Source organism: Tursiops truncatus, chromosome 8, assembly GCF_011762595.2.
Source record: "Tursiops truncatus isolate mTurTru1 chromosome 8, mTurTru1.mat.Y, whole genome shotgun sequence".
NCBI classification, from domain to species: Eukaryota; Metazoa; Chordata; class Mammalia; order Artiodactyla; family Delphinidae; genus Tursiops; species Tursiops truncatus.
Window position 1 is genome coordinate 90,729,888 of NC_047041.1, and position 1,005,152 is coordinate 91,735,039.

Sequence of the window (1,005,152 nt, forward strand, 5' to 3'; positions counted from 1 at the left end):
CATACAGTCTCAGGCTCCTAAGTCAACCTTTTCTATCTTCTAGTTCATAAGGTACATCACACCCCAGAAATAAGTAACTATACCAGCACACTGAAGGACGTTAATCTTGATTCATTTCACCAAACTTTGATTCCTGAGAGATAAACTAAAAGTGAAGAGATGGTCAACTGAACAGTCTTCTATATTGATTATTGTTAGCAACTGTTTTTCGCTATGTGACAAAGAACCACAAAATCTCAATAATATAGAAGAATAAGCACTCATTTCTTGCTCATATGCCTATGGGTCTTGTTGGTGACACTGTTTTTAGGGTGAAGGTTTAATGCAGGCTTGGTTTAGGGCTAAAGATTGGTTTGTTTTGCTTGTGTTCTTTCTGGACCCAGGTTCAAGGAGTAGTGGCTACCCCATGGGGGAGAGGAGGTGGATTTCTTCTCATAAAGGATCACTGAAGCCCCAAAATAATACATGCAACTCCACAAGCTTTTGGCATGCCTGCTCATATTCCATTGGTCAAAGAAATTCCCATGGCTAAGCCCAAGATCAATGGATTGATGGAACAGGGAAGTGTGCTCCTGTCATAAAGATGAGAGAGAGAGCGAGAGAGCGAGAGAGCGAGCGAGAGAGAGAGAGAGAGCGAGAGAGAGAGAGAGAGAAAGAGAGAGAGAGAGAGCGAGACGGAGGAGAAATTGCTTACTGGCTGAAGATGATTAGATTCACCCTAGTCGTATCTTATTTCTGGAATCTTCATTCCTTTTGTTCAACGATTAGGCTGAAAATTATGTAAGAAGTGAATTCAAATCTTTCTTTTATCTTCATTAAATCTATAGTCGAACTTCTCTAGAATTTAACCATGCTTCTGCCCCCTCTAGCAGGCCACTTTGAAGTTTTTTAGGACAGTTACCTCTATCTTACTGAGTATCCCTCAGGTTCACCTGATAACTTCTCAGATATTTAGCAGATACAATCAGGACAACTATGATGGTGAAGATGGTACTTTCCTGTCTTTAAAGAATTAGCCAAGAAAGAACATCACTAGGCCAGGGCAGGTGGTAAATATTGTCACTATAAGGGCACATGGCATCAGTATCACATCGGGTGAATTACCAAGCCTTAGATTTCTCCTTCATAAAATGGGGTTAAGAAAAGCATCTATTCCATAGACGTGGGAGTTAAATGAGGGAATGTTTTTAAAGTACTTAATACAGGGTGCAGAGGTAGTTCTGCATTTTTAAGTGATCAGAAGGTTATTGTATGAGTACTACTGTTTTTAAGCAAGTATGAGTCAGTCTACACAGATGTATAGGACATATAAAATGCCATTTTCCTTTTCTTTTTTACCCCAAAGTACAATACAATAGAATTTTATTTTCTAGACCTCACCTGTCGAGCCAAGGCTGACTCCAGGCTTGTGCCATGGCTTCAAACCTTAGTTGCTATCAAGTAGTTGGGGCAGGTCTCCCATCTGGTCCCAGGTCACTGATGATTCATTTGTTACTAAGACATGTACTCTTCCATTTATATGCCTCTTCCGTCTACTCTCTGCAGTGTCAATGTTACTCTTAAGTATATGTCCATATATCTTAAGTATATGGAACTCTTTTCAAGGCTGCCTATCTTCCCACCACCTAACCTTCCCAAGTGGTCATTTTCTCTCTGGGGTCTCACTGCCGCACCCCACATCTACCCCCTCACCATCACACCATCCCCCAAGCAGTGACTGCTCTCTCTCTTCTCTCCCTTCCTTATGTCAGTGGGTGTAATTTCTAAGACATTTTATCTATATCTTAAATCCTCTCCCTTCTCTGGTTCTTGGGTTTTAAAATCAAAAGTGCAAGATTTCTGCTTTTCGCACCGCAGCCTCTCTTGATTGAGGAAAAAGCACAGGAGGTAATCTCTGCTGGAATACAGGTACAGGACAGAGAAATTCAGGAAGAGTACAACAAACAAACAGGAGTTGCCAATTCAAAATATTGCGCTACTGTCATCGTCGTCACCCTCATGCTCACCATCATGCTTACAGTTATTAATATTGACATAATCGCTGGATCTCTGAGTCTTCATTAACACTTTTTCTCAGAATCCTCGGGCCAGAGCAAATACTTCATAAATGTTGTCAGTTTGTTATAGAAAAAAATTGCACAGCTTTGGAACTCAAACAGATAAGGGTTCGAGTCCCCAGTCCACCGTTCACTGTCCTTGGGTAAATATCCTTGGGTATCTACTCTGTGTCTGAGTTTCTTCATCTCTAAAATGAGGATGAGGATGATTGAGTTCCATGTCTGTGGAGAGTAAAGATCACTTATTTAAAGCACCTGATGCAATTCCAGCAATTATTTAATAAATGCCGGGTAGATATTATTGGAGAGAAAAGGATTAGCCCAGATCTTCCCGTAGGCCTCTAATTTCCCAGAGCTCCCTCTGAAGGAAGGCTCAGGTTCAGGAAGCTAGAATGCCTCGTGGATCAGGGTTATTCTGTGTGAAGTCTCTTAAAGCAGCTACAGTCGATGCCCCTGGCCTTACTGCCTTATTTAACAGAATCTGCCTCTCGCAGAGAGCCTTGGAAAGTAAATGCCAGAGGCTCTAGGATCGGCAATTAATTACAGGAACCGCAAAACCCAGGAAACTGGTTGGCAGGAGGTACCCCTGTAAAATGGCGATTTGTCGGCCACTGCTGGAGAAATGAAGAGAGTAAGCTCAACAGCCACTTCCTTCCCCCATGGCTTGGAGCACGTGGCTTTCATTTATAAGGCCATTGGGTTCAATTAAGCCTCTGCATAACAAGTTGTCAGTCACCTTCAAGGCACCTCCTGGATACACGTCAGAGCAGCCTCTCCCTTGTCACTTCAATGTCATTCTAGAAGCCTGTGAGCAGGATTTCAAGGAGCTGAGTTGGTGCATATTGTATAACACTCTGTTTTCCTCCCTTTCTAACCCCGCTCTTTTTCCAGAGACTTCTGCCATCGCAGGTCAGGCGTGCAGGGAGCCCAGGGGTGCCACAGGCTCATGAGTCCTCCGGGAGTGCCCATCTTGCTGAGCTTTGATAAGGACATCCTTCTGGGAGACTGCAGCAGCAGGTCGATTAGAATAAGCAGCTCGGGCCTTGGCTTTTCTGAGGGTTCACGTGAACCCAGCAAAGATGAAAAGCAGGGCACTAATCCCAAAGAGCAAACAAAAGTACTGAAAAATACTTTCTGGGTGGTAGGCTGAGCTGCTAAGAGGTTGGCTCCACTCTTTCCACCTTTGAAAGCAGCTGTCTTTAATTTTTTTTCTGTATCAGAGGCACCTGACAGCTGACATCTGTATATGTGGCACTCATTTGCAATTTCCCAAATTACCTCAACATCGCTCTTTTTCCAACCATTCAAGAAAGTATATCTGAATACAAATGAGGGAGAGAACTGTTATATGGATGACCTTGAATCTGCTTCCTTTAAAAAAAAAAAGCATGATATTCACAAACTTTACTGCTCTATTATCAGTGACAAATTATTTGGACACACCTTATAGTAGATCAAGGGATACTACTGTACGATGATGCTGTGGATAAACACTTTTGGTTTTTAATGTTTCAAGATACAAAAACAGATTCTTCTTGTTTCCATCCATTTCACTAAAGCACTACAGAGTGAGGATCATGCAGCAAGAAGCACGCGACGGTTGCTCCTTCATGCCCCGTCTTGCCAGATGCCATGAGAATTCCATGACAGGCAGACCTGCTCTTCTAAGAAAGGAGCAGGACACTGGACTCAAAGGACCTGATTTGTGCATCCCTCTTCCCGTACTCTGTGACCTCGGAAAAAATTCTGAGCTTGAATAACTTATGACTTTCAGTTTCTTCATCTGTAAAGAGGTATGTGTAGCTCAGAGTTGGTATGGGGATTGCATAATAATTGCTAACTGCATGCTAGGCTCTGCACAGATTCTTTTACTGTTCACTCTATGTTTGGTCCTTTGTACAGATGAGGAAACTGAGGCTTAGAGACCTTGTAATAATGTGTCTGTCTGAGCCTGGATTCAAACCCATGCAGTCTGATTCTAGAGAAATTCATCTGCTGAATTATCCTGCTATATTGTCTCCATCAGTTTAAATGTATAGTTGTTGGTCATTCCCTGAAACTGAGCAGGAATTTGTACGTGTAATGGAGAGAGGATGTCAAGAAATAATTGAGTAAAAAGAATAGAGATATTTCCTATAAAATGATATGTAAATTGCACATACACGGTTTTTGCTTTTCATGTACTAAATAAGGAACTGTAATTTTTAGTGTTGGAAGAAGCTTTAGAGACTTCTTATTCCAGCAATTTACAATCAGCACATCAGTTAAGGTCCATTTTTAGATTTTAGTTCTCCATGGATGCAGCACTTCTAGAGCTTTCCCCACCAAAATTAGATTTACCAAGTGGAGTTCACTCCTCAATTTAAAAAATGTAGGTGTATATACACCTACACAACACTCACATGCACATACATAATGCCTAAGTTATGACTGAGTATACAGAAATGTCATCCAAGCTGATCAATAGGACCAAGGTATTCTTTAAATTTCTCTCTATTCAAGCCTCTATTTAAATGGATTATTTCAGAAAGGCTTTGCCTGAGTTATAGGCTAGGTTTAGTTAATTATATTTTCTTTTTCTTAACAACCATCACTCATAATAGTTCTTACTTCTTTGTCTATATTCAGTGTTAGACTGTAAGTGCCTTGAGAGTGGGGCTGTGTAAAATTGTTTCCCAAGGCACCCATATAATCCAATGGTATCTGCATAATCCAATGATATCCATATAATCCAATGATATCTGTATGATCTAGTGGGACTTCCTTCCTGGAACATCTGTCTGTGTCCTTTCTGGAACATCTGTCTGACCTTCCTTCCCACTTCATTTAAAAATACAATAACAGTAAGTTCTCCAAGAACAAGATGGAATAAAGGCATCATTGTACTCTTCATGCTTTGATGAATAGGTTGTTCTCACTGCTAAACATTTATTCCCTCCCACTTCTCTGAACTTGGATTTATTTAAGACCAATTCAAACATCACATCTTTTCTGACTCTTCCAGGTGAACTTAGTTGGAATCTCTTCCTCATCTCCACAGCTATTTGGTGTCTCCTTTGGAACTAATCCTGAGGGCCGGAGAAGTCATCATGTTTTTTGGATTATTGCAAACAGAGAGGGATACATCACCTTTTCTTGCTTTGCCCTCCAATCTGCTTTTCCAGTTCATCAGCAACTCTTTTGAGGGGCAAACGGGAGTTGCACTGTAGACTCTGAGTTATAGCTACTCAGAGGAGGAACTCTGAGTTCAAATATTCCCTCTCTTCAACCTCAACTTTAAATGTAGACATATATTTCATAGTATATAATCTTAGGGCTTTAGGCATTTTGAGGTGACTCCAAATCACTGCTTCAATTGACTTTTCTGAAAAGCTTATTTCGAAAATACTCTTTCAGGAAAGGGGGAGTGAACTACAAAAGCAGTACATATACTTCTGGCCATAGAATGATTTATACTTTCTCTAAAAATTGACTTCTTTCTCTAAAAATTGACTTCTTTGATGGCTGAGTCAGGAGAAAATGCATACAAGGAGAGGGACAATGAACCCATTTGTCAGTGACTATAGTATATACCATGAGTTAAGCCCTTACTCTATGATAGATATTCTGATCAATATTTCAGATATGTCACAATTCAAAGACGTACTATTTTTCCCTCTTTGACAGATGAGGAACTAATAATAATAATAAGAAGAATAACAACAACAGCTAACATTTATTAAGCACTTTCATTGAAATTCTTTTCTAACTTGATCACATGTATTAACTTTTTACATGTTAACTAATTTACTCTTCACAGTAACTTGTAAGATAGGTACTCTTGTTATCTACATTTTGTAAATGAGGAAACTACAAGGTTGAACAATTTATCTGAGGTCACACAGTTGGTATGAGGCAGAGCTGGGAACTTGAACTTCTTCAGCTCTAGAATCCACACTTGGGAAACTGGGGCTCAGAGAGGTTGTGCAAAATGAACAAAATCACCTTTCTTGGTCTAGGATGCTGTGTCTAGAATCCAGATATGTTTAACGATTGCCTTATAAATTGTGTCATTAATGTCATTTGTTTTTCTGCTTACCATAGTAGATACTATTATTTTCTGCTTGCCACACTAGATAGTATTTAAAATGTGTGGTCAGAGATAAAAATAAAATAGCTTTAACTTATATTATTCAAGAGGAAAATTGGCCTGCATTGCCTGGATAGTGACCATAAGTTCACATTTTCCTTAGAACCGCCTGTGACCTTAATAATACATTCCTTCTTGTCCCTTTGATCAAAGGCAATAGTTGGGAACTAGCTCAAAGATGGCTGCCCCATCCTTCTCAGAGTTCTGTAGCAGCAAACCCGAAGCCTCCACTTCTTCTCTGTTCAATGAAACTGCCTTGGGCTAAAGTTGGTTTTTCACGTTGCCCATCCTCACTGCCTACTGCTCCCAAGTAAGTCCCTTATATTGGAAATAAGTCCACTGGATTAACAAGAGAGCAGCTTCAGAGCCCCTGACATTTCATCAAGAAACAAGAGTTCTTCAGTTTCTCTTTTTACAGTTCTATCTCCCCACAGACAAAAATAAATAGGAGAAGGAGGTGCTTACTTAAAAGATGCCTGATTAGCACTTTCATTTTAAGCCCTATGTATAGGCAGACAAATCCAATTCAGCTTAGTCTTGTTGAGTGACATTTAGCTGCCTTTCAGAGACTTTTCCAGGCTTAATTGTACGCCATCAAGTGATGCCAGCTTCCCAGAAATTCTGGCTGGAAGACCCGCAAACCTGTGGTCAACTTTCATATTGGGACGCATCAGATTTCTATGTAGGAGCTCCTTGCCACCATTCTATAAGAGGAAAACGCTTCAGCATTCTGAATAAAAAGATAGTTCAGAGTTCGCCATATTTTTTATAATGCTGATCTGATTACATTCTGCTTCTATGTTGTGTTTACCCAAGGTTAAAATAGTGCTAAATTAATTGAATCCAGCTGAGACACCTGCCACCTAAATGACCTGGAGTCCTATGAGTCAAATCCAATATGATTAATCAATTAAATATTAGTAAAGATGCTTTGGATTAGGTGAGATTTTGTATTTTGCTTTAGCTTTCAAGGACATTAGGTAACCTACATCAGGTTCTAATTGAAATGTTACCTGGTTTATCATACAGGTTAATTATCAGGTGGTAGCTGAATAATTACCTAGCAATTGGCATCTTAGATTAGTGTTATAATTATTTTGGCCCTCTTCACCAAAACACAGATTGTCCTTGCTAATTGCTTATGGATTCACTGAGCATTATTGAGAGGAGCCCTGTTAAACCCCTAAAATCAAAAGAAATAAAAGAAGTTTCACATAACAACCCAAAATGTGGTGAGTGCTTTGTCTTGGATCTATTGCATATTGTTTTATTTTACACAGCATGTGGGAAAGTACTGACAGCCAATAGGGCCTTAAGTTGATTATTTAAATTTCAGTGGTTCCTGTAGGAAGAAAGAAAAACAATGAAGAAGAAAGGAAGAACGCAAAAGAAGAGGAAAGGAAGGACAAAGGGAAGACAAAGGAGGCGAGGGAAAAAGAAAGATGATAGAGACAGATAAATAGCAGGAAAGTCAGAAGGTAAGGGTTGAAAGGCTAAAAGGGTAGGTTGCTAAAAATTAATGAAAAACAGAGTCATTGTGGTAAACTGAATATACCCCTCCCCTAAAAGATATTTACATCCTAATCTCTGGAACAGTTGCCTTATTTAGCTAAAAAGGACTTTGAGAAATGATTATGTTAAGGACCTTGAGTTGGGGGGAGTATGCTGGAGTCCCCAGGTGGGCCCTGAATGCAATCACGTGTATCTTTTTTTTTTTTTTTTTTTGCGGTACGCGGGCCTCTCACTGTTGTGGCCTCTCCCGTCGCGGAGCACAGGCTCCGGACGCGCAGGCCCAGCGCCACGGCTCATGGCCCAGTTGCTCTGCGGCACGTGGGATCTTCCCGGACCAGGGCACAAACCCGTGTCCCCTGCATCGGCAGGCGGACTCTCAACCACTGCGCCACCAGGGAAGCCCAATCACGTGTATCTTTATAAAACGGAAGTAGAGGGAGATTTGAAACAGACAGAAGAGGAGTAGGCAATGTGACCATGAAGGCCGAGATTGGAATGATGTGGCTACAAGCAAAGGAAGGCCGGCAGCCACAAGAAGCTCAAAAAGACAAAGAATAAAGTTTCACCTGAAAGCTCAGATTAAGCGTGACCCTGCCTATACCTTGATTTTGGTTCAGTGATACTGACGTTGGTCATCCGGTCTGCAGAACTCTAACAGAATAAATCTACGTTGTTATAAGCTATCAGGTTTGTGGTAGTTTGTTACAACAACCATGAGAAATTTATACAGTCACTTAACCATTCACAGTTTTTATTTATTGCTTCTCAGTACCAGGTGCTGCTCTGAACACCGGGACAAAAAGAAATGCCCAAGAGGAGAAAAACACAAGCAAGCTTAAGCAATCACATAAGTAAAACAAGATTCTTTCAGGTGGTGATAGGCTTAATAAAATACACACATAGTGGGGCTTCCCTGGTGGCGCAGTGGTTGAGAGTCCGCCTGCCGATGCAGGAGCCGCGGGTTCATGCCCCGGTCCGGGAAGATCCCACGTGCCGCGGAGCGGCTGGGCCCGTGAGCCGTGGCCGCTGAGCCTGCGCATCCGGAGCCTGTGCTCCGCAACGGGAGAGGCCGCAACAGTGAGAGGCCCGCGTACCGCAAAATATATATATATATATATATATATATATATATATATATATATATATATATATACACACACAGTGAAATCAGAAAGGATGTGATAGAAAAGAAGAGGTGAAATGAGGTGGGATCGGGGGGAATATTTGAGCCAATCACGTGAGGAGAACATAGTCTAACTTCTTTGAACTCACCATCACTTTTCATTCTCAAAACAATCTTTGGAGATGATAAGAGTTACCCACATTTTACAGAAGCTTAAAGGACTAAAATATCTGACCCAAGGTTACAGTGTTATGACTGGTAGAAATGGGATTCAAACTCGGGTTGGTCTCTGCTAAACCTTACACCTTTTCCATGTGATGTGTGGGTAGAAAGAATAAGTGCATGGCATCGATTAAAATGTCACAGAAGGTTTTCCAACTATCTTGAGTGAAGATATTAGATTTTCTATTTAGACCTACATAATTTGACACTTCATGTTTTCTTATGTCGTCACGCACCAAGTTCTAAATGGCATGGACAATTACCCATGCAGACAGGATTCTCTGTGGTTTTAAGAGCAAAACCTGCTCCCTCCCTGGGAAAATGAGAATCCATCTCGAGTATCACAACCCCAAAGACTCATCCTCTTTCCCCTCAGTTTGACTCAGCTCTCCCTGAAGAATCTTCCTGACGCTTAAGTGCACATATCATATGCAGATGAATGTGACAGGCAGGTTAAGGCCCTGGAGTCAGCAGGGAAAAATAAGTTCTACAGCTGAAGGCCTAAAGAATCCTAATTTGATAGGGACTTGGGCTTGATTAGGCCTTTCAAGAGAGGTATTCTGTTCTGTTGTGTCAGTTTGCAGACTCCAGGGAACAGCTGGCTGTGAGGCAAGGGCCTGTCTGACTTGTAACCAGAGGACAAGAGCCAGCGGACAGCACTCACACCATGATTATTAATGGTGGGGCTCGTCTGGCTACAGAGACTCCCAGGGGGAGACCACAAGCCTGTCAATGCTTGTCAGGGTCACTGTGACAACTGGACACTCCAGAAGGAGCTGTGGGAAAGCGGAGCAGCAGATAACGAGGCCACCTTGTGAAGTCCTATGCTTTGAGCACCTGGGGAATACCAGGAAGGAAAGTCGAAATATGTGGCTCACGTTCCTAGCATTTGACTGTGGGAATGTCATGAGTGTTGATACCACAGAGGATGCATGTCTACCAAAAGCAGTTCTTGCCAGAGTCAAGAAAGAGTTTTAGATAATGAGACTCTGATCACAGCCTGTGTTGCCTTAGAGAGAAGTAAACACAACGACCACAAAAGCAACGACTAAAACGATAGCTAGCGTTCATTCTGTCATCTTACCTGCCAGGTTCTGTTAAGTGATTTAGGCATAGTAATTCATTTCATCCTTACAATAGCCCTATGCAGTAGACATTATTATTATATCCCTTCTGTACTTCAGGAGAATCAGAAAGAGGCAGAGCACTAAAATGAAAGCGTCATTAACTTCAAAAGGATTAAGTCACAGGTGAAGTCAAGGAGTGCACCATTACCTACACTGTGGTCCCAAGTATTTTTAGAGGAAGATCGTAGGCATCAAGTCCAGCTAACCCGAATGGAATCCTGAGTCCCCCACTAATTAGTGAGATAACCTTGAGCAAACTAACCTCCCTAAGACTCAGTTTTCTTAACTGTGAAATGGAGATAATAATATCTGCATTTCATGATTGCTTGGTCAATAGAATAAGTAACTTAGAACAATTTGTTATAAATAACAGTTTCTCATCAAGTGGTCATTAAAACTATTGCATCAGAGATGCCTAAATACAGAGTCTTGCTATCCAAACTTCTTTTACTTTGTTTGCTCATTTGTAAACTGAGGCTATTTAAGCCTGTAATATAGACTATGCAATAGAATCATAGCTGATCATTTGTTTTAAAGCACTTCGTAAAATACCAGACCCTATTGAAATATTGGATAACCTCTCTGATATAATTCCATCGTCTTTAAAAGAGAAATAAAAAGTGCTTGGTTGTGAGGTCAGAGTTGTGAAGATCAGACAAGTAATATGAACCATACCTAACACCTAGCATGGTGCCAGGCACATCACCTCCACTGAATTAATGACAGTTCTCATTTTTAACTGACTGTGATTACCGAAGAACCAGTGCTTTGGAATGCACACCACACCTTAATCTCCATTGGGTGTTTCTTTTCTTTTTTGTTTTTTTTGGCTCCGAAAAATGAAAATGATGTCATTGCACTGGCCATCAAACTACTGCCTTGTTAAAGATCTTACCACTACAAGCCAATGGAACAATATTCGGCCAAGCTTTAGCTGTCTGGTCAATTTCCTCAGGGGAAAAAAAGGAAAAAAAAAAAAGCCATCTGTGGAGGACATCATTATACAAAATTGTTAAACCTGTTCATCCTCTGACTTCTAGAAGGAGCATGACAAGTCACAGCTGAAAAAAATGAGTCGGGAGCATGAGATTTCTGGTAAGCGTTAATAATTCATGGACCATTCTCCTGTGCTGCAGCTAATTTGAGATGGTCGGGAGGAGGTTGCTTTGGGTTGTTAAAAGATACAAAAAACACCCTCTTTGAGCTGACTGAGTGTGCCACAAGCTAGGTCATCTTGATGTTCAACTGAAGAAAGACATCCAGCGTTGTCTGCTTGCTACTTACTGGGTGGACAATCCCCAGATGAAGCTTTTAGAAAAATCAATAATCGCACACAGTGGTTGGTCTTTGGAATCCCAACCTGCTCTTCAAAACCAGGTAATGGGATGAGTGCCTGTGATGTGGATAAAGTTAGAAACAACTCATTACTGCAAGAGATCCTGTTGAGAAGTCTTGGTCACTGGCTTTTTATGACAGCAGCCAAGGGAATCTCTTTCCAAGCTTGCTGAAATGCTGCATAATATATAATTTCATCCATTCTGATCAAGGACTGATTAAACCAGGGAAGAGCAGAATACTTGTGAAAACAAGGATGCCTTTTCATAAAACCAGGACCTCAGTTATTCTAGATGAGGTGGAGGCTCCGACTTTCAAACTGCCATAGTTGAGTAAGGGATATGGATTGTGAAATAACATTATTGAAAAGAGACATTTTCTATTTGATACAGTCTTAAGCACCATAAAATTCCAGTTACTTTCTCATCACCTTCCCTTATTCACATATCCATTTTATTTATTTATTTTTAATTTTTAAATTCTTTTTCAAATTCTTTTCCCATTTAGGTTATTACAGAATATTGAGCAGAGTTCCCTGTGCTATACACTATGTCCTTGTTGGTTACCTATTTTAAATATAGCAGTGTGTACATGTTAATCCCAAATATCCATTTTAAAGAGGAAGAAACGGAGGCCCGCTATATGAGTCACCAGCCCAAATTCACACAGCAACTGAATAATAGAGCTAAGACATGGATGGATCAGGTCCTCAGAATCAAAGTCCTCTTGCTCTTTCCGCTACAGCAAGTTTGCTAACTCCTTAGTGATCACTTAAGTCATCTGGCTTATTTTACACATGTTCAAACACAGGCCCAAAGGGTTTAAATGACTTCCCTAGAGTCTGGAGTTGTTGGGAAAGGATTTCTGATGTGCCTGAAGCAGCTGGTATTTTACAGTACAGACTGACTATCTTCTTTCAGAGACAGTTCTCCAAGCACTGTGTTTACCAAACTACTTCCAACATAGCAAGATTCCTTCCAAGACTTTATGAGTCAACGCAGACTCAGATTTTTCACTATTCATGAAAATGAATGTGACAAATTCTAAGCTGGTGAGAGTACAACAGGAATGTCATGTACACGTCTAGCTATTACTCAAAAAAATCAACTAGAGTATGCCCAGAAGACTGACAACAACAGGAAGGGTGACAAAATGAGAGCCAAGTTGTAGGAATTCGGAAAATTCTCATCCTGCAGAAGACTTATCAGAAACGCTAAGCAAAGTTAATAATAGTGATCTTCCCAAAGGAAGATTAACCTCATTCTTTATGACTCTACATTTTTGGGAATCAATGGACCAAGAAGATTTCAGAGAGATAAATTTGGGCTCGTTATAAGGAAAAATGTTCTAATAGTCAGGGTCAGCTATGAATGCTTCAAGAGTGAGCACAGAGATACAGAGAAGAAACCACTGAACCCAGAGACAGGGATCAACCACTAATGAATGTGCGGCCATGGGCTGGTCATTCATCCTCTCTTGGCTTTAGTTTTCTTCTTCCTAAAAATGTGGTGTCAGAAGAGCTTTTGGGGCTTACTTTATGATCTAAAATTTTAATTTTAATTGTAGTTATAATAATTGATGTGTTTGTGCAGAGGGCAGACCACTATGACTTGGAAGTATGATAAGAGACTCAAACATCAAACGTAAGATGGAATTTACTTTGAGATTTTTTTCTAACTCTAGGATTCAACTGATTTAACCCAGACTTGCCTCTTAACCCTTTTTTAAATGAGATTTTAACTAAGGCATAACATCATTTCACAGTTACCATCTAAATCTTAATAAAAATAGAGTAGAAATGTGTAATGAGAGAGAAAGAAAAGGAGAGAAGAAGAGGAGAGAAAGAAGGAGAAATTTTATTCTTTTGTATAGATTTTTAGATGCAATTATTTTAATATGTTATAATACATTGGCGTTCTTGACCTAGAGTTGTTTAAGATAACGTGTGTGAGGCATGCATGTAACTTGGTAAGGACAGCCATGAAGAACACTAAAAATTATACCAAACTTGTAGTGATGACAGGATGAAAATCCTGCTGAGCATAGGCACTACGGCTTGCACGACCAAGATCTCACCACAGGGCACTGGATTCCACCATCAGAAGTTCTGCAATTACCGCATCTAGAACTTACATAGAGAGGCAACCTCTGTCATCCTTTGTCATCTGGACCAAATCTGTGTATATTTGGCTAGTTTGCATCACTGATTCTGATTCAAACTCTAGGGCTGATACATATGAGTGTGGGAATTAGACATGCTCTTGTTTCCTAGCTGCCAAAGAGGTTGATGAAATGAGTGTCTGGCATTTCAGTTTCCCAAATGGTGTAAGGACACTACCTCAAAAAACAGGCTTCTCCAAACAGAGGAAGGGGATCAACTGCTAAGCAACCAAAAAGAATGATGACTATCATTGCAGCCATGGAAGCCAGAGAAAGCAAATGTTTTAGGAAAAACGAAATGGTCAGTGGTTTCAAACACTGCCGAGAGGTCAAAGGAAAGGAGAACTGAGATGACGCTTTTGAGTTTTGCAAATAGAAAGTCATTGAAACACTTTATGAAGCTGTTTCAGCAGAGTGTTGGGATCCAAAGCTAGATGTTGTGGGTTTAGAAGTGAGTTTGACCAGAGGAAGTATCATAAATAGTGAATACATATCCTCCCTGAATACTGATTAAATTCTAGAGTGAGCAGGTACCATATTTCATTTTCATCAACTCACAGGCAATTGGCCCTACTGCCTAGAGGTAGGTGATTGCTGTGCTCAGCCTCTTTCGTGGAAAGAATCATTGATGGGAATGGACCTCAAGTGCTTCAAATATGAGTGATGCTACCACCGTATTGTACACTAATCAACCATGCTTTGTGAGCTTTTATTTGATTCTAGTTACATTTTTAACTCTATAGCTTCAGCCACCTTAGTAATGGCTCATTCTCTCTGTAATAATACAAAGGAAAGAAAGTGGGTGATATGCCATAGAAGGATGCTGAGCAACAACAGGTCTATGGAATTTGGCTGCTTTTGTCTAAACTCATTTCACATTCTTGTTACTGTTCTTCCACCAGCTCTGCCACTAACATCCTCTCTGCACACCTTAGCATCACGAGATAGTTTCAGGCTTTTTCTATTTTTTCTGTTCCATTTTGGTGATTCTTCAAGTAAATCATTTCCTTATTCTCTTTTCACCTCTTCAGTCTTAGACGTTGACGTTCATTTTCAACAGGGACTCAGGGGACTTCCCTGTTTGTCCAGTGGTTAAGACTCCACACTCCCTATGCAGGGGGCCTAGGTTCCATCCCTAGCTGGGGAGCCAAAAAAAAAAAAAAAGGGGGCTCAGATATAATCCCCTTTGCTTCTTAATCTAGAACCAGAGGTAAGTCTTGCCCATTCTCTTATCAGTGCCAGTAACCAATGCCCTTGAGCTGATGGGTTTCTGGATTTCTCCCATGAGAAGGTCAAGCAAACTCTTGATAAGATATGCAATTATTCAATATCTCTGTCATAATAGCATTCATTCATTCATGTACTTATTCATTCAATAAATGTTTTTAGAGGACCTACTGTGCGTCAAGCAATAATCCTGTTGATTATTCCAGTTTTGTACTTTTCATGGTATATCACAAGGAGAGTGTATTCAATAATATTATAGTATTATATATATATCTATATAAAATAGTTGGCCATAAATTGAGGGATCATATTCAATACAGAGATTGTATATAGACAGATATTTTGGAAAAATAATCTAATTTTGCACATTTAGTAGCATCAGTTAATTATGTGAAATAAATTGTGTTCACATCACCCCAAAATGTATTTAACAGACAGATTAATACATTAATGATACAGAGAGAAACATTCTTGCATGCTTCATATTGATGCTATCTGTGGGGACGAAATGCAGGCATGAGGCAGCCACTGAAATTCTCACAAAATTGTAGATGTCAGAAAGTGAAATGTCTGATGTCAAGCAGAAAAGGAAGTGTCTGTCAGAGCGTTCTGATGAGGGTTGGTTGTCTGCTACTGGCAATAATAATGAGCTCAATGGGGTCTCAAAGGTCAGAGTGCCAGAAGGAGAAACACCACTTAGGAAATAAAATATATTTAATGAAAAAGAACGAAGGTCAGCAAGTTATTAGAATGCCAGGGATTTAGTCCATGAGAAAAAGAGCAAGGAAGCAGTTATTTAACAAAACCAATAGAACAGGAGATAGAAAACAATCAAATCTAGCTGTGCATATTAACATCTTTGTAACTAAAGCATGAAGTGAATTCTCAGTAACTGGTGAATCTGAATTGGCAATGATTTCATGAATACGATACCAAAAGCACAAACAACAAAAGCAAAAATGCAGAGATGGGACCACATAAAACTAAAAATCTTCTGTACAGCGAAGAAAACAATCAATAGAGTAAAAAAGCAACCTATGGAATGCAAGGAAATATTTGCGAACCATGTATCTGTTAAGGGATTAACCTTCAATGTATATACTGGACACCTAAAATCCAACAGTTAAAAAACAAAAACAAAAAGAATAACTCAGTTTAAAAAATAGGCTAAGGACTCGAATAGACATTTCTCCAAAGAAGACATAAAAATGGTCAACAGCTATATGAAAAGAAATGTTTAACATCACCTGTTACAAGGAAAATGCAAATCAAAACTATACAAAGAGATGTCACCTCACATATGAAGAAATGACTATTATTAAAAAAAGAAATTGGACCACAAATGTTGGTGAGGGTATGGAGAAATTGGAAATCTTGCACACTTTTGCACCATTGTTGGGAGTAGAAGTGCTATGGAAAACAGTATGGAAGCTCTTCAAAAAATCAAAAAAAGAACTACCATTTGATCAATTTATCCCACTTCTGGGTTTTTACCCAAAAGAATTGAAATCAGTACCTTCAAGAGATATAAGCACTCCTATGTTCATGACATCAATATTCACAATAGCCAAGATGTGGAAAAAACCTACATGTCCATCTACAGATAAATGGATACAGAAACTGCGGTTTATGCATACAGTGGAATGCTAGTTAGTCTTAAAAATAAAGAAATTCTGCAATATGCCATAATGTAGATGGACCCTGAGGACATGCTAAGTGAAATAAGTCAGTCACAGAAAGACAAATACTGTATGATTCCATTCATATGAAGTATCTAAAATAGTCTAATTCTTAAAATTAAAGAGAAGAATGGTGGTTGCCAAGGGCTGGGGGAGAGGGAGAAATATGGAGTTAGTAATCTTTGGGCATAACGTTTCAGTCAAGCTTGCTGAATAAACTCTGGACAGCTGCTGTAGAACATTGTACCTATGGTCAACAATAGTAATTGGTCGCTTAAAAATTTGTTAAGAGGGTAGATCACATTCTAAGTGTTCTTTCAACAATAAAATAAACAGAGAGAGAGAAAGAGAATTGGCACAAAGGAAGATATTCAAAAGGCCAGTAAGCAAATATAAAAATACTAAACATAATTAGTCATGACAGTAATGCATATTAAAACCATAATTAAATACATTCCACACCCACAAAAATGTCTAAAATTTAAAAGACCAACAATACCAAGTGTTTGAGAGAATGCTGAAAAGTTGATACCCTCACACATAGCTATTTGGAATTAAAAAGGTTCAAGAATATGAAAACAGTTTGGCTATTTCTTAAAAGTTAAACATACACTAACCCATGACCTAGTAATTCCACTTCCAGCTATTTATTTAAGAGGAATGAAACCATATATCCACAAAATGACATGTATCAAAATGTTCATAGGGGCTATATTCATAATAGATCTAAACTGGAAACAAGACTAACATCCCCCAACAGGTGAATGAATAAACAAAGCAGGTATATTGATAACTCTCAATAATATTTAGAGACAAACAAACAAAAACCTGTGGATACACGCAAACAACATGAATGTTACTCAGAAAAGTTTTTCTGACCAGAGGAAAATACAAATGACTACACACAGTGTAATTTCACATATGAAATTCTAGAATAGACAAAACTAGTCTTTAGTGGCAGAAAGCAGATGATTGGCTGCCTCAGGCCAGAGTGTGGAGGACTGACAACAAAGATCATAAGATAGTTTTTGGAGTGATGGAAGTGTTCTATATATTGATTACAGTAGTGACTACATTGTCACAGTATTCAAAATGGGTGTGTTTTAGTTTCTGTAACTTATATCTCAAAATTATTAATTTTTTCAGTTCTTTTCCTCAGCATGATTGGTATGTTTTACCTCTTTGCAGTTACCATAGGTGTACCTGCCATCCATTTGTTATTGAGCTCCTTTAATCCATTCTCGGCACTTAACTAGAGTGGTAATTTTGAAATGTAAATTAGACCTTGTCCCGTCCACACTTAAAACATTTCAAAGGCTTTTCACTGAATTTAGGATTAAGCGTTAAGTCCTTTACCTGGTCCACAGGCCCTGTGTTCAGGCTCCAACCTACCTGTCCTGCTTCACATGCACAGCTCTTTACAATAGCCATTCCGTGTTTTGGAATCTCTCATCATGGGGCCCTTCTGTTCATCTGCCCAGAATTCTTTTCCTCACCACCATCCTTCCTTTGGTTGGGTACCTCTACTATTCTTATGAATGTCAGCTCAATTACACCTCCTCTGGAAACTCTTTCATGACCTCTTAGATTATTAGACCCATTCCCCTTATGTGCACTTTCATAGGACAGCACCTAAAAGAACAACTCTTATTAAGTTGGTGAATTGACATAAAATAAAATCATCAGGGCTTCCCTGGTCAGGCAGTGGTTGAGAATCCGCCTGCCGATGCAGGGGAGACGGGTTCGTGCCCCAGTCCAGGAAGATCTCACATGCCGCGGAGCGGCTGGGCCCGTTAGCCATGGCCGCTGAGCCTGCGCGTCCAGAGCCTGTGCTCCGCAACGGGACAGGCCACAACAGTGAGAGGCCCGTGTACCGGAAAAAAAAAAAAAAAAAAAAAAAATCATACTCTACTAGGTTTTGAACCACTGAGCTAGAGTCTCCCCAAAGTCCTGTTAGTTCTAAAATGCTATGATTTTATAAGCTGAATTACTTTTACTTGAATTCTGTGAGAATCTTGCAAGACAAGATACCGTATTCCAAAAAGATTACTGTAATTCCTTAAATTGTCTTAAGGAATTATTATTGCAATAATATTGCAAGTATTATTTGCAATATTTATTTGCTTCTTATTGTCATCACTATTATACTTCTGAGCAATAATGTCATCTGTCTATACTACCTACTCTGTGTCATATGAAACAACACAGTTGAATTAGAATTAAAAGTCCCCATTGTCTCAAGGCTTTCTCTTGAGGGAGTCAGGCAATCTTGGACTGGAGCTTGCTCTTGTATATTCGCTATCCTGAAGTACTGAGGGAGTTCATTCATTGATTACTCCTTCCATTTCTACTATTTGTAAAATTAGAATAATATTATCTATATTATTAGCAATATATTTCCTCTATTATTACTAAAATATTGCCTCTTATTTTTACAATGGATGTGAAGTTGAAGTACCTGAACATAATAGGCATTCATTCAATGAACAGTAATTATTAAAGAATCCAGCAGTGGCGAAAAAAGGTAGATTATTTTTTTCCCATTTACTGGAGCCTAAAGTGTCAGTTTGGAAAATCAATACAAGCCACTTCCTTAGGTCTTGAGGCATAATTGAGTTAAAACACTTCTCTCCCCATCTGCAATTCTACTAATAGATGCCAGGCGCTTAAATCAATGTGTCCCAGGCCTGCCTGTTTGCACAGGCACACACCTCTTTAAAGAAGAGGCACCTACATTTGTATGAGTCAGAGGGTATCACAACTGGGGGACTGAGAGTCAGCATAGACAGAACCAGAGTTACTATTCTAGGCCTAGAATCCAGCCAAGTTAATACTACATTAATGTTCTTCCAGAGTGATTAAAGGAATTCCATTTCTATTTCTGCCTCCCATTTCCCATACAGACTTAACACCATCCCAAGTTTATCACATAACCTTTTGTGAATTTCCACAAATCCATTTCTCAGGAGGAATTTGCAGGTAACCTCTCCAGGTGTGTTATAAGATCAGGCTACCCAGAAAAAACAAATGCCTTAACAAGTGATCTTAGCTTCCCTACCAATTTTGTTTCTTTGTACACAAATACCCAAAGTAAAATAAATGAAATTGCCAGATTTGGATGCAATTTTGGCACTTGAAGAAAGCAGACAAGCATTTCACGCTTCAAGACCAGATGGACACTGATTATTACTACAACCAGTACATCAAGATGACTGTGAAGCATTAAAAACAACCAGTACGGATCTGCAAGAGTTAGATGAAATAAATTTCAAGTCTGTGAATGGATCCAACAGAATAAGTTACATATAAGAAGGAATTAGGGGCTTACCCTGGTGGCGCAGTGGTTGAGAGTCCGCCTGCCGATGCAGGGGACACGGGTTCATGCCCTGGTCGGGGAAGATCCCACATGCCACGGAGCGGCTGGGCCCATGAGCCATGGCTGCTGAGCCTGCGCGTCCAGAGCCTGTGCTCCACAACGAGAGAGGCCACAACAGTGAGAGGCCTGCGTACCGCAAAAAAAAAAAAAAGAAGGAATTAGTTCAAACTTCTAGCCAAACTGGACTTCTTTTTTATTTATTTATTTTTACTTTTTATAGATTTTTACAGTTTCATTGAATGCTTATAGTTAACAGTAGAGTGTTCTGCCAAACTAGACTTCTGACATCATGCTTAAACACCAACAATTCATGTGGTTTCCCCAAATTGTTTTGTTTTAAACATCTTTGTTTTAAACGTTTCTGACACACAGAAAAGTTAACAGTATAGCACAAAATGTACTCATATACTCTCCATCTACATTCAATGATTGCTAACATTCTCTCTCTCTCTCTTATCCCACACATACACATAAACGCATTTTGATGACCTTGTGAAAAAAATTCAATCATCCTGACACTTCATGCCTACTAACTTCCAGTTTCTAAGACAAGATGGGATATTATAATTATGATAAGATGGGATATTATGATTTATAATAAGAAATGCATATTTGGTCTTCATCTGCTTTCCTGGCACATAGCTCCTTTTAACCCTTATAATATGCCAAGGTGAGAATCTTTGATCATAATATTTGGTCTTTTGTCCTCAAACAGTTCCAGCTCCTCAAATAGTTTCAGAGTGATAAAGGTGAAAAGAGTGTCTTGTTATCCACAACAAACCTTTTCAACTGTCAACCTGAATTTGTTAATGAGGTGACTTTTGGAAAGCCCCTCAGGATGGGGGCTGGTTGCCAGGGGAGCCATCCATGAGATCAGAAGGTTGGAACTTTCCAGCTGTCTTTCCAACCTCCCAGGAGGGGAGAGGGACTGGAGGTTGAATTAATCACCAAGAGCCAATGATTTAATCAATAATGTCTATGTAATGGAGCTGCCATGAAAACCCTAAATGAAGGGGTTCTGAGAGCTTCTGGGGTTGGCAAACATGTAGAGATGCTGAAAGCGGTGTACCCAGAGAGGACCTGGGAGCTCCACCCCCTTCCCACATACCTGCCCTATTCATCTCTTCCATCCGTCTGTTCCTGAGTTATATCCTTTTACAATAAACTGTTAAAAGTATGCTCTTTTCCTGAGTTCTGTGAGCTGCTCTAGCAAATTAATCAAACCTGAAGAGGGGTGGGAGCTTATGATTAATAGCCCGTCAGTAGGAAGCACAAGGAACAACCAGAACTTGCAGTTGGTATCCGAAATGGGGGTGAGGTGGGAGTGGTGGTGGAGGAAGAAGCAGTTTTGTGGAACTGAGCCCTTAACCTGTGGGAGCTGACTCTATTTTCAGGTAGACAGTGTCAGAATTGAGTTAGATTGTAGGATGCCCCGCTGGTATGGCAGAATTGTTTGGTGTGGGGAAAACCCACACATTTGGTTATCAGAATCAAGTGTTGGGAGTAAAGGAGACACACAGGAGGTGTTTTTTTTTTTTTTTTTTTTTTTTTTTCCCCTTTACATAAGGACATTTCATTACATAATTACAATAATGTTATCAAAACTAAGGAAATTGTCAAGCATTTTCTAATATCATCTGATCTCTAGTTGATGTCCCTATTTCTCTAATTTTCAACAAGTATTTCATGGTTTACATTTCCATGGTTTATTTTTATTGTATTGATTCAGGAATAAAACAAAGCTTGCATACTATATTTTGACTCTTTTGCCCTTAAATAGACTAGCTTTCTGCCATTTCCCTACATCCCTTTTACAAGAGTTCAGGCCAGTTGTCATAAAGAATGTACAACATTCTGGATTATGGCATAATTTACCTTGTCTTTCAATCTTCTGTATTTCCTACAATTTGGAAGCTAGATCTAAGGATTTGATGAGTTTTAAGTTAAATATATTTGGCAAGATAACTTATTTTGTAGGTGATATCAGAAACCTCACATGGAATCAAAACAAGGGACAGCTATTGTTACAATGTGCCAATATTAGTGATGTTGATTTTTATCTCTTGGTCAAGGGGTATATTGATTAGTTATGGAATGCTGCTTAACAATGTTACCACAAACACAGTGAATTAAACCACCACATATTTATTACTTCACATTTTCTCTGGGTCAGGAGTACGGTCATGGCTTAGCTTGAACCTCTCTTTCAGAGTCTCACATGGGGCAGTCAGGACACAGGTCAGGGGTGTGGTCTCATCTGAGGCTCAAATGGGGAAGGAGTCACTTCCAAGCTCATGTGGTTCTTGGCAGCATTTAGCTTCCTACAGGCTGCCAAATTGAGGGCCTCAGTGTCTTGGGGGCTGTTGGCTAGAAGCAGCACTTAGTCTTTTGCCATGTGGCTTTGTCCCACAGCACAGTTCACAAATGGCAACTTGCTGCTTCTAACCCAGCAAGGGGAAGAGGTTTTCAGTGAAACAGATATTACAGTACAGTAAGTCCCCTACATATGAACGAGTTCCCTTCTGAGAGCATGTTCATAAGTCCAATTTGTTCATTAAGTCCAACAAAATTAGCCTAGGTACCCCAATAACACAATCAGCTGTATAGTACTGTACTGTAATAGGTTTATAATATTTTACACACGAATAATACATTGAAAAACAGAAAAAATAAAGAAAACATTTTTAATCTTACAGCAGAGTACCTTGAAAAGTACAGTAGTCCAGTACAACAGCTGGCATATAGGGCCTGGCACTGAGTGAACAGAGAAGAAGAGTTACTGACTGGAGGAGGGAGAGGAGGTGGGAGATGGTAGAGCTGAAGGATCGTCAGCAATAGGAGGCAGAGGGCAGGCTGCAATTTCACTCACGCCTGATGTGAAATTGAGTTTATTTTTGTGTATGGTGTCAGGGAGTGTTCTAATTTCATTCTTTTACATGTAGCTCTCCAGTTTTCCCAGCACCGCTTATTGAAGAGGCTGTCTTTTCTCCATTGTATATCCTTGCCTCCTTTTTCATAGATTAGTTGACCATAGGTGCGTGGGTTTATCTCTGGGCTTTCTATCCTGTTCCTTTGATCTATATTTCTGTTTTTCTGCCAGTACCATATTGTCTTGATTACTGTAACTTTGTAATATAGTCTGAAGTCAGGGAGTCTGATTCCTCCAACTCCGTTTTTTACCCTCAAGATTGCTTTGGCTATTTGGAGTGTTTTGTGTCTCCAGACAAATTTTAAGGTTTTTTGTTCTAGTTCTGTAAAAAATGCCATTGGTAATTTGGTAGGGATTGCCTTGAATCTGTAGATTGCTTTCGGTAGTTTAGTCATTTTCACAATACTGATACTTCCAATACAAGAACATGGTAAATCTCTCCATCTGATTGTATTGTCTTTAATTTATTTCATCAGTGTCTTATAGTTCTCTGAGTACAGGTCTTTTACCTGCTTAGGTAGGTTTATTCCTAGGTATTTTATTCTTTTTGTTGCAATAGTGAGTGGGATTGTTTCCTTACTTTCTCTTTCTGATCTTTCATTGTTAGTGTATAGGAAGGCAAGAGACTTCTGTGCATTAATTTTGTATCCTGCAACTTTACCAAATTCATTGATTAGCTCTAGTAGTTTTCTGGTGGCATCTTTAGGATTATATATAGTATCATGTCATCTGCAAACAGTGACAGTTTTACAACTTCTTTTCAATTTGTATTCCTTTTATTTTTTTCTTCTTCTCTGATTGCCATGGCTAGGACTTCCAAAACTATGTTGAATAATAGTGGTGAGAGTGGACATCCTTGTCTTGTTCCTGATCTTAGAGGAAATGCTTTCAGTTTTTCACCATTGAGAGTGATGTTTGCTGTGGGTTTGCCTTATATGGCCTTTATTATGTTGAGGTAGGTTCCCTCAATGCCCACTTTCTGGATAGTTTTTCTTATAAATGGGTGTTGAATTTTGTCAAAAGCTTTTTCTGCATCTACTGAGATGATCATATGGTTTTTATTCTTCAATTTATTAATATGGTGTATCACATTGATTGATTTGCATATATTGAAGAGTCCTTGCATCCCTGGGATAAATCCCACTTGATCATGATGTATGATTCTTTTAATGTGTTATTGGATTCTGTTTTCTATTTTTTGGTTGAGGATTTTTGCATCTGTATTCATCATTGATATTGGTCTGTAATTTTCTTTCTTTATAGTATCTTTGTCTGGTTTTGGTATCAGGGTGATGGTGGCCTCATAGAATGAGTTTGGGGGTGTTCCTTCCACTGCAAATTTTTGGAAAAGTTTGAGAAGGATGGGTGTCAGCTCTTCTCTAAAGGTTTGATAGAATTCACCTCTGAAGCCATCTGGTCCTGGACTTTTGTTTGTTGAAAGATTTTTCATCACAGTTTCAATTTCATTACTTGTGATTGCTCTGTTCATATTTTCGATTTCTTCTTGGTTCAGTCTTGGAAGGTTATACCTTTCTAAGAATTTGTCCATTTCTTCCAGGTTGTCCATTTTACTGGCATAGAGTTGCTTGTAGTAGTCTCTTAGGATGCTTTTTATTTCTTCAGTGTACATTGTAACTTCTCCTTTTTCAGTTCTAATTTCATTGATTTGAGTCCTCTTCCTCTTTTTATTGATGAGTCTGGCTAAAGGTTTATGAATTTTGTTTATCTTCTCAAAGAAACAGACTTTAGTTTTTTTGATTTTTGCTATTGTTTTCTTTGTTTCTATTTCGTTTATTTCTGCTCTGATCTTTATGATTCCTTTCCTTCTACTAACTTTGGGTTTTGTTTGTTCTTCTTTCTCTAGTTCCTTTAGGTGTAAGGTTAGATTATTTGAGATTTTTCTTGTTTCTTGAGGTAGGATTGTATTACTCTAAACTTCCCTCTTAGAACTGCTTTTGCTGCATCCCATATGCTTTGGATCATCATGTTTTCATTGTCATTTGCCTGTAGGTATTTTTTGATTTCCTCTGACTTCTTCAGAGATCTCTTGATTATTTAGTAGCATGTTGTTTAGCCTTCATGTGTTTGTGTTTTTTATGCTTTTTTCCCTGTAATTTATTTCTAATGTCATAGTGTTGTGGTCAGAAAAGATGCTTCATATGATTTCAATTTTCTTAAATTCACCGCAGCTTGATTTGTGACCCAAGATATGATCTATCCTGGAGAATGGGCAATGAGCATTTGAGAAGAAAGCGTAATCTGATATTTCCGGATGGAATGTCCTATAAATACCAATTAAATGTACCTGGTCTATTGTGTCATTTAAAGTTTCTGTTTCCTTACTAATCTTCTGTCTGGATGATCTGTCCATTGGTGTAAGTGAGGTGTTAAATTCCCCCACTATTATTGTGTCACCGTTGATTTCCTCTTTTATAGCTGTTAGCATTTGCCTCATGTACTGAGGTGCTCCTATGTTACTTGCATATATATTTATAATTGTTATATCGTTTTGTATTGATCCCTTTATCATTATGTAGTGTCCTTCCTTGTCTCCTGTAACATTCTTTATTTTGAAGTCTATTTTATCTGACATTAGTATTCCTACTCCAGCTTTCTTTTGATTTCCATTTGCATGGGATATCTTTTTCCATCCCTTCACTTTCAGTCTGTATGTGTCCCTATGTCTGAAGTGGGTCTCTTGTAGACAACATATATACGGGTTTTGTTTTTGTAACCATTCAGTGAGCCTGTGTTATTTGGTTGGAGCATTTAATCCATTCACATTTAACGTAATTATTTATATGTATGTTTCTATTACCATTTTTTTAATTGTTTTAGGTTTGTTTTTGTAGGTTCCTTATTTTGTGTTTCCCACGTAGAGAAGTTCCTTTAGTATTTGTTGTAACGATGGTTTAGTGGTGGTGAATTCTCTTAGCTTTTGCTTGTCTATAAAGCTTTTGATTTCTCCATTGAATCTGAATGAGATCTTTGACATTGAGAGTAATCTTGCTTTTAGGTTCTTCCCTTTCATCACTTTAAATATATCATGCCACTCCCTTCTGGCTTGTAGAATTTCTGCTGAGAAATCAGCTGTTAACCTTATGGGAATTCCTTTGTATGTTATTTGTTATTTTTCCCTTGTTTTCAATAATTTTTCTTTGTCTTTAATTTTTGTCAATTTGATTACTATGTGTCTTGGTGTGTTTCTCCTTGGGTTTATCCTGCCTGGGACCTCTCTGTGATTCCTGGACTTGGGTGGCTATTTCTTTTCCCATGTTAGGGAAGTCTTCAACTATAATCTCTTCAAATATTTTCTCGGGTCCTTTCTCTCTCTCTTCTCCTTCTGGGACCCCTATAATGTAAATGTTGGTGCATTTAATGTTGTCCCAGCGGTCTCTTTGGTTGTCTTCATTTCTTTTCATTCTTTTTCTCTATTCTGTTACATGGCAGTGAATTCCACCATTCTGTCTTCCAGGTCACTTAACCGTTCTTGTGCCTCAGTTATTCTGCTATTGATTCCTTCTAGTGTATTTTTCATTTCAGTTATTGTATTGTTCATGTCTGTTTTTTTGTTTTTTAATTCTTCTAGGTGTTTGTTCTTTAATTCTTCTATCTCTTTGTTAAACATTTCTTGCATCTTCTAGATCTTTGCCTCCATTCTTTTTTTGTGGTCCTGGATCATCTTCACTATCGTTATTCTGAATTCTTTTTCTGGAAGGTTGCCTATCATCTCCACTTCATTTAGTGGTTTTTCTGGGGTTTTATCTTGTTCCTTCACCTGGTACATAGTCCTCTGCCTTTTCATTTTCTCTATCTTTCTGTGAATATGGTTTTCATTCCACAGGCTGCAGGACTGTAGTTCTTCTTGCTTCTGCTGTCTGCCCTCTGGTGGATGAGGCTATATAAGAGGCTTGTGCAAGTTTTCTGATGGGAGGGACTGGTGGTGGGTAGAGCTGGGTGCTGCTCTGGTGGGCAGAGCTCAGTAAAACTTTAATCTGCTTGTGTGCTGATGGGTGGGGCTGAATTACCTCCCTGTTGGTTGTTTGGCTTGAGGCACCCAGCCCTGGAGCCTACAGGCCCTTTGGTGAGGCTAATGTCGGACTCTGGGAGGGCTCACACCAAGGAGTACTTCCCACAACTTCTGCTGCCAGTGCCCTTGTCCTCACAGTGAGCCACAGCCACTCCCCGCCTCTGCAAGAGACACTCCAACACTAGCAGGTAGGTCTGGTTCAGTCTCCTATGGTGTCACTCTCCTTCCCTCTGTGTCCTGATGCACACACAATCTTGTGTGTGCCCTCTGTTTCCCCCAGACCTGTCAGAGTTGTGCAATCAAATCCCGCTAGCCTGCGAAGTCTGATTCTCTGAGAATTCCAACTCCCTTTGCCAGACCCCAAGGCTGGGAAGCCTGACGTGGGGCTCAGAACCTTCACTCCAGTGGGTGGACTTCTGTGATATAATTGTTCTCCAGTTTGTGACTCACCCACTCAGTGGTTATGGGATTTGATTTTATTGTGATTGTGCCCCGCCTACCACCTCATTGCAGGTTCTCCTTTGTCTTTGGATGTGGGGTATCTTTTTTGGTGAGTTCCAGGTTCTTCCTGTCAATGATTGTTCAGCAGTTAATTGTGATTCTGATGCTCTGGCAAGAGTGAGTGAGCACACATCCTTCTACTCCACCATCTTCAACTAATCTCCCAAACTTACTATTAACAATAATCCCACTAAGCCATATCTAATTTTTTTCTTTTTCCCTTTAAATATATCATATTAGGGATAGAGTATTGTGTTCCACAGTTTCTTGAAATAATCACTGCCTTTAATGTGTTTATGTTGTTAATTTAAAGTGCAATTATGTTTATATGTTGATATCTGAATTCAATTTTAAGGTTTATTGTATTTCCAGATAATTCTAGTCATTATATCTTTTCATTTTATTCACACTCATCCTCAGTGTGTAGCCATTTTCATTTATTACTTCATTATCTAGTACATCAAAATTGGCCGATAATTATTTTTTATATTTATTTCCTTTTCTTTTATACAAAAGTTTGCATATTATGTACACTGTTCTGAACCTTTCTTTATTTCCTTTTTCACTTTAAAATATGGACTGTCTCCATATACTTCATAGAGATCTTCTTTATTCTTTTTGATTGTTTTGTGGTACTGCCTTTTAAGGGTACCATAGGTTATTCAATGAGCAGACCAGCCTTGCTAATGGCATTTTTTTCTTACAATCACTGCTGAAATGAATGTTTTGTGCCTATCTTGTTTCCTACTTATTTGGGTGTATATTCAGGTAGCATCATCAGTAGAAGTCCCCAGGAACCCTGAGATAAAGAATAGCATGCAGAAAGTTTAATAGGGACTATTCTTAGTATTAATATCTGGAGGGAAAAGAAAAAGAAAGCAGGATTGAATGCAGGGAGAAGTCAGGCTGCAATGCAGTATCAATTAAGGCCTCAGACAACCCTACAGGGAGCTCTGAACCTAGGGTAGTCCTTCAGGGTCGTCACAAGTTAAGGTGAGGGGTCCAGCTTTATACCACTGAGACCATCAGTAATCGGAAATAGGATACCCCGCAAAACGGGGTTAGTCAACCTTCCTAACCTGATAACTGAAAGTTGTCAGCCCACAGCCTGATCAGTAGTTGGGTAACTATATCAGTCCTAAAAGAGAGATCCATGCAGCACAACACAGAGTCTATCAAAGCCGATGCCTGAAGACATTTGAATTCACTTACATTATATCACTTCAAGGCTCTGGGTGGGCCTCTTCTGCTGGAAGAAACTCAGAAGTGGGAGATTAGTAGGATGAACTGCAGCCCCTGCTGCTATAACTGGGTCTTGAACCTACAACTGATTATCATTATCTTCATCCAATACTATCCATTCTAGATTCCCTTCACTGTCAGCTAGCATCACTGTGGGTCTTGGTGGTTCACCATGTGGAATGAACAAGACCCTCATCCCTGAGAAGTCTGTATTTCTGCTTTCCATGTCAGTCGAAAGCACTGACCACTAAACTTATCCATGTATCATCAAAATTGTACAAGGGAGAACTAAGAGATATCCAAGTGGATAATTTGGATGTCTAACATATTTCTTCCTGCTCCCATTGTGTGACAGCAGCCCTACCTCCTCTTCATGATCCAGGTCAATTACGCCTACCAAGATTGTGAATTTTATTCCTCCCTGTTGGTCCCTTGGCAGGAGGAGCCCACAATGCGGTCTTAGCTCAAAGTTAAATGGATCTCTTGCTGATTGCCTGGGGGAAGCATTTCTCTTTCTGGAGACCATAACTTCTAATCTAGAAGAGCACAGAATTAAGGGGATTTGAGTGACCACAAATTCCCCAAGTAGAACATTGGAAATAATGAAAAGTGCAGTCTTCTTGCCCATATCTATTATTTCTCAGACCAATATTTTCTATCTATTGGAGGCAGCATCATATGATGGATGTTGATATAAGGTACATGTAATGTCCTAGAGCAGGGGTCCCCAACCCCTGGGCCGCAGTACCAGTCACGCAGCAGGAAGTAAGCGGTGGGCAAGCCATCGAAGCTTCATCTGCTGCTCCCCTTCTGTCCCCTTTGCTCGCATTACTGCCTGAACTGTTCTCCTCTCCCTCTCCATCTGTGAAAAAATTATCTTCCACAAAACTGGTTCCTGGTACCAAAAAGGTTGGGGACTGCTGTCTTAGAGGATGACACCCCATCTTCACAGCATATTGTCTCCAAGTTGGTGCCTTAGCTGTGCCTTTAACAACTCAGTATATTGCTGTATTAGGCCAACAGCTTCTGGGTGGTGTGGTATATGAGAGGACAAGTGGATTCTATAGACATATATAAACTTTCACACTGCCTTTGCCATAAAGTGGGTCTCTTAAGCCTCTATGACATTACATTTTTGATACGTAAAATATTCTATAAGGCCTTAGATAGCAGTTCCGGCAAACAAATGGACTAACTCCAGTCATTCCAAAACGGCAGTCTGACTGACACCTAAACCCATGCTCTTAGATAGATACCACTCTATGTTTATTCCCTCATGATTCAGATAAAAGCAGAGGGCCTAAGATTATACCCAAGCAAAGGAAATAAAGTTGAAACCTTGAGAAATATACAGCAAAACAAAGAGCTCACTTTAATTCTAAACACAAAGATAGAGAGGGGAAGACAGTAGTTTTCATCCCATTCCCATATACACCTATGAATAAACACAGGTAATATTTACTGAGAGCTTACTCTGTGCTAGTCATTGTTCTAAGTACTTGGCTTTAATTAACTCTTTTAAACTTCTCAACAAACATATGGCTATCCCATTTTAGTGCTGAGAACACTGGGGCACAGACAGATTAACACACTCCTTTCTTTCGCTAGTAAGTGATGAATCCTGCGTTCTAAACTGTGCGGTCTGGCTTCAGGGTTTTTACACTTAAATGCTACACTATATCACTACAATACACTATATCACTTCTAAAAACAGGAAAGAGGGAAAGAAAGACCCAGGGTGCAGTTTTTTTGTTTCTTTGTTTTTTGACTGGGAAAATAAATTATTTTGCTTGGGGCAGTGGGCAGTGGTCCGGTCTTAGAACTGCTGGAATGCTTCTTGGTGCCGTCATCCTCGTTGACCTTGAGCATGTTGAAGTGCACCATCTTGCTCAGGGGCCGGCACTCGCCCACTGTGACACTGTCGCAGATTCGGACATCCCTGAAGCAGGGGGAAAGGTGCACAGACATGTTTTTGTGGTGCTTCTAGAAGCAGTTGTACTTTCGGATGTAGTGGAGGTAGTCTCGGTGGATGACAACGGTCTTCTGCATCTTCATCTTGGTCACCACGCCAGACCGGATCCGCCCTCGGATGGAGACATTACCAGTAAAAGGGCATTTCTTGTCAATGTAGGTGCCCTCCATGGCCTCCTTTGGTGTCTTGAAGCCCAGACCAATGTTCTTGTAGTATAATGGGAGCTTCTCCTTGCCAGTTTCGCCAAGCAGGACCCTCTTCTTATTTTGAAAGATGGTCAGTTGCTTTTGGTAGGCACACTCAGTCTGAATGTCTGCCATCTTCCCAGCTGCCTGAAAAAAGCCAGGGTGCCCTTTTTTTTTTAACAAACTTCCCTAACCATTCAATATCCTTACTGCCCACCAGGTAGTCATATAAACCTCCAGTACCAGCCTATAAGGGAGAATAAGAAGAAAGGGTGTGTTTCTAGTAAAGTGACAAGGATATCATACTTCGATTTGAGCATTGTGTCAGCCAGTTCTGGCTGGGAAACCACAGAAACTCTTAGCCCTTTGGGCTTCAGTTTCCTCTGAAGTAGGATTAGATGCTTTCTCAGGTTCTTGGCTATTTCATAACCAAGAAATAATTATCATACTGGATTATGTTGAACTACCTGGAATTTGGGAGAATGGGTTCACTTTTCCAAATGGAAAAGTGATAAATGGAACCTCAGCTGCTTACATGAGAATGTCTTTACCATCACAGCTTATCTGGAGAAAACATCAAGGTGAATCTTTTAACCTTGAGCTCTAACAGTACTTGTTTGAGTGAAAGGTACAACCTTATCCTAGAAGCTAAAACCTGGTGACAAAGGGGCAATCAGCTTGAATCACAGTGAAGGGACATTCCTCATTTCAAAGCTGAACCAAAGTGCTATGCTCTGTGACAAGCAGGTGAACTCTCAGAGGCCCTGAAAAGTTGGTGAATCCATCAGCATGGGGAATCGGCTATCTTGACTGCAAATGACTCATTCTGGCACCCCCTTGACAGCTGCTGATTTGTTTCCTTAAGACAACTCTTTTATTAGAGAAAGATGTGTAGGTATGAGCTGCATGGTTTCACATGAAGAGAGCAAACAGAATGAAATCTAGGTTAAGAGAGCTCCACCAATACACTGAAGCAAACAAGCCATCTCTGCAAAAATAACCACCTCTCTCTTTCTTCTTTCACAACACAGACACTTTGTTAGCGGTAAGATTATCTAAAGTTAAGTCCCATCCTTTCAACAAGCACTCCACTTCTCAAACTGATGCACCACATATGTCTATTGTCTATTAAAATATCACACACACACATAGGCAAGGAGAAGTCTAAAAAGAAGGTAGCATATGTATTCATTTAATCAGTTATTCTACTGAAAAAGAGTTGTTAGTACTTCTCTATATATCACGTTATGCACTGGAAACACAGATGTGAAAGAGGACAGATCTCCTTCCAATGAGAGAGGTTATAACCTAGCAGAGGAAATAGAAAATCACATCCACAATTACAATAGCAAGTGAAAAATATACTGATCCTTGCAAACACGGGTTGCTCTTCGAGCACCAGAGGGACATCTTAATGCCTTGGGGCAATCAGAGAAAGCTTCTTGGAGTTGATGTCATAAGTTGAGCTTAAATGGTAGAGAGATTTTAGTTGAAGGAACCAAAGTTCATTTTCAGGCAGAGAAAGAAGCTTATGAGAAGGTATAAAGGTCTACAAAGAAGGATTTGCATGAAGTGGGAAGTCAGACTATAAAATTTCAGAGTTTCCCAAGTTTAACATTTTATTGTTCAATTTTTTGAAATGGGCTTTATCAATGTAAAATCAAACCAGTAAATATATAAGCGATAGCTTAAAACAAACAAGCAAACTTGCTCTCAGGTCAAACATACATTTACCATGGTGACTACTTTCCTTTTTGAACATTTAATCCTCCATCTCAGGACAAGAAGATACAAGGCACAACTAAGAAATGTGTGTGAAGGAGACTTTCATGGGAAAACAATAAGAAGAGGGAAACACAGAGTGTACAGTTAACAAATATTTAGGTGATAGTTGTACATTATACGCAGCGAGAAAAACACACACTAATGAAATAAAGTAGCCTGATTAAATTAATTACAATACATTCATACTATTTAATAAGATATAGCTTTTTAAAAAAGTGTAATTTGTACATATTCTCATGGGAGAAGATTGATTTGAGTGAATAAAACAGTTTATGAAAATTTATGTATACTAGGATAACATTTTTGTTAAACAAAACAACAATAACACTCTGTTTGTATGTATTTGAGTGGGTTTAGAATATGTGTGTAAAAACATAACAATTGGGGACTTCCCTGGTGGTCCAGTGGTAAAGAATCCACCTTCCAATGCAGGGGGCATGGGTTCAATCCCTAGTCGGGGAACTAAGATCCCATGTGCCACGGGGCAACTAAGCCCACGCACCGCAACTATTGAGCTCACGTGCTCTGGAGCCTGCACTCCACAACTAGAGAAGAGAAAACCCGCATGCCCCAACTAAAGAGAAGCCTGAGCACCGCAACAAAGAGACTGCGCACCGTAATGAAAGACCCCGTGTGCCTCAAGGAAGATCCTGTGTGCTGCAACTAAGACCTGACACAGCCAAAAAAAATAAAGAAAATAAATAAATTAAATAAATAAATATTAAAAAAAAATAACGATTGTTAACTGTTATATTTACTGATGGAGAAATGGGGGGATGGAAAAGATTGTAGGAATGATACTATTTAAAAAATATTATATGAATCCTTTTTTTACAAAATCCTTTTTTGAAATGTTTAAGTATAAAAATTATTTTGTTATATATACTTTATATAACATAACATAGATTCATGTATATTTGTTTTAAATAAATTTATATGTGAACATATGTTATCTATTCATCTATTTATTTTTTAAGTCTTTTAATTTCCCAGCTGCTTCCAACATATTTCACATGGACGTCCCTTGGCTTTATTTTTCCCTTGGCCCATGTGATGACTTTTATGGCCACCATATCTCATCCATTCTCTGGCCAGTTTTATGTGACATGCTAAGCACAAGGGTCAACACTTTTATAACAACTGACCACAGTCAACCATGTCCCTGAATCCATCAGTATCTGTCCACCTTGTCAGACTGGCCCAGTTAATTCAATGCAGCTATCAGTTCAACACAATCTGCTCACTTTACTTCTTGTCCACAGGAATTTGCAACATTTTCTAATATAGGAAAGAAAAGATTGACTCTGAATCCTTGTTTGACCATAGCCATGGCTCGGATAAGGCACTTTCCTTCTCTACACCATGTTATCCATAGGGGTAAGCAAAAGAGACAACATATGTTGAGTTACTTTGAGAAAATCAAAAATTATGTAATATTACATTAATTATTTTATCATTTAAATGATACAGGGAACTTTTAGAAGGCAAGTTTATTACTAATGACCCTGGGAATCTCCAGCATTCATTTTTTCAACCAGTATTTATTATTAACTGTGTTCCAAGCACTGATTGAGACACTGGGGGAAATAGTATAAAACCATAAAGAAATCTGTACCCCACTGGAGTTTACCTCATAGTGGAAGGAGACACACCACAAGCCAAATAAATAGAGATATTAAAAGAGCAAAACAATGTGCATTTTAGGGTTAACAAAATGTAATTCTACATATTTTAAATATCTCTGAAATCAGGATGAATTTTACAGTCAAGGACATGTCGTAGTTTAATTTTTTTTTCTTTTCTTCTAGCACATATACGATGTTGCTTCTCATAACGTTGATGTCTAAGAGTTGATAATACATAGTGTAGTGTGCGGGTAAAAAGCAGGAAAGAGTTACCATTCTGGAAAAGATAAATTTAAGTAAGGTAAGAGCTCCCTAGAAATGTTATATTTGAGCAATAACCAGAAGGAGGTGAAAGACCTGGCCATGCATATATATGGAGAAAATCATTGTAGGTAGATGGAGAAGCAAATGCAAAGGCCCTGAGGCATTATGGCCTGTGTATTTGAGGAGCAACAAGAAGATAAGTATGGCTGGAGCAGAGGGAGGGAGTGGAAAGAGTATTGGCTGAGGTTCAAGAGCTGTAGCCTGGGGCCATATCCTGTGGAAACTTACATATTACAGTAGGAACTTTGGCTAGTCTTCCAAGTCAAATGGACTTTGTGGAAGGATGGAGATCAAGGGAGTGGCATGGTTATAAAAGAGGTTGGATTCTGATATGTTTTGAAGGTAGAATTTTCAGGATTTGCCTATAGAGTGGAGGGAAGAATGAGATAAGGTTGATGGTGGGAGTTGCCCAAGGATGATGCCAAAGGTTTTGGTATGAGCCAGTATACCATCCCTACAGATAGACTTCAGTTCCCAAAGGTATTCATTCCTGAAAGACTACTTCCTGAGCTTAGAGATGATGGTGAAGAGTTGATTTGGTGAAAGGTTTTGCCAGTACTATATGGTGTTTCCTTGCTTGAAGAGAGAGATCCAAGGAGTTGTCAGACTTAAGTAGGAAACAGACATCTTACAGGGTGTTTGAACTTCTAGCAAAAAATTGGCAGGGACCTGCCCACAGGTGTCTTGAAATACTGGTCTCAGTCATTCTCACGAAACCTTGGAGAAGAAAGCTCTGCCATGGTTTGCCTGAATCCCTCTTCAGGATCTTCTGAATGGTAATTATTCAGAAAGAATTTAACCAAAACTTGATTAACTCAGTCTTTCCAAACACTTGGATTTTTAAAAAATTATTACACTATTAGGAGACATACCTAATCACAAGACACTAAGACACCAGATACATACTTTTAAAAATTGTGCTAATGTTACCATTTATTAAGAGTCAACTCTTCATCTGGCAGTTTTCTTTAAAGGCATCATCTATAATTCTCACAACCCTTCAAGATAGATGTTATCATACCTATTTTACAGATGGGGAGACACAAAACATGCAAAAGATACACGAGGACAAGCATAGCATAATATATTCGACTCTTCAGAGCTATGTCCACAAGCTATTTCCACATTGGTGTCTATGATCCTTATGGACCTTGACAGCGGTGCTGACACCATGGTATAGTTTCCTGTGTTATCAGGGGGAAAATCCAATCTTATCTAAGGTCTTTTATATGCTTGGCATTGCACTAGAGTATTTCATAGCAATTTCAGCCAACTATGTTTACCAAAGCAAGGAATAGGCCCTTGCATTTTAGAAAGAGTGGGAACAATTATACTTTTTAAGAGGGAAGGGTGGGGTTGATTGATCATCCAATAAATTTATTATCTAAAAATCCTAATACAAGGACAGACATGTTAGTCAAAATTACACAGTATAGGAGAGAACAAGAGCTTTGGAGTGGATAGATCCAGATTCAGACTCTAAATCACATCTCGTATTTACTATACACAAAGGATTCAACTCCCTGACCCCTTGTTTTTATCTGTTAATAACAGAGAAGGCTGTCTACTTTCAGTGAATACCAAGTGTAACATATGTAATAGACACTAACCTGGTCTATAAAAGGTAGCTAATATTATTAAGGCAGTGTGGTATAATGGTAAAAACTATATGTCTTTGTCCATTCTGGCTGCTATAACAGAATGCCATAGAATGGGTGGTTTATAAACAGCAAACATTTGTCACAGTTCTGGAGGCTAAGTCCCAGGTCAAGGTGCCAGCAGATTCAGGGTCTGATGAGGACCCTCTTCCTGATTTATAGACAGCCCTCTTTTCATTGTGTCTTCACATGGCAGAAGGGGCAAGGGAATGCTCTGAGATCTCTTTTATATGGGCACCAATCCAGAGCCCTCAGGACGTTATCACCTCCTAAAGGTACCACCTCCAAATACTTTCACACGTGGGTGTTGGTTTCAATGTATGAATTTTGAGGGGACACAAATCTTCAGTCCATAGCACTGTTGTAGGCAAAATAATGGCACCCCCAAAGATGACCACATCCTAATCTCTGGAACCTGTGAATATATTATGTTATATCAAAAAAGGGGAACTAAGGTTGAAGATGGAATTAATGTTCTAATGAGCTGGCTTTAAGATAGCAGACTATCCTAAATTATATGTGTGAACCTAATATAATCACAAGGATCCTTAAAAGTGGAAGAGAGAATAAGAAGAGAAAACCAGAGAGATGGCAATATAGGAAGAACTCAGCATGGCATTGCTGTTGCTGGCTGGGAAGGAGGGAGAGGACCAGAAATCAGGGAAAGCAAATGGCTTCCAGAAGCTGGAAAGAGAATGGATTACCTATTAGAGACTTGAGAAGAAGTTTCAGCCTTGATAAACCATAACGCCTTAATCTTAGCCCAGTGAGACTCAGAGTGAGACTCCTTTTGGATTTCTGACATCCAGAAATGTAAGATAATATATTAGTATTGTTCAACCTACTAAGTTATAATTTGTTACAGTAGCAACTGGAAACCAATACAAAAACTAAGAGCCAGGAGGCTTGAGTTCCCGTTCCTGCCCTGCTGCTGACGAGTTCTAATATATCAGCTTTCTTAACCACTCCATGTCTCATTCTCCTCTTCTGTGAAATGCAACTTATAATACTAGCTACCTCATCATCTTAGGGGACTAGAAGAGTTGATACCAGTTTAATCATTCAGAGTAGTGTTTGGCTCATGGCAATTACTTAGTGTATATTAACTATAAGCACTTTCTTAGGGGCCAGGAATAATGGTCTCAGAGATATGGTTTCTATTCTTTTAATGTTGTAAATATGCAATATATAATTTGCAATTACATGCAATATATAAATACGCAAACATTTACGTACTTACATATTGCATGTTATTCGCAAAAGATGTAATATGTAAATGTGTAAACATAAAATGCTGGACACGTCTACATTTCTAAACTATTTGTTGTATAACCCTGGAGAACAGTTAATGGAGTGTAGAACCCACATCCAAGGATGAAAATTGAGGCCGTGCTGGTAGCGAGGGGCAGAGGCAAGGAAAAAGAGTCTTCAGCTGTGATAATGAAAAGAAAGTCACGTATGTAAAGAGCTCACAGCAATAGCAGATCGGCTGCCATTTTTAACCTAACATTTTATCACTTTTTCCTTTAAAGAACAACCCCGTTGCTTTCAATCATGGGTGTAGAGAACGCACATAATTATTTGGCATTTCAAAGAAATAAAATTTAAAAAGAGCCACTAAAGTTATCCATCCATCTTTTCTAAACTCGAAACATCAAAAATAGATGTCCCTGGCATGATAACACACTGAAGTCATTCTGAAAGAAAGTTAGAATTTCCATTCCTCATTTTCCTTTCTCCCCAGTAAGGTTTTCAGCAGATGGGAATATCAATTTAGTTACTTGACATTTAGAAGGATAAATGACTTAAGAGCTTTATGATCCCCTCTCATTGAAGCATATTTGATAACATCTGCCCAACATCTTACACTCACATCAGAGCCAACATGATTTAACAAGAAGAGAATGGCTAGAATCCAGGACCCCAGCGTTCTATCCCTGGTCCTGATATAAACATGAGCATTGGGTACATAGACCTGATGATAAATAAAGCTTTTTGTTCTGTGGTCAACTTGTGTATTAACACCTTAGCTAAGATGTAATTATTAAGACTAACAAAGACGTTAGAAATGGGATTTGTAATAATATTTTCAGGGAGAAAATAATACTGTATATGGGGACAGGGTTTCATCCTAAACTCTAGGGGAAAGAAAATCTGTCTTACTTTAGATTTTATTAAAGGTCTTATTCTCACAGAAGAAAAGTTTCTCTACTCTCATTATTCTTTTTTAAAGACGAGTTGCCATCTTTATTAGAAATTCTGATTTTTCTTTGATGTAATAAATTATAGTATTTCATTTATGTTCTTACCTCACTAGTTATCAGTCTTAAGTCAAGAACATAAAAAAATATATAGTCTGATCTTTCTATTTTATAGTGTCCTTTTAAAGAAAAGAAGGGGAATGTCATCCCTAAGGCATTTATAAGGACTTATTGGGCAACCTGCAACAGCTAAGAGCCGTAAAACAATTAGCAACACGCATCTAAATCACTTGAACAAATAGACAGCAAGCACCTCCGGACTTGGTATTCACATCTAAGGGAAATACAAATCTTTCCTGATACCTGGTATTTGGATATTGACTAATGAATAGTTTTCATTCCCTCAAAATTATCCTCTCTTGCTATTATGGGTAAGTCCATTCAGGCTCTGTATCCTGAGAAACTATGCAAACAGTCAGGACTTAAGAAATAATCGCTAAATGAACAAATGGATTAATTTATTTATTTACAGGGCTCTTCCATTCTATGGGCTCGGCTTATAAAACTAAGGAGTTTTCTGGTACTGTATATTTGATCTCAGTGGAATTTAGTTTGCTAAGTCCCTCTATTACATAAATAATGATAATGAAAGATAGAATTCTGAAACTTGAAGGGATAGTAAAGGTCAACTGATTCAATATCCTCATTTTCCAATTTGTAGAATGATTTTAGCATTTCAGGGGCCCTCAACAGGTCATCTAGTCAAGAGTTTGACAAAACACTTCATGAAAGAAGGAAATACATTTTATGCGTTGGACTTGAATTAAATGCCAATGGTTTAGTTTAGGAAACAATTTAATGTTACATTTCACTTGCTTAAATATATGTATATTTATAAACTATGACTCTGGAGGAACCTACAGCTAGTTAATTGTCTTTACTATCTAAAGTTCTTTATCTAGATGTGTGATACATTTATATAATCTGCTCCAGAGGTTAAAATTAAGGTCAGTGGACTATTAAAGAAATGGAAAATTTTGATTCAAGGGAAGAAAAAATAATTCTAATAATCAAACTACATGATGATAGAATGATATGCCCTTATGATATTGATTTAGCTGTGACCTGGTATATTCAATTGAATAATTAAATTTAAAATGATATATTTACTTGGGGTTTTCTTAGTCAATGTCTGTAGAATACAAACTTTAGAAGCATGGGAATTAAATGTATTCAACAATAAAGTACACTACTTAGCAACTAGTAGATCATCAATAATTAACTAGTAAAACAACGAATTAAAACAATAACTAAAGAACGACTTGGATATTTTATTACGACACTCATCCCTGCTGTGAGATCCAAACACAAAAAAGAAGACAGACCGAGAGCATTAAAGGAGCGGAAAGAAAGTCCAAACTGTGGCAGGAAGGCCGGCCTTGTGATGTGTTTTTAAGTCGACATGGTACAAAGACTTATGAACAAAATATACCTTTTTTGTTCTAATTTAAATCTGTATCCTCTTACCCTGACAAAATGTAATTTTGTTATCTTTAAAAGAGATCCTTTCCACAAAGTTTTTATTTTTAATTAAGCATAGTTGCTGTACAATATTATGTAAGTTATAGGTGTATAATACAGTGATTCACAGTTTTTAAAGATTACACTCCATTTATAGTTATTATAAAATATTGGCTATATTCCCTGTGTTGTACAATATATCTTTGTATCTTATTTTATACCTAATAGTTTGTACATCTTACTCCCCTCCCCCTTTATCCCCTCCCCCTTCCCTCTCCCCTCTGGTAACCACTAGCTTGCTCTCTATAACTGTGAGTCTGCTTCTTTTTTCCAACAAAAAAATTTTAATTGCCATTTGATGTTTACTAGACAGTAAAACCACCCATTCTCTTTTCTTGTAGTAACAGCATACTGTTTGCTTTGGGTACCACTTGTATCCCACCATCGGATTCAGTTTGGAAGTCCCATCATGTATGGCACACTGCCCATCAATAACTAAGATGTGGGAAGGTGGCCCAAGCTTGGAGAATTGTCAGCTCTTTCTCTGGAACTTGTCAGCAGCAACCAAAAAACTGAAAATGTTTGGAGTAGATTCATAGCAATGATAGAAACCAAACACACTGCCCAACAATTTCTGCAACTTGGCTGCCCAGGGCTCCTCTGGTTCTCAAGCTTTCCTTTATAGTAATTTCCATATCAACCAGAAATTAATTTTCTGCTTATATTAGTCATAGGCAGTTTCTGTTGCTTGCAAGCAAGAAATTTTAACTGATGCAGAGTTCAAGTGAGGACTTTAGAATTCCCATATCTAGATTTACATATTTGATCTGTCACTTACCGACTGTATGATATTCAGCACATTCCTTGCTCTGCCTAAGCCCCAGTTTCCCTACCTGCAAAATGGAGATAAAAGAATTTGCCAAATAGAGTTGGTATAGGAATTAAATTAAATGGTGTTTGTGCAGTATCAGACATTTAGTAAATACTCAGTAAATGTTTGCAGGCTAATACGAGTATTTTAAAAAGTAAAATGACTCTTCATAGACATATTGCAATTCAGGAATAATAAAAGATAAAATTGCTCTTTCTCCAAGAGTTTCTACTAAGGACCTTTGTAAGAAGCGTTAGTCAGGCATTGATACAACATTTCCTAGATTTTAAGATCCACAGATTTTTAAAAAAACATTTCCTAAACTGGGCATCTGATGGTCCATGTCTTCATTTAGTGAGTCAGTGTTCCTCTACCCCTTTTTCTTTTCTCCGCTCCAAGTTCTTATTAACTGGTGATGCAGCTTACAATCAATAGGGTCCTAAACCAGGAAGTATGGTGACTAACACGATGGGTCCTGAATCACCCATGCACAACCCACAGTGCAAAGGACCGCATCCCTTGCACATTTTCTCAGCTCTTATTCTCTAACCTACACTTCGTGGAGAAAGCAGACATCGTAATCTTACTAATTACTTGTGCTGACCTCCACTTGTCTTAAATAGAAACAAAATTCTGGTTGGCGTTCCAGGAAGCTCTGTGTTCAGCCTTCTGTAGTTGTGACTGTCGTAGCTGAAGCATGTTTTCTATTGGGATAGCAGAGGGCTGTTAATTAAAGCACATGCTTACTGACCTATGGTCTTTCTTCGTGTTTACTGCTGCTACGATCATGATCTTAAAGGGAAGAAGAGAAAAGGGCTCTCCTGTTCGAGCTGACTTCTGCTCCCTATATGAGCAATGTTAGCAGTCACTGAGAGGGACCGATTTTCCTTTGCGGGTAGAGGTGCATGGGTGAATCTTTTCACTTGCCAAGTCACCTCAGTTTACCAACTTATTAAAGGAACTAAATACTTGCTACTGTGTAGAAGGGATAAGTCTGATTGATTAATTGTTATAAAAGGCCTGGAGATCCAGGGACAGCAAGGAGTAAAATGACGCAGTGCATTGTTTCGTTGGTGTTTTTTTATTAATGTTGACTGAGGAGTATTGAGCCAGCCAAGCACACAGTGTTGTATTAATTTTCAAAGTGAGCACTTAACTGATGCATCAACATTAAATCTAAACATAATCCTATCGTGGGAAATAAAGCATGAGCTCCCTCTTCTAGCCAGGTTTCTTTGATGTAGGGTTATTTGAAGCATGATGGCCTCGGTCCCATTAATGTCCAGAATTGCTCAAGTCCAGTGTTTAAATAGGGGATGCTAGAGTGCCCGCAAGAGGCTTAGCAATCGTAATAATTTATTTGAGGGATGCCAGAACTATGTGATGATTTTGAAGCATGGAGAAAGGAGAAAATGAATGGATTAATTTTAAAAGTAGTGGTTTTGGAGTCACACAGAGGTGGATTCTAAGCCTTGACCGTTGGGTCATTTGTACATTTGTACAAGTAACTGGATATCTTCAAATCTCCATTTCCTTATCTGTAAAACTGAGATAACCTTACGAATAACCTTGGACTACTGCAAATTTTAAAAATGTATGTAAGTTAGGTACCTAACTGCAAGTTGGAATGTAATAAATATTTGTTCTTTTCCTTCCCTGTTTTAAAAACAGACTAAAAGCTCTTGGCTACAGAAAGAAATACTTTCTATAGATTACAAGGGGGGAAATGACATTGAAATAAAGGCTGTTTGGGTTCCATGAGCACAAAAGTCCTTAAAGCATCTAGAAAACTACAAAGCCCATTCAAATCCACTTTCCTTTTCTCTGTCAAATTACAAAATTATAACCAATAGAAGGAGGTTAGATTATTTCTTCAGAGATAATTTCCCAGTACTACTTATGCAGAGATGATAGATAATTGACTTCTATGAGCTTTATTCCCCAAATGCAGCGTGAGTGGCAGTAGTAAGTTACAGGTGGAGGGCACTGCACGAAGCAGGGAACATTCAAAAATGATAATGGAATAAAATATCAGTAACTGATATAAATAAGAAGAGAAAATAGTTCAAAGGGGAGAAAGTATTGTGCTATTTTAGATAGGGAACAGGGAGGACCTCTCTAGGGATCTGCCTTTTGAAGATACCTGGGGCAAGTGAAGAAGAGAGCCTTGGAGATGCTTAGGGGATGGCATTCCTGACAGGGAGAGGAGCAGAGCAGGCTTGTGTAAGATGGGGGTGAGGGGCGGTGTGTCTGGGGCGTGGTGCACAGGGTGGCGAGGTTGGAGCTGAGACCTGAGATGGGGTCACAGTAAATCCACTGGCTTTTGTTCCAAACACAAGGGGCAGTCACTGGAGGTCTGAGCAGAGGAGAGATGTATCTGACAACTCTAGGGGTTAGTCATGGTTGGTGCTTCAGAAGAAGACAGGGAGCAATGTCTTTTTGGCCTCATCTCACTTCACAGCAATGACGGGGAACACTGTCCATACTGACGAGGTCTGCACATAGCAACGAAAAGGATGAGGGAAACCAACACCTTAGGAAGAAGTAGTCACTCCTTTGGAGCACTTACTCTATCCAAAATAGAAATAGCTTAAAGGAGTGATTAAACATATTGTGTCACTCTTCTCACTATTTATGATACCTTGAAGTGAAGTTTCTAGGACTAGCTTTGAATTTTGGAGTATTTTACTAATAATTTTGTGTTTATCCTTGAGGGCAGACACGGAGTCTTAGCTTTGTATTTCCAGCGCTTATTACAAAACATGACACTTTGAACAAATTCAATAAATGTTCACTAAATTAATGCCTCATAAAACTAATATTTGTCCATACACTACTTCCAGTTGCCAATTCAATTGTCTCCACATTTATTATCATCTTATCTGACCCTGATGGTAATCCTGAGAGGGGGGCTATGACATCTTATGACACCCAGAGATGTGCCACAAGATGAGTTGAGATCACCGATGCTCAGGGAAGTTAAGCAGCAGCTGAAGCCACATAATTAAAAGTGACAAACGTTGGATATAAACACTAAATCACATTATCTCTTGCCAAGATCCTATGCCACATTTGCTGCAAGTGTCCTTCTAATACCCACCTTCTGAGCTAATCCTTTACTCCGTCAGTCTATATCCCAGTTAAAAAATAACTACCATATCTCATATGTATGTAAGGGATGAAAGTCAATGCATATTAGAAACATTATCCCGGGATCCGAAAACAACTGTATGCAATAAGAGACTGGGTGAATTTTCAGACATTAGCAATGCACATTTTTCACCTTTAATGTATTGGAACAAGGATTCTTCAGAATTAACTGAGCATAGGAGGCACTGAATGAAGACTCTAATTTGACAGACTGATAGCCATCCAGGGTATTTATCCATTTATGCCACGGCCTAGAGTTTTGACAAGGCTTCTTATTTTTAGTGGCAGGTAAGAGATCGAATTACATATCAATATCTTGACTTTATGCTATTCTGGCAAAACTGCATGCTTCTTTCACTAAGGTTTTTGTCATTTTACCAGACCCCCATTGTTGGTCAGTTTCCATTTACAGCGATCAAGTTAGTTTCTCCCACTGGAAACGTATCCCTGCCTTTTAATAAACCTTACAAAATGCCAAACTAGCTCTTGGTTCATAATTTAAACCCAGGGAAATCAGACTTATTATGGAATGGACATTTAAGCAGGTTTTTAACTACCAGGAATCTCTGGAGACAAAGCCATCACCCCATCTGATCTACTCTCCTCTCCATCAGTGACTCTTGGGGTCTCATTATCTTATTTGGTATTTCAAAACTGAAACAATTGTACTAACACCAAGGGCACCACTCATTGCTACCAAGTAAAAAAGGCAGCAAAAAATGTACCAGTGTCAGCATGCAATGAGTGTCCAAAAAGGAAACAAATGCACAAATGATTCATCATCATCAATAGGACCTGTCAAGGTGAAGTGAAAAGGGAAAAAAGTTAGAAACTCCTTCCAGTGTGCTAATGATACCACTGTAGGTCACTGAAGGGGAGCACATTGCTCCCAATATCAATTAGATTTTGCTATTTGATTTAATTTTGTTAACTGCTCAGTTCAGAGGTAAATAGGAGGAGAGTTGTTACATATCTGTTTAGCACACACTTAAAGATCATTTACTCTGTGCCCTATTCTGTATTATGAGCTTTATGAATATTTATTTAAATATCAGAAATTCTTGGTCAGTTTCCTTTCTGTACAGTTTCTTCCCCTTCTCTTTCTTTCTCCTTTCTCTTCTTTATCATTAGTATATAATATTTCTACGAGTTTCCTAATTTCAACCTTTACTTTAAATAATAGTTGACCTCCTGCCCTTACTCTAAGGGACATTAAGGAAAAAAGAATCCAAAATAAAATATTTATTTTATGATAGATTTCTAAAATTTAATTTTAACTATGTCACTATAAAATCTTATGCACAGAAACCTAATGATTTCTGCAGAGAAGAAATTTTTTCAAAGTTGGGGAAATTGTGCAGTTCTTCCTCTATAAATGCCAAATCCTTATTAGCATATTTCCTGCACTACCAATGAGGGGGAAAATAGTTACCCAAACAACTAGTATAGCAATAGTTAGAGTCTTTTTTATTAGAAAACTTCTGTTTACCAGAAGAAGAAGGTAATAAATGCACCTCTCGCCCAATGAATAAGTGATTTTTCTAGGCATCTGCTGGAGAAAATAATAATTCATGTTTTTCCTCTTTATTTATTGAAATCACCATTTGTTCTGAGTAGTAAATATAAACAAATTAAAGAGAAAGAGTGAGTTAGAAGAAAGCTAGTCCAACTTTTTCCCCCAACCTGCAGAAAAAGAGCTTGATACTGAAATACAACTGTAAATCAATTAATGACGGTGTTGGATTTTGTGAGAGATTTAGCTTCTCAGCTAATGTGTCTCCTGTTGTAGTGAAATTTCAATATGACCAAGTGACTATTGTTCCTCTTATTTCTCTGGCAAGATGAGGGGAGGGGTGTGAAGGGTGAGAGTTGGTATAACTGCACCCGCTGTAGCAGACACCACAGTTTTCTTGTACGTGAATGTATTGAATTGTAGTGACACAGCTGACAAAGAGTTGTCTTTTCATGAGCTTGTGCTCTTTATTGCTCCCATTAGCTCTTGGAGAAGGAAAAAAAAACAACAACAGGTGAATTCAACAGGCTATAAATCTTCCCTGAAGTACAGTATGATACTGTCTCCTGGTGGAAGAGGAGGTTCAAGGAATACAGAGCACCTCCCTACCATGGATGGAACATGTGTTGGAGAGAGAGGGAATGGCACAATACCTGCAATACCAGAGCTCCCATCTGGCCTCCCCAGATGAGTCTTTCCCTTTGCAGTCCCAAATCATGCCAACAATTAAGAGAGATGATTACAGCCACCAACAGTCTCACTGAACTAATACCTCCTTATTTTCAAGAGGTTAATTCTATTTCTAAGTAAGCAAACCACATTAGGAAAAATATGCAATGCCTTACTTACACCATTTTTTAAAAGGGAAAAACACCAGCCTCCAAAATACTGGAAAATAAATTTAGCTTAATATTGAAGAACACTAGTAATTCTCAATATGCCCTCTAATAAATTTCCTTTAAAATACCCACAAAGATATAAAAAAAAGGGCAAAAGTTAACAACCAGGATATAAATAAAAAACAACAACTAAAGCAAGGTGTGAGGGAAATATCTAATAACATCATCAGTGAAGATGGATTGAGAAGAATATTTTTAAAGTATGTATATACATTTTTCTGAGCCAGAATAGCCCAGATGGCCAAAAGAAACAAAAAAAAAAAAAAAGAATTTGATTCCCCAACATCCCCCCACCAGTCGGCTCCTCTAAGCCTTGGGGGAAGAGGGCTTCCCTAAAAATCTTCTTTTTGCTTTCTCTTTTCTCTTTTCTTTTCTTTCCCTTCCTTTCTCCCTCTCTCCTTTCCTCCCTCTCTCTCTCCCCTCCTTCTTTCCTTCCTTCCTTCCTTTTTCCCATCCACCCATCTTTCTGTCTACACACACACATATACCTATATGCATATATACAGGCAAACACACATAAACCCATATATGTTTGTTTTTTACTGCATGGAAACTAACTTCTGAACAGCTTTTCTGCCATTCATCCCAGACTACCATCCCCGCAGGCTTTTTTCTTACCATGTCCATCTATTAAGAGACCACATATTTGTAAGCTTTGCTATAGTAACAAATGGCCACAAAATCCCAGTGCTTTATAACAAAAGATTTACTTCTCACACATGTTACATGCCAGCTGCACGTTGATGACCGCTCAGCTACAGCTTTGTATTAAGTTCTTGCCAGAGAAGCAGCAACAATGTGGAGGATGATATTCTTTCAGAAGAGGAAAAGTCAAGAGTTGAGTAGGAGCCGTTCAGCACTGACCCTCCATCGACATATTATAATATGAGGATTACACATTTTTCTTCTTTTAAGCTCCTGACATTTAGAGGTCATTTATGCAAAAGTGACTAAATAGAAGTTTGTGCCTAGATATGGGGGACTGTCAGAAAAAATAACACCCAAAACATGTGACATTGGCTTCAGGGTTAGGAACAGACCAGTGAGAGAACTGTTCACGGAGATTGGAAACATGACTTCTGTTGGCCTGCATTTCCTTTCTCTTTCCAACTAAGAGTGTTATTCAGTGGCAAAATATTGATACTACTATTGTTTGAGATAATTTGGAAGACAAATATCGTATCTTATGGCTTTAGGCAAAGGAATAGCAAAACTGAATTTTACCAGCTTGCCTTAATTGTTATTGAGTGAATTTGACACGGTGCTAAGACAGAGATGACTCAGAAAAGAACTGGCAGGTTTGCAAATAAGTATTATTGGTAAGAGAGGTAATACAGAAATTCTTGCACTCGAGGGGTAGAAAGATGCAACAATTTCTCGTCACCAATAAATAAAAGTTACAGCTGGAAAAATGGAGTAACAATAAGTCACAACCTCAGGGTAAAGACCAAATCAATAGCCTATCCATAAAGCACATGGTTAAATTTTCTAAAGAGATGAAGGTGGGCCCTAGAAAATTCTTTCATTTGGACAAAATGTCTCAGGAGAAAAAAAAGACTAAAGAGATAGTCTCACAAAAGTCTAATAAGTTCATGGTACTTACAATTAAGTCTAAAGATCAGACACATCAGAACCTAGGTGGCAGTCCCCATGATTCCAAATCCCTGTTATTCACACCCTTTTATAATCACCTCCTCTTCATTATGGGCAGGACTGTAATTTGTTTCTAAAAGGTAGAATACGAAAAATTATTTAATATTTGGCCCTTTAAGAGAAAAGTTTGTGGACCCTTGAATAGAACAAAAGCAAACAAATAACAGTCCTACCTCATCTAATCATAAAATACGTTATTTTATCTTAACACTTGCTTTTCCAAGAAATACATTATTTAAAAATACTTTTCTACAGAGTTTTGAGGGAAGAAAAGTTGGGATTTCAGATATATAATGTAAAAATAAAATTCTCTCATAAGTTTTGTCGATAACCCCAGTTTAAATTTATTGAATTTGATATGATGTGATAATAGAAAATAGAGATAGAAAAAACATACTGGAACCATGTGTAAAATTTCATACAACAAAAAATATATATTTTTGTCTAAGTAAACAAATATTTTTCCTAAAACAATACTCACTGTGGCAAAGGCATGTTGATAAAGATATAATTATATATTGATATGAGTAATTTGATGAAATCTTTCAGGAAAGCAATTAAGTAACATGAATAAAATAGCTTTTATTTTCATTTTGCAATCCTTAATGAAATAATTGATGTAAGCAATGTCCATCAATGACTGCTAAAGCCTCTAGAGGAAAAGTAAACAGAGAACTTATTCCAGAAAATAAAATATTACTCCATGAATGACTTGCTGATCATATAAGGAAACATGCAACTTTACAATAAAAGAGCAAGACTGACACTGGGAAATCATCATCTTACCATAAAAGCAGGATGCTGTGTGATCCTGATGAGATGTAATCTGAAAGACAAAACAGCACCTAGAAAGTAGCCTTGCCGAGACTTTAGACTTTACAAGAAGAACAGAAGATATAGAGATAAGCTGAATTACACCATGAAAAAGTAATCAAATGAATCCTGAATGTGTAAGTTCTACTGAGAAACTGACCTGTTTCCTGAAACCAGTTAATGAGACAGGAAAATAAGATGGAAATGTGGACACATAAATTAAAAGTGATTTAAGAAACACAATAGAGGAAAACCAAATGCAGTGAGTGAAACTTGGTGGATTCTGATTCCAACTGACCAGCTGGATAGCAAGACCATTTTTATTTTTAGTTTGAATATGGGCTGAGTACTTGATGACAGAAAGCAACTATTGTTAATTTTTAGAATTTAGGTGTTAATTTTTAGGTGCAATAATGATTTAGGCTTATGTAAAGTGTTCATATATTTTTTTTAAAGAAATGCATACTGAAAAATTTAGTAGTGAAAAATAATATTTTGAATAAAATGCTCTGCAAAACTGATTAAAAAAAATAACAAAAAAGGGTGAGGAGAGAAATATATCAAATCTAAGGGGGCAAATTATTGATAACTTTGATGTATAAATGAGAGGTTGATGAAGGTTAATAGACTATTCTCTTTAATCTTATACATATTTGAAAATTTTCAGAATGAAAGGCTGTTTTTTTTTAAAATCTCATAGCCTTTTGTTTAACTAGCTCCTTTCTGGGATGAAATGTTATGGCAATCTAAGAAATGTGGACACGTAATTTTGCAAAAAGATATTGATTAAAGCATTAACTATTTTGGGCAGAAAAAGCACCTGACTTTTTGGGTGATTTAGAATTAAACATTAATGAACCCTGGATTATTATGCTTACAAAAAGTTTATAGTAACATTGGAAAAATTCCTACAACATTTAAGGAAAATGAAATTTATAGAAGCGGTCAGATCATGATTACATTGAGAAAAATACAGTGGAGCCAATCTTGGTGTAATCAGTAGAAAATGCCCAGTCTTTTCTGAGATTAGAATTCTAAGACTAAAAAACAAAACAAAACCAAAAAACAGCAAACAAACAAAAAACAGAGTCTCTAAACTTTACTGACTCTTATTTTTATCTTTAACTCTACCTGCTTCCAGTGATGGAGTTGATAGGACAGACAAGAAGATATGATGTCCTAGTAAGAGATCTCTTGGAAAAAGATCCTGAAAACTCCAGCTTATTATTATTTTATTTTTATATCTTCCTATCTGAAATCTAAAATATATTATTTATTTTGGCACTTAATCTTGTATTGTCTCAATTTTTTTTACAGATGCAACATCATGTAAGGAACAGAACATGGATCCTTGATTGAAATCTAGATTTGAATCTGAGGGCTGAAATTTTCTGCCTGTATAAGCCTCAACTGCCTCATTTAAAAAGTGATGATAATATTACTTACTTCAAATTCCTCCTGATGATTAAAAAATATGTCACGCAAAACACTATGATAGTATCTGATAGATATCTGGTCAATATTCATATTTCAATTTTCCTTTCCACATATATTTGTATTTTCTGGTGATCTGAAGAAATTCTTTTTGAATTACCATGCCAATGACTAGTTAACTTCATAACTAGTTAAGTTCTCTTTGAGAACGGTTGGGGTAGTATTTATCCAGCCAAGTAATTGCAATATAGGGTTTGGAGGAGTTCAAATTAGCTGACTACACACTCTCTTCTTGGTCTTTACCAAATGTCTTAGGTTTTTCAAATTATTATTTTTTAAATCAAGTTATTTCAAAAAATGTCTAGCACCTCTGTTCTCCCATCTGGAATCCAGAGACACTCAAAAGTTAAGATGTAACGGTATTTCAACAAAAGATAGCTTTGCCATTCTGGTTCCTTCAGTCTTTCTGGACAGTGAGAACGTAAGATATTAACAGATATCAGCCAGGTATTTTTTTCTCCTTTGCTACTTCAAGTTTCATATCAGAAAAGACCAGGTTTGGACCTGACATAATTTGGGTTGTTTTTCTAATTCCGTGACCATTTTTGATTCCTTTGATTTAATTTTTTGTACAAGAAACTGTACTCCATACTATAACAATTATTATTATTTTTTCCTTAATTCTAATTGCAGTGTGTGTGTGGGGGTGAACATTCAATATAAGGGAATCCCTGCCTGTAGAAATAAGCATTGCAAGCTTTATGTCTAGGCTGAGAATTGGAAGTACTGGGAAACATATTCCAGACACACTTTCATGGACTCTTCAGCCTCCACACTATGCAGCTACTTCATTTATATTTTATTCATATAGATATATATTGTTTAATAATTTATAGAGCTGGATACACTTGCTACAAGGTGATATGATGTTCTCCTTTGATCTACTTTGGTAGAATCACTTTCCGTCAGAGAATTTACTGCAGTGATGTGCACAGTAAATATTTAATAACATTAGAGGCATCAGAGTCTATTTTTCTTTGAAGGGTGCTTAATTATGTCAATTTCCCATGGTGAGTTGCTAAAGCCAGTGTTATTTGAATTTGTAGTAACTGGGTGGAGGTGGAGAAGTCCTTGCACGAGGCTCCCCTCCCACAAGAAGTCAATGTGTGTGAATTTAACAAGGCAGTAGAGCAGAACCTCAACCTCATTAATTTGGGCCACACAAATTAAATACTTGTGATACTTCAATTGTGCTCGAGCTAAAGTTTACCTAACCCTACCAGAAAAGATTGGCTAAGCTGCATGGGCATATAAATAACAAAGGGGAAAAAGTTAAAACTATTTTTACTGTGTCATCACTATTCATGTACTTGGTGTTTGCCTACGTATTAGATAGAATCATGTTAATATTTGATGGTTGATATAAAAAAGGACAGTTTCATATGGGTCAACTTATAAGCTTTAATCTTTTCAGTACAAAAGCTCTGATGAGAGAGGAAACATCATTTCTGTCAACTCTTTCCAGCTGGTGACGAACCATGCTACCTTCTTGATACATTTTTCATGAATTATCGCTAAAACATCGTAAGCCAAGACCTTAGCTGATGGAAAAGTTGATAGGATAAGCAACCGAGTTCCACTTGGCTTTCCAAATAACTGCATGCATCTGGCCTCAAGAATGAGGCTTATGACTTGTAACTCTTAGTGAAGTCAGAACATATGGCTTCACCATGAAGAATAAACTATAACGTGGCTCTCTGTGCATGATCGCAGCTTTGACTCAAATATCTCATTGCAGTCATTTTTATATCCTCCTAAGAGCAGACTTTTTAAAATGTGTATTTTCTTCTGGACACAAAAAACAATATTAGACTTTTAGGATAATTTCCTTTGGAGAAGTTTATTTATAGAAATATAGTTATGATTAATCTAGAAAACATAAACTTTGTATAAAAAGCACTTTTGTATTATTGAGTACTAAATATTTTGTATTTAATAATAATAATTGAACACAGTATTTTGAAAGAGAGTTATAGAGTTTCATTTGCAAATTATATGGGTACTAACTTGAAGGTTCTTGAAATCCCAGAAGTAAGAGAGTAGATAATATCAAATTTAACAGTCCATACTCGAATTGGTAATTTCTTTACCAGGTGGTGAATTCATTTAAGACAGAGAAGGTATTGTACATGTTTTCAGATCTTTCAAATACCTATCAGGCACAAAATCTGTGCTTTACCATACAAATTTATTCCATCAAGTTGTATCCTTTTATGTCATATCTCAGGGACTCATACCTGGCCCATCTGTGCATTTTATACCCTTGACCACAAAGTTGGTGCAACAAGAAACAAGTGACCCACACTGGGTCAGTGGGGCTTAATTATAGGATTTTTGCTAGAACTGTTGGCAAAAAGAATCATCTTCCTTATTTCTTAGTAGGTTGTAGCTCACCATTACTCTTTCAAAGAATATTTGCAAAGCATCTATTATGTGCCAGGCCTTACCTACCACAAAAGGAAAGTCTCCCTGAGAAGAAAAATGAGAGAAAGTCAAAGGCTGATAACATTACTTGAACATCAGAATTTAGCTGTCACTGAATGCCATCTCTGAAGTTTATATTTATAGTTTAAGATAATTTGTTGAGTTGTCAATGGCAACAAAAAAAGTATCTGAAAAATATGTTTTCCAAACTTACATTTATTGAGTTTAGTTGTTGTTCACACAACTTTACTGTATCTTACACCCAACTCATCGTTCTGGGGAGATAAGTCTTAGAAATCCCATCACACATGCATCTATGCCTTTGACTTATGCAAATCTAATTACTGGTACATAGACACACAGACACACTCTCACATATACACATTTTACGTATACATGCATTCATCTATATATATACACACGTTTTAAATTGTTCAGGTAATTCTGTCTGTCCCAGCGTGAATGTGAGGTGGCAGTCATAACTCTGTATTCCCACAGATGATCCTAGTATGTGTAGTCCTTTCATACTATGTGTTTATGTTGATGATGGTAGTAAGTGTTTTCCATATAATATGCTTCATTTCTTGAGGAATTAGAATTTTAAAACTTTCCCTTGCATCACTGAAACTTTATCACAGTGAAAGAATTGGAGAGTTACATAAACTGCCACTACTTTTGTAAACTACAATACCCCTATTGTCTTTATATATCTATATAGCCTTTAAAAATGAGAAATATACTGAAATAAATTGGTGAATGTTGACTGAAGCCCACACGTTAGTATAAGTATGTATAATCCAGTTTTTTAAAGAAAAATAGGTATATATTCAAACTCATAATATTCACATATAAATTCACCACTACAAACACACACACACACACACACACACACACACACAAAGGTCCAAAAGGTACTATGCAAATATGTTTACAGTCATTAGCCCTGGAACACTAATTAGGACAAGATCCAGGAGACCTGACCCCATGATTCAAGATCAGAACGAATTGGCTTTTCATTTTGTATAGTATTATTTTTTCCTATTTACAATTCTTTCCAATTTTATTCCATCAACATTAATCAAAATCCATGCCATAGCAGGCCATCTGCAAAATGTGGGCAGTAAAGAGGGGAACAGGACACTTGATTAAGTTCAAGGCTTATCCCTTTTCTCTCATTGTTTAGATACAACTCATGTTTCTCCTCACCCTAAATCTTTATCATGACCCCAGTTCAATTCAGACCCTTCATAATTCTGTCCTATCCTTAGCCCTTTGTTGCAGTCTTGCAATTACATTTGACCCTGTTTTGATCTCTGCAGCCGTCCTAATGGTTAAGCCAGTCTTGTGCATTCTGTTAAATGTGCGTACTCCAAGATTCTTACCTTTGGGACTGCAAATGTAGGCCTATGCAGCAAATAATTTGTTTCAGGAAGAATTTTCTAGCACTAAGAAACAATACCATGGAAACAACTATTTATTCCATCCATGAACAAGGTTTTAAGTACTTCCAAGAAATCTAAAATTGGCCTTCTCACTTAAAAGATAAAAAAACTCTACTACCATCTATGTTTAAAAACACTCATAAATCTGGTCAATGTCTAGTTCCTCTTCAGAAAAAGACTTAAATATTCAACTGCTACCTGAACATCTCTACCTAGAAAGATGTCCTACACACATATCCAACTCAAATGGTAAACTGAACTCATGCTTTCCCTTATTTCAAATCAGCCCCAGTTCTTTCTTGTATTAAAGATCTCAGTTAATGATGTATCATTTATTCTATCACGAAACCTACAATCTGGGAGGTAGAATCTTTCTAGGTACCCTTTTCCCTCACGCCTAACATTATGTTACGTTCTATTTATTCGTCCTCCCTAATACACTTCAAATCAGTCTTCTACTCATTTCCACTTCGCTTACTTTAGCTCAGAGATGCATCATCTTTCACTTACATCTTTGTCAGTTTTCACTCCCTTTCATTTACCCTCCACATTGTCACCAAGTAATCTTACTAAAATCTAAACCAGGCTATGTCCTTGCCATCTTAAAGTCATCTGGTAGCTTGACAATGCTAAGATAAGCAGCCTACAGTTTTTATACTGTGTACACTGTAAGTCAAAAATAAAAAGAACAAGCACTCTCAGAATATGTCTATTATTTACTTATAAGTTGTATATCTCTGTATTACATATAAGGCATACATTAGAAACCACACACACAGAATAAATAAGATAAAAATAAACATAAATAAGTGGTCCCAATATTCCTCCATTATGCCAGTGGCTTGTCTTGAGCATCTGTGAGGCTGGCTCACTCCACTTTGGAGTCCACTGTTTTAGTGGATAAAATAGAAACTCTTTCCTATTCATTCTTTTGTGTCATTTTGTACTTGTTCTTCATTCCAGCTTATCACGGTGACTTGTGATTTATAGTTTATGTGTGATAAGATGTGTGTAGAAGAAGGATTAGGTTTAAGGTTGGAGTTAGACTGAGCCTCTGTGCAGGACAGAGTGCTTTTTTTTCTTTTGTCAAGAGCATCCATTGCTTAGAGTAAATAAATTAATAAATTAATGTAATTAAATACATAAGTTAATATATGAACTTAGATTAAGCTATAAATGTTAAATGTATTTGATTGAATTGGTTGTGGTCTGACTGTTTTTCTACTTTAAGTACAACATACTCTATAATAATATTGCTTTAAAAAATGGGGAGGGGGGCTTCCCTGGTGGCACAGTGGTTGGCAGTCCGCCTGCCGATGCAGGGGACACGGGTTCGTGCCCCGGTCCGGGAAGATCCCACATGCCACAGAGCGGCTGGGCCCGTGAGCCATGGCCGCTGAGCCTGCGCATCCGGAGCCTGTGCTCTGCAACGGGAGAGGCCACAACAGTGAGAGGCCCGCGTACTGCAAAAAAAAAAAAAAAAATTGGGGAGGGGAACTATGCTCACAAGGATAAACAATTGCCTAGTGTTTTCAAGATATTTACTATATAAAAAAAGTCCTAATTATAAATGAAACCTCTCTATTTAGTTGTCAAGCACTGTTTAATCTGGAATCCGAAATATTTTGTATACAGGCAATTCATACAACCGTGTGTACTCAGAAAAAAATAAAACTGAGTTTCTTAATAATTCTTCTGTGGTCTGGATTCTGGTTGTCCCCAGAGTATTGTGTTTTCACTTGTTTATGCTCTTAAGTTTCTACAAAATAGAGGCTGACAGGAATTATCATATTTTGAGAAAGATTATTGTTATGTTTTCAACTGTCTAAATCTCTTCAGTTAGAGAGATTGAAGGAACTGAAAGCACGTTTTCATGGTTTACTTCAGTCAAATTTCCGTCATCTCAATGCCTACTGTTTAACTGTCTTTGTGGAGGATGCATAAGAGCCTTCAACCCTGTTTCAGCACTGACTCCCTAGGAAGGACGCGGGAAGCTATGCGGTTTGCAAACTGACACTTGCTCCACAGTTTCAGAAAGTGACCTCCTGAGGCGAGTTACAAAAAGTTCTCAAGATGGAGGTGGACTTTAGCATCCTGCATTTATCACCACGCATTTTAAAAAACTGGCTTTAGAAAGAAAAAACGTGTTCATCGAGCACCAAAAGGGGGTAAACTTAGAAAAAGAAAACCCACTTACATAAAACTTAATGAATTGCTTTAATTTTTGTGAAAGCAAGCAAAAATTGAGGCCAGATAATGAACTAGTGATACAATTTTTCTTCTTGCTGAAAGCAGCTACCACTGTCTTTCTGGCCAGATTTCTACAACGAAAACTCATTAGCCTTAGGTTTAGTCTCAGAATCCAAGGAGACTTTGCCCTTGAAAATCACATCACCAGTCTCCACCAGCTAACTTTCTGAGTGTACCATCCTGACTCTTTTGTCAGTGTTAGTTAATACTCTGAGACTTCCTACAGGAATGGAAATCACTACTCACTATAGCAGGGAGATTTTTTTTTCCTTCCGAAGTGCTTTAAAAGCATTCTCTAATCCTCGCAGCTAAAAACAAACTTTATTCCCCTGAAGTGTGTAGTAGAGTTTGACATTTGTTTAAACATCATCTTTCTCACTGGACCTAGAGTGGATTTGATAGTCAGCATATGAAAGAGACAAAAAAGACAAAAAGGGGGTTTAGGGTCACAAAAAGAGAGAAGAAATAGAGCATATCCAATGAAATGGGAAGTGTATTATTGAGAAGCTACTGTGCATAACGCATTGATCCAGACATAGATGCCCGATGCAACCGTGAATGTGACCAGGACCAAGACGGAAGACTTTTTGAACCACCATTTATATACTTAGATATTGGAAGTAAAGGATATTATGAGAATTTGTATGTTGTAGGTAGTCTTGTTCATATTCAAGTATGGAAGGACATAATGGAGGAGGTGGTATTTGAAAAGGTCTGAAGGCTGGGTAAACAGAATTGGAAGCACAGAAGGCAGTCTTGAGAGAAAGGCAGACTTGAGTCCGGGCATGGAGGAGGATTTGGGAAAGCACGTCCTGGCAATCGGTGCATGGAGCCGGTTGCCTGGAGGTGTAAAAGTGCCTGGGGTGTGAAGTGGAGGTGAGGCAGCAAAGGAGTGTCTGACTAAATTAGAGGAGACTCTGTATTCTAGCAAGAGGAGGGAGGACACAATTCAGTAGGTGGTGAGAGTCCTTGAAAGTGTTTTAGCAGAGGAGTGGCATGATGAGACGTCTGCATTGCTAACAGCATCCTGCTAAAAGCGGAATTTTACAGCTGTGTTGAGAAATGTTGAGGCTTCATGTTAATGTAAAATGTATCCTTCCTCAGGGTTGTAAAAAAATTCTGACTGAGGTGTAATACAAATGAATCCCACTCTGCCCCAGAGCCATGAAGAAGATCCATTAAGGGGCTCCATTCAAGACCCTCTGTTTATGATGAGGGAGATGGTGTGGCTTTTGCTCTACCTGAAAGTTTTTTACAAGGACTGATATTGCTGAGCCATCTAATTTAAACTTAACTTGGATTAATCTGGCCTAAGGGAGTTGCTGAAATATTTTAACTGACAAGGTGGGGATTAGAGAGTGATAGAAAAATCAGTCAGGTGTCTTGCCCGAGAGGCAGCCAAGGCTTCAAGCTGGTGAAAAAAGAAGCATCAGTGACGGCTCTCAGAGTACCTTCCGGAGGGCTTCTTTTCCTTCCCATGGCCTCAACAGGAGGGTCACAGACCATCTAGCCTAGAGGATCTGATAGAGTCACTGCAGTAGGCAATGCATTGGTGCTCTGTGCTCTGACCATTTTGACCTCAAGTCAGCTTCCTAATGCCCTCCTCTTAGGATGTAGGCACCAGATAATTGGAATAAAATTTCCAAGCCTCTGCAACGCCTGCTCCGCCTTGAGATCAGGGTAGATCTCAGATACGGCTATTGTCATATTTTTGAACTGCCCCCCATTTATTTACTTCCTGTGGCTGACATTCTTGACTGATCGAAATCACCTCTTCCGGCAACGCATTTCTGTGTTTACTCTTACGTTCTTGGCTTTTCTGGCCAAGAATTCTATAACTATTGATAAATGGAATATCGCCTGCCATGTCAGTAAACAAAGGATGCCACAGTCATCGGCAATTTCAGCCCTCCAACGTGAGCCAGTGAGCCCTGAGGAAACTCAAGAAGGAAAGAATACCTGCCATCTAGCCACCATCAGACTGCAGCCACTCCCTACGGTGTGGGGATACTGAAAAAACTCAGAATGGGGATACTGGCCCCAGACAGCTGAGGTGCATCTCGAAAGAATGATTTCAGTGAGCCCAGACTCCTGCATCTTCCCATACACAGAAAAGGGCTAAATTCCTTAACTTGGGATATCTGGTTTTCTTTAACAATAACCTTTTGACTTTCAGACTACCTGCCCATTGTTGCAAAACTTCTGTATAACTTGGTTCCCCACCTTGCCTCCACAGAGCAGTTCTCTCAGGATTACTTGAAATGCTGCCTCCCAGGCATGAAGTCCTAAAAATTTCCGCTGAATAAAACATAACTCCCAACTTTTAGGCTGTGAATATTTTTTAAGTCGACACTATTCTAATTCTAGTACTTTCCAATTAACCTTCTCTCTTCAGTAAGGGAATCCAACTTCCCAGATCATGTCCTTCCCCAGTCAGAGAGATTTTGATTCGGTAAGTCGGGTGTGGGTCCAAGATTCTATATTTTTGAGAAATGTTTTACCTGGTCCTGATGCAGCCATTCACAGAATCACCAACTTAGATTCTAAATTGCATAAAGGAAGTATCAAGTATATTTTATTTATCACGATGTTCCAGTGCCTAACAAAGTGCTTCTTACAAAGAAGGGGCTTAATATATATTTACTTATAGGATGAATGGATGGATGAATGGGTGAATGAATGAGTGGATGAATATTTGAATGAACACATGGGCTGCAGAGCTCTCTGCCTACCCCTGCTGCCTGATCTTATATATTAAGGATCTTGACCTGAGATTAATTAGAATTTCAGCCATATATGTGTATATCTAGTAAAGAGAATGGATAAACATTTAGCATGTGGTTTGCTTAGGATACTTTTTTCAATATGAGAAGAAAGTGACTGTCAGTTCTTTCCTAGAAAGAAGAAACAGTGAAGGGCAGGGCATGACGATGCCAGGGCCTGTAGTCAGAAGGATCTCAAAGAGAAGCTGAAGATGTTGTTTGCAATGATGGGCATAAGCAGAAACTGAGGATGAGGAAAAAAATCCTGTTTTTTCTGCAGAAGTTAGAACCACCTCACCAGAGGAAGACTGCAGTGAATGTAGGGCTATTTCAGCATCGTACGACTAAGGGTTGGAAATATCAGAGTTAAAAGCCTTGAAATGTACGAGAATGAGGTAAAAGAAGACAGAAATAGCAGTGGCAGTAATAAGATATTAAATGGCCAAGGAAAGCCATGAAAGGATACCAGAGAAGAATAAAATCATGTAAAATAACCCCCGAGAACCCTTATGTCACCTCACTGGGAATTTTGTAGACTTGAGTTAATCAAAAGTGGGCCATGTTAGTGTAATGTGATTTACACATGTTGTTATGTGACTTCATTAAGCAGCCATAGCTGATGTAGCCTGGGAACACTTGAGTTGCGTATACAGTCACTGGAGACGCAAAGCTCTCTCCCACCTCTGCAAACTTCTCTGGCTATTATCATTTCAATCTCCATTCTGTTTAGTTTAGGTAGTGGATGTGCAAAAATCGTTAGGTAGGTTATATAGACTTACCAAAATCTTCATACATATTCCCTAAGTCCTCAAGATTTAGGGAGGGGCTGCCGTGCTATGTCAGGCTCCCCCCAGCCAGTCTTTGGGGATGACTAACAAGTCCTGCAATGAATCTGCTAATTTGTTCCTATGCTATCGACAGTTCTATGTAAACCACATGTTCTGTTCATCTCTTGGGTGGAAATCAGAATCCTGGCATCGTGAAGTTCTGAAGCATAAGTCCTGGGAACTTATGCTAGCAAGTCTCATGCTGCAGTCTGTGTGGTTACGCCTCTGTCTCCATTCAGGATTTAGAGTATTCACATTGAGAGTGGTCATAGTATTACCTAGTACTGCTAGTGTTACATTAGTAATTAGCAACAGCTTGTTTGATTGCCTCTTCTTCACCCTCTTCTAGGGAAGCACACACCCAACATCTGAAGCTGAAAAGATGAAATGAGATGGACAGCAGTGTAATAGTCACGTATACTCACAGCCCAGGACACAAGGCCACGTGGGGCCACATACAGGGAGCTGCATCTGGGGACAAAGTGAACCAGCAGAAGCTGAGGAGGCAGGCTTTTTAGCAACAAGTGGGTGACGTGGTCCCTGGTTCTCACAAGAGTATGTGATCGGTTGGCTTAGATAATTCTACAGGGTAGCAGAGAGCTAAAGCGTACTACTCAGGGGTAAGCGGCGCTCTGCCTGGTCCTCTTGATAGGGAGAGTGGTTTGCTGGGGGATCTTTCTGTGGGAGTAGTATTGGGGTTGGGGAGAGCAGGTGGTGAGGTCGTTTGAAGCCCTCCTGGTTCCAGATGGCAAGGCAGAATATAATATTGAATCTTTATTACAGTTGACACCAATTGAATGCTTACTGGGTACTTAATGCTGGTCTAAGTGCTTAGAATGGATTTCTAGTTTTCTCTCTACATTTTATTTCTATAATATCCCTATACCTATAAGAAAGTCCTGTGAATTTCCTGTTTCTTTAGCACCTGTGGAAATGGTTCTAAAGTTCCCATTGTGAGGGGTAGGGCTAGAATCTGAATACTATGTGTATGGCCTTCCAATAACATCATTAATGGCAGCAAGTTGGCTTGGCCTTTTAAATATAAATTTAACTGTAGAATCCTTGCATTTTAGAGCTGTAAGGGCCTTAGAGATTTCAGGGTATCCTGTGAAAATGAATGACATAGTTCTTTTGAAGTGGAAAAATAGGACAAGATATAAGATAAAATCACTGTGGGCCACGATTGAACTAATGCTAATTAAAGACAAGCATTTTTTTAAGGATCTGGGGAGCTTATTGATATTGAAATTGAATAGTAACGATATCACCAATATGAAAATGATATGAGTCATTAGAAAGATGTCCTACAATTGAGACGCTCCTACCTAATGTGCTTTAAGTCTAGATAACTCAAGCTTTGCTGACCTCACCAACCTGTGGATATGGATGCAGTAATGTTAATAGGAAGAGCCCATATTTAACCACCTCTTCCTACTCAGTCATGTGTGAAAACAACCCCTACCCCCAAATATTCATGCTGTTACTCAGGAGATGTCTCAGATATTCTCAGGAACAGCACTGCACTGTCAGGGTAGTTCACTGAGCATTCCTCCCAAATAGTTATTCAGCGGTTCTACCATATCCACTTGCCAGGGTCCACCACCTCTGTCAGATACCACAGTCATACCTTGTCAGCACTCGCCTTCTGCCTTCCACCAAGCAGTGCAATGATAATTCTGCAGTACCTAGTGTCCCCGAGCTGCCACACGGTGTGTGGCAATAGGGGAAGGAAACTCTTCTGCTCTCTAAAGGAGATTCTACTCCTTTCGAATGATTTCAGGGTGGTGTTGATTCTTTAACTTTGTCACAAAGGGGCTCTACTCTTTTGTTTTGTTTTGTTTCTTGTTTCTTCCCGAGAGGGTGTCTCCTCCTTTTATCAGATTTCTGACATTCTTGTTATAGGACCTCTTAACCATGCTATTTTTTAAAGAAAATTAAGCTACAATTTACACAGAGTAAAGCTGATGTTTTTGGTGCACAGTTCTATGAGTTCTGACAAATGCACACAGTTATGAAGCCATCACCATAATCAAGGTATAGAACTATGCCATCATCTTCAAAAATCCCCTTTTGCTCCTTTATTGTCAACCCTTCACCTCACCTTCAGCCTCTGGCAGCTACTAATCTGTGTCTGGCCCCATATCTTGCCTTTTTGGGTGTGTTATATAAATACGTGTCCTGGTCCACTTGTTTTTATTTATGACTAGGGTGAACATGGATCCATTTTCCTGGGACTGTTTCAGTTTATGCATAACTATAAATGGCATCCTGTCTCATCCTCAAAAGTGTCTAAGTTTAGATAATAAATTAGAGAATTATGCTACTTGTAGTAAGACACACACACACTAGGTAGGACTAGTGTGGACTAGGTAGGACTTGATTGAGGCCACAGGTAGGACTTGATTGAGGTGAGAAAAAAATCTCCATGTTCTGCTCAAGTGTCTCCCTAATCCCTCTATTTGGATAACAAAAAGAAAAACAAGGCCTTCCCTGGTGGCGCAGTGGTTGAGAGTCCGCCTGCCGACACAGGGGACCCGGGTTCGTGCCCCGGTCCGGAAACATCCCACATGCTGCGGAGCGGCTGGGCCCGTGAGCCATGGCTGCTGAGCCTGCGCGTCCGGAGCCTGTGCTCCGCAATGGAAAAGGCCATCACAGTGAGAGGCCCGCGTACCACACACACACAAAAAAAAGAAAAACAAAATAAAGACAACTCAACTAATTGGGGTCTCTAAATTTTAATTAAAGTTATTTTTCCCAAAGTAAGATTTATGTGCATGACACACTAACATTGGAATATTCAAGTTTTTAGTGTATAATACAAATAAGATGGACAGTGATTTCTAAACAAGTCCTAGTCCCTTGGCTGCAATGTCCCCATTTTTTCCTTACACATAAATGCAGCACAATTCGTCAGTCTAAAATTGCTGCCTTAGTATGCTAATGTTCTTAGTTTATTAATACATAAGGAGCTTGTCACTGGAGAGTGCCTATATGAAGACAGATCAACTACCTGGCTGGTCTGTGAAAGAGATTATTCAGGAATGAAAAGGGGAAAAAGGCACTTGACTTTCTGATATCTAAGATCCATTCTAGTCTAAGACAATGGTGTACTATTACTGGAAAGAATGCGTAAAGTTAAACTTTGATAAAGTTAAACTTGCAGTTGAATTCTCAATCTGCTACTTCCTACCTCAGCTTGTTTCCTGACTGTCACAAGGATAAAACTTAATTAACACAGTTGTTAGAATTAAATGGGATAATGCATGTCATTTGTTAGCATGGTGTCCTGCACATATAAGGGTTTTTTTTTAAGTAGCTATTATTAAATGGAACCAGAATATTTATTAGTTGCTTTTTAGAGTTTATTAGTGCTTAGAGTAATAGAAGCAGAAATGGTCCATTGAATAATGCTTGGTGAAATGCAGCAATTCGATTTTGACTCTTGTCTAAGAGAAGTGAGCTATTTTAAGTTTTCCTTTCCTTTTAGAAGCATATAAGGTAGAGCATAAAATTCCACTGGTTGTGCTTTGTGTCAGAGACTGCAGGAGCTCACACAAGTAACATCCCTAATATTTTCAGGGCCCCAGGTAGGAGTACGGGTGGAGGCCCACGTACAACCCATCTCAATGTTTAACAATTATAAACTAACAACCTGCTAAATCCTAGCTACATTATCAAATACATGCGTAACCATATGAACTGCTAGGTTTGAGTTTGAATTTAGGATCCTTGAACTCCTTGGAGTTCCATGCTAGAACATAGCAGCATGAGAAAACCTGTGCCCAGGCCCCCATTCCTCTACCATGGCCTCCCTGTTTCCGGCCCACCTGAACTCCATCCTGTACCATGTGGGGCATCATACACACCTGGTTTGACTATGTAAGTTTTGTCAGAAAGGGCCAGCCCTTGGCTACCCCTGAGACCTAAGGATATGCACATAGGAGGCACCATCGACCTTTGAAAAGATGAACCAAGGGAACAGCACCAAGCTGCCCCTGGAAATATATAATTACAAGGACATTTTATTTCAGAGAATTCTAGCATCCCAGGTGCCCTTGGACCTTGGCCTTGTACTCTCATTTCCTGCAGGGAGTGGTGCAGCCGGAAGAAATACTGAGAGTATGTCTAAAACGCCCAGCCCAGAGCAGATGCCTCTCTTGCTCAGGGTCTAAGAGCGAAACTAGTCTTTAATCTTCCTGAGTGCGTGGGGAGATCACATATCCTAGCCTCCCAGTACTTAGGTACAGCTGTATAAGGGCATTCTGAGCGAAGGAATGTGGGAGGAGGTGAAGCAGGCCATTTCTAGGTCTGGTCTTTAAAACTTTTCATGAGATCTTCCCATTTTCTCTCTTCATTCACCAGCTGGCCAGAGGCAGAGGATCCAGCAGAACATTCTGGGGGTGTAGGGAATGGCAGGGTCATTAAAGAGCCTGAGTCTCTAAATCTCAGCATAAAGCAGAACTCCTTCCCATCTCAGATAGAGTTTTTGTGCTAAGCCATTGTAACTCTGTGTGTGTGTGTGTGTGTGTGTGTGTGTGTGTGTGTGTGTGTGTTAGTAGTTATCACACCCTGCCCAACACATCCACTATCCTTGAGATTTCTTCTGGATGCATCTCTTGCTTAAATGCTCCTATCTGCTTCTAATCCTGCATCTCTTCAATAAACAAACAAAAGGACTTTCATTGTGAATGAATGGATGGATGAATGAATGAACAGGGAGGATTGTGGAATGAATTAATTAACAATTGAATAAGTATCCAGATGCTTCCCATGATAGGCTAATGCCAGATTCAAGCATATATTGCTCAAAATTTTTAAAAATGGAACCATTTAGCCTTATGCCTAAAATATACCTGCCTGTGGTTTTCTTATTTTCAGATTAATAATTGCCAATCATAACACAAGTAGTAATATGGATACTTACAGTTTTGTCTCTGCCTCCCTTCCTTCCCAGCCCCTAGTTTTCAGGTAACCATCCTGATTATTTTTCTTCACATTTCCCCTTCTCCTTATCCATATAATTAAAAAGGGAACAGCCATGATTTTCCTGGCTGGACTCTGATTCTTGGATACAATTTAGTGACAACAGACAGACAATAGACACTCCATCCTGGATACAATTTATAGACAACATACAGACAATGGACACTTGAGACTGGACTAATTGAAAGTCATCCCTGGAAATTTTAAATTGAGGGAATATTAGAGTCTCAGTCTGGCTGAGTGGTGAAGTCATAAACTGAGCTATGTTTGATGGTGGTCATATCCCACCAAATGCATTGGGAAACCTGGAAGGAGAGAGAAAACCTAAAACAATAACAACAGATATGCAGAAAGAAGCAGAGATGAAAGATGAAAAAGTGAATTTCCTCAGATCCCTCTCATTTTACAGTCAATGGCTTCAGTCTATTCCTGATGTCCATTTTCATCCCTATCCTTGAGGTTTGTGAAAACAACTTCTATAAAAAAGAGCTCTCTTTTGAATAACCTAGATGCATACAGCTTGTGTTACCACCAATCAAAACAGATCTAAAGACAGAGGCAAAAAGTATGAGACATCTGAAGGGGCAATACCCCAATTTCCATATTCCAGCCCTTTTCCATACCCATCTTGACCATAAACATTTATGTCACCTTGAAATTATTCAAAGCACTCAGCCCCTTTTGTCAAAGACAAAAAAGGCAGAGCATTCCATCTTTGAAGTTATATTGCCTTTACCATTAGGAACACAGAATACAACTACTAAAACATTTTTTCAACAGAGCAACACAATAAAAGAGTAAGTGTCTGTCGGGAAAAATAATGCACGGAGATAATTAAATCTCAGGGGCATTTCTTTTGGTCTAATGCAGTTTTTCTCAGAAAGAAAAACAAGCATCAGGCTGCCCCCAAAGACACTTTCCAACCTGCCATTGCCACTAACATGAAGTTGAGAGATGAGAATTCTGTGCCTAATTTGTTCCTTCTTTTCAAGAAAAAGAGGCTTAATATTCACTGGGGAGACAGAGCAGAAGAAAAACACCTCTGCTGTTACTTTCATGGGATTGAAATGCTTGTTCTCACCACCTAAGGTGTTCGTCTTTACCAAGATGGTCGCTAGGGAGCTAGCCAATTTGAGTGAATATTTTTGAATGTTTATAAAACTAAAGAGGGGCACCATCGGCAAATGCACTTATTGGCAGAACTGAGCCAATTAGTTGGTGCTGCTAAAGTGCGCACAGTCGATTTCACTGAAGGGACAAATGTATAATGATGTTTCCTTCTGGAGTGTCTAAAACTCCAGATATTTAAGTGTCAGATAAATGTGATGATGTACTCTTCCTATTTCAGGACATTTTTTATTATTATTATTTTTTTTTTTTTTGCGGTACGCGGGCATCTCACTGTTGTGACCTCTCCCGTTGCGGAGCACGGGGTCCGGACGCGCAGGCTCAGCGGCCATGGCTCACGGGCCCAGCCGCTCTGCGGCATGTGGGATCTTCCCGGACCGGGGCACGAACCCGTGTCCCCTGCATCGGCAGGTGGACTCAACCACTGCGCCACCAGGGAAGCCCTATTTCAGGACATTTTGAATGTTTACTTTTGGGGTTATAAAAACACATAAGAGAGCATCTTTAGGTGATTCTGATACGTTCCCTACTTTTTCTTGTTTAAAGTAAATGACAGGCTCTGCTTTCTTAGAGGCTGGAGATGGGTTTTATAATAAGAAAAGGCCTAGTGATGTGCCCTTTACTTCATTCACTGAGATTGTGCAATTCATCAGTCATTCTCATTTTAATTTTCTTCCACACACATATCCCTATCATTTTTAAAGACAATTCTGAGACTGCCCTGGAGGTCCAGTAGTTAAGACTCCGCGCTCCTAATGCAGGGGGTGCGGGTTCCATCCCTGGTCAGGGACCTAAGATCCCACATGCCATGTAGTGCAACCAAAATAAACAAACAAACAACCATTAAATAAATAACTAAAGACAATGATGACCACTGTCTACATTTATAGGGATAATAATAACTCTTTTAAAAAGCAGAGCAAAATTGTCTATGCGGATAATTCAACAAATAAGCAAAGCAAAACAAGCAAACATTTCCCATGATATGCAAAGATATGGTTCACTGATTCCCCCTGATTGCCCCCCTTCTTATCACATGTCCTCCATATCCCGTTTCCCTCATGATTGGGAAAAAACGTATGTTATCATGAAATGTATGATTAGTGAGTGCCACCAGTTGGGTTCTCTGGGACGTAGACTCTCAGGAATTTAGAGTCTTTAGGGAGATTGTTTAGGGACCAGGTTGAGGGACAATCTGCAGAGAAGGGAAGGAAGCCGGACGCTGCGGAGGATAGCTAGGGCTGCCATGCAATCTCAGTGGAGGCTGCAGGTAACTCTGTGGGGAGTGTTGACTGTAAAAAATGCACAACCTAAAAGTTGAGAGTTACATTTTATTTGGCAGACCTTCTGAGGACGTCACGTCTGGGAGACAGCCTCTCAGATTGCTCTGAGGGACTGCTTCTAAGAAGTAAGGGAGGAGCCAGGATATATAGGGGTTGTGTAAAATAACTTTTCCAAAAGTTTTCCAACAGGTAATCAGAACATCAGAAGATTACTGTTAATTAAAGAAGAACAGACATCTCAAGTTAATAAATTTAGTGCCTTTCTATGTATGGAAAGATACAAAAGTCTGAGCTCATTGAAATCATCCCTTTCGTATGTACCTCAGCTATTTGGGGCCAATATCTTATGTTTTCCCACCCTGTGTCCCCTCAAGATGCACAGCTGGGGGTGACTGACGTGGCTGAGGGCTTGATGGTGCATCCTGTTTCCATCCTGAGTTCCCGCAGGGCTCCTGGTCAGGGCAGCTGTAATATGATGGTTTGATGGCTGTAACATCCTTTGCTTACTGAAGTGGCAGGCAACATTTTTCATTCACAGGAGATCTGAAGCGTGGATGACCCTTCAGAGTTGTTCTGAGTGGATCAATGGTATTGGGCTTTTAAACTCCCATGTAAACCAGTCATGGATGCTGGTAGCCCAGGGAGGGAGGGGCATGTTGCCTTGGCCGAAGTGGTTCTCTTCAGTGGAGGCAATGTCTGAAATGGGCCAATAGTCCCACCTCTCTGCCCCTGCACTTTCAGCAGCTGGGAGAATAATTGCGCGAAGCAGTATAGGTAGCTAGACGTCTCTTGTTTACTAATAACATACTCTGTGCCCAACCCTGCAAGAAGTACAGCGGAAAGAAAATCCAACCAGTACAGGACATTTTGTTTGAAGCACAAATTTACTCATGGGGCAATACCAGGGCAGTACATTACAGGGCAGGACCGGGCAGGGCAGGACATTACAGGGCAGGATATTACAAAGTTATAGCTGAAGGAAAGAAACTTGGGGAAGATGGTGACAAATATTACTGAAATCAGTAAGGATGAGGGCCAGGATATGGGGTGCATCTTTAAAAACAGAGTTATGGTAAAAGAGACAGGTGGGAATAGGACTTTGTGCAGAAAAAAGATGGTTGTGCACCCCGTGGACAATGCAAGTAGGCAATAATCTGTAAGGGAAATAGTTACACTTGTCTTGAGGCAGAGGAAGACAAATTTGAATAGATAAAAGGGGTATCAGATGACAGAATGACTTGAATGCCAGGTTAAGGAGACTGGATTCTATTCAATATAAAATGCAAAATAAAATAAAATTCAAAATAAATTTAGTCAAAATAAAATAAGTAATTCAGTATGGATGTCATATGATAAAAGTGGGGCTTTTAAAAAATTAACCTGGTGGAAGGATAGACAATAAATTGTAGACGATGAGAATGTGAATCACTGTCTTCTTGGCTAAGTTGGCAAGATAGGAAAGGTGGAGTTTCTGAAATTTCAGGCCACATAAAAAGACACTAGGACTTAACAAAGTAACATAATGTAATTTTTCCAAAGTTACAGAACAAAGAAGTAATGGAGCTGGGAATCAAACCCACATCTGCCTCTAAAGTGTCTTTTTTAATACCAGGCCCTGTTGTCAGGATGTTAGAAAATCTATGTGTAAGGTGATTTTCCCCCGAGTGCTCAGAAAGTAAGAAAACTAAAATGTTGGCACTGATTTGGAACACAAGGTAGTTTTCAAATTTTGACACTATTTGGGGAATTCAATTTTGTGTCTGTGTCACTCTTTTATATTTAGGAGAAGATAGAGCACTTATCTTGCCTCTAAGAACACTTTCTGAAACTTTTATGTCATCAATCAATGGACTTAATAAATATTTACTGACTGTCTAATCTTTTTCGGAAAGTATTCCTTGTGTTAATGGAGAAAGCAGAAAATAAGACAAGTTCATATTGTCTTGAAACGTACATTCTACTGGACAGAGACAAATAATAAACATTAATATAAAACAAATAAAAATCATAAATACAAAAATACAATAATTTCAGAAATTGTGTATTTTAGGAAGAAAATGTACAGGGTAATTTTATGACTAGATACTGGGTCAGAGAAGTGAGATAGGGTAATTTGGGGCCGGAACATACAGTATGTTGGTAAATTATAGGACGTGTATGGAGTGTTTTATTTTTTTAATGTGCCATCACTTACTAGCTGTGTCCTCTTGGTTAATCTATCTGTGACTCAGTTTTCTCATCTTCGTTATATGTCTGTTGCCATAATTGGGTGAGTAAGTGCAAAAAAAATTTCTTTAACTAGTGAACAGAGTAAGAGCTCAATAAACACTAGTTCCTTATTAAATATTATTCTTTTTCCTGAGAATGAGGGTTTCATTTTCCCATCTCCTCTCTCCTAAACAGAAGAAGCATTAAGTCATATCTGCCCAGAACAGTTCCTAATGGCAAAATTTTCCTCCTGAGATTATGCTCCGTAAACTTGATGTGAGTTGCCCTCCCCTTCACTCAGTAGCTACTTATTAAATGGCCACTATCTGCTAGATACTGGCTTCCATAAGGTGAAATTAATTCAGAAATTACTAAATGGAATTCCCTGAGTTTACTTTGTTTCTCTGTAAACAGCCCCCCCCCCCCCCCCACCGCTGGTTTATCAGCCTGCAGGAGAAGCAGAAAGATGGCCTCGGGGGATCTGTCAGTTGGGTCCAGTCCAGACATCAAAGAATATTATGAATGTGTGAAATTGCCTTTGGCAAATACTATTTACAGACCCTCTGGCACAGTTATGCTGAAATGATAAGAAATGTCACTGCAGCGTACTGCATTGAATAATAAACATTTCCAGCCTTCAATATCAACTATCCACTTACCCAGAACTAGAATGGTTTGCAATCACAATAAAGGGAAGAAGGCAATGGTTTCTATTTTCTTCTCATTAATATGCTGCAACTCTTCCTATTAATTAAATCAGGAGGCTAGCCAGGAGTAGAACTTAGTGAGATTATCTATATTATGCACTTGAAATATAGTTTATCAATTTTAATTAAGTTCTAAATATAATCACCTTTAATTCTTCTACACCCTGACACTAATTAAAAATGAAATTAGTTAACATTTCTCTGTGACATCATTAAAAAACTGTTCATATAAAAATGCAAATACCCCTACAGTATGCTGCATGTTTACTTGGATGTCTCTGGGATGTTGATGACCAGAGCATTAAAATTTTGCATGAATACAAACTTCTGGGCAATAATTTTTTTTTCTCAAACTTCTCTCCATGTCTAGTCATTTCTTTCCCTTTGTCTCAACTTGGCGTGTTCCGGACACTGGCTATAGCTTCGGAAGCCTATTAAATGTCATCTTCCCAGTTATACTGTTTCAGAGACTTCATGTTAGGTTGATATGAATATGCCAATCTGTATTCTTTACTTCCTTACATAGCATATATTTAAGACCCTCTCTGTGTGCTGAAGTGGCTAGAGAATACTACCTCAAGAGATGTCTAGAGCAACATTTAGGTCAATATATGCCCGCTAGTGGAGAAAACAGAAGATGAAAGAGAAAGGTAAACACAAAAAATAATAGTAGTTGACATCTATCAAGCTCTCTATAGAGATTATCTTACTTTTTCCTCAAGATAGCACTATTTTATCATCCATACATAACAGGAGAAGAAACTGAGATTTAGATCTTATGCCCTGGACACCATGCTCTGCAGATCAGCTGGGTGATTCCTTCCATGTCGAACTGATCACAACATGGTCGGGTCTAGAGATGGAGCCTTCTAAACCCCACTTCTGAGATCTTTGGTGTTCTTTTCCAAGTCTCTGTTTTTAACCCAGCAGAATTCTTCACAATGACAAAAGAGTCATCATTTCAAACTATGAAGTTATTATTCTAATCAAGAGGAGCTTCATAAAAACATGAAGATGATGACCAATCAAATATACTATAAATGAGTGCCCACTATTTGTCAGGTCATGTGCTAGATGCCAAGGCATGAACAAAAGAACTGGGCAAAGCGCATCCATTCAAGGAATTTATAGCTCAGGAGGAGAAACAAAGCATATAGACATGCAAGATGGCATAATTTTTAAAAGATTCAGTTAAGAACAATATTTCTTTGCCCCAATGCCTTTTATGACCTAGCCTCAGTAGATATGTGCTGTCATTTCTACTTTATTCTATTCATTAAGAGCAAGTCACCAGATCCAGGAGAGGGGAATTAGGCTCTGTTTCTTGAAGTGGGAAGTATCGCAGAACTTGTGTACATATTTTAAAGCCACCACACTCTTATATGCTAAATTATAGGTAAGTAGATTTGAGAGACTATCCTCAGATGAGTTTTGACGATCTATATCTGTCTCATTATGGTATGTTATAACATCACTTTTAATGAATCCTCAAAAGCTAAGATTAAAAAAAAAAAAACAAGCTAAGATTTGCCCTACCTTCTCATACCTCTTCTTCTCTACTCTATCATATTTTAAGTTTCTTGAGTGCTGGTGACATTTCTTAGTCTTTTGTGTCTCTGCTGCTTACGTTCTCACATATACACATATTCATTCACTCATTTTATATATATATATATATATGTTTTATGTATATATATAGAGAGAGAACCATATTCTAGGGATACAATAATGAGCAAGAAATAGTTACAGCCCTTGTTTTCCTGGAGCTAGTAGTCTAATGAAGGAAAAAAAGATAAAATTTGTAATAGCTAACCTGTTGAGCACATATTGTGAGCCAGGTGCTTTTTCTAAATCCTTTACACATGTTAACTACTTTAATCCCTCACAATGACTCTATGAGGTAGGTACTGCTATTATCCGTATTTACAGAAGAAGAACCTACGGTTTGCTAACTTGTCCAAGTTTAGAGTTAAGAAAATGGAGGTGCCAAGATTTGGATTCAGTGTAATTAACTTCATTTGAGTTCCGAGCTCAAGTTCTTAAATTCATACTATTTACTTGTACATGACACAAACAGAAATAGAAAAAAAATGGCCATAAGTCATTACAGTGTTGTTTTTTAAGTGTATTCACAGAAATGTTGTGGGATTTCAAAGAGTAAATACATCACTGGATGTCTAATTCCTTTTCCTTTGAAATTCACTGTCATTTATCTATCACGGTACAAAAATCAAAAAAAAAAATTCTTCTCTGCTGCCTTCCCACTGCCATCTAAAAACCTAAACTATCTTAATAGCATACCTCTGCTTATAGTAATACTTCAGCCTTCCATCCAATCCCTTGAAGTGTTCAGTTGAACACATTCCATAGTGATCTTTACTTTCTTCGATTTTTCTATCAAAAGTATTCATTTTGGAATCATTCATTCATTCAACAAATATTTTTTGAGCATTTACTATACCAGTACCAGATACTGTCCTAGATACTGAGAATAAACCAATGAACAAAACAAACAAATATTCCTGCCCTCATGTAGTTTATGTTCCAGTGGGTGGGGAAGACATATGAAAACCAAAACACAAAAATTACACATAGATATTGTATATTAAGGAGAATTCAAGCCCAGAAGGCATTCAGGTAAAGTGAGGTGTATGTATGTGCAATTTTAAATAGGATGATCAGAAAAACCTCCACTGAGAAGGTGATGTTTGAGCGAAGAGTTGAAGATGAGGGAGCAAGTTAAGTGGATGTCTAGGGAAGATCATTCCAAGCAGAGGGAACAGCCAGGGCAAAGACCCCAAGAGCGGAGTGTGCCTGATATGATAAAAGAATAGTAAAGGGACCAGCAGAGCTGAAGTTGTTTGTTGGGGTCAATGAAGTGATTCGTAGTCAACCCCAAGGGCATATATTGGTACTTGGTGATGTATAAAAGAGAAAAACTATGGAATTGCTTGCTTATTGCTCTATGGATAAAAACAGAAATGGAGAATAGGGGAGAATAATATTGATTAAGCAAATATATGACACACTGTGTGAGGCATCACATATGTATGACTGCATTTGGTGCTTACTGTCTATCTATCTATGTATCTATGTATGTATCTATCATCTATTTATCTAGTTAATTATTATTATTATTTCCACCTATAGAGGTAGGAAATGAAATTCAAAGAGTTTAAGTAGATGCCCAGTGTAATCAAATTTATAGAAACACAGCATTCAAAATCAGTACCCTGTGATTCCAAAGTTATGTTCTTTTGAACATAACATATTCCAAGTTTCTCTTTAGCCTTGAACATTGCAACACTTTCTATTCTTAAATGTTTAATCCCTAAAAAACAAAATCATTTTTTAAAAAATCCCTGGTACTTATAAGCAAGAAAAAGATTAGAATAATAGGTGTGTTTTTCTTTTCCTACTTTTATGATGGATTAAGGTTTCCTTTAACTTGACAGAAAGCATAGCAGAGTGGTTAAAAGCATGGGCTGTGGAGTCAGAAGAGTCCTCCTTTCTTATCATTTCTTGACTATGCATGTCTTTGGATGCAATACTGAGATTCTCTGGCCTTCTGTTTCCATGTGTGTCCAATGGGCACATTAATAACACACGCTTCAGAGAGTTGTTGTGAGAATTAAATGAAAGAATGAACATAAAGCACCTAACCAAGTCTTTGCATGCAGTAGGTGTCCAATACATGTTACCTACCATCATTTTTACCTGCTAGCTTACTACAGTTGGCCATCAACTCCTACCTCAAAGAAATGTAACTTTTCTAGTATCAATAAGGCCTTACCCACCTACCCCTGCCAAAGTGCAAATGGAAGGAATTTTACATGAATGCGATTTTAAAAATTATTTTCACCTGTAATATATTGCAGTGAAAACTTCAGCCCACTCCCAGAAGTGCTGATTAGAATGAGGCATAATTAAAATAAGAGAACAATCAACAGCAGGAATGTTAGCATAGAACCAAGGAAATTATTAAGAAACTAAACTGAACAACGTCACTAAGAAACACCAGAGGCGAGAGGGCAGGCAGCAGAAGCAAGAAGAACTACAATCCTGCAGCCTGTGGAACAAAAACCACATTCACAGAAAGAGAGACAACATGAAAAGGCAGAGGTCTATGTACCAGATGAAGGAACAAGATAAAACCCCAGAAAAACAACTAAATGAAGTGGAGATAGGCAACCTTCCAGAAAAAGAATTCAGAATAATGATAGTGAAGATGATCCGGGACCTCGGAAAAAGAATGGAGGCAAAGATTGAGAAGATGCAAGAAACGTTTAACAAAGACCTAGAAGAATTAAAGAACAAACAAACAGAGATAAACAATACAATAACTGAAATGAAAGCTACACTAGAAGGAATCAATAGCAGAATAACTGAGGCAGAAGAATGGATAAGTGACCTGGAAGACAGAATGGTGGAATTCACAGCTGCGGAACAGAATAAAGAAAAAAGAATGAAAAGAAATGAACACAGCCTAAGAGACCTCTGGGACAACATTAAACACAAGAACATTCTCATTATAGGGGTCCCAGAAGGAGAAGAGAGAGAGAAAGGACCTGAGAAAATATTTGAAGAGATTATAGTCGAAAACTTCCCTAACATGGGAAAGGAAATAGCCACCCGAGTCCAGGAAGTGCAGAGAGTCCCATAGAGGATAAACCCAAGGAGAAACACACGAAGACACATAGTAATCTAATTCACAAAAATTAAAGACAAAGAAAAATTATTAAAAGCAGCAAAGGAAAAATGACAAATAACATACAAGGGGACTCCCATAAGGTTAACAGCTGATTTCTCAGCAGAAACTCTACAAGCCAGAAGAGAGTGGCATGATATACTTAAAATGAAGAAAGGGAAGAACCTGCAACAAAGATTACTCTACCCAGCGAGGATCTCATTCAGATTCAATGGAGAAATCAAAAGCTTTACAAACAAGCAAAAGCTAAGAGAATTCAGCACCACCAAATTAGCTCTACAACAAATGCTAAAGGAACTTCTCTAAGTGGGAAACACAAGAGAAAAAAAGGACCTACAAAAACAAACCCCCCAAATTTAAGAAAATGGTCATAGGAACATACACATCAATAATTACCTTAAACGCGAATGTATTAAATGCTCCAACCAAAAGACACAGACTTGCTGAATGGATACAAAAACAAGACCCATATATATGCTGTCTAGACCCACTTCAGACCTAGGGACACATTCAGACTGAAAGTGAGGGGATGGATAAAGATATTCCACGCGAATGGAAATCAAAAGAAAGCTGGAGTAGCAATATTCATATCAGATAAAATAGACTTTAAAAGAAAGATGTTACAAGAGACAAGGAAGGACACTACATAATGATCAAGGGATCAATCCAAGAAGATATAACAATTATAAATATATATGCACCCAACAGAGGAGCACCTCAATACATAAGGCAACTGCTAACAGCTATAAAAGAGGAAATCGACAGTAATACAATAATAGTGGGGGACTTTAACACCTCACTTACACCAATGGACAGATCATCCAAAATGAAAATAAATAAGGACACAGAAGCTTTAAATGACACAACAGACCAGAAACGTTTAATTGATATTTATAGAACATTCCATCCAAAAAGAGCAGATCACACTTTCTTCTCAAGTGCACATAGAACATTCTCCAGGATATATCACATCTTGGGTCACAAATCAAGCCTCAGTAAATTTAACAAAATTGAAATCATATCAAGCGTCATTTCTGACCACAACGCTATGAGATTAGAAATGAATTACGGGGGAAAAAAACGTAAAAAACACAAACACATGGAGGCTAAACGATACGTCACTAAATAACCAAGAGATCACTGCAGAAATCAAAGAGGAAATCAAAAAATACCTAGAGACAAATGACAATGAAAACACGACGATCCAAAACCTATGGGATTCCACAAAAGCAGTTCTAAGAGGGAAGTTTATAGCTATACAATCCTACCTCAAGAAACAAGAAAAACCTCAAATAAACAATCTAACCTTACACCAAAAGGAACTAAAGAAAGAAGAACAAACAAAACCCAGAGTTAGCAGAAGGAAAGAAATCACAAAAATCAGAGCAGAAATAAATGAAATAGAAACAAAGAAAATAGCAAAAATCAATAAAATAATAGCTCATTCTTTGAGAATATAAACAAAATTGATAAACCATCAGCCAGACTCATCAGGAAAAAAGGGAGGACTCAAATCAATAGAATTAGAAATGAAAAAGGAGAAGTAACAACTGACACTGCAGAAATACAAAGGATCATGAGAGATTACTACAAGCAACTCTATGCCAATAAAATGGACAACCTGGAAGAAATGGACAAATTCTTAGAAATGCACAACCTGCCGAGACCGAACCAGGAAGAAATAGAAAATATAAACAGACCAATCACAAGCACTGAAATTGAAACTGTGATTAAAAATCTTCCAACAAACAAAAGCCCAGGACCAGATGGCTTCACAGGTGAATTCTATCAAACATTTAGAGAAGAGCGAACACCCATCCTTCTCAAACTCTTCCAAAAAATTGCAGACGAAGGAACACTCCCAAACTCATTCTATGAGGCCACCATCACCCTGATACCAAATCCAGGCAAAGATACTACAAAAAAAAACAAAATTGCAGACCAATATCACTGATGAATATAGATGGAAAAATCCTCAACAAAATACTAGCAAACAGAATCCAACAACACATTAAAAGGAACATACACTATGATCAAGGGGGATTTATCCCAGGAATGCAAGGATTCTTCCATATACGCAAATCAATCAATGTGATACACCATAATAACAAGTTGAAGAATAAAAACCATATGATAATCTCAATAGATGCAGAAAAACCTTTTGACAAAATTCAACACCCACTTATGATAAAATCTCTCCAGAAAGTGGGCATAGTGGGAACCTACCTCAACATAATAAAGGCCATATATGACAAACTCACAGCAAACATCATTCTCAATGGTGAAAAACTGAAAGCATTTCCTCTAAGATCAGGAACAAGACAAGGATGTCTATTCAACATAGTTTTGGAAGTCCTAGCCATGGCAACCAGAGAAGAAAAAGAAATAAAAGGAATAAAAGTTGGAAAAGAAGAAGTAAAACTGTAACTGTTTGCAGATGACATGATACTATACATAGAGAATCCTAAAGATGCCACCAAAAATACTAGAGCTAATCAATGAATTTGGTAAAGTAGCAGGATACAAAATTAATGCACAGAAATCTCTTGCATTCCTACACACTAATGATGAAAAATCTGAAAGAAAATTAAGGAAACACTCCCATTTACCATTGCAACAAAAAGAATAAACTACCTAGGAATAAACCTACCTAAGGAGACAAAAGACCTGTATGCAGAAAACTATAAGACACTGATGAAAGAAATTAAAGATGATACCAACAGATGGAGAGCTATACCATGTTCTTGGATTGCAAGAATCAGTTGGAAGAATTATACCATGTTCTTGGATTGGAAGAATCAATATTGTGAAAATGACTATACTACCCAAAGCAATCTACAGGTACAATGCAATTCCTGTCAAATTACCAATGGCATTTTTTAAGGAAAAATGAACAAAAAATCTTAAAATTTGTATAGAGACACAAAAGACTGCAAATAGCCAAAGCAGTCTTGAGGGGAAAAAACGGAGCTGGAGCAATCAGACTCCCTGACTTCAAACTATACTACAAAGCTACAGTAATCAAGACAATATAGTACTGGCACAAAAACAGAAATGTAGATCAATGGAACAAGATAGAAAGCCCAGAGGTAAACCCACTCACCTATGGTCAACTAATCTATGACAAAGGAGGCAGCGATATACAATGGAGAAAAGACAGTCTCTTCAATAAGTAGTGCTGGGAAAACTGGACAGCTACATGTAAAAGAATGAAATTAGGACACTCCCTAACACCATACACAAAAATAAACTCAAAATGGATTAGAGACCTAAATGTAAGACCAGACACTATAAAACTCTTAGAGGAAAACATAGGAAGAACACTCTTTTACATAAATCACAGCAAGATGTTTTTTGATCCTCCTCCTAGAGTAATGGAAATAAAAACAGAAATAAACAAATGGGACCTAATGAAACTTCAAAGCTTTTGCACAGTGAAGGAAATCATCAACAAGACGAAAAGACAACCCTCAGAATGGGAGAAGATACTTGCAAACAAATGAACGGACAAAGGATTAATCTCCAAAATATATAAACAGCTCATGCAGCTCCATATTTAAGAAACAAACAACCCAATCCAAAAATGGGCAGAAGACCTAAATAGACATTTCTCCAAAGAAGACATACAGATGGCCAAGAAGCACTTGAAAAGCTGCTCAACATCACTAATAATTAGAGAAATGCAAATCAAAACTACAATGAGGTATCACCTCACACCAGTTAGAATGGGCATCATCAGTAAATCTACAAACAACAAAGCTGGAAAGGGTGTGGAGAAAAGGGAACCCTCTTTGCACTGTTGGTGGGAATGTAATTTGATACAGCCACTATGGAGAACAGTATGGAGGTTCCTTAAAAAACTAAAAATAGAATTATCATATGATCCAGCAATCCCATTACTGGGCATATACCCAGTGAAAACCATAATTCAAAAAGACACATGCACCCCAATGTTCATTGCAGCTCTATTTACAATAGCCAGGTCATGGAAGCAACCTAAATGCCCATCGATAGATGAATGGCTAAAGAAGATGTGGTACATATATACAATGGAATATTTCTCAGCCATAAAAAGGAACAAAATTGGGTCATTTGTTGAGACGTGGATGGATCTAGAGACTGTCATACAGAGTGAAGTAAGTCAGAAAGAGAAAAACAAATATTGTATATTAACGTATATATGTGGAACCTAGAAAAATGGTACAGATGAACTGGTTTGCAGGGCAGAAATTGAGACACAGATGTAGAGAACAAACGTATGGACACCAAGTGAGGAAAGCGGCAGAGGATGGGGTGGGGTGTGGGTGGGTGTGGGTGTGGGTGGGATGAATTGGGCGATTGGGATTGACATGTATACACTGATATATAAAACTGATGACTAATAAGAACCTGCTGTATAAAAAAAATAAAATTAAATTTAGAATTTTTTTTAAAAAAAGCAACACCAGAGGCTTCTATAAATATGCAAGTAGTGTAGGAGTTGAAATAATACAGAAGGGAAACACACTATAAATATTTGTGTCTATAGGCATTGCCTGCCTGAGTCTCCGCTGGTTGTATAACTCAAAGGAGCTCCTTGGATGAGGGTGACTTATGACAGTGAATCAAATATTAGATAACATCAAGCCTGGATTTCAGCAGGTGCTAAAGCACAATCTATATTCCTGTGCTTAAATGTAGTAGCTGAGCCGTTAAAACAACACTCGCTACCCATCCATTTTACATTTTGTAATGTATATATGTCAATGCTACTCTCTTACTTCGTCCCAGCTTCCCTTCCCCCGCTGTGTCTTCAAGTCCGTTCTCTACATCTACGTCTTTATTCCTGCCCTGCCACTGGGCTCATCGGTACCGTTTTTTTGATTCCATATATGTGCTTTAGCATACGGTATTTGTTTTTCTCTTTCTGACTGACTTCACGCTGTATGACAGACTCTAGGTTAGTGGGAAGCTGGTGCATAGCAGAGGGAGATCAGCTTAATGCTTTGTGATGACCTAGAGGGGTGGGGTAGGGAGGGTGGGAGGGAGGCTCAAGAGGAAGGGGATATGGGGATATATGTATACATATAGCTGATTCAGTTTGTTGTACAGCAGAATCTAACACAACATTGTAAAGCAATTATACTCCAATAAAGATAAAAAAAACATTCACCCCACTTTTGAAAAAATAAGAACATTATAAAAATAACCCATGCTTTGTATCCAAAATTTATACTCTTCTTAAGCCACCAAATTTGATTTATGGCATAAAAAGAATTACAAATTATTATGATCACCAAGATGAGTCACATTTGAACTTCCCTGGTAGGATAATGAGTCCAAGAACTTATCAAAGCCATACCTCTGGTGTTGGAGTATTGGAAACCGGGTTAGCTAATGCAGGAACTCCAGGGAGGCTTCGTGTCTGTTTCAGCTCCTGATTTTGCTCATGCAAATCTAAAAGGAACCTCCTCTACAGCTCCATGCTAAGTTTGCCCTCCAATCTGCAACTTGGAAAAGTATTTACTTAGTAGAGACTGTGTCTAGAAAGTAAAATTTTGGCTGTGATGTCAAGAAAAGGAAAATGTTTAGCCAAGAAAAATTTAGTGGCATAAACTTACGTGGAAAAGAGCTTTAATGCTGGAAAAACATTGCTGTGTCTGTAGGTGACTGGAAAGTGGAATGTAGAGGGGAGAGTGGCAATGGGGAAATTTTAAAGTGGAGTAAAGATCAAGACACAATGGGCCATGTAGTAAAGAATCTGGGTTTTAATCTACATGCAGTGAGGAGACGTTGTTGCCAAGGGAATGGTTGAATCTGTACCATGATTTATAAGAAGCACTTTGGCTGCTGCATGGGAACAGTCAGAATGGAGAGAGAATGTATGTCCAACTATACAGAGGCTACTAAGGTGGAATGAACCAAGAGGATGAAAGTGGAGATGGAGAAAAATAGAAAGCCATTAGATCTGTTTTGGAGGTAGAGTCAAAAAGCCTTGCTGATAAATGAAATGTAGGTGTTTACAAAAGGGAAGTTGTCAAGAATTTCAAAGTCTCTTGCTTGTGTGATAATAAAGAACTTTCACCGGGATGGGTAAAATACCAGAATAGGAGATCAAGAGTTCACTGCGGGGGGCTTCCCTGGTGGCGCAGTGGTTAAGAATCCGCCTGCCAATGCAGGGGGCACGGGTTCAAGCCCTGGTACAGGAACATCCCACATGCTGCGGAGCAACTAAGCCCGTGTGCCACAATTACTGAGCCTGTGCTCTAGACCCCGCAAACCACAACAACTGAGCCCATGTGCCACAACTACTGAAGCCCGAGCACCTAGAGCCCATGCTCCACAACAAGAGAAGCCACCACAATGAGAAGCCCACGCACCACAACGAAGAGTAGCCCCCACTCGCCACAACTAGAGAAAGCCCGCACAGCAACGAAGACCAAATGCAGCCAAAAATAAATAAATAAAATAAATAAATTTATTTAAAAAAAAGAGTCACTGGGGAATTGCTAATCAATGGGCATAAAGGTTCAGTTATATAACATGAGTAAGTTCTAGAGATCTGCACAACACTGTGTCTGAAATTAACAATACTGTATTGTGCGCTTAAAATTTTGTGGAGAGTAGATCTCATGTGAAGTGTTCTTACCACAATAAAATGAAAACAAAAAAAGGAAAAAGAAAAAAAAGATTTCAGTGTTTAGCATGTTAATTTAACTTGTGTATGAAGCATGCAAGTGGAGATTTCTAGCAGGCCCTAAGGCCTAAGAGTTTGTCTACACGGTTGTCTTAGTCACCTATGGAGGTTGGGTCATTATAAGCAGTTCTTTGTAGGCTTTATATGCTTAACTGTTTCCCTAGGTCCAAAGAAAGACAGTTACTATTAGAAGGGACATTTCTCAAGATTCAAATAAACAGATGACTTCTGCAGTGAAGGGATTTTGATAAGAACTTGATGACAAGCTGTGTATGCTGCTTTGCAATAGCAATGCAAATAAAGTTTAGCAAAAGTAAAACACCAGATATGGTCCTGTCTGTGGATCCTGAGCATTAGAAAGTTGTGCTAGTGACTTGACTCTTTGGGAGATATCATGATCTTGGCCAAATTCCTACCCACTGAGCTTTCTGAGTCAAAAATAAATTCCCGTTAGTAACAGGGTATATAGCACAGGACTAGAGAAACTAACAGAATGCTGACAGTAGAGAAAAACACGCCTTCCTTTCCTATAGGCCCAATGAGGACTGAGCTGAGCTGAGTTTTTTGAGAGCCAAGCTAATTAGACCGCAGGGTCCCAAGAGACAGCTAAATCATGACAGTGCCTAAACTGCTTATCTTCAAGCACAGGGTAATAGCATAATGATGCATGAAATGAAGTCATTTCTGATCAAATGGGTCTTTTTATCTGAGCCCCTCTGCCCAGTGCAAGTGACTTGTTCCCAAGCCCCAATTCCAGAGGTTGAGACTGTCCCAACATTACAATATGAAAGTCTACAGTAATTGATTCCAACTCTTGCAGCAGCAAAAGTTGCTTTGCCAAGCAAAGGGATTTATGGATTTGGTGACATTTCATTATTTGCTGCCTTCATTTATTACAGATGCATTTTCCTCCCTGTTTTCCAAGATAGAGTGGATGGAACTGATATGGAAATGCTTTTAGCAGTGCATTAGATAAAGAAAAAGAAAAATTTCTCTATAGGACCCTTTTAAAACTAGCATTCATTTTTTGCTCCCTTACTTAACAGTAAAGTCATTTCACTGCAGAAAAAGTTTGGAAATACAGAAATAAAGAAAAAGTGAAAATTATTCATAATCATACAAATAACCATAAAGTTACTATTTTGGAGTTTTTATAAAAGTTCTCTTTCTAAAAATACAAATATTTGTTTATTTCTAATAAAATTATAATCAGATAATTTTTATGCTGCTTTTTTCCATGTTCTTTAAAATACTTCAAAAAACATGATTTTTTAATGTCTGCAAAATAATCAATTAAATGTATAATGGCTTACTAAACATTCCATTACAGTCTAACTAATATTTAATTTGTTTATGGAGGGCTTTTCAAAAATAGGTTTCTGCACTTATATACTCACAATTCAATAATCCATAATTTATTCTAGAATTCTTGATTTCAAAATTTCTATTAAGAATAATAAGAGAAAAAAAGAGAAGCCCTGACATCTAGAATTATAATCAGCATATTATAAATGTATACTTTGGAATCTTTGATATATCAAAAGGTTAGCAAGTTTAAAAGCAGTGAACTCATTGATATCCTTCTCCCTGCTTCATTTTACTGAATGAACCAAGCTTTCTATGGTACTTTTCCCATGGAATATTAAAATAGCCAGATGAAATGCTCAACTGTTGGTAGGCCCATATGATTCATAAATACTTTCAGATCTTTGTTTCATAGGTTTTTGTATTGCAGCTGATAACAGCAAAGAACCCATGCCTATCTTCTTGAAATAAAGTCTAATTTCTCCCTTCAATTATCCATTTGCATCAATTTATAAAATTTCCTTCTTTATCTATTTTCATGTTACATGATAATATAGGATCAAGGAGTTTATAATTCCTAATGATGATAACTTGTGATCCTAATCCACGTGGGGCTGGGATTGGAGCTAGCTCAGTGAAAGGTTACCTTAGGAACCAGTGTCCCCACCGTTCAGTCTTGGACATCTCATCCTTACATCTAGTCTTAAATGCCCGTGTAGATCCTGCCTGCACTCACTTGCTTTCTTTTCACATTCTGGTTTCTGTGACATACACAAGGAAAGCTCCTTTCTTCTATAAACTGGGAAATTCTGGGATGAGTGTGCAATTTCCTCGCCATATTCAGGAGTTGAGATATGAAAACATGGAGATTCCTCATTTTAGTCTGGTCTTTTAAGACGTGTATGATGTGTGTAAACTTGCAGACATAATAAAGTGATAAATGTGTAAATGTCCACAACTTTCTCTCCCCCCACTTTTGTCTTCTGAAGATAATTTCACCTTTGTCCTTCTAAGAGGATTTTGGTTTTGGTACTATTTTTTAGGGAATTTGATAATGTGCAAGGAAGAAAAAACAGAAATGGAATATGAAGATAAAGATTCAAATCAAAATACATAGAAAGCTGAAAGAAAGAGGAATAAGAGAAAAGAGTCCTTTTTAGCATTAAGAGAATCGGTGATGGGAATTGAAAGTAAAGGGAAGAAAAGTTGTGGAAGCCCAAGGGTGGATATGCAGAGAAATGGGGAGAGAGCATTTTTAAAAATATACTTAGGAACAGGGTTTCTCAAATTTGGCATTATTAACATTTCGGACTAGATCATCCTTTGTTGTGGGAAGGGGGCTGTTATGTGCATTGTAAGGATGCTCAGAAGCATCCCGGGCCTCTCCCTACCAGATGCCAGTAGCAGCCCTCCGGTCGTAACAATAAAAGTGTCTACGGTCATTGCCAAATACTTGCTGAGGGGATAAACTTTCCACAACTGAGAACCACGGCTTAAAAATGTCTTCTCTCCTTCTTTTCGCCCATAACCGCCAACGACCTACATCGCCCCAGCCAACCACCTTTTGCCATATTCTCCAAAGACCAGGTAAACATTAGAATCATTCAGCTATAATTATCTACAGGATTGTTCTTCCTTCAAATTGACTCTACACAAAGACTACACTTTATTGGGTGCCAGTTGTATTTGGTTAAGATTTCCAAATTGATAAGCTATTATATAACATGTATCATTACATTGACTATTAACATGTTATGTATCAACTGAACAAGAAGGAGGCAAAAAGAGGTGGTGGGGTTGAGATCAGGAGATGTTGGTTTTAATCCTGAATTTATCAAAGATTGGGAGAAATACTTGTATTTATAGGATTTGACATCTCTAAAATGGGGTAAACACCAAACTTCCTTTCAGATTTGATATTCAGTGGTTTGATTATGCTCTAGCTCTATTACAAATACCTTGATGCAATGAAACAGTATTCCTAGTGCTGCATATGTGAGGTCAGGAAATTTCTAGATAGTAAAGAAATGTCTATGGTAAGCAATTCAAGAGTTGAGAGGAACTTTGGCGGACAGGAAATCACAAAGCGGAGAGAGTGCTTACAAACCCTTCAGGTTTGAAAGTTGTAATCTACTGACCCTAACCTCATTCTTACTTCCATCTTATCAGAAGCTGTCGACTCAGTCTGTTGTACATTCCTTTTCTTACATCAATATATCTCAAATTTGACCACAAATCTCAAAATAAATCTCAAAAACCACAAGTCTCAAAAACCACAAATCTGTTGGTTTTCTGGTGGAGCACTTATATTTCTGTAAGAGAAAAGACATGTATTATGTACATTGGTATTGGGGAATTGCACTGGTGTCAAAGAAAAAGCAGAGGGGATTTTTCAGCCCCTTTATAAATATAACTAGAATTTGAGCTTTAAGAGCTATGAATGCCTTTGTTCTCTTCTTCACTTGTCACCAAATGATGGCAGCAGATTTAACAACTAGGCCAACTTCAAGAGCATTTTAAAAGCTACTTTGTTATTCAAGGATTTGGGGCAAGAATCCCTGTGGATTTGCAATATCGGGAAGGAGAAAAATGGACTGAAGTCATGGAGGATGGGTGTTGTGGAGTGTCACTGTAAAATCCAAGACCTATACTTCATTTAGACATCTTGTTTGAAATCTTTCTTATATCATGAAAAAAACATGTTTTCTATCTATTAGTTGTCTGTCAATGGAAAGTGTTACGTTTGGATTACGTTCTGACCCTTGTGTGGTCTTCCTAGTACTACTGCAGTTAGAAGAAGGAGGTTGGAAACAACTCAGAACTTCTCTTTATAATTTCATAAACAGAAAAGACAGAAAACTCTTCAAAATTGTCTCATAATTTAGTAAATAATCCAACTAAAACCATTTTTAAATTTTTAAATAATTTTAAAGTCTTCCCTCCATTTTTAAAATGCAGAGGAATATTTTATAATTTTTCAAAAGTACTCTCGTTGAAAGGGATAATTATTATTATTTTTTTGTATTGGAGCATTAGTGAGTCAGAGCTTTGTAATCATTCACGGAACAGCACAGGATTAGCAAGATATGAATTCAGCAGGAGATTAAGCAGAAAGGCTAATAATTTGCCAGAGTCGAATGAATCCTGAATGTTTCTGGAGGTTGAAAAATGTTTGATTAACTCATTTTTGGAAAATTATTTTTAGCTCTTGCTGATGTTTCCCAAGTAGAAGCATTAAGATTCAGTTATAAGCTGGAATCTTCCGCTTTAGGAATTCTATTTTGTTATCCTGTTAACTAGGTACCTAGGATTCTACATACAGAATCTTTCCTGTTGGTAAGGTTTGGATACAAATAGCAAATGCTCTAAATCCCGATGACTAGAGTATCTGATAAAATGAATTATCAAGGTAGACGGAATGAGTTGAAAAATGATGGACAGAACACTTATTTCTTTTCCTTTCCAAAATGGAAATAAATGATTTATTCTTATTATTAAGAAAGTATTTCATGCTTATGGTAAATAATTATTTCATTACAGAAAAATAAAATCAGGAATGTAAAAATGTCCTGTACTCATTACATAAAGATAGTAATGCTTAACAATTTAGTGTATACAAATTCATAAAAATAAACATTAATTAAAAAAGAAAATGAGGGTCTGAATATGCATTCTCAGTACTTTCATTTTTAACCTAACAACTTTCACAAATACCTTTCAGTGTTTATATGAATCTATATTTTTTCTTTTTTTTTAATCAGAATATTTTTCCATTGAATAAATACATAAGAACACTGCATAGTGGTTAAGAGCATGAGTTTTAGATTCAGAACAACCTGGATATGAGTCTAGGCTCTGCTAATGAGGAGCTGCAAATCATAGTTTGCTGGTTCTTCTTTTCTCTTTTTTTTTTTGCTCGACAGGAAGATAATGATAATATCTAATTTGTAGGTTGTTGATTGTGAGAATGAAATGAGATTAAAAAGTGCCTTGAATAGTATGTACAATATTTAGCACACTGCTTGGGTTCAACAAACGTTAGGTATTACCATTGTCATAATTTATTGAGCCAGTCCTCTAAAATTTAATGTTTGGAACATTTTCTATGCCCTCTACTATCTCTAACACTTTGAAGAATCCTTGTGAAACCAAATTTATGTACCTGTCTGATTATAAAATATTTTTTTAGGATTTTGATTCCTCTGGCTAACTTTCTCCATGCTGAAAAGGTGGACCAATCTGAAATCCTATTAGCATTGTATAGAAAGGAAAGATTTGTCTTACCCCATCTGAACAGTTAAGATAGTAATTTTTTGATGATGAGCTATGTAGGTGAGAAAAATCTTCAAACTATTTTTTGAAAACTGAAAAACCATTTTCAGCCACTAAAATACTCCTCTAATGGCCTTAAAAGATTACGATGTCCCTTGTAAAATATTTTAAAATACGATGAAAGCCATGCTCCTTGCTGAACAATTTCCAGAGAAGCAGACACTTTATATTCCCCAAATAATCATCTCTACAACTCCATAGTGCAACTTTTAGTTCTGTTATAAAATTAAGTATACTAATTCTAATGTTTAAGAAAAGCTATCCCTTTCAAGGGTCTATGAGTACTGTAGTGGCCCAGGTCCTGCACTAGAAAGAGTAGGGGTTTTAGAATCATCTAAAACTGGGCTCTGATTCTCATCTATCACATATGTATTAACTGTACAAGCTATAAAAGTATAATTAAACCTCTCAGATACTTCATTTACTCGCTTCTACATGGGGAAAATTACACTCTAATAATCATTTCTTCACATTGACTGGATCAGTAGTCCTCTTCTCTCTTCTGTTTAACAGAATTCCTCTTTCTTTGGGGAACTGCTCCTCCCCCACTTAACATGACCTCCATGGGCCTGTCCATTCCAGTCCTCTTCCAGCCCTTTGTTATAAGATTGCTCACGTGATGTAGATTTGACCAATCTTAGTATCCACCTCCCCGGCCACAAAGATTGGTTCAAGGATGCTCACGTGACCTAAGCCAGGGTAGCCAGCATCCTCTGAGCTTCTCCAATGGTTTAAGCCCAGAAGCCCAAGTTGCCAATTCTATCCCCACTGCAGTGCAACATGGGGTAATGCTACCACATTAAGAGAAAGAGAGGGGAAGGAGAGGTAGAGAGAGTCAGAAAGGAAAGCATTTAAGATACATTTCCTAAGGCCTGTTAACATTCCCAGAATTCTCAGCTGCATGAGACCCTCAATTCCTGTATATGCTTAACATGGTTTGCATTATGATTCTGTCACTTGCAACAGAAAGAATACAAAAATCTATGCCTTAGGGTGTTGTGTGTGTTGACTGAGATGTAAAGTACACAGCACAAGACCTTCCGAATGTCAGTCTCTTTCTTTTTCTTATTTGAAGCACTCATTCCTTTTGAGTACTGATCAAGTTCACTGAGAAAATGGATGACCTATCTTGTAGGATGGAGATCAAAGAGTCCAGATCCCCTTCCTCAAGGGGAAGACTGTCGGCATATCTGGGAAAGTTCAAGATGAAAAGCCTGCTCAGTGTGTGGAAGTTGCTTCCTCCACTGTGGCTCCTCTTACGTAAAGAAGTAGCCGTCTCAATTTTTATCTCCAGCCACAACCATACCCAAATAAGTACTTTGATCAGACACACAGCATATATGACATCTCTCTCCTGGAATCCTGAATAGTACAGCTCTCACTTCCCTAGGAAGTGAACTAAACTTGGTGCTGTTTCTATTCGGAGAAATGTCTGTACTAAGTCAAAGCAGCTTTGGGACTAGACTGGTTCTTTCTGAAATCGTCAGATGTCTTTGTGGACTCTTGCGGATTGACTTGATTTGGTAAGTAAATTTAGCCCTTACTTTTTCCCTTCTATAAGTTCTTAATTATTTAGCAATTAAAGCTTTACTACTTGAATACTGTATCCTGTCAATATTTATTGCAGTTATTGTCCAAAGAAAAGGCTGGACTTGAATAATCGTACAAGAACAAAAACAACAACTGGCACCAAAGGGAAGGACTGTGGTATAATGGAATTCCCTTGGAATTCCAGGATTGATGTTGCCATTAATTAGTTGAGTGACCTCAGAAAGTCTCACTTAACCTCCATGGATTCTAATTATAAAATGAGAGCTGGAAAATGATCCCCTCTGGTTCTAACATTTAATGATATTATGATTTCATAAAATAATAAACATTGTGGAACTTCCAACCTTCTGGATCATTAGGTGGTTGGTATCTGTTTTACTATTCAGACCTCAGACAAGATAGTCTTTCCATGTATTCCTAAGGCAATTCTAGGTGTGCATAGAAAGGAAACTGGGTCTGGCCAAGAGCCTTAGGTTGTAACTTGCTGTGTGACTTTGGACAAAACTTTTCTCTCTCTGGTACTGTTTCCTCACTTGTAACAATGGGTTTGGATAAAAACAGTGGTCTCTATTATATTTCAAGCAAAGAAGCCTTTTGCAAATGTGAAAGAAGCACTGTAGATTGCTCCTGTCCAAGTGGGAGTGGAGGGTGAAGACCTCACCCAGCCCCCCTCCTGCTTCTGAATACGGCCTCAGGCATCTCACAAGCACTAAGTCCTCTCAGAAATGCATTTTGACAAATCTAGAGTCCTTTCAGTTATATAATTCTATGGCTTCAGGATTTAAAAAAGCTGATTTGGCTCATTTCTTTCTTGTGTCCTCTGTTAGATTAAGGCAATCCACAAAAAATTTAAAGGTGACATTATTTCTCAAGTTTGAGCTTATGTAGCTTCTGTCTTTATGGGAAGACCTAAGAGTATCACATTATATCCTTTAATATCATGAACCAAAGTTTTCAAACTTTAATAATTTAATACTGTTTTTCTTCTTTTCTACTTTTTTTTATTCCTTTTTATGCTAAACAGTCTTACTTAAAGCTCTTTTTTGGAGTAAATGAAATATGATGCCATATGTAATGTGAGCAAAGATTCCAGTTTCCCTGGGACTGTCCTGATTTTAGACCTGAAAATCCCTCACCCAAGGGAACCCCTTAGTCCTCAGCAGACAACGAGAGTTGGTCACCATTATAGCCAGTCATCTCACTGAGAAAAGAAATAGTAGTTTTAAAAAAATTGACAGTGTTTGAATGCTAAAATGATGGAGTAGACAAGGAAAAGATGCATCTACCCTCTGACTGGTGAACCTGGCCCATTGACCCCATCTGTGTGCGCCTTCTTGCTGTGGCCTGCAGCTCCGTCACCCGCTGGGCTCCAGGTTCCCCTGAGGGCATCCAGGGCAGTCACAAGTCCACTACTCAACACAGGCTGGTTCCTTTCCCTAGGACTACTGCACTTCTGCTCCCCTGCACTCCAGTCCAGGCAGAATTGTAAGTTTGTACCAATTTTCTATTGCTGCTGTAACAAAGTATGACAAATTTTGTGGCTTAAAACAGCACTAATGTATTATCTTTCAATTCCAGAGGTCAGAAGTTTACTGTAGATATCACTGAGCTAAAAGCAAAGTGCTGGCAGAGCTGCATTTCCTCCAGAGGCTCCAGGGAGAATCTAGTCCCTTGCCTTCTCCACTTCTAGAGGCCACCTGTATTCCTTGGGTCTTGGAGACCTTCCTTCATCTTCAAAGCCAGTGATGTTGCATCTCTCTGTGTCTCTCTTCCATAGTCATATGTCCCTCTTATTCTTTTCTACCTCTCTTCCCCATTGAAGGACCCTTGTGATTAGATCGAACACACCCAGATCATCTGCCATAATCCTCTTATTCTAAGGTCAACTGACTAGCAACCTAATCCCATCTGCAACATTAATTCCTCTATGCTACATAGTGTAACATATTCACAGGTTCACGGGATTAAGATGTGGGCACTGCGGGGGTGGGGAACCATTATTCTGCCTGCCACACTGTCTCAAACTTTCTAGTGCTCTAGGAACCATGGTTTACTGTTATTTCCAAGACTAATCCATGACACTTGCTACGTATTTAGGGCAACTACATAATTTATCATTCAGATCAGGATACTTGTGTGAAAGAAGCACTCTTAGTAATTCCCACAGAAAGACAGACATAAATTGTTCTAGTCCAAGCAAAGAAAGACACCTGGTGACACTGCATAGTACACATTCCATGAAATTTGTTGAATTTGATGTAATTTATAGACCTTTTGTTGAATGTTCAGTTATATGCTAAGTGGTTTGGGAATCCAAAACATACATTCAAGTTGGGTAGAAATGATTCCTGCATGCAATACTGTAGGTGAGCTAAATTTTCGGATATACTTTATAAAGCATAATTTAGAAAAGACAGAATATCGGTGGAAGCTGATGTTTAGTGGAAGTCACATGGAGGAGATGGGAACCTGAAAATAAGATAAAAATACTGCAGAAAGTTAAATAAAAGGGCACATAATTTCTTGTAAATTAAATTCACATTCCTATATTTTCTTCTAGACTTATTCAAATGCATAAATATTACAAGGCTGGCGCTATTGTATATTCTGCTTCTTTTACTTAAAATGTAAGCAAATCTTCATCTTCCATCATTACTTTCATATATTTCAAGAACTCCATAGTCTCTAATTAAATGATATTGATGTGATTTCCAAAATTTGTCAAGCATAAACAACGCTGTCATGAAAAACATCTGAACTATGGTTCTTTTTCTTTTATAGAATATGAGTAAATTATTAATCCAATCCCAGGAGTGGGAAGATGGGTGTGCTTTAGGTAAATTGAAGGGAAAGAACCAGGGAAGAGCAAAGACATTCCAGATGAGACCATACACAGCTCTGTAGTAGCTGAATAATGGCTCCCCAAAGATGTCTATGTTCAAATTCCCAGATCTTATAACGTCACACTGTACATGGCAAAAAAGACTTTGCAGATGTGATTAAATTAAGGATCTTCTGATGGGAAAGATTACCCTGGATTATCCGGGTGAGCTCCATGTAATCACAAGCCTCCTTATAAAAGGAGGCAGGAGAGTCACAGTCAGAGGAGGTGATGTGAAGACAGCAGCAGTCAGTGAAGAAGATGTGACAACATGATGCTGCTGCCTTTGAAGATGGAGTAAATGGCCACAAGCCAAGGAATGCACATGGCCTCTAGAAGCTGGCCAAGTGAGGGAAACAGATTCTCCTGCAGCCCTGTTGACATCTTTGTGTTAGATGAATGAGACTGATCTTGAACTTAAAACCTCTAGAACGGTAAGATGATAAATTTGTCTTGTTTCAAGTCACTAAGTTTGTGGTATTTTGTCACAGTAGTGATAGGAAACTAATACAAGTCCATATACCAGCCACAGAGTTAGGAATGAGGGTGGCCTCATGCAAAGCTGGAAAAAGTTCAGCCCCTGTGAGCACAGTGTGCACTTTGGGGAAGTGAATACATGGAGAGTAAAGATGGGGTGAAGGAAAGGGCTTCAGCAACAGACTGATGGGTTCAAGTCCAAATTCTGCTATAAACTCTGGTAACTTTGTTGTTTTGTAAATACAGAAAATACCATTAGCCTTCTGGATTTTTTCTGAAAATCAAGCAGAATATCCTAATAGTCAAAGCAAGAGCTTTGGAGCTTAGCATAAGCCATTTGTTCAACTGTCAATGATTAATTAGTGGATTTAAGTCTATAACTTACATTTATTTCTAATGTGAAGTTTCCACATTTCTAAATAAGTGTTAGTAATAGTGCCTCCCTCACAGGGCTGTTAGGAGGGTTAAATCTATATTATGCAATATAATGTTAAGCAATGCAATATATAAATGTGTATATATTTTTAATACACGCCAAGTCTCAGTGCTTGGGGGTGTGTACAAGTGTTCATTCATTCATTCATTCGTTATTTATTGGATCTCCACCCTGGTGTAGGTACTTTAAAAGTACTCAGTCTGCAGCAGAGCATAAAACACAGGTACTCTGCCCTTGTGGTGCGTATGTTATGGTTCTTTCCTTATTCACTGAAAATGAGTCTGGTTTTCAGTATCTTCTGATAAGCTCACCTTCCTGAAATCACTGCTTTACCCTGAAGTATGAGGCTCTTCGAAGAAGAGCTCTATTTGTGGTTTGGGGAGCCCTCATGGGAACAAGTCACCCTGTTAGGCCACAGAAGTGCCACTGCTCCCTGTTACTATGGCTGTGCACCTCCATCTGACACCAGGTTAATGACATATTAGAGAAAATGACTTTGAAGGCTTTCTCATTTACGATGTAGACCCAGGAATATTTCCTCTGCTTGTGACCTTGGGTTCATGGTACTCACCTAAGAACTAAACAATGTTATGTGACACTTGGAAAAACACAGAGATATTTATTTTCACTGTCCATAGAACTGAAAAAAGTAGTGATTGGGCTGGGCTAAAGAGATCATACTGTTAGAATGAAAGGCGGCTCAACTAGTAGGGGGTGTAATGGATGTATGCCTGAAGTAAATGAATCATTATAAAATGTACACTCCATCTCCACAATGAGTCTATTTTATTAAAATCATCTCTGATATGATGTTGTCCTCTCTTGGCTTTCCCCTACTGTGAATCTATCCATGATTCCACCATCACAAATCCTGTCCCCTGAGGACAGATCCATAATGAGAGTGAAAGGTTTGATTAGTTGCTTTTAATGACTCTGCTTCCCAAATGCTACTTAATGCAGCTGAGATTCTATATTGAAGAACATGCCAGAATTATTGGAAGATCAATCAAAATTGGCAATTAATCATAATCACAGCCGGTAATCATAGCTGCAATTACCAATTGATTAATTAGGACAGCTCTTGAAATGCCAGTAGAGATTTAATATCATATTAGATTCAGCCCAATAACCATAAACTTCTACAATTACTTTCCAGCTTACCATTATGTATGTCATATTTCTTCCTATTATTAGTTGCTATATTTATCATTTTATTTGAGCAGGCCAAACTTTTTCACTGTCTTTTTTATGTTGGGAATCTATTAAAAATATGTTTAAGTCATGGCATTAAATAAATCTAGTGTTAGTACCAAGCCAGTATTTGCAAATTTAAGATATCTATTTGCATTGCTTTTTAGGCCAAGAATGAGTTTTTCCAAAAAATGGGATGTAAGGAACATATTCTGCATATTGAAAATTGCATAATTCTGGTATGTTGGATTTATGTGTGCAAAGCTTCATGTGTTTTATTAACTAACTTTTGCATGCTTGGCACAGGAAATTTTATGCAACCTTCTTTGAATGATAAGCATAAGGTGAAGAGTAACCGGGCCACTTAATATGGGCAATAATCCTAACACTGGTGAAAATACACCTTAAGAAAGTTAGGAGAGGCCTAATATAAATAGAGTAGGGGATCTGTTTAAGAAATTCAGCATATATTCACTTCTTTGTTTTAAGGCTGTGAAATATATTGAATCAATACAAATCACCACTGCTTAAATCATATTTCCATTCAATAAAGAGTTTTTAAACACTCTGTACAAAATAGCATGTTAGGTATTGGGGGGCATATAGAGGTGAATGACACAACTTTCTTACCTCAGATTCATAGTCCAATAAGGGAGATAAGACGTGGACTCCTACATAAGAACAAATGTTAACTGTGCAGCTGAATTTGAAGAATGAGATTTGAACAAGTAAAAAATGGGAAAAAGCCATTTGCCCAGATTTACTGCCTTTTTCGTGGGTCTCAGCTTTTTCAAATCTATTTGCAAAATCAAAGATAAAATTTCAAGTATCTGCATTTTGAAACTGTTTTTATTCCAGGATTAAATCTTCTCTTCCAAACCCCTATGTTAACATCCTTAAATTTGTTTAAATTTGTCATTAACTTGATCTTGCATCTCAAACACAGAAAATTTCTTAAATCCTGATTATAACTCCTGATTATAACTGATGGGACAAAATGACTCTACTTTTATCAGAGGCATAAAAACCAGGAACATCTAACCAGATTTACTTAGCATATTAGTGACAGCAGTAAACTGAAGTAAACAGTGAGCAAGTTTTTAGAGGCATATGTGTTTTGTTTTTGTTTTTTAGCCTGAACAGTATTTTTATTTTTTAAATTTATTGTATTTAAGTACAGTTGATTTACAATGTTGTGTTAATTTCTGTTAAGTCAGAAAGAGAAAGACAAATACCATATGATTTTAGGTGGAATCTAAAATATGACACAGAAGCATTGTTTTATTCTGCCATTGAGTTTCTGATAATTAAGAGACATACTTTGTGAGTCTCATACTGTCTGGGCATGGACCATAGGCCCATGTGATGAAGGCATGGTCTATGTGAGTAACTAATGTTCCCTCAGCTCCCTCTCCATTTGCAGCTATACACTGCTATGTTGTGCAGAATAATGTTCGCTCATCTTCAAAGAGGTTAATTCAAACTATGGAATCAGGAGCTGTTGAAAAGGTAATAGACATTTATGATGCCTACATTACAGTGGAAATTTTGATAGCATTGTGTATTACACCCATATTTACGGCAAATTACTTTAGCATGGGTAACGGCATTTCACAATGAACACCCAAGGAATTAGGGACTATTAGCCTCATCCTCAAAAGCACTATCTGCCTCTTAAGAGGTGAATTCTGAAAAATGGAGACTATGAGCATAGTACATCCTTAGACGTTCCAGGGCCGTCAACCCACCCATACTGAGTTCTATCATCGCAGCCTTCAGTCTGCTAAGCCATGCAAATTCCAGCGCTCCCGGGAGCAGAGTAATAGGAGTTACGCATTGTACCGGTGCTGCTGATTCAACTTCCATTTCCCTCGATACAACTCAAGGCAATGTCCATTCAGTGAAACAATCTTTCAAAAAGAAAAGGAGAGAGGTGGTTTTTAAACATCATTCCTTTAACGGATGAGATGTCACGGTCTCCCGGCAAGTGAATACTTCAGTGGCATAGTACTTGGATTTGCAACAGTTATAAAACAGCTATTCCTAGAGCAGAGTTAATTACAGAGAGTAAGCGGTTTGGAGGAATTAATTTGTATTGCAATGATTTGGTTGGCAGGAAAGAGAAGAAGGTTATTGTAAGTAACCCTTTTCCCCAACTCCCCCAATGGGTTGTTGCAAATTCCACAGCAAGTGTTCCATTAGGATACTAACTTAAAGTCAAGCAATGATCTGAACAGGTCCACGCTTTTGACCATGGCTTAGGTATCTAAGACGGCTAGATGGCAGCTGGGGTATGTTGAAGTTTGAGTTGCCATGCAATGTTATATATATCCAAAGAGTCATGGATAACCACTGTGAATATCACCTATATGTTGAGGCTTCAGATTTACAAATTTTCATGGTTCAATAAACTCAAACAATTCACAACATCATTTTATATAGCACAACACTTATCAACGGCATTGATGATGATAGTGATGGTGAGAGTACAGCAAGGATGTAGGGGACAATCTTGCCCAAAGGAACTGGGAATAGAGATTTTATCATCTAAGCCCTCATAAAATACTTGCTTAGGTGTCTTTCATTTCCAGTAAAGAATGCATAATCCCGGGCTTCCCTGGTGGCGCAGTGGTTGAGAATCTGCCTGCCAATGCGGGGGACACGGGTTCGAGCCCTGATCTGGGAAGATCCCACATGCCGCGGAGCAACTAGGCCCGTGAGCCACAACTACTGAGCCTGCGCGTCTGGAGCTTGTGCTCCGCAACGATAGGCCGCGACGGTGAGACGCCTGCGCACCGCGATGAAGAGTGGCCCCCGCTCGCCGCAACTAGAGAAAGCCCACGCACAAAAACGATGACCCAACACAGCCATAAATAAATAAGTAAGTAAATAAATAAATAAAATTAAAAAAAAAAAAAAGAATGCATAATCCCTAAAAAGCAAAGGCAGAAGAATCCTTCTTATCTATTTATTCCAATAGTTATTTCCCTATTTGGCCGAAGGAGGAGGTTGGATTATAGCTCCTCTTTTCGAGGCAGTCACTTTCATATACAGAAAAGTACTATGCCCACTTGTTATGATGCCCTTAGTATTAAAAAAAAAATTCCTTGATAAAGATCAAACTTCTTTCCATGATCATGTGACCTCCCTCTCTTTCTGCCCTCCTAGTTACTGTCCCTTCTCAGCCAAACCCAACTACAAATCAGAGACCATGGAGTCCAAGTCTTTAATGATCAGCCTCACTCACCCTATGCAGCACACAAAACAGGACATAGAAAGGGGAAGAAATGGTGGTGTAGGAGAACAAAATGAGAATAACCAGTAACCCTACCACATGCATTGATTTGAGAACAAAATTGAAGTATACCAAGAGTGTTTATAAATAGTAAGATACTACATCAGTGTTAGTTACTTTATTGTTGTTAATAGTATTATTATCATCATAGCATTAAGACAAAGTAAAAAGTCTTGGTAACACATAATGTTCTAGATGCCAACTGTAAATTGAAAAAAGGTCGTATCAACTGCTGGAGCTGAGTGAAAGTCCTTCATGATTCAAGGACTTGACAGGGCTGATATAGCCACCAGGAAAGATCATGCCGGACTCCTTTCATTTCTGTACCTTTTCAATAACCATTCACCCCCCTTAGTTCTCACCTCGCTGTTTCCTTTGTTTGGCTTTATTCACTCACAAATAATTTACAAATGTACCAATACGCTGCTACTCATTCTGCTGTCATTCCAACTTCTAATAGGTTCCCGGAGAGCAAAGGAGCAGGGGTTCATAACTGACAGGTAGACATCATTATACTGAGGACAGAGCCTACTTTTTAATAAAAGTTGAATCAAGAGTCACTTTTTCTTCCCACCCTTTCTTTGTAAGAGATGACTCTGGGCTTGAAGAATTTTTCCCTGCTGCCATAAGATTTATTGGACCTCCACTTGGAGGAATATACATTCTCCCACCCTACTGATGTTGGCTTTGATCTATGTGACTTACTTTGGCAATGGGATGTGATTGGATGTGACAGAGGCATGACTGAGAACAAGCTTTAAGACCTATTGAACATTTAAAGGCCAACCATCCTGCTCTTTCCCTCTGCCACAAGAATTCATGTCTCAAATAGGGGTTGCTTCTTCAGCCTGGATCTTGGAAAAAAGACAGTGCATTCAATAGAGAAGAGCAACAGCTGACCTGGAGCCACCAACATGTAACAAGAATGAGAAATAGACTGCTGTTTTCGTAAATCACTGAGATTTTAAAATTATTACTGCTGCATAATTTAGAAAAACCTAATATAATCACAAATCACACTTAAAATATTTAATATTTTTAAAAATAAATTTTCTGAAAGATATTTCAACCTGTTTCATTGGAAGCATTACCAAATCCTTATATCATTTCTTTCCCTCCTATAACTCAACAACTTTTAATCTACTGTTTGCAATACTAGTTTTCCTTCTCACCCATGACTTACACATTTAGAACCAAGAAAATGTTACCTTCTGAGTATTTCATAAATCTTATCTATGTCTCTGAATTATTTCACCTACCTGCTTTTTCTGTTCCTGTCATGGGGCTGTAGAGTCGTAACAGAGAAAGTCACAAAATCATATATATATATCTAACTAATTACACATTCTTTATGTTCTAATAAACTATAGTGTTGGATGTATTTTGGATTCATTTATCATCTTTCTATTCTAAAAACCCCAGTTCTTCCCTGTTTACCAAACTTTACTCTCAGAAGCAAATCTAAGGCAAAACTTCAACTTCAAATAATGTGTACTTTCCCAGATATCTGCCTTTTTACCTCCTTAATTCATCATTCCTTTATCTAATCTTCAAATTTTTCATTTGTCTCAGAAAGCAAATTTAACTCTTCTAAAATTAATTTTTAGCCTAAATTTTATTTTTTGAAATTCTTAGACCTAAGATTTAGCTGAAATAATTATGTTGATCTGTTTGTGGCAAACCATCATCATTGCTCCTTGTAAAGTTGCCTTCCTTGTTCTGTTCTATTTTTTCTTTTCTTTTTTTTTTAATATTTTATTCCTCTCCCTACCCACAAGCATTCATTATAATGTGTTTAACAAGTGTCTTTAAAAATTTTAAGTTATTGTTTCATTTATGTACAAGTTTTTGATTTATATAAAAAAGTGTTATATATCTCATCTTTTAAAGATATATCCAGTTTGGTCAGTGCACATCTAATCTGTTGCTCATGACCATGATATAGTACCTTATGGCTTGTATCCATAACATTTAACTTATCTATTCCCTTTATGAAGGATACCTAAGGTTCCTAATGTGCTGCCGCTAAGAAAACAAAACAAAACACATCAAGATGCACTAGCTTCTACATTTTATTTGAAATCTGTAAGACAGGAGTGGCTATATATTCAAAGGTGGCAATTTCTATGTCATTGAATATTAAGTTTCACCCATCTGATCTACAGAATTTTTGTACCAATTTATACTCTTTCATTTACCTATATTATTGCTAACACAATTTTCTGTTTGACTTGTTATATAAGCATAAAGTTATAACACTGTTATGTTTTTATATTTCTGTTTACTAATTAAGTTGAATATTGTTGATTACTATTTTAAATTACTTTCTGTTCTAAATATCTTTTTTTTATGATTTCTTCCTTAATCCACAAGTTACTTAATCTTAGATTTTTAGCATTTCAAGATATATAGATTTTTATCTATTTTATTTTCTCTTAATTTCAAATTTTATTTCATTGTAGTCATGGGTTGTAGTGTTATTGTATTGATTCTGTTCCATGTTTTAAGAGAGCACTTTTGCACTATTTGGTAAAAAGAAAGGGAAATTTTATTAATCACGTTATTCAAATAGTCTGGCCTTTATTTTCTCTCTGCTTTATCAGTTTCTGAAAGAACTCTGCTAAAACAGCTTAATAAAAAGTTGATTTTTCCACTTCTTACCTCTAACCCAGTTTTATTGGTTATTGTCATATACATTAGAAGGTTATATTGTTATTACAATATATGGTAATAATTATCTTCTTGAACTTTTTTATCACAAATGTATAACATCAGGGCACTTCTTCATCTTATTTCATATTTTTACCACATTTTCTCTTTTATCTTTTCGTACCTTTCTTTATAAAGATGTACCTTTTAACTTAATGATTCAAAAGTTATATATTCAATTTTTTATTGTTCTGGTGATGTGGGATAGCCTATTAACTTCATCCATTTATCCATGTGTGTCTTTTCATTATTATAATTTTTAACATGTGCCATAATGTGAACAAGTTTGGGTCACTTTAATTCTGGTTCTAAATTTTTATGGCAAATTTTTATTAAGTTATTTGATCTTCTTTACTTTTCATATTTCCTAGATTTTTTTTTTCTCTTTTTATTCAATACCTTCAAGGATCTTCAGACTATGCCCTCTGTTCTATGGGCCAAACTTGTTTGCAGGCTGTTTTGGTATACCTCCAAACTAAGAATTTTTTTTTTTAAGTGTTGTAAAAAGCAAACAAATGAAGAAGAATGTGCAACAGAAACTTTATGTGACCTGAAAAGTCTAAAATATCTAATATCTAATATCTTGGACTTCACAGAAAATATTTTCAAGTGCCTGGATTACTTCATCTGAGAATAATTTCAAAGAACATTTCAGTGTGGTGAAATTTTGAAGGTCTTATATTTTTGACAATATATTTTACTTTCACATTCAAATGATAATTTAGGTTGATATATAATTCTACGATCAAATTTCTTAGTTCTTTTCCTTTAACAGTTTAAAAAGTATACTTCGTTGTCTTCTTACAACTGTATAGTTGATGGTAAATGCTGACATTAACCTGATTCTTGTTTCTGGGTATGTCATCTACTTCTTTTTTCTTGAGTTTTTTCAAGTCTTCACTTATTTTTCATGCTTTTACTTTTCATTTTATCTCTTTGTATTCTTATTTGATGGTGTATTTTTCTTTTTTTTTTTTGGCAGTACGCGGGCCTCTCACTGTTGTGGCCTCTCCCATTGCGGAGCACAGGCTCCAGATGTGCAGGCTCAGCAGCTCCGTGGCATGTGGGATCTTCCCGGACCGGGGCACGAACCCGTATCCCCTGCATCGGCAGGCGGACTCGCAACCACTGCGCCACCAGGGAAGCCCTGATGGTGTATTTTTAATCTACTCTGAATGGCATTCTTTGATACTGTTCAAATTTGAGGTTCTACATTTTTAAAAAAATTCAGGGATATTCTCAGACATTATTCAAAAAGTACCTCCCGCTGATTTTCATTTTTATTTCTCTATTTTTGGAGGAACAAAAATTTGACACATTTACTATTCTCTATACCTTTGAAAGTTTTTGTACAGTTTCTGTCTCTTTAGCTCTCTCTTCTTTCTTTTGGGTTTATTTGCTTAAAAGTAGTGTTATGGACTGAATGTTTGTGGCCCCCACAAAACTCATACTTTGAAGCTCTAAATCACAGAGTGGCTATATTTGGAGGTGAGACCTCTCAGAAAGTAATTAAGGTTCAGTGAGGTCATAAGGGTGAAGACCTGATCTGCTATGATTAGTGTCCTTATAAGAAGAGACACCAAAGCTCTCCCTCTCTAAGAAGAAGTGAGCACACAGCATGCTGGTGGCAGTCTACAACCCAAGTGGAGGGTCCTCACCCAAACCAACTCTGCTGACACTTTGGTCTTGGACTTTCAGTCTCCAGATCTGTGAGAAAATAAATTTCTCTTCTTTAAGCCACCCAGTCTCTGGTACTTTATTACAGTGCTAGTAGACTAAAACAAGTAGATAATTGTTTTTAGTCAAGATTTTGTTGTGAATGAAAATATTCAGGTGAGCAAGTTACATGTTATAAAAAAAAAACTACCTTATAATCTAAGGTATATTAGATAGGATGCAAATGTGACAGCAGGAGCCAGGGGTGTAGACATGGTAGTTTTGAAGGATTAACACATTTAATTAATACTCTTATCTGTTTCAGTGAGATATTGCTACAATCCAGACTAGAAAATGCTTCCTTTTTCTCTCTACCATCCAAATTTAATCTATACCAAAAACTCTATCTGTGAGTTTCCTTTTGAAAAAGATTTTTTTAACTACTGTACAATATGATATACATAATTATTCCCTAATTGGTTCATGTGTTGATTTTGTCTTAATTGTAATGCAAAGAACAGAGCGTAGCTCACCACCCAGTTCTACAAGAATTAAGTCATGACCTGCTGCAGTTGCTGACCTACAGTGCACCCTGAGAGGAATTCAGGATGAAAAACAGTATGGAACACTCCATGCATTGAAAAAACAGGATCCATAGATAGTTAGATGTACACCTCAGGAGGAATTTTAATGAACCCAGATTCTTGCATCTTTTCATATATAGAAAAGCGTTAAAATCATTAACTTGAGATATCTGTTCTTTGTGACTAGCAGTAATCTTTTACAAAGATGTATGCTTACTGCATGTATTCCATAGCCAAGTATCCTACATGAAGTAGCTCCCTCTCCTCCCTCTCTGGAGCAGTTTCCTCAGAACTACTGAGAGGCTGTCTACTGAACTATCGTCCTCAGTAAGACCCTGAATAAAACTCAAACTCGCAACTCTTATGTGAGTTTTCTCTTTGACATCCATAAATCCTTAGTTCATGTCAAATACATATTTACTTTCCCCAGTTACTGAATTAGTCTTTGGCATAAAATAGCATTTGATGTATGGCAGTATAAAATCGTCTGGTTACTATGAATGCCATATCATAAAGCATATCTACCTATGGATCACAATTTACCTGAATATAAAAATCTAAGTGGGAAGTTATAAACTTTTATTCTGAAGTGCATACTGACGGTATTCAGTTTTTCACATCATTATTTTTACAGTAAATATCCTTGATTACACTAGACTTTACGATCTGCATCTAGGGCTGTTTTTGGGGGTGGGGGGGGTGCCACACCGAGTGGCTTGTGTGACCAGGGATTGAACTCAGGCCCTCAGAAGTGAAAGCGTGGAGTCCTAACCACTGGACCGCCAGGGAATTCGCTACGGCTTTTAGATCAATGATTTAAAATGAAAATACTTTGTACTAGACTAAAACATAGATTCGTTTGTCTATTCTTATAAGTATAATTACTTTTTAACAAAAACTAAGCAGAAATGTTGTTCTCCCAGCGTTACACAAACCAAGCCTAAGAAGTCATTCCAGGAAATTCTTAGGTCCAAATTCATTTATTACGATGCAATTTTTTTTAAAAAAACTTGAGATCAGAGAAAGAGAATCCGACAATCATAACTTTGAACTTGTGTGCAAAAGTATGCATGTAAGTCCCCATGTGCATTTGCCTAGAGAGGAATTTCATAGCGTCTTAGGTTCTCCAAATTGTTTCTCAATTAAGAGTAAGAAATTCCAATTTCAGTGTGTTTCGACAATTGCACTGTATCACAATTCAAGAAGTTAATGGAAGACACGGTCTTGAAACGTCAGTGTGGAAGGACATCAGACCCAAATTAGGGGCCAAATAGTTTAGAGTTCAAGCTGTATTCAAACTTGGTAACGTTAGGACACCTCTGATGAAGTGAAAACATTTTTTAAAAATCTTCTTTGAATTTCATCAAAATCTATTAATAAAACTCTGATAAGTGCTCTATAAATCTACTACTGTTACATACATCCAGATGGCATCTAAAGATGGTCAGCAGCTATCATAAAAGGCTGTCACAAGTAAACTGACTGTAACTGAAAAAGAAGGTAATCTGTGTACAGTGGTATGGATGAGTTCCCTCTCTCTCTTTCTCTCTCTCCTGTGACTGCTGATAGTTCTAGTTATTCTGGGGAATTTAGAAAAGGAATTTCAAGTACAACTCTCACAAGGATCTTATTCACTGGGATGAAAAATATGTTTGAACATTTCAGAAGTGAACAAGTCTTTTATTTTCATTTGCTAAAATCTCAAATCACCAGTAGTTGAACTTCTGTCACTGAGATCCTTATAACATTGTAAGGGAGGAAAAAAAAAATATTTTTCCTCTCCTCATCTTAGGTCTCCAGCTGGAGTACTATGAATTAGATTGGCAGAAGACAGATTAACGAGAGAAAAACAAACATAAGTTTATTAACATGTGTATTGAGTATGTACACCCAGAAATGAGTAACTCAAAGGGGTGCTTTGATTTGGGCTTATAAACCTACTGCCTTAAGTTAAACAAAGGAAAGAAGGTTTCCAGCTTCTGGGAAGGGGAGACAGATTGTGGGAAAGTGACCAGGAAAAGTATAGTAAAAAAAGGTTGTTTAGTAAGATTTGTTTTGCAGATTTAAGCTGGTGCCTTCTCCACTGATAAGAGTTGTTAAGAGCCTTCTTCTTCCAGGTATGAGAGAAGGACACATCTTTACAAATGTAAATTTCCTTTTAAAATGTAAATTTCCTTTATGTGCCCTGTTTTTAGAGCTTCTCCTGCATCTGCTGGTTCTCAATGGCCTTTAGCTCGAAATAAGCCATATGCCAAAGAGGCATATTTTGGGGTGGCATATTCTGGTAGCCTTCAAAATGTTAGTCAATACTTTCACTGGTAACTGACCAGGACCCTATGGGACTTTCCTGGGATAGACCCCTCCCCACATGTCCTCTGCCTGCCTCTTCTTTGTAGAAAAGCTACAATCTCCCAAGCCTCCGCAGAGTCACAAAAGCCTGGCTCAAGAATTAATGATGGGGAGGATGTGAATGTGTAGTAACGAAAGTAGCAGTAGGACCAGGAGAACTGGTAACAATTTAAGCAGTAAATCAGCTATACGGCAGTCACAGAATCTTTAGTTCCTCTCTGAAATACCTAGATAACAGTATTTCTTGCACATTTCCTGAGTTGTTTCACAGATGCTAAAACCCCCAGCAAATGGAAGAAGTTAACTACCTGATGACCATGAGCACACAGCCCCCAGACCTACTGGAGCCTGAGGATTGATAATGGTAACCCCTATGACACCACCCTGTTACTTCACCATCAACTAATCAGAGAATTGAGCCAGTCACATACCTCATGAATCACCTCCCTCACGTTGCCTTTAAAAAATGCTTCCCTGAAACCCACTGGGTTTTTTTTGAGCATTAGCTGCCCCAGACTCCTTTTCTGTTGCCTTATGATAAATACTGCACTTTCCTTCACCACAACCCAGGGTTGGTAGATTGGCTTTACTACATACAGGCTAGCAGACCTGAGTTTTGTTCGGTAACACGCTTATTAAAAACTCCATAAAATAATGTGTCTATACTAATATTGTGTGTCTCTCTAAAAATAAAATTTTATAGTATCATTATTAATTCTAATTAGTTCTTTGCCATATACTTTTAACAAATTTCTGTGTGAGCAGAGCTCTAAACACAAAGATAAAGCAGCTCCTTATATAAAAAAGTTCAGCTTGTAATCGAATTTAGCTTTCAAACCCATAAATCTCAAGCTCACCAGTATATGTATTGCATCAAAAGAAACTGACCACAGACAAGTGGTTATTCTTTCATTTCTCTGGTCTTCACTGATTAAACATGGTAATTTTCTGTGGTGATTCAGGGAGTTGTGTGAAATGCAATTCCAAAGAAGAGACATAAAGGTCTGTCAGCTGGAAACACAGTCCACTCTCACGGTGAAATAAATAAATAAAAATAAAGAGGATTAAAGGTACCCAAACTTCAACTGTTAGGGGAACCACTGACCAAAACCGCCTGCCCTGGCCAGGCCTGATAGTAGCCACCTGCACGAGTTATCTCACAACAGGAGATCCTGGTAAGGAACGCGGAACTAATGAGCTACCACCAACCAGAAGAATTCAGGTAAGGTCAAAGGGAGAGAGGAAATGTCACTTCATATGTCCTACCAACCTCCCAGAATCCTCCTCCCTGGAATCCATCATGGCTGAGCAATGAGCATACCACCAGAATGACTGGCCAGAGACAACCCAGAAACTAACCCCATTACCATAAAACCCAAGACTGCGAGCCACGTGGCAGGGCAGCTCTCATGGGTTCCCTTACCCTGCTGCTCTCCACCTGGGTGCCCCTTCCCAATGCAGTCTCTTGCTTTGTCAGCACGTGTGTCTCCTCGGACAATTCATTTCCGAGTGTTAGACAAAAGACCACTCTCGGGCCCTGGAAAGGATCCCCCTTCCTGCAACACAGCTACCAGTTGAGACTTTTCTCCTTGGAGAAAAGCAGAATTTCTTGACATAAATTTCAAGTTCAAATGCATAACATCCTGAGGTTTTTAAATATCCCCTATAGAATACTGTTTTTATAGTACCTTCAGTGCAAATTCCCTTCCTAAGTCATGTATGTAGCTTGTCAGAAGTCTGAAGGAATACACTAGTGACTTGAAGCACAACAGTCTTGTATACTTTCCTCACTTTTCCATTTGGAATATCACATGTCCTTAGGTGCTTAGGTGTCTGTCTGAAACATGCTCATCCACACAGACACACAGATAAGAATGCACAAAGAGTTACTCTTTCAAGTCTCTACAGTTAATTAACAAGTTTATTGAGGACAAAGAGGGAAAGGGCAGTGTTCTGGGTTGATGTGTGTCCCCCGCCCCATTCACATGTTCAATTCCTAACCCCCACTACCTTAGACTGTAACTATATTTGGAGAAAAAGCCTTTTAAAAAGTGTTTAAACCTAAGTGTCCATCATCGGATGAATGGATAAAGAAGATGTGGCACATATATACAATGGAATATTACTCAGCCATAAAAAGAGACGAAATTGAGCTATTTGTAATGAGGTGGATAGACCTAGAGTCTGTCATACAGAGTGAAGTAAGTCAGAAAGAGAGAGACAAATACCGTATGCTAACACATATATATGGAATTTAAGGAAAAAAAAAAAGTCATGAAAAATCTAGGGGTGAAACAGGAATAAAGACACAGACTTACTAGAGAATGGACTTGAGGCTATGGGGAGGGGGAAGGGTAAACGGTGACAAAGCGATAAAGAGGCATGGACACTACCAAACGTAAGGTAGATAGCTAGTGGGAAGCAGCCGCATAGCACAGGGAGATCAGCTCGGTGCTTTGTGACCGCCTGGAGGGGTGGGATAGGGAGGGTGGGAGGGAGGGAGACGCAAGCGGGAAGAGATATGGGAACATATGTATATATATAACTGATTCATTTTGTTGTGAAGCTGAAACTAAAATACCATTGTAAAGCAATTACACTCCAATAAAGATGTTTAAAAAAAAAAAAGTGTTTAAGTTAAAACAAGGCTGTTAGAGTGGTCCCTAATCTAATCTGAGGAAATTGTTGACATGCAGAGAGACACCAAGGTCTCAGGCACAGAGGAAAGACCACTTGAGGACACAGGGAAAAAGCAGCCATCTTGCAAGATAAAAGACAGGCTTCAGAAGAAACCAAATCTGCCTTGATCTTAGACTTCTAGCCTCCAGAACTGCGAGAAAATACATTTCTCTTGTTTAGGCCACCCAGTTTGTATGAAGATAGCCCTAGAAAACTGATATAAGCAAAAAAAAATTAAAGAAAAATACTGAGGTTTTTGTATCAAGCATTCAAATTATTCTCCAAGGCACCATGCTGTGCTTAGGTGATAATTACCTTTGAAAGTGACATTATTGTGTAACTCAGCAAAACTTAGTATTTGGTGTAAATTTAAGCTGTTAATTAATTTATCTGTTTATTCAGTCATAATGATTGTACATGAATTATTTGCATATTTTTTCCTAAGCCATACTATCTTCTCTGAAGGAGTTTATAGCGTAATTATGGGGATAAACTAACCAAATACACTATATATAAAGTGAGGCTATATGAGCAATATAAGACAAGTAAAGTAAAAGGGCTATGTGACTTCAGAAGAATACACATGCAGATATTTTATTTAATAATATCATTTGTTAAGCAGTTACACTATAACAGGTACTGAGCTAATCCTTATAAATTCATGGACTCATTTAACAGTCACAAAAATTCTGTGCCCTGGGCATTAATACCTCCATTTCTCAAATAATTTAACCTGAAACTCAGCATTTAAAGAAACTGCTCAAGACCACACAGATAGTAAATGGCAAAGAGAACGTTAACTGAGGTTAAGCTGGCAACAGAGCTTGTGTTTAGATACCACGCTGTCTAGAGCTTCAGCTTTCCAATACTTCAACTACCCATAGAAATATTTTAATATTTTTTCAGATACTTCTCAGTGCCTTCATGTGAAAAATGAAGGCCTTTGCTATTATACTTACTTCATTCTGTCACTGTTATGTATGTTTATTTGTAAATAATTTATCATCATTAAATGATGTTAAGAGCAGGAAAAGATGTTCAAGTTATTTTTGTTCAGATCTCTTTATTTTTGAGGTCCAGAAAAATTACACAAGTCATTCATGTTATGAAAACAGCGGGTGTAAGACAGTGCTACTCCAAGTGCCGAGCTCTCTGTTAATAATTGATGATGAAATAAGCAGCTTGCAACAGAATGTTAAAGAAAATGTAGCTCACTGCTTCCCTCATCGAAAAAGTTTTGCTATGAAAATAGTCAGCAGAACTTTAACACTCTGCTTAGTGTCTCAACTACATTTGAAGCAGTATTCTTATCTCATTGTGGACAATTAGTCTCCAACAAGAAGTACTTTGCAGCCCACACTTCTAGTATGTATCGCTAGAAGACATGTGACTATAACCTTTTGTTTCTAACTTGGCTTCTCTTCTTTTTCCTGTACTTAATAAAGAGGCAGAAAGACTTGAGTTCAAATTATAGCCCTTTACCTTATTAGCTATGTAAGTTAATTAAATGTTTGAAATAAAAAATTTTCATCTCTACAGTGAAAAAATAATAACTACTTCATATACAGTCTATCAGGTAAATAAGAGATCATTTACATAAAATATGACACATGGTAGGCACTCGATAAAGTAACTAAAATTAATATGTAAAACCTATGGACGGAAGTTTATTTAGAGCACATATATCTCTGATTTAGTCTATGACAAAACTAGTTTACTAAGGAACACTATTTTTGCCCAGAAAAGATGATGGCATTACTAAAATACTTAAGTCTTCCAAGAGCAGTAGCAGCAGCAGGAGAATATCAGAAACAATATTGATGGGGTTAACTAGTAAAGTTATGGGAACAAAATGCATTCCCACTCTTGTAATTTCTAAAAGCAGCAATAATAATGATGGAAATTCCATCCCCAGCAGTGATGGAATAAGTTGGATCGACTTACCCTTCTTCTCTTAAGAAATTTTTCAAACAAAAAATACTACGTATTTTTAAAAAGCTATTTTTTCAGACAGTGGATGACAGCACAAGATTGTGATACTTGAGAATAGGAAAGCAAATAAGATGATCTTTAAATTTGCCACAGATTTTTGGCTGGAAGCAACTTCTAAACAGTGATACATTAAGAGAGATCATAAGTAGAAAAAATGGCAGTCCCACTGAGTTGAGGAAACAGAGATAAGAGTTTAGACAAAATAAGGTAGCTGGAATTTATAAAAAGGATTTCAGGAAAGGAGGAGCTATGCAGAAAACAACCCTTGAGCTTTGACTATGAAGCTCCATGAGGCTGGGCAAAGAACAGAGAATGGTAAACCAAACAATTCTGAGAGCTCACACAGAGCTTGAAAATATTTGACTTCCAACATCTCAAAATTGCCAGTCCTTGTTGAATACCAAGAGCATCCAGGAGACAGCCCAGAAGGGTCACGCCTTAGGGCTATGGCTGAACTATCTCTAAAGTAAAGACTTCACTAGAATGACTTTAAAAACTTAAAAACAAGTCTGGGAAGGATTAATCCAATAGCGAGTAACTTAACTACCTGGATAGAACAAAACTCAACATTCTCTAGAACGATACAAAGAAATTGGACCTCCAACAACATAATATATGACGATTTCAGCATTTAATAAAAAATTCACTAATCATTCCAAGAAGCAGGAAAATGTGACCCAATCCAGAAGAAAAATTAGTAAATAAAAGCAGATCCAGAAATGTTAAAGATGATGAAATTAGCAGACTAGGATATCAAAACAATTCCAACAATACGTTCAATAATTTACAGGACATCATGAATATAAAGGTGAAAGAATCAAAGGGAAATTCTAGAAAGAAAAATGCAATATATGAAATGAAAAATTTATTGAATAAGATTAACCTCAAATTAGAGACTGCAGAATAAAAGATTAATGAACCTGAAAGTATAGAAATAGAAACTGTCAAAACTAAACACAAAGAGAAAAAAAAATTGAAAAATATAAAAATAACTTCAGTATCTGTGGGAAAATATCAAGTAGTTTAGCATACCTGTAATGAACATCTCAGAAGAAAAAGTGTAGAGTGAGTAGATGGTATATTTGAAGTTATAATGGCTCAAATTTCCCAAATTTGTTGAAAATTTTAAACTCATGGAATGAAATACCTCAATAAACCCTAAGACAGATAATACCTAATTATGCACTCATATATGTATGTATACACACACACACACACACACAGAAAAAACAGCAAGCCATATCATAATACAATTGCCTAAAAGTATTGATAAAGGTAAAATTTTAGTAGCTTCCAGAGCATAAAACAAAAGCTATTCCAGAGCTTTCTATATACATAAATAATACACATACTGAACATTTATGCCTGGTATCTATCTAAGTACTTTACATGTATCAATTCATTTAATCCTCAGTATAATTTTGTGATGCAGGTACTAACCTCAACAATTCTCCTTTATAGAACCCAAAAGTGTAAGGCCATCTGAAACTTAGCTCTTCCTGGGACATCTGCTCCCATCTCCTCTGTCTCTGTAGACTTCACTTTCCTTGTTTTTGTTTTTGTTTTTCATTCATAGAGAAGAACATGCTCATGCTTATCTTCTAAGTGTGTATGCTACATTTCTAATATATTCAGAAGCAGCTTCTTAACTCCAATCACAATTTCCAAGGAAATATAAACTGGCCTAAAGATTTTAGAGAATTGGTTGGTGTGTAATGGACTCATATTCTAAAAGGTGTCTGCTAAGTATAGTAATAAAGTTATGCGATTAGAATGCACGAATTCTTGAAGACACCAGGTTCTTCAAGTGGATATAAGAGTAAGGTAGATGAGGTACTCTTCTGGAGCTGAGGTCTATATACTCAGCTTTTTGGTCACTAATCTCATATGTACCTATAAAAATTTCTTCCATGATTTCTCCAGAAAACAATGATAAAGAATAGTTTGTCCCTAGGGGGTAAATTATGTCCCCATGAATTCACTAATAGTGGTCAGAACACACATCTCTGTTTAGTATTTTGAATTATTAACACAACATTTATTTGGGTTACAGGGAGCTGGACTTCCACGCTCCGTGATGTAAGACATTCAGAAGCCACGAGTTACTTATAGAGCAGAGTTTTCCAAGATAAGTTCTACAAATCATTAATCTCTGGAGATTGATTCTGTCATAAAAACAAATCAGGGGATAGCTATGTATGACATACCTCCCTCCAAAGAAACACAGGACATATTAGTAGATAAAAACGGGCTCTAGGCGCGCGGGCTTCAGTAGCTGTGGCTTGAAGGCTCCAGGGCACAGGCTCAGCAGCTGTGACGCACGGGCTTAGTTGCTCCGCGGCATGTGGGATCTTCCCAGACCAGGGATCGAACCCGTGTCCCTGCATCGGCAGGTGGATTCTTAACCACTGCGCCACCAGGGAAGCCCAACATTTTCTAATCTACAACGTGTGGTGCATCAACTCACTGTTACAATTTAACAATAGGAGATAACTAAGCACTGGCACCATAAAACTGTTAAGATTTGGTTCTTAAAATTCAAGGAGATAGTTCTAAAGCACTGAAAATTCTGTTTTAACACCAACCTGCAGCATCAATAGTTTTAAAAGCTATCACCAAGTGATTGGTTCTCATAGTAGCCAATGATTGTATTCCTGGCAACTGTAAGACTTCCATTACTAAAATGGGATGAAATATTTATTGCCTTGAAACCAACTCTTCAAATTAGAATCTGGGAAGAGAATGTTAATTAGCCTGATTTAACCTATGAGCCTATTCCTGAACCATTCACAATATCTCCGGGGGATGGGATAATTAATTAGTATATCCTGGGCTTCCTAATCTATCAATATTAGTTCAGCTAGGCTAGGTTTGGAGGTAACAAACAACTCCAAAATGTCAGTGGCTTAAAATAATGATGATTATTTCTCACTCATACCATACTCTGTCATTAGATCAACTGCAGCACGTCTTTATGTCATCTTTAATCCAGGATCCAAACTGACTGAACAGTATATCTACATGGAATATTCACAATGTCGTGAATAGGGAACACCATGCTTCGGCTCACGAGACAGGAGACACATTATTTCTGCTCACCTGTCACTGGCCAAGTGAGTCCCATGCACAAGCCTGATATTGGGACAGAAAAGTGTAATCCTTTTACAGGGAAAAGTAGAAGATACTTTTAGGCAATAATACTGTCTACCACAGTTGACTTCCTGATCACAAATATTCACACTTCTTCTCCCATGTTCAGAACACTTCTATCACTAATACGGCTGATAGAGCAGCTTCTACATAGAACATTTCTCTTCTCACGGAAGAGGGAAGAATACCACACACTGGCTCCTAAAAGTTCTCAGGAAATTCCGTTCACATGTTATTGGCCAAAGAAAGTCACATGAGCAAGCCTGACATCCATAGAGTAAGGAAGAGAAATCCTCATTCAGGGAGGAATATAAACATTTTTTTTTATCAAAAATACAATTTATCCCCCCTGGCCTCCCATTTGGTGAGAAAGCAGATACTATGTGTGGCAGTTTCAACAACACTGCAGTCTGGGATAAGTATTTGTCTTACTGATGATGTGAGTAAATAAATTCTACGGTAAATTGAGTTTGGAAACTGCTGACGACAGGATCTTTTTCTTGGTAATTTGCTATGTGCACTAACGTACTAAATGATGTCAGTGGTACTGCAATAAAGATGCCTATATAATCTAACTCCAAATTATCCAAATTATTGATTTTGAGGCCTCTTCTCATGCTGGATGATACCATTATGCAGATTTTAGTGCAACTCTGGAAATTTCTGTGGCACAGTGTAACCACAGCATTCACCAGAAGTGTCTCCTGAGAAGTCTGCAAATTTTTAAATTTGGTCATAAGACATTTCTCACCAAGCTTCCTCTTTTATCATACTACTGTGGATAGCCATGTTTTTCCTTTACCACAGTTCAACACTCCTTCAAGTTCATCCAGAGTTCCATTTTTCAAGAAATACCCTTTTCTTTTTTACCAAAAAACCCTTCTATTGCATTATGAGAGTTAACTACATTTGGCATGAGAAGACAATGAGAAGTCACACTACTATATACTTTTTAAAAATTGTAGTAATGGTATATATATGTATATGTATATATACATATACATATATATATATATATAATTTGCCACTTCAACCATTTTTAAATGAAAAATTCAGTGACGTTAATTACATTCACAGTATTGTGCAACATCATCATTACTCGCAAAATTCTTTCATCACCCCAAACAGAAACTCAGTAACCATTAACCAATAACTCCCCACCCCTCTCTTCCCCCAGTCGCTGGTAAACTCTGATCAACTTTGTCTCCCTGATTCTGCTAATTCTATATATTTCATATAAGTGGAATTATACAATATTTGTTCTTTTGTGCCTGTTTTATTTCATTTAGCATAATTTTTTAAGGTTCATCCTTGTTGTAGCATGTGTCAGAACTTTATTCCTCTTTATGGATAAATAATATTCCATTGTATGTATATATTGTTTATCACTTCATCTGCTGATGAATATTTGGATTATTTCCAGCTTTTGGCTGCTATGAATAACTCTTCAGTGAACATTGGCATACAATTATCTGTTTGAGTCTCTGTTTTCAATTATTTTGGTTATATATCTAGGAGTAGAATTGTTGTGTCACATGGTAACTTTGTGTTTAGCTTTTTGAGGCAGTTTCCAAAGCAGCTTCCTTATTTTATAGTCCTACCAGCAAAGTACAAAAGTTCCAATTTTTCCATATCCTCAAGTTGCTCACTTTTTAATATCTATAATTTTTACCATGAATACCAGTCTCCTGTCATGCAAGGTTCAAATTCACACTTCGGAAACATTACAAATTTTACCTTGTTACTCATTTGTGCATCTTTGAAGGTGCTAATGTTATTTTCTTAAATAATAATCATAACAATTACTGTGATTATAACAATAGTGACTGTACATCAAAAGTCTACTCTAATCAGGAACATTAAAAAAGTAGCTTAGACTGTTGAAAAAGACTGAGTCTGATGAAGTAATTTCTTTATGGATTTTTCCTGGATCAGGTCCCATAAATGCATAAAGTAACTGATCTTAATTTGTTTTCTTTAAGTAGATCTCCTGCCAAGGAAAGAGATATTCATCCATTGTAAATCATTAAATGAGCTCTCCAGTATGAATGCGTCCCTTGAGAGTTGGGCAAGGCAATGTTTCTTTATTTTCTAGCGTATGAATCCCCAGTAATCCAAGAGACACAGATCTGAGAGGAAGAAAGGGGAGTGAATACATATCCACTGAGCTCATATTTAGGAAGTTTCTCATTTAATTTTCACAGTGGCACCTCAAGCTAAGAAGACAATATAAAGGAGTAGTGAAGCACTGTGGGTTCAGATTACTGGGGTTCAACTCCTAATTCAAATCCTGAATAGATGTATCACTTTTAGCAACTTCCTTTCTTTCTTCCTTCCTTTCTTTTTTTCCTTCTTTCTTCCTTTCTTTCACGTGTATTTATTGAGCATCAATTTCTGTGTCTGCAGTGATCAAAAATGGCAAAATTTCTGTCCCTTGGAAAGTACACACTAGTTGGAAATATAAATATGTAAATGAGGGCTTCCCTGGTGGCGCAGTGGTTGAGAGTCTGCCTGCCGATGCAGGGGACACGGGTTCGTGCCCCGGTCCGGGAGGATCCCGCGTGCTGCCAAGCGGCTGGACCCGTGAGCCGTGGCCGCTCAGCTTGCGCGTCCGGAGCCTGTGCTCCGCAACAGGAGAGGCCACAACAGTGAGAGGCCCGCATACCGGAAAAAAAAAACAAAAAAAAACCTACCTCAAAGTGTTGTTGTGGCAGTTAAAATGGGATGATTCATGTAAAGTGCTTTTCAGAATGTTTGATTCATAGGGAGTGTTATGAGGTAATGAAGAAACTAAGGTCCAGGTAGGTTAAGCATCTAACCCAGAATCACTCAGCTACGAAGTGCAGAGCTAGCATTGAAATATCGCTTGCCTACCCACAAGGATCTGTCCATTACTCTATGCTTCTTTCCTGAGATTCTAAGTGCTAAGAGAGATAGCAACACTGATGCACCTCCTGGAAAATATCTTTCCTCTACATTATTAAAGACATGTTTCTCATAAATCATGTAGCTACCACGAAAAGGGAGTTGAAATGAGTCAATTCTATATTTAGAGTCAAAATCAACATACTTCTTAAATGAGGTATTCAAGATAGGGAATTTACAAAATTCCTTTTGTATTCCTTAGAGTCTTTCATTATCTGGAACAATATCATATGATCCTTGAGTTTGAGTTCCAAGGAAAAGTTATCTATCCATGAAATTCAAACATCTCCCTAGGCCAGTGTGAGTAATGGCCAGAATGAGAATTTGGGGAGCTCACAAACTCCCCTGCCATCAACAAGCCCTACGAAGCATCTTTTGTCAGAGTGTAGGAAATCAGTAGATGTTAGAAGCAGCACCCACTGCTAAAGTCGACAATGGATCAGGAATATACTCTAGATCTCCTAGCTTCTTTGAAATTCCAATAAATCAGGTGACAGTGTATCTCAGTTAGCCTGGGACAGTTCACATAGATGCTGCTATAACTGTTAATATCTCCTTCTTTTCCTGTCAAAACCATTCCTCTTTGGATAATAAGTTGCATGTTCCTCCTGCATATAAGCGCTCAGGCACAGAGTGGGGAACAGTCTGTGGTGTTAGAACTTCTCAATAAAAGAAATTTACTTATTTATTTAACTGAAGTCCTGGAAGTCAGTCAAAAATCCATCTAGTTTGATATGATGAGATGCAGTTTGAGATTTTACATTTACTGGCTTATAATGAAATTGTTAATAAGTACTTGTCCATTATTTTCTGTGCTCAATTCCACAATCCTACATTGTAAGTGAATAACTGTCTAAATAAACACAGGAAAAAAACCATCGTCTTTGTGGTGGTATTTCAGGTCACTAATGAAAGCTTCATAAATAAGGTTTTTATCCCTCTTCTTGAATAGAGACAAAAACAAATAAGCAGGCTCAATAGAAGCAATGCTGATTTGAGAGGGAGGTGAGGATTACTGTGCTTCCAGACTTACTGCAGCTTTAGCTACTTTGTTTTCTAACTGCAAATTGGTAATCTGATTAAAAAGACATCAAAAAGAAACACAATCTCATGGCAGGTGTTCATTGGTCATAAGAAAATATCTTAGAGGAACTTCAACTAATATTCTCTTCTCTGGTGTCTACTGAAACAGCAAAATAAAGAAACTCCTAAAATATCCCTTTGGTTTCGCATCAAGAGATAGACAATTACCCTGAGTAAAAATACACGTTTAAGCGTTGTCCAAAATCTGATAGTTTTCTCATCCAACTGGGACTTAGAAATTAGAACTTTGAACTTTGAGTGAAAATTAAAGCCTAAACTTCTTAACTTGGCATTTAGAGTAGACAATCTGGCACCGACCTACATACCACTCCCCTAATCTTTTCTTTGCCACAGCCAAATTGAAGTGCTTACCTGGATACCAGAAAAGCTGCTCCTTCCTAACTTATGAAGGTGTTCCTACTGTTCCTTCCACCGATGATGGTTTATCCCTGCATCACAATAAATATGAATCCAATTATCCTTCAAAGTCTATTTTAACTGTCAATATTTTCAAATACAGTTGACCCTTGAACAATGCTTGGGCATTGGCTCCAGGACCCGCCCCATCTACCCAAATCCTCAGATGCTCAAGTCCCATAGTTGTCCCTCCGAATCCACAGTTCTGTGTTGGTGGATTCAACCAACTGTGGATCAGGTAGTACTATAGTGTTTACCAGGAAAAAATCCACTCATAAGCAGACCTGTGCAGTTCAAACCCATGTTGTTCAATGGTCAACTGTAAATTCAATTTCTTCCTTCTTTGAGTATCTATGAAGTAGTCTCTCTGAGCCCCCCTCTTCAGTTTATGCTGTAAGCATTTATGCATTCATCTAAGTTTTTGTAAGGTCCTGAGAGCAGGCTTCATATTTAATTGCTCTTTTGTAACTCATTAATATCATCATGATTTTTGCTGAAATGTGGTGTCCAATACAAGTTAGTTAAAGATTAAATCAAGATACAAAGGAAAAAAAGGGAAAGGAAGGAAAGGAGAATGGGAGGGAGATAAAGAAATTATGAGCACAATGTTTCCAGGATATTAAACATCTCTCATTGTCATGCATTGGCTGACCATAGTAAATAACACACCTCACTCAAAAAAATGATAAAGACATGTACTCTTTCGAAGTGTTAAGACAGTTAATCTACATAAAGTGCTTAGAAGACTCTGGCACATGGTAAACACTTTTTATGGTTATTATCTGAGATAATTTGCCAACATCATACCTTAAACCTACTGAAAATGATAGTGGCTTAATGTAGTGCATGGACACATGATCTGACTCAGATAATTCAAATCTCAGCTCACCCACTTAGAGGGTACATTCACTTGGCCAAGTTATTTTATCTCTTGTAACCAAAATTTCCTGATGTGTAAAATGAGGATTGTAGTAGAACTAATGTCATAAGGTTGTGCTACTTATTAACTGAAATGGTGTCTGGGACATAATAGTCATTTAATGAATGGCAGTTATAGTAGTATTAAAAGGCACATTTTCTTAGTCAATTTACTGTTTTTTTAATTTTTAGAAGCAGGACTCCAGAGTTATTAAGCTGTTAATTGTAATCTTGTCAATGGTACATAATTGTAATAGATATTACTGATACATCACCCAGATTCACTTGAATCCTTTTACAAATTTCTGGTATATTATCATATTCCCCTTGTATTTTTCTTTTCTTTAATAGACTTTATTTTAATAGCAGTTTTAGGCTCATAAAAAATGAAGAGGAAGGTACAGAGATTTCCCATATATACCTGCCCCCACACATTCTATAGATCTGGATAAATGTATGACATATATCTACACTCATGGTATCAGACAGTATTTTCATTGCACTAAAAATCCTCTGTGCTCAGCCTATTCAGCCCTCCCTCCTCCCTAACTCCTGATAAGCACTGAATTTTTTAGTGTCTCCATAGTTGTGCCGTTTCCAGAATGTTATGTAATTGGAGTCATAGAGTATGCACCTTTTTTTAGATTGGCTTATTTCACTTAGTTATATGCATTTGAGTTTTCTCCATGTCTTTTCATGATTTGATAGCCCATTTCTTTTTAGTGCTGAATAATATTCCATTGTCTAGATATGCCAAAATTTCCTTATCCATTCACCAACTGAAGGGTATCTTGGTTACTTCCAAGTTTTGGTGATTATGAATAAAGCTGCTATAAACATTCATGTGCAGGTTTTTGTGTGGACATAAGTGTTCAGCACTTTTGGGTAACTAATTCTCTTCCAAATTGGCTGTACCATTCTGCATTTCCACCAGCAATGAATGAGAGTTTCTGTTGCTTCACAACCTCACCAGCCTTTGGTATTATTAGTGTCCTGGATTTTGGCCATTCTAATAAGGTGTGTAGTTAGGAAGTCATTTAATTTGCCTTTCTCTAATGACATATGATGTGGAACATCTTTTTCTATGCTTATTTTCCATCTGCATATCTTCTTTGTTGAGGTATCTTTAAGGTCTTTGGCATATTTTTTAATTTGCTTGTTTGTTTTTTTATTGTTGAGCTTTAAGCATTCTTTGTCTATTTGGATAACAGTCTTTTATCCAATATTCTTTTTGCAAAATTTTCTCCCAGATTGTGGCTTATCTTTTCATTCTCTTGACATTGTCTATTCAGATTGTCTACTTCTCCCTATGTGAGTTTTGCCATACTGCCTTTCAAGGTGTAGTTTGTTGGTGTGTATCTTACAGGATATTCTCTAAGCTTCCTGGATCTGTGGTTTTGTGTTTGACATTAATTTGGAGAAAGTCCCATTCATTATGTTTTTAAATATATCTTCTGTTCCTTTGCTCTTTCTTATCCATCTGTTATTTCCATCACAAATATGTTATGCCTTTTATCGTTGTCCCAGAGATATTCTGTTATTTGTTTTCAGTTTGCAGGTATCTCTTGAGATATCCTCAAGCTCAGAGATTTTTTCCTCTGTCATGCCCAGTCTACTAAGGAGCCCAGTAAAAGCATTCTTCACTTCTGCTACAGTGCTTTGATCGCTAGCATTTCTTTTTGGTTCCTACTTAGAATTTTTTCTCTGCTTACATGGCTCATTTGTTCTTGCATGCTGTCTAGTTTATCCATTAGATTCTTTAGTATATTAATCATAGTAGTTTTAAATTCCTGCCCTGTTGATTCCAACATCATTGTCATATCTGAGTCTGATTGCTGATGCTTTCTCTGTGTCTTCCAACTGTGTTTTTGGCCTTTTCATGTGTATTGTAAGTTCTTCTGGAAAGTTATGCATGATGTGCTAGGTAAATGGAACTGCCATAAATAGGCCTTTAGTAATGTGATAGTAAGGTTTGGGGGAAGAGGAAGCATTCTGTAGTTCTTTGATTAGGTTTCAGACTTTTAGTGAGCTTGTGCCTCTAGACTGTGAACTTCATACATGCCTCTCAGCTCTCCCCTGCATTTAAGTGGGACAGTATGGTAGAGTGGCCTGGAGTTAGAAATTTTTCTTCCTCTTCCCCCAGGTCAGCTGAGTTCTGATAAAACCCCAATAGTTTAGGCTGTGGTAAAATAGATTCTTCTGAGGGTAGACCTTGTTAAGGAGAACAGAATGTTCTGGCATATTTCAAAATGGTCCCTTTTCTCCTTCCCCTGGCAGAAGTATGAGGGAATTTTTTTCAGCATTCACTATGATAACCTGATTAAAGCTCTGGAAGGTAAAACTCACAAAAGTGTGGGGCTTCCCAATGACTGAGTCCCTCTGTAGTTTTTAACTCTCAGACTTGTACACAATGAGTCTCCAGAAATCCATCAATTATAGTTCAGGGTTTCTTATCCTGTATTAATTCCTCAGAGGTTTCTGCTCTAATATGTTGTTATTCTTTGTATTGGCCTGCCATTCTCTCCAATTTAGGGGGCATTGGCTTTTCCTGTGACCTCACTTCTCGTATGGATCTAAGAAGAGCTGTTGATTTTTTAGTTTGCTCAGATTTTCACTTCTTGTTAGAACAGAATGGTCATTTCCAAGCTTCTTTCATACTGGACTGGAAGCCAGAAGTCCACCTCCTTCTGTTTTTCTTTTAACTGTCTTCTCCTGTGTCTCCCTTCCAAGACCTGCCCCTGAATTACTGGAGCTGCCTTTGATGTTGCTTATATTTGTAGTGAGATGGCAATGGCAGCACCGGGATGTTATTCGCCAGTGACTGACTGCTGCCAAACATGAAACCCCAAACTTCTGGTCCCAAGTAAGGATAAATGTTAGTGTACAATAATACTTTAGACTGCCAATGTGAGATTCAGCTACAGCTGGGGTTTTGCCTGAAATTGTCTCTTTGCTTGGCTTCTTCCCTTTCTCTGCTCAGCTCTCCCTGGGAATATTTTCATTAAGAATCTTGTGCATGTGAATCCTTGTCTTAGGGCCTGCTTCTGGGGAAACCACCCTAAGAAAATGACATATTAAAAAGGAGAGTAGAATGGAAAAGTTTGGTATAGAGCGTCTATCCCCAGTGAGTTGAAGATTCTTCTTCTGCAGCAATATTAACATCCCTCCCAACAAATTGATTTATTTCTACTTTATTGAGCTCATAGTACCTACCATCCATCACTCATTTGACAGTTAACTCAATGTACTGAATATTAGTTTTCTATTACTGAGTAACAAGTTATCTCAAACTTAGCAGCTTAAAAGGATGTCCATGGGAATGGCTTAACTGGGTCTTCTGCTCAGGGTCTCCTCAGGCTGAAATCAGGGTGTCAGCCAGGGCTGTGATCTCACCTAAGGCTCAAGGTCCTCTTCCAAGGTGAGTGGCTGTTGGCAGAATTGAGTTCCTTGCAGTTATTGGAATAAAGTCCTCATTTGCTTGTTGGCTATTGGCCAGGGAATGCCCTCAGCCCCTAGAGGCTGACCTGGTATACTTGCCACATGGCTCTATGTTCAGTTCACAACATGGTTGTTTTCTCCTTTAATGCAAGCAGGAGTAAACTCTCTCACTTTGAATCTATCTGAAGTCTTTTAAGGACTCATCTGATTAGATCAGGTCCACACAGGATAACCTCCTTTTTTAGTAACTCAATGTCAATTGACTGAAGACTTTAGTTACATCTGAAATATCCTTTCTGTTGTATAATGTAACATAATCGCAGGTGTGATGACTCATTATATTCACAAGTCCCACTTACATTCAAGGGGAGGGGTTTATAAAGGGAATATATAATGGGGAAGGGGCAGGAATCTTGGAGATCAATGAAATTTGCCTGCCACACTTATTTTGCCCTCTGTGCTTATTCACTGCATATAGAACTTTTCCCTTGAGAGTGATGCACTGTGATCCACAGATTATCGTGGATTTTAGGTGGTGGTTGTGATGGTGGACGTGCTCATGGCTACTACTGTTGTTTTAAAAAAGGGGGTAATGTGTTGTATGAAAGGAGAGAAGGTTACCACTCCCCTTGACAAGGATGGAAGAGAACTTCGGGTCTAACAACACGCATACGGTTAAGGCATTGCCACTTACTTCGTGGCATCTAACCACTGTTGTTGTTTTTTTTTTTTTAAAAGGGGGGGGTAATATGTCTTCATTATATGATTCCCACAATCCAAATATCAAATCAGAAAACACTGCCCCCAACACTTGATAGTAATACAAATACTTGGATTCAAATTTTATTTATATAGCCAATGATTTGATTTCCACAATTCTTCCTTTTCCTGATGTGTAAAATGTAATATTACCTATTTCACAGGGTTACTAAAAGGATTGGAGGAAATTATTAGAGGGGTGCCTGATAGATAGCAGGTGCCTAACACATGGGAGGGACTTCATTTTCTTATTCCCTGTATTACAGAATGTCTTCAGTGAATTTTCTGGAAAGAAAAGCCATTTTCACAAACACATGGAACATGTTTGCCTGACAAGCAACAGATGCTTTGGAAAGTAATTAACCAGTGCATATAACCAAAGAGATTTAGCAGTCACGGGAAATGTTTTACACTAAAAGGTAGTCTGAAAGAGGTGAGGAGAATTAGAAGAAGACAATTGCCACGTGACTTTTTCCTCCAGAGTAGAACAGAGGGGAAGAGGGGTTTGTGCCATGGAAAGGTGTCAGAAAAGCCCCACATTTTGCAAGTGGTAAAATATAAAAGCCTCAAGGTGTGAAAACTTGATGGATTTTATGGAATGGGGAAAATAAGATGTTTTCTAGTAAAGGATGTCTCATCTTCAGTGTCTGGGGATTCCAGGGCTTCTGTTATAGAAGGACAGAACTAGATGCAGAGTAAGAATTTAACAATATTGGTTAATGAACTATTTAGCTATTTAGAATGTTGGTAAACATACTGCTTCTGTATTCAAACAAAAAGTATTTAAGTTTGATAGATTTCTTTTTGGTTTTGAATTTCAGATAACATTTATTGAGTGCCAGGCAGCTGCATGCTGTGCATTTGCATATATGGCCTAATTCAATCCATGATGAGATGAACACTACCGTTATTATCACTCATTTACAAATGAGGAAACTGAGACTCAAAGAAATTATGTAACTTGCCCAATCAGGCTAACACAAAGGACAGAAAGGGACAGAAGCAGGGTTGGAATCCAGCTCTGTAAAAGGCCCAAGCTGTGCTCTGAACCTCTCAGCCACACATATTTAAAGTCACCTGCCCTTAGCATTCTCTCGCATGAATTCTTGGTTGTCAGTTAGGAACCACCCTGCCAAGATCTCTTCAGGGGACCTTTTCCACAGGGTTTTCTGATTTGCATTCATTGATGTATTTCTATTCTTTCTATTCCATGGGCCTTGTGGGTTGGTTGGGGAATGGAAGTCAGGTCCGGTATGAGAAATTCTAGCAGGAAGAAACCTCTGGTGAATGCTTGATTTATAGAGATAAAGGCATGCTCATGGGTCTCACCCATGCTCTCTACTGCCTTCACACATGCTAGTGTGTTAACAACGAGACCCATCACAAATGACTATTTCTACTTTCAAATCATCTCTTATCATCTCTGCTCAGTGACTGTGAACAGGTTTAATCTATTCCTTGCCATTCAAACCGTTTTATTCTAACTACCTAGTAACATTTCCCATTTCCCATATTCATGGAGAGGCCGAATCATTTAAATAGAGTTTTGCATGACTTACTTAAAGCTGACAGTTTGCACGTGTGGAGTTCAAACTCTCTAGAAACCCAATGAATTCCTCTAGATTTTATTAGTTTGCAATTTCTTGAAAGATGCAATAACACCCTAGCTTGAAGGGATGATGGTGGTATAAAAAAGCTTTCTTAATATCAAGACAAATCTCTCAGTCAGGGTCAGCACTGAATCTAAATGGTAACTCTCCCAAAGCCAGATGTAGAATTATGAATTCTATCCTCCTTTCTTATTCTAAATCACTTTGCCATGAATTTGAATAGATTTCCCCTCGGGAATTTAGGCATCTTTGTATGGGCCATATTTGTATGACAGTAAACAGATGTGACTGGAAAGAGTTTACCAGAATGTACAGATGTGAGCATTGTCACAGAAAACAGTTCAATGTGCTAATACAATTGTAAACTAAACTATATATTTTTAAGAAGGTCATTGACAAAGCCTTTGCTCTGTCTTATTTAAGTAGATGAAAACATGTCATAAGGTTTTGCACAGAGAATAGTCTCATTAAGTGAAAACAAGGAGAACGTTAATTAGCAATAGTTGCCCATATAGAAAAGCCAAACTATCTTACACATAGAAGGCACATACTGCTCCAGAAGGTCAGATGAGCTTGAAAGTCATAAAACCTATGAACAAATTAGAGCAATTCTAATTTTTGCACATTCCAATTGGCTAACTGAGGGAAAGATACTTAACCAACATGGTGTTTTAAGTTTCCTTATCTATACAATGGGGATAATGGCAGGTATTTCACAGTTAGTAAAGATGCAGTGATGGAGAGGTAGGCACATAACCTTGCAGAAAATAACTACTTCCTTCTGTTTCCTTCCTAAATGTGCTCCAATTTAATTAGCAACTTGCTCACAACAAAATCATGCATCTAAAACTGGAAAACAGATCATGAATATACTTAATTGTCTCAAAATATTATCTATTAATTGAACCATGAACAAAACCAGTTTGAATTATAACTTCTCTTTCTGTTTGTATTTAATTGAACTAGGTCAGAGCTAGAGTATCAAAATATTACCCTATTGAGACCTTAACAAAATCACATTTGATTCAGTTTAGTTCCATCATTGACTCACTGTTTCACCTTGTGGAGAGTGCACATTCTTTGACATCTAAGAAATATCTTAAGGAGCATCAAAATGGCGGAAGAGTAAGACGTGGAATGACCTTCCTCCCCACAAATACATCAGAAATACATCTACATGTGGAACAGCTCCTATAGAACACCTACTGAATGCTGGCAGAAGACCTCAGACTTCCCAAAAGACAAGAAACTCGCCACGTACCTGGGTAGGGCAGAAGAAAACAGAATAAACAGAGACAGAAGAATAGGGACAGCTCCCTCCCAGGGACCTCTGGGACGGAGCTGTGAAGGAGGAAATGTTTCCACACACTAGGAGCCCCTTCGCGGGCGGAGACTGCGGGTGGCGGAGGGGGAGCTTCGCTGCCACGGAAGAGAGCACAGCAACAGGGGTGCGGAGGGCAAAGCGGACAGATTCCCGCACAGAGGATCAGGGCCGACCGGCACTCACCAGCCCGAGAGGCTTGTCTGCTCACCCGCCGGGGAGGGCGGCGCTGGGAGCTGAGGCTCGGGCTTCGGTCGGAGCGCAGGGAGAGGACTGGGGTTGCCGGCGTGAACACAGCCTGAAGGGGGTTAGTGCGCCATGGCTGGCTGGGAGGGAGTCTGGGGAAAAGTCTGGACCTGCCGAAGAGGCAAGAGACCATTTTTTCGGGGTGTGCAAGGAGAGGGGATTCAGGGCACCACCTAAACGAGCTCCAGAGACAGGCGCGAGCCGTGACTAACAGCGTGGACCCCAGAGACGGGCATGAGACGCTAAGGCTGCTGCTGCCGCCACCAAGAAGCCTGTGTGCGAGCACAGGTCACTATTCACACCCCCCTTCCGGGGAGCCTGTGCAGCTCGCCACTGCCAGGGTCCCGTGATCCAGGGACAACTTCCCCCGGAGAACAAACGGCGCGCCTCAGGCTGGTGCAATGTCACTCCGGCCTCTACCGACGCAGGCTCGCCCCGCATCCGTACCCCTGCCTCCCCCGGGCATGAGTGAGCCAGAGTCCCCGAATCAGCTGCTCCTTTAACCCCGTCCTGTCTGAGCGAAGAACAGACGCCCTCAGGCGACCTACACGCAGAGGCGGGGCCAAATCCAAAGCTGAGCCCCTGGGAGCTGTGAGAACAAAGAAGAGAAAGGGAAATCTCTCCCAGCAGCCTCAGGAGCAGCGGATTAAATCTCCACAGTCAACCTGATGTAACCTGTATCTGTGGAATACCTGAACAGACAACGAATCATCCCAAATTGAGGAGGTGGACTTTGGGAGCAATGATATATATTTTTTTTCCCATTTTTCTCTTTTTGTGAGTGTGTATGCATATGCTTCTGTGTGACTTTGTCTCTATAGCTTTGCTTTTACCATTTGTCCTAGGGTTCTGTCTGTCTGTTTCTTTTTTAGTATAGTTTTCAGTGCTTGTTATCATTGGTGGGTATGTTTTTTACTTTGGTTGTTCTCTTCTTTCTTTCTTTCTTTACATTACTTAAAATAACTTTTTTTAATAATTATTTTTTATTTTAATAACGTTTATATTTTATTTCATTTTCTTTCCTTCTTCCTTCCTTGCTTCCTTCCTTTCTTTCTTTCTTCTTCCCTTCCTCCCCCCCTCCTTCCCTCCCTCCCTCCCTCCCTCTCTCTCTCTCTCTCTCTTTTTCTTTCTTTCTTTCTTTCTTTCTCCCTTTTATTCTGAGCCCTGTGGATGACAGGCTCTTGGTGCTGCAGCCAGGCATCAAGACTGTGCCACTGAGGTGGGAGAGCCAAGTTCAGGACACTGGTCCACAAGAGACCTCCCAGCTCCACATAATATCAAACGGCGAATTTCTCCCACAGATCTCCATCTCAACCCCAAGACCTAGCTCCACTCAATGACCAGCAAGCTACAGTGCTGGACACCCTATGCCAAACAACTAGCAAGACAGGAACACAACCCCACCCATTAGCAGAGAGCCTGCCTAAAATCATAATAAGATCACAGACACCGCAAAACACACCACCAGACGTGGACCGGCCCACCATAAAGACAAGATTCAGCCACATCCACCAGAACACAGGCACTAGTTCCCTCCATCGGGAAGCCTACACAACCTACTGAACCAACCTTAGCCACTGGGGACAGACACCAATAACAATGGGAACTACGAACCTGCAGCCCGGGAAAAGGAGACCCAAACACAGTAAGTTAAGCAAAATGAGAAGACAGAGAAACACACAGCAGTTGAAGGAGCAAGGCAAAAACACACCAGACCTAACAAATGAAGAGGAAATAGGCAGTCTACCTGAAAAAGAATTCGGAATAATGATAGTAAAGATGATCCAAAATCTTGGGAATAGAATGGAGAAAATACAAGAAACGTTAAACAAGGACCTAGAAGAACTAAAGAGCAAGCAGTGATGAACAACACAATAAATGAAATTAAAAATTCTCTAGAAGGGATCAATAGCAGAATAACTGAGGTAGAAGAACAGATAAGTGACCTGGGTGATAAAATAGTGGAAATAACTACTGCAGAGCAGAAGAAAGAAAACGGAATGAAAAGAATTGAGGACAGTCTCAGAGACCACTGGGACAACATTAGACACACGAACATTTGAATTACAGGGGTCCCAGAAGAAGAAGAGAAAAAGAAGAGACTGAGAAAATATTTGTAGAGATTATAGTTAAAAATTTCCCTAATATGGGAAAGGAAATAGTTAATCAAGTCCAGGAAGCATAGAGAGTCCCATACAGGATAAATCCAAGGAGAAACAAGACACATATTAATCAAACTATCAAAAATTAAATACAAAGAACAAATATTAAAAGCAGCAAGAGAAAAAAACCAAATAACACATAAGGGAATCCCCATAAGGTTAACAGCTGATCTTTCAGCAGAAACTCTGCAGGCCAGAAAGGAGTGGCAGGACATATTTAAAGTGATGAAGGAGAACAACCTACAACCAAGATTACTCTACCCAGCAAGGATCTCATTCAGATTTGAGAGAAATTAAAACCTTTACAGACAAGCAAAAGCTAAGAGAATTCAGCACCACCAAACCAGCTTTAAAACAAATGCTAAAGGAACTTCTCTAGGCAGGAAACACAAGACAAGGAAAAGACCTACAATAACAAACCCAAAACAATTAAGAAAATGGTAATAGGAACAAATATATCAAGAACTACCTTAAATGTAAATGGAGTAAATGCTCCAACCAAAAGACATAGACTGACTGAATGGATACAAAAACAAGACCCATACGTATGCTGTTTACAAGAGACCCACTTCAGACCTAGGGACACATACAGACTGAAAGTGAGGGGATGGAAAAAGATATTCCATGCAAATGTAAATCAAAAGAAAGCTGGAGCAGCAATTCTCATATCAGACAAAATAGACTTTAAAACAAAGACTATTACAAGAGATAAAGAAGGACACTACATAATGATCAAGGGATCAATCCAAGAAGAAGATATAACAATTGTATATATTTATGCACCCAACATAGGAGAAGCTCAATACATAAGGCAAATACTAATAGCCATAAAAGGGAAACTCAACAGTAACACAATCATACTAGGGGACGTTAACACCGCATTTTCACCAATGGAGAGATCATCCAAAATGAAACTAAATAAAGAAACACAAGCTTTAAATGATACATTAAATAAGATAGACTTAATTGATATTTATAGGACATTCCATCCAAAAACAACAGAATACCCATTCTTCTCAAGTGCTCATGGAATATTCTCAAGGATAGATGATATCTTGGGTCACAAATAAAGCCTTGGTAAATTTAAGAAAATTGAAATCATATCAAGTATCTTTTCCAACCACAACGCTATGAGACTAGATATCAATTACAGGAAAAAATCTCTAAGAAATACAAACACATTGAGGCTAAACAATACACTACTTAATAACCAAGAGATCACTGAAGAAATCAAAGAGGAAATCAAAAAATACCTAGAAACAAATGGCAATGAAAACACAACAACCCAAAACCTATGGGATGCAGCAGAAGCACTTCTAAGAGGGAAGATTATAGCAATAAAATCCTACCTTAAGAAACAAGAAACATCTCAAGTAAACAACATAACCTTACACCTAAAGCAATTAGTTAAAGAAGAAGAACAACAACAAAAAACCCCCAAAGTTAGCAGAAGGAAAGAAATCATAAAGATCAGATCAGAAATAAATGAAAAAGAAATGAAGGAAACAATAGCAAAGATCTATAAAACTGAAAGCTGGTTCTCTGAGAAGATAAACAAAATTGATAAGCCATTAGCCAGACTCATCAAGAAAAAAAGGGAGAATACTCAAATCAATATAATTACGAAGAAAAAGCAGAAATAACGACTGACACTACAGAAATACAAAGGATCATGGGAGATTACTACAAGCAACTATATGGCAATAAAATGGACAACCTGGAAGAAATGGACAAATTCTTAGAAATGCACAACTTTCTGAGCTGAACCAGGAAGAAATAGAAAATATGAACAGACCAATCACAAGCACTGAAATTGAAACTGTGATTAAAAATCTTCCAACAAACAAAAGCCCAGGACCAGATGGCTTCACACGTGAATTCTATCAAACATTTAGAGAACAGCTAACACCTATCCTTCTAAAACTCTTCCAAAATATAGCAGAGGAAGGAACACTCCCAAACTCATTCTATGAGGCCACCCACCATCACTCTGAAACCAAAACCAGACAGACGTCACAAAGAAAGAAAACTACAGGCCAAAATCACTGATGAACATAGATGCAAATTTCCTCAACAAAATACTAGCAAACAGAATCCACAATACATTAAAAGGATCATACACCATGATCAAGTGGGGTTTATCCCAGGAATGCAAGGATTCTTCCATATACACAAATCAATCAACGTGATACACCATATTAACAAACTGAAGGAGAAAAACCATATGATCATCTCAGTAGATGCAGAGAAAACTTTTGACAAAATTCAACACCCATTTATGATAAAAACCCTCCAGAAAGTAGGCATAGAGGGAACTTTCCTCAACATAATAAAGGCCATATATGACAAACCCACAGCCAACATCTACCTCAATTGTGAAAAACTGAAAGCATTTCCACTAAGATGAGGAACAAGACAAGGTTGCCCACTCTCACAACTATTATTCAACATAGTTTTGGAAGTTTTAGCCACAGCAATCAGAGAAGAAAAGGAAATAAAAGGAATCCAAATCAGAAAAGAAGAAGTAAAGCTGTCACTCTTTGCAGATGACATGATACTACACATAGAGAATCCTAAAGATGCTACCAGAGAACTACTAGAGCTAATCAATGAATTTGGTAAAGTAGCAGATACAAAATTAATGCACAGAAATGTCTGGCATTCCTATACACTAATGATGAAAAATCTGAAAGAGCAATTAGGAAAACACTCCCATTTACCACTGCAACAAAAAGAATAAAATATCTAGGAATAAACCTACCTAAGGAGGCAGAAGACTTGTATGCAGAAAATTATAAGACACTGATGAAAGAAATTAAAGATGATACAAATAGATGGAGAGATATACCATGTACTTGGATTGGAAGAATCAACACTGTGAAAATAACTATACTACCCAAAGCAATCTACAAATTCAATGCAATCCCTATCAAACTACCACTGGAATTTTTCACAGAAGTAGAACAAAAACTTTCACAATTTGTATGGAAACACAAAAGAACCCGAATAGCCAAAGCAATCTTGAGAAAGAAAAACGGAGCTGGAGGAATCAGGCTTCCTGTCATCAGACTATATTACAAAGCTACAATAATCAAGACAGTATGGTACTGGCCCAGAAACAGAAATATAGATCAATGGAACAGGATAGAAAGCCCAGAAATAAACGCACGCACATATGGTCACCTTATCTTTGATAAAGGAGGCAAGAATATACAATGGAAAAAAGACAGCCTCTTCAATAAGTGGTGCTGGGGAAACTGGACAGCTACATATAAAAGAATGAAATGAGAACACTCCCTAACACCATACACAAAAATAAACTCAAAATGGATTAAAGACCTAAATGTAAGGCCAGACACCATCAAACTCTTCGAGGAAAACATAGGCAGAACACTGTATGACATAAATCACAGCAAGATCCTTTTTGACCCACCTCCTAGAGAAATGGAAATAAAAACAAAAATAAACAAATGGGACCTAATGAAAGTTAAAAGCTTTTGCACAGCAAAGGAAACTATAAACAAGATGAAAAGCCAACCCTCAGAGTGGGAGAAAATATTTGCAAACGAAGCACTGACAAAGGATTAATCTCCAAAATTTGCAAGCAGCTCACGCAGCTTGATATGAGAAAAACAAACAACCCAATCCAAAAATCGGCAGAAGACCTAAATAGACATTTCTCCAAAGAAGATATGCAGATTGCCAACAAACACATGAAAGAATGCTCAACATCATTAATCATTAGAGAAATGCAAATCAAAAGTACAATGAGATATCATCTCACTGCAGTCAGAATGGCCATCATCAAAAAATCTACAAACAATAAATGCTGGAGAACAGGGAACCCTCTTGCACTGTTGGTGGGAATGTAAATTGATACAGCCACTATGGAGAACAGTATGGAGGGTCCTTAAAAAACTAAATATAGAACTACCATATGATCCAGCAATCCCACTACTGGGCATATACCCTGAGAAAACCATAATTCAAAAAGAGTATGGTACCAAAATGTTCATTGCAGCTCTATTTACAATAGCCAGGGCATGGAAGCAACCTAAGTGTCCATCAACAGATGAATGGATGAAGAAGATATGGCACATATATACAATGGAATATTACTCAGCCATAAAAAGGAATGAAACTGATTTATTTGTAGTGAGGTGGATGGACCTAGAGACTTTCATACAGAGTGAAGTCTAAGTCAGAAAGAGAGAAATAAATACCGTATGCTAACACATAGATATGGTATTAAAAAAAAAAAAAGGTCATGAAGAACCTAGGAGCAAGACGGGAATAAAGATGCATTCCTACTAGAGAATGGACTTGAGGATACGGGGAGGGGGAAGGGTAAGCTAGGACAAAGTGAGAGAGTGGGAAGGACATATATACACTACCAAACATAAAATAGGTAGTGGGTAGCAGCCGCATAGCACAGGGAGATCAGCTCAGTGCTTTGTGACCGCCTAGAGGGGTGGGATAGGGAGCGTGGGATAGGGAGGGTGGGAGGGAGGGAGACACAAGAGGGAAAAGATATGGGGACATATGTATATGTGTAACTGATTCACTTTGTTATAAAGCAGAAACTAACATACCATTGTAAAGCAATTATACTCCAATAAAGATGTTAAAAGAAAAAGGGCATTAAACCCTTAAAGAAAAATAAATAAATACATATAATCTTTACCCTTTAAAAAAAAAAAAGAAGAAGAAGAAATATCTTATTTCACTCTGTCACCCAACCTGGCTTCTAGAGCATATGGTTAATTTGTGTTAAAAATAAATAAAGGCATTTAACTTCTGCCACAATTTCTCCATTTCAATTATGGTGATAACAATATATGCTTTACCTCACTAAACCAATGTTTGAAATTCTAAGTAGATAACGGACATAAAATGGCTTTGAATATATATACTATGTGCTATGAAAAAAAACATTGTTTAACGTAGGGCCAATATATTACTATGTATTTTTGATATTAGTAAAATTTAAACATCATTGCCAATATAATTCATCAGTTTCTGAGTATTATCCCAGATATAATCATAACTGCCCCAATTATGTTCTGAGAGAATTGTTTTAAAATATGGATAGGGTCCTGTATACCCTGGAAATAAGGCAAATATCAGTCAGATAATCAAGACCCTAAAGTGTCTCATCAGTCTTCATGATGCAAAATGGAGCAAAAAAGTCTAGCTCAGATTGACTGCAAAGCCTTCAATTCTCTTCACTCTCAGAGTTACCCTCATATTCTAGGTTTTGCTAAACTTAGATGTCTATACACTTGCAACCAGATCATACTCCATTTTTTTTTTAACAATAAGACTGACCTGGTAGGGCTTTAAGAGACATTAACCACTTGGTAATACCTGTCAAATGTATTCTTTAGAAATACGTGGATGTTACAAGGAGGGCACAAGAGGTGGTGAAGGGTCAAAATGCCAGGGTCACGAGTCACTTGATCTCTCCTTAATTACCTACCCTCATTTTTAAAATAAAAATACTAATAAAACTTTACTTGGTTTTTGCGAGACTTAAATAAGATAATGTATATGAACTATACTTAAAACTGTCTCTGAAATATTTATCCAAGTATTTCCAAGGCTGAGAATTGGCAGTATTTGTTAAGTTATCTCACAGAGAAATGTAAGGAGAGTTTCACACAATGCTTGCAGCTCATCCCCTTCAGAAACAACCAGATGGCCATTCTAGCTTTGGGGAAGGTGTTTTTTTGGCCATGTTTGTTTATTTTCCCTGTGCAGACATTAGGAAGCAATAACAACCCAATCATAACTTTTTTTTTTTCTAATGGAATCCAAGGATAATTTTTTTCCTCTTTTTTTTTTTATAGATAATTAGAAAGCACTGTGTTTCTTAAACATATGAAAGATTACACATTCAGTTTCCTTTCCATTTGGTTGGGGTCATATGACTAATTCTGGCCAATGAACTGTGAGTGGAATTAGCATGTGTCACTTTCATGTTGAGGCAGTGAAAAGCCCCTGTGCAATAGTCCAATATCTCTTCCCATTCTGAGGCAAACCTGGATGGCTAAGTTCACTGCATAAGTGGTTCTTCCTCAGGCATTGCCAGCCGAATTTGTGTGAATGAGAAATAGACTTTATTTGTTATGCCACTAAAATTTTGAGGGTTATTTGTAGACTCAGCATAAGCCTACTCCATCCTTACAAATACACGTTTTGTAAACAAAAAAGTTTTAGTAGAGTATTCACAGATATTACAGGCTCTCTAAGGAATCTGTCCCTAGTAAATGACACATGATTTTGACCTAATTTATTTAAGACTAGTAGAAAATAGTCACAATTTGTTAATGCAGTTATTTTCCCAATGAGAAAGAAAAGATGAACTTGGTGATATCAGGATTAGTCAGCCTCCACATTAGAGAGTGAATCTTTTAAGAGCAACTGTTAAATACCACTACAAACACATTAGCTATAACAAAATGCAATAAAATGCAAAGAAAATAACATTTGTTACCATAATTACAAGACCCTGCCCACGTTCTGTTAAAAACGTTGGAGAGGTTGAGGCTTTACCTTGCTTGCAAGCTAAAAAGTTGGCCTGCCACAATTCCATGGAGGGTAGCAGAAGACATGAGCCTTCTGGATCAGAGAGAAAATACTTTATCAGTTGCAGCCACAGCAGTTTCTAGAGTATCAGCAGTATCGTGCTGGTTCTCAGAGTCCCACAACCCACAGAACAGCACAAAAAAGGCTATGTGACATCTACATATGCAGTATGTGTTTACAGGAGAGGAATTCCAGCTTGGAGAATCCGAATCTTTGATTACAGGCAATGAGGCTACTTGATCTTTGCCCAGGATGGAGACGCCATATTAATTATACTGTACAGCAAACAAATCTGCACTTTTCTCTAGAGGAAGCCATTATCATTGTCTTCCAAGGCTTTCACTCTACCAGTATCCTCGAAAAGATAGTATAGGACAAAAGGATTCAGTGTTTCTGCGTGTAAGACATGCAGAAATGCGAAGGACACATGGAGAATTACCTCCCCAGGAGATCTACCCCTCATTACTACAAGGTCAGTAGAGTCTGACCTTGGTTTCTAGAACATGTTCTCATGAATATGATAGTCCATCAGCCACTCTGATTAATCCAACAAGCTAGTCTAGAAATAAATCAGTTCAAATTTTTTTTTTTCATATATAATAGCATTGAATAAAGACCTCTAACAATAGGGCTCCAAGTAGCAGGATGAGGTCCACCTACAATGTTGACCACAACCATGCTTGGGGTCCTGGACTCAACAAGTTGAACAAATCCCAAAGTTATCAGGGTCTAACTTAGAAAGTCAGGTGGCTTTCTCCTTAAAAGTCTCTCTTGATTTTTCCATTTGGTCCATGGGCATTAATCCAGGTACAGAAGAATGTCTTAGTGATTATATTAAACTGGCTTGCAAGGAGGAAATCTAGGATAACTAGATCATCTATAACAATCCTGGCCAGAGAACAGAGTCCGACCTGCATGCATTTCAGGGACAAATTGTGACAGCATGACTCCTATCATCAAGACAACTGCCTGCAGGGTATACAAAAATAAAAAGTTGGTTTTCCTTCTAAGAAGGTCCCCTAGTAAATAGGGAGGGTCTTCCTTTAAAGAGATCTCTGCAGTCATCTGAGGATTCCATGACCTCCTAGTACTGTTTCCTTAAATAGCTGAAGGTTTTTTGACCCCTAAAGTGCAGTCGCCATGTTCTCAGGAAGAAGGCAAGCTAATGTCTGACTTCCACAAAAATTGCATTCTCAAGGGTATACATGGTGCCTCTGGAAAGTGTTTTACACCATTGATTCCCTCTCCCCCGTTGCTATCTATATGAGTTGGAGGGCACAGGTTGACAGTGCCTCCAATGTACACTTCAAGCTGATTGGTGGTCACAGGGTACCTAGTTCAGCTTGAATAATTGAGTCTCATTTTTCTTTTTGAGGGAATTATTTGAAGCAGTTTAACCTGTTCCGTTTGTTCACACCAGCACCTGGTGGCATTCATCTGTGCTCCACATACAGACTAGATGTCAATTACAGGAATGGGTATGGGTAGATAATTGGAAGTTTTGATAGGTATTTTGTATGGGGGAGGTATACATCTTGTGTGAGGGGATTATCTGCACCCAAATATCCAGCTAAAGACATTGTGCCTATAATGTATGTCCTTACAGATTCAAAGTTCATATTGGGTCATTTTAGAATAGAGACTACCATCAAATTTGCTAACTCAGGAACTATTTCATAAAACTACCTAATAGCCTTTCAGATGATTTTGCTGGGGATGCTGCCACTGATAATGAGGATAATCATAACAGTGATGACAACAACAATAACTAAAATTTATTTAATGTTTTTATATGCCTGGCACGTTGTCAGATATTTTTTGTAAAGTTTCAATAACCCTTATTACATGCACTTTGCCCTACTCTTTCGTTTGTCTCCAGAGGGCGGGTTAAGATTAACAAGAGAATATACTGAGGCTAGAACTTTAACATGATGAAGAATTTTCTACCTTGTTATTTGCCCTTCTCCTGGCCTTCCTGATAGCCCAGGTTTCCCATGTTGCCCGAATCTCTATTATAAATGAGGTTCAAGCTTATCTCTCAATTAGGAATTGGATTAGTCTGGGAAGTCTCAGGAGAAAGGGCTAATAATAAAATGTGTGGTTAAGTTTTAGGTCAGAGACATAATATCCATGTTTTGGATTGTGCGTGATTTAGCTACATTCAGCAGGGTGAGGGATTCCTAATAGATTTCAGAATTCTAGCCTAGATTTTTCTGACTGCTGAACAGTCCCTTTACCTTGGTTTTCTATCTCAAAACTATAGAGCTTAAATGATTTAGAATGAGCACACTGATAATTACTGGTAGCATCTAGAACTATATTTTATCTCTATCCCCTATCTCGAGTCCATGGATTATCACATTCTGCCGTTTGGGCTTAAATAAACATCTCACATTATCGGACAGAAATTCAGTTTGTTAGATGTATAGTTCAGACTTCATCCCCCTTCCTTTTTTTCCCAAATTGTTATAGGCTAAGGTCAAAGCGTTTAAATGTTCCCAATGGAGTATAAAATATGCATTAAATTTTTAAGACATTCCAAACATTTGCCTCTATGGTTTGTGACCAATGTATGCATTAATTTGCTCTTCGGTCTTAGCTTTTGCCATGAAAGTCTTAGGTCAGGTAAACACTGATGTGTTCAATTTTTCTTCCATTCACTTAGCAAACAATCACTCCCGAAAGCCCCAGGAAATGAATACCAGGAGAATACACAACAGACAAGGATGATGTCAATAAACAGGCAGAATTGTTCATTTTCAGATGGGATTTGCTTTGCTCAACTTCCTTTTATCGTTGCAGAGCAACCTAGTGTGATGGTAATGGCAGAAGTGTATAGACCTTTAACTGGATTGGGCCATTGTGGATCTTAGAGCTGCCAAAGCAGATTGAAAACGTTGGGTTCTTTGTCTTCACCAAAATAAAAATGTAGTTCAAAAGAAAAATGGAGTTGCTTGAAGTTGGCTATTAGCCCATTTAGATTCCCTTTCAACAGCAGGGCTCAGCTTGTTGCTTGTAACACCATCTCATGGTCTCTTCTCAAAGGTGGTCTTTCCTGGCCATTTAAAAAAGTGGCAAAGCTTCTTAAATGCAAGAAAAGTAACTCAGCCCAAACGCTTCTGATTAACCCTTGCTGTCTCAATTTTCTCATCTACAAATGCAGGAAACAGGTATCCGTTGGAACCATCACATCGTATTGTTGTGAGAATTAAATGAGATAATGTTTGTGAGGGTGCTCTGCAAATTGGAAATCTCTTCATGGAAGTACGATTATTATATTGTTCACTGTCATTCAATCAAACTCTCCAAATATCTTCAAAGTTTGAAGGAAAGTTTGAAACATTTCCCCTATTTTTAAATCCCCTTAGATTTTTTTCTCCTTTTAATTTCACTTGGGGTGTGAAACTGCTCAACTACTGTCCTGGTAGCTATTGAAGTTGAAATTTCAACACAGACATTAGCAAAACTTCATGGACAACATTATGTGAAATTCTATATCCTTGGAATTTTCATTCCATTCCGCATTGAGAAAGACCTGAAAACATGAAATTATTCTCTGAAAATGGAAAAATTAGTGAAGATTCCTCACTCTCTCTCTGTATGCTGCAAACTTTTTAAAATAGTGAATTGAAAAATACAGATGATTGCTCTGTCCAGCTAAGCCACGTTTTGGCAGGTGTTAAATCTTGACATTGTGCTGACTGGAACTAAACCATAGACCATAATCTATATAAGAGTATGTGTGTGTGTGCCAGTGCATGTGTGTATATGCATGTGTGTTTGTGAGAGAGAAAGAGAAGAAGTAAACATCTTGGGTAATTTGATACAGCACATAAAACTGATACATATTTACTGAACCTGAAATGGAATGGGTACAGAGAATGCAGAAGTAAATAAGAAATCATCCTGGCCCATAAACAGCTTTTCACCTAGAGGGCAAATAGAGAATGCCAGTGACATTTTCAGTTATTTTATTTTATTTTATTTTTAAAATTTTTATTGGGGTATAGTTGATTTACAATGTTGTGTTAGTTTCAGGTGTACAGCAAAGTGAATCTGTTATACATATACATATCTCCACTCTTTTTTAGATTCTTTTCCCATATAGGCCATTGCAGAATATTGAGTAGAGTTCCCTGTGCTATACAGTAGGCCCTTATTAGTTATCTACCTTTTAAACAGTAGTGTGTATGTATCAATTCCAATCTTCCAATTTATCTCTCCCCCCCATTACCCCCTGATAACCAGAAGTTTATTTTCTACATCTGTAACTCTATTTCTGTTTTGTAGATACGTTCATTTTTTAGAATCCACATATAAGTGATATCATATCACTTCCTTCTCTGACTTACTTCACTCAGTATGACATTCTCTAGGTCTATCCATGTTGTTGAAAATAGCTTTATTTTGTTCTCTTTTTTTTGGTACTGGCACAAAAACAGAAATATAGATCAATGGAACAGGACAAAAAGTCCAGAGATAAATCCACGCACCTATGGTCACCTAATCTATGACAAAGGAGGCAAGAACATACAATGGAGAAAAGACAGTCTCTTCAATAAGTGGTGCTGGGAAAACTGGACAGCTACATGTAAAAGAATGAAATTAGAACACTCCCTAAACCATACACAAAAATAAACTGAAAATGGATAAAAGATCTACATTTAAGACCAGATATTACAAAACCCTTAGAGGAAAACATAGGCAGACCAATTTTTCAGTTATTTTAAACAAGATAGTTGGATCATGTGATATTTAAAGCTGCCTCAAATACCAAAATGGTGTGATTGTACTTAATTTTTACATTTACATTTTCTTATTAGAAGAAATTTAATACCTTGGCTTTAGCAGGCTTCAACATCAAGGAAGGGAAGGTTTGCATGAAGAAAATGGGGCATCTTTTGCTTCCCTGGAAGGATCAGACTAACCAAAACAAAACTTCAGCTCTTCAGGGCTGGAATCTATCTTTTTATAATCATTAGAAGCAGGGAATATAAAAAGTTTTAGTGGAAAAAAACTGGTGGATATCATTTTTATTCTTTCTTCTTTTGGTCATTTGTTCACTGTTCATTCCCAGGCCCAAAATTAGATCTAAATCCAGGTGGACATCCCAAGACACTGTGGTAGACAGGTGATTCTGTTCAATGGCTGTCCATCAGAAAACATCAGCACTTTAGAAAAAATATAGCTTTCCCTGACCTATCCCAGATCTACTCAAATAGAATCTCAAAAGGCAAGACCCAATCATCTGTAATTTTTGAAGCTCCCAAGTTCTTTCTAATCTATCCAACTTGGACAAAATTTGGAGCATCCCTGAGTTAGAGTATGTTGCTTATGACGTCACTTGTTCTCCTGTTTTCAGACTAATTAGTTTCATTTTATTCCACATCCAAAATTGTTCATTTTTTCCCCCTGCCTCCAATGATATTTATTTATTTATAACATCTTTATTGGAGTATAATTGCTTTACAATGGTGTGTTAGTTTCTGCTGTATAACAAAGTGAATCAGCTATACGTATACATATATCCCCATATCCCCTCCCTCTTGCGTCTCCCTCCCACCCTCCCTATCCCACCCCTCTAGGTGGTCACAAAGCGCCGAGCTGATCTCCCTGTGCTATGTGGCTGCTGCCCACTAGCTATCGGTTTTACATTTGGTGGTGTAATTGAGTTATTTGTAGTGAGGTGGATGGACCTAGAGTCTGCATACAGCGTGAAGTAAGTCAGAAAGAGAAAAACAAATACTGTATGCTAACATATATATATGGAATCTAAGAAAAAAAAAAAAGGTTATGAACATCTTTTAATTTTCCTTCTTTTTCAGCCCTGAAATTACTCACCTAACTCTGAACTGTAATTGTTTAATAACTGACAAATTTAACCTGTTTCCCCCTTCTCCAAAGACTACTTATTTTCCAATATATAACCCATTTTAAAGTAGGTTGACTGTAGTCAAATTAAGGATACAGATGTCTGAGTTCTGCCACCCATTTCTTGGTATCTTGTAGTTACAGTTGGAAAACTAGCAAGCCAGACTATTTTAATATCTTCTTAACTGCTCCCATCTGATCAGTCTTTCCTTTGGATCAAACATTCTTGATGGTTTCTGAGAATTCAGTCATATATTATATCATAAAATTCCACATTTCCAAGCATATTTAACATTAAACCTCAAATCTCTCCAAATCTGATGCTCCAGTCATAAGATGACTCATTCTTCCTGGAACATATCCTGTATGCCCTGAGTACCAAATCACACTCTAGGGCAAAGGTTATGTCTCCCTCGTGCATTTTCATATTTTTATATAGCATGTAAAGCGCTGCATCTAGCCAGATCTTACTAAATGAATGCTGCATTATTGCTTATCATCATCAAGTCTATACTCTTAATCTATACATTCCATTATTAAACACATGCTGATTGAATATCTACTGTATGCTAGAACTATTTCTAGGTACCAGAGACAAAGAAATTGTCCCCTAGAAATGTAAATTATTTGTTACAAGTTGGATCAAGCAAGAAAATGTGGAGTGTGCACTGCTGTCTCAGTTAGTGCAATTCTATCGCCTCTATTGGAAAAACAGTCTGAAGTTCTCCCTAATGATGTCCCTAGTGATGTGTAAATTTTACTTTCTTTATTTAAAAGGGCAGGGTTTTTAAATTTTTAATGGCTGAAATAGTAGCTACAATTTTTGTGCACCTCTTATGTATTAAAAACATTATATTAGATACACTCTGTAGAGGTAAAACTTACCCTCATGAAGGTGAAACAGAAAGACCCAATAACTTAAAATTCTGAATCTAAGATCTGAACCCTGCCCTGACTGCTGCATGTCTGATTCCCTCACACAGGCTGCTTTTCAACAGACGTGCTCAGAAGTGGCCCCACATGAGTTCTGATTCCAGAACGCTCTGCTAGCGTTCCATCTACCTTCCTGTTCCCCTTAGCCTGGCACCACAAGAGACCTTGAAGAAGGTTAGCAGTTTGCAGGGATTCCTCTTTCATAGTGAGAAACTTGCTGTGAAATCTATCACAGCAGCTGAAAGATACAAGTAAATGTTTTCCAAATAAAAATCCCTCAGTGAGTCAAAGAAAGAAAAGGTGTAATTTTCCTTTGGTAAATGCAACATGCGCATGTTATTTGAAAGAGCTGGTTCAAGTGGAAATGAATGACTGCCCCAGGGTCACAATCTGACAGTAAGTGCTTGCTGCATACATGTGTGGAAGAGGGAATGGGGACAGATATTGTAAATGAGCAGAACGATTTCTTTGCCTCATCAGTTCATGAATATTTGAACGGAGAGGGTGTGATTTGGAGAGTTCCTTCATGGCTTTGCTTTTTTATTTTCTCTGCAGTATCCCTCTCATTCAGCGAGGATCTATCATATACCTACTACAGTCCAGACATATTTCTAGGCACTGTGACCATAGAGTTCAATATGACACATTCCTCTGCTTCAAGGAACACTCTTCTCTGTGTTATTCCCCAAATTATCATACAACCTTATTAGACAAAGGAGGGCAGGTGTCCTTGCTTATACAAAGTGAGGGTGAAGAAATAAAGACAGCTCAGCACGTCCCCACCGCCACTCTCTAGGACTATACTCTGTGCTACATGCATAGACAATTGTGAACTTTTGGAGAGAAACGCTGAGCTGGATCTTCATATACTTTTCTAACTTACTTGCTATGTTATCTGATTCAATGAACATTTTTTTTGGCATCTATATGAGATGTAAAATTCTCCATTCTGGTGCTTTTTCAACCAAAGTCTTTTATTCTCCTGCATCACAGGCTGTCTTTTGCTAAATGAGAACACTTATGTACCTCAGCTAAAAAATATTTGCTGAAAAATACATTCAAAAGCTTTACATCGTTAATGATGCTGGTTAGCAAGGACTCTTTACAGATACCAAGTGTGGTTGTTACTGCTCTCCTTAACCTACATTCTACAGTCTTTATTAGAGACAGTGAATTACATGGGGAACAGAAATCTAATCTGTTTATTCAAAGCTGCCAAGAAGTCAATCAAGGTCACGCGTTTCAAGTTCTGTGAGTTGGAGCTGGTGACAAACTGGTTCTATTTAGCTGGAGAAGGCGGGGGTGTCTATTTAAAGGAACTAAGGGAACAGGGGCCAACAACTCATCAACGTCCAAAAAAGAGAGAAGAAGATTAACGCAGGAGTTGAAGAAAGATTGATGTAGGAAAATCCCACTTGTTGAAGCCTGTGTAAAGAGCCAACATCATTTACTGATAGACAGGAGTCTGGAAATTCAGAGCAAAATGAGCTAGAGAAAATAGCATGAAGGGGCAATCATTTCCAGTGAAATGTGTACATGAGAGAGAGGGGACACCTTCTCAGTTCAAAACTCTGGGTGATGGTAAATTCTCAGTGAGGTGGATATGTGATACACAATAGTCTTTAATACATGGAGACTTCTTCATTTTCATCAGAGGGCTGAGAAACTTGTAATTTCTAAGAACACAGTGTGATACCAACAGGCAAACTAGAACCTTGGAAGGAAAAATCCAAATCTACTTTCCTTCACTTGTCTATTTACTAAATATGATGCTGGCTAAAGAGTATGCTTTTTTTCTTCCTTTATTTTAAAGAAAAGTTATAAATTTGGGGGGGTTTTGGAGGAAATATGCTCTTTGTAGCATATTCTACTGTGTAAAAATCAGTTGATGACTAGGAAGAATGGCAATGATGATAAGGTCCCAGACCTCATGTGGAAGAGTAGCAGATTACAGAGCTCCAAATCAGTCTGAAGTCTCAGAGCTGAAGATTACTGTGAGAATAGTTATTCCATTGTATTCCTTGATTTCTGGGATGATACCCATTTATAGCCCAGTTCCAGAAAAGGGAGACTTATGGTAAGAATACAGAAGAGACTCTATAATAATCAAAGTGAAAGAACTGCAGCTCACCTTTGCCTCCTAAGGATGGGAACAGGAGCTATAGCAATTGCAAAGATTCTCTGTATGTGCATTATTACTCTCTTTTTTCCAACTTCCTTGACTAACTCACTGTTTTTTCTCCCTCAAAACCTAAACCTGAGACAACTCCTCCTCCTCAAAAGAGTAGTGGGTAGAGGTAACTTGCAATCCATTCAGTTCCAAACAGTTACTAAAATGTCAGTCATTGCACAACTATTGCAGTAAATCATTGAGTTGAATTTAAATTTTTCTGAAACTGGACATTATGAGTAGAGAATTCCAACAAGGTAGGCAACTGAAGGCAACTGAACAGTAGTAGTGTCAGTAGGCAACTGAAGGCAACTGAACAGTAGTAGTGTCAGTAAGAGATATAGCATTGTACACACTCAGATTTGAATTGATACGGGGTATTTGACAATCTGGAAATGGTGGGTAACAGGTAGGTAAATATGAACTTCAAGTTCTTTGAAACTGTTCTCCAAAATTCAGAAACAAATCAGTGGCTAGGAAGTCCTAAGAGGAAGACAGTGTTGGTCAGTAGCTTGATTGAAACTGGTGCAAAAGGAGGAAATGTAAAATCGTGATGAAGGTGTCCCCACAATCAGAGATATACAGTGAGATGCGTGCTGTAGATGGGTAAGGTACAAAGTAACACTATCCTGGGAATTTCATAATCCCTTGGGCTACCTGAGTCTGTTCGTGGCTCAAGTACAACCACAATAGATAGTGATCTTATACAGAGTTTCATTCTTTATATGGGGACAAAAGAAATCCCTGATCACTCTGGCCAATATCTCAAATGGGTTGTGGAGGCCACAACAGTTTAACTGCAGATCTGGAATCTTATTGGTTTATTCAGCTAGGCCATACAGTCATGTGGACAAGTCATGTGGTACCCAAAACCAGCAGCTTGACCATCACTTTTGGGCTTGTTAGAAATGAAAATTATGAACCCTGCCCCAATTTAGTGAATCAGAATGCCTGGCTAGGGGAGGGGAGAGATATCAGAATTTTTAAATAATCTAAAGTTTGAAATGCATTGGTATGAAGACAGTTTTCCCAGCATGCCTCTCTTCATTCAACAAGTATTTACTTTGTGCTACACACTTTTCTAAATATTGGACCTTCAGTGATGAACAAGGCAGAGCAAATTTTAGCAGTGAAGAAAAATATTAAACAATAATTTCTTCAGTTAATGATTTCAGTACAGTTGTGGTCAATGTGTTAAAAATAGATACAGGAAAATTCTGAGGTATTTTGAAAACATATGATGGAGAAACTAATGATGTCTTTGGTATATATTGGCACTGTGATGATACATATTGAAAACAACAGAATGTCACATCAAAGCCATAAAAAATATTTTATCTGATGCTGGTGTAACCCAGGGGATCGCCTTTCATAGATGACAGACCCAAGAAGAGGAGGCCTGTGTGGAATATGGTACCACTGGCTTCCAGATATTTCTTACATTTAGGCTCCCCTCTCCTTTTAAATAGAATTAAGTGACTCAATAAAACCAATATCAGAATCAATTCTATCTCAGTCTTCAAGGGATGATTTAACTCCTGAAGGTTCAGTGCGATGGTTCTTAAATTGATTTGGCACTTGCTAATCACAGCAGAAATATCAGGATGCTGAGGCTTGAAGGTTAGGGCATATACAAAGGCACAATGGGAATAAAAGATTGAGTCCATCATTGAACAAGATACAGTTCCTGCTTCTGTGGTCCCCACTGAATACTTCACAATTCTATCCTGTTACCGTAAAGGAACTATTTAGATGAGATAGATAAGGGACAATGAACTGAAATAAATTGAAATGTACTTGCCAAGTACATTTTTATAGCTTTCATTCTTTTTTAGTCTATGAACCTTTCAGTTTTTCAATTGAAATTGAGAGAAGAATCATCTATCTTTGCATTCTGATATTAACCCTCTTATTTTGGGGCAGGAAGAGGGGATGTGATTTCCTCAGTGCTGAAACCTCCTATTCCTCTAGTTACCAAGAAGTTTTTTCTCTTCCATCATTCTCTTCTGTTTAAGTCAATACTTCATTCTCTGTCGGTTGTTGTGTTCTATTTGATTCAACACTTCATAGTACCAGTAAGATGTCAACTGTGTCATACAGTGCCCGACCCATATTTGATTCTTGATAAAGTTTTATTTGACAGATAAATGAATGAATAAGTGTGGGTTGCTTTAACCACTATCTACAAGCCTTCTAGAAAAAGCTGGAGCACTGCAGAAGAACAGTTTATAAGGCTGTACTCAAACCTGGATTATGAGATGGGATGGTGATGAATCCAAGGGACTTGATACCTTTCATTAGCATTATATTGTCCCTATGCCATCTCGTTTCTCCTAATAGCAGTTAAACAATTGTAATTTCTTTTTAATATGATGAATCTGTTTCCTCCACCAAAATATCGACTCCATGACAATAGAGATGATTTGTTTTATAATCTTTTTCACAAATGCAGCAACTCCTACAATAATACTCTGAACTTAAAAAATGCTCAAGTAAATATTAGTTGAATGATGTCTCATTTTGAAGGTGACCCTGAGGCAAGGATTTAAGCACAAGTATTTTTTTGGGGGAGCTGAAGGAAACATCTGTGGAGGAGTAAGGAATTGGAAAAGGGAATAAAACACAGTTAATAGAGGGTATCCAGTTAATAGAGGATATCAGGAGTCTCAGCTAGCCCCCACTGGGAATCAACTCACTTTGTTTCATTGAGGCTAGATAGGGGTGGAGGCTCAGCTCCCGACTGCACCCCTCTGACACAGGTGAGGAGCTGTGTATGGCTAGAAGTCGAGTGTTAAGTAGCTCTGCCTCCCACTGTCTTGGTCACTCTCATTGGTGCCAGGTGGGTTTGTGGAGTTTTGGCTCCCCACCAGCTCCCAGTGACACCAGGGGTGGAGCAAAGTAGGATGCTGATTTCCTCTGACTTTCACCACTTAGTGGAGTCTAATTGCTACCAGATGGAGGTGGAGACTCAGCTAGCCACTGGAAGGCCCCTATGGGGCGTTCCCAGGACAGATTCCCCCATGTTCTCAGCCTGCCTCTTGCCTATAGAAAAACTTTAGCCAAAGAATAAATTTAATCAGAGCAGTGAGAAAATGCAGAAGCAAAGGAAAGCAGTCAAACAAGACAAAATTATAGTTTAGCCATTAAACAAAGTCAAGGACCTTTAGTTCCTTCTCAAGGGCTATAGATAATATTCTGAGCCATATCCTTTGAGCTGGTTTGCAGATACTGAAGCCCTCACCAGGTGAAGAAAGTTAACTACATGATGACTAGACTGGAGCCATGATATAAGCTGCTCCAGCTTGAACAATTCCAAGAGCTGGCCTCAAGGAAATGGAACAAACTAACCCTGGAACTGAAGATTTTTTTTAAATTAATTAATTAATTAATTTTTGGATGCGTTGGGCCTTGGTTGCTGCATGCAGGCTTTCTCTAGTTGCAGCGAGCAGGGGCTACTCTTCATTGAAGTGCGTGGGCTTCTCACTGCAGTGGCTTCTCTTGTTGTGGAGCCTAGGCTCAAGGTGTGCGGGCTTCATAGTTGTGGCGCTCGGGCTCAGTAGTTGTGGCTCGTGGGCTCTAGAGCACAGTCTCAGTAGTTGTGGCACACTGGCTTAGTTGCTCCGCGGCATGTGGGACCTTCCCAGACCAGGGCTCAAACCTGTGTCCCCTGAATTGGCAGGCGACTTCTTAACCACTGCACCACCAGGGAAGCCCCTGGAACTGAAGATTAACTACTTCATACAATCAAGATGACACTGATCAGACTGCTATATGACCAATTTCAAGTTGATTTTTGGAGCTGACTGTGCTGTTTTGCATGTAGCCCCCTCCCTTCAGCTATACACCCCTGAAAATCCCCTTTAAAAGCTCTTGCCCTTGATCGGCAGTGGGGAGTTGGTTCTTTAGGACATGAGTCCACCTTCTCCCCAGGTTGCTGGCCTCTGCCATAAAGCAACTTTCCTTTCCTAGAAACACTTGTCTATTGAATATTGGCTTTCAAGTGATGAGCAGCCTAACGTGAGTTCAGTAACAAATCCTGCTGACACTATCCACAGCCTACTTCTGCTGAATGGGGGATGGAAGAGCAACTCCCAGCTCAGACCCACATACACTACCTTAGCTGGCTGGAGAAACTGGGTGCCTCCTGCTTGCATTGAGCTGGGATGAAAGATTAGCAAGTTGCTAGGCACTCTCCTCACAGGGTGGGGTAATCCTAGCACCTTGTCTGCTTCTGTGGGTTGGTGGGGTGGGTAGAACTCAGACAACTCAATCAACCCTCCTGAAACCATGGGGAAGGAGGTAATAGCTTTTCTGTGAGTGTTTGGCTTAAGTAGGATCGGTAGTGCTAAAAAGGTTTTTTGCTCTCTTAGACCATGACTTCCCCAGTCATTTGACTAGGGATAACAGAGTTTCTCATATCTTCTTTTAATCTGTTGAATGTTCAGGATTGAGAGCTTCTGTAATGCCCTTTCTGGAATATATGGGAGCCAATGAGCAAACAGGGAACTCATTTTCATTTCCCTAATTCTCTAGGCAACCCACCTGATTTTCACCTTTTTACATTCCTGTGCTTGCTTGTTGTGATGTATCCAGACTTTTTTAGCTTTAAAGAGGAGAATCCAGAAGGAATGGGCTACTTCATTTTGGCCAGAACCAGAAATCCTCTCAAATTAAAGCCCTAATGCTTCTGGAAATCTTCAAGTGTATGTTCTGATGAGTTTAACACGTATTCTATTTATGTTATTCATTTTCCTCCATAGTTAGGTGAGAAAAAAAGCTTCTATTTCACTTTCAGTGGTGCCACTAGTGGATGTTATTATACATGTTTCACTTACAATCTTCCTACCAGGAAATTTTTTATGAGGGAAGATAAACAAAAGATATTACAGCATGTTTCACATGGTAAGTTTTTTAAACTGTCCTTAGTATTTTTTCTCAGTCGCTAGATTCAGGGTACCCATAAGTGCCATGTACTATATTTTTCTGGCTCGTTTATTGAGAAATTAATTTCACACTCAAAATCCAAAATCATTTTCTATTCCCAGCTGCAGTGACATAAAAAGTTTGCCTTAAATATGACTTCATAGATGTATTTATATTTAATCAAGCCTCTTTACTGACACTCCTGGCTACAGCTGCTGATTCTGCTGCTGACAAGGGCAGGAAGGACTTTGAGTAAAATGTCATGGGATCTAGTTAGTTCAAGGCAGAAGCTTTTCCTTTGAACATCACACAGGGGTCATACAATGTAATCTATTTATACTACCATAGTTTCCAATAATATGGTTTGCAAAACAGAGATCCAACAATGAGGAAGTATTAGAAACAACAAAAACAACCAACAAGATTGAAGAAAATGTATCCAGATTATTCTACTCCTGAACTTCTAAAAATAGTCTTGTGAGTAAATAAAACATTCATTCAGTTCAGTGAGCACTCAGTTTGCCTGGGTTCAAATCCTCACTTTCCGACTTATTGCATATGTGAATTTTGGAAAATTATTAACAAATTAACATCTGTGACTCATCTTCCTTATCTGTAAAATGGTCATAATAATAGTACCAACTTCAGTGATGGATATAAAATTAAAAGAAATAATAAATGTGAAACACAAAGAACAGTGCTTGGCATGACATAAGTGCTCAACAAATGATAGTTATTATTCAGTAATCATTGGGGCAATCGGTTACTAAAGTTTTGTCAACTTAAAAAAAAAAGGTTTAAATCTATCAACATTTATAGATTTATCTGGGACATCAAAGATACATAAACATAGCATCTGACATCAAAGAAATTATCATCTGCTAGAAATAAAGGAGAGAGAAATTATGCTGTTGATTAATAGTGTGGAGTGAACACTATACGCCAGTTAATAACAGTCATTATTGTCCCCAGTTTGCAATGAGGGTCAGAAAAGTGGAGGAATGTGGTCAAGGTGACAGAGTTAAATTTATAGATTCAAGTGCAGGCCTATTTGAAGTCAGAGATTATAGGAAACTCTTATAGCATTAAAGTAATCGATAATCAAAGAAAAATTAAGTGTTACCTTATGGGCTGAAGGTGATCCTGAACACCGTGAGCTAACGTCAGTTATACCTTGTTTATGGCCAGTGACGTGCCTGGAAGATATTCTACGTCCCAGGAAAGGAGGAACCTTATCATCACAGTCTCCTCATCTGTAAAATGAGGTGAAGAGAGAATATATCTCTAACAATCCACAATCTGATGAATGTTTATGCCCTGAAACTTCATTTCTATATTATTAACCACAGTATTGGGCGCTATTTGATAAATTGGAATAAAATGTAGTGGATGGGCTTTGCAGCTGACTGTGAAGGTTGATGTCACAGAGAAATTATTTTCAAAACTTTTATAACATAAAGTAAGAAAGAGCAAGACAGTTATAGATATTAGGGGTTAATTAGGGGAACCAAAAGGGGAGGACAGATATGAAATTCTTGGAGGTGCCACAAGATTCCATGCTCATTTACTGACCGACTAAAACACCGTGACTATACCCAACACTTAATGCACGTTATCTTATTTAATCCTTACCAAAGCCCCATGGAGTCGGAATATTTGATCCCCAATTTTATTGAATGATGGATTCTCAGAGAGGTTAAGTAATCACAGCTACAGGGTCACACAGTTACTTTGCAGGGATGCTGGAATTAAAATTCAAGTCGACGTGCAGCAATGTCCATGGTCTTTCTTCTGTTTTATAAAAACTCTCAAAGTTCTCTATGTACACAAGGCACTGTGACTCTCATCTATTTATGTAAATGACAGTATGGGTCATTAATGATGCAATCGGTATTTTAATGTGTATTGACATTAACCTTTCTGAACACTGAAATGAAAGTGCTATTTTCACTCACGGATGGAGCTGGTCCTATTAAACACTGTAACCTCTCATTGTAATTTTCTTAGGAAGTGTTTTCAGGGGATAGAAAGGCAAAGAGACTGACATTTGTGAGTACTTACTCTGAGCCAAGCACTTAACATTTATTAGCTTATTTAAACATTACAATAACTTTGGGGGATAATATTATTTTCCCTTTCTAGTAAATAAAGAAATTGAGGCTCAGAGAGATTAAGTAAAAAGTCACAGGTTCCTGGGATTCAGAAGTCCCTGTTTTGTGGTACTCCACACTGCTTTCCATGGCCAATTTCCAAATCAGGCTCTAGTTTTTCTGTTTCTTTGAACCTTCAGCTGGAATGTTTTCTTTTTTATTTTAGGGCATCTCCAAAAGTTCATAAATATACATTGACATCAGCGATTAAATTATATGTTGTTCAGACAATGATCAAGTCATTTTCAAGATTCACATCGTGGAAGTCTAACTTACGCTTTTAAAGAACATAAAAATACATAATTTCAGTAATTCCTGTAGGCCTTCAGTATGCATTTGATTATTGAGTGACTCAGTAATTTTTATTAATGAGTAACAACCAACATTTGCTGAGTACTTATGTCTGACCACCATGTTGAATCAGTCTGACAGCAAATAGTGACAGTTCCTTAATTTTTTCCCTTAAATAAGTTTTTCCCCCTAAGGATATCTACCTTCAGCCATTTAAAATTTCCTTGAGTTGAAGAATACATATCCCTTGACACACATAGCTAAATCTCTGTAATTTTTGAGAAAGAATGTGATTTGCTATATGCCATAAGCTAAATGGAGAGTTTGGGGCACACATTTGTCTGGAGACAAACTCTTGCTCTAAACAACAGTTCAAAATGTTGCAGTGAACACCTATGGAAAGTGATATATTATGCAAAAGCAGTTTCTTTGTAGTTGTCTGTAGAAATAGCTCAGCTACTTAGACATAAATGAGTGGTGAAGCCAAGGTGAGGAGTTCCCCAAATTCCCATGCTGAGTTGTTCTGTCCTTTGTGCTCCCATAGTACTTTTTTCTTACTTCTGAAATAGCACTCACCAGCTTGTATTTATTTGTTTACATACAAGCCTTCTGCCACAATTGACCATTGACTTTTCAAGGTCAAGGGCCAAGTCTTATTCCTCATTATATCTCTAGCACCCAGCACAGTGCCATAGACATAATGAGTTCAATAGATATTTCTTGAGTGAGCGATTGAATGAAAGAATAGAGGTCTCCATTTTCTTCTAACATGTTAGGATTTGTGGGAACCTATGTCATGTGCTACCTGGCTTCCCCTTTGACTTTTCACCCTAGCCCGCAGGAATACTGTCAGCAGCTAACCACTGTCTTAGAGTCTATTTCCCAAGGAACTCAATCCGCAACAAGTTTAAAAAAACACATTTAGACAAAAGTTGTGAGCATCTGCTTCAGTGTCTTACCCGTGCCCTTAGTCCTCCAATGGGAATCTATGCTGATTTATAGATCACGTGTAAGGAACTATACTATGTACTTTCACCTACATGATCTTATATCTAATTTTTTAAATAAATCCTCATCCTTTTTTCAGGGATTTTAGGTTGGGTTCCCTAGAAGTAGAACTTGAAATGAGAACTTCTTATTCAAGTGATTTATTAAAAAAGGAAACTGAGGAGAAGGGTAGTGAAGAAACCAGGATGGAGATACGGAAAATACTAATCCAGGTTATGTTTTCAGCTGAAGACTAGCTTCAGTCTGACCTCAGTGTCTGGACAATTAATGCACCATAATTAGTCCTTAGTTGAGTCAAGAGGGCAGCCTTTTGTACCACTCTGTAACCAGACATTAGAGATGGGCTATCTTTCCAAGGTATAACAAAAGAGTTACCAACTGGTAGGCAGAGACGGAAATGCCTGTGTGCCATTAACAGTGAACTCACAGTAGCTGGGGGATGAGTGTACTGGCCCAGAAAAGTGGACCACTGAGAAGTGAAGAGTATCCATTACATCAGATATTTTTAATAGCCCACAATCTATTTTATTCAATTAGCATTTATTGAGTGAGCATCTATCAAGTCTGGGTTTATGAAGAATAGAGAAGGAGAACGGTTGTAATTTTAGATTCCAAGATTATCCTTAGGCAAGGAAAGCTTCATTGAGAAGACGATGTTGGAGCAAGGATCTCGAGGAGATGAGTGCAAAGTCATGCAAATATTCTGAGAAAGAACCTTCCAGCAGAAAGTATTGCAGGTGCAAAGTCCTCGAGGTGGGAGGGCTGGTCATTTGCAGAAATAACAAGGATGCCAGTGTGACTGGAGTAGAAAGGTCAATAGGATGAGGATTTATAAAAATAAAATTAGATACCCCCTTTTCAATCTATTTTTTGAAGAAAAATATCGAAGGCAGTGAAATGGAGGTTACTTCTATAGAACATTTCAATGAGCAACTATTAAAAGTGACATATTAAGCAAGTCCTTGGACTCTTTGCATGTGTGAAGGATAAAATAAAATCTCTCAGTCTTTCAATTTAGCTCTTGCCTTTATCACATAACTTGGGGATAAGGAAAATGTAACTACTAGCTTCAGATGAGCCATAAGATCGTGGACATTTTCGTTAGATTCTTTGAGCCACATAAATATAAAATTTAGAATTAAAAAAAATCTCTAGCTTTCAGGGCTAAAGTAAGAATTATATAAGATCATGTAGGTGAAAGCAAGAGGGAAGAGATACGGGAACATATGTATATGTATAACTGATTCACTTTGTTATAAAGCAGAAACTAACACACCATTGTGGAGCAGTTATACCCCAATAAAGATGTTAAAAAAAAAATTATACCCACTGCACCTCACAAGAAGTCTTTGAATAAATCACTTAGCTGAAGCAAAAAAAAAAAAAAAAAAAAAAGAGTGACATAGTCTGACTCAAGTCTTGCAAGGAACACTTTGCTGCAGTTTTGAGGAGAAGTGGGTGGACGGGGAAAGAACAGAGACAGCAGTTAGAAGGCTGCTCTCTAGAAGGTTACATCATCTAGGAGAGAGTTGACTATGGCTAAGATCAGATTAGGGCAGTTCAGGTGAGTGAGATTTCTCAGATTCTGAATATATTTTGAAAATACAGCCAACATAACTTGTTAATGGACTGAATATGTGGAATGGAGAGAAGAAAATGAGTTGGATGTGATTCCAAACTGCAACACTCACAAGAATTGACCAGCAGCATTGGTCTTGGTTTCAGACTGACGGTCAAGTTCATTAGATACAATATTTCACTAATACTAATATTTCTCCAATATTTCACTAATATTTCACAATATTTCACTTATTTAGCTTTAAGAAAGGATGCAGGATAAGAATCAATGTAGAATTCATGACAATGGCATAGCAGAGATCTGACTCACAATTTCTGAAACCCCCAAACCACTTTGCATTCTGCATGCATTCTGCATGCACAGGTTCGTAAGAGAAGAAGCTGAGTGGGACAGGTTGATGTCAGCTCAGGGAAACCATCATCTCTGTGGTCCCTTCTGCTTTTATATTTTGTGCTCATTTTCTGGTGCAACAGTCTCTCTTAAATATTGGTTAGTCATGACTTGACAAACAAGCTCAACAATGAGGCACAGGTGCTTGGTCCTGTATATAATAACCTTGGCCAGAATCTCACTCAGCTTGGATCTGTTATACTCCTGTAAATCTCATAAGTTACTGTAGTGGGGGAAGATTTGATCAAGGTTTGAATCATCAGTTGTCCCTGAGAAGAAAAGACGGCACTAATCAACCAATGGCAATTTCCTTCCAACAATGGTTGGCCTCAGCACCCAGAAGGATGGTGTTGCCATCCTACAGGAACAGTGGCTTTGGAAAGCATAGGAGGAAGAATATTAGGAATTTAGTTTTGGACACATTAAATTTGAAATGCGTTTTATATGGTACATCCAAGTGGAGAAGATGAGTGGGAAATTTGATATGTGAATCTGAACTTCAGAAGAGAAGGCTGGGATAGACATATATATTTGAGGGTTAATAACAGATAAATGGTATTTAAAGCCCTGAGTCTAGATGAAAACAATGAGATTCAAAGAGAGTGAGTATAGGGAGAGAAGTCTAAGAGTTGAGAATTTTGGTTGTCAAGGCAATAAAAGAGGACTAGCAAAGGACACTGAGATCAAGAGGCCAGTAAAATAAGAGAAAATCAAGAATCTCTCATGCTCTATAGGCCAATGGAAGAAAGATTTAAAAATTAAGGATGTAGCAATCAACTGCATCAAATTCTGATAAGCAGCTGACTAGAATGAAGACTGTTAGGTTTAGTCACAAGAAGGACAATGCTGACATTTACAAAGGCAGTTCCGTGAAATGGTGTGGAAAGATTGATTAGAGATGGTTCAAGAGAGAATGGGGAAAAAAGGAATTAGAGACACAGCAGGTACAGATAATCTCTGCTGTAAGACAAGCAGGATTGGAGAATTGCACCAATAGGTGGAGAGATAGTCATCAAATGAGTTTTTGTCATTGCTGCTGTTGTTTAAGATGAGCGATATTGCAGGCTTGGGAGAATGATCTGGTAGATGAGGAAAATTAATAATGAAGGAGAGGAGAATTACTGAAATGATGTTCTTAAGTGGGTTAGAGAGAATGGAACCAAGGCAGAAGTGGAGATGTTGACCCCAGAGAGGAGTGCACACAGCTCCTCCATTTTAACAAGAGGAAAGGAAGAAATACATGGGCAAAGATGCAGGTTAGTGGGTGGAAATTTGTGGAAGTTATTTCCTCAGTATCTATTTTCTCAGTGAAATAGAACACAAGGCAGATGTCCAAGATGGAGGAGAGAAGAGGAGGTGTTAGATGTTTAAGGAAAGAAGAGAAGAGGTGAACTAGGTTTGTAGGAGAGTGAATGGATAGAGAAATGTAGTTAGGATTGCTTGGCAGAAGTAAGAGTCCACCTGAGAATAGTGGCCAAGGTTTTACAATAGGACAGAGCAGGATGGTTGTGCTTTTCTCCAGCCATGCTCAGTTGTGCGGTTTAGTCAAGCTATGGGAAGGGAGTTAGTGATAATCAGGGTTAGAATTTTGTCAGGTGAGTATATAAAGTGAGAAATGAGCAAGATAATTGAAAACATGTGCAAGGGAGTTAGTGCAATGATGGACCATGAAATCCAAGCTGTTTAAGAATCAAAATGAGGACAGGACACAGAAAGTAGGGGAAATGAGGGCCATTAAAAGTGAGATAAAAATCAAGAGTGAAGGTCCTGGCAAAGTAGAAAATTTGTTAGGTGCTCCAAGGAGGAACTTAGAAAGATAAGAGGTGATGGTCTAAATGCAGGATGCCTAAAATTTAGACTACAGAGAGATTGCATTTACAAGTCATATCTTGACTTAGGATATGACTTTGACAATACGTGGTTAATGTAGTAGAGGACACATTTATTGAATCAGAGAAAGCTAAGACTCGATAGTCCAATAAAATGGAACTTTCATCCTGATGGACATTAAAATCACTAATAGTTATGATGGGGTATTGTTGGAATGAACCAAGAGCTACAATATTCAAAAAATTAAGAAGTGACCCAAGAGTATATAGGTGAGGACAACAAGGCTGGGTAGTGAGAATTTGTGTAAAGGTGGGAAGAATTGTCTGGAAGCAGCAATTGGGAGCAGAGGGTATATACCCTTGTTCCAGCCCAGTGGTGGACTGCAGGGTATGCAGTGTCACACAGGAGCGAGCATATTACAGATTTAATGACACAGAGACTACCTTATTCACGAGCAATTCCAAATTCTGGCAGAAAGAGTCATATTTGTCCAACTTGTGTTTGGTGATCACTCGTGATTCACACAGCTGTCACCAAGGGGTTGGGAGGGGGACAGGCACAGAGGACTAACATGGTTGCCAGGGCCTTCTCCTGTCACCTTATAAACAGAGAGCAAACTCTTAAATATATTTACTAACTTCTTTCCACCAAAGAAGAGTTGCTTCCGAAAAGATCATTAACCTTTCCATTATAGCCCTTTTTTTTGTTTTCCTTTTCAAAATTCAGAACCGGCAGTTATCTATCTAGGAAGAGTTGCGTCAATGGTCAGGCAATGGTCCACACAGTCGAGTTCCAGTTAGACATCCTAACACACTCTTCGTAATTACATTGCTATTCCACAACTAGAAACTTCCCATCTTGAAACGAGCTCAAAAAGAAACTGCAGCAACTTACCTGGCACTGCCACTGTTTATTGTTGGGCAAGCAACCCTGCGTGGCACAGGAGATCTTGATTTGTGTTAATGTCCTAATGCACTATCTCTGTAATACCCCTTATATTTATGCATGACATAAATCAAATCCTGCTCAGAACTAAGTTGTTGCTGCTTTTTTTCTCCTACTCTTCTACTGGGTGTATTTATGTTATGCTGCGTCGTATTATACCCTTGCAGCAAATTTATCTGAGCTTCGACTTCTACTGCTGATTTAGCAAATATTTTATAATCTGCAATGAACTGTAAACACTTTTTTTTTCTGACAGATCCATTATGACAAGTGTTATAAACTCTTCACTGCAGACTATCTCTTCTATTGAGCTGCTCTTTATATCAATTTTACTATGCACAGAAAATGACGCTGGTAGTATTGTACCTGTCTGAGCTCGGCCAGGACAATCAACGAGTCCTGCAACACAGAGCATCTATATACTTAGTCTTATTCCATGTTTCTCATTTATACAGCATGTTAGTGGGAATCAAGTTTTAAGAGTAGTCCAATGAGCTGAAACTAGTCCATGAGCTCCCGTTTCTTTCCATTTAAGAGTTTGTGTATAAACACACACAATATTTTTAAGTAGTTTATAAAGCTTCCCATTTCCTATCAGGTCTAAAATGTCAAAATGTATCTACATTAAACCCATGCTGCATCTGGGAGTAAACATTGATCCCAAAGAAAAACCTTCACTCTGCTAAGCCACGCCCATAGCTTTGCTTACCTTCTGTGATGGTGGTGGGAGGTGTCTTTCATTTACCAGTAGCTTTCAATGAATAAGAGTATCAAAATTCTACCCCAAAAAGTGAGGAGGAGATAAGAAAGGAAACTCATGTGTTGTGGGCTGAATTGTGTCCCTCTCCAATTTCATACGTTGAAGTCCTAATCCCCCAGTTTCTCAGAATGCCACTCTACTTGGAGGTGGGGTGTTTAAGGAGCTAATTAAGTTAAAAGGAGATCATTAGTCAGCCCTAATCCAATCTGGAGAAGAATGGGACACAGATGTAAACACAGAGGGAAGACACAGGGAGAAGACAACCATCTCCAAGCCACAGAGAGAGGCCTCAGAAGAAACCAACCCTACCGACACCTTGATTTCGGACTTTTAGTTTCCAGAATTGTGAGAAGATAAATTTCTGCTGTTTAATTCACCCAATGTGTGGTACGTTGCTATGGTAGCCCTAGAAAATTAATACACCATATTTATTAGCTCTAATTTTCATGGAAATTTTCACACATAATTTTATTTAACTTCCACAATAATCCTGAGATGTATCTAACCATTCATTTTTAAGGATGAAGAAACAAGCTCAGAGAGATTAATCAATTTACTCTACGTCCCAAGCTAGATATTAAAAAGCTATGGGTAAAATCCACGTTGTTCAGGCTCAAAATCCAATCTCTTTTCCCTTTACATATTGTCTATATGTTTAGCTTTCCAGTTAATTTCCATTACTAAGATGGAAAGGAAGGCCATGTCTGGGCTATATGCAAATCTTTGAAGAAGTTTTCCACCTGCAGTTAAGGCTCCCATCCTTGCTAAATAAGGCATGCATTTCGTGAAATTTTCAAATCTAAGAACAACTCATTTACATCAGACCTAGTTATTAACATTCATGGAACCACCTCTAAGGAAGAACAGAAACCAATATTTTATTTGAAGAAGGAATTCTGGTTAACAATACCACATACCTTGAGAGTTTCACTTTTCATTCATTAAATTAAATTTGAACAAATAGCTGTTGATGGCCTTCTGCATTTGGGGCACTATGTTTGGCACAAAGAATGAAAAGTGGATAAGACAGACTTTGTCCCTGCCCTCACGCAGATTTCATTAGAAACATTACACTGAATTAGGTGGGTTTTGCTTGCCAGCCTGTTTGCCTTGCCTTTGTTTTGAAACATGTCTCTCTTCTGTCTGAATGGAAAGCCACGAGGTCACGAACTGTGCGTTGTTTACCTTTGTGGTTCCTGTGCCAGGCACTCTGCCAGGCACATATTAAGAGCTCAATAAATAGCTTTAAATTGAATTGGGATTCCAAATTTATAGCTGAGGAAGATGAATGAATAATATCCTGTCACTTGACAGGTGTTCAAGCGACATTCTGACAACTGATGACAGCTCAGCCTTTGGGTACCACACATAAATACCAACCATTCAAATGGTTCATACAGCTGCACTAATGTAAAAAGGTCATCTTAAACCCCAGATCACTAATGGTTGCCTTCTCTTTCCTATTTCTTCCACTCCTATTTTTGTACCATAATGTGATTTTTATAATATTTTTACTTTGATTTAAGAACAAGAATTATAGAAATTATGAAATAAACAAAATATGACTCATCTTTGTGTCATAACCTAGATATAACCACTGTTAACGTTTTTTAAAAAGAGTTATCCTAAATATATTCTTTTACATATGAGAATCATACTATACAGAAAGTTCTACAACATGCCTCTGTCGCAAAATATTTATTGAAAATATTGACCCATGTCATTAAATATTCAAGCATGACTTGACAGACTTGAATGGACTTAATGGATTTAATGAGTAGTACTTAGTTTTCATTCATTTATTCAGTGCATATCTACAGTTTACCAGACACTATGGTAGACACCAGATCTACAAAAATTATAAGGTATAAGACCTACTCTTAAAGGTTTGTACTATGATCTTTGGATATTCTCTCTCCACTGTATGAAATTATCAAGTATTAATTTATTTCTTTACCTTGTATTAATTTTTTCAGTAAGTATTATTTGTTGAGCATAACTTATGTGCTAGCTTCCACTCATTCAATCCATTCTTTCATTCAAAAATAGTTATTGTATCTGATATATGAAAGTCTCTGTTCTAAGCAATGGGAAGATATTAGTGAACAATGCTGTTAATATTTCTGTCCTCATGGAGCTCATTTTTTATTGGGGGTATTGAAAAAGTAAACAGGATAGAGAATGTAGCCTGTGATTAGGGGTAAGAAGTACAGAGAAAAATAAAGCAGGTTTGGGGGAATATAAAACTGTGGATAGAAGATGCAATTTATATAGGACAGCCAGGGTAGATTTTTAGACATAAGGCAGCATTTCAGCTGTGACATTAATGATGCGAGAGAACAAGTTCTTCAGATGTCTGGAGAAAGAGTTTGAGGCAGAGGAAACAGCAAGTGCAAAAGTTCTGAGGCAGGAATATAGGCCTTGTTGGTTGGAGGAATACTGAGGAGGCCTGTAGGCTGAGCATGGAGTGAGCATGGTAGAGGATGGTAGAAGGGAATGCGATCAGATGGGGATCACAGAGCGTTGGAGCAGTAGGTAGATAAAATGACATTGGGAACTTCTGGAAGTTCTTTTCTAAATACTTTCATTTTCTCAGTGAAATAGGAATTAAAGCCATCATGTGAAAGTAGGGAGAAAAAGAGGCAGAGGAAACTAGTCTTTGAGGGAAGAAGGAGCCTGATTGGATGACTGGGGCGTGGTATAGGACTGCAGAAAAGCACCAAGATCTCCCTTTTGGAGCCGTGACTCTGTATCACTTCTTCAGTGGAGCTTTCCTTCTTGTTCCTGTCACTATTAAGTGATTTTTCCTATTTTGTCCCATAGGACTTTGTGCATTACTCATTTACAGGCCTTACCACGTGTTACTGTAATTAGTCTCTTACATGACTTTCTGGCTGGATGGACTGTAAGCTCTTCAAAGGTGAGGATAATGCTTGATTCACCATAGTAACCACAGCACAGTTTTAAACACCCAGTAAATAACTAATAAATCTCTGCAGCATGAATGTGTGTAATGAATGAATGTTGTTAATGACCTGTTTTATTCCATTTTTTTGTCAAGGGTCTCAGCAACCAACACCAAGCATAAATACTAAGATTTACCATCCAGTCTTATTGGAAAAAATCTTGGCCTTTCTTAGAATCTAAAATTACACACTTTTATCAGCAGCAGCTTTTTTATTCTTCCAAAAAATGTAGTATCAATGTGTCAACACAGCACACAAAAAAAACCCAAGAACCTAGGAGAGGCTTAAGAACATTAAGTCACCAGTTTAGATTTAGTCTGTAGAGTCTAGGACATGGGAGAAAAATAATTTTATCCCACATGGAAAATGCTGGTGGTTGGAAGTGGATGCATGTTTAGAGGAATTATAATGCCCTACTTAAGATTGAGAATGGGAGAGTGGCATCATTGGTTAGGGACATCTACATTGGCTGTGGCACTGATGGATGACGGCAGGCCTGCTGTGAAATACTAAATATGGATTAAGGTATTGTTAGACTTTTGTTAAACCCAAGACAATGTTTGTTATCTTTTAGTTGCTTAGTAATTCAATACTATTTATTGAGAACTTCTCTGCTTATTGTGCTCTATACTGAGACTACATTGATGAATGAGTCTAGATTCTTCATGTCTGTGGAAGAGAAGCAGGTAAGTCTAATTTATATTACGATCTGAGTGGGACTTCTTAGAGGAAGTTTAGGGTGCAGTAGGAATGCATATGATGAGGTAACTATATCAAAATTGGGGGAAACAAAAAATATTTGTCTGAATAGGTAACTTCTTGGTTCTGGTACTGTATATAAAAAGCTTGGAAGTCAACACTCCATCCTAACAACAAGTGAAAAGCTGAACAGACTTAAAAATTGACAACTGTTTTTGGATCTTTAAGAGAGGGAAGGACACAGGGCAAATCTCTGCCCCCTGAGATTGGAGAGACAGACAGGTGAATACAGGAAGTCGTGGCTTACTGGAGCACAGACTCAGGAGCAGTAACTGCCATGGGAACCATGGGAGCCTGGCCAGGAACCTGGAACTGAAACTGATGAACTGCCGGATGATGATGAGACATTGTTTCAGTCATCTGCCTGATTCTCCAAGTTCCACTGATGGTTTTTGATTCTGAAAAAAGCTCTACTCTGAACTGCCATTATATTCCAAGCCTGTCGCTCCTCCTGGGCCCATGGTCTCTGGATTCCTTCTCATATTTAGTCTCGTTCTTAGATCTACTCACTATCAACGGACTTCAGCATTTTTTTGCTTCCTATGCAATCCCCTTACTCCTAAGGCAAACTATAACATCTGTGCTGGCATCCAGTATCTTCAATAAACCCTTATATTAGGGTGACTAGCCATGGAAAATGGGTAGACACCTGCAGAGAAAGATTTGACTCTCAAGTTTCCTGCAATTCTTAGGACCAGAGCCCTAAAGGAACTAGTTGTACCAAGGGCAGCAAGAGCCTCTTCATTACTGAATTTTTTAAACAGTCTTAAAAATTGCATTTCTTGACCTTTTATCCACATGTATTAGTGTAGAGAATTCTCATCAACCTAAAACAATCTCTTCCTTTAATTCTGTGCCAACACATCCTTTACAATTCATTGTGGCCTCTCTAGATATTAATACCGATATGGTTTCATCCTCCTCTACTTAAACATAAATTAGAGTCATTCAAGGTTATTTTTATTTTTCTCTTTTCCCATTTTATTTCCTTAAGTCAACTTATCAATTTGTATGATTTCCTTCTCTGCCATTGCCAACCTTTGGTCATGTACCAAGTCCTGTTATTTTTCCTACTAAAATACTATTCATCTCCATTCCTTTATCTTCATATTCCTTGATATTATCTCACTGTAACCACCATCCCATCTTGTCTTATCATTGCAATACCTGCTATGTATGTCAGTGAGGCATAGAGAACAGAAGCTCCCACCAACTCCATGTACAGTCAATTAAAACAGCTACATTTTAGTCCTTTCTTTTCTTTTTTTTTTTTTTGCAGTTCTTAGGCCTCTTACTGTTGTGGCCTCTCCCGTTGTGGAGCACAGGCTCCGGACGCGCAGGCTCAGCGGCCATGGCTCACGGGCCCAGCCGCTCTGTGGCATGTAGGATCTTCCCGGACTGGGGCACGAACCCGTGGTTCCCAGCATCGGCAGTCGGACTCTCAACCACCCGTGCCACCCGGGAAGCCCTAGTCCTTTCTTTTTAAAATACATTACTTAGGGCATCCCTGGTGGCGCCCCTAGGCCCTTCTGACCATTTTCATTTTATTTTTTGTGTTTTTTTTTAGATACCATATATATGTGTTAGCATACGGTATTTGTTTTTCTCTTTTTGACTTATTTCACTCTGTATGACAGTCTCTAGGTCCATCCATCTCACTACAAATAACTCAGTTTCATTCCTTTTTATCGCTGAGTAATATTCCATTGTATATATATGCCACATCTTCTTTATCCATTCATCTGTTGATGGACACTGGTTGCTTCCATATCTTGGCTATTGTAAATAGAGCTGCAATGAACATTTTGGTGCATGACTCTTTTTGAATTATGGTTTTCTCAGGGTATATAAACTCAAAATGGATTAAAGACCTAAACGTAAGGCCAGACACCATCAAACTCTTAGAGTAAAACATAGGCAGAACACTCTATGACATAAATCACAGCAAGATCCTTTTTGACCCACCTCCTAGAGAAATGGAAATAGAAACAAAAATAAACAAATGGGACCTAACGAAACTTCAAAGCTTTTGCACAGCAAAGGAAACCATAAACAAAGCGAAAAGACAACCCTCAGAATGGGAGAAAATATTTGCAAATGACGCAACTGACAAAGAATTAATCTCCAAAACATACAAGCAACTCATGCAGCTCAATATGAAAAAAACAAACAACCCAATCCAAAAATGGGCAGAAGACCTAAATAGACATTTCTCCAAAGAAGATATACAGATGGCCAACAAACACATGAAAGAATGCTCAACATCATTAATCACTAGAGAAATGCAAATCAAAACTACAATGAGATATCATCTCACACTGGTCAGAATGGCTATCAACAAAAAATCTACAAACAGGGCTTCCCTGGTGGCGCAGTGGTTGAGATGCAGGGGGGGGGACACGGGTTCGTGCCCCTGTCCGGGAAGATCCCACATGCAGCGGAGCGGCTGGGCCCGTGAGCCATGGCCGCTGAGCCTGCGCGTCCGGAGCCTGTGCTCCGCAGCGGGAGAGGCCACAACAATGAGAGGCCCGCGTACCGCAAAAAAAAAAAAAAAAAAAAAAAAAAAAAAAAATCTACAAACAATAAATGCTGGAGGGGGTGTGGAGAAAAGGGAACCCTCTTGCACTGTTGGTGGGAATGTAAATTGATACAGTCAGTTCTTATCTTTTGATGCAGCAAGAAAGGTCAAATCATCCACCCTGATAATAGCTCCATCAACACAACACCACAATCATTCTATCCATAGCACTCCACCTAACATCCCTCCCTACATCTCCCAGTTATTTAAATCCTGCACATCACTGGCTCAAACTACATATACCCATACTCATACCTCCTCAGAAGCTTTCTTGATTTTTCTAAAATCATAGCACACCCATTTCTCATTTATTTCACATACATATGTAGGTTACATAAATTACATGTGAATTTAATTTAGTTATTATTTACATACGATTTACATATATACCAACATCATGAGATTAATTCAGAACAAGTGATATGGTGTATGACACTGCTTATATCTATACTGTATCACTTCATTGTTTTGAATTGTCTCACATATGTTAGTTCCTCCTCCACATACGGATTATAATTTCAGAAAGAGCAGACACCTTCTCCAAGATTTAGGTGGCCTGGATCTTAACCCTGGTTTTCATACCAACTTGCTTTAAGGCTTGGTCAGGGCTGCCACAAAATTACATGGAAAATGCATATAATTATGTAAAAAAGTTTTGTTTCTATTACTTGGAAACTTCATTTTTCACCTTCACAAAGATAATGTTGGAGTAGATGGATCTTTTTTTTTTTTTTTACAACTCATATTTTAATTTGATTTGTGCTTCATTTTCTCATATTTTCCATAAAAGTTCATATAATGCTGTATGCATTTTAATTAGTCAGTAAATAAATGAATTGCATTGTGGTGGCTGGCTGGCTGGATATATGGCTCACTGAATGGCTATCTGGATGGATGCATAAATAAGTGGAAGATATTTATATGAACTGGCTTTTTGGAAGGATTTTATTTCTTCCTGGCATCCAGTAGAAGGCACAGATTGATTTACAACTGAGTTCTTGCTTTACCCAACATAGAATGTTATGAATAGAACTCTGAGACTCTTCTCTGCTGGAAACATCACAGGACAGAAACTATCTGCCTAAGAATTGAATTTCTCTCTGATCTATTTCCCTGGAGTACTAATCCCCAAGGGTTTCAAAGGTAGTGCCCAATACTTTGAAAGACCCTTGGATCCTTAGCCAGGGAATAGAAAAAGAACTATTCCAAGCCATTTATTTTTTCAAAAGGAAAAGGTGCCCACTTTTCCTCATTCAACTATCACATAATGAAAATGTCTCCCAGACAGCATCAGAGTTGACTGAAACTCATTAACCCCCAAGCTCAGTTTTTTACCTTGTTGCTGTCTGGTTTCACTTTGGCTTAGTCTTTTGACAAGTCATATAAAAGAAAGGGTGAGAAAATGTCTCTGATGTCAAAGGCTGCCTCTCTCTCTCTCTGGAGCCCACCGTGTCATGTAGGCAGGTGAGAAATTACCTTATTATTGCTTCCAAGACCTAAGAATGGCCAAGACTTTCCAACGGAGCAATCTGCCCTGAACAAGTGTATTCCACAAACAGGCAGTGCCCACTTGGCCTGTTGATGTGCAAAGCCATATGTACCATTTAGTTACATCCACCAGTAGAGAAGAAATAGACAGGTAACTTAATGCAGTTGCTAATTTTTAGACAATACAGTCATTTAGATTTTATTAACTGGTTGAAGAACCACAATTTAAATTTTGAAGAATCTAACTAAGCCTATACTGGCACGTCCTATACATACTTGCTGCATTCTTAACTTTTTATACAGAATGGAGTAGTATAAGGTAACACCAATAAGGATCACCTAGATCATTCCTAGATGACTCCATGTCTCTTTGCTTATCAGAAACCTCATTTTCTCTTGATAAGATAAGCCAACCCACCTCTTAACTTCCTGAGCTCCCTGTTTACCCACTGACAAGAGAAGCCTGACATAACCAAGTAGAATACCAAGCTTTCCAATTTAATAGAATCTGTTCTATTCTAGAACAGTGTTGGGTTCTCTGGTGGAAGCATTCTTACTCTGAGCATTAAGATGCCTGCACTTATAGGACTCAGAGTCATAGATTCTAAAAGCTAAAATGTCACTAGTAGGAATTAAGGGTAATGATAAACAGAATGACCTCTAATTATGTCTTTTGGTTCCTAGATTTATGTACACGTACTAGACTGTATACTACACAACTGTATCACAGCATCTCAACATTATAAGGCATTACCTCCAAGCTAGATCTTAAGTGAGTTTCCCTTGCTATTCTATCATCCTGCAAGTCTGTCTCTTTGAGTGATGAGGATATGGTAAGATTAGTGATTCCTATAGATATCATTGCTTCATTATTTCTTTGGAAAGTGAGTTCACTTTGCATGGGATAACATAATAAAGCATTCAGTAAGTTTCAGATGGCATTTCAGGCAAAAAAAAGAACGATGAGCTAGAAGAAGCAAATACCAACTCAGGTGTGTTTCAAGTTAGGCTAAATTAATATTTCCCACCTGATAAGTGGGAATTCATCACAATCAAACTATTGCTGTGTGTGCTTTATTAAGTCATAACTTTTGTGGGCCAAAGTTTGACTGCCATTGCTTACAAGTTGAACAGTAGCAAAAGGGAAATCAACCTAATGAAGGGAAGCCATATTATTGAACCCATGAATACTCTACTTGTTCACAAGCCTATTGAGCAGCCTCTGGATTGCTGAGGAAAGAAACGACTACCTGGCTGACCTCTGCTTAATTACCTTCTTCATAGGAAGGATACTTAATAAAAATTTATTTGGAAAACAAATATTATCAAATTCTGCGCCTATTTCAAAAGATCCATCCATATGTCTTCCACACTTATCTTTGCTATGAACTCTAGCTTCTTCCAAGTCCTTGACCATTTATCCAAATCATTATCTCACCATTTATAAATTACTAGTATTTTCCTTTCCCACTATCTTTCAGTATCTAATTAGGCTTAGAATGGATTAGCAGTCAATTTCCATAGGATGCCAATTTATCATGCAGATCTGTGTCTAAACTACTCGTGATTGTTTTCCTCCTTAGATAACTGGTCACAGGTAACTCCCCATAAGGCTATAATTACATGTTAAAAGAGAGATGACATTGAACCAGGAGTAGTCCATAGAAAATATGTGTAAGTCTGTATTTTTAATACCTTTTTGATTTGGATCCAGCACTTTCACATGATTTTGAAAGTTTAGTACACACAACAAATGTGAAGAATCAGTGGATCAAATAATAAACATTTTATGATTGGCAGTTTGAGCTGCATGGTCATTGGTATTTCATAATTAGGTATTAATTCTGTCTTAGTTTCTTGAAGGAGAGAAAAGCTATTTTGTTAAATGGTGGGAAGTTAAATTTAGAAGATGGTAAAATTTTTCTCCAAAATCATGAAGGTCTCCACTGGGAAGCCACTACTGGAGCATGTCAAAGGTACAATACAACATTTCCATCTTCCCCAGACATTTCAAGCACTCCTGGGCCTGTCCATCCATAAGGGTCAATGAGCAGTGCTGCTTGCTCATTTACCTGCTGGAATATATTTTCACATCCTACTTTCCCATCCCCAAACTAGAAGCATTTCAGTTCATCTGGCAAATACATCAGAGCAGCATATCAAAATGTGGTGCATTTTGCTATTGGAACTCAAAGATGCATACCAATCATTGGGTATATTTCTTAGCATGGGGGCAAAGTGACGTTCTAGACTTTGCAAGCGATATCTCAACATGTCCCAGATTATTGGACCCACAGAAACTTCACTGAGGTGACATGTATCTATAATGAAGTTTATCTCTAACCTTATTATGTGCACATGTCACCCTGAAATATGTAGGATACCAGCTATTTCCTGCTAAGATACTAACAACATGAAGTCATCATTGAAGTCAACCTCTGCAGTGCTGTATGGGTTGATGAGATACTCAAGGAATCAGCAGGCTATATTGTGATACAAAGCCAAAGAATGACATAATCCTGATGTATTTTAGCAAAGGTGTACTGTCTTTTTAGCCAAATAACTGAAGAATAGTGTTTTCCATTTATTAGGATAAAGAAAAAAATATCAGATCAATAGCTGTATCAAGATGCCAAATGCCGTTTTGAATTTCTCAAATGGTAAGATTATATCTGAAACAGTAGCTTTAATCAGTCATCCTTGGAGGAGAGCAGGAGCTATGGAGATGCTCCACTTAGGTCCCCCTTCAAAGAAAGATTTGCTGCCCAGCTACACAAGGTGTGGTTCCAGCTGGTAGCGCCTTCAGGTTTCATTTTCACTGAGCTGAGATTCTATTCTACTCTTCTCAGCATTGCCCCGGTCATCGATTTAGCAAGGTGATGGGTGGCAAAATAGCCTGACCATTTTTGCCCAATGTGGGACTTCTCTAACAGACAGTTTTGCCCTGGAGCTTCCTGTTGGGTTGGCAGAGATTTTATCTGATCTGTATCTGTATCACAGCCTCCCTGCTGTGACCTTACTATGATTTTCAACATCAGTGAGAAATAGATTCCTCTGAATTGTAAGAGAGCTCATGAAACAGTAGGGATATTGAAATAGAGGATCAATTACTTCTTTTGCAGTAATTCTGAACTTGCAATGGCTATAGCGCTGCCTATGTAGACAAGACGACAAACCAGCATATTGAAAAGCTGTATACAAATTAAAAGCATCAGAAAAAGCTGAAAAAAAAAATCTTATGGATTCCCTTGCACAATCCTGCTTCCTCCTCCCTTCTTTTCACAGATGTTACAGATCAGTAAAACTTTAGCACTTACGCACTCTTAACTCCATCTCAACCTCTGCTTCCTAAAGAATCTAACCTGCAACACGAAGTCTGCATTAATTTCCTGTGTTTTTTTTTTTTTTCTTTTCTTTTTCTAGAAACTGTCTATCCTCTGTACCCATGCTGGAGACTTAAAGAGGATTTTTTTTTTTAAATAGAAATCATCCTTTCTTCACCTTTACATTATTTTGGTGGTGGCACAAACTGTCAGGATTTTTAGAGGTGAGATATTGGCTCAAATGTACTATTTTGGTAGGAAGGGTTAGCAGCACTGCTCCTTCCTTGACATTCCTGACATAATAATTGCCATTCCATAGATTACGGCACCTCTCCAGGGAGGCTGGTAGGTTCTGAGCCTGTACCAACTATATATTCAGGAACGTGGAAAGAGACAACAGGGTCATAATGATTTTGCTTTAAGTGTTCCCCTGCCCTGATCTCTGCACTGGCTGTTTCCTTTGAGTTCTTTATTTATTTTTTCTTTCTATTTTCTTCGGTTTTTGTATTTAATATTACAGGACTCTCTCAAATGTTTGGTGACCTTTAGCACTCTGCTCCTATTTAAGATTGAAACAGAAAGAAAGTGGATTAGTAATGTGTTCTGGGTAGCCTGGGCTTCAGGACGATCCTCTCGAGTTGTTTCATAGGAAAGATACCTAATTATCTATTTCTCTAGGTATTTTCTTTTGAACTAGTCGTACCCAGGGAAGAAATATCTGCTCTTCTGCCTGAAAGGTTTAAGTCTGGCTGCCAATATTCTGGAAGCTTAGGAAGATGGGGTGCTAGTTAAGTTTCACTTAACTTCCTTGATTTAATTATGACAGCCCAGCTCACAGTTGTGCCCAGGGTCACCAAGATCAGAGCCTCTATGGCTCACCTGCTCCAAGGAATCATTCTCCAGTTTCCTTCTTGGGTGGGGAAGAAGATACGAGTGTCTAAATGATCTTTCTATAGCCAACCAATCTAACAGTTTTTAGCCACACACCCAGCCTATTTTCAGAGGTATTTTCTATCTTCCATTCTTGATGCATTTTTGTGGTTCCATGGTGGTAACCCTCTGGCTTTGGGACTTCTCCCATACTGGTTTAAGGTTCCTTGTCATCTGGCCTGCTAAGGCAGTTACTAACCACCAGACATTATTTCTGTCATCTCCTCTCCTTTTACTTTTGTCCTTGTAGGTTAGAGCTTTCTGCTTTCCACCAGGGTTCAGTGTAAAACATTAGTATCCAATCCACCGTGTGAAGTAGAAACATCCCCTGCTTATTTCTGTCCTCATTCCAGAAATAAAGTTCTCCTCCCAAGCATCGAACTGGCCAAGCCTAAGTGCATTCTTGAGCCCGAGATGCTGGAATTCCCAGAAAACAAATTAGGGCAGACATGAAACAGGCATCTCTCACCACGGCTGATACAAGAGAAGTTTTAAACATCTACGATTTCAAATGCCAAGTAGTCAGAGGGCGTTGGGTGGGGAGGGGGTGGATCTGTTACACAGTCCCAGTGCTCAGTATTCTTCACCTACTGCCATCCCATGCAAGCCTGTAGTAAGAGAGTAGTTTCTTCCTGAGTGTTCTCTCCATCAAACTGTACCTGCTCAATATTTCAGTCCTCAAGAAGCTGGCCTCAAAAAGTATAATTAATAGTGATGATGATAACGAAAATTACAATGACAACTACAAGTAGGTTTTTATCATCAGATCCTGAACGATTCCTTTTGGTGCTGTTAATAAACAACACCAGAGAAGTGTCTCGTTCTCAAGTTAATTTGATAAAGTCTCAGTAAATAAATGTAAACAGGCTTCTTTCTGGTAAGACTCCTTAAAATTTCTTAATATATTAGTGTATTACAATGGAAATAAAAGGATATTACAAGAAATGATAGAATACCAGTGCTGAAAAGGATATCATGGACTATTTAGCCTAAAACCTTAAATTTCCAGTGATATAACTCAGGTCTACTGTGGAAAATTGACTTGTTCCAGCAAACTCAGTGAATTTTTGAAAATATTAGACCATGCATCAAGGACTGTTGACTTCTACTTAAAGGCTCTTTCAAATTTATGTTTCCTGCCTTCCAGGAGCTAATAAATGGAATATATGCGAATTGCTTAAGGTGGATACATTTTTATAATAATGTGTATAATTTTTCCTAATGTTTAGGAAATTAAGGTGGATGATCAATTAAGACATAGATTATGGTCCTGAAATGAGACAATTCTGGGTTACATTTGGGTTCCACTGTTTAATACCAAATGACCCTGGACAAGTCATTTTCCCTCTTAAATGAAAATTTTCTCCTCTGTAAAATAAAAATAAAACTTATTTTATAAGTTTGTTATTGAGTCTACATGAAGTAAACTTACTTAGGGACAGCACCTAGCACATAATGATCATTTAATAAATTGTATATTTCTCACTAGCATTATTTTGGTTACTAGTATTCATGACACAATTAAAAATAGTTTGAGTCAGATCATAATAAAATATTTTATGTGGAGGTCCAGCAGATTAATCAGGCTCTATTGTCCACACCCATAATAACTTATCAATAAGTCTAAGATTTCTCAATTTATCTTTATAGCTAAGCTTCTTGATAAAGGATGGATAGTTTGTCTACGCTTATATACTTTTATTTACTTTTCAACCAGCCTCAGATAGCTCTTACTGTATCACTCCCACAAAAGAATATTTGCTGTCAAATCATGACCTTTATGTTGGTAAATAGGTAGACATTGTTTTCTCTTGCCATCTCACTTGATCTTTTAGCAGCACTCAACACATCTGGACCCGTTCTGTCTTTGTGTCATGCTGTTGATTTTCTTTTCCTCACCCTGTCCCCAGCCCCAAGCAGTGTCTGTTAGAATGCTGTGCAGTTTAGGAGCAGAATGGGGTTATTGGGCTTAGAATAAAACACACTTAGGTTCATATCTACCTACTTCTTCATTTGACAAAGAGTTACTAATCATCTACCTCATGCCAGACACTGTGGTAAACACCCAGAGGTTTGCCCTCAGCCTCTTTTCTCATTCTATATACATCCCAAGTGGACTCATTCATTCTAATGGCTACACCTCTGAAAGCTACACCTCTAGCACAGACTTTGATTCCTGAGCTTCTAACCTCATATCTAACTGCTTCCTGGACACCCCCATTTGGATATCTCACAGATAACTTTGACATCAAACTGTTCAAAAATAAATTCATTATATGTAAACACTTGTGAATCTGCTCTTCTTCTGGTGTTTCCTGTTTTAGGGAATGGCATCAGTAACCTCCCAGGAACTCAATGTAAACACCTGGGGTTTTTCCGTGTCTCCACCTGCCTTCTCTTCCCCAATATCAATCCAATGCAGCACCAAATTCTATCTATTCTATTATCTTAGAGCCTTTCAAATTTGTCAGCTGCATTCATTTATTGATTTGTCATACATTTATTCAATAGTTCTTTCTGCCAGAACCTGTCCTGGATTCTGAAAAAAATAAAGACAGACTTGTGCTTCTCAAGCTATCTCTAATAAGTGGCCATTTTTTCTTTCTTTTTTAAATTCCAATCAGTCATGGATAGTCTTTTGTAAAATACAATGAAAATCAATCCGTAGATGAATAAAATGAAAAAGGACATACAAAATTCAAGCTCCAGTTTTTCATTATTAGATTCAATAAACATAAAATTGCTCACCAAATTGCTGTAAAATTACTAAATGCTTCTCTCAATTCCTATACCTATCTTTTTACAGACTGGTAAATTTTGCAAACTGGTGTCATCAATGGACCATAACACGGAAGAAACACGGAAGTAAGTAACACGGAAGAAAGAGAGGCTGATTATTTTTTAATTAATAAAACATGTTATGCCATTAATTTGCGCTTACACTGAGGAATCAAACAGTAGAAGAATGTGTAAATAGAAAAAATAGGATCCCCATTTTCCCCATTCCCTAATCTCGGTTTCCCCCATTCCCTAGTCTCATTCTAAAATTTTCCATATATTTACAAGCATATTTATATCTACAGGAAATAAAATGAACAAAATCATACAGTGCATATTCTTTTATAATTTGCTTTTCTATTGAATTAAAATTATTTTTAGGATGTCTTTCTTTATAAACATCTGGACTTCTTTCTTTTAAACTGCTGAATAATAATAGGTGAATCATATGAAACTGCTGATATTTGATTGCTTTTGATTTTCAAAATGCCAACTTTAAATGGTTCAGTGTCATATTTTATTGTATGGCCATACCATAATTGACTTAAGCAATCCTCTATTGATGGACATTATGGTTGACCCCACTATTTTATGTGTAACATCTTTACAAACTTTAATGGGAATGACAAGGGAAACATTATTTCTCCTAAAACTTTACATTTTTTAGAAACTAGAAATATTAATAGAATGGATTTTTTTTTTAAAAAGGCATGTCATGCCAAGGTTGATTATTAGCCTTAAGGAATCTGGATCTTATTACTATTGAAAAGATAGTATTAATGTTATGGAGTTCTAAAGTACATTTTAAGAACAGATTAATAATTGTACATGTATAAATGCAAATGACTTCAAATGGCAGAGGAAAGTATTTGTAAAATTTGTCACTGTCAGCTCATGTAGAGGAAATACTAAAAATATCTCTGCAGGCAGCAAAATAACCGATAAATAACCAGCAATAAAGGTTACCTGTATTATAAGTTTAATATTTATTTTCCATCAGTGAAATTGTCCAAAATTAGTATCTGAAATAATGTCAAAATCTGATATTTCCTGTTTAAAAACAGCAGCTGAAGAATGTGTTTATTATATTAACAAAATGGAATAGAAGAAATCAATAAAGCATATGTCTTCCAGACCACAAAACCTAGATCTCAAAGTACTTTAGAAACACATGGCTAATCAGAACTTAGTTGTTACTATTATAACTTTTTTTAATCCACTTCATAGTGATTGAAAAGTGATATATTGCATTTTCTTCTCCATTGAACAAGGCAAAAATGTGAACTTTTAGTGAAAGCAACTGAAACTAAGCAGACTTCCAGATTGTTTGAGATTTTTTCTTGTTTATTTATTTTTTGAAATTGAATAAGTACTGGAAAAATAAACTCTCTTGTTACGTGAGAGTCTTAAGATGAAAGGATTGTTGTCACCCTTCTGTTAGGTGGATTTTAAGTCAAAATGAAAGACGTTTGAAGACAAACTTCAGTTTTTCCCACTTATCCCATAGATAACTAATAAAGAGAGACCATTTTGAAATTAAGTGTGTGCTAAATGTCTATTGCTTACGATCTGAGCTGAGCTATCTGTGAACTTCAGGGTTAGAGAAGATGCCCTCATAGACTTCCTTGCCCCTGTTACAATGTTCTCATTCAGCTATTTAAGACATTTAAGGCTATATTTTTAAAAAATATTATGGCTAAGATTCTTACTCATGTTTCTAATGATCAGAAGACAGCTGATTCATGAATGACAGCTTGGTTAAATGAAGAAACTTGGTAACTACGTTGTTATCCAGAATGGTCAAAATTATTTTAAGAAGTACAAGAAAATCAATTGATTCAGGCAAATAAAGGAGCTTTTGAAGTTGTTCTGGATTTAGGACATTACTGCTTAATCGTATGTGAGGACTTTTGTGGATAGTGAGAGTCATGGCCTGAGTGAATGGGTCCCTCTTCTCTTAGCTAAATTAAACAGTAAATATCGGGGAAGACTCTCTCCCTTTCGCCCTAGCTGGCTGGGGAGAAACAAACTTCCATATTGTGAGAGGACCCTCAGGGAGGGCCAAGCCATGCAGCAAGGAACTGCAGCATCCTCTAGAGGCTGAAGGTGACCTCTAAAAACTGTGAACAGCCTCTGGCCATTACCCAGAAAGAAGCCAGCGCCCTCAGTCTTACAGTTCCAAGGAAATGAGTTCTGTTAAAAATCTGAGTGAGCTTAGAAGCGTATCCATTGCCAGCTGAACCTCCAGATTAGAACGAAGTCCTAAACAACCTTAATTACAGCCTTGCAAAGGACCCAGAGACAGACCCAGACACCTGACCCACAGAAACCTTGAGATAATAAATGTGTATGTTTTATGCTATAAATTTATATTAATTTATTATAGAGCAATAGAAAACTTCCAAGTTTATTTGAAGAAAAATATTACAGCAAAATAATGTAGGTCGTGCAATTATGGCAAAAATTAAGAAAAAGAGGCATTTAAATTCCAGAAACACTGATTTAATGCAACCCCTAATTTTATATAGTGATAAAATGTCTGAGGCCTATGACAGTAGTTACCTGTCATGAGGTATGAATAGCTGGCAACAGAGTTAGAAATGAAACAAGAAATGTGCCATCTTTGATTATAAGCTTTATGTAGGGAGGATTGTTAACTATCTTTTACAGGAGCCAAAAGCACTATACTTAAACAACCAGCATTTATTGTTTTTTGCAGTGAACAACTGCACTTTTCATACCTGAAGTTTAGATTATTCAAGGAATTCATGAGGCAAGACTTTATCTTATATCTTCAATATATTTCAGGCTTTAGGATTGAGGATTGGGGGAAGGCAGAGCAAAGTTCATTGGTTCCTTTAATTCTAGTTAGAGGCAGAAAGGAAAACAGTTCTAGGCAGACCATAACTGGAATTTCACTTGGGACATAATTCTATGTATGTCTTTACCTCTACATCTTTCCTAGGCCCAGAATAAATACAATGAAGGTAGGAGGGATGGGAGGAAACAAAAGGAATAAATGTCAATTATAATATATTTGACTTATAAAACTGATTCTAATGAGCTGCACAAATTTACTCAGAGTCTCAATTCATTCACTCTTAAATTAGAAGGGAAAGAGGAATGGGAAATAGGAAGCTTCCATACCCCCTTCTAGCCTTAGAACCTTTGCCTATCAGGAAGAAAGAGATACAAGGGAATTTTTTTCTTCCTTATTTTTGAACCCTAAATTATTTTTTAACCCTAAATTATTGAAACAGCACCAAATATACAAACTAGTGTCCTCAAAACCTACAATCCATCAACACATTGCAATAACCACATCAGCTCTAAAAGAATCATGGTGACATTGACATTTTTCTATCATTTTATGGAAGCATCTAGAAGGCTTTGTTTGGTTGGATAAAGAATAAGCCAAGTTGCTGGGAATAAGCTGAGATTAGCCTTCAAAGTAACTTGTGTCTGGTCAAAAGTGTTTTTTTTTGATGAGAATGCTTGATCCTTTTTTTTTTTTTGTCACCATATAAAAGCAGATATCCAAAATTTACATATTATGCAGGATTTTAAGTTTAGACCACATCCCTGAAGTATTTTAGACTCTACCTGAGAAGATTCTGATACTAATGGGTTCTCATGGCATGATTTTTCTTCCTGTTTATGGTTTCACTGGGTTACTTGGGCATAGCATTTCATATCACTTTTCTAGCTAAAACTCTGCTTATTTTCAGGATTATGATTTGAATTATCCCTATGACTATGCATTTGTTTTGTTTAGTTGCATTTTTCCATTTCCCATAAATTCTAAACATGCTAAATGATTTGGTCCATCATCCAAGTCCTGACAGCTCAGTGACACCCACCCTCCCACACATACATATGCTCATATACGCAGCATTCATATCTATAGCATCTGGACAAAGAAATAAAGGGAGATGTAGAGGAAGGAGGAGAGAAAAGGGAAGGGGAGGAGGGAAGGATGGAAAAATAGGAAGAAGGAGTACGGAAAGGAGGCAGGGAAAGAGAAAGGAGAGGAGGGAAAGTGAAGTTAGATATGGCAGACATTGCTGGCGATCACAGTGATCTCATATTCTCCTCTTCCTCAGGGTACACGGAAGGACCTCCTTATCCACTCTCAGGAAGTAATGTGTGCTGTGACTTAATGTGACCAATGAAATGTGAGCCAAGCCATTGACCAATGAAATGTGAACTCAAGCCACTGCTCAGTTCTTCCTAATCTTTTCTCCAGCCATAGTCACTGTAGGAGCCTATGTTCTTGTAGAGGTTCCATAAGATTAAAGCAGCCTGGAATGCTCCTGAGAGCTTCCCAGAGCTACAGTAGACTTCCTTTGAATAAAGAACAAATAAACTGTTATTCTGTTAAACCACTGAGATTTTCAGATTGTTTTCACCAGATTAGAGCCAAGGCCACCATAATTGGTGCATGGATAAAAGAGAACAGAGAAAGAGGGGATAAAAATTAAGAATGACAAAGAAAAATAGTAGGGTAAGAGAATAAAATCATTCTAACTTGGTTAAATGTATCCATTTCTAAGAAGTCTATTTTAATTACTTTTGCGATGTAGCAACAATACTAAATTTGGGGCATAAAACAACAGTCGTATTATATTCATAAATTCTGTTGGTCAGGAGTTTGAAAATAACTCAGAGGATGTGACTTACCAATTGATGTGGACTTACAGATCTCATTTAATCATAAAGAAAATCTTGCATGATAGCTATTTTTCCAAATATTTATATATGAATCTGATTTTGAGAAGTGTTACATAATTTGTAAGTGACAAGATTAGATAGAATTCAGGACCAGCTCTTAGTTAAAATATCCTTCATTATAATATATTAAATGTATAACCCTCAGCAAGTACCTACCTATTAAGCATTTTATTCTAATTTCTACAAAGGTCACCTCTCTAAAGACCAATCCATCATTTTTTTTTAATTTAACAATCCCTATGGTTAAATATCATATAATACTTAGAACATTTTGAAACTCTCTTATGCCACATGACATGCCAATTTGAAATTCTAGTGGAATTCATCTCTATAACCTTCCTGCTTTGTTCTGTTTTGTTTGTGGTTAGCACATTGTTTTAACTAGTAGTAACTCAATAAATGCAGGTTGCTTTCATATTTACATGGTCAGAGGTCTTTAGAAATATTTAAGTTACAGATTCCTAGTCATTGTGAAGAAACATTTTTCTTATAATTGCCCGTAAACTACTTTTTTTTTTTGCTAGGATAGGCATATTCCTATATTTATGTGTTTAAAACAGTGGGTTTTGAGCAAAACTCTATGGAGCCTCAGGAAGTCATCAGAAGTACCACAGGAGCTTTGAAAGGAAATGAGAAGCAGGACAGCGAAGGAGAGCTCCTCAGACCACCTCCTCTCGAAGATTGCTTCAACCTGAGAAGTCGACACTTTTAAATTGAGAGGAAGGTGGGCATCTCTATCAGGGAAGATTCTAAGAAGCCTAACAAGAAGTAAGAAAGCAAATGAAGAGGAACAATATTAAGTGTAAATGACTGATAATATAAAGATGAGTATTTTAATCCTTAAAACAATCACTTAAAAAATAATGCCAAGAATCATGGCTAAAATGTCAATAGAGGAAATGAAATGGGTTCTTAAAAAAGTGTTTGATTACTCCAAAAGAATCCAAGAAAAGAGGAACAGAGTAGGGGAAATGACACAATTAGAAAATAAATAGCAAGGCTTTATACTCAAAACCATTCTACCAAAAATCAGATTGAACACAAATGAATTTTTTAAAATGAATAAAAGGCAGAGATTGTCAAACTGGATTTTAACAAAGGACAATTCTATGCTTTCTAAGAGAGATATTATAAATAAGAATGAGAGATCAGTTGAAAACAATGTTTAAATAAATATATATATTATATATATATATATTTTATACATGTATATATACTATGCCTATAGCAAACATATGAAAAAAGAAAATGGACATGTAAGATGAGAAGCATCACCAGACAATGAATATATTTCATAATGATGAAAGCCCATTCGAAATATAATACTAAAGGTATAGGCAACTGATAATACCATTTTAAAATATATAAAGAAAAAACTGACAGAAAATTAAAGGTAAAAGTAGACAAATCTACAGTCATAATTGAGGATTTTAACATTCCTTTGTAAGTCATTAGTAGCAGAACTACAGAAAAAATCAAGGTCATGAAATATTTGAAAAATACTATCAATCAACTTGATCTAATTAAAATTTATAGAGCATTACAACAAAAAGCTGAAGGGTACATATTTTTTAAGTGCATGTGGAGTGGTAACAAAGATACACTACATGATTGCCAATAAAATGTCTCAATAAATTTCATATAACTAAAATTGTAGAGTATTTCTGAAAACAGTAGAATTTTATTAGAAGTTAAGAGCAATACCCAGAAAATCCCCAAATATTTGAAAAATAAACAAGAAAATTGCACATAATTTTGTGTCAAGAAAAAAACTAAAGGGGAAATCAGAAACCATAATTTCAGCTGAAAGACCAAAAAAAGTACAGCATATCAGAATTTATGGGATGCAACTGAAACAGTGGCTACAGGCAAATGTGTAGCTTTAGATCTTGATATCAGCAAAGAAAGGCTCATAATTAATGCTCCAATTTCCAGATTTTTAGGGATCTAGAAAAATCTGAAAAAGGGCCTACAAATGTCTTCTAGAGCTAATAAGTGAATTTAGCCATGGAAAAGAATACAAGATAAATATACAAAAAAGTTGTATTCTTATAAACTGATAATACCAAATGTGGAAGATGTAGAGTAACTGGAATTCCCAAACATTGCTGGTGAGAGTGTAAATAATGCAAGCATTTTGAAACACTAAAAGTTACTTATAAATTTCATGTACATGTACCCTATATCATGTAACACTTCTACTCCTGAGTATTTACTAGAAGTAAATGAGAAATTGTGCACAAAATTTTTACAGAAGCTTTAGTCATAATAGCCAAAGACATGAAAAAAAAAGAAAAAACACAGTGATAGTTATTATAAGAGTGGATGCCTCTGGGAGTGGGGATTGACTGCAAGTGGGGAAAAACAAAATATCCTGGAATTATGGAAATTCTCTATATCTTGATGGTATATCTTGTTATACAGATGTATATGTATATACTTTTGTCAAAACTCATTTCATTTCACTCAATGTCAGTGAATTTTATTGCATGTACATTTTACTTCAACTGAAAAAAATGAAAGATCCATTTCTCAGTCACGTCCAACACAGGTTGGCTGGAATCTCTACTCCATGTCATTTCACTTTGGAGTTCAAGCTGACAGGATAGACGCCATGTGGAATACTGCTAGTTTCTGAGCAAAAAGATTTACAGCAAATTTTTTGTAACTCTTAAAGGTAACTCCATGAAAATAAAACATATCATTTGGGTTCATACCTTATTAAGCGTGTTAGGTAGAATTTTAAGCCTCTTCCACCAAGATTTTCAAATTTAATCCCTGGGACTATAATTATAATCATACATCACACCCATAATTATATTACATTACATGGAAAAAAGGGATTTTCCATAGAATATACAATCCTACCATATGCTTAGACATAGGAGAAGCAGAATACTTTTCAAACATACTTGTGATATTTAAATCCCTTTCTATAAGATATCTTCCCCAGATGACAATGTCCATATACTTACTCTATTTTGAAGTTCATTTTTCTGGGTTAATCATTACTTTCTCCTTGAAAATCCATTTTATTGTTCTTAACTACAATTTAGCATCACTACCCTCTCTTGGGGGAATTTGGTATTCAGTTGCTTGGAAAGGGCAGTCAGTACTTCTCAGCAGCAAGCAAATTAATGAAGCAGAGCTGAGACTCCCTAGGGCCATGCAAGTAAATGCAGAACTAGGACACTGGGGATAGTTTTCAGAGGTTCACTTTCCATTCAGATAAGCCAAAGAGTTGGTGAACTTTTTCTATAAACCTACAGATAGTAAATATTTTAGGCTTTGAAGGTCATATGGCCTTTGTTGCCACAACACAGCTCTGCCATTGCACCTTGCAAGCAGCCATAGACAATATGTTAATGAATGAGCATGGCTGTGTTCTAATAAAACTTTATCTACAACAGTGGGCAATGGGATGGTTTTGCCCTCAGCCATAGTTTCCTGACCCTTGAATTAAGCATTAATTTCATAGACTCTGAGAGGTATATGAGACCAGAAGATTTACCTCCAAAAACTTCATCTGTAGAAGAAGAAACTGGGACAGAGAAGGAAAAAAATCACCCTAACCTAAGCTCACACAACTAATTAGGGAATAAGTCTGTACTAGAGTCAGATCTTCCAAATCACAGTCCAATGAGTTGCTGCTATACTGTGCTGAATCTATAATTGTCCTGGTTTTTTAAAAAAAAACTGTTGCCTTAAACTTATTTTTCTATTTCTCCTTTATGCCAATTCTGAATGTTCAAATTCCTTTCTTTAACTGTAGGAATAAATATTTTCAAGACTTTTGGTACCTGAATGTAGGAATAAAAACAAACTCAAAACCTCTTTCCTCAAATGGAAACTGAGGTTTTAAGTCTTTCGAGTTGCCTATATCATGGGTGATTGCTTAAAACAGATCCTCATTAGATAAAGTCTTGGGAGATTCATACATACGAAACTGTGAGCAAAACTATTACATACCTGTTTTTAGTCCTTCCTGAATTCCAATTACACATATATTAGACTGCTTGAAATTTTTCCACCGGTTATTTATATTCAATTTTTTAAATTTTCAGTTAATGTTTATTGACCTATTTTCAAGTTCATTGATCCTTTCAAGTGCAGTGTCCATTCATCTACTATGTTGATCTAGTGTTTATTGTTTTCTTTTATGCTTTGTTTTTTTTTTCATTTTAGGTATTGAAATTTTGATTCTAGAATTTTAACTCTATTTTTTATAGATTCCCTTTCTTTGCTGAGAATCCACATCCATTCATCTATTCATTTTATCTTTTCCTCTAAGTCTTTAAACATATTTAAAATTGTTATAAATTCTTGTGTGCTAATTCTAATATTTGTTGCATATTTTGCATTTATTGTAAATGAGATATTTCATATAGAATAATAGTGGACTTCGACATATACTACTGTTTTGTTCAGTTTTTTCCAGAAATAGTGAGTCTTTTCCTATGTCTGGCGACTAAGATGAAGTGTCAAGTTAATCTGCAACTGAGCTTCAGCTTTAAAAAAATCAAATGCCCTTTTGGTTAGTCCAGCCGCCAACCAGTGTGTTATTGTGGTTCCTCTTAGTTACTATGACTAATCTCTTTTATTTTATTAGATTTGGTCCAAGGGCAGTTGGTTCATGCGTTCACCTTCAGAATCAGCAGGAGGGGTCACTTTGTTCCAAGCAAGTGCTCAAGACTGAAAATAATTCTTTGTACTTTTCAGCCCTGTCTTCATTGCCATTTACTCAGATAAATTGGGTGGAATTGTGAATTGCAACTCTAAAATGATTGCTTTTACTTTTGTTGGACTAGCAACTTCAAACCTCCTTACCTTCCCTACCATTGCCAATAGCTTGATCTTGTTAAGGGTCTCTCCTTAACCCGGCAAATCTTCTAGAAAGCATTCTCTTGCCCACACCTAAGCATGAAATTTTCCCCCAGGAAAGAGCCAGGACTCTCTCTTCACTAGTGAAGGAATGCTTTCTTCTGAAATGAATTTTTCCAGACTTTCTTGAAGCCACCATTCTTTAGCAGTCTCATATATAAGTATGATTTTTATTAAAGTGTTTTTTGTATATTAATATCCTTTTACATTGTAACTTTAGATAAAGCTCTCTATCTACTTGTACATTATTCTCTTGACTGCCCCCATTTGCTGCTACTTAATAGTTTAATCTAGTCTCCAGTCTGACGCATTTACTAGTCACTTACAAGCATCTGACCACTCTCACCCTTGTTCGTTTGTTTGTTGCAATCAGTGTGCTACAAAACTAGAGCGCTGGATTTTCTTTGGTTCCTGAATCCTTCAAGTTTTCAGGTGGCATGTCTTTGCTCCTCCATTCCTTCCTGTTTTCTATTTGACATCCATATTAGGGTAGGTTCTTTAAAGCAGAGACTGATGTTGACAGCTGTGTACATGTGATTTATTTTGAGAAATTTCTCAGGAGAAATGAGTACTTTGACTTCAGGTGAGAGGAACAGGATAGTAATGTTGAAGGGGCAAAGCCAGAATGTGGGTCCAGACGAAGTTTAAATACAACATGATCCCTCAGGGATTTGGAATCTAAACTGCATCAGAGGCTATCGTTTCTTGAGGCAAAGGAAGCAGAGGGACACATAACCCCCAAAACGCTCTAGGTAAGGCAGCGTTAGGCTATAAAGGACAATCCTCAAGGAAAGAATGCAGATGGGAACTGTCAGTCAAAGAACTCCCAGCTACTAGGGGATGGATGCCACAACGGAGTTGAAGGAAATATCAGGGAACTGGGTGGGGCAAAAATAGCATTCTGTTGTTTCTAATTCTCCTTAAATTACACATTTCTTCTACACTAAATCCTCCTGGGAATGACCCAGAAACAGAAATGACCCTCACAATAGAGGGGCTATTAAAAGATCTGGCATACTAAAAATTAAATACCTAAGACAAAAGTTGTCTGTCTCTAACTTCCTACAGTAGAAACTTCATGATGAAAAAAAAAAAAAAGAACAGAAACATTATCATTCTATTACAGACAGAAAAGCAAACGGGAAAAATGTCTCCAGGAGGCTTCCGGGAAGATGGCGGAAGAGTAAGACGCGGAGATCACCTTCCTCCCCACAGATAAACCAGAAATACATCTACACGTGGAACAACTCCTACAGAACACCTACTGAACGCCGGCAGAAGACCTCAGACCTCCCAAAAGGCAAGAAACTCCCCACGTACCTGGGTAGGGCAAAAGAAAAAACAGAGACAAAGAATAGGTACGGGACCTGAACCAGTGGGAGGGAGCCGTGAAGGAGGAAAGATTTCCACACACTAGAAGCCCCTTCGCGGGCGGAGACTGCGGGTGGCGGAGTGGGGGAAGCTTCGGAACCGCGGAGGACAGCGCAGCAACACGGGTGCAGAGGGCAAAGCGGAGAGATTCCCGCACAGAGGATCAGGGCCGACCGGCACTCACCAGCCCGAGAGACTTGTCTGCTCACCCGCCGGAATGGGCGGGGCTGGGAGTTGAGGCTTGGGCTTCGGTCGGAGCTCAAGGAGAGGACTGGGGTTGGCGACGTGAACACAGCCTATAAGGGGTTAGTGCGCCACAGCTAGCAGGGAGGAAGTCCGGGGAAAAGCCTGGACCTGCCGAAGAGGCAAGAGACTTTTTCTTACCTCTTTGTTTCCTGGTGCACGAGGAGAGGGGATTAAGAGCGCTGCTTAAAGGAGCTCCAGAGACGGGCGGGAGCCGCGGCTAAGCGCGGACCCCAGAGACGGGAATGGGACGCTAAGGCTGCTGCTGCCGCCAACAAGAAGACTGTGTGCGAGCACAGGTCACTCTCCACACCCCCCTTCCGGGGAGCCTGTGCAGCCCGCCACTATCTGGGTCCCGGGATACAGGGACAAGTTCCCCGGGGGAACGCGCGGCGCGCCTCAGGCTGGTGCAACGTCACGCCAGCCTCTGCCGCCGCAGGCCCGCCCCGCACGCCGTGCCCCTCCCTCCACCCAGCCTAAGTGAGCCAGAGCCTCCAAATCAGCGGCTCCTTTAACCCCGTCCTGTCTGAACAGACGCCCTCCGGCGAACTACACGCAGAGGCGGGGCCAAATCCAAAGCTGAGCTCCTGGGAGCTGTGACAACAAAGAAGAGAAAGGGAAATCTCTCCCAGCAGCTTCAGAAGCAGCGGATTAAAGCTCGACAATCAACTTGATGTACCCTGCATCTGTGGAATACATGAATACACAACCAATCATCCCAAATTAAGGAGGTGGACTTTGAGAGCAAGATTTATTATTTTTTCCCCTTTTCCTCTTTTTGTGAGTGTGTATGTGTATGCTTCTCTGTGAGATTTTGTCTGTATAGCTTTGCTTCCACCATTTGTCCTAGGGTTCTATCCGTCCGTTTTATTTTTGTTTTTTTAATTTTTTTCTCCTAATAATTATTTTATTTTAAAAACTTTATTATATTTTATCTTACTTTATTTTACTTTATCTCCTTTCTTTTTTTTCCTTCCTTCCTTCCTCCCTCCCTCCTTTCTATCTTTCTTTCTTTCTTTCTCTCTTTTTACTTCTACTAATTGTTTCTTTCTACTTTTTCTCCCTTTTATTCTGAGCCATGTGGATGAAAGGCTCTTGGTGCAGCAGCCAGGAGTCAGTGCAGTACCTCTGAGGAGGGAGAGCCAACTTCAGGACACTGATCCACAAGAGACATCCCAGCTCCACATAATATCAAACGGTGAAAATTTCCCAGAGATCTCCATCTCAACACCATCACCCAGCTTCACTCAACGACCAGCAAGCTACAGTGCTGGAAAACTTATGCCAAACAACTAGCAAGACAGGAAAACAACCCCACCCATTAGCAGAGAGGCTGACTAAAATCATAAGTCCACAGACACCCCAAAACACACCACCAGTCGTGGACCTGCCCACCAGAAACACAAGATCCAGCCTCATCCACCAGAACACAGGCACTAGTCCCCACCACCAGAAAGCCTACACAACCCACTGAACCAACCTTAGCCACTGGGGAAAGACACCAAAACAATGGGAACTACGAACCTGCAGCCAGCTAAAAGGAGACCCCAAACACAGTAAGATAAGCAAAATGAGAAGACAGAAAAACACACAGCAGATGAAGGAGCAAGATAAAAACCCACCAGACCTAACAAATTAAGAGGAAATAGTCAGTCTACCTGAAAAAGAATTCAGAATAATGATAGTAAAGATCCAAAATCTTGGAAATAGAATACACAAAATGCAAGAAACATTTAACAAGGAACTAGAAGAACTAAAGATGAAACAAACAATGATGAACAACACAATAAATGAAATTAAAAATACTCTAGATATGATCAATAGCAGAATAACTGAGGCAGAAGAACGGATAAGTGACATGGAAGATAAAATCGTGGAAATAAATACTGCAGAGCAGAATAAAGAAAAAAGAATGAAAAGAACTGAGGACAGTCTCAGAGACCTCTGGGACAACATTAGACACACCAACATTTGAATTATAGCGGACCCAGAAGAAGAAGAGAAAAGGAAAGGGACTGAGAAAATATTTGAAGAGATTATAGTTGGAAACTTCCCTAATATGGGAAAGGAAATAGTTAATCAAGTCCAGGAAGCACAGAGAGTCCCATACAGGATAAATCCAAGGAGAAATATGCCAAGACACATATTAATCAAACTGTCAAAAATTAAATACAAAGAAAACGTATTAAAAGCAGCAAGGGATAAACAACAAATAGCATGCAGGGAATCCCCATAAGGTTAACAGCTGATCTTTCAGCAGAAACTCTGCAAGTCAGAAGGGACTGGCAGGACATATTTAAAGTGATGAAGGAGAAAAACCTGCAACCAAGATTACTCTACCCAGCAAGGATTTCATTCAGATTTGATGGAGAAATTAAAACCTTTACAGACAAGCAAAAGCTGAGAGAGTTCAGCACCACAAATCCAGCTTTACAGCAAGTTCTAAAGGAATTTCTCTAGGCAGGAAACACAAGAGAAGGAAAAGACCTACAATAACAAACCCAAAACAATTAAGAATGTGGGAATAGGAACATACATATCAATAATTACCTTAAATGTAAATAGACTAAATGCTCCAACCAAAAGACACATATTGGCTGAATGGATACAAAAACAAGACTAATATATTTGCTGTCTACAAGAGACCCACTTCAGACCTAGGGACACATACACACTGAAAGTGATGGGATGGAAAAAGAATTTCATGCAAATGTAAACCAAAAGAAGGCTGGAGTAGCAATTCTCATATCAGACAAAATAGACTTTAAAATAAAGACTATCAGAAGAGACAAAGAAGGACACTACATAATGATCAAGGGATCGATCCAAGAAGAAGATATAACAATTGTAAATATTTATGCACCCAACATAGGAGCACCTCAATACATAAGGCAAATACTAACAGCCATAAAAGGGGAAATCAACAGTAACACATTCATAGTAGGGGACTTTAACACCCCACTTTCACCCATGGACAGACCATCCAAAATGAAAATAAATAAGGAGACACAAACTTTAAATGATACATTAAACAAGATGGACTTAATTGATATTTATAGGACATTCCATTCAAAAACAAATGAATACACATTTTTCTCAAGTGCCCATGGAACATTCTCCAGGATAGATCATATCTTGGGTCACAAGTCAAGCCTTGGTAAATTTAAGAAAATTGAAATTGTATCAAGTATCTTTTCCGACCACAACGCTATGAGACTAGATATCAATTACAGGAAAAGATCTGTAAAAACTACAAACACATGGAGGCTAAACAATACACTACTTAATAATGAAGTGATCACTGAAGAAATCAAAGAGGAAATCAAAAAATACCTAGAAACAAATGACAATGGAGACACAACGTCCCAAAATCTATGGGATGCAGCAAAAGCAGTTCTAAGAGGGAAGTTTATAGCAATAAAATCCTACCTTATGAAACAGGAAACAACTTGAATAAACAACCTAACCTTGCACCTAAAGCAATTAGAGAAAGAAGAACAAAACAACCCCAAAGTTAGCAGAAGGAAAGAAATCATAAAAATCAGATCAGAAATAAATGAAAAAGAAATGAAGGAAACAATAGCAAAGATCAATAAAACTAAAAGCTGGTTCTTTGAGAAGGTAAACAAAATTGATAAACCATTAGCCAGACTCATCAAGAAAAAAAGGGAGAAGACTCAAATCAATAGAATTAGAAATGAAAAAGGAGAAGTAACAACAGACATTGCAGAAATACAAAAGATCATGAGAGATTACTACAAGCAACTCGATGCCAATAAGATGGACAACCTGGAAGAAATGGACAAATTCTTAGAAATGCACAACCTGCCAAGACTGAATCAGGAAGAAATAGAAAATATGAACAGACCAATCATAAGCACTGAAATTGTAAGTGTGATTAAAAATCTTCCAACAAACAAAAGCCCAGGACCAGATGGCTTCACAGGCAAATTCTATCAAACATTTAGAGAAGAGCTAACACCTATCCTTCTCAAACTCTTCCAAAATATAGCAGAGGGAGGAACACTCCCAAACTCATTCTACGAGGCCACCATCACCCTGATACCAAAACCAGATAAGAATGTCACAAGGAAAGAAAACTACAGGCCAATATCACTGATGAACATAGATGCAAAAATCCTCAACAAAATACTAGCAAACAGAATCCAACAGCACATTAAACGGATCATACACCATGATCAAGTGGGGTTTATCCCAGGAATGCAAGGATTCTTCAATATACACAAATCAATCAACGTGATACACCATATTAAGAAATTAAAGGAGAAAAACCATATGATCATCTCAATAGATGCAGAGAAAGCTTTCGACAAAATTCAACAACCATTTATGATAAAAATCCTGCAGAAAGTAGGCATAGAGGGAACTTTTCTCAACATAATAAAGGCCATATATGACAAACCCACAGCAAACATCTACCTCAATGGTGAAAAACTGAAACCATTTCTACTAAGATCAGGAACAAGACAAGGTTGCCCACTCTCACCACTCTTATTCAACATAGTTTTGGAAGTTTTAGCCACAGCAATCAGAGAAGAAAAGGAAATAAAAGGAATCCAAATCAGAAAAGAAGAAGTAAAGCTGTCACTGTTTGCAGATGACATGATACTCTACACAGAGAATCCTAAAGATGCTAGCAGAAAACTACTGGAGCTAATCAATGAATTTGGTAAAGTAGCAGGATACAAAATTAATGCACAGAAATGTCTGGCATTCCTATACACTAATGATGAAAAATCTGAAAGTGAAATTAAGAAAATACTCCCATTTACCATTGAAACAAAAAGAATAAAATACCTAGGAATAAACCTACCTAAGGAGACAAAAGACCTGTATGCAGAAAATTATATGACACTGATGAAAGCAATTAAAGATGATACAAATAGATGGAGAGATATACCATGTTCTTGGATTGGAGAATCAACATTGTGAAAATGACTCTACTACCCAAAGCAATCTACAAATTCAATGCAATCCCTATCAAACTACCACTGGCATTTTTCACAGAACTAGAAGTAAAACTTTCACAATTTGTATGGAAACACAAAAGAGCCCGAATAGCCAAAGCAATCTTGAGAACGAAAAACGGAGCTAGAGGAATCAGGCTCCCCAACTTCAGACTATACTACAAAGCTACAGTAATCAAGACAGTATGGTACTGGCACAAAAACAGAAAGATAGATCAATGGAACAGTATAGAAAGCCCAGAGATAAATCCATGCACATATGGTCACCTCTTCTTTGATAAAGGAGGCAGGAATGTACAGTGGAGAAAGGACAGCCTCTTCAATAAGTGGTGCTGGGAAAACTGGACAGGTACATGTAAAAGTATGAGATTAGATCACTCCCTAACACCATACACAAAAATAAGCTCAAAATGGATTAAAGACATAAATGTAAGGCCAGAAACTATCAAACTCTTAGAGGAAAACATAGGCAGAACACTGTATGACATAAATCACAGCAAGATCCTTTTTGACCCACCTCCTAGAGAAATGGAAATAAAAACAAAAATAAACAAATGGAACCTAATGAATCTTCAAAGCCTTTGCACAGCAATGGAAACCATAAACAAGACTGCAAGACAACCCTCAGAATGGGAGAAAATATTTGCAAATGATGCAACTGACAAAGGATTAATTTCCAAAATTTACAAGCAGCTCATGCAGTTCAATAACAAAAAAACAAACAAACCAATCCAAAAATGGGCAGAAGACCTAAATAGATATTTCTCCAAAGAAGGTATACAGACTGCTAACAAACACATGAAAGAATGCTCAACATCATTAATCATTAGAGAAATGCAAATCAAAACTACAATGAGATATCATCTCACACCAGTCAGAATGGCCATCATCAAAAAATCTAGAAACAATAAATCCTGGAGAGGGTGTGGAGAAAAGGGAACCCTCTTGCACTGCTGGTGGGAATGTAAATTGATACAACCACTGTGGAGAACAGTATGGAGGTTCCTTAAAAAACTACAAATAGAACTACCATATGACCCAGCAATCCTACTACTGGGCATATACCCTGAGAAAACCATAATTCAAAAAGAGTCATGTACCAAAATTTTCATTGCAGCTCTATTTACAATAGCCCAGAGATGGAAACAACCTAAGTGTCCATCATCAGATGAATGGATAAAGAAGATGTGGCACATATATACAATGGAATATTACTCAGCCATAAAAAGAAACGAAATTGAGCTATTTGTAATGAGGTGGATAGACCTAGAGTCTGTCATACAGAGTGAAGTAAGTCAGAAAGAGAAAGACAAATACCGTATGCTAACACATATATATGGAATTTAAGAAAAAAAAATGTCATGAAGAACCTAGGGGTAAGACAGGAATAAAGACACAGACCTACTAGAGAATGGACTTGAGGATATGGGGAGGGGGAAGAGTAAGCTGTGACAAAGTGAGAGAGAGGCATGGACATATATACACTACCAAACGTAAGGTAGATAGCTAGTGGGAAGCAGCCGCATAGCACAGGGAGATCAGCTCGGTGCTTTGTGACCGCCTGGAGGGGTGGGATAGGGAGGTCGTGAGGGAGAGAGACACAAGAGGGAAGAGATATGGGAACATATGTATATGTATAACTGATTCACTTTGTTATAAAGCAGAAACTAACACACCATTGTAAAGCAATTATAGTCCAATAAAGTTGTAAAAAAAAAAAAAAAATCCAAACAGTATGCTGTCTTCAAACAATAGTTGGTGAAACAAAGGAGAGGTCAGAGCATAGCTCCCATGTTTTCCTGAGCAACTTTACCTAGTTAATCATCTGGGATCAAAAAGAATATGATTATTGGCCCATTTGGGCTGACTTGGGTTAAACTAAAGTGTCAAGTTTCTTCATGGACCATGACCTCTTTTTCCAGTTTTTAGAACTCTTGCTCCTAAAGGAGAAGACCACATTGAAGGGCTATTCAAAAATAAGTCTTTGTTTTTTGTTTTTGTTTTTTCATAATAGATCTTATTTTACTTTCCTAATCATGTCTGTATGTAGTCTAATAACAATTTCTTGTCGAGCATTAATCACACGGAGACTGAAAGTTCAGGAAACAGCCCATTACGTAGTTCCCTTCTTTAAAATCTGTGGCCCAGTTTTGATGGAGTATAAGGTTATAGAATGGATTTTCTGTCTGTGAATATGGGTACATAGTCCTTATAATTAGAACACTAAGTAATAAACTATTCTGGTCATAGTGTAGAATTCGGTTTGGGATAAAATTACACATGTAGTTTTCTTAATTTTTCCTGTGTATATCTGTGTGTGGGCTGATTTTTGATAATTTCTTAATGCATTTCCTTAGGTGTGTTTTGTGAGACAATAAGAAATGTCTCACAGGAAAAAGCAAAAGGATTCCATGTTCAGCTATCTTCCCTCTACATTACCATATTAAAGGCAAACAAATGTTTGATAGCAAAGAAATCTGCTTAAATTTGATTATTTTAGTGCTGGTCAAATTGTATTTTTGTTAATGCTGTATTTATTTTCTATTTCTATTAATATTTCAGACAACTGAAACACGGTTGGAAAATGTTCCTCTAGAGTCTTACGGGCCACCAGTATAAGTGGAATCTAGGTGAAATTAAAATTTGGAATTTCTTACCTCATTTTTCTTTCCTGTTCCTGTACAGCATTTCTTTCCTGTTCTTTCCTGTACAACATTCCTTGTACTCCTACTTTGTTCCTTGGGTATTGGAATGGACACTCAATTTGACTTTAAATCTCTGAATTCAAATAGCACATCTGCTATTAATTAGCCATGTAACTTTGATAAGTTAACCTTCAGATTTCTGCACTATAAAAAAAGAAACAATAATGTCTCCATTTACCTTACAGAGTTAATATGATGAGAAATGCAAGTTTTAATTAATAAGTGCTCATTTGTTAGTAGTGACCTCTTTGGACATTAAAATGCTATGCAAATTTAGGACGATTGTTAAATGTATATAATTGTTATATATATAGAATTATATATATATACAGATGTCCCTCGCTATGGGGGGTATATGGGGTTTTGCTTCCAGGATGCCCTGATATGGAAATCCATGGATGCTCAATTTCCTTATATAAATGACCTAGTATAGTCATCCACCATATCCATGGGTTCTGCATCTGCAGGTATGAGGGGCTGACTATATATATATATATATATATATATATATATATATATATAAAACATATGTTATGTATGTGTATATATTCATGGTCTTGTTACAAAATATATGCCAGATAGACTTAAAAATAAATTTATTTTCAAATATAAAAAATGAAGCTAAAAATCAGATTCAAGGAAGACTAAGGGCCAGAGAGTAAAATGAAATCATGAAGAGTTAATATATAGATGTGCATGCTGCATGGGGCTACCCACATGATTGAATCCTTACTGCTCTTAAGTGCTCTAGTCAAAAGATTATTTTCGGGCTTCCCTGGTGGCGCAGTGGTTGAGAGTCCGCCTGCCGATGCAGCACACACGGGTTCGTGCCCCGGTCTGGGAGGATCCCGCATACCGCGGAGCGACTGGGCCCGTGGGCCGTGGCCGCTAAGCCTGCGCGTCTGGAGCCTGTGCTCCGCAACGGGAGAGGCCACAGCAGTGAGAGGCCCGCGTACCGCAAAAAAAAAAAAAAAAAAAAAAAAAGATTATTTTCATAGCAAAAACAGGAAAAATATGAATGTGGAGGGAAAGTTTGGAGGAAATTAAAGATAGGAAAGAAATATTTTTGGGGGACAAAAATGTCATGTATCTGATTTCTTAAAATGCCAAATTTATTGGTAACAAAACAAATGTATTGAAATGAAAAGAGGTTATTATGTAATATTCCATCAAACATTTTGTAAATCAGTCAGAAAGCTTGTCAAGTCTTGATCCAATGACTGACACCAAGGACTTTTCTGCTCAGTGTAAGGATGCATGGGGCATCAGTAGCTTTCAGTTTTCTGGTCATTTAAAAAGTAAGTATGGAAAAAATATTTGGCTTCCATTGCTTTAAAGCCTACAGATATTTACCTAAGTATTGCTCATGATAAATGCTTTCAATCTTTAACACAATATTTAAGTAAGGATCTACCTTTTAAAAACATTTTACTCTGTTCCTTTCTTTCATAGCATTCGCATATTTTGAAATTATTTATTAGAGTTTTTAAACTTATTACTAATTCTCCAGCTTGTAGCTTGAAATCTCCCTGAAGGAATGACCATAATTTCTTTCTCTGCTATATTTTGTCCTCTGACCAACCAACTTTGCTCTCAATAACTAAATATCAAATAAATACATGAATAAATGACTGAAAAGTCATTCTCTAACAAATACCTGGTTAGCAAAAATTCCTACAATGAATATCATAAACCAATGAGTATGAATGACCTAAAACATAAAAATGATACTGAGTGAAAAGAATCAGACTAAAACAAAATGCTGCTATATGACTCCATTTATACACAGTTCACAAATAGGCAAACTTGAAAATCAGAAATCAGGATACTGCTAATTCTTGGGGAAAACAGTTACCAGAAGGGAACATTATGGGGCTCCTGGAATGCTAGGAATGTTCTGCTTCTCGAACTGGTGCTGGTTATATGAGTGTCTTCAAGTTTGTATAAAATTCATTGAGGTTTTACATGTGCACTTTTCTATATGTATGCTATACTTTATGAAAATGTGTTCAGAAATAATACATAATCACCTGGATCAAAAACAGATTAGATCATTTGATTGTTCTTTTTTCCTGATGGAAAATATTAAGTGAATATTCTGTCAAACGTCTTAAAGACACTTCATATCCTCTCTTCAGCTTAGCTTTTATGAGACATTTGTAAGAGGAAGAACCACATCATCAATGATCATCAAATCACAGATTCTGCAGAACAGACATGTACTTGAGCATGACAACCTTCACAGCAGACTAATTTTCTATTTCCCCAATACTCACTCTTTCCTCACATTCTTATCGTGCTACCAAATTTAAACTGTATTTCTCTCTGTTCTCTCAGCTAGATGCCATGACATGATATGACATAAATTATGTCATATCTTCCTTTCTACAATATCTCATTCTCAAAAGATATTAAACAGATCCTCAGGTACAGGAGTAATGGAAATATTATCCAGTGGGTGTAATGAACAGACTTATCTATCATTCTTTTTCAAATTTTCCTCTTGTAGCTGAGAAACTTGTTGGCTGATTCAGAGATAGACTGTTGATTTTTTTTTTAATCTCTGATCAAACCACAATCTTGGATCCTCTTCTCCACTGGAAAACATCCATATCATTGGCATTCAAACCAGTGAAAAAAATCTGCCCAGAATCTTTCATAAAGACAGATGTCCTATAAAAGCATTCTGAGATCAATCCCATGATGAAGAGCTTGTTACTTCCACATGGACGGGTTGGAAAATCTATAGTTTGGATGTGTGTGTGCTGAATGGGGAATGCATATTACACAAAATCACAAAATGAGTGCCATGACTCTTCATTTACATGCTAGACAGAAACACTGGCATCAGCAACACAACTGTCAGTGTCTAGTCTCCCTATTTTCGTATGTGTATTTGCAATTCTTTTTGAATTGTTATATCATACTCATCAGATACTGTTTACCAAAGCAAGTTTTATTTGGCATCTGTCCAAACTTCCCCTACCAAACCTTAAAATTGCTAAAGAGAGAGAATTGGTGAGACCTGTATTTTCAAACTATGCCATCCTTTGCAAGACAGAAGAGTAATTTAAGAAGTTTATGGAGATTCAACTATTTCCCTGGAGTTTTAAACCAATAATACAATACATCGTGAAAAGTTAAATTTAAAGACTCAGGTTTCAATCTTCATTCTGATACTTCTTACATGTCACGCACCTTTTGTAAATGTTAGTTTCCTTATCTGTGAACTGAAAATAATAATAACAATTATTATTATTTTCATGCAAAATTTTAAGTGGATTTTTATAGAAACAAATAAATTAGAGTAATTAAGAGCATATTGAAGACACAATACAAATAAATATTGAATGATGTATTTAGCACACTCCAAACTCTAACAAAAGGGAATATGTAGGCCCTCCTCAGACCACTTCTTGAATTTTCTTCCAAAATAATTAATCATCATTTTTCAATTTTTATGAAACAACTTTGCTACATTTTTCCATTTTTTATTTTTCTTTAATTCATTTACATAATTGAAAGCAGGGTTATAAAAATATTGCTAGGACTCAATAAAAAAAAGTATTGAATGACATCATTTTGAACAAACCTTATTCTCATTCCACACACACACACACAAATGACTTGATTCTCTTGAAGTGTAAATTTTATTTGTCCTTATTAACTGACATATATATATATATCACAATATTCAATAAGTATTTTACCAAAGAACTGTGAGTTACTATAATTATTTAGTTTTCTCTGTGAAAACTTAGAAATATGTCTATCTTTAGTGATCTTGTCTTTAAATACATAAAAATTCAAAAAAATTGGCAGAGAGAGGTGTCCAATGGGAAAGTTTCCCGAAAAGTGGGATTTAGAAATAGTCCTCAAAATGTGGATGATAGCTCAGAATATAAAATAAATATTGCCTCTTTATTTCAGATTTTCTGAAACTTTGTTACAAAATATTAGAAAAATGACACGTAAATAATATAATCTTCGCTAAAACAATAAAAATTATAGAAGATAAAAAGCATACACTCATCCTCAGGCAAAAGCAAGTGCTAAAATTAAGGTTTTCTGTTGTCATATTCCCTTTTGGGGTAACCAGGTGCTCTGGTTTAAAAAGTTACACACAGTGGTCAAGAGACGAAATAACAGATTTACAAAAGATGGAGAGTTGCATAAATCTGGGAAGCAATTAAGTCTGCAATCTCATATAAAGTTTAAACAGGAAAGAAATCTCCTGTCCAAAGAGAGATGGGGAAAGAATAATTGACTTAGTTTTGGCTCTGTATAAACAAGGAAGTATATAAATTAAGTTTTCCTTGAGATTTAATATCTACAAGAAAGGCTGGGATTCAGGCCCAAATTGAGGCTACTTTTGTAAATTAAAAATAAGGCAAACAAAAAATTTGATTTTTTCCCCCCAGTGGGTGTCATTTTGAGGTAGATAAAGCTGCTCCATGCTTTATAAATATTTAAGGTTTATTTTGCTTTCTGTCTCTTTCTATCTATGTGTAACACTGACTTGTTTGTTTCATCCTTTTAGTTTAACACATTTATTCTATCTGTGTTTAACATGCCCTAAAGGTTAGTGAAGCACTTACTAACTAGAAACAAATAAAAAACAAACAAAAGCCAGAATCATGTGCATACAGATTTTAAATACTAGAATTACTGGAACATAAATGAAAATAAAAATATTTATTATGTTTAAGGAAATATAATGAGAGAACAAAATCATGAATTAAAAAGCTGGCATCTACTCAAAGTTATCAACTACAAGTTTTTTTGGGTTTTTTTTTTTTTTGCGGTATGCGGGTCTCTCACTGTTGTGGCCTCTCCCGCTGCGGAGCACAGGCTCCGGACGCGCAGGCTCAGCGGCCATGGCTCACGGGCCCAGCCGCTCCGCAGCATGCGGGATCTTCCCAGACCGAGGCACGAACACGCGTCCCCTGCATCATCAGGTGAACTCTCAACCACTGTGCCACCAGGGAATCCCAAGTTTGTTTGTTTGTTTATTTAAATCAAATAAGCTTCTACAAATGAAAGACATAAAAAATGAAATTAAGAACTAAATGGCAATAACAAAAAAAGCAAACAATCTGATTAAAAATTGGGCAGAGGATCCTAATAGACACTTTTCAAAAGAAGACATACAGATGGACAACAGGTGCATAAAAAGATGCTAAACGTCACTAATAGTCAAGATAATGCAAGTCAAAACCACAGTGAGAGGGCTTCCCTGGTGGTGCAGTGGTTGAGAGTCTGCCTGCCGATGCAAGGGACACGGGTTCGTGCCCCGGTCCGGGAAGATCCCACATGCTGCGGAGCGGCTGGGCCCGTGAGCCATGGCCGCTGAGCCTGCGCATCCAGAGCCTGTGCTCCGCAACGGGAGAGGCCACAGCAGTGAGAGGCCCGCGTACCGCAAAAAAACAAAAACAAAAACAAAAAACAAAACCACAATGAGATATTACCTTTCACCAGTCAGAATGGTTATTATCAAAAAAAAACCCAATAACAAGTCTTGGCAAGATGTGGGGAAAAGGGAGCCGTTGTGCACTGTTGGTGAGAATGTAAATTGATGCAGCCACTATGGAGAATAGGAGAGAGGTTCCTCAAAATATTAAAAATAGAACTATCATATAATCCAGAAGTTCCATTTCTGGATATTAATATGATGAAAACAAAAACACGAACTTGGAAAAATAGATGTACCCCTAAGTTCACTGCAGCATTTTATATACTATATATATATATATATATATATATATATACACACACATATATATATATATATGTATATATATATATAGTAGGATTACATATATATGTATGGTAGGAATACATATATATATGTATATATATATAGTAGGATTACATATATATGTATGGTAGGAATACATATATATATAGTAGGATTATATATGTATGGTAGGAATATATATATATAGTAGGATTACATATATATGTATGGTAGGAATATATAGAGAGAGTAGGATTACATATATATGTATGGTAGGAATACATACATACATATATATATATATATATATATATATATATATATATATAAAATTAAGCCATGAAAGAAGAAGGAAATCTTTTCATATGTGATCACATGGATGAACCTCCTTGAGGGCATTATGCTATGTTAAACAATTCAGACAGAGAAAGACAAACACCATGTAACCTTACTTACATGCAAAATCTAAAAACAAAAACAAAAAACTGAGCTCATAGATACAAAGAACAGATTGGAGGTTGCCAGAGGGGTTGAGAAGAGAGGTGGGCAAAATGGGTAAAGGGGATCAAAAGGTACAACTTCCAGCTATAAAGTAAATGTCATGGGATGTAATGTACAGCATGGTGACTCTAGTTAATAATTCTATATTGTATATTTGAAAGTTGCTAAGTAAGTAAATCTTAAACATTCTCAACACAAGAAAAAAAATTGTTTTGTATAGTGATGGATCTTAACTAGACTTATTGTGGTGGTCATTTTGTAATATATACAAATATCAAATTATCATGTGTACACCTGACACTAAATATACCCTTATATATTATACCTCAATAAAAAATAAAATTAAAAAAAGATATACAGAGGGCAAAAAAGACATAAAATGTTCTCAGCATCATTTACATTAGGCAAATGAAAGTTAAAATCACAATGATATATCACTACTTACCAACCAGAACGGCTACAATTAAAAAGACTGACTTTACCAAATCTGGTGAGGATAAGCAACAAATGAATCACTTATACTTGTTGGTATAAAAAATCCTCTATTGGGGGACTTCCTGGTCGGTCCAGTGGTTAAGACTCCATGCTCCGAACTGCTGGGGGCACGGGTTCGATCCCTAGTCGGGCAACGAAGATGCCACATGCCACGCAGTGCGGCCAAAAAGTAAAAATAAATAAATAAACAATAAAAATAAATAAAAAATACTCTGTTGGTAATACAAAATAGGAAACACAATTTAAAACACTTTTGGAGTTTCTTAAACATAAAATACCATATGATGAAGTTATTCAATTCTTTGGCTGCTATCCAAGAAAAATGCAAATATATTTTCACATAAAGTTTTGCACAAAAATGCTCATAGCACTTTTTTTCGATAATATCCAAAAACCAGAAACAACCCAATATCCACCAACAGGGAAATGAATAAATAATATGTGTCAAATCCATACAGCGGATAACTACTCAGCAATAGAAAGGAATAAACTAGTGATACACAAACATGCTGGGAGAAGGAAGCCAGAACAAAAGAGTATAGCCTTTATAAGTCAATTTCCAAATAAATTTCTAGACAATGCAAGCTACTATATGGTGACAGAATGTAGTTTAATTTTATTGCCAGAAATGAAGAGGCGAGAGGAAATTCAAAGAGCCACAAGGGAATTTTGGGAGTACAATTTCTGTGCCCATTTACTTGACTATGGTGTTGGTTTCATGGGTGTATAAGTAGGTCAAACTCAATAAATTATACATATTAAAAGTATACGTGTATCCATATATATTTATATACCCCTCAATAAAGTTGTAAAACATTTTTAAAAATTAAAAATGTAAAAGAAACTATAGCTGACCCTTGGACAACACATGTTTGAACTGTGTGGGTCTACTTATATGTGGAATTTTTTCAATTAATATATTTTTTAAAAATTGGAGACTTGCAACAATTTGAAAAAACTCAACAGATGAACTGCCCAGCCTAGAAATATTGAAAAAATTAAGAAAAATTTAGTTATGTCATAAATGCATAAAACATCAAGTAGATACTAGTCTATTTTATCATTTACTACCATAAGGTATACACAAATCTATTAGAAAAAGTTAAAATTTATCAAAACTTTTGCACAAAAATGCTTAAACACCATACATGGCACCATTCATAGTGAAGAGAAAAGTAAACCAATGTAAAGATGCAGTATTAAATTATCACTGCATAACATTAACTGTAGTACACACTGTATAACTGTAACAATTTGTAGCCACCTCCTGTTGCTACTGCAGTGGGCTCAAGTGTTGTGAGTATTGGTTTAAAATGCCATGTGACACTAATCAACTCTGTATGAGCAATTCATCTCTCCAGTGAATTGTGTATTGCAGTAAAATGTGATCTCTCACAGTTCTCGTGTACTTTTCATTGTGTTTAGTGCAATACCATAAGCCTTGAATAACACCACAGGACCCATGCAAAGTGTCACTAGTGATGTTGGAAGTGCTCCCAAGAAACAGAGAAAAGCCATGACACAACAAGAAAAACTTGAATTGCTTATTATGTACCATTAGACTGAGGTCTGCGGCTGCCTGTGGTTGCCCACCATTTCAAGACAAATTAATCCAGGATAAGGATCATTGGGGAAAAAAGAAAGGAAATTCATGAAGTCTTCACTGCAGCTGCAACAGCAGATGCAAAAACCTTGCACTTTTTACAACATACCTTTTTATCTCATATTGAAAATGCAGCTTTTATGTGGGTGCAGGGTTGCTAGAGACTCTAATATGATTTGAGAAAAAGCAGTCATTATATGACAACATAAAGTAAAAGGAAGGTGAAGAATTTAAAGCTAAAGAATTTAATGACAGCAAAGAATTGTTTGAGAATTTTAGAAAGAGGTCTGGCCTAAAAAAAAAAGTCAAGATACTAAGATTAGCAGCTTCTGCCAACCAAGAGGCATCGGACTAGTTCCCAGATTCCATTAAGAAAATCACTGAGGAGAAAAGATATCTGCTGAAACAGGTTTTTTGTAAATGAAAGTTCCCTCTTCAGGGGGAAAAAAAAATGTCACAAAGGACATTTATTAGTAAGGAAGAGAAGCAAGGACCAGGATTTAAGGCAGGAGGGGTAGGCTAACTCTAATGTTTTATGCAAATGCAGTCAAATTTATGATCATGAATGTTCTTATCGCTAAAGCTGTTAACCCCTGAGCCTTGAAGGAAAAAGATCAAAACCAGCTGCCAGTCTTTTGGTTGTACAACACCAAGGCCTGGACAATGAGAACACTTTCTCTGGTTTGGTTCTATCTATGCTTTGTCCCTGACTTCAAGAAGTACTTTTCCAGTAAGAGACTACCTTTTACAGTTCTTTTTATATTGGACAATGTCCCTGGCCACCCAGAACCCAATGAGTTCAACACTGAATGTGTCAAAGTGGTCTACTTAACCTGAAATATGTCTCTAATTTAGCCTCTGGATCAGGGGGTCATTAGCATCTTTAAGGCTCATTGCACACTGTACTCTATGGAAAGGACTGTCAGTGCTATGGAAGAGAACCCCAAAAGAGAGGACATCCTGAAAGTCTAGAAGGATTACACCATTGCAGATGCCATCACTGTTACAGAAAAAGCTGTGAAAGCCATCAAGCCCAAAACAATAAATTCCTGCTGGAGAAAACTGTGTTCAGAAGTTTTGCATGACTTCACAGAATTTATAACAGAGCCAATCAAGGAAATCAAGAAAGAGGTTGTGGATATGGCAGAAAAGGTGGGGAGGGGGTGAAGGGTTTCAAGAAATGAGTCCTGAGAAATTCAAGAGCTAAAGGACACCACTTTGCTACTCCAGCTTTATTTTGATTTCTATTTACATAGAATATCTTTTTCCATCCCCTCATTTTCAGTCTGTATGTGTCCCTAGGTCTGAAGTGGGTCTCTTGTAGACAGCATATATGCAGGTCTTGTTTTTGTATCCATTCAGCCAGTCTGTCTTTTGGTTGGAGCATTTAATGCATTTACATTTAAGGTAGTTATCGATATATTTGTTCCTATTAGCATTTCTCAATTGTTTTGGGTTTGTTATTGTAGGTCTTTTCCTTGTCTTGTGTTTCCTGCCTAGAAAAGCTCCTTTAGCATTTGTTTTAAAGCTGGTTTGGTGGTGCTGAACTCTCTTAGCTTTTCCCTGTCTGAAAAGGTTTTAATTTCTCCTTCGAAACGGAATGAGATCCTTGCTGGGTAGAGTAATCTTGGTTGTAGGTTTTTCCCTTTCATCACTTTAAATATGTGCTGCCACTTCCTTCTGGCTTGCAGAGTTTCTGCTGAAAGATCAGCTGTTAACCTCATGGGGATTCCCTTGCATGCTATTTGTTGTTTTTCCCTTGCTGCTTTAATATTTTTTCTTTTTATGTAATTTTTCATAGTTTGATTAATATGTGTCTTGGCATGTTTCCCCTTGGATTTATCCTGTATGGGACTCTCTGTGCTTCCTGGACTTGATTAACTATTTCCTTTCCCATATTAGGGAAGTTTTCAACTATAATCTCTTCAAATATTTTCTCAGTCCCTTTCTTTTTCTCTTCTTCTTCTGGGACCCCTACAATTTGAATGTTGGTGTGTTTAATGTTTCCCAGGGGTCTCGGAGACTATCCTCGTTTCTTTTCATTCTTTTATCTTCATTCTGTTCTGCAGTAGTTATTTCCACTATATTATCTTCCAGGTCACTTCTCCATTCTTCTGCCTCAGTTATTCTGCTATTGATTCCTTCTAGAGAATTTTTAATTTAATTTATTGTGTTGCTCATCATTGTTTGTTTGCTCTTTAGTTCTTCTAGGTCCTTGTTAAACGTTTCTTGTATTTTCTCCATTCTATTTCCAAGAGTTTGGATCATCTTTACTATCATTATTCTGAATTCTTTTTCAGGTAGACTGCCTATTTCCTCTTCATTTGTTTGGTCTTGTGGGTTTTTACCTTGCTCCTTCATCTGTTGTGTTTCTGTGTCTTCTCATGTTGCTTAACTTACTGTGTTTGGGGGTCTCCTTTTTTGCAAGCTGCAGGTTCATACTTCCCATTGTTTTTGGCGTCTGCTGCCAGTGGCTAAGGCTGGTTCAGTGGGTTGTGTAGGCTTCCTGGTGGAGGGGACTAGTGCCTGTGTTCTGGTGGATAAGGCTGGATCTTTTGTTTCTGGTGGGCAGAACCGCATCCGGTGGTGTGTTTTGGGGTGTCTGTGACCTTATTATGATTTTAGGCAGGGTCTCTGCTAATGCATGGAGTTGTCTTCCTGTCTTCCTAGCTGTTTGGCAATAGGGTGTCCAGCACTGTAGCTTGCTGGTCATTGAGTGGATCTGGGTCTTAGCGCTGAGATGGAGACCTCTAGTAGAGCTTTCACTGTTTGATATTATGTGGAGCTGGGAGGTCTCTGGCGGATCAGTGTCCTGAACTTGGCTCTCACACCTCAGAGGCACTAGCCTGACACCCAGCCAGATCACCAAGACCCTGTCAGCAACACGGCTCAGAGAAAATGTAGAAAAAAAGAAAGAAAGAAAGAAAAAATAAAATTATTAAAATAAAAAATAATTATTAAAAATAAAAAAAATTAAAAAGTAATAAAAAATTGAAAAAGAAAAAAAATAGAAGGAAAGAAGTAGCACCAAACCAAAAAACAAATCCAACAATGATAACAAGTGCTAAAAAGTATACTTAAAAAAAAAATAACAAAAAAAATGGACAGACAGAACCCTAGGACAAATGGTAAAAGCAAAGCTATAGAGACAAAATCACACATAGAAACATAAACATACACCCTCACAAAAAGAGAAAATGGAAAAAAAAAAATGTATCGTTGCTCCCAAAGTCCACCGCCTCAATTTTGGGATGATTCATTTTCTATTCAGGTATTCCACAGACGCAGGGTACATCAAGTTGATTGGAAGATTTAATCTGCTGTTTCTGAGGCTGGGATAAATTTCCCTTTCTCTTCTTTTTTCGCACAGCTCCTGGGGTTCAGCTTTGGATTTGGCCCCGCCTCTGCCTGTAGGTCACCTAATGACATCTGTTTCCCACCCAGACAGAACGGGGTTAAAAGAGCAGCTGATTCGGGGGCTCTGGCTCACTCAGGCCGCGGGGAGGGAGGGATACGGAATGCAAGGCCAGCCTGCAGCAGCAGAGACCAGCGTGACATTGCACCAGCCTGAGGCACGCTGTGTAATCTCTCAGGGAAGTTGTCCCTGCATCACAGGACCCTGGCACTGGCAGGCTGCACAGGCTCCTGGAAGGGGAGGTATGGATAGTGACCTGTGCTTGCACACCCGCTTCTTGGTGGCTACAGAAGGAGCCTTAGCATTTCGTGCCCATCTCTGTTGTCTGAGCTGATAGCCGCAGCTCGCGCCCATCTCTGGAGCTCGTTTAGGCGGTGCTCTGAATCCCCTCTCCTCACGCACCCTGAAACAATGGTCTCTTGCCTCTTAGGCAGCTCCTGACCTTTTCCCGGACTCCCTCTTGGCTAGCCGTGGCGCACTAGCCCCCTTCAGCCTCTGTTCACGCTGCCAACCCGTCCTCTCCCTGGGATCCGACCTCCGAAGCCTGAGCCTCAGCTCCCAGCCCCCACAGGTCCCGGCGGGTGAGTGCTGGTCGGCACCGATCCTCTGTGTGGGAATCTCTCCACTTTGCCCTCCGCACCTCTGTTGCTGTGCTCTCCTCCACGGCTCCGAAGCTTCCCCCCCTGCCATCCCAATGCCATCTCCGCCCGCCAAGGGGCTTCCTAGTGTGTGGAAACTTTCCCTCCTTCACAGCTCCCTCCCAGTGGTGCAGGTCCCGTCCCTATTCTTTTGTCTCTGTTTATTCTTTTTTCTTTTGCCCTACCCAGGTACGTGGGGAGTTTCTTGCCTTTTGGGAGGTCTGAGGTCTTCTGCCAGCGTTCAGTAGGTGTTCTGTAGGAGCTGTGCCACGTGTAGATGTATTTCTGATGTATTTGTGGGGAGGAAGGTGATCTCCACGTCTTACTCTTCCGCCATCTTGAAGGTCTCACAGGAAGATGATGTTTAAGGTGATGGCTTGGGCCATTTCAGGGAGTTAGTTTTCCTGGGTATCTCCCATGTATACTGGAAGTGTACATGTTATTAAACGTTTGTTTCCTCCTGCTAATCTGTCTTCTGTTACGGGGGCTCTCAGCCAGGAACCTAGATGGGCACAAGGAAAATTATTTTTCCCTCCCCAACACAGTCTTGAAAAAGAAGGAAGAAAGAAAGGGAGTGGGGAGGGGATGTGAGGGAGGTATTAAGAGAGAGAGAGGGAAAGAGAGAGAGAGATAAAGGAAGAAGAGAGGGAGTTGGGAGGGCTAAAACTGGTTAGCAGCAGAGTTCCACCCAGGGAAAAAGTGGCACATATTTAGGAACCCACTTACATGGGTATGTTTACTCATTCAGATAAAGCCCCTTGTGGATATCCTTTGTGAAATAGGACTAGAAAAGATTTAGTTACATTGAAAGAAGTTAAACATTTTTATTATGGAATAGAATCAAATACAAAGCATAGTTAAGACATTGTGAAGAAGGATGAGGGGCTGAGCAGAAACCCCAAGGAGAAATTCCTAGTGGCATCTCTGCCACAAAAAATTTTAAAATTGGACAGTCTTACTTTTAATTTTTAATTGTTTGCTGTGTTATTACACAAGTTTCATGGGTTCTTCACTGAAGTTTTATATACTAACAAATGTTCTTTTCAAGTAATAGTGTTAGTGAACCAAACTTGGATTTGCTTGTCCAATGCGCAGCAAAGTCAATCTACCGGCACCAGACTGTGGTGAAGGAAATAAAGCATTTACTGCAGGGCAAAGCAAGGAGAATGGGCAGCTCGTGTTCAAAAGATCCAAACTCCCTTATGTCCCTCAGGGAAAGGGTTTTTAAAGACAAGGTGAGGGAAAGTGTCTCAGGGTGCCTGATCAGCTCGTGGACATTCTTCTGATTGGTTGGTGATGAGGTAACCAGGTGGTATTTTGGGAGTCAACATCATCAACTTTCTGGTTCCAACTGGTCTGAGGTCCATGGTGGTCAGCATGTGGTTAACTTCTTCCACTTGGTGAGGGTTTTAGTATGCGCAAAACAACTCAAGGATGTGGTCCAGGAGATTGTCTATAGCTCTGGAGGAGGAACTAAACATCCTTCACTTTGTTTTATGGCTAAACTATTATTATTTCATCTTGCTTGACTGTTTTCCTTTGTTTCTGTAATATTTTCACTTATTTGATTAAATTCACTCGGGGAAGGCCTAGGAGTGTAAAGCTTTTCTATAAACAAGAGGTAGGGATTATGGGGGGTTCTGTCCTCAGAAAGGCCCTGTATGGTCCTGCTTAGTTTCAATAGTTGGTAAAATCAAGGGAAACCAGCAGAATACCATGTGTATCTCAGCACATGCCAGAGAGAAGAGAAAAAAGCACTGGAATTAAAATAGGTGGTTCATTGAAAAGAGAGGTGATGACGTGGGAAATTTGCAAAACTCTTTTGGAGAGTGCCTACTTTCTTGGAATGAGGGTTAAGGCAGTTCAAACCAATTTTCTTTCAATATCAAAGTCTTGTGTGACCTTTGATACCCTAGTTGCTGTATAACTAGAGGGTAAAGTAAGAAGTAAGAGCAAACGACCTTTAAGGCCTCCTTCAACTCTGAAATGCTTTGATTCTAAGAGGAGCACATGACTGTTTACCAATATATCAAAGTCTTGTCAGTGTCACTGTGGTTTGGGCCAATTACTACATTTATTTACCATTTGGGACCTTCATTTAGGGCTTGAGGTACAAGAATAAAATAAGTCAAGCTCAAAGAAATAACAGTGACATTGACAGTTCACACGATCAGCAAGTCTTTCAGGGAGTTACAGAATGGTAACATTTATAAGACACCGTTGCTGTTACTAAAGTGGAGTAAGAGATTAGTAGAGAAAACTGTCCCTAAAGCCTCTTTACAGAGTAAATCAAACCTGACCTACTGGCCCAATGTTGCTGTCACATCAGGAGAGACCAAACCACTAAAAATGGCAAATGCAGTCAATCCATTATTGCTTCTTCGGGGGAAACAGAAGAAGAGCCATTCTGCAAGCTCTTCTTAAAAGTGGGAGGCCCTAGATACTGCCAGCCTTTTGACTGGATTACCCAAGACAGTTTGTAGTTAAGTATCAAAGAGAAAAATCAATGTTTGCTTATTAACTCTGAACAAAGAAGTTTTGAGAGTTTGCCATAAAATTCACAGTTTAGTTACCTTAACCACAAAAGTTCAATGATAAGCAAATATGGTCACTGTCATGCTTGTTAACTCTTTATACACTGTTATATTTAGACAGCAGAGAGGTAATAATATTAACCTTGATGGTAATTTGAATACTAGAGGAACTTCTGAGTTCTGATACTTTGACTTATCAATAGTACCCTGATGAGCATCATTCTGTAATTATAAAAAGGACTGACTAGCTTAAACAAGATTGTACAAAGTTTGTGAAAAGGAAAATGTATATGTGTCAATAAAATCATGGCCGAACTCCGGAGAAATGACAATAATTGAAAATCAATAGGTATCATACACTATGCTAGAATATTTCATTGTGGAAAAGGTAAGCCCCTTGTTAATAAATTCAACACAAAAGCTATGGAGCTAGAATTCAAACCCATCTCTTGTTTTTGCACTCTAAACTCTATAATATTACTTGATGGGACAAAATGCATAAGGCCAAGATTTAGAATTCAAGGTCTAAATCTAGCTCTGCCACTAACTAGCTGGGCGACATTCAACAAGCCACTTCAACTGTCTGGATCATGTTTCTCTCATCCGTAAAATGAAGGTGATGGACTTTGTGACCTTCCTTCCAATGGTAAAATTTAGGATTAATTTGCTACCTCTTCATTACCTCTACATTATGGTACAGAATTTCATTCTGAATAATCAGAGGAGGAACTTTCCTTTGTCTATAGATCTAAGGCTTATGCAGTCATTCACCAATATCTTGCAGAAACATTCCTATCTCTCTTTTTCCAACTTTAAATTCCCCACTGGACTCATTTTATTTGAAGGAGTGTTCCCACTGAGCTCTGTGTGAAAAGAAATTGACATCATATGAATATTTACCCATCCACATTAAACTAGACATGAAAATATTCCAACTACTCTCCTCATTCTATTAATATTTTGGTTTAATGGATATGGAAGACTCACTGACTCCTGATCTCTTTCCCAGCTGGTCTCCGCAGAAAGAACTGGACTGATGTGTACATACATTTCACTTACTAATTGCATAGCTGGATGTTTCAAGATCACTCTGACGCTCAGCAGAGCAAGGCACGTTACAACAAAAGATTTCTGTGTGGGAGAAGCTACTGCAATTTTTCAAGATCCAAAGGATTTATTAGTTAGAACCTTTTTAATTGCAAGAGGTGGCATACCAATTTCCGATTGCTTCAAAAAAGAGCGGAGGGCTTCCCTGGTGGTGCAGTGGTCAAGAATCCCCCTGCCAATGCAAGGGACACAGGTTCGAGCCCTGGTCCGGGAAGATCCCACATACCGCAGAGCAACTAAGCCCATGCGCCACAACTACTGAGCCTGCGCTCTAAAGCCCGTGAGCCACAACTACTGAGCCCATGTGCCTAGATCCTGTGCTCTGCAACAAGAGAAGCCACCACAGTGAGAAGCCCACACACCGCAATGAAGAGTAGCTCCCACTCACTGCAACTAGAGAAAGCCTGCATGCAGCAACAAAGACACAACACAGCCAAAAATAAATAAATAAAATAATTTTTTTAAAAAATACTGGTTTTCATTTCATAAAAAAAAAGAGTGGGGATATATGAATGTTTTAGCTCACATATATGAGAAGTTACATGATATTCAATTTGACATTGTGCAAATTATTCTCTTTTTACCCCATTTCCCATATGTTATCCACTTTTCTTCAGCCTTCTCTATGACACTGGAGGCTGATTTCTGTTAATTGCCTCACTAACTTTGCTAGCTCTCTTCCAGTTGGGTGATGACAGGGGAGTTACTAATCAGAATTTAGAAGGCTGGGTGAGAAAAAATCACAATATTCCTTTTCTACTCACTCTATCCTTCAGGGCTGAGTTTCCATCTCTCCACTACTAATATCCCCCATAAGACACTTCTCTACTATTCCAGCTTTTACTGAGCTGGAATAACACTATTTCTTCCCCTTGTTCCTTTACCTACAGAGATGGTAACAACTTTTCATTCTTTCCTAGATTTTGAGTGCCGCAGCCTTCCTTGTTTATTTCCTTAACTTTGCTCAATCCTCTGTAAATAATTGTTTCATTAAAATAGTTTCATATAAACTATCTGGAGTGAATTCTGCTTCCTCCTGGACCTGACTGACACAAGCTAAGAGCTGTTTGATCTGGAACTCAAACTATGCTATTAAATCCTACTCTTTCTCTATTTCTCAGCTTCATGCTCCTCCACCTTGGTTCATTTTTAGGCTCCATGTGGTAGCAAGACAGTTACTAGTAATTCTAGATTTATAGCCTTCCATGCTGGAATCCAGGAAAAAAGTGTTTTTTTCTTCCTCAGGAATTTGAAGAGAAATCTTGAAGTATCAGTTATTAGCCCAAGTTGGAGCACATGCCCAAGGCTGAACCAAACTTTGTGGCCAGAGCAATGAGATGTCATAAGTAGTCAGGCAAAGATCAGAAATGCCATCCACCCCACACCTCCAGGAACATGGCAAGGGGTCAACATCATTTGAGGTCCTTGGACTGAAAGTGGGAGAGAAATGACTCCCAAGTGTGATTTCTGTGTACTATTTGCAAAAGAAAGGAAAGTCACAAACCAGGAATGCTCACAGAAAATGAATTCACTTCATTGACATGAAGGCTGAGCCTTAGAAAAATGTTATATTGTCTTCTATTGTAGCTCACTCTACTCCTTTTTACACAGACCCCAGGCCCATCTTTATTCCCCTTCCTATCTCTGGGGACCCGGTACAACCTGGATACCATAATTGGATCAGTATTTCCACTGATGAAATATTTTGATGACCCCATTCTTATATGAAGTTTGGAAAATTCTGTCAATTTTCACTCATTTTGTATTGAATGTTTATTAAAATTAACACACTCTTAGAATAAAATCCGAAGATCTTAACATAGCTCAGAAAACCCCACTATCTGGTTCCCTCCTCCCTCTATGATCTCATTTCATATCATGACGTCTTCATCTCTCTACACTGCAGCTTCATTGATCTACTTAAGTTTCTGGAACATACTCAGCTTGTTTTCTCCTCAGCGATTTTGCATTTGCTGCCACCTCTACTTGGGATAATCTTTCCTACATTTTCACAAGCTGAGTCCTTCTTATCATTCACATCTTAGGTCAGATGTCACCTCTTAACTGATACCATCTTATGACTCCTCATCTTTTTTTAATACATTACACCATATTGTCCTTTCATAGAATTTATTCTTATTGAAAATTTTTGCATTAATTTGTTATTTTTCTGTCTCCCACCAGATTGTCTACTGCTTATTCTGCTTGTCTACTGCTTATTCCTACTGCTTAGGAATAAGATTTATTCCTAAGTGCATTAGTCCCAACCCCTCAAAAATACATGATCCAAAAAACGGAGATTTAGTAATAAGTACAAATATTGCTAGCATTTATATTTGTATGTGTTATTGAGTTTATCTATTTGAAACTTAGTTTCATTATTTTCAAATTAGAAAAATAAGAAATACCAATTGATTGGATGTAATTAAGATGATTAAATGAAATAATAAACATAAAAGAAACTTAGTAGGGTGAAGATGTAGCAAATACTCAGAAAATCGTCATTATTATTCTATGATTTTATATTAACTTTTATTTTTTATATTAAGATTAACTTTTTAGTAGTTTTGACAAATTTTATTATCCCTATTATATGTATGAGGAAACTGACACTCAGAGAAACTAAAGACTCACTGAGGTAGAAGCTAGAAAATAAGATCTTGACCTCAAGTTTTCTCACGTTGATAGCCTTACTCCTTCCATCACACCATGTCACTTCCGATTTGTGGTTTTTATTTAAAGTCTCTGGCATAGTAAATAAGATGAATCTATTGTCTGCCTAAGACTTTGCTAGAGGATAAAAGTAAAGACGTACCGCTACAAGCAGCATTACTATAACTCAGACATTCCCTGAGCTACAAACTTGATAAGTGTAAATTTACTCAGCAGAGAAAGAAATTCTGCAAAGGCCAAGAGCAAAGGAAACTTCTAAGCAGTAGTTCTTGGTCCACTTCTCACTTCTGAATGCAAGTGTTGCAGGTCTTGAGAGAGATAAAACATGACCTCTCTAGACACAGATGTAGAGAACAAACGTATGGACACCAAGGGGGGAAAGCATGGGGGAGGTAGGATGAATTGGGAGATTGGGATTGACATATATACACTAATATGTACAAAATAGATAACTAATAAGAACCTGCTGTATAAAAAGAAAAGAAAAAATAAAATTTAAAAAAACCTATGTTAACTGACAACTAAAAACACAAAAACAAAAATATGGCCTCTCTGTTATATGAATATGCCAGGTCTCTGGATTCCTAACTCAAAGAGTGGTGGCACAGTTCTGGAAGCCCTTGACATAAAGTCACATATCTTTTTAACCTGAAGGAGCTGTCCTTCTCACTAGTTCTTTGCAATAGGAGTCATTCTTCTTCACTCTGTTTATGGGGCTCCAACCTTTTTAAGTGTAAGTTGCTTTTACATCCTTTTGCTGCAGTTTCTGTAAACCACTTTCTTTTCAGCACCTACCATCCTGTTTTACAATGCCATGCATTTGCACACATTGTTTCCTGTGCCTGGAAAATTCTATTCTCCCAATCCCAGTCCCTGTTATCCATTCCACAACCTTCAACCTGGTATCCAGTCACCCTTCAAAACAGACTTTTCCTGCTTCTATGAAGTCTTCCCCCAGGCCTACCCTCTCTTTCACAAAAGAGTTTATCAGAGTATGGTGCCTTGAACATAATCCTGCTTTTGTATATACCATCCAATATTGTTTTTAATTTGCTTAACAAAATGTGTAGAATCATACTGTCTCAGGAAATAACCCAAGCTCTCACAAATCTAACATAGTCCCTGCCCTAATGGTTCTGCCAAAATAGTATATTTGTTTAACTATTGGTCTCACCTTAACTTATTGGGTCCCATGAAAGCAAAGAATGTGTCTCATTCATCATCAAACCTATAGTGCCCAGCACAATGCCTGACAAATATTAGTTACTGATTAAATATTTGCTGAGTCATAATGTTTAATGAGTTGTATTCTTTGTTATCCTAAGAATTTGAGCTTCAGAGTCAAACAAATCAGTCTAAGATGTGACTTTAGCTTCTTCTCTGCAGATACCCAAAGGACTGGTTTCTTACATTAGAGACAACTGAAGCTGCCCTTTAGCACAATTTGTTGACTTCAACGAGTTATTCCTTCAAGTACTCAACCAAGTTTCACTTAATGAGAAGCCAGAGGTTCTGGGATTATTGTAGACAATATTTAGTTGCATGATCGCTGGAAGGACATATGAGGAACATTACAAATAATGGAAGCTTGTTATTATAAAAGAAGCAGGGATAAAGCCCGTTTTTCAGAAAGTGTTTTGGCACAAGCTTTCCTTTTGCAAAAGGCAATTGAAAATGAGCAGAGAAATTTTTTAATTTTCTGATTGTCTTCAGAATTCCACCAGGGTATCTTCATTTATGGTCATATCTGAATTCCTTTTAATCCTGTCCTTTCTCTCTCTTCCTGTGAACATACCTTTGAACATATATATTGTATAACCTAGATAAATATAAATAGTCCTCATATTTACTCACTCAACCAATATTTACTGAGAACCTACTAGATGCCAGAGCCTATGATAGGCATAGAGGCATAAGGATAAATAAAACATAGTCACAAACTCACTAATATTCTCTGTTCTTTGGGGGAGGCAGACTCCAAAGCAGAAAAATATCGTGTCAATGCAACAGATGCCACATTAAAGGTATAGCCACATGCTGAGACACCTCAGGGGAGGCAGCAATTCAGTTTTGCCCTTGAAGGCAAAGAAACAACCAGAGGTGGTAACATTCAGCTGCGATTTGAAAGATGGTGAGAAGAGTGGCACTATGGACTGAATGTTTGTGTCTCCCCTCCACCCCACCCCAAAATTCATATGTTGAAGCCCTAACTATTAAGAGGTGAGGAATTTGGGAGGTAATTAGGTTTAGATAAGGTCACTAGAGTGGAGTCCCCATGCTAGGATCCATGTCCTATAAAAAGAGACATGGCAGAAATGATCTCTCCTCCATGTGAGAACACAGCAAGAAGGTGGCTGTCTGTAAACTAAGAGGAGAGCCCTCACAGGACACAAAATATGCTGGCACCATGATCTCAGACGTCCAGCCTCCATAACTGAAAAATAAATGTGTGTCGTTTAAGATACCAGTCTATGGTATTTGTTACTAGCCAGACTAAGTCTTAGTCTGAGCAAGCTAAGACAGAAAATGGTGCTAAGAAAGGCATTCTGCTGTTTAACAAATACCTGAATATGTGGAAGCAGCTTTGGAATTGAGCAATACGTAGAGGCTGGAGGAGTTTCGAGATGCGTGTTAAAAACAGCTTAGCTTGCCATGAGTAGAATTTTAAAGATTCTGATGAGAGCTCAGGAAAAAAAAAAAAAAAAAACTGTAGAGAAAGCTTCCATCTTAGAGAATACATACATAATCATGAATAGAATATTGGTAGAAATATGAACTGTAAAGGCCATTTTGGTGAGGTCTCAGATGGAAATGGAGAACATGTCATAGGCTAATGAGAAATATATAATCTCCTTTGTAAGGTAGCAAAGAACTTGGCTAAATTGCGTTCATATTTTAGTGTTTTGTGGAAGAAAGAACTTATGAGCAATGAAACCGGATGTTTAACTGAGATTTCTAAGCCAAGTATTGAAGTCGTGGCTTGGTTCTTCCTGACTTAGAGTAAAACACGAGAGAGAGAAATGGTTGAGGAAGGAATAATTAAGAAAAAAAGAACCAGAAATGAAAGATTTGGGAAATTCTGTCTGTTCATATTGCAAAAAATGAGAAAAGCCTGTTCACGAGAGAACACTAACAGTATGGCAGGACCAACCATTTGATAAGCAGACTGAACCATGGACCAAATCAGCCACTCTAGCAGGAGCAGAGCCAGTTTGAGCTGAAAGGGATGGAGACAGTGGAAGGAAGAAAGGCTGTCAGAGTTCTTGGATTTTATAGGAATGGACCATAGTTGCTATTGTTTCAAACTTCTAAAATTCTTCATGAATTCGTACAGGGAAGAATGACCTGAAATCTATTTGTCTATTCAGAAATCACCAGGGCTACATTCTCAGTTCCCAAAGGGAGGTGGGGGACATTTCCTCAGTTTCAACAGGCCAGTTTTCTACCCAAAGCCTTGGGAGTGGAGCCCCCAGAGCCTGTTCCTTGCACAAGCCAGTCTCAAATATCTTCAGTACCTTTGCATGTGCCATCTTCCTGTCTGAAAGTCTCAATACCCCCAGTCTGCCTGGCTGACTTTTTTATTTTTTGACAAGCATTGAGATTTATTCTTCATAACAATAGGCAAAACTGTTATAAAAATTTAAGTTAGTGCAATAGTATAAAAGCAAGGTCTTTCTTTTGAGTTAGTAATTACTAAGAATCAAAAGCACCAATTATTTTTCTAGCTAAGTAGTTAGCACCATTAAAATCACCTTTATTACTGAAGGTCCTGCAGGAAAATTAGTTATTAAGACACTGGAATTCTCTAGCTACAATCTCTTTTTCCCTCCACTGAACCAACCCCTCCCTACCCCCCACAGGCTGCATTGTCATAGTCAGTAAGTGGTTATGTGTTGTCCAAGCCCCTGCCTTCCTAACTGCCCACTATTGTCTTTTTTTTTCTTTAATACCCTCTTTATCCATTTCTCCCTTCCCCTCACTCCCCACCTCTGGCATCACCAATTGGCCCCACTAATTTGTTTTCTGTGTCTGTGAGCTTGCTTTGGGGGATGGTTTTTGTCTTTGTTTTTTAGATTTCACATGTAAAAGAGTTCATATGGTATTTGTCTTTCTCTAAGTGACTTATTGTTCTTAGCATAAAGCCGTCTAGGTCCATACATGCTGTGGCAAATGGCAAGATTTCATTCTTTTTATTGCTAAATAGTATTCCGTTGTACATATATACCACAATTTCTTTATCGATTCATCCATCAATAGACACTTAGGTTGTTTCCATATATTGGCTATTATAAATAATACTGCAGTAAACATGGGGGCATATATATCTTTTTGACTTAGTGTTTTTATTTTCTTCAGATAAATATTCAGAAGAGGAATTGCTGGATCATATGGTAGCTCTATTTTTAATTTTCTGAGGAATCTCCATACTGTTTTCCATAGTGGCTGCACCAGTTTACATTTCCACTAATTTCTCCACATCCTCACCAACACTTGCTATTTCCTATTTATTTTGATCATAGCCATTCTAATAGGTGTGAGGTGATATCTCACTGTAGTTTTGGTTTGTATTTCTCTGATGATTAATGATGCTGAGCATCTTTTCATGTACCTATCTGTATGTCTTGGCTATCTGTATGTCTTCTTTGGAAAAAATTCTATTCAGATGTACCTATTTTTAATGGGATTGTTTGCTTTTTTGCTATTGAATTGTATGTGTGCTTTATATATTTTGAATATTAAATATACATTATATATTTATAATATTATATATTTTAAAACTTAGTTATATAATTTGCACATATTTTCCCCCATTCAGTACATAGCCTTTTCATTGTGTTGATTGTTGCCTTAGCTGTGCAGAGGTTTTAATTCCATGTAGTCCCACTTGTTTATTTTTGCTTTTGTTGCCTTTGCATTTGGTATCAGATTCAAAAATTCATCACCAAGAACTACATCAAGGAGCTTACTGCCTATGTTTTCTTCCAGTAGTTTTATGGTTTCAGGTCTTATGTTGAAGTTTTTAGTTCAGTTTGAGTTAATTTTTGTATATGGTGTAAGATAATGATCCAGTTTCATTCCTTTGCATGAGGCTGTCCAGTTTTCCCAATACCATTTATTATTGAAGAGACTCTCCTTAACCCATTGTATATTCTTGTCTCCTTTGTCATAAATTATTTGACCATATATGCGTGGGTTTATTTTAGGGCTCTCTATTCTGTTCTGTTGGTGTATGTGTCTGTTTTTAAGCCAATACCATACTATTTTAATTTCTATAGCTTTGCAATTTATTTTGAAATCAGGGAGCTGGATGCCTACAGCTTTGTTCTTTCTCAAGGTTGCTTTGACTATTAAGGGTCTTTTGTGGCTCCATACAAACTTCAGGATTGTTTGTTCTATTTTTGTGACGAATATCATTAGAATTTTTACAGGGATTTCACTGAAACTGTAAGTTTTATTTTTTCCTTTAGGTCTGTTAATATTTGCTTTGTATATTTAGGTGATCCTACATTAGGTGCATAAATACAAATGTGATATCCTCTTGTTGAATTGAGCCCTTAATCATTATGCAATGCCCTTCTTTGCCTCTTCTTGCAGTCTTCGTTTTAAAGTCTTTTTTTTTTAACATCTTTATTGGAGTATAATTGCTTTACATAGGTGTGTTAGTTTCTGCTTTATAACAAAGTGAATCAGTTATACATATACATATATCCCCATATCTCTTCCCTCTTGCATCTCCTTTCCACCCACCCTCCCTATCCCACCCCTCTAGGTGGTCACAAAGCACCGAGCTGATCTCCCTGTGCTATGTGGCTGCTTCCCACTAGCTATATATTTTACATTTGGTAGCGTATATATGTCCATGCCACTCTCTCTCTTTGTCCCAGCTTACCCTTCTCCCTCCCCATATCCTCAAGTCCATTCTCTAGTAGGTCTGCGTCTTTATTCCTGTCTTTCCCCTAGGTTCTTCATGACCATTTTTTCCCCCTTAGATTCCATATATATGTGTTAGCATAGGGTATTTGTTTTTCTCTTTCTGACTTACTTCACTCTGTATGACAGAATCTAGGTCCATCCACCTCACTACAAATAACTCAGTTTCGTTCCTTTTTATGGCTGAGTAATATTCCATTGTATATATGTTCCACATCTTCTTTATCCATTCATCTGTTCATGGACACTTACGTTGCTTCCATGCCCTGGCTATTGTAAATAGAGCTGCAATGAACATTGTGGTACATGACTCTTTTTGAATTATGGTTTTCTCAGGGTATATGCCCAGTAGTGGGATTGCTGGGTCGTACAGTAGTTCTATTTTTAATTTTTTAAGGAACCTCCATACTGTTCTCCATAGTGGCTGTATCAATTTACATTCCCACCAATAGTGCAAGAGGGGTCCCTTTTCTCCACACCCTCTCCACCATTTATTGTTTGTAGATTTTTTGATGATGGCCATTCTGACTGGTGTGAGATGATACTGTAGTTTTGAATTGCATTTCTCTAATGATTAATGATGTTGAGCATTCTTTCATGTGTTTGTTGGCAGTCTGTATATCTTCTTTGGAGAAATGTCTATTTAGGTCTTCTACCCATTTTTGGATTAGGTTGTTTTTCTCATATTGAGCTGCATGAGCTGCTTGTGAATTTGGGAGATTAATCCTTTGTCAGTTGCTTCATTTGAAAATATTTTCTCCCATTCTGAGGGTTCTGTTTTGATCTTGTTTATGGTTTCCTTTGCTGCACAAAAGCTTTTATGTTTCATTAGGTCCCATGTGTTTATTTTTGTTTTTATTTCCATTTCTCTAGTAGTAGGTCAAAAAGGATCTTGCTCTGATTTATGTCATGGAGTGTTCTGCCTATGTTTTCCTCTAAGAGTTTAAAGTCTTTTTTTCTGATATAAGTATAGCTACTCCAGCTTTCTTTTGGTTTCCATTTACATGGAATATCTTTTTCCATCTCTTCACTTTCATTCTGTGTGTGTCCTTATAACTAAAAGTAGTCTCTTGTAGATAGCACATAGATGGCTCTTGTTTTTTTGTTTCTGTTTTGTTTTTGTTTGTTTTTAAATCCATTCAGCCACTGTATGTATTTTGATTAGAGAATTTAGTCCATTTACATTTAAAGTGATTATTGATAGATATGTAATTATTGCCATTTTTTAACTGTTTCCTGGCTGTTTTGGTTGTTCCTCTCTGTTCCTTTCTTCTCTTGCTCTCTTCCTTTTTTGTTTGATGGCTTGCTTTAGTGGTATGCTTATATTTTCTCTTTATCTTTTGTGTATTTAGTATATGTTTTTGCTTTGTAGTTACCATGAAGATTATATATAACAACTCATACATATATAACAGTCATAGACATAAATTGGTTGACTTTTTTGTCATTTAGGTTTCAGCACAAAAACTGGTGCTTAGAGAGAGCCTCCATAAATCCCCAAATGAAGCAGACTACTCTCCCTCAATATATCATTATCTTGATTGTTTTTTTTCGTTAAAATTTTGAGTACCAGGAAGTAATGGATTAATGGATTCAGTCTGTCTTGGGTATTGCTTTATCCTCAACTCATAGAATAATTCCTGATATTTAATAGGTACTCTTTAAATTTCCTTACATGATTGATTTTTCATCTTTTATTTGTTGATTTATCTAATAAAATTCTCATGAGAATACTTTATTGCCTATATTTTGGAGTTCATAAGTGACTCCAAGCTTCTTTTCCCATGTGTGTTAGTCTGCTATGGCTGTCATAACAAAGTACCACAGACTGGGTAACTTTAATCAGTAGAAATGTATTTTCTCATAAGTCTAAAGGATAGAAGTCTGAGATCAAGAAGTTGGTAGGGTTGGTTTCTTCTGAGGCCTCTCTCTCTGACTTGTAGATGACTGTCTTCTCCTCAGGTCTTCACATGGTCTTTCCTCTGTGTTTCTGTGACCTAATCATCTCTTCTTATAAGAACACATCATATTGGATAAGGGTCTTCCCAAATAACTCTATTTAACCTTAATTCTACTTTAAAGATCCTATCTCCATATATACTCATATTCTGGGATTAGGAGTTCAAATATACGAAGTTTAAGTGATACAATTTGACCCATAAACCATGTAATATATCACCATAAATCTGCTAGAAAATATAGAGGTTACCATACAGAATTACAAGTAATTTGTAAAACTTTCTAAGAGTATGGATCTTGATTTTTATTTCAGTAAACACTGATCTAATAAGATATATACTAAGCTCATGTAAAAAAGATACCCCAAAATACAGTAACTTAAGCAGAATAAATATATATTTCTCTCTCAGTCCAGAAGTGGCAGAGTCACAGCAGGTGGGCAGTTCTGCTCCACAAGGTTGTCCAGGAATACAGTTGCCTTTCATTTTGTCATTCCACTGTTCACTACAGTGGTGGTCTTGTGTCTTCATGGTTGAATCTATCTTCCTAACACAACTTTCTCTTTTAGATACAAAGAAGGAATGGAGAACAAGCAGTTTTCATTTAAGGATATGGCACTGAATTAAGCCCTTCACTTCCTCTCAAAGTCCATGTAATTAACTTACGCAATCTTATTATTGCAAGAAGAGGTTGGAAATGTGGTATCTATCTGAGTGATCATGTGAAATGTCATGAGTGGTGGTTGAGGAGTTCTATCACTAAAAAGGAAGGAGAGATTGTATATTGAGGGGAAATTAATCTTTGCCACGGTGGCTTACAGCAGTACTTTACACAGAAAATTGTATAAGGCATGGTCCTTGCCATTTGTGTAATATTCTGATTTAAAAGTTTAAGATTAACTCAATCTGTTGTGATTATCATTGGAACCTAGGATTATTTTTTTCCTAAGCTTGACATAAATTCTATTTACTTTGGCCAAATTTTCTGACCATCCTAGAATTATCTATGATAGAAATTAAAGCCCAAATATTTCATATAATTTCATGCCACTTTATGTAAATTAGAGGCATAAGAGAAATCCAGCAAACAGAGAAAAACTCAGTAAGCAAAATATAGAGACAGCGTGATACACTTTAAACGACACTGTTTTGGAAGTGACACTGAATGTGCAAGCATTAGCCAATTACCAGAAGAATAGCTGTGGGCAAGGTATTTCATGTCTCTGAGTCTCAGTTTCCACATCTCCACACTGATTACAATACTTATCTTGAGGGCTGTCACAAAGACTTAGACTAATATATGAAAATAAACCTGTGGAGACTCAATAAACCCTAATACAGTTTGGTGGTTTCCTTAACTTAAGTATATGATTTCTAAATGAGACTGCCTGATGCTTATTTCACATTTGTGACGTTGGACAAATTCTCTTAATCTCTCTAAGTTCTAGTTTTCTCAACTATAGAATGAAGATGATAGTAGTACAATAGTATTCACTGTGTTGCTATGTTCGTAAACTGCCTATCAAGGTGCATGGTGCATCCTAAGTGTTCAATAAACATTACTGACATGATTTTTCCTCTGCTGGATATTGTAGCTCAGATCATTAGACAGGTTCTTCCTTCAGCCCCATCTGATGCCTTAGCTCTCGAAAAATTGGCTGTATTGCTGGAGAAAAAGTGAAGATGCACAGCACATCTGTTTTCTATTTAGGAGGCCTTCAGGCTGGCCTTAAAAAATAAACTGCATTATTGTCATTATCCATGTGAAGCCTTCTTATCATGGTGAAGATGTTCATACTTAGAGGGGAAAATTACAACTTCCAAAATTGCCTCCCTAGGGGAAATCTAATGGGTATGCTTTTTATTTGGTGTCTCTCGTAAATGATCCCTACCAAATGAAGAAATCTGATTAAAGTCATGGAAACTTTTCAACAGACAGTGACAGAATTGTGGAGCATGCCCCAGCCATGTTTATTGTCTCAACTCCTCTTGACCCATTAATTCAATAAGAATATTTAGCTGCCTTTTTTTGTGGCAATGGAAGCACAAAAAAGTTAGAAAATTTCTGACAGCAATTAATTGCCCATTTGGGGAGAATAAGGTCAGGTCACAAAAATAACCACCCAGAGACACCATTTAGCTTTAGGAACATTCAGAGTTGACATCCTCCATTCTCATGTCTTATCCTTTTCTATAACAGACATGCTCTTGGGATATAACAGAAAAGCACACTTCCATTAAGCCCTGAGAGATATGGAGCTTTCTTGAGTAATTCTACCTGGGCACTGGTGATTACCATGTCAATTCTAGAAGTCATATTGGAACCAGTTAAAATAAATATTTAAGAAAAAATTAAAGGAACTTAATTTGCCACCTTATAGCATCTATGTGCTTCACCGGCTGAATAGATAGACAGATAGGTGAGTTGTATAGCCTAAGGAAGGAAAAAGCATCTAAGAATAAAGCTAATGTTCAAAGTAATAGGAACCCTTGAAGCTTGGTTTAAGACCATTGAATCACAAGCACTTATTGTGGGTGGGATGAAAACATAATAGACAGTGTTCTCCTTAACATAGGGACACATAACTAGGAAATCAGTTCTTTTCACATTCTGAATTTTTGTGTTTCCTCATCACTAGAGTCAAGTTAAACAGTTAAGGTAGGAATACTACATAGAGACATTGCTTACTTCTTTTTGCATCACACAAGGAAGGTTATATGGTAAGGTGTCCTACTGTTAATGATGCCAAGATTGATAAATTGGTTAATGTGCCTAGTGAATAATTTCATAGAAAGGTATATTTATTCTTTAGAAGTATCAGGTTAACTGTGGAGAGATACTTTGAGACCATGTGAATATCCTGCTCCCTGAAAGTATTTTAGTTAATAGGTTTAACAATATTTGATAATGCTTGTCTAAATCAATTATTACATCAGTTATTGGAAATGGTGATTTTGGAATTTTAACACTTCTTGCTTCAGCTGAGCTCTGGTTGTTTTAATCTTACACATATTGGGGATCTTCTTACTTAATTTTGGTTGTTAGCAGCTCACAGCAAAATTTCATCTGAGTTCTAATGATTTTTCAACAACTTATAGCACAGTACTAAAATTCTCAATCCTTCTTGCACCTCACTTTACTATTTCTGCACCCTGATTTCTTCTTATTTTATTTTGATTTATTCCATGTTTTTCCATTCTGCCTCAAAATCTTCTTGAAAGGAGATTGATATAAAGAAACACATGTTTCCAGAATCTGAGTAACACGTTTCTATTCATGAATGGCCAGACAGGGAGAGAAGAGGGGCCCTTTATACGTGTCTTTTGTGCTTTGAGATTTTCTCAAACCATACTGGAACTAGTATCCAACTTTCAAAAATTATTTTCTGCTGATACAAGGAGAAGGGTAAGATTAAAGAAACTAAAAATCCATGCAGTAACATATGTTACACTGATTTCTAGTCAATGAGACTTGGTGCTGAAATTTGTCAATTTTATATATAAACCAAGTCCTGGCTTTATGTTTTGTTTAGAAACAGAACATCTAAAGGATTAGAAATGCTATTTCTTTTCAGTAGATTGTAAGGAAAGGGACAGTGTAACATTTAAAAATGTAATTCAGTAGTTATATTCTTCCTTAATGACTCAATGTATTGTTTGTAAAGAAAAAGAAAATAACAAGTAAGCTCTCATCACGCAGCCATAAGTCTGAATCTTTTCTCAAAATCAGTTTGCCATTTTTTCCTGCAAAGTACATTCAATGCTAGGAAAATGGTTCCATATTAATATGCCACTTCTGTTCAATGTTAAGCCAAATTGTCTCACACTCTAAGAATGATTTTGTGAAGACCTGGAGTGGAGCTTTCCAATAGTTCTGCTTTAAAATAGTGCAACAAGTTCCCTGGGAGATGGTTAAGAGAATCCATTACCAATTGGCCAGCCATAATTATTATTCTCTCTAACCCAGAAGTCTGGTCTATTGACCAAATTGTTCAGTGGTTTACAGGAGAATGTTAATAGGACTAAACATTTTGACCACCCTGACTAGCTTGCATCTTCAGCCTTTAATCAAAGCTTTAACCCATTCAATTTAGAATAGCCTGTCTATAACAGTGAGATACTAAACGCCTGTCAGCTCTCACTATATCACTTCACCCACCTGATAGGTAACCCTGAATGGCTTTTGCAATGCACCCCAAGCCCCTTCACACAGCTTACACAGTCTCTCACCACAGATATTCAGGGCCAATTACTCTATGGAAGACCTGCAAACACTTTCCTCCTATAAAAAGTTAATGGCCCAAAGAGGCTGGTAGATTGAGATAATGAATTGAGTGTCCGTTTCAAATCCAATCATTCAAAAATGATTAACCTAAGACTTGCTCAACAATAGAATGGAGGAAATAAGAATAATATGAACCTACATGTTGGTCATTGTCGACTCTCAGTACAACTCTCTGTGCTCTCACCTTCCTGAGACGTGTACAACCTCCAACAGAGTTGTTATAATGAAGAAAGCTACACTGAATTCTTTTTAAAAAACAAAAACAAAAAACTGCATGCTAACCTGATGTGGTAGAAACAACCAGAAATTAAGATTCAAAAAACTTAGCATCTTGGTTGAGCTAACACCCTCATCTGTAAATAGCTAACAGTTCCCACCTTACATGTTTTTGTGATGATTGAGCAAATAAAACATGTAAGATACATTGCATAGGGTCAAACTGAATCATGACATTGGTAATTTTATATAAAAAAACATGTGAAATATAACCCATCACAGTCTCCTTCAGCAACCACCAGGTCTCTAATTACTACTCATTCCTTCCATATTCGTCCATCGACGTATACTGTGTACCTATTGTGTGTCAGGTGTTGTGCTAAGACAAGATAAATGCAATCCTAGATCTCAAAAATATTCATTCCTTCATTAGTGGCACAGACAAGTTCAAAGATGACCCCCATGTTGCAGAGCTATGGGTAATGGCAGGTTTATTTCAAGAGTTGACGTCAGCTTTCTTTATCAACTTGACAGTTATATTATAATTTCCTTCATAAGAACACCTAAGGAAAAAAGTCTCATATAAGAACTTAGAAGTCATACATCTAATTCCAAGTCTTATTCTTCCACTACTCCTCACTCATTATATTGTATAACCTTGAAATAGTTATCTAACATCTTTTCACATCACTTCTTCATCTGTAGTATGAGGTAATAATAGTGCTTATTTTATTGGTTCATTGTGAGAATTTAAGGTAATAGAATCTAGAACAGTGTGTGACATTTAAATCCTAAAGAAAAATGGTAGCTATTATGATAAAGTTATTGGTACATTTAATAAATATTTATTCAGAGTCTTTTGTATTGGAATTAATTAGGTTATAGGAATATAATGGGACAAATACAGTCTTAGGCCCTGTACTCATGGAATTTTCATTCTTTTTTATTTATTTATTTATGAGTTTTATTTTATTTTTTATACAGCAGGTTCTTATTAGTTATCTATTTTATACAAATCAGTTTATAAAATCCCAATCTCCCAATTCATCCCACCACCACTACCTCCCTCCTCCCGCTTTCCCTCCTTGGTGCCCATATGCTTGTTCTCTACATCTGTGTCTCTGTGTCTGCCCTGCAAACAGGTTCATCTGTCCCATTTTTCTAGGTTCCACATATATGCATTAATATACAATATTTATTTTTCTCTTTCTGACTTACTTCACACTGTATGACAGTCTCTAGGTCCATCCATGTCTCTACAAATGACCCAATTTCATTCTTTTTATGGCTGAGTAATATTCCATTGCATATATCTACAACATCTTCTTTATCCATTCGTCTGTCAATGCGCATGTAGGTTGCTACCATGACCTGGCTATTGTAAATAGAGCTGCAATGAACCTTGGGGTGCATGTGTCTTTTTGAATTATGGTTTTCTCTGGGTATATGCCCAGTAGTGGGATGGGATTGCTGGGTCCTATGGTAGTTCTAATTTTAGTTTTTTAAGGAACCTTCATACTGTTCTCCACAGTGGCTGTATCAATTTACATTCCCAGCAACAATGCAAGAGGGTTCCCTTTTCTCCACACCCTCTCCAGCATTTGTTGTTTGTAGATTTTCTGATGATACCCATTCTAACTGGTGTGAGGTGATACTTCATTGTAGTTTTTTGTTTTGCTTTGTGTTTTTGGCCACATCGTGCAGCCTGTGGGATCTTAGTTCCCTGATCAAGGATTGAACCCGTGCCTCTTGCAGGGGAAGCTCATAGTCTTAACCCCTAGCCTGCCAGGGAAGTCCCCCTCATTGTAGTTTTGATTTGCATTTCTCTAACTATTAGTGATGTTGAGCAGCTTTTCATGTGCCTCTTGGCTATCCGTATATCTTCTTTGGAGAAATGTCTATTTAGGTCTTCTGCCCATTTTCGGATTGGGTTGTTTGTTTTTTTAATATTGAGCTGCATGAGCTTTTTATATATTTTGGAGATTAATTGTTTGTTGATTCATTTGCAAATATTTTCTCCCATTCTGAGGGTTGTCTTTTCGTCTCATTTATAGTATCCTTTGCTGTGCAAAAGCTTTTAAGTTTCATTAGGTCTCATTTATTTTTGTTTTTATTTCCATTACTCTAGGCAGTGGGTCAAAAAATATCTTGTTGTGATTTATATCAAAGAGTGTTCTTCCTATGTTTTCCTCTGAGAGTTTTATAGTGTCTGGTCTTACATTTAGGTCTTTAATCCATTTTGAGTTTATTTGTGTATGGTGTTAGGGAGTGTTCTAATTTCATTCTTTTACATGTAACTGTCCAGTTTTCCCAGCACCACGTACTGAAGAGACTGTCTTTTCTCCACTGTATATCTTTGCCTCCTTTGTCATAGATTACTTGACCATACATGTGTGGGTTTATCTCTGGGCTTTCTATCCTGTTCCATTGATCTATATTTCTGGTTTTTGTGCCAGTACCATAGTGTCTTGATTACTGTAACTATGCAGTATAGTCTGAAGTCAGTGAGTCTGATTCTTCCAGCTCTGTTTTCTTTTCCCTCAAGATTGCTTTGGCTATTCGGAGTCTTTTGTGTCTACATACAAATTTTAAGATTTTTTTGTTCTAGTTCTGTAAAAAATGCCATTGGTAATTTGATTGGGATTGCAATGAATCTATAGATTGCATTGGGTGTTTAGTCATTTTCACAATATTGATTCTTCCAATCCAAGAACATGTTATATCTCTCCATCTGTTTCTGTCATCTTTGATTTCTTTCATCAGTGTCTTACAGTTTTCTGAGTACAGGTCTTTTGCCTCCTTAGGTAGGTTTATTCCTAGATATTTTATTCTTTTTGTTGCAATGGTGAAAGGGAAGGTTTCCTTAATTTCTCTTTCAGATTTTTTGTCCTTAGTGTATAGGAATGCAATAGACTTCTGTGTGTTAATTTTGTATCCTGCAACTTTATCAAGTTCATTGATTAGCTATAGTAGTTTTCTGGTGCCATCTTTAGGATTATCTACGTACAGTATCATGTCATCTGAAAATCATAACAGTTTTACTTCTTCTTTTCCAATTTGGATTCCTTTTATTTCTTTTTCTTCTCTGATTGACATGGCTAGGACTTCTAAAACTATGTTGAAAAATTCCTGATCTTAGTTTTTCACCATTGAGAATGCTGTTTGTTGTGGGTTTGTCATATATGGCCTTTATTATGTTGAGGTAGGTTCCCTCTATGCCCACTTTATGGAGAGTTTTTATTATAAATGGGTGTTGAATTTTGTCAAAAGCGTTTTTCTGCATGTATTGAGGTGATCATATGGTTTTTATTTTTAAGTTTGTTAATATGGTGTATCACATTGATTGATTTGCATATACTGAAGAATCCTTGCATCCCTAGGATAAATCCCACTTGATTATGGTGTGTGATCCTTTTAATGTGTTGTTGGATTCTGTTTGCTAGTATTTTGTTGAGGATTTTTGCATCTATATTCATCAGTGATATTGGTCTGTAATTTTCTTTTTTTGTAGTATCCTTGTCTGGTTTTGGTATCAGGGTGATGGTGACCTTGTAAAATGACTTTGAGAGTGTTCCTTCCTCTGCAAATTTTTGGAAGAGTTTGAGAAGGATGGGTATTAGCTCTTCTCTAAATGTTTGATAGAATTTACCTGTGAAGCCATCTGGTCCTGGACTTTTGTTTGTTGGAAGATTTTTAATCACAGTTCGAATTTCATTACTTGTGATTGGTCTGTTCATAGTTTCTGTTTCTTCCTGGTTCAGTCTTGGAAGGTTATACCTTTCTAAGAATTTGTCCATTTCTTCCAGGTTGTCCATTTTATTGGCATAGAGCTGTTTGTAGTAGTCTCTCATGACCTTTTGTATTTCTTTGGTGTCTATTTTACCTTCTCCTTTTTTGTTTCTAATTTTATTGATTTGAGTCCTCTCCTTCTTTTTCTTGATGAGTCTGGCTAAAGGTTTCTCAATTTTGTTTATCTTCTCAAAGAACCAGCTTTTAGTTATATTGATGGTTGCTATTGTTTTCTTCATTTCTATTTCATTTATTTCTGCTCTGATCTTTATGATTTCTTTCCTTCTACTAACTTTGGATTTTGTTTGTTCTTCCTTCTCTAGTTCCTTTAGGTGTAAGGTTATATTGTTTATTTGACATTTTTCTTGTTTCTTGAGGTAGGATTGTATTGCTCTAAATTTCCCTCTTAGAACTGCTTTTGCTGCATCCCATAGGTTTTGGATCATCGTGTTTTCGTTGTCATTTGTGTCTAGGTATATTTTGGTTTCCTTTTTATTTCTTTAATGATCTCTTCGTTATTTAGTAATGTATTGTTTAGCCTCCACATGTGTGTGTTTTTTTACATTTTTTCCCTGCAATTTATTTCTAATCTCATAGCACTGTGGTCGGAAAAGATATTTGATATGATTTCAATTTTCTTAAATTTACCAAGGCTTGATTTGTGACCCAAGATGTGATCTATCCTGGAGAATGTTCTGTGCGCACTTGAGAAGAAAGTGTAATCTGCTGTTTTTGGATGGAATGTCCTTTAAATATCAATTAAATGTATCTGGTCTATTGTGTCATTTAAAGTTTGTGTTTCCTTATTAATTTTCTGTCTGGGTTATCTGTCCATTGGTGTAAGTGAAGTGCTAAAGTCCCCCACTATTACTGTGTTACTGTTGATTTCCTCTTTTATAGCTGTTAGCATTTTCCTTATGTATTGAGGTGCTCCTATGTTGGGTGCATATATATTTATAATTCTTATATCTTCTTCTTGGATTGATCCCTTGATCATTATGTAGCGTCCTTCCTTGTTTCTTGTAACATTATTTTAAACTCTATTTTATCTGATATGAGTATTGCTACTCCAGCTTTCTTTTGATTTCTATTTGCATGGAATATATTTCTCCATCCCCTCACTTTCGGTCTGTATGTGTCCCAAGGTCTGTAGTGGGTCTCCTGTAGGCAGCATATAGATGGGTCTTGTTTTTGTATCCATTCAGCAAGCCTGTGTCTTTTGGTTGGAGCATTTAATCCATTCTCATTTAAGGTAATTATGGATATATATGCTCCTATTACCATTTTCTTAATTGAAAACAAAAGCATTTGTTTTTGTAGGTCTTTTTCTTTTCTTGTGTTTCCCACTTAAAGAAATTCCTTTAGCATTTGTTGTAGAGCTGGTTTGGTGGTGCTGAATTGTCTTAGCTTTTGCTTGTCTGTAAAGCTTTTGATTTCTCCATCAAATCTGAATGAGATCCTTGATGGGTAGAGTAATCTTGGTTGCAGGTTCTTCCCTTTCATCACTTTAAATATATCATGCTACTCCCCTCTGGCTTGTAGAGTTTCTGCTAAGAAATCAGCTGTTAACCTTATGGGAGTTCCCTTGTATGTTATTTGTCATTTTCCCCTTGTTGCTTTTAATAATTTTTCTTTGCCTTTAATTTTTTGTCAATTTGATTACTATGTGTCTTGGCATGTTCTCCTTGGGTTTATCCTGCCTGGGACTCTCTGTGCTTCCTGGACTTGGGTGGCTATTTCCTTTCCCATGTTAGGGAAGTTTTTGACTCTAATCTCTTTAAATATTTTCTCAGGTCCTTTCTCTCTCTCTTCTCCTTCTGGGACCCCTATAATGAGAATGTTCTTGTGTTTAATGTTGTCCCAGAGGTCTCTTAGGCTCTCTTCATTTCTTTTCATTCTTTTTTCTTTATTCTTTTCCGCAGCTGTGAATTCCACCATTCTGTCTTCCAGGTCACTTATCCGTTCTTCTGCCTCAGTTATTCTGCTATTGATTCCTTCCAGTGTATTTTTCATTTCAGTTATTGTATTGTTCATCTTTGTTTTATTCTTTAGTTCTTCTAGTTGTTTGTTCTTTAATTCTTCTAGGTCTTTGTTAAACATTTCTTGCATCTTCTCAGTCTTTGCCTCTATTCTTTTTCCGAGTTCCTGGGTCATCTTCACTAACATTATTCTGAATTCTTTTTCTGGAAGGTTGCCTATCTCCACTTCATTTAGTTGTTTTTCTGGAGTTTTATCTTGTTCCTTCATCTGGTACATATTCCTCTGCCTTTTCATTTTGTCTGTCTTTCTGTGAATGTGGTTTTTGTTCTACAGGCTGCAGGACTGTATTTCTTCTTGCTTCTGCTGTCTGCCTTTGGTGGATTGGAACTTTCATTCTTATAACACGACTTCAATGGATCATTTACTCTCATCATTTTATTTTATAGATAATAAAACGAAGTCCCAGAGAGACACAGATAAGACAAAAAGGTAATACTTACTGAAATGTTACTATGCACATACCTGGTACTTTTATAAGTGCTTTAGATGTTTTATCAAGTTTAATTAGGACAACTGGTTTACATAATATTTACTATTAGTATCTATGTTTTACCAATAAGAAGACTAAAGAATAGAGATTTTAAGTCAATTCCCTAAGGTCACACAGCTAATAAACTGCAGAGATATCATTCAAATTAGGCAGTTTGGTTCCGAGAATCAGGCTTTTAATCACTAGGCAATAGAGTCTGTTAATTCAATTACTTATCTAAAGACACCCATCAAGAAGATAGTGACAAAAGGGGCACTTTCAGGTGCAGAGCAGTATGAGGTCACCACATCACACCCACCCCACTGTGTATTTAAGTGTCTGTTAAAGAGAAAGTAACTTTTTTTTTTTTTTTTTTTTGCGGTACACGGGCCTCTCACTGCTGTGGCCTCTCCCGCTGCGGAGCACAGGCTCTGGACATGCAGGCTCAGCGGCCATGGCTCACGGGCCCAGCCGCTCCGCGGCATGTGGGATCTTCCCAGACCGGGGCACGAACCCGTGTCCCCTGCATCGGCAGGTGGACTCTCAACCACTGCGCCACCAGGGAAGCCCAAGAGAGAGTAACTTTAATTCCAGTCTACAAGAGGTTGTTAGTTTGGTTTCTTGTGTGTGTCTTTTATTTGTTTGTTTTTAGATCACCATTTGGAATAGCCAACTAAGTCTTTGCATTAATAAACAAGCACCCCCCCCCCCCCCCCCACACACACACACACACACAGGAATTCCTTTAAATCTTAAGTGCCCAGTCTTTTTAAATAAGAGAAGAGGCCATCTGAACTCAATTTTATCAATAATAATCTATTCAAAATTCCTGAACTCTTTATCAGGTCTTACAATTATATCATCTGTGATATGTTTCTAGGGTTCACAGAACAAGAAGTATTTCTTTTTTTGCTATTGAAGTATTATTGCCTTAATTTTACATTAGTCACGAGGAAGTTATTGTCCATAAAGATCTTCTAAGAGAAGAAATGATTAGAATTGTTCTTGCTCTGAAAATCAGCATTAACTATTACTTAAATGTATGTCAGTACAAATTAAGTAATGCTGTAGTGACAAATATCCCCAATTTTCGCTAGCTTATCACATTACAAGTGTATTTATTTCTCATATATTATCCACATAGGTTGTCTAGAGTTCTTTCCACTCAGGATCTAAGCTGGTAGAGATTTCGTTATCTTGTAGTTGATCCATCTGGAGTAGGGTCTCACTAAGGGAAGAGAGAACTGAAGGGTCAATTGCTGGGTCTTTTGTACTTTTGCCTAGATATGAAACACATAGAATCTGTGCATAGTTTATTAGCCAAAACTAGCACTTTGCCCTGCCTGGTCACAAGGGGTTGAGGATGTGTAATACTACTCCAGAAGCACAAGAGGAAAAGGAGCAAGATTTGGGTAAGCACCCTGATGAATCTGTACAGACCTCCTGCTGTACAGATAATGATATTAAATGTTTCAGTGTAATGCAACTACTACTACTACTACTACTACTACTACTACTACTACTGTTACCACTACTGCTGCTATATTACTACTATATCATGTAGTGAGCAAATACTATGCACCAAGCCTATGTAGCAACTTTTATATAACATCTAACTCCACAAAGCAACCCTCTGAAATAGTATTATTCCCAGTTCATGAGTACGAAATCTGAAGCTCAGAAAGCTTAGCACCTTGTTCAAGTTTCCACATTTAAGAAGTGATAGATAATTTTCTCCAATATAGTTTGTTCTTACTTCAAAGCATTTGCTATTTCTACTACAAAATATTACCTTTCTGTAAATCTGGAGAACCAGCTAGAAATCTAAAGCAAAGTAAATGAGATAAAGCTTCCATATGCTAAGCAGAAGCACAAAGAATCTCTCTCCCTTAAGGAACTTATTATTTTATTAGATAATTCAAGCATATGCAAAAGTAACTTAAATATACTTTCTTAGCATTCTACACTTAGAAATTAAGCATGAGTAACACAGACAGTTTTCTGAACATGGTGTGATTTCCTCCCCTCTGCACTTTGCATTGTCTTCCATTTTCATCACATTGTCCCATTGATGGTAACTACAGTCATACTGTATTTAGTGCAATACTTAGGACAAAAGTGTTAGAGGCTGTATATCTATCATAGTAATGCTTACACAAACCCTGAAAAGTATATATTTTTACCCATGTCTTATAGATGAGGAAAGGGAGACTTAAAGAATTCAAGTTACTTGATCTAGACTATAAGTTATAAATGGAAGATCTGGGATTTGAATGTAGACAGTTTTGGTAGAGAACTCACATTTTTTGGAGCTACATTAGACCACTTTAACCTACTAAATGTCTCAACATCATAGGCTCAGCTAAAGGATTACCTGTCTTGTGAAGCATTGTAGATAGCCCCAGTTACAGGTAGGTGTGCTCTCTTTTCTATCCTTAAAGAGTACTGAGTAAAAGCCATAATTTTCGCAATTATCACATTCTATTGTAACTGTGTATTTAACGACTATCTCACAGAAAGACTGCAAATTTTGTCTAGAAAGCCTAGGCAAAAAGGGTGGTCATGATTAGCTTTAAGGAGAACTGAGAGGATTTACACAGAGGTGCCCTGGCTCCAGACCAGCAGCAAAGACACCAGCCTCAGAGTAAATGGACCATCCCAGACTTTGGCAGCAGGTCAGTTTCAGGCTATTCATCCTGTGTCTCCCTTTCTGAATAGGCTCAGGGTATGGGCATAACTGGTAGTGAAGGACTTACAGAGTAAGACCTGAGAAGAACATAAAAATATCTACTTACTGCACATAAATTTGTGCATCTGCTACATGCAGGAGCTGTGTTAGGCAGGTACTGGGGATGCAACAATAAATAAGATAGTAATGGTCTGGGAATTTACAGGGCTTATATCACTGTAAGAGGATAGATAATAAACTAGGAAGCAAAATTTCATGGTAAGTTTGAAGTAATTTTTGAAAAGAAATCAACAACAATTACAAGACTACAACACAATAAAATGACAGATACATAGGTAGACAGATAAATGTAAGCAAGATGACATGAAAGAAAAAGGTGGTCGCATTTGATGGTTTTGTCAGGGAAGACGTCTCTAAGAAGGTGGCATTTAAGCTAAAACCTGAAGGATGAAAAAAAGCCAAATAGATAAGATCCAGAATAAGGACATTCCAGGCAGAGCAAAGAGCCTCAAGGTGGGAAGGTCAGATTCATTTTGACAACTCCCATATATAGCTACAGGCTTCAATTCCCTCATGAATTCCAGATGGCTTATTGACATTAGCTCTTGTATGTCTAACAAAACTTTTGACTTTAACAAATTCTTGGTTTTCACTAAAAATATGTTTCTCCTCCAGTACTGGTGAACAATTCTACAATTCACTCCCTTGCTATAGCCAAAAAGCTTGAATCATTTATTTTTAAGCAGAATAAAAAACAAGTCACATTGGCTGTACCTTCAAAATATTTCCCAAATCCAAATATTTCTCATCCGTACAAAACCACACTTCCATCATCTCCCACCTGGACAAGAGTAAATGTCCTATTTGGTCTTTCTGCGTCTACTCTTGCATTTCTTCATTTTATTCTATGTACAGCAGCCAGTGAGTTTATATCCATTTTCTAGCCAAAATATCCATTGTCTCTATACATCACTTAGAAAAAACTTCAAAATTCTTACCATTGGCAACCTCTTGCTCCCTTTATATCTTATTTCTTACCATGCTTTTTTCTCTCACTTTGGTCCAGTAACTCTGACTCCTTGATGTTCCTTAAACATACTAAAAATATTCTTGTCTATTGTACTAGATTGTAAGATATACAAAGACAGTATTTGCCATTTTGTCCATTCTGCAATCTTTAGCATCTCTATCTGGAACATAAAAGTTCTCAATAAATATTTGTTAAAGGAACATGATCAAGGAAAATAGAAGGAAGGAAGGAGGAGGAAGGTAAGGAAGAAGAGAAGGAAAAAGCAGAAAAGGAAGGAAGAAATACAGGCAAGCAGTCAAGAAGTTTTCTTGTATCTTCTAGAATCCCCCAGAATGTCTTGAGCTTCAAATACAAGAAGAAAGAAGAATAGTATAAGGGGATGAAAATGGGATTGTCTAGTGATGCCAGGCCTCATGGGGTCTAATGGCATCAGTAAGAAGCTCAGATTTTATTCTAAGTACAGTGGGAAGTCCAGAAAGCCTTTTCAAAATAAACATAAGTGAAATACAATGAGGCTGTAGCTACACATACAAATTATTTGCACTTCCCTTCTTTTCTTTTATTTTCTCTACTGACAAAGTCTTGATTATCCTGGCTGTTTGACTGACCCAGTCAATTCCATTCAGTCAAAATGATTAGGTTTAACACCTTCCCCAACAAAAATAACTGATACAAGGACACATACCTGACCCATCTGAACTGCACTAAACTATACATGTGCCAGAAGGATTCAATGAACAGGACCCAATGCAAATATAAGTTTAGTACAGTTGTTTCCTGCATTAGGAAGAGCTATCGACTTAGAAAGACTGGGGCACAAAGTCCAGCCCCATCTCTAGCTGGGTGACATCAGTCAAATAACCTAATCTCTCTGAACTTCGGTGCTCTTATCATTAAAGAGGGAGTAATTAAACCTGCATTTCAACCTTGCTATGACTATTAAGTAAAATAGGATACAAAAGGACTTGGAACCTAGTAGGTTATTTTTCCATAGCCAGTGAAGGACAAGAGAGAGGGCTCTTAATCACTGAGTCCCTGCTTAAAGGATACATTCTACCTATTGACCTGCTTCTGCTTCATGGACTTCCACAATCTCCTACTGACAAGCCATAGAAAGAGAGCGCTCTTCCTTCATTACAATCATTGGAGGGATGTGGTATAAGACAAGAAAAAACTATGAATGTTATGACAACATTTGCTGCTGAGACTAGACTCCCTGCCATCCAGAGAGGTTGTTTAACAGGGGTATGTTACATAAGAAATCAGAATTGTTTGAGGGTTTTTTTTTGGAGAACTAGAGAGTCCAGGCACTAGCCTGCTGGCTTCCTATAATTATGATTTCTGCAGTGTTCAAATAAACACATGAAATCATATTCTCAGTGTCTAAAGGCTCCTATTACACGAAGCCAAGTCGTTAATGTTTTTTATCGGGTACAATAGGGCAGTGTCAAGAGTTTCAGTGGCCACATTTTCAAAGGGAAGCTGCCAAATAGTGTGCTACAGCTTTAAGAAGAGCCTAAAGAAAGCCAATTAGCAGAGTTTTGTGTAACACCTTCAGATCTTTCAAATTCATTTTCTTAACAAGCATTAGATTTACTTACAAGTTCCTGGTGTAATGTGTAATCTGGTCAGGACTACTTCAGAAATAATAAGAAATGGTTCCATTGGACAGATACAAATATTTTTTGGACAGAACTAAATGTCTTTCAAGATTATCAGGTGTTGCCAGTGTTTATGCCCAGAGAGATGTAATCATTCTGTCTTCATCACCTGTTGCTTTTTAATTTCCTCTCTCATTGAGAATCCTATTGCAGCACAGACAATACCATCGCTGTCTATATGTATATATAAACTGCACGGGAGCTTTGGTGCTGGGAGAAGATATGCTAAAACAACAAAGGAAAACAGATTACACCTTCCAAAGAGCTGTTTGGAAATACTGAAGATGTGCTATCAGTGGCCATATTTACACAATGGAAACTGTGAGAAAAAAGAATCATACGTTCCCTGACATTTATTTGAGTCTCTCTTAAGGATAAATTAAAATTGTCTAATAAAATCCTCATTATTGTTTAGCTTTTTACATATTACTCCAAAGAAATATGTGACTGTGGAAGGATACAGACTTTAAGGAATTTGGGTTATAGATTCAAGATGTTAGCCACAAAGTTTCTATGTGGCTGGCACTGAGCTAGTTGATTATTTTACATAAATTCCATTCTCCTCATTTGGAAATAGGGTAGCAAATATTTGCCCCCAGGTTTGCTATGAATAAAACACATGAAAACACTTAGGTGAAAGCTCTGGGTACCTTGTAAATTAGAGTACAAAATATTAGTTATTGTGGTATATTATACAATAATATATGTCTAGTAATAAAAATAACTATAATAATATCTGTGGAGAAAACCTGTGGGTATTTTGAGACCCTCCACTGCTTGAAAAAAATGTTTCCAGCATGTTTGTTTTCTAGAGCTCATACCATTAAGTTTTAGTCCTGTCAGGGACATATGGATCTTCAGCTTACCCTAAAATAGGCTGGCATGAGGCCAGGCCCAAGACTTGAGTAGGAAATTCCACTGCAATTTCCCGTAGAGATAAAAAATCTGGACAGATTTGAAAATAGAAATCAGAACATTTTCACCATCCCCCTTCCCCAGGAAAACTGATGAATAACCACAGGATAATTTAACCTCCCACCCCTTCCAGAGCATTCTGGTGCTGGAAGGGCAATCAATGGGGTAGGGAGATTTGGGGGTTACAGCTATGTCTTTGGGGTCTCCTTTGGAAAAACAGCATTAAGTAGGAAATGATGACCCAACCCTAAATTTAAAAGGGTAATTTCAGTCTAAGGATGAGATTTAGTGAGGGAAAACATATATTATCTGAGCTGATCTTCCAATCCTTTGGTGAAGGCAGGGTAGCAAATACCATGCCCACGGAATGTATTTTGTATGCCTGTCCACCAAGGAACAGGTACCTTTCCTTCAAAAATAAGGCAGCAAATTTTCAAGAAAGCTTTTCCTGACCTCTCCTATCTCCAGCCCATCCTGGTTCAGGTATTTCTTCTCTACTTTACATTTAGAAGTTATTTTCTATTAATCAGTATCTCCTCCCCACTGAACTACTAGCTCACTGAGGGCATAGGGCACAGGAGGGTCTATTCAATTCTTATTATTACCACTAGGCCTATGATCTTGCAAATATAAAGCGTTCAGTAAAAATGTTGGAAGAATCAGTAGCTGATAAGAATCTGATGAAAAGAAGTACCAGACTTGAAGTACTCAGAAGTGTGATTTTACTATGTTATTGATTGGAGCAGAACAGGAAGATGTTAGGTAGATGCTTCCTATAGAAAACACATCACCCAAAACAAAAAAACACCATATATGCACAGATTTCTTATTCTGCTCTAATAGACTACCTGCCTATTACTCTATTAGTATTGACTTAATTTACATATGTTATCATTTTTTTGTTGTTTGGGAGTAGGTTCTACATGTCATATCAAGTTACTATTATGTATTTCAAATCATATATATGTTTAATAATGTTTTCTGTTTGACCAGGTTCCCAAGGAGCGTGTTTAATCCATCACTGTATCTGTACGTTTATCCCCGTATGTCCATTATTTGTTTCTTTATGTTTATTTGATCCTGTATTGTCAAGTGCGTACATGTGCACGATTATCTGATTGTGGATTATGCATTCATTTTATCAGTAGAAAATAGTGTTCCTTGTGCATAATAAATTTCCTGTAAATTTTATTTTATCTGTTATTAATGTTATAACATTAGGTTTGGTTACAATTTTCCTGGCATAGTTTTCTCCAAACCTTTGTTTTCAACATATTTGGGTTATATTGTTTTCACTGTGTCCTACCAAATTACTCTCATATTATTTCATAGAATTTATTCTACACAACCTGTATTATTTCACATTGCCTGGCACATACTGCATTTGTGAACCATGCATGGTAAGAAATGTTCATTATGTGAGTCTTTGTTCAAACACAAGAAGGAATCCAGTTTGGATGTGAGAATACTACACATTTTACCGTGTTGAGTCATTAGGTCACTATCCCTTCCCCTTTCTTCACTTCTCCATGGGATCCCCTCCCAATTCTGAGCTCTCAGCAAAGGAAGATGTGAACTTTCCTAAGCTTGGTATCAGATATATGCATGTCAATGTAATCCCTTTCTGGCTTTGTAATTGTGCATAGGCTATATAACATAACACTCTGAGCCTCAAGTCCCTCACTGCTCCAATGGAATGACTCCTGCTGCTTCATGACATTGCTCTACAGGTTAAATGGAATCCCATGTTTCAAGTACCTCATAAGGCACAAGGCATGGAGCTGATGTTCCCTGTAGCACTTTTTACATAGCGGACACCAATTAAATGCATGTGAAATGATGTTGAGCTACTTGGCTGAAAAACTATTTCCACATTTCTAAAAGCACATAATGTTTATCTAATAGTAATTACATGAATATCTTAGACCTCTTTCTTACTCTGATTTTTATCCCCAGGGACTAGGTTTAGTAAACATAAATCTCTTCAGTCAGATCAAAGATATAGTTTAAAAAAACTCACAACGATTTGTTTTTCTTCTCAAGTGACAGAGCTAACCCCACAAAGGCATCATTTCACAACCGAAAAAAAGATGTTTAGTTAGTTTAGGATAGCTCTGTCCAGCCCATCACCCACAAATCTCACTTAACAGCACAATCCCTTGTTTTTTGTGTCATTCATAGAAGTATCCCACAGGGAAAACAGAGCAATAGAAATACAATATTATTATAGAAGGCAGATCATAGATCTCCTTTCCTTCTCTCCCTCTCTTTCTTTCCTTTCCTTACTTTCCTACTAACAGGCACACATGCCAAGAACCATTGTTAGAATGGGTGTAGGAAAGTTGTTAAGTTTTAGCTCCAACATAGTGGCCTAGAACTTTAAATGTATAGACAATGGGAAGAATGTGATCCTGAAATGTTTCTTAAATTATTTATCAGAGCCAACAATTGGCAAAACCGCATACATACAAAACAGCATGTATTTTCAATGTTCTCACACTTCCCTGCTGGGAACTACCATCTGACACATTCTCAGCCATATCCAAAATTCCCGTACACACAGCACACATTCTGAAGTCAAGAGACTTAGACTTAAAACCTGCCATCACTGTGTACTTGCAAAACCTTGTGCTGGGTTAATTCAACTTCTTAAGCCTTAGTTGCTCATCTATAAAATTAGGAAAGGCACCTCTATTTTGCCCACCTCACATCAAGGACTGTCAAAGTATAATTTTCAGGACATGAAAAATATGCCTCTCATATAAACATATGGTGAGTACATGTCAAAGATTTATTTAACTCATTAACGAGGGAAACAAAACGCTAAAACTAGTTCAAAGTTAGAATGAGAGAAACTGAGTAAGTACAGGCACTGAGAGAAAAAATATTGGAGTAAGATAACCACAGGGCATTAAATTCATAAGCTTTACAGTTATCTTTTCTACCAAACAGAAGTAATTTGCATGTCTACCAGAAAAACCCATCTTGAAACATATAATTTTACAGTCATGGTTCTCATAAATAGTAAATAGTATGTCGATCAAAAGTGAGTTCACCAAGAGACTTCCCTAGTGGCACAGTGGTTAAGAATCTGCCTGCCAATGGAGGGGACATGGGTTCGAGCCCTAGTCCAGGAGGATCCCACATGCCGCAGAGCAACTAAGTCCGTGCACCACGAGTACTGAGCCTGCGCTCTACAGCCTGCAAGCCACAACTACTGAGCCCACGTGCCTCAACTACTGAAGCCCGCACACCTAGAGCTTGTGCTCCGCATCAACAGAAGCCACCGCAGTGAGAAGCCCACCACAATGAAGAGTAGCTCCCCACTCACCACAACTAGAGAAAACCCACACGCAGCAATGAAGACCCAATGCAGCCAAAAATTAATTAATCAATTATTTTTTAAAAAGTGCATTCACCAAGAGGAACTAAATGATTCTTACTTAGGCAGACCTGTTATACAATACTCCAATATTATTTTGAAAAGATACTGTCATCCTTTTCCACATCTTTTCCACATTTTGGATAATATTTCTTAATTATATAAAACATTTGTTAAAGTTATTTAATGTTACGTTTTTCCGATATTCATGATTACTATAATTGCTACGACTACTTTCAACACAACCATTATTTATTTTGAAGGAGCTTATATGCACAGAAGTCTCTGTAAATTTATAATATCTTTCTTCATTTCTTCTCCTATTCATTGTTCTAAGTCATACAGATTCAGAGGTGAGGGAAAATTTTTTCAAGGCTTTAAGAAACTTTAAGCCTAGAATGGGAAGATGCAAGAAAACACAGATAAGAGTATGTTCTGTAGGTTATGTATATTATGAGGGTATAAATGAGCTGACAGATTTGTCTAATTCTGCCTAGGTTAAGCAAGTCTCCATGGATGGACTCTTGCTTCAGATGTGTAGCCAGGCAGCCAATCGGTAGGAGACTGAGACTCTAACTGAAGAATTACACATAGGTAATGAGGAATGAAATAACTCATCCCTCACACTTGGAGAACTGAAAATACTAGTTTACTGTGGCTAAAGCACAGAGGGTGAGGAGAGAAGTGATGAGAGATGACAATGGCGAGGGGAGATACGGTCAACTTGAAAAGCTTTCTCTTCTCAACTCATAGAAGTTGCAAACAAATGGCAACATTTGCATTACAGGGAAAGAGGACTGAACTAGCGGCCAACATACCTGGACTCTAGAACCTATTTAGCCAATGACTAACAGTAACTATTTGAAAAATTACTTTTTTGTGGGTCTGAATTGTCTATTTGTAAACTGAGGCTGCTGGACTGTGATGAGCTAAATCCCATAGATTTGATGATGTCCATAACAGGCTGAAATCCCTGGGAAGTGGATTTTGAGTCAGGATTATTAAGCAGTGCCCTCAAGATCAAAACCTTTGGAAGTGATCTGAAGGGAGCAAGAGTCAGGTCGGGAAGAGGCTGAGCTGTGAGGCGGCGCTAAGAGATGTACCAGCCAAGCTCATGGGAACCTCTGAACCTAAAATGGCCTTTCAAAGTAGTCCCAGGTTGGGTGGACATGGCCAGATTTTTATATTCCTCCACTGCCCAGCTATTTTGTATGGGCTACCCCAGGAAGGGTTGTGACTTTGAGCAAGGTGGTTCTGCAGGTGACACAAAACCTGAATGGCTTTTGTCACTTCCCTGACAGTGAAGGCTATTGGCCAACAGCACTCTCAAATGACAGGAAAAGAAATCTTTGGAGAGAGGTCTGGGGGGACATCACAGTGTCCACCAAAAGGTAGCTCATAATTAGTCGCATTGCCTGTCCAGTTCATTTGTGTATGTACTCCCCTCCCTTCCCTATCCCAACTCTGTTCCACCTAAGTAACATTATTTACAATTTCAAACTGGCCCTGAAAGCACACTCTCTATCCCCAGCACCACTACTCTGACCTACTTACCCCTGTGTTCTCAACTTAGACATCACTTCTTTCTGGATGCCTTCCGTGACATCCTGGGTGTGGGTTAAGTTCCTTACTTGTGCACTATCGTGACATTTAGTCATTCCTTCTTCATGCATCTGACTCCCCTTCCAACTGTAAGTGACTTAAAATTGTTTGATGGGGCTTCCGATACCTCCTAGCACATAGGAGCTACGTAATAATAGATACTGAATGGATCTTTGCTGAAAGAAAAAGATAAAAGAGTGAATACACGAATTTCAGAGATGATAAATTAGAGTCAGAATGTATTTCAACCCAAAGGATTGGAGAAATAGTCTGGGAAAATGAGAAGATAAAAAATACCACGAGAAACTGGGATGAAAAAAATCTGCTTTGACATGGGAGTTTTTCTTTGTTATGAGATGCTCTGCTGTGAAGTGAAGGTGTACAACTACATTCACAGATCCCTGGAGAGAAAGACAGAGAGAGAGAGTTATATCTCGTGTTGGTTTTCATAAACTTTCTTAGTGCAATCTTCTAACCTTAAGGTTTGATTTCTTCTACCCCTTGATTGTTGGTCTTTTTTGGCTTCAGAAGTCAAAGAAAAGGAGAAAAACAAAAGCCTTCCTGCATGTGTGCCCCATTTCCCAAACTATTACCAGCAATTTTTAAATCAATACTCTCTGCAAAGATGTGAAAATGCTTCCTTTCCTGGTCCTTCAGGTATTCTGCCCAAGGCTTACTTGTGGGATAAATGGTATTTTACAGAACTCATCTTTCAGTCAGATGCTTTCACATTTTTAATTCCCTTTATCATTAACAACACAGTGTCGGATCTGTCAGTGCCCATACTTTTCAGAGAGTACAAGAGGCTCAGAGAGGCCAAAAAGTTGCTTAAGGTCACACAGTAGGGTAGAACGTGGTTGCAAACCCAGTTCTTTGAAGTCTTAACAGTGTTCTCCCTAACATGTTGTCTCTAATCCCATCATTAGAGATATATTTATTTGGTATTAAAGGCTTTTGGTGTACCAATAATTAAGAGATAAATATGCCTAAATATGATAAATATGTATCATAAATACATATCTTAGTGCCTTAAATAAAAGTGGAAAAGAAAGCAGCAATTATTGCAGCCTAGTGCTTAATGACTTAAAATTACCATCTCCTCTACTTTAAAAAAAAAAATATGAAATGCCCATCATTATCCCTGTTTTACAGATAAGAAAACCAAAGCTCTGAGGGGCTCAGCTACTTGCTCAAGGTCCACAAGGAATTATGGAAAAACTATAATTTGATCTCAGTTCTTTCTGGCGCCAAACTCTCGCATCTTAATATTATACCGTCCATTACATTCACATAACCTCCAGCTTTCAGACTTTCATCCTCCTTCACCCTTAGAAAAATAGCATCAACAAGTTTAAATCTGTCTAAATTGCTCAGGTCCCTTGTGAGAACCAAAGCGTAAGTCCCCACCTGCCATTCCAAGTGAGATCGCTAGATCCAGAGTTATGCATCATTTGAGATCATTAGTGTAAAATCAATAGCTGCAGGAAATAATTGTAGCTATCCCTGTGACCTTGCCCCCTGTGGTACTTCATCCTTGAAGGCTATTTAATTAAAGTCCAAGCAAGACGGGTTAGCTCTGGAGTTATGCATAAAGTGGAACTGACACAACACCGGAGGGAAACAGCCTTCACGCCCAGCACTGCAATGTGTGGCTGAAGCTGAGACGGTCTCCTGATACTTAGAGGCAGAATACATGGTTCTGAGAAAGGGCTCTGCCTTTCAGGTGATTAGAGCGTCCCTGCCTTGGGGAGAAATGAGCGGTATACCACAAATGGGCAGTTACGATTTAGTAAATATCTATTGGGATATCTATTGGAAAGCTACTGTATGTTAAATAGGAATAACAACACTGAATAAGACATCAACCCTAAACCTTCAGGGGATCATATCTGAATAGAAGCAAATGGCTCAATAACTATATAAGCCAAGTATCTCCCAGTTTGATAGCTCCATAAGCACAATAGCAGGATCTATCTTCTGATTATTTAGATTCTGCAAAATCTGGCAAATTGGGGGAGAGGGGGAAGTTAAATCGGAGTTTTTATCCCATGTCACTTCCCTTATGGACTCAGGTCACAGCACTTCCCCTGCAGCACCACCCGTTCCCAGACTGCCACGGTTCACGCTTCCCCTGACAATGCTTGAATGTTCCCTATATTTCCAAACCATCATCCACCCTCAAATTTATGCTAATTCCTTTAAAAATATTTTATCCCATAACACGTACGGTGCCTCTGTTTCTCTGATAGATACTCATATTGATCCTAGAAGTAGAGCCAGAAGGACAGAATCTTAAGGATGGGAATCCATAATTGGTTTCTGATGGGTTAGATTTAAAGGCACTAATAACACGGGTGCTAGCAGTAAATGGAGTGTTGGTAGTTCACTGCAAGCAAATCGGTCATTTAAATTGTTCACCTGTAGTTACCTGGAATCAAATGTCTATAAAAGACAAAACTTTGAGTGACCTTAAAACAGTTCAGTAGAAATAAAAAGTGTACAATCTATGAAGCTGGCTGGTTACTTGTAAGTATGCCAGAGCAGATTTAAATTCTCAGCCCAAGTTTTTTGTTTGTCTTCAGAAACCAGAAAGCTTTTATAACTGGAGGGAAGGATTTGGGGAATGGCAGAATAAGAACCTCTGGAAATCTGTTTCTCCATAGGAGCAAAAAAAATGCTGGCAAAATTGTCCAAATCAACTTTTGCAGAACTCTGGAAATTAACAAAAGGATTGCAACAATCTAAAGAGCATTTATCCAAGAAAAACCTCTGAACCTCAGTAAGAACAGTGGAGGTTTGGGACATTCTAATTTGGCCTCATCTCATCTCTCTATCCCCAGCTCCATGGCAGTTTCAAAAAAAGGAGTCTTGCAACCACAGAAGGGTGCATACTGGGTTTGGATCGCCTCAAAAAGCTTCAGCTCCAGAGCACTGTTACTATTTTATACATCTCACAGCTTCCTAGTAGACCCCCATTCCCAAGGCATTGTCATTATTTGACCTCACTCAAAGTTCACTCAGTGGGAAAAAAATTCTACCCCTTAGCCATATTGCAGAATGTAGAGAAAAAAAGCAAATCCTAATGCGAAGGAATAAAAACCCATGGCTTGGGGCTTCCCTGGTGGTGCAGTGGTTGAGAGTCCGCCTGCCGATGCAGGGCACACGGGTTCGTGCCCCGGTCCGGGAAGATCCCACATGCCGCAGAGCGGCTGGGCCCGTGAGCCATGGCCGCTGAGCCTGCGTTTCCGGAGCCTGTGTTCCGCAACAGGAGGGGCCACAACAGTGAGAGGCCCGCGTACCGCATAAAACAAACAAACAAACAAAAACCCCCATGGCTTTGTTTTTATTTATTTGATTTGAGCTGGGCAGTTGGCAGCTGGTTTAACACATGGGATGTAAATTTCAGAAGCGCTTACCAAGACGGAAATTCAAGCAAGCGAGAGGTTCCAGAAAAAGAAAGAAGCAACGCATGGAGAACTTCCAGGTAGATAGGAGATAGGAACTCTGCTCTGGCCCCTATTTCTGAGGTATGCATGTTGACGGTTTGGGACTTAAGATTGTAGTCTAAGAATAATAGTGTCTACAGAACTGAGTTTAAGCCTCAGGAAACAGGGTAAGAGAGAGGAAATGCCAGATTCCTGAAATAAAGAAATGATGATGGCAGGAAGGTATTCAGGGAGCCTGCTGATGCTCTGTAATACTTGTCACTATAGCCTGGGAAGTAGAGAAGGGCAATTGTCAAACCTCTGGCAAATAGGGTAAAGACAATGGATATTCTCTAGGACAGAATTTAGTGTTCTTAGGCTTGAGATATTTATGGGAAAGAGGGATGAGCAGGTATAAAAGTAGTTAGGAGGTGCCTGTGCATTCTTTATAATTGACTATGATGGAAATAGAACAGGACTGAGACAGAGATTATGATAGGATAAAAGAGCTGGTGAATGTTATTCACCAAATGATAGAAAAGTATATAGGTTCAGCAGAGCAAATTGGTGAAACTGTATTTTGATGCTGACTGACTGAGAGGTTTTTTTGTTTTGTTTTGTTTTAGGTTTGGCATCATTCAGACAAAATATGTGTCAGTTGGTCAGTTTGGTCTATGTGACTAAACAACTACAACCACTTTGTATTTTTAAGTTTCTATTATGTTTTCAGTAAGAGCTAAGCTATAGATCTGTAATCACCTTGGACCCATTTCAGGTTAGGTCATTGGATGCTGCCAGGGAGTCTCCTCTGGGATTTTAACTGACAACAAAACATACTGTCCCTTCCAAAGCTAGTGGGACTCAGCTGTGTCTACAGAGTGTCATTTAGCCATGCTCAAAATCCAGGTTTAGGAAGATTCATGATACTATGCTAATATTTCTGTTTTTCTGTTTTGACCTTAGGGATTTTTAATTATCAGATAAATTTGCATGTTTTATAGAAAGGATGGCAGATTCAGAGGAAAAAGTATTAAAACCATACATATAGTACAAATCAGAATCAGCTAAGAATATGTTCCATAATTGCAAAGTTTGTCTTATTCCCTTTATTATATTCTCAACATGTATTTGCCATAGCTTTATAAATATCATATGTAAGTGGATAAGTGAATAGCATGATGAATGATTTATAAATGAATGAGTTAATATTTTGGTCTATTTTGTTCCATACTACATTTCTGCATAATATTGGTTTTCCTATAATTTTTCTTTTTCTACATAGTTGCAATTATACTATGTATATATTATTGCTTTATTCCTTTTCCACTTCCCATTAAGAGAAAAAAACTAGTATGTGATTGTATACTCATAAAATATATGAGTTTAAATAGCTGATTGGTTAGTGTAGCTCACCAGTATTCTCTCTTTAGGCCTTGAGGATACTTTCCATTATTTCTTATCATAAATAGCATTACCAAGAATATTTTTACTCATAAACACAAATATCATAGTTAGTATGTGACATAATAATGTTGTGAACATATTTGTCCCTTCAAGCACACTCTTCACACCCCATCTGCAGACACGTTTTCCTAAATCTTTCTAAGTTTTCTTTTGGTGGAAAAAGGGTGAAGGCTTAGCTTTTGCCCCAAGGAGTATTTTATTTTGTTTTGTTTGTTTTCTGTGTGTGTTTGAGGAACCATTTCAACTGTTTTTGCATTATTAACATGTTATACATTGTATGACATAAAAACGCCCAGAGGCCAGTAACACACTCTGGATGCTGCTATAAGGTTGACCTTGAGACAAACAGCTTTTCCAATATGACTGACTGACTTCCAAAGAGAAAATTACTTGATCAGGTGAGAGACAAGGTAAAAGGCAGCTATTATTCCAGTCGGTACATTTCATACGTGCATCAGTATGCTTATTTGCTAAGTAAGGAATAAATTTTGCACACCGCCCCCTCCAACTAATGTTTCAAAAAGTTCACCCTCCCAACAAATATTTGAAAAAGTTATTTTTACTTATTCACATTTTTTATGCCTTATGCAATAAACCACTCTTCATCCTAGAGATCTCCTTACTTTATGAACTGATCTTGTAATACAGCATGATCCTAGGCAGCATCTGTTGCCATGACAACTTAGTCTTCATCCAAACATTGGCTTCACATTTGAACCCCAAAATAGGCACAAAGTAGCTGAGTTTAAATATTTTGGATTAGTTATAAGCCACATACCTTTGTATTTATTTCTATTATTAGGTAAAGTTACATGTATGTAATTGTTAACCAATATTACTTTTTTAATAAAATTGACTGGCTTGTGAAAGCAAAGTTACAAGAGATGGAGTAAAGATTGTGTTATAAATCTAAACCCATGGCCAATAAGTCACATGAAGAGGTGGGATGCAAACTGAGCAAATTTGGTGTAACTTCTCAGATAATTTCTAAATCCAACACTTCTCTGTTTCTCAAGTATATAACTTGTGCTTTTATTGTAATACATTACATGGTTTCTGAAGCCTTATTTTACTTGTCTGTCTGTCCCAATAGACAGTGAGCTCCGTGAGGACAATAATTTTGTATTTTTTACTTCCATGCCTGCATGATTTAGCCCAAAGTTTAAAAAAAAAAACCGATAAATTTAAGCCTATCAAATAAATTCAACATTGACTGATACCACTGGTGCAAAACAGTCAGCTTAGAAAAAGAGCAGATGACATTTCAGGTACAAACATCAATTTGGTAGAAAACTCAGATATGGCCGTTAGATGATCAGGCAGAGTAAGAGTTATGCTAGGTAAATATCCTTTTAAGCAGTGGAACACTTTTTACCGTCTTACTTTCAAAAATTAAACAGAAAATCAAATATAGCAACATGTATTAATTACAATATTAGAAGTACAAAATTAAACAGCAACTAAATCATGAAGTGGAAAAAAAAACACATAAGATTTCCCTATAATTATCAACCCATCCATGCTAAGCAAATGCTGCATTTTAATTAGTAGTCAAGCTCTAGAATGCATTCTTTAATTAAATGAAAAACCTCCTTTAACACAAAATTATATTTCCACATTTAAGGAACTAGAATGAAAGAAAAAAACAACAAAGCTAAGCTTCTTGCAAGAGCATAGAGTACATACTAAACAACTAGAAAGTAGCATCTTATAATAGACGTATATAAAGGGAGCAAATATTGTTGTAAGCAGCTTAGAGTCTGTCTACATTTAACAACTTGCTTTCATTGCAAGATTAACTTCCTTCCAAAGCTAATGCTTTCTTATAGAGGTTATTTTTCTTTTCTTTTCTTTTCTTTGTTTTTTTGAGCAGTGGTGGTGGCTGAGCTGGGGTTTAGGGGTGGTCATGCTTTATTGGAAGTGGAATTTGACAATTTTATTCTTAAACATTTAAAGAATGCCTGCCTCAGTTCTTTACAGCAGTATAGCCAAGTCATCAACCTGTCCCCAACTTTCAAAGAGCGTTTGCAAGTCCTACCTCTGTTCTTGGCAAATATCCTGGGTCCTCATATTTTGAGGCCATCTTTCTTCCTCACTCTCTCTTTCATTACTCTAAGATTAACTTGCCCTTTGAACTTGGGCTCCAAGCCAATCAATCACCAACTCCCAAGGCCTCACTTCAGGCATGAATCTGAATCTCCAGCAACTCCTCTAGGATTTTTTTTGATGCTTCAACAGACGGGGACCAGAGATAAACTAGCAAAATTGTACAAAAATTCAATAGAAGAGGTTGTTTAATCTCACTGAATCTTGCAGCAAGTCCCAAAGTCCCAGAAGTCCAGCATTCAAATCTGTGAATGCTTATCTATTTTTAATTACTTAACAATGATCAGTCACAGAAATTAGGACATCTGAAATCAAAACAAGCCTTGTTAAGACGGACACCACAGATTAGGGGTAGATGCTAGCCCTTATTTGCCTTTTTTTAACAGATGTGTGGATACTCAACAATGAATTTGGCTTTCTCTTGCTAGGATGCTTAATAAATACTGACAGCAATTATATCAAATTAAGATTTTTCTACAGGCTCTTTTCAATCCCAGGAATAGATATAGAAATAAATAAAGGTCTTGCAATTACTCCAGGAAAAGATCCTTTCAGAATACGGTCTTCCGCTAACAAAATCCATCACCTACTCAAGTCCCTTTAAATTGCTTTTGGGGAATACCCTCTATTAGAATTGCCTTCATTCTAAGTATCTCTTCTGGTTAATTAAGGATTCCAGTGGGAGGAGGAGGGGAATCTTACTTTAGCAAAGTTAATTTTAGCTATCGCAAACTATGTTCAGAATGCAAAAAATTTAATGAAGGCTGTTGCTGTGAAAAACATGAGGCGTTTGGCAGGGGAAGTGGAGACATTTGGACTAAATCCTGTCTCACCACTTATAAACTGGTCAATCGTAGGCCAGTGAATTTACCTGTTAAAATCTTAGATTCCTCATCTCCAAAATGGAGAAAATAATGGTTTGTATTTCATATATTAGAATTAAATGTGCAATTTAAATGAATATATATAGTGTGGCTGGCATAGCAGCTGACACATAGTAGCACCTTTAAAATGATAATATAGGAGCTTTATTGTCACTGTTATTACTTACAGTGTTGGCTCTGCAACAGAACTGTTTTGTGGCTAAAGGAAAAAGACAATATTTATGTTTCACATTTGAAAATTAAATAAATGGGTATATTTTTTAAAAAATTAAGCCTTTCACCCTTGAAGATATTTTTTATTTTCCTGAACACTAAGGGCCTGCTACCTTTTTCTGCAAGTGAGTGTTACAATATGATAAAAATACATAAATGAAAAAGGAATCATAACCCAAAAAAGACATCATAACCCAAACAATTTCTCCTCCTAAACACCCACATTAATGGGTTTAATTTTTAATCTTATTAACTAATTTTTTGCTACAGAAAGAAAACAAGAGAGCATAGTGATAAGAAGTATAAAATCTTTAAGCCAGACTGACTGCCTTAACGGCCCACCAGCTTTGTGACCTTAAGTTACCTTAATCTCAGGTTCCTCATAGTAGAAATTATGTTAGTACCTCTTCCTAGGCATTTTGCAATAACTAATTACTTAATATTCTTAAAGAGTTTACAGAGTCTAGTCATAAAATAATCAACCACAACAAATAAACACGAGGGCACTAATATCCTAGAACAGTATTGGGATTTTCTGTGCTGCATTTCCTAAGTAACACTGAGATCTTCCAGTAGGAAATGTTGGGAAGAAAGGAGGAGGAACTAGTCAGAGGCTACAGCCTTCAGACATATAAATCCTATGTAATTTTAACAAGTATGCCAAGTGCTAAAAAGAATAGTATAATCTAGATACGGACATGCAAACTGCATTCAGCCAGGCCCAATGCAGATCCGGAGGCTTGAAGTCACATTAATTTGAAGCACTCTCAAATTACCTGATGGGCTTTATTTCATCTGTCCCAACTAAACTTATCTATCCCAATTAAATTTTCTGTCCAGAACTCTATTACACAAGCAGCTTCTTTGTGGGTTAAGCCTGGGTGTCCACCAGGTTTAGAGGTATTTATGTCTTACACAGACCTACAGAGCAAAGACTGTAGATGTAATTAACTCCAGAGCAGAAACGGAGCACTACTTTGCAGCATTATTGACATCTGGGGCCAGATAATTCTTCGTTGTGGAGGTTTGTCCTGTGCATTGTGAGATATTTCTCAGCATCTCTGGTCTCTACCCACTAGATTCCAGTAGCACCTGTTCCCCCAGTTATGACCACAAAAGATTTCTCCAGATATTGACAAATGTCACCGTGGAGGCACAACCTCACTAACTTGAGAACCACTGCTCTAGTGATATAAGAAATGGCCTCATAAGTAATAAAAATAAACCACAATGGACTATAAATTATTATCTGTCCCCATAGTTTTGCCTTCTCCAGAATGTCATATAGTTGGAATCACGCAGTATGTAGCCTTTCCGCGTTGGCTTCTTGCACTTAGTAATATACATGTAAGCTTCCTCTATGTCTTTTCATGACTTGATAGCTCATTTCCTTTTAGTACTGAATAACATTCCATTGTCTGAAAGGACCACAGTTTATTTATCCTTTCACCTCCAAAGGACATCTTGATTGCTTACAAGTTTGGGCAGTTACAAATAAAGCTGCTATAAACATTCATAGGCAGGTTTTTGTGTGGACATAGGTTGTCAGCTCCTTTGGGTAAATACCAAGGAGTGCTTTGGCTGAAGCCTATATAGTATGTTTGGTTTTATAAGAAACTGTCAAACTGTCTTCCAAAGTGGCTGTACCATTTTGCGTTCCCACCAGCAATGAATGGGGGGAGTTCCTTTTGTTCCACATCATTGTCAGCATCTGGTGTTATCGGTTTTCCAGATTTTGACCATTCTATTGATAATATATGTGTAGTTGTACCCTAAAACAAAAAATCGTTGTTCTAATTTCCATTTTCCTGATGACATAATTTGGAGCATTTTTTCACATGCTTATTTTCCGTCTTTTTGGTGATGTGTCTGTTAAGGTCTTTCGCCCATTTTTTAATTGGGTTGTTTGTGTTCTTACCATTGAGTTTTAAGAGTTCTTTGTACATTTTTTTTTCTTTTTTTTCCTCTTTGTACATTTTGCATAATAGTACTTAATTAGATATGAAAATCATTCTTATTTACAGTATTTCTACTATCTCTTATTCATAGAAGTCTGCTGTTGTTTTATATACCCTTGAATCTCTCTAAGGATGAATAATTTATTTAAATGTAAAGATTTGCATGGTTTATTAACTGTTTCATTGGACATTATTTTTTATCGATGTCTTATTTCTTTTCTTCTTTGATGGTTTTCCTCACACTTAAGGGAGCTTTAGATATCCATTTATTTCTGTTATTGAAATGAAGGAAAATCTTTGTTCACCTGCTGAAAGTATATAATCTAGGTATTAAGAAACTGTCATTAAATTAGGGTGGGCACAGGGAGAAACTCACATCCTGGAGGATCCCTTTATTTCCTGGCTTCAGGGCTCCTGGGGAGCAGATGTATTTGCAACCTTAACCCAAAGCCAAAATCCTGTATCAGCTTCCCCATGGCCTTTTTCTTCCTCTGTTATGCACGTGGTGTTTTGGTGATTCTGATTCTTTCTGCATACCAGCAGTTCTGCTGGGATTCCTCCCCAGGCAGATGCATTACTGTTTTCCAGACCATTTGAATAAACTCACAGAAGGGAGAGAGGAGAAGCAAAGGAAATATAGTAGGGAAGGGAGGTGAGTAACTTTTCTTAATCATTCATTATATTCCATACTTCATAGTACACTCTTTTTATTCACCCAGCTAATCCTCACAGCAGCTCTGCAAGATAATTAAGCCCATTTTGCAGATAAAGAAAATGATGCATACAGGTCAAACAAGTTGATAAATTCAAAGGGAGATCAAAAGTTAGCATTTTATTTTACTTTTATTTTGAACCCACTTTTTGCCTCAGGAAGCAGTAATATGGTTTACCTCAATCAGCTATGCTCAGGGTGTTGATTAGCTAGTAACCATCCTATTTATTCCTCTCTAGGCTTATGCAACCTCTGCTACACTTTCTCAAGGGTTTCCAGCTCAGAAGGCCGTGGTTCAGGCAGATATATCATGATAGGTCACACTTTTAAAAGGATAAGGGAAAGCCATCTATTTTGTACATTGAAAGGTATTTCTCAGCATAGACCCGTACATTTTAATTCTCTTCACCACAAGCAGAATGTAAGTGATAAGATTGTGACATTGGTCATGTCAGCGACTGTCACAGTTTATTCCTCTAGGACACTGGCTAGCCTGCGTCCTTCTTCTCCCCCACCAGCCCTTCTATGTCCCTCTGGACTCATTCTCTGGACACAATGGGGAAGTCATTCTTTACTTTAGAATTCAAACTCAAAGATTTCAGAAGTTACTGAGGAGAGAAGAGGAGTATATAAGAAGGCAAATATAGACATCTAAGATAATAGACAGGGAAGATGGAGTGATTCAGGTAAAAAGGTTCTGAATATTAAAATCACTTGACACGTATGGGACCTGGGTGGATAAAAGGCATCATTGTCTTCAACAACATTTACTGACAAACACCCATAGGATATTATTATGGGGATAAAAGGAAGATATGAGAGAGGAAGCATTAGACGAAGGGAACAAGGACCCAGTTTTGTTTCCACTGTTAACTAACTCCTTGCTCTTCAAGCTGCTTATCCTCCTTTGGGTCAAAAGAGGCAGTTGGACTAATTCCTAAAGCTCCTTCCAACTCTAAGAGACTATGAATCTAAGACACATACTCCACAAGCTAGACTATCAGGTTACATCCCGGAAAAGAGACGTAGGGCAACCAGACAGTCCAGGTGAGTGTCAGGAGTGCGTGATGCTGAAAACAAGTGTTTCAGGAGCCAAACAAAGGAATAAAGCTCACTGAAACCTCTTCTAAGGTTTCACTGAGAAGAGTTTCAGAAGTCCTTTGCAACCTGGGAAGTTCTGTATAAATGTGAGATCTGATTTTTTAGACATTTACAGGTCTCCTAACTGGTTCCAGCCACTATTTTAGGCACCAAGAATGCTAAAGTGCTTTGCTTTAACAATGTAGAAGGCAGGCTTTATCATGGGCAGGAAACATTGCTGTGGATAATATGATTGACCAGAGCTTTTCCCTACTACACGTTGGGGTCAAGCAGAGATTTTCAGGTGTTGTAACCTGGGGTGAGGGTTGAAAGGACAAGCTGTAGGGGCTCCTGTCTTGGGGATCACGAGCTGACTCCTGTAACCAGCAGCAGGCTGAGGGAGGACTGAAGTCCTATAAGGTGAACAAAATCAGAGTCTCTGCCTTCCAAAATATCCTATTCTATTTCCATAAAAAGCTAAATTATAATTGAGTTATTTTGAAAGCTAATAAATGAAAATGTGAAGGCTTATTTCTGTGTATGAAAACCTTTGCCCTCCTTTACACATTTCAAAGCACCAGAGAGTTTCCATCATCAATGACACTCTTATGCACTGGAGAAGGATGGTGTCATAAAACACAGAGCAGCGGGAGCATCAACAGCAAGCAGATGGCCCATCTACAGATGCATAAGGCCCAGCCATTCTACATGTTTTGAAGGAATAAAGCATGGCACAGTGAGAGAGTTGAGTAATGAAGACAAAATTTAAATGGGGTGGCCAATCTGAAGAAGCAAGTTTTAAGCTGGGTCAGGAAGGGTAAGGATTCAGCCTCAGGTTAGGGAGAAGAGACCAGTAACCCTGAAGAGTAACATGGGTGGAAGAAGCCAGGGCACGAAGGGACTTGGCACATTTGAGGCAGATCCATCTTCAGAATCTCATTTACCTGATTTGGGAGATGGCAGGTACCACTAAAGAAGCTTTAATAAAATTACTTGTTTTTCAACTACTTCCTAATTTAAAAAACTTTTGTGTAACTATGAACTCATTACAAAAAAAAAAAAAAGAAAAGAAAATAGCTTCCATAGCAAATCTATAAATGAGACATAATAAATGAATATTAGCCCAAAGTTCCACTATTGCTCAAAATGCTTTATCTGTGAACTCACACAGAAATTCCCCAAATGTTGATACTGAAAACTGTATTTGCCTAACAGAAAGTCCAGGCTTTCCTCAGATTTTCCTGCCCAAATACTCCTAAGAATTAGGAGGTGGTAACCAGTCTGTCCATCAGAGGTGAGGTCCCTTTTTTCCTTAGAGTCCTCTGGGTGGACAGATGGTGCCTCCCCTCTGCTTCAGTGTCAATTATACTTTCGATTCATCTTCCTTGGTCATTCCCCTCTGTTTTAGTTACTTAGGGCTGCTGGAACAAGTTACCACAAATTTGGTGGCTTAAAAAAACAGAAATTTATTCTCTCACTGTTCTGGAGGCCAGAAGTCCAAAATCAGTTTCACTGGACAAATCAAGATGTCAGCAGGGCCGTGAACCCTCAGTCTCTAGAGAAGAGTTGGTTCTTTGCCTCATTCAGCTTCTAGTGGCTGCCGTCATTCCTCAATTGTGGCTGCAACACTCCAATCTCTGCCTTGGAGGTCACGTTGTCTTTTCTGTTCAAATCCCCCTCTCTGCCTCTCACTTATAAATACACTGTGACTCCTTTTAGGGTCACTCAGATAATTCAGGCTAATATCTCCATCTCAAAATCCTTAATTTAGTCATATCTGCAAAGATGCTTTTTATATATTAAGTAGCATTTACAGAGTGTGGTGGCATTTTTCTGCCGCCACACTCTCCTCCCACACCGATCCGTTGCTCTGCTGCCCATGACTATAGAATGCAAACATCTCCAGGTCTCTGACCTTCCCAGACCACTCTTTATCCCTTCCAGGCCTCTAGAGCTCTTCTCCTTCCCCATCTGTAGGAAAATGGTTTGGCTTCTCACCTCCATCTTTCTGACAAGGGGCTCTGCAGCAGAGCTGCTGGACCCCTAAGTAGAGAGCTTCTTTCTTTACAACAGAGTCCTGTCCATGTACTCTGTGAGATGTACTGTAGAGTTAGGGTGGGATTCAAGCTGTTCTAGAATCACTAATCTGCCCACCATTCAGGTCCTAGTTCTAAGTCATGGCTTATGCTGCTGTGATCTTTAGTCATACAAAATTATTTTCTTACAGGTGTGTTGTGATGGTTAATTTTATGTGTCAACTGCACTGGGCTAAAGGATGCCCAGATAGCTGGTTAAACATTATTTCTGGATTACTTCCTTTATACAAAGGAGTTTCTAGAAAAGATTAACGGTTGATTCAGTAGAATGGATAAAGAGATCTACCCTTACCAATGTGGTCTGTCATCATTCAATCCGTTGGGAGCCCAAACAAATCAAAAAGGCAAAGGAAGGGCGGGTTCCCCCTCTCTCTTCTTGAGTTGGATGTCCATCTTTTCCTGCTCCTGGACATTGAAGCACCTGGTCCTCAGGCCTTCAGACTCAGAGTCTTATACTAGCAGCTTCCCTGTTCCTAGGCCTTCAGCCTCTCACTGACTTTTCTGGTTTGCCAGCTTGAAGAGGGTAGACTGTAGGCCTTCCCAGCCTCCATAACTGCTTGAGCCAATTCCTATGATAAATCTCCTCATATACAGTTGGCCCTTCATATTCATGTGTTCTACATATGCAGATTCAGCCAACTGCAAAATGACAATACTCTGAAAAAAAAATTCCAGAGAGTTCCAGAAAACGAAACTTGAATTAGCCACAGACAGGCAACTATTTATATAGAATTTACATTGTACTGTATTATAAGAAATATAGAGGTGACTTAAAGTATACAGGAGGATGTGCCTAGGTTGTATGTAAATATTACGCCACTTTATATAAGGGACTTGAGAATCCACAGGGGTCCTGGAACCAATCCCCTACAGACACCAAGGGATGACTGTACATCTATATCCCGGTTCTGTCTCTCTGGAGAAACCCTAATATATGCCTGTTTGTCTTTCTCAGTATCAGGCTTTGTTCAGTGTGCCAAATCATCAGAAATATGTGAAAGTAGAGAAAGCCCATTTGTCAATAGGGTGATTTACTATCTCATAGTAGAGATAGATTACCCCACTTATCTCCTCCAACAACAACAACAACAACAAAATGATGTTACAAGAAAAAAATGGGTTCTGGGTGACAAAACATCACCTTGAAACTCCATAATAAAGACCCTTTGGAGGAACCACTGTGGTAGATATGTTGTGCTCAGCTGTATCTTCTCACATTTTTTTAGGGGGTTAATTAGATGGTTTTGGTTGCAAAAACCTGAGAGTTACTCAAGCTACTCAAGCAATGGATATTTATCGAACGGCAGCAAATACTCTACAGCAAAATTGTTGCAGGCAGCCAGCAGAAATAATTGATAGAAACTTAGCTGTGCCTCCAAGCCTCATAAAAGCTGAGGATAACCTATTGCTATAAGCTTACATGACCACAAGAAAAGATGCACAATCAGAAGTATAAAAATACAGGAAAAGTCATAGAGTCACACACCTTAAAGAGATAAGAACCCAGCTGAGTAACTAAAAGGATGGTCCATAGTCAATAAATATCTTCTGACCTCATTGACTCCTCCACATCTTCACAGCTAGAGTCTATTAATCCCCAGCTGGTGCTGTCATTATCCTAAGTAAGCTATCCACTGCATAGCTTGTCATATCTACTTTTGGTCCTTCTACTAATCTTCCAACTACCTTTGTAATTCCTCCAGGAAGAGGATCTGATGGAGCCAGTGTGTCTCCATTGGACCTGGTCCGCAGAGTTTTTATTGCAGTTCACTCCACAGACTTGCAAATTGACTTCCTTTGGGGCAAAAATCCACTTATGGACAAATCAGCTATGGATGGTGGGGTCACATAGAACTGGCTAGCCCTCAGATATGGTTGAAAACCACTAGTAAGGAGCTGGAGGTGGGAACTTCAAGGACATGGATTTGGGATAGCATATACATACTTAAGTCTTGGCCTATCCAGGGCACCTACCTGCTCAGAGACCATGAAAATCAGCCCCACATTGCTGTAGTTGGAGCCTAGTACAAAGTTCTCCTTCCCTTTTAGAGTGAAAGCAGCTCAGTTGTGTAACAGGATATATGCAGAGACTGGCGACCAGGTACACACAGTCTTCTCCTGCCCAGAATGTGATACCCAAAAAGAGAGCTAGGCAATGTGTTAAACCTTTAACATAAGCTGAATGCACTATGCTAGCCACTCTCTTTGGTGCTGTTAGATACACATGGCAAGACTTCATTCCCATCATGTTTATCGTTCCAGCATTGCCTAAGGGGGGTATAAAAGCTAGTAGCAGCCTGTGTAATTTTTCCGGCGTGGCTAAGAGAATAGCCTTGCACTTGGAGACTGATCTCTGGGTGTAAAGTGGTAATGGGCTATCATTCATGCCATTCCTTCCCGGTTGCATTAAATAACCCTTTGGTATTTAGCCATAATTCACAATCCGCAGCGGCTGTGTCAGAGGGAAGGAGGAAGTTCACTCAGTTTGACTGCAATTCCAAACACAAATGTGGTGAAGAATAGCCTTGCTGAGCCTACGGAAATTATTACTCTAGGCACAGCATTTACAGTTTGTGTAAATGTTGGATCCTGTACTTACAGAAGAAAAGAAAACACTGACTGTGACTAGGGAGATGGTTATGTCACAGAGTAGTGGGGATAAGACACAATTTTTCCTAATGAGGTGATTTTTTTCTGCTGGAGTCTTGGGCACTGAAAAAGAAAACCATACTTGAATATATAAAAGGAATGAGGATGAAATGTCCCGAGTGAGGTGTTAAAACACAAAGCTATTCCATTTCAGGGAGACATAACTTATGAATTCACAATCCCAAGATGGTGGCAAAGTCTCTGGGGGTGGGAGGGGCTCCTGCCCTGTCCCTGGACACCTGAGTCCAGGAGCACCAGATGTTTTTCTGCACGGCAGAGAACACATCTCTCTCTCTGTGTTTCCGGAGCAGCTCTATTCTCATAAGCAACACAACGTTAAAGGAAGAGAAACCGGATGTCCCATGAGATACGTGAATGGAGAAAGAATTTTCCTTCCTTGGTTCCTGGGAGTTGAAGTTCAGAACAAATAAAAACCATTAATGTCTTATATGCATATAGGGAGTGTAATATAGTTTAATAATAACAGTTTAATAATAAGAAGAAGAAGAAGGATGTGAAATTTGCAATCAGTTAGACTTTGATTAGAATCCCAGTCCCTCAATTCTTAGCTAAAAGACCTCAGACTAGTCACATTAGCTGCCTGAATTTTGGCTCCTTCAAAGAAAACTATTAACGTGTACAAGGTGTTATGACACAGTGGGTAGTATCTATAAAGCACTTAGCACAGTGCCTTAAGAATGGCCCAACATAGGCTGACTCCTGGCTTTCCTGCCAGCCTCATTTTAGACCAGTTTTCTAGTCTGTCTCCACCCTTCCGAAACCCTGGCCTTACTGTAGTTTCTCAAACCCTCTAGGCTTTTTCTCATTACTGGCCATTTATCTATAATGTTTCCACTGTCTAGAAGGCTCTCTTAGTCTCCAGGTCTTCTTTTGCCTGGGTAATGTTTTCCAACATTTAGGTTTCACCTTCTAAATGAGATTCCTCAAATAAGCACATTTGTCGGTCTTTATCCACAGAAATGGTGAGATTTCATGCATGTGTGTGTTTTGTTTCATTTTTCTTAGCACCTTGCAGTTATCTGTGCACTTTTTAAAGCTGTAGTTAAATATATAATTTACAAATTATCTTTTTAACTATTAGTCTCCCATGCTGAACTGAAAGCTTTATGAAGGAAAAACTTATTATCTTGTTCACCAAGTAACTTCAGCCCTGGCCACAGTAACTGTACCCAGCAGTTACTCAATAAACCTATGTGGATTAAATTAGATTTCCATTCCCTGCATGGTGGTCCATGGAAAGAAAAATCAGTGAGCATTTCCCACCTGGAAGGACAATGTCTGTAGAGCAAATAGGAAACATTATCTGGATCCACACAATTGCTCATAGTCTGCCTAAGAAGGTGTTGATTTTTTTGCTGTCTTTTTCCTTTTTTCTGCATTCTTGAAATATATACAGAACACGGGAGAGCCCACAGGGATGCAGAGAGTCTCTCTGGGCCCTTTAAGGATAGGCCAGCTCTCCTGGTAGAGCATCACATGTTTTCTCAGCTCAGTTTTGATTGGGCTCATTGATTTGGCAAGAACATGATCAAAAGGACCCCAGAGAAGATTCAATATGTTTGATAAAGCAGACATGTTCTAGAGCAGATCTTTCGATGTCAAGCCATATTTAATAGTGAAACTTAGCTTCTCCAATGCAAAAAGGCAGTTTGTAGAACTTGACAAAATCAACCATGAAGAGTCATACCCATGCTGCTCTTTCCACGATGATATGAACCCTTGAAAGAAGGGCTGCATTTAATTGTTTCTGTCTCTGGTGACTGAAAAAGTACCTGGTACAGGGTAGCATTTTATACATTTTTTTGAATAATGAATGACTCAAACATAAGCTGGTAACCCACATTGTGAGTATATGTGGGAAAGAGATTTGTTCAGTAGCTGTTTCCAGATATTGTTCATTTAACAGCTTATCTAATTTGTACAGCAATCTTATTGAGAAGCACCCTCTATTTACAGATAATAATACTGATAAAATCTACCTTTTATTAAACACAGCACAGAACTAGTCCTGTACTTTGTGACGCTGACTCTAAAGTATAAGAAAGACAATTACAGGACTGCATGGCAAGTTCTAATGCAGAAGTTTTATCTAGAAATTCTATATATGAGGTGACATGGGAGCACATGAAATGACACTTAAAATCTCCATGGATAAAAAGATACTTTAGAAAATGAGTAACTTTTTCTAATCCTCAAAGACTGAGAAGCAGATACCTAGGCAACGAGAAGTGGATGAAATTTCCAGCAAAAAGAAACAGCTAATGTGAAGGTTTGTTGTAAATGTGTGCTTGGCACACAAAGGAAACCACAAAACATTGGTGTGGCTAGAAGATAGGCTTAGGCACCGAGTTGTGAGAGATGAGATTGGGGAAGAGCAGGGGCTGGCCCAGCAACATTCCCTTAAATCTACGGCTCAGAAGAACGCTTACATGCTTTTAAGTCATTGGAGTGTAAAGATTTTTTTTAAAATTTTCACAGAATTCAGTTAGAGTCTAGAAAATGGATTGGGGCAGAGCACAACTAGAGAGAAGCGGGTGAGAGTACCAGGAAGAATGCATTCCTGAGTAAGGGATGACAGCGGCCTGCACTAAAGAGGATAAGTGATGGTCGGGATGGAAGATGTGGATACATTGTGAGATATTCAGGAGAGAATTAACATCTCGTGTGGTAGGTATCATCATGTCTGATTTATAGGTAAAAGATTCTAAGGTTAATACAGGGAAAGTGACTTGTCCAAGAGCAGAGAAAGAACTCAAAATCAGACAGACCCCCAGCTTTACTCTTCCACCACATGACACCATCTCCCCAAAGCGTGATGTGCTAGGCATTAGAAGCTGTGATCTCTGACAGAGACAAGCATTAACCACGGCGACGCAAGTCCTCTTTCTATGGCATGCACACCACCTTCTGTTTCTTCCCCCAAATACCGGCTGTTGTGCAAAACCCTTTAAATGATCAAGTGCAAATTCTCTTTGAAAATCAATTTCAGAATGCTTAGCCAGAGACTTTGTTAAGCAGTTATTGGTTGAAAGTAGAAAAGTTAACATGCAAATCAAGTCTAGGTTACCTACGTCTCTAACACACATAGCACCATCCTCCACTGACATAGATAGGAGGCTGTTGCTTGAAAAAAAATAAAAAGAGAGAAGAAAAAAGAAATCCTCTTTGTTGACATCCCAGAAGCAAGCACCCCTCTGCTTATTTGCTTCTTTCTTTGACAAGAACAAACAAATCTTTAAAAATATAATGAGTCAGGCCATTCTCTCTGCGGTATATTAAGTGGCTCCTAGGCCCTCCAGAAGGCTCCTGTAGAGGGTCATTACCTCTTTCAGGCCCTCTGGGAAGCATTCCGTAAATAATTGCTTCCCCATATTACATAGATACCCTGGTGTTCCAAGTGTGAGCCTGGGCCAGGGAGTAACTTCCGAACTGGGAGGGTCTGGCTGATTAACTTTCCATTAAATGCTTCCCGACTCCATGCTGAAACTTCAGGGATCAAGCTGAGAGCTGAGAAAAAAGAAACAATCTGAACGCTTGGCTGGTAATTACCATCACCAGGTGACAAATCAATACTACCTGGCTGTTCCCATAAACAATGATAATGGGGAGAACCTAGGCTTCCAGCCCGAAATCTCCTGGTTATTTTTTGGTGGCTCCTATTACTGTAAAGACAGAAAGGTAAAAAGAGAGCTGGATGGTTTTCTTTAGCTATAGGTGGTAGGGAGGCCTGAAGATGCAAACAGATCTTTCAAAAAAAGAGGGTTGGCAAAAAAAAATTATAATCTGAAATGTTGGACAAAAATGTGAATTTGAGTGAGTGATTTTTACACTGCAGCATATAAAAATTAACCAGAGAACTTGTTAGAAATGCAGATTCCAGAAATTCTGTTTCAGGAGTATTCACTGTAAGTTTCCCCAGAACATGCTGGTGCAGGTGGGTCACAAATCATACCTGAAGAATCAATGTTAATTACCTAAGAGTTCCATTTGTTAGACAGTTAGATCCAAACAACTTAAGAAGCATTTAGGTCCTTACAACTTGGTAGCTCTTTGAAAAAGTAATGCATATCAGTTGAAAGAAAAATTAACTTTCTCCGTTATTCAATTACCAGAAGTGGTGGTGGCCAGTGGGGAGTGTGCACCTGTGGGGCACTGCCCAACTTTCCAAAGCTTGGAATCAGATCAGACACTTCCACTCTCATTTCTTGTTCCCATTGATTTTCACACGGGGCTTGCTTTTTAATTCCAGCAACTGCTGAAAACCCAGCTTCCCAAAGATATGACACCATTGAAAGGAATATAGAGATTGTGCAAAATGTGAACTACTTCAAGCTAGTAATCCCTACAGTGTCTGACAAAAATTGAATATCGCTGTTTTGCTAACAATTTAAAGTATCTCACTGCGTCCTTATGAGTTTGGCGTGGCACCCCAGTGTGCCTCGGCACGCACTTTGGGAATCATGGGCATAAGCAGCAGTAAAACAGAAAAGATCAGCTAGACTCAGACCCCCAGAGTCTCTTTATTGGCAGAGAACAGGCAATTAGATGTTTGGGAATAAGGAACTGCCCATCCTTTGGAGATGGAAATGCATTTCTGTTCTGGGGTAGATGGTGTCTAGGAATCTAGCTTTAAGCTTCTCAATAAGCGTAATTGGACAATTTGTTAGTAAATGGTACGGTTTACTTAAGCCTATACTTAAATTTAGAAATGCCTGGGTTTTTTTTGCCTATCTATGTTCCAAGAAAATAGTCAGTAAAATGAGTATATTAATTCATTGAATCTGCCCAACAAACCTGTAAGGTATTGTTATCCCCATTTTTCCAGTTGGGGAAGCTAAGAGTCAAATTGACCAAAATACTGACCCGATACTCTACAGGTAGTAAGTGTTGCAGTCAGGCCTGGAACCCAGGTTTGACTGGCTCTAAAACCCAAGCTCTTTGCTCTGTAAGCCAGGGCTTCATTTCTGAAGGGTGAGCCCCTCAGGGGGCCACCACCTATGTCTACAAGTTCAGTACGAGATGCTCAATTTATTCTTGCTTCACCATTCAGTGCTCATATAACCTTGGTTCGATAACTTAACCCCAATAGCCTCATCACCCAAAGAGAGTGAATAATAGTTACTACCTCATAGTTATTGAGAAGAAAACTAACATAAAGCCTTTTGTACAGTTTCTGGGACAGAAACATTCCATCAGTGATAGCTATTATTACAGCAACGTAAAATGATACCATGAACAGGTACATGTTCCTTTTATGTTAAGAATTTAGAAAAAGAGGTTATATCAGAATATAGGCTGTGTTTATTGTACATTAAGCAGAATACCCTAATTCTTCAGAAAGGTGACAATGCTTTGGAAAATAAGATCTCTTATATAAACCCATTGTAAGCTTTGGGCGTATATATTTTTCACCCCTTAGTACTTCACTAGACTTTTGGTGGCAAATGGAGATTTTCACTAGCCGTTATATTATTATTTAAAAACCAAATGCGATTAAATGAAAGATATCTCAATGAGATTCCCACGTCAGCCTACCATGCAGAGGGCCAGTATATGTCCTTCTCCTTGTGCCTGTACATCTAACTAGACGAAATGTGGGAAGTGGAGAGAGTCTATGTCTGTCTCCTCCCTTCTAATTAATTCCAGGTTAAGGTAGCTCCACCCTAACATCTAAATTTGTCCCCGTCTCATTTGGGGAAATCACTTAACCCCCTAATTTCTTTGGGACACAGTTCTCTTATCTTTTTATAATTTATATGAAATAATGTTCTCTATGTTATTCTAACATAACCTAGTTCACTTAAAATCAACAGATTTTTAATTGATCCTTAAATATGTATTAAGCATCAAGCTATGGGAGATAATGTGAATAAAATATACTCTACACACCAGATGTTTACAATTGTGTGTGTGTGTGTGAGAAGGAGAGACAGACAGAGGACAGACAGAGACACACACAGAGACAGAGACACACACAGAGAGAAAGATACAGTTTCATTATACCAGGAACAAAAAAAAAGGGATCTTTCTACCCCTTCTATTTTGGAACTTATACTAAAACTGACACCCTTCCTCATACCTTCTGTGCGTTTACTGGTCTGGGTTGAACAATTTTCTTGAGACCCATTAAAAACAAAACATAGCAATTAACTTCCCATCCCCCCATATTTTTTTAAATTTTGGTTTCAGAGCATTAATCATATGTCAGTGGCTGAAGGAAAGGTGAAAACTGAACACCCATAAAGCTCTAACTCAGGTAAAGGTTAAGGAATCTTGGAAAACCTTACTTTAAAATATTACTGTTCTGCTTAAACACACACACACACACACAAAACTGATTTGTGTAGATTTTCAGGGCTTACGATTGTTCTTAATGTTATTCAATATTAGGTATGTGTATGAGGTATTATTCTTATTAAGTCTATTATAATCTCTAACTTGAAATACAGACAATGATGTTATAGATACAGATATAAACATAGATATAGTCATAGATATACACACAGATCTAGGTATCCATTTATAAGCTACCTGGTCTCCTCTTCACACGTGGGGATCTCCGGAGTGTTTTAATCATACTAATGTATCAATTTCTAAGGCAAGGAAAACAGTGTTTTTTCATTTTTTTCCTCTAGTTTCCTGATCTCAATCATGAAAGCTCGGGATTACCAGGAAATATTTACTCTTATGTATATATCTTTTTTTAAATTGAGGGTAGTTTATAGGGAGTGGGTAAAGAGAAGAAGTGGAGAGGCATTGATTGTGTTTTGGTGATTTTTCGTTTCAATTCCCTTTTGATTGTTTAAAGGTAAAGGCTCACGTTGAGCTGAGAAAATGAGTGACACGACTCTCATTTGTGTTACGGGGGTTCACGGTTTAACATCTACTTGGCTGTGTTTATAGCTTCATGGATGAATGGGTGAGTGTTTAACAAAGTACATATAGGATTGAAAACACAACCCTATGGCACATTAAAACCAGAGAAGAGGAAAGCACTTAATTACTGGTGCTGCTTTGACACGTGAGTATGATACTGTCTCTAAATACAATGATCACGTTAAGAAAAGTTAGTGCCTTCAGCCCCTACTATGTGTCTGACACGGTATTTGGGGTGGGGTGGGGTAGGGGATGGGAAGGTCAGTGGTAAACAAGAAAGATTCCTTCAATGTCTTGGAATTTACAGCATAATTCGTTCCATGCAGTCGTCACAGTAGTTTCTTTAGGGAGGTCTTACCTGTTCCGTTTTATAAATGTGCAAACCAAGTTTCAGAGATGGAGATGACTTATCTATAGGTAGGACGCACTGGAATCAGAATCTAAAGTCTTTTTGACTCCAGAATCCAGTCCTCTTCCCTACACTGGGCTGCCTCCCACCCCAGGTATATTGATGGTACAGAACTAATTACTTAATATGCTCCTCAAGTTTTTGTTCGGCATAGACTGGTTTCACAGATAGTTTGATACTCTCTGGCTAAGTAATGATTTTAATTTTGAATGCATTGTAACACACACATGGTAAGGATTATCACTCATTAAACCCAAGAGTGAGTGTTTTCACAAACCACAGGACTCCATCTAAATTTTCAGAACAACACTTAGTCATATCACCATAAGCTGACAGTAGTAATGATGAGGCTAGAACATGTTCCATTTACATCCACATTTCTCTTCAAGTCTTTATTGAATTTGTTACAAATACTGCTTCTGTTTTATGTTTGGGTTTTTCAGCTCCGTGGCATGTGGGATCTTAGCTCCCCGACCAGGGATCGAACCCACACCCCCTGCATTGGAAGGTGAAGTCTCAACCACTGGACCACCAGGGAAGTCCCTACATCCCCACTTTGAATGATAAATGGCCCATAGCTGTCCTTTCCAAATTTCAGTACTCTGATCAACTACCTCCCCATCACCTGGGAAGCTTATCACAAAACAGATTCCACACTCTATTGAATCAGCATCTCTAGGGGGGAAAAAAAACCTGGGGAGGGCTTCCCTGGTGGCGCAGTGGTTGAGAGTCCACCTGCGGATGCAGGGGACACGGGTCCGTGCCCCGGTCCGGGAAGATCCCACATGCCGCAGAGCGGCTAGGCCTGTGAGCCATGGCCGCTGAGCCTGCGCGTCCGGAGCCTGTGCTCCGCAACGGGAGAGGCCACAACAGTGAGAGCCCCGCGTACCGCTAAAAAACAAAACAAAACAAAACAAAACAAAAACCTGGGGAATCTAATTTTAAGCCATTTTGTCTAAGTCATTTTAGTCTACAATAAGTATGGGAACTGCTTCACTTCAGATGGAGTAGAAGTAGAGTCTCATCTGTTTTATTGCTAAAAATGGAATTATTAAAAGCTCAAAACCTCATTGAGAATAGCAGCAAGTCCAGTACTTTCCTCTGAGGGGGGAGTGGATTTCCCACCACCACTGTTGAAACAAACAAGAGAACAAACAAAGGCTGATGCAAACAATTGATTCTACTATAGGACAAATCAGGGAGAGTCTGGACTATAATTGGTTCACTAACCCTATTGCTTCTGTTGCTCTCCCTGATATACTGTTGCTATAGAAAGTAGGGTTTATGTAGTTGTTGTTGTTTTAAATTAGGCCTCCTGGACCATTGAGGAAAGGTGGCTTCAATCATTTGATGCTGAGCTCAGGGATGTCTACCTGCTCTGACTCTTTTAATCCTCAACTCAGCCTTCCCCTAAGGCTGATTCCCCAGGAGTTATATCAGATGTAGTTCCTACATTCTTCCCTCAATTCCAAGGCAAAAAAGTGCCTTCTACTCCTTTTCTCAGAGAAGAGCACTTGATTAATTTCCAATCGGGCAAGAAACCCTGGAGGCAAAAAAAATGTATTTGTGAAAGGTTTCCAGCTTCTCCCCTACTCTACTCCCCCGCTGGGCACATTTCATTCTTTATCATTTACCACAGAAGGTTAATTATACTCCCCCTCCTTGCCAATAGAATCTGATTAGCTTGAAAAAAATAAGCCAAGACTTCAAAAACACAAAAGATACTGTTTTCCTGGGAGAGTCAATCATTCAGGGTCTCTGATCCAATTCACTCTTCCTAGGACCACCAAACGAATCTCTGAGTCTTATTAAAAACAGCAAAACTGAAACAGAAATTAATGCTAGAACTTTATAACCTGGTTATAAATACACATATCGCTTATTATCCACATCGTTGCCATTATTTTTTTCAGTTACCATGTTCCTTATCTCACAATGAGATATAGTAGTAAAAGCTGCTTTATAAGAATGTACACCAATTCCTTCCTGAGTCATTGCCCTAGAATATCAAGGGAAATTATAGCTCTCTGCACTACAAGTGCGTGAAGTGATGTGTCCACACCTTTCCAGTTCATATTAGTAATCTAAACCAGTTTCTATAAACCAGTTCCTCTCTACTTCATAGAACACAAATTCTGGACAATGATAAGCTTTATATATACTAAACAGAGATTTTTTTCATCAAGAGTTTTGGGAAATTACCCGTACAATAAAATCTTTTTACTACAAGTTCTACAAAGCACCATGAGTCTGCAGAAGAAGATATAGTATTGGAGTTTTCCTCAAACTAAAATCAAGGAACTATTTTTCCACAGAGTATCTTTTTTTTTTTTTTTTTTTTTGCGGTACGCGGGGCCCCCACCGCTGCGGCCTCTCCCGTTGTGGAGCACAGGCTCCGGACGCGCAGGCCCAGCGGCCATGGCTCACGGGCCCAGCCGCTCCGCGGCATGTGGGATCCTCTCAGACCGGGGCACGAAGCCGCGTCCCCTGCATCGGCAGGCGGACCCTCAACCACTGCGCCACCAGGGAAGCCCCACAGAATATCTTAAATAGTTGACATTCTACAAAATTCACCACAGGAAATGTTGATTACAGCCAACTTCTGCAATTGATCATTCTATCAACGAACAGGGTTGAGAAACTGCAGTGTTCTCAGCACTCCTCAGGGAAAGACCGTGGGAATGCAGAACTGCCTAGGAACTAAAGGGGGAAAAAAAGCAAATAACATTTTCTTACTTGTCAACTTGTCACACACAATAACAACTTTAATAACTACTATAACTACCTTATATGCTTTTTCATTCAATCCTTTCAAATGTTTCCTGAACTCCTGCAACTGTACAGAGCACACTGTAAAGTCCTTCAACAACCCTCTTTCCTTGCATTTAAAAAGAGTTTAAAACTTTTTATCTATGAACACACAAACAAAAGGTTATAGTAACGCAAACGTATAATCACATATATTGTGACTGTTTTTAATTAATTAATTAACATATATTTTTCAGACTACTTTTTCCTCAGAAGTTTTAGGTTCACAGCAAAATTGAGAGGAAGGTACAGAGATTTCCCATGTACATCCCCGAACCCCACATATGTACAGCCTCCACCATTATCCACATTCCCCACCAGAGTGGTACATTTGTTGCAACTGATGAATCTACGTTGATACATCATAATCACCCAGAGTCCTAGTTTACATTAGGGTTCTCTTGGTATTGTGCATTCTATGTGTTTGGAAAATATATAATGACATGTATCCACCAATATAGTACACAGAGTAGTTTCACTGCCCTAAAAATCCTCTGTGCTCTGCCTATTCACCTCTCCCCTCACCTCACCCCAGCTCTGGCAACCACCGATATTTTTACTGTCACCATAGTTTTGCCTTTTCCAGAATGTCATATGGTTGGAATCATACAATATGTAGCCTTTTCAGATTGGCTTCTTTCATTTAGTAATACGTATGTAAAGTTATCCATGTCTCTTCATGGCTTGATAGTAAATTTCTTTTTAACTGAATAATATTCCACTGTCTGGATGTACCACAGTTTATTTATCCACTCAACTACAGAAGGAAATCTTGGTTGCTTCCAAGTTTTGGCAGTTATAAATAAAGCAGCTATAAACATTCATGACCATCTTTTCATTATGTTTATTTGCCACCTGTGTATCTTCCTTGGTGATGTGACTGTTAAGGTTTTTGGCCCATTTTACATGGGCTGTTTGTTTTCTTATTGTTGAGTTTTAACTGTCCTTTGTATGTTTTGGTTAACAGTGATTTATCAGATGTGTCTTTTGCAAATATTCTCTCCCAGTCTGTGGACTGTCTTATCATTCTTTTGATATTATCTTTCACAGAGCATACATTTTTAATTTTAATAAAGTCCTACTTATCAATTATTTATTTCATGGATTGTGCCTTTTGTGCTGTATCTAAAAAAGGGATCACTATACCCAAGGTAATCTAGATTTTCTCCTATGTCAACTTTCAGGATTTTTATAGTTTTGTGTTTTACATTTAGGTTTATGATTCATTTTGAGTTAATTTTTGTGAAGGGTGTAAAACTGGTGTCTAGATTCTTTTAGCTATTTATTTTTTGCATGTGGATGTCCAATGCCTTGTGTTGAGAAGACTGTATTTGCCCTATTGTATTACCTTTGGTCCTTTACCGAAGATCAGTTGCCTATATTTACGTGATTCTATTTTGGGGCTCTCTCGTCTTCTGTTTGTCCATTTGGTTATTGTTTAGCCAATACTCTATCTTGATTACTGTAGCCTTATAGTAAGTCTTGAATTCGGGTAGTGTCAGTCCTCTTACCTTTGTTCTTCTCCTTCAATATTGTGTCAGGTGACTGTGTGTTTTTAGTGCCGTATTTTTTCCCCTTTCTGACGGACTTTCATTCTTAATCTTCTGTCCACATCATGCCCCAGCTCAGCCACACCTACCTTATGTTAGCAGCTTAACATGTTTTCTACCGTAGCTTTCTCCATCATCATATAATTACTTACATGAGCATATACATATCTCATCAATTCTAAGATGCATCTTTGTCCCATTTTAATGTCTCTGAAATTAAGGTACATCTGATCATTGCTGCAGAACACCCAAGGGGTGGCATAGTTGCTACTGTCTTTACTGGCACATACACATCTAAAGAATGACAGTCTGGGTCCCAGAAAAACAAGCTTGTAGTCAATGCTGGCATTCTCATTTTTAAAATGCTAATAATCTTGATTGCAGAGGAAGACATCTGTGGAAGCCAAAATATCTATGACCTCATTTTGAAAGGGACTCAGAAAAGTTTTACTGTGGATGTGAAGTTTTAATAAAACTTTAATCAATTTATGTTGCTTACATGCTCCTTTTTATGTACAAATAAAAGTTATGTAAGACAAGCATTGATGTGTAGTTAAATCTGAAAGAGCTCTTTAAATGAAAGTTAAATTTCTAAGTGATTAAAAAAAAAAGCCTTCTGTCAAAGAGAGATTTAAAAAAAAGCCTTCTGTCAAGAGTTTAATCTCAGCACTTTTTTCTTTATATCATATGAAATGATGGTGTGTTTTACAATCAGTGGTACTTTAGGTTCAATAAAATACAGTACTCAAACACATATACATACTCATAAAGTTTTTCATCTTTTTATGCAAATAGAATCATATTTTATACAGTTTACTTTTATTTTGTCTCACTCAGTGATATCTTATGGAAATTTCTCCAAATCCAAGAGGCACATTTCAAATCCATTCACTTTATTGGCTAAATAATATTCCAGAGTGAATTCATTCCTTTATTCATCTATTGGTAGACATTCACTTTGTTACTGCTTTGTTTCCACTATAAACAACGCTGTAATAAGTATCCTCATAAGTGTGTTTTTATATACTGTAGATTTATCTATTTGGGATAGATTTCCAGAATTGGAATTACTAGATCAATACCTGTATGCAGTATAAAATTTAATAGATATTGCCAGTTTGCTTTACTAATAGGATAGAACAATTCTAACTTATACTAGCAATGTACAGTATTACTCTTTTCCCTGCAATCATGCCAGAAATATATTATTGCTCTTTACTGAAGTCAGCTATATCTTAAGAGATAAATCATTATTACTTAGCATTTACCAAGACACCAATGATTTTTAAGACCTTTCCATATGCTTAAAAGTCATTAGGATTTCATTAGAATTTCCCTATTCATATATTTTGCAGATTTTTCTGTTTGGTTATCTTTTTTTGTCTTTAGGAGCTTTTGTATATAATAGATATCACATTTTTATCATCAAGGACACATTTTTTTTTCCAAATCTTTGTCTGCTGACTTCATATATGATAATTTTGCCTGATGGTAATCTTATTTTTTTTATCTTTAGTGTTTATCTTATGGCTCCAGGGTATCCAACTTGGTTAAATTCTACTATATATTCTTACAAGATTTTTTTTTCCTTTTTCTTAAATTTTTATTCCATTTGAAATTTATTTTGTACATATTAAGATAGAAGTTGAGTTTTATTTTTATCCAATTGTGTCATCACCATTCATTAAATATTGTATTCTTTCCTGTTTATTTGATTCAACTATTAATTATATATATATATACTCTCTTCTTATGTACACAGAGCTGTGATCTGAATTATCTGTCAGGTTCCAGTGATCTCAGTCTATCCCTCTATTAGCAGCACAAAGGCTTGATAGTATATCTAGAGGACACGTACCCTTTACTGATCTTTAATTTTTCCCCCAAACCTTTTTCCTATCTATTCTCAGATATTTATTGTGCTATATGAGCGTTAAGAAATTTTCATCCAACCCTTTTGAGCAGTCCTTGCTGTTTAAAGAAAGAAGACTTTAACCTGATATTAGTTGGGTAACACGCACAAAATAATACATGAAAGGCAGAGGGAGCATTTGATCCCAGCCTGATCTGCCTGCAAAACAATTAGCCCTACACCATCCTGCCTGCATTCACAGTCTCCTTTGATACTCATTACTCACCCAAAGACTGACAGGTAGGGTTTTCAATTCTTAGAGATGAGGAAGTGAGACTAGGGGAAGGGGAGCTAATTTGTGTAAGACCATGAATGTCATTTTGACGAATACTCCCTTTTTTTTAATACAATCCAAGCCTCCATGTATGGCCTCTTCTTCCAAAATCAATACATGCATTTTCATTGACTATCTAAATATTGATATTTCACTTTTTATCCCCAGCATGAAAGGCCTGTGTACCTTAGGAAAATCAGCTTCAGTGGCTTTGGACTTAAAAGTAAGGCAAAATGGGGTGTAATTGGAAAAAGGGACATCTGTATTCAACATGTAATACTAGTCCAGTGGCCCTTGAGTCTTGCCTGCCACTGACCTGGACACGGCACCCAATTTTGAATAATGGCAAACCCACAGACCAGCACGCACTCCTAACAATATGGCAGGAATCAGAGGCCTTTCACATCAAATCCTAGGATTCAAGTATTCAAGTATTCAAAATCTAGGCCATGCTGCCTCAAAGTGGGAGTCACAAATTCAGTACTACTGGCTTCTGTAAAATCTGACCAACAGAATCCTTGACACTGTACTTGTTCATATCCTCATAACCAGGAGATCACATATTCTAGTTTGCCTAGAACAGTCTAAGTTTATGTCTGTTGCCTTATTGTAACTTATAATAAAGTTCTCTTTCACACTCAAAACCATCTCGTGGTCATGCTCTTCAGAAGAGACAATGTGAGGCATGGCAGGTCTACATGGTAGTACAGAGCTGATAATAGCTTCCCGCTGGCGAGGCTTATGGGATTATTAGTGGACAGCAGGAGTGGAAAACTCCAGGACCAAACAACCATCACCTTTGTCAGTCATTCAATAGAACTGTTTTCTCTGGAAAAATAGGATATTCTAATTTTTGGAAAATTTTCCAGTCAAAATGGCCTACATGATGAAATGAAAGGGAAAGGTAGCTTGAAGACAGGCCTACAATTTCTGTCCTCTGAAAACAAGACTCCAGGATGGTAGACCTGATATTCTTCTGAGATTGTGTATCTCAGAGACACCATGATGCCGAGAGCCCTTACACCCAACCATCAGTGAGGAGACCCCAACAGATCTCAGAAAGATTCAAATCAGCTTTGATTTCAACTCTTTCCACCATATTATCACATTCAGGAAACCAACAAGCTGGTTTACGTTAGTAAAGCAAATGCATTACTACCTGGGGTCATGTAACTATCATAGATATATATATTTTTTTCTACTGAGGTGAAATTCAAATAACATAAAATTAACCACTTTAAAGTGTGCAATTCAGTGGCATTTTGTGCAACCACACCTTCTATGTAGTTCCAAAACATCTTTATCGCCCCTAAAGGAGACCATGTACCCAATAAGCAGTCACTTTTTTTTTTTTTTTTTTTTTTTTTTGCAGTACGCGGGCCTGTCACTGTTGCGGCCTCTCCCGTTGCAGAGCACAGGCTCTGGACGCGCAGGCTCAGTGGCCATGGCTCACGGGCCCAGCCGCTCCGCGGCATGTGGGATCTTCCCAGACCGGGGCACGAACCCGTGTCCCCTGCATCGGCGGGCGGACTCTCAACCACTGCGCCACCAGGGAAGCCCAAGCAGTCACTTTTTACCCACAGCCCCCCTGGCAGCCACTAATTTGTTTTCTGTTATCTATGGATTTACATGTCCAGCATATTTTATATAACCTGAAACACAAAATGTGCGATGTTTTATGTCTGACTTCCTTTTTCCTTATAGTACTCCTTCCCTGTGCATGGTGAATCATATTCCATTTATGTATGTAACACATTTTGTTTGTCCATTCATTCACTGATGCACATTTGAGTTGTTTCTACCTTGTTGCTATTTTGAATCATGTTGCCCTGAACGTTCATGTACAAGTATTTGTTTGAATATGTGCTTTCAGTTTGAGGTGGTATATATGTAGGAGTGGAATTGCTGGATCATATGGTAATTTTATGTTTAAATTTTTGAGACACTGCCGAACTACGTTCCACAATGGATGCACCATTTCACATCCCCCGCAGAAATGTATAAAAATTCCAATCTCTTCCTATTCTCGCTAACACTTGTTATTTTCAAATTTTGATTACAGCCATCCTAGGCATGTGAAATGGTATCTCATTGTAGACTTTCTGAATATGGGATCCTGTCATCTGAGAATAGACATAGCTGTACTTCTTACTTTCCAATGTGGGTGCTATTTACTTATGTATTTATTCATTCCCTAATTGCTCTGCTGAAAACTTCAGGAATGAGTTTTAATAGAAGTGGCAAAATGGATATTCTTTTCTTGTTCCTGATTTTAGAAGAAAAGCTTTCAGTCTTTCACAGCTGAGTGTGATGGTAGCTGTGGCATTTTCATAAATGACCTTTATGAGGTTAAAAAAATTCCCCAGTTTGTTGAGTGTTTTTATCATGAAAGTGTGTAGATTTTGTCAAATGCTTTTTCTCACAAATAAGATTTTGAGTAGTAAAGAAGGTATCTGTGAAAGTAACTGATGGCTGGGTTGACCAGGAAAGCTAAAGTTAAAGGCTGGGTGGGTTTACATGTAGAAAGGTAGAAGAAAAATCAGAGTGTACATTAGATGTAAAGGAGTGACAGGATCAAATACACACAGGCAAATGTAAACATGATTTCAGAACAAGTCGGTAACTTCTATCTAGTTTTTATTAATTCCCCAGATTATGTATAGAAACAATTCTATGCAGGTGTTCCAGCAACAGTCCTTACTGAGGTCTCAGCTGATAGCCAGCATCAATTGTTAAGTGTATGAATGAAGAAATTTTCATGGTGATTCCAGTCTGAGCCCTCATCTGTCACGAACTGCATAAAACTGATTAAGAACCACCTGGCTGAGCTCAGTCAGTCCCCAGAATCATGAAAAATTAATGAAGAAATAACCATTGTTGCTTTAAGCCTCTGAGTTTCGGGTGCTCTTTTGCATGGTAGAAGATAAATGAAAATACACGCAAAGACAAACACACCCATAAGCATAGTCAAGGAACACTGTATTATGGAGGGAAAAGTAGATGCCAGGCCAGAGCAGTGCAGAGCTGCTTCTAAATTCAAGTAATTCATTCACTAGGCATTTTATCTAACATACACAAGGCCAGGTCATAGACACTAAAGAGAGAAACATGAGCACAAAATAGTTTCTGCTCCAGGGGCAGCCACAACCTAAGGAAGAGGAAAGACATTACCTACAGCAAGCAATAAAAAAAAAAAAAAAAAAATGTGGGAGCAAGAAGGAGGGAGACATAAATTCTGGATGGAGACAAGGAAAGGAAGAGATTTTCAAAATGCGAGGGTGAATGCATTTTGAAAAGTAGAAAATAAAAAATGAAACTTGCCAATGAAAAGGAACAGCATGTATAAAAGTACAGAAGTGTTAAATTATGTGTCTTATTCAGGGGCTGTAAAAAGTCAGATACGGGACAAGTCGGGGTGATGAGAAACAGTAGAGGATGAGGTGAATGACAATTTAAAAGGAGTTTGGACTAACCTTCAGGCAGAAAGAAGATAGTCACTGAGATGAATAAAAGCGTAACTCATCGACCAAAGATCAAGATGACAGTCTTGATGGCTTCAGATTTTTGCCAAAGAATCAGAAGAGTGTTTACCCCATTAGCATCACTACAGGCTATAGTCTTCCTCAGCAAGTGATGATGGAGGGATAGGCAGTCTCTGTAAGGGTCTTCTGGGAAAGGACCGGTCACTCAATGTCAGTCATAGTACGCACTTGAGTTTATTAGATGAAAGCAACCTATGTTATGTGTCAGTGTTCTTTCTAATTTTCCTTCCCTGTCTCCATACTCTTCTTTACTACTATACATATAACCTCCAACTGAAGAAAATCATTGTTTATATATCCTTACATACTGGAACAAATTTTATTTCAAAGCTGAATGAAAGGATCGTCACAAATGAAAGTGAAATTGCTAACAAGTGAAGGCATTAGTGTATGGCTATGATTCAATCACCACATTGAGACTTGGAGACACAGTTCCAAGAACACCCACATTATCTTATTTCTCGGATTATGGTAGTATCCTTGATCATCCTTCCTGGCAGCTTGCTTTCACTTGAACTCAAAACTTGTCACAATCCTCTCGGATTACACTGCCCAGCTCTTTGAACATCGGCTAAAATCTCTTACTGAAGCCCATGGACTACTAGTAAAGAAAAGGGGTGCAGCCTACCAGCAAACAACTGATTTGTTTAGATAGTAACGAAAAAGGTGATAAATTCACCCCCCACCCCTAGATGCGTCGGAATTAAATTACCTGGGATCTATGTGAAATATTATTACTAGTATATTTACATGAATAGTTACTGTTAATAATACCATTATTACTAATAATAGCTAACTCTCACTAAGCACTAGGTGCTAGATAATGATCTTAGCATTCTATATTAAGTAACTGATTTAATCCTCACAGTAGCATATCAGGTTCTCTTTCACTTGGGATGCTTGCTCTTGGAACGCAGCCACCATGTTGTGAGGAAGCCCAGGCCACGTGCAATGGGACCAACAAACCCAGCTAAGCCCACAGCAAGCAACCAGCATCCACTGCCAGGCATGTATACAAACAGGCCTTTATGAGATGATATGAGCCTCTCAGTCTTTGAGTCTTCCATCTGAGGACTTACTTGGAAGCCATGGAGCAAAGACAAGCATCCCTGCTGTGGTCGGACTTAATTTTTGACCCACGGAAACTGAGAGTTTTAATGTAATATGTTATGCAGAGATAACAGAGTAATAAAATACAACTAATATTCCCACATTACAGATGAGGCAACCCCGCTGTAACTATTTGGTGAAATGTCTGTTTCCTCCAATAAGTTCCCTTATTTGCCATAGCATTTCCTGCTTGAAGCACTGGCTGGCCCTAATATACAGCAGATAATGAGAACCATAGAGGGGTAGAGCAGAGAGAGCCATTTTCCTCTCTTTATCCAATTCTCCTTGAGAACAGTCCGTGTTCACACAGGCAAGCAGGCCTTAATTGTTCATTTATTACAAAGAACGAGGCCTGTGAAAACTACATAAGGCAGGTGAATTATAATCTGGAACTGATTTAAGAGTTATTTTTGCAGGAAGACTGTTGAGCAAAAGTACCTTTTTACCAACTACTGAGACAAAAGTATGTACTTCTTTCCTGACATTATGTTTCTCAATGCTGCTAAACCAATAGATGGCAATGCCACCTAGTGATGAAAGAACCCAGAGTCCAGAATCCTTCCTGTCTTTAAACTTTTCATTTACTCTTGCATTAGTGCCTTCTCAGATACTGTGACCTGCTCCCTGGTTCTATGTGCAGAAGTAGAGAAACACACACAAGCTCACAGAGATTCTCTCAGCTCCCTTTTACTGTCTATGTACTTACCTTCCCTGGCTTCTCTGTGTGCTTTGCATCTACTGGTCTATCCCCTGTGATATTCTGCAACAGGAGTCTGCCTTTGCACTAGTGGGGTCATTTGCCAAAAGTGGATGGGAGGTTATGCTCCCCTGAGTTGACCCTAAGCTAATGACTAATGGGTGTAGGCCTATGAAAGCTCAGCTCCTTCTCTTGAAGTTGGGACAAATTCTTAAGTGCGATTTACATTCCAGAGCTGTCCTTCAGGATTCATCTGAGGCCAGGATTTGAGATACTCTTCCTTCCTGTCCAGCTTCCCCCTCTATCTTAAAGGCTTTCCTGGGTGCACATCTTTAATCAATCAACTGTCCATAAATCCTTATCTCAGGATCTGCTTCTAGAGAACTAACCCCAAGGCAAAGGGTATCAGCAGCTTTGTTGAGGAGGAGAAGTAAGCATCCTACTAACAGACAGTCGTAAGGCAGGGCACTGTTTTAACTCCCCAAGCTATTATTTATCTTCCTAACTGTATTCAAATTTTCCCAGGGTACTGAAACAAGGCAGAGAGAAAGATGATCAGGCACACCGAAAATGTGACAAGTAAGAGTGACTTTATAATTTTCGCCATCATCTTAGGCACGAGCTTTATGACAGCTCAAGTATTCAGATGTGTCAAATTATACATATATATGCAAATTATATATAACAGTGCAAATTATGTATGTATCTATAATATATATATATTACAATATAGGAGAATCTTATTAAGGTAAGGGATAAGTGTCAATTCTATTACAAGACAGACACTTTGCTAATGATGCTGATCTTGTGCTCAAGGACTAAATAAGGGCAGAGAAAAATGAACTGTGACCATGGGGTTGGCCCCATCCAGCAGATGCAGGCATACAATTAAACTGAAGTCAAATATTACAAACTGCAGGACATACATGGTATAAAACCACATTCAATTTGGGAAACTATTCAAAAGAGTCTGGTTTGAGTGGAATCTGGATGTTCTGTAGGGTGCCACACTGGGGTTTTAAGCAGCAATTCTTGGTATTTAACAAGAATCAGAATTTTCAAAATATACTGATTATTGTGAGGGTGACTCTAACCAAGATTTGAGTCCCTGGAAAAGAAGTTGTCATGAACCAGCTGAGGGATTCAGATTCAAAACTAGCTTCCAGATGGTTGAAGAGCAATAAGGCAGCCAGAGACTTACGGATAGTGACTAATTGTACAACACAATTAAGTGAGTAAAAAGACTGCAGTACAATGCTCTCACTGTGTAAGGGGTTGGGGGCTGGTATAGTGAACTTCTCTCTGCTTTCCTCCAGGCAAGAGGTATTCGAGGAAGAGTTTTAAAGTATTCATAGATCCTACGGTTCATGAGGAGGGGGTGGGAATGCACAGCTGTGCACTGTTTTAATGGGTGCCAGGATCATCATCATTTTCTCCTTCTCTCACCTTCCCCTCCTCTTCTCCTCCTCTTTGTCCTTTTTCTTCTTTTTCTTCTCCTCCTCCCCTTTCTTCTCTTTCTTTCTCCTCCTTCTCCTCCTTTTTCTTCTTCTTCATTCTGATTGCCAGCAGCAGCAATTATTGAAATGCTTACCATGTGCCTAGTACTATTGTATATCATATGAATGTAATAACTCACAATCTTTGCAATAGCCATATGAGAAAGATATTATAAAATTCCCAGTTTACAGATGATAAAACTGAAATGTATAATTCGCCCACATCTCCAATGGTGGAGCCAGGAGTCGAACCCAAGCAAGGTACCAGAGTCCACACTCTAGGAAAATACTTTCTGGTAGGCAATGTTTGCTATACGGACAACTAAGGTCATGCTGTGGCTGACTGTGTCTTATATCCAAAGGAATTACCTTTGAATTTGAAGAAAGGGATTCATCTCTCTTTTTCAAATTCTATTTTAAACTATTATTTCCAAAATCCTCTGGGACCCATCTATTCCACCTTTTCATCCTCTGAAATCCTTTACTGCTTATTTGAGACTCATCATTTATACTGAATCACCAGTTCTCATTTCATGTACCTGCCTTCTTACCCCAACTACACTAAATTATCTCTGAAGGAAGACATTGCATCGTACAGGTATTGCATATTACGGAGCTTGGCAAACAGGAAGCATGTAATAGAATCTTGTTGACAGATTAATTGCAGATGGATAAAAAGGGGATTTGCCAACAATGGAATATATTGTCAGGAGGATGCCATCAAATCCCCTTTGAAAGAGATATTTATAAATAGGATTCAATCTCAGCCATTTTAGGTGATTTAATGTGGTCCTACTTGAAGTGAAAGGAATAATCTCCAAGAATCTCTTCTAAGTCTATTACTCGATACTTCTGGTATCTGTCTTCCTAAATCTCCACAAACCTTCTTTTCAAGGTAGTTGTGGCATAAGAAGACTGGACAATCTTGCCTTTAAGCCTAATGTAATACTTTGGAAAGATCATAAGCTTTGGGGGAAGTCAATTTGGGATATTAATTTAAGCTCTATACTGTAATAACAGGGAAATCTTGATGGATTTTTACCTCTCTGAGCCTCAGTTTCTTCAACTGCAAATAACCCTATAGGTTTATTCTAAGAAAATGTAGAAATGTGTACATTAGTGTAGCATCTGAAGAGTCATGATCACTCAATAAATATTAGTCCTCTTCTTTCCTTTTACCTAACTTAACTCTTAAAAAATCAGATCATTCCACAAGTTGCTCTATTTCAGTATAAAATGGCCATTTAACATGCATGAATTTGTGAATATGCATAAATATAGATGAAATAGTTATACCACAAAGCTCAGTAAGGTAACTGGAAGACAGGTGAACTCCAGCTGTCAACCTTAGGGTTGTCAACAATCTGATAACACACAAAATAACCCATACCTTATAAGACTACTAAGTAACGAAAAAATTTACCAGCATTCAGATCAGAAATTTCCTGTTTGTAGAAAGTGAGTGGCTGTAATGTGATGACGATTTATTCCTGCAGCTCAGAGACACAAAGAATCTGCAAGCAGGGACTTCCCTGGTGGTGCAGTGGTAAAGAATCCACCTGCCAATACAGGGGACACAGGTTCTAGCCCTGGTCTGGGAGGATCCCCCATGCCACGGAGTAACTGGGCCCGTGCACCACAACTACTGAAGCCCGCGCGCCGAGAGCCCGCGCTCCGCAACAAGAGAAGCCACCGCAATGAGAAGCCCGCGCACCGCAAGGAAGAGTAGCCCCAGCTCTCCGCAACTAGAGAAAGCCCACGCACAGCAACAAAGACCCAACGCAGCCAAAAATAAATAAATTAATAAATAACTAAATAAAAGAATCTGTAAGCAGCCCCAGGAGCTATACAAAGAAAATGTTGACAACTGGAGGAAATGTTAACAGTTATATGAATCTGTGCAATAGCAAATAAGGATGGAAACAGTAAACTAACTGATAACAATGTAGTTAATGAGTTCTGTACCAGAATGTCTCAACTTTGAAAGATTATAGGGGAAGACAAAGGACCACATCAAATCAACATACTGACGTTGATCAAAGTAAGTGGCTATTCCATTTGGGACTGGAAAGGAGTGCCAAAAAGGTATTAAAGGATGATTAAGAATGAGAACAGAGTTCAGAAAACACTGAGAAATCAGTACTAAGAGGTTCATTACTTTACCCTAATAAAAAGGTTCTGGAAAAAGACATGGTGGTTCTATCTGAATTAGCTTGTTGAAGGAAGTAAAAGTGTGTTTTTAATTGAAGTATTTAATGACTTGAGTTTTCATTTTACAGATTTAGATTCTTCTCAACAAATTATATATATGTATGTATACATATATGTGTATATATATATATGTATATATATATATACTTTCAAGAGAGTCAATATAGAAAAAATCCCTTTAATTTGTCAAGGATAGAAAACCCAACAAAATTTATAGTCAAAGTCTTGGTTTCCAGAATGGCTTCCAAAGTTAAGAAATAACCTTTGTTAATATACATCCCTAAACTTTATCTTCCCAGTGATAAAGGATTATGCCAGCACAAAATATAAACTAAATATATATAATCATTTGTATGAGTGTGCACACACATATACACACTCATGTTTTAGTTTTGAATGGAGTATCTTATGGGATAAATACTCACTTTAACATTAGATAATTCACAAAACAAAAAAGTTAATTCCGGATTCACTGATTTTTTAATCTAAACATTTTTATGCCAAAATAATCAATTCTCAGGGAACTAATGTCATCAATCATTCAAAATAAAAGTGAATGATCTCCACATAAAGATCATAAATGCTAAAAATATTTGTACATATTTAACATGAGAGAATTTTACTTGGGGGCTGTATAAATGAAATTCATTTAAAATTTTGCATTCATTATATCTCTTGAGTTGGTATTTAATAGCAATTATAAATTTAGCTTGTATACACAGGCAAATTATGCAATCTAAGTTTAAATTAATTTTCATTAATAAAAACAGTACAGTACATTGAGAACATCCAACTGAATTCAATTGCATTTGATTTAGCAACTGAAATTCATCTGAAATAAGTAGTAATTTTCTATCTGCAATATTAATTCAAAATTCAAATGATATACTAATTACAGACTTTTCAGAGAGCTAATTATTTCAGTTTAAAATACAGAATTACTTTAATTTTTAAAACACTTATTTAACTTTGAGAATTACACACTTTAAACTTGTATATTTCTCCATTTGTATAGTGACCCTCTATAATTTTTCAGGTCAAAGACCATGAATTAATATATGATTACTTCAAGCGTAAGTGCTTGACGTCACTCAATTGAAAATGGTTAAGAAAACAGGCTATCTAGACACATTTCATGTCTACTCCTGCAAAATTCTAGGTTCTCTGAAGTAAGAAACTATGCCATCATTAACTTATTGGACCCATCAGAACCTGCCACAAAATAGGTGCTCTGCATATACAATAAATGAAACCCCAGACATAATTCTTTGGGGAATTGGATATGATTAATTAATACACATTTTTTCTACCTGTAAAAATTGTTAGTTGCTCTACAATAAAACATATGTCTTGGTAGTGGGATAAGGAGACCTGGAATAAAACACACTATATTAAATATGGTGACAGCCTGAATATAAAATGGACAACGGCCAGACCATATATAAAACTAGAACGCTGGCCCACAATCAGTAGCAACCACGCCAGGAAACCAGACTACTTATCTGCAAGTCAGACTTGCAAGGTCAGACCATCATCTCTAGCAAAAAAGAAAACCAGGAAGCCAAACAATAACCCCTGTAACATTCTTAATCGTCTAAAACAATTGGCTGTGACTAATAACTGATAGTTTCCCTAATTTTTGCTCTCACTTCGAACTTAGGACCAACCAATACCTCTAACCGATCCCATAATACGCCCTACTTCTAGTTAGCCCATGACAGTTTCCTCATGCCAAAAGCCTCCCTTCAAGGCATTCCTGAAGCCTTCCCCATTTTTAACTATGAAGCCTTCCCACTCCTCTGCCTGCCTTTGAGTCTCTACTAAACACAAGTGATAGTGGCTATTTCCCTTGCTATAGTAAGCTCTGAATAAATAAGCCTTTGTTTTCCTCATTTGGGTGGTCTTTTTTCCCACAACAGAAAATTTTGGATGGTAGGTTAATGGATGATTTTTTTCTTTATGTGTTTTCTGTGTATTACATACATTCTGGGGTGTTAATAAACTTCCATAATAAGAAAATGTAAATGTTAGTTAGTCAGATAGAGAAAATATACCCTTTATATTGACATCTCCATATATTCTGGATGTATGTGTGTAGTTAGACAGAGGTGACAGCTCAGGAGACATCTAGAAGAAAGGCTTGGATAGACTACGTATTATGGATCCTCACTTGGAATATTACCCTCCTTAGTGGAAGCCACTTTGAAATGCTGCACGTAACACTTTGTAGTTTTCTTTCTAACTCAAGAACAAACAACCGAAACTCTGATTATCTTCCAACTCTTGACATCCCAGGTTTGAAATGCCTTTTGCAAAGAACTGCTAATTTTGGACAACCAATTGCTGACAATCAGAAGACATTACTAACATTACTTTTAGTGCATCCAAATGATACCTATACCTTAGTGTGACAATCTTTTATTGCCATGAGAACTTGTCCTGTTATCCACCCATTGCACAGAATAGATCATCTAGCAGTAAAGTGCTATGAAAAGAAAAATAGCCAGCTATTAATGAGTAATTAAGATGTGACAAGTATTAAATATTTTTACATGTAGCTTATCATTTCATTTCACAAGAACTCAATATTGCAAGTGCTATTATTCTCCCTATTTTCAAATTAAGAACTTGAGACATAAATGGATAAGTGGCCTGCCCAAGAAAAAATATTTACTACTGGCTTAACTCAGAGACTTTTACCCCAAAGCCTATGCTCTTAAACATTAGCTATAATCTCTCCCTCTCCCAACCCTCAAAAGAAGACACACATATGCACATACATACCTGACAATAAAATATGGGTCAAGCACAAATGAGAGGAGTAAATTTATCATATTCTCTTTTTTAGATCTGATAGTCTAATATTCATATTTTTTCTTACATATCCAGATGTAGCAAGGAAGTCTTTCACCTATATCTAAGAACTTAGGAATACCAAATTTAGGAAGCAAACATATAAATTCCATTTTGAATAGCTTAACATATAAAAATATATTGCTTATTGTGTATTTAAGAAGGATGTTGTTACTTTCTCACTTTCTGAAATGATATTACAAATTGCATAATATACAGACACTCAATATGTACTCTAAAGAAGCGATGACAAGTACAATCTATAGGTTTAGGCTACTAAAGTTTACCTTTAAGGCTTTGTGGTCTCTGATATGTAAAGTAACTTCTTCATGACACAATTTCTACATCTAACAAATGGGAATAATCCATGCTACAATTCTTTGGGGTTGTTACAAATAGTAAAAGAGATAAAACATTAAACACTGTGTCAATGAGTGGAAGCATCTTGAACCATTTGCATCAAAATTTCTCTAGTTCGAAACAATGTAAAATGTTGGAAAAATTACCAAGATGGCACATCTGTAATTACTCAATTTCATGCATTCATGATAGCCTCTTTAGAAACAAACCAAACAGTTTTCCAGAGAAAGGGTACCCTTATGGGAGATGCCCATAAGGGGAAGGAGATGGGGAGGAAGCCAGAGGAAAGGGGGTAAAAATTGAGGGAGAGAACACAATAAAAAGAGAAGACTAATGTGCCCACTATTAACTGTTTTGTTCCATAAGCAGAGCTTCCCAACACCTTACCTTTCCTGATAACCTTCAAAAACTCTCCCAACAGTTCCCTTTTCAATGGTTTCCATCTTGTTTCTTAGTCTCTCAGAGAGAGGAGAGGCAGTTGATTGCTTTCTAATGAAATGAGAAGCTGTATTTTAATTAAGTTAACAATGAGACTAATGCATTTAAAGTTTCTGACTTTGTTGCCAAGGTAAATAGTAATTGAAAACAAAATGGTTAGAGGCAGGCAAAATAGGTTCTAGGTTGAGATGATGCCAAGTTGTCCTCAGTAAATCAGCAAAGTCCTTCTAACTCTATTCTCTACAGCTTGGTCTCTATGTAAACTGGAAGGAGATAGTGTAGGACACTATCTTTCCTAAACATAGGCAATGTATGAGCAAAAGTAGGAGAGATAAGAAAGACAATGAGAGAGAAAGGTGGAGGGAGGGAGGGATGGTGAGAAAGAGAGAGAGAGAGAGAGAGAGAGAGAGAGAAAGAGAGAGAGAGAGACTAAGAAAAGTGTAAGAACATAGAGCCAAAGCCTTAGTTACAGAAAAATTCAGAGACTGAAATTATGACATAATAACAAGGTCATCACTTTAAGTTGAAAAATACTAGGTTATAATCTATCAATTACTTTTCATCTCTTTGATTTGAGGAAGTTATTTAATTCCTCTAACACTTATTTTTCACATCTGCATCCTGAGGCTAATGATGTCAACATTAAAGGTTTGATTTGGAGCTAAAAGGTATCTGTCTCAACCTCCCAACACATACTAGATGTTCTATATACGTTAACTCATACTATTTAACTATATTTCCCATAATTGTCTAATTTTACACTTCTGCTCTTGATATTCCAAAGATCATGATGCCTCCTCATGGAAACATGTTGTATTAGTTTCCTAGGGCTGCCATAACAAAACACCACAGACTGGGTGGCTTAAACAACAGAAATTTATTTTCTCATAATTTTGGAGGCTGAAAGTCCAAGATCAAGGTGCCAACAGGGTTGGTTTCTTCCGAGGCTTCTCTCCTTGGCTTGCAGATGGCCACCTTTTTGCTGTGTCTTCACATGGCCCTTTCTCTGTGTGTGCACAACCCTGGTGTCTCTTCCTTTTCTTAAAGGATGCAAGTCATACGGAATTAGTACCTCACTCTACTTTAACCTTAATTACCTCTTTAAAGTCTGTATCTTCAAATACAGTCACATTGGAGATTAGGGCTTCAACATATGAATTTGGGGTGAACATAATTCAGTCCGTAATATATGTTGTTCACACTGGTCATAGCAATGGAGATGCTTCAGCTTTGACTTTTAGAGATTCTTCTACGTGTTCCTAAAGAATATCCAGTTTGGAGACAGAACTTATTTCCAATACTGCTTCATTATTCAAGCCCTACTTCCAAGATTCCTTTTGTTAACATGCCCCCAGTCTGTGTACTCTTACAAAAACTAGAACTTATTTCCAATACTGCTTCATTATTCAAGCCCTACTTCCAAGATTCCTTTTGTTAACATGCCCCCAGTCTGTGTACTCTTACAAAAACTTTAGATGATTGATTTGAACCATTGGATTAAAATCTATTCCTCATGCCAAAGGCAGTGAAATACCATTTGGATGCTATTATTGATACTGTCTTCTTTAACTAATGTACAGGTTATTTTTACTTTTTCAGGGAATTTTTGATGAACATGAAATATTCATAGCAGACAGATAATATTGAAATGACATCGTTAAATAATTAAAAATGTGAAGATCTCCACTGGGGATTATTACATTAAGACTGAGAATATACTCTCATTATCTGCTCTCTATTTCTGAGATATTGTGGAATAAAAGGAACTTCTGAGTAATTTCTCTAAGCTATTATCTACCTTTAGAGAGACTTAAACTTTGCATTAGATTTTCAGCAGAATGAATGATTATTAAAATGTTCTTGAATAAACTCAGGAACCTAATACTCAAGTGCCATATGTAATAAATATACGATACGCCAAATGTTAGCACTTCCAAATATCAGTGTGACTGAAGGTACAAGAAAAACTTTTGAGCATCCAAAGGACTAAGTTTAATCTCAGCTAGTATATTTGTCAACTACATATTCTATTTGTTTCCATATTCAGAATTGGTTTATGGCTATATCTGCTTGTGCATGGCATGGCAATGGAAAAAAAGATGGACATATTCTCAATATGTCTATAAGGTAGACATAACTATTTTACAGGTGAAGAAACTAAAACTAGAAATGGTTAAGTGAAATGACTAAGGTCATACAAACAGAGAAAAACACTGGAAGTTTTCTAAATCCAAGCCCAATTATAAACTTTACTACCTTCTCTGGAAATTGATAATATTATGCCTTGCTTCCTTATTGGGTGGCTGTAAAATTCATTAAAACAATGAAAATTAAGGCGCTCTACAAATTGTACCAGGATTCACAAATGAATTTTTGATTACTACATGTTATTCCCAAACTATTTGTGACATTTTTTTCTGTTTACTAAATTGAGGTATTAACTTGTTATTTCTATAAATTTTATCCATTATTTTGCAACAGAAGTAAGACTACTGTGGATGTCGAGAAAAGGGTAATCAGAATATACAATAATTAATATACAAATAAAACTAATGGTATTTATAAAAGTGTGCTGTGCATTCAGCATTATGGTTAAGGCTGTGAAGGATCACAAAGACTCCTTGAACAATATATAATGTACATGTTCTCACTTTTAAGCTTAAATTATCCAAGACATTTTGGAATAGTAATTATTATATGAAGAACAGCAACAACATTTATTGTGTGCCAAGAAATATTAGAAGCCTGGCATGTATGACCTCACACATATATATGCACAACCATGAAGTAATAAGAAAATTCTTTACTCACTACATCAATTTCCGATTACTAATTTACTTACTAACATCTTCGGATCTGTGTGGTTTATTCCTGTCATTTAACTGCTCTCTCAAAATTCATCTTTGTCTTCCATACTAACAAATCTAGCAGCTTGCTCTTCATTATTTTCTGAAATATTCATTGTGGAGGACCTCATTTTTTAAAAGTTGGCCTCCCTTGGATGCCATGACACTGCATCATCTGAGTTCTCTCCCACCTCTTTGATACTATCTCCACCTATTTTGTCGCTATTTCCTTCTCATTTAACCCAAAGTGTAGAGATATGGGAAGAATCTGTTTTAACATAACAATCCCAGCCACTTCCATAGCTTCAATTAGCATCTCCCCAGGTAGAGGGAAGTATTTAAAAGGCAAATGCAGACAATGCAATGATGCACTGATTTATTAAATATTTATTGAGTGTCCTCTTTGATAGATACTTCTTTAAATGAGGGGAAAACTGCAGCAACAAAAAGAACAGAAATTCATTCCCTCATAGAATCTTATTCCTAGTAATGAGAAGGAAATACTCCTCTTAATCAGAAAAGATGATTTTTCTAATAAAAAGCAAAACAAACAAAAAAAGGAGGGTAAGGAGAATTTTATTTATGGCAGATAAAGACAGTTATTAGAATTGTGTTTCTGAAGACTCTTCAAAAATGACCATTTGCAATTTATACTTTTCACAGGCATCCTTATAAAAGAACAAAAAAAGTGAACTTATTTAGTATGATGTTAAGATGCAACTAAAAGGAAACAATGAAAAGTCACTTAATGCAAAGTGATGAAGTTTTTTCTCATGTTAAAAAAATTCTATGGTACACAGGTGAAGGCAAATTTGCTGGGTCTCCAGTGTTATTGAATATAAAAGACTCTAAAACTGTATCCATTTCCATTCATCAATTCCTATCATATCAAAGGTACATACTATCAACATATTTTATGACTTGATGTTGACCTTGATCACCTTGCTGAAGTAGCATTTGTCAGGTTTCTGCACTATAAAATCACTCTAGTTTCCCCCTTTCCCATACTGTACTCTTTGGAAGGAAGTCACTGTTCACAGCCCACATAAAGCCCATATAAAGGCCATATAAAGACTGTAGATTTATGCTCCCTCTCTTTGAGGACAATCTACAAAATTTACTTAGAATTCTTCTGCACGGAAGACTTGTCTCTTCCCCCCCCATTTACTAATTTAGTCAAATATTTGTTTACATCTATATGGATTCATGGACATTTATTTTATATTTTGGGTTATAATCCAATATTACTTCACACATTTTTCCAGTTTTGGCCATTAGGAGTTCTTTCACTTGGCTCCTGTGCCTCTTAAGACACACTCATATCTGTATAGTTTCCTCCCTTATTTGTTTGAGCACTTGCATATTTTATGACACTATAAGATGCTCTAGAGTCATCTCATATGTTGCCTAGCATCAGTCATTTCTCCAGGGACCTCTGGTTCTTTTTTCTAGTAAAGGGTATCAGAAACAAAGATCTGGGTGGTAGCTACGCTCACTGCTACTGCAGTGCCATTTCTTTCAGGCCTTCTCAGCAGTCAGAGAAAAGAAACACATATGTAACTAACTCATGTATATACACATATTCATTTTAAATATTTCTATATGGAACCATATCTATTTATATTAAGTTAAACATGAGTTCTTACCGATGTCTCCAGCTCTAAGCCCTTACCGCATGTTTTATTCTAGCCTCCTTCTCCTGCTTATCTACAAATTCCCACCCCAACAGTGTGAAACCTGGCTCCCACTATCCACCATCCTTTCGCTTAATTGTTCAATTCCAGTATACATGTATAGAAGTATCGGAAGCATTAACCCCTACCCCCAGAGGAAACAATTTATCAATCACAGCACAGTGAGCCTGTGCAGTATTTTTTTACTCGTTTGTTTGTTTTGGGTTTGGTTTTTCTTTTTTTTAGTCTTTAGTATTACATACTCCACTCATTTCCAAAGTTACTTAGGTCAGCATTTTCACCCCTTTACCCTCCTCAGTGAGGTTGTTTCATACATTTGTAATACAGATGGATATTCTTGACAGAGCCTACATTCCTGCTCGTGACACCTTGAGCTCCTACACGGTATTTTAAATTTGCAAACATTATGATACATTATTTGTGCTGTGAGATTCTATGCATTTTCAAAATATAAATCCTGTGACATACAATACATTACGTGTATGATAAAGAATAGTTTCACCATCATAAAAATCCCCAGTGCTTTGCCTTTTCATTCTTACCCTAAACGTTGAAACCATTGATCATTTTACTTTCTCCATAGTTTTGTCTTTTCCAGAACGTCATATAATTGGAATCATACAATATGCATCCTTTTCAGATTGGCTTCTTTCTTGTAGAAATGTGTATTTAATCTTCCTACATGTCTTTTAGGCTTGATCGCTCGTTTCTTTTTATTGTAGAATAATATTCCATTGAATGGTTATACCAAAGTTGGTTAATTCATTCAACTATTGAATAGCATCTTGGTTATGTCCAGTTTTAGCAATTGTATAAACTGCTGCTATAAATATTCACATGCAGTTTTGTTTTTTTTTAAATACGTTTTCAACTCAAGTGGGTGAATAGCTAGGAGCACAATTGCTATCCCATATTATAAGAGTGTACTTAGGTTTATAAGAAAGTCTTAAAATGTTTTTCATCATGGCTGTACCATTTTGCATTCCCACCAGCAATAATTGAGAGTTTCTGTTGCTCACATCCTCATCAGCATTTGGTGCTTCAATGTTTTGGCTTTTAGATATTCTAACAGAAGAACTTAAATTACTGATGAGGCCTTAAATATATTTGTATCCCCTATGGCACCATGAGCAAATTTGAACAAATGTTTGCAGTTACCCAATATGTATGAAAATGTTCACAGATTCATTTTTCAATAAATCTACAGGAATTACTGTCACTATTTTACTGATGATTTCATTAAGGCTCAGAGGTTAACAAAGTTTCCCAAGCTTATGTAAATATCAGGGGCCAAATCACCCAGACATGTGTCAACTACAAACTGGCACGTTCCACTGGCACTTGCCATCTACCCGTACGAGGATTAGACCATGTGCTGCAGCAGCTGCTGACTTTCAACAGCCCTTGAAAGGAGTTCAGGTAGAGAGCAGAAATGAGGCATTCCAGGCTCTGGAAGAAAACTGGCAGAACAGATCTTCAGATAGTTATAGATATTTTCAGGAGATAATTTTATGAGCCCAGTTCTTGTATCTCCTCATATCTAGAAAATCACTAAAATCCTTCATGGTGACGTCTGCTTCTCGTGACGAGCAGTAACCTGCACAAGACTAGCAGAAACCTTCTGTAAAAAATATGTGCTTGATTGCATGTACTCCCCCTTCATCAATATCACATATATACTGACCTTCCCCCCCTGCCTCTTTGGAGCAGCTTCTCAGAGCTATCGGGGATGCTGTCTCCCGGGTTGCAGCCCTCATTCTGCCCCCAAATGAAACTTAACTCGCAGCTCTCACGTTGTGCATTTTTTTAAAAGTCGACACATGTTACCTCAAAGCCATGCTATTTTACCATTCCATGATAACTTCTATGGGTCTGGGCAAATGGGTAGTCCTCAATAAATAAATTTAGTGTATTTGTTCTGACCACCAATCCTGGGAACAAATAAACCTGTTATTTAATAAATGCAATTGGTAAAATGGTTCAGGTATCTTCAGCGTTATGTTATTTACCATTCCTCTGTCTGGGTTCCCTTAGAAAACTTGTTGATTGGTGAAGGGAACACAAGTTGCCACCCCAAATGTGCTTCTTCAGCATATTGATTATCTGAGCTGCTTATTTTTAAGAAATTGCACACACATTAAGAAGTTCTGAAAACAAGTAGAAGTTACCCTTTTGTAAGACATATTTACATTTATAAGGGAAATCTCCATTTGTAAGAGTATCTACCTCTCTGGACCAGAAGAGGATGACCAAATCTGTGGAACCTCTTATCAGCAGAGAAGCGGGGACTTAAATCTGCATGAAAACCCTACCCTTGTTTACTATGCTTTTCCTGACAGCCTCCCCCATAGTAACTGGTTCCACCACCCACAGCATCTACTTTAGTCTTTAGCTAAATATGTTATTCAAGGTAGTGGCTTGGGCCATTTTGGAGAGTTACTCAGTTTTTCTGTGTCTCATCCATGTATACAGGGGGTGTACGTGTCCTTAAATTTCTGTTTGTTTTTCTCCTGTTAATCTGTCTTTTATTACAGGAGATGTCTCAGCCTAGAACCTAAAAGGTTAGATAGAAAATTATTATTCCTTCCCCACACTGGCACTTATGATGGAATAAATGGTGGGCTATAAACATTGCTGCCAGAAAGTTAGAGTTTATTGAATCTTCTGCTTTCCTTATCTTTTTGTTTCTTCTTCTAACTTCTTTCCTCTTTCCATTTGCCTAGCCCTCTACTTGCAAAAATGAAGAGTAGCAACCAGGGCCCTAAGGTTGAAATAATGAGCACTGGCTTTAATTAACCTGAAAAAATGTTACCTATTTGTCTTGAAAATTTTCAGACTGCTGTTTCCCCTCTTGCAAAGAATTTAATTAATCCCCTTCTTCACAAAGAACTTATAACTCACATTCCAAGCTAATTAAATCTGGAGAATGTATTACCTTGTTACAATACAACCTATCATTTATATAGTGACAGTGGTATTGTTACTTTTACCAATTATTTTGTATTTCATTCTATCTAGAATGGGACCACCTGCAGCAACCTCATTGGTCCTCACAAACGTGAAACAGTAGTCAGGAACTGGTGGTGAGGTTACTGATGAAAGCAGGGTACATGCATCTTAACATAATTCTGAAAGAGGTCTAACCCTCTAGCTCATTTCTCAAATTGTTTAAGCTGACACTCAGTATGTCTAAGGCTGTAGAAGCTTCTGACTCCAAGGAGCAAAAACCTACTCCAATCACGGAAAAGGTATTAGAATTGGGAACAGAAAGCCTAGGATATAGGCTGTGGGGACATTTGCGGCACCGCATCTCACCAGCATTTACTCTACCTCTTTGGGGGGACTCTCCTCCCATTTGACACAATCTGGTAGGACTTCATCAAGGTGTCTGGAGAAAAAGCAAACACAAACAAGACCAACCAAACTCTCCCCTCCATAGAATTTGAATCTTGAGAGACAAACAAAGCAGACAATAGAAATAATTTGCTCCAGCAATGCTCTTGAGATGACACAGAGACTTCGTAAGTTGATTTATGGGCTTGATTCTTCAGCTTTTCTGATTTCGGTGAGCACCTCCAAGCCTAACAAATTCATTTTTCCCTTTAGGTAGGTTTATTTTGCTCTCTGCAAAACTACCCTAATTGATACACAATCTAGCTGTTCATTACTGATTGTGTGACCTTCAGCAAGTCACTTAGAATCTATAAGCTCAACTTTTGTCAAATGTGAATAATATATGTGTCCTATAAATCTCGCATAATCTTCAGGACAATAAAAGAGATTATAAATTGTCCTCATTTTGCAAATGACATGCAACATAAAATTAATAGACCTAAGAATAATATGTTCTTGTTTTGCAAATTAAAAATTATGACAATATTTATTTATAAACTATATTACATATCACATATATATCTGTATATCTATGCATATATCTACATCTGTCTATCTGTCTACCTATCTATCTACCCATCTACCTAATCATCTATCCATCTATCTTTATTGGTTAGGATAAAGGGCAGAATAAATGGAAGGCCAGAAGCAGAGCAAAGAGACCTCCATTGATGGTTAAAAGAATGTATAAAAGGGATGAACAGGAGATATGAGAATAATTCATAACACCAAAGTGATGTCTTCATTGCTATCATTCTAGTTTGTGTGGATGAATATGGAAATTAGAATAGGGTTCCATATTTACTCTCGTTGGCATGTTGTAATGCAAAGAGATTGTAAGACTAAGTACTTAAAACTCATTTAATGGCTTAAAAATTTGAGTAGAACAAGATTGCTATTCTGTTTCTACTAAAGGGAGTAGAATATGACCAGGGTTTTCCGTGCATATTTTTGTCATCCGATCATCAGATGATTACTATTAACAATCATTTTGTAGGTCTGGCATTTAAGAGAAGAACAAACTTCTGCTCAGAATTCATATCTATCATTAGGTGATAACAAGCAGCAGGTGTAACGATGGACACCTTGTGCATTCCAAATGCAAGGAGGGTCAAGAACTTTTACCACTAGAGTTATGGTTCGATTAGGACTGTGTCCTTGGGCTGCAGGTAACTTTATGTTCCTCCATTAGGAGATTTACCTTGGATATTCTTGGAAGAGTTTTATTGCTGTTACCCAGGTAACTGGTGAACTTGCTGATGGTAATAAGGAAACTAACATTTGCATTACCTCTCCTAAGTGCTCAAGAATTTCCTCTTTGTGTTTACAAGCTTTACCCCATTAATCCCTTAGACTATCCCTGTAAAGTTCATATAATTACAGCTATTTTTCTGGAGAAACTGCACTGTAACATCATGCTGGAAACTCTCTAGCAAAACTGCACTAATTTTTAACAGATGTTGGTCTGCAGTGTGACAAAACATACTCTCTCTGAAGTGAGGCCAGCTACCTTTCTCCTTCTCCTCCTTTCACAGTTTCCTTTGTGATGGCCACTGTGAATTGTATCTGACTTATACTAGGAGCCAGGCTAAATGGGAGGAGGTTGCTCATTAACTACAGTGTGTGATGAAAATATGATTCCCTTTTAATATGTCTGAAAAATATATTCTTTTTAAGTATAAAATTTTAATTGTTGCATAGCACTTTTGTGATATAAATGATAAAGTTGTTGAGGTGTTAAGGATACTGATGATGGAATTTAAAAGTGGTAAAGCACTATGCAAATAAAATTAACTTAAAAAACACATTTATCAAATGCCTACTATGTGCCAGGGGGCTCTGAAAGGACTGAAGATAACAACGGTTAACAAGACATGTCTCACACGCAAGAAACATATACAGTGTCATTGTTGTTGCTATTGTTGTATACTATTAGCTATATTTCCACTCATTTGACTTTAATGCTCTACAGCATTGGATGTGAAGTTACAAAGATGCAGCACAGCGTTTTGGGGTTTTTTCTTCACTTTGGTCCTTGATCACGTCAATCACACTTACGCAGATGACTCCCAAATTCAAATCTCAGCCTTTCTCAGTGAGCTCCAGTCTCGTGTTTACAAAGTACTTGCCCAACCTCTAAATAACCTGCTAGCCACTCAAACTCAATCTGCCCCAAATGGAGTCTCATAATCTCCTTCTCTCCAAACCTAGTTAATCAACCATAAAAATATAGGTTCAATTTTGGGTTCTTGTTGTCAGCTCAACCAGATGTTAAGTCTAGTGAGTTCTATCGTTTCCATATGTCCTTTCTGGCTTTCCTCATCTAGAATTGCCTCACACCAACCTTTCCTATTTCTTAGTGATTTCACTTTCTTTCTAGGTATGGTTCTGATCATGTCGACTATGCTCAGAAACATTGGCACTCAACAAAATGTACTAAAATTCTTCAGTCTATTGTTGCAAGCCTTCCACCATCCGGCACCAACTTCTCATCTGGCTTGTCTTCCATAGCTCCTAAGGTCCAGACCACACAGGAAAACTGTTTGTAGAACATGCCAGCACATTGCTTCTTCCTGTTCCTCCACCTAGACCTTTCCACTCTCCACCCACATGGCAATCCCTACTCATCCTTCCAGGCTAATTTCAAAGTGTATTAATTAATTCCATTAAGCATTTCAGATTCTACCCAGGTATAAGAGCAGTTCTAACTCATCTTTAATTCTAGGACCTTTGACTTGTATCATATGTATGATTCTTGATACTTTTAACATGCAATTAAAGGTATGTGTTTATATACCACATCTCTCTTAGCAGATTTGAACTCAAAGGAAAAACACGTCTGATTTGTATCTGTATATATGGAGAAATACATATCTCAATATTATAGATTCAGAAAAGTACATAAATCACAAATGTACATCTGGATAAATAGATATTCACAAAGCTAGCACATCCATATAGCTAATATCCAGATTGAAAACTAAATAAATTAGCAAAACACCAGAAGCCACCTCGTGTTCCCTTTCAGTCACTACCCTTGCCCCGATGGAAATCTACAGTCCTGATTTGTAACAACATAGTCTAATTTTAAACTTCATATAAATGGGATCAAATGAATGTACTATTTTATACCTGGCTTCTTTGATTCTAGTTTACATTTATGAGCATGTTGTTTCATGTACTTGTAGTTTATAGAGTCTCATTATTGTATCATGTTTCACTGCATGAATGTATCCCATGTTGTTTATCCATTCTTCCGTAGAATGGCTTGTTTCCAGTTGTGGGATATTACAAATTTTGTTGTTTTCCTGAGTCAGTCTTCAGGTGCACATATATAATGCATTTCTATTGGGTATATAGTGTCTGATGTATTTTTTGTTGTTGTTGTACCTCAGAGTATCCAATTCAGTGCTGCTATTTGAAAAAAAATGAATAAATAAATAAATAAATACAGTATATCTTTTCTTCTTAAATTGATTTTAATTTGCCAATGCACTATGCATTTTTGTTTCTTTAGGCATCAATGCTTTGTTCAGAATAAATGTGTAAAAAAACTGGATTAATATTATTTTTTTCCTGGTCCTTGAAGGTGTATGTCATAGGTTAAGACTTTTTATTACTTAGGATTTGTCAGATGCTAAAGGAATATGGTTCCAGTTGTACGTGTACCCAAGACAGAGCTAAACTTGAATGAGATTTTTAGTGAGTGGCTAAACCTGGCCCATCACTTTATCAGAGTGCAAAAGAGATGGGTTGGGTATGAAGTCAGTTCTAATTAAAGTTCTGAAAAAAAGAGTAAAATAAAAACAATAAAATCTACATTTAGAATCAGATAAGCTTTTAAAGTTATATATTAATAAACTAGAGAAACTTTTTGTGTGTTTTTTCGCTGTCTCATACCTCTAATAAAGTGATTCAAGTTGCTTTAGTTTCTTCCTTCATCAACAGAGGAAACTGCATACTTAAAGCTATAAAAACACTTCACCTAAGAAGAGTGAGGCTCCCTCAGGTAGCAAAATGAACATATATTGTTAATATAATACGGATTTTTCTGTCTCTCTGTCTTTCTCCTTCTCTCTTCCCTCTCTGTCTCTGTCTCTGTCTCTCTGTCCCTCCTTCCCTCCCTCCTTCCATCTCTCCCTCTCTCCCTTTTTCTCTTTTTCTCTGTTAGTTTGGTCTCCCTAGAAGTAGACCTGATACAAGGATTTGAATGCAAGGACATCTTTGAGAAGTGAATGGAACAGTGACAGGAGAGTGGAGAAATGATACACAGAGGACAGCTCAGTAACACAGAGAGTGACTAGAGCTCAATCCAGTGGGGTAAATTGGGAAATGATACAAAACAGGAAATGATGCAAAACAATTCATACTTATCCCATCCAAGGAGTGAGGGAGGTGGAGTATTTCTATACTAACCTGAGAGTCAGTGATAAAGATATTTTCACAGGGATTGTTAATCCCTGGCACTTCTAGCCTTTCAAGCACATGTGCATCACAGCCTTCCACAATTCCAGAAAGTGACCTCAGCAAAGATACAGATACTAGCAGTTCAGACTCAGTCGGGACCCGCTAAAATAGTAGGGTCTGACAGAATATGGACAGAAGGCTGACAGTAACTATTACTTCTTTCTTACACTAGTTCTTTCTTTCTCTTTGTCTCTTTAATTCTTTCTAACACCATAGCCACCATAAAAGGCTTTAAATACACTCATCGAGCATTAAAAAAAATTAAAGCTAATGAGATCTAAACAATGGGAAAATAAAAGTTTAAAAAAATAAAAAGAAAGAAAGAAAGAAAGAAAAAAAACATGAACACAAGGTAGGGTTAGTACCAAAATACTTTTCATGCAAGGGATGAGCCACAGGTGCCCTTGAAAGCTTTCTAGACACCAACACCAAAGGTAAACATGATACAATTTATATTATCTATGGCAGAATAAAGCAATTCTGTTTCCCAGGAAAAGCACTTTTTACTAATACCAAGATCATAGAGACTTTCTACACCAGGCCCTCACAAAGTGTGTGCACTATTCGGTGTGGTAAACAACGTCATTGTCAAACTTCCTAGAGAAATAGAAGATGTACAAAGCTGGAGGGAAATCAAATTTACAGCCTTCGGAGCAAAACTGAAAGCAAGCCCGAAAGGAATCATGTCTCCTCTGAAAACTATTCTCCAGCTTCAGAATCAAACCTTCAGGAAAGAGCTGTCACAACCAGGAATCTCTAATGGCATCATTAAGAAGTTGATAATTGGCCTGAAGATGCTTCAAGAAACCAGGAACCATCTCAATGACACACTGACCTTTGAAGAGCCTCTGGAGAAAGATCAGGGGCAGTCAATCCAAGAACTGAGGAAAACAAAATACAAGGATCAAAATCATTCTTGCTGTCATCAACGGCTATCCAAGCATGACTGCTCCAGGGACTGTCACCACTCTGGGCTTCAGGGGCAATGAGAAAGAAAGAGCTGGCAGTCATCTGCCCCAGAAGGAGTAACACAATTCCTCCAGCAATTAGACCCCATAGCCACACAGTTTAATTAAACCAACAATACAACTGGGTGATAGACCTTTCATCCCTGTCACGAAAGTTCTCCCCTCAACCTCACCCTCTAGTCTTTAGAGTTGCTGTCATCAAGATGTTCTACAGTTCCTTGATTCTAACTAGCTATACCCTATGTTTACATTTTCAAACTATTCACTCTGCTTTCTTGAAACACAACTCTATAATAAACAAGCTCACTTTTATCTTTAATCTTTTCCCTTAGCTTTTTCTTTACTTCCTTGCTTTAACGAAAACATTACTTTCTCCTAAAGATATAGTTTCCCGTGATAATTCTGTCTTCTATCAAAATTCATATATTATAAATTTGAGGAGAACGTTAGGGTTTTTGTTTTTTTTTCATTAAGCCTTGCTATTCACAAGAGTGTTAATCCCCTGTATAAGTCAAGATAGGCCTGAATAAGCCACAGGAACAAAGACATCTGAAATTTCACGGTGTGACACAGAAGTTTCTTTCTCACTCAAAAAACAGTCTGAAGAGAAGGTCAACTGACCTTCCTCAAATAGGCTGCCTTTTTGTGGTTGTTCCAATCATCTTTTGACATTAAGGTCATCTTGGTGTCATTCAGACAAAAAGAAGAGAAATACATTGAGGAGAATACACACTATGTAAGTATTCACCTCAGCCAGAAAGTGACATGTTAGTTCTGTTTACATCTCATCAGCCATAAATCAGTCATGTGGCTCCAAGCTAACCGAAATAGTGGTTTTGAAACATAGACTTTTAGGGTTCCCATGAAGAGGAAATAAGACTGTGGGTATCCACCACAACTCAGTATTCTGGTCAACAAATAGACATTTTGTCCTTTCTCCAACACATAGAATACACTCTTTATTCCTAAGAGGGATAGGCCAAATTACTATCTGGTCACTGTTTCTAACTCAAAATCAGGTATTCCAGGAGATTCCCAGTCCTCTACATCAAGTCCACATGCAACTCTTTTTTCATTTAGATAAAATATATACCTCACTTCAATATAAAATATTGAAGTATGAAAAAGATATCCACATCAGACACTTTCCCTCAAAAAGAAAGGGGTCAGGAGATAATGGAAGACACATGGCAGTCACAGGTTCATAGCAATTTTGAAATTCAGGGGACCAGGCACTGGGAATTATCCTTGTCTGGGAGATAGTCAAGATTCCATGAACTGGTTCTACTCTTCGGACGAATCTCTTTTGGTTATAGCTCTCCATGACCTCACGTTCATCTCTCAGTAAGTGTTCTCTTTCCCACTATCCTACATGGCCACATCTTAAATAAGGATTAGCTAGTGTGACCTCCTTGAGGCAATGGCTGCCTCTTGATTGTGGGAAACTAGGGAAGTTGTGGGAAACTGGAAGTTGTTTTCATAACTAGAACAGCATTACAGATTTTTTACCTGGTATTGAGGTTTTCCTGGCAATACATTTTTTTTTATTTTTCAAAACTTATTAGGCTTGGGTTTTGTTTTCTTCTAGTCAATTCATGGCCCAATAAACACATCCAAAGTTCTTTCTAGATATAATTGTTGAGCTATGACTTTCTCTATGTTATAATGACTATTACCTTGCTGATCTCTTGAAATAAACATGAACACAGACTATACACTCTATTTCATCTTCACCCTAAACCATTCTGGTAAAATGAAAAGTTGAACTGGATTTTGACACTCAAGAAAATTTTAATTCCACTTCTTACTATCTGGAGTCTAAAAAGATGCTTTTCTGACCCTACGTGACCCAAATATTTTTGACTCCATATATTCCCTTTCATTTACACTAGAAAACCAGACAATTTTTCATCATGCAAGCCCTTTCTTAAAACATTTTGCAAAATGCAGTCAATAACAGCCAACTCACATTAATTATATGATTTTTTCAAATCTCTTCCACTAAACTTGCCAGCTCAGTTAGGCAAATCACCTGCTTTCAAAGTGTTACCAGAAGTGACAATTTTCCAAATGTTTTGCCTCAACAAAACATGAGTTAACTTTTTCCAGGCTTCCAATAGCGTGTCCTACCTGCTTACTCTCCTACTAATAAGCCAGTGCCATATATTTGTGGAATTCTTTGTGTGTGATATAAATTCACTTCAGCTCAAGATCAAACCTGAATAAGTATTAAAGTATTAAAATTCAGTGACTTAATACAACAGAAGTTTAGTTCTCACTCATGCCATATTCAGTTGTGAAAGGTAAGATTTCCTGGCAGCTTTCCTCTAAGTGTTCACTCATAGATCCTGTTATCTTCTATCACGTCTCTGTCATCTCAGAATCCTTTTTCCATCCACAAAAAGGCAAGAGAGATAATGGCCAAGGAGATTTCAACTGGTTTGAGAATTCAGGCCTGGAAATAGCCTACATTATTTCTGCCCACATTTACTTGACCTATGAATCATATGACTCCTTCCTAATTGCAAAGGAGGTTGGGAAATCTAGTCTTCTCCTACTCCTAGAAAAAGGACATAAAATTGATGAGATTCAACCAGTTCCTGCCACAGTTCAGGCTTCTGGTCAACAAATACCTGCCTAAATGCATACAAAATTCTCACTCATAACCAAACAACCCCAAGTCTCCATCAGCCACTCCTTCTGGCTAAATTTCTGGAATAAAGAATGAGTCTCAGCCTTCTCTCTCCTCTTTGGATATGGTTTATCCTGATCCCATAAACTCTGGACTAAAATATTTACATATACATACATACGTATGTATAAAATACATGCATATATATGTACATATGTATGTATAAAATACATACATATAGTAGTGAAGCAGGGACAGGATATCAGCAGTAAATATTCCCATTTGGAAAGGTGAAGAATAAAAATCTCACCATTCTCACTGGTCCAAACAATTCTGCACTGTTCCTGGCAGACACAGTGAAAGTCTCTTCCACAGGGTTTGTGATTCTAAGTCTCTGGGAGACATCTCTTGTCCATTGGTCTCCATGGGCCTTGGATCCCTCCCTTTGGGAGACTTTTTATTCTTAATCACATCACTGGTCTGTCTAATAAATGCAGTTAGAACATTTCTCCTCTGAGAAGTGACTCAAAAATCAATCTATTTCCACCTTTTGTTCCTTACATCTTACAGTTTTAAGTTAATTCTGAAAACATCCAGCAGAGGCAGATGGAGCGAAGACATCAGAGGGTAGATATACTGGTTATTTCATTATCTTGTTAAAAGACTGACAACATCACTTCTTTTTCATACCAAAGGCCGGAACTCAGTTGCATGGCCCCAATATAACTGCAAGGGAGGATGGGGACTGTTGTCTTCTGATGTGGCCAAGAAGAAGAAATGGGATTGGTTAGTCTCTGAAATTCTTCCCCACTCTCTTATAAAAAGCTGCTCCTTGAGAGCTATTGTTATTTGACTCTATGATTTTCCTCTCTCCCAGAACGATCATTCCCAGTAGTCCTATTCTTAACTGTCCTGCATCAAAAAAGTTGGTATTTTGAAAACTCTTCTTTTCTACCTTTATTGTCATTCACATGGTTAACTCATCCATCCTCAACTTGATTTCCTCAGCTCTGATGATCTCTTCCAACATGATGCCTTAAGCTCCTACTCAGATTCACATCCTAGAACTTATTATCATCACCTGAAACAGCTCCGTTTCCAAAATACTAATCCAACTCTCTCTATGCCCCCACTCAACTCAACACTGTGGTCCAAACATCATCTTTATCTTTCTTACTTTAAAAACTTCTTCATAATTCATCATTTAAAATCCACTCTGAACACTTTTAATCAGTCTCTATGCTCATAGACCCCTGTTACTCCAGCTGACTTAGTCAATTGACCCCTTTGTACCTAGGCTAATTCCCTCTCCTTTTCCCCAACGCAATAACCTTCCCCTTTCACTAATTCTCTCATTATCCAGTTTAGTTTCTTTGATTCACCATTGCAAAAACATTCTTGGCAAAAACTTCCTTTCTATTATTCATTAAACCCATTTTGAAAGATACCAACCCTGAATGAAATCAAATATTCCCTTTCTCTCTGCTGCCATCCAAGCAACTGGATACTACTTGAGAAAACGGTACAAAAGAGCATATTGATGCTATAAGATTTTACGATCTTCAAATGAAGAGGCCCTAATGCGCTTTAAATCAGACATTTCTGTGGTCCACAAATCTTGTCCACTTTCCACAACAATCATTTTAAACTTTTGTGCTCCCCACAGAACTCTGACTATCCAGCTTCTCGCCCCACTCTCACTGCCTAAAAAAAGAGAAATGTAAGCCATAACACAGGAGCCCTTTAGCATCTCCCTATCAGCCTCAGAAGACTACTTTCTTCATTCCTGGAGCCCCTTCACCTCTCTCATTATAACTGAAGAGATATACATTCTCCAGTATATGACTTACCTATATTTCAGTCTTCATTCTCATCTGATCTCATAAGAAATTACTCTCTTCTCCCCCTCTGTTATTACTCACCCCAATACTTCACTTTTCTCAATAGCATTTAATTCCACTTAAGTTTGTCTCACCTGAAAAATACAGTAAATACATTAAAAATTCTCATTTATATCCAGAGCTTCCATCTCCATCTTTGTGTCGATGACTGCTAATTCTCCTCTGAGCTTCAATACACAAACCATTCAGCCACCCTCCTGACACACAACAAGCAGCTTGAACTGAACACACCCAAAACTATAAACACTGGCTATTTTACACTCTAAAATCTTGTTTTTCCCCCTCTCATAGTGAATGACACCACTGTTAATCCTTTTCAGAATGTCAAGTGCCTGGGAGTCATCTTTGACCACACCCTCTCTTTTTCCACCTCCATTAACAAATCCTGAATGCCACATCTCCTAAATGCACCTCAAATACATCCCCTTCTATTTCCATTACCAACACTAGCCTGGACCAAAGAACCTCACATCCTTCTGGACCATCAAAACACTCCCTTCCCTCTTTCAGTTTTTAAATTCCCACTCAACCCCATTTAATCAATTCTCTTCCCTGCAAGCAGAGTGGTAGTTCCTAAATGCAAATCTGGTGATACATCACATCTGTGTAAAATCCTTCAATGAATTGTTTTTGCTCTTTGCTCTTGGGGTACAATTAAAATAGCTAATATGGCTCAACAAGGCCTGGGCCCTAAATACTGCTTCAGTATCATCTCACACCATGACCCCCTCAGCTTTCAAAGCTCTAGCTATATAGACCTTCTTTTTAATCTTCAAATAAAACATGCTCTCTCTCACCACAGGGCTTTACACATGCTGCTCTATTTTTGAATATCAGCTCTCATAACCATTTTTCGCCAATTCTTTTTTACCCCTTTAGTCCTCAAATCAAATGCTATTTCCCCAGGAGAGCCTCCCTTGACATGTCAGACTAGGTCAAACACCCTTTTTCATACTAACATTGTATATTGTTCATTTTCTTCATAAGATTTATGATTTCATATTTATGTATATGATTTAAATTTATTTATGCTATTATTTCATTGGAGTCTATCTCACTCTCTCCCAAAAACTCCACAAGTATAAGGACTATGCTTTACTCTCTGATGTGTATTTCCAACACCTAGCACAGAACAGGGGTATAGGGAGTACTCAGTAAATATTGTTGAATAAAATATATTAATTAATTTCAGGATGGCAAGATAAAGAGCAAAACAGTGTGTCCCAGATAGGCAGCTACCTTATTCAGGGAAGAACCACGGAAGAATAGATGGAGAGTATACACATTATGTATTATTCAACAACCCCCTATAATATGTCCCTCAATTTCATTTTTTTTAAATAGTGGATGACAGTTCAAGATTATCTTCCTTGAAAAATAACTAGAGAGAAAATATTCTGTTATCATTTTAATACAGATCCTACCAGGCTTGGGGTTAATTAATATACTGTACACACCAGGAAGATAAGTATAGATAGAATCATGAAAACTTAATTTACACTATCTCAGACAAGTCTACTGAGAAAATGCTGAGTGAGACCGGCACCATATTTCAGGAACTCCAGGTTGAGGGATCTCATGGTTATGTTAGGATATGTTCTCCTAGAATTATCTCTTTCCAGGGTGAGTTTCAGAGAGGTCATATAATGGAAGGGATGGGGTCCTCTGTCAATCAAAATGGTGATATAACAGGATAAACTCTTGATTAGAAATTAAAAACATGTTTCAGTCCTGGCTTTGTCACAGTGTGATATTCTGTACATTGAATAAAGTCTCTGAAACTCAGTTTTGTGCCTTTCAAAATGTGAAGGTGAATTTATAAAGTCCCATTCACATCCAAGAATCTCAGACTCTTACTTCAGCATCCTTGTTATGTTTCAGTAACAACCACGATGGGCAATTCAGAATTCATCTGAACACAGGGTTTAATCAAATACTGCAGGGTCAAATATAAAATCCAAAAAGTGAGAAAACACACACACACAAAGAGAAAACAAATAAATAAAACATCAAACTCTTCAATAGTTTCTTATTCTTGGCCCACCTAGCTCTTTTGTTGCTTGATATTCTGAAGAGACATACTTTATCCAAGTTTTATGCTCTTGTTAAAAAATTAATATGAATATACTAAGAATTTTCCCATTGGGTTTGCAATTATTATTTCCTACAACGTTTGGCATGCACATGGGTGGAATGAAAATATAACTTGTCTTGATTTGTTTTCCCTTTGGTGGGTCTGGATAGTATCCCAGAACAATGAAGCACAAAAGGTTAAAGAGAGGTAGTAAAATGAAATATAGATGGAAGTTAGGAATTGCTCATACAGCTTGGGAAGAGTTTAATCTCTAAAAATAAGAGAGCCTCCTTAAAGCAGTAGCTGCTTATTGGGCTAGATTGTTAAAAAGAAATACTATGGTTGTGTCACAAAACCTGGAATAATAAAACAGCATTTCCTGAAACTAATAAAGTATACTGTGGTGTCCGAATATGGGAAGATTTGCTAAAGACAGCAACTGCTATTTAATGGCTAAAAAAGGGAAGGGGACAGAGAGGAGGAACCTTTTTGTAGCAGAAGTCCACATTTTGAAGTTTCAACTCACCTCAAGGCAAGAATAATCCTCATTCTCCAGTGAGGGTAAATAAGGGAGTCTTCACCAGTTAGATTCTGGTAGATAAGTAACCACGAAGTACCTACAACCACAAAGGTGTTTTAAGAATAAAATACAGTTAAAGGAATTAGAACAGATTCTAGCTTATAGTCAGCAACTCATAAATATCAGTTATTATTGATCTTTATAGTCAGGGCCTTCTAAATATAACCAACACGGTAAAGAATCTAATAATACGGTTATTCTTCATTAGTCTCAGATTTCATATTTGCAAATTCACCTACTTGCTAAAATTTATTAGTAACCCCCAAAGCAATACTCGGAGTGTTTTTGTAGTCATTCAAGAACATGCATGAAGGAGTGATAAGGCACAGTGGAACCCAATGTACAGAGTCCCAGCTGAAGTCCAATGAGGCGATGATAATATGCCCTCTTGTTGCAGTTCTCATACTGTAAAAAAGTCTCCTTTCTGTGGTCTACTGAGGCCACATTTTCACATTTTTGTGCTTTTTCTTGCTGATTTTGCTGTTTAAAATGGCTCCCAAACATAGAGCTGAAATGCTGTCTAGTGTTTCTAAGTACAAGAAGGTTGTGATATGCCTTACGCAGAAAATATGTGTGTTAGATAAGCTTCATTCAGGCTTCATCTAATGCTAATGACTCAATATTTAACAAGGTGTCTTTCAACAGAGACACACATAAAACAAGGTTATGTATTGATTGGTTGACAAAAAATATTGCAAGCTAAGGCTGGCATGATTCTAAACCTGTATTTCCCCCAGGAACAGTATTTGCTAACTCAGTGTTCATGGCAACTTTATAGAATATAACTACTACAAATGAGAATCAGTTTTAATAATAAAAATAAAATAATAATAACAACAACAACAATAATAATGTACTATTTCTTTTTTTTTTTTTTTTTAATATTTATTTATTTATTTGGCTGCGTAGGGTCTTAGTTGAGGCACATGGGATCTTCATTGCCGCATGCAAGATCTCCATTTGGCATGTGGGATCTTTTTTTTTTTTTTTTAATTTATTTATTTATTTTTGGCTGTGTTGGGTCTTCGTTTCTGTGTGAGGGCTTTCTCCAGTTGTGGCGAGCAGGGGCCACTCTTCATCGCGGTGCGCAGGCCTCTCACTGTTGTGGCCTCTCCCGTTGCGGAGCACAGGCTCCGGACGCGCAGGCTCAGTAGTTGTCGCTCACGGGCCCAGCTGCTCCGCGGCATGTGGGATCCTCCCAGACCAGGGCTCGAACCCATGTCCCCTGCATTAGCAGGCAGATTCTCAACCACTGCGCCACCAGGGAAGCCCAATGTACTATTTCTTGAGTTACAGGTGTTTCACATTTATTCTCTCACAGGCAACTGCTGGCCATCTCAAACACCCTCAGATCACTGCCACATTTGCCTGAAGCCGCGGCAGACAGTTCTCGTATGCTGATAGCTTTCTGCCTCAAGAACATATATGTCTCTGCCTCGGCCTATGAGGTCTCTCTGCTGCACCTGAGTGCAACTCAGAAATGTGAGCAAGTTAAAGACCCAGGGGCAGATAACCAGTGAGAAATGGGAGACTGTGGGTAAAAACCCTGGCATCCCAGCAATCCTGTGGGACAATGCTGAAGTATAGTACATCTCAGAATTTAGTCAGTTTCCTGTAGGGATAAGCAACCTTGGTGGCCAATCTTTCATGTTGACTAGGCTTATCTGTATAATCAACAGGATATTAAGGAAGTGATATTGTGTGACTTCCGAGGATATGTCATGAAAGATATTAGGGCTTCAGCTTTGTCCTCTCTTAGGTCACTTGCTCTGGGGGAAGAGAGCTGTCATGTGTTGAAAATATTCAAGCAGCCCTATGGTACATATTATAAGGAACTGAGATCTACTCCCAACAGCCAGCATCAACATATTAGCTACGTGAGTAAGCCTCTTGGAAGCAGATCCACCAGCCCCAATCCTTCAGTAACTGCATCCCTGGCCAACATCTTGATTTAAACATGTGAGAGCCTCTGAGGCAGAACCACCCAGCTAAGCCTCTCTCAAATTTCTGATTAACAGAACCTTTATGACATGATAAATATTTATTGTTGTTTTAAGTAACTTAGTATTGGGGTAATTTGTCACACAGCAGTAGATAGCTAACATACCCAAACACTAATAATGATTTCACTGGTCTTGGTCATTTCCCTCACCCACTTTCCCCACTCTCACATGTATGCTTCATAGGATCATCTCAAAAATAAACTATACGTGCCTATGTCGTTATTTCAGGATTTGCTTTTGGGAGCTCAAACTTTGACTCATGTATCGCAAAGGTCCTTGAAAGCAAATACTTAGAATGGGATCCTGGGATTGAATCACTCACTGTCAATGGATCCCATTTATGGTGCTAATAGGGTGACGATATCTGGAAACATGTGATTTCATAATTACTAAAACTCTTACTTTTGGTTTATTAAGAATTAGATACATGTAGAAAGGAATATATTGGCTTCGGTTGTTCTTCATCAGTCTCAGATGTCATATTTGCAAATTCACCTACTTGCTAAAATATATTAGTAACCCCCAAAGTGATACTCAGGGTGTTTTTATAGTCATTCAAGAACATGCATGAAGGGGTGATAAGGCACAGTGGATAAGGCACAGTTCTTGAATGATATTGGGAAAACCGGCTTTTGTTAATTGTCCTAGAAGCCTTGAAGAAGAATGGCAAACATAAATTAATCTGCTATTCTCTTCAAGTATTTTGTGAAAAACAGGAGGCATTCATGTCAAAGTTTAAAGAGAATACCCTTCCCCGCAGCTAGAGTGTTCGGTCAAGTATTTGATCATAAGGATAGTAGAGCTATAAAGACTTAATACACTGGCAGCTCTCCTATGGTAAAGTGAAAGCCTTACTAGGGACATGTAATAGCATTAGATGAGGTGTATGTCTCACAAAATGATGCTTGACTTCTTTAATATCTACTCCTTCTTCCCTTCATTGCCTAACAACTAGAATCAGTCTATGAATAACACAGAGAAGTACAGTCTTACTTTGGTAAAAAATGTTTTATTTACCCAAGAACTACAGGATTTTGTTAATATGTACCAACAGTGACTAGTGAGACAATAATGGGAGTGGATCTTAAAGATGTTGCATCAGGAGTGTGTAATTTGAGGAAGGATGTAGGAGTTTATTGATATGGGAACACTCTCTTATGACCAAAATTTAATATCTTGGTAAGGACACTAGGATCAGATTCAAACATTAAAATGTATGGCTCCCATATTTTAAATAGGATAGTGACCTACAGCAAATGAGGTTTAGGTGCCAGAAATCCCTTGATATAGAATCTAGGAAGGAAACAGAGAGGTGAGCATTAGAATAGATTTATTATGTGAAATCAGATAACCCACCAGCTGATTACTCCCTGGGAGCCCCAGAGATAACTCCATTTACTTAAGCAATAAAAATACACTAGTAAGGAGAGGGGCAATGGCTGCACTGAGAAGTGTAGTGGTGACTGTCCTCTATAGATAAGGATTAATAACAGAAGATGCTGTTATGGATCTGGGTTCACTGATATCAGTGGGGATGGCAGGACTCTGGGAGAGCAGAGGCAAAATGGTGACACATAACATTGAGGCAAGGTGGATGGATTACTGTCATAGGCAATAAGACGTGGAAACAAGAGGGCCTTGAAACTCAGGGAACTGTTGCAATAGCTAATAATCCAACATATTCCTAGAAATGAAACAGAAGGGCAGCCAACAAAGAACTACTTGACTTATATCAAAAGCTGGTGAATTCCATGACAGCAGCAGAAAATCATGAGCTCTCACCTAGTTTCCAGATTTCTACCATTTTGAAACCCATCTATTGAAGGAGAGACTGGGCTTTCTTGAGGTAGGATCTTACAATGATAGAAGAATATGTATTAAATATTCTCTAAAACCCTCCCCAAACGGTCCTGTGGTCATTCTTCAGTGCAAAAGTATACTGCGGTAAAAGAAATATTTTTATCATCTTAGGCTTGTCAGAAACATGATGTTGATCTGAAAACCAGGAGATCTGAAATGCTAGCATGTATTCCTCTTAGAATGAAGGTGTATAGATATCTTTTGCTGAACCAAGATGGCAGAGTAGAAGGACGTGCTCTCACTCCCTCTTGTGAGAACACCAGAATCACAACTAGCTCCTGGAAAATCATCAACAGGAAGACACTGGAACTCACCAAAAAAGATACCCCAAAGACAAAGGAGAAGCCACAATGAGACAGTAGGAGGGGTGCAATCACAGTAAAATAAAATCCCATAACAGCTGGGTGGGTGACTCACAGACTGGAGAACACTTATACCACAGAAGTCCACCCACTGGAGTGAAGATTCAGAGCCCCCACGTCACGTTTCCAACCCTGGGGGTCCAGCAATGGGAGGAGGAATTCCTAGTGAATCAGATTTTGAAGGCTAGTGGGATTTGACTGCAGGACTTCGACAGGACTGGGGGAAACAGAGACTCCACTCTTGGAGGGCACACACAAAGTAGTGTGCACATCGGGACCCAGGGGAAGGAGAAGTGACCCCAGAGGAGACTGAACCAGACCTACCTGCTAGTGTTGGAGGGGCTCCTGCAGAGGCGGGGTGTGGCTGTGGCTCACCATGGGGACAAAGACACTGGCAGCAGAAGTTCTGGGAAGTACTCCTTGGCTTGAGCCCTCCCAGAGTCTGCCACTAGCCACAAAAAAGAGCCCAAGTAGGCTCCAGTGTTGGGTTGCCTCTGGCCAAACAACCAACAGGGAGGAAACCCAGCCCCAACCATCAGCAGTCAAGCAGATTAAAGTTTTACTGAGCTTTGCCCACCAGAGCAACAGTCAGCTCTGCTCACCACCAGTCCCTCCCATCAGGAAACTTGCACAAGCCTCTTAGATAGCCTCATCCACCAGAGGGCAGATAACAGAAGCAAGAAGAACTACAATCCTACAGCCAATGGAACAAAAACCACATTCACAGAAAGATAGACAAGATGAAAAGGGCAGAGGGCTATGTACCAAATGAAGGAAAAAGATAAAACCCCAGAAAAACAACTAAATGAAGTGGAGATAGGCAACCTTCCAGAAAAAGAATTCAGAATAATGAGAGTGAAGATGACCCAGGACCTCGGAAAAAGAATGGAGGCAAAGATCAAGAAGATGCAAGAAATGTTTAACAAAGACCTAGAAGAATTAAAGAACAAACAAACAGAGATGAACAATACAATAACTGAAATGAAAACGACACTAGAAGGAATCAATAGCAGAATAACTGAGGCAGAGGAATGGATAAGTGACCTGGAAGACAGAATGGTGGAATTCATGGTTGCGGAACAGAATAAAGAAAAAAGAATGAAAAGAAATGAAGACAGCCTAAGAGACCTCTGGGACAACATTAAACGCAACAACATTCGCATTATAGGGGTCCCAGAAGGAGAAGAGAGAAAGGACCCGAGGAAATATTTGAAGAGATTATAGTCAAAAACTTCCCTAACATGGGAAAGGAAATAGCCACCCAAGTGCAGGAAGTGCAGCGAGTCCCATACAGGATAAACCCAAGGAGAAACATGCCGAGACACATAGTAATCAAATTGGCAAAAATTAAAGACAAAGAAAAATTACTGAAAGCAGCAAGGAAAAAACGACAAATAACATTCAAGGGAACTCCCATAAGGTTAACAGTTGATTTCTCAGCAGAAACTCTACAAGCCAGAAGGGAGTGTCATGACATATTTAAAGCGGTGAACGGGAAGAACCTACAACCAAGATTACTCTACCCGGCAAGTATCTCATTCAGATTCGATGGAGAAATCAAAAGCTTTACAGACAAGAAAAAGCTAAGAGAATTCAGCACCACCAAACCAGCTCTACAACAAATGCTAAAGGAACTTCTCTAAGTGGGAAACACAAGAGAAGAAAAGGACCTAAAAAAACAAACCCAAAACAATATAAGAAAATGATCATAGGAACATACCTATCGATAATTACATTAAACGTGAATGGATTAAATACTCCAACCAAAAGACACAGGCTTGCTGAATGGATACAAAAACAAGACCCATATATATGCTGTCTACAAGAGACCCACTTCAGACCTAGGGACACATACAGACTGAAAGTGAGGGGATGGAAAAAGATACTCCATGCAAATGGAAATCAAAATAAAGCTGGAGTAGCAATACTCATATCAGATAAAATAGACTTTAAAAGAAAGAACGTTACAAGAGACAAGGAAGGACACTACTTAATGATCAAGGGATTAATCCAGGAAGAAGATATAACAATTATAAATATGTGTGCACCCAACATAGGAGCACCTCCATATATAAGGCAACTATAAAAACAGCTTTAAAAGAGGAAATCAACAGTAACACAATAATAGTGGGGGACTTTAACACCCCATGTACACCAATGGACAGATCGTCCAAAATGAAAATAAATAAGGAAACATAAGCTTTTAATGACACAATACACCAGATAGATTTAATTGATATTTATCGGACATTCCATCCAACAGCAGATTACACTTTCTTCTCAAGTGCACACAGAACATTCTCCAGGATAGATCACATCTTGGGTCACCAATCAAGCCTCAGTAAATTAAAGAAAACTGAAATGATATCAAGCATCTTCTCTGACCACAATGCTATGAGACTAGAAATGATTTACGGGAAACAAAAGTAAAAAACAGAAACACATGGAGGCTAAGCAATATGTATAACCAAGAGATCACTGAAGAAATCAAAGAGGAAATCAAAAAATACCTAGAGACAAATGACAATGAAAACACGATGATCCAAAACCTATGGGATGCAGCAAAATCTGTTCTAAGAGGGAAGTTTATAGCAATACAAGCCTACCTCAAGAAACAAGAAAAATCTCAAACAAACAATCTAACCTTACACCTAAAGGAACTGGAGAAAGAAGAACAAACAAAACCCAAAGTTACCAGAAGGAAATATTGCTGCTCAATATTAAAAAAACAAACAATCCAGTCCAAAAATGGGTGGAAGACCTAAATAGACATTTCTGCATAGAAGACATACAGATGGCCAAGCAGCACATGAAAAGCTGCCCAACGTCACTAATTATTAGAGAAATGCAAATCAAAACTACAATGAGGTATCACCTTACACCAGTTAGAATGGGCATCATCAGAAAATCTACAAACAACAAATGCTGGAGAGGGTGTGGAGAAAAGGGAACCCTCTTGCACTTTTCCTGGGAATGTAAATTGATACAGCCACTATGGAGAACAGTATAGATCCTTAAAAAACTAAAAATAGAATTACCATATGATCCAGCAATCCCACTACTGGGCCTATACCCAGAGAAAACTGTAATTCAAAAGGACACATGCACCCCAATGTCCTTGCAGCACTATTTACAATAGCCAGGTCATGGAAGCAACCTAAATGCCCATCAACAGACGAATGGATAAAGAAGATGTGGTACATATATACGATGGAATATTACTCAGCCATAAAAGGGAAAGAAATTGGGTCATTTTTTGAGATGTGGATGGATCTAGGCACTGTTGCAGAGTAAAGTTAAGTCAGAAAGAGAAAAACCAATATCGTATATTAATGCACATATGTGGAACCTAGAAAAATGGTACAGATGAACCGGTTTGCAGGGCAGAAATAGAGACACATATGTAGAGAACAAACCTATGGACACTAAGAGGGGAAAGTGGCGGGGGGGTGGGAGTGGTGGTGTGATGAATTTGGTGATTGGGATTGACATGTATACACTGATGTGTATAAAATTAATGACTAATAAGAACCTGCTGTATAAAAAAAATAAAATATAAAAATTAAAAAAAAAGAATGAAGGTGTATAAATTCCAGGTAACAAACAAAACCCTGGATGAGGTCTATATTACAACAAGCCCATAGAATTGTCCTGTGTTTTGGTTTTCCATCTTTTGGTTTTCCTGTGTTTTGTATTCCATCTGGATACATAGACTGGTGGTGCAGAGATTAGTGCTACCTTAAAATATTTGAATGGGGACTGGGATATCCAGCATATCCCCATTTGATTCATTGGAATGGCCTCTGCAAGAGACAACTGTATCATGGCATATTAAGGATATCATCATTTAAACATAACTGAATGATAGCCCCAATCACGTCTACTCTGCTGGATATATCTTTAAAAGAACAGATCAACACGGGCTTGGCAGTAGGTACGGGGTCATGGATCTGACAAATGTGTTCTTTTCAATCTCCAACAGGAAAGAGAATCGAAAGCAGCTTTCATCCACTTGGCATAGATTCACTTATCTTAACTTCCCAGCTTTCACTTGGGGTAATGTCCAAAGGGACTAAGATTTCCTTGGTAGTCTGAAGAATATCATCCTGCATCCTCTATATTAATAAGGAGGATAATGTAAAAAATGGTCCAAATCTCCATGTAGGCGTGAAGACCTTCCAAATCCTGGGTGTATTGCCAACACATAGACCTCAGCTCTTAGTCCCCCTGGGGATTGCCCCTGCTGGAAAGAGCCACCTTAGCCTGGTTTGTGCCCTCTTCCTGGGGTGGGCTGTCTCCAATGACTGATCAATGTTGAGGTATGAAGCCCTGACTGACTCTCCTTACCTGGGGAAAATTCTTAAGGGAAAGGTTTATTCCAGCTCCAGTGTTTCTATTGAAACTGCATCATAGCTCATCACCTTCTGACCAGTTATCCTTCTTCATTTACCTTCTACAGTGTTGCTCCAAAGAACACACCGTAATAAACCTCCTGCATGCTAACTTTGGTCTTGTGATCTCCTTCCTTGAGAACTCAATCTGAAACATTACAGTATTTGAACCTAGTGAAGACAAAAAGGGCAGATATTTTGAATGCCCTCTCAAGACACATGCTTCTGAGACTACAGAATATAAACCTTACAGGAATTCAAGGGACTGCCACTTTTGTGAAGTTTTAGGAGCAAAATTGTCTAGGATGGGCTGGAACACTGCTTTTAAAGTAATACAAAAGTTACGGTACTTTGTATCTTCAGCATGAAGGAAAATGCATAGTGCTTGATGAACCACTTTGGATTTTAAAGCAAAAGAGGATTTTGCATTAGATATAGGCTAGAGTACAACCTGCCGTTCAGCTCAGGTCATAGCAGATCCATTGATGCTAGAGAGTCTGTGGCAGATAAGCATGGCATGTGGAGGCTTTAGTAAGTGTAATAGGAAAATTACAATGAAGTTCCCTAGTATTCTGGAGCAAACCCATGCCTTCTTCAGCAGAGTATTACTCATTGTTTTAAAACCTGCTTCTGGAATGCTACTGGGCCTTAGTAAAGACTAAATGCTACATCATGGGAAATAAAATATCTATGAAAATGTAGTTGCCTACCATGTCTTGGGTATTCATTGAGCTAAATGGATGCAGAACCAATCCATCATATGGTAATAGAAAATTTGGTACTAGAACTGATCAGGTTCAGAAGGCCAAAGGAAGTTACATACCAGATACTCTACATGCCAATGTCACCTACCTATGCTATGCCAAGACCTTACCCTCAGTTCACATTATGGACCTGTGGGAGTCCCCCAAGACCAGCTGACGTAGGAGAAAGAAAACCAGGCTTGGTTCATGGATAGACCAGCTCAAAATACTGATGTGAGCAAAAATGGACTACATGCACTTTATACCTCCACTCAGGGGTCCTGGTGAGGAAGAACCTTCCCAGCAAGCAGAATATGGAGGTGGATTTGGTCAACACCTTCATATAGAGCACGGATTAGCAAACAATGGCCCACGAGCCAAATACAGTCAACTGTCTGATCTTGTAAATAAAGTTTTTTTGGTCATAGCTACACCCATTTTTTTCTGTATTGCCTACAGCTGATTTCACATAAAATGAGAGTTGAGACAAAGTTGCAACAAATACTATCTGGCCTGTGAAGCCAGATTTAAGTATTTATTATCCAGCCTGACCCCTGATATAGAGAAAGAAGTAGCTTAATATATGGGTATACATGTACTATTGGGTAGTGGAGAGTGGCTCAGATGTTGGGAAGGGGTCTGGAAAGAGCAAGATCGGATGATTGGAGATAAGTTTGGGGGAAGAGGTAGTTTATGAGAATGAGCACAGATTGTGTGGGTAATGATCTGTCATCTCAATGTCCATCAGAAAGCATCCACTTCAGATGAGGCATTTAATAAGAAGTGGATAGAATGGCACATCCAGAGGTGGTTAGCCATCCTCTTTCCATGAATAACCTAATGCTTGAACATAAAGGAGTCACGGTAGTAGGAATGGAGGTTATTTTTGGACCATTAGCATTAACTCCCTCCTAGTAAAGCTAATCTAACAGCTGTCACTGTTGGCATGTCAGTGCCCAAAACACACACTGAGCCTTTATAAGTAAGGTCCTTTGAGAAGACCATCCAGCCACTTGGTAAAATTGTTTACTTTGGGCCCCATCAATCCTGGAGATGCATCCATTCATCTCTACACGGATTGTTACTTATTTGGAATATGAGTTTTACTTCCCTGTCCACATTTCCTGGGCCAGCATCATCATCCGAAGACTCAGAGAGCAACTGATTAGTGACATAAAATACCACCAAAGATTGCTTCAGAGTAAGGGAACAATTTTATGATTAAGAAGGTACACATGACCATGGAATTAATAGGTGCTAGCATCACTCAAACACTACTATTTTGATTGAATTTTTTTTTTTTTTTTTGTGGTACGCAGGCCTCTCACTGTTGTGGCCTCTCCCGTTGGGGAGCACGGGCTCCAGACACGCAGGCTCAGCGGCCATGGCTCACGGGCCCAGCCGCTCCGCGGCATGTGGGATCTTCCCGGACTGGGGCACAAACACGTGTCCCCTGCACTGGCAGGCGGACTCTCAACCACTGCGCCACCAGGGAAGCCCCTTGACTGAATTTTTTAATGGACTTTTAAAGACTCAGCTAAGGAACCATCTTGAGAACAATACCCTGAACGGTTGGAACACTGTCCTCTAGGATGTGGTGTATATCAGTACTTTGAACCAACAGCCACTAACATGTAGAAGTAGCATTGGCCTCTTTCATTCTCAGGGACCAGCTTGGGGAAATTTTGCCTCATTTACTCACTGTTATTGGTTACACTGTGTCCACCAAAAATATATTTTGAACTCCTAACCTCCTGTATCTGTAAATGTAAATTTGTAATCCTCTTGTCCTGCCTCTGGATTTACTTGCCTCTGTGATAAACGATTACTAGAATGATGGCTGTGCCCTATCTCAAGTGCATGCATCTTTCTACATCTCTTGCCTGAGTGTTTTAAATGGCATCATGAGGGTGCTTGGATGTATGAAGGTACAAACTACTCAAAGCACAGCAAGAGTTAAAATTCCCAGGGAAGAAGAGAATGTGCGAAAGTGCCCCAACCTCCCATCCTCTGTCAGGACCTTTCATGTGGTTTCTTCAAGGGTCCTCAGGGCAATTGTGCCCCAGTTGCCCAAAGTGTGATCTATACCCTTTATTTTTTTGTTCCCCAGCTCAGTTTCACACTCACTTGTATTCCCAATGGTTATATTCAAGTCCTTATCTCATGGTCTGCTTTTGGAGAAAACTCAGTTCATATACTTACCTTTCAAAACTATCACAAGGTGAGTATAATTATCCACATTTTATGGATAGAAAAATAAGACTCAAAAAATATTAAATAATCTGACCAAGATCCCAAGCAGTTAGTGGAAGACAATTTTCATTGATACCTAACTTTATTTCTTTACATAATTTTGTTTCATTTGCATGCCACTTAGATTATTTTACCCAATTTGAATATATATATTTAAAAGGAAAAGTCACTATAGCAATAAATGTAAACCCCCTAACACTTGCTATAAATACAGGATAACAATAAAAATGTGTACAATAATTAAACTAATCCATGGCACAACTAAAGGCCAATGACAGCTATATTCTAATGATATGAGGTGATTCTATAAAGACTTTTCTTTTGGCTTCTGGCATTAGTTTCTCCCTTTCCCCCATCTTCTGTTTTGCTTCAGCTAAGTTGCTCAAAACTAAATACAACATTCATTTATCTCCCCCATCCCCACCATGGAGCATGCTCTTAAAATCGTCTTTACCACAGCTCTGAAAACTACATTACATTGTAAAGGCATAGTCTGTGAAATTCTCCCCGTTGAATTTCTTTTCCTTCTAGAACACTTGTTAGCTTTTAATGCCTAACTTTATAGAATGCACTTATCTATAGATACAACATTTTTTTCAGCCAATATGCCTAAGAAAAATTTATATCTACCTTCCCAGTTCTAAATGCAACATTTACAATGTGCAGTGAAAAGACAATGGGCAGTAACAGCTATGAGTTACCATTCCAGACACAATTGATAGAGGGTTAGCATCATGGTGGACCTTTTGAAAAGCACTCTGAGCATCAACTAAGGGGATGTGGAACTCAGTGTTGCTGGTGCCGAGAGGCAAAACAGGGTCATACTCAATATGAGTTTTTTCCTGCCTGCCATCGTGACCTTGTCCTGAGTGGATTTCTGTAGTATTTTTTATGTTTAGCACTTGTTTTTGCTTAGTGCTGTTCAATAACTCCCCCGGGAAGTTAACATTTTGCTAAAGAATAGAGAAAGAGTCAAACTAAAGGAGAAAAACAATTACAATAAAAGAAAAGATGTTACTGCATAAAAGGTGATTCAACATGATTAACTACACTGACGATCAGTTTTATTTACATGTTAGGAAAGTGGTTGTGGATTTTGAGATCATGTGTAACACATTATAATTTTTACCACTTAAAGTAAGGGGAAATTGGCTTCCAGTTGCTGTTTGAATGCAGAATGCCTGATTTTCAGGAATAGATTACTGATGACAGTAGTCAGGTAACTATCTATCATTCATCTATCTATCTATCTATCTTCATCATCATGATCATCTATCCTGCTCATCTTTAAAAAATAATCAAAAGTGACTCATAGTACAGAAAATAAGGTTTGAAAAACTGAAATAAAGGAATATAAAAACAAAAATCCTAGGAAGAATAAGAAAATAAATATAGCAGACGAACATGAGTGTAGCATCATCGTCTATATCTGTTTCCTAATAAGAAAAATAACAAAGTGTAATTTCTGCCAATTTCTGTGGCAGAAAAAGAAAATTCCACATACAAAATTTTAAATTCTATTTTTCATATGGACTTTTACATAGGGAATGGTTTAGCAAAAAATATGAACATGGTATGGATATGGCTTTTTATTGTGAAGACCCACAAGGTCAGCCAAAAGCATTCTGTTAAAGCACAGCTCCACAATGACAATTCAGTGAGTGGTTGAGATGATATGGACTCATTTGAAAAATGATAGAACCTAAATGTAGGAAATAATGTAAAATCCATTTCTTTATTCCTTAACCTTTTTCTTTCTTTTCTCCTCTCCCTCTCTCTCTCTCATTACTATTTCTCAGAACTAACGTTTTGGTACAAGTTGGTCTTCGGACAATAGGGATGTGCCTACTTTTATGAAAGTAAAAATGCTGATATTCCACGTTAGTGGCTAGGACAAAAAGCTACTTTTAGGAAGTCAGACATTATTGGCACTTAACTGAGACTAAATCGTAATCCCAACCATTTCCCTACACATTCTTCAAAGGAAGATTTTCTCCTGAATGTCCTTTCCTATTGAACTTGTGTAGTCTTGACATTTAGTTGACAATCAACAAGTATCTTTTAATCGACTAATACAAAATAGCCACTCCATTCTGGATGGGAAATGGAGAGCCTTCTTTAGCCAGCCATTACCTTAAGCCAACATTCAGCTGATACTATTGTTTCAAAAAGAGACTGAAGTCTCCTTGACAACTTGGTTCCTCTGGTAGCTAAGGTTGACCAAAGAGAACAAAATTCATAATGAAGGAATTGATGCAAAGCCTGGCTTATCCACTGGTCACCATTGTACAGATACAGACATACCCTGTATGCTTCAGAGTTGAATATTCATAAGCCCTCCCTTTGCCTTTGATTGTGAGGACAATGTATACATGACTGATCTCCCTCTATTTACATCACTTTTTTGCTAATTGTTCTAAATAAGTGTTTCTGAGTTATTCTTTGAGATAATTATATTAAAAATGTATATGTACATACAGTTCTTTTGTTATCCCTCTAAAATCCATTCATAGAAGAAACCACAAGCATCTTCCAAGGCTGAGATCTATGAAGTCTTAAGTAAAACAGCAACATGGTCAGTTTGTTGGAACTATATTATAGCAATATCCCAAGGAAGTGTTTCACAGCTACCTTTTTTTTCTCATGAAAGTGATGGTATGTGCTCTCAATTGTTTTCCCAAATAAGATAAATAACTTAAAAAGCATCCATTAAAAAAAAAAGTCATCATAGTTTCAGAAGTTGAATGTGTCCTATTCCTCTTGCCTAAGTGGAATCAGAATTGTGCCAGGCCATTGGATCGGCTTTGATCCGAGATTGGCCTCCACCATCTACTCTGAGGCTGCTCAGAAAGTCAAAGGTGGGAGGATGCGATAACTTTGTGTTCCTATGAGGAAGCCAGCCTCCAAACAACAGGAGACTGCATGCCAATACTACACACACACACAGAGGTATATATACCTATCTGTATCTACAGCTATATCTATATCTATATCTGTATCTGTATCTATATCTATATCTCTTTCTATATCTATCTGTATTGTGCCGAACACTTAGAAGTGGGATGGGACATGATACAGGGGTAGAGACAGGTAATTGGCAAATAACACAAAGCATTGAGTGTACGTCTGGAACATAAATAAGCATTACAACTTATTTGACCTGGTTGTTTGGGGCTTGTGTACTAAGTTTAGACAGCTCATTTGTCTAAAATAAAAACAAAATAAAGAAAGATTCCCTCAATGTATCTGACATTAAATCAAAACAAATCTTTCTCCTTCAACCCACTATAATGAGACTGGGGGCAGTTCTACCTCTATCCATTTATCTGAATAGTGTAAGAGAGAATAGACAAGGAAAACAAAGTCACTTTCTTCCCTACAGGATGCCTCTTGGTGGTATCCCTGTTTTGTAGTCTCCACCACATTGGCTGGCCCTATGTTAACACTTCTGCCTATTCCCATATGGTTTCTCTTTTCTCTGCCAACATTGAACTGTGTACAAATAGCCATCTGGATTCAGGCCAGAAGCATGATGAATCACTGCCTAACTTGCCTACTGCTCTCTTCTCTTTCTATTTTCTCTAACCTGTGCTCTTAACCTATCACTGAAAAGAGGAGACAGAGGCCACTGGTGAATTTTGTATTTCATAAATCTTGTCATGCAGGCCAGGCTTCAGTTGCCCCATCTCTTTATTCAAGTAGGGAACTCGATGAATCAAATATCACTTGTTCTGGGTTGGATCCCTGAGAGCTACCCATGGCTAAGCCCTTTGCTTTCCAGGACAGCAAGCACAGAGGACTGCCATGCAAGATCAAGGCTCTTGGTGACCAGCTCATCGCCTTTTCCCACAAAGCACAGCTTTCAAAGACAGAGTTCAGGAGGGAGCCCATCAGGGGTAACTCATTTTGTCCAAAGAAACAAAGCCACACGTTTGTGTGATTTTTTCAGGGGGTTGCAGAATATTTGCATATGTTGAAAAGAAGAATACCTTGCAAACACAGAGCTCTGTATTCTTCGGTGTGTTACAGGTAAAAATGTTATTATGTGGTTGTTATAGTACCCTACCCTCTGAGGCAGACAGGCCTGGCATAATTGTGATATATTGATAAATGAGAAAATGGAGCCATTGAGAGTTTAAATAACTGGGTCATGGTATCAAAACTCTCAGAGGGGAGACTACAACCAGAAACTCAAACCCAGAGCTGTTTTTAGTGCACTACACTCCCCACATTGTCTACCAGAAATTTGGAAATTCTTTGTGTGCTTGTATGACCAAGTTTTTTTCCTGGCTGAAACCTACTCTGTATCCACTTTCACTTTATGAAATAAAATTGACAATCAAAAAGGAAGTAAATAGTGTCAGAATTGTATCTCTCCCTTTGACTCTCTCTGCAACTTTACAGTAAGCACCCTTCCATCTTCTTTCAGAAGACTCATATTATCAAGGAAAATATTCTCCAACAATGAGAAACAACCTTCCTCAGGGCATGAGGAGTGCAAATACCATAAAAAATATGTATATGAATAGGATGGCTGCTTCTTCTTGACAAGCATCCTTGTTCTGTGTTACAACCCCCAGATAACTGAACTCCCTATTCATGCCTCTGTAAATAGCCCTTCTGCTAAATTCTTCTCCAGTTAACTTACTTTTTGTGTGTTATCTGTTTCCTTTTGGCATTTTGACTAATATAAGCCAGTCCCTTTATCACTCTGAATTTCTTTTTCCTCATCAACAAAATGGGACTAATAGTATTTATCTTGTATGATTCTTATAAGAATCAAAATTTGTAGTCAATAAACAAAAAATTGACAAAGGCTAATTAGGTGTCAGGCAATTAGCTGGGCTCTAGAAATCCAGCAATAAAGTAATATAGATGAGGTATAACAGTTATAATACTGCTATGTAACAAACCATCCCCCAAATTCCACAGCTGGAAATGACCATTTCATTTACTTATAAATCAGTAGGTCAGTAATTTGGGCTTGATATACCTGGGTGGGTTTTCAACTGACTTCACTCGGAATCCCTCACTGTGGTGTCAGTCAGCTGGTGGCTGGACTGAGGCTGAATAGTCTAACGTGGTCTCATTCACATGCTGGATGTTGGTGCTGACCTCTGCTCCATATGGTTACTCACCTTCAAGAAAGCTAAACTTGGCTTCTTTACACGGTGGCCTTAGCTCCAAGAGCAGAAACTACAAGGCCTCTGAGGCCTAGGCTCAGAACTCAAAACGTTACATCTACTGCACTTCATTAATCAAAGGCCAGCCTAGACCCAAGTGGCTGAAAAAGCAGATTCCACCTTTTCTTGGAAGGAACAGTAAAATCTTATTTCAAATGGGGTATACATCCTGGTTTGCAGCCATTTTTTTGCATTGTACTGCACAAGGTTTTTGACTTCGTAGAACATATGCTCTGGTATGAAAAACTCCTGTATAATATAAGATGCACAATTTATTCATTAATTCAACAAAGAAGTATTGAGCACAAGGCATTGGGTGCTTGAGATACACCAAACCATAGTAGTTAATTGCAATCCAAAATAAATAAAATATACCTTGCCAACCCGTTGCTTTATCTCCAGTTTTGGTCAGAAACAATCAGTCGGAAAGAAAACTCCTTGCAACTAAATCCAAAGGCCCACACTTCAACTTAGGCAAAATATATAATGGATAATGACAGTAATTATATCTCCCTCCTTTCCTGCTGTTAACGTTATTGCCACCTCCCCCTGAATTGAAAAACAATGTCTTAACCCCACTCTTCTGGGTACCTGGCAAGTTTGTATCTGGACCATGCTTTGGTGCCCTCCTACTCCCATTCCAATTCCACAGCTTTACCTGGACAATCTGGCACCATCAACAAGAGGGCACCCTGCTCCCCAAAGCCCATTCATCTTATAAGGATTTCACACAGCAACAAGCTTGTCCAAGGAGTCATTGTGCCTTTACTCCCTTCGATATCTTCTTTTTTCCCTTCCAGGTTTATTGAGATATAATTGACATGGAGCACTGTATAAGTTTAAGGTGTACAGCATAATGATTTGACTTACATGGATCATGAAATGATTTTCAAAATAAGTTTAGTGGACATCCATCGTCTCATATAGATACAAACTTAAAGAAATAGAGGGCTTCCCTGGTGGCGCACTGGTTGAGAATCTGCCTGCTAATGCAGGGGACACGGGTTGGAGCCCTGGTTTGGGAGGATCCCACATGCCGCGGAGCAACTAGGCCCGTGAGCCACAACTACTGAGCCTGCGCGTCTGGAGCCTGGGCTCCACAACAAGAGAGGCCGCGATAGTGAGAGGCCCGCGAACCGCGATGAAGAGTGGTCCCCACTTGCCACAACTAGAGAAAGCCCTCGCACAGAAACGAAGACCCAACACAGCAAAAATAAATAAATAAATTACTAAACTCATACCCCCAACATCTTCTTTAAAAAAAAAAAAAAAGAAATACAAAAAATTTCTCTTAGGGTTTACTCTCGTAACAACTTTCATATATAACAGACAGCCATGTTCATTATATTTATCATATACATTACATCCCTAGTACTTATGTACTTTACAGCTGGATGTTTGTAGCTTTTGACTACATTCATCCAATTCCCCCTCCCCAACTTCTCACCTCTGGTAACCACAAATCTGATCTCTTTTTCTATGAGTTTGTTTTTGAAGTTTAATTGATGTGCAACACTATGTTAGTTCCTGTTACACAACATCGTGATTTGGTTATTTCTGTAAGTTGCGAAATGATCACCACGGTAAGTCTAGTGACAATATGTCACCATACAAAGATATTACATAGTTATTGACTATATTCTCCACACTGTACACAGCAACCTCCCTCTATAAATAAGTAATTATTTTAAATTGCTGATCTCTTAGGTTCAAACAAATTTTAACAACCCTGCACTTTTACTCCCTCTGCCCCAGCATTTACTGTTTTTGGTATCATATTTTATACCGTTTTGTTTAATGCATCCCTTAACTATACTTATTGTGGATATAGATGATTTTACTACTTTTGCCTTTTATCCTTCCTACTAGCTTTATAGATGGCTGATTTACTACCTTTACTGTATATCTGTCTTTACGAATGAGGTTTTTCCTTTCATAATTTTCATGTTTCTAGTTGTGGCATTTTCTTTTTTGCTTAGAGAAGTCCCTTTAACATTTCTTGTAAGGCTCATTTGATGATGCTGAAATCTTATAGCTTTTATCTGTAAAACTTTTCACCTCTCCATAAAGTGTGAATGAAAGCCTTGCTGGGAAGATTATTCTTGGTTGTAGGTCCTTCCCCTTCATCACTTTAAATATATTGTGCCACACCCTTCTGGTCTGCAGAGTTTCTGCTGAAAACTCAGCCAATAGCCTTACAGGAGTTCCCTCATATGTAACTTTTTGCTTTTCCCTTGCTGTTTTTAATATTCTTTTTTTAAAAAATATCTTTATCGGAGTATAATTGCTTTACATTGTTGTGTTAGTTGCTGCTGTATAACAAAGTGAATCAGCTATACGTATACATATATCCCCAAATCCCCTCCCTCTTGCATCTCCCTCCCACCCTCCCTATCCCACCCATCTAGGTGGTCACAAAGCACCGAGCTGATCTCCCTGTGTTATGCAGCTGCTTCCCACTAGCTATCTGTTTTACATTTGGTAGTGTATATATGTCAATGCCAACTCTCTCACTTCATCTCAGCTTACACTTCCCCCTCCCCGTGTCCTCAAGTCCATTTTCTACGTCTGCATCTTTATTCCTGTCCTGCCCCTAGGTTCTTCACAACCATTTTTTTTTTAGATTCCATATATATGTGTTAGCATACGGTATTTGTTTTTCTCTTTCTGACTTACTTCACTCTGTATGACAGACTCTAGGTCCATCCACCTCACTACAAATAACACAATTTCATTTCTTTTTATGGCTGAGTATATACAATATTCCATTGTATATATGTGCCACATCTTCTTTATCCATTCATCTGTTGATGGACACTTAGGTTGCTTCCATGTCCTGGCTATTGGAAAGAGTGCTGCAATGAACATTGTGGTACATGACTCTTTTTGAATTATGGTCTTCTCAGGGTAAATACCCAGTAGTGGGATTGCTGGGTCATATGGTAATTCTATTTTTACTTTTTGAAGGAACCTCCATACTGTTCTCCATAGTGGTTTTATCAATTTACATTCCCACCAGCAGTGCAAGAGGGTTCCCTTTTCTTCACACCCTCTCCAGCATTTATTGTTTGTAGAGCTTTTGGTGATGGCCATTCTGACTGGTGTGAGGTGATACCTCATTGTAGTTTTGATTTGCATTTCTCTAATGATTAGTGATGTTGAGCATCCTTTCATGTGTTTGTTGACCATCTGTATATCTTCTTTGGAGAAATGTCTATTTAGGTCTTCTGCCCATTTTTGGATTGGGTTTTTTGTTTTTTTTATATTGAGCTGCATGAGGTGCTTGTATATTTTGGAGATTAATCCTTTGTCCATTTCTTTGATTGCAAATATTTTCTCCCATTCAGAAGGCTGCCTTTTTGTCTTGTTTATGGCTTCCTTTGCTGTGCAAAAGCTTTTAAGTTTCATTAGGTCCCATTTGTTTATTTTTGTTTTTATTTCCAATTTTCTAGAAGGTGGGTCAAAAAGGATGTTGCTGTGATTTATGTCATAGAGTGTTCTGCCTATGTTTTCCTCGAAGCGTTTCATAGTGCCTGGCCTTACATTTAGGTCTTTAATCTATTTGTAGTTTATTTCCATGTATGGTGTTACGGAGTGTTCTAAGTTCATTCTTTTACATGTAGCTGTCCAGTTTTCCCAGCACCACTTATTGAAGAGGATGTCTTATCTCCATTGTATATTCTTGCCTCCTTTATCAAAGATAGGGTAACCATAGGTGTGTGGGTTTATCTCTGGGCTTTCTATACTGTTCCATTGATCTATATGTTTGTTTTTGTGCCAGTAGCATTCTGTCTTGATTACTGTAGTTTTTAAGTATACTCTGCAGTCAGGGAGCCTGACTCCTCCAGCTCTGTTTTTCATTCTCGAGATTGCTTTGGCTATTCGGGGTCTTTTGTGTTTCCATACAAATGGTGAAATTTTTTGTTCTAGTTCTGTAAAAAATGCCATTGGTGGTTTGATAGGGATTGCACTGAATCTGTAGATTGCTTTGGGTAGTAGAGTCATTTTCACAATATTGATCCAAGGACATGGTATATCTCTCCATCTGTTTGTATCGTCTTTAATTTTTTTCATCAGTGTCCTATAATTTTCTGCATTATAGGTCTTTTGTCTCCTTAGGTAGGTTTATTCCTAAGTATTTTATTCTTTTTGTTGAAATGATAAATGGGAGTGTTTCCTTAATTTCTCTTTCAGATTTTTCATCATTAGTGTATAGGAATGCAAGAGATTTCTGTGCATTAATTTTGTTTCCTGCTACTTTACCAAATTCATTGATTAGTTCTAGTAGTTTTCTGGTAGCATCTTTAGGATTCTCTATGTGACAGTTTTACTTCTTCTTTTCTGATTTGGATTCTTTTTATTTCTTTTTTGGCTCTGATTGTTGTGGCTAAAACTTCCAAAACTATGTTGAATAATAGTGGTGAGAGTGGGCAACCTTGTCTTGTTCCTGATCTTAGTGGAAATGGTTTCAGTTTTTCACCATTGAGAATGATGTTGGCTGTGGGTTTGTCATATACAGCCTTTATTATGTCGAGGTAGGTTTGGTCTATGCCTACTTTCTGGAGAGTTTTTATCATAAATGGGTGTTGAACTTTGTCAAAAGCTTCTTCTACATCTACTGAGATTATCATATGGTTTTTATCCTTCAGTTTGTTAATATGGTGTATCACATTGATTGATTTGTGTATACTGAAGAATCCTTGCATTCCTGGAATAAACCCCACTTGATCATGGTGTATGATCCTTTAAATGTGCTGCTGGATTCTGTTTGCTAGTATTTTGTTGAGGATTTTTGCATGTATGTTCATCGGTGATATTGGCCTGTAGTATTCTTTTTGTAACATCTTTGTCTGGTTTTGGTATCAGGGTGATGGTGGCCTTGTAGAATGAGTTTGGGAGTGTTCCTCCCTCCGCTATACTTTGGAAGAGTTTGAGAAGGATCGGTGTTAGCTCTTCTCTAAATGTTTGATAGAATTCGCCTGTGAAGCCATCTGGGCCTCGGCTTTTGTTTCTTGGAAGATTTTTAATCACAGTTTCAATTTCAGTGCTTGTGATTGGTCTGTTCATATTTTCTATTTCTTCCTGGTTCAGTCTCTGAAGGTTGTGCTTTTCTAAGAATTTGTCCATTTCTTCCAGGTTGTCCATTTTATTGGCATATAGTTGCTTGTAGTGATTCTCAAGATCCTTCATATTTCTGCAGTGTCAGTTATTACTTCTCCTTTTTCATTTCTAATTCTGTTCATTTGAGTCTTCTCCCTGTTTTTTCTTCATAAGTCTGGCTAATGGTTTATCAAGTTTGTTTATCTTCTCAAAGAACCAGGTTTTAGTTTTATTGATCTCTGCTACTGTTTTCGTCATTTCTTTTCCATTTATTTCTGAACTTTTTGATTTCTTTCTTTCTGCTAACTTGGGATTTTTTGTTTTTCTTTCTCTATTGCTTTAGGTGAAAGGTTAGGTTGTTTATTTGAGATTTTTCTTGTTTCTTGAGGTAGGATTGTATTGCTATTAACTTTTGCTGCATTCCATAGGTTTTGGGTGTTTTCATTGTCCTTTCTAGGTATTTTTTTATTTCCTCTGATTTCTTCAGTGACCTCTTGGTTATTGAGTAGCATATTATTTAGCCTCCATGTGTTTGTATTTTTTACAGTTTTTTTTTTTCCTGTAATTGATATCTAGTCTCATCACATTTTGGTCAGAAAAGATAGTTGGTATGATTTCAATGTTCTTAAATTTAGCAAGGCTTGATTTGTGACCCAAGAAATGATCTATCCTGGGGAATGTTCCATGAGCATTTGAGATGAAAGTGTATTTTGTTGTTTTGGATGGAATGTCCTATACATATCAATTAAGTCCATCTTGTTTAATGTATAATTTAAAGCTTGTGTTTCCTTATTTATTTTCATTTTGATTAATCAGTCCATTGGTGAAAGTGTGGTGTTAAAGTCCCCTACTATGATTGTGTTACTGTCGAGTTCCCCTTTTATGGCTGTTAGTATTTGCGTTATGTATTGAGGTGCTCCTATGTTGGGTGCATAAATATTTACAATTGTTATATCTTCTTCTTGGATTGATCCCTTGATCATTACATAGTGGCCTTCTTTGTCTCCTGTAATAGTCTTTATTTTAAAGTCTACCTTGTCTGATAAGTATTGCTACTCCAGCTTTCTTTTGGTTTCCATTTGCATGGAATATCTTTTTCCATCCCCTCACTTGCAGTCTCTATGTGTCCGTAAGTCTGAAGTGGGTCTCTTGTAGACAGCACATATATGGGTGTTGTTTCTGTATCCATTCAGCCAGTCTATGTCTTTTGATTGGAGCACTTAATGCATTTACATTTAAGGTAATTATCGATATGTACGTTCCTATTACCATTTTCTTAATTGTTTTGGTTTGTTATTGTAGGTTTTTTCCTTCTGTTGTGTTTCCTGCCTAGAGAAGTTCCTTTAGCATTTGTTGTAAAGCTGGTTTGGTGGTGTTGAATTCTCTTAGCTTTTGCTTGTCTGTAAAGGTTTTAATTCCTCCGTCGCATCTGAATGAGATCCTTGCTGGGTAGAGTAATCTTGGTTGTAGGTTTTTCCCTTTCATCAGTTTCAATATGTCCTGGCACTCCCTTCTGCCTTGCAGAGTTTCTGCTGTAAGATCTGCTGTTAACCTTATGGGGATTCCCTCATATGGTATTTGTTGCTTTTCCTTTGCTGCTTTTAATATTTGTTCTTTGTATTTATTTATTTATTTATTTGTTTATTTATTTTTGCAGTACGCGGGCCTCTCACTGTTGTGGAGCACAGGCTCCAGACGCACAGGCTCAGCGGCTATGGCTCACGGGCCTAGCCGTTCCGCAGCATGTGGGATCTTCCCAGAACGGGGCACAAACCCGTGTCCCCTGTATTGGCAGGCAGACTCTCAACCACTGCACCACCAGGGAAGCCCTGTATTTAATTTTTGAGAATTTGATTAATATGTGTCTTGGCATGTTTCTCCTTGGATTTATCCTGTATGGGACTCTCTGCGCGTTCTGGACTTGAATGACTATTTCCTTTCCCATATTAGGGAAGTTTTCAACTATAATCTCTTCAAATATTTTCTCAGTCCATTTCTGTGTCTCTTCTTCTCCTGGTACCCCTATAATTCGAATGTTGGTGCATTTATTATTGTCCCAGAGGTCTCTGAGACTGTCCTCAATTCTTTTCATTCTGTTTACTTTATTCTGCTCTGTGGTAATTATTTCCACTATTTTATCTTCCAGGTCAATCATCCATTCTTCTGCCTCAGTAATTCTGCTATTGATTCCTCCTAGAGAATTTTTAATTTCATTTATTGTGCTATTCATCATTATCTGTTTGCTCTTTAGTTCTTCTAGATCTTTGTTAAACATTTCTTGTATTTTCTCCATTCTATTTCCAAGATTTTGTATCATCTTTACGATCATTACTCTGAATTCCTTTTCAGGTAGACTGCCTATTTCCTCTTCATTTGTTTGGTCTGGTGGGTTTTTACTTTGCTCCTTCACCTTCTGAGTATTTCTCTGTCTTCTCATTTTGCTTAACCTACTGAGTTTGGCGTTTCCTTTTCTCATTGTTTTTGGTGTCCGTCCCCAGTGGGTAAGATTGGTTTAGTGGGTTGTGTACGCTTCCTGGTGGAGGGAACTGGTTCCTGTGTTCTGGTGGATGAGGCTGGATCTTGTCTTTCTGTTGGGCAGAACCACATCCAGTGGTGTGTTTTGGGGTGTCTGTGAACTTATTATGATTTTAGGCAGCCTTTCTGCTAATGGGTGGATTTGTGTTCCTGTCTTGCTAGTTGTTTGCCAGCGGATGTTCAGCACTGGAGCTTGCTGGTTGTTGAGTGGAACTGGGTCTTAGTGTTGAGATGGAGATCTCTGGGAGAGCTCTCGCCAATTGATATTATGTGGGCCTGGGAGGTCTCTGGTGGTCCAATGTCCTGAACTCTGCTCTCCCACCTCAGATGCTCAGGCTTGACACCAGGCCAGAGGACCAAAACCCTGTCAGCCACATGGCTTTTGGGAAGTCTGAGGTCTTCTGCCAGCGTTCAGTAGCTGTTCTGTTGGAGTTGTTCCATAATGTAGATTTACTTTTGATTTATTTTTGGGAGGAAGGTGATCTCCACATCTTACTCCTCTGCCATCCTGAAGGTCCTCTAATCTCTGTTTATCTTTAATTTTTGCCATTTTAATTACAGTGAGTCTTGGTGTGATCCTCTTTGGGTTGAGACTCAAACCCAATCTTCCTGGACCTGGAAGTCTGTTTCCTTTCCCAGGTTAGAAAAGTTTTCAGCTATTCAAATATGTTCTCTGTCCCTTTCTCTCTCTCTTCTCCTTCTGGGACCCCTACAGTGCAAATGTTAGTATGCTTGATGTTGTCTTAGAGGTCTCTTAGACTGTCATCATTTCTCTTTATTCTTTTTCTTCTCCCTTTTCATCTTTAATGATTGCCACTACTCTGTCTTTCAGCTCACTGATCCATTCCTTTGTATCGTCTAATCTAATGTTGATTCCTTCTAGTGTATTTTTCATTTCAGTTATTATATTCTTCATCTCTGTTTGGTTCTTTACATGTCCCAACTCTTTGTTAGAAACTTCTAACTTCTCAATCTGGTCATACAGTCTTCTCCCAATATCTTTGATTATCTTAACCATCATTACTTAGAAATCTCTGATGGCAGACTGGCTACCTTCACTTACTTAGTTCTTCTTCTGGGGTTTTATCTTATTCTTCGTCTTGAATATATTTCTGTGTTTCCTCATTTTGCCTAAATTGCTGTTTTTATTTCTATGTATCTAGTAGTTTGGCTACATTTCCTGACATTGAAGAAGTGGCCTTTTGTGTCCTATGTGTCCCAGTAGCACATGCCCCTTTGGTCACCAGTGCTATATGCTCTAGGGGTGCCCCCTATTTGGGCTGTATGGGTCCTTCTGTTGTAACACACTAACTACTGTGGGGGTCAAGGCTGGCCACCCACCCAGTGGTTGCCAGCCCTTGCCTTGTGCAGAGGCTGCCAGCCACTGGTGGGAGGGCTTGTTTCACAAGGCTGCTGGCTGCACATCCCTGGAGGGGTCCAGGGCTAGTGCTGTCCCACTGGTAGGCACATTCATGTCCCAGAATCTCTGGCTGCAGGCCCTGAGGGTCCTGGGGCTAGTACCTGCACACTGATATATGGGATCAGGTCCTGGACCCTCTGGTGGACAATCCCAGATCCAGGGGCAGCTTTGGGCTCAGGGGGTCTTGAGGCTGCAGGCCTGCTGGTGGGTGAGTCTATGTCTTCTCCCGGCTAGTTACTTGGCCTGTGGCATTACTGTACCAGTGCTGACAGGCTGGTGGGCAGGGCCAGGTTCTGGTGCTAATAAGCTCGAGGAAGGACTCCAGAATGGTTCCTGTCGGCACCAGTATCCACATGGTCGAATGATCTCCCCAGAATGCCTGCTCCCAAGGTCTGTTTCCAGGGTGTGCTCCAGTTGCCTCCTGCCTCTCTGGGAGACTTTCCAAGATCAGAATGTTGGTCTGACCCAGGTTTCTTTCCAATCACTGCTTCTGTCTTGGGTCCTGAAGCATGTGAGATTTTGTGTGAACCCTTTAATAGTGGAGTTTCTGTTTCCCACAGCCCTCTGGCTCTCCAAAAAGTAAGCCCTATGGGCCTTCAAAACCAAATACAGTGTAGGCTTGTCTTCCTGGTGCAGGACTCCCTGGCTGGGGAGCCTGATAGGGGCTCAGACCCCTTGCTGCAATTGTAATTATCCTCCTATTTGTGGGTCTTTTCCCAAGGGTATGGGTTTTGACTATACTTCATCTCTGCCCCTCCTACCCATCTCATTGTGGCACCTTCTTTATATCTTTAGTTGTAGAACATCTTTTCTGCTAGTCTTCTGGTTTTTATCATCAATAGATGCTCTATAAATAGTTGTAATTTTGGTATGCCTTTGGGAGGAGATGAGCTCAGGATCTTTCTACTCCACCATCTTGGATGCTCCCATCCCCAGATATCTTATTAGTAATTAGAGGCGTTTTAGAGTGATAACAAATCATTATTTTGCATGTAGAAGAGCAAGCAAAACAGGAAGAAACCGGGTCCCCTTCCAAATACTGGAATGAATGCTAATTGGATGCTATTAATGACCTCTACCACTAATGCTCTCTATTCTTCCAAAATTCCCAGCTCAAAATATCTGCCAGTTTTTCCCCTGGCTGCCCCCCAAAATGCACTGGCTCAGAACAATTGTGGGGAATACATGAGGCACAGGTCCAAGAATGTTAACACAGATAACACTTGTTCCTATTAAATCTTCATATTGCTCTCACCTATCTCATGGTTAAACAATTCTAGACTTCCATCCTTGACCCAAATGATTGCTGCACTCTAAATAAAGCCTTTGTGTTTTTCATCCTTCCATTCCATCTCTCTAAATGTTTTGGTGTACCTGGCCAACCCCTTCTTGTACTTAAAGTCCTAGCACAAATATCAGCGCTTCTCTGAAACCATGCTCTATTTGTCTAGTTCAAGCTGACTCATTCAACACTTGCAATACCATAGAATTCAGTGTACAAATCAATCATTGTCACATCATGTCAATTTTCTTTTTACAAATATTTCTTTTCCTCACTTGAAAGTCATCTCTTAAGTAAAGAGATTTTTGTTTCATGATTTTCTCTGCCTCGGTGCCTGGCCAAACATGTGTGTAGCTTCTATGTTGAATGGGATTAGAATTTAAGTTTGTTTTTAGCTTGATATCTAATTTAACAAGATCTGTCTTCCAATATGTCCATAATGACTCTTGGGCTAGAGATTTTTAGTCCTCCACTGGCACTCAGTCAGTTCATTCCATTAAATGCAAAACCAATCTGGGATAGCTGCTCTAAGAAATTAAACTCTGTTCTTCTCTTTCCCAAAAAAAAAAAAAAAAAAATCCTAGAAACTCTCCAGTCTTCAGGGAGGTATTTCATATATACACATATATATGATTTTCAATGAAGAAAAATAAATAATTGGTTTCCTTAATTAGTCCCGCATAGCTGAGTCTGTCGCTGTTAAATCCACGGCTGTACTACCTCAGTCCTTAAATAAAAGGAAGGGAAACTCTGAGCCTAATTCACCTTCTTCATAAGGGTGAAGGTTATATTTTTTCGAAAGGCAACTAATAGGAGTATTTCAAATAGAACATTTAATATTTAGGGTTCTGAATTTCTTCTTAACAAGTTGTTTTGATTTAAAGGCAGATGCACAGCCTAAGAAGAAATTCTTTGCTGGACATTTGGATCCGATAACATCCTTAACCTATTCCTCTCTTTGCCAAATCCCACTTTGGTAAAATATAGTTAATTGTAAACGAAGGAGAAAATAGTTATTAAATGGAGGAATAAAGACTCAGATTTTTATTGCTCATCCAGAAATTCATTCAATCAACAGTTTTCTTAGAATCATCTACTAGAAAAACACAAAGAGAAAGTTTACTTTAAAAAACTAGAATAGGGCTTCCCTGGTGGCGCAGTGGTTGAGAGTCCGCCTGCCGAAGCAGGGGACACAGGTTTGTGCCCCGGTCCAGGAAGATCCCACGTGCCGCGGAGCGGCTGGGCCCGTGAGCCATGGCTGCTGAGCCTGCATGTCCGGAGCCTGTGCTCCGCAGCGGGAGAGGCCACAACAGTGAGAGGCCCGCGTACCACAAAAAAAAAAAAAAAAAAAAAAAAAAGAAGAAAACTCATTTTACCTTCAATTATCAGGTGGGTTCACTGAACTCTTTTGTTTGTAAAATAACTTAAAATTTTGAAAACTGAAAAAGGTACAGTAGACTCAAATGGCAAATAGTTATGGATATTTTCCTGGAATTCCAAGGCTTAAGGTATATTTTGTTTGTTGTCTTTGATGTTGTTGTTGTTTGTTTTGGGGGTTTTTTTGGCAATTATTTCTCTCCTGCAGGGATGTATAGTCAAATCACTGTGTTTTTAAGTTACTTTGAATAGTCCTATCCCAAGATAAAAATTTGTTAATTAGCTTTTTGTTTTGATTTGATTTTTAGGATTGCTTTTAAAATTTTAATTTTATTGTATAATTGTGTATAATGCTTTCATGATTCCAAATTCAAAACAACAAAGAAGTCTAGACTTAATACCCTCCCCCTTCATTCTATTCCCTTTCTTTTCCTATAAATAAACATTTAAAATATATTATGGTTTATCTTTTTTTAAAATATAAGCATATAATAAGTATAATTTAGATCTTATACTTCAATACAAGTATACATATTAATAACCCTTTTCTTAAATAACCAGATCTATAGATTGTTACCTATTTCTGTGTAACAAACCACCCCAAACACAGTGGAGTGAAATAGAAATCATGTATTTGTTCATGCTGGTTGTTGACTTGATCTCTTTTTTCCATGTGTTGTCTCATCCTGAAGGTTAGCTCAAGCTTTTTTACACAGCAGTTCTAGGGTAGCAAGCAAAAGTAGAAGCTATAATGCCTTTTGAGACTTAGGCTGAAAAGTTTCACATCTATTACAGTGTATTGGTTTAAGCCACTTCCAAAGCAAGTCCAGATTCACGAGGTAGAGGAATAAATTCTACCTTTTCAGGGGAAGAGCAACCAAGCACACTGTACAGAACACGCACATTGTAGGAAGAAATCTTTGTGACTATCTGATCTGTTCTCAGGACCTTCTTCCTACCCATATCTGAAAAGGTTTCAGTAAAGCAACACATTAGCAAAAGGGAATGATAAATGTCATGGGCTCTAGTCAATTGTGTTAGCAACTAGTCTGCCTTTTGGGCGAGGAAACATGGAATAAGTGTGGAAAGAGGGGCAGAGTTCTTCATGAGAGTGTGTTTGCTGCTTACTCAGAAATTCAATTGTGTTCTTCCAAACATAGTTCCAATTTTGTGAAAATGTCCCCTTAATCCCCATGAAACTAAGGGAAGTGACTTCATCTCTAGTTGTCCTGAGTTCATCAGTGAATGACATTCTTACGGTAACTCTTTCTCAACTAGCAGTGGTTTTGAGATATAAATTGGCCCAAACTAAAGGAAAGTGTGTTCATGTAATTCTTGGCAGAACAGCTTCTCTCTCACCCCTGCTGAACATGAAAAACAATCCCTTTGGTCACAATTTTTTTGCAAAGTATTTAAACAGCATAAAGGCAATCAGCCTCAGAGGAAGCCAATACTGAGGATAGAAGATTGGAAAGACAATAAGAACCAGGCACTCTGATGATTCTATTCCATTCCACACCTGAAGCCTGTCCTGCTAGACTTTCATTTATGCAAGATTTCAACACTTTCATTTCTTAAAACAGGTTAAGATTATTTTTGTTATTTAACTTTGGATCCTGCCATCACTAGTACGGGGATTTGAGTTTAGAAAATTGTTTTCCTATTTATGATATATTTAACATTGATGCTACATCATTTGCCTACCAGTAGTGAGACAGGTTCTATTGTTCTCAACACTATTTTGGAGTTAAAGAATCTGACGCTCAGAGAATGTTAATAAAACAAAACGAGACAATGAATGAAACAGTGTGTTAGACCCAGTCCAGAGCCTTAGAGGAGAGGTTTGATGAATGTTAGTCTTAGGATGAATTCCCATTTCCCAAGGGCTTTACTACAACACTCCTAGCCCCAAACCTTACTACTAAAATTTGCAGATTCACAACTTGAATTCAAGTTCTATTTCTTTCACACTCTGCCACCGTGCTTATAGTTGGTATTCATCCCAGAAATTCTTTGGTGAGAGCAAACTCTTGAAGGAAACAGTGTTCTGGGACAAGGAGAAGTATTTTTTGAACATTAGAATACTCCCCTAGAAAGGAAGACCTAGAAAAAGATGCTTCCAGGGCAGCATAAGGGCAATATGTATATAAATATGAAGAAGACAGTAAAAGTGACCTAAAAGGAAGCAAAAAGGATGACAGATTTAGAGCAGTGAAAAACCTTGAAAAGAGCACTGATTTTGGAATCAAGCAGCCTGGTTTGAAATCACAAATATCTCTCGGATATTATCTCTTCAAGACAATATCTTCCTGATTAACACAGGGGTAACAATATCTACCTAGAAGGTCAAAAACTTATTAAATGATGATATATAGAGCAGGGGTCCCCAACCCCTAGGCCTGCTAGGAACCAGGCGGAACAGCAGGGGGAGAGAGGAGGGCGAGCGAGTGGAGCTTCATCTGCCGCTCATCCCTCGCCATGGCTTGCATTACCGCCGGAACCAGGCCACACCTCCACCCCACCCATGGAAAAATTTTCTTCCATGAAACTGGTCCCTGGTGCCAAAAAGGTTGGAGACCACTGATATAGAGGATACCTAGCACAGGCTATACTTCACATCTGGTACTCCATAAATGTTACTGTAAAGACATGCTCTGGTGGGAATGGACCCAAGCTTTTGGAATTCTGACTACAAGTGTGTGTGTATGTGTCTTTAGGAGTGGTCTTCCATTTTATAGCCAGAAATATTCTGCTTTTTTACAGATGAACTCTTGATTTCAACTTTGGGGCAACGCTTCCTTTCTCTTTTATGAAAAGAAATATTATATTTGTAGTTTGCTGATATAATAGTAAAGCAAAGCAAAAGGAAAGGAAAGAAGTTTCAGATAAGGGATAGCTAAACTATACTACACAATATATTTCATTTTTTCAGGAGCGAGAGAATATGCTTCTTTCCTAAATATGGGTTAAACTTTCCTCTCTCCAAAAATCATGTTAATTCTTGAGAGATATGCATGAGCTAGCTATTATTACCCACTGGAGACTGGCATAGAGACATGCTGTTGGCAGGAAGTTCTCAGAGGCGTAGCCTCCCTGCATGATGTTCAGGAATCTGGTAGGGAAGACTGAAGCCCAATCTGTATCTTCCACTGAAGTCTTCCATGTGTTATTTTCCTGAGCTTCAAAACTCAGACTACGGGAAATGTCCTGTACTTGGAATATGCCATTCAAATGGCCTGGCCAAAGACACATTCTCTGGGTAAGGGGAGCTGTTCTGATAAAGACAGTGAACATTCTGGCAACCATCGTGGGCATGAGGAATTTTTCAGGGAAGTGTAAAGACTCCCCTGAAAATTGGAATTGGAATCGTCTACACAAGATAGGTTCAAAATCATATCCATGTATTCATTTTTTGTCATATCATATCATATTCATTTTTTTGTCCACTCAATAAACATGTATTGAGTAGCTATTATGTAGCAACTAGTATTCAGGTGTTTGGAATAGAGTCATACAAAACCTCTGCTTAAGGAGTTTCACTCTAGTTGGAGAGATGGACAATAAACAAGTAAAACAATACATAAGCAATATATAAGCAAATAAATGCAGGTAATAATCATTACTGTGAAAATAATATTTTCTCTGATCAAGGAAGACCCCACTGAGAAGGTAACATTTGAGCAGATGTTTAAATAATATAAAGAAGCAGAGTAACGGCCCCAACAAAGATGACCACATCCTCATCTCTGGAACCTATGGATATGTCATTTTACATGGCAAAAGAGAATCTGCAGATGTGACCTTTAGGGTTAGGGACCTTGATGTGGGGAGATGATGATCCGTGTGGAGCTGGATGAGCCACGTGGACCCAATCTAATCACTGAGTCTACAAGTGGAAGAGAAAGTCATAACAGCGGGTCAGAAAGATGTGGCATGAGAAGGACTGAACACACTGTTGCTGGCTTTGAAGATGGAGAAAAGACACCACAAGCCAAGCAGTGCAGTTTGGCTTCTAAGAGCTGGGAATGGAACTCAGCCGACAGCCAGGAGGAAAACAGGGACCTTGGGCCTACAGTCCCAGTAACTGATTTCTGCCAGTAACCATAATGAGCAGTAAATGAATTCTCCCCTAGAGCCTGCGAGAAGGAAGGCAGCCCTGCTGACCACTTGATTTGAGCTCCGTAAGAGTCATACTCGACTTCTGACTTACAGAACTGTGAGATCATAAAAGTGTGCTGTTTTATACCATGAAGCTTTGTACAGCAACAAGAGAAAACTAATACACATGCAGAGATAAGAGGGGCCCGCATTCCAGACTGTGGATACAGTAATGCACAGGCCCTAGCATGGCTGAGGTGGATAGTGACAAGCAGCACAGATGTTTGCAATATTTAGACGCTCTCCAGAGTGTCAAGATGTACTTGAAGAAGGAAACTTGGTAAAGATATCTAATGCCTCACCATCAACTGAGGTACAGGTTTAGGCTTTTATGAGTTGGAGAAAGATGAATTATCACACAAATTTGTGAAGCCTAGATATCTGGGTTTTATTAGTAATGCTTCACAGCTGGAATTCATACCAAGCCTCTCAAACAAAAGTTTGCTGTTCGGCAAACACTGGAGTTCCAGGGTAGAAATCTTAGCAATAACAAGGAACCAGCCTGAAGAGTCCATTTGTATGAGCATTTGATAAACGAAAAAGGATGGAGGCATCACTCCGTCAGTGCAGCAGCATAGCTATATGATCCCCTTAGTAGGGCGGGGCATCTGACTAAGTAGAGAATGAGCAGAGGAAGGGTGACCCTGGTTGGGCAGAAGAGGGTGTTTATGGTCCTGAAAGAGCTTTTCTTTTTGCGAGAGAGGGAAGAGCCTTTCTGAGGGACGATGCCGTTAGCTTTTTCATAGGGGACACTGAAGCAGGCAATTTAACCACCTTTCAGAAGCAATCTCTCTGCTTTTCTATTTTACTGTGTTTCATTTCAGCTTTTCTCTTTTTCTCTAAATTGTGTAACCAATTGCAAACATGTCCCAGGAAAAGGGAAGAATAGATGTCATCCTGTACTCTGGCTTCCAGCCATGTGCTGCCCCTTCCCTGCTTTTACAGACTACAAACTTCACACCAGCCAGCTGAGAAATGGCCAAAGTGAAAAGCAATTTGCAAGTGGGAAGCATCCTGGCTGTCATTATTGACTTGTGGTAAAGGCAGATGGGACATTGTGCAAGGGTCTGGGGAGGGAAATAAGGAGACAGTGGACACAGTGAGAAGCTGGTGTGCGTGGACACTGCTTCTTGGAGAGGGAGCTGAGATGAATAGAGAGAAATGCAGGCATTAATGCTTCCTCTATATACATCCTGGCATAGAATCGGGGTCAAGGCTGAGGGAGGGCCCGCTGGGACAGCACAGCATAGTGGTTAATAGTCCTGGCGATGTGAAGCCTGGGTGTAGATGCTTGCACTGCCACTTTTTATCTGTATGACCTCAGCAATTAATGTACATCTTCTGTACCTTATTTCGATATTGTGATGATTGCATGATACTACATATAAAGTGCCAAGGACTTACATGCTCTTGGTAAACATTAGTAAATGCTATTACTATTCTTGACATGTATTTTTAAAGGGTGGCTAAGTTCTAAATAACTTTTAGATACTTTGCTACAACTAGAAGTAAGTAGGAACACACACCGTGCCTCAGAGGAGACGCGTCATATAATCAACAAACGTTAGAGCTGAGAGACATTTTGGTGATCAATGAAACCAATCCCCTTAATTGACAGGTAAGGAAAATGATGCTCACAATGTTTTGTGATTTGTTCAAGATCACAAAGCCAGTAAGGGACTAGGCAGCCAGGTAGAGACGGGATGTCTCACTCTCATCCTGTGACTGTCTAGACGCAAAGTGCTTGTTGTTTTTGCTACATGATTTGAAATCATTGCCTTCTATGATCCATAAGACTGAGACCATGGAAATCACATACATGTAACCATGTACCGCCAGCTCACGCTGCATTTTATCCCCACCCGCATTACAACTTCTGTGGGGAGAAGAGCCTCTGCCTATCTCCTATTTCTTCATATTTTTCATGTTTCCAGGAAGATGGCAATGGATCTCCTGAGTCACCAATCCCAGTGGAATCATCGGATTCTAATAGTTTCAATATTTTTAGGGGGAAAAAAAGATGTATTTCAATTTAGAGGTTACAAAGTAGCTGTAGCCAAACCACAGACAGTTTTGTTTTTCTCCAAAAATGTTGTGAACCTTTTCAATCCGACAGCCTACCCCAGTTTTCACAGGCTCCGCCATTCTCCTTCTTAGACTCAACTTTATCCACACATTTACTTATTTTTGTGTCTGCCTGGGCACTGTAGATTTTATTTAGTGACTCCTGGTATGTACGAGCTTTTTCTAATTAAAAAAAATATGTACTTTCAATAAAGCTTTCTATTTAGACATTCCCATTGCATTAACGAGAAGCTGTTACATATTTTCTGAGTTTAAACTTCTGGATTTAAGTAAAGAGGGCTTTCTTCACCAGGACGTGGTAACCTAATGTGATATCCTAACGAGAGTTACAAAAACTAATATAGTTGTTGCTGGGAAAGTATCTTGTAGATGTAGTTAACATCAGTACACTTTCAGTAAAAAGATTGCCTCAATTATGTGGGAAGGTCTCACCCAATCAGTGGAAAGGCTTTAAGAGCAAAACGGATTTTCTGAGAAAGAAGAAATTCTGCCTCAAGACAGAGTTTCCAGACTGCAGGACTGCCCTGTGGATTTAAATCTTGTGGGCCCCCATAATTGTGAAAGCTAATTCTTTGAAATAAATCTCTTTATACAGATTTAAAGCTATATAAATATATATACCACTATATAATACATAAATACATATATCTTATTATATATATCCTACTATATCCTACTAAATATACAGCTGTTTCTCTGGAAAACCCTGCCAGTTCAGAGGGAAAGTAAAACATTAGCCAATGGTTCATGGGAGACATTACCAAATGTTTTAGATAAGGTAATGCTAGCCGCTGAAACAGCTGGACCATGAATTTCTACAGTTTAACCCATTAGAAAATTGTTTCTCACTCACACAATGAACATCTAACAGGTGGAGGTGGGGAGAAGAGACCCAGCATAGCAAAGGCTTAGAAACTATGTGACATCCAAGGTCACCTCCAGCCAGCAGACAGGGAAGAAATAGAATGGAGGATCCAGTGAAAGGTTTTCTAAGCCAGGATCATTTCTATACACATTCCATTGGCCAGGATTTGGTCATCTGGCCATACCTAACTTCAAGGAAACATGAGCTAGCTCTTTCCCAGGAGAAACTGAAAATGTGCTTGGCAAACAGTTAGCCATTCTCTGTCATGCAAAGTCATTAGTAGAGAAGCTTCTTGGAAAATATCACGTATTCTTGCTAGGACTATCTTGTTTGTTAAAATTTTGTGACTAACTTGTTATGTATTGTGATCTCAGTACAGGAACAAATATAGAAAATGTAAAAAAAAAAAAAAAAAACAACCAGAATGAGATGGCAAAGAAAGGAAAGTCTGAGGCAGGAGACAATTTAAAACAGCAATTAGAGTCTAATTAAATCCAAGGTTTGGTATCATTATCAGAAGTGAAGACATAGCTAATTTTGCTGAAAGCAAGTTTCAGTTCAGGTTATGGTCATTCAATAAGGGAATATTTTCTTCCCAGCAGAAAACACTAATTTTGAAAACCACTTAAAAGATTCTCAGTAATGGATGGTATGTATGTGTGTGCATTTTAATCTCTTTATCCATATTGTCTATGTGGTATTTAGTCTTTGTACTTAAATCAACAGTGATTGTTTGTTGTAGCATGAGAAATTTTTGGCTCATTGATTTTCCATAGCACTGAAATGTCACATTAGCTCAAGGTGAAAAGCTAACAGGATGTGAATAATGATAATAATAATCAGAATGATAATAGAAAGAATCATACACCTGAATGTACGTTAAAGTCCTCTATTACTCTCAGGGCTCTGGTGACATTTCAAACAGCAGGAGAAGAGAGAGAAAATGGTCTGTTAACATCATTCTCTCTGGAGGCCACTGCAACCTTGGCCGCACATTTTGGTATAGATGGCAATTTACAGAATGAATGAATGAGAACCGAGGACACGGGTCCCACCTACTGTGTAACGCCCTCCCCCCCCACCCCCATTTTACTCTGTTTCCAGGTACAATTCATTAATGTTCAGTCTTCCACATTCCTGTCTGAGACACACACTTGAACTTACAAAAATAGAGAATTCTCAAAACAGGCATTTGGAATTTGCGATAGGCACAGGATTCGGTCATCTGGCCGTACCTAACTTCAAGGAAACATGAGCTAACACTGAGTAAACGCACTTGAGTTAGATATAGCTTGGGATCCCAGGGAGACTAGGTATCACCAACACCCAGAACATTCACTGAGTCTCAGAATTTTCGGGCCAAGGACCCTGGCTTATGCTAATGATATTAAAAAATAAAAATGAAAGAAAAGAGTCTCAGATCCTGATCCCACTTAAGCAAAGTAATATCTTACTTTGCTTTTTAGGTATTCTAATTCCCTGCTGTAATTGTAGATTCATAATTATAAACAAATGAATTTATCATTCTATTACTCCAGAAAGTTGCTTCAGAACCCAGTCTCCCCCCACCCACCTCCCACCAGATTCTGTTTAATTCCACTGTGATACCTTCTTGTGGAATTCTAAATTTCTATATTACAGCACTTTGTCACACGTCAAATGGATTTTTAAAAAAAATGGTTAATGTCTTCTTTCCCTCTAGACTGTATGGTAGGGGATACAGTTCCTACTGTCTTTCAGTTCTGCATCTTCAGGACCCAGAAGAGGGTAAAGACAGTGGCACTCAATCAGTGGATGCTCCGTGACTGACCTGAGAGTGCCCCATTCCTCCCTATGTAGGGCTGACAATGGTTCTGCTTTCAGACTGAATTTTACCACAGTATTTCATTCTAAATCTGCAACTATCTATCTCCAATCCATCTTACTCCATCATCTGTTCAATTGATCTCATAACTCTTGACTATATTTTTACTTGTTCAGAACAGGCCAGTCTTTAACTCTTCACCACATTGTTCGTTATTATCTGTAAGTCCTTACTCGTGCCACGTTGTTATTACATTACATAGGCTTAGTATTAGGCTTACATTATAATGGGAACAGTCTCAACATTTCCAACTCTTCCTGTTGATTCCAACTGTTCTTAAAGACTTATGGGCATTGCAGTGAGATAATGATGACATGCCCCTAAACTATTTTTTAAGAAAAAGAGGTATAACTTTTCAGAGACAAACTATAAAATCAACACAAGATGCATCATAGCAGTGATACACAATTAAATGGAAAGAAAAATTCCCAGACCAGATCAAGACTTGATACTAATCAAACTAAAGAGGTTGAGCACATCTGAAGTGTCACATTTGGAAATAAATTCTTAGCCATGTTTTATGAATACTGACTCAAACTCTGATTAAAAGGAAGGGTTCTAAATTCATTAACTAATATCCTGGTCCTCAGAGACAGTATATCACAGAAAATAGTTATAACATTAAATTGTCCACTCTTATAACTAATTTTTATTATGAATCTATACTCATCAAGCTAGCCTCGGATTATTGTTTTTTAATAAGGAGATGAAATCTTATTTATCAAAATATTGACCATTTTCATTTTGATATACATACTTTAGTCTCTTGTGAATTTATTCAGCACGAATCAGTGTCCCTGAATAACCCAACTCAGCTCACTGACAAGTTCAAGTTTCTGTACCTGCAAAGCTGAGGAACTTTGGTGTATTAGTGTATTACTCAGGGTTTCTAGAGAAACAGAGCCAATAAAAGATATATTAATAGATAAATGACTGATAGATATAGAGATAGATATCTCATATCTGTTTACTTATATCTATATTTGAAAGTGATTTCTTATAACATTTTGCCTTACATGATTATAGAGGCTGAAAAGTCCCATGATCTGCCATCTGCCAGCTGGAGAGCCAGTGGTGTAGACTGCAGTCCAGGTCTGAATGCCTGAGAACCAGGAGCCCTGAGGACAGGAGAAGTTGATGTTTCAGCTCACGCAGTCAGATACAGAGCAAATTCAACCTTCCCCTGCCTTTTGTTCTATTCTGGCCCTCCATGGGTGGGATAATACCCACCCACATTGGGGAGGGCCATCGTAGGCTCCTTTCCTCAGCCCACCAATTCAAATGCTAATCTCTTCCAGAAACACCCCCACAGACACAGCCAGAGATAATGTTTAACCAGCTCTATGGGCACCCCATGGCCCAGTCAAGTTGCCACATGAATGAACCATCACACTTAGACTTCTATTTCATAAGACTTCCACTTCTAAGGTAATGTATGCCTATTAGATTTCTTGAAGGCCAATCAGGCAACTTTCCCTGGAAATATTCTAACATCTCAATCTCTACATTTTCTTTCTCTCAGAGTTACATAAAATTCATCACCCCCACGGAGTTCTTTGTGACTGACCCTAGCCCGTACCACAAGCACCTTATTTTGTGAGCATTCTGGGCTAGAGGACTGTTTGTATGTACCAGCAAAAGAATGCATGATGGTAGTTTGTTGCCATGTAAAATAATGATGATTTTTAGGATTATGTAATACCAACATGGTATGTATTCTCATTAACTGTAAACTCTATTTTCTGACTATTACCATGCACTGTAACCATCATGATCTATAATCTCTCCAGAAATTACCAAAATAGAATGAGCTATCTCTTCCAGGTCAGAAATAATACTGAAATCCTAAAATCATCTCTTTTATATGATAAGCCCTTTGGGAGTTAAGGGAGACCCATACCATAGGCATAGGTCTTCAGGGACTGGTGGATTCCACACATTCGATAATGGCACTAAGCAGAGACACAGAGCAAACAGGCAAGCGAATTCCCATGTCAGAAAGCAATTAGATATGCTAATTACAAAATAATATATGTAAATGTTCAAATGTATGTGTGTGTGATCATTAACCACCACACAGTGGAAATCACTTCCTTTTCACAGAATTCTCTTCTCCCCAGGGTATTTCCAACAGATGCAGGACCCCACACGCACCACTTACCAACTAGAATACCATCTCAAATTGTCCTTCAAAGTCCTAGCCAGGGTCAGAAATGACTGACCATTTGAGTGCTACGGACTCCAGTGCAATAAACAAGCTGTTGGGTTTCATGTGTTATAAATTCTCTGATCGAAATTTGGACACTCTTGGTTGAATATTTCTTATCAAGCAGTAAATAGTAACACTTGAGGTGAAATGGGAGTTGCATTCTGATTTAATCTTAAAGATTAAAGATTAAAGGATCCTTTTTCCTTTCACTCCCTCTCTTCCTTTAACCAACTGTGAATCCTTAGCCAGCAGTTTTTCCTGTCCAATTTCCTTGAGCTTCTGTATCCTTATCTGTAAAACAGGAATGATTCCACTACTTGATATATCTTTAAACAAGTTACTGAGAGGAATCATATTGAATACTGAACACGAGTGTTGTAAAACATATAACAAAGTACATAAAGACACATAACTATGCAGTCCTGTAGAAATTTAAATTGCTGCCAGTTTATATCCCGTATATATACACAGAACTAGGAACCTGAAAATTGATGAAAAAAGACCCTGCTGAATTGAGATTTGAATGAATTTTCGTTTTCATTTTTTCATTCCTTAGCTCTGAAAAGAGGTGAAAATACTGTGTGATGAAATGAGAGAAAAAGCACGGGTGAGAAAAAGTGAACACTGTAATCTAAAGAAAATGGATTCAGACTGTGAGTTAGAACTGCTTCTGGTTCCAATTCCCCTGTGTGACTCTTTGGCCTCATTTTTCTCCACTTTCAAACACATATTTCTTACTTCTCTGATGAAGTTGCTATATGAGAAACTTGGGTTATCTACTTAAACTCTAGAGAATTGGCAGGGGATGGAAGACCAAGGGAAATCTCATTTTTCAAGGAGAGATGAAGAGATGATACAGAAAATAGAAGACAAGTTAGTTACCCGTAGCACCATCCATTTACAAAGGTCTTTAGAGTTTATGTACAGCATCTTATACAATCTTCATGCCACCTGAGAGGTGGGTAGAATTACTTTTTCTTAAGGAAAAAGAAATTGAAATTCAAAATATTTACACAAGACCAAGGACACACAGAGCTAATAAATGGTAGCCTTGGACAGAATAATTCTTACTTCAGTGCTCTCAGTGGATGGCTATCAGAATCATTAAGTTGTGCCATTTTTCAAGATAAAATAAATCCAGGGGTAAAAGACACATAACTCATGAGCACAGAAGGATTAAGCACCAAAAGACCTAGTCATCTTTCCCCAAATTAAAAGAAGTTGGCAAGTTGTCAATGCATGAGTGTATATGTGTGTGTGTCTGTGTGTGTGTGTGTAAATAACTAAGCAAGAGTAGACACAAATTTCCATTTTAGAAGCAATCAGATTATCACCTAAATAGGATGATTTACAAATGTCTCTGCCCCAAAACAGGAGGGTGGACCCCAAAAGTTACCAGTTTAAGTTAGTAATTAAGAGCATGCATGGCCTGAAGCCAGACTTCTTAAGTTTGAATCTTTCTTACCTCTACAACTTACAGCTATGTGACAAGCAAGTTATTTAATCTCTCCATGACTCAGTTTCTCCTCCCTAAAGGTGGAAAATTAATCGTACCTACTTGTTGTAGGTATTAAAATAATACAGCACATGTAAAGTTCTTAAAAGGGTGCCTAGCACTCAGAAAACAAACATATAATGCAAAGGAGAAGTTTAAGGGCCCCTCAAACATACCCAATACAGGTGAGCAAACTGGCTTCTGCAAGGATCATAGCTCTAGGCAGTCAGGTAATAAGAGTTGTTTCTTGCTGGATTGATTAAAATGGAAAGAGAGCTAACAGTTTATTGTTTCTGTTTGCTGTGTTTTGGCTTTAAACTGAGTTATTCTTTTGTTATCCACCACATAGTCCTTGAAACGTTCTTCCACCTATAATCCACTCTTGATCAACTTTATTTTTTCTTCTCTTCCTCTGGCTCTTTGAGTCTTCCCCCTTAGTTCGCATTAGTCAAAGGGGTTACAAACAGAGTAGGTGAAACAGAAAGGAAAGTATCTTATAGAAATCTGCATAAGGCATCTATCTTTTAAGCCAGATGTCAGGGTTTAATTGATAGTTACAGATTATACTTTATTTCTATTAACATTTTCATTAATGTTTGATAGTGATACAATTATTTTACAACTTAAAATGGTAATCACATGCATTGTTTTCAATCTTCTCAACAAACCTGGTAGGGGAGACAAGACAGGTTTTAGCCATTTTTACAACCTGAAGGAAATGAATCTTTGGTGGCAGAATTTTAGGCTTAGTAGCAACGAGTGGGAGAGTCAATTCTGTGATGTAATATACAGGAAAGATTTTACTTATTTATTTATTAGTAACAAGTTATATACTTCTTTTTTGCTTCCACTCTCTGAAAACTACCTGGGAAGAGAGTGGAGAAGAACAGTAACTGACTGGATATCAGTCTATTCTGATAAATATCAATCCCAAACTATTTCCTTCTCGCTTAAAGTGGTCTCATTTTGGGCAGTTATGTAGTCAGCTCTAGGTATTACTATTATCTTTTGCACTCCAATTGTTCACTACCAGAACTTTTGGAAGACTTACCAGCAGAAGTGTGTGTGCATGTGTGTGTGTGTGCGTGTGTGTGTGTGTGTGTGTGCGCGCTGAGATGGCAAATGGAGGGAACAGTCCTGAATACTTTCCCCTCTTCCTGTGAAACACAATGACTGCTCTTGAGAATAACTACCCAGTTGGCAAGCTTGTTATCTGCTTCTCTATCTCCTCCCCCCTTTCCAATTTCTCATCTAAGCTCCTGGCAAAAAAATACTAGAATCTTGTGGGACACATATTAGGGTGATTTGAGGGTTCATGGAAGCTGCTCTTAGAGTAGATGCCCAGCATTGGTGACCCTGGAAAGAAACGATTCCTCTGTCTCTGCATGTCACAGAAGATCTGCTTAATTTTCTGCCTAAATTCCCTTGCTTGGGTATATGGCTGCTCATTTAGGGGACTCCCAAAGGGCCTTAAGCTCTGCTGCTTTCAAAGTATCCTTTCTACCCAGAGAAAACTCCTGTGTCCTTGCCAAGTTGTGGGAAAGCAGGCTGCCCTGGGTCCCTTTTTTCTTATCTCTCTGTCTCTGTCTCTATTCCTCTCTCTTTTATGTGAGCGCACACATACACGTTGCCACTCACTGACAATACCAGGAAAGACTACCAATTTAGCTCTGAAACTTTTGGAAAAGGTCTGTGAGATGGGACACAAGTTAGATCTAACACCTTTATCCCCTTACTCACTACATACCACCCATACAGAGGGATAAATGCTTCAAAATTTTTGCTTTCCCTAAGAAAATAACTTCTTTCTTTGACTTTTGGCTAATTGCTTTCACCTTTTTCTTTGCAGTAGTTGCCAATCTAGTCCAGCTTCACTGGAACACGTAGACAGACAGACACCACAAATTACTCTTTCACTGGCAGGAAATTCCCTCCTTTTTAATCGCTTTCTGTTTAGTCAACAGACAGGACCAGCTAATCCTGCACAAAGAAGAAAAGTTCCCCATTATCCCTCTGCCTCTAATATACATCCTAACAATGTGTCTATCTATCTGTCTATCTATCTATCTATCTATACATACATACATATATTTCTGTCTACCCATCTATTCATCTAAGCATCTATCTTCATTTCAAATGTATCACTTTTCCATGCATTGTACTGAAATATAGGGCTTACAGACTCAGTCTTTGAAAGCTCAAGACATTACCTTCTTATAAAACTGCATCCAGGCCATATCATTTCTAAAGTTTTGAATTTTTTGTTTTTAATTCAAAGCTAGTTGTTTGAACACAGTGGTAACTTCCCGATTTCATATCTTCCCAACACCCTCTCCACAAAACTTGTAGCATCAACAAAAATAATATGCCTTAACATTACTAGGAAATAAAAAAGCAGGACCACCTTTAAATTAATTATAAGTAAGTTTAAAAATTTCAATCCCAAAATTCCAAAGGGATCCCACACATTGCTTCAGGATTGTAGATATGGAGAATGGGATAGAAGAGACTTAAGGGGCTTAATGAAGAGGACACAGAAAAAGCACAGACAAAATCACCTGATAAAGTGAAAGTCCAGTATTAAATGCCAATATGGTGAACACAAGTCAGAACTTGGTGGTTCGCAGTACTGGCTACAGCAAAGGAGCTTGGCAGGTAGTGGCAACCACACAGAAGAATTGCTTTTAGAGGATAATTGGATACGTAGAGGATGGATGGCACGCAGCAGTGAGATAGCAAAAGGAAATAAGGAGCAAAGTGGGGGGAATTAAAGATCGCACAAACAAAAGAGAAATAAGGCACATCAACCCTTCTCCCCCCAATCCCACTAAATTTCTCCTTTCCTCCTCAAATAACCTTGAACTTGAGAAAATTATAACACTAAACTCAAAAATGAATTAAAAACCTCAGCAAACATTTGGAAATGTGAAGATGAAACTCTGAATCAGAAATATACTGACAGGATCTTCCCTGGTGGCGCAGTGTTAAGAATCCTCCTGCCAATGCAGGGCACACGGGTTTGATCCCCGGTCTGGGAAGATCCCACATGCCAGGGAGCAACTAAGCCCGTGCACCACAACTACTGAAGCCCTTGCACCCTAGAAGCCCACACCGCAACTACTGAGCTTGTGTGTTGCAACTACTGAAGCCCGCACGCCTAGAGCCTGTGCTCCACAACGAGAGAAGTCAACACAACGAGAAGCCCGCGTACACAATGAAGAGTAGACCCAGCTCACCCCAACTAGAGAAAGCACAGCAACAAAGACCTAATGCAGCCAAATATATATATATATATATATATATATATATGGGGTGAGATATATATATATAGATATCTAGATATCTATATATAGAGAGATATATATATCTATATGGGTGAGACCCCATATAGATATATATGGGGTGAGACCCAGCTCAACAAAGACCCAACAACAAAGACCTAATGCAGCCAAATATATATATATATATATACTGTCAGCAAATGCTGGCAAGGATGTGGACCAACAGGAAGTCTCATTCATTGTTGGTGGGAACGCAAAATAATACACTTCAGAAGACAGTTTGGCAGTTTCTTTCAAAACTAAACACAAGCTTACCATACAATTCAACCATCGTGTTCCTAGGTATTTACCCAAAGGATCTGAACACTGATGTCCACACAGAAACCTTAACAAGAATATTTATATCGCTTTTATTTCTAACTGACAAAATTTGGAAGTACTCAAGATGCAGTTCAATAGGTGAATGGATAACTCTTGTACCTCCATAACGGAATATTCTTCAGCAATAAAAACAGATGTGCTGGGTATGGGGATATATGTATACGCATAGGTGATTCACTTTGTTATACAGCAGCAACTAACACAACAATGTAAAGCAATTATACTCCAATGAAGATGTTAAAAAAAAAAGTGCTATCAAGTCACAAAAATACATAGAGGAGAGCCTTAAATGCATACTGCTAAATGAAAGAAGCCAAGATGAAACGGCTAAATGATGTATGATTCCAACTTTGTGAAATTCTGGAAGAGGCAAAACTATGGAGACAGGAAAAATATCAGTGGTTGCTTGGAGTTCAGGGGGAGGGGAGGGGGAGTAATAGATAACAGGGCATTTTGGGGGCAGTGAAACTATTCTGCATGATATTGTAATGGTGGATACATTATACATTTATCAAAACTCATAGAACTGTATTACATGAAGAGTGAATGTTAATATAAACTATGGACTTTAGTTAATAACAATGTATCAACATTGGTTCATATTGTAACAAATGTACCACACTAATGTAACATGTTAAACAGGGGGAACTGATGCGGAGGAGAGAGCATTTTATAGGAACCCTTGATATTTTCAGCCCAAATTTTCTATAAACTCTAAAAATTAAAGTCTATTAAAAAAAAAACAAGCAGGGCTTCCCTGGTGGCACAGTGGTTGAGAGTCCGCCTGCCGATGCAGGGGACACGGGTTCGTGCCCCGGTCCGGGAAGATCCCACATGCCGCGGAGCGGCTGGGCTCGTGAGCCATGGCCGCTGAGCCTGCGCGTGCGGAGCCTGTGCTCCGCAACGGGAGAGGTCACAACAGTGAGAGGCCCGCGTACCGCAAAAACAAAACAAAACCAAAAAACCAAGCAATTATCTGAACAGATGATCCACCAAAGAAGTGAATAGCAAGTAAGCATATCAACAGATGATCAACATCATTTGTCATTGCAGAGTTGCAAATTAAAACAATAATCAGATATTATATACCCATTAAAATGGCTAAAATCCAGAAAACTGTCAATAACAATTTTGGAGGAGATGCAGAGCAGCAGAGGAACTCTCACCCATTGCTGGTGGGAATGTAAAATGGCAGAGCCAGTTAGGAAGACAATCTGGCTATTGATTACAAAGTTAAATATAGTCTTATCCAGCAATCTCACTCCTAGGTATTTAACCAACTTATTTGAAAACTTATGTCCACACAAAAACCTGTATGTAAATGTTTACTGTAACTTTATTCATAATTGCCCAAACTGGAAGCTACCAAGATAGCCTTCAATAGGTGAATGAGTTAACAAGTTGGTACATCCATACAATGTAATATTCACTGATGAAAAGAAATGCATTATCAAGCTACAAAAGACTTTGAATAACCTTAAATGCACATTACTAAGTGAAAAGAAGCCAGTCTGAAAAGGGTACATATTTTATAAATCCAATTACATGATATTCTAAAAAAGACAAAACTATGAAAACAGTCAAAAGATCCCTTGTTGCCTTTGGGTCACAACCTCAGGAACTTTCTGGGTAAAATCTGAAACTGACTTCCCTAGAAAAAGGGTAAGGACAGGCAGACTACTCCAGACTGACAGGATGCAGGTTTAATAAGCAAAGGAACTTACATACCAGGCTTGTCTTGAGTGTCTGCAAGACAGATTTCTGCACGCAAGTTTTATAGAGGTCTTAACTGGATTGATTCAATCACATATTCAGTCCAGATAGTCTCAACATGTTTTTCTCTCAAGGGTGAGTTACCCATACGCATGCATCTATGTCAAAGCTGTAACAATGTGAACATAAATAATGATAATATTGAATTATATTACATAAATTAAAAATAACCATCCCTGAGTCCATTCTGATTTAATAAATAATTAAATAAATAAATGGGGGAGAAAGGCAGCATTTTTTACAGTTGATTTTCAATTAGTAAATGTAGAAGAACAGAAGGAAGTAGAACATAATCATTGCATGAACACCACAGTGTAACTGCCGTGAACAAGATCCATGATGGATGTTAAAATTAGTAAGCAAAAGTTTGAGGAGAAACAGGATTAGTATAGTCTCAAAGTATCTCCCTCACAATATTTATTACTATAAAGGAAAAGATACTAACTTTGCAGTGGAGAAACGTGCCAAAACCACCTTCAGCAAGTGACTAAGGTCGAGATCACCAGTAATAACACATATCAATATAATGAATCCTATGATAGGACGCACTGAGGATATAGCACCATTTCTGCAGCATTTTTGCCCAAAATACATACCTGCAGTCAGTACAATCAAGAGAAAACATCAGACAAACCAAAATTGAAGGACATTTGACGAAATAACTGGTCACTATTACTCAAAAATGTTCAGGTCATAAAAAACAAGGAAAGACTGAAGACTATTACTGAGTGTAGGAGATTACAAAGAAAGAAAAATTAAATGCACTTTGGGATCCTGGATAAGACTCTGGAACAGCAAAAGGACATTAGTGGAAAAACTGGTGAAATACAAATAAATTTTGTAGTTTAGTTAATAATATTGTACAAAGTTAATTTCTTGTTCTTGATAATTGTACTGAAGTTATATAATGTATTTATATTAAGGGAAGAGGGATGAGAGACAGATGGAAACTGTTTTGTTTTCCTTTTCTGTGTTTCTGTAAGGCTAAAATTAGTTTAAAATTTAAAATTTTATAAATAAAGAAGTGAATACCTTGGTCAAATATATTAAATATGACAGTGTATATAAAGCATTAATGGCAGTGCCTAGAATTATTACACACAAAAAAGTGAACATCATTATCATCATATCATTATTATCAGTATTATTAATATAATAAGATGGTGTGAGGTACTACAAAGAATTCTTCTGTTCACCTAGGTTGACAACAAATGCCCATCGCTGAGGACAAAAGCGATGTATACAACATTGTGAGCTCAGACTTTTGAGCTCCTGGGGCAGCCACTTCACCTCACATCTTGCAGAGAAGCAGCATTTCAGCAGACCTAGCTATCACCTCCACTTACCCCAAGATAATTTAAAAAGACTGGGTGGGGGCAAAGTTTATCATTTTTGAACCATGCAGTATTCATGAACAAATTCTACCTCTTCTCTTCACATTCCATTTGGGGAAGGATGGGATCATGTGACTAGTTCTGCTTCTCAAAATCAAGAGAATCACTTGTCAAATTTGGCAGTGCCTGAAAAGAGGGGTGTTATGGGTGGAATCATGTCCCTCCTCGAAAGATGTGTTGAAGTCCTAACCCTGAGTACCTCAGAATGTGATCTTATTTGGGTTAACATTTGTAGATGTAATTAGTTAAGTCAGATGAGGTCATACTGGAGCAGGTAGGCCCTAAATTTCATAAGTCTTCATAAGAAGATACTGTGGAGACACACAGGGAGAACGCCATGTGACAATGAGGGAGAGATCGGAGGGATGCCAGCCAAGAAATCCCAGGGAACAATGGCCACCATCAGAAGCTAGGACAGGACAAGGAAGGATTCTATTCAGAGTCTCAGAGGGAGCATGGCCCTATCAACACCTTGATTTTGGACTTCTAGTTTGGTGAGAGAATAAATTTCTGTTGCTTTAAGCCATGCAGTCTGTGGTACTTTGTTATAGTAGATCTAGGAAACTAATACAAGGGGAGAGGGGTAGATGTCCAGAAGGCTACCAGCTGGACAAACCTGCCCAATGCTCCCAGAGCCGGGGAAGAGGCTTGCGGAGGAACAGTATGGTAGAACGGACAGGCATAGAAGATGGTTTCTAGTAGTGCCCACAGATACTAGCGGTGAGGTCACAGTGTGTAGATGAGATTAGAACCCCAGAGTGTGGACCAAGGAGACATGCACAGCAAAGAAAGATGGCATGACATCATCAGCATGACTAAGGGGCTGAGCTCACCAGGGGGTACCAGGGTCTAGTGGGACTGCTTAGATTTCAACCCCAATCAGTGCAAAGTCTCTTAAAACCACCAGCTATCCACATCAAGCTCATAATCAACAATGTAGGAAAGTAATCTAAGCTACCCAGGAAAAGAAAGCCAACTTGCACATTTTCTCCTCGTTTTCCTCTCACCCCTATACCCAAGAGATTACCATAGTGAAGGAAGGATGCGTAAAGGAGAGCAGAATCCCACACCTCAACCACAGAGTAGGAGAGGAAAGGGAGAGCTTTCTTTCAGATATGAAACTCAAGTTTTAAAATGGAAAGTTCTGAACCTTAAGAACTAAAATAGAACTGTTTTAATAACCTAAAGAGACTAAAATGTTATGAAATGAGATACCGTGAAAGGCACCTGCTCCCCGGTGGGAGAGACAGGGGTCAATTGAGCATTTATTGGAAACAAAAAAAAAACAGTTTTATGTTTACACCACAATAAGCCAAGACTCCCTAACTAAACTGTAAACATAATAATAATAACACAACAATAATGTAATAATATTCATCACTGTACCTTTTCATCTTATCAGCAAAATGTTCCTTATCTGTAAGTAAGAGAAGGCTTCCTTTCCTGTTTTATCTGAGGACAAAGCTCCTTTTGATCATAACATAAAACAAATAATTATTGATAAGCAAAGGATTCAAAGGACTCAGGGAATCTGGCAAGGCTCGTGGGTTGCTAAATTACGAACATTTTAGTAAGTGAATGGTGGAGGCGGCGAGGTCTCCAGGGATTCTTGTGCCTTGAAATATAATGAGTTTCTTTGGGGAGTAATTCATTAGGAAATGAGAAAGCAAATGCTCTGTCAAGAGGAAGTTTTTGAGACTATGACTTTGTTTTAATCAGCAGGCTTGATTTTCTATTAAGAAACAAGACAAAATGTTTTCCCTGGCCAGGCAACTCTTTCAACAGGAGATTCTGTTGGTTTTTAATAAGGCACAGTGTTTAGAAACCTGGAGATTGGTCCACCTCAAGAGGTTTGTGGGATTCCAGAGTCAGGAAAATATGAAGTGTTTCTAATTATTATAGAAGAGAAAGTTGCTAACCTTAGGTAATCAGCATTGTCTTACGTCTTAGAGCTAGGTGTGTGACCCTGGGAAAACACCTTCACCTCTCTGAGCTTCAATTTGTCCTGTACAAATGAAAATAAAAGCACGTCTCACAGAGAAGTATTTTTGAGTCTAAAATGACACATGTAAAGCACTTAGTGAAAAAAGAGCTAATAAATAGCAGAGCCAGGATTTGAACCCCAGCTGTTCTGACTACAAAAGCCAAGTTCTTAATCTTTACCCTCTATTGCCTCTATTTTTACAGAGAATTGTCATGAAGATCACATACAAATGCAAGAATATAAATATAAATTTTAGAGTCTGCCAAGATAGATCCAGGACTTTACAATCAGAACTAAAGGCTTTTGGTAGTGATTTGAAGAAAAAAGAAAGAGCTCTATTAGAGTACAAAAGATATTTCTTTTGTTCAACGCTGTATCCCTAGCTCCATAATGCATAATGCTGGCTTATTATATGTATTTGTTGAAAGGATGACATATAACCAACACCTATCAAAGGAAAGAGAACATTTGACAAGTACCTATTTCAAGACTAAGCCCTGTAAAGGCGGTGACATCATTATTCTTAAAGGCTTAGCACACATAAAAAGTACCTACTCTTTAAGGAAACTTCTTTATAGATGTTGATTATTTTGAACTTAGTATGTGAAAGATAGAAAAAAGCATCATTTTAGAAGATGTTATAGCTTGACATGCATATATACTTTTAGAAAAAAAAGTTATTCAATTAATCCTTATCTAATCAGATATATTAATTGAAAATAGATTATAATTATGCTTCACACAGATGCTGTTCTTTTCTAGACTTTAGTCGGGCTCCTCTAAGCCCTCTAAGCCTAGACCTTGATGTCCACTGTGGCAAGAATCTTACTAAGTCAGGTTAGTGAGAATCCGCCCCATCCCATCCCTACCTCAGTATCAAATCAAATTCCTCGTCCTTCACCATCCCCCCAGCTGATATCTGGTCAGCCTGAACTGTCTTCAGCAAGAATCCTGTTAAATCTGTTTAGCAAGAATCCCCTCTTACCCCTGCCTGATATTTAGTAACTTTCCATCCACTGGACCCTCTGGCACCATTCTTGCTGCATATCTTACTCCAGTTCTGTTAACATTTCAGTTGCTCAGATGTGCCATCCTCCTCCCTATCTCAGGACTTTATGTGTGTAGTTCCCTTCAATTAATCAATTCCTATGTAGCGTCTTTCAGATTTCAGTAAAGAGGTCACTTCCATAGAGAATCATCTTCTAACACACCTTGCTGTAAGTTCTCAATGTACACTGAACATAAAAGCATTCATCACAGTAATGACATATTTTCATTTCCTTTTTTGTTTGTTTTTTTCCTCACTACAACACCATGCTCCATAATGTAAATGACATACACGTAAGCCACATTTTGCAAATTCCTTTACTCAACTGGAAGTGCAAAAATAAAAAAATTATCTAATATTCAGTCCAAAGGTCTTGTTTATTCTGCCCACCTCTCTCCTTTTCCTACCTCTTCTTCCTTCTCCATATCTTGTCTACCAATTTTTTGTAGTCTCTACAACACATCACGGAACAAGCGACACTACACACACTGTCTCTAACTCTTAGAACAATAAATCACTCAAGGGAATTATTACTTTCCCGTGTGATGGATAAGCAAACTAAAACCTAGAAGTATGATCACTTAAACCCAGCAGCACAGAGAGCAGGTGCCGTAGTAGAATTTGGAACATAGCACTGTACAGCTTCAAGCCCATCATATTCTTTCTCCAAGCTCCACACACTGTATTGTCTCATCCATCATCAAGACACCCTCACAGCATTACTATGGTATCACCTCTCCTGTGGGTACATGGATTGGAATTCACAAGATTGAGAGTCCCTGCATAGCAGGAAATATATCTGACATTTCTGTCATACTTTCCTAAGCCAGAAAGGCATTGTGCCAGAAGTAGGTGCTTGATGCCTGTGTTACTGAAGAATCACAAACTGTGATAGCGGGAAGAAAACCTGGTAATCTGGTCCAATCTCTTATTTCATAGCCCAGGAACACGTTTAAAAAGTGGCAGAGAACTCAGGACTTAAAACGCTGAAGTTTAAATTTTCTATTGTACCATGTTCTGTGCCCTTTCCCTGATTAGTGAATGAATGATAAGATACATGAACTGATTTTTAAAATGAATCATGTTAGTCATTATCAGACCATCTAACCTTCTGGGGATGCCTAGTGATGAGTAGATGCTCTGTTCCTGATTAATATCAAAGAGGGTTTTAACCATGAAGGAAAAAGAAAGAATGAGAGCCACGTGATCTCATTACTTTTCCCCAAACATCACGGCATTTTATTGCCCATTTTCTAGTCAAAGAGTCTCTGAAACATGGCCCAACATGCAGTTGTGCTTTCAGAGAACTTGGAGAGACAAGTTCTGTCTCTCTCGACGCAGACAGACAGAATTTCACCCTCCCTGGAATCATCCGAACTTGATTCTTGGCTGAAACACTTCAAACAAGAAAACATACTCTATTGTTTTTACTTCAAAGATGAGTTTTATAGTTTTAAATCCAAAGCCACAGTTTCATGGAAATTTATGAGACCAAAAAATGCTTACAACTAAATAGTGGGTTTCTAGGTAGTAGCTGCTGTGCATGACACGCAGAACATACTCTTTGTATGGTGCATTGGGCCAAAAGCCAGAACTAAGATCTTGGCCTTAATCCTAGAGCCCCCTCTCAGGGGCCAATACACGGCACAGGGACACAGCGTACAGGTATCACTGGTACTCGAGCCTTGCATCTATCATCTGCATTCCTGCGTCATATCCTTCATATCTAGAGGGGTCACCAGTCTGCAAGCCACAAGGTTCTAATGACAACTCCTTAATGAGGCTGGGGTGACTATTTCATTGAGTTACTGGGAGCATAAGAGTCAAGGGAAGGTAATATAGATTATCTCATTAAAGTAAATAATTTAAGTTCCCGGTAGTACATGATAAAGATACTGGAGTTTTTGATACCCTCTCAGAGAAAAGAATCACTTGATATTTTATGTGTCCTGCAGTGATTTTATCTAACATGAAAGTGAAATATACATGCATATTTATATCTCTACAGGTATTTGTGTGTATACCTATATAATTAGTTAGATTGAGATGTATGTCTATATCCTTTGTGAATACTAGAAACAGAATATATTTAAGCGATGCCACTGATTTGCATAATCAAAAGAGAAAATGAACATTCTAAATGAATACATGGGGAATATTTAGTTTTACAAATAACAATGCAAATTAAAACAATAAGGTTACATTTCATTGCTATTGCACAGATGAACTTTTAAAATAAATCACAATTACCAATGATAGTGAAGATGGTAAAGTTTATAAGCTCAAACAATTTGGGATGTAATTGCAATGTGAGTCTACCACTTTCAAGAACAATATATCAGCGCATATCTATAGAAATAAAGATATCTCAGTAATCTCATTCTCAGAAATTATTCTGGAGAAAGCATTCATTTAAGCTTTTTTTTCTTTCAATTAGGATGTTCACTGCAATATTATCTATAATACCCCCAAATTAGAAATAATTAAAATGTCCAGCATTATGGTATGCTCACTCATTGGAATGTTATACAAATATTTTAAAACCTTTTTGAAATTTGCAACATTATGCAAAGTATATGTGACATAAAATTAAGAGAGCAAAGTATAAAATTCTATGTTCATACTGACTACAACCATGCAAAGATATATTTGCCTAAATTTTTATATAAATATAATATCCTTTAATTAAACTGCTGGCATCAGGAATGCTTTTTAATTTTCTTTTAATTTTTTAGTATTGTTATTTTCTCAATTAAAATGGGAAAAATAGACAAAGCCAGATTCTACTGACAAGAAATAAAATGATTTCTCATTGTAGAGGCTGTGTATGCAGATGTTAAGGCGCAGAGGTTTAGGAGTCAGGAGAGCAGCTGAGCTTGTGGCTGCCCCTTCCCTTGGAAGCTGTGAGACCTTGGAAAAGTAATTTACACTATCTAAGTGTCAGTTTACTCTTATGTAGGATGGAGATAATCATTTTTTATAGCTGTGGAGATTCAGTGAAATCTAGTCTTAATCTCTTAGCAAAGTTTATGGCCTATCATAAATGTTCAAGAAATAATAGTTTTGGTTTGTTTTGTTTTTCATATTTTGGCAGCAACCAATTTCAGGTCACAAAAATACCATCCAGAAAGTCTTCTTAATGCCAGAATATCTAAATAAAAAGTAAAAAACAAAGAAAAGCCTGTCAGAAATATATGTGACAAAATATTTCCTTTTGGACCTCACCAAGACAACATACTTTTGTAAATACAATTTTTTTTCCATTTTCTTTCAGGTACTTTGAATTTGGAGTACGCAAGTTTTTGCAAAAGAAATGCTTTCATAAAATTAAACTTAAGTCCATATCTACATGTGAAGAGGGACACTGAAAATTACATTAAGTACATTGATTTTTCTATGGAAGTAAAATATTTATATAGCTGACATATGAATTATAAACAACTCTTCTTCTCTTCCCCACCTCATATCTTATATACCTATGTCTGCATCTGTACTTAGTCTCCTAAAAGAGTTAATCTGCCCCTCCCCAATCCCACCCAGTTCCACCAAATGAATGAGCAGTTTACTATTTTTTTTTTTATTCCCAGTGGGGTCTGGCCTAATTCACGTGGGCACAATGCACGTAGGTTCCAAAGGATCCCACTGATCTATGTATTACAGAGAGCTTCTAATACAAAAGTCCATAGAGAGTGCTTTTAGATTTTCAAATATCCAGTTTTAACTTGAAAGCTGTGCACATTTGCTCTGGAAGGACATAACAATGACTCCCCAACATTGTTCCCCTTTTCAATATAGCCACACTTGAAAGGAATTCAGTTTCTTTAGCAACAAAAGTAGCCCAAGGACCCAAGGTCCTCAGTGTTCACATCTCAGAAAGACTCCATGTGAGAAGAGCCGCTGTGGTTTCTTTTGAACATCCATCGTTGCCTCTCAGCCCATCTGGATCAGTGTTGAGTGGAGGACAATCTTTCTAACTTGAGACGTGGGGTGAGACAGGAGAAAAACCAATGAGATTTTTCACCTTCCCTTCGTGATGTACCCTGGCAGCAAAGTGACCCAGGCAGTTAAGAAGCATACTGCATGCATAACAATTTAATGAGATCTTGGAGGCTTTGGTCTCCAGTGAGTATTTCATTGGGAAATTTCTTCATTAGTTGGTTTTTATAGGTAAATCTTGCCTCAGATCCCAATGGGAGCTTGCAACAGCTTTGAGAAGCGAATGTGAACTCACAATCAGAATTTCCTCTAGTCAGGTACTAAGGCTGGTGAACAGAAAACTTTTTTCCATGAAGGAAATTTCATCTTTTCTTTGGGGAGAATAGGTCAAAATATCTACTCTCTGAATTCATTTTTTTAAAAGTATGCACAATCCTGTATGAACTAACTACTACCTCCATTTCAAAAGATGCCCTAATGAGATTCATTGAGCGGTTATCCTATCCACCTTTCACTCATTCATTTATTCATTCATTCAGCATATATTTACTGAGTGTCTACTATGAGACAGGTACTATTCTAGTGAATCAAAAACATTAAAAAAACAGCAACAACAGGTAAAAATAATTCCTGCCTTTGTGAAGCATCCAGTCTAAAAGAAGACAGAAAATAATAAACATAAAACACATATAGTGCGTTAGAAGTGCAGGTATTTGGCAGAATTTTCAAGCAGAGGGGGCAACCAGCACCAAGGCCTTAGACAAAAGCACGCCTGATCTGCTTTTAGATTTTCAAATATCCAGTTTTAACTTGAAAGCTGCGCACATGTGCTCTGGGAGGACATAACAATGGCCCCCCAACATTGTTCCTCTTTTCAATATAGCCACTTGAAAGGAATTCAGTTTCTTTAGCAACAAAAGTATCCCAAGGACCCAAGGTCCTCAGTGTTCACATCTCAGAAAGACTCCGTGTGAGAAGAGCCACATGGAGAACAGCAAAACAGCTAGCATGTCTGAAGCAGAGTGAAGGAGGAGGTAAGTAGCAGGACGTGAGGTCAGACAGGTCAGGAGTGCCATGAGGTTACTGTTAGGATTTTGGTTTTCACTCTGAGAAAATAAGGAGCCAAAGAAGAGTTTGGGGTAGAGGAGCAGTGCTGTCTGAATTATCTGTTAAAGAATCACTCTGGGTGCAGGGATGAAATAATATCAAGTGTTGTATCTTCTAGGAAGCCTTACCTGATACTGCCATCTCAAAGGAGCTGTCTCACCTGCGTACTTCTTAAACATTCATGTATTCATTCAACCACATTTACTGAACATCAGCTCTCTTACAGGAATTGGAAATAAGAAATGAGTACTATTTTGTCACATTTGGATTCTCCAGCATCTATAATTCCTTCTTATTTGGGAAAACCCCCATTATATGGGTGTTCTGAGGTGACACAGGGTCTTACCTTTCCTCCTGCAAAGAAAGTTCAGTTAAACATGCCATGCTTAGGTAATGGGAGAGAGGGTGACATTCTATGATTTATATGTGAAAAAAGGAAATCATAATAGTTTCTACCTGGAACTCTCACCAAACTCAACCATCTGCTTCGAGAAGACAAATCATTCTACCTTACTTCAACTTCAGTGCTTACTGTTGCTTGTTTTATTTTTATTTTCACCAAATTCAGCCATTATTATCTCCTTTACTATCTAATCACTTTGGATAAATACTCATATTTTCAGTATTTCTTTCTTTCCTCCCCTCCCTTCATCACTCATTAAAATATGTCAAGGGTGAACTGAGAGAAAGAGACTTCTCTTCCCAGTTTTTGCATTGTCTTGATTTGGGAAAATTACCTCTGGTTCTAAATGGCCTTCACTTAGGGTGACTTGTGGAGTTTGTTTTCCTAGGTATAGGTCTCTGTCTGGTTGTCATCCTTGGGCATAACTGGTCTGCAGTGGTATTTATTGAAGTGTGGCAAGTTCTGTTCGGTCTCGTGGACATGATGCTAACACATGACGATGATGGTGATGGTCTCTGCCACTGCCTCAGGCCTTAGGTCGATACGTAATCTGTATGCCTGTCCTTATCGTCCAGTGTTCTGAGCACTTCTCTGTCCCCAAAGGCGACAAGGAAATCTTGACTTCTCTCTCCAAACCTGGCTAAAATGTGTAGGACAATATGAGGCTAGTCTCAAGTCCATACGCTTAAAGATCTCCCCTAGACATCGTACTCTATTTTCTCACGGTGCCAATTGCAGTGTTTCAGTCTTCCAATCTTCTGCCTAAGCTCAGGGAATGGAGGGCTTACCCAATGTTTTCAGAATTCCCAATGTTATTCTCTCATTCTTTTTCTCTTTTTTCTCTTCTCTCTCCTTCTTCTTCTCTCCCTGCTCTTCTCCCCTCTCTCCTTCATTCTCTCTCTACCCTCACCTTCTCTGTCCCTCCTATGTCCTCCTTTTTATAACATAAAGCTCTTAACGTACCATAATGTTTCTTTCCTAACATAATGCTCTTCTCTTTTAGGTATGAATATTAACATTTAAACCCAGTTATGAGAGTTCCTGGAAAATCCCTTTCTCTCTCACCAAAGTCAGTTTTTGTTTCTGTTTCATCCACACCAAAGGCATTTCCTAAGTCTCCTTGTAGACTTAGAAACTCGATTTGTAAGATCAGGGCTGGGTTCTAGGCTGCATTCCCCCCTCCCAAAATAATCAATCCCTTCACTACAGTGGCTAGAGAAGCAGCTGCAGGACAACCAGGAAAACTAAGATTTTCAAAAATGTTATCATCCATATACTAATAAAAATAATAAGAGCTCATACTTATTGAGAGCCTCCTCTATACCTAGGTCTGTCTATTCCCCAAACACTGCCTCATAACACTTTTCCTCTACGGAAAAGTAAATAGAACAAGGAAGAACTTCCCTTCTCATAACAAGCTAAGTGATTATGCCACTCAAAAAAAACTTAGGCATATTTTTAAAAATATAAAGCCTCAAATCCCTCTTATCAATATTTATTTTAAATAATAATAAGAGAATCCATTTGTTGAATGCTTACTATCAGTATATTTTCACTGTTTGTTGTAATCTGTATACCAAAAACTATAATGTTTTGAATATAAAAAATATTTAAATAATGATTTAAAAAAACAGGCTGAGAGGTGTTAAGTTTGCCCAAGGTCACATGGCTAAGGAGTGTTGAGGGTGGCATGATGCCTAAGCCTGTACCTGTATCCTTGTGAAGAGTCATAGTGCAGAAGCATATTGAAAATTAAAGGCTCTGAGAGATCAGGTCAGAGGTAAAGATACCTGTTTAACTGTATTTAACAGTGTTTCCTACAAGTGTCTTTGATTCTAGAATGGAAATATCAAGACAGTTTAGGGACTGTAGGTGGGGAGTGGGGGGCAAGTTTCTCCAGTGGCTGTGGTTACATGGGAGATGGAGAACAAAGAAAACAAAGTGATGGTGAACCCGTGCTGGACCAACATCAGCAGGGCAACAGAAGATCCATTCACTCAGTTTTCTGGGTTTTTTTTTTAACATCTTTATTGCAGTATAATTGCTTTAAAATGGTGTGTTAGTTTCTGCTTTATAAAGAAGTGAATCAGCTATACATATACATATATCCCCATATCTCCCCCCTCTTGCGTCTCCCTCCCACCCTCCCTATCCCAGCCCTCTAGGTGGTCACAAAGCACCGAGCTGATCTCCCTGTGCTATGCAGCTGCTTCCCACTAGCTATCTATTTTGCATTTGGTTGTGTATATATGTCCATGCCACTCTCTCACTTCGTCCCGGCTTACCCTTCCTCCTCCCCATGTCCTCAAGTCCATGCTCTATGTCTGCCTCTTTATTCCTGTCCTGCCCCTAGGTTCTTGTTACAATAGCCAGGACATGGAAGCAACCTAAGTGTCCATTGACAGATGAATGGATAAAGATGTGGCACATATATACAGTGGAATATTACTCAGCCATAAAAAAAAGAAACTGAGTTATTTGTAGTGAGGTGGATGGACCTAGAGTCTGTCATACAGAGTGAAGTGAGTCAGAAAGAGAAAAACAAACACCGTATGCTAACACATATATATGGAATCCATTCACTCAGTTTGCAGAGCAAAACAGCATGTCAGTTGTCTGTTAAACCCTAGAAATGTAAAAATAGGCAGGATGCCCTCTCTGTCCTCAGGAAGCTCTGAGTCAAGCATTCTCTACTTCTGTTAGAACAGTCAACTCTCAATCCTAAACAGGGGCTTTATTAAAAGACAGATCGCTGAGTCCCACCACCAGAGTTCCGATTCTGTAGATCAGTACGGTGGCGCCAACGAATCTGCATCTTCTACAAGCCCCCAGGGGATGCTGATGCTACAGGTCCCAAGTGCACACTTAAGAGAGTGACTGTGTTACAGTATTAAAGTACTAGCTTCTTCAGTCTCCTGGGAGAATATTTTCTGTCAATCTCCACTGTTTCCAAAAAAAGAAGCTCAAAATCTTAATCTTATTGGTACGTCTACGTTCATGGTAATATAACAAAGGCCACAGTTATTTGTTTATCTAAGCCATAGATGTGCTGGGAACATTATATTTATCACCGTCTTTTTACCCGCAGAATTAATCAAAGATAGATTTGTTAATCAATAATCAGTGCCTGATTTAAGAGGCTCAGAGAGGTCATGAGTTGACACAATGCAAACAGCTTGAAAGGTGCAGAGCTGGGATTCAAACCTCTTATCCCCCAAATTTTGTATTTTTCATTTTATTGCTGAGACCGGTTCATTTGATGGTGGTGTTTGGAGGTGAAGGCCTGTGACATGAGTGGCTTGTTAAGCATCAGGAAGCCTCAATAAATAATTGATTGAATTTCTTTTGTCCTCTTCCTGCTCATGAGGAAAGCACCTCATGTGTAAAAAAGATTGCAGCTCAGACAGTGCTAACAGTAAAAAAAAAAAAAAAAAAAAGAAAGAAAGAAGGAAAGGTGGCCTGCTGCCCTGCTGCCTAGTGCCTGGGAACTTTGCCTTCCAACAGCTGCTTTGCTTCTGGAATTCAGCTTTCAGCCTCACCCCCACCCCTCCACCTCACCCCTGAAGTGGAAGGGAAAGGCCACCCACACAGAGTCATAGCAGCTGTGGCAAAGAGTGCATGTCAGCAGCACCGCCAGCAGGACAGCAGGAGTACCATCTTCTCTGGTGCTGCCTGCCTAATCCCTGTCCTGTGCTGGTTGTCATGGTGACAAGGGCAATGCCTGTGCAGGTGCCTTAATGCGACTGAGACACATGTGACTCCAATGATGACGGGAATGAAAGAGAATCAGCCAAGAGTCCTCAGCTCCAGCAAGAGGGCTCTGGATCCTGTGGTGCTCTAAGCAGTGGTTAGAGGATTGAGAAGGCTGAGGAAGTGCAGGAATCCAAGTCAGGTCCTCCTGAGGCAGCCTCCCACCTCCACCCCACGTGGCTTTGCCTGGATGGAAGCTTAAAGAGACCCGTCTGGAGGCACAGGCTCCAGATTTGTTATGGTTGATTAGAAAAGGTGCTTTCCCAACCTCAAGAGAAGCACATATGTTGTTCTAAAATCTCCTTTACTTTCCCACCAACTCTTCCATCTGCAGGAAAAGCACAGGAGTGACCTAGAGGGCACAACAGAATTTACATCGTCTTTCTCAAACAGAAGAAAGAAACAGTGCCCCTCAAACAGAAGAAAGAAAATGTTCTCTTCTCCCCTCTGGTAATTTTGACATTTAATTGGCAAGAGTTAGAATCTTGCTTATTTTTGATGCCTTGTCCCAGGATGCTTATCCTAATCGTTATTATTAATAATAACCAGTATTTGTTGAATGATTTTACTATGTCCATTCATAGCACTATAGCATAAGGAATATGCTTAAGAATTTTATTCCTATTAAAGGTATGCAAATTTAGGCTTAAGGAGAATATTCGCCAAAGGTTCTACAGTTTACAGAGGTCTGAGTTCGGATCTAAACCGAGGTCTGTCTGTTTCCAGAGCAGAGCACTTACTCCCTATGCTGCGACATAAGGCACAGTTCTTATGAGTTTTCTGGGAGACAGGAGAAAAAGGAAAGGGATCTTAAACTTCTTCTGTTGCTTCCCATGGAAATAAAGCTAAACCATGTGAGTTTGGAGCTTAAGCAAGGGCATTTCGAGAAAGCTAAGAGCCTTTCCCATGTTATCTTTTATAGGTTTTGTTTGAATTCTGGAATGTTCCCAGTGTCTATTGTTTTGGGCTGGATACTTAGGTATGGGCGACCTAAGTCTGCAACTGAAATGACTTTCACAAAAGCTTTCCTTCCAGGATATGCTTGATAGAGATCCATGCACTTAACATTCATTTCAGGCTAATTAGCTAAAGCTAGGGTCCCATGAACACCAAGAGCCAGGAGAAGGGACGATTTAGGACATCTTTGTCTAATTCCTCTTTAAATGCTAATAGCTTTGAGATTATTCTATAAACAGGCAGTATCAGAAAAGGAATAAAAGGACCTGTTTCATTTAATAAAGGGATCACCAAATGGATTGGAATGTTTATAACAGCCTAAGTAATTATGTATTCATTTAGGTCAGACTACTGCGGGCATCAGGAAAACGTAACTAAGAAGAGCAATTCCCTTTAGGTATAGCCTGCAACAGGGCTTCGTTATGAAACACCCCCGATCCTGCACTTCTACATGCCTGGTGGAAAACAGATTAGCTCTGCGACAGAGAGCGAAGACCCCTTTCCTTGGTGCCCCAGAACTGCAAGTCAAATATTATAAGAGAACAAATAAAATCTATGTTCTAATGTAATACATGTTGTTACCTAAACAATGTATTTCAGTAAGGGGCAAAGGAGGCTGGGATAGACACTAAAACATTATCTCTAAAATCAGAATGACGTGTGTTCAAATCCTGGCTTCTCCTTAGTAATCCCAAATACACCCACCCCAAAGGGTAAGAGTTGTGTGGTGCTACGGCTCTCCCATTATTTATTAGGAGACTAATTAGGCAAGTTACCTGTTCTAGGACTTTGTCTTCTAAAATAAGCAGTATCATAGAATCAAGCTCCCAAAAGTTGTTGTAAGGATTAAATGAGACAATAAGTGTGCAAAGAGACTAGGCTATAGTGAATGTACAATAGATGGTCATAATTATTACCTGGCTCAGCTACAGAAGCTGGCTCTGAAAGAGACACCTGAGAGGGCCAAGGGCAAGGTGATTAGCTTAAGAGTTTAGGCACTTATTATTCAAGAAGGATCCATCCAAGGCGTAGTAGATCCTTCCAAAGAAGATGACTTATGCTCCTGTTAGGTGAGTGGTGACATCAATCTGTTCTTAGGACTTTAATTTTTGGCTTTCACAGAGATTAAGAAAATGGTACAGCCATCTGGAAAGGGAGTTGGGAAAGCTCCAATGAGTATCTGTGCTCCAGCTGAATAGGCAGCACTTCATCAGAGATCTACAGTTCTCATAGTTGTTGTTACATGCTCTGCCTTGGCCAGGATTGGCTGCTGAATCACAAGAGCTTCTGAAAAACGCGGATCCTGGGTCCTAATCCAGATCTGCTGAATCAGAATCTCTAAGGGGTTATGCCATGCAATACGACTTTCCTAAAATTTCCTCAGGCACACGGCACAGGACGCATTCTGTGGGCTACTGTTCAGAAACCAGTGAGCTAAGGAAGTAGGTGAGACTGAGCCTGTTGTAGTAAAATGTCACCTTGGTGATGGGGACCTTTCTGAATACATTCTACTTGTCAGCTTGCACTCTTGTCTCATAGGGATGTATCTGAGGCCCATTAACATTCACTTCACAAGACACCAAGTGCTTATGTGTCTTCTTCGTGCTTTCCTCCACTAATAAGCTATTTTTAAAAATGGATGGTTTAAAATGATGGTTCCTAATGACAACTTACTGACATCCCATCAGGCCTCCTTTGTCTTGACCCATCTCTTGCCTACAAATGGGAAAACAGAAGCAATGCAGCAGGAGCTTTTAAGCAGGTATATAAAAAACACCTAGTTATCACGACTAGCAACTTAGGTGTGATTGTTTGACTTCCCCTGCAAAGGGCCACGGCAGCATATTAATAAACCAAGAATCAGGTTGAAGTTTTTTTAGATTTTTCCTCAAAGTAACTTCAGAAGGTAGAAAGTAAATACATCCAGGAGTGGAACTGCTGGATCATAAGTCAGGTATATGTTTAGCTTAGGCAAAAACTTTTAAGTTTTCCAAGGCAACTGAACCAATTTGTACTCTCTCCAGCAGGTATGAGAGTTCCAATTCTTCTACATCCTTACCACCACGATACGGACTTTTCAGTCTTTTTAATTTTAGCCATTCTGGAGACTGTTTAGTGGGATCTCATTGTGGTAGTAAATTTGCATTTCCCTGATGTGTAATCATTTCACATGAAGTGCCTATTAGAGCGTTTTGCCCATAAATCATCAATTTCATTCCAAAGTATATGCCCAAGAGAAGTGAGTGCATATGCCCACGAAAAGACATACACAAGCTGTTTTATTTATACAGCAAACTGGACACCATCCAAATATCTATCAACAGGAGAATAAATAAGGTAATTTTTAGGCAATGGAATAAACACTGCAAGAAAAAGAAAAACTACTAAAACATGTAACATCATGGATGGCTCTCATAGATATGTTGCGGGATAAAAAAAGCAGACACAAATGAGTATGTGCTGTATAATTCCATTTATATAAAGTACATGAACATAACATATTACAACTTCAGATAGCAATCGAAGTTGGAATAGTAGTTAGCTTTGCTGGCGGAGCATGTAATTGGGGCAGGCTTCATGGGCACATGTCTCATAAGGTTCCACATTTAGAAAGGTCCTTTGCTTACTTTAATGCTCTGCTCTCACTATCTGGAAATTCTTTTTTTTTTTTTTTTTTTTTGCGGTACGCAGGCCTCTCACTGTTGTGGCCTCTCCCGTTGCGGAGCAGGACGCACAGGCTTAGCGGCTGGGGCTCACGGGCCCAGCCTCTCTGCGGCATGTGGGATCCTCCCAGACCGGGGCACAAACCCGCGTCCCCTGCATCGGCAGGTGGACTCCCAACCACTGCGCCACCAGGGAAGCCCCTGTAAATTCTTAATATTCTTGAACAAGGAGCACCAGGTTTTCATTTTGGACTGTGAGCTGCAAATCACACAGCTCACATGTAATCGACTAGACAAAGGCATAAGATAACCTCCCAGGTGTTGGAAGTTTTCTATATCTTGATTCAGGAGGTAGTTACATGGGTGTATGTATATGCTAAAATCTACTAAGCTATACACATAAGACTTGTGCACTTTATGTAAGTTATAAGTTAATAAATTAAATTTTAACAAAAATGTAAGAGAATAAATAGAATATATAGTAATGTGAAGAGCAACCTTACTAGGATTACCAAAGGCCTTCCTGCATAGCTCTAGGGAGGATTCTAACAAAAGTGACTCCAGCTGTAAGAAAGAACACGGAATGGTGGAAACTAACATGCCCTGAGAGTATCTACTGTGTGTCAGGCACCTTGGAAATCATTTTACCTGTTCTCAATCATTAAATCTTCCCAGCAATCTTCTAATATAGATAGAACTAGCCTCAATTTATAGATAAGGAAAAGGAGGTCCAGAGAGGTCAAGCAACTTGTCTAATGATGGATAGTAAGTGAGTGGCCAAATGGAGTTGCAAACCCAGATCCATCTGCCTCATAGGCACATCCCTTCCACACTATTATGCCACCTCAACTTGTAAGAATCTCCTAGTCATGTATCTGGGGAGACAAAAAGGCTGACCACATTCCAAAAATATTTCAATGTGACTTAACAATTCAGAGGCTAGATACAACGTGGAGAAATCCTTCTACTGCCCTTGCAGGCATGCTGTGCCCTCCCAGGGCATGAGATTCGATTTTATCCAGTGAACATAACTGTAGGTATTAGTCCTGGAAATACAATGAACCATCACAAGTATTTGACTCAAGGGCTTGGTTCAGCCTCTGATTCTACAGCTTGCCGATGGGCCATAAGAAATAAGCATTGTTATGTGACCTTCAAAACATAACAGATGAGTAGCAAAATAAATGATTCATTTAATGGGTTTAGATATACAGGGCCTTCCCTTGCTTCAGCACTGAGATCATATTTATGGCCTGGTCTTAACTGAGTTTCTTTGTGTGGAAGCTTTGAAAAGCCATTATAGTCAAATCCTTTCACAGGATTTATTATTAGAATGCTTTGAAAATTTCTATGTAGAAAACAGAAGCAGGGGAACTATTATGTCTGTTATGTGAATGCAAAAAAAAAAAAATTCAGTTAAAACATAGACTTCTGAATGTTTGACACTTTGGAAATAACCAAAATGGGAAATAATCTATCCTTAATCTGGTTTAAAATATATGCTTATGTAGCATTTCATGAGACCTTTGCATAATTTTTATCCAATGTATTATTCAATAAACATGTATTGAGCATTTTATATACATGTCAGAATGCTGGGGATTCTTATGCATATGAGATGGATGAGATATGCATTTGACCTTCTGGAAGATAAGAATAAATAATGGTATAAAACATGTTATCTACATGTGCCTAGTAAAAAGATAATGTAATAACTTAAAGAATTATAGCATCAAGAGAAGGGATGATGGGAGGAGCAAGCCATTACCCCCTTATCTTTGTCAGCAAAATCAGTGATTGCGAGAAATATAATGGAATTGCCAAATAATATGAAATTAGCTATGCGGGCAGTGTGGTTCCGTTTACTTTTCGTTTTCCTCAAGGCCGTTATAGAGACTATCCGTCTTAATCCTTTATCCATGTCTCCCTCCCAATCTCTATCTCTAGCCCATTGTGCTTTTTCCTTTTCTTTCCTCACCTGGATCAAAATTCTTAGGAGAGATTAAGGACATACCCAGAGGGGTGTGAAACGACTGTGTCCTAGCTCAAGACAAAGCATGGATATAGAAAGGAACACAGTAATAGCTAGCATTTATTAAGCACTTATGATGTAAGCTCTTCACGTTTTAACTCATTTACTCCTCATTACAGTCCTGGGAGGTGGTACTATAATCATGGCCACTTTAAATGTGAGACAAATGAGGCAAAGATTTCTTAAGTAAAATGTCCAGTCACATCATATGCTCATAAGTTATGAAGCAGAAATTCAAACCGAGGCAGACTGGCTCCAGAGCCTCACTCTCAAACATGATGCTATATTACACAGGGCAGTAAAATTGTGGGACACAGAAAAAAGGATCTAAGATGCACAATAAGCATGAACAATGCATCTGTGGGCCAGTTTGGCCTCTTTTTATCATATGACCCAGTTCCCTCAACTATTAAGGGATGCCGTGACTACTGAATTTGGAATGAGATGGGAAATATGTCACTGGAAATAGTCCAGTTATACATAAGAAAAGTGAGGCTGGAGAAATCAAGTGATTCCTCCTAATATGCATAGCTTGGATTAGAGCCTGAATACTCTAAACTCTAGGACCTATATGCTTTCTGTATAACCACACCTGGATACACCTGATTCTAAGGCCTCCTTCATCTCCTCCATCCTTTTACAATCTCCCAGTCACATGACCTGTCATTGCACATCAACACATTCACTACAAACCAAAGATAGAACCTTTGAACACGAGAGGAGAAATGTTCTTAGAAAACCCTTTGCTCCTCAGACTTGTTTTATATAGATGGGAAGACTGAGGCCTAGAAAAGCAAAAGATGTGTTGCAAAATCATATATACATACATACATATATCTATCTATATCTATATATCTATATCTATATCTATATATATGGTAGCTAATTGGGAGTTAATTTCTTCCACTTCCTACTTCCTACATCATCCCATATATAATAAACTGTTTACCAGAAATGACATGTATTAGATCATATGTGACTAATTTCCCACTTTATATTTTCATATTGAATGTTCAAAACGACTCATGAAAAACATATTATGCTTAATTTTTGAATTCAGGGTCATTAAAACCCCAGCTCTAATGACTTCAAACTCAGTGTTGTTTCCACTTTGCTACAGCTGTCTCTCTACTGTTTAGAACCACAGTATTCTTCGTTAGATTTATTGGCTCTAGATTTATTGCCATTCAATATCAATTAGCTATCAACCACATGGCAGTGATATGTACCCCAAGATTTATACCATATTTAGTAAACATGCATTGAGTACTTGCCGTGTATCTTGTATACCAGTATATATATATATGTGTAGACATATATGTGTGTATATTTATATATTTTATATACACAGACACAGAGATGTATACCTTCATAATATTTAAGAAACACAAATATATCTCCTCATATGCCCATAGCATGTCATATGATCCCTTTCTTCAAAATCGTTACATCAAATTAATACGTAAAAAGGGTTAATTTGAAATAGTTGACATAAAATACTTATGACAGTGAGAAACATTAGACAAATCTGTCCAACTAAATAATCTTTTATATACCCTCCAAAGTTTTGCTTTCTTAAACTACAGGTACTAGAGTTAATTTCTTATCTTGCTTTTACATATTATTCAAGATCAAAAGACAATGAAATTAAATTAGGCTTCCCTGTGAGCTTTGAAAACCAGAAAATGGCTGACAGCAAGAAGAAGTTGCTCCACACCTGAAAACTGGCAGAATAGAAGACTAAAACCTTCACCACCAGACTCCACCACAAAAGAGATTGAAATGGGTGGTAGGGCAGGTCAGAAAGCCCTGAGGGAATCCTTCCTGAGTCCCAGGGAAACAAATTAAGAAAAATGGTGTTCAGGAAAACATGATCAGCTAATAACAGGGAGAACAAACAAGTCCAAACCAACCAAAAATATGTCAAGCGTGGGTCTATTTTAGCATCATCTGGTTGTGTCCTTGAAATAATAAGAGATGATTGTTCTACACTTAGGAGAGTTTGACATACAGCTGGCCGGAAGTACATGCTTGATGGGCATCCTTCTCTGTGCTCCTTATTGAACAGTGCTTGCTAAATAAAAAAGTCACATTCTTTTACCACTTGGATCAAAATGGTCTATGGTATTCTATGCTACTTTTATTAATTAATTAATCATTTAATACTAGCCCAGCACACAAGCACCACAGAGCCCTTCATATAAACCTCGTATCAGGCTGCATACTTTGTGAGCATTATCATATTTAGTCCTTCCAAAAGCTCTGTGAGGTCAGTCTTATCAGGATAACAATTTTAGAAATGAATAAAGACGAATACAGAGTTCAAACAACTTTCTTACCATTTGCACAACTGACTAGTGTCAAATGAGGTAATAAACCAAGGCCTATTTTATGCCAAAGGCTGTGCGTTTAACCACCAGAGACACTACCTGGAGAAAACCCTCGTTCAAAAAAGAAGCTTAGAAATGCAGATTTCAATTAAACACACAATAAAGAAAACTGCCATGAAAGACAATTTGCAGCATTTTGGAAGATGCTCTCTGTTCTGCCTCTGCTCTGAGTTTTAAAGCAAAGAGAACCCCTTCATCCCTTCTCAGCCATTGGACTACGGCCTTACCCTTAAACCTGGTAGCTGTACCTACTCTCCAAGGCACAGGGTTCGACCCTTGGGGAATTATAAAAGTGAAGCTGAGCGAAAATAATCTCCACTATGGCAGCTTTTATGGGACCCAGTTTAAGTGGATTGAGGTGTCAAAATTCATCATCACAATTCACCTCAGAAAAGGCCTTAAACGTCAGTTTATCTTTGCAGTGAGAGTACCTTAGAGCAAAAATTGAGAACAGATTGCTGGGGAAGATGACGGAAGAGTAAGACGCAGAGATCACCTTCCTCCCCACAGATACACCAGAAATACATCTACACGTGGAACAACTCCTACAGAACACCTACTGAACGCTGGCAGAAGACCTCAGACCTCCCAAAAGGCAAGAAACCCCCCACGTACCTGGGTAGGGTAACAGAAGAAAGGAAAAACAGATAAAAGAATAGGGACGGGACCTGCGCCACTGGGAGGGAGCTGTGAAGGAGGAAAAGTTTCCACACAGTAGGAAGCCCCTTCACGGGCGGAGACTGCGGGTGGCGGAGGGGGTAAGCTTCGGAGCCGCGGAGGAGAGCACAGCAGCAGAGGAGAGCGCAGCCACAGAGGTGCAGAGGGCAAAGCGGAGAGATTCCCGCACAGAGGATCAGGGCCGACCGGAACTCACCAGGCTGAGAGGCTTGTCTGCTCACCCGCCCAGACGGGAGGGGGCTGGGAACTGAGGATCGGGCTTCAGTCGGAGCGCCGGGAGAGGACTGGGGTTGGCGGCGTGAACACAGCCTGCAGGAGGTTGGTGCGCCGCGGCTAGCCGGGAGGGAGTCCGGAGAAAGGTCTGGACCTGCCGAAGAGGCAAGACAGTTTTTCTTCCCTCTTTGTTTCCTGGTGCGCGAGGAGACGGGATTAAGAGCGCTGCTTAAAGGAGCTCCAGAGACGGGCGCAAGCCGCGGCTAAGCGCAGACCCCAGAGGCGGGAATGGGCCGCTAAGGCTGCTGCTGCCGCCGCCAAGAAGCCTGTGTGGGAGCACAGTTCACTCTCCACACCCCACTTCCGGGGAGCCTGTGCAGCCCGCCACTGCCAGGGTCCCGGGATCCACGGACAACTTCCCCGGGAGCACGCACAGCGCGCCTCAGGCTGGTGAAACGTCACGCCGGCCTCCGCCGCCGCAGGCTAGCGCCGCACTCGATGCCCCTCCCCTCGCCGCCCCCCCCCCCCCCCCCCCCGGCCTGAGTGAGCCAGAGCCCCCGAATCAGCGGCTCCTTTAACTCCGTCCTGTCTGAGCGAAGAACAGACGCCCTCCGGCCGACCTACACGCAGAGGCGGGGCCAAATCCAAAGCTGAGCCCCGGGAGCTGTGAGAACAAAGAAGAGAAAGGGAAATCTCTCGCAGCAGCTTCAGAAGCAGCGGATTAAAGCTCGCCAATCAACTTGATGTACCCTGCATCTGTGGAATACTTGAATAGACAACGAATCATCCCAAATTAAGGAGGTGGACTCGCAGAGGAAGATTTATGATTTTTTTCCCCATTTTCTCTTTTTGTGAGTGCGTATGTGTATGCTTCTGTGTGAGAGTTTGTCTGTATAGCTTTGCTTCCACCATTTGTCCTAGGGTTCTATCCGTCCATTTTTTTGTTTAATTTTTTTCCTATTTTTTCTCTTAAAAATTATTTTTTTATATTTTATCTTACTTTATTTTATTTCACTTTATCTTCTTTCTTTCTTTTTTCCTTCCTCCCTCCCTCCCTCCTTCCTTCCTTCCTTTCTTTCTTCTACTAATTCTTTCTTTCTACTTTACCTCCCTTTTATTCTGAGCAGTGTGGATGACAGGCTCTTGGTGCTGCAGCCAGGAGTCAGTGCTGTGCCTCTGAGGTGGGAGAGCAAACTTCAGGACACTGGTCCACAAGAGACATCCCAGCTCCACATAATATCAAATGGCGAAAATCTCCTGGAGATCTCCATCTCAACACCAGCACCCAGCTTCACTCAACGACCAGCAAGCTACAGTGCTGGACATCCTATGCCAAACAACTAGCAAGACAGGAACAAAACCCCACCCATTAGCAGAAAGGCTGCCTAAAATCATAGTAAGTCCACAAACACCCCAAAACACACCACCAGACGTGGACCTGCCCACCAGAAAGACAGGATCCAGCCTCATCCACCAGAACACAGGCACTAGTCCCCTCCACCAGGAAACCTACACAACCCACTGAACCAACCTTAGCCACTGGGGACAGACACCAGAAACAACGAGAACTACGAACCTGCAGCCAGCTAAAAGGAGACCCCAAACACAATAAGATAAGCAAAATGAGAAGACAGAAAAACACACAGCAGATGAAGGAGCAAGATAAAAACACACCAGACCTAACAAATGAAGAGGAAATAGGCAGTCTACCTGAAAAAGAATTCAGAATAATGATAGTAAAGACGATCCAAAATCTTGGAAATAGAATACACAAAATGCAAGAAACATTTAACAAGGAACTAGAAGAACTAAAGATGAAACAAACAACGATAAACAAAACAATAAATGACATTAAAAATACCCTAGATGGGATCAATAGCAGAGTAACTGAGGCAGAAGAACGGATAAGTGACCTGGAAGATAAAATCGTGTAAATAACTACTGCAGAGCAGAATAAAAAAGAAAGAATGAAAGGAACTGAGGACAGTCTCAGAGACCTCTGGGACAACATTAAATGCATGAACATTCGAATTATAGGGGTGCCAGAAGAAGAAGAGAAAAAGAAAGGGACTGAGAAAATATTTGAAGAGATTACAGTTGAAAACTTCCCTAATATGGGAAAGGAAATAGTTAAGTCCAGGAAGCACACAGAGTCCCATACAGGATAAATCCAAGGAGAAATACGCCAAGACACATATTAATCAAACTGTCAAAAATTAAATACAAAGAAAACATTAAAAGCAGCAAGGGAAAAACAACAAATAACAGACAAGGGAATCCCCATAAGGTTAACAACTGATCTTTCAGCAGAAATTCTGCAAGCAAGAAGGGACTGGCAGGACATATTTAAAGTGATGAAGGAGAAAAACCTGCAACCAAGATTACTCTACCCAGCAAGGACCTCATTCAGATTTGATGGAGAAATTAAAACCTTTACAGACAAGCAAAAGCTGAGAGAGTTCAGCACCACCAAACCAGCTTTACAACAACTGCTAAAGGAACTTCTCTAGGCAAGAAACACAAGAGAAGGAAAAGACCTACAATAACGAACCAAAAACAATTAAGAAAATGGGAATAGGAACATACATATCGATAATTACCTTAAATGTAAATGGAGTAAATGCTCCCACCAAAAGACACAGATTGGCTGAATGGATACAAATATAAGACCCTTATATATGCTGTCTACAAGAGACCCACTTCAGACCTAGAGACACATACAGACTGAAAGTAAGGGGATGGAAAAAGGTATTTCATGCAAATGGAAACCAAAAGAAAGCTGAAGTAGCAATTCTCATATCAGACAAAATAGACTTTAAAATAAAGACTATCAGAAGAGACAAAGAAGGACACTACATAATGATCAAGGGATCGATCCAAGAAGAAGATATAACAATTGTAAATATTTATGCATCCAACATAGGAGCACCTCAATACATAAGGCAAATACTAACAGCCATAAAAGGGGAAATCCACAGTAACACATTCATAGTAGAGGACTTTAACACCCCACTTTCACCAATGGACAGATCATCCAAAATGAAAATAAATAAGGAAAACAAGCTTTAAATGATACATTAAAAAATATGGACTTATATTTATAGGACACTCCATCCAAAAACAACAGAATACACATTCTTCTCAAGTGCTCATGGAATATTCTCCAGGATAGATCACATCTTGGGTCACAAATAAAGCCTTGGTAAATTTAAGAAAATTGCAATTGTATCAAGTACCTTTTCTGACCACAACACTATGAGACTAGATATCAATTACAGGAAAAGATCTGTAAAAACTACAAACACATGGAGGCTAAACAATACACTACTTAATAACAAAGTGATCACTGAAGAAATCAAAGAGGAAATTAACAAATACCTAGAAACAAATGACAATGGAGACACGACAACCCAAAATCTATGGGATGCAGCAAAAGCAGTTCTAAGAGAGAAGTTTATAGCAGTACAATCCTACCTTAAGAAACAGTAAACATCTCGAATAAACAACCAAACCTTGCACCTAAAGCAATTAGAGAAAGAAGAACAAAAAACCCCCAAAGTTAGCAGAAGGAAAGAAATCATAAAAATCAGATCAGAAATAAATGAAAAAGAAATGAAGGAAACGATAGCAAAGATCAATAAAACTAAAAGCTGGTTCTTTGAAAAGATAAACAAAATTGATAAACCATTAGCCAGAGTCATCAAGAAAAAAAGGGAGAAGACCCAAATCAATAGAATTAGAAATGAGAAAGGAGAAGTAACAACTGCCACTGCAGAAATACAAAAGATTATGAGAGATTACGACAAGCAACTCTATGCCAATAAAATGGACAACCTGGAAGAAATGGACAAATTCTTAGAAATGCACAACCTGCCAAGACTGAATCAGGAAGAAATAGAAAATATGAACAGACCAATCACAAGCACTGATATTGATACTGTGATTAAAAATCTTCCAACAAACAAAAGCCGAGGCACAGATGGCTTCACAGGTGAATTCTATCAAACATTTAGAGAAGAGCTAACACCTATCCTTGTCAAACTCTTCCAGAATATAGCAGAGGGAGGAACATTCCCAAACTCATTCTACGAGGCCACCATCACCCTGATACCAAAACCAGACAAGGATGTCACAAAGAAAGAAAACTACAGGCCAATATCACTGATGAACATAGATGCAAAAATCCTCAACAAAATACTAGCAAACAGAATCCAACAGCACATTAAACGGATCATACACCATGATCAAGTGGGGTTTATTCCAGGAATGCAAGGATTCTTCAATATATGCAAATCAATCAATGTGATACACCATATTAAGAAATTGAAGGAGAAAAAACCATATGATCATCTCAATAGATGCAGAAAAAGCTTTTGACAAAATTCAACACCCATTTATGATAAAAAATTTCCAGAAGGTGGGCATAGAGGGAACCTACCTCAACATAATAAAGGCCATATATGACAAACCCACAGGAAACATCATTCTCAATGGTGAAAAACTGAAGGCATTTCCTCTAAGGTCAGGAACAAGACAAGGATGTCCACTCTCACCACTATTATTCAACATAATTTTGGAAGTCCTAGCCACGGCAATTAGAGAAGAAAAAGAAATAAAAGTAATTCAAATCGGAAAAGCAGAAGTAAAACTGTCACTGTTTGCAGATGACATGATACTATACATAGGGAATCCTCAAAATGCTGTTAGAAAACTACTAGGGTTAATCATTGAATTTGGTAAAGTAGCAGGACACAAAATTAATGCACAGAAATCTCTGGCATTCCTATACACTAATGATGAAAAATCTGAAAGTGAAGTCAAGAAAACACTCCCATTTACCATTGCAACAAAAAGAATAAAGTACCTAGGAATAAACCTACCTAAGGAGACAAAAGACCTGTATGCAGAAAATTATAAGACACTGATGAAAGAAATTAAAGATGATACAAACAGATGGAGAGATATACCATGTACTTGGATTGTAAGAATCAACACTCTGAAAATAACTATACTACCCAAAGCAATCTACAAATTCAATACAATCCCTATCAAACTACCACTGGCATTTTTCACAGAACTAGAACAAAAAATTTCACAATTTGTATGGAAACACAAAAGACCCCGAATAGCCAAAGCACTCTTGAGAAAGAAAAACGGAGCTGGAGGAATCAGGCTCCCTGTCTTCAGACTATACTACAAAGCTACAGTAATCAGGACAGTATGGTACTGGCACAAAAACAGAAAGATCAATGGAACAGGATAGAAAGCCCAGAAATAAACCCATACGCATATAGTCACCTTATCTTTGATAAAGGAGGCAGGAATGTACAGTGGAGAAAGGACAGCCTCTTCAAGAAGTGGTGCTGGGAAAACTGGACAGGTACATGTAAAAGTATGAGATTAGATCACTCCCTAACACCATACACAAAAATAAGCTCAAAATGGATTAAAGACCTAAATGTAAGACCAGAATCTATCAAACTGTTAGAGGAAAACATAGGCAGAACACTCTATGATATAAATCACAGCAAGATCCTTTCTGACCCACCTCCTAGGGAAATGGAAATAAAAACTAAAATAAACAAATGGGACCTAATGAAACTTCAAAGCTTTTGCAGAGCAAAGGAAACCATAAACAAGACCAAAAGACAACTCTCAGAATGGGAGAACATATTTGCTAATGAAGCAACTGACAAAGGATTAATCTCCAAAATTTATAAGCAGCTCATGCAGGTCAATAACAAAAAAACAAACAACCCAATCCAAAAATGGGCAGAAGACCTAAAGAGACATTTCTCCAAAGAAGATATACAGTCTGCCAACAAACACATGAAAGAATGCTCAACATCATTAATCATTAGAGAAATGCAAATCAAAACTACAATGAGATATCATCTCACACCAGTCAGAATGGCCATCATCAAAAATTCTATAAACAATAAATGCTGGAGAGGGTGTGAAGAAAAGGGAACCCTCTTGCACTGTTGGTGTGAATGTAAATTGATAAAGCCACTGTGGAGAACAGTATGGAGGTTCCTTAAAAAACTACAAATAGAACTACCATATTACCCAGCAATCCCACTACTGGGCATATACCCTGAGAAAACCATAATTCAAAAAGAGTCATGTACCAAAATGTTCATTGCAGCTCTATTTACAATAGCCCGGAGATGGAAACAACCTAAGTGTCCACTGACAGATGAATGCATAAAGAAGAGTTGGCACATATATACAATGGAATAGTACTCAGCCATAAAAAGAAACGAAATTGAGCTATCTGTAATGAGGTCATTTGTAATGACCTAGAGTCTGTCATACAGAGTGAAGTAAGTCAGAAAGCGAAAGACAAATACCGTATGCTAACACATATATATGGAATTTAAGGGAAAAAAAATGTCATGAAGTACCTAGAGGTAAGACAGGAATAAAGACACAGACCTACTAGAGAATGGACTTGAGGATATGGGGGGGGGGGGGCAAGGGTAAGCTGTGACAAAGCGAGAGAGAGGCATGGACATATACACACTACCAAACGTAAGGTAGATAGATAGTGGGAAGCAGCCGCATAGCACAGGGAGATCAGCTCGGTGCTTTGTGACCACCTGGAGGGGTGGGATAGGGAGGGTGGGAGGGAGGGAGACACAAGAGGGAAGAGATATGGGAACATATGTATATGTATAACTGATTCACTTTGTTATAAAGCAGAAACTAACACACCATTGTAAAGCAATTATACTCCAATAAAGATGTAAAAAAAAAAAAAAAATTGAGAACATATCCCAGGACAATAACCTTCCTTAGCTAAGAGCTTCTCTGAACCACTGTTAATGTCTCTTCGTTTCACAGACACTAAAGAGCAAAATTAATTCTGCAGTCAGAGAGCATGATGTCTTCCTCTCTGGATATACTCAGCGTGTATTAGTTTGCCAGGGCTGCCATAACAAAGTGTCACCGACTGGGTGGCTTAAGCAACACGATTTTTATTTTTTCACAATCCTGGAAGCTAGAAGTCCAAGATCAAGGTGTTGGCAGGGTTGATTTTTTCTAACGCCTTTTTCCTTGGCTTGTAGATGACTGACTTCTCCCTGTGTCTTCAGTGGTTCTTGCTTCTGCGTGTGTTTGGGTCCTAATCTCCTCTTCTCATAAGGACATGTGTCATATAAGATTAGGGTCCATTCATATAGCTTCATTTTACCTTAATTATCTCTTTAAAGGTCCTATCTCCAAATTCAGTCATACTCTGAAGTACTGGGGGTTAGGACTTTAAGATATGAGTTATGGGGGGAGGGAGGAAGGAATACAATTCAGCCCATAACACAGCCCAATTAAAATAATCCTCATTTGGTATTGTTCTATCCCAGCGCCTCTGAAAATTTCAGTTCTTACATAAAAGCCTATTCTTGCCATTCAACAAGTCTTCCCAACCTGAAACCCCAATCCTGCTCCCGAATATAGTGATAAAGTCCAGTGCTATGCTGTCTTGTACTCCCAGATTACAGGATTTGGTCCAGGGATTAGCATATGCCCCAAGCAATAAAATAAAACGTAATATAATTTTCCGTAGCAGAATAAAGCCTCCTACTCTCGCCTCTTGAAAAAAAAAAAAAATCCAGTGGGCCAGTGAAGAGATTTTATAGCCAAGAAGGGCAAGTCTGAGAATAAGTCAAATAAAGTTGGAGAGCAGAGTAGACCTGAAAGACTGAGAGAATAGCATGTTGGTGACACTTTTTGAGGCTCTGGAACAAACTGTGTCTGGAGTAATTATGCCCAGTTTTTCCCATCACAACAATATCCGTTGCTTTAGCCATTTGGAGTCTGACTACCTGTAATTCTCAACGCAAAGAATCCTAACTGAAACAACAGTCTCATATAGATGAAAGAGAGGAGTGACCCTCAGGAACAGGCTGCAAGAATAAATTAGGAAAGTTTCCTCATGCTTTCATCTGTTTGCTGTATGCAGATAGGGTGTCTGTGTTAAGTTTCTAAAAGTCAAGATTACCTAATTAATTCAACAAATGCCTACAAAATACGTAATAGAATCAGATATTGTGCTACAGCATGCATTCTCCACAGGGGTGTTATTGCCCCAAAAGGGATAAAAATCAGTACTTCTGCGAGTGGAAAAATCTTGTTCTATTTTATGTACAAAACACAGTGCACACAATGAATACACAAACATAGAGTATATTGTTGGTATTAGAATTTCATGGGGGAAAGGGACAGTTGCGGGCAGCTGGGGATCTGTCCAGAACAAATTCTTAGGAGGGCAATAATTTTCAAAAAACGTTGAGTAACGCCGTGCCAAAGGAAATTTGGAGAGATGCACATGCAAACAAATGTGAACGCAATAGGCACTGTGATAGAGAAATATACAAGGTACAGTAAAGGCCAAAAGAGAACACGTTTTCAAACCTATAGGGACAGAGGACTGACTGAAGAGTCAAACCAGTTATGTAGAAAATGATACTGTGTCTTATTCTGAAAGCTAAGAAGTCAAGGAGAAAAAGCACATCCTGGTCAGAGGGGCCACATGAGCAAATCTTGGAAGCATCGAAGAGTATACCTCAGCAGGACTGGAGTTGAGGCTGTAAAAGGGAAAGCAGCCAACAAGCCAGGCAGGCATATTAGGGAGGAATACCTTACTAATAGTGGATTAAACACATAAGGCCTTTTCTTCTCTCTGAAAAAGAATTCTGGAGGTAGGAAGCTTCTGGCTTCATTTTAGTAGCTGAAAGCTGTCATGGTTGGCATTTCTGAAATTCTCTTAGCCTTTTCCTTCGTGTTTGTCACCCCATCCGTTCTAGGTTTCTGGGGCAGCTCCAGACACACACTGAAGACAGGAAAATGGAGAAATTGCATTTATGATATACATCAACTAGCTTTTATCAGGAAAACAAAAGCTTTCCCAGAATAACATCTCCCTCCTTACCCGCTTGATTCATTGGCCGATATGGGTCCCTTAGCCATGCCCAGGCACAAAGGAGACTGGGAAAATGGAGAACAGATTTGTCATAACTTGTTTAGACGAAGTATCCCAACATTAGAGACAGGCAAGTTGCGGCTGCAAATTTAATCTCAGTAATATTGGGAGGAAATATGTGGGAAATAGAGTTTCAGGCTAAAGAAGAAATGATCTAAAATCAAATTATTCTTTAGTTCTCTGTAGCTAAGACTAGGCATAGAATAAAATTCCAATGTAGTTCAAAAATTATTAAATAGAAATGATAAAACTATTGGAGATTTTTATGTTCCTCTTCATATTTCCAAATTTTCTAGAGTGAACATATATTAGTAATATTATCTAGAAAAAAACAAATATTATAATATTTTAAAAGGAACAGTTCCCAGTAAAATTATTGCTTGGGGAAAAGAACTAGAACTCTTTAAGAGCTAAGCTGGTAGAAAAATTAAGTATAGTGTATTTAGGTAATTGGACTAGAACGCATAGAAACTATGGAGAAAATTAGTGAGGCTGAAGAGGAGAGAAACATTAGGTAGTTTTCTGAAGTCTACTCCTACCAGTGCTTGAAAGCTGATTGCTAAATTTTGGGAAACTTCTAAGCCAGTTTGTCAAGCACAGCCATTATTAAAAATTAAATTATATAATCTGGAGGTTATGTTGGTTGTACTTGTATGGTGGAAATACTAGATAATGCTTACTCCTGAGTATCTCTTCCCAACTCTACTTTCAGTTGCACCAAATTGATAGCCTGAAATAGACCACAGCAGGTGTATTTACACCATGGGGATTGGCAAATACTACAAATCAGAGTTTGATTTATTGTTTTGTTGATTGTACTTAAATGATGGCAAATGTTATTAATAAAAATTAAACTTATATTGTGTCTTGTCTGTAAACAATATATTGTAATTAGCACAACAATTTGGAACTGTTTTTCCATCAGCATTATCACAATAATCACCATCTAATTCTTAAAAGCATTTCCCTACTCTTCTCTTAAAAAAGAAAAATCAAGATTTCTTTATTCATAAAAAAACTAAATATGCAACTACCATATGACCCAGCAATTGTACTCCCAGACATTTATCCCAGAAAAATGAAAATTTATGTTCACACGAAAACCTGCACAAGAATATTTATACCAGCTTTATCTATAATAGCTCAAATCTGGAAACATCCCAGGCATCCTTCAATGGCTGAATGGTTAAACAAACTGTGATAAATCCATGCCATGGACTATTACTCAGCAATAAAAATGAAGAAACTATCAATACATGCAACAACCTGGAGAAATCTCCATAGAATTATGCTGAGTGAAAAAATCCAATCCCAAAGGTTACCTACTGTGTAATTCCATTTATATAAAATTCTTGAAATGTGAACATTATAGAAATACAAATATATCAGTGGTTGCCAGGGATTAAGGAATAGATGGAGATGGGAAAAAGCAGATGTGGCTACAAAAGGAAAACATTAAGGATCTTTGCAGTGATGGAAGTGTCCTGTATCTTGACTATCAATATCAATATCCTGGCTGTGATGTTGCAAGATATTTATTATTATCGGTGAAAACTGGAAAAAAGGTATATGGGATCTCTCAATATCATTACTTATGACTACATGTGAATCCACGATTATCTCAAAATAAAAAGTTTAAGGGGCTTCCCTGGTGGTGCCGTGGTTGAGAGTCTGCCTGCCAATGCAGGGGACAGGTCTGGGAAGCCCTGGTCTGGGAAGGTCCCGCATGTCGCAGAGCAACTAGGCCCGTGAGCCAAAGCTACTGAGCCTGCGCATCTGGAGCCTGTGCTCCGCAACAAGAGAGGCCGCGACAGTGAGGCCCGCGCACCGCGAAGAAGAGTGGCCCCCGCTCGCCGCAACTAGAGAAAGCCCTCGCACAGAAACGAAGACCCAACATAGCTAAAAATAAATTAATTTAAAAAAAAAAGTTTTAACAAAAAAATAGAAAGATACCAATAGTTTATCAATTGTACAGTAACAAATAAATTGCAAGTTGAAAAAAAAATGAAACCTTCATAATTCCACCCCCCGCCTGTCTGTCTGCTCTTCTCACTCTTTTCTTCCCTCTTCTTTTTCTCATTGCATATATTCCTCTTTGATTATATCATCTGTTCTCATAGATTCAATTACCATGTATAAGTTTTCCAAACATGTACTCACTCTTCTCTTGAAACTCTAAACTCAACTACTGACTAGTCGTACCCCGTGGATATCATATAGTCATTACAAACTGGGCATGTCCAAAACTTAATGCAAAAGCGATTCAGTGGTGAAGGGCTAGTTTCTTCAACAAAGTGTGCTTAAGCAATTGGATATCAATATGAAAGAAAGAAAGAAAGAAAGAAAGAAGGAAGGAAAGAAGGAAGGAAGGAAGGAAGGGAAGGAAGGAAGGAAGGAAAGGAAGGAAGGAAGGAAGAAAGAAAAGAAAAGGAAGAAAGGAAGAGAGAGAGAAAGAGAGAGAGAGATGGAGGGAAGGAGGGAGGAAGAAAGGAAGGAAGGAAAGAGAGAAGGAAGGAAGGAAAGACAGAAGGAAGGAGAGAGAAAGAAATTAATTCTATCCATAGTTCTCACTTTATGTAAAAATTAACTCAAATGGATCATTGACTTAAACACAGTATCTAACACCACAAAACTTCAAGTACAGAACATAAGAAAATATATTTGCTACCTTGGGTAAAGCAAAGACTTCTAGGAAACAGCACAAAACACACAGTTCAGAAAGAAAAAATGACAAATCAGTGTTCATCAAAATTAAAGACCCCTACTGTACCAAACATACTGACAAAAGAATACAAAGATAAGCCATGGACTGGGAGAAAAATATTTGCAAACACATATATGATAAAGGATATATATATAAATTACTTACAATTCAATAATAAGTATTCAAACAACTCAATAAAAAAACTGGGCAAAATACTTGAACAGAAACTTTATCAAAGAAGAAGTACGGGTGACAAGTAACTCAAGAGAAGATATCCAACATCATTAATCACCAGGAAAACAAAAATTAAAACCTCCGTGATATATAATCATAATTTTATCAGAAAGACTAATATTGAAAACATGACCATACCAAATGTTGGCAAAGATGTACAGCTATGAGAACCCATACATTACTGGTGGGAATATAAAATGCTACTGTCAGTTTGGAAAACAGCTCGGTAGTTTCTTTAAAAATATAATCTAGCCATTCTACTCCTAGGTATTTAACCCAGAGACAAAAAAAGCATACGATCACACAATAACTTATACATAAATGTTCCTAGCAACATTGATGAATCTCCAATTAATTATGCTCAGTGAAAGAAGTCAACTAAGAAGAGTTATTACTGTGTGGTTCAACTGACATAAAATTCAAGAAAATGTGAATTAATCTAAAGTAATAGGAAGCACATCAATGGTTGCTTGGGGATAGCAACATAGAGGGGGTGTAATCCAGGAGGAGGAGGAGAGGAGAGATTATAAAGGGGTTCAAGGAAAGTATTGAGGGTGATAGATACGTTCTCTGTCTTGATTATGGTGAAAACATCAAATTGTACTCTTTAAATGTTCAACTTATCATATGTCAATTAGACTTAATTTTTAAAAAGAAGAGGATAAAGAGAATAAGAAAAATGTGAGATGGGTGAGGGAATTGGACATGATTGGATTAGGGTCAATTTTTTTTCCAGTATTACAGGAAGAAAAGAGAATATACCAAACATACATGTGTGTGTTTTGTAGTGAATAGCTAATAGAGTTTCTTTCTTACCTTTCATATTTTCTCTATAAACTGTGAAGTCTAAGGGAGATAATGGAAACTATAGGAAGAAGTTGGACATAACCACTATATAAAATGGAAACAATGGCAGTGTTTCTCCAGGGTAATCTTCCCTGATTTCCATGCAAATGACAAATTCTCTTTTTACAAGTTATCATGTCATCTTCTACTGTTCCTTCATAATATGTGCCACTGTTGTTACTTTACATGTATCTGTATGATTGTTGGTTTTACATATTACTCACCCAATAAAGTAGATGATGATCTCTATGAAAGGAAAGTTTATTCTATTTTTACTAACTTCTGTGTTCCCAGTAGCATTCAAGCAGAGTGCTTGTCAGAGAGTAAGCCCTCAGGAAACTACTATTAAATGAGTGATTAAAGAAACTTAGAAGGATCACCTGGCAACACTGATGGTGTAAAAGAGATTGGAGGCCACGATTTCGCAGAGGTACCTATCTGCATGATTTTGTTATTTTTTTCCAGCAGTACTTGGTCAGCCAGAGATGGATTGGCACTGAAATGGTAAACAGCTGCATTGGATTAGTTATTGTTTCCCCATGATAGGTTGATGGAAGAATACTGGGCAAAGACATTGACACAAGATAGATTACAAGTATGTTTACACAAAGAAGTCAAATTGAAGAAAGGATTGAACTTTAACAACTATAATAATTTTATAAATACTTGAAGGGATTCAGTAAAACAAGCCATGGAGGGCTTCCCTGGTGGCGCAGTGGCTGAGAGTCCGCCTGCTGATGCAGGGGACACGGGTTCATGCCCCGGTCCGGGAAGATCCCACATGCCACGGAGCGGCTGGGCCCGTGAGCCATGGCCGCCGGGCCTGTGCGTCCGGAGCCTGTGCTCCGCAACGGGAGAGGCCACAACAGTGAGAGGCACACATACCACAAAAAAAAAAAAAAAACAAAAAACAAGCCATGGAAAATCAGTTCCTTACAAATGAATGTTTGAATATTTAATAATTGATGCCTTCTCTTAAGGTTATGTTATGGAAAAGTTAAAACAGAGTCCAATCTTGAATATTTAGTCTTTTTCTACCTCTCATTTTTATTGTAAGTGTGATAAAATCACAAGTACAATAACGTACTTTTTAATAAAGACTTTATTTTTAGAGCAGTTTTAGGTTTACAACAAACTTGAGAGGAAGATACGAAGATTTTCCAGATACCTGCTGCCTCCACACATGTATAGCCTCCCCTATCAACTTCACTCACCAAAATCATACATTGTTTCCTACGGATGAACCTACATTGACACATCATAATCACGCAAAGTCCATAGCTGTTTACCTTAGGTTTCACGCACATTCTTTGTGTTTGGAAAATGTGTCATGACATATGTCCATCATTATAGTATCAAAGAGAGTATTTTTAGTGCCCTAAAAACTCTCTGTGCTCTGCCTATTCATCTCTCTCTCCCTTACCCCACCCCAACTCTGGCAACCACTGATCTTTCTACTGTCACCATTCTTTCGCCTTTTTGAGAACCTCATGTAGTCAGGATCATACAGTATGTAGCCTTTTCAGATTGTCTTTTATCACTTAATAACATGCATGTAAGATTCCTCTGTTTCTCATGGCTTGATAGCTCATTTATTTTTAGCACTGAATAATATTCCATTGTCTGGATGTACTGCAGATTACTTATCCATTCACTTACTGAAGGACATCTTGGTAGCGTCCAAGTATTGGCAATTATGAATAAAGCTGCTATAAACATCTGTGTGTGGGTTTTTATGTTGACATAAGTTTTCAACTCCTGTGGGTAAATACCAAGGAGCATGATTGCTAGATGGAATGGTAAGAGTATGTTTAGTTTTATAAGAGACCTCCAAAATGTCTTCCAACATGGCTGTGTCATTTTGTATTCCCCCAGCAATGTGTGAGAGTGCCTGTTACTCTACATCCTCAACTGCGTTTGGTGTTTTCATGGATCATGATATGGAATTTGGCCACTCTAATCATTGCATAGTGGTACCTCATTGTTGTTCTTATTTGCACTTCCCTGATGACATATGATGTGGAACATCCTTTCATGATTTTTTCCAACTCTATATTTTCTTTGATAGGGTGTCTATTACAGTCTTTGGCCCATTTTTAAACAGGTTATTTGTTTTCATACCATTGCATTTTAAGAGTTCTTTGTATATTTTGGATATCAGTGCTTTATCAAATGTGTCTTTTGAAATTATTTTCTCCCAATCTTTGCCTTGTCTCCTCTTTCTCTTGTTATTCTCTTTTGCAGAACAGAAGTTTTTAATGAAGTCCAGTTTATCAGTTACTTCTTTCACAGATTGTGCCTTTGGTTTTGTATCTAAAAAGTCATTGCTGTGTCCAAGGTCATCTAGATTTTCTCCTACATTATCATTTAAGAGTTTTATAGTTTTTCATTTTACATTTAGGTCTATGATCCACTGTAGTTAATTTCTGTGAAGGGGGTAAGATCTGTGTCTAGATTCTTTTTTGTTTTTGCATGTAGACATCCAGTTGTTCCAGTATCATTTGTTGAAAAGACTATCTTTTCTCCACTATATTGCCTTGCTCCTTTGTCAAAGATCAGTTGACTATATTTACATGTGTCTATTTCAGTGCTCTCTATTTTGTTCCATTGACTGACTTGTCTATTCTTTTGCCAGTACCACATTGTCTTGATTACTGTAGGTTTATAGTAAGTTTTAAAGTTGGGTAGTGTCCATCTGCCAAAGTTGTTCTGTTCCTTCAGTACTGTGCTGGCTATTCTGGGCCTTTTGCCTTTCCATATAAACTTAGGATCAATTTGCTGATATCCACAAAAAAAGCTTTCCAGGATTTTGGTTAAGATTTCACTGAATCTATAGATAAATGTGGGAAGAACTGATATCTGACAACATTGAGTCTTCTTATTCATGAACATGACATATCTCTCCGTTTATTTCCTCCTTATTTGGTTTTATTCATCAGAGTTTGTAGTTCTCCTCATATAGATCTTACACATATTTTGTTAGATTTATTCCTAAGTATTTCCTTATCTAGCGTTCTAATGTAAATGATATTTTACCTTTAATTCAAATTCAACTTATTCATTGCCAGTAGAGGAAAGCAATTGACTTTTATATTTTAACCTTGTATCCTCCAGAGTTGCTATAATCACTTATTAATTCCAGGAGTTTTTTTGAATCTAGTATTTTGGGTTCTCTACATCAGGGATCCCCAACCCCTGGGCCACAGACTGGTACCCGCCCATGGCCTGTTAGAAACTGGGCCACACAGCAGGAGGTGAGGGGCGGGCGAGCGAGTGAAGCTTCATCTGTCACTCCCCATCGCTCCCCATTGCTTGCATTACCGCCTGAACCATCCCCCACCCGCTGGTCCATGGAAAAACTGTCTTCCACGAAACCAGTCCCTGATGACAAAAAGGTTGGGGACTGCTGCTCTACATGGACAAACATGTAATCTGTGAACAAAGACAGTTTTACTTCTTCCTTCACATATGTATACCTTTTTGTTTTCTTTTCTTGCTTTATTGCATAAGCTAGAACTTCCAGAACAATGTTGGAAAGGAGTGGTGAGAGGGGACACCTTGCCTTGCACCTGATCTTAGTAGGAAAACTTTAAGTTTCTCACTATTAAGTATGAAAATAGCTGTAGAGTTTTGTAAACATTCTTTATCAATTTAAGGAAGTTCCCCTCTGTTTGTAGGTTGATGACAGTTTTTAATCACAAATGGGTATTGGATTTTGTCAAATGCTTTTTCTACAACTATTGATACAATCTTGTAATTTTTCTTTTTTATCCTATTGATGGGATGGAATACAGTAATTGATTTTCAAATGTTGACCCAGCCTTGCATTCCTGGGATAAATCCCACTAAGTTGTAGTGTATAATCCTTTTTGCACACTGTTGGATTCAATTACCTAACATTTTGTTGAGGATTTTTGCATCTTTGTTCATGAGAGAAACTGGTCTGTAGTTTATTTTTTTTGTAATGTTTTTGTCTGGTTTTGATTTTAAGGTAAGACTGGCCTCATAGAATGAGTTAGGGAGTATTTCCTCTGCTGCTAGCCTCTGAAAGAGATTGTAGAGAATCGATATAATTTCTTCCTTAAATGTTTGGTAGAATTCACCAGTTAACCTACCTAAGCCTAGTGCTTTCTGTTTTGGAAGGTTATTAATTATCAGTTCAATTTCTTTCATAGATATAGGCCTATTTAGATTCTCTATTTCTTCTTGTGTGAGTTTTGGAGCCTTATGTCTTTTAAGGAATTGGTCCATTTCCTAGATTTTCAAATTTGTGGACATAGAGACGTTATAGTATTCCTTTAAGATCTTTTTAATATCCATAAGATCTATAATAATTCCTCCTCCTTTTTTCTGGTATTAGTAATTTGTGTTCTCTTTCTTTTTTATATCCTAGATAAATAGCTAGAGGTGTATCAATTTTGTTGATCTTTACAATGAACTAGCTCTTGGTTTCACTGACTTTATCCATTTCCTGTTTTCAATTTCATTATTTTCCTTCTGATTCTTATAGTTATGTATCTTCTGCTTACTCTGGATTTAATCTGCTCTTCTTTTTCTGGCTTCCTAAGGTGGAAATTTAGATTATTGATTTTAGATCTTTCCTCTTTTCTAATATTTGCATTCAATTCTGTAAATTTCCATCTAGGCTCTGTTTTTGCTGCATCTCACAAGTTCTGATAAGGTATGTTTTCATTTTCATTTCATTCAAAATATTTTAAAATTTCTCTTGAGATTTCTTGTTTGACCCATGTGTTATCTCAAAGTGTGCTGTTTAATCTCCACATATATTGGTATTTTCCAGTTAGCTTTCTGTTATTAATTTCAAGTTTACTTCTACTGTGGTCTAAAAGCAGACTTTATATAATTTCTATTCTTTTAAATTTGCTAAGATGCATTCTATGCTTCCAAATGTGGTAGTTCTGGTGAATGTTTCATGTGAGCTGGAGAAAAATACATATTCTGCTGTTGTTGGATAAGGTACTCAATAGATGTCAATTATACCCAGTTGATTAATGGTGGTGTTGAGCTCAACTATGTCCTTACTAAGTTTCTGCCCGCTACATCTGTTCATTTCTCAGAAAAGGGTGTTGACATTCCCTTCTGTGATAGTAGATTCATCTATTTCCCCTTGTAGTTCTATCAGTTTTTGCCTCATGTAGTTTGGTGTTCTATTGTTAAATACATACATATTAAGAATTGTTACATCATCTTGGAGAATTGACCCCTTCATTATTCTGCAATGCCCTTCTATATACTTGATAACTTTCTTTACTTTGAAGTCTGCTTTGTCTGAAATTAATATAGTACACCCATTTGCTTTTGATTAGTGTTACTATGGCATATTTTTCTCCATTCATTTACTTTTAATCCATATGTGTCTTTATATTTAAAGTGAGTTTCTTGCAGACAACAAGTTATATGTAGACATATAGTTGGGTCATGTCTTTTGATCCACTCTGACAATCTCTGTCTTTTAATTTAGACCATTGGCATTCTAAGTAATTACTGATGTAGTTGGATTAATATCTACCTCATTCATTACTGTTTTCTATTTGTTGCTCTTGTTCTTTGTTTTTATCTTTGTCTTCCACTGTTTTTCTGTCTTTTGTGGTTTTAACTGAGCATATTATATGATTCCATTTCCTCTCCTTTCTTAGCATATCAGTTGTATTTCTGTTTTTAACTTCTTTTAGTGGTTGCTCTGCAGTTTGCAGTATACTTTCATAACTAATCAAGATCACTGTCAAATAACACTACACCACTTCACAAGTAGTATGAGAACCTTATAATAGTGAAATAAACCTAATTCCTTCCTCCTGTCCCTTATATCATTGCTGTTACTTAATTTATGCAAGCATAAATACACATATATTATGTGTATATATATATACATAATAGAATACATTAGTGCTATTATTTTGAAAAATGTTATCTGGTAGATCAATTGAGAATAAAAACAATAGAAGGGTTTTTTATTTGCTTTTAGTTTTTTGTTTTTTACCTTCACCTGTGCCTTCTTCAATGTTGTTTCTTTCTTTATGTAGATCTAGGTTTCTGACCTATAATATTTTCCTTCTCTCTAAAGAATTTCTTTTGAAATTTCTTGCAAGGCAAGTCTATTGGCAATAAATTACTTCAGTTGTTGCTTGTCTGATAAAGTCTTCACTTCTCCTTCCCTTTTGAAGGATAAGTTTGCATGGTACAGAATTCTAGGTTGGTGGGGTTTTCTCCTAGCACTTTAAATATTTCACTCCACTGTCTTCTTGCTTGCATTATTTCTAAGGAGATGTGGAATGTAATTCTTAACTTTCTTCCTCTATAGGTAAGGTGTCTTTTTCCTCTGGCTTCTTTCAAGATTTTTTCTTTATCTTTGGTTTTCTATAATTTAAAAATGATATGTCTAGGGCTTCCCTGGTGGCGCAGAGGTTGAGAGTCCGCCTGCCAATGCAGGGAACATGGGTTCGTGCCCCAGTCCGGGAGGATCCCACATGCCACAGAGTGGCTGGGCCCGTAAGCCATGGCCGCTGAGCCTGCACATCTGGAGCCTGTGCTCCACAGCGGGAGAGGCCACAGCAGTGAGAGGCCAGCGTACCACAAAAAAAAAAAAAAAAAAGATATACCTAGGTGTAGTTGGTTTTGATGTTTCTGTTTGTTTGTTTGTTTTGTTTGCATTTATACTGCTTGGTGTTCTCTGAGTTTCCTAGATCTGTGATTTGGTGTGGATATTATCTGGGGAAATTATCAGTCATTATAGTTTCAAATATTTCTTCTGTTTCTTTTTCTCTTTTTTCTTCTGATATTTCCATTATGTGTATGTTATGACTTTTGTAGTTGTACCACAGTCATTGTATATTCAGTTCTGGTCATATTTTCAGTCTTTTTCTCTTTGCTTTTCTGTTCCATTGATATGTCCTCTAGATCAGAGTTTACTCCCTCAGCCATGTCCAGTCTACTAATAATCCCATTAATGATATACTTCATTTCTGTTACATTCATTTTTTATCTCTTGTATTTCTTTCCAGTTCTTTCTTAGGATTTCCATCTCTCTGCTTGTATCGTCCATCAGTTTCTGCATGCAGTCTATTTTATCTATTACAGCACTTAGCATATTAATCAGATTTGTTTTATATTCCCTGCCTGATAATTCCAATATCCTTGCCAGGTCTGTTTCTTTCTGATGCTTGCTCTGCCTTTTCAAATTACGCTTTTTGCTTTTGGTATGTCCTGTAATTTTTTCCTGATAGTCAGACGATGTACTGAGTAAAAGGAACTGTTGTAAATATGCCTTTAGTAATGTGGCAGTAAGATGTGCGGAGAGGGAAAGTGTTCTATGTCCTATAATTTGGTCTCAGTTTTTAGTGAGCCTATGCCCCAGGACTGTGAACTTCACATTCATTTCTCAGGTTTTTCCTCCCTGCTTAAGTGGGACAATATGGCTAGAGTGGCCTGGAGTTGGGTATTTCCCTTCCCCAAGTCAGTTAGGCTCTGATAATATCTCAGCAGTTTAGGCTCTAGTTAACTAGTTTCCCTGGAGACAGGCCTTATTAAGAAGAACAGAGTGCTCTAGCTTATTACAAAATGATTCCTTTCCCCTCCTACTGCTGGAAGGATGAGGGAATTTTTACCAGATATTTAATGTGGGACTCTGGTGGAGCTCCATCTCTGGTGGAGAGGTAAATCACACAGTATTGTGGGGGCCCTCTGATGACTGTGCCCCACTGGAGGTTTTTTTCTGTTTTTTTTTTTGCGGTACGCGGGCCTCTCACTGTTGTGGCCTCTCCCGTTGTGGAGCACAGGCTCCAGACGTGCAGGCTCAGCAGCCATGGCTCACGGGCCCAGCCGCTCCGCGGCATGTGGGATCTTCCCAGACCGGGGCACGAACCCGTGTCCCCTGAATCGGCAGGTGGACTCTCAACCACTGCACCACCAGGGAAACCCCCCTCCCCCCCTGGAGTTTTTAACTCCAAGAGTTGTCCACACTGAGCCTCCAGCAATTTGTCAATTATAGTTCTGGTTTTTCTATCCCAGCACTGGATTCTGTAGTGATTTCTGTGGCAATTTCTGCTTGTGAGTCTGCTCTGTTAAGCTGTGACTCCCTGTATTTGTTCATCTCTCCAATCTCAGAAGCAGCCAGCTACCTGTGTCTTCCTCTCTCTTATGTATCCAAGAGGTGGGATTGATTTTTTAAGTCTGTTCAGCTTTTTATTTCTTGTAGGACAAAGGGGCAACTTACATGTAGAACCAGAAACCAGATGTCCCTCCAATTATGCACTTTTAATAAAAAATTAAAAGTGGTTTATTGGCAGAAAGCATCATGAAGAAACTGCATGGGGAAGGCATCTATTTTGGGGAACTTGTGATTATTCCCTACCCCTTTGTACCCTTACCATTTCAATAAGACCTTGAAGCTCCTCCCATAATAAATTTGATCGTCTTTCTTTGCCTCTTAAATTTGGGTTGGGCTTGTGGCTTGCTTTAGACAATAAGCCATGGCAAAGTGAAGATGTGGCAGTTCTGAGGGTAGTCTTTAAGAGGCATTGCACAGTTCCACCTTCTCTCCTACACTTCTGCCTAAGTGAGCTTGCTGGAAGATGATAGACACAGAGTACAGGAAAGTTAACTGAACCAAACCATCCTAGATCAGTCATTTCCTCTGCTAATTGTCTTTTCAGAGGGGCAAGAATGGAAGAAATCATGTAGCTATAGTTAATAATACCAGGGAGTAAGGGCTGCAAAGGTGAGGGCATCAGGAAAAGCAAAGTGAGATGGAGAGCGATGGGGCAACAGGGACTGAATTTCTGCCCTATTTGCATCCCATTCTAAAATGTGGAAGTGAAACCTTACCTAACTCAGGAAAAGATTATTTTACAGGTATACTCTTTTGCCATACTTTTTGCAATAAATTTATTTGATGTTTTGTATTCCTGAATTATTCTTTCTGACACTACGACGTTTCTGGAATATGTCTGACTAAAGACCTGTAAATGTGTTTTTAAATATTGGTATAATTATCACATATGTTTACACCATATTTTGTTTTTGACCATATGTTAAGGACACCTGTTATTTTTACTGACTCGGGATTCATCCTGTTTTTTGCTCTCTCTACTTTCAGTGGGGAATTCATTCTCTAATATTTGAGTAGAGATGAACTCCACAGAAGTGAGCATAAAATCCAGGCTTGGCCAATCAGAATACCCCATACCCCTAACTGGTTCAGGAATATATATATATATATTTCCCAACCGATGCAAAGCAGTCTTCTATAGGAGTCCTCTGCAGTATTTACTAAGAAAGACTGTCCTTTTCCACTGGGTTACTAAACTAGTAAGATGTTGAGGCATCTGGAGCCATCTTACCTATTATTTGTGAGAGAGCCTGTACAAAAGATGGAGGGAAACAAAGTGCCCTGATAATATCATTTAAGTCCCTGGCTTCAGTCCTGGCTGAAGCTTATGTGCCAATAGACTTTCCAGATATGTGAGCCAATAAATCCCCTTTAAAACCTAATGCAGTTTCAATTGTGTCTCCGTCTCTTACAACTATGATTTCTAACAAATATATCATGACTTTAGGATCTTGGTAGCCACCACATCCATCTTGCACACATTAACCTGCTTGATCAAGAACTGAATGCATCATTCCCTGAAATTACAAACTCAAAATATCTCTCAAGGGAAAGCACTCCCAGCCAAGACTTTGAAATGGTTATATAAGAAAGTATGAGAGCCTCTCCATGCAAGAAATGTCTCCGAAAAAACAAACACAAAATACATAGGAAATATACAGGAGAAGCATGATCTGACCATGGGCCACATAGAATAAGAAATGATTAATTCCAGCAAGAAGTAAGTGAACTCAATTTGTGCCATGCATACGTTCACAGGTAACAGGAAACTTTGTGGAGAGCTAGCTAATCATGATCTTACAAAGCCTGACAATTCCAATGAAATGAGAGGAAAGGGAGGAAGAAGAGAGGAACCTGCTTCCCATAAAACAACACTAGATGCAATTTTCCCCCATTTGTCCCCAGTGCTTCTCTTATTGGATGGCCCTGTGTACATTTCAAGTTATTATCAGGCTTGGGTATTCATTGTTTGTGGGAGGTGTGCCAGGATCTGTTCCTGTTTGTTTTAATCACTATTACATAAGGAAATGAGAAAGAATCCCAGAGCATCTCTTACCAGGCAGTGTCCTAAAACCCTCCTTGAGGCAGTTTATGGAAGTCACCTCCCTTCAGTCATGTCCTGGTCCTCCAATACAAGGCCAGCAGAGAGTCAATAAAATCTCTCTTGGTCATTGACTCAGCAGCAGAAAATGTTTAGTCTGAGGCACTGACTTCTTTGGGGAAAGAAGAGCTACATAATATTACAGATGAAGCTCCCTTATAAAAGTTTCCGGATAATGTAGCTATTTCCATATCCCCTCAGGTGGCTCAGAGAGACAGTTCTCTCAACAGAGTCCTTAGGGTGAAAAAGTGTTGAAGCAGTAATTAATTCTTCCAAGGGAAGCACCTCCTTATTCACTGTTTATATGGAAATAAGGAGAAAGGAAGCCTTTAAAAATGTTACAATCACTTTGTATGTTAGTATTTAAAAAGGACCTTCAGGGATATTAAATTTGAAAACAATCCTGAGAGTTGGATAGGAAGAAAGATACTGTGTTCATGTTATGATGTAGAAACTGAAATACAGAGAGGTGAACTTTACTTCACTTTAAGGTGAACTTAGAGTTGCCATATAGCAACTAAATTACAGAGCCAGGATTCCAGCAAACCTCTCCAGAAGGCACTCATGCATTCATTTATTTAATAAACCACAATTGACCACCTACTAAGTTCTTGTTAGTGCTTCAATACTGGAGATACAAGTTTATATCTAAAATTACATTGCTTATACCAATTTATATTCTGATATAATTTCTTGAGTGGAAAAAAAGGTAGTAATAAATTAAAACAAAATCAACATGTTGAAAATTGCTTAAGATTGTAATACATTACATACATGTATGTAATACATACATGTATAACAGAATAAAAGAATAATGGAAACAATGAACAGATAAACAAGTACTCTACAGGGAACAGCAGAAATCCTAAGGGACAAATGTTCAGTTCTACCCAGCAGAAATTGGAGAATTAAAAGTAAAGAAGCCTTCCTAGCATAGATGATATAAAAGAACCAGGCCTGGAAATATGAGTGGGGTGTGCAAGTGAATGATGAACCTCAATGACAAGAGGGAAGAGTGTAAGGAGAGATATGGAGATCATATATGGAAACATCAGACATTCATGGAGGATCTACAAGGATACATGATGAATTAGACAAGCAATTCCTTTCAAAAACACGTTAGTATTTTTCCTTAATACTGTGATGCTGCTTCTGAACTTCAGAGAACTTTTCTTTGGTCTTTAAACATCAATTCCCCTCACAGCCTTACTATTAATTGTCATTTTAAAAATGTCTCTCTGGCCTAAAGAATAAGGAAACTCCAACCAAGAAATCCTACCTAACTCCTAAACTACTAGTTAAAATCAAATATAACAGTATCTCAATAATTCCAGAAGCCTGAAGAAAAAAAATAGCCTTGCAGATGGTATGTTTGTGTATATATTTGTACATAAATAAGAATATTATTTTCTTTTTCTAAGAAACTACCAAGGAATTAAAGTCAAGAAAAACCTCCCCCTTGATTGTAAATATTAGAAATATAATAATGTACATTTTGTTTCTGAAGACTGAGCTTTGTCTGAATTAGCTCTTCTTTACACTGTGTAGAGGTAGGAGGACCTGATACCACTTCAGTAAATTTAAAAAGTCTCTTATCATCATGCTTCATATACTCTCTCAGACTAACCCAATATCATAGCTTTCTAAACCATATCTTTTATAGTACTCATGAAGCTTTTTTATTCATTCAAGAAATATGTCTTGGGAACATTTTATGTATAAGTTATGAATTTAGGCACTGCCATGGTACAATTTCATGCACCAAAAATGCATTCAGTATCTCCAACTCATCTTTGGGGCAATAAGACAGGGTACAAATAAATATACTCATTTAGTCACTAGCATATATTATTTGCTTCTGCAAGAATCCAATCTGGCTAGAAACTGGCCCTGGATTAATCAGATACCCTTGACTAGCTCTTAGTGATAGAAGATTAAATACTAACCACTCTTTTAGTTGTTAATAAAGTTTCTCCATCAAGTTATACATACGTGTTCTCTTGTGTCACTGTAGTAATTTTTCATGTCTACAGTTGTCAATCTTCTGGCTTCAGGGCCCTTTTATATTCCAAAAAATTATTGAGTACCCCTCCCCAAAACTTTCATTTGTGTGAAATTATATCAATCTATATTTATGATAGTAAAAACTAAAGCTGGGAAAATTTTAAATATTTATAAGTTCACTTAAAATAATAACAAACCCATTCTATGTCAGTATAAATAATATATTTATGAAGAATACGTTTTCCAAAACAAAAAGTAAATATAATTAGTAAGAAAAGTGGCTTTTTTTTTTTAGTTTTGTATAACTCTAGTCTAGATTAATAGAAACCAATTGAGTTTTCTTATCTGCTTCTTCATTCAACCAGTTGCAATAATACATACTGCCTCTGGAAAACACCTTTTTATACTTGTGAGAGAATGAGAATAAAAAGACAATGTTTCAATATTATTATGAAATTTTTTTTGACCTTGTGGTTCCCCTTTGACACAAAAATAGATGTCATGGAGACTCCAGGGATTCCTGGACCACATTTTGAGAACCACTGCTTTTGATGCTATGTCTCTAAAGATTAGGACTATTTCCATTTGTAGCATGAGTCACATTCTACATGAAGCTCCTGCTACCTAAAGTTCCTGTTTACTGAGTCATGATGATGATAGCAGCAACGACACACCAATTTATACAACTAAAGTACAAAAGGCAGCAAACAGCTTGCCAGCTTTGATGGAAAAATAGAGAGACCCATTCCTTGTCCAAACTACCAACATCTACTACCCTGGGCACCAGTGGCTCCACCTGTACACCTTTGTCTCCTCTCAACTCATTTTCCCACATAACTACCAGAACATTCTTTTCTTTTAGAAAATCTGATCATGATACCCTCTCTTCTTAAAAACCTTCAGTGGATGGCCTTCATTTTTTTTTTTTTTTTTTTTTCGGTATGCAGGCCTCTCACCGTTGTGGCCTCTCCCGTTGCGGAGCACAGGCTCCAGACGCACAGGCTCAGCGGCCATGGCTCATGGGCCCAGCCGCTCCGTGGCATGTGGGATCCTCCCGGACCGGGGCACGAACCCGTGTCCCCTGCATCTGCAGGCGGACTCTCAACCACTGCGCCACCAGGGAAGCCCTGGCCTTCATTCTTAATAAGGCCTACAAGGTTGAGCGTAACAAGCCCCTACTTACCTCCCTAACTTTACCTTGCTTTCTTGGTTCCAACAATATTGCTTTATTTTAAATCTTTGGCTGTAGGCTGCTTCTCATCATGGGGCTTCAGTGAACTTTCTTCCTTCTATCCTGAATGCTCTTCCTTCCCCTTGTAACTTAAATACCTATGTCTCCTTCAAATCTTTACTTAGTTGTCATTTCTTAGGAGGCAGTTTCCCTTCCCCATCCCCAAACTAGGTCAAATCTCTTAACTGCCCTACCATATTCTTCCCCTTCATAGTATTTAATACAGTTGTATTTTTTTACATTTATTTCCCTTATTCATTGATTAATGGCTGTCTGCACCACTAGACTATAACATCCCTGAAGGTAGGAACTTTGTTATTTCTGTTTGTTTGTTTTTGCTGACCATTATATTCTTAATGCCCAAAAGCAATGTCTGGCAATGAACAAATATTTGGTAAGTGGGTGAATGAATAAACCAATGAATGTACAGTGCAGCATCGAAGGCATGCGATTTGGAGTTGGACAGATCTGAGTTTGGATCTTTCTTTGCCACTAATTAGCTAAGTCTCTTTGGACAACTCACTTTTCTTCTCTGAGCCTCAGTTTCTTCAACCATAAAGAGCAAATAACAATAATTAATCTGTTTACATAACAAATAATAATTGAATATCTCTACATCCCTAGTGCTGTGTTTAGAGCTGGGATTCAGTGGTTCAAAGTTAAAAATAACTCATATACTCATTGAAATTAGGTTCTCACTGGGGAGACAGACAGAATACAAGTAAACAGACAAATACAATTGTGATAAGCACTATGAAGCTTCCATATTAGGAGCTGAGATAGAGCCTAACCAAGGGGTACCTACATTACACAGAGTGGTGAGAAAAGACATCTCTGGTGAATGAAAATTGAAACAGACCTGAAAGTTGAGAAAGAGTTTGTGAGAGAAAAAAGTCTAAGCACAAGAAATAAAATGGGCAAATGCTTTGAGTCTAAAAAAAAATTCAGGGAGCTGAAAGAAAATGACAATGTAGTGAGTATAAGAGAATGTGGCATAAAATGACAGACAGTCAGGGGCACAATTATGCAGAACTTTGTGGGCTGCCTGCTCAAGATACCACGCGAGTCAGCTGAGAAATGTATGTGAAAGCACTTCAAGGAGGGAGTAGGCACATGAGGAGAGCTCAATACATAAGAGCTGTTAGGGTCACAATTATCTTTTTCAATAATCCCAAGAAGACAGCAGATAGATAACAAGGTACTGGAACTGGCACAATCCTCTGAAGAGGTGGCTTGGTCTCTATTTGAAGAGAATCTTTTTTTTTATTTTATAAACTTATTTATTTTTATTTACTTATCTTCACTGCGTTGGGTCTTTGTTGCCGCACGTGGGCTTTCTCTAGTTGGAGCGAGCAAGGGCTACTCTTCATTGTGGTGCACGGGCTTCTCATTGCAGTGGCTTCTCTTATTGCAGAGCACAGGCTCTAGGCGTGCGGGCTTCAGTAGTTATGGTGTGTGGGCTCAATAGTTGTGGCTTGCAGGCTCTAGAGCACAGGCTCAGTAGTTGTGGTGCACGGGTTTAGTCTGCAGCACGTGGGATCTTTGTGGACCAGGGCTCAAACCCATGTACCCTGCACTGGCAGGTGGATTCTTTTTTTTTTTTTTTGGTGGTACGCGGGCCTCTCACTGTCGCGGCCTCTCCCGTTGCGGAGCACTGGCTCCGGACGCACAGGCTCAGCGGCCATGGCCCACGGGCCCAGCCATTCTGCAGCATGTGGGATCCTCCCAGACTGGGGCATGAACCCATCTCCCCTGCATCGGCAGGCGGACCCTCAACCACTGCCCCACCAGGGAAGCCCGGCAGGTGGATTCTTAATGACTGTGCCACCAGGGAAGCCCTTGAAGAGAATCTTGACTTGTTGAGGTCTCTAGAGAACTGAATTTCACCAAAGTAATTAGTGGCCTTTTCTATTTAACGGTATTCATCTTCAGAAAAAAAAAAAATACTGGGAGAAGGAATATAATGCTCAAGTTAACATCTCACAAACCTCATCTCCTCTCTCTCTCTCTCTCTCTCTCTCTCTCTCTCTCTCACACACACACACACACACACACACACACACACACACACACACATGCATACCTGTATGTAGGTTATGGTTTTATTTATTTTTTTATAATCAGGATGAAATGCTTTCTTCCTAACCCCAACCTCCAAGGTCTGGGAGGCAGTTGCTTTCTCTGCCAAGGGCACTGTTTTAAAAGTGGTCACATTAAATATGCATTTGCTGTTGAGTTTCTCAGATTGCTTAGGGACTATATCTTTTCAGAATAAATCACTTTCAACAGCATATTTAATATGAGATGAGGATATCTGTCCTACTCATCAGAGTAATAATTTTTTTTAAAGTCTAGAATTATCCTGGGGGTATTCTCAGCTATATTCTTCTCTTATTGGGTATTTTATCAAGCTGGTGATTTTTTTCTTGAGATGCTGGGTTTGATCCTATGACATTCTGCCTAGCTGATTTGATAATGGTTAGATGACAGGTGTACACCCTTTGCATTATAACTGCCTTCACCTCTGGCTTCCACTGGTTCCCCTCTTCCAGTCACAGACAGCAAATCAGTCAGCATAGATGAAGTTATGCTGTAGTAACAAGTAACCCCAGAATATAAGTAGTTTATACCAACGGTTTATTTCTCACTCCATCACAGGCTGGCTGCTGTTTCCCATTAGCTTCACCCTGGAATCCAAGTTGACTAAGCAGCCTTCATCTGGAATAGTGCTGGTCTTGTGTTAGGGGGAAAAAGAGCACAGTGATGTATGACTTGGCTAATAAAGCGTGCTGCTCCAAAGTCACACATGTTGCTCTCACTCACATCAACTGGCCAAAACAAATTACATGCACAGGCCTGCCATCAATGGTGCAGAGAAGTTTAATCCTCTTAAAAGGAGGGGTAGTAAATATTAGTGATCAATAAAAGAGTTTAGTACAAGCAGGCTTCCCCAACGAGCAGTCTGCTCCTCCTGGAGGGAAAAGATCAAAAAAGACATGGGCTTAGGAATCTGTGAGACCTAGATTTGGATCTTGGCTTTGCTACATAGTAACTATATTATCTCAGACTAATTATTTTCAAATTTTTGGCCCTCTGATTCCTCATCAGAAATATGGTGATAATAATGGAGCCTCAAAGGATCACTGCAAAAATCAGAGACAACATATATAAAGCAGAGCATCTAATCCATAGAATTGTTTAATCCATTTTAGGTTTTATCTTGAATCGTTTGATCTATTTCCTCTATTCCAATTCTATATAACATCCATTGAAATCTGACTTTTCTCCACCATTCTCCTGCTTCATTTAACATCACAGTGACCACTTATTTGCCAAGAGGACACTACTTAGTCCTTAGCCTTCTTGACTTATCATTCACCATCACTGACCACTCCCATGCTGAAATTCTTTCCTCTCCCTCCAAGGCTTATGACTCTGTGCCTGCTACCTCACCAAAAGCTTCCCTTCCAGCTCCTCTTCTTTCTTCTTCTCCTGCACAGATTGCCTACTTTGCCTAAGGTCCCAATCCGGGCTCTCTTCTCTCTATACCTCTCCCTTGTGAGACAGGTAGAGTTAGTAAGAGCAGAAATTTCAGAGCTGGGAGTCCTGGGTCTTGATCTGACCTCTGCTACTCACTCCTGTATGGCCTAATTCACCACTTCTTCATGAGCAAAATCAGGACGCTACTACTGACTTCAAACATTTGTTGGAACTATGAAACGAGAAAATCTACATGCAGTGCCTAGCACTGTATGCGGAATATATCAAGCATGAAACCCATTTTAGTTCCCTCTTCTGTCGATGCATGCCTTGAAAATCTTCTGCAAATCCCGTCACTTGACGTGGAAGTTGTACAAAATCATAGCTACTCACTTTTCTACTTGAGTATTCCAGGAGGAATAAGTAATGTCAGTGCTTACTGAAAATCCCACTATCTCAGACTACCTGTATTTTGAAAGACTTATAGGGGAAAGCATACATGAGACAAAGGAATGTATCACTAACTGTATTTACTTCAGATCTTAATATAGCATAATTTCCACAGTATAGTGAGCAGTTGAGTTTGAGATTTAGAGCTAAATTTGATTCATTATTTTTTTCTGATTATTGACTCAAACTTCTTAGCTCTGAGCAAGTCACTTAACTCCTCTTTACACATTTTCCTTATCTGTAAAATGGGTATAATAATGTTAATAATCTCACTGTAGTGTTGAGAGGATTCAATTTGTTAATATAATCAATGTGCTTATTATAGAAGTATGTGGCATATAAGCATTCAATCAATATTAGCTATCAACATTGATAGAAATTACATTGCTGGGAAGAGAGGTTTTGCGTTACCTATCAAAATATACCATATCACTGCTCCATTAGAAGCTACCCTCATCCTTCTTTGAAGACTTTTGTGTGTTCTACCTTCCCTCCTTACCATTTTCTCTCCTGCCACTCAGGATAGCAGAGTATTTGCTCCTGGCCTCATAGGGATGTCAGGAGGTAACATCCATAAGGCACATGAAGCTCCCTGGAAGGAAGGTGTTTGATAAATAAAAGGTTATTACCATTGCCAGTGATATCTTATATTCCTCTCGCCCTTTTCAGCCCAGAGGGATCCTGAAGTGGTTTGCAAAACTTGAAGCACAAACAAGAATCATTCAACAAAAGCTGAGATGAAGCAGTCACTGCACATACAGTCATTGATTCTTCAGAGCCTCCAGCGATCTAAAGCCACTGCTTCCATCAGGGGCACAAAAAGCACTGAAATTGATTCAAAGGGTGCTTTGAGATATAAAGTACTTTGAGGTCAGTCCATTGAGCAGAACAGGAGACAGACACTGGGTCAGACACTCAAAATGACGTGGAAAATCACAAGTCAATGAGGAAAACCAGCAGGTTGATTTCCAAACTAAACAAGGATGAGGCATGGTTCAGTATGGAATTCCCTTGTAGTTTTCCATTCCGTATTCTTGCAGTCTTATATGGTGAGTCTACCCTCCATAAAACAAGCTGTTCCTTTAGGACAGTCCAAATTAAAAAAAAAAAAAATCCTGCAAATATGTAAACATGACCCTAGTCCTTCAAAATGAATCCTACCCCAGCACAACATTATTTCAGAAATCAATCTAAAGTACACTGCTCTTGAATCCAAGCTTTCTCATCTCAACTGTTGGCATAGCTCTGACTTGAAATCTTGACTGTGTCCACTAATTCTGCCTTATCTAATGCAAAGACTCCCACTGAAGTTATCCTAGTAACCAAACCTTGGCTACACTTTCCATCTTCCTTCCAGCCTGCTGCCTTGACTCTGGAATTTAACCCCGCATCACATGATTCTTTGCGATCACTGATAGTCAACCACTGTAAGTCAACATTCAGACCAGGGGCTGAATTGCTAGTTTATACTGGCCTCTTTGCTCTGTGACCTACAGTTAAGCACTCTACCATGAAACACGCTACAGGAATATCCCCAAATCATGTGACTCGATTCATCCCACAAATATCAGGTGGGAGTAGCTAAAATGTTTATAGCCAAACATACCCTATATGTACAATCAAAACAGTCATTTGAAGAAAGATAGTAAACTTTTAACTTTAGGCTCCTAATTATATCTTCCTCATTAAACCTGCCTTCTCATACCTACACCACAAAGAAGTTTTGAAAACACACTAACAATATTAGAAAAGAAGCATAATGAATTAGAACCATCTCCACTAGGTTCAAAAGTAAACTATTAAAGTAGAGTCATTTTAAAATTTTGGAAATAAAACATAATGGAATAAAAAATAACAAATGGGATTAGTGTTGATTACATTTGGACATGAAAATTAGTCACAGCTATTTATCTTATACCCTATACCAAAGAGAAGTCCATAGAGATGCAAGATTTAAAAATTTTTTAAAGCCTTAAAAGTCCTAGAAGAAAATATTGGAGAATTATCTTATGATCTCAGGGTGGGTGTGGTTAATTTAGCGTGACATTAAGTCTAGGGACTATATAGAAAAAATTTTTAATGCTATTATAGAAAATAATAAAGCCCAAGGCCATCAAAGTGTGTAAAATTTTTAAAATGAGAAAAAAAAATTGTAATTTAAATAAAAAATAAAAGAAAAGCACTGTTGGGGTAAACCATGCCTATAATATAACAAGAAAAATTATAAAAACCTAAGAAGAAACTGAAGAAAAGAGAGGCAGAATAGAGTTGCAGAAGATGAAGTATAACAGAAATACAAGATTAACATCATTCATAAACAAACTCTACGTAAATTAAAACAATAATTAGGTGCCATTTCTGAAGAGAACTGATGAGAGTAGAGAGGAAAAGTCATTGGTATAAAGTTGGTGGGGACACAAATTAGTACAATATATTTCAAGGCAATAATTTTCCAATTTCAATTTTTACGTGGTTCTGTCCTTTCACATACCATCTTCAATTCTAGTAATCTATTCTAAAGATACATCTACACAAATATATATATGAATTGAGAAAAAAATTACTTACTGAAGCAATGCATATAGTAGAGAAAAACTGGAAATCTCTTCCGTGTCCATCACTACGTGTTAAAAATCATGCAGAATAAATGCATATGAACCACTTGAAAATATGAAATAAGCATGCTGAAGAAAAGTACAATCTCATTTTTGAAAAGAAATACACACACATACGTAAGGGTGTGTCAGTGTGTGTGGTGGGTGTGTACATATAACATAAAAATATGTGAAAAGATATAAACCAAAATGTTACCAGCACTTATCTTTGGGGCATAGGATAGCAGCACTCTTCTCTTTCTGCGTTTTAGAGGTTTTTATTTCAAATTTTTTATTGAAAACGTTTTCTGAAGTCAGTAAAAGTAAAGGAAACCAAAGAAGAACAATGTGAGGAAGTTAGAGAACAGTATTTATAACATGAAAATATTTGAAATAGTGCACATCAAATCAATACTTTGAATACCTTTATGGAAATCTAGTATTGGTAATTCAATCTGAAAGTGAGATTATACTGAGATTTCACCAATTTTTTTTTACAGTATATTATTTTTACTTTACAGCACCACTCAGCATTAGAGAATGCATTAAAACCTGACCATAAATATGGTCCTGGAGACCAATCTCAGTACTGTGTTAGCCACCATCACTGAAGAGTTCGTGTTGACACAGGGGCATCTCTGTAGCCTCAAGTCTCTTTATCAAAATCATAGTGATAATGTCAGCTTCTCATTACATTTGTGCAATTTAAGGGTGAGTCAGAGATAGAGCCTTGACCTGTTTCAGAAGCAAGTACTATAAAAATATTAATTTAACTTGGAACGGAGCAGAAGGTGCAGTAAATGTATCCAATCTTCCCAACTCATTTATGGTTCCCAATTCTTTAGGATTGAATGTTCACTAACATAAATAATGGTGATACATTTTACCACGCCTGAGACACAGCAAACTCTCAGCTTTTGTCTGTTTAATTGAATTAAAGTGATCAGGATTTTTTTCGGTATATTTTATGTTGGCCCAGTAATCTGAAAAGTGGTTGAACCACAAGTAATCACTGGTTCAGTCATGTAATCTAGGGATTCATTTATAGGAAGGATCACTGATGCTTCAAATTGAGCCCCTCTTCCTTATTCATATTATTATTTCTATATTAAGTTTGTTGTCAGTGGCCACTGTATTCTAGGTGGACGGTATGGAGAAGGAAGAAGAGAAACAGTAGGAAAAAGAAAAGATATCTTGGTAACAGAATGTCAATAGAATAATCAAGTTTGACAAGAGAAAGTTAGGACCCAAACCATCTTCTACAGTTACTTACATAAATGTTGTCAATTAAAACAGCATGTATGCTGTGAGTTGCTTAATTTCTCAAATTGTATTTTCTTATTTCCAATAATACCTATTTTACATTTAAGAATGAGATAATTTAACGTAAGAGAAGTGCCTGGAGCAGTGACTGGCACATAGGAGGCACCCAAAATATCAATAATGCTAACAGTATTTATTCCTGTATCCCAGTGGTTCTCAACCAAGGGCAATTTTGTCCCCCGGGGAAACTAGGCAATGTCTGGAGACATTTTTGGTTGTCACAGTTTGGGAGGGTGCGTAATGCTGGCATATAGTGAGTAGAGGCCAGGGAAGCCGCTAAACATCCACGATGCAGAGGACGGTCCCACAACAAAGAATTATCTGGCTCAAAGTGTCAACAGTGCTCAGGTTAAAAAACCCTGCTTTAGTCCCTAGTTTCTGAAATCCAGTATCTCACGGTCGGAGACAGAGGAACTTAAAGAGCACATTCTGACAGCACATATAGACATACAGACACAATCTAGGAAGATATACTTAGAAATCTTCCCTTCTTTTTCTCAAGCACTACAATGTCTATTTGGCATGCCCTGTGTTTACCATTCAAATTACATCATTCCTTTGTCACAGCACCTCCAAGCCCTTTTCCTTCTGTATCTGGACTGTCCATGTTCTTCACTGTTGCAGTGACTGTATTCCTTCCCTCCCCAAGGTCCCAGTCTGTCTCCTTATGGTCTTTAAAATCCAGTTTAACTGGGTTAAATTGCCTTTATATTCCTCCACTCCTCTGTAACAGCAAGTCCCTTTAATTCTTTCTCAGACCCAGTCCCTCCTCTCACTTCTACCACTCACTAATTGAAGTTAATATATTAGCCTTAATTTATTTTGGGAATCTAAATAACACACCATAGAAGTTAGCATTTATAGCATGTATTCTTTCTTTTGCTATCCCGTTACAACAGTGAAGTTAATAAAGTTGACATCTAACTACAACTAACTAGCATAGTCTTATTAAAACTGAAACAGTAAAGAAAGCAGTGAAGATCGCATTACCCATCTGACGCACTCTCCTATAGGAGCTACTAGTTACCAAGACTATTGCTCAGCGTCCCCACATTGAGCTGAACTGATGGACAGGGTCAGCCACACTGGATAGTTCATAGGTGGGCTCCAAGGGACAGGAAAGAAACCTGGAACTTCTCTGAATGTTTAAAACTGAGTGACAATGCTAGAATATGGTAAGATTGAAGAGCATTTAGGATTAAACCAAAGAACTTTGGTCTTGTTAGTATCAAGAAACAAGGGAGGAACACCTGTGAAGGAGGTGACACTGGACAAGAGGGAGAGATATGCAAGAACCAATCAGAATGTGGGAGGCAAGCTTCAAGAACTGCTGCAACAGCAGGTCTGTGTTGCTCGGGTCTCTTTCTCATAGTCTAAGTGTTGAATGGATGTCTTGCTCTGTGTTTAAAGCACAAAGTCAGAGCTGAGAAACAGAGACTCTGAGTGCAGGAGAGAATCAGAGGGGACCCATCACCCCTCCCCACATCCAGGAGGGCACATTATTAAAGCCATCTCTGGTGCAAAGAAACTAAAAGAAATTGTGAGCTCCTGGATTTTCAACCAGACATGGTTTATTAATCACAAGAGCAGGAAGGATAATTTTGCTTTAGATTAAAAGCTCTATTTCAAAGGTCCAAGTTCTGTTTCCAGGTACATCAAATGCCAGGTTCTCTAATAGGAATGATAAGGATAGCGCCACCTTAGAGTTATACACACTTCAGACAGCTATCACTTGTATTGTCTCATTTGATCCTCGACAAAACCCGTGAGATCAGAGGTTCAAGCAATCACACTCCCAATTTAAAGAATCTGGAAACTAACACTCTGAGTATAGTGACTTCAAGTCACACACTAAGGGCATGGGTAAAACTATAACTCAAATCTACTGCTCTTAAAAACCATTCCCATCCTCCTATTTCTACTTGAGAAACTATATACTCTATATGCTAAGGGTGCAGATTCCTAACATTACCTGGGTTCAAACCCCAGCACACCTACTTGCTAAGTATCAGACCTCAGGGAAGGTACTTATCTTACTTCAGTTTGCTCATTTGTAAAGTGGGTTAAATAACAAGACTTACCTCATAGGGTTGTGGTGAGGATTAAGAGTTAATGCAAGAGTTAATGTTAGGCTTTAAAGATTTCTAATGCGTTCCTTATGAACACTCAATAAGCCTTAAGTTTTCTTTTTATTTTTCAAGCTTTACTAGTATAAGGTAATTTAACACGTAAGCTTTTATGCTTACAAGGAAGTGAGTAAAATTATCCTTATTTTATATACTGTTAAGAGAACTGAGATGCCAGTTACTATTTCTGCATTAACCACTCCAAAAAGTAGTGGCATAAAACAGTCATTCTGTTACGCGCACAGAGATTCTGGATCAGGATTTTGGACAAGGCACAGCAGAGGAGTCTTGTCTCTGCTCCTCATGGCCTATAGCCTCAGCTGAGAAGACTAGAAGGCTAGGAGTGACTCAACGTCTGGAGGATGGAATCTGGAGGCATCCTCATCACATACCTGAGGCTGAAGCTGGCTGTTGGCTGAGACCTGAGCTGGGCTGTGGGCCGGGGCCTCTCTCTTTGGCTTGGGCTCCCTCCACAGCAAGGCAGCCTCAGAGCTCAGGGATCAGGATGGAAGCGGCCTTACCTTTTTTATGACCTATTCTTGAAAGTCACACAGCATACGTCCAGCCACATTCTGCTGTTTGCAGCTAATTACAAGACTGTCCAGATCCAAGGAGAGGGAGATGAAACCCCACCTCTTGATGAAGGAGCAGCAAAGCACAGGGGATGGCAGATACTGTTGCAATCATCTTTAGAAAATACAAGATGCTACACAGAGGAAGATAGGATTTGCCAAATATTTTTTAAATTACTGAATACACCAGAATAAGAATGCACAGCTTTTGATTTGTGAAGTTCAGTTCTTTCACTGGCCTCTCGGACCTTTCTCTCCTTTGTAAACAATGCCGATGAATCTTACACGTTCACTGGCAAGTACGTTGAAAGACTTGGCCCTGCAGGGATGCAACTGAGGGCAAGCAGGTTACACCAGGAAAGCATCTAAATAAATTCTACGAACTTGTAATGGGAGTTTACTGTATGTTAGTCTTCTTTCTTCCCTATGCCTTCCATACTACCACCTCTTTTAATCCACCCTCAGGGAGGAAAAATACTAATCAGCATTGATCAGATTCCAGAGCATTGATTGGGCTCCTTTTACAAGTGGGCAAATAACTATATCTAGCTCCAGCTTGGTGCTTTCGCTTCAGCCCATGTGACTACCCTCACTTTTGGCTCTCTTCCATCTGGTCCTTCCTTGTGAGCATTTTTCATCACCTCCTCTTCTGTCAAACTGGTCCATTATCACCTCTCCTGCATTACATAATAGGCCCTAACTCACCTCCCTCTTGTATTCTCATATTCCACAGCCTTTTTTCAAAGCACCAGCCAGAGTGATCCTTTTGAAAACTAGGTCAGATGATGTTATCATTCCTCTACCTTCTGATTCCCATTTCACTTAAGGACTGTATAGAGCATCCTTGGAAAATTCTAAGATAGACAGGCATAGATTTGATCTGAGCAGGATCTAGGAATTCCTGCTTTCCTTAGCCTCAATGCTACCCAGTAGTTCTCTACTGTAGTAAACAAAAAAGATGTCTAAAGATGTCCACACCCTAATCTCTGAAGCCTGTGAATATGTTGTGACACATGGCAAGAGGAAATTCAGGCTGCACATGGAATTAAGACTCTTAATTAACTGGAGATATGAGAGAGTATACTGGGTTATCCAGGTGGGCTCAATGTTATCACAAGAGTCCTTATAAGTAAAGAGGAAAGGAGTGTCAGAGTCAGAGAGATTTAACAATGGAAGCACTTGAGGTCAGAGTGATGCAACGGCCAACTTTGAAGAAAGAGGCCATAAGCCAAGGACTTCAAGTGACCCTACAAACCAGAAAAGACAAGAAACCATATTCTCCCCTAAAGTCTCCAGAAGGAGCACAGCCCTACTCATATCTTGATCTTAGCCCAGTGAGATGCATTTCAGACTTCTGACTTGTAGATATGTAAAATAATAAATTTGTGTTGTTTGAAGCCATCAATTTGGTGGTAATTCGTTATAGTGGCAATAAGAAACTAATATACCTACCATCATTTCTAACTAATGCCTTCATAATTAGCACTACCATCAAAAGAAGATCCAGCCCGAAAGTGTACAGTTCTGCTACAGCATTTGACAGAGAGAAAGGCAATCTTTACTGGTTCTGTCATTCAACTTACATATGCCCCAAAGGGTGAGATTTGAGTCCCTATTTTCATCAAGTACATAAAGCAAATGTTATCACCAATCATAAAGTTTTAGTGATAAACTATTTTCTATATTCCAAATGCCATCCAAATAACAACTCTGGCTAAAGCTTTTATTTATTTTTTTCCCCCTTTCTCTAGACACATATTCTGAAGAGGTAGCTAGACTAGACCAGTAAAAAAATAATATCTCCTTCCTTTTAGCAACTGATGAAACATACATGCTTTCCACTCACACTAAAAAAAAAAAAAAAAAGAATTTAGATTAAAATGCATCTTTCATGAATTATGATGGATTGAAAAATTTTTATTTAGCCCAATTCAAGTAAATTCCTACCTCTTTCTTCTAATTATACCATTTTCCTCTTATTTTTTTATGGAGACTAGAGATCAAGAAAGAAAGAGCACTAGAAGTTGATTTTTTTTAAGGGATGTGTTCTCTCAATTCGAAATGGGAAAGGCTTTCAACAGCAGGTCTGTAGATTTTCAAAAACCCTAATTAGACTGAATTAAATGACTAAAATGCTACTAATTACTTTTTAATTTCAAGAGAGATGTTTACAAAGCACAGTATAATGAGTAATACAGCACTTCAAATGATTACTAATGTTGCCATTTTGTCTGACTTAATCTCAATTAGTATAAATCACATTGTCATCATTGTTAATTGCCATTTCTTTCAAGCAAAATGCTAATTTCTCTTTATAATGTTACAATTGCTGTTTGTTTTCTTCAAAATATTCCACTTGAAAGGCCTAATAAAGAGAACATTTATAGCCCCCGTATTTTCTGCAGTTTGAGGCAAATGCATTTGTTTCTTTTTATCCTATTTGGAAGGTAGTGGTAGTTCCCATTTACTTTTTAATAAAAAGAAACTTTTAACTTTGTTGTCATGCCAAATGTAAATTCATGGGTAGTTATGGTTCCACAGAAGAGTCCTTTTCCATCTGAATGCCAGGTAGAGTTTTCATTAATGAGATCTAAGAGGCATCATTTATGTTTCACCTCTCTGAAGAAATTCATCATTAGAAAAGGGAAGAAACAGCTTGTAATCAAGAGAATATATCAATAGAATTGTTCTGGGTTTTTTTCCTCCAGCTTCGTTCTGCTGTTCTTCTACTCATGTGGAAGTAAAATCTTTCCCTTGAGGCAATTATCTCATCCACCGTAGACTACTGGTTTTCCGTTCCTCTGTCATTGGATATCCTTGGGAAATGTCCCCCCAGTTTTAACTGTCATAAACATAGGAAACCTTAAAAATCATGAAGACACAAGAATTCTCAAATGAGATTTTAACATTATACTATCATTTTAAGAGCTCTTCTAGACTTAAGCCCATTCTTCTTGGAAAAAAAAAAAAAGTTTAGGAATTAAATAGTAACATTTTTTTTTCTCACACGGATAGTTTTCTTAAGTCTTCAGTGCTTTATTTATGTGGTGTCCGATAAAAAATTACCCCCGAAGCTTAGTAGCTTAAGAACAAAACATTGTTTTCACTCACGATTTTGTGGGTAAGGATTTGGGGATGGGCTTGGCTGGCTGGTTTGCCTGTGTGCCATGTACCACAGCTGGTACATGGAAGCAGCCAGAAATGCAGGGTCCACTCCCAAGAGGGCCTCTTCGTGCACATGTCTAGCAACTTAGTGCCTCTCGGTTGTCTTACTCCACACAGTGACTCATCCCTCAGAACCTGCTCTGTGGTTTGGGCTTCTCAGAACGGGATGGCCACAGTGTAGATGAACTTCTTTCATAGAAAGTCATTCCAAGAGACGGAGAGAAGCTGCATCTTAGAAATTCCAGGGTGTCCCTTGCCCCATATTCTTTTATTCAAGCACATAATTAAGGCCTGCACAGATTCAAGGAGAGGCTAACGATGCTCTCTCAAAGGGAGGAGTAGCTAAGAAGCTGCATCCACTTTTACTCCACCACAGTACCTACAGCTTATGCGCAAGGTAACAATACAATGAAATGACTTAGAATGTAAATAGAATTCATGGAAAATCTTGATAACATCCTTGCTTAGTACAGTTGCCAGTCTTTTCCCCTCCAAAACCTAAAATTCATGTGCTGAACTGTGTCCCCCTCACCTCCCCAATCCAAATTCATATGATGAAGCCTTAACCCCCAATGTAACAATATTTGGGAATGAGGTCTTTAGGAAGTAATTAAGTTTAAGTAAGGTTGCAAGAATGGGGTCCTAATCCAATAGGACTAGTGACCTTATAAGAAGAAGACCCTCTCACTCTCTTGCTCTCTCTCCCCCCACGCCCGCTCCCCCCATCTGTGTACACTCAGGAAAGGCCATGTGAGGATAAAATAGCCCTCTCCAAGCCAGGAGGAAAGTCCTTACCAGGAACCAGATCAGCTGGCACCTTGATCTTGGACTTCACAGCCTCCAGAACTGTGAGAAAATAAATTTCTGTTGTCTAAGCCACCCAGGCTATGGTATTTTGTTACAGCAGCCCATATAACATATATTTGGGATCTTATATGATTTACATGATAAAATTATAATTTGGGGAAGGTTTATTATGTTTAGTAGCTGCAGAGTTCTGTTGATTTTGGCCTCCTCGGTATCCATTTCTCCTTCTGTTAATAGCAAACTGACTTTTTTCTTTAAGAATTCACCCTTCTCCCTTTGGATACAGTATTCTGGGACTGTCAACCAAAGACCCCTTTACTTTTTTTGCCCAAGAGGTGGATATTTTACTTGATCTAGGCCAAAAATGTTTTTTCTATAGGATTTAAATCACAAGAAGAGTGACACAAAGATGAAAATTATTTTTGGTCTTCATATTTCCTGATGTTGGTACCCTGCAACTTCTAACACTTAAATCTTCTCCAGCACCTTTATCCTAAGCTTTCCCAAACACGGTCTTTCAGAGTGTTTCCTTTGATTCTGTGAGCTACTTTTTAGTTTTGATTTGTTGTTGCTGCTCACCATAGCACCATTTTCTATTTCTTCAAGACAAACCCAAAAAAACCCTAACAGACATCAAAATTGGAAAAGCGAGTGGGGTTACCCATAAACATTGGAATGTAAGCTCAATGAGTGTGATGATACAGTAATCACCAATCATTAGGCATTAACTATATAATTTCAAAATACATGAAGCAAACACTGATAGACATTAAAGAAGAAAATAGTGAATCCACAGTCATAGTTAAAGTTATATAATGGCTATAATCAATATAAGAAGGGAAAAGAATAAGTCAGCACTCAGGTTAGTTAAATTAATATCTTAAAACTTAGTGTCACCCTTATATTTCTTTAGCCTTTCATGGTTTGAAAACACTTTTACATGTATTCATTCGTATGAACTTCTCCTCACCTGTCTAAAGTAAACCAGGGAAAAATGCGATCTGTGGAAGAGCTGGAATAGTCTAGGATGCAAGTCTTCAGGTTTCAAATGGTATTCTTTTCACTATACTTCACTACACTTATGCAGCTTCTTGGCTCCACCAGCCAGCTCGTGAATCCCCGCTCATGATGTGAGCTTTCAAAGCAGTAGATACGTGCTCCTAAATGATAATTCACTAGATAAATTCACAGAGACATCAATCTAAACAACGACTAGAAGGTGCTTGTTCTAGTTCCTGACCTACAGTGAGTGTTCAATAAATGGCAACTATTACTACTACTGCTGAATACCCTGCGAAACTCTCTATTATTTCTAAGCTGACTTTTCCTTTAGCTGTGTTCCAAGAAAGTCAGTTGTAGTACTCAAATCACTCGTTGGTCTCAAAATGCTCTTCTGCATGAGATCTCAACTTTAGAACCTTTCTCTATGGCAGTAAGCCTTGAAAAATCATTCATTAAATGGTAAGAGACATGGATCTAGATGAAAACAGAGAATGCAAACCTTCCACAGCAGGGCAATTGCTGTGCTTTGAACTTCTCTTTTAAAGACCATAAGGTTACCTTTCCCTCTCAATTCTGCTGATCCAGTATGAAAGAAAATTCCCCCAGACAGCACCACAGCATCTGAATTCCACCAAAACGGCTGAATTTCTTTTGCAGACACAATTAGTTGGTACGTCACAAAGTCTTGTCTTTGAGACTGATTCTAGAACCAGGTTGTAACACAAGTTGGAGTCTAATAAAACCAGTGATATTTACTCCTTAATGCAGCCCCTCTTTCCAGGGTGTGCTTTCTCTGAGGATTGATTACAGTTTTTATTATGTGAGCTTGTAAAATGCAAAATGATTAAAGGTACATCTATTTTTTTAAATCCCATCTCTGTTATTTCTTTAGTCAACAGAGCAGAGTCCTAGCAGTTTCACATATGCTTACATAAAAGGTCAAGTTTAGCCATCAGCGCTGAGAAAAATTTTAAAAGGCAAGATTGCTACATAGTGATGAATTTGAGGCGTACTTCCAGGCTGACTACAAGCTGAAGGACTTGTGATCTTTCAAAAAGTTCCCCATTTCGTTTCTCTTCCCCAGCGTGAGCCTCACTGAACAGATCCATTTCCATATCATTATAGAACATGAAAAGGAAATCTCTTCTCCAGAGCCACAGCTTGGAGTCATTCTGTTAAAGTCTTTTCCATCTTCCCAGACCCCATTGCCCATTTCTTTGACATTCCAGGACACCTCTCAGTTTTGACTTCCACTTTGATTTACTCTCCCTGCAGGCTGCCAAGATTTCCCACCCTTCCTTTCTGAAAATCAGATCTGTTCATTTCTTCTCTGTCCCATATCAAACTTCCCAATTGCACATTTCCTTTACGAATTTTCACGTGGCAAGAAAAAGATCTCAACAAAACTGTTGTGGATGGAGAGTGATTGAAGTGTAATTGTGAAATGCATGCTCAGCATAGCTTATACCAGAACGTCAGGCAACAGGGTACTAGATTACTGAGTGAGCCACCTCTCCCCAGATGTGGCCTTGTTAACCACAGAATAACACACACACACACACACACACACACACACACACACACACACACACACACACGTGTTCCAATGTTCCCTCTCTCCCCTGGAGTGAAGGCAAACCTGTAAAGAACACCCACCCCACCTGTCCCAGGGGACAGGCCGCTGTTATCCAGGTCACAAGAAGCAAGCTTGGGCTGTGGCATAACTTGGACATGGTGGGAACTGAGTTGGGGCAAAGAATTCAAGATCATTAGAGAGGAAGTAAAGCCAAGCCTCAGATCCTAGGGATAAGTATACAGCTGCAAATGTGATACAAAACCAGAAGTTAGAAGGTAAAGAATCAACTGTGTGAGACAGGTGTTTGGGGGGAGGGGGGAGGTCATACGTTCTGGGTTCAAATTCCAGCACAGGTATTGACTGACTGGAGGCTTTGGTAACTTTCCTAAACTACTATAATCCTCCATTTTTTCACCATTTAACTGAGTTCAGTGTTATCTTCCTCTAATGTCAAGATGAGGATTAAATGAATTAATGGGTACTTACTGGCATGAGTATTGTTTAAAATACTAAACTCCTATGGAAATAAAGGAAGACCAGTCAAATGAGAATAAGCAAAAGCTATTTAATCAGAGCTTGCTCTATCAGAGGGGTCAGCCACCATCACTTCCATTTGGCAGAGACTCAAAGGCAGCCAGAGGAGTGGAAAAGCTTTATAATTGTAAAAAGGAAGACTTCAGGTATGCTCTGAAGTCTGTTGGCATGGGGAAACTGGAGGTGAGCTAGCTAGGAGCTGGGCATCCTACATGATTAGTTACAGGACATATTTAACTATTTCTAATTGTTCCTAAGTTGGAAGCAGGGACAAAAGTTGTAAAGCTCTCAGTTACTAATCAAACTCCAGCTATTTTAGGCCAATTGTTACAGGATTATTGTTTAGCTTCCTTGGGCTTGTTGCTAGAGATAGTGGTCTGACTGACTTCTAGCAGGCTGGCTTCCTGGGCTGGTTACTATAGATAAGGAGTTAATTTCCTGGGATACCTGTTGCAGATTGTGGGTCAGAGTTCTTTTTTACATATGGTCTGGCCAATGTCTGTTTGTATATTCAGTCTCTCACTTCTGTAGTTTTCACTTCTCTTAAGTAAATGACTACCTAGACCTCTCCCCCCAAATCTTACCATCTGTTTCAGTGCTTCAGGGAAAGGGTAGAAATAGGCAGGAACACTGAGGCTATTGCTCAACTTTTGTCTTTAAATTAAAATTTAAATGTATTTTAAATTAAATTACTCTAAAGACAATAGTCTCTAGAATAGCAGCTTTTGCAAAGAGAGAAAAGAGATCGCTAAATTCCAAAAGACTTCTTCACGTTAAGATGTGATCCCAAATTACTCAGATCAAGGAAATCCTCATGGCTCGATGTGAAAAGTCCTTTTGCAGTTTTTTTCCAGGGGGAGATAATAAAAAAGACAAAAAAGAAGAGAGAAAGCTTTCTGCCAAGTTGCTCGGGCATCCTAGGGTCATGAACATACTTGTTGAACTGAAATCATATGATATTTAATGGCACCTAGAGGATTCTCAGTTCCTTCCATCCTCAAGAACACCTGAACTGCTACTATTAATAAATCATCCTGTAAAGGGATGCATTGCTTCTTCACCTCCTCTTAAAAAAAAAAAAAAAAAAGAAGTCTGGTCTTTATTGTGCTCAGTCCTTTCTATGCATTACATTTAGGAGACATTTACACAGAGGGTAAGGAGTCAGCCATGATGGTAAGGAGACTCAAAGCTATGTCATATTAGAATGCAATAGGATTTCTTAACCTCAGCACTGCTGACATTTTGGACTGGATAATTCTTTATTGTGGGAGCTGTCCTATGTACATTTTAAAGCTTAGCAGCATCCCCGGCCTCTACTCTCTAGATGCCAGTGGCACTCCCCTCCCCAGTTATAACAACCAGAAATGTCTCCAGACATTGCCAAATGTCCTCTGGAGTACAAAATTGTTCCCAGCTGAGAATCGCTGGAAAGTAAATATTCCTCACAGAATTACCTGAAGAACTTGTTTAAAATTATTGACCCCAAGGATCCACTGTGGTGATTCTGACCCAACAGGAATAGAAAACTGTATGCTTTAAAAGTTCCTCAAAGGTCTGATGACAAGCCAGTTTGGAATTCCCTTTTTGGTTCCTAACCATGGACAAGAAATGACTCAAAGGGACCTTACAGCCATCTTCAAATATATAAAATTTTACCTATAGAAATGAGATTCAACTTTTTCTGAGTAGCTATAAAGAGGAGGGAGCTCTGACCAAATTATAAAACAAAAATGAAATAAAGATAATTCTAACAGAACAGTAGATTTTTAAATTGAATTTTAGTTGGTTTATAATACTATGTTAGTTTCATGTCCACAGAATAGTGATTCCATATTTTTGCAGATTATACTCCATTATAGGTTATTATAAATAATGGATACAACAGATTTTTTATAACTGAAGTTATTTAAAGAAAAGTTGAATAACAATTTGTCAGGAAAGTTGTAAAAAAAAAAAACCATAAATCAAGGAGACTCTGAACCAATGACCTTTAAGGCATATTCTAATTCCTAATTAATATGATTCTATTTAAATAAATTATGCCTTAGTGTGAGTTACAATATTAGATCCTTTTCAGTCTAAATAGAAATAAAGGAAAAGGAATTAATGTTATTTCCATCTAAATCACAGGTTCTCAATCTTGGGTAGACAGCAGAACCACCTGTAGAGCTTTTAAAAAATACAAATATTTGAGCACATGGGAAGTGAGACACATTGGATTACTCCGTGACAGGCTCCCCTTACCTCAACACTTAGACATAAGTTTATCATTTTGCATTTACAGATGAGAGCACTAAATATAAAAGACTACACAGTTGGCTCGGGCCACATAATTTCTGAGTGGCAAGACAGGAATCTAGTTCTCTCTGACTTTAAAGACCAGTTCTCTTCCTCATGAACCCCACAGTGACTCACCAAAGGGAAGGAAGGAAAAGCAGATACTTTTGAATGGCTGCTATCTTCCAGGCCTTTTGTGGGTGACCTCAGAAAACCGTTAAAATGACCTTCATCTTTTTGACAGTTTTGTTTCATGTTAACCAAAGGCCAGAACTAAAATAATGAGAACTAGAAAATACAGTTGTTATGGAAAAGGGAGAAAACATATATGTTTAAAATAAAATTTAGTGAGCCTTAATGTCCCCGAGAGGAGCATGTCTACAGAGAAGAAGGTGAACCATCATGCCGTGTGCATGAGGAGTCTGTCACCTGGCACCGTTTACGCAAATTCCTTCCACTGCTGAAAGCCGTGATCCACATTTCACAGTGTAGCTCAGACTTCCAGTCCTAAGGTATCACCCCAAAATATGAATTGTAATCAGACTGAGGAATTAGCTAGGATTTCTATCATACCCTAACCATATGCTGATTTGACCCCCAGTACTGAGATGTTTCTCATGATGGATAAGGATTCAGTTTGCATTAGATATGAGTAGATATGATATGATGATGGAGGGGAGTGGGAGGGGACAAGGCAGGGGGAATCAAGCTGATGAATTAGTATAAACTTGAAAAAAACCCACAAAAGAACAGAATTCAGGAATAACAATAATCAGTCATAGGTATTAAGCGCCAGAAGATGTGCTAAATACTTTACATACATTTAGGACAATTAATAGTTTCAAACAGGCTTTATGTAATCATTGCATTTTACACCTAAAGAAATGGAGTCAAATAAAGTACTTGCCCAGCGTCACACAGATTGGACACGTGGATGCAAACCAAATCTTTCTAACTTTGGTATACGTACTTCCCAGTATGTATCCACCCACTCTCCGTTTTGTTCCCACACAGATCTCTTCCTTCTTCGAGCACCAGTAAATGACTGACTATGTGGGGATGTCAGGCAGGAATCCCGTGGTTTCATTCCACTCCCCTTCCACCCACTCTTTTAGGTTTTGTTATTGGAGTTCATCATTAAAAGACAATTTGGATGCCCCAGTGACTTATAGAACCTTCTAATGAACATAATAAATGTGAGGAAGCCATTTGCATTTGAGGATGCTCTCAGCTCTCACATTCTAGCTGACTTGGGAGAATGAGTTCAGCTCGTGAGAAATCAGATTCAAAGGTCTTTGGCTGAATATGGCTGAGCAGATGGGCAAACTCTCTAAGATCCTGAATTTGTTTCAGCAAAAGTAAGGCAGCTGAAAAGCGGGAAGGGTTCGAACTGGACCCAAAGGTATTTCAATCTTCTGCTTGAGCATCCAGGCACACTCAACGTTTACTCAGAACTTCAGAGCCCCTGCATTCTAAGAGCTGGCCCCCACACAGGTGCCACCCAGGGCAGCAGACCACCCAGGGGTGGAATTTCAGGACTGCTAGGACTACAGACCTCAAGTGATATGTGCTTCCTGTTGCTGAACTGAAACCCTCACACTTGTCCCTTTAACTTGAGGTTTGTTTTCCCTTAAAATTCAAATAGTCTCTTTTAAAGCTGCTATCAGGAAACAGGTCCAGCAAAGTTCATTTAAAGCCACTCTAAACACAATTCTTCCATCCTTGCACCAGACATCACCAACTGAAAAGGAGACTGTAGGTCCCACTGCTGTTGCCTTCACCCTTCACCGCCTGGAACCCCGATGCCTTTGTTGGGCCCACCTTCTATCCTGCTGTGGATCCTCCTTCTTCCTCCACCCCCGCACTCCCTGCCTTTCATGCTTTCTACCTTACACATCTTCAAGGATACCTTTTGACCTCAACCCAAGTCCTCCTTGCCATGCTACTGACTCAAACTGCCCTGAGTAAACATATTCTTAATTTTCTCATCTCTAGACACCGCTGCTTTCCCACTTCTTGCCTCCAAGTGATAATAAGGTGGTGAAGTGTAACATGAACCAGAGAGGGAAATTTCATAAAGAACAGAGAATTGTGGAAAACCCGGAGGCTGAGGCACCAGAGAAGCCAAACTAGATTATCAGCCCTGTATTTAGTGTGTACCACGGAGAGATTAAAAGTGAAGACAGACCAGCAAAACCACCATGTCATGTCAGGCAATGGCAGTGTAGATACCTATATAATCTGTGTATCTGGCTACATATTAAACCTAACAACAGTAGTAATAGCAGAAACAAAACATGCATTTTTTTAATATTTCACAAACCACTTTCACTTATGTGACCTTGCTCAATGTCTTGTTCAACTCTTCCAAGTACACTGTGAGGTAGGGGTTATTATGCCCATTTTAGAGATCATGCAGTTGAGGTCCAAAGAAATTAAATGCAGCAAAATTAGATAGTAACAGAATCACAGTGGGAGTCTGAGATCTGCCTGACTCTAAATAAAGCGCTTGATAGAGCATCCCTGGCCCTTTGATTTTTCCCTTTTGACACAATCTGAATGATGACAATGATGGGCCCACATGAAGCAGGAGTGTGTAGGAGTGTGAATCCCAGTCCCCCTACTTTTTCTGGCTATGTGAATTTGGCTAAGTGGCTTAGTTCTTTTGTACCTTTGTTTCTTATTCTCTCAAGTAATAATTGCACCAACCTCACAGGATTCTTGTATCAAACAAGATAATGCATAGAGATTATGGCACATGGCTCTCACCAAACAAATGTTAACTGCTATAATTACACATGCTATTATTGTTGTTATTTATTAATATGATGATGATGATGAAACTCCTTTAAGATCCTGCAGGGGGCTTCCCGGGTGGCGCAGTGGTTGAGAGTCCGCCTCCCGATGCAGGGGACGCGGGTTCGTGCCCCGGTCCGGGAAGATCCCACATGCCGCGGAGCGGCTGGGCCTGTGAGCCATAGCCGCTGAGCCTGTGCATCCGGAGCCTGCGCATCCGGAGCTTGTGCTCCACGGCAGGAGAGGCCTCAACAGTGAGAGGCCTGCGTACCGCAAAAAAAAAAAAAAAAAAAATAATAATAATAATAATCCTGCAGGACTTGGGCTCTGTAAAGGAAGGATGCCTCCAAAGCAGGGCAAGAGTGGTTTTTGAGACCTGAGAAAGTTAGCTTCAAAAGTTAACCTGAGACTTCTTTTAAAATACTAGCTCAAAGGATAATTTCTCAGTGTTTTCGCTGTCTTGAACACTCCTTAATGACAGGGCCACATCCGGAAAGAAAAGTAGGTATTCCAAATGTACCAAAGTCAAAATTGTGATAAAGGACAACAGCATCTCCTCTATCCCAAGCTTCCTGCTTCTCACATGTCTGATGTCCTTATACGTTATGGCTCTGCTATCCAATGTGGTAGCCACTAGCTATTTGTGGCTATTTGAATTTAAATTAACTAAAAATAAACAAATTATAAAATTTATCTTATCAGTTCTCCCTAGCCACATTTCAAGGGATCTGTAGCCACATGTCACTAATAGCTACCATATTGGACAAAGCAGAATAAAACGTTCCCATTATAATAGAAAGTTCTGTCGCATGGTGCTGGTCTAGACATATCAAAACCACTTTTCATAAAAATACAAGTGCTAGTAGTGTTCTGATATTTACTCTGCCAGAAGATATGTTTTTTTTTTTTTTGGTTTTTTTTTGCGGTACACGGGCCTCTCACTGTTGTGGCCTCTCCTGTTGCGGAGCACGGGCTCCGGACGCGCAGGCTCAGCGGCCATGGCTCACGGGCCCAGCCGCTCCGCGGCATGTGGGATTTTCCCAGACCGGGGCATGAACCCGTGTCCCCTGCATCGGCAGGCGGACTCCCAACCACTGCGCCACCAGGGAAGCCCTGTATTTTTTAATAGGCACCAAGGCCATGAAGCTCAGTGAAATTTTAGGCATCCCGCAGCGTGTGAGTAAAATATTTAATGAACTTTCTAGGATCACATAAACAGCACCATTCTGGCAGTTGCTTACCTAAGTCAAGGAAAACCACTAGTTATTCATTTGAAAGGGCCTAGGGATGGCCCTCAGAAACATATGTTACCCATCAATATCTGTAAAAGGAAGGTCATCATGAATAGGGGAGAACTAGAAACATCCAAACGGTAAGGTGAGTAAAGAATGGTGTATTTAGCTATGGTAACTCATACAATGGAATGCTGGGTCACCATTAAAAACTATTTTTAAAAAATAATTCTGGAACTTCCACTTCCAGTAAGATAGAGTTTATATACTTTCCCCTATTCCTCTCTTGCTAATTACAAATAAAAACAGTGAACATAATATATAAGCAGAGGGACAAAGGAGGGGTTATATGATTGGTAAGGGAGCTACTCTGTTTGTATAGCCCTGTACAAATGGAGAAAACACTAATTTTTCATATAAAGGATAGATAAAGGGCTACTGAGATTATGGGGGATGAATCCCATGCAAGCCACGCTTGACACTGCTACTTTGGTAGGCGGAGTTGACCATTTTTTATTGGGTTGGCCAAGAACTTCATTTGGGTTTTCCACAACATCTTATAGAAAAAAACAAACGAACTTTTTGGCCAAGCAATATATCGAAACCTTCAATTGTAGAAAACACAATATCTGCAAAGTGCAATAAAGTGAAGTGCAATAAAACGAGGTATGCCTGTGTTTTCTCCACATCCTTGACAAAACTTTACTTTTTTTTGATAGTGACCATCTTAATGGGTGTGAGGTGATATTTCATTGGAGATTTTATTTACATTTCCCTAATGATTAGTGAGCATCTTTTCATGTGCTTATCGGCCATTTGTATATCTTCTTTGGAAAAATGTCTATTCAAGTCTTTTGCCCATTTTAAATCAGAATTGTTGTTGTTTTTAGAAGTTCTCAATATATTCTGAGTATCAATCTCTTTTCAGATATATGATTTACAAATATTTCCCCCCCTGCTGTGAGCTGCTTTTGTACTCTGTTGATAATGTCTTTTGAGGTACAGAAATGTTTTGTTTTCATGAAGTCCAATTTGTTTGCTTTTTCTTTGTTGCCCGTGCCTTTGGTGTCAGACTGTGCCAAATTTGTTTGAAGTGTCGTGTCTCATTGCTGAATATACTTTTCCTTGCTCAGAAAGGTTGATTGGTTAATTACAATTGTAAGGAACTGTGTTTTTTGTTCCACTTACACAATGATCTTTAGCCATGGGAAAGCAGCTTGGTTTTCTTTCCCTGGACGTAAAGAGGGCAGTTAAGGTCATGGTTAGAATACTGGCTCTGGCAGAGTAACACTGTCTGTTCTTGAACACCAACTCCACTGCCTAAGAGCTGTGTGACCTTGAATCAACTTGTTAACCATCTGAACTTCCATTTCCTCATCTGTAAGAAGAATCATATCAGTGCCTAATTTACACAGCTCTTACAATGAATAAATCATTTCAGTGAAGTACTGAGCAGACTGCTGGTTCACTGTAAGTGTTTAGAAGCCTGAAGAACCTGCACAAAGTTCTTTCTACTCACTGTTAGCTAGGAGATTTGGTTCAAAATGCATCAGAGAAGTACATTTCTAGTATAGCCCTAATCAATGATTTAATATTGATATGTCTGTTTATTCTTACATAGGTAGTAATTAAAGTTGGACGTGGGAGCCAGAAGGTCCAAGGACCCCACAACCAAAATCTCTTCTTGCCTGGTTCTCGTGGACTCATAAAACATTAGCAAAGAAGGAACATTATGGTAGTCACCTCACAAATTTAGTAGCCATAATCACTGAGTAAGGAAAAGAATAAGAATGCAGTGTTTTATAAGTTTAGTAATGATGACATATGGGCATAAGGTACTTTTAAAATATTGAAGGCTACTATAGTAAGTCCCCTACATATGAACGAGTTCCATTCCAAGAGCATGTTCATAAGTCCATTTGTTCGTTAAGTCCCACAAAGTTAGCCTAGGTACCCCACTAACACCATCGGCTATATAGTACTGTACTGTTATAGGTTTATAATACTTTTCACACAAATAATACACAAAAAGCAAACAAACACAAACAATAAAGAAAACATTTTTACTCTCACAGTATTGTACCTCGTTTCCATCGTTATCGCTTGGCGCTTCTTAGTACCAGTTACATCACCACTGCTTTTACGCTTGCTTCAGGACATCCTGGGCTTGAAATAAAGATACTGCACTACTGTACTCTATACAGTACTGTACAGTAAAGTACACAAAAGCACAACCACTTGTAGAGGATGCACGCACGTGACAATGTACGCCAGACACGTGAACTAACTTACGTGATTGGACATGCGAAGGCACGGGCGCATCTTTGAAAGTTTGCGACTTGAAGGTTCCTACGTAGGGGACTTACTGTACATGTTACTCACTGTTGAAAGTACACAAAAGATCAGAGCACAAAACAGCTTAAGTCCCTGCTCTCATGGAGTTTATTATCTGGGCAGGATGGTGGACAGAGATGACGAACACACACATACGGTCTCTATAATGAGACTCCTAAAGCAGGGATGAGGCGAAGTGAGTGGTTGCAGGTGTGTCATTCAAGACAGGTGAGCAGGAAAAGCCCCTCTGACTTTTGAGCGGAGGCCTATGGCATTTAGGAGTAACCCATATGGAAATCTGTAGGATGAAACATAAGCACTAAGTACAAAGGCCTTGCAGAGAAAGTCTACTGATTGCATTAAGGCAACAGTAGAGAGGAGTGAGTAAGAGAAAAACTGGAAATAATTCTCATTAAAATTTAATTGTGTTTATTACATATTAGTGCCTGTCTTCGTCACTAGAATTTAAAGCCTATGACGACATGAACCGTGTTGATCTTTTGTACCCCTTCATCCCCATCCCCAAAAGATGGTTTGCACAAAATTTACATTAATGAGGTAAGTTTTATTTCATGGACAAATGGAAGAAAGGAAGGAGAAGTAAATAAGGGATGACTGAGGGTGGCTGAGGGCTGATAGTCTGGCTTGTCTAGTTTTCCCATGAGGAGAACTTTAGGACAAAGATTTCATGGTAACTTATATAGGATACATAAATTGGTACAGCCATGGAAACATCAGGCAGTGTGACAGCCCTTACCTTCACTTATTTAAATAACTGCCCAGCATAAGCCTGTTTTATACATCCAAGATGGTATAAAACACATTATGGTAGATTGAAATATTGACCCAAATTCTTCATGCATCTCTAGATCCATGATGGCCCTTTGCCACGAAACTGTTCAATGTTTCTCCCTGTGCACAGGGTGACCTGCATTGCCTCTGGATTTGGAGCTTGCCTATGTGATTTACCTAAGCCTAGAGAATGAGGTGAGATTGACCATGTGCCAGGTCTAAATTGGGTTTCAAGACACATAGAACAGAATTGGGTCACCCCAGTCATTCCAACAGAGACCAGCCAAAATGCAGAGCCACCTATCCAATCCATACTGAAAACATATACATGTGCAATAAACACTTTGCGTTATATGTCACTGAGCTTATGTGGTTGTTCACTTAATATCAAATGCAAACTGATAAACACAACCTTTCAAATTCCCTCTAAAATGTTCTTCAAGTTTCTCTTTATGACAAAGAGGAAAAAATAAAATTGTAGAACAGGAAGATCTTCCAGTTTACAAGAAATGCTATGATGAGCTCCACTTCCCACCCTGGAGACAACAGATGCCTTATTGCTCAACTCTGAAGGTCATGTCCCTGGTCCTCTTGCCATTTAAAATATATTTGATTTTCTTCTCAAATGGCTCGTAAATGATCAGCCACTGCTATATGCTTTAAGGGAACTAAACAGCCTTCACGTTTTAAGGGAACTAAATTCATCTCTACCTCTTATACAGTGGAAACATATTTGAACAGAACACAACAAGTATAACAACTAGAAAATAATGTGATTTTCCTACACAGCCTGAGATTTGCTATAATCAAACTCCTCAAAGCACATACAATACTCATTTCAGCATAACTCCTTGTATTTGCAGGTGTTTCCCACTGGCTAGCTAGATGTTCAGCTGAGCTCTGTTCTGCACTCATAAAAAATGATAATGAATGCTTTTATAGTTTTTAACAGCTTACCCTCTTATAAATTGATTAAAGAGCGTATCAGCCAGGGTTCTTGCCTACAAGCAAGAGACACTTCTCTTTAATAAATTAACCAGAAATGAAGGTTTGGGGGTAAATATTAGGGAGGCAGATGACTTAATTCACAGAAAAGAGTGTGATATAGGGTGAGTTTGGTCAGAACACCACTGGCACTGAACACCAGACACCAGGCACTAGGATTCTGGATATCCCTGCTGTGGTTGGAACGAATTCTCCCGACTTTTTACATCACTCACCACAGTCAGACTCTGAGGTAATGGCATATGACTGGCCAAGTATATGTGCACTAAAAATCCCACAAATCAGGGAACTCTTTAGTCCCAATCAAACGAGAACTGTGGTTATTCCATCTAAGATATCGATTTTTTTGCTTTCAAGAGCAGTAGGTAGGTGCTTGTATACCCCCAAGACATGTAAATCAAACATTTCCCCAAACATAGTAAGAGAATTTTAAAAATTAACAGGGCTTCCCTGGTGGCGCAGTGGTTGAGAGTCCGCCTGCCGATGCAGGGGACATGGGTTCGTGCCCTGGCCGGGGAAGATCCCACATGCCGCGGAGTGGCTGGGCCCGTGAGCCATGGCCGCTGAGCCTGCACGTCCGGGGCCTGTGCTCCGCGGCGGGAGAGGCCACAACAGTGAGAGGCGTGCGTACCGCAAAAAATATAAATAAATAAATAACATGTACAGCACAGATAATATTTTTATTTAACACTCAGAAAAAATAAACATGAGATTTCCAGGGTAGCTATTACCATAACTATCTGATGTATAAAAAACTAGGAATCATTTATTAACTCATTCAACAAATAGTTTTTGAGCATGCCAGCCATTCTGTTAGTCACTTGGGATGCTTATGAAGATAAAATTCAGGAGTGCATATTGCAGTCAGGGTGCTTTATGTAAAGGAATTTATTATATCAGATAGTCACATTTGCTCTGAAGAAAACATAAGTAGGGTAAGGAAAGTGTGATTAAGGTGGGAGAATGAAAGTCATCTATTTTAAAAATGGCAGTCAGAGAAGTACTCTCTGAAGAGGTGACAACAAAATAAATCTTCAAGTGAGGGTACAAGCATTACAAACAAATTGAACAAGAGCATTGTAGACAGGGGAGAAGCAAGAATAAAGGCCCAAGTCTGTAGCAAACTTTGCATGTTTTAAGAACAGCAAAAAGGGGAATTCCTTGGTGGTCCAGTGGTTAGGACTCAGTGCTTTCACTGCCGGGGCCCAGGTTCAATCCCTGGTAGGGCAACTAAGATTCCCGCGAGCTGTGCAGCACGGCCAAAAAAAAAAAAAAAAAAAAAGCAAAATAGACAAATGTGCCTGAAACAAATGGAACAAAGACAAATGAATATGGGATATGGAGGAAAAGACAGTTATAAACCAGATCATGAAAGTTCTTACAGGACATGGCAGACCTACTTTATACACAAATTCAGAGCGCTCCAAAAGGAGCATTTGAAAGTATGAAGCTGAATTGCAGTTGAATTAAGCTACTTGTCAAAACGAACTCCCACAATCTATAAGGGAAGCCCAAAACATCCAAACCCTCAATATTATATGCAAAACGTCAAGTATTCAAAACAATTAGTAACATGCAAAGAATCAGACAAATGTTACTATAAATATCAAATTATTCACAAAATATTATTTATAAACAAATAAAAGTCAGTGAGTACAGACAGGTTCCAAGATGACAGAAATGATGGAAGTAGTAGACAAGGACTTTAAAACTGCTATTGTAAATATGTTCAAAGATGTAAAGTAAAAATATGAAACCTAACAGACAGAAAAATGCAAACTCTGAGAAAGAATCAAAAGGAACATACAGAGCTCAAAGATACAATACATAAAACTGAAAATTCATCGGAAGGGCTTAATGGCAGAGTAGGTTCTGCAGAAGAAAAGATCAGTAACCTTGAAAACAAGGCAATAGAAGTTATATTTGAAATAAAGAACAAGAAATAAAAGGCTGAAAAAAATGAACAGAGTCTCAGTGACCTGTGGGACAATGTAAAGTGGTCTGAAACATGAGAGTCCAAGAAGTAGAGAAGAGAAAGGGAAGGAAAGGTCAAATAATATTTGTCACTAATGTATCAAAATTTTCAATCTTTTATAAAACTTATACAGCTACTGTTTCAGGAAGCTCAGCAAACCCCAATCGGGATAAACTGCAAGAAGACGACAAGGCACAGCATGATGCGATTGCTACAAAACAGTGATAAAACCACAGACTCAAGACTCGTTGTGAACCAGAGCAGTATATATACATAACTAAAGACATCTAGACATATCGTATCATATCATAGTAAAGTTACTGAAAAACAAAAACAAAGAGAAAATCTTAAGAGTAGCCAAGGAGGTGGGAAAGTTGGGGATGTAAATATTACTTCAAGAATTTTAGAAAATTCCAGGCAGGATAAATAGTGCATGTACAGGCATGTGAGCACACACACACACACGCGCACACACACATCTAGATACATCATTATCACATTGCAAGACTTTTTTTAAATCTTGAAGGCACCCAAAGAAAAAAGAAACATTAACTACAGAAGGACAATGATAAGAATTACAGTCGATTCATCATTCAAAATCATGCAAGAGAAAGGAGTAATATGTTGAGAGTACAGAGGGGAAAATACCGTCAGCCCAGTATTCTATATCCAGTGGAAATAACTTTCAAAAATAAAGTAGACTTTTTCAGTTAAACAAAGAAAGAAAATTCCTTGCTGGGAGACCTGGTATGCAATTAAGAATTAACTCAGCAGTAAACAGTTAATTCAGTTGACTTGGGTGTTCAAACCCTGCACATGCCAAAGACAGATCTGGCTCTTGGGAGGTAACCTCTAAGTCCTTGGAATATTCTACCTGATTAGAGTGTCTTTTTATACCTAGGGTCTTGAGCCATGCCAGATAGCTTATGTTAACAATGTGATTTATGACTGGGGCTCTGGAACACACTATAATAGTTTGACCTCTGGTAGGGCTGGAAATTGAGTAACCAAGGCCAGTCACATGGGTCCATGCCTACTGACTCATTCCTACTAAAAACCCTATACCACTAAGGCTCGGGGGAGCTCCCTTGGTTAGCAATATTTTGTAGATGTCATTACACATCATTGCTTGAGAACTAAGCACTGTCCATATGACTCCACCGAATGAGGATAGTTTCTATATGTTGATATGAGTGTTAGTTGCTTGTATGTGTTGACTTTATAAAATTTTCCTGAGCTGCAGATGTAATGTATTTGTGTACATTACAATAGATAAATAAGATGCATAGATAGATACTTCAATAAAAATGTATAAAATACATTATAGACATACAATTGGGGGGTACCTATGAAGACTGATATTCCTAAGACAGCAAAATTATCATGGTGATGTGAAGAGTTTCAGTTCCCAGATAATGCAGCATCACAGAAAGATCATAAGTTTTTAAGTCAAAAGGAACTCGATACGTTTTTTGCTGGCTAGCTAGCTATGTGTTCTTAGGTAAATTCTTAACCTCTCTCAGAATCAGTTTCCTCATTTGTAGCTAGGATAATCATATTTACCTTTTAGTATTCTGGTGAAGAATTAATGAAATAATATCTATAGAGGGACTCAACAAAGACTAGTACAACTCAATAATTTATGCAAGCAAACCTTTTCCACACTGTCGTTAAGATGATGGGGAGGAAGGGAGAAAGGAGGAGGGTAAGATGCCGAGGATATTTCAGTTCATCTGAAAACATGGCCAGGTGAACTCTTTGTTACTGTTATCTGTACCCACACCCTCAGAAACTCCTTTTCTGATTAATTTTGGTCAGAGTTGGAAGCAAAAATAATTACATAGGTAACAAATGCAGTAATTATGAACGTATCTATGCAGAGTCAAGGAAAAATAACTATCAAGAGACTGTAACTCTATCTAGCGATTTTGGCATTTAAAAAAATCATCTTATATCAGCACCTTCCAAGCCATTATGGTCACTGCCAAATTTCTTCTCCTTGGATTTATAAAACTTCACAAGATACTAATCATCTTTCTCCTAATTCACAGAGGAAGGTGCTGCTGAATCTGAAGCTCCAGTAAAATAAATATATTTACTCCCCAGAACATGGCAAGTCCAGACTTGGGAAATCAAGTGTTGTAAGTAGTCAGATTATCTATCTGTAGATTTCACATGTCATCCTCTGAGCCTTTGAAGATGTGGTTTCTTCATTGGCAAAATATGGAATAGAATACCTACTTCAGAAGGACAGTTCTCTTTTAAATATCCAGTCCTGCAGTTTCCATAAATACATTTCCACACTCTATGTTGTGCATCCTAATTTGGAATTAATAAATTATAATGAGCACTGTGAAGGAATTTTATAGGGAATGATAATAAGGAGAATAACATAAATATTAAGTAAAAATAAAATTTAATTTAAAAAGTACTGTGGTGCAGCAGGTACTGATATTTATGCCAGGATGATCCTGGGAAATTACTATATCCTGCTGTGAGTTAATGAGCTTCCATTTCTGGCATTTCAATCATTTAATTCTTCAGTGGCAAGATACATCAGAAATCATTGTTCTCATCATCCATTCCCCTTAACAAATGAGAAAACAGTCTCAGAGAAGGAAAGTGACTTGCCTGAGCTTACATAGTTTGTCAGTTACCAAACCTGGAACTAAAGCATTTGACTCCAGTCCGAGTGCATTCTCAAGAACTCTAACAAAGGATGGAAATTTAGAGTACAGCCTGCCTAGTCAGATAAACTGGATTCAAGTCTTGCTTTGCCACTTTTCAGTAGGTACAACCCTGTACTACTTATTTATTTTTAACCCATATTTATTTTGTAAGAAAACGGCACCTATCTTAAGGACTATGCTGATAATAAATAGAAGTAAAGACCCTAACACACTGCCTGGAACATTGTAAGAGATCAGTAAATATTAGATGTTAGCATATTCACTAACAAGCTGATATTCAAGAATGAAATCTTGACAATAATGATGCCATTGATCACTGTGAATCAGCCAGGAACAAAGATCGCCATGTGTTTTTCTTTTAAACCCCACATTTGTTTATTTATTTATTTTTGGCTGTGTTGAGTCTTCGTTTCTGTGCGAGGGCTTTCTCTAGTGGCAAGCGGGGGCCACTCTTCATCACGGTGCACGGGCCTCTCACTATCGCGGCCGCTCTTATTGCGGAACACAGGCTCCAGACGCACAGGATCAGTAGTTGTGGCTCACAGGCCCAGTTGCTCCGCGGCATGTGGGATCTTCCCAGACCAGGGCTCGAACCCGTGTCCCCTGATTAGCAGGCTGATTCTCAACCATTGCGCCACCAGGGAAGCCCCCATGTGTTTTTATTACTACGAATAATGAATCAGAAAAGGTAATTTCAAAGTAAGTCATTAATTTCATTCTTCCAGCCATAGATATTGCTTACATCATGCTTCTAAATCTGTTTTCTGTTATAAATATGAGTTCATACTTGGGTCAGAGGAATTACAGGTGTCTATGGAGCAGTTCTCAGAGCCTTTGCCTACACTAATATCAGAAAGTCTGCTTAATTGTTTTCCAGACTTTCCAATAAGCTATTTCTGCCATTTAGAGAATGTAGTTAATTTTTGCGTATACCTGTGTATGTTCATTTTTATGTGGCACTGTAAATCAGAACATATAGATCCTTTGCCTTAGGTCACTGTTTAATGAGGGGACACGTTTTAGGTTCAATTCCACCTCTTCCACCAGTTAGCTTGCCCAGACAAAACAGTAAACTTCGAATCTCATTTTTGTCAGCTGGAAATGGAGATAAAGCCACCTACCTCACTGGTTGTGAAGATCAGTAGAAAAGACCTACAACCTGTCTCTCAATGCCCTTCTTTCTCGCTTCTTCGAAAAAGATACAATACTCAGTGATTAAAGGAGAGGGGAAAACAATCTAAAAAGATTACTATGGTGATAGTAATCAAAAAGATGATGAAATTTTTCTTAATCTAGATTAAGATCTATGGCTGTTTACCTTAGGGAGAAAAACAGTCCCGCCGCATTTCATGAGATCTGGACTACAAATGAAAATACTAAAGCAAAAAATTCATTGTTCGTGGAAGCAAATGAGGTGGGAATAACTAAAAGAATTGCTAATGCAATAATAATGACGACCAATGGGATATCCATGAGTAGAGTTTAAATAAAAAATAATTCTTTATTAGTCCTTAACAAAGTCCACTCTTTCACATGGTATGTTGTTCTCTCATTTAGCCTGAAATACCAGTTTTGGAACAGTCACTTGGATTTATGTAAAAACATGAATTTAGATATGAAAGGCAGAAAGAAGGGAAGAGAAGCAAATGGGGTAAAATAATTGACTGGTTTAAAGACACAGCCTGGCTCTTAAAATTAAATAATCCATATATTATGTCCCACATTCATTATTTTTAGAAACATTTATTGAACCAAGTGCCAAGCATTGAACTGGATGCCAGAAATGCAGAAATTAATAATATTTCCCAGACCCTCACGGAACTCACAGTCTAGTGGGGCAAAGAGGCAATGAAGAAGCCAATTCCATCACATACTTCTATAGCACGCTAAGTGCTATAGAAACAGACTGCAACATTAAGGGAAAGACCCCAGCAGAGATACACCCTAACTGATTCCTAAAACACATGAAGGAAGTTAGACAGAAGGGTAGATAGAGGTCTTAGATAAAGATATGGGGGAGCGTGGCATTCTGGAATTCAGAGCTGTCACTGGAGTAAATCTAGATAAACTGTCTAGATTTACTAGAGTGACACTAAATTTACTAGTTTGGCATGGCCACAGAATTAAAATAGGGAAGCTTGGAACTGGAGGAGGTTAAAGAAGTCGGTAGGGACAAATCACAAAGTCATCTCGTGACAAGTATACTTTGAGTTGACTCTTTTTCTGAGGCTGATAGGGATGCATCTAAAAATATATATATTTTTAGAAGTGGAATTATATGATCAGCTTTACTTTTTGGTAGAAGATGGCTCAAAGCAACTCTCTGCCTGTATCAAGTCCAGATATTGGAATAAAAATGAGGGGTAGATACAAGAAGTTAAGAAGGTAAAATATCAAGAACTTGGTGACCAATAAAACAAGAAATGAAGCCAAGACTTGATCACAGGAATTATTCAGTTCACCTCCTCCTCTGATTAATTCAGCACACCTTCATGTCATGCCATGGAATACAGTTTATACTTTTTTTATCTTGTTACACATAGATTGTGCTGTATAATTAAGGTATTGTTTTGTTTTTCCTTAAACATTCCAAATGCCGTCCGACCTCAGGCTCATTACATTTGCTAGAGAGACGATTTTTTCCAAAATAATTGCAAAACTAACACAATAATTTAATTCAAGTCTCCATTATTATCTCTCAAATAGAACTTTCCTAACTATCTAAAATAAACTATCCTGCCCAGACTCTCTCTCTCTCTCCCGCCCCCACCAAAACCTGTTTTAATTTTTTTACAGCATTTTTTAATATATAAAATTAAATCATAAAATTATTTGTTTACTTGTTTATTGACTGTCTATCCACCAGAATTTAAGCTCTCCAGGGTCAGAGGCTTTTTCTCTTTCATGACTATATTCCCAACACCAAGAACAAACCTAACATAAAGTAGTAGGCAGTCAACACATAGTTATTGAAAGTTATGAAGTCTTCACATATTTGGGGCCTTTCCAGTTAGGTAGAAAACTCCTTAATATTCTGTAATGTTTGAATCAGAGCTGTCACTGTAGCAAGTCTAGATAAACTTTCTTATTTTCAAGATAAAGAAATAACATCCTAGAAAGGTTTTATGATCCCTTTAAAGTTCAAAAGCTAGTTAATAGTAAAATCCAGGATTTCTGATTTCTTCCACCATGGTTAGAAATCATACCTTCTATTTTGTCTATTTTTTTCTCTTCCACTTTTCCTATAACCATATTAGATACACTGGTGCACTGAATGTTTACTTCTTAATGAACAAACAATCAAATGTATTCAACATCTCTCACCCTCAAGGATTAAACCAACTTACCTATTTCAATTCCACCTGAAATTCTGACTCTTTTTCTCTTAATAATAGTGTCTGCATTTTCAGTTATAGAAACAATATTGCCTTTTTTTTTTTAAACACAAATAATGTAAGAATCACCTCCACTGGCTTTCCATGGCTTTGGGGTAGGATAGGGAAGTATTACTGGTAGGAAAATCAGCTTGTAGCTCTTCATGAATAGAGCGAACTTTTGAAAGGAATGAATTTAAACTATTAGCCATGCATAAAGCCAGTAGAACATAATTTATCTATGAAGCTCTAATGTCCTGAACTGATGCTAGAATAAAAAGACTTTGATAGCTATTACTTCACACCTCAAGGAACAGTTGCATTTAGCTCCCCAGCTGTCAGTGGTCACAGCCACTTTTCACTCCAGAGTTGCACGTCTCCTTCAATTTTAGCTTAAAATATTGCCCCAAAGTGTACCATATTTCTGCCCCCACCACTGCCACCAATATACCAAAGAGTATTGTGATTACCATATCCTTGTTAGACAGTAATATATAAAGATGTATCAACCACATTTCAAAGACTGGTAGAAAGAGTACTATTTCATAGATTTACCATTATATGGTATCAGTTCCACTACCAGTACTTCCTAAATTCCACTACCAGTACTTCCTAAATTTGACTTGTGACCTCTATGTTTCTAGGTTTACTAGTTACCAATGCTTTTCTAATAAGTTGCATTCTGAAACAACAACAAATAGCACAAGTCTAAACTGAGGACCCTTGCTCTATAGGTTCTTCAAAGTACCTCAAGATTAGTCAGACCATTCCATCTCCTCCTCCCACTTTGGAGAGTGTGTTTCCCTAGCTCATGAATGCAGAGCTGGATCACGTATCTCACCAATGGAATGTGAGTGGACAGGATGCAAGCAAAGACTTAAAATGCGCTTGCATGGATGGAAGTGCCTTCTGACATTTCATTGATCCACCGTGAAAAGAGTGGCCTCTGGATGGCTTCTGTTACTCTAGCCTGGGCTCAAGAATGCAACAGATAGAGCAGACTTCAACCCCACCCCCCCATGCCAAAGCAGAGCTGCCCCGACTGACCAGCAGATCATGAGTGATAAAAATAAATATTTGTGTTGTAAGCCTCCGAGATATTGTAGTTGTTTGTTAAATAGCAAAATTGATGAATATAGACCACAACCCCTGTCCCCTGCTGACATTCAAAACCATTCAGATGATGCTGGTTATAATGCCATGGTTCAGTGAAAAGAATCCAGAAACAAAGTCAAATAGCCTTAAATTTAGTTCTTGGCTTGGTCACTTAGAAATTCTATGGAATCAGGCAAGTCACTTCGCCTTGCTTTACATTAGCTCCTTACCCATAACATGAGGCAACTAATATTTGCCCCCAGTTGTGATGAGTTGTGATGAGTCTTAAATGAGATAATTTCTACAAACCAACAAGTGGAAGGCCTGCTCTGCTCAGAATAGTGCTGAATCCAGGGACAGATTATTTGTGTCTAAATCCTGGATCTCACACCATCTGACTGAGAGTAGAGGATGTTGAAATGTATAAATTTGTGACTTCCCACACGCGTTCCCTTCCTCCATCCCTTCCTGTATGGAAAGCCCTGTTTTGATGGGGAACAAAAGGATGTAATTTGGGTGAAGGTGACTCCTCCCCAGTCTTGTACTTCAGAGGCGGGTGTGTAACTATGACCTACTAAACTGAAGTTCTATACCACTCATGCCATGGTGATTGGATCATGGATTGGATCCAAACCTGGTCAGTCAGGGTCCTTCCCGAGGCCTTTTCTGAAGCTGTAGAGATTGAGGTGCTCTGTCTTTCCTTGTGATTGCATGCTAAAAGTGCAATACAAGCTTAGAGCTACACTGGCCATTACAGACAATATACTGAGGGAGTCTACGCTAAAATGACACATAAAAAACACAGAGGAAATCAGACCAAGATTTGTAGGGAAAGTAAATCTGACTGAATTATTTGAGCCTCTGAATCCATCTTAGGCTGTAGACAGAACCACCAATAGACATTGCAATAATGTGGGCCAAGGTACTCCCAATTGCTTAGGCCAATTTGAGATGGTCATTATCACTTGCAAATAAAAAAGTGTGATCTTGAAAAATCTGGCTAATTTCTTTGAATCGAATTAGCTTCCTCATCTATAAAATGGAAGCAAGAATAGTGTTGCTTCCTAGTATTTAAGTAAGTGGGTTTTCAATGAAGATGTGTCTCACACATAATATGTAGCCAGTAAGAAGTATCTGTCATCACGTGATCGTCATGATCACCATCACCATCATCACATCCTCCTATTTTACACCTGCTTTGAAAAATGTTACAGACTAATAAGCCAATATGGATGCATTTATTCACTCCTCTCTCTATTGGTCATAGACAGATGGCAGTGTTCAAAGGTACAGTAAGACAACGGAAACAGAGAGGTTTGGTATGCCCAAAACACTTTTAAGGCTAGGACAACCTCAAGATGGGCTACTCAATGATAGAATATAAAGGGATTGAAAGAACCAATAATTCCTGAGATGATGGACTCAACCCACAGTGATTGTAGCAAAAATAAGAGCCTACTTGTGGGAGAAAGGCCAAAAAGCACACAAAAGAGAAGCCTGCTTATATCTGGTTCCTTTCTTCATGCTCTCAGCCTGTGAAAGAGGTGAAATGCCAACTACTGGGAGCAATGGGCATAGAGACCTGCCAAGTCCTCAGTTCTGAAGATCCCTGTCAGCCCTATATTACAGAGGTCAAAGCTCTTACAGCCCCTCGGAGGCAGCAGTAATTACTGGCCATCCCCTGGACTAGAGGAAATTGGTAGCTCCTTCTGAGTAGGCTTTCCTACAGACCACTTAGTAAGAGAAAGGACAAAACCCAAACCATTTTGTTCCACAAGACTCAAGTACCTTTTGGCAGACAAGGTCCCATCTGCAAAAACAGCTCAGTCACAAAGATTTCATTTTCTGGTATATCAGAACCTCTCACACCCTAGCTTTTAGATACACAAGTCCAGCCAGCACGTCCCCTTCTAGTCTGTTGATTCCTGGCCTAATCTGTCCTAACCTCATCAGGCAGTGACTCAGAGGAAGTCTACAATTAGGCAGATCATCCTTAGGTCAACTTGTGGATATTGGCTTTGGTACCCTCTTTTTCCCCCAAATAATGCCTAAGAATGCCCTCCATTCCATAGGTATCATAAGGTCAAAATATTTGTGAGCCTTTTGGCGGAAGTCATCAGTGTGGCTTGAGCCTGAACAAAGTTGATTGCTGATGAAAGGTGGGATGATGTAGAGAAGTCATAAGGGGCACTCACTTGAAAAATAAGAGCAACAGGAGACAATTTAGTTAATATTTTACTTATTTTCAAATGGCTCCATGTTCTATAATCTAGTTGCCATAAAAACCGTGACTCAAACATTTATTCATGTACTTTTGAAAGCTGGAGGGCTCATAAATTTTATGCAAGCTCCTCATTTTATAAATAAAAAACAGAATTTCTTATTTGATACAGGCTAATACCAAGGCCAAATCACTGCAAAGAGGAAGCAGTAGGTACCCTAGATTATTATGGTTGTCCTGGCTTGCCTTTCCTCCATGAAACTGTATGTGTTTAAACTTAAATAGTGTAATAGAACAAGTGCACACAGAAACCCACATATATACATGTGTGCAGTGCACAGCGTAGTTTTAAATTACTTGGAACGCTTTCTGGGGTGATTTGTGCTCTCTTGGTTCTACCCACCTGCATAGCTAAACCTCTTTAGTCCTTGCAGTGTCATTCCTCTATCTTTCCTGTAGTTTGCAACATTCCCAATTTAGTATCATCTGAGAGTTTAATTAAAGTGCCATTTATTCTCTTTTATGTAACATGAACTGATAAAAGTAGAAAAGTTGCAAACTCCTAAATACAGTTGGTTTTGTCTTCAGGTTCCTCCCTCAGTGCCATGGAGAATCTAGCTATAGTGCACCACACAGTCTTAATATTCTTTTGAAAACGATGATGCTGTAAATCCAAAGTAAGATCGTGTCCTACAAAATAAAAATATTATTTTGGTAAAGGTGAGAGAAGAAATGTTGAAGATGCAGCATTAGAAGCATGCAGAGGAAGAAACAGTCATACTCATGTGTGGAGTCCAGGGTGTGTGTGGAAATGAACAAATAGAGACATCAGCATATCTCCCGTTGAATTCAAATTGTTGAAACCTATGGGAAAGGGTCTGGGGAAGGGAGGAATGGACATGGTCAATATACTAATGCAGGGGAAGAGATAATGTCTCTAAGATAAAAATCACATCAAGATTAAAAAGAGAGAAGAGTTGTGAGCTACTTTTTGTATTGAGTATGTGTTTTCATTTCTCCCTTTAGATTTGACTTTTAGATATTTCATCCTTTGTCCTTTAGAATGCTAATTCAGTATTCAGTTGTGATCATTCCATTTACAAAAATTTTTTGATACTTTTACAAATTAGTAAATCGGGTAAGAAAATGGTTACATTTTCTTACAACTCTTCTTTCAAATTGATTAAAATAGAATGACCCTTGGGAGTCATGGTGCTGATGGTCACTCCCATAATGACCAAGGATCTCATAGGGGACCAACCTAATTATGAAGTAAACCTCAAAGTAAAATATATCCCATTGCTCTAAGGAGATTTAAATGGGATGATATACAGTAGCCATACGGACACTCCCATAACAGTTAAGACTATCAGTAGAAAAAACCCATTTACCACCGCATCAAAAAAAAAAAAAACAAAAAACCTAGGAATAAACCTACCTAAGGAGGTAAAAGACCTGTACTCAGAAAACTATAAGATACTGATGAAAGAAATAAAAGATGACACAAACAGATGGAGAGATATACCATGTTCTTGGATTAGAAGAATCAGTATTATGAAAATGACTATACTACCCAAAGCAATCTACAGATTCAATGCAATCCCTATTAAATCACCAATGCCATTTTTCACAGAACCAGAACAAGAAATTTCACAATTTGTATGGAAACACAAAAGACTCCGAATAGCCAAAGCAACCTTGGGAAAGAAAAACGGAGCTAGAAAAATCAGGCTTCCTGACTTCAAACTATACTGCAAAGCTACAGTCATCAAAACAGTATGGTACTGGCACAAAAACATAAATATAGATCAATGGCACAGGATACAAAGTCCAGAGATAAACCCATACACCTATGGTCAACTAATCTATGATAAAGGAGGCAAGGATATACAACGGAGAAAAGACAGTCTCTTCAATAAATGCTGCTGGAAAACTGGACAGCTGCATGTAAAAGAATGAAATTAGAACACTCCCTGACACTATACACAAAGATAAACTCAAAATGGATTAAAGACCTAAATGTAAGGCCAGATACTATAAAAATCTTTGCGGAAAACATAGGCAGAACACTGTCTGACATAAAGCACAGCAAGGTATTTTTCAATCCACCTCCTAAAGTAATGAAAATAAAAACAAAAATAAATAAATGGGACCTAATGAAACTTAAAAGCTTTTGCGCAGTAAAGGAAACTATAAACAAAATGAAAAGACAACCCTCAGGATGGGAGAAATATTTGCAAATGAAGCAACTGACAAAGGATCAATCTCCAAAATATTCAAACAGCTCATGCAGTTCAATATCAAAGAAACAAACAAGTCAATACAAAAATAGTTGGAAGATCTAAATAGACATTTCTCCAAAGAAGATATACAGATGGCCAAAAAGCACATGAAAAGATGCTCAACATCACTAATTATTAGAAAAATGAAAAACAAAACTTTAATGAGGTTATCACCTCACACCAGTCAGAATGGGCATCATCAAAAAATCTGCAAACAATAAATGCTGGAGAGGGAGTGGAGAAAATGGGACCCTCCTACACTGCTGGTGGGAATGGAAATTGATACAGCCACTATGGAGAACAGTATGGGGGTTCCTTAAAAAAACTAAAAATAGAGGTACCATATGATCCAGTAATCCCACCCCTGGGCATATATCCAGAGAAAACCATAATTTGAAAAGATAAATGCATCCCAATGTTCATTGCAGCACTATTTACAATAGCCAGGACATGGAGGAAACCTAAATGTCCATCAATGGAGGAATGGGTAAAGAAGATGTGGTACATATATACAATGGAATATTACTCAGCCATAAAAAAGAATGAAATAATGCCATTTACAGCAACATGGATGGACCTAGATATTGTCATACTGAGTGAAGTAAGTCAGATAGAGAAAGGCAAATATTATATGATACTGCTTATACGTGGACTCTAAAAAAACGGTACAAATGAACTTATCTACAAAACAGAAATAGAGTTACAGATGTAGGAAACAAACTTATGGTTACCAGGGTGTAAGGAGGCAGAAGGATAAACTTGGAGACTGGGATTGATATATACATACTACTATATATAAAACAGATAACTAATAAGAACCTACTGTATAGCACTGTACTCAATACTCTGTAATGACCTATATGGGAATAGAATCTAAAAAATAGTGGATATATGTATATGTATAACTGATTCACATTGCTGTATTCCTGAAAGTAACACAACATTATAAATCAACTCTACTCCAATAAAAATTAATTAAAAAAAAAGAATATCAGTAGAAACAAGCTGAAACAATCAATAACTCTGGGCTCTATGGTATTCCCTGAGATGAATTTATATCTCAAGGAAGATGATTCTAATAAAGGAGGAGTTCCTAGGAGTAGCAATTACCCAGTATCCTTCTTGCAAAATTAAAACTGAAATACACACAAGATTCTCAGATGACAATTGCCTAACATTGTATGGAGGCCCATAGATATGCATGTTCCTCTGAGATGTCAAGATTTCAAAGCAGAAAAACTTAAAGCAACATTGCTATGCAGGAGTTTTAAGAAGAAAGGAAAATTAGTGATGTTGGGATAATGGTGATAGTCCTATGTCAGGAAAGGCTCTCAGCCACATGCAACTCTAGATTGACTGTTAGACAGGCAGCCAATGGCTCCTGCAATGACAAGTAAAGATTTAAAAGGTCATTATAGGACAAAGGGCAAGATTTCCACCTGGGAATCAATCATCATTTATTTTTTGTTTATTTGTTTATTTTTGCAGTTTAAATAGAGGTGAAAGGACGTCAAGATAATACTGAGGATATAAGCAAAATAAGGGAAAACTGGAACACATAAGATGTACACAAATTTCAGAAGAGACTATCCAAGAATAAGATTTTGTTGGGGGTAAGATAGCACCTACTCTGTTCTCTAGGAGTTTCAAAGGGCATGTGAAGATACATGTGTCATTCCCTAAGTCTCATAAGAGGTTTCTTAGTATTCTCATGATGGCTAAGAATATGAAAGGAAGCTAAGGCAGGAAGGCAATTTCCCAGTCCCACCCAGGAATGACTATCATCTACTCTATTCTCTTTAGTTTTACATCAAAAGATATGAAAGTATGAAGGTGGCTGGTGGGCATTTCTAGGATGGGTCAACCGTTAAAGAAGTAATGACCTAAGTCAGGAAATCTTTTTATTTAGATGGATACCCCCAAAAAAGGCTAAAACCTCAGAGGTGACCCGCCTAAAACAACAGACCTACTCCTTTAATCAAGTTTTAAACAGTGAGCTTCACTGATGTCCAGTGCTAGTTGTACTTCTGGGAAGCTCTAAGTTGTCTGAGGAAATCAAGAAAAGACAGAAGAATTGTCTTATTATTTATGAGTTTCAAGTGGATAGATTTGTGCATGCCAACATACTTCTGGGTATTATTTGGTATTTACAATTATATCAGAGGTAAATTTTGATAGTAGGATCAATGAGAAATAAATCATCATTAATTAATTTCTCCATAATTTTAAAGAGGATCCAGGTTAATTGTTTAAAGTATATGTAAATATGTACATGAAAATGTTTGTTTGTTTGTTTATATTTGATTTTGTTTGACCTCAGCATTGCACTTATTCCTTAAGTGTCCTAGGTCACATCATGAGAAGGGCAAAAGTTTTGAGAATCCCCAAACGTCACTATTTATGCCATTCCAGAATTGATGCTAAGTGTTAAATAGCATAACTATGCTTACTCATAAACTGTGATCATTGTTTTCCTTATCTGAATTTTTGTGGAGTAGCTGACTCTTCTAGATTTAATGTCTTTGGCTCTTAATCTAATGCCTTCCCACCTCCGTGATAAGTGTGTGACTCATTTCATGTTGTTGCTGGAACATATCTTGATCTGAATACTCGGGTTTCTTGAATTAGCATTGAACAGATTTACATAACCCACAAAGAGAAACATTTTTACCCCACAAACTCATTAAATTTGGCATATAACTATGAAATTCTTCACTGTCATGAGCTAAACTAATCATAATATAAATTTCTGGAGTGTAGAATGGATCGCCCTTCATTTTTAAAAAAATTTGTTTTATTTTTTGGCTGCATTGGGTCTTCATTGCTGTGCGTGGGCTTTCTCTAGTTGCTGCAAGCAGGGGCTACTCTTCGTTGCAGTGCACAGGCTCCTCATTGTGGTGGCTTCTCTTGTTGCGGAGCACAGGCCCTAGGCGTGTGGGCTTCAGTAGTTGTGGCACGTGGGCTCAGTAGTTGTGGCTTGCGGACTATAGAGAGCAGGCTCAGTAGTTGCAGCATACAGGCTTAGTTGCTCCACGGCATGTGGGATCTTCCCAGACCAGGGATCGGTTGAACCCGTTTCCCCTGCATCGGCAGGCAGATTCTTAACCACTGCGCCACCAGGGAAGTCCCAGCCCTTCATTTACTGTACTGAAATATTCTCAGAGGTGTAGGGAATAATCTGTGCAATTCATATTATGATTAACAGAGGCTGAGAAACTTTTTCATTCATGAAACTCTTCCCCTGAATTAGAACACAGCAAACTCAAGGCCAGTTACATAATGTTACGTTATTTCCACAGTACGAATAGAGCTGCATCCAAAAGAATTTCCATGGATGAGCAGCAAGGCCAAAATAGCCACAATCAAGGAAATGTATCAAATAGACACTCCTATGGGACACGAAAATTACATAAAGCTTTATCAACATATAAATTCACAAAATTATATAAACTTTCCTACAGTGCATAGACTGATTACAGCAGTATTATTCAATGTGTGGTTTGAAGACCTCTCCCAATTAATTAACCTGCATGTTTAATCCCTTGCTCCACCCCAGATCCAGGAAATCTTTGTGTACTGGTCCCTAGGAATCTACATTGTAGCAAGATTTACATAACACTTCTACACATAATAAAATTTGAGAACCACTGGTATAAAGAGTGTTACACTAATGGGAAAGGTAAGAAAAGGCATATAAGAAACATGTGTTAATCCAGGTTCTGCAAGAAGCAGACAGCAAGAGAGGATTAAATGTACAAGAATTTTTATTTGGTGAAAAACCTGATACAAAATGGGCAGGAAGCCAAGTGACGGTGTTGAACTTTAGCTGAGCTCTGTGCTCCTGGGAAACTGTGATGGTTAAGAAACCCACCCCCCTTTTGTGTTCAAGAAATGGCTTCCTGCAAGAAAAACACATCCTTGACTTAGACAAGACTGGTAGATGAACCGCTTGTTTATTTATGACAAAACCAGACAGAGTACAATTTCTTTGTCACCTAAATTACTGGCACCACTGTCCAACTGGATAAAATGCCCATTAACTTGACTTAACCATACTTGAGTCAGCCTTCCCCCAGTCCCTGAACTTTGGCTTACCACTGAGCACTGGAATGCAGAAAGACCCCTTTCTCAGAACCCCCTCCAAGAATCAGCTGATTTCAGGGGAAAATATTTCCTGATTAATTGTCTGATCACACCATTTACTCCTTCCACATGCCCATAAATGGTTCTTTCTAGCTTTACTTACTGCTCTCCCTTAAAAAAAAATTTTTTTTAAAAGCCTTTTTGCCTGACCCTGTAAATCTCATGGTCAGAAACCTCTCCTTATTTCAATAGCTCCATCTCCCTTACTGCAATAGTCTTTTTTGAATAAGTCTCTCCTTATTTAAGTCTGGATTTATTTCTTCTTTCACACAAATAAGACTGGGAGAGCCAATACACCAGGATGGAAGTCTGCCCCAAAGTGAAGAAGAGAGGGAAGGAAAGAAGGATAGGTGGGATGGAAGCATCCTAGAGTTTTCTGCAATCTGAGGAAAGTTTGCCATCACGTCAGGCATGTCTCCCAGTAACAAGCCTGCCATAGGAACCATGCTGTGCTCCACCACTGGCTGGGAGCAGCCATGGGAAGCATGGATTTCAGAGTGCACGGCCGGGGCCCTTGTGAGTCAGTTATGCACCCTGAAGCTGAAGTCTTCAAAGCATATACTTATGGCTGCTACAATGTGTTTCAAACTATAATTCCTGAGCCATTTAGGACTCCTCCATCCACCACATCCAATACAATAGCAGCAATGAGCCACTACTAGGGATAGTTGTGTAGAGTTGGCAGAAGGTGAACAGCCTCTAGGTATGGATACTTGCTTATGTGAGTCTGTGAATACGTGACCAGAAGGTAGAATGAGCAATAAGTTGTGAGTTTCTAATGGGAGAATATATCAAACCGATGCTTCTAGTAATTTTATCTTCTGAGGCTGAGAATACTATGGGGAAAGATATGTTTGTTTGCACTTCTGCTGTCTCTAGTCAACGTGCTCATTTTGAGAAAAGCATAAATGAGAAAACAAGGTAATACAGATGGGCAGTGACACTATTGGAATCGAGCTTTTGTAAACCTGGACAGCTCACTTTACCTTGCTGGGAGTCTTCATCTGAAAAATAGTATATATGTATCACTATACCTCACAGGGATGTTGAAAAACAACATGACATGCCTATGAAATATTTCAATATTCTTAGGAAAAAGACAGAGCCTAGATGCAGATTTGAAGTCAGATGGAGTTTTCCCAGTGATGAAAGGGAGACATTGTTTTGCATGGTTTTGAGACATGGTTTTGCAGTTCATGGAAACTCCAGGTCCTGTTCGAGTTATTCTGTGAAGCTGAAGTTTTAAATGGAGTAGCTAGAGCTGGAAGGAATACAGGAGGAAAAAGAGAAAGGGCAAGAGTGCTGAAGAAGGAGACAATTAGATTTGTTGATTTCCTACTCTGGTGCCTGGAACTGTGTGAAATACAGACTTAACCGCACATGATGACAGTTCAGTTAAAGAATAAGCACCACCCTAAGTGATATGGCGAGTTGGACACTGACTCTCTTTTTTTCTGTATGATGATTTTTTCCCCAAAACACGTTAAATAAACACAGTATAGAAAGAAGGTAAGACTTCAACATTATGGCTTCAGGCAGACATATTCACCAATTTACTTGAACCAAAGTTTCCAGTTAGAGAATATTGTAAGGAATAAATTTGATGAGTTACATTTTGAATAAACTTAAATGGGTTTTATTTGCATATAAATGCCCAGCAAGTGTGATGACAAGGCACTAAGACTCTTCAGTTTTCTCTACATGTATGTTGTTCTCATGTGTTTCAATGTACCATTGTTGTAGCTTTTATTTTTGTATCAAAGGGTTTGATATTGTGCTATAAACTTAAGTGTAGCTTGAGGGCAAAGTCACCAAAAGCCCCAAAAGAATAAAAATTTGTTGAAGAAAACAGGTTTAAAATAATGTATTTGGAGATATATATATCTCCAAAGGAAATGAAAACAGGATATTGAAGAGATATCTGAACCCCCATGTTCACTGCAGCATTATTCACAACAGCCAAGTTACAGAAGCAACCTAAGTGTGTATCAATGGATGAATGGATAAGGAAGATATGAGGTACATATCTCTATATATCTATGTAACTGTGTATCTATCTACATATTTATATTATTTATATATATTTAGTTATATATAAATATAACTCAGCCATGAGAAAGAAGGAAATCCTGCCACTTGCAACAACATGGATGGAATTTGAGGGCATTATGCTAAATGAAATAAGCCAGACAGAGAAAGACAAAATACTACATTGTATCGCTTATGTGTGGAATCTTTAAAAAAATGTCAAACTCATAAAAACACAGAGTAAAGTAGTTGTCAGGGACTGAGGAGTGGGGGAAATAGTGAGAGACTGATAAAAGGGTACAAACTTTCAGCTATAGGATGAATAAGGACTGAGGAGCTAATGTAAAACACGTGAGTATAGTTGATAACACTGTATTGTATAATTGAAATTTACTGAGTGTAAATTAAATATTCTCACCAAAAGAAAAAAAACTATGTGAGGTGAAGCATATGTTAATGAACTAGATGGGGGAATCCTTTGAAAATGTATATCAAATCATCACCATGTGCACTTCAAATTTCTTACTATATTGTATGTCAATTATACCTCAATAAAGCCGAAATATAAATAAACAGATATAATGAACAACTCTTTGCACTTTCTTCTACAACTATCTATTACCCATTCACCTTTCCCTTACTCCTTCAGTGAGAAAGAAAATCTTTGTTACATTAAATTTTACCTACAAATCATGTTAATTTACTTCCAAATAGTTATTACTATTTTTCATTATGCAATTGATATATTCTTCTCTTTTTGAAAATTGCCTTAGGTTGGAACCAAAAGCATCATAACTTTCCCATTAAAATTAATAGAACTGTATTTGTATTTAATAGTTTTCAGCTAAAGGCAGGGTTATCAGGAGTGGATTTAGGTTATTAAGAAAGTGACCCGTCATGAGCACTCTTTCATGTAAACCTCATGACAACCCTGTGCGTATGTATTACCATTATCACCATCATGGTTATTATCATCATTGGCATTAGTATCATCATCACCATAATTACTTTAATTACTTTAACTTAACAGGGAGTCAACCAAGACCTTCAGTTTCTAACTCTTTCTTAAGAAGCTACATGACGTAATTCATACTTTGAAATTCACTAGCAAAACACTGAAATAATTACAACAGAGAACGTAGAAAATAACTGACAATAAAGGAACTAAAACTTTGGGAGCTTCTCTAGCTGTGCTGTGGAGAGTGGGGAGGAGGCTGAACAGGAACAATTCAAGGGCACAGACTCCAGTCAAAGCGGTTTCTTTGCTGCGTGTTTTATACATTTGGGATTTTTGCATATTTTATTTGGGAAGAGGGTTGCGCTGTGTTTTTTACAGAAAATGAATTTTAAAATTACTTATAATAAATGAATTCTGGGAGTCAACTCTGAAAGTCTGTGCTTCTCTGATTCTGTGTAGCTTCCTAGAGCAGGGATTCTCAACCTTAGTAGCTACAAACTGGGGGCTAACAATCAACGTTGAGGTCTTTTATGAGGAATAGCTAAAACTTCACAGGAGTGAAATATTTAAAATTTATTCAAGGTTATCCCATTCATTATGTCAACTATCATTTACTTGAATTTTCATATATCTTATTAAGTGGGAAAAAAACATGGAAGAATAATGGCTCTTTATATGGGCGACAGCCCTTTGAGAATCCAATAGAAGCTATAAATTTTCTCACCAAAAACAAAGCACATATTTCAATACATAATTTGTGTATGTGTGTGAGTGTGTGTGTGTGTGTGTATACACTCGTGCACATGCAGCTGACTGCACAGGAACATCCAGAGGGGTAGGTTGTATTTGTGAATGCCATCTCTGACTACCACTGGAATATAAACTTATTTTTTGCACATGAATCTGATGGTTGAAATGAAAGTGACTCTTCCTAAACAGGTATAAATTGCTAAGCTCACCTCAGTCTATGGTATAACTTTCCCACCTTGAAAGATTTCATTCACCATCTCCCATCTAGCTTACATTTGTGGGTCGAAAAGTGAAGTCTGCTCATAAGCATCTAATTTCCCCAAACTTGTCAACAGTTGCGATTTCAGATTCCACCATCTACACAAAACTGAGTGTCATTCCTCTCAGGGCTGATAACTATACTGTGCCTAGAGAGACACAGAACAGATTTTTTGCCAGTTAATTTTTACCCTTGAAAAGTATCTCATTAGTGTCATTCCTTTTTCCTGGGAAGAAAACCAGGTAGGAATCCTTTTGTTGTTGTTTCTTTCTAATTTTGTGTGAATGTGCTGATAAACAGATTTAATGATGAGAAACAATAGAACATGGCAATACTCAATATACATCTAGTGAGGAATTCTCACTAGCAACAAAGCACTGTGCTGGGCTTGGGGAATGGGTTAAGGCTTTGGAAAGAGGATATATGGTTCCTTCATCCAAGGGGAAAGGAGTAATATTGAAATTAAACATGTTAACCGTATGGTATTAATTGGTGTCATCAAAATCCAAAAGCTACTTTTTCTTTTAGTTACATGTGTTATTCATACTTGTTCTGGAAAATATATCATTATACTTTTACTCTTTGTACCTATATTCCTCATATCCCAAGACAAAAGATAACTACCTCTTTCCATTATTTCAGGTAAGATCCTTATTTTTAGCTTTCCTATGTGCAATAAGCCTCCTACAACTGCATGGGGCAAACACTATTACTCTTTTCAACTCTTAAACCCTCGTTTACACACCATCAACATACGCGTTAGGTCACATTCTGTTAGGGCTATACAGAACACATTCATTCTTTTTTCTTATTTGAATTTCTTTTTTTCTTAAGTCTTTTTTGAATTTGTTACAATATTGCTTCTATTTTATGTTTTGGTTTTTTGGCTGCGAGGCATGTGGTAAGATCTTAGCTCTCAGACCAGGGAGAGCCCAGTAGTGGGACTGCTGGGTTGTATGGTAGTTCTATTTTTAGTTTTGTAAGGACCCTCCATACTGTTCTCCATAGTGGCTGTATCAATTTACATTCCCACTAACAGTGCAAGAGGGTTCCCTTTTCTCCACACCCTCTCCAGCATTTATTGTTTGTAGATTTTTTGATGATGGCCATTCTGACTGGTGTGAGGTGATACCTCACTGTGATTTTGATTTGCATTTCTCTAAGGATTAGTGATGTTGAGCATCCTTTCATGTGTTCGTTGGCAATCTGTATATCTTCTTTGAGAAATGTCTATTTAGGTCTCCTGCCCATTTTTGGATTGGGTTGTTTGTTTTTTTGATATTGAGCTGCATGAGCTGTTAGTATATTTTGGAGATTAATCCTTTGTCAGTTGCTTCATTTGCAAATATGTTCTCCCATTCTGAGGGTTGTCTTTTCGTCTTGTTTATGGTTTCGTTTGCTGTGCAAAAGCTTTTAAGTTTTATTAGGTCCCATTTGTTTATTTTTGTTTTTATTTCCATTTCTCTAGGGGGTGGGTCCAAAAGGATCTTGCTGTGATTTATGTCATACAGTGTTCTACCTATGTTTTCCTCTAAGAGTTTGATAGTGCCTGTCCTTACATTTCGGTCTTTAATCCATTTTGAGTTTATTTTTATGTATGGTGTTGGTTTTGATAATATACTTAAATGATGGATATGGAAGCACTTCATTAACTGTAAAAATGTTAGTCACAAATTCAAGGTAACATTCATGCAAAGAACAGCGACTATTCAGCTGATATATTTCAATGTCTATGTTCTCGCCAGAAATCCAATTATTACATTTCTATACTTACTATATTTATACCAATATTTTATATATATCTTAAGTGGAATTATGGTTCTCTGCTCCTTATTGCAGTATCACCAAACCAATAAGACAAATTCTAAAACAATGAACGTCTAAAATCTATGGAATATTAGAGTTGGAAAGAATGTCAAATATTACTTCTATATTACTTTTCTTTGATGCATGAGGAGATTGAGTCCCAGAGACCCCCTTACTCAACAGAGCAAGGCAAAGATAAGACCTGAATCAGAAATATTTACCAGTTCTGTGTAACTTTCCATTACCATATTATTCAAAAATCTGTTTTTTTTTTTCCTGTGGGACCCTTGTAGTATGAAATACACCTTGAAATAATAGGACATCAGAGTTTAAAAAGTAATTTTTGGAAATTAAATCACACTCTGCAAGATTAGTGTATTAAAAAATAGGACTTGACCTGTACTCAGATGAATTTAATTTTTCTCTTGGGATGACTTGCTTTTCTCCCTCTGATTAGTTTGCCTTTTCAGCTAATTTTGTAGCATCTGAGGTTACTATTTTCATTTTCCAATTTGTAAGCCCCTTTCCCTTTTCCAGATCATTACCATTTAAGATGTTCTGATCATTCTTCTTGAGAATTCCTGGAGTAATTAAAAGAAATCCTCCAGAGGGGTCCCAGGCCTTTGGCAATACTCATCAAATGCTATAGGACTGGCGCAAGGCTCAAAGGCCTTATATATACCCCTCCATGGCAGTGGCTCATAAGGCATGCTCTCACTTATTTATTCGACAGAGATTTATTAAATGCCGACACTGTCAAGCACTGTGTTCACCACTGTGTTAACCTCCTATTTAGAGAGAGGGAAACAGCAATTACAATATGTCCTGATACGTGCTGCGATAAAAGTATTCACAGGCTTCTGTGCGAGCCCAACACGACAGGGCCAGGCAAGTAAGGGTTCTCAGCGCAGCCGTGTAACCTTTACAGGGCACATCAGGTATAAATCATAGAAGAGGGGTGTTCAGGAACTGCATGATGTTCCATAGGCCCAGAGACAGGATGCCTTCCACCTTTATCAATAAAATAGTAATCCTTCTTTATTCTACTTGCTAAATATATTCAAAATCTACCACTTCTCTTCCCTAATACTATTACTGTTTTCCAAACCTCCATCATCTCTTACCTGAGTTATTTTCCTTAGCATATTAATTGTTCTCTGTCTCCACTCTTACTCGGTGCAATTTATTCTCCTCTCAGCAGCCAGGAGTATTGGTTAAAAAGCAAATCAGATCATGCTCAAACCCTTCATTGGCTTTCCACTGAACTTAGAATAAAATTCATAATCCTTGACATGACCCACCAGACTCTGTGATCTCGTCCCTTCCTCTTGCTTTTCTTTCCCTTGTTCACTATGTTCAGAATACATAGCCTTTACTCTATTTCTGAAACACAACATATCCTTTCTTTCACACCATAGGGACTTTATACTTATTATTTTCCTTCCCTGGAATGACTTTATCCTAAATATTTGTATGGGTGAGAATTTCTTGCTCGTACTGTTCAGGTCTCATCACCTTCTCAATGAATCCTTACCTAACAATTCAATCTAATACTGTCTGCCCAGATTATGTCACATCACCCTCTTCTTTAATATTGATATAACAATTATCGCCACATAGATTCATTTATTAATTTGTTTACTTATTATTTGTTTCACTGTGCTAGAACACAACATCTTATTTATGTTGTTTTCTACCATCTCCCAAATGCCTAGAGAGTACATGACATATAGGAGGTCCTCAATAAGTATTTGCTGAATGAAAATGTAGAAAAGTAGGCTAGTACTAGATAGGAAAGCCTGGTATATGTTGTAGTCATGCTGATAAGTAGGATGGACCCCCCAACCAAAATGTGGTTCAGATGTCAAGACTGATGATTCCACACACCCCAAATGGGTATGAAAATGTTTATTAATGATATAATGAGACTTCTGAGGGAGAACAGAGAAGGCTTCCCAAGCTGGTCCAAAATGGCTTGAGAGACCAAGCTTAGGAGACCTGCTTGGGGTTTTCATTGTGGTTAGGATGCAGGACTGGAGTAAAGATTCTCGCATGTCGATAGGGGCTTACATGGATTGAATCTTGTATCACCGAAGGAGGTAGCACCCAGGCTTTCTTATAAACATGACCAGATAGAAGCAGAAGGAGAAGAGGGAGGGATGAGGCTTAAAGCTTATTAGAAGTCCAAAAGCAAAAAACGGAGTTAGACTCTATTACAGAACACCACCCCAAAGTGTTCAAACAGTGTTAAAAGGTGTGCATGGGAGACTCTTGAAGGATTTTAAGCATGATGAGACTTATATTTTAGAAACATGGATCCGGCTGCACTTCGGAGAAAGTAACAGGGGCATGAGACAGAAGACCAGGAGAATATTTAGACTATTGAAGTGATATAGGTGAGAGATAATGGAAGCTCGGAAACAGATTCTTGGAGGCTCTGAAGAGATAGTGTGGAGACATAGGGACAAATTTGAGAGACATGTAATCCTTAGTGGGAAAAAAATTATATTACCAGCTTAAATGTCCTCAACATCACAACTTTGGATTTGGATTCTGACAAAACAACCATAGCAAACTCAGTAAGTAGCATAAGATAAAAATGGCCCCTCAACATGGAAAAGACTGAACTCATGGACCATTGCTGAAAATGGTGTCTCTGACAATTATATGAGTGCATCAAGTAGATCACACCAAGGAAGCGATGCGTTATAGGGAAGTAACTCATAATTCAGGTGAAATTTTGAGCAGCCTCCAGATCCTTTTGAGATTGATCATTAGTGTTGGACTGATTTGAGAGGCTTAGATCTTATTTCAAGCTCTGCTTCCTATTGAACTCAAATCTTAAGACTGTTCCACTGGGACATGCTGAGCTGTTCTTACACTTGCAGCCGGTAGATAAGGAACTCTTAGAAACCTGATTCAAACATTCAGGATGCTGGCAAGGGAAGCAGGCCCTGTTGACTTGCTCATAGTGATAGGTCCTGTCAAAGATGACAAGAGCGATAAAGTTTCAAAAATACTCTGTTAGTACTGTTGTGCTTTAAATGTATGACTTTATAGCTAAGCACTGTGTCTTTTAAGGTCTGGGATTTTTACTTCTGCTGTTCAAATAAGTTGTCTTCCCTTCCTCTGGATCATCCCTATAACACTCATGTCCTCATTGCCAGAAATCTGGAAGGTGTTGTCAAGTTAGTTTCTTGGTTCACGTTATGCAGTCTTTCTCTTAATTGCAATGCTGTTGTCTTATCATTAGGCTACATTGTTACGGTGATAACAGTGTGGATTAAGAGAAATCTTATCTGCTCTTAAGGTTGGCTATATCTGGGTTAATGCAAGTGTGCCCTTAAAGGATTAACCCTCCCCACTACTACTTTGTTGGGCTAGCTCTTTTCTGTAAAGCAACGTAGGAGTCAGTGGAAAGAAGTATGTAACAAGGCAAAAGTCAGTTGGAAGGTATACGTAGCCAGTTTCATCTTCTCATTAAATGTATTTTCAGATATTTTACTTCACAAATTCATTAAATTTGCTCATCTTCAAAAACAGAGACAGATACAAGCCATTTCACTATTCTATCTTTTTTGCTTTAAAAATGGGTCACTTGTATTAGACCAGAAACTTGCAAACATCTTTTGTTGAAGTCATCATAATCTCCGTATTTTGAAAGATGAACACTACTAAGAAAACACCATTTATTAAGCAGCTATCTCACTTCATAATATTTTATTCATCAAAATCGTATTTGTACTCTCAAAATGAGCGCTTCTAATAAGCTATGTGGGATCTTCTTGCTAGAGTTTTCAAAACACAAAAACTCAAATGTTATAAAGGAAAAGTATATCTATATATAGATAGATAGATATGGGTATATATATAATGGCAAACTATGTGTGCTTGTGTTTATAGAAAAAATAACAAAAAGTCAAATCCACATATATTAAGCTAGAGAAAATTTGCAGCATATGTAACAGAAAGATAATTATCACTACATAATATACAAATAACTCATCCAAATTAATCAGAAAAATGATAAATCAATGGACAGCTGATAAGAGTATGTATTTGCAATTCACAAAAGAAAACTTTCAACAGGCAATAAACATATAATAATATATTCAACTGCAATAGTCATCAAAACAAAGCAAGTAAATAATGAAATTATATTTCCACACTTAAAATGGAACACAATATCACATCTTTGAAGACATGGAGAAATGGCTATTCTTATATATATATTTCTGGTTTGAAAATGAACTCCTACAACTTCTTGGTAAATTATCTAGTGATATCCATTAAAATTTAAAATAGATATAACCTTTGATAGAGAAATAAACAGTTTTAGGACTCTGTGGTGTTGAAATAAAACTACAAGTTGTCAAGCCAAAGTATTAAGGGAAGTTTTATTGAATCATCAAAAGAGAAAAACTGGAAAGAATACGAGTAACATCAATAAATGAACGGTTAAATAAAGTGTGGTACTTTATGGCTGTGAAAACTTAAGCAGCTCCTTGAAATACAATGCTTTAGAGTTACAGTTACTGACTTGAAGGGATGGTTATTAAGAGAGAAAATAAATTTTCAAAGTAACATGTAAAATATGATACTGTTTTTTTTCAAGAGAAATAATCCCCAGGTGTCTCTATATAATTACATAATGTGATGGGGGAGGCAATGAAGATGGGGTAGGGGAAGATTTTGTTTATTTGCAGCTTCGTGTTATATCTGCAGTTTCAGTAAATAAAGCTTTTTTGTTGATGTTGTTGCTGTTGTTTTGTACCATGGGAGAGAAATTTAATAGAAAAAATATGTTTGAAACATAGTTCACAGAAAACTCTCTCTCCATTTCCAAGATTCTGAAGGGCCCAGACACTCCAGTTATGGGAATAACTGGAGTAAATAATCCTGGGTCCCTTAATCTTTCTAAAATTCAACTGTACATGATACTGGTTTAATATTAACCTCCCCAAACTCTTCAGATTGATGCCATCAGCTCATAGTTGCTTCATTTTCTTAAATCAACCCTTCCATGCAGTTTGATTGAATATAAACTTTCCTCTAAATGTATATTTCTGTCAATTACCATTTGGTATTTCTCTGCCAACACAAACTCTGAGATTATAGGGTTCAGGTAGAGGATATATTGATTCATCTAAACAGCACCTGCTTTTATGGGAAATGCAAGCTCCCATCCACTTGGCTTCCATGGAAGCAGCAATTTTTGTACAATACCATCCTACCACATTTTGCACACACGTAAGCAGCAGACCCTGGCTAGGATGATGAGACCCTTCCTCGGGTGCATATAGTATTTGGGCCAGAAAGAACAGCAAAATAGTCTCCTTTCAGTATAAAACTATAAAACATAAAATTTGTGAGTTGTCAAAAACTAGGTTTCCTACCATGTGAATAAAGCAAAACTGCAGGGAAAGAAAATGAAGCAAAATTCCCAAGAATAGTAAATGTAATAGATGAAGAGAGGATTGATGGTACTGGAGTCCCTAGTTAAGTTGTTTCTGAACTGCCCTATACAATCAACTGATTATTCAACCTTCCTTTGGGTTTGATATCATTTACAATAACAAATATGTTATCTTAACAAATATGGATCACATGTTTTGTTTCCTTTGGAAAGTTCCCCAGAATCTAAGACAGAGACTGATACACAGAAGATATCTAAACCATAGGTAACTAATCCATTAATCTGGATTAAACTGAGATGAGCAGGGAGAAAGGCAGAGTCCAGAAGACCCAATACCGTTAGAAGAAAGAACACAGGCAGTGGGCAGATAGAGTTCAATATAAAATTAAAAAGAACAGGAAGATTTTTTTAAAAGCCATAAAATGAAGAGAATCTACAACGCAAAGAAGAAAATTATAGCAAGGAAACCTGATATTCCATACAAAAACAAAAATGTTAAAATGTCTGAAGAAACTGAATTAGTGAGATACATAGATATTTAAGGGAAGACAGTTCTGGGCAGATGTATGTGTCCTGGGTCAGAGTTGTACTCTGAGTTTTTACAGAGAGGGGAATGACCAAGATGAAGAGTGAGAGGTAATGAAGTCGGAAAGGTTATAGATTGGTAGAAAGCTATTACAAGCAATGACTTACACGTTGGTTGAAATGGGGAATCAACGCAGGATTTGAGTAGGGAAGTGACAAGATTTAACTTAAGTTTTTAAAGGATCTCTTCAGCAGTCACGTGAATAGAGTGTAAGGGACAAAGCAAAAATGTAGTGAGACTACTTTGGAAGACAGAGATAATAATGGCTCAGAGAATATTGGAAGCAGAGGAGACAGAGAAACAGAGAAAGAGGGAGACACAAAGATAGAGAGATACAGACATCTAGACTTTGGAAAAGAGGTCTTGAATAAATATATAAATTTGAGTCATGAGTATAGAATCGTTGATATAATTCTGGATGAAATCATTAAAAAGAGAGTAGAGAGAAAGAAGAGATGAGAAACTAGGTTTTATTCAAAGTAAGAAAATACTCCAAGAAGAGGTTTTAGAAATAGGGGTTTTGCTGATGATAGACCACAAATTCCCAATGTGATAGTGGAAAAGATTCAGCAGTTAGGGAAGGTGGAGAGCTAGGGGGGAAAAAAAGGATATGCAGAGCCTTCGAGTAAAAAGAACAGGGAGGTAAGGAGTAACCAGGTTGTTTGGCGCTTCTTGTTATGATTGACATAAATGATAAGGTGTATGATGAAATCAGTGCTGGTCAATTGAAAGCATACAGCGTGGTAAGTTGAGAGTATTGTGAAGTCAAGAGTTCAGTGAGTCTCTGGAGTTTTTCTCTTGATCCTTTCCATTGGGGAAGTGGGCTTAGTCCCAGATTGTGGGCTTAGTCCCAGACTGTGGGCTTACTACTGATCTATTATTATGGAGGGCATAAATCTAAGAGACATTAGCTAAGAGTATATATTTAGAAGGCACTAAAGTACCAAGGTGAAACAGCATGAAATGATTAACTAGCTAAGCAGCCTCCAAGTTGAGAGCAGGGTCATCTGACATTTCCTAAAACTATGCTCCATTAATAGATAATACCAATATTTTATTAACTTCTTTACACAGAGGTACTAAGCCTAGACTGACTTCATCTCTATGTATATCAGCTTCCCCAATAGTAAAATGCAGTTTAAAATAGAATCTACCACAAAGGGTTGTTGGGAGGATTATGAATTGGTATTCACAAAGAATCTAGCACAAAGCCAGAAAATTTTAAAAGATCTACAATGTTAGTATTCTTGATATTATATATCCCACCTAAATAATTTTCAAATCTGCCACTTTTCCAAGTCTATAGACTTCTACTGCTATCACCCTAGTCCTGGTCACCATCATCGCTCATCCTGAATTGCTGCAATTTTGTCTCTAAATTGGCTCTTAGTATGTACACTCTCGCCTCAAATACATCCATGAAGTATGTAAAGTAATACTTTTGATAACATCTTTGAGATATCCCTATACCATCAGCTGATTCAAATTGTACAACTCACATGTTTTTAATATACTCACAGAGATGTGCAAATATCACCACCATCTAATTTTAGGACATTGACATTACTCCCAAAAGAAACCGCATGCCCATTAGCAGCCATTCCCCATTGCCCCCTGACACAGCCCTGGAAACTATTCACCCACTCCCTATCTCTATAGATTTGCTTATTCTGAACTGAATGGAATCATATAATATGTGGTCATCTGTGACTGGCTTCTTAAAATATTATTTTCAAGGTTCCTCCATATTTTAGTGTATATCAGTACTTCACTCCTTTTTATTGTCAAAATAACATTCTCTTGTATGGATAAACCACAGTTCCATTGACCAGTTTAGAGATATTTCGGATGTTTCCACTTTTTTACTATTATATATAATGGTGCTATGACATTCATCTACAAGTTTTTGTGTGGCATACGTTTTTATTTATCTTAGGTATGTACCTAAAAGTGGAATTTCACACTGATATAACTTTCTTAACATTGTGAGGAACCGTCAAGCTGTTTTCCAAAGTGGCAGCACCATTTTCCAATGCCATCAAAAATGTATGATAATTCCAATTTTCTCATGGTCTTGTCAACACTTCTTATCATCTGACTTTTTGGTTTTAGCCATCTCAGTGGGTGTGATATCTCACTGCACATTTAATTTATGTATTTCTCTAATGACTGACGATGTTGACCATCTTTTATGAGCTTACTGACCATGTGTATATATTCTCTATAGAAATGTCTATTTGAATTGTTGCCCATTTTGTAGTTGGGTTGTCTTTATTGTTGAGTTATAAATATTTCTATGTATTCTGGATCAGTGTCCCTTATCAGATACATGATTTTCAAATATTTTGTCTTTTCACTTCCTCAGTGCTGTCCTTTGAGGTAAATAGTTTTTTTAATTTTTATGAAATCTGATTTGTCTATTTGCTTTCTTGTCACTTGTGCTTTTGGTGTCAGAATTAAGAAACTGTTGCCTATCAAAGGGCATGAGGAGCTACTTCTATGTTTTCTTCTAAGAGTTTTATACTTCTAGTTCATATTTAGCTCTATAATCCATTTTTAATTAATTTTTGAATAGAGTATAACATAGGGATGCACTTCATCCTTTTGTATGTGATTATCCAATTGTTTCTGCACCATTTGTTCAAAAGACACTTCTTTTCTCTTAACATGGTCTTGGCACCCTTGTCAAAAATCAGTTGACCATAAAGATTTATTTCTGGACTCTCAAGTCTACTTCACTGATCTACATGTCTACCCTTATACAAGTACCACACAGTTTTGTGTTCTGTCACTTTTTAGTAAGTTTTCAAACTGGGAAGTGTAAGTCCTCAAAGTTTGTTCTTTTTCCAATTTTTTTTTTTTTTTTTTTTTTTTTTTTAGCTATTCTGGGTATCTTACGTGAATTTTAGGATCAGCTTATTAATTTCTACATGAAAGCTGGCTGGGATTTTTCATATGGATTGCATTGAATCTATAGATCAATTTGGAGACTACTGCCATCTTAACCATACTAATTCTTCTTATCCCTGAACACAGGATGTCTTTACATTAATTTAGGTCATCTTTAATTTCTTTTAACACTCTTTTTTGTAGGTTTCAGAGTATATATTTTTCATTTATAGTGTGTGTGAAATTTGTTCCTAAGGATTTTATTCTTTTTGATGCTATTGTAAAGGGGAATTAATTTCATGTTAAATTTTTTGTAGCTAGTGTACAAAATTGCAATTAATTTCTGTATATTGAGCCTGTATCTTCTAATCTTTCTGAACTCATTTATTAGTTTTAATAGTTTTTAGTGGATTTCTTAGGATTCTCTATGTACAACTGCATGTCATCTGTGACTAAGGATAGTTTTACTTCTTTCTTTTTCTTTGGGATTTGTTTTATTTCATTTTATTAATTGCTCTGACTAGAATCTCCAGTGCAGTGATGATTACATGTGATGAGAATGTACATCACTGTGTTGCTCCTGATTTTAGGGGGAAACAACCTTTTACTATTAAGTATGATGTTAGCTGTAGGTGTTTTACAGTTGCCCTTTATTGTGTTGAAGAAAGTCCTTTCTTTTCCTAGTTGATTGAGCTTTTTCTTCATGAATTTTTTTAATGCTTTTTCTGCATTTACTGATATGATCATATGGTTTTTGTCTTTTATTCTATTTGTATAGTGTATTACATTAATTAGTTTTTAGATGTTAAACTACCTTTTATTCCTAGGATAAATCCTACATGGTGTGGTAAAAATTTTGTTTTATGTATGTTGCTTGATTTGGTTTTCTAGCATTTTTCAAAGGATTTTTGCATCTACATTTAAAAGAGATATTGACCTGTAGTTTTCTTCTCTTGTGATGTCTTTGTTGTGTTTTGATATCAAGGTAATACTGGCCTCATAGAATGAGTTACAAAGTGTTCCCTCCTCTTCTATTTTTGGAAGAGTGTGTGAAGTATTCACATACTTGTGAATTTTCAAGATTTCTTTTTGATTTCATTCCTTTGTGATTTTACTTGTTATGGTTTCAATCCTTTTACATTTATTGATATTTGTATTATGGTCTAACACATTGTTTATCCTGGAGAATTTACCTTATGCACTTGAGAGCAATGTGTATTCTGTTGTCGTTAGGTGGAGTCTTCTATAAATATCTGTTAGGTACATTCAGGTTATAGTGTTTTATGAGTCTTCTATTTCCTTGTTGATCTTCTGCCTACTTGTTATATCCATTACTAAAAGTGTGGTATTTAATTCTCCATTTATTATTTCTTCATTTTCCCTTGTTCAGTTTGGCTAAAGTTTTGTCAACCTTGTTGATCTTTTCAAAAAATGAACTTTTTTTTCCTTTCAATTGTGTCAATTTTTTCTTCATGTATTTTGGGGTTTTGTTGTTAGGGACATATATATTTACAATATTTGTTGTTCTGATGAATTGACCCTGTTACTGTTATAAAATGTCCTTCTTAATCCTTAGTAACCATTTTTATCATAATATCTATTTTGTCCAATATTATTTCTGCCACTTACTGTGTTACTGTGATGACATATTTTTTTCCGTTGTGTTACATTCCAACCTACTTTTCTGTTTGAATTTAAAATGTGTCTCTTGTAGAAGCCATTTCTATCATTGTTCTTATACTTTTCTTTAATTCATTAGACATGGTTTCCTTTGGTTCTTCGAACATATTCATAATAGCTGGTTTACAGGCTTTGTAATAAGCCTAATATCTGGACTTCCTCAGGGACAGTTCTTATTGACTGCTTTTTTTCCTTGTGTATAGGCCACACTTCCCTGTTTCTTTACATGTCTTCTAAATTTTTTTGTTCAAAATTGGTCATTATAAATAATTTGGCATATAAATAAGTATATTGTGGCAACTCTGGAAATCAGAACCCCCACTCATGCAGGGTTTTTGTGTTGCCATTGCTGCTTTTGCTACTGTTCATTTAGTGAATTTCTTGGTCAAACTCTGCAAACTCTGTATTCCTTGTTATGTCTAACCACTGACTGAAGTCTCTGCTTAATTATATCTCAGTGGTCAGCTAATGATTGGACAGAGATTTTCTTAAATGCCTTGAACCAGGAAGTCCCTCACTCTTTGCTATGGGGCTCTGTTTGTGTGGTAGGGCACATCTTCCACATTCCAAAAGTTTACAAATCTGCGTCAGCCTTTACTTCCTGCTTGCACAGACCCTTAAGGTCAGCAGAGGTGAAAGGGCCTTCTTAGGTCTTTTTTGGGTATGTGCACTGGCCTGTACATGTGCATGGCCTTCTAAATCCCCAGGAATATGTTAGAGCTTTTCAAAGCCCCTATAGACATCTTATTTCCAGACTTTTTTCTTTCTTTTTTTTTTTTTTTTTGCTCAGTCTCTTGCAAAACTGCCTTGGGCAGTTGTGGTGTTAAACAAATGCCAGTGATTGTCAGCAGATGCCCTGGAAAAAGGGGCTTTTCACACTGAGTGATCTCTGAGTCAGATCAAAAGAAAACAAGCCCTGTGAATCAGTTTTTCCAGGGAGCTCCCAGGCAGGTCAAGTATTGACAACTGAGGATAAGGCTTTTTGAGAAGCTCCATAACCTTGACGCCCCTTCCAGTGGCTGTTAGCCTTCTGGATTTCATAGCTACCACGGTGCAAGGCTGTTACTTTTCAAAACTACTGGAGAGGTGGGGAGCCGGAGATAGCAATACAGCAAGTTAAAACACCACAAATTCATTGTTCTTACTGTTTCAACTATTTTTCTTAATAAAACAGTCTTAAAGTTTTGCAAGCCTTTGGTTAATTTCTAGAGTTCTGAAAAAGCTGATTTTTTCAATTCTTGCCACTATTGTTTTTATAAAGGAGTGTGTTTTTGATGTTCTTACCTTGCCACTCTGGAAATTCTTCTTCTAAAGCAATATCTTTAAACGCATAGTCTAAGTATTTAATTCCTCTTCTTAAAATTATGTAATAGCTTCCCTTTAACTTTCAAATAAAATCCCAAAAATGACCTACAAAGCCCCACATAACCTGGCCCCTCGCTCCCTCTTAGCCTCAAACTTCACATTCTCCCCCTAGACTTCCTTTCAATACCTATAATAAACCTTCTTCCCACTGTCCTTTTGCACAGATTATTCCTTCGCCCATAACCCTCTCCCTCTCCTCATTCCAGCCCCATGCCTATCAACTAACTCCGATCTCTCAGGTCTCACAGTAAATGCCACTTCCTGGGGAGCCTTCTCTGACTCACAAGTTAGATTCAGTCTCTCCATCAAATGCTCTCACAGCACCCTGCCTATTTCCTTCATAGCACTTATCATGACTGTAACAAAATGTAATTTGTGTATCTGTTGAATTTTAAGATCCATCATGGCAGAGATTTAATCTGGTTCAGAGGCAAATGTTCAATAAATGTTTGTTAAAACAATGAATGAATAAACAGAAGAAGAGAATAAATGCATTATGCAAATACCTGGCCACAAAGTTGTTCTGTTTTGGGGAAAGCTGACGAGGAAAGGGACAAGTAACCTCACTAAAGCAGCTCTGAAACTCCATATACATGTAACTGCTTCATCCAGTGCAGCTTCTCAAAATATCTATGTTGAAAATTAAAGAGGATTATGGTCTTACTATGAAAATCTCTGATCTAAATTTCTTGTTTTATAGATAAACATATCAACTCCAAGGGAGCAAGGAATTTTTTCAAGAGTTGTCAGACTGCAAATTACTTGAGGAAATTTTAAAATATCCATGCCCAGCCTGTCCCCGTATTTTATCTGTCATAAATTTGCTTTTAATGTGGCCCAAGAGTATGGGTGTTTTTTTGAAAAGCTCGCTAAATAATTCTAACATGCATCCAGGTTTCCTGAGAACCGTTATAGGTAAAAAGTGTCTTGTCTCAGGTTTGTTCCTGTCAACCTTCCATTTAAGGTGCTCCAGTCCTCACAGCAAGGAACATAATAAGATTTGGGGACAGTCTGATAAATGATCATCTTAGAAAGATAAGGAATATAAGCAACGCGGGTGTTGGTCCTCAACCAAAAAACTAAAGCAAAGGTACTCTTCACATTTGAAGTAACAGAAAAAGCTTGTCACTGGGGAACAGACAACCTGTTTTCTGCTAATAAACTCTAGGGTGGCTTTTGTGGCTGCCTTGATTAATTGGTGACAATGAAATAACCAGTGCTCAGGGATACATGGGACGGCAAAGGATTGTAAGTGACAATTTGCTGTTAAAATTCATCGGCGCCTGCAAAGCGCCTTGATTAATGAAGTCGCTGTGCCTGCCTCCGCTCTGAGGAGTGGGCCACTGTGGGAGGGAAGGGAAAAGAAAATTGCAAGGATGCTCTCGCTAAAGAGGTTCGGCACCCAGTTGCATTTAATCTATCTGCCGTTCCATTACGCAAGTACCTTCTCCCTCTCAGCTGTTCGCCGGCGCTGCTATTAATCACAGACTGCTGCAAAGAAAAGGCGAGTGGGGGGGAGGTAGGGGAGAGAGCTGTCCTTCCCGGCTTGTAGCGGGGGAGGATGATGGGTAAGCAGGGGGCCCAGGAGGGGAACTGCTGGGTTACGACCAACGAGGAACTTAAAACAGGATCCACAGAGTTGAGCCTCAGCAGGCCACAGCTGGATGCGCCACCTCCCGCCCCCACTGGCTCTGTGGAGGTGCTTGGTGCACATCGCCATCTACAGCTAACTGTGTAAACTGCTCCGAGCGAACCGCTGAGCTCCAGAAAAGGCCCAGAAATCAGAGCACTGGCAAATCCAGTGGCTTTAGCAAGTCCGTGCGCTGGCCAGGGAGGCAGGACAGCATTGGCTTCGATGACACTGGGCTGCCTTCTTTGGTGCTTGGCCCTACAGCGTGTCGTCCTGCACAAGGTTTAGCTAGTGCCCATGGAAACGGGCCATAAAGAACGGATTCCCATGAAATCATTTGAATGAGCTCTTTGGTCCCTAGAGAAAAAACAACAGCCTGTACCCATATTCGCAATTTACCCAGTTAGAGAGGGTTGCTGCATCGGACCTTTCTTTGAAAACAGTTTTAAAATTTTTCTGAAGTCAGTGTTAAAATCTCTTTATGCTACTATATTCGACATAAGGAAATTTCAGTTTTAAGGTCATAGAGTCATATTCTCCAAGTTGCATTATGTTTAACACCTGAATACTTTCTAATACATGATGAATAACAAACAACTCAGTATTTGTACAGCCCAAAATTCTAATATGTCAGGAATGGAAGGGTCTGTTTGGAGTCTCTTTTCCTGAACAGTGTTCCTAAAGTGTATTAAGAGTTCGTGTACACGATCTCATCTCATACACACAAAACCTGTTGTAGACAATACAGGTATCCCCATTTTACAGATGAGAATAATTCAGATTAGAGGTTTTCAAAATATCTAGGTAGCTCCCTCAAGGTCCCACAGCTACAAATTTCCTTCAAACTTTGGTTCAATCAATGAAATAAAAGCATCCTCCCATGCTCCATGAATGTGATTTCTCTATGAGGACAATGGGGCTAATTCACCAGCAGAAGATGTCATCCCAGCTCTGCTAGTATTAGCTGTGTGACTTTGAACCAGTCACTTGACCTCTCTGAGCCTCCCCTCTTTTTTGTCTGTACACTGATAAAGTTGGGTGAATGGATTAACTTTGGGATGCTAGAATAGAAGTTGAACATTTTTAAAAAAGATACGGAAGCTTGAGATCTCTTAGCTTGCAAACTGGAAGCGACTCAGTGATTGAAAGGAGTCAGATACGACTGGACTATTCCACTGTTTATGACAACACAAGGCACTGGTCATCCCTGGACCACTCCCCCAACCCACCTCTCTCTCCTTTGCTTTGGGCAGTAGGCCCCAATTATTGACAGGTGGAAGCATCTTTCCATCCTTGCCTTTGACATGCAGTATGGGAGACAGCTTTGAATTTGATGAAGTAAAGAGTCTGTCAGCCTTCCTGCTTCACAGCACTCAAAGAAAGCTTACCTGCACAAGTGTGTGTCGGCAGCACATGGCCCACTTCTAAGAGGATTGCACATCAGGATCAAGACATGGAGAGCAACTACTCCCTGGAAATGTTTAAGCAAAGAAAAAGGTATAGTCTAAGAATCTTCAGATTTTTTTTTACATTCTCTTTAATGAAGCCAGCTTGGGATAGGACATGGTTGACAGCATTTCCCCAGACAGAATGTTAAATATTGCCTTCAAACCAGAAAATTACTCATTGATTTGACCTGTATAAAAGATAAACGTCTATTCAACTCTGTTCTATTCCAGTGTGGGCTTTATTGTTTTTAGTGAAACAATCTGAGCCAGCCTCCTAATGAAGCAACCCAGCATACAAACACATCAAGTATACGGCACAGGCACAGAGCCCTTGCCAACCAAACGCAACACCCCAGAAGGCCACCCACAGCTGCTGAGAGCAGGGTGTGCACACCAGCTTAACAAGGTGGCTGCCCTACGCCAGCGCAACAGCAGACACACAGCCCAGGAGCAAACAGACATGGCAAATGAAAACTCTGGCTAAGGATGGAGCAGAAACAACAGCTTATAATTCACTGCCTCAAGAGCCTCTGAAGTCACTACCATTCCAGCTTTGGCTAAAGACAATTTTCATCATGACAGGTGACTACCATCTGTAAGACCCTGTCAGACCACATATGCCTAATAATGGTCTCTCCTTTTTACCCAGTGTTTTACAGCTCACATAGGGCCACCACATGCCCCGTCTCATTTGATTCTCTTAACAACACTATTAAACATGTGGTACAGGGACTCACTGCACTGGCTGCATTTTGTTTTTCAGAGTGATGCTATCAAGTAGTATTGTATCTATTTGTTGGTTCAGCGAGCTCGTATGCAGGGTCCGCTCTGTTCCAGGCACTCGGAGAAGATGGAGGGGCACACAGAAGGAAGGAGAGAAAGCGGAGGAGAGTCAAATATGGCCTCCATGTGAATGTTTTCAAGGAGTTAATCTCAAGAGGAGGCAGAAGGGTAAACAGATAACTCTAATTCAATCTTGACAGAACTGAGAGGGAGGTATTCATAATCCCCAAGGGGAGCAGTGATGTGATTCTGAAGAGTTTTCTAAATGGTAAAAAGAATTTAAGTAAACTTTTCATTCCGATTCTTAGAAAAAGTTATAATTATGAAACAATATGCACTTTAAGTTTTTAGATTAGTTAATAAGCTTATGAAATATTTTATTACTGCTTATTTTCTTAAGACTAACAACAAAACCTCCAGGTAAGACAAGCAGGCACTGTTATCCTTATTTTACAGAGGCTCACGGAAGTTGAATGGCTTATGCAAGGCAACAGGTCAGAAATTCGAATTTACTAGGGAATTGCTGATGCTCAGTTCAAACCTGGATTCTAATCCAGTGCTTCTCAAATTTAATGAATATAAAAACCACTTGGGGATCTTGTTCAATTACAGATTCAGGTTTGTCAGTCTGGCGTGGGGTCTGAAAGTCAGCGTTTCTAACAAGCTGCCTAGTGATGCTGCTGCTGCTGGTCCATGGACCTGGCTTTGAGTAACAAGGATCCAGAGTGATGTCTTTGCCCTACATGTGTGTATTATAAAAAGGTGGGGGGGGGGGGCACAATCAGCATGCATGAATGCTAGCAACAGTGAATTGGTTTATCAGAAATCAGAGGGAAGGGGGGACCTTCAAGATGGCGAAGGAGTAAGACGTGGAGATCACCTTCCTCCCCACAAATACATCAAAGATACATCTACATGTGGAAAAACTCCTACAGAACACCTACTGAACGCTGGCAGAAGACCTCAGACCTCCCAAAAGGCAAGAAACTCCCCACGTACCTGGGTAGGGCAAAAGAAATAACAGAGACAAAAGAATAGGGACCGGACCTGTGCCTCTGGGAGGGAGCTGTGAAGGAGGAAAAGTTTCCACACACTAGGAAGCCCCTTCGCTGGTGGAGACAGGGTGTGGGCATGGGGGAAGCTTCGGAGCCACGGAGGAGAGCACAGCAACAGGGGTGCAGAGGGCAAAGCGGAGAGATTCCCGCACAGAGGATCGGTGCCAACCAGAACTCACCAGCCCGAGAGGCTTGTCTGCTCACCCTCTGGGGCAGACAGGGGCTGGGAGCTGAGGCTCGGGCTACAGAGGTCCGATCCCAGGGAGAGGACCGGGGATGGCTGCGTGAACACAGCCTGAAGGGGGCTAGTGAGCCGCAGCTAGCTGGGAGGGAGTCCAGGAAAAAGTCTGGAACTGCCGAAGAGGCAAGAGACCATTGTTTCTGGGTGCACAAGGAGAGGGGATTCCTTCCCTGTGTGCCCACAGAAGGCAGAGCACCGCCTAAGTGAGCTCCAGAGAAGGGCACGAGCCCCAGCTATCAGGATGGACCCCAGAGATGGGCATGAAACGCTAACACTGCTGCTGCCACCAAGAAGCCTGTGTGCAAGCACAGGTCACTATCCACACCTCGCCTCCTGGGAGACTGTGCAGCCCGCCACTGCCAGGGTCCCATGATCCAGGGACAACTTCCTTGGGAGAACACACGGCGCGTCTCAGGCTGTTGCAATGTCATGCCAGCCTCTGCCACTACAGGCTCGCCCCGCATTACAATTATGACTACCGTATCCCTCCCTCACCCTGGCCTGAGCAAGCAAGAGCACCCTAATCACGCTCTGCTTTTAACCCGATCTTGTCTGGGTGGGAACAGATGCCCGAGGGCAACTGACAGGCAGAGGTGGGGCCAAAACCAAAGCAGGAACCCCAGGAGCTGTGCGAACAAAGAAGAGAAAGGGAAATCTCTCCGTGCAGCCTCAGGAACAGCAGACTAAATGCCCACAATCAACTTGATGTATGCTGCATCTGTGGAATACCTGAATAGACAATGAATCATCCCCAAATTGAGGTGGTGGACTTTGGGAGCAACTGTAGACTTGGAGTTTGCTTTCTGTGACTGATTTGTTTCTGATTTTTATATTTATCTTAGTTTAGTTTTTAGCTCTTGTTATCATTGGTGGATTTGTTTATTAGTTTGGTTGCTCTCTTCTTTTTTATTATTTAAATAATTTTTCTTTCTTTCTTTATTTTTTTTTCTCCCTTTTCTTCTGAGCCGTGTGGCTGAAAGGGTCTTGGTGCTCTGGCCTGGTATCAGGCCTGAGCCTCTGAGTGGGAGAGACGAGTTCAGGACATTGAACCACCAGAGAATTCCCAGCCCTACGTAACTACAATCAGTGAGAGCTCTCGCAGAGATCTCCATCTCAACGCTAAGACCCAGCTCCACCCAACAGCCAGCAAGCACCAGTGCTGGATGCCCCATGCCAAACAACTAGCAACAAAGGAACACAACCCCACCCATTAGCAGAGAGGTTGCCTAAAATCATACTAAGTTCACAGACACCCAAAAACACACCACTGGACGTGGTCCTGCCCATCAGAGAGACAAGATCCAGCCCCACCCACCAGAACACAGGCACCAATCCCCTCCACCAGGAAGACAACACAAGCCACTGAACCAACCTCACCCACTGGGGGCAGAAACCAAAAACAATGGGCAATACAAACATGCAGCCTGTGAAAAGGAGACTCCAAACACAGTGAGTTAAACAAAATGAGAAGACAGAGAAATACGCAGCAGATGAAGAAGAAAGGTAAAAACTCACCAGACCAAACAAATGAAGAGAAAATAGGCAGTCTACCTGAAAAGGAATTCAGAGTAATGATAGTAAAGATGATCCAAAAGCTTGGAAACAGATTGGAGAAAATAGAAGAAACGTTTAACAAGGACCTAGAAGAACTAAAGGGCAAAGAAACAATGATGAACAACACAATAAATGAAATTAAAATTTCTCTAGAACGAATCACTAGCAAAATAACTGAGGAAGAAGAATGGAAAGGTGACCTGGAAGACAAAATAGTAGAAATAACGGCCGCAGAGCAGAATAAAGAAAAAAGAATGAAAGGAATTGAGGACAGTCTCAGACACCTCTGGGACAACATTAAATGCACCAACATTCAAATTATAGGGGTCCCAGAAAAAGAAGAGAATAACAAAGGGACTGAGAAAATATTTAAAGAGATTATAGTTGAAAACTTCCCTAACAAATGGAAAGGAAATAGTCAATCAAGTCCAGAAAGTGCAGAGAGTCCCCTACAGGATAAATCCAAGGAGAAAAATGCCAAGACACATATTAATCAAACTATCAAAAATTAAAAACAAAGAACAAATATTAAAAGCAGTAAGGGAAAAGCAACAAATACAAACAAGGAATCCCCATAAGGTTAACAGCTGATCTTTCAGCAGAAACTCTGCAAGCCAGAAAGGGGTGCCAGGACATATTGAAAGTGATAAAAGGGAAAAACCTACAACCAAGATTACTGTACCCAGCGAGGATCTCATTCAGTTTCGAAGGAGAAATTAAAACCTTTTCAGACAGGGAAAAGCTAAAAGAATTCAGCACCACCAAACCAGCTTTACAACAAATGCTAAAGGAACTTCTCTAGGCAGGAAACACAAGAGAAGGAAAAGACCTACAATAACAAACCCAAAACAATTAAGAAACTGGGAATAGGAACATACATATCGAACATTACCTTAATGTAAATGGATTAAATGCTCCAACCAAAAGACATAGACTGGCTGAATGGATACAAAAACAAGACCCATATATGTGCTGTCTACAAATGACCCACTTCAGACCTACGGACACATAGAGACTGCAAGTGAGGGGATGGAAAAAGATATTCCATGCAAATGGAAATCAAAAGAAAGCTAGAGTAGCAATTCTCATATCAGACAAAATAGAGTTTAAAATAAAGACTATTACAAGAGACAAAGAAGGACACCACATAATGATCAAGGGATCAATCCAAGAAGAAGATATAACAATTGTAAATATTTATGCACCCAACATAGGAGCACCTCAATACATAACGCAAATGCTAACAGCCATAAAAGGGGAAATCAACAGTAACACATTCACAGTAGGGGACTTTAACACCCCATTTTCACCAATGGACAGATCATCCAAAATGAAAGTAAATAAGGAAACACAAGCTTTAAATGATACATTAAACAAGGTGGACTTAATTGATATTTATAGGACATTCCGTCCAAAAATAACAGAATACACTTTCTTCTCAAGTGCTCATGGAACATTCTCCAGGATAGATCATATCCTGGGTCAGAAATCAAGCCTTGGTAAATTTAAGAAAATTGAAATCATATCAAGTACCTTTTATGACCACAGCACTATGAGACTAGATCTCAATTACAGGAGAAAAACTGTAAAAAATACAAACACATGGAGGCTAAATAATACACTACTAAATAACCAAGAGATCACTGAAGAAATCAAAGAGGAAATCAAAAAATACCGAGAAACAAATGACAATGAAAACATGACCACCCAAAACCTACGGGATGCAGCAAAAGAAGTTCTAAGAGGGACGTTAGTAGCAACACAATCCTACTTCAAGAAACAAGAAAAATCTCAAATAAACAACCTAACCTTACACCTAAAGCAATTAGAGAAAAAGAACAAAAAACCCCAAAGTTATCAGAAGGAAAGAAATCATAAAGATCCGATCAGAAATAAATGAAAAAGAAATGAAGGAAACGATAGCAAAGATCAATAAAACTAAAAGCTGGTTATTTGAGACAATAAAATAGATGAACCATAGCCAGACTCATCAAGAAAAAAAGGAAGAAGACTCAAATCAACAGATTTAGAAATGAAAAAGGAGAAGTAATATCTGACACCACAGAAATACAAAGGACCATCAGAGATTACTACAAGCAACTATATGCCTATAAAATGGAAAACCTGGAAGAAATGGACAGATTCTTAGAAAAGCACAACCTTCCAAGACTGAACCAGGAAGATACAGAAAATATAAAGAGACCAATCACAAGCACTGAAGTTGAAACTGTGATTAAAAATCTTCCAACAAACAAAAGCCCAGGACCAGATGGCTTCACAGGCAAATTCTATCAAACATTTAGAGAAGAGCTAACACCTATCCTTCTCAAACTCTTCCAAAATACAGCTGAAGGAGGAACACTCCCAAAGTCATTCTTCGAGGCCATCATCACCCTACTACCAAAACCAGACAAAGATATCACAAAAAAAGAAAACTACAGGCCAATATCACTGATGAACATAGATGCAAAAATCATCAACAAAATACTAGCAAACAGAATCCAACAGCACATTAAAAGGATCATACACCATGATCAATGGGGTTTATCCCAGGAACGCAAGGATTCTTCAATATAGGCAAATCAATCAATGTGATATACCATATTAACGAACTGAAGGATAAAAACCATAATATCATCTCAATAGATGCAGAAAAATCTTTGGACAAAATTCAACACCCATTTATGATAAAAACTCTCCAGAAAGTGGGCATAGAGGGAACCTACCTCAACATAATAAAGGTCATATATGACAAACCCACGGGCAATATCATTCTCAATGGTGAAAAAGTGAGACCATTTCCTCTAGATAAGGAACAAGACAAGGTTGCCCACTCTCACTACTATTATTCAACATAGTTTTGGAAGTTTTAGCCATGGCAATCAGAGAAGAAAAAGAAATAAAAGGAATCCAAATCAGAAAAGAAGAAGTAAAACTGTCACTGTTTGCAGATGACATGATACTATACATAGAGTATCCTAAAGATGCTACCAGAAAACTACTAGAGCTAATCAATGAATCTGGTAAAGTTTCAGGATACAAAATTAATGCACGGAAATCTCTTGCATTCCTATACACTAACCACGAAAAATCTGAAAGAGAAATTAAGGAAACAATCGCATTCAGCATTGCAAGAAAAAGAATAAAATACCTAGGAATAAACCTACCTAAGGAGACAAAAGACCTGTATGCAGAAAACTACAAGACACTGATGAAAGAAATTAAAGAAGATACAAACAGATGGAGAGATATACCATGTTCTTGGATTGGAAGAATCAACAGTGTGAAAATAACTATACTACCCAAAGCAATCTATAGATTCAGTGCAATCCCTATCAAACTATGAATGGCATTTTTCACAGAACTAAAACGAAAAACTTTACAATTTGTACAGAAACACAAAAGACCCTGAACAGCGAAAGCAATCTTGAGAAAGAAACATGGGGCTGGAAGAATCAGGCTCCCTGACTTCAGACTATACTACAAAGCTACAGTAATCAAGACACTATGATACTGGCACAAAAACAGAAATATACATCATTGGAACAGGATAGAAAGCCCAGAGATAAACCCATGCACATATGGTCACCTTATCTTTGATAAGGTGACCATATACAATAAGAATATACAATGGGGAAAAGACAGCCCCTTCAATAAGTGGTGCTGGGAAAACTGGACAGCTACATGTAAAAGAATGAAATGAGAACACTTCCTAACACCATACACAAAAATAAACTCAAAATGCATTAAGGACCTAAATGTAAGGACAGACACTATAAAACTCTTAGAGGAAGACACAGGCAGAATCTGTGACATAAATCACAGGAAGATCCTTTTTAACCACCGCCTAGAGAAATGGAACTAAAAACAAAAATAAACAAATGGGACCTAATGAAACTTCAAAGCTTTTGCACAGCAAAGGAAACCATATACAAGATGAAAAGACAACCCTCAGAATGGGAGAAAATATTTGCAAACAAAGCAACAGACAAAGGATTAATCTCCAAAATATTCAAGCAGCTCATGCAGCTCAATAAAAAAAAAACAAACAACCCAATCTGAAAATGGGCAGAAGACCTAAATAGACATTTCTCCAAAGAAGATATACAGATTGCCAACAAACACATGAAAGGATGCACATCACTAATCATTAGAGAAATGCAAATCAAAACTACAATAAGGTATCACCTCACATCAGTCAGAATGGCCATCATCAAAAAATCTACAAACAATAAATGCTGGAGAGGGTATGGAGAGAAGGGAACTCTCTTGTACTGTTGGTGGGAATGTAAATTGATACAGCCACTATGGAGAACAATATGGAGGTTCCTTACAAAACTAAAAGTAGAGCTACCATATGACCCAGCAATCCCACTACTGGGCATATACCCTGAGAAAACCATAATTCAAAAAGAGACGTGTACCACAATGTTCATTGCAGCTGTATTTACAATAGCCAGGACATGGAAGCAACCTATGTGTCCATCGACAGATGAATGGATAAAGAAGGTGTGGCACATATATACAATGGAATATTAGCCATAAAAAGAAACGAAATTGAGTTATTTGTAGTGAGGAGGATGGACCTAGAGTCTGTCATACAGAGTGAAGTAAGTCAGAAAGAGAAAAAAAAATACTGTTTGTTAACACATATATATGGAATCTAAAATAAAATGGTTCCAATGAACCTAGGAGCAGGACAGGAATAAAGACGCAGACGTAGAAAATGGACTTGAGGACACAGGGAGGGGGAAGGGTAAGCTGGGATGAAGTGAGAGAGTGGCATGGACATATATACACTACCAAATGTAAAATATATAGCTAGTGGGAAGCAGCTGCATAGCACAGGGAGATCATCTCGATGCTTTGTGACCACCCAGAGGGGTGGGATAGGGAGGGTGGGAGGGAGACGCCAGAGGGAGCGGTATGGGGATATATGTATACATATAGCTGATTCAGTTTGTTATACAGCAGAAACTAACACAACATTTTAAAGCAATTATACTCCAATAAAAATGTTTTAAAAAAAAAGCAATTTGAGGGCAAAATAGTAGAAAATTAGGGGAAAACAGCCTTAAAATTTAAGGACAGGCCCAGGGTTTTGAAGACCTAACTTAGCTGAAGGAACCTTAGACAAGGCCAGTAGTGCCATACCTGCAGTTCTCAATTTTCCAGGGTTCCAAGAAAGCACCAAGAAGGATCTGTGAATTATTTTAAATATTCAAAAACTAACTATCGGAAACTGAATGTTTATACAAGGCCTCATATACTAATGAAAACATGGACTCATTAAAGATATTTACTACTGTTTTGTTCCTATCGTTGGCTTAATTCTTATTGTTCATGCTGCATGCTCAGATATATATATATCTTTAATTAAGAATAGGAAAACAAATTTAGTATTAATGCAGTTCAAGTAGTAGATGGAGATTAAGAGAAGGAATACTTGGTAGTGAAAATGTTGGGATCTAATCCAAATCCCTTATTTTATGGAGTTGTTTTTATTTGTTGCTTTGTTTTGTGTTTTGTGGGTTTTGTGTATTGGTTTTGTGTTAGATTAGGCCCATAAATATTAAGTAACTAAGCAAAGGTTTAAGAGTAAGCAAATAGAAGAACCAGAATCAGATCCCTAATGTTCATGTTAATAATAAATAATCGTCACCATTTAATAATTTATTAAATTATTAACATTTAATAATAGCCTATTATGTGCCAGTCACCTACATTAATTTTCACATTAAATCATCAAAATAACTGAGAGGAAAAAATCTTATATCTCCATTTTATAGGCGAGGAATCTGAACCTCAGAGACATGCAGTAACTTGCCCAAGAAAACACAGCAAGTAAAATGTTTATCCAGAAATGGAGCCTAAATCCCTACCCCAAAGCCAATTCTTCTAATTGAAATCCCAGTTCCAATTCTCTCAAGTTGCTGTTAGACTCCAGGATCATCATACGGAGTATCTGAGCACTAGAGAAGTTGCTGGTATATTTATTTGAACCTGGCCTCTTTCCAAAACAGTCTGTGAGATGTAGAGGAAATGTGAACAGAGAGCAGCCCTGAGTTCCACCCATAGCAACGTTCCCCTCAGCAGCAGATCACTATGTTGCCATTTCTCCAAAAATCTCTGAAACTTTCACTGCTACAGACACACAAAAAGAAGGGCATTCATCTCAGAAAGAGACTGGTGAGAATGCAAACCGAATTTTCTACCTTTTGCCCTATGGGTGCAGCAGAATAAACACAGGAATCAAATAAATCCAGATTTACATCCAACTCCCCACTTATTGTGCTGGCTTGTGATCATTGACAAACCACTGGTCCCTCTGAGCGATTTTTATCATCCGATAAAAGAGAAATAATACCACCTGCTTCACTGGATGGTAGTGAGGATTAAATAAGCTTGTGTAGGTGAAGCCCCTGGCACAGGTGAAGAACCAAACAAATATATCAGTAGCCCTTATTTGATGAGCTAGTTACCACCTTAGAAAACACAATTTACTTTTGGCATGTCTCAGCCAGATCACGGGCTGCCAACTGAAGTTGCCCTCTTGGCTTGAATTAATCCAGAATGAAAAACCTGAGCATTTGTTTATCCAACCTTATTTGGGGCATATTCCAAAATACTGACGCTGGATGGCCATAGGCTAATGACAGCATCCATTCTGAAAATAAACGTCACTCGGCAAAGACCACTAATGTGGCCAGAGCAGAATCAGTGTGACCAACCAGAGGACAGTGTCCATTGCTCAGGGCAAGTATCAGACTGGATAGATTCTAATTTGGACTTCATTTTTCATCTCTTTCTATTGCCAACTAAAAACTGTCACTCGACATCGGGCTCTATAAGAATGAAGTCACTAGTCATTGCAGTCACTGGCCTTCAGCCCTCAAAGGAGTTCAGGGAGGAGATCAGGAATGAGGCCCTCTGTGCTCTGGAAAAACTGGCAGAATGGGCCTTGAGAGGATTAGATATTTGGGGGAGAAGATTTTATGAGCCCTATTTCTTGCATCTTCTCATATCTAGAAAAACATTAAAATCATGAACGGGGACATGTGTCCCTCGTGACCAGCCGCCAGCCTCCGTCAGCATGTGTGCCTGACTGCACACCTCCCGCTTCACTAAAATCACATGTGTATTGACCCTCTCCCTTACCTCTTCAGAGTAGCTCCTCAGAGCTATCTGAGAGGCTGTCTCCTGAGCTACAGTTCGCATTCTGCCCCAAGTAAAACTTAATTCACAGCTCCCACGTTATGCATTTTTTTCAGCTGACACCATCAGGGTTAGAAAGTTGAGTCTGATGAAGTCATTTCTCCCCCGTCTCCCCAGCCCAGTCATGTTTTGCTTACCTCACTCTGAAAAAAAAAAAAAAAATCGATTTTCCCAGCTAGCACTCCAAAGGAAGAAAGCATGAACAGAAGAGCACTACGGTGCCAAACTGGTTATACTGTGACATCTTGGAAAGTAAAAGGGTGGACGGTGAAACACAACAATGCAACCCTATCTTTCCTGTCTTTAAAAACAGAGAATGATGGTTTTGTTCAGGGAACTAAAACAAAACCCTGGGGGGAGAAAACTAAACTTTAATTTTTAAAGACTTCTAGTGCTCAGTGAAACCAATTGATGCCTCTGATTCTTCTGCTCTATTCAGACTCTCTTTGCACAGCCAGCACCAGACCTCCCATATTCAAACAGACTGACAAATAATGATTTTTAACGCCACCAGGGAAGGACTTCTTAGTCAGCTCTAGAGAACACACGTGTGGAATGAGTTTTGCAAGTTGACTCAAGTCAGCCCCAGCTGGATCCCTTCTCCTGCTGAAAAGGCAAGCCCAGACAGGCAGCCTGGACTCCAGCAAAGAGCAATCTGCCATCCAGTGTGGCCACGGCTTTCTGAGAATCCCCTGTACTTCCTAAGACATGGGTCACTCTACAGAGTCAGAAAGGGAACTATAGGTTAGACCTGAGTAAAAAGATGTTTGGGGTTGAAGTAGATGAAGAGTAGGGAATTTAGGACTCCCTTCTCAATGCTGTGAGAAAAGTCTACCATGGCTTGGCTCACTTCTCCAGTCTGCTCCAGCCAACTGAATTACAGCTCCAGCCAACTGAATTACAGCTCTGAATTACAACTGAATTGAAGCTCCAGCCAACTGAATTACAGCTCCTTGAACTAGCCCTGTCTGCTCTCACATTACAGGTTAGCTCAACAATTGTGTCCTCCAAATATATTCCCTCTTAGTAGCGCTTATCCCACTGCATTGTAAATGCCTGCTTTTTAACCCCTGTTCTCTAGGATATGGTGAGTTCTTTGAGCTGGATCTTTTTCATTCTTGTGTCTTTAGTGCCTGATAATAGGTATTTATTAACATTTTGGACTGAATGCTAAGTGCATGAATAAATAAATAAAAGAATGAGGAAAGGTTGCTGTTTCTGACCCTATCACTAGTAGGCTCTTGACAACATATTAAGCCATACCATTTAATGAGTTCTCACTTTGTGCTAGTAACAAGCTAAGTGCTTTACATACAGTGTTCCTTTTCATCTTCACACCACCACTGTGAGATAGTAAAAATTATTAGCCTCATTTCAGCAGGAAAAAAAAATAATCAGAGGCTTGGGAAATAGAGAAACTTACACAAGTTCACACGTTTAGAAAGTAACAGTCAAGACTTGCGTCACAATGTGTTGTCTCCCTATGATAGTCAAGATGTGAACAAACGCTAGGGGCACTCAGAGTATAGAATACTTAAATTCCTCTCTTGAAGCTATTTATTTTTTTCATTCATTCATCCATCCACCAGTTTCGTATCCATTAAGTATTTATTTAGAACCTACTTTAAATGGGGCTCTGTGTGAGGCTCCAGAGGATGCAAAATGAACAACACCCCTTATTTTCAAAGAGTTTGCTGTTTAGTTGGAAAGATGATGACAGAGAGCTGCAATATAAGTTAAATCCCTCAAAAGCTATGAAATGTACAAGAAATTAAAGGAGAAAATAATCTCAATCACAGTTTTTAAACAGACCCTTTGTCTCTTTCCACCCCCCAAATGGTACCCCACCTGCTCCACCAGCAGGAATCCAAGCAGTAGCACATCTTTTTTTTTTTTTTTAATTAATTTATTTATTTTTGGCTGTGTTGGGTCTTCGTTGCTGCACGCGGGCTTTAGTTGCGGCGAGCGGGGGCTGCTCTTCGTTGCGGTGCACAGGCTTCTCATTGCAGGGGCTTCTCTTGTTCTGGAGCAAAAGCTCTAGGTGCGTGGGCTTCAGTAGTTGTGGCATGTGAACTCAGTAGTTGTGGCTCGCAGGCTCTAGAGCACAGGCTCAGTAGTTGTGGCACACAGGCTTAGTTGCTCCGCGGTATGTGGGATCTTCCCGGACCAGGGATCGAACCCGTGTCCCCTGCGTTGGCAGGCAGGTTCTTAACCACAACCAGGGAAGCCCACACATCTTTTTATTTAAACACTTAAAATGTATTTTCATCAAGGTACTGCCTGTTGTCAGGGAGGGGGAAATTTTCCCCTCTACCCCTCTTAAATTCTTCTGGCTGAACTAATAATAAAATTAACATAAGACAGAGTAACAGAAAAAAAAAGAAACAAATTTCAATTTGTGCACATGGAGGTCTCATAGAAACAGGACCTGAGAAGTGGCCAAAGCAGACAGCTTTTATACTTTTTAGGCAGAGACATGATACATTTGTGAGGAACTGACAGGACAAAGAAACTTGGGTTTTGGGTGCTCAATTAGTGATGAATCTAAACAGAGTTTGGGTTTGGGGTAGTAAATTAAAGTAACAAGGTCTGTTTATACAGGTTTTTCGGACTGAATTCCCTGTCTCTCTCAATAAGAGTGTCCTTCTACCTCCAGATGCAGGGAGTACACCTTTCACATGAGAGATTTCTTTCCTGCCTTCAGGGAGGGTCGGAACATCCCTTTTGCATTGGCCATTTTTTAAGTAACTTTAAATCGAAATAATCAATATACTGTTGTGGCATATTTTGGGGCAGTCCACCCTGAGCCCCAGAACATTCAGTGACTTCTGAATGTTTAAAAACATTCAGTGACTTCTCATCATTAAGCAAAAATCTCTGAACTCATTAAGATGCTATAATTTGGTCCCACCTGCATTTCCAGGTTTATGCCCTGCATCTCTTTTAAAATTCCTGCCTGGTTGTCACCATTTATAAACTCTATTCTGTTCCCTCCTGCCTCTGCATTTTTGCTCCAGCTACTTCCATTGGGATTAGATTTATTCTTTCTATTTAGGCTTTTCTGCCACCTGTACGGTTTCTCCTGGATTCTTCTAAAACATTTTGCTTCATAAAGATATCTTCTTTCTCATACAGCTCTGTCAAAAAATACTGAATTATCCTTGGTTGGAATTAACTGTTTATATCTCAGAGTCCTTGTCCTAGCCTATGAACATCTTAATAACCACAACAGTTTCTCATCCATCTTCATATCCTCAGTGCCTAACACAATGGCATGTGCTGCATTCTCAGTGAATGTCTGCTAAAATGAATGGACTGACCAGTCTTGTGTAACATTTGCTTGTTCAAACATCCTATTTCCCATTCAGTTTGAAAGCTTTGTGAGAGCTGAGACTATATGTATATCTTGGCGTCTTTCACTTTCACCTCACCATAGTTCCTAGTACAGCCTTTGTATACAGTAAGTGCCCGGAAAATATTTTTTGATGAATGGAAAACTGTCCATTATAAGATAGGAATGATTTTATCTAGTTTATTCATTGCTGCATTTGTTGTATCTAGACATGGTAGATATTCAATAAATGACTGTAAAGTAAATGGATGCCAATTCCCAAATATCTAGTCACGGAATTAAATGGACATACTGTTTGCCTGACCTGCCCCTGCTCTTCTGACCCGTTCTCCACTCCCTGCATGGTAACTGCAGAAGTAGACACTTTATGAAATGTGTGATTTTCTCCCAGCTGGAGTTGGTGGATCCAAGGAAGAGAAACCATAATCAAACTACCAATTCTGGCTCTTTCCTAGAATTTTTGGACTTAAGACGCAATGAATCAAGTTGATTAGCTAGAGCTGTTAGATGAAGAAATTAAGGTAAGAGGTAGTCATGATGACCCCAAAGTTTTTGAGTGCAATTGTCCCTTAAGTTAAGTTGCAAATTTGTCCTCTCTATGACATAGTTGTGCTGTATGATATCTGGGCAAACAAACACCTCATGCTTTTTTTTTTTTCCTCAAACTGTTCAAGATGGATTTTTGTCACTTACTTCCAAAAGAGCCTTAATGATTGCAGAGATCATTCTGGTAAAAGACACAGGTGATGATAGAGCCTGGAGAATAGGAAGAATAACTAACACTAAATTACACTACAGAACTATAGACATTTACCTAGGACTTTTCTAAGACAGGGAGACTCAAACAATAAGGAAAGCCACTGAGATGTTGTCTGACAAAATAAGACACTGCATGATAGTTTCATTTAAAAAATTACTAAGCAGTAGAGAAAGCAACCCAGGCCAGATCATATCAGTGGTATTCAATGAGAAGTTAGCAGTAGCCCAACTGGATTTGGAATGAAAGAGACGAGGGTAGAGAATAGCACTAAGAACTTGGATAAGAGCCTACCTTGTCGCAAAGAAATTCCTTCCTTTTTTCCTTCCTTCCACACACGTATATATAATATCTTTATATCAATATTATGTGCCAGGTATACTACTTAATGCTAAAGTTATGGAGAATAAAGTCTCCCTTTCCCTCAAGGATCTTTCTCATATCGAGGAGATGAGAATCTGGTGTGAGAGGTAGAGTACTTTGTGATAGGTATTATGGTCTAGAATTGCATTACGGGAGTGCTGGTTAGGGGAACCAAGCCAGTGTAAAGATTCCATGGAAAGTTTCACTGAAAAGGCACTGCTTGAGAAGACCTAAAAGGTGAGTAGATTTTACCTGTGCTAAGGATAGTGCTGTAGATGGGAGAGGGCATTCCAGGAAGAGAAAACAGCATATGCAAAGGCATGGTGACTGGATAGAACATGACATATTCAGAAAGGGTGGTAAGTCTTCCAAGTTTATGTTTCAGTGGGATAGGTAAACAGGTAAATCAACTATTGCGCTAAGTCCTTTGACAGAAATGAGCATGTATGGGCTTCCCTGGTGGCGCGGTGGTTGAGAGTCCGCCTGCCGATGCAGGGGACACGGGTTCGTGCCCCGGTCCGGGAGGATCCCACATGCCGCGGAGCAGCTGGGCCCGTGAGCCATGGCCGCTGAGCCTGCGCGTCCGGAGCCTGTGCTCCGCAACGGGAGAGGCCACAACAGTGAGAGGACCACGTACCGCAAAAAAAAAAAAAAAAAAAAAAGAAATGAGCATGTAGTCCTATGTAAAAACATATAAAGGAGGGCTTCCCTGGTGGCGCAGTGGTTGAGAGTCCGCCTGCCGATGCAGGGGACATGGGTTCGTGCCCCGGTCCGGGAAGATCCCACATGCCGCGGAGCGGCTGGGCCCGTGAGCCATGGCCGCTGGGCCTGCGCATCTGGAGCCTGTGCTCTGCAACGGGAGAGGCCACAACAGTGACAGGCCCGCATACCGCAAAAAAAAGAAAAAAAAACATATAAAGGAAAACCAACCCAGCGTGTTCAGGTGGTTAATGTTATGGAAGATTTCCTGGAGGAGGTGACACTATAGGTGAGTGTGAATGATAGAGGATATTCAAGTAGAGAAGGGATGGTAAGGGAGGATTTTCACGCAAAATGCAGAGTACCTGAACAAACATTGGAAAGCTTGCCTTACTCAATAACCAGAATTATTACATTCTCTCTGCTCCAGAAGCAACAGAGAGGAGGGTGCAATTTCATTAGCACTAAATATTGTCTTCCCAGAGAAGCTATATTCTAAAGCACAGGTAGCAGATTCAGTACAAGAAGCATAAAATCAGTGTAAATGAGGCAAACAGTCAAGATGGATGGGGTTAAATGGGAACTGGCACTTGGCTACCATGTTGAGAGGCAATAGGGAGTGGCAAAGACTGTGGCCAAGCAGATATAGTGCAGGGCCTATCTAGATATACAGCACTCTTCAGTTCCAAACAATTGTTGTCATGCAGGAACATAGCCTCAAAGTTTCTCGATCTTTCTTATTGCCAAGCAGATACAGATTGCGTGTGTCTAAGAAATTTCCTGATACCAATTTAACACTCCATGAATGTCACTCTTTATGTTAAGCAAAACACTTCTGCAAGTCAGAAACATATTGGAGCCCTATAGCTTGTGATGTTTGAATTAAGACTTAGATGACAGACATACTAAAAATGTACTTCAATAATCTGTCATGAATTTCTCCCTTCTAAGTTTGAATTAAACTTCAGAGTCAATTGGTATGTGGTATAATGCCTTACTATTTTTCTAAAGGAAAAACCGTAAAACCTGATTTTTCCCATTTCTTTATGTCCTGAGATCTGGCCTGGACTGAGAATTATATCAGAATTGAATATCAGTATCAACTAGCATGTGCTATAACAATTTTTATATTTTCTTTAAATGAAAATTCATAAAAGCCAAATTTTCCCATTTCTTTAAGTCCTATGATCTGGACTTCTGTATGTATTATATCAGCCGCTTAAGAAATGTCAAGGTTATTTAGGATGTCATGTACTAGTTAGTAACAGCATGCCTAATTACAGACCAGAGGAAACAGTTAGTTGGAGGGAATAGAGGAGAAGAGGACAAGATAAGAGAAGAATCCTTATAAATACCTCTTCCTGCTTATACTCACCTCTCATGCTCCCTACTCTGTATTGCACACATGACAAGGAATGTTAGATTGTCACCATCCCCCGGCCCTGTGGAACATCATGTTACTGTGTTAAAAACAGTGATTAAGTAAAACAAATGTTATAGTTATGAAAATTGAGGCTCCAAGAGATCAGTAATAATAACATCTGACATTTATGTGATGCTTTTAGTCTTCCAAGGGCCTTTCTGCCACCTAAGTCACGTGACACACGTGATAACATTTTTGGTAAATGGGGCAGAGATTGCCATCTTTATTATGCAGAGGAAACTAAGGTTTCGAGCAAGTCACTGCTCTACCACACATTAACTGTGTGAGATCAGACAAGGTATCTTAGCTCTGTATGTCTCAGCTTCAAATCTGAAATAGGAACATCAATAAAACTTACAAAGTTGCTGTTTTGAAGACCAGAAGAGATAGTTCATGGGATCTCAATGCCTATCTTAATGTAAGGGCGCAGATATTAGCTTTTCTTATCACCATTGTAATTAAGATGTTAACACATTTATCTAACAGATAAATCCTGCAATCTCAGTGGTTTTACCCACTTATTTAAAGTCCTGTTGGCAGGCTGAGGCAGGTGGGCAGAGGAGGGAGATAGAAATGATCTTGGCTCCACTCAGGAAGCCAGGGTTCTCTGTCAGCCTCTTGGTGTCCCTAGAAAGATCCCCTGTACTTGGCCTACATGAGGAAAAGGAGAGAGCATGAAGGGAGGTTTCTACAGTCTAGGCTTGGAAGTGGCCTTCTTTCCTTCCACCCGCATTCCATTAACTAGAACTCAGCCACATGGCCAAACTGACTATAATGAGCCTAGGAAACACAGCCTAATTGGATTTAGGAAGAGCAGAGAATCGCTTTGAATGAACACAGAGCCATCTGTGCCACAGGAAGTGACTTTGCACAGGTCCACCAGATGATAATTGTGAGAGCTGGAACTTCAAAGCAAGTCATCTGGCTCCAGGCCCAGAACTCTTCCCTCTACAACTGCCCAAGGTCCTACATGAAAACAGCAACCAGGTGCTCTAATTTGGAATTCCAGGATCTTTTCTCCCACCCTTTCTGGCTGGCAAATTCATGCTGATGAATTATAAATGGTAGGGTTCTTTCCATCACTGTGCTGTGCTTTATTACAGGTGCTCTGATAGCACATGCACTGAACTAGAAACCCAAGCTTTCTATTCTCTGAAGGCTGAGATCACCAAGAATGGTCTTACTCTGTGACTGTTTCATGTCTCCCCTGGGTGACAGATAGAACTGACCGTTCATTTCCCTTAGACAAGAACAATTTAGAGCAGCAACTAATGATACAGGGAGTGTTTATGTGTGCTGGATTTATGGTATGAGGTCACATTGCTTCATCATTTTTCTGCACACTGAAATTGAAGATAATTGGGCTATTTTTCAAAGCCAATGGAGTGTAGCTTTACTGAGAGGCATTGGCCACATTCAGATTCCTCTTTACTTGCTCTTGGTCCTGATTTAGGTTCTTTCTTCACCTTTGGGTAATATTAGGATCTTCACCTACTCGGAGGTGAATTTAGAGTGATTCAGAGAGAAGCCCTTCTGGAACCCTGAATGTAAACCCAAAGCGTCGACATCGTTCACGGTCCGAGCTAGAGAGTGCCAAGGCCCGATCAGAGCACGTCTGGCCCATTGGTGTCATGCCTGTCCTCACGAAATTGGACCAAACATGAAAGGCCTGTCTGAGAGACACAGCCATTTCTTTCCAGACACGAAGCCTCTAATTCAAGGAACTTCTCCTGAGTTAGCTGTTGTGCCAGTTTATAAGCTATGGACTTTGGAAACTGAGAACTTCCATCTAGCAGGATACATTTGGGTTTCTTTCTAATCTCAAAACCTGCTGGGAGAGAGTAGATATTAATGCAGAGTATATATGCTCTGAAGGCAGACAAAACTCATTTCAAATAGTGGTTTTACTCATAATCACTTCAATCTATGAACCAAATCCATCTCACCATCTGCTTTTGAAAATAAAGTTGTATTGGAACATGGCCACACACATTTGTTTACACGTTGTCTGTGGCTACCTGCACAGTCCAACAGCAGACTTGGGCAGGACGTATGCGGCCTGCAAAGCCACAGATGTCTATCGTTTGTCCTCTTGCAAAAAATACTGCAGATCTCAGCTTCTTCATCTGTTAAGTACAGGTAATTCTAACACAAAACTGTGGTGAGAATTAAATAAAATAGTGTATAAAAAGCACCTGGGGCAATTCCAAACACAAAATAGATCTTCGCTAAGTAGACGGTTTCTTGTCTCAAGTGTTGTATTGGGATACATTTGGGTGGCTGGAGTGCAGAGGCTCAGGGACACACAAATTCAATGTGACATATACAGAAGTAACACTCTTTAAGGAATAACCCTCTCACTGCGCCCCCCAACTCACGTGCAGCTCCAGGACTAAAAGAGCAAAGGAAACAAAATGTGAACACTTTCTTTTTTTTAACTGAAGTGTAGTTGATTTACAATGTTGTGTTAGTTTCTGGTATATACCAAAGTGATTCAGTTATACATATATGTATATTCTTTTTCATATTCTTTTCCATTATGGTTTATTATAGGATATTGAATATTGTTCCCTGTGTTATATAGTAGGACCTTGTTGTTTATCTATTTTATATAGAGTAGCTGGTACCTGCTAATCCCATGCTTCTAATTTATCTGTCCCCCATCTTCTTTCCCCTTTGGTAAACATGTTTGTTTCCTATGTCTGTGAGTCTGTTTCTAAAACATGAACACTGTCTAATATTAGCTGTACTCCTGCAGAAGGTAGGGAGATCGAGAAGGGGGCCTTCCATTATCTTGATATCACTGTTATAAGGTAAACCAGCCCATTTTGATATTCTTTTACCTTATTTACCTAAGAAAGAAGTACATAGCAATTTTTCACTAAAACTTCCCCCAAACAACCCATCTTACTCTGGAATTTATTATATGCATCCTTACTTCCACAAAGAACCAAATATATTCTGTAACTCAGAGAAAGGCTTCGTATTCTTAGTGTTCTAAGACCCATTTATTAGTAATTAATGCATGTGGCTCTAGATTAGGCCATTTACCGATATTATAAAATCTCATCTTCTCAACAACTCTTTATATTATCATTCTGAATCTACTGATGAAGAAACTGGGAGATGAAATAACCTTCTAAGTCTGTGCACCCAGTAATAGGCATAGATATAATTCAAAGCCACTCTAACTCTCTTCTGAGTCTGCCTAATCTTTAACAAAACTGGCAATGTCCGGAACTGCAAAAGGACTGGATTTTAACTGAACCAAAACAGTATCGTCAGAAAGCCTGAACAGCTGGCAAGAGGACAGAAGAAACAAATTTTACAAGTATACTCTGAATAACAAGTGTCGATATATAGTAAATCCTTTCTACAGGTACTGTATATCTCTAACTCTTCTCAAAAGTGTGGTGAAAAAGCTTTGGATCAGAAATAATAGGTCCTGGGCTCTAGTGCTGAATGAACCATGCCCCTGCTCTCAACTTTCCCATTTGTAAATGGGAAGCTCAAATGGTCTTTCAGGTCACTCTTTCTGAGCGTTTATGATACTTCCCAGGGAGCAAGCCTCAGTCACTGGGGACTGATACTGATACTCAAATGTGCAGTATCCTACCGTGAGCCTGTCCCAGAGCCCCTGCCACTGGGAACCACACACACACACATACACACACACACACACACACACTCTGAAAACACACACACACTGAACACACATTTTCTTTTCATAGTGCCTGATTTAAAACACATAACAATTAAAAGAAGTCAGTAAGAGAAAAATAAGCTCCATAAAAGTGCAGAGCTGGGTAGATAAAGGAAGAAAATAGAAACAAACAAGACATTTGCATAAGACTTCTGACACAGATTGGGAATAAAATATACATGAAAAGATGGCAAAAAATGAAAGTGTATCAAGTGATAAAAGCAAAGAAAAGCTTAATCAAAATATGCGCTTGTATGTAACACACACACACACACACACACACACACCCCCCCAAAGACATGCTCCTTCTATGAGCAAACAGAAAAAAAAAAGTGAAAATTCTAGGTTATTTCTGAGTCCAGGCACCTACTTGAAGAAGAAAAGTAAAGAAAAAAGGGGGTCTGGCTAACAGTTATCAAGGAACTACCCTGGGCTAGACCTTGGACATAGCTGACCTTCACAGCAGTTTACAGAGCAGCCCAGCCCAACTCATCTTAACACCTTTATGAAGAAGGCATGGTTATCCCCATTTTTTAAAAGCAACCGTTGCTCACAGGGGTGAATATCTTGCCCAAGACCACACTGCTAGTTAGTTTTCAAACCAACCATCAAATCCGGATCCAAAGTTCATGTTCTTTCCTCTAATACTACACAACTCCAAAGCCATTCTCACCTTCATCATATTATCCTACCCTAATTTTTAAAAGATAAGGATAAAGAGGGCAGATATTAATTTCCCTGTTTTTATTAAAAAAAGGAACTAATGTTTAGGAAAATTCAGCAACTTGCCCAAATTCACACACCAAGTAAAAAGAGTGGTGTGAATCCAGATGTTCTGACTGGTAAATCAGTTCCTCAGCTACTATTTTATAATGAAAATACTGACTCTTAATATCAGACTTTTTCTACTGAGAGGCATATGTCACATGTTCAGAGAACAGGTCTTAATAGTTGCGTGAATCTGTGTTCAAATCTGGGCTGGAATATTTATTAGCTATTTGGGAAAATTGTTTAATGTGTTCTTCTGTAGTACAGGGTTAATGAGCTATTTGGGAAAATTGTTTAATGTGTTCTTCTATAGTACAGGGTTAATGATATCTACTGCAAAGGTTTTTTTGGTGAGAATTAAATATTTTAATGTGACTGGGCAGCAGTAAGTGCTTAATTGAAAGCTGGTGGTTGTCTTAGGTAGGGTTCTTCAGAAGCAGACCATGAAAAGAGGATGTGTGCCCCCAGGAGAAAATCGAAAGGGAGTGGGAGATGCAGGACAGGGAAGGGAAAGGAGCCAAGCTAAGGTGCACTTCCAGGAAAAAAACCAGCTATCACCTAGTCCTGCAGAAAAAGACTAGAGAGTAAATTATATCTCAGATTTGCCGTGCTCCCCACCTTTCATACTCCTGTACCATGCAAGTCACTGAATAAAACTCGTGGCCAGAATGGTGAGGAAAGATGGGATGCAAAATCATAGAACCTTCTGGCTCTATACACTTGCAGGCAAAGTAGCTGGAGTACCCTAAGGGCAGAGTTACAGGACAACATCAGGGGCAGGAGTGGAGCTGGAAGGAGAGGATGTATGAACAAACAGAGGGAGATCCTAGGGCCTGGGCTGGATGAGGCAGTGTCTGCCACATTAGCATCATCATCATCATCATCATTATTATTACCTTTTAATAGGATGGAACTGGCATCTTTCTTTTATGTGCCTCATTTACAGGCATACCGGGAAAAATACATATATTCTCCTTGAGTCCCAGGTAGAAGGCAAGCCAATGTCCGATAAAGGATATTAGTTCACAGGAAGATATAGCCATTCTAGATGATAGTCAAAAATGGAAGCCCTAAGCTGAAAGCTTTATTAGGCAAACCTACAGCAGCCATTTTAGGCACTGTTCTCAGCTAAGGGACAAGATCCCAGCCTCTGTGATTTACTGGAGATGCAAAGCAATGAAACAATGCAGCAAATGGAGACTGGGAGAGACGGCTCTTTTATCACAGGAATAAAGGCACGTTCCCAGAACCACCGAAACCTTTTTATTTTTAAATTCCCCACCCCTTATTTAGTACAATTAAAGCCTGAATTCATTACACAAGGGGTAAACAAAGAGATATATTGCTTCCCAGAGACTCAAAAGGAGGTCTGGATTACCTTCTGAATTAATGCTACCTAACATATAGACCTCCAGCCCAGGCATAAGTTAGCATTAGGCATAACTTGAAAAAAATTAATCTGCATCCAGATTTTCTGGTTCCAGCTGGTTTCCTTTAATAATTCTTATAAAAAAAAGTGTTGTGCTTTTTTCTGCTTCACATTTTTCTTTGAACAGGATGTTGTATTTCCTAATGTCATGAGAATAGGTCATTGGGTAAAAGGTAAGCACGTGGACACATCTGTAGCTTTTTCCTAAGTAATGACTCAGAAGTCCTACTCTTGGTTTTTTGTGCTTTATTCATGGCAGTGGACTCTTCTGAGTGTGGGAAGCCTTGATTTATTATAATTATAACTGGTTCTGGAAAATAAAAGATTTAAAAAAAGGTATATTTTAAAGTTGCAGTGTCACCAGGAGATACAATTTGCCAGAGCCTTCCAACAGAAGGAAATTGGTGTTTGTGCTAAGCACAGCTCTAGGCTTGAATTCTGGACCTGAGGTTGGGCTGGGTTATGTCTCACAGGTACCTCAAAGTCTGTGAATCTCTATTTCCCTATCTGTACAATGGGGGAAATAATGTTACACATCTCATAGCTTTATTGTGAAGATTAAATGGGGTCATTGATTAAAGATATTCTGGGAAGTAATGGCCATAAAAAGCTTTCAATAATTATGAGGCATTATTAAGGTGTTATTTACCCTGCTGCATGATTTTGGGTCAGCCTTTAAGGCTTGGAAAAGTCTAAAAAAATCACCTGATATACCAGACCACCATAGTGGTGGAATAGTTGAGTGATTCTGAAAAGTAAACTAGCTAGAAAGAATTCATGATAGTTGTATATCAGTTGGAAAGGCAGTTCTAGAGAAAACTGTGTGACATATTATTTGGTTGGAGTGCATGTTAGTTTGCTCTTGCTACACAGTAAATTACCACAGATGCAGCAGCTTAGAACAACACACACCTTTATTCTCTCACAGTTTTTTTGGGTCATGAGTCTGGGCATGGCTTAGCTGAGTCCTCTGCTCAGTGTCCCAAAGCTGTAATCAAGGTTTGGTTTGGTCTGTGTTCTCATCTGAAGGCTTGACTAAGGAAGAATCCATCTTTGCACTCATTCAGGTTGCTGACAGAATTCATTTCTTTGTGGCCAGAGGATTCAGGACCTGGCTTCTTGTTGGTTGTGGGCTGGAGGCCACCATTAGGTTGTGAAGGCCACCTGAGGTTCCGAGAGGCCACCAACAATTCTTTGTCATGTGGGCTTCTCCAACCTGGTCACCCACTTCACCAAGCCTCTATGCAATGCACTATGATGGAGTCTTATTCAGTGTAACATAATCACTGGAGTGATTTTAAAGGAGACCATCCATTGCCTTTGTCATATTCTATTGGTAGAAATAAGTCAAATCCCACCTCCACTCAAGTGGATGGGATTATACAGGGATGTGTGTATAAAGAGTCTGCCTCCATTTTTTGATGTTTGACTTATGACAGCTTTTGCGCCTCATCCCTTCCTCTTTCCTTTCTGCCCCATATCTGTGCAAGCTGATAAGAAAGCCTGGGTGCTCTCTCATTTGACCCTGGCAGGAAGTTCAAATCACACAAGCCTCTGGCAATACACAGGAACCCTCACTCCTGCCCTACCCCTTAAACACCATAAAAACCTCAAGCCACTTTAGACATTCTTGGGAGCCACCTTGGCCTCCCCAGAAAGCCTCATTATGTTAGTAATAAATATTTGCATACTCCCTTGGGGTGTGTGTGGTGTCATCAGTCTTGATATCCAAGCCAAATTTGGGGTGGAAGTCCATTCCATGCTGTGTGGTGGCTATAACTGTGTAGTTATCTCTAGGAGGGGTCATGGGGGACAGCCTAAAGTCAGAACAACAAATCATGATTATTGCTAACATGAACAGGGATCTGAGGTTTTCTAAATTATGACTCTTCGACTGTATCAAGCAAATATTTAAAACAAACACTTAGCAGTTTTAAGTGCAAAGGGTTTAAAATGAATTCTTTAACTGCTGGAAGGATTAATCTACTTATTTTGTTCACTCATTCATGATTTCATCTATCCATGCATTCAGAAAGGAGTTATTGAACATCTGTTGTGTACCAGACCTGTGTCTGATGCTAGGATACAGTAATACATGACATACACTATCCCTACATTCAAATATTTCCCATTAATGGGAACTATAGAGAAGTGAACAAATAATTACATCACTTAAATGTAGTGACCTAAAGTGAGAATTGAAAGATGAGTAGGAATTAGTCAAGTAAAATGTGTAACCATAAATATGGGGGAGAGTGTTATGGAAGACCAGCTGGGGCATGGGGAACGGTCCCAAAAGATAGAAAGCGTGTGAAGATGTTCAGCAGCAAAGAAAGAACTGGAATATTCAGGGAACTTAAAAGTATTTCAATAATTTAGTGTAATGACAGAATGTGTCTGTTATTTTAGTTTGACAACTACTTTTTAATAAAACCAGACAAGCAGTCTGGCAGTTCTTTTTCCCGGCAGAGGCCCCCAACCTTTAGCGATGCATGTCCCAAATGCATATCATTACTTACACCTTTATCTAGTTATCTGTAATTTATAGTAACCTGTATTACAAGCCCAATTCAATCACTGGTCCCTAAACACAAGGCCGGCAGTGGATTCTAGCAATGTGTTTCCCAAGGCAAAAGGTATTCTGTCAGCAGCAGAAATGATGATTGGATGATATGAAGTTGTATTTTATTAGTTGACTCAAAACATATATAGTTAAATCTTGTTAAAAGTGCCTCACTGTACCCTAGATACTAGGTGCTCTATCATACAGCTGTCACCAAAAGATAACAACTCTACAGCAGAGTTGTTATCTTATACTCATAGTAGCCTTATAATAGGGGCTGCCAATTTTGAATGGAATGTAATAGATATTGATTTGCACACCCAGGTGTGAATGTTGTACTTTTCCTTTTACCACCTTTCAGCTTGGAAATAAATGAGCTTCTATTTCTGTTCACCATTGCCCCTTCCTCACTCCAGATGTTGCTCCTTGCTTTTCAGTATGGTAATTGCACATCTAAAACCTGAACACTCCTTGAATTCTGCAAAAAAATGCCAGATTGCATGAAAGTGTTTTGTCAACTAATAGGAAAAAGTCTTAATGCTGTTCAAAAGTATCATTAAATCAATGAAAGTTTTAAGTTAACTTGTTTCATCTATGTTATATATTTTGATCTTCATTTATTTGTGTATTTATAGACTTTTTCTCATTTATCATGAAATTTCATGAAGATTATCTTCTACTCCAAGAACAATTCATAATCAGGTCAATGGCAATAAGAATGTGAAACAAGGCAGTCTGTTAGGAGGAAGGGATAAGATATAATAGCTATTGCTCTCTGATGTTTCCTGGCACAGTATTAATCCACTGAGAGTTTCGGCTAAAGACCATGAACAAATGTTCCAAGGTTCCACAGAGCCCTGCCCAGGATTTCACTGGCTCACCAGAAGTGGCAGCAAATGTGGCAGCATAGGTACCTTTGATTGGAGAGAGGAATTGATTAATAAATGGTAACCAAGTTTATACAGTGTGATGATGACTGATTTGACACACCAATTCATCAGGGTTGTATATCTTCATGCTGGATTAGAAATGGCAGCTTCAAGAAAGGGGAAAGGTCAGGGGTAAGAGGAAAATACAGCAGCCAAGATAAGAGCACAAAAGCCTCTGCTAGGAATTGAAATAGAAAAGGCAAGAGAAGTCCTTGGTAAATCCTCTGCTCTGTGGTTCAGCATCATTAAAAAACTAATTTGTATATATTCATCTAATTTCCTTTTAGGCAGTGAGCAAAAGTCACTAAAAGACCAAAACAAACAGAGAATAAAACAACACTGAGAAAACAGATATAGATGTGTGTGTACATAATAAATTAAAATATGTGTATAATATATACATATAATATTCTCAAGGAAGAAAGCCCGTATCAGATAAATGAAGGATTTGGTCATGGTTTTGCTGGCCATTTGACTAACATTCCTGAGTATCTACTAGGTACTAGGAATTCTGCTAAGCCCTGGAGTTTAACAAAGAAGATGAAGTCCTGTGCCTCTCAGAAGCTCAGAGCTGGTGGAAGTTCACCACTTCAACAAGGCCGGAGACACACAGAGATGGCAGAATGTACAAGACAGAATAAGATACATTCTCACAGCTGGAATAAAGAGGGCTTTTGAGGGCAGGGTGGTGTGGAGGAGTCACTCTCACTTTGTGTCATGCAACACAGTATGGAGAACATAGCCAGAGTTAGCCCTGGGTCCAAATCCTCCATACATCACCTAATAGCTCATAGCTTTGGGCAAATTACTTAACCTCCTTGCGCCTTAGTTTCTTTATGTGGAGAAAGCAGGTAAGAGTAGCAGCCTTCTCATAGGGTGCAGTTTCTTTATGTGGAGAAAGCAGGTAAGAGTAGCAGCCTTCTCATAGGGTGCTGGCCCATAGTAGACTCAAAAAATCAATAAACTTGATAGTAAGCTTTGTTAAATACTATTACTAGTATTGAAAGCCACTGATCCATGGTTCTGGGGTCGTCCCTTAAAGCAAAATGGTTTTCCTTTAGCCTGCTGTCTCCGTTCATTTCTGAAGAGAAACCGTCCACATCTTAGGGAAGGTGAAGTTCACCGCAGACTATCACAGAAACAGTAGGATGGCAAAGAGTGTCACATCATCTTGAGTCCTAGGATGGTCAAGTCATACATTTGTCTACTGCCCCTGTGGGGAACCCCATGCTCTGAAGCAGCTATTGGGATCTGCAAATGCTAAAGGTCCAATAAACTTCATCTCTTCACCCCGCTGCTAGAACTTTCACCTCAGTAACACAGCTCAAGATCTTCAGCTAGATTCACATGGGTTCCATCATGACATGGTGGTTTTAAGTGCCCCAAAATCCAAAGGAAAGAAAGCAAAGAAAATTTGACTCCTCTTTGTCTTTCTAGCCACCGATACTACGTTTCCCCCCAACTTGCTGCAGTGAGAATTGGTGACTGAAAGCCATTAAGGTCTCTATTGACTCAGAGTACAAGGGGATTGGATTTATCACGGAACATGGCAGAAAAAAAAAGAATACAGGTGTGTCCTTTGTCATAAATAATGCAGATTTGCTCTCTGAAAATTTCATAACTTCGATGATGCTGAAAACATACTGACTCAAGTGTATAAGGCAAAACTCTATCCCGGCAATCAATTGCTTACACGGTTGACATTTTTCTAACATCTGTTTTAAGATTTTGAAGTTTAAGACTGCTATTTTTCACTGACTATACTGACACATTCACCAAGCTCTCCTTGGCTAATCTACTACCTTGGCTTGTTTAATACAAAAAGCACAGGTAGCTCTTCAGAGTTTCTAGGGACAATGCAAAGAGCAACATACAACACTCTACTCTCCACCCTCCTTTAAGAAACAGCTTGTAGCTCTGTTGTGGGAAGACTGACTCTGGTAACTTAGGACAAGGATTTGCTTTGCGGTTTGTTTTTGTGAGTACTGTCAAGGCAGCATATTGTTTACTTAAAAAGGAAAAAAATCTTGGGTTCTTCTGTGTATGTGAACAGAATATGATACCTGGTTAGCTCAAGATTAGAAAATAATCGAAACTATCGCTTTGTTTATTGTTGTGTTCCTAGGCTGAGGGGCAAAGAAATCCTACAGAAAAAAATTCTCTGTGTTTTCTGTAAGGTATTTAACAGATACTGTTTTATTATTTTTTGTGAATGACATAGAAAAAAATAAGCCCAATTAATGAAGCCAGCCATTTCTGGAAGAAAAGAATAAAGGCAGACCTTCAAATAATAAAAGGTGTTCCACGTGGAATAACAACGACAAGAGCAACATTCTAATATGATTCAGGGGAGCTTGGAAAACTCTAAGAAGGTACTGAATGTCTTCCCACTGATGAGTCCAAGGTAATTTCAGAACAATTTTCTGAAGTCCTAAAATAGGTAAGTCATCTAGATATAGGAAGAATCTGGGAAGCTGTGTTCAGCCATGAGGTCAAACCACATTCCACTGCCTTTTCTCATAGTCAGAACAGGTCCATGTTGTGGTCCTTTGATGTGTCAAGTTGGCTAGGCGACAGCCACCACCCCACCCCATAATCCGAACACTCATGTGGGCGTTGCTTGAAGACATTAGGTATATGTGAGTAAGTCCATAATTGGTTGACTTGAAGTAAGGAAGATTTTCCTAGATATTCAGGATGGGCTTCATTCAGTCAGTTAAAAGGCTTTACCAGAGGGCTGAGGCTTCACTGATAAAGAAATTTCGCCTGCGGACAGCAGCTGTAGCATGATTGAGACTTCCAGCCTGCCTTTCCTGGTTGCCCGTCCTATGATTTGGAATTTTCCTAGCCAGTTCCCGCAATCACATAAGCCAATTTTTTTTGCAATAAACGTCTTAATTTATGTCACTACAGGTTCTCTTTCTCAGTTTAAGCCTAACTAGTGCACTCAGATATCAGCAATCTCATGTGGTTCAATCTGATAGAAGGTCATTTGGCAAAGGAAATATATATGAGAAAAATGTAAAGTTTACTGAAAATGAGAAAATTACTTTAAAATGAGTATGAGGAAGCTGTTATGTTGTAACTGAATATTACCGTCTCTGTATATTATGTTGTTAGCATTTTGTACTTCCTTATACTTGGTATTTTAATATAAATACCTGAATATATGTAGTAAATATAAAACATACTTAAAACTATGATTAATTACTTATTATTCAGTGAGGTTTAATCTATGTCACCATTTCCTAGTCAAATAATAAAAAATGGGACAAAGGCCACATACATTTTGATAAGAAGGTTAAGAAAAGGTTTTCAAAATGTCAGAATTGCTCAGGAAAGAGCGACCTTGGCAAAGTGTTTTGGTGACAAGGATAATGGAAATGTGGTACTTCCCTTGTTGTTGCAGCCAATGTCTCACTTTACCAAATGCATAGTTTTGACAAGAGACCCTCTTACCCTCTTGTTATCCTAGTTTCTCTACTTCTTCAGATCAACGCTTTACCATCAGAATGCTAGTGGAAGCCAGAAAATGTTAAAATATCTGAAGATCCATTCTTTTTGTCACCTTTTACAATATTATAACTATAGCCGTCACCTCAAAACACTTTGGAGTCAAGTACAGCCAGAAGGTTGAAGCCAAAAGGCCAACCCTGGCTATAATGGAGAAAAGTAAACTCGAGTCATAAACAGTTTCAATGAAAATCATCAGCAATGTGAGTAGCACAGGGAAGTAAGGCTCTTAAATGGATGTTTCAGAATCAGACAGATTCCCTTTAAATGAGAATTTATGGTTTTACAAACACAGGGTATTTTAAAATGGACTCACATGCAGGGGAAAATAATGAAGAGAAATACTAAAGGTAAGCTGTGAAGACAGCAATGGCTCTTGCACAATTTCTCTAAAATCCATCACAGCTGAATCACCAACGTGTTCTATATTTAATAGAAGGTTGCTCTCTGACACCATAAATCCAGCAATAGTATTTTAGATATTTACCAAGTGATTAAACTGTAGTAATGTATTCTGCTTTTATACCCCTATTTTTCCCTCAGGATCCTAAAAGATTTTACTGCCTCCCATAAAGCATTTTCACTCTAAATAATCAATATGGATTTATCTATATCCTATTATTTTTTAGATTTATTTTTTATTTTTCCTGAAATTTTAACCTCCATGCAGTTTATAAAAAGGTAAAGTAGCTCACTTCCAAAAACCCTTTCTGAGGTCCTTCTTCTACATCTTTTACCTGGCCGCCAATTCTGGGGAAATCACATTTGACAACACTCCAAAATGTGACTTGATTTTGTTGCTCCTCCTAGGCATTTTTAAAGAGAGGAGGGATGAAATGGATGTGCTACATTAAAACTAAAAACGGCATTAAAAATGTAAACTCTCAGAAAACAAATATTGTATATTAATGCATATATGTGGAATCTGAAAAAATTGGTATAGATGATTTTATTTACAAAGCAGAAATAGAGACACAGATGTAGAGAACAAACATATGGATACCAAGGAGGGGGGTGGGATGAACTGGGAGATTGGTATTAATATATATACACTATTGATACTATATATAAAATAGATGACTAATGAGAACCTACTGTATAGCACAGGGAACTCTACTTGATGCTCTGTGGTGATCTAAATGGGAAGGAAATCCAAAAAATAGGGGATATATATATATATACATATAGCTGATTCACTTTGCTGTACAGTAGAAACTAACACAACACTATAAAGCAACTATACTCCAATAAAAATTAAAAAAAAATAAAAACAAGAAAAAATGTAAACTCTCAGGCCCCTGAGTGAATATTTAAGGCAATTTTGGGGTAACTAGCTAGCATACCTGATAAAACAATGTTTGTCATCACATGTCGCGTATACCTCTAGGCAGTGATGGATATGAGGTTGGGGAGAAATCTTCAATAAAAGGAGAAACCACTGGATGAAGTTAACACAACATCCTGGGCAAGCATTTTTCCTCAAATATTTGGGGGAAATATTTTATAAGAAACCAATAAGAATCATATTATTTTACATGCTAATGTATTCTATATTATTATTAAAATGATATCAAATACTAAATTTACATACAGTTTTATACAGTTTGGCACTGTATATTGTAGAATGGAATGATGAATTGTGATGGGAATTTATAAGATAAATTGCAACAATTATCAAAATATCAGGCTTTGGGATAAAACTTCAGATATCATTAGTATCACCTTTTCTGTTATTCTCCCAATTTCTTGTTTTTCTTCCCCCATCCTATCTAAAAATATATGTTCACTCTCCTCTTTATTTATGAGTACTTTGGTGAGACACTTTTGAGAAATATTATGCTAGAGGTGCTGATTATGGGGAAAGGCGTTTCAGCAATGTGATCAGGATGGAGCATGGTTACTTAGGATGAGTCAGACAAGTTCTTAGCAGTGAGAGCTAAGAGCTATAGTTCCTCATGGAAGATCTAAACAAATGTCTAGGTTGTTTAAGGGAGCCGTGAGGATGGGACTAAGTAAGTAGTCATGCTTCATAGATCATTGAATTCAGGAACCTGTAACAGAGATCCAAGGCAGTAATTGCTAACAGTGTATTTCTGTTGGCATTTAATACAGAAAACATAGGCATCAATGAGCAAGCTCTTCAGAAGCTGAACGGCTTCTGTTGGTCTGCAGCCAGTGTACCTTATTGTCAGTGTCTTTAGACAGAGCTACATCTTTAAGACAATAGGCTAGCCTGGAATAATGCAAGGGGCATGTAGAACTGAAACCACAGGCTTCAAGTTCCCCCTTTATAATAGCTATAAAACTCTGAGGATTGGGGCTTCCCTGGTGGCGCAGTGGTTGAGAGTCCGCCTGCCGATGCAGGAGACACGGGTTCGTGCCCCAGTCCGAGAAGATCCCACATGCCACGGAGCGGCTGGGCCCGTGAGCCATGGCCGCTGAGCCTGCGCATCCGGAGCCTGTGCTCCGCAACGGGAGATGCCACAGGAGTGAGAGGCCCGCGTACCACAAAAAAAAAAAAAAAAAAAAAAGCAAGCCCTGAGGATTGTACAAGGACTCTTGTCAGAGAAAAACTGACATAGTCCCATCCCACTCCTCCTCCTGTTCAGTGAAAAATATTCATGGGAGAAAAGATAGGCTTTTCTTTCCATAAGAATACGATTCAGTAAACAATGCTGCTTGGGTGTTGACCAGTGTAAACGGAAGGCCATTGAAATCTGAGGGGTTCTGTTTCCATCAGCTCTGAAATGCTTGATTTCGTTCTTTCTTTGTGCCTATTCCCCAAATTACTAAAATGGAGGACGTAACAAAACCCCATTAGATCAAGTGCTTGCTGCTTTTAAAAGACAATTTTAAAATAACATTTATAGATTTATTTCATACATGTGTATCCATCTCTTCTTCAAAATCAGTGAAATTGTGTATGAAACAAGTGAGGACATATAGCGTGATCACCAGTTAGAGTTAACGCAATAGCTTTATTATCATACAATTTACAATTCTGTTAGTTGAATTATTGCCTTTAAACTACTGATAAAGAATGGTTTTTAAAGAATACCAACGGAGACCAAATCCAAAGCAAGATGTAAAGTTTAAGAACACCTCTGGATAATAATATATTAAATTTACTTTGTTTATTGAATTTTGCTCTATTGAACGTTAGACATCTTAATCCAAATAGGCATGTGATTATGACTGATTAAAAAGACATACTTGTCCTTTACCTCTGATTTCTATCCTCTACCTAAGAGTGATGTTTACTAGCCAGTCTCTAACACCACATATGTGTGACTTCTCTCCCTTCTGTACAAATAAGAGCATACCTTAAATGGGAGCTTTTCTGTGCATTTTCCACAGACAATTTTAGCACATTAAGTCATAAATATTGTTATTAATTTGTCTCTTAGTTTATTTTCTTAGTCCACTCTTATGCCTCAAGTAAGTCAGATTTTTAACCTAATAATTCTCTCTTTAGCAAATAAAGTGTAACTCTTTGAGCTGAATTCCCCACCAGCAAGATACTAGAATTTCCGAGCATTTTGCAAATAGGCCAATGAATTTCCCATCATTTGTACCAAAGAGTGCTGCATCACCTCATCCCCCATATTCTGAGCTTGGATAATTCACACACACACACACACACACACACACACACACACACACACCTCTTTCATTTTCAATATCACCCTTAAGTAACTGTGTGTTCAAAGAAAAAGCTCTTTTCTTACCCACACTGATAATCTTATTTCATGAGTGAGAAGCAACAAAAGAAATTCAGTGCTTGTGCCTTATCTAATCCATATTTACTGCACCGATGCCAGGAGCGATTAGATGGAAGAAGAAGGAGATATATTTTCTGTACTGCAGAAGAAAGGATTTGGATTTGGGTCTGAATTTTCTGTTTATGCATCCTTAAAATACAAATGCAGTTATGCTGCACAAAATGACCTGTGCTTTTCAATAAACAGCAAGACTGTTAGCCAACTCATTTCACAAGATTATCTTAAAGGTGAAAAGAGAAGCAATAAAAAGACACAATTATCTTAGAGGTGTATTACACCTTTCCTCCAAGACTCTTAAAACATTCTGGAAATTATAGTCCAAATACTGTGCTCAGCACATAACCATCCTCCTCTGGTCCTCTCAGTGAGAAATACAAGTACATAACAGTGGATAAAAATGACCCTCCAAATAAATACAGTTCATCATTCTCTCATGAAATACACACATGAGAGATACAGATACACACAATTCAGAAAACCAAAGGTGTGTGAAACCTAAGAGGTCATTCCCATGTGTTTCAGGCTTGCAGAACCCCAGGACTAAATCCAATTCAGGGATGCTGTTTGCTTAGCCTCCAAGTGTTTGAAAGATTAGACAATTTCACGTAAGTCTGGGTTTCCATCTCCTCTTGAAAAAATTGAGGCATTTGGCAACACTGAGCCCACATCCCTCATGGCAGTAATTGGCTGCATCTGAGAGCAGCTCTCTCCTCTTTACTGGGTACAGGATACACAGTTCACCTATTTTCCTCCATTTGCTACACTTACCCTATTTACATAAGCTGCTCACCTCCGGAAGTAATCAAGCTTGAAACCCTGGTTTTAATCTGTGCAGAGATACTACCATCCTTACCTTAAATAGGCTGTTTTTCTCCAGATGCTTCATAATCACACCTTAAAATTTCATTATTGAGACAACCCTGCGATGACAATTCATACTGTAACCTGGTCTTAATTATTTCCTCAAATATTTGTTATATTATATGCAAGGCAAAAGGCTGGGGCCTGGAGAATATACAGGAATGGATTCGGCATATATCCCACCCTTGGAAAGTCACTGGCCTAATAAGGAAGATAAAACGTGAATGGAAATTTCAAGGCAGAAATGTACGAACATTGTTAAGAGGGGTACCTAAAAGGGATTTCAGAGACAGGGAAACCCATGTCCACTGCGAATGGGTGAGGGAGAGCTCTGTGAAAGAGGTTTCTTAGGTCCCCTTCTCTGGGAGCAGACTCTGAGATGGATGTTTGTATGCAGGTGACTGACTAAGGATGCTGTCAGGATCAATTCCTGTGGGGGAGTGAAAGAAGCAGGACTGGGGAGAGGAGATGCTGAAGCAACACGCAGTCACAACAAATGGCTTCAGCAGACCTCACAGGGAGCTTTGGAACTGGGATGGCCCTTGAGCGTTGTTCCAAACTGGGGCAAGTGGGCCAACCCTTATTACCCACATCTGCCAGTCAATGAATATGGTTTACCTACAGGCAAAGATGCTGGTTTCCACTAACTCCTTCCTCTTCTCACTTTCTGGACCTGTCTACGGCCAAACCTGCTTTATACCTTGCTCCCATGCAGTAAGCATACAGGGCTGGGCCTACTCTGCCATTTTTTCCTGGCTGAAGCTCTGATTGGGTAGATGAGGCAACACTCACTCCCCCATGCAATGACACGGGGAAGTGGACTCAGGCTACTGTATGGTCACATTCAGTCACACTTCCCTATCGTGGTCTCATCTCCACCTCTGATTCACTCTTGCTCTACTCTCACTCTTTCCTGGGCATGCCTGAATTTGCAGGTCCCTAAGTGTAAATTCAAAATGGAAGACAAGCAGTCCCACTTTGGCATTGGGTCTATCAACTTGTTTCAGCATTTACCAGAAAGTCCCGCATTGGAGTTAGATTTTTTTTTTTTTTTTTTGCTACTTTGCTAACTCTTTGATATCCTTCTATGTATGTCCATCAGCCAGAATGCCAGAGGAGAGGAGAGAGAGGTGAGTGGCACCCCAACTCTAAGGAATGAATGTGTTTGGGTACCATTACTAATATCACTCTAACCTATGTCAGCATATTATTGCAAGCATTTTATACCACTGACTTAAAGAGATCATCACTGGCCATGGCCACCTTGATAACAAAAAAAAAATAGTCATAGTTATCAATTATTGACCACTTTCTATAATGGCAGGTACTGAACTGGGCAATTTGCAAAGATTGTCTTTAATTCTAATATCGACTCTTCAAAACAGATTTTTTTTTTTTTTTTTTTTTTTTTTGCAGTACACGGGCCTCTCACTGTTGTGGTCTCTCCCGTTGCGGAGCACAGGCTCCGGACGCGCAGGCTCAGCGGCCATGGCTCACGGACCCAGCCGCTCCGCGGCATGTGGGATCCTCCCGGACCGGGGCATGAACCCCGTGTCCCCTGCATTGGCAGGAGGACTCTCAACCACTGCGGCACCAGGGAAGCCCTATTCCTCTTTTATAGATTAGTAAACAGAGGCCAGAAAGGAGAGAAAATCCTGCTCATGGTTATATAGCTAGTGAGTTGACAGCTACGGTTCAAATACTGGTCATCTGGCTCCTTCAGCTGAAGCTCTCTCTCCTATACCACACTACTTTTAAAAACAGTAATTACTTATCAGCGCCTACAAAGTGTAAAGTTCTTTACATATATTACTTAACTGAATGTTTACAACAGCCCCATGACATTTATTATTGCCTGATTTTCCCAGGCGGAAAATGGGGGTAAGAAAACTTGCTAGAATCAGTGAGCTGATAAGTGATCATGCCAGGATTCAGTCCTAAGTCTGACAGTTCCCTGAGCCTATATCCCTTCCACTCTGTCTCACAGTCTGTCTCCTTGGTGAGGAAACAGAGGGCTCAGAAAACTCACATAGGAATGTTCATACATCAGTAAAATCTACAGGAGAAGTCATCAGATACGGTCAACGTTAACTACTACATAGACAGTTTAATGTCAGAGGCCAATGGGCTCGTGTATTTCAGCAGTAAACCAGATTTTAATGATTGGTATCCTCTCCTCTAGACTGAAGTTGACTTGTAAGCCTTTTGGAACACAGACCTCTGGGTCTCTAGAGAAACCTCAGAATTCTCAAGGAAGATAGTCTTCACTGTACAGAGCCACTGAGAGACTCACCAGTACCCATGAAAGTCCTGTGGAAGAGTACAGATGGGAGAGGGAAAGTTCAATGAAATGTCTGTAATACTTACTGAACCTATCACTGGGTTACTAGAGTCCTTGGGGCCCAAGTATAACTCCTTAGAATGACCCCAAATACATATAAATCTCTACTTGCCCCTGAGGAGAGATCCAGGGGAAATAATACTTGTATATCATAGCCCTTTCCAACATTCACAAGGATGAGGTCTCTGAAAGATGACTTCAAAACAGCAATTCAAGGAGCAGGTGAACCAGAATGAATGGAAGATTGGTCATGATTTCAGGGTTTTGCCACAATCTGTCTAAAAGCTGAGATCTTAATAAAGCTGACTCATGATACACCATGTGAAAGAATCCAGATACAAAACAGTACACATTGTATGATTCCATTTACAGGAAACGTCCTAAATAAACAAATCTATAGAGACAGAAAGTAGATTAGTGGTTGCCAAGGGCTTGGTCAGGGGATAAAGAGCAACTGCTAACTGGCACAAGGTCTCATTTTAAGGTGTCAAAATATTCTAAAATTGGATTGCAGTGACGGCTGCTTGACTTTTTAAATACACCGAAAACATCAAATTGCACACTTTGAATGGGTGACTTTTATGGTATATAAATTATATCTAGATAAAGTTGTTAAAAGGAAAGATGATTTACCACATACTAATGAGATCAAAAAGTGGCACTTTATAGTAAAAAGAATAATCAAAAAGCATTAAAAATTAAAATAAGTAAAAAATAAGTATATGATAGAAATCAACATAAGATTTTATTAAAAATCATTAATTAAAATCTAGGTCTGAAATTCAGTGCACACTGTGTCTAATTTGAATTGGTCTTCCTATTTTGAGTCTTTAGTTAAGGTTACTTGAGAAGAGAATCTGAAATCACAAAAGGAAATCAATACCACAGTTGACCAAGGCTGGGTTTAATACTGCTGCCCACATATGAGTGCAGTGAGGAAAAACAGTATTTATTAGTCATATAATAACTACATGGCCTCCTGCTTATCTCAGAAATTTCTCCAAGGAACACAACCATTTCCCACCTATTATTTCCTATTGATTTTCACCATCTGTCAAGAGGCAGAGCAAGAATAGGAGTTATAACCAAAGAAGGTGAGACCAGAGAGGGCAAAAGGAGTGGGGAATACTGCACAGCTCCACGGATGTGATAGCAGATAGGCATGTAAAGCTTTCAACTTGTAGCTCACTTTTCTGTGTAGTCAATTCACTGACTCCAAGTTGATCCTGTGAGAGCAGGAATTCTATGTGCTCAAAGTTCAAAAGAATTTGAGGGCAGATTATTGGATTGAGAATTCCATCATTATCACCATCATCCTGTTATTGTTGCTATACATGTTAGCATATATACAAGTATTATCACAATTCCAGCTCACTATTTTTGACGATGAATGATTATCATAGCTAACATTTGCTTCCATCATCAGGGAGCTCTCCCCTGAGCAGCCAAGGTTTTCAGAGGATCCCTTAGATGTCAATAATAGATAGAACCAGTTTCTTATAACACGTCAAGAAACTTAACACATGTCATGTTTAAGTACCAGGCTCTGTTCTAAGTCCTTTATGTATATTAACTCATGTAATTCTCAGAATAACTCCATGGGGAAGGTATTTTAATTAAGCCTCTATTTCACAAAAGAGAAACTGAGGCATGAAATCCAGGAAGCTATACAAGGTCACACAGCTGTGAAGTGGTGGAGGGGAACTTGAGCCACGGCAGTCTGGTTTTAAGTGCTTACTCATAACTGCCACGCAAACTGCCTTCGCAGGAGAGGGAAGCTCTTTCGAAGGAGAACATTTTGACCTAGATTTATATTGTTCACAGAGACCCCTTGTAGCCAAAGTGCAGCAGAGGTAGGGATTCTGATGACCATCATTTCCTAAGTCATGTAATTTTTATCCCACCAATGACAAATGCCAGCAATTTGGCTTCTTCTAAGATCATGATATTCATCAAGCTTTTGAGATCAAAAATTGCTTAAATATAATGTGTCAGACATTATATTTAGGATTATATAATCATCCTAAATTATAAATAGGATTATATAATAATCCTAAGTATTATCCTATAATTAGCATTTTAATTATAATCCTATAATTAGATTATATAATCCTAATTATTATATAATTATTATATAATTATATTTAGGATTATATACTAGGATTCTGGATCCTATTACGGCCTTACCAATCCTATGTTCATATATTTACTTATTCAATATATTTACTGAATGTTCAATATATGCCTGGTCTTGTTCCAGGCACTGGGCATAGATGTGAATAATCCTGGCAAAGCCTCTGCTCTTTTAGTGCTTCCTTCTGGTGCAGGGCTTCTCAACCTCAGCCACTATGAACATTTTGGGGCAGATTACTATTCTTGTGAAGAGCTGGCTAGTCCATTTTCGAATGTTTAGCATGTCTCTGATTATGACAACCAAATATGCCTCTAGATATCGCTAAATATTCCCTGGGGGGGCAAAACCACCCCCAGAACCACTGTTCTAGTATAAATCAAATTGAAAATAAATGAAGAAATAAATCAGTAAAAGATACAAAGCATCACATAGTGAAAAAGTGTTCTGTAAAGTATTAAAAAATAGTGATATTTTAGGAAACAACTGTGTGGCTACTTTAGGTTGGGTGGTCAAGATGACCTCTTTGAGGAGCTGGCGTCTACACTGAGACCTGAATGTCAAGAACGAAGATTATGGAAAACAGTATTCTGAGTACAGAGTGAATCTAGAGCAAAGCCTCTGAGAAAGCTAAAAGCTTAAATGGTTCCAGGGTCAAGAAGGTCACATTGGACAGAATGAGAAAAGAGAGAGTAGTTTAAAGTGAAGTCATGGAAGAAAACAGAGGTTCGATCAGGCAAACCGTGCAGTGGGCATCCACTGGAAGGCTTCAAGCAGAGTAGTCTGCTATGTACAAGGCGGACTATAGAGAGCTAAGAGTAAAAGCAAGAAAACTAGAGAGTTGGAAAACTGATGCAGTATTTCAATGGAAAAATAATGGTGGCTTGGAAGAAGATGCTATAGGTAGGGATGGAGAAAAATGAATTGTTTGAGTGAATGAATAAATGATATGTTTGTCAGAACTTGCTGATGGATTGAATGTGATAGGGAAGATACAGAAATATCATCCCTCCTCCCTCCTTTTACTGTCTGGAACAAGAGAATGAACGGTTGTTGAAAACACTGAGAATAGAGTGGAGGGAAGAGACTCAGAGCTAAGAGTTTTAGTCTGCCTATGTTAAATCTGAGATGCCTATTAGACATACAGGTGAAAGTACCACATATGCAGTTGAAGTTCCAGGGAAAGGTCAGAATGAGACATAGAGTTCGGGAATATTATCTTAGTTATTAAATAGTATTTAAGTCATAGGTCTGGATTAATCCATCTATGGAGACTCACTTGAAAGACAAAATAAAGGGACCCAGGATAAAACAGGTCTCACCAAGATTTAGAGTTGAAGCCTAAAAGATAGAGAAAATAAAGGAAGAAAATGAGAAAGAACTAGCCATGAAGACTGAGAAAGAGAGTCAAGGTGGCTGAAAAAATACTTTATAGGATTATCAGGAACACCCTGAAATAAACTGCCAAACTTAAGGAAGGTACAAAAGGAACAGTTTATGCAGATATCCCATCATTGAAACAACTCTTCCTTAAGAGAGCTATCAGATACCTAATCTGAGAACAGAAATGAGGGTGAATCCTGGAGTGTGCTTGTAAGCCTGCAATGTTTGTGTCAATCTGTTTAATATTACGGTTCCTTAACCTTAATATAAGTTAACGGAGCACTTAGTGTGTAGAAGCATTATGCTAAGTGCTTTTTAATCAACACTCTCTTAGTCCTCTCAACTAGCCTATAAGGAAGTACTAGTATATGAAGAATAAACATGGATATAGTGCTCACTGTGAATCCAGCCCTGTTTAAGCACTTTACATAAATTAACTCATAAGATAGGAACTGTTCATATTACCATCCTCATTTTATAGATGAAGAAACTGAGGCAGGGAAACTTTAAGTAGACTGTCCAAAGTCACACGGCTAGTTAAGAGGTGGATCCAGGGTTTGGACCTGGCAATCTGACTCCATTCTGTGCAATTTACCACTGAATTATATTGCTTCTGTATAGCTACCGGCATTTCCCAAGTGTTATTAACGATTACACTAAGCTAATTTTACAAATGAGGGAACTGATCCTTGAAAGGGTTAGGTTACTTCACCAGGTTCACTTGGACAGTCAGTGGCAGATCTGTGTGTTTTGAACCCAAGTCTCTCAAACACCAGTGTTTTCACTCTTAAATATTAAGCAAATACCATAATCAGCAAGATATAGGGAGAGAAGCCAAAATTATAAGAGAAAATATGATTTTCTGATCACACCTCTCTAAATTAATGGCAGAGAGAGAAACAGAATTCAGATCAAGGCTTTAGCTAAAACATACCATGGCCTTGCTCTTCAAAGCAAATGCCAATTCCTCTTTATTTCTCCTGTGGACTTTGTGGAGTCGGGTGTAGGTCTCCACCACTCTTAGCACCTGATACCCTGCTATCCTTCCAAGGAACCATCTCATTCTTAGAATGAACCACTCTATCTTTTAGTGGTTTCGCTTTTTGAACAATTCAGGTTTAATTAATTTTATTTTTATTAAGGTATAGTTGATTTATAGCATCACATTCATTTCAAGTGTACAACATAGTGATTCAAAACGTTTATACATTATACTCCATTTAAAGTTATTATAAAATAATGGCTATATTCCCTGTGCTGTACAATGTATCCTTGTAGCATATTTATTTCATACGTAGTAGTTTGTACCTCTTAATCCCCTACCCCTATCTTGCCCTTCTTCCCTTCCTTCTCCCCACTGGTAACCACTAGTTTGTTCTCTATATCTATCTGTTTTTGTTTTGTTATATTCATTCATTTGTTATTTTGTTTTTAGATTCCACATATAAGTGATAACATAGAGCATTTATCTTTCTCTGTCTGACTTATTTCACTAAGTGTAATACCTGGCAGGTCCATCCATGTTGTTGCAAAAGGCAAAATGCCATGCTTTTTTGTGGCTGAGTAGCATTCCACTGCTTATATACCACATCTTTATCTATTCATCTGTTGATGGACACTTAGGTTGCCTCCATATCTTGGCTATTGTAAAACATGCTGCTATGAACACTGGGGTGTTATGAATCTTTTTTTTTTTGCAGTACACGGACCTCCCACTGCCGTGGCCTCTCCCGTTGTGGAGCACAGGCTCCGGACGCGCAGGCTCAGCGGCCATGGCTCACGGGCCTAGCTGCTCCGCGGCATGTGGGATCCTCCCGGACCGGGACACGAACCCGACGTGTCCCCTGCATCGGCAGGCAGACTCTCAACCACTGCGCCACCAGGGAAGCCCTGAATCTTTTTAAATTGGTGTTTTCATTTTCTTTGACTATATATCCAGGAGTGGGATTGCTGGACCATGTGGTAATTCTAATTTTAGTTTTTTGAGGAAGCTTCATACTGTTTTCCATAGTGGCTGCACCAGTTTACATTGCCACCAATAGTGCCACCCTTTTCTCCACATTGAACAATTCAGTTTTCTATTCAGATATCCATCTTTCAGGTTATTTCTTAAAATCAAACTTGCTCAATAAACATCTCTTAAGTGAACAGAATGCTAGAGTTGTTGAATGGATCAAATTAGATAATGCCTACAAAGCACTTAGTTCTGTACCTGGAACACAGTGACCGCTCAATAAATGGTAGCTGCTGTGTTATTATTCTTATTGCCATTATCATCATTCTAGCTTTTGTCATGGCTATTTATTATAGGAGAGAAAAAATATATAGATACATAGTAAAGCCCCAAATATAAGTCTAGTCACTGGAAAGAATCCATAGAGGAAAAAAGGGGAGATTATTTTCCTGCCTCCCAATAGGGTGGCCAGTAGAGAGCTCAGAGGTGTGACGACAACTCAGTGTGGCATATCTTCAATTCAGCATCTCCTAGGTATGATCTACATTAATTATCAGATTTAGATTGGCTTATATATAAAAATCATTTGAGGAAAAAAAATTACTTAAAATAATATTTTAATAAGACTGCTATTTGGTTTATTTCAAATACATAGTTCTAAAATACCTAGTTACTATTTTAATTACAATAGATTGCAGAAACTTTAGAAAATTCAGATAAACAAAATGAAAAAACAAAATTAAAATTATTTAATATTAAATAATTTTATGAATTACACGTGGATGTTTTTATATGTATGTGCATATATATATATAGTTTAGTGTTACTATTTAGTATTTAGCATTGCTAAATTTAGTTTTTAGTATTTAGTTACTATTAGTTACCATTTCATGTTACCAAGCTATTACTTGAATCACATATATCCTTTCAGAATCTTCCTATCAAATGTATATATTTCTCTCTTCCCCCCATACACACATACATGCACACACAAACATATCCACATACTCTATTTTTAGGGTTGTATGTTTTTATGGTTCTAAATAATTCTGTTTATGTGTATAAATAGGTCCTTAGACCTCCTTGCTATTAGCAAGCATCGGATCCAGGATAAAAAGTAGCAAGGCCTCTAGAACACTGTAGAGGACACTGATTTTTCTGACTACCCACTAAACTTTCCGTGTTTAGTCCATCAACTTCAGGTAGGGCATCACTCTTATTTCCAGATGGAGAGCACATCACCCAGTCCCAGCCACCCAGCAAAAGGATTTAACTTGCCACCATGATTGGTTCAGAAACATGGACATGTGACCCACATTGGTCCAATAAGAATGCATCTCAAGACTAAGTGTAAGAGTTCCTTTTTTCTGTTAGACCTGAAGCTACCACGTGGAGCTGGTGAATGAAACTAACAAGGGCCAGATTTGATGAGATACAGTGAAAACTCCAAGAATTTATGGTAAGTTTTGAGTCCCTAGATCAATATCTGAGTACATTTGCACTCTGGCCTCCTCAATCACGTAATCAAATAAATTCCTGTTCTTAATATAGCTGATTTGGGTAAAGTTTTGCTTATGTGCAACAGAAGTAATCTTAACTGTTACAAGCACAAATCATAGAAGCCAAACTTGAGTTTTAGTTCTAATGTCTCCCCTATGTCCCTTTTTCTTAAAAAGAAATTCCTTTTCACTATAAATTAATGGGAAGAGGGAGTCGGTGCACTCAGACTTAGACCAGCCAAGAACACATGGCCCATTAGAACAGATCATCCCATGTGTCTCCTGCTGGAAAGGCTTTTTTTCTGTATGTTTCAAACTGTGTCATGGATCTCTAAATGCCAAAAGTTGTTCTAATTCCTCAAGCTCAACAAGCAAACAGAAACTATAAAATTTTGATGAACATCAATCAGGGAAGAAAGTCTTACAACCAGATTATAAAAGTTTGCTCATGAGACGGTTGCACTTGGAAAAGAGATTTGTGGTCCAAAATGACAAGTTATTTCCCCACCTGTCCTCATCAAGCTTAACAACTACCTAACACAAAAAATAACTCCTTTTGTTAGTAAATTCTATGTCCTGTTAGGGATCAGACTCCCTCAGCACATCAAAACGGTAGTACCTGCTCCTCCCCTACCCCAGGCAAAGTGCTATAATATCTCCAGCCATCTCTGCCATGGACCCATGTGACGGAGCCTTTCCCAGATGAAAAGACACTTTGTATCAAAGAAAGGCATCAGAAGACCATGTTTGAAAACTAAAGCAAAGAGAATAATAATGCAGTCAGATATATTCAAGAGGGATACTGAACAAATATACACACTGTTTTACAGTATTTACATTTTGAAGGGAACACTTTTTATCTATTTTAAAACCTTGTTATGTTCTGTAACCTCCCTAGCCTCTCGTACCCATAGCAATTTATCTGCACCTCTCTTGTGGAATTTAGCATTTGCTACTTTTATTATTGTTATATGTGTAGTATAAGTCTTATCTTTTCTACAAGAATTCACACTCCTTGAGGGGAGGGAGCTTGTTTATCCTTGTATCTCAGACATGACATAACACAGCAGCTTGCAGATATCGGGTCTTCCATAAATATTAGAAAAGTGAAAAAATGTTTGTGTTTTTAAAATCAGGGTAAACCTGGATGGAAACAAAAAGCTTTTTTCACTTGCTAAAAGAGATTGGTTAGAAGCAAGTTGTAAAAGTTGATAAAGAGTTGCAGCTCAAAGTTTGGTAAAGAAATTGGTTCTTCATAGAAACTCAGTTGTTTATTCATACATATAAACTCACTCATTAACTGAACTAATATTTTTAGACGCTATTGATAAAACTAAGAATAGAATAAAAATTAGAACAAGCTAATTCCACAGAGAGATGGAAAACTGCTCCGTTTTTCCAGATTTCAGTATTTTACGCAGTGACATCATGGAATTCATTTTATCAATCTTCTTGTTTAATTAGGATATAAGAGAAAGGCAGGATGATAAAAGAGTACAGAATTTTCAAATGAAAAGTAGCTTTTCCCCTAGCAAGTTATGTAAAGAAAATTAAAGTGTTTCTTGTTTGTTTGCTTTTGTGGTAGGGAAATTGAAACCTAGAAGAGAAAAAACCTGAGAGAGAGAGAGAGAGAAAGAGAATGTAGAACTTCTCTAAATTTCCAAAGAACAAGACAGAATTATGAGTGCGTCCCAGAAAGCCTTCAGAGCTGAGATGAAAAGACCATTTTAACAAAAGAAGTATTCCTTTCAAGCCTAGTAGCTTATCTGAAAAACATGAAAACCTGAATTAAGAGCAGTCAAAAATTAGTGTGATATGATTAGCAAGTTGTACCTTGTTCACTGGTTTCACTCAAACCTATTTAAAATACATAAATAGTTTAATACATTGTTATCTTCAAAGTCTACACTTTTCTACTGGGAAAATGTGGTTGTATTTATTTGTTATTTTACCTTGTTCACACTCAAAAAGAAATTACTACATGCAGTGTAATGGAGTTGAAAAGCAAGAGGCCAATAATGGTGATAGATGACTAAGAGATCCTAAAATGTTAGTCAATGTGCAGTTAGTGATAAAGAACAATTTCCTGTCAATTAAAGCTCAATAAAGCTGAAAAAAACTGTGTGTAAAACTCTTAGGAGTTTTTCTAATATAATTACCTTGTAAAGAGAAAAAAAAACACTTTCCTTTGAGTTTGCTCCCATTCATATAAATAAATATTACAAAATCACATACCCCCCCCAGTAAAGTACAAAGAAAAATATTTATTATTCTTAATTCTGCAAGTAGAATCCTTAATTCTATAAATAGCAAGTAAATACATTTGTATTCAACAAAATAACTGTATTTGAATTCATTCTAATAAAAAACAACAAAACATTTTCTTCCATTTTTTTTTTTCTTCCATTTCTCTGTGTAGGAGGTATCCCAGTCCACAGTTCAGGCACACAAAAGCAGCTCTATTTTTCCTTCCACAGAAGCATACATTATCTTTCAAGATCTGGATAATGTCTTGAAATCTCAGCCAATCTGATGCTTCTCCTCTCTTCTCCCTGGGGAACCTTCTGAGTTCCGGAGAGGGTTTGTACAGGCTACATGGGTCAAGATGAGGATTCTGTTCCTCGGTGTCATTTCTCCATGCAGGCATGATTGGTAAGTCCATCATCCTGTTTTGTCTTTGCTCATTAGGTCCACACGTAGCTATAGCAATAGGCCCCATTCCCATTCACATGAGCCCTGCAGGTGTAGTTTTTGCTGCGTCTGTGCAATGCTTGGCTTTAGAGAAACCATTCAACTTCTAGGTCACTCTGGGGCACTCTCTGAGGCTTTGGAAAGACCCCTTTGGTCGAACTCAACAAGCAACCATTTCTGGGGATACTGCTGCTTCCTAGAGTTCAGTTTAGGTGAGTCTATTCTAGAGAAGATGGATACCGTGATAGAAGGGATGGAACTGTGGAACGTGCAGAGTCAGCAGGGGAGGTGGAACACTTTTCCTCCATCTCAATATGTTTCTCCAAACATTTTGTTTGGGCTTGGAGCCCCCTCAATTCTATTAAGTGCTTTAGGCTGGAAACCAAAGTCAGGGAAAAAATTGGCATGCTAATTCTTTTTTCTTTCTGGCTTGCTACATCCTTCTCCTGAGGCAATGGCCCAGGAGGCCTTAGCTGCTTGAATAAGAAGAAAGTTCAGAGGGACAAAACTATCAGGAGGAGTGAAAAAAACCCAAACATTGTTTAATATTTCAAAACTTTCCCAGGAAATAGGGAAAATGCCTGAGGGTATATGGAAGAAAATTAGCATAAAGCTGAGGTTAGATGAAAGAAATTAGCATAAATTAGAATAAAGTACTGATTTTGCTGATCTCTTTGCCTCCAAGCAATCCTACAGAAATGAACTTTGAATCTCTTTCAAATGGAGAAATTTGTGACAAAAGCATTATTTCCTATTACGCATTCTTCTATAGACTTGGTGGTACACCCTGAAACATCTCTAGGGATAAAGCTTTGGTTTTTTTTTTGAAGAAACTTTTCCCTCTAAAAAATATATCCAATACCACTAACTGGTCATCCTCGACTTGCCCTTGGATGTCTTTCTAAGTCATGCATATAAGTTTATTTCAAACTCCTTAATAAATTAATCCTTTCCAAACCAATGTAATCTATTCAGCTGTTTTCCTTCAGAGTTTATAAATCCCTTCACAAAGGAAGTGTCACTAAAAATAAGCAACGTCTATGTGTGTTCCTTGCATCATGCAATACCAGAAATTTTTTATTGATTAGTCATTCTGTCACACATCCGTTACAATAACAATCCAAACCTGCACTAGCCTGGGAGGACTATAAATAGCTTGACAACACTGTCATTTATAGATTAGTGAATGTTCCCTTTTATTTGAAAATAGTTCAGACATTTCAAAAGCCCGTAAGCCTCTAATACTGTGTACAAATTGTGCACCTGGACTGCCTCTGTGTAGTAAACATGCATCATTTGTGGCTCTGCAACAGGCCTAAACACCCTCCTTATATTTTGGTCATTTTCAACTTTAACGAATCTTGCCATTCCAAGGAAGAGCCAGAGGACTTGCATAACTGGACATCCCTGCTACTATGGTGCAGATATGTGACATGGTTCTGCTACTCACATGTACCTTAGCACACTTGGGTTCTGAAGGAAGTGGTGGACATACACTGTGACATACACATACTCTCATAATTAATATGAGAATGAATGTTCTGGCAATTGTGGTGAGAGAGCCACCTGGTTCCTTGTGGATGGCCGTGGCGGAGCTTCTGGCATCCAGACCTAAGTATTATAGACTATCATAGGCCAAGCAGTGATGGAGCAGCATTTTCCCTGCAAAAAGTCCTTTAGTGGAACTAAGAATTGTCCCTGCACTTGTGGCTCAAGAATCTAGTTCTCATGCCCTCCTAGAGAGTCGTAAGTTAAAAGTAACCTTTCCTAAGTTCCTTTTCTGGTTAAACTGGCTGTTGTTTACAGCGCAAAACACGTTTATAGTTACTGAACAAATAATCAATCAATCAGACAGATTACAGTTATATGTTAAAAAAACTAATTTCATTCATGTTGATATGTTAACACTGTTACTGAGAATTCTTAGGGGAAAAAAAACCCCAAACATTTAAACACCAGCCGTTTGTTGTATAGTCCAGGGGACATGGTAAGCCAATCTTAGTATACTAATAGATGTTCCACTTCTTTCCTTTCTAATATTTTTGAGTTGTTAACAGGAGGGAGTGCTTACAGGTATAGTTTTTATTATGGTGATTCGTTTTAATACAGTTCTATGAAAGATGAAACTAAGCTGCCTAACACAATTACTCTAAACACCAAGGCATTCATTCTATGAGCAATTACAGTGGGAAGCAAAGATGGAATGCACAAAATTAATACTAGGAGATAGTCCCAGTTATCAAGTAGCTCTATCATAATTTCCTTGGGAAAAGACTGATATCCATACTAGAAAAGTTCTCATTATACTTCCATAATTTCTATTTATTCCTCAAATCAATTGTTCTTTCCCTGGAAGTTATTTATTACTAAGACTACCCAAGGAAAATGACCTATCCTGTCCCTACAGACCTCACTGGCAGTATTGAGAACAGTTGTGTTACATTTAAAAACAATATTATTATTCTGCTCTCATGGACCATATTAACATAACAATCATCCTTTGGGAAAACAACCAGATGAATTGGGTATGTACCTCCAACAATGACCATGTGCCTTGTGAGAATCCCAGAGCCACCCACCACCCTACTCTCATTCTAGCTAAGCCCTGCCTTGCGGTATCAATAACTAATTACATTACAGTTCTGCCTCAAGAACATAGATTGATGATTTCATTATACCATTTAATTAGAGCTGTTTTTAATTTATCAGGAAGAAATGGTATAATTGGTGACAGAACAGCTGTTGCAGGTCACATGGAAAGAATATGACTGAGTAACAGAAAATGGCAAACTTTGCCGAGAACTCCAAGCTGCATTTAAGTCTTTAGGAAGGCATTATGTAGAAGGAAAGGAAGTCTGCCATCTGTCATATTTCATCTAATCAACACCTCTAAACTTTATCACTAATGTTACCAGTACAGGGTGCATGGGCAACTGCAGGAAGTACTTGCAGACCAGGGTCCACTCTGGCTCAATAAATCCTATTTCCCCATAACATGGTACCACCATAGCTTCAAGGCAAACAAAGGAGAACTTTAGTCCCTGGATGCAGCTGCTTCTTGGATAGTAAATGCTAATTTTCTTGTGTTGTCCAAAATAGTAGCAGGTATAACTATTTCTTTATTAAAGGGATAACTGGCATCAGACTTGCCATACTCTAGCCTGTTTTCCTTGTGGTATCAGTCAGGGAGCCTGGCAGGCTGGAAATTCAGGAAGGATTTCTATGTTAAATTTTGCAAAAAATTTCTTTTCTGAGAAACCCGTTTCTGCTCTTAAGGCCTTCAACTGATTGGATAAGACCTACCCACATTATTGAGAGTAATCTCTTTTAATTAAAGTCAACTGATTGTAGATGTTAATGACATCTACAAAATACCTTCACAGCAATATCTAGACAAAGTTTTGACCACAGTTGGATACCACAGCCTAGCCAAGAGAACATAAAATTTAACCATCATACCTATTTGCAAAAGGACCTCCCTGGGTTCTGTTTTCATATTTTACCCTTAGCTCTTTAGGATGAGAATGAGATGCTTCTGCATGAATGTAATCTCTCTGTCTTCATGTATACAGGAACACATTAATCAGTTATGGTACTCTTTTCCACTGAGTACAGAAATACTTCTCAACCCAGTGCTCTAAAATGCCACTTCCGTTTTACTTGAGCTAGCATGCAAAGTAAAATGTATCGACTCTCTCGTCCTAAGCAATTGAGTCCCCTTCTGCTTTTAGCTTTTGTTTGTATGTTGATTGTCACAATATAGTTGGGAGAGGGATATTGAATAAGAATCATTCAGAAACAGGCTGTAGTCAGATGAGTGCAAGAAGAGAAATAATGGAACTGCAAAATCCCAACACCAGTACAGGAGGACTAGAGGACCCAAATGACGATGTACCACAAGGCAAGTAATGCATAGTGTAGTTAAAGTAAGTGTGAGCCAGTGTGAGCGACAGAAAGTTGCTCCAGTCAATGACAGAGGCAAGAGCTAAAATTTCATGGATCAAAGGGGATGAGGCTGAGTCAAAGATTTCCACAGCAAACCCAAGGTGAGTGTTTGGATGGAGAAGATGTTCTGAGTACGTTAAGGATCCATCCTGGATTTAAAAATTGTGTTCTGCCTAGTTGAGGAGTCACAATAGTGGTTAGTAGCATGGCCACAGTCACCGTTTCATAAATCTAGGTTACCTCACTCTTTATAGCCCGGGAAGACACCGAGCCTGGTTTTGGGCTTTCTGGTCAAGGTGAGTGCGCACTATGACACGGTGCTATTCTTCTTCTGCCACCACGGAGTTCAATCGGGATCCATGTGATTCCAAAACTGTGACTCTAACTGTCACCTCCAATCTATTGCACTGAATTTTTATTGGGCTTGATTGATCTTTTATCAATTGTGTATAAATCATAATCTTTATCCTCATGTTTATCTTTGCTTCCTTATCTCCCCTCATGATTTGAACAATCACAACAATCATTGTCTCACACAATCAAAACGCCTCAGTCATCTTTGCCTCATGCTCAAAGCCACAGCACCAAGTCCTATGATTTCTCTCCATTCTCTCCTTTCTCCTTTGTCCTCTTTGTTCATTTATCCTCTGTTACCTAGACTTCTATGAAGATCTCTTTAGAGACCTCCTTGCCTCCCGTGTCTGCCACACTGGTATGTATTTCCCCCTTCTAATAGATCAAAGGCCCTTAAAACATGATTCTGGTAATGTTACTCCTTTTATCAAAGGTTTCTGATAAGTCCCATAATCCTATAAAGATCCAAGTTCCTTAATTTAATACTCTGTGTCTTCTGTAATCTAGACCAGACCCATCTTTCCAGCGTTGTCTCCACCAGTATCCTACTCTGAACTTCATAATTCAAAAGGTTGTGCTATTTGCCATTTCCAGAAAATGACCTGCATTGTTCATTTGCAGGCCCTTCCACATGTGTACTGCCTATTAGTTGGTTTCTATCCCTCTGTTAGTCCATTCTTCAAACCCCGGCTATAAAAATAGCTCCTTTACAAACATCTTCCCTGACCTCTTATGACAAGGAATTCGCCTTCTTTTTAATGAATCACTACATCACTTGTAACATATAGCATTTTATATAGTTATCCAAGAACAGACTGTATTCCCCTTACCATATAAACTTCTTGATGATATGAATCGGTTTTCCACTCACTTTTCTTTTGCAAGTAGTGTCTTTCACCACTAAACTAACTTTCACTAAGAGAGTTGATTGTACACTGTATTTTTGGTAAGTGGAATAACACACTGAAGAGTGAATCAATCCTTGGAGAAAGCTCATTCCTCAGTCATCTCTCCTAATCCACGTGAATGAAAGATTTAGTTAGCAGAGATAATTGCAATCTCAGGAAAATCCCTCAATTTCGCAGTATGCACTTCTCTAGCAAATTTTTTACTGAAGCAATTTGCAAATAGCAAAAAAAAAAAAAAAATCAATACGAGTTATCACCTTTACTCTCTATACTCAGCCTCATTTATTCTTATATTCTTCCATTCAACAAATACTTGCTGTGTTTTTAATGTATTCCAGGCCCAATGCTAGATGCTAGAACTATGGAGAATATAATTCCTGCCTTCAAGGCCTTTCTATTAGGGCTGATTTAAAAAAAAAAAGTCAACTTTCATGTAATCACAGTAAAGTAAGACAAGGGCTCTAGCAGAAATACAGATGGACTTGGAAGGCAAAGGAAGAGTATCAAGATTCAGTGAAGATTTTGCTGAGATAGTAATATCTCAGCTGATAATTTTAAGGAAAAATAGAAACTATATAGATGAACACATTAGGAGGAGGTAACCCTCCAGGAAGAGGGACTGCATATGTGAGAGCACAAAGGTCAAGCCTGCCCTTGCCTTCTATTAGGAAAAATTTCTTCTGAGCTCACAAAGAGCCAGGTTAAATTATCAGTTCCTAGTGTCTTCTTTTACCGTTCATGATGCAGTAAGCAGTCCCACAAAGTGTGCTAACCAGGGCTTTAAGTACTCGCATGATTGGAGTCCTGGAGGACATAATGCATACCTTAGGGCCTTGAAGTCCATCTGAATTCTCATAGGGATCAGATAGTCTTCAGCTCTCAAGGTCACTCAGAGAGTCACATCATGTGTGAAAGAGTCAACTCCTACCAGTCACATAGACTCTGGTCTAGGTTTCATGAGTATGAAATGAACAGTAGTGATGTGAACCACCCACCTTATCATTATAATTAAAAAATACAGGGCTTCCCTGGTGGCGCAGTGGTTGAGAGTCCGCCTGCCGATGCAGGAGACACGGGTTCGTGCGCCGGTCCGGGAAGATCCCACATGCCGCGGAGTGGCTGGGCCCGTGAGCCATGGCCGCTGAGCCTGCGCGTCCAGAGCCTGTGCTCTGCAACGGGAGGGGCCACAACAGTGAGAGGCCCGCGTACCGCAAAAAAAAAAAAAAAAAAAATACAGTTACCATTTGCTTAGTAACTGATTTTTACAAAGTGCTTTTGCAAACAATTGTGCTTTTTACAGCCCTTCAAGACAGAGAAGGTAAAAATTGTTCTTCCTTTATTAAAGTTCAATAAATTTGGGAAAGAGAATTCAAAGCTTTTACCTAAGATAGCACAATGAGCATCAGAGCTGACCCTGAATTCTCTCCACTCTACATCTGAATGGATATACCTCTCATTTCAAGAGTAGAAAAGAAATTCTCAGGAAACAACTACATTCAACTTCACAATATTACCGTGAGTGAAAAGAGAGGGAACATACTTCTGTTCCATTATAAATAGAAAACTCCAGTCTACAGAGGTTAAGGCCCCAAAGATGCCCAGCCAGTTAGATGCCAAAAAGTGAGACCCCAGAATCTCAGCATCTGAGCTCCTTCTTAGACCCTTATTCCTAACCACACCAAACAAAACAATAGCGAAGTGTGGAAAGCAAGAAGACATTCTCTCCAAAGTAAGGAGCCCTTATACCCTGCATCTGGTGAGTGATTCCATCAGTTTAACTTTTAATTTGTAACTTAAAAAGCCTAGTCAGCCAAATGACAATGATTCTATTGCATATTCCAAGGTATCATAATAATAATTAATCTTCTAGAACAACAATATAGTCTTTGAATCTCCAGAAGAGCAAGGGTCTAAGTTTGTTCTTGGTGAATTATACTCAAAGCGTGCAACTAACTTCCAAATGTGCTACCGTATTATTTAACTTTTAGACATTTTAATACAGTTCCTGATTATTAACACAATTTTAATATCTGATAGTGCAAAAGGGTAATAATGTTGTAGAGCTAAGACAGGAGGAAAAGATAAAATTAGCATCACTATTGGTGATTCACTGCTGGTGGGTGATGCTAAAAATATGCTTTATTCTTGGTTCTAACTTAATAATTCGGAAGAGAAAAGAAGCCAATCAACCAGAGAGCCAGAAAAAGGGGGAGTAGCTAAATTCTCTCTGTTTTCCTCCTGCATAATTCAATAAAACTGAGCTATGAAGGTGTTTCAGTCATCCAGAGGAACAGATGTTTGTTCATCAAACATTTGCTGAGCACCTACTATGTGCAGGGCCCTAGATTCGGCATCCAGGCTCCAAAACTCCCTTTTCTCAAGTGCCCAAGGTTATCTGGGGAGTCAGATGAGAAAATAATAGGTCACACTGTGTTACAGGCCACAGTAGAGATATGTACCAAGTACCCTAGCCTTGCACAGGAGGAAACTACTTTTTCTTCCTGGATAAGCCCAAAAAAGGTGAAATCTTGCAGAAATAATCTTACAGAAAAGGTGAAAGCATATGAAGGATAACAGTTCCTTTACCTGAAGGAGAAAGGAAAGAGAAAGAGAAAGGGCCTGGGCCTGTGGCAGAAGATGCACGTAAGTATGGATTCTGTCCATCTTGTTTGCTGTGATATCCACTGCCTGGCAAGCTGTCACTGTCACTCAATAAATATTTATTGGACAGGCAGATGAACTCTGGTACAAGGATAACAGAATGTGAGAAGTTCTGTCATCTTGACTCATATTTGACCATAATTTTCTATCTGTCCACCTTCTAATGCAGGTTCACACTCCACTAGTAGCAGTACCAAAATACAAAAACTTCTGAAAGCCAGAAGTATTTTTCTGACTCATTTGGTGTCAAGATATAACCTGACTTGATCTCATCCAGTGGAAAAAACCTGGCTTGGACTGACATAAGGCTACTTTTAATCTTTGTTTAGTCTACTGTGAATATGTATCCATTCTGCTGAGAAAGTAGTAGTGTGTTTGATAATGGGGTGCTGCCCCAGACCTTGCTGGGGGTGGTGTATAATATGCACTACATGGACGGTAGCACCTTTCTAAACCTGAAAAATTTTGAATTCCAAAACACATTTGCCCCCAAGAGTTTTAGATTAAAAATTGTAGACCTGTAAAACATTACAATAAACCTGATGAAACTTACAGATCCTATAAACTTTCGCTTCTTTATTTCCTTCTGGCTTATTGTTCGGGGCTTGTCTTATGCCAAACTCAGTACAGGTTGGTGTGTTGCCTTATTGTGGTCCTGAATTATTGTCACCCCACCAGTCCAGACATCCCCCCCTTGTGGTGGACCTATCCAGGGGCCCAATATTGGCTCCAAATGACCAAAGGTACTTCTCATACCTGAACCTGATATATTGTCACTGTTTTAGTGATCATAAACTGTATAATACCTCTTTCGTAGTAATGGAAGCAGGGTTCAACCTCTGCGTGCCAAATGGAAAGAGACAGCAAAGTAAGAAATTACCTTCACCTTAAAGTGAATGGACTATTGTAGGGTGCCTCAGAGACCAGATAATTCAATACATTGAAAGAGAAAAGTGAAGAGAAGCAAGGAAGTCAAGTCAAGGACAAACATTTTCTATTGAAAATCTTGCCAAAGACAAACCCTGAACAGGAAGATAAAGAAAATCTACTTGTACTGAGCAGCTAGTATTTATTAGATGCTGCAGCCGATGATTTGTTGTTACATTTAATCGTCACAATTACCCAGAGAGATCTATTTAGATACCTTTATTTTACAGAGAAGAAGGAAAGGTATGTTAGGATTGAAAACTTCCCCTAAAGATATAGAATTGGACAATGGAATATTACTCAGCCATAAAAAGAAACGAAATTGAGTTATTTGTAGTGAGGTGGATGGTGAAGTAAGTCAGAAAGAGAAAAACAAATACTGTATGCTAACACATATATATGGAATCTAAAATAAATAAATAAATAAATAAATGGTTCTGAAGAACCAAGGGGCAGGATAGGAATAGAGACACAGACGTAGAGAATGGACTTGAGGACACAGGGATGGGGAAGGGTAAGCTGGGACAAAGTGAGAGAGTGGCATGGACATATATACACTATCTAATGTAAAACAGATAGCTAGTGGGAAGCAGCCGCGTAGCACAGGGAGACCAGCTCGGTGCTTTGTGACCACCTAGAGGGGTGGGATAGGGAGGGTGGGAGGGAGATGCAGAGGGAGGAGATATGGCGATATATGTATATGTATAGTTGATTCACTTTGTTATACAGCAGAAACTAACACACCATTGTAAAGCAATTGTACTCCAATAAAGATGTTTTAAAAAAAAAGATATCGAATTGGGAAGAGGCAAACCTGGAATTAGGTAGGACAGAGACAGGTTTCTCCCGCACACTATGCTGCACTGTGTCACACAGCCCTGTGCTTAAAGTCACATGCAAAAGGATGCTGGCCTGGAAGAAAGAGCGGCCCTCATTTTCACTCCTATATATGTGCAAAACACCCATCTTGCTTATCACTATTAGCATTCAATAATGAATAGTCCATAGGCCATGCTTCTGTGCATGGTGTCATCTGATTTATTTTTACTGTTATCAATTGCAGTGGAATGCTGCGCAGCTACTATCGCCTAGGCTTTGTGCTGGACACTTCACTTACAGTGAACTGTCTTCCCCTGTACCCCGCAATAAAAGCATTACCACCTCTAAGATTCAGAGATATTGAGTAAATTTCATAGGGTTCCTCTACTAGCAAGTGGTAGAGAAGGGATTTAAATATACAATTATCTAACTCCAAAACGCATGTTCTTTCCATACATCATGCCGAAACTATCAAATACAGAGCTATTGCTGGTATTGAATAAGGGCCATCTATTATTCACAGCACTTACGCTTGAGCCATTACTGAAGGAGAATAGAAGGCTCAGTGCATGGCCACATTTGATCTCTCCTAACGAGTGAGAGACACGAAAGCACATATGGAATTTAGAATGCCCTAGCATAGCCACCTCTGACTCACCTGGCTCTGAGAATACAATCTCCTTTCAGAAATAGGAAATCAAAACACGTATTTCAATATCTTGTAACCCGCTCACTCTTTATACGCACTGAGAAGGCCATCCGTTGATTCTGGCAGTTCTCCCACATGTACACCTCTGGAGCCACACTGGACTGAGCTATGGACAGGCCACCAGTGATGTGATTTTTCAAACCTTAATCACCTAGCATATGACAACATGGATGAGAGGTGCACAGATGTAAGAAAATTGGCCCTACTCCTCTGAGGAGGGATTGCAGCAAGAATATTCTCTTCTGACTGTAACAAAGAGTGGGATTGAAGAAGGGGGATATGTCCTTAGCACAGAGCTCTGCATCCACCACTTCCAAGTCTTCTCCCTGTAGCCATATTCCCAATGACCTATGAGATACCCCTTCACACCGCATCCCCGGCACCTAAGAACTAGATAATGCAATGGTTCTCAACCATGGAAGATACAGCTCACCCCCTTCCCCGGGGTACTAGTATTGGTGATGGGATTTGAATATGTGTGTGGAGTGTGAGAAGTGTTGCTCTTGTCACAGGGACTGGAGAGTTGGTCTGTCCTTTAATGGGAAGGGATGAGAAATCTAAAGGAGATATATGAGGCTATCCTGCAAAATACCAAGATATCAATTCCTTTTTTGGGAAATACTGTCATAGAACTGTTGTTTGGTCCCAAGCCTGTGGTTGAACTCTGATGCCAAAATACTTCCTTGCCCCTCTGTCCCTCAATTATACTGCTCTCATCCAAAAGGTGTTACTAAAACCAACACTGCCTCAGATATTGAAATTAATATAAGGTATGTTCTAAAAATTTAGCCATAAATAATAAACAATGGGGGGGGAAGACTCAATGGGAGAAACAATACAAGAATTCTTAATACAAGTGGCAGATATCACGTTTCTTGGTTTTAAATATAACTTTTAAAAAATAAGAAGGCTCAACCTAGAAAAGATCATTATACAAAAAACAGTATTGTTCATCACTGTCCTAGAGCTATCTTTCTGGCATCCTCCCCTAATACTACATCTTACCTTCAATCCCAAATTTAATCCTTGATAGGTGTAGATGGATAGAATATCACTGTTCAATTACCTGGTTCTGCACCAATAGAGGTACTTTTTGGCTATTTGAGTATATACTGTATTACAGTGGTCAGCATGCCGTGGCCTGGAGGCCACATTCAGCCATGCCCTGTTTTTGTGTGACCCAGAGGCTAGGAATGCTTTTTACATTTTTAAAGGGTTAAGAAGAACACAGAGGAGGAGAAAGAGGGAATGGAGGGAAAGGAGGCTGTGTGACAAAGGTCCTCTGTGGCTTCACAACGCCTAAAATATTTACCATCTGGGTCTTCACAGAAAACGTTTGCTGAGCTCTGTATTAATAATTTGTACTTCAAGCATTTTGAGAACAGGGATGGCGATGGCGACAGATAACACTGGTGAGTCAGCACCATGCAAAAGGCCCCTAACACAGGATATGTTTTTAACAATGAAGATGAAGAACAGACAGCTCCTAAGATGCCAGGCCTGTCTGTGGATAGGAAGAAGGTAGCAAACATAAATCCCCATGCACCTTAGCAAAGGATCAAGTCTTGGGGCTTATTGAGAAGAATGACCTCATTTTTGTCTTAAGGTTATTACCAACAGCCCTCTTCTCCTCCAGGTCTTTATTTCTGTGTTAGTGATTCTAGGGCTCAAACAGTCATCCTGAGCTCTCTCTATCACTCCTACCTCAGTTTCCATTAATTCTTCTCTACTGAGTAGCAATCAGTTAGGCAAGTATTGCCAAGAAGGGAATTATGAAGATCATAATTAACAAAGGAGACAGTTGGAGGATTTAGTGGAGGCTGATCCCAGTCTAGTTTCACTGGGAAACAGCATCGTCTCAATCTCATTTGCCAGTAATTAGCTCTGCCTTTATTGCTTTGTAAATACTGCTTTAATTACCATGCTCCTTAGTTCAGAAGATGGAACTCAGTATCCTTATTGGATTTCATGTTCTGGCAATCTCTCCTCATCACTCTCAGAGCCTTTGCTGTGCACCACAGATATATGCAAATGCAGCTGGCAATGGCAGTGTGAGAGGATTACAAGGGGCAGAGGTGAGAATACAAGAGATGCACAGTTCTGGAGAAGGAGATGCTTGCCTCTCCCTAATTATCATCCTGATACCTCTCATCTTGGAGGTTCAGGAGGAGTTAGCAAATACGGATAAGGCAACCCTGCTGGGGCAGTCTCTGAAAAGCCTCAACTAAGCCAGTGGAGATAACCGTCTGCAGAGCTTCCAGGCTACAAAGGGGAAGTAGTCATTAATTAGGCATTAATTAACATCAGCTAGGAAGTGGGCCAAGAGGTACAGTGCCCAGAGTTCAGGGGATGCGAATTTGAGGCTCAGTTTATCCACTACTTTGCTGTCGGTCTTAGATAAATGATGTTTCTTTTGGACCTCAGCTTCCACCACTGAAAAATGGAGTTAGATTAAGTGGTTGCATGTAACTCCAGATCAAAACCTGCATGGATTTATAAATTCTATGTTGAAAGATATTTTAAAGAGCATTTATTCTAATTCTGTGTCACAGATATCCCCTAAGCCCACCTCCGATTTCAGCTGCAAGTGTGGTGGACAGTTCGGGGAAAGCTTATGCTTCCTTTGCACTGCCCATTTCCCACCTCAAGCAGGTGTCCCTCCTTTCCACATTCTGCTCCATGGTCAGCTCACTAAGCATCATGCAAGTAGAGCCATTGGGTGCAACTCTCAACAAACAGGAGATAAGAGTGTGTGGGTGAGTTGCTCCAGTCTCCCATCTTCCAGGTAAATGATTCTGGGCCACATCTGGTAGGCTGCTCAGGAGTCCCAGAAGAAGTGAACCCTGTTGCCTACAGTGACCTCAATAATGTTACCTTATTTGAGCTTTTCTTCCTTCCTTAGTCCTTCATATCTGCTTCCTAAGTTCACCTCTTAAAAAACTCCTTCCACCCACATACTTGTCTCAGGTTCTCCTTTCAGGGAACACAAACTAAGACATCCTTTCAGTTTAAAAACAAAAAAGTTTTTTAAATGGTGTAACTAGACCAAGGGCAGTGTATTCCCACTCCCCTGTGTACAGATGGACAGTCCAGTTGCAAAACACACCCAGAAGAGACCTACCATGATTCCTTCTTAGCGTCTCATCCAAAAAGATATAACCCAGCAATAGAGAAATATTAATAAACCCCATTACATAAAGGAAAAGAAATATCATAGGTGATGGAAATTATTATCAACAAAAATAAGAACACAAGCTCTGATATCAAATGGACCTAGATTTGAACCCTAGTTCTGCCATTTTGTGGCTGTGTGACCTTGATGCAGAAGCTCTTTACACCTTACTTTGCTCATCTGTAAGAAATCAGGAATAAATATACCTAAAATACAGTAACCTCCCAATAAATTATCTTTATAATCTTATCACTATTATCATTGTTATATATAATAATTTTGTGATTGCCACTCAAACAAAAAAGGAAATTATCATGCTGCAAATGATAAACGCACTCAAAACTTGAGTTTTAGCTACTCTGTGCTCTTTCAAAGCAATACCCAGGGAGTGTTTTTTTCTTCTTTTCTGATCATCGTAACACCAAGACAGGGAAACACACAAATGAAAAGGAGCACTGCAAACTGTACCCCCTTTCTCTCTGTCTAGGACTTTGACACCTGGCACCAAGGCACTTCATTCCTTTGGGCTGTACTCTGACACTCCCAGGGTTGATGAAGACTGAGACAGAGATCCACCCTTCCTGGCTCTGCATTTTCCTAAGCCACCTGTGCCAACTGTTAGGGAACACATCCCAGATTCTGCAGAAGTAGCAGGCAAGCATCCAGCGATGAATACTCAGGAATGCAAAGCTTGTCAGAAAATCGTCCAATCTCAAGGACCTTAAATGTCACTAGATCCCTGCTACAGCAACCTTGCCAAGTGGCTGCCCTGCTTCTCCTGAACATTGCTACATCCAAGATGGCCTTTCCATATTTTGACAGCTCCAACTTCTAGAAAGCTTTTCTTTACACTCAGCCAAAATATTTTCCCAGTAGCTTATGTTCATCATTTGTTATACTTCTAATCTATTAAGTCATTTAGAACAAAAGGGAACATTTTCTCCATATGGCAACCCTTGAAAAAAATTGGAAACCTCAGTCACATCTTCCCTTGGTTACCACTTCTTCTGGCTAGACAACTCCATATCTTTCCTCAGTTCTTCATTTGTTTCCCACCATTCAGGGAGATCAGAGAAATAACTTGAAAGTATCTAAATAGCTAACTGACTTTGAAATAAAATAATAATAATAATATGGTTTAATTCCTAAACAAATAATTGAGAGTTGTCAGGATGATCAAATAGAGTCCCTACATACATGTCACTTAAAAGGCAGATAGTTTTATAGGAAGAGCATGGACTTTGGAGTTAGACCAACGTGAATTTGAACTTCAGCTCTGCTACTTACTTGCTGAGTGACCTTAGACAGAGTACGTAACGTCTCTCAGCCTCAGTATCCTTGTCTGTAAAAGTGGACTTAAAACATGCATCCCAGAGGGTTACTGTGAGGATTAAATGTGAGAAATGGCGTGAATGTGCTCAGTGTGCAGCCTGGCCACATGATGCAATAGAAAGAACATGAGCTTGGAATCTGGATGGAAGAGTTGGAATCCTAGCTGTGCTACTGCTTATCCATGAAAATTTGTAGGAGTAACTGAGGTATTCTGAGTTTCATTTTCCTCACCTGTCATACGCCAAACAACACTGAATTTGCAACTTTATTGTAAAGAGGATAAATATTATTTGTGCTAGAGCAGAGACTGTTTCTTGAGTTGTCCTTATTTTTTTTAATTTTCTTTTTCCTTTCACTTCCATGGAATCCCCTGAGAAGATGCAAACCAGTGTGATCTGCTAATTTGGGGTTTTTACTGAGGTGGTGGTGAGAGGAATGGATGTTGTGAAAAAAAAAAAGATGCCAAACATAAATTTATAAAACATGAAGAAAAATCGAGACGCTTCCCCTAAAAAGTAAAAAATTTACGAAAAATAAAACAATAATGCCAAGACGATATACATTCTGATTTTTTTTACCTATTTATGTTCAAAAAGAGACCAAGAGGGTCACAACTGTGATAAAACAGGATACCAGTGACTCTGTGATTTTTTTTTTTTTTTTTTTTAGTTTAAAATGTCAGCAAAGGAATTCACAGGAATGAAGCCAGATAGTGCTTGGATAACTGGGAAGAATGTCAAATATTCTGGATGGTGCAAAGAAAAGGCAGAAAGAGCACATGGAGCCTATATACAGGGTGTATATCTTCTATTCAAGAGGTGTGCTCCTGCCTAACAGATGTAACAGAAAGATGATTACAATGGGCTGGATGCCAATCCATCACTGCCTCTGAAAAACTATGCCCAAAACACATCTACTTTCGAGAAGGACAGTCTGAGTGCATGAAAGGCAAATCAGAAGTAACAACCAGTAGGATAAGGACACTATGACTTCCAAGTCTAAATTTAAAAGCAACTCTGAAAACATACAGTGGAAAAGGTATCAGAAGATTTCACTTCTGACCTGTTTCACAGTCTGCTTTGTACCCTGAACAAATCACTTTTCCCTCTCTTTACGCCTCAGTGTAAGATGTGAGATGGAGTGAGGGCTCACTGGCTAATTTCTGGGTTCCCTTTCAGCATCAACAAACGTTATGTTTCTTTTCTGTCAAAAGTATCAGCTAGTTGGTTTGTGACCACCTAGAGGGGTGGGATAGGGAGGGTGGGAGGGAGGGAGACGCAAGAGGGAAGAGATATGGGAACATACGTATATGTATAGCTGATTCACTTTGTCATAAAGAAGAAACTAACACACCATTGTAAAGCAATTATACTCCAATAAAGATGTTAAAAAAATTGTATAAAGAATAAAAAAATAGAGTTACAGGAAAGTTGCAAAAAAAAAAGTATTCAAGAATGATTAGCATCAAAAACCCAGCAAATTGCCAGGCAGCTCCCAGCATAGAGCCTGGGAACAGTAGAAGCTGAATGAAAATATATGCCTGGATGTGCAATGCTTCAAAATTAAAATCAATCAATGACTGTCCAGTTAATGCTCAAAGTGGTTAGTTAACATCTGGTTAATTGAAACCTAAGATTACTTTGAGGACACTGGCTTTTACTACATTGGAACCAGTACAGACTGAAACCCAGATCCAGAAACTCTTGGATAAAGTGTAACTTCCCCAAGAACGTAAGTGAGCCTCCTCACTTCTTCTTTTAAAAGGGTCTTTATTCAGTCTCAAAGGTGGCAACATGAGCTACTGTTCTCTAAGCCAAGAAGGAAGTCTTCATCTCCTCTTTCACATGCATCCCCCCATCCTTCCTCCCTAGTCTCAGTGCCTAGCGCTTCTTTATCATGAGGCAGAGGCTGGATATGTTCAAGTTTGTGTCCTGTGCAGAAAGCAGAGATGAGTCTGGGGGTAGGGCTTGATGTCTGGAGGCCTTAAGGATATGAATACAAGGCAACCCACACACCATCTGTTCATTTGCTATATAGATCTAAGGAAAAAGAAAAATGGAGCTCCCAGATGCAATATCCTCAGAGATGTGTCCCTCCTGTAGATACAGCCTAAATATTCAACGTTAATGACATCATTACATAATTATTACATGTGATGATAATAATGATATAATCCTTCTGACCAGCATCCTGGAACACAAACACCCTCTTTCAGCCACGTACACATAGCATGCTGTCATTATGGAGGTCATAAATTGCTTCTTCGCTGACTATTTCCTCACAGAAATGAGGACACTCCAATGCTTTATCCTCCTGGCCATCCCTAAGGAAGCTGGTTACCCTGATGAGCTGCTAAAGAAAATACACTCCGAGCTCCTTCCCCTAGCACAGAGGAAAGGCAATATTCATCTTGGGCTACCCACTCCCTATCTTACACTTTATCCCTTTCATTAAATGCCTTTGCCATTCCATTCCAGCAACAGAAGGCTGGGGTGGGCCAGCTGGATGGCATGGTGCTGAAATCACTCCCCATAAAAACGTGCCTGCAATGTTACAACAGCTTTGATGCTGTTGTAATGCACCCATAAAATCAAGGAACATATGCAGAGGCAGCTGCTGGTGGCAGCGAAGGAATGTAAAAAATATGGGGCTGTTGAAAAACTTTGATAGATTTTACTGCCAGCCAAGTATATATATTTTTTATGGTCTGCTATATGAAACTACAAAAAAAAAATCATGCTTTTCTTTATTGTGTTTATTCATTGCATCATTTACAACAAATTCCTGAGACAAACTCGTAGATGAGATGACTAGTTTGAAAATCAGTGGTTTCTGTTTAGTCTTAAGAAACTCAGAGAAAAAGAAAAAGGCTTTAAAAACCGGTCCTTGGAAGGCAGTGAGGAAGACCTAGGTATTAGGAAGAAGTTAATGTCACTCCCCATCAACGATTTCCCTACCTCACACCCTCTGTATGCATCAGGACCCTCAGAGGATGGCTATTCAACATCTTTGATCGGGCAAGCAACTAAGATATGGTCAGGCAGGGATATGATAATTAGGGAGGAAAAATTCAGATTGCCTAAGCCTAAGGGCAATATTAGTAAAAGGTAAATCAACAGGATGTGAGAAGAAAATGTTAGAACTACTATTACATTTATTAGTATGTGAAATAACAGACAAAAGTATGTTTACTAATGTTTAATATATATTCAATGGGAGCGCTCTCGTCACTATAGCAGGTCAATGCAGGTGAGGACTCAATCCAAAATTCATATACTGTATATTCATATGTTGGGATAAATGTTCCAAAATTCTTTACTATAAATGTATGACAGAAAAGTTTAGACATTGCTGAGTTAATAGTACAAAACTCTTTACCTAACACTATGAGAAAAGGCCCAAACCTTCAAGAAATAGATAATTCTTATGTGATAGAATATGTTTTAGAGCATGAAAAATATGGCCAATTTCCAAATCATTTTATTTGGCTGGAAACTGTGTTCTCTGGTTGGCTGGCTTCTATCTGTTTGTTCTTGCTTTGAACGTGATCCTTCTGTGACTTCCATGTTGACACTAGTTTTTTGTTGTTGTTGTCGTCGTCGTTTTGTTTGTTTTATTCTTATAGTTTTTATCCTGCTGGCATTTTAATGGGAATATTAAATGGTCAAAATACACACACCCACAATGTCCCCTTACCCTGCTCTTTCCAGGACACCATGTGATTCTCTTTGCTGCAACCACAGTCAGCTTCAAAAGAGTAACAAAATACTAAGCATCACGTCCATGGCTAGAGCAACAGCCATGACTACGAATTTTAGTTAACAGAGGATTTGGTATAGTTTTACATAAGCATGGGTTTGATAATGGAAGAAGGTTCATATTCTGGATCTGTCATTAACATGGCTGTGTGCTAAGTGGGCAAGTTAGTTACTCTTTCTTAGACATAGTATAATCATCTATAAAATAGAGATACTTTATACGTATCTTTGCAGGATTGGTGGTACTAGATAAATGTAAACTGTTATCATGAATATTATAACATAATATTTATGTCCTGTAACATCTGTCCACTGAAGAGCAAATAACTCACAAGATTTAACATTTTCATGGTGAAAATAAGGTTGTGAAAGGAGGAAATAGTAGAGGCAAATAAGAGAAGCTTGGATGCAGTATGAGAAGGAAAGAGCTTAAAATATGGTCTAACAAATTTCTTTCAGAGTTCTGCTTAGCCCTGCAAGATGAAGGAGTTAGCACAAGTCTAAAGAGCCAGGAACTGCTGCTATATTTGGGAAAAGACACTGTTTGGTTTAAATCTTCCTGATGGTCTTCAATGATTTATCTCTTGGCAACACAAGAAGCAATGAAACAAGCACGTTTCCATTTCTGACTTCTTGGGCTCGGGTGAAAAAATCTATTAATAGGCATGAAAGGCCAGATGGACTGGCCAAGGCCTGGAGCACAGAGGTTAGTTTTAGAGGAACCATCTGGGGCCTGTTCTTACGCCTTAGTGAAAAAGCCAGTGAGAGCCCAGAACACAACACAGTCATTTAGTTGGAGGCCTGCTGGTTCTGCCAGCCTTTCACTGACACAGAAACATGCTGGTTTGGAGAAGGCAAAAACTTAATTATTTTCTTCTACCTTTTTAAAATTTTAAAAACTGCATACATTTTCATAGATAGGAAAGTAAACAGAAAATTTAGGACTCGTCCAGGTACACATTTCCCAGTTTCACAGGAGACAAAGTTTCCAGAACCCCCCGCTCCTTCCATCTGAGGTGTTGTCCCCATGGTAGGGTGTGAGAGAGGCCTGGCTCTGGGCATCCACTGGAGCAAAAGGCAATCTACTCATCCGAGTTTATCAAACACCCTCACAACTTGGTTCCAATCAGTATTACCCAACTTCCTGAAGAGTTCATGTTAAACTTTTGGAAATATTCAATTTCTAAATGTAAAAATAAAAATCTCCATCATCACAATAATGGGACAGAATGGTTTTAAATGTCAGCACCTTACTTACCAGCAGTTTGATTTCAGACAGTTTACTTAACCATTCTAACCTATAGTTGCTTCATGTTAAAAGATGATAATGATAGTGTCTTCATGTTAAAAGATGACTTAAAAAACAAACAATTTATGTAAGAAAGCACAGTTCATTCATTATTTTCATCCACTCATTTTGTCAACATGCGTTCACTGGGTACCAACTCTGTGGCAGGCAATAATGTCATAGCAGTGAAAAGATACGTAATATACTAGCTTATAATAAGCAACTAACTAACAGCAGTTATTTTATTTTGTTTTTTTGAATTTTTAGTTACGTTTTGATTTTCTCTAAAAACTGACATATCATTTAGACTATACTGATGTTGACAGACCAGTGTTATAAATATATTTATGGGAAGAATTGTTGCATTAACTAAACAAGCTATTGCACCAGGAACAGCCCCTGGGCATTTATATTCAACTTCTGGTACATTTCCAAGGGAGGCCACCCTGATATGGCATGTTCATGAAAACTAAGCAGCACTGAATACTGGCAAGTCCCAATATAACCTGTGCAGAAACGTTATACGAAGACATTTCTTCTGGGACTAGTAAGAACTTGCTGATATCTGCAGTGGAATGTTTCTTTCCTATTTTCATTTTGCCAAACTTTGAGTATTTGATAGTGCTTTTCTTTTCTTAAAGTTCTGAATTTTATTTTATTTATTTTTTATACAGCAGGTTCTTATTACTCATCAATTTTATACACATCAGTGTATACATGTCAAACCCAATCACGCAATTCACCACACCCCCACCCCCACACCCCCAGCCGCATTCCCCCTTTGGTGTCCATATGTTTGTTTTCTACATCTGTGTATCAACTTCTGCCCTGCAAACAAGTTCATCTGTACCATTTTTCTAGATTCCACATACATGCGCTAATATACGATATTTTTCTCCTTCTGACTCACTTCACGCTGTATGACAATCTCTAGATCCATCCATTCCTCAACAAATGACCCAATTTCATTCCTTTTCATGGCTGAGTAATATTCTATTGTATATATGTACCACATCTTCTTTAGCCATTCCTCTGTTGATGGGCATTTACGTTGCTTCCATGACCTGGTTATTGTAAACAGTGCTGCAATGAACACTGGGGTGCATGTGTCTTTTTGAATTATGGTTTCTCAGGGTATATGCCCAGTAGTGGGATTGCTGGATCATATGGAAATTCTATTTTTAGTTTTTTAAGGAACCTACATACTGTTCTCCATATTGGTTGTATCAAGTTAAATTCCCACTAGCAGCGCAAGAGGGTTCCTTTCTCTCCACACCCTCTCCAGCATTTGTTCTTTGCAGATTTTCTGATGATGCCCATTTGAACTGGTGTGAGGTGATACTTCATTGAACTTTTAATTTGCATTTCTCTAATAATTAGTGATGTTGAGCAGCTTTTCGCATGCTTCTTGGCCATCTGTATGTCTTTGGAGAAATGTCTCTTTAGGTCTTCTGCCCATTTTAGGATTGGGTTGTTTGTTTCCTTAATATGGAGCTGCATGAGCTGTTTATATATTTTGGAGACTAATCCTTGTCTGTTGATTCCGTTGCAAATATTTTCTCCCATTCTGAGGGTTGCCTTTACCTCTTGTTTATGGTTTCCTTTGCTGTGCAAAAGCTTTGAAGTTTCATTAGGTTTGTTTATTTTTGTTTTTATTTCAATTTGTTTATTTTTCTTTATTTAATAATTTTTGTTTTTATTTCAATTACTCTAGGAGGTGGATCAAAAAAGATCTTGCTGTGATTTATGTCAAAGAGTGTTCTTCCTATGTTTTCCTCTAAAAGTTTTATAGTGTGCAGTCTTACATTTAGGTCTCTAATCCATTTTGAGTTTATTTTTGTGTATGGTGTTAGGGAGTGTCCTAATTTCATTCTTTTACCTGTAGCTGTCCAGTTTTCCCAGAACTGCTTATTGAAGAGACTGTCTTTTCTCCATTGTATATCCTTGCCTCCTTTGTCATAGATTAGTTGACCATAGGTGCGTACATTTACCTCTGGGCTTTCTATCTTGTTCCATTGATCTATGTTTCTGCTTTTGTGCCAGTACCATATTGTCTTGATTACTGTACCTTTGTAGTATAGTCTGAAGTCAGGGAGTCTAATTCCTCCAGCTCCGTATTTTTCCCTAAAGACTGCTTTTGCTATTCGGGGTCTTTTGTGTCTCCATACAAATTTTAAGATTTTTTGTTCTAGTTCGGTAAAAAATGCCATTAGTAATTTGATAGGGATTGCATTGAATCTGTAGATTGCTTTGGGTAGTATAGGCATTTTCGCAATATTGATTCTTCCAATGCAAAAACATGCTATATCTCTCCATCTGTTGGTATCATCTTTAATTTCTTTCATCAGTGTCTTACAGTTTTCTGCATACAGGTCTTTTGTCTCCTTAGATAGGTTTATTCCTAGGTATTTTATTCCTTTTGTTTCAATGGTAAGTGGGAGGGTTTCCTTAATTTCTGTTTCAGATTTTTCATCATTAGTGTATAGGAATGCAAGAGATTTCTGTGCATTAATTTTGTATCCTGCAACTTTACCAAATTCAATGATTAACCCTAGTAGTTTTCGGATAGCATTTTGAGGACTCCCTACGTATAGTATCATGTCATCTGCAAACAGTGACAGTTTTACTTCTGCTTTTCCGATTTGAATTACTTTTATTTCTTTTTCTTCTCTAATTGCCGCGGCTAGGACTTCCAAAATTATGTTGAATAATAGTGGTGAGAGTGGACATCCTTGTCTTGTTCCTGATCTTAGAGGAAATGCTTTCAGTTTTTCACCATGGAGAATGATGTTTCCTGTGGGTTTGTCATATATGGCCTTTATTATGTTGAGGTAGGTTCCCTCTATGCCCACCTTCTGGAAAGTTTTTATCATAAATGGTGTTGAATTTTGAGAAAAGCTTTTTCTGCATCTATTGAGATGATCATATGGTTTTTATTTTTGAATTTGTTAATGTAGTGTATCACACTGATTGATTTGCATATATTGAAGAATCCTTGCATCCCTGGGATAAATCCCACTTGATCATGGTGTATGATCCTTTTAATGTGTTGTTGGATTCTGTTTGCTAGTATTTTTCTGAGGATTTTTGCATCTATGTTCATCAGTGATATTGGTCTGTAGATTTCTTTTTTTGTGACATCTTTGTATGGTTTTGGTATCAGGGTGATGGTGGCCTCATAGAATGTATTTCGGAGTGTTCTTTCCTCTGCAATTTTTTGGAAGAGTTTGAGAAGGATGGGTGTTAGCTCTTCTCTAAATGTTTGATAGAATTCACCTGTGAAGCCATCTGGTCCTGGACTTCTGTTTATTGGAAGATTTTTTTTTTTTTTTTCCATACATGGTCCTCTCAGTGTTGTGGCCTCTCCCGTTGCAGAACACAGGCTCCGGACGCGCAGGCTCAGCGGCCATGGCTCACGGGCCCAGCCACTCCGCGGCATGTGGGATCCTCCCGGACTGGGGCACGAACCTGTGTCCCCTGCATCGGCAGGCAGACTCTCAACCACTGCACCACCAGGGAAGGCCCTGTTGGAAGATTTTTAATCACACTCAATTTCATTACTTGTGATTGGTCTGTTAACATTTTCTATTTCTTCCTGGTTCAGTCTTGGAAGGTTATACCTTTCTAAGAATTTGTCCATTTCTTCCAGCTTGTCCATTTTATTGGCATAGAGTTGCCTGTAGTAGTCTCTTAGGATGCTTTGTATTTCTGCAGTGTCTGTTGTAACTTCTCCTTTTTCATTTCTAATTTTATTAATTTGAGTCCTCTCCCTCTTTATCTTAATGAGTCTGGCTAATGGTTTATCAATTTTGTTTATCTTCTCAAAGAACCAGCTTTTAGTTTTATTGATCTTTGCTATTGTTCTCTTTGTTTCTATTTCATTTACTTCTGCTCTGATCTTTATGATTTCTTTCCTTCTGCTAACTTTCAGTTTTGTTTGTTCTTCTTTCTCTAGTTCCTTTAGGTGTAAGCTTAGATTGTTTATTTGAGATTGTTCTTGTTTCTTGAGGTAGGCTTGTATAGCTATAAACTTCTCTCTTAGAACTGCTTCTGCTGCATCCCATAGGCTTTGGATTGTCATGTTTTAATTGTCATTTGTCTCTACGTTTGTTTTTTTTTTGTTTTTTTGGGGGGTACGCGGGCCTCTCACTGTTGTGGCCCCTCCTGTTGTGGAGCACAGGCTCTGGACGTGCAGGCTCAGTGGCCATGGCTCACGGGCCCAGCCACTCCGCGGCATGTGGGACCCTCCCAGACCGGGGCACGAACCCGCGTCCCCTGCATCAGCCGGCGGACCTCCAACCACTGCGCCACCAGGGAAGCCCGTCTCTAGGTATTTTTTTGATTTCCTCTTTGATTTCTTCAGTGATCTCTTGCTTATTTAGTAACATATTGTTTAGCCTCCATGTGTTTTTTTCCCTGTAATTCATTTCTAATCTCATAGCATTGTGGTCAGAAAAGATGCTTGATATTATTTCAGTTTTCTTAAATTTACTGAGGCTTGATATGTGACCCAAGATGTGATCTATTCTGGAGAATGTTCCAGTGCACTTGAGAAGAAAGTGTAATCTGCTGTTTTTGGATGGAATGTCCTATAAATATCAATTAAATCTATCTGGTCTGTTGTGTCATTTAAAGCTTCTCTTTCCTTATTTATTTTCATTTTGGATGATCTGTCCATTGGTGTAAGTGAGGTGTTAACGTCCCCCACTATTATTATGTTACTGTCGATTTCCTCTTTTATAGCTGTTAGCAGTGGCCTTATGTATTGAGGTGCTGCTATTTTGGGTGCATATATATTTATATTTGTTCTTCTTCTTGGATTGATCCCTTGATCATTATGTAGTGTCCTTCCTTGTCTCTTGTAACATTCTTTATTTCCTTTAGCATTTGCTGTAGAGCTGGTTTGGTGGTGATAATTCTCCAAGAATTTGCTTGTCTGTAAAGCTTTCGATTTCTCCATCGAATCTGAATGAGATCCTTGCCAGGTAGAGTAATCTTGGTTGTAGATTCTTCCCTTTCATCACTTTAAGTATATCATGCCACTCCCTTCTGGGTTGTAGAGTTTCTGCTGAGAAATCAGCTGTTAACCTTATGGGAGTTCCCTTGTATGTTATTTGTTGTTTTTCCCTTGCTGCTTTCAATAATTTTTCATTGTCTTTAATTTTTGCCAATTTGATTACTAGGTGCCTCGGCGTGTTTCTCCTTAGGTTTATCCTGTATGGGACTCAATGTGCTTCCTGGACTTTGGTGGCTATTTCCTTTCCCATGTTAGGGAAGTTATCGACTATAATCTCTTCAAATATTTTCTCTGGTCCTTTCTCTCTCTCTTCTCCTTCTGGGACCCCTATAGTGCGAATGTTGTTGTGTTTAAGGTTGTCCCAGAGGTCTCTTAGGCTGTCTTCATGTCTTCTCATTCTTTTTTCTTTATTCTGTTCCGCAGCAGTGAATTCCACCATTCTGTCTTCCAGGTCACTTATCCATTCTTCTGCCTCAGTTATTCTGCTATTGATTCTTTCTAGTGTAGTTTTCATTTCAGTTATTGTATTGCTCATCTCTGTTTGTTCGTTCTTTAATTCTTCTAGGTCTTTGTTACTCATTTCTTGCATGTTCTTGATCTTTGCCTCCATTCTTTTTCCAAGGTCCTAGATCATCTTCACTATCATTATTCTGAATTCTTTTTCTGGAAGGTTGCCTATCTCCACTTCATTTAGTTGTTTTTCTGGGGTTTTATCTTGTTCCTTCATGTGGTACATAGCACTCTGCATTTTCATCTTGTCTTTCTGTGAATGTGGTTTTTGTTTCACAGGCTCCAGGATTGCAGTTCTTCTTGCTTCTGCTGTCTACCCTCTGGTGGATGAGGCTATCTAAGAGGCTTGTGCAAGTTTCCTGATGGGAGAGACTGGTGGTGGGCAGAGCTGACTGTTGCTCTGGTGGGCAGAGCTTAGTAAAACTTTAATCTGCTTGACTGCTGATGGGTGGGGCTGGGTTCCCTCCCTTTTGGTTGTTTGGCCTTAGGCAACCCAAGCCTGGAGCCTACCTGGGCTCTTTGGTGGGGCTAATGGCAGACTCTGGGAGGGCTCACGCCAAGGAGTACTTCCCAGAACTGCTGCTGCCAGTGTTCTTGTCCCCACATTTAGCCACAGCCATGCCCCGCCTCTGCAGGAGCCCCTCCGACACTAGCAGGTAGGTCTGCTTCAGTCTCCCCTGGGGTCACTGCTCCTTCCCCTGGGTCCCGATGCACACACTGCTTTGTGTGTGCCCTCCAAGAGTGGAGTCTCTGTTTCCCCCAGTCCTGTCGAAGTCCTCCAATCAAATCCCACTAGCCTTCAAAGTCTGATTGTCTAGGAATTCCACCTCCCGTTGCCGGACCACCAGGTTGGGAAGCCTGACGTGGGGCTCAGAACCTTCAGTCTAGTGGGTGGACTTTTGTGGTATAAGTGTTCTCCAGTCTGTGAGTCACCCACCCAGCAGTTATGGGACTTGATTTTACTGTGATTGTGCCCCTCCTACTGTCTCATTGTGGCTTCTCCTTTGTCTTTGGATGTGGGGTGTCTTTTTTGGTGAGTTCCAGTGTCTTCCTGTTGATGATTGTCCAGCAGCTAGTTGTGATTCTGGTGTTCTCACTAGAGGGAGTGAGAGCACATCCTTCTACTCCATCATCTCGGTTCAGGCCCTCAACAGCAGTTATTTTAAAAAACACAACAAATACAGAAATTTGGGTAATAGAAAAAAGGGAAGTTTTTTAAAACCCATAACCCTACTGGCTATAAATAACCAATTTTAATATTTTTATATAATTCCTTGCTTTGGTTTATTTTGAACAATAATAATTTATAAAGCTAAACCTAAAAAAGTACAAATCAACTGTAAATGATGGGCATTCTATGAGAATATGTTATAAACAATATTTAGAAAATACTTATTGCTAATTTTATATTTTTCTTATGTGATAACATATAGGAGCATAGTCACATTTTTAGATTATGACGGTATTTTAACTTTGGAATAAATGAGACAAAATATTACAGTTTGGAGCAGACTGATCTCATTTTGAATGTAGGCTCTGCCTCTAACTAGCTGTGTGATCTTGGGAGAATTTACTTCTCTAAGATACAGTTTTCTCATCTTCACATTTAGTTAAGGTTCTATATATGATCTAGTTATTACCAGTGTCTAAAAGAATACAAACTTTTTGTTATTTATGAAATTAATAAATGCCTGCTTCTAATTTTATGATGGGCTTATGACATTTCTGTAGATAAAATTTTAAAGTGTATGCTTTGACCTAAGGAGCCCAGGAGAAAAATAAGTGTATCTTAAATAACTTTATATTGAAAACAAAATGATCGCAAAGAACATGTTAAATTTAACTACTGGAGGACTTTTTCATTCTCTCCTAAAACATACTTTCAGGTATAACTATCTGAAACCAGCCAGTAATCATGGCTTTTTAAAAAAATCAAATAAAAATAATATCTGTAAATTTTTGAACATGCAAGGGATTCAAGTTACAGGAGTAAAAAGTTGAATTTTTAGGTTTGTTTGTTGTTTGGTTAGTTTTGTTATTAATTGATGTAACTGTCAGAATTTTTTCAACCTCTTAGTTCCCAAACAAAACATATCTTTGGTTTACATGAAGTAGGGACTGGGTTAAAAGTAATTAGAAGTGAGGGGCTTCCCTGGTGGTGCAGTGGTTGAGAGTCCGCCTGCCGATGCAGCGGACACAGGTTCGTGCCCTGGTCTGGGAGGATCCCACATGCTGTGGAGCGGCTCGGCCCATGAGCCATGGCCGCTGAGCCTGTGCTCCGCAACAGGAGAGGCCACAACAGTGAGAGGCCCACATACCGCAAAAAAAAAAAAAAAAAAAAGTAATTAGAAGTAATTAAAAGGAATTAGAGAAGTATGCTGAACTACCCATTTAAGGAACAATGTTCAGTCATAGACAGAAGCAACTCATAACTGAAGGTGTCCTGGACTGAAACTCCTCCCTCCCTTCTCTTTCTCTTACCTAAGACAGTGGTACCATATATACAATAGAATATTACTCAGCCATTAAAAAGAATAAAATAATGCCATTTGCAGCAACATGGATGGACCTGGAGATTATCATACTAAGTGAAGTTAAGTCAGACAGAGAAAGACAAACATCATATTTTTGAAATCATTTATGTGTGGAATATAAAAAAATGATACAAATTAACTTACTTATAAAACAGAAACAGACTCACAGACTTAGAGAAGGAACTTATGGTTACCGGGGGGAAGGGTTGGGGGGAAGGGATAGATTGGGAGTTTTGGACTGACATATACACATTGCTATATTTAAAGTAGATAACCAACAAGGACCTACTGTATAGCACAGGGAACTCTGCTCAATATTCTGTAATAACCTAAACGGGAAAAGAACTTGAAAAAGAATAGATACATGTATATGTATAACTGAATCACTTTGCTGTACACCTGAAACTAACACAACATTGTTGATCAACTATACTCCAATATAAAATAATTTTTTTTAAAAAGACAGGCATAAAGATACCCACCATCTTCCACTATCCAAATTTCCTTTCCTACCATTGTTGAGAGACTTGCAATTCTTAAACCTATGACAGAAAATATGATGTCTGCTCAGCCAGATATCAGGATATCTTAGGTTCTTTCCAATTCTACATAAGTAGGAATTCTAGAAATTTTTCTATTCTGTATTCTCCCCAATTTAGACCATGAAGCTGTCCCTCATGGTTCTAACCATCACATCCTAGGGTCTACCCTTGTGTTCCTAGAATATATTCAGTTTGGCAATTGATTTTAAAGCATTGTGGTTTACTGCCCTAACTTGTGTCTTCCCACCTAAATTGTTCATGATTTAAGGGTAAGGCTACAACTTTTACTTCTCTTCTGTACTCCATGGCACCGAGCACTGAGCAGCTTTGATGAATTGACAGTAGGGTTTTGAGATTCCCCACGGGTGAGGAGGCCAGGTTTGTGTGGTATGTGTGCACACAAGATACAGAGGGAAACTGGGTCATTCAATTTGCAATTCTTGCTGGAAAAAAATGTGAAAAATTTTACTGTCTTTTGGTAAAGCTGTGTTAGAGAAAGATGAAATGACTCTCGAAGTGTGACTCATTTCCTGCCAGAAGAGCCACCAGCTGATCCAAACATCCTATTCCTCTCCTCAGTTCTTACAAATGAGTGTTGAACAATCTCAGACTTTCTTTCTTCCATTAATTTCAAGACTCTTTACTAGCGAATATCTAAGTCAGCTATCAAGAACTATGAAAATAATCTCCATAAGCTAAAATTAATGTTTTACTTGAATTTACTGAAGAATTTAATTAAATATTTTATAAAAGCAAAATAGGAAAAAAACGGTCCTCCAACGGGAAAAGCATTTACCATGGAAACATGTATGTGTGGGCACAAGCACGTTATTGGAATCCTGCTTAAAAGTGTGATTGACTGGTCCCGGTGGCTCTTGAACCCTCCTAAGTGTCCTAAGCAGTAAAAAGGTTAAAATGAAAACATAAAGATGCTAAGACCCATCTATATTCTAGTTTAGATCAGAGCCTTTGTAGAAATGCCCACCTCACCATTATCCACTGAAGTGAATATCAGACAGTACTAGAGTCAGCAATGGCATAGAGAAATTAATACCATCATATATTGCTGTTGAGAATGTAAAATGGTGCTACCACTTTGGAAAACTCCTTGGCAGTTTCTTTAAAATTTAAATACAGTTACCATGTGACACAAGAATTCCACTCCTAAATATCTACCCAGGAGAAATAAAAAGATATGTCTACACAAAGATTCACAATAGTCCAAAAGTAGAAACAATCCAAATGTCCATCAATTGGTAAGTAAACAAACAAAATGTATATCCATTCAATGGAATACTATTTGGCAATAAAAAGCAACAGAAATATTGATATACACTAAAACATGATGGACTTCAAATACACCATGCTCAGTGAAAAAAGCAAGACATAAAAAAAACACATATTACATGATCCATGTATATAAAATGTCCAGAAAAGGAAAATCTATAGAGACAGAAATAGTGGTTGTCTACGTCTGAGGATGGAAATGGGGAGTGACTGTAAGTGGGCAAGAGGTTTCATTTTAGGTTGATGGAAACGTTCTACTTAGATTGTGAGGACAGTTGTACAACTCTATAAATATACTAAATCCATTGAATTATATAATTAAACCAGGTGAAAGATAGATTTTATGGTATTGAAATTATACCTCAATAAAGTTGTTTAGAAGCTTCCCAGATTCAGTTTTAAGAAAAAGGCAAGTAGAACAGGGCACATTCTCTGATGAACAAGACTAAGTGAGGAAATGAATTATTTCAGAGGTCAGACCATCTGGAAAGGACATTCAAAATATAAACAGCAGGAAGAGCTTTCAAACTGGATTAGGACATTCCTAGGCAAAATGACCTAAGACTGCCTCATAGATAAGAAAGCAGATCTGTATTTAAAGTTGGGTTAAGCTGTTAGAAAAGCAGTTTGCTACAGTGGGTAGAAAACCAGACTTGGAATTGGATGACCAGAATTCAAATAGCTCTGTCATCCACCTTTGAGCTTCAGATTTCTCATCTGTTACTATTTATAGTTGTGTCCCATTTATAGAGTATCTCCCACCACCTGGTACTCTTTTAAGGTGGCTTTTGTGTGTTAACTCATTCAATTCTCAGAATAGAAGATATTATGATTATTCCCAACCTAGACACAGAGAGGTTAGTTAATTTACTGAGAGTCACACAGCTACTGAAAGGATGAACTAAATGATATTTGAATCAAGTAGTATGAGTCCAGGGCCTGCAAGGCTTTTTGCTTCATTATGCATACTATATTTTCATCACTCCCCCACATGTAGAAAATTTGAGGAGCATTTCAGAAGAAAGGTTTAGAGGTAGTCCCCAAGGAACATGAGCTCAGAGGGTAGACTGGTAGAATCGCAGGTTTTGGCCTCTTAGTGCATCATGATCTTGAATAAAATGACTATTCTCATAACTTCTACCTTCCTAATATATGAAATGGAAATAATAACAAAATATATTCTCAAGGGTTCTGGTATGGACAGTAATACCAGTAAAGCGCAAAATCTAGTACTTGGTTCTTAGTCATAAATGTTTATTTTTACTCTTGGCATTGTTATATGAATGTATCAGAATAGCGTCTGGGTCAATAAATGCTGGTTGAATCTAAATCTGAATTAGTTATATGACTTTGCTTGAGTAACTTTGTCACTTGGGCGTCAGTTTCAAAGCAAACAGAGAAATGAACCACATGAGCTCTCAGTTCCCTCAGATCTAACAATTAATAACAAAAATTTATCAATACATTAACAATTAATTTAACAATCAAAATTACATGAACAATTACATTATTAATTTACTTTGCTAAAACTCACAAACACCATAAGACCCTGAAATCTACCACTTATCAAGCACCAGCTACTTAGGATATTGTTATTAATCCTCATAATTTTCCAAGGATATTATTAGACCTCTTTACAGATGAGGACACTGAGATCCAGTTGTTTCAGATTAGAAGGGAGTTAGCTCCTAAATTTACCTAGCTGATAAGGAAAGGAATTCAGACTCAAGTCTTTCTGGCTCAAAAGCACCCACTATCATTCACTATATCGCTTATTCTCCCCAGACTTTTCTTGAAAGCTAGGATGATGCTTGTAGTTTGCTCTTTATAAAACTACCTGGAAAAGTCGAGGTGGAGGTGAGTTGATGCTGTTGAGATATTGTTCTCAAAAAGCCAACTCTATCTATACACTTTTGATATACCATATCCCACATCCTGATTTACAAAGAAATGAAAGGAGGGTGAGGTGATTCATTGTGTTAAAAATGTGTTAAAAGATGGTTAACTTCTAAATTTCTTCCAAAGAACTATTAACACATTATTGGATTTCTCTAAGCTCAATTAGCACACAGTTTCAGAGGGACAACCTGTTGTACAAAGAGAGGCAACCTGTGCCAGCCAAGGAGTTGTTAATTTGCCAAGACCTCAGAGACTTGTTTTCAATTAGTTTAATCCCTGACATGATTTGATTTCCTGGGTGTGAGCCCACCCCTTGAGAGGACTAATAACACTTCCCTGAAAGGGGTTCCAGGAATTTCTACCTCCAAGGCAATGGAGGAGAGTGGAAAGTGGGAGAATTGGAAGTCAGGAAATTAACTGGCTCAGTCCTAAGATCCCATAGCCAACCAGTTTTAGGAATAGCAACAGACACTGAGACCCAGGCTGTCCCAGTCAAGAATATGACATTCTATGCCAGGACACATTTTTATATCAGGGTCAATCGTCTTTCCAAGGGATGTGTCTGAAGTCAGTTTCTTCTGAGTTCTGGGGTGCTAATAGGCTAATTCTCAAAGCCAGTTAAAGTACAGAAGTGCAGTTGCTCACATCTCAGTGCACCAACACATATAACTTTGAATATTTCCATAGTCTGCTGACTTTTGATTCTGAGCCCCATAACGAGAGTTCACTCTTCCCTCCCCACTTTATATAATGTAACCACTAATCAAGCTGAATTATTTAAAAATTATTATAAAAAATGTCAAGCACACACAAAAGTAGAAGACTCATATAATAAATCTTAATGTAGCTAACTTCTAGGTTTAACAATTATCATCTTCTGACCAATCTTATCTCATCAATATTCCCCATCATTTCTCTCACCCCCACTGGGTTATTGTGAAACAAATCCCAGACATATTATTTAATAAAGCAATATTTCAGGGTGCACGTATAAATGTAAAGACTTTTCCTTAAAGGTGAATTATAATACTATTGTCATGCCTAATAAAATTTTTAAATTATTTCTTAATATAATTGAACATCCAGTCCATGTTCAAAGTTAACCAATTGTCCCAAAGAGCAAATCTACAATTATTTGTTCAAATCAGGATTCACATAAACTATGAATGATTGCTGTGTCCTTTAAGTTACTTTTAACTTATAGTTTCCCTCCTCTTTTTTCTCTTCTTTTTTCTTTGTGAAGAACCTAGGTTATGGGTGCTATAAATCAATGTGGTATTATTTAACATGTTCCTTTTTCTCCTCTAATTTCCTTCCAAATTGATCATTGAATCTAGAGACTCAGCCAAAATTAGGGTTGATATTTTGTCAAGAATAATTCACAGGCCAAGTGAACTTCCATTAGAAGACACATATTATAGGCTGTCTTCCTTTTTGTAATGTTAGAAGCCACCGATGATCATTGTCTATATCTATTATTTCATCTGAGGTTGCAAAATGGTAGTATTCTAATACAATTCCTTCTTCATTTATTAGCTAGAATGCTAAATAAAAATCACTATTCAGTACCTATTGGTTTTTCTCTTATATAGTTCCTAAAGAAAAATGAGGATAGCTGCTTAATTATTTTCTCAAATTTATCAGTTTTCAAAATAATTATTTGGCTCCTAGAATCATCCAAAGAATATCAATGAGATTTTAATTTACAGTATCATTATGAATTCATGGATGTAAATGTATTTGATTTGTACAGTCTATTTCTGTGATTCTTACTAATGCTTAAGTTATCTTAAATTTAGCCAGTAGGAGCCTCTTCAACTTGGTTCCTGAATCCTTTTGATGCAGCTCTAGAAGTCTTCAATAGCTTTATTATTCTTTATACAAGATGCATTTTTAAATGTAATATTTAATTTTTAAAATTTAAATATAACTGACATATCAAATTATGTAAAGTTAAGGTGTACAACATGATGATATATTTTTATATATTACAATGATTACCTGCATAGTGTTAGCTAACACCTTTATTGTGTCACATAATTATCATTTCTTTGTGTGTGTGGTGAGAACATTCAAGAGTTAAATGAAAGACAAGAGATAACAAGTGGAGAGGATATGAAGAAAACGGAACCCTTGTGCACTGTTGGTGAGAACGTAAATTGGTTAAGCCACTAGGGAAAGCAGTATGGAGGTTCCTTAAAAAATTAAATAGAACTACCATATGATCCAGCAATCTTATTCCTGTGTATATATTCAAAGGAAATGAAAACAGGACATCTGAAAGATATCTGCATTCCCATATTCCCATATTTATTGCAGCATTATTCATAATAGCTAAGATATGGAAACAACCTATGTGTCTGTTAATGGATGAAGAGATTAAGAAGATGTACTATATATATACAATGGAACATCATTTAGCCATGAGAAAGGAAATCCCACCATTTACAACAACATGGATGGAACTTAAGAGCATTATGCTAAATGAAACAAGCTACACAGAGAAAGACAAATATTACATGGTAACACTTGATATGTGGAATATAAAAAAAAAGCTAAAAATTCATAGAACAAACAAACAAAAGGTTAAAAACTCATAGAAACAGAGAGTAGAAAAGTGGCTGCCAAAGGCTAGGAGATGGGGAAAGTAGGGAGAGGTTGGTAAAAGGTTATAAACCTTCAGCTAAAAGATGAATAAGTCTCACGGATCTAAGGCACAGCATTGTAATTATAGCTAACTGTACTATATGACATACTTGAAAGTTGCTAAGACACAAAATGCATTTTAACAATTTTTTAAATTATTTACAAATATTATACGCTCATTTTGGGAAAATTGAAAAACTAAAAAAAATTAGGACAAAAAATTTAAAATTAGCCCTATGTCACCTGTCAGAGGTTAACTGTGGTTGTTTTATTTCATTTTATTTTTTTCACATGTATGCAGATATTTCACAAAGATTACAAATATGTTTTACCATCCCTTATTAACAGGTTCATTTATGACGGTAGAAAATTGGAAACAACCCAACAGTACAATAATGGGATATGTGATTTTAAGAAACTATGGTGCGTCTACATAATAGAATACAATCTAGCCATTAGAAATAATATTTTAGTGAATAAAATGATATATGGACATGCCGATGATAATATAGTGAAAAATAAGCAGCCCTTGAATAATACTGCCAAATTATGCTCCAGGAAAGTATTAATTGTTACTCATGTCAGCAATATATGAGTGTCCATTTCCATGAATACTCACTAGGATTAAATATCATTAATTTTTTAATAAGTGTGAGTTTTCCATACTTCATTTTAAAGTATTACTTGAACTTTTGGATACCCGCTTTGGGGGCAAGTCCTACAATCAGCACAGGTCTTCTATTCCAATGGATCATGCCCCCCTCTCCCTGGCTCACCCCCACATGTTGTCACGTCTCAGAACCAAGTCTGGCTGTGATACTGGGTATCCTGCAGCTCCTGGCTTCAGGTCCAGAGTTAATTCCACTACACTGTGACCTTCTTTATAATCATCCCTAACCTCACTTAATTTTTAAACAGCTAAGCATTACCAGTTTTTTAATACCTACTTCCAACTCATATTAGAAGCACATTTTGCTGCTTAATTTTGGGTCACTTTTTATGTTGGATGAAAAGGGGAGAAGGGCAAACTTGAGTCACTGCAAATACAAACACAGCCGCCAATATCAGGCTCAACATGTGACAGAGGATACTAATATGTGATATGGTTTTAGAATCTGTGGTAATAAACAGTGAATAAACAGTTTCTTACAGTGAAGTGACCATGTGATGGCATGACAAATATTAAACGTGAATGTGTGGATGTCTGAACTTTAGTTATCAGGCTGTGTCCACACCAGAACAAATCATATAGATTGTGAATTGTATTTTCTACCCCTCCCCCTCCATTGCCAGTGTTCATACATCAACTTGAAGTCATCAGTGCTGGATTTTGTGAGAGCCGAGATGGGAATTGGTTTTTCTCCCCTCATCATGGCATATGATGGACCAAAAGGGGAGTATAAATAAATTCCACCAGAAGATGAAAGAAATGAGACTTATTTCCATTTAGGATGTTATAAAAAAGAGATTGTAGTTACCATCTTCTCTTTGATTAGGGTAATCAAGATGAAATGTGGCTTGGTTTGAGAAGACAAATCACCACAATCTTCTCAGATCTCCATGATGCAATTAACTTATTTGACTAATCTAGGTAGCAGCTATTTTTCATATACTGCTTCCCAGGCACAAAGGAATCAAATCTCTGACAGCATAATGGTAAGAACACTACCTCTGGAGTCAGACAGGTTCAGGCTCTGTCATATTAGCTGGATGATTGCAAAGTGCATACTATACTTCAGTTTCACCATCTATAAAATGGGGATAATGATATCTCATCTCATAAGAAACCTCATCATGTTGTGGAGGATTCAATTAGATAGTGTTAATCAAAACATGTGAACCTTACCTATAGTTATTGAAGAAGAGAGAGTCACATGTATTCAGGACTTCAGGATTTGTTTGGCAAGTTATTATAGCAATTTTATTTTATGGCTAGGAAAGCCTGATAATAGGATAGGAATGAGTTATTATAACAGATTTTTACTAAAATTTTCAATGTGGCTAATGTTTGATTCTCTAACATAGCAGGGAGTTGCTGAGCCCAATGCTGGAACATCAAGAAGACTAAGACATAATGATGGAAAAAATGAGATTCAAAACTAAACCCACCCTCTACTCTCAGCCCTGTTCCCACTTCACAATGCTCCAGCACCCTTCTTCCACTCTTTCCCATGATCCTGTATCATTGGGTCAAATAAGTACTAAGGTTTATAAATGTAAAGCCCTATGGAAGTAGGAATCATTTAAGATACCTACCCATATAGTTTATCTTATTCCCTTTTTTTGAAAGTTTGCTTGGGCATTCAGCATTTCATTCTCTGTCAATTTCTGGCTCTTGGTACCAATTCTGCTCACTTACGTCACACCATTATGCCCTGAAAGAAGAATGTGATATAAAGATACTCTACTGATAATGGGACCAAAACCATAGAACAGAAAAGAAGAAATTATTTTTTTCATCAAAGTGAATAAAAACACCAAGGATGTGTTTTGCTAGTACATTTTGTGTGTGTGTGTGTGTGTGTGTGCGTGCGCATCTATCTTTCTTCCGGTGGAAAAGATGAGAAAAATATTGAAAGATGAACTGTTTCCTCCCTATATTTTTTCTGATAACTTTAAGCAGTCCTCAACAAAAAATAAGCAAACTAAGTCCAGGAACATATAAAAATGACTGCACAGTGACCAAGTGGGATTTATACCAGAATGCAAGGTTGTTTTAACATCTGAAAATCAACTAATGTGATAAACTGTACTAATAGAATATAGGACAAAATGCATGTAATCATCTCAATAAATGCAGAAAAAGCATTTGCCAAATTCTACACCTATTCATGATAAAAACATTAGTAATCTAGGAATAGAGAACACTTCTACAGTTGAATAAAAGGCATTTACGGAAAAGCCACAACTAGCATCACATTTGATAGTGAAATACTGAATAATTTCTCCCTAAGATCAGGACCAAGACAAGGATGTCTGTTCTTACCATTTCTATTCAACACGGTACTGGAGGTTCTAGTTAGGACAATCAGGAAAGACAATGACATAAAAGGCATCCAGATTGGAAAGAAAGAAGTAAAGCTATCCCTACTTGCAAACAGCATGGTTCTGCATATAGAGAATCCTAAGAAATCTACTAAAAATCTATTAGAACTAATTTAAAAATGCAGCAAGGTGGCAGGGTACAAAATCAATACATAAAAATCAATGGTATTCACTAGCAATGAATAATCCCAAATGAAATTAAGGAAACAATTCCATTTATAATAACATCAAAAAGAATCATATACTTAGGAATAAACATAACAAGAGAAGCACAAAATTTATATTATGAAAACTCCAAAACACTGCTGAAAGAAATTAAAGACTTAAGTAAATAGGAAGACGTCTACATTCATGAATCCAAAGTCTTAATGTTAAGATGGCAGTACTCCTCATATCGATCTACCAATTCAATTCAATCTACCAAATCTCAGCTGACATTTTTCAGAAATTGAGAAGCTGACCCTCAATTCTATAGACATGCAAAGACCAGAGTACTCATAATAATTCTGAAAAAAAAAATGTTGGGTCTCACAATTCCCAATTTCAAAACTTGTTATAAGTCTACAGTAATCCAGACAATGTGATACTAGCATAAGGGTAGATAATTACATCATTGGAGTAGAACTGAGAGTCCAGAAATAAACCATTACAATGATCCTCAATTGATTTTTGACAAAGGTATCAAGACAATTCAATGGTAAAGAAAGTCTTTTCAAGAAATGGTGCTGGGACAACTATTTACACATATGAAAAAGAATAAAGCTAGACCTCAACTTTTACAAAAATTAACTCAAAACAGATGAGAGACCTACCAGTAAGAGCTAAAACTATAAAATTCTTAGAAGGAAATAAATATAGGAGTAAATCTTCGTGACCTTGGTCTTCATAGAGATGATACTAAAAATACGAGTGTGAAAGAAAAAATAAGTAGATTGGACTCTATCAAAATAAACTTTTGTGCTTCAAAGGACACCTCCAATAAATGCATAAAATATAAAGTAAAAAGATAACCCAGAAAATGGGAGAAAATATTTGCAAATCATATATCTGCTAAGGAATTTGTATCTAGAATGCATAAGGAACTCTTATAATCCAACAATAAAAGACAAATAACCTAATTTTAAAATGAGCAAAATATCTAAATGAACATTTCTGCAAAGAAGATACATAAATTGTCAATAAACACATGAAAAGATGCTCAGCAGCATTAGCTGTTGGGGAAATGTAAATAAAAAGACATATCAATTCAATCCCACTAGGATGGCTATAATCAAGAAGATAAATGGTAACAAGCGTTAATGAGGATACAGAGAAATTTGAACACTCATACACTGGTATTGGTACTGTGAAATGGTGCAGCCACTTCGGAAAAGTCTAGCAGTTCCTCAAAAGATTAAACATAAGAGTTGCCACATGACCCATCAATTCAACTCCTAAGTATATATCTAACTTAAATGAAAACATATGTCCACACTAAAACTTGTACAGAAATGTCCACAGCAGCATTATTCACCGTAGCCAAAACTTAGAAAAACCAATGTTCCCAAACTGACGAATGGATAAATAAAACATGGTCTATCCATACAATAATATACTATTTAGCAATAAAAAAATGAAGCCTTAGTACATGTTACAACATGGATAAACCTTGAAAACAGTATTCAAAGAGAATAAAGGTAGTCATCACGTATTGTATGATTCAATTTATATGAAATGTCCAAAATAGGCAAATATATAAAGATAGAAGGTAGATTAATGGTTGCCTACATTTGGGGAAAGGGAAGAAAATAGAAATGACACTAATGGATAAGAGGTTTTTTTGGCAGGTGATGAAAATATTCTAAAATTGATTGTAGTGGTGTCTGCATCATTCTGTGAATACAGTAAAAAGCCATTCAACTGTATGGTACGTGAATACCTGAATAAAGGGAAAAAAAAGAATTCAGGCATGAGTCTTTGACTTGTAAACCTCCAAGTCAAGACAATGGACCATTTTCTCACTTACATTATTTTATATTTGTTTCAGAAATCTGAAGACAGAGTGATATTTCCCAGTGGGGAAATATATTTCTTCCAGAAATTATCCACCTAATATGGAAACAATATCCTTAACTGTCTTATTCTTCAGATAAGAATGAGGCTAAAAAATATGTTAAATCAAACACTTTGCTACAGAAAATGGAGGAGGGAGAAATAATACACAATAGCTATTTTATTTTACAGAAGTTTTTTTTCCCCTGCTATTCTACTATATCACAGTAAATACATCAGGATACGAAAGTTCCAACTATTTTCTGACATAAAAACTACAAAGTTATACTTGTCTATGATACATTACAGAAAGTCATTAGACACATTCTGTTAAAGAAGGCCACCTTCTCCAGGAAAGGATGAAAATAATCCCTTCTCTCAGAAAACAGGAAGGTAATTAGGTAACCATTTTATTTATTTCAAAACTGACCCTGGAGTTAAGGGGAAACATTTATTCCAGGGTAGATAGTTTGAGCTTGGAAATGATTCAAGCTCAGACCCTTGTTGGTTGGCCGTTAAAGGCTACTGTGAAAGGAAAAGAGAGAATGTGTTTGTATAACAGACTGAGAGAATATCAGGGAGAGTTCTTGGTGTGGAGGAATAAAGGAAGTATAGATTGGAAGCTGTAAGAGTTTGAAAGAGGCAGGCATTAAAAAATTCTAGGATACCAGAGCTGGAAAAGTCATCCAAGAGGGGAAAATCTGATATGAGTATGTTGGTGGGTGGACAAGACAGGGTTTATTGTGAGTTCCTCAGCACTACTTAGTGTCCTTGATGGCCAACCCAATAGGACTGCACCTGTGTCCGGACATCACACGGACAGGACCTCCCCTCTGTCCAGACCAATCCCTCACTGAGAATAAGAGCAAGGCAAGAAATAACTCTGCCACTACCTGGATGCACCCTGAGGATGTCCCTTCCAGCAGCACTCCAAGGACAATGTTAAGACTAACGAGTATTCTAAGAGAGGTGCTATGGGACAAGGTGAGGTCAAAGGGGAAAGCTTCAAACCCATACTTGAAAGGGCTGCAGTCAACAACCTTGTCTGCTAAGTGGATTCTCTGTTACATACAGAGAAGTGTCACACTCATCAGGTGCTCATGATACATACTTTTTAATATGATTGCTTGTAAGACAAATCTTTGAAAAGAGAATTCTATTTTATTGAAAATATTGCTTATGACTTACAACTGAGTCTGGTACTTCAGGTAGGATTGAGAATAAATAAAAATTTTAAGGGGGAATCATACCATGTATTAAAATGTCTGTGGAGTCCAAAACACTGTTAGTCTACATCATGGGAGGTAAATGTTGTTTCCATTTTATAAGTAACCTGAGTCTCTGAAAGAATAAATATCTAATTTAGAGTCACACTGCTACTACCAGCAGAGAAAAACCTCACGCCTTCATCTCCAAACTTATAATACTGGGCTTGCGGAAACACCTTGTGATATTATTCTTACTTGGTTGATACATTGCTTCAGAAGAGTGAATGAACAGTAGATGCATCATTAGGAAAAAGTGTGTAGTGACCCCTTTGTAGGTAGCAAGGTAATATTGCTCACAATAGGTGCAAAATATGTATTTTTAATTATTTTATTTTACTTTTTATTGAGATATAATTGTATTGACTGAAGGAACAGAAAAGGACACAGTGTTGTTTAGGAAACTTCTGACCAGCCTGATTGTTACAATCAGAAGCTTTTTGCAGCTCCACTAATACTTTGGACTTCCCATCCTTTTGCTAATAATATGATTACATGCTTCTGCCTTGGTGTCTGATCCCAGCAACACCCCCAGAGATAACCCACTTCCAGAGAACACCAAGGTGAACTTCTATCTCTAGTTTCACTAATAATAAAAGCCATACATCATAGCTGCAAATTGCCAGGGACCCTGGGGTAGGCTAAGAAGAGATATTTTAATGGCCTTAGGTAATTACAAAGCACAGACATTTGCTATAATAGGAAATGGAAGAAGCTGTATCTCAGGGATAATCCAGACAGTAAGAAGGCTGACCCTTCTTTTCTATAGGCATCTCCCAGCAATTTAGACAGTATCACAGGAAGAATTATAAGATCAAATCAGCTTTGTTAAAATATCCCAAGCTGTAGAGAGGAATGAATAAGCAGAATAAACTGAAGTTTAAGATTGCCCCTGAGGAAAAATGAATGACTACAGTTTTCCCCACTCACTAATTCATTTAATAAACATAATTACCAGGAGACCTTCAAGATGGCAGAGGAGTAAGACATAGAGATCACCTTCCTCCTCACAAATACATCAAAAATACATCTACATGTGGGACAACTCCTGTAGAACCCCTACTGAATCCTGGCAGAAGACCTCAGACTTCCCAAAAGGCAAGAAAATCCCCACGTACCTGGGTAGGGCAAAAGAAAAAACAGAGGCAAAAGAATAGGGACGGGACCTACACCTCTGGGAGGGAGCTTTGAAGGAGGAAAAGTTTCCACACACTAGGAAGCCCCTTCACTGGCGGGGATGGTGGGGTAGCGGGGGGTGGCGGGGGAAGCTTTTAGAACCATGGAGGAGAATGCAGCAACAGGGGTGCAGAGGGCAAAGTGAAGAGACTCCGCACAGAAGATCGGTGCCGACCAGCACTCACCAACCTGAGATGCTTGCCTGCTCACCTGCAGGAGTAGGTGGGGGCTGGGAGCTGAGGCTCAGGCTTCGGAGGTCAGACGCCAGGTAGAGGACTGGGGTTGGCTGCGCGAACACAGACTGAAGGGGGCTAGTGCGCCACAGGTAGCCAGCAGGGAGTCCGGGAGAAAGTCAGGACCTGCCAAAGAGGCAAGAGACCATTGTTTCGGGGTGTGTGAGGAGAGGGGATTCAGAGCACCGCCTTAAACGAGCTCCAGAGATGGGCGCGAGCTGCAGCTAACAGCTTGGACCCCAGAGACAGGCATGAAATGCTAACACTGCCGCTGCTGCCACCAAGAATCCTGTGTGCAAGCACAGGTCATACCCACAACCCACCCTCCCTGGGAGCCTGTGCAGCCCACCACTGCCAGGGGCCCAAGATCCAGGGACAACTTCCCCAGGAGAACACACAGTGTGCTTCAGGCTGCTGTCATGTCACCTCTGCCACCACAGGCTCACCTCGCATTCCAATCATGACTACCGTACCCCTCCCTCTCACCAGCCTGAGTGAGCAAGAGCACCCTAATCAGCCTCTGCTTTAACCCCCTCCTGTTTGGGTGGGAACAGATGCCTGAGGGTGACCTACATGCAGAGGCGGGGCCAAAACCAAAGCTGAACCCCAGGAGCTGTGAGAACAAAGAAGAGAAAAGGAAATTTCTCCATGCAGCCTCAGAAGCAGCGGATTAAACACCCACAATCAACTTGATGTACCTCCATCTGTGGGATACCTGAATAGACAACAAATGTTCCCAAAATTGAGGAAGTGGACTTTGGGAGCAACTGCAGACTTGGGGTTTACTTTCTGAGTCTGATTTGTTTCTGGTTTTTATGTTTATCTTCATCTACTTTTTAATGCTTGTTATCATTGGTGGATTTGTTTATTGGTTTGGTTGCTCTCTTTTTTTAATTTTATTATTTTTTTCCTTTTTTCTCTTTTTGTGTGTATGTGTATATTTCTTTGAGTGATTTTTTCTGTTGAGGTTTGCTTTGACTACTTGTCCTAGTGTTCTGACTATTCATTTTTTGTTTGTTTCTTTGTTTGTTTTCTTTTTATGAGTGTGTGTGTTTATTTGTGTGATTCTGTCTGTTTAGTTTTGCTTTTACCATTTGGTTTGGGGTTCTATCTGTTCAGTTAGTTTTAGTTTCTTTTTCCTTTTTTTTTCTACCTTTTCTTCCGACGGTGTGGCTGTCAGGGTCTTGGTGCTATAGCCGGATGTCCGGCCTGAGCCTCCAAGGTGGGAGAGCCGAGTCCAGGACATTGGACCATCAGAGACCTCCTGGCCCCACATAATATCAATAGGCAAGAGCTCTCTCAGAGATCTCTGTCTCAACGCTAAGACCCAGCTCCACCCAATGGTCAACATGCTCCAGTGCTGGATGCCCCATGCCAAACAACTAGCAAGACAGGAACACAACCCCACCCATTAGCAGAGAGGCTGCGGAAAGTCATACTAAGTTCACAAACACCCCAAAACACACCACCAGACGTGGACCTGCCCAATAGAATGACAAGATCCAGCCCCAGCCACCAGAACACTGGCACCAGTCCCCTCCACCAGGAAGCCTACACAAGCCCCTGAACCAACCTCACCCACAGGGGGCAGACACCAAAAACAACAGGAACTATGAATCTGCAGTCTACAAAAAGGAGGCCCCAAACACAGTAAGTTAAGCAAAATGAGAAGACAGAGAAATATGCAGCAGATGAAGAAGCAGAGTAAAAACCCACCAGACCAAACAAATGAAGAGGAAACAGGCAGTCTACCTGAACAAGAATTCAGAGTAATGATAGTAAAGATGATCCAGAATCTTGGAAATAGAATGGAGACAATACAAGAAACATTTAAAAAGGACCTAGAAAAACAAAAGAGCAAACAAACAATGATGAACAACACAATAAAAGAAATTAAAAATTCTCTAGAAGGAATCAATAGCAGAATAACTGAGGTAGTTATTATGACCTGGAAGATAAAAGAGTGAACCTAACTACCACAGAACAGAATAAAGAAAAAAGAATGAAAAGAATTTGAGGACAGTCTCAGAGACCTCTGGAACAACATTAAACATACCACCATTCGAATTATAGGGGTCCCAAAAGAAGAAGAGAAAAAGAAAGGGACTGAAAAAATATTTGAATAGATTATAGCTGAAAACTTCCCTAATATGGGAAGGAAATAGTCAATCAAGTCCAGGTAGCGCAGAGAGACCCATACACGATAAATCCAAAGAGAAACATGCCAAGACACATATTAATCAAACTATCAAAAATTAAATACAAAGAAAAAATATTAAAAGCAGCAAGGAAAAAGCAACAAATAACATACAAGGGATCCCCCATAAAGTTAACAGCTGATCTTTCAGCAGAAACTCTGCAAGCCAGAAGGGAGTGGCAGGACATATTGAAAGTGATAAAAGGGAAAAACCTACAACCAAGATAATTTTACCCAGCAAGGATCTCATTCAGATTCAATGGAGAAATTAAAACTTTTACAAACAAGCAAAAGCTAAGAGAATTCAGCACCACCAAACTAGCTTTACAACAAATACTAACGGAACTTCTCTAGGCAGGAAACAGAAGAGAAGGAAAAGACCTACAATAACAAACCCAAAATAATTAAGAAAATGGTAATAAGAACATACATATCGATAATTACCTTAAATGTAAATGCATTAACCAAAAGACACAGACTGGCTGAATGGATATAAAAACAAGACCTGTCTATATGCTGTCTACAAGAGACCCACTTAAGACCTAGGACACATACAGACTGAAAGTGAGGGGATGGAGAAATATACTCCATGAAAATGGAAATCAAAAGAAAGCTGGAGTAGCAATTCTCATATCAGACAAAATAGACTTTAAAATAAAGACTATTACAAGAGACAAAGAAGGACACTACATAATGATCAAGCGATCAATCCAAGAAGAATACATAACAATTGTAAGTATTTATGCGCCAAACATAGGAGTACCTCAATACATAAGGCAAATGCTAACAGCCATAAAAGGGGAAATCGACAGTAACATGATAATCATAGGACACTTTAACACCTCACTTTCACCAATGGACAGATCATCCAAAATGAAAATAAATAAGGAAACACAAGTTTTAAATGACACATTAAACAAGATGGACTTAACTGATATTTATAGGACATTCCATCCAAAAACAATAGAATACACTTTCTTCTCAAATGCTCATGGAACATTCTCCAGGATAGATCATATCTTGGGTCAAGTATCTTTTTTGACTACAGCACTATGAGACTATATATCAATTACAGGAAAAAACTGTAAAAAATACAAACACATGGAGGCTAAATGATATTACTAAATAACCAAGAGATCACTGAAGAAATCAAAAAATACCTAGAAACAAATGACAATGAATACACGACAACCAAAAACCTATGGGATGAAGCAAAAGCAGTTCTAAGAGGGAAGTTTATAGCAATACAATCCTACCTCAAAACACGAAAACTCTCAAATAAACAATCTAACCTTACACCTAAAGCAATTAAAGAAAGAAGAACAAAAAAGAAAACCAAAATTAGCAGAAGGAGGAAATCATAAAGATCAGATCAGAAATAAATGAAAAAGAAATGAAGGAAGCAATAGCAAAGTTCAAAAAAACCTAAAAGCTGATTCTCTGAGAAGATAAACAAAATTGATAAAGCGTTAGCCAGACTCATCAAGAAAATAGAGAGAAGACTCAAATCAACAGAATTAGAAATGAAAAAGAAGTAACAACTGACACCACACAAATACAAAGGATCATGAGAGATTACTACAAGCATCTATATGCCATATAATGGACAACCTGGAAGAAATGGACAAATTCTTAATAAGCCACAACCTTCCAAGACTGAACCAGAAAGAAATAGAAAATATGAGCAGATCAATCACAAGCACTGAAATTGAAACTGTGACTAAAAATCTTCTGAGAAACAAAAGCCCAGGACAGGACGGCTTCACATGCAAATTCTATCAAACAAACAGAGAGAGAAGAGTTAACACCTACCCTTCTCAAACTCTTCCAAAATAGATCAGAGGGAAGAACACCCACAGACTCATTCTACGAGGCCAACATCACCCTGATACCAAAACCAGACAAAGATGTCATTAAAAAAAGCAAACTACAGACCAATATCACTGATGAACATAGATGCAAAAATCCTCAACAAAATACTAGCAAACAGAATCCAACAGCACATTAAAAGTATCATACACCATGATCAAGTGGAGTTTATCCCAGGAATGCACGGATTCATCAATATATGCGAATAATCAATGTGACACACCATATTAACAAACTGAAGGATAAAAACCATATGATAACCTCAATAGATGCAGAAAAAGCTTTTGACAAACATCAATACATATTTATGACAAAAAGTCTCCACAAAGTGGGCATAGAGGGAGCTTGCTTCAACATAATAAAGCCCATATATGACAAACCCACAGCCAACATCATTCTCAATGGTGAAAAACTGAAACCCTTTCCACTAAGATCAGGAACAAGACAAGGTTGCCCAATCTCACCACTACTATTCAACATAGTTTTGTAAGTTTTAGCCACAGCAATCAGAGAAGAAAAAAATAAAAGGAATTCAAATTGGAAAAGCAGAAGTAAAACTGTCACTCTTTGCAGATGACATGATATACATAGAGAATCCTAAAGATGCTACCAGAAAACTACTAGAGCTAATCAATGAATTTGGTAAAGTAGCAGGATACAAAATTAATGCACAGAAATCTCTTGCATTCCTATACACTAAGGATGAAAAATCTGAAAGAGAAATTAAGGAAACACTCCCATTTACCATTGCAACAAAAGGAATAAAATACCTAGGAATAAACCTACCTAAAGAGACAAAAGAACTGTATGCAAAAAACTATAAGACACTTACGAAAGAAATTAAAGATGCTACAGACATATGGAGACATATACCATGTTCTTAGATTGGAAGAATCAACATTGTGAAAAAGACTATACTACCCAAAGCCATCTACAGATTCAGTGCAATCCCTATCAAACTACCAGTGGCATTTTTCACAGAACTAGAACAAAAAATTTCACAATTTGTATGGAAACACAAAAGACCCCGAATAGTCAAAGCAAACTTGAGAAAGAAAAACGGAGCTGAAAGAATCAGGCTCCGTGACTTCAGGCTATAGTACAAAGCTACAATAATCAAGGAAGTATGGTACTGGCACAAAAACAGAAATATAGATCAATGGAACAGGATAGAAAGCCCAGAGATAAACCCATGCACATATGGTCATCTTATCTATGATAAAGGAGGCAAGAATATACAATGGAGAAAAGACAGCCTCTTCAATGAAAGGTACTAGGAAAACTGGACAGCTATGTGTAAAAGAATGAAATGAGAACAATCCCTAACACCATACACAAAAATAAACTCAAAATGGATTAAAGACCTAAATGTAAGGCCAGACACTATAAAACTCTTAGAGGAAAACATATGCAGAACACTCTATGACATATATCACAGCAAGATCCTTTTGGACCCACCTCCTAGAGAAATGGAAATAAAAGCAAAAATAAACAAGTGGGACCTAATGAAATTTAAAAGCTTTTGCACAGCAGGAAACCATAACCAAAACAAAAAGACAACCCTCAGAATGGGAGAAAATATTTGCAAATGAAGCAACTGACAAAGGATTAATCTCCAAAATATACAAGCAACTCATGCAGCTCAATATCAAAAAACAAACAACCCAATCCAAAAATGGGCAGAAGACGTAAATAGACATTTCTCCAAAGAAGACATAAGGATTGCCAACAAACACATGAAAGGATGCTCAGCATCACTAATCATTAGATAAATGCAAATCAAAACCACAGTGAGGTATCTCCTCACACCGGTCAGAATGGCCATCATCAAAAAAGCTACAAACAATAAATGCTGGTGAGGGTGTGGAGAAAAGGGAACCCTCTTGCACTGTTGGTGGGGATGTAAATTGATACAGCCACTATGGAGAACAGTATGGAAGTTCCTCTAAAAACTAAAAATAGAGCTACCATATGACACATCAATCCCACTACTGGGCATATACCCTGAGAAAAACATAATTCAAAAAGAGACATGTACCACAATGTTCATTGCAGCACCATTTACAATAACCAGGTCATGGAAGCAACCTAAGTGTCCATCGACAAATGAATGGATAAAGAAGATGTGGCACATATATACAATGGAATATTACCTAGCCATATAATGAAACAAAATTGAGTTTTTTGTAGTGAGGTGGATGGACCTAGAATCTGTCGTACATTGTGAAATAAGTCAGAAAGAGAAAAAATAAATACTGTATGCTAACACATATATATGGAATCCAAAAACAAAAAAATGTTTCTGATGAACCTAGGGGCAGGACAGGAATAAAGACGCAGACAGAGAGAATGGACTTGAGGACACAGGGAGCGGGAAGTATAAGCTGGGATGAAGTGAGAGAGTGGCATTGACATATATACACTACCAAATGTAAAACAGATAGCTAGTGGGAAGCAGCTGCATAGCACAGGGAGATCAGCTCCATGCTTTATGACCACCTAGAGGGGTGGGATAGGGAGGGTGGGAGGGAGGCGCAAGAAGAAGAAGATATGAGGAAATATTTACACATATAGCTGATTCACTTTGTTATACAGCAGAAACTAACACAACATTGTAAAACAATTATACTCCGATAATGATGTTAAGAAAAAAACCCATAATTACCAAGATGGTGGTTTGATGCTATGAGTTCTAAAAGAAAGTGCTCTGAGAAGACATAAGGGACACTTAAAGACCTTAAATGAGACTCAAAAGCATCCTATATAGAATTACACATGTAGGCCATACCTTTACATTTTAAAAATGAAGCTAATTTTTTAAAATTCCTCAGTATAAGTGGGAAGTGAGCTCATTTTTAGCTGTCATTGTCTCACCAGGATGTGATATGGATGCAATATGAGCTCTGCAGTTCTCTTAGCTCCTGTTCATCAGTGAGCTCCCCTGGGCAAATTTCTCATTACTTTACCCAATATGGCTGGTGCATCTTCATATGCCATGTCCTATTTCTGTCTGCATCCAAACCTTTAGTTCAGTGTTTCCACCTGGAATTCTATTAATGAACAGGGGCAAGTTCAGCTTAATTTCCAAATCATATCAGCTTTCTATTCATTTAGTGCCAAGATCACCAATGACTTTCATGTTGTTAAATCTAATGGACAGTTCCTGGTCCTTAAAACACATTTTTCACTTGACATCGAGGGTCCCTAACTCCCTTGGTTTTCCCCCTACCCCTCTGGCTCCCAGAATTCTTTACTGATTCCTCCTCTTCAATCTTCACTCTAAATTTTGGAGTGTTTTAGTCTCATGTACTGAGCTTCGTATCTTTTCTATCTGCATTCACTCCATTGGTGATCTTACCTAATCTCATAGTTTTAAATGCCATTTCAATACATTCACAAATGTATTTCTCCAGTCTTGATCTACTAACTCCTGAGCTCCAGACTCAGTGAGCCTACTGCCTACTCAACATCTTTACTTAGATGGCATCTGAAATTTAATATGTATATTAAAATTTTATACCATTTCTCTATGCCTACTATCTATATCTGCAAACATGTTATCTTACACTCTTAATCTAGTTCTCTTCCTATCCCCCTCACAGTAAACGGCAACACACCCTCAGGAGCTCACAGCAAAAACCTTGGAATCACCCTAGTTTCATCACTTTCTCTTACACTCCAAATCCAACCCAGCAACAAATATTGATGGTTTACCCTTTAAAGTACATCCAGAAGCGTATCACTTTTTCCACATCCATCACTACCACCCAGATCCAAGCAACTCACCTGCTTACCTGCATTAGCTTAACACATCTATTTTTGGCTTTGTCTCCCTATACTCTATTCTCAGTACAAGTAAAGTGATACCTTTAAAAAGTAAGTCAAATTATGTTATTCTTCTATTCAAAACCTACTAATGGTCTTCACTCTCACTCAGAGTAAAAGCCAAAGTCCTTAATGGCTCAGAAGGCTTTAACTAATTTTTCCCCCTCCCAACCCACCTCTTGGATCCTTTCCGAGATCCAGAGGTTCTGTCACTAGCTCACTCAACTCTAGCACAATAGCCCCTTCTTGCTTTTCGCTAAGCACAACAGTCAGGTCCAATTTCAAAATGTTGCATTTGCCCTTTCCTCTGCCCAGAATGTTCTTTCCTGTATCCCTCACCTCGTTCAGTTCTTTGATTAAAATGTCACCTTCTCTGTGAGAACTTCTCCGACCTTCCTATTTTAAATTACAACACCCACCCAGAATTACCTGTCGCTCTTCCATGCTTTTTCATTTTTCTTCCTAACACTTTTTGGCATTTGACACACCATACATTTTATCTTTTTTGATATATTGTCTGTCTCCTCCTATGTATGCAAATTCCATGGAGTCAGGTTTTATCTTCTTAATTCAAGGCTGGGCCCCAGTTCCTAAAACAATGCATGTCAGATCCAGAATAGGCACCCAATAAATGGATTTTGTATAAATGAATGAATTCCTTCCACACTTACCCCCTTCATATTTAATAGCATGACATATTTACTTAAAGACCAAGGATAAAACAACTATAGTACGCCATGATCTCCAAAATCATCCTGTTCAAAGTGTCTCTCTCCATACCTCTGGGTGCTTCCCGAGAATTGGTCTATATGGACTGACCCTCCAGGGCTGTTTCATAATCTGCAGCCACATCAGAGGTACAGGGATCTCCCATTTCCTTCAAGAGTTTTCCTGCTACTTGTGTCAAATGTGATGATGCCAATGATGATGATAATGTCATAGCACTAGCTAACATTTTTTTAAGTGTTTACCATTCATCGGCCTTCATACTAAGAACTTCTCTTTGCACTATCTCATTTAATTCCCACAACAAATCTGTTTGGCAGCTACTATTATTAATCATTTTTTACAGATGAACACAATACTTAGCAAAATTAAGCAATATGAGAGTTTATACAGCTAATTAGTTGCAGAGCTGGGTTAGGAGCTGAGATCTGCCCAACTCCAGAATCCAAGATCTTAGCCTCTACCCTACACTGCCTCCCTCAAGTCTCTGCTTCTTTTGTACTCAGCTCCATCCAGAGATGGAATCTTCTTGGTGGTCCTGATGGTGGCCACCATGACGAAGAGGTGTTATTGAAAGATCCAGATAATGAATGTTTTGACATCCTTTGGGTTGTAAGGGCAAGGCTCCTCTCTATAAATGACAAGAACAAAAATAACTGCAATTGCTCATTTAAAGTCACTCATCTGGGTATAAACATAGGAAAATTACATGTTATGAAACTTTCAACAGCAGCCTCTATTTCAGTTCCAACACTGGCCAAGACATTAGAAAGAAAATTTGGATTTATTGAAACTCTTGAAGTAAATGTATATTCTATTCTGGGTCATAAACAAAAGATAGATACATCTAATCCTTTAAAAGTCCTTGCTGGCTGGAATTGGCTAAATTAATAATCTTAAAAAGCAGTTTTGAAAAATTACATAATGAATTAAATCCCTCATTTTTAAATTATTAAAAGGTTTATCAGTTTATTCACATGGACAAAAGATGTACTCATATCCCATGAAGCAAAATCGGGTAGACTCAGTTTAAATCCTGGTAATAGACACTTATTAGATGTAGGCCTTAGGGATGGATTTTAGCCATGGAAGGACTCAAATTAATTCATTTTTAAATGGGATTATTGCCACCCATCTCTCATGTGTTTTGATGATGTGTCATGATCATATTTGATCATGTGTCTAGACGATATTATATATACAAATGCCTTGCACAGTAGCTGACATATAATAAGTTCTCAACAAAGGTTAGCTTGAAATTAGGTTCTCTAAAAAAGTTTTAACTGGCAAAGTGCAGTGGCATGTTATCATGTGTTAAAGGAGTTTCAAGAGAATTTCCGAAAATGTTTTACTAACCTTGTCATTTCTGAGGCAGCAAGGCTTACTATTATGGGCCCACAGACCTTTTGGGTTTTGTAAATGTAAAGCTTAGAAGAAAGATAGTGAAGTGGGACAGTGAAGCCACCTACACATCATTATGAGAAACTGACAACAATTCTCCATGTGTTGATCCTGAGCATGCATGTGGCTGCCAACACCAGCATGTGGTCTTGGAGCAAATGATGGAGTTAGAGTATCTCATAAAGATGAACAGGTGCTCCAAAAGAAAGAAACACCTGGCTATATTCTTTATCATAAATATATAACTAGTCTTTATAGCAAATAAAGAGATGTATTATAAGGAATAGGCTCAAGTGATTATGGAGGTTGAAAAGTCCCTAGGTCTGCAGTTGGCAAGCTAGAGACCCAGGAGACCAATGTTTATATATATTTCTGCTCATGGTTCTGCTTCTCTGATTGAAGTCTGCATGATGTGTATTATTATCAACACGAAGCCTAGACAGTGAGAAACCCCCATAGCGCCTTTTTTGTAGAAACTCCATTAGAAAACCTGAGGTCATACAAGACCATAGAAAGCAAATTTGTCTGCCAATACATAACAGCTTTATATATGTCCATCTGTGTCAAAAGCCATATGAGACGGAGGCGTATCAAGATTTCATGATGATAGTATTTCATCAGAAGAACAAGGGATGTTCAAATCCTACTCTTAGACACAACCACCTTTTCAAAGAGAGATAAAGTAGTATTTCATGGCTTATGGACTTTCACAACTCTATTAAGATGGTGTATAGACGGGTAAATGTGTGGTGCATCGTGAGAGGTGGTATAAAAGATCATTTAATCTCATTTTCTATAGTGTAACTTCAACAGACCGTGCTGAAATTTGAAAATTAACATGTGCCAAAATAAGTACATTAATTAGAAATACAGAAGTAAATACCAAAAGGAAGAGCTACAATAATAGAAAGTGGTTGCCTCTAGGGAGAGAAAGCTTGTGGTGATGAGGGAGAGGGGTATAGAACAGTGTTTTTTTTTGTTTTTTGGTTTTTTAATATGCCTTATACAAGTACCTGATTCTTCAAAATATATTCATGCATAACCTTGATTAAAATTTTAAAATGAATGCAAAAGATTTATACACAAAGATGGTCATCACAGAGTTCTTTATAAAAGTTTTTTAAATTAACACTATCTAATATCCATATTCACAAAATGAAGAGCTAAGTTACTATTTGCTATATAAAGGAATGTACTATTAATGAAATAATCTTTAGAGCGAGTTTTAGTAAATATATGCTTAAAAGTTAATAGGGAGCAGCAGGCTTCAAAAGTATACAATCAACATCATCTTAAATAGGAGAAAAATTAACTGAAGTAGAAGAGAATTAACTGAATAATGGAAATTTCTGGATTATAAATGGTGAAATATGAGTTTTTTCCCCTGCTGCTTTTCATGTGTATATTCGTGTTTTCTAAAATTGTTAAAATATAAAAGGGAGGAAGGTTAGAAGAACAGGAGGGGGCAAAAGAGAAAGGGGAAAGACAAGGGTGGGAGAAGCGGGACCGGGGAACAGAGGAGGAGGGGCAGGACAAGGTGGAAATCACTGTCTGTCCGGGAGAGGCAAGTCTTCCCCTCAACCCCACTTGAGTTCTTGTGGCTGAACTAATAATAAAATTGACACAAGACAGATTAACAGGAGAAAAAGAAACAAATTTTAATTTGCGCACACAGATGTTGCATAGAAATAGCACATAAGAAGCAGCCAAAGCAGGCAGCTTTTATACTTTTTAGACAGAGAAATAATACATTTGTGAGGAATTGACAAGACAAAGAAACTTAGGTTTGGGGCGCTCAATTAGTGCAGAATCTAAACAGAGTTTGGGCTTAGTGTAGTAAATTTAAGTAACAAGGTTTGTTTACATAGCCTTATTGCCCAAATTCCCTATCTCTGTTGATAAGGGAGTTCTACCTTCAGATGTAGGAGGGCACCTTTCCCATGGGAGACTTATTTCCTGCTTTCAGGGAGACAGAAAGGAGGGTCAGAGTGTCCCTCTTGCACTGGCCATCTTAAGTAACTTTAATCCAAAATAATCAATATTCCATTGCGGCATACTTTGGGTTGGTCTGCCTCGAGCCCCAGTATCAACCATGACCCCATGAGCAGAAGCAGGAGGCTGACTGGTCCGAGCTATGGACCCTTCTCTCCGTACCTCCTCCAAGTAGACAGCAGTGTGGATTACAGGAACTTTGTGCCTTGGGAGCTAAAGACTATATCAGGCCATTCTGAACAAACTCAATGTTATTTTCTTAAGGGATTGCCCTGATAACTGTGTAATTACACATACTCCTCTGCATTCCATTTTCTCTACCTTTAAAGTACAATTTACAAACAATAAAATGCACCCATTAAGTTAACACTTTGATGTGTTTTGACCAATGCATATGCTGGAGTAAACATCACCCCAATCAGGACATGGAGCATTTCCATCACCCAGCAAGTTCCGTCATGTTCCTTTCAGGCAATCCATCACTGCCCTAGGAAATCACTGCAGTTAACATCTATCATCACAGTTTATTTCTGCCTGTTAAAGACCTTTATATAAATGCAAATGCACAGTACGCCTTCTTTCCTTGACTGGATTCTTTTGCTCAGCATAATATTTTCGATATTTATCCACCTTGTTGCCTGCATTACTAACAGCTTGTTCTTCTTTTTATTGCTGATTAGTATTCCATTACTGGAATATACCACAATTTGCTGATGGCTACTTGGATACTTTCCAGTTTGACCTATTATGAAAAAAACCACTGCTATGAAAATGTTGTACATGTCCTTTTGTGGGTGTTATGTCTTCATTTCTTTTCATTAAATATTTAGAAATGAAATTGCTGTGCAGTAGGGTAGGTGGATGTTGAGCTTTTTAAGAAATTGCCAAAGTGTCTTCCACAGGTTATACTATGTTATAGTCCTCCTAGAAATGTAAAAAAAAAAAAAAATCCAATTGCAATTTTCTGATTCTTTCTATTTATTGCCTTACTTAGAATTTTGTGCACTTTTGCCTTTGTGTTTCTGGTAGAAGAGCTTCTTTCAGCAGTATGGTGACGGATGGAAACTAGGTGGTGAGCACTCTGCAGTGCATACAGAAGTAAAAGTATGTTGTACACATGAAACTTACATAATGTTATAAACCAATGTTACCTCAATAAAAAATAAATTTTAAATACATTAATTAATTTTTAAAAATATCAGTTGCTCTATATCTTCACAAACATTTCATATTGTCAGTCTTCTTAGTTTTAGCCATTATACTAGGCAAAAAGTGATATCTTCTGATATTGAATATATTTGCTTCTTGGCCATTTGTGTATCTTCTGTGAAATGTCCATTCTACTTTTATGGGGTTGTTTGACTGTTTCTTGAGGAATTGACTTTTGGTTTTCATTTGTTTGTATTCTAGATACAAACCATTTGTCAGAAACATGCATTGCAAATATTTTCTCCAGACAGTGGCTTGCCATTTTTTAATGGTGTCTTGTGATAAGCAGAGATTTTTATTTTGATGAGATCAAACATATCATATCTTTTTTATTTAGTGCTTTTTGAGTTCTAAGAAATTTCTGTCTACCTCAATGTTGTAAACTATATTTTCCTTTAAGTATACTATTCATCTCAAATTAATTATTGTGTATGATGTGAAAAAAGAATTGAGTTTAAAGTTTTATTTTGTTTTTCTATATGGCTATCCAGTGGTTTCAGCAGGTGTGTTGAAAATATTTTACTTTTTCCATTGAATTATCTTTTTGCTTTTGTAAAAATTAAATTTGCTTTTTATTAGGGTCCTACAGGCACAGCCTCCTTCCAGAAGAGAGGTGGTTGAGATTTTCTATGTTCATCACTTGCAAGAACAAACAAGAGTAGTGCCAAAATCATTTTGAAATACCACCCTTTTCCTGAGGTGTTCCCTGATGACCACGAAGCACTTGTCTAAGAAAGGAAGCATTTCAAAGAAGAAGCTAGATGACGTACTACAGAAATCTATATTTCCATCCATGCCTCAGATTTGCTTTGGTGCTTCCAAAAGTTAAGCAGAGGGAACTGACACTTACTGAGTATTTATGTTTGCCAGGTACTTCAGTGAGCTATTTACAAACACTGTCTCAACTGATGCTCTCATTGATAACGGGGAGTATCTATTTGAATTCTACTGTATGGATAAGAAAACAGACCTTGTCACAGTCACTTGGCCAGTTGGTGGTAGAAGCAGGATTTGAATCTGTGTCTGCCTAAGTCCAAAACCACAGTTCTTTCTCATATCTCATGTGACCATATCACAGAAGATATCTGAAGGACACCCCATTAGGAGCTAAGGAAACAAATGAAGAGTATTTTCAGTTATTCTTGACCTACCAGATCACTGATTCTCTCTCAGTCTCCTTAAGTTGTTACAGTTTTCTTCTCTCTTTCTAAAATGACCATCTCAATTTTGGTCCTTGAACTATGTTTCAAGTAATATAATATACTGCAAGTCACCATATTGTGAGCAGAGCCCATGAATGGTCCTAGGGATGCGTGCTGGTAAATTCAATTACAAGAGAAAATATAGCTTTGATATATTTCCCATGGAATTTTTAAAAATAAATAATTTACCCTAAAACAAATTTTTTGGATGACAACATGCAAATTTACTCATAATTACTTCCTTCCCATTCATGTGCACATAAACCTTTGAAACTAATAATTACAGGATTCTCTTGACAGCAGTTTACTTTCCCATGCAGTAAATAATCATTGTCAGCTGTAAATAATAATAAAAAAACAACAACCGCAAGTTTTCCATTGTAAAAGAGAGTTAAGGTGGTTTGTTCTAATGTAAAAGAAGTAAGTAAAGCAGACATTTGTCCTAACAACCATGGGAACGTGGGGTGTTTAAGTAGAGTTCTCTTCTGTTAATTTGACAGTATCAGTTATCATTCCTATATCTTTCTTGCTACATCTTGGAGCACTGCTGAATTTTATTTGGGGAGTGTGGTATGCAGCCAGACATGTATTTATTAAAAGGCATGTGTGTTTTCAAGGAGACTGAAAGTATACAGCAATAAAAGCTATTAGCATATTTATTAAATTATACCTCTTTTATCATAATCTGAAGGGCTAGGTATAGGGACCATGTAATAATTGTTATCTGCCCACCAGGTCTTTGAGTTTCTATCACCCACCAGCTCCAGAAGTGAAAACAAAACCAATCACTGATATCATAGTTGTTAGCTGAGCTTTGGTTATTACCTCCCCTTCATGATATTTGCTGGGAGTGTGAGTAAAACAAGCACTCTCCTTTTAAAACGATGACAATGCAAAAACGTAAGCTTGTTGCTGCCATGAGCCTTCTTTGCTACCTTGAGACAAGAGCTTACCAATGTTTCAATCCAATGAAGAAAAACAACAGGTCTGAGAAATAAAGGGTGAGACTGAATGCTGATATAATTTGAATTTTGGATTCATCCACACCTAAATCAGATTAGGTTTCTAGCAACAAAACTATCTCTGACCAATATTCAAGATAAGTCCACGGGACAAAACGCCAAGCATGTTGCCAACGTGATTGACGCACAAGCATCAGAAATTTCAAGCAAAGTGGGCATGTGAACAAGCTTGAAGGGCCAGAAAAAGGAAACATGATTCTCAAACCAGCTTCTATTAACAAGATATTTTCTAAAGATGGTCTTTTGGGGTTGGACCTAACACCAAGGGCAGATAGAACAGAATACAACAGAACTGGTTGGTAGGAGGCATCAGGCAGAAGAGAGACAGGAACATCCTGACATACACCTGTCCCACTTACTTGGCACGTAATCATATACTGCCTGGTGACATTGTTTATATCATGTCTTGTGTTGTTAGGTAAATTTTCATGCGAACGTGCCCTGAATCTCCTACTACATTCTAAGCTCCTAAAAGAAAGTACTGACTATGCATGATGCTCTTTTAAAATTCCTAACAGTGCCTAGCATAGGACTATATATATAGTGGATTCTCAATGAATACTTAATGAATAAATGGAGGAATGGAAGTCGAATGAAAGAACAAATACCATCTAATTATTAAGATCATTGTATAAATAACACTTTATCAAATCCCACTTATCTTTTGGCTTGATCCTGTTTTTCCCTTCCTTGTCCTTATTTAAAATAACTCTCTAATACTTTTGAGTCTCCAAAGTAATACCTATGTAAGAAGTTTATTTTTCTGTCTGAATCTGTTTAAAACTCAAGCACCTTCTCCAGCTCCGTTCTCTTGACTTCCATTTTCATCTTTTAAGAATCAAATGATTTTTCTTACTCCAGTAACATCTGTAGGATATATGTCCATGGCTTCTCAAAACAAGGCAACCGGCGTGTAGACTTACTGTCTGGAGGAAATTCAGAGGAAAAGTGTCGCCCTATTCTAACCCACAAGCCATATTCATTGACAAGAGAGAATGAGAACTGCGTCCCTCGGAGTGAAACGTGCATAGGGTTGCTGTTAAAATGCTGACTCCTTAGCCATGTACCAGAACTATGTCCACGGACTCAGATCTCTGGCAGTGTCAGAAATTCTCTCTCTTGCTCCCTCCCTTTTTTTTTTTCAGTTATCCCCAGGTGAATTTTGTGTTCATTAAGAATGAGGATTGCTGTGAATTTCTTTGACTGGAGGGACAAAGGGAAGCATGGCAACACCCTAATTTCAAAGGACTCAGTATGGTAGCAGATATAATGTTAATTGTTAACAAGCACCTCCTTCTCCTAGAAGAGGCAAATTCCTAAACAAGAAAGATTATTTTGGATAATCAAAGGCATTACATAGAAACACTCTACACTAGAGCTGAAGTTGGAAGCCATTTACTGTCCCAACTTCAGGCCTGGCAATCCCTTCCAAAAACATTTCCAGCATAATAAAGGAATCTCAGTTTAAATTAGAGGCTCAGCACACAGGGTTATCTTTGGACATCTGCTCCCTCTTTGTTTAGGATAGATCCACCAGCATATAGGTTTATATTTAATAACTCACTTGGATCTTGCTGAGACTATTCTGACAGAAGTGTGGATAGGAAATTTTCCTTTATGGGACCCCTGGAATTAGCAGATAATTTTTCCTCCTCCCAAGAGTAGATGTCTTGTATAACTGTAGTTATTTTTTCTATATAACATATACTATGTTCTCTGGACTCTTTCTAAAATATAAGCTACATATCTGTGATACTTAGAAAAACATGTGTGATCTAAAAATTTCCTCCCTCATAGTTTTCCTGTGTTAAGAAGCCATGTATGCCTGACTTGTGTGTTTCTATAAAAGAGTAGGGAAATTTCTGCCTCATGGTATTGTAAATAAGGTAGAGCGTATCATGATTAGAATGCATTTTGGCCCATAGTTTCTGCTCTAGGAGAGAAAATTAAAAGGGGTCAGAAGACCTCTTGATTCCATAACAATCCCTCAGTGTAGTCCACAGAGTACGGTACAAAGAGCAGGTGACCCTCTATCATCACCCTGTTACCAGGGAGCCATGGGAGTTCAGGGGTCCAGTCCCCATACAGTTAAATAAAACCATCTCTGGAAGAAGGTAGGCACAATGGAGGTAACAATTGGACATCTTTTGGTATTACAGTAATTTGATTCTACATTTGCTAAAGTGGGGTGGGAGGGAAGCATATTTCTGGCTAATGTCTACCTCACTGTGATTTTGAAAAATAAATAATCAAAATTTGATCTAGAAAAGGGAGCCAGCTCCTCAAATATCCTACCTGGAGAAGATACAGATAATATGGGGCACAACACCTTTTGATAACTTTAAATAATATAGACTCATGAAATTTTGATGATAGAAAATCCTTGGAGATAATTCAGTTCATTGGTTCCCAAAACTGGCTGACCATACAAATTACCCTAGACTTACTGAATCTGAATTTTCAGGGGGAGAAGCCAGAAATATGTATTAATTTTTAAGTCTCCAAATGCATCTGAGATCTTCCAAATAGATAAGGGAACTGAAGAATTAAATGATTTGTTGAAAGATGCATATCTTGTCAATAGCACAAGCAGTTCAGAACCTAAACCACAAATTCCCAGAATTGAAAAGTATCTTTGAACATCATCCTAGCATAACTATCTAAGAGTGGTCCTTAAACTATAAAAGATTTTCTGAGGGAACTCAGATTCTAGCCCCTGAAGACATTTTCAAATGCTGAGTCTGAGGTGAAGCCCAGAAACAGACATTTTTAAGAGGTCATTTAGTTGATTCTGAAGGAGGTCAACTACTACAGGGCACAATTAAGGACATTTGGCCTATTATCAGTTGTTGGAGTCCCCTCACTTTTGTTGAAACTCGTTGCATTTATAAGAAGCTTAATATCATTATAATACCCTTCCTTTACTGTACTTCTGTTAGAAACATTAAACAAGATGGACTTAATTGATATTTATAGGACATTCCATCCAAAAACAATAGAATACACTTTCTTCTCAAGTGCTCATGGAACATTCTTGAGGATAGATCATATCTTGGGTCACAAATAAAGCCTTGGTAAATTCAACAAAATTGAAATCATATCAAGTATCTTTTTTGACTACAACACTATGACACTATATATCAATTACAGGAAAAAACTGTAAAAAATACAACACATGGAGGCTAAACGATATGCTACTAAATAACCAACAGATTACTGAAGGAATCAAAAAATACCTAGAAACAAATGAAAATGAACACACGATGACCACAAACCTATGGGATGAAGCAAAAGCAGTTCTAAAAGGAAAGTTTATAGCAATACAATCCTACCACAAAACACGAAAAATATCAAATAAACAACCTAACTTTACACCTAAAACAATTAAAGAAAGAAAAAAAAAACCCCAAAGTTAGCAGAAGGAAAGAAATCATAAAGATCAGATCAGAAATAAATGAAAAAGAAATGAAGGAAACAATACCAAAGTTCAAAAAAACTAAAAGCTGATTCTCTGAGATTAACAGAATTTATAAACCATTAGCCAGACTCATGAAGAAAACAGAAAGAAGGCTCAAATCAACAGAATTAGATATGAAAAAGGAGAAGTAACAACTGACACTGCACAAAGCAAAGGATCATGAGATTACAAGCTTCTATATGCCAATATAATGGACAACCTGGAAGAAATGGACAAATTCTTAACAAAGCACAAACTTTCGAGACTCAACCAGAAAGAAATAGATAATATGAACAGACAAATCACAAGCACTGAAATTGAAACTGTGATTAAAAATCTTCCAAGAAACAAAAGCCAAGGACCAGATGGCTTCACAGGCAAATTCTATCAAAGAATTAGAGAAGAGCTAACATCTACCCTTCTCAAACTCTTCCAAAATACAGCAGAGGGAAGAACACTCCTAAACTCATTCTACGAGGCCAACAGCACCCTGATACCAAAACCAGACAAAGATGTCACAAAAACGAAAACTACAGGTCAGTATCACTGATGAACACAGATGCAAAAATCCTCAACAAAATACTAGCAAACAGAATCCAATGGCACATTAAAAGGATCATACACCATGGTCAAGTGGGGTTTATCCCAGGAATGCAAGTATTCTTCAATATAGGCAAATCAATCAATGTGATACACAATATTAACAAACTGAAGGATAAAAAACATATGATAATCTCAATAGATGCAGAAAAAGCTTTTGAGAAAATTCAATACATATTTACGATAAAAACTCTCCACAAAGTAGGCATAGAGGGAACTTACTTCAACATAATAAAGGCCATATATGACAAACCCACAGCCAACATCATTCTCAATGGTGAAAAACTGAAACCATTCGCACTAAGATCAGCAATAAGAAAAGATTGCCCACTCTCACCACTACTACTCAACATAGTTTTAGCAGCTTTAGCCACAGCAATCAGAGAAGAAAAAGAAATAAAAGGAATCCAAATCAGAGAAGCAGAAGTGAAACTGTCACTGTCTGCAGATGACATGATACTATATAGAGAGAATCCTAAAGATGGTACCAGAAAACTATTAGAGCTAATCAATGAATTTGGTAAAGTAGCAAGATACAAAATTAATGCACAGAAATCTCTGGCATTCCTATACACTAATGATGAAAAATCTGAAAGAGAAATTAAGGAAATACTCCCATTTACCACTGCAACAAAAAGAATAAAATACCTAGGAATAAACCTACCTAAAGAGACAAAAGAACTGTATGCAGAAAACTATAAGACACTGATGAAAGAAATTAAAGATGATACAAACAGATGGAGAGATATACCATCTTCTTGGATTGGAAGAACCAACATTGTGAAAATGACTATACTACCCAAAGCAACCTACAGATTCAGTGCAATCCCTATCAAACTACCAATGGCATTTTTCACAGAACTAGAACAAAACATTTCACAATTTGTATGGAAACACAAAAGACCCCAAATAGCCAAAGCAATCTTGAGAAAGAAAAATGGAGCTGGAGGAATCAGGCTCCCTGACTTCAGGCTCTACTACAAAACTACAACAATCAAGAAAGTATGGTACTGGCACAGAAACAGTAATATAGATCAATGGAACAGGATAGAAAGCCCATAGGTAAACCCATGCACATATGGTCGTCTTATCTTTGATAAAGGAGGCAAGAATATACAGTGGAGAAAAGACAGCCTCTTCAATAAGTGGTGCTGGGAAAACTGGACAGGTACATGTAAAAGAATGAAATTAGAACACTCCATAACACCACACACAAAAATAAACTCCAAATGGATTAAAGACCTAAATGTTAAACCAGACACTATAAAACTCTTAGAGGAAAACATAGGCAGAACACTCCATGACATAAACCACAGTAATATCCTTTTGGATCCACCTCCTAGAGAAATGGAAATAAAAACAAAAATAAACAAATAGGACCTAATGAAACTTAAAAGCTTTTGCACAGCAAAGGAAACCATAAACAAGACGAAAAGACAACTCTCAGAATAGGAGAAAATATTTGCAAATGAAGCAACTGACAAAGGATTAATCTCCAAAATATACAAGCAGCTCATGCAGCTCAATATCAAAAAAACAAACAGCCCAATCCAAAAATGGGCAGAAGACTTAAGTAGGCACTTCCACAAAGGAGACATACAGATTGCCAACAAACACATGAAAGGATGCTCAACATCACTAATCATTACAGAAATTAAAATCAAAACCACAGTGAGGTATTACTTCACACCAGTCAAAATGGCCATCGTCAAAAAATCTACAAACAATAAATGCTCGAGAGGGTGTGGAGAAATGGGAACCCTCTTGCACTGTTAGTGGGGATGTAAATTGATACAGCCACTATGGAGAACAGTATGGAGGTTCCTTAAAAAACTGAAAATAGAACTACCATACGACCCAGCAATCCCACTACTGGGCATATACCCTGAGAAAACCATAATTCAAAAAGAGTCAGGTACCACCATGTTCACTGCAGCATTATTTACAATAGCCAGACGTGGAAGCAGCCTAAGTGTCCACTGACAGATGAATGGATAAAGAAGATGTGGCACATATATACAATGACATATTACTCAGCCATAAAAGGAAATGAAATTGAGTTATTTGTAGTGAGTTGGATGGACCTAGACTCTGTCCATCTCTGTCCAGAGTGAAGTAAGTCAGAAAGAGAAAAACAAATACCGTATGCTAACACATATATATGGAATCTAAAAAAAAAAAAGAAAATGGTTCTGAAGAACCTAGGGGCAGGACAGGAATAAGGACACAGACATAGAGAATGGACTTGAGAATATGGGGAGGGGGAAGGGTAAACTGGGATGAAGTGAGAGAGTGGCATTGACATATGTACACTACATTGACATATATACACTATTTTACAAATGTAAAATAGATAGCTAGTGGGAAGCAGCTGCATAGCATGGGGAGATCAGCTCCATGCTTTGTGTCTACCTAGAGGGGTAGGATAGGGAGGGTGGGAGGGATACGCAAGAGGGAGGGGATATGGGGATATATGTATATGTATAGCTGATTCACTTTGTTATACAGCAGAAACTAACACAACAATGTAAAGCAATTATACTCTAATAAAGATGTTAAAAAAATTAAAAGATCAGTCTTAATCTGAGGAACAGCTATAAGCAAACCATAACAATACAATGACTAAGGGCTATAAGAGATATGCAGGGAAGAGTTCAGGATTAAATAAATTGCTGCCAGGCCCAGGAAAGGAAGTGAGTCACTGCCTAAAGGAGTCAGGGACAATGTCACAGAGGAGGAGGCAATTGATCTGACTCTTAAAGGATGAGTAAGAGCTTTTGAAACGAACCAGGAGGAAGGAACACCTGAAAATGAGTTTCTTCCCACATTATCTAGCACAGTTCTATGCTTTCCATTGTAACTCAATATTATTGACTTATGAATAAGACTAAAATGACTAGCCAGTAACTTAGTTGAAAGGAAGTGAATCTCAACTCTACCTTTCCTCCTCTGATTCAGTTAATTTGAGGACCTCCACAGATCTCCCTCCACATTTGAGGACATATTTCATGAGGTGACATCTTTGTGAAGCATAAAAGCTGCCGCTTGCATGCTTTGCTTGGTCCTAACATTTTTGGTTTTGTTTAATTCCACTGTAATCTTCCAAGCTGAGATTTCTTTGTAATGATCCGACAGTCTGTAGCTGCTGTTGCCTTAAGAGTAGGTTTGATTTCATTGATTTTCTTATAATGCTTGCAATTGTTCCGGTTTGTTGGAGCTTTTCTCTTTCCTTTCTTTTGTATTTCCTAGTTGCTTTATCTGTCCCAGAAAAGATCTTTTGTAGCTTGTTGTAGCTTTGTATTCTTTCATTAAGAATGTATGTTGCAAGGCAGGCTTGGTGAAGAAAGGCAAAACTCCATTATCAAAAATTTCATTATGCCCCCTGATTTATGTTTCTCTTTCTCTAAAAAATACTATAAAATGTCTTTGTCCTTTACTTCATGAATAATTAATTGGACTCTCTGGAGGAGGGGAAAATTTGTTATGTTCAGTACTTTCATTACACTGTTGTGTTATTAGTGTTTGGAATAAAACATTTTAGCTTGGTTATTTGATCCTCTTTGTCCTCCTTAGTGCCTCTGCATTATCATCTGTGTTTTAACAAATGAAATGAGAAGCCATCTAAGGTCAGTGCAAAAACCCTGAGGAGGAGCATCCCTTCCTACCCACACATTCATCCAGCAAACATTTATTGAACAGAAACTAAATGCCAAATAAGGTCGTCAATTACTGGGAATAAAGAGAGAACAAAATCCAGGTATCCTAATGCTAAAGCTGGGTGAAATTGCAGAGGGGAATCAGGCCTAACAAAGCCTTCAGTTGTGATGTAGCACAGCATTTAGGTTCAGACCAGGGATGCTAAAATCATGTAAGTGTGAGTTCAAGTCCCAGTTTTGCTATAAGGTGAGTGACCTCAGGCAAATTACCTGACCTATTCGAGTCTCATTTCTCCTATCTACAATATATGGGCACTAGCAATACCTGCCTCAAGATTTTTGTGAACTTTAAATGAAATACTGCAGGTAAAGTGCTAATCAGATGTCAGAGACATAGTATAAGTGCTCAATAAATTTTAGGTCTAGATATATGCTGATCTTGCCTCAGTTATGCTAACTTACTAGATTAAAAACATAGAAGTTTCCCAATAAATGTTTGTTGACTAAAGCCAGTCCAAATATTCCACTATATTCCAATGTAGTCAGTCGATGCAACACCAGACATTAAAGTGAGGATTCTCAACCTAAGCTGGGAAGTTCAAAGAGTATTTGAGGGTAGGTAGGTGAGGGGATAGTACGTAACTTGCGTATTGACGTCCAAATTCTCACATTAACACCAACCTCAAATTACAGTTGACCCTTGAACAACACGGGTTTGAACTGCATGGGTTCACTTATGCACGGATTTTTTCCAATAAATATGTACTACAGCACTACACCATCCACGGATGGTTGAATCCATGCATGTGGAACTTCAGACATGGAGGAACTGTGGATAGGGAGGGCTGACATAAGGTATAGGCAGATTTTCAACTGTGCCAAAAATTAGCACCCCAAACCAACCCCCGTATTTTTCAAGTGTCAACTGTATTTCTATTTATATAAAGTTAAGATGACAATAAACAAGCAGTCTGTAAGTCCACAATTTCAATTTCTGGTTAAAGAAAATACAACTTGAATGACGAATCAGAATATAGTTCTTGGTAATCAAACTGCATCCTCCATTATTTAGACCCAGTCTAAATATTTAGACACAGTCTCAGTCCTTGCAATTACAGTAAAATGAGCAGACGTTTAGGGATATAATACAAAATGCACAGGGTGCATGTCCACCAGAGGTCTCCTCCGCGATGTAAGAAACTGTAAAAACAGTAACAATTCCAGAAGGGTGAATCACGTAAATCTACAATGAAGACTTCACAGAAAATTAGTAACATCTTAAAAATCATCATTTGAAAAAATAAGTCAAGAGTTCTTGAGGGGGGCGTACAGCCAGTTCCAACAAGCAATCAGTAGTTAATTATTGAGTACCTTCTATGCAATAAGCATTTTTTCAAAAGATTATCTGAGAATAACCTTGGAAATTCTCTGTACCTGAGGGTAACAACCTGAACAGGTATCAGGTATAATAAATGGAATAAACTGAACTCTGCTAAACTAATAAAATCAATCAAATCACCAAAAAATGTAGTTAATGTTACGTAGCAATATGTCTTCAACATAAGAGACAAAGAAGAGTAGTGGGCAAAATCTCTATAGAAGTCTAGAATAAATTTGTTTAAGGAGATAAGCTTAAGGCAGATCCTGTCAAAAGTAGCACATAAAAAACTTAGGTACTGACTGTGGTTTATAGAATTCCCCTTTTTTGAAGGTTGCTATTTACCACCATCCTGATAAATGCCTCTTTATAGTCTATTCATTCCTTTTTGGCCCATATCTCCCACCTCTAGTATTTATTGCATAAAGGAATGTTTCCCAGACTATTCAGATAAATCTCTACACTGATGGAGGGTTTTCCCACTGCCTATTATATGACTATCTAGCCTCAGCCAACAATTTATTAACTAGTTGAAAAAGGAGGCAATGAGGTAAAAGACTGAATTGTTTTTATGGCCATGTTTATATTTCTTAAAGAGTAAGAACCTTTATAAAAGAAATTCATCCTGGAACCACATAAACCACCATTCATTTGGAGTAAAGTGAACTTGTTATAAAATACTGAAAACAGAATCACATTCTATGAGGCTGTCACTCTTTTTATTACAAGGAACTATTAAAATCCCCACCCAGTTACTTTCTGCCTCGTACCAACTCAAATAATACTGTGAGCCTGCAAACATGAGTCCCTTTGAATACCACAGATATTGGCTAAAATCAACACATATCATTAGAATATAGGGTCCTGGTATCACTCTTGTTTAGGAAAAGTCTCCTCTACTGAATGTGATATTTGAATCCTTATCAGCTTTGAAGCATACAGCATGTATAGTGGTAAGAATATAGAATAAGAGGCAGAAAACATTAGTTTTAGCCCCAGGTCAATCACTAGCATACTTTGTTACCTTGAACAAATTATTTAAATTTTCCACACCTAATTTTCCTAAGGTACTGGGTTGGCCAAAAAGTTCGTTCGGGTTTTTCTGTAATGTTGCAGAAAACCCCGAACGAACTTTTTGGCTAGCCCGATATGTACTGTAAGTTTGGATTAAATGACCTCCAAAAGCCTTTTATTTAGGTTCTATATTAGTTGACTCTGTATTTACCAATCAATACAAACTACTAGGTACCAGCCAGTCTTCTCAACACCACGTTCACTATGGAGAAACATATTTTAGGTATTGCCTGTGCATGTACTTTAGTGAGCATTCTCCAAAGTAAGATACATTAATTGAGCAACACCTATTTGGGAACACAGTTTTAACTGTGGCAAAATGTGACTTTACAAATAGACATTTAAATTCAGTCAAATGAGCAATTCGTAATGGGTAAATCTCCAATTGCTAGATAAAATAACCAGACCTTTGGCAAAAATCAACAGATTGCTCCTTTCTTCCTGTTCACAGTATGTGTTAGGATGTAGTCCCTACCCTGAATCTCAAAGTACAGATTCTAATATGGTCAGCACTGCCAAACCAAACCACAGGTAAGCAGACAAGTATCAAGGAGATTTTGTGCCAAAAACCCAACAGAGATATACAATCTTATCAATAGGTAAGTATGTTTCCCCTTGACACAGAAAGAAAAGAAAAGGCAAGGACTGGCAAGGTAAGGCAAAGCAAGTCAAGAATGTATCATTTTTCCTACAGCCCTGGCCAGCGTAATCCCTGGGCTCTTTGGTTTTCTGAGAGACCCATCCACAGCACTAGATAATTTTGTCTGGCACTAGAACACCAGAGGATTGTAGTCCATTTTGATATATTTTCTTATAAGACATATGTGACCCAAACACAGGCCCTGAGTGGGAGGCAGAAGGTCCTGATAAATACAGATCTCTTTGGGGAACAGGAAGCTTGTAGGCCCACATGACCACGGGGATGTCCATTAACATCATTAGGCCCACTTTCGTAAGTTTAGGAACAAGGATATCATTACAGCAATATTTCCTGGTACACTGAGGTCTGGAAGAAGGCATATAAAGGACTTTGGATGCTCTGGTCCCATGGCAGAAAACAAGTTTATAAATTTAAAAATATTATTCAGCTTTACTGAAGCATAAGCCATACAATTCGCCAATTGTAAGTATTGATGAGTGTTGACAAATATCCACGACAGTGCCACCACCACCACAGTCAAGTTTGGAACACTTCTATCACCCCCCAAATTCCCTTATATCCCTTTGTAGACCATCCCTATCCTCACCCCCAGAAAACCAGTGATCCACTGTCACTATGATTTTGCCCTTTCTAGAATTTCCTATAAATGGAATAATCATCCAGTATTTAATTTTACTTCAATCATCTTTCATGTAGCATACTTTTTAAGATTAATCCATACTATATTATGAGTAATATTATTTTGCTTTCTTTTACTACCAAACAAAATTCCACAGTATTACTATGACAAAATTTATTTATTCATTTGCTAGTTGGTGAATATTTGGTCTGGTTCCAATTTGGGGCTCTTATGAATAATGTTGCTGTGAACAAATCTTGTCTTTATGTGGACATATGTTTTCACTTTTCATAGGTAGACATCAAAAAGTGATGTGGCTAGGTCATTTGATAAGTTCAAGTTTAACTTTGTAAGAAACGGTCAAACTGCTTTCCAAAGTGGCCACAGTATTTTTTATTCCCACCAACAGTATGTGAAAGTTTCAGTTGTTCTACATCCCTGAAAATACTTACAATTTTCAATCTTCTTAATTTCAGCTTTTCTAGTGAGTGTCTAACAGTAACTCATCATGCTTTTAGTTTGAATTCCCCTAATGACCAATGGTGTTGAACATCTTTTCATATGCTGCTTGTAATTTGTATTCCTTTTGTGTGTGTGTGTGAAGTGTCTGTTAAAATCTTTTGTTCTTTTCTAAAATGGCGTTCTATGACTTATTATTGAGCCATAGAATTTCTGTATACATTCTTGACACAATTTCTTGGTCTGGTATGTTTTGTTTTGCAAATGTTTTCTCCAAACCTGTGGCTTACTTTTTCATTTTCTTAACAGTAGCTTTCGACAATCAAGTTTTAATTTTGATGAAGCCCATTTCATCTTTCTTCTGCTTTTATGGTTTGTGCTTTTTGGGTCCAAACTAAGAAACCTTTGTCTAACTCAAGGAAACAAAGATTTTATCCTGATTTCTTCTAGAAAAATTTTAAATTTAGAATTTTTATGGTTTTAACTATTATGTTTAATCTATGACCCACTTTTAATTTTTCTGTAAGGTGTAATAAAAGAATGAAGGGTCTTCTTTTCCATATGGATATACAGTTATTCCAGCACCATTTACCAAAAATATAATCTTTTTTCAACATATGCAAATCAATCAATGTGATACACCACATAAACAAAAGAAAAGACAAAAAACACATGATCATTTCAATAGATGCAGAAAAAGTGTTTGATAAAATTCAACATCCATTCATGATCACAACTCTTAACAAAGTGGGTATAGAGGGAACATACCTCAACATAATAAAAGCTGTTTATGATATACAGCATGGTATTAACCCTCCCTAATATAATATAATTAATATAATATTATAAGATATGATATAATATACATTATAATGTATATTATAATATATTAGCCAATATAATACTCAACAGTGAAAAGTTGAAAGCCTTCCCGCTACAATTTGTATCAAGACAAGAATGCCCACTCTCACCATTTCTATTCAACATAGTATTGGAAGTCCTAGCCACAGCAATCAGACAACAAAATAAAAGGTATCCAAATTGGAAGGGAAGAGGTAAAATTGTCACTATATCCAGGTGACATGATATTACATATAGAAAACCCTAAAGACTCCACACAAAAACCACTAGAACTGATAAACGAATTCAGCAAAATAGCAAAATGGAAGATTAACATATAGAAGACAGTTGCATTTTTTTATACGAACAATGAAATATCAGAAAGGGAATGTGAAAAAACAATCCCTTTTAAAATCGCATCCAAAATAATAAAATATTTAGGAGTAAACATGACCAAGGAGGTGGAAGACCTATATGCTGAGAACTATAAAACATTAATAAAGGAAACTGAAGATGATTCAAAGAACTGGTAAGATATCCCATGCTCTTGGACTGGAAAGACTAATCTTGCTAAAATGGCTATACTACCCAAAGCATTCTACAGATTTAATGTGATACCTATCATTTAGGTAATACCTAAATTACCCATGACATTTTTCACAGAACTAGAACAAAAAATCCTGAACCTTATATGGAACCATAAAAGACCCAGAACTGCCAAAGCAATCCTGAGGAAAAAGAACAAAGCAGGAGGCAAAACCCTCCCAGACTTTACACAGTACCACAAAGTTACAATAGTCAAAAGAGCATGGTATTGGCACAAAAACAGACATATGGATCAATGGAACAGAACAGAGAGCCTAGAAATAAACCCACACACCTACAGTCAATTAATCTTCAACAAATGAGACAAGAATATACAATGGAAAAAAGACAGTCTCTTCAGCAAGTGGTATTAGGAAAGTTGAACAGCCACAGGTAAATCAATGAAGTTAGAATTTACCCTCACACGATACACAAAAATAAGCTAAAGATGGCTTAAAGACTTAAACGTAAGACATGACACCATAAAATTCCTAGAAGAAAACGTACACAAAACTTTCTCTGACATAAATTGTACCAATGTTTTCTTAGGTCAGTCTCCTAAGGCAATAGAAACAAAAGCAAAAATAAACAAATGGGACCTAGTCAAACTTACAAGATTTGTACAGAAAACGAAACCGTAAACAAAACAAAAAGACAACCTACAGACTGGGAGAAAATATTTGCGAATAATGTGACTGACAAGGGCTAAATTTCCAAAATATACAAATAGCTCATACAACTCAACAAAAAAACAAAACAACCCAATCGAAAAATGGGTGGAAGATCTAAACAGACATTTCTCCAAAGAAGACATACAAATGGGCAACAGGCACATGAAAATATGTTCAACATTGCTAATTATTAGAAAAATGCAAATCAATACCACAATGCGGTACCACCTCACACCATTCAGAAAGGCCATCATTAAAAAGTCTACAAATAACAAATGCTGGAGAGGGTGTGGAGAAAAGGGAACCCTCCTACAGTGTTGGTGGGAATGTAAGTAAGTTGGTGCAGCCTCTAGGAAAACAGTATTGGAAGTTCCTCAGAAAACTAAAAATAGAATTACCATATGATCCAGCAATCCCACTCCTGGGCATATATCTGGACAAAACTGTAATTCAAAAAGATACATAGGGCTTCCCTGGTGGCGCAGTGGTTGAGAGTCCGCCTGCCGATGCAGGGGACACAGGTTTGTGCCCCGGTCTGGGAAGATCCCGCATGCTGCGGAGTGGCTGGGCCCGTGAGCCATGGCCGCTGAGCCTGCGCGTCCGGAGCCTGTGCTCCGCAACGGGAGAGGCCACAACAGTGAAAGGCCGGAGTACAGCCAAAAAAAAAAAAAAAAAAAAGATACATACACCCCTATGTTCATAGCAGCACCATTCACAATAGCCAAGACATGGAAACAACCTAAATGTCCATCAACAGATGAATGGATAAAGATGTGTTACATATATACAATGGAATATTGCATATATTCCATTGTATATATGTAAAGAACATAAAAAAGAACAAAATAGTGCCTTTTGCAGTAACTTGGATGCAGCTAGATTATCATACTAAGTGAAGTAAGTCAGAAAGAGAAAGACAAATACCATATGATATCACTTATATGTGGAATCTAAAATATGGCACAAATGAACTTATCTGTGAAACAGAAACAGACTCACAGACATAGAGGACAGACTTGTGCTTGTCAAGGGGTAGGGTGGGTTGCAGAGGGATGGACTGGGAGTTTGGGGTTAGTAGATGCAAACTATTACATATAAAATAGATAAACAACAAGGTCCTATTATATAGCACTGAGAACTACATTCAATACCCTGGGATAAACCATAATGGAAAAGAATATAAAAAATAATACATCTATGTGTAGAACTGAGTCAGTTTGCTGTACAGCAGAAATTAACACAACACTGTAAATCAACTATACTTCAAAAAAATACAAAATCAAACATTAAAAAAAACCTTATGGTGTTGATTACAGTAGCTTTATTAGTTTTAAAATCAGATAGTGTTAATTCTCCAACTTTCTTATTTTTTTCCCAGTTGTTTTGTGTATTCCAGGTGTTTTGCAATTCCATATAAATTTTAGGATCAATTTGTCAATTTATGAAAAAATGCTGGGATTTTAGTATGTATTATATTAAATCTAAAGACAAAGTTTGAGGAAATTGCTACCTTAATGATAATATCGAAGTCTGTCATTCCAAGAACATCAGGTAACTCTCCATCTATTTAGGTCTTCTTTAATTAACCTTAGTAGTATCTTGTAGTATGAAGTGATGAGAGCTTACACATCAAAATTTATTTCTAAGTGTTTCATGTTTACTTTTATTTTCAAAATTTTAGTTGCTAGTATCCACAAATACAATAGATTTTTGTATATTAATCTGGTACCCTATGACCTTGCTAAATCCACTTATTAATTATAATATTTTAGTAAATTCCTTAAGATTTTCTATAAATTTGACCCTGTCATCCTAAAACAACACAGGTTTGCTTCTTCCTTTCCAGTATTATTCCTTTTTTTCCCCTTACCTTATTGCATGGCACTGTTAAATAAAAGCAGTGAGAGTGAATTTCCTTGCCCTGTTCCTGTTATTAGGTAGGAAGCATTCAGTCTTTTATCTTCAGGCATAGTAGATCTATTGTATTCCTTGCCTGATTCTTCACACTTCCCTCTATCTACAACCTTTTCTATATAATCTTATAGTACCCTACTAATTTGACTCTGGACCTGGCTATGAGACTTACATTGGCCAATGGGGTTTCAATAGATATGATTCAAGAACAGGTTGGAAAAAGTGTTTCTACATTTCTACTTGCTCTCTTGCCCTCTCTTATTTCAATAAAAACATATCTGAGCTAGCCTTTCAGAAATGAAAGATATGTGGTTCAGAGTCAAGTTGACCCAATCATCCTAGCCAAGTCTATCACAGATCAACCCCATCATTTAGAGACCTCCAGACTTATAAGCAAGCCCAGCCCCAAACAGCCAAACCACCCAGTCGAGTTGCAGCTGACTGCAGGTTCATGAACAAGGCTATCTGAGATTACCTGAGCCTGGTCAGAGCAGCTATAGCTTGCAAACACATTTATTGCTCTATGCCACTGAAATTTTATGACTGTTTGTTATGCAGGATTGTTATGGCACTAGAAAACTGATATAAATTAGAATCAGCCTGTGTAAATCCCATTTTGTTCAATCTAAGAATACCAATTAGTCATCTGAAATTCTTCCGTACTCTTGAAGCATAAAACATAGCCCTAGTCTTTCTGCAACTGTTTCAGAGAAAAGGGCATGAGCTGTTAATATCTCATTTTAAATGAATTTTTCATATTCAGATGCTCCTGCAATAACATTTACAGTGTCCTTGAAAACAGCATTTATATGTGTGTGGTAGGGGGAGGGAGTATGTGGTTGGAGAGAACCAGGATTTAATACCAAATAAATTTGGCCTACTGTTACATGCCAAGAGTGCTTGTCACCTGCCATGTTTTTCTCCAGCTCCAAAAGCAGCCCTCCTTTCTTTGTGCTCCATGATGGGAGGAATCTTGGCAATGAAAACTCAACATTCCTCTTGTGATTCCAATTTCACAGCTGAATAAGGAACAAGCATGAGCAGACAGTAGCCTAAGAAAGGCATGACAAGCATGGCAGATCAGGGAGTCTAGTCATTCTTCTGCATCCCTTCTACTTCCTATGACCCTTTCACTCTGTACAACAAAAAAATTGAGAGTGGGCTTCAAGTCCTGATGAAGTACCAGATGAAGCCTTTAACCTCCCTAAATGACTAGATTCCAATCAAGCAGAAACATGAACTGGCGTCTCTCCATTAATCTCTGATTGTGTTTCTGCTTTAAGGTTTATTTAAAGAATAAGCTTCTCCAGGTCTGTGCAACTGGAGGAGACAGGGAAGAGAGGGCAGTGAAAGTGACATCTGTCAGCTAGCAGTAATTAGCAGAGATGTGTGGAGTTTCAGTGCTCTAAATGGTCCCGTTAGAATGTTGATGAGCAGTGAAATGTCTGATTAAATTTTAAGCAGGGATAAATGGGCCAGCCCCATCATAGGATAAAGCTAATGGAGTAGTAGACTGAGCAGATTAAACAAACAATGTGTCAGTGCTAGTGAAGAAACAAGCTGGCACAAATATGCCTCTTCTACAGTCTGAACATAGCTTCCTCTGCATGACTGCAAAGAAAAGATCTTCTTCACGTACCCCCTGAACTTCAGAGTAGGTCATGAGCTATTCCATCAATTTGGATATTAGGAGACGAGAGAGGAACAGGAAAATCTGAAAAGGACACAGGAATCAGAATAGAAGAACAGAGAAGTGATTTGTGCACTGATGGAATCTTAGAGAGCAACCCATTTCCTCTATCCATTGTCAGGAAGACCAAAGGCAGAGTGTTTCCTGGCTTCTAACAACAAGACTTCAGAATTTGCAAAGGTGCATGAGATTATGGGGTAGGGGAAATTCTGAAGATTCTTGCTTCAGCTCTTGTTGATCAGAAAAACACTCAACATATCCAATGGACCAGTAAAATAATTACAAAGGTCTAAAACTCAACAAGATCCTAAGGATCACCAAATCAGGGTCTTGTATTTTTCTTCCTTATCTGCAAATATGATTTCATATCTTCTAAATTCTCTTCACATTCTCACCTCCTTCTATCCTCTCTTTCATATTAATGACCTTACATCATACTTCATGAGAAAGAGGAGCTGTTAACCATGAACTCTCACAGGTCTCACTACTGAATCTATAAACATGTCAGTACCTTCACCTTACCTTTTGTTTTTAACAAGAGAAATCACCCAACCTCCTATCAGAAGCATTGGGTCCCCTTCTTCCTTGACTCCTCAGTAATCTCAGTTCTTAAATTATTCTCTCTTTCTTATCTCTTAAGTCTCTCTACTGAATCATTTATTCCCATTAGCAATCAAACATGCTCTACTATTTCTTACTTTAAAAAAAAAAAACTATCCATTTGTCCAGTCCACATTGCCCCCTACAGGGTACTGATTTCTTTCTATTAAGCTTCTTAAAAGAGTTTGTGGGCACGCCCCCACACACATACCCTACTACTTCAATTACCATTCAGACAGACAGACAGACAGATAGATAGATAGATAAAGACAGATAGCTGTACTTTTGTTTCTCTCTTACATTATGGCATTTCCTTCATTGTTTTAAAAGTTAGACTTTGCTTTCGGAAGGATTCCTATTGTTAAAGCATATAAATCCAGAGAAAGAAAGAAAATATTGCTTGTATCAATTCTCAAGGCTGACATTTTTAGAGCATATAAACATATATTAGTTTTAAAGGGCAGAATTGGTCAACAAAGAAATTGAATTTTCAAATTCTACAAATTACCTCTATAGAAAACAAAGCTTATCATGGTCTGAAAGTGGAGTCTTACCAGGAATCATGGATTGGAGAGATGGAGGATATTATGTGAGCAAGTGTTTATCTCCCCACCTGTTAGGAACTAGAAGACAAAAGCCAGTCTAGCAGGTTCTGGATAGGAAACAGATAGCAGTGAGGGACAGTGAAGCAGTGAAAGATACATGTCCTAGCTCTCCATACTGAGTCAAAACCGAGTAGGTAAAACTGTTTAAAATAATCATAAAGTTTGGGCTAAGAGTAAATTAGAGCTTGTTTCTTACTTTTCTGGCCACATATTGGGGAAATTTCTATTTCCTTTGAAGAAGTACTGATTTCAATAAGATGCTATCTAGGTGGTAGGCTAACAGACAGCTGAGGGATAAAGCTAAGAGGAAGAATCAAAGATAGTGCCACTAGAGTCTGCCTCCTCATCCATGGACACGGATGGCATCTAGAAATTCCTGTCTACTCAATGGGGGAAGCAAAAGGTAGCTGAGTCAGCAGTGTAGAGGTCTGTCATGGGACTATCGTAGAAAAGTATCTTATAATGGAAGTTGAAGGGTGATAGCTCTGTCCATGCATGGGATGAAAGATGTTGCCACGGTTTAGATTATCTGCTATACCAGCCAGAGATGGAGGCAAGAGGACTGGTATGAGCCCTGACAATGCCATAATAAGAGACTTTTTGCTTCATTAGCAGCATGCCTCAGTACCAGATGCCATTAGGATGCCCAACGATCAGGTGGACTAAAATTCCATCTCCACTGAATTTACCAAGGACCCCCAAGACTGCATAATAAATTACACATGGATCTGCTCACCTTTTCCCACACTTGGTCATGAGAATACACATGTATGCAACTACACTAAGCCAGCAGCTTATCTAGAAGAAAAATAAATCAGAGTTGGAGAGTTGGAAATGCAGTAGGCCTCTCTGTTGTGCTCCATTTTCATATAACCACCTGCCAACTTGACATCTTTACTTGTATGTCCCAGAGGCGTGTCAGACTTAACACATCCAAATACAGATTTTTCATCTTCTCCGCCTACTCTGCTCCTCCTTCAGATTTCATCTTCTCCTTAAATGACAAATGGCACTTTGTGAACCCATCCATTCACACACTTGGGAGACATTCTTGAAACTCCATTCCTATTTTTATAAATCTCACAAGTGAATCTACTTCTCTCCATCTCTACTGCCACCTGTCTGATCCAAGGCAACACCATCTCTTGCCTGGGCTGCTGTCCTCAGCAATGAACTCAGGGAGTTTTCTGTTTAAATACGGGATTTCTGGATATGTGTGGTGGGATTAAAAAAATATATTTGTTACTTCCCTCTATTCAAATCTGTCTTAACCAAGAGTCGAAAGATAAAGATGTATCACTAAGAAATCACAAACTTCTACAAGAGGGGAAGACATTGAAAAAGTAAGCAGATTGGAGAAAGCCAATTAGCCAGTGCTGGCAGAGAAGAATACTGACCAGAAACCAGTTGATTCAGCAATTTTCGCTGTAAACCACCCCCACCCCGCCCAAAAGGCTTATAAGTAACAGGTAGCAGCACTGGCATGCTGGTAAATGTTTAGCAACAGGCTTTCCTGGAAAATCAATCAAACAAACAAACAAACAAAGCACTGATTTATAGTGTTTGCTGATTTCCATGAAGCAAATATACTATGGTCAATTTCAAATTACTAATGTAATGTCATTGGATGCAGACTTAAGAAAAAATGTATACAATCTGTCAATAGAGATGATGGAATCCCTAAATGATACCCATGGAGCACAAAATTTACAGCTCATGCATTTTTCCACAGGAAGATCCTCAGACATTTGCTTCACTAAGATGAGGAAGCAAATCATTAAAGAGGATCGTGAAAAAACAGTGGCCCTAACCCTGGCTGGAAGTGACAGGAAGTCCCAGGAAAAGGGCAGGAAGTTGGGGGATCCCAGAAGGTAGTGCTTGAAGAAAAAATGAAAAGGAACCAACATATTCTTCATGTATTTAGTAGAAATTATACAACTTGAGGAAAAACAGGGCTTGGGCAAAAAGCATTAGTGATAGAAAATTAAGAGAATGAATAAAAGAAAGAATTATTAACACCAACTAATGAATAGCTATGCACAAAAAAGAAGTGAAGTCAGTGAAAAATACTCATTTAGGGGCTTCCCTGGTGGCGCAGTGGTTGAGAGTCCACCTGCCGATTAAGGGGACACGGGTTCGTGCCCCGGTCTGGGAGGATCCCACATGCCGCGGAGCGGCTGGGCCCGTGAGCCATGGCCGCTGAGCCTGCGCGTCCGGAGCCTGTGCTCCGAAACGGGAGAGGCCACAGCAGTGAGAGGCCCGCGTACCGCAAAAAAAAAAAAATACTCATTTAGTAATAATAATACTGTAAACAATGAATAGTGGTTTCTGCCACAGGTGATATAACTACACGAGGAGGAAAATATTGAGGAGAGTGATGGCAATATCATCCTCCATAGCTAAAACACAATATATAACATCTAAAATTGTAAAACAAAGAATATTACTTACAATAAGAATGTAAGTACCAGAAGAAACAATTGAAGTAATTGAAGAGATTGTCTCATAGGGGAGTAGAGGATTGCTATGTTTCTTTCATGAAAGCCTTGTAGGCTGAGTATTGCTGGTATTAAGAGCATGGGGTCTGGCATCAGACTGCTTGGATTTAACTTATCATTCTGAGTCCTAGTAGCTGTGTGACCTGGACGAGTTATTTAACCACTCTCATCCTCAATTTCTTCATCTTTATAATGAGCATAACAAGAGTCCTGTTTTGCAAGGGTAATTGTGAGGATTAAATAAGATAATATATGTAAAATACCCAGAACAATATTTGGCTCATAGTAAATAATAAATATTAACTTTTATAATTACTATTTTGCTTTTTAAAATTATGTAACCAAGTTATTATGATAAATATTAAAAAGTAAGTTAAATGAATAATAAATGTGATGGGTTATAAGGCTTTGAATGAAGTAAAGCTTTTATTCAAAGTTTATGTATGGCAGGGTTTATTTGAGGTTGTAGTTTGGATAGATATTTTTTTTTGCACGAGAAAAACTGTAAATATGCAGTTTTATTTCTTAGGAAGAAAATGGAAAACTGTAAGGAAACCAAGGTATTCTTCCAGAGGAAAAGATTAAGACCCTAAGTCATTGTTCCCAAGATTCAAAGTCATTAAAACTTATCCAGGTGTATTGGCTTGACCATGATATAGACCCAGGGACCCAGAAGGGCTATCAGTCTCCTACTATGAAATCAGTATGAAGGAAGAAGGTGGCACGATGGGCAGGCTGGCACTAGAACATGGAAGATAATGGTAGTTCTGGCTTCAGGAGGACTCAGACACCAGAAACTATTCTGACGTAGCCATCCTAGTTATCAGCTTCTTCACTCCAGAAATCATCCTATTAGTTCATAGTACCAGCTTTATCATTGAGAATCCAAGATAATTTTGGGATGGGGCACACTTGGCTAAGTTGGACAAGATAAGGACTTTCTCTTAGGCCTTAAATTACCAATGAAGCATGCACAGTGTTAAAAGTGGGTGGAGAAGGAGGCTCATCATTTTGCTTCGGATGTGACAGGTGATAAGATCAAGTGGAGGTATGTCTTCTTGGACCTCTGTTGCTCTGTGCAGGCCTCTGCTGGGACTCCACACATCTGGATTTGGCAACAGAAATAAGGATGTGGCACATTATTCTTGAGGTACCAGCTTCATACCACAGCTGTAAAGTTCTCTGGTCTCATGATCATATCAGAGATTAAGGAACAATAATGGTTTCTTTGCACATGAGTGAGCCTCTGAAAGGTTCTTTTGGTAGTAGAAAGACAGAATCCATGGAAAGAAACTAAACTTCATGTTAACTGAGTGCGTAGGTTTCAAGTTTTGTGTTTGAGATACTACTCTGAGATAGTATTCTTACTGCAAATTTTAAGATGGTACATCCTGGTTCCATGTACTTATCCCTGATATGAGAAAAATAAATCTGCTGGCTTTTGAATGTACCCTGGTCCCTGCCCTGGTTGATATATGTAGAGAAGCTAGAGCTGTATACAGTTGACCCTTGAACAACACAGAGATTAGGAGTGCTGACCCTCCATGCAGTGGAAGATCCGCATGTAACTTTACAGTCAGCCCTCCATATCTGCAGGGCCATATTTGAGGATTCAACCAACCACAGATCCTGCGGTACTGTAGTAGGCATTTAGTGAAAAAAATCCTCGTATAAGTGGACCCACACAGTTCAAACCTGTGTTGTTCAAGGGTCAACTGTATTCACGTTTTTCAGTGTTTTTTACCTGGCTTGGTGATGACACTGAACTAGTGCATCCAAGCCTAGGGACTCCATTTCCCCATCTGCAAAGGAAACATAATGAATGGTTACCCCTTTCCATCTCACAAGAACATTGAAAGAACCAAGGAGTGCATTACATCAAACAGCATAAGTAAGATAATTTTCCAAGCACTTATTAGAAAACACTGTGCTAAGTATTTAACATATATTATTCCACTTCATCCATTATTTACAAAAAACCTTGTGAAAGAGACAACATTATCTCCAGGTCACAGAGAGGAGAACCAAGGCTCAAAGAAGTTATGCAATTTCTCCAGAGGCCAGAGCTACGATTTAAGTCTACTCCTCTCCGAATCCAAAGACAATTACCCAAACCCCTACCTATCTGGAGCTCACCAGCGAAGGAAACCACATAAATCCACCATTACTATTTTTTGTCTTTTAAATGTCAAAACACTGTCTTTGTTCAGGATCCTCTGATTTTCCTGGATCACACCCACCAGAGATAAGTTATATGTATTTCCTTTCTGAAATGTCAGTGTTTGAGGTAATGAGAAACCTTCTTTAAACAATTTTAAACATGTGAGATATTTAATCCCTAAATTTGGAAATTAGATGTAAGAAAAATATTTATCCAAAGACCACTATCCTCACACAATTATTTTTATGGGCTTTTCTTCGTATACACATAGTTATATGGTTATGATAACCATGTACATGTAATAACTTTGCTCAGTAGTCATACTATACTTTTTAAAACATGACTTCATGATATTGCTTTGGATTGGCACGCCAGAGGTTTTTAGCCAACCCCATGATGAAAGGTATTTTGTTTATGTCAAACTGTTTATTGTTATAAATAATTCTGTAATGAACATCTTATGTATATATTTTAAATACATTTTCAATTATATGCTTGGCATGCTAACCATTTTCAATTCATTATGATGCAAAAATGAATACAGTCCACAAAATGTTCATTTTTAATCAGTCAGCATTTATGTATTAATACCTACTATCATAAAGTCTTGATTCTAGTTTCACAGTGTCAGGTTCTATGCCAGGAGCTAGAGCATATATTCTTTCCATTTGGTTATGTGATTAGCCCTGTTTCCACCAATACCACACAGGCAATTAGCCTCAGGGTTTCCCTAATCATGAATTACCATGAAAATCATAGAAAAAAGGGATACAAAATAAAAAGCATGACTTTTAGTCCTGCCATCTAATCTCCTTTATCTACCTAGAGTTTAACGAGCACTAGGCACATGGATTGGTACACATATCCAAGGCTAGCAATACATCCCAGGAACTTTGAAGTGTGTGTTATGAATAGACCGATTTCCAGGTCCTGTCTTCACATCTCTGCTTTCAGCTATTTGGTCAGGGAACCCGGGCAAGTGTGCTAGAAACTGTGTTAACCCTATCATTTGGTGACAAGCAGTGCCATGAGTAACGAATGAGCCCATTACTGCTTTACAGTAGAGGAGACAGGTTAATCCTGTCAAATCCTTGTGCACAGTGTCCTCTTCCGTGTTCCAATTACCCAGGAAGTGATGGCACTTTCTCACTCACAGCCTTTCAACACCTGCTGACATGTATTTAGGACATTGCTGGAATTGTAAGTCTTAACCAAACTGTCTTCAGAAATTCTCATGGAACATAAAAGTAACAAAGGCATAAAGGAGACTGAGATCCAATACTTTCTAGACTCAGGCCACACCCATTTACAAACCAGAGGAAGAACTGAGACAGGCAGAAAGAGAAAGATTGTTTTTCAATCAAAATATTTATTTAAACCCAGAATAAAAATAATTGCTGAAACAGAACTGGTCATAGAACATAGAATATCGTCATTAACCAACATCCTAATTTTACTGAGGAAGCCAATTCCCTTGAAAATGCAGCAACTTGCCTAAGCTAGTTTGTGGCCAATCCCTAAAATATGCCCTAAAACACTGTTTGTTTTTTTTTCATCATTAGCAATTTAGATTCCCTGATTTTTTGGAGTAGCTTTTTATTCATTCAACAAATAACTTTCTAGTGTCTTCAATAAAATTACTACTCTAGGCACTAGGGATTCAGCCAAGGTTGAAATGTAGTGGTGCCGGTAATACAAAATCAAAAGTCACAGTCTGACAAGGAGACCGGCTTGTAGAGTGATAATTTAAACGCAATGTGATGAGCGGAATCAGAACAAATGGAACCATAAGAAGTGTGCTCCAAAGTCTACCTGAGGGGCTCAGGGGGAACTTTCCAAAAAAGGTGGCCTCCTTGAAGGAGGAAGAGTTTACAAGGAATGAAATGGGGAAGAGCATAGGAGGCAGACAATATCACACAAATGGGACAGGAGACTTGAGAAGTTACAGAGTTGGCCCCACTTTTTGACCTTTGGTGACACATTAGCTTTTTTACAATCTCCTTATTTTTGGTTTCCGCAGCACCTTGTTACTGCCCCTTTCTCTGCTTAGCATTTGGTGCTCTTATCGGCTCTGGGGTCAGCCCTCTGTTCTTTCTCTACAACACTTTGCCTTGGTTTGCACTGCCTTCTCTTTATCTCCCAGATCTCTCTCAAGCTCCAAATCAATAAATATGACTGTACAAACACTGAATGTTTGGAAGTATTTTCAACATTTTGTCTTCAAAAACCCTGTTCTTACCCTGTGTTACCTCAATAGACGGCACCATCACCAAAATAGCTACCCATGTTATCACTCCTGTTTTCTTCCTTCACTCCTCACATTGTCTGCCACCAAATCAGACTAAAGGCAACTTCCCAAAATAATCCTTTTATGACCCTGTCCAAACTTCCTTTTTATATCATATTATTCATTAGATTTGCTGTTATGAAGTTTCAAATGTCTACAGACTGATTTCTGCCCTATTTCCAGGCCACCAATGGTTTGCTTTCTCTCAGTATAGACTAGTATGCATTTTCTAGAACTTTATATAAATGGAATCAAAGAGTAGGTACTCTTTTTATTCTGGCTTCTTTCACACAGCATAATTATTTTGAGATTTTTTTCCACGCAGTTTTCTATCATCCATGTATTCACACCAAAAGACAAGATCAAGAGAAAAACACACAATAAAAACAAACTCTCAGATGATCCAAAATTGGAGCTAATCAGAAATTGACTTTGAAAAAGTTTTTAATTAATAAATTGTTACTTGAGAAAACAAAGAGAATTTTGCCAGAAAAGCAAGAATTATTTTTAAAAAATCAAATGGAATTCACAGAACTGAAAAATATCATAATTAAAATTAAGAGTTCTGAATAGCTTGGCACAGCTGAAGTGTGGCTTAATTAAATTTTTAAAAGGTCCATACATAATGTCCAAATTAAAACACAGAGAGAAACAAGTGTAGAAAGGAGAAAAAGAGACAAATGGGTATAGTGAAAAAACTTAACATACATATAAATTGGAGTTTGATAAAGAGTGGATTATAAGAGAGGGCAAGAAACAATTTTTGGAGAGATGATGGCCAAGAATCTTATAAAATTTACAAAAGATATCAACTCACAGATTAAAGAACAACTATGAAACCCCAGCAGGATAAATATAAATAAATATAAATAGGGTTTCCCTGGTGGCACAGTGGTTAAGAATCTGCTTGCCAATGCAGGTGACACGGGTTCAAGCCCTGGTGTGGCAAGATCCCACATGCCGCAGAGCAACTAAGCCTGTGTGCCACAACTACCAAGCCTGTGCTCTAGAGCCTGCGAGCCACAACTACTGAGCCCACGTGCCACAATTACTGAAGCCCGTACGCCTAGAGCCCGTGCTCTGCAACAAGAGAAGCCACCACAATGAGAAGTCCATGCACCACAATGAAGAGTAGCCCCCACTCGCCACAAGTAAAGAAAGCCTGTGTGCAGCAATGAAGACCCAATGCAGTGAAAAATAAATAAATAAAATTTTTAAAATAAATAAATAAATATAAATAAAATCACAACCAGATACATCATAATTGCTGAAAATTCAAAAGAAAAAAGAAAAATTTAAAAATCATTAGACGTGAAAGACATTACCTACACAGAAGCAACAATAAGAATTACAAATTGACCTCTAGACCAAAATTATGATATGAGGAAGACAGTAACATTTTTAACATATTGAAGGTAAGTGTCAATTTAGAATTCCACATCCATTGAAAATATATTTCAAAAGTAATAGCAAAATTAAAACTTTCCCAGAAAAACAAAGACTGAGGGAATTAATCACTAGCTATCTCTCACTAACAGAAATACTAAGAAAACTAATTTTTCAGAAAGAAGGAAAATGACCTCAGACAAAAGTAAGAGGTCTAAGAAGGAATTAAAAATAACAACAGTGCTAATATATAGATAAATATATGTCATACATAAGTGTCATGTGGGATTTTTAAATATACATAGAAGTAAAATGTAGGATAGCACATAAAGCAGCAGAGTAAATGTAATTGAAAATTTGTAACATCCAGCCAGTCTGTGTAGTAGTAAAAGAACTAATTTTAATGAGTCAAGAATGTGTGTTGTAATGTCTCTAAAGCAAATACTACAAGCATAACAAAAGAATACATAATTAATAAAACAATAGAGGGACAATTTTTAAACAAAATAATGTATACATCTAACAGAAGAAAGGTAGAGGAAAATGATTATAAAAATCATGGGACAAATGGAAGACAAATGGTAAAATGATATCTATGAACACAAATATGTCAATAATTGCACAGCATGTAAATGGACAAACATTCCAATTAAAAGACTAGTTTAAAACACGATTTGACTATGAGATTTTATTTAAAAGGAAAAAACCCCACTTTTTGTTGCTTATAAGAGACCCTCTTTAAAAATTAACAGAAAGGCAAAGGAATGAGCCACATAAACATTAACCAAAAGAAAGCTATTATAGTCCCACTAGCATAAGACGAAGTAGATGTTAAAAAAAGAAAACTGGGACTTCCCTGGTGGTCCAGTGGTTGGGATTTCACCTTCGAATGTGGGGGGTGTGGGTTCGATCCCTGGTCGGGGAGCTGGGATCCCACATGCCTCATGGCCAAAAGATCAAATCATGAAGCAGGAGCAATATTGTACCAAATTCAATAAAGTCTTTAAAGATGGTCCACATCAAAAAAAAAAAGAAAATTATTAGAGATAAAGAGGAACATTTCATAACAAAAGGATAAATCAATGAGAAACATACAACTGTTCTTATATGTATGTACCTAATAATATAACTTTAATATCTATAAGGCAAAACTTGACAGAACCTAAAGCATAATAAAGTTACAATCATATTGAGAAATTTTAATACCTTCTTCAATAACTGACAAGAAATCAGTAATAATATAGAAAATCTAAACATTGCTTTAAAAACTGACTTAACAGACATAGAAAACACTGCAAACAAAAATGACAAAACTTTATTTTCAGACACACACAAAACTTATAACAAAATAGCAACTTCCATGAAATTTTAAGTAGTCATATCATTTAAATATGTTCTTTTACCACAGTAAAAGCTAAGCTAAAAACAAAACCCAGAAAATATCCAAATATTTGGGAACTAAGCAACATACTTCTAAATAGCACATGGAATTGAAAAAGGAATCACAAGGAGAATTAGACAATTTAACTGAATGATAATATAAATATGACATGTCCAAATTGTGGGATGCAGCTGAAGCAGTGCTTTGAAGAAATTTCATAGCATTTTATGCATATATTAGAAAAGGAGAAGAGATATAAATCAATGATCTACTAATTATATGAAAAAGAAGATATAACAGTAGATTCTGCAGATATTTAAATATGAATAACTCTATGCCAATAAATGTTTAAAGTCAGTTGACAGAATAAATTGCTTTAAAAAACATAATCTATCTAAACTAATACAAGAAGTATTAGATATTGAATGTCTCATACCTATTAAAGAAATAAATCTGTAATATTTAAAATCTTCAATTTTATGTTTAAATAGCTTCACTGGTGAATTTTTCAACAAAATAATACAATAGGAGGTACAGGGGATTCTCCAGATTTTAGCTAATTGAGGGTACAGAGAGTTGCTTATTAGTAGTGAGTTCACATTGGAAATCATGACAGGCCTCATACTCTCTCCAAAACTTTAAGCAGTGAAATTAACCACCTAGTTGTAGTCTGAGAAATTGAAAAAACCATGTTCCTGATGAAACACAGCTTAATCTGCTTTTCACATGGAGGAAGACACCAATAAAGATTCCTCCACACTTTTTACCAGTTCATGTGGCAGACAGCTACAAAAGACACAGTGATAGGGTAAGGGCAAGAATAAAAACAAGAGCAGCAGAGCCTCAGGCACTCCAGGATCCTGACAGAGTTGCGGCGGGGATAGGGGACGATGGGGGTGTTGGCTGCTTCTTCTAGATGCTAGGGAAGGCAGCTGGACCTGGATCCAAAGCAGGCTCTCCCTATTGACAAGGCCCGAAGGACGGCTCCCGGCTGGATGACTGAGCAGAGTACAGAAGGCCGGCCACCCTGTGCCTTTGGATTGGAGAATTTAACACATCTACATGTAAGCCATGTGGCTAACAGGGTCTTGGTGCTCCGGCCAGGTGTCAGGTACGAGCCTCTGAGGTGGGACAGCCGAGTTCAGGACATTGGACCACCACAGACCAGAGGCCCCACATAATAAAGATCAGTGAGAGCTCTCCCAGAGATCTCCATCTCAACGCTAAGCTCAAGCTCCACACAGGACCAGCAAACTCCAGTGCTGCACACCCCATGCCAAATAACTAGCAAGACAGGAACACAACCGCACCCATTAGCAGAGAGGCTGCTAAAATCATAAGTTCACAGACACACTAAAACACACCACCAGACGTGGTGCTGCTCACCAGAAACAAAAGACCCAGCCTCATCCACCAGAACACGGGCACCAGTCCCCTCCACAAGGAAGCGTACACAATCCACTGAACCAACCTTAGCCACTGGGGACAGACACCAAAAACAATGGGAACTACAAACCTGCAGCCGCGAAAAGGAGACCCCAAACACAGTAAGTTAAGCAAAATGAGAAGACAGAGGAATATGCAGCAGATGAAGCAGCAAAGTAAAAAGCCACCAGATCAAACAAATGAAAAGGAAATAGGCAGTCTACCTGAAAAAGAATTCAGAGCAATGATAATAAAGATGATCCAAAATCTTGGAAATAGAATGGAGAAAACAGAAGAAACGTTTAACAAGGACCTAGAAGTACTAAACAGCAAACAAACAATGATGAACAACACAATAAAAGAAATTAAAAATTCTCTAGAAGGAATCAATAGCAGAATAACTGAGGCAAAAGAACGGATAAGTGACCTGGAAGACAGAAGAGTGGAACTAACTACCACAGAGCAGAATAAATAAAAAAGAATCAAAAGAATTAAGGACAGTCTCAGACCTCTGGGACAACATTAAGCACACCAACATTTGAATTATAGGGGTCCCAGAAGCAGAAGAGAAAAAGAAAGGGACTGAGAAAATATTTCAAGAGATTATAGTTGAAAACTTCCCTAAGATGGGAAAGAAAATAGTCAATCAACTCCAGGAAGCACAGAGAGTCCGATACAGGATAAATCCAAGGAGAAACACGCAAAGACACATATTAATCAAACTATAAAAAATTAAATACAAGGCAAAACTATTAAAAGCAGCAAGGAAAAAGCAACAAATAACATACAAGGGAATCCCCATAACGTTAACAGCTGATCTTTCAGCAGAAACTCTGCAAGCCAAAAGAGAGTGGCAGGACATATTTAAAGTGATGAAAGGGAAAAAACTACAACCAAGATTACTATACCCAGCAAGGATCTCATTCAGATTCAACAGAGAAATTAAAACCTTTACAGACAAGGAAAAGCCAAGAAAATTCAGCACCACCAAACCAGCTTTACAACAAATGCTAAAGGAATTATCTAGGCAGGAAACAGAAAAGAAGGAAAAGACCTATAATAACAAACCCAAAATAATTAAGAAAATGGTAACAAGAACATACATATCAATAATTACCTTAAAAGTAAATGCACCAACCAAAAGACATAGACTGGCTGAACGGATACAAAAAGAAGACCTGTCTATATGCTGTCTATGAGAGACCCACTTCAGACTTAGGACACATACAGACTGAAAGTGAGGGGATGGAGAAAGATATTCCATGCAAATGGAAATCAAAAGAAAGCTGGAGCAGCAATTCTCATATCAGAAAAAATAGACTTTAAAATAAATACTATTAAAAGAGACAAAGAAAGACACTACATAATGATCAAGGGATCAATCCAAGAAGATATAACAATTGTAAATACTTCTGCACCCAACATAGGAGCACCTCAATACATAAGGCAAATGCTAACAGCCATAAAAGGGGAAATCGACAGTAACACAATAATAGTAGGGGACTGTAAAACCCCACTTTCACCAATGGACAGATCATGCAAAATGAAAACAAATAAGGAAACACAAGCTTTAAATGACACATTAAACAAGATGGACTTAATTGATATTTATAGGATATTCCATCCAAAAACAACAGAATACACTGTTCTCAAGTGCTCATGGAACATTCTCCAGGATACATCATAACTTGGGTCACAAATCAAGCCTTGGTAAATTTAACAAAATTGAAATTGTATCAAGTATCTTTTCTGACTACAATGCTCTGAGACTAGATATCAATTACAGGAAAAAAACTGTAAAAAATACAAACACATGGGGGCTAAACAATACACTACTAAATAACCAAGAGATCAGTGAAGAAATCAAAGAGGAAATCAAAAATACCTAGAAACAAATGACAATGAAAACACGATGACCCCAAACCTATGACATGCAGCAAAAGCAGTTCTAAGAGGGAAGTTTAGAGCAATACAATCCTAACTCAAGAAACAACAAAAATCTCAAATAATCAACCTAACCTTATACCTAAAGAAATTAGAGAAAGAAGAACAAAAGAACCCCGAAGTAAGCAGAAGGAAAGAAATCATAAAAATCATATCAGAAATAAGTGAAAAAGAAATGAAGGAAACAATACCAAAGATCAATAAAACTAAAAGCTGGTTCTTGAGAAGATAAACAAAATTGATAAACCATTAGCCAGACTCATCAAGAAAAAAAGGGAAAATACTCAAATCAACAGAATTAGAAATGAAAAACAGAAGAAACTGACACTGCAGAAATACAAAGAATCATGAGAGATTACTACAAGCAACTCTATGCCAATAAAATGGACAACCTGGAAGAAATGGACAAATTCTTAGAAAAGCACAACATTCCAAGACTGACCCAGGAAGAAATAGAAAATGTAAACAGACCAATTACAAGCACTGAAATTGAAACTGTGATTAAAAATCTTCCAAGAAAGAAAAGCCCAGGACCAGATGGCTTCACAGGTAAATTCTATCAAGCACTTAGAGAAGAGCTAACACCTATCCTTCTCAAACTCTTCCAAAATACAGCTGAAGGAGGAACACTCCCAACTCATTCTACAAGGCCACCATCACCTTGATACCAAAACCAGACAAAGATGTCACAAAACAAGAAAACTACAGGCCAATATCACTGATGAATATAGATGCAAACGTCCTCAACAAAATAATAGCAAACGGAATCCAACAGCACATTAAAAGGATTATACACCATGATCAAGTGGGTTTATCCCAGGAATGCAAGAATTCTTCAATATACACAAATCAATCAACGTAATACATTATATTAACAAACTGAAGAATAAAAACCATATGATCATCTCAACAGATGCAGAAAAAGCTTTTGACAAAATTCAACACCCATTTATGATAAAAACTCTCCAGAAAGTAGGCATAGAGGGAACTTACCTCAACATAATAAAGGCCATATATGACAAGCGCCATTTTCTCAATGGTGAAAAACTGAAACCATTCCCACTAAGATCAGGAACAAGACAAGGTTGCCCACTCTCACCACTATTATGCAACATAGTTTTAGAAGTTTGAGCCACAGAGAAGAAAAAGAAATAAAAGGAATCCAAATTGGAAAAGAAGAAGTTTGCAGATGACATGATACTATACATAGAGAATCCTAAAGATGCTACCAGAAAACTACTAGAGCTAATAAATGAATTTGGTAAAGTAGCAGGATACAAAATTAATGCACAGAAATCTCTTGCATTCCTATACACTAATGATGAAAAATCTGAAAGAGAAATTAAGGAAATACTCCCATTTACCACTGCAACAAAGAGAATAAAATACCTAGGAATAAACCTACCTAAGGAGACAAAAGGCCTGTTTGCATACAACTATAATATACCAATGAAAGAAATTAAAGATGCCAGAAACAGATGGAAAGATATACCATGTTCTTGGATTGGAAGAATCAACGTTGTGAAAATGACTACACTCCGCAAAGCTATCTACAGATTCAGTGCAATCCCTATCAAACTGCCAATGGCATTTTTGACAGAACTAGAACAAAAAATTTCACAATTTGTATGGAAACACAAAAGACCCTGAATAGCCAACACAATCTTGAGAAAGAAAAACAGAGCTGGAGGAATCAGGCTCCCTGACTTCAGACTATACTAGAAAGCTACAGTAATCAAGACAATATGGTACTGGCACAAAAACAGAAATATAAATCAATGGAACAGGATAGAAAGCCCAGAGATAAACCCATGCACATATGGTCGTCTTATCTTTGATAAAGGAGGCAAGAATATACAGTGGAGAAAAGACAGCTTCTTCAGTAAGTGGTGCTGGGAAAACTGGACAGCTACATGTAAAAGGATGAAATTAGAACACTCCTTAACACCATACACCCAAATAAACTCAAAATGGATTAAAGACCTAAATGTAACGCCAGACACTATAAAACTCTCAGAGGAACACAAAGCCAGAACATTCTATGACATAAATCACAGCAAGATCCTTTTGGACCCACCTCCTAGAGAAATGGAAATAAAAACAAAAATAAACAAATGGGACCTAATGAAATTAAAAGCTTTTGCACAGCAAAGGAAACCATAAATAAGACGAAGACAACTCTCAGAATGGGAGAAAATATTTGCAAACGAAGCAACTGACAAAGGATTAATCTCCAAAATATACAAGCAGCTCATGCAGCTCACTCAGGAAAACAAACAACCCAATCCAAAAATGGGCAGAAGACCGAAGTAGACATTTCTCCAAAGGAGACATACAGATTGCCAACAAACACATGAAAGGATGCTCAGCATCACTAATCATTAGAGAAATGCAAATCAAAACCACAATGAGGTATCACTTCACACCAGTCAGAATGGCCATCATCAAAAAAATCTACAAACAATAAATGCTGGAGAGGGTGTGGAGAAAAGGGAACCCTCTTGCACTGTTGGTGGGAATGTAAACTGATACAGCCACTATGGAGAACAGTATGGATATTCCTTAAAAAACTAAAAATAGAACTACTGTACGACCCAGCAATCCCACTACTGGGCATATATCCTAAGAAAACCATAATTCAAAGAGTCATGTACCACCATGTTCACTGCAGCACTATTTACAATAGCCAGGATATGGAAGCAACCTAAGTGTCCATCGACAGATGAATGGATAAAGAAGATGTGGCACATATATATAATGGAATATTACTCAGCCACAGAAGATATGAAATTGAGTTATTTGTAGTGAGGTGGATGGACCTAGAGTATGTCTCACAGAGCAAAGTAAGTCAGAAAGAGAAAAATAAATACCGTATGTTAACACATATACATGGCATCAAAAAAAAAATGGTTCTGAGGAACCTAGGGGAAGGACAGGAATAGAGACGCAGACGTAGAGAATGAACTTGACACGGGGAGGGGGAAAGGTATGATGGGACGAAGTGAGAGAGTGGCATGGACATATATACACTACCAAATGTAAAATACATAGCTAGTGGGAAGCAGTCACATAGCACAAGGAGATCAGCTCGGTGCTTTGTGACCACCTAGAGGGGTGGGATAGGGAGGGTGGGAGGGAGCCGCAGAAGTGTGGGAATATGCGGATATATGTATATGTATAGCTGATTCACTTTGTTATACAGCCGAAACTAATACAGCATTGTAAAGCAATTATACTCCAATAAAGATTATTTTAAAAAAGAAAAACAAAAGCAAGTGAGTGAGAAAAAGAAAAAGGAGAGACTTCTAGGTCTGCCTCTTGAGTAGAGAGATAGTCTATTCTGTCATTAACATCAGGTAATGGATGGATGAGAAGCACATCTCACCAATCAGCTAAAAAAAGAAACCTCCTCTCTTCTTACATGCAGTAGCAACTGAGATGAGGAAGACAAAATCTTTGGGTTTCCTTCTAATACTGTTTCCTCTTAAGAAGTGAAGCAGAAGCCCCTTGTGAGAAACGTGAGCAAGGAAGAAAAAGTGTTTCTCATATCTTACCATAGAAAACTAGGAATGCAATAAGAAAGCTGATGACCAAAGCAAACCATGTATTTGGCTACTGGAGTAGTAGTAATAGAGTACAGCTGCTGAATAATGTACTATGGGCTTTGGAACTATCCAAACCAGGACTAGAGTCTTTACCCTTCTCTTACCAGTTGTGAGACCTTGAAAAAGACTGTCACAGCATCTTACAAAAGTAGCTCAATGGATTTTACAAAATTTAGTCTGTTTATAATAGTCTGATGTATAACAGTCTCACATAAAATCACATGGGGATAGTTCAAATGGGACAGTCATTTATTTTCCATGGCAACTGACAAAAGTACAGAAAAATGTTATTGTGACTGAAGACTGGAGAGAAAAAGGTTGGATAGATTGATGAGAGGAGAGAGAGTAAAAGGGGGAGATTGCCAGGGTTAGAGAAAATAAAGATTGGTTTTAAACATTAGTTCAAAGTTGAGGATAAATGCTCCAGACTTTGGACAGTGATTTGTGATTGAGTTACTTCTCACGCAGACAATCCTATGTTAGATTACTCCCTGATGAGTAGCAGCAAGAATTGATTTAATATTATTACGTTTATTACTTATTCTACAAGCTTTTATTGGCTATACACTCAGTGCCAGGTACTAGGCTAAAGATACAGTCAATATAAGAGACGTGTCTCTAGCTTTCAAGCATCGAAATTAGAAGACATGACTAGCCCACAGAAAAGAAGCAGAAAATCATATTTTATGACATAGTTGGAGAGAGACAGAAAATAATGCAAGGGATTTAGAAGAGTCTTCTCCGCAGTGTGAATAATTCCTACACTTCAGAAAGTACTACAATTGCTTAACAGTGCCTATTAATTGTGATTATGTTTAAATCAAGGAAAAGTCATAGAAAGCTTGACTGTGTGTACACACACACACACACACACACACACACACACACACACACATATATGGTACATTCTCCAAATTGGCTCTAAGTAATAAAGCTGGGATTCTATTCCCCATAATTGGATATAATTATTTAAAGGAGTGAATAAACACAAAGAAGTTTACGGATAATGCTGAGCACAGACTAGTTATACTTCTACTGATAAAAAGTATCTATCATTTATTGAACACATTATATGCCAAGATCAGTACTAAGAGTTTTATACATAGTTTTGTATACTCTACCTCTCTATCTACTTACCTATCTATCTATATGTAATATCTTCCTTGTCTTACATTAAGTTTATTCCATCCAGACGCACATTCTCTAGATCTCTGGCTGGTCATAATTTCTGGGTAAAAGTATAAGCAGAGGGGGTCAGTGGGATGAACTCCAGCCTCAGTTACTGAAGTTGGTCCTGAGGTGGTAACTAATACTCATCATCTTCTACACCCCACAGAGATGCCCCTCACCTCTGCTGGTGGCTTGCCTGGATGGAAGACCCAGACCCTCACCCCTGAGGGATCTGAACACTTGTTTTATCATGCCCTGATCAGACCAGGGTTGCTATACTTGCCATTTACAGTTAAAACTTGGCATGGTAGTGCCAAAAATATGTCAAATATATTCTTGCCTGCTCCCATGACATAGCGGCAGCCTTACCTCCTCATGGTGATCAGGGTCAATTACCTCTTCCAGTGTAGTAACTCTGCTCTGTGCCTTCTTATCTATTGACATGGAAAGCCCAAATTGACCAGACAACAACTGTAACTTTAGCTGTAGTGAGACTCTTAATAGGTCTCCTGTTGGAAGCATCTCTTCACTAAAAATAAGTACTCTAGACCCATAGAGCCTGAAGTTGTAGGAATGGGAAAAACAAATTCCCCCAGTGGGTCACTGGGAGTGATAATAAATAGGACATTCCTTCTTCCATTTCTTGGTTCCTACACTCAATATTCTACCTCTTGTGGACACCCCCGTACAGCGGCTGTTGGTTTGAGGAGATCTATTACATGCTGAAGGATACTGCAACATCCTCACAGGATGCTCTCTCCCAGCTGGCACCACAGCTGTACCTTCAAGTGGCCGTTCCACTGCTCTATGAAGCCAATAGTTTCTAGAAGGTGTGTCATAAAACAGGTCCAGTGGGTCTGGATCCATGGTCATATGCCCAATGTCATACCTTCATTGCTATAAAGTGGGTCCCTTAGTTCAAGAAGAAGTTATACAGAATCCATGTTGGAAGTGCTCTCAGTGATGCTGACTGAGCCCTGTAGCCAGAAAAGGAAAACCATCCCTGGAATACATGTCAGTCCAAACCTGGGTGAATTGCTACCTTTTCCAGAACGGTAAGTGGTCTTTTTACAACTTTACACCAACTGTATGGTCTCCTCCAGAGAAGGTACATTATTGAAGACTCAGTGTTGGTCTCTGTTCCTGGAAAGTTGACATTCAGCAATGGCGGTAACTAGGTGAGCCTTGGTAAGAGGAAGCCCAGGCTATCACCCGTGCATAGTCTCCATCACTGTAATGGTGGCTTCTTCTTTCATTAGTCCATTGTTCAATCAAGGGGTGACTGAGGACAAAGACTGGCTAACATCTACTGGCCAAGTCATCCTATATACTCAATTCTAGGTGCTTCTGCAATACATAGCCTGTGGTAAGTATTTATTATGTGATATAAAAATCTTCATACTTTGTATCTGTTCCCTCAATAAGTCCTTCAACATGACTCTCCCCCAGACCTCCCTGTCATAGATCTTCCAATCTTGCTCCTTTCAGGCTCCTAACCAACCAGTAAAGCAATTCATCACTGCACCTGTGTTTGTGTAACTCAAGCCACTTAGTTTTCCATACAGAATAGATGACCAAGAAAACCCATTAAAGCTCCTCCACTCTTCCCACCAGGAGGATTTCCACTCACCACCGTTTTAGAGGGCCACTCATGAGTAGGGCTGTCCTGAAACCACACTCTATTTTTGGTTTGTACCAGTATATTAGAGCTGCTTTCTGCATAGACCAAGCAGAGTTTGTTTGTTCTCTCTCCTTATCAGTCCATCATAAGGAACTCACCATAAGGCCACAGGTGTGAACTGAGGGAACATCATCAGTGCAATAATAGTGAGTGACATGGGAGTCAGGGCCACTTGTTCACGTGGCTACTCTGTGACCTCTGAACCTAATTGGAGAATTCCTATACCATCTTGCAACGGATTGCTGCTGGGTCCACTAAACCGTAGACTTGGTGGGTGTAACAGCATGTAGTTCATAATGAACACTGCTGGCTGCACGCTCTCTTGATGCCCCATGGTCACATGACCAGTGCCTACCAGGGCCCAGTATCTTTCTAGAGGCTACTTTTTGAATAATGTATAGTTCTTTTCTGCAGATGGTGTGGCCTTTCCCCAGAATCTTAGAGGTCTGTGCTGTGACTCTCCTGCCGGGGCTTGGCAGAGACACCACATGGCACCTCTGCTCAGTACAAATACCTCTAGCAACATGGGATCAGCCGAGTCATGTAGTTCAAGTGACAAAGCAATGGCCTGCACCTGCTGCAGAGGATTTTCTTTCTCTGAACGTCACTCAAAATAAGGAGCCTTTGACATCACCCAGTAACTGGATGAAAGCAGTATTCACATTTACAGAACATGCTCTTCTAAAACCTAAAGAATTCTAGTCATCAGCTCAGACTGCCCTCCGTGTTTCAGGAGATTATATCTCTTTAAAAGTGGCCAAGGAGGCCCTCTGAATTTCACACTCTGCTTCAAATTGGTGATTAATAGATAAAAACTTGTAATTTTCTCTCTTCAATGCATTAAATGCTGCTTTGCACTGGCACCCAATTCGAAAAGCCCTATAATTATTATTCCGATAAAATTCCAGTGAGATTGCAAAAGCTAATATGTCCCCTCCACCTGTTTCCTGTCCCAGTTCCTCACAGGTAAAAACCTAAGCAATTTCACTGCTGCAACACTATGCCAGGAATCATTAATACTTCACCTACCACCAGTAATGGGGTCCTCATTGGCATTCAGTCAGGAGATGATCCCACTTCAGAATCCCATTCTTTACATCCAGCTTTCTCGGATCACTCCTGGTCTTCTGGCAGATTCCCTAAAAACAGAGTCTGAGATGGGATTTTTGTGCAAGTGCTTTATTGAGAGAATGTTCTCAAAAGAAAATTGTAAAAAGATAAGAAAGCAGGATAGAGCAGAGCAAAAATCTAAGCAAAGTTGTGATTTTGATGAAATCTATCGTTAGATTGATCTCTTAGAGAGCTCTAGAGTATATGCAGACCTACAAGTTGTCCCATTTTAAGGAAAGTGGTCAGACTTTTGAACCCCCATATTTGTCAGGCATTGGCAAAGGACCACCCCAGGAGGGTGGGCACAATCTCCCAAACATTTCTGTGTGAAGAGCCTCATGTCAGCCAAGGAAAATTCTTAGGAGATGAATATAGGTGTGGGTGTGGGATGGGTGCACCACTGTAGTAAAGGATATCTGGATGGGCCACCAAAAGAGGTTACTGCAGAAAACATGAGTTCCAAGATACCTATCACAGTACTCTACCCAGGAGTCAAGTAATCAACTATCCTGCTGGCTACCTGCCTGGACTGCCACATGTGACCTTCACCATCTTCCCAAACATCAGCCACTGTCTGTTGTTGAGTACTGCCTGGTGTCAACATCTTTAGCACCTGCCGCAGAGAACGTGTCTCATCAGCCAGTATGGTGTACAAATGTGAGTCATGGGAGGTAACAGAAGTTATTTTACTTTGTAACCCTTTCCCTTCTAAATGTGCTCAGTGGGGAGAACTTTCCAACTAAGTGCAAACTCAGGTGAACCCTATGATTTTCCTCACTCTTCTTAGGCAGACTAGAAATTAAAATACCCAACCCAACAGTCAAAATTACAAACTTGCTATAAAGTTCAAGACTCTCCTCTTCCTTTGTTTGGCTCCCTACATTTGAGGAAAATGAAAGTGTGGTTGGTTTCTCTTCCCAGGTTGGTGCTGAGGATGGAAGAGAAGTTAAGAAGGTAAGGCAGGAGCATTCTTACTTGGCTGGTACTATTATGGGTTACTTTGTATTCACTGGGCTGAGTGTATAGAAGAGCTGACTCTTTCTCTGGGAGGTACTTTCATGGGTTTTTCAAAAACACATCATTCACCACTGAAATGCTCTTATCTGCAATTTTCTTGATCTTGACAAATAAACCTCACTTCAGTTAGTCACTTACTCCTTTGTCAGTCCCTAGGAAGCTGGTGATAATGTCAGTTCCTGTTGCCTGAAGAATGTTCAGCCTTCTAGATAGCTCTAATGTGAACCAAATTCCAGCTCTCTCTCCTGCATTTGGCCCAGGGGAAACACTCCCTCACTGTTTCCCCCAAACGCTGGGAATGTAAGATATCCCTTTGCTACAATAAACTCCTTTGCTCCACCCCAAACCAGGCAGTTGATCAGGCTCTTGCCATTTAAATTTCTCAAGCAGATTTTAGAAACAGGCCTCTCTGTCCTCCAGACCACAGAGGACACCTATTAAGTATTGATCATTGAAGCCAGTCATTAGGTTTGAGATACAAGGCAGGGACGTTCTGCATCTCAGTTGGGTTGAGTGATGAGATTCACAGCACACCAAAAGCTTTCTCCAGAATTCCTCTTTACAAAGCTTAGCTCCCCTTTCACTTTTTCTGACTTGTTTTATAAATTCTAATGTGGGTAAATGGTCCAAGAGTTTTATAATTAGTTTTGGTTAAATCTTTTAAAAGTACACCTGTAATTTGCACTTCACTTTGAATATGGTGTCCTCTGTATCTCAGCATTTGTGTAACACTTTTAGTTTAACATATTGTCACATCCAGATTTTAGTTCCAGGTCTGACCTCTTCAGCTCTCTCTCAAAACTGATATTCTAAAATCATGCCCTTTCCTCAGTTCTCTACATAACTTTTTCATCCAATCATTTCACCTCTCTTAAACCCAGTTCTAAGTAGACTTATTAAATAACTAGCTATATTCAGAAAATAATGTATTTGCCCACATTGAGACCAGAGTGACCTAAGATCAATTCCAGGCTCTGTCAAGTTATGTGGTCTTAGGTAAGCTACTTAGCCTCATTGACCCTCATCTGTAAAACACCTGCCTTAGAGAATTATTGTGATGATTAAATGATATAATAGTTATAAAATACAGGTACATAGTAGAAGCTCAACAGATATTAGGGTCCTTTCTTAACTTTACCCACAATTTTCCTTCAGGTTGTTTTTGCCATGTAGATTCCAGTCAAATCCTAGTATCTTTTTCCTTGCCATCTGCCACACAGCAATTGGAAACCAATAACCTATTTTCAAGAGTGATGTCACCAAGACAGGGGGGTAGGAGACGCCAGCTTCCATACCCCCACAAAGATCAACCATATGACAGCTATCTACAAACACAACCAGCTCTGAGAGAGCTCAGGATCCCATTTAATAAACTTCTGCAACACAGTGGAACAAAAAGCCTTAGCATAACTGCACAAAAACTGAAGAAAGAACAGCTTCATTTTACCTGCATCACCTCATCCCCCAGGCTGGCACTGCTCAGTGCCAAGAGGAAACTCCCCAGCTAGAAAGAGCTCCCCTCATGGGAAAGGGAGAAAGGGGTATGAGACTAGCTTCCTTGGCCTTTTGGGGCACTGCACAAGAACCCACTTTAGTTTCAACCCACCCAGAGATCAGCAAAGCTGAGATGTATAGAGATGGTTAGGAAACAGGGCAAGAGCAACCAGTATCAGCCACAGAGTGGGAGCAATCACAGTTCCCAGTGACTTATCAGGAAAAAAAGAGAGAGGACTCAAATAAATAAAATTACAAATGAAAGAGAAGATGTTGAAACTGATACCAAAGAAATACAAAGGTTTATAACAGACTACCATGAGCAATGATACCTCCCCAAAATTGTGCAACCTAGAGGAAATGGATGAATTCCTAGAAACATACAACCTATCAAGACTGAATCATGAAGAAACAGAAAATCTGAAGAGACCAATTAAAGTAAGGAGATCGAATCAGTAATCAAAAACCTCCCAACAAAGAAAAGCCCAGGACCATATGGTTTCACTGGTGAATTATACCAAACATTTAAAGAAGAATTAATGCCAATCCTTCTCAAACTCTTCCCAAAAAATTAAAGAGGAGGAGGAAACACTTCCAAACATATTTATGAGGGCAGCATTACCCTGATACCAAAGCCAGATAAGGATACTACAAGAAACAAAACTACAGGTCAATATCCCTGATGAATACAGATGCAAAAATCCTCAACAAAATATTAGCAAACCAAATTCAACAGCACATTAAAAGGATCATTCACCATGATCAAGTGGGATTTTGCCAAAGCAATCTTTTGAAAGAACAAAGCTGTAGGCACCACATTTTCTGATTTCAAACTACATTACAAAGCTATAGTAATAAAAACTATATTACTATATTATGCCAGTATGGTACTGGCATAAAACCATACATATAGACCAATAGAATAAAATTGAGAGCACAGAAATAAACCCACACATATATAGTCAACTAATGTTTGACAAAGGAGTCATGAACACTCAGTTGGGAAAGAACTGATCCTCTAATAAATGATGTTGGAAAAATTGAATACTCGCATGGAAAAGAATGAAATTGGATCCCTAGCTTACACCTACACACAAAAATTAAGCAGAAATGGATTAAACAATAAATGTAAGACCTGAAACCTTTAAACTACTGGAAGAAAATGTAAGGGGAAAAGCTCCTTGACATCAGTCTTGGCAACGATTTTTTTGGATATGACACCAAGAGCACAAGTAACAAAAGCAAAAACAAACAAGTGGGAATATATCAAATTTAAAAATTTGTACACTAAAAAAAAAAAAAAAAAAAACAAACAAACAGTCAACAAAATGTAAAGGTAACCTATGGAATGAGAGAAAACATTTCCAAACCATATATCTAACAAGAGGTTAATATCCAAAATATATAAGGAACTCATAAAACTCAACAGCAAAACACACACACACAATAATCTAATTTACAAAATAAGCAAACAAGCTGAATAGACATTTTCCAAAGAAGTCATACAAATAGCCAACAAGCACATGAAAAAATGTTCAACATCACTAATCATCAGGGAAATACAAGTCAAAACCACAATGAGAAATCACCTCCCATCTGTTAGAACAGCTACGGCTGAAGACAAAAGATAAAAAAATGTTGGAGAGGCCATGGAGAAAAGGGAATCCTTGTGCACTGTTAGTAGAAATGTAACTTGGCATAGCCACTATGGAAAACAGTATGGAAGTTCCTCAAAAAATTAAAAATAGAAATACCATATGATCCAGCAATCCCACTGCTGGGTATATGTCCAAAGAAGACCTCAATGAGGTATCTGCACTCTCATGTTTATTGCAGCATTATTAACAATAGCCAAGAAATGGAAACTAAGTGTCCATCAATGGATGAATGGATATTGCAAATGTCGTATATATACAATGGAAAATTACTCAGCCATGAAAAAGTAGGAAATCCTGCCACCTGGCACAACATGGATGGACCTTGAGGACATCATGCTTAGTGAAATTATTCAGACAAAGACAAATACCGTATGATCTCACATACGTGTGGAATCTAAAAGAGCCAAACTCATAAAAACAGAGAGTAAAATGGTGGTTGCCAGGGCCTGAGAAGTGGGGAAAATAAGGAAATATTGATTAAAGGGTATAAACTTCCAGTTATAAGAGGAATGAATAAGTTTTGGGGATGTAATGTACAGCATGGTGACTATACATAACAATACTATATCGTATACTTCAAAGTTGCTATGAGAGTAGATACTAAATGTTCTCACCACCACCACCACCACAACAACAAAGGTAACTGAGAGATGAATGATGCACAAATGATCTTGCTGTTGTAAACATTCCACAATACATATGTGTATCAAATCATCACACTCTACACCCTAAACTTGCACATTATATGTTAATTATATCTTAATAAAGCAGGAAGAAAAAAAAACTATCATATTTTCAAGGACAGAGTGATATCCCTAGGGTTTGACATGCAAAAAACTCTGAATCTAGGGTGAATGAATGATTCAGGGTTACTAAAACAGCTACATAATTTGTAGGGCTTAGTGTGAACTGAAAATGTGGGGCTCTTTGTTCAAATATCATGAAGAATTATAAGATGTCAACAGAGGAGTATGAAACCAAGCACAGGACCCTTAGTGGCAGGCCCTGTAAAGCCAGCCTTTCACAGAGGTCTGAACTCTGTGATTGGACCCTGGCCTCCTCTTTCTGCTCTCTGCTGTACTAGAAAAACTTACACAGACAAGTGAAATAGACTTGTTCCAACTTCAAGCTAATTAAAGCTGATCAGGCAAAACCTTAATGAGCAAGACAATGACCCTTCCCTACCCTCTTTTGTAAATAGAGGGAGTTTTACATGTTTACCTGCCATATTCAGCTGACAGGCAGTGTCAAGAGGCAATTTCTTTCAATTTCTTTGCATACCTTGTTACTGTTTAAATGTCTCTATCAATTCCAGGCAGCTTACTGCTAAAGCAAGTTGAGGTCTAAGCAAGAAAGAGGAAGGGAGGGAGGGAGAAAGGAAGGGAGGAGGGAGAAAGAAAAGAAGGAAGGAAGGAAGAAAGAAAGAGGTAGGAAGGAAGGAAGAAAAGAAAAGAAAGAAAGAGAGGGAAGGAGGGAGGAAGGAAAGAAGGAAGGAAGAAAGGAAGAAAGGAAGGGAAAGAGAGGGAGGAAGGGAAGAAGGGAGGAAGGGGAAAAGAAAAGAAGGAAAGGAAGAAAGAAAGGGAGGAGAAAGAAAGAGAGACGGAGGAAGGAGGCAGACAGCTGTAGGTCTCACCAAAACACAAGCTGGGGTCCCTAAAAGATTCATGTTCTATCTATAGAAGAAACTCCTGACTTTCATTAGCTAGGTTTCAAAACATTAGAAAACTCCTAGATCCTTCCAACTTGGCCACTGCCCATAGATCACGTGACATCAGTTAATGATGATTCATAGTTTATTCTCTCTGTATTATAAAGGCAAGAGGTAAGGGAAGATGGCGGAAGAGTAAGACGCGGAGATCGCCTTCCTCTCCACAGATACACCAGAAATACATCTACACGTGGAACAACTCCTGCAGAACACCTACTGAAGGCTGGCAGAAGACCTCAGACCTCCCAAAAGGCAAGAAACTCCCCACGTACCTGGGTAGGGCAAAAGGAAAAAAGAATAAACAGAGACAAAAGAATAGGGACGGCACCTGCACCAGTGGGAGGGAGCTGTGAAGGAGGAAAAGTTTCCACACACTAGGAAGCCCCTTCGCGGGCGGAGACTGCGGGAGGCGGAGGGGGGAGCTTCGAAGCCGCGGAGGAGTGCACAGCAACGGGTGCGGAGGGCAAAGCGGGGAGATTCCCGCACAGAGGATCGGTGCCGACCGGCACTCACCAGCCCGAGAGGCTTGTCTGCTCACCCGCCGGGACGGGCGGGGCTGCGAGCTGAGGCTCTGAGGCTAGGGTTTCGGTTTCGGACGGAGCGCAGGGAGAGGACTGGGGTTGGCGGCTTGAACATAGCCTGAAGGGGTTAGTGCACCACAGCTAGCCGGGAGGGAGTACGGGGAAAAGTCTGCACCTGCCGAAGAGGCAAGAGACTTTTTCTTCCCTCTTTGTTTCCTGGTGCGTGAGGAGAGGGGTTTAAGAACGCTGCTTAAAGGAACTCCAGAGACGGGCGCGAGCCGCGGCTAAAAGCGCGAACCCCAGAGACGGGCGCGAGCCGCGGCTGAAAGCGCGGACCCCAGAGACGGGCGCGAGCCGCGGCTGAAAGCGCGGACCCCAGAGACGGGCGCGAGCCGCGGCTGAAAGCGCGGACCCCAGAGACGGGCGCGAGCCGCGGCTGAGGGCGCGGACCCCAGAGACGGGCGCGAGCCGCGGCTGAGGGCGCTGACTCCAGAGACGGGCGCAAGCCGCGGCTGGAGGCGCGGACCCCAAGGCGGGCGGGAGACGTTGGGGCTGCTGCTGCCGCCACCAAGGGGCCTGTGTGCGAGCGCAGGTCGCTCTCCACTCCCCTCTTCCGCGGAGCCTGTGCAGCCCGCCACTGCCGGGTTCCCGGGATCCGGGGACGACTTCCCTGGGAGAGCGCACGGCGGGCCTCGGGCTGGTGCAGAGTCACGCCGGACTTTGCCGCCGCAGGCCCGCCCCGCATTCCGTGCCCCTCCCTCCCCGCCGCCGGCCTCCGTACGCCAGAACCCCCGAATCAGCGGCTCCTTTAACCCCGTCCTGTCTGAGCAAAAAACAGACGCCCTCCAGCGACCTACACGCAGAGGCAGGGCCAAATCCAAAGCTGAGCCCCTGTGAGCTGTGAGAACAAAGAAGAGAAAGGGAAATCTCTCCCAGCAGCCTCAGAAGCAGCGGATTAAAGCTCCACAATCAACTTGATGTACCCTGCATCTGTGGAATACATGAATAGACAGCCAATCATCCCAAATTAAGGAGGTGGACTTTGGGAGCAAGATCTATGATTTTTCTCCCTATTCCTCTTTTTGTGAATGTGTATGTGTATGCTTCTGTGTGAGATCTTGTCTGTATAGTCTTGCTTCCACCATTTGTCCTAGGTTCTATCCGTCCATGGTTTTTTCTTAAAATTTTTTTTCTTAATAATCAATTTTAATTTTAAGAACGTTATTATACTTTACCTTCGTCCTTTCTTTCTTTCTTTCTTTCCTTCCCTCCTTCCCTCCTTTAGACAACGAATCATCCCAAATTGAGGAGGTGGTCTCTGACAGCAAGATTTATGATTTTTCCCCCTTTACCTCTTTTTGTGAGGGTGTATGTGTACGCTTCTGTGTAAGACTTTGTCTGTATAGCTTTGCTTCCAACATTTGTCCTAAGGTTCTATCCGTCCCTTTTTTTTTTTTCTAATTAAGAATTTTTTAATTCAATAACTTTATTATACTCTATTTTATTTTTACTGTATCTTCTTTCTGTTTTCCCTTCTTTCCCTCCTTCCTTCCTTCCTCCCTCCCTCCTTTCGTTCCTTCTTGCCTTCTTTCCTTCCTTGCTTCTTTCTTTCTTCCTTCCTTCCTTCCTTCCTTCCCTCCTTTAGACAACGAATCATCCCAAATTGAGGAGGTGGTCTCTGACAGCAAGATTTATGATTTTTCCCCCTTTACCTCTTTTTGTGAGGGTGTATGTGTACGCTTCTGTGTAAGACTTTGTCTGTACAGCTTTGCTTCCAACATTTGTCCTAAGGTTCTATCCGTCCTTTTTTTTTTTTCTAATTAAGAATTTTTTAATTCAATAACTTTATTATACTTTATTTTATTTTTACTGTATCTTCTTTCTTTTTGTTTTTCCTTCTTTCCCTCCTTCCTTCCTCCCTCCCTCCCTCCCTCCTTTCATTCCTTCTTGCCTTCTTTCCTTCTTTGCTTCTTTCTTTCTTTCTTCCTTCCTTCCTTCCTTCCCTCCTTCCTTCCCTCCTTTCCTTCTTTCTTTCCTCATACGTCTACTAATTCCCTCTACTTTTTCTCCCTTTTATTCTGAGCCGTGTGGATGAAAGGCTCTTGGTGCTCCAGCCAGGAGGCAGGGCTCTGCCTCTGAGGTAGGAGAGCCAACTTCAAGACACTGGTTCACAAGAGACCTCCCAGCTCCAGATAATATCAAACGGCGAAAATCTCCCAGAGACCTCCATCTTAACACCAGCACCCAGCTTCACTCAACGACCAGCAAGCCACAGTGCTGGACAACCTGTGCCAAACAACTAGCAAAACAGGAACACAACCCCACCCATTAGCAGAGAGGCTGCCTAAAATCATAATAAGGCCACAGACACCCCAAAACACACCACCAGACGTGGACCTGCCCACTAGAGAGACAAGATCCAGCCTCTTCCACCACAACACAGGCACTAGTCCCCTCCACCAGGAAGCCTACACAACCCACTGAACCAACCTTAGCCACTGGAGACAGACATCAAAAACAGGAGGAACTACGAACCTGCAGCCTGCAAAAAGGAGACCCCAAACACAGTAAGATAAGCAAAATGAGAAAACAGAAAAACACACAGCAGATAAAGGAGCAAGATAAAATGCACCAGACCTAACAAATGAAGAGGAAATAGGCAGTCTACCTGAAAAAGAATTCAGAATAATGATAGTAAGGTTGATCCGAAATCTTGGAGATAGAATGGACAATAGAATGGACAAAATGCAAGAATCAGTTAACAAGGACCTAGAAGAACTAAAGATGAAACAAGCAACGATGAACAACACAATAAATGGAATTAAAAATACTCTAGATGGGATCAATAGCAGAATAACTGAGGCAGAAGAACGGATAAGTGACCTGGAAGATAAAATAGTGGAAATAACTACTGCAGAGCAGAATAAAGAAAAAAGAATGAAAAGAACTGAGGACAGTCTCAGAGACCTCTGGGACAACATTAAACGCACCAACATTCGAATTATAGGGGTTCCAGAAGAAGAAGAGAAAAAGAAAGGGACTGAGAAAATATTTGAAGAGATTATAGTTGAAAACTTCCCTAATATGGGAAAGGAAATAGTTAATCAAGTCCAGGAAGCACAGAGAGTCCCATACAGGATAAATACAAGGAGAAATACGCCAAGACACATATTAATCAAACTGTCAAAAATTAAATACAAAGAAAGCATATTAAAAGCAGCAAGGGAAAAACAACAAATAACACATAAGGGAATCCCCATAAGGTTAACAGCTGATCTTTCAGCAGAAACCCTACAAGCCAGAAGGGAGTGGCAGGACATACTGAAAGTGATGAAGGAGAAAAACCTGCAACCAAGACTACTCTACCCAGCAAGGATCTCATTCAGATTTGATGGAGAAATTAAAACCTTTACAGACAAGCAAAAGCTGAGAGAGTTCAGCACCACCAAACCAGCTTTACAACAAATGCTAAAGGATCTTCTCTAGGCAAGAAACACAAGAGAAGGAAAAGACCTATAATAACGAACCCAAAACAATATGGAAAATGGGAATAGGAACATACATATCGATAATCACCTTAAATGTAAATGGACTAAATGCTCCCACCAAAAGACACAGATTAGCTGAATGGATACAAAAACAAGACCCTTACATATGCTGTCTACAAGAGACCCACTTCAGACCTAGAGACACATACAGACTAAAAGTAAGGGGATGGAAAAAGATATTCCATGCAAATGGAAACCAAAAGAAAGCTGGAGTAGCAATTCTCATATCAGACAAAATAGACTTTAAAATAAGGACTATTAAAAGAGACAAAGAAGGACACTACATAATGATCAAGGGATCGATCCAAGAAGAAGATATAACAATTGTAAATATTTATGCACCCAACATAGGAGCACCTCAATACATAAGGCAAATACTAACAGCCATAAAAGGGGAAATAGACAGTAACACATTCATAGTAGGGGACTTAAACACCCCACTTTCACCCATGGACAGATCATCCAAAATGAAAATAAATAAGGAAACACAAGCTTTAAATGATACATTAAACAAGATGGACTTAATTGATATTTATAGGACACTCCATCCAAAAACAACAGAATACACATTTTTCTCAAGTGCTCACGGAACATTCTCCAGGATAGATCATATCTTGGGTCACAAATCAAGCCTTGGCAAATTTAAGAAAATTGAAATTGTATCAAGTATCTTTTCTGACCACAACGCCATGAGACTAGATATCAATTACAGGAAAAGATCTGTAAAAAATACAAACACATGGAGGCTAAACAATACACTACTTAATAATGAAGTGATCACTGAAGAAATCAAAGAGGAAATCAAAAAATACCTAGAAACAAATGACAATGGAGACACAACGACCCAAAACCTGTGGGATGCAGCAAAAGCAGTTCTAAGGGGGAAGTTTATAGCAATACAAGCCCACCTTAAGAAGCAGGAAACATCTAGAATAAACAACCTAACCTTGCACCTCAAGCAATTAGAGAAAGAAGAACAAAAAAACCCCAAAGCTAGCAGAAGGAAAGAAATCATAAAAATCAGATCAGAAATAAATGAAAAAGAAATGAAGGAAACAATAGCAAAGATCAATGAAACTAAAAGCTGGTTCTTTGAGAAGATAAACAAAATAGATAAACCACTAGCCAGACTTATCAAGAAAAAAAGGGAGAAGACTCAAATCAATAGAATTAGAAATGAAAAAGGAGATGTATTATAAAGGCAAGAAAGTATCACAAACACTGAGACCCCATGCTTTCAATTTGTACTTAATATTAGCAGTTTTTTTTAAAGTGTGGTATAGAATATATTGTAGACTGCAATCCTACAACAGAAAGAAAACAGGCCACCAGATTTTGAATTTCCAAGCTAGATGAGATCTTTGAAGTCCTCTAGTGTGAGGTTAATCTTTTGGTGGTCATGAACCATACACACATTATTTTGTAGAGTCCCCAAGAGTTTTATGAACTTTGCAGAAACCCGAGTCCCCAAAGATCCTCACAGGAAAAGGGCCACAGACTCAGAATTCCTTCATATAGTACAACCTCCCTAAGTGTTCTTGTTAGCAAAATAGAGATAATAATAGTATGGCACGGATGAACCTTGAAAATGTTATGCTAAGTGAAATAAGCCAGTCACAGAAAGACAAATACTGCATGATTCCACTTATATGAAGTATCTAAAATGGTCACATTTATAGATTAAAGAGTGGAATGATGAACGATGGGTGTCAGGGGCTCGGGGGAGTGGGAAATGGGGAGTTATTAATCAATGAGCTTAAATTTCCAGTTAAGCAAGATCAATAAGCTCTAGAGAGATCTGTTGTGCAACACTGTACCTACAGTCAACAAAAATGTACACTTAAAAATTTGTCAGGAGGGTAGATCTCATGTTCAGTGTTCTTATTACAATAAAATAAAATTAAAATAATAACGATACCTACTTTACAGGATCATTGCCAGTACGGAATGAGATAACCTAAGAAAAGTGCTTAAAATATGTGCAATGGGCCCCCCTCATCTAATCTCAGGCCTTCAGTCTGCACTGTGCTCTACTGGACCTCCCTTCAGGACTCATTCTCCAGCTGCTCAGTGTTGTCAGCCGACAGCAATCAGGAGAGTCTGTCCTCTGAAGAGAGTCCTCCTCCCCAAGATCATACATCCTCCTCCCTGGGGACAGCCTCAGTCCAGTGACCGAAAAATGCAAACATATAAAGCCTTGGCCCCAGTGCCTCCTTTCAGCGAAACTCTGAAGAGTACTCCCAGCATCAGAGCTTCTGTGGAATGAGCTGAGGCCTTTGTTGAGAATGGACCACAATTTAACTGTGTCTGATCCTGCTTCCTTCATGCCCCAACAAGGGCTTCTCTAGTAAACTTCTTGCATACAAGTCTCCAAACTAGACTATGCTCTGGAAAACTTGATCTGTGACTGTATTGCCTCCAGAGACACATAAAGCCAAGATGTGTGAGTCAATGGCCAACAGATGAATTCTTAAGAAAGCGGTTGGAGAATCACAATAAGGAGAAATGGCAAGTAAGCGCAGGTTCATGAGAGGCCTCAAGTTCAGCAGGTAATAGAGGACTAGACGGAAAAACTGTCTTTCAACAGTAAGATCTCAATCCCTGAGAGAAATGAAGGGGCAAGTGATTGCCTCAGGCACGAGTGACCTGACGTCCTAGGCAAGTCCAATGACTTAGCTGTTGCAGAACAAGAAAAAGAAAAAGAACAAGCTGCTTCATCATGAGGTCGCTTGCCTCATGCAAGAAGCTGATTGTTGGGAAAGGAAAGCAAGGCAGAATGGAATAAGCAAAATGGCTAAAGAAACTGAGCCCCTGAGCTCTGGATCTACCATCCACTTTGGGAGGGGGGTTCCACTGAGTTTAGGCAGAGCCTGAAAGTGAGACTTCCACAACAGTGACTGGTGAAGTTTAGGAACAAGTTGCTGAGAAGATCGTGAAACTCAGGGACTAAGGAATTCATGGCAGCAACTGGGCTTTAAACTCCAACAGGACTTGACATTTGTGAAGACAGATGCCCCTTAGATGTATGATGTGGTTCTTCTCTGTGCACACTCCCTCCTCTGCTCAGACAAGATCTTATCACATGCCTTGTCATTCCACTGCTCTTCCCTCTGACCTGATACAAAATTGTCATCATTTTGTTACTGATGTGAAGTCTTCCTTTTCTGTAGCTCTTTTTCTATGGCTCTTTTATATGCTGACATAACATAAAAAATGCCTAATACTTTATTAACATAATTTAATAAATACAAATATCAATGTGATTAACAGAGCCGTAGGAGGTGGTATGGATAGCACACTATTCCACTCACCTCTTAAATGGACATTCTGGACAAATCCTATTTTTAGAAATAAAAACTTCCTTCCCACACCTTGCCCCTCTGAGCTCCACCCGAATTTGGAGATGTGTGTTGGGAGATCTTCTCCCAGGTTCTCTTTGTGAGCAGCTCTCAGTATCCTGTTACATTCATCTTTCCATCTTAGTGCTTGGAAATGTCTCCAGTGATTAGCATCAAAAACTGAGAACGAAAAAGCAGATGCTACAAATCAACCAAAGGAAAAGAAAGACAAGGTATTCTATGATGAAAGGTACTAGAGTTTTCCATCAGTGACTGTAATAAAGAAATATAATGTCTAAAGAACACAAGACAGAAATATTAAACTTTGAATCCAGGCCACTGCTATCTAAGGGTCAAATATATTGCTAACTCCAACTGAAGCCATCCATAATATATTATGGTGACTCTTTGAGACACAACTAAAGGTAGAGATAGCATTTCCCGAAAGCTATTGTTTTGTTAAAGTTATTCAAAGGGAGTGTAAGCCCTCGATAACCATGTATTTCTCTCTTGGTCATCTCCAACTTGATCAGTAGCACACACTAAATTTATCATATTAATTTACTGTCATTTTATAAGGAGAAGATTTTGCTCTAGGATGTGTATAAGGATTAGGAAATGTTAAAAGAAAACCACAGCAGCTACTTTGAAGTTATAAGGTTTAGCCAGGTTTTAAATAACACATTCTATTCTCAGACAATATATTCTGACTTGGGGTTTGATTGTTATCTTATGTGCTGGGAAGAGAGAGGAGGTATGCAGGGGGATAATTATTCCTCAATCCTCTGGTTTCCATGAAAATGATTTTCCCTAAATTTTCTTGGCTTCTTTTCCAATTCCCTTGCTCTTTCTTAGAGGTACAGACATGCTTGATGAGAGTTCCAGAGTAGGGACAGGGATTCAATATTAGAAAGGTCCATGTTGCCTCACACCTAAACCTCATTATTCAATATCAGCTCTATTATTATCAAATTGATAGTGGTCTCCATTTGCCTCTTATTTCGTCTTACCTCTCAGTTGGCTTAATATTCAGGTGGGAAAGAAAAGTACTATTTAACCAGCCCCCTCAAAATCTATCATTAAATATAGGATACTGGCTCTGGGGAGGCGAGGAGGTGAAAGAAAATGTTTGGAACATTTTGGGACCGTAGGCAAAGAGTGGCATCTCAACAGAGTCCATGTGGGCTACGTCTAAAAAAAAACAAAAACAAAAAAAACAAAAAAAACTCTAGACCAGGAGCCAGAAAACCTGAGTTTTAAACAAGCTCAGTGTTGCCTTTATCAATTTTGCCCCTACCCAGAGCGAATGAGAACAAATGAGAGAAATTTATTTCAGTCTCTAAACTAGATGATTTCCATGTGTCTAGTTGAGCTCCAATAATTCAGGATCCCAAGGTTAGCTGCCATTTGACCTGCTTATTAATTTCGATAATTACTGGATTCTCCTTTCCTCCTTTTTCTAATAGTTCTCAAAATCTAGGTAAACAAGTTTCCCACCCAGGGACCCCATGCCCATCGTTGAGAAAGACGTCTAGCTTTGGATTCATAAGTTTCTTTATTCTATCTTCATTCTTTCTCTTCAACTCTGACCATAACCTCTCAGTCTTAGCTATGAAAGGGAACGCAACCTTTCTTTCATAAGGCTGGGCCTGGGCATTCCTATAGTCTGAAAGTTGTCATACTATGGCTGTCTTAAATAAAATTTCAAAATATTTCTAAAAAGATTCTCAATGCTTCCTGGGAAGGTATGTCAAAGCTCTAAAACCAAGGAAAAATACATATTTGAAAATGCCCAATCACATATCAAATATAGCTCAGACTATGATGAAGTCTCTGCTCAGCTACTCAGTGCTCTCTAGTAAATACGAATGGCTCAGAAGCAAGGAAAGTGAGAGGAAAGAAGAAAAAGAAGGAAGGAAAAAGAGGGAGGGAGGGAGGGAAGAAGGAAGGAAGGGAGAGAGGGAGGAAGGAAGAAGGAAGGGAGGCAGGCAACATTTATACCATTACATTTACAGGTATTAAGCTAGGCATATTCACATACTTCGTTTCATTTAATTAAGATTAAGCCTGGAGTGTAGCATCAGAATTGCCAGCACCCTGTTGTACATATAGTAACTAATATTTCGAATGGTCCATGAACACACTCCACCAGCTAATTGATTTCTGATTTTCTATTTGAAATGATGCTTCCTAGAGCATGGGTCCAGTACGTCCTGTAAGGGACGACCCTTGTCTTCTTAGTAGCTAAATCTGGCTTTACTGTTTCATTGAGTTTTCGTTCAAGTGCTCAGTCAGTCTTCCCAGTTAGTTGGAGCAAAACTGAGCCAGAACAAAGACTCATCGTTCCGTAGTCCCAGAACTAACTCCTAACGGCCTCATGACTTTCGTGTAATTCAGATCTGATGGAGGCAGAGAGAGGAATGGAGGAGAGTGAGAAAGAGGAGGGAGAGGTGCCCCTACAGATGACCTTGGAGCAGTGTGAATGACGTCTAATGTTCAGCAGTTACAGGCTATCAGCCACTAATATACTCTCTGGGCTGAACAGAGTAGGCCCATTACTCTCAACTGCAATTTGCCATCTGTGAAGTGAGCTGGTGGCTTCAAACAAGACCACAAATTGCACCTGATACCAAAAAAGACAGGGAGGGGATTATGATGTAAAGCCAAGGGAAGAACAGACAGAGACATAGAGTGACCAAAGACTATAAAAGGATAAGAAGAAATAAACTTCAGTCTTCAGAACAGTCCCAAAATGACCCCAACCACTCACAAGAGTGAATTCCTGGATCCTAACAGACTGCATGGAAATTCCTGGGAGCAAAAGTTTGGTATTGTTAGGAGAGATGTGCACAGCTGGAGCTGACAAAACCCTCCCACTATCAGGCAGCCCCTTTCAGTGTGTTGTCACAATTCATTAGCTCCTTCTGACATTCATTTGACATCATTTCAAGAAAGGGACCTAATCACAGCCCAAAGAAAAGAAAGAGACTTTGAAAAGAATGATGGCTGCAGATACAGAGCAGTTCATAAGTTTTAAATAATGACGACGAGGATGATAATGACAACCCATGATGCTGACCAAATGGCTTGTTTTCCTTCTCATTATAAGCAATGCCAGTTGACAGATGTGGCTTTAAAATTGTACATGAAATTGTGTTTAGATCCTGACTCTGCCCCTTAGGAGCTATTATGGACTAAATTGTGTTTCCCCAAGATTCATATGCTCAAGACCTAACCCCCAGTGTGACTGTATTTAGAGACAGAACCTTTTAGGAGAAAATTAAGGTTAAATGAGGTCATAAGAGTATGGCCCTAATCTGACAGGACCAGTGCCATTATGAGAAAAGGAAGATGTGTTGGAGATCTCTCTCTCTCTCTTCACACACACACAGAGGAAAGGCCATGTGAGGACACAGAGGGATGATGGTCATCTGCAACCCAGGAAGACAGGCATCTCTAGAACTCAACTCTACCAGCACCTTGATCGTGGACTTCCAGCCTCCAGAACTGTAAGAAAATAAGTGTCCGTTACTTAAGACACCCAGTCTATGGTATCTTGTTATGGCAGCCTGAGCAGACTAATACAGGAGTAATGTTATCTTAGGCAAGGTATAATGATACCTTGGACAGTTTGGGGGTATATTTAATATTTATTGACTATTGAGGGCTTAGCATGGTGACTGGCACAGAGTAATAACTGTTATCTGTCAGCACCTTCCCACTGACATCCTAAGCAACTATTATGTTGAGGATGCATACGCCCAGGTACCAGGAATCTACTGAAGCTAGGCCACCTGGGAAATAGCAGAGGCCTTTTCAGTCAAAAGTAAGAAGTGGGTGAGAGAACCCTCATTAATCAAACACCTTCTACATACAAGATACTGCAATGAGAACTCCCAAGCTCATCGTCTCATTCTTAAAAAACAACTCTGTGAAGATTATTGCCACTCAGAAAAGTAAAGGGGCTTGACTAAGAACACACAACAGTTACGCAGTGGAACCCAGATCTCATGGACTGCAGAGTCATCATTTAGCATGATCCACATGACGCCTAGGAGGTAAGCCTGTGTGAGTAGGACGTGCAGCCTGGCACTGTGAGCTGCTCACCTGAAACACACACAGGACAAGCAAGCAAAAGAAAGTGGTCTGATCAAACAAAGTATGATCAGTCACGTATCCTGGAGAACTTAAAATCACCTCTTTAGGAATACCTAATTAACATGGGGGAAGTATTATAAGTGAAAAGCAACATATGCAACTTTTTAAAAACTATGATTCCATGTATATATTCATTAAATTTATCTGACATTCACCTGACATTATTTCAGGGAAAAGATACCTCTCATGGTATGCATTTAGATACATACATATTCATACAAGTAAGAGAGGAAAGAAATACACCAAAATGTTTATTTGTAGGAAATTTCTTTGTTCCTTTTCATACTTTCAGTGTTTTCTATAACTTTAAACTAATTATATATTACTTTTTTTTTCCTGAGATCCATACATTAATCAGATTTCTTCAGTTTAAACTTAAATGTCTTTTTTTCTCTGTTCTAGGATTCCATCCAGGATATCACATTACATTTAGTGACCATGTGTCTCTAGGCTCCTCCTGACTGACAGACTCCCAGACTTCTCTTGTTTTTGATGAGCTTAATGGCTTTGGGTATCACTCAAGTATTTTGCAGAATGGTCCTCAACAAAAATATGTCTGGACTGGAGACTACCTGGGCTCTTTGTTGGGGTTGATGGCGGACTCCGGGAGGGCTCGCACCAGTGAGTACTTCCTAGAACTTCTGCTGCTGGTGTCATGGTCCCCACAGTGAGCCAGAGCCACCCCCGCCACTGCGGGAGACCCTCCAACACTAGCAGTTCAAGAGGCGAAGAGGTGCCATTTCTCTTAATTTTTGTCGGATGTGAGCATCATGTTACAGACAGAAAAATAAAGTGTCCTTCCCTTTGGAACTAGAGCAAGGCCCTTTACAAGTAGAATTCTGGCACAACTCTGAACAATAAGGCAACATTCAACATAGGCAGAACGGAGGATAAGGAACCAGGATGGCAGAGTAGAAGGACGTGCTCTCACTCCCTCTTGCGAGAACGCCAGAGTCACGGCTAGCTGCTGGACAGTCATCAACAGGAGGACACTAGAGCTCACCACAAAGGGTACCCCACATCCAAAGACAAAGGAGAAGCCACAATGAGACGGTAGGAGGAACGCAACCACAGTAAAATTAAATCCCATAACTGGTGGGTGGGTGACTCACAGACTGGAGAACACTTATACCACAGAAGTCCTCCCACTGGACTGAAGGTTCTGAGCCCCAGGTCAGGCTTCACAACATGGGGCTCTGGCAACGGGAGGAGGAATTCCTAGAGAATCAGACTTTGAAGCCTAGTGGGATGTGACTGCAGAACTTTGACAGGACTGGGGGAAACAGACACTCCACTCTTGGAGGGCACACACAAAGCAGTGTGCGCATCAGGACCCAGGGGAAGGAGCAGTGACCCACGGGGAGACGGAGCCAAACCCACCTGCTGGTGTTGGAGGGCCTCCTGCGGAGGTGGGGGATGGCTGTGGCTTGCCATGGGGACGGGGACACTGGCGGCAGAGGTTCTGGGGGGTGCTACTTGATGTAAGCCCTCCCAAAGTCTGTCATTGGCCCCACCAAGGAGCCCAGTAGGCTCCAGTATTGGGTTGCCTCAGGCCAAACAACCAACAGGGAGGGAACCCATCCCCACCCAACAGCAGACAAGCAGTTTAAAGTTTTACTGAGATCTGCCCACCAGAGCAACAGTCACCTCTACCCACCACCAATCCCTCCCATCAGGAAACTTGCACATGCCTCTTACATAGCCTCATCCACCAGAGGGCAGACAGCAGAAGCAAGAAGAACTACAATCCTGCATCCTGTGGAACAAAAACCACATTCACAAAAAGACAGACAAGATAAAAAGGCAGAGGGCTATCTACCAGATGAAGGAACAAGATAAAACCCTGGAAACACAACTAAATGAAGTGGAGATAGGCAACCTTCCAGAAAAAGAATTCAGAATAATGATAGTGAAGATGATCCAGGACCTTGGAAAAAGAATGGAGGCAAAGATCGAGAAGATGCAAGAAATGTTTAACACAGACCTAGAAGAATTAAAGAACAAACAAACAGAGATGAACAATACAATAACTGAAATGAAAACTACACTAGAAAGAATCAATAGCAGAATAACTGAGGTAAAAGAACAAATAAGTGACCTGGAAGACAGAATGGTGGAATTCACTGCTGTGGAACAGAATAAAGAAAAAGGAACGAAAAGACATGAAGACAGCCTAAGAGACCTCTGGGACAACATTAAACACAACAACATTCACATTATAAGGGTCCCAGAAGGAGAAGACAGAGAGAAAGGACCAGAGAAAATACTTGAAAAGATTATAGTCGAAAATTTCCCTAACATGGGAAAGGAAACAGCCACCCAAGTCCAGGAAGCGCAGCAAGTCCCATACAGTATAAACCCAAGGAGAAACACACTGAGACACATAGAAAACAAATGGGCAAAAATTAAAGACAATGAAAAATTATTGAAAGCAGCAATGAAATAATGACAACATACAAGGGAACTCCCATAAGGTTAACAGCTGATTTCTCAGTGGAAACTCTACAAGCCAGAAGGGAGTAGCATGATATACTTAAAGTGATGAAAGGGAAGAACCTACAACCAAGATTACTCTACCCGGCAAGGATCTCATTCAGATTTGATGGAGAAATCAAAAGCTTTCCAGACAAGCAAAAGCTAAGAGAATTCAGCACCACCAAACCACCTCTACAACAAATGCTAAAGGAACTTCTCTAACTGGGAAACACAAGAGAAGAAAAGGATCTACAAAAACAAACCCAAAACAATGAAGAAAATGGTCACAGGAACATACATATCAATAATTACCTTAAACATGAATGTATTAAATGCTCCAACCAAAAGACACAGACTGGTTGAATGGATACAAAACAAGACCCATATTTATGCTGTCTACAAGAGACCCACTTCAGACCTAGGGACACATACAGACTGAAAGTGAGGGGATGGAAAAAGATATTCCATGCAAATGGAAATCAAAAGAAAGCTGGAGTAGCAATACTCATAACAGATAAAATAGACTTTAAAATAAAGAATGTTACAAGAGATAAGGAAGGAGACTACATAATGATCAAGGGATCAATCCAAGAAGAAGATATAACAATTATAAATAAATATGCACCCAACAGAGGAGCACCACAATACATAAGGCAACTGCTAACAGCTATAAAAGAGGAAATTGACAGTAACACAGTAAGAGTGGGGGACTTTTAACACCTCACTTACACTAATGGACAGATCATCCAAAATGAAAATAAATAAGGAAACAGAAGCTTTAAATGACACAATAGACCAGATAGATTTAATGGATATTTATAGGATATTCCATCCAAAAACAGCAGATTACACTTTCTTCTCAAGTGCGCACAGAACATTCTCCAGGATAGATCACATCTTGGGTCACCAATCAAGCCTCAGTAAATTTAAGAAAATTGAAATAATATCAAGCATCTTTTCTGACCACAACGCTATGAGATTAGAAATGAATTACAGGGAAGAAAACGTAAAAAACACAAATACATGGAGGCTAAACAATATGTTACTAAATAAGCAAGAGATCACTGAAGAAATCAAAGAGGAAATCAAAAAATATCTAGAGACAAATGACAATGAAAACACAATGATCCAGAACGTATGGGATGCAGCAAAAGCAGTTCTAAGGGAAGTTTATAGCTATACAAGCCTACCTCAAGAAACAAGAAGAATCTCAAATAAACAATCTAACCTTACACCTAAAGGAACTAGAGAAAGAAGAACAAACAAAACCCAAAGTTAGCAGAAGGAAAGAAATCATAAAGATCAGAACAGAAATAGAAACAAAGAAAACAGTAGCAAAGATCAATAAAACTAAAAGCTGGTTCTTTGAGAAGATAAACAAAATTGATAAACCATTAGCCAGACTCATCAAGAAAAAGAGGGAGAGGACTCAAATCAATAAAATTAGAAACGAAAAAAGAGAAGTCACAACAGACACCGCTGAAATACAAAGCATCCTAAGAGACTACTACAAGCAACTCTATGCCAATAAAACAGACAACCTGGAAGACATGGGCAAATTCTTAGAAAGGTATAACCTTGCAAGATTGAACCAGGAAGAAATAGAAAATATGAACAGACCACTCACAAGTAACGAAATTGAAACTGTGACTAAAAATCTTCCAACAAACAAAAGTCCAGGACCAGATGGCTTCACAGATGAATTCTATGAAACATTTAGCGAAGAGCTAACACCCATCCTTGTCAAACTCTTCCAAAAAATTGCAGAGGAAGGAACACTCCCAAACACATTCTATGAGGCCACCATCACCCTGATACCAAAACCAGACAGAGATACTACCAAAAAAGAAACTTACAGACCAATATCACTGATGAATATAGATGCAAAAATCCTCAACAAAATACTAGCAAACAGAATCCAACAGCACATTAAAAGGATCATACACCATGATCAAGTGGGATTTATCCCAGGGATGCAAGGATTCTTCAATATATGCAAATCAATCAATGTGATTCACCATATTAACAAATTGAAGAATAAAAACCATATGATCATTATCTCAATAGATGCAGAAAAAGCTTTTGACAAAATTCAACACCCATTTATGATAAAAACTCTCCAGAAAGTGGGCATAGAGGGACCCTACCTCAACATAATAAAGGCCATATACGACAAACCCACAGCAAACATCATTCTCAATGACGAAAAACTGAAAGCATTTCCTCGAGATCAGGAACAAGAGAAGGATGTCCATTCTCACCACTATTATTCAACATAGTTTTGGAAGTCCTAGCCACAGCAATTAGAGAAGAAAAAGATTTAAAAGGAAAACAAATTGGAAAAGAAGAAGTAAATCTGTCACTGTTTGTAGATGACATGATACTATACATAGAGAATCCTAAAAATGTCACCAGAAAACTACTAGAGCTAATCAATGAATTTGGTAAAGTTGCAGGATACAAAATTAATGCACAGAAATCTCTTGCATTCCTATACACTAATGATGAAAAATCTGAAAGAAAAATTAAGGAAACACTCCCATTTACCACTGCAACAAAAAGAATAAAATATCTAGGAATAAACCTACCTAGGGAGACAAAAGACCTGTAGGCAGAAAACTGTAAGACACTGATGAAAGAAATTAAAGATGATACCAACAGATGGAGAGATATACCATGTTCTTTTATTGGAAGAATCAATATTGTGAAAATGACTATACTACCCAAAGCAATCTACAGATTCAATGCAATCCCTATCAAATTACCAATGGCATTTTTTTTACAGAACTAGAACAAATAATCTTACAATTCGTATGGAGACACAAAAGACCCGGAATAGCCAAAGCAGTCTTGAGGGAAAAAAACAGAGCTGGAGGATTCAGGCTCCCTGATTTTAGACTATACTATAAGCTACAGTAATCAAGACAAAATGGTACTGGCACAAAAACAGAAACACAGTTCAATGGAACAAGATAGAAAGCCCATTTATAAACCTATGCACCTATGGTCAACTAATCTATGACAAAGGAGGCAAGGATATACAATGGAGAAAAGACAGTCTCTTCAATAAGTGGTGCTGGGAAAACTGGACAGCTACATGTAAAAGGATGAAATTAGAACACTCCTTAACACCAAACAGTAAAATAAACTCAAAATGGATTTGAGACCTAAATATAAGTCCGGACACTATAAAACTCTTAGAGGAAAATACAGGAAGAACACTCTTTAACATATATCACAGCAAGATCTCTTATGATCCACCTCCTAGAGTAACAAATAAAAACAAAAATAAACAAATGGGACCTAATGAAACTTAAAATCTTTTGCACAGCAAAGGAAACCATAAACAAGACAAAAAGACAATCCTCAGAATGGGAGAAAATATTTGCAAATGAATCATCGGACAAAGGATTAATCTCCAAAATATACAAACAGCTCATGCAGCTCGATATTAAAGAAACAAACAACCCAATGGGCAGAAGACCTAAATAGACATTTCTCCAAAGACATACAGATGGCCAAGAAGCACACGAAAAGCTGCTCAACATCATTAATTATTAGAGAAATGCAAATCAAAAGTACAATGAGGTATCACCTCACAGCAGTTAGAATGGGCAGCATCAGAAAATCTAGAAACAACAAATGCTGGAGAGGGTGTGGAGAAAAGGGAACCCTCTTGCACTGTTGGTGGGAACGTAAATTGATACAGCCACTATGGAGAACACTATGGAGGTTCCTTAAAAATCTAAAAATAGAATTACCATATGATCCAGCAATCCCATTACTGGGCATATACCCAGAGAAAACCATAATTCAAAAAGACACAGGGACCCCAATGTTCACTGCAGCACTATTTACAATAGCCAGGTCATGGAAGCTTCCTAAATGCCCATTGACAGACGAATGCATAAAGAAGATGTGGTACATATATACAATGGAATATTACTCAGCCATAAAAAGGAACGAAATTGGGTCATTTGTTGAGATGTGGATGGATCTAGAGACTGTCATAAAGAGTGAAGTAAGTCAGAAAGAGAAAAACAAATATCGTATATTAACGCATGTATGTGGAACCTAGAAAAATGGTACAGATGAACCGGTTGGCAGGGCAGAAGTTGAGACACAGATGTAAAGAACAAACGTATGTACACCAAGGGGGGAAAGCTGTGGGGGTGGGGGGGTGGGGATGGATTGGGCGATTGGGATTGACATGTATACACTGATGTGTATAAAATTGATGACTAATAAGAACCTACTGTATAAAAAAGTAAATAAAATAAAATTTCAAAATTAAAAAGAAAACAATGCAAATTCAACAGCTATTACATATGAATTATCTAATGGTGTGCTATTTTAATTATATACTAAGGGAAGAATCATCCTAAATACATTAAAATAATTATGTATTTATACAAAAAATAAAAAAGAAATATGTCTGATGTTCTTTCATGATTGGGTTGGCGTTATGTGTTTTGGGGAGAAAGAAAACTGAGGAAAATTGGCATCTCTATCACACCATATCTAGGGTATATACTATCATTGTGACTTTGTTGATTTTGAGGTGGCATTTGTCAGATTTTTCCACTGTAAAGTTACTCTTTTTCCCCCCTTTCCGTACTGTGCTCTTTGGAAGGAAGTCACAGTGAGTAGCTTGCACTTAGACAGTGGGGAGTTAAGTCCCACCTTCTTGAGGGCCGAGTATCTATATAAACTATTTGGAATTCTTCATGAGAAATGTGTCTGTTTCCCACCATTTATTTATTTATTTAATCACCTACTTATATCGGTATACATTCATGGATGCTTACTTCATACTTTAGGATGTAATTCAATACTACTTTATTTTGTTGCTGAAATGGTTTCAAGCTTTAGCCATTGGGAGCTCTTCAGTTGGCTCCTGTGTCCCTTGGACATATTCCATCATTGCAGGTATTTTGTTTTGTATTTTAGAGCAATTGTTTACTTTCTGGTACTAAAAGATGCTCCAGTTTCATATATGTCCTGCCATAGTCCTAGAATCAGCCATTTTATCCATTCTGAGAGTCTCTGTCTTTTAAATGGAATATTTAGACCATTTATATTAAAGTGATTATTGATATAGTGGGTTTAATATCCACCATGTTTGTAACTATTTTCTATTTATTCTGTTTGCTTGTCCTCCATGCCCTCTTCTTTTGCCTTCTCTTATTTTAATAAAGCATTTTATGATTCCATTTTTATCTTTTCTCTTAGCATATCACTTATACTTCTCTCTTAAAGTTTTTGGTGGCTGCTATAGGGTTTCCAATATACATTTTGGACTAATCTAATCCTACTTTGAAATAACACTATACTACTTCACGTGTAATGCAGGTATCTCAAAACAGAATATTCCTAATTCCTCCCATTCATTTTTTATGACATTACTGTCACTTATTTCACTTATCCATATGCTATAACCAGCCAACTCAATATTACTATCATTAAATGGTTATTTTTAGATCAATTAAGACCAAAAAAATTTAAATATTTTATTTTACTCTCACTTATTAGTTCTCTGATATTCTTCCTTTCTTTATATAGATCCATATTTCTGACCTATATAATTTTCCTTCCCCCTGAAGAGCATTAATCAACAGTTCTTGCAGGGCAGATCTGCCGATGACAAAAGTAAAAGTCTTTGTTTCTCCTTTACTTTCAAATAATCATTTCACTGGATATAGAATTCTAGATTGGTGGGTTTTATTTTCAACACTTTAAATAGTTCACTCCACTCTCTTCTTGCTTGCATATTTTCTTATGAGAAGTCCACTATAATTCTTATCCTTGTTTCTCTATAGTTAAGGTTTTTTTTTTTCTCCAGCTTCTTTCAAGATATTCTCTTTCTCTTTGGTTTTCTGAAGACTGAATAGATATGCTAGCAGTAGTTTTGTTATGTTTTGATATTGATTCTACAAAGTATTCTCTGAGCTTCCTGAGTTTGTGCTTCAGTGGTTTTGAAATATTTTCAGCCATTAGTCAATATTTCTTCTGCTTCCTTCTCTCTTTCTTCTCCTTTTGGCATATACACCTTTTGAATTCATCCTACAGTTCTTGGATGTTCCAGGCTGTTTTTTCTTTTCTTCCATTCTTTCTTTTTTCTCTTTCTTTCTTTCTTTGCATTTCAGTTTGCAAAGTTTCTACTGACTTATCTTCAAGCTCACGGGTTGTTTCCTCAGCAATGTCTACTCTACTGATTAGTCCATCAAAGGCCCTCATTTGTGTTATAGTTTTTCATTTCTAGCATTTCTTTTTATTATTTCTTCCATCTCTATGCCTGTATTGCCCATCTATTCTTCTATGCTATCTACTTTTTCCATTAGAGCCCTTAATATATTCATCACAGTTATTGTAAATTCCTCATTTAACATGTCCAACATCCGTGTCATATCTGAGTCTGGTTCTGATGTTTGCTTTGTTTCTTATGACTGGTTTCTTCTTGCCTTATAATTTTTCGTTAAATGTTGAACACATTAGGTAATAAAAAAATTTAGGTAAACAGGCCTTTAGTGTGAGAATTTACATAAATCTGGCTAGGATTTAATGTTTTTAGAATCCATAAGTGCCAGAGGCTTCAAATTCCTCAAATGTCCTTGCTTTTGTCTCTCCTCTTGACTTTGGCCTACCCTAAGTACTCCTCCTCGGAAAGAGTTTGTGGCTTACAGCTCTTTCAGCTGGAATATGCTGATGTTACACTAGAGCCCTACTGATGTAGGCATAAGGTATTGGAGAAAAGAAGAATTCTATATTCTTATGATTAAATCCTAGTCTTTAGTGGGTCTGTCTTCTTGGGTTGTCACCTTCACAAGTGTTGATCCAGTGGTATGTGTCCCCACTCCCCACCACCACCTCAGGTGAGACAAGAAGGTTAAAGGGTGCTAAAGTAGGGGAAATGAACTTTTCCCAGCTGTGATGAGGCTCTTGTAAAGTCCTTCCTTCTGAAGAGTAGTCCTTTGTTTTCCTGAACATATTTCGCAATGGTTACTTTATCCCTTCCCCTGTCAGAGCCCTTTGAAGGGGGTATTTCTCAGTTCTTACCATGAGATTCCAGTGGAGTTCCTGGAGGTAAAATCTACAAAACTGGTCTTCCAGGAGTTTCTCATTTCACACTAGAGTATACTCAGCCTCCAGCAACTTATCAAAACTATCAGTGAAGTGTTGCTACCACGTATGGCTCTTGGTTTTCACCAGTCTCTCCAGATTCCAGGGTGACGCTTTGTCCTACTGCCTCAATTCTTTGAAGGGTCCATAAGTGTCATCATTTTCTACTTGGTAAGTTTTTTCCTGTTGAAAAGATGGGAGTGATGGCTTCGAAGTTCTTTCCATGTTGGAGTTGAAACCAAATATCTGTATATTGCTTTTGTAATCAGGAACAATGTTAAAAGAAAGAAAAAAAAAAACTTTCACTGTAAATACTGGTTTACCGAAGCCCTTATGCCCAATCTTAACTTAACTGTTAGGGATAAAAAATTAACTATTTTTATTTTTATACTAAATTTCTGTAAGTAGGGGTACTGCATTCTACGGCTTAGGTCAGACCCTATGTAAATGTTCAGTGTAGCACCATTGCTGGAGTGTGATGTTTGCCTAAAAATAGATTCAAACCATATTTATACCTCCTACCATCAGGGCAAAGCCACTTAACCATTCAGCTTCCTTATTTGTCAACCTAGGGTAGTATTTATATCATAGGGATGTTATAAGAATGAAATGACATAATCTACGTGGAAAGCACTGTATAAACTACAGACTTCTATTCCTATACAAACAATATATTGGTCAGAAGCCTTTTACTAGTATGGATTCTCTGTGTCTCTGTGTCTCTGTCTTTCTGTCTCTCTGTCTCTCTGTCTCTCTCTCTCTCTCTCACACACACACACACAAACACACATATTTCCTGGGGCTGTGACAGATCCATCTCATCAGAAATGAAAATGCTATTTACCTTTCCAACAAATCATTCCAAAATGCTAATCAAGCATCCTTTATAGGCTGCCTTTTGGCCCTTCTTCAGATAGAATTTTCTTTCATGAATCCAAAGGCAACCATTTGCCATATTCCCAACTATCACATCCATGGAATCAAGAGCATGAGAGAAAAACAGACGTAAAAGACATTGTGTGGACTGAAAATGAGTCACTGGGATGCCCACCTAATCTCACAGTGGGAACAACATAAAGGAAAAGATGACAGACTAGAGGATTTTGTAAGTCTCCCTTTCTGGCACATTCCCCAACATCACAGAAACCCCCCCCCCGCCATCTCTCCAAATGTTTCCTTAATGGAGCTGAAGAAACAGTGTCTAATTCCAATTTCTCATGTACCATAAGCTGAGCTTTCCCAATAAACAAGAAGTTAGGAAGTTGCAAGTTCATTAGGAAGTCAACAGTGCATTGACAACTGTGTGAAAAGTTCAGTGGTTCAGAGGCAATTCCATGCATAAGACACGTGGTCTCTTCCCTTACAAATGGGCCTCCAGATGTTTAATTATGATCCCATGGATGAGAAAGGAAAAAGCTTCCCTCCTACTCTCTGGGTATACTTCTTGTTACATACACACGGTCTTTGTTGTGTTGGGGTGGGTGGAAGATGAGAGAGAGAGTAGAAGAATTGGAATAGTATGAAGGAGAAGGTTTCAACCCTGTAGTCAATGACTGGTAAGTTAGAATGTTAATTGCCTGGAAATGAGAGGTATCTTTTAGATTAAACTTCCAAACTGGCTGCACATTATCAGGAGAGTTTCATAAAAGTCCTCATTCTAGAGGCTCAGCATTTAGTGAACAAATCCCTGTTTTTATATTATCCTAATCTACATGATTCATGACATGATAGGTTTCACATCCGATGAACCTTATTCTTCTGAACATGAAAACAAATCTCAATCCCTAGTGTCTATTTGGCTTATTCTGCGACACTCTAGTTCCCCACGGTTTGGCAGCAGAACTGCTCTTTCCGCCCCTTTGATTCTCTAATTAATCTGCAATAAATGAAGGCTCCAAATGTTTCATGGCACTTCAGTTTCCCATTCCCCTCTGGTATTTGGAGGGAAAACTGAACACACAGCAAGACCTTTGAACAAGAAGTAATAGCTGTTAAAGTGAAACACAATGCAAAGGTTTCCTAACCATGAGTTCATAGTACGTGTGTTCATAAAAAGTGATGTGCTTGCTGCCTGCAGCAAAACCACATGCTCTCTGTTTTCAGCTGATCAGTGTTGCTGTGAGGTAGAGTACATGTCTGAACTCAAGAAAGAATTAAAGGGACAGAATGATAATTCTATCTCCAGAGGCCACACAATAATGGTGCTGAGTTAAAATGCAGTGAGTTTTAGATTCCACTCAGTAGAACTAGCATAGAATTATGGAAAAATAATTATACTTGTAAACCAAGACTGGGGATTGAATTGGATAGGGATTTGCTACTTTCCAGCTAATTGACTTCACGAAAGAAGAATAATTATCACATAGCAAAACTGTGACAAAATAATGGATATAGAGAGACACTGCCCAGTACCTGGTCAATAAAGGCTGTTTGCCTAAAATAAGGTGAAACAGACATTGTAATATTTTGTTTAAATATCATATTTATGGCTTCCCTGGTGGCGCAGTGGTTGAGAATCCGCCTGCCGATGCAGGGGACACAGGTTCATGCCCCAGTCCGGGAAGATCCCACATGCCGCGGAGTGGCTGAGCCCGTGAGCCATGGCCGCTGAGCCTGCGCATCCGGAGCCTGTGCTCCACAACGGGAGAGGCCACAACAGTGAGAGGCCCACATACCGCAAAAAAAAAAAAAAAAAAAAAAAATCATATTTATGTCTTGTATATAGAGGTTGTATTAGTCTGCTAGGGCTCTCATAACAAAATACCACAGACTGGGTGGTTTAAGCAACAGAAACTTATTTTCTTACAGTTTTTGAAGCTTGAAGTTCAAGATCAAAGTGCTGGCAAGTTTGGATTCTCTTGAGGCCTCTCTCCTTGGCTTGCAAATGGCCCTTCTTTCTGTGTCCTCGCATGACTTTTTCTCTCTGCACATGCATTCCTGATGTCTCTCTGTTCTTATAAGGGCACTAGTTTTAATTGGATTAGAGCCCCATCATTATGACCTCATTTAATCTTAGCTACCTCTTTAAAGGCCCTGTCTCCAAGTACATTTACACTGGGGATTAGGGCTTCAACATATGAATTGGGGGGGGGGAGACACAATCGAGTTCATTAGAGAGATATTATAAATACCATCATATAATATATGAATACCACTTTAAGATTTTTAAAAAAACCTTTCTGTACCTTTTCGAGAAATTCACGAGAAAATATAAAACAGCAAATCTAGTTTTTCTCTGAACAAGAGTAAAGCATGTTTGTCCCCACCCTATCTCTGTTTCTGCAAAGTAAGCATCATTTTTGGTTTCTAAGACACTTGAATATCTGGCTCTAATTGTGAACCATCCTAGAAATAGTTAAGTTGACTATACATCCTCCCACTGGAGGTAAGAACCTAACCATTTCCTTTTTTAAAGTCTTGCCAATAAACTAAGAATTGAAGGACAGAGAGGTACTTAGTGATAAGTTCAAATATTGGTAAAATGTGAGTAAGATTCACATAACCAGCTTCTGTAGTGACCTACTGGGTGATCTGCTGATTCTTCTAGGTTTCATTCACTATTATAATTATTCTCTCACACTCCACAAATAAAGAGGATAATTCTGTTCTCTAGAGAACACATGTATAATATGAAGTTGTTCCTACTATATTATATATACACATATATATTATATATATACACATATATCATATATTAAATGTATATATATAACCCAATGAACCCCATTCTCTCCCTTATCTAATCAATTGCATTTAGAGCTGCCAAAGTTAGCATTCTACAATACTATTTAGATCATTGCACTTCTTCCTACAAAAATATCAAGAACCTATTAGGGTTTCCTCTTATTTTGCCTACTAAATTTTTCTCAAATTTCTCAGGATGGCCTCTGAAATCTTTCCCCAGTGCTCCCCCCATCCAGATCACCAGCATCATTTCTTACATCCCAAGTCAAACCCGCCACTACAAGGAAGGAGTAGAGTTTTCAGGCATTCTCTCCAAAGCACTAAGTTCCAGCACAATCATGCATTAGACCAGAGGCTCTGCTTGCTCAGAGACTTTGTCTTTTCACCTTCGATTCCCTCATTTCACAGAGGATAGGGCCTAGTACATAAAGGGTAAATAAAAGATAAGTGATCAAGAGAGGGAATGTCTCCTTGTTCCTTTCTACCTATCTAAAATCTGTTTCTAAATCATCCCCCTCCAGGAACTCTTTTAAGACTAATCCGTCTGACTTATCGACCTTTGACTATGTGGTCTCCATTCTCATACTTTGATTAGAACTCGGTGACAAGCACTTATTGACAAGTTGCTTTGAGGATGTTATTTCATTAGAAAGCCATTTAAGAAGAATGTTCCATGTCACCCAGAAGGTAGAATAAACCTTTGTGCATAGTACATTCAAATGTTAATTTTGACCAACAATTTGAACTAACACTTCATTCATTTTCATAGCCCATACCACCGCTTATTTCTGAAGATTTAAACAAAGCCAGTAGATAGAGCAATTCATTATTAAAGTGTTTTAAAATGCTTACTTTTTGTCAGGAATTGGACTGACAACTGATTTTACACACGCTATTTCCCATGATCCCCACAGAAACCTTTGAAGGAAACTGAGACTAAACCAGTTGACCCACTAACTCAAGGTCACAGAGTAAGCAAGCCAGGATCAAAATGCAAAGCATTCTGACTCCAGAGCCCCACATATGTTTTGATGCCTTTAAGATTAGATTGTCTACTTACTCCTTTGTCAGAGAAAGACCTTGCAGGATGTTTCTCCTTCACGTGTTCTACAAGGAGAGAAATCAGTAGGCAGAGATTGACTTCTATGCTTTCTCTCTAAACACAGATAGCTTTGAGGGAGAAAGAGAATCCTATTTAATACAGTCAACTTGATTTCGTCTAAATCGGCAGACATGCAAAGAGGTCATCTAGGTAAGTCCCCTGCCATCAAATAAAAACACACTTTAAATATTCAGGATTAATTATTGATCATCTTTAGACATTTTGACTATGTAACCAGTGTCTGGAGAGCCACTAAAATAGTATTATGCAGGCTTCCATATCCCTTATATGGGTCAGTGTGGAACTGCCTCAGTATTTTAGCAAATTTTGCAGAATTCTCTAGCATTCCCTCAATTAAAGGAGTCATGACTATGTGTAGCTTTTTACTGTTTGGGTCTCTTTCTTTAAATCCAGCTAAATATTTTTCAAGTTATTAATTACAGATTGCTTCAATCTTTGCGCTGGTGAGAGGAAAAGATTAAAAACTCGTGTGCATACCAAAGGAGATGATTTCAAGCAAAGGCAAAGTAAATTCTTCAGCAAAGATCTAGAGGATGAAAGGAAATGTTTTTAAAAAACATCTGAAATCAAGAAGCTTACATATGCCTGAGTTCTGATTGAAGTCTGGTTGGATGTGATTGCAGAGAGTTCCTGATTCCACAGATGAGTTTTAATCCTGTCAGCTGAGGTTGACAGGAACACCGTTTGCTAGCTGATTTTGTAAGTAGATCATCTCACTCCTTGTGTTTTTATTTAAAAGATGCAAATTAAGATATTTCCTTCTTGGAATGAGTTGAAGTTGGAGGAAAAGGGAAGATATTCTGAGTTTTGAGACCCTTTATTAAATGCTCCAGGGATACCTAACTGCTAGAAAACTGAAATGGCATTGCAAGGAAAAGAAATATCTCTTTATAGATAGTGGTGTGTGTGTGTGTGTGTGTGTGTGTGTGTGTGTGTGTGTGTGTGTGTGTGTGTGTTACAAACTGTCAGAATGACGCATAAAGTCAAGCAGTGCAAAAACCATTCATCTTAGCAAGTCCTAGGGTTGGATATTGAGTTAAGCTCATTTAGAAAGATAAACCTCCAGGATCTCACATTAGTCCCCATCAAGCCACATCCAAAGATAAGAGCTTTAGTTGAGGAAGATCTCAAATACAAAACATAGCCCAGGGAGGAGGTGCTGCAAGAGTGAGAGAAACTGGTATATTCATTCTCCATAAAATGCCAACTTGACTTTGTCTGGTAGTACAAGTTTGGAAAGGGAAATAAAAGAATCAGAAATAAACAAACAAGATATTAGTTTGCCTTTTAACTTTTGGATGTCCTTTACCATTCGACTTTACTGTCCCTCCCACTTAGAGATGCAGTGAACTTTCCTATCCCTTGTCTTTGGAATTTGTCATGTGATTTACTTTGACCAATGGAATGTCAGCAGAGACTATGCAAGCAGAAGCTCGAAATGTGCTTGTGGGACTGGGCTTTCACTCTTGTACTTCTTCCATCATGAAAACAACATATCCCAGGGGGCTCACTGGACCCAGAAAGATGAATGACAAAGGAGTAGCTCTGATCTGAACCTATGACCTGGAGCAGGGTCCAGCTGGGCCCAACCAAAATCAGCAGAATGATTCTGGCTGGCACACAAGCATGTGAGTAAGAACAAACAATGGTGATTTATGTTACTGAGTTTTGGAGTGATCTGTTACATGGCATTTTATGGGATAATAGACGAAGCTTTTAATCTGTTCTTGTTCAAAGACTTCTTTGATAATATGAGGAAAGCTGTGGACTTTCTTCCCAGTAAAAGCACAGGCATAAATTTAAAATTTTGCATGCAGTTTTAGAGGATTCATTGACCTCCTAATTGCCCAAGGAGACATGGTTATTAAGTATATTTGCTTTATCATATGCCTAAATAAAAAGTTATCTGAGTAAACTGGCATTTCAACTTAGAATTCTATGCAGAGGAGAAAAAAAGGTATCTATTTTGCTTTGCAAATAATTTTTAACAATTTAACATGTCCCCTTTTTTCCTCAGCACCTACATTCAACCCATGAGCACATCCAGTTGGTAGCACCTCAAAAGCATATTTTGAAACTATTCACTATTCTTCAGCTCCACTGCTGCCATCCTAGTTCAAGCCACCATCATCTCTCACCAGCATGATTTCAACAGTCTCATAACTGACCTCCTTGCCTCCACTCTTGCTTGTCTGCAAGTCATTTTACATCCAACAGCCAAAGTTGTTTCCAAACTTTCCCTTGGCAATATTATTGTTAGTCTAATTCAAAGGGCAGTATGCACTTTTGTCAAGAAATCACTTTAAAACTCAGTTAAGAAATGAAGTTATATTCTGCCCAGCATCTACAAGAAGAAGGCGTAATGCTTTTAAAATAGCTTACTCATCTATTCACTCATGTGTCTAATATAGTAAATAAGGCAGTTAGTAAAGAATCTTATACGATGGTAAGCAAAATGATTTATGAATATACTTGTGTGCATGTGCAAATTTTTTAAAAAATATATTATAAATCAGAAGAATTTATAAAATGAATGTGCAACCTAATATTAATTGGACAGAGCCACTAATGTGTTGCTAGTTGAGAAAACTCAAACCTACAAGGACAGCACACATCTGGGGTTCTCACCAAATTTGCAAAGTTTGTTTAATAAGAAAGAATTCAAAATATTTTTATGGCATATTTGTCTGTATTTCTGATTTCAGAGGCTTTCAGTTTGAAAATGTATAAAATACAATATAAAAACAATTCTCCTGACATCTGCAAGTCCATTCTCCTAGAAGTAGAACCCTGGTAAATGTTTCCCTTCCTTTTTGGCCATTCCATCTTTTGGAAATGGGAGGAGGCAACAGGACTATCTGGACTGGTTTGTGGGGAAACCAGTAGTGTTATGTAAATCACAGGAAATTGGGGAGTTAGTGGGGTCAGCATGGAATTTTGTAAGCAAAATTATCCAATCAACAAACAAATAAAAGATATGAGATTATCAGCTACTTAACCTAGAATTTAGGAAGGTAGATTTCTAAAGTTTCAATGAAAAAATATATGATGCTAGGGTCAGAAACTCTCAAGAGAAAAATTACTCATAAGAGATGAGAAAATTTTTTAAATGAACATCCAGCTATGTAGTAGAACTAAAAAACCAAGAAATTTCTTTGAATCTTTTATTTTCCTCACTATAGCATGTAGTGTATGTACTTCAATCCTCCACATATTCTTATAGCTTTATACCAATCTTTTTGACATCATTGATAACAGGACCATCCTGTCATCTTTATACACAGCTTTCAAAAATCTGAGCCTATTAAAAATGCTGAAGACAGGAGGTAGTACTTTTAATTTATACTGATTATTTATTTTACATTTACGTTTGTTTTATTTATATTTACATAAACAAAATAAGAACTACTCATCTACTCAAGGAAGGTGGTGTAATGGTAACAGAAAATGTCAAAAAAAAAAATCCAACAAATGCTCATTGTACACCTGCTTTGTGCCAGGCCCTTTGCTCAGCCCTGGGGATACAGCAACAGGGGATACAGAAACATTTGCAGTGTGTTACATTCTAGCAACTGGAGCTATTTTAATTTAGGTGGTCAAAGCAGACTTTTCCTATGAGCAAGGCTTAACCTGCTGCCTTAAAGGAAAGAGAAGCAAATCAAATGAAGAAATGTGATCAGCAAGCCCAAAGCCTAGGAAAGTAATATACTGGGCATGTATCCAAAAAAGTTTATTACCGTAAATAGCTGAATTATGATAAGTAAAGCATAGAAATGAATGAAATAAAGTCAGAGAGTTAGATAGGGCCAGATCATTTAGAATTGTCTAGGGTAAAGAATTTGGATTTTACTCTGAGGGCAACAGGAAGTCACAATGTGACTTTAAGCAAAGAAGTGAGTGACATGATATGATTTGCATTTTGGAGAGATCATTCAGCTGCTTTGTGAAAAACTGATTGTTTTTCAGAGACAGGCACGTAGGGTGGGGCAAGGAGACCAGTCAACAGGTCACTAAAATAAATTAGAAGAAAGATAAAGATAGGTTAAACTATGTTGGTAATAACAAAAATGAAAGATGTCAATAGATTCTAAATGTGATTTGAAGGTACCTCCACCAGGTCTTAATGATGGATTAGATTATGGTGTATGAGGGAAAGAAAAAAAACTGAAGAATGATGCCAAAGATTTTGGTAACAATAACCACAGATGATAACCAATTAAATAAAGTGGAAATCCATGGGTCAAACTGATATAAATAAGCAAATTAAACAATGAGATTATATAAATTATATATTTACAATGGAATAGCAACTAATAAATGTTGAAGGAATAATATTAGAAAATCATCACTCGACAATCATCATCATAATAATTTAGCCAAAACCCACCAATACATGCTATGACTTATGGGTGAAATTTGGATACAGATGGGATATTTACAGTCTCACGGTACCTTCCAAAAATACTTATTAATGTAGAGGTAAAAAAGTTAGTGGTGGAAGTGATCAAAGTTAACATGGCAGGCTTCCCTGGTGGAGCAGTGGTTGAGAGTCCGCCTGCCGATGCAGGGGACGCAGGTTCATGCCCCAGTCCAGGAAGATCCCACATGCCACGGACCGGCTAGGCCCGTGAGCCATGGCCGCTGAGCCTGCACGTCCAGAGCCTGTGCTCCGCAACGGGAGAGGCCACAACAGTGAGAGGCCCGCGTACCGCAAAAAAAAAAAAAAAAAAAAAAGTTAACACGGCTAATAACTAGACAAATTGAAATTGCACGCAACCTGATAGGATGCAATGAATGAAAAGACCACATTGATATCCATGCCCAAATTGCATAACCTCAAACTAATCATGAGGAAGCATCATAAAAACCCAAACTGAGAAACGTACAAAATAACTGGCTTGTAATCTTTAAAAATGTGAAGATTACAAAAGCCCAGGAAAAACTAAAGATATTTTTCCAAATTAAAAAAAGATGATTAAAATAACTGTGACAAATAAATGAAACACATGATTTTGGATTGGATCCTAAAGAACATGATGGGGAAAACTGGCAAAACTTGAATGAGTTCTGTGGATTAGGTAGAAGTAATTATCCATGTTAATTTCCTTATTTTGATAGTTGCATTGAGGTTATAAGAGAATGTCCTTGTTTGTAGGGATTACACACTAAAATATTCAAGGGTGTTGAAGCATCATGAATACAACTTCCTCTCAAATGGTTCAGAAAAATTTCTTTGAACTATTTTTGCAGCATTTCTGAAAGTTTAAAAGCATTTTAAAAGAAATAGAAAAAACAGCCGAATTATTGTACTATTGTAATTTTATTTTCTTTCAGTTTTTGTTTTTGATTTTGTAAAGAGAATGGTCTTTAAACTGAATTGAAAAATAGAGGCTAAGATAGATGAAAAGATGGTAAGAGTCTCTCAGCCATAAAAAATTAGACAACAGAATGCTGAAACCCAGATATATTTGCAGAGTTGTCGTGTTTTGAAGTCTCTGAATATTCATAGGGAGTTGGAGAAATGCCGGATTACAGATGGGGAAATCCTCTCTCCCACTCCATTGTGGATTTGGAAATTACAAACCTGTAAGCCTGATACTTATCCCAAGCAACATTTTGGAACAGGCTATTAAGGATATGACTTGAAGCATTTTGAAATGACTAGCGATGATCTGGAGCCGAAACAGCTAACTGAAAACAAGTCATGGTTCCCTGTCATCTTCTCTTGTTTAGACAGGTGGTTTTAGGTTGACAGATAATGGTAGTGTTGCAGTGTTTCTACTCATTGAGGACATAAAGTATGTCCTCATCATATGCTATCAAAGACTAATACTCTGCAGGGATATTATGGGTGCTCAATAGCTATTGTTAATGAGAGAAGGAGAGGGAGAGAAGGAAGGGTGAAAGGGAGGAAGGAAGGGAGAAAGGGAGGGAGGGAGGGAGGGAGGGAAGGGAAGAGGGCTGTGTGCTGGCATGAGATTTTGAAAAGTATTCAGCAGTTTATTTAGGTGAATCAATAAATGACCAAATAACCATACTGAAAACATTTCATTTATGAAATAATACCAATCTGTTCAACTTAGCATATGTATCTTCTAATTCTTTCAAGGCCCTTCTATCAACCCTAATTCTCCTGAAAGCTGCCATATCTTTTCTATTAAATACTCTGAAAGTATAGTCTACCATCCAGCTCTACTTTTTTGTTTGTTTTTTTGCGGTACGCGGGCCTCTCACTGTTGTGGCCTCTCCCGTTATGGAGCACAGGCTCCGGACGCGCAGGCTCAGCGGCCATGGCTCACGGGCCCAGCCACTCCACGGCATGTGGGATCCTCCCGGACAGGGGCACGAACCCGCGTCCCCTGCATAGGCAGGCGGACTCTCAACCACTGCGCCACCAGGGAAGCCCCCAGCTCTACTTTTACTTCTACTGGTCCTATTCAGGATATGGGAATCTGCCTTCAGCTCCATCACTCCACAAAAATTGTTCTTTCCTGGACACCAGTAACACTCTAATTTTCAAATGCAAAAGCATTTTTTGAACCCACTCCCACAGAAAACACCCTTCTAAGATCATTTCTAACTATAATGCTGTGACTTTAAGCTCCTTTCATTGTTTGTGTTACCATATTTAAGGCAGACTTCTTTATAGCATGGAGAAACTGTTATTATAGTCTTTATGCCAATTTTTAAACTCAGAGCAATTTAGCTTTTTAAAAAACTTTTAAAATACATTCTACATGTGGCATGTGATTTAAGAGACTCAGAAAAGGGGAATAATAAGAGGAGATGAGACAAAGATATATGAAATAATGAGAATGATATGGTATAATCCGATTAACCTTGTTCCATAATACAAGATTATGACAGTGTTTAAATCAAAGGAAAGTGATCTTTACATAATGTAAAATTAACCTATGGAGCTCTGAATGAAGGGGTATTATTGAGGAAAACTGCTCAGCAAGTTTAAAGGTAAGAATGAGTGACCTTTCAGATAAGGAGAAATTGCAAAGTCCATTCCAGAGGCTGGGATGTAATGGTCTCAGTTCCCAGATGGAAAGCAGATGTAATCACCATCTTAATCCCCTGTAATCTATTGTAGCTAGAACTCTCAGCATACAAAATAGACACCTTCGTTTAGATAGAGACCAATGAGATGTGCATATGTGTGATGTATATATGTGTCTGTGCACATACACAAACATACAAACAACAGAACACTGTTGAGAAGAAACAAAAATAGTAAATTAATTAATTTTAAAAAGCAAACATGAAATAGCTAAAATTATTTTACCTAATGTTTTCATTGAAGAGAAAGGAATATGCCTAATCATTTGAATGGCATCCTTTCTACAACACTGTGTTAAATAAAATACCAGTAAAGTACAGTTCCAATTCTTTTTCTAAGAGTTAATTTCATAACACTTACTGTAACTAGAGTTTTTTTTGTAGAACAATACCTTATTGATTAGATTACCAGTTTGGAAAAGGATCTGGGGTTCAAGGTCCTGGTTTAGGCTATGTCCTTGACTGGTTATAAGACTTCAAAGATACAATGGAAAGACTAACAGCTTTGCAGCCAAAGAGCCCTGGGTTTGAATTATCAGATTGGAATGTCTTCATCAGTTGTAAACCTTTGTTTATGTATTTAAATTATTAGTCTCTGTTTTATATCTGTAAAAGGGGAAACTCACATGACTGCAATAGAGGCTAAAAATTCCCTGTACATTGTAAGAACCCAATAAATATAATTTCTTCTTTTTTCATTAACCAGCCAAGAGTTTTAGTTTCTACACCTATAAAATGAAGTGAATAATTATTGGACAACCTATCTTAAAGGGTTATTGAGGGGATAAAATGATGTTACCTATGTGAAAATACTCTGAAAAATGAAAGTTAATCACAAAGATTAGGGTAGTATGCTATCCTTTTTATTCTTTATTAATTTGTATATGGAGATATCAGTGACAGATGAATGCCAAGAACAGATGAGAACCAAAACACTAAATAAAGCATTTGTATTTTTTTTTTACAATTAATCACTCTTATTTATGAGGATTATATAATAATGATGTCTACCTTTAAAATAAAAATCTGTATTATGAACAAAGTGTTGAATCCCTATACTGACATTTACTGACAGTAGCACAGGTCACTTGAATGCCAATTCTGTATTAGGCAGTATTCTAGGTGTATAACAGATATCTCATTCAAAATTCATAACAACCCAAATAGGCATTACTGCTTCTGTACCTTCATTCTTCCTGGGTAGTAGTATGGATAAGAGCTAATGTACATAAATCATGAACATGATACATGATAAGCATTCCATAAACAAACAATAGTTATTATTACCATTATTGTACCATGGTGGAGGGGGCTTTCATTTCTTTTGTGGATGGGAAAGCTCCAGACCAAAGAGGAGAAATGGTTGCATATACTTACAAGACTGGTCAGGCTCATACACTGTCTAATGACCGTTTAGACTCAGATCATACATGTAGTATCTGTTCTTTTGAAAATTATCCCAGAGACCAGAAAATCTGGATTCCACCAGAAGATTAATCAGTACATGTTAAAACTTACCTTTATTTTTATCTATACCATGACACCTTAAAAAACAAAAAGTCAAATTCTGGAGTGGACCTCAGGACTGAGTTTAGCAGGTCCAGTTCAAAATGATGTGCCTAGAGATAGCCCCAGAAAGGAATCAAGCAAAAACCTTCCTGGGCTATGTGATCTATTGCCAAACTGTCAGCACCACCACCACTTTTGTTGCTTCCCAGAATCCCTTTCCTATGTAGTTTTAAGTTAGGGATCGCCAATGAGAGGACTTCCCAGGAGATTTGGAAAGTACAAATGAAACTGTCATTAATATTAAGAAGTCGTAAGGGTCAGGCAAGGCAGCTTCTCCTGGCTTGGCAATTTTCCAGACCTCCCCAGAAACTCCCCACTTTGCAGTCACAGCAGCCTAGCAGGACTTGCCATGGGGTCCCTCTTTGTAATAGCCAGACTCAGTGGTTTCTCAAACTTTCTCAAAAGCTCCCATGATTCTACCCATGCCGATGCTTTGAAGTGGTTAGTGACTATTTCTCCAGTTCTCTTACTATAGCTTTCACTCCCCAGCTCCTCCTACATTCCTATGCGTGCTAATTCCTGATTTAAAGCCTTTACATCTATATTTTTGATAGTGGTTCTGTCTTCCTGACCAAACCAGACTGTCTCAGGCTACCTTTAGAAATGCACTTTGAATTAAGTCTCTTTAGCTTCTCTTTTTCTCCCCATTTCTATGGTTATATGTCACTATGCATTTCAAAATATGTAGGGACTGTTGTTTGCCACTTTCAGGAATAAATCTTATTTTATTTCAGACAGGGTACATGCAGAGTTGGCTGTATGTAACAGACTTTAATTCATTCATTCAACAAATATTTATTACGTTCTGACTCTGTACCAAACTCTGGGGAAAACCATGATGGAACGTGGCCCTACCCTCATGGAACTTACAATTTAATAGGGAAAATTGGCATGAATTAAATATTTAAACAAGGAAATGTAAAACTTCAACTGTGACAAGGGCTAGGAAGAAATTCGGTATACTCTGCCAGTTCATATAGGAAGGTCTGACCCACTCAAAAACATTAGAGATTTCCCTGAGTGATAAAAGTGTAAGGATAATGAAATTAGTCAAGAGGAGAGGAAAGGGTATCACTTAGAGCGAATATAGAAAGCGTAATATAATTCGGTGGAGAGCTAGGAGGAAGATAATGGTAAACAGAAAGAGCTACAAAGTACATGGTTAGAGCGAGGTAGTGGTGGTGGTGGGTAGAGTGAGGATGTTGAATGGTGTGATGTAGGAAGTGACCAAACCACACATGACAGTGTAAGCCATGTCAGCATTTTGTTTAGTCCTAAAAGCAGTCGAAAGTCACAGAACATTGTTTCAAAGGATACTAGCATGATCATATTTACAGAGTTTAAAGACCAGTCTGCCTAAATATCAATGAATGGATTAGAGAAGGGGCTGAATAAAGGATGGAACTTTAGGAAACTACTTCAATAGCTGAGGAGAGGAACGTAATCACTTCTTTCACAAATAGAAAGGCTCAGAGGTGACAGGTAGCTGGTGTGGTAGAAGACAAGATGAAGAAAAGATGATGAATTCAAGACACATTTAGGAGGTAAACTCAACATGAGGTGGTGCTGTATTGGATGAGGGGAGTAGGGAGAGGAAGGGGATAAGGATTCACCCCAGATTTCTGGACTGTGCAACTGGATAGATGGTGGTGCTCTTCACTAAATGAAGAGCAGAGCTTTAGGACCAGGTTTTGAGGGGAGGACATGGTTTGACTGAGGACCTTTTAAGTTTGGTGGACCTTTGAGATGTCCAAGAGAAGTCAACCAGGCAACTGGATATCTGTGAAATGGGATTGAAAATGCATACTCTGTAAATCAAATGTACCCCAACCCCAATTTTTTTCAATTCTCCAAAGCTTGTCTCGTCAAGTTCTTAGTCTCAATTCCAATTGTTCAGGTGACAGATTATCTGAAAGCCATGATCATGTGATAATGCCTAAGATAAAAAGGAAAGACAGTCATGATGGGATTCATTCTGACAGTCTCATGCAGAAAAGGATTTATAGCCCAGATAATCTGCCTGCTAACTTTGCAACCTCTGGCAAAATCTCAAATCCCAAAGTTGTCAGAGTGAATGAGAAATGAACAAGAGCCACCTGAGGTGACAGTGAACTTAAGCAGGTCATTGAGCATGGCGCTTCATCTGGCTCCCCAGATCAGGAGAGAAAACCTGGAGGATCTCAAAGGCGGAGACAGGGTAGGCTGGGGACTCTCTCAGAGGACACGCAGGTGATATAAACGTCCCAGTGGAGAGTCTAGTCTCAAAGGCTGCAACAACCAGACACACATGAAAGTGCTGAGAACATGTTGATTATACCCACTGCAAACAAAGAAAAAATGTAGTTTAAAAAGTTATCTCAATCCGATTCTTCATATCCCCTCTATATGTCTCCACCAAAACAGTGAATATACTCATATCACCACCACTTCCTCAGGTTAATATTGAGTCAACAATTAATCATTATCAATAAACCCAAAATATTGTTTTGACTCTGTCTGTATACTTATTACAATGGTCACTTTTAAGTAAATAGATGGATAGTTTGGTTCAATTTGTCCTCACTGTACCTTTAAAAATCAAATTAAAAACCTCGTCAGTGTGAGAAACCATGTTTCTCAGGTATGCCCAGTGTGGCTGGAGCCAGAGACACTGACACATAATTCAATTTAGATGTATTATTTGTTTGTTTAATCATTCAGTACTTGCTGGTAGTCTATAATGCTCTTGATGCTATAGTAAACATAAACAGCTTGGAAAGGGAAGGAGGTGTGGGGAGGCAGAATTTACAGTCTCCTACTGATTCCAGTCTCAAGTTCAGAAGAGAAAAGAAAAGATACATAAAAACACTTTTATCAAGTGTTTCAGAGCCTGTAACCTATATGCCAACGTTAAAACGAGTATAAGAAGGGTACAGATAAAAAGCTACGGGAATTCATCGGAGCGATCGTGCTACTTGTGGAATACAGATGTAGACTTTCTGAAGGAATATTGAAGGATAGGTAGAGGGGTGAGAAAGGCATTACAAACAAAAGAAAGATCAGCAAAGGCAGTGAGGTGGAACAAAGAGGATGTGTAGAGAGAGCAGCAAGTAGGTCAGCTTTGACTCTGCCGATTCTCTCTCCCCTCTAGGTCTTTGCACGTGGTGCTCACCCCCTCTTCTCTTCACATAGCCACACCCTACTAGCTTATACCTCTCTTGAACATAACCCTGGGGAGCCAGTCTGAACCCTAGACCAGACTAAGTTTTCTTCTTTTATCCTGTGCTTTCCTGCTCATGACATTCACCCCTCTCTACTCTAACTGCTATCAACCTGTTTGGTTGGTGTACCCCACTAGGCTATGAATGGCTTAAGAGCAAGGACTCTGTTGTAGGCTGAATAACTACCCTCTGAAAGATGTCCATGTCCTAATTCCCAGAACCTATAAACATGTGACCTTACGTAGTAAAAGGGACTTTGCAGATGTGATTAAGGATCTTCATATTGGGAGATGATCCTGGAATATCTGAATGAGCCCATGTAATCATAACAGTAGATTTAAGAGAGCAGCAGGAGGATCAGAGTCAGAGAGAGAAGATGTAGTGATGGAAGCAGAGGTCAGAGAGGAAAGTAGATGCTAAGCTTCTGGCTTTGAAGATGAAAGAAGAGGTCATAAGACAAAGAACGCAGGTGGCCTCTAGAAGCTGAAAAAGACAAGGTTACAGATTCTACCCCAGAGTCTCCAGAAGGGTCACAGGCATGCTGATGCCTTGATGTTAGCCCAGTGAAACTGGTTTTGGATTTCTGACCTCCAAAACTGTAAAACAATAAATTTCTGTTGTTTTAACCCATCAAATTTATGGTAACTTCTTGCCGTAGCAATAGGAAACTAATACAGACTCAACCATATTTCTTCCCTAACACCTAACCCAAGAGCTTGCACAAAATACATATTCAGTTAAAAAAAAAAAAAAACTATTAGATGAAGGAAGAAATGCTGTCCTGTAATATGAAGATTGGAAGCCAAAGACAGGAGTGATAGAGGTGTGAGTAATATCATAAGGGATCCTGAACATTCCTGAGATGGAACCTAACCTGAGCTGGTGGGATCAGCAATGGTGCAGGGAGAGGAACTATTTGTTTTGAAAAAGCATAAAGAGAAGGAAGAGGTGACAATGGCTGGGAACTTGCTGGCACAAAAGACTAGAATGTCTGGAATGATCTACAAAAGAACTGAGAAATGTTATGAGCCAAATCTTCTAGTTGTCCCAGGGGTTTTCTAGAGAAGAGCAGTTTGCCTTGCAAGAGTTCAACTGTGAGTTAATGCTCCAAACAATCGGGTTTGGGGATAAATTAGTGAGAGACAGGAACAACAGCTTCCCTTTTACTTATTTCACTTGACATGACCAAGTAGTAATTGATTTTGATCAGATTTTGTTCACCTAATTTTCAGTGCATTAATACATGCTTCATTTCTTGCGGCACCATCATCATTGGTTTGCATAAGATTTTTTTCCTCCATTATTTATTCTCATTTATCCCAAATATTATAATATACTTGATGTTTACCCTTTTATTTGTATGGGTTCTTATAAAACATGTATTATTGTTTTCTCTGAATGCATTTTTATAGTGTTATGCTATAAATCTCAGTTTGTTCTTTTTAAAAAATCTAGTATTGCATTTTTAAGATTTACACGTGTTGCTATGGGTACATCTCACTTCTAAATGCTGCTTAGTGCTCCTTAGTGGAGCCTACTACATCGTACCTACTTATTTCTCCGGGGATGGATATCCAAATCACCCAGAATTACTTCCAATCTTTACAAACAATACTACAATAAATATCCCCATACATGTCCTCTTACAGGTCCATGCAAGAATTTGTTTGAATGTATATTCAGAAGATGACTTGCTGGATCATAAGGCACATGTATATATACTTGGTTAGATGCTGCCAAATTCCTACCCTGAATATCTATCTGCACCAGTTCTCGCTTCTATCAGGAATTCATCTGGGTTCCTATACCTCCACAGGATGGGGTGAACCCGAAGAGTAGATGGCTCAGGTGTGCAGTAGCAGAGGTAGCAACTGGGACTTCTCTCAGACAGAGCTAATCATATAGTCATATCCCTGAAGCTAAGGTTTTCCTGGCTAGATGAAAGCTTTATCCCTCCAAAGGGAGCCAGTGACAAAAACAAAACAAACAAACCCACAAAGAGAACATGAAAAAAGTCATTAAACAAACCAATGCTTTCACTCTTCTTCCTGCCTGTAGTCCTGCATTTAGGGTTTCTGCCTTTACCCCCTCCTTCATCTGTGTGAAGATTCCCAGGCTCCCAGGTGCAGGGTGGGAGGGAGTAGTGAGAGGTGAGAAACTTCAGGAGAGAGCTCTGGCCACACTGGTCTTCTCTTCCCCTAAGGTGACACTTCTGTTCTAGTCAGCAGCCTGGGATAGTGTTTCATTTCAGAAGCATCCTTCACCGAGGAAGAGGCCAATCTGCAGCACTGAGAGCAAGGTCGAGTGCCCCTCACACAGTGAGAAAAGGTCGGGGCCACGCTGCAGGATATCTGTCTGTACTGGCTCCACACCAGAAGGGCTAAAAAATTGCTTACTACCTCCTGGCCCCCTTTGAAGCCACAGGATGGCACTGCCCTTCCAGACGTGCCCTTGCAACTGCTCAGTTAGATGGCATCCACCTGACAAGACTTCAAATCTCCCAGCCATGGAGTCCAGATGTTGAGGACCTGCCGCAGTGAAACTCAAGAAGGCCAGGAGACGACTCCCCGGTGTCTCATGAAAAATTATCAACCCAAGCTTACGTCAGTGCTAAGGATAGCCTCGGTCACGTTTGCGACAAGGGGAGGGTTACAGGGATCGGAGAGATGGAGAGGAAGCTATTAGGTCATCCGTATGTGGATTCCTGGACTGAATTCAGTCCTGAGTGACTGAGGATGCAGAACCTGGAGGAAATGGTGTGGCAGGATAGGAAAGCATCTTGTGTTCATCTGTCTAGAGAGTGTTAGAACCAACTTGGGGAGGCCCTTTCTGGCACCCACTTCACACCATCAACCTCATTTTCTTCACTGTGTGAGGAGAGAGGCAGGTAAAGATGCAGACCCTGGGGGAAAGAATTCCCCACAGTAGGCAGGTGGGCCAAATCAAGAAGGTATCTCCTCCACAAAGATCTCTCTCTCCTCTCCCCTGTGCTAGCTCACTAATAATAACAACCAACATCTGTAACCTTAATGGTAGTATTAGTCTATCTTCCACGTGATTAACTAAGGCCCAGAAAGTTTATCACCGTCTAAGCTCCTGCCAGTAGCAGTCAGAATTTGAACCCACATCTCTTTGACCCTGGAAATTGTTCTCTTAACAAACATTATACTACCTCTCTTCTGGATGCTTTTATACATCTATTTCTCACCCTAAATCATTATAATTTGCTCGTATTAGTTTGTGAGCTTTAGGACCAGGGTGACGTCTTATTCATTTTTGTATCACTCCCACCTCACACTGTTACCAAGCATAAAATGGTGGCAAACATGTACAGAACGCTTATTATGTACCAGGCTCTATATCCAGAAATTCATGTGGATTAACTCATTCAGTCCTCTCAACAACCCTATGATGTAGGCGCTATAATTTGCACCATTTTATGGAGAAGTAAACTGAGACACACAAAAGTTAATCAGTGTGTCCAGGGTCACATAGGTAATAAGTGGGAGACGTGGGCACGCTGGGTCCAGAGTTTGTGCTTTTAAGCCCTGAATTATTCTGCCTTTGAAATCAGTAACATCTGAAGGTTGCATTTTTCACACTTTCAGCTCAGCAGCGTGCCACAGCCCTGCTTCCACAAAACAGGTGCCCTGTCCACATACATACAGCCAAGGAATGTACCTCGTCCAGAGCGTTCAGGCCAGAAAACAAAATCCAAAGCTCAGAGTCTGTGCCTCTTTCCCGTCTCCATCAACAGATCAGCACTCATTTCTGTCATCAACTCTTCGGCTTTTCCCATGAATGCTTAGTACTATCACTTGCATTTCTGTAAGACTGGAGCTGGCTTCAGTTATTCAGAATATTATTTATCTGTTTCCTAGGTGCCAGAGAGTTCAATGTTACCCAAGAGCCTGGAAGGATTACTGAATAACCAAGAGGTTCCATGCAAGAAAGGCCTGATTGACACTTGGGTATCTAACACTTAACATTTAAATTATAAATACAGTCATATAAGACAGAAAGCCCCATTGTTTGAGACTTTCTGTCTTACATGCATTATCTGAAACACTGGTTCTGCAGAATTTAATAGATTACTTATGTAAGAGATTCCTTGATCCAGTAAGTTTGAGAAATCCCGATTTAAAAAGCAATGCCAGAGTCTTTCCTTCAGGGCTTCTCAGAGCCTTTAGCATGCATTAATGTGTACCGTGATTCTTCTAGACTGACCTCAGAGAATAGCTTTTCATAAAATGACCAGAAAGAAACGAGCACACTACTGGGTTAGAAGTAAGACTTGCAATTACAGTCTCATGAGGCATAAAGGGAGAAATCATATTACACTACTGAATAGATGACAACATTGTTTACTGCACATTCATAATTTGGGACTTATCCTAAACTCTGGGACCCAACAAGCACATACAGTGAGTGATCAATACCCAAGTTAATACTGTGGAGGAACAAAAGTAGACATATGAGTGGCTGAGAAGAAAGGACATCAATTAGGGCTGAATAGGTCAAAAAGTTAAAGACATTGGATTTCACATCTGAGTTATCTCAATTATCTGGTCTGAGATTGGTACACAGGACTTTATCTGCAAAGGCAAGCATATTATTTGTCCAAATTCCAGGTCACATGATGACTGCTACAGATGGTGTGCATAAGGTTTGATAACAAATCCTGATTACTACAATTCTCACCCACAGGATTACTTTGCCTCTAGATCTTCAATATATCTTAACTCATAATAAAATGAACCTGATGAAACAAAAACGCAATGATATTACCCTTTTACAAAATCTTTTAATGGTTCCTCACTGCATTTTGTCTAACATCCAAACTTCTTAGCTTGGCATTCAAGGCCTTTCGTCTGATGACCTGAAGTTTTTCTACCTTGTAAGAACTCCAGTTGGGTGCTACTCTCCCACAGAGCCCTCTCCCCAGTCATACCAAATTGCTTTCACTGGGTTACACTGCTTTATGATACCTCTACTCTTTCTCACAAGTGGGCTTTCTGCACAGACACAACCTTAGTCCCCTCACTTCCTGTTAAGAATCAGTTCCCACATTCTATTCCAAGAAGCCTTTCTTGACTATGTCCCAAGATCACGGGTTCTTCTTATCTGTCTCATTGCACACTTGAGTAAGCCGATCATCACAGACATCACATGTCTAATTCACCTCTGTGACCTCAAAAGCTAGCACAGCACTGCATGGCACACTGCAAGTGTGGTTACCGTCCCCCACTTCACAAATGGGGTGGGAACAATGGTTTCAACTCATGCCCCCAACCTACCCATATAAGCAAGAAATCTAGTCTTTCCCTATGCAGCACTTCTTTCCCCTGCTCCTTCCAGAACCGCCCCCCCCCAGTCTCAAAAAGGCTAGTTAATTTCTTTTGCCTCAGACCGGGATTCACTGCCCAGTGGTGCCCCCTTGTGGTTGGTACATCCCACAACAACTACAGGAAATTGGTTGCTTGGGAAAGAGTCATTGGCTCCTTGCTCTGGGCTGCCTGTCTCATCTGAAACAAGGACGTTGAGGTCAGATCTCCTGCTCTATTCCGTCATACAACTCCTTGCCAAGAAAGTAAATGTTCCTCAAATTATGAGAGAAGAATGTTCCCTCACTTGTAATATTCAGTCAAGTCTGACCCACACCAAAACGGACCCAGGTTTCCAGTACCACAACTCTGGAACAGGTTTCTCTCTGCATTTCCCCACGGCACAAACTTGCTATAGGAAGGTGGGCAGGGATAGGGAAGAACTTGGACCATCATTTTGTCAAAGACGCAGACTCATTCTTCCTTCCTCCCCTTTCAACAGATTTAGTGCAGAAGCCAGTTTGCTGGCCCCATCTCTTCTCTCCAGTGGAAATTTTATAGCAGAAACCTTGGGGCCAATGCCTGCCCTGGCATTGGTTAGAGTCAATCTGGTCCACCCACTTCAAGAGGTTCCAGGAACCTCTTATCTTAGAATGAAGATTTAGGACCTCCATCCTTTCTTCCCACCCCTTATGCAAATGGGTCCATATTTCGTAAGCAACCTTCCCCACATCACAACAGTTTTTCCTCTCTCATGCACATATGTATGTTTTAAGTGGAGGAGAAATACAACAGATCCAAGCAGCAAAACCTACAAAAAAGAGGGCCAGATTGACAGAAAGAACATCAGGAAACATGACCCCCTCCTCGAATACACCTACTGCTTCCCAGTAAAGGTTTCTTTGCCCCATAACCAAATCTTCCCAGGAGGATGAAAGGTTGATCCAGGCTGCCACACTCTGAGCCCAGCCAGTCCTTGTAGAATCAAGCCTGAGGTATTCCCACTGAGTTCCAACACCCCTTTATTCTTTCACTTTAACAAACTCATTGACATTTCTATTTCTTATTAATCAGCTTTAACATATTTTACAAATTGCCCTGGTAGCATGATCACCAATCCTCTGGATTTACAGAACTCACCTCACTTCCTAAATATCACATGTGGCAGAACATGTGTCATTTTCTACAAATATTGAAAAATCAATAATTGCTGCCAGAAAACCTGTATTTGTTCAAATCCCAGGCAAAGATAAATGAGTAGAAATACCATTCTCTTAAAATTCAGAAATAAGACAGATCTTACTGCTTATTCTTTTGATGCTTCCACAATGTGCCTGGCTTCAATAATCAGAGACACAGCCTGCCTCCTTTCCTCTTCCTTCTGCTACATTTTTATTATTTTACATCTATCTCTAAATGAACAGATTTAGCATACCACCTCATCAAGCAGAGTGAGAGGCACAGGAACAAATACATAGAGCCAGCTGGGGTGAGAAGGAGAGTAGAGTTAAACACAGGTGTACGGTCCTAAAGTGATGTTCCAAAGAGTACAGAATTTTGAGTTCTTTTCTTTCTGTCTAATACAGTATATATACGTATATGTTTATATATTAGATTAAGTACATAAATACTACATGTTAATATGTTTATATAATATATATTGTTAAATACTTATAAATATAACTTATATATTTAATATAAATATTATGTTATATATTTACAGTTTAATATGAATATAATACATATCTATATATTTAATATAATATTAATGTCACATTATACAAATATATATTATATAAAATATATATTTTAGTTATATACATTCAGTAAATACTGTCAAGATATATAGTAAATATTAGAAAAGTTTACTCTTCAAATATTTTAGAAAGAAAATGAGAAAAAGAGATAAAGAAGGTGTGGTATACAAATACAATGGAATACTACTCAACCATGGAAAAGAAGGAAATCCTGCCATTTGCAAAAACATGGATGGACCTGGGGCATTATGTTAAATGAAATAAGCCAGACAGACAAATCCAAATACTGCATGGTAACATACGTGGAATCTAAAAAAAAACTCCTAGAAACAGAGGGTAGAAAGTGATTGCCAGTGACTGAAGGGGTGGGAGAGATGAGATTGGTTAAAGGGTGCAAATTTTCAGCTATAAGAGGAATAAGGTCTGAGGATCTAATGTATAGCATGTTGACTATAATCTAATGTATAGCATGTTGACTATAAATGATAACACTGTGTTGTATAATTGAAATTTGCTAAAAGTAGAACTTAAATGTTCTCACACACACACACACAAAAATAAATATGTGAGGTGATGAATGTTAACTAGATCCTTTCACAATGAATATAAATATATATCAAATCACTGCAATGTACAATTTAAATATCTTCCAATTTTTTGTCAATTATACCTTAATAAAGCTGAAATTTAAAAAAAGAAAATGAGAATAAGTACAAGCTGAAATATATTTTTCTGTTTTCTCAATGGGCTGTCTTGCATACTATCTGGTAACCAAGCCACTTCGAAGATCACTAGTTTAAACATTTTTCTGTAATGGGCCAGCAAACTTTTTCTGGAAATGGCCAGATAGTAAACATTTTAGGATTTGCAGGCCATTGTGATCGCTATCACAGCTAATCAACAATGTCATCGTAGCATAACAGCAGCCAAAGACAGTACATAAACGAGCAAGTGTGGTTGTATTCCAACAACATTCCTTTTACAAAAACAGGCAGCCGCCAGATATGGCCCCACTGGCTGGCTGTAGCTTACAGATCCCTGGCTTAGAATATGATGAAGAGATGTTCAAGGAAGTAGTGTGAAGGTAAACTCGTGAAAACTATTGAAAAAGTCATTAACCTGCCATTTTTCTCTGTTTATTCTCCCCAAACTCTTTTCTTCCTCATGGTTCGAAACCTGTTTGGTGCGCCCCTGACTTAGAACCTGGATCTGAAAAGGAAAGGATGAGACCACATATTGATACAAACAGCAGAAAGAAGACGCCTGCATTATTTGAGTGCCTGGATCCCGCTATCCCTGAAAACAGCAAAACTGTAAGTCGAAGGAAAGGAAAGTATCTTTCCTATGCCCATCTCAGCTGAACCCCTATAACAGAAGACATTAACAAGGGGAAAAGCACACAGATTTATTTAATGTAAGTTTTACCTGACACGGGCCTTCGTAAGGAAATGAAGACCCAAAGAAACAACTCAACCTGAGTGTTTTTTATATTAGTTTTGATGAAGAGTGCAAAGTCATGAGAAAATGTGATAGGACAGAAAAGTATGAGCTAAGAGCAGTAACCCGGCGGGAACTTAGCAAAGCCTGTTTGCTCAAATTCCTCTCAGTGTCCCTCCATCTTTGGAGACAAGGATGCTCCTTTCCTCCAGGTATAGGGAGGGCACCTCCCACATGAGGGTCTTTTGACTTGCTTCAGGGGAATTTCAGAAAGTCCTTCCTATACCTGCCATTTCTCAAATTCCTTCAGTTTAAAATATTCAACATGCCAAGGTGCCACATTTGGCTGTAACATATGCTGAATCCTGTCAAGGCCCCAAATTCCCTTTCAGTTTTTGTTGGTTTGGGTTGGATCTTTGTCACTGGCAGCTAACAGCGAGTAATATATCCTGATTAACAATATGCATTATTTCAATTACTCTTAATACAATTCTACTAAAAAAATTATTTCTCATTTTATAAGTGAGGAAACAGAGGTGTAGAGAAGCTAGTCACCAAAGTGTACACTTCTGGGAAGTAGTAGGGCCAGGTTGTGAGTTCTGAGGGGGCTGGTGACAGTAAGCCCCACTGGCCCTGTGATACTTGACAGTCTGTCCTGCAAACTCATGCATCTCGGGTAGCCAAAAGAATAAGTACACAGAATTCGTTCCAGAAGCCTCCACTTGTGTCACTGAGTTAAATTCCTATTTAACTAAGGGAAAATGGGTATCGACCACAGTTGGCTTGATCGCAAATGTCAGGCTCTTTGAATTATTAGGAACAGCAATGAAAAATTGATTACATTTAAAACATCCTGTGAAAAGTTTTACAATTGCACATTAAGAAATGGTGTTAGGCAAATAAGAACTAATTGTTCTCAGCTGCACTGGTAAGAGCCCAGTCTGCCTTCCCAGTACAATGCATATTCATTTCATTTGAACAAGAAAAGTCAATAAAAATAAAAAGTCCCAGATCTCATTCACATTCAATCACTATAATTCTGAGCCTAAGGTTATCCTCCAAAGGGAGGCTAGAAAGGCAACAACTAAGGCTTTCCCTAATCAGTTCAAACTGGTCTAGAAACCTCTAGCTGACCACAAGTGCTGAGACCCCCCAAAAATTCACAGGATAAGGATACCACATACCATGCAATAGATGTGCATCCAAAAGTTTGCGTGTGAACTTAAGGGGTGGGTTAAATTATTTTTAGGGTCCTTAGGGAGTTCGCTTGAAAAACAAATGAAAAATTGTCAAAGTAAATATGCCTTCTGCCTACACATGCCACCAGCCTCAACTGGCAGCACTCTGACCCAGAGTACCATTAGAATTCTGAGCCTAGCTAATCCCATTGGCCTCACTTCCTCATACTTCATTAGGAGTAAAAATAGAGTACTTTGGTCAGCTCCCCACATCTATTCCCCATACTGTGATCCCTCTCTTCCTGCAGCAGTCAAAATAGGCTAGTTTATGTTGTACTAACAAGCTATGCCAACATGTTCAGCAGCTTAAAACCACAAGGCTCATTTCTCATTCAGGCAAAATGTCCATCACAGACTCTTTCCAGTTTGCCTTGGACCTTCACAGTTTTTGCACTGAAAGTGCCAGAAAACTAGGACAATTGCTAGAGAGCTCTGTACCATGTTATGCCACATAATTGGGCAACACATTCTTAGTTGGACCTCTACTTTGAGGTAAACCAATCTACAATGGGAGTGATAGCCATACTTTTAAATTGATGCTTGCTCGAATCCTGTTTTCATTGTTCTTTTCTGTTCCAAAGTTTTCTCAATTGTATCTTTTTCTGTTTGGAAATGTGAAGTATTTTACTTTTCTGTGAAGTACTTTTTTGTGTATATATTTTATTTCCTTTCATTCCTGCTTGCAAATCTGCCCTTTTTTCCCCCAATACAGCCATCTACAACTAACACATGATACTAATGCTTTGTTCTCTGAACTTTTACCATGGACCTGCACTCATCAGTCTGCCTCCCAAGTCACCTCAAGTGCCAATTTGAGCAAATGCTTCAGCACAGAACAGCACGGATGATCACTTTTCCAGTCTTTGAAGCAGCTCCTTGTTTTTTACCATTAAGTCCCTAAGCCAATGCCATATATTTAATTTTTTTAACAGCAGCACCATTTTGAGGCACTAATTTCTACATCAGTCAGAACAAACTAGGTTATGCTGAGGTAACCAACAAACTCAAAATTTCAGTGGTTTAAATAACACAAAGGCTCAATCCTGTTCCTGCTTTGTGTCTATCATGGATCAGCAGGAGGGCCCTGGTCCAGGACCCCAGGTTGATACTGGCTTCAGTATTTAAAATGTCAATGTCTGCCAAGGCAGATCGAAGCGGATATGGTACATCCTGAACAAGCTCTTACAGCTTCTATCTAGAAGTAACACACATCACTTCTGCTCACCTGTCACGTTGGTCCTTGCAAGCCAAAGGAAAACCCTCGATTCCAGAAGGATGGAAAGTACAGTTATGCCATGCACCCTGAAGAAGAGAGAACTGTAATACTGTGGGCAGCCCCAACGACTCCCAGCTCCATTCTACCCCAGCGCCAAACTCAGTCTTCATTCTGACATTCCTAGGGCACCCTCTACAGCTCTTTCAATTGCTGAATGGTGGACCTGATCCCGGAATATTCTCTCCAACCCCTGACTTAACTAATACCTGTTATCTCTTAGATAACCATGCCCCCAGTAACCCCTTTCCAAATTTTTCCTTTCCGATTCTTTTTTCCTTTCTCTCTCATGCACAGTCACCTCCTTTTCTTCCCAGAGTCGCCATGTAGGGTCAGAATACTTCGTTTCATGATATCCTACCTCCAGACCTTTATTACTCTCCCATCTTTCTGTAAAAACCATCTTTCTCTGAGGTTCTTAAACACGACAATATCCCTTCTATCCCTCCTTGTCACTCACTACCTTCTAGCCCAGCTTCTCTGTTCATTGACCTTCTTAACTCCAGCGGCCTTTATGTTCTAATTCAACCACTCAAGCCCCTGGCCACACTGCAGTTCTTGTATTCACCTGGAACTTGTCCTCTACCTTTGAAATCTTACATTTGATTATCCCACTTTCTGGTCAAAATATCCTGTCCTTTCATTCCTGTTTGAGACTACCAGTGTTATAGCTCTCGTTCCCTTCTCTCTTCGGCTGTTAGAGTAATTCAAACACCTCCCTCTTAAACAGTTTACCTGCTTAAAGCCCTTCAGAAGCTCCCCACAGCACAAGGGTTTTCAATCTTAGCTGCACATTTAGAGTCACTTGAGGAGCTTTTAAAAAGTCCTGATGCAGGCTTCCCTGGTGGCGCAGTGGTTGAGAGTCCGCCTGCCGATGCAGGGGACAGGGGTTCGTGCCCTGGTCCGGGAAGATCCCACATGCCGCGGAGTGCCTGGGGGCCCGTGAGCCATGACTGCTGAGCCTGCGCGTCTGGAGCCTGTGCTCTGCAACGGGAGAGGCCACAACAGTGAGAGGCCTGCATACCGCAAAAAAAAAACCCTCATGCTACACCACATACCAGATCAAGTGAATTCGAATTTTTTGAATGTCAAGCACCAGTACATTTTTTAAAGCTCCCAAGTGATTCCAGTGTGCAGCCTTAGTTGAGAACCACTGACCTGGAAGATAAAGTCCAACCATGAAAGGTAAGGTACTTAAAACTTGGCATGTTTTTTGCACATGTCTCTTTCCAACCACCTGCGTCAGATCATCTACGCTGCTTATCTTCCTGGGCTCCACCCCAGGCGATTGAATTATAGTGACTCTAGCTGCATTCCCAGAATCTGATTTTCACTAACTCTCCAGGTGACTCTAATGTACACTAAAAGTTGAAAATCACTTCCTGATTTGCACGTTAACTTAGTCACACTAAACTTTTGTTATGTCCCTATGAATATGGGTTAGGGTACGTTAACCCCATCAGACAAAAATGTGACCTAAAACACAATTGCGTGTCTGTTGCATTACTAAAAGTGTGGTAAAGATGAAGCAGACGAATAGAGAGAAACCAAGATGCCATGAGAGATCATGAAGACCAAGAGAAGAGATACCTATAGAGCTGTCCCGAATTCTGATATCTCCTGGTCAGGTCCAGGGTGTCCTTCTGTTATCGGGTCCAAGCTTGCTCTGCTCGCCGCACGACAGGACAACAAACCGGAGATGAGGTGTGGAGGCAGAGAATATGACTTTATTTGGAAAGCCAGCAGACCAAGAAGATGGCAGACTAGTGTCTCTAAATAACCATCTTCTCGGGCTTTGGATGCCAGTTTCTTTTATAGCACAGAGAGGGGGAGGTGATGAGGAAGTAAAGTAAAAAGGCCGTAAGTTTTGCAAGTATCCCCTGGAATGACTGCCTCGGGGAGGGGATGTGGTAATTTCTCCTTTCTTGCTGCCATCCACAGGTGGACAGGGTCAGGATGCTTCCCTGAACAAAGGCACTTCGGTTTAACATTCAGGCAGGGGGCAGGGTTCCCTGAGGCAGGCCATTGTGTATAGACAGTATCCTTTTAGTGAACAAAAGCAACCGGGAAGCAAAGGTTAAAGTAAAAGAAACAGATTCAACATGTAGTCAGACTTGTTCCCTGTTACACTTCCATTAAACCTCCTTTCCCTAAAAAAAGGCCAATGTGAACCTGTTCCTTGAACCCCAAATCACCTAATGATTCACCACGTTTAGTACTTTTCCAGCAGGGACCCTCTGCCCACCCAAGATAAATAAATATTTGTTAAATGAGTCATTCAATTTTGGCGCCCCAAAATTCTGTTAAGGGTGAAAGAATATCTGGGTACCTCTCTGTGACTAAGATAATCACTACAATGGTGTCATATTAATCAACTCAGTACAGAACTGAAGCCTCAGTCTATCCTTGCCAGAAATATCCTGCTGCTTTTCCCTCTCAAAATACAGAACTCTCCTCCATATGTCAACAGATACTAAGGGCATCACATTTCTTACTCATCTAAGCCAAATCCCTTCTTCTCACCCAGTGGTGTCTAGCAGCCAGCTCCTAAGAGCCAGTTGTTAAATATTCAGGAATTTTGTTAGCTAGTTTTCAAACCTTTGTAAGTTTGAAATCTGCCACGGTGGGAGTATTTATACCATACAAATTGGCAAATGCTACAAGTCAGAGCTGGGTTTTTGTTGCTATTGTTTTGGTAAAGCCAGTTTAACAGTAAAACACTACCCTCGTGTAAATTTCTTATTTATATCGTCATTTAGAGTTTACAAAGTTCTTCAAGTTAATTTTACATTTGAATTTCCATAATAACACTATGAAGAAAGTATTGTCTTTGCCTAAAGAAGACTGAAGCTTGAGGTGGTTAAATAACTTGCCTACTGTCACTGAGATTCAAAAAGGAAAAAAAAAAATCTGACTTCTAGTTTATGCCTCTCTCCAAAGCAGTACTTTATTGAATGAGGTTAACGACTTCTAAACCTAAGGCAAAGGCTACACATTCTTTGCCTGATCAATTCATTCTTGAATTTCAATCATCAGCAAACATTTATTAAGTAACTACTGTATGTGGGACTCTGCGCCAGGCACTGGGATTACCAAGACAAATAAGATGCAGTTCTTGTCCTCAAAGACCTCCCTGTCTATTGGGAAAGAAAGACATCTTACCGTATAAATCACAATAGAGTGTGGTATATAGAGCCCTGGGCCCATATATATTCACTGTGGCTGGAAAGAAGTCAGATATCTGCCAATGAATCGTGCTCTTGACAGTAATGAAGTTTATTCCATTTTAGGACAACCAGAATGCCACTTTTAAAACTTCTTTGTCTCATTCTTCCCAATACACGTAGTGGATGACATGACAATTCTACAAAACATATCACTACCTATACAATATGCCCCAAGACCAGGGACAGGAAGAAAACACCCATTTTTCCTTCTCAGATGTACACCCAAGCAATGCAAACATATTATCAGTGGTTTCCTTACATCCGCCAAGAGGCAATATGTCAAATAAATAATTTAGACTAGCTGAGGCACTGCAAGAAAACAAAGCCATCAGTCATCTTGGCTGCATTATTGATTGCCAATAACAAGATTCTTGCTAAGACAAATGACTCAGCTGTTATACTAGTGAGGTTTTAGCCTATCTCAACTACATAAATCATATTGAACTGTTGATTGTTTTAAGATGTGCAAACATATCTATAATCATTTTTGCCCCCCAGTTTTGCAGCCTATGTAAAGGTGGCTCTTCATATGCGGAATATAGATTCATTATTTGCCCACTTACACAATTTTTCTCTGTTTGGATGTTACCACATGTCTGTTGCATCTATCTAACGGAGAACTATATCTGTTTACACTTATTCCTATAACACCTACTTATTGGTTTAGAGATAAAAGAGAAAGAGTAAAATGCAATCACTTTAATCGAATTAGTTTATTCCTGATAAATCAAGGTGTGACAGAATAAATACACAGCTTTTGGAGTCAAAAGACATTGGTTGAAGAGTAGCCTGTTGGTTGTGTGACCCAGGACATCTATTTCTTATCCAAGGCTTGGTTTCCTTTACAAAATTGGAATAACATCACCTGACCTGCTTACCTTCTGAGGTTATTGTGAGACTAATGAAAACTGGAAAATGTTAAAGCACTCGATATAGATGAGGAAACTGTTACAACATAAACATGTCCTTTTATGAATTAATTATCAAGGTGTATCTGTTTGGTATTCCAAGTGGAAACAGACGAAACACTCAAATTAAAATAATTCCAGGTGTGTTGATTTACCAAGGGACTAACTACAAAGGTGTGGGTGAGAGCAGAGGAACCACAAGAGATAGTGCAGGAACCTGAGGCTAGCAGCATCATGACTGTGATTACAATAAGCCTGAAAAGATGTAAGGTGGGAGGAATTACATAAAGAACCCAGCAGGACAGAATCGTGAAGATCAGGCTATACTGAGAAGAACCAAGGTCTTTCACAGACACAGCCAGCAAAGGAACTAGAGAGATGTATTCTGGTTTCTCCTCATTGGCTACACCCTACCAGCAGCCAGGAGATACAGATGCTTTTGTTTACATAACTCACACAGGTCAGGATCCTAGGGCAAAGAGCAAGGTGGAAAGGGACAAAGTGTATCTGGAGGGACAAAGGCAGAAATCCAGCACAGTGGGAAACAATCTTCATTATGATTATTCTGTCACTCAGAGTATCATCCCCAAAGCCATATTCTACTTTTCCTCTCCAAAGCTCCATTTCAACTCAGTTATGAAATCATCTTAACCTTCTCTCTGCTATTTCTGTCACATCCATCTCCTGAAATCCATGTCCTCTGTCTCTGTTCATGCATATATTACGCAGGAATCTCTTGATTACAAGGGGCAGAGACCAGCTCAAATGGACTTAAGCAATAAAAGATACTTATAAGCTCATTAACTGAAAACTCCAGAGAAATTATGTCTTCAGCTATGGTTGGATCATTTCATTAGGAATTAAGTCTTTCTCTCCTGTGTCATCTCCTTTCTCAGGCTATGGTTTCCTCTGTTGGCTTCCTTCTTGGGTAGTCTCTTTTCCCATGGGAGATTCAAATACTTAAGGCTACTTTGATTCTGAACCTTGCATCGCAAAGGCAAACGGAGTCTTGGTGTCCTGTATCACATTCAGCAGCTTGGGAGATTATGTGGGGATTTGAAGCCAAACTTCTAGCTAAGAATAATTAGTATTTACTTCCCTGGAATTCCTTCCCTGCTCATCTCCTTTAAGGAGGTGAGTGACAACAGCACCGGGAGATGGCAACAATCATGACAGATGTGGAGTAGATTATTATGAATTCTGGCTCTTCTTGAAATCCATTTCACCCTTGACCCATATTGGATCTCTTCCTCACATTTTTTGGGGTAGAAAGAGATGGGGAAGAGAAATCCTGAATATGCACTACAGTTTAAATTTTAGTGTATGCAGCCAATCTGAAGCTGTCTTATTGCGAATATTAAGTGATATCCTTCAAAGTACTCACAGAGATGGCAGCTCAATAAATATTAGTACCCTGTGCTTGCATCTGACTTATTAATACTCCAGAGACAGAGCCAACAGTACCTGTTAGGATTCTCATGTCACAAATAAGGAAACTGAGCCTTTCAAAATTACTTAGCCAGTAAACAGAAAGCCCATGATTCAAACCCAGATTTGACTCCAAATCCTCAAATTGTTGTATTTCACCAGGGTGCCACCTTTACACCTCTTTGTTAAAAATCATTTTGAAGCATAAAATATTTAAGTAATGACAAAACAGAGTTTTCCTTTAAGCTGGTGTGAAATAATAGAGCAATATATATTGGTCTCTGCCCCTAATTCCTGGCACAGAGTTCCTGAAACTCTTGTAATTTCCTGTGTGATAAGAGAACTGGGAACATCTTTTGTTCTAATATTTGTCCTTGTTTCTGGTTCTTGACACAGGGCTCCTGAAACCCTTGTAATTTCTTGAGTGATAGGAGTATATTTTGTTTTAATGAGGCAACTTTGGGTGGGCTCCTGGGTGGCTCCTGGAGGAGGGCTAGTTACTGGAAAGAACAAGCCATGATTAGAAGCTTGGCATTTTCAACCCCGCTCCCCATTTTCTTGAAAGGAGAGAAAAGCTGAAAATGGTGTTAATTATGATCAATCATGCCTTCATGATGAAGCCTCCATAAAAGTATACTACCTGAGATTGGCACCTGAAGTAGGTGAGAGGAGTCTTGTGGGACTGAGCCCCTAACATTGCCAGGTAAATAGTGTCAGAACTGAGTTAAATTGCAGGACACCCAGCTGGTGTCACAGAGAACTGCTTGTTGTGGGGAAAAAGCTCCACACATTTGGTGACCAAAAGTGTCATAAGTGTTGTAAACGTGGTAGTAGTGTAAAAGTAAAGGAGAAATGCATAGGAGGAGAACACTAGCTTTTTCTTTTATAGCTGAGTATACCCAGCATCATGGGAGAGGAGACGCCATTTAGGTCAGGATATATGGGGACCCTAGAGTGGACTACAAAAGAACAGTTTGTACTTTAATACACAAATGTATACCGGATACATCTTCACAGTTGCTCAAATTTATCTTGCTTAAAGTTCAAAATACAGAGACAAATTTTCTAAGTGATCTCTGTGATTAAGGTGGAGTTCTTTCCAGTCCTTTCTAAAAGATGCATTTCATTTATTATCATTTTAGCAGCCAAGAGTGGCATAATTATAGCTGTAAAACAATTCCCGTGGCTGCCAATATTTTTCCATTCTAACCCACTATCACTTTCATCCAAATGTCCAGACTGTTATTCATCTCACATAGACTGATGGAGAAATCTACACACTTCCAGAGAAGCAAAACAGAACCCACAAAGAAAGCTTTAACATGGACCTGGCTTTAGTATGAAATCGCACTAGCCGTGCCCATCCAAATCAGAGAACAGCTGTAAGAAAAACCTGAGTTCTCCGTTTTCTGTATTTTGTTTCATTTTCACAATAATGAGCTTTAGATTTAGACAATCTTGACTTTGAATCTCACTTGCTGTCTTTATGATTTTGAGCAAGTTACTTCACCTCTCTGAGCCTTGGCTCCTATATTCAAAGTAAGTGGGAATAATAGCAACTGTCTCTGTGTTGTTGTGAGGTATGCAAAATTTGTGGCACAAAGTCAATGTTTAGTATTACAAATCATCAGATGGCTTTAAAAATTGGGAGCTTAGTTTTCTATTACAGAAAAGCTTAGTTTTCTTTTATAGTGGTGGCAGCAAGAGGCTTCTTCATTCCTATTATATCAGGTGTTTCTTTCACAGTCTTGAGTTCTGAGATAGGTGATGGTATCACAATGTAGCTCCCTGCTAAGTCAATCACTCAGCTAAAGCCTGTGAACCAATAATCCTTTAGAAATGGCACTCCCCAGGTGGAACAAATGGATGGATTCTTGTTAAGTAGGTACTGCTTCTTTCCCACTCCTGTTGTTGCCTTTTGGTTTGTTTGGTTTTTATTATGCTCAAATGAGGAGAAAGTTTGACCAGAATAATATTCCTGCCCTCATCCCAGTCTCTTTGCCTCTAGAAGAGGCAAAACTGCTTAATCTGATTAGTGAGTTGGGAAAAAGTATCTGGGCATATCTTCTCATCCCATTAGGTGCCAGTCCTCCCAAAAAGAATGTGTGTATAGCTCTGTCCCTCTACATTTTTGATAGTTTCACAGGGGTCCAGTACTATCTGTGACTGGGTGAAAACATCTATTTAACTCTAGGTTCAGTGTTAATAAGCTCATTCATCTATATTTATAAGCTGTAATTTCCACTATCAGTTTTATGAATAACAAAGGTGATGTTTTTCTCTCTCATCTGCCTTACTCCTTTGTCTTAATTCTCAATGGATACAGCACCTAGACCAGAAAGAGGAACGTTATTTGGGGGGCCCTCTCAAACTTCAACAGTATGTTTTCATAAATAAGACCTCATCACAAAACGCACTCACTGCATCAAAACCATTTCCAAGTTCCTAATTACAATGATTCCCCCAAAAGAGACTTCACAATTTTTTAACAGAGTAGCTTAGTATCTGCTACATTTATGAGTCCGTTTGCCATGGAAGCAGCGCCGATCTCTAGCTAGCTAAGCCCAAGATCCAGAAGCATAAAGATTTTATTCCTAATCTCCAGGACTATATAATCTCTTCTATTTCAATAGTAACCCATTCTACCAAACTCTTTCTCAGATCTTCTTCTGAGGGCGAACACAAATGTTTAATTTTTATATCAAAAAGACAAAAAATTTTAAATGCCCTATTTCCATAGCACTTTTTAAAAATTACATTTATGTTGGTTTTGCTTTCAATTTGCTTTCACATTTATATCTGTTTTTCATCCTCATAATATTCTGCAAGGTTAAAAGAGCAGGTATTAGTCTAATAATTTTATGGATAAAGAAAACAAGTTTTAGAGAAGCAGTCATGATCAAGATTATACAGACCACAGCACAGTTAAAACTGAAATTCAATTTACCCAATAACCTGCCCTCAAGTTGCTTACGGCCTAGTAAGAGAGACAGACAAATAAACAAGAAATTATGGTCCAGATCACAGACACCATAACGGCCACCTTGGGAGAACACATAGTAGGGACTCGTGATCTAATCTTGTGGAGTTAGAGAAGACTTGCTGGAGAAGACAGAAGAGATGAATTTTAAGGTTTAAATGCTGGAGGCAAAAGGAACAATCTGTTCAAAGCAGGAGAAAAAATTGTTCAGGGAACCACAAATTGTTCAGAGGGCTGGAGTGCAAATTGCTAGCATTGAGCAGGAAGAGATGAGACTGGAGAAATAAGCAAGGACCAAACAGTACAGCCTTTTTTTCTTCAAGTATAAGAATATGGGCTTCATTAAGAAAATATGGAGACTTCATAAGACCATCTCTCATCAAATCAAGTCAAATATAATATGTCAATGCCTCTTTACCTCTTAAACCCAAACCAAAGCAGAACACAACTAGAATACAGTCCCCAAAGAGTCAAGATTGGGGTACCATAACAAGGTTACCCCCTGTTTGCCTGAGAAGAGCATTTCAGTTTAAATGATAATTATATATAAACCTGACAATATATTCCCAAGACCATTCTGTGTCCAAAGAACTGCTCTTCCAAGCAACCTGCACTTTATATTGGTCACTGTCTCCCAAGACTGAGTGATGAATGGCTGCTGTACTTTCGGCCAGCTGTGCTTGGGCATTCTGGTGGACTGTGACTGTCAGATGATTCGATTTTTTAGCACAACTTAAGAGTTTTCTTTTCCTTTTCCTTCTAGGACAATCAACTTGTCATAAGGCATTTTTCAATATATATGCATTTCATTCACACACACACACTGAGTTATTTAGAACCAGGTACCTTCCTACATAGGCAAACACACACACACACACACACACACACACACACACACACACAAACTAATGTTAAGTGGATGCATATCTCAGAATGGTACATCCAGAATATACAACAGTAGTAATTCCTTATATTTGCATAGTACTTTTTATTTATAATTTATATACAGCTGCTCCCAAAAAGGATGTGAGACACCTACAACCCTTTATAATTTATAAAGCATTCCATCTTCTGACAACCCTGTGAGGCAGTAAGAACAAAGATTAATATTCTTGTCAGGAAGAAAAGGAAAAAATGAGGCTTAAAAAACTAGGTTGACTTCTCCAAGCCCATATCCAGAACTCAAAAAGCCTTGAGCTGTGTTCTTTCACTTGCACTGGACTATCTCCTCTAACAATCTGTGCACCAACAGCAATCCTTAAGGATATCCTGAGATACAATAAGTTTAAAAAAATCATCGCAAGTATAAGAACATATTCCAAATATTTTGTACTTACTCTCCACATCCCCACTGTCAATCTCTCAAGTGTTAAGAATCATTGCTAATATTTATTGAGTGCCTAGGATGTGAATACCACTCTTGTAAGTATTTTACCCGTATTACCTTGTTAAATCCTCACAACAGCCTTATAAGTTAGCTAATATTAACTCCATTTTATGGATGAGAAAAGTGAGGCAGAGAAAAGGTAAATAACTTTCTCATACAGACATGACTAGCAGGTTTTAGAGTTAGATTTCACACCCACGCAGTCTTAATCAAGGACTCAACTGTTTAACCACTATTCTATATTTTTGTTCTTTGCCCAGAAATTTCTTCAGAATAGATGTGTCACAGAAATGGGTTTTGTGCTAATAAGGAGGTTTGCTCATATATATGATGTGTACTATGCTCCTCTTTTCCCACATGCCTCAAGGGATCGATGACTTTCCAGATGACCCATGCAGTCTTCTCAGAACACCTACAAACGCTTCCAAATCCACATGCAAGCAGAATTTCTAACAGAGTTATCCTCCTGATTGCAACCAATTGTAACCAATCAGCCTGGAGTCACTGCTTAGGAGGAATAATTTGACTGGTCCCATACGTTATTTTTCAAAATGGGAAAATATCTAAAGCTATTTTGTAACCTCCTGATTTATTTCTAGAGATATAATGGTGAGTCATGACGCCCTTTTGCCTTAGTATAGCTATGCTACAATTGCCACCACAAAGCCCACCTACCTATTGCTGTACCACCCAAATCCTTACCTTCCCACTTTCATCTCTGATAGGTACATGTGCTGTTATCTATGACTTTGAATCATCTCTGTAGCTTACAATATTTCTGATTCTTTTAAACCTGAACCTCTAATCATTGCTACCCAACTTTACCACGTATTCTTAGCTAGGTGAAAATTGAGTGCTCATTAAACACCAAAAAGAGGAAAGGGTAAGAGATTAAAATAGAAATAAAAAGGGTAAGTTCTTGGATAATAATTGGTGGTAAAAACAAATTTCCAGGGAGAATAAAAGGATCACCAATTTATAGTCTACTCCCTCATCCTGACATATATTATTCCACTTATGACCCATGCCTAGATGCCATTCAAGATATTCTAATCTTGTAGCAAGGATATGTGATGAATACCGGTTCACACTGTCAATGTTAGAATCAATCTCATGTGATTTTTAAAGAATTTTTTTCAGTTTTCACTGAGAATGGCCTTATTTAACTGACATAAGAGTAATCAAAGTATAAACCGGTATTTAGGAATGTCAATGCTTGCACAACAAATCCAAGCCATGTACCCAATATCCTTGTCATGTAATGCCTGGGGAGAAAGACAAGGGTAATAAAGAAAAAAGCTGGAAGATCTTTAGCAGTAAAAGATACTAATAAGAAGAAAAACACAAGAAGTTTTTATATTTTTAAAAAATATATATTGTATTTATTTATTTTGGTTGTGCTGGGTCTTAGTTGCAGTACGCAGGATCTTCGTTGCAGCATGTGGGCTTCTTAGTTGTGGCATGCAAACTCTTCGTTGTCGCATGTGGGCTTCTTAGTTGTGGCATGCACGTGGGATCTAGTTCCCCGACCAGGGATCCAACCTGGGCCCCCTGCATTGGGAGCGCAGATTCTTACCCACTGGACCACCAGGAAACTCCCAAGAAGTTTTTATATTTAAATATTTAGAAACCATTGATAATACTTCAAACAATACTGAAAGTTTACTAAGTGTCAGGCATTGTGCTAAGTGCTTTATGTATATCATCTCATCTCTTTTCTACCTATTAGGTAGAAATAGGTCTAGATATTCTCCCATTTTAAAGACAAAAATGCTCAGACAAAGTAATTGTCCAGTCATACTTCTAGTAAGAGTCTAACAAGACCAGATTGTCTCACCCCTCAGTGAAATTAAGAATTTCACTCTATCACCTCTCAGCAAGCAAAAGGAAAATAGAACATAAAGTAAATACTGATTTTTAAAATGTATTTTAATAACAAACATATATTAAAATCCAGTCAATTACAACATGTTTTTTGGTAGAGTAAGGTAGGCAGAGGGAAGTAAAAGTGTGCTACTTTTTGCCTTGTTTGCTAGAACTAGATACGAATTAACTCCAAGTTTGTTAGAAAAATGTAAGTTTACATATGCATATTAAAAATTTTAAGCAATCACTGGTAAGCTAAAAGTATAAAATGTATAACTTTGAAGCCAGTAGTGAGGGAAAATAGAACAAAGCAAACTGTATCAATTCAACAAAAATAGGAAAAAAGGTAAAAATGTAAACAAGACGCAGCAGATTTGTATTTTCTAGAGGTGGTCACACCACTATACATACCATGCCACATGTTCTCCTTAAAATGTGTAGTTGACACAACTCCACAGAGGGGTGAAGTCTACGTTCCCTCCCTTGAACCCAGATAGAACTTTATAAATATCTCAACTAATTGGATTCAGTGAATGTGATGCTTCCTGACTTCTGAGGCTAGGTCATAAAAGACAAAATGGCTTCTACCTGGCTCTCTCAGTACACTTGACTTTCAAACCCAGTCAGCATACTGTAAGGAAGCCCAAGCCAAACGGAGAAGCCACACGAGGATGTTCAGTCAAAAGCCCCAGCTAGATTCCTAGCCGACACTAGCATTAACTACCAAACGTATGAGTGAATGAGTTTCCAAATGAATCCAGCTGATAATCAAAACATCATAGAACAGAGAAAAGCCATCTCTTCTCTGCTCATCTGAATTCCTTACCCATAGAAACTAAGGAAGATAATTAAAAAATTATTGTTGTTGAAAGCCATGAAGTTGGGGGGGGGGGCATTAGATACATGGCAATAGATAACTCATAGAACAGAGAAAATAAAGATGCAGAATTAGATGGCCAGAACAAGTCCAAACACATCAAAAATCACAATGAATGGATTTATTTATTAAATGGATAAGAAAAACTAGTCATCAGGAGATTGAAAACAAATGTATTACAAAAAGAAATAGGCAAATCATCTCCTCAAAAAAATCCTGTAGCAATACTAATATAAATCAACATAAAATTAAAGCAAAAAAAAGTTAAAAGGTGGAAATATGGATATTTCATATGATAAAGAATAATTTTACAAGTTATAAGAAGCATAAATGTATATTCTCCTAGCAACACAGTGTTGAAATATACAAAGCCAAATTTTATATAGAAAATCATAGAAAAAAATCTGGAAGTCTACAAAATCTATTCATAATAGTGGCTCTATCTGTGACAATGATGAGGGAACTGATTTTGATGATACTAAGTAAGTCCAAATGAACCAGCCTCCACACACATACACACAAAAACACACATACACATACAACTACTATGATAGGTAGAAATGCACACAAACTAGAATTTCACATATTGGAAGAACAAAATGTTAACAGCCTCATATGTCTACTAAGTTAATGTTGCTCTTTGTTAGCTAAGTAGATGAAAATACTCTGAGATAAACTGCATGTATTTTCAATATTACTTTCATTCCAACAAAATGCAAATAAGAATACAATGGCACAGATGTGACACAAAGAGGTGCACTGTTGCTGTCCTACAACCATTTATTTGTTCAACAAATATTTGGAATTATACCATACGCTAAGCATAGTATTAGGTGTTAAGGATACAAAGATGAATCTAACAGTATAGTCTTTGCTCAAGGCTTATTATTTAGTAGTGGATGTAGTTACTGAACAAATCAACCCACAAATAACTATAACCTTTTTTTTTTTTTTTTTTGCGGTACGCGGGCCTCTCACTGTTGCGGCCTCTCCCGTTGCAGGGCACAGGCTCCGGACGCGCAGACTCAGCGGCCATGGCCCACGGGCCCAGCGGCTCCGCGGCATGTGGGATCTTCCCGGACCGGGGCACGAACCCGTGTCCCCTGCATCGGCAGGCGGACTCTCAACCACTGTGCCACCAAGGAAGCCCAACTATAACCTTTTAATTGTGTAAGAATTCTGAAGCAAAATAACCAAATGTTATGAGAACAGGGGGAGCCTACCTTACATAGAGTGATCAGGACAGGCATACCTAGGGAAGAGAGATTTAACCAGAGACTAAAATTACAATTAAGAATTAGCCAAGTAAATACTACTTCTTCTGGCAAAGACGATGTAATAGGGACGAGTTTTACCTCTGGCCTGAAGTAATTTAGAAACCAGACAGTTATTTTCAAGCACTGAACCTAAGGTAGCATGGGAAAATTATCCATGAGAGAGGGGAAATAAATGAGGTGTGACCTTTGATTGCCCCAGCTTACTGTCCTGAGAGAGTTTTCAGTTATCAGAAGAGGAAGAGGGAACTAGGTGGAGTCCAGTGACCCTACTGAACTGAGAAAAGAGATCTTGGAGTTTGGAGAGGCCAAGAAGGCTAGAGTTCACTGAGCAGAGCACATAGGGGGAAAAGCTGCAGAGAGAGAGAACCCCAGAGATCTGCAAAAAGTTCCCCTCAACTCTTCATCTGAGTACTGACTAGAGCATGGAGGTGAGGAAACTATTCAACAGCAGATAAAGAATCACCTAAAAGAAACATAGGGAACCAACCCTACGGAACACAGAAAGCCAGAAATATTTCTGTTCCTATAAGCCAGAAAGAAAAAACTTTGTAATTAACTAGGATGGTGTAAGGTATTCAAAAGGATATTGGCTTATAATGAAACAAACTTAGTTCTGGAATAAAGGCTCTTTTGGTCTTGCCTAACAAAGTTTAACAGAATGCTTTGAAGGGATGAAACTATTTTAAGGTCAATTAAATACACCTCAGAACAAAATTCAAGAAAATTTATAGGAATACAAAAATATCCAGTACTTAATGAGGTAAAATTAAATATGCCTATCATCAAATCAAAAAATTAGAAGGCATACAAAGAAGCAGAAAAATATCTCATAATGAGATAGTAAAACAACATCTCTGAATTATTAAAAGAAAAAACTGTCAGTTGTTTATTATATTCCCAGCAAAAGAATATCTTTCATAAAAAATTAGAAGGAATACAAAGAAGCAGAAAAATATAACTCATAATGAGATAGTAAAACAGCATCTTTAAATTATTAAAAGAAAAAACTGTCAGTTGTTCATTATATTCCCAGCAAAAGAATATCTTTCATAAATGAAGGAAAATAAATAAAAGCAGAAAGGATTCATCACCAGCAGACATGTACTACAAAAATGTTTTTAAAAACTCCTTGGGGCAGAAGGAAAATGATACCAGATAGAAATCTGCATCAACACAAAGGCATGAAGAGCACTGGAAATAGCAAAAAGGAGAAGTAAAGTGTATGACCAAAATGACAGAAATAGAGGAGGAATATGGAAGTACACCATTATAAAGTTCTTATATAATACCCAAAGTGGTATATTACTCAAAAATACAGTATGATAAATTACAGATATATACCCTAAAACAACACCTAACAAACCAACAATGAATAAAATGGGTTAATCAAGATATTTTAAATAATCCAAGAGAAGGCAGAAAAAAAGGAAAAAGAGAACAAAAAGCAGGTGGAAAAGTAGAAGCAAATAGTAAGATGGTGACTTAAGCTCAACTATACTGATAACCACATTTAATGTAAATGGTCTAAACAACTCAATTAAAAGAGATTGTCAGACTGGATTCTTAAAAGTAAGAACAAATTGTATGCTTCCTACAAGAAACAAACATGTAAGAAGTAAAAGAATGGAAACAAATATACCATACTACCATTAATAAAAAGAAAGCTGGAGGGGCTACATTTCTCTCAGACAAAGAGTATTTTGAAGCAACAAATATGTTCAGGTGCAAAGAGTGTCATTTCATAATGTTAAAGGGATCAATGCAGCAAGAGGACGTATCTTAAATGTTTATGCCCCTAATAATAGAGCTTCAGCAAAAACTGATAGGACAATAAGAAGCAATAAACAAATCTATAATTACAGTTGGAAATTTTAACACCCTTCTCTCAGTAACTGATAGAACGAATGGGCAGCAACTCAGTAAGGATATTAAAGATGAATAACACTATCAAACAACTTGACCTAATTGATATTTATGAAACACTCCATCCAACAATAACTGAATATATAAAATCTTCAAATGCACACATTTACCATGATAGATCATATTCTGAATCATAAAATGAATTCAAGTAAATTTGAAATGATTCAAATCATACAAAGTATGTTCTTGAACTACAATGCAATTAAAGTAAAAGTCAAAAACAAAAATATTTTTGGGGCTTCCCTGGTGGCACAGTGGTTGAGAGTCCGCCTGCTGATGCAGGGGACACGGGTTCGTGCCCCGGTCCGGGAAGATCCCACATGCCGCGGAGTGGCTGGGCCCGTGAGCCGTGGCTGCTGAGCCTGTGCATCCGCAGCCTGTGCTCCGCGACAGGAGACGCCACAACAGTGAGAGGCCCGCATTCCACACACACAAAAAAAATTTTTGGAAAACCCTCAATTTTTATAAACAAAAGAACAGATTTCTTAGTAACCCAGGAGACAAAGAAGAAATCAAAAGGGAAAAGGGAAAATACTTTGAACTGAATTAAGATGAAAACAGCATATCAAAAGTGTCAGATGCATATAAACCATTCCATAAAGTAAAATGTATAGCATTGAACATATATACTAAAAAAATAGAAAAGGTTGCAAAACAATGATCTCAGCTTCCACCTTAGGAAACTAGAACAATAATAGCAAGTTATACCTAGATTAATCATAAGAATGAAAGTAATACAAAGAAGAACTGAAAACAAATACAAAACAGGAAAATAGAAAGTCAATGAAACAAATAGTTATTTAAGAAGATTAATAAAATCAACAAATCTCTAGCCAGAATGAAAGGGGAAAATGGAGTAAAGATACCAATTATCAAAATATGGAATGACAGAGGAGACTCCTAGAGATATTTTAAAAATAACAAGAGAATATTTTTTTAAAAATTTAGGCCAACAAATTGAATAACAGAAATGAAATAAACAAATTACTTGAAAGATGCAAACTATCAAACACCTTCATGAAAAAATATTGTATGGATTGAAAGTTTTTGTCTCCGAAAAGTCCATATGTTGAAACTTTACCCTGAATGTGATGGTGTTAGGAGGTGGGTTGGGAGGTAATTAGGATCAGATAAGGTCTTGAGAGTGGTGCCCTCATGAATGGGATCAGTGCCATTATAAGAGTCACAGTAAAGCTGTCTTTCCCTCCCTGCTCTCCAGCATGTGAGGATCCAATAAGAAGTTGGCAGTTGCAATCCAGAAGAGGACTCTCACCACAGCTCGACTATGCTGGTACCCTAATCTTGGACTTCAATCTTCAGAACTAAATAAAATAAATTTCTGCTGTTTATAAGCCACCTGGCCTATGGTACTTTGTTACAGTAGCATGATCAGACTAAGACTAATACATAACCTGAACAACCATCTATATCTTAAAGAAATTGAATTTGTAATTAAAAATCTCTCCACAAAAAAAAAAAAACAAATAACCTCCAGATACAGATGACTTCACTGGGGAACTTGACCAAACATTTAAAGGAGAAAAAATACCAATTCCTCACAAACTCTTCCAAAAAATAGAAGATGAGGGAATGCTTGCCAACTTATCTAATGAGGCCACTATCACACCCTCACACCAAAAGCAGACAAAGAAAGCTACACATCAAATCCCTCAGGAACATAGATAAAAAACTTCCTAACTAAATTTCACCTGATCAAATCCAAATACAATATATAAGAAGGATAATACATGTAAGACTGCCAGTTTGATTTAACATGCGAAAGTCAATCAATGTAATTCATTATATTATGAACTAAAAAATGAAAAAATATGATAATCAATAAATGCAGAAAAAAACATTTAACAAAGTCCAGCACTCAATCCTAATAATAATTCTTAGCAAACTAGGAATATAAATGAACTTCCTGTGCTTTTCCACTAAAATCAGGAATCAGGCAAGCATCTTAACCTCACCACTTCTGTAAATATTGTATTGAAGATTCTGGCCAGTGCAATATATCAAGCCAAGGAAATTAAAAATATTCAGATTGGAAAAGAAGCAAAAATGTCATTATTTACAGATGACATGATCATCTATGAAAAAATTCTCTGACATCTATATCAAAGCTATTAGAATAAATGAGACAAAAGTTGGAGAAGACAGGGAAGTATGGAAAAAATTTCGAAATCAATCCGTGTTGTTGCATGTATTCCACTATATAATATACCCCCAATTTTTTTATCCATTCACCCGTTTATGAGCATTCGGGTTGTTTCTCATATGGGACCAATGCAAATAAAGCTGCTATGAGCATTGTGTAGGATTTTTTTTTTTAGACATTTGGTTTATTTTCAATCGGAAAAATGCCTAGGAATGGAATGGCTGAATCATATGGTAGATGTATGTTTAACTTTTAAAGAAACCACCAAATTGTTTTCCAAAGTGTATTTGGAAAGTATATTTCAAAAAAAGGATATTTTATATACCTATCAGCAGATTATGAGAGTTCCAGTTGTTCCACACCCTCACTAGCATTTCATATGTCAGTCATTTTTATCTTCTCCGTTCTAGTGGTTTTAGTTTGCATTTCCCTAATGACTAATGATGTTGAGCAGTTTTTAGTGCTCATTTGCCATCTGTATATCTTCTTTGGTGAATCCTAGGTACAAATCCTTCATCAGATGGATGTTTATAGATATTAAAAACTTTGTTCTTCAAAAGACACTGTTCCAAAAATGAAAAGGACTAGTATCGAAAATACATTAAAATTCTTACAACTAAGTAATAACAAAAAATAAAAATTTGGTTAAAGTTTTGAACAAATATTTCACCAAGGGAATAGTGGGAGAAATAACATTCCAGGGTGGAATCATTACGTGTGAACACCCTGAGGCAAGAAAGGGCTTGATGTGTTTATGGGACTAGAAAAGAGACCTATGTCACTGGAGCATTTTATGGGAGGTAGTGCATTGTACAAGGCTGAGGTAGGCAAGGGGCAGGATCATTCAGGACCTTGAGGCCATTGTAGAGAATTTGCTAGCTGAACAAACTTGGTCAACTTTCTTAAACTCTTGTGCCTTTATTTTCAAAAAGTCAAAATCAGTGTGTTATTTAACTCATAGGGTAGTGAGTTAGGAAATGTAAAATGTTTACAATAGTCCTTGGCACATAGTAAGAGATGTAAAACATTTGTTCTATTGTTTCCACTATAACACATAACACCCTAAAATCCATTCAATATCATGAGCTGGAATTTAGATGTCTAAACTTTAGAACTTAAAAAATTAAATACTCTTTTTCCATTCTCAGTAGGAACTATTTAAACTCTTAGCTATCTCCTTAAAATGCTCATACCAGTGACCAAATATAAATAATGAAACAGTGACAGAAAAATAACAGCAATGGCATTACTTCATCTTTCCCTCCCATGAAGACAAGAAAAGTCCCTTCTGTGCTTTAGGACATTTGCAACTGTTACACAGACTAATCTGTGACTGTATCATCTGTTAAAAAAATCTTCCTCTGCAATGCCCCAAAATGGAAAAAGAAGCTGATCTGCAGTAAAATTGTTCTTCATTGGGTGATTACTTTGTTTCATGTAACATGATTCACAGTAGTGGTCTTAAATGGAAACTTAGGAGACTTGTGCCTATCTCCCTGACTTCTGCTTTTCAATTAAAACAAGATTTCCCAACCACTTTTTGTAACTCACACCCACTACATTGCTTCTTAATTAGCTTTAGTGCATTATTATTAAAAAATACATTAGGATAATGAAAACAATAGAGAGTATAATATGGTAAATACCAGTGTAACCACTATTTAGATTTTTAACAATAAAGATTTATGAAATGAAGTGCCCTCTTTGTTCCCATTTTCCTCCTTCCCTGGTCCCAGTAGTAAACCATTACCCTGAATTTGGCCCTTATTCCAAAGCATGTTCTAAAATGTTTCCTGTATATCCATGTATCCACAAACAATACGTAGAACTGTATCACAGACTTTATATAATCAGAATCATATTGTACATCTTTGTGGCAGCCATGATAACGTGCCACTCCAATCTCCTTGCTCTAGTGGAGAGCAATTTCCTGATGACAACAGCTGCTTCCCTCTGGGTCCTCCCCTGCCTGGTGCTACTCCTAGCCAATAAGTGAGGACAAGAGGATTGCTAATGCAGATACATTCCTGCAAAATGCAGATCTACTTTAATGGGCAACTTTGGTTATTAAATTCTATTGTTTAGGCATCTAAACTCCAGCCCATGATATCATAAGGAATCAAGGGTATTATGTATTGCAGTAGAAATAGAAAAATGCTTTATAGCTCTTAGTATGTGCCAGGGATTGTTGTAAATATTTTACATTTCCTAACTTACTGCCTTCATAATTAAATAATATACTGATTTTACATTTTTGAAAATAAAAACACAAAGAGTTTAAGAAAGTTGCCCAAGTTTGTACAGCTCCTCCATAGGACTTAGACCTGCATCATGGTCTGAAAACCCTCCCCACCTTCTCCAGCTCCTTCCCTTTCTCCTTCACAGATGGTTCCCCCCAATAAATTACGTGCGTGTCTAATTTTGTCTTGGTGCCTGCATTTTAGAGCACCTGAACTAACAGCATTCTTTTACAATTTGCTTTCTTCACTTAGCATTATGTTTTTGTGATTTACTCATATGGATACATTTATCTCTACTTCATTAATTTTAACCACTGTAAAGGATTCTGTTGTATGAATATAGAATTGATTTATCCTTTCTCCTTTTAACGGACATTTATGTTGTTTCCAATTTTTTCACCATTGCAAGCAATGCTTCAATGAACATTCTAATACGTAGGTCATAGCGTAGGCTCTCCTTTACCAGCTATTGTCAATTGCTCTCCCAAGTAACTGGATCAATTCATACTTCTCCCAGCAGTGTATGAGAGAGCCCAAGGTTCCACTTTCTTGCAACAATTGAAATTGTTAATCATTCTAATTGTGTCAGTCTCATTGGTACTAAATGATACCTCACTGTAGTTCTAACTTGCATTTTCCTGAATACTATTGATAGTATGCGTTGTTCACATTTGTTGGCCTTCTGAGTTTTTTAACATGGTGATCTATCTTCCCATATTCTTTGTCTATTATTAAATTGAATTGTCTTTATCTTCTTGTGTTCTAGGAGTTCTCTAAGTATGCTGCACAATGATCCTATATGTTATTTTTGTTTCAAAAATCTCTCATTCTGTGACACATACATTCTCACTCTGTTTTTTCATATCTTTTGATGCAGAGATTTAAATATTTAACACAGTTCATTTTATCAATCTTTGCCTTTATAGTTTTGTGTTCCATTTTCTAAAGAAATTCTTCTCTATACCACAGTCCTGCTGATATTTTCCAATACTGTGTTCTAAAACCTGTTAAATTTTGTTTTTCATGCAGATTTTTAATCCAAATAGAATTGATCTTAGAATAGGTTGTAAGGAATGAATCCAATTCCACTTTTTTCATGAGGGTAACGAGTGGTCCTAGAATCATTTCTTAAATAGTCTCTCCTTTCTCCCTGATCTGCAATATTATTTCTGTCACATATCAAGTTTCTTTATGTATAAACTCTGTATAGGCTTCCTACTGTGTTCAACATTTCTATCTCTGAGTTAATAGAACTTTGTTTTAATTAATGAAATCCTGTAAGGATTCTTGATATCTGGTAAGTTTAGCCCCCCTATTTTGGTCGTCTTCTTCAAAAGTCCCCTGACCATTCTTGATCCCTTGTTTTTCCATATAAACTTTAGAATGAGCTTGCCAAGGTCCATGGAAAATCCTACTGAGACTTTAAATGCAAACGATATGAGTCTATGAATTAATTTTTAGAGAATGAGGATCTTTATGATTTGAGATTTCCCATCCACAGTCATATCATATCTCTCTACTTCTTTAGGCCATTAACATCTTTCAACAAAGATTTAAAACTTTCTCTACAAAAATATGACACATTTTTAATTTTGATGTTTTAAATATTATCTTTCTATATTATATTTGCTGTTTGTGGCTGATGTAAAAAAAAACATTAAAGACGTTTATATATTGGTCTTGTACTCAGTCACTGTTTTGAACTCATTAATTCTATTAGTTCATCCACAGGTTCCTTGGATTTTCTATGTAGGCAATAATAGACTCTGAAAGGAACAATAGTTTTGTTTCTTCCTTTTGAATTTTTATATCTTCTACTTCATTTTTTTTTTTTTTTTTTTTGTGGTATGCGGGACTCCCACTGTTGTGGCCTCTCCCGTTGCAGAGCACAGGCTCCGGTCGCGCAGGCTCAGCAGTCATGGCTCACGGGCCCCCAGCCACTCCGCGGCATGTGGGATCTTCCCGGACCGGGGCACAAACCCGTGTCCCCTGCATGGGCAGGCGGACTCTCAACCACTGCGCCACCGGGGAAGCCCCTACTTCATTTTTGTGTCTTATTACACGTGTTAGAGCCTCTCATACAATACAAAATGAAAGCTGTGATAAATGCATCATTGGTTTGTCCTGGTCTTTAGAATAAATACATCTGATATTTTCCCATCAGGCATTAAACGTGTTCTCTGTTTCTGTTATGTACCTTCACATGGTTTAGGAAGTTCCTATTACTATTACTATCACTGTTACTAAGTTCCTATTACTATTGCTAGTTTGCTAAGAAGTTTGGGGTCATTGTTGTTGTTTGACTTGTTCTTCTATATCTAACATGATTTGTCTCTTTTCATCTGTTAATGTAAATTGCATTAATAGATTTTCTAAAACATTCTTGAAATGAACACGAATGGCTTACAATGTATTCTTTTCTTAAATATAGCTGGGTTCAGCTTGCTTCTTCTTAAATTTAGGGCTTGATTTATTAGTGAGATTGGTCTCTAATTTTTCTTTCTCACCTCTGATTTCAATATCAAGTTTATACTTGACTCTTAAAATGAGCTGGAAAGCACTGTCTTTTTCTGTCATCTAGAATAGCTTGCACAAACTTGGAATTAGCTATATTTTAATGTTTGCTAGAATTCACCTATGGAAAGTCATCTGGGCAATATGATTTTGACTTTTTCATTTTTCAGATTTATTTTAACCACTCATTTAATTTCTTTAATGGCTGTATATCTATTCAAGTTTTCTATTTGCTTTTGAGTATTAATAAGGCATAGCTTTCCAGGACATTGTCAATTTACTTATATTCAAATTTATTGTCATAGACTTCTTAATAGATTGCATTATTTTTAAATTTCTGCTATACTTATGTATGTTCCATTTGTTAAATTTCTAATATTTTTATTGTGAGCCTTCTCGTTTTTATTCTTGATCAATCTTTCCAAAAATGTATCTTTAAAAAAGTATAATAAAATTATCCTTTTCAAATAACCTGATTTTGACCTTGAGCTACTCTACTGTACCTTTTTTCTTATTCATTAATATCTGTACGTATATTAATTATACCCTTTTATATTCCTTAAGCTTACTCTGTTTTTCTTTTTCTAACACTGAGTTGCAAACTTAATTCATTAATTTCCAGTCTTCCTTCTTTTCCTATATAATCATTGAGGGTTTACTATATTGAATTAGTTGTTTCATGTGCAGTACTTTTATTTATGGTTCAATTTTAAGTATTTTTCTCATGGCCATTATGCTCTATTCTCTGATCCATAAATCATATTCTCTGATCCAATAATTCTTTTTAAGTTTTCAAAACTGTGTTTGTAAATATATTTTTTCTTTAGATTAATACTTGGTGTATCTTCTCCCATCCTTTCACTTTCAACTTTTTTCCCATTTTAAAATATTTTGGGTCTCTTATAAGCAGTCAATTTCTAGATTTTTGTTTTAATGCAACACAACAAACTCTGTCTGTAACTGGCAAGTCCAGACAATTTGCAATTATTCTCTTTATATTTTGACTTACTTCTATCATCTTATTTTGTACTTTCTATCTGTTTTCCTTTCTAATGGTTATTTTTTTCCCTTCTTTCTAACTTTGTCTTTTTAATTTATCTTCTGGGTATCCTACCATAGTTAAGAAGATGCTGTGGAACTTTTTCCCCTTATGTTTTGACTTTTTTAAGGACAGAAAATTTAAAGATATTTAAAGAAATACACATACCCCTTCTCTCTATATTCTGATATATCCCCAGGAAGCATTTCCTTGGGGACCACTGCTCTGAAATATACAAATCCTAATCCATCTGGAAAACCTTTTGCTTTTATTTCCCACACCTCACCTTTCAGAATCAAATGTGCCTAACTCTCGCCCAGTGCTTCCTATCGGTCAGAACATTATCTCCATTAACCCTGCATCACTAGAAAGGAAACTGCCATAGAAAGCTTCAGTTACTAAGTTACCCAAGTTCACACAGCTGTTAAGGGTTGGAACTGGGATTTAGAGCCACATCTGTCTAATTCTAAGCCCAATGGACTTTCTGGTAGTCCTGCTTTCTCTATGTTTCTGAGGAGTAAACACAGGTAGAACTACTCCTGTTATTAACTCATTTCAGTACTCACAATACCATCAAGAAAGAAGCAGAGGCAGAGGTGAGAAGAGAAATCAGCATAATCAGAAAACTGATGAGATGTTTAAGCCTTTCAAAAAAACCCCCTAAAATCTGAGCTAATCATTTGAGAATGTACAGATGCTAGATTGGCCCCTTTGCTACTTTTGAACAGGACTGAGGAGCGCCGTGATGAGACACCAAACTTTAAGAAGGCAACGATATGCTTGAAATGGAGACTGACACAGAACGATTCTGGATCATGAGCAGCTGTGCTCACTAATCAGGTTCTTATTGCACCCAGATTTCTCCAGTGTCATCTCATTTGTAAATTTTCCACACGGGCTTGACCCCCTATTAGCCCAGTTATCCTGAAGGCAATGTGTTGACCTGCATATGTTCTATTACGTCTGATTTCATTTTTCTCCTTGGCTGTGAAATTCAACTAAACCCACATTTTATGGCCCGAAGAAAGTGAACAGTAGATGTATAGGCATTTTCAAAGCCCTTAGTTTACTATTTATGGTAAGTCAGTTACAGAAACCAATGCTGACCATCTTTTTCACTCCTTCCCATCCTACAGAGGACTCACTTTCCCAGTTCAGGCTGTGCAAGTCCTATATCCTTAATAACAGAGCTTGAGGGCTTTAGCTTTGACTCTCAGATCTAGATGCGGCTGCAGCCTTGCCTTGATATGTTTTTCTGATACCCACTAGACAATCGGCCAACAATTCAAAAAGGTGCACAGCCTAAGTTTTGTCTGCCACCGCTCTCTGTATTAAGTGAGGGAGGATGGATGAGTGGGTCTACTAAGGAGTTAAAGCCTTAAGGAAGACCAGAGGTATCTCTCTGCCAAGAAAAATACCCACAGAAGGAAGAATGATGTTTGTGTATGGGAGAAGATAACATGGCAACACCAGGAAAAAGAAAACTGGAATTGGCTGGTTGGTTTATCCACTTCCCTTGAGAGAAATCAATGTATAACTGATGATATGTCAGAGGTTACAGAACAGGTCTCAAAACACTGAGGATTATTGAACCCAGATAGTCTTCTTCAAGTTGTATCAACACAAGTTGAAGTGGTGAGGTTTGAACCTAATGCCTCAATTTTTCAGCTCTTGTGAGCATGCCAGGGACAGCTTTAAATGCCCACCCTAGCTCAATGCTGCTGTGTTCTACTCACTACTAAACAAAATTCCTGTAGCATAATTTTGTTATATAGCAAGTTGACCATATAACAAATCAGATGAAATATTTAGCCAGGGCCTTCTGTTGGTCACACCACGGAGGTAACCACACAAGATTTAACTAAGGGTCCCGGATCATGATACTTTCAGTGTTTTGTGGCACACAAAAATATGGACAGAAGACATAGTTCTTAAGGAACTAATACTTTGTTTGGAGACATGCAATGCAGATGATGTCCTCAAAAGTTTTTGTTCACGTAAGGTGTACACATTATTGGAAATTAAAAAAAAAATCTCCTAAGAAGAAAATAATGTTATTATTGAATAAGCTTAAACCAGAATGTGATCATAGGCAATCCACTAAGCAATTGCAAGAACAGGAAGAAATCTCACCCTTTTATATAGCCAAGCAGATACAACCCATTACATACACGCTCTCAAGTAAGAGAACTTGACAGCGCCATTTGTCACACGTAGTTTATCATAAATTTACTTGGTAACTGAGGTGACCGTCTATGTTAGCTAATTGGCTTTATCCAAAGGAAATATAAACTTCTCATACGTTTATGACAAGTGTAGTTTTGCAACTTCGATCAAAGCACCTGCACAAGTTAGATTTCTACCTTCCCAGGGAAACTGGGAGATGGGGGCACTATCTTCTTGATGCTTACATTTCAAAGAGATAGATCCCAGGTCCTTGAGAAAGACATTCCTGGGCTGTGTAGCTGACAAGAGGCTTATTTCACTTTTAAAAAGGTTTATATACATTTCAGAGAGACAGGGAAAGGATTTTCCATTACAGATTTCCTAAAGAAAAGGGAAGGAGTGGGGCAGGGGGAGGGTAATCTCTTCCCTATTCTGAATAGGGAGAATTGTTTTCCTTTTTTCTTTCCCAACTTTATTGAGTTATAATTGACAACCAAAGATGAGCATATATTAAGACGTACAACTTGATTTGATATATGTATACATTGCAAAATGTTCACCACAATCAACAGGAAGAATTTTTAATCTGCCCTTACAATGTATACAGCCGGAACTGCTGTCTGAGCAGCATAAGGGAGGAACCTGGTTAAGTTCTCACAAAGGAAGGAAACGTCAAGTCCATCAGGTTCATGTTGCTAGTCTTACTCTGTGTACTCTTAATTCTTCATGCTCTCACACTGAAATACTGTTTCAGCAAAAATGTCAGTGTTTTATCTCAAAAAAGTTGTTCAGATGCAGCTCCTATACCCTCAGAATGCTTCAGCCAGTTTGTCCTGATTTTCAGTCTCTAATCAACTGGCAAGATAACAAGAACTGCTACTGCAGCTCCAATAACTCCGTCTACTTCAGAAAAGTTGGTTATTTTGTGAGTGTAATGACAAATCTTACATTTTTCTACTATATATAATTATGCACGCATATTACTGACATTACCAGTTTAATACTGAACCTATTTTTCATTAATTAAACACAACAGTTTTTATATTAATTATAATGAGAATTAAAAGATCACTGATAAAAGCTTTTACCTGCAGGTGTGGGGGGGTGGAATTTGGAACTAATCATATTTATAGATTAAAACATAAAGGGCACAACAGAGTATAAAAAGGTAAGATGAGTTCGTGGGTAAAGTGCCGGTTTGAAGAAAAGAAGGCTTTCAGTCCCAGCTCAACCACAAATTAGCAATGGGATCTTACCCAAGTAAGTTATTTACTAGCTCCCTATAAACACACACATGTTCCTTGGGGCTTGGTTTCTTTATATGTCAAATGAGAATAAAAATAACTTCCCTGTTTGGTAAGGTTACTAAGAGGATAAAATAAATTCATAGATATGAAAGAGTTTTGAGAAAAAAGTACTACACAATGTAATTATCCACTATTAAGAAATTACCCATTATGGACAAATGCTAAATCTTATAGGATATGGGGGCTGAAATTTGGCTGGGATTTGGTAAAGGGAGTCATCAGGGTAGGCACAAGGCCTGATGTATACCATATTTATTGATAGGCTGAAATACTCAGGAGACGTATTATGATATAGGTGTGTTCGGTTGAACCTTGAAGAATGATTTGCCTCCAAATAGATAGAGAGGAACAGGAAAAAGAAGTTCCCCAAATGGGGAAACAGCAAAAACCTAAGGGAGCATCTTGGCATGATCTGGAGGGTGAGGAACTTAAGGATCATCCGTTATTGAATATTACCCAGGTCTCAGAAGTGCATATGGCCTGCTGGGCACAGGTAGCCCCTGAGAGGACATGAGTTCACTTACGGGTGCCTACATTACATCTCCAGGCCTCAGCATCAAGAGTTCTAGTTGTTTAAATTTCAGCATCAGGAATAAAACAAAAGAAGCAGAAGGGTGTTTGGGCAATAAAAGAAGGATTTAGAGAATATCGACCAGAATTCAGGAGTCTATGTACTACTCTGCGATATTCCTAAATCCACGTTACTTGTGTGTTTTTCTTGCCTCCTTCCAAGAATCAGAGGTAAAGCATTTAAAAGGAAGGGCTTGTGTGATTATCCTTGGGGGCCCTATGAGGATAAGTCTATCTGCAGCCAGACTTGCAGAAGAGGAGACTAAAATAGTAGGGGAGTCAAAACGATTTCTAGGGCCTGTGACAAAGGTAAAAAAGAGAAAAGCACAGAAGTCAGCTCAGAACTCAGAGATGGCCACAGGAGCTTAACAATGGAGGGCCTCTGTTATCTCTACCACAGCTAGAGTTTAAAGATGGTTAACAGACTAATGGTGGAGGCTATGCACAAACGTTATCCTCCTTTAATGATTCCTACACCTACTTTGTATCTTCACAGAAGCCAATGCCCACACTTAACCCATTATAAAGTGGGAGTCCTCTACGTTCATTATTGCTAATCTCTACAACAACACTGAAAAGCAGCTATTATCTCTAATTTACAAATGGAAAAAACTGAGGACCAACGATGCAAAACAACTTGCACAGTATGAATGCATACTGTGTGCCTAGCGCTTTTTCAAATGCTTCAGCCTCACAACTCACTTCTTCCCACAATAAGCCTATGAAGGAGGTTCTATTATTATCTTCATTCTACAGATAAGGAAACTGAACCACAAAGTGTTTAAGTCAGAGCTCACATGCCAAACGGGGTCAGCCTGCATCCTTTTCCTGATATAACACTACCTCTGAAAGAAAAACAATTAATGTTAATTTTCATGAGTAGAAGCAGGTGTTAGTTCTAGCAACTGGAACATAACTGATAAGCTCCATCCATAAGAAAACTCGTAGATGCCCTCTGCACTCTATATGTCTACACTCCTCCCCAACGATGCCTCCCCCAGGCCCCCAGGTAGCCCCCAACATGCCCCCTCACATGAACCTGTGCAGCAGGATTGAGCCCTGATCCCTTTTACAATGTCATTATCACCACTGTCATGGAAGCTAAGTTTTCATTGACTTTAATAAAAGTTTTATTCTTACCCTTATTGTGCAATCTCCAGTTTTTGACAAACATGGTAAAAAGGAGCCAGAAATGGTCCGTAATGAATCTGTTCACAGGACAAGGATTATAATGGAAGTAGACAGTGGTACCAAATTAATGTTCTTTTGACAGAGACAATGGCAAGAACACAGGTGGGTCTACTCTTAAAGATACATAACCCCTTTCCCTCCCACAATAAATCTTGGGGAAATAAGTGAAATCACCAACAGAGTCCTGCATGAAAGATGTTGTATAAGGGCAAAGTTTTGGTATGTTTGCACTGGATAGAATGAAAGAAGTTTTATTCTTTCTTGACCTGCCCACTTTAAGAGAGTTGTTCTGAATGTTAATTTACTTTCACAGGTTAATAGCAACCAAGTCTCCTCTCTCTAAAAATAAGAACACAGCACTACCCTCTTTCAAAGGAAGACCATATTCCTGGTTATTTTCTCACTCTAGGTCTATGAGAGAAATGGATTTGTCCCAGATGGGATCATATTTTAATAATGGTTGAATTAACTGAATACAGAATGGGCAGGCATTGTTCCAAAAGGGAGGGGGGAAGCAAATTTTAAGCTTTCAAATGTTGACCCAGAGGACAGTCTTGCTTCCCATTTAATTAAACTTCTAAACAGATACTTAAAATATTCTGACCAGCAACTACAGCATCTTTGCATTCTGCTGTCATCTGTTTTATTTTCACAGTTGCCCTCCTTACCTAAGCTTTGATTCAGGCTGAAGATTTCTAGTGGTCTGTTTTCTTGTCTTTTAATGTTTGCTTTTCTAACTACATTGTCTTCTTCAGCAGCCTGTTTTCTGCTGAGCTGTTGAAGCTATCGTGTCTTAAATTAACTCCAACCATCTGAGAAAAGAGCACATTCTAAAATGCAAAGCCATGGTGAGGAGTAATGCAGTAGTGATGCTGGAGAGATGACTGGGAAGGCCAGCAATAACAAAGAATAGGAAAACCTATTTGGATAAAATAAGAGAAAGCAACACCTGAGCCTTTTACCTAAACACCAGACTCAAGGTATCAGCTCTCCAGGATCTGTTTAACTCTGTTATCAGTTTCCTTGTTCCCTTCTGGAACATTCTGACTTCCTTCTGAAGTTTACAACAATCTTACTATGTCAGCAATGTCCTCATTTTGCACATGAGAAATCTGAGGCTCAGAAACCTAGCTTTCCCAAGGTTAGCCAGCAAGGGGAATAATGTAGAGTTTGAATCCACGGACAGATGATCCTAATGATGTGATCCTATTTTACTCTACCTCACTGCCTCCCAAATTAAGACCAAAAAATCTGTATTTCTTTAAGCAATGGAAGACATTCAGCTCAATGATCAAGACTTTTTGTGGCAAAAGTCTTGGTAACTTCATTTCTGTCCAACTACTAAACTGGCAAGATAGAAAACCACAACTAAAATGATAAATGTGGATTATTTCATTTCTTCTTTGCCTTGTGTTTTGTATATAGATATTGATACAGATAGATATAGGTATACATATACGTATAGTTATAGATGACATATTGGACATATAGGTATAGATACAGATATAGAACCATCCAATATATTAGAGGATACCAAATTTCAACTCTCTTAGAATTCTTCTTATTTGAAGAACATTCATCTTTGATATAAGGCAAAAAAGCAGAAATGACATGTTCTTTATCAGTAGCTTGGAAAAGAAGAATAGTGGGGGAAATACATGCCCCATTTCACAAAGGAGTAGAGTATGGGCAACAATCTCCTATCCCTGTGAACCTGGGTGATTAATGTATTATAGACTTTTCCCTGTCTGATTCCAAGGAAAGCAGTTACTGCTTTGCTGTACAGATAGAAGAATCCTTGTAACTGTAGAATTACTTTGCAAAGTCAGTCCCTGGGACCTCAGTGCTATTATCAGTCACCCACAAATTCTGCCTCCAAAATCTCTCCTTTGACTCTCCACATCACAATGTCTTGAAATTGTTTTAATGTTCAGCTGTCATTGTGACTTTTTCCTTTGCATAAATGAAGGTCAAACACATTTGAAATAGACAAGGCTATAACAGTGTGTGGCCTAAAACTGTATATATTATGTGATGAGCCTTCTAGCTGCTTTGATTTTTATCTGGGATTTAACAAGTAGAGAATGGAGAGTGTTCAGACTGTGAATGAAGCAACACTTATTAAGACCTTCATCTCTATTAAAAAAAAAACTATATACATATTTGTTTTTCTCTTCCTGTAGTCCACATATCTGTGTGCGCATAATAGTCAAACCACAAATTCCCAGGCTGTTTCTCACAGGGATGACATCTCAGAGTGGGATACAAGAACTAATCAAAGGGTGTTGTTATGTGTTTTTAGTAGTAGAAGACATAACTTTGTCGTCACTCTCAGGCCTCAGGGTATTTTTTGCTGGCCAAAAGCCAAGATGGTCTATAATGACCATCTTTTTATTTCCCTCTTCCCTTTCTTTCTGTTCTCACCTCTTGCCCTTCCAGTCCCAGAGCTTCCAAAGCAGCTACAGCAAAAATGCTCACTTAACTGAAGGAAGACTGCATCCTTAGAGATCTGACATCACACAGGATGAAAACCAAAAGCAAACAGAGTCCATTAACAAAGCTGTCATATTTTTAAAATCCAAACTTTGAGTAATTAAAAGACTGAGAACCTTCTGCAACTGAATTAACTATCAAAAATAAAATGGCCAGGCCCAGTGAAGAATTCACTAATCTGGATAAGATGCAAAACAAGGACAAAGAAGAGAACTCCTAAGATCAGGATTATAGATGAAAAGCATTTAGATTGGAAATAAGACAAGGAATTTCTCCTTATCTATACCTACCTGAGGATTTCATCAGAACCCAGCAGAAAATCCTATTTGTGGTTACTGAGTAATTATAGATGTGTTCCTATCTGTGCTTAAGTTAACTGTAAATAGTTAATTCTATAATGCAATATCATTAAGAATGGTCTGGGCAGATATAAGAATCCTCCCTAGGGTTCAACCAAGCATAACCTTAATCTCTTCCCCACAAGGCTGCCTCTGGTTCTACCAAACCACTTCCTCCTACCAAATTTAAAATTCAAATTTCCCACACCCACCAAAACCCTCACAACTATTAGTTTCACCTCTCCTCACCAACCCCTTCCCTGGGAAGTTAGAACATAAAAATAGGACAGGGCTCCCCTGGTGGCACAGTGGTTGAGAGTCCGCCTGCCGATGCAGGGGACACGAGTTCGTGCCCTGGTCCGGGAGGATCCCACATGCCACGGAGCGGCTGGGCCCGTGAGCCATGGCCGCTGAGCCTGCGCGTCCGGAGCCTGTGCTCCGCAACGGGAGAGGCCACAACAGTGAGAGGCCCACGTACCGCAAAAAAAAAAAAGGACAAAAGTAAGCAAAAAATCTGGCTAGCTGTTGATCATATCAAGTTTCAATAAATATTCTTTTTTTTTAGTGTACTAGCATAACTTTATTTTAACACCTTTACTGGAGTATAATTGCTTTACAATGGTGTTTAGTTTCTGCTTTATAACAAAGTGAATCAGTTACACATACACACACATCCCCATATCTCTTCCCTCTTGCATCTCCCTCCCTCCCACCCTCCCCATCCCACCCCTCAATAAATATTCTTAAGAAAGGTAACAATAAGGGTGACCAGAAAGACCTGATTTATATTTTGCAAAATACAGATGATTTTACAAAATTCTATTTATTTTCCAGAGTGGATAGAGAACGTCACCAGTACCTCCAAGGGCCAATGCCTTAGTAAGACTCTGTTCTACTTTAGGTGTGTCACTGTATTCCCAGGAGCTAGATCAACATCTAGCCTTCAGAAGACGTTCAATTAATATTTGTTGCATAAATTAAAAGACAGCTATCTTTCTGACCCTAATTTTCTTAACTGAAAAACACTGAGTAGCTAAGGGTTTTGTTTAGCAGCTAACCTCATTATTCTTTAAAAACCCTTATGCTATGTTGAATTCCAATATATAAAATAGAAAAAGTGGAGGGTGAAAACAAGAAGGCTGAGAAGCTGTCCCTCATCCACCCCTTGCCCTCACAGCACTTGCACAGATCACCAGGACGCCAGCGACAATGATCTGAAAGGTTCCTCTTCCCAGTTTGCACATTCCACGATTCTGGGATATCCAACACAAGACAGAATTTTATCCCCTGAAGCCTCAGAGAAATATAACATTGTTTTGTGCAGGAAAGACAGACTTTGATCTGGAGCATGGGAATAAAAAGATATGCTTCAACCTGAGATTCCACTCATTCCCTCCCACCTGACATCATGGGCCTATAACGTAAGAGCAGCTTCTGCCTAGCCTTAACCTTTTGATAAAACCTCAGCAACCTGAAAAGTAATCAGTCGGGTAGGAACCGATTGTGTTGTGTAAATGCTCAAAGGTGATTTGGAGTCTGAGATATTGATAACAGTTGTAATCAAACCTTCATTTCAGACAAAGCCTCAGCATACACTCAAGTCTAATGTCAAAGAATAAAATTACCTTATTAAAAAAAGGTCAAAGACGGTAACTTGTGGCTAAGTTATGCAGTAGTATGGCTGAGGGTGGAGGTGAAGGACGGAGAGAAACAAAAGAAATTTACAGTAGGGGAAAGGAATAAGCCATTCTTCAGTGTGCAGACTGGGATCTGTTTTCTAGAAAATATCTGTGTCATGAGACTCTGAGGATCGACAATAAACATTTTTTTTATATCTGAATATTAGTATTAATAGTAACTAGCATTTATTGACCCCTTTTAAGTGCCAGGCACAGTCTTAAGTACTTAACTCCACTGTAGTATTTAATCCACCCAACAACCCTATGAGCTCAGGATACTTTTTTACCTCCGTTGTATAATGAGAAAAATGAAGCTCAGCCTGGTTAAGAAACAAGCTCAAAGCTCACACAGCTAATAAATAGCAAAACCAGGTTTCAAACCCAAGCCTATCTGTAATGTGTAAACTCATATACCCTCTCCATGCTGGGCCTCTTTGGAATCTAATTTAGGTAACAAAGATGCCCTACAGAATGCCAGTCTCTGTTCCTGACACCAAGCCTCTTGCAATCAGGTGAACTTTCTTACTGACAGCCCCATCCCATCAGTCCTGCCTTTTCCTGCCTCTGATCTTCTGCCAGAGCAGGTACAACAGCATCTCAAAAAGGCTGGAAGGTCAGTTCATGTTCTGCGATCTCTCGTTAGTTTCCAGCTTGCTTAGTTTTGTCAAGCAGATAGCAATAAAATATACAGCCACCAAGAACTCATCTATTAATAAAGATTAAAAATGCTCCCAATACTATACTAATTAGATGCTCATCTGTAAGTTAAAAACATCAACTCAGCATTAAGGTAGCACAGTGTAGAGTAGGAAAAAATGCAACTTGAGTCCAACTCCTAGTTCTGCCATGTAGAGCTGGAGAGCTTGGGAAAATCACCTAAATGCTTTAAAACTCAGTCTTCCCGTCTCCCGAGAGGAACAATACTACCAGCCTGCATATATTAGGATAGTCAAATGAGATGAAATGGGCCTGTTTCTAAAGTGTAGTGAATGTCAACGAATGAGAGATTGCTGTTCTTAAAGTTGTTGGTGCTCGACACTAAGCGTTCAACTGTGAAAACAGTTTGCCTCAGTTCAAACCTCAGCTTTGTTACTTTATTGCTCTGTGACTTTGAACAAGTTTACTAATGGTCTTGTACCTTGGTTTTCTGAACTATAAAATGTAGTAGAAATACCACATAGGGTTGCTGCAAAGATTAAGGTAGTAATAGAATGACTAGCACTAATAATAATAATGATAATAACTTATTAAGTACACGCTATGGATTAGGCATTATACTTACTTTTTAAGCATATAATATCAATACATATGCTTTTATTACTTTTAACATTATTTATTCTCATGAACTTCTGTCTTAGGAACCAATCATTTCCAAATGGATTCAAGCAAGCTTCATCAAAGAAAAAAAATTCTGATATCATCTGAGCCCCTGACCAAACCAAGACTGGCACCAGAACTACCCTAAGCCTTTTAATATTGTGAACCAACAAATACTTAAGGCACTTTAAATTGTGTATTTTCTCTCTTAAGCCCAGAAAGAGTCCAAATTGATAGAGCTGAATTCAATCAAATAACCAGTTACTCTCCAATTGTGTAAAACTGATTAAAAGAAAAAAACCAAACATGGTTTTCCTTTTAGCTAGTTTTGAAATACAGACTGTGTCACTGACATTCACCAGTTGGAGAAAAGTCTGGAGCAGATGAGTGTGTTAAATGAAGACAGATTCCATGTTAGCACCTGGTCTGAGGCCCATGTAAGATGTTAAAAAAATTATAGTGTTATGATGTCCAAAACTGAAAGGAATTTGTAAGGAGTAGTTTCCAAGGGTCTGATGTCTTAGGAGAGAACTATGTAAGTAGAGGCTGCTGTGAAGAGACTTGGGTTGAATCGATCACTAAGGAAAGAATACATATTTGGTCTTCCAGTTTAAACAACAAATTAACCTCAAGCAATACTCTCTACTCACTCCTGAAACCCTATTAAAACAACAGTAACTAGACATTTAAAAGACATAGCCCGCAAGGACAAATAATGTGGAAGAAGAGGCAATGGCAACAAAATTTCATAATTTTAGAAGCTGTAAAGTGGATACGTGAGAGATAACTGATTTAGCAGAACAGGGAGTGGGGGGGATTCAGCCAGCAGTAGCGAAAGGTAAGAAGCAAATCACTTTACACCTCATGATCCTCCAAAAGGCTCAACAATTCGAAAGCACTAGGTATCTTTGAAAATAAAGGTGGAGGTACGATTTAAAAAAAAAATTTCTTGAGAGTATTTAAACAGTAGTTTACAGAAAATCCCAAGATTTTCTGTAGAAACAGAAAATCCCAAGATTTTCTCTTATCTCAAAATAAAGGTGAGGTTTATTCTCTGAAAACACTAACATATGGGGTTTCTGGACTCAGAGAACTCAGGCATGGTCAAGTCAGGACTACCATGTTGAAATGGGGCCAGGAGAAGTTAAAGTATCCATACCGAATACGGAGGCCTCAGCCTTTCCCCTGCATCTGCCTCGTCTATAATGCTGGAAGCCAGCCATAACCACACTAACCAAGAGACTGGAAGACCTTTTTCTGAGGAATCTGACCAGCCCAAAAGAAAAGAACTAAGGATATGGACATAGGAGGTTCCTCAAGGCAATACTTCAGCCAGATAGTCCTCTATTCAAACACAGAGTTGAAAAGCCTTATTTATACATACAGCTTCCAAGCCGCTTCTGAGTGTCTCACTCTAAATATAAGCAGACAGCCAATTGTCTCAAGCTATTAACGGTATGACTCTAAAATAACTGACAGAAACCAGACAGGAAGAAAGAAAAAGGGGGAAAAAAAAACACTTGGAGGAAGAATAAGTAATGGGGAAAAATTAAACTACCAAACAAAAATCTAGCATTTAAATAATAAGTTTATAATAGTAGATATTGCATTAAAAAATCAAGAAAAGAGTGGTATAAAACACCAGAACATTTAAAGAATGAAAAGAAATATTCTTTGGAAATAAAAATTATGTGGCAGAAATGAAAACAACTCAATAGAATAATGGAAGTTGTTTGTTTGTTTGTTTGTTTTAACGGCCATAGGAAAATAAAGAAATAGAAAATAGGAGAAAAAAAGATTTTAAATATTAGAAGACCTATCCACTAGATTTAATGTCAGAGTAGTAGGTATTCCAGAAAGAAAAGGAAGAGAAGAAAGAGAGAGGAAGAAGTAGGGAGAGAGAGTAGGGAATCATTAAAGGAATAATTAAAGAAAAATTTCCAGAACTGAAGGAAGTAAGTTTGCAGAATAAATGGGCCATTATATGACCAACATAGTAAATGAAAATAGACCCATTCCAAGACATATAAACATCAAGTTTGAGACCACTGAGAATAAAGAACACACCCACACCCTATAAGATTCCAGAGAGGGAAAAGAACACTTTCCTGCAAAGATTTCAGAATTAGAATGGCTCTGGACTTCTCAACGGCAACACTGGAAGCGAAAAGAAAGAACAGAGAAATGCTTCAGATTCTGAGGAAAAAATAATTTCCAGCCCAGAACTGTACATCTAACCAAACTATCAATTAAGTGTGAGAATATTATGAAGATATTTCTAGACATGCAAGGTCTCAAAAATTTGCTTCCTAAGCTCCCTTCCAAAATAAAGTACTGGAGACCACACTTCACCAAAATTAGGAAGTAAAGCAAGAAAAAGGAACATATGGAATTAATAAAAGAGAGGGCAGACGAATAATAGGCTAATGGTGAAAACAGATTCCTAATGCAACAGCTGGGGAGCAGACTGATCAAAAGGTTTCAGAAAAATTATTTCAAGAAATAAGACTAGGGCTTCCCTGGTGGCGCAGCGGTTGGGAGTCCACCTGCCGATGCAGGGGACACGGGTTCGTGACCTGGTCCGGGAAGATCCCACATGCCACGGAGCAGCTGGGCCCGTGAGCCATGGCTGCTGGGCCTGCGTGTCCGGAGCCTGTGCTCTGCAACGGGAAAGGCCACAGCCGTGAGAGGCCCGCGTACCGCAAAAAAATAATAATAAAAAAGAAATAAGACTAAAACTAATTCTTAATGTATTTTACCATATTCAGAGGAAATTTACTCAATGGGGGAAGAGTGCAGGGATGAGTTAACTACTGAGTCACAAAAAAATAAGCCAACTATGAAACAACATAAAACAAAGACAATAATCACTAAGTCCAAGGGAAAAAATGTTGTGTGTGAAAGGAAGAGAAATCATGTACACTACATGGCTGAGCTATGAATAGTATTTGCTATTGATGATAGTGTGAACACTGAATAGTGACCCAAGTGCAGTAGCTAAGGGCAGCTACTACGGAGGGTAAAGAGATGAGGCGTGCACGTGTATATGAGGTGGCAGCTGTCAAAGACAGCTAAATCTTCATCTTGCATTGTGGGAAATCAATAGATTATGCCTAAAAGTGGACTATCCAGAAATTGCAATAAAAGCATGACTCAAAAGAATCAGCTGAAAGAGTTGAAATTGGTTGCCTCTGTAGAACTGGAGATACAAGAAGGTTTTAAGGGATTGTTCTCATAACAAGAATTGTTAGGTAACTTGTAAATTTTCCTCTTTAAAACATGTACAATTTTGATTTTTTTTTTAAAAAAAGCAAATAGAAATGAAAACCAAGGGAGACAAAATAGGCCAGAAAGGGTACTTGCCTGTCCATATACCAAATCAAGAAAGCATGAACCTAGAAGAGTGTTGGTTCAAGTGACAAAATCAAGATAACACTAGGGCAGATCTGGGGTACAGATGGAAATACCTAGTTAAAGACTTGCATTCATTCAATAAACACCTGCTGTGCCCCCAGGGCATCTCTCCTTCCCTCCCCCCTCCTCCCTCCTCCTCCTCCCCTTCTCCACCTTCTGCTCCCCCTCTCCCTTCTCATCCTCATCACCATCACAAGAGAAAATCATTAAGCAATTACTCTGTGCAGTATTCTATGGCAAAAGCTTTACACAAATAATGTCACTTAATACAACAACTGCATAAGTATTTTATTACTTCCATTTTACAGATAAGAAAACGGGGGCACAGAGAAGTTAACTTGCCCAATGTTGCACATCTAGTAAGTGACAAGCCAGCATTCTCCATTAGGGGACCACACAGTTTTATTCCAGAGCCTGGGCTCTTAACCACTGGCTAAACTACTGAGCACAAAGAAAATATTCAATAAATTATTATTGAATGAAACTCAGACAAGTACATATTATGAGACTGGCATTGGGGACACAAAGATGAAAAAGAATTCAGTCCCTGAAATCAGGGAGTTTGCAGTCTAATGGCTTAAAAGCAAAACTCTAAAGCCAACTGTTAGATACGAACTTGGTCCTAATGGGTTACTTTTAATTGCTACCGCCATCTCATCCTCAGTCATGCCGTCTGTTTGTAGTCACCATATAGGAAGTTTACACCCTATCAGAGAGGTCATCTACTCTCCCACCTTGCAAGTAGGAAAATTGAGGCCCAGGGGTTTTATAACTTCTCCAAGATCAAAAAGAGGCAAAACCAAGATTAGAAGCCTGTCCCTTGGCTCCCACTTTGGTGCTCATTTTTACTGAGTCAGAACATTCATCTTACATGGCTTCTTTAAAAAGCTCAGTTGTTTAGCATGGCTGTTAAATCATTAAGCAAGCACACGGTGTGATATCATACACAGCACTGATCGGAATTCATTATTTTCTTACCTAAATCATTTTCCCGGAGTTGGATTAAATAAATTACCTAATTATCATACAAAAGTCCGACACAGTTCCCTGACTGATCTGTCATCTTGATGAAACTATGATCTCACTACAATGGTAGAGTCAGTCATCAAATACTTCAAATGAAATAAAAGTATCTTCATCAAATACAACATTTTTACTTAAACTCTCAAGACATTTTCAACAATAAGAGAAGTAACAAGATATGTAGGGAGAGTCAAAGAAACAACCTTTTACCACAATAAATGGTAGTTAAATGATAGAACCTCATAGAGGGTTCTTCATTAATAAATAGAGGGATCTTCATTAATCCTATGCTGAAATTTACAGAAAGGATTTCATGTTGCTTTCTCCTTGTCAATTATTATAAATGACTGAGCTTTCTTTCAGGATCTTGTTGGCCTTCCAAAGAGAAGGCTCTACTTAAGGGGTTAGATTCCAGATTCTTCCCAGGCATCCAGGCTAAAATTATCAGTCATTTTCATCTTTAACCCACTCTGTCTATCCACTTGCCATTCCTGGTCTATTTCACCTTCAAATCCCTTCTTCATCTTTCACAGCCATTTCCTTAGTCCAAGCCTTCATTACTTCTACCTTAGTGTAACTCATTCGTTTCAACAGGTCTTTGTCTGATCTTGTCTCACACTGGCTAACTCACATTTTCGGCCAAGAAGGTCTTAGTGTTTCCCTGAAGTCTAAATTCCTTAGGCGTGCATTCAAAGCCATCTCCCATTTGTCCCTCTTCTACCAAGCTTACTTTCCACTAACCACACTTCCCCCGCACCCCGACACACACACACACACACACACACACATTAGAATATAAGCTTTATGGTGGAGATTTAGGGCTGTTTTGTTCTCTACAAAATCTCCAATGCCTAAACACAATGCCTGGTACTTAGTAGATGCTCAGTAAATATTTGTTGAACTCAGGAATGAATGCAGCCTGCTCTCACCTTATACTAAACAAGCCACTGCACAATTACACTCAGCTTTGAAAGTCCTGGGTTCCAATTATATTGATCAAAAAATTCCCAGCAATCTTTCAAAATTTTCTTTAAACAACGCCTCCTCTGAGAAGTACTGTTGACACCCTTAGTATCTCATTTGTTCCCAAAGGACCTTAATATCTCTTTCATATTACACTTTTTTATTGTGTTAAAATATACAAAACATAAATTTTCCATTTTTATCATTTTAAGTGTACACTTCAATGGCATTAAGTATGTTCATATCATTGTGCAACCACCACATCATCATCCCAAACTGACACTCTGTACCCTTAAAAAATAAATTCTTGCTTCCCCCTCCTCCAGTCCCTGGCAACTACCATTCTCCTTTCTGTCTCTATGGATTTGACTACTCTAGGTACCTCATATCAGTGGAATCATATAATATTTGTCCTTTGTGTCTGGCTTATTTCACTTAGCATAACATCTTTGAGGTCCATCCATGTCACAGCATGTGTCAGAATTTCATTCTTTTTTAAGGCTGAATAATATTCCATTGCATACACACACACACACACACACACGGACACACACACACATACTCACCACATTGTTTATTCATTCATCCATCAATGGACATTTGCATTGTTTCCATCTTCTGGTTATGGTGAATAAGGCTGCTATGAACATGGGTGTGCAAATACCTGTTTGAGCCTCTGCTTTTAACTGTTTTGGGTACTGAAATACCCAAGAGTGGAATTGCTGGATTATATGGTAATTTGTTGTTTAATTTTTTTGAGGAACCACCATAATATTCTCCACAGCAGCTGCACCATTTTACGTTCCCACCAGTGATGCGTAAGGGTTCCACTCTCTCCACAGCCTCACCAACACTTGTATTTTCTGGTGTTGTTTGTTTGTTTGTTTTGATAATAGCCATCCTAACAGGTATGAAGTGGTATCCCATTATGGTTTTCATTTGCATTTCTCTAAAGATTAATGATATTTAGCATCTTTTCATGTGCTTATTGGCCATCTGTATGTCTTTGGAGAAATGTCTATCAAGTCCTTTGTCCCTTTTTCAATTGGGTTGTTTTCTTATTGTTGAGTTATAGGAGTTCTTTATATATTCTGGCTATCAATCCATTATCAAATATATTATTTGCTAATATTTCTCCCATTCTGTGGTTGGCCTTTTCACTCTGTTGATGGTGTCCTTTGATACACAAAATTTTTAATTTTAATGAGGTTCAATTTATTTATTTTTTTTGTCGCCTTTGTTTCTGGTGTCACATCCAAGAAATTATCACTAAACTCAATGTCATGAAGCTTCTCCCCTGTTTTTTTCTGAGAGATTTCTAGTTTGGCCTCTTACATTTAGATCTTTGATCCATTTTGAATTTATTTTTGTATATGGCATAAGGTAAGAATTCAACTTCATTCTTTTGCACATGGATATCCACTTTTCCCAGCACCATTTGTTCTAAAGACTCCTTTCTCCATTGGATGGCTTTGGCACCCTTGTCTAAAATCATATGACCATATTCATGAGGGTTTATTTGTGGGCTCTCTATTTTATTCCATTGATCTATATACCTGCCTTTGTGCCAGTACCACACTGTTTTGATTACTATAGTTTTAAAGTAAGTTTTTAAATCAAGAGTTTTGAATCCTCCAACTTTGTTCTTTTTCAAGATTACTTGGGCAATTTGGGGTTCCTTCAGACTCCATATGAATTTTAGAATGGATTTTTCTATTTCTGCAAAAGAAATGTAGTTAGGATTTTTTAATGGATTGCATGAAATTCATAGAGTACTTTGAGTGGAATTGATATCTTAACAACATTAAGTCTTCCAAACCATGAACACAAGATGTCTTTCAAATTATTAATGCCTTCTTTAATTTCCTTTAGCAACATTTTGTAGTTTTCATTGTACAAGCCTCCTTGGTTAAGTTTATTCACTCATATTTTCTTCACTGTCATTGTAAATGAATGTTTTCTTAATTTCTTTTTGGGGATTGTTCATTGTTACTTGTATAGGAATGTAACTGATTTTTTGTGAGCTGTCTTTGTATCCTGCAATTACTGAATTAATTTATTGGTTCTAATAGTTTTTTTTGTGGAACCTTTAGGATAATGCTGCACTTTTAATTTATTCTTTCTTATAATATAGTTGTTTATGTATCTGCCTATCCCTTTCAGATTGTAAATTTCTTGAGGGCACAAGCCACCTCTCTTTATAGCCCCTAGCCTACTGTTTTGGGCATACAATGATACAAATAATTTAAAGAAATAAATCAGTATATATTTTAAAAGAATGTCTATGGTCCTGAATTATGGCAATACTCTGAGAAAGGATATTCCTGGGACTGAACAACAGGAGGTCTCTTAGGTCCTTTTCTCCTACAAACTCTCTGGTCTCCTTATGACATATTTCAGAGTCAGAGGATGTGGAGAAGAAAAAATAAGACTAACATTTAATGAACATCTACTCTTTGCCAAGTACAATTCTCATTTCATACTCACTACTGTGTTGAAGCAGATATTGCCGCACCCATTTGTCCAATGAGACTGCAGAGTTTTAGAGAAGTCAAATGAGATTATATAGCTAGGAAGTAGAGAAGCGAGAATTCTATGGGGAAATTATTAGGCAAGGAGAAACTCTGGGAGTTAGAAAGGGTAGAAGGTAGAGAAGGTAGAGAAAATGGCAAATCAGGACTAGACATCTTTACCACAGAGTTTTTTTTCGTTTGTTTGTTTGTTTGTTTGTTTGTTTGCGGTACGCGGGCCTCTCACTGTTGTGGCCTCTCCCGTTGCAGAGCACAGGCTCCGGACGCGCAGGCTCAGCAGCCATGGCTCACGGGCCCAGCCACTCCGCGGCATGTGGGATCTTCCTGGACCGGGGCACGAACCCGTGTCCCCTGCATCAGCAGGCGGACTCTCAACCACTGTGCCACCAGGGAAGCCCCTACCACAGAGTCTTTGAAGAGAAAAAGTTAGCCCCGTTGAGATTGGAAATGTGATTCTGTGTTGAAAACAGGAGAGGAATCTGGGACGTGTTTAGTGGGCTCTAACAAACAAAATCAGTTCATCTTATTATATTGTACTGGGCCTAGCTACGAAGTATACATGGGTAGAGTTGAAGTTGCATCACCCTGTGTGCTGAGGCAGGAGCTGAGAAACACTCCCTGAATGCCCATGTCAAACTAAGTGATGAATAAAAGTTGCGCAAAACTTCTGCAATATTAAGGATTCTGGTTACTCTGCACCTATGGAGTCCTAGAAGTTATGACTCAATATATTCAAATCTCTAGTGTATCTGATTTTGAGGCCTGTTTTTACTTCATCATACAGACTTAAGACTCATTATTTCCTAGAAATGTATCCTTACCATCAAGATACTTTATCCTCAGGATACTTTCAACATGGTCAGAATTAACTGGAACATATCATGTATTACTGAACCTTGCAAAACTGTTTTAGCATTCTCCCAAAGGTATTTGCCTTTTTTCTTTCTCCGTCTACTTTTTGTTCCTTTTTCTTTCTTTCTTTTTTTTTTTTTGGCCTGGAAGGAAGAGAATTCACTTTATAGCACTCTGCTATTATGGTGCTCAGTAAATACTAAATAATATGCTTATAATTGCTAAATATGGGCAACAGCTGCTACTATGTATCACAGATATTGTATGAAAAGATTTTATTAGATTTGTTTGATGCTGAGATGACACTGCTGTTTTTTTGTTTTTGTGTTTGTCTTTTTTTTAGTTGTGAAATGAACAGTCACAGGAGAGAATTAACTGACAATAACATATTCTGAAGAATACTATCTATTGTCTGGTCTTGTTTTTTTCTATATTCAATATCACATTTGCAATTTGTATATTTTTAAATTCATTTTCAAGGTCATATTTTCCTTCAAAAGTTTGCCTGGAACGGGCAGGATATGTGTGTGTGTGTGTGTATCCATGCCCATGTGAAGAGGGAGAATAAGTGGGGGTTAAATAGTTGATCTATGTCCAAATATAATATAAAGGAACTGCTGTCTGTGATCTTAAGGGTATACATAAAATGAATTTCAGTAAACATCAAATGTCCCAATCTCTTTGTCAATGACAGTAGTCTTTACATCCAAAGCTAGACCCCCAACTGCAAGAGTCTGGAAAACAAAATTCTAACTTGGAATAAAACCATTTCAACATTCTCCATGCTTTGTAAATTTTCTAAGTTTCTCCTCCCCTCAAATTACTTATTTATCTCTGATATCTTTAAAACCGTGTCATTTAAAAGGTAACTCTGCACAAGAACTTTACTCATTTTACTACAAATGACTTGTTGTGACAACTGTCAGGGGAGAATGTACAAAGGAATTTCACATACAAAAAAAAAATTCCTGATTTTCAGGAGGGAAACTGCACTTTTACTGTCATGTCCGACCTAGAGCTCCCGAAACAACTCCAGAAGGTCTGAGCTCTCCTTTGCCTTTCACATCAATAAGATAATTGATAGCTACAATTAGGATTACAGAACAGTAGATGGCAGATGGAAGAGTTAGAAAAAATGTAGCATGATTTTCCAAACCCAGGTGGAGGAGGTGGCTGTCTCTTTAGAAAGCTCTGCTGAGGCTCTGCCCGAAAATCCATGGGATCCTAAGGGAGTTGGGCAGAAACTGACTTCTCAGCAACTCTCCTTACTTACTTCAACAGAGTGGCACTCTTACTTTGAATAACAAAAAAGGACAGCACGGAGATGTTGATGTTACTGTGAGGGGTTCTGTGGGGCTCAGTTTGAGCCTTTCCTTCCTTTGGATTCTAGCTTCAGAGGGAGTAAGGCAGTTCCCTGGTGTTAGGAAAACTTTGTTTCATAGCACTAAAGTCTACAAGGGAGCAAAATAGCAGATGTGAAGACTGTGGCGACAGAGGAAGAGCCTCACTGATCTGCAAAGCTCTCTGTCCATGAAGGGAGCAGTCAACAAAGCAGTGAGTCAGCTCTTAGCAGGCTCAACTTTCATCTCAGAAGCCAAGACTCACAGAGTAGGTGGCTGTGAATCTCTTTTTGGTTTGTTTTCTCAGTCCTGACACTTCAGCTGTTCTTCCTGATCAGGAACCAAGAATGGTCACTCAAAATTGAAAATAGAAAAAGGAAGACAAGTAGGATGGTTTAGTTGGTTTGCAGGTAGTGCTGCTGATACTAAAGTTAGGAACTTGATTATCCAATTAAGGCAAAGAAAAACAATATCTTAATATATGGAGAAACCGGCATTGCATACTACAGAATCTAGCAAAGAATAAGAGTGTTAGGGAGAGAGCAAAATGAATTAAAGGGCATTTATCATTGAAAAATTAACTTTCTTCTTTTGAAAATAGCCATCTGTTATTCTTATGTGCAGCAAGTGATCTCATTTACTCATACTTGCACTGGATCATATACCAATAACCAATCAACACTAGCAAAAGAGATGGACTAGCATGTCAATTCACAATAAATGAACTATACCTAAACACTTAAAAGTGACCGTGACATCCTCAAAGCAAAATGCTCACTGATTGTTTATGTGTTGTTCTCCCCTCCAAGCCATTTCCTTTTGTTTTTCTTTTCTCTTTTTTAGCTTTCTTAAGCCATGAGACCTTTTGCCTTAAAAAAATGTTCAGTTCAGAATAGACCCATGAATCAAGAAAGTGTGAACATGTGAGAGGTACCATTACCTGCTCAGGACAGGATACCAAGACTTCCAGGGCTCCTACCCTTTTAATTATGAAAATATCTGTGGCAGCTATGACAGACAGCTGAGGACCTCATACAAATGTGGTCAGATTGAAAAGGATTTACCCTGAGGCCCAATCTGGACTGAGATCCAGCAGAACTTTCCTAGTCCTAACTCTGCTATTAATTGGCAAGGTATTCTCCTGTCCAAACCTCAAAATCCTCATTTTTAAAATAGGAAATATTAGTCTAGTTGATTTTCAAGTTCTATATCAAAGGTCCATAGAACTTCCAATGCAACATTATTATTGTTATCAGACAAGGGTCCATGTGCCCGTGGCACTGAAAGCCAAACTGTGACAGCAGGTATTTGCAGCAAAGGAAGGATTTATTTATTTGCAGGGCACCACGCAAGGGAGTGGGAGACAAATCTCAGATCCACTCCAACTTGGTCTTTGAGTTAGGGGTTTTTTAAAAGGGGAAGAACAAAGAAATTGGGATTAATCATCATCTAGTGACATTTCTGTGACATTTCCTAATCACAGTTTGGGGAGTCAGGGTGTCTCTGGTTTATGATTCTCAGACCAGGTGGTCCCTGGCTCAGGGATCTGTGAGCTCATCTTGCCCTGGAGAAACAACCTAAGTTTTTACATTAACGATGATATCTACAACAACAGTTTTAGTACATTAACAGTGTTATCAACAATGGCAATCTTAATCATCTGGTTGATTAGCATTCAGTTAGCACAGGATTGAAGTCAGAGGGAACAAAGAAAAGGAATAAAGTTTTGGATACAAAGATTAATCATAAACTCAGTAAGGGAACTCAGTTTTAGGGGGATTTGGTTTCACTACTGTTGATAATTTCAACCAAATCACAAAATATTAATTAAAAAATAAACACCTTAAAATTCTGAGAAGAAAAAGGGTAATGCTACATTGATATAAACTCTATTCCAAAAGCCCTCCTGCCCAGGTAATTTGAAATAATTGTCCTGATGCAAGAAATTCAACGTCAAGAATACTTCTGCCTTTGTGCTGTGTCAAATTTAAAAGGTTTTAATGCATTTGTATTGGATTCTCTGCTCCTGTGCCCCTTGGTGCAGTTACAAGTGGAGTATTGATTGAGGCTTTCTGAAAACGAAAAATGGAAAACAGACTTGTTCTCCCACTCAACTGCCCCAAGCCATGCTTTCACATCCAACCTTGCCTGCATTCCTCTGTCTGTGGTCCAAGTACAGATAAGGCATTTGTATCTGAGCAGGCAACGCTCTCTTTTTCTTGGCCCTAGATTTCTGAAAAATAAAATGTTATTTGCAAAAAAGGTGAGGGGGGGGTGAATCTACCATGATCGAATTGTTCTGATCCCAGACTGAAAGCATGCCTAACAAATGAAGGGGCTGGGTGTGATTTAGTGTAATGCCAGCAGCAAAAACACAACTGCAATTTTTTTTTTTTCCAAGCTGCTCTCTGAGGCTCAAATTGCTGTTTTGCTGTCTGCATCTTTAATGATGGTTGATACATCCCCTGGGAAGAAAAGTACTGATCTCCTGTATCTTGATTTAGTAGCTGAGCTGATTTTATATATTTTATATATATATATATATATATATATATACACTTACACACACACACATATACATTTAGCAGTCACCAAAGTCAGTGAAGGCAAGACGGAAGGAGGGTGGGAAAGAGTAACCAGGGATCAATGCGCCATAAGTGGCAAATAATTTCCATATATAAACAATTCCTTCCTCTCAGTTATTATTTAATCTGCTTTAGACTTAAACAATAAAGAATCCTAGTACTTATGGTAGAGTTTTTTGGTTTTGTTTTTTAAGATCAGAGCAGATCTATGCTTTGTGTAGTAATTTAATAGGAAAAGTTTTTGACAAACCAATATGACACTTTAAACAGAGAGGGCAATAAATGTAGCCAAGATGTTTGCCAGTTAACCCAGTGTAGCATCCTGAGACTTTAAATAGAATCTTAATCCTCCAATTCACAGATGAGTCACTTGACCAATCAAGGTCAGGAGTCTGAGAAAAGTAACAGAGTTGGGGATTAAGAAAGTCTTCCAAGAAACACAGCAGCTGAGAACTGAAGAATAGATGGAAATTAGTCAGAGAAGGAGAAGGGCCTACTGTACTCTCCTCTTGTGCAGAGATGGAGAGACACTAAATATCATGGATTCTTCATAAATAAAGATAGAGGACATTGCTCATCAAATCTGTGGGTGAGAAAAGCTTTGAGGAAGAGAAAACATGTTTTACAACAGAATTCTGCACCAAATGATTACCAAAGGTTGAGTGATGACTCAAATCTTACAATAAAATTTAATAGGGATAAAAGTATAACCCTACATGTGGGTTCCAAAAGAAATTATTTTTTTATTAATTTTTATTGGAGTATGGTTGCTTTACAATGTTGTGTTAGCCTCCACTGCACAACAGAATCAATCAGCCATACACATACAGATATACACTCCCTTTTGGATTCCCTCTCATTTAGGTTACCACAGTGTATTAGGTAAAGTTCCCTGTGCATTACAGTATGTTCCCATCAGTTATCTATTTAATACATAGTATCAATAATGTATATGTGTAAATCCCAGTCACCCAATTCCTCCCACCTCTCCCCTCTCCCCCCTGGTATCCATACATTTGTTCTGTATGTCTGTGTCTCTATTTCTGCTTTGCAAATAAGATCATCTATACCATTTTTCTAGATTCCACATATATGTGTTATTATACGATATTTGCTTTTCTGTTTCTGACTTGCTTCACTCAGTATGATACTCTCTGGGTCCATCCATGTCTCTGAAAATGACCCAATTTCACTCCTTTTGATAGCTGAGTAACACTCCATTGTATATATGTACCACATCTTCTTTATCCATTTGTCTGTCAATGGACATTTAGGTTGCTTCCATGACCTGGCTATTGTAAACAGTGCTGCAATCAACACTGGGGTGCATGTGTTTTTTTGAATTATAGATTTCTCTGGGTATATGCCCAGTAGTGGGATTGTTGGGTCATATGGTAGTTCTATTTTTAGTTATTTAAGAAACCTCCATACTTTTTTCCATAGTGGCTGTATCAATTTACATTCCCACCAACAGTGTATGAGGGTTCCCTTTTCTCCACACGCTCTCCAGCATTTATTCTTTGTAGATTTTCTGTTGATGCCCATTCTAACTGGTGTGAGGTGATACCTCATTGTAGTTTTGATTTGCATTTCTCTAATAATTAGTGATGTTGAGCAGCTTTTCATGTGTTTGTTGGCCATCTGTATGTCTTCTTTGGAGAAATGTCTATTTAGGTCTTCACCCCATTTTTGGATTGGGTTGTTTGTTTTTTTGATATTGAGCTGCATGAGCTGCTTGTATATTTTGGAAATTAATCCTTTGTCTTTTGCTTCATTTGCAAATATTTTCTCCCATTCTGAGGGTTGTCTTTTCACCTTCTTTATGTTTTCCTTTGCTGTGCAAAAGCTTTTAAGTTTAATTAGGTCCCCTTTGTTTTAATTTTCATTACTCTAGGAGGTGGATCAAAGGATCTTGCTGCGATTTATGTCACAGAGTGTTCTGCCTATGTTTTCCTCTAAGAGTTTTATAGTGTCTGGCCTTACATTTAGGTCTTTAACCCATTTTGAGTTTATTTTTGTGTATGGGGTTAGGGAGTGTTCTAATTTCATTCATTTACATGTAGCTGTCCAGTTTTCCAAGCAGCACTTATTGAAGAGACTGTCTTTTCTCTATTGTATATTTTTGCCTCCTTTGTCATAGATTAGGTGACCATAGGAGCATGGGTTTATCTCTGGGCTTTCTATCCTGTTCCATTGATCTACATCTCTGTTTTTGTGCCAGTACCATACTGTCTTGATTACTGTTGCTTTGTAGTACAGTCTGAAGCCAGGGAGCTCCATTTTTCTTTCTCTAGATTGCTTTGGCTACTCAGGGTCTTTTGTGTTTCCATACAAACTGTGAAATTTTTTGTTCTAGTTCTGTGAAAAATGCCATTGGTATTTTGATAGGGATTGCACTGAATCTGTAGATTGCTTTGGGTAGTACAGTCATTTTCACAATACTGATTCTTCCAATCCAAGATATGGTATATCTCTCCATCTGTTTGTGTCATCTTTGATTTCTTTCAAGAGTGTCTTTTAGTTTTCTGCATACAGGTCTTTTTTTCCCCTTCGGTAGGTTTATTCCTAGGGATTTTATTCTTTTTGTTGCAATGGTAAATGGGATTGTTTCCTTAATTTCTCTTTCTGCCCATTCATTGTTAGTGTATAGGAATGCAAGAGATTTCTGTGCATTTTGTATCCTGCAATTTTACCAAATTCACTGATTAACTCTAGTAGTTTTCTGGTGGCATCTTTAGGATTTTCTATGTATAGTATCATGTCATCTGCAAACAGTGACAGTTTTACTTCTTCTTTTCCAATTTGGATTCCTTTTATTTCTTTTTCTTCTCTGACTGCCATGGCTAGCACTTCCAAAACTATGTTGAATAATAGTGGTGAGAGTGGAAACCTTTGTCTTGTTCTTTTTTTTTTTTTTTCTTTTTTTCTTGATCTTAAGAGAAAATGCTTTCAGTTTTCATCATTGAGAATAATGTTTGCTGTGAGTTTGTCATACATGGCCTTTATTATGTTGAGGTAGGTTCCCTCTTTGCCAACTTTCTGGAGAGTTTTTATCATAAATGGGTGTTGAATTTTGTTGAAAGCTTTTTCTGCATCTATTGAGATGATCATACGGTTTTTATTCTTTATTTATTAATATGGTGTGTCACACTGATTGATTTGCATATATTGAAGAATCCTTGCATCCCTGGAATAAATCCCACTTGATCATGGTGTACGATCCTTTTACTGTGTTGTTGGATTCTGTTTGCTAGTATTCTGTTGAGGATTTTTGCGTCTATGTTCATCAGTGATACTGGCCTGTAATTTTCTTTTTTGTGATATCTCTGTCTGGTTTTGGTATCAGGGTGATGGTAGCCTTGTAGAATGAGTTTAGGAGTATTCCACCCTCTGCAATTATTTGGAAGAGTTTGAGAAGGATACGTTCTAACTCTTCTCTAAATGTTTGACAGAATTCACCTGTGAAGCCATCTGGTCCTGAACTTTTGTTTGTTGGAAGATTTTAAATTACAGTTTCAATTTCATTACTTGTGATTGGTCTGTTCATATTTTCTATTTCTTCTTGGTTCCTCTTGGAAGGTTGTACATTTCTAAAAATTTGTCCATTTCATCCAGGTTGTCCATTTTATTGGCATATAGTTGCTTGTAGTACTCTCTTATGATCCTTTGTATTTCTATGATGTCAGTGTAAGTTCTCCTTTTTCAATTCTAGTTTTACTGATTTGTGTCCTCTCCCTTCTTTTCTTGATGAGTCTGGCTAATGGTTTATCAATTTTGTTTGTCTTCTCAAAGAACCTGGTTTTAGTTTTATTGATCTTTGCTATTGTTTTCTTCATTTCTATTTCATTTATTTCTGCTCTGATCTTTATGATTTCTTTCCTTCTACTAACTTTGGGTTACGTTTGTTCTTTTTTCTCTAGTAGCTTTAGATGTAAGGTTAGGATGTTTATTTGAGATTTTTCTTGTTTCTTGAGGTAGGATTGTATTGCTATAAACTTCCCTCATAGAACTGCTCTTGCTGTATTCCACAGGTTTTGGGTCATCGTGTTTTCGTTGTCATTTGTTTCTACGTATTTTTTGATTTCCTCTTTGATTTCTTCAGTGATTTCTTGGTTTTTTAGTAGCATATTGTTTAGCCTCCATGTGTTTGTATTTTTTACAGGTTTTTTCCTGTAACTGATTTCTAATCTCGTAGCACTGTGGTTGGAGAAGATGCTTGATAAGATTTCAATTTTCTTAAATTTTCCTTTCTTTAAAAGGCTTGATATGTGACCCTAGATGTGATCTATCATGGAGAATGTTTCATGAGCACTTGAGAAGAAACTGTATTCTGCCACTTTTGGGTGGAATGTTTTGTAAATATCAACTAAGTCTATTTGGTCTATTGTGTCATTTAAAACTTGTGTTTCCTTATTTATTTTCTGTTTGGATGAACTGCCCATTGGTGTAAGTGGGGTGTTAAAGTCCCCCACTATTATTGTGTTACTGTTGGTTTCTCCTTTTACAGCTGTTAGCATTTGCCTTTTGTATTGAGGTGCTCCTATATCCTCTTCTTGGATTGATCCTTTGATCATTATGTAGTGTCCTTCCTTGTCTCTTGTAATAGTCTTTATTTTAAAGTCTATCTTATCTGATATGAGTATTGCTACTCCAGCTTTCTTTTGATTCCCGTTTACATGGAATATCTTGAAAATTTTTTTATTCTAAACACTCTTCTACAGGATGGAGTAGATATAGAGCCACAGTGACACATGATCTAGGAGGTGATAAATGTTGCTGCATCAACAGATAGAGAACCTTCTCAGGTTGAGGAAGGTAAGCATCCTACTCTTTCTCCTCTGGTCTAATCAGATCATTCTTGGAATTATGTGTTGTGTTCACTTCCTCATGAGACAAGCTAAAGAGATCAAGGGAAAGTGGAGCATAATCAAAGAAAAGTAACTGGGATTGTTGTAAACTTGAACCAGGAAATATTGGCTTAGCCAAAAAGTTCGTTTGGGTATTTCTGTAAGATCTTATGAAAAACCCGAACGAACGTTTTGGCCAACCCAATAAAATAAATCTGGCGGTGATGGTGCTCTAAGCATGGACACACGGAATGTCTCAGCTAAGTGGTTTCTTATTGCGTGCCCATTTTATTTCAGGGGTGGCAAACAGGTTTCAACTTGTTGCATGACAAACAATCGTCAATTGGTTGTAACTTCCTGGAGTGATGTGACAAGGGGGTGCAGAAACTATATGCAAACTCAGCCAAGAAATCAATTAGCAGAGACTGCCACAGCCACGGGAACAGGAGTGGTGGTACTTATCCAAGGTGTTGGCCATTCCCGCCTAATCAGCAACATCCTTTGACTAGCAGAAATTCAATTCTGGGCCTTGGGCTCACTTTCACCTCAGCCTCACAGTGGCTTCTCCATAAGAACTCTGGTAAATCCTTCTGGAAAGTAGCCAGGCCAAAAATGAGACCATGAAGCCACCTTAACGAGCAACAGTGAGGCTGCAGGAGAATAGTAGATTCTGCTGCTCTCCTTCAGTATCGTTCAGATGAATTAGAAGAAGCATGTCTGAGCTGGTGCCACTTGTTAATTGCCTTTTTGCAGACAGTAGGAATTGAATTCTTATAAGTCTTTCTGGTCCCTATGAATGTACCCAGAGAAATATAACTTTAAAAGATAAAGAATGAAACCCCTTGAATAATATAAGTAAAAGAAGGCCAGTCCTATCTTTAAAGCCCTTTCTCCCCAATTTTTGACTTACAGGCATCCACAAAGTCCAAATGAACTCATCTTGATGAGGCATTTGAAGAAAACACCGTGAAATGGTGCTGTGACTAGTGGGGTCCGTACAGGGAGTGGACGTTAAAAAGACTTAATCCTTTGTTCTCCTTATCATAATTAGGCTTGTTTGGCATGGTAGGATGCGTCAGAAATCCCAGTTTTGCCAGATAAGATCTTAGACAAATTATTTAATCCTACTAGAAATTCAAACCCAGAGAGATTAATATCATTCATATCATAGAGATGTTTTTAAGCATTAAACAATGAATTTCTTTCAATTATTTTTGCTTGGTTTTAAAGTAATAGATGATCATTGCAAAAAAAAATCATCAGAAAACAGAAAGACATTTTAAAAGAGAGAGAGAGAGAAATAAATCACTTCTAAACCTACAACCTAGAAATAACTACAATGACCATTTTAGTGCATAACATTTACTGAAAAGGAATAGAAGCACTTGGTACACGTACACACACACACACACACACACAAAAACCAAAAAAACCAATGGTACAATGAACAGTAAGCCTTTCTTTTGCCCCCAGAGCCCAGGGTAGACAGAACTCAAAGTTATTGGATGGCAACAAACGTCAACAGTTCCTTGTTTAGCCTTCCAAAATTTTACTATGCAAGTATAAGCATTACACATAAATTTGTATATCTTACACGTCATTTAAAACGTATTCTAAAGCACGTTTTAACGTTGGCAAATGCACCATGTGAGAGTGAGGTAATATTTTTATTGATAAGTCCTACTTCTAATAAGACATAGAGATTGGATTGGAGGACATTATTGGCCTCCAGAATCCATATTATGTTACCAGCAACTACAGAAGTTTCTCAAGTGGTATATGCCCCAATGGATGCCCACCATTATTGGATGAGCCTTGGCCCCATATCAGCTGCTGGTATTCTATTTAGCTTTTTCACTTGTTGTGTCACATGATGTACATTCTAGGGGAGTCAAGCAGCCTTCTCCTTGGCCTCTCTCCTCCAGAATCACACATTGGTTTGGCCTTCCTGGACCTCAGCACTTAGATATTGAAAGGATTACATAAAATGAGTCTAAATAAGAAAGTCAAGACCTGAAATAGATGGGCTTAAGAGAACCATTCCCTGTTCTATTGGAGAAAATTTCCTGTTCTATTGGAGAAAATGCTAAACTACCCAACTATAGGAAACTTATGAAAGAGCAGAAAGAGTCACATTCATGTTTTAGATAAAACTCTTTTGTTTCTCCACTTAAAGATTTTCTCCTAAACTTCATGTTCAATCATGTGTTCCTGAAAATGCCTTTTTATTCCTTTACTTGCAACTTGCTCATCTTTGAATGGATGGGGTGAAGGGGGCAGTGACGTTTTGAGCTCCCTCAAGAGGTTAACCAGGGTGACAACTTAGTTTTGTTATCTTTTCCAATCTTGATAGTCTATGACTATTGCTGAAACCCATTCAGTCACAGATGAATGAGAGTAGAGTCACATTGTCTGGTTGTCAAATAGAATCAATTATCCAGTGAAGTTATAGTCATCCACGAGGGGTCACCTAATTAGGAATAAATAATAAGTTCAATGTCATTTCTCTACACTGACCCTGACATGATTCTAAGAATAATGAAGTCTTAAAAATCAGAGAAAGCACTGATCATTTAAGTCATGTGATTGTTTACCCAATCATGGAAGTTATATACACACATTAACCATCGATTCATGAAAACCGGTTTTAAATAGCAAACTATGGAGTCAGCGAAGTTGGGCAGAGTTGCCTCTTACGTAGTCATCAGGTACTGAGGTTACCATGTTAGATAAAATCTATGTAAGCAAAAGTGATCTTGAAAATGCCATAAATTGTCAATAAATTACAGAAAACATTTTATATATAATCCTACAAATAATTTTCAACTGATTTTCTAACTCTCAGCCAATATTTTGTTTTTTGCTTGTTTTGTTTTATTTTTGTAGCCCTCAAAAATGTCAACAATTGGTCAACCAGTGGTTTTCATATCTTTGAATGATCAAACAACACTTTTCGGTAGAATTAACTCTTTTGGACATGTTTGCCTACAACATGTGCACACTGAGTTGAATGAAGTATAGAACCACTAATCCTATTTAACTTGACATTAAATCAATGAAGATTTTTAAATAGAATTGTACGAATTTTAGTTGCAGTGATAGCCTGAAGGGAAAAGGTATCTAGAGGTTTAGTTTAGAGACATTTATGGGCTCATATTCTCTGATTCAGCACTCTAAAGTCAAGTGACAGGAAAACTACCACTTTTTTGAATAATACCATAAATATCTGCTTCAATTCCTACTGTCAGCCAAGCACTTTGTTAAGCCCTCACAACAGTCTTTCAAGATTAGGTTTTAATATGTCCATTTTAGAGTTGAGCTTAGAGAAATTAACTAACTTTGTCCAAGGTTTTGAAGCAAATAAATTGTAGACCACAATTTGAGCCCGGAAGGCTAAAGTTCATGTCGTTCCTAACAGCCTAAAGAAAGTCTATCCTTTGTAAATGGGATTTGAATTTCCTACATCTGATAAATAACTCTTCTGTTTTCAATGAAGGTGTCACTAGTCACAAAGAGTAAATCATCATATGATTTATCCTAGTACGTGAACCCATCTATAAAGAAGTATTTCTCCTTTTTGTTGGCACTTTCTGGACAGTTGAACTCCTTCTGAAAACACTAAATCTGCTGAGCTCTCCTTGCCCAGTGTCACCATTCTTCAGGCTGGGAAGTACTCTTTGGTAAAGATCTAAGCAATGGTTCTAAAAGTGTGGTCACCAGCCAAGCAGCATCAGCATCACTTGGGAACTTACTAGAAATGCATATTCTAGAGTTTTGTTGCAGACCTGCTAAATCAGAAACTTGGGGAGGCTGGGGCCCAGTGATCTGTGATTTAAAAAGCCCTCTCTGTGATTCTATGCCAGGGTCAAGTTTGAGAATCACTGATTTATAGGAAAAACTCCCATGAGTCTTCCTGTAAGTCTCTCAGACCCTGAAACATCCTTCTGAAAGGTCTATGCAGAAAGCATTAATCAAGCCTCTGAATTCAAATGATTAAGAAAGAGCCAAGTCTAAATTTGTCTGACTGTTCTTTTCCTTAAGCAGAAGAACTTTAATTCTGTCAAAAAGTCCCTACAGAACAAAGAGCCCCTGCCCTCCCCTAGAAGGGATTGAAGGGTTGGAACCAGAATCATGGGCATCTGTGAACACAGACACAGACACACTCATACATACACAGAAACACCCAAACACACAAGCACTAAGGGAACTCTGTCTAGGTTCAAGGCAGGCTCAAAAGTCCCAGGGATCTTTGTGTAGGCTCAAGAGTCCAGGAACAGTACTTGACTTAAGAAATAGTGAAACTGTCTCTGTATGTATCAGTATAAAAAAGGACTGTAGGCTTTGTGCCACTGGCTTGCTGTGTGATCTCAGGCAGGTAATCAGCCTCTCTTGTTCTCAGTCTCCTCATCCATAAAATGGGAAAGTAAACATTTATGGGGCACTTTCCACATGCCAAGCATTGTACTAAATGTTTTACAAGCATTTCACACTTAATACAATCCTTTGAGTTAGGTATTATAGCCCCTATTTAACAAGTTCTAAGTTCAAAGGGGTCAACCCAATTGTCAGAGATCACACAATGATTTAGTGAAGGAGTGGGAGATAATCCTTGCCTGTGACTCCAAAGCTTGAGCTCTTAACCACAACCATCCTTGAGAATTTCTTCTATTTCCATCACTCTCCCATCTGAGGACTCAAACACACATTCCCCATTCTACCTGAAATTTGGGTTTTTTATTTTTAGTTAACATGGATTTTTTGAATTGCTCATATAGATGAGTAGGTCACACTTTAAGATAAAGAATGTCCAAAGATTTTGAGGGCACAGAAAAAAAGGAAGTCTTTTATATGGATATTTGGGGTAAATTTAAATATAGGTAATATTTATTTTTATATCCATTATGGATGGATTTAAGGTCACTTTGCTAGGATGGACACAGAAAATATACAACTTGTTCATAAAATTATATAATATATAATTTATGATATATAAAACATATAAGTTCATTTATGAAATTACCATGTTTGAAATATCCAGAGATGAACTGGCTTGAGCAGGGAGAAAGTAATCATTTTGTGGTTCTCTGACATAGCCCAAAAAGGTCTTGAAAGCTTTTAAATGTAAATTACTTGAAATCAGAAACTACTGTCTTATTTTGTATCTCTACTATCTGTCGGGGTCAGTAAATGATTGTTGAATAACCTAATTAAAAAAGGAATGAATATATTATAGAAACTGAGCAATCTCCCCTTCCTGCTCCTTTAGTAAATTCTTAAGATGAATTTGTTCAATAAGATTATTTTCCTGCTACTTAGATAAAGTTACTGATTTCAGTATATGAATTTTAATTGGGAAATATTATAGTAAAAGAGGAAGTTTTGAAACCTAGTTTTTAAGAGACCAGTTGCTGCACTGCAGCTGAGAAGTCCAGTAAACTGTCTAGGGCATGGGTGCCCTGGGACAGGAGGAAGATGGGCTGGAGGACAAGATAACACAGGATCTAACTCAACTTCAGGCTAGGCACCCACTCTAAGCCAATAAAGAGGTTGTCCCCACAGGCAGGCATGTAACAAAAAAGGGGCTTAAAGCCATTTAATAAATAAAGCAGTCTTTAAATTCCCTGAGGATAGGGAAGATATCCACTCATATTCCCAGGAACTAACCAGTCCTAGGCACAGAGCTGGCACTGAGTATATGTTTGTGCTTAATAATCATCATCATACCTACCATGTACTGAGCATCTCATTCTCTGCAGGATGATTTCAATGCATTCTCTCCCACCCTACAAATTTTCAAGCCATGCTGTTAATCCACATAATTGACTGCAAAAGGTTTTCTTGAAGGCAGAAAAGAATAGAATGTGACCATTCAGTTTCATTAAAATAAGGTATAACCTGTAGTGTATCTATAGTTGGAAATATAACATCCAGCATCAGTCTGGTGACATAAATATATATATATATTCATAACTATCTACTATAAGCCCTGGAAACTCCAGCTTTACCCTAGTAAAACAGAAATATTTGGTGCTAGTAGCAGCATCCGTAGTCACAATTTTGCCGCTTATTTAGAGGTTGAACAAGTTGGTACAAATGGTAATAACATTCCAATGGGGTTGAGATCCTTTTTTCTTTCACAAAATATGAATATTTTTAACATAAAAACTCTACATGTATGTGGAAGAATATGAAACATGAGACCACAGCAAGAATTTGATCTGCATCAAAATGATTCTAAGAATGAAAAGCTTCGTGGAAGAATTTGACACCATGCACTTCAGTGCAGTCTGCAACCAGAATCTCACACAGACCAAGAAAATGAGGCTTTGCTCCAATGGCAAAGGTGAAAACAGAGTTCCCAGGTCACAAAGTCAGAGAGCCATTATTATCAACCTGACCGGATAACTGAGGAAACTGAGATTTACAGGTGGGAAATGATTTGTTCAAAGGTACAAGGCCAATATGTAAGGCAGACAAGATTGGACCTGAAATCAAGCAATGACACCCTGACCCACAACTCCTAGAAAAGCACACCCAGGCTCCAGGGCCTAGGAGAGAGACTGTTAACAAAGTGCTAACAAATAAGCTCTATATTCCCAAGATGTAGAGTTCTGCGACAGTAAGGGAAGGGACGGCTGTAAGAAATAGAGGGGCAAGAGGGATAGAGCTCATCATCAGATGATGGCCATTCATCTGCTGTCATTCCCTCCTTCCTTTGCTGCTCAGCACCCCCCTCTAGCTCATCCCATATGCACTGCCCCCCCCACACTTGTATAGCAACTCTGGAAGTTAGAAACAAGTCATATTAAAGACACAAAAGCTCAGTGTGCAGAGAGATCCTGCCAGTCGAGCACTATTTTCTGCCCACTCAGAGATAAACAATAGGCCTTTTTGATGTTCCTTCCAAATGATATAGTTCTTGACCCCTTCACTAGAAATAACAGTCATCAGATAAAACAATCCCTGAATGGTAATGTTTGTATGATTACTTTTATTAATTATCAGCTGCCAGACAGGACGCTGGGGCAGTAGAGTCCTCTGGTGCATCCACTAGGGTCAATATAGACGAACAACAGCTTCCCTCCTTGCGGCCTCCAGGGTGACAATCATTAGAAGTTTGGAGCTTGATTACTCCCTCATCTAATATTTTTATTCATTATTCAGAAACATTGTTCTTCCTCTACCTTTGGTTTCATCGTGTAGTAAGGGAACAAAAGAGTTGAAAATCAATTACCCAGAAGTTCCTCTATCAAATGGGACCCAATATTGCCAGTGGCTTAAACTGGATTATTCGCTAGCTATCTTGTCCTTGGTTTACCTAAAAAGCTGATGGAGGCAGCTTTAGGCTGCATGGCAGTCACAGGAACAAACAAGGGAAAGAGCTGTTGAAGGAGGCAGTGGGATGTATCTCCTGGACACACAAGAGAGAAAGAAATAGGGAGGGAGGCCTTGTGCATTAAAGAAGAGACAAAGGAAGAGAGGAAGAAATAAAGGAAAGGAAAGAGAGAGAGAAGGAGGGAAGAATATTAATTCTGTCCTGGGATACTGACTTACTTGGTTCCAGATAGGGCCAGGACATTCGGTACGTTTTTAAAAGAATCTAGAGTGGTTCTAATACACACCAGGATTGAGAACCACTGAAAGGAAACAACAAAAATAGAGTATTTGAGGGACTTCCCTGGTAGGCCAGTAGTTAAGACTTTGCCTTTCAATGCCAAGGTACAGGTCTGATCCATGATCAGGGAGCCAAGATCCCACATGCCTCGGGGCCAAAAAAACCCCAAAACACATAAAACAGAGGCAACATTGTAACAAATTAAATAAAGACTTTAAAAATGGTCCACATCAGGGAGACCTTCAAGAGGTGGAGGACTGAGACATGGAGATCGCCTTCCTCCCCACAAGTACATCAGAAATACATCTAACTGTGGAACAACTCCTACAGAACACCTACTGAATGCTGGCAGAAGACCTCAGACTTCCCAAAAGGCAAGAAACTCCCCACGTAACTGGGTAGGGCAAAAGAAAAAACAGAGACAAAAGAATAGGGACGTGCACCTCTGAGAGGGAGCTGTGAAGGAGGGAAAGTTTCCACACACTAAACCCCTTCACTGGTGGAGATGGGTGGTGGCCGGGGCGGGGGAAGCTTCGGAGCCTTGGAGGAGAGTGCAGCAACAGGGGTGCAGAGGGCAAAGCACAGAGATTCCCGCACAGAGGATGGGTGCTGACCAGCACCCACCAGCCCAAGAGGCTTGTCTGCTCACCTGCTGGGGCGGGTGGGGGCTGGGGGCTGAGGCTCAGGCTTCGTAGGTCAGATCCCAGGGAGAGGACTGGGGTTGGCTGCGTGAACAGAGCCTGAAGGGGCTAGTGTACCACAGCTAGACAAGAGGGAGTCCCAGAAAAAGTCTAGACCTGCCTAAGAGGCAAGAGACCGTTGTTTTGGGGTGCGCGAGGAGAGGGGATTCAGAGCACCGCCTAAACGAGCTCCAGAGACGGGTGTGAGCGGTGGTTATCAGCGCGGACGCCAGAGGTGGACATGAGACGCTAAGGATGCTGCTGCAGCCACCAAGAAGCCTGCGTGCGAACACAGGTCACTATCCACACCTCCCCTCCCGGGAGCCTGTGCAGCTCGCCACTGCCAGGGTCCCGTGACGCAGGGACAACTTCCCCGGGAGAACACATGGTGTGCCTCAGGCTGTTGCAATGTCCTGCTGGCCTCTGCCGCCTTAGGTTCAGCCGGCATACCGTACCCCTCCCTCTCCCCGGCCTGAGTGAGCCAGAGCCCCCTAATCAGCTGCTACTTTAACCCCGTACTGTCTGAGTGAAGAACAGACGCCCTCAGGAGACCTACACGCAGAGGCGGGGCCAAATCCAATGCTGAAGCCCGGGAGCTGTGAGAACAAAGAAGAGAAAGGGGAATCTCTCCCAGCAGCCTCAGGAGCAGCGGGTTAAATCTCCACAGTCAACTTGAGGTACCTGCATCTGTAGAATACTTGAATAGACAACGAATCATCCCAAATTGAGGAGGTGGACTTTGGCAGCAACAACATATATATTTTTTCCCTTTTTATCTTTTTGTGAGTGTGTGTATGCTTCTTTGTGTGATTCTGTCTGTATAGCTTTGCTTTTACCATTTGTCCTAGGGCTCTGTCTCTTTTTTTGTTTTGTTTCCTTTTTTTTTAGTATAGTTTTTAACACTTGTTATCATGGGTGGATTTATTTTTTGGTTTGGTAGCTCTCCTCTTTCTTTTTTTATACCTTTTAATTTTTAATAATAATTTTTTATTTTAATAACTTTATTTTATTATTATTTTTTCTTTCTTTCTTTCTTTTTTCCTCTCTTTTCTTCTGAGCTGTGTGGCTGACAGGGTCTTGGCACTCCGGCCGGGGGTCAGGCCTGTACCTCTGAGATGGGAGAGCCAAGTTCAGAACATTGGTCCACCAGAGACCTCCTGGTTCCATGTAATAACAAACAGCACAAGCTATCCCAGAGATTTCCATCTCAATGATAAGACCCAGCTCCACTCAACGACCAGAAAGCTACAGTGCTGGACACCTATGCCAAACAACTAGCAAGACAGGAACATAACCCCACCCATTAGCAGACTGGCTGACTAAAATCATAATACGGTCACAGATACGCCAAAACACACCACCGGCATGCGGTCCTACCCACCAGAAAGACAAGATCCAGCGGCATCCACCAGAACACAGGCACTAGTCCCCTCCAACAGGAAGCCTACACAACCCACTGAACCAACCTTAGCCACTGGGGACAGACACCCAAAACAACAGGAACTATGAACCTGCAGCTTGAGAAAAGGAGACCCCAAACACAGTAAGATAAGCAAAATGAGAAGACAGAAAAACACACAGCAGATGAAGGAGCAAGGAAAAAACCCACCAGACCAAACAAATGAAGAGGAAATAGGCAGTCTACCTGAAAAATAATTCAGAATAATGATAGTAAAGATGATGCAAACTCTTGCGAATAGAATGGACAAAATACAAGAAACGTTTAACAAGGATCTACAAGAACTAAAGAGCAAACAAACAATGATGAACAACAAAATAAATGAAATTAAAAATTCTCTGGAAAGAATCAATAGCAGAATAACTAAGGCAGAAGAACGGATAAGTGACCTGGACAATAAAAGAGTGGAAACTACTGCAGAGCAGAATAAAGAAAAAAGAATGAAAAGAATTGCGGATACTCTCAGAGACCTCTGGGACATTAAACTCACCAACATTCGAATTATAGGGGTCCCAGAAGCAGAAGAGAAAAAGAAAGTGACTGAGAAAATATTTCAAGAGATTACAGTTGAAAACTTCCCTAATATGGGAAAGAAAATAGTTAATCAAATCCAGGAAGCACAGACACGGCCATACAGGATAAATCCAAGGAGAAACACACAAGACACATATTAAAAAAATTATCAAAAATTAAATACAATGAAAATATATTAAAAGCAGAAAGGGAAAAGCAACAAAATAACATACAGGGAATCCCCATAAGGTTAACAGCTGATCTTGCAGCAGAAACTCTGCAAGCCAGAAGGGACTGGCAGGACATATTTAAAGTGATGAAAAGGAAAAACCTACAACCAAGTTACTCTACCCAGCAAGGATCTCATTCAGATTCGACGGAGAAATTAAAACCTTTACAGACAAGCAAAAGCTAAGAGAATTCAGCACTACCAAACCAGCTTTACAACAAATGTTAAAGGAAATTCTCTAGGCAGGAAACACAAGAGAGGGAAAAGACCGACATTAACAAACCCAAAACAATTAAGAAAATGGTAATAGGAACATACATATCAATAATTACCTTCAATGTAAATGGATTAAATGCTCCAAACAAAAGACACAGACTGGCTGAATAGATACAAAAACAAGACCCATATATATGCTGTCTACAAGAGACCCACTTCAGACCTAGGGACACATACAGACTGAAGTGAGGGGATGGAAAAAGATATTCCATGAAAATGGAAATCAAAAGAAAGCTGGAGTAGCAATTCTCATATCAGACAAAATAGACTTTAAAATAAAGACTCTTACAAGAGACAAAGAAGGACACTATATTATGACCAAGCGATCAATCCAAGAAGAAGAGATAACAATTGTAAATATATATGCACCCAACATAGGAGCACCTCAATATGTAGGGCAAATGCTAACAGCCATAAAAGGGGAAATCGACAGTAACACAATCACAATAGGGGACTTTAACACCCCACTTTCATCAATGGACAGGTATCCAAATTGAAAACAAATAAGGAAACACAAGCATTAAATGGCACATTAAACAAGATGGACTTAATTGATATTTATAGGACATTCCATTCAAAAACAACAGAATACACGTTTGTCTCAAGTGTTCATGGAACATTCTCCAGGATAGATTATATGTTAGGTCACAAATCAAGCCTTGGTAAATTTAAGAAAATTGAAATCGTATCAAGTATCTTTTCGGACCACAACACTATGAGACTAGATATCAATTACAGGAAAAAATCTGTAAAAATTACAAACACATGAGGGCTAAACAATACATTACTTAATAACCAAGAAATCACTGAAGAAATCAAAGAGGATATCAAAAATTACCTGGAAACAAATGACAGTGAAAACACAACGACCCCAAACCTATGGGATGCAGCAAAAGCAGTTCTAAGAAGGGCGTTTACAGCAATACAATCCTACCTCAAGAAACAAGAAACATCTCAAATAAACAACCTAACCTTACACCTACAGCAATTAGAGAAAGAAGAACAAAAAAAACCCCAAAGTTAGCAGAAGGAAAGAAATCATAAAGATCAGATCAGAAAAAAATGAAAAAGAAATGAAGGAAACAATAGCAAAGATCAATAAAACTAAAAATAAACCAAACAGATAAACCATTAGCCAGACTCATCAAGAAAAAAAAGGGAGATGACTCAAATCAATAGAATTAGAAATGAAAAGGGAGAAGTAACAACTGACACTGCAGAAATACAAAGAATCATGAGAAATTCCTGCAAGCAACTCTATGCCAATAAAATGGACAACCTGGAAGAAATGGACACATTCTTAGAAAAGCACAAGCTGCCAAGACTGAACCAGGAAGAAATAGAAAATATAAACAGACCAATCACAAGCACTGATTGAGACTATGATTAAAAATCTTCCAACAAACAAAAGCCCAGGACCAGATGGCTTCACAGGCGAATTCTATCAAACATTTAGACAAGAGCTAACACCTATCCTTGTCAAACTCTTCCAAAATACAGCAAAGGGAGGAACACTTCCAAACTCATTCTATGAGGCCACCATCACCCTGATACCAAAACCAGACAAATATGTCACAAAGAAAGAAAACTACAGGCCAATAGCACTGATGAACATAGATGCAAAAATCCTCAACAGAATACTAGGAAACAAAATCCAACAGCACATTAAAAGGATCATACACCATGATGTATGGGGTTTATCCCAGGAATGCAAGGATTCTTTAATATAGGCAAATCAATCAATGTGATAAACCATATTAACAAATTGAAGGATAAAAACCATATGATCATCTCGATAGATGCAGAAAAAGCTTTCAACAAAATTCAACACCCATTTATGATAAAAACCCTCTAGAAAGTAGGCATAGAGGGAACTTACCTCAACATAATAAAGGCCATATATGACAAACCCACAGCCAACATTGTTCTCAATGGCAAAAAACTGAAACCATTTCCCCTAAAATCAGGAACAAGACAATGTTGCCCACTCTAGCCACTATTATTCAACATAGTTTTGGAAGTTTTAGACACAGCAATCAGAGAAGAAAAAGAAATAAAAGGAATCCAAATTGGAAAAGAAGAAGTAAAGCTGTCACTGTTTGCAGATGACATACTATACCTAGAGAATCCTAAAGATATAACCAGAAAACTACTAGAGCTAATCAATGAATTTTGTAAAGTAGCAGGATACAAAATTAATGCACAGAAATCTCTTGCATTCCTATACTCTAATGATGAAAAATCTGAAAGAGAAAATAAGGAAACACTCCCATTTACCACTGCAACAAAAAGAATAAAATACCTAGGAATAAGCCTACCTAAGGAGACAAAAATCCTGTATGCAGAAAACTATAAGACACTGATAAGAAATTAAAGACGAAACAAACAGATGGAGAGATATACCATGTTCTTGGATTGGAAGAATCAACAATGTGAAAATGACTATACTACCCAAAGCAATCTACAGATTCAATGCAATCCCTATCAGACCACCAATGGCATTTTTGACAGAACTAGAACAAAAAATTTCACAATTTGTATGGAAACACAAAGGACCCCAAATAACCAAAGCAATCTTGGGAAAGAAAAATGGAGCTGGAGAAGTCAGGCTCCCATACTTCAGACTATACTAAAAAGCTACAGTAATCAAGACAGTATGGTACTGGCACAAAAACAGAAATATAGATCAATGGAACAGGATAGAAAGCCCGGAGACAAACCCACACACATATGGTCACCTTTTTTTTGATAAAGGAGGCAAGAATGTATAATGGAGAAAAGACAGCCTCTTCAATAAGTGGTGCTGGGAAAACTGGACAGCTACATGTAAAAGAATAAAATTGGAACACTCTCTAACACCACACACAAAAATAAACTCAGAATGGATTGAAGACTAAAATGTAACGCCAGACACTATAAAACTCTTAGAGGAAAACGTAGGCAGAACAGTCTGTGACATAAATCACAGCAAGATCCTTTTTGATCCACCTCCTAGACAAATGGAAATAAAAAAATAAATAAACAAATGGGACCTAATGAAACTTAACAGCTTTTGCACCACAAAGGAAACCATAAACAAGATGAAAAGACAACGTCTCAGAATGGGAGAAAATATTTGCAAATGAAGCAACTGACAAAGGATTAATCTCCATAATATACCAGCAGCTCATGCAGCTAAATATCAAAAAAACCAACAACCCAATCCAAAAATAGGCAGTGGACCTAAATAGACATTTCTCCAAAGAAGATATACAGATAGCCAACAGGCACATGAAAGAATGGTCAACATCACTAATCATTAGAGAAATGCAAATCAAACTACAATGAGGTATCACCTCACACCAGTCAGAATGGCCATCATCAAAAAATCTACAAACAATAAATGCTGGAGGGGGTATGGAGAAAAGGGAACCCTCTTGCACTGTTGGTGGGAATGTAAATTGATACAGCCACTATGGAGAACAGTATGGAGGTTCCTTAAAAAACTAAGTATAGAGCTACCATACAACCCAGCAATCCCACTACTGGGCATATACCCTGAGAAAACCATAATTCAAGAAGAGTCATGTACCGCAATGTTCATTGCAGCTCTATTTACAATAGCCAGAACATGGAACCAACCTAAGTGTCCATCAACAGATGAATAGATAAAGAAGATGTGGCACATATATACAATGGAATATTACTCAGCCATAAAAAGGAAAGAAACTGAGCTATTTGTAGTGAGGTGGATGGACCTAGGGCCTGTCATACAGAGTGAAGTAAGTCAGAAAGAGAAAAACAAATACCGTATACTAAAACATATATACAGAATCTTAAAAAAAAAAAAAAGGTTCAGAAGAACCTAGGGGCAGGACAGGAATAAAGAAGCAAATGTAGAGATGGACTTGAGGATATGGGGAGAGGGAAGGGTAAGCTGGCATGAAGTGAGAGAGTGTCATGGACTTATATATACTACCAAATGTAAAATAGATAGCTAGTGGGAAGCAGCTGCATAGCACAGGGAAATCAGCTCGGTTCTTCTCTGACCACCTAGAGGGGTGGGATAGGGAGAGTGGGAGGGAGACGCAAGAAGGAGGAGATATGGGGATATATGTATAGCTGATTCACTTTGCTATAAAGTAGAAACTAACACACCATTGTAAAGCAATTATACTCCAATAAAGATGTTAAAATTAAAATGGTCCACATCAAAAAAAAATCTTTAAAAAAAAGAGTATTTGAAACCAAAAAAATCTTGAAGATGTGAATTGAAATTCACTATTTATCAATAACCTAACCTCTCTGAATAAGTATCCTTATTATAATACACAAATAATGTATTTACCATATTTATAAATAACCACAGTAAAAGATGAGACGTGATAAGCATCATAAAAAGAATAATTTGAATCTTGGTGTCCCTCAGTAGGTAAAAGAATTTACACTGCCACCTTGGGGCAGAAACCAGAGGAAGGGTTTTAGAGGGATGTAGCCATTTTAGCTATCTGAATAAGGCTGAAGTTTTCCATGGGAAAAACACAGTCTGGATATTAAACCTAGTGAAAATTGTTATGAATTTCAAAAGCCGCAAATATAAATATAAAAAGTTCAATTTTCTTATACTTTCCTTACCACTGAACTTAGTATCTGTCTGAAATAGCAACTTTTCTACCTAATAATAGAAATTTTACCTAGTATTTCCAGGTGAACTCAGTCTATGTTGGGCAAATTCAGTCAACATAGGTTTTAGATGGGGAAGTTCAAGATTTTCAGCCCTATAAAGGGCCGGGCAGAGGAAGGTTTTTGTTAGCATCAGGCAGTGCTAGGGTAAGATAGCAGGTCCACAGCCATCCTAGGACCTCTGTGGCCTTCCGCTACTATGTAACTTGTCCCCACAATCTGCACATCCTGCTGCATCTGGTGCTGATGTCCACAGTCCTACCACGCCCTCCAGTCATCAGATCCCTGACGGAGGCCATGCTGCCTCTTCCTTGCTTAGGCTCCTTCAGGGCTGCCAGCCTCTCTGGGCTATCTTCTTGCCCCTACCCCATGAGAACGTCTGGGCATGTGAAAGGCTCAGGGGGCTGCCCTCGTCCCTCTAATTCCTAGACCCGGCACACTGCCATTTCCATAAATGACTGCCATCTCAGAGGACTTTGCTCACTCTCCTGGGCCTCACTCAGGGACTGAACACTGGTCCTTTCTGCCCACAAATTCCCCCCTCCCCAAACCTCGCTGCGGTTTCTACCAATCCCCACTCCATAGTTGGGAGACTCTGGCAGTGGGAAGGGAACAGGGACTCACTAGATCCTAACTATTTCTTCTTATCTTCTCCCATCAGCACCAACCCTTAGCTGCCTCCCTGGGATGAAAAGGTGGCGGGGGGAGAAGGTCTGATATTTAGAAGTTTCCCCTCGTCCATACATTTGGTTCAACTTGCATAGCATCAACTCACTGAACAAAATGTGATGCCGAGATGGGAGGGCAGCTCTCCTGGCGGGGGGGGGGGGGGGGGGGGGGGGGGGGCTCTCCACCAAGCTGCATTCAACTGTGCCTCCTTCCATTCCCAGCTTTCCAGAATCAGTGATGTTCAGAATAGTGATCAGGGCTGAGTTATGTGGAGAGCTAAATCCTGGTGTCCCCAGTGACTCTCCTGAAGACATTTTTATCTCTCTTATTTAAACCCTTGTCTTTTATGACTAAATAATCAGTTCATTGGTTGCCACAGGGTGCCTTTCCCCTGGGATGTTGTAAAACATTTGCATATATTGGCTAGGAGGCCAGGATAATTTTCTTCAGGTGGGGAAAAGAACACCACGTGTTTGAGCTATGACAGAACAAATGTTTGCTAATTTTCTGTTTGGGGATTTTCATTTTTTCACTTGAGTGGCTGCTGCTGAAATGAGAATTTTCACATTTTGAATATAGTATAATTCATGCAGGAGACATTCAATAATGACTCCAACTAAAGCCAACTGTAAAATTAGCCAAACATCCTTGGATCCAAAAATGTATGCTTAAAACAATTGCTAATTGAGCCGTTTGGATCTTCGGTTCCCATTTTTCAGGGATAGAAGCCTTCAGTAAAATATAACTGGCCCACAGGAAACTGCAGGCATTTGTCACCCATACAGTCTAACATATGAACTTCCACACTGTCTCACTTCAGACCCATTATTAAACGCCAAGGATGAGAACTGAGGAGTGTAGTGCACCAAAGGGTGAACCAAAAATCTACCAGGATAGTAAATGGACCCACACCCACCCATGCCAACTCAATTCAAACCATCTCTATCCAGGAGACATCCATGTGTTTCTTCATAATGGGAAAAACAGGAGGTGAAACCCACAAGGGGAATCCCAAATCACTTACTGAAGTCAGGACTCTTCAGTTCTCTCAAATCACTTCTCTACTGGTTTCTTAAAAACATCAGTTTAATACAGGGCTTAGAGAGTAAACCATTCTGGCCATGATACTCCCCTTGCATAACCATGGCAGCCATCAAAAGCTGAGTACAGCACACTTTTCCATGAGCCCAAACTTGCCCCACAAGCCTAAATGGTATTTGTAATCAAACAAATTATTAAAAGCCTAAATGGTATATGTATCAAACAGAATTTATTTTATATATAAAAACCTGACATCCTGGATGTATTGAATATAACAATGGATTGTGAATTAGATCTAAATTTGAAACCTGACTGTCATGAACTGTTTCAGACTAGTCATCTATGTGTTTATATTAACTCAGTTTAAAACAGAGGAGAGAGGGGCTTCCAGTCTAATGATGATGGAGTGACCAGAATTGAACTTGCCTTTCTGCCATATTGGAGATAAAGCTGGAAAAACTGTATGATGCAACTGTTTTCAGGAATCGAACAACAGAACAGTATTGTAACCACTGAGAGAAAGGAAATACAGAAGCCGAGCCCATATTCCTGCAACTTTCTATTTGGGAGCACTTTCAGAACCAGGGTACAGGGAGTAGAAGCAAAGTAGAACATGGACTTCTCACTGAGCTGAAGAAGCAAGAATCAGAGTTTGGAGCAGATTAAACAACTATAATTTGTGAGAAAACAGTTCCAGAGAGCTGAATAAAATGGGGCCACAGGTCTGCATTGGGGTTCCCATCAAATTCTTATCCCTGAATGTGGCTATAATGGTAATGTGGCTTACCATCTATTTTCAGTTACCATCTATTTCAACCCAAATACTAAATGATCCCATCCACACAGCAAACTCAGAGTATTTCATCCTCCTTCAACTGGTCTTTTGAGACCTCCCACGTGGACATAAGCATGAACAAAGAATGGGGCGCTGGTATACATTATTCAGGCCTTCTGGTCCTGCTTGGGCCCAATACTTTACCATTTCCATCCAAGGAGTTACTGCTGCTAGCCCATCTGAATTTTGACCTGGCGTGTCCAACAGAACCGAACTCAGTTCCAGCCATTTGGTCACTTGGTGCCCCATGGCCAAGTGTTACTGGGCCCTCTATCAGGAAACTGTTCCTAAAAAGGCATATATTTCTATGCTGAGAATGTCATCACAGGGACTGTGTTGTGATTCTCCACGAGGGCCTTGCCAAAAAAACCCCACACTGCAAATTTTCTTACCACCAACACCTCCAGAATCATGGGTTGTGCTGGATCATATGGTCCAAGCAGCATGGCTTTTTGTACTGCAGCCTGGCTCTGGTGCAGAGCCCTTTCCTGCTCCAGGGACCACTCAAAGCTTGAAGCCCTCCATGTCACCAGCTAAAAGGACTGGAGCAGCATTCCTAGGTGTCTAATGTGTTGCCTTCAGAACCCAACAAAGGGGCTTCCCTGGTGGTGCAGTGGTTAAGAATCCATCTGCCAACGCAGGGGACACGGGTTCGAGCCCTAGTCCAGGAAGATCTCACAAACCATGGAGCAACTAAACCCGTGCGCCACAACTACTGAGCCTGCGCTCTAGAGCCCGCGAGCCACAACTACTGAGCCCACGTGCCACAACTACTGAAGCCCATGCACCTAGAACCCGTGTTCTGCAACAAGAGAAACCACCGCAATGAGAAGCCCACACACCACAATGAAGAGTAGCCCCCGCTCACCACAACTGGAGAAAGCCCGCGCGCAGCAACAAACACCCAACACAGCCAAAAATAAATAAATTTATTTAAAAAAAAAAGAACCCAACGAGGTTTAACAGGTACCTCTTTGTGGAAGGAAATAAAAGGCATAGCAATTTTTCTTTTACATTGAAGCAGACATCCCAGATGGTCCTCACCCCTGAAACCCTAAAAACTGCATTGAAATGGCAGGTCCCTAAACCTTCATAGTGTTTATTACCCACTCTCTGGAGTGCATGAGTCTAAAAGCATCTAGCATCCTAGCCACCTCTTGCCCATCCTCTTTGATTATCATGATGTCATCAATGCCACGGACCAGTGTAACGTTCTGTGGGATATCCAGATCTCTTCAGACTATTCTATGACAGAGGGCAGGAAAGTTTACATAGCCCTGAGACAAAAATGTAAATTAATAATTTTGTCTCTCTTCCATAAATATGTATTGTTTCTAATCCTTACTTATAATGGACATGGAAAAGAACACATTCACCAAATCAATATCATGTACCTGAGGCCTTATTAATCTGCTCTAACAATGACACCATGTCCAACAAAGCAGGTGTAATCAGGGCTGAAACTTGATTAAGACTGTGGTGGTCAACACTATAGTCAACCTTTAGGATTCATTACATTTCTGCAGGGGTTAGACCAGTGAATCAAATAGAGATGTGACAGGAACCAGCAACCTAAATCTTTAGGTCTAAAACGTGGCACTAATCTCTGCCTAAAGATACAACATTGCTTTGCTTTGTTTGTTATGAACTACTTTGGCCAGGGGGTGGAGGTTCAGAGGTTTCCACTTGGCCTTCCCCACTATGATGTCATCACCTGGGCCTTCATATGAGGGTTGTTCCAACTGCCAAGTACATCAATTGCAATATACATTTGGTTACAAGGGAAATGACCATAGGGCTTGTCCACAGATACAGTGGATACACTGTGAGCCAGACTTTAGCCAGGATTCCATTTATTACCTGGTCCTGTAAGTCCCTACTCCAACTAAGGGGACAGTTATGAGGCTTTCAGTTTTCAAGTATCAATGTCAATTCAGACCTGTGCCTGGACCCTTGAAATACATAGATATTGCCCTTTCCACAGTTTACAGTCACCTGAGTAATAGCGATATTTCCTTTTTGGGAAGGAATATAGGAATCACAATAGTATATACTTGCCACAGTGCTTCAGGTCCTTCCTCAGAAGGACGTGGCTACCTCATGGGCCAATGGTTCCAGATAAAAAAATTGGCTTTAGTCTGAGACTGAGCAAGGGATTGTTGACTTTTTATGGGGGCAAACACCCTCAGCTTTCTGCTTTTGGGGCTACAGATATTAAGAGGCACTGTGGTTGGCCGGACTCTTCTGCACCTAGGGAACCATGCTCCATTAACTGTATCTATAACTCTCTCTGAGTCAAACCCCATTTGCCGCCCTTCCACCCTTCCAGCAGTTATCATAATTGTGATCTCCTGACTTCAGGCAGTTAAACATCACCCTACCTCCATTACTTGGGCCCATTGTCCTGTTGACAATAATGAGCCCAGTTTGTGACACCCGCCATGTCAGCCTTGACCTGCAGAGGAGAGCCACCCACCACTGAACTTCCTAGTGAGTTAGTGAGTCTGGTGCACTTCACACCAGCATATTCCTGATGTCTTGGTGAATGGTAGGTCCCCAGGCCCTACCTCAGATCATAATCCTCTGCTGGGTCTCCTAGCCCAACATTACGCACTAATTTGAGTATGACGACATCTCTCAATCTCTTTTCCTCCCCTTTTTTCCTACCAGTCTCTTCCTCAACCCTTTTCCAGGGAAATTCAAGTATTTCCACTTCCCTGGGCCATTAGTCATCACTTTTGCCAGTATCCTAAGAGTCACTCTAGCAGGGAGCTGGCCCTATTCCCTGAGGTCCTTGCTCAGATGTTAATGTCCAGGTAACTTGGGAATAAATACAGATTAGACATCAGAGGAGTTGAGATCTAATCTTATTTCCGACTAGGTCTAATTTTCTCAGTAAAATCCCAAATTGCAAGGGTTGAACTTTCCACAAAATTGTCTCTAATATACCCAAATCTGACATTCTATAGCTTCAGTGTATTCTCCTCTAGATATCACAACTGTGACTAACTGCTCTCTCTCCATATTACTATAACTATGAAACAGTTGTAAGGAGAAATTTAAACTGTTATAAATATTTCAATATGTCCTGACACCAACGCAGAAGGAAATAGCTCAAATATAATGAGAGATACTTAAGCTTGAATTTCTTAACGTGAAAAGATAAGTATATTAAATAGTATAAACTGTGTTGGGAAAATGGGTTATCTTTTTGGAAAACAAATAGATTAAAGATACATTAACAGCTAAGCATTAAAAAAAAAAAACCACAGAGGTTCAAACTCAAATGCTTGCAAGGGGTATGCCTTTAATACAGACCTGTGATATTAGCCTAGTATAAAAAAAGTAGATGCTAAAATGATTATATAATATTTGAGCATAACTGCCTAGTCCATTCTTACATTGCCTTTTAAAGTATTGGTGGTCATAACAAATACACCATAATCTGCTTTGTGATCCCTGAAATGAAGTATAAAAGCATAATAAAACACAGAAGATACATGTACATGTATTTGTTTAGTTAGCTACATTTATATATGTGTGTATACACACACACACACACACACACACATATGCACACACAAAACGTGGGGGTAGGAAAGACTTGTTTTAGGAGATAAAAATGGAAATTTCAGAGATTGTTTCAAGATGGCAGAGTAGAAGGACGTGCTCTCACTCCCTCTTGCGAAATCACCAGAATCACAACTAACTGCAACAATCATCAACAGGAAGACACTGGAAGTCACCAAAAAAGATACCCCACATCCAAAGACAAAGTAGAAGCCACAATGAGATGGTAGAAGGGGTGCAACCACAATAAAAGCAAATCCCATTACTGCTGGGTGGGTGACTCACAGACTGGAGAACATTTATATCACAGAAGTCCACCCACTGGAATGAAGGTTGGGAACCTCACGTCAGGCTTTCCAAGCTGGAGGTCCGGCAACAGGAGGAGGAATATCTAGAGAATCAGAATTTGAAGGGTAGAGGGATTTGATTGCAGGACTTCGACAGGACTGGGGGAAACAGACACTCCACTCTTGGAGGGCACACACAAAGTAGTGTTCACATCCAGACCCAGGGGAAGGAGCAGTGATCCCATAGGAGACTGAACTAGACCTACCTGCTAGTGTTGGAGGGTCTCACGCAGAGGCGGGGGTGGCTGTGGCTCACAGTGGGAACAAGGACACTGGCAGCATAAGTTCTGGGAAGTACTCCTTGGCATGAGCCCTCCCAGGTCCACCATTAGCCCCACCAAAGAGCCCAGGTAGGCTCCAGTGTTGGGTTGCCTCAGGCCAAACAATCAATAGGGAAGGAACCCAGCCCCACCCATCAGCAGACAAGCGGATTAAAGTTTTACTGAGCTCTGCCCACCAGAGCAACAGCTAGCTCTACCAACCACCAGTCCCTCCCATCAGGAAACTTGCATAAGTCTCCTGATAGATAGCCTCACCCACCAGAGGGGAGACAGCAGAAGCAAGAAGAACTACAATCCTGGCAGCCTGTGGAACTAAAACCACATTCACAGAAAGATAGACAAGATGAAAAGGCAGAGGGCTATGTACCAGATGAAAGAACAAGATAAAACCCCAGAAAAACAACTAAATGAAGTGGAGGTAGGCAACCTTCCAGAAAAAGAATTCAGAATAATGATAGTGAAGATGATCCAGGACCTTGGAAAAAGAATGTAGGCAAAGATCGAGAAGACGCAAGAAATGTTTAACAAAGACCTAGAAGAATTAAAGAACAAACAAACAGAGATGAATAATACAGTAACTGAAATGAAAAATACACTAGAAGGAATCAATAGCAGAAAAACTGAGGCAGAAGAACAAATAAGTGACCTGGAAGACAGAATGGTGGAATTCACTACTGTGAACAGAATAAAGAAAAAAGAATGAAAAGAAATGAAGACAGCCAAAGAGACGTCAGGGACAACATTAAACACAACAACATTTGCATTACAGGGGTCTCAGAAGGAGAAGAGAGAGAGAAAGGACTCAAGAAAATATTTGAAAAGATTATAGTTGAAAACTTTCCTAACATGGGAAAGGAAATAGCCACCAAGGTCCAGGAAGCACAGACAGTCCCAGGCAGGATAAACCCAAGGAGAAACGAGCCAACACATATAGTAATCAAATTGGCAAAAATTAAAAACAAAGAAAAATTATTGAAAGCAGCAAGGGAAAAACGACAAATAACATACAAGGGAACTCCCATAAGGTTAACAGCTGATTTCTCAGCAGAAACTCTACAAGCCAAAAGGGAGTGGCATGACATACTTAAAGTGATGAAAGGGAAGAACCTACAACCAAGATTACTCTACCCTGCAAGGATCTCATTCAGATTCGACGGAAAAATGAAAAGCTTTACAGACAAGCAAAAGCTAAGAGAATTCAGCACCACCAAACCAGCTCTACAACAAATGCTAAAGGAACTTCTCTAAGAGGAAACACAAGAGAAGAAACACAAAAACAAACCCATAACAATTAAGAAAATGGTAATAGGAATACACATATCGATAATTACCTTAAAAGTGAATGGACTAAATGCTCAAACAAAAAGACACATTCTTGCTGAATGGATACAAAAACAAGACCCATATATATGCTGTTTACAAGAGACCCACTTCAGACCTAGGGACACATACAGACTGAAATTGAGAGGATAGAAAAAGATATTCCATACAAATGGAAATTAAAAGAAAGCTGGAGTACCAATACTCATATCAGATAAAATTGATTTTAAAATAAAGAATGTTACAGGAGACAAGGAAGGACACTATATAATGATCAAGGGGGAGGGAGGGAGACGCAAGAGGGAAGAGATATGGGAACATATGTATATGTATAACTGATTCACTTTGTTATAAAGCAGAAACTAACACACCATTGTATAGCAATTATACCCCAATAAAGATGTTAAAAAAAAAAAATCATAGGTCAAAACATAATAACTAAAAATACAAAAATCTTCCAGAAGGATATATATGGGGATTATCTTCTCAACTATGTGCATAGGGAAAAATTTCTTAAGACACAGAAAGAAATAATCATAAAAGAAAATAAGATGATAAATTAGACTTTAATAAACTTAAAAGCTTCTCATTAAAAGACAATATGAAAAATAAAAAAAAAATGATCAAGGGATCGATCCAAGAAGATATACGAATTGTAAATATTTATGCACCCAACATAGGACCACCTCAATACATAAGGCAAATAAATACTAACAGCGATAAAAGAGGAAATTGACAGTAACACAATAATACTGGGGAACTTTAACACCTCAATTACACCTATGGACAGATCATCCAAACAGAAAACTATCAAGAAAACACAAGCTTTAAATGATACAACAGACCAGACAGATTTAACTGATATTTGTAGGACATTCCATCCAAAAACAGCAGATTACACTTTCTTCTCAAGTGCACATGGAACATTATCCAGGACAGACCACATATTGCGTCACACATCAAGCCTCAGTAAATTTAAGAAAATTGAAATCATATCAAGCATCTTTTCTGACCACAATGCTATGAGATTAGAAATCAACTACATGGGAAAAATGGAAAACACACAAACACACAGAGGCTAAACAATACATTACTAACTAACCAAGAGATCACTGAAGAAATCAAAGAGGAAATAAAAAAATACCTAGAGACAAATGACAATGAAAACACGATGATCTAAAACCTATGGGATGCGGCAAAAGCAGTTCTAAGAGGGAAGTTTATAGCAATACAAGCCTACCTCAAGAAACAAGAAAAATCTCAAATAAACAATCTAACCTTACACCTAAAGGAAATAGAGAAAGATGAACAAACAAAACCCAAAGTTAGGAGAAGGAAAGAAATCATAAAGATCAGAGCAGAAATAAATGAAACAGAAACAAAGAAAACAATAGCAAAGATCAATAAAACTAAAAGCTGGTTCTTTGAGAAGATAAACAAAATTGATAAACCATTAGCCAGACTCATCAAGGAGGGAGAGGACTCAAATCAATAAAATTAGAAAAGAAAAAGGAGAAGATACAACAGACACCGCAGAAATACAAAGCATCCTAAGAGACTACCACAAGCAACTCTATGCCAATAAAATAGACAACCTGGAAGAAACGGACAAATTCTTAAAGGTATAACCTTCCAAGACTGAACCAGGAAGAAACAGAAAATATGAACAGACCAATCACAAGTAATGAAATTGAAACTGTGATTAAAAATCTTCCAACAAACAAAAGTCCAGGACCAGATGGCTTCACAGGAGAATTCTATCAAACATTTAGAGAAGAGCTAACACCCATCCTTCTCAAACTCTTCCAAAAAATTACAGAGGAAGGAAAACTGCCAAACTCATCTATGAGGCCACCATCACCCTGATACCAAAACGAGACAAAGATACTACAAAAAAAGAAAATTACAGACCAATATCACTGATGAATATAGATGCAAAAATCCTCAACAAAATACTAGCAAACAGAATCCAACAACATATTAAAAGGATCATACACCATGAACAAGTGGGATTTATCCCAGGGATGCAAGGATTCTTCGATACATGCAAATCAATCAATGTGATACACCATATTAACAAACTGAAGAATAAAAACCATATGATCATTATCTCAATAGATGCAGAAAAAACTTTTGACAAACTTCAACACCCATTTATGATAAAAACTCTCCAGAAAGTGGGCATAGAGGGAACGTACCTCAACATAATAAAGGCCATATATGACAAACCCACAGCAAACATCATTCTCAATGGTGAAAAACTGAAAGCATTTCCTCTAAGATCAGGAACAAGACAAGGATGTCCACTCTTGCCACTATTATTTAACATAGTTTTGGAAGTCCTAGCCATGGCAATTAGAGAAAAAAAAGAAAAAAAAGGAATACAAATTGGAAAAGAAGAAGTAAAACTGTCACTCTTTGCAGATGACATGATACTATACATAGAGAATCCTAAAGATGCTACCAGAAAAATACTAGAGCTAATCAATGAATTTGGTAAAGGTGCAGGATACAAAATTAATGCACAGAAATCTCTTGCATTCCTATACACTAATGATGAAAAGTCTAAAAGTGAAATTAAGGATACACTCCCATTTACCATTGCAACAAAAATAAAATACCTAGGAATAAACCTACCTAGGAAGACAAAAGACCTGTAGGCAGAAAACTGTAAGACTGATGAAAGAAATTAAAGATGATACCAACAGATGGAGAGATATACCATATTCCTGTATTGGAAGAATCAATATTGTGAAAATAACTATACTACCCAAGCAATCTATAGGTTCAATGCAATCCCTATCAAATTACCAATGGCATTTTTTACAGAACTAGAAAAATCTTAAAATTTGTATGGTGACACAAAGACCCCAAATAGTCAAAGCAGTCTTGAAGGAAAAAAATGGAGCTGGAGGAATCAGACTCCCTGACTTCAGACTATACTACAAAGCTATAGTAATCAAGACAGTATGGTACTGGCACAAAAACAGAAATATAGATCAAGGAACAGGATAGAAAACCCAAAGATAAACCCACAAACCTATGGTTAACTAATCTATGACGAAGGAGCCAAGGATCTACAATGAATAAGAGACAGTCTTCAATAAGTGGTGCTGGGAAAACTGGACAGTTACATGTAAAAGAATGAAATTAGAACACTCCCTAACACCATACACAAAAATAAACTCAAAATGGATTAGAGACCTAAATATAAGACTGAACACTGTAAAACTATTAGAGGAAAACATAGGAAGAACACTCTTTGACATAAATCACAGCAAGATCTTTTTTGATCCACTTCCTAGAGTAAAGGAAATAAAAACAGAAATAAACAAATGGGACCTAATGAAACTTAAAAGCTTTTGCAAAGCAAAGGAAACTACAAGCAAGACGAAAAGACAACCCTCAGAATGGAAGAAAATATTTGCAAACAAATCAATGGACAAAGTATTAATCTCCAAGATATATAAACAGCTCATGAAGCTCAATGTTAAAAAAACAAACAATCCAATCCAAAAATTGGCAGGAGACCTAAAGAGACATTTCTCCAAAGAAGACATACAGATGGCCAAGAAGCACATGAAAAGTTGCTCAACATCACTAATTTTTAGAGAAATGCAAATCAAAACTACAATGAGGTATCACCTCACACTAGTTAGAATGGGCATCAACAGAAAATCTACAAACAACAAATGCTGGAGAGGGTGTGGAGAAAAGGGAACCCTCTTGCACTTTTCCTGAGAATGTAAATTGATACAGCCACTATGGAGAACAGTATGGAGGTTCCTTAAAAAAGTAAAAATAGGGCTTCCCTGGTGGCACAGTGGTTGAGAGTCTGCCTGCTGACGCAGGGGACACAGGTTCATGCCCCGGTCTGGGATGATCCCACATGCTGCAGAGCGGCTGGGCCCGTGAGCCATGGCTGCTGAGCCTGCACGTCCGGAGCCTGTGCTCCGCAATGGGAGAGGCCACGGCAGTGAGAGGCCCACGTACCGCAAAAAAAAAAAAAAAGGAAAAATATAATTACCACATGACCCAGCAATCCCACTACTGGGCATATACCCAGAGAAAACTGTAATTCAAAAAGACACATGCACCCCAATGTTCACTGCAGCATTATTTACAATAGCCAGGTCATGGAAGCAACTTAAATGCCCATTAACAGATGAATGGATAAAGATGTGGTACATATATACAATGGAATATTACTCAGCCATAAAAAGGTACGAAATTGGGTCATAATTGGGTCATTTGTAGAGACATGGATAGATCTAGAAACTGTCATACAGAATGAAGTAAGCCAGAAAGAGAAAAAGAAATATCATATATTAACGCATATATGTGGAACCTAGAAAAATGGTACAGATGAACCGGTTTGCAGGGCAGAATATGAGACAAAGTAGAAAACAAACATATGGACACCAAGGGGAAAAAGTGGTGGGGAGGTGGTGGTGGGATGAACTGGGAGATTTTGATTGACATGTATACACTAATATGTATAAAATCAATAACTAATAAGACCCTGCTATAAAAAATAAATAAAATAAAATTCTAAAATAAATGGAAATTTCAGAGAAAGATGCATTAACAAACTTGACTTTCTCAGCATGTAAAATTTCTAAACACAAAAGACTACAAACAGATTAAATGACAAGTGACAAATGAGGAAACATTTATAGTATTTGTAACAAAACAAAGATTAACATACAAAATATATAATAGCTTCAAAAATCAATAAGTAAAATATAAACAATTCAGGAGAAAAAAATATACAAATGTTATAAACAAGTAACTTGAAGAAGAAATGAAAATAGTACTAAAAATACACACTATTCTCCAGAGAATCAGGCCATGCCAAACACCAATCCCAAAAGGTTACATACTGTATGACTCCATTTATATAACATTCTTAAAAATGACAAAATTGGGACTTCCCTGGTGGTCCAGTGGCAAAGACTCCACGCTCCCAATGCAGGGGGCCCCGGTTCAATCCCTGGTCAAGGAACTAGATAGTGCACGCATGCTACAACTAAGAAGTCCTCATGCCGCAAGTATGAAGTCCGCCTGCCGCCACTAAAGATCCCGCATGCCGCAACTCAGACCCGGCACAGCCAAAATAAATAAATTATTTTTTAAAAAATGACAAAATCTTAGAAATGGAGAACAGATTACTATTTGCCAGGAGTTAAGTTTGTGGGGTAGAACTGGAAGTGGCTATAAAAGTGTAACATGAAGGAGACTTAGAATGATAGAATATTTTGTATCTTGACTGAATTAATGCAAGCATCCTGACTGTGAAATTATACTGTAATTTTATAAGATGTTACCATTGGGGGAAAATGGATAAAGGATACATGGATCTCTATTATTTCTTACAAGTTCATGGAACTCTACAATGCGTCTCAAAATTAAAGTTTAATTGAAAACACACACACACAAAACCCCACAGTACTTAGGGACATGTAAATTAAGACTACAGTTGACCCTTGAACAACAGGGGTTTGAACTGCGCAGGTCCACTTATACTCAGATTTTTTTCCAAGTGTGTGGACGTGGAATTGTGGATGTGAAAGAGCCACAGATACAGAAGGCCAACTATAAGTTATACGGATTTTCCACTGTGTGGACGGCTGGCCTCCTAACCCTCGTGTTGTTCAAGGATCGAATGTATACTAAGAAAGCCTTTTTAGCCAAAACAGATTGGCAAAAATTAAGAAGGCTGATAATAACAAGTGTTAGAGAAGGAAAGAGGAAGCATTTACTATAATACTCTTCTGGTGGTAATATAAATTGGTATGCCATTTTTTGGAGTATGTTTTAGAGTATCTATTTTAAAAATTAAATAAACATACACTTGGACACAGTTATTCCACTTCTTCGTATCTAGCCAAAAGAAGAGAGAAGATGAGCGAGAGAAGGGGGAGGGGAGGAAGGAAAGTGGGAGGAAAGAGAAAAAAAGAAAGGAAGCACATATTAAGACAGTCATTATAAAATTACAAATAGTGGGGCTTCCCTGGTGGCGCAGTGGTTGAGAGTCTGCCTGCCGATGCAGGGGACACGGGTTCGTGCCCCGGTCTGGGAAGACCCCACATGCCGCGGAGCAGCTGGGCCCGTGAGCCATGGCCGCTGAGCCTGCGCGTCCAGAGCCTGTGCTCCGCAACCGGAGAGGCCACAACAGTGAGAGGCGCGCGTACCGAAAAAAAAAAAAAAAAAAAAAAAAACAAATTACAAATAGTAATTACTATTCTAAAACTTGTGTGGCTAGTATGATTCCAAACACCTTACATATATTAACTTATTTAACACAAAACAATGGCTTGTTTTCATATCAAGAAACTGAGGCACAGTGGTAAGTAACTTACCGAAACTAATTCAGGAGCTGGCTGCATAGTCTCTGTTCCTAACAGTTGCACAGAGCTGCCTCCAGATGTCCATAATAGCAAACTATTAGAGAGTTTAAATGTCCACCAAAAGAGGTATAATTAAACAATGGAAATCTATACTGTGGAGTACAGAAATATTAAATGTGTTCAATGAAATTAAATTTGTAAAATAAAGTGATAAAGTATGACCTATTTGTAGGAAAAAATTTCACAAAATAAAATGATATATCTCTCACACACACACACACACACACACACACACACACACACACACACACTAGAAAATCCCAAGGTAATTAACAAAATGGTAACAGTAGTTGCCTCAGGGGAGGAAACTGAAATTTCTAATGATGTTCAAAAATAACTTTCATTTTATCTATATTGCTTGAATCTCTTTACCAGGAAGTATTCATAAATTACTAGTTGACTTTAAAATGTTTAAAGATTATTATCAATTCAGATGACTTACTTGAGCAGGCTGCAGAATTTCCCCTACTGACCTTTAACATATTTCTTGACTCAAATTTATATCATAAAAAGTGTTTTACTGCACAATTAGTATACAATTGTGTAGTTTCTCCCATACACTCCAAACAGCTCCAGCCTCTGATGTACACAGCCATGTTACACGAATAAGGAATCAGCAGTCTCAACAGTCCAGGAGTGTAGCATCCCAGATTATGGATGCTTTCTAAAAGGAGTTAATACCACATCAAAACACCTCCTTCAGATGGTTCAAGGCCCATCATTCTTTGTGGAAAGAAACAGGATCATAGTATTGCTGAAGCTCAGAAGCTTCCACTCTGAACCTCTCATCTTGGTAGGACCCAAATCTGAGGTTGATCAACTCAGTCTATAGAAACAGAAGCCCATGGCTTCAGACTGAGAAAAAGGACTTAGTGTTTTTGTGAGGCATTATTATAATACTCATGACATATCCACGAGGGACATTAAGAAAAAGCAAAGAGCCAAGATCCTATTTCCCCAGAAATAAAACAAGAAACCTTAAGAGAAAGTGAAGAGAGCTTGTGAAAAGAATACATCTGAATCATCCAACTGAAAAAGAACAATCCCATCACTTTGTTCATTGGATTTCATACTGATAATTAATTTAGGAAGCAAACTAGCTACAGGACACAGTTTGTTGTATGATTTTCTTCCAGAACTTTATATATATATCAGCTCCTAAATAAAAAATATAGTAAAAGAAATATATATAAATATTAAGAGTAGCTCCAGTTTATTGACTACCTTTTACGTCTGCATTATATATAGTAATCACCATTACAGGCATTTCTAATCTTCTTTGAATTCTTAGAACAACTTTATAAAGTAGTATTTTTATCTTACTTTTACAAGGGACGTGAACGCACTGCAGCTGATTTATTAATTAAGAATAATAGAAATAATCTGTTGATTACTCATCTTTTAGGCATCGTATTGAACACTTTATAAATATATTTTTGTAAGCATGGATTTTACTTTGTAATACTAGGGTGAGAAATGGCCCGTTTATTTCTCTTAAATTAGTGAAATCTGCTTCACTGGAGGAAAATTCAATTTCCATTGTGGGGGAAAGGAGGGCTGGGGGAGCCTTTTACCTCTCTAATGACATATAAGAATCTGAGGTCCTTTACTGTACAGATTCTATGAAAAAGACCCTGTGTTCTTTAACTCACAGTGGCCACTGCCAGAGTGCTTATTTGCTCATGCCTGCACAGTTCCTTGAAAGTGGGTGATTCCTGTGCTCGTATTTCAAACTTGGACACAGAAGTCACCATCAAAGCAAGGAAGCTAAGAGCCATGATGTTATAACTCCCTAGTCACACCACAGAGCTCCCTAGATGAACACACTATTGCCCCGGGGCACTGCAAGAATGCAGGGTGTCATTTTCACCCCTGTGCCTCTCACGGAGCCTGCCTCTTTGCATCCTTTCCCTGGTCTCAGAAGAAGCTCCCCCAACCAACTCTGGTCTGTGTTTCTCCCTTTCATGTCTGTTGTCACCACTGAATCTTGACTTCTCTGATTAGAGAAAACAGAGGTTCTCCTAACCCACTAAAGAGTCAGAGCTCTGGCCACGTGATAAGGGGGAACCACCCACATATTTGTTTGAGGGCTGAACTGTCCTCTAGAATCTAATAAATCTCAGTAAAGCCTAAAGTCCAAGCTTGAAAGGACCTGAGATTTTATCTAGCAAACCAAAACATGCTCACCAAAAAATCCTTAGCCTCTTCTATAAGGGGACTTTTTTAAAAGAAAGATTAATAAATCAGTTCATTTTATGGGAGCCTTCTTTCTACACTTGAAATGTAAAAAATTCTGCTAAAATTCCTGAACATGAGAACCTCACAGTGTGTCTTTTCCATGTTCTTAGAAAGTAACACACCTACCTACCAGCAGCTTAGTACTTGTGAACCAACCTAAAAAAGGAAAAGGAAAAAGAACAGGCATAAGTCAAAGATGTGCCAAGTGCAAAGAAAATTTCAGCACAAAAATAGTCTGAGTAAAACTACTAAATCGTTTTTTTCTTTAGCAAAGTCTAACCTTAAAATTCATTCTCAATAACTCCCTAATATGACGATGAAAATAGATGCTCTCCCTGGCTGGTGTGCTCTCTTATGCTGGCTGGCTCTCTATCCTTCTTCTAGTACTTTAGAAATAACTTCCCAAGATGCCTTTCTGCTTTAGTGTATTTTAACAGAAGCACCAGTCATGTTTTTATCACTTTTAGAGCACATTGAGAATGCAAAACATCACGCACACAGATTATTCTATATGTATGTACAAGCACAAGTCAAGTGTGAAGAAGGAAGCATTCACTGCGTGATACTGAGCCCCAACATGATGCAGATTCTTCAACTACAGGCCACAGGTCTTGTAACTAGATCAGTGGGCTTGAAGAACCAGCTTCTGAACATGGTTTTATTTTTTCATCGTTTGAGAAAATGTTTATAAGTTATTTTAGGATTATATTATGGAAAATAGTAAAAGTTGTTTGATAAGTTGGGGATGATTATATGTAAATCTGCGTTAAGCAATATTATAAACATGCTACGGGAATTATATACAAGAATTTCTTGGAAATATCTCTTAAAAGTACAAAGAATCTCTCTTTGATACGAGTAATCATATTTTAGCATATTGCATGCTTTGCTGTCTCATATATCAGGATTTCATGACATGATGCTCACTGGTGCAACTGAGTACAGTGAAGGACACAAGTTTTCTAAAACCTGTAACCAGAAAGAGGAAGGGGAGGACTGGAGAAAATGTCTTGTGTGTCTGAGAACTTAGAATGCAGAGGGTCCATGAGTTTCCTCTACTAATGTCATCTACCAAGGGCACTTAGAAGTCACCTTGTTAGGGATGCTTTTATTACTATTACTTCTTGTTGTTACAGAGACCAAGATCAGCTTTCCCCTTTCTTGGTACCCTCAAAGGAAAGGACTGTCCCTTCTCTTTGTAAAGATTTTACTGATAGATATACATTTCATTTGAGTCAATACATACTTATGTTTCCCCTCTTATAGGAAAGATATTCCACATTGGAATTAGGATTCTACAGTGCATTAGGCATGGTAGCTGTCACCACAGGGGACGGGGTGGGGAGGGAGAAAGAAAACAAAAAGCAGACTTAGGATAGTTACAATGATTTTTTTTTTTTTTAAGTACATAAATGTCTTGAGTCACTGGAAACACAAAGATGAATAAGAAACAATGCACGTCTTCAAAAGGTTCACAGTCCAGGGCTCCCCTGGTGGCACAGGGGTTGGGAGTCTGCCTGCCAGTGCAGGGAACACGGGTTCGATCCCTGGCCCGGGAAGATCCCACATGCCGTGGAGCAACTGGGCCTGTGCGCCACAATTGCTGAGCCTGCGCTCTAGAGCCCATGCTCTGCAGCAGGTGAGGCCAAGGCAATGAGAGGCCCGCACACCTCAGCAAAGAGTAGTCCCCATTTGCCGCAACTAGAGAAAGCCCATGCGAAGCGACGAAGACCCAACAGAGCCCAAAATAAAAACAAAAAAATAAATATATTTATTTTAAAGAAAAAAGGTTCACAGTCCAGGGAGAGAGGCAGATACACTAAGAGGTCATTTCAGTATAGCACTGTGTTGTAATAAGTGCTAACTGCCTCACTAATTTACCTAGCCAAGGATACTTACTGTTGTAGAATGGAAATGACAATTTATGATCTACAACTTCCTTGGTGCTGACATCCCACCAGCTCCTGTCCAACCTAAAAAGCCTTTTCTTTTCCCTAAATGACCTGCCTAGTGCCACATGTAGGCAGAAAACTTTTTGTTGAGAGTAGCCAGGAAGCAGATCAGGAATGTCTCTGTGTGTGTGTGTGTGTGTGTGTGTGTGTGTGTGTGTGTGTGTGTGTGTGTGTGTGTGTGTGTGTGTGTGTGTGTGTGTGTGTGTGTGTGTGTGTGTGTGTGTTTCTTCATTTCTTCTAAAGGAGAGACACTGTAGAGTTTAAAGATGGTTTATTAGCTTCCAGCTTATGATACACAAGAGCTATCTGGGTACATAACTCACCTTGCAGGCCCACAGTCGGCCCGTAAACCTCAGCAGCACTTCTTCCCCACCTTTTTGACTAAATAGAAGTTACTGTACAGTTACAGCTCTGTTATATATTATATTAATAAATGTGCCACACTGACTGTACGCTTTTAAGTAACTCTGCTAACCTGGACACATTATCTGAGATTTATATTGCTGCATAAAGTCTAAGGGGAATGCAGGGAAATGGCTTTATAAATAGAATTAGACTGGCTATCTCTCTTACATTTCAGACACAGCAGGAGGAGAACTGTTCAGAGGCACTTGGAAAGGACGAGAGAGGGCAAAAATAATTTAAAAAAAGAAAGATTTTGAGGGAAATCTATGCAGTTTTGCCAATATGGCTGATTATAGATTAGGCTTTGGTTGTTAAAAAAAAAATCTCTTCTTGTCTTGACGAAGAAAGAAAAAAATTTTCGTGAAACTTAACATACTATGCCATTTAGCCAAGTCTCAAACCTATTTTGAAGCTCCAGTTAGAGAACTAAAACATAGTACTAAGTTGTTGAATAAATATTTGTTAAATAAATAACAAACTGTAAAGTTCCTAAAGTCTGTGATCACTGCGCCATCTCTTGCATCCAGAAGGATGCTTAGCAGTAATTATTTATTTCATGAATGGACGACATGAACAGCAATATGTCTTACTAGTCACTAGTAATGAACAGACTCCAATCCAGCCCTGTATCTGATCCTGAGCAGTAACAAAGAATATTTTACTGACAATTCACAAGTAAAGAGCTCAAGGTAAAAATAAGTGAATTGATTTGCATGTTTCTATATAATAAATCATTAAAATGAGAGAAACAAAATCCCTGGGATTCAACAATGGAATAAACAAGATGGCAGCAGGCATAGTTAAGAGTGAGATGACCATGTGAAAATGGAGTCAGCTTCAAGGTAAGAGTCAAGGACTCCAACTTGCAGCCTGGAGCCATATCATGTAAACATGAGTTAGTGAGGCTGGAGAGTAAACGTTCCTTAACTACTCTCCCTAGAGCTTCAGTTCTCTGAATTGTGCTCTCTCTGGTGAAAGCTGCAATGTGTTCTCATCTTCCAAAGGTATAGTCTGAGTCCCAGTCTGCACCTGTGATGCTTCTGCTTTCACCATATACTCATCTCCTTATATCAATCACAGTTCCCATGTATGCCTAGTTTGATTTCTTAACTACAATGCAATGAAAAAAAAAGATCTATATGCATAGCATACTCACAATTTAAGTCAGATATGGCTATTTAGGTTATCAATGCTTTTCATAGCCTGAAATGTATGACCAATGCTAACTCAAATTTAGAACTATTCATCTTGACCATATTTTTCTTACTAGTTGCTTACACTTAGTCCCATAGTTTTCAAACACTTGTAACAAAGTGATGCTCACTTTGGCCAGCATGTACCTCTGCCCACTTCTCGTGCCCTGAAATGCCTTTTTCTCTCACTGCATGTCTTCCTCTTAGTCCTTTTCTGCTTTTTAGGATACTCTGTCTGAACTAGACAAAATAGGAAAAGAGTCAGCTCAAGTGTCTGACTTTATTGCAACCTTCAATACCTTCCTTTCTGATACAAGTAGCATCTCGTACAGTTAGCTTTTGCTGGCATAACAAATGACTCCAAAACCAGGTGATTTAAAAATAATAATTATTTAATTGCTCATGATTTTGTGGGTTGGCAATCTGATCAGGGCTCAGCCAGGATAACTCATCTCCGCTTCATATAATGTCAGCTGGCCTGAACCTCAGGTGGTAAAGCTGAGATGTCTGGGACATCTGGGGCCTCTCTCCACACAGTCTCATAATCCACCAGGGTAGCACAGGCTTCTGCATAGAATCTCAGAATTTTCTGACAAAAGTGAATGCTACAAAACTTCCATGGCTGCCTAGGCTTGGAAACCGCCCAACATCTCTTCTGACACATTTTATTGGTTAAAAGAAGCCACCAGGGGCTTCCCTGGTGGCGCAGTGGTTGAGAGTCCGCCTGCCGATGCAGGGGACATGGGTTTGTGCCCCGGTCTGGGAGGATCCCACATGCCGCGGAGCGGCTGGGCCCGTGAGCCATGGCCGCTGAGCCTGCGCGTCCGGAGCCTGTGCTCCGCAATGGGAGAGGCCACAACAGTGAGAGGCCCCCATACCGCAAAAAAAAAAAAAAAAAAAGAAGCCACCAGACAGCCCACATTCAGGGATGAGAAAAATAGACTCAATCTCTTGCCGGGGGGGAGATGCAAGTAATTGGTGGTCATTTTTTTTTTCTTTTTACAATTTGTTACACGTTTGATTTTTTAAAAATCTACAAGCTTTAAGCACAATTGAAAATAGTAAAAGTTTTACCAAAGAGTTGTTACAGTTTCTTTAATGCCAGTGCCAGGCATTAAGCACTTTACATAATACATAGTATTTCATTCTTAATGAAATAAATAAGGCTCTGGCAAATTGTGACCTATGGACCAAAGCCAGCCTGCTGCCTGAACCTGTCTTTGTACAGCCTGCAAGCTAAGAAAGTTTTTTATGTTTTTAAATAGTTGAGGGGGGAAATTCAAAAGCAAAATAACATTTCATGACACATGAAAATTATGTGAAATTCAAATTTCAGTGTCCATAAATAGGTTATTGGGAACACAGTGTGCCCATTTGATTATATATTATCTATCTGTTTTTATACTACCATAGCAGAATTGAGTAGTCACAACATGGACCATTTGGCCTGCAAAGACTAAAATAACTACTACCTAGCCCTTCAGAGAAAGTTTGCTGACCTCTGAAATAGATACTACTATTATCTCCCTGACATTAATAGCAAACCAAAGCTTTAAAAACCTAAGTACCTTAGAGATAGAATTTGAACTCAGATCTGCGTGACTCCAAAACTCACACGGTACTCGTAGCAAAATGACAGTAACTGCCATTTGTTGGGTACGTATCTGTGTCATAATGTCTAATTCTGACGACAGCCATATAAGAAGGTATGGTTATCCCCACTTTAGACATAAAAAACTGAAAGATGAGCGATGGCCTAATTTGACAAATTCTGTATGACTAGTGAGTGGCAGAGCCAAAATGCAAAATCAGGCATCTCCGACTCCAAAGCTTGAGCTACTAGGAAAAGGTACATTTGGAATGGAGAAATCTGACAGACACCATCTGAACCAAGTTGTTAAACTTAGTAGCACCAAAAACAGGGCAAAGGAACCTTATAAACCTTCAGATGTCAGAGATGGAGGAGATAATATCACCCATGGAATACTCCAGTCAAAACCATTTAACCATGAGGTGGATGGACCTAGTCTGTCATACAGAGTGAAGTAAATCAGAAAGAGAAAAACAAATACCATATGCTAACACACATATGTGGAATCTAAAAAAAAAAAAAAGGTTCTGAAGAGCCTAGGGGCAGGACAGGAATAAAAACACAGATGTAGAGAATGGACTTGAGGACACGGGGAGGGGGAAGGGTAAGCTGGGACAAAGTGAGAGAGTGGCATGGACATATATACACTACCAAATGTAAAATAGATAGCTAGTGGGAAGCAGCCACATAGCACAGGGAGATCAGCTCGGTGCTTTGTGACCACCTAGAGGGGCGGGATAGGGAGGGTGGGAGGGAGGGAGACGCAAGAGGGAGGAGATATGGGAACATATGTATATGTATAACTGATTCACTTTGTTATAAAGCAGAAACTAACACACCATTGTAAAGCAATTATACTCCAATAAAGATGTTTAAAAAAAAAACCTATTTAACCATAATTAACTCCTAAGTAAACCATCAGATGCATTCAAATCAAAAAACGTTCCGCCAACAACCAGCCTTGGCTCTTCAAAAAGTCATAATCAAGAAAGATAATAAAAGACTAGGGAACTGTTCTCAGTTGAAGGAAATTAAAGACGCATGATGAGTAAATGGCCATGTGTGACCTCTGGTTGCATCCTGGATCAGAAGAAAAATATAAAAGAGAATATTGATAATTGGAAAATTTTGAATATAAATTGTGTATTGGAAACAGTATTATGTCACTGTTGAACTTCCTGAGCGTGATCATCGCATCGTGATGACGCAGGAGAACTTCTTTGTCCTTAGGATGTAGTTGTTAAAGCATTTATGGGCAAAGTGCTCTCAAAGGTTCAACATACACACACGTTATTGTACATGGTGTGCATGTGTGTTGTGAGTGGAGACAGACAGACAGAAAGGGGAGGGAGGAAGGAAAAGTAGACAGTGGTAACAGCCGGTGACTCTAAGTTAAGGGTACATGGCTGTGCTATTCTTGCAGATTTTCTATGCCCACAGCTTCGCTCTTTCTTTGTATGCCATTTATGCTGTTAAACACAGAAAACCCTAGTCCATTCTCCTCACTCTTCTTGTAGAGCCTACTCTGCTCCCAAACGCAAACACAGGTTTTGTGTACGTCTGAAACTGAGAGGATGTATCTCTGGACATCAGACGACCAGGCAGTTTTAAAAGGACTTCTGTTCATGCCTTACAAGAAACTCTGACACTTTGAAGAGGTTAAAGTTTTCATTAAACCTGTCATACTGTGCTAGTTTAAAGCCTTTAAGTACAATGACCCTTCTTTCCACAAGCAATTGCCCAAAGGCATCTGTGTTTGGAACACACACAGGCCGGCTGCTATAAGTGCCCATTAGTCTCCAAACCTGAAGTGCCCCCCAAAATGAGTTACAGTGAAAAAAATGTACCACCACAAATGAAAAATAGCAAAATACATCAAGAGTTCAAAAGGCAGGAGTTGAACTATATCCCATTTCATGCTACATTAATACGTCACTCTAATTTTATATAAGAATGAGCCTTTATACTTCCCATCCAGAATTCTGAAGTATGTAGGTATCCAAGCAAGTAAATCTATTTTATAACTGGGGAGGGGAGAGGTATACCTTCAGTGTAGGAATTGCACAGAGTTTTTAGGCCAATGAATAATAAGAGAAAGAGAATGGAAAGGAAGGAAGTGGGAGGGAGGGAGGGAAGGAAGGAAGGGAGGAAAGAAGAAAGGAAAGGAGGGAGGGAGAAAGGAAGAAAGGAAGGAAGGAAGGAAGGGAAGGACAAAGAATGAACCCCTGCCCCATTCTAGCCTAAGCAGAATTATGTCACAAGCAGCAGTCCTGCCTTTGTTCTCTAAGAGAGAACACATGGCTTCATTAAGAGCCTGGATGCTAGAATTAGACAGCCTGGAGTTTATATCTTGACTCAGCTACTTACCAGACATGGGGGTCCTGCTCCTAGACAGGATTTAACCTGTCTGTATGCCAGTTTCCCCATCACAAAATGGTAATAACAATACTATCTACTCCTAGAGTTACCACAAGAATCTGATTGAGACAATTCATGGAAAGTGCTTAAAACAGTGCCTAGTATATAGCAATAAACTTTGAGCTACTATTATTGTAATAATTTTAGATCAAGTATGAGGAACTTGCAAATCATCCCAGGTCTTAGTGTCAAAATTAGCATCATCTCACATAGTCATCAAATTGTCTCACCAACAATTCTTGAAAGGAAATAGCTTTCTGGGTCTCTTATTTCTACTCTCCTTCTTCAAGTGGTTAATCCATACATGTTCAATTTATTTCACACTAAATCCCACAAAAAGAACTACGTTGTAATCCAAATTCTATGCAATTCATCAACCTGTAAATGCAAACTAGAGCTACATTTTCTTTCAATGATCAATTTCTTGCAGTGTCAGACCCCTTTAACCAAACTGCCAAAAAATAATTTCTCCTCAAAGAGCCCTGAGCCCCCTTCTTTCTTGGAGACCTTAAAGAGGCACATGAAAACATCTTAGTTTGTGAGGCATACCCACCACAACATCCCTTCCTCCTCTGCTTCCTTTTAGTCCATGTTCCTGCCTGAGGAGCCATTTGGGGAAGCCTTGGTTTCCTGGAGCCCATATCCAACATGTGAAGTCTCATATGCATGCAAAGGGTGGTGCCCCTACATGCCTCCAAAGCTCACGTCTTTGGTGAACATTTGTTTGTTGATATTTCTGTTTTCTGCCTCTAGTCATAGTACCTCATGGTCCTCTTGGTGACCATGCCTCCATCATTGTCAATTTGGGTAGTTTGGGTGGCCTGACACCAATAACAGCATGTGACCCCTTTCAGACTAGCAAGAGTGAGACCCAAGACCTTTGTAATAACTGTAGATGAAAATAAGGGATTAAAATGAAAAGCTACAATTTCTGGCAGCCACCTTGCCATCACAAAGGAGTCAAACTAAGTAGGGAGCCAATACAGAGAAGAGCCAGTTGGAGGGCTGGAAAAATACCAAGTGGTGATGACCTCATTTGAGCCTCTGGATACAACTATGCCTAAAGCTAGAAGAGACAGCCCAGAATATTTCTACTAAGAGAGCTAACAGACATACTTTTTGCTTTAATCAGTTTGGGTTGGCTTTTGCTGTCATCTGGAACTGAAAGCATTCTGGATGATAATTCATCTAATCTCTGGAGTGCCAGAGTCTTTCTGGGCTTCATACAGAAGGGAGGGAGAAGGTCTTCCTTTTAAACTCTATGCCCAACTTAGTTATTAGGGCTTGATAAATCTCTGCCTATGCTTAGGGTCTTAACAAAAATCTGATCATATTTTGGTCCTAATTTTCCTAACCATAGAATGTCAAAGCCAACCCAGTTGTCTTGACCCAAAACAGACACTGAAACATCATTCTGTTCTCTTCTGGTACCAACCTGACCCCCTCCCAAAGAAAAAATTCCTCCTTCTTGACCAGTTACAAAACAGAACCTGCTATATATCTCAATGGATAGAAACGGATATAAAGGAAAGACAATCATGAATGAAGGTTATTACTTAGCCTGTCAGAAATACCCTGGTACACACCATTGCTTATCTTTGTTCTGTATGAACTGCCATTTTTTGCTTTATTATCACACACTAAGATTATGTGCCACCTTACGTTTTAAAAGAGGCTGACTCATAACCTTGGACCCCCAACCTACGTTTCCTGTAAAGTCCATTCTTAAAATGGATTCTCCTTCTCCCACTACCTGGTGTTTAGATACGTAGCTTTCTCTGGGGAAAAAGGAATAAAGAATTCAACTTAAGTATCATAGCTAGAAGGACCTGGTTAAATATGATTCAGTCACATGCTGCCATTCAAGACAAATTTGTACCAACATTTAAATCACCTAGACTTTCACACAGGCATGAAAATCAACTATTCCTCCACTGATTTCTACTGTCATCTCCTAGAAAACTCAGGGTGTTACTTTTAATAATCATCATCGTTATCGGCCATCCCACCACAAGCCAACAGCCCTGATATTCTTCCATTTGATAAATTTAATGGAACAGCGAAGCATATTGATGTTTCTTTCTACCGTCAGTTTTTCAAGCTACTGAATTTCACCCTTTTTCTATCTTCCCACTTCTCCCAATTGTTAAGGTCATTTTCAATTTCAATCCTCTTTCCAAGGCATTAACCAACACATCCAACTTCCTGTCAATAGGATATTTAATAAGCACACTCATTCTACTATCCAAGACATTAATGAAATTTCTAAGCACCACAATAGCACTTCTCTCAAAGTGTCTTCTCTCCCTACTTTGAAGTCACAATGACCTGCTGACAAATACTTTCAATTTGAGCCAGGTGTACTTAATAGTAAAATACGCTAAACTCTATTTTCTCAGTTTCTTGATGAATGTGACATGTGGGACTGGATTTTAAAAGCTTCGGGAGGCATAATGAAGGGTTGAAACACATCCATTTGCCCTTACCTGACAAAATAAAGAAGAGCAACTCTATCATGTAATAAACTTAATCGTTCAGATTTTTTCTATTATTTCTAAGGTCCTTGAACCTTTAGGTGGTTCCTGCGTCACCAATCCTAATTTGTTGAAGGTGGTATGAGTTTGGGGCCAAACACACCTGGGGCTAAATCCTACCTCGCCTCTCTGTGGGAGTTTGGGGAAAAAAAGAAAACAAAAGAAAAAAAGGTTTACTTTTTTCCCCAAAAACTGCTTCTTATCTGTAAAACGGGCATAATTATTAACTTTGACATAGTTTCAAGGACTAGCAATGTGCCTTTGCCAGAGTATAAGTTCAATAAAAAATCTGGTCTCTCCTTCTTGCGTCTCCTTCCCACCCTCCCTATCCCACCCCTCTAGGTGGTCACAAAGTGCACAAGAGGGAGGAGATATGGGGATAGATGTATATGTATATGTATAGCTAATTCACTTTGTTACACAGCAGAAACTAATACACCATTGAAAAGCAGTTATACTCCAATAAAGATGTTAAAAAAACAAAAATTAAAAACTTAAAAAGAAAAACCTGGTCTTTGTTGGGCTCATTTAGAAAGTTGTGTTTACATTATAAAATCTCACTGCAGCCAAGAGGTAACTTCAGGCCCCTGCAAAATAAGTTTGTGTGAGGCATGACTATTCCAGTGGATTTCATATGTTTGGACCCTTTCTAATTTCTTATACCTTGGGGTTGATGGGGAAGGCAGTGCAGGTTCAAGTATAGTCTTGGCGTCAATCAGGGTGAACCTGACTATGCCACTTGTTAATTATGGGCCTTGAAAATTTTTCTTAAACTCTCAAAGTCTATTTCCCCTTCTAAAAAAGTAGATGAGGATAATATCTGATTCATAGTCTTCTTTGAAGTGTTTCACTAGATTTTGGAGCACTTAGCACAGTCTTTGGCTCACAGTAGCACCTGACAAATGAATTCTCTAACATGATAAGGTAGTTCTCTCTGCAATCTTACCCATATGCAATGAATTCTTATTCTCTGTCTGCTAGAATTCCTTCCACTTGCCAACTGCTCTATGGTTAAATAATACACTCTATGAAAATATGGACCAGGCCTGTTTTATTCACTTTTATAGATCTTGCTCCTAGAACAGTGCCTGTCACATGGCAAATGCTCAGTACAAAATTGTTGATTAAATGATGGATGAATGAATGAATGCAAACACCTTTGAGTTCATGTCAATTAAGTTTGAGTTAGATTGAGGACAGCTGTTCATTGATCCTACCTACTTTATTAACATGACCACCACCTCTGACTCCTTAATTAAGGCTTTCCAATTTTCTAAAGTACATCAAAAGATCTGGGGCAACATAGTACCTATAGTTAACAACGTGGTGCTGTACACTTAAAAATTTTGTTAAGAGGGTACATCTCATGTAAGGCTTTATTCTTAAAAAAGGGGGAGCACAAGAAAACTTTGAGAGATGATCAGTACGTTCATTACCTTATTAAATCAGGAGTGTATGCACATGTCTAAACTCATCAAATGTATACTTTAAACATGTGCAGTTTTTTGTATGTCAATTTTACCTTAATAAGACTGTTTTAAAAAAAAAAGACTTTGGGGCTGCATCTCTAAACATCAACAGCATGATTTATTTTCTGAAAACTTGTGAGTTCTCTCACCTCATAAAAAGGGTTTATCATTAAAATATAAGTCCAAACAAATCTAAAATGATTTCATGACAGCCTGACAGAGCCATGATTCTAAAACTCTCATCCAGATTCTTCAACTGGCAGAAGAGAATGATTTGAGTGTCCCTGGGGGATTCAAGAGCATGGATAAATACACTCACTCCCACACATGTACCAAATGTTTTCAAGGGTCATATTTTATCCCAGGGACATAATCAGATGCACAAAAATGCGGTCACAAGGATTTTTATCACATTATTTTCATAATCATAAAAATGGGAATATATATACATAAGGTAAATATACATATTTATATTTATTTAAATATAAATATACATAAAATATAGTAATTAAATGAATTATAGTTTACCCCAATTATAAATCTGTATAGCTATTAAACCACGTTATCAAAGAGTATCCAAATACATGAAAATATTTTCAAACTATATTGCTAAATGAAAGAAGCTGGTTACAACTTCTAGTTATCATCACTAAAAAGACAGTAAAGTGATTTTTAAATCAAAGACCCACAGAGGCAAAGGTTATAGGAGAGGATACATCTTGTGGAAGATGGAAAGTAAATTGCCATGTAGCAGTTTCTTGTAACCCAAATAAATCTGAAATTTAAGCCGGCTCTGGGAAGCCTTAGAAGTAGAGGGTTCATGATACAAACTCTCAGAAATGCTCGAGAATAAGAAATGCCACCTAACTCTGAAAGAGGAGGTATATATAGTTCTGAAGGAAAACTGTTTGGATCACGCTCAAACCTCACTACCATTCCTACAGAAAACTAGGGATTACTCTCTGAGGAGGTTAAGCCAAAAACATTCTGAACTTGGGGTCACTTGGCACAAGTGAGGTTAAAGTACCATACTAAAAATACGCGGATTAAATGAGATTTTAAATACTGAAACATGAAGTCCCTGGCCCCCTTCCTCCAATCACCTACGAAAATGCTTGTCTCAAATTCTTTCCAGCTTGGTCTTACAGCTTCACTCAGCATCAGTTTCTTCAAAATTCTTTTGTTTGGCAAATTTAAAGTTTAAACAAAATCTCAGAGAAAATGTTTAGCCTGCTACAGAATATGTGTTTTAATTATTTAATGGCACTCTTTACAAACAGCTTTCATAATCTTTGTAAAGGTTTACAGCTTTGTTAGTGCTGATTCTTCTGGAGGTCTATCTGGAAACACTATACTTGATATTAACTTTTTAAATTATACACTTAAGTTGCATGGCATGTCTTATAATACAGTTCATAGTTTACACCTTCCACTGACCCTCATTTGTCTTCTCCCAGTTGGTCTGCATTAAAATCATTGTATTAGGAGAGTCTACATTAGTGGTTCTCAATCTGGGAATGCTGAGGAAGGAGTCACCTCATCCCCACCCCAACTATCTCCTCAACTCCCAGCCAAAGTGTGAACCAGGAACCCAAAGAGGCCCTTCTTAAATTACACATATACAGCCCTGCCTCCAAAAACTCTCAGACCCTTCAACTACCTCCTAGTAGAAAGTCTAGGAGTCTAGGAGTCCAATAATCCACACATCCTTCAAAAATGTAATGAACGTGTAAGTGTGGAGGAGCAGAAAATAGGCTAAGAACGACATCACTACGCAATATCAACATCAGGCCAAAAGGAACAATTCTATACAAGTTGAATTTGGGACAATGCTGGGGAAACATGACTTTTAAGGCCCTTTTCCATTTGATAATTTCTATAATTCTTTAGTGGAAATAGGGCCTGTCCCCACTACAGCAATTGGTACATGACCTACATTAGGCCAGTCACCCCTCTGGGCCAGTGACCAGCCAGTCACAGTGCTTCCCTGGGCTTTTTCAAGGTGAAGCTAGTATGAAAGTGCCTTTTCCACTCTGGTCATGAAAGTATAAACACATAAAAGCAAAGCTTCTGGAGAGCATGTCCTCCACTCCAGGGATAAGCCAGGCTAAGAAAATAAAGCTGTTGTACAGAGGAAAAAATGGAGATTAAGGAGGAAAAGAGAGAATCCTGAAGGGATTTGGGGTTTTCATTATAAGCAAGCCTGTAAATTCCCCTTTTGCCTTAAACCAGTTTTGAACTGGATTGAGTTGGAATTTTGCTGCTTCCGAACAAGAGGGCCTTGTTAATTCATATTCTGTTTTAAATTGTAAACTCTGGAGGGCAAAAAACCAGGCTTGAGAGACACTATATATGGAAAATACTACCTGAATAGTGGTGGTTGCAGTGGCAATGATGATGAAAATAAACAAAGTGGTGAACAATGACTACCTCCCATGCACTGTTTTAGTACCACCACAGTGCCTATGAGAGAGGTACTGTAATGTTCTCACCATCGTTATATCTCAGGAAACAGATGTGAGGTAACGTGCCCAGGACGGCACAGCTGAAAAGTCACACAGCCAGGATTTGAACCTTGGCACCCTGGCTCCACGGCCCACACTTTAAACCACTATAATCTTCTTCCTCATCACAACAAGTCAGTTAACTGGTCCCTTAATGCCACTGACAGAGCCCATTAACAATTCCCAGAAAATAAAAATAGAATCTGGGTAATAAAATAAAGTCTAACCTTTTTTTTTCCTTGATGCTTAGTCTAGTTTCACTCGTTCACAGGGTGTGGCTTGCAGAGGCCTTGCTCCCGGCACTTCAGACCGGCGTTCCTAGTGCGAAACAGCTGCACCCAACAAACACCTCACTTTACGCCTCAGCTTGGACCGCGTACAGAAGCACTGCACACTACAGGGCAATTCAAGATGGCGGTGCAGAGACGCTGCGCCTGCGCTGTGATCTGGAGCGTGAGCGGCTCTACTCTGCCCCCTCCCCGCTGACGAGAACCCAGCAAAGCGGCCCCGACCGCGGCCTTTCAGGGAGAGCACGCACGCTAGACTGTGAGCTCCATCCATCTCTCCACTCCTTGATCAAAGAGTAAAACTTTCCTTTGCTCCGAACCAAACTCGGTCTCATTCAATTGGCTCGAATGACAGCAGGCAGAAGGACCCTTGTTGGGGACATTCTCGGTAGGGTTGGTAACATTAACAACATATCCTTTTAATTAAAGCACAGAGACCAAAATCACTCTCAACTTTGAGAATGTTTGACCTTCTGAACATTCCAACTGCTTTGACATTTCAGATCTTAGTGAAAGGAGCCTCACTTCACTACTGGGATTTATGTGTGAATTTCTTGGAAAATACCCTGAGGAAACAGCTCCATCTGAAAGAAAACGGAACATGATAAATGATGACAGTCTAATGGGAAGTGCCCTACAGAGGCTGAAAACCCTGAACTATTTCTGCTTGACTTGTGGTTTGACCTAGAGCCAGTCATTCCACCCTTGACCTCTCTGGGCTCTGTTTATTTCAGATTTAATAAATGGTAATTTTCAATGTCTCCTCACAATAGAAAGAGGGCATTTTAAGGGATATGAGCAATGCATAAAATTCTCCATGTTTCTTAAGATTTTAACGAGAAAAATCTGTAATCTCACTGCAAAAATATTAGCTAAAATGTAAAGAATTCATACAACTCAATATAAAACAATAATCCAATTAAAAAATGGGCAGAGGACCCAAATAGACATTTTTCCAAGGAAGACACACCGATGGCCAACAGGCACATGAAAAGCTGCTCAACAGACTAATCATCAGGGAAATGCAAATCAAAACCACAATGAGACATCACCTCACGCCTGTCATAACGGCTATTATAAAAAAGACAAGAAATAACAAGTATTGGCGAGGGTGTGGAGAGAAGTGAACACTTGTGCACTGTTGGTGGGAATGTAAATTGGTGCAGCCACTGTAGAAAACAGTGTGAAGTTTCCTCAAAAAATTAAGAATAGAACTACCATACAATCCAGCAATTACACTTCTGGGTACTTAGGTGAAGAAAACAAAAACTTATTTGAAAAGATATATGCACTCCTATGTTCATTGCAACATTATTTACAATAACCAAGATACAGAAGCAACCTAAGAGTCCATCAATAGATGAATGGATAAAGAAGATGTGGTATATATATATATATATATATATATATATATATATATACACACAATGGAATATTACTCAGTCATAAAAAGAATCACATCTTGCCATTTGCAACAACATGGATGGACCCAGAGAGTATTATTACAAGTGAAATAAGTCGAACAGAGAAAGACAAATACCATATTTCACGTATATTTGGAATCTGAAAAACAAAACAAATGAACAAACATAAAACAGAAACAGGGGTTTCCCTGGTGGCTCAGTGGTTGAGAGTCCGCCTGCCGTTGCAGGGGACATGGGTTCGTGCCCCGGTCCGGGAAGATCCCACATGCCGCGGGGCGGCTGGGCCCGTGAGCCTGCGCGTCCGGAGCCTGTGCTCTGCAACGGGAGAGGCCACAACAGTGAGAGGTCCACGTACCACAAAACAAAAACAAAAAAACAGAAACAAACTCACAGATACAGAGTACAAACTGGTGGTTGCCCAAGGGGAGGAGGATGGGGAATGGGAAAAATAGGGGAAGGGGATTAAGAGGTACAAAGCTCAGTTACAAAATACGTAAGTCACCACGGGAGGGCAATATACAGCATAGGGAATACAGTCAATAATATTGTAATACTGTTGTAGGATAATGGATGATAACTAGACATTATGATGATCATTTCATAATATACAAAAATAACAAGTCACTACGTCATACCCCTGAAGCTAATATAATATTGCAGGTCAATTATGTATCAATAAAAAAGAAAAGAAATCTTTGGTTCAGAGCAGGGGATCCTGGGTACACACTAATAAATAACGGAATAAATTACAGGCCATCCAGGAAAATAAAATAGAAGGTTTCAGGTAGAAAGAGAAACCCAAGTTGTGGAGACACTCTAGGAACAGAGCACTTACAGATCAAATAAAAATTCTTACGACTTCTAAACTCAGAAGTTTAATACAGCTTGATGTTAGAGAAAAACTTGTTGCTTCCAAATTTGAAAAAAGGTGGCCAAAAGATAAAATAATAATATTAATAACAATAATAATATTAGCTACAATCTACTGAGCACTTACAAGGTGCCAGTGCTCTGAAATGTGTATGCATTAGTCCATTCAAGCCTCACAGCAATCCTTACATTGCAGATACTATTATTCCCATTCAACAGGTGAGGATACAAGATTTGAGCACCTAAATTCTTGTGGATGTTTATATAGCATGATGATTAGTTTTACGTGTCAACTTGGCTATGCTATAGTGCCCAGATATCTGGTCAAACATCAGTCTAGGTGTTGCTGTGAAGGTATTTTTTAGATGATATTAACATTTAAATCAGTAGAGTTTGAGTCAAGCAGATTATTCACCACAATTGGAGGGAGGGCTCATCTCATCAACTGAAGGTATCAGGAGAAAATAGACTGAGATCCCTGAAGGAAGATAGAATTCTGCCTCCAGACTGCCTGCAGACTTGGGCTGCAATATCAACTCTTCCCTGGGTCTCCAGCCTGCTGACCTGTCCAGTAGAATTCACACTTGCCATGCCCCACAATCATATAACCCAATTCCTTAGAGACTCTCTCTCTTTCTCTCCTTGTCTCTCATGTACATGTATATACATATATATCCTAATGGTTCTGTTCCTCTGGAGAACCCACACATACACATAGTAACTGGAAAAGTTTGAACCTAAACTAAGACAATCTTATTACAAAGCACACCCCAAGGTTTTCTTCAACTCATAAAATTTTTTTTAGCCATTATCATTCTTTATGGGGCCTTGATACTATTGTCTGAAAACTGGCAGTAGCATTGGTTTAAAAAAAAAAACATGAGAGGTATTCTATCATTTTCTCCTAAAGAATTTATTTCTGTTGCCCACAGCCTAAATTTAATTAAGCTCAATCAAATGCCTTTGAATCCTGCCCTCCAAACCTATGTGATTTGTCATGTGCTATCTATAGTTATTTAGCTTATCATATGCTCTCTTCCCTAGGCGGGGAGACTTTAGGGAAGACTGCTCTAGCATGTCAAGGCCACTTTGAAATTCAACTGTGGGTATGCGTCTCTTGCAGTATGGGAGAAAAAGTAGGGCTAAGAGGAAGCAGAGCAGTAAAGTAGAAAGAGCAGCCTTTGCAATCAGGCAGATCTGGGTTCATATCTTGACTTTACCACATACATAAAGTTATAACCTTGAGCAAATCACTGTAAGTCTCTGAACCTCAATTTCCCTACCTGTAAAATGGGGATAGCCATACCTATCTTGAAACATTGTTTTGAAAGTCAAGGAAACGTGCAAAGTAAAGCACAGTGAAGGTATTTAAGAAGTCATAGCTCTTATCATTAGCAGCACTTCCACCTTAGAATTTAAAGCCTAATGTCTGCTTCCTAAGCTCACTTATAATCAGACAACTGTTGTTGTTTGACCATATTTCATTGACATTGCTGTGACCTGAGGTGAAGGCTAAGTCTACAATTATTCCATCTCCTATCTGACTTGGCAGCATGTCACACAGAGTGCTTTAAAAACCCTGGGCTCCCTTTAGAGACCACAAAAAAGAGGGTTAAGGGTGGAATCAAAATCAATTTGGCTTCCGCCTAGGCAGCCTTTTGCTATACTCTTTCTTGAACAACATAATGGCTCTGTGGAGCTGATGACAGAGGGCAGCAGAAGAAACAGCCTGGTTTTGATCCAAGCTTGTCTGTCGTATCTAAGCTGGCATTCCAAGGACAGTAGTTTCTTTAGCACTAGGGGTAATACTTGCAGAAATGGTACTGATCGGCCAAGCTCAAGTACGCCCTGAACATCTATGTGCCAAGGTCTAGGTTATGTATACTGCCCAATGTCTATACTTTAATTCTGTAAATAAAGTTTGCTTGTTCTCAATAAAAATTAATTCATGGTCCTCATAAAATATCTGAAAAAATCAAAAAGTAGACAGAAGAACAAAATATTATTTGTTCTCCATAATCAAAGACAACTACCGTCAGCATTTCAGTAAATTATTTCAGTTTTTATTAATTTTGAGCATTGATGAGGTTGTTATACATTCCATTACATATTCAATCATGTAACACCCTAAACAAAGGGTTGGCAAACTACAGCATGCATTGTATGCTCTGGACCACTGCCTGTTCTTGTAACTAAAATTTTATTATAACACAGCCATGTCTATTCATTTACATATTGCCTATGGTTGCATCCATACTACAATGGATTGAGAATTGAGTAGTTGACACAGAGACCATACAGTCTGGGAAGCCTAAAATACTTAACTATCCAGACCCTTGCAGAAAAAGTTTATCAACACCAGCCCTAGGCAAATGGTCACTGAATGTATCAACTGTGAGGTGCATTGGAATTTCTACCTCCACTGCATTCTCCGTCTGCCCACATTCTACCCATCTTTCAAGGACCAATACAATCACTGCCACATCAGAAAATCTTCCTCTCATATTCCCAACTTGAAGGCAGCTCTTCCTCTTCTAATCCCCCACAGATCTTTTTCTTCTTTTTTTTTGGCTGTACACGGGCCTCTCACTGTTGTGGCCTCTCCCGTTGCGGAGCATAGGCTCCGGACGCGCAGGCTCAGCGGCCATGGCTCATGGGCCCAGCCGCTCCGTGGCATGTGGGATCTTCCCGGACCGGGGCACGAACCCGTGTCTCCAGCATCGGCAGGCGGACTCTCAACCACTGCACCACCAGGGAAGCCCCCCCCACAGATCTTGATCCCTAATTTTCTTAATACTGCCTCCATTTCTACCATTTTTTACATGTATGTGTTTAATAAAGTATCGTTTTCTTATCTTCTAGACCATGTTTATTTCACATCACTGAGCTCACTATCTAGCACTTAAACACATAACTCAGTATATATTTGCTGAATAAAAGTATTAAAATATAGTCCCTAAGCTCCAAGAATGGATAACCTAGTTGAGGGAAATAACACATCACATTAAAACAACTAAGTATAGCTTGGATATAAGAATTGTTAAGAGAAGGAAGCTATGGGTTGGACTGGTATAATCAGGGAAAGCTTCTTGAAAGAGGAGGAACTGAACTGGGACTAAAAAGGTGATTTTGAACTGCACAGAGAGATAATAGGTGGAAGGCAGCAACAAAGACAGAAGGATGGAAAGTGCACAGCTTTGTTTAACACAGTGAAGAAAGATCTTGACAAGGTGGAGGGTGAGCTCAAGCAGGAGAGCGAAACATACAAAGAGATTGGGTATGAAAAGAAAAAGAGATTGGGTATGGCTAGAAAAATGTAGGACCTCGCAAAACAATAATACAATCACAAAAAAAGGAGCCTGGGGGCTTCCCTGGTGGCACAGTGGTTGAGAGTCCACCTGCCGATGCAGGGGACACGGGTTCGTGCCCCGGTCTGGGAAGATCCCACATGCTGTGGAGCGGCTGGGCCCGTGAGCCATGGCTGCTGAGCCTGTGCTTCCAGAGCCTGTGCTCCGCAACGGCAACGGGAGAGGCCACAACAGGGAGAGGCCCGCGTGCCGCAAAAAAAAAAAAAAAAAAAAGGAGCCTGGGCTGAGTTCCCAAAACAGCAATGACCAACCAGCATATGCCTTAGTTGACAGCTTGTTTAGAATTCTACAGTGGAACACTATCAGCTCACTTCTGCACACTCTGCGTCTTAATGAGCATCATTTGTAAGCTATTTGAATGAAGCTGGTCCCCAGCTCAGAAATGATGGGAAGGTGAATACAAATCCACTCACCCTGTGGTCTCCCACAGGACTTCATACATAATCTTCTTCATAGCACAAACCATGCACTGTTGTAATTGTCTCTGTTTACATGTTCATATTCCCCTCTAGGCATGAACTTCTTCAGGATACCTTAGTCATGGATTGTTTAATTATAGGAGAAAAAAAGAGCCCAATATTTTTTTAAGTTAAAGAGGAACTTATCTTAAGGTTGCAGTAGCTTCATATGGACCACAACTTAGGGGAGTACAGGCAGTCCTTTCCAGAACTGTGAAGACTTCAGTCTCTCTTCCTGCAGTCTTGCGTGTTTCACATCCACCAAGCTCCATAACTTTGGTCCTCCCACTCCTCTGAAACTCACCTTCTTTTCCAAGACAAACCATATTTAATAGATTCCAGAATTCACATTTTCCCAGACTTAACATCTCTGTATCACATAAATTTCTTTCTTTTTTAAAAAATTATTTTTTATTGAAGTATAGTTGATTTACAATGTTTCTGGTATACAGTAAAGTGATTCAATTATACATATATATCTATTCTTTTTCAGATTATTTTCCATGATAGGCTATTATAAGATATCGAGCATAGTTCTCTGTGGACTTATATACAGTAGGTCCTTGTTGTTTATCTATTTTATATATAGTAGTCAGTAGTCAGTATCTGTTAGTCCCAAATTCCACATTTATCCCTCCCTCTCCTTTCCCCTTTAGTAACCATAAGTTTGTTTTCTATGTCTGTGAGTCTATTTCTGTTTTGGAAATAAGTTCATTTGTATCAATTTTTTTTAGATTCTGCACATAAGTGATATCATATGATATTTGTCTTTTTCTGACTGACTTACTTCACTTAGTATGATCATCTGTAGGCCCATCCATGTTGCTGCAAATGGCATTATTTCACTGTTTTTTATGGCTGAATAATACTCCATTTTATATATATATATATATATATATATATATATATATATATATATGTATATATGCACCATGTCTTCTTTATCCATTCAGCTGTTGATGGACCTTTAGGTTGCTTCCTTGCCTTGGCTATTGTGAACAGTGCTGCTATAAACATAGGGGTGCATGTATCTTTATGAGTTAGAGTTTTGTCCAGATATATATCCAGGAGTGGGATTTCTGGATCATATGGTAACTTTATTTTTAGTTTTTTAAGGAACCTTCATACTGTTCTCCATAGTGGCTATACAAATTTACTTTCTCACCAACAGTGTAGGAGTGTTCCCTTTTCTCCACACCCTCTCCAGCATTTATTATTTGTAGACTTGCTGATGATGGCCATTCTGACTGGTGTGAGGTGATACCTCATTGTAGTTTTGGTTTGTATTTCTCTAATAATTAACAATGTTGAACATTTTTCACGTGCCTATTGGTCATCTGTATGTCTTTGTAGAATTGGTCTATTTAGGTCTTCTGCCCATCTTTTGATTGGGTTGTTTGTTTTTTTGATATTGAGATACATGAGCTGCTTGTATATTTTGGAATTTACCCCCTTGTTGGTCACATCATTTGCAAATATTTTCTCCCATTCTGTAGGTTGTCTTTTTCTCCCATTCTGTAGGTTGTCTTTTCATTTAATTTACAGTTCCCTTTGCTGTGCAAAAGCTTTTAAGTTTAATTAGGTCCCATTTGTTTATTTTTGTTTTCATTTCCATTACTCTAGGAGATGGATCCAAAAAATATTGCTGTGATTTACGTCAAAGAGTGTTCTGCCTGTGTTTTCCTCTAGGAGTTTTACAGTGTCTGGTCTTACATTTAGGTCTTTAATCCATTTTGAGTTTATTTTTTATACAGTGTTAGAGAATATTCTAATTTCATTCTTTTACATGTAGCTGTCCAGTTTGCCCAGCACCGTTTATTGAAGAGATTGTCTTTTCTCCATTGTATATTCTTGCCTCCTTCGTCATAGATTAATTTATCATAAGTGCGTGGGTTTATTTCTGAGATTTCTGTCCTGTTCCGTTGATCAAGGTGTCTGTTTTTGTGCCAGTACCATACTGTTTTAATTACTGTAGCTTTGTAATATAGTCTGAGGTCAGGGAGACTTATTCCTCCAGCTCCATTCTTCTTTCTCAAGATTATTTTGGCCATTCAGGGCCTTTTGTGTTTCCATACAAATTTTTAAAAATTTTGTTCTAGTCCCATGAAAAATGCCATTGGTAATTTGAGAGGGATTGCACTGAATCTATAGATTGCCTTGGGTAGTATGGTCATTTTAACAATATTAATTCTTCCAATCCAAGAACATGGTATATCTTTCCATCTGTTTGTGTGGTCTTCAATTTTTTTCATCAGCATCTTATAGTTTTCAGAGAACAGGTCTTTTGCCTCCTTAGGTAGGTTTATTCCTAGGTATTTTATTCTTTCTGATGCAATGGTAAATGGGATTGTTTCCTTAATTTCTCCTTCTTCCCTTTCATTGTTGGTGTACAGAAATGCAACAGATTTCTGTATACTAATTTTGGATCCTACAAATTTACCAGATTCATTGATGAGCTCTAGTAGTTCCTGGTGGCACCTTTAGGATTTTCTATGTAATGTTTTCTGCAAACAGTGACAGTTTTACTTCTTCCTTTCCAATTTGGATTCCTTTTATTTCCTTTTCTTCTCTGATTGCTGTAGCTAGGACTTCCAAAACTATGTTGAATAAAAGTGGCAAGAGTGGGAATCCTTGTCTTGCTTCTGATCTTAAAGGGAATGCTTTCAGCTTTTCACCATTGAGTATGATGTTAGCTGTGGGTCTGTTATATCTCATAAATTTCTTAACTTCCAGTGACATTTGATGCAGTTGGGGCCATGAGTTTGCACGCAGACTTGAGAATGGGACCACTACATTAGAGTAAAATTTTGAAGGCCACAGTAGAGCATCATTTTTTTGGAAGACATGCTCTATCACCAATGCTCTCAATGGCACAGCAGATGATACAATCCAGAAAAGCTAATTTTAAAGAGCTGGACTCTGAATATGAAGTTTTAGGAACATCTTAACAATTTATTTTACTTATATTTCCCTATTTGTGAGAAATAGGGAAAAGAGTTCTTCCGATAACCATCAAATAAAAATTCTAAATGATGAAAAGCTATCATGTCACAGTGTAAGTGGCAGGTTGTATCTCTCTGAGACATAGACTTATAGTTGACAATGTGCTTCACTTAATGATATTTTCTGTTTCTCTATGACTCCAGGTTAAAGAAGGCTCTGGGTTTGCCAGGTATTCAACCCACAATTCAAAATGACATTGAAGTGCAAGCCCAATTCTATCTGATTGGGTCAACTGCCTGTTTTACTTTCAAATTCCCAAGAGAGAGAGCACACTTGTCCCAGTTTCAGTCAGATGTCCAACTGACTGAATCAGCCAGAAGGAAGGGGAGTAGAACTAGCATGGATTAGAAAAGGAAAACTTAAAAGGACAAGATGGAAGACACAGTCAGGGTGCCCAAAGATGAGGACAGAAGTGGATCTGGACCAGGAACAAAAGTGATCTGCCCCAAGCGGTGGAGAGGTAATATATCAGAACTAGACTCTTCTTTTACTTGGTATTATTATTTGGGTTTGGTTTTGGTTTTGGTAAATTGCTAGTATCTCTTTTTGCAAATTATCTATTAGCAGACCACCTGGAGACTTTTTCATAAACTAAATTCTCAACTAATTCTTTGGCTTGATTTAATAGAGCCCTGAGTTTAAAGACCTTCAGTGCCAGATCCTACTTGTTAATTTTCCATACCATGTTCTTCCCTGTACCAAAGAGGCTGAAAGCTTGGAAACTACATTGCTCAGAATCACTTATCAGCAGAGTTCTAGTAAGATTGAGTCAAGAATCCAAGAGCCTCATGTGAGATTCAGAAGGGAGAGAAGGTGGAGCCAGTTTTCTCTGACAGTAGGTATAGAAGTCACGTGCAGGTGGCATATGTCAGATGTGGGTTTTGCTGGAGTCTTCCAGCAGTCTCCCTGAGACCCATCCACTTAGAAGCTACAGCCAGGAGAGAGAACGGACAGCAGCTTACCTGTAATTTCTGCACTTCAGGATTTCTTGAAAGTCTGCAGTAGCCACACTGACCTCTGCTCCCTAGCCTTTTCAATAGGAGTGTAACCTTCTAATCTCCTTCGTTAAATGGTTTCTCACTCAAAATGCTTAAGATGGCTTATGCTATCTTGACTGAACTGCCTGGTACATCCTTTTAAATCGTGGTTCCCAAACTTAAGTGTGCATAAAATTTCTCGGAGGGCTGTGTAAAAATTCAGATGCAGCAGTTCTGGAATGAGCCCAGAAAGCTGCATTTTTATCAAGCATTCCAGGTGACTCTGACGCAGTGGCCTGAGTCTACACTGAGAAACGCTGCTTTATTTATTTATTTATTTATGGCTGTGTTGGGTCTTCGTTTCTGTGCGAGGGCTTTCTCTAGTTGTGGCAAGCGGGGGCCACTCTTCATCGCGGTGCACGGTCCTCTCACTATCACGGCCTCTCTTGCTGCGGAGCACAGGCTCCAGATGTGCAGGCTCAGTAGTTGTGGCTCACGGGCCTAACTGCTCCGCGGCATGTGGGATCTTCCCAGACCAGGGCTCGAACCCGTGTCCCCTGCATTGGCAGGCAGATTCTCAACCACTGCACCACCAAGGAAGCCCAGAAATGCTGCTTTAATATACAGGTGAGGACCCCTGATCTAATGTGGACTCGTATTGGAGCATATTCTGATGCCCAGATCAATCACCTCAGGGAGGCAGCACACTTTGCAACCTAGAGGCCCAAACAAAGTTTATTCCTATCTGAAAGTGCTCTCATCATATCCTTCAAATAACTCACTCACCACATACATGTTATCTCTGAGCAATTACTTATCTATGAGGTGCAATAGAGTTTAAAGATGAAGATGGCAGGGTTGGACCTGGGATCAAAGCCTGGTTTTGCCACTTATTGGTATATGATGTTAATCAGGTCATAATAACTTACTTATCCATAAACACCTACCTCAGAGAGCTGATCATTATATATATAATAGTATTAATGTCTACCTTCCCCTCTTACACCTTGAAATCCATAAAGACAGGAACAATATCTAATATATTTATTGCTTTATCATCATTCAACAAATAATTATTAATATGTGTCAGACTTTACACTAGATCCAAATGAGGATACACTGCTTAATGCAATGTCTAGAAGAATTCACGCTCAAAACTTTTTCGGCAGCAGCAGCAGCAGCTAAGATCAGTGACTCACTTTTAAGAGCCTGTTGTAAATGGCAGGTACATCAGCAAGTCATAAAGGGCAAACAACAGTACGTTGAAAATAATATTTCAGACAACAATAGCAGCAGCCTATTTTATTAACAGAATAAAAGTGTGATGGGAAGGAAATAGTCAAGTCCTTGCATATGAGCTAACCTATCTGTTTCACAGCACTCAACAGCAGCTGTGCAGGAAGCGTGGCTTTTGGAGAAACACGGGCAGAAAATGGCCATATTGCCACTCAAGGGTAGGGAGATCTTCTAATTTGGAGTTTTAATTTCTCACGCTCTATCTTGGGAAATGCTTCCCAAATCAGACTTAAGGAAACGCGGACCTAACATCATAGAGCAAGAGAGCTGCAGCTTTTGCTCCATCTGACTTAGGCTTGCACGCTCTCCACCCCGTCCTGCACTGCCTCTCCAGACTGATCCGTGAGAAGGAAAGTGTTACGTTGAGTTAGAGCACCTGTCGGCAAAGTTTTTCTGTAAAGGTCCAGATAGCAAATACGTTAGATTTTGCCCATTCTAGGGTCTCTATCATGACTATGGAGCTCTGCTGTTTAGCATGAAACAGCCGGAGGCGATAGGAAATCATGTGGGCGGGGTGGCTGTGTTCCCTTAAAACTTTATTTACAGAAACTGGCAGTGGGATGGATTTAGCCTGTGGACCATCTCTGCAAAACTCTGAGTCACAGGAATGTCAAGCCAACCGGTAAAGGCTGTCAGGCTCAGGAGAAAGGCTGACTTGCCTCAGTTGTCTGGGGTTTCTGTGGGACCAGCCCCAGGAGGCACAGGTTCTGCATCTTTTCCACAGCCAACTCCAAACTCCTGCTGCCCTGAGCAGGGCATGACTGAGATGGGCTCAATGAGGCTCCTGCACATCTATCACTGAGAAGACAGATTACAGACTCATCGTTTCCTCTCACTGCCAGGCCCCTGTGCCAAACTCGGGGCCTCAAGTGCTGCCATCATCACCTCCCTTCTAAAATGTCCCCTGAGCCTTTTACCATAGGGCCCCAGTCAGGCTCCCATTCTCCCTGTATACTTATCCCTCGTGTGGATGAAGGTCAGCGACACTAGAAATACAAAACAAAAAAGGAAGAACAACTGGAAAAGTAAAGCATGCCCTGACGGTGAGAATAATAATAGTTAGTAGATGTGTGTGTATACACCATTTACCATTTATGTGTCATAACCTTACAACACAGTAACAATTATGAATATTGATTGGGAGATAAGAACTTTGTTGTACGTTGCATTTGATTACAACAATGAGCTGTGTTCCTGCTCTCAGCTTTCACAGTTTGTTGCGCATGAAGCATGCGTGTGTCCGCTCACAATTAAATATGATACAGAGCATCAGTCCCCATCCCTCGTTTTCTCTCACACTTTTCAGATAATCCATATAGTGTCACACCAATAAAAGAACAAATCTTCCTGCTGTAAGGCAGCATACTGTAATGGGAATGGAACACTGGACTTAGAATATTAATTGCAAGCCATTTATCAATGCGTCAGGCACAGTGCTAAACAGATTGTGTAAATTATCTCCTATTCACCTCAGCAACTTCATGATGGGAGTACTATTATCGTCTCCATATAGTAATTAAGAAACTGAGGCTTGCCCTCAGAAAAAGTTTTTTTCTACTGCTTCCATGACAGCGTAGGGTTTTGCTTTACCTCCCTGCAAGAAAAATCATTGTACCTTCAAGAAGCAACAAGCAATTCTTAAGCTATGTCTCCTGTCATGAGCTTGGGGCCCTCCATAAACTACAAAGGAGCTTCTCTGAGATCATCACATCATCATCTGACTCTGATGTCAACCTAGTATAAACAAGCAGAATGATCTGAGTGGGTCAGCATGCCAGACACTGACAGTCCCTTTCAAGGCCTTAGGAAGAAGAAAGAGAGCAGTTAAAGGCAAAGGATTAGATTTCGCATGGCAACATGGGTAGGTCTTAAAAGCACAGTATTGATTTAAAAAAAAAAAAAGAGCAGGTGAAATACTTGACATCATATCACTTACATAATTTAAAAGCACATGTGTGTAAAACTGCAATGCACATTTTGGAAGACAGAGACACAACAAAGAAATATGAATTAGATGATTAGAATGGTTGTTATGAGGAAGGGAGGGAAGTGGGAGTAGGGATAAAATAGGGATAAAAGTGAAGGAGAAAAGCAATAAAACAGCAGTGGTCTTGCAAGTAATAAGGACCATATGCACCTGAACTGCTACGTGTCACTATTCAATCCACTGAAACTGAGGTCTAAGAAAGAAAACAGAAGGAAAAAAAAAAAGAAGAAGAACAAATGCCTTCCATCCAAAGGATATCCAAACAATGAAAATGATCATGATAAAGAGATCTGTGTAGGAAAGGTAGGGGTTGATCTAGTCTGAATCAGCTGCATCCCCCAAACAATACAATCTGGACCACTAGAAAATAAAGAATGTCTGTAATGCAGCCTTGACAAAACAAGGGCACTGCCATCGGCAGTGCAAAATTACTCTTATTGAGCAATGGTCCTGGCCCAGTAATATTTTCTCAGGGATAAACCGACAGCTCAGTAATAGATTGAAGAGACATAGCCATTAATATATCCACTGTACTAATGCATTTCTTAAATTAACATTGAATAAAATTAAATGTCACACAAACAAGATACGCTTGTTCATTAAATATAGTTGAGGAGAGGGAAAGGGTAGTGATCTCTGAAGCTAATAGGTATCCTTAATCAGGGCAGACATATTGGGAATCTTTGTAGCATTGGCTAATGCAAATGGGGGGAAAATTGTGTCATGTTCCAGTCAGATTAGAAAAAATAGAAAAGGTTAGATCACGGCATAAGAGGAGCCTTCGCTTCCTCTCAATATTCCAAACATCACATGTTTGATGATCTGTAGATGAGTCACTCGCTGTCTTAAAAGGCAAAGACTACTGAATAAAGTAAGAACAGAGAAAGAGAGAGAGCTGTGCTCTCTCACACAGCTCAGCTGACACTGGAGTTTTGAGGGAATTCATTTGTTTTCATATATATGCCTGACAGCCTATTCTCAAAGTAAAGTACCCTACTTTTGCTGTCACCATTACAACCTCACTAACCAGGAGCATCAATGTGGCAATGACAGTTTCACAGGAACTGCTTACCAACATCTGATAGACTGTATGAATGAGAATTCTAAATAAGTACTAGCATTGACAATTGCAAGAATGACATTGAATTTCAAGGGACTGAAAACCCAACAGCTACAATATCTACTAGTCCAGTAACTGAGGCAAGACTCAATTCCTGGCCATAATCATCTTATCTATCCATGAGACCAAAGTAGAAAGTAGTGTGTCTGTATGGCATGCTACAGGGGTAAAGAACATAGGTTCTAGAAGAAGACAATCCTGGGGCTTAATTCTATCTCTGCCACTGCACCAGTTGTATGAGCTTGAGCAAATGACTTATTTGCTCTTCTTTAAGCCTTAATTTCCTCACATGTAAAATGGGGAAAATATCAGAATTAAATGAGATAGTATACATAAACTTTTAGCACAGATTGTTAAACACAGTTAAGTACTTAGTAAATGTTAGTTATTACTAAAATTAACCTGCCAGTGCACCCTGAGGGATGTAGTCAGGTAGCATCTATTGATCATTCAGTACACACCAAGCAGAGTGCAGACACTGGAGACCCAGAGATGGACAAGCCACAGAGCTGGGTAATCCTACTTTCAAATTTCTCAGTTGTCTGAATTACTGCTGCTTAGACCAATCATTAACTGTATTAAATTCTAAATTCTCACTGGTAATAAATCAATGTACTTGAAAGGAAGGATGTTTGTTTCCTGTGCCAGACTCACCAGTATCAATTTGCTATCGAGTAAAGCATGTGCATGAAAAGTAGAGAAACAGAGAACAATTAAAAATAAAGGGAGGGGCACAGAATTGCTTTCAGAAAGCAGAAGTTTGTAATTTTAAAGAAGTTATCGCTTACTGAGTGCTTACTGTATGCCAGGCACTGTGCTGTGTTCCTTACATTGAATCTTCCCTTCCACCCTATGACATAGGCATTACAGTGATCCCACTTCTGAGAAATGTGCAACAACAGACTTAGCTTGGAAATGTGTCCAAAGGTATATGAGGAATACATGGTAGAACTGGGATTTAAACCCCAATTCCAGAGGATGAATTAGACTGCTACACTATATTCCCTCCTTATGCAGCAAAGTGTTGTAGGAAATCTATATTTTTGGAGCAGAAATTTAGATATTATCTAATTGAAGTTCCTCATTATATAAAGGAATAAACAGACCAAGGAATGCAAAGTAGCGTGACTAACATCACCCACCTCTTTAACAGATCCGGGATTCAAACCTGGGCTTCCTGACTTCTGGTCAGAGCTCTTCCATTATGCAACATTGGGTCCCAGTTTGTTTAATGAAATCTATCCTGACGGAAGCATGTTAAATAGGCCTGGGTAGCCTATATGATTAGAACAGATATTCAACTCAAATTTCCACCCATAGTAGATTCCCTGCCTTACCAAACCACGTGGTCTGCATAGCATTTAACAATCACATTCCCATGGCCTCAAACAAAACTGATGAAAGAAAATGCAGGGATAATATGCCTCCTCTGATTGGACTGTCCAGCTAACACTCATAATCCTGATCTCGGAGAGACAGCAGTGAGCAGTCGTGAAGAGAGATCTTAATTCTTTGCCCAGGAATTGAACGTGGGCAGCCTGGATGAAAACCAAGAATCCTAGCCACTAGGGGCTAGAGGCTAGAAGCAAAGGTCCCCTGGCTCTTGTCCCATTTGAAAAATAAATTCTCAAAAAAGGCAAAAACTGTAAAAACAGGTACAAAGTTTATTATTAGAGACACAGCTCAACATGTGGGAGCACACAAAAAGAATCAGTTGATTTATTTAAGACAGAAGCAAGGCAGAAATACACATCCAGAGAGAAAGGGTATGGGTGTCCTCCCTAATAAGGAGAAGCACAGTAAAGAGGCAGCTAAATCAGTTATATAGGGCAGTTCTTCTGGGTCTTTGTTTACCTTTGGCCAATTATCTCACTTCTCTTCCCACATCTGACCTATTGTAGGTCCCTCCCCAACATGCATGTGCATCTTTTTTCCAAGATGGATTCCAGCACAGAGGCCTGTGGGAGGCTTAGCATTACCTATTATGGGGTGATGCCCCCTCCATTGTGACCCCCAAGGAGCCTTTCTGTGCATGTACAGTCGGGATGGGGGGATCTCCTTGACCTCAGGACTGGTCATCTTATCTCTTTACTCCAGCAGAGCTCAGCTCTTGCCATTAACTTTGTCCTTGGAGTGTCTAGGGAAAACAAAGCTTCAATTTTACTCAAGTTGACAAACACCAGCTGTCCAGCCCAGGGGCCCATCTACTGCCTACCTCAATCCTAGAACATTCATTTTTCTATTTTCTGTTTACTAATACCCTTCAAAAGGCATTTTGATCAGCAGATGGGTTATGAGATCCTTGAACCCCTGTGCGGTTACTTGGCAGTCACTAAGAGGAGAGTGAACACCAGGGTCACTAACACAAATGCCTTTATGAGAAAGGCAGGTGACACAGATGAGTGATGTGGACTGGGTACCAGACAATAGTATCATAAAAGCTGTGCAAAATTGGTGTGTGCGTGTTTCATATCACACGAAGGGGTGAGCAGTTACTCAGTTCTTGCCCCTTGTTCCCAAAGGGACACACAAGCCCATGTTGCCAGATATTCTAGTGTTTAAAGAAACAATTTTTTAAAAATAAATAACTAATAAAAAAAGATTGGAAAAGAAAGAAACAATGTAAATATGGTGGGGGAGAGGGGATTGGATGAAGGTGGTCCAAAGGTACAAACTTCCAGTTATAAGATAAATAAGTACAAGGGATGCAATGTACAACATGAGTAATATAATTAACATTGTTGTATATTATATATGAAAATTGTTAAGGGAGTAAATCCTAAGGGTTCTCATCACAAGGAAAAACATTTTTTTCTTTTATTTTGTATCTATGTGAGGTGATGTTCACTAAACTTGTTGTAGGAATCATTTCATGATGTATGTAAGTCAAATCATTATGCTGTACACCTTAAACTTATGCAGTGCTGTATGTCAATTACATCTCAATAAAACTAGAAAAAAAGAAACAATGTAAACATGAAATTTTATGTATAATTTTCCAAATTTTCAAACATATTGTCATTCTAAAGCTAGCCTGTTTTTTAACTTGGGTGTCTGTGTTTCGAGCTCTCACATCTGCCAAAAGTCAGAATTTCTTTGTCTTCCCAGATAACGTGTTTCTCTTACAGATTTACTTTTTAATATTTTTTATATTTGTTTCTAAATGTCTATCCCATTAGAGTATAAGCTCCTTGAAAACAGAGTTCTTTCACAATTCTAAGTCTCTGGTTGATAATTAGCGTTCAGTACTTAAAGAAGGAAAAGGGGGTTGATCTTTCCTGAAAGATGATGTCAAATGTGTTCAGTAAATCAGTCAACAAATATTCCTTGAACATCTTTCATCATAGCCAGGAACTGTGTTAGCCGTTAGGACTACAGCAGTGAAAATGATGATATATTTTGAAACTCCCCAGTTCCACTGGCACTGGAAGAGTTTTCCTAGTCTTTATAGCACTTACTTGTACACCCTCTATTATTTGGCAGTTTGGTAATATCCAGAGCTTTGGGGGGAAAAAAACACTGATTTACTGCGTTTATTGAAAGTAGATATATTAATCAGCACTCTTTCAGTCCATAGCAGCAGTGGCAATCTTACTCAAACTACTAGCAAGGAAGAGAGATGGAGAGAAGAGGAGAAACAGAGACAGAGAGTAAGTTAGAGAGAGAAGAAAGGAAGGGCAGAAGGAAGGAAAGAAGTAAGGAAGGAAGGAAGGAAGAAAGAAAGAAAGGGAGGTAGGAATGGAGAGAGGGAGGGAGGGGGAATTTGCTCATATAACCAAAAAATCTTGGGATAAAACTTGTGGCTTCAGGCACATCAGGATCCATAAACTCAAGCATTTTCATCAGAAATCAATTCTTAGGCTCCAGCCATGTGTATAAACATTACGATCGCTGGCAGCACAAGACTCACATTCTAGATCTCAGCAGTATCAGAGGACAAAGAACATCTTCTCCAACAGCACTGGTGGAAAAGTCCCAGGGAGGATTCTCATTGGTTTACATTGGTCACATACTCTGAAATGAACCAAGAGCCACAGGAGAAGGATTCTGTTGACATAATAGAAAAGGAAAAAGCAAAACAACATATGCCCCTATGTTAGTAATAAAGCAAAAGCCATCAAAGCAACATGGTGCAGTCTTTCTGACAATCCTTAGGAAATGAATCTAGACCGAGAACTGTGTGGGTAAAGTCAAAATACTCTGTGTGTTAAGTCAGCAAGAAGGAAACACAGATATTAGTTTGCTACCCAGGATGTAATGGTTATGTTTGATTCCAACATTTCATCAAGTTTTACATTTAATTTCTACCACAGTATCTCTCAAAGAGTATTCCAAACAAAGGAGCTCACTTTTTAGGACGTTTAAGTCAACAACAGAGTTTGGTGAAGGTATTCAGCAGTCAATTAAGTTTGGGAAACTTTTGGTTATACAAAGTTTAACAGATTTCTTAACTGAAGAACTTCTCAGAGATTGCACTATGTGATCGTGCATGACAAATCATCAGAAGTGGTGACTTAGAATGCCTTTGTTCCCAAATTGGCTTGTCCATGAAACCCTTTGGTTCACAGAGAATCTTGTAGGCCTGGTGTTGTATGGAAGACATGCTAGAATCCTCCACTCCACAGGGAGATGGAAATGACTGGTTTTGTCTGTGCATTTGAAACTTGGTGCATAGTGGTGTGAAAAGAGCATGGATTTTCACATTGGCACTGTGTTTGAATCTCAGTTTTTTACCTTTATCCTAGATCAAATTACTTAAGACTCTCTGAACCTCTTCATCTATATAAAAGGAGGTGTTGTGACTTATAAGATAACATATGCCAAAAAGTCTAGGACAATACCCTGCTCACAGAACACACTTGTTAGTGTTACTTTCATTTCATTTGAAATTGATCCAGGCCTGATATAAACTTCCATCAAATGCAGCAAACTCCAATAAAATCAGCACTAAACTCTAATAGTGCCTTCTCTGATTTTTAAGATCCTCTTTCCTTGATAACAGCATATTTAGAAAGCTTTAAAAAAATAGAAAGAATGATATCTGTAACTCACAGTAAATCTTCAACTAAATTATTCAAGCTATTTGTTTACAAACAGCACAACCAGTCAAACATGAAGCTTAAATTGGGAAATCAATTTCCCTGCAAAATATTTCAGGCTATATGGAGTTGTCCTGGAGAATCTGATGGCTGCAATGACGAACTGTTTTCATGACAACACTCACAAAAAGAGAACATTACAGGACCAACACAGAAACAATCCTGAATTACAAGGAGGACAGGAAGACAGGAAGACATTGATTTGCCCTTCTTTGGAAGGGTTCCCAAATTTTTTTCACCCTCCACAATCATCACCCCCAGAGATACTATGCCAGCCAAGTGCAGAATTGCTGCAGAAATGTGATCAAAGATTATAAGTTAAAATTTATCCAAGCCTCAGATTCATAGTGCTCTAACAGTTTTAGCATTTTTACAAATCTGTCATAAATTCATCTTCAAGGAAGTTATAACTCAAAAATCAGCTGAAAAATAATGAACCAAATTAGAGTTTTCAAAATTATAATTATTTTAACAGATACTGTTGATTGTCCAACTGTTATCTTCCTCTCTTTCCTTCTAACAGAATAAGAAATTGTATTCTGGCCTCTGCCCTGCTCCTTCATGAGCTGCAAAGGTGCTGACTCCATCCTTAGCTGTAAGTGGTAGAAGACAAAACAAATTAAAGATTGGGAAGAGTATAATGAGTAGATAAAGGTGTGGGCTCTGGAAACAGATTGCCTGGGTTTGAAAGCTAACTCTGCCTTTTGCAAGCAGTAGGATTTTAGCTGTTACTTAATTTCTTTGGGCCTTGGCTTCCAGGTAAAATTGGAATGATAAAAAAATAAATCTACTCCAAAGAGTTACTATGAGAATTTAATGAGACAATCCATGTGGGGGAAAAAATGAGCCTAGGACTCAACATTTCTTCATCCAAGAACCATTGAACACACCACCATGTACCAGACCCTGTTCTAGGTACTAGGACTGTAATAGTGGACAAAATAGACAACAAGCCTCATTCTTATGGAGCATGCATCCTACTGAGAGAAAATAGACAGTAAACAACATTAGAAAGAAAAATATACAGTGTGTTAGACAGAAGATAAGAGCTATTAAAAATGAATAAGCCAGGGCTTCCCTGGTGGCGCAGTGGTTGAGAGTCCGCCTGCCGATGCGGGGGACACGGGTTCGTGCCCTGGTCCGGGAAGATCCCACATGCCGCGGAGCGGCTAGGCCCGTGAGCCATGGCCGCTGAGCCTGTGCATCCGGAGCCTGTGCTCCGCAACGGGAGAGGCCACAACAGTGAGAGGCCTGCGTACCGCAAAAAAAAAAAAAAAAGTAGTACAGAAAGTAGTTGGGGTGGAGTGTTGTAATTCTAAATAGAGTGGATGAGGAAAGCCTCACTGAGAAGGTGATATCCTTGTAAAGATATGAAGGAGATAACAGAGTGAGTCATGTGAATCCCTGGGAAAAAGGCATGTTAGGCAAAGGGAAAAGCTAGTACAAAAACGTGACGAAGAGAATTCCTAGTGGGTTCTATAAACAGCAAGGAAAGCAATATAGCTGCAGCAGAGATTTTAACAATTAGCTTGAAACAATTTTTTCCCTTTCAGAAGCAAGTCTAGAGCTTTCAGATTTCAAACCATTAGACCATTAGAATATAAAATGAATGTGAAAATGCTTATATGAAAATTTCCCCACCTTCTATTTCTCTCTGTATCCTCTATAGAGTATTTATGTAATGCCAAATTATTGGCCATGTCTTAGTCATCCCGGCTTGTCATAACAAAATGCCACAGACTGGATGGCTTAAATAACAGATATTTCCTCCCAGTTCTAGAGGCTAGAAGTCCAAGATCAAAGTGTCTGGCATATAGTAACTGCTCAGTTAATATCACTTTTCTGTTATGCTGGACTGGCAGGAAATGGACAGGATAAAGAGACAGAGGGCTGAGAGATGACATCCAAGGACACAAACACGGGGATAAAAGAAAGTGTTCTTGAATTCATGGAAAGACACATCACTGTCCCAGCGTTTTGTTCATGGGCTGGGCTACTTTCATCTCGAAAGAGGGCAACTTCAGTGAAAAGATGTCAGGAGAAGAGAACTTTAGCATTGAGTTTGAGGTGAAAGGTCATGGGAAGTGATTCAGATGCTTCCAAATTATTGTTTCTTTGAAGCGTCCTCTTAAAATGCAATCAAGCCATTTAGGAAACAGGGTGTTAGAAAAAATACCACTGTGAACAATAGGTAATTGTTGTTGTTGTTGTTACAAAGTGCTTTCTCTGTGACAGGCACTGAAATAAGACCATCATATATATGATCCTTCTTTATTTGTCCCATCTTTCTCTAACTACAGCCAAGAAGGGTTCTATATTTTAAGGAGTCATGGGATTCGATTGGGCCTGCCTGGATAATCCAGAATACTCTCCCCATTTCAAAGTCCTTTTGCAATGTAAAGTAACATATTAGCAGGTTCTGAGAATCAGGATATGGACGTCTTGCAGGGGCATTTTTCTGCATACCACATGGCGTGACAGAAGTAACCCCCAGTAAGTTTGATCCTCACAATTCCGATGTAGAGTACCTAAGTTTCCCCATTTTAAAGGTGGAGGGAGCCGGCCAAGAACCAAGGAAAATGGGTAGCCTATGGAAGCTGGAAAAGGCAAAGAAATAGATCCTTCCCTACCATCTACAGAAATGACCACAGCCCTGCCAACACCTTGATTTTAGCCCACTGAAACCCACACAGGACTTCTGACCTACTGTAAGATAATAAATTTATGTTATTTTAAGCCACCAAGTTTGTAGTAATTTGTTACACAGCACTGCAAAGCAACTAATACACAGCCTAAATTAGTTATTTAAATACAGGGTTAAGTCGTAGATATTGGAGAAAATTTTATAATCAAACCGCAACCCACTGACAAATATAGGTAAGCGAAAATTATCTGGAACTAGAACTGGATAAAACAATCAGAATTCATTACAAGTTCATCCAACTATGACACATGTCTCAGAACTCTTTGATCCAATTGGTTTAAACTAACAGAAGACTTGTTGGCCATGTAACAAAGAATTCAAACAAAACGTGGCCTCTGGTATTATTGATTCAGTTGTTCATCCAAGTCATCAGAGTATCTTTTCTCTGCTTTTTGCAGTGACCATTTCATTCCAAAGTTGGCTTCCCTCATGGCGGCACGACTACCATATTCAGAAGAAGCGAGCTCTGGCTTTTTGTGGGTCCCTCAAACTTGTCCTCACATCTTATCAGCCCATGCTTTGCTATAAGCCTGCTCCTGAACAAATTCCTTTGGGCGGAGGACTGCTATGTGCCAGGTGGCACAGTCACTATAGAAAGGGGTATAAGATTACCTTGATTGGATTAAAACAATCAGTTTCACTTCTGGAACAGGAGGATGTTCCCGAAGTATATTGATGTCACACAATGAGGGCAGGTAGACGCGGTGATGAAGACACAGTAGTTAATAATCTATCCAGACCTGAAGTCACTAGTAGAACTTCACAGTATGAAGCCTAATGTGAAAGATGAAACGAGTCAGAGAAAAATAAATGGTTGAAGAAAAGTGAATAGAGAATAAGAGAAAACTATGCACATGATGGGAAACTGAAGGGACAATAATAAATGCTTTGGGTGTTCTTAGCAACATCTTTCTAGTGTTTCTGAAACTTGAGTAATGAACAGACCACCTTTAAAAGAAAAAAAATAACAGGTAATTCAAGGGCCATAAAAAATAGTGATTAAAGGCATAGGCTCTAGATCTTGAAAACCTGGCTTCAAATCCCAGCTCCATCCAGTGCCTGCTGGCCACACATCCTTGGGCCCCTCTCTTTCTCCATTTTTTCATCTAAAGACAATAATAATACCAACCTCATGGAGTAATTTATGAGGTCTAAATGAGTTAATACACATAAACTCATTGGAATAGCATCTGGCTAGTATAAGAACAATCTAGACGTTAGCTAAATAAAACAATGTTATCTGAATATGAACAAACAAAAAACTAGGTAAAATATCTGCATGCTTATATTGCTTATAAATCTTTAGAATTAAAGTAAATTTACACATTATATTTAAAATCCAACAAATTCAAATCGTCAGAATCAACTTAGTGTGATGGATAATGTGTTTTTTAATAAATGAAGCCAGTGCTCACTATAACAGCTCAAACTGCTCCAGAGCTGGTTCTTTTGAGTCTGGCAGTTTTGCTGGTTTTTTAAACATGATTTTTTTGTTTTTCGCTTTGCACAAACTTCTATTGACACTTTATTATTTTGCAGATTGAAAATCCCGGGATTCTATAAAAACAATCATTGCAGTTGGAATCATTGTTTTCACCATCTAACATTATGTATTTATTATTTAACAAATATCTATTTAATGCTTACTCTGTATCAGTACCATGGAGGTGTTGGGGATTCAGCAGTGAATAAGAAAACTTCCAGCCCTCATGGAGCTTATAGTCTAGATGAATCAATAAAACAAACAAAGAAGTAAGAGCACATGCATAAACATATAATTTCTGATGGTGGTAAGTGTTATTAAAAAAAAAGTATAGCAGGGTAAAGGGACAGCAAGTGACAATTCATGGAATGATGCAGAAAGGAATCAGAGGTGGTTTAGGTTGGGAGGTCAGGGAGAGCTTGGCTTCTCAGAGACTTGAAATTAAGAAGCCAGCTCTTTGAAGACCTAGGAGAAGAGCTTTACAAGCAGAGGAACAAGCAAGTGCAAAGGCCCTGAGGCAGGAGCAAGCTTGGTGAGATGCGGAACAGCTAGAGGCTAGTGTGACTTGAATGAGTAAGGAGGAAATGGCCAGAGTTTACACTGGTGAAGAGGCCATACACCAGATCATGCAGGACTTCACAGGCCACAGTCAGTGTGTGAATGTTATCCTAACTGTGAGGGGAGTTTGCTGGAGAGTTTTAAGCAAGGAATTAACGTGGCTCTGAATTAGGTTTTTTAACATGATTTATCATGGAATTGTTCATTTTTCCCCGATCATTTCCTTACTCAAACCACTGCACAGACCACCATGCCGTCACTGGGCTTTCCTTTGGAGCAAATACATCACATGCATGATGTTCACTTCTGTTCCTTATCGTTATAACTTGAACATTTTTTAAGGTACTATTTGATGCAGCACAAATGCAAAAAGGGATCCTGAAACAGTTACACAGATGGTCTAGAATATGTTTCTATGTTCTTTTTGGGTCATCACATAAAATTAAACAATTTTCAAAAAGAGCCCATGGCCATCCGAGAATAATCTTTATCCCTTAGTTTGAGGAATATTGCTCTGTCCCAGAATCTACCTGCTACACCCTTTTTTTGCTCTGCGGGCAATTTGTTTCTTTTCCCACAAAGCTCTGCTCACTCCTCCTATCTGCTCTAGACCATTCCCTACTTATTTATCCCCAAAAAGTGTTGATGTGACCTGTCAAGGCTAAGGACATCCAATAAACTCCTGACTTATGACCAGGATCTCTCTCTTCAGATTTTATTTGGTATGCGTATGTGTGTGTGTGTGTGTGTGTGTGTGTGTGTGTGTGTGTGTGTGTCTGTAAATTTTTAAAATTTTCATTCACAATATTTAAGAAGGTAGTAGGGCCAAAGACTGCCCTCTACTCTTCCCTAGCTCACCTTAAGGAGGCCTTGGGTGGATGGCCCATCTCAGTTCTGCTCTGGGCAATGAGGCAAAATTCTTCCTTCATTGATATGATCTTCCTTTAAAGAGCTTTCCAGGATTGGCTCCACCCTCCACCCTGATATTAAAGGAGTAAGTGAGTGAGGGCCCAGGAAAACTCACCTCCAGCCTTATAATCCAACATCAGGAGACCACATGGAGGATAAAGCAAAACTTACAAAAATTGCCATAAAGAACATGCATTTACTCAGCTTTGTCCTTTCTTGGGGACCTCTCCAGGGCATGAGTAAGGCAAGTCCAAATCACGTGACCCCTGGTCAACTACCATATATATTATTTTAGAAACACTAGAAACAGAGGAAATACAGCGTTTGTACAGCTAGCCTCAAGCTCTAGTGCCATTTTAGCTGCCCCTTGGAGGGATTCTTCTCCAACTGAGCTACATCTGCAGCAGACAGAGACAATCCTGGGCTAGTCTGTGGTGTCTGCCCCACAAACCAACAGTCCGGAGGGAAGACGATGGCTGAGGTCACTCAGTGACCCTGAAGCTATGGCAGCTCAAATGCAAAATCAGATCGTGTAAGCAGAGTGAAGCTGCTGCAGCATCTGATGGGAAACAAGAGCACAGACTAGATGAGCACTGCAGAGAGGTCACCCCGACCAGCCTTCCATGCTATATGCATAGCCCTCTCTCCACTAATAATAACAGTTGTCATGAATGAACCACTTAAATCTGTGCCAGGCATTGCTCTCAACCTTTATATTTACCTACGAGGCGTGTGTTTTTATGACCCCCATTTACCGGTGTGGGTGGGGGGAGAGGAATTAGGCACAGAGAAGTGAAGCAACAAAGCCAAGATTACACAGGTAGTAAGTGGAGAAGCCAGGCTGAGAACCCAGGCTTTGTGGTTCTCACTACACGGTGCTGCTGCTTAAAGAGACAGGTATTCCAGGGAGGTTTACACCTTGTACTTCACACTTCATTCATCACAAGGCAAAAAGCTTGTGGGGGTGAGACTAGGAAGAGGGTGGCAAATTCCCTGGGACAGAAGGAAACAGCAGGAAAAGAACAAAATGAAGAGGGTGGGGCTGGGGTGGTGGTGATCATCCTTCTTCTGAAGCAAAGAGGTGTTTTCGGAGAAAAGAAGATTCCCATGTGTAGGTTTGAATTACTGTCGCGCTAATAAATGGGCCATCAAAGCAGCTGGCTGCACTCTCATAACTGCCATGGGAGTTATTCACGCTAATCCTTTCCCTTGTAGCCTGGCCAGACAAGGATGAAAATCCCCAGCATCAGGTATTAAAAGAGACAGAGGAAGCACGCAAACCAATTTACAGGGTTTCACTTGACCAGTTTTCTTCATTTGAGTCCTATTAGCTCTGATAATGTATCCTCACTATTAATCAGCCAGGGAGAGCACGGTAACATCAGTGTGTGTGAATGCGGGGCTAAGCCCAGCAGCCTTCAGTAGTGTTGAGAGTACCAATTTCCAGCAAAGAAACCCGGAAGAACACCTGGAGAAACCCAGGAGAACATCTAAATGATCCTTCCAGGTTTCATGAAGCATGTAAGTGACCAAAGCAGTGAATATTCCAAGGAAAATACCAGGGAATCTAATGCAGTGGGAGTTCTGTAGAGCTCTGCCACGTTCTTGCTGTTCTTTGCACAAGTCATTTTACCTCTTTTAGCTTAAGTTTCTTCAGCTCTGAAATAGGGGAAATGATACACTCTGCATAGGAGTTTTGAGGATCACTGAAGTATGGATACGACGGTCCTATTTCAATGCCTGTCACAGAGAAAGCACTTCACAACAACAACAACAACAATTACCTATTGTTCACAGCGGTATTTTTTCTAACACCCTGTTTCCTAAATGGTCTGATTCCATTTTAAGAGGACGCTTCAAAGAAACAGTAATTTGGAAGCATCTGAATCACTTCCCATGGCATTTCACCTCAAACTCAATGCTAAAGTTCTCTTCTCCTGACATCTTTTCACTGAATTTGCCCCCCTTTCAAGATGAACGTAGCCCAGTCCATGAACAAAACACTAGGACAGTGATGTGTTTTTCCATGAATTCAAGAACACTTTCCTTTTATCCCCGTGTTTGTGTCCTTGGATGTCATCTCTCAGCCCTCTGTCTCTTTATCCTGTCCATTTCCTGCCAGTCCAGCATAACAGAAAAGCAAACCTGATTATATCATAACAGACTCATTCTCTCCCCACCTCCAGAAGTTCATATTCTTGTTCAAGACTTCCCGTTTATCACCTCAGTGATGAACCAAAAGCCCTTGAAATGGCAATGCTTTCTGGCTCTGAATCAGGATTGTTCTATTAGTCATTCCAGGATCTCAAGAGGAAGAGTCAGAAAAAGCAAGAGATTCAGAGATAATGTGCAAGCAGGAACGGTAGATTCAGAGAAGAACACAGAAGCTTCACCAAAGAAAAAATATTGCTAACAAACATGCTAAGACCCCTGACTTCATTAAACACAGAGAGGCCCAGTAAACGTGTACATAGTGGAGAAATAGCTACAGCTGGAGCCAGTCTGATCTGCCAGAGCACTGGCACGTTCTAGTCGTATGGCCTGGGATAAGACATTTAATTTTTCTGAGCTTTAGTTTCTTCATTTGTAAAATATGGATAATAATAATAATTTCACAGAGCTTTCATGAGGATTAAAGATTATCCGTGTAGAAGTGCTTAACACACTGCTTGACACATAGTAGGAGCCCAGTTATAGGTATTATTTAGCCAAAGAACTAGTCTTGTAGCACCCATGTTTTCTAAGATGCTCCAACTTTCTTTTTTGCATTTTTCATAAATATAAATCTTAAATGGTTATTTAATAACTAGGACATACAAAGACTATGCTGGCAAAAAGTGACAAAGGATTAAGCTTACCCAGAATAGTCCTAAGGAAAACCAGGATGAAGAATAGATGGTACAGGAAGATGTATTTAGTTCACTGAAATATGCAGAAGCCTGAAGAATCTGGAGGAGTTCTCTGCTACAGCATATTTCCAAATACAAGCTGGGGGATCACTTATTCGGGTGGAAATGTCCAGCAGACAGTTGACTAGGTTGATCCAATACATGGAAGAGAAAGGTCTTAGAACTTGGCTGGACACAGTGTTCTGGAGCATCTATTAATACTAATATCCCTCCAAGGATAGGTCACCCAAGGAAAGTTAGGCAAAAGGACAGAGGATTAGACACTATAAATGCCAAGATTTACGGGGTAGGTGGAAAAAAAAAAAATGAAAGAGACAAACTGTTTCATTGGAAAGAATTAAGGACTACTCAGTAAATTGGCCACAACCAATGGATAATTCATTCATTCACTCATTCAACTAATACTTAGATTGTGCTTACTATAAGCCAGGCATTATGCTAGGTGGGGATACAGTGAGGAACAGCATAATCCAGATTCTACCTGCATGAGGCTTCCTGTCCAGGAGATAATTCAGGTATAAACAGGTAGTTGAACAAGTCCACTAAGAGACCTTTCAAAGAATCAGTGGGGACAGAAACCAGAGTTAAAGGTATAAGAGAAAAGGAAGACAGTGGAAGTAAATTCTTTTAACAAGCTCAGCTCTAAGGTAAGAAGAGAGGGGATACAGAGTCAATCTTCTGGAAAGATTTTAAGCATCACTCGAGATTCAAGTATTCTCTCATCAATGTCTGGGTTTCTTAAAAGTCAAATAATAGCACAAGTCATGTCCACACTGACTATGATGGAGGCAGCTGCCTAAGCAGGTTGACTGTCTTTTTGTGTCTTCAGAGACTGTCGGACCAGTTGTGTCCCTGCAGTCCCCGCACAGCATATGCTCTTTCCTGCAGTGTGAGGATATCTGCATTAGCCTAAGTACATAGAGCAGGCCCTTTCATTAATGCTCAATACGCTTCGCACATTAGAAATATCACTGTATCCCCTATGGAACTCTAAGGCATCTGGTAGACTTGTGTCTCCCTCAAGATCCTGCTTGTTTCTCTTATAGTCAAAAGGCACAAGTCACATACTCTTAATTTTGCCCCCAAATCACGGTAAGCCCTGTCTCCAAACGCTCGTTGGCCTTCAACCTCTTACTTTGTTGACTGGTTTAACTCCAAGGAGTTAAACCACCAAATTCATGGTTCTCAGCCTTACTGTCTGTGATTTTCATGACCAAATATACGAGAAGTTATGGTGGCACACTCAGAGGGATTAAAATGTAATCGCTGATTAAAACGCTGATTAAAACGTCAGCATTTACATATACATTCAAAACTGAAATAAAAATGTATTGTCACTACCCTATTTAGTTGGCTGTCCTTAGGCTTTGCATTATGATTTGAATTAAGCAGTTTTTTTATACTAATCACATTCATATACATACACCCCTAAGGCAAGATCCTCTCACATGTCAGTACACAGGCAGTTCAGCTTTGCCCTGACATTGAGTTGCACTTTTAGATCTTACTTGCCAAAATGTACCCTACTCTACAGCCCTTCATCTCAGTGATCCATGTCCAAGATATCATCATAACGCTATATTTCTTCAGTTGGGCAACCTACCTGTGGAATTCTGCTGAACTCCAGTCTGCCATAATACACAGGTTAAATATACAATTTAAACTCTGTTGCAAGCAAAGAAGATCTGAGAGTTCAAAACTGGGAAATAGTTTCCCAAAACATATATAGTTTATTGTATGCAGTGTGGCTGAAAGGTAGAGACAAATGACCTAGAAAAATTTCTCATCTTCCCTCAGAGCCTAAAAGCCTATAGCTGTTGGTATAATCCCCAAAGCATCTAGAGGGATCCATTCCATTCATCAAAGGTAGTTGACTACACATCTTAGTTTTCCCAAGACAATATCAGTTAATGCCTGTTGTTGAAGTAGTTCAATGTTCCAATGGTAGCATCCCATTTCTCTCTCAAATGTGTCCTAATTTGAGCAACAAATTATTTGGTCATCTCAGACAAAGAATATCACAAATCTCCCAACCAGTTAAATGTCAAAAATTTTCCAATTTAGCCAGTTTTAAAGTCATACAAGTATTACTTCAAAGAAACAGTCCTCCAAAACGTGAGTTAATGGAAGCCAGCACCACTGAGAAAGAGGCGAAAATTTCAAGTGCAATGGCGCATCTGGGAACAAACAGGTATAAGGAAGTCAACTGACATTTGATGCTGAGCCTAGGAAGCATTAAAAATAAGAACTGAAAGAAGTATTCAGAGCTTTAGGTCCACACAGCCAAAGTAAATCAAGTCTGCAAAGATTTTATGAGACTCTAAAGAACACACCAAGAAGATGAAAATGAAAACTCTGCAATTTTTTTTATTATTACCATTGGTTTTAACTTTTTAGAAAAGGTCCTGAGATTACCAGAGGCACCAGATCAGATACTATAAGTGAGGTGAAACAAACTGCTTGGCTTTAACCCTTTTGGAGATTCTGATCTGCCTGAACCAGACTCTAACATTCATATCCCTCATTGAACAGATACTCCATTAAACTACACACAAACCAAAGTGGGAAGTGCTGAATCCTAGCATTTGGTAAAATCTCGAGGCAGCTTGAATTGTCATTTTGTGCGTCTGAATTTATGGCTGTCTGCTTTTATTATGTCTTAGTAGCATCCTTTTTGTCTTACCTCAGTGTTTGCTCATTCTTGCAGCTCTGAACTTTTAAAGAGCAGTTATTTCATGCATTTATTACTCTCTACTTCAACCTTCCAAACATTCACAGAATTGTACACAGGACTTTCTCTGCCTTCTCTGAGACCGTATCCAGTGGTTTCTGGATATTGCCCTAATCCCGAATCCCTGCTATTTCTCATTACCTTTTATTAACAGACTTCTAAGTGACTTTTTTGAGACAATGGGATTCTGTTTTTAGCCAAGCCTATTTCACTCAAATTTGCAAGTAAAATTTCATGAGAAGCTGTATCAAATGCTTTATTAATTTCCAAATATAGATTCTAGACTCAGCCTTAAATTCATGCTGTTCTTTATTTACTAGAGAACTTATTTTCCAAGGCTTTTTCTTTAATATATATGTAAAATTTTTCCTCTTCTCTTTTAACCTCCCTGCTATGTTTTCTGATGGTAATAGATCATGCCACTTGATATGACCACAGAGCTGTGCTCTGCTTTTCTGTTTAAAAAATCCAAATTAAAGTGACCAGAATGCTGTAGAAATCATCTTGAGGGTAACTGAAGGAAACAGAAATAGTGGGCCTGCCCACAAAAGGCTTAAATAAAAACATAATATCTGCTTACAGGTATCTGAAGGATTGTCAAACTGTATCCCTGAGGAGCAGAACCAGGACAAGAGATAAGAAGTATAGTGGCAGAATGTGCCTCAACAGAATTCATTCATTATTTCAGTAGTTATTGAGAGCAGTCACATAGAAAGCATTATTTTGGACCCGTGGAGGATGCAAAGAAAAACGAATTAAAAGTCCCTGCTCTCAAGTCCTTTACAACCTATTATGGCCACATAATGCACAAGAATAAATATAACTGTCCAACTCTGGAATGGACTGAGCCATGGAGCAAGGAACAGCTGGTCACTAGAGAGATACAGGTAAAAGCTGAATGCCCACCTCTCAGCTATACTGTAGGAAAGATTCCTGTATTGGCTGGATATTCATTTACTTTTTCTCTGCCTTGTTTCAGAAAGGACTCTCAATCCAGATTTTTCTTACTCCTAAGCCGTGTATTCCATGAGGAACAGAGATACTATTTTTAAATCTTCCTTTGTTAGTAAGCCAGCAGCTCCAGGATCTCTTTGCCATTGAGGACCTGGGCAAAGAGGCAAAAGTAGAATACATACATAGAAGTCCTTGCCAGAGATAAAGAAAAACGGTCTCCACTGGCCCTGGAGAATACCGGAGGAGAGATAAAGGGGAAGTGAAGGGGTCACATGTGCAGATCTTCATAGTCTCATTAGAATGGAACCACAGGGAGAAAGGGATGGAAGTACCACAGTAGTTGTGGGAGATCCTCAGCACTGGTGGGATGATGGCAGGATTCACCAGTTCAGCTTGGAGGAGGCTGTAAGTCTGTAGAAGTTCCAACTATGTTCAACATGCTGCAAAATGTAGATCACTGGAGACAGATATATTAAGCTGAGCATAGGAGTTTGAAGTACTACTCTTGGATTTCACAGACTATGTATAACATAAGGGTGATCCAGAAATGGCCGTGTGTCCCACTGAGGAAACAAAGAGGAGCAGAACAGGTAGGAAAAATATCAAAGGCCTGGGTCTAGAACAAAGAGTCCACATGTAAATGGAGGCAAATGGCCACAACCATGGACCCCATTCAGATATATCACCAAGTCTCAAAAGGCCAGACAATATCAGCGGGAGACCAGAAAAACCAACCGCACAAAGTCCGTAAGAATCTGTGGGATGACTAGTAGATAGCAGACCACTCTTTCCTCTAATACCACAAAGTAACATAAACCTTTCCATCTCCAGATATCAACCTGGAGAAAAGCAGAAAAGGAGAAAGGCAATCTGAAAGAGTGAATGTAGCCAACATAATCAAAAATCCAAAAGGGACTGTTTAAACCGAAAGAGACTGAAATACCATCAACTAATTGGTAAATTTCAGATTTTCCCCCAAGCTCTCTAATAAATATACAGCCCTCTAAACCCCTATGCACATAAACACAAGCACCCTACTACCCAGTGAGATGGGGTTCATAGGAGAGATTTATTTCATTTTAGAAAATCAAGAAAACTAAATGTGCTCATATATCTAAGCAGTAATATGTGTAGATGCTTGATCCCAACACAAATTCACGGGCACATATTCACATATGTGACGCAAAATAATCATTCGTCAAGAAAATCTTTCTAAAAGGTGAGGCTCTCTTTCGTGGGAACACTGAGAGGCCCTTGTACAAATTCACATTTGCTTTTTTCTGTCTTTTAAAGTGATTACTTTCTCAAATGGGATTATTAGCCTGCTTTAATGCTGTATTTAATCTCCCTCACGTTGTTGAGTTTTAATGTTTTCCGCATACTCCGTATGGCTATTAATTTGCATTCTTGAAGAAGTCAATTACCCATACATTGCTGTCCTCATTGAACCCAGGAACCTATTTACAAGAAACGTGAATTGCAGCATCACAATCACTAAAAGAAAACTTGTCTCCTCTTTCCACACAACATCTTCTCCCCTGTCAATGCAGCCTTCCTTCATTTTAAGATATTCTTGTGGTTTTCTACTGAAATCACACACTGTGGACCACTGTTCTGTGTATATGAGTTTGATGTCACTGGGTACCATATGTAATTATCACCCACAAAGGAATGTTACTCAACATATATTGTATGTTCATATGTTGCTCAACATTTATGGTAGCTGCATGTATCTGTCAAATTAGGTACATCAGAACAAACCATCCAATCTCAATATATAGAACAGATAGAGGCACTGAAAAACTATTACCAAAATCTGTGCTAGGTAGCTCACATTTCATTTCCCATGAAAGAAAAGAAAGGGAAAAAATCATCTAGCCTCTCTCAATTTGTCATTTGGTGTTCCTAGTGAGACTGAGAAAAAAAATGTTGGCAGAGCTGTTAGAAAGCAAGGCTGTAGTATCCATGAGGACCGGAGAGAAGGGAAGGATTAATGTGGCTACATGGGGTCTAGATCAAGAACCCTGGAATTCAGGGAGTGATGAAATTAAAGCACCAAAGTGGTAGCTCCTTCTGAATGTACCACACTATGATTTCCAGTTCTTCTGAATTCCCTCAGCATTCTCCAAATATCAACATTCACAAAAAAATGTGACAAAGGTCACAATGAGCTACAAATAGATCTGTCCCCTTGATCTGGAACTGGTTATATAGGTAAGTTTGATTTGTAACAAGAGGTCATGGTATTTTTACTACAAAGGATTAAAGTGCTAGGTAAGGCAGGAGGTTTCATGTGCTTTTGAGTCCAGCCAGCACAAACACAGTCAATCCTGGAAAAGTTCCTTTTCTTACACTGGTTACTAAAAGGCTACTAAGTCTCCGTAAAGCTGTAACAAATACCAAACAAAACCCTGAAAGGTGGCAAAATTGAAAGGGGACACTGAAAACAGCTAGTCAATGCCTGAAGCCCAAAGTCTTTGTTTGCACAATTGCTTCTTTTCATCATCTCTCAGATCATAAGTTGTTTAAGGGCTGTGAAAGGTATCAGAAAGACGGCCTTCTTCTATTTTTTTTTTTAGTATTTTATTTTATTTTATTTTAAAATTTTAAATTTAATTTTATTCATTTTTTCATACAGCAGGTTCTTATTAGTCATCAATTTTATACACATCAGTGTATACATGTCAATCCCAATCTCCCAATTCATCACACCACCACCCACACCCCCCTGGCACTTTCCCTCCTTGGTGTCCATACCTTTGTTCTCTACATCTGTGCCTCTATTTCTGCCCGGCAAACCAATTCATCTGTACCATTTTTCCAGGTTCCACATATATGCTTTAATATACGATATGTTCTTCTCTTTCTAACTTCACTCTGTATGACAGTATCTAGATCCATCCACGTCTCTACAAATGACTCAGTTTCGTTCCTTTTTATGGCTGAGTAATATTCCATGGTATATATGTATGACTTCTTCTTTATCCATTCGTATGTCAATGGGCATTTAGGTTGCTTCCATGACCCGGCTATTGTAAATAGTACTGCAATGAACATTGGGGTGCATGTGTCTTTTTGAATTATGGTTTTCTCTGGGTATATGCCCAGTAGTGGGACTGCTGGATCATACGGTAATTCTATTTTTAGTTTTTTAAGGAACCTCCATACTGTTCACCATAGTGGCTGTATCAATTTACATACCCACCAAAAGTGCAAGAGGGTTCCCTTTTCTCCACAGCCCCTCCAGGATTTGCTATTTGTAGATTTTCTGATGATGCCCATTCTAAATGGTGTGAGGTGATACCACATTGTAGTTTTGATTTGCATTTCTCTAATTAGTGATGTTGAGCAGCTTTCCATGTGCCCCTTGGCCATCTATATGTCTTCTTTGGAGAAATGTCTATTTAGGTCTTCTGCCCATTTTTGGATTGGGTTGTTTGTTTTTTTAATATTGAGCTGCATGAGCTGTTTATATATTTTGGAGACTCATCCTTTGTCCAGTGATTTGTTTGCAAATAGTTTCTCCCATTTTGAGGGTTGCCTTTTCGTCTTGTTTATGGTTTCCTTTGCTGTGCAAAAGCTTTGAAGTTTCATTAGGTCCCATTTGTTTATTTTTGTTTTTATTTCCATAACCCTACGAGGTGGCTCAAAACAGATCTTGCTGTGATTTATGTCAAAGACTATTCTTCCTATGTTTTCCTGTCAGAGTTTTATAGTGCCTGGTCTTACATTTAGGTCTCTAATCCAGTTTGAGTTTATTTTTGTGTATGGTGTTAGGGAGTGTTCTAACTTCATTCATTTACATGTAGCTGTACAGTTTCCCCAGCACCACTTATTGAAGAGACTGTCTTTTCTTCATTGTATATCCTTGCCTCCTTTGTCATAGATTAGTTGACCATAGGTGCATGGGTTTATCTCTGGGCTTTCTATCCTGTTCCATTGACCTATATTTCTGTTTTTGTGCCAGTACCATATTGTCTTGATTACTGTAGCTTTGTAGTATAGTCTGAAGTCAGGGAATCTGATTCCTCCAACTGCGTTTTTTTCCCTCAAGACTGCTTTGGCTATTCGGGGTCTTTTGTGTCTCCATACAATTTTAAGATTTTTTGTTCTAGTTCTGTAAAAAATGCCATTGCTAATTTATAGGGATTGCATTGAATCTGTAGATTGCTTTGGGTAGTATAGTCATTTTCACAATATTGATTCTTCCAACCCAAGAACATGGTATATCTCTCCATCTGCTGCTATCATTTTAATTTCTTTCATCAGTGTCTTAGAGCTTTCTGCATACAGGTCTTTTGTCTCCCTAGGTAGGTTTATTCCTAGGTATTTTATTCTTTTTGTTGAAATGGTAAATGGGAGTGTTTCCTTAATTTCTCTTCCAGATTTTTCATAATTAGTGTATAAATGCAAGAGATTTCTGTGCATTAATTGTGTATCCTGAAACTTTAATTAGCTCTAGTAGTTTTCTGGTAGCATCTTTAGGATTCTCTATGTATAGTATCATGTCATCTGCAAAGAGTGACAGTTTTACTTCTTCCTTTCCAATTTGTATTCCTTTTATTTCTTTTTCTTCTCTGATTGCCGTGGCTAGGACTTGCAAAACTATGTTGAATAATAGTGGCAAGAGTGGACATCCTTGTCTTGTTCCTGATCTTAGATGAAATGCTTTCAGTTTTTCACCACTGAGAATTATGTTTGCTGTGGGCTTGTCATATTTGGCCTTTATTATGTTGAGGTAGGTTGCCTCTATGCCCACTTTCTGGAGAGTTTTTTTCATAAACGGGTATTGATTTTTGTCAAAAGCTTTTTCTGCATTTATTGAGATGATCATATGGATTTTGTTCTTCAATTTGTTAATATGGTAAATCATATTGATTGATTGGCATATATTAAAGAACCCTTGCATCCCTGGGATAAATCCCACCTGATCATGGTGTAAGATCCTTTTAATGTGTTGTTGGATTCTGTTTGCTAGTACTTTTTATTTTTAACATCTTTATTGGAGTATAATTGCTTTACAATGGTGTGTTAGTTTCTGCTTTATAACAAAGTGAATCAATCATAAATATACATATGTCCCCATATCTATTCCCTCTTGCATCTCCCTCCCTCCAACCCTCCCTATCCCATACCTCCAGGTGGTCCCAAAGCATCAAGCTGATCTCCCTGTGCTATGCGGCTGCTTCCCACTAGCTATCTACCTTACGTTTGGTAGCGTATATATGTCCATGCCCGTCTCTCACTTTGTTCCACCTTACCCTTCCCCCTCCCCGTATGCTCAAGTCCATTCTCTAGTAGGTCTGTGTCTTTACTCCCGTCTTGCCTCTAGGATCTTCATGACTTTTTTTTCTTCTTTTTTTAGATTCCATATATATGGGTTAGCATACAGTATTTGTTTTTCTCCTTCTGACTTACTTCACTCTGTATGACAGACTCTAGGTCCATCCACCTCACTACAAATAACTCACTTTCGTTTCTTTTTATAGCTGAGTAATATTACATTGTATATATGTGCCACATCTTCTTTACCCATTCATCTGTTGATGGACACTTAGGTTGCTTCCATGTCCTGGCTATTGTAAATAGAGCTGCAGTGAACATTTGGGTACATGACTCTTTTTGAATTATGGCTTTCTCAGGGTATATGCCCAGTAGTGGGAGTGCTGGGTCGTATGGTAGTTCTATTTTTAGTTTTTTAAGGAACCTCCATACTGTTCTCAATAGTATCTGTATCAATTTACATTCCCACCAACAGTGCAAGAGTGTTCCCTTTACTCCACACTCTCTCCAGCATTTATTGTTTGTAGATTTTTTGATGAAGGCCTTTCTGACCGGTGTGAGATGATACGTCACTGTAGTTTTGATTTGCATTTCTCTAATGATTAATGATGTTGAGCGTTCTTTCATGTGTCTGTTGGCGATCCATATATCTTCTTTGGAGAAACGTCTATTTAGGTCTTCTGCCCATTTTTGTATTGGGTTGTTTCTTTTTTTTGATATTGAGCTGCATGAGCTGCTTGTAAATTTTGGAGATTAATCCTTTGTCAGTTGTTTCAATTGCAAATATTTTCTCCCATTCTGAGAGTTGTCTTTTCATCATGTTTATGGTTTCCTTTGCTGTGCAAAAGCTTTGAAGTTTCATTAGGTCCCATTTGTTTATTTTTGTTTTCATTTCCATTTCTCTAGGGGGTGGGTCAGAAAGGATCTTGCTGTGATTTATGTCATACAGTGTTCTGCCTATGTTTACCTCTAAGAGTTTGATGGTGTCTGGCCTTACATTTTGGTCTTTAATCTATTTTGAGTTTTTTTTTGTATATGGTGTTAGGGAGTGTTCTAATTTCATTCTTTTACATGTAGCTGTCCAGTTTTCCCAACACCACTTATTGATGAGTCTGTCTTTTCTCCACTGTATATTCTTGCCTCCTTTATCAAAAATAAGGTGACTGTATGTGCGTGGGTTTACCTCTGGGCTTTCTATCCTGTTCCATTGATCTATCTTTCTGTTTCTGTGCCAGTACCATACTGTCTTGATTACTGCATCTTTGTAGTATAGTCTAAAGTCAGTAAGCCTGATTCCTCCAGCTCCATTTTTCGTTCTCAAGATTGCTTTGGCTATTCGGGGTCTTTTTTGTTTCCATACAAATAGCGCAATTTTATTTTTCTAGTTCTGTGAAAAATGCCAGTGGTAGTTTGATAGGTATTTCATTGAATCTGTAGTTTGCTTTGGGTAGTAAAGTCTTTTTCAAAATGTTGATTCTTCCAATCCAAGAACGTGGTATATCTCTCCATCAGTTTGTATCATCTTTAATTTCTTTCATCAGTGTCTTATAGTTTTCTGCATACAGGTCTTTTGTCTCCTTAGGTAGGTTTATTCCTAGATATTTTATTCTTTTTGTTGCAATGGTAAATGGGAGTATTTTCTTAATTTCATTTTCACATTTTTCATCATTAATGTATAGGAATGCAAGAGATTTCTGTGCATTAATTATCTAACCTGTTACTTTACCAAATTCATTGATTAGCTCTAGTATTTTTCTGGTAGCATCTTTAGGATTCTCTATGTATAGAATCATGTCATATGCAAACAGTGATAGATTTACTTCCTTTCCGATTTGAAGAAGTCGGAAAAGACTTCTTCATAATTTCTGTATATCAGAGTTCAACACAAGTTTTATTACAATCAGCCACTCTGATTGCAGTGGCTAAAACTTACAAAACTATGTTGAATAAGACTGGTGAAAGTGGGCAACCTTTTCTTGTTCCTGATCTTAGTGGAAATGGTTTCATTTTTTCACCATTGAGGACGATGTTGGCTGTGAGTTTGTCACATATGGCCTTTACTAGGTTGAGGAAAGTTCCCTCTGTGCCTACTTTCTGGAGGGTCTTTATCATAAGTGGGTATTGAATTTTTTGAAAGCTTTCTCTGCATCTATTTAGATGATCATATGGTTTTTCTCCTTCAGTTTGTTAATATGGTGTATCACATTGATTGATTTGTATATATTGAAGAATCCTTGCATTCCTGGGATAAACCTCACTTGATCATAGTATATGATCCTTTTAATGTGCTGTTGGATTCTCTTTGCTAATATTTTTTTGAGGATTTTTGCATCTATATTCATCAGTGCTATTGGTCTGTAATTTTCTTTTATTGTAGTATCTTTGTCTGGTTTTGGTATCTGGGTGATGGTGGCCTCATAGAATGAGTTTGGGAGTTTTCCTTCCTCTGTAACTTTTTGGAAGAGTTTGAGAAGGATGGGTGTTAGCTCTTCTCTAAATGTTTGATAGAATTCGCCTGTGAAGCCATCTGGTCCAGGACTTTTGTTTGTTGGAAGATTTTTCATCACAGTTTCAATTTCATTACTTGTGATTGGTATGTTCATATTTTCTATTTCTTCCTGGTTCAATCTTGGAAGGTTATACCTTTCTAAGAATTTGTCCATTTCTTCCAGCTTGTCCATTTCATTGGCATAGAGTTGCTTGTAGTAGTCTTAAGATGCTTTGTATTTCTGCAGTGTCTGTTGTAACCTCTCCTTTTTCATTTGTAATTTTATTGATTTGAATCTACTCCCTCTGTTTCTTGATGAGTCTGGCTAATGGTTTATCAATTTTGTTTATCTTCTCAAGGAACCAGGTTTTAGTTTCATTGATCTTCGCTATTGTTTCCTTTGTTTCTATTTCATTTACTTCTGCTCTGATCTTTATGATTTCTTTCCTTCTGCTAACTTTGGGTTTTGTTTGTTCGTCTTTCTCTAGTTCCTTTAGGTGTAAGGTTAGATTGTTTATTTGAGATTTTTCTTGTTTCTTGAGGTAGGCTTGTATAGCTATAAACTTCCCTCTTAGAACTGCTTTTGCCGCATCCCATAGGTTTTAGATCATCGTGTTTTCATTGTCATTTGTCTCTAGGTATTTTTTTATTTCCTCTTTGATTTCTTCAATGACCTCTTGGTTATTTAGTAACGTATTGTTTAGCCTCCATGTGTTTGTGGTTTTTACGTTTTTATCTAATCTCATAGCGTTGTGGTCAGAAAAGATGCTTGCTACAATTTCAATTTTTTTAAAGTTACTGAGGCTTGATTTGTGACCCAAGGTGTGATCTATCCTGGAGAATGTTCCATGAACACTTGAGAAGAAAGCGTAACCTGCTGTTTTTGGATGGAATATCCTATATATATCAATTAAATCTATCTGCTCTATTGTGTCATTTAAAGCTTGTGTTTCCTTATTAATTTTCTGTTTGGATGATCTGTCCATTGGTATAAATGAGGTGTTAAAGACCCCCATTATTATTGTGTTACTGCTGATTTCCTCTTTTATAGCTGTTAGCAGTTGCCTTATGTATTGAGGTGCTCCTATGTTGGGTGCTTATATATTTATAATTGTTATATCTTCTTCTTGGATTGATCCCTTGATCATTATGTAGTGTCCTTCCTTGTCTCTTGTAACATTGTTTATTTTAAAGTCAATTTTATCTGATATGAGTATTGCTACTCCAGCTTTCTTTTGATTTCCATTTGCATGGAATATCTTTTTCCATCCTTCACTTTCAGTCTGTATGTGTCCCTAGGTCTGAAGTGGGTCTCTTGTAGACAGCATATATATGGGTCTTGTTTTTGTATCCATTCAGCAAGCCTGTGTCTTTTGGTTGGAGCATTTATTTCATTCACGTTTAAGTTAATTATTGATATGTATGTTCCTATTATCATTTTCTTAATTGTTTTGGGTTTGTTTTTGTAGGTTCTTTTCTTCTTTTGTGTTTCCACTTAGAGAATTTCCTTTAGCATTTGTTGTAGAGCTGGTTTGGTGGTGCTGAATTCTCTTATCTTTTGCTTGTTTGTAAAGTTTTTGATTTCTCCATCGAATCTGAATGATATCCTTGCCGAGTAGAGTAATCTTAGTTGTAGGTTCTTCTCTTTCATCACTTTAAACATATCATGCCACTCCCTTCTGGCTTGTAGTGTAGTTAACCTTATGGGAGTTCCCTTGTATATTATTTGCCATTTTTCCCTTGCTGCTTTCAATAATCTTTCTTTGTTTTTAATTTTTGCCTATTTGATTTCTATTTGTCTCATGGTATTTCTCCTTGGGTTTATCCTGTATGGAACTCTCTGCACTCCCTGGACTTGGGTGGCTATTTCCTTTCCCAAGTTAGGGAAGTTTTCGACTATAATCTCTTCAAATATTTTCTCAGGTCCTTTCTCTGTCTCTTTTCTTTCTGGGACCTCTATAGTGGAAATGTCATTGTGTTTAATGTTGTCCCAGAGGTATTTTAGGCCAGGCAGCCTTCTTCTAATGGTAGACAATGTCTGGGATGTGAATGCATAAGAATTCTATCAGGTTGCTTACTCTCACTGAAACCCCTTCAGGGGAGTTTGAAAAAAAACACACTTGAAGATGTAATACACAATCATTCTCAGAGATCTAAAGCAATGTTTAAAAGAAGTTTTCTCTCCAGGTGAAAAATGAAAATGCAATTTCAGGAAAAACCTTCTAATTTTTTTTTCTGTCTTCTCGAATCTGTCATGGAAGGATTGCACTGATGGCCTTATTATTGACTGTTGACACTTTGCTTAAAAAAAACTTGATAGGGCATCCCTGGTGGCACAGTGGTTGAGAGTCTGCCTGCCAGTGCAGGGGACACGGGTTCAAGTCCTGGTCTGGGAAGATCCCACATGCCACGGAGTAACTGGGCCTGTGAGCCACAACTGCTGAGCCTGCGCGTCTGGAACCTGTGTCCCACAACAAGAGAGGCCGCGACAGTGAGAGGCCCGCGCACCACGATGAAGAGTGGCCCCCGCTCGCCGCAACTAGAGAAAGCCCTCACACAGAAACTAAGACCCAACACAGCCAATCAATCAATCAATAGAAATGCTGTAGAATTATTAAAAAAAAATAAAAAAGTAGAACTTGATAAAACACAATACTTGCTTTTCTACTATCAGGGAAAAGGAAAGAGGTAGGGATAATTCTAAATTGCAGAAAATGACACAGTCATTATTGTCTGGCCTGCGAATGCATTGTTTATCATTAAAATTATACCTATCCAGGACTGTTTTCTGGTATAACTCTGGTCCATAGGATTTAATGAGAAACAAAATAACAAATTAACCTATTTGCCAAAATGTTAAGAGAATTTATTGACTTCATGGTATCCTCAGTGTCACAGGAATTAAGAAATATTTTACTATACTCTAATTTCTTCATAGATCATAGCAAGGTTGCTTACTCACACCGAAAGTGAGAGTAAGACTCCAATTTGCATACCAAATAGGAGAAAGAATAAATTTTATTCAAGAATAATATTTTAATTCAATTAGCTGATATTAATTTTTTAAAAACCTTTATGCCATTCAAATCAATAAATGTTGAGGAAGAGAAAAAGCTGTCAGATCTGAAAGCCTATAACCTCTTAGACCTCTTCATAATTAATATCAGGTTTCTGTATATCAGAGTTCAACACAAGTTTTATTACAATGAATTTGCATTTGCTCAACAAAATATAATTGAAAGAGACTTCTGCTTCCATCTATGAAGGAGTAACAGGGAAGATATTTATCTTCCTGCCTTACACAATTTTAAAAAATTGACAAAATACTGAGACAACACTTTTTACACATTAGACAATAGGCAAGGTGGCCATTGGTCCCGAAAAAAGGAAAATAAATAAGGTGAGACCGACTGTATTAGTCAGCTTGAGCTCCTATAACAAAATACCATAGATTGAGTGGCTTAAGGAACAGAAATGTATTTCTCACAGTTCTCAAGGCTGGAAGTCCAAGATCAGTGTGCCAGCATGGTTGAATTCTGGTAAGGGCCCTCTTGCTGGCTTTCAGAGAGCCACTTTCATGTTGTGTCCTCACATGGCAGAGAGAGGGAAAGAGAGCTCTGGTCTCTTTCTCTCCTCATAAGGCCACTAATCCCATCATGGGAGTCCAACTCTCCTGACCTCATCTAAACCTAAGTACCTTCCAATGACCCCATCTCTAAACATTGTCACATTAGGCACTACAGCTTCAACATATGGATTTGGGGAAGACACAAACATTCCATCTAAAGCATCAATAATTGTCCCAGTTTACTGAATGGCATTAATAAAGCCTGGCAAACCTCCTGAGTTGAGAAGACAGTTCAGAATTCAAGAGGTATATGTTAGCTGGAATTTTTTTTTTTTGGTAGCTAGAATTTAAAAGACAGATAATTGGAAAAAAATAAAGCTGCATAAAGAGAATTCCAGAGATCTGCAAAGAGTACCTAATGAGTCTTCATCTGAATAATGACTATGCAAGGCATGGGAAAGAATCATCAGAAGGATAAGATGTAATAGTTCTTGGAGCTCACACAGGACAAGAATAGTTTGTATTCCTTCTTCCTAACACATGAAGCATCAAGTAGAGTCCTCAGAAGAGTATTACCTCAAGATAGGGCCAAATTAGTCATGGAGAAACTGCCTAACAGCTCAAATGGACCAAATTGTTTCCAAGTAACTTGATTGCTGCATCCCATAAGAAAGCTCCCAAAATACTTAAGAAAATAAGAACTCCATCACCCTGCAAAGTAAAATTTACGATGCTGGGTATCCAACAAAAATTACCAGATATGCAACAAAGCAGGAAAATATAAAATCATAATGAGAGAAAAATCAATCTATATAGACCCAGAAATAACACAGATGATAGAATTAGCAGTGACAACAAAGCAGCTATTATAAACATACCTCATATGTTCTAGAAGGTTAAGAAAAATGAGCATGATAAGATATGGCCTATGAAAAAAATCAATCATTTAGAGATGAAAAATTCAATATCTTAACAGATTCACTTGATAAGATTAATAGCATTTAGACAGTGTAGAAGAATGACTAGTGCCCTTGAGGACATGACAATTGAAATTGTATGAAATAAAACACAGAGGGAAAAATACTGAAAATAAATGAACAGAGCACATCAGTGAGCTGTGAGAAAACATAAAATCAGACTAAAATGCATTTAACTGGAGTCCAGAGGGAAAGGAGAAACAGGAGAAGAAAAAAATTTTTGAAGAAATAATAGCCCCAAATTATCACAATTTAATGAAAATTATAAATTCATATATCCAAGAAGTTCAGTGAACCTCAAGCACAACAACTATGATGAAAACTACACCAAGGCCTACTGTAATCAAATTGCTCAAAACCAGTTAAAGAGAAAATCTTAAAAGCAATTAGGGGTTAAAAAAAAAAAAAAAGAAGAGGAACAGAGGAACAAAGATAAGAATGATAGAAGACTTCTTATCAGAAACAGTGCAGGCCAAAAGACAGTGTAGCAACATCTTTAAAGTAGTGGATGAAAAACTAGCAGATATTTTCCAATAATTAAGACAAAATGAAAAAAAATTTTGACATACAAAAGCCGCAAGAATTCATCATCAATAGATCATCACTATAAGAAATGTTAAAGTCCTTTAGACAGAAAGAAAATGACACTAAATAGAAATCTGAATAACACAAGAAATAGTAAATATATAGGCAGGTATATGAGTCTTTTTTTTTTAATTAATTGAAATATGGATGGATAATCCACATCATTTAGCTGCTGCTGCTGAGTAATAAACCACCCTAAAACTTAATGGTTTAAAATAATTATTTACTTCTTTTGGGTATGGGTCATTTAGATAGTTCAACTGTTCTAGGCCATGCCTGGCTGATCTTGGTGAGCTCAGTTGTGCATCTGCAACTAGCTGGCTAGTCAATTTAGCAATTAGCTAACCTAGGATTGCCTCAGCACAGATGGCTTAACTTTATCCATAAGTTCCCTCTAGCAGGCCAACCTGGGCTTATTCTCATGACATGGCAGAGGTCTAAGACTGAGAAATCTCAATTGTGCAAAAAGAAAATAGAAATGCACAGTCATTTTTCAAGCCTCTGCTTGTGTTACATTTACTAACATCCCATCATCTAAAGAAAGTCACATGGCCAATCTCAGAGTGGGAAGGGACTACAAAATTTTAAAAATTTCAAGGCAAAAGTATGGATACAGAGAAGCCGTTAACTGGGAGCAGTAACACAATCAATCTATTATGCACATCTATTTTAGTGATTGTGGATTAACCTACCTACCTAGATAATTCATGCACATACAAACATATACTACATAGTCTACACAAAGATAACCTCAGAATTTATGCTGCTTAGATATTTTTTAAACCTCTTTCTCATCATGAGTGATAATCACAAAACTATGGTTGGCAGAGAAGTAAAGATACAGGGGTAAAGGTAAAAGAACAGGTGTACAGAGAAAGCAAAAGGAATGTATGAAAAGGAGCTATGCTTGCAGCAGATTGAATCTGAGATATTTTAGGGTATTGAGAAATGTAACAAACCAGGCATACAGGAAGTTCAGACCAAAGGCAAAGAGAGAGGCAGGAAAGAGATGCAAGACACCATAATTAAGAAGAACCTATAGTGAAGCTAAAATTTCCTCTGGCCAAAGTCTATTTTATCCTTTCCTGGGTGTGCAACCTGAAACAACCGGTAGAATTACTAACTGAATATACCAAGGAGAAGTCTAGAGTGACATCTGTGAGATGGATAGTACTATTTAAGGAAGAGTCAAGTTTTATACTGATCCATAATCTCCACAATAGGGTATGATCCTTCCACTAGTCGTCAGTTTTCAAAAGAGATGAAAATATGATGAAAAAGAAAGAGGGAAAAGGCCTCCAGTCTATAATTGGAATGTAACGAAATGTTTCTATGAAGTAGTAATGAGTTTGGTTTCTTCTACAGCTCATTTAGATACAAAGCCCTAATCGCATGGCACTTCTGCCTGAGTAGTGTAACAATCGACTCTGCTATCGACCTTTAATAGAAAATATATTTAATCGTATTAAATACAATTATATTGTAATTACGCTTGAGTGGTACAGTGATATTCATTATTGTGTTTTACAGAAAATGTGCTTAATTTTCTAGTGAACTGATCTCATACAAATTAAATTTGCAATTAAAAAAAATTTTTTTCAAAACCAAATTGTATTTGGGATGCTACATTTTTTATGTTAAGTAATGTTTTCATGAATAAAATATAATTCATATTCTTCTAACTTTAATTCATTTGTTCTGGTATAATATAGGAATTCCAAGAGAAAAGAGATAGAAATAAAGGGTGTAAGGAAAAAAGAAAGCAATGAAGGAAGGAACAAACAAAGCAATGAAAGAAGGAAAAAAGCAAAGGGGGAGGGAGGGTACAGAACAAATACAGAGTATAATCTCCTTTGGGATGTGTGTAAATAATTGTTGAAGAGTATAGGAAACTATCAATGATTAAATCTAGAAATAGAACTAAAGGTATTCAAACATAGACTGGGTGGCCAAGTCTATTCTAGTATCTATTAATAGTCTATTCTAGTTGCTTGAGTCCCAATCAAAACCTAAAGCACAAAGAAATAAGTCACTGGAGAACCTAGTGACATACCTGACCAGCATCATTAACTATTAGTTATGAAGTTATTTTCACATACAACATAATCTAAATATAGAGAATACTTTAAAAGAAGTAATATATTTAAATATGTCTTCATCTTGAAAATTTTATTTTTAAAGAGAGGCAATATGGTTTACTGCAGGAGTTGACAAATTCAACCCACTACCTGTTTTTGTAAATAAAATTTTATTGTAAATAAAGCTACCCCCATTCATCTATAACTGCTTCTGCACTACAGTGGCAGAAGTGAGTAGCTGCAACAGAAGCTATATGGCCCATGAGGCCTAAAATGTTTACTACTTATCCCTTTATAGAAAAAGTTTATCAATCCCTGGTTTAATGGAAGGAGTTGAAAGGATGATAGGAAAAGTACCTGGCACAGGAGAAAACCAGGAAATGGTAGCAAGTACATTTAAGAATAAGGAGATAAATAACAAAAGAAAAAGCTAAAAGAAAAATGTTTGCCTCTTGGTAATGTGAATTGGAAGTCTATCAGACTATTTTGCATTATTTATCCACACAACTATAGGACTTCCATTTCTCTGATTAAAAATTATTTCATTTAAAAGAACATTTCTATCAATGATTTTTAAAGTATGGTGTTTGTATAGGAACCAACAAATCCAGCATTGCAACAACAAACATGTACGGAGACTTCAAATATGATGAAAGTGTCACTGTACATCTATGAAGAAATAGTGAATATTTTAGTAGACAGAATTAAAAATGTAGTCTTACTACACAAAATTTTTTAAAAAGAAAAACTTAAGTCACTCCTTATTTTCTCCTCTATAAGAAGGTGGACTCCAAACGGAGCAATGTTCTAAATTTAAAGGAAAACTACAAAGCTAGAAGAAAAAAATTAAAAATATCTTTGTGACTTAAGGGTTAAGGAAGCCCTCTTAAGCAAGACCCACCAAAATTGATAGATTTAACTACAAATAAAGCCTTGTATAGGATTTTCAAAAATGACAAATCAAGATGATAGATTTTCATTCTACTAATAATGACAAAAAAACTGACAAAAATTAATAACTGGAATAAACAAGGAACTACTGCAAACCAACAAGAAAAAAAGACAGGAAAAACAAGTTTCAAAAAAAATAAAATACATTAATAGGTAATTCATATAAGGGGAATTTCAACAGACAGAGAAAGACAAATATCACAATACTGCTTATATGTGGAATCTTAAAAATGGTACAAATGAACCTATTTACAAAACAGAAATAGAGTCACAGATGTAGAAAACAAACTTATGGTTACCAAGGGGGAAAGGGGGGAGGGAGAGAGAAACTGGGAGATTGGAATTGACATATACACACTACTATATATAAAACAGATAACTAATAAGAACCTACTGTATAGCACAGGGAACACTACTCAATATTCTGTAATGACCTATATGGAAATAGAATCTAAAAAAGAGTGGATATATGTATGTGTATAACTGATTCAGTGTGCTTTTTATTTACAAATATTTGGAGACTTTCCAGATACTTTCTCATTAATTTTCAGGTTCATTAGCTAACATATTCTGAATTATTTTAATCATTTTAAATTTATTTAAGCTTGTATTATGACTCAGCATATGGTATTTCTTGGTGAATGTTTCACGTGAGCTTGGCAAAAATGTGTATTCTGCAGTGGTCAGATTAAATGGATTTATACTACTATTCATATCTCTATATTCTTACCAGATCACGTACTGAGAGGTAAATATTGAAATGCACAACTATAATTGTGGTATTGCCTATTTCTCCTTTCTTTTCTATCAGTTTTGCTTCATGTTATTTTGAAACACTATTATTAGACCCATACACATTTTGCATTGTTATAAATTAATAAGTGAACCATTTTATCATTATAAAATATTTCCCTTTATCTCTTATAATAATCCTCATCCTGAGGAATATTTTGTATAATATTAATATAGCCAGTCCAGCTTTCCTATTTTTAGTATTTGCATAGTATAACTTTCTCTCGTCCTTTTAATTTTAACCTATCTGTATCTTTAATGTGCACCTCTTATAAATATGTAGCATATAGTTGAGTCTTGCTTTTTTATTCAGGTTTACAAGGTCCTACTGTATAGCACAGAACTATATTCAATATGCTATGATAAACCATAATGGAAAAGAATATTTAAAAAAAGAACGTATACATATGTATAACTGCATCACTTCGCTGTACAGCAGAAATTAACACAACACTGTAAATCGACTATATTTCAACCAAAAAAAATTGATATCTAGTTTTAGACTCTGTTTTTTAGTTTAAGTGATAAATTTATTGATATTTAAAATGGTTGTTTATATGATTGACTTTTAAGGCTACTATCCTGGGGATTCTTTTGTCCTGATTTTTTCTGATTCTTTATTTCTCTCTTTTTCTGGTTTTCCTTTTATTAATTAAGCAATATTTAGCAATCTACCTTGCCTTGGATTGTTTTATTAGCTTTAACTTGTGTCTTTAACGTATCAGATTCTACCTTCAAATAACATCATACCACTTCAGTTAACAATATACCACTTCAGTTATAATAACTTTATAAGGTATACTTCTATTTTCAACACTCCCATTCTTTCTGTTAGTCTTATAAGTTTTACTTCTGCACATAAGCATGATTAAGTACAATTTTATAGTTTTTCTTTAATAGTCAAAATAATTTAGATAAATTTTTAAATAAGATAAAAAATTAATTTTTTTTTTTGCGGTACGTGGGCCTCTCACTGTTGTGGCCTCTCCCGTTGTGGAGCACAGGCTTCGGACGCGCAGGCTCAGTGGCCACGGCTCACGGGTCCAGCCGCTCCGCGGCCCGTGGGATCCTCCAGACCAGGGCACGAACCCGCATCCCCTGCATCGGCAGGTGGACTCTCAAACACTGAGCCACCAGGGAAGCCCTCTTCTTTCCTTTATATAGATCCTAATTTCCATCTGGTATAATTTACTTTCAACCTGAAGAACTTCCTTTAACACTCCATGTCGTGCAGATTTGCTGGTGAAATAGTCTTTTAACTTTTGTTTTTTCTGAAAATGGCTTTTATTTGCTTTCGTTAGCCTTCATATTTGAAGAGTATTTTCACTCTATATAAGATTCTAGGCTATAATTTTCTTTCACTACTTTAAGGTTGTCATTTCATTGTCTTCTGGCTTACATTTTTTCTGATGAGTAGATAGAATCATTCTTACTATTTCCCTGTATGTAATGTGTTATTTTTGTCTGGCTGCTTTTAATATTTTCTCTTTATCAATCTATTTTCAGTAGTTTGATCATAATGTGCTTGGATACGGTTTTATTTGAGTTCATCCCTCTTGCTTTTCTGTGATATTCATAAATATGCGCTCTCTATTTTTTTTTACCAAATTTGGAATTTTTTCAACCCTGATATTTTCAAAGTTTTTTTTTCTTCCCCAAATCTCTCCCTCCCTCCTATTGTGACTCCAAATTACACATATATAGGACCATTTATATATGGTCAGGTATAGACTGACAAGTCACTGAAGCTCTGTTCATTTATTTTCAGCTTTCTTCTTTTGGCTTCAGTTTGCATAGTTTATTTTGCCCCTTTCTACTAATTTACTAATATTTTGCTCTGCAGTGAATAATCTGTTGTTAAACCTATCAAATTGTTTTTCCGATATTGTTTTTCATCTCTATGTCTCATTAGGATCCTTTTTATATCTTCTATTTCTCTATTGCAATTATTTTTTCTAATTATAGCTATATGTCAGTATTTTTTAATATCCTTGAACATATTTATAGTAACTTTTAAAGTCCTTATCTGATAATTCTATCATATCTGTAATTTGGGGACAGGTTTCTAATAAATGATTATTCTTCTGGTTATGGAACGTATGTTTCCGCTTCTTCACATGTCTCATATATTTTGGTTGTAATATGGAATAATGGATGCTACATTGTTGGGCACCTGGACTTTGTCATCTTCCTGAATAGAATAGTGGGTTTTATTCCATAAGGCAGTGCATTTACTTGGAGCCTGCTTGATTCTTTTAAGTCTTACTTTGTGATATATCATAGTGGTTCTAGAGTATCATTTATTCTAGGGCTAAATTAGTCCTACTTCTAGAGCATGGCCTTTCTAGGCTCTCTACTGAATGCTGAGGATGTTCAACAAGGTCCTTCTACTTTGACTGGATGGAACTTGAGTGCCTCTCAGCACTATACAATCTCAAGTCAGCTCACAACTCTCCAGTAGTTTTTTTTTTTCTCCAGTAGTTGTTCTTTGCTGGACCATATGGAATCTCACTCTGAATGTGCACAGGTTATTATTTGGCCAGATAGTCAAGTATACCCCTGTCAGATTTATGTTCTTTCTTCCCCATATGGCTCTCTTCTCCACAGCTGCCCTTCTGACCTACAAATTCCAATTTCCTCATGAGCCTCAAACTCTGAACTCTGAATACTCAGTTTAATGATACCAGTAGGTTCTATCTGGGCTCTTCCTTCCTGCACCGCAGTCCAGAGAGTGGTTCCAGGTAAAAATCCACTGCCTTGTAGTAATACAAATGTCTCATTCATGGCGTGGCTACCACATTCTCTGTCATTTTAGATGAAATTTCCAAGGCCAGCCTAATACAACTTATTTGCCTTTCCCTGTGCTGGTGTAAAATCTCTATCCAGATGTTCTTCATCAAATTCTGTCTTATAAGCACTTTATATTGTAGAAAAAGCCATTTTACCTTTTTTATGTTTAGAATTCTCACTATATTCTTCAGACTGCAGTTGGTTTGGGGATAAGAAGATGAGCTGGAGACAAGCCTTCCAGTAGGTAATTAATCACTTGTAATCAGCCCTTACAGCTATTTGCAGAAGGCGAGAGTCAAGTGGAGAAAGGACTTAACCATCTTTTCAGGGTTATTACAAATCCTGCTAAGGTTACCCTCATTAAAATTGCTATTAACTTTTCTTCCCCCATCAGGATAGTTAATTAATTCTTCCTTATATTTTAAGATTGAGGCAATTAAGGGGAAAAAAAATAAGAGTTAATGTGCCCACACATGGGGCAAACTGATTCCTTTAGGAGGTTGTTAGGAGAGTTTCAAAAAAGGCATATGAAAATGGAACTGTGGTAAGTTATTCTGAGGCCCAGCTCACAAGGCAAAAGTCAGCAATCAATGGATACTTCATATATCTACCTCACCAATTTGGCCTAAATTCTTTTATTTTGTCTTCCTGAACAGTGTTTTCCATTTTGATTTAGAAGATCCAGGTTTTACAAATCCTAAAGTTTATATAACTTAAGTTAGTCTCTTTAAGAAAAAGAATACTAAGACATTTCCAGAACCTTCTAAGGGGCCAGTGAAAATGGTAAATCTTTACCAAATTGCATTTTTAAAAATCTTCTTCATATCCTCTTTACCAAATTGCATTTTTAAAAATCTTCTTCAGTCTATGTAATGACATTTTCTACTCCATTTTATCATCAGTGATTTTATATTATCTGTGCTTAGTTTATTCTTTATCTTCCCTATACATTTCTGTAACATCTGTGTACCTAGGGTGAATGCCTAATCTTTAAAAGTAAAATAGCCAATATTTTTTCAGCATTTACAATGTACTAGATAACCTCCTAAAGTTCTTCATGTATATTAGCTCATTTAATCCTACTAAAACTTTACCAAGTAGATACCATACTACGTTTTCCACATTTTAAAGATGGAAACACTGAAGCATAGAGAAGCATACAGCGTGTTGAAATGGCAGAGCTTGCCTCCAAACCCAGAACCAGGCTCCAGAACCCTGGATTCTCAAACACTATACTCTTCTGCTTCTCTCTGATTTATGGATGTTGAGGGTTGGAAGGACACATAAGATTTGGAGCAGTATTCTAGGCACCAAGGTCTCAGGAGCGTCTGGGTCCAAGAACCCCTAGTCAAACGTTGATCGGCAGATGCTGCACATTTAGAGCCCGTGAGATCAAGAATAAGACTCCAGAAAACAACACCGAGTGTGTTACATCCTGTCCAGGTAATGCCCCATCCCACTGCTATTACTAGATATGAGTTGGTACGGTAATGGGAAGGAGCTGAACTAGAATGGACAGTGAAAGATGATGCAATGAGAGACGGCTTTGCATAAGCTATTGAATATTTACATTTTTTAGTCTCATTTGAGCTGCCCCATTGTCTACTTCTAGGACCCAGAAAACATCACTTATGATGTCAAAATATTTTTCTTTAAATTAAGCAAGCCAAATTGATCTCTGTCTTTATGACATTATCCTAGTGATTCCAGTAAGGCCAGAGTTACTGATGAGGGTGAAAAAAAGTCTTCAGTATCAGTAAAACAAACAGCTGCAGAACCAGAGCCTCTCTTCTTTTTTTTTTTTTTAACTTTTTATTTTATATTGGAGTATAGCCGATTAACAATGTTGTGATAATTTCAGGTGCACAGCGATGCGACTCAGCCATACATATACATGTACCCATTCTCCCCCAAACTCCCCTCCCATCCCAGAGCCTCTCTTCTTAATGCACTTATCAATATCAAGAAATATTAGTTGCAATTATATAACGAGCACTATTTACAAAAATAAACATCTAGATGTAATCCTGAAGATTCATATGCCATAAATCTGAAGTAGAACCCAGACATTTATATTTTTAGAGCTTAATTATGATTTTGATGTCCAGCCAGGGTGGAGAATTGCCTTAGATGAGTGAGGGGGTGGTGAAATGGCATGGGAAGTAGAGGGCCATGGGGGTACATGAAGGAACACCCAATCTGGTTTGGGAGGTGGGATACAGATGAGTTTTTGGTGAATGTGGAATTGAAGCTGAGACTTGAAGGACAAGGAACGTTAAGTAGCTAAGAGCAAACACTGTAAAGAAAACAGTATATTTGAAAAGCCAAAGGACTTAAATAAGAATACCTGGCAGAAGCTAATTATGATTGGAGCTTTGATCACACTGGGGATGAGTAGGGCTGAAGATAGTTAAAGGTTCCCCAGGGAGGAAACTCAACAGAAGAGAGCCCCAGATTCATGCTTGAGCCCACTTACAAAGGAATTCAGTTGCCTTCAACCACAAGAATGAGCAAGTTATATCCAAATTCCTCCTTGGGAAATTCCCCCTCAGCCTACTACCTACAGCCTGACACATTCCTCAGAAAAATGAGGTGTGCCCAGCCGGCTGTGGCTCATGGAGCTGTTAATGGAAGCTTGCCTGACTTTCTTCAGAAGAGACCAGCAACCAGTCATGGGAAAAAAATATGTCTCTCACTTAACCCAAATTTTGTTCTAAATAATTTCTAAATTTGTTCTAAATCCTATTTACTTAATTTGTTTTAAATCCTATTTACTTAATTCAAACTCCTTATAACATAATCATGTTGTATGGGAAGCCATTTTGTGGGCAGAAATATTCATTTTAATATTAAATTTTAACTACACAAATAATACATGAAAATATCCTCTGTATAATTAAAACATTAGACATACATTTTCTTTAACCTCTCTACCTATCTTAATTTATTCCTCAGATGTAAACACTGTGACCAATTTACTGTGTGTTTTTTACATGTTGTCACAGAAAATATGCAGTATTATTTTACAGATTTTCTTTTTAAAAAATACATAAATAGCATCATATTGGACTGCTGCTTTTTTCACAAAATAATTTTTTTCTTGGAATTGAGCAATGCTTTGTGCAAAATAAATACCCAATATACAAATAAATAATAATAAATGAATGAATAAGTAAATGATAATTTCAAAGATTAATGATTTCACACTCCTCAGTGAAGCAAATTTAAGTTTGAATATTGGCTCTACTACTCACTTATACTTTGGGCAAATCATAACTTCATTTAAGCCAATTCTTTACCTTTAAAATAGAGTTAATATGGCTTATCTCATAAGATTATTATAGTAAAGCACCTAGAAAAGTGTCTTTCCTAGAAAAAAAAAGATTTTATTTCTGCCTCATTTTAATTCACTCATAAAGCTTGGTACAACATTCTTCTCCTTCTAACCAGAGAGGTGGCTGATGGACTACAGGCAAAATCTTACAAATGCCTCCTGGAAATGTCCACCTGGGTATCCCAATTAGTGTATTCGAAATCACAGTGTTCTATCTTAAACAGGCTTCTCTTCCTCAGGAAGCTGTGTCCACTTGCTGGGTCATGTGGCCTCATCTTCGCACCTGGGTAGTTCATTCCACATCCTGGTCTTTTCCATTCACCTCTACAGCTCAGATCCTCATTGTAGCTTTCCGGGATTACAGTCCTAACCTTGTGACTAATCTCTCAGTCTCCAGAATCTTATATGCTTATCCCAATTCTTCTTTAGCCTTAATGACCAATAACTCTTTCTATCACCCAAGATAAGAGTCAGCATTCTTGAGCCTGTCATTTAGGGCTTTTCACCATCTGGCCCCAAGTGGTATTTCCAAACTTGTTTCTCATTCCCCATATACCAGTAGCTCCAACAAAATCAACTGTTCTCTGTTGACTGTGTCCTGTGCTTTCCAGTCTCTATGTCTTTGCTCATGTTGCTCCCATTATCTCAAACACTCTTTTTTCACACCCTCATCATTGCACATTTAATTCCACCAAGACAAAATGTAACATAGTGAATTTAAACACAGAGGTAAAGCCAAACATACCTGAGTTCAAATCCTAGTTCCATCCCCAGTTAGGTATATGACATATCTTTTTAATGTCTGTTTTCTTCACTTATTAAACTGGGGCAATAAGAGAAACTACTTCACAGGATTTGAAGAACCAATTTAGATAATGTATACAAACAGTTAGGCAGACAACTGGTGTAAGGTAATCATCAACTGTCACCATCAATACTATTTAAGGTCTACTTCAAGTGCCATTGCTTCCATAAGGTGCTCCCTGGTCCTACAAGATATTAAGTTATTTCTATCAATAAAAAGCAATAGCATTGCATCTGTGCCTCTTTTAAGGTACTTACAATTTTATGTTTTACTGTATAGTCACATTTCCCGTAATCACAATTTTTTTTAACCCGAAACTGCAATCGGTTTCCCAAAAGATTTTCAAGTCTATGTCAGTTGTATAAGGAAGACTCAGAGAAGTAGTTTGGATGTGGTAAACAGAGGTTTCTAAAATATTTTGTGTTTTGGTGGGGAATATGGCATAGACTATTTGAAATCAGAACTGTATTTTTAAAAAAAACTCACAACACAAGGCCATAAGAATGCCATCCTCTTTGGGGATAGAGACTGGCTTCCTTTTTGAGCTCACTTAACACAAGACTCTATAAAATTTGTGTGAAAGAAATTCTATTTCTAGTAAAAGAATGAAGTAAACAGCAATACTCTAACGCTGAATCTTAAATCAGATGTTCTTTCCAATGCTAATTTTGTCTCTTCAAGTCCTCTATATAATAGATCTGGAAATAATGTTATATTAGATAATGTTTGCAAATGGGACAGATGGAAAAGTTCATTCTCCTGGGGTTGAGGAGAAATTTATTTTCACAAAACTTCTCTGGTGATATGTCTAATGTAAACTTTAGTGGTCCCAATGATCTTTTGAATTAATGATAATTTCAAATACAGCTCCAAAGCCCATAACTATGTAGAGCAGTATTTTAAAGGAATGATTGGTAAGACTTCTATCACCAAAACAATCAGACTTTCCTTATTTGACCAGGTAAGATTTAACTTATGTACACTAAGCTTTGTTTGTTTGTTTTTTAAGAAAATTAAAGACCAGGGGCTTCCCTGGTGGTACAGTGGTTAAGAATCCACCTGCCAATGCAGAGAACACAGGCTCGAGCCCTGGTCCGGGAAGATCCCACATGCCGCGGAGCAACTAAGCCCATGGGCCACAACTATAGAGCCTGCGCTCTAGAGCCCATGAGCCACAACTACTGACCCCACGTGCCACAACTACTGAAGCCCGTGAGCCTAGAGTCCGTGCTCTGCAACAAAGACAAGCCATTGCAATGAGAAGCCCACGCACCACAATGATGAGTAGCCCCTGCTCACCACAACTAGAGAAAGCCTGCGCGCAGCAATGAAGACCCAACACAGCCAAAAATAAATAAATAAATGAATGTATTTAATAAAGAATTTTAAATGTTACCTTGACTCTCTTTACTCTTTGTACTTTCTTTTCATGAGCACTGAGTGGAAAGCAATGCTCAGAATGTTCTGCTGCAGATAGATACATCTTGCAGCATTTCATTTCACAGAACCTGGAAACATAGAGGAAGCATGTCTCCTTGAACAGAGAAACGAAAGCAGCAATAAATACCTCTTTTGCAGCGGAAACTTTCCAGAACAACTTGTGCCATGAGTCTATCAGAAAATAAAAATCATTAGTAGTAAATATTAACAGAAAATTATAATTTTAAATTTATATATATACACACACATATATGTAAACTGTGTGTGCATATATGATTTCAGATTGCTCACATACACTACTATATAATATGCTCTGTATTAATTATTACAAAATTCAACATGAAATTATGTGAGCAAAGCCTATAAACTACTGCATGTTTTCCTGAATAAATGTTTTAAAATCTGAATCACAGGAAAATGATAGCCACCTTTAAAAATTTAGCAGTAGATTTCAATAGAGCCAGCACAGCTTAATAAAAAAGTGTTAGTAAGTATCCTTATTTTGTCAAGCCCTGCCTTCCATGGATAGAAAGCTTGGCAGAAACAGTAGGTCAGGTATAAAAAAGAAAGATTCTGCTGATTAAAAAAATAACAGCCATGCTAGGAAGTATAGTGCATAAGTACATAATCATCCCATTCCATTTCTAACCCCCAGAATAAAGTGATTGCAGTAAAGGACAAAACCAGATAGGACCCCCCTTGAGATGCAAATGTTTTAAAACGACAATAATTCTGGGAAGGCTCTTCACTAGGACACTTTGAAATGGCAAAAGAAAAACCAAAAGGTACTTTTATTCCAGGAACAGCTGACCTGTAGTTAAGCCCAATGGCTAGATCCCCACACTGCAGCAAAAGAAAGAATCACAGTTCAATATTTAAAGCAGAAAATGTATATATTGTGTTGATAAAATGGAAGATTAGTGTTAAAAGGTGCCAAATTGTATGCATTTTTGTATGTCCTTGAATATTGCTCTAAACTGGGTATAAACGCTTCATATGTTAGAGATTAGTTCATTGTTATACTTCTTTAAAGCTAATTGCATTTTCATACAAAAAGCATAATTTTTGAGCTAAAAAGAGCTAGAAAATTACCTAATCTAACCCTCTCATTTTACAAATGAAAAAAAAAAAAAAAAGAAGATTTCCTGCATATTTGAATGTCTTATCCAAGGTGACCCTGCAAGAGATAGGGTTGGAACCAGTGCTTGCCTCCTAGCTTAGGTAGCACACCATTTACATTGTATGGTTGTCTGTATAGGCTTAGGTTCCCAGTCATTAGCTATGTGATTCTGAGTAAGACTCAGTTTCCTCATATAAGGGTGATAACTGTATTTAACTCAAAAGTTAAAGTAATCTTCATAAAAGTGACATACATGCTCCACAGACACTTAAAATGTCTGGTGTTATGTGTCCAGTAAGTATTATTATAATTAGTTGTTATTATTGTGTTGAAATCCCAAATCCCATCAAACCTAAATGGGATGCCTACCATTTAGAGCAGTGCTTCTCAACCCAGCTTCATATAAGAATATCCTAAAGAGCCCCTTTGAAACACAAGCCTTACCCCAGAAAAAATTTACCTGAAATTCTACAGAAGCATCCTAGAATTGTGGGCTTTTTCAATGAGTTCTCTGAGAGAATTCTGATAGTCCAGTCAGTACTGGCTCACAGATCACCATCTGGGAACCACTAGCAAGACTTCAGAGGTGCAATCCAGGAAAATCTCTCTATCCAAAGAGAGGGATAAAAGAGAGGAATTTACAAGTGTCATCAGGAATCTTTTGATGTGACAAATATGTTCATTATCTCGATTGTGGTCATGGTTCCATGGGTGTACACATATATCAAAATTTATAAAATTTATAAAATTTAATATGTGCAAGTTATTGTATGTCATTTATAGTTCAATAAAACTGTTTTTTTCTTAAAATGCCTATTATGAGAATTCTTAAGCAAAAGCAGCTTTCATGTGAATTTTTGTTCAAAATCACATTGCAAACAAAAAATAGAAAACACAAAATAACATGTATAAATTAACCTAAATATTCATACAATATTTAAATAAATATTCAAATAAAATAATTAAATATAAAAGACTTAAAACTGCCAATATTTTTTTTTTTTTTTTGCGGTACGTGGGCCTCTCACTGTTGTGGCCTCTCCCGGTGCAGAGCACAGGCTCCGGACGTGCAGGCTCAGCAGCCATGGCTCACGGGCGCAGCCACTCCGCAGCATGTGGGATCTTCCCGGACTGGGGCACGAACCCGTGTCCCCTGCATCAGCAGGCGGACTCTCAACCACTGCGCCACCAGGGAAGCCCCTAAAATTGCCAATTAAAATACATAAGTAAAATAACCAAACTACCCAAAGCAATCTACAGATTTAATGCAATCCCTATCAAATTTCCCATGACATTTTTCACAGAACTAGAACAAAAATCCTAAAATTTATATGGAACCACAAAAGACCCAGAATTGCCAAAACAATTCTGAGGAAAAAGAAAAAAGCTGGAGGCATAACCCTCCCAGACTTCAGACAATACTACAAAACTACAGTAATCAAGAGCATGGTACTCCCCCCCACACACAAAAAACACATAGATCAATGGAACAAAATAAAGAGCCCAGAAATAAATCTGCACACCTGAAGTCAATTAATCTTCAACAATGGAGGCAAGAATATACAATGGAAAAATGACAGTCTCTTCAGTAAGTGTTGTTGAAAAAGCTGGACTGCCTCCTGTAAATCAATGAAGTTAGAACACTCCCTCACACCATACACAAAAATAAACTCAAAATGGCTTAAGGACTTAAATATAAGATCTGACACCATAAAACTCCTAGAAGAGAACATAGGCAAAACATTCTCTGATATAAATCATAGCAATATTTTCTTAGCTCACTCTTCCAAGGCAAAAGAAATAAAAGCAAAAATAAACAAATGAGACCTAATCAAACTTATGAGCTTTTGCACAACAAAGGAAAAGATACTATAAAACTCCTAGAGGAAAACATACGCAGGACACCCTTTGACATAAATTGCAGCAATATTTTTGGGCTCTGTCTCCTAGAGAAACTGAAACAAAAACAAAAATAAACAAATGGGACCTAATTAAACTCAAAAGCTTTTGCACAGCAAAGGAAACCATAAACAAAATAAAAAGACAACTTACAGACTGGGAGAAAATATTTGCAAATGCTGCAACCAACAGGGGCTTAATTTCTAAAATATATAAACAGCTCATACAACTCAATATCAGAAAAACAAACACAATCAAAACATGGGCAGAAGACCTAAATAGACATTTCTCCGAAGAAGACATATGGATGGCCAAAGCCACGTGAAAAGATGCTCAACATCACTAATTATAAGAGAAATGCAAATCAAAACTACAATGAGGTATCACCTCACACCAGTCAGAATGGCCATCATTAAAAAGTCTACAAATAATAAATGCTAGAGAGGGACTGGAGAAAAAAGAATGCTCCTACACGGTTGGTGGGAATGTATATTGGTGCAGCCACTATGGAGAACAGTATAAAGCTTCCTTAAAAAACTAAAATAGAGTTACCATATGAGCCAGTGATCCCACTCCTGGGCATATACTCAGAGAAAACTCTAATTCCAAAAGATGCATGCACCCCAACGTTCATAGCAGCACTATTTAGAACAGCCAAGACATGGTAGTAACCTAAATGTCCATTGAGAGATGAATGTATAAAGATGTGGTATACACACACACACACACACACACACACACACAATGGAATATTACTCAGCCATTAAAAAGAATGAAACAATGCCATTTGCAGCAACATGGATGGGCCTGGAGATTATTATACTAAGTGAAGTAAGTCAGACAGAGAAAGACAAATATTATATGATATCACATACATGGAATCTAAAAAATAAGACAAATGAACTTATTTACAAAACAGAAACAGACTCATAGACAAGGAAAACAAAACAATAGTTACCGGAGGGGAAAGGAGGGAAGGAATAAATTGGGGTTTGGGATTAGCAGATACAAATTACTATACATAAAATATACAAAAAACAAGGTCCTACTGTATATAGAACAGGGAACTATATTCAATATCTTATAATAACCTACAAGGGAAATCAATCTGAAAAAGAATATATATATATATACACATACATACATAAAACTGAATCACTTTGCTGTACACCTGAAACTAACATGATATTGTAAATCAAGTAGAGTTCAATAAAAAAAAATGTTTAACTACAAATATAGACGACAAAGGATTAACGTAAAAATAAAAGTACAAAGAAAGAATAGAAAAAGCCTAACAATCAAACTCTAGCCTAAAGAAAGCTGGTGTGATTATATTAATACTACACAAATTATACTCTAAGTCAAAAAAACATTTTGAGGGGTAAAGACATTTTCTCATTACTGATAATTATTCTACTTGGAACTTAAAGTGAGTGTGCCCTATGATGTTTGGTATCTCTCTTTATAACATTAAAAAGAGCTGCATATTTTTAGATTTTTAAGGAACCTCTGTACTGTTATCCATAGCACCTGTAGCAATTTACATTCCCACCAACAGTGCAAGAGGGTTCCCTTCTCTCCACACCCTCTCCAGCATTTATTGCTTGTAGATTTTTTGATGATGGCCATTCTGACTGGTGTGAGGTGATACCTCATTGTAGTTTTGATTTGCATTTCTCTAATGATTAGTGATGTTGAGCATTCTTTCATGTGTTTGTTGGCAATGTGTATATCTTCTTTGGAGAAATGTCTATTTAGGTCTTCTGCCCATTTTTGGATTGGGTTGTTTTTTTGATATTGAGCTGCATGAGCTGCTTGTAAATTTTGGAGATTAATCCTTTGTCAGTTGCTTCATTTGCAAATATTTTCTCCCGTTCTGAGGGTTGTCTTTTTGCACCCAGCAATCCCACTACTGGGCATATACCCTGAGAAAACCATAATTCAAAAAGAGTCATGTACCACAATGTTCATTGCAGCTCTATCTACAATAGCCAGGACATGGAAGCAACCTAAGTGTCCATCGACAGATGAATGGATAAAGAAGATGTGGCACATATATACAATGGAATATTACTCAGCCATAAAAGGAAACGAAATTGAGTTATTTGTAGTGAGGTGGATGGACCTAGAGTCATACAGAGTGAAATAAGTCAGAAAGAGAAAAACAAATACCGTATGCTATCACATATATATGGAATCTAAAAAGAAAAAAAAATGGTTAAGAAGAACCTAGGGGCAGGCGGAACAAAGACACAGACCTACTAGACAATGGACTTGAGGACACGGTTGTGGGGAACGGTAAACTGGGACAAAGTGAGAGATTGGCATGGACATATATACACTATCCAATGTAAAATCGATAGCCACATAGCACAGGGAGTTCAGCTTGGTGCTTTGTGACCACCTAGAGGGATAGGATAGGGAGGGTGGGAGGGAGACACAAGAGGGAGGAGATATGGGGATATATGTATATGTACGGTTGATTCACTTTGTTATAAAGCAGAAACTAACACACTATTGTAGAGCAATTATACTCCAATAAATATGTTTTTTTAAAAAAAGAAATACCAGTTTGGGGAGCAACAAAAATTATGTTTGGAAATTAATAAAATTTGGTGTCATACACATTAAATTCAGAAAAAAATGTGTATGAATAACCAGGCAAATCACCCTACATTTTGGGGGGAAAAATGCACTGTCAACAACAGAAAGATAATATCTCGGTTTCTGAGTCTGAGCATTTTATTAATCAGTATTTCACAGTTAGGGAAATGCATATCTTAATTTACCATGTTCATTTAAATTCATCCCTTAAATATATGAACTCTTTGAGGAAAGAGAGCATGTCTTACTCATCCATGTATTCTTAGCACATGAACCTGTACCTGCTACATAGTTGGTGCTCAATAAATATCTGATGAACAAGTGAATAATGAATTAATGGGTGAAAGCTATAATGAAGATTCAGTTTTCCTAATTAGAATTTAAAGTTTTACTGTGGGAACAACTGTTTCTAAATTTGGGAAATCAAAAGTTGGGAACTGGATCTCTTCTCTTGCTCTGATCCCTTTGGCAACTTTTCACAAATCCCTGACCTCCTCCTGATCTTTGCTTTTACATTTGGAATAGTGGTCTGAACGTGCTTCTCAGGCATCATAATTCTATTCAAGCAGTATTTTTCCAGTACTTGCAAATTGTTAAGTGAAAGGAGACACATTCACCAAGAGTTATTATTTTTTAATGGCATGTAAGAGAAGGGTTCTTCAAATCAGTTTGCGAAAACAGCCACTTCAGCAGCTTCCTATCTCTGCCCCAGTTTTCTAAATCAACCAATAATAATTATTCCCTATAAATCAGACCTCCCGGAAGTTTTCTTCTTCTTTACAGTTGCAGCAAGCTGGCTGCTTTTCCCTCATTACATTTTATGTCTTTGTTTTGTTTGCACAGTTCCCTTTCTTCCTACCATTGTAATTCTTACTGTGTCACAAGATGCTAAATTTATGGGTGCAAAAATGTTGGTTTCTAGCAGCTTTTAATAAAAAAATGTATCCTAATTACAAAAAAAAAGGCATTAAAATACAAAACACTCCACTCTTCGCAAGGATTGATCTACTTGCAAATTCTGACAAACAACCTGTGAAGTGGCAAATAAACCTGAAAGGAACTTTATTTCCCATTTCCTGGCCATTCAGAGATCTACATGCAGCAACACTCAGTAAAAGAACTCCTCTGTACATGGGAGAGAAGTTATTCTATACACATGATTAGCACCCAATAGGAAAGAAAAATAACAAGCATGATAGAGAAAGCACAGCCAAGTCCAGCTTCTGAAATACTGATGATCTCTTTAGACCGAAGCCCTAAGATACAGCCCTCTAGACTCATAGAGAAAGACTTAGGGATCAAAGAAAGAAAGTCGTGATTGATTACCCTAATGCATTATTTAAGCAGAGGAAATGGTAATATAAACAGTTCTCTGAGAGATCAAATATCAATCAAACATTTACGAAACCCGATATCCGGTGCAATTAATCCTCCCTTTTTTGCGCTATCACTATATATCGAACATATTATGCTATTGCTTTTATCACTCTGTGTTTATATATATATACTCTACCCCAAGAAGACTCAGAGCACTTTAAAAAGTTCAGGAATTCATCATTTTTGCTCACAGAGACTGGCATAAAGATGACATGTTATTGATGCATATTTGTTGGCTATATGATTTTGTAAGGAGACTTGCCAATGGTCACTCTTTAAGGACAACCAAGGGAAAGACAAAGTTGCTTTTACTAATTTCTCCATTTCAATCCAGTAACTAAAATCACACCCAAATGTTCTCTATGTGTCCTCCCCCATTTAAACTACTTCTGATTGCTCCACACAACTGGTAAACAAGAACATGTGTTGCTGTTGTTTAAACTTATTAAAAAGAAGATCATATTTTGGGTTCCAAAGCCTACAACATCTAATTATGATATTGTTATGCTTATTTAAAATAACACAGATTATTTTAAAGTGTTTTTACTGAGCTTCCATGAAACCTGAAAAGGACAATCTGAGATTAAAATGACAGTATATTAATATCAAAAAATTGGTTTAGGAGACTAAAAGAAAATTGTAGAGAAAGATTCACTAGCAATAGTCCCATTAACAAATGAACATGGATGTGAAACTGATCAGCAGTAGCTGAATTATTGAGCCCCAGGCCCTTCTGCTCCAGTTTTATGAGTCAAAAATCAAAACTGCATGAACTAGTGAATACCCAATCTTCACAAACATCAGAGTCAAATGAAAGAAATTACCCAACGAACGAAATGCAGCTCAACAGATCATCAAACCATTAAAACTGCAACTTTATACCAGAAAGAACCATACACACCGTGATCTGGTGCAAATGGAATAATAATAGCCAGATGGAACAATAAACTCTGATGCTTGGCAACCTGATCCTTGGCACAGTGAGTATATGTCATGTGGAAAGTCAATAGGGGGTCATCATAGAATCATCAAAACGAGGCTCAGGAAATTCACCCTGAACAAAGAGAAGAAAGGCCTTGAATTTTAAGAAGTCAAGATGACAAGATGATATGGGTATAATAGAAACAGCAGGAATGTTAAAGTGGGATAGAGCCAGATACTAACAATAAACCTACCACCTATTAGTTGTGGCATTAAATTGTTAGCTCTTTTGTTTCTTCTAGAACCTAAGAGTCAAGGCACGCACGTCATAGAGTTGCCAGGATTAAATATTAGATTCTTCTAAGTCAGAGCACACTCTCTCAGAGACTCAACCTGTAAAACATTGTTGGTTGTTTGAGGAAACAAGTAAGAACTACTGAATAGCGGCAATCACATCATAGGTTTTCTTCGTTAATATTCTCGCCACTACAAAACTGCTAGAAACTTGTCTTCTAACTAAATTGTGCAGTGTTCTGGATTTCAAAGTGGCTGCCTGTGACAGACACAATGCTCTGTGTTCAAGGCATTCTTCCTGGACACACAGAAGGAGGTTTCCAAGCCTCACATAAAATTAGGCTGAAGTGATGGGACTGGGTTCTGGCCAATTAGATGCAGGCAGAAAGAATATGCCACTTCCAGTCCTGCCCTTAAAATCCCTTGTGGAAACAGAATTACATCTTTCAGTCACTGTTTTTCCACCCTGCTATGTAAAATTCTTTTTCCACCCCTTGGTAATGTCTTTTGCAGATTCTAAACTTTCCAATTATTTTAAATTGTTAAAACATAATCCAATCCAGTTTAAAACTTCAGCATTCAAAAATTCCCTACCCCCTTCCCCAACACAAGCTACTGTGGCCTTGGCCTCCCAGAGTGGAGAAAGATCATGAGAATGAATGGCTGCACCCCCCTCCCTCCTCTAGGTAGAGACATTGATGTTGCGCTCGGGGAGGAAGGGTGGAGTATGGGGTCTTCTTCAATAGATGTCCATTTGTCTGTCACTGGTGAGGATTAAGTCCCTCACTCTGGTTGGTTTGGGTTTTGTCTGGCCTCACTCTGGTTGGTTTGGGTTTTGTCTGATGTTCATTGCCTCCTTTCCTGTGTTTGTCTTCACATCAGCGCACGATTTTCTTGGCTTCTCTTCTCTGGCTGTCTCACCTGTTCAGTGGAGCAACTATTTCTTGCATAAACCTTGCCAGCTACACAATGCCCCTCTCCCTTCTTCAGGTTGGCTGTCTCTTTGCCAGGCCTAGGGGACCCAGGAAGCCCTCAGCTGCTGGTTCTTCTCTAGCATCTGAACTTGTCTATGGAGAGCCCCGGAACTGTTAGGTCTGACCACTCTGAGGGCAAAAATGAATGGAATGAGGTGGAGTCCCCTCATATTCTTCTCAAACACACTTCATCGTAGTCCTTTCAAGCCTGTGGCTGTGCACCGCACCAATGGTCTCCCACCTCCAAATCCCCACAGCTAAGTCACGCATGAGTCCTCATGGTTATTAACACCCACGCCCACTCACCCAAGAGCTCGCCCTGTGTGCTTTGGAGGCAGCACCGGTGTGGGCGAGCTGAATTTTTAGCTCAGCAAGTATTTCACCAAGGAATCAGATGGCCCTTCTTTCAAGCGCTCCTGATTTTTATAGGCGATTCTCTTGCTGCTTCACTTGCTCTGCTGCATTCCAACAGGATAGGGGAAAAATCTTCTCTCTAAGAACACAACTCTCACCATAAGGCCAGCCACATGATGGTTCTAGTCACTACTCCAGCCCCCTTCTCGTTTAGATTCAAGTGGGGATGTGGGGAAGCAATGAAAGAGGAAGCATTTCTTCCAACTCTCAAAAACCTTCAGGGAAGTGTCTTGCCCAATGATGGGTAATGCCCTGTGGCTCTCCTGAGAAGATGCAGACTTGAAGACTTCTGTTTTCAGCTTTTGCCTCAGTCCAATTCTGGTACAACAGCAGAAAACTGATTCAAGATTCTGTTAGCTTGGGACTTCAATACTAAGTCATATGCAGCATTCTTGAAGCCAGATTTCTAGGACAAGAACAACACTTTATCTCAAACATTTTGCCATAAAGATCTTTCTTCCTAATTTGGGGTTTTTTTATCTGATCTCATGTCTCTCTCTCTAAACTGGACTATGAGTTATTTAAAGGTAGGAACCATATTATACCCATCATTATGTCCCCAGAAATTAGCAAATGCTCAACACTCAGTAGCTACTCAATAAACCTTCAATTATTAGTGAGTCACCGATCAGAATGGCCATTATCAAAAAATCTAGAAACAATAAATGCTGGAAAGGATGTGTTGAAAAGGGAACCCTCCTGCACTGTTGGTGGGAATATAAATTGATACAACCATTATGAAAAACAATGTGGAGGTTCCTTAAAAAACTAAAAATAGAATTACCATATGACCCAGCAATCCCACTACTGGGCATATACCCTGAGAAAACCATAATTCAAAAAGAGACATGTACCACAGTGTTCATTGCAGCACTATTTACAATAGCCAGGACATGGAACCAACCTAAATGTCCATTGACAGATGAATGGATAAAGAAGATGTGGCACATATATACAATGGAATATTACTCAGCCATAAAAAGGAAAGAAATTGAGTTATTTGTAGTGAGGAGGATAGACCTAGAGTCTGTCATACAGAGTGAAGTAAGTCAGAAAGAGAAAAACAAATAACATATGCTAACACATATATATGGAATCCAAAAAAAAAAAATGGTACTGATGAACCTAGTTGCAGGGCAGGAATAAAGATGTAGATATAGAGAATGGACTTGAGGACACGGGGTAGCAGGGGGAAGCTGGGACGAAGTGAGAGTAGCATCGACATACACACACTACCGAATGTAAAATACTTGGCTGGTGAGAAGCAGCAGCATAGCACAGGGTGATCGGCTTGGTGCTTGGCGATGAGGGTGGGATAGGGAGGATGGGAGGGAGGCTCAAGAGGGAGGGGATATGGGGACATATGTATGCATATGGCTGATTCACTTTGGTGTATAACAGAAACTAGCACAGTATTGTGAAGCAATTATACTCCAATAAAGATCTATTAAAAAAATAAAATAGGGGTTCCCTGGTGGCACAGTGGTTGAGAGTCCACCTGCCAATGCAGGGGACACGGGTTCGTGCCCCGGTCCGGGAAGATCCCACATGCTGCGGAGTGGCTGGGCCCGTGAGCCATGGCCGCTGAGCCTGCGCATCCGGAGCCTGTGCTCCGCAGCGGGAGGGGCCACAACAGTGAGAGGCCCGCGTACCACAAAAAAAAATAAATAAATAAAATAAAATAAAATAATGAGTGAGTGAGTGAGTGAATGAATGAGTGAGCTTCCTGATTTGTTTATCTGCCTTAGCCCAGGTCATCTAAAAAAGCAGAACCTGAGGCAAGGACTAAAGAGCTGATACTTCATTGAAAAGGTGCAAATCCAGAGTGGTACAGGGAAGGAAATAAGGGGAAGCAAGCTAAGGAAAGATGGGCAGTGAGAGGCAGTGTGCTGACACGCCAGTCAGCACTTCACAGTGAGCCACGAGGAGGTGCTGCACACCCCTCGCCAGGCACATTCCCTCAGCAGGCAGGACTTCTCCAGAAGGCTGGCAAGAAGAAAGTGCACCTTGGAGCAGTCCACCTCAGAGGGGAAATGACAGGAAATTTATCTTCCCAGTTTCCATTTCCACTGGTGAAAATTTACTCCATGAGAGCTGGCTTTTCCACGCTTCTGAATTCTGTTATCTGACCCTTTGATGGTTGCCCAGGAAAGCTGGTTCTGTTCCCCAGGGTGTGCCATTTTATCTAAGTTCAGAGGTGAAGGGATTGCTCAGTGTGGCTTCATCTTGGAGCATCAGGGCTTCTCGGCACACCCCCACCTACACGGGGTGCTTGGCAAGGATGCTAGGAGAGGCGGCACCTGCAGCACAGCCTGGGAGGCAGTTGGCAGCTTTGGAAAGAAGGATACCAGAAAAAATTGCACGAGGTTTACATCCACTTACTACATTTTCTCTTTGAACTCACTAGGAAGAAAACTGTAAGTATGCTTTGTGATTTAGAGATTTTCAGGGACTGTACTTCTCTGTAATTTGAAGATAAAGGACACTGAATTTGACTAAGTGCTACATAGCTGTACACCATTTCATGTTGCCTCTAACATAAGGATAACATTTTGCTTTCTTCTGGCAGGAAATTAAGCTTTGCTTAATTTGTCCTTTCTGATTCTTGGAAGAAGTTCTATTCACTCCATGCTCAGAAATGGGATTGGAACCCTATTGATGAATTAAAGCAGCAGTGAACCTCTGCCTATTCCTGGGCAAGCCAGGGCACACTCTGTCACTCTTTGATTGCTGCAGAGATACCCAACCTTTCGAGTCCTTTGATAAGATCCTCTTTCCCATGTTTCACATATCATTAGAGGGGTGGGTGATGCCAGAGGTCTTCCGCAGGGGAGGCAGCAGAGTACATAAACCAAAGCTGGTCTCGACAAAAGAGAGAGAGGAATATTAAAAACATGTAGAGCCTGGGTGATTTCCTCATTCATCTTTGACTGATGGAAGAAGGTCTGCTGCTCAGTGAAGGCTGGGTCCCCAGTAATGAAGCTGTCTCCAGCACTGAGAGCTGCTTGGCCACGGCACATAGCTCAGAATTCCTGCAACTGCCTGGGTGTCAGAAGTCATCAATTGTCCCAGACTCACCTGCTGAACTCAGAGTTGGACTGTGGGGCTAAAACATCATCATTCTCTCAGATGAGACCCACACTTACCTCTTCATCATCGGTATCCCTTCCCCTCCCCCAAATATTCCCATTGATCAAGTCCCGTTATTTCTCCTGGTACCGAGTCACAGAACATAGAGTAGCATCATCATTCTTCCTCACGGTTCCTATCCACCAAGGAATTATATCCTTCCCTTTCACATGAGTTACTGTCCAACAGCCCAGATCTTTGCCTTCTGCGTGGCCTGCATATGGAGTGAAGGATAAAAGAAGTCTGGGAAGCTCTGTTCTGAGCTAAGCAGGTCTCTCCATCATTTCTGCCATTTGGTCAAAAGGCCCTTCCATCCATCCACATCCACAGAGTACTCTCCAACTAAACCATGAAGCATACATGGAAAGAGTGCCTTGTCTTCGAATTGGAGACCACCTTATAGCTCATCTGAATCCAATCACCTGTGCATTTCAGGGATCCCATATGCTGATGGTCGTCCTTTTCTCAGTTTAAACTCTTCCAGTGGAGGGAGGTAAAGACTGTCCCAAAGCTGTCACTTCATTGATGGAAATATCTAATTTTATAGGATTGGTCTAGCCCCAACCCCTTCTCAATTATCATAAAAATGTAGTTTCCACAAATATTTTCTCCTAAATTATCCAGCATTATCCTTTTTAAATATTATATATGAAACTGTACCCAATATTTCAGCCATGATTTCATCAATGAGGCATACAGTAGGACCCTTGCCTTAGTGCATCTCTTCCTTTTATTTCTATAAATAATACCCAAAATTGCATTAAATAATATATAGTATAGTAAAAGCTGCATGATACTTTGGTCCATATAAGCTTATAAACTAAAGCTCTGGAAAGATCTTTAATGAATACTTTATTTTAAGCTATATATCCCTCTAGTTTGTAACTCAGTTGTTTTTTTTTTACCCTTACTGTAGTATTTTATATTTACTCCTAATTAAATTATATTTGGTTCATTGTTTCAACTATTCTGCTTCTGACTCTCATCAGTGTATTAACGTTCCCTTCCAGCTTCCTATCACTCCAAAATGTAATCAGTGAGTTATAATCTCATTCTGATCATTAATAGAAACAAAAAAGTAAGGCTCTGAACCTAGAAACCTCATAGAGAGAGAGTTCAAAGCCCACATTGACACATTAGTCAACATTCTTTGAGTACATATTTCAGCACTTATGAACCTAGGTAATTCCACACATTTAACCATCTTCAATTCAACCCATAAACATTTGTTTAGTCTCTACTGTGTGCCAAGAAATACAAATATAATAAAATCTATTCCCTGCCCTGGAGAGGCTCACAGTCAAATGAGGAAACGATCATGCAGTCAATAAAGCAGTTCCCTATGATGGGTCCTATGCTACAAGTGGACTTGCAGTCCAAGAGGAGCTCAAGAAGGAGGACTGGACTCTACCTGGGGTTGTTGAGGAAACCTCAGAAAAGAATGTAAGATTCTTCCTTCCCCTCTGCCATTTTTTTTTTTTTGAGTTATGTCTCAAGAATGTGAAAAGGTAGACTTTTACAGTAGTCTAACAGCAAGGGTGGTTGGTAAAGGAGGAAAAATATTGATTCTGCTTAGGATTACCCAAGGACAGGTCCCTTTCACATGATTACCTCCCCTCTAGACTAGGGTCTCAGTTTCCCATCCTCCAGCTCTAGGCTTGTAACTGTCATAGGCATTAAAGGGAGAGTTGTACACATAGAGTGAGATATACATGGAGCAGACAGGCATCATTCATGCCAGGCTATCAGTGGACGATACTGCTGTCAGAAAGGTAGGTCATAAAGGACAATGGGAAGGTCAAGTAGCAATGCCAAGTGCCAGGTGCTCACTAGATCTAGTCCTCTCATTTCAGGCCTCTACTTTTCATTATCTACTCTCCACGAGGAAAGGTTTTATTTTTATACATCAAAGTATTCTTCCACATCTTTTTTCTAGCCCAGAGTTTTTTGTTTCCCTGAAGACTTAGATTTTTGAAATCCAAAGCCAACAACAGACTATCTTTTTCCACAGCTTCTTTTTGATGTGTCTTTTCTTACCTAAAGTAATGTTTGCAGACAGCCTAGTTGACTCAAGGAGGGCCAAGGTTGGAAAGGACTTTTTTTAAATGTTGGTTAATATTCCAAAAGTATTATCCTGCCTCACACAAGGAGGCAATTATCAGCAGATGAGGAGAGGACGAGCTTCCAAACAGAGATTAGAGCATGGGCAAAATGCATGAGAAAGCACAACTTATGGGCAATTTTTCCAATATTTTACTAAAATATGGATATTTTCCATCTAGTACATTCCCATAATAAAAACCCTCAATGAAAAGAACAAACAAAGGAAATCAGATAAGTTTAGTCAGACTTCGTCATTTGGAACTCATTATTTTCAATAATCTCAACTTCCTTTCCAAACTACTCACAATCCTTCTCTAAATATTTTGTCCCTGAATTTGACCAGGGATTGATGTCACATTAATTGATGTGTTCTTTTCAGAATTCATCTTACTTCCCTTTTTGAAAATTAGTAATTTTCCCATTTCTATCATCCAGCACCTTTTTTATTTCTGGCAATTCTCTTTAAAAAGGAAAAGAGAAATTTTAACGCCATGTGTTGAGTACTTACTATGTTGCTGGCACTGTCTTAAGTATTTACATCTATTAAAATTCAGGCTGGTAACCACGCCTTCCTGCCCTTTCCAACATGAAGGTCATTGCTTTCATGTAGAGGATGGAAACAAAATAGACATTGAATCATTCTCCTTCCTTTCATCAGTTAACTATACACCATCTGCCCAAGAGGTAAGCCCATCCTTTCCTGGTTCTTCTTGCTTTAAATATGGATAAATGAAACACTTCATTTTCTGTAGCACACATTTCATTGAGCTGCACTGATTCTTCATAGTTTTGTCAATGTTGTCCTTGCAAGTTTATTCCACTCTTTGGTATCCATCCCACGAATACAAAGGGCCAACTGTATAGTTATTGAAAAAAATCCATGTATAAGTGGACTTGTATAGTTCAAACCCATATTGTTCAAGGGTCAGCTGTATATACTCCTTTTGTAACAAATTAAATCCAAGCTCAGAGATGTCCATGAAGTCACACCACCACTACTTTCTTTTTCAAAGGAATAATATGTGACCTCAATGTCAGCCTTTTCTCTTTTCTAAACTCTCCTGCTGCTCTTAGCCATCTTTTATGTGAACTATTTGAAATATATCCCTCCTAGGATCTAAGATAAATGCCTGACTATGATCGCCATTTGCTCTCATCGCTATTATGAATACTGTTGTTAATATTCTTCCAAGTTGTCCTTCAATTCTACTTCAATTGTCTTGGTCAGAAATGAGTCTAAAATTAGAAATCTTCCTTCATCTTTTTTATTACCTTTCAAGGGATGAAATCCTCAGCAGGGGTCCTCAAACCCCGGGCCACAGACCGATACCGGTCTGCGGCCTGTTAGGAACCAGGCCACACAGCAGGAGGTGAGCGGTGGGCTAGCAAGTGAAGCTTCATCTGCCGCTCCCCACCCCGGACCGTGGAAAAACTGTCTTCCACGAAACCGGTCCCTGGTGCCAAAAAGGTTGGGGACCCCTGCTCAACAGGACAAGTCAAGAGTTCATCACAAACTGGGGAAGATATTCTAATGTCAAATACGTAGAAAGAAACCATGAAGAAAACTATGAAAAATTTTAAATTCCTTATGGCCTAAAAGACTGCTTCCAAAATCACAAGCAAGTCTCATATGTGGAAAAAATTATTATCAAAAAATACTAGTATATTCTACAATAATGGCTATAATCAAGAGATCTAGATTCTAATCTCAGACATATTCTTTAATGACTGTGGGACCTAAAACAAACCAGCTAAACTCTCTGGGACTCATGAAGAATATCTTCATCTGAGAAATGTAGATCTTCATTATTTCTGAAAACTTCACAGTATTGTTATTAGAATCTTACAAAAACACTTTGAAAACTGTAAATGCCATATATAAGACATTATCATATTATTGTTCCTTTACTTCATCTATTATCCTCCTTGGTATCAAGTTTCTGAGTATTTGCCTCTCTCCTTTTCTTAAGCCAATAAACATTCTAATAAATGCATTCTTCTGGGACTTCATAAGGTGACTTTTTTTTCCCCAAGGAGATCATCATTATGATATAAAATCACAATCCAGAAAAACAAATCCTATTCCTCAATATGACCTAGGTCACCAGAAGTTATGGACTGAATGTTTCCCAGCAAAATATCTATGTTGAAACCCTACTCCCCAGTGTGGTAATACTGGGAGGTGGGGCCTTTGGGAGTTAAGGAAGGATTAGATGAAGTCCTGAGGGTGAAGCCCTCATGAATAGAATTAGTGTCTTCAAAAGAGTCACAAGAGGGCTTCCCTAGTGACGCAGTGGTTGAGAGTCCGCCTGCCGATGCAGGGGACACGGGTTCGTGCCCCGGTCCGGGAAGATCCCACATGCCGCGGAGTGGCTGGTCCTGTGAGCCATGGCCGCTGAGCCTGCGCGTCCGGAACCTGTGCTCCGCAACGGGAGAGGCCACAACAGTGAGAGGCCCGCGTACCGCAAAAAAAAAAAAATCGACATATAAGTGGACCCACACAATTCAAAACCTGTGTTCCTCAAGGGTCAGCTGTATGTATACACCAGTGTCTTCTAGTGACAGCATACGCACACCTCATGGATCAGAACCAAAAGGCTATGAGCTTAATGAGCTTCATTATTCTTTGTAGGGTCTCCTCTGACCTCAATGGCTATATTCAGCCTCTCTCTTTTTTTCTCTCTCTCTCTCCCTCTCTCCCCACCTCCCACATTCATGCAGATAAACACCATCAAGGATGATTCTATCTCAGTGCTCTGTTAGGAAGCATATGGAGAAAAACATTGAGAAAGAAGCCCGATCCCAACATGAGACTTCTGGTGATGTAGCATCATTCATAGAAAGTTCAGGTGTTTTCTGAAAAAGACAGGAGTGTTCTTGAACTTCTAGCTTTCCGTAAGGTTCAGGGCTGCATTCACAACCAGGCCACACCACCAACCTGTCAGCATTCACCTAAATCACAGGCTAATTTCTTAGGATGAATTTAGGAGGCACACGAGGGTCCGGTTTCCAAACCCAAGCCAACAGTAACATGATATAGCTACTACAAGGAATTCAATTAATGGATTTAGAAATAATATATTCACCAACTTAAAGGTGATCAAATTGTAAGAGTAACTACCACACCCAAGGGATTAACCACACCCAGGGGTTATCAGCACTTCATTCAATCCCCCTTTGTTTTATAATGTTTTATGATACATGATCTACCCTGATGTCTGCAAATAAGACAACAGCAACGCACTGAACATCTCAATAGATGACAATAATAACAGTTAGAATTTATTGATCAGTTACCATGAGCCAGGCACCAGGCAAATACACTATAAAAAATTGTCTCGGTCTTCACAACAAGCCTATAAAACAGGTTAGGGAATCCACCCTAAATTAGTTATTATTTCTCATTCTCCAGAGAAGCAAAATAAAGTTTACACAAGTAATCTGCTCAAGATTTATTTAACAAGTGAGTGGCAGAACAGAAATTTATAGCCAGGTCTGGGGGGACTTTGAGCCACAACACCTAACCAGTCTCAGATTGTTGTAAAATGGGGCATGGCACAAGAAGAGGAAGTGAGTCTTTCATTTTTAAGCAGTTATGAAATCAAGACCAAAATTAGACATGGCTAAGGATGTCCATAACCCCATAGGCTGTCAACTCGGGGATCAGCAATAGCTCTGATGAGGTGAGCAAAGGGAAAGATGATTGTTATATATAATACATCATGCAATAGTATTATACATCATTTGACTAAACGATATATATTATATATCACATACCAAATATTACATGTTATGGGTTATACATTATGTATGATAGCACAGAAGTCCAGCCGAGGACTGTGATATGCAAGTCTCACGGATGCCAGTCCCAGGCCCTCAACAGAAGAGAGACAACACACGAGTTAAGCTTTCATCTTTCCCACTACTACTGAGCCACGAAAGTGTCACATAAGTATGATAAACCCATATGAGTGAACTCATATTATACATGGCTTAAATATCCTTAATTTATAAAATGTGAGAGGTACAAACAGGATAAAATTTGTTTATCAACCCCCTTAGATGATTGGCATGTTGGGAAAGACTAAACACACATACATAAAAAAAAGCCAAGTACACATTTAACTGAAAGTACTGTAGCCATGTCACAGGCACAACTTTCTAGCGTCAGGGCAAGCAAGCATTGGGGGAAGGCTTTACCAAGTTTGGTAGGGAAATAGCACTTCCCTTTGAAGAACCTCTCTACCTGTCTCATCAGTCTTGCTTTCAATCTGCTTCCTCAAATTTCTTTTTATCAATATTTTAACAACTTTTATTTCAGCATATAATCATTAATTAGAAAAAGCTGTGAATTTATTAACTTTTTTTTCCTGCTTTAACACTTTAATTCGTAGGATACGGTTTTAAGCAGAAATGTGATTCCTGACAAAAGCAGTGTCCATGAGTAAATAAAAACAACTTTGAATGTCATATGACTTGCATAGAAGAAGGGTTTCTATGGATGGGGGAGGAGTGGGCAAGAGAGTGGGGAAGTCGAGTTCCATCTGGAATTTCAGACACACTGATATTTAGAAGCACATGTTTATCTTGAGTTACAATATCGGAAGAGAAGTGTGAACAAGATACTAATTGCTCAATTTGCCCATCGCCCAGGAAGATACGAACAGACTGAACAAGACAGAGATAACCTAATATAGAAAGAGCATCCCCTTCACAGACTGGCCCAGCCTACTCATCCAGGGTCAGCTCTTCCTACTACCGTACATTACAATTACTATGGAAATGCCCCAAAGTGCCATACTCTCTCACACCTCTGTGCCTCCACCCAGGCTGCTTCCTCCCTGGATACCTTCGTCCACATTTTTACCTGGAAAAATCTAACTCTCCTTTTAAGGTCAGGCTCAACTACTATTTCCTCTATTACTAAACTCTCTTCTCTGCTTCCACTGGTCTTCATAAATACATCTCTTGTAGCATTTACCATACACCACATTACATAGACTTGATTATTCATTGCAGGCTTCTAGATCCAATAGCTATAGTCACATTGGCAAACAGATACAATCAAGGACAGTTCTGTCTGTATACTTGGCTTAAAAACCACACAGATAAAGGTGTTGAAAAAGTGGCCAGATCTTTACACAAGACTTCTGGGAATTTAGCATCATTCACGGAAGCTCTGTGAACCCCTCTCACACACCCCATGAAGAGAAGAGGAGAAGAGAGATTATTTTCATCTGCTGGACATGCTCAAGTATGAAGACAAGGTCTTATTTATTTTGCACGCTCAGTGCTGGACCTGGTGCTTTGCATGCACAAGGTGTTCAATGAGTGTGGGCTGGAGGAACTTTTGGAGATGAAAGGTCATGATGTTCCTATGAACTATGCTCTCACCGTCTTCCCAAATAAGCAAATATGGAGCAAATCAACTGCTGACATGCCTTGGGTCCTTGTTTAATAACTCAGAATACTTTGCTAAAGTTTTATAAGATAGAATACCATTTAGAAATCACATGTCATTTCCCATAAACAAATTGGTACTCACTGAGTAGCAAACTCTTCAGACCCGCTTTTGTAGAGATAAGGTTCCCTAGCTCTCAAAGAAATACAGTCATTGTTCTCATAACTTTTTTGCATAGAATTTGATCTATTAAAGCTGAACCAAAAGCAGGTGGCTTTGGAGTGAGTGGATATATGCAGTTCCCAGCAATGTCATTATATTGTGCCTTAAAGTAGATGACCAAGACAGAGCTTGAATTATTATGCAGGCAGCAGGAAATAGTGAAATTGATAGACTTCTTTATCTTCGATGATAATAATAATAATGATGATCATATCCTGGGTTCCATCTCACAAAATGGCACATGGATTTCTAGGGGCCTCTCTAAAGAATTAGAAGTTGAAGCAGAAAAATGAAATATGATGCTATCTGGATGATAATTGGAGAAATATTACTTAGGACAAAAGCATTAGTAAAGAGACCAATTTCTGAGACTCTCTTTTTCTCTTGCAGGTTGGTCCTGCCTTCTGGTCTCAGGAAATCTTTGAGTTTTATTTATGAGAATTCACGCTTTGCTATCCTCAGCTTTTAAGTTAGTCCGTGGCCACCCTCTGCCTCACCTTCACTCGGGAGACAGAGGAGAAGCAAATCAGCTTTGTGCCTGGACTTGGGGAACGTCTCCACTCAAAAGGAACAGTTTAGTTACTGTCCTTCCTCTTCGGAACATAGGTTCATGTAGTTTCTACGCCCTTAACTATGACTTGAATAAAATTATATACTATGATTTTTTTAACTGTCTTTTCAAGAAGGATGGTACTAGTGCTGACTTCCTTTTGTCTCTAAACATTAGTTGTCTTCTCTACAACCTACCTTTATTTACAACTTTCTCCCCAGAGCCACGAAAAAAGACCTGAGTTAGCTGTCAGGAATCCTCAGTTCTAGCCCAATGCTACTAACTAGCTAATAAACCACTTAATATTTTAATAGTACTTTCAAGGTTTATAAAGCCACCATTAATTTGGGTCCCCTCAACAGCCTTAAGAGCAAGGTTAGATATGATTGCCGCCTAGAAGATGAAGAAACAACAGCTGCGAGAAGTTATGTATGTGGGAAAGACTTAAAACTCTGAGGACTGTATGTGATTGGGTGAGCAACAGTCACTGTCCCCCGGAAAGAGCAGAGGTCTGCCCTAGCCTAGTGTCTCTTCTTCTTTGCTCTCCAAGGTACTGTTATCACTTTAATATATTTCAGTTATTTCACATTAAGCTCCAATTTTTATGACGTTTGAGTTAGATGGCTTAATCTCAATTTTTTTGTTGTCCCTCCATGTGTATGTAGGCCTACCTAGTGGTGCTAGGTGTGAGGAAATACTTATGATTTTAAAGCCAAGAAGCCAGATGGAAGCTCTCGAATGTTAACTGGCCTATGCATATCAACATCCAAGAATCACCAGATGAGAACATCAAGAGAAGCACTTCCAGAACAGGAATAAGGACTGCATTTGCCAGGCTGTCATGACCACTATGTGTTAGGAGTTGAGGGTTGTTATGAGGATCTGAGGGACTGAACTGCAAGGAATGTAGCAATCTGCCAGCAGGGTTTAACCTATACCTATATTTACATTCAAAATGCCAGCAAATATCAGGAACTTTGCCTAAGATTCTGGAAGTCACATTTGGCTTCTGCGTTTTCCACATTGCCTCCAGAAGCCTAGGAAGGTCAGGTTACAGGGGGAAGGCGCTTATCAAAGCTAAGTCACAGAGATCATTAACTGTCACAGGTGGTACTTGAACTCTGATCTCTTGACTCCAGTTTTCTTTCTGCTCCACCAGTCTGCCTCTTAGCTTCTCTAAGTCTCTGTTTCCACATCTGCTAAATGAGAGGTTGGAGTAGATGCTAAGGTCGCTAACACCTCAAATTCTATAATTTCTTTTCCTTCTAGTAGCATCCCAGCCTAGCTCAGACTCCTCCCTTGTCACAGCAAACACGGACATTCCTCTCTCCCACATCACGCTCACTCTCTTCTAATCCAAGAAAATGGACTAAAATGAAGCCCAATTTTCCTACTCAGGACTCAGCGACAGCTTAAAACAGAAAGTCTCAGTGAGAAATCACATGTACCAGTCTTATTGTGGACAAAGGATCATTATGTTTGTTTACTTGGGGCCAAACAAGCCATTCTTTAAAGTTTAATTACCAAGGAATCAGACAACTTCCTCTATATATTGAATGCCTGAGTGAATATGGAATTTGTTTTGCCGCCATTCAAACTCAATTTATTTTCTTCCCTCCCCTTTCCCTTTCCAGTGCCACTCTGGTGACTTGCTACTCACTCTTGAAAAATCCATATATTTCTCAAGCTAGGTCAGACAGCTGGTTGGAGACTCCTGGTCACCAGTGGGTCAAGCATGTGTTACCTCAGAGAACCACTAATGGCATCTGAAAAAAGAGAAAAGAATAAGTAATAACTTGGCCATCGATTTCAGGAAAAAAGAAAGTCAAACCAGAGTAATCAGGCGCTAAAAGTGTATCTCAAGTAGGCGGCAACTTTAAGGAACACTTTCAACAGGGAGAGTTTACTTGGACCTATGGGAGAGGCACTCCCACTGTGCTCCAGGATGGGTGATGGTTTCTGGGTAGAAGTGAAGGGCGTGCAGTCATTCCTGATCCACAACCCGGGCTGCTTCGACCACTTCCAGGGGCTCAATGCAGCTGAGACTCTAACACTCACTGAACCCTAATCCTCTGCCCGTTTGTTTTACTCCTCAGGACTTAGACATCCTGTAAGTACGGCTGCAACACTTCCAGGTGATCCCAGGTGCCTTCATTCCCCTGTTCTCCGCAGTGCATGTGTCTGTGTCCCTTTACCATCTTTGGGCCTCAGCTCCCATCACAGAAGTTTCCAGCCCACTCACATCAGTCACAGTTTGCATTCGCTGATTTGAGTTCATAGTCAGAATCTTCATCCTCCAGGATTCCAAACCGCACACACAAAAACTAATTAATTAATAAACGTTAATGGCCATGAATTTTGTCTTGATAATTAATGACATTCCTTGAGATAAGTATCAGTAAGAATAAAACTGCTCCACATTTCTTTTCTAAAGAACTCATTAAATTAATTTGGATAAGGGGCAGGGCCCTGGGGTGGCATTCTCAAATGAAAATACCCACAGAAGCTGGCAAGAGGGATGCTTGCCAAGAACAACGCACAGCAGCCCTGAAGACACACCTCAGTTCTCCTTCCAAGAGAAAGGCGCTGTAGAAAACAAACTTATGGTTACCAGGGGATAAGGGGGGGGAGGGACAAATTGGGAGATTGGGACTGACATATAAACACTACTCTATATAAAAAAGATAACTAATAAGAACCTACTGTATAGCACAGGGAGCTCTACTCAGTACTCTGTATGGCCTATATGAGAACACTCTACTCAGTACTCTGTATGGCCTATAGCTGATTCACTTTGCTGTACACCTGAAACTAACACAACATTGTGTATCAACTATACTCCAACAAAAATTTCTAAATTTTAAAAAGAGGGAGAGAGAAAGGTGGGAGGAGTGCTGTTAGCGGACAGCCCCAGCTTCAGTGTCTTTGGGCCAAGGCTATGCTCCATGCTCTCCCTGAGCACAGCAGTTCTAGAACCTCATAATTTTTGCCCAGCACAGGATTCCTCCAACAAATAATCATTGTCTATAGCTCCCCCTTGGGCTAGATGAGACGTTCTGAGAATTGCACTGAGGTCTGAGGATCTTTCCACCCAATCCTCCTTTCTTTCCCCTCTCCATTCACAGGGTCAGACCAGCATCATGGTCTGAAGACTTCCTCTTCCTACTCCTGTTTCTTCTCCTCTTCTATCTTTTGTGGGCTTGACCTCCAAAAACATTTTTGCATTTTTAATTTTGTCTCTGTATCTGCTTCTTTGGGATCTGTAGATCCCAAACCGACATACAAGGAGATGGTGACCCTCTCAGGTGAGGAGAGAACTAGAAAGGCTGTAAGGGCACTGACTCATTTACCATTTTATCCTCAGTGCCCAGTAGAATGAATATGACATTCATGGGCCACAGGCTCCAAAGTGTGATAATGGGTGGATGCCACACTGATATCCATTGAGACACAAGTTCCTATCTGGTCCCAGTGATCAAGCCACTCAGGTCACTAAGTCATCCACGTAGTGACCCCAAGGTCTCTCCAGATCCACCAGTTACTTCCAGGCCCTTTTTAGAAAGGTATGAAAAATTGTTGGCTCTTTTCCCACTATACCCTGGAGCCACAGAAAGGCCACTGTAGCAGTTTCAGGCCCTCTCTACCTAGACACTGTGTCACCACTGCCCACTGCCCTCTACCAATCCCCATATTTCTGGGCACGGAGGCTTTCCATAACACTTGCCCCCCACCCCCAGGCTTTATTTGATTTTAAAACTCAATCAGGGACCTCCCTGGTGGTCCAGTGGTTAGGACTCCATACTGCCAATGCAGGGGGCATGGGTTCGATCCCTGGTCAGGGAACTAGGATCCCACATGCCACATAGCCAAATAAATAAATAAAGCAAGACCCTGGAGAATCAAAAATAAAAATAAAAATCCATCAGTGAAACAAATGAAAATCCATGCATTATTCCTACCTTCTATCAAATTTCCAAACCTATTTGATATTCATGTGGCTGACTTGTTATCAATCAGGTTTCAGCTCATATGGGACCTTCTCAGAGAGGTCTTCCATGGATAGCTAATGTAATATTGTACCCCGTCTCCTATTACCCTCTTTTATTTCTTCATAGAACCTACCACTATCTGAAATTTTCTTATTTGTTTACTTGTTTACTATTTCTTTCTTATTGTAGAAAATACACTTCAGAAGAAACAAGATGTTAAGTGTCTTGTTCTCTCCTGTGTCCACAGATCCTAAAACTCTGCCACGCATGTACCTGAATGAATGACAGAAATGGCCCCTGTTTCCATGGAGCATACAACCTAACTAAGAAGGCAAAAACTGAGTAGTAATTGCAGAATCTTTTAGAATCTCATTTGGGGAATCCAAACACCAACTCAGAGACCATACTTTTCCAGTAGCCTCTTCGTTCTTCATTCACTGTTCCATTTGGCTATGAAAAAGTCCATGTGTAAACAACTACGCCACTTCCACCCCAGAGAAAATTGCCTTTGGTGCTAAATCTGAGCCAGTAGTCTAAAAACTTTTTTCGGTCATCTATCTTTATCATTAATCAATTTTTTTTTTTTTAAACATCTTTATTGGAGTATAATTGCTTTACAATGGTATGTTAGTTTCAGCTTCACAACAAAATGAATCAGTTATATATACACATATGTTCCCATATCTCTTCCCGCTTGCGTCTCCCTCCCTCCCACCCTCCCTATCCCACCCCTCCAGGCGGTCACAAAGCACCGAGCTGATCTCCCTGTGCTATGCGGCTGCTTCCCACTAGCTATCTACCTTACGTTTAGTAGTGTATATATGTCCGTGCCTCTTTATCGCTTTGTCACCGTTTACCCTTCCCCCTCCCCATAGCCTCAAGTCCATTCTCTAGTAAGTCTGTGTCTTTATTCCTGTTTCACCCCTAGGTTTTTCATGACATTTTTTTTTTTTTTTATCTTTATCATTAATCAATTTTTTAACAACCCTCCCGATATACGTTTATTTATTTATAAATTATATGTAGTATCACAGTGCTAATGTATTGTGTGCATTTTAAAAACATTACCAAAAATTGAAACATAAACAGATGAGATAAAAATAGAAATATAAATTCTGGTTTTTCAAGTTTATGGTTACCAAAGGGGATAGTGGGGTGGGGGAGAGATAAATTAGGAGTTTGGGATTAACATATACACGCTACTATATATAAAATAGGTAAACAACAAGGAACTACTGTATAGCACAGGAACTATACTCAATGTCTTATAATAACTTACAATGGAAAACAATCTGAAAAAGAATATATGTGTATGTATAATGGATTCACTTTACTGTACACTTGAAACTAACACACCATTATTAAAAAAGTTTTCAATTAAAAAAATTTTTTTTAAAAACCTTTCTTCCTTTTTCCCCCTTTAGATCATCTTGTATACCCCCGAGAGTATGTACAGCATATTTTGAAGACCACTAAACACAGGAATTTTTACCTAGAGATAGAAGTTGCCAGGAGTTAGTGGTAGGAGAGGCGCTAAGTACAAGGCACTAAGTAATGCTGAGAAAACAAACAAAAAAGGAATCCTAAGAGTAGTTAGACATTGAGCATTTTATTTTTCTGACCAGTGATAAATCCTGCAAAAACCCACATTTCCCTCCATGTTCCCATGTTACCTCTAGAGATCAGAGTCACATCAAAGCACAGGAAACAATGTACCTTTATAGCCACCTCATTAATTCTTGAACTCTATAGCCAACTATGGCAGATGGCTACAACAATATCTCCCACTACGCATGCTCTTCTGCAAGGTGACCTTGCCACCTCCTCAAGAGGTGCAGTTCCCCTCCCCTTGAATCTAGTCTGGCCTTAATGACTCACTTACGACTGATAACATACATGAACTTACAGGTTATACATACATGAACTTACAGGTTATGTCAGAATAGGTCATACAGCTTCTGTCCAAATCTCTTAGAGCATTTTCTCTCAGAAAACAGCCCCCATACTGAGAAAAGCCTAAGGCACTCAGAGAGCCACATAGACTAGCTTTATGTCTAGTTGACAGTCCCAGATGAGGCCAGCTTGGAGTCATCCCATCCTATAAAGGCTAATTTTATGTATTTACTTGACTGGATGATGGGGTGCTCAGATATCTGGTTAAAGATTATTTCTGGGTGTTTCTGGAAGAAACAGCATTTGAACTGGTGGAGCAAGCAAAGCAGATGATGCTTCCCAATGTGTATGGGCATCATCCAATCCGCTGAGGGTCTGAATAGAACACAAAGGTGGAGGAAGGTTGAATTCACCTTCTACCTTCTGACTGGGTGAGCTGGAACATTGATTGTCTCCTGTCCTCCATGCTCCTGGTTCTCAGGCCTTCAGACTCAGACTGGAATCTACACCATTGGTTCCCCAGCTTTCAAGCCTTCAAACTATACCACTGGCTTTCCTGGGTCTCCATATTGCATATGGCAGGCTGTGGGACTTCTCAGCTTCCAGAATCACACGAGCCAATTCCCTATAATAAACCTCATTAGTTAGTTAGATAGATAGATAGATAGATAGATAGATAGATAGATCCTATTAATTCTATTTCTCTGGAAAACCATCTCAATACATATCCCAAGCAGGAACTCCTGAAAGTTCCAGCTTCCTGCTTTTTGAGTCACTCCAGATATTTGAGTCTTCCCAACTGAGGAAGGTAGCATGGAACCAAAAGCGAGCCCGACCACTGTGCCCTATCTGAATTCCTAGCCCACAGATTCCATGAGCATTATAATATGGTTACTGTAGTATTCTATAAATTTGGGGATGGTTTGATAAACAGATAGTACTTGTGTCTTACTCATTATCCATTCTGCCCTTCTTCCTTAACAACAGAACCCTGATTTTGTTTTGAGAGCTCTGTTAAAAATACTAAATCTCCTAGCTTACTATGCAGCAAAATATGGCCAAGTAATACAATCACGGCCAGTGAGAAGTGAGCAGACGTTGCTAGTTGGAGCTTCAAAACAATAAAATAAAATAAAATAAAGTTCTTTTAGGAGACAGGTGAAATGGCTAGTTTCTTTGACCTTTCGCCTTTCTTTACTTTCCTCACTCTTCCTGCCAGGCATACAGTTCTGATGCCTAGAAGGGCAGGAACCATCTTGCTACCAGGAGGTTGAAAGCCACAGTCTAGAAATGGGGTTGCAAAATGACACAAACACACAGATTTCATGATGATTTTGTGGTACCATTAACCATACTGAACTGCCCACCTCAGACTTATTGTTATGTAAGAAAAATAAATTCCTCCGTGATTAAGGAATTTTTAATCAGCATTTTCTGTTACACACAGCCCAACACACTTGGTACCAAAAAGAAAATGATGTAGCAAGAAACAGAACCTAAAATTTAGCTTTGTTGAATTTGGCTAAGAAGCACTGGCTTCAAGGGAGCTCAGAAGTGCCCGATGCTTGGTTAAATGTTCTGCTACCCTTGTCTTGAAATTTTTAATAATTTTATTTGAACTTATGTTTTGTAAGTGAAGACTAATGAGACAATAAAGCATGCATGAAAGCAGAGGAGACAAAAATGTATGTGTTGTTTCTTGCCAACCATTTGCATAAGCATTCATGATGCCCCATGAGCACAGGATTCCAGTGGACCCACAATGTATCCAAGTTCAGGGAGGCATACAAGATGTACAAGGAAAATGTGTTACAGCTAAGACTGAATAAGTAGGTTGAGAGGGAGGCACTGAGAGCCCCAAAAGTCCACCCTTTCTATTCGAACAAGAATTTGCTTTAAATGTAGAAAGAAGGCAATGGCATTCTAAGAAAAATGAATGAAAACCAAGGAACCCTATCATATCCTTTCTGACTCCTGTTACTTCCCTGTAATAGCTAAACACATATGCTGAAAATGGTGACATAGAATGCTATGGACTGAAGGGTGTCCCCCCCGCAAATTCATATATTGAAGCCCTAACCCCAATGCAATTGTATCTGAAGATAGGGTCTTTAGGAGGTAATTATGGCAAAACGAGGTCACAAGGGTGACCCCGACGTATCCACTGAAAAGAGGAAGGAGAGGGAATTTACGTGCCTTTCTCCCTCCTGCCTCCTGTGCCTCCTTGGACAAAATTCACCCATGAAAATTTAATCCCCCTATATTTCTGGGATACATCATATGGCCCCTTCAGTGGCACCCAAGAAGTCACATCCCACATCCTATGGTGTAACATTTCAGGACAATGCACAAGTGTCAGGAGGAGCCCAAGACCTAGGCATGTAGCTGGTTGCTAATGGAGGTGGCTGAGGTTAACTGAGGTCATGGAGGTGTCAGACTCTCTAAACTGAGAGTCTGGGATGTAGGTTAGGCCATGAACATCTGAGATGGCACATAAAATGTGTCCAATAGAGTGACTCACACAGGGTCCTTCTTGCCACATTCAGCAACGTTCAGAAAGAGACAGATGCAATTTGTCTGGAGCTAGTAAGACTATCGAGAGTGGGACAGGAACACCAATTTCCTAAGGAAACCCTCTGCTAGCAGCTTGTAATTTAAGTGGAAGTCCCATAATTTGAAACCCTGCGGTTGAAAAAGCCAGGCTCTTCAATAATCCTAAAATAAAACATTAGAAAGGGCAGCCGCAAAGCTGCAGGCCTTCCCCAAACACCTTTCATTAATAGTTCTCTGCAAGGGGGAGGTGGCTAACCTGCTGGCAATGAGGAGGTGAAGAGGTTGTCCTGCCACTGAAGCTCACTGCCTGAACTGCCTCAGAACAGATGCCTTTAAGCTAAGACGCAGGGTGGTGGCCACAGCACGAAGAGTAATAGGTAGCAGGGAAGCAGCTTCAGGCTTAAAATCATCTAAACAAGATGTGTGCTCTTATCATGCTCAAAGGCAATGAACAGACTACATGCCTGCCAAGAATTCTGAGGGAACTTTTTGCCAAAGAAACTCCAGGCCTGATCACTAATGCTCTGTGACAATTTAACCCCTAAAATAATTCCCAGGCCCTTAGCTTCCCTCGACAAGAAGTGGGCTCTAGAGGCAGTGAATGACATCCTTCTCAATGACATTCTCAAGTTTGGCTTTGCAGGATAAGGGACAGGATTATCATCCCAGGGAGTAGAGCCAGAGGCTGCCAGTCAACATCCAAGGCACTTAGTCCACCAAGTGTGCTAGGGCACGAAGGCATCACTCATACTACCCAGAGGGTCTCATCACTGTTCTGGACTGATGTGCCTCCAATTCTCCTCTTTTTTGAATTGTAGTTTTACTGTTGTTTTATTGTTTATTATCTTCGTCTTTCTCCACAACTGTATATTGGCTGTGTAGGAGGCAGACAAAAATTGTCATCAAATTACTCGTTATGGGAACTCAAGAACCTGCCAAATACATTGGGACTTTGAGGTGAATGCTATAATTGAAAGAGACTTCAGGGATGTTGACCTATGTCTGAAAAGAAGGGTATGGATGTTGTTTAACAAGGGTGGACACCAGGCAATACCAGTGGCAAACACTGGTCATTACCTATGCAGCATCCACTCTCCATTCTTCCTTAGTCACAGAACTCTATTTTGTATGAGGCAACAGTGTACCAGATTCTATGGCATTTCAAGGTGGCCCTGTGCCATTCTCCTGGCCATGGATATACTAAGTTTTTAAAAAGAAAACAGAATCATTTGTACTGTTTCAATTGCTTTTTGTTTTCCTTTTTCCCTTCCTCCTCTTTCCTGTCTGGAATGTGAGTGTGAGGCCTAGAAGATAAAGGAGCTACCTTGTGACCTTGAGAATGAAAACCACACCATCTATATGGCAGAGTGAAAAAAGAAAGGAGCTTCAGTCTTTGACAATGTAATCGAATGATGGAATAGACAGGCGTTTTTGATAATCAGGGGAAATAAACGCCAATGTGATGTAACTACCATTGTTTGGGGTTGTAATGACATGCAGCCAAAAGCAAACTCTAATTAGTGCAGATCCTAAGATGGAAAAGAGGAACCAATAAGAAAGCTCTTGCCAACCACTAAAAATCTCTCTGTGGTGAAGTGTAGCAAAACTGGAAATACAGGAATAAGAATTTCTTACCAATTCTTCAGAATAAATTAGAAGCCTCCAAATTGATGACTAGATGGGTTTCTCCCCTTGCCAATTTGATAGCTGGTGCCGTTGAGTGCCCAAAGTAGGCATCATGTCCACATCTGTGTGCAGAGACCCCCTGAACACCAAAAGCACCTTGCAACACATTAACACAGCACACTTCATGCAAACCTAGTATCTCTATTGTAAGTGGGGTTTGGCTTAAAAAATTATAAGCTATGAGAGAGAAATATATTTGAGTATTGGCAACATCACTTATTAACTATGTAATCTCAATGACTCTTCATCAAAAAGTTAGGATAAGATAATTGAACTCATGTTGATGCTTAAATGAGATAATAATCTTATAGTATTGAAACAAACCTGGGATATCCACAAGACACCACTGTACCAGAGTAGCTGTCTCCCAAAAGGGATGCGGTAACTGCCTTTGTATTTTTTTCATGTATAAATTAGCTTACTTGCTTGCTTTTTTTCTTTCTCCTTTTTTTTCTTTTTCATTAATTCAGTCAAACTTCCTTAATGACTACTCTGTGCCAGGCACTAGGAACACACAAAAAAAGAAGGCCCGGAGCCTGCCTTTGAGGAGTCAGCTCACCTTCTAATGAAACTGGAAGGATAAGAGACCAAAAAGATGAGACTGATGACAACGGAGAAGTCAACCTCAGGTAAGATGTGCACGTGGGGACCCCAGGGGCACATGTTGCTAGAGACTTCCACACATTCCCTGGGACTTTCTCCCATTACTCAAGAATGGCACAGAATTTAATTGCCAGATGACTCCAGCTGAAAAGGAAACACCATATTTGACACACAATGAACAGGGAGATAATTTTCTAATTCCCCACTGCTGGACACTTCCTCATTTCTCTTCAGAGCATTCTGTTTACCACAGACTGTCCAACATAACTATAGTGTGATTGGTAGTGAGGTACAAAGAAGAAAGGATGTGGAATTAAAAACCTGGGAACAAGGAAAACATTTGTACCTTCTAATCTAAAGCGATCAGTGATCAGTGATCCCAGTGGCTAGTCTGGCCAGGGGACATCCTTTATGTGAACTGCAGTGTGAATGCTACTTAACAACAGGAAAGAATCCATCATTCTGATTGGCCTACATATGCGATTTTCCCTGGAAGAGTACATAACCAAATCCTAGATGATCATAGCTACAGATTATCTATTAAACATGCCTATTTTAAAAATAGGGCATACAGTCATTCTAATCAAGTCTCTTCTGTCCTCAGATTCTGGGAATGAGAAAAGGGACAACTAGAACTAAGCTGCTCTTCTTTGGACACTGACAGCAGTATCATCATGACTTCTCTCTGCAGTGGAGTCCTTGCTGGTGTTGCAGTGATTGAGTCTGCCTGTCTTTGGGCCTCTAAGAGAGGAAATCAAGGTCCTGACACCATGTGGTCACTAATGAGCTCATGGTGCTGGTAATCGGAAGAGGATTACTTAGTGGCCTAATTTCAGAAGAGTGCTGCTATTCTGTCTCCCCAAGAGATTATTCATGTCATTTCAGTGACACAAATTACTCTTGATTTTCCATTCTAGACTAATCCAAAATGGAAGGCAATGAAAGTCAAAACACTCGCCAGATGAGCAATAGTGATGAGTCACTAGTAAGGAACACAGCCTAGATGACAAAAAACGCAGACTAGACCAATTAGAAGCATTTGAAGAGAACATGTGAAATGTCTGGGTATCATGTGTCGACCGTGTGAATTCCTGGATAGTGACACCATTTCTTGACATGGAAAAGAGTGGATGGAGGAGGCAAGAATCGATATTCCTATTCTGGCCCTATTTTTGAGGTATTTATTAGATATCCAAATGGAGAATTCAGGACAGTTGCTGGATATATAAATCTGAATTCTGCTCCCCTCCCCTGCTAAAAGAAAAAAAAGGTTAGTCTTTAAGGGTCATCAGTAGATGAACGGTACTCAGAGTTATAAGCCAGGGTAAAGACGTCAATAAAGAAGAGCTTCTCCCACATTCAGACGTCTGGTTAAAGAGGATGAGTCAGTAAAACAGGCTGACGAGGAGTGACCAGTATGTGAGAGGAGAATTACATAAAGTCTGCATTATAATAGCCTAGAAAAGACAGTGTCAAATCAAAAGAAGGAGTAGTCAATGTGTCAAAGCCTGCTGAGATCCTGTAAGATAAGGACAGAAGTCATCATTGGCTTGGGCAAGATGTGGGTCATTGGGGACCTAGATAAGAATCATTTCAATGGTGTGAACATAAAAGTTCTTTAGAAAGAGTTAGGAAGAGAATGGAAAGTGAAAAAGTACAGAGGGTGACTTTTAACAACTCATTCAAGAAGTTTTTCTATGAGAGAGAACAGATAAATAAGATTAGCACTTGTGAAACTTAGCAAAAATAGGGGGTCAAGGGAAGATGTTTTAAAGCCATACTAAGACACGCTTGGGGACTTGCCTGGTGGTGCAGTGGTTAAGAATCCGCCTGCCAGGAAGGGTAAGCTGGGACGAAGTGAGAGAGTGGCATGGACATATATACATAACCAAATGTAAAATAGATGGCTAGTGGGAAGCAGCCACATAGCACAGGGAGACCAGCTCGGTGCTTTGTGACCACCTAGAGGGGTGGGATAGGGAGGGTGGGAGGGAGACGCAACAGGGAGGGGATATGGGGATATATGTATACGTATAGCTGATTCACTTTGTTATACAGCAGAAACTAACACAACAATGTAAAGCAATTATACTCCAATAAAGATGTTGGGAAAAAAAGAATCTGCCTGCCAATGCAGGGGACACGGGTTCGAGGCCTGGTCCAGAAAGATCCCACACACCGTGGAGCAATGAAGCCTGTGCGCCACAACTACTGAGCCTGCACTCTAGAGCCCGCGAGCCACAACTACTGAGCCCATGTGCCACAACCACTGAAGCCTGCACGCCTGGAGCCTGTGCTCCGCAACAAGAGAAGCTACCACAATGAGAAGCCCGTGCACCACAACGAAGAGTAGCCCCCACTCACTGCAACTAGAGAAATCCCGTGCGCAGCAACGAAGACCCAATGCAGCCAAAAATATAAATAAATAAATTTATAAAAAAACACCCAAAGACATGCTTAAATGCCAGTGGAAATAATCCAGTAGAGTAGGTGGGGTTTGCTAGACAAGATAGAGATCATTGCAGGACCAAAATCCTTAAGTAAGTAAGAGGGTGAACCAATGCACAAGTGGAGGGATTGGCTTTGGACAAGAGCAGAGACACTTCTTGTTAGGAGGAAAGGCAAAATGTGTGGATATAGATGCAGGAGGTTAATAAGAGTTAGTGCCAGGTAGGTGAATTCATTTTTATTTAATTGCATCTTTTTTTCTCTATAAGGTCTGAAATAAAGTTGTCAGTGATGGAGGAGGGGTGCTAGAGACTTGAAGATAGAAGAGGAGTTATGAAATATTCTGGCTGACTGGGAAAAAGAGTCGGTTAGGAAATTATATTAGGATTAGCTGGTAGTGTTGAGTGTCCATTTAAGATTTGTGATCATCAATTTAAAGTGAATGCAAAAAGCATTGTAGGTAATTTTTTTTTTTTTTTAACTTTTGCAGGCTGTGGAAGCTGGGAAGGAGAAATAGTTTTATTTGCAAACCCAGGAAGTTCTAACTTCCTCACACTTTCTCTAAATTTTGTTTGAAAACTTAGAAGTTCTTTCTTTAGCTCATCTTGATCTTCCTTTTACTTTATGATAGGCAGTTAAAAGGAGCCAGTTGGCACTTGCCACATTCTCCCTGGATATCTCCTTACCAAATCCATAAACTTATTAGATACTCATTCTGTCTTCCACGTGACCAAGGCAACAGTTTGGCCAACTGTTCTGCCAATATGTAATACCAGTCTCATATTCCCCAGCCTCCAGCAGTAATTTTCACCACTCTTCCAGTCCCCACTCCAGTCTTGCGTAGTGCTTTCTGTTCCCTGCCACCACCCATTGCCAAAGCCAGTGCTCCATGTTTTACACTTTTTGTTACAGCAGCAGACTACATTTGGGCACCAATTTTTGTTTCGATTCTTTATTGCTATAAAACAAACTATCCCAAAACTTAGTGACTTAAAACAACTCTCTTATTATATTTCACCATTCTATGGGTCAGGAACTCAGACAAGGCACAGTAGGGTTTGCCCATCTCTGCTCCACACGGTATTCTAGATGCTCTCTTGACGTATCTAGCACCTCAGCTAGGATGGCTCAAACATCTGGAGACTGCTTGCAACAGCTCCACTAAGGTCATATATCTGAGTCACAGTTCTCACTATTGGCTGGGCTCCTTAGTTCTCCTCCAAGATTCTCAGACTCTCTTTGTGGTCTCTCCAGATGATTTCTCCAGAACTGTTGTTCAAGGTCCCCAAGTGTACAAAAGTAAAAGCTACCTGGATTTCTTTAGGCTTGGGCTTAAACTAGAACACTGTCACTTTCGTCATATTTTATGAGTATAGCAGGTCACAAGGTCATTCAGATTCAAAGGGAGGGATCCACATAAGTACATGAATACTATGAGGCATGGTTCACTGGGGCCACAAAAACCATAGTTTACCCCCAAAATCATAGTTCACCCCACATAGTTTACTCCTCACAAAAAGAGTGGAGCCTAGTTCAATTTGTAGCAGCACTTGTTCCTTCAACTTTAACAATTTCATCTTCTGCAGCAATAAAGGAGCCACCTCAATCTTGCAGCTATTCTCTAGCCATATTTGGCTTCCTTTTTCTTTACATATCTTCAGTACTTGGGTCAAGTAATTCTCCAATACTTCTTATCTTACTCTACATTACAGTACAGCCACTTGTATTCTTGTCTTATCCCATTCACTAGATTACAAGCATCTCAAGAAGAGGAAAGTCTCATATTCAACTTTTTAATCCCACTCCTACTTCCTCTATAAGTAGCAGTGGCTCTATTAGTGTCCCTAGAATTGGTCTTAAATAGAAGCTTGAAATCTATAAATGTCATAAGATCTGTCAAAGGAACAGGCACTGGAAAACAAAGATGGTAATTACTAAAGAGTTTCAGCTTTTTAACTCACGTGTCCAATCACCATCATAGCCAGTATATATTGCACGCTTTCTCCTTGCAAGGCACTGTAGTAAAGCATTACTTATCCTTTCAGGAATACTGAAAGCTAAAGAGTAACACCTCCGTTGAAGCTCAAAGAGGTCATGTGACTTGCCATTGGCCACTACATTATTAAATTGCAGATACTTATGATTAAAACCCAGGTTTATCTTTGCAGAGTCCATAGTCTTTTCACCTCTTCACACTGAGTGCATCTGTTACAAATTGCCAGTAAAAGCAACTGTGCTTAGGGCCAACTTCATGGGCATGTGCCCTACACAGGGTCCCACTCATAGGATGACCCATGCTTGGTTTAAAGCTCCACTGTCATTGCTTGAAATTCTGAATATAAACAAGAGACCTTGCATTTTCAGTTTGCACTGGACCCCCCACAAATCATGTAGCTGGTCCTGAATGTACTCATATGTAAAGCATTTTGGAAGTTTGACTTAACCGTTCGTACAACTAGGTTTCTGTTTCACAAATGTGGGGGGCAGCTATATGTGCATGGCGTGAGTTTTTCTAGTTAAAAATCTACTTCTCAATATTTTCCCCCAAAATACTACCTCAAGACATTCATTCCTTTAGGTTCACAAAAGACTTCCCCTACAAACAGTTTTACACAGCCGATGATCTCACTTCGCTCACCTTGATTACCCTTTTTATTCCTCTCCCCCTAGTCAAATAGTTTCTAAAAACACTCATTTAATTCCCCTTAATACTGCTGCAAGGACATTCTTTAATAAAAACTCCAAATCCATACTTGTAAGGAGGTAAATTATTGGGTGATTATTCACAACACAAAGGATTACTCACCAAGGACTCCTTTAAACGTACACTGAAAGCTCATTCCTTGTTTACGAGCCATTAACCACTTGAACACTACGGTGGAGAGAAACAAACTAGAGGACTGGCTATTCCAAGGCTGAAAACAGGCAAGTGTGGGGTCTATGGCACTGATGTAAGACAGCTGACATCAGGAGAAGTGGGCTGGAGTGAGCACACCAGTGAGGAGAGAATCCACCACATTGCACAACCTGCAGCATAATCTTAAAGGTAGCTTTGGGACTTCCCTGGTGGTGCAGTGGTTAAGAATCTGCCTGCCAATGCAGGAGACAAGGGGTCGAGCCCTGGGCGGGGAAGTTCCCACATGCCGTGGAGCAACTAAGCCCGTGTGCCACAACTACTGAGCCCGCGCTCTACAGCCCGCGAGCCACAACTACTGAAGCCCGCGGGCCCAGAGCCCGTGCTCCGTAACAAGAGAAGCCACCGCAATGAGAAGCTCGCCCACCGCAACGAAGAGTAGCCCCCGCTCGCCACAACTAGAGAAAGCATGCGCGGAGCAACAAAGACCCAACGCAGCCAAAAAAAATAAAAAAAAATAAAAAGGTAGCTTTGGGGCCCAGTTAAAGGTGAATGCTAAGGCTTACACAGCTGTAGAAGTAGGGTGTTACCCCCAGAAGAAAATATTTAGAATATTTGATGAATTACCTAGTGATTTAAAACTTGAGCTCAACTGACTAAACAATGGAAACTTCAGCTTGAGATAGCTATGAGATATGAACAAATAGACCTCTATACATCTGCCCCTGAATCTTCCCGTTCAGGCAGGATTCATCATCTTCTGGTGACAGGCTGGGGGTACACCCCCAAGGAAAAGCTCTGGATTCTAGGGAAACAGCCATTGTCTTCAGTGTATACTCTGGGTGGATTTTGAGGCTGACTCCCGATTCAAACGTATATGAGACAAAGAAGTTCAGGGCCATCAGTTTTGAATGGTGCACGGCACGGTATAGTTCTAACAAGCCCAGGGTCATGACACAGGGCACATATAGTTTAGTACCTATGCCAGAGACAACTGCATCCTTCCCTGGGAAGGATGGCCCAGAGTAAGAAAGCCCCCAGTGCCCATGCAGAAACCAAACTAGAACGCTCCCCCCTCCAAGATCTACTAGAGTTGAGAGGGAAGAGGAATATCATCTACATATTGCAAATACTATAATACCTGCTTTAAATCTTCCATAGGTTTCCCACTGCACTTAGAATAAAATCACTCTTCTCACCATGTCCTGTCTTAACTGGCCTAGTCTCTCCAGCCTCGTCTCTTCCCACTCTCCCCCACCCCACTCTCCTCTAGCCGCACTAATCTTCTTGCTGTTTCTCGAACAGATCAAGCTTCTGCCCACCATGTGGCATTTGCACTTGCTGTTCCAGTTTCCAGATCCCCTCAGGCCCCAGGTGTTTGCGTGACTATTTCTTGTCATTTGGAATTCAGATCAAATTCATCTCTTAAAGGGGGTGTTCTCTGAAAACATGTTACTTATCTGTACAATCATTTATTGCTTGTCTCCCTCCTCTAAAGCCTGAACTCCATGGAAATAGGAAACTTGACTGTCTTGTTCACTGCTAAATCACCATTTCCTAGAATAGTGCCCTGGTACATAGTATAAAATGAATAAATATTTGTTAAATGAATAAATACATGAGTATGCTATCAATATTTAGTTGCAACCTGTAGTCTAGGTGCTGAAAATCGGTGGGCAAAGTGGGGGCATGGCACTGATAAAGCTGAGTTGGGGTGAGGTGGAATGGGGAGAAAAGAAGGATGCAGAAGAACAAAAGGAAGACAAGGATAAGATGAAGAGATCTCTGGTGTCCCAGTGCATTGTGAGGAGGCCCCGGACAGGAACGGTTTATCCCTGGGAGTCTCATTAGAATGTGTTGGGTACACACCACAGAGGTCTCTGCAGCAGTTAGAAGCATTGGACTAGATGCACAGATAGCTACACAGAAATGAATATTACAACATAATACAGACTGGGAAAAGAGGCAGGAACAGAAGGATATGTCATACAATACCATTTATATAAATTAATAATACAAAAATATAAAACAAGAAAGCACACTTTACAAGATCACGTACAAAAGTATCAATACGTACATTAAAAACATTAGAATGGTTGTCTATGAGGAGGAAAGGAAATGAGAGTTTGGAAAAAAGTTGAAAGGAAATGGATAAATTAAATAAAAATGAGAGAGGCTTTGTATGGTCAATGACAATGATGTATGCTAGTACACATACAGTGCTGAAGAACAGTCCTGTCCACCCTCTGCACCTGAGGTACAAAACAAACAGGGATTCTATCTTCTGATTCACGTCACTTTATGCAGGGGGCTAAAATTCAGACAAGGAGCTTGAGCTTGTCAAAATACACAAGTGTATCTGAACCTTTCCTGATTAAGAGCTACTTTAGATTTCTCCAGAGTCTAAACCTAAAGATAGGCTACATATTAAAGTTACTGATTTGGAGGATGGGAGAAATGGGACCCAAGAGGGCATTCAGTGCCTGAGGGGGTCATGGCCTATTCCCATAGGGAATCCTAATAAGCCACAGGAAAGAAAATGGGGTACTGAAAAATTGGGGGCCCCATCATAGTCCAAATGGAGCCCTTTCAACCATAATGGAGGCCATGGGGATGAGAGAAAGTAACATGTATTAAAAGCCTGTTATTTTCCAAGCTCAGACCTGAAATTAGAATCACAACATTCACACATTCATTCAACCAATATTTATTGAACACATCTTAAGTGCCAGGCTTTTTTCAAGTCACTGCAGATAAAGAAGTGAACAAAACAGTCTACCTCATTTTCATGGCTACATAAATAACAAAATACATAATAAACAAGTCAACAAGTTAAACAGATAAGAAAAAATTAGAGATAATTGCTGTGCAAAGAATTGAAACTGGGTGAAGTTCGAGAAGGTGACTAGATGCCTTCTTAAATTTGAGTGGCTAGAGAGACACAATGATTAAATACTAGCTTCTGGTATTTGTTTAGATTCATATACCAGCTCTGTATTAGCTGTGTAACCTTGAACAAGTTACTAGACTTTGCAGTGCCTCAGTTCCCTCATTTGTTAAGTGGAGATAATAATTTAACCCACCTCAGAAAGTTGATGTGAAGATTAAATGAGTCAGGACACATATAATGCTAAAGAATAGTTCTGAGCACATGGTAAGTACTTACTAAATGTTAATAATGATGATGATGGTGATGGGGCTGGTGGCGATGACAATAATGGTGATGACGGTGGTGGAGGGGGTCAACTGAGCTAAGACATGTTTGGTGAGAACGCAGCATGCAAAAACTGGGGGCAAGAGCACTCCAGGCAGAGGGAACAGCAGGTACAAAGGCCTTGATAACCTGGAAGAAGTCTGACATGTTGGAGGAAGAAAAAGAAGACTAGAGTGTTCAGACCATGCTGGGCAAGAGGGGAGTGGTAGGTAATAATGTCAAAAAGGTAGGCAGTGGCCAGATCACACAGAAATACTTAATCCAGGATAAAGAGTTGGAATTTTATTCTAAATTCTGTGAGAAACCACTGGAGAGTTATAAGCAGGAAATAACATGACTCTTACAATAACCTCATAAGAAAGGCAATGTTGTCCCCGTTTCACCAGCAAGGCAACAGAGGCTCAGTGTGGTTTAGTAAATCAACCAATGTCAGAAAGCTATGGACCAGTGGAGCCAAATTTGTACCCAAGTCTATCAAGCTCCCGCCAAGCACCATACTTTATACCAGGAGGATTCCTGAGTAGTTTCCTTCCTGCCACCATTAGCTTCCCATTAAGGGAGACAACTCTGCAAACATCTGGCTGATATCAGCACGGTAGGCACTTTGATTTCTGTGCTTTGCTCTCAAGTGTCGATAGAGGAAAACCAGACTCAGCAGGCCAGGCGTTCATGCCTATGAATTGGATAACACATCAAACTGGCCTTCCCTGAGCATGCCTGGCTTCCAGCGACATCACATGTGCCTTGATGCAACTGGTGCTTACAAACTGCCACCCAGCTCCTGGGACCTGGCAGTCTCTCCTTTCTGGTTGGCATGTTTGATTACTTGGGGGAGAATTTCTCCACTTCTGTTTTCTTCAGCCAATGTTAAGTGGGAGGACAGGGAGAAAAGGAACAAGAAAGAGAGAAGAGGCCAGAAAATGTTACCACAGCGATTAAGTGAGCCTGTTCTTAGCTCCTAGGCTAAACCAGACATTCAAAAGAATACATTGTTCTGTTTTGATTTTATTTTGTTCTGTTTTTTGCTTAAAGCATATAACTATTATCAGAGACTTCAAGGGGAAGGCTGAGGACTGGTACCATCCCTTGAAGATCTGCAAGCTTTTTGTACCACAGTACTTTTCTACTCATCAGTAGATCTGTAAATCCATTTCATCTTTCCAGCAATAAATGACTGCAATTATCATAAAATAGCTAATAATAATAGCAAGCATTTCTGATGCTAAGAACTTAGCATGCATTATATCATGTAATACAGCATCCTAAAAGTGCAAGGAAATGGAAAGTGCTGAGGGACTATGGATGGGGGCCCTGAAGTGTCTGCTGATGCTAAATCCTGACCTGACTTCAAAAAAAACATATGCTGAACCACTCATGGCATTTAGAAACTCTGCGTCCCTCTTCTTTTTTAGGTTTTGTGGCATATTCATAGATGAACTTGAGTCTTTTCCTTCAAGGAACCTCAGTCACAGAGTTAAAGCTGAAAGAGATCCATCTGATCTAAGGAAAAGTAGAGTTATGCAGCAATGGTAAATACATGTCCCTCCTCTGGACCCTCCTCTAAGCAGACATCACTAATCAACCACAAGTCTATACATCAGAACCCTTCTCAACACAGCCTATTAGTCAACCAATACCATTAGTTCAATAATTCACTTCCCAACAAATATTTATGTAATATACATTATGGTCCAGGCACTAGGAACACAATGATGCGGAGGACCCTGGCATCTGAATACCTTCCAAATAACATTTTTATTGAGAATTTTCTGATTCTCCTCACACCCCACCTTCACTCTAGTGTTAAATTTCACTTGACAAGTATCTTTTATCCAGAAAGTTGAGTTGCTTATTCTTTTTCCTCTATAAAGCATTAGATGATTGAGTCCATGTTACAGATTGAAGCCATGACTTGACTGAGCATTCTATTATAATTTATCCTAAAAGCTCTCCGTTTTGGCTAGGAGCCTGTGTGAGGCTTCCAACCATGGGTTGATGGTGTGGTTGGTCATATAACTTGCTTTAGCAAATGGCATGTGAGCAGACATGATGTGAACAGCAGCTCTAAATGTCTTTCCTGTTTTGCCCTGTGCTATGATGCTCCTGTGATTTGTCATGAGAAGAACCTGCGTAGGAGAGCTGCTAGTCCAAAGAAATGGAGAAACGTGCAGAACTGACCTGAACCCAGCTCAAAAGCTGCAGCCAAGCCCAGCCAGTTCCCAGCTGAGCCCAGCACAGTTACAGCCAACCTGCAGGCCTGGGAACAAGAAAATAAATGCTTGTTGTTGTAAGCCACTCAGATTTTTAAATTGTTTGTTGTACAGTCAAAATGGAACAGTACATAACTCTCATTTTCTTAGAACTAGTTATATTCCACTTCCACTTTCAGGCAGGGGCTATTGCTTTCCAACTGGGACAATACCTCACCAAGAAACAAAATTTCATCTCTTTATCAGAGCTATTGTGTATAAGACCACCACCAGTTTACAACAAAGCCAGTCTAAGATGTGGATGCTGGTCTGTCCACGAGATACACTCACTGGCTAGTAATATACACATTTTTCAATATAAATAATTCAAATTAGAAGATTAAAACCACATGCCACAAAGTTTAAGGTCAGGCAATCAACTGTCATCTTATCAATCAGTGTTTAATCAGACAAAAAACAATTACTATAGGTATTTAAAGTAGGAAGCGCATTACTACAGAAAAACAGACACTCGCATAACCATTCAAAGGTTGCAGGAATAAAGGGCAGGGAAGGCTGCTTTCAGCAAATTCAGAAGTGCAGGATCATAAGGAAGCTATTACCTGTAGTCTTGGCTACCTACAGCACCAAAGTAGGTGATTCTCAAGAGAATGCTCGAAAGTTATGGGCAAAACGTCACCCCTGCCATTTCCAATGCCCACAGCCCTGTCCACAGGTGTCACCAGAGGAATACTGGCTTCTTTTCTCTTCCACCTGTCAAATCTCACATGACGGCCACTCACTGATGGAATCTAACTAGAATCCTGTGGATAAGGGAGTCCAGTTTCTAGGCTCACACTCTCTAATACAAGGGAAAATTCAGAAGGGCTAGGATGACACCTAGCATCAAGAAACAATCTCTTTCATGCTTCCTAAAACCTTACTCTGGTTCAGGCACTGAATCAAGGTCTAGGGACTCATGGTTAAACAAAACAGATGCAACCCCTACATTCATGGAAGATACAATCCCAGGGCAATTTTGCTGAAAAGCAATTGAAATCTGGTGAATATCAAGCACAATGATAATATGATGTGGTACACACAACACGTTAAGGAACAGAGAGGGCAAGATTCCTACCAATCTAAGGGGAGAGGCAGGGGAAGACCAGGGACATTTCTATCTCAGCTGAATTCACACAGACACACACACACACACACACACACCTGGAGAAACACAATACATCTGACATACAGAAATCATCATGTATACCTAAGGACAAGGATGAAGACTGGGAGAAGTAAATGGAGTTCTAGAGTATTTGGAGTCTGTTAGCACAAAAGCTACCGTCATCAGATTTAGCTGCCCTTAACCCAAAATTTATTCTTGGGAGCAACATCAAGGCCTCAATTTATATTTTTTCAAGGTTTGGGCTTCCTGTGGTGTACTACAGAAGTCTGGGAATGAGCCAGCTTCTGAGCCTTCAGTTTAAAGGCACCTGCTTTCTGACATGTATTAATGCAACCTGGGTGTCCCATACTAACTCACTGTGTGGGTACTTTAAATTAAGGTAGGGTTTTTTTTTTTTATATGAAGGTTTTCCCCTCATTCTTTTTCTCATGAATCACTTTTAAGCCCTAACACCTTCAAGAAGTCCTGAGGTGCTATAGGTTAATAAAAGCATTTCCTAATGGACAGTGGGTGGTTAGGCAGTGAATTAATTGGAAACGGCACAGTACTATGCTTTAAGAAAATCCCTGCTGTTTCTACTTTTGTGATTTCCCTGCCAAGGAGAAGTCTTATGTTCTAAGTAAATGAACAGATATTAGAAAGCCACAAGAATCCAGTTTCATTTAACACTCTTTTTTCCAACCAACCCCCCCAGAAGCACAGCAGCCACCCTTGCAGAAATGGAAGGCACGGGCTTACATTTGGCAGGGAATTTGCATACAGATGTGGTTTAAAAAGATCCATGCTTGCTTCAAATCAATTTACTTGAACTCTCACAGGAATAAAGGACAGCAACCTTAACATTTTCTATGACAAAAACTCAACTCAGATTGGCTTAGCAAAAAAGGAAATGTATAGCCTCCTGTTACAAAGAAGCCCAGAGGTTTCCTGCTTCAGGTATGCCTGGATCTAGGACTCACAGTGCCAGCAGAAATGTGTCTTTCAGCTCTGCTTCCTCCTGTGTTGGTTTATTATAAAGCAGGCTCTTCTTAAGCAAGGGTAAGCCAACAGCTCCAGGCTTTCGCTCTACCAGATTAGCAACACCAGGCAAAAAGAGTGCTTCCTTCCCAATAGTTCCGGTTAAAATCTTAGAGCTGGTGCTCATTAGACTAACTTGGGTCCCTGACCCAACAATGTGTCTAAGGGAATGGAATACTCTGACTGGCCAGGCCTCGGTCCCTTGTGTCCCACCTGGGTCAGCCTCATCAGAACTACACAGATGGAGGGATAATCATACATGTACCACAAAAGATACCTGCTACCTTTCTTAAAAATGATAGTAGCTAACTTCCGTCTGATAGTAAATTATGTCCCAGGCACTGTGCTATGGTTCCGGGCAAGCATTATCTTATTTAGTCCTCACAATCATGCCACGAGGTAGATTCTATAATTATCTCCATTTTAAAGATAAAGAAACAAAGACCTTGGCCCCTTCGCCAAGGTCTCCCCTCTTTCAGGTTGTCATTTCTCTCTTCCACATTTAATTCATATCCATTTCCAGCAAAGAAACAGTAACACCTCACTAAGAACTCAGTTTGATGAACTGGCTCTCTCAGGATAATGTGCACTTTAACTCCCCTCCAGCTGGGCAATGCAATATGTTGCCCTCTGTTAAAGGAATTCCAGGCATCAGCAGACACAGCATTTGGAAAATGGGAATGATGTTGGGTCGATTCTGAAATCCTACTGTGTATGATTTTGCCTCCCTGCAAGGCAAGGCCTGTATTTTATCACCTTGCAGAGCCTTATTTCTGATTTTCTTTCCTTTTTTAAATCAATCAGATACTTGAAATGGGTAGAAGAAAGAAGAAAAAGTGAAACACAGAAGAGTCAATGATTTAAAGCTGCCTGAAACAGAACACATTCAAATCAACTCAGCAAACAATAATTAAAAGCACTCGGACTTGCAGCCAGACCTAACTAAAAAGAAACCAACCACAGTACATGAAGATAGGGATTTATGCAAAAGAAATTAGGAGCTAGGGTGCTCACTTTATAAAATACCTTCACATGACAGAAAATGAACCACCTGCATTCTTTGTACATCATTTTAAAAGTTACTCAACTGACCCGAATAATATGGGCTTATCTGCTCAGAAGTCTGCCTATTGTGTAAAGGGAGATATGTACAACATGCAGTAATAGTGAGGGAATAGCTACATGAAATAATTTAGTGAATGAGATGTGAAAATTAGGTAAAGTTTTCAGGTGGATTAAAGATCTAAATGTAAGAAACAAATCCATAATAATAAAAGAAATTATGGGTGAATATATTATGTCCTTGAAGTTGAAAAACTTTCTTAAAGACAAAAAAATCCTTTTAGAAAAAGGAAAAGATTACCTGAGTAGATTGAAATTTAAAACTTCTGCATGATGAAACACAAAATAAACATAGCTTATAGGTATAAAATAAACTGTATACAGTTTATTATAGTATACATAATAGGAGATTAATGTCTAGGCTATACAAAGGACCCCTAGAAATCAACAATAAAAACAATACAATAGAAAAATGGGCAAATATATGACAGATAAATCATAAAAGAGGAATTATGAATAGTTAATAAAAATATAAAAAGATATTTAATCTTGTGAATGTGGAAATGCAAATTGAAACTATGATGATATACGTTTTTTACCTGTTAGATTGGCAAAAAGTATTAAAGTGTGATAATATTCAATATTAAGCATTAGTGAGGCTATGGGGAAACGGGTACCATCACACAAAATGTGTACAGCCACCTTGGAGAGCAATTTAGCAGTACTGATTAAAATCTTAAATGCTTATATCCACTTCTAAAGAAGATATGAATAAAAGCATTTATTATAGCATTGTAGTAATACAAAATATTAGAGACTAATTATCCGTAAGTAGGAAAATGGATAATTAAGCTATGCTGTATCCAAACTGCAGTAGTTTTTAAAAATAAAGAACATCAATATGGAGTGACAGAACCAGCACAATACAGTCTGAGTGTTCTCCCTTTTTTTGTTGATGAGTCTGGCTAATGGTTTATCAATTTTGTTTACCTTCTCAAAGAACCAGCTTTTAGTTTTATTGATCTTTGCTATTGTTTCCTTTATTTCTTTTTCATTTATTTCTGATCTGATCTTTATGATTTCTTTCCTTCTGCTAACTTTGGGGTGTTTTGGTTCTTCTTTCTCTAATTGCTTTAGGTGCAAGGTTAGGTTGTTTATCTGAGATGTTTCCTGTTTCTTAAGGTATGATTGTATTGCTATAAACTTCCCTCTTAAAACTGCTTTTGCTGCATCCCATAGGTTTTGGGTCATCGTGTCTCCATTGTCATTTGTTTCTAGGTATTTTTTGATTTCCTCTTTGATTTCTTCAGTGATCACTTCGTTATTCAGTGTATTATTTAGCCTCCATGTGTTTGTATTTTTTACAGATCTTTTCCTGTAATTGATATCTAGTCTCATGGCGTTGTGGTCGGAAAAGATACTTGGTACAATTTCAATTTTCTTAAATTTACCAAGGCTTCATTTCTGACCCAAGATATGATCTATCCTGGCAAATGTTCCATGAGCGCTTGAGAAAAATGTGTATTCTGTTGATTTTGGATGGAATGTCCTATAAATATCAATTAAGTCCATCTTGTTTAATGTACCATTTAAAGCTTGTGTTTCCTTATTTATTTTCATTTTGGATGATCTGTCCATTGGTGAAAGTGCGGTATTAAAGTCCCCTACAATGATTGTGTTACTGTCGATTTCCCCTTTTATGGCTGTTAGTATTTGCCTTATGTATTGAGGTTCTCCTATGTTGGGTGCATAAATATTTACAATTGTTATATCTTCTTCTTGGATTGATCCCTTGATCATTATATAGTGTCCTTCTTTGTCTCTTGTAATAGTCTTTGTTTTAAAGTCTATTTTTTCTGATATGAGAATTGCTACTCCAGCTTTCTTTTGATTTCCATTTGCATGGAATATCTTTTTCCATCACCTCACTTTCAGTCTGTATGTGTCCCTAGGTCTGAAGTGGGTCTTTTGTAGACAGCATATATATGGGTCTTGTTTTTGTATCCATTCAGCAAGCCTGTGTCTTTTGGCTGGGGCATTTAATCCATTCACATTTAAGGTAATTATCGATACGTATGTTCCTATTACCATTTTCTTAATTGTTTTGGGTTTGTTTTTGTAGGTTCTTTTCTTCTCTTGTGTTTCCCACTTAGAGAAGTTCCTTTAGCATTTGTTGTAGAGCTGGTTTGGTGGTGCTGAATTCTCTTAGCTTTTGCTTATCTGTAAAGCTTTCGATTTCTCCATGGAACCTGAATGAGATCCTTGCCAGGTAGAGTAATCTTGGTTGTAGGTTCTTCCCTTTCATCACTTTAAGTATATCATGCCACTCCCTTCTGGCTTGTAGAGTTTCTCCTGAGAAATCAGCTGTTAACCTTATGGGAGTTCTCCTGTATGTTATTTGACATTTTTTCCCTTGCTGCTTTCAATAATTTTTCTTTGTCTTTAATTTTTGCCAATTTGATTACTATGTGTCTCGGCATGTTTCTCCTTGGGTTTATCCTGTATGGGACTCTCTGTGCTTCCTGGACTTGGGTGGCTATTTCCTTTCCCATGTTGGGGAAGTTTTCGACTATAATCTCTTCAAATATTTTCTCGGGTCCTTTCTCTCTCTTCTCCTTCTGGGACCCCTATAATGCAAATGTTGGTGCATTTAATGTTGTCCCAGAGGTCTCTTAGGCTGTCTTCATTTCTTTTCATTTTTTTTTTTTTTTATTCTCTTCCGCAGTAGTGAATTCCAGCATTCTGTCTTCCAGGTCACTTATCTGTTCTTCTGCCTCAGTTATTCTGCTATTGATTCCTTCTAGTGTAGTTTTCATTTCAGTTATTGTATAGTTCATCTCTGTTTGTTTGTTCTTTAATTCTTCTAGGTCTTTCTTAAACATTTCTTGCATCTTCTCGATCTTTGCCTCCATTCTTTTTCCGAGGTCCTGGATCATCTTCACTATCATTATTCTGAATTCTTTTTCTGGAAGGCTGCCTATCTCCACTTCATTTGCTTGTTTTTCTGGGGTTTTATCTTGTTCCTTCATCTGGTACATAGTCCTCTGCCTTTTCGTCTTGTCTATCTTTCTGTGAATGTGGTTTTTGTTCCACAGGGTGCAGGACTGTAGTTCTTCTTTCTTCTGCTGTCTGCCCTCTGTTGGATGAGGCTATCTAAGAGGCTTGTGCAAGTTTTCTGATCACAAATACTTTTTTTTAAATTGACATTTTAGCAGAGACATGAAGAAATGAAGTCAATGAGGCATGCAACTATGTGAACTGAGTAAACACAGCTATGTGGAAGGAGTTATCTGTGTACCTGTTAAGAGGTTTATGGGGCTGTAGCAGAGTCCTCATTGAAAAGTATATGTTATGGACCATGTACAACATTGTATGCAATTGAATATTGAGTTTGAAATTCAAGAAAGAGGTTGGAACTAGAGATATTAATTTGAAAACTGTCACCATAGAGATGGTGTTTAAAGCCATGGAGCTGCAATTACATAAAGAGTGAGTAGAGGTAGATGATACATAATTCTGTAGTAGCAAATGTGTACATATACACATATCTTATGAGTGACACCAGCACTGTATCTGTAATCTAAAGCATACTTGCTTCTGCCAGCACCCCGTTACAGAGCAACGAACACACGTACCATGCTACAGTTGTATAATGTGTCTAGCACTTGAGTAAAAGATTCACTGGGTTTTATCACAATTAATCCTTTTGAGAGAAAAATAAGAAAAATGGGGATGTTACCAAAAGAGGAGGTTATATAGAGCAAAGTGCCAAAATATTCCAATTTCCTCAGCACTTCAAAAAGGAGAGTCATACAGACCCTTCCCAGAAACCAGAGAAAAGGGAGAAAATGTGCAAAGCATGTGGCCTAGGAACCCCTGCATATTTGGTCGCCAGCCATCTCCTCTTTATTTCTAGGTGTCTGGAGCATCTGTTCTCACTGCTGAGATGTGAGGTGTCCAGTGTGCAAGTCTGCTTGGGGGGTGGAAGATACCTGCTAGCAGAGAGAAAGAGCCAGGTTGCTGGAGTCCTGGAACCAGCTTCTCCTGACATCTGGAGTTGGTAATTAAACCTCTCCCAAATGGACAGTTGTTTACATCAGTCTAATGATCAGAAGTATATCTCTGGACAAAACATTGTGCATTTCCAATAAACATCATAAATACTATATGGCACCTTTGAATATATCGTTTCAAGGCAATGACACTGATTTTCATTCTACCAAAAAAATGGGCATGGATGGGAAGGTCGGGGCATTGAGGAGTAAAAGGAAACTGCACTGGGGAGGTCAAGAATCCTAGATTCTAGTCTCAAATCTGACATGACTTGGCATGGACATGGGCAGGTTACATGGAACATCTTCATAATTGAAATGTACTGAATATTAAGAGGGAGGGAAGAGACATTTATAAGCTATCTAGTTCCACTTCTCAATTTACAAATACAGAAAGCAAGGTTCGGCCCATTCTGAGTTCTCTTTGAACAATCAGGCCTCTTGCCAAGAACATGTATTCTAGTCTGTTCTCTGCCATGAAATATAATAATAATAGAAAAATTGTCCCTGCACAAATGCCCGCAATGCACTGGGTAGATAAAGCTATTGAATCCTGACGTGAGATGTTAGCAAGCTCATGTACCTACAGGTCTCAAAGTGTGTGCCACAACACAGCTTATTAGGAACAATGGCAATCATTTGTCTGAGTCACTTGGATCCACACTCAGAGATAAAAGAAAGGGGTGATATTTATACATTCTCCCCAAGCCCAACCAACAATATTCAGGCATAATCAACTGAACATTCTTGTTAAAATGCAAACATTTCACCTGGGAAAACTGATATTAACACATTAATATCCACATACTTATTAGAGATGATGAGTCTCAGAGTAGATAGCTGCCACCTGGAGAAAAATTGTGTCCCTAGAAAAAAGGGCACAAGCCAGGCTAAGTTTAATGGATAGGTGAGAAAGATCTGGAACAAGAAACCTAAAGGCAGACTTGGCATGTCGTCCACACTGAGGAAACTGGGAAGCTAGATAATACACATTTTCAAAATCACACCCAACTCAACATTTCATCTAGAAAGATTTTCTCCTCTGGGAATTCACACAATCATGTTTGTAAACTGGGTGCTCCCTGATCTGCCATTCACCAGCTATGTCAACACTGGTGCATTATTTCAACTTCCTGAGCTCGGATTTCCTCACCTGTAGTTTGACATACCAACCATTTATTTGTCTCCCACTGGTTCCAGGCCTAGCACTAATAGAAATACTAATAACTTCACATTGTTTAAGATTTATCATGTGTTTAAGGGTCTCCTCCTACTACATGAACAAGTGTATCACATGAACTAAGTAATTTAAACTTCACAAAAACCCTATCAGGTAGGTGTTGTTAAAGGAAACTGAGGCACAGAGAGTTCAAATAACTTGCTCAAAGTCACACAGCTAATAAAAAAGGGAGACAAGGTTTAGACCCAACCATTCTGATTTGAGAACCTCTTCTTAACTACTCCATGGTGTTTCACTTCCCTCGCTACATTTTAAACAGGACAATGTCCAATGAGGGCACATGCAGAGAAGAGACAGAAGGATACTACTTCTTAACTACTAAGCTAGGTTGCCAATTCAAGGCTAGGTGGACTCCAGAGCAAGGCATTTAACCTCAAGAGTGAACTGAGTACATAAACCTTGTTCACCTTCACAGATTTGCTCAAAGAACTTTTAAAACTGTTGAGTGTCTTACAGTCAACAGTTATTAATACACATGCACACAGCAAAGAATTTGTAACACAGGCAAACAAGGCATAAACTCTCTTGAAAGGAGGGAAATATAAGTAAGAACTTATTTACACTGATAAAGGTAATGTATTCGTTTCCTGTGGCTGCTATAACAAATGACCACTAACTGGGTGGCTTAAAACAATAGAAATTTATCATGTCTTAAGTCTGAAATCAAGGTGTCCACAGGGCCACATTCCCTCTGGAGGCTCCTGAGGAGAATCCGTTCTTTCTTCCAGCTTCTGGTGACTGCAGGCATTCCTTGAGTTGTGGCCACATCACTCCCATCTCTGCCTCTGTGATCACATTTGCCTCCTCCTCTTCCTCTGTCTCTTCTCTCTTACGAGAATGCTGGTGATGGTATTTGGGGCCCACCTGCTAATCCAAGATGATCTCCTCATCCCATAATCCTTAATTAATCACATCTGCAAAAACCCTTTTGCCAAATAGGGTAACATCCACAGGTTCCAGGGGTTTGACATGGATATCTTTGGGGAGGGGGTGCAGAGCATTCCACAGGCAGTAAAAGCTCCCTGTTGCAGGTGGACCCCACTTTAAGAAGTCCAACAAATCACATTTACAGGAAAAGATGTTTGCTAGACGAAATCATTAGTGCAAGGATCCTATAAAGACAAAAGCCCTTTCTTGCCACTGGGACAGTCCAACTTTCCCAAACCCAAATTTCACACTTTTTCAGAAACTTTCCAAGTCCATGAATAAGATGCACCTGTTTTGCCCCCTCACAGTGAGCAGCCCACCCCCTCTGCTGGGATAACCCAGACCATGCACTTCAGGCAGGCCATCCTTCTGAACAGACTGAGGCTTCGAGGCATGAGCTGCCACCATGTAAGTAGACTTCCAGGAATGCTTAAGGGTGTTAAACACAATGACAATTTTCAGCTTCTTAAATGTGCCGCTGATCTCTGGTTACCTTTGATCAGGAGGAATGGCAGCGATTTGCCAATGCTCAAAAGTCAGTCTACCCCAACCCTTCTTATAATCGAGTCTACCGTGGACTTTATAAAAAGAAAGTGTGTGCAGGGTAGGGCTCTGGCAAAACGCAGAAAGCAAATTCCAAGGCTGGTGGCAGCCAGTTTCGGCAGATATCAGAAGCAATACACCAGCCCAAAGGCACCCACCAGACAGCAGTTAAGCCCTTGGACAAGCCTGACTCCAAACAGAAATTGGAAGAGGGATGTGGAAATGGCATCTTCTCTTGAGGGGGAAAGGAACTAAGTACAGTAGCAGATGGAACATGATGGTCTTACACTAATCCAGGCGCCATAATTAAATTCTGGAAGCTTGCCAGCAAAGGAAGACGGTACTCAAAAATAGCAGGTGCCTCCCAGAGACTTTTGCCAGAGAGGCTTTTGGAAGCCATAGGGCTTATCGCCTAGGGGACGAAAACACGGGTGAAGCTAAGTATCCAGCTAGCTCTACAGAGGAGACCGGAATGTTCTGGAGAGGCTTTTATAACCCCTGGGGAAGTACTGGCTCCTAAGTAGATTTAATTGTCTCTGTGGTCCTATGCATGGACTTTGTTGATGAAGGGGCAGTCCCAGACATGGAGCAGTCCTGGCAATGAAATAAACTGCCCACCTGCTGCATTAATATACCTCCCAGCTATTGTGCATCTCAAAGCTGCACCAGAAAGATGAACTTTAAAGACAATGCCCATTAAAGTGATCCAGCCAATTCTTCAGCATTGCATAGATATACTGTGGCATATGATATACTGATTTCATATGAGTGGCAGCATGATATACTGATTTTAAAACTGAACTCTGGAGTCAGACGGACCTAGATGGCGTCTAGCTCTACAGCTTACTAGCATGTGAACTTAGGGAAGTTACTAAGCCTCTACAAGCTATAGGTGTTTTTCATGTGTGAATAGGGATTGTAATATTTCTTAGAGCAAGACTGTAGAGAATAAGCGATACTGTAACAACACAATTAGCTCATAGTATGGCACATGATAAAAGTGTTCAATAAACAGCAGTCACTTTGAGATAATGATGCTTAAGCAGACTGAAGAGCAAACACTGAAGGCCATCATGCATAGAAACTCACAAAAAGGGAAGGAGCATCAGCAAACTCGTCGTCTGTATTATAGCTTTTATCCTGTTGCCTCAAGTCTGAGGGATGCTTGCTCCTTTCATCAGGTCTTGGCAAGCAAGGAGGGTAGACAAAGACCACATAACTGTCACACAGTGTAGGCTGGAACTCTCAGGCAAGAACTCAGCAGCAGGACAGTGCATATGGTCCCCATTCTCTGAGCATCCCACAGATATGCTAGCATCAGGCACAGCTGGACACATCACCGGTTGTGCGCCACGAAATGGACCCCTTCCCTGCTGCTTTCTCTCTTTACAGGGTTTTCAAGGAAGCAGCCTTCCAAGTCTGGAAAACCAGCATGACTGGGGCACCAGCTGCTTAGGGGAGTTGCACAACAGTCTAGAAGCCCCAGCTGAAAGCACCTAAAAAGCTTGTGTAAAGTAGAGGCACAGCAGCTCCCTTTGATGAAAGGGGGACCACCCTTCCAGCTACCTCATTTCCAGGCAACCTTGTAAGGCTCAGCCAGTGGACAATCCTTCCTGTATCCCCATAGTCCTTCTTCAGGCAATTAAATAGGGATTCATCAAACACCTATCCTGGTCTGCATGGAGATACAGCACAGCATCATGGTTAGAAGTGTGTTGAGCTTTGAAATTCAATAGTCATAGATTCAAACTGCAGTTTCACCACTAATTAGCTATGTGACCCCAGGCAAGTCAGATAGTCTCTGTATGCTCCAGTTTCCATATCTGTAGAAGGAGGATTAAAAACTATACCTAGAGTCAGAGAATTATTTTGAGGATTAAATGAGATAATGTTCGAGAGGCACTCAACACAGGGTCTAGCATGTGATAGCACAAATTCACAGTAACTAGCCTAAGCTGGGCTCTGTGCTGAATATAAAAGGTGCTAGGCCAGGTCTCTTCAACTCAAGTTGATACTCAGGGTACTACAACATACCTATGTGAATAAATATCTCCTTATCATTTCCTTCCAAACCACAAAATATTTACAGTTGAAACCGAAGGTGAAGGATCCACCTCAACTTTTCCCCTCCGCCTCAAAACCTTGGAGAGTTTATAACTGCTGTTATGGAGAGTTCCCATTATGTCTTTACTATAATTTCTCTGGCTCCTATTCTACATTCCATTCTATGGAATTCCATCCTGTATTCCCTTATCCTAGTTCTGGTCTTCTTAATTTCCCAGTACCTCTCACCTAAGTTGTTTTTGGAGGTACCTTTTATTTCATCATTCATTCTTTTAACAAATATTGACCTATCCAACTCTCATGAACCCACACCATTCTAAGCCTGGAGATATAATAATGAGCAAGATAAACAGGGTCTCTGCCCCTCAGAAAGTCTACAAGCTCTGAAGGAAGGCAGACATTAAAACCAGTAGGTGGGTAACAGTAGTAATAGTAATCACAGCTCAAAGCAGGTGCAAATAACCTGGTCTCGAGAGAGTGGATAAGGTTGATCAAGGAACTCTTCCAAGAGATCGTGACATTTAAGCAAAGCCAAACAAATGATAGGGAATTACCCATGAAAATAAGAAAAGAAAAAGTGTCTCAAGGAAAGACAATCCAACTATCATTCTTGACCACTACTTCAGGCCCAACTCAGAGTACAACAAGAACTATTTATCACTGCCATTAATCCTCCCTACCCACTAGAAAACTTTAAAATGTTACAGCTAACATCTTGTTGAAATTTCTGGACCTCTGAAGCACTAAAGCTTCTCCAGCACAACCTCAATTTGCTCAGAGGAAGAGAGAGAAAGAAAAATGGGTTGCATTCAGAAAAGCTCAAAAGCTCTCCATCTGTGAACCGTGGAGGATACTTGTTGATCAAATTGCCGGAGAAAGCCAACAGAAAGGCAGAGCCACCTTCCTTTCTCCCTTTCCAGACAGGAGCCAAAAACTGCCTTCAAACCCAAACTGAGAAATGACCCAGTTGACAAGGTCATGCCATTTCTTTGCCTGTCAAAAAAATGGACTTTCTCAGTTTCCACTGTGGATGAAAATGTTAATATTTCTATTGCAATTTCAATTTCACAGCTGACTGGCATCTGCAGAGACAGAGAATTCTAATAAAATTGCAGAAGCATTTAATACAATGACTGACAGATGGGGAAAAGGTTTGTAGCAACTCTGTTTTTCTGATTATGTTAACAAAACATGGCGTGTGCTTTTCCAAGGCACTGACCCTGTTTCAATTACAATTTAAATCTGATGACTAAAAACAGTGATTAGGACTTTTGAGGGGCAATGCGGTTTATCACCCAAATGGTTTAATAATATATAGATTCTTTTTTCCCCTTTCCAATCAGACAAATTAGCATTCCGGGTTCTGCACTTAATAAAGTTACACAGGGCAATTTCAAAAAATTGTCTGAGTGCAACATTGCATCAATAAATTATTTGTGCACACTTGATTTAGAAATTAAGCAACAATGGAGTATTCTTTAACCATAATAGAAAGCCCTTTAAATAAAAAGTAGGCCCAGTGGGGCATTAGAAAACTAAAAGCCATTACTGATAGAACAGGATGAGGCTTGTGAGTACCAACTGCAGGCAAAGCTGCTACTCAGCTGGTCAAGGAGAAACATGTCGGCCCTTCTCACTTGAAGCACAGCTAGCCTGTCAACATCCCTAAGTGGTCACTGCGAAGGAAAGGCTAAAGATAATCATAAAGCCAGTCCTGGAGGCAATTTGCTTACAGCCTTGCTCTGTGACTGGCCAAGTTTCTTGGGCCTAAGTTTCAACATTCACAAACTAAAAAGTGTTGGACTGGTTCCCAAGTGCTGGTCCTTGGACTAAAGGCCAATTGACTATAGCACAGGTATCACAGGAGGAGTTGTTGTTGTCATTCCTTCTAATACAGATTCCTGGGATCCCTGGACTCCAACCACCACGAGTCTAATTTAGTGGGGCTGGGGTAGGGCCCAGGAATCAACTTTTTAAAGTTCACAAAGGATCAGGTTTGCGAGCCATTAGCCTAGATTACCTCCAGGTTTAAGATGTGATCATCCAAACCTATAAGAAGAAATTCAAGGTACAGCCTTGCATTTGACTAAAAATGGCAAATTCATAATACTTTTAACTAACTGACTTTGTAGCTACATCTAGAATTCTGAGACAAGATGTAGTTTCGAGTATTTGTTAAGGTCACTTTACTTAAGCTGAGTTTGGTAGTCCTTTTTGTCTTCAGACCCAATTGTGCAGCTACATGGAGCCTGTGTGAGACACTGGCAGGCTAATCTGAGCAGAAAGGAGAAAACAAATGAAAAGTCAAGAGCCACTGGAGCAAGAGAGCAAGGACAAACAGCCGTTCACATGGAGCAAAGGCTGCTTTTCTCAGGACCAAGACAGAAACTGGAAGCCACAGTCGGCTCTGAGGATAAACAAAATGTACTTAGAGGAAAACGGTTCTTTCTCCTGCTCCAAAACATAGACTTCTCCGATGGATGTTGAGGCATCTCATACCAAGAGGTCCTCAAATGGTGCTCTGCTATTTTTTAGTCTTTAAAAAACTGTAAAATACAAATACTTTCAAAGGTAGTAAATAACATCTTAAGCTATATTATCATCTAAACTCCTCACCCTGATAACCAGGTAAAAGAAGGACTCTAAAAGAAAGAGAGATTATTAGCATGCAACCACGGAGGGCTGAACAGTGAAAGAGAGTCAACAAGTTCCGCCTCGCAGTATTTCCTGAGAACAAGCTTGTCAATCCATAAGATAAGAAAAATGTCATGCTGCACCTTCCCACTTCTCGGAAGGCTTGCAAGGTTACAGCTGATGTTGTCATATGCGTTCCAGTTTTATGGAGAAAGTAGCTGCATAGATCCACTCTGACCGCCTCTCACCTAGGGCAGTTTGGCTGCCAAGTTAAGCTGATGATTGGCGGGAGAGCATTTAAAGAATGCCATTTCCGTCATTTTGTTACCTGACCCACTGCCGGTTGAGTCTTCCCAGCCTGTTTCCGGTCTCTTTAGTTGCCATGGATGCATCTCCTTATCTAAATGACATTTCAGTCAACATCTGCTCTGTCACTACCCCTGGAAAGGGGTGTGAGTTCTCTCTCCAAGGAGAACTCTGGAAACATCTCTGCCTGTTTCTTTATCATCATCATTAAAATCATCATAATCATCATCATTTCATTGTGTAGTTTTCAGCTCATATGAAGTCTCTCTCTCCTGTTAAAGTTTTATATGATAAGATCCATGAGTAACTTAAATTGAACCTAGGAAAAATTCCCAGTTAGACACCCAACTTATGCACAAACGTATATACAAGTACGTAGCCAACTCTTCAAAGTGATGGATACTCTGCATGTCTCACTAGTTCAGCAGCAGGACAAACATGAGCTGAGTACCTGTTCACGCCCGGCACTGTGCTAGACCCATTATGCCACCACATCTAAGCCTCTGGCCCTATGCAAGGGTGGATTATCCCATACACAAGTGAGGAAATTGGGGCTCAGACTGGTAAGTATGATGGAAAATACCACATACCAAAGCCCTTAATGTGGGCCAGGCCTGTTCTAGGAGCTTTACATGCATCAACTCATTTAGTCCTCACAACAACTTATGAATAGGCTTCATTAACCCCATGTTAGGATGAGCACACTGAGGCAGAAGCAAGTTAGACAGCTTTGCAGTTTCACGCTGCTAGTCAGCACCAGAGCCAAGAATCAGAACCAGGCAATCTGGCTCCAGAGTCTGTGTGGTTAACCGTGACTCTGTCTCACTCATGAATGGCCTACGGTTAGGGAGATAGTAGTTAATGAAGATGGATTCTAACTCAGCAAGACTCCAGGTAGGGTACTGACTCTATATATGTTTCCACACATCTCAATTGAAGCCACTTGCTTTCAGTTCAGATCAGAATTTAAATTCTTTCACAGCATAGATATGGACCACAGGAATCATCTAGGCCAAGCACTTAAATCTTAGATGCTTACAATCAATGACAACTGACTTAAGGCTTCATATTCACTCCTTTCTAAGCTGTATATTTAAAAAGATACATGCATTACAAAACCTCAGTTCCATACACCTGGGGGTTTCCAGGCAGAGGTGCTTAGGACTTAACTGATAGCCCAGAGTTAGCTAGCAGGAGGGTACCACAGGGTAGGGGAGTGGAAGAGAAGGAAAGGGAAAGGACAGAGAGGAAATAACAAAGGAGGAGAAAGACGTCTATTGAGTACCTACTACATTCCAAGAATTCTGCTAGACAGTCTACATATGTTATTGCACTTTACCCTCATAACAACCTATGGAGGATGTAATGAAATCCCCAAGATTATCTTGCTAGCATGCAAAACAAATCAAAATTAAGCAAGTGTCTATCCAACCTCAAAGCCTAAGCTCTTTCCATTACCCGCATGCTGCCTCCTGTTAAGTTCAGCTCTTCAATTTTAATTCCATTGTGCCAAAAAAAAAATTTGCCCAATCTCTTGTCTTCATCTCCCCATCTATAAAATAGGGATAACAGTTGTTCTGAAGATTAGAATGTTTGTAAAGTGCTAAGAACTGTGCTTGGGCACACAGTAAACACCCAGTTATCAGTACTGTTGATTGATGACATAGCAAGGATGAAGAGAAGACACTCCAGGCACTGTGCTGGATGTGGTACTAAGAAATTATACCAGCCTGAACAAACATACATAAGGCCAGCACGGCCTACACCCATCCTTGAGCATCTCAAAGACCAGAAGACATTCTAGAGCAGTGCTTCTCAAAATGTAATGTGCACACGAATCACTTGGGAATCTTGTTAAAATGCAGATTCTGATTCAGTAATTCTGGGTTGGGACCTGAGAGTCTACATTTCTAGCAAGCTCCCAGGTGAAGCACTGGCCCAGAGACCACACTTTGAGTAGCCAAGACCTAAAGAGCTGCTTTCCCATTTCCTAGTCTCTAAATTTCCCCTCTCCAGTGCCTGAGATAATGAAAACAAACCGGGGACAATAAATCGTCTTCAACAACCAAATGTCAAACAAATTAAAGTCTCAAGCACTGAGACTATAAAAGCTATTGAAAGCAGCTTCCCAGGGCTCCTGGGACTGTAAATCCTTTCTGCACATTCTGCTGGCAGCCAGCTAATCACCAAGAGGAATGAATGCCTCTATTTTCTTCTTCCTCCTCCTGAATCAAAAGGAGTCAGGATAAATCTGTTGTGTGGCTCCAGGTCCAGTTTGAAGGCTAAGTTCTTCTGCAATCTATTTAAACTCCCAAATTTATCCAAAGAAGAGGGAGGCCTAGTTTACTTAGAATATTTGTAGTCTTTCTCCTCTCACTGGGTTCCTTCTGACTCTCTGTAGCTGATTTTTCCCCACCAGCAACATTCCAATGTAATTTGCACTATTATGAAGACAGATGCTACCAAGTTCATTTGTTATTATGTTACCACAGGAAATGGCAGGGATTCTGATAAGTAATGAAATTATATCAGGCAACAGCCAACCAGAGTCTTTTCACTCATGCCCCTCAGGATCCTAAAGTAACACCAATTAAGACAAAAAAAGTTGAGTCGGAAGAAATATTATTTCTTCCAAGAAATATTATTGGCCCCGTGGTGTGATTCAGGGCCTGGGAATCAAGAAATGTTTCAATACTGACTCTGAGAAAAGCTTTCAGAAATATTTTATGAGCTGTAAAATTACAATAACTCACCAAGTGGTTCTTTCCAGTTCTGCCTCTTCCAAACACAACACCAAGACCTTCCACGTCCAGACAAGAGGGGACTGGAGTGAAAAGAGCATGTGCAAGGAGTGTGTTCCTTTCACTCTTGGACCTAGGCAGTCACAGATCCCATCTTGCCCTGGTACTGAAGACTTTATGATCCTCATCCACTCAGGTGCAATGAAGAAGCCAGGTTCTACCAGAAGCTAAATGCTGGATTTTGCTCACTGTTCACATCTAGCCTCTTTTGCAGGGTGTGTTCTAAATGCTCTCATTCAAAGCACAGGAGAAGGTGCATTGGTTAAGAACATAAACTCTGCAATCAGATATCTTGGGCTCTGACACTAGCAATGTGGTCTTGGAGAAATCATAGCTTCTTTTGGCTTTATTTATTCATGAACTGTGGTGAATGAAAGCACCAACTTCTAAGGTTACTGTGATAATGAAATAAGATAATGCATATAAAGGGCTTAGCACGATGCCTGGCACATGTAAAAACTACTACTATCCTGCCATGCAGAGCTCCCTAGTCGTAAATAAAAAAGGAAGCAAATTTTTCAAGTTTTTGTACGTTTTAATATTAAGTTATCAGGTGATTAATGGTATAATTCAACACCCAAAGATGACTTGTTTCTCCACTCTCTGAGCCTCAGCATCCCTATCTGTAAAATGAGGTACTGTATTAAATTGCTCACAAAGACCTTCTCAGTTCCAATAGGAACTGTCTAGATATTGTTGAGCAATGCTCCAAGGATGCAAGCAAACCCCCAAAGATCCCCTCTTGCAAGCTGAGGTGGGGAGCAAGCCCACGATAGGGCTGCACAAACAGGAACTCCGTCATACTACTCTACTTGGTACTGTCTGTGTATCCTTTCATTCCTGCATCTAGCAGGAAGGTTATTACCAGGTGCTGGATACTAACTGAGATGCCAAGGTAGCCAGGATGTTTAAATGAGTGAGATGTGGCCCCAGAACCAAAAGTCTCACAGACCAGTAACAGAATCAAGTCAGGTCACTAATGAGTGCAGAGACTGGAAGTGTCAGGCAGTGGGGATATTTGTTTTGCTGCCAGTGCCATAAAAAATGTTGGTGATGTCCTTCATGGACCCCAAGACTTAAGAATAGCAACCACTACAACTCGTATAATTAGAGCTGCTTCTACTATTATCAGTACTTAAATGTCTACTCTGTACCAAGCCTATACTGAACCCTCTACAACAATCCTTTGAATTAGGTATCGTTATACTCAGTGGGCTGCAAACATAAACCACCTTCCTGCTATGGCTTCTTCTAATAGCAACCAGCTCATTCCCAGCTTTTTTAGCCTAAGAGCCTACACTTATTCCATACGAGTTCCTCCTGATGACAGCTGTTTAGACCATAGACAAGAACATAATCTAGGGCAGTCAATTCATGCACTGGCTGAAAAAGGTCAACATGGCCAATTAAATCCTCTAGGCTTTCTCTCGCCAGGCTACACGTTAGAATCACCTGGTGACCTTTTTAAACATTCAGGTACCAGGGTTCACCACAGACCAATTAAATCAGGCTGGGGATTAGGGGAACTGGATATACATATTCTACAAAGTATTCTTGTTGATTCCGCTATGAAGTCAAGGGTGAGTGAGGGTGAGTGTCATGGCCTTAGAACAGTGGTTCTCAGTGTGAGGTCTCCAAAACAGAAGCATCAGCATCTCTTGGAAACCTGTCAGAAATACAGATTCTCAGGCTCCACTCCAGACCTACTGGATTAGAAACTCTGGTGGTGGTACCCAGCAATCTACATTTAAACAAGCCCTCCACATCGATTCTGATGCACACTAAAGTCTGAGCACCACAGCCCTAAAGCTCTGCTGCTCAAAGTGTGGTCCATCAACCAGCAGCAATGGAATCACCTGGAAACTTGCCAGAAGCAGAATATTCTGCCCCAACCTAGAGTTAATCAGCATTTTCATATCTCCAGACAATTGGTATGCACACAAAGTACTGAGAAATACAGAAGAAAAAAAATAATGAATTTCAATGAAAGAAGTTAAAATAGCCAAAATTGAAAGTAATGATTCTTGACCAGGGAGGTCTGCTCTACCTAAAGGGACTTCATCAGAACAAACCAAGGAGTTTTCTCAACCTATTTACAGAGACACCCAGAGATCTCAGAACGTAAGAATCACTGCTACCAGTGAGAATATGTTGTATTCCTCAGTGTAGGGCGTGGGAAATAGTTTTATAAAGCAGAAATTGAGAGGCTGCTAAGGAAAGTATGATAGGCATGGCAAGCTGAAGATATGGAAAAGCAGAAGATAACTATATAAAAAGAACTATGCAGATAAGCAGAAAGAGGTAAACAGAGAGAGAGAGAGAAATAATAAAAAGTAGCTGATCTCTAGAGTTGCCTTAATGTCGTCCACCTTCCCAGTTTAGTTCCAGTTCAGCAGTATCCTCATAATAAACAGCTTTTCCTGAGATGATGTGAAAAGGTCTCCATTCCTGTAACTATAAGCATCCACTTTGTGTTGTGGCTGCCCAAGAGTGCTCACTGACGGGAGGTGAGGGGAGCGAGAAGCTGGCTGCGCCGGGCAGCCACAATCCCACTCCAGGTCCCAGCTGCTAAGGAAGAATCTACCTGGAATCGCACTTTCGCTCCTGAGACCCACTTTGTGCCCCTAAACCAAATAAATGCCTGGGAGAGAGAAGGATCAACAGCGAGCCTAAATCAGATGGTGGGAAATGCACGCGTTTTCCTCCCACACAGAAATCCAGGAAAGACTTCAGCAGCTAGGCTCCCACATGCCCACGCACCTCACCTCACCTGGCAACACACCTGCTCTACTCGCACCTCATGCTTTGCCAAGGTTAGATGAGGAAGGTTTGAGACATGGCGGTGGGGGAGGATGCAAAAAGAAAAGAAAGCCATCGACATAAAATAAAGCCACTCCAAACTGTTTCCTCAATATCCAAGAAAGGAGATTTGCCAAAATTATAGAAAATGATAAACTTGATAAGAAAGCAGACCCTCCCACCTTTAGTGGGATATACCTAAATACATGATTCATACTGTCTGATGGAGAATAAACCTCCTTAAAAGTGCAAGCTACAAAATAGTAATAAAAGCCATAGCTTCTGAGCAGTGTATCTGCATGTTGCAATGCCATGGGCATTGCACCAGCACAATTCCAGGTACTCAACCCATGACATATAAAATTACCTAATGAAGAGGGCTGCCTATATTCACTCACGCTTCAGCAAAGAGCTTACTGTGCTAACGTGGAAAGCCCTGTGTTCCCAAGGATGGCCAGTTGTCAACCTGCCGTCCATTTCAACCTATTTCACAGGTGGCTCACATCTCTAAGACTTATGTCCTTGCACAATTCTCCAGGGACAGGTGGATATTGTTCATTTTTCTCTCTGACCCTAGAAATCACAATGGAATATAGGTTGGAAGAGGGCTATTATAATATGAATAACCTTCAGTATGCTCTTAACTAAATCATTTACAACTTTGGAACTTTATCAAAAATAGCAATATATTTTTCATTAATCATTCAATAAATATGTTTGGAGCACCCTTATGTGCCAGAGACCATGCCAAGGGCTGAACCAGAAACAGTGAGCAGGTTCTCTGTTCTCTCTGTTTGAGGGCCAATTATACAAGCAATTAGAAAGAAAAAGGCAGGTTAAAAAATAATGAAACATACTCTTGTTTAAGAAAAAATACACAAAACAAAACATCCACATATATGTGCATATAAAATACATTTTTAAAGTTCTGGGAAAACACCCTCTAAATTAGTGGTGAGCAAACTATTTTTGTAAAGGGCTAGACAGTAAATATTTTCAGCTTTGTGAGCCATACAGATGCTATCACAGCCACTCAACTCTGGGGTTATAGTGTGACGGCAATCACAGAGCTTCCATATGTAAACAAATGAGCATGCTTCTGTTCCAATAAAACTTTATTTACAAAAACAGGTGGCAGGTCACATTTGAGTCTCAGGTGGCAGTTTGCCAACCCCTGCTCTAAATTACTAAAAGTAGGTCCCTTCAGAGGAGTGAGACTTGAGGGAGAGATGGAGGATTTAAAAGAGAACTTTCACTTTACCCCACATACTTCGGTTTTGTTTGAATATTTTGTCCACCACTGAATCCTCAGTCCTTTGCACAGTGCCTGGCACATGGTACATGTAAAGATATGTTTGATAAATCAATTAAGTGGATGAGTTCAGTTTTTTAAGAATAAAATTTTAACTTATAAAACAGGCATTAAGTATAATACATAGAGTGATAGAGGAAGCATAGGACACTCTGAGGGCACATAAAAGGGACACCAACCCCAGACTGAGACTGTCAAGAACTCATTGCCAAGAAACTAGGATCCAAGTTCATTAAAACCTCCCATTGCATACAGTGATATCCAGGTAGAGAACAGTTATGTCTCACAAGTGCACAAGCAGCACTGAAATAGGCAGACCACTCAACCAGTATGTGAGCAGGCAATCGGTTAAGGTGGGAGGCTCAGAAGGGCCAGGGTTCAAGCTGTGTCCCAGCAAGGCAGCTCCTGGGCTCTGCAAATCCTCCTCCCGACCCCAAGCTAGGCCACACTGGAGCAAATGATGGAGGAAGAGTCTGCTTCCCCACTGACTGTTAATGCCATCCAGACTTAATCACGAAAAAGGCAAAATGGAGAGACCCTCAGCCTTACCGCTGAAATGAGGTTTTGGGAACAGTGAGAAATTACAGGTTTGAGCTCTTCCCTACACACCTATGTCTGTGGACAATTTCCCCTCCATAGCAAAAAACAGTGTCAGTCAGTTCTCTTAAGAGAGCAGCCTGTGAACCAAGAGAAGACAAAACTGCTACTGCTTCCTAGAAGCCTACACCATAGGCTACTAGTGAATAGCTGTCACTCAAACGATGCCCCAAGGAGGGAGATTAAATGCTACCTCTGCAACTTCCAGCTGCCTTCAAAAGAAATTACAAATGAAACCCAGCTTTGCCATCAAAGTTTATTTTTTATAGATCAAAATAGACAGGTTAGTTTATTAAATAACAATAGACCACAATGTTTCTTTCAGGTGTAACATATTCTTTGTATTGAATAGATACAGAGCTAACCAAAATCTGCACGTTCACATGCAAAAAATCCTCTTTGACCTTAGTTCTCGTTATCTGTCCTAGCTTGAGAAGAAAAAATGTCATTTTCCTTCAAGGATTTGTATGTGGATCTTTGGCTCCACTAGCTGGTAGTAATTTAAACATGAATGAAAGTGAAGTGTGTGTGTGTGTGGCGGGGGGGCTAAGGATACAGAAGCATGGAGAAGTGTCCTACCCTAGAATTAAAACCCTCTTTAGGAAGGTCGAGTCCATGTGCTTAGGGAAACTGTGTGTATCGGGAGTTTACAGATCTCCAGTCCTAATCCCCAGTTAGTTCTACGAAGAGCCTAACACCCTCCAATGTTGCGAGGAAGCATTCCTTAACACAAACAGAATATCCTCCAGACAGTCTCTCTATGACCCCGGCTTCTCTCAGTGCTCTCTCCTAGCTGTTCCCTATCTCATCAAACAGCCTCTAGGTCTTTCCGCTACCCATTAGCTTGTTCATCTCTTGGCATCACATCCAGAGAACAGCTTCTGGCAGTCAGGGTCCATTCTGAGCCCTCTAGTGACAGCTAAACTGATCCATAGCTAATCCCCTTCAGGATCTGGGGGGACCCTTTAGAGCCGCATCTGGAAAGAAAGACTGTGGAACATTTGTATCAAACTCAGATGTCCTCCTCGATCCAGAGCCAAGGAGGAGGTGAGAATGGACATAGCTCTCATCTTCTAGAGAGCACCACTCCCAGGAAAAAAGAGAACTAACACTCTCTCAGTTCAAAGTGGGTCTTAACGGTAATAGTTAATGGTTAACGGCAATAGTCATTGTTGTACAGGCATTGTGATAGGTATAACAAAGTAAACAGACTTTCCAGTCAGTACAAACTGACCTGGATTCAAACTCTAGTTCCATTTCTAAGTAGCTTTGTGACTTTGGAGAACTCACTTTACCTCTCTAAACCTCAGTAAATTGAAGACAATCTAAAAATTGGAGGTAATCATATAACTGTCATAGAATTGCTGCAAAGATTAAATTAGAAAATTAATATAACGCATTTAGCACTGTCCCTGGCTGAGTGAAACCAAAAAAAAAAAAAAGAAAGGCCACTTTTAGATACAGATGATCTGATTTCTCACCTCACTCCCACTTCACTTGTTTTATTTCAGCTACATCCTTTCCCCAAGCCTCAAAAAGATACATAATTTTGCAAGACAAAAAGACTGAAAACAGCTAAGCAACAGCGGTTCTTTTTACCAACTAGTGTGGGCAATGCCATTAAAATGCATTAATGCCCCCATACTGGAAGGCAGGCTCAACCCAAGAGGGCAGTTCATTTCCAAGCCCACGTGTTCGCCAACCAAAATGAGCCATGCTTCCCTCACAGCCACTTTGAACAGCATTTCAAGGTCACTTCGTCAGATAGGAAATTGTCCCTCAGCAGTCACATAACTGACATTTCCTTTCTTTTATCTGCAAGGCCCCTGAAGTCTGCTGAGTGAGATTTTTTTGCCTTCAAAGATTGTGCTGTAGGTAGAAGTTACTGACTGTTGGGTGCCTGGGGCTCAGGAAACCGCTGTCGCTATTCCAAATGATTCATAAAACACCCTGTTCTTTAAACATATACATAAAGGAACCAAGAAGTAATAAAAAATCATTTTCCACCTTTTAACATATTTGAGAAACTTGAAAATCTTCTCAAATACGTTTATCAGTAATTTTGAGCATTCGCCATTATTCTCCAGATAAATGCCAATGCTAGCACTCAAACCAACCTAGGGAAAATGTACAAAAAAGGACAAGGAAGCCTTGTCCTTTTTTTCCTTTAAAAAGCAAGGAAGAGGGCTTCCCTGGTGGCGCAGTGGTTGGGAGTCCGCCTGCCGATGCAGGGGACACGGGTTTGTGCCCCGGTCTGGGAAGATCCCACATGCCGCGGAGCGGCTAGGCCCGTGAGGATTTTCATAATCCTTGTAAACCTTATATCCTGAAATCATTTTTCTAGCAGTAACTAAACATTCCTATAAATTATCCTTAAAAGCTACCATTATAAATGCTCTCCCCAGAATGTAGGAAGGGTGATTCTCTTTTTACCTGATGGAAGGGGAAACCAAAGTTTAATGTCTATTGTATAGTTTACATGATGCTCTCTAAGTACTGCCCCCACTGCCATTCAATTCCTCTCCCCACCAAGCTCCTAAGCACTTGACTGTCACCTGTGAGACCTTCCTCATTTTTTATGGATTCAATTTACAGGCAGTACTTGGAGAATCACTCCAGCAGCAAAATATCCCCCTCAGGAGCCTATACCTGAAAAGATAATGGGGGAAAGATAGGTTGAGTGACAAGCTCTAGCATGAATTAGGCTCTGAGAACACATGTGTCACCAGAGCAAGCCAGTAAGCTCCACGGGGATGAAGGTCATCTCTGCCTCATCCAATGTTATACCCCAGGTGCCTGACACAGTGTTGGTTCAGAGGCCCATAAGTATTGTTTAAATACTGAGACTCTCTGATATGACACACTACTTTATTCAGCTTTTTAACCCACACATATCTACTATGGTGTTTTTTTGGTATAATAATTGTTCACCTGTCTGGTCACCAGTACTATTAAGTATTTATATTCCATGATCTGAGTTAGACATTGAAATATGCATTATCTCATATAATAATCATGATAATCTTACTGGGCAAAGTACTATACCCAATTTACAAAGAGAAATCAGAACTTAGAGAAGTTAAATCAGTTGTTCTGATTTCTCTAGGTCACACAGCAGTGAGTAGCAAGAATTAAATCCGAACCCAGGTCTGTCTGACTCAGATGTCCATAATTTTTCCTCTACCATGTATTTCCCCAAAAGTGTTAGTAGCATTCATACACACCCACACACTTACACACACATACACACACACATAGAGGTTGCATACTCAAAATAGTTCAAGAATATTGTTTTTTTTACTGCAGATCTTCTCAGATCTTCCATGCTAATGTAAAGAGTAAATCTCCAAGAATACACTGAGATTAAGTGGCATTCCCCAAACTAATTTTACAGAATCTTTTGTTCATGGAGCATCTCATGGGACCATTGTTCCACAAAGCAGACTTTAACAAATAGTGTGTTCTATCACCCCACATCTTAGTAAACACCTTGTCTTAGATCTCGGAGAAGAACACCAGTTATCTGGCAGAGGGCAAAGCATGTGGGACATCTTCCTCTCTACCATGTTAATAAGCCTCCAAATCCCTTAACTCTTCATAGAAATTGAATAACAGGAATTTCATTCTATGTAAACTATCTAGTGAAATTCACAAGTTACTGTCATAAAAAAGTGAACCCCCAGCTTCCCTGGGCCATTAATATTCTCAGTAGCCACTAAATCTTAACGCTCTAGAAATACACTGGGATGCAAAGACAGAATAGAAGGCTATTTCACTAACTGTAATATTTCCTAATTTTTTTCCTTCTCCTATTCCAAATATATCCCTTTTGATATCTCTTGAGGTTCCACATTCTTTCTTTCTCTCTTGGCCAAAAATCTGATATTTAATCAGATCTCCAAGGTAGCTGAATAGGAATGATGGCCATCATATTTAATAGAAGCGAGAGACTGCGGGAAGTCTAAGCTGAGTCTCCTAAAATCAACATTCCAGATTTCCAGTCCTAGAAATTACCTCAAATACTTTCTCCTAGCCCTTTCAGTCTTATTTCTGTTTCTGTAACTTATTTTTTAAGTGTGATTTTAGTCTCAAACAAAATTTGTATATTACGTTGAATGTCTCTCCCCCTTTCCCTTCCTGCCCACCAAGATGAGATTTTCTACCTCAGAGGCTATGCCTAAGGATCAACCATCTATGCAGTACAACATTCATTCATTCATACATTCATTCATTCACTCAATGAATAGTTCCTGGTACATAACGGAGCACTAAGAATGCAAAACAAAAAAGACATTGTGCCCGCCATTATTTACAACTCAAAGACAGAGGCTGTGCTGGACGTATAATAGAATGATACCTATGTCAGACTAAAGGGACACGGAGGTCTTCCCAGAATAAAGATATTAAGATCTTAGAGTAGATATGTTCATTCATTCTACATATTGTTAATAACTACCTTGTGCTGGGCACTATTCTAGACATTAAATGAGACAGACCATATTTCTTTTCTCATGGTTTACATTCTAACAGAAGAACAGAGATAAAAAGACAAAAAAAAAAGTGTCAGGTAATGATAAATGGATAAATGCTTGGTTGAAATGATAGAAAGTGGCTGGTGACATATTTCAGATTGGGTGATGGAGAAAATCTTCTCTGGGGAGGTGACATTAAGCTGTGATTTAAAAAGCAAGGAAGAGGGCTTCGCTGGTGGCGCAGTGGTTGAGAGTCCACCTGTCGATGCAGGGGATACGGGTTTGTGCCCCGGTCCGGGAAGATCCCACATGCCGCGGAGCAGTTGGACCCGTGAGCCATGGCCGCTGAGCCTGCGTGTCCGGAGCCTGTGCTCCGCAACGGGAGAGGCCACAACAGTGAGAGGCCCCCGTACCGCAAAAAAAAAAAAAATTAATTAAAAAAATAAAAAGCAAGGAAGAGGTAAGCATGCCAAGATCCATGGCAGTGGTTTTCAGGCAGAAAATTAAGGCAATGCTTCAAAGTGGGGACACGTTTGGCCTGTCTTGAAACAGAAAGAAGTCCCTTGTAGCTGGCACTTAAATAACAAAGATAGGCAGGAGAGAGGTTGGTAACACATCATGCCAACCTCTGTAGCTATGCCAAGGGGAGGAGTTTGGATTTTCTTTTTAAACATCTGAAGGCTTTTCAGACGCTTTTAAATTTCTCAGTGACAATACTACTTGCTATTTGGAGAAAATATTGCAGGAAGGTAAGAGCTCACGCTTCCCTCCAGTGGCTCATGGGAGTTTTCTACACAGCACATTCCAATCACTTTAATTACCAACCCATGCCATACTTCTGATAACACAGGAAGCCTTTTCTCTCTGATTTCTCCATGCTGCCTTTGTATGTAAGCCAGCCTGAGTTCATTCAGTTCTACCAGGAACCTTTTTCTCACACATGGCCCAGGACAAAGGGTTTATAAAAGGTCCCCTGAAATATTTTCTCAATATCTTTTTTCCATTTCTCTAGAAAGTCCCTCCCTTCACCAACTCAACACTGACAGTCACTAACTGTCCTAGAAAGCACCAAAGCATCTGAAACATGACTGCATTTTTCTTCAGTATGAACCTAATACATATTTATTGAATATTTGAACAACAGTATGATTTTCAACTCGCTTGGAAAATGCCTTTTATTTTTAACATCTTTAGTGGAGTATAATTGCTTTACAATGGTGTGTTAGTATCTGCTATATAACAGAGTGAATCAGCTATACATATATCACCATATCTCCTCCACCTTGTGTCTCCCTCCCACCCTCCCTATCCCACCCCTCGAGGTGGTCACAAAGCCACAAAAGCCGAGGTGACCTCCCTGTGCTATGCGGCTGCTTCCCACTAGCTATCTATTTTACATTTGGTAGTGTATATATGTCCATGCCACTATCTCACTTCGTCCCAGCTTACCCTTCCCCCTCTCCGTGTCCTCAAGTCCATTCTCTATGTCTTCGTCTTTATTCCTGTCCTGCCCCTAGGTACCTCAGAACCTTTTTTTTTTAATTCCATATATATGTGTTACCATATGGTATTTGTTTCTCTCTTTCTGACTTACTTCACTCTGTATGACAGACTCTAGGTCCATCTACCGCGCTACAAATAACTCAGTTTTGTTTCTTTTTAAGGCTGAGTAATATTCCATTGTATACATGTGCCACATCTTTATCCATTCATCTGTTGATGGACACTTAGGTTGCTTCCATGTCCTGGCTATTGTAAAGAGAGCTGCAACGAATATTGTGGTACGTGACCCTTTTTGACTTATGGTTTTCTCAGGGTATATGCCCAGTAGTGGGATTGCTGGGTCATATGGTAGTTCTACTTTTGCTTTTTGAAGGAACCTCCATACTGTTCTCCATAGTGGCTGTATCAATTTACATTCCCACCAACAGTGCAAGAGGGTTCTCTTTTCTTCACACCCTCTCCAGCATTTATTGTTTGCAGAGCTTTTGGTGATGGCCATTCTAACCAGTGTGAGGTGATACCTCATTGTAGTTTTGATTTGCATTTCTCTAATGATTAGTGATGTTGAGCATCCTTTCACATGTTTGTTGACAATCTGTATATCTTCTTTGGAGAAATGTTAATTTAGGTCTTCTGCCCATTTTTGGATTGCATTATTTGTTTTTTTGATATTGAGCTGCATGAGCTGTTAGTATATTTTGGAGATTAATCCTTTGTCAGTTGTTTCATTTGCAAATATTTTCTCCCATTCTGAGGGTTGTCTTTACATCTTGTTTATGGTTTCCTTTGTGGTGCAAAAGCTGTTAAGTTTCATTAGGTCCCATTTGTTTATTTTTGTTTTTATTTCCATTTCTCTATGAGGTGGGTCAAAAAGGATCTTGCTGTGATTTATGTCATAGAGTGTTCTGCCTATGTTTTCCTCTAAGAGTTTGACAGTGTCTGGCCTTACACTTAAGTCTTCAATCCATTTTGAGTTTATTTTTGTGCATGGTATTAGGGAGTGCTCTAATTTTATTCCTTTACATGTAGCTGTCCAGTTTTCCCAGCACCACTTACCGAAGAGGCTGTCTTTTCTCCATTGTTTATTTGTGCCTCCTTTATTAAAACTAAGGTGAGCATATGTGTGTGGGTTATATCTCTGGGCTTTCTATCCTGTTCCATGGATCCATATTTCTGTTTTTGTGCAAGTACCATACTGCCTCGATTACTGTAGCTTTGTAGTATAGTCTGAAGTCCAGGAGCCTGATTCCTCCAGCTCCATCTTTCTTTCCCAAGATTGCTTTGGCTATTCGGGGTCTTTTGTGTTTCCATACAAATTGTGAAATTTTTTGTTCTAGTTATGTCAAAAATGCCACTGGTAGTTTGATAGGGATTGCATTGAATCTGTAGATTGCTTTGGGTAGTATAGTTATTTTTACAGTGTTGATTCTTCCAATTCAAACATGGCATATCTCTCCATCTATTTGTATGATCTTTAATTTCTTTCATCAGTGTCTTATAATTTTCTGCATACAGGTCTTCTGTCTCCTTAGGTAGGTTTATTCCTCGATATTTTTTCTTTTTGTTGCACTGGTAAATGGGAGTGTTTTCTTAATTTCTCTTTCAGATTTTTGATCATTACTGTATAGGAATGCAAGAGATTTCTATGCATTAATTTTGTATCCTGCTACTTTACCAAATTCATTGAGTAGCTCTAATAGTTTTCTGGTAGCATCTTTAGGATTCTCTATGTATAGTATCATGTCATCTGCAAACAGTGACAGCTTTACTTCTTCTTTTTGGATTTGTATTCCTTTTATTTCTTTTTCTTCTCTGATTGCTGTGGCTAAAACTTCCAAAACAATATTGAATAATAGTGGTGAGAGTTGGCAACCTTGTCTTGTTCCTAATCTTAGTGGAAATGGTTTCAGTTTTTCATCATTGAGGACGATATTGGCTGTGGGTTTCTCATATATGGCCTCTATGCCTACTTTCTGGAGGGTTTTTTTCATAAAGAGTGTTGAATTTTGCCAAAAGCTTTTTCTGCATCTATTGAGATGATCATATGGTTTTTATTCTTCAGTTTATTAATATGATGTATCACATTGACTGATTCGTGTATATTGAAGAATCCTTGCATTCCTGGAATAAACCCCACTTGATCATGGTGTATGATCCTTTTAATGTGCTTTTGGATTCTGTTTCCTAGTATTTTGTTGAGGATTTTTGCATTGATGTTCATCAGTGATATTGGCCTGTAGTTTTCTTTCTTTGTGACATCTTTCTCTGGTTTGGTATCAGGGTGATGGTGGCCTTGTAGGATGAGTTTGGGAGTGTTCTTCCCTCTGCTATATTTTGGAAGAGTTTGAGAGAATAGGTGTTAGCTCTTCTCTAAATGTTTGATAGAATTTGCCTGTGAAGCCATCTGGTCCTAGGCTTTTGTTTGTTGGAAGACTTTTAATCACAGTCTCAATTTCAGTATTTCTGATTAGTCTGTTTATATTTTCTATTTCTTCCTTGGAAGGTTGTGCTTTTCTAAGAATCTGTCCATTTCTTCCATGTTGTCAATTTTATTGGCATAGAGGTGCTTGTAGTAATCTCTCATGATCCTTTGTATTTCTGCAGTGTCAGCTGTTACTTCTTTTTAATTTCTAATTCTATTGATTTGATTCTTCTCCCTTTATTTCTTGATGAGTCAGGCTAAGGGTTTATCAATTTTGTTTATCTTTCAAAGAACCAGCATTTAGTTTTATTGATCTTTGGTATCATTTCCTTCATTTATTTTTCTTTTATTTCTGATCTGATCTTTATGATTTCTTTCCTTCTGCTAACTTTGGGCTTTTTTTTTTCTTCTTTCTCTAATTGCTTTAGGTGTAAGTTTAGGTTGTTTATTTGAGATGTTTCTTGTTTCTTAAGGTAGGATTGTATTGCTGTTAACTTCCCTCTTAGAACTGCTTTTGCTGCATCCCATAGGTTTTGGGTCACTGTGTTTTCACTCTCATTTGTTTCTAGGTATTATTTGATTTCCTCTTTGATTTTATCACTGATCTCTTGGTTATTAAGTAGTGTACTGTTTAGCCTCCATGTGTTTGTATTATTTTACAGATTTTTCCAGTAATTGATATCTAGTCTCATAGTGTTTTGGTCAGAAAAGATACTTGGTACAATTTCAATTTTCTTCAATTTACCAAGGCTTGATTTGTGACCCAAGATATGATATATCCCAGAGAATGTTCCATGAACACTTGAGAAAAAAGTGTATTCTGTTGTCTTTGGATGGAATATCCTGTAAATATCAATTAATTCCATCTTGTTTAATGTATCATTTAAAGCTTGTGTTTTCTTACTTATTTTCATTTTGGATGATCTGTCCATTGGTGAAAGTGGGATGTTAAAGTCACCTACGATGATTGTGTTACTGTCGACTTCCCCTTTTATGGCTTGTTTATGTATTGAGGTGCTCCTATGTTGGGTGCATAAATATTTACAATTGTTATCTCGTCTTCTTGGATTAAGCTCTTGATCATTATGTAGTGTCCTTCTTTGTCTCTTGTAATAGTTTTTAAAGTCTATTTTTTGTCTGAATGAGAATTGCTACTCCAGTTTTCTTTTGATTTCCATTTGCATGGAATGTCTTTTTCCATCCCCTCAGTTTCAGTCTGTATGTGTCCCTAGGTCTGAAGCAGGTCTCTTGTAGACAGCATATATATGGGTCTTGTTTTTGTATCCATTCAGCCAGTCTATGTCTTTTGGTTGGGGCATTTAATCCATTTACATTTAAGGTAGTTATCGATATGTATGTTCCTATTACCATTTTCTTAATTGTTTTGGGTTTGTTATTGGTCTTTTCCTTCTCTTGTGTTTCCTGCCTAGAGAAGTTCCTGTAGCATTTGTTGTAAAGCTGGTTTGGTGGTGCTGAATTCTCTTAGCTTTTGCTTTTCTGTAGAGGTTTTAATTTCTCAATCAAATCTGAATGAAATCCTTGCTGGGTAATCTTGTTTGTAGGTTTTTCCCTTTCATCAGTTTAAATACGTCCTGCCACTCCCTTCTGGTTTGCAGAGTCTCTGCTGAAAGATCAGCTGTTAACCTTATGGGGATTCCCTTGTATGTTACTTGTTGTTTTTCCCTTGCTGCTTTTAATATTTTTTCTTCGCATTTAATTTTTGATAGTTTGATTGATATGTGTCTTGGCGTGTTTCTCCTTTGATTTATCCTGTATGGGGCTCTCTGTGCTTCCTGGACTTGATTAACTATTTCCTTTCTCATATTAAGGAAGTTTTCAACTATAATGTCTTCAAATATTTTCTCAGTCCCTTTCTTTTTCTCTTCTTCTTCTGGGATTCCTGTAATTCGAATGTTGCTGCATTTAATGTCGTCTCAGAGATCTCTGAGACTGTCCTCAATTCTTTTCTTTCTTTTTCCTTTATTCTGCTCTGTGGTAGTTATTTCCACTATTTTATCTTCCAGGTCACTTATCCGTTCTTCTGCCTCAGTTATTCTGCTATTGATTCCTTCTAGAGAAGTTTTAATTTCATTTATTGTGTTGTTCATCACTTTTTGTTTGCTCTTTAGTTTTTCTAGGTCCTTGTTAAATGTTTCTTGTATTTTCTCCATTCTATTTCCAAGATTTTATATCATCTTTACTACCATTACTCTGAACTCTTTTTCAGGTAGACTGCCTATTTCCTCTTCATTTGTTTCTTCTTCTGGGTTTTTACCTTGCTCCTTCAACTGCTGTGTGTTTCTCTGTCTTCTCATATTTCTTAACTTACCGTGTTTGGGGTCTCCTTTTCACAGCCTGCATGTTCGTAGTTCCCGTTGTTTTTCGTGTCTGCCCCCAGCGGCTAACTTTGGTTCAGTGGGTTGTGTAGGCTTCCTGGTGGAGGGGACTAGTGCCTGTGTTCTGGTGGATTAGGCTGGATCTTGTCTTTCTGGTGGGCAGTTCCACCTCCGGTGGTTTGTTCTGGGGTGTCTGTGACCTTATTATGATTTTAGGCAGCCTTTCTGCTAGTGGGTTGTGTTGTGTTCCTGTCTTGCTAGTTGGAGATGTCTGGGAGATCTTTCACCGTTTGATATTACATGGAGTGGGAGGTCTCTGATGGACCAAGGTTCTGAATTCAGCTCTCCCACTTCAGAGGTACAGGCCTGACACCCGGCCAGAGCACCAAGACCCTGTCAACCACATGGCTCAGAATAAAAGAGAGAAAAAGAAAGAAAGAAGGAAAAAAAATAATAAAATAAAATAAAATAATTACAATAAAAAAATTTTAAACTCATAAGAAAAAGAAAGAAAGAACGAAGAGAGGAATCAAACCAATAAACATATCCACCAATGATAACAAGCCCTAAAAGCTATACAAAAAAAGAAAAAAGAAAAGGACAGTCAGAACGCTAGGACAAATGGTAAACGCAAATCTATACACATAAAATAACACAAAAAAGCATACACATACACACTCACAAAAAGAGAAAAAGGAAAAGAATATATATATTTTTTTAAAAAAAGGAAGAGAGTATCAAATCAGTAAAAAAATCTACCGACGATAATAAACTCTAAATACTAAACTAAGATAAACATAAAACTAGAAACAAATTAGATGTAGAAAGCAAACCCCAAGTGTGCAGTTGCTCCCAAAGTCGAACGCCTCAATTTTGGGATGATTCGTTGTCTATTTCAAATTCCAGAGATGCAGGGTACATCAAGTTGATTGTGGAGATTTAATCTGTTGCTCCTGAGGCTGCTGGGAGAAATTTCCCTTTCTCTTCTTTGTTCGCACAGCTCCTGGGGTTCAGCTTTGCATTTGGCCCCAAATTTAAATTTTGGCCTCTGCACGCAGGTCGCCTGAGGGCGTCTGTTCTTCACTCAGACAGGGCGGGGTTAAAGGAGCAGCTGATTAGGGGGCTCTGGTTCACTCAGGCCTGGGGGAGGGAGGGGTACAGAATGCGGGGCAAGCCTGCAGCGGCAGAGGCCGGCGTGACGTTGCAACAGCCTGAGGCGTGCCGTGTGTTCTCCCGGGGAAGTTGTCCCTGCGTCATGGGACCCTGGCAGTGGCGGGCTGCACAGGCTCCCGGGAGAGGGCGTGTGGATAGTGACCTGTGCTTGCACACAGGCTTTTTGGTGGCTGCAGCAGCAGCCTTAGCTTCTCATGCCCATCTTTGGGGTCCGTGCTGATAGTCGCGGCTCACGCCCATCTCTGGAGCTCGTTTAGGCGGTGCTCTGAATCCTCTCTCCTCGTGCACCCCAAAACAATGGTCTCTTGCCTCTTAGGCAGTTCCAGACTTTCTCCTGGACTCCCTCCCGGCTAGCTGTGGCGCACTAGCCCCCTTCAGGCTGTGTTCACGCAGCCATCCCCAGTCCTCTCCCTGGGATTTGACTTCTGTAGTCCGAGCCTCAGCTCCCAGCCCCGCCCGCCCTGGCAGGTGAGCAGACAAGCCTCTCAGGCTGGTGAGTGCTGATTGGCACCGATCCTCTGTGTGGGAATCTCTCCGCTTTGCCCTCTGCACCCCTGTTGTCGCACTCTCCTCTGTGGCTCTGAAGCTTCCCCCGCACCCACACCTTTTCTCCACCAGTGAAGGGGCTTCCTAGTTTGTGGAAACTTTTCCTCCTTCACAGCTCCCTCCCACTGGTGCAGGTCCCATCCCTATTCTTTTGTCTCTGTTTTTTCTTTTGCCCTATCCAGGTACATGGGGAGTTTCTTGCCTTTGAGAAGTCTGAGGTCTTCTGCCAGCATTCAGTAGGTGTTCTGTAGGAGTTGTTCCACATGTAGATGTATTTCTGGTGTATTTGTGGGGAGGAAGGTGATCTCCACATCTTACTCCTCTGCCATCTTGAAGGTCTCAACATGACTGCATTTTAATGATTCTCAGCCAGGTTGGTGATAACTTTCGCTTCATATATCATATTCGGGAAAAAGTTTACATTGCCTATTTAGCCTCTTGCTTCCCCCTGCCCTCCATCCAAGCCTTAAGAATCATACATATTGTCCCATTTGTTGTCCTTTCATTGATGTCCTTTCTTTTTTTAATTTTCATTTTATATTGGAGTACAGTTGATTTATAATGGTGTGTTACTTTCAGGCATACAGCAAAGTGGTTTCGTTATTGATGTCCTTTCATTGACTAATTTCAGCCTCAGTGACATTCAAATACAGTTATTAGAAGTTTCTTATTCATTCATTCAAAGCAAAAACTAAAAATAAAAAATTAATAGGCCACTGCCCACCAGGTAATTGCGACTTAGACTCTTGTCCTCAAGAACTATGAGGGACTGTGAAGACTGCAAAGGAGTGTGATATGTAAAAGGTCCCATGTGAATGGTGCTCCCAATGAAAGGAATGTTCTTCTCTAACAAGAACATTTGAATACTTCTTCCTTATAAGTCTTAGTGACACATAGGTATGCTTTCAAAACACAACCCATAACTTTATCTATAAGTGCATTTCTTTAATTATAACATGGAAAGGCTATCCATGTTAATTATAAAAGAATTAGAAAATACTGTTTATCAGTAAGAAGGAAATAATAACACTCCAGTTTCTCACTCCCAAAAATAACCACTGTGAACTCCCTGAAAGATAACTTTTAAGGTAGATAGACAGATGATAAATAGATAGGTAGGTAGACAGACACATCTATATGATGTTAATTTGTTAACAACAATAGAGTCATGCTCGACATGTTACCTTGTAACCTAAGTTTTTCATTTTATATATAGGAGATAACTTTTTATATCAATAAATGTTTACCTACAAAATATTTTAATATTATATTTGCTAGTTTTCCCTCAGAGCCTTCCTTCTTTGTGCATTACACCTGCTGTTCTGTGCTTATGCTCTTCAATTCCCACCCCACCCACAATTCTGAGACATTGGATGAGCACTTCCTAAAAGAGACTTCCCTCTTAGTAGACTTCCCTCTTCACTGGGGAACTGCAGAGAAACCCCAGGAATACTTAGATCTTCAATCCCACCTCTATCTAGCTGTGCATCATTGGGTAAGTTTCTTTCCCTCTCTGGGTCTCAGATTCCATTCTAAAGTTAAATATGAGTGATATTTGTATTATCCTTCCTAATACTGTGGAAAACTTAAAGAGTATGTATCCCCCAATTATAAAAGACAGCTTTTCTGTTCCATCTGGTCCAATGAATATGAGTACTCACTAATGACAGATACAAATTGACTAGAAGATTCCAGACCAAAACAGTATAAGCTGAATTGCCCCTGAGAACGATTCTGACAATTTTCAGATGTGGGCATGGGGGGTATAGGGGGAAAGCAGGGAGGTAAATCTGAAGCCCATTTCTGTTACTACTTCTGACCAACAGCCAAACAGCAGCCCTACCCCACAACTTAAGGACTGTATAATATGGAGAGGTACAGCCAGAAGACTAAACATAACAGCAGAAGCCACTGCTGAAATCCCCGAAGACTCGAGTTTCAAATCTGTACAAATGACCTCATTAGGATTTCGCTCAGAGTGGAATAGAAGATGATGTCTCTTAGTGCTAAACTGAAACATTTTTAAATTGCCCTTTACCAGCTGCTTGACATTGCCAGGGAAGAGAAAAGGCCTCATCTGAAACAAGGGTTTAGGGAGGGAATGGGACAGGTCTATCTAACAGCAAATAGAATATTTCAAGATTATTATATAATAACAAAAGGAGAGGTGGCAGGGAAGACAACCAAAATGAAAGAATAATAGGGACCAGGTGAATAAATTGCTACTTCTATACAATGGGCTTCTAAGCAACCTTCAAAATGATGGTTGTATAAATTTATAAATCTAATAAGTTGTTCAGAATCCATGGTTAAGGTGGAAAAGATAAACTACAAATCAGTATATGTAGTACAATTCCTTTCTATAAAACAGAAAAGTTTATATTTATATCTTTATAACAAGACTTGTGTCTGGGTAGTAGGATAATAAGCACATATTTTTAAATACATTCCTAACTTTTTATTTATGAGCTAAAAGTGATAGAAATTTAAAATTTTAAAAATTTAATGCATCTACATCTGTGGACTTTCTTCTTCTAGCAGGCTTCTGCTAAGGACTGGATATTTCCTCCTTTCCTCTTCAACTGAGGTAAGTGTAACTTTTCAATCTGCTTTACCTGTAGCTCTTTTATGAGTGTCTTTCATCATTCCTACTTTTAACTTGTTTCTCTCTTTTCTGGTCTTTTCTTATGTCATTCTCCAAATCATCCAATCTCTGAGCTGAGAGAGGCCTTAGATTTTATGCATTCTACCCTCCAACTGAGTAGCAGGTAAGATATAGATCAGTTAAGAAGCAGAAAACCTCAACTCAATGTCTAAACCATGGCTCAGCAAACTGCTGCCTGAGTGACAAATACTGCCATCTGCCTGTTTTTGTAAGTAAAGTTTTATGGGAAGCCAGACATGCTCATTTGTTTACATATTATCTATGCCTGCTTTCACACTATAGTGGCAGAGTTGGACTGCAAAGCCTGAAGTATTTACTGTGTGGCCCTTTACAGAAAAAATTTGCCAACTCCTGGTCTAAACAACAACAAAAGTAGATTAACTTACAAAGCCAGAATCTCAAAGATGGGCAACTACAGGACTGGTTGGTTTGGCAGGTCAATGATGTCATCAAGGATCTGATTCTTTCCCAGTATCCACTATGCCATCCTCACTGTATCAGCTTTATCCCCAGACCAGCTCCCCTCATAGTTACAGGATGGCTATAGTGGTTATAGGCATCACATTCTGACCTAGACAGTGTCCACAAAAGAAGATATCCCTTCTGATATTCTTTCAAGAGTGGGGAAGCTTTTCTGTCTGGGGGAAAGCATATTCCTCCTCATATCTCATTGGTCAAATTTCATCAGCTACCATCACATGCTCATGCCTAAACCAATCACTCAAGAGACTGCAATTTTATATGGCTTAGACTAATCAGTTTACAAATGATCTAGAGATGGAGATGTGCTCTCACAGGTGAAGTATCTCTCAGGGACTGGGCTTGGCTTTGTGTAACATAGTACCCAAATTACACTGACCTGAAGTAGAGCCCATTATTCTTTCATGTTACAAGAAGTCCAGAAGAGATTCAGGACTGGTTCAAAGGCTTAAAACTATAATGCCCAACAGACATTGGGCATTTCTCACACCCAACAGGCTGCATTTCTCTTAGTCTTTACCTAACCATCTGTCACAAGGTGGTTTCTGAAGCCCCATGCATCATATCCACAATTTATGGAGGAAGAATGAAAAAGGGGGAAAAAGGCCAATGACTCTCCTCCCTTTTTAAGAGCTTTTCTAGAATCCCACATAACAAGTTCCCTTTCTTCTCACTGGCCAGAATTATGTTCCATGATTGCCCCTATCATACACCACAAACCCACAGCTAACATTATACTTAACAGTGAAAAACTGAAAGCTTTTCCTATAAGATCAGGAACAAGACAAGATCAGAAACAAGAACAAGATCAGGAACAAGACAAGCGTCCACCACTCTTATTTAATATAACACTGGACGTCCTAGCTAGAGCAATTAGGCAAGACAGAAATATAAAGGCATCCAAATTGGAAAGGAAGAAGTAAAATTGTCATTCTTTGCAAATCGTATAATTTTGTGTATAGAAAATCTGAAGACTCAACCCACCTCCCCCCCCAAAAAAAAAAACTGTTGGAACTAAGCAATGAATTCAGTTAAGTTGCAGAATATAAAATCAACTTACAGAAATCAGCTACATTTCTATAGAGTTATAATAAAACATCTGAAAAAAAAGAAAACTATCCTATTCACAACTGCAGCAAAAACAGTAGACTACCTAGGAATAAATTTAACCAAGGAAGTGAGAGATCTATACAATAAAACTATAATACTTCTTTGAAAAAAAATTGAAGGAGACACAAACAAATGGAAAGACTTCAATGCTCAAGTCTTGGAAGAATTAATGTTGTTAAAATGTCCATATGACCCAAATCCATCTATAGATTCAATGCAATCCCTATCAAAATTCCAATGGTGTTCTTCACAAAAATAGAAAAAAGAAACCCTAAAATTTGTGTAAAACCACAAAAGACCCTAAATAACCAAAGCATTACTGAGAAAGAACAAAGCCAGAGGCATCACTCTTCCTGATTTCAAACTACACTAAAAAGCTATAGTAATTAAAACAGTGTGGTACTGGCATTCAAAAAGATACCTCAATGGAATAAAGTGCCTAGATTAAACTCTGACATATTCACTCAACTAATATTTGACAAGACATCCAAGAACACCCAATGGGGAAAGTTGTCTCTTCAAAAAATCTTGTTGGGAAAACTGGATAAACACATGCAGAAAAATGAAATTAGAACCCTATCTCACACCACTCATGAAAATGAACTTGAAATGGATCAAAAAATTAAACATAAGACCTGATACCAAAAAAATCCTAGTAGAAAACATAAGGAAGAAGCCCCTTGACACTGGCAATGATTTCTTAGATATAACAGCAAAAGCACAAACAACAAAAGCAAAAATCAACAAACGGGACTACATCAAACTTAAAAGCTTCTGCTTGGCAAAAGAAACAATCAACTTTCCTACAGAAAGTGAGGAAATATTTGCAAACCATATATCAGATATGGAATTAATATCCAAATTTTATAAAGAACACATACAACTCTATAAGAAAAAAAATAAATACTCCCAATGAAAAATGGGCAGAGGAACTAAATAGACATTTCTCCAAAAAAGACATCCAAATGGCCAACAGGTGCATGAAAAGGTGTTCAACATCACTAATCATGAGGGAAATGCAAATCAAAACCATGAGATATCACCTCACATCTGTTAGAATGGCTGTCATAAAGAAGACAAGACCTAAATGTCAGGGAGGATGTACAGAAAAGAGAACCTGGTGCACTGCTGGTGGGAATGGAAACTGGCTCAGCCACTATGGAAACAACATGGAGGTTCCTCAAAAAATTAAAAATAGAACTACCACATGTTCTAGCATTTCCACCGTCTGGTGTATACCCAAAGGAAATGAAAACAGGATATCAAAGAGAAACATGCATGCCCATGTTTATTGCAGCATGACTCACAATAGCCAAGATATGAAAACAACCTAAGTGCCTGTCAACAGGTGAATGGATAAAGATGTGAGATACACACACACACACACACACAATAGACTATTATTCAGCCATGAGAAGGAAGGAAATTCTGCCATTTGCTACAACATGGATGGATGTTGAGGACATTATGCTAAGTGAGATAAGACAAAGAAAGACAAATACTGTATGACATCACTTATATGTGGACTCTAAAAAATTCAAACTCGGGGCATCCCTGGTGGCGCAGTGGTTGAGAGTCTGCCTGCCGATGCAGGGGACACGGGTTCGTGCCCCGGTCCGGGAAGATCCCACATGCCGCGGAGTGGCTGGGCCCGTGAGCCTGCGCGTCCGGAGCCTGTGCTCCGCAACGGGAGAGGCCACAACAGTGAGAGGCCCACGTACCGCAAAAAATAAAAAATAAAATAAAAAATTCAAACTCATAAAAACAGAGAGTAAAACGGTGTTTATTAGTGGCTAGAGTATGGGGGAATAGGAGAGATGTTGTTTAAGGGTACAAACTTGCAAGTCGTAGACAATAAGTCTTGGAGATCTAGGGCACATATAGTGAATACAGAAAACAATATCTTATTATAGTTGTCAAACAGGCTAAGAGATTAGATCTTATTCCCACCACAAAAAAGAAATGTAATTCCCTGACCTGATAGAGGTGCTAACTGTTGCTACAATGAAAATCATATTACAGTATGTAAATGTAGCAAATGAACATGTTGTACACCTTAAGTATACAAAATGTTATACATCAAATGTATTTTAATTTTTTAAAAAGAAGGCTGAAAAAGGGAGGCAGAAAAATAGCTGGGCATTTTTACTTCTTACAGTCAAATTACTATGAATAAGTAAAAATTGACATTGGGTAGGCAACTAGAAGTCTCTGCCAGAGGTGGATCCTTGAACAAAATCAGGGTTTTGATCAAAAGAAAGAGGGAATGAGGACTGGGTAGATAATCTGCAATACTTACTATATATCCAGTGAAGAAAAACCTCTATAGCGTCTCTGATGAATAAGTTTATTTTACCACCTATTCATCTTATATTGTCCGGTCTAGACAAGAAAAGCAACTGTAAACAAAACTCTTGTTTCCCTTTACTTTGATAGAGAATATCTCAACTGCCCTGGGGATTAATGTCCCCTTGTCCTCTGCATGCCTTTGTTTAATAATACTGCAAAGGAAAAGAAAAAAAACCTTGACCATGTCCTTTTCTTTTGGATTCCTCATTTGATCCACCTCCTGGGCATACTCTTCCTTAATTAACATTTGGGATGAAAGGTGATACAGAAACACCATGTTACAAAAGCAAACTAAAAGTATTTTCTTTATGGCACAGAGTAATTTTCATCCCTGAATTTCTATCCATTGCATTGGAAAAAATGTTTAAAAATCATTCCCTGGTGGCGCAGTGGTTGAGAGTCCATCTGCCGATGCAGCGGACACGGGTTCGTGCCCCGGTCCTGGAAGATCCCACATGCCGCAGAGCGGCTGGGCCCGTGAGCCACGGCCACTGAGCCTGTGCGTCCGGAGCCTGTGCTCCGCAATGGGAGAGGCCACGGCAGTGAGAGGCCCGCGTACCGCAAAAAAAAAAAAAAAATCATTTCAATTTCATTCATTTCATTTGATAAGTTAGTGTTGAGGTAGTTCTTTAAATATTTAATAATTGCTTGAGACAATTCCCCTTATTATAATTCTGTGGTCAGAATCCCCAGACTCTCTCATCAATCCCAGGGCCTGGAACAAACAGAGGCAGTTCATTTCCAGGCAAACGTTAAGTCATGTGATCTCTATTCCAATTTCCTGAAGGTCAATTGAAGCACTGAGTTGAAGGGGGTATGTGCATTCCTCTCCTTCCCTTTCACTAGTCATTCTTTCGCTGCCCATCTGACTCGCCACACCTCCACCCATGTATACCCTCCCTATCAAATCAAACTGGACTTCTCTTAATCATCATCAGCGAGACAAAAAAGTATAGCTTTGCAGCATCAAGCCAGTTTCACACTCTTTTTGCACAAGAACTCAGAAGGCCACTAATGCGCTGTTTGTTTTTTAGCAAGTATCTTTGCAGTCACCATGGAAATGTGTTTTGGCACACCTCCCAGGGCATGGGAACTATTTATGAGAGCTTGTCTTGAAGAGCCCACATGCAACATTAGGATGTCCACTACCATGTGCAAACTGGACATGGCCCAGGGACATTTGGGAACAGACCAGGAGAACTGTGATATGTGAGGAAGGTGAAAGCAGATGTCACTTTTCATTTATTTCAACCTGCCTGCCTCTCCACCAATCCACTCTCACTCGCCAGGCACGTGTAGGACCCACCCTTCATTATACCTCTTCTAGATCACTTGACAGTGTAAAATCTTATGTTTTAACCCATGGTGATGACCCAAGTCATATCCAGCTTTTCTTTGCACGTTCAGCTCATCAACTTGGAATAAGAACTGTCTCTGACTTTTTCTCTCTACCCTGCCATCCCTCACCTCGAGATCAGGAAATGCCTTTCCCCAACATTCACCACATGAAAAACTCAAAGTAGCAAGAGAAACAAAGGCCCAATAATCACCTTTGACTCACAATCTGCTCCCATAATAACTGTAATACCAATGCTTCTTGCCACACTCTTCATGAGTTCTGAGCTGTTGCTGATTCCAAGCCACCAAGAAGTAATTCATAAGCCAGTTCATTTCCATTCAGTCTCTAGTTATTGAATACCAACTATGTGCCGGACACCAAAAGCATGGAAGAATCCCTTCTCTGGGGAAACCTGCAGTGCAGCAGTGTCATGAAGACAAATCATATATATATACACACACACATATATATAATGTGTGTATATATATAATGTGTGTATATATATAATGTGTGTATATGTATATATATAATGTGTGTGTGTGTATATATATATATATATATAGAATGTTTCAGGGACGTACACATATGTTAAATGCTAGGATAATGGTGTGCATAGATGGATACATGGGAGCACAGGGAAGGGACACTTCACAAAATCAGAGAAATTAGGAGCTGCTTCCTTGTGAAGAATAAACGTGATGCGTTATATACTGAAGGATGTGTAAGATCCTTTTTAGTCATGTGAAAAAAAGGAAGAGGGCAGAGGAAATCACAGGAGGAAAGGTGCAGAAGCAAGAAAACTAAGGGGAGGGGAAAAAAAGGCAGTTCTGTACCACAAGAGTGAACATGTGAGGCCAAGAGTGAAATGAGATGAAGCAAGAGAGACAAACTAGGGCCAGGTCGTAGAAGCCCTTGTATACCATGCCAAGGAACATAGATTTTATTCCACGCAGGGGAGCAGTTGAAGGTATGTGATGAGATTTATGCTTTGGATAGGTCACTCTGGTACCTGAGCAACGGATGAATTTAAGAGGGAAAAGATAGAAGAAGCTGTCAGTTAGGAGGCTGTGGCAACAGAGCAGAAAGGAAGTGATGCAGGCAGTTATTATGGAGGCAGAAGGAGATGGATTCAAGAAAAAATGTGGGAGGAAAACTGGCAGGGTTTGGTGATTATCTGGATCTATGGAGTGAAAAAGAAGCAGGAGATTAAGAAGACTCCCACGTCTGTGACTTCTGTGACTATGGATGCAAATATAGAAGAAGGAGTTGGTATGAGGAGGAGAATAGATACTATGTCCTGTTTTGTGCACACCGTGTTTTAGATGACACTATGGGATGACTCAGTGGATATGTCTGGACAATAATTGGTTATTGGAATGTGGAACTGGGGGAAGAGGTCAGGTAGGAGACAGAAGGGTATGAGTTATTCACCTACAGGAGTTATTAAAACCGTGAGACAATGTGCAGTTCACTTTATCAAAATGTATAACACAAGAATAGGAGTAGAACCAGGGAGGGATGGCTGGGAAAGACCACTACTGAAGGGGAAAGCAAGATAAGGGCAGTGCATGAAAAGCAGAGAGGAGGAACAGACAGAGCTAGAGGAAGATATATCAGGGGAGAGGGATAGAATAGAAACTAGGGAGGTTCAGAGTTGCAGGAATAAGAATGGATTTGTGGAAAAACAAAGCAAATTCCACATATATACATATAGATATTTACCACTTCCCTCTCAAAACACATGCACGCACACGCACGCGCGCGCACACACACACACACACACACACACACACACACAAAGGACCATGAAAATGTTTTTTAACTTATAAATGCACAAAAATACAGACTAGGAAATACCAGCAGATTGGACATGTTGACAAAGTCTTGGAAATTAAAACAAGTGTCAATGACTTAGCCGACTGGAAAAAAACTAAAACAGGTTTACAAGAGTTTTGGGGCAGGGTTCAAAAAATAGAGAAAAAAATCTCTTTCTATAGCATGGTCAAGAACTGGAAAGCGAGTACTTTTTTTTTAACATCTTTATTGGAGTATAATTGCTTTACCATGCTGTGTTAGTTTCTGCTTTATAACAAAGTGAATCAGCTATACATATACATATATCCCCATAACCCCTCCCTCTTGCTTCTCCCTCCCACCCCTATCCCACCCCTCTAGGTGGACACAAAGCACCGAGCTGATCTCCCTGTGCTATGAGGCTGCTTCCCACTAGCTATCTATTTTACATTTGGTAGTGTATATATGTCCATGTCACTCTCTCACTTCGTCCCAGCTTACCCTTCCCCCTCCCTGTGTCCTCAAGTCCATTCTCTACATCTGTGTCTTTATTCCTGTCCTCCCCCTAGGTTCTTCAGACCTTTTTTTAAGATTCCATATATATGTGTTAGCATACGGCATTTGTTTTTCTCTTTCTGACTTACTTCACTCTCTATGACAGACTCTAGGTCCATCCACCTCAGTACAAATAACTCAATTTCATTTCTTTTTATGGCTGAGTAATATTCCATTGTATATATGTGCCACATCTTCTTTATCCATTCATCTGTGGATGGACACTTAGCTTGGAAAGCAAGTACTTTTGGGCTGAAATGGAAAGATAGCTTGAAAATGTGTATAAAGAAGAATTAAATTTATGCCCCACAGCTGATGACTGCCCTGCCCAACCCTAACCCAAGCCTGGACCTCTGGCGAGGTTGAACAAGAGAGGTTCTGGTCTGAGGGTCATCGGGTCCAGATGCGAGTAGGAGCAAGGAATCTCTGCAAAGAGGACAAACCAGTAGAACTCTAGTACTGAACATCAAGACTCCTATCTTCCTCTCTTCCCTGGCTCCCAGAATGCTGGCGGCTTTCCTCACCTCCACCCCCTACACATACCTGCCACATCTCAGGCAGGAGATGGAAGACTCTTCTTCTGTGAGAAACTGATCTGCATAGGAGAAAAGAATTATACATACTGATAATTGGAGATGCACCAGTGAAAATGCCAAATCATCACCTTATCAGCCTTCACTGAACCTCTGCTATTCACAGGAACTTCCAGTCACTTCCAAACACTTTTCCATAATTGGAATGTGCAGTCAGTGATCACCACACACTAGACGAAAGCACCTAATGTAAAAAAACAGGGTCTAAACAGTGTTTTTAAAAAGGTATGCTGGGGGAAACAGAGGCAACGCAGCAAAGCTTTTAAAGGATATAATTAGTATCTTCAAAAGATGAAAGAAGATACTTCACCTGTGATGCAAGAACAATGTGGTTTCTTATTAATAAAACAAATGGTAACTGAAAACAGTACACATGATGGCAGAAATTTTAAAATGTATGAGATCGAATTAGAAGTTGAAGTAAATAAAGTCTCTGTGACAGTAGAAAAATAACCCAAAATACAAAAACTTCCAGACACAGAGAACTAAGGAAACACAAGAGAGATTACCAAAAAGTGATGAAAAAAAGCTTTCAGAACTGAAGGACATGAGTTTCCAGAATGAGATGGTCCACCAAGTGCCCAGCACAAAGCATAAAGAATCTGGGAATTCCCTGGTGGTCCAGTGGTTAGGACTCAGCGCTTTCACTGCCAGGGCCTGGGTTCACAGTCCCTGGTTGGGGAATTAAGATCCTGAAAGCCGCCTGGCGCGGCCAAAAAAAAAAAAGAATCACCACACTAAGGTACATCAGTACATCACTGTGAAATTTCAGAATACCAGAATAGAGCCTAAAAAATTCCAGAGATAAAACATGTCATCTGTTTATTCATGTATCAAACATTAATTGAGGACCTATTATGTACGGAACTTATTCATAAAGTGACTTAAGATTGCAGATCAGAAGGAAATTTGGGAGTGAGCTTTATGGAGACCACCTAGAGGGGTGGGATAGGGCAGGTGGGAGAGAGACGCAAGAGGGAGGGGATATGGGGATATATGCATACATACAGCTGATTCACTTTGTTATACAGCAGAAACTAACACAACATTGTAAAGCAATTATACTCCAATAAGGATGTTAAAAAAAAAAGAGAGAGAGATATCAAGCAGAGAGAATAGCAAGTGCAAAGGACCTGAGATGGAAGTGTTCTTGGCATGCTTGATGTCCAGTACAGAAGCCAGCGTGGTCAGAACAGACGGGTCAGAGGCAGAGTGAGAAGGGGTGAGGTCAGAGGACTAGAGGGGGAAGATCCAGGAACACCTTAGGACTTTGAATTTTACTCTAATTGGGCAGAGCAGCTATGAAAAGGTTTTGAGCAAAGGACTTATATAATCTGCCTTACCTTTTAAAAAATCTGCTCTTGCTGCAGTACCAGGAATAGACTACAGGAAGCAATGGTCAAAGCAGAGCCTTGTTAGGAGGTTACTGGAATAATTAGAGATTAAGAAGACATCTGAAGACTGAACCCTGGGGCACTCCAGAATTTAAAGGTCAGGAAGGTAAAGAGGGATCTGCAAATGAGACCTAAAAGAAACAAAGTTGAGTTAGGAGAAAAATCAAGGAAGTTAAGGACTCTCGGAAGCAAAGCGAAGACAGCTTTTCTAGGCAAATAGAGATCAACATTTACAAAATGCTGATAATAGGTCAGGTAAGATGAAGAATGAAAACCAAGTATTGAATATAACAACACAGAGACCACCACTGCACTTCACAAAAGCATTTTCCAGGAAGAAAGGAAGATGAAAGCCTGGGTGAGGAGGGACTGGACAGTGAGTATGGGTAAGTCTTCTAGACAATTCTGTGGTGAAGGAGAGGACATAAATGGGGCGGTAGTGAGGCAGAAGATAGATGGGCCCTAGGTTAGACATTTACAACTAGCTTCCTGTTTATGCTTTGAGACAAAGATAATAACAGGAACAGGAAAAGCAGCTGGGCTTTGTCTCCTGTGGACACTTCAAGGTAATGGTAATGGCAGGAGCAGACAGGAGCTAAGCCCTGCTTAGGTAAAAGATTAGGAGGCCACATATTTCTCATTCTTGAGGTCAAGGAGACCTCCCAGACTACACATGCACAGAAAGGTTCCTCAGAGGAGGGGGCACTAGACCATAATATGTCCTGTCAACCTCCCCAAGACCCATGTGCTGGAGTCCATCTTGGCTAAAAGATGTGCATGCGCACACAGGGGAGGGCCTTGAGTCAGATCAGATACGGGAACGGAGCGAGATGATTGGCCAGAGAAAATCAAAGACCCATTAAACTGCCCCTATATGAGCAATCTAAGCCACCCCCGTTGCCCTCGACTCTTTCTCTGAGCCCTGCCCATGTGTCTATCCGCAGGTACTTTTCTAATAAACACTTTACCCATTTCACTAGTTTCCATCACTTTGCTAAAATTCTTTTTGTAAAGAAGACAAGAGCCAGGGTCCCGCTTCTAGCCACTAGTCCCTGGTGGTCTAATGGTTAGGATTCAGCACTCTCACTGCCATGGCTCGGGATTGATTCCCGGACAGGGAACTGAGATCCGACTTCAAGTTGCTGCATACCATGGTCACCCTAGATCAGTAGCTTGTTTAAGATGTGTGCTCAACTGAAGGTGTGGGCTTTGTTTTATGTATTTGTTTTGTCTGTTGTTTTAAGACAGGAACTTTTAGAGCATTTTTCAGTCGATGCGAATGACTCAGGAAAAGGGAAATGTTATGATGTAGGAGAAAGAGGGGACTCTTGCTGGAGTAATATCCTGCGATAGTGGAAAGGGGATGAGATGTAATGCACAAGAGGAGGGCTGTCCTTAGATAGGAACAGAGATAGTTTATAGTAGCAAAAGGGAAGGCAGAGTATGTGATACAGATGCAGGGACTTCTGGTTGCCAGTCCAGCATGTAAGGAGCTTGGAAGTCATCACTCCTGTCCTCACGACAGGAAAAAAGCTGAAAAAAACCTGAAAACCAACAACTCTTCTTGGGTCCATCAGAGAACTGAGGTCGGAGGGCAAACCACTGTCCCCAAAATTGGGGAGACAGATAGGTAGATACAGAGAATCACAGCTTACCAAAGCAGAACCCAGAAGCAGAAATCACTGGAACCAGTAACAGGACTGAGAAACTTAAACTGTAAGTGACAAAGTGCTGGCAACTCTGTGTGGACTAGGCTGGGAGTTAAAAACCCCAGAAGGGCCCACACTTAAGGTGCCCCCATCGTTCACGTGATTTGCCGACAGAAGCCCTACAAGGTCCTGTGCTTCTGGCAGTGAGAAGGGAAAAGTAACCATATTGAAATATGCTCAGAACATTTTTTTCTTAACAAGGCTTTCCCTCGAGGGAAACTATTTTACCAGAACCTAAACCACTTGAGGCAAGGGAAATACCCAACTCCAGCCCCCTATATCCTTCCTGTCTCACCTAAGGGAGAAAAAAAAAAAAACTGAGAAGCAGTTTTGAAGGTCACAACCTAGGGACACAGCTCACTAAAAGACATACCTGATCACAGAACTATAGAACACTTCTCCTACCCTGACACCTTACTGGCACATCAGCAGGGCTCCTGGATAAAACAGAGAAATACAACAGAAAGAACTGCACATCTCAGCTCTCATTTAAGAAGAAGTTTCTAGGAAAACTCAAAGGCACTAGGAGAGACAAAATCAAGGACTTCAGAGGACATTTTACCTGTGACGCCTGTAGCTACAGCACACAATAAACACAGCCTAACTCTAAGCCAGATAAACATAAAACCTCACGTTAAAGGCGTAGCCACCTCAGTTCATTTTACCCAGTAAAGACGCCCAGCTTTCAACAAAAAATTACAAGTGATACTAAAAGACAAAAACATGATTTGAGTAGACAGAGAAGGCATCAGAACGAAACTCAGAGATTTTGAAATTATCAGACCAAGAATTTAAAACAACTATGATTAATATGCTAAGGGCTATAATGGGAGAAAGTGGAAAATGTGCAAGAACAGAGATGTAATGTAAAGAGAGAAATGGAATGTTAGAAAAGAATCAAAAGAAAAAAATCAAAAGAAAATGCTCGAAATAGAAAACACTATAACAGAAATGAAGACTGCCTTTAATAGGCTTATCAATGGACTGGACACAGTTAAGGAAAGATCAGTGAGCTTGAAAAGGTTAATAGAAACTTGCAAACTTAAAATGCAAAGAGAAAAACAAATGAAAATGATGGAACAGAAAACCCAAGAACTATGGGATAATTACAAAAGGTGTAACATATGCATAATGGGGATACCAGAAGGAGAAGAAAGGAACAACAGATGCAAAGAGTTTATTCAAAGTGATAGAGAGTGAATACATTCTCTTTTAATTTCTTCCACATTCTCAGGGAAACAGGAAGCAAGGTCATCATCTGAGGGTGAGGACAGGAAAAGAGGATTAGAGGTGTGAGGAGAAAGTGGGGGCAAGAGGGGGAGGGAGACAGGGAGAGAGGAGAAAGAGAAAGGGAGAGAGAGGCTTGGAAAGTGTGTGCATGCGTGTGTGTGTGTGTGTGTGTGTGTGTGTGTGTGCGCGCGTATGCACATAGAAAACCAAGCAAAATAAAGGCTCTGGTAAAACAAGAAATTTCCCAAGAAAGGAAACAGTCATAGGAAATTAATACATAGTTACAATAATGTAAGAAATAAATATAGGCATAATTATTATGGTATTACAATATTGGGAAGGTTAGGGAGGATAAGTATTGTGTGAAATAGAATAGGGTGTAAGAGACTAAATCCCCATCTTCAACAGCAAAAGAGTATTAAATAACATTTAAAATGAAAAAAATTAAGAAATATTTGTATAAGCTTGTTTAAAAAGTACATACAAAAAAACTGATGAAAAAGCTAGAAGTCAGAGTATTAATTTCAATTGACAGTGGCTTGCAGCTAAAGAGTGTTAACATATAGACTGCTCCTTTTCAATACAGGACTCAAATCATTTGATTTTAAGCTACACACAAGTACAAGTTTGATATAAATAGATGATCGATAGATATATAGATCTAGATATCAAATGAATAAGAATGTTCGACTTTATCAATTAGGAAAGAAATCAAATAAAATAGAGGCCAAAATGTTTCCACTGAATTTAGCCAAAAGGAGTTTATCTGATGATAATGATGAAGCATGGCAGAGGTGGAAACCAAAACTGAAATGAAGCAAGGAAAGAACAGAAAGTGAAAAAGTGGAAATAGCAAATTTCTTAAATTTATTTAAGAAAGTGTATTTCTTAAAAAAAAGCAATATAGTTGTGTTACAGCAGGCAGGTTGCTAGATATGAGCAGAGAAAGGGGGTCACGGGCCAGGTGGCAGGAAATCACCGCATCTTGTAAACAGCAGGAGGCCATGGGCAGAGGAAGAAAAGCAGGAACCTTCAGACTGACAGGAAACCACACATTTTGGGCTGACAAGTGTCATGGAGGCAAAGAAAGGTGGGGAAAGGCGGGAATCTCTTGTGCCTGAATGTAACCTGTTGCTCATTATGCTCTCATTACAATAAAATTAGCCTTGCAGATAAGAAGTACCCATAATGTACCAACGCTATGACACTTCCGATCAAAGCTAAATAAGGACAGAAATCCCTCCTCCCCTTGGGAAGGTGGAGCTGGGATGAAAATCAGGGAATATGACCCCCAAGCTCCTCCTTCCCAATGAATATCTGGCCCCTTCATTGTCTGCCCCTCATAACTGGCTTGCCAAAGAAACCCAGGGCAGCTACTCACCTGTCTGCCCACTCTCCCTCTGAGAGCGTATTCTTGCTTAAATAAATCCTCACTTTACTTTCTTGATCTCCCTGTCTCTTTTCTGAATTCTTTCTGTGATGAGATAAGAACCTTTGGATCCCCGGGAACAGTCGCGACAGAAAAAGACAGAAGAGCAAAAACCCCAGGGCAACGTGGCCAAGAATGGAAGACAGGAGCATATTATTGAACAAAGAAGAAAGAGCCATTAAAAAAAAAGAGAAGAAAAAGATCCAGTGATGAGAGAGAGGATGAAGATGTAGGGGACATGGCGTTTCAGAGTAGTGGGAGGTAACTGCTGGAGAAAGGTCTCAGAGGAGACTGGGGATTGGGAGCTTAGAGGCGGATTTGGTCGTGACTAAAACTAGCAGGAGATATGGTTCATCTTCTGAGACTGGAGGAAAGAAGGGTGGATAGCGAGATGGACAGATGGGTTGCGTGGGTGGGGGTACGGGTTGAACTGTGCCACCAAATTCTGTATGTTGAAGCCTTCACCCCCCGTACTTAAGAATGCGACTGTATTCAGAGATAGGGCCTTTGAAGAGGTGATGAACTTAAAATGTGGCCAACAGGGTGAGCCTTAATCCAAACTGACTGGCATCCTCAGAAGAAGAGGAAAGCTGGATCCACAAAGAGACACAGGGGTACACATGCACAGAGGGACAACTATGTGAAGAGGCAGCAAGAGGTCAGCTATCTGCAAGCCCAGGAAAGAATACTCAAAAGGAAAGCAACTCTGCCAGGCAGATCTTGGACTTCCAGCCTCCAGAACTGTAATGAAACTCATTTCTGTTGTTTAATCTACCCAGTTTGTGGTATTTTGTTATGGCAGCCCTAGAAAGCTAATTCAGGGTGGGCAGAGCAAGGTTTCTTAGTGACTTAGAAGATGATGTGACATGAGAGTCAAGGGAAGCAGCAGTGGCAGATGCTTGAGCTTAGAAAGACTGGTAAGAGTTGAAAATAGCTGCTCTTTAGGATTGTTTCATTGCGGGCTTGTCCCCTCTTAAATACAAACGTACTGGGGACAGATGACATAATGAATATTACATTTATACTTCTGGTCTTAATGGTCCTCAATCGGGGCAATTTTGACCCACAGGGGACATGTGGCAACATCGGGAGACATTTCTGGTTGTCACACCTGGTGGAGAGAAGTTGCTATGGGTATCTAGCGCATAGACACCAAGGATACTGCTAAGCATCCTACAACACACAGGACAGCCTCCACAGCAAAGAATTATCCAGCCCAAAATATCAGTAGCGTTGAGGATGCAAAACCCTGCTCTAGGCCGATGAGAACCAGATTCTTAACACAAAGTCAGGTTCTGATACATGGGTTTGCAGGTAACAAAAATCTGTGGAGACTGGGAGCCACAAAGACAAGACTGAACAATTTTATCCAGAGATTCATGTTCAAAACAATGTCAACCTTCACCATGCTGCTGCCCTTCTAAAAGGGCAGCATAATGAAAAGAACACGGACTTGGAGTCAAGTAATACTGAGTTCAAACTCCAATTCTGCCACTTTAGAGCTGTGTGATCTTTTTTTTTTTTTTTTAATATTTATTTATTCATTTGGCTGCGCCGGGTCTTAGTTGCAGCGTGCAGGATCTTTAGTTGCGGAATGTGGGATCTAGTTCCCTGACCAGGGATTGAACCCGGGCTCCCTGCATTGGGAGCACGGAGTCTTAACCACTGGACCACCAGGGAAGTTCCTATAGCTGTGTGATCTTTTTTTTTTTTTTTTTTTTTGCGGTACGCGGGCCTCTCACTGTTGTGGCCTCTCCCGCTGCAGAGCACAGGTTCCGGACGCGCAGGCTCAGCGGCCATGGCTCACGGGCCCAGCCGCTCCGCGGCATGTGGGATCTTCCCGGACCGGGGCACGAACCCGTGTCCCCTGCATCGGCAGGCGGACCCTCAACCACTGCGCCACCAGGGAAGCCCTAGCTGTGTGATCTTAAAGCAGTTATTTGACACTCATGAGCTTCAGAAAACTGAGGGGAAACACCTTGAGTTAGTATGTGGATAATAAGATACTGCACATAAAACAACTGCCATAGAGTAATAACAGCTAATCTTTTTTTTAATGCTAACTACGTGCCAGCTGTTTCTCTAAGTGCTTCGTAAGAATTAACCTACATAATCCTCACAACAACCTTATGTGGTAGGGGCTATTATTATACCCATTTTACAGAAGAAGAATCTAGAAGAGAAGCTGTCCTCCAGAACCAACCCTCATCATCCTCATGCAACACCAAAATATATATTAAACATTCATTACACATTTGAGCTTTACCTAGACCTTAGACACAGTCCAGTTTCTACCTCCCCAGTCTACAAAAAGTCACACAGGATACTTACCAGCTTTGAAACTTAAACAAAGGTCTACATGGGAAGGAAGTTACCTCCCTCAGTTCTACCCAAAGGGTCAACGTCTTCTCGGCACTTTTTCTATATAAGATTTCTCCTACAATTGCCGATTTCACTACTGCATTAATAAAGGGCTTCCAGAGAGGGGAGTCCTAAAAAATGTGTTTCTCTGACCTCCCTCCTCAAAGCTTTGGATTTAAGTTGACTACTACTTACCAAAATCCTTGTAAACCCAGGCGCTATAGAAGATAGGAGGCCAAGAAGCAACGTCCCTGCTCACAAGCTGCTCACAGCCCCAAGGGGAAATACCGGAACAATTCACTAATCTCTGCCTAGTGGGTGATAAGTATAATTATAGGGAAGGAGACAGAGTACTGTAAGAGAAGAGAACAAAGGGAACAAATGGAAGGTTCTGAACATAAAGGTAGCAGAAAAGAGGGACAGTGGAGTAGAATGTGGGGACAAGGTGGTCCACAAAAATCCACCCTCTGAGACTGAAATTATCAAAAGTCAACTTGTAAGAAGTAAGATCAGCCAAATGGAAAAAAAAAAGAATCTGAGAAATGAACTTAATTCTTATCAAAGATCACAGTCCAGCTGCTATACCAGAGGTTAAGGATGGAAAACAACTGTCTTTTGCCGTCAGAAAGTTTGCAGATTGCCGGGGTTGGGGGGCGGGACAAACGAGGACATCACAATACAATGCAGTACCTGCCAAGGAAGAGGCAAGCACAGGATGCTATCAAGCGCCTGGGGTGGGCACTTAACCCAGGCTTCAGGGGGGAAGGGAGAGGTACTGGGGAGAATTCCAGAGAGGGTGAGAGCTTCCTCTGCGTCTTGCAGATGTGTAGTTGGCCATTCACGGGGCCTCAGAGAAAGAGTAGAAGTACGTTCCACTGAAGTGTCTCAGCCCGAGGAGGATCCTAATTAGATCTGTACTGTAGAAAACTCACTCTGACCGCAGTATGAAGGACGAAGCAGAGGCATAAACAGTGCAGACAGGAGCAGTTATGAGGCTGCCGTGGGGACAAGGCATCTGAACTAAGATAATGTCAGTGAGGGTGGAACATACAGATCTGAGTGGTGTTAAGGAATCATAGTCAACTCTAAATCTCTATTTAAATGAAGATATTAGCTAACAATGTTCACTAACTGCTTGCTGTATGCTGGGCCCTGTTTCAAGTGCTTTCTGGGTATTAATGTGTTTGTCATTTACAGCAACCAAAGAGCAGACGAGGACACTGAAATGTCTGTTGAGTGGAAAAGCTGGAACTCAGTCTGAGATATTTGATCCAGAGTCGACGTACATAACCACTACCCATATTACCAGGGTTTGAACTAAACTCACGCCTGGGAATGCAGAGGGGAAAGCCATGTCATATCCCAATGCTGCCGCTGAGAGCTTGTGCCCAGTGAAGGAAGCCCTGATAAGGCAGCAAGCCCAGGCTTCTTTCTCCTTGGTCAGATTAAGTGGGACACGCAGGGGTGAGATGATGAGGCAAAGGAAACGACAGAAGGTTGTGATGAGGGGAAAGAAGATTGACTGTGATGCGATGCGGAGGAGGTCAAAGATATGGTCAAACAAATGCAGAGATCCCCCTGGAATGGAGAAGGCCAAACCTGATAAAGCAGAAAAGTAAGCCATGTGGGAAGATGGTCCTGAAATGTTGCTGAATAGTAACATAATTTACAGGGCAGGAGATGAGTGTGATCCCACTTTTGCTAACGGTGGTCATTTCTGAACAGTGAATCCATTTTTAAAATTTTTCTTCCTTTTGTTTATCCTTTTTCTAAATGACAAATGCATTATTTTGGTAGAGGTAAAATAATCTATACACTGGCTGGAGGTATGGGCAAGGAAGGCTGGGGCAGCCACTTAAAACAGAGGGAATGGGAGAAGAGTGTCCTGGCGGTGAACAGCCGACATCACTAAGGTTGCAAAGAGGATGGTGTAATTAAAGGATGCGAGATTCAAGAGAGGATAGGGTGAAGATCCAGATGCATGTTATGAACAAGGACTGTACCAATTCAGCCATGTGCAGCAGGGAAATCAAGGCGAGGGATTTCAAGGGTTATACTATCATCAGAGGAGAGACTATTTTTTTGTTTGTTTTTGTTAAGTCCTTTTTTTTAATGGCAAAAAACCATAACATTGTATTGGCTATCTTAACCACTTTTAGGTGTACAATTCAGTGGTGTTAAGTATATTTACATTGTTATGCAATAGATTTCTAAAACTTTTTCATCTTAAAAACTAAAACTCTATACCTATTAAACACTCATCCCCCTGCCCTTGGCAACCACCTTTCTACTTTCTGTTTCTATGATTGTGACTACTTTAGATACTTCATATAAATGGTTTATATCAGTATGAGTAAAAGGACAGCATGTCTTCTTTCATGACTGGCTTATTTTATCATAATATCCTTGAGGTTCATCCATGCTGTAGCATGTGACAGGATTTCCTTCCTTTTTAAGGTTGCATAATATTACATCATAAGTATATACCACATTTTCTTTATCCATTCATCTGTCAGTGTATAGTTGGGTTGCTTTCACCTTTGGGTTATTGTGAATAATGTTGCCATGAATATGGGTGTGCAAATAGAGACTGGTTTTTCTATAACGCAAAAAAGAAAAAAAAGCAAATACAAAGTTTGTGATATGAAGAAACTTGTTCTCAAAGGAGTGGTTATATGTGAGGACCTGGATTCGTATGAAAACAGAACAAGATACCAAAGAGACATGCCTAGCTGTCTCTACTTGGAAGACTGAAATTTATACATCAAAGTGGTCATTCAAAGGCAATGACAGCATTATCCTCACCACCATCATTCAGGCTCAAAAGGAAACTCTTTATCGCCTCCTCCAACCAGTCAGGAGTGATTCTAAAATTCATGAAATCTGGAAGGAGAGGGAGATATTGCAAGGGATAATGTATTTAGCAACAGAACAATTATTAGTATAACCAGACTTCAAAGTGCTTCAGACAAACCATAACTTATGCTGAAATTGACAATAAGAGACTTAAAAAGGAATTTATGGTCCTCATGCATTAATAACAACTGCATAGGTATTTATTTTAGTTCATTTCTCCAGATCTCTTATTATAAATACCCTAAGCCAGTGGAAGAGCTGTTTACTCTCTTTTGATGTTCTGCATATACTAAGAGAATGGTATCCGGCCTCCAACAGTGCCAAAAAAAAAAAACAAGATATCAAAGAATTTCTGTAATGAGATGTAAGAAGCTAACTCCTTCTTCCATCAGCTCAGATTTCTCTAGATTCTTTCCCTGACTAATTGCCCAAGGATGAAGAATTAACTTTTTTCCAGGAGGTTCTCTCTATCTTCAGCCTCTGTAACTCAGCATTTGAACATGTTTGTTGTGTGATGCCTTATTGGGGCCATTTTCTTACAACCTATACTATACACCAGGTCTATCCTGTTTACAGCAACCCAGGAAAGCAGATGAGGAACAGAGCTCCTATTAGAGACACATTACAGAATCCAGTTGTGCTGTCGCATAATAATCTTCTCTGTATTACAGCCAATGTTTTAGGTAATTACTAAGTCATATGTGAATGCACCTCTGTCCAGCACTTGATTGAATGATGTACATATTCTGAAGCTGTTAAGGAGTGGAAACGTAAACGCTCTGTGGAGATTATGCTTTGGGGGAGTATCTTAATGGAATGGGATGAGTACGAGGCTCTCAAGTGGAAGAAACCCTATTTTACCAAAGGCACCATCTTCCCCAGACTTCAGTAAAGTTTTCTTGAAGTTTCTAATGGAGTTTCCAGTGACCAAAGAGCTGCTCAGGGTTACTGGGGAGATGGGCTAGGTGGACAGAGAAAAAAGAGCCACAGGAGCAACTGCTATGGAGGAAACATCATAGTAGTACCATATGACAACTTTTATGCCCTAAGTGAAGAGCAGGCCAACTCTAGAGGAGATGCAATAGCCTCACAGTGAGAAGTGGAGGTCAACAGGTCAAATGATACACTAGCCCAATTCCTAATGTCACAATATCTCAACAAGCTAAGAACAGAAAGAACAAATTTACACCTTCAAGCATGCAATTTTCTCTACTCAAAATACAAACATGACCCTATTAATCCAAATCAAACCAACAACTTGTGACATTTTTCTCATTTGAAAGATTAATATTCAAGCAGGCAACTTAATTTCCGACCCTGAATTCAAGAATCAAGAACTTAGCCCTGCAGGGTTCAAGAACCCTGGGTCCTTTGAGGCAGGAAACACAATGCAGGACAGATGGTGATTCATTAGTCACCTCACTACATCATGAGTTCTCCCAGGGTGGGTGGTCAAACCTAATTTCTCCTGCCAGACTCACTGCCGGGAATAGAGGCCTGTGAACTCAAGAACTACCCCACAGGCAAGTGCCGATTCAGTTCTCCGTCTTTCATTTCTCTTATTCTATATAATTTGAATCTCTCTTTCATATGAACACTTAATTCCTACTATGTGTTAGATGCTACATGATTTCTGTAGATAAAATAAGTGCTACGTTTGTTCAGTCACACGTTTTCACTGGCATGCATTTGAGACTATGAAGGCTTAATAGATCCATTTACGTCTCGGTACTCTAGTGCTGAACTCGTTAACTGAATGCCCTAACTAAAGAAAATAACTAGTCATAGACTGTACCAATCACACCATTTGTACAGCAATATCCATATATATCAAGAAATGATACACTGTTAGCTTTTAATTATCCACACTTTTAATGAAGAGGAACAGTGGTATGGTTAATCTGAAAAAGTTTACAATCCCCAATAATAATTTCTATTAGGATTTGGAATTCATTATGTGACCTTCTTACCAGAAGATTTGCCTTCTGATTATGTTTTCCATGATAAATATTCAAAAGTGAGAAACTTAATTTCTATCTTAAGAGTTTTAAAAATTGTAAGCTTCAGCCTCTATGCCTGGCTTATAAAACTAAGATGAAAACGTCTTTCACTGAAGTCTACGATACTACCACAACTTCAAATGATCCCATCCTGAACATCCCACGGATGATGAGTTTCATGGGGTTCCTAATGTCATGCTTTCCCAAGAAATAAATGCACAGGGATTCAACTCATAACTTTTGAGCTCTTCTTCTCTCATCGTTTTAACTCATCTTGCTTAGTCTGTTTGGGCTACTACAACAAAATACCACAGACGGGTAACAATAAACATTTCTTTTTCGCAGTTCTGGAGGCTGTCAAGTCCAGGATCAAGGCACCGGCATGGTCACATTTTGATAAGGGCTCTTTTCCTAGTTCATAGCTGGTGCTTTCTAGTGGAAGGCACTAGGGACTTCTGTGGGGCCTCTTTTATAAGGCACCAATCCCATTCATGAGGGCTCCACCATCATCTTTGGGGGTTAGAATTTCAACATATGAATCTGGAGAGGACACAAACATTCAGACCATAGCATCATCCTATTTAACTCTGTATTACTCATCCATGTATTAGTTAAAACGTTTGAGTACCTGTAGTAGTCAGCCATCCCTGTAATAATACTGAGTGACAATCTACCTTGAAACCCAATGACTTAAAGCAACAGCACTTATTTCTTGCTCACAGATCCTCAAATTGGCTGAACTTGGGTCAAGCTTTTGATCTTGTTCAATTCTGCTCCATGTGTGCCTCCAGTTGCCTTGGACTAGTAGCTCCAGGGGATTACAGGAGCAAAAGAAGACAAGCCAAGCCATCCAGGCACATTTAAAATCTCTGCTTACATCATGTCTGCTCACATCCCACTGGCTAAGGAAGTCACACTGTCAAGCTCAAAGTCAGCGAGGCAAAAAGTATATAGCACCTCCCCCCAGAAGGAAACAATGAAGGCAAACTTTTACTAAAAAATACTCTAGTCTATCATTTAATATACATTAGACTCTCCAGCAGACTCTGGAAATACCAGAATGAATAAGTCATGATTTCTGTCCTCAAGGAACTCACATTTCAGGAAAAAAAATAGTACTAAAAAGACAATGTTAAAACTGCTAAGTAAAGGTCCATCCAAAATACTATGTGAGAAGGGGGACAAATGAGGGAGTCTAATGCTTCTTGAGCTGAGAGAACCAGCAAAGGCTTTACGTTTGAGTGTCTGAGGTAGAATTTAGAGATAAATATGAGTTTCCCAGAGAAAAGATAAAGATGCAGAAGTACCAGAGTAAATGGTCTCTTCAGTGAATGACACATCTTACAGTATGACTAAAACCCAGTATGTGTGAGGGTGGCTGAGGACAAAATCGGTCCTCTAAGTGAAGTTCAGGTTATGAAAAGCCTTACGGACCTTACTGATAAGCTCAGAATTCATCCTGTTGGCAATGAGGAGGCTGATAGATTCCAAAGAGAGGAGCAAGAGTTATCCCAAATATCACCAGAACTTGATTTTGAAAAGACACCCAGTGGCAGGGTGGAGGAGAGACTGGAGGGATGGGGGAGATTGGAGGTGGGAAGGTCAGTTAAGGGGCTATGGCAGTAGTTCAGGCAGAACCATCAGGACCTGAACCAGGACAGCAGCAGAAGCAAGGAAGGAAAAAGAGTCAATCTGGAAAATATTTTGGATGTAGCATTGGAAAATGATTAGATGAGAAAGAGGAGGAAGACGACGGGGGCTGGAATTATTATTTTCCAAACTTATACAGCTAGTTAAAAGGTTAAGCCATTTCTTCTTTCTGCTTTCCAGAGCACCCAGCACTACTGCTCCTCCTTTCCACATCTACTCAGGAGACAAAGAATTCTGCCTCTTAGCCTAACTGAATGTCCTAGAGCAGCAGAACAGAAGAGGGGTTTAGGCAAAGGAAGAGTTGTTTGATGAGAAAAGATTGGTAAAGCCGTTTCCATACTCAATGGAACACAGGTGAATAGGTGGAGCAGGTTCTTTATCGAGTGCTTTTAATCACCTAACTCAAATCAATACCCCTTTAGAGGACATAAATTAATTCTCCAAACACACAGCTAATGCCTATGAAAAGACACTTGCAGTGTTTACGCACTCCAGCTCCCCTGTGATGGGGAGTAATGGAAGAAAGGCAACAATGAACCCAGAGGCAGAACCTGCGCTTGGAAGTGCACAGCATCAGAGAGCAAAAACTCCTAACTGTACTGACACTTCACTTGAACATCATCTGAAGAGACACCGGTCGACAGTTACCTGCAGATGAAACAGCCCTCCACTGGTCTTAAGCACTCAGATGCTGGGGAGGATGGGTCTGCTATTTCTCCACTCTGAGCCCTTCCCATCTTTCCACATCCACTAGGCTGGAAGGAAAAGTAGTGAGAGGGGAGGAGCTTAATGTACCTCCCAGAACTCCAAGCTCCCAACAGAGCCTAGTGGAAAAGATCAGAGAGGGACCTGTGTTCCAAGCCTGGTTTACCAGCCATGGGATGCTGGATAAGTCTCTTCACCTCTGAGCCCCTGTTAATGAAAGTTAATACCTACTTCTCTGATTATAGTGATGCTGGGATAAGATAACCCAAAGGTCTACAACCTCAGATACACTGAAAAGTTTTAGAATATTTTCTCCCTCATCCAATACATTCCTCTGCTAAACTGGGGCTGATTTGCTTAAAGAATAGTCACATAAAATTGCTTACAAAACTTCCCCAAGTTGAAATTCTGCAGAGACAATATTTAGCTTGTGTAATTAAAGCTAGCACGATGCTTATTTCCCATCTTCAATCTTTCTCCTGCTATTTCGTCTGATGGGAAGAGCCAGACCAAAATTCTAAAGATCAGCCATGCATGCTGAGAGCAAGCCCAAGGGTTAATGCAAGCCTTTTTAAATGATCCCAGCTGTTCTAAATAATGGTAGCCATTATCAGTCTTATTAACAAAGGCTATTCCACCAAACTGGTGTGTGTGTCCTGCTTAAATGTGAGGCAAAAAGGTCAAGGCATCAAGGATGAGAATGGATTTCTTTTTTCAGAATGACCTCAGGGCAATTTCTAAGAGATTCAACCAACAAAGGCAATAGGCACACAGCTTCTTCCTTCTTCATGCCCCTTCCTCCAGATCAGACATCATTTCTGCAGCCTACAGTAATCCCCCAGTTTGAGAATTAATATGCAAATTCCCTAATTACATGGCCAAGAATGTTACAGGTCTCACCTGGAGTGGTAAATGATTTCTTAGGTCTCTGCCTTCCTCAGTAGGGAGTCTGGGAACCTCAACTTTAGGATTGTTATTCAAACCATTAGTGTCACTAAATTAACCAGCCCTCAGAATTAGCCAAGAGAAAGTGTATATTGATCTGACTTGGCGATGTGAGAACAGAAGCACTTACTTCATGATTAACCTTTTCAGAGTCTTCTTAGGCTACTCATATTTCTCAGCTTTTAGAAAATTACTGAGGAATTATTAAAATGTCTCTAGAACCACAGAGTCTTTGTGCCATTATTTCCCTTAAAATAATCAAATTAGTTATACCTTCAACTTGTCTCTTTTAGAGTTATTTAAGGCAAAGATATGTAGATACAGAAATGTAAAATAATGGTCCCTATCCCTTAGGAAACTCACTATTTAATAGATAAAAATTATTATCATTTCTGTATCATGCTAAAGTTAACAAAATACTTTTCATATAATTTCATTAAAATGTTCACAACCATGAGAGATAAATAGCACTTTTATCCCCAACTTATGGGTAAAGATACTAAGACAAAGACAAGTAATACCGTTTGCCAAAAGTCTCATAGTATTGAGAACCTAGATGAAGGAACAATTAGTTCTGCAAAGATGGAGTAGAAGTATGAGAGATCAGGAAAACCTACAGAGAATGATGACGTTCTGGGTTTTTTAAAGGACCAGCAAAAGTCTGATGGATCAAATAAGTAATGTATAAAATGTCTACTACGAGCTGAGCACTATGCTCGAGACGTAGACACACAAATGCAAGGCAGATGCCATCCGTGCCCTCCAGCGACTTATATTCTAATGGAAGACAAGGCATGCCAGGGTCACCTCAAATTCCACCTGTGATCTGTGGATACAGTACAGCTTAAATCCTCAGTGGGCACTCCATTTTAGCCACCAGCTCTTCTCCATCCATTAAACACATTAGTCACTGCAAAGGAATGGCCAGTAAGTCACTTCGTATTTATTACCATCAACCTAGATCTGGAATCCAGGTTGGTGAAAAGAAATGAAGGCAGAAAGATGGCCCACCCCCTGGGTGTCAGGAATCCTCCACAACAACTATATGCCTAGGCAGTCCCGGGCTCCAGGGGTCACGGGGCTAACCTCTTGGTGGTTAAAGAGAAAACAGCAGAAGAACCATCTTAGAGATAGGTACCTATAGCCAGTCTTTATGGATCTGCTCAAGATTGTGGCCTTGTTCTAGAGAGGATAAGGGGGAACCTTAGATGTGCTGATTTGGGGGGGAGGGGGAATGATAAACAGAGGCAGCACAGAGCACAGATTTGAGGCCAAACTGCACTGGTTTGAATCTCACCTCTGCCACTTAATTTTATGACCTTGGGCAAGTTATTTCATCTCTTATGACTGTTTTCTCATCTGTAAAATGAGGATGCTTAATAATAGTGCCTACTTCAAAGAGTGTTGTAAGGATTAAAAGAGTTCATTTAAAAATGCCAAGCACTTAGAATAATGCCTGGCACATAATAAGCACCATTTAAGTGTTAGATACTTTTATATGTCAATGCTGAGGGTTAGAGGGACTCAATCACTCTGACCTGCTTCAAAATCATGTCATATAATCAATTAAATTCATTACATTTGACTCTTCAAATAATTACTCCCAATACGCAATTCAAATGATCACTCCAAAGCAAGTTATTTACCTCCTTTAAGCCTGCTAAAGCCTGCCACCTTAAGAAATATGACAGCTTCCTTGTGGGCACAATAGTTTTTAGCAGTATTGTCTGGTATTGACTCATGATTTGCTCTGAAGCCTTTTCTGACCATATGCACACACACACACACACACACACCAGTAAAGTGTAAGGTCTTTTGTGTCTGATAAACCCAGGTTCAAATCCCCTACCATTTACTAACTGTGTGATAATGGGCAAATTGTTAAATTTGCCGGCCTCAATATCCTCATCTTAAAATGGGAGCAATAAAACCGATCATAAATAAAATGAGCTCCTGTCTATCAGCATGTAGTCAGGGCCTGTCATGAGGAAGCATTCTATAAATGGCAGCTAAAAAACACCCACAGAGCATTATTCACCTGGAAAGGGGCCTCACAGAAATAATGCAATCTTTTTTTACAATAAGGTTATTGATTCCCTTTAAGGAGGCTCTCAGCAGGATAAATGACCCTTCATTATTTCTGTGGCAGACTCCCGGCATTCTGGGGTTCCAAACAAATCCGATTTACCACATCTGTGAGTCGCAAAGGTCGACAGACATTGCTTTGTAATGGCAGGAAATTATCACATCGATAAAAATTGACCATTGTTCAGATACTGAATTCCTCCCAACAGCATTACCTGGGGCCTTCTGGAATGTGGGAGGCAGGGCTGATTAGGATCTACCATCTTTATCCAGAGGATTCTTAAGGGCAAACCAAGCCAGGTGCAGTCACAAAATAAACCGGAGTGCAGAAAAGAACACCTGATTTTCTGTCTCTAGAAAATCATCGATCCCCAACACTGGCTCTGAAGGGATGCCTCAAAATCCATACTTAATTATGTCACTTTCTCTTTAAGATCCTTCAGTGGCTCCCCATCTCCCATAAGGTAAAATCCACCCTAACTCACCCTCCCTCACTGCCCTTCTTCAGCCTCACCTTTTGCCATCCTCCCCACTATATCCACAACCTATACTCCAGTCCTGCCAAATCTCATTGTCAATTCATCACCTCCCTCCTTAGACCCAAGATAGTTTACACATTACCTCTTTGAGTCAACTATATCCACAACCTATACTCCAGTCCTGCCAAATCTCATTGTCAATTCATCACCTCCCTCCTTAGACCCAAGATAGTTTACACATTACCTCTTTGAGTCAACCATTTCATGGTCAGCCATTCTGACTGTAATTCAACAGACTCTGCGATGATTATATATTTTGCTCACCTTTCAGTCATGTCAAATCAACAAACCAGAGAAAGACCTTTATAGTGACCAGTTCTTCTATGCCCTGTTTTAGATCATAACCAATTTCCCATCCATTCTGACATCTATGGGACTTATCATTTAACTTTACTAGAACATCAAGCTCTGCAGTTGAGAATGTCTGCAGCGTCTGAGCTCACTCATTCAAATCGTCCTTATACTTCAGCTCACTTTGAACACAGCATACCAACCAAGAGCAGCTAAGCACGAACTGGGAATCCTAATCAAGATGAAAGGAATGATCTGGTTGGTCAGCTCTGGTAATGTAAGAAGAGATCCCTCTGGCTATAGGGAGTTTGTGTTGTATCATTTCTTGGCATATCAGAGAGGCAACCAAGGATGGTGTTAGCAGTATAAGCTCGGGAGACAAACTGACTGGGTGTGAGTCCTGGCTCTGCCATTTAGGAGATATATGACCTGCGGCACATTATTTCATTTCTTTGTGCCTCAATTTTTTTCCCATGTAAAATGGGTATAATAATAGGTCCCAACTCATAAAGTTGTTGGGAAGATTAAGAGTCAACAAATGTTAATGCATAAACAGAGAAGAGGCCCTGGCACACAATAAACACTATACAAATGTTTGTTAAGTAAAATAAATACAATATTGTGTGCTTATTTTGCTGATGGCAGCAAATGTCTCATGACAGCTGTCAAAAGCTGAAATTTGGGGGGGTTCTTTTTTAAGATAACAAAATAGATAATTCTACCAGTGCCAAAAGTATTTCAATTTATTTTTTTTACTAGAAATGGAAATTGGTACCATTAACCTTCATCAAATATTACTGACAAAGATCAGAAATCTTCGTTTTCTCAGGAAGAAAAAGTTACACAAAAGCTAACATTTATAAAGTGTCAAAACACTGGCATCAAAATATCCTGTTTTATCCAGTTACCCGCCATTCCTCTGAGACCAAGTTTCGGCCAGGAAATATTAACACCACCACGGAGCACCTTTGATAACTGTGTCTTAAATGCCTCTTTCATCCTAAATGATCTCTTATTTATTTGAGGATTACTAACCACCACCAAGAGTGGGAAGAAAAGACACAGCAAACCTACAGGGCATTAACACAGAATGACAATTTTTAAATAGCTACATATTAGAATAAGGGAATGGAGGCTAATTCTGCTACTTCTAAGTCTACTACTAAGTCTGCTACAGCTTATAAGGGCGCACAAAGACACACATGAGGCCAAAGGGCTCCCAGTCTCACCTAGGACTTGCTGGACACAGGAGGGAGGTGCAGCTGACTGTCCACCTGGAATGATACAAGGGGAGGAGTTTGCACAGGCTTCCTAGTTTGAAATCTGTTGTTCTAACACCTATTGTCTGTGAGAACTTGGGTAACATATTTGCTTTCATTGACTCTCAGTTTTCCCAACAGAAAAATGGAAATAATACCTTACTGAGCTAGAATGATTGACATAGACTACAGAGCTTTTATATGGTGCCTGATACAACAAGGCACCCAATTCTCTAACTCTCCTCCTCTATTCAACATAAGTATTAAGTCTTCTCCAGAATCTATGGAAAGAAATTAGATCAGTTATGTGATCCTTATCATCACATGGAAATAATACATTCAATATCCTTCCACACATCCTCAAGTTTTTCCCAACACATACTAGGAAGGGCTCTTGTTGCAAGTGGCAGAAACTGACACTTAAGAAACTGACACTTTTAAACATTTAAGTAAAGCAATTTATTGAAAGGGTCAATTAGAGATTCTAAGGTCCAGGTCTGAAAACCAGGCAGGAACCAAGATTGCTACAGGCTTCACAACAGGACGCACTGGCAAGAGTCACACAATGGGTACAAGTCGGTGCACAGGACACACATGCTACCACAATGAATCTGATCTTCCAATCTCCCTCCATCTGCAGGTCCCTCACTCAAGGCTCAGTGTCCCTATATGTAGGCTAATGCCTAAAGATTTAAATATTAGTATAAATGTATCAAGTGAATACATTCTACATCTTAAACTTACACAATGTTATATGTCATTTATATCTCAATTTTTTTTTAAGATTTAAATATTAGAAATTGACTCCTTTAACACATTTTTTGTCCCCTATTTTAAAAGTGCATGTATTTGTTATTTATTGCTTATGAGCAATTATCCCCAAAACTGAGGGGCTAAGACAACACACATTTATCATCTCAGAGTTTATGTGGATCAGGAATCTGGACACAGCATAGCTGGTCCTCCACTTCAGAGTCTCTCATAGGCTGCAATCAGTGCCCACTGAGCTGTGGTAATCTAAAGGTTCAACTAGAGCAGGATCATCTTCCAAAATCACTCACATGGCAGTTGGCAGGACTGAGTTCTTCAAGGACCACTGGCTAGAAGCCACCTCAATTCCCTGCCATGTGGATTTCTCCAACATGGCAGCTTGCTTCATTGAAGTATAAGACGAAAAGGTAATAGAGAGCCTGCTAACAGGATGAAAGTCATAATCTTCTGTAAACTAATCACAGAAATGACATCTCATCACCTTTGCCAGATTCTGTTGGTTAAAACAAGTCACTATATCCAGTCCACACTCAAGGAAAGGAGATTATAAAAGGAAATAAGGACCAGAAGGTGGGGATCATTGGAGGACATCTTAGAAATCTGCCTAACACAACACAAATTACCAAAAGAAAAAAAGACCCTTTTCACAGATTCAATGGAATCTGTGGAGTTCGTGGAGAAGTGAAGTTTGAGGCCATTAGATGTCTTGGTTGGAAAATGAGGATAAAGTAGAACCTAAGAAAAGTGCTAGGGGCATGGAAGCCGCATTTTGTCAAATCCAACATAACCTAGAAATATTGAAGCAGAGGCAGTCAGAACCTCAAAGCAGCAGAGGAGGAAGGGAACCAGCATTCCTTTATCATCTATTACTTGGAAGATACTTTAAGTTTTAACTTCATCTTCACTTTACTATTACAAGCATGGATACCATATGGTTCCTACATTTGCATCATTGCTGACATTCGTGCCTTGTTTGGTTATATAGAGACAAACCAACCTGGATTCAATTCCTAGCAAGTCCCCTTATCATCTCTGAGCTTTGAATGCAGTGGGTGCACAATGTAATTCTTAGCGAATGACCCAATGAAACACACTGAACAGTTAGAGTGTCCTTGGAGGAAGCTCCAAGGCAGCAAGGGCATCTTTGCTGGATGCAGCAAAGATGGCTGTCCTGCTTCACTGGTACCTTGCCTTGGGCTGTACGGGAGCTTAACCTCCAGAATAACACTGCCATCTTTTTGCTTTATTTGGTCTTATTTTTTCTCCATTTGGGAGCCAAATTATAGCCTCATAAAACAGTAGGAGTGCCAGAGAAATTGCTTAAATACAGTATCTACTAAAACCTCAAACTGCTGTGCTAATTAAACTGCCTTATTGCAACAAATTTTGTAATACAAGGCAAGTAAAAATGCCAGTCTCCGTCTCTGGCAAGAGGAAATAAACCCTTCTACTTATGTTCACATTTGACTCCAAGGCAGACAGCAGCCTGGGGAGAGGGTGTATGCTCGGATCAGCTGGCTGGATTTCCCTCTACTCCAGGGAGGCTTCTTCCACTCAGTCAATGAACATTACTCAGGGCTGGTGGTTAACAACAGAAAAACAAGGGCCACCAAATAAGGGCTGATTGCTGACCGGATCCAAGAATTCAACAGAGAAGCTCAGAGGATTTTGTGCAAACAACTGGTCAGTAATAATTGAGCACCTGGTGTCTACATGTAATATATTAAGTTATTAAGTCCCTGTGCATGAAAAAAGGATCTTGGTGTCAAGTTCTTGCATAAAAGAGAAAGACTGGCTAAACGAAAAGGATACATAATATAAATTTATAGGTCAGGAAAGTTAATAACACAGACACTGCAGCCAGATTGCCTGATTTGCACTCTCGTCTACCACTTACTAGCTGGATGTCCTTGAATTAGTACTTAACCTCTCTATGCCTCATATGTAAGACAAGGCTAATACCAGTAAGTATTTAAGAAGGTTGGGTGAGGATTAAATAAATTTATATGAGAATAATTTAACATGGGGCCTAGCACAAGTCTATTTGCACTAAATTTGAAGAGTATTATTACAATTACTATCACTGACCAGTGATAAAAATACTGATCAGGAAATTGAAATTCCAGTTGCAGCTCTACCTCTTATCTGAGGCCATTCCCTTCTGTGTCTTTAAATTTGTAAACTAGAGGAGTAAGATAAAAAGTGAGAGTTGAATTTCTCTAAAATTCCTTCCAGCACTAAAGTATTATGACAAATATATCACACTCAGTTAAGTGTGATATATTCAAGCCAGTGTGGCATGGAGCAGGGCATCAAGGGGAAGATATTAATTCAAGTATCTACTGAGCACTTAATGGGTGCCAGGCATTGTGCTAGGCACTATTTGTCCAGGTCAGTAAAAGGAGGACAGTGGGTCGAGTCTATGTACATCAAAACATAAGCCCCTGGTATGGACCTGGCTGTCTTCCCTATGCTTTTTATTGACTCTCAAAGTCAAGAAAACATGCACAGTACACCAGTCAGAGTGACAGTAGGAGAGAGGCTGCATATCAAATAAGATAATTAAAGGAGTATTCACTAAAGGGACTATTTATAAAGGGCAGGGCAGCGTATATAGGGAAACTAAGGAGGCTACCCTGTTAAATGTTCCCAGGACTTTGGGTTTAGTCAGGTATGGTGGATCAACAGACCAGGAGATCACTGACATTGAAAAGACTGTTACTCACAGTTCCCAAGAGGAAGGGGCATGCCACATCATGCAGGGTCACACAGGGTAGCACCAGGGCCAGTCAGGAGGCAGAGGAGCAGTAGGAAAATGTGGGCAAAAGCCTTTATTGTGGTTTCCTCAGGAAAGATAGGCAAGGCAGAGTAAGCAGGCTTGCCAAGTTTAGGATTGACTAGTTTGAATAATTTTGGTGGGTTCCCAGGTGCAGAGCCCACCTGCTGGAAACTACAGAGCCCACGCACCCTGGCGCCTGCAAGCCACAACTAGAGGAGAGAAGCCCGCACACCGCAACGAAAGATCCCACATGCCTCAAAGAAGTGCAACTAAGGCCTGATGCAGACAAAAATAAATAATAAATAAATAAATAAAATGGTATCAACTTAAAATGACCCCAGTAGATCAAGAAAATATTAGAGAGTTTCAAGAGTTGTGCTTCTGGCTAAGTGTTAAGCATAAACCAGCTTCATAGCCCAGTGCCTGGAATACATGGTAGGTAATCAGCAAATATCTATTGAAAAATGAATGAATAAATAATCTTAGAACAAACTGCAGTGTGGAGACAAAGAGCCTAAAGAAATTATTAATTTGTCCCTTTGGGGCTGTTTATCTTACAATTGGTAGAAGTACAGAGTCTCTTCTTGATGGTTTATTTCTAGAATTCAGGAAATCAAAGTGATTGGTGTAAGATCAACACTTGGCTATACACCTTTAAAATGAATTTTAATCAATCATGGTTTCGTAGATGGAGATAATTCTCCTTAATATTAAGAATAATACCTAGGGCTTCCCTGGTGGCACAGGGGTGAGAATCTGCCTGCCAATGCAGGGGACATGAGTTCGAGCCCTGGTCCGGGAAGATCCCACATGCCACAGAGCAACTAAGGCCGTGCGCCACAACTACTGAGCCTGCGCTCTAGAGCCTACGAGCCACAACTACTGAAGCCCATGCACCTAGAGCCTGTGCTGTGCAACAAGAGAGGACACTACAGTGGGAAGTCTGCGCACCACAACGAAGTGTAGTCCCCACTTCCTGCAACTAGAGAAAGCCCGCATGCAGCAACGAAGACCCAACGAAGCCAAAAATAAATAAATAAAATTTAAAAAAGAATAATATCTACAATAAGTACAATAATACCTACACAAGGCCAGTGCCTAGACTATAGCAGATGCCCAATAAAATCTGCCAATTTAGTTGAAAAGCCTATGAATGGAATTCTATTTAAAAGAATGCCCGTGTCATTTCCTCAAGTTCCAATAAATTCAACTCCCATCCAATTCCCTGCATATAAAAAATTCAGTGACTTCTGCTTCACTTAAAACCATTTTAGGAATGTGATGAGAAAATAAAACAAGGTTCCTTTTCCACCCTGACCATACCTTGTTCATCAGGAGTCAATTCCAAAAGGTAAATCTTGAGTACATTGGCAAGCCAAGGGACGCAACGATGCTTGATGGAAAAGCCTACTGGAGTCACGCTTATTACTCTTAATAATGTTAGTCAATTTCAACTATCTATTCCCATCACAGAGCAAGGAACAGGACTGATGAGAGAGCACCTCGGTGGAACTCTTATCCACAAAGCAACAGGCTGAAACAGAAGAGATATTTTCAGATACATCTGTCTTTGAGAGGCACAGCATTTCTCACCTTTTTCATCTGGTACTGGATTAACTGCCTGGGATTAGGTAATTGAGGACTTCCCAGACATCACAGCGGTTCCAATTTACATACCCTTCCATGACCCTATGGCTCTGCCCTCCACTGTCACCCATCTGAAACAAAGAACAGAATGCCTTCCCCAGACTCCAACCAGTGGAAAATTTTTAAAAATCTGACTTTCACCCCATATCATTTTCATCTTTCATCTTAATTATCACCACCAAAAGTACAGAAATCATTATCTTTATGACGATGAATGTCCAATTAGCATTTCCCATATAAATTTCATATTATGAAGGAGGTTATAATGGATAATGCAAATTGCTAATAGCCTTTTTTCCTGAGCTGAAAAATTGAGGTGCTTAACAAAATGAAATTATATCTGAGCCATTTTCAAACAAGTCAAGAACTTTAATTACTGATGGGAAAAGAGAAGGAGAGACAAACTAAATTTTTTAAATGGTCATATTTTTAAATAGTTTCCCCTTTCCACAACACTGCTCAAGCTGTCCCTCTATATAGCTAAATGCTTGTCTTATTGTGCTCAATAGGTTTTAAACTACTGTGAAAATTGTTAAATGTGTTTTTTCTTTTTCATTAGCAGTACTATTTAGTAAGTTGGAAACTTATTCCAAATAAGCATTCTGTTTGCTCTATGGCATTTTAACAGGTTCCCATCCACCATAGTTCCTCACAAAGACAGATCTTGTAAGTGACACCATTCTGCCCTCTAATTAGAACATGTTGATTTAAGCAACAACAGAAGATACTGTGATTTAATGAAGCAGTATCCTAGAATTATCCGGTCAGATCAAGCCGGCCTATGTGTTAGGCAACATGACAGTGGTTGAACATCTGTGTTCTGAAGTCACAGACCTAGGTTCAAAGCCTGGCTTCACCACTTATTATCTCTGTTAATTAATCTCCATGAAGGAAGATGAAAGCAACCTCTGAGAACTATTGTGAGAATTAAATTATATATATATATATATATATATATACACACACACACACATATATATACACATATATATACATATATATGTATGTATAAAACACCTAGAACAATGGCTGAAAAATGTGTTCAATAAACAGTAGAGAGAAAAGGAACCTTAACTCTGACTTTAAAACTTATGAACTATCTATTAATTCAATAAATATGCATTGAACACTCAATATGTATCAGAAAGTGTTCTAGACACTTGAGATACATCAGAGAAGAAAAAAGATACCTGGAAAGTCTCTGGGGAGATAAACAATAAATAATAAACATAATAAACAGGTAAATCATGTAGTAAGTGCCCCAAAAAAGAAATAAAAATAGAGCCAGGTAAGGGAGATTGGGAAGGGGGTAGCTGGAGATGGTTTGTTGGTTGCAATTTTAAACAGTGTAACCAGATTGAATTCTAGATTTTGAAGGCAGAACCAAAAAGATTTACTGAAGGATTGAATGTGGGATGTGAGAGAAAGAGAGGCGTTAAGGATGACTCCAAAGTTTTTGGCTTGAGCAGTTTAACTGCAAAGATTGAGTTGCAGCCAATTGACACGGGAAAGACTGAAAGTATTGCCAGTTGGATGGTGAGTGTCTGTGTGTGTGGATATGAGATGTGAGAGAAAGAGGAGTTAAGAATGACTCTAAAGTTTCTGGCCTAAGCAACTGCAAGGATGGAGTTGCCACCAATAGAGATGGGAAAGACTGGAAGTTTTGCCAGTTGGATGGTGAGTGTCTGTGTGCTATACCACCTCCCTAGCATCCAGAGATGGCAGCTGCTTTAATAAAATGTTAGGGAAACATCCAGATCTTCCATTCTATGATGTGATTTGGCTCTGAGGGATGTTTCATTGTATTACCTCCATAAAGGTTCTGGTTTGACAAACCTCCCTATTTCTGTTTTATAATGGAAGAAGGTAAAATGGCAAGGTATACATATGCATTAAAAACCGTCAAATATACACAGGTATCTAAACATGTGCATGTACTACTAACCGGTTATTGGAAGTAATAAGTACTCAGTATGCTTTTTTAAAATAAATATGACCACATGACATGAAGAAATGAGCAGACTATAGCAGAGCGCCATGAATGGTGCTGTGAGGAGACAATATGGCACAGTAGAAGTTACACCCAAGGGGAGTTAGGGTGCAACCACCCTGGTTTACCTGAGACTTTCCTGGGTTTAATACTGAAAGTCCTGTGGCCCACAAAACTCCCCAGCTCCAGGCAAACTAGGACAGTTGGTCATCCTACAGGGGATGTTAAGTTTGGGACATGTTAAGTTTGTAATGTCTATCCGACATCCCAAGTGTAGATGTCAAGTAAACAGATGAATATATGAATCTGGAGTTTAAGAGTGAGAAGAAATAAATTTGGTTGTTGCCAGCATAAACATGGTGTTTAAAATAATGAGAATGTATAACCACTATGAGATTTTACATTCAGCTAAAAGGATTCACCAATAGCGATCTGTCCAGCACATATTGAATGCCAAGTTCTAGGAGTACAGGTAATAGTTCAAGCCCTTTCAACAGCCACAGACAAATAACCAACTAGTGACAGTGCATTTTGATGTGTACAACTTCAGTGGTGGTCCCATCAAGAACAAGATGATAGCACAAGGTCTTTGAAGAATGAATAGGAGTTTTAAAGGCAGATGAAGTGGTAGAGAGAGAGGAAGTGAATTCAGAGCAGAAAATACAGTGTATGTGACAACATGGAGAAGTGAAACAGCATGGAAGGTTTCAGAAAATTTCAAGAAGTTTGATGGTTCAGGCTCATGAAATAAAAAGATAGAAGTGATAAGAAATGAAGTAAAAATGTCCCATTTACCACCAATGGGCAGGCACTTGAACTTCAACAAAACCAGAAGCAGTACAGAAACACAGGGCACACTGACCAGAAACCATGGTTATTTCAAAGGCCCACTATAAGTAAATGCAGCATGGTGTTGCTGTTCAAACTTCACAACTCATTACAAATATAAATGTGGGAAAGTAGTTTTCTCTATTTTTAGTTCTTTCATCTAAAAATAGACATAACAATAACCATGAAAGATTTGGCCAAGTTCTTTCATGGATGTGTAGGGAAAAGTAAACTGATAGATTTACAAGGATAATAATTCTTTTGTAACTGTTGACTTCACCATTCTAAACAACGGTAAAAATTAACCATGCCCAAAAGAGAAAGGAAAGTCATAACAAAAGTGTATTTGTGGAAGCAAGGGCAGACGGAGGCTCACATGAGTTTTGTCAACCACAGTCTAGGTAACATAAATTTGTAACATTTTAGAACTAGAAGAACATATAAATTATGAATTTGGTGGTTTTTAAACTTATTTTAGCAACAAAACCCTTTGGTCATACAGAATCCTACAGATAATCTCAGTTTATAAATTTACTAAAAGCAGAACTGTCCTGAGTGAGTCCTGGATTGGGGGAAGGGAAGACAGTTCTTTCTGTTCAATTTCCCTATGGATTTCTTTCCCTGTAGCCACAAAAGTATACCCCAGAACCCTGGAGCTCTACAGAACAGTTTTAAGACAACTGTTGTAAATAATCTAATCCAATCCCCTCATTCTATAAGACCAAGGGCCAAGAGAAGAATGACATTTATCCAAAGTCACAGTGTTAATCAACCTCTGTTGTGCCGTATTATCTCCCCATAGCACCATTCCTGGCCCTCTATTATAGTCTGCTCATTTCTTAGTGTCATTGTCATCTTTATTTTTAAAAAGTGTATTGAGTACTTATTCACTCTAATAACCAATTATAATAAATGCATACATATAAATATCTGTGTATATTTGACTATTTTTAATGAATACATATACCCTGCCATTTTACCTTCCCCTATTATAAAACAGAGAGAGGGAGGTTTGTCAAACCAAAACCTCTACTGAAGTTCACAACATCATTAGAGCCAAATAAAAACACCTCAGGATATAAGATGTGAATGCCTCCCTAACATTTCATTAAGGCAATTACCATCTCCAGATGCTAGAGAGGTGCTCCTAATGCTTAGGAGCACAGGCTCTGGAGGCAGGCCTCCTCATTTCTAATCTAGCTCCATGAGGTGTTAGACAAGTTATTTAAATCCTCAACGTCTCAGTTTCCTCATCTGTCAAATGGGACTAATAATAATGGTAACTCCTTCTTTGGGATTAAATTAGTTAATGTATTCAAGGTTAGGACACTTCTTGGCACATGTAAGTCCTTAAAAACTTACTTATCTCTAAAATGTCCATCAGACGTTAACCCATTAAAGAATGAACCTCCATCAAAAGCACTAATCATCTCTAAAAGGCACATCCCACCCTTAGTCTAGACCAACAACAATTTGAAAACAATAAGCAAAAACCCTCTAGTTTGTCTTCGTTATCATGCAGGGACAAAGTAAACACTTATTCCAGATCTTACCAACCTTAAATCATTCTTACATATAAACATGCCCTCCAACTCTCTACAACCTACCTCCAAAATAAATGTACTCTCATGCTGTAAGAATTCCTAGTTGTACTTACTAGAAAGCCTATGATCTCCGATGTGGAGTTCCTAAAAATTGCCAAAATGCCAAACATGAAAATTCTCATTCAAGGAAAACAGGCTCCTATTACTACTCCTTCCCCAGTCCCAAGCCTTGACACAGGTTTACTGCAAGAAAAAAAAAAAAAAAAGGCAAAGAAGAAAGCCAGATAAATGAATCTACTACATTTTTAGAAAATCTACTTCCCAACAGATCTCAGCTATGAGAGTGGAAAATTAGCAGGGACACAACAGAACAAGACTGAACTGGATTGAACTTTATTCATTGTCCCATGGAGCCAGAGCCTATTCATTCAAGCTCATTAAGTGCAATCAATATTCTATAATGGAACCATCAACTGCTACATGCCTGACATAAACAACCAACACACTAAGTCCAAATTAAGAAACAGGCTTGGCTTTCAGACACAGACTTGAAACTCACTGCTCAAGAGTTCATCTCCCTGGGAGGCAGTCACAGCATTATGAGTGTCATTTTACACAATCAGACTTACATTTCTCCTGCCCCCTTACTCACTCTCTTCCTGAAATCTAACGCATATGTCCGTTTTTCTCTCTTTAAACAAATGATTAAAAGTTGTATTCTGTTCTCTCTTTTCTTCCAGATTTTAGTTAATATAAGTTAAAAGCTTTTTTACCTATAAACATCATTCAAGAGTTTTGACTTCCTCGTGGCTTTCAAAATAAATCCAAAGAACCCTAGTACTTGCAGCTAACGATGGAGGACTGGCAACGTACCTTTAATTACTGTCTCTCTCAGGACTCTCAAAATTATAGTAAAGGAATCAAAAAACATAAATTCATAATGACAAAGAGAATAAGAGAGATAGCACCAAACATAATAGTGCAATAAATTCCTGGAAGATAGAAAGAGGAAGAGACAGGGAAGTTAGGAGGGGAAGAGGTCACTGCTTAAGTGCATGCAGAAGGAAAAGTGGAGGTTAAAAGGGCTGATTTTTCACTGAACCCCAGAGAGGCTCAGTCAGAGCTGAGAGTCACAGATACAAATGATGTTAGCAAAGAGCTGCAGGTCTGAAAACAGGAAGATTGGCTAAATGTCAGCATTCGGAATAGTCAATCTCCCCAACACACACACACACACACACACACACACACACACACACACACAAACACACACACACACACACACTCCCTTGCAAAGAAGACTTGAGTTTCCACATTGAAAGGGCACACTGAGTGCCCAACACAGTAAATGACAAAAGATCTACATCGTGGCACATTAGTGTGAAATTTCAAAACATCAGTCATAAAGAGATGATCCTACAAGTTTCCAGAAAGAAATGTGTCACTTACAGAGGAATGAGATTCAGGAAGGCATCAAACTTCTCAATAGCAAAACAGGTTGCTAGATGACAAAACTGGCATATTTAAGACTCGCAAGGTAAAACACTGGGTCAAAAATTGATTTTTATGTTCAGTAAAACAATTTAAGTATAAAGGTAGACACAGAATTACATGAACATGCAATAATTAAGGGAATGCTGTTCCTTTAATCCTTTCCTGAGGAACCTCTTATGGACTAAGATTCAGATATCAAAATAACTATTGATAGAAATAAATGGACCCAAGGCCTAAAGGTGAGCATAAATATGTAGTTACCTGTAAAACTAAGATTAAACGATATTTATAAAGAAGACAGTATAATGGGTATATGCTCTTACAATGTAGACATAGTACAATTATCAAAAACTAGCATAGAATGGAAAGAGTGCTTGAAAAGTAGATTCAACCCACTGATTGTCTTATAGATATTAAGTGAGAATAAAAGAACACTACTTCAAATCAGATGCTTGATGTAAAGGGGGAGTGGAAAGAAAAGGTTACCACCTGATATCAATAATGCTTATAGTTAGGAACAAATAAGAAACAGACCAAGGAAAGAGGAGACTAAGAGTATTACAGAAATGTATTTCAGTAAAAGGTTACCGTCAGAACAAAAATACAAACCTCCCAAAATTAATGAAAAAACTTACCCCAAAAAAGAGACAAAACAGATCGAGTAAAAAAATTAAACATATAATGCATCACTTTATATGTGTGTGTGCTTATTTATGTACTTATATATATGCTTATGTTAAAAATTTTTTAAGTTTAATTTTTAAGTCAACATTTTTTTTAAAAGATTACTTATAGAGTTGAGAAGGAATAGACTGCAAGAGACAGGATTTGAAGCTAGAATTCTTGGAAAACACGTTGTATTACAGATTATACTTTGGAATAGTGTAAAAATTTTACCTAATTATAAAATAAAATTAAACTAAGAGCAAGTCCTAAAATTTAATTAAATAAATTAGCCTAACTATACACAATTAGTGGTATAACCATCACAGAATAATAATTACAAGTGACTTTAAATTATAGTAACTTCGCTGTGCATTCCAAGTGGAAATATACAAAAATAATTTTTAAAATTATTTTGAGTCATCCTATCATTGATAGTAGTTTTGGTACTGTTATTCTGAGACTGATTTCTGGGTAGTGCAGGATAAAGTTAACAACTTATTGTATTGGTGATATTGAGCACAAGGATTTGCACAATGGATGAAAACACACAGATGTAAAATTGATAAGATTAAGCAAAAATGCTGTAATCCTAAATTTGAATTGAAAGAATCGATATAAGACTATGAAATACTTTTTCTAAACTATGTACTCCCTAAGCTTCTATAAAGGTCCAGAAGCAACAGCCCAACCGGTAGTAATGAGCACTCCTAGTATCCACACAGTGGCCCCACAAAACTTTCCCACTGAAAGGAAACAGGTATTCTTGGAGAAATGGCTGAATCTAGATCTAGGGCATAAAATTCCCATCTTGTCATTGAAAACAAGAATTTCCATGGCATGGAAACATGGATTTTGTCATGGATCATGTTGAAAAGATTAAAGAACCAAATTTGAATAAGCTTCCACTGTCCAAATTTGGGACCATCTGAGTATTAACAAAGATAATAACTGCAATTATTTTAGACACATCATATACATTTAAATGCATGAGATCGTAATTTTATGCAAAAAAAGTTCATGGGTAACTTTCAAAGAATGGTAGAGAACCAACTCATTCTGTTAAAAACTGGTAAATAAAAGGAAAAAATTAAGTAGTTGTCCTGCCTTTTCTATATAAGTCTGTGGGGAAGTTGTAAAGTTGGAGAAGAAAACCAAGATACAGTAGGGGCAACATGACTAAGACCAAGATCCAGCAAAGCTGAGAAACAGAACCTGTGATAGAGTGACAAGCTCAAACTTTCCCCCGGTTTACTGAAAGTCCCAAATCTCAGGAAACCCCTCAGTCCTAGGCAAACCAGGACAGTTGGTCACACTACCTATGGAAACACTCCCAAGGTCAAAAGCTCACATGGGGAGAGAAGCTAGGTTATAACAAAACTAACCTAACACTTGCTGGAAGGCCTACCTTCTACCCTTGTAGATATGACTGTTCATTTTAAAGGGGTTACTGGTACTGAATTGTAATTGGTACACAGTGGTCTCTCTTGATACAAAGTAATAACAGTAGCTTCTAATTATTGAGAACCTATCTTCTGCCAGGCATAATATAAGCCAGTTACAAGGAATTTCTCATTGAATCTTCATGCTAACCATATGAGATAAGTACTATTTTTATTTCCATTTACAGATGAGAAAACTCAAGTTTCCATGGGTTAAGGTACTTTTTTAAGGTGGCCCAGCTCCTAAGTGGCACACCCTGGATCAGACCTTAGGTCAGTCTTACTCCAAAATCCTTCCTCTTTGTCATCACACCATATTGTCTCTTGCTTACTCTCTCTTCCAAGCAAGTATTCCAATCAACAATAATCGAGAATTAAACACAGGATCTTTAAAGTCATCCATCCCCTTTAAGTTCAAGAAATGTTTTGGATAGGCTCAAATATAGAATATAACCCAAGAATATTATTCTCCTAACTACCAAATCTATGTCTAGACTAGCCAATATCAACTTAGCTTTACTTTAGGGAAGAATCAAAGTAGGGGTCTTTATAGCCTATAAATCTAATTGGTGTTTGACTTATAAAAGCCCATGAGACTATATGGGAGAGGACCAAAGTTTTACTACCATACCAGATAAATGACCACAAATTTTTAAACTTCCTGACAGGGAACAAAAAAGCAAACTGACAAGTGTGAATCAGCGGCAAACTGTGTTAATAGATTCTCCAAACTCATTATGTCTTAATGGCGACTGGCAAGTCACTGCATTTACAGAGGCAGAAAGGTGAGCAAGGAGACCACTTTCAAGCTCCTGACTGACAGCCAGGGATCCAGTTTCTAAAACGGAGCCTTTACAGGAATCCATAAAATTCACCCATCACAAAACTAAATAGAGACCATCGGCAATGAGGGGAATCAAACTCTGAGCCTAGGGCTCAGCTGAGGCTCTACTACCACCAGGGTTATAGCTGTAGATAAATATGCAGAGAATACAGCCATGATAAGTGATTAAAAGAAACTGTTAAAAAGAAATTAGGGGGAATCCTAATTTAACAAATATTTAAATATCATTTAAACAAATATGTGGGAGTCATAGTAGGATATATAGTATAATACAAAAGTGTGCAGACCTTAGAACCAAACCGACCCAATATCTCGTCTTGTTAGCAATAATAATTACAATTACTATTGCTAGCATTGATTTAGTGTGTGTCAAGCACTGTAATAAGTATTTGACTTATGTTCTCATAAAGGACACATAGGTAGTGAGTGATTCTAATCCAGGTCTGTCTGACTTTAAAACCTATTCTTCACACCAGAAACACCTCCAAACAGATGCCTGGGATATCCTAGCACTTCCACAGAGGCTGGATTCCTTCCTCTCTATCCTTCCCACACAGCTCTCATTCTCATCCAATGTTCTTCCTAGATGCGGGAATTTGGGGAATTGTTATGGACCCTCAACTTCTTCATCTTCAAAGTGTGGATAAAGAGCATTTGCCTCTTTGGGCTGTTGAGAGAATTACATGAAACCATAGCCCAATACAGGCTTATCTCATTGTAGGATTTTAATAAGTGTTAGCTCCCATTGTACATAGCTGTACTAGGTTGTAACGTGAAACTCCAAAATTATAATAAAGCCCAGCCCTTGCCCTTAAAATGTTTATAATCATTTTCATGTTACCCATAATGAGGAGCAACTATTCTAAAATTACTAGCTGTGACTTGATATCCACATTAGGGCAAAATTCTGGGCTAGATGATGTACTGATCTGATCCAATGCTACATTTCATTTGTCGTTAGTTCTTTAGCTTCTACGATGCCCTCCCTTCATCAGTTTCCTACCTCTGAAGGAAAAGACTTTTCAAAATCTTGCTCTAAGACTTAGTCTCAGTCAATGGAAATGCACCAAACTTCCCAGCACAACCATGACCTCTGCCAGGAATCTTCCTGGAAAAAAGTAGATACTGCTTGCTTGGGCTTTTTTTTTTTTTGATGTGGACCATTTTTAAAGTCTTTATTGAATTTTTTACAATATTGCTTCTGTTTCATGTTTTGGTTTTTTGGTTGCAAGGCATGTGGGATCTTAGCTCCCTGGCCAGGGATCGAACCCGCACCCCCTGCATTGGAAGGCAAAGTCTCAACCACTGGACCGCCAGGGAAGTGCCATGCTTGGGCTTTAAAATGCTGAGAGCAGAAGTTCTGAAATGCAGTATGTCCCCATTCTTGTGAAGATACAGTCACAATCCATTGGTTATCAATAATAGTTAAAATACCAAAATCACCAATTGCTTTTTTCATGAATGTGAACATCATTATAACAATTAAATTTTTTTTTTTTTTTTTTTTTTTTTTTTGCGGTACGCAGGGCTCTCACTGCTGCGGCCTCTCCCGTTGCAGAGCACAGGCTCCGGACGCACAGGCTCAGCGGCCATGGCTCACGGGCCCAGCTGCTCCGTGGCATGTGGGATCTTCCCGGACAGGGGCACGAACCCGTGTCCCCTGCATCGGCAGGCGGACTCAACCACTGCGCCACCAGGGAATCCCAGTATACACCTTATTGTTAGCTTTCTGACATATTTTGCTGTGTGGGAGAAGGGTGGAATTATGGTCTGCCCACTAGAAATTGTTCACATGAGGATCATCCAGCATAGATGTCATGTCAGAAAATTAGTTTGAGAATTAATGATCTTTGGAGTCAGCAGCTTTGGGAAAAAAGTGAAAGGGATATTTATCCTGAACCAGGATACCAAGATATATATAATATATATGACATCATTTAATATCACCATGCACTCTTCTAATATATTAATTCAAATAAACACATAATAATTTAATTAACTACATATCCCGGCTATGGATTAGGTTTCAAATACTATTCTCACACTATTTTTCCTCTTATACCCACTGTACTTCTGAGTTTTCTTCTCCAACCCGCAGTTGAAGATTACTTAATTATTATATCCACATCACATATAATTAGAAAAGAGACTCTTCCACTGCTCCCAGGATTCTAAAGCCAATGAAATAAAATTTTCAGTTCCTGCAAAAAATGCCATTGCCGAAATGGACATCTCCATTTCACCATTCATCCATCCAAATATTTATTAAGCATCTACCATTTGCCTGGTCCTCCACTAAGCGTTCACGAGGTTAAATGAAGACCCTGCTTTTTGGAAGGTTATAATGCAATCTTGAAAATAAGACATATTCATCAATACCAATTTATGTACTATGGGAAAAAGTAGTAAAGCCCAGCGGTTAAAACCTCCAGTTTGGGATTCAGACAGCTTAAAGCTGAATTCTGCCTCTGGAACTGCACAGTGTTGCTACTGGGAGGAGAGTGGTGACAGCTGTCATTGTACTGGGGAGAATTAGATTGGGATGGTTGACCGTGGGGTTGCGGAGGTTAGGGTTGTGCGAGTGCTGTGATGAATGTGGTGACTGAAAAAAGGGGAGCACACACAAAGTGCTGCCAAGTTCCAAGCAGGGAGGGGTTCATTCCAGTTGAGGCTATCAAGAAAGGCCTCATGGAAAATGCGGCATTCCAGCTTGACCCGGAAAGATGAGTAATTATGGACAAAAGGAGGAAGACCAGAGAAGGGGCACTGCAGGCAAAACAAACATCACGAATAAAAGCAAAGTAATGGGAATTTAAGAAGTATGTTCTAGAAACACAAGCAATGCAATCTGACTAAAAGACAGAGACAGGAATAAGGTTAGAAGGTAAGGTGCAGGTCAGCTTGTAGAGAAGTTTAAACTTCGAACAAGCTAAGGGATTTAGACTTTAATTAGTGTGGATATTCACAAGAAGCCTAGGAGTGCTTCTTAAGGGAAAGTAATCTTTGTGAGTAAGGCAGAGGTCCCAGTAGAGGATGATAGTTTAATAGGTTTCTATTACTATTAACACAGAAAAATCAATAACTCTACAGTGTATTCCATGCTGGAATCATGCCTGCTACTTGTCAACAGACCAAAGAGAAATGACTTCCGGCAACTAGAGTTGAAGGGAAATATGTTTATTGATGCTTACTTTAATTTATTGCTGCTTCAAGGGCTTGACAAGATGAGAAGGCAAGCTCAGAGGAAAATTGCAAGGGTGGTAACATGGCTCAGATCATTTTAAGGAAATACAGAAATGTTTTGTTCTCTCAAACTACCAAGACACAAAATCCAGTTACTATTGAGGCAGGCCCTTCAAGGATTTAGAAATTGAAAGGGATTCATGAAATCTACCCAGAGGTTACCAAATCAGGTTCTCACTCTTTCACATTGTAGCTAATTAAATAAAAATTATGTAAGGGTAAAAAGTCAGAGAACTCTAAGACTTCATAAAGCATTGCAATTACATACAACTCCCACTTTAGCTTCTGGTTATATTAGCCAGGGCTCTTGCAGCTATAAGCCACAGAAACTCAACTCAAACTAACTTAAACAGAAAGAAATTAATTAACTCACATAGCTGCAACGCCTAGGAATTTAGACATAAATAATTCCAGGTGTTCAGATGGTGTCACAGTCCATTATTACCATCACTCATCTCTGCTCTTCTCTGGGTTGGCTTCATTATTTTCACAAGGAATAAGAATAGCCACAGCAATTACAGCTTATATTACCTTTATAACTTATGATTCCCCCCCCAAATTAAAATACTATATCTCTGTTGTGTCACATAGCAAGTTTCCTGGAATGCTCTGATTGGTCACGCTTAAAACGTGTGACCACTCCTTGAATCAATCACTATGGTCAGTCAGAAGAGGTCGAGACTGCCCACCTTTATTATTAAAGGTAACACCCTTGTAACAGGGTATCATAACAACACTGAAATCTCAGAAACGTAACAGAAGAGAATTTTCTTTCTTGATCAAGCAGGAGTTCAGAACGGATGTTCCTAATTGGCAGAGGGGATCCCTGCTCCATGCAGGCAGTCAGGGTCTGTGTATGTATCAGTACTTTACACCTATTGGAAAAGAAAAAGATTTTGAGCAGGGAAATGAAATGACATGGTCTGATGTCTTTGTTTTACAAATAAGGAAAAGGACATAAAGGGACAATGTACATCCACTACTATTTTGTCTCAAGGATCAGAGTTCTAGACCGAGAAAAGCAACTTGTTCACTGTGTGACCTCTCTTCATTTTATCTGAGAGTGTCCTCCCTCATTTGTAAAATGAAGACATCAGACCATGTCACTACTCTGCTCCAAATCTTTACTTTTTAAATATCTATACAGTGTAAGTATACAGTACTCAGTATTCCTTACAAAAATTAATTTATCTCTCCATAATATAAATAATTGAGACTCACTATGACATAGTGAGGGGGATGGAGGGAGTGAAAATGCTGTGGGAGTTTGATCCTAGCCTATCCGGATATCAAAAACGGAGATGATGCTATTCTCACGAGATAGAAATAATGTTCCCGACACCCACATCTTGACATATGGATGTGAATGGGTATGGTGTTGTGATGAGAGTGTGAGAAGTTATTGTAATTTTAAAGCTTATGTAATCTTGTGAAAGCCTTATTCTCTGAGTCAAGCTTGGATTAGGAAATGGTACCAATAAGATCTCCTAAAATTCTATCTGCCAAAAACGTACCTTATTTATCTCATGACTCCAATGAACTATAATTACTGGTAAAAACAGGAAGGGCTCCTGTTGCTTGAAACATCTAGACTCTAAGCCAGTAGATTCTATTGCCTAGCATAGATTAAGCATCTAGGAAGGAGGGAGGGAGGGAGGGAGGAAAAGGAAGGAGGAGGGGGAAGAAAGGAGGAAAAGGTTGGTGAGTTGAAGGTTTTATAATGGTTGGAGAGGATTATTTCAGTGCTTACCACACATACACACACACACACACACACACTCCCACACATACTTGCACAGGTACCCACTAACCCCTTGCTATAATCATAAAACATTCCCCTGGGCCCACGGAAACTGCTTTTAGCAAACTTCCCCATCAATTGCTCTCAGAAACCTTCCCCATCAGGGATGAAAGGGGATTGTTGTAGGAAATAAAAGGCCCATTAAATATAATCTTGTCTGCCTGGGCCTATTTTTGCACAGATGACATTCCCATGTGTGTCTATTATGGAGACCAGTCAGGAGGGAAATATTTTGGTTTTGATAACCACCCCTGTAACACTTAAATATCAGTCAGAGGAGGTTTAATGCTGTAACAACTCCAAAATGTAAGTAACTTAACATAGAAACAGGCAAGTTCTCATACCACAGTCCAGTACGAGTTAACCACAGGGAAATGGGTCATTCAGTGACTCAAGTTCCTTCCATCTTGGGCTCCACAGTGCTCTAAGTCCTTTGGAATCCTCTCAGTTCAGCTGTAAACTGGGGACAAAGAATGGAGAATCACTCACAGGAGGTGGGCCAAGCCTAGATTTGCCTAGAATCTGCCCACAGTCCATTGGCCAGAATTCAGTCCTACGGCCCCACTTACCCGCATGGAAGGCTGGGGATGTAGTCTAGCTATGCTCTGGGGGAAACGGAAAATGGTTTCATGAACAACTAGTCAGTCTCTGACACAAATTACACATGATTCTACCACTAATTCCAGATTTGTGCTACATTTCTGTGACTTCCAATGCCAACAATTTTTTTTTATAATCTTGACACTGGCTATAGTCACCCAGGGAGGATTTCACTAACTGGAAACATTCATGGAGCAGTAGCATTTGTACTTAAAGGTCATGTAACATTTGCTTTGGGATGGTCATTATGGGGACACATACATACCAACTATTGAGAGAATGGTACTCAGGGAAATGTGATTGGGAAAGAAGTGAAAAATGAGAAGACTTCAGGAGAGAAAGAGGCAAGCAGGAAGCTGAGGGGATGATGGATACAGAGAGTAGCCGTCCCCTGGAGCTACTTCAGTTTCTGCTATTGTTGAGCTATGTTTGCTCAGCCTTCCCTGGATTTCCATGAGCTGTCACAGGATCTTTACCTCAAACTACCCTTTCACTTGAGCTAGTCCAAGAGGATTTTTTTTTCTTTGTAACTCAAAGGTTTCTCTGAAGAGGCCTTACAAATAAATGGACTTGACTCTGTATCATAGGAGGACAATTAGATTCACCCCCAGGTAGAAATATCAGGAAGGAGTCAGGTAGGCTTTGTGAAATATGAAATAAACAGTCTTCTAGTATCTCCATAGGGGCTCATAGATGCTACCAGGCCCTCCCTTCAGAGGGAACAGACATGCTGGTTAGAAATGTGGGCTGAAAAAGAGAAGGGCTCCCCTCTACTGATTGACCAGGGACTGGAGGCAGAAGCTCCCTGGCTTTTGTGCTTCCAGTACCCACAGAGAAATGAAAATCTTATTTTCCAAACAAAGTCAGAACAGGCCAGAGAGCAGGAGGGAGACTGTTCAGTGATATTTAAAACTCTATATAATAAGAATCCTACTGTATTTTCCTTTCGCTTCTAAATTGAAATCTATGAGGTGAGGCAGCTGCCTATTTGCCCTGTCTTGGGCAGGCTGCAGGGCTCTCAGCAAAAGAGCTCAATTCCCTGAACATCCCCTGCAAAAAACTTCCTTCTCTACTTATGGTCTGAGTGATTTGTCTTGGCATTTGCCCAAAGTGGTGATATTACTAGTTCTAAATGGGCTCTTGACGCACAAAGAGCTCTGCCTGAACAGATCACCCCATGTCCACAGAGGCCAGGGATAAGGAAGTGCACCATTCAGGGACAATATTCTCCTCTAGTAGTCTGGGGTACACTCCAGTGCACACAGAAAGCGGCAGTAAGCACCCCAAAATCATATGCTAAAAAGACTTCTGTGGGCCTCAGACAATGTGGGAAAGATGATGAAGTAATTCAGTCATTCTTTTATTCGCTCTTCATTCAACTAATAGTTATTAAGTGTCTACTACATGCCTCCAGTTATTATAAAAGTTCTACTAACAATATATGCACCAAGAATCACTTATAGACTGAATAATATGTTCATTTTCATATTTATGAATGACTATTTTTAAAGTAGGTAATTAGGGGAGAAAAGAGGCCATTCCTTTGCTGTCTTCTCACCTCCTTTCCATTCCATTCTCCTTCTCTGAATATGATCACCATTCCTTGGGTGATGTCACCTAATTTCATGGTTTTCAAAGCCATCAGTTTCAAATGCTTCCAACATTTATATCTCTAGCTCAGATCTCCCCAATGAACTTGAGCCTAGAATGTTCCACTCCCTGACTGACATCTACATGCTTATGTCTCCAGGCTACATAAGCCCAAAACTAAGCTGCTGATCACCTTCCACCAAGCATGTTCCTTCCATGGTCTTCCCTATTTGACGAATGGTATCCCCATCCTTCAAAGTGCTCATCCAAAAAGCTTCAGACGGCCTTATCACTTCTGCCTTAGGCTACCACAGGTAACCAATCATCAAATTCTTCCAGCATTACATTCGAACTATATAGAGACTCCAACTACTTCTTACCCCTTTCACCACCAAACATCCCTGGACCAAGGCACCTTCAATTCTCGCATGGATTATTCTGTGTCCCACCTTAGCTCCCCCATTCTGCCCTTGGCTTCTTAGCATCTATTCTCAAGACAGCAACCAGAGAGATCCTTTAGAAATAGAAGTCAGTTCAGCTCACTCCTCTGTTCCAAACCTTCCAATGGCTTCCTATTTCATTCACAGCTTTGGTGTCCCCAGCTGTACGTAACAGATACAAATAGTACACATACTAGAGATACAAATAAGACTGTAATTCCTCCAATGACCCTTAAGGTTCTTAATACTATGAATTACAGCAGTCACACTCCACCCCACTCCTATTCATTCGCTTTAATACAGCCATATTGGTCTCTGCTCTTCCTTGAAACAGCTAAGCAGACTTCTACTTCAAGGCCTTTGCACTTGATGTTTCCTCTTCCAGGAATGCTGTTCTCTAAAGTATCAGTATGGCTCATTTCCTCACTTCCTTCTGATATGTCAGTTTATATATATACATATATACACATACATATATGTGTATATGTGTGTATATATATATATATATATATAAACATTTTATATGAAATAACTACTCTCCCCCAAGACTCCTTACTCCATTACCATGCTTTATTTTTCCCTTTGCTGTATTTTTTCCTTATATTTTCACCATATTACATACCAAAGTGCTCTCGTTTATTTCTCTCCATAAAAGCATAAACTTTGTTTCATTCGCTGGTGTGTTCCTAACACCTAGAACAGCCCTTGACACATAGTAATTCCTCAATAAGGGAAATGCATGCACCACTTGATGCATGAATAAACTGTCTTAAAAGCTGGTAACATACAGCCACTATGGAGAACAGTATGGCGGTTCCTTAAAAAACTAAAAATAGAACTACCATACGACCCAGCAAATCCACTACTGGGCATATACCCTGAGAAAACCATAATTCAAAAAGAGTCATGCACCACAATGTTCACTGCAGCTCTATTTACAATAGCCAGGACATGGAAGCAACCTAAGTGTCCATTGACAGATGAATGGATAAAGAAGATGTGGCACATATATACAATGGAATAATACTCAGCCGTAAAAAGCAACGAAATTGAGTTATTTGTGGTGAGGTGGATGGACCTAGAGTCTGTCATAGAGAGTGAAGTACGTCAGAAAGAGAAAAACAAATATTGTATGCTAACACATATGTATGGAATCTAAAAAAAAAAAAAAAGGTTCTAAAGAACCTAGGGGCAGGACAGGAATACAGACACAGACGTAGAGAATGGACTTGAGGACACGGGGAGGGGGAAGGGTAAGCTGGGATGAAGTGAGAGAGTGGCATGGACATATATACACTACCAAATGTAAAATAGATAGCTAGTGGGAAGCACCCGCATAGCACAGGGAGATCAGCTCGGTGCTTTGCGACCACCTAGAGGGCTGGGATAGGCAGGGTGGGAGGGAGATGTAAGAAGAGGGAGGGGATATGGGGATATATGTATACATATAGCTGATTCACTTTGTTATAAAGCAGAAACTAACACAGCATGGTAAAGCAATTATACTCCAATAAAGATGTTAAAAAAAAAAAGCTGGTGACAGTATCTCTCTTAGAAAGAGAAATGACTTTGCTGGCAAAATGATATGTCTTTGGGATAGAAGGTGAAGCCTTGGGGACATGGGTATAAGCAAGAGCCAAGGGAACAAAGAAGAAAACCATGAGATAAGAGGAATTTGTTTTTTCTTCTTGAGAGAAATGGAGAGGCAAAAGAAGGGACAGATAAGTGGGCGGGGGGGGGGGGAGGAGGGTATGGAAATGGTGTGAATATGAGGACCAAGTGAGGTAAAGCGGCCAGCGGAAAAAACCCTATAACGTGAAAAACAAAACCTATTATAAACAGAGGTATCCAATGTTCAGTTCGAAGTTGTTTTGATAAACTTCTCATGTCTCCTCAACGCATCAATCTTGTTAAACTTGTACATTACCTTATGTGAGTCTTACGTAGGCAGGGCAACAACTGTAAGTACAGAGCTCTTCCACCTAGGCAGGTTGAGGGAACCAGGCAGGAGGGGCAGGAAGTATAATCAAAAGACCAGAATCTGAGTTCTGATGCCAGCACTTCTTAACTGTAAATCTCTGGGCATGTCTCTAAGCTTTGGTTTTCCTGACTATACATAACAGATACAAAGAGCTACACATACGTGAGACACAAATACAGTCATATCACTTCTATGAGCTTTATTACCAACAAAGCCAGTGTCTCCCTCTTGAAGCTCCTTATTCCCATGAATTATTCAAGAAATTCAAGGGCTTTAGAGACCCATAAAAAGGTTTTTTCTTACCCAGGGAAATAGAAAATCGAGTCTGATTAGTCAACAGGCCTGCTCTGGTTTCTTTGCTGGAGCTGGTTCTTTACCAGAGTTGTGTGGATCTACTGCTGTGATATTTCACGGCTCCAGATTCCAGCACAGTCTGCAGTCATTCTTCGAAAGAAGTGCGTCTCAGTCCCTTTAAAGTCAGGCTCAACCAACAAAGCCCCGAAGTTGGACTTCTGCCAGCTATAGATCTAACGACCAACACTTATAGTTCCTGTGTACAGCCACTTTCCAGGGAACTATCCGGCCCCAGGAGTACTGGATCACTCTTGTTTGTTTATCCTCTGCCTCTCAGATCCAAAACCACCTATCCACCTTCTTTCCTGACCAGGGGAACAGGCTGCTCTTCTTTTGATGCCCTCAAAACTAACAAGGTCTGATTACAGCCTCTGCCTTCAGAATATGGGGCTGCTTGTCCACCCTTGTAAGAGTGGCTACCCAGGGATTTGAGAAATGCACACCCCCACCATTCTAAGTAGAACTAGCCTCTGTGGCTTTAAACACATCAATCCTTCTAAAAGTATGCTCCCTACGTGATATTAAAGTGGTCACACCCATCCTACTGAATGAGGGGGATCTGCATGTGTTGATTCCAAGGTGATTTCCTGGCAGCCAGAAAGAAGAAAAAATTTCTTGGGGGCCACAACACTGTATGTCCACCTTTGCTATTGGAGGGACTGTATGTGATAATGTCAAAGTGCCTCATTAATCATGGTGCACTATACCGACATTAGTTGTAGTCATAAACTTGGATGAAAAATTTTAGCACACTGCAAAGAATATAACCCACAGGGTAAAGCAGACTAGGAAAAGAACCCAACTCTGCCATTTCCTATATATGCAACTTTGTGCAAGTTACTTAACCTCTCTGAGCATTCATTTGTAAAATGGGAATTAATAATAATATGAATATGCTACATTGATAACATAATATTGATAATTATCTCTTGGAGTTGCAAGGAATATCAATCAAAAAATTAAAGAGGCAAATTATCTGAATTAGATTCAGGCATAGCGTAGTAAGTGCTCAATAAATTGTAGCCATGATTATTATGCTTATAGCTCTAAACTATACCTAATGTTCATTAAGTACATGATATAATGAAGCACATGTATATGTATTAGTTCATTTAATGCTACCCGTGTGATAGTTATAACACTGCCCATACTGTAGATAACACAATTAAGGCTTAAAGAGAGTGGTATGTTGCCAGAACTGTACTACTAGAAGGCAGCAGAGGGAGTATTTGTAGCCAAGTGTCTAGGCCAGCTACATAACAAACCACTCCCATGCTCAGTGACTTACAACAGCATTTATGTTCAGGCTCAGGAATGCGCAGGTCAACTATGATTCAGCTGATAAGTTACCCTCAGCTGTAGATTGTTAGGTCGACTCCATTATCTTACTCTAGATCCCAGGCTGAAAGGAGAGTGGCTACCAGAAGCACGTCCTTCCTGTGATGGATAACCAAAGCACAAGGGGGCAGGCCAACCACACAAGCCTCACACATTTCAAGCCTCTGCTCCCATCACCCCTGCTAACATCCCAAAGCAGGTCACATGACTACACCCAACATCAGTGTAGAAAGGAAGTATAGAACTCCACAGTGCTGTATGAAGGAGGAATATTTTCAGAACAATAATTCAAACTGTCCAATCAGGTCTCACCAACTCTAGAATCTGAGCTCTTATTCACTGTCCTACAATGCTTTTCTACTGTTCTGAGACAGTACCTCTCTAACCAAATAACCATTATTAAACCTCTCTCTCACTATTAACTGCATGGGTTCCTAGGTTGTTCCTTTTACTTACTGCCTATATTTGGCTCTTCCAAACAGCTGAGAGAGCCCAGCTGGGGGGTAAATGTAAAGTTGATAGCCCATCTTTCCATGTTCATAGCAGAAGCCAGACTGTGCAGCCCCAATAAGCAACCTGCTGGGTCTACAAATTCGCCATGCTTCGCTCTGTTAAAACTTTATTGGGCACAGTATGGTAACTCAATTAATAGTGAGAATGACACTGGCAAGTGTCACTGGAATTGCAACCAATTATTTTTTCCTTAATATCTTTTTAAATCACAAGCTGACCAAGCTCAACAGGAGCCCTGTCCTTCCACAGGGCATATTTAGTCTGTCTCTGCCTTCCCCATTAGCCTCCATTGCCAGCGTCCATCAACTACATCACCAGTTATAAGCCTCTCTCTTCTCCCAACAGCAGTGCAGTTTCCCCCAAAAGGAGCTAACTGACAACACAAATCAGGCTGTTTGGCAGGATTCTGTGTTGTTGGTAGATTTTTGTTTTGTTTCCTATAAAGCAAAACTTTGCTGATTTTATTCCTCCTTCTTACAGTGGTCCTGATCTAGAAAGCACAGACTAAAAGAAACCCTAAAGTCAATCTGAATTACCACCTAAAGAAATACATGAAGATAGATTCAAAACCACCAGCATCTGCCCTGAAAAACCCACAGGTACCTTGCCTTCCAAGGAGTCCTGGACCCCAGCTGTCCCATTGGACTTGACCTCTTCAGCCCAGAATTTGGAATTTGTCTGGCTCACAGTAGCCAACTGGGCTGCACATCCTCATGGCTAAAGGTCAACGGATGACTCATTTTATGCATAAGCAATTGGCTTGCCTATCTATAACTTAAAAGAAAAGTCTACTATACACGATGTTCAATCCAGAAAAGTCCCACGATTGGGTGTTGTTCCAAGCCTTTTAAGCTGAAGTCCAGATGGCCAGGGGATGACCCTCTATATTAAATACATATTTGTCAAGGTTGAGGAAGTCCATGTCATCTGAAAAGAGAAGATATATGTACCTAGAGTTTATCATAGAGAGAAACTTTTCATCTTGTCTCTTGGGATTTGATTCTGAACATTATTGATTGAAGAATAGACACCTCGGGACTTCCCTGGTGGCGGAGTGGTTAAGAATCCACCTGCCAGGGCAGGAGACACGGGTTCGAGCCCTGGTCCGGGAAGATCCCACATGCCGCAGAGCAACTAAGCCCGTGAGCCACAACTACTGAGCCTGCGCTCTAGAGCCCGCAAGCCACAACTACTGAGCCCGCGAGGCACAACTACTGAAGCCCGCGCGCCCAGAGCCCGTGCTCCGCAACAAGAGAAGCCACCGCAATGAGAAGCCCGCGCACCGCAACAAAAAGTAGCCCCCGCTCACAGCAACTGGAGAAAGCCCGCGGGCAGCGACGAAGACCCAACGCAGCCACAAAAAAAAAACAGACACCTGACTGGATGTTGGTATATCTGTTGAAATACTGCAGAATCTCCCACCCCTGATCCTGGTATTCCTTGTCCCCAGTGAACAGTACAGACAGAACAGACTCTCCACTGTCTCTAGTCAAAGCAGATTGAAATTGTCTTCAGGCCAGATCCCCATATCCTTATGGCTAACTTTGGGGTTAACGCTGAAGTACAAAATTTCTGGACTCACCCCACTCCTAAACTGATGATACATCTAGTAACAGGTCACCATAAAGGCTTCAGCTAGCTCCATGTGGTCAGCGGTCAGACCACAGCTTACACCCAGAGCCAGGGTTCCCAAGCAAAAAACACACTCAATGCATCTTGACTCAGAACTTGCCATCCACAACTTTCCCACAAAACTCAGCTTGCTGGGCTCAGACTGCTGAAGCAGGTGCTCTTTTATTCCTCTACGGCTTCAGCATAGTCGTGTAGCAACTGAATTTCTTTCTTTCTTCCTTGGATCCACTGCTTCAGCAGAGCTCTGGTTCCAAGAGGGAAGATCCACTGAAGGGAAGAAGCCACTGTTGGTATAAATGAATATGGGCACTAACCCATCATTCTTCCCAGGCAGGGAATGTATATACTTTGTCACTTTCATCACTACCTCCTGAAATTTCTCATCTCCGGTGAGACGAGAGAGTTCTCGGAACTCAAACTGAACGTTTGTCACTTCTGACACTATACTGACATCTATGGAGGCCTCACTTGCGGCAGTGTTTATGTTCATGGAAAGTAGTTTACACCCAGTCAGAAAGGCTACGAGGAAAATAATTAGATACCACAGGGGTAATTCCCCTTTCCCCACACAAGGGCGTCCTTTACCTGCTGCGGCTCTCCTCCGGCTGTGCCGCGACCTCCGAGCAGATGACGTTTAGCTTCCGCTTCCCGTTTCCTGCCAAGGCCCTAGAAACACCGCCCCCAGCCCGCCCCGCGGAGCACTGCGCCTGCGCATGCGGCTCAGTTTGGCGAATTTTTACCCTGCGGGGTAGTTTAGTTACTTCCCCTGGGGGCATTGGGCAGGCTCTAGTCCTGTGGTTTATAGCGCTGGATGACACTTTCTGTTCGGAGAATGTCTTTACAGTGGGCTAATGAAAAAGAGGACCTTGCAGACAGCCAGTGACCGTCCTCTCTGTATTGATGTGTTAACTAAGCCTCGAAAGAACTCAAGCAATGCTTCTCAGGTTTTTGCATACCTGAGAATTATCTGAGGGCTCATTAAATTTCAGCCCGTTTTTGTCCCTCTCCCCAGATATTCTGATTCAGTGGATGTAGGGGAGAGAGGAGACTGCATTTCTAACAGGTTCCCAGGTTCTGCTGAGGCTGCTGGCTTACAGACCACACTTTGGGACCCACTGCTCTGATTCCTGGCAGCTGGGGAAGAAACCGGGCGAGGGAAGGGGGAATGTCAAGACTTGGGACCAGGCAGTGTGCTAAATGCTTTCTATGCATCATCTCCTTTCATTTATTCCTTCTAATACCTATGAGGTATGAACCATTGTTGCTCTCCTTTTGCATCTGAGGAAACAAGTTTATAGCATTTCAAGCACTTGACAAGCTTGTATGTGACAGAGTTGGAATTTGAACCCAGATTGTTAGTTCCCAGGGCCCAGGCTTCTGTCCTATCTACTCTACTCTGTATACTTTTTACAAAAGCACCTCTGGCCCCACAAGAACACTTGACCACTTTTCACTGAACAGACACTGTTTTAATTTTTTTTTCCCTAATCATCCTTCAAGGCACATCAGCCTTCCCTCTGGGAAGCCTTAACAAACATTCCTGAGGTCAGTTAGTGGTACCCTGCTCTGAGTTCCCCTAGGGTTCCCAAATACTTTATACTTATGTTTCCCAGAGCTCTCACCCCATTTGACGATAGCCACATGTGAGTTTGCCCCTGCTATGGGGTTGAAGCAAGGCATAGAGGAAAGGACATGAGCTTTGAAGTTAGTTAGAACTGTTTCAAACTCCAGTTCTTCCTCCTCTTAGCTATATGAACTTGGGTAAATATTTTAACCTCTATGAGTTTAAAAAAAGGATAATGCGGGCTTCCCTGGTGGCACAGTGGTTGAGAGTCCGCCTGACGATGCAGGGGACACGGGTTCGTGCACTGGTCTGGGAAGATCCCACATGCCATGGAGCGGCTAGGCCTGTGAGCCATGGCTGCTGGTCCTGCACGTCCGGACCCTGTGCTCCGCAACGGGACAGGCCACAACAGTGAGAGGCCCACGTACCACCAAAAAAAAAAAAAAAAAAAAAAAGAATAGGGACGGGACCTGCACCAGTGGGAGGGAGCTGTGAAGGAGGAAACTTTTCCACACACTAGGAAGCCCCTTCGCAGGCGAAGACTGCGGGTGGCGGAGGGGGTAGCTTCGGAGCCGCGGAGGAGAGCGCAGCAACAGGGGTGCGGAGGACAAAGAGGAGAGATTCCCGCACAGAGGATCAGGGCCGACCAGCACTCACCAGCCGGAGAGGCTTGTCTGCCCCGCCGGGGCGGGCGGGGGCTGGGAGCTGAGGCTCGGGCTTCGGAGGTCGGATCCCAGGGAGAGGACTGGGGTTAGCTGCATGAACACAGCCTGAAGGGGGCTAGTGCGCCACAGCTAGCGGGGAGGAAGTCCGGGAAAAGTCTGGAGCTGCCAAAAAGGCAAGAGACTTTTTCTTACCTTTTTGTTTCCTGGTGCTCGAGGAGAGGGGATTAACAGTGCTGCTTAAAGGAGCTCCAGAGACGGGCGCGAGCCGCGGCTAACAGCGCAGACCCCAGACACGGGGATGAGACGCTAAGGCTGCTGCTGCCACCACCAAGAAGCCTGTGTGCGAGCACAGGTCACTCTCCATACCTCCCCTCCCGGGAGCCTGTGCAGCCCGCCACTGCCAGGGTCACGTGATCCAGGGACAACTTCCCCGGGAGAACGCACAGCACGCAGCAGGCTGGTGCAACGTCAAGCCGGCCTCTGCCGCCACAGGCTCGCCCCGCACTCCATATCCCTCCCTCCCCGTGGCCTGAGTAAGTCAGAGCCCCCGAATCAGCGGCTCCTTTAACCCCATCCTGTCTGAGCGAAGCACAGACTCACTCAGGCGACCTACACACAGAGGCAGGGCCACATCCAAACCTGAACCCCGGAAGCTGTGCGAACAAAGAAGAGAAAGGGAAATCTCTCCAGCAGCCTCAGGAACAGCGGATTAAATCTCCACAATCAACTTGATGTACCCTGCATCTGTGGAATACCTGAATAGACAACGAATCATCCCAAATTGAGGAGGTGGACTTTGGGAGCAATGATATTTTTTTTTTTTCACTTTTTGTCAGTATGTATGTGTATGCTTCTGTGTGTAATTTTCTCTGTATAGCTTTGCTTTTACCATTTTTTTAAAAATAAATTTATTTATTTATTTATTTTTGGCTGTCTTGGGTCTTCGTTTCTGTGTGAGGGCTTTCTCTACTTGTGGCGAGCGGGGGCCACTCTTCATCACGGTGCACGGGCCTCTCACTGTTGCGGCCTTGTCTTGTTGTGGAGCACAGGCTCCAGTCGCGCAGGCTCAGTAGCTGTGGCGCACGGGCTTAGTTGCTCCACGGCATGTGGGATCTTCCCAGACCACGGCTCAAACCCGTGTCCCCTGCATTGGCAGGCAGATTCTCAACCACTGCGCCACCAGGGAAGCCCGCTTTTACCATTTGTCCTAGGGTTCTGTCTGCCCTTTTTTTTGTTTGTTTGTTTTTAGTATAGTTTTTAGCACTTCTTATCATTGATGGATTTTTTTTCTGATTTGGTTGCTCTCTTCTTTCTTTTTTTATTTCTTTTTTAAAAATTTTTAACAATTATTCTTTATTTTAATAACTTTTTAATTTTTTTTTTCTTCCTTCCTTTCTTTTTGTCTCCCTTTTATTCTGAGCCGTGTGGATGACAGGATCTTGGTGCTCCGGCCGGGTGTCAGGCCTGTGCCTCTGAGGTGGGAGAGCTGAGATCAGGACACTGGTCTACCAGAGACCTCCCAGCTCCACGTAATATCAAATGGTGAAAGCTCTCCCAGAGATCTCCATCTCAACGCTAAGACCCAGCTCCACTCAACGACCAGCAAGCTACACTGCTGGATACCCTATGACAAACAACTAGCAAGACAGGAACACAACCCCACTCACTAGCAGAAAGGCTGCCTAAAATCATAATAAGGTCACAGACACCCCAAAACAAACGACCGGAGGCAGAACTGCCCACCAGAAAGACAAGAGCCAGCCTTACCCACTAGAACACAGGCACTAGTTCCCTCCACAAGGAAGCCTACACAACCCACTGAACCAAACTTAGCCACGGAGGACAGACACGGAAAAAAACGGGAACTCCGAACCTGCAGCCTGCAAAAAGGAGCACAGTAAGTTAAGCAAATGAAAAGTTAAGTAAGTTAAGCAAAATGAAAAGACAGAGAAACACACAGCAGATGAAGGAGCAAGGTAAAAAAACCCACCAAAACAAACAAATGAAGAGAAAATAGGGAGTCTACCTGAAAAAGAACTCAGAGTAATGATAGTAAAGATGATCCAAAATCTTGGAAATAGAATGGAGAAAATATAAGAAACATTTAACAAAGAAATAGAGAAACTAAAGAGCAAACCAAAAATGATGAACAACACAATAAATGAAATTAAAACTTCTCTAGAAGGAATCAATAGCAGAATAACTGAGGCAGAAGAACAGATAAGTGACCTGGAAGATAAAATAGTGGAAATAACTACCACAGAGCAGAATAAAGAAAAAAGAAAGAAAAGAATTGAGGACAGTCTCAGAGATCTCTGAGACAACATTAAACTCAGCAACATTCGAATTATAGGGATCCCAGAAGAAGAAGAGAAAAAGAAAGGGACTGAGAAAATATTTGAAGAGATTATAGTTGAAAACTTCTCTAATATGGGAAAGGAAACAGTCAGTCAAGTCCAGGAAGTGCAGAGAGTCCCATACAGGATAAATCAAAGGCGAAACACACCAAGACACATATTAATCAAACTGTCAAAAATTACATACAAAGAAAGCATATTAAAAGCAGCAAGGAAAAAACAACAAATAACACACAAGGGAATCCCCATAAGGTTAACAGCTGCTCTTTCAGCAGAAACTCTGCAAGCCAGAAAGGAGTGGCAGGACATATTTAAAGTGATGAAGGAGAAAAACTACAATCAAGATTACGCTACCCAGCAAGGATCTCATTCAGACTTGATGGGGAAATTAAAACCTTTACAGACAACCAAAAGCTGAGAGAGTTCAGCACAACCAAACCAGCTTTACAACAAATGCTACAGGAACTTCTCTAGGCAGCAAACACAAGAGAAGAAAAAGACCTACAATAACAAACCCAGAACAATTAAAAAAATGGTCATAGGGACATACATATCAATAACTACCTTAAATGTAAATGGATTAAATGCCCCAACCAAAAGACATAGACTGGCTGAATGGATACAAAAACTAGACCCATATATATGCTGTCTACAAGAGACCCACTTCAGACCTAGGGACACAGACTGAAAGTGAGGGGATAGAAACAGATATTCCAGGCAAATGGAAATCAAAAGAAAGCTGGAGTAGCAATTCTCATATCAGACAAAATAGACTTTAAAACAAAGACTATTACAAGAGACAAAGAAGGACGCTATATAATGATCAAGGGATCAATCAGGAAGAAGAGATAACAATTGTAAATATTTATGCAGCAACAGAGGAGCACCTGAATACATAAACAGCCATAAAAGGGGAAATTGACAGTAACACAATCATAGTAGGGGACTTTAACACACCGCTTTCACCAATGGACAGATCGTCCAAAATGAAAATATATAAGGAAACACAAGCTTTAAATGATACATTAAAAAAGATGGACTTAATTGATACTCATAGGACATTCCATCCAAAAGGAACAGAATACATTTTCTTCTCAAGTGTTCATGGAACATTCTCCACGATAGATCATATCTTGGGTCATGAATCAAGCCTTGGTAAATTTAAGAAAGTTGAAATTGAATCAAGTATCTTTTCTGACCACAACGCTATGAGACTAGATATCAATTACAGGAAAAATCTGTAAAAAATAAAAACACATGGATGCTAAACAATACACTACTTAATATCCAAGAGATCACTGAAAAAATCAAAGAGGAAATCAAATAATACCTAGAAACAAATGACAATGAAAACATGACAACCCAAAACGTATGGGATGCAGCAAAAGCAGTTCTAAGAGGGAAGTTTATAGCAACACAATCCTAAGTCAATAAACAAGAAACACCTCAAATAAACAACCTAAACTTACACCTAAAGCAATTAGAGAAAGAAGAACAAAAAAACCCCAAAGGTACCAGAAGGAAAGAAATCATAAAGATCAGATCAGAAATAAATGAAAAACAAATGAAGGAAACAATAGCAAAGATCAATAAAACTAAAAGCTTGTTCTTTGAAAGGTAAACAAAATTGATAAACCATTAGCCTGACTCATCAAGAAAAAAGGGAGAAGAATCAAATCAATAGAATTAGAAATTAAAAAGAAGTAACAGCTGACACTGCAGAAATACAAAGGATCACAAGACATTAATACAAGCAACTCTACACCAATAAAATGGACAGCCTGGAAGAAATGGACAGATTCTTAGAAAAGCACAACCTTCCGAGACCAAACCAGGAAGAACTAGAAAATATAAGCAGACCAATCAGAAGTACTGAAATTGAGACTGTGATTAAAAATCTTCCAGCAAACAAAAGTCTAGGACCAGATGGCTTCACAGGCAAATTCTATCAAACATTTAGAGAAGAGCTAACACTTATCCTTCTCAAACTCTTCCAAAATATAGCAGAGGGAGGAACACTCCCAAACTCACCCTATGAAGCCACCATCACCCTGATACCAAACCAGAGAAGGATGTCACAAAGAAAGAAAACTACAGGCCAATATCACTGGTGAACATCGATGCAAAAATCCTCAACAAAGTACTAGGAAACAGAATCTAACAGCACATTAAAAGGATCATACACCATGATCAAGTGGGGTTTATCCCAGGAATGCAAGGATTCTTCAATATACACAAATCAGTCAATGTGCTACATCATATTAATAAACTGAAGAATAAAAACCATATGGTCAACTCAATAGATGCAGAAAAAGCTTTCGACAAAATTCAACACCCATTTATGATAAAAACTCTCCAGAAAGTAGGCACAGAGGCCATATATGAGAAACCCACAGCCAACATCATCCTCAATGGTGAAAAACTGAAACCATTTCCACTAAGATCAGGAAAAAGACAAGGTTGCCCACTCTCACCACTATTATTCAATATTGTTTTGGAAGTTTTAGCCACAGCAATCAGAGAAGAAAAAGAAATAAAAGGAATACAAATCCAAAAAGAAGAAGTAAAGCTGTCACTCTTTGCAGATGACAAGATACTATACATAAGGAATCCTAAAGATGCTACCAGAAAACTACTAGAGCTAATCAATGATTTTGGTAAAGTAGCAGGATACAAAATTAATGCACAGAAATCTCTTGCATTACTATACAGTAATGATGGAAAATCTGAAAGAGCAATTAAGGAAACACTCCCACTTACCATTGCAACAAAGAGAAAAAAGTACCAAGGAATAAACCTACCTAAGGAGACAGAAGTCCTGTATGCAGAAAATTATAAGACACTGATGAAAGAAATTAAAGATGATACAAACAGATGGAGACATATACCATGTTCTTGGATTGGAAGAATCAACACTGTGAAAATAACTATACTACCCAAAGCAATCTACAGATTCAGTGCAATCCCTATCAAACTACCACTGGCATTTTTCACAGAACTAGAACGAAAAATTTTACAGTATGTACGGAAACACAAAAGACCCCAAAGCAATCTTGGGAAAGGAAAACGGAGCTGGAGGAATCAGGCTCCCAGACTTCAGACTATACTACAAAGCTACAATAATCAAGACAGTATGGTACTGGCACAAAAACAGAACTATAGATCCATGGAACAGGATAGAAAGCCCAGTGATAAACCCACACACATATGGTCACCTTATTTTTGAAAAAGGAGGCAAGAACATACTATGGAAAAAAGACAGCCTCTTCAGTAAGTGGTCCTGCGAAAACTGGACAGCCACATGTAAAAGAATGAAATTAGAACACTCCCTAACACCATATACAAAAATAAACTCAAAATGGATTAAAGACCTAAATATAAGGCCAGACACCATAAAACTCATAGAGGAAAACATAGGCAGACAGCTCTATGATATAAACCACAGTAAGATCCTTTTTGACCCACCTCCTAGAGAAATGGAAATAAAAACAAAAATAGACAAATGGGACTTAATGAAACTTAAAAGCTTTTGCACAGCAAAGGAAACCATAAACAAGACCAAAAGACAACCCTCAGCATGGGAGAAAATATTTGCAAATGAAGCAACTGACAAAGGATTAATCTCCAAAATTTACAAGCAGTTCATGCAGCTCAGTATCAAAAAAACAAACAACCCAATCCAAAAATGGGCAGAAGACCTAAATAGACATTTCTCCAAATAAGATATACAGATTGCCAACAAACACATGAAAGGATGCTTAACATCACTAATCGTTAGAGAAATGCAAATCAAAACTACACTGAGGTATCACCTCACACCAGTCAGAATGGCCATCATCAAAAAATCTACAAACAGTAAATGCTGGAGAGGGTGTGGTGAAAAGGGAACCCTATTGCACTGTTGGTGGGAATGTAAATTGATACAGCCACTATAGAGAACAGTATGGAGGTTCCTTAAAAAACTAAAAATAGAACTACCATACGACCCAGCAATCCCATTACTGGGCACATACCCTGAAGAAACCATAATTCAAAAAGAGTCATGTACCACAATGTTCATTGCAGCTCTATTTACAATAGCCAGGATATGGAAGCAACCTAAGTGTCCGTGAACAGATGAATGGATAAAGAAGATGTGGCACATATATACAATGGAATATTACTCAGCCATAAAAAGAAACGAAATTGAGTTATTTGTAGTGAGGTGGATGGACCTAGAGTCTTTCATACAGAGTGAAGTAAGTCAGAAAGAGAAAAACAAATACTGTATGCTAACACATATATATGGAATCTAAAAGAAAAAAAATGGTTATGAAGAACCTAGGGGCAGAATGGGAATAAAGACACAGATCTACTAGAGAATGGACTTGAGGACACGGGGAGGGGGAAGGGTAAGCTGGGACGAAGTTAGAGAGTGGCATGGACGTATATACTCTACGAAATGTAAAATAGATAGCTAGGTGGAACCAGCCGCATAGCACAGGGAGATCAGCTCGGTGTTTTGTGACCACCTAGAGCGGTGGGTTATGGAGGGTGGGAGGGAGGGAGATGCAAGAGGGAAGGGATATGGGGATATATGTATATGTATAGCTGATTCACTTTGTTATAAAGCAGAAACTAACACAGCATGGTGAAGCAATTATACTCCAATAAAGATGTTAAAAAAGAAAAATACCTCTGGTTGGTGTGTATACCTCCTGGAAGGAGGCAACAAAAGGATTAGTGGTTGTGTGGTGCCTGGTTTCCCTACCCTGGTTTTCCTCCTCTCCCCACTCCTTAATCTCTTTACTCAGATTCTGCTGTAAAAGCTATTGATAGCTTCCCTTTCTTGCAACTTTTATATTTTTTCAAATCTAATATTTTCATACTTATGTTAAATTTTCTTTCCATCTGTGCGAATAATTTTGCTTCAGCTGGTAAAGGTTATCCAGTTTTGTGTCATCTCTCATTTGGGGAAGTTTTTCCACTTTGGTGTCTGGTTATTTCGGCTGGTGATCTTGTGTTCTCCTAGGGGTATCAGCCAGCTCATCTGGCCATGCATACTGAAAAAGGTCCAAAAGCCAGGCCCTATCTTTGTCACTACAAAGATTAAGGATGGGGAGATTATGAGTCACAGGGTAGAGAACCCCAGTACTAGAAGCACCACTCTTGATTGCTGCCACCTCACCAGAGAACTCTAGCCAGACTTTCCCCTTTAAATCCTTAGTTAGGGATGAAGGAGTTTAAAACAAGTTCTCCCCTCCCCTCACGCCAAAATGTGCCACTTTAACATGTGGATTACTTTAAGCTGAAGTCTATGAAAGCCCAAAAGACTCCGCAAGAGATATTTACCTTTCCTTTAATTGCCTAAAGGAATTCAGATAGAGGGCCTTGTCTGGGAAGAGAACCATCTCCAGAAATAACCACGAAGAACATGGGCGAGGTGTTGTAAGGTGGGGAGCTCTGCAGGGCCTAAGGATCAATGTCTCTGTGTCCCATTGTCTCTGCATGGAACAGCAAACATTTGTTTACCAAACCTTTGCTCTTTCCAACTTCCTGTGAATTGTCTTCCTCTCCTTTGCAGTCTCAGACCCCTATCCCCTTTTCCTTAGCTCAGAATGGCATATAAGCCTCAATTGTCTGACTGCCTAGGGATCCCCTATTCTTATGGGACCCCATATGTATGTAACTAATTTTTCCCCTGTTAATCTATCCTATGTTAATTTGACTATTAGACCAGCCAAAGAACCAAGAAAGGTAAAAGTTTTTCCTCCCCTACAGGGAGAAGCAACACAGGGAGAAAGCATATCCTCTCTTGCTATATAGTAGCCCCCAGGGTGGGGGGAATGGAGGAGTAAGTTCCCAAGATCAGTCAGTCCACACCTATTCCCACCAATTCTTCACCACAGCAGGACAGACACTAGCACTAGTAGCCTAGCACTGGAAGAATTAGACATTGATTTGTCTTAAGGCGGAGGTCGGGGGTGGGGTGTGGGGAGCTGAACCCCAAAGATTTTCTCCAGCCTCTGGCTTCCCTACGTCTCGAGACAGCCACCCACCTCTTAGGCTCACCACTCAAGATAGTCCTCAGTTCCCCAGGGCTTCTCACGCTTTGTTTTGTTTGTTCCTAGATTCCACTATCCTGGATAATTACCAGCTATAGATTCTCTAAGGTTGATTTTGGAGTTCGTTGCCGGAAGCCCATGCTGGTTTGCTTATTTTTAGGACCTGGAAGCCCATCTCCTCAGTGGGTTTCTTGTAACAGACGTTTTGGCCAGCTTTCAGGTATGATTAGTCAACATGCAAATTGTGTTTGAGAAGCAATTTAGCCATATGAACCAAAGCCTTCAGATGTGCTTAGCAATTCCACTTTTTAGAAATGTATCCTGAGGAGATAAGCTGATATGTATGCAAAAGTGTAAAAGGTCATCTACTGCGGTGTTATTGCTAATAGGAACAATTTGGAAACAACTGAGTATTCATCAACAGGGGATTGGGTAAATAAAATCTGGTATACAAATGCAACATGATGCTGTTCAGTCATAAAAATAATGATACAGACCTATATTTATGGGTGTAAAAGATATACTCAGCAACTGTTAAATGGCATTTAGAATATGATTCCATTTATGTAAAATGAAAGAGAAAAAGGGAGTAAGAGGTCTGGACCACATACAGCAAACTGCTACCAATAATTATCTCTGGGCTTGGAATTTAGGATTATATTTGCTTTCTTCACTATGATTTTCTATATTGTTTGATAGGCAAACATTTATCTTTATAATCTCTATGATCGGAAAGAAGTATGTCTATTTTTATCTTTGAAAATTAAAAACGCTAAATATCCCCCAAACATGAAGCCACAGACTAAACTTCCCTGATGACTTTAGCCCCATTCATATAGTGGCGGGGGCTTCAGAATAACATGCTGCAGGCCTTCAGCAATAATTTGCTGTTTTATAACTTTTAAGCTCCTGTAACCCAGGGGCACAATAAAATAGGAAGGCTAATTCAGTGGAGCTGAAGAAACACTCGTTATCTGGGGAAAGGGTTTCCCCAGAGCTTAGTCACTTGGAACCCAGTGTGGGGCCACCGGGGCAAAGACAGCAAATGCAAGCTGATGAAATATTCGTGGTCTTGACTGCTTGGAGGGGTTCACTGAAGCATTGTTTATGCTGCTATTTCCTGCAAGTCTGAGGTGACCAATCAGCTGATAATAGGTTGGGGGAAAGGGGTAGCAGTGAACATAAACATTGTCAGAATACGGTGATGAAAGCAGGAATCAAGAATGAGCCGCATGGCACAGGGATATCGCTTCGGTGCTTTGTGACCGCCTGGAGGGGTGGGATAGGGAGGGTGGGAGGGAGGGAGATGCAAGAGGGAAGAGATATGGGAACATATGTATAACTGATTCACTTTGTTATAAAGCAGAAACTAACACACCATTGTAAAGCAATTATACCCCAATAAAGATGTTAAAAAAAAAAGAAAAAAAAGAAAAGAATGAGTCAGATACCTTGCTGATGCTCCCTGGCCTTCCGACCTTGAGATTCTTGTCTTAGAATCTGGAAACTTAATTCAAATGAGCTAATGGGCTCCCCTGGAGCAAAATAGCTTTTGGTCTTGGTGAGAAATGAAGAACAGCTAGTTTCCTGAGGCATCAGAAAAGGATCAACACTTGGGCCAAATACAATGGTTGAAGCTTCCTGGAGTGAGAGGAAAATGACTCTAGGTCAGCAAGCATCCGGGGTATGCTTAGTGTTTATTATTAATATTAAAATATATTTATTAGTTATTTCAAGAAATCAGGTTTTTCCCACTATTTAAAGAAGAGATACTGAGAGTGAGACCAAGTTTTCTCACAGTTTACCTCCACCTACTATATAAGGAGGTACAAAAAAGCAGGCACAGCTTGGCAGGTGGACTAAATGACCCAAGAAAAAATCATTAATGCTGATGATTTCAGTGTCAATTTAGTGACTCTAAACTAAAAGGGAACTTATCTACTCTGTACCATGTACTATGCTGGGCACATTATATGCATAATCTCATTATTTCTCACAAAACTGAATATCTTTAAGATAGGAAAATTATCCCCAAATTGCAGATAAGGAAAAATGAGGATCAAAAAGTAATTATCTTGGCTCAGATTCAAAGCCAGTTAAGAGGTTCATACCCAGATTCAAGACCCAGCTCTGTTTGGCTTCAGGAACAGAATAAATGCTCTTTACACCCACTCACCACTTTGGCTCCCAAACTCCTCTCATGGCCTAAATATCTGCAAATCAAATGTATTGTAGTGTAACCTCCATAGTGAGTGTTAAGCTTGAGTCTCTGATAACACGGCTAGGTTGGTTTGGTAGGAACACCAAGGCTTCTACCATGGTCTGAAAACTTGTTTTTTGATCCAGTATCCAGTCCTCTTTCCCTCTTCCTGATTACACCTCCAAGTAGCCCATGTACTTGAGGAAAGGCTGACTCCATCCCACAGCTCCAGGGCTTAACCCTAAACTACTCAAGCCAATCAGCACATTCCATCATCCTGGCCAGAATGCCTGGATGAGGGAGGAGGGCATGTGATCCAAACAAGTCTATGAAGGTGAATTTCAGGATTCTTGCTTGGAATGCTGGTGGGACCTGGTGTGCAGATGCAAAGGCTGGAACTGCTGTAGACTTTTTACTATCAAGTGGCAGGCCCAGTGTGGGATGAAGCTGACATAGTAAAAGGCAGAATAAAGAAAAAGAAAAAAAAGGAAAGAATGAAACTGGGTCCTCAATAACAGCACTAAATTGCTAGATCAGCCAAACTTGTGTCTGGATTTTCCTACTGTGTGAGTCAGTAAATCATTATCTAAGACAGTGTGAGTTTTGATATTGTTTCCCAACAGATACAGAATATGGTACCAGAAGTGGAGTTATGGAAGTAATAAACCTATAAGTGTGGAATTGGCTGGATAGAGACAGTAAAGAGAAGGCGAGTGAGAACCCATTGATCTCAAACTGGGAATTTGGTGTCTTTGTTCCTTGATTGTGAAACAACTGGTTATACTATAGCCTATTAATAAAATGATCATATAGTTTATTATCCAAACTAGAACATATTTGAGAATGAAACAGAGGTGCCATTAATAATTATGTCAGATAATCCTTCACTCCAGATTTCAACCCACTTTTTTTCCTTAACCTTGGAGCCCAGCAGTGCATTTACAGTATGTATTTGTTGTAATTTATCCAGGATCTGGCATATTTTCACTTCCCCCTCAGAGTGTGCAGCATGTCTTTATAGTGGAAATAGAAGTTCATACGAGTTCATTAAGGCTGGACTGAAGTCACATGTGAGGAAGAAGCAAGCCAGGAGAATAGAAAATAGGCAACAGCCAAGGAGGTTGATTTTATCACAAAGGTGATGGGAAACCATTACAGGAGTTTAAGAAAAGTAGTGTCCTACTGAAACTGTGTAACTCAGATTGGGACTTGAACCCACCATCTTCTAATTATTAGATCACACACCTGGTCTCAGGACTTAATGAAACTCAGGTTCTTGATGTCTCATTGCAGAAAAAATTCAGTGAGAGACAAAGTGATAGGTAAGAAGTGGATTTCTTTAGAGAGAAACACACTCCACAGACAGAGTATGGGTCATCTCAGAAGGTGAGAGGCCCCAGAATATGGGGGTGGTTAGTTTTTATGGGTTGGGTAATTTCATAGGCTAATGAGAAGGAGGAGTATTTCAACTGTTTTGGAGAAGGGGCAGAGATTTCCAGGAATTGGGCCACAGCCTACTTTTTGATCTTCGATGGTCAGCCTCGGAACTGTCATGGCACTGGTGGGGGTGTCACTTAGCTTATGCTAATGTGTTACAATGAGCGTATAATGAGGCTCAAGGTCCACTGGAAGGCAAATCTTCCGCCATCTTGGATCTAGTTGGTTCTAACCAATTTTTGTCATGTCCTATGGCTATGTCATTCTTTTAAAGGTTGTGTTGTGCCCCCTTCCCTCCTGTTTCACTATCAATCTCCCATTTTAAAAAAAGTCAGTATTGTGCAATGAGGAAGACAGATAAGAAGAGAGGAAGCCACATGCAGACTACTGCTCTAAGAATAATGAGCATTTTTAACACTGACAGTGGCAAGGTGGAAAGGAGGGGACAAATTTGAGAGATTGAGAAGCAAAAGGGGAGCAAAACGATTTACCTGAAGCCAATTCTCATAATGATACATTCACCTAAAATCTAAATAACAAAACAGCATTTCAAAACTGATATGACAGTTTCAGCCCGTTTTGAGAGCGATCATTCTTTTAGGTTTCTTTTTTTTCTTCTGCAATGTTCAAGGAAATTTCCTCAATTTATCTGAGGGCATTTTCACATTTAGATCATATGGCTCCTAATTCTTTAAAGGATACAATGAATTTTATGTACAAAACATTGAGTATAGTCCCGTTTGTCTATTCATTCGTTCAGCTGTCTTTTCCAGTTATGCCTACCACTGAGCTTTTCAAGGATTTTTGTCCAATTAGTCTAAGGGCACATCTGTCTAAGTTTCATTTTTCTAATGTATTTATCACGTTTGTAGAATTCCACATGACTCTCCTAATTTATCCATTTTGAGGATTCTTGCCTCTTTCTTGTTGGATTCTGTGTATGTGTTTTGCATTTTCTGAGTACTCGATTTATTAAGCAAATTAGATCTTTTCTAATATTTTCCCATGTTTCGCTAAAAATGACATTTTATACAGTAGAAATTAAAAGATGTAATGGATATAGAGAAAGTCTCTTTAGCTCCACAGAATTTCACTTTATACAAAATAATACTGGATCACACAACCCTAAAAACAAAATCCACCATAATATCACATGTTATTAGGAACGGCATGCTGGTAATCAGAAGCATTTTTATGGTATAAGTTCAAGGTAGCTTGGATAGTTTAATGAGTCCAGGACTTGAAGTCAGACTTGAACTTGAATACTGGCCATGACACTTCTAAGCCATGTGACCATGGCCAAGTTATTTGGCTTTTCCAGGCCCTAATATCCTTCATTTCCATAGTACTAAGATTTATTTCATAGGACTGTTGTAAAAATAAAATAAAATAATAAAATAAAAATTAAATAAATTTAAAATGATAATAAAATAAAATAAAGGACTCAATGCATACATGCATGGGAAGCACTTTTAAAATAGTAGCTATTGTCATAGATTTTATACCAGGTTCCTCTGCCTTCAGTGAATTGGATAGAAACCCAGTGGTAGGACAGCAATTTTCTTATCTGGAAAATGGGATAAGAGTATTACCTCTTTTGTAGGGCTATAGTGAGAATTAAATGACATAATGTATGTAAATATATGGAACTGTGACTGATACATACTACGCACTCATCATATTTAGTCATTAGCATGATTATTACTACTTTTTACTCTGATTAAATGTAAATCAAGTAATACTTTTATTCAAATACTCACCATGAGTTGAGTTCTCAGTATCTTACATCTCAAGAACTAAAACCAGCACTGAATAAGCCCCAAACTTGGCTTTACCTAAAACTGTAAGGAGATGGCTATATACAGTGTTGAAAGGACCTCTTACCAACTTCAAATGTATCTCTTGTAACATCTCAGAATCTGTTACCTACAGAAACAGGACACTGTAAGTGGGAAGTTGATAACCAGTACCTGAGTGCCAAGATTAGAGTTTGCATGACACTACTGAAACTTCCCTTTTCAACTTTGGCCAGACAAAAGAGGAGATTTTAGGGGCCAGAGTGTCCAGCAACCCAGTTAGTAGACTCAGACTGTGGAATTGCAACTTCTTATAATGTTGATACTTTACTGACACCTTGAAATAGACCATGGAAACAACTGCACACACAAATGCACCTAGCACTATGGGCATCCTGGAGATGAGATCTCCTAGAACCCAGCAGATCAGTTCACCAAGTGGGGGGTGGGGGGACAGAAACTTTATAAAACTTTGCTTGAGATCCAGAATAGGTACAGGTCACTCATAACTGCAGCCTTTTAAAACGATGTGTTGATAGAGGGTTGTATTAGTTAGGATCCAGTTGCTGTTGACACCCAAAATTTATTTCTCTCTCATTTAATAATCTGAATTTACATAAGCAGTCCATTGCAGTTGTCAGTGTCAGAGACCCAAGTGCTTTCTGTGTTTTTGCTCCACATTCCCTACAATATTACTGTCATCTTTAATTCCAGGATGGCACACCATGATGGTCTCACTCCAGCAGAAGAGTTAAAGGAGAAGAAGGTCACACTTCTTTCCTTTAGAGGCATGACCCAGAATTTATATATGTCACTTCCACTCATATCCCATCAGCCAGAACTTAGCCACATGCACACTTACCTGCAAAGGAGGCTGGGAAATGTTATCTTTGTTTTGGGTGGCAAAGTGCCCAGCTAAAGCTTGGAGTTCTGTTAATATGGAAATTAAATGAGAAAACATAATAAGAAACAACTAGCAAACTCTATTTAAAAGGCAATTTAGATTGGTAGTTGAGGATACAGGCCTTGGAGGCTGAGAGCCTGGGTATGAGTCATGGAATAGCAATTAAGTATGTGGATTAGCTCTCAATTCCCTGGGTGACCTTGGCAAAGACATTCATCTCACTAAGCTGCAGTTTCCTCATAATATAGTGCCTATTTCATCAGATTATTGAAGGAATTAAAACCACTAATCCAAGTAAATGTCTCAGCGTAATTCTTGGCACTTAGTAAGTACTCAATAATGTAAACTATTATTATCAGTAATTAGAAACATCATTTCCTCATTACGGCATTCTTTTAGGAAGGACAGAGGGCAAGGACTGTTTCTTGGATTTTCTCTTGCAGAAGGGGTGAGTATATTTTGCATGCAGGATCTGTAGGGACAGGAAAAGATGTTTTTACATATATGTTTTTTCCAAATAGTCTCTTAAAGTGATCTCAGTATATCTTTGTGTTGAGTGTTGAAGAAAATGTGTCAAGCTTTATACGGTAAGCAGTTATTCCCACATGCTGCTCTGGGCACTGGCAGCTTTAAAATCATCTGACTCTTAGTAAAACGTGTGGATTCCTAAGTGTCCCACAAATAGAATCTCCAAGCGTATGGCACTGTATTTTTAATAAGCTCTCTGAGATAAAGCTGATATGCTGCTAAGGTTTTAGAACCATTGCCGAGTAACAGTACTAATACTAATAAGTTTTTGTTGTCATTAACAATGACAACTACATGTATTTAGCCTTACTCTGTGCCTGGCATGGGTCTAAGCACTTTATGCCATTAACTAACTTAATCCTCACAATAACCCTATGAATTGTTACTTTTATCATCTTCATTTTACCAATTAAAAAAACTGAAACACAAAAGCTTCAGTCATTTTCCCCAATCACAGAGTAAGTAGTTGAGCCAGGATTTGGACCCAGTCTTTCTCAGAGTCCATACACTTAACCACACTATTCTGCCTCCATTGACAGTGGAAGGGAAGTGACAAGTGGAACTGGAGCCAACTAGGGGACGATCAGGGCTCCATCACAGCCTGAGTTCCCATAAGTGTCCCACCCACCCTTGTTCACTTACAGAAAAACCTACGACATATCATAACAAGCTGGAATAAAATGCCTCTTGAAGAGCATTAACCATGAAGAAGCATTTTTCCAAACATGATCAAAGACAGCCGAACTAGATCTGGTGCTGTTAAATATCCAAAGTAGATAGAAACTACATTGAGCCATGCTTGGCACTTCCTGGCCATAAAGTTAATTTTGAGTTTCCTGAGACAGATACCCAGCCGAACTGCCAGCTGTGCCAGGTTCTGCAGGGGAAGGGCGTGGGGCAATGATGCAGGAGTGATGCAAAGTCCTACTCAGAAAAAAACGAAGTTTCCAAGGCTAGGTCACCACCTCCATGACAGCTTCTCCCCACCGAATCTGCTCAGTGCTCAGGCAGTCCAGGACCTGTATTGGCTCTTTTCTCAAGGAAATCTCTTGTACTTGAGGAGACCCCCAAGCTCCGTGCTGCCCAGGGCATTTTAGAAGCCAATAAAATAAGCGGTCTTTATATTTACAAGCAGTTCTGAAAATACCCTGTCACTTACCTGTTTGCCTATCTCTCTACCTCACAGACTGAGTGACCTAGCAGAAAATAAGTGTGGTGGACTGCAAAATTGGCTACAAATACCTCCCCCACAGCCAAGTGGTGGAGTCTAATTCTCTATCCCTGAATCTGGGTTGGCCATGTGACTTGCTTTGGCCAAGAAGACATTGGCTAACAGGGAGGAAAGAAGGGGTAAACAGAAAAGTGATGGTGCGTGGGGGCTTGCTCTCTTGCAAGAGAGCTCAGAACCCTGAGACCACCATGTGAACAAGACCAGAACAGCTGCTGAAGGATGAGAAGCCAAGGAGAGGAGAACCAGGGAGCCTCAACAAATGGACAGTCAACCTTCAGACATGTAACTGAGACCATCCTAGATCACGTAGTTCCCAGCCACCCACCAGCTGACCACAGATGCATGGGAGGGCACGTACGCACTGATATGGCTAAGACCAGAAAAACCTTCCAGCTGACACACAAAATCATGAGCTAAATAAAAGTTATTCTTTTAAGTCTCTAAGTTTTGGAATGGTTTGTTACCCAGCAAATGCTAACTGAAGCAAGGAGATAAATTATTAAAGGGAAACGTTTCGGAATAAAAAAATGCCTGCGTTCAAAATTCCAGCTTTTCCTCTTACTAGGTGTGAGGCTCTAGACAATTAATTTAATTTCTCTGACTCTACATTTCTTCATCTGTAAAACTGGGAAAATAAACATAACCATACCCTGAGTTCTTCTGGAGAGTCAATGAGAAATGTGGGAACCACTGTGTTTGCTTTACAGTATTATTATTATTATTATATCATCATCATTAAGTTGCTTTGAACTGAGCTATATGTTAGAACAGAGCTATTGCCAGGTTCCGGAGATAAAGAAATAAATCTAACAATATATTGGCCTGAGCAAGGAGTCAATAACAATCTATAGAAAAGAATTGGATTGTGTAACCACTATCGGAGGTTGCACAGGGTTTGTCATTCCCAGAAAACATCACTAAGGTTCCAATTCTCAGGTTTTAGGGAGAGGGGAAGGGGGAGGACAGGAAGCAGCAGCAATCAAATAGGAATGGGGGCATCCTATTGCTACAGAATAGAATCTGGGAGAGTAGCGGGGAGCATTGGCTTTAGATAGAGAGAGGTGTCCAGGAGGAAGCCCCACTGGCCTTCAGGTTCCTTATGAAATAGAAACAAGAACCAAACATCCAGGAGCAGCTTGACATAATGAGAAACAACACAAATTCTGGAATCAGAAACACTAGTTCAAATCCAAATGGGTCTCAGTTTGCTCACCTGTAAATTGGGACTATAGCACCAATATGATTCACGTGTTGGTTCGTATGGTAGTTGTGAGAATTTGACAAAATACTAATATAAAATGCCTCCCATAGTACCTAGCACAGGGTAGCTGATCAACCAACATAATTTCTTTCCCCATCTCTTCCATGTTCATAAAGTCACTTTCTTGTTCATCTCCTGACATAACGAGTGGCCTGTAACCTGGGGACACAGTAATATCTGAAGGCCAGAACACTGACCACAAATACTATTTCTGGCTTTGTGACCTTGAACCAATCACTTAGCCTCTCTGTTTATCAGCTTCTCACTGGTGAAATGAGAATAATACTTCCTGTCCCTGATGCATTTCTCAAGGATAACTGGATGATTCATTCAATTTTAAAACCTAACTCGGGGCTTGATCATGCTGTGTAGAAAAATAAATAAAACACAAAAGGAAAGTCAAATGACTAATATTTAAAGTCCTGAGGCACTAATGCATAGTCAGTGACATTTCCATCACTGCCAATTCCTTTCTCTCTCTCTGTTTGTTTTTGCGGTACACGGGCCTCTCACTGTTGCGGCCTCTCACTGTTGCGGCCTCTCCCGCTGCGGAGCACAGGCTCCGGATGCACAGGCTCAGCGGCCATGGCTCACGGGCCTAGCCGCTCCGCGGCATGTGGGATCTTCCTGGACCGGGGCACGAACCCGCGTCCCCTAGCATCGGCAGGTGGACTCTCAACCACTGCGCCACCAGGGAAGCCCTCTCTCTCTGTTTTTAATCTTAGACCCTGTCATGGAGAGATGCCCTCCTTAGCCTGGCTTTGCTGTCTCTTTTCCCCCTTCTCCCCAACCCAAGTCTACAGCTCTTCAACATGGACAGAAAGCCAAAAGTGAGGGATGAATATGCAGGCAGGAAGCAGATGTAGAAACAGGCCTGGGAAAATGACACAATAATAATTTATTGAGCACTTACTCTGTGCTAAGCACCCTGCTATGTACTTTACACGTGTTACCTCATCTAATCCTAACAATTCAATGAAGGAGATACTGTTTTAATCTTAGGAAGTTTCAACAATTTGCCAAGGTCACACAGTTAACAGTAATAGCAGAGCTGGGATTTAGATCCAAGCTGGCTGACATCAAAGCTCCCTAGCAGTTTAACCTTTAGAGTATACAGTATATTCAAGATCAGTATGGCACAGTGGTTGAGACTATAGGCTCTGGAGTCAGATGCCTGATTTGAATCCTAGATCTGCTTTTATAGAATGACTTCAAGCCATCACTTAGTAATATCTAAGATATATGATAATGTATAGTAGATTATATTATATGTATATAATATGGCTCATATGTAATATATTATAGGTAGTATATGTTATATATATAATACACATATTAATATATTAATAATAATATATAATATATGTGTGAGATATATTTTATATATAGTAGATATATACAAAGTAGATTTTACTTATGTAGATATGTGTGTGTCTGTGTATATATATGTGTATATATGTATATACATACATATATATGTGTGGGAATATATATATGCCCAATCTGATTTTAATAATCACAACAACCCCACGAGGAAGGTAATAGCAGTATCCCCACTTTACTAACGAGGAAAGTGAGACACAAGAGGTCAAGAAACTTGTTCAAGATTACATAGCTAGTAAATGGCAGAGACAAGTTTCAGACTTGGGCAGTTTAGTTCCAGAGTTCATACCCTTGACCGCCACACCATTCAGCTGCCACTATGTGTGGATGCTCCACTTCTGCCCTGGCTCCTCCCCATGTCCTTGGGAGCTGCAGCTGCTTTGTTGCTTCTCCAGCCTTGATGCCAAAGTCTAGGAGGCACAAATCAAGTTGTCCCCAGAACTCTCACCACACTCCACTCTGGCCCAGTGACAGCGTCAGGTGAGCCGAGGAGCTCCTTCAGCTCAGCAAGCATCCCACCAGACTAGATCAGAGATGCGGGAGAAGCCAGGCTCTCCAAATGCAGGTAGCCCCAATCTCCATGACTGGCTCTCATAGGGCCCCTCTTTTGGCCTGAAGTGCTGTGGTGGAGAGAAGAACCTCCTTCTACCTCCCAATTTCCCTTCTGTAGAAGACACTGCTGCCATCACTGCAGTAAGTCCCTTGGGATCTCTTTTATCAGCTCATCCTCCAATTTCGGCAATGCTTTGCTGCTAATAGGGCAGCTGGGACCTCCAGAGGATGGCCTTGGGCACCGAGAGCTAAGAGCAGACCCTGTGTGAGAGTACAGAAACCCAGCTCCTTTGCTTCCAGACAGAGCAAACACTGACGTGTAACTTACTTTCTAGAGTTCCCTCAGGGATCAGCCTGACCCAGGGAACTCAGCCGAAATAGCACCCTCCTTGGTCTTCCCCCTCTCTGTCCATCCTCCCTCTCCCTCGCTGGTTTCTCCAGGGAACACTTTCGTAATAAATTACTTATACATGAATCTTTGGTTCAGGGTCTGCTTCTGAAAGAACCCAACCTAAGAGAGAATTTTGGTTTTATTTTGTCTCAATGACTTTCTAGGCTCTTCTTAAATGCACTTGCTAATAGTGACCGAAATTGGTGGGCATCTCTTAGCAAGCCTTGCATAGATATGATTGACAACTTTCTTAGTAGAAGGTGTGAGCACTTATCAACCAATGTCCTCAGCTTCAGGGGCTCAACTGAAGCTCCAGAAAGAGCAGGACATTTTCTACTTAACACCCTGTTATGTGATTTTCCCCCTTAGTATTGTCCAGACTCTGTGATAAAAGAGAACCTCTATCTTTTCTTCCTTTTATGCCTGTTTTAGAGTGAAACTTTCTCCTCAGCTCTGACATATTCACTGGGGCTCTTATGCTTCAGCTGCCACGGAGGTGAGTTTGCCTCCATTTGGAGAACTGACAGGTAGGAAAAATATTTATAAAACGAAAATCAAAACCAAGACACCTGGCTGCCACCGGGGACCCTGATAGTGTCACATGAAGGCTTTCTCCTCCACACCCTCTAGCCAGTATCTCTCATTTAACAGGCTGCTCAGAAGTCCTCCCCATTCCTCTCTTAGGTTCATTTCACAGAGGCCAACAAATTCCTTCCCTGTGAAGCAAGTCATATCCTGGGAGATCATAGCCTTCAAGTCATGAAGTCATGACACGCACTGAGGTAAACAGATGAGGTTGCTAAGAGTTGGAGGTGACCTTCCCGGGCCTCCTGCTGTCCCATGGCCATCCCAAGCAGGCCTATCCTCTAACAGAAGCTCCCAGTCTAGGAAGTCCTAGTCTAGGGAATGAGGAAAGGTGAGAAAAGCATTTGGGGCTCCAAATATGCCTGGAGCAGTCCTGTGTGAAGTCTCTTACTTTATGTCACTGACATAAGTTTCCACAAGAGTAGCACAGACGGACGCTTAGAGGAAAATCAGCGGATAGTGTCATGCAGGGGGTAAGAGCATGGGCTTAAAGTCACTCAGATCTGAGTTCAAAACACTTACTGGAATGTACCTTAAGGCAGTTTATACCTTTAAAAAATTATGTAACTTCTTCAAACTTAGTTTCCCCATCTATAAACTGGAGGTCCTGCCTTAGAAGGTTGCTTTGAAGATAAATGAAGAATATATGCAAAACAATTTTCAAAGTGTGTGGTGGTTTTGTACAATCTATTCAGCCAAGCTAGAACTATGTTTCTCAGAATTCCTGTCCCTGCCTGGCCCTGGGTTAGCTTGTGTGAGATTTGGAGAGTAGAAGTGAAGTAGGGATTCCCTGGCCATCCAGTGGTTAGGACTCTGTGCTTCCACTGCAGGGGGCACGGATTCTACGGCTGGTGGGGGAACTAAGATCCCGCAAGCGGCATGACACCCCAAAAAAAAAGTGAAGCAGCAGCAATTGGCTCTGAAGCAATTGGGTGCCAGGCACCACTGCAGCCCACCCACGTGGTTCTTGATTTGTTGGGTGTTGCAGTCTGGACTACTCTTCAGCTTCTTTGAGTCTCAGGCCAGAACACATGCCAGCCACTTCTGCCGGTCACCCACATCACCAGTGGGGTGAAGGGGAAAGACAGACACGATTCCAGTTTGTCCTCTCTCTCCCCAGCTGCCCACTCTCCCAACCCATAGTGGCTTCAGGCTCATCACCAGTGGTGGTGACAACAGCCTCCCATGCCCTTCTCCAGCTCCACAAGCATGCAAAGCCTAATCCCAGTAATAAACCCTTGATCGCCTATGACTCAGAGAGGTTCTGTTTCCCAAGCAAACCTAATGCTCACAAAAGGAAACACTGGCATGATTTAAGTATAGACAGTTGTTGAAGGTATTAACTTTTGGTTCCAATCCAAACTCCACTTTGGCCAAATCCCTTAGTCCTTCTGAGACTCGGTTTCCTCAGCTGTAAAGTGGTGATAATAATATGATTTATTTCATTGGCCAATGGAAATGGTTAAATGAGATTCATTAAAAGTAATAGGGAGACAGGCTTCCCTGCTGGCCCAGTGGTTAAGAATCCGCCTGCCAATGCAGGGGACATGGGTTCGAGCCCTGGTGCGGGAAGATCCCACATGCCGCGCAGCAACTAAGCCCGTGCGCCACAGCTACTGAGCCTGCGCTCTAAAGCCTGTGAGCCGCAACAGCTGAGCCCATGGGCCACAGCTACTGAAGACCATGTGCCTAGAGCCCGTGCTCTGCAACAAGAGAAGCCACTGCAATGAGAAGCCCGTGCACCACAACGAAGAGTAGTCCCCGCTCACTGCAACTAGAGAAAGACTGCACGCAGCAGTGAAGAACCAACACAGCCAAAAACAAATAAATAAATTTATTTTTTAAAACATAGGTAATAGGGAGAAAACCTTTATTTCCCATTTTAATTCATGGGTTTGACATTTGGAAATCCTTCACCAATAAATAAAAGCTTCATCCTTCAAAGGATCTTTGTCAATAATGAAATGATATTTTCGTCCTCCATGTGTTTTATGTTATTTATCAATTGGTTTAGAACTGAGCCATGAAAAAAAGGATGCTGCTTATTAGACCCCTTCAGAGACACCTCCCTGCCCCACCGCCACTCAACGGTTAGGACATAAATAAATGATAATAATAACCCTTTGCTTTTGTAAGGGTTCAGTAGGGACACTTTCATCAGCATTTCATTTGCTCCCCCATCAAGACTATGACCCAGACAGCATTAAATAGCTGGACGCTACAGACACTGCACCAGAACTCAAAAGACCTGGGTTTTCACCCTGGCTCTGCCAAAAAGCATCCATCTCCTCACTTGTCTGAGCCTCAGTTTCATCTACAAAAGGGAGAGGGTTGAATTCATAAGGTCGTTCAAATCCCAGCAGATCCTAAGTCTATTATTATTTTCACTCTTCCTATGGGGTGGGGAGGGGGAAGGAAGTTACAAGAGATTAACTAGCTTAATTAAATGCTTTCCAAGTTATGGTTCCTGGAGGAGAAGCAGCAGCATCACACCAAAATTATTAGGAATGCAAATTATCAGGCCTCACTGCCGATCCACAGAATCAGAAACTCTGGAGGTAAGATCCAGAAATCGGTGTATTAACAAGACCTCCAAGTAATTCCAATGCATGCTCAAGTTTGTAAGCCACTGGCTCTATCAGAGTTTCACAGCAAAAAGTAAGTGGCTTAGCCAGGACTCGAACCCAGGTCTCTGACTCCTTTCTAGTTGTCCTGTGGATCTGGAGAAAAGGACCTGATAAGAACAAATTCATTTGAAGACAAGGCAAGTCCAAAAATATAAGCAAAAAGCAGAACTAAATTGTGAGTAATATTCTAAAAACTCTCAGGGGTCTACAATTGAGAACCTTTTATCCCTGCCCCTAGACTAGGCTGAAGCTGAACTTTTGTGCTGTCTGTGACCCAGACATCTGAACTTTGCACTGGATTATTCCATTGAACTGTCAGATGGCAACCAAGGAGTCTGCAACTAGTGGACAGCATAGTGCAGCAGAGAAAAGGGAGGGCATTAACTGTTCAAATTCAGCATCTGATATTTTTCCTTTCTGTTATTTCTTTTCACATATACACATATGTATTCAAAAATGCACAAACAAGATAAATTCATGTATGCACTAGGTATTTTTTTAGTTCCATATTTTACTTCTCCTTTTCCTTTTTCTTTTCTTGATTCCTACCTCCCTCTTCTTCCCTACACCCACTCAGATAATGCATGTAAATAACCTAGTATATTTTTCTCCATGGTGAGATAATCAAATACACATACTTTCACACACATACCTTGTTTTACTCATACTTCATGTAAATTCTTCCACAATGAGAGATATAGTACAGCTCTCTCCCAAGCTTCTCAAAAGCTATGTAATAGCCCCATAATGTGCACCTACAATAATTTATATGGGGCAGTCCCTGACTAATGGGAATTCACTAGGTTTCCAATTTTTCACCACCTCAAGTGTTGTTGCAATAAATAATTTCATACATATGTGCTTGTGTAGTGGTGATTTTATTTGTATAGGATAGATTTCCAAGTTTAGAATATTGGACTCAAAGGCTTTTTGTATTTTTAATTTAATAGATGTTGCCATGGCTCCTCAAAATGGCCATAACAATTTACATTTCCAGCACAATGTATGGGAGTGCCCATTTCTTACATCCCAACCAACGTTAAATGTTATCTGTCTTTTTAATTTTTTTAAAACATTGTAAAGTGATATCCAATTGCTATTTTAATTTGCATTTTCCTAATTTACATTTGAATTTGAACTTTTCATGTCAATGGACTTGCTCTTCTATGCCTGCTGTGTCATTTTAAAAGTGGTCATTTTGCCTTAACTCAGCTATGACTGTAGGAAGTATATTTTTAGCTCTAAAAAGTCCTTTCAAACTGTACTTGAATCTTTTTAAATACACTTACTTTTCTGTCCATATTGTCATGTTTCCTTCAGCAGTTCTATTTATGGCTGAATTCAGTATGCTCTGCTGGATCTGGCTATCTCTGATTTGGATACATTGTGATTTTTCTGTATAACTTAGACACAGGTGTTGTTGTTGGACTATCCTACAAGGTAGCAGTCCACAGTGGAGGAAGGCAAAATGTTGCTCTGTAGGAGCCTCCCTGTTCCTCAAAGGCAGGGAGGACTAAGCCTGTACTTTTGGCTATTCCTTGGCAACTCAGGTGTTGTGGAAACCTGCCACACACACATGGAGGGCCATCAAACTTCTTCCCCAAATCCACACATCTCTTTGGGCCAAACTCTTCATAGCATCCTCATTTTATAACCCCTCCCTCAGGGCTCTCTGTCACCAGTAGCTAGACATTGGCCCAACCCGCAGAGCAGAAAACCCTGTACAAGTTCTCTCTACTGGGACTGCCACAGAATCCATGGGCTCATTTCCACCTAGCAACCTTCAGGCCCAACTTGTTGACTCAAAAGTGGAAGTTATTGGAGTTGATTGATACTGAATGGAAAAGAGGGTGAGTTTCATGTTGCTATCTTTCCAGAAGCCCCTCTGGAATCAGCATCTTCATCCAACCCCACATCCTAGTGAACCTGTTTCTTCCACCACAAAGCAGCAGGTCCTACTGAAAGATCATCAGCTTTGGAATCAGAGATTTGTGTTCAAATCTGCCCCTTACAAGTGCAATCTTGTGCATGCTACAGAATCAGTATTTCTGAGTCTCAATTCCTTGTTTATAAAATGGTACTAGTTGTGAAAAATAAATGAAATAATATATTTAAAACACTTTGCCCAGTGTGTAGCACATGATAGGTTTTGCAGAAATGTTAGTCTCTTTCCCCTGTGATTTGATTTTCAAGAAGTGATGGTTGACCAGTTGGCCTTCCTCTTGGTTTGACATTTCAGCAACAATAATTCTACTTAGTTGCCATTCTTTATACTTGCTCTTACTCAATCCATCATCTTGAAGTATCTAGGTTAATGGCCAGTGTTTCAGCCATCTTGGTGTCCCAATGCCTTCCTGGGGGTAGCAATTATGCCTTACAAATTACGAAAACCACATATCGCAAAAGGGGAATCACCACTGACCTCAGACATACAGTTAGAGGCCAAACTGGAAAGGAATGTTCAGAAATCGGCTCTGACAACAAAAGCTGAAGGCATTAGAACATAATTATCCTTTTAAAGGTTATCATATAATTGAATCTCTAACCTTGCTTGAATGTAGATTAATTCACTCCACTGAGATCTCTAAGAAAAAGCAATATCCCCAGAGCTCTGCCGGAAAGCCAAAAGAATTTTTAATTGCAACAAATTACATAAAGAGATTCTGCCTTATGAAAGGGGAAAATATATGGCAAACCTTTTTGGGATAATTGAAGTGAAAGATATCAAAGACCTGTTAATAAGGGCCCTAAAACCCATGCACTGAAGAATAATGTCGGTGTCCACATTTTTGGAATACCCATCTCTATACATACAGGTAGAAAGAGTTCTCTCTCTCCTGTACTCCCTTCACCCCCTCAAAATAGGCAATGACAGTATTTTACACTGTATCAGAAAATTCTGGGCAGAATGATCTCTAGATTGCCCCAGCAGACCTGAGTATTCATTACAATACCATTTTACAAAGATTAGTTGACTTGCTTAAAATCTTGCAGTTAGTAAACGACGGATCCAACACTCGAAATAGGCTTTCTGACTCCCAGTCCATTCTTCTATAGGAATGGAAAGTATGGGGACAAACCAAGATCTGGCAAAATGTCAGAGAGAAAAAAATAGAAAGTGGCAAATATGAAAAATGTCTTCTCAAAGCCCTAGAAACAGCCTAATTCAAAAAGGTGGATCATTTAAATTCACATTTTCATGACTCAACGATACATCAAACCAAAAAGTATTTACTGAGCTCTTACTATGTGGAAGACACTATGTTGGAAACAATTAAAAATGGGAAAGAGTAGTCCTTTTCTCTGAAAGTGTTTACAATCTTCAATAGGGAAAACAAGGCTTTTCTGATTCTTACTGCTACCAAGGCAAGAACTCTGTGTAAAGCTAAGTAGGAGAAGTTTGCAAAGAAACAGGCAGTAAGAACCCAAATTGGAAGGAGAAAGACAAACTAATTTAGAAAATCTATTGTTTGTGCATGCAAACCCATTTGCCTCCTTACCTCTACCCTAAACACACATGCGCGCACACACACAGGCACAGACACTTCATACACATTATTAGATGTTTTACAACTAAAAGTGAATGGTAGGAGCAATTATGCAGGGAAGTCATTTCCTGATGTTACCGATAATGTCATCCTTGAGAGAGCAGCTGAAGGATTCTCTGGGCAATATAGCTCAGGACGTGGCTCTGCCTGCACCGAGGTAGCTAATGATCTCTGAGTCAGAGCTTTAACCCCATCAAACCTTTTGTTTTTTCACTAACATGGGTCACTTATGATTCTTCACATGTTCTGTGCAAATGTACAGAATAACTTCTGCATCTGACAATGAAAACATTACCAGGGGGAAATTATATATGAGGACATTTGTAGATATCCTTCCTTGTTTTCTTAGAGGGTAATTTGAATTGTTGTCAGAATGACAAATAAAGGGTTGAAAAAGCAGGACGCAAACATGTAAGTCTGCTGGGAGGCATCACTTTGAAGATGACTAACATGCGTTGACAGGGAGAAGGGAGAGAATAAAGAAAAGTGGTATTTGCCCTAAAACTAAATGCAGGGACCACATGTGAATACATAGCTGAGCATTAATATAAAAAGTGCTGAGAATGAGTGGTACACTTAACCATAGAACGCTGCCCAGCAATAAAAAGGAAACTATTGAAACACACAACAAGCTTCAGAGAATTATGCTGATTGAAAACAGCCAAACTCAAAAGTTACACACTATACAATTCCTTTTATACAAACTGCTTGAAATCACAAGATTATAGAAATGGACAACAGATTAGTGGAAGTCAGAGGTTAAGGAGAAGCTAGAGACAGGAGGGAAGGGGGTATGGCTATAAAAGGGCAACATGGGGGATCCTTGTGGTGGTGGGAATGTTCTATATCTTAACTGCATCCATGACAATATCCTAGTCATAATATCGTACTACTGTTACCACTGGGGGGGGGCAGATAAGGTGTACATGGGACCTCTCCATACTATTTATTATATGAAATAAATTGTATGTGAATCTACAGGTATATCAAAATAAAAAGTTTAACTTAAAAGAGATAAGGAGGTAAAATCCCCCCCCCCAAAAACAAGCCAATAGAATCAAAAGTGATTTACTCTTAGAAGCAGATATTGAGGGTGGAGAAGGACAGGGAAAGGGGTTACTCATTTCCATTAAAAACCTTGTAGACCCATCTAAATTTATTGTGTGTTGATAATTAATTTTTTTAAGTGCTGCAGAATACTATTGTGATGAAAGAGACTAAAGTGGAATGGACTTACGAGGTGTCACCTTTTTCTAATGGAAAAAAATACTAACATTTATTGAGCACTTGTTATTTGCTAACCACTGTGCTGAGCATCTGACATGCACAGTCTCATTTAACCCTCAGGGAAGTCTCTGAAGTGAGTGCTTCTTTCCCTCCATTTCATTCATGTACAACTGAGGCTCAAAGAGTTTTAGGGATTTCTCAGAGTCACCTGGCTAGTAAGCAGCACAGTCCAGAGCTTCAGGGCCCATGTTCTTAATGACACCCCTTGGGGAGGGTAAACAGAAGGGGTGAGACGGACCTTGGAATCAGACAGATCTGGATTAGAGACCAAGTTCCACAAATTATAGTTATGCGACTTTGGACAAGCGACTTAACCAGTGTGAGCCTCTGCTTCCTCATCTACAGTGTAGGAACAATAGTACTACCCACCTCAGAGGGCTGTGGGGAGACTTAAATGAGATCATGTATACTAAGTGCTTGGCACAATACCTGAGAAATAACCCTCAATAAGGGATTATGTTTAAGGCTATTATTTAAGGGTTAAGGCTATTATTACTATGATCGTTATGTATGACAGTGTTACTTCTCATATGGGTTTCAGATAAAGCTCTTTCTCCAAACCATGTCCGGAGGCTGCTGATCTTCCCTTTGAGATGACTCTGAACTTTGTGCTTTTTATCAGATGAGGGAGCAGGAAGGAAGGGTTGATTTTCATGAATGACATTCGTCAGAAAACCACCAGGGATTCTGTGACTGCTGAGCTCTCCTTTGGTATCCAGGAGATCCAGAGGGGAAAAAATCATTGCCTGGCTAAGTAGCTACTGCTTTTTGCTTTGTTTTGTCACTTTGTTGTTTTCAAATGAAATACATCAGACATGCAGAAAAAGGCAAAGACTATTAGAACACCAAAGTTCCCATCTCTCAGTTTTAACCAATATGAAGAACTTTCTATATTTGCTTCATATCCTTTTGTTGAAAAATAAAACATTACAAATGCAGATGAAGGCTTCTCCCATCCCCATCCACCTCATTCTTCTCCCTCCCTCCCCAAGTGCTAACTTTCAAAGACAGCTTTGAATGAGTCTAGGTTTCTCATGCTGATCACTTTCTAATCTTAGGTCTGACATCACATATAAGCCCATTTCGAAGTCATTTTTGAGCTTCTGCCCAATGTTAAGCATAAAAGAGGAGTCCAACATTTTCCTCCCCATAGAGCTTATCATCAAAATGGGATGACAGACACTGAGATAGACATATGCCCTGATTTCTCTTTGGGGAACCTCTTGGCCACAATGTTTGACTAGGGCTAACTATGCTCTGTCTCCAGGGCCTGACCAATGAGGATCCCCCTGGCTACAAACTTTGGCTCACTGGTAGACATGTAATCTGAATTAGGCTAATTAAAGCAAGCCCCAGAATTTTACTGGGGCTACCAGAAAAGAAGTGCTACCTAATTGCTGGAGTGGAAGGATGTAAGCCTAATGCTGGAGGGGCACCACAAATAGAGCACCTGCCTGGGAATCAAAGCAGCACAGAGAAAAGAACATTGCTGACTGACATCACTGAGTCCCTGGTGTTTAGTCTATCAATGGACTTCCCAGTTAATGGGCCAATAAATTCCCTTGCTATGCTTACATGTGTTGGAGTTGAATTTCTGTCCTGAATAATATAAAGCAAAACACTTAATGAGCAAGACAGGACATAACAACAGCAAGCACTTATGTCGTTCTTACTATGAACACTGCATTCTTCTAGGCATTTTACTTGTAGAAACTCATTTAATCCTCACAAGAACACTCTAAGGTATAGGTTCTACGATGGTCTCTTGTTACAGACAGGAAATTGAGCACAGAGAAGTTCCAGAAGCTCTGGAACACTGAAGTATTCAACGGCAGAGCTGTGATTCAAATCCAGGAAACCTAAGTTGGAATCTAAATAGTTAACCATTACTGCACAATTCAGAAAATGGTTATAGGAATTCATGATAAAAGAAAAAATATGAAACATAGTTACCAAAAATAAAAAGATACTTTTCATATAGGATATTGTGGTTTTTTAACTGGGCTTTAAAGGTTGAGAAGCATAAAATGACAGACATGGAAAGGGAAGGAGAATTCCAGGAGAGTGAAGACTTGAGCAGCGGGAAAGAAAGGAACACAACAGGAGGGGAGCTTCAAGATGGTGGAAGAGTAAGACGTGGAGATCACCTTCCTCCCCACAGATACATCAGAAATACATCTACATTTGGAACAACTCCTACAGAACACCTACTGAATGCTGGCAGAAGACCTCAGACCTCCCAAAAGGCAAGAAACTCCCCACGTACCTGAGTAGGGCAAAAGAAAAAACAGAGACAAAGAATAGGGACGGGACCTGCACCAGTGGGAGGGAGCTGTGAAGGAGGAAAAGTTTCCACACATTAGGAAGCCCCTTCGCGGGCGGAGACTGCGGCTGGCGGAAGGAGGAAGCTTCGGAGCCGCGGAGGAGAGCACAGCAACAGGGGTGCGGAGGGCAAAGCGGAGAGATTCCCGCACAGAGGGTCAGGGCCGACCGGCACTCACCAGCCCGAGAGGCTTGTCTGCTCACCCGCCGGGACGGGTGGGGCTGGGAGCTGAGGCTCGGGCTTCGGTAGGAGGCAGTGAGAGGACTGGGGTTGGCGGCGTGAGCACAGCCTGCAGGGAGTTGGTGCGCCACGGCTAGCCAGGAGGGAGTCCGGGAAAAGGTCTGGAGCTGCCGAAGAGGGAAGAGACTTTTTCTTACCTTTTTGTTTCCTGGTGCGCGAGGAGAGGGGATTAAGAGCGCCGCTTAAAGGAGCCCCAGAGACGGGCGCGAGCCGCGGCGATCAGCATGGACCCCAGAGACGGGCATGAGACGCTAAGGCTGCAGCTGCCGCCACCAAGAAGCCTGTGTGCGAGCACAGGTCACTCTCCATGCCTCCCTTCCGGGAGCCTGTGCAGCCCGCCACTGCCAGGGTCCCGGGATCCAGGGACAACTTCCCCGGGAGAACGCACGGCGTGCCTCAGGTTGGTGCAACGTCACGCCAGCCTCCGCCGCCGCAGGCTCACCCCACACTCCGTGCCTCTCCCTCCCCCATGGCCTGAGGGAGCCAAAGCCCCCGAATCAGCGGCTCCTTTAACCCTGTCCTGTCTGAGCGAAGCACAGACGCCCTCAGGCGACCTACACATAGAGGCGGGGCCAAATCCAAAGCTGAGCCCCTGGGAGCTGTGAGAACAAAGAAGACAAAGGGAAATCTCTCCCAGCAGCCTCAGAAGCAGCGGATTAAAGCTCCACAGTCAACCTGATGTAACCTGTATCTGTGGAATACCTGAATAGACAACGAATCATCCCAAATTGAGGAGGTGGACTTTGGGAGCAATGATATATATTTTTCCCATTTTTCTCTTTTTGTGAGTGTGTATGCGTATGCTTCTGTGTGTGACTTCGTCTCTATAGCTTTGCTTTTACCATTTGTCCTAGGATTCTGTCTGTCCGTTTCTTTTTTTTTTTTAGTATAGTTTTCAGAGCTTGTTATCATTGGTGGATTTGTTTTTTTGGTTTGGTTGTTCTCCTCTTTCTTAATTATTTAAAATATTTTTTTAATAATTATTCTTTGTTTTTTATTTTAATAACTTCTTAATTTAATTTAAGTTTTTCTTTCCTTCTCTTTCTTTCTTTCTTTATTTTTTCTTTCTCTTTCTTTCTCTCTCTCTCTCTCCCTCTCCCTCCTTCCCTCCCTCCCTCTCTCTCACTCTCTTTCTTTCTTTCTTTCTCCCTTTTATTCTGCGCCCTGTAGATGACAGGTTCTTGGTGCTGCAGCCAGGCATCAGGGCTGTGCCTCTGAGGTGGGACAGCCAAGTTCAGGACACTGGTCCACAAGAGACCTCCCAGCTCCACGTAATATCAAATGGCGAAAATCTCCCAGAGATTGCCATCTCAACGCCAAGACCCAGCTCCACTCAACGACCAGCGAGCTACACTGCTGGACACCCTATGCCAAACAACTAGCAAGACTGGCACACAACCCCACCCACTAGCAGAGAGGCTGCCTAAAATCATAATAAGGTCACAGACACCCCAAAACACACCACTAGACGTGGACCTGCCCACCAGAAAGAAAAGATCCAGCCTCATCCACCAGAACACAGACACTAGTTCCCCCCACCAGGGGAGGCAGGGGATTACCCGACCCACTGAACCCACTGAACCAACCTTAGCCACTGGGGGCAGATACCAAAAACAACGGGAACTACGAACCTGCAGCCTGCGAAAAGGAGACCCCAAACACAGTAAGTTAAGCAAAATGAGAAGACAAGAAAAAAACAGCAGATGAAGGAGCAAGGTAAAAAATCCACCAGACCTAACAAATGAAGAGGAAATAGGCAGTCTACCTGAAAAAGAATTCAGAATAATGACGGTAAAGATGATCCAAAATCTTGGAAATACAATGGAGAAAATACAAGAAACTTTTAACAAAGACTTAGAAAAACTAAAGAGCCAAACAATCATGAACAACATAGTAACTGAAATTAAAAATTCTCTAGAAGGAATCACTAGCAGAATAACTGAGGCATAAGAACGGATAAGTGACCTGGAAGATAAAATAGTGGAAGTAACTACTGCAGAGCAGAATAAAGAAAAAAGAATGAAAAGAACTGAGGACAGTCTCAGAGACCTCTGGGACAACATTAAACGCATCAACATTCGAATTATAGGGGTCCCAGAAGAAGAAGAGAAAAAGAAAGGGACTGAGAAAATATTTGAATAGATTATCGTTGAAAACTTCCCTAATATGGGAAAGGAAATAGTTAATCAAGTCCAGGAAGCACAGAGAGTCTAATACAGGATAAATCCAAGGAGAAACACACCAAGGCACATATTAACCAAACTATCAAAAATTAAATACAAAGAAAATATATTAAAAGCAGCAAGGGAAAAACAACAAATAACATACAAGGGAATCCCATTAAGGTTAACAGCTGATCTTTCAGCAGAAACTCTGCAAGCCAGAAGGGAGTAGCAGGACATATTTAAACTGAAGAAAAGGGAAAACCTACAACCAAGATTACTCTACGCAGCAAGGATCTCATTCAGATTTGACAGAGAAATTAAAAACTTTACAGACAAGCAAAACCAAAGACAATTCAGTACCACCAAACCAGCTCTACAACAAATGCTAAAGGAACTTCTCTAGGCAGCAAACACAAGAGAAGGAAAAGACCTATAATACCAAACCCCAAACAATTAAGAAAATGGTAATAGGAATATACATATCAATAATTACCTTGAATGTAAATGGATTAAATGATCCAACCAAAAGACATTGACTGACTAAATGGATACAAAAACAAGACCCGTATATATGCTGTCTACAAGAGACCCACTTCAAACCTAGGGACACATACAGACTGAAGGTGAGGGGATGGAAAAAGATATTCCATGCAAATGGAAATCAAAAGAAAGCTGGAGTAGCAATTCTCATATCAGACAAAATAGACTTTAAAACAAAGACTATTACAAGAGACAAAGAACCATGCTACATAATGATCAAGGGATCAAACCAAGAAGAAGATATAACAACTGTAAATATTTGTGCACCCAACATAGGAGTACCTCAATACATAAGGCAAATGCTAACAGCCATAAAAGGGGAAATTGACAGTAACACAATCATACTAGGGGACTTTAACACCCCACTTTCACCAATGGACAGATCATCCAAAATGAAACTAAATAAGGAAACTCAAGCTTAAAATGATACATTAAACAAGATGGACTTAATTGATATTTATAGGACATTCCATCCAAAAGGAACAGAATACACTTTCTTCTCAAGTGCTCATGGAACATTCTCCAGGATAGATCATATCTTGGGTCACAAATCAAGCCTTCGTAAATTTAAGAAAATTGAAATCGTACCAAGTATCTTTTCCAACCACAACGCTATGAGACCAGATATCAATTACAGGGAAAAATCTGTAAAAAATAAAAACACATGGAGGCTAAACAATACACTACTTAATAACCAAGAGATCACTGAAGAAATCAGAGGAAATCAAAATATACCTAGAAACAAATGACAATGAAAACACGACGACCCAAAACCTATGGGATGCAGCAAAAGAAGTTCTAAGAGAGAAGGTTATAGCAATACAACTCTACCTAAAGAAACAAGAAACATCTCAAATAAACAACCTAAACTTACACCTAGAGAAAGAAGAACAAAAAAAAACCCAAGTTAGCAGAAGGGAAGAAATCATAAAGATCATATCAAAAATAAATGGAAAACAAATGAAGCAAATTATAGAAAAGATCAATAAAACTAAAAGCTAGTTCTTTGAGAAGATAAACAAAATTGATAAACCATTAGCCAGACTCATCAAGAAAAAAAGGGAGAAGACTCAAATCAATAGAATTAGAAATGAAAAAGGAGAAGTAACAACTGACACTGCATAAATACAAAGGATCATGAGAGATTACTACAAGCAACTCTATGCCAATAAAATGGACAACCTGGAAGAAATGGACAAATTCTTAGAAATGCACAACCTTCCGAGACTGAACCAGGAAGAAATAGAAAATATGAACAGACCAAACACAAGCACTGAAATTGAAACTGTGATTAAAAATCTTCCAACAAACAAAAGCACAGGACCAGAAGCCTTCACAGGAGAATTCTATCAAGCGATAAAGAGGCATGGACATATATACACTACCAAACGTAAGGTAGATAGCTAGTCGGAAGCAGCCGCATAGCACAGGGAGATCAGCTCGGTGCTTTGTGACCGCCTGGAGGGGTGGGATAGGGAGGGTGGGAGGGAGGGAGACGCAAGCGGGAAGAGATATGGGAACATATGTATATATATAACTGATTCATTTTGTTGTGAAGCTGAAACTAACATACCATTGTAAAGCAATTATACTCCAATAAAGATGTTAAAAAAAAAAAAAAACATTTAGAGAAGAGCTAACACTTATACTTCTCAAACTCTTCCAAAATATAGCAGAGGAAGGAACACTCCCAAATTCATTCTATGAGGCCACCATCACCCTGATACCTAAACCAGACAAAGATATCACCAAAAAAGAAAGCTACAGACCAATATCACTGATGAACATAGATGCAAAAATCCTCAACAAAATACTAGCAAACAGAATCCAGCAGCACATTAAATGGATCATACACCATGATCAAGTAGAGTTTATCCCAGGAATGCAAAGATTCTTCGATATATGCAAATCAATCAATAATACACCATGTTAACAACTTGAAGGAGAAAAACCATATGATCACCTCAATAGATGCAGAGAAAGCTTTCGACAAAATTCAACACCCATTTATGATAAAAAGAAAGTAGGCATAGAGGGAACTTACCTCAACATAATAAAGACCATATATGACAAACCCACAGCCAACATCATCCTCAATGGTGAAAAACTGAAACCATTTCCACTATGATCAGGAAAAAGGCAAGGTTGCCCACTCTCACCAGTCTTATTCAACATAGTTTTGGAAGTTTTAGCCACAGAAATCACAGAAGAAAAAGAAATAAAAGGAATCCAAATCAGAAAAGAAGTAAAGCTGTCACTGTTTGCGGATGACATGATACTATAGGTAGAGAATCCTAAAGATGCTACCAGAAAACTACTAGAGCTAATCAATGAATTTGGTAAAGTAGCAGGAAACAAAATTAATGCACAGAAATCCCTTGCATTACTATACTCTAATGATGAAAAATCTCAAACTGAAATTAAGAAAACAATCCCATTTGCCATTGCAACAAAAAGAATAAAATACCTAGGAATAAACCTACCTAAGGAGACAAAAGACCTGTATGCAGAAAATTATAAGACACTGATGAAAGAAATTAAAGATGATACAAACAGATGGAGAGACATACCATGTCCTTGGATTGGAAGAATCAATATTGTGAAAATGACTCTACTACCCAAAGCAATCTACAGATTCAGTGCAATCCCTATCAAATTACCATGGGCATTTTTCACAGAACTAGAACAGAAAATTTCACAATTTGTATGGAAACACAGAAGACCCCGAAGAGCCAAAGCACTCTTGAGAAAGAAAAACGGAGCTGGAGGAATCAGGCTCCCTGACTTTATACTACAAAGATGCAGTAATCAAGAGAGTATGGTACTGGCACAAAAACAGAAATATAGATCAATGGAACAGGATAGAAAGCCCAGAGATAAACCCACGCACATACGGTCACCTTATCTTTTATAGAGGAGGCAAGAATATACAATGGAAAAAAGACAGCCTCTTCAATAAGTGGTGCTGGCAAAACTGGACAGCTACATGTAAAAGAATGAAATTAGAACACTCCCTAATACACAAAAATAAAGTCAAAATGGATTAAAGACCTAAATGTAAGGCTAGACACTATCAAACTCACAGAGGAAAACATAGGCAGAACACTCTATGACATAAATCACAGCAAGATCCTTTCTGACCCACCTCCTAGAGAAATGGAAATAAAAACAAAAATAAACAAATGGGACCTAATGAAACTCAAAAGCTTTTGCACAGCAAAGGAAACCATAAACAAAACAAAAAGACAACCCTCAGAGTGGCAGAAAATATTTGCAAATGAAGCAACTGACAAAGGATTAATCTCCAAAATATACAAGCAGCTCATGCAGCTCAATATGAAAAAAACAACCCAATCCAAAAATCGGCAGAAAACCTAAATAGACATTTCTCCAAAGAAGATATACGGATTTCCAACAAACAGATGGAAGAATGCTCAACATCATTAATCATTAGAGAAATGCAAATCAAAACTACAGTGCGATATCATCTCACACCAGTCAGAATAGCCATCATCAAAAAATCTACAGACAATAAATGCTGGAGAGGGTGTGGTGAAAAGGGAACCCTATTGCACTGTTGGTGGGAATGTAAATTGATAAAGCCACTATGGAGAACAGTATGGAGGTTCCTTAAAAAACTAAAAGTAGAACTACCATACGACCCAGCAATCCCACTACTGGGCATATACCCTGAGAAAGCCATAATTCAAAAAGAGTCATGTACCGCAATGTTCTTTGTAGCTCTATTTACAATAGCCAGGACATGGAAGGAACCTAAGTGTCCATCAACAGATGAATGGATAAAGAAGATGTGGCACATATATACAATGGAATATAACTCAGCCATAAAAAGAAATGAAATTGAGTTATTTGTAGTGAGGTGGATGGACCTAGAGTCTGTCATACAGAGTGAAGTAAGTCAGAAAGAGAAAAACAAATACCGTATGCTAACACATATATATGGAATCTAAAGAAAAAAAAGGTCATGAAGAACTTAGGGGCAAGACGTGAATAAAGACACAAACGTACTAGAGAATGGACTTGAGGACACAGGGAGGGGGAAGAGTAAGCTGGGAAAAAGTTAGAGAGTGGTAGTATATATGGACATATATACATTACCAAACGTAAAATAGATAGCTAGTGGGAAGCAGTCGCATAGCACCAGGAGATCAGCTCGGTGCTTTGTGACCACCTAGAGGGGTGGGATAGGGAGGGTGGGAGGGAGGGAGCCACAAGAGGGAAGAGATATGGGAACATATGTATACGTATAACTGATTCACTTTGTTATAAAGCAGAAACTAACACACCATTATAAAGCAATTATACTCCAATAAAGATGTAAAAAAAAATAAAAATAAGAAATGAGCACAACAGTACTGTGTTAGGGGAGGATGAATAAAGACTTTATATTGATTTTTTTAATTCTAGGGAAACAGAGGAACTACATAAGTTTTAATGTGCACCATGATACCTTTACTCTGTAATTACTGTTTCAGGACACTAATGGGAAGAAAATGAGTTTAGCCCAATCCCTGGGCACATTTGAGTTGGAACAGCTAACCAGGAGAGCCAAGTTACCTTCTCTAGGAATCTCCCTGGTTCTCTAACCAAGTCAGAGCCGCACAGAGCGTATGGTGGTATCTGGCTAATGGTTAAGAGCTTTAGAATTAGATAAGTTGGGTTCAAGCCTTAGCTCTGCAACTTGCTAGTTACGTGACCATGGGCAAGTTACTTAATATCCCTGAGGCTATTTCCTCATTTGTAAAGTGAGGTTCAGAAGCTCGACTTCCTAGCATTGCTTTACAGTTTAAATGAGATCATGTACATATGTGCTTAGCAGAGTGTCTGGCACAAGTAAATTCCCAATAAATGGTTGACAGTATCAGTAATATTATCAATGTCAAAATAGCATAAGAATGAAGAAAAATGCCACTTCTTGGTGCTGCAAAGATCCAGGCCATTTCGCTGGATCAGGTAAGCTATCTGTCCCGCTGGGAGGTGGGAAAAGGAGCCATCGAGGCCAATAAAAACCATCTATCACTTTCCTTTTCCAAGCCAGCCATAGTAATTTTTCAGCCACCGAAATAATAGAGAAGTTGTTCAATCTGCTGATAATTTGATTCTAATTAGAACCTCCATCCACAGTGCTGGAATTGCAAGGGGGAAAAAAAGCAGAAATGAAACAGCAATTAACCTTTAGTTCTGAGCTTTATTTGCTCCTACCCAGCATGGGTCAGTTGCCATAGAGATTGTACCTACGTGTTCTGCAGATGTGACCAAAGCTGCCTGGAGCCTCTGAACCAGCCTCCTCTCAGTGTGGCTTCAGGAGAATTAAAAATCTGCTGAAAGAGAATTGAAAGTTGGTCTGAAACTCTAATCTAAAACTGACTTGAATGGAAGTGGAAGGGGAAGAGGGACGGCGAGGTAGACATGGAGTAGGGAAAAAAATTAAAGAACACACATTAATTTGCCTGACTTGTAATTGAAAAAGCCAGTTTCTTTGATACACAACTTTCCAGAGTCTGTCTTTGGCTAAGGAGAGACTGAGGTGATGAGTAGGAGGAAATGACAGTGTGGAAAATTGTCGCTTCTATTAGAAGGGGACCTCTTAGCTTCGGGTTGTGATCAAGCCTCCCTTAGCCAGGGAAGCTAAAGGGAAGAAGAGCTTAGCTACAGTTAGACTTAGCTACAGTCTCTAGAAAAGTGGGTGGGCATGAGGGAACCAAGCAAAGCCAATGAGTTGCATGCAGATTTCTTAGTCTAGGTCAAACCCGAAATAGCATGAGAAAAGCTGTCTGGACCATGACTTCTAGTGTGAAAAAAAGAGAGTCCAACAAGCCCAGTCCTTGGAATCTCACCTCCCTTCAGAAAGTCCATTCACCATTTTCCCAGTGGATTCTTTCATACCCAGGTTAAGCTTGGACTACATCTGTCTCCACTACCCAGCTAGATACTGGCCATTTTCATACCTTTTGACTCAGCACTCACAAAATCAAGGTCAGGCAGATAATTAAGTATTTTCCCCTCCAAATCTAAGAGCTGTTAATTACCCAACACAGTGCTAATCACTATTAGGGAACAAACTAGTGTCTGACTTAAGTGGATTCTAATTAAAACTTGAGTACTATCTTCTAGAGCAGTGACTTTGAAAGTTACTTTTTTTCATACACACAAGATATTTGATATCCATATAGGAGGCAACATTGCCTGGGGAATTCCGTAAATGCCCCTTCCTTGGTGAAGCCTTCCCTGACCAGAGCCCCCAATCATTCTTGACCACATCATCCTGTTAACGAATTTCTTCATAGAATTTATTACTTTCTGGAATAATCTTGTTTATTTCTTTGCTAATATTTGCTAAAAGCTTATTAAGAGCAGGGAACTTGGTGCCTTACTTTTGCCTGTATTTTCATTGTCTAGAACAGTGTCTGGACAGAGCAAATATTCTGTATGCATTTGTTGACTGAATAAAGGAATGTTTCCATAGGCTTACTCAGTTTATGTACAACTTACAGCAAGTCAATTATCATTTCCCCCTCTTTCTTTCCCTCTCTAGAAAGTATTTCAGAATGTGTAAGAGTGACAGAATTATCGAACTATTCATTCTTTGTTTCAACAAATATTTATTGCATGTTTACTACATGTCAGGTACTGTGCTAGGTGCTGGCAATAAAATGGTAAAGAAGTCAGACAGGGCCCCGGCCTCATGGCAGTTCCATTATACTAGTGAGAATAGCTGCTGTACATTGATATACCAATCAAAAGTAAGATTTAGTTATTAGGAATGGTAATCATTGCTATGGGGAAAACCTAGAAGTGATGCGATAGAAAATGACCCAGGGCAGGAAGTGTGGAAGGAATTTCAGCTCAGGCGGTCAGGGAAGGCCTTTCCCATAAAGTAAAATTTGAGATTCCATGAAGAGCTGGGATAAAGGAATTCGAGGCAGAGGGAACAGAAAACACAAACTCCCTGAGGTAAGAAAGAGTTCAGCACTCTCTAGAGCTCAGGGGTGGTGGTCCAGGGGGAGAGAAAGAGAAGTTGGCAGAGAAGTGCATTCATTTCCTGCAGGGTCTTGAGGCTCGGGGAAGGGCTTTGCATTTTATTTTTAGTACAATGGAAGGTACCAGCAGATTTAAACAGGAGAATGACACGATCTGATCTACATGTTAAGAAAATTACTCTGGCTGCTGGATGGAGAATGAAAGGAAGGGCAAGACTTGATGTGACAGAGCAGTAAGGGGGCTGTTGCAGTTAGATGACAGCTCATGCTTTGTCCTTGGCTGGTTACAAAGGCAAAAAAGAAAACTAGAGATAACTTCATTTCATTCTGATATATATTATTATGATGTTTTAAAATAAATCACTTGCAAATCTGAGTTCTTCATTACAGTAACAAAATGAATCATACTGATTAGGACATACAAGCCTGCTGTGACATGTGACTGCCCAAAAGTTGCTCTGGAGAAATTTACCCTGGTGGGGCAGGCCGAGAAGAGACCTAGGAAGCCTGGGGTTTACACACATGCACTTTTGGTCCTGTAGGTATGACTACTTTGCCGGCCTCTCCTAGCCTGTTACTGGATTTGTCATCTCTTGCCACCACACATAGCCTGGGGCCTGACCCCAGCAATGCCACTGGATCAGGTCCCTGCAGGGCAGAATCCATGGCTCCTGGGTTAGTTAGCACCCTGACTCTGCTGTCAGAACTCTCAAATGATCAATATTTCCCAATAGTGGCCATTGCAGGACACTCACTGGTGACCCACTATCTGGGAACTCAGTCACATTGAGACAGATGTAGGGGGTGGACAGTGTTTCACCATCAAAACTGTTTGCTTCCTAAGATTGCCCAATCCAGCCATTCTCAACTTCGTGGCACAGCTGTAATCACTGGTAGCTTTTTAAAAACTAAGGTTGCAGAGATAAGAATCTCTGTGTGTAGAGTTCAGAGACCATTAGGCTTTTAAATCTCTCCAAGGGATGCTAATGGCAGCCAGGGTTGAGAACCACAGGCCCTAACGCAGCTGTCTTACCTGCCACAGTTTACCTTGTTTAGGACCCTGTGGGACCTCCTGCTTCCCAATCCCCACTATGTTGGGCTTTGACAAAGGAATACATACCTTCCAGCAGACTCTAAGAGCTTTCGTTTAATTGGTGCTTACAGATGCCCGGCAAGGTCATCAATACGTTGCCAATGTTCCTTCATTTTACCCTCATAACCACCCTCTGAAATAACAGTATCAAGAGAGGCTGAGAAAATTCTGGCTCAAAAAAAGTTATGTAAGGGCTTCCCTGGTGATACAGTGGTTGAGAGTCTGCCTGCCGATGCAAGGGACGCGGGTTCGTGCCCTGGTCCGGGAAGATCCCACATGCTGCGGAGCGGCTAGGCCCGTGAGCCATGGCCACTGAGCCTGTGCGTCCGGAGCCTGTGCTCCGCAATGGGAGAGGCCACAACAGTGAGAGGCCCGCGTACCGCAAAAAAAAATAAAATAAAATAAAATAAAAAGTTATGTAAGATATCCAAGGTCCCAAGGCTAATAGGAGACAGCTCAGGGTCTACACCCAGATCTTATGATTCCACAGCCCATGTTCTTCATCTATAAGCAGTTGTAACACTGTCCCTTAGAAAAACCAAGGTTTCAACCCAGTCCTGCCCTTTACAAGCTGCGTGACTTGGGATGAGTTATTTAACTTCTCTGAATCCCAGGTCCCTCTCTGTAAAGAGTCTTTTGCCCACCCCAGCTCTCCCTCCCCCATACTTTTTCCACTAAGAGTTATTAGATCTCAAAATCATTGCATCTCTCTGCTACCTGCCTTGGCCATCTTACAATGGAACACTTCAAATCTTAGCCAGAGACCCTCAGCACCTAGCATAGATTTGGGACCAAAGTAAGCAGTCAATGTCCACTGAATTGAACAGTATGGCCTCCCAGCGGGATATGTTACATAATTTGGGAATTTGGGCTGGGCTCTTGTATTTAGCCAACACCACCCTCCCCTGACAAGAGCCACACTGACCCTTATTGATCTCTCCTATTAGGCGACTGAGGGCACTCAGTGGAAAACTGCAAAGGTGCAAGTTGTCTGTGTGACCCCAGTGACTCATTTGAGAGGACTGACTACATTTGCATAACTTTGCATATGTTATGAATCAATCTATGATATACTTATTCAAGGCAAAGAAGTTGCAGATGCACAATACCAAAGATAAGCGTGATTTCCCACAACATGCAATGCAAGTGTTTGTTAGAAAACCATGCAATTCTACAGCCTTCCTCCCCATCACAGCCAAAACTGGGGAGTCCATACTATCAAAAGACGACCCTTGTCATCGTGAGAAGGAGGGGAAGCCAAGGTCAGAGTTGAAGATCAAAAATCAAGAAAATTAGTCAGCATCCTGTATCCCTACTCCTACTCTTTACTACTATGAAACCTGAAAGCTAGAGGAGAAGATACAGGGCTCACTTTTGCACTCCAAACCCCTTGCAAAGTACCAAGATAATATTTGCAGTTCATTTATTCATTCAACAAATATTCGTTGAGCATGCCCTGAGTACCCTATCCTCTTCACTGTGCTACTGGAGTTACAGGGTAGAATATGACGAGATCTTTATTGATACAGAACTCACAATCCGAAGAGACAAAAAAGCAACAACAGACCACATGAACTTGAGCAGCTTCGTTCATTAAGCCTCAGTTTCTTCATCTGAATAAATGGAGAATAAAATGTCAATTTTCCATGGTTGTTGTAATAGAATATAACAGTCTCACTGTGGTTTCTAACACATAGTAGGTACTCAATGAATGACAGTCATCATCATAATTATTACTGTTATAAGGGAATATCATGAAGGTACTATGGAATCACAGAGGAGGGTATACCTAACTCTGGCAACTATTCAGTGGGGGAAATAAAGGCATCATGTCACCAAGTCAGCACCATACTTCAGAGTTTTACAACATCACTGCTTAGGTACCACTTAGCGACTCCCAAATGCCTATTAACTTTTCATTTGGACACCTCATCTCAGAGCTCTGTGTCTCTTTCAGTCCACAGTGACATCTGACGTCTAGCTCTTCACTTTCCTCATGGACCTGAGGGGTCTGCTGAGGAGAAAAATAGAGAGAAATTGAGGGTATATAACCATTAAAATTAATTACTCACAAACATTCGAACCCAGACACCCACTGCCGTCATGAAATACTGATACAGATTTGCTGAAAGCCATTTATATTAAATTACTTTTATAATAACATTTAACTTTTAAGCATCAAATATTTAGTGTTCCTCCTTGTCATTTGCAAATAAGCTTCCAGCTGTTTCACAGATGGAGGAATCTACGCCCATCCTGTCTTGAGGGCCTACAGGGCTGAACATCAGACCAGCAGCTTTTTTCTTTTTTTTTTTTTGCGGTACGCGGGCCTCTCACTGTTGTGGCCTCTCCCGTTGCAGAGCACAGGCTCCAGAGGCGCAGGCTCAGCGGCCATGGCTCACGGGCCCAGCCGCTCCGCGGCACGTGGGATCATCCCAGACCGGGGCACGAACCCATGTCCCCTGCATTGGCAGGTGGACTCTCAACACTGCACCACTAGAGAAGCCCAGACCAGCAGCTTTGAGAGTTGAGACCAGCAGATGTCAGTGACTCAACATCAGCCAACTCTCATTCATTCAGCAAAAACTTACTGAAACCACTGTTGTTCCAGATAGCCACTTATAAAGATATACAAAGCATGATCCCTGAACTCAAACACTAGCAAGATAGATACAAAAATTCAATAAATACAAAGTGTTGCCTTCATTTCCTCCACTTCCAATGCCAAAAAATTACTTAAGTTCATAGGAGAATTGAGATTTGGCAGGGCAGACGGTGCCTGTTTAAGGCAAGAGGATTAGCATGGGCAAAGACAGGGAGGTGAGAAACAGCAAGATGTATTTCAAAAAGTACTAAGTAATTTTGTTGGCAATGAGACAGGAGGATACCCATCCCTTGCCATGTATACAGGCTTGTTTCCATCTGCAAAATCCCTTTGAACCACTCCCAACCTGTATTTGGACAGCCCTGCTGAGTCCTCTTGAATTTTTAAGATAATGGCATTGGCATTCTGTATTATGTGGATAACCTAACAAATGTAAAAATAGACCAAAAAATGTGGGCTTCCCTGGTGGTGCAGTGGTTGAGAGTCCGCCTGCCGATGCAGGGGACACAGGTTCGTGCCCCGGTCTGGGAAGATCCCACATGCCGTGGAGCGGCTGGGCCCGTGAGCCATGGCTGCTGAGCCTGCACGTCCGGAGCCCGTGCTCCACAACGGGAGAGGCCACAACAGTGAGAGGCCCGCACCAAAAAAAAAAAAAAAAAAAAAAAAAAGACCCAAAATGTATGATGGTTAAACATAAAAGAAGTTTACATGCTGTTTACATAACAGTATAGGGAGGTAAAATGGATTGTCGGGTGGGGATGGGGAGGTGGGTTAAGGTTCTGCCCCACACAGTCATTCAGGGAACTACACTGACACAGACTGCCTTCTTTCACAGGTAGGTTCCATCACCCCCAAAGAAAATCTTCATGGCAACGAGCCACTAGGAGAAGAGAACTTGGAAATGATGCACATTACTTGTGCTCATCTTCCATTGGTCAGAACTCAGTCACATGGGTGCATCTACCTGCAAGGGAATTTGGGAAATGTAGTCTACCAGTGTGCTCAAGACCAGGAAACACAGGTCAAGATGGCAGATTAGGAGGATGTGGAATTCACATCTCCACACAACTAGGGCACCTACCAGGCACCAGTGGGGGCCACAGACACCTCAGGGAATGGCAGGAACCCCCAGAAACTGGTAGGACATGGGGCATGGTGGATTGAAGCGGGAGGAGAAGTGAAGGTGGGACAGGACTGGCATCCCTGAGGGGTGGCTGGGGGAGGAAGGAGTTCCTACACCCAGTGGGACCCAATCCCCTGGTTAGGGGTTCCAGCAGTGATTGGGGGATACCCTGGGGGAGACCGTGGGGGAGGGACACAAAGGAACAGAGGGAACGGGGGCCAGTGCTTTTTCCTGTCCACTTAGGCACTGAGAAGGCCTGTTAGGCTCCCAGGCCTAATCCTCTGCCCTCAGAGCCTCCCTCCTGCACACAGAACCCAAGCCCCGCCCCTACAACCCCCACCCAGGGTCCTACCTCTACCTCAGAGACCCCCTCCAACGAGCTGGCCTAAACCCCACCCCAAACCCTCCACCTCAGGGCCCTACCTCCCAAACTCCGGAATCCCACTCTCAGAGCCCCCTTTCCACATGCTGCCTCTCCCCTTCTGCGCAGGTCCTAGAGCGAGGCCCCGCCACACGCCTGAATGTCGCCCCACCTAGCCCCACCCACGTTCAAACATTACCCCTACCCTCCCCTAGGTCCTGCCCCTCCCTAAAACCACCCCCCTGCCTAAGTGCCATCCCCCCAAACTCCACCCCCATAGCCACAGACTTTTTTTCTTTTTTCCTCTTTTAGATTGGGTTCGTTTAACCTTGTGATTCATTGTTGTTGATTCTTTTTATATTTTTTATTTTTGGGGGCCTAATAAATGTTTTATTTTTCAGATTTAATTTTTACTCTTTACACTTTGTCATTGTTCTCTTCTTTGGGCTTTTTTCACCCCCCCCCCCCATTTTTTTTTCTTTTTTGTGTTTTTATTTTACCTTGTTGCAGTTTGTTTCAATTAGAGTTTTTATTTTTCCTAATATATTTATCTTTCTAGATTTTATTTTTGTTTTTTTATTTTTTGATATTGTACTGCTCCTTTATTTCTTTCTTTCTTTTTCTTTAATTTTTTTAACCATGCCACAAAGCTTCCAAGATCTTGGTTCCCAGGCCAGAGGTCGGCCTGATCTCCTTGTGGTGGGAGTTTTCCGTTGCAAACGCTGGACTGACAGACGACCCAGATCCCAGGGAATATGATCAAGGGAGGTTCTCCTGGCGGTCCTCATCTCAGCACCAAGACCTGGCTCGATCCACTGCCTGAAAATTCCAGTGCTGGACGTCTCAGGCCAAACAACCAGTAAGACAGGAACACAGCACCACCCAAACCAAAGAGAAAAGAAAAAACTTGAACGACAAAAAATAGGTTACAAACAAGGAACCAAGGTAAACACTACAAGACCTAAATAAATGGAGATGAATAGGCAAACTACCTTAAAAAGATTCAGATAATGTAGTAAAAAGGATCCAAAATCTCAGAAACAGAATGAGAAAATACAAGAAACATTTGCCAGGCTAGAAGAACTAAAGAGCAAACAATATTGATGAACAACACAATACTGCGAATTAACAAAATACTCTAGAAGGAATCAAATATCAAGATAACTGATGCAGAGAACAGATAAAATGACCTGGAAGATAAATGGTGGAAATAACTACCACAAGCGAATAAAGAAAAAAAGAGTGGAAAGAATTGAGGGCAGTCTCAGAGACCTCTGGAACACATTAAACGCACCAACATTCGAATTATAGGGTCCCCGAGAAAGAAGAGCAAAAGAAGGGCCTGAGAAATATTTAAGAGATTATAGTTCCCAACGTGCTTAAACATGGGAAAGAATAGTCAATCAACTCCAGAAAGCACAGAGAGTACCATACATGATAACCCGAGAAACACACGAGACACATATAATGAAACTTATCAAAAATTAATACGACGCGAAAAAATATAAAGGTAGCCAAGGGAACAGCAACAAATAACATAAAGGGGGGGGCTTCCCTGGTGGCGCAGTGGTTTGAGATTCCGCCCTGCCGATGCAGGGGAGCGGGTTCGTGCCCCGGTCTGGAAGATCCCACATGCCGCAGAGCGGCTTGGGCCCGTGAGGCATAGCCGCTGAGCCTGCACGTCTGGAGCCTGTACTCCTGCAATGGGAGAGGCCCAACAGTGAGAGGCCCCGCGTACCTGCAAAAAATAAAAA

The 1,005,152-nt window shown here is 38.8% G+C and overlaps 2 long non-coding RNA genes, 1 other non-coding gene and 1 pseudogene across 3 annotated transcripts; 1 reads left to right on the forward strand and 3 right to left on the reverse strand.

The window, feature by feature from the left end:
• Positions 1–28,171: 28,171 nt before the first annotated feature.
• LOC101329575 (small ribosomal subunit protein uS17-like) lies at positions 28,172–30,941 on the reverse strand (annotated as a pseudogene).
• A 17,850-nt stretch (positions 30,942–48,791) lies between these two features.
• Positions 48,792–341,325, reverse strand: LOC109552215 (uncharacterized). Its single transcript, XR_002178979.3, has 6 exons — positions 341,223–341,325; positions 302,672–302,762; positions 295,406–295,451; positions 148,786–148,915; positions 116,679–116,755; positions 48,792–48,832 (listed from the first exon to the last, which is right to left on the reverse strand). It is a non-coding gene; the product is annotated as an uncharacterized lncRNA (long non-coding RNA).
• LOC117313461 (U6atac minor spliceosomal RNA) lies at positions 121,674–121,799 on the forward strand. The gene has a single exon (XR_004527969.1). It is a non-coding gene; the product is annotated as a U6atac minor spliceosomal RNA (small nuclear RNA).
• Positions 341,326–464,742: 123,417 nt separating the features above from the next.
• Positions 464,743–954,866, reverse strand: LOC141279277 (uncharacterized). The gene is made up of 4 exons (XR_012333249.1): positions 954,559–954,866; positions 841,992–842,097; positions 608,655–608,764; positions 464,743–464,811 (listed from the first exon to the last, which is right to left on the reverse strand). It is a non-coding gene; the product is annotated as an uncharacterized lncRNA (long non-coding RNA).
• Between the last annotated feature and the right edge of the window lie 50,286 nt (positions 954,867–1,005,152).